This window comes from Musca autumnalis, unplaced genomic scaffold (genome assembly GCF_047663935.1).
Source record: "Musca autumnalis isolate F117 unplaced genomic scaffold, ASM4766393v1 scaffold_5, whole genome shotgun sequence".
Classification (NCBI taxonomy): domain Eukaryota; kingdom Metazoa; phylum Arthropoda; class Insecta; order Diptera; family Muscidae; genus Musca; species Musca autumnalis.
The window spans coordinates 139,070,727-140,155,726 of NW_027412088.1; the positions used below are offsets into that span (position 1 = coordinate 139,070,727).

At 35.3% G+C, this 1,085,000-nt stretch overlaps 13 protein-coding genes, 5 long non-coding RNA genes, 31 other non-coding genes and 1 pseudogene across 78 annotated transcripts; 13 read left to right on the forward strand and 37 right to left on the reverse strand.

Moving 5' to 3' along the window:
- The first annotated feature begins 62,104 nt into the window (after nucleotides 1-62,104).
- On the forward strand, nucleotides 62,105-62,176 carry TRNAT-UGU (transfer RNA threonine (anticodon UGU)). The gene has a single exon. It is a non-coding gene; the product is annotated as a tRNA-Thr (tRNA).
- Nucleotides 62,177-74,004: 11,828 nt separating this feature from the next.
- On the reverse strand, nucleotides 74,005-74,076 carry TRNAT-UGU (transfer RNA threonine (anticodon UGU)). The gene has a single exon. It is a non-coding gene; the product is annotated as a tRNA-Thr (tRNA).
- A 7,947-nt stretch (nucleotides 74,077-82,023) lies between these two features.
- On the forward strand, nucleotides 82,024-82,095 carry TRNAT-CGU (transfer RNA threonine (anticodon CGU)). Its single transcript has one exon. It is a non-coding gene; the product is annotated as a tRNA-Thr (tRNA).
- Nucleotides 82,096-82,847: 752 nt separating this feature from the next.
- Nucleotides 82,848-82,919, reverse strand: TRNAT-UGU (transfer RNA threonine (anticodon UGU)). The gene has a single exon. It is a non-coding gene; the product is annotated as a tRNA-Thr (tRNA).
- Nucleotides 82,920-98,283: 15,364 nt separating this feature from the next.
- On the forward strand, nucleotides 98,284-98,355 carry TRNAT-UGU (transfer RNA threonine (anticodon UGU)). Its single transcript has one exon. It is a non-coding gene; the product is annotated as a tRNA-Thr (tRNA).
- A 29,443-nt stretch (nucleotides 98,356-127,798) lies between these two features.
- On the forward strand, nucleotides 127,799-130,884 carry LOC141404672 (uncharacterized). 2 transcript variants are annotated; one of them, XR_012413062.1, is made up of 4 exons: nucleotides 127,799-128,297; nucleotides 128,355-128,632; nucleotides 128,688-130,525; nucleotides 130,608-130,884. It is a non-coding gene; the product is annotated as an uncharacterized lncRNA (long non-coding RNA). The 2 variants fall into 2 exon arrangements; XR_012413061.1 differs by having other exon boundaries at nucleotides 130,618-130,884.
- A 1,829-nt stretch (nucleotides 130,885-132,713) lies between these two features.
- Elp4 (Elongator complex protein 4) lies at nucleotides 132,714-136,006 on the forward strand. 3 transcript variants are annotated; one of them, XM_073956161.1, is made up of 5 exons: nucleotides 132,714-132,942; nucleotides 133,322-133,551; nucleotides 133,616-134,544; nucleotides 135,064-135,298; nucleotides 135,364-136,006. In XM_073956161.1, the coding sequence occupies exons 2-5, from the start codon at nucleotides 133,437-133,439 to the stop codon at nucleotides 135,456-135,458; spliced, it is 1,374 nt and encodes a 457-aa protein (XP_073812262.1). In that variant the 5' UTR covers nucleotides 132,714-132,942; nucleotides 133,322-133,436; the 3' UTR covers nucleotides 135,459-136,006. The 3 variants fall into 3 exon arrangements, with proteins under 3 accessions (XP_073812262.1, XP_073812261.1, XP_073812264.1); XM_073956160.1 differs by having other exon boundaries at nucleotides 132,718-132,893; XM_073956163.1 differs by lacking the exon at nucleotides 132,714-132,942 and adding an exon at nucleotides 133,018-133,214.
- Nucleotides 136,007-169,476: 33,470 nt separating this feature from the next.
- Nucleotides 169,477-184,392, forward strand: Tsp68C (Tetraspanin 68C). The gene is made up of 2 exons (XM_073957979.1): nucleotides 169,477-170,184; nucleotides 183,154-184,392. Exons 1-2 carry the CDS (start codon nucleotides 170,128-170,130, stop codon nucleotides 184,180-184,182), a joined length of 1,086 nt encoding a protein of 361 aa, XP_073814080.1. The 5' UTR covers nucleotides 169,477-170,127; the 3' UTR covers nucleotides 184,183-184,392.
- Nucleotides 184,393-203,297: 18,905 nt separating this feature from the next.
- On the reverse strand, nucleotides 203,298-209,909 carry Fancm (FA complementation group M). Of its 3 annotated transcripts, XM_073989219.1 has the most exons (5): nucleotides 207,880-209,909; nucleotides 207,709-207,820; nucleotides 204,495-207,655; nucleotides 203,784-204,001; nucleotides 203,298-203,723 (listed from the first exon to the last, which is right to left on the reverse strand). In XM_073989219.1, the coding sequence occupies exons 1-5, from the start codon at nucleotides 209,245-209,247 to the stop codon at nucleotides 203,366-203,368; spliced, it is 5,217 nt and encodes a 1,738-aa protein (XP_073845320.1). In that variant the 5' UTR covers nucleotides 209,248-209,909; the 3' UTR covers nucleotides 203,298-203,365. The 3 variants fall into 3 exon arrangements, with proteins under 3 accessions (XP_073845320.1, XP_073845322.1, XP_073845321.1); XM_073989221.1 differs by lacking the exon at nucleotides 203,298-203,723 and having other exon boundaries at nucleotides 203,968-204,433; XM_073989220.1 differs by lacking the exon at nucleotides 203,298-203,723 and having other exon boundaries at nucleotides 203,968-204,436.
- Nucleotides 209,910-276,784: 66,875 nt separating this feature from the next.
- On the forward strand, nucleotides 276,785-277,497 carry LOC141406611 (uncharacterized). The gene is made up of 3 exons (XR_012413448.1): nucleotides 276,785-276,878; nucleotides 276,961-277,216; nucleotides 277,275-277,497. It is a non-coding gene; the product is annotated as an uncharacterized lncRNA (long non-coding RNA).
- A 44,821-nt stretch (nucleotides 277,498-322,318) lies between these two features.
- mam (neurogenic protein mastermind) lies at nucleotides 322,319-908,446 on the forward strand. Of its 24 annotated transcripts, none has more exons than XM_073955405.1 (9): nucleotides 322,319-322,971; nucleotides 417,491-417,539; nucleotides 507,881-507,907; nucleotides 637,606-638,885; nucleotides 814,078-816,126; nucleotides 904,266-904,503; nucleotides 904,606-905,373; nucleotides 907,319-907,579; nucleotides 907,645-908,446. In XM_073955405.1, the coding sequence occupies exons 4-9, from the start codon at nucleotides 638,094-638,096 to the stop codon at nucleotides 908,337-908,339; spliced, it is 4,803 nt and encodes a 1,600-aa protein (XP_073811506.1). In that variant the 5' UTR covers nucleotides 322,319-322,971; nucleotides 417,491-417,539; nucleotides 507,881-507,907; nucleotides 637,606-638,093; the 3' UTR covers nucleotides 908,340-908,446. The 24 variants fall into 24 exon arrangements, with proteins under 24 accessions (XP_073811506.1, XP_073811507.1, XP_073811511.1 ...); XM_073955406.1 differs by lacking the exon at nucleotides 507,881-507,907 and adding an exon at nucleotides 558,598-558,624; XM_073955410.1 differs by lacking the exons at nucleotides 322,319-322,971; nucleotides 417,491-417,539; nucleotides 507,881-507,907 and adding an exon at nucleotides 509,423-509,473.
- On the reverse strand, nucleotides 340,203-340,274 carry TRNAD-GUC (transfer RNA aspartic acid (anticodon GUC)). The gene has a single exon. It is a non-coding gene; the product is annotated as a tRNA-Asp (tRNA).
- TRNAD-GUC (transfer RNA aspartic acid (anticodon GUC)) lies at nucleotides 340,526-340,597 on the reverse strand. Its single transcript has one exon. It is a non-coding gene; the product is annotated as a tRNA-Asp (tRNA).
- TRNAD-GUC (transfer RNA aspartic acid (anticodon GUC)) lies at nucleotides 340,854-340,925 on the reverse strand. Its single transcript has one exon. It is a non-coding gene; the product is annotated as a tRNA-Asp (tRNA).
- Nucleotides 341,152-341,223, reverse strand: TRNAD-GUC (transfer RNA aspartic acid (anticodon GUC)). Its single transcript has one exon. It is a non-coding gene; the product is annotated as a tRNA-Asp (tRNA).
- On the reverse strand, nucleotides 341,670-341,741 carry TRNAD-GUC (transfer RNA aspartic acid (anticodon GUC)). Its single transcript has one exon. It is a non-coding gene; the product is annotated as a tRNA-Asp (tRNA).
- On the reverse strand, nucleotides 342,171-342,242 carry TRNAD-GUC (transfer RNA aspartic acid (anticodon GUC)). The gene has a single exon. It is a non-coding gene; the product is annotated as a tRNA-Asp (tRNA).
- Nucleotides 348,005-348,076, reverse strand: TRNAD-GUC (transfer RNA aspartic acid (anticodon GUC)). Its single transcript has one exon. It is a non-coding gene; the product is annotated as a tRNA-Asp (tRNA).
- TRNAD-GUC (transfer RNA aspartic acid (anticodon GUC)) lies at nucleotides 348,383-348,454 on the reverse strand. The gene has a single exon. It is a non-coding gene; the product is annotated as a tRNA-Asp (tRNA).
- On the reverse strand, nucleotides 349,951-350,022 carry TRNAD-GUC (transfer RNA aspartic acid (anticodon GUC)). The gene has a single exon. It is a non-coding gene; the product is annotated as a tRNA-Asp (tRNA).
- On the reverse strand, nucleotides 350,427-350,498 carry TRNAD-GUC (transfer RNA aspartic acid (anticodon GUC)). The gene has a single exon. It is a non-coding gene; the product is annotated as a tRNA-Asp (tRNA).
- Nucleotides 358,442-358,513, forward strand: TRNAD-GUC (transfer RNA aspartic acid (anticodon GUC)). Its single transcript has one exon. It is a non-coding gene; the product is annotated as a tRNA-Asp (tRNA).
- Nucleotides 370,668-370,739, reverse strand: TRNAD-GUC (transfer RNA aspartic acid (anticodon GUC)). The gene has a single exon. It is a non-coding gene; the product is annotated as a tRNA-Asp (tRNA).
- Nucleotides 371,777-371,848, forward strand: TRNAD-GUC (transfer RNA aspartic acid (anticodon GUC)). Its single transcript has one exon. It is a non-coding gene; the product is annotated as a tRNA-Asp (tRNA).
- On the forward strand, nucleotides 380,383-380,454 carry TRNAD-GUC (transfer RNA aspartic acid (anticodon GUC)). Its single transcript has one exon. It is a non-coding gene; the product is annotated as a tRNA-Asp (tRNA).
- On the reverse strand, nucleotides 427,696-427,767 carry TRNAT-UGU (transfer RNA threonine (anticodon UGU)). Its single transcript has one exon. It is a non-coding gene; the product is annotated as a tRNA-Thr (tRNA).
- TRNAT-UGU (transfer RNA threonine (anticodon UGU)) lies at nucleotides 430,656-430,727 on the reverse strand. The gene has a single exon. It is a non-coding gene; the product is annotated as a tRNA-Thr (tRNA).
- On the reverse strand, nucleotides 430,953-431,024 carry TRNAT-CGU (transfer RNA threonine (anticodon CGU)). Its single transcript has one exon. It is a non-coding gene; the product is annotated as a tRNA-Thr (tRNA).
- TRNAT-UGU (transfer RNA threonine (anticodon UGU)) lies at nucleotides 431,314-431,385 on the reverse strand. The gene has a single exon. It is a non-coding gene; the product is annotated as a tRNA-Thr (tRNA).
- Nucleotides 431,816-431,887, reverse strand: TRNAT-UGU (transfer RNA threonine (anticodon UGU)). Its single transcript has one exon. It is a non-coding gene; the product is annotated as a tRNA-Thr (tRNA).
- TRNAT-CGU (transfer RNA threonine (anticodon CGU)) lies at nucleotides 434,113-434,184 on the reverse strand. The gene has a single exon. It is a non-coding gene; the product is annotated as a tRNA-Thr (tRNA).
- TRNAT-UGU (transfer RNA threonine (anticodon UGU)) lies at nucleotides 434,535-434,606 on the forward strand. Its single transcript has one exon. It is a non-coding gene; the product is annotated as a tRNA-Thr (tRNA).
- Nucleotides 434,897-434,968, reverse strand: TRNAT-UGU (transfer RNA threonine (anticodon UGU)). Its single transcript has one exon. It is a non-coding gene; the product is annotated as a tRNA-Thr (tRNA).
- TRNAT-UGU (transfer RNA threonine (anticodon UGU)) lies at nucleotides 438,899-438,970 on the reverse strand. The gene has a single exon. It is a non-coding gene; the product is annotated as a tRNA-Thr (tRNA).
- On the reverse strand, nucleotides 439,662-439,733 carry TRNAT-UGU (transfer RNA threonine (anticodon UGU)). The gene has a single exon. It is a non-coding gene; the product is annotated as a tRNA-Thr (tRNA).
- LOC141404922 (uncharacterized) lies at nucleotides 502,884-505,680 on the reverse strand. Its single transcript, XM_073988761.1, has 4 exons — nucleotides 505,144-505,680; nucleotides 504,451-504,999; nucleotides 503,692-504,204; nucleotides 502,884-503,438 (listed from the first exon to the last, which is right to left on the reverse strand). Exons 1-4 carry the CDS (start codon nucleotides 505,522-505,524, stop codon nucleotides 502,932-502,934), a joined length of 1,950 nt encoding a protein of 649 aa, XP_073844862.1. The 5' UTR covers nucleotides 505,525-505,680; the 3' UTR covers nucleotides 502,884-502,931.
- On the reverse strand, nucleotides 507,943-509,109 carry LOC141386582 (uncharacterized). 2 transcript variants are annotated; one of them, XM_073955431.1, is made up of 3 exons: nucleotides 508,883-509,007; nucleotides 508,643-508,820; nucleotides 507,943-508,467 (listed from the first exon to the last, which is right to left on the reverse strand). In XM_073955431.1, exons 1-3 carry the CDS (start codon nucleotides 508,903-508,905, stop codon nucleotides 508,060-508,062), a joined length of 609 nt encoding a protein of 202 aa, XP_073811532.1. In that variant the 5' UTR covers nucleotides 508,906-509,007; the 3' UTR covers nucleotides 507,943-508,059. The 2 variants fall into 2 exon arrangements, with proteins under 2 accessions (XP_073811532.1, XP_073811531.1); XM_073955430.1 differs by having other exon boundaries at nucleotides 508,643-509,109.
- On the reverse strand, nucleotides 513,939-516,240 carry LOC141405676 (uncharacterized). Its single transcript, XM_073990285.1, has 3 exons — nucleotides 515,767-516,240; nucleotides 514,959-515,426; nucleotides 513,939-514,490 (listed from the first exon to the last, which is right to left on the reverse strand). Exons 1-3 carry the CDS (start codon nucleotides 516,157-516,159, stop codon nucleotides 514,005-514,007), a joined length of 1,347 nt encoding a protein of 448 aa, XP_073846386.1. The 5' UTR covers nucleotides 516,160-516,240; the 3' UTR covers nucleotides 513,939-514,004.
- LOC141406201 (uncharacterized) lies at nucleotides 517,639-518,353 on the reverse strand. The gene is made up of 3 exons (XR_012413339.1): nucleotides 518,011-518,353; nucleotides 517,792-517,951; nucleotides 517,639-517,722 (listed from the first exon to the last, which is right to left on the reverse strand). It is a non-coding gene; the product is annotated as an uncharacterized lncRNA (long non-coding RNA).
- Nucleotides 524,855-547,877, reverse strand: LOC141386767 (uncharacterized). The gene is made up of 2 exons (XM_073955684.1): nucleotides 547,564-547,877; nucleotides 524,855-525,352 (listed from the first exon to the last, which is right to left on the reverse strand). The coding sequence occupies exons 1-2, from the start codon at nucleotides 547,819-547,821 to the stop codon at nucleotides 524,855-524,857; spliced, it is 756 nt and encodes a 251-aa protein (XP_073811785.1). The 5' UTR covers nucleotides 547,822-547,877.
- On the reverse strand, nucleotides 555,680-556,599 carry LOC141386768 (uncharacterized; annotated as a pseudogene).
- On the reverse strand, nucleotides 560,807-564,099 carry LOC141386769 (uncharacterized). The gene is made up of 2 exons (XM_073955685.1): nucleotides 563,584-564,099; nucleotides 560,807-561,301 (listed from the first exon to the last, which is right to left on the reverse strand). Exons 1-2 carry the CDS (start codon nucleotides 564,079-564,081, stop codon nucleotides 560,807-560,809), a joined length of 993 nt encoding a protein of 330 aa, XP_073811786.1. The 5' UTR covers nucleotides 564,082-564,099.
- On the reverse strand, nucleotides 567,300-569,078 carry LOC141386583 (uncharacterized). The gene is made up of 2 exons (XM_073955432.1): nucleotides 568,398-569,078; nucleotides 567,300-567,868 (listed from the first exon to the last, which is right to left on the reverse strand). The coding sequence occupies exons 1-2, from the start codon at nucleotides 568,893-568,895 to the stop codon at nucleotides 567,353-567,355; spliced, it is 1,014 nt and encodes a 337-aa protein (XP_073811533.1). The 5' UTR covers nucleotides 568,896-569,078; the 3' UTR covers nucleotides 567,300-567,352.
- TRNAT-UGU (transfer RNA threonine (anticodon UGU)) lies at nucleotides 597,022-597,093 on the reverse strand. The gene has a single exon. It is a non-coding gene; the product is annotated as a tRNA-Thr (tRNA).
- On the reverse strand, nucleotides 710,855-710,933 carry LOC141387831 (U4 spliceosomal RNA). The gene has a single exon (XR_012408660.1). It is a non-coding gene; the product is annotated as a U4 spliceosomal RNA (small nuclear RNA).
- On the reverse strand, nucleotides 723,576-723,908 carry LOC141386584 (cytochrome c oxidase copper chaperone-like). Its single transcript, XM_073955434.1, has one exon. The coding sequence runs from the start codon at nucleotides 723,838-723,840 to the stop codon at nucleotides 723,628-723,630; it is 213 nt and encodes a 70-aa protein (XP_073811535.1). The 5' UTR covers nucleotides 723,841-723,908; the 3' UTR covers nucleotides 723,576-723,627.
- Nucleotides 787,382-787,840, reverse strand: LOC141386585 (uncharacterized). The gene is made up of 3 exons (XR_012408408.1): nucleotides 787,699-787,840; nucleotides 787,540-787,636; nucleotides 787,382-787,477 (listed from the first exon to the last, which is right to left on the reverse strand). It is a non-coding gene; the product is annotated as an uncharacterized lncRNA (long non-coding RNA).
- A 27,202-nt stretch (nucleotides 908,447-935,648) lies between the features above and the next one.
- LOC141406597 (uncharacterized) lies at nucleotides 935,649-936,309 on the reverse strand. Its single transcript, XR_012413443.1, has 3 exons — nucleotides 936,025-936,309; nucleotides 935,904-935,954; nucleotides 935,649-935,845 (listed from the first exon to the last, which is right to left on the reverse strand). It is a non-coding gene; the product is annotated as an uncharacterized lncRNA (long non-coding RNA).
- A 4,750-nt stretch (nucleotides 936,310-941,059) lies between these two features.
- LOC141387511 (tRNA (guanine(9)-N(1))-methyltransferase Trmt10A) lies at nucleotides 941,060-943,294 on the forward strand. The gene is made up of 3 exons (XM_073957369.1): nucleotides 941,060-941,412; nucleotides 942,306-942,882; nucleotides 942,947-943,294. The coding sequence occupies exons 1-3, from the start codon at nucleotides 941,239-941,241 to the stop codon at nucleotides 943,270-943,272; spliced, it is 1,077 nt and encodes a 358-aa protein (XP_073813470.1). The 5' UTR covers nucleotides 941,060-941,238; the 3' UTR covers nucleotides 943,273-943,294.
- Nucleotides 943,295-943,555: 261 nt separating this feature from the next.
- On the reverse strand, nucleotides 943,556-944,878 carry LOC141387512 (ribosomal RNA-processing protein 8). Its single transcript, XM_073957370.1, has 2 exons — nucleotides 943,713-944,878; nucleotides 943,556-943,648 (listed from the first exon to the last, which is right to left on the reverse strand). The coding sequence occupies exons 1-2, from the start codon at nucleotides 944,744-944,746 to the stop codon at nucleotides 943,645-943,647; spliced, it is 1,038 nt and encodes a 345-aa protein (XP_073813471.1). The 5' UTR covers nucleotides 944,747-944,878; the 3' UTR covers nucleotides 943,556-943,644.
- Nucleotides 944,879-1,085,000: the final 140,122 nt, after the last annotated feature.

A 1,085,000-nucleotide genomic window follows, 5' to 3' on the forward strand; every position in this document is an offset into this window, starting at 1 on the left:
AGCAATTGCTGGTTGGCATCGTTCGTGGTTAGACTAAGGGTGGTAACTGAACGCCCTCAAACCTGAAAACTTTCTTTCCCGATTAAAGAAATCATCTTTGGAAGTCCTTTTGTTTAAGTTAGTCTTACAACGTCGTCTTATACTAAAACTCACAATCTGCTTATAATAATCATTATCTTTTGATCTAAAAACCTATTAAAGAAGAGCAAAAAAGGTCTTTTTTCATTATACCATGTCCAAAAAAGTCAGTTTTTGCAGCCTGCTTTAAGCACACTAATTTATTCAAAAAAATCGTCCGGGTCCACAGCAATACCCGATGAAAAAAACTGCAGGAGAAACATAAATAAATACAAGTATCTGCAGGGGTGCCTTGCACTCAGAGGGTCTGCGGTTCAATCTATGATCAGAACATCAAAATTTTCGGGGGTTTAATAATGGCTTACATTTCCTGAGTATTTCAGCCATGACAAACTTCTTTGCAAGTAGTGTCGTAAGACACGACGTTCAGACTCGGCGATAAAAAGTATATCATTGATCCTCACGAAATAACAAGAAAGAAGTTTTCATGGGCCCTTTTTTATTTATTCTTTTTATTTGCAATCTATTTACAAGAAACATTCAGCAAATTTAATAATTACTACAATATAACAGAATTGTTAAACCCCAGTGAATTTAACAATAAATACATATTACAATTTTAATTTCAGATTACATATTTTATGAAACTCATTAAATAAATGGGAGGTCTTAAACATGTCTTCGTTTTAGTCTTCTAATTTCATCTGTCATCTAATAGATTAATTGCTAAGACATTCGAATGGTTACTTAATCTGTTAAGATACGTAGTACTAATTTTTTTAATTTCATCTGTAATTTTATTTATGTTTAAATCTCTATGAATCGCGTTATTATTAAGAAACCAAGGAGCACCCGTAATCAATCTAAGCGTCTTTGATTGATATCGTTGAAGTATCTCAATATTAGAATTGCTGGCTGTTCCCCATAGTTGTACTCCATATGTCCAAATAGGCTTTAGAATGGTCTTATAAAGTAGTAATTTGTTATTCAGGTTTTGTTTTGATTTTGGACCAAGAAGCCAGCTCTTATATGTTATATGATTTTTCCAGTTAAGTTTTCTATCAAGGTGCAGACCGAGATATTTAACACAATCCGCAGAAGGAATTGTAAATCCATTCAATTTTGGAGAAGGACAGTTTCCTTTCCTTAAGGAAAATGTAACATGCACAGATTTTTCAGTATTGACTCCAATATTCCAGTTATTAAACCATTCCTCGATATCATTAAGATGTGTTTGGAGTAAGTCAATAGCTGAAGAAGAATCATCGTTAATAGCAAGAACGGCAGTATCATCTGCATAAGTAGCAATCATAGTCTCATTTCTTACGGGCATATCTGCTGTATAAAGCGTATATAAAAGAGGCCCTAAAACACTACCTTGTGGCACACCAGCTTTAATGACGCCAAAATTAGATTCTTTTTCATTAATGTGTACATAAAATGTTCTTCCATTGAGATATGAATTTAATAATAAATAAAAAGGAGCAGGTAATAACATTTTTAGTTTATATAACAAGCCTTGATCCCAAACCCTATCAAACACCTGTTTGACATCCAGAAAAGCAGCAGAACAGAACTGCTTACATTCCAAATAATCTCTTATAACCTTCACCAGTCTATGACACTGCTCAGGTGTACCGTGATTTTCTCTGAATCCAAACTGATGATCTGGCATAACATTTATATTATTTAATTTTTCGAAAATATGGACAATAAACTTATAGGCCTATACGATGATAACAGGTTTTCAGGTTTTCCAGGTTTTGGTATCATAATTATTGTAGCACATTTCCATTGCACTGGAAAATGGGACAGCCTCATAATAGAATTATAAATTGTTGTTAGGAACACCAAACCCTTCTTTGGAAGCAATCTTATGACTTTGTGATCAACTAAGTCTGACCCTGGTGCTTTTTTCCTTAGATTTTTAATTTCCTTACAAACTTCACTAAACGTAAAATGTTTAATAGGGCGACTCATTTGGAATCGGAAATTATTTATTTTTATTTTGTTCGGGACTACATAAATCAAAAGGTGTAAAGGAATTATCCAAGTGGTCTTTAAACGCCTCAGCTTTTTCCTTGTTTGATCTACACCAATTTCCATTTGAATGTTTTATAGGCACATTTCTCTTTTGAGGTCTCTTAAGATTGTTGCTCTCCATAAACTGTGCTCGTTACTTTCATCTGGGCTTAAATTACTTAAGAAGCTTCCAATTGATTGGTTTTTGTAGTCACTTAGAAGGGTTTTCAGCCGATTTGAAGCTCTGTTTGAATTTGTTTTGTCCATTGGGTGTCTCGAATTTTGCCAAATTCTGCGCAATCTTCTCTTTTCTCATATAATTGATCGTATTTCAGCCGTAACTTAAAAGTTTGTGGAATTTAAATCAATTTTATCGGGAGTGTATAGATTTGTAGCATTGTGTATGACTTGTGTTAAATGTTCTACAGCATTTTCCAATTCTTTTCCGGATTTAATCGGGATATTTAAATGTAGGTGTTGTTCAATGTGATGTTATACCATAGGTATGTTGGTTTTTGATGTAATTAATGTTTTATGTTTATGAACATTTCTTGTACTAAAGTTAAGAATAATTGGACTGTGATCTGAATCTAAGTCATAACATGCGTTTATACTTAGCATTGACTGGCATATTCCTGAGTAGATGAAAAAATCTATTAGATCGGGAATATTATTTGGGTCTGCAGGCCAATATGTAGGATTACCAGTTGACAAAACTTCGTAATGATTTAAAGCGATGCATTTATACAGTTCTCTTCCTTTGGGGTTTGATAGCCGAGATCCCCACCAAGTATGTTTGGCATTGAAATCGCCACCGACGATGAATTTGTTTCCAAGATTTTTGAAGAAATTTTCATATTGTATACATTTTAAATTAAATCGAGGAGGAAGATAAACGGAGTAAATAGATACTTTTGAATTGTCGCATATTATATTAACACCAGCTGCCGCATAAAAGATTCTAAGATTGGCTCCGCTTCTTCGTATATAATTTTAGATTTAATAACTATAGCTGCACCTCCATGGGCTCCGTTATATGGATGATTCGCTGTTATAATAGGTGTGTCTTTTTACGTGATAATTCGTAATAATTATTACGAAATGTTACTAAATGCTGTCTTTTTACACAAAAGTTCAGTAAAAGAGAGCGAAGTGAGAGAACAAGTTTGACAGTTGTTTGCTGAGAAATTGCTAAAAGTTGCTGAAAGAATTTTTCCCAGCAACCTTTAGCAAGTTCGATCAGCTGTTTTTTAATCATCTGCAAATAGTCAGCTGCTCAATGTTTATCTTATTTTTTGTGGAAAAATACTATAAATATTACGACTCAGGTTTATTTATTGATGATTTTATTAATATATTAATTATTTTCTATTTATTTTGCCTAAAATTGAAGAATTTTTTCATTGCTTTGGAGTTATTTTTTCGTTCATGCATTGGCGCCAATGTTTTTGTTTTGGTTATCAACTGTTATCTTGCTAAAGTTTACTAAATGCTGTCTTTTTACTTTTTTCTCTATTTTCGCATCAAAGAGTAAAATCTCTCTTACTCTCTGAAAACAAGTTACTGAATAATTATTACTGAAAAAGTAAAAAGACACAACTAATGTCATAATCTTTTATTCTGAAGTATGATTTGCTTGTAAAATGAGTTTCAGAAATAAGTAGAATATCTATGAAATTTTTATGAAGAAAAAAATTCTATTTCATTTCTATGATTTGAAATGCCATTGGCATTCCACTCAGCAATGATCAAATCTACTTGCATAATTTTGACATTAGCAATGTCATCATATTCATAAAAGAATTTGTCATTTCTATTTGTTTTGTTAGTCAAGATTCTATCTTGCTTAACAAATTTATTTCTCCCGTGCTTTGAGCTTTTACGGCTTGGACATATGACCCAAAGTTATCTGAAGTCTGGTTGGGCATGGTGGTTTCTTCATAAGCAGTTTCGTTATGTTTAGAATACACGGGAGCAGACTTCTTTTGAACCAGTTTTTGGTAAATCGGGCATCCTTTGTAACTAGCTGTATGGGTGTTCAAGCAGTGCAAACATTTATGCGCGGTATTTTCTGGTTTATTACATTCTAATGTGGGATGAGCTAAACCACATTTAACGCACCTAAAAGGTTTACGGCAGTAAGATTTTGTGTGTCCAAATTCTTGACATCTAAAACATTGCACTAAGTCGTCAAATTTTCTTGGGGGGGTTCAATAGTAACAATGTTATTGAATATACCAGTAATATTATAAATCTCTTTATTATTACTTTTGGGGTCCAAATCAACGAAGAACATGGGTAAAGGATCCTTGGTTTTTCTGCTAATTATGTTACGTACGCTCCTTACATCGTGACCCTTGCTAATTAAAAAGGCTTTTATATCCGATACATCGGTGGTGTAGTGTAAATTTTTAATTACAACCCTGTAAGCTCTTTCCGTTTTCAGTTGATAAGTATGATAGCATATTTTGTTACTATCAAAGTGCTTAATTACTTTTCGGTACGAATCAACATTTTTTATCATTAGACGAACTTCACCTTTTAGAAGAGATTTAAAATTAAAATCTTCAACTGGAATAATTTTATTTATGCTATCCAACATTTTAGTAAGATTCTTGACGTTCGGAATAAAAATTGGTGGCGGTTTTGGTTGATTCGGTTCAGCTTGATCTGCTTCATCGATGTTGTTTTCGTTTTCCATAGTTGATAATACACTAAATCTGTTGGATGTGGACGGCTGGTTGTCATCAACCACTTGCTTCCTTTTTGGCGAATTACCTAAAGGTGGGGATGCAGGTATTTTTCTTTTAGTTGACACTTCCTGCCACTTTTCTTCTTGATCATCAATGCAATCAGTTGCATTACTTTTTGTTGTAACACTCATTGCGGCTATTTTTTTTATTATTGTTATTTTTTGTGTTGTGGTTAATTCAGGTTTTGCAAGCAATGCAATTAATGCACGCATGCAAAACATTGGAACACTGCAAGACAGTGCACTGTCTTTTTGTTTGTTAAAATAATAGAACGAAAAATAAATAAACCGTTGTAATTTTTTATGAAATTGTTGTTAACGAAATATTGCCGTTTTAAGCAGTAACACGTCCGGCTAGTAGCAAAGTTAAACAACGACTGACGTCATGGGCCCTTTATATAGCTAAAATTAAAATCTGACCAGATTTTCAAAAATTTTTGTAGGAACTTGTTTAGCCACTACAAAGAACTGGTAAACTGTTTTCATCGATTGGACAATAAATGTGGTCTGCAGAGTGATTTTGTGAAAAGTTGCTTTAGGTCCCATACAAATTCGCCTTTGGCCCTATACAAATTTTAAAGAAATCGCTCTACAGACCATATTTATTGTCCAATCGATGAAAACAGTTTACCAGTTCTTTGTAGTGGATAAACAAGTAATCCTACAAAAAATTTTGAAAATCGTGTCAGATTTTAATATTAGCTATATACATATAAATGGCCCATGGAAACTTTGAGGCCCCAGTGGCACGTGCTAACATATTCCTATTGAGCTCAAACTTTGGCAATCTTAATTTTTAACAAAACCAAACATTTTAGGATTGTACCGTATAAAAAATCTGACATCGACTTTCTAAAACCACTCTAATGTACATTAATTTTTTTGGGCTGGAGTCCCCACGACTGTTGGCACAAGACTTGTAATTTAATATAAATTTTAAATCGCTGCAATTGATTTAGTAAGAACGTAGATGGAATCTGTTAATTTTTGTAATTTAAACAAATTTAGCGGTAGCGGAAATCAAATGCTTTTACATATTCCTTATCTTTCAAACAATAACTAATCTTCCAAATGGCATGGAATTTCATTTCCTTTAAAATCATTTCCCCAAAATGTGTTTTCCAAAAACAGCATTTCCCTATTCAAACGCACACAAGATTTATGAATGATTTAAATTCTAAGCTCCGCACATATATTAAGCTTTTTGTTGTTTCCTTTCCCCTCCTCCCATACCAACTCTCAACAAATAAACAGAAAAAACTATCCTTTTTTAACCAAAAAATCCATACCATAAATAACAAAAATATTCACCCAAAATAATAACGAACGGAAAGGATAGAAATCCCCACTCACCACCACACACAGGCAAAACAAATTTTAACTCGTGCCTATATCATGTGAAGGAGCAACAACAACAAAACCAACAATATGTAGAATAAACCCAACTGTAACCTTTTTTTACTGCAAGTCAAAATACCAACGGCTAAACAAACAACAAACCCCAACAATCAACTGAATTTCTAATATTGCCATTAGCATTTTACTCCCACTTCTCCCCAACCGCTTGATGTTTTCCATATCCCTTTTCCCAAAAGTGAATGATGAATGAAAATGTCAAGAAAAAAACAAACCAAACTCCAATGCTAAAAAATATAGCAAACGGCACAACCCAAAAATCCCCATCAAATATAGAAAAAAATGGTAAAAAACAACTTAGAAATGAAAGTGTACGGACGAATGAAAGGAATTCGCATACATTCGCATCAGAATAGGAAATCAAATTAATACACATGGGTAAAAGTCACAACATATGCATATGTATGTCTGTATTTATGCATGAGTTAAATAAAAGAGTATTCCGACCCAGTAGGAAATTGTCTGTAAGACGTCCTGGAAGACATCCGCAATTCATTGAAGACGTTATGCAGATAGCCGTTGGAGGTCTTTGGCGACATTTCCAAACAAATGTCGCGACGATCGTGCACGACACGTTGAGCGACAGCGTTGGTGACTACATAAACGTCTTGTCTTAAACTTAGTCGTTGAAGACAGTATTATTCTAATTGCCACACACCCACGTTTTCTTCAGTGTCACTGACTGAAATAACTATTTATACTGACTTTTTATTCAATCTCGTGTTTATTTTTGTACTGTACTTCAAAATTTAAACGATCTTCAGCAGAGAAGAATTTCGAACTTATCTGCATACCTTTATTCCATGGTATGCTCTGATTGAGTATATTTATTATATTTAGATTCGAGCGCTATTTATGGCTAAGATTGGAAGTCCACAATAACTCAAGTCTACCGAAAACGTGAACAATGCTGTGGGCAACCTTGCCAGATTCCTATGTAAATCATTTCAGATTACATCCCCCGAAGGAACTTCCAACCAGAAGTGCTGGAATAAGAAGATATTGTCGTCTAGAATCAATATCACAGACAGTTTCGAAATTTTATCATTGATGAAATCGCCATCGCCGACTTAATTTCCTACCGAGTATTAACGCAACTGGATATGAATATATGAGGTAGGTATAATAAAGACAGCTAAATTAAGAAAAATAGCGGTTGACTCTTTTCGTCTGATGGAATCTATGAAACTCTCAAAAATTGAAGGATTTTGAAGATATTGGGACCCAACTCGTAACTTATCCTGTATAGTAGTAAATTTGTATACCGTAAAAAAATGTCGTCCTACATAAACTGCTACCAGACAACAAGTCCGTAACACATACTACCCTAATGCACACCAATATTTAAATAGATTTTGTTCCATTCATTGCAACATGAAGCTAACAACATACAAGAAATTAATTCTTATCCACTCTGTCACTCGTCATATAAGTACTTCAGCCCTTGATAAGGAAGGTAAGCGCTAGCCACACGGGCTTTGAATTAGAACTGGCAAACTATCGATAGTCTGACATTCGTTTTGATTGCTGTCGTAAAACGAAGGTTACATCTGTCACCAAAACATGTTGCTTGGGTTATCAGTCACGAATTATTTAAAAAAAATTGCTTTGGAGTTCGATAAGAAGGAAACTTTACGACAGCAATCAAAACGATAGTCAGACTATCGATAGTTTGCCAGCTCTACTTTGGATATTTGTGGCTGAATAAGAAGAGTATCCTTGGTCCGCCAACTGACACAGAAGTGTAGGGATCCTTTTAACCTTCGGGTTTTTCCTACTGCTCCATCTGGTGTTGTTCCACTCCACATTCGTGTGTTGTCCCAGTCCACCGTCGGGTTTTTTCCACTAGTTAATACCTCTTTTATGTTTTAGAGGCTAATTCGTAGCATTAGCACTGGGTTCCCGAACAGCCTTAATACTTTGTGGCAGAACAACTGCTACATGGGGCAAGACTGGGGTACCGAACAACTGCAACATAAAGACCGAGCCATGATTTAAAAACCCAAACATCGAATCATAGAATTTTCTTTCCGATCATCTGTAAAACCCACAATGAACGAGTTCCTGATCAGAAACAAATCGTCTGGATTACGAGTCCCTGTAATTCTATCCGCCGCCCGGATTCAAAAATTCTGCAACCTGGAGTTCAGATCAGGAGTCAGGTGAACGGGGTTAGTTGGACAGTTAAACAAATGCAGCGTGTCGCGGGGTTCCAATCCACATTCGGGCCCAATATGAATGGAGGCGGCTGCCTGAATCTTAACTGGGCGAAAACCACTCGCGTTTGCCTTGGCACTTGTACCTTTGGACGTCTCTCTAAAGATCATGAAGATCTCACCTGAAGTTGGTCTGGTTGGAGGAACTAGATTATGGAAGGAATTCTCACGCGGTAACACCCAAGTAGGTACCGCATCGACAACATCTTATTGTGCAGGTGCACCGTTAAAGTCTTCGCCTCGTCATGAAGTTAGCCCCTCGGTGTGCAGAGGAGGAACCGTGTTGGAGTCCCCAGGAGGGCATTTTGTCAGATTTGAATATTCTTCCACTACGTAGCGCTAACATTTGCATACCACACTGGCGACGTATAGCATACCGTAGACCTGAATATTGCTTTGTAAGAGGTCAACAAAGTTTTTTATCTGCGTCTCATGTGCTTCCGGCTAGCGACTTGAGGTTCTTGTTCCTACTTCTGATTTTGTCGCAAAAAGCTGTGGCTTGTGCAAACGAAGACTTCTCTATATCCTCAAAGAGTTTGGCATGATTAACGATATCGAAGGTCAATATAGGTAAAGAGTCACCATGACTGTTCGGTCGCACGGCCTGTTCTGGTTCAGGCCTCTACTGATATGTGTAGATATGATGTGTAATGCTGTTGTGGTACTGTGCATTTTCCGGAATCCATGTTGATATTGGGCATCCGGGAGCATGCTTCTCATCTGGGGAGGAGTAGTACCTCTAAAATCTTCGCTACTTGCTACAGAATTGAGATGTACTACACCAATTTTTCCGGCTTTTGGTACAATATGCCAAATACATACTCAACTCCGGGTTTCTTCCAGTTGTTTAACCATTACCATTGAGATTCCATGTGGGTCCAAAGCTTTGTATGATTTCGCGTTACGGATGACATCTGGTAACACCTCAGCTGGGAGGGCTCTATTATACGGTGTAGTATGCTTCTTTCTCTTCGCCCTATCACTCTCGCAGTAAAATAAAACGCATGCAGCTCTTGGGATCTGTCACTATCACGCCGTTGAAAGTAACAGCCATTGCCCTCAATTTGGTACAGGTGAAACCAATGTTGCATTGTTACAGGCGATCTAGCCATTTTTCAGCTTAGTCTCGCCTATTAGCCTTTTGACTTCAACAATAAATTCCTCTTTGCCTCTTTGCTCCATCGCCTTTGTAGGGTATTCGATCAGCAGCTATGTAGCAAGCGGCTGAAGCTGTAATTATGTCCTGGATAAGTCTCTCATCTACCCGAGGATCTGAGGGAATGATTGTAAATTCTCTTGCCCTTACCAATAAGCTTTTCATGGTTCAAAAAAGTACGGCGTCCGAGGTTATGAAGTCGGGTGGTCTGCTAAACGAGACGATGATAGAAAAATGGCCAATGGAAATAACGGTTTGCTAGGACCGTCATTTATCAGACCGGGTGCCACAATAATGATTGTCCTTCAGAAGCTGAGTTCGCAGTTCCACACTTTACTGCCACCCCCCGTACATTCTATGTATGGATCACTAGAGTCAAACTCAAGCGAGGTTAAGCTGTACTAGACAGCCTAGTGTATGAAGAAGGCAAGTACTCCTACTCCAGAGAAAGACATCCCTACATTGCACTATAGGTAATTTGCCCTGTTTTTGAGACAAAAAGTCGATTTTGCAACTTTTAATAATAATAATTTTTTAGTTGGCATTGAAAAAAGAACATGTCAAAATTTATTAATATGAATGACATTTTTCAAAATAGCGTCATTATCGCGGTTTAAATTGCAGTCAAAGTGAGAATTTCGAAGAAGAACTAAAAAAATATATATTATAAGGCATATTTCAATGTATTTAAAACCGCGGAAAAATAAACCAAATATAAATATATGTAAAATGGAATAGATTGGCAATTGCGAGAGGAATTTATTTAATATATAATATAGCTTGAACATTTTGGGTAGCGACCAAAAAACACAAAAAGTCAGAAATAAATATTTTATTTTTCTTAAACTCACTTCATATAGGCTTATACTAAATTGGCCGTGACTTTGCCACCTAGAACACATTACTGAAAGTCTTCTGCATTGGTATTACTAGGTTTCAAAACCCGATTTTGCCCGTTTTTTGATATTTATGAGATTTTATTAGGTTACTTCTCAATAAAAAGTCTTAAAATTGTGGAAGTTTGGTTTGAGGAAATAAATAATAAATGTAAAAAATATTGTTGTTTACAATTTCATTGCAAGTAAAATAAGTAATGGCGACAAATTGTTCGGTATATCCGTGGTTTTCTATAAACGGTGCGGCAGTAGTAAGCTTTATTTTATCTCTCTAATACATATTAATCATTGATACGGTTTAACGGAGTACTAAACTCGTCTGTATTAACGTATATTCAAAAAATTTACACAACTGTAGTAACAATTCGTTGGAAAATCTACTCGCAGGAACAAAATTTGTGTTACTTACTACCGTGATCGTTTTCATCAGTTTGTTGTGTGTAAAAAAACTAATGAAAATGGCATTGGAAAAAATAGCTTTGTTCGTTATATACGTAGTTGCTTATAACCGTTGTTCCTTATATCCGAATTTATCTATAAAAATCTTTGTTTTATCTCACATTTACACATAAATAATTTAAAAAGTTAAAAAATCCTTTAATTCCGCTGTTATTAATTTTTGTCTCAAAAACAGGGCAAATTACCTATAGTGCATTGGAACAGAGCAATGCGATCCTCCTCCTGGCCTGACAAAAGTCACGCCCTTGTTCATCTGTTAAACCTTATCCTACCTAAAACAGCTAAGTGGAAGATTTCCCTTTCAGCTTTCTAAGCAAAAAAATATAGTTCGATCATTGTACGAATCTTCAGTAGCGCTAATATAACTCATATTTATGAAGCATTTCTCAACCCACAGTGACCACCCTCATAAAGCAGCACTCACATATTAGCTTATGCGGAAGGGATATGTGACGTTTTGAGATATCACAAAATGGAAAACTCAACGTTCCCTTTTTCATGTAAGATGCCATGATGGCGCAAAAGATTTTGAAAAGCTCATGGAATGACAAATAAAAGGGCAAAGAGTAAAAAAGGAAGAAATATTCAACTGGAGGCTGTTTTTTATTTATGCACGAGCGAACGGGAAGCCATAATGAAAAAACCCCTCAAAAACCCGAACAACGCAAAAAAGGGGGAATCTTTTTAACATATGAATGAGTTGGTAAAATGGCAGCAGACACGCGTGCAGAAGACTCCCCCACACACGCAATCAACCATATATGGTTGATACATACGTGTATATATGTATGTATTTTTATATGTATGAACAAGAGCTCATGTAGAAATATGCAAGAAATTCAAAGACCACCCCTTTTATGTAGCCTCTACGAGCAAGTTGGTATGTTTGCTGAAGTGTGAGGTGGTTTTTTGGTGGGGGAATGTGCTTTACACTTACAGTGGGCTCAAATTCTCAAAACTTTTAAAGGCAATAAAAATGGTAAATAAATAAATCTGGTTATTTTTTTGGCATTAAAAAATCAACACTGAAATTCAAGCAAAACACAAACATTATTTTCCTCCCACCCCCGCCCACTGTGCCATGATTCTTGACAAAACTGAAATGATGACGATGATTATAACTCTAATAATGATGCTGTTTGACATGGGTTGTGCTACGAGTTTGTTTTCTTCATATCAAAGATTTTAATGGGGTTGTGTTTCACAATACCATACATGCATACATACATATGTATATGTATGTATGTCGGTATGTTCGTGAACACTCACTGACTGATACGCATATGAACAACAAAGGCAAGTTCAAAGCTTTAACATTCAGCCATATTAGCATATGTAATAAAATTGCGAGAGGGTATTATGGCCATATTGAAGAATTATATGCGCATCGTCATTTTTCTGCAACTCCATTTTTATGGCATCATCTTTAGTTTAGATTTCCAATATGGTATTTTACGACTCGAATGATTTTGATGGTCATTCAATTTAATAAATGAAATCAACTGAGGTATTTTTTAAATAAATAAGGGTTACGCTCGTAAAAGATTTTTCTACTTTAAAAATAAAAATTGGTGTAAAACGTCTGAAAATTTAATCTAAAATGGAAGTCTCTTGTCTGTTTCTCTAAGACGATTCGAATTCAAATTCACTCGAATTGCTACCAAACAACACAAAGAAACACAACTCAAGTAAAATCACGATCATTCAGCCTCTGTTGAGAAGTCGATGATGATAGGTTCGCTGATCTAGGGATTCTCTCTTATATAGTTCTCTCTGGATCATGAAGCTCCCTCCTGCCATGCCTAGATGAGGAGTCCATTCTACCATACAGTTGTTGTTGTAACAGTTTTTATTATTATGTTTGTATGTTCGTTCTTCATTTCAATCTGGCTCTGGGTCTATCACCAGTTCGAGGAATGTGGCTGCTTCAATGGGATGTAACAATAGATCCACTGGAGTTTGAAGAGTATGATGAGTGCGGTCACATGGCGCATACTGGGCAGATGTTTTGCACGGTGCTATCGATCTTTGCCCTATAAGAATTTAGGCGACTGCAATATCCCGAGCGTAGCTGAGCCAAATCAACTCTGGTTTGTTGTTGCAGTTGACGCTCCTCAGCTGTGATAGATGGGGGATGTACTTCGGGGACTTTGTTCACACTATAGTTGCTTATGGCCTTAGCTATTCAAGTCTGCTTGATATGCTTGTTGATCTAGGGGTTCTCTCCTGTATCGTTGGACCTCCCTATCTAGAACGTGAAGATCCTTCTTGATGTGCCTGCGTGTGTCGGGCCTGTCCACCAGATGATGATTGGTATGGCTCTCATGGTAACACCCAAGCAATTACTGCAACGAAAGCATCTCATTGTGTTGCTGTAATTTTGCCTCCTCATGTGGATTGCCCACTGAAGACTTGAGGAGGCAACCTGTTACAGTTCTCAGGGCGGCATTCTGATAAGATTGAAATTTTCCCTATTGCGCATCATTTAAACTCGCGGACCAAACTTGGGGACCTTGTTCCTACTTTTAAGTTTGTCGCAGATAGCTGCGGAATGCGCGGGCGACGTGAACTTGGTGTCTAATGTGACCCTAGAATTTTGGGGCAGTTTGTGGTTTGGATTCTGCCTGCTACCATCGACCACGACATTCAACTCTCTTCTCACCTGCGCCGCCCATGTGTTGAACAGAGTGGATATCTGCATATTCCTAGCGTGATGACATCTGTGAAAGACTGAACTCATATTTAACCGTTTATAAATCGTTCAACTTTATTACGAAAATTCGCGTGGGTAGTGTGTTCGAGCCTAATTTTGTTCAGTGATGAGGCACATTTCTGGATTTATAGGTATGTAAAGAAGCAAAATTGCCACATTTGGGAAGAATAGGAACATAAAGAGATTCAAGAGCTGCCACTTCATCGAGAAAAAATAACGGTTTGTGGGTCGGTGGAATCGTCGGACCCTATTTCTTCAAAATGATGCCGGTTACGACTTCATCGCCAATGGCGCCCGCTATTGTGCCGTGATAACCGACTATTTGATGTCTGAAAATGAAGCTCGTAATCTCGGCAATATTTGGTTTCAACAAAACGGCGCCACTTCCCACACATCGCAACAATCAATGGATTTATTGAAAGAACACTTCGGTGAGCACGTTTTGGATAAGTCGATTGGCCACCAAGATTGTCTCATATCACTCCGTTAGACTTTTTCCTGTGAGAATATGTAAGGTCAAAATTGTATGCGGATAAAGCGCCTTAGATTCCGGTCTTGGGGGAAAACATTAGGCGTGTCATTCGCGAGTTTCCAGTCGAAAAGCTTGAACGAGTCATTGAAAATTGGAATCAACGGATGGACCGTTTGAGAAGTAGCATCGGACAATATTTGTTAGACATACAATATAAGTCCACGTGTAGGGACTTGTAGGGAAAATGCTACAACTCAGAATGGAGTTGAAGAGGTGTGTGATATATGGAAGGATGTAATGAAGAATAATACGCATAAATATTGGGTCGATGTCATCAATACCCACAGCATTGGATTTCACTAAAGTGAAACTATCAAAAACTTTTTGATTATTCACGCATCTAAATTCATCTGTTATAATGTTTGCTATAGATCCGATACCATAAAAAGATGTGTCAATTCCTGAGGTTGGTATATTGACAAAGGCTTTATTTAGTTCATCAATATCCCCATAGTAGCTCGAAGTGGGCTTAGATTTCCAAAACACCAATGTCGTTAATGACTTTCCACCTGCTTCTCGAGTCTATGGCAGCGTTGAATTTTAATGAATAATACTCCAGTTTTGCTGATTTTATAGCACTATTGACTCTTCTCCTTGCAGTACGAAATTCTTCCTGAAGTTCTGGAGTACGAAATCGCTTCCATCGAGGATATGTAAAGTTTCTTTCTTTTTATGTATCTTTTGATTATGGGATTAAACCATGGTTTAGTATTTGGAACACATTTTTCTTTTTAATAGGCACCGTTGCGTTATATATAAATGAAATATTGTCTTGCATAAAACCGGTTTCATGTACAAATATGCCAGCCAGGCAGCGAGGCTTCTTATGTACCGAGGTCGCTACTCTAGTATTAAATAATAACAATTTTTCTGACATAAACATGTACTTAGTAATTTATATCCGAATCCACCATATGTTCATTCGGGCTCTATTTCCGATTGATGGCAGTAGTAGCCGATAACCCTTAACGAGTAGATTTGCCATATGGAACTGTTCGTCTACCAAATCTAAAATTTGTCTGTTTACCCTTTTTTGGCAGATCAATAACAGTTTCGCCCCCATAATAACACACCCATCAATTTCATGATATCCACATTTAATATCTGTCTTCTGCATCTACGAAAGACAATCCTCCTATCCTTCAATCGAGGAACCCTTTTCTCCAAAAAACTAATTGGGTTGATGCCACCATTTATCAATAAAATTACTCAGCCATTATCAATATTATTTCACGTCATCACATGCTGGTGGCGTTGAAGAATTCACAGAATTGAAAAAAAGGATAACGGAAATTCAACGTGTAAACAAAACTATTTTCAGCTCATTTTGATCACCTTGAATGGGGGCATCACAGATCAAATGGAAAATTTCTTACTAATTATTATTTTCCGGTGGGGGTAAATAATCAAAAATATGTCAGTCTGAGTATAAGTGAGAATGAAAGGTTTTCGGCAACATATGGCGAAAGGGTCAAATAGGTAGGCCAGGCGTTTAGACGCTCAGTGATAACATGAAATCATAATCAAATATTGTTGGCTTTTTGTTGTTGGTGGGCAATTAAAAAACAATAAAAAGAATTCCATTTTAGGAATAAAATTAAACATTGTTTGGCGCTATGTTTTGCTAATGGTGGTAGATTGAACGGGAATGGTCATTTTATAACCCTTGCTTGTACGCACTTTTGTTTGCTAGGTGAGCAATCATCAAAAGAGCTCACTTAACCCCTTGGCAAACATTCGTGTTTACCATGTTCTTACCCCCATCGCCAATGTTTACTCAAAGTCAGAAGAACATTTGTTTCAAGTGTTGGTCCGTTGCATTGTCTGAATGAAAGGCGAGTGGTTAGGTTTTTATTCTCATTTAAATTGATTATAAACAAATTATGGTATCCCTAGAAAGGTCCTTCAGAGCAACACAAAACTCAACGATTGTTTACACAACCCTTAAAATGTTTAGTTTTTTTTTCTGCTCCGTGTGGCGCCATATGAAATATGAACTTTTTTTCTATAGACTTCACAGGCCATAAAAAGGGTTGTTTCCACCCGTTGGTCGCGGAGGAACGAACGTCTGTTGTGTGACACGCAAACACTTCATAAACACGTTTTTATCGATGGCCAATTAAAGGGTTAGTAATGGTTGATTTGTGTGCTCACAGCAAATAATAGAAATGTCATTAATTTGTCATGAAAATCCATTGTGAAAAATTGCTTTCGTGGAACAGCAGGAGCATGACGAGAACGCGAATAAACAAATACACAAATAAATGTTGAGTTTCTATAAATCAAACAACGAAAAATATGTTATGAAGGAAAAGTGAAATTTGTGTGCATTTCTTTCGCAAACTATCGAAAAACCCCTTTGGATTCTTGTAAGACAAATTTCCTCAAAGCGTTTTTACAGTGTTTTATTTAACTTGCTTTGGTGTCCGTTTAGTTCAAATCTAGTAACTCATTTTCCACACAGTTGTAGTTGACCAGTCGAACTAAAACTTTAAACACTTTTCAGATTTGGATGACAATACATGAATTTGAAACCAAAACCAATATGGGTCTATTTTTTCTTATAGCTTTCATATAGCGATACCACCCGATTTAAAGTATTTTATGGATTCTATCATAATTTTTAGGCCAAATTGGCTGTAATTTGGTATATGGGTTTACCAATGCACTGTTGGTAATTTGGAATGTTTTTGATGCAAAAATTAATAGCGGTGGACTTATGGGCTTTTATACATTGTAATGCTTTATATGTAAAAGTAAAATAAAAAAGAATTACACAGTTAAATTCGGATATAGCGAACATCGGTTATAAGAAACTACGTTTATAGCGAACAAAGTTTTGTGTTTCCAAAGAATTGTTCTTAATATTTGTACACACATTCAACTTCTTAAAACGACCACGATTATAACGAACAAAAATTGAGTAGAATTTTTTACAATTTGTTAGGATTTACAGGCCCGCTTTAAAGCACAAGCAGATAGCGACGAATTTAAGCACTGTTTGAAATATTTTAACATATGATATTTAAAAGTAAGCTTTAATAAGAATTTTGCAGATGAACACGTTTATAACGAACGACGGATATAACGAAAACGTTTGCTTCTTCCTACCCCTATTCTCCTTTAGGGTGTCCAAAACCGAAACCGGTTACCGGGTTTTGACTTACAAAACCGAAACCGGTTTTCGCCAAAAACGTAATTTTCGTATAACCGAAAAAACCGGTTAATTGTGTAGGTTAACCGGTTTTTAAAAAATAGTAATATTTTTAATCTTAAATTAAAATTGTATTCTTGAAAGTAAACTAAACTTAACTACCACAAGGTACGGGCAAAGTTGTAAATATCAGATACCTTTAAATTTGGAAAATATTTTGTGTAAAATGTATAGTTGTGCCAATCTAGTTCAATTGAACGATGTATGAAAAAACTGAGTATACGTAATATCACAAGGTAGTTTGAATGACGTTACTCATACGTTTTTGAATTAGTACAGTAAACTAAGTACTTGTCGAATTTAAGCTTGTCAAAGGGTAACGATTTTAAAATACATGTTTGATTCCGGCACGATAATTTGAGGTTCTCAACACATGAAGGAGAATCCAGACTTAAAAAAATGCAAACTTAATTCTTTTGGTACACAATTTTATATATGTAAGGGTGTTTACAATTTTTAGAGCACAATTTCAGTATTAATTTTACTATCCCCATTTCGAGGTTGAATGTCAAATAACAGGGATATTATGAGATAATTATATAATACCGAAGTCGTTTTACTTAATTTACCCCTTTCCGCATATTTTTAATCAAATATTTATCAATTATGAGCAATTTTGTACCTATTTTACAAAACCGGTTAACCGGTTTTGAAAATTTTTGAAAACCGGTTTTAGAAAAAATTGAAAGTTTCGGTTAACCGAAAACCGTTTTGTTTGGAAACCCCGTTTTTTCTCATTTTACCTATTTTATTCGTTCCAACCCAATGAAACAAAAGAAAACTTTTATAATGAACTAAAATACTGATCCGACAAGAGATTTTTAAAAACATTAATATGATTAAAATATTGGTTAACGAGAGATCTTTATAAATATAATTTTTTTAAGAGGACCAAATAAATCACGCAATCATGGTCCCTAGTTAGAACGTATTATGGCTATAATTAGCAATAATGTTGATCACAGCACATCTATACATTTTTAAAACACATGGTGAATACTTCTTTAAAGAAAATGCATTTTTAGTTCTAATCGGTTGTTTTTTGTGTTTAATATTTCCTTCAACAAACAAAAAATAAAAAAAAAAAAATATTTTTTCTGCAAGGAAGGCAACATATAAAATATTTAAAATAATTCGAAAATTAAAAGAAAAATATTTTTTTTGTGGATAGTTTAATATACGAATTCCAAAATGAGATGATTTTTAATGTCCCAACTCTCTACTCGATTGAGAAAGAAAGAAAGAAGCTTGTTTTCCAATATACAGTTCAGTTTATACCCCATAAATAAATTGCCAATTGGGGATAAAAAATCTTTAAGAAAGCTATACAGAAATTGTTTACAAGAGCAATGTTTAGAATATCAAAACAATACCAACGACGGCATGAAATTAATAGAAGAGTGTAATTTTATAGATGCAACAAGTTCTGTGCGTATCCAGACCTTATATAGCGAAAGTGCCACACTTATTGCTTCTTGTCTAATACGCGAATAATAAAACCTATCGCATCAGTGTCTCAGTGAGGGTGTGGGGCTTATCTTTCAGATATAAATCTTTGTTTTATGGTTTTTTGAAGTCATTGCGAATCGAACTGTGCAATTTTACAGTTTAATGGAGTTGTTACTTCCTGGCGAATGATGTATTGGTCAAGGTAAGCATTGTCCTTTCAGCCACAACTCTGTCTTCAAGCATAAAAGTTTAATATTTGCGGTCACAGCTGTTTATTAATGGTTTCAATAACATTGGTTCGCTAGAACGTAGTCCAATCATAAACAATAAATCATCAACAAGCGGCGATATATTTTATACTATAGTTGTACAGAACCGGCTAAAATTATTCTAAATCGATTGCAGAATTCAACTGAAACCAAGCAATGTGAACAAGGTTTAATTATATTAACAAATACTTTGTCTTTATAATTGCTGTACGACTTTCGGTTGGTGCTCAAATTCTTAGTATTTTAGCTAATTGAATTTTTTAACAATGTAAACGGGGTTGATTATTTTCTTATTTCGTGTTTTAAAATTATCGACCAAATGGACTCAAAAGCTGAGTAAATACTTTCTTCATATCCCTTTCTGTGTCGGAGATACAAGTCAATTAAACAAATATCATCAGGTGTACGACTTTCGCTTGGATCCACTGTATGTCCCAAACATATTTTGCAGCAAACATATATTTGTTTGCAATCAGTCCCAAACATAACACACTGAAAGATAGTCCAGAAAAAAAATGAAACTACCTGGCTGCATACACACCGCCATAGTAAATAAGGTATATTATAATACAGGCGATAAACCTGTTGTTACACTCTTTAACAAAAATCCTATCTCCACACATAAAAAATATGTTCTAACATAAACAAGTAAGAACGGCGTTAAGTTCGGCCTGGCCGAACTTGTTATACCCTCCACCACGAGTTGTATACAAAATACCAATTTCAGTCATTTCTGTGGGATATTGACGTCACAACCTTCAGAATTACGAAAATCAGGAGGTATTGTTCTAGGAGGCTATATCGAAACGTGCACCTATACCGACGAATTTCAGTCGGAAATGGGGCTATATAAAGGCTTGGACCTATACCAACAAATTTCAGGTGGAACGTTTTATATCCTCAACGAAGACTAATTAACAAATTTCAGCCATTTTGGAGGGATAATGAAGCTATAACCTTCAAAATACCGAATATCGTGAGGTACCGTTCTATGGAGACTATATTAAGGCGTGGACCTATGCCAACAAATTTAAGGTGGAACGTTTTATATCCTCAGCGAAGACTAATTACCAAATTTTAAACATTTTGATGGGATAATGAAGCTAAAACCTTCAAAATACCGAATATCGGGAGGTATCGTTCTATGGGGGCTATATGAAGGCGTGAACCTATACCAACAAATTTCAGATGGAAAGTTCTATACACCCAACGATAACAAAATACCAAATTTCAGCCATTTTGGTGGGATAATGAAGCTAAAACCTTAAAAATACCGAAAATCGGGAGGTACCGTTCTATGGGGGCTATATGAATGCGTGGACTTATACCAACAAATTTCAGATGGAAAGTTTTATACACCCAACGATAACTAAATACCAAATTTCAGCCATTTTGGTGGGATAATGAAGCTAAAAAAATACCGAAAATCGGGAGGTACCGTTCTATGGGGGCTATATCAAAACTTGGACCATTTTCAATACCAACCATCCTGCAAGTAATAAAAACTTCTGTACCAAATATTGGCCCTCTATCTTTAAAATTGCGAGCTGTATCTTGATTTCGACGGACAGACGGACATTGTTAAATCGACATAGAATTTTATACTGATCAATAATATATATACTTTACAGGGTCTCCGGCGAATATTTCGATGTGTTACAAACGGAATGAAAAATTTAATTATACCCTCCATATGGTGGAGGGTATAAATATATATTGGTACCCAAACAAAGATATGTATGTTACAAAATGTTGCAAACATGTATTTGTTTGGACCCAAACAAATCATGTTTGCATCCAAACATATATTTGTTTGCAACCAGTCCCAAACAAATATTCAAAACATATTTTTAACATATATTTTTCTGCATGTACAGAAACTTCGCCACCAACAATTATGGACATAGTCCAGGTTTTTGTATAGCCCTTATATAACGGTACACACGATTTCAGGCATTTTAAAGTTTTTATCTTCATTTTCGTCCTAAATTGACTATAATTTTGTTATGAGATTCTCAGTGGTTAAAAAGAAATTAATTACTGAAAAGTTAAAAAAAAAATAATTAAAAAAAATAAGTTACAGTGTTTTACTTTTAAATGCACTTAAAACAAGAAAATAATTTTCATGATGGATTCTCTCAAATAAAAAATATAATAAAGTAAAAAATATTAAATTGCAAGCGTTTTATTTGAGAGATTCCATCATGAAAAATAACGTTCTTTTTTGGGGTGCATTTAGTAATAAAACACTGTAAGTTAATTGTTTTAATTATTTTTTATTATATCCTAGGGCTAAGTAGGATATATGCACTTTGATGCGAAAAATACTCTTATTGAAATTATGCTATTAGACTCCACAAAATTTAAGATCAAATATGTTTCAAAAAATTTGTAGTCGGTGTATCCGTTCATTTGTCTTGTTAGCTGGTTCGCACGATAACTCTCGAAGGGATACGCATTTTATTAAAAAGTTACTTCTTCAAAATAAGAAAACATGCTGAGAACCCGCAATTCCTACCGAAATGACATTAGAGAAATATTGTAGCAGTGAAAATTCTCTACAAGATTGACATTTATGACATTTTCGTAGGTTCCGAATCCTACTCACAGTACTGTTTGAGACTACGAAACTCATATTTGAGCTTTGCAACAACATGGTCGAAAAAATCTCTCTGTAAAAAGCTCGGCAAAATTTTAGCTAAGTCCTGCCAAAATAGCTTAAGTCGAAAAACTCAATAAAATACCGCAATGGTTGTTGTTCAGGCTTATTTCTATTTTAATTGTACGAGTAGAACTCGATGACATTAAAAACCTTTGTACGGACTACGCCCAATGATCAATCACTTTTGTCGGTACATCGGAGGCAAACTTATAGAAATTCAAAATTTTTATTAGTTTTCTCGTTGGAGTTGAAACGGATATTGCGTGTTTGGATTAACGGAAGTTATGAGTTTGGATTATAACGCTAGCACGTCGTGATAACATTTATCTTGTGTTTTTTGACGACGTGGGTTCAAGTCCAAGCCAGGCTCAGCGGGTTTTTTATTTTGAAATTTTGCCTGTTAGGGCAAAGATAATATTAATTTTTATTAATTTTTTTCTAGTTATAGTTAAGCTTGATTATCGAAGATTGTTGCATGTGATATGTGACCTGGTTTCGCTGTTGATTTAGGCAGCTCATCAGACATTTCGGCTGTGGAGTGGCTTCTCACGGTGCTCTTGAATAAAATTTAAATGGAAGGTGCTTACACCTGGAAAGTTTTTGCGGATTTTGAAACTACAATGCCCATAGATGAGAAAAATCAAAAATCTAAAAAAATCGCCGGAGCGCTTTTTAAATAAATCGCGATTCAAGTTGACATTTTAAAGGGTTTTTTTAGGTTTTCACGATTTTGCTTGTAAACCGCAAGTCCTATTGAAATAGAGCTAAAGAAGATGTTGTAGCTATGAAAATTCTCTACAAGATTGCCATTTATGATATCATCTTAGTTTTTACCGTTACTGAGATATAGAAGTGCACCTTAACTAACTTTAAATGCAAACCGCCAAACAGCTATGTTTATAGATGACAAAAATCCAAAAACAAGAAAAAATCGCTGGATGGATTTTTTAATAAATAGCGATCAAATTTCACATTTTTAGTTTTTTTTAGGTTTTCACGATTTTGCTTGGAGACCGCAAGCCCTATTGAAATGGGACTAAAGAAAATGTTTTAGAGGCGAAAATTCTGTACAAGACTGGCTGATTGATATTTTTCTAGGTTTTACCATTTATGAGATATAGAGGTTCAGATCAAATTTTTTTCATAGGTCTTCAGGGCTTAGACTGAATGGGAGTAAAGAATATGTTGTTGCTGTAAAAATTTTCTACAAGATTGACTTTCGTATTTTTTTCCTAGGTTGTACCGCTTTTGAGATATATAAGTTTAAGTTGGGAAATTGCAGTCATGACATTGTTTTATAAGGAGGCGATACAGTCAATCCATTGTACTAATTTGAGCTTCTATATCTCAATAACGGTAATAGCTACGAAAATATCATAAAAATCAATCTTATAGAGAATTTCCATAGCTACAACATCTCCTTTAGTCACACTTAATAGGTCTTGCGGTTTTCAAGCAAAATCGTGAAGACCTAAAAAACCCTTAAAATTTTCAACTTGATTTTTTTAGTTTTTTGATTTTTCTCATCTATGAACGGTGCTCTGTCAAATTTCAAAATAAAAATAATAACTTTTGTTTTCTGAAAAACAAGTAAAAATGTATCACTTGAGTTTGCCGACAATGACATACACATAATCAAATCTTTTTCCTAAAAATTGTTTAGTCTGGGAGTTTCAGAATTTCGTGGCCTTTTTGGACCGACAAAAATATCGAAATATTTGGGGTATATAACTGAACGATTGTGGGCCTTACGAATAAATGCTTATGATGTGCTCAAAAATTTGACATCGAAAATTTTGCAAAAGAGAAAAGATACCTGAAAGAAAGACCTGCATAGTCCATTTGGAAAGATAAACTAATGTTGGAAGTCATCCTTTTTGATAGTTATCATGTCAAGCCGTCATTTTAGTTAGTCACCGTAAGATTTAAAGCTATTTGGTCAGAAATCATGGACTTGTCCACGAAAAATAGAATATCGCTGTAAACAAGACTGAAAACTGTATCATTGGTAAAAATGTTCAATGGATCTTCGAACAGCCCTTAAACTGCACTTATGTTGAACTTCTGTGAGGGAAGATGTTGCCCAATATAGACCCTCTTAATATATGTACGTCTGGTAGTAATTTTAAGATGTTTCGGTGAAATCGGATATTTAAAAATTTTTTGTGGGAGGTACCTATAGGAGTGAACCGATTTTTGTGCACACCATTTTAGCGAAACATTTTGAAGTCTTGTGGGGGGAGTGCCCGAAGGGGTGGATCGATGCGACTTAAAGTTTGGACAAAATATTGCGAGATCCAGACAGATGGACGAACTGGACTAAATCGACTCCAAATTGTTTGAGAAGTCTAATTCCATTATTTCGATTAGGTACATTTTTATCGTTAGTTTAAAAGCTGAGGGCACAATATCCAAAAAAATTACAGCAGATTTTAATACCATATAATCAATGTTTGAACATTAATTTAGTTCAAGGTTGCTTTCAGTGTTGTTAGTGATAGGATGTACTAGCACTTTACGACGTACAACATTAAATTTTTCTCCTACTATTTATATAAATTTTTGATTAAGACAGTAAAACGATTTTCTAATTGGTTTTCGAGATATACTCCACGAAAAACTCTTGATATATCGTAGATTTTATCCAATAGACATGTAATTTCATGCAATTCTAATGATATTAATGATACAGATGAACTAGCTCGAGGTAGCTCAAAATCAATCGATATACCAACTTGTGAATCTTTTAATCCACCAATGTGCTACTACAACGGCAAACTTCGTGAGTTCTACTCGGAGACAGCTAATGGAACCCGGATGCAGGACAAAAAGGTGTCCATTGTTATACACAAGAAGACGCTGACTGTTGGGTAGATACGAGATAGATACTCTCACTACGATACTGAACTAGTAATTTTTATACCCTCAACATTTATGCTAACGAGGGTATAAACACTTTCATACGGGCAAAATGTGCTTCATCGCAATAATGGTTTTAGACCACACGTATGTATGTTTAAACGAAATCCATTTCAGACAATTTGGAGTTGATTTAGCAATTTCCGTCTGTCTGTCTGGCTGGCTGGCTGGAGCGCACGATAACTCTCTAATGGATCGTAATATTTTGCCCAAACTTAGTTTAAGTTCGAAGATGGGCTATATCGGTCCACTCCTTCAGGTACCTCCCCCACAAAAGTTCGAAAATGTTCGGAAAATTTGTGCGCACGATAAATCTTGAATCTTTGTTGCAACAACTTGTATTCACTGCCCCCCAAACGACGGTACAAATTTCATCAGGGACAAGTCCATACGTCCTGAAAAAATAGCCTGAAAGATGCAAAAAGCCCCTATGACACCGTGTGTAGTGGATGGAGGGCAAGATAACTCTCGAAAGGATCTGCCGATTCGATCCAAAATTTGGCCTTCGTAATATTTTGCCCAAACATAGTTTAAATTCGAAGATAAGCCATATCGGTCCACTCTTTTAGGTACCTCCCCCACAAAAATTCAAAAATATTCTACTATTCTACTCCTTCTGGTACCTCTCACACAAAATTTCGGATATGTTCACTTTAAGACCTGCTCTCGAATCACTTTGATTTTTGTTGAAACGATTGCATTCGCTACCTATATAAAAAAACGGTAAACGTTTTTTCAGGGGCAAGTCCATATTTCTTGGGAAAACAGCCCGAAAGGTGTAAAAAAAACCTATGTCACCATATGTGGCGGTCAGAGGACACGATAACTCTCGAACTGAATAATCGGTTATTTGGTCCAATTTCTAAAATGGCCCATATCGGTCCTCCCTAAGGGTACCTACCCCACAAAAGTTCAACATTTGTGTCGTAGTGCAGTTAATTCCTAATCAACATTTTTGTCGGCAAGTTCAAATGTCCAAAAAGCGCCACAAAATTCTGAAGAGACCTTAAGTACATTCGATCTGTCCGTAGGTGAAAGTTTCACTTCACATTGGCTGAGGGTATATATCTGTCGGCAAGGCCGACTGACACATTTTACTTGTTTGTATTGAGAATGAGCTTAAAACATCAAGACCTTTATAAACATTTATTACACAATTCTGCGATCTTTTATTACTGGAAGTTTCTCTCAAAAAATGTTTTAAATATTTCTTAGACAACTTGTTAATAAAGAAAAATTTGAGTAGAGAACGTTCAGAAAAATATAAGTTTTCATTTGAAATTTCCAAAACTAAAAATTATTTTAGAAAAAAAAAGTAATAATTTGTTAAAGAAGCTCAAGAAATTTTATCTGATCAAATCACTACGGGGGGTCGCCCGTTCATCTCTGAACACAAATAATCCATATATTCTTGATCAGTATAAAATTCTAAGTCGATATAACCATGTCCACCTGTCTGTCCGTCTGTTAAAATCAGGATACATTTCGCAATATTTAAAATAGCGCTTTATAATTTGTACAGAAGTTTATATTACCCTTAGGATGTTTGGCAATATCAATCCACGTTTTGATATAGGGATATATGTAGGTTGTCGGTATAGATCCATGTCTTCATATAGCCCCAATAGAACAGTCCTTCCCGATTTTCGGTATTTTGAAGGTTTTAGCCCGATTATCACATCGAAATAGCAGAAAATTGGTATTTATTCTCCGTTTGGGTTATAAACATTACCGAAGAAAATAATCAGTATATGTCCAATTTTGTATTTAGTCTTCTTTGGGGTTATAAACCTATTTCCACGTATTCAGGCAACCCCCATAAAATGTACTCCCGATTTTCAGTATTTTGACAGTTTTAGCCACATTATATAATTGTTCCACAAACACCCCATACGGGACGGGAGACTTCTCTCATATCAATGAGTGCACCCCGATTCATATTAGCTCAATGATATGGGACATACTGTTTATTGCCGAGTTCGAACGGCGTGTCTTAAGGGCTGGGAATCGAACCCACGACGGGGGTCCAAAATGACGGACGGACGGCATTAAGTCTTCGGTGGACTTACAAAACTTCCCTCCAGAAATTTCTCGGTACAGGTTGACGTTTCGATACAACCCCCATGGAAAGGTACTCTCGATTTTCGGTATTTTGAAGGTTTCATCACAATTATTTTTGGACAAATTTGATTACATTTTTTTCTTATTTTTTGTTTTCATCTGCTTATCGGGGTTGCCATCAAGTAACACATTTTACGCGCAGATGCCTATGCAAAATTCACAAAATAAGCATTATGGAAACACTGAAATATAAAACTTTTATGAAATAGACGAAAGCTTTTAGATAAAAACGAATGGTTCGTAAAATTTTACAAGAACCAAATTTTGAACGTATACGTTTTAGTACTAACGGTGCGTGTGACAGGCAAGCATTTTTACAAAAACACGCTGTTAGTAGCAAAAAAACTATCCATATATATAGAGAGTCTGGCCCCAATGAACAGTTATTGTCCAATTTTATATATTTCGAGGGAATTTTTTGTAAAATTTTAAAAACCGAGATTGCTGGAATTTTCATTGTGTGTTGTTAGAGGATACAAAATCTCAATTCGAAAAATTTTAAATATTAGTCCGCGTTTTGTAAACAACAACGTTGACGCCCCATGTGATCTCTTTTAAAGGGATTTACTACATTTTCATTCTGAATTGGACGAATGTTAGTAGGTATGTGTAGATAACCTATACGCAGATAATTATCAGTATAAAGTAACTAGTATAAAGTAACGGAAGAACTTATTACTTTCACAAACGAAAGGAAACTAATTGTTCGTATTAAATTCAATACAGTTCGTGTCGGAGGGTATTCAAAATTCCGCCCGATCGAACTTAACACCGCTCTTACTTTTTACATTTGCAATTTGAAATTGAAAGTTCTTATTCGTTTGCTCGAGAAGACATTACTTTTATTCTTCTAACAGCATATATATCTGCACATTAGGAAGACGATGAGGAATTAGCGTTATTTTACGTAAGAACTATATATAGGTATCCTGCATTTTGACATCTACCTATACCCACGGGTGTTAAATGTGATCTCACAGAAACTTGCAAAAATTCGAAAACAAAACGTCGAATGAAATGGAGGCCCTACAAAAGAATTATCCGATTAACTGTCTTCAAAGTGACCGACACCACAAAACCATCAAAATAGAGTTGGGAATGCGGTTTCAGATCAAACGACGAATTAAAGCGAAAATCGATTTTCCCTAAAAAAGTGAAATCAAATTCTTTTCCGTTCAAATTTCCTTGTGGGACAAAATGAATTGAACCGAAAACAATGAAGCCAACCGTAGGAAGCTTAAACCACCGGATCTACCTGACCACTCATTCCGTTTACACAACACCATTCATGTGTTGTAATTACAAACCACACACATGTGATTGAACTCATTTCACTTGTTTGGAAGTTACAACAACAAATTTCCAATAATTTCTTACAAAAACATGAACTGAATTGACGAAATCCTTTAGAACCTGTAATCTAAGACCAAAGAACCTTATACTTACCTAAATAACGCAGTGTCGCAACATCTTCAAAGGATGTGAAAGAATGTGAATGGCAGTTTAGATTGAAGAAGAAATAAAAAGAAGTTGAACTATAAAAGGACGTAATACTTTTTTAATCCTTCCACCTACCAAAAAACAAAGGAATTAAGGTGGTGGTAACGCGTATTAACGTAAAGCGGGGAGTGAAATTGTAGCAAGGGATTTTCTCTAAACGTTCATCGAACAATGAAGTTTGTGATTAAAGCAAGGAAATACAAACAAGGACCTGCTGCTGTGCTGCTGCACTTTCTCTTTGTAGTGTAAAATAACTAACCACCCACTAACAGATACTATATACCTCCAGCTAATACGACAGCACACCATTAAAGTGAGAAATCACCCATAACTGTTGCCTGCTCTTACGTGGGATTTTGTAAATTTTTGTGGGTAGTTGTTGTTTAATCCCGATTTACTTATGTTTAGTTGCTTTTTATATCTTTACTCTAAGTAAAACTAGAAAATATGCTCTTCATTAGTTGTTTGGTAGCTGCAATTTAGTTTCCAAATATTGCTCCAAATTTGTGTGGATGTCTGTGTCTGGATGCTAAGTGCTGCCATTTAATGGCGTTTAAATCTTTTTTATCTTCCACTAAATAGAAATTAAACAAATTTTATATGCTAATAAAAACATGGTCGCACCAGCGTTGTTTGGTGTTCCAGTGGCCATTGGGTTGTCTTAAGTGTCCAATTTAATACTCAGGTAAATCCTAATAATGGTGTTGTAAAATCTAACCTAAAGACGCATTTTAAATGAATTTATTTTACTTAATATGAAAGTATAAGGACTAGTGCCTAGTAGCTAATATTAGGTTTCTATGTATGACTTTGTCGTATTGAAGTCAAGTCAATTCGTATTCGTTGAGGGAGAACGTTTTATCAGACGTCTGTTAAGAAGGTAGACGTATATTGCCTTCTATGCGCTTTGGCTTTTTGCGTTACTCCAACTGTAGCCGAGTTTTGAGTTTTCATTTTCAACCGAAGCTTTTAGCCTTCCTTTCTTTGTAGTCACTTCGTATTTAAACACCTCATACATATAATAGATTAAACCATTCTCCCAATATGACCTACCTATTGTAACTATAAGTTTCTGTCGGCTTTGCCGTTTTCGCAGCATAGTTCATATAGTTAGCGGTTCATATGATTTCGATGTTCTTCGGCCACGCATAGTGGTTTATTGATTTATCACAAATTGTTTTCCCTAAAAAAAGTATCTCAAGGGTAGGATAAGTTGTCGGATTTGCAGCTGCCATTGTCTAGACAGCTTGATTGATGGGTGCTTCTTCTTCTTGTAGCAACGAAAATACATATGTTCGTTCGTAAATTTTATTCAACTATCTGGTTCGTCTGTATCTAGATACAAAAATTCTATAAACTGGACTGGCTGCGACCTTAAAAAATCAGGAGACATGTTAGTGGGTTTAGCTGGGCAGCTAAACAATTGCAGAGTGTCCTGTGGTCCCAATACACATGCAGGGGGCATGTGTTGGCTTTCGTGGCATCAATTCGGGCCCATTATGAACTGAGGCGGTTGCATCGTCCTGTTCTTATAATTGTTCCACAAACATCCCAGATGGGACAAGGGAGACTTCTCTCATATCAATGAGTGCACCGTTGAAAATTTGATATTGCCTGGCCTGGGAATTGAACCCACGACCCTTAGCGTGCAAGGCGGGTGTGCATACTATTGCACCACGGTGGCACCCAGATCCGGGTCCGTATCTTAACTGGGCTAAAGCCACTCGTGTTTGCCATGGCAGCATTTGCCACGATGGATGGGGGATGATCTCCGAGTACGGTATTCACAGTGTACCGTTGTACTGCCTGCGCAACTGCATCAGAATGAATGCTATTTAAGCCTGCCTGATAAGCTCGTTGATTTACAGGTTCTCCTTAAATCTTTGGACCTTTCTCTCTGAAGATCATGAAGATCTCGCCGTGTCTGTATTGGGAAAGCCCGTCCACTAGATCGTGACAGGGATGCTCAAGGCGGTAATACCAAAGCAGGAACTGCATCGACAACATCCTATTGTGCTGATGCACCGGTAAAACCTTCGACTCTTCATCGTTTTGCAGTCTTCCGGGCGGTATTCTGGCAAATTTGAATATTCTTACATTTGCATATCACATCCATTATCTTGGGGTAGTTAGTGGCGGCGGAAAATCTACAAGTAGTAATGTAAGATACGCCTTTCGGACTAGGCGATAAACAGTAGGTCCCAATATGAACCAGCTTGCTCTAATTTATATGAGAGCAATCTCTCTTGTCCCTTCGGAGGTGTTGTGGAACATATGTATGTAGTTAGTGGTCGGAATCAGGGCACCATCGACCAATTTGTTCAGGGGGAGTCTCATTTCACAGACCAATCGTACCGACTTTGCAACGAAATCGGCACGAAATACGGATGCTCATCCGAAATCGTAACGATTTCTTAACGAAGGTTGTATGAAGTGGTTGACATGATTTCGGAAAGAGATGTCAGAGTGAAATCGGATGGATTTCGTTAGGATTTCGCAAGAAATCCTTGAAAAATTCGGTAGGAAAATTTATTTCCAAAATTAGCTCCGAAATCGGTACAACATCTGGACGATTTCCACCCCTGAAATCGGAACGAAATCTGAACAAATTTCCTACGAAATAATTCAGACGTGACGGACATCCGACTTTGGTTTGCTGGGTAGGCATTTAACCGATCACAACACCAATCGACGATAGGACCAGCCGCCAAGATAGTATAATCATCCGCATAGATCACGATCTCTATCCGGTCTGGAGGAGATATCACCCACCCTGGGAAACTCCCAGTTTCACTCTACGGGCTTGGACTTCTTATTTCTGAATTCCACAACCGACTGGCGTCCACACATACATATAGTTGATTATCCAACGTTTGAAACACGGCAAGAGGGAAGTCTTATCTCTATCCTCGAATTTTTTGGTATGCATTTTCCGAAATCAATGTTTACGTTGGGCAGCTGGGAAACCGCTTCTCATGATTGGGGACGAGTAGTGCCTCTAAGATCTTTGCTGCTGACGACAAGAGGGAGATGGGCTGGTACGATTTACCTCCGCTGGCATCTTTGCCTGACTTCAGTAGCTGGACCACCCTGCCAACTTCCAGGCTTCTGGTACAATATGGGTGGTTAATGATAGATTGAGGACACATGTCAAATACTCAACCCCGGGTTCACACAGTTGCTTAAAAATTACCTTTAAACTTCCGTGTGGACCCAACACTTTGGATGGTTTCGGATGACGTCTGCAACGTGCCCAACGTAGTTTGTGGTTCTATCTCCTCGTCTGTCAGGGCTCTTCTCTTATGGCGTAGCACATTCCTCTTCGCCCTCTAAACTGCCTAGTGGTACCCTATAAACTGCCGGTTAAAATAACACGGGCATCCCTTCGGATCAGTTACTGTCACGCCATTGAAAGTAACAGCCATTCTATCACCCTTTTTTTCCGGATTCGAGATTGATTTAACCATTGGCCACAATTTTAATTTTCCTGTTAATTTTAAAGGAAAGTTCTCTAACCCTTGGCTCATCAGGGTTCGTGTGACAAAGCTCATTGCGCTCATTTGCTACTTCCGTCACCTCTGCTGCGAAATTTGGTCTGATTTCAGATATTCGACCAGTACGAATGTAGCAAGCGGCTGCAGCAGTGATAAGTTCCCGAAAAATTCCTTCAGCTAGCCGAGGATCTGTGGGAATGGACAGCTCTCTGAAGTGGTGATTAGTAAATTGTCAGAACCCTTTTCAATTAGCTTTTTCATTGTTCATAAAAGTACGGCGGGTAGAGTTTATGAAGTCGGGTGGTCTATTTACGGAGAGGAAAACAGGAAGGTGATCTGAGCCAAGAGAAGTGACGGGTTGCCTGGACATGTCATTTATCAGACCGGGTGCCACAATGGTGATGTCTGGCGAGCTGTGGCAATCTCATCCTATCCTCATAGGAGCTTTTTCATTCACCGTGCAAAATGTGGAGCTATCCATTTGCTCGGACAGTGCTGTACCCCTCTGGGCATTGCCTAAGTTAGAATGTCAAAACTCATGGTGAGCATTAAAGTCCCTAGCACCAGACGGTTATTACTCTCCAATAGCGAACTAATGTTGGGCATATACGCAAAGCAGAGATATTCATCGGCGATATGTACACTAGGGATATAACTTTTTGCACTTTTTTGCAAATATAAAAAATACCACCACATAGCCGTGTAGAGCATGAAAAGCTATTATGAAATAAGGTGTAATTTTTTCTCTATCGCGAAGAAAGTTTCCGCACCAAATGCACTGAAGTTCAGTAATGCATTTTTTAATTTTAGCTGTTATGACAACATATTTGCTTTTAAATAAATTTTTTATTTTTTTGTAATCTAATTTAAAATCATTACCAAAGCGTTCTGGACCAATTTGTTCTCAAATCGCGCCATTTCGGAGCATTTTAGGAATTTTTGACACTATTTCAATTTTTGTTTTTTCTTTATAAATTCGTGAATTTTATGTTTATATTTATTTTACCTATTGGACAAGAGAATATGGTGTCATTTGCAACAAATTCGCGATATTCTTTTGTCCGGTAGGTACAAAAAATATAAACATAAAATTCACGAGTTTATAAAGAAAAAGCAAAAATTGCAATAGTATCAAAATTTCCTAATATGCTCCAAATGGCGCGATTTGAGAACAAATTGGCCCAGAACGCTTTAATAATGATTTTAAATTAGACTACAAAAAAATAAAATTTTAAATTAAAAGCAAATATGTTGTCATAACAGCTAAAATTACAAAATGCATTAATGAACTTCAATGCATTTGGTGCGGAAACTTTTTTCGCGATAGAGAAAAATTGACGCCGTATTTCATAATAGTTTTCCATGCTCTACACGGCTATGTGGTGGTATTTTTTTGGTTATAGCCCTAATGTACACATTCAATAGCTCTACCTCGACAGTCCACTGCTATCCCCATACATTCCATATATGGACCCTTAGAAACAAGCTCAAGCGAGATAGGTTTGTATTGCACAGACTGGTGTATCAAAAAGGCAAGTATATTCCCTGTAGGAAATGTCAATAGTGAATCTATACTGACTTACTATTGACATTGTCAACAGTACTACTGACAAACTGTAGACAACTAATGTAATTTCCTATAGACATTTTGTATGAACGTGTCATTCGAAAGTCAGTACTGACAATGGAACTAGTATGTCAATAGTAAGTCAGTAGTTCCTGAGGAACCATGTGTTGACATTGGAGGTAGTGAGTCAGTATAGACATTGGAGATAGTAAGTCAGTATAGACATTGGAGGTAGTGAGTCAGTATAGACAATGGAGGTAGTGAGTCAATAGTACCAGATTTTCAATACTAAAAATGTTTAGCTTATTTGCAACTTTTCATAGATAAAACAGCTATATAGTACGTTTAATAAGAAGATGAAGCTACACATTTTTTTAAATACTATATTTCATTAAAGAATAAAACAAATAATATTGAAAATGCTAAAAATGTACAAATTGCGTATTACAGTATTTTTATCTTTTTAAATGGCTAAGCCAAAGATTCCACATAAGTAAAAATTCGTAAATAAAGACTATGTTTTCAAGGCTGCTTAAACATTTCAACATATAAATAATAAAAAACGTTTTCGTTTTATTTTCTTGGCCAAGTCGCACCAATGACTTGTCTGCTTAAAGTAGTTCTTCTTCTGTTGCACTTAACGTTTTATCAGGCGATTCGCTGAATGTTGATATAACATCTAGGAATTGAAAAGAATAAACATGTATAAATAAACATAAATGAAAAATATGTCCTTAAATTTGCTTGCCTATTACAGCTGTATAACATTGGAAAAATCTCACAATCGATTTTTGCCAAATAATTCTTCAACATTGTAATACAGCATTTCCAGCGAGTCGGGACAATATATACATCAGGCTCCACAATCTTCTCTAAAGGTTCCACATAATGTCTAATTGTCGAAATTTCACCACAAATGTTGTTAGTCGCCTCAGAATTCGTACTTTGCTATAGAATTGTTTATTTTTCACATGTCTTTTATATTTTCTTTTGCTCACACTTGTTATTGAAATTATATGCCTTATGTTTTCAAGATATTTTATTGATTTTTACAAAAACACTTTTTTCAACAACCGCCAAACGATTAAGAAAATTAAAAAAAGTATGCTTCGTTGGGCTATCATCTGTCAATATACACAATGCTTCTTCTTATTAAGGTAAAGGTATCAATAGTTGACAACCTGGTGACAAAGTGTTGACTTTGTCACCATATTAGTAGACAAAGTGGCGACATGTCAACACATGACCCCACACTTCCTACAGGGTTACCACTCCCACGATAAAAGAAGTATATACTTAATGTGTACATACAATACATATATGTATGTATATACCGTTCGTATCCGAACACATGCACATAATTGTTGAGGTGACGTCCCCTGGTCGAAGATTCCTCCGAGTCAATTCGATGCATAGAACCGGCCGCCGTGGGATTGCTAGTGTTGGTCAGTGCAGTTGAGATTTTGTTTATAAAACGAAGTCGTATTAATACAAAATTATTCAAATAATTACTTTTATTCGATTCATGATCATTTGAACAATGATATTAAAATTAATAGTAGTAGAAAAACAATTAATTTCTTATCTACAAACCTTTCAAAAGAAATTTGAGTTTCATGGGCTTTATAGGGATTAAAATTCCCTCCATGCATCAAAATCTTAGCAATTCATCAATCGCCTTAAGAAGATTTTATTTGCCACAAAAGGAACAATGAATTTCACACCCTTTTTCTTATGTTTTTTATTCAACACTTTTTTATCTTGTGGTTTTTTATGACATTATAATGTAATCCTTGGCAATCTTGATCTTATGATACGCACAACATATTACAATAAGCCACAATATTACGTAGGCTCTCCCGAAAAGCCGACAAACAACAAGAACAACAACACACAAAAAAAGGGGAAACCCTTCATTCATTCTTTAAGGATAACAGTTTAACCCTTAAGTAGGGGTTAACAATCAAAATCTAACCAAGCGAAAGACATGGCTAAGGATCTATAAAAAATGAATTACACGTAACACAAGGCGGCAAACAACACAGCATTCCTTTGTGCCAGGGTGTTTATAACAGAAAGAAAACGGAGAGAGTGTAAAGAATGAAAAACTATTTTTTTTATCAATGAAGTGGGGGATAGAATGGAAAAAGGAGTATCGCTATTGTCATTTATGGTTAAAATACCAGCAGCAGCAACAACAACGACAACAAAAGAAGAAAAGGTTAAGACGGCTAATGCAACCCTAACTTTTAACACCGCCACCATAAGAATTCTTCTTGTATAAGTATCCTTGTGACAGGATGTTAAATTGTTCATAACAAACAATTGATTTAGAAAGTAAAAAATGCTACATGTCGAAGCATGAAAGGATTCTCAAAACATTTGCTATGCTCAATTTTTTCTTTAAAGTACCATCACCACTCAATGGAATGCATTGTCCTTGTGCCTGTTCAAAGTGTATGTTGAGGTGTTTTGATTTATTAACGTGTATTGTCCCCCATTGTATTTAGCAAATATGACTGCGATGATATGGAGCAAAGGATATTGTTTCGGTTTTTTGTTTTTACTCTTCGTTGACAGAAACATATGAGCCATGAAAAATCTATAAAGTGTTTGTGTTTAAAACTAATGAGCCATTACTTGGTTTTCTTTCATCGATGTCGGCAAAGTTAAAAAGAAAAGATTGCTTTTGGTCCAATACATAGGCCTGTTTCGTCCTTGAAATGTCCTACATAAACATTAGATTTTCTAGCGTTACTATGCGGGTTTAAACCTTTTTGAAGCTTTATGGGTTTTATAACTTCTACCATACAATGGATGGTATGTTATTCCGTTTGTAGCCTCTCAAAATAATCATTTTGGATTCCACAAAGTATACACGGTGCGCCTTACCTAACTTTAATAAAAAGTTCTTACACCTGGAAAGTTATTGCGGATTCTGAAACTACTATGTTCATAGATGAGAAAAAAAATAATCGCCGAAGGGATTTTTGAATGAATCGAGGTCAAAGGTCACATTTTAAGTTTTTTTTAGGTTTTCAGGAAAATGGCAAGTCCTATCGAAATGGGACTAGAGGAAATTTTGAAACTGTGAAAATTCTCTACAACATTGAGTTTTATGATTTTTTCTTAGGTTTTACCATTTTTGAGATAGAGAAGTTAAAATCGGGACAATGCACACTGGCCAATTTTACGAAAAATCTGCCCAAAACTCTAAAAATGAATGGATTTGGACCTAACTTTGTGTTCTTATGTTTTTCGGTCGCTGGTTTCATTTTTTATATTTTTAACCCTCAGACGGTTATTAAAGGGGTCTTTTGGTCCCTTCTCCTATAAAATGTGATCGTATCAGATCAAAATATTCTCCAAATTTGTTCGCCATCAATTTGTTCTATAGGCCTTGAATACACCAAAACTCTACATCTTACTAAACTCCAGAAATATGCAAAATTAAAAACAAATCTTAGGTTAAGGAACGCCAGAAAGTGACCCTATACAATATTCTGACATTCTGGATCGAAGAAAATCTATACAAATCTGTGCAAAACAAAATATCACATAAAAACGAAAAGGGCAAATATGTGCAGGATGTTTAGATGGAAATTGGTAAAAAAAACCCTTCTCTTTTTATGAAATTATAAGATACACAGCCCAACTCGATCTTACCCACAAATATTTTCATTATTGGCGATACTGAACATTTTAAATTCGTTTCACATACCTTTCATTACAATTGCACCAAAAAATATTTAAAAACTGTCGTTTATTTTGGATATTATAATATTTAAGTTGTTTATATATTGAGAAACAAATTTTTTTCTAAATAGGGTAATTTTCACCTGCTTTTATACCCACTTATTAAACAAGAGACGTATATATTTTTTCATAGCTACACGCAGTGGGATCCTATAAACAATATTTGACACTATTTAGCGTAAATTGATAATTTTTTTTCGATTTTTGGCCAGGTTTTTTTCGTGCAAGCGTTTAATTGGATGCATCATCGCTGCTGCTGAGGTAGACGTAGTTTTTAAATAATTCAAAATTTTAGATACCAACACCAAAACTCTACATCTTACTAAACTCCAGAAATATGCAAAATTAAAAACAAATCTTAGGTTAAGGAACGCCAGAAAGTGACCCTATACAATATTCTGACATTCTGGATCGAAGAAAATCTATACAAATCTGTGCAAAACAAAATATCACATAAAAACGAAAAGGGCAAATATGTGCAGGATGTTTAGATGGAAATTGGTAAAAAAACCCTTCTCTTTTTATGAAATTATAAGATACACAGCCCAACTCGATCTTACCCACAACTATTTTCATTATTGGCGATAATGAACATTTTAAATTCGTTTCACATACCTTTCATTACAATTGCACCAAAAAATATTTAAAAACTGTCGTTTATTTTGGATATTATAATATTTAAGTTGTTTATATATTGAGAAACAAATTTTTTTCTAAATAGGGTAATTTTCACCTGCTTTTATACCCACTTATTAAACAAGAGACGTATATATTTTTTCATAGCTACACGCAGTGGGATCCTATAAACAATATTTGACACTATTTAGCGTAAATTGATAAATTTTTTTTCGATTTTTGGCCAGGTTTTTTTCGTGCAAGCGTTTAATTGGATGCATCATCGCTGCTGCTGAGGTAGACGTAGTTTTTAACTACTTCAAAATTTTAGATACCAAAAATATACGTTTTGAATGCTTGTCGCAATTGAAAAGATTTTACAAACATAATCACGCTTAAATATTTTTGAACGTAAATCACAGTATTAAACTCTAATCGTCATAGCTTAAGCGACTAATAGTTGTAATCGCTCAAAAGATTACAAGTATTTACAAAACTAATGAGTAAAATATTTAAACCATTCAATGCTAATGATCTACGCCTACCAAAACGCCTTGGCCAGCCTTAAGGCTAAGAGAAAGAAGGTAGGAATGTAGAGCGTGCGTGATTGCTCATTCGTGTGCTGGTGTTACGCGATGTAAATCCATGATTTAGTTAATCACAGCATTTTGGGCCAAATAGTGCCTTAGTTTAAATGTAAAGCTGATGGTTATTAGTAATGTAAACATTTTTTGAAACTGTTTAAAAATATTTCAAAATCCATGATCAACATGCTTGCTTAAGGCCAGTGTGTGGTGAAAACATTTGCAAACAAATGTACGGCCAGGGATTTAGCCAAGGAAGGGATTGTTCAACAATGGACACCAGTGCAGCAGTTTGCCAACTAAAGAACTTATGCAAAATCTTTTGGCTCAATTTTCAAAGGGCTACTTAAGGCCTTTTATTTACCGACAATTGATTGGGTTCTGTGTGTATGTATGGGTGTTTGTTTGTGTGAGTGCAGCCGTTCTTTACTCATTATCCTTTTTTTGCGGCACTTTGAATTATGAAGACCCAGTTTTAACAAATACTTTTTAATCTGGAGCACACGCGCTGTGTCTTTCGTCATCCTTAAGACAATCTTTGAAAGATTTGCATCTGGATTTTAATTCTTATCCATTGTGAAATGGAATTCTTGGAACCATTGCAGATTTGCTTGTTTACATGGTCTTGTGGTGTGTTTCAATTTTCGCATTATTAGGTCTCTCTGTGCTGTAATCAATGAAAGCAAGAGTTTTGTTACCAATTCTATTCTACTGAATTTGCCTAAAGTCTCTTGTTAACATAATCTCAGGCATGTTGCCTAAGCTGTTGTTATAAGGGTTGCCAAGGGATTTGGCAAGACCACCTGCCCTTCTCTATTTAAATATTTCATTATGTGTCCAGTATATATTTTTTATTCGTTTAAATAAGAGATCGACTCAAAATTGAAATGAATAACTACTTGCTGTATTCTACCACAAGATCGAAGTGATCTAAAATCGTTTTGCAGTGTCGAACTTTTTACTATAACCTTTTATCAGAAAGCCTAGAAAATATTAAAATAGATTGGTGTCACGACACCCAAGTAGTAAGGGGCCGGACCGAGGGATAGATTACCAAGCGCCTCGGTCTTCTGAACTACTCCAAATTATCTCATATTTCGCGTTGACCTCCTTCACTTGAACATTCTTTTGAAGTCTTAGCCCTCACTCCACTCCGACATTTTAGCGATGAAGATTCCTGACTTCTCATATGTATTCCAACATCACGGATCTGCTTAACAACAAAGAGGCCTTTTATCTCATGATTCTCGTATGAACCTTCTCCCTTCTCTTCTTCTTCCATGCTATCCAAAAATATTGTTGAAAACGGAAATTTAATTATAAATAATAAATAATTCCAAAATTCATAAATTACAACAACATATTTTGACAAATGAATAAACAAATCAACTCATCTTTCAGTCCAACGAAACTAAATGCTGTGAATATCAATGGAAATGAGAATCTTTAAAAGAGAAGGTGATTAGTGCTGTCACTGGGGACTCATTAAAGTGCTAAAGGATATCTTCTTCACTCGCACTACTACTCTGTGAGAATGGAATGAAAGATATTCAAATTCTTGCAGAACGGACATTGACACTTAACGTAGCAAAGGTCGATCGAACCAAAGGCACTTTAAGTGATTTGTTGGTATTCTACTTGTCACGTCAACTTCAAATGTGAGTGTGTGTGTGGTTTACGGGAAGGATTTTCCAGAAATTAATATTTATTATTTTTCCTTTGACAGGAAATGCTCCAAACCAAAATTAATGATACACTTTTGCTGAGTACAATACGTGAGAAACTATATCGATGATCATGAGAGGATCACTTACATACATATAGGCAAATGTTTGTTTCGAAAGAAAAATCGAAAGGATACTTGAAGGAATGTCAAAAAGTCAGCTATGGACTGCATTGCTCCATTAGTGTCACAATTTTTGTAGGTGTGAATAAAGTCTTGTTTTGGGAGCAACAAGTAGCAGTCATTTGGGTAATTTGAGATCCATGAGAAAATTAGATTAATGACTAGATTTTTTTCTGTACAGTATTTGTGATGAAATTAAAGAGAGATCTCAATTACTGCAGACCATAGAAAAACTGCAAAAAAAGAATAAAAGGCAAAATCTTAAAAATTGACATTGACAGATGTTTTGACAGTTTTATATTTGGAGTTAAAATGATATGCAAAATATGTTCAGGAAGAAGGATCATTAATTAAAAAACAGAAGTCATATGCCAAATACCATTCATTAAAGAACTAAGAAACCGAACTAAGTGACATGAGTCTCCCCATAGTGTCAAATGCGGAACTGCCTTTAATACCTGTAGGGAACGAACGATATATATAATAAAAAACATCCTGCTGTAAAAAACGACCCCTTTTAAAGTAAACCCTCAAAAGTTTTAAGGGCCTTGATCTGCGAATCTGCACATGGAACTTTCGGACTCTTTATAGAATAGGTGCAGTTTACCCACAAACAGGTGTAGTTACAAAGAACAGGCCAATATTACTGGCATACAGGAAATATGATGAATTGAGAAAGACTTCACAGCAACACCAAAAGGTGACGCACTGTATTATAGTTGTCATGATATCGACGCCTCCAAACAATAGTATGCTAAGTCGACTTAGCATGTTTTCAAGTTCTTTACATTTTTATATTTAAATTCCTTTAACTTAAATTCTGTCAAATTTTGGTAATGATCGGACAATCCGAACAGAAGTTATAAACAAATATTTACTTAGCATAGTACTGAAGGTCAATGAAATTACCAAACTTTTAGAGATTGTCCTGCAAAACTCGCTTTTCAGAATTAGCAAACTATTATTTGGAGGTGTCGAACGTCCTTTAACTTAAATTCTGTATAATTTTGGTAATGATCGGTCAATCCGAACAGAAGTTATAAACAAATATTGACTTAGCATAGTACTGAAGTTCAAAAAAAAATTCCAAACTTTGAGAGCTTCTCCTGCAAAACTCACTTTTTAGACTTAGCATACTATTATTTGGAGGTGTCGATATAAAGCCCAAGTTTGGATATGTATTTGTAATTAGTCGGACGTTAAAACATCTTATCTCCAGTTTCACCCCTGTGGATTAAAGACTTGCTACAATTCGGATAAAAGCTAACTTCTGCAACATCAGTTTGTCAGCGCACATGACCCCACTGAAGGCAAGAACGAGCAGAACAAGCGCGTAGAAAACAAGTAAAAAAGTATCAGTCGGCTTGGCCGACAGAGAAATACCCACAGCCTCAGAACTAAAGAAAAGAAGTAACACACAATACTTCTGACGTATATATAATACGATGTACAATGTTTGGATCAAATCGGTTTCTCCCTTCTAGGGTTATCGTACGTACTATCCAGGTCAGTTGGTGCCGCCAGGTTTTTTGGAGCTTTTGGAACATTACCTCAAGAAGTAAGGACTTGCCCCCGAAAACACATGTACCGTCGTAATGGGGAAAGAGAAAACTAGTTGTTACAAGAAAATCAAAGGGATTCGATACAGGACGCCATAGGGTTTCTTTTTACAGCTTTCGGACCATTTTTTCAGAAAGAATCAACTTGCCCCTGAAAAAATGTGTACTGTCGTAATAGGTGCATCGAATACAAGTTGTTACAAAAAGAAGCAAAACGAAACGAGGTCTCAAAGCGCACTTTTCCCAAATTTTGTGTGTGAGGTACTCGAAGGAGTGATATATAGTCCGTATTCAAACCTGATCTATGTCCCGTAGAGTGTGGATGGATCAAGTCGGTTACTGCCTTTCAGAGTTGTCATGCGCAACATTTAACCGGAATGTTTTGAACTTTTGGGTGGGATGTATGTGAAGGAGTGGACCGATATGGCCTATCTTCGAACTTATACTAAGATTGGACAAAATTTTATGAACGCCAAATTTTTGATCGAAGCGGCCTATCCCTTCGAGAGTTATTGAGCGCTCCAACCATTACACATGGTACCGTAGGGGTTTTTTACAGTTTTCGGACTCTTTTCTCAGGAAGTATAGGCTTGTCCCTGATGAAACTTGTTTTGTTGCTACAACAAAAATCAAAACCATCCGAGAGCAGGCCATAAACTGAACTTTTCCGAAATTTTGTGTGGGAGGTACCCGAAGGAGTGGACCGTTTTTTTTTTAATTTTTATACAAATTGTAAACTTATTCATCAACAATTGTGTGCCTAGGCCCACGTTTTAGGATTTCAGGTATTTTCATTGTTTTAGCTCACCGAATTAGATGAAATTAGGTACACTGGGCATTGGTAATTTCGTAACAGAAAGAAAACCAATTACACATTCCATATAATTTCAGAATATTTTATGGAGGAGGGTGCAAAAAGTTCGAGTCGACCGAACTTAACGCTTTTTTATTATGTTGGGCTAATTTTGTCTTATTTAGGAGTCAAACTGCATATACCATAATTGAATGAAGCAACATAAATTTAGGGAAATCTTAAACTTCACGTTTGGGATGACTTTGTCTGGGGTATTATTCGCTGAGCCTAAATTTAGCGAAATTTTGAACTTCACGTTTGGGATGACTTTGCACCAAACTGCCTAAAAAACGATTAATTGCCTTCAATCTTCTTTAAAAGAATTTTAATACTTCTTAGAAAAAACCTACCACCCTCAACTGGTTAAAACGACAGTAATAGTTTGAGGCATAACCAACAACAACACCTCCTACAACTCGATCAAAGATTCAGCTGCTTAGTTCAAATCACCAACTGTGATGTAATAAATCCAGATCCAGTAATAAAATATCTATAAAAACCTTTTACCTTGACTGAGTATCACATGTTCCCCCGGACAATAGCGAAAACCCCAAAGTGATGTAATAAAAGGATCACATTTAACCCATTCAACACCACGGGATATTGTCATTTTTCACATCCATGACCATAATAAAAACACATACACACATCTTTCTCTCATCACACTGCAACAACAACAAGTTTGCCGTAATGCCAACGTTTATTGGTTTTGGAAGAGAGTTAAACATGACTTAACAATGTTCTCCAACTGTGACCATTATAAATTTACCAAATAAAACTGGTTGTATGTCGCACATCGACAATACCCCCTACCCCCTTTTCTGGGACATTTCACAATAATGTCAAAGCAATGAAAGAGATAGAGAGATGATACACATTTAAAGGGGTCTGTAAGTTTTTTGCACATGCCCAGGACTGACTTTGCTACGACACAGTTGGACACCATGCGGCCATTGTTTCACAATTCATTTGTCCGTCCATTCGTCCACCCATTACCCTTTTTGTGTGCCACACAAAAGTCCTTTTGTTTTATGCAACCCTTTTGTTTTCAAATTTTTTGCTTCGTGGGAAGGGTTTGTTATCCAAATGGAAACAATAGGATATGGTGGCATCCTGTTGCTTGCAAATGAACTGCATAATAATATAAAAGTCAATGTTGTAAATGTCCTTACTGTATTTTGTGAATTGTATCCAAAGGGTTAAATTAATAAAGCATTTTATTAAATTTGTAATTTGGGAATTACTAACCAATAAGAACTATTCTTGAGCGGCAGTTCCAGTTTATAGATTACTGAATTTAAAGTGGACATTAGCCGTCGATCTGTTGTTTGCCTTTTTCGATCCAGAAACCAATCCAGGAGCGAAAAAGGCAAAAAAAATGGGAGTTTGTCATGTAAAAAAAGAATTTTTAGTATAGTCGAAGGTCTGCCAATATATTGAATACAGAAACCAAAACAGCATATGTTATAATATAATTGTTCCACACACATCCCAGGCGGGACAAGGGAGACTTCTCTCATACCAATGAGTGCACCCCCATTCATATTAGCTCAATGATATGGAACCTACAGTTTATCGCCGAGCCCGAACGGCGTGTCCTAAGACACCACTTGCAGAGCTGAAATACTCTGGAAATGTCGTATTTTGCCACCGTTGAAAATTTGATGTTGCCTGGCCTGTGAATCGAACCCACGAACTTCTGAGTGCAAGGCGGGTGTGCATATCATTGCACCTCGGTGGCACCCCCAAAACAACATACTTATTGAATTATTTAATAATACTTCTTTGCCTCCCAAAGAAAATTATTTGAAAATTATTTACACAGATAAATTTGTTTAAAATTAACAACATTCCCATTGCATTAACTTTTTCCCAAGCACGTGTGCTCCAAGTCACGACGCAATCTATTTTAGAATTACATTCTAAGAAAATATTGAAAAACAAAATGTCAAAATTAATTAAAAAATCCTTCAAATAAGATACCTTGCCCCTCATATTATCATTTCTTACAGCCAATAGCTATGAAAAATCCAAGCCTAAGACTCCTTTGCCAAGTCTGGTTTTAATTTAAGAGAAATTCCAAAGGTAATTGAAAACACCTCCTTTTCAAATTTCAATACCACAAATAAAACGGAATGTCACAGGAAATCTATGTATGTATGTGACAAACATATGGAAATTTCCTGGAATCTATATGAGAATAATAAAGGATAGAGACTGTTTTATTTTCTTGTCTTCCTTTTTTTAGTAATGACAAAACTTCTTGTAGTTCATGTCGGTGAATGATGGAAGATGAGCGAAAGTAGGCGGGACAAATGTAGCAGCTCATAAAAATAAACAAGTGATATCTGCTCTGTAACAAAATTGGGTTCAAGAAAGGATGTACCCCTCTGTGTATTGTTGAGGAATTTGGGTGATATGTTTTTTTACGAATTATTATTTAAAACCAAAGAAGTTGACATAAACACATGCCCACAAAGGACCTAATTAATATCGAGGTGGTTTTTAAAATAGAATATCATTAATGGATATTTTTAAACTAACCGACTAACATTTACCGCAAAGCAGAAAGTTGATTATGGTAAGATATGGTATACAGCAGATATCAGACAAGAAACTCCCTGTACAGCTATATAGTTGATAACCAGTACTTACTTACTTCGTTGACCCTCTACAGGACATTTATCCTACAGGTCAAACTAAGAAAAGATTTCCATTCCTCTCTATTCGTTGCTTTATTTTTCCAGCTTATAATATCGCGCTTTTCGATCTCGTCTTCCACTTGTTTACTCCTTCGAATCCTTGGCCTTCCAGTTTTGCGTGTACCGCCATGCGGCCCGTATTTATACGTCGTTTTAGCGGGTTCGTAAAGGGTTATCCATTTCGTGGTCTCAAAAGTATGAGACTGGAATTCGACATTTGTCAAACTAAGTTGTTAAGCCAATTTTTTTTTTCTTTTCAGGTCTGGCATTGACGAAAATGGATCGCTTAACTAGCACACAACGCATAAAAATGATCAAAACCTACTACAAAAATGGTGATTTTTATTGATTTTTCGAGATTTTTGAACAAATGTTCTTCAGCGGTGAAGCACATTTCCCATTCGGTGGGTATGTAAATAAACAAAATTGTCGTATTTGAGGTTCTGAGAATCCTCAAGTAATTGAAGAGAGGCCACAAAAGTCACTGTTTGGTGCGCTCTTTGGTCCAAAGGTGTGATTGGACCTTACTTCTTCGAAAACGACGATGGAACGACTGTCACCATCACTTCGGAGCGTTATGATCATATGATAACCGACTTTTTGTCTACTATTGAAGAATACGACTTGGAGAATATGTGGTTTCAACAAGACGGTGCCACGTGCCCCACAACTCGAGCGAATATGGCTTTAGTGCAAGAGACATTTCCTGGCCGCGTAATTACTCGTTGTGACGATATCAACTGGCCCCCAGATCATGGGATTTGACACCATTAGACTTTTTATGGGGCAACGCAAAATACCTTGTTTATGCATATAAACCTTCAACTCTTGAGCACTTAAAAACCAATATTTGTCATGTTATGACTGAGATACCGCCCAATATGTGTCAAAAAGTGGTCGAAAATTGCCTCAAACGAATCAATGCTTGCAACAGTTCGAGTGGACGTCATTTAAATGATGTAGTGTTTCACACATAATGTCAACTTTCAAACTTTATAATACCAAATAAATATCATGAAAAAAATATGTTATATGTGTTTATTTACGTTTACTTTTGAAACCACAAAATGGATAACCCTTTACAACGCAATCGTTTAAAGGGTGACCCCCACTTATAAAATTCAGAAAATCGGAAAAAAATTATTGGCTAATTTTAAAGTAGAAGTAGCCTTTAATATGCGGTAAAAATTTAGTACTTAATCGATTGATTTTATTTAAAAAAAATGGTAATTTTATGACCAGCAAACTTAAGTTTTTTAAGCCAAAATTTGAAATTTTGAATTTTTTGATCCACCATTTCAGTAAAATTTAATATTTCTTTAAAATATCGATCGATAAGGGACTAACTCTTAATGTTTTAAATAAGCCCACAAAAATATATGGCGATCGGTTAATTAGTTTTCGCTTTTATAAAAAAGGGTTTCGTGGACGGCCATTTGTCACAAAACCGAATAATATTTTTCAACAAAAAAATTCAGACACTAGATTAAAATGTGCTCTTTCAGATGAAAAACAATCTACCAACAATGTTTGGTACTTTTCTTGGAAAAAATTCATGAAAAATTGTGTTTTTTTTTGGGCTTTTCAAGTGTCTTTTTGGGCTTTGCCCCTTAACTATATTGATGTCGTGGTATATGAACCTCGTGGTTCATACGACGTCGATATTCACTGTCAACACAGATTGGCCCGCAGATCTATCGAAGATTTTTTTCTCTCTTCGGAATCATACTTTAGTACGGTATCAGTGGTTTGTAAAGTATAATTTTTGTTTGACGAGAGATGGCTTTTTTCTTGAACTGCTTACTTGGTCCAAAGTAGCATCTGTTGACCAACACAATTCTACTTCTTATTTCACAACTGATGTTGTTTGTTGTGTTTATAGCGGTGCCGAGGTAGACGAAGCCTTAAACTTTGTACCTCAAAATTATATTATGAACCACAGTTGGTCCAAGTTCTGTCGACGTATTACACGTCCATACATTAGCTTTGTCTTTTCGCCATTTTCTGGCAGACCCACTTTAGCAGATTCTCCTTGGACCTTCTTAAAGCTATCAGTTACTGCCTTTACAGATCGACCCATGTTGTCAATATCGCCAGCGTATGCAAGTAACACATGGCTAGTGGTGTGAATTGCACAATTTTTTACACATGGCTTTAAATACCTTTGCACGTAAGGGACTGTCGAAGACTGCTTTATAATTAACAAAAAGTGGTAAGTGTCGATCTGCATCTCTTGGGTCTTGGGTCTTTTCTAGGAGTTGCCACAGGGCAAACGTCTGGTCAATGGTGGATTTGCCAGGTCTAAAACTGTATTGATATGGCCCAATAATTTCGTTGACCATAGGCTTTATTCGTTCGTACAATAATAATTTGAGCACACAGTATTATTTCTCTTCTTGTGGACGGGACATGGGATGACCAGGTTAAAACAACGGCTATGCGTTTTTTTGTGCCAGATGGTGCTTACTAGCTGATGCATACTAGGGTTATGACTTTTTGACATTTTCCCTCAAAAATGATTTCCTGTAGCAGGGATGAATGAACTTTTGCCTATTAATCACTATGCTATCGTTTATTCCATTGAAATATAAAAAAAGTTCACGCACAAATCGATTTTAAAAAAATAATTTTTTGAAAAAAATATATGAAATAAATTTTTTTTTTTCAAAAAATAATTTTTTGTTGCACGAATGAATAAATATAAGCCTACTAATAACTATAATAACGTTTATTCCATTCAAATATTAAAAAAGTCGCGAAAAAAGTCAATTTGAAAAAATTTTAAATTTTTTGTTTTTTGTTAAAAAATTATATTTTTGAATAAAAGCGTTTACGACATTTTTACGATTCTCAGAATTGAAGAAAAATAGTGAGAAATAAATTTTTGTCATTTTAATTATCTCATGTGGCTCTAAAATTAATTTTCAATTATATATCTGTTTTCAGTGACTTCAAAAAATTGTCCATAATTTTAATAAATTCAAATTTTAAAATCATTTTATGCGTGAGGTTTTTCACCGAATCACCTTATAATTAAGATTTTATGTAATCTTATGGCAAAACTCATTACGCTATGATACAGGGATATGAGGTTGTAAAAAAGTCATAACCCTAGTGTGCATATCATTGCACCTCGGTGGCGCCCCCAAAACAACATACTTATTGAATTAATTAACAATACTTCTTTGGCTTCCAAAAAAAAATATTTGAAAATTATTTTATTGAGTTAACGGTTACTCAGATAAATTTGTTTAAAATGAACAACATTCCCATTGCATTAACTTTTTCCCAAGCACGTGTGCTCCAAGTCACGACCCAATCTATTTTAGAACTATATTCTAAATTAAAAGAAAATATTGAAACACAAAATGTCAAAATTAATTACAAAATCCTTTAAATAAGATACCTTGCCCCTCATATTATCATTTCCTACAGCCAATAGCTATGAAAAATCCAAACCTAAGACTCCTATGCGATGTCTGGTTTTAATTTAAAAGAAATTCCAAAGGTAATTGAAAACACCTCCTTTTCAAATTTCAATACCACATTTAAAGCGGAATGTCACAGGAAATCTATGTATGTATGTGACAAACATATGGAAATTTCCTGGAATCTATATGAGAATAATAAAGGATAGAGACTGTTTTATTTTCTTGTCTTCCTTTTTTTAGTAATGACAAAACTTCTTGTAGTTCATGTCGGTGAATGATGGAAGATGAGCGAAAGTAGGCAGGACAAATGTAGCAGCTCATAAAAATAAACAAGTGATGTCTGCTCTGTAACAAAATAGGGTTCAAGAAAGGATGTTCCCCTCTGTGTATTTTTGAGGAATTTGGGTGATATGTTTTTTTTACGAATTATTATTTAAAACCAAAGAAGTTGACATAAACACATGTCCAGAAAGGACCTAATTAATATCGAGGCGGTTTTTAAAATAGAATATCATTAATGAATATTTTTAAACTAGACGACTAACCTTTACCGCAAATCAGAAAGTTGATTATTTTAAGATATGGGTATACATAAGAAATCAGACAAGAAACTCCCTGTATAGCTATATAGTTGATAACTAGTACTTACTTCGTTGGCCCTCTACAGGACATTTATCCTATAGGTCAAACTAAGAAAAGATTTCCATTCCTCTCTATTTGTTGCTTTATTTCTCCAGCTTGGAATACCGCACTTTTCGATCTCGCCTTCCACTTGTTTACTCCATCGAAGCCTTGGCCTTCCAGTTTTGCGTGTACCGCCATGCGGCCCGTATTTATACGTCGTTTTAAAGGTTCATAAAGGATTATCCATTTCGTGGTTTCAAAAGTACGAGACTGGAATTCGACATTTGTCAAACTAAGTTGTTGAGCCAATTTTTTTTCTTTTCAGGTCTGACATTGACGAAAATGGATCGTTTAACTATCACACAACGCATAAAACTGATCAAAACCTACTACGAAAATGGTGATTTTTATTGATTTTTCGAGATTTTTGAACAAATGTTCTTCAGTGATGAAGCACATTTCCCATTCGGTGGGTATGTTAATAAACAAAATTGTCGTATTTGAGGTTTTAAGAATCCTCAAGTATTTGAAGAAAGGCTATTACATCCACAAAAGTCACTGTTTGGTGCGCTCTTTGGTCCGAAGGTGTGATTGGACCTTATTTCCTCGAAAACGACGATGGAACGACTGTCACCGTCAATTCGGAGCGTTATAATCATATGATAACCGACTTTTTTTGCTGCTATTGAAGAATACGACTTGGAGAATATGAGGTTTCAACAAGACGGTGCCACATGCCCCACAACTCGAGTGAATATGGCTTTAGTGCAAGAGACATTTCCTGGCCGCGTAATTACTCGTTGTGACGATATCAACTGGCCACCAAGATCATTCAATTTGATACCATTAGACTTTTTTATGGGGCAACGCAAAAGACATTGTTTATGTATATAAACCTTCAACTCTTGAGCACTTAAAAACCAATATTTGTCATGTTATGACTGAGATACCGCCCAATATGTGTCAAAAAGTGGTCGAAAATTGCCTCAAAAGATTCAATGCTTGCAACAGTTCGCGTGGACGTCATTTAAGTGATGTAGTGTTTCACACATAATGTCAACTTTCAACTTTATAATACGAAATAAATATCATGAAAAAAATATTTTATATGTGTTTTATTTACTTTTACTTTTGAAACCACAAAATGGATAACCCTTTACAGCGCAATCGTTTAAGGGGTGACCCCCACTTATAATATTCAGAAAATCGAAAAAAGTAGAAGTAGCCTTTAATATGCGGTAAAAATTTCAAGTCGATCGGAAGGGAATACGTTATTGTGTTTTGTATGTAACATAGAAACATTTTGAAATCGGTGCCAACACTATTTCGAAAACTAATAAACCGACTGTCATACAATTTTGTGGGGTTATCAAGGAGATCAAAATCTAGTACTTCATCGATTGATTTTATTTAAAAAAAAATTGGTCATTTTATGACCAGCAAACTTCAGTTTTTTAAACCAAAATTTTGAATTTTTTGATCCACCATTTCAGTAAAATCTAATATTTCTTTAAAATATCGATCGATAAGGGACTAACTCTTAATGCCCACAAAAATATATGGCGATCGGTTAATTAGTTTTCGAGCTGGAGTTGGCACCGCAAAACGCTTTTACAAAAAAGGGTTTCGTGGACGGCTATTTGTCACAAAACCGAATAATATTTTTCAACAAAAAAATTCAGACACTAGCCGATTTATTGCTGTCTTTACCTCATCTTGGCTGGGGGGTATACATTCAATACCATCTTCTGGGATTGGATCTGCGGCATTTTCGTTGTCTTCGCTACTATTGGGTACCAACCGTTTGATATCAGTATCAGTTACCAAATTACCTACAGGAGGATATGCCTGCTCCAAAGCCATCCGTTTAATGTTTCACTCTTTCGTAAAATTTTCGGACTTCATTCTGGCTCCTGTACATTTCGATTTTTTCACAATCTCGACACCTCTCTCGAAGTATCAACATCAGCCGTTGCTGTTCCAATCTCTTAAATCCTTTTTTGGTTACAACGTACTGAGGAAGGATCATACCACAGTTCAGGTGGGATGGAGGATTAGCTTTCCTATTGCACCAGTCCATTCAACAAAGACCTATCTCGCTTGAACCATGCTCTAATTACGCACGCATAGAATGTATGGGGGTAGCAGTCAGGAGTTTAATGCTTAACATGAGTTGCGGCATTCGGTCCTCGACAATGACCATAGGGGTATAGTCCTGGCTGAGCAGATTGATAGCTCCGCGTTTTGCACGGTCAACGTCGTCCTTCCAGAATTAGTGGAGAGTGTCACAGTTCGTCAGATATAACCATCGTGTCACAAATGACGTCACCCGTCAACCTGTTGTTTCTCTTGGGTTAGACCATCTCCCCATAATTGTCTCCATAAGCAGATGACGCACTTTCATCAATCATAGGATAGCTAATTGGCCTAGTTTCAGAGAGTTCAATAACACTGCTCAACAAAATTGAAAAAGTTGAATGTTTCAGACGAAGTTGCAGTTGTTTCTAGATGAAATCGGCGAGTTATTTTCAAATCCGGTCCCGGGTTTTCTCCATCAGCTCTTGTTTTTGAGATATAGCTCGAAATCGGTTTTTACGGGTTTTACCCAGACTTTCGTTATTTTCGGATACAAACAAATATTTTTGTGGGTTTTTCGACATTAATATATTAAGGAGATGTTGTACGCTCGATACAAATCGTTTTTGAAATAGTTATGGTGAGTATATATCAAAAAATATAGAAAATATACGACGGACCTTGTAAAAATTGCATATTTTGAGTACTTTAAGCTGTAATTACGTCATCAGGGGAAGTCATAGGATCTGCATATGGTACTCCGGATATGCTTAGGGTGTCTACTATATAATCCAGTATTCAAATGTATAATATAAAGTTCATAGCGCCCATGATTCCGCCATAACCTAAAAACCATCATGAAGACTGTCATTGAAAAGTAAATGGCTTATGTGGTAATGATATCACTGGTAAATGATTTCCCTTTAGCAGTCTTCATGGCGATTTTTAGGTTATGGCCGAATCATGGGCGCTATGAACTTTATATTATATATTTGAATACTGGACTATATAGTAGACACCCTAAGCATATCCGGAGTACCATACGAAGATCCTATGACTTCCCCTGATGACGTAATTACAGCTTAAAGTACTCAAAATATGCAATTTTTACAAGGTCCGTCGTATATTTTCTATATTTTTTGATATATACTCACCATAACTATTTCAAAAACGATTTGTATCGAGCGTACAACATCTCCTTAATATATTAATGTCGAAAACCCCACAAAAAATATTTGTTTGTATCCGAAAATAACGAAAGTCTGGGTTAAACTCGTAAAAACCGATTTTGAGCTATATCTCAAAAACAAGAGCTGATGGAGAAAAACCGGGACCGGATTTGAAAATAACTCGCCGATTTCATCTAGAAACAACCGCAACTTCGGTTGAAACAAAAGTCGTGTTGACCAGTGTAATCATCGCTTCAGAGATGTACCCAACCCTTTTTATGTTCCGCTAGGAGAGGGGACATTCCAGGACATTATCACTGCTGCAACCGCTCACTATAATCCTGCTGGTCGAATAACCGAAGTAAGACCAATTTCTAGCTAACCAGTTGTCGATCATCAACATTTGTCCCTAAACTGCACGGAGCGACTACAGTGCTGCACGGCATCTGTCATGGACATTAAGCAGAATACCTTCCATTTTGGGCGTATGCAACTGTTATCTGCGACCTGCTGATATGTAGGGACTTGAGGCCCTAGCCGGCAGCACTTGAGGTGCAGACAAAGAAACCTTGTTGACCACATATAACAAAAGGGCGGCTCCTCGTGTTTTCAATGGACCACGTACAACGAAGACAACACAATGGCATGCTGTCGTTACAGTACTTGGTGGGGTGTTACTGTGAGAGCCATCCTAATCACCATATGGTGGATAGGGCCCACCACCCAGGCACGCTATTAGGTATCTTTAAAGAAGACTTTTCATGATCTTGAAGGAGAACTCCAACCTTGCAAGAGAGAGAGGCCCTAGATCAACAAGCCTATCAAGCAGATTTAAATAGCATTCACACGATGCAGTCGCAGATGCCATAAATAACTATCGTGTGAATGCGGTCCTGAGAGAACAGCCATGACCAACCAGTGTAGCTTTGGTTCAACTACGCTCGGGATGGCGCAGCCGTCTAAATTCCTTTAGGTCAAGGTTGATGACACCAAGCAAAACATCTGTCCAGCATGCGGCACAGGTCAGCACGACACACTTCACCTATTTAACTGCCAACCAAACCTACTCACTAATTCCAGTAGCTTTGTGGTTACAACCCATCCAATCAGCTGCATTCCTAGAACTGGATAGAGCCAGAGTCTGATTAAGAAGAAAAACGAACTTACAAACATACCATATGCTGTCACAACAACAACTGGCCTTTAACAACGTCCTAAAGAACAAGCAGGAGCACAATTAACAAATGGCGACTTAACACGTCGCCCAATGCACATCAGATCCAAAATTAATAGTGGGTCTGAACGGTCATTATGCCAATAGTCAAAGCTTAGCCTTGAAGTAACTTCACTTTATTGGCTTAAAATAGTTTGAATTTAAAATATCCAGAATAACCTCATTATTCCGAACTCCAAAAACATATATACTTCAATCTTATATCAACACAAGTTTCTCCACTGTGAAAAATTTCCCTTAATCTCCAAGGAATTTCAACAATTTTCTTTGCTCGGTTTAACAAAACATCCTCTTAAAACTGTTAATAGTAACACCATTAATATCCTTTTTTATTTCTTGAACAAATTTTTATTACATCCTTTACTGATTCCATTCAGTCTTTGTGTCGATCGATCGATCTTTCTGTTATCAAAACTTGAACTCTTGACATTTTTTACAAAAAACAGAACAAGAACTAAAAAAGAAGCAAACAAAACCAGAACAGATGCATGCAGATGTATGTTTTATTACAAGCATTCCAATATGTTAAAAAAAAAAAAAACTAAGAACCCCCAACAAAAAATCCTTTTTTATGTAATTTATGGTGTTCTAAATTTGACACATTAGCTGAACAACAAGGATTACAGCATCCTTTTATGTTGGCACAGCAACATGTTAGAGATCCCCAACTAGCATGAATGGGTGATCCCCACACAAAAAAGTGGTGAGTTTTTTTCTTTTTTGGTTGAACACCCGTTCGTTGTAATGTTACAATTTTACTTTTTGTTTTTGTTCTTCAAAAAATTCATTAAAATTTCCTTATGACATAAAAATTAAAAAATTACAAAAATGTGTGTTCCATGTTTGTTATTAAGTACCATTATGTTAAGATTTCAGTTTAATTTGTCGTTTAACTTCCTGTCATCTGCTGCTACCGCAGTGATTTTTCTTTTCCCCTGTTTTTTGTGATATGGAAATGTAAACGAAGTAAAACCCACAGAGACCTTTAGGATGGAGCACGTGTAAGCGAGGAGAGGGGCGAAACATTTCAATGCATGTTTTGTATATCGTTTATATAAGTAAGTAAAATACTCGAAGGATATCAGTCGGTTTACAACATCTTCCAATATGGAGAGAGATTAAAGTGATTATAACCTCAACCTAGAAGACCACTATTACGGGTACCTCCCGCAGAAAACTTTAAAATTTTGCGATAAAATGGTGCACTTGATCACTTTCGAATTTCTTATTATCTCTCTACATCTCCCCTGTCTCTTCACTATCCCATCTCCTTTCTCCTATCCAAAACTAATCTTCCATCTCCTTAGCGGCAACAAGACGAAACAGTCAACATCATCACCACATCCACCACACTCGCCATAGACATCTCATCTATAACCGTCCTTTCATTCCATCACCAGTATCCATCATCACCACATCCGGAGTAGGTGCAGCTCACCTATAACCATTATGCTATCAATGAACCGTCCTTTCATTCCATCACCAGTATCCATCATCACCACATCCGGAGCTGCACTTATTCACTTCACCTATAACCATCAAGCTATCAATCAATACTATTCAATACCCAGGATGATCACAATGGACCTCAAGGTCTCCGAGTGGAGTGGCTGCCATTTACAGCAGCTGCGCATCCTAAAACCTAACCTAACTTTCGAATGTAAACCGCACTATTAGGTTCGAATTCAGGTGATTCCAAAATAATCATTCAATTTTTTTTTCGCAAAAGTAAAGTTAAAGGACATGTTTTGAATTTTTTACAGCCGGGTGGTCCCTATTACGGTGATAATTTCTGCCGTTTTTATACATTTTCGTAGTGCTTTTTGGTCTTAGTCAGTGGAGATTTGTGGTGGTTTTTAACACAACTTTTCTATAGCGATTTTTGCCTCGGAACAGTTTGCATCCCTGCTCATATGTATATTATCGATGATAGGTCCCCAGCCCAGATCGTACAATCATCCGCATACATTACGATCTTTATACCGTCTGGGATATGTGGCATTTCAGAAAGGTAGAGGTTACACATGTCCTGAGTGTTTCAGCCATGTAAAACTTCTCTACAAAAGTGGTGTCTTAGACACGCCGTTCGGACTCGGCGATAAACTGTAGGTTCCATATCATTGAGCTAATATGAATCGGGGTGCACTCATTGATATGAGAGAAGTCTCCATTGTCCCTTATGGGATGTTTGTGGAACAATTATTATATATTATTATAGAGGTTACACATTTACGAAAATATCACCCCGACCTGGCGAACTCCCTGTTTTACTCTACGGATCTTGGACTTCTTATTTCTGAATTTCACAAAGGGCTGTCGTCCACACATACTATAGTTGATTAGCTAACGTTTTAAACATGGCGTCGAAAACTTTCGATAGGTTAAGAGTCAGCATGATTGCTCGGTTTCCCGTTATTCCCTATTCTGCTTCAGTCATTGACTGATATGTGTGGATTTGACGTGTAATTATGTTGTGGTACTGTGCATTTTCCAGAATCCATGCTGATGTTGGGTAACTGGGAAACTGCATCTCACCATTGGAAGTAATAGAATCTTCGCTTCTGGCCACAGGAGGGAAATCAGTTTATACGATTCGCCTCTGCTGGCATCCTTGCCGGGCTTGAGTAGCGGGATCACCCTGCCAATTTTTCGAACTTTTGGTACAATATGGGTGGCTAACGACAAGTTGAGGTCAAATACTGAACTCCGTGTTCATCAGGATGCTTAGCATAACCACTGAAATTCCGTGTGGGTCCAACTCTTTAGATGATGTCGCTCACAGTAAATTGGCGGTACCTCCTCCGCTGAGTAGGCTATTAAACGGTATAGCACACTCCTCTTTACCCTATCACTCTCGGGGTGCACTATAAATTGTCACGCCGTTGAAGGTAACAGTCGTTCTATCCTCAGTCTTTGTTTAAATCGAGAAGCTCATCAACCTCATTTGCTAATACCGTTGACTCTGGAAAGTAAGTCTAATTTCAGGTATTCTACCAGAAGGTACGTAGCGTCTGGCAGCAGCTGGATCTCAGGGAATAGACAGCTCTCTGAAACGATGACTGGTACATTCTCTGAGCCCTTAAGCTGGCGTTATTTTCCATGGTTCGGAAAAGTACGGCGCACAGTGGTGCAGGAATCGATTTTCTTGGTCGTCACCGATAGTTAATTTCTATATGGGATTCTATAGTAAACATATTGAAACTAAGGAAACCAAAAAATTATGTCAAAATATTGGATGATGTGGGCGTGGAGTGCTCCTAAGGGCGACGATCTCTTTTTGTAAAATACGTAATTTCTGCAAATTTCTGGGGAAAGAATTGTGTTCGTTGTTTTTTCAATAAATTGCCGTAGCCTTTATACGAAGTGATCTATTTTATTTTTTCTCGGGTTCTAAATTTTAGTGAATTTCCAACTTTAGTGGACTAGAACTTTTAGGGAACTGTTATACTCGCAACGTTCCGTCCGTTTAACACTTTTTTTTAATTTTTTGAAATTTCGTTAAATTTGTTGAAAAAAAAAATTGAAAAAATGTTTAAAAAAAAAATTAAGAAACAATTTTTATGTGCTGTATTTTTATGGTTTGTTTATTCGTGTTTGACCCTTTTTAAATAGTTAAACCACGTGAAAAACTCAAAAACACTCAAATGTTGATGCAAAATATGAAAAAAATCAAATTTTTAACTTTGAAGTTGAATTTCTCTTCAACTACTAGATCGAACTCGAATGTGTTTAATGCATCGAAAAGATGATTATGTTATCTGTCGAACAAAAAAACTGTGCGGCGGTCAGATGTTATGAAGTCGAATGATCTTTTTGGAAAAATGCGCATTCCATAAATGGAGCATACTTTCTGTATTTGTAAGCAGATATCCTCGCTCGTCCCTACAGGAGGATGTGCCTGTGCCATCAATTTGGTGTTTGACTCATTGTTACAATTTTCGGACTTAATTCGGGCTGCTGTACATCTCTATTGTACACTCACCATTTTTATTTGTCTCTTTTTATTGCGTAAAAGATGTTTCTCCTCTCTCATTACCGACGATAACTCTCTCATGCGCTACGGGTTACTACTGATTGTAGAGTAGCCTTATATGCCGAATTCGTCTCTTTGGTAATAGCATGGGCTACTAACCCGACGCCAACCCCAAGTTTTTATCGTTCTTAGTGTTAAACGTGCGCCATATACCCATTGAATGTGGTGAGCTAACACCACTTTCAATGGGTATTAAGGACAGTTCCCCAGGTGACACCATGGAGAGGTCAGTGTCCACATTCCGATGAAAGAGAGACCATGACGAAACTCCTAATCTACTACAAGTATTTTAGTAATATTTGCAAGATTTTCTAGTACCCAGCGCATTGAACGCACAACTATTTGCAAACATTTTTAAATTTGACACATTGGTTTGGTATTGCTATTTTTATGAGGAAGACTGTAAAAATGAGCTTTCTATAGTATTCAATTATTTCAAGATAGACTTGATAACATGCATTCCCAAACATTGTCTCAAAATTTTACAATAAAATAAGGGTCTGATGAGCTACAACAAGTACTGATATCTTGACAAGGAATAATTACACTGTGCAACGCGAAAATTATTAACCATATTCTGACACCGCAGCGTGATAGAATACCAAAAAATAGAAGACACGTGTCTATCTCATCAACTTTCGCGGTTATAGGCCTCCAAAAGTTTGAGGCTTTGATGTAAAAAGGGGTCATTTTTCAAGAATATATCTTGCAACCCGTGAGGAATTTTGAATTTTTCTCAGAGGCAAAGTTGTAGATCGTGTCTTAAGGAATAAAAATTTTGAACACATATAATCCATCAAACTTCATCTTCAAGGTAAAACCGCCAAGGTCAAATTTCTTTTAAAAATTTGTCTCAGGTTTTGGTCTGCAGCTATCAAACCGATCAAATTTGAAGCAAGCAACCAACTACAAAAATGTACCTCAGATCCCAATAAACATCTTTATGGAACATACGATCTCTGTATAGACGGTTCTTAAAGGTCAAAATAACAAATCACATGGGATTTTTATCCTGTTTTCTCTGGTTCTGGTCCATGGACCAGATACTAAACCGTTCAATATTCAAGAAAACAACCAACTGCAATAATGTAGCAAACATGCGAAATGTCTATGAACGGTTCTTAAAGGGGAAAATAGCAAAAAACTTTTGAAAATATTAAATTTTTACACTTTTTTCTCCGACTCTGGTCCAAAGATAACCAACCGCCCAAAAATTAAGGATACCAAGCAACGGTCTTGACCGGCTTTAACATGGCAAAGCCCAGGATTTATCTTGGTCCCTCTTTCATCTCAAGTGGACACTGACCTCCCCGTGGTGTCACCTGGGGAACTGCCTTTAACACCCGTTAAAGGTAGTGAGCTAACATGTGCCGCGCGTTCACCCATAAGAACGTTAAAAACTTGGGTTTGGGCGTCGGGTTAGTAACCCTCCCCTAGAAAAAACATCCTACTATGAAAAAACGAAAGAAAGGAAAAACAAACCCCTCTAAAGTTGACGAACCCCGCAAACGTTTTAAGGACCATGATCTGCGAATCTGCACCTGGAATGTTCGCACTCTTTATAGAGAAGGTGCAGTCTTCGCATTGGCAGACGTACTTGAAAAGTACAAGGCCGATATTACTGCCATACAGGAAATACGATGGATTGGGAAAGGCGTCACAACAACACCTAAAGGTGACGCACTGTATTATAGCTGCCATGACGTAAAGCATGAGTTTGGTTGCGGATTCGTAGTTAGTCGGAGACTAAAACATCTGGTATCCAGCTTCACCCCAGTGAATGAAAGACAATTCGAATAAAAGCTAAATTCTTCAACATCAGCTTTATTTGCGCTCATGCTCCCACTGAAGAAAAGGACGAACAGACCAAAGATATATTTTACGAGCGCTTCGAAGAAACATATGACCGTTGCCCTGCCCATGACATTAAAATCATTCTAGGCGATTGCTTAATCAATGCACACCTCATCCCGATAACATTTCAGCGCAATGGCAAAGCATTGCCCACTCCATGCAAACAGACGCAAAATCCATACTTGGATTCCAGAGACCTCCACAAAGGAATTCATGGTATGACCAGGAGTGTCGTGCTGCTACCGAAGAGAAAAATGCGGCATATAGAGCTACTTTACAATCAGTAGCAACGCGTAGCGCACGAGAGAGATATCGGGAGAAAAGGAGAGAGGAGAAACGTCTTTTCCGCAAGAAAAAGAGAGAAATGGAAAAGCGGGAGTGTGAAAAAATCGAGATGTACAGGAGCCAGAATTAAGTCCGAAAATTCTACCAAAGAGTGAAACATCAAACTGATGGCTTTGGTACAGGCACATCCTCCTGTAGAGACCAGCAAGGTAATCTGGTAACAGATACAGATAGCGTGCTCAGGATATGGAAGGAACATTTCTCCAATCTGCTGGTATCCAATAGTAGCGAAGACGATGATACCACAGACCCAATCCCAGAAGATGGTATAGAATGTATACCGCGCGGCCAAGATGAGGTAAAAACAGCAATCAACCGGCTGAAGAATAATAAAGCAGCAGGAGCCGATGGCTTACCAGCCGAGCTGTTTAAAACCGGAGGCGACGCGCTGATAAGGGTATGCATCAGCTAGTTAGCACCATCTGGCAGGAAGAACGCGTACCCGACGATTGGAACCTGAGCATCCTATTTCCCGTCCACAAGAAAGGAGATAAGACTGTATGCTCCAACTATAGGGGCATAAGTCTTCTCCCTATTGCCTATAAGATAGTGTTAGGGATATTGTGCGAACGACTAAAGCCAATGGTCAACGAAATAATTGGACCATACCAATGTGGCTTTAGACCTGGCAAGTCCACCATTGACCAGATATTTACCCTGCGACAAATCCTAGAGAAGACCCAAGAGACGCAGATCGACACATTTCACCTTTTTGTCGATTATAAAGCAGCATTCGACAGTCCCCTCCGATCAAAGGTATTCCACGCAATGCCTAAATTTGGTATCCCCGCAAAGCTCATCCGGCTTTGTAAGATGACTTTAACTGATACTAGGTCCTCAGTTAAAATTGGAAAGAACCTCTCCGAAGAATTTTGTACCAAAAGAGGTTTCAGACAAGGAGACAGCCTTTCGTGTGACCTATTCAACATTTTGCTGGAAAAGGTAATACGAGATGCAAATGTCAAAAGAAATGGCACAATTTACACCAATAGCCACATGTTACTTGCCTATGCTGATGACATAGACATCATGGGACGATCAGTAAAGGAAGTAACTGATACCTTTAGGAAGGTCGAAGCAGAATCTGCGAAAGTGGGTCTGGCGGTAAACGGCGAAAAGACCAAATTGATGGTGTCGACGCGCAAAGCGTCCATAGAGCTCGGACCAACTGTGGAAGTTGGTACCTACAATTTTGAGGTAGTTAAAGACTTCGTCTACCTCGGCACTGCCATAAACACAACACACAACATCAGTTGTAAAATAAGAAGAAGAATTGTATTGGCCAACAGATGCTACTATGGTCTAAGTAAGCAATTTAAAAACAAAGCCACATCTCGTCAAACAAAAATAACACTATACAAAACGCTGATACTACCCGTGCTAATGTATGGCTCCGAAGCATGGGTACTTGCGCAAGCAGATAAGGCAGTGCTTGGTGTGTTTGAGAGGAAAATTCTTCGAAAGATCTACGGGCCGATTTGCGTCGACGGTGAATATCGACGTCGGATGAACCACGAGCTATATAAGCTATACAAAGACATGCATATATTTAAACGTATCGAGATGCAACGATTGCGTTGGCTAGGCCATATCATGAGAATGAGCGATGATGAACCCCGCTAAAAAGGCGTATGAATACATGCCACATGGCGGTGCACGCAGAATCGGCAGGCCTAAGCTTCGATGGAGCAAACAAGTGGATGAAGAAATGAAAAGGTGCGGTATTCCAAAAAGTCAAGCGAAAAACAGAGAGGAATGGAGATCTTTTCTTAGTTCGGTCTATGGAACAAATGTTCTGTAATGGGCCAACTAAGTAAGTAAGTAAGTTAACTACAAAAATGTACCTAAGATTTCAATAAACAACTTTCTAGAACATATAAAGATAAAACATGACTCAAAAAATCACACACAATGTTATCATGATAAGATTGTAATCAAACCTTTTCAAAATCAATACATAATGATTTTTGATTTGATTGGCTATAAGAGCCTCTTTAGCTCAGTGGCAGAGCACTGGTCTTGTAAACCAGGGGTCGTGAGTTCAATCCTCACAGGAGGCAAATGTGGAACTGTTTTTGTTATAAGTTGTCCTTTGGACAAATAAAAATATTTTCTAACACTTAATTTGGACGACACTGTGGGTCATATACACAGTATACAATTCGGTTATATATATATATATATATATATATATATATATATATATATATATTATTGGCGTCTGTAATATAAAAAGGAAATGAAACATAAATAATGAAATTATTTTACGAGAGAAGTATCATTTTGGCACGTCAGGAATATCCAAGGTTGAGAATGGAACTTAGCCTTTCGAACCCTTAGAATCAGATGGCTCTGTTCTACTTTTATTTTTGTGGAACTTAACTCTTCCTTGCAATTTCCGAGAATTCTTTTCATCTCCAACATCCTTGCCATAGTCACATTGGCAACTTTTTGTCCTGTTATATAACCAGCAGGATATTACTATACCGCCCATGTTCTCGCATTTGTTGTTATATAATTTATGTCCTTTAAACATTGTCTTTTTCCTTGTTTTCCTTTTTTCTTGAACAATCATAGCTGGTAGGATTTAACCAATGTTTGCCTTTCCCACAACATCAGTTATCAGTTGGCACAACGTTGGTGTCATCATCAGTTTCAATTTTTTTTGTGTATTACCCTTTTGTTTTTGGCTTTGACTTTTCGTCTTCTTTCTAACCGAGACAATCAATGATTGGGCAATGATCGATGTTGATCATAAAATGATTATTGTTTATCTCATTTTTCGTTGTCTATTCTTCAGCATATTTGGGCCAGACATTGTCTATTTCAAACTACACGAACAATGCCCTACGCACAGTAGGCCGAGAACACACACACACAAAGTATGACAGTGAACACATAACTCATCAAAAAGATTTCATATGAATTTTGTCTCCAGACAATGTACTGTTAGTTTTTATCATTGTTATCCTTTCGTTTTTTTCTTGGTTTTTGTCCTTCAGGGTTCCCAATAAATTACGCAAAGTGATAAATGTTTCTGGTCCAATAACTATTGACAGACAATTGTCATCTCTCTTCTTGTGTCATATTCCATGGAATTTTTAAGAATTCCATCCAATGAAAAGAAGGGGAAAGAGTTTATCACCAAACAAATTTGTTAAATTGTGGAAAAGTAATTGTCGTAATTTCTAGAGAATTTCAAAAATGAACAATGTGCTTTAAGATTGTCCAGAGAAAGGAAATGCTTCCTCAGTTTTTCCATTTTTCATTTATAAAGCATAAAATCGTTGCACAAAGTCGATAATCATAATGTTTTTTCTTATCTTAGTCTTTGTAAAAATTAGCCTTCTTTAATTCCTCTTTTTCGAGAATAAAAGAGGTTCTGAGGCTAATTTATATTATCCCCTACTAAAATGTCAACCTTCACCTACTTCTATTAAACCATGCTGTTTATATAGATTGCAGTCATAGTATAATAATAATTGTTCCACAAACATCCCAGACGGGACAAGTGAGACTTCTCTCAGTCATACTCAGCAAAAATATACATTACAAAATAACGAGTTATATAGTACTTTTTGGTAGACGTAATTACCTACAAACCAACCAACTACCCCATTATTTTAACAAGAGCATGTTGCACCCTATAAGTACTTATTCCAAAAAAATCGATTCGATATAAAATTGAGGAGGAGTGTTTTGTTTCAACACAAACCAACTAATAGAGCTGATGAAGATATGTGTCGATATTCGAAACAATGGTCTACTCTGTATTTTCCGAAAGGAACTAACCTCTTCCCACTTGGTGTTTTAATAATACTATGCAACATTTTTTGGGTGCCGTCCTCAGTGATGTTGGCGACATTTTCTGAGTATTTCAGCCTTGCAAAACTTCTCTACAAGTGGTGTCTTAGGACAGGCCCCGTTCGGACTCGGCAATAAACAGTAGGTCCCATATCATTGAGCTAATATGAATCGGGGTGCACTCATTGATATGAGAGAAGTCTCCTTTGTCCCATCTGGGATGTTTGTGGAACAATTATATGAAACATTTTTAAGATAAACTTGTACAAACAATTTAAGCTGTTGATTTTTTGAAAGTACAGAACCAAACGACAAAAGCCCTTGTTGGGTTTTGTTGTGTCAGATCCAGCTTGGATTTTATGGCCCCATCTAAACATGTTTAAATATTGACTTTTTAAAGCAATTCTGGGCTATATATCTGAAACCTATGTGAATCTTCATCTTCAACTTTGTATAATGAACTCCAAAAACTACATTTATTGCCTCAAATTTTATAGAATATCGAAAAATTCCATAGTTTGTATACATTTCGCAAAATATGTCCAAAACCCCTAATTTTTTCTTATCGTTTTCTTTTGGAAAAATATTCCCTGGAATGTAATACACAACTCTTCAGAACATGACATTGATGTATAAAATGCCTCCATCATGCTGTTTTCAGTATATTTTTCAAAAACGAATTAATAAATATGTCAATAATGTGGTGAAATCCGAAATACGAGAATAAACCGTTGGTATGAACTGTGTTTGAAATAGGTGTTGTAAAAGATACGATGCAAAATACCGCTGAAACAACGTGAAGTAAGCATTTTAGAGTTTCAGAATGTTCTGCAGAATTGCTGAGAACTTTATTTGGAAGATTTTAGCAAAAGGTTACTTGGTTACTTAATTTTCTATATTTTATCGATTTTGATGCCCTAGACATGGGCGTAGCCAGGAATAGCTAGGGAGGGGCAGTTGCCCCCGCCCCTAGCTCGTCGAGACAATCATTTTGGTATATATATATAAGTATGGGTCTACGACCATTATTCCGATGCGTTACAAACTTTTTGGGCACGATTTCTAGTCGCATATTCATGTATCATGTTCAAAATCCAATCAGGATGAGCACAATGAAGTGTGGAGATCGCTGTTTTTGACGGCAGCGTATCTTTAACCTAACCTAACATACCCAAGAACGAATTTTGCGGGTATTTTCGGAACAAAGAATACCTATATTTTGCAATTGTGTAAGTAGTGTGGAGTATACTGAGGCTATCTTCTGTGATTCCAGTTGTCGTACACTCTCAAAGAGAAAGTAAGTTAATAATGGGTAAAATAAAAAGATTTGCTTTGTATTTTTTTAGAAATAACTTATTATTTTTTATCTACTGGAAATGCAGATGGAGCATAGCATTTCTTTCTAAATGATTTACTGCTGCTCAGGTTTTTTACCAATATGTTATTCCCAGACTCGGGGAATGACTTTGTTAAAAAATATATTTATATAATATATTTATATAAATATATACAGTGAGCGTCAAAATAAACTTTACACTTCTCAACATTTTTTTGATTGCATTATTACACCGACATAGAGATATTATACGTGTAACATATAAATGTAACTTTTTTAAGTATTTAGTGGTGAATTAAAATCCAGAAAATATTAGGCCCTTCCGAAAGCTCCGAAAGTTTTAGGCCACTCTTTGGGTATGCTTTAGTTTTTTATACCCTCCACCATAGTATAGAGGGTATATAACACTGTGCAACACCAAAATTATTAACCATATTCTGACACCACAATTTGATAGAACGCCAAAAATGAGTAGACACGTGTCTCGTGGTTTTTCCCTATCTCATCAACTTTCGCGGTTATAGGCCTTCAAAGGTTTGAGGCTTTGATGTAAAAAGGGTCATTTAGTCAGGACTATATCTTCCAAACCGTTAGGAAATTTGAATTTATCTCAGAGGCAAAGTTGTAGCTCTTGTCTTAAAGAACACAAAGTGTCAACACATATAACCCATTAAACTTCATCTGCAAGGTCAAAATTGACCATGTCAAATGTCTTTTAATATTTTTCTCAAATTTTGTTATACAGCTTTCAAACCGATCAAATTTGAAGCAAACAACCAAATACAAAAATGTACCTCAGATTACAATAATCTTTCTAGAATATACGAACTCGGTAGAAATGAATCTTAATGCTCAAAATAGCAAAACAACAACTACATTTTTGTAGTTGGTTGTTTGCTTCAAATTTGATCGGTTTGAAAGCTGTATAACAAAATTTGAGAAAAATTTTAAAAGAAATTTGACCATGGTCAATTTTGACTTTTAAAGAGCTACAACTTTGCCTCCTTCAAATTTCCTAACGGTTTGGAAGATATAGTCCTGACTAAATTACCTTTTTTACATCAAAGCATCAAACCTTTGGAGGCCTATAACCGCGAAAGTTGATGAGATAGGGAAAAACGACGAGACACGTGTCTTCTCATTTTTGTGTTCTATCAAACTGTGGTGTCAGAATATGGTTAATAAAACATGACTCAAAAAATTACACACAGTGTAATGTTTGTCTTCCGTTTGTAACGCATTGAAATAGACATGTATGTTATTGATTAGGTTAAAATTTGGAGTCGATATATGCATTTCCGTTCGACAGTCTATCACTCGAACTTCCAAATAAATTCAGATAGGACGCTAAAATTTTGCACAGATGCGTTTTTTGTTTGCCGACAGGTCAAATTCGGAAATGGGCTACCTCGGTCCAGGTTTTGGAATGGCCCCGACATAACTGTACATTTCAGGTATTTTGGAGTTGTTAGCTAAATTTTCACACGGTAACGGTAAGTATTTCGAGTTTTAAATTTGGAGTCGGTTTAGCAATGTCCGTCCGTCTGTTTGTTTGGCTAGCTGGTGCGCACGATAACTCTCGAACGGATGAACCGATTTGGTCCAAGATTTGGCCTTCGTAATATTTTGTCCTAACTTAGTTTAAGTTCGAAGATGGGCCATATCGGTCCACTCCTTCAGGTACCTCCCCCACAAAAGTTCGAAAATGTTCGGAAAAATTGTGCGAACGATAACTCTTAAAAGTAGTAACCGATCTGATCCATACCTTACACATCGTGAAATTTCTATCAGACATAAATGAGGTTCCAATATGTACTCAATCGGTCCACTCCTTCGGGTACCTCCCAAACAAAATTTCGGAAAAGTTTAGTTTATGACCTGCTCTCGAATAGTACTGATTTTTTTTTGCAACATGTTGCATTCTAGGTCCCTATTACGATGGTATAAGTTTTATAAGTGGCAAGTCGACACTTCTTGAGAAAATAACCCGTAAAATACTCCTACGGCCAGAAAGTGTACTGGCTGGTCCAAACTTTGGATGTCGAAATATTGTGTCCAAACTTAGTTTATGTTAAAAAGTGGGACCTAACAGTCCACTACTTGGGGTACCACCACACAAATGTTCAGCATTTTTAATTAACTCTCTTTCGAGTCGAGCTGTTTAGACCTAAGAGATACATTGAAAAATTAGAAGTATACCGAAGTCCCACGCATGCAACCATTATGCTACGTTTCACGGGTGGTTAGGCCGATCTTCAGGCATATTAGGATGTTGTTTTTGTGGCAGACGAAGGCAAATCTTGGTAACTAGTATATATATACGCAATTCATTAGGTAAATACTATGGTAAGTTTGTTATTCATACGTCATTAGTACTTGTTCTTCTATATCAGAAGATTTTCATCATCAATTATTGTCATCGGAGTCTCTGACAAGTTGATGGTGGGACAGAACGCTAAGTCGCCGGCAACCTCGACACTCATTTGTCGGGACCCAGGTTCGAATCCTAGCCCGGCTCATGCTAAAATTATTTTTTGTTTTTCCTTATTAAGGCGAAGGTCATTTATAGTGATATTTAATTAATTCGTTTTGGAGTGATATTTGAATTAATTATCTTTCGAGTTGAGCTGTTATGGCCAAAAACTATTATATTTCAATGAAGAATATTTCATGGTGGAGGGTATTAAAAGTTAGGCCCTTCGGAACATAAAGCTTTTTAACTTTTATTTTTAATTTAGTCATTGCAATAATTAAGAGACCAAAATGGTACGGGAGTTTGCTTGCTAAGTATACCTTTATTTCAATTGGATTATAAACTCCAATTAACTTTGATATTTAATCACAATGAACAAAATAATCCTTCAAATGGCACTTCATATGTCCCGTTAATTTGATGATGTTAACAAGTTAAACAATGTTAACATGTTTTTTAATCAACAAAACATTTCGTGTTTTTCATCAAACAATTTCCAAAAAACACACACACACATACACATTATTATACGAGTATATAACCCACATATGAGCATGATATAAAACGTTAGGGGGAAAACATTTAGCTCATCATTGTCCGTCCAAGTTAACAACAAGGATGGATACTTTGTGAAATGTGTAAATTTAAGATAATTGACAAATAAAAAAATTTCAACAATTTTTATGATGTCCTTACAAATGAAAAGCTTTGAGAGCAAAAAACCAACAACATGGCAACAAAACATTCCCCTTCTTAAAGTGGAAACAGAAAGACATATTATTTTCCGGGATGTTGTAACTATAGGACAACAACAACTAGTTGTTGTATGTACTACTTCCAACGTTAACATTTCCTTTAAACCCCATCCAGACAAACCACCTTTTGGCTCTTCTCTCCTACACGCCCCAACACATTCTAATCAAAAAATACCTTTTTTTCCTTTTTGGTGAATGAACAACAAAAAAATCAGATGGAAAGAAAAGAATTCCGACTCCACTAACAACCAATCAAATTGATGTGTTACCATTGTCCGTCCATATCATATGAAGAGCTGCTACTCCCACTGCCACGAATTGCAAAGTAAATTGAAAAGAAAGCCAAATGAAATGAAACTTATCAAAATTTTGCACTTGTTTTGATCATCCTGTTTAAAGTGGACAACAGCAACAACCTAATGATGACACACTCAAAAGAGTCCCACACACACAAACACCCAAAAATACATTGTAAGACAAGACGTAAGATAATGCTGAAATATCCACTTCACGATTTCATTTCAATTATCCTTAAGCATCCTTTTCAAGGATATTTTCTTAAAAAAAGAAAGCGTTGACAGAAAATAGGACACATGTTTGCTTGTACTAATGTTGCTAGGATACCCTTTTTGTTAACTTTGATAGGCTTGATGTTTGATACTTTGTTAGGTTTTAAAATCATTATAGAAACGTGAGCTTGGCTGTTGTGAAGTAATACAAAAATAAGGCCAATGATGGTGAAGAAGAGTATGAAAGCAGATGATGGACATTTTCTTAAAGGTTTTTGTATTTTTATTAAAGAGCTGAAAAGAAACTTCGAGTCAATACGAAATTTCGCCATTATGACTGATTTTTGGAGCTCCACCATCTCTCTTCTGGGCAATGAAAGAAGATAACTCTAGTGCCAAATTTGGCTCCTGGTAATATTCAGCTATATAGATATGCTTAAATAGATTACTGAACCAATATAAAAGTCTACTAAATAATCTTTTTTGGACTCAAAATAGTATTAGAAATTCAAACAAGAATCCGCGATAGAAAGTTACAAGAAGTGAACCTGACATTTGCCAACATTGCAACTTACTTACTTACTTAGCTGGCCTTTTACAGAACATTTGTTCCATAAGCCGAACTAAGAAAAAATCTGCAATCATCTCTGTTTGCTGCTGTATTTTCCCAATCTGGGATATGTAGCTTTGTGATATTTCGTTTCACTTGTTCGCTCCAACGAAGCTTTGGCCTTCCAGATCTGCGAGAACCTCCATGCGGCCCGTATTTATACGCCTTTTTAGCGGGTTCATCATCACTCATTCTTATAACATGGCCTAGCCATCGCAATCGTTGTATCTCGATTCGTTCAACTATATTGATGTCATTGTATAGTTGATACAGCTCGATGTTCATACGACGCCGATATTCGCCGTCAACACAGATTGGCCCGTAGATCTTTCGAAGAATTTTTCTCTCAAACACACAAAGCACTGCCTTATCTGCTTGAGCAAGTACCCATGCTTCGGAACCATACATTAGCACGGGTAGTATCAGTGTTTTGTACAGTGTTATTTTTGTTTGACGAGAGGTGGCTTTATTCCTAAACTGCTTACTCAGCCCAAAGTAGCATCTGTTAGCTAACACTATTCTTCTTCGTATTTCACAACTGATGTTATTTGTTGTGTTTATGGCGGTGCCGAGGTAGACGAAGTCCTTTACTACCTCAAAATTATAGGTACCAGCATTCACAGATGGTGCTGTGTTTATGGACATATTACGCGTCGATACCATCAACTTGGTTTTTACGCCGTTTACTGCCAGACCAACTTTAGCAGATTCTCTTTCGACTTTTGCAAAGGTGTCAGTTACTTCCTTTACCGATCGACCCATGATGTCAATGTCGTCGGCATAAGCCAGTAACATGTGGCTGTTCGTGTATATCGTTCCATTTCTTTTGACCTTCGCGTCTCGTATGACCTTTTCCAGCAGGATGTTGAATAGATCACACGACAGGCCGTCTCCTTGTCTGAAACCTCTTTTGGTAGTAAACTCTTCGGAGAGGTTCTTTCCAATTTTAACTGAGGATCTCGTCTCAGTTAATGTCATTCTACAAAGTCGAATGAGCTTTGCAGGAATACCAAAATCAGACATGGCTTGGAACACCTTTGAACGTATAGGGCTGTCGAATGCTGCTTTATAATCGACGAAAAGATGGAAGGTGTCGATCTGCATTTCTTGGGTCTTTTCCAGGATTTGTCTCAAGGTAAATATCTGGTCAATGGTGGATTTGCCAGGTCTAAAGCCGCACTGATAGGGTCCAATAATTTCATTGACCATAGGCTTTAGTCTCTCACACAATATGCCAGATACTCTCTTATAGGCAATAGGGAGCAGACTTATGCCCCTATAATTGGAGTACACAGTCTTATCACCCTTCTTGTGGACTGGACATAGGATGCTCACGTTCCAATCGTCGGGTACGCGTTCTTCCTGCCAGATGGTGCTAACTAGCTGATGCATACACCTTATCAGCGTGTCGCCTCCGGTTTTGAACAGCTCGGCTGGTAGGCCATCTGCTCCTGCCGCCTTATTATTCTTCAGCCGGTTTATTGCTGTCCTTACCTCATCTTGGCTGGGCGGTATACATTCAATACCATCATCTGGGATTGGATCTGTGGTATCTTCGCCGTCTTCACTGCTATCGGATACCAACAGTTTGGAAAAATGTTCTTTCCATATCCTGAGCACATTATCTGTATCAGTTACCAAATTACCTTGTTGATCTCTACAGGAGGATATTCCTGTACCAAAGCCATCAGAATTTTCGGACTTCGTTCTGTCTCCTGTACATCTCCATTTGTTCGCACTCCCTCTTTTCCATTTCTCTCTTTTCCTGCGGAAAAGACGTTTCTCCTCTCTCCTTTTCTCCCGATACCTCTCTCGTGCGCTACGCGTTGCTACTGATTGTAAAGTAGCCCTATATGCCGCATTTTTTCTTCGGTAGCAGCACGGCACTCCTGGTCATACCACGGATTCTTTGGTGGAGGTCTCTGGTAACCAAGTACTGATTTTGCGGCTGTTTGCATGGAGTGGGCAATATTTTGCCATTGTGCTGATATGTTATCGGGACGAGAAGCGCTATCATTAAGCAATTGGGTCAGTTGAGTGGAATATGCTGTGGCTATCTGTTGTGTTTGCAGCTTGGCGATGTCCAACTTTCGTGTTGTGTCTGTCCGTGCTTTATTTGCAACGTTTAGACGGGTACGTACCTTTGCTGCAACGAGGTAATGGTCCGAATCTATGTTTGCTCCTCGGAACGATCGTACATCCAACACGCTCGATGAATGTCTTCCATCTATCACAACGTGATCAATTTGATTTATTGTTCTTTGGTCTGGAGACAGCCAAGTGCCCTTATGAATATCGAGATGCTTAAATCTGGTACTGCTAACTACCATGTTTTTTGCCGCTGCGAAGTCTATCAGCCTCATTCCATTGTCTGATGTTTCACTATGTAGACTGAATTTCCCAACTGTTTGTCCAAAGATATTCTCCTTTCCAATTTTGGCATTAAAATCGCCTAGAACAATTTTAATGTCATGGGCAGGACAACGGTCATATGTTTCTTCTAAGCTCTCGTAGAATATATCTTTGGTCTGTTCGTCCTTGTCTTCGGTTGGGGCATGAACGCAGATAAAGCTGATGTTGAAGAATTTTGCTTTAAATCGAATTGTAGCAAGTCTTTCATTCACTGGGGTGAAGCTGGAGACCAGATGTTTTAACCTTCGACCAACTACAAAACCGCAACCAAACTCATGCTTTGTGTCATGCCCTTTGCCCCTTGCCCTTTTTTAAATTGAATTTTTTGGGCTAAACTATTTAAATATTATATAATAAATTTTGTTCGATATTTTGCTAGTGGCCAATCCACAGCATAAATTTATATGATATCAGAAGGTAGCGCAAAGCCACATGTTTATTTATATAAGATAAGACTAGCAATAAGTCATTTTGTATAGGTTTAAGATTTTCTCAATAAATAATGGCTCTAGCCAAAAATGGTAAAAATGGTAAAATGCTTTGTGTCATGGCAGCTATAATACAGTGCGTCACCTTTAGGTGTTGTTGTGACATCTTTCCCAGTCCATCGTATTTCCTGTATGGCAGTAATATCGGCTTTGTACTTTCCAAGTACGTCTGCCAATGCGAAGACTGCACCTTCTCTATAAAGAGTGCGAACATTCCAGGTGCAGATTCGCAGATCATGGTCCTTAAAACGTTTGCGGGGTTCGTCAACTTTAGAGGGGTTTGTTTTTCTTTTCTTTCGTTTTTTCATAGTAGGCTGTTTTTTTCTAGGGGAGGGTTACTAACCCGACGCCCAAACCCAAGTTTTTTAACGTTCTTATGGGTGAACGCGCGGCACATGTTAGCTCACTACCTTTAACGGGTGTTAAAGGCAGTTCCCCAGGTGACACCACGGGGAGGTCAGTGTCCACTTGAGATGAAAGTGGGACCAAGATAAATCCTGGGCCTTGCCATGTTAAAACCGGTCAGGACCGTTCCTTGGTATCTTCCATCCCCTACGTCACCCAACATTGCAACTACCATTTTAAATATTTTTAATATCCTTTCATTTTCTAACTGCACGTTCCAGGAAATTCCTAATCATTATAACCACAAAAAGGATATCAAACACTTGCTGCCGCTTAAAATTGCCGCTGCATTGCAACTGCAAAAAAAGGAATAGGACGATTAGTTAAAGACACGTAACTCCCATCGAATTATTTGCGGTTCTGTGTGTTTTTTTTTTTCTTGTGTCCAGCTCATTTATCTCCGTAGCATCTTTAGCAGCTCAAACATCTTTGCCGCATTAATTACACGTTATCAAATGTGTGGCATGCGTGATAATCCTTCTGGCTGCACAGGAATGGCATTACAACCTGCTGCCGTTTTTTGGTTCTCTTCTTGTCTTAAAAAGCAAGGAAAACGTGTGTTTTCTTTTCCAATAAAAAGGATAATGATGCACTTGAAAAATGTGCTGAATATGAATGTGTGTCAGTAGGTGAATAAATGTTTACCTCACTTGTTGGTTTGTTATTTGTTCGATAGGAGGAAAATGTTAGAAAAAAACAAAAACAAAATTTGCAGTTAATGCGTTTCTAATTTAATTATAGGTTATGCTTAAAGCAGATTAAAAACATGAAACATCTTTTGTCTTCAAGGTATGAGGATAAAAAGGATTCGATTATTATTATTTTTTTCCTATTTTCAAATGACGTTGCAATGGAGGCGTTTTACAGGCTTAAGCAATATCTCTTGAAAAGGTGAATTTTCGGTTTAGAGTAATAATGTCCTTTTAGTAGAATATAATTTTCAAAATGATTCTGTAGTTGTTGATAGTCGTCAGAGCTGTAAAAATTCTAGAAACCCCTCACAAGAGAATATTAAAAGGTTTCTTTCCCATTATTTTAATTATTTCTTTGGATCCAAAGGATAATTGTACACATCAAATGTACATCCAAAGAGGCTTGCCTCCTGTGAGGATTGAACTCACGACCCCTGGTTTACAAGACCAGTGCTCTACCACTGAGCTAAAGAGGCTCCCAAATGTAAGTTAAAAATCGATATTCGCAAAATAATTGTAACCAATTGTGATCATTACATCTTTTGAAGATGTTATCAGTGTCTTTCAGATCTCTTATCGACTTCAAAATGTTTAGATAATTTTCGAAAATAATTTGTTATCAATTTGATCTATTAACTGCTACAATTTTATACCATCCACGAAAATTCATTAGTACGGTTACTATTGATGCCAAAAGTTTTTGTAGCGAGGAATTCGCAAAAAGGAATAAAATAAAAATATTATTGGCACAATTCAAATAAACAAATTGTAGAAGTATAAACTTGGTTTAAATGAAATATTTTTTAACTATTTTTAAAAAATATATATATTTTGACAGCAAGAAAAGACATCAGCTGGGATTTCACCTGCCCTCCACCATACTATGGAGGGTATATTAAGTTTGTAACCCCTCGAAATAATCATTTTAGATCACACAAAGTATATTTAGGGGTTTTCTGGGTAAAATCGGACACTTTTACAAAAAGTGGTTTTTGATTTCATTTATTTTTTTTGTGGTGATGCTGCTCATCCGCAAAACATTTCAGTATATTGTCAGATTTTTTTCTTTTATTGACTAAAGGTTCCAGAGATATAGCGCCTTAAAAAAGTCGAATTCTGTAAAAGCTATTTGCAAAGAAATACTCATAAATTCTTAAAATTGCACTATAGGTCAAAAGGGCAATTTTATTGGCCAAAAGTCTTAAAGTTAAAACAAGTATTTGGTTTAAGTTAATATAGCGTTTTTAGATTCAGGGAGAAAAATGGAACAACGTGGGCCAAAAAATTAACCCTTTATGGACCAAATACACAACTGGTACCTTAACCCTTTGGTGAAAAAAACTGGAAGGTCTCTTATTTGTCTACAGAATTGAAGGCATCGACGTCCCATAAGTTCAGAAGCTTTTTTGTTGTGTTTCGTTTTAGTTTTAATGTGAATATGCCTTAAAATTATTACCTTGAAAATCCCACATTATGATGTGACATATTTTGACTATAACTGTATATATTTATAAAAGATTTGTAAATAATTTGACTTTAGAACACAGCAGAATGCTGTAGACTCCAATTTGGCTAGCAATATTTGGTAAGAGGTTTAACCCTGACTTCAAAAAAATCAATATTATGGAAATGTGGTAACCTAAAAAAAGTTGTATAATTCTTGTCGAGCAAATTTACGCAAAATCACATAAAATTTTCTGCATTCGGCACGAGGTAATGAACCAATTTCAATTTTCACTTTCATTGCCGAACGTTGCCGAGACTTTAAAAGCGTACATAACCTCAAAATGTTCTACTTTCTTCGAAAACTCGAAGTTAACACCCATTTAATAACTATTTATACACATAAATGATGATAGGAGGGCATTTTTGATAAATAGATATCGAATACTTTCTAATCAAATCGTTACTTATGCTAATATTGTGATTTTGTTTCACCCTGATCGTATACAAGTAAACATATTTCGTTAACAAGTTTTTTAAGATATTTGGATAATATATATTTGGCAGCCTGCCATGTAACGGTATAATTTCTCATACAAAAACAAAATTTATTTTTATTATATTTGGAGTGTTTCTTAAAAGAAAGTAACACAAAATAAGTGAAAATACAAAGTGCGAAATCTGACTTTTGGCCAGTAAAATGGGCTGTTTGACCTATTGTGAATTGGTCCAAATACAAAAAAGCCTTTTTTGTATTTTTTTATTTTTATCAACAATCTAATAAAAGATAGAAACAAATTTACACAGTGGGAAGCAATTTTCCAGATTTAATATCATATATGCAATAGTAGGGAAGACGATGATACCACAGATCCAATCCCAGAAGATGGTATAGAATGTATACCACACGGCCAAGATGAGATAAAAACATCAATCAACCGGCTGAAGTATAATAAAGCAGCAGGAGCCGAGCTGGTTTAAAATCAGAGGCGACGCGCTTATAAGGTGTATGCATCAGCTAGTTAGCACCATCTGGCAGGAAGTACGCGTACCCGACGATTGCAAACTGAGTATCCTGTTTCCCGTCCACAAGAAAGGAGATGAGACTGTATGCTCGAACTATAGGGGCATAAGTCTTCTCCCTATTGCCTATAAGATAGTGTCGGGGATATTGTGCGAACGACTAAAGGCAATGGTCAACGAAATAATAGGACCATACCAATGTGGCTTTAGACCTGGCAAGTCCACCATTGACCAGATATTTACCCTGCTGCAAATCCTTGAGAAGACCCAAGAGATGCAGATCGACACATATCACATTTTTGTCGATAATAAAGCAGTCTTCGACAGCCCGCTACGTTCAAAGGTATTCCAAGCCATGTTTGAATTTGGTATCCCCGCAAAGCTCATTCGGCTTTGTAAAATGACTCTAACTGCCACTAGGTAGGTCATCAGTAGACTGCGGAATTTTATGCAACCCCTATTTTTGGCTTCTGATTACATTGCAATCGAAACATATGACATATGCAAAATGCATAAATTTTTGCATATGCAAAATTTATGCATTTTACATATTTTCTTATGCAATAAATATTTCAATAACACTGTGCAGCAGCATTTTTGGGGGGTGGAAAATTTCTTTTGGAGATGAAAGCCCTCGATGAGTATACTAAGAACCCAAAAGGAAATTTTCGCCATAGGTCAAGTTTCTGAGATATCGCGCGATGAAGTTTTTGATTTTTTCCCTATAATACTTGGGAAAATAGCTCCATATCTCTGTTTGGCGTTATTGTAGCTTCGTTTTGAGGTGACATGTCTTCAGTCAAATCGATTGGCGAATCTTTTTGTAGAACAAATCATTCTTCTAACTCAGTGCCTTTCATGTCCTTTTCGTCCTTTATTTCTTGAACCGTAGTGAAAGTACCACAAGATGAGATTTTTCAGCATCCAAATATTCTACAAAAATGTTGCTCAGAAGATTTTAGGCACGGTTCTCTTTGACAACTAATTGATTTTGTCCCGTTTTCATTGTCATTTTTGACATTTATTCGGACTTGGTTCAGAATTAAACTATGATTTGTTTTTCTGTATATTCGTTATTGGTTATGTATAGGTATGTAGACATTACAATTGGTTATTCGTTACGTAGACATCTGGGGTGCTTCTGAAATATTTACAACAAATAGACCTTGCAATGATGAACACGTTAATAACAAATTTTCTTGGAGGACAGATCCGGTTATCTCAGTTTTTGAACCGGATTAAAACCGATTTTTGAACTGGTTTTAAGTAACCGATTAAAGTTATATGTATACCATTAAAAAGCTTATAGAGTTGTCAATCATATTAAATTAATTCGCTTATGAAAACTTTGCTAGTTGCAGTTCTAGAACAAAAAAACCGTATTCTAAACCCGTTTTTAAGGAATAATATCAGTACGCGCAAATATGAATATCAAAGTCTGGGGGGTGAACAATTCTTTTTGGCGATGAATGTTGATGAAGATAATATGATGAACCCGGAAGGACAGTTTTGCCATAGGTCAAACTTCTGAGTTATGGCGAAATGAATTCTTTCTTGACCAAAAACTTAACGAAAATTGATCATACCATAACTCAGAAGTTTGACCTATGGCAAAACTGTCCTTCCGGGTTCATCATATTATCTTCATCAACATTCATCGTCAAAAAGAATTGTTCACCCCCCAGCCTTTGATATCCATATTTGCGCGTACTGATATTATTCCTTAAAAACGGGTTTAGAATACGGTTTTTTTGTTCTAGAACTGCAACTAGCAAAGTTTTCATAAGCGAGTTAATTTAATATGATTGACAACTCTATAAGCTTTTTAATGGTATACATATAACTTTAATCGGTTACTTAAAACCAGTTCAAAAATCGGTTTTAATCCGGTTCAAAAACTGAGATAACCGGATCTGTCCTCCAAGAAAATTTGTTATTAACGTGTTCATCATTGCAAGGTCTATTTGTTGTAAATATTTCAGAAGCACCCCAGATGTCTACATAACGAATAACCAATTGTAATGTCTACATACCTATACATAACCAATAACGAATATACAGAAAAACAAATCATAGTTTAATTCTGAACCAAGTCCGAATAAATGTCAAAAATGACAATGAAAACGGGACAAAATCAATTAGTTGTCAAAGAGAACCGTGCCTAAAATCTTCTGAGCAACATTTTTGTAGAATATTTGGATGCTGAAAAATCTCATCTTGTGGTACTTTCACTACGGTTCAAGAAATAAAGGACGAAAAGGACATGAAAGGCAGTGAGTTAGAAGAATGATTTGTTCTACAAAAAGATTCGCCAATCGATTTGACTGAAGACATGTCACCTCAAAACGAAGCTACAATAACGCCAAACAGAGATATGGAGCTATTTTCCCAAGTATTATAGGGAAAAAATCAAAAACTTCATCGCGCGATATCTCAGAAACTTGACCTATGGCGAAAATTTCCTTTTGGGTTCTTAATATACTTATCAAGGGCTTTCATCTCCAAAAGAAATTTTTTACCCCCCAGACTTTGAGTTCCATTTTGTGTCACAGTGTAATAGGTACAAAAATATTTTTGTGTGTACAATTTTTCTGTTTAAAATTCTCTTCAGACAAGTCAATAAAATAGAGAAATGTATAACCACAGACACAACCTTCAAAATACCGAAAATCGGGAGGTGTCGCTTTATGGGGGCTATATGAAGGCCTGAACCTAAACCGACAACTTTTAGGTGGAACGTTTTTTACAACCCAGGCATACTTAATACCAAATTTCAGGCATTTTGAGGTCACAACCTTCAAAATACCGAAAATCGGGAGGTACCGTTCTATGTGGTCTATATGGTCTATAAGACGTGGACCTATACCGACAAATTTCAGGTGGAAAGTTTTATACCCACATCGAAGACAAAATGCCACATTTCAATCATATCGGTGGGATATTGAGGCCCCAATCTTCAAAATACCGAAAATCGGGAGGTACCATTCTATGGGGGCTATATGAAGACGTGGACCTATTTCGATAAATGTCAGGTGGACAGTTTTATACCCCCAACGAAGACTTAATACAAAATTTCAGCCATTTCGGAGGGATTTTGAGGTCACAACCTTCAAAATACCGAAAATCGGGAAGTACCGTTCTATGGGGGCTATATGAAGACGTGGACCTATACCGATAAATTTCAGGTGGGAAGTTTTATACCCCCAACGAAGACTTAATACCAAATTTCAGCCATTTCGGAGGGATGTTGAGGTCACAACCTTCAAAATACCGAAAATCGGGAAGTACCGTTCTATGGGGTCTATATGATGACGTGGACCAATACCGACAAATTTTAGGTGGTAAGTTTTATACCCACATCGAACCAACGAAGACTTAATACCAAATTTCAGCCATTTCGGAGGGATTTTGAGGTCACAACCTTCAAAATACCGAAAATCGGGAAGTACCGTTCTATGGGGTCTATATGATGACGTGGACCAATATCGACAAATTTTAGGTGGAAAGTTTTATACCCACATCGAAGACAAAACTCCACATTTCAGTCACTTCGGCGGGATATTGAGGCCATAATCTTCAAAATACCGAAAATCTGGAGGTATCATTCCATGGGGGATATATGAAGACGTGGACCTATACCGATAAATTTCAGGTGGAATGATTTATACCCCCAAGGAAGACTTAATACCAAATTTCAGCCATTTCGGAGGAATATTGAGGCCACAACCTTCAAAATACAAGATATCCGGAGGGACCGTTCTATGGGGGCTATATGAAGACGTGAACCTATACCGAGAAATTTCAGGTGGGATGTTTTATACCCCCAACGAAAACTAAATACCAAATTTCAGTCATTTCGGTGGGATATTGAGGCCACAACCTTAAAAATACCGAATATCGGGAGGTCCTATTCTATGGGGGCTATATGAAGTCGTGGACCTATTCGGACAGACTTCAGTTGTAAAGTTGCATACCCCTAACGAAGACTTAATACCAAATTTCAGCCATTTCGGTGGGATATTTAGACCAAAAATCCTTGAATATATTTTTGCATATGCTCATTTTATGCAGATATGTACAAATATATCAAAAAATGCACGATATGCAGAATATGCAAAAATTTCTGGGCCTAATTCGTTTTATTTTGTAATAAAACGAGTTTCTGTCTAATCAGATTTTCTCTACGACTATCCTAACCATATATGCATTTGCATAGGATTCCGCTGTCTAGTCATCAGTTAAACTTGGAAAGAACCTCTCCGAACAGTTCAGTACCAAAAGAGGTTTCGGACAAGGAGACAGGCTTTCGTGTGACCTATTCGACATTTTGCTGGAAAAGGTAATACGAGATGCAAATGTCAAAAGAAATGACACAATTTACACCAATAGTCACATGTTACTTGCTTATGATGATGACATAGACATCATAGGACGATCAGTAAAGGAAGTAACTGATACCTTTAAGGAGGTCGAAGGAGAATCTGCGAAAGTGGGTCTGGCGGTAAACGGCGAAAAGACCAAATTGATGGTGTCGACGCGCAAAGCGTCCATAGAGCTCAGACCAACTGTGGAAGTTGGTACCTATAATTTTGAGGTAGTTAAAGACTTCGTCTACCTCGGCACTGCCATGAACACAACAAACAACATCAGTTGTGAAATAAGAAGAAGAATTGTATTGGCCAACAAATGCTACTATGGTCTAAGTAAGCAATTTAAAAACAAAGCCACATCTCGTCAAACAAAAATAACACTATACAAAACGCTGATACTGCGGGCTGATTTGCGTTGACGTTGAATATCGACGTCGTGTGAACCACGAGCTATACCAGCTATACAAAGACATGAATATAGTTAAACGTATCGAGATGCAACGATTGCGTTGGCTAGGCCACATCATAAGAATGAACGATGGTGAACCCGCTAAAAAGGCGTATGAATACATGCCACATGACGGTGCACGCAGAATCGGGAGGCCTAAGCTTCGATGGAGCATACAAGTGGGTGAAGAAATGAAAAGGCGCGGTATTCCAAAAAGCGAAGCGAAAAACTGATAGAATTGGAGATCTTTTCTTAGTTCGGTCTATGGAACAAATGTTCTGTAATGGGCAGGTATGTAAAGCTGGGTACACATTGTCAGTTTTGAATGTCGATATTTCGCAATTATCGATAACTGTCAAACCGTCCAGCAACCACAAAACATTTTGTGGTTGCATGATGAATGAGAAAAATGAACGGCCACACTAGCAAGCAACAACAAAGCTGTCATTTAAAACTGACAATGTGTACCCAGCTTAAGAAAGTAAGTACGATTTCACTCAGAAATCCCGATATATTCTTGATCAGCATGCAATTTTACATCGATATAGCCATGTCCGGCCGTCTGTGGTAATCACTCTAGCGTCCGAACGGATTGAAGTAGATGTATTAAATTCGTTGTAGATCTGTAGAACTTTTAGTATTGAAAATGGGCTATATAGGTCCACACTTTGGTATAGCCCCCATATGAAGTGACTCGTGCGTAACTCGTCTACATTTTAAGGAATTTTGAAGGTGTTAATCTCATTTTAGTCGTAATTTAAGATTTTGTGATTCCCGAGGTAAGAAAACATTTTCACAAAAACTGTCTATATGTACGTCCTCGTTTGGGGTATAACACCGATATAACGGTACCAACCGATTTCATATATATTGGTGTTTTTTTACATTTTCGACCTTTTTGGCTGCAATTGGGCAGTTAGGGTTGCTAATAGTCAAAAAATTTCTCTACCGAACATTGTAGACATAGAACCACGCGGTTGGGACTACAAAACTTTGTTTACGAAATCTGGTTCCAATAAAATTTATGGTGGAAGGTTCGGCCCGGGAGAACTTAACTCCGTTTTAACTTTTTTGTGGCTACAATGGACCACATTCAACATACAGTCGGTTGGATTGTTGCCAAAAAAATAATGTCACGAGCCTCTTTAGCTCAGTGGTAGAGCACTGGTCTCGTAAACCAGGGGTCGTGAGTTCAATCCTCACAGGAGGCAATTAAAAACCATATTTTTAAAGAAATATAGATGAGAATAAATTAATATATACAATAAATAATGTAAATGTAATGTAATATAGGGAAGTAATCCTAACCCTACTTAAATTACATAAAAATCTCGTTGAGATTTTGAAACACACCCGTAATACCAATTTATACAGGGGTATTTAAAAATATGTATCCATAATTTTTTATCTTGATTTTAACCGACATATGGATTTCAAAATTAAATTACATTACGTTTTTACTGAACTGTACCTATTACGTTTAATGTGAACTTTATTTTTCAGAATCCTCTAAATTATTTCCATATGATTTTGTTCTGATTACAAATATAATATAGTGGTTAATACTTAATGGCCTCTTACGAATGTTTCGAGATGTTCACATGTCCGATATGTAGTTTGTTACGAATTACTAAAATTTTATTTTTTTATGCAAAATAGCTGTTATTATTTTGCATAAAACGTGTTTAAGTAAAATTCATAATTTAAATTTCAAATAAATTGCATATCTCCCAAAAAACTGGTGTTTTAGCTACTCCAGCACCTACTTATGTGAAATGGTATCTATCCCAAAATTTGAACAACACATAACCTACAAATTTATGTGAGTCTGAGACAGTGAGTTTCTCTGAATTGTGTGTAAAAAACTTCGTCAAACCATTGCCGTTGTTACTGGTTTTTCTACAAATAACATGCTAAACTGCAGTATTTGACATCCCAGTTGTAGAAAAATGCTTTTACATATTGCCTCCTGTGAGGATTGAACTCACGACCCCTGGTTTACAAGACCAGTGCTCTGCCACTGAGCTAAAGAGGCTCCACTGAAACTAAAATATTATTATCAATATTTGTTAGATCGTTATAGCACGGTTACATCCTTCATGAGGATTTATTTGACGTTTGCGCTATGGAATTGACATTTGAAATCCAAAGCCACTGGGTTAATCCGGTTAAGTGTAACCGCGGAATTAATTTAGTTCAGTTTTCATTAATTAAAAATTTCGTTAAATTTTTTTTTTAAATAAAAGCCAACTTCAATGTTTACGTTGATAACTTGGTAACGAGTTGAGATTTTTTAACAATTCAAAAAACAATTTTGTAGACTGAAAAGTTGTTTTTAAGATGACATACAAAAATTATCCATTTACAGCAAATGTGTTCTTCTTTGACACGGCGGTGCCGATGATTTTCGGCAATTTACACACACACGACCCGAATGCACAGAAAGTACGCTCTTTCTGTGCATTCGGGTCGTGTGTGTGTAAAAGAGAACAAATGTTTTGATTTGTTATTGTTTTATAGCTGGCGTGAATACAAACTTACTAACACACTGTTATAAGTTGCTAGAGGAGCTTAGAACCGATTTCGGTGTGCTTAAATCCGATTTAGAACATGTCACAGTTCGCGTTTCCAACCTTGAACGAGTCTCTGATGACGTTACTGAAATGAAATCAGAGCTTAAAGATTTGAGAATGCAGCTTCTAAGACAAGAAAACTCACACGTTGCTTGCGAAATTCGGATCAACGGTATCCCTTATAACACTGAAGAAAATCTGCTTGAAGTTTTCGGAAATATTTGCAATTCCATTAATACAGCGGCACCTTGTGTACGATCCGTACATCGTCTAAAAACTCGGAGCAACACCAAGAAAGTTAATTAATGTTATAATTGTTAAATTTTTGTCGCCGTATGACAAGAATTTTTTCTCAAAACGTTAACAAGCTACAAAAAATGCATGACAGGAAACTTTTCCTAACTTCCATTGGGTTCAAGTCAAACAGTCAATATTACGTCAACGAAAACATATCCAACACCAACTACCAGCTTCTACAAGATGCCATCCACTTGAAAAAAAAGGTCTTGATACAAGCTGCATACACTTTTCGTGGGCTGGTGTACATTAAATCCAACAGCAGCACTGAACCTATTTGTGTATACCACCCCAAAATTTTTGATGCATTTCGACATGCGAGAGAGTACTCACCCACGGAACCACAATTTTAGATATGAGCTTTTTATGCCCAAGAGGATTATCTTTGATATTACATGTTTTTTAACATTCTACAAAACAAATTTTATTAACACTACCCAGCAAAAATTTGGTAGGCACATGTCATTACTTTCTGCATTACCAGGTAATGAGTACTCATTACCCTCCGCATTATCACACAGTATATATATAACAGATTACAAATAACTAATTACTTCCTTACTTACTATTTACTTACTAAGTAATGAGTATGGTGGCACAGAGCTAGTGTGTCCGACTACAAATTCTAGAGTTGTGTGTTCAAAGCTCAGCGTCGGCATGGGTGTTTTTTGTTTACAAAATTACAAAAACATGTTGATGTACATAGATGAGTTAAACCACCCTTGTTGTTCGTGCGAGTGGCCTAGTGTGTAGTGTGTTTGGCTACAAATCAGAAGTTCGTGTGTTCAAAACTGTTAGGTATCGATTGAAAAGGAAAAAACAAAAACAAAAAAAAATTGAATATAATTTCACCTCAATTTTTTTCTATATATAAAAATGGTGTAAAAAATGTATAGTAATTCATAAAATGAGAACGGCTAGGCCGATTTCTGTAATTTTTTTTGTCAGTTATTCGTATTTTCGAGGAGAAGGTCTTTACGGAAGAAAATTTTGGAAAATCTCTCTGGAAAAATCGGAAAATTGGAAAAATCGAAAATTGAGTTTTTGTATGAAATTTTATTCCTTAATAGCGAGACGAAGTTCGCCGGGTCCGCTAGTTTTTTTCTAAAAATAGATCTATGCTTTTTAGCTTTTTTCGATTGCCGGTATGTGGTTAAGTATGTACTTAAAAAAAATATTTAAGGAAGTACTTCCTCCCTATGACATCCCCATGTAAAAATAATGACTTTTACGGTCAATTAGTAAGTAGTTGCAACTGCCAAATTTTACTGAATAAAGTCATTACTTGGTAATGACTTTTTTTGCTGGGTATTATAACACTATTATTTATTTTTTTAATTTCAAACAATATATGTATTTTTATAAATCCTATGATCAATACCATTCCCATAAATATTGCCATGGCCTCATATTTTATATACACAAACATTGTTGATGCTGCAACACTTTTCAATATATCAATCTATGACACAAATTGATGGTACAAATATAGGTTCCAATTGCGTCACAAAAAATTTAGTCAAAATTTTAGCCAGTCAACGAAAAGGAATCAATATTTGTCATATCAACTCACAAAGCTTAATGAATAAAATTGTCGAGTTTAAATTCATTTTTGAAAACTCTGACATTGATGTCGTTTGCATCTCAGAAACCTGGCTCAATACGTCTATTCTCGACAATCTAATATGTCTAAAAGGATACTCGGTTTTCAGATCAGATAGGGAACGTCGTGGAGGGGGTGTAGCAATTTACAGTCTGTCGCAAAAGTTAGTATACACCGTTGAAACCAAAATGTATTAGGGATAAATATCACTATAACTTATTGAAAACAACAAACAATTAGTTTTATTTGATAGATAGGAAGGTTGTCTTCCGTAATAACAATTAAAAGTGAGCAATATTTGTATACATTAGCAAATGTACGGTTCGAATCCCAAAAAGACCAAAATTTATGTCGCAAAAGTTAGTATACAACGGAGAATCCTCCTGGAACTGTGTAAAAAATTCTTGATATTTTTGAACAAAATGAAACTAAATCTGTACCTACTATCATAAAGAGTATATTAATTGGTTTTAATGGCAGTTATAGTACTTATAGTGACAAGTCCAACGTACACTGGATCGTAAAATCCACAAAAATTGGTCATCTACAAATATAAAAACTGTAGCGACAAAATTCCGGGTATTATTTCTTGTTTATGAATTTTAAAGCCATGAAATGCTCTAAAGTTTCAATATGGGGTGATCTTGATCAAGTTTCGACTTGTCCCTTTTGAAGAAACGGGAATTTATTGAAGGAAACACATACTTTTGAGGCCGTTGTCCTTTTGAAACATGTAATAATCCTTAATCCTTACTCAAAAGGCCTTTCCTTTTCAGTTAATTTTCTCACAAATTATGTCCCTTTTCACATTCCCACCAAAAATAAATAGTAGGAGAACCTCAAGTTCTGGTCTGAGCCCTACAGTGATACTCCACCACCACAGAAGGATATCATAGCTAATTTAAAATTTTAATACAGAGCTTTCTCTGCTGTTATAACGCATGGATTGTGCAAAAACGTTCTGAAAAGCTGTGTTCGCTTCACTTAGGACCAAAATACAACTAAATGAATCAGTTAGAAGTAGTTCATTAGACATTGGTAGTAACTTATACACTAGGGACACGAGAAGCATGTCCGATACTGCTGAAAGGCCGGTAGGACAGTATAACTGTATGGCTTACAACTGACCTTGAGGTTCTCCTACTATTTACTTTTGGTGGGAATATGAAAAGGGGCAACATTTCTGATAAAATTAACTCAAAAGGAAAGTCCTTATGTGTATGGATTAAGGATTATTGCATGTCTCAAAAGGACAATGGCCTCAAACGTATGGGTTTCCTTCAAGAAATTCCCGTTTTTTTCTAACAGGATAAGCCGAAACGCGATCAAGATCACCCCATATTGAAACTTTAGAGCTTTTCTGAGCATTTCATGGCTTTAGAATTCATAAACAGGACATGACACCCGGAATTTTGTCACATAACAGTTGTTGTATTTGTAGATGACCATTTTTTGTGGATTTTACGATCCAGTGTACTTTGGACTTGTCACTATAAGTACTATAACTGCCATTAAAACCAATTAATATACTCTTTATGATCTTAAGTACATATTTAGTTTCATTTTGTTCTAAAATATCAAGAATTTTTTACACAGTTTCACGAGGATTCTCCGTTGTATACTAACTTTTGCGACATAAATTTTGGGCTTTTTGGGATTCGAACCGTACATTTGCTAATGTTTGCAAATATTGCGTAGATTTAATTGTTATTACGGAAGACAACCTTCTTGTCTATCAAATAAAACTAATTGTTTGTTGTTTTCAATAAGTTATAGTGATATTTATCCCTAATACATTTTGGTTTAAACGGTGTATACTAATTTTTGCGACAGACTGTATGTAAAAGCTAATATTAATTCCACTTTATTATTAAAATCATCCGTAGGAGATAAAATAGAATACTTATTCATTGAACTAAAAACATCTAATACAAAAATGTTAATTGGTAGTGTTTACAGACCTAACAATACAATTCATTTTGAGGCTTTCCAAAACTTACTAGAAACGGTGACTCTGGGTTATAGTGAAGTAATCATTGCCGGAGATTTTAACTCTAATATACTTGTTGATCAACAGTTAATAAATAATATGCTATCTCTCTGTTTACATGTAACAAATAATAAAAACCCCACTCATTTTTCTTCTACTATAAACACATTACTTGATCTATTTTTTGTCAACAATCTAACTAATGTGCTGCTCTATGATCAAGTATCAGCTCCCTGTTTTTCAAAACATGATTTAATCTTTATGACTTATAAACTTAATTTACCAATGGAAAACCAAAAAATTTCGTTTCGAGACCAACAAGTAGAATTTTTCTCAGGTAATATTCTTGCACTATACAATGAAACTGTTCCCGTCATAACAAAAAATATATCTTCTAAGAATAAACCGTGGTTCAACTCCTCTATCAAATCAAGCATTAAAGAAAGGGATATAGCTTACTCTAGGTAGAAGAGATTTAAAACGCCAGAGCTCTACGAAGATTTTCATTCCGCTAGGAAAAGAGTTAATAGTCGCATAAACGCAGCAAAATCAGAGTATTATCACACCAAATTCAGGTCTGCTATAGATTCCAAAAGTAAATGGAAAACTATTAGTGACATTGGTTTAGGGAAAAGCAAGGTTTCTAGCACTTATAATGGTGATGTGGATGAACTTAATAAACGGTTTATCAATGTACCCTCTCTTAATATTGACCCTTCCTACTATGGATATAATTCAGGAACGTCATTCGATATTCGATGGGAATTTTGAATTTCACTGCGTTACGAATGAGGAAGTTTTAAACTGCTTCAAAGCTGTTTCATCTAACGCCATTGGTCTCGACGAAATTGACCCTAAGTTTGTGAGAATATTACTTCCTCGCGCATTACCATACATAACCTATATTTTTAACTCTGTACTTAGTTCCAGCACATTTCCAAAACTTTGGAAGCATGCGAAAATCATACCGATACCAAAATCAAATATAGAATTTCGCCCAATAGCAATATTGTGCTTCCTTTCAAAAATATTTGAAAAAAATACACAAACAAATGAGCGAGTAATTGCAAAGGGACTCCCTGCTATGTGATGTGCAATCAGGTTTTCGTACTGAACACAGCTGTACCACCGCCTTAACTGAAGTTTCAGAGTCAATAAGGTGTGAGATTGACGAAAATAAGCTATGTTTTCTTGTATTACTCGACCATTCAAAGGCTTTTGATACTGTCGACCATCAAAACCTGTGTTTCAAACTACGCCGTTTCTTTAATTTTTCTAATACCTCAACCAAACTTATTATGTCATATCTATCCAACAGATCCCAGTCAGTATATTCAGGAACGTTGATATCTAAACCCATGGTGAGTGAAAAGGGAGTCCCACAAGGATCCATCGTAGGTCCACTCCTGTTTTCCTTATATGCGAATGACCTTCCTGATCAACTACGCCATAGCAAAGTGCACATGTATGCCGATGATGTGCAGATGTTTTTGAGTAGTCCTCTAAACAAGATTAGTCAGTTTGTAGGAAAACTTAATGATGATCTCTCCCTAGTGTGCGAATGGGCTAAAGCGAATGGATTAGTTTTAAACCCAACTAAATCAAAATGTTTGATCATTCATAAAAACAAAAAAGTTTCACTGCCAATCTTCGATATCCTCGTCAACAATGAAAAAATTGAGCGTAAAAAATCTTGGCGTGATTTTCAACAACACCTTAAACTGGAACAACCATATAAACGCTGTCGTTGGACAAACCTACTCCAAACTTCGGGCGTTGTGGTTAACGCATTCATACACTCCTCCCGAAATTCGTTGCCTTTTGGCAAAAACATTCTTGATGCCAGGTTTATTGTATGGGTGTGAAATATTTGCTAATTGCGATTCACTAAGTCGTCATAAACTGAACGTGGCATTTAATAACATAACATATGGCTTAAGAAAAAGACAAAATGTCACACAATTATCCAAATCACTTTATGGGGTAAACTTTGACACTCTTCTTAAAATTAAATCATTACAATTTCTTCATAAGGCTATTTTCAAAGAAAACCCGAAGTATCTCCTTAAAAGACTATTATTTACAAGATCGCGTAGAGGAAAGAAGATTATACCTTTTAGACGGAGGACCCTTGTGTCTGAAAGGCAATTTTTTATTGGCACTATACGTCATTGGAATGCTCTACCATCTGTTTTACAACGCATCAACAATGTTACTACTTTCAAAAAAAGGCTTCAAAACTATTTTTCAATCATAACATGAAACGTTTGGTATGATCATAATGTCCTTTCTGCTATTTTCATTACGGATATGTAACTTAAACATTAAAATTTTTATTGTAACTCAATTTTTAATGCTTATTCATAATCATTTCATATATTTTTTTTATCATAACTTTATTACAATTTATATATCCCCAATTTTTACCCTTATTATAATAGAAAAATTATGTAATTTTTAATGATTTTAACACACGGATATGTGATTATATTTACAATCCTGTACTGTAACTTATGCTTAGTTTACATTTGTCGTCGTTTCGTGATTTCGAAGGCGTTTCGTGATTTCGCGCGGAATCAAGCTAAATTTATCATGATTTCGCAAACAAAAATGAAATCATCTCATTTCGTGATTTCAGCGAAATCAACATCGAAATCACAGTACACATGATATACAACCCTGTTTTTGCCTAAAAAAGTACCAAAAGTTGCAACACTTTTCACGTATTACAATAAACAAGGTAGATGGTCAATTGTTGCAACAAAAAATTTGAGTATCAAAATTTGTAAACAATGTGAAAAATATTAAATTACTTTGTTACAATGCTATTTTTATTTGTGTTCCTGTACTTTTTTAATGGTAATGTTAGAAAAAAGAGCGAATTGTCAAAAATTGCTTCTCCATACAAATTTCTAAAAAATACGGGAACGGAAAAATGACGGAAATTGCAAAAACTCCAGCATAAATGTCAAAATCAACGTGTCAGCTATCATATTAGATGCCAATGAACATGCTTGTAGTATTGTGCAGGTTCTGAGCACAACTTTTATCTATCAAAATTTATTATTATGATGTCTCAACGATATAATATTTTTTTTATTTTTTTATTTGTTAGCACTATACACAATTAATACGATATATAGATAATTTTACAATAATTTTTCAAAAAAAGTTGTAAAGTTCTATATTGTCGTATATTTTTAATGATTAATTTTACAACAACTTGTTTTGAAAATTCATGTTATATCAGCTGCGCATATACATCTACCTTGATCATTGTGATATGCTTGAAATCAACAAAAAAATGAGTGTAAACACCGGGGTGTATTTCAGGATTTCGTGAAATCCACTGGATTTTGGAGCGCAAGTGTAAACTTGACATTATAAGACTTTTGTCTTGTTGTGCAGGAGAAACACAAAATAAATAAATAAATATTTTGAATTTTCTCCGTTCTCTTTTTGTTCATGTCTGATTTACAGTACCGTTATGCTAAAATTTTACGGGACAAAAAAATGGCCATTTTTAAAATGAGCATTAAAAATGATGCGGAATAATTGGTTCCTTATAGTTATCAGCAGTTTTGACAAGACTGTATATCCCAACCGCGATACTCATTTACAGCTCTATCTGTTCTCCCGAAAACAAATATACTAAACTTTCCTAATACATAAGTACGAATTTCCTCCTTATATAAGCTAAAGAGGTCGCTCTATTTAATTCCCTTCCGAGATTGTATGCAGACAACAAATGTGAACAGTAAAAAATCATTACAAGGATTCATTCTGTATTCGAAATAAAAAAATTATATACAGTGACTGTCACTGAAAATTAAGCAATCTGAAATAAAAATGTAAACTTTGATTACTTGGAAACGAGATTTTTTAACAATTCAAAAAGCAATTTTGTAGTATGAAAAGTTGTCTTTAAGATGGCATACACAAATATTTGGTTTACAGAACCGTTATACTAAAATTTTAGCGGAAAACAAAAAATGGGAATTTTTTAATTGTGCATTAAAAATGATGTACCACAATACCGTTATACTAAAATTTTAGCGGAAAACAAAAAATGGGAATTTTTTAATTGTGCATTAAAAATGATGTACCACAATAATCAATTAATAATTTCTAAATTTTTCACTTTTTATGCCATTTTAATAAGAGTATTTTCTCAATCAAATCCAGGGGATTGTCATGTAAGAATACACCTACATTACCTTTCAATGTTAAAAAAGGACTCGATTGATGGAAAATTATTCGTTTTAGAAAAAAAAATATTTTTTAAAAAATGCTCAAAAAAGTCTCAAAAATATAATTTTCACAAAAATTTTTAAGTTTTCTCGCAAAAAAATTCTCGGCGCTGAGTGGGTTAATATATGTAAATAGTATCATCGGTGGTTGTTTGAAAATAAAGTGCGTGTCAAAAATATTTGTTTTTTTTTTTCTTTTGTCAATAATAACACCTCAGTATTTGACAGTTGTTTAATGGAGAAGTTGCTGTAAAAATTGTTTCAGCATCATGTAGTAAAAACTATGGAGCACAAGGATATAACACCTTTTATAACACATTAGTCTTGTTGTATAGGATATAAATAAATATATTAAGAAAAATATTCGCCGCAATATCATTCATTAAAGTTGCCAAAGGCACTATACACCTAAAAGGCTAAGATTTCAAGGAATCTTAATTTTCAAAAAAATGAGATTTCACATCTGTCTCGTGTTTTGCTAACATCCTGATGTAAACTTTAAAAACGTCATATTTCTAGCTCTACTTTCACAATCTGATTGGCTTTTTCTCATGATCCAAATAGAAGGTCATCCAATAAGACAAGCTGATACCTCCATTTCCTGTCAAAATATATTGTCGTAGTTTGAAATTGAACAAAAAAACATAGCAACCCATAGCAAAATTATCAAAGCAAATTTTGGTTATTTCCACCAAATGTTAAAATTCTTTTGAAATATTGCGAATAAAACATTTGTCTACAATTATCTTTGTGTTTTGTGGCGTTTATTGTTGTGTGATATAAAAGAAACCAAAAATAAATAAACATTTTTAATAAAATCAAAACGAAATAATTTTATTCGCAGCAACAACAACTTTTGACAACAAATGAAGGTGCAGAGTTGTATTTTTGTTAAATTTTCCGATTGGATGACCTTCTTTATTGGGACATGGCTTTTTCTGTAATTTGGGAAAATTGGGTCTTGATGCATAGTGAATTGGTAAAAAGTAAGGAAAGGAACAAATACGGGCAATGCCAATAAAAACGTCCGGATTGTCGAGTAGAAAAATCTCACTATTTTTTACACGTAGAACACTATTTACTTCTACATATATTTCATTTAAGTGTTCGGCATTAGCAATTACAATTTAAAAAAGTATTTTTTAATTAATTTCTCGTTAGAGACGAGCTTACTGACCAAGATGCTTTTTGAAAAAGGAAAGCCGACGATACGAACCCACACAATCACCACTGTGTGACATGCACGTTTCGCCTTTGGTTTAGGAAGGCTCCTCAGACACATCGACTGTGGGGCGGCTTCGCTATCCTCAAACTTATTTCCTCTTTCAAATGCAAGTTGTTTTTTGAAAGAGGAAAGAGGAAATAAGTTTGAGGATAGCGAAGCCGCCCCACAGTCGATGTGTCTGAGGAGCCTTCCTAAACCAAAGGCGAAACGTGCATGTCACACAGTGGTGATTGTGTGGGTTCGTATCGTCGGCTTTCCTTTTTCAAAAAGCATCTTGGTCAGTAAGCTCGTCTCTAACGAGAAATTAATTAAAAAATTAATAAAAAAAATGACCTTCGCCTAATAGGCAAAATTTTCAAATAAAAATAAAAAAGTATTATTATCTACTACCACGAATGATTTAATCATAGAAAATAATTTATTTTCTTTACTATTCGTTAATCCGGTCAATTTGAAAATTCGGAGACCGCCGAAACCTGTGGTGTACGGATTATCGAGATTAAACTGTATATATGGGAGCAATATCCAAATTTGAATCAATTCTTACCAAAATAAATAGGGATCGCAATAGGGCAAAAAATCTCCAATTTTTATGCGAATTGGTCAATAAATGTGACCTGTACTTTGTTTTCAAAACGACATGGCCAGACGGATAAGTGCGAATCTATGCAGATCATCAAAAGGAACTGTGGGTCTATTTCGTTTCCTTTTGCATGTTGCAAATTCATTCACTAAGATATAATACCCTTAGGGTATTAAAATATAGTTATCAGTACAATCATGAATAAAAATTCCGTGCGGAATTTGATTCCTTTCCCCAATTTCACAATTTTTTATTTCCATATTTGTGTCCAAAAAGGCAATATTTTTGTCGATTCGACTAGAAGCGAATCTAGTAGTTTCCAACTTTTAACAAAAATATGTATATACTTTCCGTAGTTATTTGTTGGCTGGTTTTTCATTCATACAACTTTGCTTTAAAAATAAGTGTCAGATAAATTCCGCGTCCAAAATTTTATATAAACAAATATTGGGGTCCTGGAGATGGACCCACATACAAAGACGATAAAACCATTAACCCATTTACAATTAGAGTTGAACCTGAGGTTAGTAAGAAGATTTTATGTTGCGACCACTAAGAACTTCAAATGTCAAATTACTGCTAGTTCGGTTTAATATTGTAGCTAAAATCATCAAATTACTGAAAATCGGGAGGAACCGTTATATGGGGGATTTCTTGACAATTTTTGGTGGAGAGGTGTGGTGACCACTAAGAATTTCAAATGTTCAAATTACAGATAATTCGGTTAAAACTTGTTGGTAAAATTCTCAAAATACCTGAAATCTGGCGGTAACGTTATATGGGGGCTATTCCAAAACGTGGACTTATGTCCACTAGTTATATAAGTTTATTGACATTTAAGAACCCTAAATGTCAAATTATAGCTAAATCGGTCTGAAAATGTAGCTAAAAACGTCAAAATACCGTAAATCGGGGGATACCGTTATATGGGGGCTATACCAAACGTGGACCTATGTCCACAAGTTTTGTTATATAACTTTATTGACACTTAAGAACCCTAAATGTCAAATTATAGCTAAATCGGTCTGAAAATATAGCTAAAAATGTCAAAATACCGTAAATCTGGGGGTACCGTTATATGGGGACTATACCACAACGTGGACCTATGTTCACAAGTTTCTTTATATAAGTTTATTGACACTTAAGAACCCTAAATGTCAAATTATAGCTAAATCGGTCTGAAAATGTATCTAAAAACGTCAAAATACCGTAAATCGGGGGATACCGTTATATGGGGGCTATACCAAAACGTGGACCTATGTCCACAAGTTTTGTTATATAAGTTTATTGACACTTAAGAACCCTAAATGTGAAATTATAGCTAAATCGGTCTGAAAATGTAGCTTAAAACGTCAAAATACCGTAAATCGGGGGGTACCGTTATATGAGGGCTATACCAAAACGTGGACCTATGTTGACAAGTTTCTTTATATAAGTTTATTGACACTTAAGAACCCTAAATGTCAAATTATAGCTAAAGCGGTCTGAAAATGTAGCTAAAACGTCAAAATACCGTAAATCGGGGGGGTACTGTTATATGGGGGCTATACCAAAACGTAGACCTATGTTCACAAGTTTCTTTATATAAGTTTATTGACACTTAAGAACCCTAAATGTCAAATTATAGCTAAATCGGTCTGAAAATGTAGCTAAAAACGTCAAAATACCGTAAATCGGAGGGTACCGTTATATGGGGGCTATACCAAAACGTGGGCCTATGTTCACAAGTTTCTTTATATAAGTTTATTGACACTTAAGAACCCTAAATGTCAAATTATAGCTAAATCGGTCTGAAAATGTAGCTAAAAACGTCAAAATACCATAAATCGGGGGGTACCGTTATATGGGGGCTATACCAAAACGTGGACCGATATAGCCCATCATCGAACTTGACCTGCCTGCAAACAAAAGAATCCTTTCCCCAAAATTTCAGCGTCCTATCTCTATTTTTGTGGATGCTAGAGTGATTACCACAGACGGACGGACGTGCTCAGATCGACTCAGAATTTTATCCTGATCAAGAATATATATACTTTATAGGGTCGCAAATGAGTATTTCAATGCGTTACAAACGGAAAACAAACTTAATATACCCTCCATACTATGGTGGAGGGTATAAAAAAACGTTGCAAGGTAATTAATTTTAAATTGCTAAATGAATTTACCGTTATACGTATTATGGAATACAGTTTTGTTGTATTTAATTTTGTTTATTAGGGATATGAAAAAGAACTATGCACTTGGATTGGATTAGATTGGATAAAAATGCTTCCTCACCCTTAAAACTCGAGATGTATGTGGACTTTTTGGTTGACTGTATTTGCATATGAGACCTCGAATATTGTTGCAGAAGGACTACTATTAGCTATTTTCGTTATTTTTACGTTTTTCTACAGCACAAGCATTCCAATAGACAAAATGAGCAACAATTAGTACTTTGCTTAAAAAATCCTTAAATACGACAAACAAATAGTGCTTCTGGGTGTAAGAATACGAACTTTGCCACTCACATAGACGCCATCTATACCTAAATGAGGGAATAAATTAAAAACTAGTTTTGAAATTTTTAAATCTTTCGTCTTCATAGTAATTCCCATCAATTGTTTCACATTTGCACATTAAATATGTATGTAATTAACAACGATTTTAATCAGTTTTTATGGGTGTACGAATATGAACTTTGCCCACTGTATGTAAACTTAAAAAAACTTAAAAATTAAGAATAATAGGCGTCTTAATATTATTCAGGGCGAAGCTAAGTACGATAATTACGTTAACACGACTTCATTTAAAATTGCTCTAGAATTGGTTGTTTCATCAAAGAAGTTTTTTCGTCAACATTGGTTTTTTTGGAGGTGTTGGTAGGCAAATGGTAACTATTTTTTTTAATTGCCTTCTGTGAGGACTGAACTCACGACTCCTGGTTTACGAGACCGCTCTTCCACTGAGCTAAAGAGGCTCTTGACATTATTTTTTTTGGCAACAATCCAAGTAACTGTATGTCGAATGTGGTCCATTGTAGACAACCCTCCACCACAAACGGACAAATTTCTGTAAAAAAGTTTTGTAGCCCCAACCAAGATCAAATTGGAAATTTCAAAAATGTCGCTAAAACCCTCAAATACACTTATATGGGGGCTAAACGAAACATGGACCTATATTGAAAAATTTTTGGCAGAGTAGTTTTCTGACAACTGGGAGCCTCGAAAGTCAAATTGGAAGTGCTTCTGTCAAAAAGGTAGCTAAAATCCTCAAAATACCGAGAATCTGGAGGTACCGTTAGATGGGGGCTATACCAAAACATGGAGATATGTTGATAATTTTTGGTGGAGATATTTTGTGACCTCTGGGAAAGAACCTCATACGTCAAATTATAGGTAGTTCGGTCAACTAATTCTGCAAAAACCCTCAAAAACTAAAAATCGGGAGGTTATAACAGGGCTATGCCGAAACATGTTGACATTTTTTGTTGAGATATTTTGTGGCCTTTGGGAATCTCAAGCGTCAAATTATACGTAGTTCGGTCAAATAATTTTGCAAAAACTAAGAATAGGAAGGTACCGTTATATGGGGCTATGCCGAAACATCGACCTATGTTGACAATTTTTTGTGGAGATATTTTGTGGCCTTTGGGAATCTCAAGTGTCAAATTCCAGGTAGTTCGGTCAAAAAATTTGCTAAACCCCTCAAAATACCGAAAATCGGACGGTACCGTTATTTGGGGGATATACCAAAGCGTGGACCTATATAGCCCAGTTCCAATACCACAAGTTCTACGGACCTACAATGAACTGGATCAAAATGTTATCCATGGACATGGCTATATCGACGTAGAATTGCACCCTAATCCAGAATATATATAAAATATTTCAGTTAAACCAAATTTATACTTCTACAATTTCTTTATTTGAATTGTGCCAGTAATAATTCGCAGTTTTGTTATTTTTTATGCATTCCTCGCTAGAAAAAAAACTTTTGGCATCAAGAGAAGAAGACTAAGGCCTGAATTTGCTTTCTGTAGTGCGATTCTCTAACTCATTTTTTGAGTTACCGACAAAAATCGATAAAATTAAAACGTAAAATTATGAATGAAAAATTCAATTAAAAGTTGACAACAATCCTACTATCGGTAGAACTTTACAACTACTATTTAGTCGTCGTTAACTTACCGACAAACATCATTAATTACCGAAATTATAAGCATTTTAATTTTACCGACATTTGTCGGTAACTCAAAAAATGAGTTAGAGAATCCCACTACTGGTAACTTTACTAAATGAACCTTGGTGGATGGTATACAATTGTAGCTATTAATAGATCAAATTGATAACAAAATATTTTCGAAAATTATCTAAGCATTTTGAAGACGATAATAGATCTGAAAGACACTGATAACATCTTCAAAAGATGTAATGATCACGGTTGGTTACAATTATCTCATGGTTCACACATACGCAAAAGTTGCTGCAATTTTGCAATTCCGTTTTGACCGTTTTTCTTATGTTTAACAGAATTGTAACAAACGTACTTTGTGAACAAAAATTTACTATTCATTTTCCAAACCAATTTGAATTGTCTGTAATAAAAAATAAAATTGTGTGTTTTTATGAAATAAAGAGGCTGAAAACTATGTGTGTGGGATTTTAAAAATAGATGAATTCGGATGAAAGTCAATCATACAGGTAAAAATTTCTCCAAAAATGCGTGATAAATTACCATAATTTCATTGTACGTTTTCTACCCATGTTTGCTATTTTTTTCTACCCCTGCAGAATGTGAAAATGAAGGTCAAAACGGAATTGTAAAATTGCAGCAACTGTTGCGTATGTGTGAACCATGAGTATTTTGCGAATATCGATTTTTAATTAACATTTAAGAGCCTCTTTAGCTCAGTGGTAGAGCACTGGTCTTGTAAACCAGGGGTCGTGAGTTCAATCCTCACAGGAGGCAAGTTTAAGATATTTTTTTTTTTTTTTAATTCGAAATAATTGTAATTCTTAACAAATCATATATATACAAATGAATAAAAAATAAATAAATATTTATTACTTATTTAGAACATTGGCTAAATCCCGCTGTTGTTGTTTATTAAAAAATTTTTTTGTTGAAGAAGTTGTGGAAAAATAATTTCGGTGGGATATCCGCAAACAAAAACAAGGAAATTATGAGATTCGATACTGGCGAGAATCGATACTATAGATTTCCCTGTTTGGCCCTTTGGCAAACAATTCCAAATATTCTCCACTAATAAATTAGTTGTTTTAAAATATTGAAACAACAACAATACGATTAAGCCAGACATAAAAACAGTATTATTTATTTAAATAAATTTGTAGAGGGATTTAGTCTTAGAAATTTCCATTTTTCTAAAGGCAATTATCAATGACCGAGTTGAATATATCAGAATTTTTCTAAGCATTACATGATACCAAATACTTAAACAATACCTGCCTCAAACTAACTGCAACTTTGATAAAATTTAGTGGCCCTTATGTCTGAAATCGCTTATCCGAATTTAATAATAGTTTTTTACTAACATTTTCCGCCCTGACCTAGGAAAATCTGATAAGCAGTTCCAGACTTATGCCCCGCTGACGTGCGAACTCACAGTGTCAGTCAGTTGCTTTGTATTCGTGCATGAAACTAGGGGTTCTTAAATCGAGTTCCATACTAGAGTAGTTTTATGAAATAGCAGTAGTGGGGAAATTGTTTTCTTTTGTTTTCTTCGTTCCAAATATTCCCAAGACTGAAATGTTTAAAAGTTTTGTCAATGAATTGAAATAAAAATAAATAAATTGCAGCGTTAAATTATAGGAATGAGAAGAGCGAAAGGAACTGTATGAACTAATGGAACTATACAAACGCAAGAGCTGGGTATAGTTCCAACAGTTCCTTATCTGGAATAGTTCCTTGGAACTAGTTCGTTCCGGAACTATACAACTCTAAATAATACGATATGCATAGTTTCGACCAAATCGATTGCTCCCTTCGAGAGTTATCCTTCACGCCATTTTACAGAGTTATCGTGCGCACCAATCAGACAGATGGACGGACATGGCTAAATCGACTCCAAATTATCTGAAACGAATTTCGTCTAAACATAATTGGGTTTTAAACCCGTTATTTCTATGAGACACATTTTTGGTCGTATCAAAGTGTATATCACCAATATTTTTGAAAATTTAACATAGCTGAAGCCAAGGTTTACCCTTTTAAAATACGCGACTTGTGATTCTATATTATACAAATTAAATATTTTTGGATAAAATGAAATGTTTTTGGACGTGGCAAAAAATATTGGCCTTAAAAGATAATTTGGGTGGAAGCTGTGGCTATGTTTATGTTAAAAAATGGGTAAAAATGGGTTGAAGCCACCATGTCTTTTTTAGTTTTCTCTCGATTTGTGAGTAAACCACACTTCTCTCGATTTTCCTGTCAAAGTAAAAGTAGAAGCAAACTAAATAAGGATCATGTCACTAATGTATTACTTTTCAAAATTTGAACAGCTTCTACCATTAAATGATGCTGAGATTTTGAAGCCAGATTTACAGTGTTTTTTGAAATGAAATGAAACGATTTCCTCGTATTTGATTGCACATTTTAGTTTTTTACGTTCCGGATCTAATAAATCCACCTACTAAAACCCGAGTTACAAGAAAGTCCAAAGTAGAAAAATCACCTAAAATTGTTTTTGGAAATATCGCGTATTTTATCGCGTTTTCAGCGGTTCGTTTCCACTGCAATAAAATAACTAATACAGCATCTTCGTTTTAGCGGAAACAGAGATTTGAAAACTTCACTGATAAGGGAGCTACATTCATTTTATCCCAAAAAATAGTGTGTGATGCTACATCCACGGTTCTTAATAGATCGCCTTGAAATAGATATATATCGATGTAGATTTTCATGGTGGACATTGAAATCGGATGCGGACAAAAATTGTATGCACTTTGCGCAAATTAGCGATATTTTATAGGTGATTTAATGTAAGATGCAGCCGATGCTACATCTTAGAGTCCAAATTAAATTTCGAAAAATATATACAAAATAATAGATATGGTCGGGCTGTACATGAAAATCACATGCGGACAAACTGATTTTGATAATTACGCGATTTACACGATTTAAAATGCATATAAATAATAATGGGTTATTTGACCTCTATTTCCACTTCAGAAGCTTTGACATACATATATCCCCATCAACCCAATTAGCTTCCCTAATGGGAAAGCTTTAATATGAATGTCAATAAAACAAAATCCGTCTATTTTGTTGGGAGATTTAAGCAAAATTAAGGAAGTATTCCTATAAATTTTTACAATATTTTCTACTACACAAAAAATTATTTTTTTGACCAAAACATGTGCTTATTTTGGCTGTAACATCCAAACTATAACACCAATCTGTATGATTGTAGTCTCATTTGATTTGCCGTGAAGTTTGGATCCACAACAATTTTTTATGTAATTTTATGACCACTAAATGGGCCTTAATTTTAAAAAAGTAGATTTATATTCAATAATTTGTCAATTTTATGTACATTCCGCGAATTCTGTGTAACATTTTGCAGGTATTATGCAATCTACTCGCTGAAGTCACTTCGAGAGAACTTTTTTGTAACAATTGTGCTCATTAAAATAATTAGCGTTTTTATAATATTTTCTTTCTTAAAAAGCGAAATAAAAGCGCCATAACTTTTGTCCGCAACAACCAAAAATTGGCTCGCGACCAGATTCGTACTGGGAATTTTTTTCTTAACCTACATATCAAAAATCGTTGATGTAGCGCGAAAAAAATGTATCCTTTTTTTCTAAAATGGAATATGAAATAATTGACAATATTCGTGATATAACCTTTCTAGCCTAAAGGCATAATATTTTGAATACAATTTTCTAAAATGTGCAATTTTGTTGCTAATGTATTGGCCACCACTGTATGTATGGCCTGTACAAATAACGCCTTATATACCAAGGAACGGTCCTGACCGGTTTTAACTTGGCAAAGCCCAGGATTTATCTTGGTCCCTCTTTCATCTCAAGTGGACACTGACCTCCCCGTGATGTCACCTGGGGAACTGCCTTTAACACCCGTTAAAGTTAGTGAGCTAACATGTGCCGCGCGTTCACCCATAAGAACGTTAAAAACTTGTGTTTGGGTGTCGGGTTAGTAGCCCTCCCCTAGAAAAAACAGCCTACTATGAAAAAACCAAAGAAAAGGAAAACAAACCCATCTAAGATTGACGAACCCCGCAAACGTTTTAAGGACCATGATCTGCGAATCTGCACCTGGAATGTTCGCACTCTTTATAGAGGAGGTGCAGTCTTCGCATTGACAGACGTACTTGAAAAGTACAAGGCCGATATTACTGCCATACGGAAAATACGATGGATTGGGAAAGACGTCACAACAACACCTAAAGGTGACGCACTGTATTATAGCTGCCATGACGTAAAGCATGAGTTTGGTTGCGGATTCGTAGTTAGTCGGAGGCTAAAACATCTAGTATCAAGCTTCACCCCAATGAATGAAAGACTTGCTGCAATTCGAATAAAAGCTAAATTCTTCAACATCAGCTTTATTTGCGCTCATGCTCCCACTGAAGAAAAGGACGAACAGACCAAAGATATATTTTACGAACGCTTAGAAGAAACATATGACCGCTGCCCTGCCCATGACATTAAAATCATTCTAGGCGATTTTAATGCCAAAATTGGAAAGGAGAATATCTTTGGCCCAACAGTCGGGAAATTCAGTCTCCACAGTGAAACATCTGACAATAGTATGAGGCTGATAGACTTTGCAGCTGCAAAAAACATGGTAGTTAGCAGTACCAGATTTAATCATCTCGATATTCATAAGGGCACCTGGCTGTCTCCAGATCAAATAAAAAGTAATCAAATTGATCATGTTGTGATAGATGGAAGACATTCATCGAGCGTGTTGGATGTACGATCGTTCCGAGGCGCAAACATTGATTCGGACCACTACCTTGTTGCAGCAAAGGTACGCACCCGGTTAAACGTAGCAAACAAAGTACGAACAGACACAACACGAAAGTTAGACATCGGTAAGCTGCAAACACAACAGATAGCCACAGCATATTCCACTCAACTAACCCAATTGCTTAATCAAAACACTCTTCATCCCGATAACATATCAGGGCAATGGCAAAGTATTGCCCACTCCATGCAAACAGCCGCAAAATCCATACTTGGATACCAGAGACCCCTACCAAGGAATCCATGGTATGATCAGGAGTGTCGTGCTGCCACCGAAGAGAAAAATGCGGCATATAGGGCTACTTTACAATCCGTAGCAACGCGTAGCGCACGAGAGAGATACCGGGAGAAAAGGAGAGAGGAGAAACGTCTTTTCCGCAGGAAAAAGAGAGAGATGGAAAAACGGGAGTGTGAAAAAATCTAGATGTACAGGAGCCAGAAAAAATTCTACCAAAGAGTCAAGCATCAAACTGATGTCTTTGGTACAGCCACATTCTCCTGTAGAGACCAGCAAGGTAATTTGGTAACATACAGATAGTGTACTCAGGATATGGAAAGAACATTTTTCAAAACTGTTGGTATCCAATAGCAGCGAAGACGACGAAGATACCACAGTCCCAATCCCAGAAGATGGTATTGAATGTATACCGCCCAGCCAAGATGAGGTAAAGACAGCAATAAATCGGCTGAAGAATAATAAGGCAGCAGGAGCCGATGGCTTACCAACCGAGCTGTTCAAAACCGGAGGCGACACCATGATAAGGAGAATTCATCAGCAAGTTAGCACCATCTGTCAGGAAGGACGAGTACCGGCGATTGGAACCTGAGTATCCTGTGCCCCGTCCACAAGAAGGGAGATAAGACTGTATGCTCTAACTATAGGGGCATAAGTCTACTCCCTATTGCCTACAAGATCGTGTCAGGGATATTGTGCGAACGACTAAAGCCTATGGTCAACGAGATAATTGGACCATACCAATGCTGCTTTAGACCTGGCAAGTCCACCATTGACCAGATATTTCCCCTGCGGCAAATCCTGGAGAAAACCCAAGGGATGCAGATCGACACCTACCAACTTTTTGTCGATTATAAAGCAGCCTTCGACAGCCCGCTGCGTTCAAAGGTATTCCAAGCCATGTCTTAATTTGGTATCCCCGCAAAGCTCACTCGGCTTTGTAAAATGACTTTAACTGACACGAGGTCCTCAGATAAAATAGGAAAGAACCTCTCCGAAGAGTTAGGTACCAAAAGAGGTTTCAGACAAGGAGACAGCCTTTCGTGTGATCTCTTCAACATCCTGCTAGAAAAGGTTATACGAGAGGCAAACGTCAAAAGAAGTGGCACAATCTACACCAATAGTCACATGTTACTTGCTTATGCTGATGATATAGATATCATGGGCCGATCAGTAAAAGAAGTAACTGATACATTTATGAAGGTCGAAGGAGAATCTGCTAAAGTGGGTCTGGCGGTAAACGGTGAGAAGACCAAGTTGATGGTGTCGACGCGCAATGCGTCCATTGAGCTCGGACCGACTGTGGAAGTTGGTTCCTATAGTATTGAGGTAGTAAAAGACTTCGTCTACCTCGGCACCTCCGTAAACACAATAAACGACATCAGTTGTGAAATAAAAAGACGAATTGTATTGGCCAACAGATGCTACTTTGGTTTAACTAAGCAGTTTAAAAACAAAGCCACATCTCGTCAAACAAAAATAACGCTCTACAAAACACTGATGGCGCAAACAAGTGGATGAAGAGAGTGCGAAGCAACAAATAGAGAGAAATGGAAATCTTTTCTTAGTTCGGCCTATGGAACAAATGTTCTGTAATGGGCCAGCTAAGTAAGTAAGTAATAAGTAATTAGTTTTATTTAAGATATTTATATTTTTCATTAGATTTTACTCCTATCTGACACTTTAGGTATTATCATTTGGTATTTAAGTCTGCGTATATCTGTCACTCTCAGTGTATCTGTCACTCTCAGAACCCCCACAAATTAGGGCATGGAGTTATATTGGCTATTTTATCATTTCGGGAGATTAAATACAAAAGCATTCACGACCCATATTGTCAAAATGTGGGGTACATTAGGGATATAACTTTTTTGCAATTTTTGCACATATCAAAAATATCACCGCATAGCTGTGTAGAGCATGAGCAACTACTATGAAATACGGAATCATTTTTTCTTTAAATAATGCATTATTTAATTTTATTAGTTATAATGATATACGCTTTCCGTAAAACCTTATTAATAGTTTTAATCTAATTTGAAATCAATATTAAACCATTCTGGTCCAATTTGTTATCAAATCGCGATATTTCAGAGCATTTAATTTACCTTTGACAATATTGGAATTTTTTGTTTTTTTCTTTATAAACTCGCGAATTTTATGTTTATATTTATTGTACCCATCGGACAAGAGAATTTGTGGTCAGTTGCAACGAATTCGTGAAAGTTACAGACTGTTTTTTATGACATTGGCTGTGAGAGTCGTACTTGTTTTCTGTAAATATTCAAACAAAGCAAATTTAAAATTTCTTTGAAAATTAGCAATATTCTTAAAAATTACAAATGTGGCGTTGTAGACTATTTTTTTACATGGATTCAACAAACTCAGTTTTGGTATTTTCCTAGTTGGCACATTGATCAATGTTTTGAATTTCAATCATGGCCCTCATTAGAGTAGGTGGCATTTCACCAACAGCAGCTGTTAGAGCCCTGCTGTGCTTAACCAAACGCGTGGTCAATTTCGTATTTGAAATAAATCCTTTTTAACCGGCATCATGGCATTTTTATTGAAAAATTTATAAAGCATTCGAAATGCATTATTGCATCATGCAGGCAGAACGACCAATTTTTACTCCTCTTCTCGCCGGGCAGCCAACGAACGACTCCTTCAATTGCTTTATCATGTATTTGCAAGGGAAAAAGGATTCTTGCTTGCATTTCAAATGTTTGGGCGTAAAATCTTACACTTTATTTTAGATCTTTGATGGCTGGCTGCCTAGCCACACAGAAGAGGAATTTGTTATTTCAAAAGAATCATTGTGAGTTCTTTTCGTCTTCCCGTTCTTCATTGTAAGGGAAAACCCGAGCCAACCTCCAGACGTCATCGCTTATGAGCGTAACAAATGCTACCAGCAGCATCATTTCAAGCCTTTGAATAGCAGCAAACTACACAAACAATTAATGATTTAACCATATGTCCTGACCACTCTCAGTGTGCATTACAAGAATTTAACTCAAATCTTAACCATTCAACACGATCGAAATGTTCAACGTTTGGTCGGTCTTTGGAATTCTATTCGCTTGTCTGTTTTAGTAGTTCAAAGTGAATTTATCCACTTGTTAGTTTAGTATTGACTAAAGCAATACAATTGTTTCCATATGACAGCTATAAATTTCAACTTCAAGTAGGGTTTTATCCTTTTTTCTCGTAAAATAGTTCTCAAGGGTTTTTTTCTGGAGGAATGTTGCAATGTGTTATAATTACTGTTATTAAACCCATGTGCGGTGAATTGTCCTATTTTGCGTATGGTTACGATGTGTGTATAGTGAGATATATGTGATAATACAAATGTTTTTATGGTTTCAATGAATCCTAATAGAGCGAAAAATGTATCTAGAAAATTCAGTTTAGTTTTGACCACTTGCTGATATTGATTTCAAAATCTGTTCCTTGGATTTTTTCCTTCAAAAACTTGGTACTAGGGGCCCTATTGGACCCTATTACAACTACTACCAATACAACCCTGCTGAATTTATAAAATTAATATTTGCCAGACGATGTTCCCAAATTACATACATATGATTATTGACATAATAAAAACTGCTCTTTGTTTTGATACAAACAAAGAGACATTAATGAAAACAACAAAAAAGAGCAGAACACCCACAATCCTTTAGCCAACCACCCTGATTACTACTCAATATTGGCGATGTCGCATCCCTGCCAATGGTCAAGTAACACATGAAGTGAAATTTGTACAACCCCTAATTCATGGAACAGTAAACAAAAGTCCTAAAATTTTACAACAATTTTATGAAATTTCTTCCAAAAAAAGCAATTCAAGCGAAACCCTTGTAAAATTCAGAAAAAATCCTTTTGCACCCTTTTGCAGACACCACTTTCATCCACATGGGATGATGTAAATTAATGATGACCATTGTCCAGTATTTTATTGTAACTGGAATTTATTAAAGAAGTTTGAGATAGAAAACTCTGGTGTGGGATGCCAAACCACCCTTGAAAAGACGCACACTTCACATTTACGCAATTAGTAAAAATCCACAAAAAAGGATATCTTTACACAAATACATAGACACAATTGCATTACTTTTACAATATGATGTAAAAAAGAACAATATGGACAACAGCCACATCATTTTGAAAATTGCCATACTGACCGGAGTGTTAGATGGATGGCCATGTCCAGCATTCAACCCACACAGCTGGATATTCATTTTTTACATTCGCTTGTCCTGTGCCCGCAGGCAACAAGACACATTTCTTTTTTTAATTTGTTACATACATCGTCATCATGATCGGAGTTGCTTAACTCTATGCCAACTGACCAGCTCGACCATCGATCACTATTACTCAACATTGTGCAATGTTGTTTTGCTATTTTTTTAGCATATGTTTAGATCATTAAATTTGAATTTGTTACAATTAAATTGATCTGAATTTTGGAAAAAATATTGACGTTGAATAATTAATTACGAACTCGCCAATGAAATAAAAAATTCATTTCTTTAACAAGGTGTGCTGTTTAATTTTAATGATATGGAATAAAAATAGTTTACTAATGAACACCCACATGCTTTAGGATGTTTATGCTTCAATGGGGCTTAGGGAACAATCAATGATGCTAATATTTTCCATTATTCTTCTATTAGATTGAGGTATTTTATAACACTGGTCAACGCGACTTTTGCTTTATCCGATTTTTTTTGGTGTTTCTAACTCAGGCTTAAGTCTTGTTTGGGGCCACCTCTTGGATCTGGTTGAAATTCTTACCATAGGTAGTCATTGGGACCCTGATCAAAACGATATATAGTTTTTACCATAGTTCTGGGGACCCTAATAACAACAATGTACAGTTTTCCAGGGGGAATTCCATACTTCCCGAAATATCGCTCATTTACTCAAAGAGTTGCATAACTCAAAAAATGCGTTTTCTGAGTTAGTAATTTCTATTTTTTCTACGACATCTACTTTTCATATTGATATCTCTAAAACTCGACGAGTTACAGCTCATTTACTATGAGTTTCGCATAATTCAACACAAAAGTTTTTTGAGTTTATGAAGGACTAAAGCACTTCAAATCAAGCTTGATCTTGCATAGAAATTTAGCACTGATATCTGGCTAGCTGTTTGCAAAATATGGGCCAAGTAGTTATTTTAGTTTTTGTGTAACAAGTTTTTTAAGTGGGGAAGTGAAACTTCAACCGCCAACTTAAAACGCGTTTTTCTCGAAACTGAATTTTTTGAAATGTGTCACTCTTTGAGTAAATGAGCGATATGGGTATTGACATTTTACTATCACTTGGGCAATATGATTATCATTTTAAATCTTATGGAGCCGGCATTTGCACCTGTCCATATGCGAATTTCTTTAAGAGTTGACCCCCATTTGTAAACCCGATAAAGGCCATTTTCATGATTTTTCCAAGAAAACTACGTAACTTTTTAGTATTTTTTTCTGAAAGAGCATATCTGAATCTACTTTCTGGTTATACCCTACACCACACTGTGGTAAGGGGTCTTTGTGGCTTTGTATGTAACATGAATAGTTTGGGGATATAATCACTTTCGGATTAGATTTATGCATGTCCTTCCTTCCGGACCTATACTGATAATTCTCTTCTGGAATATTTGATAACCCCATGAAAGACTGACGTTACAACTTTCAGAATTATGAAAATCGGGAGTTACGGTTCTATGGGGGCTTCAAAATATCGGAAATAGGGAAGTACCGTTCTATGGGGGCTATACTAAGGCGTGGACCTGTACCGATAAGTTTCTTGGGGAAAGTTTTATACCCCCAACGATTAAATACCAAATTTCAGCCATTTCTGAGGATTATTGAGGCCACAACCTTTAAAACACCCAAAATCAGAAGGTACGTTCTATGGTTGCTGTATGAAGGCGTGGACCTATACTTACATCAAGGCAAATTTATATAAGGTAAATGAATGAATTGCAACAACTAACAAATTTACAAAAACAACATTGTTGATATAGAAAATTTAATGTCAAAGAAAGTATTGAATACTGGGCTCGTTCTAAAAAATCTCAGGAAGATTTTTAAAAATCCTCTAAAATAGAACAAATTTGAATCAAAATGTAAATAAAAAGCATTGTCGTAGGTCATTATTATTACACGTTTACGATGAAAAGAAGTATTTATGGTAGCAAATTTTGAATTTTCAAATTTAATGAGTAAACCCTATTACATTTTGAAAACCAAATTTAGAAAAAAAGTAAAAATACAGCTGATTGTCACTTCTACCTTAAATAAATTTGCCTTGGCTTGCATTATGTAATTTATGGTCTGTTCCCTTACTTTTGAAAATGGTAAAACCGGCAAAAGTAAAAGTTGTAAACTGATCCTTTATGAATTGTATGGTGTCTGAAGTAAAGTAACGCTTTTCGATGAAAAAGTGGAAAATATTGAATATTCTTGCACGTTAAGGAACAGAGCATTACCTAGAATCAAATCAATCTGCTGATCAACTAGTTTACTTAATATTAGGGTAGTTCCCATTCAAGCATTTATTTATAATTGCCTAATAGAACTACAACATTAGTATTTTCTTGCCTATCAAATTCGGTTTTTAATCAAATTCGGTTTTATATCGGTTTATTTCTGGACAAATTTCTTTCAGCCACAACTAACAAGTAAACAGACTCAACTATTTTGACAACATTTAAAATGTTCGGTTTTTATTTTAAAAATGTATTTCCATTTTTTGAATAGTGTTCGTAAGAATTTTATAAAATTTCAAATAAGAATTCCTCCAATGAGTTTTTAATTATTTGTATTCACCAGCTATTCCAATTGTAGATGTCTCTGAATGGAAGGTGAATGAATACAACATAACATTCAGCAATAAGTAACCACTTTTACCCTACACAGCGCCACCTATTATACAACTTTGATCACCACATATTCTATGTTTTGCTATTTTTTCATGTCAAATACAGATGGTGCTGTTTACAACCAATTCTCTAAAATCGATGTTTGTAGCTCTATGGCAGCGACATCTTTTGTTGCGGGCGGTACTATAAACATTTGTATTAAATGTTTATAGTACCGCCCGCAACAAAAGACACATCCGCCAAGACTCTCCAAAAAACAAGAAGTATCGTAGTAAGGACATGAACAATTTATATTTTTTTATAGAATACACCTTTGACTCAACAGATGCCGCAAAGAACGTTTTTTGTCAGATATACAAAAAATTAACTTTTACAACGATAACATTATGTGTGTTCGTTTACTCAACAATTTGTACAAATTTGTACAAGTTCAGTAACTTCTTGTAATCGGCTAAGGTCTTTTGCATTGTAAGTAAACGAACACACATAAGGTCTGAACGATAACTTCGCAAGTAAAAAGTACTTGCAAAAGTACTCAGCAAGTTCTCAGTAACTTCTCTCCACTAATTTTACTCTCTCGAAGCTAAAAATATGCAGAATGTTATCGAAAAACAATTTGCAAGAAGTCAGCTGATTTGACAAACAATAAGTTTGGCGAATAAGATTTAATTTAACAATCGAAGGTTGTTTACGAAAATTATTTGGTTATCCATTGCTACAAAAATAATTCACTTTTCATATCATATGTAAATTAATGGCTGGCCGTCCACATAGTGTTTCTCCTACTACATGGATGCGCCGCTTTTTGCTGGGATTTGATACCTTAGAAATAAAACAATCATCACAAACTACAAAATAAGTAGTTTTCCATAATTTATTTATTTTTTTTATCTTGTAATTATTTTAATAACCAAATGTTTATGTTTTTGCCCAGAATTGCAAAGTCCGCCACAAAACATTCGAATTTAAATCAGCTGATCAAACTTGCAAATTCTTAAAAGGAAAATTTTGCTTGCAAATATGTGTTAGTTCTCAGTAACAAAAATCTCCAAAATTCTCCCACAATTCTCTCCAAATTCGCTCTCTTTTACTTTACAAGTTTGTTATCGAACAGCATTTTGTAAAAGTTTTTACAAATTTGTACAAACTTTTGGGTTATCGTACAGACCTATAATTTCATGAAATTAGGTGTTCATAGATCGAGTTCTCCACTGCAGCAAATTCATAAAATTGCTTTAGTATGGAACTATAGATCGCATAATTTCATGATTTTTTTTTCAATGAAATCACTCTATTGTGGACCGGGGCTAATATCACGTTTCAGCCATTTTTTCGTTCTTGAACATTTTGGAAAAATGTGTATATGGAACTCATTTTCGACTGTTTGATCTTTTAATATTTTTACCATTAAAAAAGTACGGGAACAAAGGTATAGTATTTTATTCAAACGTTCCCACGCCTCACATTCCCACCCCTGCCGACCGAGGGGGCGACCTCCCTTTTGTAGGGATGGTTATCCCTATTTGTGCTGGCCAACAAAACTAAATTTTAATAATTTTTTTCTGAAAAAAACTACCAATATTTTTAGGTAAATCTTTTATTCCTATGAAATAGCACATCTTAAACTACCTTTGGAAGTTTTGTTGTTGAAAAATATTGCACAGTTTAGTGGTAAATGGCTACCTGCGAAACCCATTTTTTGTAAAAGCGTTTTGTGGTGCCAACGCTTGCTCGAAAACGAATGGGCCCATCTTCATACGTATATTTTGGTGCGCGTTTTGAGAACCTAATAATCTTGCCTTTAAGCAAGAAAGAATTTTTAAAAATCTATTTTAACAAAAATAGTGACCTGTAAAAGTCAAAATTGCGATTTTACCGAAAAAAATGGACCTATTTTTTTCCCAAAAATCGGCCAAAAAATTAAAAAACAAGTAAAAAAGTATCAGTCGGCTTTGCCGACAGAGATATGCCCTCAGCATGTGTATATTGAAACAATTTTTTACCAAAAAACGTATGTATGTAAAGATCAAAAGTTTTGCGGAGGAGATACTAAAAAGAATGGATCTCCAACCACTACATATGGTACCATAGGGGGTTTTACGCCCTTCGGGCTGTTTGCTCAAAAAGTATGGACTTGCCCCTGAAAAAACAATTACCATCGTAATTGAGGCAGCCAGTGCAAGTTGCTTCAACAAAAATCCAAGTGATTCGATATCAGGTCTTAAAGTGAACATAACCGAAATTTTGTGTGGGAGGTACCGGATGGAGTCGACAAATATAGTCCACATTTGAAATTTATCTATACCTGGTAGATATATTAGGATGAGTAAAGTATGGACCAATTCGGCTACTCCCTTCAAGAGTTACCGTACGAACAATCTTTCCGAACATTTTTGAACTTTTGTGGGAGAGTTACCTGAAGGATATGGCGAATCGGCAAATCCGTTCGAGAGTTACCTTGCGCTCCAACCACCTCACACTTTGTCACAGGGGTTTTTTTTGCTACTTTCAGGCTATTTTCTCAGGAAGTATGGACTTGCCCCTGATGAAACTTGTACCATCGTATGGGGGGCAGTGAATACAAGTTGCTAAAATAACAATCAAACCGATTCGAGAGATGGCCCTAAACTGAACTTTTCCGAAATTTTGTGTGGGAGGTACCCGAAGCAGTGGACCGATTGAGTCCATATTTAAATTTCATCTAAGTCTGGTAGAACTTTCACGATGTACAAAGTGTGGGCCAAATCGGTTACTCCCTTAAAGAGTTATCGTGCGCACAAATTTTCCGAACATTTTCGAACTTTTGTGGAGGAGGTACCGAAAGGAGTGGACCGATATAGCCCATCTTCGAACTTAAACTAAGTTTGGGCAAAATATCACGAAAGCCAAACTTTGAACCGAATCGGTTCATCCGTTCGAGAGTTATCGTCCGCTCCAACCACTACACACGGTGTCATAGGGTTTTTTTTGCACATTTCAGACTACTTTCTCAGGAAGTATGGACTTGCCGCTTATGAAACTTGTACCGTCGTATGGGGGACAGCGAATACGAGTTGTTACAACAAAAATCAAAGCGATTCGAGAGCAGGTCCTAAACTGAACTTTTCCGAAATTTTGTGTCGGAGGTACCCGAAGTAGTGGACCGATTGAGTCCATATTTAAATTTCATCTAAGTCTGGTAGAACTTTCACGATGTACAAAGTGTGGGCCAAATCGGTTACTCCCTTAAAGAGTTATCGTGCGCACAAATTTTCCGAACATTTTCGAACTTTTGTGGGGGAGGTATCGGAAGGAGTGGACCGATATAACCCATCTTCAAACTTAAACTAAGTTTGGGCAAAATATTACGAAAGCCAAAATTTGAACCGAATCGGTTCATCCGTTCGAGAGTTATCGTGCGCACCAGCCAGACAGACGGACAGACAGACAGACGGACGGACATTGCTCAATCGACTTAAAATTGTCTGAAACACATTTCGTCCAAACATACTTGGGGTCTAAAACCATTATTTCGATGAGGCACATTTTGCCCGTATGAAAGTGTATATACCCTCGTTAGCATAAATGCTGAGGGTATAAAAATCTGTCTCGCTATAAGCCAAGGTTTTTTATGTATTTAATAAGCTCACCAAAATATACGACTTCACACTTTACAACCACTTTGAAGCCTAGACCCCTAATATTTGTAGATTCAAATCTTATATTTCCATTGCAAGTTTTGCACTTCACTAAACTTGAAATAAGATTAACAAGTGAGCAAAGACTATAGTCGGGACAGGGCCGAACATGTGTTACCCTACACCACTACCACTGTGCATAAGCTTTTCACTGGTAAACATTTCTTTTAGGGAATATAATCCGAATACCATCAATCATAATATGCCTCTTTCTCTCGGGACCCCCATAAGCAACCAAAATTTCGTGACCATCCGATCAAAATTGCAACCTGTAGCGTTATTGCAAAAAACTGAAGAATTGGATGCATTGTGGTATCTCCCTTGTTTGGCCACCTTCGTCAACCTACTTTACACCAATTTAAAGGTAATATTTTCTTCTTCTATTGACAGGCCGTTGGAATACCCCTACTAGAAGCCGATATATTCACAAAGAATAACACTTTGAATTTGTCTCCACATGAGTTTTCCCCATTCCGACTCCTGAATATTATCCGACCAGCACCAAACTTAAAAGGCTTCTTCCTCTGTGGGACTCGCATCAACTCCCAAAAAATTCATGACCATCCGATCAAAATTGCGAACGTGATTACAAAAAAATCGGTAAATGGGATGCATTACTGACTATTGCGATATCTCTGTTGTTTGACCACCTACGACAGCCTACTGTACATTTGTATAGGTGATATTTTCTACTTTCCTTGCCAGGTTTTGCTCTTGATATACCTCATTGTAAAGGTGGGACATTCTTCTTTCATAGTCAGGCTTTGCTTTTGGAAAATCCCCAACCAAAGCTGTGATATTCGTCATTATAACTCAAATCGCAAAAATAAAAAAATGGGTTGTATTAGCGACTATTGCGATTTCTTCTTTGTTTGACCACCTGTACATCGTTGTAAAGGTGATACTTTCATTAGCAGGTATTGCTTTTGATATAACCATTATAGATGAAATTCGCTTTGAAATAAAACGTTGACTTTTTCCCCAAATAAGTTTTTTGCCCATTCCGATCCGGATCACGATTAACCGTCACATCAACATTAGTTAGCAGTTTCTTGGCAGAGGTACTGAAGTTTTCAGGTTGCCATTTACCATCTCTCATGCAGAATATAGACTTCCGTTTGTTTGGTAGATATTTCCGTATTTTATTGCTTTGTTCCAGAACCTGCAAGAAGCTACTATTTTTTACTACGATAGCATTTTTTCCTTTATGTTATCGGAGAAAATAGTAAAAATTAGTAGATTCTTGCAGTTCTGGAACAGACCATATATGTTCGTCTAATAGTTTGTTTATATTATAGCTTTTTGCAGGGTTAACCTTCTTTATGAGCATGGTACAATAATACAGGTAGCATTATCAAGCCAGCTGATGGTAACATAATGTGTCAATTGCATTGAACTGATGTCAAATTTTGACATCTTATGTTACCAATTACCGATGCGGCTACCTGTGTATTTGTACCATGTTTATGAGGATTTACTTGACATGTACATCAAGGCCTGCGTACATAAGCTGCTCTGCCTGATTGCCTTGCTTTCCTGCTTCATTTTTGACATAATAAAAATAAAAGAATAAAGAAGGCCGAGGAAATTTCGAACTGGGTTACCCTTTTCTTTTTTATTCTTTTATCAGAAGTAAGCAAGGTAAGCAGGCAAGGCAGCTTATGTACGCAGGCCTTAATAGCCCGTTTAGACTAGTCATTTTAAATCGACTCGATTTCTAAATCCAACCTTCAAATCCTAGTTGTTTAGACTAGTCTAAAATGACATAAGATGCCAGTCAGCTGATCTTTGTTTACGTATACATACGCGAATTTACAAAAAGAATTGCTTGAAAATTAAAAATTTAATGGAATACTGCAAAAAATAATCTGACAAATTGCTATTAAATATGTTGTTTACAAATTATAGCTGTGTTCCAGAACTAAAAAGTTTTTACAATTTTTACGACTTTTACACATTTTACTCCAAAAACCGTTCCCGTACACAAAAAAGTTGTAAAATGTTCACTTCTCTTTAAACAAAAATGGCGCTGAATGACGCTCTCTTTAAAAACTTTTTACACGACAAATTTGGGCGAGTAAAAAAATAGAAACATGGTTGCCGGCGTCTGATTGGCTGATACGCCGACTTTGACATTTGTTCCAGTTTTTTGACGTATTTTCCATTTTTCCGTTCCCGAACTATTTCAAAACACTTGTGTGTGACAACAAATTGTTTGCAGTTCTCTCTTTTACGAGATTTACTATTAAAAAGTACGGGAACGAAGCTTATATTATATTAAAGCTACATCCATTTTATTTTTATTTAATATTTTTTCTATTTTTCCCAGTGGGTTTGTTAAATCCGGTTATATATAAACGTACTATAATGCCAAGTTTACACTTGCGCTCTAAAATCCACTGGATTTCACGGAATCCTGAAATACACCCCGGTGTTTACACTTATTTTTTTGTTGATTTCAAACATATCACAATAATCAAGGTAGATGCATATGCGCAGCTGATCGAACATGAATTTTCAAAACAAGTTGTTGTAAATTGAATTAGTCATCAAAAATATGAAAATATAGAACTTTACAACTTTATTTCAAAAATTATCGTAAAATTATCTATATATCGTATTAATTGTGTATGGTTCTAACAAATGAAAAAAAAAATATTTTATCGTTGAGACATCATAATAATAAATTTTAATCGATAAAAGTTGTGTTCAGAACTTGCAAAATATTACTAAATGCAGCAGTTTTCCCGTTTATTGCTAAAAATCTGTTCCCGTACTCTGAAATCTAGCAAGACTTGCACTTCTCTTTAAACAAAAATAGCGCCGAATATCACCCTCTTCTGCTGTTTACTGCCATACAATTTTGGCCTAGTAGAAACTAGCAGCATGTTCATTGGCATCTAAATACGATAGCTGATACGTTAATTTTGACACTTCTGCTGGAGTTCTTGCAATTTCCGTAATTTTCCGTTCCTTATTTTTTATGAAATTTGTATGGGGAAGCAATTTTTGACAATTCGCTCTTTTTTCTAACATTACCATTAAAAAGTACGGGAACACAATTGGTCTGTTCCTTTACTTTTGAAAATGGTAAAACCGGCAAAAGTAGTAAAAGTTTAAAACTGCTCCCATATGAATTGTATTGTGTCTGAAGTAAAGGAACGCTTTTTGAGTAAAAAGTTGTAAAACTTGAAGATTCTTGAACGTAAAGGAACAGAGCTAATAAAAAATAGAATTGTAACAAAGTAATTTAATATTTTTTTCACATGTTTACAAATTTTGGGACTAAAATTTGTTGTTGCAGCAATTGAACATCTACCTTGTTTATTCTGATACGTGAAAAGTGTTGCAACTTTTGCTACTTTTTTAGGCAAAAACAGGGCTGTATATCATGTGTACTGTGATTTCAATGCTGATTTCGCCGATATCATGATGAAATTATAAGGTGGCGTAAAACGACCAGCTGATTGGTTTCAATCTGCCAATTTTTTTGTTATTGTGAATCATTTGTATGAAAACGTAAACAAACATTTTGACATATTGAAGAATTTTCCACCAAAATAGAGTTGTTGTTGTGCTACTTACGTAAATAGATCTTGGTTGATATCACGAAATGAGACGATTTCGTTTTTGTATGCAAAATCATGATAAATTTTGCTTGATTCCGCGCGAAATCACGAAACGCCTCCGAAATCACGAAAAGACGACGAATGTAAACCAAACAGGCAGGGTTAACCTTCTTTATGAGGATTTGTTTGACGTATATGTAATGGAATTGACATTTAAAACCCAATGGGTTTGTTAAATCCGCTTATATATAAACGTACTATAAGAGCTCGTGAAACTTTTTATACCCTACACCCTATGTGCGGAGTTGGTTGGTTTTGGCCAAAAAGTTTGTGACGCATCGAAATAATGGTCGTAGACCCATACATATATACGAGTATACCAAAATGAAAGAGCTGAGTCGATCTGGCTATGTGTGTCCGTCCGTCTGTCCATATAATACCTATATTACATTACGTGTATTTCATGTGTATGTTTTGAATTTTTTTGTCCTCGTGTAATTCATTGTGTGTGCGAAAAATGACATTTTACATATGATTTATAATTTTTGCTATTACACCAGTACATGTTTTTTGTGTGACATAACCTATAAATGTAAACAAATCCTTTATCAAATCGATTTATTTAAGTTTCTTTAAGAAATTATTTCTTTCAGCAAATTTTGCAAATTTCTGCTTTCACCAAAACAAACAAATCAGCTTTATTCTACTTATTGTACATACAAAAATAGGAAGGGCTCTAAAACGAAAAATTTACACATGGGCTCACACATCATTTTGATAGATGAAATTTTTTATATGGATCACACTATGTGTACAACATGTAGATGTAAAAAAATGCAAAAAATTATCGTAAAATTATCTATATATCGTATTAATTGTGTATGGTTCTAACAAATGAAAAAAAAATATTTTATCGTTGAGACATCATAATAATAAATTTTAATCGATAAAAGTTGTGTTCAGAACTTGCAAAATATTACTAAATGCAGCAGTTTTCCCGTTTATTGCTAAAAATCTGTTCCCGTACTCTGAAATCTAGCAAGACTTGCACTTCTCTTTAAACAAAAATAGCGCCGAATATCACCCTCTTCTCCTGTTTTCTGACATACAATTTTGGCCTAGTAGAAACTAGCAGCATGTTCATTGGCATCTAAATACGATAGCTGATACGTTAATTTTGACACTTCTGCTGGAGTTCTTGCAATTTCCGTAATTTTCCGTTCCTTATTTTTTAAGAAATTTGTATGGGGAAGCAATTTTTGACAATTCGCTCTTTTTTCTAACATTACCATTAAAAAGTACGGGAACACAATTGGTCTGTTCCTTTACTTTTGAAAATGGTAAAACCGGCAAAAGTAGTAAAAGTTTAAAACTGCTCCCATATGAATTGTATTGTGTCTGAAGTAAAGGAACGCTTTTTGAGTAAAAAGTTGTAAAACTTGAAGATTCTTGAACGTAAAGGAACAGAGCTAATAAAAAATAGAATTGTAACAAAGTAATTTAATATTTTTTTCACATGTTTACAAATTTTGGGACTAAAATTTGTTGTTGCAGCAATTGAACATCTACCTTGTTTATTCTGATACGTGAAAAGTGTTGCAACTTTTGCTACTTTTTTAGGCAAAAACAGGGCTGTATATCATGTGTACTGTGATTTCAATGCTGATTTCGCCGATATCATGATGAAATTATAAGGTGGCGTAAAACGACCAGCTGATTGGTTTCAATCTGCCAATTTTTTTGTTATTGTGAATCATTTGTATGAAAACGTAAACAAACATTTTGACATATTGAAGAATTTTCCACCAAAATAGAGTTGTTGTTGTGCTACTTACGTAAATAGATCTTGGCTGATATCACGAAATGAGACGATTTCGTTTTTGTATGCAAAATCATGATAAATTTTGCTTGATTCCGCTCGAAATCACGAAACGCCTTCGAAATCACGAAAAGACGACGAATGTAAACCAAACAGGCAGGGTTAACCTTCTTTATGAGGATTTGTTTGACGTATATGTAATGGAATTGACATTTAAAACCCAATGGGTTTGTTAAATCCGCTTATATATAAACGTACTATAAGAGCTCGTGAAACTTTTTATACCCTACACCCTATGTGCGGAGTTGGTTGGTTTTGGCCAAAAAGTTTGTGACGCATCGAAATAATGGTCGTAGACCCATACATATATACGAGTATACCAAAATGAAAGAGCTGAGTCGATCTGGCTATGTGTGTCCGTCCGTCTGTCCATCTAATAGCTATATTACATTACGTGTATTTCATGTGTATGTTTTGAATTTTTTTGTCCTCGTGTAATTCTTTGTGTGTGCGAAAAATGACATTTTACATATGATTTATAATTTTTGCTATTACACCAGTACATGTTTTTTGTGTGACATAACCTATAAATGTAAACAAATCCTTTATCAAATCGATTTATTTAAGTTTCTTTAAGAAATTATTTCTTTCAGCAAATTTTGCAAATTTCTGCTTTCACCAAAACAAACAAATCAGCTTTTTTCTACTTATTGTACATACAAAAATAGGAAGGGCTCTAAAACGAAAAAGTTACACATGGGCTCACACATCATTTTGATAGATGAAATTTTTTATATGGATCACACTATATGTACAACATGTAGATGTAAAAAAATGCAAAACAAAAAATGCAAAAAATTATCGTAAAATTATCTATATATCGTATTAATTGTGTATGGTTCTAACAAATGAAAAAAAAATATTTTATCGTTGAGACATCATAATAATAAATTTTAATCGATAAAAGTTGTGTTCAGAACTTGCAAAATATTACTAAATGCAGCAGTTTTCCCGTTTATTGCTAAAAATCTGTTCCCGTACTCTGAAATCTAGCAAGACTTGCACTTCTCTTTAAACAAAAATAGCGCCGAATATCACCCTCTTCTCCTGTTTTCTGACATACAATTTTGGCCTAGTAGAAACTAGCAGCATGTTCATTGGCATCTTAATACGATAGCTGATACGTTAATTTTGACACTTCTGCTGGAGTTCTTGCAATTTCCGTAATTTTCCGTTCCTTATTTTTTAAGAAATTTGTATGGGGAAGCAATTTTTGACAATTCGCTCTTTTTTCTAACATTACCATTAAAAAGAACGGGAACACAATTGGTCTGTTCCTTTACTTTTGAAAATGGTAAAACCGGCAAAAGTAGTAAAAGTTTAAAACTGCTCCCATATGAATTGTATTGTGTCTGAAGTAAAGGAACGCTTTTTGAGTAAAAAGTTGTAAAACTTGAAGATTCTTGAACGTAAAGGAACAGAGCTAATAAAAAATAGAATTGTAACAAAGTAATTTAATATTTTTTTCACATGTTTACAAATTTTGGGACTAAAATTTGTTGTTGCAGCAATTGAACATCTACCTTGTTTATTCTGATACGTGAAAAGTGTTGCAACTTTTGCTACTTTTTTAGGCAAAAACAGGGCTGTATATCATGTGTACTGTGATTTCAACGCTGATTTCGCCGATATCATGATGAAATTATAAGGTGGCGTAAAACGACCAGCTGATTGGTTTCAATCTGCCAATTTTTTTGTTATTGTGAATCATTTGTATGAAAACGTAAACAAACATTTTGACATATTGAAGAATTTTCCACCAAAATAGAGTTGTTGTTGTGCTACTTACGTAAATAGATCTTGGCTGATATCACGAAATGAGACGATTTCGTTTTTGTATGCAAAATCATGATAAATTTTGCTTGATTCCGCTCGAAATCACGAAACGCCTTCGAAATCACGAAAAGACGACGAATGTAAACCAAACAGGCAGGGTTAACCTTCTTTATGAGGATTTGTTTGACGTATATGTAATGGAATTGACATTTAAAACCCAATGGGTTTGTTAAATCCGCTTATATATAAACGTACTATAAGAGCTCGTGAAACTTTTTATACCCTACACCCTATGTGCGGAGTTGGTTGGTTTTGGCCAAAAAGTTTGTGACGCATCGAAATAATGGTCGTAGACCCATACATATATACGAGTATACCAAAATGAAAGAGCTGAGTCGATCTGGCTATGTGTGTCCGTCCGTCTGTCCATCTAATAGCTATATTACATTACGTGTATTTCATGTGTATGTTTTGAATTTTTTTGTCCTCGTGTAATTCTTTGTGTGTGCGAAAAATGACATTTTACATATGATTTATAATTTTTGCTATTACACCAGTACATGTTTTTTGTGTGACATAACCTATAAATGTAAACAAATCCTTTATCAAATCGATTTATTTAAGTTTCTTTAAGAAATTATTTCTTTCAGCAAATTTTGCAAATTTCTGCTTTCACCAAAACAAACAAATCAGCTTTTTTCTACTTATTGTACATACAAAAATAGGAAGGGCTCTAAAACGAAAAAGTTACACATGGGCTCACACATCATTTTGATAGATGAAATTTTTTATATGGATCACACTATGTGTACAACATGTAGATGTAAAAAAATGCAAAACATACACATGAAATACACGTAATATAATATAGCTATAAACCTTGTAATCACGCTACATGCCGCAATTTTAATCCGACCGTCACCAAATTTTGGGTGTTGATGAAGGTCTGATGGTCTGATAATATTCAGGGGTCGGAATGGACAAAAAACTTATTTGGAGAAAAAGTCAACGTTTTATTTCACAGCGAATATCTCCGCTTCTATAAGGGGTATATCTGTAGCAGATGGTAATGAAAGTAGAAAATATCACCTTTACAACGATGTGAAGTAGGTTGTCATATGTGCTCAAACAACAGAGATATCGCAATAGTCGGTAATGCATTCCTTTACCATTTTTGTGCAATCACACTGCAGAGGCTGGATTCTTGTTCTATGAAAATTTGAAATGAAAAATATTTTGTTTATAATTTTATTCATTTGACATTTATTTCCTTTATAAGGGCCAAACCTATAGCTATGCGTGTTGCGTTGCGTTCAAAAATACAAAAACAAATATAGGTTTGGCCCTAAATGTTTTTATTTCACATTTTCATAGAAACAGTATAGAGCCCCAAGTCGGAATTTCGATCTGATCCTCACGAAATTTTGGGGGTTTGATTTTTTATTTGAGCTGTACTGACGATGCACTTAAATGCGTTTCAACAAAATTTACCTGTATTAAAGTATAGTACACATTGACAAGCAAACTGACAGTCATCGAGGTCTATTTCGTGAATATCAAAGCCTAATTGAAAAATTTCTTTTATAATCTCTAAATAATACCGTAAATATTGTATTTCAAACGTTTTTAGCTAAATAAAAGTTGTTATTTGCCGGAAAATTGTCCTTAAAGTACGTAGACTGTCAGTTTTGACTGTTAGTGTGTACTCCCCTTAATGAGGACATTCAGAGCAAACGCTCTAAGCTATCCCAATTTTAATATTTTGTATTTTACCAGTCAAAAGCTTATGCACAGTGGTAGTGGTGTAGGGTATCACATAGTCGGCCCCGACCCGACTATAGCCTTGGCTCACTTGTGTCCTATCCGTTGTGAAAAGTATAATAAAAAACACTGTTTTTGTTATGTAAAACAATCTCTTTCGTTGACACTTACTAATTGACAAAAATAATGAATGAGCGGCTTTATAATATGAAAACATCCATTCGCAGGTACAATACTTCTATACATGGACCTGGAAATTTGAAACGTCATATCTCAGCCAATTTTGCTCCGATCGACTTGAAATTGTTTGCGACACACTTCAAATTACTTCAAAATAAGCCAATAATTTTTTTTTCGATTTTTTGAAATTGACAAGTAGGGATAACCTCTAAGAATACATGTGCCAACTCAATGTAGCCGCCTTGAGAAGTTGCTTTGTTAGGTTTCTTACATGATGAAATTATAAGGTAGCGTAAAACGGCCAGCTGATTGGTTTCAATATGTCAAATATTTTGTTATTGTGAATAAATTGTATGAAAACGTAAACAAACATTTTGACATATTGAAGAGTTTTCGGCCAAAATAGAGTTGTTGTTGTGCTACTTACGTGACCTGTTAAATAGATCTTGGTTTCTTATAGGCCATATGAGAAAATCCGTTCGTTATTTGCATTAAAATAATATAATTCAAGCTGCTTTATTGCAATGGAAATACAAAAAAGATTCTTTAGAGAACAGCAACAAATCTTCACACATACGGCTGATTCTGCACACATTCCACATGTATTCCACACAGAGAGATAATTTTGTGTTAAAATAATATTCCAATACTGCCCAGCTAGCATTTGGATGATTTTTTTTTCAAAAATCACATTGCGGAGTCTTTTTAGAGTCCTTTTGGTGATCAAAAACTGATTAAGTCGCTTGTATGTTCAGAAAGGGACTCAAAAGTGACTCCCTGTAATGTTTAAATAGAGTTCATTTTAAAATACAACAAATGTGCAGCAATCATAAATAAATCATTGAGGCCTTTAAAATGTGACTATTTTTGATCATCGGAAGATTGAAAAATGCTTAATCAAAAAAGAGTCATGAAAAGTGATTATAATTATGTACATTCTGATCATATTTTGAACAGATAGGTGATTAAAAACTGATTGTTTTGTTTTATTTGTCTAAGCATTATGGTTTGGTTGCAAATAATTCGTATCAAAAAAGACTCGAATTTGATTAAAAATTTCAAACATTGCTGGCTGGGTGTTCATTATACCCTCAGCATTTATGCTAACGAGGGTATATACACTTTCATACGGGCAAAATGTGCCTCATCGAAATAATAGTTTTAGACCCCAAGTATGGAGTCGATTGAGCAATGTCCGTCAGTCTGTCTGGCTGGCTGGAGCGCACGATAACTTTGGAACGGATCAAGCGATTCGATCCAAAATTTGGCTTTCGTAATATTTTGCCCAAACTTAGTTTAAGTTCGAAGATCGGTCCACTCCTTCCGGTACCTCCACCACAAAAGTTCGAAAATGTTCGGAAAATTTGTACGTACGATAACTCTTGAAGGGAGTAACCGATTTGGTCCATACTTTGCAAATCGTGAAATGTACACCAGACTTATATGAGGTTCCAATATGGACTCAATCGGTCCACTCCTTCGGGTACCTCCCACACAAAAGTTCGGAAAAGTTCAGTTTAGGGCCATCTCTCGAATCGCATTGATTTTTATTTTAGCAACTTGTATTTACTGCCCCCCATTCGACGGTACAAGTTTCATCAAGGGCAGGTTAGGTTAGGTTATCATAATTTTCCTTTCTTCTTCGAAGAAACCCTGTTTTGCCCACTTCCACATCAGTTCGACGAAGCCATCCTCTCCACCTTCCATTATAAATTCGTTATATATGTATATCGTGGAGTCGTTCCATCTGGTAACCTAGCCGTTTGTATTTTACTCGTAAAAAGAAGACTCCTTCGATTTCTTCGGCTTCCTTCATCAGCTCGTCGAAACGTGTTAGATTGACCTTAAAGAATTTCCGCAGCCACCCCAACCGCTTCTCAACATGGGATTTTCCTTCTTCAGTCATTGTTCCTCTTTTCCGTTTTCTGTGTACTTTTGAATCTTCGTTTGTCTTCTCCTCTCTCGTCGTTCGATTTTCTTCTCGTTGCAGTCTATTTCTTCGCCATTCCGACTTTAATTCTTCTTCTCTCGTCCTGCTGGTTATTCTCCTCTGCTCGTTTTTCTTCTTCGTTTTACTTCTTCGTTATTCGTATCGTTCTCCTTCGCCTCGTTTCTCGCATTTCTACTTTCGCTTCTTCTGTTTTCGTATTCGTTCGTCTCAACTTCTTTCTGCACGTAGATCGCTCGTCGTTTATATAGATTTCTTCATCTTTTCTCCACCGGTTTCCCTTTTCATCACCACAGGAAAGGCTCGAAGGACCAAATGTAAATAATTATGGGATGCACGGTGCATCCAACAGACTGCCGAAGCTAGTCTGTATGTTGCTATTTAAAATAAGCAGACGAGCTGCTTTGGTTGAGTGGTTTTTTCACACTAACACTTTATTTTCAATATTTTCACTTAGCAGCTAATCTACAAATTATTTCTTAACCTAGACTATCACTAATTCTTATCTCTAAACCCTTCATTGACCAAACCAAACAATCCGTTGATCAATGAAGAATTTTCCAGCATCATGTGTGTCATAAAATCTTAGTGCGACCGCTCGTAATGCACACACAACACTAGTGATAGCAGCTCCCGCTGCATGTGGTGTCTTAAACGCTATCTTCTAAGTGCCCTGAACATTATTTACCATTTATAACTAAATGCTCATAAGAATATTTATTGATTTAGGCGGCTGGAAACTCAAGCGGGAAATTTATTTTTAATTATCAGAATTCCCAGCGCCTCGACACAAAAAGTAAAAAGTATGTACAAAAGTATTTTGTACAACATGTATGTATATCAAATTGAAATCGATTGGATTTCGTAAATGTAAACGTAGTATAACAGGTTATTATCGATCTTTTTCCGCAATACTAATATACAGTTTAATAAATACGAAAAGAATCTTCGTTCCTGTGTGAAAAAATAATAAATTTTTACCAAATTTTTACAATTAGGCGTCAAGGAAAACGCTATCCTAGTAAAGGGAAAACCTGTTATATTTCATTATAAATACTGCAGAAATAAACAGAAATTTTGCTTACTTTTTAATATTTTGTCGAATATAACGGTACCTTGGTTTCAACATTTTTTTAAAAAAAACGGAAAATTGCATTAAAGTGTAAACTTCATTGATTTTTCCGTCAATCTTTAGAACCCTGCTCTGTTTTTTCATTTTTTCGTTGCGTTATTGAGTGTTACCAACGAAATGCAAAGCAAATCTAATAAATTTTATTGGGTATTTGCGTTAATGATTGGTTTTGGCGAACTTCACGCAACGCGAAATAACGCAAACCAATATGCATGTTTCCGCACGTTTGTGTGAAGAATTTTTAAATTGGTTCCAAACATTTTTTTGAATTTTTTTCTACATTTTGAACTAAAAATCATTATTAACTTAACCAAAATATTATAAATTCATTCCGATAATATTATTTTTTTAAACTATCGTCACATTACTTCACATTACTTCTCCGAAAAAAACTATTTTATTTTTTCCACAATTTTTTTTCTTTGTAAATAAATTTCTTTATCAACAGCATCTTCCATAGCCTTCTAGATCGCTGTCTACAAATATATCAATTGCGTTGGATATAATTGTGTACTGTTTATTTTCGAACTCTGTTTGCAACAAAATTGCACGTTTTAGAAAATTCCATTTTAAAATTATTTTTTGCAATTGAATTTAGGTATTTCTCTATAACTTAATTGCTTCAAAAATAAGAAAACGAAAAGTTTCAACACGATATACAACAAAAATTACGAAAAAAAAAAATAAAATACATAACACGCCTTCAAATATAATGGTCAAAACATACACAACAGAATAAAATCGCATTTAAAATTGTCAATTTTTTGTGATATATAACCTTTTTTAAGGTTTTTCATTCGTCAGAAAAATAAGTTCATTTCGAAACCTCTAAGTGAATCGTCATTATTAGGGTTATGACTTTTTTACAACCCCATATTCCAGTTTCGAGAAAAACGCGTTTTAAGTTGGCGGTTGAAATTTCACTTCCCCACTTAAAAAGCTTGTTACACAAAAACTAAAATAACTACTTGGACCATATTTTGCAAACAGCTAGCCAGATATCAGTGCTAAATTTCTATGCAAGATCAAGCTTGATTTGAAGTGTTTTAGTCCTTCATAAACTCAAAAAACTTTTGTGTTGAATTATGCGAAACTCATAGTAAATGAGCTGTAACTCGTTGAGTTTTAGAGATATCAATATGAAAATTTGACACAAGATAAAGTAGATGTCGTAGAAAAAATAGAAATTACTAACTCAGAAAACTCATTTTTTGAGTTATGCAACTCTTTGAGTAAATGAGCGATATTTCGGGAAGTATGGAATTCCCCCTGGAAAACTGTACATTGTTGTTATTATGGTCCCCAGAACTATGGTAAAAACTATATATCGTTTTGATCAGGGTCCCAATGACTACCTATGGTAAAAATTTCAACCAGATCCAAGAGGTGGCCCCAAACAAGACTTACGCCTGAGTTAGAAACACCAAAGAAAGTCGGATAAAGCAATGAGTTTTTAATTATTTTTATTCACCAGCTATTCCAATTGTAGATGTCTCTGAGTGGAAGGTGAATGAATACAAAATTCAGCAGTCAGTCAGTCACTCACCTCACTACTCTTTTATGTATATAGATTAACCCCTTGCCGCCCGTTACAAAACCGGTTAACCGGTTTTGAAATTTTTTGAAAACCGAAAACCCGTTTTTTTTTGACAACCAAATACGATAATGTTTTTATGGGCAAATTTGAAAGAAAATATTACAACAAATAAGAAAGTATGAGTCGGTTATGTAAATGTCATATCGCGCCTGTTCAACAAAAGGGTAGTAATTCAAAATTTTGAAATTTTCAACTCCATCCACTGTCCTTTTGTTGATCAGTTGCGATATCGTCACCAAATATGCCCGAAGACGAAACCCACACCTAAATCGAAATTCGTTTTTTGATGGGATCTGATACATAAAGTTAAAATACATGCTCTGGCAAAATTTCAAGCTTACATGTTCAAAAACAACGATCCTATTCAAGAAATGACATTTTGCTTTCTTAGTAATTTTACTAAATTTCTGTAGTGGGGAGAATGAATTTCAATAAAAATTTCATGAAATTAGACGTTCTTAGGTATAATTTCATGAAATTTTTTAATGAAATTCATTCTAGTGTGTACCGGGACTATGTTTAAACTACATGTTAACCATGGTACAATAATTCATAGGTAGGCCAGGTATGAGAATCGCCAAAAAAATACAACCCTGTCGCTATGGCTTTTTTTTTTTTTTTTTTTAAAGTAAAGTAAAATTTTATTGAGTCTTCTTCTTATCGATAACACAGTTTTTTTTTATGCATAGGGAATGATTAGCTTACTTTAGAACTATTTACGTCTTATTCTAACACATTGAAAGTGATATGCTACATTGCAACCAGTATTGTATGAGGTATATATGTGAAAACATACATGTACAAGTGAAAAGGCTTGCTCCCGGCCTAACTTTAGCTAACAGAGCATTGACGTCTGTCAATGATAAATAGACTTAAAACAAAATAACAAAAACAATAATTGTCTGTTTAGAAAATGGTAAACAGAGCGCTTACAAAAGTAAACAATAGAATGCTTTAAAGCATGTTGTAAATAAATAAGTTGAATAGTAAAATCTACGTGTAAATATCACAGTAATAAATGAGAAATTTAAAATCGTGTTAATTAATCGATCGCTTATATAAGCTACATTAAAAATAATTTTTTTACCAAAAAGAGTGTATGGGTAGGAATATTTTTGTATACATATAAATATGAAACATTAATATATTAGCTGATACTCTTAACCACGATGAGTTCCTGGCGTGGATTTGGAGTAAAATCGAGGCAAAGTTTCGTCTGGAGGAATGTCAAGGTTTTCGGTGAGAATACCAACTGGCGACAGGTAGGATACATCAGTCCATGTGATATGCTTTTCTCGTTCATATATGTCTTTCATTAGGGAATTCTCATGTATAGAAAGCTTATCGATGAAAAGTTTTTGTAGCTGAAGTGCATAACAACAAAAAGGCTGCATTGATGAGACGTCGTAGATGTAATTGTTGGAATACATTTTGGTGGGGTTTTCGTATTTTTTTCCAACACATTTCCGTAGTATTTTTCGCTCAAAAATTTCTATTTCCTTTGCCACCGTTGGTGAAATAGAAAACCATATTGGAAAACCATACACGAGGACAGAGCGTATTGCAACTTTGTAGAGTAGCAGTTTGGTTTTTTGAGGTAAGTGTGTACTGTTGAACAAATGAGAAAATAATCCAGCATACTGTTTTGTCAGATTGAATTTATGGAGCTTGTAAAAGTGATGCCGAGGTACTTTATACTGGATTTAAATGGAATTTCAATACCATCCAAAAGAAGCCGAAGCTGTTTACTCTGAGGGACAACCATTCTCTGACATTTTCCAGAGGCATTTCTAATACAAATGGCCTCAGATTTGGCCGCATTGATCTTTATTCCCCACCTCTTATAGAATTCATTGATTCGATTCAGATGAATGAAAGCATACCTTAGAGCTTGTTCTGGGTAGACATCATGCGCATAAATCAAGCAATCATCCGCATAAAGGATAGCTTTCGAGTGGCTTGTTGTATGAGGAAAATCATTGAGAAAAATGTTGAAAAGAAATGGAGCCAAAACACTTCCCTGGGGGACTCCACTGCTGACCAATCCTTGTCTAGATATGTTGTTGTTGATTTGGACGAAGAATTTACGATCGGAAAGATAATTACTTATAATGTTGATAAGAAATGGATCAACACCTAAGTCGATCAACTTGTAAATAATTCCTTTGTGACAGACGGAATCAAACGCCTTCTCAATATCCAAGGATATTGCTACAGTGCAAGTTTGATTTCTCAAATTTGCCGTGATGTCACTATGAAATTTGAGAAGTGCGTGCTGTGTTGAATGCTGTCGTTGAAATCCAAATTGAAAATCTGATATAGGATTGAAAATGAATTCGTTTTCTATTTTCTCTTTTAGTATATGTTCAAATATTTTCCCCACATTCGATAGAAGTGAAATTGGACGAAAATCAGTGACGAGTTCGCTGTTTGGCTTCTTTTTTATTGGTATTATTTTTGCTTCCTTCCAAGCTTGAGGGAAATAACCATTGTTGATGGAATTATTGAAAATTGTTGTCAAAATTTGAATCGCAGTATCCGGGAATTTACGCAACATGAAATTGGAGATGCCGTCGTTACCAGATGACTTTTTAGAGTTTATTTTCTGAATAATGGACTTTATTTTTTCAGAGTTGGTGAAATGATATTCATCTGGGTTGCTGATAGAATCAAATTGGTTGTTGAACGAGTAAATACGAGGAGGTATTGAAGAGACAAAAGAAGCAGTTCGTGAGTGAAAATCATCAACTGGCGAATCGAGAGTTGTTTCACTAAAAACGGATGAGTAGTGTTGATGAAAATAATTAGCTATTTCAGACGGGTTGGAGACAACATTCTCGCCGACCTTTATTTGCTGACAAAATGGAGATTTTTTCTTGCCACTAAACTGGTAGATCTGTTTGAAAGCAGACGGGCCAGGTTTGATATTTTGTAAGCGGGAGTTAAACAACTGGGCTTGTTCTAATCGTATTGATTCTTTAATTATAATTTTCAATAGACTTATTTGTTTGGAGATAATTTTATACTCACTGCTTATCCTGTTTCCAGTTCTATGAAATATTCTTTTTAACTCTTTCTGCCATTGGTGTTTAATCTTGTAAAGTCTTTTAGATCTTTCAGAAAGGGGGAATTTTTCGTTGCTTACCACTATCCTTTGTGAATGGGCATCGTGAGCTGCATTAAAACTGGTATTAAAATTCTGAATTATAGTATCAATATCTTCGTTTTCCAGGTTTGTGTCAGCTGATGGTATAATATGCTCCAATGAGGATTCAAAATCTGTCCGGAAATTGTTCCAATTTGTATCTTTATAAGAAACAAATGTTTTTGGAGTATTCAAAATTATTTCTGAACATTCAATTTTGATTTTTAGTTTCAGAGGGAAGTGATCCGAAAATGTTGACAATGAAGAAATGTTGTAGTTGGGAGTAAAGCTGTCGATTATGCTGGGGCTGATCAGGAAATGATCTAAATATGATGGACCGTTTGGGTAAGTCGGAGATATGTCACAAATACGTTTGACATCCAGTACATTTGTTTGCAACCAACCGTTTAACACTTTCCCATTTGAGTTTTCTACAGGATCACCCCACGAAGGACTCCTTGAGTTCAAGTCTCCACCCAGAATAAAGCCGTCGAAATTTAAACACAACCGCAGAAGTTTTTCCAGATCCGTCTCCAGCTGTCGCGAAGGATAGTTACATGGAATATATATGGAACCGAGAGCGTATTTTTTCTGCGAACCATTATGTGTAGTGTTTATTTGTATAATAGAAGTATTGATTCCCACATCATGTAATAAAATTCTGGTATATTGAATAGATTTTTTAATAAATATTGCAACTCCAACTGTTGATTCGTCAAAAATAGCATTATACCCCTCGATAATTGTACTCCTCTTACTCTTCAGATGACATTCTTGGATGAAACCAATATCAATGTTGTTGTAAAATAAAATCTTATGCAGGTCAATTTGCCTGCTTTTATCATTAAGTGATCTGACATTGAACGTTAATAAATTTAGAACTCTATGGTCCATATTGTTGGCGAACTTTATTTAGAATTCTTAAAAATTCTGCTTTTGCCTTGGATTTTTCCATGTTCTTGAAGTTATTTAAAAACATGGAGATTTCTTGTTCAAGAGTCATTTCCTCTGGTTCCAAAAAGTGAGTGGCAAGGTTTAAAAATTCATCAATTATTGATGGTTTCTGTTGTAAATTGTTATTAAAACAATTCGCGAATGATTTTTGTGGTGTTATGAATGACATGTTAACAGCTTTGCTGACATTCTTTGAGGCAATGTTTTTGACTTCCCTATCTTTGGCGATATTTCTTTGCTTAGCAGCGCTATATTTTTTGTATGCAGGACATCCCTTAAAATTTGCTGGATGACCAAAAGCATTACAGTTTTTGCAAAATGGGTCTGTGCTATCAGTACGCGATCTTTGGCATTCACCTGGTCCATGGGTTTTGTCGCATTTAACGCAACTGAATGAAGAGTTGCAGTTCTTTGAGATATGACCCCAACGTTGGCACCGATGACATTGTACGTCACCGTCCTTCTTCTTAGGTTTTTCCCAATAGATGTCTTGGGAAAACAATTCCTTGATGTGGGAGATATCACCCAATTTTTTTCCGGGGAGTAATGATACCAAAAATAATCCCGTATCTTCTCCATTCTTGATGGATCTAGGCGTAGTGAATTTTGTTACTGTGGCCACCGTATTAGGCACAGCAATGTCCAGTTCAGTCTTGATTTTAAGAGGATCGCTATATGAGTACAAACCTCTTAATACTAACCCAACTTGCTTCATTTCCTTTGGCGTAAAAGAATATGAATGTATTCCTTTAGCTCTCAAAATAGCCATCATTGAGGAGTGCACATTTGCATCAGCAAAATAAAGCTTGCTTTTGTTTTTGTTTATGTTTTTCACTCTGAACTCCGAATCCTTAACAGTGGATCTGAGAGATTCAACAAGTGCTTCGCTATGGCTTAAAACGTCAAAATTGTTTTGATGAATGATAACGGATGAGTATACAAAGAAGAAGAAGAAGGAAATGTTGAAATGAAAACAAAACAGAGTTGATCAATAATAGCTCTGTTCCTTTACGTGCCTGAGGTTACCATTACTTACCATTTTTAACCTGCAAAGTGTTCCTTTACTTTAAAAAGCATACAATTTATATGAGGCAAGTTCACCACTTTTACCATTTTTTGCCACTGTTACCATCTTTAAAAGTAAAGGAACAGACCAAATAAATATCAACTCTGCATGTCAACACGGTTTTGAAAGATTAAGCCATGATACAATAATTCATAGGTAGGCCAGGTATGAGAATCGCCAAAAAAATACAACCCTGTCGCTATGGCTTAAAACGTCAAAATTGTTTTGATGAATGATAACGGATGAGTAAACAAAGAAGAAGAAGAACGAAATGTTGAAATGAAAACGAAACAGAGTTGAATTTTTTGATCAATAATAAATATCAACTCTGCATGTCAACACGGTTTTGACAGATTAAGCCATAACAAAAAAAAATGTAATCAGCTGTTAGCTGTGGCCTACCTAAGAATTATTGTACCATGGATTAAGCCATAACAAAAAAAATTGTAATCAGCTGTTTGCTGTGGCCTACCTAAGAATTATTGTACCATGATGTTAACTAAGCTGAAATTTAGCCGCGAGTCGGTAAATAAGCCGGCGCGCCGCCGCCGATTGTCTTGCACAGACGTAAGCGAGCGAGCCGAAAAAATCGGTCGGCTTCGTTGTCTGGTTGAGAGCGTGTAAATTGGAATTCTGTTAGAAGTGTTAAAATACAAAGGCCGAGAATCTTTTTGTTGTGTTTTGGTTTTGTTGGTAAGGACGGCCAAGTCGAATTAAAACAATTAAAAATTACAATGAAAAGGTTTGCAAAAAATTGTCAATCACACCATCCATCCATTTTCGCGAAATTCAGTGAGAAAATATGATTAGTGGAGTTAGTAGAGACTTGTTATTATGGACAACACACGTTACGTCGTTACGAGATGCAAATAGTGATGTGGGTGATGAAGTTTGTTTGGAATTAGATTGTCGTCCCACAGACATTTTGCCATTTGCACCGGGGTTGGAATTGTTATATAGATTTGGAGCATCAATTCCACCGAATTTTGAGAGGAAGGGCTGATAAATTAAAATGTAGTCTCCTTCCCATCTCACAACTTCTTTAATTGTTTACTTGCGAACTCATCCTATTATAAGCCATCGATAAGTTGTATTTTTAATTGATTTCTTTAAAATTACAGTATTGAAATGGATCCGGTACTGGACTTTTAAATTGCCAAGAAATTTATTATTAACTAAAGACCACATACCAAATAGATACTAAGGCCGCCACAGTTCCAACTCATATTTGAAAGGATGTCAAGTTTTCGTAAGAGAAATGTACAGAAACAGATACCATTCACAAGGACCAGTCCGCAAACAGGGCAGGTGATAACATCAAGTGGTAATCCTTCTTTGGATGTAATTCTGGGTAAGTCATAAATACTAAACATCCATTTAACATATTTGACATCTTTTTTCTTCCATTTTCACAGGTGGTGGTTTGCCCATTGGTTCAATATGTTTGATCGAAGAAGACAAGTATGTTACCTACTCCAAAGTGCTGGCCAAATACTTTATGGCCGAGGGTATTTTATCCAAACAAACCGTATTCCTTGGCAGTCTGGATGACAATCCCAAGGATGTAATTGTTAAGTTACCCAAACCTTTGGATGAAGGTGAGATTGAAAAGGATAAAATCGAAAGCCAAATGGAGGCTGAAGAAAATCCAGATACAGCCAAGAATGGCTTGCGCATTGCATGGCGTTACAATGATCTGCCAATGGTCAATTCCGAAAAGACACAAACGCAAATTGGACATCATTTCAATTTAATGGAACACATGGATATGAATATTTTGAAATATGCAGATACGGTTACATGGTCAGATGATCCTTTGGATAATGAAATTGTTGTCAATCAAGATGATGACGATGATGATGAAGAAGAGGTGACCAATCTGTATGACAATGATAGTGATGCCACCTATGTTATGGATTCAAGCAAAGAAATGGAACAAGAAAATACAAACAATGCTTCCATTTCTCTTAATCCCTCGGTAACAAATACGGCAGCTGAAGATAAAAATGCAACAGGTTCAACAGAGACATCTTCGTCGTTGCCCACACCTCCACCACCAATTTGTAAAGCACCTACAAAAACTCAGCTATTTGAAAATTCCAAATATTTACGTCTACTCAAAGAGATTCAACAGTTATTGCGAGATGACAAATTCCATTCGGGTGGTTTTCTTATAAAGAAAAGTCTATGCCGTGTCTGTATAACATCATTGGGTTCACCTATGTGGTATGATGATAAATATGGAGATGATTTGTTGAAATTTTTAACAATTTTGAGAGCTGCGGTGCGTTCGTCGGTATCGGTTTGTTTTATAACAATGCCAATGCATTTGGTTGCGAAATATGTAAGTAGTAGTGGCTTGTATCTTTGATCCACTATAAGAAAAATTTTAACCTCTATAAAAAAAAAAAAAAAAAAGAAAAAACATTTTAGACTTCTACGAAAATTATTTGATCTTCCACAAGAAGACGTTTTAGTCTTTCCTAGGAATGGATTTTGGCCTTATAAAAAAATATGTGTATTTCCTCTGACATAGATGACTTTATACCTCTCTCTAGAATTTGAGAATCATTTTTCTTTCTCGCATAAGATCCTTTAGCTATCTGTAGTAATTTTCAGTTCTTTAAGAACCTCTTGGAACTTGAATAAAAACACCTTCAACATATCTCTTTGGTCCTAAATAAGAAGACTGTTTTTCCAAAATTTTAAAATTTTAATTGATTTGACAAGATCTTTTACCAAAAAGACTTTTTGGCTTTTCCAATGAAAATACGTTTTGGTCTTTAAAAATAACTTCTTTTGGCTTTCTATAAGAACATACCTTCCCGTAATATATAAATAACTCTCGTTTTACTTCTTTCAGGATGAATCCTTGGTTTCTAAAATACGTAATTTGGTTGATTTTGCTATTGAACTGGAATCCTTTGCCGGCTCAGACAAGGAAACAAACCCCGCCTTTAAGGAATACCATGGACTGATTCATTTACGTAAAATAACAGCCATTAACACATTAAGTGCCTATATGCCTGAGACAACCGATTTGGCGTTTAAATTGAGACGCAAAAAGTTCGTCATTGAAAAATTGCATTTGCCTCCTGGTAAGTAGCATCTCTTTTGAACACTCCTTTCCATTCAAACTCTCATCTTCTTTCTCTTTACATAGAATTACAAGAGGATAACAAAGATATGGATACAAAACCCACATTAAGCTGTGGCAGTAACATCAGTCCAAATACTAACAATTCTTTGGATTTTTGAAGAGTGCATTAACGAAAATAAAAAAAATAACAACAAGAACAAAAGTACAAGCAACACGTTAACCAATAAAACGGCCTAAAAACAAAAAAATATTTTTGTATAAAGAAACAAAAAATAGCAACCAAATAAACGGTTTTCAACTACAATTTTAAACTCAACGTAATCCCATAGATTGGCATAGATTTTCTACACAAGACAAATTAGAGAAACAATTTTTTAATTCGTGTGAAAATCATCCTTCCACCTGCCCAATTTTTTTAATTCTTAACACACTTCGATATGTGTAAGAAAATGTTCCATTAAATTTACATATTTTAATTTGTTTTATTTTCAAAATTCAATTATTTTCATAGAAATCAAATTAGGATTGAGGTCGTACACTAGATTGGCTTGATTAAGTGCGTCGCTTTAGTTGATCAAAAAAAGGAAATCTTCCGATTCTAAATAAAGAAAGATTCAAATTGTATGTATATTATAAAGTGTGTTCATATCATTACCGATTTGATTAAAATTCATACAAATAAAAAACCCATATTTGTACAAATTAATCAATACTGCGTTTCATTACAATTATGCTAAATATAATCACGTTTACGTGTAGGTTAACAATTAAGTTCTGCTGGGATCATTTATCATTATTAATTTGATGTAAATTCTTGGAAGTGACAGAATGGGAAGGTTTTCGAATGGTATAACATAACCATGAACGACCGAAGGATCTCGGGGTCATGTACTGTTAACTTAGTTACAGTTGTACCAACTGCAACTTTTCCAACAAATGAACAAATAATGTCCACAACTTTTCTCTTCAATACTGGTAGTATACCCACATACCAAAGTATAAGTAGAAGCCAACTAAAAAATCATCTCACCAATGTATAACTTTTCAAAATTTGATCTGCGTCTAGCATTAAATGATGCTGACATATTGAAGCCAGATTTTAAGTGTTTTTTTGAAATTTTCTTCTAATTTCGTTCCGCAAACAGGTTTTTCAAAAATCAGAGGATTGTAAAGGATTGTCAATTTTTTGAAAATTCCGTGAATGCTGATTAACAGTTTATAAATATTATTCAATCTACTCACTAACGTCACTTTGTGATAACTTTTTAATGAAAATTGTGCTCAATAAAATAATTAGCGTTTTTATAATAATTTGTTCTTAAATGCAGAAGTAAAACCGCGATAACTTTTGTCCGCAAAAACTACAAATTTGCTCTTGAGCGGATTTGTACTGGGGAATTTTTTTTAATCTATGTACCAAAAATCGTTGATGTAGCGAGAAAAGAAAAATTGATTTTTTTTGGAAATGGAATATGAAAGAATAGTACAGGAAGAAAATGTTTTATGTCCGATAAGTTTGGTTTATTTATTTTTTTTTTATTTTAATGGGAAAGCAAAAGTTTCCCACAGGTGAGAGACGGTTGAGTTGGCCCAGTCCCTCTGAGATATCGCCACAACACGTATAAGGGGGATAACTCCTCAAATAATCTGATGAAAAAATTTATATCCTTCAGGATTAATTTAAAGCTTATTTTGCGCCTAATCTAGAGATGAAATTTAACATCCTTAAGAAATTTCACAATGGCAGGGAGATTGTCAAATCCATATCTGTTGATGAATTCATTTGTGGATCTCGAGCTCTGGATGAGGGGGTGTAGGCTTCTTTTTTGACATTGGAATATAATGTGGTCAACGCTTTCTTCACAGTTGCATGCTTCACAGAGTGCTGATGGTACAACTTTCATTCTTTCTAATGTGCTTTTACAGAATGCATGATTTGATAGTACTCTATTTATTTGCTTTATCTCGGCAGGTTTAGCTTTGGTATTTCGGAACCAAGGTCGCTTAGTAATGTCAGGGCAGATGGTGAAGAAGTGTGAAGAACTCGCCCGGCCAAGGTCCTTGTATTCACTCGACCATTCTGACCAAAGGTAATTTGTTATTTGGATAACGGCGTCAGGAATAGTTAGAGGCATTTCAACCTCTGTGCCAATTTCTCTAGCTCGTTTTGCTGCTTGATCCACGGTTTCGTTCATACGGATATTGGCATGACCAGGTATGTAATGCAGTTGGACGTCACCCCTAATTTCTTTAGCTAACCAGTTTATTCGATCTATTAAAAAAATGCCTTTTCTCCCACTCTCGATAGGTTGAATACCACTCAAGCTATCTAATAGGATTGGCACCTTATTAATTTTGTTATTCAAAACATATTCAAGAGATTTCATTATGGCAATTATCTCAGCCGACATGGACGAAACTGTTTCACTACTATAATAAGCAAACACAACCCCTGGGCCCTCATGGAAAAAGCCGAACCAGAAAAATTTTGAGACACCGAACCATCTGTGAAGATTATTTCAAAATCATTGTTTTTCAAGTCTTCTATTTTTGCTGATACAATTGGTCAATAACTGTTTGTCCTACGTTTGACTTTTTGGATGCTATGCCCTTAAAGAAACTAGTGTCCACAAATATATTACCTACCTATTACTCATATAGGTCTTCTATAGGCGAAAGACTTTATCAACTCTTTTGCTGCTGTTAGACGAAATCTATATTTTGGTGGTAATTCCCCTGCTAAATTATACAAGCATGCGACGGGTGTGGATCTAATCGTTCCTAGGGACTTTCTCAAGCAACCATTGATATATGTTTTGACCATGTTCAAGGATCCTTTGTCCGCGTTTGCCAATGCTGCTGATACTTATTCTATTTTTGATCTTATACATGTTCTATATAACATTAAGGATTTGTTTGGGTCTACACCTTGTCTACATCCTCCTACAATATTAATGAATTTATTTCTTTTTTCTACCTCCGATAACGTTTTTTGAATATACTCTTTTGCCGAGTTCTTTGAGGCAATGTGAAATCTCAAATATTTTATGCTCTTTACCTGTTGGATGTTACTTCCATCATGTGTTACGTTGAGTTGACGGACCCTTCAATTGAAGTGTACCGTAGTGATCTTATTAGTATTGAAACGTAAATTCAAGTTTTTTCATAGGTTAGAAAATTCCGTAATTTTTGACTTCAAAGTCTGGGTGAAATACCTGGATGAAAAAATCATACGCAAACTGATATAAAATACAGTTGGGTGACACTATATCATGGAGGGGTACCGTATACGCGTTAAAAAGTATGGGGCTAAGCGCACTTCCTTGCGCTAGGCCACCATTTGCAGTAATTTTATGTGTCCCTAGAATGAGGTTCCTCCTTTGGAGGAAGTCTCTTGTCCAGGAGAAAATAGCTTTGTTTAAATTAATGAAAAATTTATTTAATTCCTCAGGTGAGAGTTTTTTAAGATAGTCGTATGATACTAGATCAGGGCCTGGTGCTGACACTGAACTTCTTGTTTGGAGGAAGCATTTAAAATTCTCAAATGACAGCTTAGGGATGTCCTTATCATTATGTGAGGCTCCTAGGCTCTCGTTGGATTCTGAATCCATGAAATTTCTTATTTGAATCGGTGGTGGGTGTAAGTCCTCCACAGATCCTGCTTCATGTCTGGATGTTCCTGAACACGCATCCCCAGTTCGAAGAACTGGAAGCTAATGTCCATGAACATCCCAAGTGTTAATTGTCGTTGTATTATTATTAAGGTGTGATGTGACATTTCTGGGGTCATTATTGGTGTCCCTCTGGGAAGAAATATTTGTAATCGATTGTGTTGGATATGATCCTAACCCTTGCTGCACCGACTCTGAGGCTACATGTTCCAGGAATTTGCCCTTCTGTTCATCGTCCCATGAGTTATTCACACTTTTACTTTGCTTGTATTTTCTCACATTCTTAATTGTTTTCCAAAAACGTTTGGATGATGTACTGGATGAGAGTTCGTCCAAAACGGCGAGGAAATTCTCCCTCTTCCGTTCCTTCGATTTCTCCCTCCAAACATCCTCCGCTAGTTGGTATGCCCTAAGGTCTTCTAACGCTCTAGTTTTAAAGTATTTTGCCTTTGACGCCTGTCTCAATATATACAGTTTTTGAATTTCTTCATTCCACCACATCTGTTTCTTGTTGTAGCTTTTGGGGCACCTGAAACTGATGGAAAATCTATTATTATTATTATTATTATTATTATTATTATTATTGGCAAATGATTGCTGTTTGTCAGTTTGTTTTTACAAACATTCCATTCCGGCATCATGTCTAAATTTTTCGCAAAGGTAATATTGAGCACAGACGCATGTCTGTCCTGCAGACGATACGTTAGCTGTCCGTTATTTAAGTAGAAAAATTAATACTTTGCCGCCGTGTCACCCAAAAAAATACCTCGGGAGTCTGAAATCGAATCACCCCAAAGCATTGATCTTGCATTGAAATTCCCGGCTATTATAGTCGGATGGTTAGAGTTTTCAAACAAACTAAAAAGATCATCTACCATCTTCTCAAATACTTCTCTTGAAGTGTTTGGTGGGATATATACAGTAACACAGAAAAGTATACATACACCCTACAAAAATGCAGTTTTGGCTAAATCGTTGGGTTTTTTACATCAACAACTGCACTGTGACAAAATAACCATAATTACACAAATTTATTTTAATCTAATGCGTATATTTAATACAATTGAAGAAATTCAATTTTCACAACACAGAAAAGTATACATACACCCCAAGGAAATACGAGTATTACCGTAAAATTTATAGAATTATGCCAAGTTTATACTTGCGCTCCAAAATCCACTGGATTTCACGAAATCCTGAAATACACACCGGTGTTTACACTTATTTTTTTGTTGATTTCAAACATATCACAATGATCAAGGTGGATGCATATGCGCAGCTGATCGAACATGAATTTTCAAAACAAGTTGTTGTAAATTGAATTAAGCATCAAAAATATACGACAATATAGAACTTTAAAACTTTATTTGGAAAATTATCGTAAAATGATCTATATATCGTATTAATTGTGTATAGTACTAACAAATGAAAATATCAAAAAATGATTTTATCGTTGAGACTTCGTTATAATAAATTTTAGCTCTGTTCCAGAACTAACAAGTTTTTACAATGTTTACCACTTTTACACATTTTCGTTCCCTTACACAAAATTTATATGAAAATCGTTTACGACTTTTACAACTTTTACCACTTTATAAAGTACGGGTACAGGCCATTTGATAGATAAAAATTGTGCTCAGAACCTGCACAAAATTAGTACTTGCAGTAGTTTTCCCGTTTAGTGCTAAAAATGCGTTCCCCAACTCCGAAATCTAGCAAGACTTGCACTTCTCTTTAAACAAAAATAGCGCCGAATAACACCCTCTTCTTCTGTTTTCTGCCATACAATTTTGGCCTAGTAGAAACTAGCAGCAAGCATGTTCATTGGCATCTAATATAATAGCCGATACGTTGAATTTGATATTTATGCTGGAGTTTTTGCAAGTTCCGTAATTTTTCCGTTCCCTTATTTTTTAAGAAATTTGTATGGGGAAGCAAGTTTTGACAATTCGCTCTTTTTTCTAACATTACCATTAAAAAGTACGGGAACACAATAAAAAATATCATTGTAACAAAGTAATTTAATATTTTTTTCAATTTGTTTACAAATTTTGATACTAAAATTTTTTGTTGCAGCAATTGACCATCTACCTTGTTTATTGTGATACGTGAAAAGTGTTGCAACTTTTGGTACTTTTTTAGGCAAAAGCAGGGTTGTATATCATGTGTACTGTGATTTCGATGTTGATTTCGCTGAAATCACGAAATGAGAGGATTTCATTTTTGTATGCGAAATCATGATAAATTTTGCTTGATTCCGCGCGAAATCACGAAACGCCTTCGAAATCACGAAACGACGCCAAATGTAAACTAAGCATTAGTAGCAAAATTTATACATTTTTTAGTTTTGGCGAATATCTCTGGGTGTCTGAGATATATTTTAGAGAAAAGAAAATAATTTTTGGGGTCCAACAGGTTTTTATTATTATCATTACTCAAACTTTGTATATTTAATTGTAATAATTTCTTGATTAATTAAGATATTGCTTTTTTATTAATGTCTTTGTTTTGCTCTTCTATTCCCTTTTTTTAGCAAGTCTACATCAATTTCTATGCAGCTGCTATTAATTTCATTTCTCAACTTGTTCAAAAAATTTACTTGTTCCATATTCACATTTTTGTTTGTGGCCAAAAAGCCAGTCATAGTTTGTTTTATCATGTTTAAAACTTGTTCAAAATCTGTTACCTTGTTAGCTTCCAAGGATTCAAGAGCTGTTCCATTTGGCGATTCATAGATCTCCCCTTCTTTGAGAGCCTCTTGGTGTTATTGTTGCGTTATTCTACTCTTTTCCTCTTCCCTAATGTTTGGTTTACATTCGGCGTCTTTTCGTGATTTCGAAGACGTTTCGTGATTTCGCGCGGAATCACGCAAAAATTATCATGATTTCGCATACAAAAATGAAATCATCTCATTTCGTGATTTCAGCGAAATCAACATCGAAATCACAGTACACATGATATACAACCCTGTTTGTGACTGAAAAAGTACCAAAAGTTGCAACACTTTTCACGTATCACAATAAACAAGGTAGATGGTCAATTGATGCAACAAAAAATTTTAGAATCAAAATTTTTAAACAATGTGAAAAAAATATTGGATTACTTTGTTACAATGCTATTTTTCATTGCGTTCTCGTACTTTTTTAATGGTAATGTTAGAAAAAAGAGCGAAATGTCTAAAATTGCTTCCCCATACAAATTTCTTAAAAAATACGGGAACGAAAAAATGGCGGAAATTGCAAAAACTCCAGTAAAAATGTCAAAGTCAACGTATCAGCTATCGTATTTAGATGATAATGAACATGTTGCTAGTTTCTACTATGCCAAAATTGTATGGTAGAAAACAGGAGAATAGGGTGTTATTCGGCGCTTTTTTTTGGTTTAAAGAGTAGTGCAAGTCTTGCTAGATTTCTTAGTACGGTAACGCATTTTTAGCACTAAACGGGAAAACTGCTGCAAGTTCTGAACACAACTTTTATCTATCAAAATTTATTATTATGATGTCTCAACGATAAAATCATTTTTTATATTTTCATTTGTTAGTGCTATACACAATTAATACGATATATAGATAATTTTATGATAATTTTCGAAATAAAGTTGTAAAGTTGTATATTGTCGTATATTTTTGATGACTAATTCAATTTACAACAACTTGTTTTGAAAATTCATGTTCGATCAGCTGCGCCTATGCATCTACCTCGATTAGTGTGATATGTTTGAAATCAACTAAAAAATATGTGTAAACACCGGGGTGTATTTCAGGATTTCGTGAAATCCAGTGGATTTTAGAGCGCAAGTGTAAACTTGGCATAATTTTATTTTTGTAACCTTTGCTTATGGTTGAATATTATGGCGGAAATCATTTGCTTTTTGTACGTTCTTATTCAAATTCTTATTTCTATTATTATTTCTAAGAATACTTCTAGGTGTGGGAAGTTCTGGGAACTCACCTTCTAGTTGTTCATCAAGCAGGTTTGTTTGCAATGTTTTTCAAAATGTTTATACCGATATATATATATATATATATATATATATATATATATATATATATATACCGGTAGCACTGCGCAAAAGGTATGTAATGACGAACGGGCAACTTTGCAATTCCACAAATTTGAATTTCTGTTTTTATTTCCAAACCTTTAAAAAGAAATTTTACACGTTTTGTGTTACAAAGCTCATCACCTTCCTTTCTTTTAACCCTCCCAATTTTTAGAATTGGTGTATCACATTTGAAATGTTCATACATTTCATCCTCAGTCACATTAGTATCTATTGGGAAGACAATTCCCCATTTTGATACAAAATGGTGAAAATATTTTTGGTTCGAAGCCAGCTTCTTGCATCCTTTTGTCCACGACAAACTCATTGGCTGCGCCTGCATTTTTGAACACTACTTTACCTCTACCATATCCTACTTTAGTAACACTTAACACATCTTTGGTATTTAAAAAGGTCACATGTCGGCGTAAAGCTACAAGGCTCAATGGTTGTCTAATTCCATTTTTTGGTTTGACATCCACATACACCACATACGGTCCACCGTGTGTTTCATCGTAGAAAATTTCGTTTTTAAATTCTTTAGGACCATCTACTACATTATTTGATTTTGAACATTTCAGCAATTGAGATATTTTCATTTTGTTTTTTATTTCTGTTTACTTTTTAATATTTCGTACTAATGTATTTTCAACAGTGACAGCGTCTTCTGCCTAATCAAATTCCATATCAGTTTCTTCCTCTGCCTCGTTACTACCCTTCGTACCGTTATTCAATTTCATCTCTTTAGTCCGGGCTGCAGCCACACCACTTCTGCGACCTCTCTTACCTGTCATTTTTTCAATTCCCTTGCTCTTCAAACCATTCTCCAACGTTCCATTTTCTGCCGCAATACTCTCCGCTGCTTTGATTTGAGGGTCTCTTGGATCCCCCGGCATCCTTCAGACAACCACTATAGAATTCACACGAGTTTAAGATCTTTGAATTGCCAGAATCAAAGTTTTAGTTGCACTTCAAGCCAAAGCTTCCTGTTAATTTAAATTTTTTCTTTCGACTATTCCTAAAACGTCAAAACAATATACACAATCTTTGTATGTGTGTGTGCTGTTTGAATAATATGCCAAACAATTTTAAAAACAATCGAATTTAATGGTTTTTAAATTTGTGTTTAGACTATTAGTATGGAAGAAATTTGTCAGCTTATCATTGAAACAAACATTTTATCATATCCGAAACTCGATTATGTGGAGAAACCTTGGCCCTTCATTCATTTTTCGTGTTTTTTATAAAATGCTCAAAATTGGTATTGTAAACAAACCCACTTGTTGCTTTTGTGTTTACCAATTTTGATGTTTTAGGAATTCAGGAAAAACAAGGGTTTTATAGATTTTTTCATTTAAATCTACCTCTTTACTTATACCATGGAAGGGACACTACTAGAAATTTCTTTGCGCTCAAAATTTGTTTTACGCTTTTCGCTTGTTGTCCTCTCGGCGGTTGCAACTCGAATGTAAGTTTGGTTTAGAATAGGGGTGAGCACGCCGGTTTTTTTTTTGTAAACCATAAACAATTAAAAGTTTATGCAATTTTTTATTTATATTTTTTAATAATTTGCATTGTGGACGATTTTAGACAACAGTATTGTTTTAAAAATGTTGAAATAAGTAATGAAACATCAAGAAAAATTAAATATTAATTCTCTCTTAAATTTGCCTTTCTCTCGATTTTGCTCAGCTCTGGTTTAAACCATGGTGTAATCATGGCATGTATATATAAGGTAGAAGTGACAATCAGCTGTATTTTCACTTTTTTTTTGTAAGTTTGGTTTTCAAAATGTAATAGGGTCTACTCATGAAATTTGAAACTTCGAAATTTGCTACCATATAATATTTCTTTTTATCGTAAACGTGTAATAACAATGACCTACGAAAGTTCTAAATGTTTTATATTTAAATTTTAATTCAAATTTGTTCTATTTTAGAGGATTTTTTATGAATATGCCTTGGGTGTAATAATATAAGGTGTAAGTGACAATCATACGGTTTTGAACTTTTTTGTAAACTGAATTGTCAGAATACATTAGGATCTACCCCGAATATTCCAAAATTTAATAAATAGATTTCCAATCTGTTTTATTCAGTGCCGCATAATAAATATATGAAGTGTAGAATGCCATTGGCATTTAATTCCCATAAAATCATGTTGCTATTGTAAAATTGTTAGTTGTTGTAATTTATGCAAACACCTTACTTCTTACACCATGGTTTAAACTATACACTAAAGGCTTCGACACATAAAAAGCATGGCATTCTTGCTTAAGTCATATCTGGTAAATGACTAAAGACCAAGTTCGACATAATAAAAAATTTTCAGAATAATATTTGAATTGGGTCGAACTTGTTTCTTAAGGGGTGAGTACATAAGCTGCTTTGCCTGCTTACCTTGCTTGCTTCTGATAAAAGAATAAAAAAGAAAAGGGCAACCCAGTTCGAAATTTGCTCGGCCTTCTTTTATTCTTTTATATTTATTATGTCAGAAATAAAAGCTGTGTTCCTTTACTTACCTGTGGTTACCATTTTAACCATTTGTTACCATTTTTAACCTGCAAAGCGTTCCTTAACCCCGAAAAGTGGAAAAACTGGAAGCAATTTTTAAGAGAGTGAGAGGGGAGAGAGAGCGAAAATGGCTTTCTCTTCTACCACAGGCTACCAGCAAAATTTCTGCAGGTAGAAAATCGCAGAACTGATTTTTCGACTCTTGTTTGACGATTATTTCACAAAATGGACGAAAAACCGAAGAAAAAGTCGAACACTGACAACACTAAATTAAAAACTGTGAAATAAAAGACGATAATTGATTTTTTATGTTTTTTCTGACATTGCTGCCGGATCTACCATTTTTCCGTTCCTTTACTTTTCTGGTAAAAATGTTCATGAGAGAGCAATTTTGAACAATTTTGACACTTTTCTCTTTTACCACTCTTACCATTAAAAAAGTAAAGGAACAAAGCTAAAGCAGGAAAGCAAGGCAATCAGGCAAGGCAGCTTATGTACGCAGGCCTTTAGTCATTTACCAGATATGACTTAAGCAAGAATGCCATGCTTCTTATGTGTCGAGGCCTTTATACGATGATTAAGTGCATTATCTAGATTTATTTGACATATGAAAATGAAAACTTAAATCCACTGGATTTGCTAAATCAAGCATATGCTAAACGTAATTCAATGAGTGAATAACACATTTCATAATTTTCAAATTTGAATTTAATACTTTCTTTGTGATTCATAGTCGTTCACACCCATTATGATGATGCTGCTGATGCCACATATTTATGATGACCTCTGCAAATTCATCAAATGTCTCTCGCACAAAGATATGTCGGAACAAAAAACAATGTTGTCGTGGTTACTGTCCCAGTTTTTTTATAATGCGATTGTCGTTGACACCATCTAATTGGTGTGTGGGTGCATAATTTTATTATAAAGTACCGTAAAGTCAAAATGTATCATGTCTTTTTGACCACAGTATACCGATCAAATCAAGCAGTTCTTTATTATTACGAAATGATACATTATTTACAGACAAGTATTATTCGAAACGTTTTAGTTGTTTTTCGCAAAATAGTCAATATAGTCGAAGTTGATATAAAAAGTAGTTATAAAGACGTTCTTTATAGAAAAGTTCGACTGTAATTTATTTGTAACGCCTGAATTATATTTCTAAATTTCAAATGCATTGACTTTGAGACAAATAAAAAAGCTTGAATAGCAAATTAAACAATTAAATTCCTATTCAATATTAAATTTAACCGATGTACATTGTGGGATCTCAGAAAAATATTGCCGATGCTGAAATATGTACAATGTGGTATGACAGAATTGAACACAAGTAAAAAATGCATTATGTTCGAGGCCGAACTTTTTATACGCAGGCCGAACTTTTTATACCCTCCACCACGAACTGTAAAAGCTGTTCTACACGGTATGTTTTTTACATATTTGTGCATACCAACTGTCACTTTTTACAATTCTGAATTTTGTACACATGGTGTGAACCATATAGAAATTTCAATGCATGAAAGTGTTATGTGCATACATATGTATATTTTTCGAATAGAACGCGCTCTATTCTGGTCTGTACAACCAAAGGTAAACAGCTGATTTGTTTGTACGCTGAATAAATAAAGAAAACAACAGAAAACGAATGAAAAATAAAATTTTGCCGTGCAGAAGGAATCACATATGGGCGAAAAAAGTGGCAGTTGCTATGCATGAATATGTAAAAAACATACCGTGTAGAAACCCCATAAATGGGAACAATTACAGCCTGTTTCACTATGTCGAACAAAAATGAAAACGAAACAAAAACAACTAAACTCGTGTATGATTTTTAAACTTTGTATTTCTTTTAAAGCAAACACAAAGTCAATATTGCCATGAAAACCAAAGTTTACGTATTTTTCGTTCGCAATCATTTTCTTTCGACATAGTGAAACAGGCTGTAAGTTTCTTTTCGTTTATGAGTGTACTAAGCTCTCAAGGCCTGGGTACATAAGCTGCCTCGCCTGGTTGCCTTGCTTCCCTGCTTCATTTCTGACAACATTAAATAAAAGAATAAAGAAGGCCGAGACAATTTCGAACTAGGTTGCCCTTTTCTCCTTCTTTCTTTTATTTTTGTTATGTCAAAAATGAAGCAGGAAAGCAAGGCAACCAGGCGAGGCAGATTATGTACCCAGGCCTTCACTTTTATGCTTTGCAGGAGCAGAATGTCTTTACTGATGATAATCGCTTTCTACACATTGAGATTCCAAACTTCCAAGTTACATCCACTTCAGGAGGAAAATGTAGCAAAAGCTTTTAAAAGAGCTCATAAGGGGCGTCATCGTTGTTCTTTCCGTTACATGGACCAATAATTTAAATTTTCCGAAATTAGCTTTTGTATCATCTGGCAACACACAATATTAAATTCGTTGGAAAATTTGAAAAAACACTCAAAATAAAGTTTACACCCCTCAACGTTTTTTTGATTGCATTAGGTCAGTACGATAACTTCGCAAGTAAAAAGTACTAGCAAGTTCTCAGTAATCTCTCTCCACTAATTTTACTCTCTCGAAGCTAAAAATTTACAGAATGTTATCGAATAACAATTTGCAAAAACTTGCAAGAAGTCAGCTGATTTGACAAACAAGAAGTTTGGCGGATAAGATTTAATTTAACAATCGAAGGTTGTTTACGAAAATTATTTGATTATCCATTGCTACAAAATTAATTCTCTTTCCATATCATAAATTAACGGATGGCCGTCCACATAGTGTTCCTCCAACTCCATGGACGTATCGCTTGTTGCTGGGATTAGATACCTTAGAAATAAAACAATCATCACAAACTACAAAATAAGTTATTTTACAAAATAAGTCGTTTTCCATAAATTATTTAGTTATCTCTTCTCTTATCCAAATTTGGTTTATGTTTTTGCCAAGAATTGCAAAGTCCGCCACAAAATATTCGAATTTAAATCAGCTGATCAAACTTGCAAATTCTTACAAGGAAAAATTTGATTGCAAAAACTTGTAAGTTCTCAGTAACAAAAATCTCCAAAATTCTCTCACAATTCTCTCCAAATCCGCTCTCTTTAACTTTACAAGTTTGTTATCGAACAGCAATGAATTTTACTCTCTCAAGCAAGAAAAATTGCCGAAAGTTATCGAACAGCATTTTGCAAAAACTTGCAAGAAAGTCAGCTGTTTCCGAAAATGTATGAAATTTGTTTTTGTTTCTTTTGATATTTTAAACCAAACGGAACAAAAACATAAATTTTAAAATTGCAGTTTACTTATTTAATGCTTTAATCCTATTCACAACGCTTTAGAATCTAAAAAAATTTGCAACTCTGAAATTTTCTTGGTCCAAAATTGCTCTGTTTCAGAACCTGCAAGAAGCTACTATTCAAAGTATATTTATTATAAGGTATATGGATGAATTACAACAACTAAGAAATTTCCAAAAACAACATTGTTGTTATTGAAAATTAATTGTCAAAGAAAATATTGAATAATAGGGTCGATCCAAAATTTTTTCAGGAAAAACATAAATGCATTTTGAAAATCCTCTAGAATAGAACAAATTTGAAGCAAAATGTAAATATAAGGTATTCATAACTCTCGTAGGTCATTTTTATTACACGTTTAGGATGAAAAGCAGTATTTTATGGTAGCAGATTTCGAAGTTTCAAATTTCATGAGTAGACCCTATTACATTTTGAAAACTAAATTTACAAAAAAGTAAGAATACAGCTGATTGTCACTTCTACCTTATATGAATATGCCTTGCTACTATTTTTTACAGCGATAACATTAACTGTGTTCCAGAACTAAAAAGTTTTTACAATTTTTACGACTTTTACACATTTTACTCGAAAAAGCGTCCCCGTACACAAAAAAGTTGTAAAATGTTCATTTCTCTTTAAACAAAAATGGCGCTGAATGACGCTCTCTTTAAAAACTTTTTACACGACAAATTTGGGCGAGTAAAAAAATAGTAACATGGTTGCCGTTGGTCTGATTGGCTGATACGCTGACTTTGACATTTGTTCCAGTTTTTTTTTGAAGTATTTTCCATTTTTCCGTTCCCGAACTATTTCAAAAAACTTGTGTGTGAAAACAAATTTTTTGCAGTTTCTCTTTTACGAGTTTTACTGTTAAAAAGTACGCGAACGAAGCTATTTTTTCCTTTATGTTATCGGAAAAAATAGTAAAAATTAGTAGATTCTTGCAGTTCTGGAACAGACCAAATGTTAACATTTCGAGTTGTTTACATTGAACAGGTGATTAAAAGTCAGCTGATCAGACTTGCAAATTTTTGCGGGACAAATTTTCCCAGCGAAAATTTGCAAGTTCTCAGTCACAAAACTCTCCAAAAATCTCTCCAAATTCGCTCTCTTTTGCTGGATAATTTTGTTATCGAACAGCATTCAGTAAAAATTTGCACGAATTTGTACAAATTTTTGGGTTATCGTACAGATCTATTTTGTAAAAGTTTGTGCAAATTTGTACAAACTTTTGGGTTATCGTACAGACCTATTATTACACCGACATAGAGATTTTTGGTCTGTTCCAGTACTGCAAGAATGTACTAATTTTTACTATTTTTTCCGATAACATAAAAGAAAAAATGTTATCGTAGTAAAAAATAGTAGCTTCTTGCAGGTTCTGCTATGCCTAAATACGACCGTATTCCCAGGGCGTGTGTGGTGAAAAAAGTAGAACACATGTACATATTCTTATAAGAACTACCGAAATACATACGTCGAGCGTATACTTTTTGTAAGTTGAAAATTTTCAACTTTGACAGAACGTACGATATGTTATTGTACGTATGTATGTGTGAGTTTTGTATTTTGAAAACAAAAGCCCAACAAAACATGAAATACAATTTATTGCAATGGAAAATGTTTGTTTTACGAATGAAAACATTTAATAAAGTTTCTGTCGCGGCTTTTTGTGTTCTAAATGGGATTTCGGATTTATCGTATTTGGGTAATACGGGCGCTCAGAGAGCGTTGTTGTGGTAGGTAGGTAAATATTTTTTGTACGTCACGACTTAAGTTAGGTATACCTGTAAGATACAAATTTAAATTTTTTAAGTATTTAGTGCTGAAGTCCAGAAAATATTGGGCCCTTCCGACGTTTCGTTAGGGAATAAATGAAGATTACCAAAATAACCCAAAATTTGATGCGTCAAAATAATAGCTCTGTTCTTTACATTATCAAAAAAAAAAAAATTGTAAAAAATAGTAGATTCTTGCAGTACTGTAACAGACCGAATGTTTACACTTTTGCCAAACGCAAGAATTTTTTATTTGTTTTGCTCTGTTCCAGAACCTGAAAGAAGCTACTATTTTTTACTACGATAACATTTTTTCTTTATGTTATCGGAAAAAATAGTAACAAATTGTAGATTCTTGCAGTACTGGAACAGACCATTTAACAAAATGAAGTCATATTTTGACTTTTGAATTTCTTTTTATTATATTCGAGCCGCCAAACAATAAATCAACGAGTGTATTGGTGTAATTTGGTGATATTTCCCCCGATTGGACCCGTGGTAACGCTTTCGTGTAATTTTTGTATAAAATAAGCCTCTATTTAACTTTCTGCAAGTGCACAATGGATTTTAAGACTAGAGACTTCAATAAGTGATCCGATGTACATATATTGCTATGTTCCAGAACCTGCAAGAAGCTACTACTTTTTACTACGATAACAATTTTTCCTTTATGTTATCGGAAAAAATAGTAAAAATTAGTAGATTCTTGCAGTACTGGAACAGATCATATAATAGTCAAATATAACAACATGTTATTTTGTCTGTTCCAGAACTGCAAGAATCCATTAATTTTTACTGTTTGTTCCGATAACATAACGGAAAAAATTATATCGTAGTACAAAATAGTAGCTTCTTGCAGGTTCTGGAACAGAGCAATTTATAATTATGGGCGACTGCTTCAAATGCCTGTCCACATGTTATGTAAACCTTTGTTATTAGCCCTATTCCTCTAGACTAGGGTCTTGTCGATTAAAGTGAAAGATATTTGCTTTGTTCCAGAACCTGCAAGAAGCTACTATTTTTTACTACGATAGCATTTTTCCCTTTATGTTATCGGAAAAAATAGTAAAAATTAGTAGATTCTTGCAGTTCTGGAACAGACCAATTGTTTTCATATCCCTGAACCCATAAAAAAGTCGAGGAATGCCTACGACGCTTTCAATAATGGGAATGTGGTAAATATTTTTTTGATAACATAATACGGCGTTTATATTATAGTTTTTTGCAGGGTTAACCTTCTTTATGAGGATTTGTTTGAAGTATATACAATGGAAATGACATTTGAAACCCAGACCCACTGGGTTAACCTTGTTATATATAAACGGCCTATAAAGGAAAAATTGTTATCGTAGTAAAAAATAGTAGCTTCTTGCAGGTTCTGGAACAGAGCATATCTTAAACATTATGAAGTCTTCTACATGTTTAGTAACGGGGTCCGGCTAAATGGTTTTTATGGGTTTAGGGATGTGAGAACAATATCTTCCACTCATATTGACACGATAGTCTATAGGAATGGGGCTAATATCAAAGTTTAAGGGATCTGAAGCGTTCTAGCATATTTATGAATAACATGTTGCTATATTTGACTCGTATGTATATCGGATCACTCATTGAAGTCTCTAGACTTCCAATCCATTGAGTACTTGCCGAAAAAAATCGACAGAAAGTTAAATAGAGACCTATCTTATGCCAAAATTAAGCGAAAGCGGTTCCACGGGTCCAATGGGGTGTAATATCACCGGATTACACACAAGCACTCGTTGATTTATTGTTTGTAATAAAAAGAAACTCAAAAGCCAAAATATGCCTTCATTTTGTTAAAGAAATAATGCCTTGTTCATACTAAGGCTAATTCGCTCTCTATTCGTTGTTCGAACCCAAATTACGATATAATTACTTCATCTATATATATAAAAGAGCTCAGTGAGTGAGTGAGTGACTGGCATATCATCGCCCAGACGAAACCGCTGAAGCTAGAATGCTGAAAATTTTACTGTGGGTTGCTGTCGGTGTGTAGGGGTGAGATAAGGCTGGGTTTTTGGAAATTCGAGCTAGAAGGGTACGAAAAGTACTAAAAGGTACTAAATATGGTACCCTTTGTATTAGGCAAACGGGAAGAGCTAGAATTCTGAATTTTGGAATGAGGGTAACTGATGGAGAGTTAGAAAGATGTACCAAAGGGCTTTTGGAAATTCGACCTATAAGTGTACGAAAAGTTACTAAATTTGGTACCAATTGTATATTTTGAGCGGATATAGCTACAATCTTCATATTTGGTATGGGAATCAAGGTTGGGAAGTGGTGTTGATATAAGGAAATGATTTTGGAAGTTCGTACTTATGTGTACGAGTAGTACTAAATGGTACTAAATTTGGTACAATTTGGATTTGGGAACGGATAGAGCTAAAAACCTGAAATTTGGAATTTAGATTACCGTTGAAGTGTACGATTGAGATATGGGGGTAGTTTTGGAAGTTCATACTTATGTGCACGAAAAGTACTAAATGGTACCAAATTTGGTACAATTTGGATTTAGATAGACATGGAAACCTGAAATTCGGAATTAATATTACTGATGGAGTGAAGGATTTAGGTAGTTTTGGAAATTCTTACTTATGGGTACGAAAAGTAGTAAACGGTACTAAATTTGGTACAATTTATATTTGGGTGAACGGATAGAGCTGGAATCCTGAAATTTGGAATTTAATTACTTTTCGAGTGTTGGATTGAGTTAGTCTTGGAAATTCGTACTTATGGGTACGGAAAGTACTAAATGGTTCTAAATTTGGTACAATTTAAATTTAGTTGAACGGATAGAGTTGGAATCCTGAAATTTCGAATTAAGATTACTGATGGAGTGTATGATTGAGGTAGTTTTGGAAATTCATACTTATGGGTACGGAAAGTACTAAATGTACTAAATTTGGTACAATTTATATTTGGGTGAACGGATAGAGTTTGAATCCTGAAATGTGGAATTAAGATTACTGATGGCGTGTATGATTGAGGTAGTTTTGGAAATTCATACTTATGGGTACGGAAGGTACTATATTTGGTACAATTTATATTTGGGTGAACAGATAGAGTTGGAATCCTGAAATTTCGAATTAAGGTTACTGTTGAAGTGTAGGATTGAGGAAGTTTTGGAAATTCGTACTTATGGGTACGGAAAGTACTAAATTTGGTATAATTTAAATTTAGTTGGACGGATAGAGTTGGAATTCTGAAATTTGGAATTAAGATTACTGATGGAGTGTAGGATTGATGTAGTTTTGGAAATTCATACTTATGGGTACGGAAAGTACTAAATGTACTAAATTTGGTACAATTTATATTTGGGTGTACGGATAGAGTTGGAATCTGCAAATTTCGAATTAAGGTAACTGTTGGAGTGTAGGATTGAGGAAGTTTTTTGAAATTCGTACTTTTGGGTACGAATAGAGCTGGGATCCTGAAATGTGGAATTATGATTACTGTTGGATTGGCTTAGTCTTGGAAATTGGGAAAGTAATAAATGGGTAGTTTTGGAAATTCATACTTATGGGTACGGAAAGTACAAAATGTAATAAATGTGGTACAATTAAATTTAGGTGGACGGATAGAGCTGGAATCCTGAAATTTGGAATTATGATTGCTTATGGAGTGTAGGATTGAGGTAGTTTCGGAAATTCGTACTTATGGGTACGGAAAGTACTAAATGGTACTAAGTTTGGTACATTTTGGATTTGGGTGTACAGATAGAGCTGGAATCGTGAAATTTATAATTAAGATTACTTATGGAGTGTTGCATTGAGGTAGCTTTGGAAATTCGTACTTATGGGTACGAAATTAATAAATGGTACTCAATTTGGTAAAATTTTGATTTGGGTGGACGGATAGATGTGGAATCCTGAAATTCGCAAATACTGTTGGAGATAGTTATTGAAATTCGTACTTTCATAAAAAAGTACTAATAGTATTATGAATAGAAGTGGAATTCGGAAATGTTGTATTATAGCCGCTGTTGGTGTGTAGGGTTGAGATATGGATGTGGTTGTGGATATACATACAATAAGTGTACGAAAATTACTAAATGGCACAGAATTTAGTCCAAACATTTGAGTTAAGGTCCTGGATTTTAAAAATTGTACTGAATAATGTACTATTAATTCTAGGTTAACACGAATTCGGTTTCTAAATAATGTACTGAAATCAAAAAATCAAACGTTCCTTTTCAACAAAATTGTTTTTATCTTTGTTGTCTATTCTAAACGTTATTGTAAGTTCATTTGAAAAGGTAGATCTATGCCGCTAATGTTTTACAAGAAGGTTTTTACATCCTGAGAAAAAAGGCCTAAACTAAAATGTCTCAAAAATTAACTGTTATATAGGGTAAAATCTTCTGAATAAAGGTTTTCTACATTTTGATATCACAAATTCTAAAATTCGGTTGGAAAATGTGGATAAAATTCACAAAATACCCACACCGTTCTAATAAGACATGGACTGGAATTTAAAATGTAGGCCGCGGTTGAAATGTAGAGCAGTACTTGAAAGAAATTAAATATCAATTCAAATAAGTATTAGTACATCAAGTGGCGGGCATTTTGCTAGTTTCCCATATTTGTTCAATTTAAATTACTCGCCGAACGACGATAAAATATGTCCCATCCCTAATAAATGAGAGAATTTATCGAAAGAAATTAATTATGACAAGAAAAATACAAAATTTAAAATTTTATTAAAAACCAAAACATTTTAAAGCTGGGTACACATTGTCAGTTTTGAATGACAGCTTTGTTGGTGCTTGCTAGTGTGGCCGTTCATTTTTGTCATTCATCATGCAACCACAAAATGTTTTGTGGAATTTGGCAAATTTATTTCTAGACCAAATTCCTTTACACATCCAAAATCCATCTATAGATATTTGCATAAAAATCTAAATTTTTTGAGGTACCTCCAATTCTGATGCTATATCTCTGGATCAATGCGAAATTTCAGAAATATTTATAGCCTATGTTACTTTCAGGCCATGTAGTGATATACTCTAAACATTTCAGGAAGATCGGTTCAGCGGTTTTTGAGTCCACATTTTTCTACTTTATATATCTAGAAGATAGATACGTATAATATCTCTATGTCGGTGTAATAATTCAATAAAATAATGTTGAGAGGTGTAAACTTTATTCTGACGCTCAATGTACAAGGATAGTTTTTTTTTTTTTTGTAATTTTTCTGTCTTCTGGGAACACAAAATACCAAGTAATAACTAATTCGGTAGAAAATGTGACTAAAATCTTCAAAAAAAAAAAAACTTAAATGAGGGCTACTTTTATATAGGGCCTGTATGATTTTTGCAAGGAATGTTCTGTACCTTTATCGAAAACTAAATACTAAATTTCAGTTATACCGGCTGAATAATATGGCTAAAACTTAAAAAAAAACAAGTAAGATCTGCGTTAAGTTCAGCCAGGCCGAACTTGTTATATCCTCCACCACGAGTTATATTGAAGTAAAATGGAACAATTAGTTTCCTTTCGTTTATGAAGAAGACTTAATACCAAATTTCAGCAATTTCGGTAAAACAATGTCGCTAACCTTCAATATACCGAAATTCGGGAGGTACCGTTCCTTGGGGCAATATCAAAACGTCGATCTATATCCACAAATTTCTGGCGAAAAGTTTTTAGACTCAAAGAAGACTACATACCAAACTTCCGATATTCCGGTAAAACCTATATTGATACCTATATTGATATTCTCTTCTGGAATATTTGATCCCATGGAAGGAAGACTAAGTAACAAATGTCAGTCTTTCGGTGGGGTATTGACGTCAAACCTTCAGAATTACGAAAATCAGGAGGAATCATTTTATGGGGGCTACATCGAAACGTGGGCCTATACCGACGAATTACAGTCAGAAAGGCTTTTACCTCCAACGAAGACTAAATACCAAATTTTAGCAATTTCGGTGGGTTGCTGCGTCCACAAACTTCAAAATACCGAAAATCGAGAGGTACAGTTCTATGGGGGCTATAAGAAGGCGTGGACGTATACCGACAAATATCTGGGAGAACGTTTTATACCCAAGGAAGACTAAGTACCATATTTCAGCCATTTCGGTGTGGTAATGAGGCTAAAACCTTTAAAATAAAATCGGGTGATACCGTTCTATGGGGGCTATATGAAGGCGTGAACCTATACCGTGAGGCCACCACCTTAAAAATACCGGAAATAGGGAGGTACCATTCTATTGGGGCTATACTAAGGCGTAGACCTACACCGACAAATTTCATATGGAACGTTTATACCCCAAATGAAAACCCAATTCCAAATTTCATCCATTTCGGTGTAATATTGAGGCCACATCCTACAAAATACTAGAAATAGGGAGGTACAGTTCTATGGGGGCTATAAGAACGGACGTATACCGACAAATTTCTGGGAGAACGTTTTATACCCAAGGAAGACTAAATACCATATTTCAGCCATTTCGGTGTGGTAATGAGGCTAAACCATTTAAAATAAAATCGGGTGATACCGTTCTATGGGGGCTATATGAAGGCGTGAACATATACCGTGAGGCCACCTTAAAAATACCGGAAATAGGGAGGTAACATTCTATTGGGGCTATACTAAGGCGTAGACCTACACCGACAAATTTCATATGGAACGTTTATACCCCAAATGAAGACCCAATTCCAAATTTCATCCATTTCGGTGTAATATTGAGGCCACATCCCTACATCCAGGGAGGTACAGTTCTATGTGGGCTATACTAAGGCGTGGGCCTGTACCAAAAAATTTCTGGGAGATCGTTTTTTTACCCCCAACGAAGACTAAGTACCAAATTCAGCCATTTCGGTGTGATAATGATGCTAAAACCTTCAAAATACCGAAAATCTGGTGGTACCGATCTATGGGGGCTACACTAAGGCGTGAAGGCGTAGATCTATACCGACAAATTTCAGGTGGAAAGTTTCATACCCACAACTAAGACTAAATACCAAATGTTATCCATTTCGGTGTGATAATGAGGCTAAAACCTCCAAAATAACGAAAATCCGGAGGTGCCGTTCTAAGGGAGCTATAACAAAACGTGGACTGATATGACCCATTTTCAATACCAAACATCCTAGGAGTACATAGTAGAAACCTCTATACCAAATTTTAAAGCTCTATCAACAGATGGGTGGACATTATATCGACTTAGAATTTTTTGCTGATCAAGAATATATTTACAGTGAGTCACAGTCAAAAGCTGATGTTGAAGAATTTAGCTTTTATCCGAATTGTAGCAAGTTGTTCATTCACTGGGGTGAAGCTGGAGACCCGATGATTTACCATGCGACCAACTCCAAATCCGCAACCAAAGTCATGATTTGTGCCACGGCAGCTATAATACAGTGCGGTGTTGTTGTGTTGTTGTGAAGCCTTCCCCAATCCATCGTATTTCCTGTATGGCAGTAATATCGGCCTTGTGCTTTGCATGTCCATCTTCCAGTGCATAAACTGTACCTTTTTTATAAATAGTTCGGACATTCCATGTGCAGATTTGCAAATCATGGCCCCTAAAACGTTTGCGATTGTCGGCAGCTTTAAAGGGGTTTGTTCTTCTTTTTCATTGTTTTTCATGGTACGATATTTTTGTAGAGGTAAGTTACTAGGTCATCGCACAACCCAAACCTTCCAACCAAATAGTTTTTTTTCTGACACACTGTGCGTAACGTTAAACCTCTAAATTTTACCCAACGCCACGCTTCAACATTCTGAACATTAAAATGCAAAATCAAGTCATGCCTCCATTGTTCTACTTCCGAATTCTTTGGACAGAGGGAGTATGTACATAGTTGTAATTTGGAGTACCAAAAGAGTTGGCACATTTGTGCATAAACATACTCCCACACACACAAGTGAGAACATATGAATAAGTTACGATAGAAAGTTGGGTGATCATATGAATGAATTCTGATATCATTTGGCGGTATTCGAGTATCCACATTGGAAATGTTCATAGCAGAGCATGTGCGTTTGAATTAATTTAATTGTAACAAAGAGCGCTAATGTTTTGACCCCAATGATTACTCTGTACCCTCTATACATACAATTTACGTTTGTTACGCTTTGTTGGGGATCAACGTATGGTCGCTTAAAAAACCTCCTCTTCTTGGTAAAAGTGGCAACCGCCACAAAGCACGAGTCAAACAAACAATATCCATGAATCATGAAATTTGGAGCAAAACGGAGCCATTTGTTTTACATTAACATTATTCATCAATGAACAGGAAAAAATGCAGGGTTTTCTCGCCTATACCTGAAAGTGTGTGTAAAAGTCTGAATGTATAGACAATTGTTATGATATGTATTGGGTAGATCATGCTGTGAGAACTCTTTGGTCATACATAGTCACGTTTTGGGCAATATAAATTTCAATGTCAAACATTGCAATTAGAGTTTTTCCCTATAAGAAATTTGTTTCAATATTCCCAAATAATCAACAACAAACATAAGTTGCAATATTGTAACACTCGCTACTTTTAAATATTATCAGAAGCGTAGTCTTAAAACTGTAAGTTCTTTTAACACGGATTGTTTTTATACAAAGAAAATTATGCTATTGGCCTTTTATAGTAGGCCTTGTTAACATTGTCTTTATTTCTTAGAAGACGTTCAATAGGTCTTCTACAATACAAATAAAACAACAATACAAACAGTTATGTTTAAACATACAACACATTTCGTAGATACGATGATCTATGTATGTATATTACATGGGAGATGTTCTTAATGTCCGTTTTAAATAGAAGGTCTATTCCGCAAGAATTGCTTCAATAGATGACTATACGAGTATTTATATAAAGGACGCTAACTGCCGCTAAGACATCTACTCTGACAGCTATATTCGACTCGATTTTTTAAGGGTTGAAAAGTATTTATGAAATCCTGGCATAACTTACTAACCAAATGACCCAATCCGCACTGAGTTTTTGTTTATTGATTTCATCGTCCTGTCATTGAATCGAATAGGTAGCTGGGCGAGGTTTTTCATGGCAATCGAGGAGAAAGAACTTTTAATGAAGTTTTTACAGGCTTCAACAGAAAGTAGTTGCTTGGTTCAAAGTGTGACATGGGAAATTATCATATTACAGTCCGAAAAGCACATTCCTCCCATCGATATTCAGTAGTTAGTAATATCAGTAATATTAGTGAAGTAAAGTGAAGACAATGACTTCTTCTTTAACCTTATTATCTCAGCTTGGTAGTGATACCAAGTAATGGGGTTATTTAAAACTTGTTTGTAGCCAAAACTACTTACAAATCAACCTACTTTCTTTTTATTTTAACAATGGCATGCCACCCGAAATAAGTACATAGTTATTCTAAAAGTCGACAAGAAAGATTAAAAAATGACCCGTCGGGGTCAGCTTTGTCAATGATTGTTACACGAAATTTGTCATCGGGCAGCATTGGCGCTGTTTTGGCATAAAGTTTCTTGTGTCCTTGCCCATACGCTTTGAAGGTCACTTTGTTAATGATTTTCTGTGCCTTCACACTACTGGGTATCACTGGGTATCTTCTCCTTGGCTTTCTGGCCAAGGACGCCTGAGTAGGAGGTCGACTGTCTGAGAAACCGTCGTATCTTTGAACAAAGACTGTGGGTCTTTGAAGGAGCCAACATGCTTCACAGTTTTTTTTGAGGCGGAGCTTGGTCCCTCTTCTCACAAGATGATTGCTTTACAGTCAGCCCAACCACCCTGGCTTTCTGTAGATGTACCTACTGCCGAACGTCTTTCCGTTTAACCTTTGCTTTTGGCTTTGAGTTGGGCTTAAAAACAGACCTCTTCGTCAATTGATCTCGCACCTCGTTGGGGTTTTTCAGTTTTTTTCCGTGGAGCTTGGTTCGTCTTCTCAGGCTTTGATTGCTTCTCAGTCATCCAACCACCCTGGCTTCCTTACAGCCTGTGGTCGTTCGTACGACATTTATGTTCTTCCGTTTTACCCTCGCCTTTCGGGTTTGAGTTGGGCTTAGAAGCAGGCCACTTCGCAAATTGATCAAGGATTTCGTTCAGTTTATGGGTAGGTTCTTTGGTTTTCAGAATTCCTTTAGAGTTTGGTTGCGGCTTCGTCTTCTCACCTTTTTTGTTCGTTGTCGCAGGAAAATTTAATCAACCTGAAGCTTGCGTCGAGGAACGTGCGTTTACTTCTGATGAAGAATACCTCCTTTCCAGAATGCAAATTTATATCACTCTCCACGAATTTGCGGGGATACATATCATGCTTCGAACCTAAAACTTATTTTGCAGTTATAGCCAATGTGCTTCACCGTTTTTGCTATGGAGCTTGGTCTGTCTTCTCAGAAGATTATTGCTTCTCACAACATGCGATGCAAATGCCAATGACATCGAGGAATTCTATAACAACATTGCGCAACTATTAAGAATGACAAAAAATCATGAAATAAATATTATACTAGGTGATTTTAATGCGAAGGTTGGTAACGATGAAGTTAAAGACATCACTGGGAAATATGGTCTTGGAGACCGAAACGAAAGAGGTGACCGACTTATCCAATTCTGCCAAGAAAATAATATGAAGATCATGAACACATTTTATCGTCTACACCCCAGGAGATTATACACATGGAAATCACCGCAAGACAACCATGGACATATAGTAAGAAATCAAATAGACTATATATTGATAAACAAAAGATATAACTCCTGTGTTTCCAAGTGTACAACATATCCAGGTGCAGATGTTCCAACAGACCACAATCTATTGGTCTCAAAACTGCGCCTCAAACTCGCGCTTATACGGAAAAAGAAAACCCAGCCAAAAATCGATATCGGAAAACTTAGCGATCCTACCATAAAAAACGAACTGCAACATCAAATCAATGGAGAATTAGAAAACATCAAGGAAGACAATCCGGATCTACTGTGGAACAACCTAAAAACTACTATAAACACAGTAACTAAAAGCATCCTGGGAAACCGATCAATGGCAAGAACTGAAGACTGGATAACAGACGAAATTCGAGAACTTCGGGAAGAAAGAAGTAGACATAAAAATAAAAATTATGAAAGGTACTGGGAAATAAACAAAGAAATAAGATCGGCAATCCGCGCAGCAAAAAATGACCAACTAAATAGAAAATGTCAAGAAATTGAATTTCTACAGTCCATACATGACGACTTTAACCTACATAAAAAGATAAAGGAATCTGCGGGGACATATGGAAGAAAGACAAGTGCAATTATATTTAATGATAATAATGAAGCAGTGTTTGATATGGAGGGAAGAAAGACTATATGGAAAGATTATATAGAAAAACTTTTCACGGATGAGCAGCGAGCACCTCTTGAGAATAATATAAGCAATTATCTAGTTGGATCATCAATAACAAGATTAGAAGTAGAACGCGCCGTACAAACTCTAAATAATAAAAAAGCCACAGGACCAGATGGAATACCCTCTGAAGTCTTAAAGCTAATAGATTCCAGCAATAAAGAACTCCTCATCACCCTTTTCAACCATGTATATGACACTGGACAATATCCAGAAGATTGGCTCAAATCTACTTTCATAGCCATTCCCAAGAAAAACAATGCAAAACGATGTTGTGAATTCAGATTAATAAGTTTAATGAGTCACGTACTGAAAGTATTCCTAAAAATAATACATCAACGAATATATAGCAAGTGCGAACATGCTATGGGAAAAACGCAGTTTGGGTTTAAGGAAGGGATGGGTACCCGAGAAGCTCTATTCTGTTTACAAGTCATAGTCCAGAAATGCAGAGAAGCCCAAAAAGATGTTTTCATCTGCTTCATCGATTATGAGAAAGCCTTCGATACGGTTAACCATGATAAATTAATGAACATTTTGACATCTATCGGAGTACAAGGAAAAGAATTACGATGTATTAAAAATTTGTATTGGAACCAAAAAGCACGAATCGACGTCAATGGTGAACAAAGTGATGAAATTATTATCTCAAAAGGAGTTAGACAGGGATGCATACTGTCCCCATTACTATTCAACGTGTACTCGGAAAAAATATTTCAAGAAACGCTAGATGGAGGAAATATTGGAATAAAAATAAATGGACATATTGTGAATAATATAAGATATGCAGACGACACCACACTACTGGCTGAGAGCATATCAGGTCTACAGAAACTTATAGAAAAATTGGCACTCACAAGTGAAAAGTATGGGTTAAAAATTAATATGAAAAAAACTAAATACATGATAGTAAGCAGAAAAAACGACCATCGCAACGTGAAGCTTACTATAAAGGAAACGGAAATCGAGAGGGTACACACATTTAAATATCTGGGAGTACTAATAAATGACCGTTGGGACTACTCAAATGAAATTAACAGCCGAATAGAAATAGCGAGAGATGCCTTTTTTAAACACAAAAAAGTATTAACAAGTCACGACATAAATGTGACAACAAAAATAAGATTTATCAAGTGCTATGTTTGGTCAGTCCTCTTATATGCTTCCGAAGTCTGGACACTTAAAATGTCCGATGAAAGAAAATTGGCAGCTTTTGAAATGTGGACATTCCGACGAGTACTGAAAATACCCTGGACTTCAAAAATATCAAATGACGAAGTACTTAGAAGGATGAATGTGAACCGACAGCTAATCTCAACAATAAAAAAGCGTAAAGTCTCATACCTTGGACACATACTTAGAAATAACAAATACAAGATTCTACAGACAATCCTTAAGGCAAAAATCGACGGAAAGCGCGGAAGAGGTAGAAAAGAAACAACCTGGCTCAAAAATATCCAGACATGGACCGGCTATAATGATGAATACACACTTTTACAAGCCGCTAAGAACAGGGAGCTGAACATCATTGTGTAACAACAAATAATTATAAATATATACTTAATATCATATATGTATCATTGAAATATTATTGTACGATCACCAATATCCGAATAACGGATGAGTAAATAAAGAAGAAGAAGAAGATTGCTTCTCAGTCAGCCCAAACACCGTGGCTTCCTTACAGCCTGTGGACGTACCTACAAAAGAATTTCCATCTTTTTTATACTTGCCTTTCGGGTTTAATTTGAGCGTAGAAGCAGACCCCTTCACCAATTGATCGCCTTTACGTATCTTGTTCTGTTTAAGGGTACGTTCTCTGGCCTTTTTCACTCCTTTCGGGTTTGGCTGCGGATTCAGAACATATTTTGACTCCAAATACGTTGCTTAGGGCAGAAGCCCCTTCTTCTTTGCTCGTCATCGTAGTTTCCTTAGAGGTTTTGGTTTAAGCGGCCACAGGGTCTGGAAGGGAAATCTAATCGACCTGAAGCTCGCGTCGAAGCACGTAAGGGATATTTCTTTCGAATTTTGTCTTGAATCTGAGTTTACTTCTGATTAAGAAAACCTCCTTTTCACAATTGATTGAGTAACATTTCTATGTCCTGGTTCTGATGTTCTGTATGAAGCCATTCAGTTGGTCTAGTAGTATCATGCTTTGTTTCTCTATCCTCTATAGTCTATCCTCAATCGTCATTAGAGTCTCGTAAAGATCGTCCCCGCCCATAAATTGGGTCTTCTCATCCGTAAACTGGTTTGCACCATTCTTTGCTTAATCATTGTCCAAAGAGATCGACGGGTTGTCAACAATTCTCTCACTAATTTGTAATGAACTTGTAGCATGTACAGCTGTAGACTCCAAAGCATTCCCGCCTAATTCAGCAGGATCACAACCACTTGATCTCGTCGACATATGACTTGTGGTCAAAGCAACGTTTGCTGCAGACACTGGGTTATTTAGGCCCTGGACCGTAATTTTTCCCTTTTAGTTTTCTTACCCATATTTTTTATTTATCTTAGAGGAACTGCCCCGAAAGTATAACAGACACCCCTTAGAAATTGCTTGCCAATAGATCCGCAAGGTTAAAGAGACTTCTACAGTTATTTTAAGGTCTCCTTGTCTACCGTCACATTTAACGCCCATCTAGGTCCCCAACAGTCAGCAGGATCACAACCACTTGATCTCGTCGACATATGACTTGTGGTCAAAGCAACGTTTGCTGCAGACACTGGGTTATTTAGGCCCTGGATCGTAATTTTTCCCTTTTAGTTTTCTTACCCATATTTTTTATTTATCTTAGAGGAACTGCCCCGAAAGTATAACAGACACCCCTTAGAAATTGCTTGCCAATAGATCCGCAAGGTTAAAGAGACTTCTACAGTTATTTTAAGGTCTCCTTGTCTACCGTCACATTTAACGCCCATCTAGGTCCCCAACAGTGGAATCCATATTGTAACTCCCATTCTGCACGGGATATCAACAATGGAGACTTCAACAATATTCCCTCCCCTAATTATACCCTCCATCATAATATGGAGTGTATAATTACATTTGTCATTCCGTGTTTATCACATCGTAATATTCGTCGGAGACCATATAAAGTATATGTATTCTTGATCAGCATAAAATTCTAAGTCCGTCTGTTGCATTCAATTTTGCAATTTTGAAGATAGAGCTTTATAATTTGGTATAGATGTTTCTATTATTCCTAGGATGTTTGCTATTGAAAATAGGCCATCATTTTGATATAGTCCGCATAGAACGATACCTCCCGATTTTCGCTATTTTGAAGGTTTTAGCCTCATTATCCTACCGAAATGGCTGAAATTTGGTACTTAGGCTTTGTTGGGGTATACAACTGTGCACACGAAATTTGTCGATATAGGTCCACATTACCCCCATAGAACGGCACCTCCCGATTATCGGCATTTTGAAGGTTTTAGCCTCATTATCCGACCGAAATGGTTGAAATTAGGAATTTAGTCTTCGTTGGACATTCACGGATTTAATGTATGTATTTCGAGGGATTTTTGTCAAATTTTCGAAACGACATTTTTTAATTTGGTATTGTGTTTTTGTTCAGAGTATAGGATGAACAACGATGAGCTCGTTTAGAGAGTTTTGCTACATTTTCCTTGTGAAGTGGATGTAACTTGGTATTTTGGAATCTCAGTGGGTAGAAACCTCCACAGAGAATATTATCTGTATAATGTGATTATCAGCAGTTAAGATGTTATTCTCTAAGGAATTATACTTAACGTATGTACTCCAGTCATGGTGGAAAGTTCGGGCCGGTCGAACTTAATACATACATACATATGTTTCCACAACATCCCTGAAGGGACAAGGGAGACTTCTCTCATATCAATGAGTGCACGCCGATTCATATTGGCTCAATGATATGGGACCTACTTTTTATTGCCGAGTCCGAACGGCGTGTCTTACGACACCACTTGTAGAAAAGTTTTTCATGGCTTAAATACTCAGGAAATGTCGCCAGCATTACTGAGGGGGAATTTTGCCACCGTTGAAAATTTGATGTTGCTTGGCCTGGGATTCGAACCGCAGACCTTCTGAGTGCAAGGCGGACGTGCTAACCATTGCACCACGGTGGCCCCCCCAACTTAATACCGTTCTTAATTTTTTATTAGCCTGAATACCACACAAACTTTTGTCGCTCCTCTGACTGATCCCTTCTCTATTCGAAAAAGTGGATGAGAAGGTGAACTTTATCCCCTTTTCTCCTTTTCTATCTCGTAAGCTTTTTAAGGGGGAAATCTGCCTCTTATTCAACCTAATTCCGTATGGGTTAGAAATGTTTTTGTTTCCTCGCCTATATGATTAATAACTTTAACACCTTTGTTGATGCGTATTCCCCGGAAGTCGAGTACTATAGGAAGGGTCTCTATCCTTAGTATCCAGTGTATCATAATCTCCTCTTCAAAGTGAGTCAACTTCCGATCTATGTTTGACGTTCTTTTGAGGTCAGTGGCCCGTTAGTCCTTCTTTCTTTGTTCTTGCTTTCTCTTCTATTCATTTTATTTAAGAAGGTATACCTCATTAGCCTGAGCATCACTCTGATCTCGCTGTGAAACCTTATCGAAGAACCGACCGCAAAAGCAGGTCGCCCCATATAGGTCCTTTTTTCGTCGCTCTGACTCTGTCTTGCAGCAGTGGCTACTCTCTTTGAGGCGGAGCTCCTTTCAAATCAGATTCTTGATTGCAAACCTATGAAACTTATACCTCATTCATTCCCCCATTTCATAGAACGCATCTGCTAATAACCCCCCAATGGTGTCAATGATTTTGTAAAGTTTTTTTGTTAGGTTTTTACATCCGTGAATATGAGTTGTTGTAATTGTATTTCGGCGTATTTGTATTTCAGATACTTGTTTACAGGTTAATTTCTTCTTTCACAACAAACACTCCATAGCTCTAAAGTGGTTGTTGTTGTTTATTTTACTATTTACTATTGTTTGTTTACAACAAAAGAAATGTTCCATATGGTTGAGCACCTACTACGTATGAGGGCGAACTGAGAGTACTGATCGCATACTCTCACTATATGTTACAATGTTTACGCATGTAATTCAGGGATGGAAATTCAAATGCATAAATATCCAAACACAAATTTAAGATTCGTCTAGGTCAGTGTCGTTAGTGGGTTGTTCTTGTAACAGCACATAATCATTCATTTCTGCTTAACCTAGCTCTGGGTCAACCTCCCGTTTTAGGAATGTGGATGTTTCGATGGGTTGTAACCACCATGCTAATGGATTCAGTTAAAGAGATTTGGCAGGGCCGTTGAAAAGGTGTAGTGTGTCGTGCAGGCCTGTGCCGCATGCTTGGCAGATGTTTTGCACGGCGTCATCAAGCCTTGCCATATAGGAATTTAGACAGCTGCCCCATCCTGAGGGTAATTGAGCTACAACTACTCTGGATTGCCGTTTCAGCCGATGTTCTTCAACTTCGATAGATTAAATTTGTCGGTAAGTGGCAAGTACTGCAACGAGAGCATGTCATTGTGTTGCTGTACTAGAACATAGGCATGTCGTTGACAATGTCATTGTGGCAGCATGTCGCAGACCACAGGCACACCCATCGCGTTATATATAAGTTTTCAACGCGGTTTCTTTGTCTGCACCCCCATTGCTGTCTGCTAAAGACTTGAGGAACTTGTTATTACAGCTAGCTGTGCCCTAAAAACCTGGGATAGTTAGTGGTCGGAATTCTACTACCTCAATTGCCCACAATTCACTTATTCCGATTCCAATGTTGCAACTCTTTAGATGATTTGGCACTTGTTCCGCTTAAACTCACCGACCAACCAGTTAATTTCCAGTGTCAGCTCCCTGACTCTGGGATCACTGTGGTTGGCTCGATGGACCTCATTTTGCTAATTTGCTGATCCCGTCGCTTCGGTCTCACTTTGGGTATTTCACCAGCAGTATATAACGAGCGGCTGCAGCAATGATGATGTCTTGGAAAGTCCTCTCTGCTACCTGATGATCAGAAGGGTTGGGGGATCTCTGTAGCGGTGATTAGTGAACTCTCTGAAACTAGGCCAATTAGCGTACCTATGATTGATGAAAGTGCGGCGTTCAGAGGTGATGAAATCGGGAGGTCTGCTGATAGAGACAGTTATAGTTCGGCAGTTCCAAACCTGACAGCTACCCCCAAACATTCCCTGTACGGGTCCCTAGAGCCATGCTCAAGCGAGTTATGTTTGTATTGAACAAACTGGTGAACCTCCACCACCTCCGGCCATCTGCCTGTTGAAATAAAGATACAGCTCGCAATATTTAAGATAGAATTTGGTATAGAAGTTTGAGTGGTATTAAAAATGGGCTACATCGGTCCACGTTTTGATATAGCCGCCATAGCACGGTATTTTCCGATTATCAGTATTTTAAAGGTTGTGATCTCAATATCCCATCGAAATTGCTGGAATTTGGTATTTAGTTCTCGTTGGGGGTATTAACCTGACAGCTACCCCCAAACATTCCCTGTACGGGTCCCTAGAGCCATGCTCAAGCGAGTTATGTTTGTATTGAACAAACTGGTTAACCTCCACCACCTCCGGCCATCTGCCTGTTGAAATAAAGATACAGCTCGCAATATTTAAGATAGAATTTGGTATAGTAGTTTGATTGGTATTAAAAATGGGCTACATCGGTCCACGTTTTGATATAGCCGCCATAGCACGGTATTTTCCGATTATCAGTATTTTTAAGGTTGTGATCTCAATATCCCATCGAAATTGCTGGAATTTGGTATTTAGTCCTCGTTGGGGGTATTAAGCTTTCCACCATAAATTTGTTGGTATAGGTCCACGTCTTCATACAGCCCCCATAGAACGATTCCTCCCGATTTTCGGAATTTTTATGGTTTCATCATCATTATCAAACCAAAATGGATGAAATTTGGTAGTTAGTCTTCGGTAGGAGTGTACGTCCATGTTTTCATACAGCCTCGTTAGAAGGTTAGCTCCCGATTTTCGGTATATTGAAGGTTGTGCCCTCAACATCCAACCGAAATGGATGAACTTTGCCATTTAGTCTTCGTTGGGGTTTAGTGCTCCCAGCAAATAGAAAATATATATCACGGTTTTCGTTTAGCCCCCATGAACCAGTATTGTCCAATTTTATGTATTTCGATATTTTATGTAACTGATCAATTCGGAAAATTGTGAATATTGGTACATGTTTTTGAAAGAACGACAATAAAGTCCCATGTGAGCTCTTTTAAAGGATTTTGCTACTCTTTCCATCTGAAGTGCATGTAATGTGTAGAAAAGCTGCACACAGAAAATTAGTGTTTTCAATTTAACAGTTCTTACTTCCCATCCCTGATGTAATTGTTTGTAAACTAAACAGAGAATCTATTAAATATTATATCTCGAGCTAGAGAAAAAGAGCGAATATTCAAAATAAATGTAAACATAATAGAGTGCCAGAGTTTTTGGGTATCATCTAATAGCTCCACTTTAGAGAAAAGGTGAGAGCTCTCTGGTGTAGTATGTGGAAGCACGGTCACAATGATCAGCGATAACGACGACGACAACCAACGTTGACTTCAACCACAACCAACTATTGAACTTCAACGGCGTGTTGCACGAACTGTTGCTGCTGCTGCTGCTCTTTTAGTTGTAATAAAGCTAAGCTACGGTTCGGATCGGATCGTAATGTAACGGATCGCTTCATTCGAAAAGAAATCCAAAAAAACATGAAATACACCATTCAACGCATAAACATGCAGTAAAGAAGAAAAACTAGTGATAAAAGAAATAGCCAACCACTTTGTGTTCTCCGATAAATTAAGGCATTGTTTGGGCATTGATTACAAAAGAAATACTTGTGGCACACATTATGAAATGCATGTGAAATGCCTATGAATAAAATAATAGAATTATTATCAGGAAAATGAGCGTGTGAACATCAATAGTACTTCAAATTATTACAAGTCGCTGTTCTTAACGTAACTACCGGCATAATTGTGAAAGAAAATGTGATTTTGTAGTGAAAGAAAGAAAACAATATTCCTAAAAAATTTGAATTTCATTTTCAATTTGTCCATTGTTTGGCGCCGCCACACAATCCATTTATCCATCCATCCATTTGATTTGATATTTCCTTGGCGAAAATAACGACACGATCTGCGTCCATTGTAGTCCAATTCAGGCCAGTTTGGATTATATTTATGCTCCACATCGCTCACCACCACAATGGGTCGCTTTTGCAATCATAAACTTTTGCTCAATTGTTGTAATTTGTTATTTTTAGTAAGTATAAATACATCTTTGTGCGTCTTTACATTTGTATGTAACTTATTTAGTGGCAATTTAAATTATAATTCTAGTTTTTCTTTTCACAATACTAATTACGAAAAATATACATATGTATGTATGTATGTATGTATTTGTTGATGTGGGTGAAATCTACCCAAGGTTGTCTTTTCCCATTCCTGTCTCCCGCCGGATCTATAAACCACAACTTTTTCTATAGAATTTATAAATACCGTTGTTTTTTGTGTCTTACTCATTTCTTGCCTGTGGTTTTAGCCAGATAGCTATACATATTTATGTATCGTATATATATTTCCAGCCCACAACCAAGGGCTTCACTTTGCAACTATGTGCGTACATTAATACTGGCTTAAGTGATAATAATTTTAGAATTAATTAATATTGAGTCATTGCATGTCGCCTCTTTTTTTGTAATTGAATTGTCATTTATGGTAACGCACATCAAATGTACAGTAGAACCATACGCGATTGTCTTCCTTATATGGGTTATTAATACGCAATTAAACAACAAACAACATTGACATTGTGTCCAAAAATGTTTGTTGTAAATGCCATGTTGGAGCTTTTGAAAGTGTCTTTGTCCCCCACTCACCAAAATGGCGTTAAATTCGGCCAAGTGGAAAGTTAATAGTTCTTGTACAAATATCCTCTGCTAACAGGGTGAATCGAAATAATGTTGTCATTATTATATTGGCCAAATTTGTGGATAATTAGAAATAAACATATTATAAAAAATCAACGGTGGGTTCTTAGACAACGGATTGACTTGGAGCCATCCATCCGTTAGCCGTGCTGCAACTGCCAACATAGTGTACATTAGGGTTACTACTTTTTGACATTTTTTTCTCAAAAATTACATGATGTATGAAATAAAGTTGTACATACATATATGATATATATGTAACGATAAGATGATAAAATTAGTGAGAAACAAAAGGTTATGCCATTTTCGTTATGCCGTGTGGCTCTACCCAGCAAAACTTAGGATCCGTTAGTCATTATGATACCCATTACAAAGTAATGTAACAATGCAAGACTACTTATTTCACTCCTTAATAAGTAATTAGTACGGTGCCCACGGAGATATACCCTCATCCTCGGACCTAAGCAAATAAGTCTGACGTCTTTAAAGGTTTTTTGAATTTTTGGGACAATTTCTCATGAAGTATGGATTTGCCCCAGAAAAAAATTGTACCGTCTTAACTAGGGCACCACACAAAACATGTTGCCAAAAATTTAAAAACCATCCGAGACGAGTCCTTAAACTGCACTCTTTCAAAACATTGTGTGGGAGGTACCTGGAAGAGTGGTCCGATGTAGTCGATATTTGAACATAATTCGAGACTGTAAGAAATAATTCGATATTTCTGAATTCGAGGGCTATCTTACGTACTACCCAGCTTAGTTGGTACCGGCAGGCTTTTTTGGAGATTTTGGGCCATTATCTCAGAAAGTATGGACTTGCAACCGAAAAAACATTTCGGCGTCGTAACAGGACTTTTGGAAAAAACCACAACTTACAATGGATGATGTCTTAAATGTCATCGGGAACGATAAATCATCCAAAGCGTTGGGCCCTGATGGAATCTCCATGGTAATGCTGAAACAGTTGGATGTGCAGGGAGTCGAGTATCTCACTAAAGTTCTCAACTTGTCGCTAGCCACCCACATCGTTCCCGAAGTTTGGAAAATGGGCAGGTTGGTCCCCCTACTCACACCCCTTTGTCCCACACGGTGCTCTTGAAACAATTTTAAATGGAAGGTACTTACACCTTGGAAGTTTTTACGGATTCTGAAACTACAATGTTCATAGATGAGAAAAATCAAAAAACAAAAAAAACCGGGGCGCTTTTTACATAAATCGCGATTTAAGTTGACATTTTTAGGGGTTGTTTAGGTTTTCATGATTTTGCTTAGAAACCGCAAGTCCTATCAAAATGGGACCAAAGAAAATGTTGTAGCTGTCGGGTTCTAAGCAAAGTTGTGAAAACCTAAACAAACCCTAAAAATGTCAACTTAAATCGCGATTTATCTAAAAGGCGCTCCGGCGATTTTTTTTTTTGATTTTTAATTTTCTTCTTCTAATAGTTTGGCTTAAGGTCATAAAGAATTAAAAACAGAACATTTTCGGTTTTTAGTTTTTATTTTTAATATCCGATATTTCGACTATCATCGATAGTCATCATCAGGGATTTTATTCACTTTAAAGAGTAACAAATAACATTTTCTTACATAATTATATAAAACAATCATATAATAATAATTACATTGTATTGCAACTAATTGTTGTTAAACTGCTACCGTTTTTTCATCCTCGTCTGTTGAGAATAACTTGCCAACTAAAGTTTTTGGTGTTTTTCTATTGTGTTTCTATAAATCTGCGCACAGTGTTCCGTGTCAGACTTGTAATTCATTCTATTTTCTGCAGGTACATTGACGATGTGCATCATTTCTAATATGAATCTGCGTTTGTAGTTGTTCTCCTGAGCTAAAATATCTACATCTTTGAAATTAGGTGTGTGTCCTTTTTTGGCACAATGGGCTGCGAGAGCGGTTTTTTGCTCTAGAGGTTTGTTTTTAGCTTTTTGATCGGATTTGTGGGAACTGAGCCTGGTTTTGAGCTTCGTTTTTGTTGTTCCAATATATGTCTGCTTACATATGTTGGATCCGTCACCGTTGCATTTTATTTTATAGACAACATTCGATTTATCTTCACGTGGAATTTTTGATTATGTTTTACTTAAAAAGTTGTTGTTGGTGTTGCTGCTTTTGAACGCTAATAGATACTCTTCATTATTATATAAATTAGAGTGTGAAAATCTCTCGGAAAAACCTGGGATATATGTAGATCTTTTGTATATTTTTTCGACTTTTTGTACGTTTTTGTCAGATCTGTTGTTGTTCTCTACATGTTTAATCAAACCGTTGATAGTTTTTGAAGGAAAATCATTCATTTTTAGAATGGTTTTAATTTTCATTTTGGTTTTGCTGTGAAACTTCTTGTCACTTATGTTCAGCACCCTGTTAATAAAATTTGTCGCCGTATTAATTTTCATTCTGCGAGATTTTTTTTTCACCTTCCATTTAAAATTGTTTCAAGAGCACAGTGCCCCCTTTGTCACCCGTAGCAAAAACCTTTAAGGCTTTAGTCCTCCCCAGCGTCAGAAACAGCTATCCGGATGCCGATCACCAACATGGATTCAGTAAGCAGCACAGCACGACAACATCGCGCACGCCATCTTCAAACATATTAGACGAGGACTCAACCAGAGCAAGCCGTGTGATAGGACAGTGATGGTGGCACTAGAATTATTAAAACCCCTGATATTGTCAAGCACTCCACGCTGTTCGAGGACATCGAGCAGAAAAACCTTTGGCCAAGTCTGAAACGTTGGATAATCAATTATATGTGTGGACGCCAGTCCTACGTGGAATTCAGGAACAAGAAGTCCAAGCCCCGTAGAGTGAAACAGGGAGTTTCCCAAGATGTGGTGATATCTCCGGAACTGTTTAACATCTACCTCTCCTGTATTCCGTCCCGTCCAGACGCCATTGAGATCTCAAGATGGTTTGAATAGCATTCACATGAATGCAGTCGCAGATGCCATAAACAACTGTCGTATAAATGCGGTCCTCGAAGAAAATGCCCCGACAAACCAGAGTGGTTTTGGCTCAACTAGGATCTCAAGATGGTTTGAATAGCATTCACACGAATGCAGTCGCAGATGCCATAAGCAACTATCGTGTAAATGCGGTCCTCGAAGAACATGCCCCGACAAACCAGAGTGGTTTTGGCTCAACTAAGATCGGGATGGTGCAGCCGTCTGAATTCCTATAGGGCAAGGACATCGTGCAAAACATATGCCCAGCAGGCGGCACAGTCCTGCCAAACCAAACGAAATTTTTATATAGCAAGAAATTAGGAATGTGTTACGAAAATCTGTCTGGAAATAAGTTTTACAAATTATATTAAAATCGGTCTCCCACACATCGAAATATATTTTACATATTCACAGTAATGTTGGGTATTTTACAGTCGGCCCGCCCGACTTTGATCCTTTCCTTTCTGGTTTTTTGTTACCTCAGTGTCAAAATGACATAACTTAGCCCTGATCAAAAATCGATTTAATTTGTATCCCATGGTGAAGACTACAAAAATAAATGGTTAAATATTATTGTTTTTGGAAATATCATTAATTTTCCACATAATTTGTTTAAACAAAAAAACATACTGATGCAATACACATTTAATTTAGTTATGCTTCGTTGATCGTTTTCATTTTTTTTTTGTTTACGTTTTTCTTTCTTCAATTTAGTTAAATTCCAAATTCAACCAACAAACAACCATCATCCTCATCATCATCCTCCCCTCATGATAAAGCCACAAATAGCAGACGATCGCCTGTAATTTAGAAGTTTTGTTACTTTTTTGGTTTGACTGATGGATAGCATGATTTTTGTTGTTGTTGTAGTTTTTATATTTTATAATTTGTTATTGTTTATAGTTATAACATTCGTAACTATAGGGGGAGATGTTTAAAAGTATGTATGTACATACATATGTAAGATAGTATGCATATAAGTATGTCTATCTGAAATGAATAATCGTTTCACTTTCTATAGAAATACAAACAAACTTACAAAACCTCAGCTATCTGCATGCCCGCCCGTAAGTATAGCTTTCGTGAATCATTAATTCGTCATTAGTTTTTTTTACTTTTTTTAAATATAGTTTTGAAAAAGATTTAACGCTTTAATCATATGCAAAATAATACATGCATAGATACATACACACATAGTAAGATTGAGCGGGCAATTTTCGAAGAAAATTTTGGGTGGTGTTGTTATGTTTCGACAAGTTAATTTAATTTCTTAATAATTAATACCGGCATGAACTTGGGTGTTGCAAAGTTTCCAAATTTGTTGAATACATTACATATACACTTCGCGAAGTTTTAAATTTTGTTATTTAAAAGAAATATGCACAAAGATACTTCGAGTAACTTTCATACTTTTTATTATGCGGCGCCGGAAATACTCATTTTAGGTTTATAATGTCTCACAAAAGCGTAAAATGCTTCCTTGAAATCTTTCAAGAGCAAATATTTGTTCGGTTCTTAAGTAAATTCCAGATGAATTTTGTACCCAGGAACTGTTTCTAAAGTCGATTTGTTAAATATGTTTCCACGCCTATTGTAGATGCTTCCACGTTAACCATACCTAACATTTTAGGATATTTTGATCCTCATTGGCTTTATTAAATATCGGGTCACTCCTAGTGAAGAGGTTAAGATGTTTTGGTTACAGATCTCTTAAAGAACCTTGGGCGCCACATTTGTCAATTCTTAGCCTCTTCTCACCTGTCACTTTTTTGCACGTCCGTACAAAAAAAGCAATAACATGAGTCATAGTCCTCCTAAAAAAAGATATTTTCGTAGGTGGTAAACAAGTTTTCGAAGTTTCCAGCTGAAATTGTAAGGCGTTTGTAGCATATGGCCTTATTATTCCACTGACAGTCTACATGAATTGAAATCCAAAATCCTTCACACATTACAAGAACACTAATGGAGCAGGCATTTTGGAATTTCGGGCCACTAAAAACATGATCCTATTTGCGCTATTGAGTGGGAGGAGCATGAAAGAGTGGTCCTACACATTGGGACATTTTAGGGCGCATATCGCGGGAAACATTGACTTCTCCTAGAACAAATTATACAGCTATGCAAATCTCAACTCGATCCGTCAAGTGACCTTATTTAAGAGCAATCATGTTAAAATTTTGTCTAAGAGGTACCTAAAGCAATTATTATTGCTTCATGAATTGAGGATGAAGAAGGGGATGACGTAGCGATGGTGAGTATTGTGGATTTTGCCTGTTGGCTTAAATATGAAGAAGAAGAGATTTCCAGAATATTGCCGTGTTGTTGATCGATTGTTTTGCTGGAAATGTATTGAAAAAGAAATTTAGTTGTCATGTACCTTTGCCAAGCCATGATTTTTTTCCTGTTACTCCTCTTGGGAGTATACGGCTTGCACAAAGCATAACCATCTTACACGGTTACTTGCTGTTGTTTTTTCATCTTCCCATGTAAGGTTGTTTTGTCTTAGTTCTTGGGTTATCGTTCGTCGTCAGGTGTTTCTTGATCCTTGGGGATCAATTTCGATTCGTAATCCTTGGGGATTTCATTCAAGCGCCATCTTGGTTATGCTATGAACATTTTTTCTTAAGGTGTGACCAATCCATCTCCATTTCTTACGTCTAATCTGCTTTTGTATGGGTTCCTGTAGTGGGATTCTGTAACTCATTTTTGCTGTTATCGATAATTGTCGGTAAAATTAAAATGCTTATAATTTCGATAATTAACGAAAGTTTTCGGTAAGTTAACGATGAATAAAAAGTTGTCGCTAGCCTCTACCGACACAAACAGTTATGCCAACTTTTCTTTACGTTTTTAGTCATAATTTTGCAATTTAATTTTACCGATTTTTGTCGGTAACAGCAAAAAATACAGAATCCCACTACTGGTTTGTTAAGTTCCACAGTCCTGTGTTACTTATGGTGTTGGGCCAGAATACCCTGCATATGATCCTGAGGCATTTGTTTATGAATACCTGTAGCTATTGTGTGATGTTTTTGGATATAGGCCAGGTTTCACTGCCGTATATTAGAATCGATTTTAAACAGGCTTCGAATATTTTAAGCTTGTTTTCCTGGATATATGTATGTGTGCTTCTCCATACAACTTGCAGTCGTCCAAATGCTGCTCACGCTTTAATTAGGCAATTGATTACGTCTGTTTCTGCACCACCATTCGTTGTAAAGCGGGGTACACACGATCAGTTTTGACTGTAGATTTTTCGGAATTATCGATAACTGTCCAACCGTCCAGCAACCACAAAATATTTTGTGGTTGCCTGATGACTGACAAAAGTGAACGGTCACACTGGCAAGCAACCGATTATTTGAGCAAAACTGACAGTCAAAACTGATCGTGTGTACCCCACTTTACAGCGCTTCCTAGATAACAGAAGCTATCGACATATTCCATTGCTTCGCCTTGTAGCATAATGTTTTCTGTACTGGTGTTGTTTATTCTCATGACCTTTGTTTTCGTTATGTTAATCTCAAGTCGAACAGTGTGAGCAAGTCTCTCCAGGTCTTCTAGTTTTGACTGCATGTTGGATGTGAGAGAGGAGACGGATATCATCAGCATAGTCTAAGTCTTCGAGATGTCGTGATAGGCTCCATATTATGCCTCTTCTCTCAGAGCAGACTTCATTCTTTATTTCATCCAGTACAATTGTGACAGAGGGCATCCTTGCTTTACTCCCGCATTTGTGAGGAACGCTTGACTTATTTTCCCGTTGAGAAGTACTGAGAGTTCTGCATCCTCGTACATCGCTTTTATTACCCGGATTATTTTCTGGTGTACTCCCTTTTTGCTCATTGCTTTCCATGTGGCAGTTCGTCTGATGGTGTTAAGGCTTTCTTGAAATCGATGAACAGTAGATACAGGGGAGTGCCCCATTTTATTCTTCTATTATGACACGTAGGGTCTTGACCTGGTCTACACAGCTTCTATTTGGTCTGAAGGCAGCTTGTTCATCTCTCAGAATGTTTTCAACTTGCCTTTTAATTCTTTTTTGTATAATTACTGCTACAGTATTTTTCGCTTACCTGCACAATCAAAAATTGCACGACTTCTTGTGCAGCAATCCCCAAAATGCAGGAAGCTTAAATTAGCTTACCTGCCCAACAAGGCCGATATCTTCAATATTACTTATGTGCACATGATGTGCAGCTATAAGCAATGTTGAAATAATAAAGTGAGAGACATTTCAAGTTCGAGAGAGAAAACGTTACAATTTTTTTACAATTAATTATCTTTTCTTGTGTTGTATTTGTTTTGCACACTTCTTATCAGTACAAAATCAGAGTGGTTGAATTTCATCCTTGTTTTGAGTTCGCAAAAAATTCAAAATATTTCCTTGTGCAGATATATGTAAATTTTACAACCAAATTGAAGTAAAATCACCAGAATTTTGATGCAGCTATGCGGAAAATGCAGCTATTGAATGTGCACTAAAACATAATATATTGAACGGAATCTAGAGAATAGTTGCCTATATACAGATTTTTGGTCAGGTAACGCCAAAATGCAGCTATGAATAATGCAGGTAACCAGAAATTACTGTAGTAGCTTGTATATGGTGTTGAGCAGGGTTATTCCTCCCCAGTTATTACAGTCTTTCAAGTCGCCATTCTTGGATAACTTTACAATGATCCCTTTATTCCATGTTTGAGGCAGTGCTTAGGGGTAGTTTACACTATATATAAATGTCATATGACACGAAATAAAAACATTCCATATCTACCAACGCAGGCAATGTGGAGACGTAATTTTATTCCATTTTTGCTGGTGTGGACGCACAAAGTAAATGGCGTAATGAAAATCCCCAATATTCCACATATTAGCGACTATATAATGATGGACATTTTCATGTCATATGACATTTACATATAGTGTAAACTACCCCTTAGCAAAGTTAAAAAGAATAAGGGGATATATATTAAATAATGGAATATATCTTGTTGGTACCAAGAGACACCAACAAAGTAGATGTTCGACAGTCTCTGTCGCTTCTGCATCTTCACATAGCCTACAGTAGTCAATGCCACTGTCATTTATAATTTAGAAATCTAACTCTGCAGTGACCCCGTTTTAAGTCCCAAAGTGATTTTCATCCCTATCTTGTCGGGTGATAGGAGGGAGATCGTTCTACGACGAGAGACCACAGGCCAGATTGCTATGTATGTCCTGTAGCTTTGGTTGCTTTGTAGGTTCCAAGATGGGTTTTCTCGATGTAGATCTCAGGAAAATTGTCGATATAGAAGCAAATTGGTGACCGGACAGTTCTATCAACTGGTATGTCGATAGACTTAGAGTCACTTCGAGCTAGTTCATCTGCTAATTCCTTTTCCTTTATATTACTATGAAACGAAACCTCCATTGGAGGCGGAGAACACAGTGTATGTCTTGCCGCTTAGTTCGCTCATGTTATTTTGGCAAAAAGGTCCTGGACTAGGGCGATGACAATGTTCAGGAGTTCAGCAGCAGCTGCTTTGCAATGATGTTGATTTACCTGCACAAAGCTAAGTTTTTGCTGCTTCTTTCCTATTGTTGCTTTGGTGGGATTCGGAAGCATACATAACTTTCCTAGTTTGAAGTTAAGCACCACTCCCCCACGACTTCTTAAGCAGTCCTCTCCAGACTTGTCGGTGGTATATTTGATGACAAGTACGCCGTTCTTATGAAAGGAGTTAAGAATCCTTTACTATCTCGTCTGAACGCCGACGTTCCGTTTCTCGACTAATTTGAATATTCGTCCCAGTTCCATTGATGGAGGAAGTGCCCATACTGGAGTCACCATTCCACATGATCGATCTCGATGACAGGTACAGCTACCAGTTTGTTCCCAAAACGAGCCAATGCCCTTAACTGCCTGAATAAGATTATCTGCTTAATTCTTATTTTTCCAGCTAATTATTTGACTCCGTTGTAAAGACCAGTCACCTTAGAATTTTTAGAGCTTTTGGGACATTATGTCAAGAAGTATGGACCTGCCCACGAAAATATTATATCGTTGTAATCAGGACCACAATGACTACCTTCCGTGAAAATTTAAATACAATCCTGGAACATTTCAACCAAAATAGTGAACTTTTGTTAGGCAGTTACTCGAAGGAATTGTCAGATGTAGACTTTCTTAGAAACAAAGACATAAAATATAACAAGATGGTACATTTACATTGATACTATACATCGACAGATGGCGCTGGAGGTCTAACATAATGTTATGTTCCAATATGGTCACATAAAATTATGTTATACTTGTTTTTGTTGCCGTCGTGTTCGGTTAGTTGTCTGTTATACAGAAACACCCTCTATGGTTTAATAGTAAAATTGAACTGCATTATGCACTATGTCCAATCTTTACAGTTCTATGGCTTTGTTAGAAATTAATGTGCGTTTGGAAATACTATACACAATTCGTAATTCGGGCAACTATTTCAGGAAGTATGGACTTGCCACGAACAAAATTATATCGCTGTAATCAGGACCACGATACACAAATTCCAAAACGACAGTCCATTTTAAACTGCTCTTAATTAATGATTTTTAACTTTTGAGGTGGAAATAGTGGACCGATGTTGAATTAGTTTAAGACTTTTTCTACCTCAGCACCGACATGGGTACTTTGGGGAAGCAAATTAGACAGTATGAGAGAAAAGTTTTTGAAAGATCTAATGGTATGTCATGCGGGCCTGCTGGGCAGATGTTCTGCACGGTGTCGTCGATCCTTGCCTTATATGAATTTAGACTGCTACAGCATCCCGAGCGTAGTTGGTCCAAAACTAATCTGGTTTGTCGTGGCTGTTGTCGCTCCTTAGCTGCGATAGAAGGGAGATGTTCTCCGAGGACAGCATTCACACGATAGTTGTTAATGGCATCTGCGACTGCATCTGCGTGAATGAACCCACGATATGGTGATTAGGATGGCTTTCACGTTAACACCCAAGCAAATACTGCAACGAGAACATGCCACTGTGTTGCTGTACTGGAAAAATCTTTATCTCCTCATGTAGATGGTCCACTGAATACATGAGGAGGCACCCTGTTGAAGTTCTCACAGCGGCATTCTGAAAGTTTTGAATATTTTTTACATTGCGTTGCACTTATATTAGACCGACCTATCGCGTTATATATGGTCAACGAGGTTTCTTTATCTGCACCCCAAGTGCTGCCGGCTAGCACTTGAGGACCTCGTTCCTACAGATAGCTGCGCCACGCGCGTAAATATGCTGTCGAATGTGACCCCTAGGATCAAGGGGTATTTGTTGGCCTGCTACCAGTGACCATAGCATTAAACTCATTGATTATCCAAAGTTTCAAACTTGGCCGCAGGGTAGTCTGCTCCAATGGGATCCAATAGCGGGGAGTGTTTGAATGTATCAAAGGTTTTTGATAAGTCTAGCGCCACTAACGCTGTTCTATCGCACGGCTTGATCTGGTCGAGTCCCCGTTTTATATATGCGGAGATGGCGTGCATCGATGTTGTCTTACTGTGCAGGAACCAATAGTGATGATCGGCAACTGGATAGCTATTTTTGAAGCGTGGGAGGATTAAAGCCTCAAGAGTAGCGGAATAACCCTGCCCATTTCCCAAAATTTGGGAACGATGTGGTTGGCTAGCGACAGGTTGGGAACTTTGAGAGATACCCGACTCCCGGCTCATCCAGCCGTTTCAGCATTACCATGGAGATTTCATCAGGACCCAAAGCTTTGGATAATTTAGCGTTCCTAATGGCACTCGCAACACCATCCATTGTAAATTGTGGTGGTTCCTGCTCGGAAAGAAGAGATCTTGTCACTTCTGGGCTGCTCGACAAACTTTCGATTAAAATAAATTGCGCACCTCTTCGGATCAAGGTAACGTTGCCAAAAGTGACTTAGGTCCTACTTCCTTCTTTCGAGAGTGACTTCACCACAATTTACTTATTCCGGCTCCATGTTGCAACTCTTCAGATGATTTAGTCGCTTGTTCCGCTTATGCTCACCGACCAAGCTGTTAATTTCCAGTATCAGCCTGTTAACTTCCAGTATCGGCTCGACAGAGCTCATAGGCTCATTTGCTATTCCCGTCGCCTCTGCTGGTAGGTTTGGTCTCACTTCGGGTATTCGACCAGCAGGTATATGGCGTGCGGCTGCAGTAGTGCTGATGTCTCGGAACGTCTTTTCTACTACCCGAACATCAGAAGGGTTGTGCAGATTTCTGAAGCGGTGATTGATGAAAGTACGTCATTCAGAAGATATGGAATCGAGTGGCCTGCTGCTAGAGACAATAAGGGGGAGATGGTCTGACCCAAGAGAAACGACGGGTTACCAGATGACGCCATTTGTCAGATCAGCTGACACGATGGTTATATCAGACGAACTGTGACACTCTCCGCTAATTCTGATAGAGGCAGGCGGTTATGATCTTTCAAAAGCGGCCAATGTTGGGCCTATAACCTGGAGTACAGCTATTTATCGGCGGGATTTATACGTTAAGCAACTCTACCTCGACAGTTCCACACCTGATTGCTACCCCCATACATTCCATGTACGGGTCATAAGAGCAAGGCTCAAGCGAGATAGGTCTGTATTGAACAGACTGGTACAATAGGAAAGTTAATCTTCCACTTCCCCTTCTGGTGTGATCCTTCCTCAGTACATTGTAACAATCCTAACGCTGTAAAATCCATAAAATTGACTATTTCTTCTATCTTACCTCGGAGTCCATTGTAATTAAATTGCAAATAGGATGCATTTACTGGAATTGGAACAGCTACGGCTGGTGTTATGTACTGCGTGTGCGACTGCTGTTGACTGCGGGGAGTCTCGTATTCTGATAACGACGATGACGATTCACTGGGGGCTGTGTTCACGCAGCATTCGGCAACATAGTTCGCCGTAATTCCTCAGAGCAACCCCTGAAATGCACCCACTCCCCGCATCTGTTGCATCTTACCAAAGTTTGTGTGTGATGGATGGAGAGCACATCCATATTAGTTCTGGGTTTTACCGGGTTTCCCGTCACTTATCAAAAGAATCCGGAGCAGGCACTCCCAACACAGACAAACGATACAAATACAAATATGTATGTACACAGAGTTGGCATCCGCTGGGCGAAACACGGGTGTTGTGTGGTTCCGGGTTAACCCAGTATTGAAGATGGCGATACTAATCGCCGAACTGCAAACATTAAGCATTTCTTTGTATATATCTTCCTTTAGTCTGCTTCTACATGTAACCGATAGTAGAATAATACACATACATATATGTATGTATATATGCATTTTACAGAAGATAATTATTAAAAATTATTTCCATTTCCTTTCAGATATGTGGCACCATCCTTATCGTCTCCGGTTTCTATTTATTTACGGATACGAAGAGGATATTGCTTTCTCGACTACTGGCGGCCACAAGTGAACGGCTGAATGATTTACCGGAACCTTTATTCTACTATATATCAGTGGGCCTGGCAATGGCAGGTCTTATTGCAGTGCTAGCAGCAATGATGGGCTTCTGGGCATCCTGTTTAAATACCTATTGCTGCTTGAGTTTTTATTTCCTCACAGTGGTCGTGTTACTTTTAGCCGAATCCGTTGTGTGTTTAGCCATTACTCTGTGGCCGCACTGTTTAGGCATTAATTTGGATGAAACTAAAATGACGAAAGCCTTGCAAGCAAATTATGGTGTACCCGGGCGGGAACAATTCACCATTGCTATGGATTTGGCCCAAGCTATGTTCGGTTGTTGTGGCATGAACAGTGACAGCGATTATGATATTTCTCTGTGGCGACTAACACCCTACGGCCAGCGGGAGTGGGTGGTACCTCTAACATGTTGCATTTTGGATAACCCCTCAGATAAAAAGAGCCACCTGGACCCCAAACCAGCCAATGAAACTCTATGCCAATCGATTGAGAAGAAAGAATACACACAATATCGTTTTACATCGCCCTGCCTTAGTTATTTGGATAACTGGTATCGTCAGCAATATGTGATATTTTTAGCCGCAAGTCTCATTATAGCCGTGGTAGAATTTTGTGTTCTCCTTAGCATTACCTTGGCCTGTACCAGAGTCTCAACGAAAAAAGTCAAAGTTGAAAGTTTTATGGAGCTACGACCCAGAATAAAAAGACGTCAATCTTTGATGGAGAATGTCTATGAACCTGAAGTAGAACTGAGAATCGCCGAAGAACCACGTGGTGCTATTATCCACGGTGTACCCAGTGATATATCTGAAGATTTTAAAGAGGTCTACATACAACCACGAGATCTATATAAGAATCGTTATAATACAACATTTAAACCGATTTCCAGTGATTATAGTGTTCCAACAACACGAAGCTATTTAGTTTAATTGTTGCCTCGTCATCTATGTTGTAGCACTAGTAGTAGTAGTAGTTGTAATTAAATATAATAGTCCTAAGCTTATATTGAACTGATTGCTCATTATTTCAAAAATTTAAATTATTTAATATGAATTTTTATAAATGTACATACACACACAGATGTAGTTTATGTTGGCGATTTTTTGTAAGAAAAATAAATAAAACGAAACCAAAGAAAATAATACAATGTGTATTTCAAGTTGGATTTTAGCTCCAATTTATAGAGACACGTTAAGAAGCTCATGAAACAAATACAATTTTATATTAGGTTAGTTAAGTTTAGAAGATGCGTAACTGACAGGTACTTTACTCCGACACCTTGTGGCCCATTGTGTTTATCCTAATAGAGTGCAGAAATAAAAAAGTTATCGTCCGTCTGTGGTAATCACTGAAGTATCTACAAAAATTTAGATGGGACACTAAATTTTTTTGAATGATGCATCTTTAGTTTGCAGTATGGTTAATTTCGAAGGTCCATGTTTTGTCTGACGTTTTCAGAAAGAATTAGCTATAATTTGTAATGTAGGTTTCCTAATAGTCAAAAAACGTATCTAACTAAAATTACGGACATATATAGGTACATGTTTGGGAATAGCCCCATATAACGTTACCACCCGATTTCTGTCTTTTTTATGTCTCTAGCTACATTTTCAAACCGAATTAGTTTTGATGTAGCATTAAGGGTTGTCAACAAACTTTTCCATTAAAAATTGTGGACATGGGTCCCCATGACACAGCCTCCATATACAAGTATCGCCCGGTTTCAGGTTTTTAAAATTTAATATAGATTTTTGGTTTTGGTTTCGTAGTGATCAACAAACGTCACCGCCAAAAGTTGTGGACATAGGTCCACGCTTTGGAATAGGTCCCATAAAAGGGTACCGGCTGATTTAAGATATTTGGGTGTCATTTGGGTCCAAAGTGGTTAAAAAACTTCTTCAACATAAATCACGAACACATGTTCCTGTTTCTGTATGGTCCCATATAACGGTGCCACTGATTTCTTTCTTAAGTTTTTATCTACATTTTCGGGCAAACTTGGATGTAATTTGGTACTTAAATGTAATTCCCAGCAGGTAAAAATTTCTCCATCAAAAAATTATTAACGATTTTAGGACGTTTCAAGTTTTTAGCTGACTAAATTATTAAGTATTTGGGGTTCCCAGTGGTCAAAATACTTCTCCAACTAAAATAGTGGTATTGGTACTTTCGTAACAAAAAGAAAAACTAATTGTTCCATTATTCACATTTTTATTTCCTGCCATATTTTATTTTTTTAATCTCTATTTTTTAATCAGAACCAAAAATTATCAGGTTTTGTTTATAAGAAAGTACTAAAATATTTGGGATTTTGTGGATAGTATAATACTAAATTAAAATTGAAAAATGCTAAATGCTAACAAAGATGTAAATACATTAAGATTGGAAAACTCAATTGTTAACATTTGTCAATAGATGGAGCTCTGTTGTTACGATTTAATAACAATTAATAGTTAACCATTTCATGCGATTTTAAACGCTAAGTTCATACTCAAACTGGAAACTGCTATGGAATATAATCCTGAGTCCAAATCTTTGCTTTCCTACAATTTGTATAAGCCGAATTGCGCTTTAATGGGGTTTTTAACATTAGCTATGCCTTTTTACGTGATAATTAGTAATAATTATTACTAATGTTGCAGATTTTGACAGCTGTATAAAGGAAAAGTTGCTGAAAAAATGTTTCAGCAACATTTAGTAAGTAAAAAGACACCCCTATTAACATACCCCTGTTGTTGATAAAATGTTTATATACATTGTTTCACAAACATTTTTGCATTACGCATATTTACTAGTCATTATTGGTATGTTCCAGTACTGCAAGAATCTACTAATTTTTACTATTTGTTTCCGATAACATAAAGGAAAAATGTTAACGTAGTAAAAAATAGTAACTTCTTGCAGGTTCTGGAACAGAGCATATGTTCTATGTCTTTGATGCTAAATAGAAATTTTTCGGCTAAATACAAAAAAATAATGCAAAAATGCTAAAATGGTCACACTGATTACAGAATTTGAAGGAAGAGATTGAAGAATGTACAGTATGCAAATCACATATTCGAACACCCTTCAAAAATTAGCAGAAACAAGTGCATTAATTTATTGGATAGAGAATATTTAAGAATAATTTACATGAAACGAAAATATATTTTTACTAGTTCCATCATTTAAGGGTAGATAGCGTTTAGAGTCGAAGCAAAATTCGTATTTAAACACTTTAATGCACAAAATTTTTGCTTTTTTGGAGGACTTTTCGAGGTAAAGTGTGACTTTTTTGAAGTTGAACATCCAAACATAATATCTGGTCGGAACACGGGTTTTGTGTGGTTCCGGTTCAATCCGGTATCGAAGAACCCTTCGCCGTGGGATTGTAAGATAATTAGTAGATAGTGGTGAGCAGGCCAACCATGGCAAGGACTTGACAGCTAAATTTTTACTGCTGTGATGCGCCCAGAGTTGATTCCCCAACTTTAAACATTGGAAAACCGGCTGACACTCTGGTATTACAGAATTGGTCGGTCACAACTTCCCCCACTCAACATTTCCAGGATGTTGATTGAAGGAAATTGTGGCTTTAAAGGCCAAAACTCATTCAGCTCTTTGTGCAATTTTAAAGCTATGTTTATGTTATTTCTGGTAAAAGTAAAACAAAGACATAACATAACATAACAAAGACAAGACATAATGCAAATATGTTTATGAAACAATGTATATAAACATTTTATCAACAACAGGGGTATGTTAATGTTTAATGCCTGAAATTGTTAACTACTTAACAGAATGTTGTTATGATATCGTAACAACAGAGCTTAACTCCATCTATTAACAAATGTTAACAATTGAGTTTTCCAATCTTAATGTATTTACATCTTTGAGTAAAACAAAGACGTATAGCAATAAAGACTAGAAGAAATGCATTTTCCAAAAACATATGCTAATAGTTCCACATTTTGGTAACAGATGGCTACACAACTCACTGGAATTGATAACAGCAATGCCAATCGTTTTTGATTCCCATTTCTCGCGGCAGAAAACATTAACGTCGTGTTTTGTGGCTGAAATTTATTTATTTTCTTTTTTTATTGTTCATTCAATGAAAAAGTCAAAAGCGAATGCCGTCAAACTTGAGTTTTAATGTTTTTCTTGTCAATATTCCAATGAGTAACAGTTTTCGCTTAACAGAATGTTGTTATGATATCGTAACAACAGAGGTTAACTCCACCTACAGTTAATTTTTCACAATTGACTTTTCCTATCTTATAATAGGTATGTTCGTTTACTCAACAATTTATACAAATTTGTACAAGTTCAGTAACTTCTTGTAATCGGCTAAGGTCTTTTGCATTGGACTGTAGAGTACACGAACAACATCCAGTAACAATTTGTACTAATTTTGAGTAAACGAACACACCAATTATTGACATCTTTGGAGTAAAAAATTCAAAGGGAAACCTAGTTCGAATTTGTGTCGACCAAGAAAACAAGGCAAGCATGGTATAAGTAAAGAGGTAGATTTAAATGATAAACTGATTGTTTCCATGCAAATCTCAACAATTTCTTCCATACAAATGGTCTAAAAACAATTTTAAAAATCATTGAATTCGATTGTTTTTAAAATTGTTTGGCATATTATTCAAACACCACACACACATACACAGTTTGTTTATATTGTTTTGAAGTTTTAGGCATACTCGAATGAAAAAAATTAAATAGACATAAAGCTTTGGCTAACCTTTCTTATTAAACCATGAAGGCAAGCGAGAAAAATCCATTGAGTTTTGGCCTTAAGCCCTCGCATCGCACGAATATTGTTATCCCTGACGGTGAAAAGTTTCATAAGAAATGTTTGTGTTTTTTTTTTTTGGTAGAGAACGCAGAGGAAAGAATACCTTTATCTCTGCTCTCTCTTTCAGAAACTCAAAAATTACATATGAAAATTTGCACCCATGACTACTGAAAACAATTTCTTTATTTTACCAATCATTCCATCCATGGCATGCAGATTGGCTCAAAAACGTGACCCTCTACTTGCGCACAATCCTCTCCACTTTTCTTCACATCCTGGGGCCTAATTATGTGATTCGATATCGAGTTGTTTCGAAGCGAGTACTCAAATTTGGGATGATAATATCCGTTATCGAGTAAAATTATCGAGTTATTGAGCATAAATTTGCGAGAAATTACTCGTAGCTAAATTGCCTATCGTAAACTAAAAAAATGAAAGATTTTTTGTTGTCTTTTTGTTTAAAACAAAGATGTAAATATACTATGATAGGAAAAGTTAATTGTGAAAAATTAACTGTAGGTGGAGTTAACCTCTGTTGTTACGATATCATAACAACATTCTGTTAAGCGAAAACTGTTACTCATTGGAATATTGACAAGAAAAACAATTAAACTCAAAATTTCCGGCATTCGCTTTTGATTTTTTTTATTAAATAAACAATAAAAAAGTAAAGAAACAAATTTTAGCCACAAAACACAACCTTTATGTTTTCTGTCGCGAGAAATTGGAATAAAACACGTTTGGCATTGCTGTTATCAATTCCAGTAAGTTGTTTTGCCATCTGTAACCAAAATGTGGAACTATTATCATATGTTTTTGGAAAATTCATTTGTTCAAGTCTTTACACCTATACGTTTTTGTTTAAAATGTAAAAATTGTTGTCTGTTGTCGGTTTATAAAAGAAACATAAAATTGGAAAATAAATTTCAGCATTTTTTTCAAGGATTTAAATACATAAAGATTTGAAAACTCAATTGTTAACATTTGTCAATAGATGGAGTTAAGCTCTATTGTTACGATATCATAAAAACATTCTGTTAAGTAGTTAACCATTTCTGGCGTTTTTAAACGCCAAGTTCATATTCAATGTACTGGAAACTGCTATGGAATACAATCCTGAGTCCAACTTTTTGCTTTCCTACAATTTTTATAAGCCGAATTGCGCTTTAATGGGGTTTTATCATTAACATACACTGCCCTGTTGTTGGTAAAATGTTTATATACTTTGTTTCATAAACATTTGTGCATTATGCATCTTTGTTTTTTTATACAAAATAAGAAGAAACATTGGGAAAAGTGCTTTGCACTCGTTTAAGAAATAGTAATAAAATTAGAATTAAAATAAATATACAAATTTATGCATTCATTAGCCAAAATTTACTGATTGCAGTCTTTCAAAATAATTTGAAAAAAGTAAGCATTTTCGCGAAAAAAAAAATAATAGCCTCTTTTATAAGTGAACAACATTTAATAGAATATAGGTATGTACGATAACCCAAAAATTTGTACAAATTCGTACAAATTTTTACTGAATGCTGTTCGATAACAAAGTTATCCAGCAAAAGAGAGCGAGTTTGGAGAGATTTTTGGAGAGTTCTATGACTGAGAACTTGCACATTTTTGCTGGGAAAATTTGTCCCGTAAAAATTTGTAAGTTCGGCAAGCTGACTTTTAATCAGCTGCTGTTCAATGTAAACAACTTGAAATGTTAACATTTGTGACTAATGCTAGGTTTACATTTACGAAATCCACTCGATTTCAACTGTCAATTCCATTGCTTAAACGTCAAATGAAATCGAATGGATTTCAGATGAGTTTTCATTTGACGTATACGCAAAGGAATTGACAGTTGAAATCGAGTGGATTTCGTAAATGTAAACCAAGCATAAGAAAATTTCACAATTTCACATTTTTTTAGATTTTGAAGCATTGTGGATAGACTTATTGCTTCAAATAAGTGAAATGCAATTTTAAAATTTATGTTTTTGTTCCATTTGGTTTAAAATATCAAAAGAAACATAATCAATTTTTCATACATTTTCGGAAACAGATGACTTTCTTGCGATTTTTTGCGAAATGTTGTTTGATAACTTTCTGCAATTTTTCTTGCTGAGAGAGTAAAATTCACTCAGAGAGGTTGCTGGAACTGAGTGAGTAAATATTGCTGGGAAAGTTATCGTACACACCTTATATCCGCCGTTGTTTACCAAAAGCAATCTGTTACAACAATGTCAAAAAGGTTTTGTAAACATAAATAATTTTCTTAGCACTACTTCATTCCGAAATTATCATTCAATGTATTGTTCAACAAATTCCACAAATATTTACATTTTCTCCTTCATAGTTTTGTTTTTTTTTTTAGTTTTTGTTTTAAAATAAAAACATTTTTGGCGTCCACCTTCTTCATAATGTTGCTTGAAGGCAGTCATGAACAAGAAGAGAGCATTTGTATGGTGAATCGTACGAAAACGTAAAGGCGAGTGCTCATCTTGTTCATCTATGCTTGAAGGACACAGCGGTTGCGGTTCCCATAGTTCGATTACCGGTTACTATCGAAAAAATCGATAACATTGCTTGAACGTTTTCGATCGAGACTTGTCATTCCGTTTTTTATCGTGTCGAAAACTTATTCAGGAGCAAATTCTCGATCGAATCGAATCACATAATTAGGCTCTGCATATATAAACGAGGCAGTGATAGCTAACTTAAAGCTCTAGGTGTCACCTCCTGAGCCCTTACGATAAGTATAATTTTTGTTAATTGAACGTCCAAAAAAACCAATTGAGGTCGCATATAATGTGGTTACACTTATCCAAAAATACGGAGCAGTCGTTCCGGGACTAGTTTCCACTAACAAAAGCCATAAATAACAAGTAAGAACGGCGTTAAGTTGGGCCCGGCCGAACTTCCCAGCAAAAAGTTTGCATCCGTGGATGCAGTTTAATCAGTTCACGTGTACAGTACAATTGCCGTTAAGCTGGGTACACATTGTCAGTTTTGAATGACAGCTTTGTTGTTGCTTGCTAGTGTGGCCGTTCATTTTTGTCCTTCATCATGCAACCACAAAATGTTTTGTGGTTGCTGGACGGTTTGACAGTTATCGATAATTGCGAAATATCGACATTCAAAACTGACAATGTGTACCCAGCTTTAGAGTACATCTTTTCCTACCCAGCAAAAAGTTTGCATCCGCGGATGCAGTTGAATCACTACAAGTGTACAGTACATTTGCCGTTGGAGTACATCTTTTCCTATGAATTCTTACTTACTTACTTAGTTGGCCCATTACAGAACATTTGTTCCATAGACCGAACTAAGAAAAGATCTCCATTCCTCTCTGTTTTTCGCTTGACTTTTTAGAATACCGCGCCTTTTCATTTCTTCATCCACTTGTATGCTCCATCGAAGCTTAGGCCTGCCGATTCTGCGTGCACCGCCATGTGGCATGTATTCATACGCCTTTTTAGCGGGTTCATCATCGCTCATTCTCATGATATGGCCTAGCCAACGCAATCGTTGCATCTCGATACGTTTAACTATATTCATGTCTTTGTATAGCTTATATAGCTCGCTCGTGGTTCATACGACGTCGATATTCACCGTCAACGCAAATCGGCCCGTAGATCTTTCGAAGAATTTTCCTCTCAAACACACCAAGCACTGCCTTATCTGCTTGCGCAAGTACCCATGCTTCGGAGCCATACATTAGCACGGGTAGTATCAGCGTTTTGTATAGTGTTATTTTTGTTTGACGAGATGTGGCTTTGTTTTTAAATTGCTTACTTAGACCATAGTAGCATCTGTTGGCCAATACAATTCTTCTTATTTCACAACTGATGTTGTTTGTTGTGTTTATGGCAGTGCCGAGGTAGACGAAGTCTTTAAATACCTCAAAATTGTAGGTACCAACTTCCACAGTTGGTCCGAGCTCTATGGACGCTTTGCGCGTCGACACCATCAATTTGGTATTTTCGCTCGTAAAATATATCTTTGGTCTGTTCGTCGTTTTCTTCAGTGGGAGCATGAGCGCAAATAAAGCTGATGTTGAAGAATTTAGCTTTTATTCGAATTGCAGCAAGTCTTTTATTCACTGGGGTGAAGCGGGATACCAGATGTTTTAGTCTCCGACTAACTACGAATCCGCAACCAAACTCATGCTTTACGTCATGGCAGCTATAATACAGTGTGTCACCTTTAGGTGTTGTTGTGACGCCTTTCCCAATCCATCGTATTTCCTGTATGGCAGTAATATCGGCCTTGTACTTTTCAAGTACGTCTGCCAATGCGAAGACTGCACCTTCTCTATAAAGAGTGCGAACATTCCAGGTGCAGATTCGCAGATCATGGTCCTTAAAACGTTTGCGGGGTTCGTCAACTTTAGAGGGGTTTTCTTTTCTTTTGTTTTTTCATAGTAGGATGTTTTTTCTAGGGGAGGGTTACTAACCCGACGCCCAAACCCAAGTTTTTAACGTTCTTATGGGTGAACGCGCGGCACATGTTAGCTCACTACCTTTAACGGGTGTTAAAGGCAGTTCCCCAGGTGACACCACGGGGAGGTCAGTGTCCACTTGAGATGAAAGAGGGACCAAGATAAATCCTGGGCTTTGCCATGTTAAAGCCGGTCAAGACCGTTGCTTAGTATCATTCATCCCCTACGTCACCCTTTCCTATGAATTCACTTATGAATTTTACAAGAGAGCGCGCAGCTAGGATGCACTCAATTTTGCTTCCACAGCACTCAGCTAGGATGCACTCCGTTTTCGATCCAAATCACAACTTTTTATGTAGTCTTTTGGATTGAATTTAAAGGCACTCTTCGGATTGTGTTTTTAATCAATCAAAAGATGCAGTAAAAATGCAAGCCATTTCGAAATATCCCAGAATAAATAAAATGCATTTATTACTTGTGTAAAACAAGAATACAAAGAATATACTATATATAAGCATAAATTAAAAAAATCATTAAATTCAATCACAATTGAGTGTACTTCCTGCTTATAAAATGATCGAACGGAGTGCATTTTTCATAACTCTGTTGGACTACATCGAAAGATGTTGTGAAATCATAACTCCAATAGAACAACTTCCAAATTTTATTTGCTGGGTATGAATTCACTTATGAATTTTACAAGAGAGTGCGCAGCTAGAATGCACTCCATTTTGATTCCACAGCACACAGCTAGGATGCACTCCATTTTCGATCCAAATCACAGCTTAAGATGCAGTGCTTTGGATTGAATTTATATTCATTCTTCGGACTGCATTTTTAATCAGTCTAATGTCCAATTTACATTAGCAAGTTTTTCGTCATTTGTAGCTGTTTCGTCATTTATTTGCTAAAACAGGCAACATTTTGCGTCATTTACCATACAAAATTAAATGACGATAGCTGCGTCATTTATTCTAAACAACGCACGAAAACACCATACTATTATAAGCAGTCCTGTTTTTTTGTCATAAACTACCAAAAAATGCAACTGTTTTGTGATGTCTTTGTTTGTTTTTTTTTTTTTTTTTTGTCATAAACTACCAAAAAATGCAACTGTTTTATGATGTCTTTGTTTGTTTGTGTGTGTTGTAGAAAAACAAAAATACTCAGACGATGACAAAAGTGAAAATAAATGTTTAAAAAACCTGCAAAAAATTATGTTTTGTTTTTGTTTTTAGAATTAATTTAAGTTATTCGATACACATTTTTGTTGTGAAATTCCTATTTCTCTGAATAAATATATTGTGTGCGTGTGTTTGTGTTATTGTATAAGTGTGTATGTGCGATTGTATGCGTAAGCAAATGACGCAAAAAACCAGATGTAAATACACTTCATTTGATTCTAGATTTCGTAAAACGAAATCATTTAATGTTTAAACTTTAAAGCAGGTATCGGCACCAATACAAATGCATTGTTTGCGGCCTCACGCATACGACTCTCTCTCGCTCTCTCCACAAACAGCGTGTGCGTTAATGCATTGCTAAAATTAAAAATCATTGAAACAACCGACAACAGAACCTTCTTCTTTGACTTCTGAACGAAGACTGAGAGGTGGTTGTTCTGTTGTTATTCTCATCAAAGCATAGCCGTCCAAGAAGAGGGCACACAAAATTCTCAATATTTGCAACTTTTGACAGTGTGTTAGTAACGTTGTATGCACGCATGCTGCAAAACAAAAACAAATCAAAACATTTGTTTGCTCTTTCGTTGCGTTCGGGTCGTGTGTGTGTGAATTGTCGAAAAACTTCGTAACTTTAACTATACCCAACATACCAAAAAAGCTTGAGAATTATATTATAATAAGCTTACCAACATAAGCCTTAAGCTTAAAAAAGACTTGAGAAAATTGTTGTTAAAAGCTTATGTCATAATTGTAGAAAAATCGAAACGGAACCCTTGTTTATAAGCTTATCCTTGTAATTGTAGAACAAGCTTATGCAATTAATATTATCTTAAGCTTACCCTTGTAATAGTAAAACAAGCTTACATATATATTTTTTTTAATTTTTATTAAAATTTTATAAATTCAGTTCAAATTTTGAGATTTATAAATTAACAAAATGTGTAGTGTATTTTATCATTGCTATTTTTTTAATTTTAATTAAGTTGATTGGTGATTTAAGTTTTCACTCTATGGTATAATTAAAATAATTATATTTACAGATACTTTTTTATGGTTTTATTATTGTTTCGCATCTTTACACATTTTTCGCGAACCGTCTTGAAGGAATGTGTCGCTGGAGTTCAGGCATCTATGAAAAGTAGAAATTTAATGATTATTTTTGTCAGTTAATTTTGTAAATTGAACTTACTTTATATAGCATTTCTTGTGCAATAGTTGTGCGTCTTACACTCTATATGCACGGTTTCGATTCTCAGGTCGGGCAAAAACATCATACTTTTCAACGGTGGCAAAATGTCCCTCAGCGTAATGTAGACATTTCCGGATCAACCATGAAACACGCAGTTCGGAATCGGCGATAACAAGCATGTCATTAAGCCAATATGAAGCGGCATGTACTCATTAATATGAAAGAAATCTTCCGTGTCCCTTAGAAAATGCGGTTGGGAACATATGTATGAAATATATAATTATTCGTAGTTTCGTCACATTCCCTATGTTCGCATTCACTTCTATTTTTATCACAACAGCTATTTACATCACCAATCCTGAAAACTTCTTCAGATTCATATTTTTTTATGATTCAAAAGTTCAATGACTTTTTTGCTTCTTAACACTGTTTTATATTTTGTAGGCATCGGCAATTATATTTTAGCACAACACGGATATAATTATTTAGTTTACACAACGCGGATATACATTTAATCACATAAAAACTAAAGGTAAGGTCACATTAGGCAAATATTTGCTCTAAATTTGTTTCCTCATATTTGCCCAAACAAATGTGAATTTCATGCAAATTTTTGTTTGCGTTCACATTAGAGGCAAATATTTGGCCTATTTTGTTTGCTCAAACAGTGACAAATAACGCAACGGGCAAACATGTTTGCCATGTGTTCACATTTGAAAAAATATTTTCACCCAAAAACTGTTTGAACAAACTGTCGACAAACATAAATTTATTTGGACTAGAAAAATAGAAAGAGAGAAATAAAAAATATGGCGTTTCGTTTGTTTGTTGTGGAGAATGGGAATAAAATACCATCTGTTTGGTAATGAGTGCCTTGTCGGAATGAGTTTATTTGCGTATTGTTGCGAATGTATGTACATACATATGTATATGATGGCACATTGACATTGTGCTTTGGAAAATTATTTTTATTGACAGCTTTTAATTTTTAGTTTGCAATTTAATGTTTTCAAAACCAAAAAATGATTTTTTGTGTGTTAATTTATTAACATTGGCAGATAACACGGTGCGCCTGAATCAATTTGGAATGGAAAGTGCTTACACCTGGGAAGTTTTTTCGGATTTTGAAACTACGATATTTAAATATTTCGCGGTCAAAGTTCACATTTTTCGGGTCCTTATAGGCGTTCAAGATTTGGCTTGGAAACCGCAAGTGAAAATGTTGTTGCATTGAAAATTCTATACACGATTGACCATTGACTTTTTCCTATTGTTTACAATGTTTGAGATATAGAAGTTCAAATTGGGACAATGCACTGACTCCATCGACTGCTTATAACTGCAAGTGACTGCAATGTCTCAAGATATATAACAATCTAGGAAAAAGTTACAAAAGTTGTAGAGAATATTCACAGCTATAAGATTATCTCTAGTCCAATTTCTATAAGGATTCAAGCAAAATCCTTAAAGAGAATTTCCATTCAACGCCTTCTTTAGTTCCATTTCGATAGGACATGCTGTTTCCAAGCAAAATGAAAAACCTAAAAAACACTAACAAATATGAATTTTAAACGGCAACGCGTTTCAGAATTCACGAAACTTCCCAGGTGTAAGCACCTACCATTTAAATTTGGTTGAGGCGCACCGTGATAAAGATGTAGTTTTAGACAATAGACACTAAAAAATAAATCCACGAAGTAGTACAATAATAACCAAAATAATTATTTAATTGTAATGCAAGCATTGAAATCAATGTTCATGGCATTTTTGCAGTCCCACTGACTAAATTTAGAAATATTTTCTCTAATTATGAGGTTTTCCAAAATAGGTTTGGATAGCGGTATTCTACTTCCAATACATCCATCAACGATAGATTCCACAATTAATCTCTAAAATTTCGCGCTTTGTCTCTTCTATTTTCCGTTATAAAAAACAGCTCGCCTATTCCTATACCTAGCAAATCTACACCTAAAATGTTATCAAATTTGGTCCAGAGAATTCGGAAAAATTGATTTTGGGCATCATTCAGTATCAGAGAATACACACACACCTACATACACTAGCGGTCATCTGAATAGTAGTGTTGGGCAATCTCGTTCATTGAGCGGATCGATCTTTTTCATTCCGTTCACCAAAAAGATCCGGGTCATTTACTTCGTTCGTTGGCTCTTTTTCGTTCAACAATACATTTGACTGTATTATTTTCTTTTGAAGTCGTTCGTTCTCTGCTGCATATGACTCCGTCGTTCTTTTCACCGAATCGTTCTTTTGAAAATGTTCGTTCACGAATGACACAGCTGTTGTGTTACTTGCTTGTTTGTGTGCTAATGGGGGTGGTTTTGTTTCTGAACGTAGTGGTGGTGGTTTTGATATGAAAGAACCAGATGAACGAATGATGCAAAAGAAAGATATGACCGAGATGTGCTACTGAATGAGGTGAGTTACTGAGCGAGAGTAGCTCTCTGAATCATTGTTTGTTTTGTGTGGAAATTTGTGCTGCTTACGCTAACGCAGCGTTTGTTTAGAGCAAAAACAATGCTGCTAATTTTGTAAGCAGCAATGACTCGTCCATCGGGGATCTAAATGAACGATATAAAACAATGAGCTGGATACGGATCCGTTCGTTCTTTTCACGGAATCGTTCCTTTGAGCCGGTTCGTTCATGAACGACCCAACTCTACTGAATAGGTTTGATTTTTTTCTTTTTATATGTTAAGGTATCTTCTGATGTGTTCGTATTACAGATCCATACTATTTAGTTTTTGAGAGTCCTATACTATGCCAACATTCCCAAGAAAAAACTTGACGGTGTTGCCATATTTTCGGAAAATATCCCAATTATAATAAAAAATGTACCAAAAAGTGTGCAATTTTTGCGATCATCAGAATAGGTTTGAATCAAATAAAATTGAAAAATTGTATTACCCAAGCAAATATTGCGCAGTTTTTTGGTTTAGTTTAGTAAAATGGAACATTCTGATATATCCTACAACAAATTTGACCCGCTTTATTTGGAACGTGGGTTCAATTCTTAACGTGGAAAAGTTACCAAGAACTTTCAGATAAAATCAAGAAATATTCAAACAAAAACGTTTTATAAACTTGCTTTAAATGACTTTTTGATTTCATTAGATCTCTTCTGAGCTTCGAAAATTAAATGAAATCAAATACCAAGTGTAGCCATATTATTAGGATCGATAAATTAGAAAGGTCATTAAAAATAGTTGGTATTTTAGTTCAAGTTTCATTTTTTAACTATCCTTGCAGTACGAATTTAAGTATTATCATTCTCACAAATCCACCATAGTTGACCACATGTATCATAAATGTTCGAAAATTGGTCTGGAGGAATGTTTCATCGACGACAATAAAGTAGAAAATTGTAATTCAAATTTAAATCAAAGGGGCATGATATCACCGACTTTTATAGTGCTGTAATACCTATATAGTCAGGTCAAAAAGTTTTTTTCTGTTCACAAGTCATAAAACACACACGAATAAGTACAAAAGAATGGACTACTGAGGTTATACAGCACTATAAAAGTCGGTGATATCATGCCCCTTTGACTTAAATTTGAATTACAATGTTCTACTTTATTGTCGTCGATGAAACATTCTTCCAGACCAATTTTCGGACATTTATAATACATGTGGTCAACTATGGTGGATTTGTGAGAATGATAATACTTAAATTTGTACTGCAAGGATAGTTAAAAAATTAAACTTGAACTAAAATACCAACTATTTTCAATGACATTTCTAATTTATCGATCCTAATAATATGGCTACACTTGGTATTTGCTTTCAGTCAATTTTCGAAGCTCAGAAGAGATCTAACGAAATCAAAAAGTCATTTAAAGCAAGTTTATAAAACGTTTTTGTTTGAATATTTCTTGATTTTATCTGAAAGTTCTTGGTAACTTTTCCACGTTGAGAATTGAACCCACGTTCCAAATAAAGCGGGTCAAATTTGTTGTAGGATATATCAAAATGTTCCATTTTACTAAACTAAACCAAAAAACTGCGCAATATTTGCTTGGGTAATACAATTTTTCAATTTTATTTGATTCAAACCTATTCTGATGATCGCAAAAATTTGACACTTTTTGGTACATTTTTTATTATAATTGGGATATTTTCCGAAAATATGGCAACACCGTCAAATTTTTTCTTGGAAATGTTGGCATAGTATAGGACTCTCAAAAACTAAATAGTATGGATCTGTAAAACGAACACATCAGAAGATACCTTAACATATAAAAAGAAAAAAAATCAAACCTATTCAGATGACCGCTAGTGTACATATATAAATCCCTCACCTTTCAATTGTTTATTTGTTTATTCATCAAATATTCGCTTTGTATTAAATATTTACAAGTAATGTTAATTTTTTTATATTCATAATATCCTTTTTTAATAGGTGACAACAATGTGTTTCAGCAGATATTTGCCCTTGTTTGCTCTTACAAAACTTTTGTAAGACCAAATAAATATTTGCACAAAAGAGTGAAAAATATTTGCTCAAGAGTGTTCACATTATGGGGAAACTGGAAAAATTTTTGTTTGCTTGCAAATGGTTTTGTTTCCCCAAAATCAGCTGTTTTCTTGTTTGCCCTTGAAAAATATTTGCTGGTCAGATTGAAGCAAACAAATATTTGTCATTTTTCGGCAAATATTTGCCTAATGTGACCCTACCTTAAGAAATCGATGTAAAATACAAAAAAAAAAAATTCTACGAAAACTAATTTATCAACAAAAGTCAAGCAGACTTGAGAAAAGTTTGTGCCAGTAATAGTTTTACAAGCATTGTTACAAATTGATTGTGAATTTTCTATTTTTATAATATTATTCTCAAGTCCTATTACTTTTTATTTTTATTTGGTATGTTGGGTATCGAAGCACGACATTGGTTTAAAGATGCAATAACAAGTAAGAAAGTATCAGTCAGCTGAGCCGACAGAGATATACCCTCAGTCTGTGCAAATTGAAACACTTTTTTCACAAAAAAACGTATGTATTTAGGGGGTTTCAGAATTTTGGTAGTATGAACCGACAAAAATTTTGATTAGGATTAAAGTTCAAAAATTTTGAGGAAAAGGTACTTAAAGGAATCGACCGACATAGACCATGGGCGTGCCATAGGGAGTTTTTACACCCTACGGGCTGTTTTCTCAAGAAGTATGGACTTGCCCCTGAAACAACTTTTACCATCGTGATTTAGGCAGCGAATGTAAGTTGCTTCAACAAAAATCAAAGTGATTCAATAGCAGGACTTAAAGTGAACTTATCCAAAATCTTGTGTGGGAGGTACGGGATGGAGTGGACAAATATAGTCCATATTCGAACCTGATCTATATCTAGTAGACATTATGAGAATGTGTAAAGTATGGACCAAATCGGTCACTCCCATCAAGAGTTATCGTGCGCACAATTTTTCCGAATATTTTTGAACTTTTGTGGCGTAGGTACCTGAAGGAGTGGACCGATATGACTTATCTACGAACTTAAACTAATTTTGGAAACAATATTACGAAGGCCAAATTTTGGCCGGAAATGGCATTCCCGTTCGAGAATTATCTTGCGCTTCCACCCATAAACATGGTGTCATAGGGTTTGTTTTCCAACTTTCAGGCTATTTTTTCAGGATGTATGGACTTGCTCCTGAGGAAACTTGTACCTTCGTATAGGGGACAGTGAATACAAGATGTTACAATAAAAATCATGGCGATTCGAGAGCAGGTCCTAAACTGAACTTTTCTGAAATTTTGTGTGGGAGGTACTCGAAGGAGTTTACCGATTGAGTCCATATTGGAACCTCATCTAAGTCTGGTAGAAATTTCATAATGTGCAAAGTATGGACCAAACCGGTTACTCCCTTCAAGAGTTATCGTACGCACAAATTTTCCGAACATTTTCGAACTTTTGTGGGGGAGGTACCGGAAGGAGTGGACCGATATAATCCATCTTTGAACTTGAAATAAGTTTGGACAAAATATTACGAAAGCCAAATTTTGGACCGAATCGGCAGATCAGTTCGAGAGTTATCTTGCGCTCCAACCACTACACACGGTGTCATAGGGTTTTTTGTAACTTTCAGGCTATTTTCCCAGGAAGTATGGACTGGCCCTTAATGAAACTTATAGCGTCGTATAGAGGACAGCGAATACAACTTGCGTAAACAAAAATCAAAGCGATTCGAGACCAGGTCCTAAACTGAACTTTTCCGAAATTTTGTGTGGGAGGTACCCGAAGGAGTGGACCGATTGAGTCCATATCGGAACCTCATCTAAGTTTGGTAGAAATTACACGATGTGCAAAGTATGGACCAAATCGGTTATTCCCTGCAAGAGTTATCGTGCGCACAAGTTTTGCGACAATTTTTGAACATTTGTGGGGGAGGTACCTGAAGGAGTGGACCTATATGGCCCATCTTCGAACTTAAATCGAATATGGACAAAATATTTCGATACCCAAAATTTGAACCGAATCGATTGATCCGTTCGAGAGTTATCGTGCGCACCAGCCAGACAGACGGACAGACAGACAGACGGACGGACATTGCTAGATCTACTCAAAATTGTCTGAAACGGATATCGTACAAACATACTTGGGGTCTAAAACCATTATTTCGATGAGGCACATTTTTGGTCGTATCAAAGTGTAAATACCCTCTTTAGCCTAAAGGCTGAGGGTATAAAAATGCAAGCCATTGCGATTTATCCCAAAATAAATAGAATGCATTTATTATTTGTGTGAAACAAGAACTCAAAGAACTTTATTATATTTATTATATAAACACAAATTTATTATATAAACATAAATTTAATATATAAACACAAATTTAAAAAAAGTTTCCATTAAATTCAATCACATTTGAGCTTACTTCCTCCGTTCCATGGTACAATTACAAAGGTAGATGCCTCAGCCCAGCTGATCGAATCTAAAACGTCAAAAAACTAGGAATTCGCCATGAAAAATCGAAACAAAAAACCATATGGTTTGGTAAATAAGAGATAGCATGTCTACACTTTATAGACAAACACAAGCGATAAAAAGAGACAACAAGAGACCATTTGGCGAAAATTTTGACAGTTTACATTAGAAAAAAGTTGCTTTGTTGTAGCAATTCGCCGTTGCATCTACCTCTGTAATTGTACCATGCTCCGTTCTCAATTTAATCCAAACGCATCTGATTATGCTTCATCATCCAAAAGGTTTTTTATTTTTCCCATCACTAGTTCAGCTTTCGACATGGACTCCAACTCCGCTCCATTAAAAACTTCAGTCTCGTGACCTATTTCCTATATTTCGGTAAGATAATGTGGGCTAAAACTTAAAAATACCGAAAATCAAGAAGTACGCTTCTATGGGGATATAGGAAGACGTGAACCTATACTGATAATACTCTTCTGGAATATTTTATAACTCTTGGAAGACTAAATAACGAATTTCAGTCATTTCGGTGGGATATTGACGTCACAATCTTCAGTATTAAAAAAATCGGGAGGTACCGTTCTACGGCGGCTATATCGAAACGTGGACCTATACCAACGGATTTTAGTCGGAAATAGGGCAATATGAAAGCGTGGACCTGTACAGACAAATTTCTGGCGAACACTTTTTTATCACATTGAAGACTAAATACCAAATTTCAGCCATTTTGGTGGAATATTGAAGCCACAACCTTCAAAATACGGAAAATCGGGTGGTACTTTTCCATGGGGGCTATATGAAGGCGTGGACCTATACCGACAAATTTAAAAGGGAAGTTAGAGTACCCCCAACGAAGTATACCAAATTCCAGCCATTTCGGTGGAATATTGAGGCCACAACGTTCAAAATACCGAAAATCGGGAGGTACCGTTCTAAGGGGGCTATATGAAGGCATGGACCAATACCGACAAAGTTCTGGGGGAAACATTTATACCACCAACGTAGACTAAGTACCAAATTTCAGCCATTTTGGTAGGATAATGAAGCAAAAACCTTAAAAATACCGAAAATCGGGAGGCACCGTTCTATGGGGGCTATATCAAAACGTGGACCGTTATATCCCATTTTCAATACCAACCATCCTGCAAGTAATAAAAACCTCTGTACCAAATATTGACTCTCTATCTTTAAAATCTTGATTTCAACAGACGGACGGACATGGTAAACCGACATAGAATTTTATGCTGATCAATAATATATCTACTTTATAGGGTCTCCGACGAATATTTCGATGTGTTACAAACGGAATGACAAATTTGGTTGTACCCTCCATATGGTGGAGGGTATAAAAACACATAAAACTCTTCTAATTCACTAAAATATTTTTATTTAACAATTCATAATACCAAAAATGAGTTATTTTCACAATAATATATGTACATAAAAATGAATTTTCTTAAACTTAATTCTAAATACTAAACGATACACAATTTCTCATCTACATATATTCAATAAATACATACTGTGAGTATTCTTATGGCAGTTTCTATAATCAGTCTATTAAAAACAAATCAATACTTAAATTTTGATTTTAAACAAAATCATCATCAGAACTATCATCGATCATGTGAATTTTCTTTTTCTTAGATTTTGTTTTGGCCGTAGTTGTCGATTTACTGCCGCTATTGGCAGCAGCTAGTTTAGCATTTTTCTTAGCTTTTCGACGTTCTTTTAAGATTTTTTCAGCTCTCTCCAAAGGACACATTGAAACTTCGGTAATATTGGCATTGTTATTGATAAAGCTATCCTCTTCGTCAACAATAAATGAATCGGGCACATATTGGGAGCATACTTCTTCGGGTAAAAGAGCTTGAGAATATATATGCGATTGGTCATTGTAAACACGAGGTGCAGGAATTTTAAAACCACCTCTACGATTTGCCGGACTCCTGTGGAGTAAATGATGTTCAGTTTTTTAATTGCATAGGTTCAGCAAAAAATTAACTTACTTTAACGATTGCAAATACATGGCCTGCATGTGTGATGTGGATGCCTGATCTGGATCATCTTCATCGCTAGCAACAACCACTGAATCCAACATATAGCAGCCAACTGAGTGTTCAGCTTCATCTTCGCTTTGATCCGAGCCACTTAACACTGCCTCTTCTTCAATAAAGGAATTGTATTTTCGTCTTTTTCTGCGGTGGTGAATACTACTTTCGTCAGCCTGTAAATGAAGAAGAAAATTAATGTTTGTTTTTGAATGAATTACTCTACTACTCTACCGAATCAATTATAGCTACCAAGGTTTTCTCCAATTTATATATTGTGCATATTTTCTCGCAATACAAATAAATCATAAGAAATTTTGAAGGGAAGTATTTACAGATGTCCCTTTATATACTTACCATAAATAAGTTTTATAAATTTTTATATTTTTGTTGTAAAATTGTAAAAGGTACTTACATATTTTATTAATATGTTATTTCTTTTAATATAAAAAAGTTATAAATATAAAAAAGTTAAAGAAAAATACATACAATATAATTTGTAATATTTAATATGCAAAATAACTGCATACTGGAGTTCTACATGGGCTTAAAATATTCCTGAAACAGCAACAACGTACATAGTTACAATGGTATCACTACATCCAATGCTGCTATAGAGGAAAATCTATTAAAACACACTACTAGCATAAAACATGATGTCGAACTTACCGCTTCAACTGCAATTTGTTCAAAATCACTATCATCATCTTGGTCATCGACAGCAATTACGGTAACATCATTTTCACTGCTCTCATCTCCCGAATCGCTATCGAATATTTTACGTTTGGGCGCAGTTGGACGTTTTCTTACCACCAAAATGCTTTCATCTTGTGTGGCGGGCAGTGGGGGCCGGCTGGTACTACTACTATTGTTGATTGAGGTATTATTTTCACATCTTGTTATACCCAAAGATGATGAGGTATTTCTTAAGGAACTGGGTAGTTTCACACGACCCTTTCCAGCCTTTAGATACATATCAAAAAGGCTAGGCGATTTATCAGTTTCTAACGTATTTGTTGACTTACGACTAGAGGGTGATGTTAAATTGCTAATGGCACTGGATGGTGGTATTATATTTTTATGTGGAGACCTGATGTTGGCTGAAGAAGTTGAAGGATTTATTGCCGAATGACTACGTGGTAAATTTAATTTTGCCGATAATTTCGAGGCCAAAGAAATTTTTTGTATTGGTTTCACATGCAGCAGATTTGGAGATTTCATGTGCTCCTCAGCGAATAAATCTGGTGATTGGCGGGCTATGGTTTCTTTGTTCAAATTCTCTTTGTGGCTTTCACGTCTCGCCGTTATTGTTGGCACTTTACTGTGTGATGATTTTAAAAGTTCTTCTTCCTCGGGGAATGGTTCCAAAAATGCCTCCATATCAAAATCTAATTCTTTTTCTAAGGAAATTTCAGGTGGTGTGGGTAAATTGGAAGTTATTTTGGGCTGTTCGCTGGTGGTGGTGGTTTTGAATTCAATAATATCCGGAGTCGAATTAAGTGAGGGCGGTGTTAATTTTACACTGGAATTATGCTCGTCGAGACATGTTTCTGGCACCGCTTCTACTGTTAAATTCAAATCCGGGGTTCTATTGGGATCATTGGGCGAATTTGTAGTCGTCAAATTCAAATCATCTGCGGTTTTATTGAGATTTTCAGGAGAATTAATATTGGTTTTAGATTTTTCATTTTCTTTGCTTTGAGTGAACCGCATTTCAGCTTCCAAAGCAGCAAGAAACATTTCATCCTCTTCCCCATCATCCTCATCCATGGCAAAGCTTGTTTCATTGGCCGGTTTCACTGTTGACGACAAGATCTCTTTCACATCTGGAAGCACAACTTTGCTGTCCAACGGCATTTCCGTCTCTGGTATTACCAATGATCCTGTGGTCATATCAGTATCTCTGGAACTGGAACCTTCGTCTTGCCCCCCAATAAAGATTTCATTTTTCTCTTCTTCTTCTTTTTTGCGCTCCAACAAAAGTGTATTTAGCTCCTTCTCACACATCAAGAGAGAGTCTAAAAATTTACTATTTAGCATAGATTTGTTTGGTGAATTCTCATCCACATTTTTGGACTCCTTTTGCTCTGGGATTTCCTCTCCTTTAGACTCCTCAAGTTTATTTAATAAATTCATTACCCTGGTGGTGGTGCTAGGTTGTTGTATGTATGAAGTCTTCTTGGCAGCACCTTGTAAAGGCGTGGATTTAAATGCCATATCCGGCTTGTTAAACTCCAGCCATTGGCTACAATATTTGGAGTCGGTAAAGGATACATCATTAGTTTCCTCTTCCTGGCCAGGCTCATCAGATTCATTGTCCACAAATGTATTGTAAACCATGGACTCTTGAACATTAGAAGCCGCTGACTGGGCTCTCGCTTGTTGTTCTTCTTTATAACGCCTGGTTTGTTTATATTTCTCCTGTACCCAATCAAACGTCTCACTACTTTTCAAGGGTTCTCCAAATTCTGCAAACAAATCATCCATTCTGTTTTTAAATTGCCCCTCACTTTCAGATTCTTCCTCTGAGGAAATTTCATCGATTGTCGCCTGGCGTTTAAATTTTTCCATTTCGGATTCTTCCAAAAACTGATCTGCCTTTTCTAAGCCACCAAAAAGTCGAATAATTATGCCATTGATTTCACGTATGTTCTTTTCTTCGGCTGTCTCATTGTCAAAATCTTGTAGAGCATTCAAAATTTTCATTTGCTCCAGATTTTGTCGCAGATAATCTTGATGGACCGTCAACAATAGATATTTCATATCATCTGACATTTCTTCCGATTTCAAATGATAGGATAAATCATTGATTTTGGCTCGTTTTATGACATCCGCAGTTGTGTGGTTCGTCTGGAAGAATTCATTTAGTTTCAATCTGATTTCTTGATCCGAAATCTCTTTGGCAGACATGAAATTATCCTGATCACATAAACTGCTAATCTGAGATTGATCTTTGAAATAACATGCTATGGAGCTTTGAGTGTTACTCATTAATTTTTGCCTTTTTTTTGGTGTAACTTCTTCAATTTTCTCCTCAGACGAATCAACGTCACATAGATCAACAAGCGATTCAATTTCGATTTTAGGAACATCAGATGTGTGCTTTTGTGTTTTTAACTGTGTGGGTTGTGGCGACTGCATATCTTTAAAAAGATTTTTCATGCGATCAAAACTCCTTTCCATTCTTTGCTGGGTGTGCACACCGGGTTTGGCCTGTGTCATCTTTGTATCAATTTCAAAATACTCCAAATCTTCAGCATCCATTTCTTTGATGGGTTTCTTGTTGAAAAATTTACGCAAATCCTGTACCCCCTTTTCATTTCCCAGACCCTTTTTGGTTTGCTTTGAACCAGTTGCCTTTTTATTTTTCCCAGTCATCTCTTCATTTTCCGCTCCAGCATCATCATCATCGTCCCTGTAAGGTGTTACAAAAGTCTGCACGCATTGAGGTTTGATATCGGTGGGCACCAGCCGCGGTGCCTGTTTATACAAGGCATGTTGCACCGCAGAGGATCTTAAAATTTTCTTATTTGTCTGATCTTTGTTGTTGAGAACTTCTTTTAAAATTTGTTGTTCTCTACCCTCGGTAACTAACATTACAACATTTCCATTTTTCTTTCTTCCAGTTCGACCAATTCGTTGCACAAATCTTGTAGGGTTGGAAGTGCTTATATCAAAGCAAACAATTAAATCTACCTCTCCCACATCAATACCCTCCTCACCAATGGACGTTGCAATGAGGATATTAATTTGGCCCGAACGGAAATCATTCATTATTTGTATTTGTTGTTTTTGAGTTAGCGGCCTTAAATTTCCTGTACCACCCTGACCTTGGTTGGAATACATGTTAGATAAGTTCCAAAAAACGAAATCTCCTACTTACCCACAAAACACTTTGGTTTTAGCAAAGGAACATGTTGCAGTAGCATGCGATAAATTAACAACACCGATTCACGATATTCGCAAAAGACTATGGCACGAGATTCTTTATGATTCTGAAACGAGAAAAACTTTAATATTCAAATTTGGAATACAAAATGCACCTGTAACCCACCTGAAAATGTTTGAGCAAACATTCTCTCGCCTTTTCAAACTTTGGGTGGCCAAAATCCAAATCTTTGGGCATTTCAGCAATTTTACCATTTGTCATGGGACCAGCCGAGACATTAAACGGATTTGGACCCACCTCTTCGTTTAGGCGATCCACCATATTCCTCAAGCGACGATCCAGTTGAATAACAAACTTCGATTTCCCCTCTTCATCCTCTTCGAAATTGTTAAGGAAAACTCTCAGACCATGTCGTTCCAGCAACTCCAGGGAATGATAAAGGCTTACACAAATGGAAAAGTTACTTGTTATAGCAGAATGTTGAGGATGTCGTCCATTGTGTTGACAACGGTCGTGATAACGTTTCTGTTCATAGAGTAGAAAATTCCGATTTATATTTGCCAAGGACCCGGAAAGCATTTGACAATCGATCAGTTGCCGCAAATAGGGATCAATAATTTCCAAAAGTTCTTCACGTATTTCCTTTATGCGCTCCCCCAAAGAGACCACCACTGTTTCCATGGAACGTTTATGTACATATGGCACCACATCCACTGAGTTATCACAACGTACCTCTATGTGAGATATTAGCAGATTACGACACACTTCAGCCACATCATCCATGGTGCGACCAGGAGTTGCCGATAAGGCCACAACACGAAAGTATCTATTTCTCGAAGCAATAGCTTGTACCACCTCAACGTAGGAATATTTTCCTTTTGCTTTGTGAGCTTCATCTACCACAATCAGTTTAATGGCATCAAAGGGGAATTCAAACTTACACGAACTTGTGGAATCCTCGAAAGTAGTTTCCCTTTCCTCCTCATCCCCAACATGGTTACTACCTATAATATCAGACTGTACAACCTGGGGCGTGGCAAAAAATACACGCTTTGTTTTCCATAGCTCTGCTCTTTTGGCTTTCGGTAATCTTCCAGTCAATTCCACGGTGTCTTTTCGAGGAAATGGCATAATGTTTTGACATGCTTCTATTTGTTGATTTACCAATGGTCTTGTTGGAGCCATAAATATCACTTTGCCCTTTGGATACCAGCGATACAGATTGTACATAACAACAGCAGCAATAAAAGTCTTACCCAAGCCAGTGGGCAGTACCACCAAAGTATTGCGATACAACGCAGCCTGAACAATACTCATTTGATACGAACGACATGGCAAATTACTTGGATAGATCCACGTCTCTCCAACATTTCGATCAAAACCTCTATGCTGTTCTGCGTCGCAAAGCCTTGAATTGTCAATACCTTTCAGTGGGTTATCAAGCTGATCCATCAACGTACTCAACTCTTCTTCATTAAAACTTCCATCTGCCCATGGATCGTCTTCATCGGTGGTCTTGTTTTTCGTAGTCATTTTAAACTTTTCATAACTTTTAATTTCATTTCCAATTTATTTGCGCCTAACAATGTAAACAAATAAATATAAATATCAAGAACAAAAAAAAAAGACAAAACGAAAAAACAAGTTATTTCCGAATAGAGAAAACAAAAACGGATGGACAATAAAACATGAGCACACAACAAAAAACAAACACTTTCTCGATCGATTATAGGGATCTATAAATGTGGTAATTTAATTTGGAGTACACAATCGAACTAGTTTGTCTGTTCTGCTAATAGGTCTGTACGATAACCCAAAAGTTTGTGCAAATTTGTAAAAACTTTTACAAAATGCTGTGCGATAACAAACTTGTAAAGTAAAAAAGAGTGAATTTGGAGAATATTGTGAGAGAGTTTTGGAGAATTTTGTTACTGAGAACTTACAAGTTTTTGCAAGCAAAATTTTCCTTGTAAGAATTTGCAAGTTTGATCAGCTGATTTAAATTCGAATGTTTTGTGGCGGACTTTGCAATTCTTGGCAAAAACCATGGCAGAACTACCAGGTAGTGGTATCACACCAGCTGATCGAATATGAAAAGTCAAATCCCTTTATAAAAAAAATTATTTTTGTTGTAATTTCCCCAACAACATAAAGAAAGTTTTGACATATCATATTCAAAATTTTACGATGCCACTACCTGGGTAATTGTGCCGAGGCAAAAACATAAACAAATATTTGGTTATTAAAATAATTACAAGATAAAAAGAGAAGAGATAACTAAATCAATTATTGAAAACGACTTATTTTGTAAAATAACTTATTTTGTAGTTTGTGATGATTGTTTTATTTCTAAGGTATCAAATCCCAGCAAAAAGCGGCGGATCAAAGGAGTAGGAGGAACACTATGTGGAGTCAGCCGTTAATTTATGATATGGAAAGAGAATTATTTTTGTAGCAACGGATAATCAAACAATTTTCGTAAATAATCTTCGATTGTTAAATTAAATCTTATCCGCCAAACTTCATGTTAGTCAAATCAGCTGACTTCTTGCTAGTTTTTGCAAATTGTTGTTCGATAACATTCTGCAAATTTTTAACTTCGAGAGATTAAAATAAGTGGAGAGATGTTACTGAGAACTTGCTGAGTACTTGCAAGTACTTTTTACTTGCGAAGTTGTCGTACAGACCTAATATTACACAAAGACATAAGCTTTGTTCCAGAACTAAAAAGTTTTTACAATTTTTACGACTTTTACACATTTTATCCGAAAAACCGTTCCCGTACACAAAAAGTGGCGCTGAATTACGCTCTCTTTAAAAACTTTTTACTCGACAAATTTGAGCGTGTAAAAAATAGCAACATGGTTGCCGGCGTCTGATTGGCTGGTACGCAGACTTTGACATTTGTTGCAGTTTTTTTTGACGTATTTTCCATTTTTCCGTTCCCAAACTATTTCAAAAAACTTTTGTGTGAGAACAATTTTTTACAGTTCTCTCTTTTACGAGTTTTACTATTAAAAAGTACGACAACGAAGCTATAAATACATGTATGTAATAGCCCATTTAGATATGACTTCATTAGCCGGATTTAGCACATTATCAGGTTTTATTTGCTAAATCCAGCCAAAATCTACCAGATTTCCCATACAAAAATAAATCCTCGTATTGAGTGGATTTGTTTTAAAACTGGCATAAATCCTCGTATACAACTCTGTTTTTTGCAACATGTTGCTAGAAAATACAAAAAGATGCAAGCTGGCACAAGAAACAAGGTAGATGCTTCGGTGAATTGCTACACTAAAAATAATTTAAAATGTAAAAATTTGTAAACAAAGTGGAAAAATTAAATTTGTTTTGATTTACCCCTTGGTAAACATCGCCAATTGTTTTCCCACTAATAAATTAAAGTTGTTTTAATAAAATATTGAAACAACGACTATGGGATTAAGCCTGACTATTTTGAAAAACATAAACAACTAATATTTACACCAATAGCCACATGTTACTTGCCTATGCTGATGACATAGACATCATGGGACGATCAGTAAAGGAAGTAACTGATACCTTTATGAAGGTCGAAGCAAAATCTGCGAAAGTGGGTCTGGCGGTAAACGGCGAAAAGACAAAATTGATGGTGTCGACGCGCAAAGCGTCCATAGAGCTCGGACCAACCGTGGAAGTTGGTACCTACAATTTTGAGGTAGTTAAAGACTTCGTCTACCTCGGCACTGCCATAAACAGAACAAACAACATCAGTTGTGAAATAAGAAGAAGAATTGTATTGGCCAACAGATGCTACTATGGTCTAAGTAAGCAATTTAAAAGCAAAGCCACATCTCGTCAAACAAAAATAACACTATACAAAACGCTGATACTGCCCGTGCTAATGTATGGCTCCGAAGCATGGGTACTTGCGCAAGCAGATAAGGCAGTGCTTGGTGTGTTTGAGAGGAAAATTCTTCGAAAGATCTACGGGCCGATTTGCGTTGACGGTGAATATCGACGTCGTATGAACCACGAGCTATATAAGCTATACAAAGAAATGAATATAGTTAAACGTATCGAGATGCAACGATTGCGTTGGCTAGGCCATATCATGAGAATGAGCGATGATGAACCCGCTAAAAAGGCGTATGAATACATGCCACATGGCGGTGCACGCAGAATCGGCAGGCCTAAGCTTCGATGGAGCATACAAGTGGATGAAGAAATGAAAAGGCGCGGTATTCCAAAAAGTCAAGCGAAAAACAGAGAGGAATGGAGCTCTTTTCTTAGTTCGGTCTATGGAACAAATGTTCTGTAATGGGCCAACTAAGTAAGTAAGTAACTAATATTTACGATGTCCAAACGATAAAATAATTCGTTTATTTATTTTAGATGGGCAAACTGCGATAAAATAATTCTTTATTTGCTCTTTAGTTAGCATTAGTAGCATAATTTGCTAAGTCGATGGTCAGACTAGCAAGGTTTCTTGAAACCAATTTCGTTAAAATTTCTTTTCAAGTTTCGTTAGTGTCCACACACGTTAACGTGAAATTTAAGATTTTTTCGTGTCCTCTTTATTTTACCATTCGCGTTTGTTGTGTTTCTCATACCAATAAAAACAAAACAAACATAAATAAACTAAAAACAGCACAAAATAATTAACATTTATAATTAAATTAATATTAATACATAGTTAAATTTTCACTATTTCATTAATTTAATGTTTTTATTAAATCTTTTTATGCTTGCTTTGTTGTTAACGTTTGCTTGAGAAAATAAAAATGAAAGAAAATGGAAGAAAAAATCTTGCAACGAACAACAAGAAGAGACAACACAAGAAACACAGAAAACCATGTACATGGGTTTCACTACTTCATACCCCTCGCCTATAAACTTGACGTCGCCATGTTGAAATCGTGCTAGTCTGACCATCGACTAACATTTTCAGTATTAAACAATAAATTTGTAATTTGACGTATATTTTTGAGACGAATTCAATTTACAAAAAATTCTTTTGCCGTTTCAAATTCGATCAGATGGCCTGATGCATCTACCTTGGTAATTGTGCTATGAACAAAAATCAGCTGACTGCCATTTAAATCCTCCAAAATGTATATCTAAATGCAATGAGATTTGTACTGGGTTTATTAAATCCAGTCGAGGATTTATGGCTAGTCTAAATGAGATATTACAGAGTCTACAATGTAAAGAAATCTAGTGTCCGGATTAACGAGTGTCTTGTATCGAACCTATACTGTACTTGCAAAAGAACGATTCGTGAAATATTGATATTAATTGAAATTTGTTCCAAAAGTACGGGAATGTAACAAATTAAAATTTCTGTAAAAATTCTAGCTGAAATGTATCTGCAAGTCGGATGCCAGCAATTACGATCTTAAGGGCTGTTTACACCATCCATCAATGTCATATGAGCTGTCATTTCTTTCACCCATTCGACATTCTCTATGTTTGCCAAAATTGACGTCATCCATACAACTTTCAATTTGTGCGTTCATACCTACAAGTGTTATTTTCGTATGACATAACCTATAAATATAAAAACAGCTGTTTTTGTCATTGTTTACATTTATTGTTGAGTTGCAAATTTGCGCAAATTTTAATTTTGGTTGAAGGAAAATGAATATCCATCATGTTTGTTGTAATAGAATAGGTTTTTGGGGTTATAGAGGCATTCTGTTTTTGCCACAAAGCAATCATTTACAAGACTGCTTCTTTCGACCAATCGATCTGAAAATAATATTATAAACACCATTTATTTACTTTCCTAAATATTTAAATATACATAACTTTCCATGTTCTTTTTCCATTTTCTTTTTTAAAAGATTTTGTTTTTCATTTTTTTTTTTTTTTTGAGAATGCCAGAAAACAGCTGATACATTTATATTTACATACCATGGTACAATAATACAGGTAGCATTATCATGCCAGCTGATGGTAACATAATGTGTCAACTGCATTGAATTGATGTTAAATTTTGACACCTTATGTTACCAACAATTGCCGATGCGGCTACCTGTGTATTTGTACCATGTTACATACGAGCATGGTACAATAATACAGGTAGCATTATCATGCCAGCTGATGGTAACATAATGTGTCAATTGCATTAAATTAATGTCAAATTTTGACATCTTATGTTGCCAACAATTGCCGATGCGGCTACCTGTGTACTTGTACCATGCATACGAGAATGCCGTATCAAATAGAGCGCTCCCTAAATGAAAAATTTACATATGAGTTGCCAAATCATTTTGATAGATGAACATTTTCATAGTGGTCACACTATGTGTACAACATTCGCAGGTAGAAAATTTGGCATCTCATACGACATTGATAGATGGTGTAAACAGCCCTTTAGATCAGCCAAACTTGTCAAGTAGAAAATAATAGAATGACATTTTTCACTGTCATAAGTTTGGATGTAACTCTTGTGCCACACTATGAAAATTTTCATATACGTGAAAATGAGTTTATAGGCAAGAGGTGTGAAGGGGGTGAAACTCTGTACACAAGGTTCTGTAATCTGAAATTATTCTTTGTGTTTTTTCATTCGTAACTCACAAACCAATAAAATATCAAAATTTTCATATGATTTCATAAATGTGTGTAGAAGTCAATGAAAATTTGGAAGAAAATGGCAAAACGTTTTCAATGAATTTTTTCATAGTGTAAAGGCGCCGAAATTGCGTTTCGATAAAGGGGGAGAAAAATAGAAATAAAACACGATCGTTTTAGTCTTAATATTAAATATGAAGCAGAAGCTTCCTTTATTAGAATCACAACAAAGGTAACGAAATTTTACCTGTACACACGAACGTGTAATGATTACAATGTTAGAGCACGAACACTCCACCCAGAATGAAGTAAACAAGGCGGCCCGTAAACTAACTTTCGCGCCAATTCGTTAAAATCTGTACTTTGACATAAACAGATTTCAACGAATCTACATACGATCAGTGGTGCAACAAACTGCACCACTGTTCCATTTCAAATAAATGGAGCCAATTCTTACTTAAACATTATCCGGCCACCTTACAGCATCCTGGGATGGTGTAACAATATAAAATCGACAATTGTCTTTCAAGTAGGCGTTACAGTGCAGTATTTGAGCAGTTTCGGAAAAATGTACAATTACACAAAGTCACCAAGAACCCACAGTTATGGATTCGGACTTGGTTATAAAATACGATTAAGGTCTTAACGACACCCACAGTGATGGGCTGGACCTGAGCATAGTGTTATATCACCGATAAACTAGTGCGACAATGAAATCCGCAGTGACGGATTTGAGTGCTACGATATCCGCAGTTACGGATGTTAACTTCGCGTAATCCGCAGATACGGATTTTCACCACTGTCATAACGAGTATTTTGAGTGGCCACTTTACACTGCGACATACTAATTTTTGTACGATAAATCATTTACATTTTTCACACGGAAATGGTTTACGATTATGAATTTTTCCAGTTACAATCCAACCAAACGTGGTATTTTGAGCAAGCAGAGAACCTGACATAAATCGAAAGCTTTGATCTAAAACAATTTTAGGGTACAAGTCTGCTCCTATCAAAATATCAACTGGACGAGTCTCAAACAAATTAGAATCTGCTAATACGACATTAGATATATGCTTCTCTATATTTGAAGGGAAAGTTCCAGAAGGTAATTTTTCTGAAATCGAATCAAGCACGATCGCTGATGATTTCAGGGACAACGATTTGTCTATCCTACTACCAATCTCAATATTACAAACTTTGCTCGATATAGCAGCAAATGAACAATTAATACCTGAAATCGTGGATTTAGTTGAACTCACTGGAAGTTTCAACTGTTTAAAATGAGGGCATTCGAAAAGAGAATGTCTTCTTGATGGACAGAAGAAGCAACTGAAACAACAAGACTGTCGAGGAGATAGTAAACAAGACCGATCGACCGACTTATGCGATGGTTCAACTTTCCTCATGTCGTGAAGACAGGTGAGAGTACGAATTCTCTCAGTCAGAAAACTATCCAAGTCTTTCCACAAAGAAATCGCGGTTTTACTTTTAACGTTTTGCTCCCATAATGTCAACGTGAGTTTTGGCAAATGTTGGAGACAAACGAAAACGATAATCGGATCCCAATGATCCGTGGGAATATCAAATAAAGACATTGCAGAAAGACATCCATTAATACTGCGTTGAATTTCTTTCAAACCGGAACTAGTTTCGCGGTGAAGGCAAGGGAGCGCGAAAAGAGTTTTTAAATGATTATGAACAAGTAAACGAGGGTTATCATATTCATTCTTCAAGGCATTCCACGCTAGGCCAAAACTGCGGTGGGTCAAGGGAAATTTCGAGACGATTTCTCGAGCTTCTCCGCTGGTTTTTCGCACTAAATAACAAAGGCGCTCAATATCGCTCAACTGCGAACTATTTACATATACCGCGGTAAATAAATCTCTAAAAGTGGGCCAAGTTTGAAAATTACCATCGAAAACGTCGACGTCAAGGGGTGGTAAAACTAAGGAGTGAACAGTATCTAAATGAGGCGGATCAATAAAACTCGTAACAACACTAGAATTCCCAATACTAAATATTGGGGAGCTAGCAGCTTGGGTACCCATTTCAAGAGAAGTTTGGGTAGAAGAGCTCGTTTTTGTTAAATTAACATCGCTCGACTGTGTTTTCCGAGGAATATCACAGGGATGTTTCGATAACGAAGCCACCGAACTGCAACGGGAAGAAGCGTTCAAGGAGGGTTTCTTCGACCGACTAACCTCAGACATTTTAGTTTTCAAATTGCTTAAACAATCGATATACTGTTCTCTAACTTCCTCATATCTATCATAGGCGGAATTAATATCCGTATTTGTTATCACATCAGACGTTTCGAAAAAATGCTGACACGATTTGAAACTATTTTCAATTTCCTTCCAACTTTCTTGTATATTAGCGCTACGAGCCTCTAAACTGAAGACATCGAAATCTTCTAGTTTTGCTTTTCGAATTAGCTCCATGACTTTAACTAGACGGTTCGATTTTGCAGCGAAGGTCTTAAGGATTTGCGACATGATTATTACTAAAAATTGAAGAAAATGTGATTTCCCAACGATTCGATAAATACTCTTAGCTACGCCAGGCGAATTCCTAAGCAAATTGCAATATTTTCAATTGTTTCCACCAAATTGTATGCAGAAACCGATAATTTTTTTTCCAAAAATTATACGAAAATTAAAGAAAATCTTCGAAATACCACAATATCAGTGTATATTTTTCCCACAAATTAACCAAAAATTTAAAAAAATCGAAAAAGTTCATAAATTATCTCAAAATTTTAATTAAAACGATATTTAATTAATCCACACAAATGTCGCATATACCGACTGTAGGGTGCACACGATCCACATATTCTACCAAAAAATGCTTTAACTATTTATACACACACTAATATTCAATTTCTTAAAAAAATCCAACTTTGTATCAAACGTGTTAAAAAACCACAATCGACCGAACCGATTGTTGTAGCGTACACGTAACAAAGAAGAAACGAAAAAACCGACGTACGTATGTTTCTAATAGGCAAGCGAAGGTAGCCTGTAACCAGAGTATGTAAATATACAGTGTGTGTGTATGGTTACCCACTAAGCAATGAAAATCAGTAGGGACGTAAATATGTCGCTAGCTAATGCTGTGTTCCAGAACCTGCAAGAAGCTACTATTTTTTACTACGATAACATTTTTTCCTTTATGTTATCGGAAAAAAATAGTACAAATTAGTAGATTTTTGCAGTACTGGAACATACCAATAAATATGTGCATATAATTATGTATTATTGAACCAACAAGCAACGAAAACGAACAGGGATGTAAATATGTCACTAGCATAAATATGTATGTGAATATAATTATGTATTATTGAACACTGAAAAATGCAATTTGTATTGAGAGAATTTGTGCGTATATTTGTTGGTAGATTTTATTTTATTTTTCTCAAACGAACATGAGATCACAACACAAGTATGAGAGTAATAATTAGGATATTATTTACTATTACTTTAAATTATTTTTAATAGATTATAAAAGGATGTTTTATTGAGTTTTTTAGATTATAATTTTGCAAATTTATCACAATTTAACAATAAAGAAAGGCACCAAATTCACCCAATGTTTTAGATTTGTTTCAAATTTATTCTTTATTGACACTTGCACTGTTCAATGTGGTGCAACAAACTGCACCACTGTTCCATTTCAAATAAATGGAGCCAATTCTTACTTAAACACATAGTCTGGCATAAGACTTACTTTTGCTATTTTTGTAAGTCCCGGGCCACACTACAGTAATTTCACTGAAATTTTGATATGAAATTATGCGTCTCTAGATCGACGTCCATAGTAGAGTAAAATCATAAAATTGCTGTAGTGGGGAATTCGATTTAAGAACACCTAATTTCATGAAATTTTTAATGAAATTCGCGCTAGTGGGGACCGGGACTAACTAACAACAATGTTCTGGAGCCTAGCTAATGCCTTGTTAAGACTGCCGGTGTTTCGCTCTCTATTCGTTGTTCGACCCCAAATTACGATGTAATTACTTCATTTCCCATACAAAATATTGAGAACGAACAACGATTTGTGTACATTGTTCAATTTAAATTACTCTCAGAACGACGATAAAATATGTCCCCTCTCCAAGAAATGAGAGAATTTATCGAAATAAATTAATTATGACAGGAAAAATTCAACATTTAAAAATTTATTAAAAACCCAAACATATTTAGAAAAACTGCAAAATATGAATGAAAAGTAAGCGGCGACTATTATACATTCAAATCATAGCAAATTTTGTCTTCTATCATTGCATTTACATTTCTTGTCCATCGTTTCAAATTCGCTTACAAATTTAAAAACAAAAATCAAATGCCTGCCGGAAAGTCTGTATACCAAAAAGTTATTTTGGCAGGTCTCTCTCTCGTTAATTTTTAAAATAGAAAAATTTGAAAATATACTGAAAGCACCAAAATTGTGAGAAAAAATAGAAAACATGAATGAAACTAATAAAATTAAAATTAAATAGATGCCTGAAAGAAGGACAAATATTTTTTCAGTTCATATCAATTAACTTTACTCGTCTTTTGGCTGAAACTTTCTTTAAAATCTGTAAACAAAAACTATGAAAATATGAATCATGTTGCTATAAATGATGTACCATGTCATATGAACGGGTTAATTCGTGTACGTAATTATGAGAACGAACGACGTTATTCAAATGCTGGTATGAACATGGCATAAAGTAATATTTTTTTTTTTTTACTCTATTTGGTACTTTTAACATATAAACAGTGAAGTTCTAAATTCCACATTTTTTGTAAAACGGACTAGATATGCAGATACATCTACCTTTATTATTGTACCATGCCATATGACGTTTTAAGCCATGGCTGGAGGGTTGTATTTTTCAGCGATTTTCATACCTGGCCTACCTCTACTTTATTGTACCATGGTGGTGGTGAATATGAACGAAAGAAGCAAAAAGAACCAAAGAAGCTAAGTCCGTGCTTAGACACACAAATTTCTCGGGAAAGAAAATTCAGTTTTTTGGCAATAGAGGGTAGGAAAGAGTATTGAGGAGCTCTTTCCTCTCCGCTCTCTCCCAAAAAACTCAATTTACTTTCCCGAGAAATTTGTGTGTCTATACACAGACTAAAATAACGAGATGAACGATATGGTGGCCTATTGAAAGATATCAGCTAATCGGTAGTTTACACTATATGTAAATGTCATATGACATGATATATTCCGCCATTTACTCTGTGCGTCCATACCAGCAAAAACAATGTGGAATGGAATGTTTTTATTTCGTGTCACTACCTCTAAGTGAATCATTGATTGTTTTGTGTGTGCAAATTTGTGATGCTTGCGCTAACGCAGCATGTGTAAGTAGATTTTGTGTGTAAAACTAAAATGATTCTGCTGCTAATTTTGTAAGCAACAATGTCTTTGCCATCAGTGACCTAAATGAACGATATAAACGAATGAGCTGGATACGGGTCCGTTCGTTCTTTTCACGGAATCGTTCCTTTGAGCCGGTTCGTTCATGAACGACACAACTCTACTTTCCATATACATATCTGGTCTGTTCCTTTACTTTTGAAAATGTTAAAACCGGCAAAAGTAGTAAAAGTTGTAAAATGTTCGCATATAAATTGTATTGTGTCTAAAGTAAAGGAACGCATTTCGAGTAAAACGTGGTAAAACTTTAAGATTTTTGCACGTAAAGGAACAGAGCTATAATTAGAATGTTTGTAGTGTTGGGCAATCTCGTTCATTGAGCGGATAGATCTTTTTCATTCCATTCACCAAAAAGATCCGGGTCTTTCACTTCGTTCGTTGGCTCTTTTTCATTCAATAAAACATTTTATTCCATCATTTTCTTTTGAATATCGTTCATGGTTCCTCTTCTCTACCTTGATTGTTTTGTGTGTGTCAGTTTGTGAAGCTTGCGTTAGTCCCGGTCTACACTAGAGTGATTTCATTGAAAAAATTTCATGAAATTATGCGTCTCTAGATCGACTTCAATAGTAGAGTAAAATCATAAAATTGCTGTGGTGGAGAATTCGATTTAAGAACGCCTAAGTTTTTAATGAAATTCACGCTAGTGTGGACCGGGACTTAACGCAGCTTGTGGAAGTTTGTTTGTGTGCAAAAAAATGTGGTGGTTTTCTGAACGTGGTGGTGGTGATTTTGAATATGAACGAAAGAAGCAAAAAGAACCATTTGAACCTATTGAACGATATCAGCTACCTATTGAACGATATCAGCTAAGTGTTGTTTTGTGTGTGCAAATTTGTGATGCTTGCTCTAACGCAGCATGTGTAAGTAGATTTTGTGTGTAAAACTAAAATGATTCTGCTGCTAATTTTGTAAGCATCAATGTCCTGGCCTGAACGACATAAACGAATGTGCTGGATACTGATCCGTTCTTTTCACGGAATCGTTCCTTGGAGCCGGTTCGTTCACGAACGACACAACTCAAATTTTTTGTACATGCTGTGGACATAATCATTTATGATTTTTCATAGTAAGTTTTTGGAAAATAACGTCAAAAACTAGAAATTTCTAGTCAAATTGCCTACAAAGGGACGCTAATTACGATCATGCTACAATTACGTCGGGAAGATCATTCTTTCTGTCGGAATCAATGACAAAACTACTGAAAACGATATGGAACCAATTATTCCACAATTCTGATTACTAAAATGCACAAAAAGCGAAAAATTTGGAAATTGTTAAACGATTATTGTGGTGCATAATTTTCAATGCTCAATTTAAAAATGCGCTTTTTATGTTGCCTGGTAACATTTTAGTATAACGCATGGTATAAGTAAAGACATGGTATAAGTAAAGAGGTAGATTTAAATGAAAAAAATCTATAGAACCCTTGTTTTTCTTGAATTCCTAAAACTTCAAAATAAAAGCAACAATTGGGTTTGTTTACAATGCATTTTTTGAGCATTTTATTAAAAACGTGAAAAATGAATGAAGAGTTAAGTTTTCTCCACATAATCGAGTTGTGAATATGATAAACTGATTGTTTCAATGCAAATCTCACCAATTTCTTCCATACAAATGGTCTAAAAACAATTTTAAAAATCATTGAATTTGATTGATTTTAAAATTGTTTGGCATATTATTCAAACACCACACACACATATACAGTTTGTTTATATTGTTTTGAAGTTTTAGGCATACTCGAATGAAAAAAATTTAAATTGACATAAAGCTTTGGCTAACCTTTCTTATGGGTACTTTACACGATATGTTTTTTACACATGAGTTGTCACTTTGAATATACATTTTGTATGGGAGAAGTGACAGCTCATATGCAAAAAACATATCGTGTAAAGTACCCATTATTAAACCATGAGTAAAGAGGTAGATTTAAATAAAAAAATCTATAGAACCCTTGTTTTTCCTGAATTCATAAAACTTCAAAATTAGTAAACAAAAAGGCAACAAGTGGGTTTGTTTACAAAATACCAATTTTGAGCATTTTATAAAAAACGCGAAAAATGAATGAAGGGCCAAGGTTTCTCCACATAATCGAGTTGTGGATATGATAAAATCTTTGTTTCAATAATAAGCTGAAGGATTTCTTCCATACAAATGTTCTAAAAACAAATTTGAAAATCATTGACGACTTCGATTGTTTTTAAAATTGTTGGCATATTATTCAAACATCACACACACATACAAAGATTGTGTATATTGTTTTGACGTTTTAGGAACAGTCGAAAGAAAAAAATTTAAATTGACAGGAAGCTTTAGCTAACCTTTAATATTAAACCATGAGTATAACGGTACTCTAAACGGAATATTTTTGTATGCCATTTTAAGTCCGTGTTTAGACCAAACCCGTGGGTATTGATTTGGTTACGAAGTTTTTCGGCAAATCACACACACGCGACCCGAACGCAAAGTAAGAGAGCAAATGTTTTGATTTTTTTACTTCAGTCTTGTATAGGGATACGCAGTGAATTGCAATAATCGGTTTTTCGATTATTCGGTTTTCGTTAAAAACTTAAAATTCGATTTTCGGTTAGTCGATTGTTTAAGAGTGTTCCAAAAGTCGACTTTCGATTAATCGTTAACCGCCGAAAACCGATTGTAATCGAATATAATCGACTATTTTCGTTGATGCGATCCGTGATGGTTATATGTATAAAAAAAGTATCGTCAATTTTGCGGTTTTAGCACACCCAATAGTCAACTACGACTAATAGTCGACCACGATTAATAGCCGACTACGAATAATAATAGACTACGACTAATGGTTGACTACGAACAATAGTTACTCCGTCTTCCGAAAGTCGACTAAGAATAATCGATTTTTCGGTTTTCGCACAGTCAACAGTCGACTACGACTTTTGGAAATTTTATGGTTAATAATCGATTAACCGAAATCGATTTTACGTATCCCTAGTCTTGTACTGAATTTCATGCAAGCAGGTTGATGCCGCTTTATTTGTTTTTTTTTTTGGGTACACTCATGGCACAATCATACAGGTAACAGCGTCAGCCCAGCTGATGTACTGTGAGCTGTCAAAAAAGTTGTTGTAATTGAAAACACAAAATTAAAAAACCAAATTTTAAAAGAAAAACTGCGCATTTTTGTAGGATTTTTGTTATAATGTGTTTATTAATAACCGCTTAACAAAATTTTGTTGAAAAAAATGTGTGAATCGCTTTATTTTTGGAAAACATTTTTGACATTTCACAGTACTGAACTCGTTTTTGTTGTAGTTGTTTGCTGATGCATCTACCTGGTAATTGTGCCATGGGTACACTGAAAAGATTTTGCAGTTGTACAGCAAATGTGTGGAGGGAAGGATTTGAAAATGATTTTTTGTTTTGTATTAATATTTTTAATGACGCAGAATGACTCGTCTGCAATGCAACAATAAAAAATGTATATCCATCTTACCTTATGCGTCATCGATATTTTGTATGCGTATTATATACAAAATATCGATGTTGTTTAACAGTTTTTATTTTTTTATCTAAATTTATCCGAATTTCGTTAATTTTATTTCATTATATTTAAGTTAAGACCCTAATGTAAAAATATAAAAAAGAGCGAAATCGCTATAATTAATTAACTCTTAGCAATCGCAGTTTTAATAACAGAAACTGAAGTGGATACTTTTGACTGTGATTCACTGTATATTATTTTTAATTTTAGTCATACAAAGCGAACGCGCCAGCAATATATTTTTTCTATTTGAAAATTTTGCCTTTTTAGGCGAAGATCATTTTTAGTATTAATTTTTTTTAATTTATTAATCGAGCTTTTTTATGATCTATAATGCAAATGAAAAAGGAAAGCCGATGATTCGAACCCACACCCCCACCACTATGTTTGGCTCTGAACGCTAACACGCCGTGACAAATTTTTTCCTGTATTTTTCATTTCATACTCAATATGAAAATCATCACCCTGTTCTGTCAGTGTAATTTTACCCACACATAAACAATTTAAGCGCTCGCTCTTCTTGGTCGGCTATGGTTTAGACACACAAATTTCTCGGGAAAGTAAATTCGGTTTTTAGGCAATAGGGGGTAGGAAAACTCAAAAACTCAATTTACTTTCCCGAGGTTGCATCATTTGCAGTGACAGTCACTGTATTTCTTGCTATTTTCTTTTTATAGTTCATTATTTTATGTATTTCTCTATTCTCTTATCCTTCCCACTAAATCAGGCCAGGTTTCTATAGATTTTTTTCGAACTTGTTCGTTCGCTCACTGAATAGAGAGGAAGAGAGAATAATGAACACTCAAAATAAAGAAAATTACATTACATTGCCGCCACAATAATAGGTGTGTTCGTTTACTCAACAATTTGTACAAATTTGTAAAAGTCCAGTAACTTCTTGCAATTGACTAAGGTCTTTTGCATTGTACTGTAGAGCAAACAAACAACATCCAGTAACAATAAGTCTGTCTGGTTACCCCAGAATTTGTACCATTTTTTACCAATTGTTGCTGCAAGTCGTCTGTTAACACAAAAAGCCAGCAAAAGAGAGCGATTCGAGAGAGTTTGCCAATTCTTGCTGGACAAATTTCTTCTAGCAAACACTAGCAACTCTTCATCTTCTTAAAAATAATCAAACATCTGTTTTTATTTTTTCGTTGATTTATGTTTGTGAAAATTAAAAACAATTTTATTGTGGAAATAGCAAGCCATATTGTATTGCTTTTTTGGATAACAAAGTTGCAAAGTGGGAAAAATAATTTTTTGGGTCACTTTATTTTTTTATTTTTTATAAAATACAACATTTTTGCTTCCTTTGGTTCTTTCATTGACGGACAAATTGTTCTGTTTTGGTAAGTCAGCTGACTGCTTGCTGGTTTTTTCTGGGAAGGTGTCTGTTTACTTTTTAAAATTTTCTAGCAAAAAGAAAAAAAACTCCTTACTCTCTGAGAAAGTTCTTGCTGGACAATTTTTACTGGAAAAGTAACCAGACAGACTTAATTTGAACTAATTTTGAGTAAACGAACACTCATTATGATTCAAATGAATTCAATCAAGTGTTTTAATTAGGTCTTTTGAAAGTAATCGTTTTCGAACCAAGAGAACTAAACTAAAGTAAAATTCTTGCATAAATGTTTGGGGTCGCTAAAAATTCATTGAAAAAGAAGAAGCTGTTCCTAAAATGAAAAAAGCACATTTTTATTAGGGCTTTTTTTCAGATTTGACAAAATACCACACATATGAACAAATGTGGGACTGCCTCTAAAAGCGGTGTTTTAGTGTGCGGCGGCACGTCATTCGGACATGCAGGAGGTTAGATATCAATGATATGAAGAAGTCTACATGGGAAGTAGTTTTTTTCTGAATGATATATGTACATACAGTATGCAAAGTTCATATTCGTACACCCCTAAAAAATGAATAAAATCGTTATTAATTCCATATTATATGTGTAAATATGAAATAATTGATAGGAACTATCATAACAAAGAAAGATTTAAGAATAACAAAACAAATTTTTAATTTATTCCGTCATTTAGGTATATATGGCGCCTGTGTGGGGGGCAAAGTTCGTATTCGTACACCTATAAGCATGATATATTTGGAGTTTTTAAGAATTTTCAAAGCAAAATACCGCACATTTTTATTCTTTTCTTCTTTTGGAATGCCTCTACTATAAAAATATGTAAAAACAGCGGTAATTTTATTAAACATTTTGCATGAATAAATAGTCGGACGAATATTTGAAATACTTAAGAAAATTTGCTAGATATGATTAACTATTGCAAATTATTCCTGAATTTTGGACGAAAATAGCTAACAGCAGTCCTTCTGTAACAATATTCGAGGTCCAATATGAAAATAAATGTCGTCAGCGTTTGGAATTGCAAGGAAACGTAATTCGGGCTTTTGAAAAGTAAACACATTTTTGGTTTTTACTTGGTGAAAATCGCAAGTTTCGTTTTATATTTGACATTAAATGTATTGAAGTTTTAGAACAGGTATCGGCACTAATACAAACGCATTGTTTGCGGCCTCATGCATACGACCCTCTCTCGCTCTCTCCACAAACAGCGTGTGCGTTAATGCATTGCTAAAATTAAAAATCATTGAAGCAAGCGACAGCAGAACCTTCTTCATTGACTTCTTAACCAGAGATCATCAATGAGTTACTTGCCCCCGTAAGCCAATTGAGCACGCACAAGTTTTTTGGGCCTTTTGCTATTTTAACGCATGTGTTTTCTCGCACTCGGTATTTTTTCCACCACCACCAAAAATACTTGCGACGCATCAAGACCGTTGCTTGTGCGTAATAAGTAAAACAAGTATTCATCATATTTTGCACTGTTACAAAACTCGCAATCGTAGATAGTTTGCCAAGTGACTTATCAAGTGGAAGCACACACACAACACTACAAAAAATAAACAATTGTAATTTTATTTGTTGTTGTTTCGTTTGTGTATGCTTTTCTTTATTTGCTTGGAATGTTATGTGTGTTTTTGCATGTTCTTTTAACGTTTGAAAATCAGTGATCTTTGCTCTCATTCTCTCGGAGAGCACGAGACAATCGGTTGAATTACTAGGGTTGAAAACAATACTTGATGTGCAATGAGCAAAAAAGTAAGACAGAAATTGTTATTGCGTATTTAAAACTACTTGGCAAAGCATACGCAAGTGTCAAAAAATATCCATTTTTAAACAACTTATTTTTTGAGTGGCTAGCCACACTCGTACATATTTTGAGAATGGCAAGCAACACTTGCATTTATTTTTTAGAGTAGCAAGCCGCACATACGCTTGTTTTTCAGCATGTGGCTTATGAGTGTCAAAATCAGCTACTTGCGCACTTCTCTGTTCTTAACGAAGACTGAGTGGTGGTTTTTCTGTTGTTATTCTCATCAAGGGCACGTGTGCCCCTTTTTGCCTGATGCTGTTTTAGAATATGGTTTTGAAAATCATTTTATGTCAAGACATACCGGCAATTACGAGGAATAATAAATTTTTAAGGAAGAAAATTTCCCCGAAAGTAAAGCTTATCTTCAAAAGGTTACCCCACGTTCTTTCCTGGACAATTTACTTCATTCTTTTGACATTTTTGTACTCATTTTGCATCCTTCGGTAAAGAAATATAATTTTCAAGAAGTAAAAACCATTATTTTTGCAATTTGGCAGCCATAACCCTCGTTCATAGTTAGCGTAGAATTTCAGTCGTACGCAGAGACAGTATGAAAACTTGTACAGTTTCATTTTTCTTCATAATTTCTCACAGTTTCCGACATAAAATTATTTTCGAAACCGTATTCTAAAACTTCAATACACTTTATGTCAAATATAAAACGAAACATACGATTTTTACCTAGTAAAAATCAAAAATGTGTTTACTTCACCTAAACCCGGTTTACGTTCCTTTACATTTCGAAACGCTGACAACATTTATTTTCATATTAGACTTCAAATATTGTTACAGAAGGACTGCTATTAGCTATTTTCGTCCAAAATTCGGGAATAAATTGCCAGTATTTAATCATATCTAGCACATTTTTCTTAAGTATTTTAAATATTCGTTTGTCTTTTTATTCATGCAAAATTTTTATAAAATGACCGTTATTTTTACATACATAATTCTATAGCAGAGGCATTCCAAAAGAAGAAAAGAACAGAAATTTGCGGTATTTTGCTTTGAAAATCCTTAAAAACACCAAATATATAGTGCTTATAGGTGTACGAATACGAACTTTGTTACCCTCACAGGCGCCATCTATACCTAAATGACGGAATAAATTAAAAATTTGTTTTGTTATTTTTAAATCTTTCTTCGCTATAGTAACCCCCATCAATTGTATCATATTTGCATATAAAATATGGAATTAATAACGATTTTACTCATTTTTGAAGTTTGTACGAATATGAACTTTGCATACTGTATTTTTCCTGAATCACAGTCAAAAGTATCCACTTCAGTTTCTTTCATTAAAACTGCGATTGCTAAGAATTGGTTAATGATAGCGATTTCATTCCTTTTTATATTTTTACATTAGTGTCTTAAATCAATGGTGTGCACGGCCATCCACTGGTGGTTTCTGTAAAATACTCTTAATTTAATTAATTCAACAACACTTGGGCGTTTAAGTATTTTTTGTAATAATTCGTTGATAATTCATTTGTAGCACGATTTTGTGTAACGTTAGTGCATAAAAATGTCTAAATATGTAATAAAACAACAAGAAAAATTAAATATTAATTCTCCTTTAAATTTTCTCTTTTCCTATTTTGCTCACCATTGTTAAATATGTATAATAAAATAAAATTAACGAAATTCAGGTAAATTTAGATAAAAAATAAAAATGGTTAAACAACATCGATTTCTACCTCACAGTGAAAAGTATGCACTCTAAAAGTTTCATGAAACCAAAAGGATTTCTTAGTCCCGGTCCACACTAGAGTGATTTCATTGAAAAAATTGCATGAAATTATGTGTATCTAGACCAGGGTCGCCCATCTCTATACTGAGGGCGCCCACTGAGTTGTTTTACAAATGCTATTCTCTCTCATTCATAGTGTACGTGTGCAAAAACGATCATTTGGTTGTTGTTTATTCACCAATACATAAACACTTGCTTTAGTTTGATGGAATTCTCTTGGGCGACGCTGATCTAGACCAAACCCGTTCGTGGGTATTGATTTGGTTACGAAGTTTTTCGGCAAATCACACACACGCGACCCGAACGCAAAGTAAGAGAGCAAATGTTTTGATTTTTTTACTTCAGTCTTGTACTGAATTTCATGCAAGCAGGTTGATGCCGCTTTATTTGTTTATTTTTGGGTACACAGAAAAGATTTTGCAGTTGTACAGCAAATATGTGGAGGGAAGAATTTGAAAATGATTTTTGTTTTGTATTAATATTTTTAATAACGTTATTATGCCTCGTCTGCAATGCAACAATAAAAATGTATGTATGCTTAGAAAGTCTTAAAAAGTCATTTTTATATACAATTTGTTTTTTCTCTCAAAAAAATTAACATATGAAGAAAAATACTTTTCAAATTATGAAGTTATTTATATTATTTTTAATTTAAGTCATACATAGCGAACACGCCAACAATATATTTTTAATTTCACACTCAATATGAAAATCATCACCCTGTTCTGTCAGTGTAATTTTACCCACACATAAACAATTTAACGCTCGCTCTTCTTGGTCGGCTATGATCTAGACCATAGATGGGCTTTCTCGCACGCTAGCGTTGCTGTGGTTTGTTTCTCTTTTTCGTTGTTACAACATAAATAAACATTTACGGGTTGTTTTGTTATTTTATTTTTAATAAAATCGTTTTTTGTAACTGTTTAGACCATAGCCGACCAAGAAGAGCGAGCGGTTAAATTGTTTATGTGTGGGTAAAATTACACTGACAGAACAGAACAGGGTGATGATTTTCATATTGAGTATGAAATGAAAAACACAGGAAAAAAGTTGTCACGGTGTGTTAGCGTTCAGAGCCAAACATAGTGGTGGGTGTGTGGGTTCGAATCGTCGGCTTTCCTTTTTCATTTGCATTATAGATCATAAAAAAGCTCGATTAATAAATTAAAAAAAAAAATAATACTAAAAATGATCTTCGCCTAAAAAGGCTAAATTTTCAAATAAAAAAAAATATATTGTTGGCGCGTTCGCTTTGTATGACTAAAATTAAAAATAATATACAGTGAATCACAGTCAAAAGTATCCACTTCAGTTTCTTTTATTAAAACTGCGATTGCTAAGAGTTAATTAATGATAGCGATTTCAACTTTAAAATTTCTTCAAATGCATTGAACAAATTGTCTACGGTTCTAATATAAATTAGCATTTGACTTGTGTCCCTTATATCTGTGCTTTCATCAAAGCAAACAGATACATATACCGCATTTCGAATCCTCTCCTTTGTTTATATACATTTTTTATTGTTGCATTGCAGACGATAATACAAAACAAAAAATCATTTTCAAATTCTTCCCTCCACATATTTGCTGTACAACTGCAAAATCTTTTCAGTGTACCAAAAAAAAAAAAAAAAACAAATAAAGCGGCATCAACCTGCTTGCATGACATTCAGTACAAGACTGAAGTAAAAAAATCAAAACATTTGCTCTCTTACTTTGCGTTCGGGTCGCGTGTGTGTGATTTGCCGAAAAACTTCGTAACCATATCAATACCTACGAACGGGTTTGGTTTAGACCTCGTCTGTGTGTTAAAAATATTAAAAAAGTAAAACAATTCTAACAAAAACGCTGTTTTATTTTTCCCTTAAAAAACATTTAAGAGTAATTTTGACCATCTATGATCTAGACTGACTTCCATAGTAGAGTAAAATCATAAAATTGCTGTAGTGGGGAATTCGATTTAAGAACTCCTAATTTCATGAAATTTTTTAATGAAATTCACGCTAGTGTGGACCGGGACTTAGGAGTTTAGCACTTGGTATGACATACATATGTACTTTGTTATCCTTTACAGCTTTTAGCCTTTTTGGCAAATAACATTGCAGAACAGTTCAGTCAGCTGGATGTTACCTTCTATTTTTCTACCACGGTATTAATTTATGAAAAAATGAGAGAAAATTGCGATAAAAAATTTCGGTTTTTGCAAATATTAGTTGTTGGTCGATTTATTTATGGCAATATACAAAGTATAAAGCGGCCCATACACTATCAAATTGGATTGTCCAGCCGATGAACCCCTTCTGTACGCACGTTTTGGAAAAATATCTGCCTTCACTTTTGGTTTCTGCTCTGGAATAAAAAAACTTTCTTTCCTGGCTACGTGCATCTTCGGATCGCCATCTTTTTCTATCCCAAATTTCGGGGTTATATACAGACACACAGATACAACTAAACGCCATGGAGTTACTTGGATATGCCGAAAAAAAGAAATTTGTGATAGAAGCGTTAAACTCCCGAGATGGCTATACAAAAAAGCAGAAGTATTTAAGTTCCAACTTCCCACCCCTTGAAACAGTGGAGGAAACTCTTTTCCAACATCAACCAATGGGTCTGCAGGAGTCCACAATAAGAAAATTTGTGGAATGGTTTGCGGAAAAACCGGACGAATATAAATATTGTGTCCTTAGCTTCGACGGTATTAAAGTCGAGGATGAAGAGATTCAAGTGCTATATACAGTGACACAGAAAAGTATACATACACCCTACAAAAACGCAGTTTTGGCTAAATCGTCGGGTTTTTTACAGCAACAACTGCACTGTGGGGCTCCTTGGTGACAAATTAACCATAATTACACAAATTTATTTTAATCTAATAAGTTTACAGTTAGGCAAGAAATGTATTGCAAAAACCAAAATTGTAGAAAATTTCATATTAATTGTTCGTTTATGGCACCAAATTATGTAAAAACTAATACGGTTTTTGTGCAAAACTCTTGCTATAGGTCCTTACAACAATATTCCGTCAAAATATGCAAAGGTTATTTGCGATTTATAACAAATGCGGTCAAAAATAAGAATTAACTACTATTTGAGGGTGACAATAAAAGTATTGCAAAAATTACCAAATCGATGGTTTCTTCGAGAATTACCAAAGGTGTGTTTCTTAATGAGTTGTCTATCCACTTTGGCCATTCATTGGAGCATTAATGAGCTTAGTTAAACCAAAAATTAAGGCTCGGTATGTTCCACTTTAAGGATACTGGTTCCCCAATTTTTAGTAAATCTTGATCCTTCGTTGGAGGATGTTTTTGGAGTTTTTTGTTAAATTGGACCCAACAATTTTATGAGGGTTGATATCAGGATGTTGGCCCGATGTATTTAAGAGTTTTGTGTTGTTATATTACATCGGCAATTTACACAAATAAGATTAACATGTCATTATCTGGTAAATTTCTTAATGATGTCAGTGGGGATGTCTTCCCAATCATTATTATATCCGTGAACCCAATTTCGCATACTATTTTCCATGGTAAAGAATATAGTACCCAAATATTTGCTATTCCAGCTTCTCCAGTAGCGGTTTAATTTCCATATTTGATGGGTTTTATTGGATTTGGCGCAATTTTTTGAATTTATTATGATAGCAGAGGGTAATATCTATCCACTTAGTAAAAATTAAATCATATCAATACCATTTAGAGACGAAATAGTGCTCTGTCGTAGGTGGTTTCAAAATACTACACTGGTGTAAATTTTTTCCATATACTTTCCAAAGGTATTTCGATGTTCTCAAAGCCAAAATCGGACTGTTTTGCATTGTTCCATTATCCTACAATACACATTGAGTCAAATATTAATTCTTGGCATACTTGCCTGTGGCCGATTCGTCATTGTTTATTGTTAATTTGGTCCTATGCGTTTTTTACCTGTCTGAAGACCCTCCATGACCGCATTTTTTATCACTGAACTTTATTATATTCAATACTGTTAGTCTATTATTAGCCGCAAAAGTCATAAAAATGCATAATGACCGCAAAAATTTTATAGTTTTATAGTACTGATTTTCCCGTTGCAATACTTTTCTTGTCACCTCCAAGTAGTAGTTAATTCTTATTTTTGACCGTATTTGTCATAAATTGCAAATAACCTTTGCATACTATGATGGAATAGTTTTTACATAATTTGTTGCCATAAACGAACAATTAATATGGAATTTTCTACAATTTTGGTTTTTGCAATACATTTCTTGCCTAACTGTATTTTGTTACAAACCTGTTCCCAAAGCTTCTAAAGCAACAAAATATAAGCACTACCAAAAAAGCATGAAATTTGTACTGTGAACATCGTCGTTTTCGTATTATGATCATTACCGTTACTATAGGCGCGAAACGTTTTGTATAATTGTACATTTCTGAGTCAATTGATGCCCAAGGAATGTATCCGACAATATTACAAGGCAATTCGAGGCCATCTATATGTAATTTGCAGCAAGAATTCCGCGGAATCTATTCACTTCCAGAAAAATCTGAGGGAAAACGTGCATTTATCGACGTTCAGGAAGGTATATTATGCACAAAAACAACTTCAAAGCTTCCTATGGTCTTAAGATTTGCCATCCTGATGCAGCCGAGCGAATCGGTCTTCGAATAGTCAATGTTGTCTGCGATGCTGCCACACCACATTTGCCGTTGCTGTCTGCCGTAGAGGATGGTGAGATATACATATATAGACGAAGAAAGATATATAAGTTGGTGCGTGGAACTGGCCCACGTGTTGTGTTCTGCTTCTCGCGCATTAACGACCAACAAGACCACTTTTGATGACGTTTTGGTGAAATTCGATCACGTAACCGCTATTATCAAGGAAACTTCATTTTTAGAAAGTAATTATTTCTACGAAACCTTCGATGCCAAATTGTACATGAAAGTGTATAATGATAAGGTTGTACAACGTCTGCTACGGAAGGAAAGAGAATTGACAAACTTGGGAGAGGCGCCTAAGGCATTGAGGGCTACGCGAAAATTCATAGAATATATGATGGAGCTTTGCAAACTCATCATTGAAGAAGAGCACAGATCTTTCCGTGTGAAGCTGACCCGACTAACTCATCTGAAGGAATTTTTCAATAGTACAAATATCCCCCTACACGAGATCTATGCACGGAGTATGTCATCCCTTAGAATGGTATTGGTGAGACATGGAAATATTAGTTTAATGAGACTAACAACGCATGCTACAATAGAGAAGTACTTCGCCAATATTCGCTCCCACTGCCTCGCTAAACCGACCCTACACACAATGCATTACGCAAAAGCAAGGTACGATGTCCTAATAGAGTATGCTAACATGGACACAGAGCTGTATTGGGTAGAAAGAAATTTCCCAAAATAAAAAGTATGTATAAAATTGTAAACTTTTCATGAATAAAAACCATACATTTGGTCATTTTTGCTAAAATCCACTAAAACCCTTTAAAATAGCTTTACATAACGATACACAACATTTTTAATTTTCATAAATTTTGATCAAATCCTGCGTACGTCCCTGCGTGTTATATAATAACTAGCTGACCCGGTTCCGCGTTGCTGGCCCGTCGTTTTGGATTTCCGTGTGAGGCTTAGTAATCTATCTACAATGTACCTATCTAATATTGATACCTCTAGATATTCGAACAGAATTGACGATAAATCGACGTTTGGGTATAACCCTCATGCGATGGTTTCTCCAGATGTAAAATAGAATATTACTTTAATTAAAGCCTCCACCATAATGTGAAGGGTATAATTTACTTTATGATTCTGTTTGTAACACATCGGAATATTCGTCGGAGAACCTATAAAGTATCTTTGCGTGATCAACATAAACAAATGGGAAAACAAGTTCGGTCGGGCCGAACTTTTTATACCCTCTACTACAAATTTCAGCCATTTCGGTGGATTTTTGTGGCCACAACCTTCAAAATACCGAAACTCGGAAGGTACCGTTCTATGGGGGCTATATGATGGCGTGGACCTATACCTACAAATTTCTGGGGGAAAGTTTTATACCCCCAACGAAGACTAAATAACAAATTTCAGCCATCTCGGCGTGATAATGAGGCCAAAACCTTCAAAATACAGAAAATCGGGAGATATCGTCCTATGGAGGCTATATCAAAACGTGGACCTATATAAACATTTTATGGTAGAAATGTTTCTTAGCCTCTGGAAACACAAAATACTATGTTACAACCGATTCTGTTGTCAAATGGGACTAATACATTCAAAATATATTAAAATGACGCGTACTTTATATGGGGCGTTATATGGGGGCTATACCAAAACTTGGACCTATATAAACCAACTATGGTAGGAATGTTTTTTGGCCTCTGGAGACACAAAATAACAAATTACAAGCAATTCGGTGGTAAAATGGGACAAATAACTTAAAAATGCCTTAAAACGACGACGCGTCACGCGTCATTTTGTATGGGGACTATACGAAAGCGTGGACCTACATAGCCCGCTTTCAATACCATATAATGGATTTTCCCAAAATTTCATCCACCTACGTCAATCCGTTCGGACGCTAGAGTGATTTCCACGGACGGACGGACATGGCTATATCGATGTATAATTGCACGCTGATCAAGAATATACAGTCAACCAAAAAAGTCTACATACACCCTATAAATCTCGAGTTTTAAGGGTAAGGAAGCATTTTTATGAAAATCCAAGTACATAGTTCTATTTCATATCCCTAATAAACAATATTACGTACATCAAAATTATATTCCATAATACGAATAACGGTAAATTCAATAAAAATTAAAAAATAAATAGGGAAAAAGTGTACATACACCCAATGAAATATTATGATTACCGTAAAATTAATGGAATAAGCAATACAAATTTTTACATTTTATTTCTTTATCGAATGTCTCTGGTTGTCTATGATATATTTTAGACAAAATGGGAACATACATATTTGTGCTTTAATTGACGTTATTTAAGGTCAGACTTCGCGTATAGCTCGTAAAGGCGGACCCTTGCAGATTTTTTTGAGTCTTTCAGTCTGGTAGTTTATGAAACCCCAGGAAATACAGTGGGACTAATTATATTGAGATCCTAGAGCGCTTTGAAGTAGTTCCTATGGATAATATATGCTCCTGAGCTTCGCTAAATATGCGAATTCCTGAGTTTTACATAAATTTTATAGTATTTTATAGAACCTTGGAATTACTTTGTAATAAATTTTTGGACCTTAACTCAATCAGTAATGTACAACATTATTCTACAAACCCGCTCCTAAAGTTTCCAAAGCATCAAAATAAAAGCACTACCAAAGAATGTATGAAATTTACACTGTTAACTAGTATGCTCTCGTATTATGATCGTTAGGGTCACTTGAAGCGCTATAAATGTAGGAAACTTTTACATTGCTGATTCAATGGATGCTCGAGGATTGTACCAGACATTATTACAAGGTAATTCTAAGGCTTTTGCATGTAATTTGCCCCTTGGAATGTTGTGAAAACTATAAAATTTATGAGAAAACACAGGAATTCGTATATTTAGCGAAGCTCAGGAGCATATATTATCCATAAGAACTACTTCATAGCGCTGTTGGATCCCAAAATTATCAGTCCGAATGTATTTTCTGAAGTTTTATAAACTACTAGACTGAAAAACTCAAAGAAATCTGCAAGGGTCCGCCTTAACGAGCTATACGCGAAGTCTGACATTAAATAACGACAATTAATCCACAAATATGTTCCTATTTTGTCTAAAATATGTCATAGATAACTAAAGACATTCGATAAAGCAATAAAATGTAAAATTTGTTTTGCTTATTCCATAAATTTTACGGTAATCTCTATATTTCATTGGGTGTATGTACACTTTTTCCCTATTTATTTTTTTAATTTTTATTGAATTTACCGTTATTCGTATTATGGAATATATTTTGGATGTATGTAATATTGTTTATTAGGCATATGAGATAGAACTATGTACTTGGATTTTCATAAAAATGCTTCCTTACCCTTAAAACCCGAGATTTATAGGGTGTATTTAGACTTTTTTGGTTGACGTAGTGACAAACTTAATATACCCCTATCCTATGGTGGAGTGTATAAAAATACAGTCAACCAAAAAAGTCTACATACACCCTATAAATCTCGAGTTTTAAGGGTAAGGAAGCATTTTTATGAAAATCCAGGTACATAGTTCTATTTCATATCCCTAATAAACAATATTACATACAACAAAAATATATTCCATCATACAAATAACGGTAAATTCTATAAAAATTAAAAAATTAATAGGGAAAAAGTGTACATACACCCAATGAAATATTAAGATTACCGTAAAATTTATGGAATAAACAATAGAAATTTTACATTTTATTGCTTTAACGAATGTCTCTGATTGTCTATGATATATTTTAGAAAAAATAGGAACATATTTGTGCTTTAATTGACGTTATTTAAGGTCAGACTTCGCGTATAGCTCGTTAAGGCGGACCCTTGCAGATATCTTTGAGTTTTTCAGTCTGGTAGTTTATGAAACCCCAGGAAATACAGTGGGATTAATTATTTTGAGATCCTAGAACGCTTTGAAGTTGTTCTTATGGATAATATATGCTCCTGAGCTTCGCTAAATATGCGAATTCCTGAGTTTTTCATAAATTTTATAGTTTTCACAGCATTCCAAGGGTCAAATTACAAGCAAGAACCTTGGAATTACTTTGTAATACATTTTTGGACCTTATATCAAAATAAAAGCACCACCAAAGAATGCATGCAATTTGTATGAAATTTACACTGTTAACTAGTATGCTCTCGTATTATGATCGTTAGGTCACTTGAAGCGCTATAAATGTCGGATACTTTTACATTGCTTATTCAATGGATGCTCGAGGATTGTACCAGACCTTATTACAAGGTAATTCGAAGGCTTCTGCATGTAATTTGCCCCTTGGAATGTTGTGAAAACTATAAAATTTATGAGAAACCTCAGGAATTAGTATATTTTCGAAGCTCAGGAGCATATATTACCCACAAGAAAAACTTCATAGCGCTCTTGGATACCAAAATTGTACCAAACTGTATTTACTGGGGTTTCATAAACTACTAGCCTGAAAAACTCAAAGAAATCTGCAAGGGCCCGCCTTAACGAGCTATACGCGAAGTTTGACATTGAATAACGGCAATTAATCCACAAATATGTTCCTATTTTGTCTAAAATATCTCATAGACAACCAGAAACATGCGATAAAGCAATAAAATGTAAAATTTGTATTGCTTATTCCATACATTTTACGGTAATCTTAATATTTCATTGGGTGTATGTACACTTTTTCCCTATTATTTTTTTAATTTTTATAGAATTTACCGTTATTCGTATTATGGAATATATTTCTGTTGTATGTAATATTGTTTATTAGGGATATGAGATAGAACTATGTACTTGGATTTTCATAAAAATGCTTCCTTACCCTTAAAACCCGAGATTTATAGGGTGTATGTAGACTTTTTTGGTTGACTGTAAGTGAATATAACGATGTCCGTCTAGCTGCTGAATCAAGATACAGCTCGCGATATTTAACATAGAGCTTTTCAATTTGGTACAGAAGTTTTATTTTTTTGTTCTCGTAGCATGTTTGGTATTGAAAATTGGTTATATCAGTTCACATTTTGATATAGAACCGACTGACCGGCCGATTTGCGGAATGTTCAAGGTTTTAGCGGCATTATCCTACCGAAATGACAATACTTTGGAATTTAGTCTCCCTTAGAGGCATAAAGCATTTTTGTAAAGGATGATCAGCATAGGTCCACGTTTTGATAGAACTACCCTAGAACAATACCGCCAGAGTGTCTATATTTTGGAGGTTTCAGTCTCATTATCCCACCAAAATGGCTGCAATTTGATATTTAGTATTCAGTGTGGGTAAAAAACATAGAATATTCGGTACAGGTCCAGGTTTCTAAATAGTCTTCATTGAACGGTACCTCTCAATCTTAGGTATTTTCTAGTTTATATCCACATTATTCATACGAAATGGCTATAATTGGTTCTTAGTCTTCCTTGGAGGTATCAAATGTTTTAGCAAAGAATTGTCGGTATAAAACCATGTTTTCATTTATAAAACGATACCTACCGATTTTTTTGGGGATTTTGAATATGTTGGCCACATTATTCAACTGGAATGGCTTAAACCTGATTTCAATATAATTTATGGTGGTGTGCATAGAACTTGGGGCCTTTCGAACTTAACGTCGTTTTTACTTCTTGTTAACAGAGAGAGATGTTTCATTGAACACGTTATTATTTTGCACTCCTAAACATAAAAACATCTGTGATTCATAAAAATGACTTCAAGATGCTATTGGGTTTATCTAGACTTTGCTGTATTAAAAAAATGTGGTCTTGATCGAGTTATTCCAAGCACTGAAGTCAATGTTCATGCCAAGTTTGCTGTCCTACTTACTAAATTTGTAAATCTAATCAGTAAGAATAAAGCTTTCAAAAATTGGACGCAATCGCGGTATTCTGCTTCCAAAAAACCCATTAATGGCAGAGGCTACAATTGCAATTGTATTAAGTACCAATACGTCTAATAATCTCTGATATTTAGCGATTTGTTAAAATCCGTTGTTGGGGTTGTCCCCCACACCCTCCATTTTCGCTATTCTACCACCTTATGAACCTACACACAATTTCATCCAATTCGGTCCAGCCGATTCGGAAGTTTAATTTAGAAAATCATGTCAGTCTTAAAGAACCCTATATGCATTTAGATAGGTTATAGATGCACCGAATTTCTGGTCCATCGCTTTAGTGACCAATGTACATTTGTAGACGTTCTAGTTATTTAACCATATTTGAAATTATGTTTTGCCTGATTTCTCTATCGATTTTTTGGAATTTCGGTCAAGGGACATTTAACGTTATTTTGGTTGTACTGTATTCCAAAATATGGGGTTGATCGCGCTTTCCCAATTATTGAATCCAGTGTTTATAGCGTTTTTGTAGTCACGCTTACTAAAATTAAGGACATTACCTATAATTATACATTTAAAAAAAAATGGACTGACCGCGATATTCCACTTCCGAGATGACCACTCACGATCAAGACAGTTATTACCATAGTATTGCAATAAATTTTTAAACAATACGTTCAAAATTATCTTTGATTTCATGTTTTCTTAAAAAAAAATTGTGGGGGAAGTACCCTGGTCACTCCACTGAACAGTATAAAAAATAGCTAAAAACCTATTCTCAGACTTAAAAACCCCACATACAAAATTTCATAGAAGTTGGTCCAGCCGTTTCGGAGGAGTTTAATTTCGAACATCTTGGCAGTCTCGAGGAATTTTATATACAGTGAATCACAGTCAAAAGTAGCCACTTCACTTTCTTTCATTAAAACTGCGATTTCTAAGAGTTAATTAATGATAGCGATTTCATTCTTTTTTTATTGTTACATTAGTGTCTTAACGTAAATATTATAAAATAAGATTAACAAAATTCAGGTAAGTATAGATAAAAAAAATAAAAATTGTTAAACAACATCGATTTCTACCTCACAGTGAAAAGTATGCACTCTAAAAGTTTCATGGAACAAAAAGGATTTTTTAGGGTTTCAGACCTTGGTATGGCATCCTTTGTTATCCTTTACAGCTTTTAGCCTTTTTGGCAAAGATTTAACTAAGTTTTCGTGGCAAGATATCGGAATTTTCCCCATTCTTCTTGCAAGGCATATTTCAGGGTTCCTATACTTTAGATGATACGATTTTTTATATTTGTCTCCAAACTACTGCATAAATTACCTATAGGATTCAAATCCGGGGATCGGGGAGGTGTTTGAATCACTTTTGGACAGTTACATAGCATCCATTTTGGAAAAATATGTGATTTGTGCTCGGGCTCATACAGTCAACCAAAAAAGTCTACATACACCCTATAAATCTTGAGTTTTAAGGGTAAAACGCCGTACACATAAGAGCCTTTTTCCCGGGTTAACCTTCTTTTTGAGGATTTATTTGACAAGTAACCAATTGAATTGACATTTAAAACCCAGTGGGTTTGTTAAATCCGGTTATATATATACATGCTATAAGGAAGCATTTTTATGAAAATCCAAGTACATAGATCTATTTCATATCCCATTTTCAGCGCCTTAATTTCAAATTATCCTTTCAGAATGTTTAAATAATACATCTCATCTTTAATTCCTTCGATAAAGACACGATTTCCTACACCGGAAGCACTCATACAATGCCATACCACAACAGAGTCTCCTCTGTGCTTTACTTTTTAAAATTGTGTGTTTGGGGTCCAAGTCGGTATTTGCCCTATGACATACCTTAATTGGTCCATATGACCAAAAAAAGTTGTCTTCATTGCTTTCATTGGCAGCCTGTTCTGGTCATATGGACCAATTAAGGTATGACATTTATAAATTATATTGAAGTTAAGACACTAATGTAAAAATATGAAAAGGAATGAAATCGCTATCAGTAACCAATTCTTAGCAATCGCAGTTTTAATGAAAGAAACTGAAGTGGATACTTTTGACTGTGATTCACTGTATGTATGTATGTATAGATGGTGGTTACATGTTCGACATAAACGCCGTAATGTTATACGCCATTAGCCCTTTTTTTAGACAACTTGTAAACGAGAACCCATTTGACAATGTGTCTTCAATATTGCTGGAAAACGTCCATTTGAAATTTTGACACCCTTGTATAATTTTTTTACACTATGGGCAATGCAACCTTAACCTTAATGATATCAGATTCTATAATGAGTTGATAACTGTTTTAGACAACTTACAAATATCTTGCACTGTAACCCTTAACGCCAACAACAACAGCAGTGGCAGTGCTGTTGCGCATGGCATCATCATCAACAACAACAACAGCAGTGGCAGTGCTGTTGCGCATGGCATCATCAACAATAGGTCTGTTCGTTTACTCAATAATTTGTACAAGTCCATTAACTTCTTGTAATCGACTAAGGTCTTTTGCATGGTACTGCAGAGTAAACGAACAACATCCAGTAACAATTTGTACAAATTGTAAGTAAACGAACACACCAAATAACAGCAGTGGCAGTGCTGTTGCGCATGGCATCATCAACAGCAGTGGCAGTGCTGTTGGTGGCGATTTTGACGCCAGTACTGATAGTGATGATCATGATGCTGCCAACAAAAGCAGTCCATCATGCACAAACCGATATGCTCACAAATTTTTCCCAAAAAGGAAAGGAAGTGGTAGTGACCATCATTTTGCAGCAAAGCTGATACCACCATCCAACATCCAAAGGTGGTACATGGCAAGAAAAATTTATTCAAAATGGTTAACCTCTATGATGTCCCAGTAAAGGATTTGCAAATGAGGGTCAACCAAATGATGGATTATAAGGATGGTAAGACGTTTGCATTATTTTGACACTCCAACAGTAACCTTTATATATGTACATACATATACAGTCAACCAAAAAATCTACATACACCCTATAAATCTCGGGTTTTAAGGGTAAGGAAGCATTTTTATTAAAATCCATGTACATACATAGTTCTATCTCATATCCCTAATAAACAATATTACATACAACAAAATATATTCCATAATACGAATAACGGTAAATTCTATAAAAATTAAAAAATTAATAGGGAAAAAGTGTACATACACCTAATGAAATACTAAGATTACCGTAAAATTTATGAAATATGCAATACAAATTTTACATTTTATTGCTTTATCGAATGTCTCTGGTTGTCTATGATATACAGTGGCACAGGAAAGTATACATACACCCTGCAAAAATGCAGTTTAGGCTAAATCGTTGGGTTTTTTACAGCAACAACTGCACTGTGTGGCTCCTTGGTGACAAAATAACCATAATTACACAAATTTATTTTAATCTAATACGTACATATACAGTCAACCAAAAAAGTCTACATACACCCTATAAATCTCGGGTGTTAAGGGTAAGGAAGCATTTTTATGAAAATCCAAGTACATAGTTCTATCTCATATCCCTAAAAAACAATATTACATACAACAGAAATATATTCCATAATACGAATAACGGTAAATTCTATAAAAATTAAAAAAATAATAGGGAAAAAGTGTACATACACCCAATGAAATATTAAGATTACCGTAAAATTTATGGAATAAGCAATACAAATTTTACATTTTATTGCTTTATCGAATATCTCTGGTTGTCTATGATATATTTTAGACAAAATGGGAACATATTTGTGGATTAATTGCCGTTATTTAATGTCAGACTTCGCGAATAGCTCGTTAAGGCGGACCCTTGCAGATTTCTTTGAGTTTTTCAGTCTAGTAGTTTATGAAACCCCAGAAAATACAGTGAGACTAACAATTTTGGGATCCAAGAGCGCTATGAAGTTTTTCTTGTGGATAATATATGCTCCTGAGCTTCGCTAAATATACGAATTCCTGAGGTTTCTCATAAATTTTATAGTTTTCACAACATTTCAAGGGGCAAATTACATGCAGAAGCCTTCGAATTACCTTGTAATAAGGTCTGGTACAATCCTCGAGCATCCATTGAATAAGCAATGTAAAAGTATTCGACATTTATAGCGCTTCAAGTGACCCTAACGATCAAAATACGAGAGCTTACTAGTTAACAGTGTAAATTTCATACAAATTGCATGCATTCTTTGGTGTGCTTTTATTTTGATACTTTGGAAACTTTAGGAGCGGGTTTGTATAATAATGTTGTACATTTCTGATTGAGTTAAGGTCCAAAAATTTATTACAAGGTAATTCCAAGGTTCTTGCTTGTAATTTGACCCTTGGAATGCTGTGAAAACTATAAAATTTATGAAAAACTCAGGAATTCGCATATTTAGCGAAGCTCAGGAGCATATATTATCCATAAGAACAACTTCAAAGCGCTCTAGGATCTCAAAATAATTAGTCCCACTGTATTTCCTGGGGTTTCATAAACCACCAGACTGAAAAACTTAATGATATTTGCAAGGGTCCGCCTTAAAGAGCTATACGCGAAGTCTGACCTTAAATAACCTCAATTGAAGCACAAATATGTTCCTATTTTGTCTAAAATATATCATAGACAACCAGAGACATTCGATAAAGCAATAAAATGTAAAATTTGTATTGCTTATTCCACAAATTTTACGGTAATCTTAATACTTCATTGGGTGTATGTACACTTTTTCCCTCTTAATTTTTTAATTTTTATAGAATTTACCGTTATTCGTATTATGGAAAATATTTTTGTTGTATGTAATATTGTTTATTAGGGATATGAAATAGAACTATGTACTTGGATTTTCATAAAAATGCTTCCTTACCCTTAAAACACGAGATTTATAGGGTGTATGTAGACTTTTTTGGTTGACTGTAATACAATTAAAGAAATTAAATTTTCACAACACAGAAAAGTATACATACACCCCAAGGAAATACGAGTATTATCGTAAAATTTATGGAATTAGTAGCAAAATTTATACATTTTTTAGTTTTGGCGCATGTCTCTGGGTGTGTGAGATATATTTTAGAGAAAAGACAATAATTTTTGGGGGTCAAATGCCGTTACTTAGGGTCAAATTTCATATATGCCTCGTTAAAGCTGACCCTTGCTTAATTTTTTGCGTTTTTAGGTATTGTACTTTATAATAAAAAGCACAATATTCGTATCAGATGGCAAATCTTGAGACCCTAAAAAGCTTTGAAGTTGTTTTTGTGCGTAATATACCTTCCTGAACGTCGATAAATGCACGTTTTCCCTCAGATTTCTCAGGAAGTAAATAGATTCCGCGAAATTCTTGGTGCAAATTACATATAGATGGCCTTGAATTGCCTTGTAATATTGTCGGATACAATGCTTGGGCATCAATTGACTCAGAAATGTACAATTATACGAAACGTTTCGCGCCTATAGTAACGGTAATGATCATAATACGAAAACGACGTTGTTCACAGTACAAATTTCATGGTTTTTTGGTAGTGATTATATTTTGTTGCTTTAGAAGCTTTGGGAACAGGTTTGTAACAAAATACAGTCAACCAAAAAAGTCTACATACACCCTATAAATCTCGAGTTTTAAGGGTAAGGAAACATTTTTATGAAAATCCAAGTACATAGATCTATTTCATATCCCTAATGAACAATATTACATACAACAAAAATATATTCCATAATACAAATAACGGTAAATTCTATAAACATTAAAAAATTGATAGAGAAAAAGTGTACATACACCCAATGAAATATTAAGATTACCGTAAAATTTATGGAATAAGCAATACAAATTTTACATTTTATTGCTTTATCGAATGTCTCTGGTTGTCTATGATATATTTTTGACAAAATAGGAACATATTTGTGCTTTAATTGACGTTATTTAAGGTCAGACTTCGCGTATAGCTCGTTAAGGCGGACCCTTGCAGATTTCTTTGAGTTTTTCAGTCTGATAGTTTATGAAACCCCAGGAAATACAGTGGGACTAATTATTTTGAGATCCTAGAGCACTTTGAAGTTGTTCTTTTGGATAATTTATGCTCCTGAGCTTCGCTAAATATGCGAATCCCTGAGTTTTTTTTTATACATTTTATAGTTTTCACAGCATTCCAAGGGTCAAATTACAAGCAAGAACCTTGGAATTACTTTGTAATACATTTTTGGACCTTAACTCAATCAGAAATGTACAACATTATTCTCCAAACCCGCTCCTAAAGTTTCCAAAGCATCAAAATAAAAGCACCACCAAAGAATGCATGCAATTTGTATGAAATTTACACTGTTAACTAGTATGCCCTCGTATTATGACCGTTAGGGTCACTTGAAGCGCAACAAATGTCGGATACTTTTACATTGCTGATTCAAGGCATGCTCGAGGATTGTACCAGACATTATTACAAGGTAATTCGAAGGCTTCTGCATGTAATTTGCTCCTTGGAATGTTGTGAAATCTTTAAAATTTATAAAAAACTCAGGAATTCACATATTTATCGAAGCTCAGGAGCATATATTATCCATAAGATCAACTTCAAAGCGCTTTAGGGTCTCAAAATAATTAGTCCCACTGTATTTCCTAGGGTTTCATAAACTACCAGTCTGAAAAACTCAAAGAAATCTGCAAGGGTCCGCCTTAACGAGCTATACGCGAAGTCTGGCATTAAATAACGGCAATTAATCCACAAATATGTTCCTATTTTGTCTAAAATATATCATAGACAACCTGAGACATTCGATAAAACAATAAAATGTAAAATTTGTATTGCTTATTCCATAAATTTTACGGTAATTTTAATATTTCATTGGGTGTATGTACACTTTTTCCCTATTAATTTTTTTGTTTTTATAGAATTTACCGTTATTCGTATTATGGAATATATTTTTGTTGTATGTAATATTGTTTATTAGGGATATGAGATAAAACAATGTACTTGGATTTTCATAAAAATGATCCCTTACCCATAAAACCCGAGATTTATAGGGTGTATGTAGACTTTTTTGGTTGACTGTATGTCACATTTCTGATTCAATTAATGCCCAGGCATTGTATCCGACAATATTACAAGGCAATTCAAGGCCATCTATATGTAATTTGCACCAAGAATTTCGCGGAATCTATTCACTTCCTGAGAAATCTGAGGGAAAACGTGCATTTATCGACGTTCTGAAAGGTATATTACGCACAAAAACAACTTCAAAGCTTTTTAGGGTCTCAAGATTTGCCATCTGATACGAATTTTGTGCTTTTTATAAAGTACAATACCTAAAAACGCAAAAAATTAAGCAAGGGTCAGCTTTAACGAGGCATATATGAAATTTGACCCTAAGTAACGGCATTTGACCCCCAAAAATTATTGTCTTTTCTCTAAAATATATCTCACACACCCAGAGACATTCGCCAAAACTAAAAAATGTATAAATTTTGCTACTAATTCCATAAATTTTACGATAATACTCGTATTTCCTTGGGGTGTATGTATACTTTTCTGTGTTATGAAAATTGAATTTCTTTAATTGTATTAAATATACGTATTAGATTAAAATAAATTTGTGTAATTATGGTTATTTTGTCACCAAGGAGCCACACAGTGCAGTTGTTGCTGTAAAAAATCCAACGATTTAGCCTAAACTGCAGTTTTGTAGGGTGTATGTATACTTTCCTGTGCCACTGTATATTAGACAAAATAGGAACATATTTGTGCTTTAATTGACGTTGTTTAAGGTCAGACTTCGCGTATAGCTCGTTAAGGCGGACCCTTGCAGATTGCTTTGAGTTTTTCAGTCTGGTAGTTTATGAAACCCCAGGAAATACAGTGGGACTAATTATCTTGAGATCCTAGTACGCTTTGAAGCTGTTCTTATGGATAATATATGCTCCGGAGCTTCGCTAAATATGTGATATCGGAATTTTTCCCCATTCTTCTTGCAAGGCATATTTCAGGGTTCCTATACTTTAGATGTTACGATTTTTTATACATATTTGTTTCCAAACTACTCCATAAATTATCTATAGGATTCAAATCCGGGGATCGGGGAGGTGTTTGAATCACTTTTGGACAGTTACATAGCATCCATTTTGGGAAAATATGTGATTTGAGCTCGGGCTCATATATTGATAAAATTGGAATGTTGTCCCAAATCCAATTTTTTCAGCGCCTAAATTTCAAATTATCCTTTCAGAATGTTTAAATAATACATCTCATCTTTAATTCCTTCGATAAAGACACGATTTCCTACACCGGAAGCACTCATACAATGCCATACCACAACAGAGTCTCCTCTGTGCTTTACTTTTGAAATTGTGTGTTTGGGGTCCAAGGCGGTATTTGCCCTATGACATACCTTAATTGGTCTATATGACCAAAACAGGTTAAAGTTGTCTTCATTGCTTTCATTGGCAGCCTGTTCTGGTCATATGGACCAATTAAGGTATGACATTTCTAAATTATATTGAAGTTCAGACACTAATGTAAAAATATAAAAAGGAATGAAATCGCTATCATTAACCAATTCTTAGCAATCGCAGTTTTAATGAAAGTAACTGAAGTGGATACTTTTGACTGTGATTCACTTTACGTATGTATATATAGATGAATACACTGACTCAAACAATTGTCCGTACCCCATACAACTGAAAATATATTTGATTATAATTCGAAAAATAATTATTCGATTCGAGTGAAACAAATTTTGTTTTAAAAGTACAACAATTCTTTATAATAATTGACAACTAATAATTAAATAAATATGTTTCACTATAATTTAATACAAAAAAACAAAAATACGTCAAAAAATTAACTCAAACAATTGTCCGTACGGCTCAATCTTGTGTAACGGTTCTTTCATTTTTGTTGTTTTTATTCAATCGGATCATTGTCCAGAGAGAAATATTAATTTTTTCTAACATAACGGATCTTTAATTTTTTGAAGTTGAGGTAAAATTAGACAATTTCCCAGTCTTATAAAGTACTTTGTCTGAGTAGTGTGTTGTAACAACTTTGTAATATGAGTTCGAATAATCAAAATAGTTCTAAGATTTCTATTGCCATCAAAGAATTGATTATTAAACTGCATAATGAAGGAAAAAGTTATCTTGAAATCTCTAAAAATGTTTCTTGACTAAAATCATCTGTCCAATATGTGATACAAAATTACAAACAAACGGGGTCACTCTCAATTGCCCCAGGTAGAGGTCGGAAAAAAATGATAGACGCTCGATTGGGAAGAAATATCGACCGGATGGTTAAGCTGGAACCAAAAACAAGTGCCGTGGAAATAGCTAAAAATATTAAAAAGAAGAAAATGTCACTTTAAGCGCACAAACGGTACAAAACGTTCTTCATGGCAACCAGTATAAGGCATGTGTTCCACGTAAAAACCCTTTATATCGACAAAGAACGTAAAACAGCGATTAGAATACGCCAAAAAATATGTAGACAAGCCTGACGACTTCTGGAAATCAGTTATTTTTACTGACGAAAGTATATTTAATATTTTTGGGTCGGACGGAAGACGTTTTGTGTGGCGTAGAGAAAACACCGCATTGCAGCTAAAAAATATAAAAGCAACTGTGAAACACGGTGGTGGGTCAGTGATGGTGTGGGGTGCAATGGCAGCTGGAGGAGTGGGAAATTTGGTGTTCGTGAAAACCACGATGGATAAATTTAAATATTTAAACATTTTAAAGGAAAATTTAAAAGCTAGCGCCACTAATTTCGGCATACAGGACGATTACCGTCTCTTGCACGACAACGACCCAAAGCACATTTCCATGGTTGTGAGAGAATGGCTGCTCTACAACGTTAGGGAAGTGTTGCCTCATCCTCCCCAGAGCCCAGATTTAAATCCCATAGAACATTTATGGGGTATTTTAGAAATAAAAATTCGACAGCATAAAATGACTAACAAGCAAATGCTGAAAGATGTCATTATTCAAGAATGACGGAATATTGGTGCGGATACCACCGAAAAATTGGCTTTATCGATGAAAAATCGCTTAAGAGATGTAATCGAAGCTAAAGGATATCATACCAAGTATTAAGGACTTCATACATCATGAAAATATACCATTTTTAAATACATATGTATGGGGTACGGACAATTTTTTGAGTATATATTTTGAACTATTTTTAAGTTTTTCGTTAAAACTTAAAAGTGTTCCTTTTTATTTTATTATTAATTGGCAAATTTTATTACTTCTTGTTGTACTTTAAAAAATCAAATCACTTCATTCGATTTGGGTAAGTATTTTTTGAATTATAATCCCATATAATTTAAGTTGTATGGGGTACGGACAATTGTTTGAGTCAGTGTATATATTTTTTTTTTAATTTCAGTAAAATTAAATTAACAAATGTGAAGTATTGCAACACTTTTTATCAATTCATTGCAACAAAAACAAATCTCGCCAGAAAATGTAAAATTATTGCTGGTGGTTACATGTTCGACATAAACGCCGTAATGTTATGCGCCATTAGCCCTTTTTGTAGACAACTTGTAAACGAAAACCCATTTGACAATGTGTCTTCAATATTGCTGGAAAACGTCCATTTGAAATTTTGGCACCCTTGTATAATTTTTTACACTATGGGCAATGCAATCTTAACCTTAATGATATCAGATTTTATAATGAGTTGATAACTGTTTTAGACAACTTACAAATATCTTGCACTGTAACCCTTAACGCCAACAACAACAGCAGTGGCAGTGCTGTTGCGCATGCCATCATCATCAACAACAACAGCAGTGGCAGTGCTGTTGCGCATGGCATCATCAACAATAGGTCTGTTCGTTTACTCAATAATGTGTACAAATTTTTACAAGTCCATTAACTTCTTGTAATCGACTAAGGTCTTTTGCATGGTACTGCAGAGTAAACGAACAACATCCAGTAACAAATTGTAAGTAAACGAACACACCAAATAACAGCAGTGGCAGTGCTGTTGCGCATGGCATCAACAACAGCAGTGGCAGTGCTGTTGCGCATGACATCAACAACAACATCAGTGGCAGTGATGTTGCGCATGGCATCATCAACAACAACATCGGCAGTGGCAGTGCTGTTGCGCATGACATCAACAACAACATCGGCAGTGGCAGTGCTGTTGCGCATGACATCAACAACAGTAGTGGCAGTGCTGTTGGTGGCGATTTTGACGCCAGTACTGATAGTGATGATCACGATGCTGCCAACAAAAGCAGTCCATCATGCACAAACCGATATGCTCACAAATTTTTCCCAAAAAGGAAAGGAAGTGGTAGTGACCATCATTTTGCAGCAAAGCTGATACCACCATCCAACATCCAAAGGTGGTACATGGCAAGAAAAATTTATTCAAAATGGTTAACCTCTATGATGTCCCAGTAAAGGATTTGCAAATGAGGGTCAACCAAATGATGGATTATAAGGATGGTAAGACGTTTGCATTATTTTGACACTCCAACAGTAACCTTTATATACATACACATAGCCCAGAAAGTCTGCGTTCACCTTACTACTTTTCAAAAATGATGCTAAAACTTTAATAAATAGGTAAATGAGATCAGTTGTTCTTTCATAAATATGTTATTGGCACTCTTTAGTACCAGAATAAAAAGAAAAATTCCAGAAAATATATTATTTTTGCGAAGATAACGGTAAAAAAGTGTTACAACTGCTAAATAAGAGCCCCAAAAAGTCTGCGTTCATTTTGAATGTTGCAAAAATACTGTTAGTTTTTTTGAATTTTTTGAAGTTTTCTCCCATTTTTAATCAATATTGTCACAGCTGGTCATTCTGTGAGGTCGTTTGCACACTTAACTTAAAAAAGTAAAGTATTTTAAGAACGGAAAACAAGGGCAATGGAATTGGCATCGATAAAAGGAAAATTCTAAGTAAATTATGGAAAAAGCTATCGAAATATTGGCGAAACTGTAGGTAGAACATATTAGTCTATACATAGAGTGATAATTAACTACAGTGAGTGTCAAAAATATTCGGTTTTCAATTTCACCAATAATAACACCTCAGTATTTTCGTACCCCATAACCAATATTCAAAGAACCAAATACTTAAAAAAATGTTGGTCTTGTGGCAATTAAAAAATGTATGTAACATGGATCCATGGCAACCCTATAAGCGAGAATAACAAAGAAGAAGTTGTTAACCCTGTTTTCTATGCGTCAAAAATATTCGGTTTTTGTAAATTTTGTTAAATATTTTGGCAAAAAACCGGTCAATATCGAACTTTTTCTGCAATATTAGTATAAATTTCAATAATTGCGAACAGAATCTTTGTTCCTGTGTGCAAACATATCATATTTCATAGCAAATTATTAAAATTTAGGGCTAAGGAAAAACGCTTTCCTAGAAAAGAGAAAACTGTTCATATTTCTTTACAAAAACGGCAGGAATAAAGGGAATTTCTGCTTATTTTGGAATATTTAGTCGAATACATTTGAAATAATATGCAAAAGTCACGAAAATATAGAAATAATTGATTTCGTGAAACACATAACCCAGCCAAACCAAGGACTGGGAGGGAAGGTAGAGGAATCTCCTGAAAAATTACGGCTAAACCGCCCTTAATTTTCCCGAAATTGGTCACCGAGTCCTAAATGACTTTCAAAAGATAGAAAATATGCACTTACATTCCAAAAAATCGAAAGGATAAAGCCTTTCATGGCCTTGTAACACATTACACACCATCGGCTTATTTACATAACCAAAAATCTAGTTCAAATTTCGCCTTGATGTACCTTCAAAACTTGATGTACATCAGAAACCTGGTGAAATGGAGTTAGTTTTGAATGTCTAAGCAGGAAAATCAGTATACCACCAAGTTTCCGGCCTTTCTGTGTACTCCAACACAAAAAGTACGAAGGAGCTTATAGGAGACATGTATTTATCAATGACTTATGATGTGTTACAAGGCCATGAAAGGCTTTATCCTTACGATTTTTTTGGAAAGTAAGTGCATATTTTTTATCTTCTGAAAGTCATTTAGGGCTCGGTGACCAATTTCAAGAAAATTAAGGGCGGTTTAGCCGTAATTTTTCAGGATATTCCTCTACCTTCCCTCCCAGGCCTTGGTTTGGTTGGCTTATGTGTTTCACGAAATCGATTATTTCTATATTTTCGTGACTTTTGCACATTATTTCAAATGTATTCGACTAAATATTCAAAAATAAGCAAAAATTCCCTTTATTTCTGCCGTTTTTATAATGAAATATAAACATTTTTACTCTTTTCTAGGATAGCGATTTTCCTTAGCCCTAAATTGTAATAATTTGTTATAAAATATAATATTTTTGCACACAGGAACAAAGATTCTGTTCGCAAATATTGAAATTTATACTAATATTGCAGAAAAAGTTCGATATTGACTGGTTTTTTGCCAAAATATTTAACAAAAGTTACAAAAACCGAATGTTTTTGACGCATAGAAAACAGGGTTAACAACGTGTTCTTTGTTATTCTCGCTTATAGGGTTGCCATGGATCCATGCTACATACATTTTTTAATAGCCACAGGACCAACATTTTTTTAAGTATTTGGTTTTTTGAATATTGGTTATGGGGTTCTAAAATACTGAGGTGTTATTATTGGTGAAATTGAAAACCGAATATTTTTGACACTCACTGTATAAACAGACCGGAATTTTTACGTCAAAACCTTGATCTGGGCATTATATAGAAGCCAAAACCTTACAATCTCAGCAGTATGCTTTGAAACGTTACGTTGTTTCAACCAAAATTTCGTAGATAAGCCAAGTTCTTCTGCATTTTTGGTTCAAATTGCGCTTCATGATGTTTAGGTAACCATTGTCGATTCAATAAATACAAGGTTAGTCCACTCCAGAAGCTGCTACACACCCCCAAACCAAAACAGCACCCTCGGCATTTTTTACAGTGTAAAGCAAGATTTTGTTTTTCAAGCGCTTTTCGAGCTTTCTCCAAACAGTTTGAAGTCCTTTCATTGCAAACATATAGAACATGCTTTCGTCCGAAAATATGACTTGATTCCGGAATACTGGAGGCTTGTTTATGTATTCATTAGCAAATTCAATATGCTTCTGCCTCTTCACTAGTGATATGTACGGCTTTCGCCGTGCGACTATACCGTGATATCCAGCTTTATGCAGTATTTTTCTGGCGTTTGTGCACAAATACTTTTTTGGATGCCATTTTCACATTTTCAACAATTTTCGAAGTAATTATCTGCAATTTTCGAAGTAATTATCTGACTGTTTGTTTTAACTATATTAGTTATGTTACGCTCCTCCCGTTCTGATAATATTTTTGACCGTCCAAAACTGAGCTTTGGCCGTCCAGATGTGGGCTTTGACTTCAAAATTCCGATTTGTTTATAGTTAATTATCACTCTATATATAGACTAATATGTTCTACTTACAGTTTCGCCAATATTTCGATAGCTTTTTCCATTATTTACCTAGAATTTTCCTTTTATCGACGCCAATTTCTTTGCCCTTGTTTTCCATTCTTGAAATACTTTACTTCTTCAAGTTAAGTGTGCAAACGACCTCAAAGAATGACCAGTTGTGACAATATTGATTAAAAATGGGAGAAAACGTCAAAAAAATTCAAAAAAACTAACGGTATTATTGCAACATACAAAGTGAACGCAGACTTTTTGGGGCTCTAATTTAGCAGTTGTAACACTTTTTTACTGTTATTTCGTAATTATAATATATTTTCTGGAATTTTTCTTTTTGTTCTGGTAGAAAAGAGTACCAATAACATATTTATGAAAGAAAAACTGATCTCATTTACCTATTTATTAAAGTTTTAGCATCGTTTTTGAAAAGTAATAAGGTGAACGCAGACTTTCTGGGCTATGTGTACATATACAGTCGACCAAAAAAATCTACATACACCCTATAAATCTCGGGTTTTAAGGGTAAGGAAGCATTTTTATTAAAATCCATGTACATACATAGTTCTATCTCATATCCCTAATAAACAATATTACATACAACAAAATATATTCCATAATACGAATAACGGTAAATTCTATAAAAATTAAAAAATTAATAGGGAAAAAGTGTACATACACCTAACGAAATATTAAGATTACCGTAAAATTTATGAAATATGTAATACAAATTTTACATTTTATTGCTTTATCGAATGTCTCTGGTTGTCTATGATATATTTTAGACAAACTAGGAACATATTTGTGCTTTAATTGGCGTTATTTAAGGTCAGACTTCGCGTATAGCTCGTTAAGGCGGACCCTTGCAGATTGCTTTGAGTTTTTCAGTCTGGTAGTTTATGAAACCCCAGGAAATACAGTGGGACTAATTATCTTGAGATCCTAGTACGCTTTGAAGTTGTTCTTATGGATAATATATGCTCCTGAGCTTCGCTAAATATGTATGTGATATCGGAATTTTTCCCCATTCTTCTTGCAAGGCATATTTCAGGGTTCCTATACTTTAGATGTTACGATTTTTTATATTTGTCTCCACACTACTCCATAAATTATCTAAATAAATCACTTTTGGACAGTTACATAGCATCCATTTTGGGAAAATATGTGATTTGAGCTCGGGCTCATATATTGATAAAATTGGAATGTTGTCCCAAATCCCATTTTTTCAGCGCCTAAATTTCAAATTATCCTTTCAGAATGTTTAAATAATACATCTTATCTCTAATTCCTTCGATAAAGACACGATTTCCTACACCGGAAGCACTCATACAACGCCATACCACAACAGAGTCTCCTCTGTGCTTTACTTTTGAAATTGTGTGTTTGGGGTCCAAGGCGGTATTTGCCCTATAACATACCTTAATTGGTCTATATGACCAAAACAGGTTAAAGTTGTCTTCATTGCTTTCATTGGCAGCCTGTTCTGGTCATATGGACCAATTAAGGTATGACATTTCTAAATTATATTGAAGTTAAGACACTAATGTAAAAATATAAAAAGGAATGAAATCGCTATCATTAACCAATTCTTAGCAATCGCAGTTTTAATGAAAGAAACTGTACAATACCTAAAAACGCAAAAAATTAAGCAAGGGTCAGCTTTAACGAGGCATATATGAAATTTGACCCTAAGTAACGGCATTTGACCCCCAAAAATTATTGTCTTTTCTCTAAAATATATCTCACACACCCAGAGACATTCGCCAAAACTAAAAAATGTATAAATTTTGCTACTAATTCCATAAATTTTACGATAATACTCGTATTTCCTTGGGGTGTATGTATACTTTTCTGTGTTATGAAAATTGAATTTCTTTAATTGTATTAAATATACGTATTAGATTAAAATAAATTTGTGTAATTATGGTTATTTTGTCACCAAGGAGCCACACAGTGCAGTTGTTGCTGTAAAAAATCCAACGATTTAGCCTAAACTGCAGTTTTGTAGGGTGTATGTATACTTTCCTGTGCCACTGTATATTAGACAAAATAGGAACATATTTGTGCTTTAATTGACGTTGTTTAAGGTCAGACTTCGCGTATAGCTCGTTAAGGCGGACCCTTGCAGATTGCTTTGAGTTTTTCAGTCTGGTAGTTTATGAAACCCCAGGAAATACAGTGGGACTAATTATCTTGAGATCCTAGTACGCTTTGAAGCTGTTCTTATGGATAATATATGCTCCGGAGCTTCGCTAAATATGTGATATCGGAATTTTTCCCCATTCTTCTTGCAAGGCATATTTCAGGGTTCCTATACTTTAGATGTTACGATTTTTTATACATATTTGTTTCCAAACTACTCCATAAATTATCTATAGGATTCAAATCCGGGGATCGGGGAGGTGTTTGAATCACTTTTGGACAGTTACATAGCATCCATTTTGGGAAAATATGTGATTTGAGCTCGGGCTCATATATTGATAAAATTGGAATGTTGTCCCAAATCCAATTTTTTCAGCGCCTAAATTTCAAATTATCCTTTCAGAATGTTTAAATAATACATCTTATCTCTAATTCCTTCGATAAAGAGACGATTTCCTACACCGGAAGCACTCATACAACGCCATACCACAACAGAGTCTCCTCTGTGCTTTACTTTTGAAATTGTGTGTTTGGGGTCCAAGGCGGTATTTGCCCTATGACATACCTTAATTGGTCTATATGACCAAAACAGGTTAAAGTTGTCTTCATTGCTTTCATTGGCAGCCTGTTCTGGTCATATGGACCAATTAAGGTATGACATTTCTAAATTATATTGAAGTTCAGACACTAATGTAAAAATATAAAAAGGAATGAAATCGCTATCATTAACCAATTCTTAGCAATCGCAGTTTTAATGAAAGTAACTGAAGTGGATACTTTTGACTGTGATTCACTTTACGTATGTATATATAGATGAATATATATTTTTTTTTAATTTCAGTAAAATTAAATTAACAAATGTGAAGTATTGCAACACTTTTTATCAATTCATTGCAACAAAAACAAATCTCGCCAGAAAATGTAAAATTATTGCTGGTGGTTACATGTTCGACATAAACGCCGTAATGTTATGCGCCATTAGCCCTTTTTGTAGACAACTTGTAAACGAAAACCCATTTGACAATGTGTCTTCAATATTGCTGGAAAACGTCCATTTGAAATTTTGGCACCCTTGTATAATTTTTTACACTATGGGCAATGCAATCTTAACCTTAATGATATCAGATTTTATAATGAGTTGATAACTGTTTTAGACAACTTACAAATATCTTGCACTGTAACCCTTAACGCCAACAACAACAGCAGTGGCAGTGCTGTTGCGCATGCCATCATCATCAACAACAACAGCAGTGGCAGTGCTGTTGCGCATGGCATCATCAACAATAGGTCTGTTCGTTTACTCAATAATGTGTACAAATTTTTACAAGTCCATTAACTTCTTGTAATCGACTAAGGTCTTTTGCATGGTACTGCAGAGTAAACGAACAACATCCAGTAACAAATTGTAAGTAAACGAACACACCAAATAACAGCAGTGGCAGTGCTGTTGCGCATGGCATCAACAACAGCAGTGGCAGTGCTGTTGCGCATGACATCAACAACAACATCAGTGGCAGTGATGTTGCGCATGGCATCATCAACAACAACATCGGCAGTGGCAGTGCTGTTGCGCATGACATCAACAACAACATCGGCAGTGGCAGTGCTGTTGCGCATGACATCAACAACAGTAGTGGCAGTGCTGTTGGTGGCGATTTTGACGCCAGTACTGATAGTGATGATCATGATGCTGCCAACAAAAGCAGTCCATCATGCACAAACCGATATGCTCACAAATTTTTCCCAAAAAGGAAAGGAAGTGGTAGTGACCATCATTTTGCAGCAAAGCTGATACCACCATCCAACATCCAAAGGTGGTACATGGCAAGAAAAATTTATTCAAAATGGTTAACCTCTATGATGTCCCAGTAAAGGATTTGCAAATGAGGGTCAACCAAATGATGGATTATAAGGATGGTAAGACGTTTGCATTATTTTGACACTCCAACAGTAACCTTTATATACATACACATAGCCCAGAAAGTCTGCGTTCACCTTACTACTTTTCAAAAATGATGCTAAAACTTTAATAAATAGGTAAATGAGATCAGTTGTTCTTTCATAAATATGTTATTGGCACTCTTTAGTACCAGAATAAAAAGAAAAATTCCAGAAAATATATTATTTTTGCGAAGATAACGGTAAAAAAGTGTTACAACTGCTAAATAAGAGCCCCAAAAAGTCTGCGTTCATTTTGAATGTTGCAAAAATACTGTTAGTTTTTTTGAATTTTTTGAAGTTTTCTCCCATTTTTAATCAATATTGTCACAGCTGGTCATTCTGTGAGGTCGTTTGCACACTTAACTTAAAAAAGTAAAGTATTTTAAGAACGGAAAACAAGGGCAATGGAATTGGCATCGATAAAAGGAAAATTCTAAGTAAATTATGGAAAAAGCTATCGAAATATTGGCGAAACTGTAGGTAGAACATATTAGTCTATACATAGAGTGATAATTAACTACAGTGAGTGTCAAAAATATTCGGTTTTCAATTTCACCAATAATAACACCTCAGTATTTTCGTACCCCATAACCAATATTCAAAGAACCAAATACTTAAAAAAATGTTGGTCTTGTGGCAATTAAAAAATGTATGTAACATGGATCCATGGCAACCCTATAAGCGAGAATAACAAAGAAGAAGTTGTTAACCCTGTTTTCTATGCGTCAAAAATATTCGGTTTTTGTAAATTTTGTTAAATATTTTGGCAAAAAACCGGTCAATATCGAACTTTTTCTGCAATATTAGTATAAATTTCAATAATTGCGAACAGAATCTTTGTTCCTGTGTGCAAACATATCATATTTCATAGCAAATTATTAAAATTTAGGGCTAAGGAAAAACGCTTTCCTAGAAAAGAGAAAACTGTTCATATTTCTTTACAAAAACGGCAGGAATAAAGGGAATTTCTGCTTATTTTGGAATATTTAGTCGAATACATTTGAAATAATATGCAAAAGTCACGAAAATATAGAAATAATTGATTTCGTGAAACACATAACCCAGCCAAACCAAGGACTGGGAGGGAAGGTAGAGGAATCTCCTGAAAAATTACGGCTAAACCGCCCTTAATTTTCCCGAAATTGGTCACCGAGTCCTAAATGACTTTCAAAAGATAGAAAATATGCACTTACATTCCAAAAAATCGAAAGGATAAAGCCTTTCATGGCCTTGTAACACATTACACACCATCGGCTTATTTACATAACCAAAAATCTAGTTCAAATTTCGCCTTGATGTACCTTCAAAACTTGATGTACATCAGAAACCTGGTGAAATGGAGTTAGTTTTGAATGTCTAAGCAGGAAAATCAGTATACCACCAAGTTTCCGGCCTTTCTGTGTACTCCAACACAAAAAGTACGAAGGAGCTTATAGGAGACATGTATTTATCAATGACTTATGATGTGTTACAAGGCCATGAAAGGCTTTATCCTTACGATTTTTTTGGAAAGTAAGTGCATATTTTTTATCTTCTGAAAGTCATTTAGGGCTCGGTGACCAATTTCAAGAAAATTAAGGGCGGTTTAGCCGTAATTTTTCAGGATATTCCTCTACCTTCCCTCCCAGGCCTTGGTTTGGTTGGCTTATGTGTTTCACGAAATCGATTATTTCTATATTTTCGTGACTTTTGCACATTATTTCAAATGTATTCGACTAAATATTCAAAAATAAGCAAAAATTCCCTTTATTTCTGCCGTTTTTATAATGAAATATAAACATTTTTACTCTTTTCTAGGATAGCGATTTTCCTTAGCCCTAAATTGTAATAATTTGTTATAAAATATAATATTTTTGCACACAGGAACAAAGATTCTGTTCGCAAATATTGAAATTTATACTAATATTGCAGAAAAAGTTCGATATTGACTGGTTTTTTGCCAAAATATTTAACAAAAGTTACAAAAACCGAATGTTTTTGACGCATAGAAAACAGGGTTAACAACGTGTTCTTTGTTATTCTCGCTTATAGGGTTGCCATGGATCCATGCTACATACATTTTTTAATAGCCACAGGACCAACATTTTTTTAAGTATTTGGTTTTTTGAATATTGGTTATGGGGTTCTAAAATACTGAGGTGTTATTATTGGTGAAATTGAAAACCGAATATTTTTGACACTCACTGTATAAACAGACCGGAATTTTTACGTCAAAACCTTGATCTGGGCATTATATAGAAGCCAAAACCTTACAATCTCAGCAGTATGCTTTGAAACGTTACGTTGTTTCAACCAAAATTTCGTAGATAAGCCAAGTTCTTCTGCATTTTTGGTTCAAATTGCGCTTCATGATGTTTAGGTAACCATTGTCGATTCAATAAATACAAGGTTAGTCCACTCCAGAAGCTGCTACACACCCCCAAACCAAAACAGCACCCTCGGCATTTTTTACAGTGTAAAGCAAGATTTTGTTTTTCAAGCGCTTTTCGAGCTTTCTCCAAACAGTTTGAAGTCCTTTCATTGCAAACATATAGAACATGCTTTCGTCCGAAAATATGACTTGATTCCGGAATACTGGAGGCTTGTTTATGTATTCATTAGCAAATTCAATATGCTTCTGCCTCTTCACTAGTGATATGTACGGCTTTCGCCGTGCGACTATACCGTGATATCCAGCTTTATGCAGTATTTTTCTGGCGTTTGTGCACAAATACTTTTTTGGATGCCATTTTCACATTTTCAACAATTTTCGAAGTAATTATCTGCAATTTTCGAAGTAATTATCTGACTGTTTGTTTTAACTATATTAGTTATGTTACGCTCCTCCCGTTCTGATAATATTTTTGACCGTCCAAAACTGAGCTTTGGCCGTCCAGATGTGGGCTTTGACTTCAAAATTCCGATTTGTTTATAGTTAATTATCACTCTATATATAGACTAATATGTTCTACTTACAGTTTCGCCAATATTTCGATAGCTTTTTCCATTATTTACCTAGAATTTTCCTTTTATCGACGCCAATTTCTTTGCCCTTGTTTTCCATTCTTGAAATACTTTACTTCTTCAAGTTAAGTGTGCAAACGACCTCAAAGAATGACCAGTTGTGACAATATTGATTAAAAATGGGAGAAAACGTCAAAAAAATTCAAAAAAACTAACGGTATTATTGCAACATACAAAGTGAACGCAGACTTTTTGGGGCTCTAATTTAGCAGTTGTAACACTTTTTTACTGTTATTTCGTAATTATAATATATTTTCTGGAATTTTTCTTTTTGTTCTGGTAGAAAAGAGTACCAATAACATATTTATGAAAGAAAAACTGATCTCATTTACCTATTTATTAAAGTTTTAGCATCGTTTTTGAAAAGTAATAAGGTGAACGCAGACTTTCTGGGCTATGTGTACATATACAGTCGACCAAAAAAATCTACATACACCCTATAAATCTCGGGTTTTAAGGGTAAGGAAGCATTTTTATTAAAATCCATGTACATACATAGTTCTATCTCATATCCCTAATAAACAATATTACATACAACAAAATATATTCCATAATACGAATAACGGTAAATTCTATAAAAATTAAAAAATTAATAGGGAAAAAGTGTACATACACCTAACGAAATATTAAGATTACCGTAAAATTTATGAAATATGCAATACAAATTTTACATTTTATTGCTTTATCGAATGTCTCTGGTTGTCTATGATATATTTTAGACAAACTAGGAACATATTTGTGCTTTAATTGGCGTTATTTAAGGTCAGACTTCGCGTATAGCTCGTTAAGGCGGACCCTTGCAGATTGCTTTGAGTTTTTCAGTCTGGTAGTTTATGAAACCCCAGGAAATACAGTGGGACTAATTATCTTGAGATCCTAGTACGCTTTGAAGTTGTTCTTATGGATAATATATGCTCCTGAGCTTCGCTAAATATGTATGTGATATCGGAATTTTTCCCCATTCTTCTTGCAAGGCATATTTCAGGGTTCCTATACTTTAGATGTTACGATTTTTTATATTTGTCTCCACACTACTCCATAAATTATCTAAATAAATCACTTTTGGACAGTTACATAGCATCCATTTTGGGAAAATATGTGATTTGAGCTCGGGCTCATATATTGATAAAATTGGAATGTTGTCCCAAATCCCATTTTTTCAGCGCCTAAATTTCAAATTATCCTTTCAGAATGTTTAAATAATACATCTTATCTCTAATTCCTTCGATAAAGACACGATTTCCTACACCGGAAGCACTCATACAACGCCATACCACAACAGAGTCTCCTCTGTGCTTTACTTTTGAAATTGTGTGTTTGGGGTCCAAGGCGGTATTTGCCCTATAACATACCTTAATTGGTCTATATGACCAAAACAGGTTAAAGTTGTCTTCATTGCTTTCATTGGCAGCCTGTTCTGGTCATATGGACCAATTAAGGTATGACATTTCTAAATTATATTGAAGTTAAGACACTAATGTAAAAATATAAAAAGGAATGAAATCGCTATCATTAACCAATTCTTAGCAATCGCAGTTTTAATGAAAGAAACTGAAGTGGATACTTTTGACTGTGATTCACTGTACGTATGTATATATAGATGAATATATATTTTTTTTTAATTTCAGTAAAAGTAAAATAAACAATTGAATTACAACAAAATATGGACTAAAGCTGAAATAAACACAAAGATGTAAAATAAAATTAACAAATGTGAAGTATTGCAACACTTTTTATCAATTCATTGCAACAAAAACAAATCTCGCCAGAAAATGTAAAATTATTGCTGGTGGTTACATGTTCGCATTAAACGCCGTAATGTTATACGCCATTAGAACTTTTTGTAGACAACTTGTAAACGAAAACCCATTTGACAATGTGTCTTCAATATTGCTGGAAAACGTCCATTTGAAATTTTGGCACCCTTATATAATTTTTTACACTATGGGCAATGCAATCTTAACCTTAATGATATCAGATTTTATAATGAGTTGATAACTGTTTTAGACAGCTTACAAATATCTTGCACTGTAACCCTTAACGCCAACAATACACACCAAATAACAGCAGTGGAAGTGCTGTTGCGCATGGCATCAACAACAGCAGTGGCAGTGCTGTTGCGCATGACATCAACAACAACATCAGTGGCAGTGATGTTGCGCATGGCATCATCAACAACAACATCGGCAGTGGCAGTGCTGTTGCGCATGACATCAACAACAACATCGGCAGTGGCAGTGCTGTTGCGCATGACATCAACAACAGTAGTGGCAGTGCTGTTGGTGGCGATTTTGACGCCAGTACTGATAGTGATGATCATGATGCTGCCAACAAAAGCAGTCCATCATGCACAAACCGATATGCTCACAAATTTTTCCCAAAAAGGAAAGGAAGTGGTAGTGACCACCATTTTGCAGCAAAGCTGATACCACCATCCAACATCCAAAGGTGGTACATGGCAAGAAAACTTTATTCCAAATGGTTAACCTCTATGATGTCCCAGTAAAGGATTTGCAAATGAGGGTCAACCAAATGATGGATTATAAGGATGGTAAGACGTTGGCATTATTTTGACACTCCAACAGTAACCTTTATATACATACAGTTAGGCAAGAAAAGTATTGCAAAAACCAAAATTGTAGAAAATTTCACATTAATTGTTCGTTTATGGCAACAAATTATGTAAAAACTATACGGTTTTTTGTGCAAATCTCTTGGTATAGGTCCTTACAACAATATTCCATCAAAATATGCAAAGGTTATTTGCGATTTATAACAAATACGGTCAAAAATAAGAATTAACTACTACTTGGGGGTGACAATAAAAGTATTGCAACGGGAAAATCAGTACTATAAAACTACAAAATTTTTGCAAATTTTTGCGGTCATTATACATTTTTATGACTTTTGCGGCTAATAATAGACTAACAGTATTAAATGTGATAAAGTTCTGTGATAATAAAAGCCGTAATGGAGGGTCTTCAGACAGGTAAAAAACGCATGGGACCATATTAACAATAAACAATGACGAATCGGCCACAGGCAAGTATGCAAAGAATGAATATTTGACTCAATATGTATTGTAGGATAATGGAACAATGCAAAACAGTCCGATTTTGGCTTTGAGAACATCGAAATACCTTTGGAAAATATATGAAAAAAATTGACACCAGTGTAGTATTTTGAAACGACCTACGACAGAGCACTATTTCGTCTCTAAATGATATTTATATGATTTAATTTTTACTAAGTGGATAGATATTATCCTCTGCTATCATAATAAATCCAAAAAATTGCGCCAAATTCAATAAAACCCATCAAATATGGAAATTAAACCGCTACTGGAGAAGCTTGAATACCGAATATTTGGGAACTATATTCTTTACCATGGAAAATAGTATGCGAAATTGGGTTCACGGATATAATAATGATTGGGAAGACATCCCCACTGACATCATTAAGAAATTTGTATAAGCATTAGTCTGAAAGTCAGAAAAATCGATCCCGAAAACTCAAACAAAGTCAACTACTACCATTCCAAAGACCAGATAATGACATGTTAATCTTATTTGTGTAAATTGCCGATGTAATATAACAACACAAAACTCTTAAATTCATCGGGCCAACATCCTGATATCAACCCTCATAAAATTGTTGGGTCCAATTTAACAAAAAACTCCAGAAACATCCTCCAACGAAGGATCAAGATTTACTAAAAATTGGGAACCAGTATCCTTAGAGTGGAACATACCGAGCCTTAATTTTTTGTTTAACTAAGCTCATTAATGCTCTAATGAATGTCCAAAGTGGATAGACAACTCATTAAGGAACACACCATTGGCAATTCTCGAAGAAACCATCGATTTGATCATTTTTGCAATACTTTTATTGTCACCCCCAAGTAGCAGTTAATTCTTATTTTTGACCGTATCTATATATATAAAATAGAAAAATGTTTGTATGTTTGTTTGTTTGTTTGTTTGTTTGAAATTTATAGACTCAAAAACCGCTGAACCGATCTTGCTGAAATTTTCAGGGTATATTACTACATCGCCTGAAAGTAACATAGGCTATAAAAAGTTTCGAAATTCCGCTCTGATCCGGAGATATAGCATCAGAATCGGAGGTACCTCCAAAAAATTTAAACTTTGTATGCAAATATGTATAGAACGGTTACAGATACAGACTCCAAATTTGAAATGTGTGATGGATTTTAGCCTAAAAATAAATGTGCCAAAATATATCGAAATCGGTCCAGATTTGGATATAGCTTCCATATATATTTTCGTCCGATTTCAAGTATTTGATGTACCAAACACACTATATATGTCCGATTTCCATGAAATTTGGAATGCGTGACGGAACGTGGTTTATAACAAAATGTGCCAAACTATATCGAAATCGGTTCAGATTTGGATATAGATCCCATATATATTTTCGTCCGATATCAAGTATTTGATATACCACACACGCTACATATGTCCGATTGCAATGAAATTTGGAATGTGTGACTAAATTTGTTGCAGAAATGAGTATGCCAAATTATGTTGAAATCGGTTCAGATTTGGATATAGCTCATATATATATTTTCGGCCGATTTCATGTATTTGATGCACCCAACCCACTATGTATGTCCAATTTCAATGAAATTTGGAATGTGTGACTAAATTTGTTGTAGAAATGAGTATGCCGAATTATATTGAAATCGGTTCAGATTTGGATGTAGCTCCTATATATATTTTAGGCCGATTTCATGTATTTGATGCACCCAACCCACTATGTATGCCCAATTTCAATGAAATTAGGAATGTGTGACTGAATTTGTTGTAGAAATGAGTATGCCGAATTATATTGAAATCGGTTCAGATTTGGATATAGCTCCTATATATATTTTCGGCCGATTTCATGTATTTGATGCACCCAACCCACTATGTATGTTCAATTTCAATGAACATTGGAATGTGTGACTAAATTTTTTGCTGAAATGAGCATCCCAAATTATGTTGAAATCGGTTCAGATTTGGATATAGCTCCTATACATATTTTCGGCCGATTTCATGTATTTGATGCACCCAACCCACTATGTATGTCCAATTTCAATGAAATTTGGAATGTGTGACTAAATTTGTTGTAGAAATGAGTATGCCGAATTTTATTGAAATCGGTTCAGATTTGGTTATAGCTCCTATACATATTTTCGGCCGATTTCATGTATTTGATGCACCCAACCCACTATGTATGTCCAATTTCAATGAAATTTGTCCCGTATGGGATGTTGTGGGACAATATTTTGTTTTGTAACTAAATTTGTTTTAGAAATGAGTATGCAAAATTATATTGAAATCGCTTCAGATTTGGATATAGCTCCTATATATATTTTCGGCCGATTTCATGTATTTGATGCCCCAAACACGCTATGTATGTCCAATGTGTAACTAAATTTGGTGTAGAAATAAGTATTGAAATCGGTGTTGATTTCGCTAAGATCCCATATTTATTTCAAAGAAATTTGTGCGGTATCTACGAGTATATCTATAACGGAGGAAAATGTTTGTACGTTTCTTTGTTTTAAGGTTTATGGACTCAAAAACCGCTGAACCGATCTTCCTGAAACTTTCAGAGTATATTACCACATGGCCTGAAAGTGTCACAGGCTATATAAATCTTAAAAATTCCGCCCCGATCTGGAGATATAGCCTCAGGATCGGAAGTACCTCCAAAAACTGTAGACTTTGTATGCTGATATCTAACGAACGATTATCGATACAGTCTTCAAATTTGGTATGTGTGACGGAATTTGGTCTAAAAATAAATTTGCCAAAGTAATTTGAAATCGGCTCAGATTTGGATATATATTTTCGGCCGATTCAATGCATTTGATGCATAAAACACGTTTTGTATGCACAATTCCAATGAAATTTGGAATGTGTGACGGAATTTATTGCAGAAATAAATGTTCCAAACTATTTTGCAATCGGTTCAGATTGGGATATAGCTCCCATATATATTTTCGGCCGATTTCATGTATTTTCTACACCAAACACGCCATGTATGTTCAATTTTGACGAAATTTGGAATCTTTGACGGAATTGATCATAGAAATTAGTTTGCCAAATTATATTGAAATCGGATCAGATTTGGATATACCTCCAATATATATTTTTGGCCTATTTCATGTATTTTATGCAATAAATACCTTATGTTTACCCAATTTCAATGAAATTTGAAATATGTGGCGGAAATTGATATACAAAAAAATTTGTCATATTATATTGAAATCGGTTCAGATTTACATATAGCTCCCATATATATTTTCGGCCGATTTCATGTATTTGATGCAACAAACACGCTACGTAAGTCCAATTTCAATGAAATTTGGAATATTTGGCGGGAATTGGTCTACAAAACAAATTGGTAAATTATATTGAAAGAATTTCAGTCAATAGAATTTCAGGAAATGTACGAACGTACAAATCCATTGATACTGTGGCAACTGAAGACGACGCGGTTAACTATCCAGTTGAATTCCTAAGTTCGTTGGATCTTCAGGCTTTCCACCACATAATTTAGTGCTAAAAGTTGGTGTTCCTATTATTTCATTAAGAAGCATGGACCCACCTCGCCTTTGCAATGGTACAAGGTTAACAGTAAAAAAAAACTACATAGCTATTTAATTGAGGCAACGATTACTGGGAGGTATATAGGTTCAGATGTACTTCTACCTCGAATCCCTCTAATAGCAACAGAAACGCCCTTCAGATTTAAAAGATTGCAGTTTCATGTACGTTAGCATTTGCAATGACTATAAATAAATCCCAAGGACAGACTCTTCGTGTATGCGGCCTAAATTTAGCATTGTTCACGTGTTGGTAGACCGGCCGATTTGTTTGTTTACGCTCCTGAAGGAAAAACAAAAAAACATTGTATATCCTAAAGCATTACAATAAATACTTTACTTTAAATTTTTGAATTTGATTTCTTTCTGATTTCAAAAATCCGTACAATTTCAAATGCATATCAATCTAAAGGGGTAGCGAAGCGCACCGGGTTTAGCTAGTTTGTTATAAATCGCAAATAACCTTTGCTTATTTTGACGGAATATTGTTGTAAGGACCTATAGCAAGATATTTGCACAAAAACCCGTATAGTTTTTACATAATTTGTCGCCATAAACGAACAATTAATATGAAATTTTCTGCAATTTTGGTTTTTGCAATACATTTCTTGCCTAACTGTACATATACAGTCAACCAAAAAAATCTACATACACCCTATAAATCTCGGGTTTTAAGGGTAAGGAAGCATTTTTATTAAAATCCATGTACATAGTTCTATCTCATATCCCTAATAAACAATATTACATACAACAAAATATATTCCATAATACGAATAACGGTAAATTCTATAAAAATTAAAAAATTAATAGGGAAAAAGTGTACATACACCTAATGAAATATTAAGATTACCGTAAAATTTATGAAATATGCAATACAAATTTTACATTTTATTGCTTTATCGAATGTCTCTGGTTGTCTATGATATATTTTAGACAAAATAGGAACATATTTGTGCTTTAATTGGTGTTTTTTAAGGTCAGACTTCGCGTATAGCTCGTTAAGGCGGACCCTTGCAGATTGCTTTGAATTTTTCAGTCTGGTAGTTTATGAAACCCCAGGAAATACAGTGGGACTAATTATCTTGAGATCCTAGTACGCTTTGAAGTTGTTCTTATGCTCCTGAGCTTCGCTAAATATGTATGTGATATCGGAATTTTTCCCCATTCTTCTTGCAAGGCATATTTCAGGGTTCCTATACTTTTGATGTTACGATTTTTTATATTTGTCTCCAAACTACTCCATAAATTATCTATAGGATTCTAATCCGGGGATCGGGGAGGTGTTTGAATCACCTTTGGACAGTTACATAGCATCCATTTTGGGAAAATATGTGATTTGAGCTCGGGCTCATATATTGATAAAATTGGTATGTTGTCCCAAATCCCATTTTTTCAGCGCCTAAATTTCAAATTATCCTTTCAGAATGTTTAAATAATACATCTTATCTCTAACTCCTTCGATAAAGACACGATTTCCTACACTGGAAGCACTCAAACAACGCCATACCACAACAGAGTCTCCTCTGTGCTTTACTTTTGAAATTGTGTGTTTGGGGTCCAAGGCGGTATTTGCCCTATGACATACCTATGATATATTTTAGACAAAATAGGAACATATTTGTGCTTTAATTGACGTTATTTAAGGTCAGACTTCGCGTATAGCTCGTTAAGGCGGACCCTTGCAGATTGCTTTGAGTTTTTCAGTCTGGTAGTTTATGAAACCCCAGGAAATACAGTGGGACTAATTATCTTGAGATCCTAGTACGCTTTGAAGTTGTTCTTATGGATAATAATGCTCCTGAGCTTCGCTAAATATGTGATATCGGAATTTTTCCCCATTCTTCTTGCAAGGCATATTTCAGGGTTCCTATACTTTAGATGTTACGATTTTTTATATTTGTCTCCAAACTACTCCATAAATTATCTATAGGATTCAAATCCGGGGATCGGGGAAGTGTTTGAATCACTTTTGGACAGTTACATAGCATCAATTTTGGGGAAATATGTGATTTGAGCTCGGGCTCATATATTGATAAAATTGGAATGTTGTCCCAAATCCCATTTTTTCAGCGCCTAAATTTCAAATTATCCTTTCAGAATGTTTAAATAATACATCTTATCTCTAATTCCTTCGATAAAGACACGATTTCCTACACCGGAAGCACTCATACAACGCCATACCACAACAGAGTCTCCTCTGTGCTTTACTTTTGAAATTGTGTGTTTGGGGTCCAAGGCGGTATTTGCCCTATGACATACCTTAATTGGTCTATATGACCAAAGGTTAAAGTTGTCTTCATTGCTTTCATTGGCAGCCTGTTCTGGTCATATGGACCAATTAAGGTATGACATTTCTAAATTATATTGAAGTTAAGACACTAATGTAAAAATATAAATAGGAATGAAATCGCTATCATTAACCAATTCTTAGCAATCGCAGTTTTAATGAAAGAAACTGAAGTGGATACTTTTGACTGTGATTCACTGTATGTACAGTCAACCAAAAAAGTCTACATACACCCTATAAGGGTAAGGAGTCATTTTTATGAATATCCAAGTACATAGTTCTATTTCATATCCCTAATAAACAATATTACATACAACAAAAATATATTCCATAATATGAATAACGGTAAATTCTATAAAAATTAAAAAATTAATAGGGAAAAAATGGAAATATTAAGATTACAGTAAAATTGATGGAGTAAGCAATACAAATTTTACATTTTATTTCTTTATCGAATGTCTCTGGTTGTCTTTGATATATTTTAGACAACATAGGAACATATTTGTGCTTTAATTGGCGTTATTTAAGGTCAGACTTCGCGTATAGCTCGTTAAGGCGGACCCTTGCAGATTTCTTTGAGTTTTTCAGTCTGGTATTATACAAATTAAATATTTTTGGATAAAATGAAATGTTTTTGAACGTGGCAAAAAATATTGGCCTTAAAAGATAATTTGCGTGGAAGCTGTGGCTATATTTATGTTAAAAAATGGGTAAAAATGGGTTGGAGCCACCATGTCTTTTTTTGTTTTCTCTCGATTTGTGAGTAAACCACACTTCTCTCGATTTTCCTGTCAAAGTAAAAGTAGTAGCAAACTAAATAAGGATCATCTTACTAATATATTACTTTTCAAAATTTGAACTGCTTCTACCATTAAATGATGCTGACATTTTGAAGCCAGATTTACAGTGTTTTTTGACATTTTCTTCTAATTTCATTCCGCAAACAGGTTTTCCAAAAAATCGTATATAGGATTATAGAACTCGCGATTCTGAGTTATTTGATATATGTGTCGTGAATGTAGTCTACACAGCTTCATAGAAATCTGGATCCAAATACGGAAATTTTGTGCGAACATTTTTCTAAAAATCATATTTTTCGGGCCTAATTTTTACAATCGTCATTCGAATTCCTCGTACTTGATTGCACATTTTAGTTTTTTACGTTCCGGATCCAATAAATCATTCCCCGTGAAAATCCATCCACTAAAACGCGAGTTACGAGAAATTCCAAACTAGAAAAATCACCTAAAAATGTTTTTGAAAATACCGCGTATTTTATCGCGTTTTCTGCGGTTCGTTTCCACTGCAAAGAAACAACTAGTACAGCATCTTCGTTTTAGCGGAAACAGAGATTTGAAAACTTCAATGATAAAGGAGCTACCTTCATTTTATCCTAAAAAATAGTGTGGGATGCTACATCCACGGTTCTTGATTGATCGCCTTGAAATAGATATATATCGATGTAGATTTTCATTGTGGATGTTGAAATCGGATGCGGACAAAAATTGTATTCAATTTGCGCAAGTTAGCGATATTTTATAGGTTTTTTAGTGCTAAGATGCAGCCGATGCTACATTAGCCTCCAAATTAAATTTCGAAAAATATATGTATACAAATTAAAAGATATGGTCTTGCTGTACATGAGAATCACATGCGGACAAAATGATTTTGATAAATACGTGATTTACACGTATTTTCAAATGCATACAAATTAAAATTGGTTATTTGTCCTCTATTTCCATATATATATCCTCATCAACCCAATTACCTTCCCTAATGGGAAAGCTTTAATATGAATGTCAATAAAGCAAAATACGTCTATTTTATTGGGAGATTTAAGCGAAATGAAGGAAGTATTCCTATAAATTTTTACAATATTTTCTACTACATAATGCATGTGAAAAAATATTTTTTCAAACAAAAAATAATTTTTTTGACCAAAATAAGGGCTTATTTTGGCTGTAACATCGAAACTATAACTCCAATCTGTATGATTGTAGTCTAATTTGATTCGCCGTGAAGTTTTGATCCACAACAAATTTTTATGTAATTTTATGACCACTAAATGGGCCCTAATTTTGAAAAAAGTTGACTTATATTCAATAAATGATCAATTTTATGTACTTTCCGCGAATTCTGTGTAACATTTTGCAGGTATTATGCAATCTACTCGCTGAAGTCACTTCGAGAGAACTTTTTGGTAACAATTGTGCTCATTTAAATAATTAGCGTTTTTATAATATTTTCTTTCTTAAAAAGCGAAATAAAAGCGCCATAACTTTTGTCCGCAACAACCAAAAATTGGCTCGCGACCAGATTCGTACTGGGAATTTTTTTCTTAACCTACACAGTCTTACATAAGTATACGTACGCCCCATAAATCTCGGGTTTTAGAAAAAGTAATGATATCTATGAAATTCCAAGTGCACAGGTTTATTTCGTCTCACTAATAAACAATATTTAATACATCAAAAGTATATTCCATAATATAAATAACGGTAAATTTTACAAAAACCAAAAAATTATACTTACAAAAGTATACATACGCCCCAAGGAAATATGAGTATTATCGTACAATTTATGGAATTAGCAGAAAAATTTATACATTTTATTGCTTTGGCGAATGTGTCTGGATGTCCGAGATATATTTTAGAGAAAAAAAAATAATTTTTGGGTGTTAAGTGCCGTTATTTAATGTCAAACTTCTTGTATAGCTCGTTAAAGCGGACCCTTGCTGATTTCTTTCCGTTTTAGGTATTTGAGTATACAAAAGCTACAATATTAGTGTCAGATTATAGATTTTGAGATCCTAGAAAGCTTTTTATTTGACCTTGTGCATAACACACCTTCCTGGGTGTCGATAAATTCTCATTTTTCCTGGGATATCTCAGGAAGTTAATAGATTCCTCAGAATTCTTGGCTCAAATTACATACAAAAGACCATGAATTGTGTTTTAATATGGCGTTATATAATACTTGGACACCAATTGAATCAGAAATGTACAATTATCCGATACTTTCCGACCCTATATTGACGGTAATGGTTATAATACGAAAATTACGTTGTTCACAGTGTAAATTTCATGCTTTTTGGTAGTGATTATATTTTGATGCTTTGGGAGCAGGTTTTTAACAGAATATTTCACATTTCTGATTCAATTGGTGTCCAAGGATTATATAACACCATACTAAAACACAATTCAAGGTCTTCTGTATGTAATTTGAGCCAAGAATTCCGAGGAATCTATTAACTTCCTGAGATATCCTAGGAAAAATGTGAATTTATCGACACCCAGGAAGGTGTGTTATGCACAAGTTCAACTAAAAAGCTTTCTAGGATCTCAAAATCTATTATCTGACACTAATATTGTGGCTTTTGTATACTCAAATACAGAAAACGGAAAGAAATCAGCAAGGGTCCGCTTTAACGAGCTATACAAGAAGTTTGGCATTAAATGACGGTACTTAACACCCAAAAATTATTTTTTTTTTCTAAAATATATCTCGGACACCCAGACACATTCGCCAAAACAATAAAATGTATAAATTTTGCTGCAAATTCCATAAATTGTACGATAATACTCATATTTCCTTGGGGCGTATGTATACTTTTGTAAGTATCATTTTTTGGTTTTTGTAAAATTTACCGTTATTTATATTATGGAATATACTTTTGATGTATTAAATATTGTTTATTAGTGAGACGAAATAAACCTGTGCACTTGGAATTTCATAGATATCATTACTTTTTCTAAAACCCGAGATTTATGGGGCGTACGTATACTTATGTAAGACTGTGTACATATCAAAAATCGTTGATATAGCGCGAAAAAAATTTATCCTTTTTTTCTGAAATGGAATATTAAATATTTGACAATATTCGTGATATAGATTAATATATATATATATATATATTGATAAAAAGTGTTGCAATACTTCACATTTGTTAATTTTATTTTACTGAAATTAAAAAAAAAAAAATATATATATATATATATATATATATATATATATATATATATATATATATATACAGTGAGTGCCAAAAATATTCGGTTTTCAATTTCACAAATAACAACACCTCGGTATTTTAGAAGCCCATGCCCAACATCCAAAAAACCAAATACTTAAAAATATGTTGGTCCTGTGGCAATTAAAAAGTGTAGGTAACATGGATCCATGGCAACCCTATAAGCGAGTATAACAAAGAAAACGTTGTTAACCCTGTTTTCTATGCGTCAAAAATATTCGGTTTTTGTAACTTTTGTTAAATATTTTGCCAAAAAACAGGTCATTATTGAACTTTTTCTGCAATATTAGTATACATTTTAATAATTGCGAACAGAATCTTTGTTCCTGTGTGCAAAAGTGTTATATTTTATAGCGAATTATTAAAATTTAGAGCTAAGGAAAACGCTATCCCAGAAAAGAGAAAACTGGTCATATTTCATTATGAAAACAGCAGAAATAAAAGAAAATTTTGCTTATTTTTGAGTATTTATTCGAATAAACTTGAAATAATGTGCAAAAGTCACGAAAATGTAGAAATAATCGATTTCGTGAAACCCATAAGCCAGTCAAAACCAAGAACTGGGAGGGAAGGTAGAGGAATCTCCTGAAAAATTACGGCTAAACCGCCCTTAATTTTCTTGAAATTGGTCACTGAGTCCTAAATGACTTTCAGAAGATAGAAAATATGCACTTACATTACAAAAAAATCGTAAGGATAAAGCCTTTCATGGCCTTGTAACCATGGTATAATAAGAAAGGTATAGCAGAGCTCACAGCTGATTAAAATTTTTTTTCATTTGGTGACCGACTTGTGTCAAACCCATTCTGATATGTTTTGATTTTAATGTTCAAATTATGACAATTTTCAAATACATAATTTTCATTTTCATAAAACGAACAGAATTTTTATCGTAATGAAAAAAACAAAAGCCGTTATAATTAAAAAAATGTGAAGTTGTCGCATGACACCCCAAAGACGGCTGATGCTGTAATGTATGCGGGTGATTGTACGATCTTAGCGTCGGGTCCTATCGCCGATGACATACATACATAATATGTATGTATGTGATAGGTTAAATGTCTTTAAATATCTACATAAATGAGCGCAGTACTTTCATCTGAAAATATCCTCCACTAAATCCACCGCCACTCTGCTCAGCACACAGACGGCTAAAATGGGCCTCTCCAGAACATATTGGTCCATGATTCCGACCACTAACTCCCCCAAGATATTGGGTTTAAATTTCCATAGCATGTTTAAGTCGTCCGTTCATGCCACAGATTAGAAGCAGGAACAAGGTCCTCAAGTCGCTGGTCGGCAGAAGAAAGAAGCCTTGTAACCTCTTACAAAGCAATAGGCCGATCTGTGGTAAGCTATGCAGCGTGGTATGTAAATGTTAGCGCTACGCAGTAGAAGAATATTCGAGCGTGCCAAAATGCCGTCTTTAGAACTGCAACAGGGTGACTCCTCATGACACCGTTGTACCATCTTTATGAGGAGACGAAAATTTTACCCTTGCATCAGCACAACACAATGTGGATGCAGTACCTCATTGGGTGTTATCGCCTTGAGCATCATTACCACGATCTAGTGTACAGGCTTCCCTAGCACAGGCACGTCAGGAGAAATCTTCATGATTTCGAGAGAGAGGTATAATCGAGAACCTCTTTATCAACGAGCCTATCAGGCAGACTTGAATAGCTTTCATACTGATGAAGTTGCGCCAGCTGTACAATGGTACAATGTGTATTCCGTATTCGGAGGCCACCACCACCCATCCATTGCAGCAATAGAACGCCAACTATCAAGATAAAACGAGTGGTTTTAGCGGACGATGCAGCCATCTCAATTCGTATTATGTCAAATTGATGTCACGATGTTCAACACATGCCCGACATGTGAATTGGGACCTGCATTTGTTTAGCCCACTCACCACTGTCTCCTGATTCTTTATGGACGCAACCAGTATATGTTGCAGAATTTTTGAGTCTGAATACAGAGGAACCAGCACCACCAGATAACTGAAATATGTACATATTTACATATTTGCGTTGCTACAACACAACAACATCTGTAATAACAAAGTTTTCAGCAGATCCGCATAAAAATATTTGATTTTTCTTTACAATGTTCCATTTATTTTTTTAAACATTTTATTAATTTTGAAAACAAAAAACAAAACATAAACAAAACTTGAAGTTTGTCACCACTGGCAATTTTGAAAGAAAGCGGGCACAGGTTTAGGGTTGATTTTCTATGGTTTTTTCGAACCTGTTCTACCTTCCTTATTCTACCATGCTTGTAACACATCATAAGTCATTGATATGTACATGTCTCCTAGAAGCTCCTTTGTACTTTTTGTGTTGGAGTACACAGAAAGGTCGGAAACTTGGTGGTATACTGATTTTCCTGCTTAGGCATTCAAAACTAACTCCATTTAACCAGGTTTCTGATGTACATCAAGTTTTGAAGGTACATCAAGGCGAAACTTGAACTAGATTTTTGGTTACGTAAATAAGCCGATGGTTTGTGATGTGTTACAAAGCCATAAAAGGCTTTATCCTTCCGATTTTTTTATAATGTAAGTGCATATTTTCTATCTTCTGAAAGTCTTTGAGGACTCAGTGACTAATTTCAAGAAAATGATGGGCGGTTTAGCCGTAATTTTTCAGGAGATTCCTCTACCTTCCCTCCCAGTTCTTGGTTTTGGCTGGCTCATGAATTTCACGAAATCGATTATTTCTATATTTTCGTGACTTATGCATATTATTTCAACTATATTCGAATAAATATTCAAAAATAAGCAAAAATTCCTTTTATTTCTGCTGTTTTTATACTGAAATATGACCAGTTTTCTCTTTTCTGGGATAGCGTTTTTCCTTAGCCCTAAATTTTAATAATTTGCTTTAAAATGTGATATTTTTGCACACAGGAATAAAGATTCTGTTCGCAATTATTAAAATGTATACTAATATTGCAGATGAAGTTCCATAATGACCTGTTTTTGGCAAAATATTTAACAAAAGTTACAAAAACCGAATATTTTTGACGCATAGAAAACAGGGTTAACAACGTTTTCTTTGTTATTCTCGCTTATAGGGTTGCCATGGATCCATGTTACCTACACTTTTTAATTGCCACAGGACCAACATATTTTTAAGTATTTGGTTTTTTGGATATTGGACAAGGGCTTCTAAAATACTGAGGTGTTATTATTGGTGAAATTGAAAACCAAATATTTTTGACACCACTGTATATATATATATATATATTTTTTTTAATTTCAGTAAAATAAAATTAACAAATGTGAAGTATTGCAACACTTTTTATCAATGCATTGCAACAAAAACAAATCTCGCCAGAAAATGTAAAATTATTGCTGGTTCGACATAAACGCCGTAATGTTATACGCCATTAGCCCTTTTTTTAGACAACTTGTAAACGAGAACCCATTTGACAACGTGTCTTCAATATTGCTGGAAAACGTCCATTTGAAATTTTGGCAACCTTGTATAATTTTTTACACTATGGGCAATGCAACCTCATGGCAGAATAAGAAGGTAATCTCATTAGAAAAACCCGTCCTTGAGCTGCCAAATACAACACTGCTTCGAAACAATATGAACGTTTTTGTTGTTATTGTATGTCAATTACAACAAAAACAACACACTGTTTGTTTACGTTTGTGTGTTTGTGTATATAAATTGTTGGAACAGAATAAAAATATATATATCTTTCAATATTTTCGTGTTTTTAAGAAAAATTTTACAAAAAATGTTGAGCAGTGTGCACAAATGAAACGGACTCGCGGTCAATGTGAAAACTCGCTAAAATAAGTGTGTATTTATGTAGAAGCAGATCGAAATGATGTTTTTCTGTTTCTCAGAAGTAGACTGGAATATCTTTGTATTATTGCAGATTTTGAACAAAGCTAGACCACTGGTCTCCGTATAGAAGATAAGAATAAACAAATCAAGTGTTTGCTTGCCAGCAGCAGTTCTTGTTCATCCTGATGAATCCTCCGCCTTCGCGCCGATTTGAATTGGCTAAGATCTTTACTAAACGTATCTGGTGACATAACACCTGTTACAATATGAGGAACCAGAATACGGGTATGGAAAAGTGAAGAAACTAAAGATTTCTCCGACGATGAAGGAACAAAGGAAATAAAAAGGTATGTTATCGCTTCATAGTTCTTATAGTTTGACAAAAAGCAATTATTTCTTTTACAGACGCGAGGCAGACCAATCACCAAATATGTTGTCAACGCCTGGAACATGTAGAAGAAGAAATTAGTGGAGACAGTCAATCCGGACACATATAACACCAAACAAATCAATCTCAATATAGTACAAAAACCTCAGAGAGTCAAGTCACTATTAGAAAATGAGATTTCTCGTAAGAGCTAATGTCCGTCCCCAAAGGAAATGTTTAGTTAGGAATCCTCTTTAGATAGTGAAGCCAATGAACAATTGTGTTACGATGGAATATATGGGTACTTATTAATGCTTAAAACGTTCTTTTTATTCATTTTTGTACTTTTCAAATGTATAGAAAATTAAACTGCAATTATAAGATATATATGTATAACTTGTTTGTGTTTTTCCTGCGGAGAGTAAGAGGTTTCTCCTTGTAATGTGGAGCGTTGTGATTGGGGTTGACTTCGCTTGGAATGCTCTACCGTCGACTTCAAGGTTGTGCTATTTATTTGAGATGTTTAGTCTTAAAACTGCATTGTTTCAGTTACTGCTCGTGCATTTTAGAAGAATTTTAAAGTGCACACCGTTGCAAAATCTTCTCTGCGTTTCAAATGCACAACAGCGACATTATGGAATAGGATGCCTAAGAGATTTACAAAGCAACTGATGTTTTGGAAGTTAGCCATAGTATTCCGCATTTTTATACCCTCAGTCTTTACGGGCAAAATGTGCCCATAGAAATAATGGTTTTAGACCCCAGGTATGTTTGGACGAAATTCGTTTCAGACAATTTGGAGTCTATAGTTAGTATAAGTTCGAAGATGGACAATATTGGTCCACACTTTCCGGTAACTCACCCAAAAGTTAAAAAATGTCACTAAAATGGTACACGATATATCTCTTAAACGAAAAAAGCAAACAATTTGATCCGAACTATGGATAATATATTGTACAAATTGCCTCGAACTTCTAAAATGGTCCATATCGGGCTTCTCATTATTTTGCCTCCACCACAAAAGTTCAAATTTTTTGTTGAAGTACAGTACGGAAGGATATTTATACCGACGCTATTCCTTGTGGAGCGATATTAAGTTTTTCGTCCATGTCCATTCTTTCTGACGTAGTGGTCCAAAAACTAATTTATACGTTTACCAACTGAAAGTACGGGGCGCGATATCTTTCGAAAAGAAAGTGGGAAGTGTTGTTTTCCCCGGAAGCAAGAGCATGCAAATGTTTGAAAGAAATATTACGATGTGCAATATCAAATAAACTGCATTTAAGGAAAAATTTTGTGTCGTGGTACTCGAAGGATTGAAACGATATATTCCATACACGATCTAGGTCCGAAAGAAATGCTATTTTTGGACTAAGTCAGTTGATCCGTTCGAGAGTTATCGTGCGCATCACGTAGACGGACGGCCATGGATAAATCAACTCCAAATCGTCTGAACCATTATTTCGATGAGGCACAATTTTGACCTAAGCTTATAGGCTGAGGGTATACACATTTATCTTTTATGTGTAGCTGAAGACCAGGTGCTTCAACACCTGTAAAATTATACATCTGCAACCAAATTCATGCTTTATGTCACGGAGCTAATGCGAAATTGTTCAATGCTTGGAAAAATATTTCGAGGATCAACATTTGGACCCTATCGGCGTATCCGTTCGGCAGTTATTCTCCAGCCAAATAGACGTACAGGCCTAAATTGACTTCCATCTGCCTGAAAAATATAAATTAAAAATTTTAATTAAATTGGTTTGAAATTAAGAATGTAAATAAACCTGACATATTTTAACATATACATACAAAGTTTGTCAAAAACATTTTGTCAATGGAGGGACGGCAAAGTGAATACAACTCTGTGAGCGTGAGGTTACCTTGTATCATTGTATCATGTGCAACCTTAACCTTAATGATATCAGATTTTATAATGAGTTGATAACTGTTTAAGACAACTTACAAATATCATGCACTGTAACCCTTAACGCCAACAACAACAGTGGCAGTGCTGTTGCGCAGTGGCAGTGCTGTTGCGCATGGCACCAACAACAACAACGGCAGTGCTGTTGCGCATGGCATCATCAACAACAGCAGTGGCAGTGCTGTTGCGCATGGCATCATCAACAACAGAGTGGCAGTGCTGTTGCGCATTGCATCATCAACAACAGCAGTGGCAGTGATGTTGCGCATGGCATCATTAACAACAACATCGGCAGTGGCAGTGCTGTTGGTGGCGATTTTGACGCCAGTACTAGTACTGATAGTGATGATCATGATGCAGCCAACCATGTCCACCATGCACAAACCGCTATGCTCACAAATTTTTCCAAAAAAGGAAGTGGTAGTGACCATCATTTTGCAGCAAAGCTGATACCACCATCCAACATCCAAAGGTGGTACATGGCAAGAAAAATTTATTCCAAATGGTTAACCTCTATGATGTCCCAGTAAAGGATTTGCAAATGAGGGTCAACCAAATGATGGATTATAAGGATGGTAAGACGTTTGCATTATTTTGACACTCCAACAGTAACCTTTATATACATACATATACAGTCAACCAAAAAATTCTACATACACCCTATAAATCTCGAGTTTTAAGGGTAAGGAAGCATTTTTATGAAAATCCAAGTACACAGTTCTATCTCATATCCCTAATAAACAATATTACATACAACAAAAATATATTCCATAATACGAATAACGGTAAATTCTATAAAAATTAAAAAATTAATAGGGAAAAAGTGTACTTACTTACACCCAATGAAATATTAAGATTACCGTAAAATTTATGAAATACTAGCTGAACCCGGTGCGCTTTGCTGCCCCGACTACGATAAAATATAATATAGGAGATATGAAGGCGTTATATATCTATTCAGGGTTGTTATGGAGCTACTATGGTATTTTTGTATGTTTCAGGAGGTAACACTCCTCCGATAGCCTTTCCGCCTATAAGTATTCCTAATGATTTAGATATGCATATCATAATAAAACATAAACCTTAAGAAGTCTCTCAAATATATGATACTTAATAGCTGTAGCCTTGTGTAAATAATCATGACTTCTACTGACTGCTAAGTCTTCAAAATTTCATTGAAATTGAACATACGTAACAAAAACATGAAATCGACCGAAAATGTATGGGAGCTATATTCCTATATGAGCCGATCTCGATATAATTTGTCAAATTTATTTTTAGATCAAATCCCGTCTCACATTCCGAATTTCATTTCTGCATAAAATACAGAAAATCAGGCGAAAATATATATGGGAGCTATATTCAAATCTGAACCGATTTCGATATAATTTGTCCCATTTATTTCTAGAACGAATTCCGTCAAACTTTCCAAATTTCAGTGAAATTGGACATATGTATGTATATAGTGTGTCCAAATCTGAACCGGTCTCGATATAATTGTCACATTTATTTTTGGAACAAATTCCGTCACACATCCCAAATTTCAGTGACATTGGGTACAAATAGCGTGTTTGATACATCAAATACAGAAAATCGGCCGAAAATATATATAGGAGCAATATCCAAATCTGAACCGATTTCGATATAATTTGGCACATTTATGTCTAGACCAAATCCCGTTACGCATTCCAAATTTTAGCGAAATTAGACATATATAGCAAGTTTGGTGCATAAAATACAGGAAATCAGCCGAAAATACATACAGGAGCTATATCCAAATCTGAACCGATTTCGATATAATTTGGCACATTTATTTCTAGAACAAATTCCGTCAGAACCTCCAAATTTCAGCGAAATTGGAAATATATAGCGTGTTTGGTGCATCAAATGTGGAAAATAGGCCGAAAATATATATGGGAGCTATATCCAAATCTGAACCGATTTCGATATAATTCGGCACATTTATGTCTAGACCAAATTCCGTTACACATTCCAAATTTCAGCGAAATTTGACATATCTAGCGTGTTTGGTGCATCAAATGCGGAAAATCGGCCGAAAATATATATGGGAGCTATATCCAAATCTGAACTGATTTCGATATAATTTGGCACGTTTATTTCTAGACCAAGTTCTGTAACACATTCCACACTTCAGCGAATTTGGACATATATAGCGTGTTTGGTGCATCAAATGCGGAAAATCGGCCGAAAATATATATGGGAGCTACATCCAAATCTGAACCGATTTGGATATAATTTGGCACATGTATTTCTAGACCCAGTTCAGTCACACGTTCCAAATTTGATTGAAATTGGATATATGTAAATAGCGTGTTTGGTGCCTCAAATACATGAAATCGGCAGAAAGTATATATAGGAGCTATATCCAAATCTGAAACGATTTTGATATAAATTGGCACATATATTTCTAGGCCAATATCCATCACACATTCAAAATTTCACTGAAATTGGACATAAATAGCATGTATGGTACATAAAATAAGGAAATCGGCCGAAAATATATGTATGTAGGAGCTATATCCAAATCTGAAGCGAAGTCTGACCTTAAATAACGTCAATTAAAGCACAAATATGTTCCTATTTTGTCTAAAATATATCATAGACAACCAGAGACATTCGATAAAACAATAAAATGTAAAATTTGTATTGCTTATTCCATCAATTTTACGGCAATCTTAATAGTTCATTGGGTGTATGTAATTTTAGCTTTGTTCCTTTACTTTTTTAATGGTAAGGGTGGTAAAAGAGAAAAGTATCAAAATTGCTCTCTCATGAACATTTTTACCAGAAAAGTAAAGGAACGGAAAAATTTTAGATCTGGCAGCAATGTCAAAAAGAAACATAAAAACAGCAATTTGTAAAAACTTGCAAGAAGTCAGCTGATTTGACAAACAAAAAGAAGTTGGCGGAAAAGATTAAATTTAACAATTGAAGGTGTCTACCATTTTTTTTTTATTTTCCATTTTTTATACCCTCAGCCTTTAGGCTAAAGAGGGTATTTACACTTTGATACGACCAAAAATACTTCCTCAGAAATCAGCACAAAAACTGCAAACAACGCATATAATACCATGTGTCGTAGTTGGAGCGCACGATAACTCTCGAACGGATCAACATATTTGGTTCAAATTTTGAGTCTTTCAATATTTTGTCCAAACATAGTTTAAGTTCGAAGATAGACCATATCGGTCCACTCCTTCCGGTACCTCCCCCACAAAGGTTCAAAATGTTTCGCCAAGATTGTGCGCATGATAACTCTAGGAGGGAGTAACCGAATAGAGTCAAACTTTACTATTGGTAATATTACTTTCAGGCATAGATCGGGTTCTAATATGGACTATATCGGTCCACTCATTTGGGTACCTCCTACACAAAATTTTAAAAAAGTATAGTTTAACAATTCTCTGATCTTATTAATTTGTGATGCAGCAGGTTGCACTTGCGGCCCATGTTACGACGTTGTATTTTTTTCGTGGGCAAGTCCATACTTCCTGAGATAATGACCCAAAAAGGTCCAGAAAATCCTACCGGCACCACCTAAACTGGCTAATGTGTAAAATAACCCTTTAAGAAAGAAATCGATTTAGCTCAAACTTTGTAAATTGAAAAGTAAAATTGTAATATACATATGTATTTAAATTCAGAAAATTAAGTACAACATTTTTAATTACATAGTCTGTAAGGAAAATATACATAGACTAATAAAGAAAAAAATTATTTCCTACAGATTTGTATTAGGTCCGAATATATACTACATCGGATCACTCCTACGGGTTCACCCTACCCAAAGTTTGGAAAAAATGCACTCGTCTTGGATCATTCTGAATTTTGTTGCAACATGTAGTTTTTTTGCGGCTCTTTCCATTCTGGAAAATTTTCCAACAGCTAAAAAACCTACAGAAGTATTGTGTTAACTTTTTTTCTTCGGGTACGTGGCTGAGGGTATATCTCTGTCGGCTCAGCTGACTTATACTTTCTTACTTGTTTATTTTCCATTTCCTTCAGGTACCTTCCCCAACTTCAGGTTCGAATATGAACCATATTTGTCCACTCCTTCGGGTACCTCCCACACAAAATTTCGGATAAGTTCACTTTAAGACCTGCTCTCGAATCACTTTGTTATTTTTTGAAGCAACTTGCATTCGCTGCCTCAATTACGATGGTAAAATTTTTTTCAGGGGCAAGTCCATTCTTCTTGAGAAAACAGCCCGATAGTTGTAAAAACCTCTATGGCACCATACGTAGTGGCTGGAGAGCACGACAACTCTCGAACTGATCAACCGATTTGGTTTAAAATTTGGCCTTCGTCATATTTTGTCCAAATTTAGTTTTTAGTTCGAAGATGGGCAATACCGATCCACCAATATTTAAAAAATGTCACTAAAATGGTACGCACAATATCTCTTGAACGGGGCAACCAATTTGGTCCACACTTTTGATCTCCTAATATTTTGTCCAAATTTTGTTTAACTTCTAAAAGGGCCCATATCGGTCCATTAGGGTACCTCCGCCACAAAAGCTCAACATTCGGGATCCTTGGGAAATGTACACTGATGCTGTTCGTTGTGGTCCTGGCCTAGGTACATAAGGCTGAAATCATTTGTGCCTCTTATGTGACGATGCCCTTATAATTCCCTTTCCAATGAACAAATATAAAACATACTGGAACGCAGTGCGATGTTTGGCATAAATATTTATTGATATCGTTGGGAATACCTGGTCGTCTACATTGTGTTTCTCCTACTCCATGGATGCACCGCTTTTTGCTGGGATTTGATACCTTTAAAATAAAAAAATAGTCACCATAAACTACAAAATAAGTTATTTTACTTACATTATCGTTTTCCATAATTTATTTAATAATTTGTCCCCTTTTTTGTATCTATTAAATTTAATAGCCAAACGTTTGTTTATGTTTTTGCCAAGAAGTCCGCCACAAAACATTTGAATTTAAATCAGCTGATCAAACTTGCAAATTCTTACAAGAAAAATTTTCCTTGCAAAAACTTGTAAACAAAAGTCTCCAAAACTCTCCAATATTCTCTCACAATTGTCTCCAAATTCTCTCTCTTGTACTTTGCAAGTTTGTTATCGAACAGCATTTTGTAAAAGTTTGTGCAAATTTGCACAAACTTTTGGGTTATCGACAGACCTAATTTTTAATTTAGTTTTGTCAGCGTTCGACTTTTTCTTCTGTTTTTCGTCCAGTTTCGTCGTTAATCGTCAAACAAAAGTCGAAAAATCAGGTCTGCCATTTTTTACCTGCAGAAATTTTGCTGGTAGCCTGTGGTAGAAGAGAAAGCCATTTTCGCTCTCTCTCCACTCTCACTCTCTTAAAAATTGCTTTCAGTCTTGCCACTTTTCGGGGTTAAGGAACGCTTTGCAGGTTAAAAATGGTAACAAATGGTAACCTCAGGTAAGTAAAGGAACACAGCTTTTTATAGAAATTACCGTTATTCGTATTATGGAATATATTTTTGTTGTATGTTATATTGTTTATTAGGGATATGAAATAGATCTACATATGTATGTACACAGTCTTACATAAGTATACGTACGCCCCATAAATCTCGGGTTTTAGAAAAAGTAATGATATTTATGAAATTCCAAGTACACAGGTTTATTTCGTCTCACTAATAAACAATATTTAATACAACAAAAGTATATTCCATAATATAAATAACGGTAAATTTTACAAAAACCAAAAAATGACACTTACAAAAGTATACATACGCCCCAAGGAAATATGAGTATTATCGTACAATTTATGGAATTAGCAGCAAAATTTATACATTTTATTGTTTTGGCGAATGTGTCTGGGTGTCCGAGATATATTTTAGAGAAAAAAAAAACATAATTTTTGGGTGTTAAGTGCCGTTATTTAATGCCAAACTTCTTGTATAGCTCGTTAAAGCGGACCCTTGCTGATTTCTTTCCGTTTTAGGTATTTGAGTATACAAAAGCCACAATATTAGTGTCAGATTATAAATTTTGAGATCCTAGAAAGCTTTTTAGTTGACCTTGTGCATAACACACCTTCCTGGGTGTCGATAAATTCACATTTTTCCTGGGATATCTCTGGAAGTTAATAGATTCCTCGGAATTCTTGGCTCAAATTACATACAGAAGACCTTGAATTGTGTTTTAATATGGCGTTATATAATCCTTGGACACCAATTGATTCAGAAATGTACAATTATCCGATACTTTCCGACCCTATATTGACGGTATTGGTTATAATACGAAAACTACGTTGTTCACAGTGTAAATTTCATGCTTTTTGGTAGTGATTATATTTTGATGCTTTGGGAGCAGGTTTTTAACAGAATATTTCACATTTCTGTTTCAATTGGTGTCCAAGGATTATATAACACCATATTAAAACACAATTCAAGGTCTTCTGTATGTAATTTGAGCCAAGAATTGCGAGGAAACTATTAACTTCCTGAGACATCCTAGGAAAAATGTGAATTTATCGACACCCAGGAAGGTGTGTTATGCACAAGGTCAACTAAAAAGCTTTCTAGGATCTCAAAATTTATAATCTGACACTAATATTGTGGCTTTTGTATACTCAAATACCTAAAACGGAAAGAAATCAGCAAGGGTCCGCTTTAACGAGCTATACAAGAAGTTTGGCATTAAATAACGGCACTTAACACCCAAAAATTATTTTTTTTTCTCTAAAATATATCTCGGACACCCAGACACATTCGCCAAAACAATAAAATGTATAAATTTTCCTGCTAATTCCATAAATTGTACGATAATACTCATATTTCCTTGGGGCGTATGTATGTATACTTTTGTAAGTATCATTTTTTGGTTTTTGTGAAATTTACCGTTATTTTTATTATGGAATATACTTTTGTTGTATTAAATATGGTTTATTAGTGAGACGAAATAAACCTGTGTACTTGGAATTTCATAAATATCATTACTTTTTCTAAAACCCGAGATTTATGGGGCGTGCGTATACTTATGTAAGACTGTGTATGTATGTATGTACTTGGATTTTCATAAAAAAGCTTCCTTACCCTTAAAACTCGAGATTTATAGGGTGTATGTAGACTTTTTTGGTTGACTGTATGAGCCCGAGCTCAAATCATATATTTTTCCAAAATGGGTGCTATGTAACTGTCCAAAAGTGATTCAAACACCTCCCCGATCCCCGGATTTGAATCCTATAGATAATTTATGGAGTAATTTGGAGACAAATATAAAAAATCGTATCATCTAAAGTATAGGAACCCTGAAATATGCCTTGCAAGAAGAATGGGGAAAAATTCCGATATCTTGCCCCGAAAACTTAGTTAAATCTTTGCCAAAAAGGCTAAAAGCTGTAAAGGATAACAAAGGATGCCATACCAAGGTCTGAAACCCTAAAAAATCCTTTTTGTTTCATGAAACTTTTAGAGTGCATACTTTTCACTGTGAGGTAGAAATCGATGTTGTTTAACAATTTTTATTTTTTTATCTATACTTACCTGAATTTTGTTAATCTTATTTTATAATATTTACGTTAAGACACTAATGTAACAATAAAAAAAGAATGAAATCGCTATCATTAATTAACTCTTAAAAATCGCAGTTTTAATGAAAGAAATTGAAGTGGCTACTTTTGACTGTGATTCACTGTATATAAAATTCTTCGAGACTGCCAAGATGTTCGAAATTAAACTCCTCCGAAACGGCTGGACCGAATTCTATGAAATTTTGTATGTGGAGTTTTTAAGTCTGAGAATAGGTTTTTAGCTATTTTTTATACTGGTCAGTGGAGTGACCAGGGTACCTCCCCCACAAAATTGTTTTAAGAAAACATGAAATCAAAGATAATTTTGAACGTATTGTTTAAAAATTGATTGCAATACTATGGTAATAACTGTCTTGATCGTGAGTGGTCATCTCGGAAGTGGAATATCGCGGTCAGTCCAATTTTTTTTTAAAAAATGTATAATTATAGGTAATGTCCTTAATTTTAGTAAGCGTGACTACAAAAACGCTATAAACACTGGCTTCAATAATTGGGAAAGCGCGATCAACCCCATATTTTGGAATACAGTACAACCCAAATAACGTTAAATGTCCCTTGACCGAAATTCCAAAAAATCGATTGAGAAATCAGGCAAAACATAATTTCAAATATTGTTAAATAACTAGAACGTCTAAAAATGTACATTGGTCACTAAAGCGATGGACCAGAAATTCGGTGCATCTATAACCTATCTAAATGCATATAGGGTTCTTTAAGACTGACATGATTTTCTAAATTAAACTTCCGAATCGGCTGGACCGAATTGGATTAAATTGTGTGTAGGTTCATAAGGTGGTAGAATAGCGAAAATGGAGGGTGTGGGGGACAACCCCAACAACGGATTTTAACAAATCGCTAAATATCAGAGATTATTAGACGTATTGGTACTTAATACAATTGCAATTGTAGCCTCTGCCATTAATGGGTTTTTTGGAAGCAGAATACCGCGATTGAGTCCAATTTTTGTAAGCTTTATTCTTACTGATTAGATTTACAAATTTAGTAAGTAGGACAGCAAACTTGGCATGAACATTGACTTCAGTGCTTGGAATAACTCGATCAAGACCACATTTTTTTTTTAATACAGCAAAGTCTAGATAAACCCAATAGCATCTTGAAGTCATTTTTATGAATCACAGATGTTTTTATGTTTAGGAGTGCAAAATAATAACGTGTTCAATGAAACATCTCTCTGTTAACAAGAAGTAAAAACGACGTTAAGTTCGAAAGGCCCCAACTTTTATGCACACCACCATAAATTATATTGAAATCAGGTTTAAGCCATTCCAGTTGAATAATATGGCTAAAATATTTAAAATCCCCAAAAAAAAAAAACAAGTAAAAAAGCATTAAGTTCGGCCGGGCCGAACTTTTTATACCCTCCACCATAAAATATTCATTCCTGTCCCCAACTTTAAGTGAGTACGTTAAAATGTCAGATAATGTACATAAAATGCTTCATTTGGGAGGCCCATTTTTATTGTGCCTATATCTAACTGTTGACAATTTTTGGTGGGCTAGAAATTGGGAGGTACTGTTATATAGGGGTTATAATAAAACATGGGCCTATGTCGACAGTTTTTGATGGGAGCCTTTAATATCAAATAACTCCCAATTCGGTTAAAAATTGTAGATAGAATCTTCAAAATACCGAAAATCGGTACAAATGTCATTAACAGCTAGTTCGGAGGTATGTGGGCTATACGAAAATATGAACTTAAATGAACAATTTTTGTTGACTTTTAAATTTCAAATTACAGAAAGTTCGTCCAAAAAATAAAGCTAATACCCTAGACAGACGGCAGAGTTAATTTGCATTAAAAATATCCTAATTTGAATTAATTTTTCACCCTGACAGACGATAGTTTCTGCATTTATGAAACAGCTGTCTGTGTTGTTTGTTTGTACCCAGCAGACCATTTCATAAAGCTTTACAAAAGTCCGCCAAAATATGCGAAACAAATACACTTTCTACCATTGACCTTTTCACCACGATGAAGCAAAAATAAATTTAATTTATTCGCGATATTTTTGAGTCTTTTTAATATTATAAAACTACTGCAAAACTTTAAAAAATATTTGAAGAAGATATAATTTTCGATAGAATTGGTATGGTGGGTAATGACATTTTTTGTGAAAATAAAAATTTTAAAAAGAGATTTGTTAGAAGGCGTGAGAAACTATTAGCTATTATTCTACTCGCGAAAGACCACTACTTATTTTGAAGAAACGCGTAAATTGCTGATTTGCTCTTCTTTTTTATTTTCTTAAACATGGAAATTTGACAAAAGACAATTGATTTTCAACAGCATTGCCATATTGAAATTGCTAAATTCAGTTTAAATTTCCTTTGATTTTGTGCATTAAGAATGTGGATAATGCACCAATTAATTTGAATTAAGGCAGTTAATGCAAATTAACGCTGCCGTCTGTCTAGGGTATAAGGTACGGAAAATCGGGAGGTTTGTTTTGGGGCTATACAACAACATGGACATACGTTCGGTTAAACATTTTAAGTAAAATCCTCAAAGTACCGAAAATAGGGAAGTATCGTTATATTGGGGCTATGTTGAAAATTGTTGATGCAGATGTGTGGTGACCACTACAACCTTCAAATGTCAAATTACAGTTAGTTCTGTTAAAAATTGTAGCTAAAATTGCCAAATTACTGAAAATTGGGAGGTACCGTTACATGGGAGCTATATACGAACATGGACCTATGTTGAAAATTTTTGATAGAGAGGTGTTGTGACCACTAAGAACTTCAAATGTCAAATTACTGCTTGTTCCGATTAATATTGTAGCTAAAATCATCAAATTACTGAAAATCGGGAGGTACCGTTATATTGGGGCTTTCTTGACAATTTTTGGTGGAGAGGTGTGGAGACCACTAAGAATTTCAAATGTCAAATGTTCAAATTACAGATAATTCGGTTAAAACTTGTTGGTAAAATTCTCAAAATACCTGAAATCGGGCGGTAACGTTATATGGGGGCTATTCCAAAACATGGACTAGTTATATAAGTTTATTGACATTTAAGAACCCTAAATGTCAATTGATAGCTAAATCGGTCTGAAAATGTAGATAAAAACGTCAAAATGCCGTAAATCGGGGGTACCGTTATATGGGGGCTATACCAAAACTTGGACCTAGGTCCACAACTTTTGTTATATAAGTTAAGTTACACTTAAGAACCCTAAATGTCAAATTATAGCTACATCGGTCTGAAAATGTAGCTAAAAACGTCAAAATACCGTAAATCGGGGGGTACCGTTATATGGGGGCTATACCAAAACGTGGACCTATGTCCACAAGTTTTGTCACATAAGTTTATTGACTTTTAAGAACCCTAAATGTCAAATTATAGCTAAATCGGTCTGAAAATGTAGCTAAACCCGTCAAAATACCGTAAATCGGGGGGTACCGTTATATGGGGGCTATACCAATACGTGGACCTATGTCCACCACTTTTGTTATATAAGTTTATTGACTTTTAAGAACCCCAAATGTCAAATTATAGCTACATCGGTCTGAAAATGTAGCTAAAAACGTCAAAATACCGCAAATCGGGGGGTACCGTTATATGGGGGCTATACCGAAACGTGGACCTATGTCCACAACTTCTAATTTATAAGTTTATTAACACTTAAGAACCCTAAATGTCAAATTATAGCTACATCGGTCTGATAATGTAGCTAAAAACGTCAAAATACCGTATATCGGGGGGTACCGTTATATGGGGGCTATACCAAAACGTGGACCTATGTCCACAACTTTTGTTATATAAGTTTATTGGCACTTAAGAACCCTAAGTGTCAAATTATAGCTAAACCGGTCTAAAAATGTAGCTAAAAACGTCAAAATACCGCAAATCGGGGGGGTACCGTTATATGGGGGCTATACCAAAACGTGGACCTATGTCCACAAGTTTTGTTATATATGTTTGTTGACAGTTAAGAACCCTAAATATCAAATTATAGCCAAATCGGTCTGAAAATGTAGCTAAAAACGTCAAAATACCGTAAATCGGGGGTACCGTTATATGGGGGCTATACCAAAACGTGGACCGATATAGCCCATCATCGAACTTGACCTGCCTGCAAACAAAAGACGCATTTTCCCAAAATTTCAGCGTCCTATCTCTATTTTTGTGGATGCTAGAGTGATTACCACAGACGGACGGACGGACGGACGTGCTCAGATCGACTTAGAATTTTACCCTGATCAAGAATATATATACTTTATAGGGTCGCAAATGAGTATTTCAATGCGTTACAAACGGAAAAACAAACTTAATATACCCTCCATACTATGGTGGAGGGTATAAAAAATCGGTAGGTATCGTTTTATAAATGAAAACATGGCTTTATACCGACAATTCTTTGCTAAAACATTTGATACCTCCAAGGAAGACTAAGTACCAAATATAGGCATTTCGTATGAATAATGTGGCTATAAAGTTTATAGTATAAACTAGAAAATACCGAAGATTGAGAGGTACCGTTCAATGAAGACTATTTAGAAACCTGGACCTGTACCGAATATTCTATGTTTTTTACCCACACTAAATACTAAATATCAAATTGCAGCCATTTCATTGGGATAATGAGACTGAAATATGTTCTAGGGTAGTTCTATCAAAACGTGGACCTATGCTGATCATCCTTTGCAAAAATGTTTTATGCTTCTAAGGGAGACTAAATTCCAAAGTATTATCATTTCTATGGGTGCGGCTAAAACCGTGAACATTCCGCAAATCGGCCGGTCAGTCGGTGCTATATCAAAATGTGAACTGATATAACCAATTTTCAATACCAAACATGCTACGAGAACAAAAAAATAAAAACTTATGTACCAAATTGAAAAGCTCTATGTTAAATATCGCGAGCTGTATCTTGATTCAACAGGTAGACGGACATCGTTATATTCACTTATTTTTATACCCTCCACCATAGGATAGGGGTATATTAAGTTTGTCACTACGTTTGTAACTACTTGAAATTATCATTGTAGACCCCACAAACTATATATATTCTTGATCAGCGTGCAATTATACATCGATATAGCCATGTCCGTCAGTCTGTGGAAATCACTCTAGCGTCCGAACGGATTGACGTAGGTGGATGAAATTTTGGGAAAATCCATTATATGTATGTACGTAGGACTTTTGGTATTGAAAGCGGGCTATGTAGGTCCACGCTTTCGTATAGCCCCCATACAAAATGACGCGTGACGCGTCGTCGTTTTAAGGCATTTTTAAGATATTTGTCCCATTTTACCACCGAATTGCTTGTAATTTGGTATTTTGTGTCTCCAGAGGCCTACCAAAGTTGGTTTATATAGGTCCAAGTTTTGGTATAGCCCCCATATAACGCCCCATTAAAGTACGCGCCATTTTAATATATTTTGAATGTATTAGTCCCATTTGACAACAGAATCGGTTGCAACTTTGTATTTTGTGTTTCCAGAGGCTAAGAAACATTTCTACCATAAAATGTTTATATAGGTCCACGTTTTGATAAAGCCCCCATAGGACGATATCTCCCGATTTTCGGTATTTTGAAGATTTTGGCCTCATTATCACACCGAGGTGGCTGAAATTTGGTATTTAGTCTTCGTTGGGGGTTTTCAATTTCAGTTTTCTGTAGAACAAAGTTGCCGATTTTCCGTTTTCCATATAGCTGTACCATGGCACAATCATACAGGTACCCGCATAAGCCCAGCTGATGTACTGCAAGCTGTCAGAAAAGTTGTTATAAATTAAAAAACAAAAATTTAAAAAAATTGAATTAAACATTTTTCACATTTCACAGTACTGGGGCTCAATTCTGTTTCTATGAAAATATGAAATGAAAACTTTTATAAAGGAGAAAACTGTCAAATGAAAAAAAAATATAAAGGAAATATTTTTCATTTATAATTTTCATAGAACAAGAATCCAGACCCTGAACTGGTTTTTGTTGTAGTTGTTGGCTGATGCATCTACCTGGTTTTTGTGCAATGCCTAAGGCCCATACCTACATATATACGGACGTATACCCAGTAGGGTTACGACTTTTTTACAACCTCATATCCCTGTATCATAGCGTGATGAGTTTTGCCATAAGATTACATAAAATCTTAATTATAAGGTGATTCGGTGAAAAAACCTCACGCACAAAATGATTTTAAAATTTGAATTTTTCAAAATTATGGACAATTTTTTGAAGTCACTGAAAACAGATATATAATTGAAAATAAACTTTAGAGCCACATGAGATAATTAAAATGACATAAAATTTATTTCTCACTATTTTTCTTCAATTCTGAGAATCGTAAAAATGTCGTAAACGCTTTTATTCAAAAATATAATTATTTAACAAAAAACAAAAAATTTAAATTTTTTTCAAATTGAATTTTTTCGCGACTTTTTTTAATATTTGAATGAAATTAACGTTATTTAAGTTATTAGTAGGCCTTTATTTATTCATTCGTGCAACAAAAAATAATTTTTTGAAAAAAAAAAATTTTCATTTCATATATTTTTTCAAAAAATTATTTTTTATTTAAATCGATTTGTGCGTGAACTTTTTTTATATTTCAATGGAATAAACGATAGCATAGTGATTAATAGGCAAAAGTTCATTCATCCCTGCTACAGGAAATCATTTTTGAGGAAAAATGTCAAAAAGTGATAACCCTAATACCCAGGGCGTGTGTGGTGAAAAAAGTAGAACACATGTATTCTTATGACAACTACCGAAATACGTCGAGCGTATACTTTTTGTAAGTTGAACATTTTCAACTTTGACAGAACGTACGATACGATATGTTATTGTATGTATGTATGTGTGTGTTTTGTATTTTGAAAACAAAAGCCCAACAGAACATGAAATACAATTTATTGCAAAGGAAAAATGTTTGTTTTACGAATGAAAGCATTTAATAAAGCTTCAGTCGCGGTTTTTGTGTTTTAAATGGGATTTTGGATTCAACGTATTTGGGTAATACGGACGCTCAGAGAGCGTTCTTGTGGTAGGTAGGTGAATATTTTTTGTACGTCACGACTTAAATTAGGTATAGTGTTATATATTATATTGTTATACATATATTGTACCATGTTACTTACACGTATTTATAGCTTCGTTCCCGTACTTTTTAATGGTAAAACTCGTAAAAGAGAGAACTGTAAAAAAATTGTTCTCACACAAAAGTTTTTTTTGAAATAGTTCGGGAACGGAAAAATGGAAAATACGTCAAAAAAACTGGAACAAATGTCAAAGTCTGCGTACCAGCCAATCAGACGCCGGCAACCATGTTGCTATTTTTTACACGCTCAAATTTGTCGAGTAAAAAGTTTTTAAAGAGAGCGTAATTCAGCGCCACTTTTTGTGTACGGGAACGGTTTTTCGGATAAAATGTGTAAAAGTCGTAAAAATTGTAAAAACTTTTTAGTTCTGGAACAAAGCTTATGTCTTTGTGTAATATTAGGTCTGTACGATAACTTCGCAAGAAAAAAGTACTTGCAAGTACTCAGCAAGTTCTCAGTAACTTCTCGCCACTTATTTTACTCTCTCGAAGTTAAAAATTTGCCGAATGTTATCGAACAACAATTTGCAAAAACTTGCAAGAAGTCAGCTGATTTGACAAACAAGACGTTTGGCGAATAAGATTTAATTGTTTGATTATCCGTTGCTACAAAAATAATTCTCTTTCCATATCATAAATTAACGTCTGACTGTCCACATAGTGTTCCTCCTACTCCATTGATGCGCCGCTTTTTGCTGGGATTTGATACCTTACTAGGCGTTTAAGGCCTGCGTACATAAGCTGCTCTGCCTGATTGCCTTGCTTTCCTGCTTCATTTTTGACATAATAAAAATAAAAGAATAAAGAAGGCCGAGGAAATTTCGAACTGGGTTGCCCTTTTCTTTTTTATTCTTTTATCAGAAGTAAGCAAGGTAAGCAGGCAAGGCAGCTTATGTACGCAGGCCTTTACACACAGACAGTATTGGCAAGACAATAGCAAACCCTGTAGGAAGTGTGGGGTCATGTGTTGACATGTCGCCACTTTGTCTACTAATATGGTGACAAAGTCAACACTTTGTCACCAGGTTGTCAACTATTGATACCTTTACCTTAATAAGAAGAAGCATTGTGTATATTGACAGATGATAGGCCAAGGAAGCATCTTTTTTTTAATTTTCTTGATTGTTTGGCGTAAAATAATTTTTGCGGTTGGTGAAAAACGTGTTTTTGTAAAAATCAATAAAATATCGTGAAAACTTAAAGCATATAATTTCAATAACAAGTATGAGCAAAAGAAAATATAAAAGACATGTGAAAAATAAACAATTCTATAGCAAAGTACGAATTCTGAGGCGACTAACAACATTTGTGGTGAAATTTCGACAATTAGACATTATGTGGAACCTTTAGAGAAGATTGGGGAGCCTGATGTATATATTGTCCCGTCTCGCTGGAAATGCTGAATGCAACTAAACATAATAATGAATTACAATGTTGAAGAATTATTTGGCAAAAATCGATTGTGAGATTTTGCGAATGTTATACAGCTGTAATAGGCAAGCAAATTTAAGGACATATTTTTTATTTATGTTTATTTATACATGTTTATTCTTTCCAATTCCTAGATGTTATATCAACATTCAGCGAATCGCCTGATAAAACGTTAAGTGCAACAGAAGAACAACTATTTTAAGCAGACAAGTCATTGGTGCGACTTCGCCAAGAAAATAAAACGAAAACGTTTTTTATTATTTATATGTTAAATGTTTAAGCAGCCTTGAAAACATTGTCTTTATTTACTAATTTTTACTTATGTGGAATCTTTGGCTTAGCCATTTAAAAAGATAAAAATACTGTAATACGCAATTTGTACATTTTTAGCATTTTCTATATTATTTGTTTTATTCTTTAATGAAATATAGTATTTAAACAAATGTGTAGCTTCATATCCTTATTAAACGTACTATATAGCTGTTTTATCTATGAAAAGTTCCAAATAAGCTAAAAAATTTAGTATTGAAAATCTGGTACTATTGACTCACTACCTCCAATGTCTATACCGACTTACTACTTCCAATGTCTATACTGACTTACTACCTCCAATGTCTATACTGACTCACTACCTCCAATGTCAACACATGGTTCCTCAGGAACTACTGACTTACTATTGACATACTAGTTCCATTGTCAGTACTGACTTTCGAATGACACGTTCATACAAAATGTCTATAGGAAATTACATTAGTTGTCTACAGTTTGTCAGTAGTACTGTTGACAATGTCAGTAGTAAGTCAGTATAGATTCACTATTGACATTTCCTACAGGGACCATTTTCACCAATACATTCATACTTTTCTCTATACATATTTAAAAATCTATAAATGTATTTGTGAAAAAGGGTTGTATTTTTGCTATTGTCTTCCCAATACTGGCATTTGTAAACGCAGGGTTAGAAATAAAACAATCATCACAAACTACAAAATAAGTTATTTTACAAAACAAGTCGTTTTCCATAATTTATTTAGTTATCTCTTCCCTTTTTTTTATCTTGTAATTATTTTAATAACCAAATGTTTGTTTATGTTTTTGCCAAGAATTGCAAAGTCCGCCACAAAACATTCGAATTTAAATCAGCTGATCAAACTTGCAAATTCTTACAAGGAAAATTTTGCTTGCAAAAACTTGTAAGTTCTCAGTAACAAAATTCTCCAAAACTCTCTCACAATATTCTCCAAATTCACTCTTTTTTACTTTACAAGTTTGTTATCGCAAAGTTTTTACAAATTTGCACAAACTTTTGAGTTATCGACAGACCTATTAGCAGAACAGACAAACTAGTTCGGTTGTGTACTCCAAATTAAATTACCACATTTATAGATCCCTATAATCGATCGAGAAAGTGTTTGAACGTTTTCAGACGATAAGGTTTGACTGCTCAAAAACGTGGTTTCCGTTTTGACTCTCATTCGTAATTTTCACATCTAGTGTTGCGTTTTTGAAGTCATTTTATACAAGCGTACTTTTTGAACAAAAAGAAGTACGGTTTTACATAAATGTACCAAAAAGGTTTATGTGAGTATTGTCACTTCTTACAGCATTTAACACAAAAATGAGTATTTGTTTACATTTTTTTTCTTACACATTTCGCACACACACATTCTTAATTTTATAAAAATATGTGAGGAAACAGTAATTACTATACCATGATCAGATTTACATTAGGCAATTTTTCTTGATGGATTTTTTCGTCCCCTTTTGTACAAACAATTCTGTTCGAACATTTTTCTTTCAAAACATTTAAAATAATCTCAATTACGAAAACTATAAAAGAAATTAATTAAAAATCATAAAATCTTCTTGAAGTAATGTTTGTATAATACAAATTAAATAAAAAGTATTTCTTGAACGAATTTATCAAAAAAGTACTTTATGTACGTTTTCGTTCACTTACTTCCACATTTTGTTTCAACACTGACACAATTTACGAATGAGAACCAAAACGGACAACGCATTTTTGAGCAGGCAAACCTTATCGTGTGAAAACGTTCTTTGTTTTTTGTTGTGTGCTCATGTTTTATTGTCCATCCGTTTTTGTTTTCTCTATTCGTAATTTTCGGAAATAACTTGTTTTTTCGTTTTGTCTTTTTTTGTTCTTGATATTTATATTTATTTGTTTACATTAGCTGTGTCTTTTTACGTGATAATTTGTAATAATTATTACTAATGTTGCAGATTTTGACAGTTGTATAAAGGAAAAGTTGCTGAAAAAAATGTTTCAGCAACATTTAGTAAGTAAAAAGACACCCCTATTGTTAGGCGCAAATAAATTGGAAATTAAAAGTTATGAAATGACTACGAAAAACAAGACCACCGATGCAGATGATCCTTGGGGGGCAGATGGTAGTTTTAATGAAGAAGAGTTGAGTACGTTGATGGATCAGCTTGATAACCCACTGAAAGGTATTGACAATTCAAGGCTTTGCGACGCAGAACAGCATAGAGGTTTTGATCGAAATGTTGGAGAGACGTGGATCTATCCAAGTAATTTGCCATGTCGTTCGTATCAAATGAGTATTGTTCAGGCTGCGTTGTATCGCAATACTTTGGTGGTACTGCCCACTGGCTTGGGTAAGACTTTTATTGCTGCTGTTGTTATGTACAATCTGTATCGTTGGTATCCGAAGGGCAAAGTGATATTTATGGCTCCAACAAGACCATTGGTAAATCAACAAATAGAAGCATGTCAAAACATTATGCCATTTCCTCGAAAAGACACCGTGGAATTGACTGGAAGATTACCGAAAGCCAAAAGGGCAGAGCTATGGAAAACAAAGCGTGTATTTTTTGCCACGCCCCAGGTTGTACAGTCTGATATTATAGGTAGTAACCATGTTGTGGATGAGGAAGAAACGGAAACTACTTTCGAGGATTCCACAAGTTCGTGTAAGTTTGAATTCCCCTTTGATGCCATTAAACTGTGGTAGATAAGCTCACAAAGCAAAGGGCAATATCAAGCAAAAAAGTCTGTATACATAAAATTTACTCAAATCTGATTGGTTGATTTGAATTTTCTGAAAATTTTTTCTTGCTTTTGGTGCAGCATACTCTCGGGCGCAGTTTAAATTTTAAAAGGAACACAAAGTTCCTTTTAATTTATCTGACACTTATCATTAAAGGAAACATGTAAGAACAAAAAACTACAGAGAGGATGTAATAATGGGCCTTAGACTACTTACGAACTCAATTCTATCACCGTCTAACTGCAGATCTAATTGTTTGCTTTCCAGCACTGCAGTATATTTGCACTTGAAGCATTTCGTATGCAAATTGTTTTAAGCGGGGTACACACGATCAGTTTTGACTAGATTTTTCGGAAATATCGATAAATGCCAAACTGTCCAGCTATCACAAAATATTTTGTGGTTGCCTGATGACTGACAAAAATTAGCGACCACACTGTCAAGCAACCGATTATTTGAGCAAAACTGATCGTGTGTACCCCACTTTACTCTTTGAGTCATTAATTTTAATACCCCATTCCGAATAGAAATATTTGACTCGATTAAGATGCGATGAGACACGTTGAAGGGCAGTTGACGGGGACTCATCATGGGCGTAGAGAAGAGAGTCGTCGGCGTAGAGTATACCCTTGGATTCATCCAATAGATTTGGAAAGACATATATAGAAATATTATATGAATGAGGAGCCAATATGGATCCTTGCGGCACTCCGCAAGTAACATTGCACAAAGATGACTGAGTGTTTTCAAATTGAACACAGAATTTTCTTTCATCGAAAAAGCTTTTAAACAGTTTTACTATCGATGGATGGAAACCAATCTCGATCATTTTGAACAAAATTCTGTTGTGATAGGCCTTGTCAAAAGCTTTTTCAACGTCCAGTAATACAGCTACTGTACAGCGATGTTCCCTAAGATTCTGGAAAATATCATTATGAAATTTTAAAAGTGCATGAACCGCTGAACTTTCCTTCCAAATTGATATTGAGGAATATAAGAATCAACAAGCCCTACATCCATTTTTTCCTTAATAATTTTTTCGAAAAATTTTCCAAGGTTGGACAGAAGTGAAATCGGCCTTATGTTATTAATATCACTGTCGCCGGTCTTTTTTTTTTTGTCTTAAATGAGATGAAGGTTTCGTTGGGTTGCAAAATAAAATCAAATTGGGAAAATGACAGCTTATGTTTCAGAGGTAAGTGATCTGAAAATGTGGGTAATGTACTTGTTGTGAAATGTTGGTTACCAACCAAATTACAACTAACAATAAAATGGTCTAAATGTGATGAACATCTTGGATAAGTGGAATAGGAATCACAAATCCTATTTACATTTAAGTTTTCTTTAACAAACCAATTTGAGAGAACCTCACCATTATAATTATTAATTGCGTCACCCCAGGTAACATGTTTATCATTTAGATCTCCTCCCATTATAAGCCCATCAAAATTTTGAGAAAAATTTAGAATTGCTAATAAATGATTACATGTTATTGGGCAGGGGTTTCTAAAATACCGAAGTGTTATTTTTGGTATAATTGAAAACCGAATATTTTTGACACTCACGGTACGTTTTTAGACCGAATTAGTTATAATTTGGTATCTAGGGTTCCTAGTGGTCAAAAAAACGTATCTACCAAAAATTGCGGACATAGGTTCATACAACGGACCCAACCGATTTAGGATGTTTTTAATTTTTTAAGCTACACATTCCGCCCGAATTATCTGCAATTTGGCAATTAGGGTTGTCAACAAACTTGTCCATTACAAATTGTGGACATATGTCCACGTTTTGGACAGCCTTACAGACATTTTAAGTTTTTATATACATATGTACATTCTCTGTTTAAATTGGCGGTAATTAGCATTTGGATTTCGTAGTGATCAGCAAACGTCGCCGCCAACATAGGTCAACGTTTTGAAATTGATCCCATAAAACGGTACCAGCTGATTTAAGTAATTTTGGTGCCATTTGGGTTCACGGACACATGCCCACATTTCGGTATGGCACCACATAATGGCACCATCGGATTTCAACTTTTCTAAGTTTTTATCTACATTTTCGAGCAAAATTGGATGTCATTTGGTATTTAAAGTTCGCAGTAGGTAAAAATTATGTACCGGTACCGCCCGATTTCAGGTAGTTTCAAGTTTTTGGATGACTGAATTATTAAGTATTTGGGGTTCCCAGTGGTCAAAAAACATCTCCACCTTAAATAGCGGCATTGCTACTTTCGTAACTAAAAGAAAAACTAATTATTCTATATCAGTTTGGAATATTTGATTCGGCTCGGACAAAATTAAGGTTTTGTTTTACTTTTTTATTTTATTTGCTTATTCAAATTTGCATGCTTTTAAATCAGAGCAAAGACAAAAAACTTCGTTGTTTTGAGCGGATTGAATACAACAAAATTTATCAGATTATTTTTATAAAAAAAATACTAAAATGTTGGAGATTTCGTGGATAGAATAATGCTAAATTAATAATTGAATAATGCTAAGAAAAATGCTAAATTGAAATTTTGCGGCTAAATAAAAAAAATGCTAAATTTAGCTGCAAAAATGCTAAAATGGTCACACTGGATATGGAGGAATGAATCCATGGAACGGAGGAATGAATCCGTTGGCAAGTATTATGAGCAGGTTGAATTCGAATCGGTCTTTGCTAATCTTTCCTTTAGCTACCGTTCTCAGAAAAAATAGAAAATCTTACCACAGGTAGTGTTTTTTATACCCTCAGCATTTAAGCTAACGAGGGTATATACACTTTCATACGGGCAAAATGTGCCTCATCGAAATAATGGTTTTAGACTCCAAGTATGTTTGGACGAAATCCGTTTCAGATAATTTGGAGTTGATTGAGTAATGTCCGTCCGTCTGTCTGGCTGGTGCGCACGATAACTTCGAACGGATAAACCGGTTTGGTTAAAAATTTGGCTTTCCAAACTTAGTTTAACTTCGAAGATGGGCTATATCGGTCCACTCCTTCAGGTACATCCCCCACAATAGTTAGAAAATGTTCGGAAAATTTGTGCGCACGATAACTCGTGAAGGGAATAACTGATTTGGTCCATACATTCCACATCGTAAGTTTTCTACCAGACTTAGATAAGGTTCCAATATGGACTCAATCGGTCCACTCCTTCGGGTACCTCCCACACAAAATTTCGGAAATGTTCAGTTTAGGACCTGTTCTCGCTTTGGTTGAAACAACATGTATTCACTGCCCTCCATATGACGGTACAAGTTGCATCAAGGGCAAGTCCATACTTCCTGAGAAATTAGCCTGCAAATTGCAAAAAAAACCCCTATGGAACCGTGTGTAGTGGCTGGAACGTAAGATAACTATCGAAAAGATCTGCCGATTCGGTCCGAAATTTGGCCTTCGTAATATTTTGTACAAACTAAGTTTAAGTTCGAAGATAAGCCATACCGGTCCACTCCTTCAGGTACCTCCCCACAGAAGTTCAAACATGTTCGAAAAAATTGTACGCACGATAACTCTTGAAAGGAGTGGCCGATATATTTCGACTATATTTCTCCACTCGTTCGGTTACCAACCACACAAAATTTCGGATAAGTTCACTTTAAGACCAGCCCTCAAATTACTTTGAATTTTGTTGAAGCAACTTGCATTCGCTGTCTGAACTACAAGGGTAAAAGTTTTTTCAGGGGAAAGTCCATACTTCTTGAGAAAACAGCCCGAAAGGTGAAAAACACTCTTATGGCACCATATGTAGTCGCTGGAGAGCACAATAACTCTCGAGCTGATCAACCGATTTGGTCCAAAATTTGGCCTTCGTAATGTTTTGTACAAACTAAGTTTAAGTTCGAAGATAAGCCATATCGGTCCACTCCTTCAGCTACCTCCCTCACGAAAGTTCAAACATGTTCGGGAAAATTGTTCACACGATAACTCTTGGAGGGAGTGACTGATTTTGTCCATACTTTACACATCCTAATATATCTGCCAGATATAGATCAGCTTCGAATATGGACTATATTTGTCCACTCCTTCGAGTACCTCCTACACAAGATTTGGCGAAAGTGCATTTTAATGCCAGGGGCTCAATTCTGTTTCTATGAAAATGTGAAATGAAAACTTTTATAAAGGAAAAAACTGACAAATAAAAAAAATTACAAAGAAAATATTTTTCATTTCAAATTTTCATAGAACAAGAATCCAGCCCCAGATCTCTTATCGTTTTTCTTCTTCCCAGCAAAAAGTTTGCCTCCAAAGAGGCAGTTAAATGATATGTACAAGTGATCTGGAAGTGCATCAAATTATGCATTTTCACTCATGATTTTTACAAGAGCGTGACTACTGAAAGAGGCACTCCATTGCACTGCATTTTAACTGACCCTTTGGCACTGCATTTTAACTGACCCTCTGGCACTGCATTTTAACTGACCCTTTGGCATTGCATTTTAACTAGCCCCTTGGGGTAGAATAGGAGGCAGTCCAAAGCACGTGTTTTGATACAGGCATTCTGCGAAAATTGTGCATGCCATTACAAAATGTGCCAGAACAAATAAAATGCATTATTTGTGTAAAACAAAAATACTAAGAACTTTATTACATTAACACAAATTATGAAAATTCTCCATTGAATTCAATCGCAAACATGCGTGTTTCCTCCCCTCTCCATTTGTTCCAAGCTAAACTGTTTTTGCTTCATTTGCTAAATGGGTTGTCTTCCCATCACCAGTTAAGATTTCGACATGTACTCCAACAGCACTCCATTCGGAAATTTTCTTCTCTTGAGTTACCGGAAAAGTGTTCACAAATGAAATATTATTTAGGTTGTATTAACAAATGTTTGAAAATGTTAACACGCTTATCTCTTATTGGAAAATGTATGCCGCTGCCTGTAGAGATGTACAAACTGATTTATGTACATGTACGGATCTCTAGCAACTGCTAATAATATGTAGCGAACGGAGTGCCTTTTTCACGACTCCGTTTGGACTGCATCCGGATGCTGTTAAATTGTGAGGAATTGGAGTGCCTTTTTCACGACTCCGCTGAACTGCATCCGGATGTTGTTAAAATGTGACAAGTGGGTGTGATTCTTTGGATTGCATCTAAATGCGGTTAAAATGTGAGGACTGGAGTGCCTTTTTCACGACTCTGTTTTAATTGCATCAAAACATGCCGTAACAGAACTAGTCCATATTGCACTACTTCCAATTTATTTTGCTGGGTTTTTGTAGCAACTTTGCTGCCCCAATTATGACAGTATACGTTTTTCCAGGGGCAAGTCCATACTTCCTGAAAAAATGGTCCGAAAGCTGTAAAAAAACCTTTGCTACCATGTGTAGCGGCTAAAGCGCACGATATCTCTTGAACGGATCAGCCTAATGGGTCCAAACGAATCCTTTTGACTTTTGTTGTAACAAATTGTATTCGCTTTCCCCATTACGTCGGTACATGTTTTTCGGGGACAAGTCCTTACTTCTTGCAATAATGGTCCAAAAGGTCCAAAAAGACTGGCGTCACCAACTAAACTGAATAGTACGTAAGATAACCATCGAAGGGAGAAACCGATTTTATCCAAATTTTGTATATCGTATTATGTAGACGGTAGAAGTATTGTGAGGTTCTTATTTTCTTTATGTCTGAGGCTGAGGGTATATCTCTGTCGGCCAAGCCGACTGATACTTTTTTACTTGTTTTGTACTGATTTCAACAATATATTATTTTCTTCCGGAAAATTTATAGTTCCCGAGATATAGTCATATGAAGTTCCGAAAATTCCATTGTTAAAGGCCGGTTGCTTAGAGAAAATTTTTCAATTTAAAAGAAATGTTGGTCCCGTTCCCGAGATTTGCACCTGTCTGTAGGAGAACGTCTTAAATCTCCGCCCGAAAAACATTTACAATTACACAAATTTTTTCCGACAGCGGTAGCTAAAGGAAGGCTTAGGTTTGAGAATGCGCAGCTGCTGTAATGGCAGCCACTCCATTCGGAGACCCTGAGGTCCATTGTGATCATCCTGGTTGTTGAAAGGGGGGTTAGTTGTAGAGATGGTTATAGATGTATTAAAGTTGTGATGGTGGTGTTAAATTGTTGAGGTGAGGAGTGAGTTAAAGATGAGATGATGGTTGATGATTTTGGGCTAAGGCTTCACACGTGTTTTGGGACTGATGAGTCGAGGAAAGACGTGGTGTATATTGGTCGTGATAATGGTGTTGTGTTGGTTTGTGATGATGGTGATTCACAAAGATTAAAAGATGGTTTGATTTCTTGATGGTTTTGACTATTGTTTCGTTGGAATTTTGTGATACAGAGTTGAGTTGATGGTGATGGTGTTGATGTGTGTGTTGCACTGAGAAGAGTGTGAGAGATATAAATGATTGTGATGTCGTGTGCTGAACAAACGATCCATTGCGTTCATCCTGAAAATAGATATAAGAGATGGGATAGGAAGGGGGGAAGGAAGATGGAGAGATAGAAAGTGGTGGAAGTATATGGAAACTAGAGAGATGGGGTAGAGGTAATTAGTTGATATGTGATATGATCTATGCTGACTCGCTCCATAGCCACTTAAGGCTCCTACAGTAGGTCAACAGGGTTGTGGGTCAACAGAGGAAAAATAGGAGAGAGATTGTACCTCAGCACACCACTCAGCACGTCTAGGACATCGACAGAGAAGGTGCTCGATCGTTTCCGTCTCCTCTACATCCTCGCATAACCTACCGTACTCAATGTTGTTATCCTCCCACATACTTGTAATAGATCTGATGCCGCAGTGACCAGTGATGACCCCTACAGCGATTCTGATTTACGTAGTGAGAGAAGGGACGCAGTTCTACGCCCTGAGATTGCCGGCCAGATTGACTTCGATATCCTGCATCCAGATACGCCTTGCAAAACTCTTACGGTTTTCCCTGCGTATATCTTAATGAGTTTGTCGAGGAAAAAACAGAGCGGCGGCTTGACACAGTCCTCCACCCTGGTCTTGCTAATTCATCAACTATCTCATTTCCCTCAACATTACAGTGCCACCGGACAAAACTTAACGACTATATTACATGTTTCCAAGTTAGACCTACAACTTTGAACAGTCCTAGATTTAATAGTGTATGACCCTAACGCTTTAAGAGCAGCCTGGCTATCAACGTAAACCGTGACTATCCTATCTACAAGGTCCGTCATTCCCACTAGTAGCTCTAAGGCTTTCCAAACCGCAAAGACTTCTGCCTGAAAAACACTCCAATTGTCATTAAGCTTATATGAGTTCCTGATATTTAGTTCTTCACAAAATACACCAGATCCCGTGCCTCCTTCCTGCTTCGACCCATCGGCAAAGATTGATAGGCTATCGGGAAGTGATCTGCCTTGTTCCCATTCACTTCTATCAGGGATTAGTCAGTCTCACCTCCCCCGTCTCTTAACCCAATCTGACTAACTATCCGTTGTAGAACGCTTGCATGTCCAAGGCGTGAACAACGCCACAGATTTAGCTCTTTAAGCCTCTGGGCAGATCGTGATGCTTGATACTGCATATCCATGGGCTGGACGTTCAGTATGGCATTCAATGCTGCCTGAGGCGTGCTTCTTGCTGCTCCAGTAATTAGAATTGACGCAGCTCGTTGCACAGTAGCTAACTTCGACAGATTGGAATTATTGCTTAGGGCATGCTACCAGACGAGACAACCATAGGTCAAAATGGGACAGACCACTGTCCTATACAACCAGTGTATTGCATGTGGTCTGAGAACCCAACTCTTGCCTAAGGAGTTCTTACAGGAATAGAGCGCAATCAGACCCCCCTTGGTATGCTCCTCCGTGTTCCTTTTCCATCTTAGCCGATGGTCCAGGAGCACTCCCTGGTATTTGAATATCCCGTTCACCACTAGAAGACACAGTAGTGGAGATAAAACTCCACCCTCACAGAAAAAAAAGACACCCCGAAAATTTTGATTAAAAGCTTCATCACCATATTTTTGTTGAATGTCGATAAAATATAAAAATGTTACTAAAAAGCGACCGATAAACGATTGTCAATATGAACATTACTTTTATCGGCAAAAAATCAATTAAAAATTAATCAAATTTTTGAAGGCCCACAGCACCATTCAGAATACAATCTGCAGTCTCGCAACATCATACAGCATCGCCCATAGCAAAAAACACATCACACCATCAGCACTCACACACCACCGTATACCGTATGCACAAATCACCATATACCCATCAGTCACACATCACCACAATCTGTAGTCACGCAACATAATACAGCCCCGCACATAGAAAGAAACACATCACACTTTCCGCTACACATCTACAGTGAATCTTCTTTTCAACACCATCCATCATCTATCCATAAAATCCACAACCGCACACTTCATCATCATCAATAGCCTTGTATCATCATATGCAGACAAAAGGCACCATTCAGAATATACATCATAGCTCATGAATCCTGTACACCATCATCATCACACGTAACATCATACAACCTCATCCATTACACACAACATATCACACTTCCACTTCACATCATCACCATCTACATTCACACTTCACCATATAGCCGCATCTATAATCACTTCATCAATAGCCGACTTAAACCCCCATCATATCACAACAACATCATCACATACAACACATATACTTCAATAGTCAGGATGATCACAATGGACCTCAAGGTCTCCGAGTGGAGTGGCTGCCAGCACGGCAGCTGCGCATCCTAAACCTTACCTAACCTTTGAATTTTTTCATCAAATGGTTACAATTTTTTCCTCTGCTGTGGGGTGCCCCTAGTCCTTACAGAACTCTCTCCAAGGCTGGAATTTATCAGTTTGCTCTCCAGCATTCTATCAATCCAGTTAATTAGGATAGAGGGGCACTCAATAGCTCTAGACAAGAATGAATGGATTCAAGTTTCACATTATTGAACGCTCCTTCTATGTCTAGAAAAGCGGCCAATGTGTGAGCAATGTTATCCATGTTCTTCTCTATATAACCCACTACCTCGTGTAGCGCTGTTTCTATAGATTTCCCTTTCATATAAGCATGCTGTGAGCTGCTTATAAGGTCACGATTTATACAAGAGCTAATCTCCAAGTCGAGCCGCCTTTCTAAAGTTTTCAATAGAAAAGAGGATAGACTAATCGGTCTGAAGTCCTTCGGCAACGCGTGGCTTGACTTCCAAGCCTTGGGAATATAAGTCACAGTTACCTATTACCAAAGTCCCGGTATGTGTGACAGCAGTAGACAGGCCCTAAAAATAACCTTCAGTATAGAGCTCAAGATCGGCGGTGCGTTCTGAAGCATCGCCGGAATTACACCATCTGGGCCAAGAGATTTATAGGGCTGAAAAGTGCTGATCGACCAAGAAATCCTTGAATCACATATCAACCTATCAACGAAGATCCCCTCGTCAGGTGTATAGGTTCTGTTCCTATCCGGACTCGGATAGGAATCAGCGTCTTTGCATCTCGGAAAGTGGGTATCTGTCAGTAGGTCAAGAGTCTCTGGAGCGGGGTTCGTCCACGAACCATCACTTCGCTTGATGCTCCCAATAGGTTTGGGGTCTTTTGAGATCACCCTACGAAATCTTGCCTCTTCGTTTACTCCCTCATCACCGATAGCCTCATCCACCAAGGCGTCCTGCCTGGGAAGAACCGGCCGACATATCATCCCTTGAGGGAGTTACTCCCTGCTCATCCGGGTTAGCTCTCCCCGTAGCAACCGAGGGGGACATTTCTCTGTCCATCTAAGATGGGATGAACGTAGTGTCGAGGAGATCTCAAATTGTTTTGATAGGGGATCAATAACCAAATATATATGTAACTCATCGCAAAGATACACTGTGAGATTTCAGTGCATTATGTTGGTTTGCGACAAGAGGAATGGATAACCTTTGGTCAGTCACAACCCCCCAATTCAACACTCAGAGAAATTGAATGAGCAGATGGAGGCGTCAAGCCCCGCATCGCGCCAATATTTTTATCCCCGGCGGGGGTAGCTAAAGGAAAGAAGTTCCCGGTCTTTTACGACAGATAGGTCTTGCTGTTTTGATCACGCCAGTTATATTATCCCGAGATATAGGCTCCGAAAGTTCAAAAATCCCTTGGTTTTTACATAAGTTTAGTTTAACCCCCTGTTTTTGTAACAAATTTTATTGTTCTCACACGAATTGTCAAATTTTGTAGATCGATTTACTCGCCTTAGTGCAAATGTGGAACGCTGATTTTTGAATGAGGAATTCTTAACTATATATAGAACGTGTCTCCGAAGAATTAGGTCTGTATGTCATCTAGGGGCTGCGCTATGGATGCCCAAATTATTACGAATATAGACGAACGAACAAAAAATAGTTACAAAAACAGGGGGTAAATCGAAATTTTGTCATAAACATAATAGATATATGAATATATACGATATTTAGTCATATAACTCGGCTAACTCCACGTTTACACATGCAAGTGTCAGTTCGAAAAATTTTAAGATTCGACTATAAGATGTATACGAAACTCTGTTTACGTTACTTGCATCATCGGTTAACGCGAACAACATTTTGCTTTAAATCGAAAATTTTTTATGATCGATCCGAATCCAGTCCAAACATTCAACTTATGCCAGTTTATTAACTTAACTTAGTCCCAATTTACATTAGGCGAGTTTACTTGCGGCAATTGTCAGTTTGTAGGTGAGAGAGGGTGCTGAGAGGCAAAGGGTTACCATATGCCTCACCTCTCTCTCCTATAAAATGACAATTGCCGCAAGTAAACTCGCCCAATATAAATTGGGACTTACAGCCTGTTTCAGTATGTCGAAAGAAGAATGTGTGCGATAGAAACACGTCCTGTTCCGACTCCAGCACCAGCGACTATATCACCATCGATTCCAGCATCACCGGCTACTGAGGAGAAACCAAACCCCCAAAAATAATGAGTACAACTATAGGGTGTTTTTTTAAGCTAGATAGAACTTTAAATTGTAAAAAGTAACACAAAAAATTAAATTTTGATGAAACTTTTTTTTATTTTATTATCCAAATTTACTTTGAAAATCAGTCGTCGATTCGCGCAACTTATAGACGACTTCGTCATTTGTATGGCGTACATAATCGTCCATCTGAACAAGCCATTCGTCGTTTGTTAATAAGCAAAATTGCCGCATATGGAGTGAGACCAGGGACCCTACAGTCTCCATTACATCCAGAAAAATGCACCGTATGGTGCGGTTTTCACGCTGGTGGCATCATCGGACCTTATTTCTTCAAAAATGAGGCCGGAGCTCGCGTTACGGTCAATGAAGATCGTTACCGCACCATGATCAATGATTTTTTGTTTGAAAATATGGATGACATTGATCCGGAGGAGATGTGGTTTCAACAGGATGGCGCTACGTGCCATACGGCGAACGCAACCATCGACTTATTGAAATCAAAATTTGGCGATAAGTTGATTTCGAGAAGTGGACCTGTCAATTGGCCTCCAAGGTCGTGCGATTTGACACCTCTCGATTATTTCCTGTGGGGCTACGCGAAGTCACTGGTTTATGCTGACCAGCAACAATTGATGCCTTGGAGGCCAGCATTGTTCGTGTTATTCGTGACATACGGCCAGCAGTGCTCGAAAAAGTGGCCAAAAATTGGACGTCCAGAATGCACTTCGTCAAGAACAGCCGCGGTGCCCATATGCCCGAAATCATTTTCAAATGTTGATGTCACGTATTGATCTTTCGAATAAAAAAAAAATTTGATTACAATTTAATTTTTTGTGTTAGTCGATATTTACATTGGGCAATTTTCCTTGCGGCAATTGTCAGTTTGTGGGTGAGAGAAGGTGTTGAGAGGCAAAGGGTTACCATATACCGCACTTCTCTCTCCATCAAACTGAAAATTGCCGCAAGGAAAATTGGCTAATGTAAATATGGACTTATTTTTTACAATTTCAAGTTCTATCGGGCTTAAAAAAACACCATGTATAAAAATAATAAAAAGAAGAAGTGGAACAAGTGGGGTCAAATCGACCGATTTGATCGACGTAATGATGGTCGTTATCGTGCTGACCATGATTATTGTAATGGTCATTACGACCATTACTACAATGGTCGTTACGACCATCATGGTCATGACAACTATTATAGCCAATAGGACCATTATAGACGTAATGAGGATTATGATAGTTGTTTTCATGGTCGTTATTACGATCATCACTACAACAATATATCACCCAGATTACCCTCTCCAGCCAGACACACCAGACCACAACGATAACAAGGGGTACCCCACTGTTTTTTATACCCTCCACCATTGATCAGCGTGCACTTCTACATCGATATAGCCATGTCCGTCCGTCTGTGGAAATCACTCTAGCATCCGAACGGATTGGCGTAGGTTGATGAAATTTTGGGAAAATATGTTATATTTACGTAGGACTTTTTAAGATATTTGGCCCATTTTACCACCGAATTGGTTGAAATTTGGTACTTTGTGTCTCCAGAGGCCAAAAAATATTCCTACCAAAGTTGGGTTATATAGGTCCACGTTTTGGTATAGCCCCCACATAAGGCCCCTTATAAAGTACGCGTAATTTAAATATATTTTGAATGTATTAGACCCATTTGACCAAAGAATCGGTTGTAACTTTGTATTTTGTGTTTCCAGAGGCTAAGAAACATTTCTACCATAAAAGGTTTATATAGGTCCACGTGTTGATATAGCCCCCATAATACAATATCTCCCGATTTTCGATATTTTGAACGTTTTAGCCTCATTATCACACCGAGGTGGCTGAAATTTGGTATTTAGTACTTCTTTAGGCGTATAAAACTTTCCCCCAGAAATTTGTAGGTATAGGTCCACGCCATCATATAGCCCCCATAGAACGGTACCTTCCGAATTTCGGTATTTTGAAGGTTGTGGTCACATTAATCCACCGAAATGGCTGAAATTTGTGGTGGAGGGTATAAAAAATTCGGCCCGACCGAACTTAACGCTTTTCTTACTTGTTTTTAATTAACCCTCCGTTGGACACCTGAGTCTAGCCAGGCCTTTTTCATTTTATTTTGCATTTTAAACTGGGTTAAAATAAAGCTATGGACCTGAGATTTCAGGTAGCTTCATGAAATTTTCTTACCTTTCCAACTAAAGAAACATGAAGTCAAAAGGATCACCAGAAAAGGAGCTACAAGGATTTTTTGACATACATATCACATTCGTAACACATGAGTCTGGCCAGACCCCACCTATTTTTTATTGAAAAATTTCCAAAATTTTTCTTAAAATTGGTTTTTTCTACATTATTTGACAGAATGAATACCATTTTATGAAATTTGTCGCATTTCACCCTACCATGTCTTCAAAATTGCACGTAAAAAGGTCGCAAAGTAGGAGATGGGTTTGAAATCAGTGTACGTACCACAACCTAAAAAAATTCCTTGGAAATAGGGTTACACATTTATTTTAGACAATTTTACACATAACTGGACAAATAAAACCCATTACAAAGCCTTTATGCTCTTTTTGTGGAGTGGAATGGTTCAAATATAGGTTTCTCCAAATGAATTAGAAGAAAGTCCTTAGGACATATGCCCTCATTTACCTATTGATATTATCGTTATTGCACTGCAATAAGCTGTAAAGTTATAAAATAGACCCTATTACTATTCATTCAGAGTAATACCCCAAAATAAAATATAGTGCATTGGAGTTATATATAAATAGGATTTTCGAGCATAGAGACAAGAAAAGTACGAATTTTTACTCCATAGGCATATGTCCGTTTTTACTACCTTGATAAAATTAAGTAAATTCAGTGTTTTTAGGTATGTTTTTTGACAAATAACGATTATATATGTAAGATTAGGATCCTTAAAACATATTCTACGACTTTTTATACGAAAATATTAATTAAGTTTACTAAAAAATTTATATTTATTACATGGGTCTGGCCAGACTCATGTGTTACGAATGTGACAAAAAATATCGGTGTCCAACGAAGGGTTAATCAAAATTTAGAATTACATTTTAATAAGGCATACTAGTATGTACGTTTGTGTAAATCTGTGCATGTGTGTGTTGTTTTTACCCAGTCAGCATTTTTTGAAAATTTTAATTAAATTCGAGTCTTTTTTGATCCGACTGCACGATTAAAAAGCTAGAATATGAGCTCATTTTCTGATCATAAATGACTCCTTTGTCGGTAGGAAAACATAACCTCAGGCGACTCTTCTAAACAAATCGCAAATGAGTCTTTTTCGAGTCGTATTTCAATCATTTATTGGTGTTTTGTTGATTAATTTCGGACCCTTTTTCGAGTCTTTTTAGAGCCATGTTTATAATCATTTATGCGTCTTTAGGGAGTCTTTTTGTTAGACGAAATAAATTAAAAAAATTTTCTTTTTATTCTTCTTTGTTTCTTTCCTTTGTTTTATAGTCTTTTCTGCTTTGTTATGTCTTTTAATTATCCTTTATGTTGCTTGGTGGTTAGTATACTGCTTCTTCATTTCACTTGGCAAAACCTGTTGTGTTGTGTTTGTCTGTACCTTTAATATTATACGTTACATTTATATCAAAATTTTGTAGAAAGTGTATATGAGAATTTTATTTTTTTATTTACAACCAAATAAAAATAAAACAAAACAATCAGTTCTTAATCACCTAACTGTTCAAAATATGATCAGAGTATACATAATTATAATCACTTTTCAAACACCTGTATGACCCTTTTTTGATTAAGCATTTTTCAATCTTCCAGATGATCAAAATGTGACAATAAATAACAAAAAATTGTCACATTTTAAACACCTCAATGATTTATTTGTGATTGCTACACATTTGTTGTTGTATTTTAAATTGAACTCTTTTTAATCATTACAGGGAGTCACTTTCGAGTCCCTTTCTGATCACACAAGCGACTTAATCAATTTTAGATCACCAAAAGGACTCTAAAAAGACTCATCAATGTGATTTTTGAAAAAACAGTCTTCTAAATGCTGTCTGGGTAATAATAACATTTTGTGTAAATGTTTAAATTGTACTCTTATTTAGAACAACGATTTTAGGCCAATTTCTTTTTGAAAAATTTCCTCTATTCATCGGCACCTTCTTCATTTGTATCCACAAGTGTATGGGTGTGCAAAAAAGAAAGGATTAGTTAAAGGAAAGGAAATAAGGATTAGTGTTAATGTAAATTGATAAATTTGTTACTGTTTACATGTTTTGGATACAATATTGGAAGTAAAGCTGAAAACAGATACAACGTTTGATTAAAGTTTTGTGTTGGGCGTCGAGAAAAAAACAACAACAACAACAGGGCGACGACGATACCAAAGTCCAGCGTTTATCTGTTTGCCGGCATATATTTCAAATGAATTTGAATTTTTCGGCATCATGCCCAACAGTGTAAAAACGGCCAAAACGACACAAAACTTCACCCAAACGTTGTATCTGTTTACAGCTTAAAGCAAATAGAGCAGCCTCTTTAGCTCAGTGACAGAGCTGGTCTTGTAAAACAGGGGTCGTGATTTCAATCCTCACAGGAGGCATGTTTTTAAAGATCATTTTGTATTGGGCGAATTTTAAAGCGTTTTGGGATCTACGGTAGAACCACACGTACAAAGTTCCTTTCAAACCATGGCACAATTACCCAGGTAGTGGCATCGTAAAATATGAATATGTTGGGGAAATTACAACAAAAATTTTTTTTTTTTAAAGGGATTTGACATTTCATATTCGAACAGCTGGTGTGATACCACTACCTGGTAGTTCTGCCATGTTTCAAACAAAATTTACTCCTCTATTAATTTGTTGTCACTGTGGTTCTGATGACTTGTATGTCCGTCATGCCACTCAGAAAAGGTCGCGGTTTAGCCCATCAACGGAATCTTGGCTAACATTACCTACCGTTAACTCTGTTCCTTTACGTACAACAATCTTCAAGTTTTACCACTTTTTAATCGAAAAGCGTTCCTTTACTAGGCGTTTACACAAGACAGACTGTCTGCAAATACAACTCTGATTTACTAACACATTCATACATTTGTAGGCTGTCTCCCAGCTGTCCATCACTTTTTCACAGCAGTCGGTTAACAAATTTTTGAAATTTTTGTAAAAATTAGTGAGATAATAATAGAAATGTGTTGAAAACAAAAGAGCATGAACAAAAACAAAATATGTGAACGGAAAACAAAAAGAAATCGACGATTTTCATTTATAATTTTACAACTGTTTTTGCAGTTGTCTGGACACCTACGTCACACAGGCATGTTTTGGGTTTTTGACAATCAATACATGTACTCAACTGTCCTATCATGTGTAAACGCAGGTTTTGCCGGTTTTACCATTTTCAAAAGTAAAGGAACAGACCAATTTAGACCACAAATTCGAAAAAAAAACTTTAAAATTAATTACTTAGAGGTTCCAGTTTTTATTTTATCTGGCACCAAAGTTGTATGCCTGCTTTAGTGCCAAACAGAGTAAACAATACTTTACTAATTTATATTAACACGTTCACGAACGCAGAAAAAATCAGAGAGATGCAAAAAAATAAAACTAATTAGTTTTTGTTTGGAATTGGCTTTGGAACCAAAAAATGCATTACTTTAACTTTATAAACAACTGTGTAGTACATCGCTCAGAACTTGCAAGTTTTTAGAGGAGATTTTTTTTTTTTGTAACTTCTTGTAAGTAAACAAACACACATATTTGGTATGTTCCAGTACTGCAAGAATCTACTAATTTTTACTATTTTTGTCGATAACATAAAGGAAAAATTGTTATCGTAGTAAAAAATAGTAGCTTCTTGCAGGTTCTGGAACAGAGCAATTATTAAAATTTAAGTTAGGGAGTTTCAAATCACAATAATGTGCTTATGTAATTATTACTGCCCGACCTTATATAGACATTAGTTCCTAATAATTTGTCAGAATTTTTATTATACCCTACACCATTATGTGGGAATGTTATTATAAGTCCCGATCCACACTAACGTGAATTTCATTAAAAAGTTTCATGAAATTAGGTGTTCTTAAATCGAATTCCCCACTACAGCAATTTTATGATTTTACTTTACTATGGAGGTCGATCTAGAGGCACATAATTTCATGCAATTGTTTCAATGAAATCACTCTAGTGTGGACCGGGACTAAGTTTGTTTTGGGAAAAATTCATGTAACACCGCGGAATATTCGTCGTATACCTCCATGTGGTATACCAATCTTCAAATCTCGACGAGATAAAGCGATTTTGAGATGTGTGTCCATCCGTCTGTCCATTATAAATTGTAATCAAACTCCAGGTCGCAATTATGGACCAATCGTCACGAAATTTTGTGGTGAGGTCGGGATACGGACCTAATTTTTCGTGGACGCGTTCCATATATAGATAAGAAATCCTCTTTTAAAAATAAGAGCTGTACATTTGCGCTGAGTCGAGAAGAATAAAAACTTTTACAAAAACAGGGGGTTAGTAAATATTACTCGTAACTTCTTTTTAGAGAGTAAAGCATTTTATATTCTTTCAAAGGAAAAAAATTAAAAAAGTAAAAAGACAACATTCAGTAAAAATTTTCAATTTGATTAATATTTACGTTTATGATATTTGAATATTTTAAACTTTTGACAACTGCCTAAAGCTACAAAATGTTACTGAACAAAATTCCTTCAGTAAAAATTATATGTTCTCAGTAATAAAAATTTCAAAACAAGTTTCTCAAGTCATTCTATTTTACTGAACATTTGTGTAAAAAGACAACATTCAGTAATAATTTGTAATAATTATTACAAATTATCGAGAACGCAGACACACTTATATAAAGGAAATATTTTTCATTTCAAATTTTCATAGAACAAGAATCCAGCCCCAGAATAGACACCTATTGTTATTGGTGATGATCGTGAAATATTGAACAATATATCTGAACACTTCATCGGCGTCATCATCATCTTACCACACCATCACCTCTAAACTATCCAGGATCACCTATACTATTAGATGGCTGCGCATCCTTAAACCCAAGGCCTACATAAGGTCGGCCAATAAGCCCAGCTGATTATTATGTTTGATGTCAAAAACGTTATTGTGATTTAAAATACAATGAAACTGAAATCACAATAACGTAAAATCGATCATGTTTGTTGTCAAATGTTAAGCTGTAAACAGATACAACGTTTGGGTAAAGTTTTGTGTCGTTTTGGCCGTTTTTACACTGTTGGGTATGATGCCGAAAAATTCAAATTCATTTGAAATATACAACAACAGGGCGACGACAATACCAAAGTCCAGCGTTTATCTGTTTGCCGGCATATATTTCAAATGAATTTGAATTTTTCGGCATCATGCCCAACAGTGTAAAAACGGCCAAAACGACACAAAACTTTAATCAGACGTTGTATCTGTTTTCAGCTTAAGACTAGACAAAATGCATGCAACAAAAAAATGTTTACGAAACTTTGTATAGAAACATTACCCTTAACAGGTTGCAGTTAATTCAAAATCGCAACCAAGGACGAACATTTCATGTAATGGTATCAGAAACGAAATTTATGAATTCAAGGATCTATTCAAGAATAATTCTATGTCAATTGGATCGGTAAATTCGGTTAAATACGTAAAAATGTATAAAAGAAAATAATGTTTTATCACCATATCGTGATATAACATTATGTTAAATTCAAAAGCCATTCACTGAAGAATGATAGCAAACAAAATGTCTTGTTGTATTTATGTCTTTGAAGCTAGAAACACATACAACGTTTGGGTAAAGTTTTGTGTCGTTTTGGCCGTTTTTACACTGTTGGGCATGATGCCGAAAAATTCAAATTCATTTGAAATATATGCCGACAAACAGATAAACGCTGGACTTTGGTGTCGTCGTCGCCCTGTTGTTGTTGTTGTTGTTGTTTTTTTCTCGACGCCCGACGCAAAACTTTAATCAAACGTTGTATCTGTTTTCAGCTTAAGCTGGAAACACATACAACGTTTGAGTAAAGTTTGGTGTCGTTTTGGCCGTTTTTACACTGTTGGGCATGATGCCGAAAAATTCATATTCATTTGAAATATATGCCGACAAACAGATAAACGCTTGACTTTGGTGTCGTCGTCGCCCTGTTGTTGCTGTTTTTTTCTCGACGCCCAACGCAAAACTTTAATCAAACGTTGTATCTGTTTACAGCTTTACAGTACTCTGAATGGCCGACCTTCTGTAGGCCTTGCTTAAACCTAATCTAACCAACCCTAAAACTCGATATTTATATGCTATATGCAAACTTTAGTCCCTCAACTTGAAGCTACATTAGAATCTTTTCTTTTTTTGGTGGGCCACCCACCTAGGCGACCACTCGCCAAACTACGCTTTATGGCGAATCTTTCTCACCCATACACACGTAAAACCCCCCGACAATGTAGCATTCGTTTGCTATGGAAATGAAATGTCAGTTCGTTGAAAAATGTTGTCTAAGCACAACCAGTCATACGGACGTCGGAGGTTGGTTTCGTTTTGCGATTGTTCCAAGAGTAAAGGATGCCAGCAAAGGTGAATCTTACAAACCGATTTCGCTTTTGTCGGCCGTAGCAAGGACCCTTGTGGCTATAGTTCTTCCAGCATCAGAAATAACTTTCCAGTTGCCGATCAATAGCATAGGATCCGTAAGCAGCACAACAACTGCGCTGAAGGCCATCTCCATCTCCATTTTAGCAGAGGACTCACTCAGAGCAAGCCGTGCTCATAATCTAGAAAGAGAAGTCTAACGTTACTAGAGAGAACCTCTAGATCAACAAGCCTTTCAACCAGGTTTAAGTAGCATTCACACGAATGCAGTTGCAGATGCAGTAAACAGTTATCGTTACCAAGGACCGCATCCTTGGAGAACATCCACCATCTATCGCAGCTGAGAAGCGCCAGCTGTCAGGACAAACCAGATTAGTTTTGGGTCAATACGCTCGGGATGGTGCAGACGTGAAAATTCCTATAGGGCAAGTACTGATGACACCGTGGAAAACATCTGCCCAGCATACAGCACAGGCCCCCACGACACACTGCTCCTTTTCAATTGCCCTACCACTCCTGCTAAGAAACTTAAGTTTGCAGCTTTGTGGTTACAAACCATTAGATTAAGCAGAAAAATGAGAATACAAACGTATTAACTACTGTTACAACAACGAGAAGAAACTGCAATTATAGATGTAGACTTTATGATGATAAATAAATTATTGTTATTTCATTAATTCCTTTGAATTAATAAAATAAAAAGATGAAAATCATTTTTCAATACAGTATTTTCCATTTTCCGAACAAGACGTGAAAATTACATGCCAAAGGGTTGGTGAAAATGACATGCCAAAGATTAGTGAAAATGCTATCCTTGGGAATTGGTTAAGATGGCATGTCAAAGGATTGGTATAGATGCCATGCCAAAGAATTGTTGAAGTTGCCATTCCATCGAGTTAATAAAGATGACATGCTTAGGATCTGAAAATGAATTGCATCTTTTGGGGGTCACGCTCTTGTAAAAAGAATGAGTGAAGATGCTGAAAAAATGACATTTCATTTCACTTGCACCCATTCTTGAATAGCATCTTGGGCATCGAACATTTTGCTGGGTTTTAATGCCAGGGGCTCAATTTTGTTTCTATGAAAATGTGAAATGAAAACTTTTATAAAGGAAAAAACTGACAAATAAAAAAAAATTACAAAAAAAATATTTTTCATTTCAAATTTTCATAGAACAAGAATCCAGCCCCAGCTCTCTTATCGTTTTTCTTCTTCCCACCAAAAAGTTTGCCTCCAAAGAGGCAGTTAAATGATATGTACAAGTGATCTGGAAGTGCATCAAATTATGCATTTTCACTCATGATTTAAACAAGAGCGTGACTACTGAAAGAGGCACTCCATTGCACTGCATTTTAACTGACCCTTTGGCACTGCATTTTAACTGACCCTCTGGCACTGCATTTTAACTGACCCTTTGGCATTGCATTTTAACTAGCCCCTTGGGGTAGAATAGGAGGCAGTCCAAAGCACGTGTTTTGATACAGGCATTCTGCGAAAATTGTGCATGCCATTACAAAATGTGCCAGAACAAATAAAATGCATTATTTGTGTAAAACAAAAATACTAAGAACTTTATTACATTAACACAAATTATGAAAATTCTCCATTGAATTCAATCGCAAACATGCGTGTTTCCTCCCCTCTCCATTTGTTCCAAGCTAAACTGTTTTTGCTTCATTTGCTAAATGGGTTGTCTACCCATCACCAGTTAAGATTTCGACATGTACTCCAACAGCACTCCATTCGGAAATTTTCTTCTCTTGAGTTACCGGAAAAGTGTTCACAAATGAAATATTATTTAGGTTGTATTAACAAATGTTTGAAAATGTTAACACGCTTATCTCTTATTGGAAAATGTATGCCGCTGCCTGTAGAGATGTACAAACTGATTTATGTACATGTACGGATCTCTAGCAACTGCTAATAATATGTAACGAACGGAGTGCCTTTTTCACGACTCCGTTTGGACTGCATCCGGATGCTGTTAAATTGTGAGGAATTGGAGTGCCTTTTTCACGACTCCGCTGAACTGCATCCGGATGTTGTTAAAATGTGACAAGTGGATGTGATTCTTTGGATTGCATCTAAATGCGGTTAAAATGTGAGGACTGGAGTGCCTTTTTCACGACTCTGTTTTAATTGCATCAAAACATGCCGTAACAGAACTAGTCCATATTGCACTACTTCCAATTTATTTTGCTGGGTTTTTGTAGCAACTTTGCTGCCCCAATTATGACAGTATACGTTTTTCCAGGGGCAAGTCCATACTTCCTGAAAAAATGGTCCGAAAGCTGTAAAAAAACCTTTGCTACCATGTGTAGCGGCTAAAGCGCACGATATCTCTTGAACGGATCAGCCTAATCGGTCCAAACGAATCCTTTTGACTTTTGTTGTAACAAATTGTATTCGCTTTTCCCATTACGTCGGTACATGTTTTTCGGGGACAAGTCCTTACTTCTTGCAATAATGGTCCAAAAGGTCCAAAAAGACTGGCGTCACCAACTAAATGCTTTGTGTTGTCGTTGCTTTGTGCGATCCAACCAATGCATTTTGCTTTTCATGCTATCACAGCTATTTAAAGATTTTCTGGCAACCAAACGAAAGTGGATTAATGTGGATTTTTTAAAATTTTTATTTTTATATTTTGGCAAAACCTATAACTTTGCGTGTGCGTATAAAAAAAAAACAAAATACATGTATTTAAAGTTGAAGTTATAGGTTTCGACCTTATATAAAACATTAATAAGAAAAACAAACAAATAAACAAAACAAATAAATTCATATATACGTGAAAATCAATCTCCAGAGATCAGATCAGATATCAATATTTCCCGAGTCTGAATTGCATTTTAGTTTGTTGCGACTTGCCTTTGGCTTGGGCTGGGTATTTGGTTTTACGAGACGTTTCTTTTTCTTCCTGCAAAGAAATAGAAAGTAGGTAAAGTAAGTATGTCAATATTTGCAAGTGGGATATATATCTTACATAAAGGTGGTAAGCGACGAACTTTCACCTGGATTGTTGTCTAATGAGGCCTCCGCTGCTCGCCTCTCTTCAAGAAGCTTGCTTGAATTGTTCTCGCCGACACCCCATATAATGCTTCAGCTTTTGGAGGGGTCAATTTGCCTTCACGGCATAAGGATAATGATAATTCCAAATGTTCTGGAGTATATTGTTTCCTTTTTCGTATTTGCTTGTTTCCTTTTGCGTTGCGTTTTTCCTTGGATTTACCCATTGCTTCCTTCGATGTCGATGGCATTTCCATATTATTTGGCATTACATCTGCATTTGGTGCATTTGGTGGTGGTGTCGAGGTCATTTCCAAATTATCCCATATTATATCTGGCATATGTTGTATATCTGTTATTTTCGTTATTTTCTATCAAATGTGAAAAAATTTTAAGCGCCCCATACATTATCAAATTGGCTTGTCAATACTTGTAACTGTATGTGTAAAATTTTCAAAATCTGAGAATGTGTGTGTGAGTTTGAAATGCTTGATGAAAATCAAAATCGATTTGATTTTCAAGATGAACCCCAGTCAATCCGATGAATATGGTTTATTTTCAAAATTGTCAAAAAACAATTTTGAAAAATAGAAAATTGTGTTTGTGAAGAAATAACAAAAATATTAAATTCGTTGATTTTTTGAGGAAAAAATTGGAGATTTCGGTTGTAGATTGAAAGCTGATTGAATGTGTAGCTACACACTTATCCAGTACACACGCACAGAAAGAGTTCATCGGCTGGACAAGCCAATTTGATAGTGTATAGGGCGCTTTAGTTTTTTTTTTCAATTAAAATAATTTATAGACATTTCCTTATTTTGTTTACATATATTTTTACACTAACATTACAAACAAAAACAAATTTCTATGTGGTTGTTGTTGAGTTGTATTTGTTGTAGTATTTACTTTAGCTCTGTTCCTTTACGTTCAAGAATCTTCAAGTTTTACCACTTTTTACTCGAAAAGCGTTCCTTTACTTCAGACACAATACAATTCATATGGGAGCAGTTTACAACTTTTACTACTTTTGCCGGTTTTGCCATTTTCAAAAGTAAAGGAGCAGACAATGTTTTTAACAGTACTCTGAATGGCCGACCTTCTGTAGGCCTTGCTTAAACCTAATCTAACCTATCCTTACCCCCTGTTTTTGTAAAAAAATTTTATGTTCTCACACGAATTGTCAAATTTGTAGATCGATTTACTAGCCTTAGCGCAAATGTGGAAGGCTTATTTTTGAATGAGGAATTAGATCTGTATGTCAGCTAGGGGCTGAGCTATGGATGCCCAAATTATTACGAATATAGACGAACGAACAAAAAATAGTTACAAAAACAGGGGGTTAAACTCGAGATTTATAGGGTGTATGCAAACTTTAGTCCCTCAACATTAACCTACATTAAAATCTTTTTTTTTATTGGTAGGCCACCCACCTAGGCGATCACTCGCCAAACTACGCTTTATGGCGAATCTTTCTCACCCATACACACGTAGGCTAAAACCCCCCATCAACACCGATAACGTAGCATTCGTCTGCTATGGAAATGAAATGTCAGTTCGTTGAAAAATGTTGTCTAAGCACAACCAGTCATACGGACGTCGGAGGTTGGTTTCGTTTTGCGATTGTTCCATCCACTGTATGCTTGTTCTTCTCCGACTTCGTGTTATGATGGATGCGACAATTTATGTTTGTAATTCGTGTTTTTGTGTTTCAAACAAAAAATAAGAATAGAATATGAAATGGAATGGATGTTTGATGAAAAAAGAAATGTTTATAGAAAACAAAATTTTGCTAATTTTATGGTCTAATATGGAAATTGAAACAAACAACAAGTGAATTTGTGTGTTGAATTAATATTTTATTTGAAATTGCAATTTCTTTCAATGTTTCCCCAGTATTTTAGTGCGTTTATTATTAGCAACAAATTTTGTAAACAAAAACAACATTGCATCTCGGACGGGCATACAAAAGAAATTAAAAACGCATGCATGTAAATAAGAGTAAATTTGCCGCCTCTTTTTAAATAAGAAAAATAAATACAAATTGCACAGAAATAGTTTGATAACATTTAAAAAGAAAAATAATAAAGCAACGTCACAACAACCCTTGCCCATGAGGCTACTTTAAAAAGAAAGTAGTAAAAAGGGAATTGGAAACTCACGTGGAAACTGCTTGACCTCTTCCAGCTAAGACAGCAATTACAGATGTAAGTTTCATTTTTGTTTTGCATCCTAATACCTGTTCGGATTAATTATTAATAAAAAATATTTTTTATAAAATTACATTATAAACAAAGCATTATGTATTTCAGCGAGGTCATGCAAAAGAGGAAATTGAAATTGCAAGCAACAATATTTATTTAGCATCTCAACATTATTCCAATTTATCCTTTCACAGTTCACATTCTCTCTGCAACAAAACAGACTTGATCACTATTTACAACAGTGGCTCCAAGCCATTGATGGGCAGAAATGCTCTCCCTCACACACAAAAGTGTAAAAAATACATGAGTCTCTCACAATTTGCCCATCAGTGCTCCAAGCATAAACAATGTACGTACATTCAGCCTCAAAAGAAAGTTTACACCTAACATTTTATTGACATCATTGCATTATTTTTTTATTATGTATAAGGATATGATAATACATATAACATATGAAGCCAATTTTTTTAGGTATTTAGTGGTGAATTTAAATCCAGAAAATATTAGGACTTTCAAAAGTCGCATTAGAGAATAACTGAAAACTTAACAAAATAACCCACGAGTCCAAAAGAAAGTTTACACTGCACAATGGTTCAGAATGGGTTTTTGGTCAAAATTCTGTAACTTTTGAAAGTATAGAGATATGTATTTTCATTTTTTGTTCGACAGATAACAAACTTTCCGATGCAACCAAATTCGGTGTAGTAGTTGCAGAGGAATTCAAGGCCTATGTTAAAATTTTGATATTTTTATTTTGCATCATAATATGAGTGTTTTTGCTCTTTTCGTGTGTTCCAATCTATGAAGAAGGTCAAACAAACCATAAAAACATAAAAATACAAAAAAAATTCTACAATTGTTTTTTTTTTTCAGAAAATTTAAAATTTGTTCACAAATTAACAAGTAAGAAAAGCGTTAAGTTCGGTCGTGCCGAACTTTTTATACCCTCCACCACAAATTTCAGCCATTTCGGTGGATTAATGTGGCCACAACCTTCAAAATACCGAAATGCGGAAGGTACCGTTCTATGGGGGCTATATGATGGCGTGGACCTATACCTAAAAATTTCTGGGGGAAAGTTTTATACGCCTAAAGAAGACTAAATATCAAATTTCAGCTCGGTGCGATAATGAGGCTAAAACGTTCAAAATATCGAAAATCGGGAGATATTGTATTATGGGGGCTATATCAACACGTGGACCTATATAAACATTTTATGGTAGAAATGTTTCTTAGCCTCTGGAAACACAAAATACAAAGTTACAACCGATTCGGTCAAATGGGTCTAATACATTCAAAATATATTCAAATGACGCGTACTTTATAAGGGGCATTATGTGGGGGCTATACCAAAACGTGGACCTATATAACCCAACTTTGGTAGGAATGTTTTCTGGCCTCTGAAGACAAAAAATACCAAATTACAACCAATTCTGTGGTCAAATGGGTCTAATACATTAAAAATATATTAAAATGACGCGTACTTTATATGGGGCCTTATATGTGGGCTATACCAAAACGTGGACCTATATAACCCAACTTTGGTAGGAATATTTTTTGGCCTCTGGAGACACATTGCAACCAATTCGGTGGTAAAATGGGCCAAATATCTTAAAAATTCCTTAAAACGACGACGCGTCACCCGTCATTTTGTATGGGGGCTATACGAAAGCGTGGACCTACATAGCCCGCTTTCAATACCAAAAGTCCTACGTAAAAATAACATATTTTCCCAAAATTTCATCAACCTATGTCAATCCGTTCGGACGCTAGAGTGATTTCCACAGACGGACAGACGGACGGACATGGCTATATCGATGTAGAATTGCACGCTGATCAAGAATATATATACTTTGTGGGGTCTACAATGATTATTTCGAGTAGTTACAAACGTAGTGACAAACTTAATATACCCCCATCCTATGGTGGAGGGTATAAAAAATGCTCCTTGGGTTTACATAGGGCTCATATAAATCATATAAAAGCTCATATATTTAATATGGGAAACGGCATGGAAAATACACATATTTTTACCCATGTAATTTCAATATATGTATGTATTTAAACAAGTTTGCAATGGCTATAGTCGGAACGGGGACGATTATGTGATACTCTACACAATTTATTTTATAAAGCTTTTCACTGGTAAACATTCCTTTTACGGACATACCATACATAGTTACTTAAGGCTAACTGAACCAAATTAATTAATAATTTTATATTTGACTACCGTGGACAATCTTCTTTACACTAATTGAAAGCTTTGCAGAAGAGACGAATAAGAGAAGCAGAAGTATTTGTCATTAAAATAAATACTTCAAAATATTATAATTGGGATATCCCAGCGCATTTTGCAATAACACTGATAGGTATTTTACCATCAACGCCAACACATTTGGTATTAATTTGGAAGCTTAGATGGTCCAGTTTCACTATCAAGCCCTCCCCTTGGAATATGTCCAACAGAAACATAGATATCCGCATTGGAAGTAAAATTCCACAAATTGGAAATTGGGATATTTTAGCATCTTTTTCTATATAAACATAGCCCAGAAAGTCTGCGTTCATCTAATTTCTTTTCCAAAATTATACTTAAATATTACACATATGGGTAAATAAGAACACATTTTTTCATAATTTTTTTTTTTGCACTCTTTAGTACAAGAATAAAAAGAAAAATTCCAGAAAATACACAACTATTACGAAGATAACGGAATAAGAGTGTTGCTAAAGTATAGCACACACTGACAAGCAAAACTGACAGTCATCGAGATCTATTTCGTGAATATCAAAGTCTAACTGACAAATTTCTTTTGTAATCTCTAAATAATACCGTATATATTGTATTTCAAACGTTTTTAGCTAAATAAAAGTTGTTATTTGCCGGAAAATTGTGCTAAAAGTACGTTGACTGTCAGTTTTGAATGATAGTGTGTACTCCACTTAAAATAGAGCCCCAAAAAGTCTGCGTTCACTTTGTATGTTGTAATAGTACCGTTGGTTTTTTTTTAACATTTTTGCAGTTTTCTCCAATTTTTAATCAATATTGTCGCAACGGATCATTCTGTGAGGTCGTTTGCGCACTTAAAAGTAAAAAGTATTTTATTTCAAGAAAGGAAAACAAGGTCAAAAAGATTAGCATTGATAAAAGGAAAATTCTAGGTGAATATGGAAAGGGCTATCGAAATATTGGTGAAACCGTATGTAGAACATATTAGTCCATACAGAGAGTTTCTGCACAAATACTTTTTTTGATGCCACTTTCACATTTTCAACAATTTTCCAGGTGGTTATCGGACGTTTGGTTTTAACTATACTAATTATGTTACGCTCCACTCGTTTTGATATTTTTGACCGTCCAAATCTAGGCTTTGACCGTCCAGATCTAGGCATTAACTTAAAAATTTCGGTTTGTTTATAGTTAATTATCACTCTCTGTATGACCTAATATGTTTTACCTACAGTTTAGCTTTTTCCATAATTTACCTAGAATTTTCCTTTTATCAATGCTAATTTCTTTGTTCTTGTTTTTCGTTCTTGAAATTAATTATTTTCTTAAGTGTGCAAACGAGCTAACAGAATGATCATTTGTAACAATATTAATTAAAAATTGGAGAAAACTGCAAAAATTTTCGAAAAAACTAACGGTACTATTACAACATACAAAGTGAACGCAGACTGTTTGGGGCTCTAATTTAGCTGTTCTAACACTATTTTTCCGTTATCTTCTTAATAGTAATGTATTTTCTAAAAATGTTCAACAAAATATAGGAATAATAGATTTCGTGAAATTCAAAAGCCAGCCAAAACCAAGGAATGGGAGGGAAGGTAGAGGAATCTCCTGAAAAATTACGGCTAAACCTCCCTTAATTTTTCAAATTACTTTCAGAAGATAGAAAATATGCACTAACATTCCAAAAAATCATAAGGTTAAAGCTTTTCATAGCCTTTTAACACATCACAAACCATCGGCTTATTTACGTTACCAATAATCTAGTTCAAGTTTCGCCTTGATGTACCTTCAAAACTTGATGCACATCAGAAACTTGGTACCAAGTTGCTGTCCTTTCTGTATACTCCAACACAAAAAGTACAAAGGAGCTTCTAGGAGACATGTATTTACCAATGACTTATGATGTGTTTGTTACAAGGCAATGAGAAGCTTTAACCTTATGATTTTTTGGGATGTAAGTGCATATTTTCAATCTTCTGAAAGTCATTTAGGGCTCTGTGATCAATTTTAAGAAAATTAAGGGAAATATAAAAAATGTTCTCTTTTATAGGACAGTGTTTTTCCATAGCGCTATATTTTAATAATTTGCTATAAATATAAAATATAATATTTTCACACACAGGAACAAAGATTCTGTTCGAAATTATTTAAAATGTTAACCTATGTATGTATATTGCAGAAAAAGGTCGATAATTACCTGTTGTTTAGGCAAAATATTTAACAAAAGTTACAAAAACCGAATACTTTTGAAGCAGAGAAAACAGGGTTAACACACTTTTCTTTTTTTGTTATTCTTGCTTATAGGGTTGCCATTCACCCATGTTATATACATTTTTTAATCGCCATAGGACCAACATTTTTTTAAGTATTTGGTTTTTTGTTTATTGGGCATGGGCTTCTAAAATACTAAGGTGTTATTATTGGTAAAATTGAAAACCGAATATTTTTGACACTCACTGTACCTCATAAGTTTGCCAGTTAAGAGATCAAAATTTAAAAAAAAAATTAAGAGCATGGGACGCCATGCAACGATTGGGAAAATCTCAAAGGAATCTCAAGAAATACTCAATATTGCTATATCTGCTGTTTAAAAAATATATTGAGGCATAAAACAGAGAACAGGATCACCAACAAGTCGAAAAACTGTGAAAAAAAATTCATTGAAAGAGGCGAAAAGTGGTTGCTTCGACAGGTGGCTGATAACCCGAAGCTTTGTGCACCTAAACTTGCTGAGACGCAGAGAAATATCTTAACAAAAAATGTAACCCTGAAACCATTAGGAGAATCTTGCGTAAACATGGCCTTCATGTCGGAGAAAAAAAGCCATAAATCCTAAATACCGCCAAATTCGATTAGAGTTCGGGTAGAGAAAAAAGGATTTTTTTGGAAGACTGTAATTTTTGGCGATGAAAGTAAATTTAACCTGTTTGGGTCGGATGGACCAAGTAAGGTTGGGGGTAGGGAAAATACGGACCCTAAACACATAATTTCAACCGTAAAGCACGGAGGAGGGTCTGGTATGGGATTGTATGAGTGCTTCCGGTGTAGGGAATCTGGTCTTTATCGTAGGAATTATGGAAAAATATGTTATTTTAACTATCTTAATTATAATTTGAAATGTAGCGCTGAAAAATGTAATTGGGAACAACATATCAATTTTATCAAGATTATTAGCACAAGCACAAATCACACATTATTCGAAGTCCAAACAACTCTCCAATCCTCCTATAGAAAATTTTTGGAGTATTTTGGAGACAAATATAAAAAGTCATAACATCTCAAGTATAGGAACCCTGAAAAATGCCTTGCAAGATGAATGTGGAAAATTCATATTTCTTGCACCGGAAATTTAGTTAAATCTATGTTAAAAAGGCTCAAATCCTTTTCGTTTAATAAAGCTTTAGTGTGGATACTTTTCACTGTGATGTAGAAATCGATGTTGTTTAACTATTTTTATTTTTTTTATCTGAATATTGCTCATTTTATTGGATTAATTTTAAGTTAAGACACTAATGTAAAAATATAAAAAGATTAATTTTCATTGATTAACTCTTAGAAATCGCAGTTTTAATCAAAGAAACTCAAGTGGACACTTTTGACTGTGACCCACTGTATGTACTTTCCTTATTTACTATGACTTCCTCCAATATTGGAAATGTCTTAATACAAAATTGCCTCTTTGCGATATGGAGCCACTGTATTCACATTTGTTTTGATTACACTAATTCACTTTGTCACATTCATTTTGTTTATGTGACTTCGCCTCTTTCTCCGCCGAAACACCGACCAATGTTTTTTCCCATTCGTTCCCTCCTCTGCACATGCAAAAAAAAAATAAATTTGTTCCATTCCATTGAATCTCTTTTGTTTCACTGATCGTTTGTTTATGCAAGATCAGTACGGTTGTTTTGTTCTCCCTTTCTCATTCCCTGCTTTTGGGGTTCATTGGTGTTTCTACTGTTGTTGTTGTTAAAATTTTGCATTTTATTGTGGTTGCAATTTGAAGCCTAGTAATAAATCAGCACATACAAACACAACATGTACGTATGCTTGGGTGTTCATTTGTGGGACCAATTGCCAATTGGAATGAAATGAAATTGAATGATTATTTGCATACATAATTATAGACTGAAATAGTAACACTTTTTTCATTGAGTACTCATTCATGAATATATGTATGTAATTTAAGTTGCATTAAAAATTAATTTGATGTTAGAATTAAAAGTTTAAAGCAATAGTTGTGTCTTTTTACTTTTTCAGTAATAATTATTCAGTAACTTGTTTTCGGAGAGTAAGAGAGATTTTACTCTTTGATACGAAAATAGAGAAAAAAGTAAAAAGACAGCATTTAGTAAACTTTCGCAAGATAACAGTTGATTACAGTGTTGCCGTTCGAAAATTTTTTTCGGCCCAAAATTTTTCTAAAAGCCGCCCAAAACGGCCCAACATTAAAAATTAAAACAAAAAATATATTTCTCATAGATACCTTTTATTACTTTTAGAAAAATCGAAAAAATATTGTCTATTTTTACGTAAAGGTAGTATGTCGCAAAAAATTGTCTGAGATATAATGATTGGAAGGCAACAATTTATTGTGATTTGAATGTAGCATGTAAACTTTAAGTGAGTGTTTCTCGAAACGGCGTTTTCGAAGTCACATTCTACAAGTCTGGGAAAATGTAATACCTGTTATAATAGGCAAAACTTCGTTTGAGGTTACCTTATCTGGAGTTATTGTATTTAGTAGTTTAAGGGCCATTATTACATCCTTTCTTTTACTATTGGATGGATTTGAAAACGCAAACAAAAACAATTTGGATGCATTAAAAGTGTAATATTCACACCAAACGTTAATACAAAGAAGGTCCTCCTTCAATTTTAATCATTACATTCAACTTTAAGTTAGCAGAAACGCTATAAATCTGTACGCAAAATCCAATCTATAACAAAAGAAGAGTTGTAATAAAGGGGGGTATTTGGGTCACTTTGTAGTCTCTTATTATTTTGATCTAGTAATTTAATATAAAACTCCAAAACAGCAAATTTTATTTCAAACTTTTCATTTTCTGTTAAGTACGAGTGCATAAATGTAATTGTCTGCTTTTGTGCCTACAAATATTTATGAAGTTCCGAGCTGGTACGATTTATTTTTGTAGTCAATGTCAATATATTGATGCTCTTTTTTAATTTTGTTTTATTTATTTTTTATAAAAAAGACAATTTGAGTTGACACTCGGATATAAATAGGATAAACCTGAACTATCTGATTGAAATTCATTCTTAAGGTTGTTAATTATAGGTAAAATATATGCCAAAAATCATGGTAGAACAAGAAAAGGTAGCAGCAATACCCAGCTGACTGAACTGGGCTGTAGTGTTAGTGTCAAATTCCATACGACATTTTATATATTTATTTCTATGTTCGATGTATATTAGGGATATATATTTTTTGAAGAAAAAAATTATTCATCTGAAATAAAAACAATTTCCCATAAAGACTCCTTCATATCAATGACATGTAACCTCCTCCAGGTCCGAACGACATGTCGCACACTAAAACACCACTTATAGAGGCGGTACAATATTTGTTAATATGTGTGGTATTTTATTAAACTTGAAAATAATAAAGCCCTAATAAACATGTGCTTTTTGTTTTCAAAAACAAAAGATTAAAACAGCTTCTCTTTTTTCAATGAATTACGAGCGAACCCAAACATTTTGGCAAGAATTCTACTTCCTGCGTGATATTGTGTATTTAGTGGAATGATACGGAAACATTCAAACTGAAAATCTAACCAGTTTTCATTCATGTTTTTCAAAATATTCAATCAAATGTGAAAAATTATTAGTTTTTTAAATTCCAATAATTTATAGACATTTCCTTATTTTGTTTACATTTATATTTGACACTAACGTTCCAAACAAAAACAAATTCCTTTGTGGTTGTTGTTCGAGTTGTATTTGTTGTAGTATTAACTTTACCTTATATTTGTTCTACCATGGCCAAAAATAGAAAAAAACCTCTAGCTTGGCATGATTTCGTTGCCACCAAATTATTATGAACTTTTTTATTTATGAACACAATGTATGAATCTTTACCTAATATTTAAGTATCATGAAAAATATGTTTCAAAACCCGGGTAACTAAAAGTTAAAAGTGACCATTAAACTACTAGGAGGACCTTCTTGGCATTAAGTTTTAATGTGAAAATTATATTTTTAATGCCACCAAATTGCTTTATTTTACGTTTTCAAATCCACCCAATAGTAAAAGTAAGCATGTAATAATAGCCCAAAGACTAATATTTGATATTTTATAAAATATTTGGTCTGTTCCAGTACTGCAAGAATCTACTAATTTTTACTATCTTTTCCGATAACATAAAGGGAAAAATGCTATCGTAGTAAAATATAGTAGCTTCTTGCAGGTTCTGGAACAAAGCAATTGTTTAAAATTATTAGCATGAAAACGGCCCAAAATGGATTTGGGCCGCCCATCGGCCCAAAATTAAAAATTATTTTTTATTCGGCCCAAATTTGGGCCGAAATGCCCAAAACGGCAACCAACACTGGTTGATTACCAAAACCAAAACATTGGCGCCAATGTATGTAAAAAAACTAACTCCAAAGCAATGCAAAGGTTCTTCAATTTTAAACAAAATAAATAAAAAATAATTAGTTTATTAATAAAATAATCAATAAGTATGGCTGAATCGTAATATTTATAGTAATTTTTCACAAAAATCAGATAAACATTAAGCAGCTGACCTTTAGCAGATGATTAAAAAACAGCTGATCGAACTTGCTAAATGTTGCTGGGAAAAATTCTTTCAGCAACTTTTAGCAATTTCTCAGCAAACAATTGTCAAAATTTTTCTCTCACTTCGCTCTCTTTTACTGAACTTTTGTGTAAAAAGACAGCATTTAGTAACATTTCGTAATAATTACAGTCGAAATCGCTTATAACGTCGTCGTTTATAACGTCATATCGCTTATAGCGACGAAATCCAAAAGTCCCGAATTTCTGCCCTTTACATTCCACACAAATAAATATCGCTTATAACGTCATCGCTTATAGCGTCATATCGGTTGTAACGTCGGTTTTTTTGTGAAATATTTGAATTTTGCTATCGGTTATAACGTCGAATCATACGAAGAAGGAAATTGTCTCTTAATAATTTGTTGTATGTATATTTTTTCAAACTGAAACAACAACAAAATACCAAACTTATGCACAACATGTTCGAAGATGGCGGTCTCATGTCAATTAAGCTTGAATGTTTGTCACCCAATGTCACATCTGTTTTACAACCCATGGACCAAGGTGGAATATAATCATTAAAATAGCATTGCCGGATAAGCAAATATCCACTATCCTAGTACGAAATTAAATGTGTTGGATGCCGTGTTAGTGTTATGGACCTTTAAAAGTTTCTGAAGACATTTATCTTCGTTCTAATTTCTCCCAACACGTAGAAGATATTCATGAATTATTTGCCATCGATGACAAAGTTTTCACATCTGCCTTATGTAATGACGACGACATAATTGGAAGTTTTAGATGGAGGCAATTCTAATGAACAGAGTTTCAAATGCTGTAAGTGTCAGAGGCGTGTCTAGCTGTAGAAACTCTTCAAAAATTTATTTACTCAGAAGATGTTACAAACAAAAATGTGTTTTGGAAACCCTTTCAAAACTCAGATCTGAGTTAAATTTAAAACTTATAGTACGTTTATATATAACCGGATTTAACAAATCCACTGGGTTTTAAATGTCACTTCCATTACATATACGTCAAACAAATCCTCATAAAGAAGGTTAACCCTGCAAAAGGCTATAATATAAACATGGCCTTATGTCGGAATTCAAAAGCACAAACTAAAATAACAGACTCTTAAAAATAGAACCATATCCTATTTAAAGGTGATATTTTGAAGGCGATCTGCAAAAGAATTAATTTAATATCGTTATTTTTTTATTATTTTGTCATTTATAGAATGAAAAAGTAAAAAATTGAATTGATTTTATTTATTTACTTAATAAAACAACGTATTTATACCCAAATGTCACTATACATAATATTATATTACCTCTTTTATAAATATCGTTTATAACGACTATCGCTTATAGCGTCCGATTTTGGCCGGTCCCTTGACCGACGTTATAAGCGATTTCGACTGTATTACAAATTATCACGTAAAAAGACACACCTTATGTTTGCTGCTTTCTTGTGAAACTAGTCACAAAGTCCATATTTACATTCGGCAATTTTCCTTGCGGCAATTGTCAGTTTTGTCAGCAAAGGGTACCCATATACAGTGAGTGTCAAAAATATTCTCCTTTCAATTTCACCAATAATAACACCTTAGTATTTTAGAAGCCCATGCCCAATATCCAAGAAACCAAATACTTAAAAAAATGTTGGTCCTGCGGCAATTAAAAAGTGTATGTAACATGGATCCATGGCAACCCTATAAGCGAGAATAACAAAGAAAACGTTGTTAACCCTGTTTTCTATGCGTCAAAAATATTCGGTTTTTGTAACTTTTGTTAAATATTTTGCCAAAAAACAGTTCATTATCGAACCGTTTTCTGGAATATTAGTATATATTTTAATAACTGCGAATAGAATCTTTGTTCCTGTGTGCAAATATTATATTTAATAACAATTTATTAAAATTTAGCGCTAAGGAAAAACGCTATCCTAGAAAAGAGAAAACTGGTCATAGGTATTTCATTATAAAACAAGTAAGAAAGTATCAGTCAGCTGAGCCGAAAGAGATATACCCTCAGCCACGTACCCGAAGAAAAAAAGTTAACACAATACTTCTGTAGGTTTTTTAGCTGTTGGGAAAATTTTCCAGGATGGAAAGGGCCGCAAAAAACTACATGTTGCAACAAAATTCAGAATGATCCATGACGAGTTCATTTTTTCCAAACTTTGGGTAAGGTGTACCCGTAGGAGTGATCCGATGTAGTAGATATTCGGACCTAATACAAATCTGTAGGAAATAATTTTTTTCTTTATTAGTCTATGAATATTTTCCTTACAGACTATATAATTAAAAATGTTGTACTTAATTTTCTGCATTTAAATATATTACAATTGTACTTTTCAATTTACAAAGTTTGAGCTAAATCGATTTCTCTCTTAAAGGGTTATTTTACACATTAGTCAGTTAGATGGTGCCGGTAGGATTTTCTGGACCTTTTGGGTCATTATCTCAGGAAGTATGGACTTGCCCACGAAAAAAATTACAACGTCGTAACAGGGCCGCAAGTGCAACCTGCTGCATCACAAATTAATAAGATCAGAGAGGAGTTGTTAAACAATACTTTTTCCAAATTTTGTGTGGGAGGTACTCAAATGAGTGGACCGATATATTATTTTTATTAAGTAAAAAATGAAGCAGGAAAGCAAGGCAATCAGGCAGAGCAGCTTATGTACACAGGCCTTAAGTTTAAGTAAAAATGGTATGTATAGCATTGTACAATAATATGAAAAGCTGCTTTCACTCTCGGATAATGAAGTTTATAACGAAAAATAGAGGAAATGGAAAAAGTCCAACATTTTTTTTCTATCACAGATAATGGAGGTTCCCGGATAATCGAGGTCCAACTGTAATATTTTTGCACACAGGAACAAAGATTCTATTCGCAATTATTAAAATGTATACTAATATTGCAGAAAAAGTTCGAAAATGACCTGTTTTGGCAATATATTTAACAAAAGTTGCAAAAAACTAATATTTTTGATGCATAGAAAAAAGGTTTAAAAATGTTTTTTTTTGTTATTCTCCTTTATGGGGTTGCCATGGATCCATGTTACATACATTTTATAATTGACACAGGACCAACATTTTTTTAAGTACATATTTGGGTTTTTGTATATTGGCAAGGCGAATTTAACAGGGTGATCCAAAAGGCAAATTGAGGCGAATTCAGACCGAAATCTTCATTTGCTGTCATTTTATTTTGCGCGAAATATCCACAAAGAGAGGAAGAAAACGGTAAAATATTCTTCGCGAAGCTTAAATAAAGATGTTGTATACAGATATTCTTTATGGCAACGTAATATTTGTTATTTATTTTTAATTAAAATTTTGTTTTGACAGCAAATGAAGATATCAGTTGGAATTATTGTATCACCTTCTTTCTTGCACCATGGATATTGGGAATGGGCTTCTAAAATACTGAGGTGTTATTATTGGTGAAATTGAAAACCGAATATTTTTGACACTCACTGTATGTACCTCACCTCTCTCTCTCTCTCAAACTGACAATTGCCGCAAGGGAAATTGCCTACTATAAATATGGACAAAGTGCCGTAAAGGTACCATCAAACCATATGTTTTTCGTATGTTCTGTATTTGTTTTTCAGGTCTGTAACTCTAAAGCCACACGTTGAAACTTTCATACGAAACTGTCACAGCTTTTGGGAGAGAGAGGGAATGAAGGAACTCCTTCACCTCCGCTCTCTCCCAAAAGATGTGAAAGTTTCGTATGAAACTTTCAACGTGTGGCTTTAGAGTAGGATCTAGTCGTCGTGTGATACATCACAAATTTTTGATGTCCCGACGGATTTAGGGTTAAAAATATAGAAAAAATCTAAATTCCTGCACAAGTGAATATATCAGTTCCAACATTTTCAACATTGGGTGAGTATGGATATGTATAATGTAGTTTCAGTTACAAGTTGATACTGATACTTTTTCAAACAGGTATGATATAAGTTGGTATAGACAGACAAAAGGGAACATATTTGTTTATATCTGGTTTGCACAAACTGATATAAATGGATATTAGTTCCGATACAATAAGTACTTATTGTATGTAGCCCAAAAATAGGAATTGAAATAGAAAAATTCTCACAGAGCTGAATTTTGGTGGAGATGTAGGATTTGTCATTACAAATAAGGTCCAAAAATTCTCTGTCGGTCCTATGCGTGCAAAGAAACTCAAAAACGGTGAGCCTTATGAAAAAGTGATTAAAGCAAAAGACAAAGACCGTAAATTTCTCTATAAGATATCGCCTTCCTAAAAGTTACATAATAATTATATGCACATATAAAGCACCTATAACATATTTGACCCGAAAGTCAGGATACAAAATCTGATTAGACCTGGTTCTACTGGATCGATTACTACAAATCAAATAAAAATGTGAATTTCAAATTTCTTCAGAATCATTTTATGGACCAATAACAAATCGTCTGCTCCGTCGGAAAAGGTCGTAAGTCCACTTTTTTTGGAAATCGCGTTTTTTTTACGGGATGATAGTACAAGTCAAAACACGTCGTATGATACAAAGAAAATTGTAGTATGTCGCGTTTTTCTATACGTTTTGCCCTTGTCGGAAAAGGTCGTAAGTCCACAAAACGTACAAATTTGAGAACGAAAAGGTCGTAAGTCCACAGGAAAATATATACTTTAAAAGAATACTACAGCTAATGTAGTTCAGGTATAATGTTTAACGCCATCCATGGTTGGGGTACAATGTAAAGAACTAGCCTACACCATTGGATGATAATCGGATGATATTTGGCGGAGCCTGTGGACCAAACTTTTGAACAAAAATGTGATAATTTCTATATTGCAACGAAAATTTACATTCGAAATCTATTTTCTTCTATAAGCGAACTGATTATAAAAGATGGACGTCTGGCCTTTTTATTGATACAAATTGGGATGCTGTATGTGTTCAAATACCTCATGTATTGAAAAATTTGTTAAAAAAAATCTAAATTTTTACTGTTTTTTCTGTCGTATATCTTACTTAACTTTATCAACTGGTAATTTGTGGTTTCTCTAGGGACATTTATTCACATAACGAGATTAGTTTGTATTCTGAATTCAATAAAGTAATACCTTCTAACGGACGGGTAAGTGTAATGTTTATATTATTAAATGATTCTAAAATAACAATTGATTGAAATGTTATTAAACTAAGAAGACATCAGGTTTTTGCTAACAAAGAGCAGTATGAATTTGGAATGGAATTAGACGATGGTGTCATGGGTCTAGTTCCCTATGATTCTGAAAGCTCTGATGATAAACTTCCTAAGCGCAGACAAAAACAAAAGATGCAGTGAGTTGGGGCAGAAATACATGGGAAGACAAAAATGACACTATTTGGGATTACAATGTAGCTAAGAGAAGGTCGTAAGGCAAAAATACAAGGTCGTAAGTACAACGTGTAATATTTTATATTAAATATTAGCGGAACCGGTCCACGTTGCTGGCTCTTGAAACAGTTTATGTTACCTTTTCTTATGTCAATTAAATTTTTTTGCATCGCAAATTAGTTGGGATATGCATGTGAATATCAGTAACAAGTAAGAACGTCCTTAAATTCGGCCAGGCCGAACTTGTTATACCCTCCACCATGAGTTGTATTGAATTTTACTTCAATTAATTTCCTTTCGTTTATGAAGTAGACTAAATACCAAATTTCAGCAATTTCGGTAAAAAAATGTGGCTAACCTTCAAAATACCGAAATTCGGGAGGCACCGTTCTATGGGGCTATATGAAGGCGTGGACCTATATAGACAAATTTATGGGAGAAAGTTTTATACCCGAAACGAAGAATAGATACCAAATTTCAGCCATTTCGGAGGAATATTAAGGCCACACCTTCAAAATACCGGAAATCGGGAGGTACCATTCTATGGGGGCTATAGAAGGCGTCAATACCAAACGTCTATACCAAATCACGAAAATCTATCTTATAAATTGCGAGCTGTATCTTAATTTCAATTTAATTTAATAACAAAAACATATAATTTTGTACGTTTAAATCATTAAAATTGGACTTTTACCAGATAATAACCTGACATTAGGTAAACAAATTCAAATTAAGCAAATATTATGGACTGCGACCATTTTAAGGTCGGAAGCAGTTTCCCTGACTACCAAATTTACCTCTTAAATACATACATTTGTTGTTTTCCTTGTCCGTGGGACATGAGCCTCTTATGGCTCGCGATAGAACTTCAGAATTCAAATACACTCATCTCATTATGGGGAATATTGAGCGATCTCTATGTACATCACCAAATGACTTCATCTCCTCGATGAAATAAAAAAAAAAACATTGTTTAATATAAATGTTATAGCTTAAGAATAAGACAGAATATAATTTAAATCTATTGGTAGGAAAGTTATTTGACAGATTCAGACAGTTAGTTCCATATTTACTGTGTAAATGAGTTGACAGTGGATATCTAATAAGTCGAGATTTGGACTGAAAACTTTGAAAAACTTAAATTTTCTTATATATACCAATTGCTAACAATAGCAAACGAAAACATCAATGAAATATATAAGATAGGAAAAAAATATTGTTGTCTGAATTACCGAGATAAGAAAAATATGTGATGTCCGGATTATCGAGACTAACACCAAACAGCATAGTCACATTGTCCTAAACAATTATGAGGGTAATCTTTAACTGATCAGACCAGATTTGAAATTCCACTTTAAGTTGTGGAAAAAAATTGTATGATGAAACACCTATAGGTTTTATTTGAGCATTTTCTCAACAGCTTCCCAATGTTAGCCAGACAGATTCCCTATTATATATAGTATATAATAATTTTACATATTCTGAAAGAAGACAATTGCTTTTATTTGGGCCGTGTCTTCGTACTGCATCCATTTTAGTTTTTTTTTTTTTGGCCAGCCGGGTTTTTTTGTAATGAAATTTCAATTCCTTTTTATTGAATCTTAATACACCCAATTAAAAATAATGGATTATTTCTTATCAATTTTACAAGGCAAAACTGCTTACTTTACTCATTACTAAGTAATAAATATGGTGGCACAGATCTTGTGTCTCCGACTACAAAATCGAGTGTTGTGTGTTCAACGCTCACCGTCAGCACGCATGGTTGAACAAATATAAGGTAAAGTAAATAATACAACAAATACAACTCAACAACAACCACATAGAAATTTGTTGTTGTTTATAACGTTAGTGTTATATGTAAACAAAATAAGGAAATGTCTATAAATTATTTGAATTTAAAAAAAAAACTAATAATTTTTTTACATTTGATTGAATATTTTGGAAAACATGAATGAAAATTCGTTACATTTTCAATTTGAATGTTTCCACATCATTCCACTAAATGCATAATTTTTCGCAGAAAGTAGCATTTTTGCAAGAATGTTTTGAGTCGCTGGAAATTCATTGAAAAAGGAGAAGCTGGTTCAATCTTTTGTTGAAATCACAGAAGCACATGTTTATTAGGGCTTTATTTTTTTCAAATTTAACAAAATTCCTCACATATTAACAAACGTTGTACCGCCTCTATAAGCGGTGTTTTATTGTGCGGCTCGTTGTTCGGACTTGTTAGGAAGTCTTTCTGGGAAATAGTTTTTTTTCGGAATAATATATTTTTTCCTCAAAAAATGTATATCCCTAAGCTACATCGAAATATAAATAACGACACTAACGTTACAACCCAGTTCAGTCAGCTGTATATTGCTGTTACCTTTTATTGTTGATGAGCATCACTTTGCCTTAAAAACTATGTAGACATATTGTAATATGAAGTAGTGAAGTACTATATGGGGGCTATACTAAAACTTGGACCTACATATGTACATATGTACACAATTTTTGGTGGGAAAGTTTCTGTACCGTTGGAAACTCCAAATGCCAAGGTACGTCCAATTCGGGCGAAAAATGATGATAAAATGCTCAAAGTACTTGAAATCGGATGGTACCGCTATATGGGATTTATAGGTAAAATAGACTCATATTTTTTTAGTTTCATATTTATGTATTGTCATCCAAATCTGAAAAGTGTGCAATGGTTTATTTCGACTGGTCAACTGCGTGGAAAATGAATTACTAGATTTGAACTAAACGGACACCAAAGCAAGTTAAATACAACACTGTAAAAAACTGTCGGCGCTAAGTGGGTTAAGAATTTATTTCTTCAAATGATATTAAGAGGAAGAAATATAGTACATGCATTGCAAAAAATTATTAATCTCCCCGACGGGGAATTGAACCCCGGTCTCCCGCGTGACAGGCGGGGATACTAACCACTATACTATCGAGGACCTTGAAATTGTTGTTACATATCCTTGACTGTTGACAAAAGATTAATAAATTGAAACAAAATAATAATTACCGAATTCTACTGCAGATGTCCCCAAAAAGAACTGAAACTCAGATTTTCTTCAGAGATTCTTACTTAATGTATCTTGGAATTGTTTTCACTTATTCTGTACAACATGATGATCTAGTATATCCTCATCTAATTTCAGTACAATACATTCAGATACTATATATAAAAAAAATCATTTTAATTCTCCCCGACGGGGAATTGAACCCCGGTCTCCCGCGTGACAGGCGGGGATACTAACCACTATACTATCGAGGACTTTACAAACCCTGACATATCCTTGACTGTTGACAAAAGTAATAAATTCAAACAAAATAACAATTACCGATTTCCTCTGCAGATGTCCCCGGAAAGAACAAACCGAAACGCAGATTTTCTTCAGAGATTCTTACTTTATGTATCTTTGAATTATTTTCACTTATTCTTTCTCTTGTACAACATGATGATCTAGCTTATCTTCCTCTAATTTCGGTCCAAAACATTCAGATACTATATATAAAAAGTTATTTTTATTCTCCCCGACGGGGAATTGAACCCCGGTCTCCCGCGTGACAGGCGGGGATACTAACCACTATACTATCGAGGATACTGTACATTTTGGTAGAAAAAAATCGATAATTCAATAGCAGCAAATTAATAGATTATATTAAAAAAGCGAGTGAGAATTAAAAAATATTATGAATTTTCTGTAGTCATGGTTTATTATTTATTTATGGATAGTTTATTTGATAATCATATTGCTTTAACGATTTTGTCGATCTGTATGTAAATTAAAAATAAAAATAATTAAATGAAAAAAAATTATATTTGATCTCCCCGACGGGGAATTGAACCCCGGTCTCCCGCGTGACAGGCGGGGATACTAACCACTATACTATCGAGGATCTTAAAACTTTGTGTTTTTATGCCCACACGCAAACAACGAACTTATCAGAATTTTATGTGTGAATAATGTGCAATAAATCGCAAAACATATACATGGGATCTCGGCGTTAGCTTATAAATACATTTGATACAAAGTTCATTAACATTAGAATGATTAAATTTGCACATCTTTACAAATATTTTTGTTGGCACGCATTCCTAAAAGTATGCAATAATATTTTAACTGTTCTAATATCATTTATTAATGTTGACGTCATTTAAATGATTAGAGACTATTTTGTACATACATACTACATATCTACTGATAGTGAAAGTAATTGGATAGATTTCTCTGTGTTAACAAATACTTATTGGAAAAAACTGCTGGTTTTAGAAGGTGACAAAAAGGAATTATGCACAATCTGAGCGTAGATGTAAGAAACAACAAGTGCAAAAAAATGTTGATCTCCCCGACGGGGAATTGAACCCCGGTCTCCCGCGTGACAGGCGGGGATACTAACCACTATACTATCGAGGATCGTGAGATTGATGTTATATATCTCTGCCTATTGACAGAATTCTATAAAATGCAAATTGGGGGTTTTTGAGAGAAAGTTGCAGAAGGCGCGCTTAGACTTTACCTTTATATGATAATAAAGTGCACTCCTTTTTTATGTATATAAATTGTATAAAAATATATGTCAAACAAACAGAGGCATAGTCATTTCCGCAATAAAAGCCGCTACGCTAAACTTAATCTAAGTCCACTTATGTCAATTTTAAGTAATTGGTATATAGTACGTAGTGGCAGTTTCGGGGACATAAGCGAATTTACTATGGTGTATCTTGGAATTATTCCGACATTTCCTTCACTTCTGGTATAACATGATAATACAGCAGACTTCAGAATATCTAGTTTTAGTCCATGATATGCAAGAGAGTATGATGTAAACAAAAATATGATTATCTCCCCGACGGGGAATTGAACCCCGGTCTCCCGCGTGACAGGCGGGGATACTAACCACTATACTATCGAGGATCTTGTTGTTGATGTAACATATCATTGACTCTTGACAAAAGTCTAACAAATACCAACAATATTACAATTACCGAATTCCAGTGTTCGAAAATAAACACTATGGTATCGTACCGTACCGTTCTGTACCGTACCAAGGTGGATAGGTACACTACGATAGTGTACCGCTCCGGAACACAAACACTAAAAAATATTTTAGTGATACTGTACCGGAACACAACGATAATCATAGTGTACCGCATGCCGGAGCACTAAAAATCGTAGTGCTCCGACTGCGGAGGACTAAAAATCGTAGTGTTCCGACTGCGGAGCACTAAAAATGTTAGTGTTCCGACTTCTGGAGCACTAAAAATCGTAGTGCTCCGACTGCGGTTCACTAAAAATTTTAGTGATCCGACTGCGGAGGACTAAAAATTTTAGTGTTCCGACTGCCGGAGCACTAAAAATCATAATGCACCGCCTGTTGGAACACTAAAAAATAATAAAGGTATTATGTCTTCTTAGGAAAATTAAATATTTGGTTAAATTTGATCAAATAAAAATTAAGATAAACTGTTACATCCATGTATGTTTAAATTAGTTAAACACATTGCGAAATTTGGTCAAAATTATGAAAAAACAATGTTTAGTTTTTGTGGAATGCAGCACAAAGATCGTCGTGCCGGAGCACTAAAAATCGTTTTGTACCACGTTTTGAAACTATAAGGTAATGAACCATACATTAATTTATTATGATTTCTGAGGAAATTAAATATTATATATATATATATATATATTTTTTTTTTTTTTAATAAATAAAAATTAAAAGAAAATGTGAAAAACATCTGATTTGGTTTTTGGACAATGGAGCACTAAAAATCGTAGTGTTCCGACTGTCGGAGCACGAAAAATCGAAGTGTTCCGACTGTCGGAGCACTAAAAATCGTAGTGTTCCGACTGTCGGATCACTAAAAATCGTAGTGCACCACGTGTTGGAACACTAAAAAATAACAAAGGAATTATGTTTTCTTAGGAAAATGAAATATTTGGTTAAATTTGAGTAATAAAAATTAAGATAAAATGTTACATTCATGTATGTTTGATTTGGTTGTTGGACAATGGAGCACTAAAAATCGTAGTATTCGACTGCAGAACATTAAACATCGTAGTGTTCCGACTGTCGGAACACTAAAAATAGTAGCGTACCACTAGCCGAAATGCTAATAATAATGTTAAGATAATCGTCTGTTTATTATGTGTTTCATAAATATTTTATGTTTTTAGAATAAATAAATATGTATTTATTTATTATTTAATAAATTATTTATTGAATTATTTTTTAATAAAAAAAAATTTGAAGAAGATGTGTGTGTAAAACATCTGATTTGATTTTTAGACAATGGAGCACCAAAAATCGTAGTCTTCGACTGCGGAGCACTAAAAATTTTAGTGTTCCGACTGCCGGATAACTAAAAATCGTAGTGTACCACGTGCAATACAATAAGGTAATGTACCACACATGAGTTTATTATGATTCTTGAGGAAAATTTAATATTTTATGTTTTTTTTAATAAATACAAATTAAGAAATAAAAATTAGTAGGAAATGTGAAAAACATCTGACTGGTTTTTGGACAATGGAGCAGTAAAAATTTTACTGTTCGACGTTTAGGTAATCATCTGTTTATTATGATTTATGAGGAAAATTAAATATTTGATGGCTTTTGGGTCAAGTAAAAATTAATAAATACAAATTAAGATGAGCATGTTATATCCATGTACTTAAAATTAGTTACAAAATTTGAGAACGTTAGTAGAAAATATGACAGGATGTATGCGGTAAAAATTTTTATAAAACTCTATTTATTACATATTTTGTTACATATAATCTAAAATATTACACGTTACTGTGGTAGCACATTTATACGCTCAGTATATACGTATCAGAATAACAATAGTTATTCGGCGAACAAAGTTTCCGAACCGACTGGGATTACTAAACCCTTTTGATATTTTTTCTACTTAAAATTTTAAATTTGCTTCGTTTGAAAAAATATTTATAGAAAACAAATATGATTCTCACAGGCAAAGCAAACAAAAACAGCCTGTAGCTTTCGCGAATTCGTTGCAAATGACCCCATATTCTCTTGTCCGATAGGTACAAAAAATATAAACATAAAATTCACGAGTTTATACAGAAAAAGCAAAAATTGCAATAGTGTCAAAAGTTCCTAATATGCTCCGAAATGGCGCGATTTGAGAACAAATAGGTCCAGAACGGTTTGATAATGATTTTAAATTAGATTACAAAAAAATAAAAATTTTAATGAAAAGCAAATATGTTGTTATCACAGATAAAATTAAAAAATGCATTACTGAACTTTAATGCATTTGGTGCGGAAACTTTTTTCGCGATAGAGAAAAATTTACGCCGTATTTCATAATTGTTTTCCATGCTCTACACGGCTATGTGGTGGTATTTTTTCGGTTATAGACCTAATGTACATATTCGTATAAAAATTGTCTTCTTGATCTTCATGAATTACTTAATTTTTTTAATGTGAACAGAAGAAATAATGAACGGAAAATATTGATAACAACACAATGTTTGCGGAAATTGTACCAGTAACTTTTTGTATTAAAAACAAAATTCCTCAGTGAATGCATTTGAAAAAAGTATGCGGATTTTCCCAAGTAGACTTGTACGTTTGAAGACACTTATTATTTTGGGGAAATTGTACCTGTTGATATTTGTACAACAAACAATATCACTCAATGAGAATGTGCTGATTTTCCGCAAGAAGGATTGTACATTTAAAGTCAACTTTATGATTTCGGGATAAATACAACTACACACTTATTATTTTGGGGAAATTGTACCTGTTGCCATTTGTACAAGAAACAATATTAATCAATTAATGATGATGATTTTTTTTTCTAATTTTCTACTAAAGCTCTGAACGTTTGTAACTAATTTAAACACATGCATTTTATTTATTAATTTTTATTTTTAATTTTTACTCGTCCCACAACCCATAAAATATTTAATTTTCCTCAGAAATTATAATTAACAGCGTTTCGATTTTTAGAGATCTGGCAGTCGTAACACTACGATTTTTAGTGCTCTGGCAGTCGGAACACTACGATTTTTATTGTTCCATTGTTTCGATTTTTAGAGATCCGGCAGTCGGAACACTAAAATTTTTAGTGATCCGGCAGTCGATTTTTAGAGATCCGGCAGTCGGAACACTAAAAATTTTAGTGATCCGGCAGTCGGAACACTACGATTTTTAGTGATCCGCTGCCGAACACTACGATTTTTAGTGCTCCGCTGCCGAACACTACGATTTTTATTGATCCATTGTCCAAAAATCAAATCAGGCGTTTTTCACGTGTTCTATTAAATTTTATTTTTTAATTTGTATTTATTAAAAAAAATATAAAATATTTAATTTTCCTCACAAATCATAATAAACTCATATATCCACAGTCAGAACACTACAATTTGTAGTGCGCCATTGTACAACAACCGAATCAATGTTTTTCATATTTTCTACTTAAGTTCCAAATGTTATTAATTAATATGTATACATACATGGATTAAAGACGTGTATCTGAGTTTTTATGTCTTAATTTGTACTTATCTCAAAAATTATAAATATTTAATTTTCCTCGCAAATCCTAATAAACTCATGTGTGGTACATTACGCACGTGGTACACTACGATTTTTAGTGCTCCACAGCCGAACATTACGATTTTTTATGCTCCATTGTCCAAAAATCAAATCAGATGTTTTACACATTTTCTTCTAATTTTTAATATGTATTTATTTATCCTAAAAACATAAAATATTCAATTTTCCTCACAAATCATAATAAACTCATATGTGGTACATTACGTTATTGTTTTGCACGTGGTACACTACGATTTTTAGTTGTTCGGCAGTCGGAACACTACGATTTTTAGTGCTCCAGCAGTCGGAACACTACAATTTTTAGTGCTCCGTGTTTGAACACAACGATTTTTAATGCTCTACAGTCCCACAGTACAATTTTTAGTGCTCCATTGTGCAAAAACCAGTCATATGTTTTTCATATTTTCTACTAATTTTCATTTCTTAATTTGTATTTAGTCAAAAAAAAAAAAAAAATAAGATATTAAATTTTCCTCACAAATCGTAATAAACTCGTGTGTCGTACATTATCATTACGTTATTTTTTAGTGCTCCGACTGCGGAACACTACGATTTTTAGTGCTCCGACTGCGGAGCACTACGATTTTTAGTGTTCCGACTGCGGAGCACTACGATTTTTAGTGTTCCGACTGCGGAACACTACGATTTTTAGTGTTCCGACTGCGGTACCCAACGTTTTTAGTGTACCAAAATGTGGTACACTACGTTTATCGTTGTGCTCCGGAACAGTATCACTAACATATTTTTTAGTGTTTGTGTTCCGGAACACTAACGCTAAAAATATTTTAGTGATACTGTACTCGGGGCGGTACACTATGTTAGCGTACTGTTTATTTTCGAACTCTGCCGAATTCTAGTACAGATGTCCCCGAAAGGGACTAACCGAAACTCCGGCTTTCTGTGATAGTCGGACATACACTCGGTTTCATTTCAATAGCGCATTTCAAATTATAGTTGTCTCAGGAAATCCAAACTATTTTCTTTCTGTGTATAGGAAGGATGTGTTTTTTTCTTTACAGTATCTTGGCTCAGACCAAGAGCAATAACAAACACCTAATTTTTTAATACTTAACTTATCTTAATCCCAACATTGGACCTTATTATGGATAGGAGTCGTAGGAATTTTAAGTTTCACGAAGAAATGTACCCAAATTTCAGTTGAAGTTGAAGTTTATTTAGCGCCATCTGTCTACTATCATTCGTTCTTCATTAGTTCTTTTGAAATCTAACAAGAAACTGTCAACTTATGCCAAATTTCCAACGTATTCTAGACAATGGAAGGCCACAGCCTTCAAAAGGTCTTATTTCCATAGTATTAGTTTTACCAATTTTAGGATTATAAACTTGAAATGGCTTTAACTCATTCCAATTTTAAAGATTCGTAACAGTCATATTCAAAATGTTCAGTTGTACTAAGTTATTAAAGAATGTGCTATTCTAGTGAAACATGTAAACCATACAAATTTGGGTTTTATTGAAAGAAAATTAAAAAAAGTGTATAATGGGACTTTATCGAAGCAACACTTTTTGATGAAAGATACTCCATAAGAGTACAAAACAAGATACATTAGAACCCCGATTATCCGGGAAAGGAAAACACAAAATTTTTTGTTCATTTTGCACCGATTAACAGTAAAAATGTTTATAATCAGGGATTATAATTTTTTCGATCAAATTTCAATGGACAAAAACAATGTACAAATCAATTATTTTAGAGCACTTTCAATATTTTAACCTTCACATTAAATTCATAATTGCTCTTATTTATAAATTTTTGCAAGAACGCATATTTTTTGATTAAAAATATATGACAAAAAGTATAACTTCATTATCCGGGAAAATCGATTATCCGTATATAAACATATCCCAGGATATTGGACGAACAACTGAAATTGTGTAACAAATAAAGATTTAAATAAAAAATTTAAATTTATTGAAATGACGGAGTGTGGATAATTCCCAATATTATTAACTATCTTGAAATTATATTCACTTATTCTTTTCTTTTATAGAACATGATTATCTAAGCATATCTTCATTTAATTTCAGTCTAATACATTTAGAACTATATATCGTGAGAAAATATTTAATTCTCCCCGACGGGGAATTGAACCCCGGTCTCCCGCGTGACAGGCGGGGATACTAACCACTATACTATCGAGGACCTTGAAATTATTGTTACATATCCTTGACTGTTGACAAAAGTTTAATAAATTGAAACAAAATAACAATTGCCGAATTCTGCTGCAAATGTCCCCCAAAAGAACTAACCGAAACTCGGACTTTCTGAAGAGATCCGGGGATATAAATCACAATATCTTGGAATTATTATGTATTATTATCATAATGTATTTTGGAATTATTTTCACTTATCCGTTCTCAAGTACAACATTCTGATTAGCATATCTGCATCTAATGTCAGTCTAATACATTTAGAACTATATATACTAGAAAAAAAATTAGTTGTATTCTCCCCGACGGGGAATTGAACCCCGGTCTCCCGCGTGACAGGCGGGGATACTAACCACTATACTATCGAGGACCTTGAAATTACTCTCAAATATCTAGGACTGTTTTCAGAAGCCTGAAAAATCCAATTCAAAATTTTGCGGTTTATTTTTACTAAATTTTATCGGTGAGGAAATTATTAGCTACAGAAGTCCTCTACAGATACCGAAATGCAACTGATAGCCCTTTTAGACTAGTCATTTTAAACCGTTTAGACTACTCGATTTCTAAATCCAACTTTCTAATCCTAGTTGTTTAGACTAGTCTAAAATGATATAAGATGCCAGTCAGCTGATCTTTGTTTACGTATACATACGCGAATTTGCAAAAAGAATTGATACATCCATTTTATTTTTATTTAATATTTGTTCTATTTTTCCGTGTCTGGTTGTTTTTGTGTGTTTGTGTTTACAGTTATTTGAAAAATGTAAATAATAGGGTTATGACTTTTTACAACCTCATATCCTTGTGTCATATTTTGATGAGCTTTTGCATAAGATTAGATACAATTTTAATTACAAGGTGATTATATAGAAAAAAGCTCATGCACAAAAAGCTTTTAAAGTTTTTATATATGAGCTTTTTTAAAAAAAATTTTGAAGTCACTTTAAGCACATAAATAACTCAAAACAATCGTTAAAGCCACACGACATATCCAGAATGACATAAGCTTTTTTCTCACCAATTTTATCGTCATATTACGTGTGTCGTTTTACTTACTAAATTTTGCTGAAACATTTTTTTCAGCAAATTTTCCTTTATATAACTGTCAAAATCTGCAACATTAGTAATAATTATTACTAATTATCACGTAAAAAGACACAGCTATTATTACATACATATAATTTTATATCATATATAGCTTTATTCCATATATCACATAAATTGAATGTGGCTTGCGCGGGACTTTTTCAATATTTAAATGGAATAAAAATTATTTTAGTCATTAATAGGCAAAATGTCATTTATTCGTGCAATAGGAAAAAAATTTGGTGCAACATTTTTTTTTTCATTTCATAGGATTTTCCAAAAAAAAAAATCAAAGTGGTTTGTGCGTGACCTTTTTTAATAATTAAATGGAATGAACGTTGTTATTTTTGGCATTAATAGGCAAAAGTTCATTCACTCTCGCTACAGGAAATCATTTTTGAGAAAAAGATCAAAAAGTCATAACCCTAGTAAATAAACGACACATGAACATAGTTGCAAATATTGGTACAGACTGCAATAGTTGCATTTTTAGGAGCAAAAATCAGTGTTGTATATCAAAATATTTCGATTTAACATTTGATTTAAAACAAATCCAGGTTTTGAGTTGATTTAATTTTGTATGGTAAATCAGTGTGGATTTGAGTGGATTAAGCACTTAAATCGAGATAATGCCCTTAATCATCGTATAAGGGTATAGTCTAAACGGGCTATGAAACCCGGTCTTTCTTGGTTGTCTTCGATGTGTATCTTTGAATTTTTCTCACTTATCCTTTATTCCTGGTAGAATTTAGAACATAAAGTAAAAACATTATTTAAAACCTCCCCGACGGGGAATTGAACCCCGGTCTCCCGCGTGACAGGCGGGGATACTAACCACTATACTATCGAGGATATTGGATTGCAATATTTACAAACTATTTTTCTCATATACTTGACATAATTGAAAGAGGATACTTGGATCGATTAAGGTATACATATGTAGGTATTTAATTTCATGTAAGAAAATCTTAGGTCCAGTGAAAATCATGGGTTGTGAACTTTAAATAAAAGTATATTCTTGCGACCATGTGTTTAACATTATTCCTTATCGATATCTGCAAAACGAACGTATGCTAATCAAGACCCTACATTGACCTTTGTAATTAATAATCGAAAGAATCACTGTGTTGTACACCATTCAAATTTTGTCTACATCATGAAGTCCGTCTTGTCTTGCTCAAGTCGATCTTCTGCTCCGCCGATTGATGAATGCAAATGCAAAGTGCAAATACAAACGCAAAATACGATATTTAAATCTCCCCGACGGGGAATTGAACCCCGGTCTCCCGCGTGACAGGCGGGGATACTAACCACTATACTATCGAGGATGTTGGAAATCGGACTAAAGAACGTGTAAAAAATATTCAAAAATTTTAATATTTTAATTTTAACTCAGATTGATTGCCTTGATTTCAGTGCAAAATACAATCCAAAGTCTTGCCCCCATTATTATACATAAGTCTTCTTTTGTTATAGTTTGGATTTACCGAACGGATTTATAGCGTTCCGGTTAAGTTAAAGATAAAAGTGATGATTGAATTTCAAGGAGGAGCTTCTTGCCATTAACTTTCAATGTGAAAATTATATTTTTAATGCCTCCAAATTAGTTTATTTTGCATTTTGAAACCCATCAGATAGTAAAAGAACACATGTAATAATGGCCCTAAGCCTATCTAACTCCAACTTGTCTCTCTATCATTCACTGTTTGAAAAGATGGCCTAGTCGCCAGATATTTCTATTCTATCGTTTCTTTTATATCGTTAACTTTAAACTTATTGTAATAAGTTGTCGTGGAAAATCGAATTGTACATTTAATGGCTTCCCCGTACCAATATGTAAGAAATTTAAAAAATCTAACGTGATAGGCACATACATACAGGGACGTACGCAGGGGGGGGGGGCACGGGGGGCCCGGGCCCCCCCCGAAATGGTTTGATCTGACTAGATTTTTTGAGCTACTTTAACATATTTTTACGTTTTTTCTCTAAAATAATTTTTTGTTTTTGAAATTTCAAATGAAAACTTATATTGTTCTGAAGGTTATGTGCTGAAAATGTACTTTATTAAGAAGTTGTCTAAGAAATATTTAAACATTTTTTCTTTAAATACTCTTTTTGAGAGAAACTTCCAGTAAAACTGAATTCCTTCTTTTGCCCCAAGTCAGTGTTGTGGAATTCTGTAATGAATATAAAGGCCTTGAGGCTTTAAACTCATTGCGTATTCAAAACGTTTACAAATTCAGTATTGTACGGATTAGAAGTACATGAAAGGAAATGTCTATTGGACAATATGTACGACATATCAAGGTTTCTCTGTCTAGTATATCTCGAAAAACAATTAGAAACTTGTTTTACTGTCTTAATCAAAATTTTGTATTCCTATTTTATATCAACTTATTTCTAAATATTGTGAGAAAGTAATGGAGAAAAATTTATTAATTATTAATTTATTGTTGTGTATCATAAAGTGATAATATCTGCTATAAATAGCATGCACATCTGATTTTTTTCCAATTTGCAATTTGTATTGTATGTCATGGCGCTCTTGAACCAACTTTACGTGAAAGAAGGTTACACCTGTTTTTATTGGTGGTTCATAGATGAGAAAAATAAAAAACAACAAAATCGCCGAAGCGCTTTTTAAATAAATCGCGGTCAAAGTTCACATTTTTTGGGGTTTTTTAGTTTTTTTTTATGATTTTGCTGTGAAATGGAACTAAAGAAAATTGCAGTGAAAATTCTCTATAATATTGTCCTTTATGATATTTTCGTAGATTTCATTTCACTGACTGTATCGTCTTAAACTTATATATCTCAAAAATGGTACTACCTAGAAAAAAATTACGAATGCCAATCTTGTAGAGAATTTTAGCAGCTATAAGATTTTTTTCTAGTCCCATTTCGATAAGACTTGCCGTTTTCAAACAAATCGCGAAAACTTAAAAACTTTGGCCGTGATTTATTTAAAAATCCCTGCAGCGATTATTTCTTAGTTTTGGATTTTTCTCATCTATGAACATTGCTGTTTCAGAACCCACAGAAATTCCCAGTTGTAAGCTCCTTTCATTTAACGTTGGTTCACGAGCACCGTGATAGTGTACCCTCAGCCGTTAGGCTAATGATAAAAATTTACCTCAGCGAAATAATGATTTGACGAAACCCGCGTCAAACAATTTGGAGTTGATTTATTCCAGTTCATCCGAACAGATCAATAGATTTGGTCCAAATTTTGGATCTCCCAATATTTTATCCAAACTTTAAGTCATATCGGTCCACTCCTTGGACATTTTCCCCGCAAGACTTCAAAAAGTTTCCCTATAATCTTGAGCACAATAACTCTCGAAAGTCCAAATCGATTTTTGTGAGACATAGATTAGGTTTGAATATGGATTATATCGATCAACTCTTTCAGGTTCCTCCAACACAAATTTTCAATTATCCGATTTGACCGAAACTTTGAACGTCCTAAAATTACTTCCTTACGTACATATATCAGGACCAAGAGAGTCAATTCGGGACAACATCTTCGGATACATCCCTCACAAAATTCAACATAAGTGTAGTTTAAGGGCTATTCGAAGAGTCATTGCACATTTTGACCAATGGTACTCCTTGCTGTCTTGTTTACAGTGATATCGTATTTTTCGTGAGTAAGTCCATGGTTATGTCAGGAGTGGTCCAAAAGCTCTAAATCTTACGGCGACTAACTAAATTGACGGCTTGACACCATAACTATCAAAAGGAATGACTTCCAAAATGGACTATATCAGTCGATTCTTTAAGGTATCTTCTGTACAAAAGTGCAAAACATTTGGGCTTTCTTTAAGCCAAATTTTTGAGCACAACATAAGCATTTATCCGCAACGCCAACAATCGTGAAATTGTATACCCCAAATATTATCCATATTATCTGAAACTTCCTGGATATACAATTAATAGAAAAAATTTTTGGCTATGTAGCCCGTATTCGATTCGATATTAAAGTTTCAACTCACACAGGCTGTCACTTTTTAATTGTTTTCCGGAAAACAAAAGTTATGAATTTTCATAAGTTTGCCTCTGCTGTGCCGACAGAAGTGATTGGTCTTTGGAAAGTTTTTAATGTCATCGAGTCCATAAACTTCTAGTCGTACAATTCAGATACTAATAAGTGGCAACAACAACGATTGAGGTATCAGATGGAGTTTTTCGACTTAACCATTTTTTCAGGACTATCAAACAGTACTGCATGTTGGATTCGGAGTCTATGAGTCGTTGATTGTATCGCCCGGCTCTTGATAAAAATGTTTTCTTTTTTAATGTAATTTTCTGAGTTTTTAGTTGGATTTTACGGACTCTATCGCTTTTGGTAAAATAGTAAAGTTTTGGTGTCATTAAAGAAAATTATTTTCTTGCAATAATAAAAAAACTAATTTTAATGGGACTGAAATTAGTGTGTGATATCTGGATATGCACTTTAAAGAAGAAAAGGCTTTCGGGCCGAACTGTTTATATCCTCCAACCACTGTATATCTCTATTTGACATATTCGCGATTGCAATCCCTGTATTCGAAGGTGGATCTATTTTCACCACTTTTTGCTTGGAGGTTCTCCCACAAAAGGATTTCCAAAATCCATTTTACTTACGATATTTTTAAAAATTATGCTAATTGCCTTGAATTATAGAAAATCTTTCGAAAGCTATTTTCTGTGGGATTTAGAACCCAAAATGCCAAATAAGAGGTAATGTAATTGCTTCAATTCCGTTGGAGAATTTGGTTAAACTTCACTTTCAATTCTATACATCCAAGGACTAACATTCCAAATTTCAATCTTGCTTCTAAAATATTGTGATCTCTCTATTGAATGTATATAATTTGTGGCAATATTGCATATACATACATAAAATCAACTAAAAAACCTTTAAAATAGCTCTATGTAACCATACACAACATTTTTAATTTTCATGATTTTTGGTCAAGTTGGGCCCCCCCCCGAAATGAAATCCTGCGTACGTCCCTGCATACATATACTGTTCCTGATGTAAAAACACTCTAGACAAATATTTTCTGCATATACCTACTATCGGATATCTGCTCAAATTTGTATACATTCCAGTTTAATTCATTTACGTGCCAATCAATTAATACGCCACTTGTGTCCCAATCGATTTACGATTTTACCTCTCCAACCATAATGACGTGAGATTTTTCATTGTGTGTAATATGAGTGAACAGTAAAACATTTCAGAAATAAACATGTCCGAGCCAATGCCAAAATAAGAAGGCAATCACTCTTCATAAAGAAAACAATGAATTTTTTTCGTAATAATATTATCCATAAAAAATAAATAAAAATTGTGCGTCCAATAATACGAGGTTCCCCTGTATATCCACTGCTGCATTCACGTTCGGTTTATTTCTCAAGCATTCTAATGGTTTTTAGTTTGTTGTAGCTTTCAGACTAATTTGTAGTCTATAATTTGGTTATTTTTAGAAAGGACAACAGTATTTAAACCAAATGCGTTTTATTGATTTTGAATTTTCCCACAAATAGGCGAAGTTGGAGCTGTTGGCGGGGAGTTCAATGTTCTTTGACAAAAATAATCAGTTTTTAATGCAAAAAGTTTAAATTACAAAATTTCTCAGACTTTGATTTGTGCAATAGAGGCCATATCTAGGTGTCCCAGAACTTCAAGAATCTACAAATTATTACTATTTTTTTCGATAACATTAAGGAAAAATTGTTATCGTAGTAAAAATTTGTAGATTCTTGCAGGTTCTGGAACAGAGCAATAGTTAAATAGATAGTGGCGTAAGATTCGAAAGATGCAGAAAGTCTGACCTTTCCCAGAACAAATACGTGGTAAATGGAAATATATAACTCTGTTCCAGAACTAAAAAGTTTTTAAATTTTTTACCATTTTTGCACATTTACCTTACACACAATTTAAAAAAATTTGATCCGGTGATATTAACTTCATGTACAAGGGTTAAAATGCTAACGCCATATTGGCAAAAGCATCAAAAATTTTCAGCTTTGCCTGCTAAAATTTCTTCAAAATATACTAAATATACAAAAATATTGCTAGCGAAGCTAATGCTATTTGATATTGTTGCTATAATAAAACAGCACCGAACATACATACTCATTTTCTTCAGCACACATGATCAACATATAAAGAAAAGAGAAAAAGGTAAGATCAGATTAGGCAAATATTTGTTCCAGCGACCGGCAGTGTTCGCTTACTGAGAGCAAATGAGCATAAATTTCAATGCATTCATTCAATGCATTATTTACGCACACTTGTTCTCAGTAAGTGCACACTGCTGGTCGCTGGAGCAAACATTCGCCTATAAAGTGACATTACCTTAAACAACATACATAGTTTCAGCGGCTTAGCCAGGTGTTCAGCAAACAATTGTTTTTGAGATCAGTGCTACCAGTGGAATGCATTAAAATCACGATATTATTAATTCCGACGACCCAAGACCCGTCAGTAGACTTTATTAAGCTACAGCTTTTTATGAGCTGTAGGGGACATATCAGAAACAGTGGATGTATTTATTCCACAGAGTTAATTTCCTTCTCCCGGTATTCGGTATTGAAAAAATAATTTTGGTGAGTTTTGTTTGTATGACAGGATGATATTATCTTTACCGATTTTTGTCGGTAACTCAAACAATGAGTTAGAGAAAACCTGTTACTGTAATTTTTGATTTGGTTGTGTATAATTCTTATGTATATACACTTTCCACATATCTGACAATACTTTTCGCAATTACAATTCTGAACAAAACAAAAGAAATTGTCACAAAAATTGATGCTATAACAAAACGGAAACAACACACACATTGCTAGATTGGCTGCAACTTGTCTGAAACGGAGACCATTTTTGGCCTCGCTTTTTCCAATTTGACCGAACATAAAAAAGCATTTGACTCAACTTTTTCTTATTGGGTGTAGTGTAAGTCGAATATTGAGTTTGGTATGCCCGATTAGGGCCTTGTTCATTGTTTTCTACGAGTTGTTGCTGTTGTATATAATTCTCATAAACGTTTTTCAAATACATGTAGTCGAGAATGTTTTCTTGTCTCACCTTTGCCGCATGAAAAATTGCATGATGTAAATCTGGAGCTACTTTTATTTAGTCGAAAATACATATGTATGTACATATATAAATCCACTACATGTAAGTCCCAATTTACATTAGGCGAGTTTACTTGCGGCAATTGTCAGTTTGATGGAGAGAGAGGTGAGGCATATGATAACCCTTTGCCTCTCAGCCCCCTCTCTCACCAACAAACTGACAATTGCCGCAAGTAAACTCGCCTAATGTAAATTGGGACTAAGAACATATTCCAAGCTCCTACCCAGCCAACAATTTTTGCCGAGATCGTACCGAATTCGGATGTATTTTCTGCACAAGTTTCCATTTCTGATGCCGTAATCGCATGCAAAACAGGTCCGAATTTGTGTGAAGCGGTTCGCAGAATTCGGAACGTTTTGTCGAGGGAAATTCGGAAAGGACATTCTAGTTTCTATACGAATTCGTTTAGAATTCTAAAGATTTTCTGATAACACTCTGAAGAAATATTCGAAAATCTGAAAAAAAAGAATTCTTTTCGGAGATTTGTTTCGAGATTCTGAAAATTTTCGGAACAAATTTTAAAAAAATTCTAGATATTTTATCCGTAAATCGGAAACTATTCTGATGTTTTATTAGATATTCTGAATATTTTCTCCCAAAATTCTCAATGTTTATTAGGACACGATTCGAATTTCTCATTAATTAAATTGGAACTTTATTTAAAATATTATTATTTTTTTATTATTATTATTGTTGTTGGCGTTTTTTATTGTTGGACTGCAGAATTTTACATCTTTGTGTTTATTTCAGCTCTAGTCCATATTTTGTTGTATTCAAGTATTCGAATAACAACAAAATGTTTTACAGTGGATATGAAATTGATTAGTTGCGGGCGGAGGGTGAGGAATAGGGATAGGTAAGTCGACTTTCGCTTAATCGACTTTTTGCAGTCAAAAATCTAAAAATCGTAGTCGACTTTCGTCTGGAAGGAAAATCGCATAATCGATTATCTTGTGATCGATTTTCGAGTTTGCCCATGTGTTGTTGACTTGGTGATTTTACACCTTTGGCGGTTTTACAGTTTCAAAAGAAAACTCGGAAATCGACGAATAGTCGATTATAATCGATTTTCTGCGGTTATGAAAAAGTTGAAAGTCGAGTTTTAAGACAACTGAAATAATCGCGAGACCGAAAAATCGCATTTTTAGTTTTAGACCAAAATCGAAAAGTCGAAAAATCGATTATTGCTTTCCATTACCTATCCCTAGTGAGGAATACTATAGTTTCAGTTGTCACCAAACAACTTCATCAGTTCCCTTTTCCGCCGACTCTGTATCGATAAAACAGGTCAATAAGCCCATCCAGCAAATTAAACAAAATGAGAAAATTGCTGTATGGCCCTAAAGCTGATTACCCTACAATTTGAGTCGAACTAAAGAATTTCATATCCACCACTGTTTTTATGTCGTCTTTGCTTTGCAAAGAATGCGAACATATGAGTGTTGCTTCAATAAGCGGGGGTAAAACAACGAGAAAGTTGTTGTTTTTGCATTACGCATTGATCAACAAGGCCGTGCTGATGCCTATTATTGTTGTTGGCGTTTTTTTATTGTTGGACTGCAGAATTTTACATCTTTGTGTTTATTTCAGCTCTAGTCCAACAACTTTCTCGTTGTTTTACCCCCGCTTATTGAAGCAACACTCATATGTTCGCATTCTTTGCAAAGCAAAGACGACATAAAAACAGTGGTGGATATGAAATTCTTTAGTTCGACTCAAATTGTAGGGTAATCAGCTTTAGGGCCATACAGCAATTTTCTCATTTTGTTTAATTTGCTGGATGGGCTTATTGACCTGTTTTATCGATACAGAGTCGGCGGAAAAGGGAACTGATGAAGTTGTTTGGTGACAACTGAAACTATAGTATTCCTCACCCTCCGCCCGCAACTAATCAATTTCATATCCACTGTAAAACATTTTGTTGTTATTCAAATACTTGAATACAACAAAATATGGACTAGAGCTGAAATAAACACAAAGATGTATTATTATTATTAAATATTATTATTAAAATATTTATAAATACTCAATATCCATTTTAATATGAAGTTGTCCTAAAATTTGCATATTTTAATTTGGGTTTATTAAATGCTTGGAAATGGCTGACACTGAATATAAATTAGATTAGCCACCGCTTCAAGATCCTCGATAGTATAGTGGTTAGTATCCCCGCCTGTCACGCGGGAGACCGGGGTTCAATTCCCCGTCGGGGAGATCAGCTGAGATTTTTATTTTATGACAATATATTTGTATTTGGTTTTTTTACTTCACAACAATATCAAGGATTTTATGAGTTACTTACATTGCAGGATTGAAACTATTAAGAAATATAAAAATATAATTTTAATTAGAATCGCATAATTAAGTTATAAATGTTATATAATATGTTTTAACATTTTATTTATGCAAGAATGAATTAGCAAAGATAAGATAAAAAGTTTTTCTTTCAACGAGATGCAGGTTTGGAACATTGGATTGAATTACACTATGCAACACTGAAAATGCAAACAACTTCTCGTATGCATTTTTTTAAAGTACATATTTAGACTACAAAAACCCTAGTACGGTTTCGTCCTGTCAGATCCAGTTTGGATTTTATGGCCTCATCTAAACCGGACTGAATCTACACTTTTTTGCATTTATCAGGCCTTTATCTCAGAAACGAATAGGAATTTGGCCTTGCTGTCTTTAGCAATATTGTAGCCCTAAACTAGTAGAACTTATCTTATCCATCTAGGGCATAAAATATTGGGAGTTGAACCAAGTAACCTTTCGCAAAAATTTTCCAAATAAAGTTCTCAACAATTCTTTAGAACATTCTGAAACTCTAAAATGCTTACTTCATGTTGTTTCAGCGTTATTTTGCATCATATCTTTTACAACACGTATTTCAAACACAGTTCACACCAACAGTTTATTCTCGTTGAAAAATGTTCTGAAAACAACGGGATAGAGGCATTTGATAACAATGACATGTTCTTAAGAGTTGTGTATTACATTCCAGGGAATATTTTTCCAAAAGAAAATATTCAGAAAAAATTAACGGTTTTGGAGATACGGTGCGAAATGTATAAAAATTGTGGCATTTTTGCATATATTTTGAAATAAATAAATGTAGTTTTTCGAGTTCATTATTTCTCCATATATTTTATTCTTGTCTTATCCTACAAATTTGCTTCCGAGGTCAGAAGAAGATTTCCATTGGTTTCAGAGATTCTTTAAAAACTCAATATTTAACCATGTTTAGATGGGGCCATAAAATCCGAGCTGGATCTGACACAACAAAACTAAACTAGGATTTCTTGTCGTTTGGGTCTGTACTTTCAAAAAATCCTCAGATCGAATTGTTTGCACCAGATCACCTTAAAAATGTTGCACAGTGTTATTAACTAACTACACTATGAGGTATTTCTATTCAAAATACGAAATTTCTTTGCACTACTTAAAAGGCACTTATAAGTCAATGAAATATAGAATTCACGAGAATTTATGAAGGAAAAAAATATCATACAATCGAACTTTTCTGTGACATAGATGCTGCGAACGAAGATTCGCCACGTTATAGAGAAAATTCGTTATAAATTTTGTATGGGAACTCATATTTGTACTTTCGAAACCAATTCGTAACAAAGAATTATTCGTTATAGAGACGTCCATTATATGTTAGGTTGAATAGAAGGGGGCGACAATCGGCACATGTCCTGGCGGCAGTGTTGCCGAATTTGACGATTTATAATCATTTTGACGCTTTTTGGGACCAAAATTGGAAAATGACGATTTGACGATTTTATGCACTGGAATGACGATTTTCACGTTAGCCAAAATAGCATGAAATAAAACTGGATAACTATATTTTAACCAAAATTTATCGAAAGAACTTAAAGAAAACTATATTGCAAACTCGATTTTATGAGCTTTTTTAATGTTCTTAGCAATTTCCAGCCAGATTGGCTATATTTAAGTACATATCTGGAATACAGTTAGTTTTAGCTTTTTTGCCTAATATTCAAATTACATATATTAGCTGAATATTTTCGTTTAGATTGTTAACGGATGTAAATCGTCTACATCGTTGTGGAAAATGTAGGATTCTAGCTTTCTGCGTTCTTTAAGAGTTCAGTTAGTCAGTCATGGCCGAAAGACATGGACGGTCACACCGTCAATCAGGCGATATTTGAACAAAGCTGTCATTCGAAACTGGGAGTGTATTTATTGTGCTGCATTGTTGCAAACACGATAGCCATAGGGGAAACTCTCATTTGGTGAAAGCTTTTTATGGAGGTATTTCAGTGACATTAAACTAGCTTTACTGTTGTGGGTTGTATATCTTATGTAGTCAGTCTCATTGTCATAACTATTAGCGAAAAATTCACATTAAGCGGTAACCAAACCTAGTTTTGGAATATGTTGACGATTTTTAAAGATTTTCCAAATATTATTGACGATTTCCGATCAAAAACTGTTGTTGTTGTTGTAGCAGCATAGAAACCTACGTGAAGCACAGGTTTGATGCTGGGTTGGCTGCCGCTGGCCGAAACACTATGGTTTCGGGTCATTCCGGTACGAAAGAACCCGCTGCGGTGGGATTGATCAAAACTGTCGGCAACGCCTGGCGGACATACAGCAATAGGCATGTTTTGTGATCTGCTATGGTGTCGGTCCTGAAAAACTGTAATCTAATATTTGCATTACGAAATTGCTTGCCCTGCATACGCTGTTATCAGCATACAGTGCCCGGCATAATTATTTTGACAAGTTTGAAAATTATGTGTTTGGTTTTTTACCGGATTAGTCTTCTACAAAACAAGTAAAAAAGTATCAGTCGGCTTTGCCGACAGAGATATACCCTCAGCCTGTATATGTATATTGAAAGAATTTTTTCCCAAAAAACGTATGTATTTAGGGGTTTTTAAAAATTTTCGGAATTTGAACCGAAAAAAAATTTCATTAGAGATCAAAAGTTTTGCGGAGGAGATACTAAAAGGAATGGATCTACATTGACCATTATGAAAGTGGATCTCCAGCCACTACATATGGTGCCATAGGGGCTTTTTACACCCTTCGGGATGTTTGCCCCTGAAAAAACGTTTACCATCGTAATTGAGGCAGCGAATGCAAGTTACTTCAACAAAAATCAAAGTGATTCGACAGCAGGTCTTAAAGTGAACTTATCCGAAATTTTGTGTGGAAGGTACCGGATGAAGTGGACAAATATAGTCCATATCTGAACCTGATCTATATCTAGTAGATATATTAGGATGTGTAAAGTATGAACCAATTCGGTCACTTCCTTCAAGAGTTACCGTATGAACAAATTTTCCAAACATTTTTGAACTTTTGTGGGGGAGGTACCTGAAGGAGTGGACCGATATGGCTTATCTTCAAACTTAAACTATGTTTGGACAAAATATTACTAAGGCCAAATTTTGGACAGAATCGGAAGATCCGTTCTAGAGTTATCTTGCGCTCCAACCACCTCACACGGTGTCATAGGTTTTTTTTTTTGCAACTTTCAGGCTATTTTCTCAGGAAGTATGGACTTGCCCCTAATGAAACTTGTACCGTCGTATGGAGGGCAGTGAATACAAGTTGCTAAAACAAAAATCAGAGCGATTCGCGAGATGGCTCTAAACTGAACTTTTTCGAAATTTTGTGTGGGAGGTACCCGAAGGAGTGGGCCGATTAAGTCTATATTGAAACGATATCTATGTTTGATACACATTTTACGATGGGCAAAGTATGGACCACATCGGTTACTCCCTGCAAGAGTTATCGTGCGCACAAATTTTCCGAACATTTTCGAACTTTTGTGGGAGAGGTACCGGAAGGAGTGGACCGATATAGCCCATCTTCGAACTTAAACTAAGTTTGGGCAAAATATTACGAAAGCCAAAATTTGAACCGAATCGGTTCATCCGGTCGAGAGTTATCGTGCGCTCCAGCCAGACAGACGGGCGGACATTGCTCAATCGACTCCAAATTGTCTGAAACACATTTCGTCCAAACATACTTGGGGTCTAAAACCATTATTTCGATGAGGCACATTTTGCCCGTATGAAAGTGTATATACCCTCGTTAGCATAAATGCTGAGGGTATAAATATGAAAAAATATTCTGGCTAATCCTTTACTAGAGTACTTATAATTAGTAATAAATTTTATCAATTTAAATTTACGCTTCCACTTTTGTAATGTTAATAAAATTTCACTGCGTGGCATAAGTATTTTGACAAAATTGTTTTATTGATTTTTAGACCTCAACAATTAAAAATGTTTTATTTATACTTATGATTATTATTAGTTACGGTAAAAATAATATGCTTCACACACATCTGTACCGCTATGGACCCATTTATGGATCGATGTTTCAAGGTTTTAGGGATTTATCACTGAACAACATTTTCGATGATTTTCTCCCATTATTTTCCACATTTCCACTTTTTAATGACAGTAAGAACCTTTTTCTCTTACAAATGTGATATTTGAAGGAGACTAAGTTTGAACCCGAAATACGCTCCAAACCTGCTCCACAAAATTTAGGCTTACCATAGTAGCAGTGTTCTGCAAATTAATACATAACATTTCGATCGGTTTAATACCATGTTGTTATGAAATATTGTTTAAAATGCCAAATATTCATTATAGCCCACAGCATTATCGATAAAAATTAAATATCACAGTATTTTAAATGGTGGATCAACATATTCTGATGCCTGGAAATATTTGGGCATGGCAATAGCATCAGAAGGACATTTATTTCACAAAGATATCAAACTTTTTGGCGGTTTTTGACTCAATCATACTAAAAAGGTTATTTTAAGATGAATTATGTCCAAATTTATTTTTATCAGTCCACAATATGCTCTACCACAATGTTTGGTGGGGTGCAAGTGATTTTTATTGAAAATCTAATTGAAAATTTTTGTGGCTATGATTTATCAATCGAGTGGATTAGCAAAAAATAACTTCAAATTGATTTTTATACCCTACACCACTATGTGGGGAGGGTATTATAAGTTGGTTTTGGCCAAAAAGTTTGTAACGCATCGAAATAATGGTCGTAGACCCATACTTATATATACCAAAATGAATGTCTCGACGAGCTGAGTCGATCTGGCTATGTGTGTCCGTCCGTCCGTCCGTCTGTCCGTCTGTCCATCTAAACCTTGTAATCACGCTACAGGTCGCAATTTTGATCGGATCGTCACCAAATTTTGGGTGTTGACGAGGGTCTCGGAGGGGAAGAAGCCTATTGATTTTGGTGATGGTCGGATAATATTCAGGGGTCGGAATGCGCAAAAAACTTATTTGGGGAAAAAGTCACCGTTTTATTTCAAAGCGAATGTCTCCGTATCTGTAACGGGTATATCAAAAGCAAAACCTGCTAATGAAAGTAGAAAATATCCCCTTTACAACGATGTATAGTAGGTTGTCGTAGGTGGTCAAACAAAGAAGAAATCGCAATAGTCGCTAATACAACCCATCTTTTTATTTTTGCGATTTGAGTTACAATGTCGAATATCACAGGTTTGGGTGGGGATCTTCCAAAAGCAAAGCCTGACTATGAAAGAAGAATATCCCACCTTTACACCTTTACAGGTTGGCGTAGGTGGCCAAATAACGGTAATATAGCAATAGTCGGTAATACATTCAATTTTTCATTTTTTTCAAAATCGCGCTACAGGTCGCAATTTCGATCGGATCGTCACGAAATGTTGGGAGTTAATGGGGGTCCCACAGAGGAAGAAGCCTATTGGTTTTGGTGATAGTCGGATAATATTCAGGGGTCGAAATGGGCAATAACTTATTTGGAGAAAAGATCAACGTTTTATTTCAAAGCCAATAGCTCCGTTTCTTTAAGAGGTACATCAAGCAAGGAAAGTACAAAATATTACCTTTACAACGATGTACAGTAGGCTGTCGTAGGTGGTCAAACAACAGAGATATCGCAATAGTCGGTAATGCATCCCATTTTCCGATTTTTTTGTAATCACGCTACAGGTCGCAATTTTGATCGGATGGTCACGAATTTTTTGGGAGTTGATGCGAGTCCCACAGAGGAAGAAGCCTATTAAGTTTGGTGATGGTTGGATAATATTCAACAGTCGGAAAAAGCAAAAAGCTTATGTGGAGAAAAGTCAACGTTTTTTTCTTATGCGAATATCTCCGCTTCTGGTTGAAGCATTCCAAAAAGAAAGCCAGCAAATGGTAGAAGAAAAGATCTCGTTTATATTGATGCAAAGTATGTTGGTGTATGTGAGCAAACACGGAGATATCGCAAAAGTCAGTTATATATCCATTTTTTTTTCATTATTTGTAATCACGCCACCGGTTGGAATTTTGATCGGATAGTCACTAGATTTTGGCGGTAGATGCGGGCCCACAGAGGAAGAAGCCTATTGATTGTAGTGATAGTAGGATAATATTTAGGGGTCGGAATGGGGAAAAACTCATGTGGAGACTAATTCAAAGTTTTATTCTTTGTGAATATATCGGCTTCTAGTAGGGGTATTCCAACGGCAAAGCCTGTCAATAGAATAAGAAAATATTGCCTTTAAATTGATGTAAAGTAGGTTGGTGAAGGTGGCCAAACAAGGGAGATACCACAATGCATCCAATTCGTCCATTTTTTGCAATCACGCTACAGGTCGCAATTTTGATCGGATGGTACCGAAATTTTGGTTGCTTATGGGGGTCCCGAGAGAAGGAGGCATATTATGTTTGATTATTATATTCCCTAATTATATTCCTTAAAAGAAATGTTTACCAGTGAAAAGCTTATGCACAGGGGTAGTGGTGTAGGGTAACACATGGTCGGCCCCGTCCCGACTATAGCCTTTGCTCACTTGTTTTCTAATGTTTTGACATATAAATTATTCAGAGGAAGAGGATTTGTGTGCTTAAGTACGATTAGATTTGCAATTCTGATCTATTTACCGGAGAGCAACTTCTGTAATTTCACATTTTCTGCCTAGATCGATCATATTTACAGCGTGTTCAGTATTTTGAGATTTATTCGTTTCAAAATAAATAGATAACAGCAGCAATGTCTAAACAATAGCTACATTTATCACCGAAACGGTAATTTTAAATTTCACTACAATTTTTGACACCAACATTCCCTATTTGAATTAAAAATCTATGACTGTCAAGAACATTTTTTCTTAAATGTTAATAATTTAGCTAAATCAATTAATTTTGTTACCAAAAAGTTCGATTAAGTACCAAAAGTAACATAATTATAGTATGTCAAAATACTTATGCCGTTTTGCGTTTGCCTCCCTTTTTAAACATTCGCCTACCTAATCACAAATAAAGGTGGAATATTTTTGAACCACTAATTTTTATTTAGCTGAGAGGACAAAGAAAACCCCTAAGCTGTTAATAATAATTATATGCCTTTTAAGACAAATGTAAATTTTGTCAAAATATTTACGCCGGGCACTGTATCTAATTTAGGGCAGATGGACATGGAAACTCAGGTGACCTTAAGGGATGCCTTTTAGCCAACTCATCTCCGTATTACCTAGTAATAATAGGTATCTTGTTTTATCTTCGTTTGGTTCAGTCCCTAGGTATTATTCCTAGGAACAGAGGATTGTCTGGGCATGTGTTGCCATGTTTTACCCTGTTGCCAAAGTACTTCATTACCTATAATCCCTGGATGGCCTGGTATCCATATGATATGATCTGACCATTTTGAGAATATATGTTGATCGAATTTATAACATTTTTATTTTGCCGCTTTGAATGTTATTGCTTTGATTGGAATTTTACTATCCGTAAGGACTCCCACCCAAATCCCCGCTTGAAGGACCGTGTTATGATCCAGCAAACGAAGAGAGATTTCGGTCGCTACTTCTTCAATGAAAAATCCTGTCTTGTCCTACACCTAGCAACGAGCCATCTGTATAATAACAGTTTCCAGTAGGCATTTATCCCGTCGATATACATGTCTCTGTTAGAAATTACCCAGTTGTTCGGGTAACTAGGGAATAACTAGCAATTTTGCTGGCTACTGGTAAACACCCCTAGTTACCACCCAATCTACTCGCAATGTTATAGACTGGTGAATTTAACATGGGGATGTCATAGGAAGGGGTCTATTGTCCCCTCACTGCATTACCAGTAACCACCCAATTCGACAGTCATGTGAAAGGCAATTGTCCCCTTACTGCATTACCAGTAACCAGTCAGTTCGGTAGTCAGAAATGATAGCCAAAAATACTAGTAACTTGAAGTCAGATAAATGGGTTAATGCATTTATGCATTAGCCACACTTTATTTTAATACAGGGAGTGCAAATATTTTACAAAGGACAATATAATCTTGTATACATATAGATCTTGATCCTTGATTCTGGAAGCAGTGTATGACTACTTGATACAGCGACTTATGTTTATTTGGTCCTTGGAAAGTTTTTCTCGTGGGTCCTTCAGAACATTCAAAAGTTCCTGAAATAAAATGTATAGAAGTTTAATGAAATGACGCGATAATGAATTGTGACAAGATATGTATCAATACTTACCACATATATATTATACATATTCTTCTTAAATTATTCATCCTTCTTATGATTTAGCTGGTACCACGTTCTTTTTTGCATCTTAAATTTTTTCACAACAAACGCATCAATAAGTTTTTTTTAATTATGAATAAACAAACAAAATGACAGAATATTTTTTCTATTTTGTTAAAAAAAAAGAAATAATGTTGAAAAGAGATTACAAGAGAGAAACATTGTCTATTACACTTTCCATCCGTAGTCTATAAAATAGTCAATATATTACACGCCGCATTACCTGTAACTAGTGAATTGACACGATAGGCAAGGAAGCCCATTTCCAGTGACAAAAGTGGGTTATAGGCTATTTTGTGTGCCATTTTTGGGAGTAAAGTAACTAGGATCAATGAGTAACTAGTTACATGCCTATGTCGAAGTAGACAATTGCTATTTATTGAACAACTGGGTAATGTTTCACATAAGACAACCACAATTGTTTCAGGCATACCGTTCGATACAATGTTATCCATTGACTCCACTCTAGTCTACTCTACTCTCAAAAATGGAAAAACCTAGAAAAAAGTCAATAAGGCCAATCTTGTAGAGAATTTCCACAGCTATAACATTTTCTCTAATTCCATTTCGATAGGAGTTGCGGTTTCCAAGCAAAATCCTGAAAACCTAAAAGAACCCTAAAAATGTGAACTTTAACCTCGATTTTAAATTCCCTCAGGCTATTTTTTGTTTTTAATTTTTCTCATCTATGTAGTTTCAGACTCCGCAAAAACTTCCCAGTAGTGGAATTCTGTAACTCATTTTTTGTGTTACCAACAAATATCGGTAAAATTAAAATGCTTATAATTTCGGTAATTAACGAAAATTTTCGGCAAGTTAACAGCCAAAATAAAGCTTTGCTAAATCCTAACTATATCAACTGTAAACTTTTATATGAACTTTTCATTCATAATTTTGCATGTTATTTTACCGGTTTTTGTCGGGAAGTCGAAGAATGACTTATATAATCGCACTATTGATACTCCTTCCCGCTCCCGAAGAAGTAGTGGGAGTGTTAAAATACCTGCGATAAAGCCTTGTTGTTTCTTGAGCTTGCCCTGTTGAGCCCCAGACAGCTGGTTCCTGTGTGTTGTGAGTTTTGCAATAAGTTACTTTGGCCTTGAGTTTTCTGTCCGGGGAGAATATTATAGATTCCATGAGGCATGTGATAACCTTACTCTGTCATAAGTCATATCACAAGTGTTTTCCCGAACGAAATATTGTGATCATCAGTCTCCCCCTACCTGCCGGTGGGGAGGTACCCGGTAGGTAAACTGACATACACCCTCGGGAAGATCGTCTATGTATATTTGTTTTATTTATAAAGAAATTTATTGTTGGTTCTATTCTGTTGAATCAGAAAATAGACCATTTTTTGTTGCATTTTTACAAAAGTGAACAATAAAGCAGAATTTACCATAAAAATAGGAATTAGTATTGTATTCCGAAGTTGGTTCCAGCCTGGTATAGTAGAGTGTATGTACATTAGGGATATAACTTTTTGCACTTTTTTGCAAATATCAAAAATACCACCACATAGCCGTGTAGAGCATGAACAACTATTATGAAAAAAGGTGTAATTTTTTCTCTATCGCGAAAAAAGTTTCCGCACCAAATGCATTGAAGTTCTGTAATGCATTTTTTAATTTTATCTGTCATAACAACATATTTGCTTTTCATTAAAATTTTTATTTTTTTGTAATCTAATTTAAAATCATTATCAAAGCGTTCTGGACCAATTTGTTCTAAAATCGCGACATTTCGGACCATATTAAGATTTTTTGACACTATTGCAATTTTTGGTTTTTCTTCATAAACTCGTGAATTTTATGTTTATATTTTTTTAACGTATCGGACAAGAGAATATGGAGTCATTTGCAACTAATTCGCGAAAGTTACAGGCTGTTTTTGTTGACTTTGCCTGTGAGAATTGTATTTTTTTCTATAAATATTTATTCAAACAAAGCAAATTTAAAATTTTAAGTAGAAAAAATATCAAAAGGGTTTTAGTAATCACAGCCGGTGCGGGAACATTTTTCACAGAATCGGTCTTAGAAACGCGTTTTCATTATTAGGACAAAATTCCCCACATGGTACTGGTGTTGTATTTTTGTAGAAAAAAAATACAATTCTCACAGGTAAGGTCAACAAAAACAGCCTGTAACTTTCGCGAATTCATTACAAATGACCCAAAATTCTCTTGTCCGATAGGTACAAAAAATATAAACATAAAATTCACGAGTTTATAAAGAAAAACCAAAAATTACAATAGTGTCAAAAGTTCCTAATATGCTCCGAAATGGCGCGATTTGAGAACAAATTGGTACAGAACGCTTTGATAATGATTTTAAGTTAGATTACAAAAAAATAAAAAATTTATTGAAAAGCAAATATGTTGTTATAACAGATAAAATTAAAAAATGCATTTCTGAACTTCCATGCATTTGGTGCGGAAACTTTTTTCGCGATAGAGAAAAATTGACACCGTATTTCATAATAGTTTTCCATGCACTACACGGCAATGTGGTGGTATTTTTTTGGTTATAGTCCTAATGCACACATGCTTTAGTATGGATGGAAATATTACGTGCGACGCTGCTAAAAATTGGCAGGTTTTCAGCGAACAATTGTTTTTGAGATCAGTGTTACCAGTGTAATGCATTAAAATCACGATATTATTAGTTCCACTTTTTCGTTCAAAGGACATGTGAATTTTTGGTGAAGCCGTTTAATATTTATTTTTTGTTATTTTTTATACCCTCAGTCAGCATTTATGCTAACGAGGGTATATAAACTTTCATACGGGCAAAATGTGCCTCATCGAAATAATGGTTTTAGACCCCAAGTATGTTTGGACGAAATGTGTTTCAGACAATTTGGAGTCGATTTAGCAATGTCCGTCCGTCTGTCTGGCTGGTGCGAACGATAACTCTCGATCGGGTACCTCCCATACATAATTTCGGATAACTTCAGTTTAGGACCTGCTTTCGAATCGCTTTGATTTTTGTTGTAACAAGTTGTATTCACGGTACAAGTTTCATCAGGGGCAAGTCCATATTTGCTGAGAAAATTGCCTGAAAGTTGCATAAAACCCCTATGACACCGAGTGTAGTGGTTCAAGCGCAAGATAACTCTCAAACTGATCTGCCGATTCGGTCCAAAATTTGGCCTTCGTAAAAGTTTGTCCCAACTTAGTTCAAGTTCAAAGATAAGCCATATCGGTCCACTCCTGCAGGTATCTCCCCCACAAAAGTTCAAAAATGATCGGAAAAATTGTGCACACGATAACTCTTAAAGGGAGTGACCGAATTGATCTATACTTTACACATCCTAATTTATCTACCAGATATAGAATAAGTTCGAATATGGACTATATTTGTTCACTCTTTCAGGTACCCCCCACACAAAATTTCGGATAAGTTCACTTTATGGCCTGCTCTCGAATCACTTTAATTTTTGTTGAAGCAACTTGCATTCGCTACTGCAATTGCGATGGTAAAAGTTTTTTTTTCAGTGGGAAGTCCATACTTCTTGAGAAAACAGCACAAAAAGTGTAAAAACGCCTAATTCACCATATGTAGTGGCTGGAGAACACGATAACTCTCGAACTGAAATGAAAGTTTAAATTCACTTAGGCAAAGCCGACTGATACTTTTTTACTTGTTAAGAATAATAATTAGTATTTTTTATGTTCCACTGTATGATGGTGGTATTTTGACATTAAATGCTGGCTTTCGAATCCTGATCATGTGTATCTTGGAATTATTTTCACATATCCTTTACTCTGGTTGAACAAAAAATAGTTTGAAATCTCCCCGACGGGGAATTGAACCCCGGTCTCCCGCGTGACAGGCGGGGATACTAACCACTATACTATCGAGGACCTTGATGACGTGGCACATGCACTTGACTGTTGGTGGAAGACAAAATCTCTCAGCTCTTCAAATCTAATCTAGCTTCAGTCTAGAATAGAAGTTTGGATTACCACAAGAACTACAATCGGTGCAAAAATAAAAACGACCCAAGACCCGTCAATAGATTTTATTAAGCTACAACTTTTTATGAGCTGTAGGGGACATATCAGAAACAGTGGATGTAATTATTCCACAGAGTTAATTTCCTTCTCCCGGTATTCGGTATTGAAAAAATAATTTTGGTGAGTTTTGTTTGTATGACAGGATGATATTATCTTTATCTTTTGTATATATACCGATTTTTGTCGGTAACTCAAACAATGAGTTAGAGAAAACCTGTTACTGTAATTTTTGATTTGGTTGTGTATAATTCTTATGTATATACACTTTCCACATATCTGACAATACTTTTCGCAATTACAATTCTGAACAAAACAAAAGAAATTGTCACAAAAATTGATGCTATAACAAAACGGAAACAACACACACATTGCTAGATTGGCTGCAACTTGTCTGAAACGGAGACGAATTTTTTCTCGCATCACTTTTTCCAGTTTGACTGATCATAAAAAAGCATTTGACTTAACTTTTTCTTATTGGGTGTAGTGTAGTGTAGGTCGAATATTGAGTTTGGTATGCAGAATGACCATAACCTCCGATTAAGGCCTTGTTCATTGTTTTCTACCAGTTGTTGCTGTTTTTAATTTCGTTGTATATAATTCTCATAAACGTTTTCCAAATACATGTAGTCGAGAATGTTTTCTTGTCTCATCTTTGCCGTATGAAAAATTGCATGATGTAAATCTGGAGCTACTTTTATTTAGTCGAAAATACATATGTACATATATAAATCCACTACATGTAAGAACATATTCCAAGTTCCTAAATACTCAATTTCCATTTTAATATGAAGTTGTCCTAAAATTTGCATATTTTTATTTGGGTTTATTAAATGCTTGGAAATGGCTGACACTGAATATAAATTAGATTAGCCATCCCTTCAAGATCCTCGATAGTATAGTGGTTAGTATCCCCGCCTGTCACGCGGGAGACCGGGGTTCAATTCCCCGCCGGGGAGATCAGTTAAGATTTTTATTTTATGACAATATATTTGTATTTTGTTTTTTTACTTTACAACAAGGATTTTATGAGTTACTTACATTGCAGGATTGAAACTATTAAGAAATATAAAAATATAATTTTAATTAGAATCGCATAATTAAGTTAGCAAAGATAAGATAAAAAGTTTTTCTTTCAACGAGATGCATGTTTGGTACATTGGATTGAATTATTAACTAACTACACTATGAGGTATTTCTATTAAAAATACGAAATTTCACTGCACTACATAAAAGGCACTTATGAGTCAATGAAAGATAAAATTTACGAAGTAGTTGTGAATTTATAAAGCAAAAAATATCATACAATCGAACTTCTCTGTGACATAGCTGCTGCGGACGAAGATTCGCCACGTTATAGTTAAAATTCCTTATAAATACATTATTTTATCGAAAGGACTTAAAGAAAACTATATTGCAAACTCGATTTTATGTTCTTAGCAATTTTCAGCCAGATTGGCTATATTTAAGTACATATGTATCTGGAATACAGCTAGTTTCAGCTTTTTTGCCTAATATTCGAATTACATATATTAGCTGAAAATGTTCGTTAAGGATTGTTAACGTATGTAAATCGTGTACCTCGTTGTGGAAAATGTAGGAGTCTAGCTTTCTGCGTTCTTTAAGAGTTCAGTTAGTCAGTCATGGCCGAAAGACATGGACGGTCACACCGTCAATCAGGCGATATTTGAACAAAGCTGTCATTCGAAACTGGAAGTGTATTTACCTTGCTGCATTGTTGCAAACTCGATAACCATAGGGGAAACTCTCATCTGGTGAAAGCTTTTTTATGGAGGTATTTAAGTGAGATTAAATTAGCTTTACTGTTGTGGGTTGTATATCTTATGTAGTCAGTCTCATTGTCATAACTATTAGCGGAAAATTCACATTAAACGGTAACCAAACCTAGTTTTGGACCATGTTGACGATTTTCCAAATTTTATTGACGATTTCCGATAAAAAAAAACTGTTGTTGTTGTTGTAGCAGCATAGAAACCTAAGTGAGGCACAGGTTTGATGCTGGGTTGGCAGCCGCTGGCCGAAACACTATGGTTTCGGGTTATTCCGGTACGAAAGAACCCGCTGCCGTGGGATTGATCAAAACTGTCGGCAACGCCTGGCGGACATACAGCAGTAGGCATGTTTTGAGATCTTGCCCTGCATACGTTATTATCAGCATATCTAATTTTGGGCAGATGAATTTGGAAACTCAAGTGACCTGTAAATATGCCTTTTAGCCAACTCATCTCTGTATTATCTAGTAATAATAGGTATCTTGTTTTATCTTCGTTTGGCTCAGTCCCTAGTCATTTTTCCTAGGAACAGGGAGGAACTGTTCCAGAGGATTGTCTGGGCATGTCTTGCCATGTTTTACCCTGTAATTTTTTGCCAAAGTACTTCATTACTAGACATCGGATTTTGCATATTTGCATATTTTTTAATATTAAAGATACGAAGATTCTGATTGGACAAAAATTCGTTTCAAAGAAATCTAAATTCAATGGCAGGGTCATATTTCGTATTTATTTTGCATATTTTGCATGCACAACATATGCAAAAAATATGCAAAATATGCAAAAAATATGCAAAATATGCAAAAAATATGCAAAATATGCAAAATATGCAAAAAATATGCAAAATATGCAAAAAATATGCAAAATATGCAAACAGATTTTGGCCCAAAATCTTCATAAAAGTCGTAAAATTGTCATTTAAAGTTGGAAAAACCATCAAAAAATACATAAAAGTGTTCTAAACTAAGACTGTTGACCGTATAACGTCGATTTTTTCAGCAGATTATTATGTTATTGATACCATTTACGACAGTGTGGTGTAGGGTATAAAAATATGGTATCGTAATACCATTTTTTTTATTATTAAACAATGTAAAAATATAAAATTTGATAAAATATCAAATGTTTTTTTGTAAAATTCAATATTTTCTTTTTGTAGCATCTTAATTTAATTTGTAGGATTGGGCTGGTTTTAACTCGAAGGACCAAATCGATCTCGGATTTTTTAGCCGGGGAGCCGCCTAAACCTTTTAGTATTGTTAGATTTTAAGATTGTCAAAGTTTGAGCACAATTCGAATATGTTAAAACATGGTACTGGGGCCTCGAAGTTATGAAAATCCATTTTTTTTGCTGCATTTAATTAAAAGCTATTCTGTCCTTAACATTTCTTGCTGAACAACAAAGTACGCAAGTTTTACTGAATTCGAGATAATAAACCCAATGTCCCGAAAAAGGCCTTAGGGCAAAAATGGAGTCTATTAAAAAAAAAACTTTTTTCTTCCTATATTATCAAATTTTTGCGAATGAAAACGAATATATTTTACTTTATTTGAAAATGTTGCCTATTAGGGCGAAGATCTATTTTAATATTAATTTTAATTCATTTCTCGTTGGAGTCGAGCTTAATGACCGATGATGTTTGCAAGTGAAAAAGGAAAGCCGAAGATTCGAACCCCACAACCACCATTATGTGACATGTTTCGCCTTTTGTAGAGACTCATCAGACATATCGGCGTGGATTGGCATCGCCCTAATTTCAACGTCTGGGTAAACGTAGCTACCTATTAGTTATCTTTACCTACGCGTTTGGTAATTTATACATGCCATTTACCGAGGCGTGTAAATTTTGACATCATGTGGTAATATTGGCGATTTTCATTCATAATTTCGCAAAATCATTGCCACATAGAAGTGTTTTACAACTTTTAACTCATTGGCAACGATTAACCAGGTAAAATCCTTGGTGTAAGTAACACGGCCGTTTTTGACTCGGTAACGTTACCTATGCGTTGAAATTATAAAATGTTGCTTACACGGGAGATATCTGTGAACACATATATAGCTACGTGTTGAAATTACGGGCATTAAGGGACTGACATAATGTGGTTTTGGAGCCATCTGGGTACAGATGACAACTTGGTGGTGAACTCGACTCCTTGCTATGGCGTTCACAATTTTCAATTTATTTACCATCCTTTACCCCTCCTGGTAATTGATGTTCTGTGGTCAAGATGCATTATCTTTTTCAAGAAATTCGGAGTTAAAGTTTAATCTCTTGAACAACAATTAAGTCTCACTTGTAATTATGCCTGGTAAATCTTTTTCTATGAATTTCGGCAGTTGATTTTTGTAAGTTTGGATCGATTATTTCTGGAGAAATTTCTATCTTTGCTTTGATAACATTTTTGTCGTCTTTTGGATCTTTACGGTGTTTTGCACTATCAGATCAAACAATGCCAGACCAATAAGTTCAGGACTATGGTACCACATATGATTTATCATTTTGTTATTTCCTTTATGTGATATTTGTTTGTGAATGCCTTTCGTATTAAGTAAATCTTCAATGCGGTTTAGGTCTTGTTTTGGACCTAAAATATTTCTGAATATCGTTTTCACCATTTTTTGTATTAAACTCAATCTATTGTCTCTATTTCTTTTTAACCTATTGATAATGTTTACCCAATATATCCTATATTATATCTACATAAGCATTATCTTGTTCATTATACGTTTTGTAAAATCAATAACCCAAACTCTCACTTATAACACTCAGTTGTTGCCGTATGGGATACCAAATAAATAAATAAAATAGAAAAAACACTCTGGGGGCGTCCAGTCTCAAACGATTTAAACGCAAGGTGTTTCTACGGCCTCTTGTTCTTGGGAAGTGGGTTGGGCAGTAGTTTTAAAACACTCTCGCCTACTTCGAACTTTGATTTGTCAATCGCAGACTATTCTTATAGAAATCGCTTGAATATGTTTGGTTGATGTCCGGATGTGCTTCCAAACTTGCAGTCAAAAATCCAACAATTTTCTAACAAGTTTGTACGGTTCGACCTAATATCTGCTCGAGCTGGTGAGACCCCATTTTTCTAGGCATTTGTACACTGCTAGTTCTTGTTTCTCCCATGAGCTACTGTCAGTTTCAGGAACACCTAGGAGTTGTTCTTTACCTCAATGTGATACCAGAACAGCAACCCGTTTTTTCTTCCCTGTTTTGAGAATATCTGGTAATAGTTTTCCATGCCAGTGCACACAAATAGCCTCGTTCCTTGAAGCTGTTGCGCTTATTTTTCACGGTTTATTCTCCGCTGTTCACGGATAAAGCTTTTAGAGATATTATATTTGTAGGGATCCTATCCGATAGCTTCTACTGTAGCCATAATGATACTAGTAACGTTCCTATACACCTTACAGGGGTCCAGCACCAATTACAATTGCATAGTTACGATTTTCTTGAAGCCACACTTGATTGTTTTCGGGACAGATGGTTCTTCAGATTCTACGATACGTTTAGCATCAAAACAAGACCTAGACCTCCTTGAAAATGTATTGAAATATGAAAACATTGACACACAAATTTTCGAAAAAGGAAGTAACAACACAATTAATAATCTGTGGTATCTTAGTCCTGAACTTGCTGACCTGGCATTGTTTGATCCAACGGTGCAAAACGCCGTAAAGAGCCAAAAGGCGACAAAAATCTTAACAAAGCAAAGATTGACATTTCTTCAGAAATATTCGATCCAAACTTCCAAAAGAGCAACTGCTGAAAATCCTAGAAAAAGGTTTGGGATAATTCTTGTTGTTCAAGAGATCAAACATTAACTCTGAATTTCCAGGAGACACAAAGGATGGTAAACAACTTAAAAGTTGCGAACTACATAGCAGAGCGTTCTTCAAGTAGTCAGCTGTACCCAGATAGTTCCAAAACCACATGATGTCTGACTCTCGAATAAATTTAATTTAGAACAAAATTTAAAAGACATTTGTTTTCATTCCAAAAATTTATAAAAATGAAGAAAATGTTTTTTTAATAGTCTCCATTTTCGCACAAAGGCGTACCTAGTCACGTTTTTCGGGACATTGGCTTTATTATCTCGAATTCTGTAATACCTATTTAGTATTAGATTTATTATATATACTTATATTTTGTTGTTCAGCAAGAAATGTTAAGAACAGAATGGCCTTTAATTTAATGCTTAATATGGACAAAAAGCTTTAACCATTCCAGAGAAATGGGTCGCAGAAATCGCTAAATAGCCAAAAAATCGAGATTTGCATAATGTCGAGGCCCCAGTGGCACATGTTAACATATTCCAATTGTGCTCAAACTTTGAAGTCTTAAAATCTGACCAAACTAAAAACTTTATGCGGTTGCCGCCTTAAAAAATCCGACGTCGATTTGTTCCCTTTGAACAATAACCAGCCCAACGCTACAAATTATAACAAAGAAAATATTGAATTTTACATAGAACGTTTGATATTTTATCAAATTTTATATTTTGGCATAGTTTAATAATAAAAAATTGTATTACAATACCATTCTTTTATTATGTAAGAGGTCTCGATAACACAATAATCTGCTAAAAAAAAATCGACGTTAAACGGCCAACTATCTTAATTTAGAACACTTTGAAGATTTTTGACGATTTTTCTAACATTAATTGACAATTTTACGACTTTTATGACGATTTTCGGCCAAAAACTGTTTGCATATTTTGCATATTTTTTGCATATTTTGCATATTTTTTGCATATTTTGCATATTTTTTGGCATATTTTTTGCATATTTTTTGCATATATTTTGCATATTTTTTGCATGTTTTTGATATGACCCCAAATATCGAAAAGTTGACCCTTGAAACGCCTAGATCCAAAATTTGAGTCCAATCGGATGAGAAATAAAAAACATGCAAAAATCCGATGTCTATTCATTACCTATAATCCCTGGATGGCCTGGTATCCATATGATATGATCTGAGCATGTTGAGAATATATGTTGATCGAATTCATAAAATTTTTATTTTCCCGCTTTGAATGTTATTGCTTTGATTGCAATTTTACTGTCCGTAAGGACCCCCACCCAAATCCCCGCTTTTAGGACCGGGTTATGATACAGCAAACGAAGAGAGATTTCCGTCGCTACGTATTCAATGAAAAGTCCCGTCTGGTTCTACACCTAGGAACGAGCCATCTGTTTAATAGCAGTTTTCAGTAGGCATTTGTCCCGTCGATATTTGTACATGTCTTTGTTAGGAATTAATGTTTCACATAAGATAACTACAATTGTTTCAGGCATACCGTTCGATACAATGTTATCCATTGACTCTACTCTACTCTCAAAAATGGTACAACCTAGAAAAAAGCCATTAAGGCCAATCTTGTAGAGAATTTTCACAGCTATAACATTTTCTCTAATCTCCTTGCGATAGGAATTGCGGGTTCCAAGCAAAATCCAGAAAACCTGTTTTTTTTTTTTAATTTTTCTCGTCTATGTAGTTTCAGAATCCGCAAAACCTTCCCAGGTGTTAGCAATTTTCATTTATAGTTAGTTAAGGCGTATCGGGGTTACCGTCATAAATCGGCAAAATTAAAATGCTTATAAATTTGGTAATTAATGATATATAGAGTGCTGTCAACTTTTATTTGAACTTTTCATTCATAATTTTGCATTTACTTTTACCGGTTTTTGCCGGGAACTCGAAGAATGACTTTAGATAATCTCACTATTGATACTCCTTCCCGCTTCCGAAGAAGTAGTGGGAGTGTTTATAATACCTGCGATATAGCCTTGTCGTTTCTTGAGCTAGCCCTGTTGAGCCACAGAGATTCCCACGACGATTGTATTTGTCTTGATTTTACTACCGGATTCTGAAGCTGAGTCGCCACCTGCATTTGAAGGCTAGGTCGAGCTTGAGCTTTCCTGATTTTTCCAGTCTCCTCCTCTCTGTAGGCTGTGTGATTGTATGTATCTTCAACAACACATTTGTGGCAAAGATTTGCTCACGATCGCTTGATGACTATGGGGTGTGACTCGTAGGTAGATCAACAACACCCTTCGAGCAGTGTCACGACCGTGGCCAAAAATGGTCAAAACCAAGTACTTCGGAATACAAATTTATTGATGAGAATTGATAGTAAACATTTCAATTTGAAGGAATTTGAATTATGTTATTGATTTGTCAAGTAGTTTTGTCCGTGTGAAGGTTCAAACCCGATAATTGTTGGAAATATGAATTTTTGTCCTTATTTTACTAAAATGAATAATTTTTCTGATGCTCCAATGTTTTCATATTTAAAGTAATACATCGTTCGAATGTAAATTTTTACAGTTGTTTGGATGTAATAAACGTGGGTTTACTTTTGTTTAGAGGTAAATAGTGATCATATGGTGTTTACAGGTACCAAAGTTTGTAGTACTTGTACATCGATTTTGTGAACCAAATTTGAAAATTAGTGGAGTCGGAAAAAAATTGTATAAAAGTGTATATCGATATTATTTGCTGTTTTAGTTGTGAAAATATATTACTTCAAATGTATAAAGGTGCCAGCTGCAGAGGTTTACAGACGAAGATGTTACTTATCTTTTTCAGTGACCACCTCATTAGGGAATTACCCCCTTTTTATATAAATGTTTTGCGGTGTCCACTAAAACTCGAAAACGAATGGACCGATCATCATATATTTTCGTGGGGTTACTAAGTATCTAATAATCTTGCTTTTGGACGAAAGACAGTCAAAGTCAACATTAGATTTTTTTACAAAAAAATGACCGTTTTTGACCACTAATCGGTCAAAAAACATTTTTAAAAAAAATTCTCCTTTTGAAGACAAGAGTTCGATGTATTCAATAAGCCCACATAATATATGAAGACTGAACACCAAATTTCAGACATTTCGGTGGATATTGAGGGCACAACCTTCAAAATACCGGTTCCATGGGGGCTATGTGAAGGCGAGGACCTACACTGACAGATTTCAGGTGGAGAGTTATATACCCCCAACGAAGACTAAATACTAATTTTCAGCCATTTCGGTGTGATAATGAGGCTAAAACCTTCAAAATATCGAAATTCGGGAGGTACCGTCCTTTGGGGACTATATGAAGGCGTGGACGTATACCGACAAATTTCAAGGGAAAATACCAAATACCAATAAATACCAAATTTCATCAATTTCGTTGTGATAATGAGGCTAAAATCTTCAAAATACCGAAAATCAGGAGGTACGGTTATATGGGGGCTATATCAAAACGTGGGCTTACACCCACAATTCTCTGTTGGATAACTCCTTCTATTTTTGGCTACAGTTAATATGAACTCGCGACATAGTGCGTCGGTACTGGGTTATTCAGGCCTTGCGCCGTAGTGAGTTTTTTGTCCACGGGAAATATTATAGATTCCCTCATATCACAAGCGATTTCCGGAACGAAATATTGTGATCATCAGAATCAGAAAATAGACGATTTTTTTTACTATTTTACAAAAGTGAACAATAAAGCAGAATTTACGATAAAAATAGGAATTAGTGTTGTATTCCGAAGTTGGTTCCAGCCTGGTGAAGTAGGGTGTATGTATGTTTCAATATTGGTTTATACGCCCCTAAGCTTTTTTTATAGACCGAAATTTGATATGCTAATTTGAGCTGGATTCTACTATTCTACAATCAGTCAAGAATATGTGACAGCAATTCTAACATCCTCGATAGTATAGTGGTTAGTATCCCCGCCTGTCACGCGGGAGACCGGGGTTCAATTCCCCGTCGGGGAGATTAACATTTTTATATCTCTATTATAAAATGCGATATATTTTAATTATTATATATACATATTATTATATACTTAAATAAGAGCACAACTTTCATTTTTATCTCTGTCTTTTTAGCATTAAAAGAAGGTTTCTTCTGTATATCGCCACAGGAGGATACTGTCACTGCTTTTCGAATATTATTATTAATGTTGTGTTTTGCATTGTAATTGATATGAGAATTATGCAGTTTTAGAACTTAGCCTAAATCGACACATCTGACTTGAAGCTGTCAGAATTAACATGTCTTTCTGCATTCATGCGGTTATATAAATTTGTAGTCGATAAGACGTACATATTTATGTCTCTTATTTTAAACGTTGATTTGTTAAATCCCCAACATGTCAACTAACCTTGAATTCATGAATGGAGGAATGCAAATTCCTTTACCTTTCACATTGTAACATATCCGTCCATGTGTATTCCTATCTACCTGCATGTGGGTGTCAATAAACCCTTTTGCATTTTGAGAAATACCACAACTTGCAAACCAATTTGCACTAAAAAAGCAACCTCCAACAACATTGTAACCAAAAATAATTGTCCATGATTTTGTCATTGTAAAAATTGTTGCTGTTGCTGGTGGTGGTGTTACGTTTCAGGTCATCATACTTCGAATGCTTGAATGTCTCCGCCGTTGTGGTAAATGTGCGGATGGATAGATAGTTGGTTGGATCGATGGATGGATCATATTTTTGTACAAAACTAAATTCCAGTTTGGCTGTTGTTGTTATTTTGTTTTACTTTTATTTGGTTTTAGTCGCATTTTTGTTTTGATTTTTGGTTTATTGTTCGTTGGGGGCTTATTTTTTGTTGGGTTCATTTGTCGTCATTTTTCGGTGCTCTGGTAGTCATCGTTGTCGTTGCTGATTGTTGTGTTTTGATCCAAAATGTACGGCAGCAACAACAGCAGCTTCAAATACTGCAAAATATCAGAATATGCTGAAATAATTGAGAACCGGTTTAGATTTCTGTACGTTTATATGCTTTCAATATATAGAGACATTCATAACATATATGTTTGTACGATTGTCGACTACAGCACGTACAGTTCAAAGTTATAGACAGTTTAGTTCATACATACGATACGACGATGCATCAATGTGGATAACTCAATTTGTTATGAGAATTAAAATAACTTACAACATTAATGTTAATTTTGTTGGCATGACATCCATGTAAAAATTGGAGCTATGTATAGGCAGACGAGATGTTATTAGTGCCACTGCGTTCTTAAAAATGCAGCGGAATGTGCGGTGCATACCTCTATAGCTAAGCAGAACCCATGTAATTGAGTTTTAGGCAGCGTTGCCGACAGTTTTTGATCGGAAATCGTCAAAAAAATCGTCAAATCGTCAACAATATTTGGAAAATCGTCAAAAAATCGTCAACAGGGTCCAAAACTCGGTTGGTTACAGTTTAATGCGATTTCTTGCTGATATTTTTGTGTATGCGACTGACAACATAAGATATACAACCCTGAGCTATAAATCTAACCCGATATCACCTAAATACTGCTATAAAAACAGCTCTCAGAAGATGATAGTTTTGCTATGGTTATCGAGTTTGCAGTAATGCAGCATGGAAAGCTAAATACGCATCATTTTGAATGACAGCTTAGCTCAAATATCGCTTGCTTGACAGTGTGACCGTCCAAGTTTGTCGGTAGACGTACATTTTGGTTGTTGGGCAGTCGTAAATCGATAAAAATGTTCATTCAAAACTGGCTGACAGCTTAAAGAGGGCATTAGTAGGAAGTTATTAAAGCTAATAATTATTTAATAAAATATTTAATTAATTAATATTTTATATAGAAAACTTTTTAAGGAAGATTTACTTCCATTAACAAAACTATACGAAACTTTTCAGCTGATGTAATTTGAATATGGGGCAACAAAAACTATGAAAATACCTTATTCCAGATATGTGCCGAAATATAGCCAATCCGTCTACAAATTGCTATAAAACATTAAAATGGCTCAAAAATCGAGTTTGAAATATTGTTTTTCTTAAAATCCTTCATGAAATTTTGGTCAAAATGTAGTTGTGGTCTTTTATTTCATGCATTTCTGAAAAATCGTCATTTTGGACCATAAAATCGTCAAATCGTCATTTTTAAATTTTGGGCCAAAAAATCGTCAAAATGACGATAAATCGTCAAATTCGGCAACATTGGTTTTAGGTCTCTCGGGACAAACTCTGAAATTCCGATTTTTACGCTAAATAAATCAATTTGTCACCGCTCATAGTCAGACCTTAGTAGTACACGAGCAGTTCCTTTAAAGTAAAGTGGTTTAATGGTATTTTGTCGGAATTCTGTTGACTTTGTTTAGAGGCCACTAAAAACTCGTGTACAGTTTAAATTTCTTCACAGGTTCGCCTGTTCCACAATCAGCCTCTGCGACTGTATACAGAGAAAAAATAATGTGTCTATTTTATTAGAGAAACAATATATATTTACGTCATTTTCCCAGAGTGCATGGATACACCAGAACCAATCAAATGCAACCAGGCCACTGGGAATGTGAGAATCATCTAGGAGATCAAAAGTCGCCCAAAGATAGCTTGGGCAATAAACACCTTCAAGCCCTTTAAATCAGCCGGTCCAAACGGTATCTTTTCTGCAATACTAAAAAATACACTGGAGGTATTGATCCCACATCTGGATCACATTTTCAGAGCTTGTCTGTGCCTTTCGCTAACTCCGCCTGTATCATACATACATCCACAAGAGGGGAAGTCAATCCGCAATCAACCTATCTTCCTTACTACTAAAAATCTTAGAAAGGTTTTGGAATCAGGGCCAGGCTTTCCGGTACTGCTAAAAGTCCTAGCCAACATGCCTGTATCAAAGGCAACCGCAATGAATGATGTCGTGGGTCTTGTCGAGAGGAATATGAAAGGCATAGAAGGTGCCTTTGAAACAATACATAACGCACTCTCTAACTAAGGTGTTTCCTCTACATAGATCAATTGGATTGACGGAATGCTCAGCAGCAGGATAATTAAGGTGTTACCTCTACATAGATCAATTGGATTGACGGAATGCTCAGCAGTAGGATAATAAATTCAAATACCGATGAGAATTCCATTTGGAAGTCTGTCACCACCCTACAAACATTTCTCAAAATTGTGGAAGATTTTTTGCTCAGATTAATCTTCTGTGATTTCCAACGGCGATCATTTTCTTAGATTTGTCAAATGATCGTCCTAGAGAATAAAAGAATACTCTTCTGGAAGAGCAACAGATGATTGTTACTGACATTTTTGATTTGGTTCACATGAAAGAGGTCCTAAATCTTCAATATACAGTTAGGGCCAAAAGTTTACATACACCCCATAAATCTCGGGTTTTAGGATAAGTAGTAATTCCGTACAATTTATGGAATTAGCAGCAAAATTTATACATTTTATTGTTTCGGCGAAGGCCTCAGGGTGTCTGAGATATATTTTAGAAAAAAAAATATATTTTTTGGGGGTTAATTGCAGTTATTTAAGGTCAGACTTCTTGTATAGCTCGTTAAAGCTGACCCTTGCTTAATTCTATGCGTTAAAATGCGATAAAAGCACGTTTTTCCTTAGATTTCTCAGGAAGTTAACAGGTTCCGCGGAATTCTTGACGCAAATTACCTACGGAAGGCTTTGAATTACCCTGTAATAGGGTCTGATACAATCCATGGACATTGATTGAATCAAAAAGGTACAATTATCCGAAACTTTTCGCCCCTACAGTGACGGTAATGAACATAATACGAAAACGACGTTGTTCACAGTACAAATGTCATGCTTTTTTGGTAGTGTTTATATTTATTGTATTTTAAATATCTCTCTCAAATCTATGTTGTCAGTTCGTGTGTTTTCCCAGCAAACCAATCGTACCGACATCGTAACAAAATTTGGTCGCTACGTCCCATGTCGGATCGTAACGAAATCGTAACGATATCTTAACGAAAGTTATATGCAGTGGTTGACATAATTTCGGAACGAAATGCCGGAGCGAAAATGGATAGATTTCGGTCAGAATTCGGGAAATTCTGAAGGCGAATTTTTTCTTCCGAATTTTTGTACAGATTTCTAAACGATTTAATGCAAAAAATACAACTTAACAAATATTTTGTTCTGAAAATAGACTACGTGCGGTCAGTTTTGGATGGGAACTGTATCCTCAGATAAAAATATCCATAATAATGTCGTATGAAAATCGGAGGTACCTTCCGAATCTTCGTAAAGATTTCTGACCGATTTAATGCAAAAAAATACAAATATTTTGTTCTGATAACAGACTACGTGTGGTTAGTTTTGGATGGGAACTGTATACTCAGATAAAAATATCGAGGAAAATATTGTCAATTTTCCCAAAATTGTTTTCGAAATATTTTCGGTTTACGGGTTTGAGTGATTTGACTGCGCAAAAATTGAGTAATCCTTCCTTTCTTAAATAATTCGCATACCTATTTTCCAAATAACTTTGATATAAATGCTACATGTAATATTAGTAAAGCATGAGTGTGTTCATCAAGTAATATACGACCGTGTTCCGAAATACTTCAGCTCGAGTTGGTTTTATCCAGATAGGTGACCTACATACTAGTAAGTACTACTCTAAGAAGTTTCTTTATTTCTGTGGAGGGGTGCGTAAATGATTCGAGCAGAGTGAATTTATAAACTCTTTAAAAAATGATTTTACAAACATAAATAAATATCTGCTATGCAAAAAAAAATCGCTAAATGGACAACATTGCATTTATTGGTTCAATGATGAGGATTTGTCCATGCCAGAAGTGTCGTTGTTTACTACTGAACATTCGTAGCAAATTTTTATACAGCATTTCATTTGGTATTTTCTGGTCGTCATCATCAGTATCAGTGCTGCTGTTGTTGTAATCCAAGAACCCAGTGGTAAAAATGTCATTATCAAAATGATTTTATTTGTGTAGAAGTTTGATTCCGTTTTTATACCCTTATATACGTTGATACAATGAAAAAAATCTATCTCATCGAAATAATGTTTTTAGACCCCAAGTATGTTTGAACGACAATCTGGAGTCTATATGGCCATGTCCGTCCGTCTATCCTTCTCTATGTCTGTCTGGCTGGCTGGTGAGCACGATAACTCTCGAACGGATCAACCTGTTCGAACCAAATTTTACACTTCGTAATATTTTGCTCAAACTTAATTCGAAGATGGGCCATATCGGTCACTCCTTCGGGTACCTCCAACATTTTTCTGTAAAATGGTGTGAACGATAACTCTCGAAGGGATCAATCGATTTGGTCCAAACTTTGTCATTGTATTATTCTTTCCAGATATAGATCGGATTTGAATATGGACTATATCGGTCCACGTCTTCGGGTATCTCCCGAAAATTCGGAAAAAGTAAAGTTTAAGAGCTCCTCCCGGATCGTTTTGAATTTTTTCAGCAGATTGTTCTTGCGACTTCCTTTACGATGGTCAAATTTTTTCGTGCGCAAGTCCATACTTCCTGCTTTAGTGGCCTAAAAGCTTCAAGAAACTCTGACGGTACCAACTAAAATGGCAAAACCGCAGGGAGTTTCTGATTGGTTCAAACTTTGTACATCATTTTATTTCATCTAGTCGTGTATCAGATTGAAATATGGACTATATCGGTACACTTCTTCGGGTACCTCCCACACAAAATTCAGAAAAAGTGAAGTTTAGGAGCTCCGCTAGGATTGTTTTTAAATCATTTTTAGTAGGTTGTCCTATTGTCCCCTTTACAACGGCACATTTTTTTCCGTAGTAAGTCCGTAATTCATGAGATAATGACCCAAATAGTTCAAAAACCCCTATCGGTATATACTAAAATGGCTAGTGTCGAATATAAATCCCAAACTTTTTCAAAAATTTCTTCCAAATATATATTAAAATAACACTGTGAACACAAATTTTGGGGTAGCGATAATTCCTTTTGGGGATGGAAGCTCTTGGTGAGTATATTAAGAATCCCGAAGGACAGATCCGCCGTGAGTCGAACTTCCGAGTTATGGCGTGATAAAGTTTCTGCTGAAGACCCTGTAAGGCATCTGAAATTAGAGTTATATCTTTGTTAACTGTTGTACGGCTCTCATTGACAACTAATCGATTTTTTCTCGTTTTCGTATATGAAACAGAAGCTTTTTTGGTATATGTCAATGATTTTGTATATCCCCTCATTACTTTACCTACAGATTCCACGTATTTTGAAAATTCGTGATACAAAATCAATATATTTTATATAGGAATAATTGTTGTTTCCTTTATCTCCGTCAGCACAGCTGACTGATACTTTTTTTACCTGTTTAAAAAAAATTGGGCCCGAAAAAAACTATTCGGAATCACTGTGGTGTAGCAAAACCTTATTGTCTCCTTGGGACTTGTTGTTTTTTTTTTTCTTCGACTCCATTAAGGAGCAGAACTCTTAATAAATACATTAATTACAGTGTAAAGTTTAAGTCTCGCTTATAGAAATTATTATGATTTACACAACAAATTTTACCACTGGGCAATTCGTACACATAAATACAAGCGAGAATGGAGAGGAATGGATACGGCTATGTACATTCAACATGAACTGAAATATTAACTGGGAATTTTGGTTGAACTTTTCGTGCATTGTGAATGCGCCATTTACATTCATATCGTGTGAAGGATTGAAATGAAATTAACACATTTTTGAAAATATTTGCAATAATTGCAAACTGCAACGAAGATTTGATATGATGGTTGAACGACAGTCTGAATACGAACTAATTTAGATATAATGTCAATCATGATTTATACTTTATATAACACCATAAAATTGTGCATTTTTAAAATGTTAATAATCAGAGTTTTGTCTTCACTTAAGCGAGTACCGCATTAGCACTCCACAATAATAATTATAATTGTTCCACAAATATCCCAGACGGGACAAGGGAGAGTGCACTCCGATTCATATTTGCTCAATGATAGGTCTGTTTATCGCCGAGTCCGAACGGCGTGTCTTAAGACACCACTTGTAGAGACGTTTTACATAGCTGAAATACTCGGGAAATGTCTCCAACATTACTGTGGGGTATTTTGCTACCGTTGAAAATTTTGCAGCGATTCAATCAAGATTCACTTAATATACATACATGCTACTAATATGCAATTGATAACATTTCATTATTGGTCTGTTCCAGAATTGCAAGAATCTACTATTTTTACTATTTTTGTCGATAACATAAAGGAAAAATTGTTATCGTGGTAAAAAGTTGCAGATTCTTGCAGGTTCTGCAACGGGCATTATACATATGTAGCTCTTTGTACAAGGTGGCGCTGACGTAGTTAATATCCCTAAATCTCCTTGCCCATACAACGTCCCTTTAGAAGAACCGTTAAAATTTTATTACATACTTTTGTAAGAAAAACTATGTATCTGCTGAAAATAGTCAATTTCATCTATATTAAGGGTTTTTCGAAGAATATGAGTATCGTATCCTTAAATTTTTTAAAAAAAAAAAAAACTTTTGTTACCCATTGTTCCAAAATTAAACATTTATGTTTTTCCACATCCACACAACTTTGATTGTGGTGGACACATTGTTCTTATCACTTCTTATGGTTTTTTTGCAAGTGATTGCGATTTGTGTATCTGGCAGAGAACAACTACATAATTCAACAGAATATTTCTTAGGAATTTCAAATATTTTTGACATGAGTCATTATTAGATTTCGTCGTCGCTGTCGTCGACATTATTTTAAATTGATAAGAGATTACGGGGTGATAAATCTCGAATGATTTTACCAAATTAACACAAAATTCCACAATGTTTGTTGATAGAAGGATGACGGTAAGTAGGAAAAGACAAATATGTACATACATATTTGTACAAAAGTTTTCAACAGTCTGTGCAAATTTAAAGCTATGAAAAAAGGTGTTTTAAAGGCGACATGTATATGGTGAGTCATGGTAGAACAAATACAAGGTAAAGTTAATACTACAACAAATACAACTCGAACAACAACCACAAAGGAATTTGTTTTTGTTTGTAACGTTACTGCCAGTTGTATTTGTAAACAAAACAAGGAAATGTCTATAAATTATTGAAATTTAAAAAACTAATAATTTTTCACATTTGGTTGAATATTTTGGAAAACATGAATGAAAATTCGTTACATTTTCAATTTTTATGGTTCCACATCATTCCACTAAATTCATAAATTCTCGCAGAAAGTAGAAAACTTGCAGAAAAGTTTGGGGTCGCTGGAAATTCATAGAAAAAGGAGAAGCTGTTTCAATGTTTTGTTTTAGAAATCAAAGAACCACATGTTTATTAGGGCTTTATTTTTTTAAATTTTAACAAAATACCTCACATATTAACAAACGTTGTATCGCCTCTACAAGCGGTGATTTACTGCGCGGCTTATCTTTCGAACTTGGAGGAGGTTACATATCATTGATATGAAGAAGTCTTTCTGGGAAATGGTTTTTTCCGAATGATATATTTTTTTCTCAAAAAATATATGTCCCTAATGTACATCGAAATAGAAATGAATGTATAAAATGTCATATGAAATTTGACACTAACACTACAACCCAGTTCAGTCAGCTGGGTATTGCTGCTACCTTTTCTTGTTCTACCATGATGGTGAGTATTATTTTGAAGTCAATGGTATTTTAAGTGTTAGAAACAAATTGTCTTGTACATATGTTTCAAATAGAACGCGTAGGGGAATGTGAACGTCCACGTGCTACGATTCCTGGATCGACCACGAGAATAATAAATAAGTAAAAGGGATTAAGTTCAGCCTCCACCATGAACAACTATTCGTAACCAATATGGAATAATTAGTTTTTCTCTCTGTTACGAAAGTTCTAAAGGCCTAGGTACATAAGCAGACTCATCATCTGGCTTTCTTGCCTTGCTTCATTTCTGACATAATAAAATTAGAAGAATGAAGAAGAAGGAAAGGGCAACCTAGTTCGAACTTGGCTAGGCCTTCTCTACTCTTTTATTTTTATTATGTCAGAAATGAAGCAAGGCAAGAAAGCCAAACGACGAGGCTGCTTGCGTAGCCAGGCCTTAATGCCCACAATTTCTGGTGGAGAAGTTTTTTGGACAACTGGAAACCCCAAATATCTAATTTTAGCTATTTCGGTCAGCTAAACATTTGAAAATACCTCAAATCGGGCGGTGGTCCTTTCTGAACATTTTTGGCTGCGAAGTTTGTTGTTCACTCGGAATTCTTAATGAGAAATTACAGCCAATTTAGGCCGAAAATGTAGATAATAACTTCAAAATGCTTTAACCCAACCCTGCCAAGACATTTTTTTCGATTTTTTTCTTGAAAATTCTCTCATTTACTAATTTTGACCTTCTGAATCCGAAAATCACAATGAAAATGTTGTATTTTTACCCGTTTAACCGTTATTGCCCGGTACCATTTGGAACCACGACAGGAACTCATTATAAAACTATTCAAATAAAATGTATCTTTATTTTGTTTGGGTAACTCATGTAGTTGTATTAATAAATAAAAATATATATTTTATTTACGTATTTTTGAGATCAACGATATTTCAAATTAAAAAAAAAATCAATTTTGTTGACTGAAAATGTGATATTTTTGAAGCATGGATAAATACATAAGGCCACATCGCATTTTTCGCACTTTGTACGTGAACGACGTATCCAATTTAAATTTTGGCATCGCCTTTTGGTGCTTTCGCAGGGAAAGTGATCTACTCCATTGAAGCGATCACATATTGGAATATGTTGACGGGGGACAGTTTTATTTGCCACATGAATCGACACAGAGTTGCAATAATGCATAGCAATTTTTCGGAGGAACTCCAGTTGCGATACATTACTACCAGCTTTTCTCTGAAGTATCCAAGCATTTTGCACGGACACATCCGGCAACCACGTGAATATGGACCACCACCATTTATTTTTCCGTACGCCTAAGCTTCAGCTTTTCTCTGAAGTATCCAAGCATTTTGCACGGACACATCCAGCAACCACGTGAATATGGACCACCACCATTTATTTTTCCGTACGCCTAAGTTTTGACAGTTTTATAATTCGTCCCTGCTGTGGTTCCTATGGTACCACTTTTTTTGAACACATTTTTTAAAAACAATAAAAACTAATTTAAAAAAATTAAATTTCAGTGTTTTATTTAGAAATGCACTTAAAACTAAAAAATAATTTGTCGCTTAGCCTCAATATATATATTCTTTCTCATGATAGAATCTCTCAAATAAAACGCTTGCATTTAAATTATGAATGGTGGCAAAATTAAACGGCAAGCGTTTTATTTGAGAGATTCTATCATGAGAAAGAATATATATATTGAGGCTAAGCGACAAATTATTTTTTAGTTTTAAGTGCATTTCTAAATAAAACACTGAAATTTAATTTTTTTAAATTAGTTTTTATTTTTAACTTTTTAGTAAATACAATTTTTGACCACTGAGATCCCCAAATGCCGAATTACAGTCCATTTGAGCAGAAAATGTAGATTAAAATGCTTGAAATTGGGTGGTACATGGATGCTATATTAAACCTTGACCTACGTCCACAATTTTTAGTGGGGAAGTTCCTGGACTATTGAGAACTCCAAATGCCAAGTTACAGCAAATTCGGACTAAAAATGAAGACAAAGTCCTCAAAATACCAGAAGTCGGGTGGTACCGTTATATGGAGGCTATAGGCAAAAATGGACCCATATTGGTTTTGGTTTCATATTCATGTATTGTCATCTAAATCTGAAAAATGTGCAAAGTGTTAGTTCGATTGGTCAACTGCAACCGTGCTAAAAATCAGTTACCAGATTTTAAAAGGGGGTCAAGTTAGACACCGTAATAACACTGTAAGAATGGACCAATATTAGTTTTGATTTCATATTCATGTATTGTCATCCAGATCTGAAAAGTGTGCAAAGTTTAAGTACGATTGGTCTCCTGCAACTGCGTGAAAAACGAGTTACCAGATTTGAAAAGCAAAATACCGGAAATCGGGTGGTACCGTTATATGGGGGCTATAGGAAACAATGGATCCATATTTGTTTTGGTTTCATATTCATGTATTGTCATCTAAATCTGCAAAGTGTGCAAAGTTTTAGTTCGATTGGTCAACTGCAACCGTGTTAAAGATCAGTTACCAGATTTGAAAAGGGGGTCAAGTTAGACACCGTAAAAACACTGTAAGAATGAACCAATATTAGTTTTGATTTCATATTCATGTATTGTCATCCAAATCTAAAAAGTGTGCAAATTTTAAGTTCGATTGGTAAACTGCAACTATGTGAAAAATGAGTTACCAGATTTGAAAAGCAAATTAGATAAAACACTGTAAAACATTGTAAAAATGGACCAATATTGGTTTTGATTTCATAATCGTGTATTGTCATCCAAATCTGAGAAGTGTGCAAAGTTTTAGTTCGATTGGTCAACTGCAACCGTGTTAAAAATGAGTTACCAGATTTGAACTAAACACACACCAAGGCAAGTTAAATAAAACACTGTAATAATAAAAACAACTTTTTTTAAACAGGAATGTTACACACTTTGTAGATTTTTTTGTCTACTTTCATTATGTATTCATGGTTTGTGTAATTTGTTTATTTTTCACTTACAATTTGCGATAACTCATTTTTTTCACTTTTTTCTTAATTTTTTTTTTCGCTTTTTAACTTGCTTCTAAAACTGCACGTGTAACTCAAATGACCGAAACGTAAGCGCAAAACACTAAAAGTGGTTCCATATGGAACCACAGCAGTGATTAGGTTAAATGGGGTATACAGGTATATTCCACCACATGGGCCTATGTCAACAATTTGGTTGATACGTTTTTGGACCCCTAGGAACTCTAAATTCCAATTATAGCTAATTCGTTCTGAAAATGTCGCTATAAACGTCAAAATAGCTGAAATCGGACGGTACCTTTATATTAGGGCTATACCAAAACATGGACATATGTCCATAACTTTTGGTGGATAACCTTTTTGATCTCTAGAAACCCAAAATGCCAAATTATATATAGCTAATTCGAACTGAAAATATGGCTTAACAGTTAAAAATTTTTTCAAATCGGGCGGTACCGTTACATGTGAGCTATACCCAAATATGAACCTATGTATGTCCACAATTTTTGTTAGATAAGTTTTTTGACCTCTAGAAACCCTAAATGCTAAATTATAACTAATTACGAATTAAAACGTCAAAATATGTACCTCAAATCGGGCGGTACCGTGGAAAAAACGTGGAAAACGTGGAACGATATACCCCATCTTCGAACTTGACCTTCCTGCAAACAAAAGACGCATTTTTCCAAAACTTCCGCGTCTTATATACGTATATATTTTTGTGGATGCTTGACTGAGTGATTACGACAGACGGACATGCATAGATCCAGTCATAATTGTACTCTGTTCAAGAATATATAATTTTATAGGGTCGAAAATTATTATTTCAATGCATTACAAACAGGAAAACAAACTTAATATGCCCTCCATAATATAAATTTTTATATATAAAATTTCTTGGATTGAAGCGTCGGTCAGTAATGCGCCCTCGAAAACTCGCTACAATAAGAAACAGGGAAGGAAGGCAATCCTACGGCGGCGGGTCATACAATACCGAATTGACAACACGCGTGGTCCGGCCACCCCAGTATACCCATGTTTGTATTTGTATCGTTTTTCTGTGTTGGGAGCAGCATATTAGTCCCTGCCTGGACGGAGGAAAACCCAGGACCAATTTATTTGTGCTCAGTTTGTCACATCCGCATCCACCACACTCAAACTTCGGTGAGACTCAATAGGTGTCGATAGTGGTTGCATCGCATGGAGTGTTTGTAATCGTCCATGCGAGGGAATATAACTGGTAGTCGTCATCAGAATATGAGACTCCCTTGCAGTCCCCCTTACAGTAGCCGTTGCTGTTGAAATCCCATAAAATGTATCCTTTTTGCAATTTAATTGCAAAAAGTGGATTTAATCAGTTGGAAGAATAGCATGGTCTCGGCGGTGCAGGAAACTAAGCTCAACAACTAGTGCAGCTTAGAGCGTTGTGATGGTTACAACGTACTGAGGAAGGATCGCACCAGAGGTGGATGCGGGCGATTGGCTTTCCTGTTGCACCAGTCTGTTTAATACAAACCTATCTCGCTTGAGCCCGGATCTACATGGAATGTAGCTGTCATGTGTGGAGGTAGAGTTGCTGAACGTATACATCCCGCCGATAAATAGCTGCACTCCAGGTCATATACTCATCTTTGGAAGGTTATTACCGTCTGGTCTTGGGGACTTAAATGTTCATCATGAGTTATGGTGATCAGCTTCGTCGTGCCAACCCCAGTGAACGCAGAGGCAGGGAGCTGACACTAGAAGTTAGTATGGTGAACATAAGCGAAACAAGTGGTAAAATTATCTGAAGAGTTGCAACATCCGAGCCAGTATAAGTGAATTGTGGGCAACTATCGAACCCTGGAAAGAAGAAAGAGCTACTACGTCACATTACATCTCTTCTTGCCGAGGATGAGACAACACAATTTTCAATGAATAATGTTGTGAATATCATCAGGAACGCTAAACTTCACGCGGTTTGAGGACATTGAGCATACAACACTTCGGCCAAGTTAAAAACGTTGGTTAATCTGTTAGGTAACTCTTCACATGAGTAACTTTCCTATCGTTCCTGCACCTTGTCAATACAGGAGCTTACAGTGGTATTTATAGATGAGCTTAAGCTCGTCTTTAGAAACCTCGTTTTATTTGGTACAAATCGTATCGGAAAATCTAATTACGTAACAATTGGTGTCAGAAGTGGGATCGGAAGGACCGCTTTAATGGAAATTTCATTTTATATCTACCATGGGCCTTATCTATTCCGTCTGTGTAAACCTGTTACTAACATTAACAATGCCAATATTCCATCTCCTCACGGAGAGGAGTTACTTTAATATTTTAATCATTCCTCAGTGGATAATAACTGTTTTGGATAAGCAAACAAGACAACAAACATCAGCAGCAACAACAACATCAGCATCAAAGAAACTTCCATTTACATTACTGGCAAAAACTCAGCACCTAAACCGTCAAGAGAGCGAGAGAAAAAGCAACCTGACATTTTGGCGAGTGGAAAATATATATGCAGCTGTTTGTTTTTTCACCAAACACATGCACATATGTTGCATGCAACATGCTGCTTCTTACAGCACAAATGCCAACTATCCCGAAAACGAATAAAGTGTAAAAAATCCCTCTACTGGTCAACTCGCTACTCTAGATGACACTATCCAGGCATTACGGTATCCCGGTTATTACTTTACTCCTTCTTAACCCCCTATCATCTTCCTTAAATGCTGACAGTGGCAGCATGTTGCACAGACCACTGATTCCTGTCCCATTCCAGGTGTTTTATGCCTCATCGTTACTAGGCGTTCAGCATTTGCAGAGTCACTCACGTCTCAATGTTGCAACAAAAATTAAATTTTTGCCAATTGCATTTGCACACAGAGAAGAGCAGCAATGTTTGGCAGCATGTATGCTGGAGGAGCATTTGCTGCTGCTGTTTCAACACCAGTAGGGGTATACACTTCATAACACAATGGTGGTGGTTGTGGATATGATGATGGTCTTGCAGCAAATTTTCAACCAGACAAACCGTAGGTTCATTGATTTCCAGTAGTTTTTGTTGTTGGTATTTGTGGTGCTTTTGGAGTTTCGAGTAGACTCTGTTGGTGTCGATGTAGTTTGCTTCATGAATTACTCCTATGTTTGTTGGCTCCTTTATTTTGCGCCACTTTCTGTTTGTCATGTACTCCGTTTTGTGGTCTTTATTTCTTCGGATGCAGTCTGCTGCTGTTGTACATGGCTGCTGCATGTCGTACAGACAGACAGCTTTTTGTCCATCTGTGTGTATTTATGGCTGGTGGCTGAGTATGTTGATTCTCTCCCATCTCATATGATTCAGAGTTTGTATGAATTTTCTTTGGTTTGCATTTTCGTCTGGAACTGTCCATGCCGTATGTTGTCGCTGGTTTGCAGAACAATCAGAACGTTTTATTGTTTTCTTAAGATTTTCTAGGATCTCTTATTAGTTATAAGTCTATTTTGTCATATTAGAAAAGTTTGTACATATACGAGTACATAATGGAAAGTGCTAATTTTTTATTAGGGAGATGTTGTTGTTGCAGGAAACCAAAGGTTTTTATTAGCAACCTAAGTACTGGCGATCAGCGACTTCAGAATTTTATTCCAACTTCTGATCTTGGCAGTTGAAACATGCTACTATCGACCGCTACACCCAACATCATGAGGTAGTAGTTAGTGATCGGAATTGGGGCAAGTTCGTACTACCTGAGATAATGGCTTAACAGCTCCAAGAAACCCTACCGGCACCAACAAAAATGTCAAATCCGCAAGAAAACTCTCGCAGGGAGTTTTTGATTGGTTCAAACTTTACACATCATTTTATTTCATTTAGTCATATCAAGATGGAATATTAAATATATCGGTCCAGACCTTCGGGTACCTCCCCCACCAAATTTGGGAAAAGTGCAGATTAACAGCGCGTCTCGGATCGTTTTGATTTGATTTTTCAAAAACTTCTTCTTGTCTAGTTACGACGGTGCAATTTTTTGGGGGCAAGTTTATACAAAATCTCCAAAAAGTGGCCGCACCAACTAAACTGGGTGGTCCCCTTGATTATTTCTTACAGTCTTGTATTACATATGTATGTCCGAATATTGATTACATCAGACCACCCTCTCTGTAACCTACCACATAAAGTTTGAAAAGAATGCAGTATAGGGACTCTTCTGGGATTGTTGTTAAATTTTTGGCAACATGTTGTCTATGCGGCCCTAGTTAAGACGGTACTATTTTTTAGGGGAAAATCCATACTTCCTGACAAATGGGCCCAAAAACTGAAAAAAACTAGAGACGTCAGAAGTATTGTGTTTGCTTCATTTCTTTAGATTCGAGGCTGAGGGTATATCTCTGTCGGCACAGCTGACTGATACTTTTTTACTTGTTCTGATTAAACTGACTCTGGGTCTATCTCCAGCTCTAGGAATGTGGCTGCTTCGATGGGTTGTAACGACAAAGCTACTGGTGTTAGTTGAGTAGATTTACCGGGGCAGTTGAAAAGTTGATGTGCCGCATGTTGGGTGTTTTGGATGTTTTGCATGGTGTCATCAGTTCTTGTCCTGTTGGAATTTAGACGGCTGCACCATCCCGAGCGTAGTTGAGCCAAAACTACTCTGATTTGTCGTGGCAGCTGACGCTCCTCAGTTGCGGATGTGTGAATGCTATTCAAACCTACCTGATAGTCTTGCTGATTTAGGGGTTCTCTCTTGTAACCTTAGACCTCTCTTTCAAGATCATGAAGATCCCTCCGCAATATTGTGATTAGGATGACTCTCACGGTAACGCCCGAGCAAGTACTGCAACGAAAGCATGCCATTGTGTTACTGTACTGGAAGAATCTTTGTCTTGTCATGTAGGCGGTCCACTGAAGACATAAGGAGGCACCCTTTGGCAGTTCTCAGGACGGCATTCTGACAGTTTTGAATATTTTTTCTTTGCGTTGCACTTATATTCGCGGACCCCGCTGGCGCCGCATGACTTATCACAGACCGACCTATTATGTGGTCAACAAGGTGCTGCCGGCAAGGGACTTGAGGATATTTTTTCTTCATCTCAGCCTGACGCAAATATCTGTGGCATGTGCGTACGAGGTGAACATGCTTTTGAATCTGACCCCTAGAATCTTGGGGTAATTGGTAGTCGGAATTCTGTTACCATTGAGCATGACATTCAACTCATTGCTCACCTTTGCCGTCCATGTCGTGAACAGAGTGGCCGTAGATTTAGTGGTGGATATTTCTATATTCCTAACGCTGAAAAAGGTGGTAAAATTAGTTAAATAAGAGCTTAGCCTTTCAAAAATTAATTCACAGAAGGCACCTAAGATCGTACAAGCATCCGCATACGTTGCCATCTCACTGCCGTCGGGAGGGGGTTAAAACAGGAGAGTTAGAGGTTAAACAGTTAAGGAGATATCAACCCACATTGGAAACTCCTAGTTTCACTCTACGGGCTAGGACTTTTTGTACCTGAATTCCACGTACGTCTGGCGTCTACACATATGTATAACTGATTATCCAACGTTTCAAACTTGGTCGGAGGGCTCAATGTCCTCAAACAGCGTGGAGTGCTTGACAGTATCAGAGGCTTTTGATAAGTCAAGCCAGTGTTGGCGCTTGCTCTGGTTAACTCCTCAACTAAAATTTGTGGAGATATTGTGCAGCGCTATTGTCGCCCTGTGCCGGAAACAATGTTTATGATCGGCAACTGGGTAGCTCTTTCTGATGCTGGGGAGGAATAAAGTCTTCGCCACTGGCGACAAAAGCGAATTCGGTCTGTACGATTCATCTTTGCTGGCATCCTTGCCTGGCTTCAGTAGCTGGACCACCACGCCCATTTTTCAGGCTTCGTGCACGATGTGGATGGCTGACGACAAGTTGAGAATTGTCCTAAAATGCTCATCTTCTGGGGCGTAATACTTTGGATGATTTAACGTTCCTAATGGCATTTTCAACATCCATCTATTGTAATTGATGGTGGTTCCTCCGCGGCAGGTGTTTGACAGATTATCGGTTAAAATAACATACGCATTTCTTCGGATCAGTCAACGTAGCGTCGCCAAACGTTAGGACTTTAGTGTAGTTTGACGACCTTACGCTGAACAATCCGATCCGATATTCCTCCTTTCTAGGGTTCGAGTGTGACTTCACCGTTGCCCACAATTCATTTATTCCGGCTCCATTGTAACAACTCTTAAGATAATTAAGCTGGTAACTTTCAGTGTCAGCTCCCTGAACATCAGAATGGTTGGCCAGATCTGTAAAACGGTGATTAGCCAACTCGCTGAAGCTACGCCAATTGCAATGATTGGTGAAAGTGTGGTGTTCAGAGGTGCGGCTCCTGTTGGGGGAACTGCACAGAGCCTCATATTTTGATGATAACGACTCACTGGGGGCTGTTTTCACGCAGCATGCAGCAACATACACGCAGAGAAAAAAATATGTTTGATCCAACAATATTCCAAGAGCAAAATATGTATTGTTAACATATTGTTGGATTCCTCATGTAGTATTGTAAATCCAAAAATAGTTTGTGTCAACTGAACAATATTTCTCTCTTTTCTTCGAAAATTTGTTTCTCTTCTCTCGCTATTCGATGCCGTGTTGAAAAAACAATTTTGGTGAGTTGTGGTGTGTTTGTATGACATGCTGCCTTTACATTTGTTTTTGTGTGTATGTACTTGTGAGACTCTTGTTTTTATTTGTTTCTGTTTTGTTTCATTCTTCTTTCCTTTTCATGTTTGTTATGGTGTTTAATTATTCCTTAATGTTGTGGTGGGTTCTTGTGGCTTTTTGTTTGTCTTTGTTGTCAGCCAATGCAGCAAATCATGTATTGTGTTCATCAATGATTGCAATATTATACGCGACATTTATATCCAAGTTATGCGAAAAGTGTATATGAGAAGTATATGCACTCAAATCAAAAATTTCTGGGCTGGTTTTCTGTATTGACAATACTTTTTGTAAACAAAATTAGATTATGATAGTTCCTACAATCGGTATTGTTAACGATTTTAACAATATTGCGGAAATTCGAAAGTTGTTTTTGTTTTCTATGTTTGGAACAAAAGATGGTATTTTTGGATTTGGATTACAATGTTTGAACAAAACAAATACATTTTTGGAACCAAAACATATATTTTTGTTCCAACAAAAGCGAAAAATATTTTTTCTCTGCGTGTACAAAGCCCTTGTCGTAGTGCCTCACATGGACGAGTACAGAGCAACCCCTGAGATATGTACACCCATTTCCGGCATCTATTGTATCTGATGTTACAAACCTTCATCCCGATACGGACGAAAAGTATTCGGAGCAGACATTCCGTGATATGCTGCTCCCAACACAGAAAAACGATAATACAAATATACACTGAGATGGCAGGCGTTAACCGGAACACGGTTGTTGTGGATTTTCGGGTCAATTCGATGTCCAAGAACCCGCTGCTGAGTCCAAGTGGTGATCAGTGATACAGTAGATTTAACTGTGGATATTTGAATATTCCTCAGATAATAGAACTGAACTACAAACCAATGTGCATAACCCGTAAATATCGACGTCGTATCAGTTGCTGAAAAGAGTGATAAGCTGTATTGATTCTAATATTTTGATTTTATACACCGATCACCTTATCATATAAAAATATGTTAATATATTTGTCGTTATTTATTATACAACTCATGTCTTAAGTTTTGTCAGATAATTTAATGGCAATTTGTGGCGAGAATTAGGAATGCCAATGCGGAATCTTTGAATTTTTGTCCAAATGAAAAAAATCGTAATTTTTTGTTTAGTAAATAAGCTTCAAATTTTAATAGGTTTCTATTACCAGTTCTCATCTTTTATTTCCCTACAAGAAAGAACGACAACCCTAATTAAATTATGCTAAATCTTATTTATTCATTCGTGTGTCTGTTATATGGATGTATTTTTATTCGCTCATCAATTTGAATTGTTAATATTATCCGCCTAACAACAATGGAGGCAACACCTTTAATCATCGGTAGCTGAAATATTGCTATTCAACAAATTCATGGCAAAAAAGTCGGTCAAATGCAGAACGACTTATAACAACAATACAAACACACAACCGTACATTAGTAATCGACAACTTGACAAGCATTTCTATTATGTGCTAACTAATAAACCAGCAACAATAACAACAGCAACACAGACTAGCTCGTGGGAAAAATATAACTTTTTAATAATTTGAAATCTACCAACAGCAACAACAACAAACTTTTTGTCAACTTGTCTTAGAAAACGCCTTTGTTTCTGATGACGACTATGGTTGTTTTAATTCGAGTGGGTTATAAGTATTTTTTACATTTTTATGTGAATTTTAAATCAGGTTTCGTAGAAGCATAACGAATTATTTTGGTCTAAGATATGTTATTGCACCTCATTCAATGAGATTTTTTTCTCTTTCGATATGAGTAATGAGATACCGAGAACATATTTAAAAGCTCTGCTCAGACCGTCTTAATACAGGACGTTTGTTCTACAGGACGTTTGTTCTAGTCACGAGACAGGACAGACAGTTTACACGGTCAGATAGCAATGTTGCAACAACTACCTATCAATTTACAAGGAATAAGAACTTATTACCGTCAACCCATTTTAAAGCTGAAGATCTCACTCTGCAGTGATTCGTAATGATACCAATTCCGCTGCTTTTCTGATGACAAGAATATCTGCCTGAAAGACGCTGCAGCTATCATTAAGCTTAAATAAGTGTTTGATTAATGGATTCTCGCAGTTAAAGGCTACGTTAGTACCTTCCTACATCTTGGCCGTTCGGAGGAGAGTTACCTTTGGTCAAAATGTCCATATTTGCAAAAATTACGAATGATTAGTCAAATATGATAGAGGTACTATTTCTATGTTAAATTCAAACTGACTATTAGTTAAGTTTAAGACCTCCACATGTCCGAACTGTGAAGTCAGTCACGATTCTGACTCTCGGAGCTTAAAAGCCATCCTCACAGCCTGATACTGGATCAGTAAATCCAGAGGTTGGTGATCCAATATTACGTTTAAGACGGTCTGAGTAGAGCTTTTAACTGAGCCGGTAATCTGTATTGAAGCCTTTGTGCTCTTCGTAGTTTATGGATACTTTACACGATATGATTTTTACATATGGGTTGCCACTTTTTATATACAAAATGTATATGCAAAGTCGTGTAAAGTACCCATTAGACAGTAGCGCTTTATTCCAAGTGCTTGCCACCAAACAAGTCCTCCGTAGGTTAAGATGGGCAGGACAACGGTTACATACAGCCGGAGTATGACTTGTGGTCTCAGTCCCCAGCTTTTCCCAATTGAGTTCTTGCAGGAGTATGTCAAACAATGGTCCAGGATTGTACCGAGGTATTTTGCTTTCGAAGTAAGTGCCAACGGCAATTTTTCGTTTCCTTGTGAATAATACAAGTTAAGTTTTCTCAGAGTTGACCCGAAAGCCATTGTCCAGCTTGCCAATTGTACCTAGGCATCTTGCATAAGTACAGACATGGTTAGTAAATATTTGTCATTTATCAGCACTACCTTATCATCAATATTGCCACCTCTTTGGTTCTCAGCTTGTTGAAATACACAAGAATTTCTTTGACCACTAGAAACTAGAACAGAGGTGAGATAACTACCCCCCGCGGTGTGTCCTACTTTTCAGCATCTTATCGAGCTATTTCACTAGGATAGAGGAAATTCTTGTGTTGCTGAGAGCGTTATGGGTGGATTTAAGCTTCACATTATTGAAGACTCCTTCTATATCGAGAAAAGTCTCCAGGGTGATATTTGACATGCCCAACCACCTCATGCAGGGCAGTTTCTACTGATTAGCCTTTGGTGTAGGCGTGATGTTTCTGATCTAATTGTGTCTTTATTTCCACATTCTGCAAGTAACCTTTCCATCGTCCTTAATAGGAAGGGAGAAAGACTAATTGGTCTGTAATCTTTGGGTATTGAGTGACTCACATTCTCCGCTTTGGGGGTGTGACCTACACCTTAACCTCTTTCTATGGGACGGGTATGTGCAAAAAACGCAGGTAGGCCTTAAAAATGTCGTTAGTACCAACCGGTATTATAACTTCCGGTCTCGGTGCTTTATAAGGCTGAAAGCTGTTAATCGCCCATTGACGTCTTGATTGATTAGTAAATCTGTCTATCAGTTGTTGTTTTATTGTGACCTGCTGTAGGCAGGACACCATTAACGTCCGCGTAACGGAGAAATTGATCCCCTGATAGAGAGTCTCTAGTCCAGAGATCTGACATCCTTAGATAGTTTCTTCAGAAACCCAGCTGCTTCATTAACTCCCCATATAAACTCACTAAAACTGAACCAAAACCTCCGCATATCTTTCTTGATTTCACTCTTGTACTTATTATTGAAATTAACCTTGTAGGAATCCCAATCAATGCTGAGTTTTGTCTTACTGTCTTTAGTGTAGGATCTTTTAGCTACCTTACGAAGATTGGCAAACTGTTTATTCCACCAAACCGGTTGGTTTGGGTAGGTGATCCTCATAGCAGTAATTGTTAGGAAATTCACAACTCCCTTGTCTTCCCCATTTGGGTAAAAACTATTGTGTTCGCACAATTTTGAAGTCATAATGACTCTGAATTTACCCCTACCGGCGTATTACCCCAATTCTTCATATCAGAGTAAGGTTTATATCTATTACCCCTTAATTTATTTTGAAAAGTTGGTGTGTTACCCCTATTACAGATTCATGAAATATTTTGTAAAATAAAGTTGAATACCAAGTCTCCTCAGACAATAGTGTCACCGATTGATTACCCGCTCTATGCTCCCCACCTCCTCCACCAGCTACCGCTACCGGCCGCTGTGATGTCACCTCTACTGTAATTAGGCAGAAGAATGTGTTATTTTTAGAAAATGAAAATGCTCTCAACTTGTCCAAATCAGATGCGAAGAACACAGCATTGGTCTTGCCGTCTTCTCCGCTCACCTAATTTTTATACGAATAAGCTTTCTGGACGAGGGCGATATCGATATCTAAATTAGAGAGGGGTTTCAGGAGTTCACTAGCAGCAGCTTTGAAATAATACAGGTTTATCCGCACAAAGCTAAGCTCTTGCCGCTTGCGTCGTTCTTCTGAAAGGAGTTGAGAATTCTTCACTTTTCCATCTGTTTTTCGACTATCTTCAATATTCTTCCCAACTTCAATGACTGTGGAGGAACCCCATTATCATCATCCCACATGGAATCTAATTGAGGTCAGCCTGGTCTATGATTGCTTGCCGTAGACAATTTGAGATAATTGTCAAAACGCTTCGGTTAGACGAACATGGTTCATGCAAAGGGTTTAGCTTCGCGCTACCTTGGAGACGTACAACCTTCTTCGTCACCGAGACATAGAAATGAAACGGCTATGACAATGTCAACTTCTTCACGGCAGGAGTCTGCGAAGACGACCTCATTCACTTCACAACCTCTAGTTCGGATTATGGATTTGTGGGCTGAGGACCGACGACCTTAGGAGTAGTTGATGCTGTCACAGACTCATCAAGTTACGTCTGGTCGTTTTTGCACCTATGTCGATTGCTTTTCCTTTGCTCATCAGCTGGTTCATCTCCATTATCTTTTTGCAGGGTTTTATAGTTGAGCCAGATCGGTTGTTACCTCTTTAGAGATCTCGACAGGGGTTCTTCCTGTTCTTAAAATGTGAATTTCTTTGATACATGGGATAGTTCCTTTCGTATTACCTCATAAATTTGGTACTAGATTATACCAGCTGAAATTCTTAAAGGAACGTTTTCCTAACATTGAGATTTGCCGTGCTCTGTCTTTTATGTAGTTCGGCTCTGGGATGTCGTCCCCACCCTTAGCTACAGTCCGCTTCCTTGTGACACCAGAGCGTGAACTGCTGGGGATAGTAGTGAGTTGTTTGCTGTTGTTATTGAATTTTGATCTGTTCGGTATCTATGGGCCAAAATCGGAGAAAAAGGTCTAAAATTCTAATATTTTCTAAAGCTTTTTTGATATTTTGAGCATTAAAATTGTTCATAGACAGTTCCGGAAAGTTGTTCATTGAAATCTTACCTACATAATTATAGTTAACTGTTTTCTTGTATTTTGAGCGGTTTAATATCTATGGACCAGAACAAGATAAAAATGGATAACAATCGTATTTGATTTGATATTTTAACCTTTATGAGCCGTTTCTTCAGAGTTCCTATGTTTTAAATAGTTGTTCATTGAGTAAAATAAAGACTGAGAATACCAAGGCATACACACCAACATTACCCGAAGATTCATTTTTTGGGGTTTTTTGAGGGACAGAATAAAAATGTTGGGATGTTCATCTTAAAAGTTCTACAAATTGAAGAAATTATTTTGTGTCATTTTCGGATCTTAAGATGACATTCATTGTCGGATCCTAAGCATGTCATTTTGACCAATGCTTTGACATGTAATTTTCACCAACCCTTTGGCATGACATTTTCATGTCTTGTTTGGAAAATGGAAAATTCTGTATTGAAATATGATTTTAATGACAAACCAAACTCTTTATTAATTCAAACTAATTCATGAAATAACTAGAACTAATTTATCAGCATAAAGTTTACACCCAAAATGCTGATGAAAAGATCGGATCTTTCACGACTTCCTTTGCATGGGTTTAAATGCTAATGAAAAAATCGAATCTTTCACGACTTGCTTTGAACCAATGCAAAATATGCCATGAAATCACGTCATCGCATAGAACCCCTTCCTTCAAATTTTGCTGGGATTCTAAGTAGTTTTGTATACCAACAAGTTCAATATGAAGCCATTATTTAGTAAAGTAATATTTTTTGCTTAACTATTTATGCTCTTTTTTAAATCTATTATGTTTTTAATCTTTAAATATAACCTACCGTTTGGTTCAATAACCATTCGCTCGTCCTATGACAGTTTTCAGTTGAGTCAACAAACAGACTTTGCGATGTTTGTGTCCACGAGGTTTAATCAATCATTCATTTTAGTCACTTGGTCAACAAATATGGATGGAAGGTGGAACTCTATTTGTCTATATCCATATACATACCTACCTACATACATGTGCGCATACGCCTTCTTGTCGCATATCTCTGTATGTATTAGGACTTACAATGCTAAACTAAATTGTTTTGGATTTACTGCTGATGCACCTTAAAACGCATTAATCATTCTGATTTCCTTTTGTGTTTCTCACAGGCTGTGGTTGGTTGGGTGGTGGTGATGGTCATTGATGGTTTCTGTGTTCCCTCACTGTTTCTGTGGTGAAATGCTTCAATGGGATTTCAATATCCGTTTTCCCAAGTTTCTTTAAATTTCTCTGTAGGTTTTCAATGTCACCAAGACGACTGACTTTGGCACAATGTGTAATGATTTTGATAATGATTCAATGGTTTATCAAAGTATTGTCTTTTTTTTGTGGTAGCACAATCATCCCTTGTTTTGTTGTGAAATTCATCCGTTGTGTAAATAAATTTGTTCTGTATCAATTATCCATGTCCATTCTCAAAAAGCAACCACCAAAAGATGTGTACATTGTGCAATATTTAAAGGATATCTTGTATTTATTTCAAAATATTTTGGACTTGAGATTGGGGTTTACATACATATGGGTATAAAGATGTTGAGAGGGTTCTTCCGTGCATCAACATTTCGTGCTCGAGTTTTCATTTCTATGATCTACGAATTAGCACTAGGAATTTTAGGTCTTTTTCAGAGAAGTGGTAAACAACAAAAGATATTGATTTACCAAAGCAATGATGGACAACATGAATCAGCAAACATTTGGGAGCCACATGATCCGAATAGCCCACTATAAAATTATGTAAACAAGTTACCTTCTGCATTACCAGTAAGTTGACAAATAATGGAGTTTTTCTTAAAAATTTTACATGGCAAAACTACTTACTTTACTCCTTACAAAGTAGTGAGTACGGGGACACAGAGCTTGTGTTTCCGACTAAAAATCCGAGGTTTGTGTGTGTTTAACCCTTTGTTAACAAAATAACGTACAGTTGTTGGTGGTGCACATGTAAGCGTTTAAACAACATTTAATATTCGTAAGTGTGGCACAGTGTGTTTGGCTACAAATCAGAAGTCCGCATGATCAAACAAAACAAAATTATGTATCCACAACCACGTCCGGTAACACTTAGATTCTCCAAGGGAATACTTTGTCCCTCCATCATTGTATATTTCGTAGTTGTGTGTGTTCTTAAAAATATCTCATAATTCATCTTCGAATTCCAAAAGAAACAAAGTTGCAACACATCAGTAAATGAAATATTGCTCTGCTCTCTGCCAATAATGCAATTCATTCGTTTCACAGCGGAAGTATATCGGTCAAATGTCTACGCAGTTGTCGCATATTTCACATTCTCTGTAATTGAATTGGAATCAATTAAAAATCATTTTCAAAATCGAATTATATTCACTTGCACCATTATGATGGACAATTTTCTCTCAGCCATTAAGATTTATGTCATATTTGTTGGGCGTCGGTGTGCGAGCAGTTTATGATGGTTGAGTGAAAAAGATTCGCATATGTTGAATCTGATGACGTGTCCTCCTAACTTTCTTAGGGAATTTAAAAAAGAACAAGTAAAAAACATAAAGTTCGGCCCGGAAGAACTCTCCACTATAAAATATTCTGTACTAAAATGGAATAATTAGTTTCCTGTTAGGTGTAAAAATTATGCAACAACGGATACTCTAAATGCCTAATTTAGGTAAAACTCGTAAGAACAGCGTTAAGTTCGGCCAGGCCGAACTTGTTATACCCTCCACCACAAGTTGTAATGAAGTAAAATGGAACAATTAGTTTCCTTTCGTTTATGAAGAAGACTAAATACCAAATTTAAGCGAGTTGTTTAACCTTGAAAAAACCGAAATTCGGGAGGTACCGTTCCATGGGGGCTATATCAAAACTGTTTACGCCGGATTTCCCCAATTGGCAACCCTATTTATATTTTTCTTGGTTCCGAAATATTCGCATTCGGCATCCCTAGTTCTGCTCAGAATTGTACCTGTATGCTCTCATTTGCTCTTTCTTGCTCTTGCTAAACTTACATTGTAATTTCTTTTCAATAAATCACTTGTTAACTGAGCATCAACCAATACTGTTGTCCTTGGTAAGCGGTCGTTCCTGTTCAACGAATTCAATAAAGAAGAACCATTATTGTTCTTATTTCAAAATTCTAAACACTGCATTTTCTTTCCTTTTTCTCTTTCCATTATTCCTTGGTGGATGAATCTTGAGGAAAATATTTCCACTACTGAAATATTTTCGAGGCTCACGGCAAGAATCCAACCGCCCTTGTTTCTAGTGAGAACACCCACAATTGGCGTTTTCAAAAACCTTGAGCTATACTTACAAATTTCTGGCGGAAAGTTTTAAGACTCATAGGGCTATTATTATATGTGTTCTTTTACTATATGATGGATTTCAAAACGCAAAATAAACCAATTTGGATGCATTAAGAAGCTCCTCTTTGAAATTCAATCATCACTTTTAACTTTATGTTAACCGGAACGCTATAAATCTGTTTGGTAAATCCAAACTATAACAAAAGAAGACTTATAATAATGGGGGATAGAAGACTAAATACCAAATTTCCTCTATTGCGGTAAAACCGCCAAAATACCGAAAATCAAGAGGTACGCTTCTATATATGTAATTATCTTCTGGAATATTTTATAACCCCATGAAAGATTAAATAACAAATTTCAATCTTTCGGTGGTATATTGACGTCACAACATTCAGAATTACGAAAAACGGGAGATACCGTTCTATGGGGGCTATATCGAATCGTGGACCTATACCGACGAATTACAGTCAGAAATGCTTTTACCCCCAACAAAGACAGGCATTTCGGTAGGTTGCTGTGCTTACAACCTTCAAAATACCGAAAATCGGGAGGTACCGTTCTGTGGAAGCTATATGAAGGCGTGGACCTATACGGACAAATTTCTGGGAGAACGAAGACTAAGTATATTTCAAATTTCAGACATTTCGATGTGATATAAGGCTAACACCTTCAAAATACCGAAAATAGGGTGGTACAGTTCTATGGGGGCTATATGAAGGCGTAGAACCAAATTTCATGTGGAACCTTTAAAATTTCATGTGGAACCTTTAACACCCCAAATGAAGACCAAATACCAAATTATAGCCATTTCGGCGGAATATTGAGGTCACAACCTTCAAAATACCGCAATTATGGAGGTAGCGTTCTATGGGGGCTATACTAAGGCGAGGACCTGTACTGACATGTTTCTGGGGGAAAGTTTATACTCCAACAAAGACTTAATACTACAACCTTCAAAACACTGAAAATCGGGAGGTACATCCCCCAAGAAAGACTATGTAACAAATGTCAGCCATTTCGGTGTGATAAAAGGCTGAAACCTTCAAAATACCGAAAATCGGGTTGTACCGTTCTATGGAGGCTATATCAAAACGTGGGCCGATATAGAACATTTACAATACCAAACATCCTTGGAGTAATAGAACTTTTATACCAAATTACAAAGCTCTATCTTAAATCTGACATGGTTATAACGACTTAAATTTTACCCAGATCAAGAATATATATGGGGATTTCTGAGTGAAAGCGGACACTTTTTCAAGATGTGGTTTTTGATTTCCTTTATTTTTTGCTGTGGCAAAATATTTTAGTATATTTTTGGATTTTTTTTTTTTTGACTAACGGTTCCAGAGATATCAAATTCTGTAAAAACTATGTGCAATGAAATACTAATAACTTCTTTAATATTGGTCCAAATAGAACAAATATTTGTTGGTATTTTTTGTTGTTTTATAAGAAAAAGAAATTGCACAGTGGGCTTGGATGCCATTTTCGCGATTTAAAATTTAAAATCAATTTTTATTAATGATTGTACTCTTCGATTTTCTTAATATTTTTTCTATTAAACTGCGATTATATACTAAAATTTTAAGTCCTATTTGGTAGTGGGATTCGAATGATTACTATTTTTTTAATTTTTTAAAATTTTTCAATACAATATTTCCTTTATAACAGTGTGAAACGTTTGTTACTTTAGAAACCGGAAAATTTTGCACAGTGGGCTTGGATGCAATTTTCGCGATTTAAAATTTAAAATCTATTTTTATCAACGATTGTACTCTACGATTTTCTTGAAATTTTGTTCTATTAAACTACGATTATATACAAAAAATTTAAGTCCTATTTGGTAGTGTCAATACACATTTTCCTTTAAAAGTAAATAATTCACTCAGAAATACCCATATATACTGCGATGAATATTTTGATGTGTTACAAACGTAATGATAAATTTAATTATACCCTCCATATTATGGTGGATGATATAAAAATGTAAAAGGTAGCTTGTTTACATTATTTTGTAATGAATTATTCGACTCAAGAGGCTAACAAATTTTTGCTGGGAGCATTGTAAGCTCACTGCAGTCCTCAGTTTTAAAAACTTTGAAAACATATTATGTACTTATGAAAATTAAAACGATTAGCCTAATTATTTCCTACTACCGATGACTTTTGTATCTTTCCATTTTAAGATGCCATTAAACTGAAATAATTTCCAGACTAAACAAAACTAATTAAGTCTAGCGAAGAATTAAAATAATAGACAATTAATTTTTGCAAAACAAAAACAAGTAAATAAATGACCTATTCTTCTTCTTTTTCGATTAAAGTACTTACAAGCGCGTATACATACATATTTATTTGCTGGATTCTTCACCCCACTCACACGCCCAATGGACGATGTGGCTTCTTCTTCTTTTGGGGGACACTTGACTTCTACACGTTGGTTTAGTTTATTTCTGCAGTTGTTCTCATTGTTGTTGCTGTTGTAGATGGTGGTTTTCATCAAATGCACATTAACAAGATGAAAAATGGCAACTTGTGGCCTCACATCCACCAAAAACGCTTTGTCAACGCTGTTTAAATCAACTTAGCCCCAACAACCGAATGTGAATCCATTCGACAATAATCGCAATCATTATTAACATCATCAGGCTCATCATCGTAGAAGTCATCACCAACCAGCCAGTCAGCCAGCCAAAAATCTAACACCAATGAAAGATGCTGCTTGTTGTCGTCGTTCAGTCAGTCAATCGGTCGTTCGGTTGCATGCAACTTTCTGTTCATATGAAGACACCATTGTGGGGCAATATGACTGCGAAACCTCTTCGCTATTGGTACAACTGAGAGATCCACAACTCTATGTTGCATTTGTAATTGCACAAAAAAAAACAAACGAAGCTAAAATGCAAGAAATATGCTTACGAAAAAGAGAAGGCAAAAAATCGATTGAGAAAACAGAAGCAAATTTTATAATAAAGATGCATATGTAGAAGTGGAAATTCTAACGGAAAACCTATAACTGGGAAATATTGATGGGTATACGAATGTTTTAAACTAGTTTAAATATGTTTTCTGTATTTATAGGAAATATGGATGGTCGATTTATTCCCATGATCATAAGGTCATGTGGGTTTAAGCAGAATCCAATATATGTCAAATTAATGTAATACAAATGAGCTTAAAAGCTTAATCTGAAAGTCAAAGGTCCCAGCAAAAATTTGCCCCATGAGACAAATAACTCATTACAAAATAATGCCTTTCTTTAAAAATTTTACAAGGCGCCATACTCTGTATTCGACTATAAAACCGAAAATTGTGATTTCAACGTCGGCAAATGAGTTATTTAATAACAAAAATACGAAAAGTTGTTGAGGTACAGTATAGTCTCGATAATCCAGACACTCGTTAATCGGGATATCGCGGCAATACGGACACTAAATAGTCCGGATTATCGAGATTTTTCCACATAAAAAATATTTTATTTTTCTTACGATTCGATAATCCGGATAATTCGATAATTCAAACACCGCCGAAGCAGATGGTGTCCGGATTATTGAGATTATAGTGTACATGCTTGTCATTAATAACACTGTGCAACAAAATTAATTTTTTTTCAAAATGATGGGAAAAATCGATTAGATTATGAAAGTAGAGCTAAAAATATGAGACACGTGTATCGGCGTTTTAAAAGTTTACGTCAGAAAGAAACCAAAATAGGCGGGGCAAGTTCCGCCCATTTTTAATTTTTTCGAAATATTCGAGTTAAGATATATTTGAATCCTTGCATTTTAGGTATATAGTGTCTTTTTTACAGAGGAGTATGTGGGCAATATTTTTGTTAAAAATTTTAACCCTCACGCGGTTCATCAAAGGGGTCTTTTTTGTCCTTTTTTCAAAAATCTTTCAAAAACTCCTTAAAAATGTGATTGTATCAAATCCAAATAATCTACAAAATTGTTCGCCCTAAAATTTTACTATAGGTCTCAGAATACACCAAATCTGTAACTCTTGTCTAATCGCCAGAAATCTCTAAAAATGAAAAACACGTTTTAGGGTTAAAGTCGGACTTCATCTGAATTTATTCAAAATTGTCCCACAAAACATAATTTTAGAGAGATGGTGTCAGAGACAAAAATATTCTTCGTCAAATTTCACTATGGGTCACCAAAGAAATGAAATGTCTTTTTATATTTTATATCATGAAAATATCAGTATCAATTTTGCTGAAAAAACATGAAAATATTTCCCAATTTTTTGATGAAAAATTTTTCCTTCTTTTTTCGAGTTGGTACATGGAAGTAATATGAAACTTGGTTATAGGTGGAAAGTGTCAAAGGATGAAAAATTCTACACAAAATTTCACTATGAGTTTCAAAATAAACAATATATCTGTGTATACTATAGCCCTAAAAAATTAGATTACAAATTTATATATATTAGGATGAAATTATATGTTTTAATTTTGGACTGTTAATTTTACATAATTCCATACTGGATCAAAATCTAGCAAAATCCTTTACTTTTTGGGAATATTGTTAAAGAATGAAATGTTTCAAATGAAATTTCATTATGGGTCTCTGAATAAAAGAAATCTGTAACCATAGCATATATCATACTTAGCAGCACTTGTTTTTGATATATATGTTTTAGGGCCATATTTCCCCATTTTCATACAGATTGTCGTTGTGATTGGATACTGTAAATATCATATTGATGGTTTTTCGTTGTGAATTCATACAGAAGATGTTGTACGTTCCATTCATAATGCTTTTAAAATATTTGTGGTGCATATATATTTGGAATATAAAAAACCCACATTGGAGCTGCCCAAATTGCGTATTTTTAGTACTTTCAACTTAAATTCCGTAGTTTGGATAAGCCATTGGTTGCTTATATTTCCGACGTAAACTTTTAAAACGTCGATACACGTGTCTCATATTTTTAGCTCTACTTTCACATTCTACTCGATTTTCCTTGTCATTTTTTTGTTGTCGCACAGTGTAATTGTTCCACAAACATCCCATACGGGACAGGGGAGACTTCTCTCATGATTAAACAACGATTAATATTCGTCCTTGCCTACAAATCAGATGTTCGAATGTTAAATTCCGGCAGAGGACAAAGTGTGATACCCGGTCCGACCAATTACGTGTTCCAGAAACCCGTAATTTCTCATAGGTAAGACCGCATTCCTATCATTGCTCTCCGTTAACAAACCACCCGACTTAATATCCTCTGGGTGCAGCAAAGACGTAAGGGTTTAGAGAATTTACTAATATATGCTTCAGAGAGCTGCTCATTCCCTCAGATCTGAGGATAGCTGAGAGAGTTTTCTGGGACATCAACACAGCTGCAGCCGCAAGCTACATATGTATCTGATTGTCGAAACCACGAAACAAATGAGCGTGACGTGTTTCGTCGAACGAACCCTTAATAACCAAAAATTATGGAGCTTTCTCTTGAAGTCAACAGGCTAGTAGGCGTGGTATCAGAGTAAGGAAATTTTGGGAATGGTTAAATTACACTAGATTCCGGTGAAAAATTATGATAGACAGTGGGAGATTATTTTAAGTGGCAATTTATGGTGCAACCAGACCCCCATTATTATAAGTCTTTTTTTGTTATGAAATGTTCTACAAAAAGATTCGCCAATCGATTTGACTGAAGACATGTCACCTCAAAATGAAGCTACAACAACGCCAAATAGAGATATGGAGCTATTTTACCAAGTATTACAGGGAAAAAATCAAAAACTTCATTGCGCGATATCTCAGAAACTTGACCTATGGCGAAAGTTTCCTTTTGGGTTCTTAGTATACTCATCAAGTGCTTTCATATTCAAAAGAAATTTTCCACCCCCCAAAAATGCTGCTGCACAGTGTTATTAGCGTTCCCATTAACATAAAGTTAAAAGTCATGATTCAATTTCAGGGAGGACCTTCTTGTCATTAACTTTTAATGTGAAAATTGCATTTTTAATGCCTCCAATTTAGTTTATTTTGCGTTTTCTAATCCATCCAGTAGTAAACGATGACATATAATAATGGACCAGAGAGTGATAGTATACGTCGTATAAGAGCCCTCTCAGCCGCAGAGGTATCATCACAACTTACGATGAGCGATGTTGCAGACATCATACGAAACGCTAACTGATCCAAGGTGTTGCGCCACACGAAATATATAAAAATAACTGGGTCAACCTGCCACACATATAGTACCATAAGCCTGGAAAGTTGGCAGGATGGCACCGCTACTGAAGCCAGGTTAGAATGCCAGCAGAGACTAATCATACAGTTCGATTTTCCCTCTGTAGCCAGTTTCGAAGATTCTGAAGGCTCTACTCCTCGCCATGACGAGAAACAGTTTCCCAGTTACCTAACATCAGCATGAATTGCGAAAAATTCGCAGGACCACAACAGCAATACACGTCATATCCACAACACACATCAGTTGAGGACTGAACGGTGCGACCGAACAGTCATGGTGGCTCTTGACTTATCGAAGACCATTGATACCGTCAACCATGCCAAGCTGTTCGAGGATATATATTAGTCTTTTCCACGTTGGATAAACAATTAAATGTGTGGGCGATAGTCGTTATGGAATTCAGAATTAAGACGTATAAAACCCGTAGCCGGAATGTTATATCCGCAGCAACTGTTTAACCTCTACCATTCTGAAATCCCACCCCTCCGGACGGCATAGAGATCGTAATGTACGCGGATGGTTGTACGAACTTGACATCGGGTACTATCGTCGATGTGTAAAGTTGAATATCTCATACCTGATATAGAGCAGTTTTTCCATCCGAAGAAAATATCTGAGGCTAACTCCACCACCACACTGTTCAGTTGAGGCTCCCTTGAACATATTGGTCGATGGTGTCATGATTCCGACCACAAATTACCCCAAAATCATTCGATTGCATGCTTAAGTTGCGAAAGCCACAGCTATTTGCGACAAAATCGGAAGGTCCTTAAGTCTCTGGCCGGCAGCAACAACAACAAGCAACTAAAATGACTGATGAGTACTACAACGTACGAATTGAATAACCGAAGTGGCCGGAAAAATTTCATATCGTACGAGGGCCAATCGTAGAGTTTCGATCCTAATAATGGAAACGCGATTATTTACCATCAAAATAGTTTTATTGTTTTCTTAAGTCGAAGCCTATCTTACATTATCCGTTCATGCGCGGCATACATTCTTTTGCACAACGGCCGTTTTTCTACAACCTCCACGATATTCGTTGTTTTCCAGGTGTCGGCCACGATTGAATAAATTAAACCAGTTTCACAGTGATGTAGGATGATGCTTCATCGTCATACAAAGATTTAATTTGATCCATGCACTCTTGCCGTGATTATTCACGTCGAAAATTGTGAAAAATAATCAGACGAAAATGTTCACAAGTAAATTCCATTTTTTGCAAATTGATTTTTCGAGGTCACTGTAAACATCTCAGCATATAGTCGTACATCAAACTGTACTGAGTACGTTTATGCTAAAACATAGCAAACTTTCCAATGAAAATATCAAGTGTCGAAACATTTCGATTAGCGCTAGTAAATTTTCATTATCCAAAGTTCTATATTCGACTATACCTTCGAATAACTCCCTCACAGAAGTTGAAAATGTTCTCTGAAGTGAAATTTAAGCGTTTTTCAGGTTAGTTTTTATAATATTAACAAAGTGATATAAGAAAGATTATTTTTATTATTATTACACTGTACAACAAAATTGAACTTTCTTTTTAAAATTACAAGAAACCCCGCACAGATTATGAAAGAGGACCGAAAAAACGTGACACATGTATCGGCGTTTTGAAAGTTTACGTCAAGAAGTAACCTAAATAGGCGTGACAATTGCCGCCCATTTCTAAAGGTTTTGAAATATTCGACATCAGATTTCTTGGAATCCTTGCATTTTAGGTATAAAGTGTCTTTGGCAATATTACTGACAACAATGCAGGGTATCTTTTCATGAAAAAATTAACCCTCATGCGAGTCACTATAGGGGTCTTTTTGGTCAATTTTTTCAAAAACTTTTAAAATCTCTTTTAAAATGAGATCGTATCAGATCAAAAGGTTCTACAAAATTATTTGTCATAAAATTTTACTATAGGTCCCCGAATACATCAAAAATCTAAATCGTACCTAAACGCCAGGAATCTGCCAAAAGTAAAATCACGTTTTAGGGTTAATGTTGTACTTTATCTGAGTTTCTTAAGTTTTGTCCCACAAAACTTCATTCTAGATAGAAGACGTCAAAGACAAAAATATTCTCCATCAAAAATATATCAGCATGTTTGCCACCAAAACACCCAAATATTTTTTAATAAATTAGTTTTGTTCTTTTTTCGGGTTGATGCATGAAAGTAACATGAAATTTAGTTTTAGACGTAAGTTGTTAAAAGAAGAATTATTCTACACAAAATTTGACTATAAGTCCCAAAACAAACTATATATTTAAGTAAAATACTTTGTTAAGAAAATGACGTTACAAAATTAGATATTATAGGTAGAAATTATTTGTTAAACTTTTAGACTCCTAATTAAAGTTTATTCCGTACTGAGTCAAAATCTCCTAAAATACTTCACTTTTTGGGGATTGTGTCAAAAGAAGAAATATTCCAAATCAAAATTCATTATGAGTCTCTGAACAAATGAAATTTGTAGCTATAATATTTAACATCTCCCGAAGCTTTTGCTTTTTATATATGGTTTAGGACCATATTCTACTGTTTTTATTCACATTTTCGTTATCTGCGGTCACAAAATATATTTTATTGATGTTTTTTTCATAATAAATTCCTTCAGAAGATTATGTGTGCTCGATCCAAACTGTTTTTGAAATATCTATGGTGAATATATAGGGAAAATATTGACAACCCAGATCGGACTTTGTAAAATTACGTATTTTAGTACTATAAACGAAAATAAAATCTTCAGGATAAGTCATAGGTTCCTAATATTGTATGTGAAAATGCGGGGATAGTCTACGGCTATTGTCCAGTGAATATATATCTGACATACGAGTTCTAATATGCATGATTTTGGCATGGTTCTAAATACTATAATGATGACAGCTACTCCTGCTCTGATAAAATTGACTGAATTAGAGAATATTTTTGTCTTTGACGTCTTCTATCTAGAATGAAGTTTTGTGGGACAAAACTTAAGAAACTCAAATAAATTACAATATTAACCCTAAAACGTGATTTTACTTTTGGCAGATTCCTGGCGTTTAGGTACGATTTAGAGTTTTGATGTATTCGGGGACCTATAGTAAAATTTTATGACAAATAATTTTGTAGAACGTTTTGATCTGATACGATCTCATTTTAAAGGAGATTTTAAAAGTTTTTGAATAAATTGACCAAAAGACCCCTATAGTGACTCGCATGATACCCCGCATTGTTGTCAGTAATAATGCCAAAGACACTTTATACCTAAAATGCAAGGATTCCAAGAAATCTGATGTCGAATATTTCAAAACCTTTAGAAATTGGCGGAACTTGTCACGCCTATTTAGGTTACTTCTCGAAGTAAACTTTCAAAACGCCGATACACTTGTCTTCTTTTTTCGGTCCTCTTTCATAATCTGGCCGAATTATCTTGTAATTATTTTTTGTGTTGTACAGTGTTATTATTATTAGTATGTGATTTTTAGTTCTGTCAGTCGAATAATTAGGCCCACCATTTATGATACCTATGTGGTTTCTCAAGTGATTTAATATAGCTTCAATAATATGGTGATCAAAGAATTACCTACTTATGGTGTCTAAAGCGATTAAAATTAGATTGGTGGAGCAAAAAACGTATTGGCGACTGTTATATCCTAATTCGAAATTGGCATCTAATAAGATAATCTGGCATATGTATGTATATGCGTAATTTAACAAAAATTCACTTTTATTTTCATATTTACTCGTATGTATTAACTTTATTATGGTTGTCTCTTTACCTTTATCTAACTAATGTTTTTCTTTTCTTGTTATACATTTATTTCAGACTTTCTATAAAAAGTACTACAACAAAAAAACACTGCTTGTCATCAAATGTAAGTAACCACAAAAAACGAAAGCATTTTTTTCTCTTTCACATTTCGCATTGTTTAAAAATAAAAAAATTGTATGTATAACAACAATAACAAGAGATAAGAAAACAGAAATCATGAATTATGGCGCCCATGGTAAATAAATAACAGGCAATTGTACTACAGGCGATAATTAAAACAGATTCAGATGTTTTTATTCCAAATATTCCAATAAGGTTCGGTGAATATCAATGAGAAAAAGGTTTGACGTTTGACTAGTTTATTCTTTCTCTTGGAATGAGGAAATTTAATTGTGCTAAATAGAGTTTAAAATAATTTCGGCAAATAAAAAACGAAAATAGTGTATAAAGTTTGAAATTTTTTGACATTCAAATCTATTTATAAATAAGCTAGATGTTGATTTTTGACCACTTATCACGCTGCCGCTAATAAAATTTAATATTTTTTGTGAAAATAATGATAATATTTTTGCAGATAAAATCATTACATTTGTTGTTGAACAAATAATTGTGGCGTATTATTAACATGTGTATTTATGACAAATGATTTGTGAAATTATGCAAAAAAGATATTTATATGTTATGCATACGATATCTTCATATACATATCATCTAAAATTGGTTCTTAATCGTGCTTTAGTTGAAGCCTGGCCAGCCAATCAGCAACACTAGTAATCAACTTTAAAGTTAATTGAAGCACACTTTCATACCAAAATTGTTAATCGTATATTCAGCCGATTTCATGCTTTACCGCATCCAAAGTCCTTAAAGGATCCGAACTATTACTATAATCCGTAATAATTTCTTATTTTCCATAATTGCCAATACCTCGTTCTAGTATACAATATCGAGTAAAATATTTAAATGAATTTAGTGGCCCTAATTAGCTGTTCGCCGCTGTATGTATTTAAGAAAAGGCTCTTTAAAGAAGTTTGTCAATGGTATTTTTAACGGAACATTTTTCTAAATACTAATCGAAATTTAAGCGGAAACCCCGAATATGTTTCATTCAAATACAAGAAAAGTGTCTGCTACTTTGTAACATAAAAGGTAATGAAAAAATACCAATAACCAATGTTTAATATAGAAATAGTGAACCCTGAAAATTGTATAGTACTAATACACATATCTACAAAAATTTATGAAAATTGGGCAGATTTTGATATTGCTTCAATATGCATATACGGCCAATAATCGGTCATCTGGGCCCTATAATATACCTAATATTAAAATTCGAGCCGATTTTGACAAATTTTTGTCGGATACGTTATTTAGTCACAACAATAAACTGGCAGAATTTATTCATCGATTGTTGACCTTTTTTTGGTTTGCTGTGTTCCAAAATACTTGCGATCAATTTAATATATTAATTAGAAATCGGTGATAAAAAAAAATTGGGTTTTGGTCAGAAAAGTCGTATTCTGAATCACTGTGCGTCACATTTTAGGTATTTTTACGATTTCGGACACTTGGAATAAGGGAAATAAATTATCGGGTGGCAGATGGAGATATGAGGAATCTCTCTTATTATTGTGCCCAAATTGGGTCTGGATTAATATTAAATTTTTCTCGTTCGACGTTTTTAAGTTTTGTCTATGGAGGAACATAACATACAAAAATATGCATTTGATCCAAAAAACTTATATATAAAATTTTATGGCGAGTGTCGTGGTACAGGTTATCACATTCGAATTAAGTTTATAGTTTTTCGTCAAAGTGTTATTATGAATGAAATAGTTCATAAAAACTGATGTCCCTGAAAAAATGGAAAAACTTTTAAATTCAAACACTATTAAATTTTTCAATTAGAGAAAATATTAAAAAATTTGTGCGTGTGTAAATTGTATCGTCACCTACATATGTACATACATATAAGCGAAATCACAGAATTTGACAAATACCTACTTTCCCAAAACAACTTAACCCGGAAAACTTAGAAATGAAAGTGTGAATAGACGATGTCAGATTTTAATTAGGTCTATTTTGTGATAAACTAAAAACTAACCATAACAACACTTTTCAAAAGCAGACATACATACATACATTTCTTAAAGTGGTCACAAACTGCAGAAATATTCCATAAATAATTTCAACAAAGTGAGAAAATTTTGTTTAAATTAAGAGTGCTGGCGAAAGAGCAAAAAATAAAGAGAAAGTCCTTAAACTCATATCCTTACTCATTTGAGTTTCTTATTCTCTTTATCATCTGCCATCTTCTCATTTTTTTCTTCATTTCTTTTGCGAAAAACCGGTTTCCAGAATATCTTTAACTTTTACTTTTGTCTTTACTCCCTGTACGGCACGCAGGATAAAAACAAAGGCTCTGCAATTCAGTTGTTTTGTACTTCAAATAGCAGCAGGTGTGCGCACTCTGTGGCTGTGAATTTTGTCGTCACTTCCTTTTGCCTGTTGTCTGTCGTTGTTGCCGCTTTGTTTCCTTTTTGGAGAATCTCCTTTATTGGCCCTAATGCTCTTGTATTTTAAATTGTGTTCGTTGTTGTTGTTATCCTTACAACAAAACAACTGTACTTGAATGTTAACGGATGTGTTGAAAAGGGGTTTTTTCTTGTATGCAAATACTAATACAACAAATGTTAACGCTTCAATGATATTCAAATCTTGCCTGACTGCCAGCCGGGTGGCCGGTAGTGAGTAGAGAAATTGGCATTTTTAATGTATTCGTTTTAAGGTTAAAATTCTGACTTTAGTTGAGGTATTTGTATGTTATATTAAATGTGTTATTGGTTTGGAGAGGTGATAAGTTGGTTTTATTGCATCACGGGTAGCAATCTCAGAAGCTCGTTGTTGCTATTCGTCGTTTGTAATACATAGTTTTGCCAAGGATGGAGATGTCTGGGGAGTATAGATTACAACAGATATAATAGTTGCATATGCTTTCACGACCTAAGGAGGTTGTCGAAGACTACATGCAGCCACTGATTCCAATCTCTAGAAATTCTTATAGTATTAGAACGCTTGTAGAAATCTAAAATATAAATTTAGTCAGTCTAGTTATTAGCCTTATTGACTTAAACTCCTATTAAATTGTGTTAGGTCTACTCATGAAACCGTTAAATATCAAATATACACCCGTATATATAATTCCTCTATTAGCGTACGCATCCTTCAATATTTGCATATACAATGTATATTATACATATTTAAATATGAGGCGCTCAGAGCCAAATCGGCCTAACCCTCATTTTCAAAAAAAAATCAAACTGACTATGCTACTGGAACCAGAACACATTAAAATATATACTAAAAAATCCCTATTGCATAATTTGACCCTAGGTGATACTACATGCTGAAAACTGTTTTTCGTCTACGGAAAGTTCGAAAAATGTGGATGCCAAAAGCGGCCTAAGCCGCTTAGGCCAAATCAAATACATGAAATAAAAAAATATGTGTGAGTTAGGCCAAAAATGCATGTTATCTTTAAATCAAGAGTATATTTGAAAAATAAATCAAAATAACTATGGGTGTTCAATTTTTTAATTTTCCTTAAGCGAAAAATTAAATCATCTCGAACTGGGATGCATTTGGACTTAACAAGGAAGTATATGCAGTTAAAGCATTAGATTTTATAAAATCTCTGCCGACACCAGTCAAACGACAAAAGGCAGCAATGTACCTATTGTCTTAGTATTCATGACCTTATCACTAACAAGTCGTACATGTATACCTAGCATGAGGGAAAAACTTCACGTGGTCCACAGGAAATATGGTCTAGTATTCATAAAGCATTACGTGAAAGCCAATGTCACATACACAGTCAATAATTCGACCTTCCCAGTGGAACAGATAGGCCAAAAATGTTTGGTATCTGTACTGGAATTCTGTAACTCATTTTTTTGTTACCGACAAAAGTCGGTAAAATAAAAACGCAAAATGATTAATGAAAAGTACTAATAAAAGTTGAAAATACTCTTACTATAGGTAGAACTTTTCGACAATTTTCTTTGCTACCTTGCAAACAAATTTCGTTAAATACAGATTACAAATTTCGTTAATTTATAAGCATTTTAGTTTTACCGACTTTTGTTGGTAAGCAAAAAATGTGTTAGAAAATCCAACTACTTGCGACTCATTCCTACCTTGCGATCAAGACAACTCTTCAAAAGTTTAATGGCTTAGGATGCGTGAGAACTCGGATTGTCATGATGCAGAATGATTCGTCTGCCTTGACCGTTTTTCGAATTTCTCAGGAGACTTCAGGCAAAAAATTGTAGTGTACCACTCAGAATTAACCGTCCTACATTTCTGAAGCCGTAAAGTCGCCACACGGTCAGTTTTTCTGAAGAAACAGGCAACCTTTTGCTCCGAAGTGCTTCTTACATGAACAACTTTCTTTTGATTTGGGTCGCTTTCGAAGACCAAAACGGCCGATTCCTGATTTGTTTCAGGCTCCTAAGCATAGATCCTAGATTCGTCATCTGTGACGATCTTATAAACGTCGATTGAAGCACCGCGATCGATTTTATACTCAATTTCTTTGAACCAATTTTGATGGATCTAACGAGAAAAATCCATTTTTGCTGCCAGGTGTTTATGCAATATCAAATGTTACTAGGTGGAAAAAATGCCCAAATATGCCTCTATCTAACGGTATTTAACATGGCGATCTCGCATTATCCGTTCATGCACGGGTGATTTTTTCTGGCACAACGACGATTTTGGGCCAACCTCACGACCTTCGTTTTTGGCGAGTGCAGACCACGGTTGAATTCATTAAACCAGTTTTTTATAGGATATAGGATGACCCTTTGTCGACATACAAAGATTTAATTTGATCGACGCACTCTTGCCTTGATTATCCATGTCGAAAGTTGTGATATATTATAGAACGAAAATGTTCACAAGTAAATTCCATTTTTTGCAAAGTGATTTTTTCAAGTCACTGTAAACAACATTTAACATGGTCGTACGACAAACTGTCCTGAGTAAATATAGTTTTCGTGCAGCCCTCGTACCAAGCATTTTTAGTAACCAAACTTCTTCATAAATGACTCGAAATATTAAATTACGTTAAATTTAATTTGGAAGAAATTTTTAAAAAAAAAGTTTTAAAGCCTGTTTATTTATGTCGTTAAGAAAATTAAAACGCAAAAAAACTACCAAATTTGAGTGTGCTTTTCAATTTTTTTTGTTTTGAAGCAAAAGCAAAGGAAATAATATTTCCAAAACTAAGGTTTGGGTGTGTTTCATGCGCACACATTTTCGTTTCGAAATACATGAACTGAGGGTTAGAGTTATATTGCGCAATAGCCATTTTTGTATGTGCCGACAGGGTCTTGGAGCTTTTGGATGAAATAATACGATGAGCAAAGTCTACACCAATCAGAAACTCCCTGCGAGAATTATCTTGAGGATTTGTCTTTTTTGGTGCCGTCAGGGTTTCATGGAGCTTTTAGGCCAATATGTCAGGAAGTATGGACTTGCGCAAGAAAATTGTGCCGTCGTAAAAGGAGCCGCAACCAACTGAAAAAAATTTCGAAACGATCCGAGAGGAGCTCATAAACTTCACTTTATCCCAATTTTGTGTGGGAGGAGTGGACCGATATAGTCCATATACGAGCCCGATCTATATCTGGAAGGAATAATACGATGTGCAAAGTTTGGACCAAATCGTTGACATCATTTTACAGAAAAATTTTGAACTTTGGTGTGGGAGGTACCCGAAGGAGTGGACCGATAAGGTCTATCTTCGAACTTAAACTAAGTTTGGACAATATATTACGATACCCAAAATTTTTATTCGAATCGGTTGATCAGACAGACGGACGGACATGGCTAAATCGACTCTAAATTATCTGAAACGAATTTCGTCCAAACATACTTGGGGTCTAAAACCGTTATTTCGATGACCGAACCGTTATTTCGATGGCACATTTTTGGTCGTATGTATATACCATTTCTAGCCTAAAGGCGTAGGGTATAAAAATGTGAACTTTGATCGCGGTTTATTTAAAAATCCCTCCAGCGAATTTTTCTTGTTTTTGGATTTTTCTCATCTATGAACATTGATGTTTCAGAATCAGCAAAAACTTCCCTGGTGTAAGCGGTTTTATTTAAAGTTATTTTAGGCGCACCGTACTTGACTTTGTTTTATAAGGAGGCGATACAGTCAGTGCATTGTCCCAATTTGAACTTCTATATCTCAATAGCGTTAAAACCTACGAAAATATCATAAAGGTCAATCTTGTAGAGAATTTTCAATAATATTTCCTAGAAAAATCGTGAAAAGCTAAAAAAAAACCCAAAAAAAATTGAATTTTGATCGCAATTTATTTCAAAAACGCTCCGACGATTTTTAATTTTTCTCATCTATGGACATTGTAGTTTCAGAATCCGCAAAAACCTCCCAGGTGTAAGCTCTTTCCATTTAAAGTTGGTTCAAGAGCACCATGATATTCAAATAACATAGATATTCATATTATATTGATATTAAGGGCAATCTTCATGATTGCTCTGTAGTGCAATTCTACAACTCACTTCTTGAGTTAACGACAAATGTCGGTAAAATTAAATTGTTTGCCCTGATTGATATTCATATCTCCTTTAAAAAAATTCATTTTATAATAATTTAAGAACAAATTCGAAAGCCGAAGAAGAAAATATTCAAGAAGAACAATTATTTTTTTATTATTTATTCGTATTATTTAAAACTCTAAAAATTATTTTTATTATATACATATCTGAAGAAATTTTGTATGTTTTAAAAAATGGAGCCAAAATGGCCTAACCCTCATTTCCTGTCGATATAGTTTTTTAAATGGACATGGTCCAAGCCACTTAAATTTTTTTATTAGCCGTTTAATGCAGTCTTTATCTAAATTAATTAAGAACTTATGATTAATATAAAACAAATATTACAACTAATATTTATTTACTATTAAAATAATAATAATAATATTAAAAAAACGTTCGTTTTTCTCAGAAGCAATTTTTTGGGCTTAGGCCATTTTGGCACTGAGCGACTCATATGTACATAAAATATGTATGTATGACTTTAAAAAAAATATTCAGACAAAATAACATTTGTTATTCATTTTTCTTAGAAATGGTGTTCACAAACATTTTAAATATGGGCTGGCTGCTTTAAATGAGTTTTCAATGTCTGAGTGAAATCACCAAGGACTAAAATAAGCCAATGCTTCTTGTCCTGTAACCAACATTCTGCGTACGATGTTACATTTGTTGGTGGACTATAAATATGGGTTTATCTTTGAGATAAGCAGGCGAAAGTTGCTCAGGATTGCATAATGAATAACAGTATTGTTCGTGGTGTCTGCTCCTTTGCCAAAAAGGGGTTGCAACAAAATAAGATTTCTTTCGCTGTTTCAGTTTTATTTGTATTGCTGGAATGGAATTCATAGCAATTCAGGACAGAGTGAGTGGTTCATTTAGAAGGTCCGACGTTTATTTTGCACTAATTAAGTACAAAACGAAAACAAACGTTTCGTTTAATTAAATTTCATTGTTTCTTTTATTACAAAATGACACTTGAAATGGAGTCAAAGGAAAAATGTGGTTGCACACACATGCTTATGCACATATGTGTTATTTTCGGTTGGAAAACTTGTTTTTTCATGATTTTCCTAATGACAGAATTTGAAGAATTGCTTGGCAACAAATTTAGTTTAATTATATTATGGGGTGTCTCAGGGGTCGATTTCGGGGAGTTGTTTTTCCCATAAAACGGGGGAAAACTACAGTCGATCTTCTCTATAACGAACTTCCCTGTAACGAATACTTCTTAGTCGTTTTTAAGGCACAGTTTATCCATAAAATACTAAAGAAAGCTAAAATTCTGTTCTTTCATGAGAAATTCGGAAACACCACGTGTTTAAATATCACCAGGCTTGGTCTTTCTGACCTCCTTCTGCAACAACTCCTCATTCATTATAACAACATGACAAATGAAATCGTTAAACAATCCACATTTCCTGATTTCTATTTCGTCCATATTATTTTTGAACTCAGCCTTCAGGCTAACGAGGGTATATTACGAGTAAATGTACCTTAACGAAGTAATGACATTAGACTCTAAGTATGTTTTAGACGCACATCATGTCTTGTTTGGAAAATGAAAAATGCTGTATTTAAATATGATTTTCATGACTAACAAATTTCTTTATTAGTTCAAACGAAGGTTAACGTCTCGGTAGATACATGAAATAATTAGAACTAATATATCAGCAAAAAATTATATACAAAAATTGCAATTTATCGCTGTACCGCAACAGAGTTTACTTCCTCCGCTCTCCGCATTTCGATTTTGACAAAATGTTTTTTCTATTATCTTCCCAACACCAGTTCAGATTTCGACATGGACTCCAACTGCACACCTTAACGAATTTCTTGTTCGTGAATTACATTATATTGTATAAAAAAAATGAAAATTTATACTTGCTTTTTAGGGATCTCTAGAGAATCAAATGTAACGAAAGGAGAGGATGACTTTTTCAGGAAAATATCATTTATGCGTTATTCATTTATTTTGAAGTTATGACATTTTCTTTCCAAAAGTCGTTACTTCTTTCTTTTCAGATGCTTGTTCCTTTTCCGACTTTTTGTTCAAATTTCGAGAAGCGAGATTTGATTGAGTTCATTCTATGTCAGATTTCGAACAGACAAGGAATTTTTATAACACCAAAGAGTGCAGTCCGATTCTATTTTTAGCTCGATGATTGGGACTTTCTTTTTATTGCAGTGTCTGAACGACGTTTCGAGCTGGGTACAACAAAATATATGACAACTTTACGACGAGAGTTTTAACAACTTTGGTCGTGATTTCGAGTCTCCGACAACATCAAGCCTATTATAAATAATAAACCTTATATATGTAGCTTTACACATATTTAGATAATTAAAACAAAATATAAAGGAGTATAAAAGAAAAAGAAAAGATCGGATATATCACGACTTCCTTTGCATGGGTTCAAATGCTAATGAAAAGATCGGATCTTTCACGACATCGTTTGAACTAATGCAAAAGATAACATGCAATCACGTCACCACATAGAACCCCTTCCTTAAATTTTACTGGGTATACTAGGGGAAGAGAAGATTTCCACGTTCTTAGTATTCTCCACTACACCATAATTTTTAAAACTCTATTCTTCTCCATCTCTAATATTGTAAATATTGTATTCCTTTTTTATCCCGAAAATCAGTCCTTGTAAACGCAATTGATAGTTGAAAATTTTTTCGACTAATGTCAAAACAGATAATTATATGTATTTTCATTAATGATACCAGACCTCTGACCACATTCTTAACACCGAGTTCTGAGGAATTCTGCGACAGCTGAAAAAGTGATCTTGTACTGTCAACGTTTTTTAACCCGCCTACTCTTTTTACAAGTTGGGTAAACTAACGATTGCCCTCTATTGACTGAGGGTTTTCAGTAGAACATAATGACATCCGAATTTAAAAAAACCGACCATCATGGAAACTACTTAAAACTACTTTTGTAGAAAATTTGAGGAATGTATTTCTTTAATAAAAAATACACCGAGCGTCCGCCAAGCTCGATCTATTTTTATAGAATGCTCTTCTATTTTCCTCAAAAATATTTTTTTTTTAATTTCGAAATTTATATAAAATAAATTTAATTTTAAATTTATCACGTTTGCGGACGTGAATTCTATAGCATTCATTTTCATGGTGACGTAGGATGACGTGAATGCTATATCATTCATGCAAAGTCAATCTTTAGTCATTTACTTGTATACAATCACATGTTTTTGTGATTAATGTACATAATACTACTAATTTCATATATATCCATAATATAATAAATAAAAAATTATAATAATATTATTAATTAATTAATAAATAAATTCACAAAAACTTATTTCGAAAAAAATTGGGTGTATTTGTTTGCACCTTTCTGGGTTGTTTTGCGTCCGCTAACGTGTTATATAAATGTTTTTCCCAATTTCCACAGTTTGAGGAACGTCCTCAATACTGGCAACAATGGCTGAGATATCTACGACTGCTTACTTGATCTATAACTATTACACGACCCGTGATAAATCCAGTAGCACTCCCGAATGAGTCATAAATCACCGCTTAAAACTTACCCATTGTTTCCATTCCTTTTTAATTTATCAATTTATTTAGTTATTGAGATAAAAAAGTTAATTTAGGACTGCCTCCTGTGAGGATTGAACTCACGACCCCTGGTTTACAAGACCAGTGCTCTGCCACTGAGCTAAAGAGGCTTGAGATTCGACGGCGCCAGACTAAAACTCCGGTTTTCAGACAGTATTTATGGCTTGATGCAAAAATTATTCTTAATAATAAATTGGATTCTTTTCTTACTTACATAAGCTCTGTTCCTTTACGTGCAAGAAACTTCAAGTTTTACCATTTTTTACTCGAAAAGGGTTCCTTTACTTCAGACATCATACAATTCATATGGGAGCAGTTTACAACTTTTACACTTTTGCCGGTTTTACCATTTTCAAAAGTAAAGGAACAGACCAATAAATATGTACGTATACATTTTGAAATTCATAAAACCACATTTCTCTACATTTTGATTATTTTTTTTTCAATTCTAATTCTTTCAATTTAATCCCGTGAATCAACAATTTATCGAAAAATATAAATAAACAAGTAAAAAAGTATCAGTCGACTTTGCCGACAGAGATATACTCTCAGCCTATGTGAATTGAAACTTTGATCTACGTACAGATCGAATATATTTAGGGTCTTTTCAGAATTTTTGGACATTTGAACTGCCGACAAAAATGTAGATTAGGATTAAAGTTCAAAAAATTTTGCGGTGGAGGTACTTAAAGAAATGGATCGACATAGTCCATTATGGAAGAGAATATTTTTTTTGGGAGTCATATCTTTTCGATAGATATCGCGCCCTCTAGCCATTTCAGTGGGTCATCGTATAAGTTTTGGACCCATATGCCAGGAAGCATGGACTTGTCCACGGATAACACAATATCGCTGTAAACAGGACCACAACGAATGGCATAGAAATACATTTCCAAAGGATCTTCAAACAGACCCAAAACTTACACACAAATATTGATCTTTTGTGGGAGAGGTACCCTAAGGTGAGGTGCCATTTTAGAAGTTAAAATAAATTTGTACAAAATATTAGGAGATCCAAAGTTTGGACCAAATTGGTTGCCCAATTTTGTCCCCAGTACGTTGTAACAATCACAATTAGTCCGGTCAAAATAGACATTGAAATAACAAAATTTCCCACAGAGCTGAATTTTGGTGGAGAGCTAGGGTTAGGCATTAGAAGCAACGTCCTAAAAGTCCCCATCGATCCCATGTGTGCAAAACAAGTTATTCGGGGTCAAAGGTCATTTTTGGAGGCATTATTCAGTTTTTTTAATTTTTCTCAAAAACGGTAAGACTTAGCAAAAGTCGGCTAAAGTAAAAGTTGTAGATTTTCTACAAAAAGGTCCGATTATTCTTTAAGAAGACTTACCATTTTCGAGATATAGCGATCTAAAGTTCAAATAAAAAATTAGCCCCGTAATTACATTATGAGGCGAACCGGTTAAAGTAACGACACTATGTGTTATATACTTCTGTAAGCTTTCAAACGATATCCACTTTGCAGTAATCGGTTCAGTAGAACCGGGTCTAACCCGGTTTTTAAATTTGGCCTTTCGGGTCGAATAACCGGCGAACCGGATCCGCAACCGTTGAAAATTATACATTTCCCTAATCAGCGCAACAAACCCTACCTTCGGACAAAACTTGAAAAAAATCGGAAAGTTTTCGTTGGGGTCGTTCCCGTTGGGCTTTCGTTTATACATGTGGGTTAAATGGGCTATTTTTGCAAAAATGACTCTAACAATGAATAACTCTACTAAACACGCTCCGATTTTGTTGGATTTTTTTTAGAAAATAGCTATAATTTCGCTCTTCAAGAAAATATATATTTTTTTGGGGGACAGACCCGATTACTTCGCTTATTTTAGCCGATTTGACCTTTGGCCCCGAATAATTTTTTTTGCACACATGGGATCGATGGGGACTTTTGGGACGTTGCTTATAATGGCAAACCTTAGCTCTCCACCAAAATTCTATTTTGACCGGACTATCTTGGAAGATATGAATCATTCGTACCAAAAATTATTAACATAGGTCAATGTTTTGGTTTAGACCCCACACAACGGCACCACCCTGTTCAACAAATTTAGACAGTTTTTCGTCATTTTGGTCGATAAAACGTAAGAATTGCTGTTTGTACACATTTATTATAAATAATAATTAATTCCATACAAAATGGACGTTGAAATAGTTTTGGCCAGAAAATTTGGATTTGGGACCATTGTGCGTTGTAATTGAGGCAAAAAATCAAAGTGATTCAACAAAAATCAAAGTGATTCGAGAGCAGGTCTTAAAGTGAACTTATCTGAAACTTTGTGTGGGAGGTACCCGAAAGAGTGGACAAATATAGTCCATATTCGAACCTGATCTATATCTGGTAGATAATATTAGGATGTTTTAAGTATGGACCAAATCGGTAACTCTCTTCAAGAGTAAACTTTTGTGGGGAGGTATCTAAAGTAGTTGACCGATATGGCTTTCACAATACAAGTTGCTGCAACAAAAATTAAAGCGATTCGAGGTCCTAAACCGAACTTTTCCGAAATTTTGTGTGGGAGGTACACGAAGGAGTAGACCGATTGAGCCCATATTGGAACCTCATCTAAGTCTGCTAGAAACTTTACGATGTGCAAAGTATGGACCAGATGGGTTAGTTCCTTTAAGAGCTATCGTGCGAACAAATTTTCCGAACATTTTCTAACTTTTGTGGGAGAGGTGCCGGAAGGAGTGGACCGATGTAACCTATCTTCGAACTTAAATTAAGTTTGGACAAAATATTACGAAAGCCAAATGTTGGATTGAACGGTTGATTCGTTCGAGAGTTATCGCGCTCTCCAGCCAGCCAAACAGACAGACGGACGGACATGGCTAAATCAACTTCAAATTGTCTGAAAGGGATTTAGTCCAAACATACTTGGGGTATAAAATCATTATTTCGATGAGGTAAATTTTGCCCGTATGCATAAGTACTGAGGGTATAAAATTTTTAACAAAAACTTTATTATATATATCGGTGATTTGCCTCCTGTGAGGATTGAACTCACGACCCCTGGTTTACAAGACCAGTGCTCTGCCACTGAGCTAAAGAGGCTTACGAAATTCGCGTTTTCATAATTCTAAAATTAATTTTTTTAAAAATAAAAATAATATAGAAATTCGGCTTAAAAATAGAATTTTATCTCGCAACCTCGACTTTGCAATCTTCCGTTACATTATTTACATAAAGAAAGCATAAACTTTTTAACCACATTTTTATTGACACTGAAAGTCTGGAAATTTCCAACTTTTATGCGAAATGAAAAATAAATTTTAGGCTTGCCCCCTGTGAGGTTTGAACTCACGACCCCTGGTTTACGAGACCAGTGCTCTACCACTGAGCTAAAGGGGCTCTGGAGCTGGCGGGAGTTAATACTTAATTTAAACGTGCTTAATTTTGAACCTCTCTGATAATATCTAATGTTATGATAAATAATTTAATTGCCATAATTAATTTCTCGTCGGTATTCATTAAAAAATACTAAACCGTGGTATTTATATGGAGATGTAGAACGGGGCTTCTTCTGCAACGTTCTTACACTTTCTTTAAGTACCTTAATTCATCATAATTACATAGGTATTTTAGTGGTTCTTAATTAATAATTTCAAATAGTATTGGCTTAAAAATATTTTTTTCGATTTGCCTCCTGTGAGGATTGAACTCACGACCCCTGGTTTACAAGACCAGTGCTCTGCCACTGAGCTAAAGAGGCGTTGTTACACCTGCCCCTGAAGGCAAGCTTAAACATGGTTCCATTATACTGTATTCAGTGTTTTAATCTTACCATGTTCCAATAAAAACGGACTTTGGTTCCGAGAATAACTTTTGTTACGAAAAAATGTTAAATTGGAACTTCCGTCTGATTTTTAATATATGTACCTAGGTGTTTTATCAAAAAAATGTTTGACAATACAAACATTAACTTAACATAAGATCTGTTCGATAACCCAAAAGTTTGTACAAACTTTTACAAAATGCTGTTAGATAACAAACTTGTTCAATAAAAGAGAAATGAGAAGTTGTTGCAAGAACTTGCAAATACTTTTTACTTGCGAAGTTATCGAACACGCCTATAATTAGACATATGTAGGCATTTTGGTAGTTCAGTTTGGTATTATTGACTAAAAATATTTTATTCAATTTGCCTCCTGTGAGGATTGAACTCACGACCCCTGGTTTACAAGACCAGTGCTCTGCCACTGAGCTAAAGAGGCGTTGTTACACCTGAACTTGAATGCAAGCTTAAAAATGATTCCATAATATTCAAAGTTTTAATCTTTGTATGTCTCAATTAAAACGGGCTTTGGTTCCGAGAATAACTTTTGTTACGAGAATATTTTAAAATAGAACTTCCGATTGCTGACATATTTTATCAAAAAGATGTTAGTGTTTTGACAATACAATATTGAAATATAGAAATAATTTACTACGCTATTTGGATAGCTTGTGCGATGATACTATAAAAAAAAAAACTACAGTGATCGACATTCATTTAAGCGCAAGACAAATTTTTGTGTATATTTGAATATATGTACTAGGGTTATGACTTTTTTACAACCTCATATCCCTGTATCATAGCGTGATGAGTTTTGCCATAAGATTACATAAAATCATAATTATAAGGTGATTCGGTGAAAAAATCTCACGCACAAAATGATTTTAAAATTTGAATTTATCAAAATTATGGACAATTTTTAGAAGTCACTGTTAGCAGATATACAATTTAAAATAGACTTTAGAGTCACATGAGATAATTAAACTGACAACATTTATTTCTCACTAATTTTCTTCAATTCTGAGAATCGTAAAAATGTCGTAAACGCTTTTATTTAAAGATATAATTTTTTAACAAAAAACAAAAAAATAAATTTTTTTCAAATTGGTTTGTGCATTACTTTTTCCAATAAACATTATTATAGTTATTAGTAGGCTTATATTTATTCATTCGTGCAACAAAAAATATTTTTTTTTTATTTCGTACATTTTTTCAAAAAATTATATTTTTAAAATCAATTTGTGCGTGAACTTTTTTTATATTTCAATGGAATAAACGATAGCGTAGTGATTATTAGGCGAAAGTTCATTCATCCCTGCTACAGGAAATCATTTTTGAGAAAAAATTTCAAAAAGTCATAACCCTAATAGGTTTGTACTCTGGAATTAAATAAATTGTATTAAATTTTTCATTACAAAACAATTAGTTTTATTATAATTTAACAAACTAAGAGAAAATTCATTCAATAGAAACACAATGCGACATACCAGAGGCCAAAAAACATTCCTACCAAAGTTGGTTTATATACATATATGTATTTTTGGAATATTTTAAAGTTATTTTATTATCCTTTCTTACATTTATGTTCATTGAAAACTCGTGAAAGAAGAAGAACATTTTTTGGTGGTATTCACTTTAACAAATAATTTTTCTTTTTTGGGACACCCTATTGTTGGACCACACCAAAACCGAGGAGGTTTTCCCCGCACTGAGAACCAAAAATACCGATATGACATTTCCTTATAAGGCGGTGATCTGAACTCCGATTTCATTATTATAACATATTCGTTTAGAATATTTGGCTGACAGCTGAAGAAATAAATGCATATACCTATTAATCATATAGTGAGTATACCAAAACATGTACCAATACTGACAATTTTTTGCGGGAAGCAGCAAATTCGTTTAAGCAATGTGTTGGTAACAGTAAAATACTTCGTTTCAGAATGATGCGTTTTATGGGAACCACGCGAAAACTTGGACCTAGGACTGCAATATTTTTGTTAGAAGGTTTTTAGGCCACGAGGACTGATTGATAAAAATTTCAGTTCGATATATCGACACCTCCAAATAATAGTATGCTAAGTCTAAAAAGTGAGTTTTGAAGGAGAAGCTCTCAAAGTGTGGAAATTTTTTGAACTTCAGTACTCTGCTAAGTCAATATTTGTTTATAACTTCTGTTCGGATTGACCGATCATTACCAAAATTAGACAGAATTTAAGTTAAAGGACGTTCGACACCTCCAAATAATAGTTTGCTAATTCTGAAAAGCGAGTTTTGCAGGACAATCTCGAAAAGTTTGGAAATTTCTTTGACCTTCAGTACTATGTAAGTAAATATTTGTTTATATTTACAACGGTACAATTTGTTTTGAGAGAGGCGTATTTCACGATGTAATGGGATCGAAAACTTAAAAAACCTCCTACTGCTACTATCCTAAACTTTAGATTTATTTATTATTTTTTTGCAACACAAAACGATCACACTTTCCACGGTGGAACCCGCATTATTCAATTGACACAATTCAATTGTGAGGAGAAAGCGCACACGTAAACATGCCACATTTATTTAGTGAACATTTTCTCGTAGGCAAGAGCAGCCTTCATTAAATAAATTCATTATCCTTTTCTCCTTTTTATAACTTCTCCACTAAATATAAAATCTTGCCTCCTGTGAGGTTTGAACTCACGACCCCTGGTTTACGAGACCAGTGCTCTACCACTGAGCTAAAGAGGCCTTGTTTAAGATCGGCTTTAATTCAAAGTCCCATATGCGACTTAAAATTAGAAAAACAAGGACGAAGTGTATTGAAATCAAACGTAAAAACTCAATTAATACCTACTTATTTAAAATACGTTTGAAATAAACTAACAACAATTACGGCGAAAGAAATTACTAACAATTTTATTTCAAATATTTATCTTTAATTGTTAACAGCATAGTATTCGAACAAGTGATGTTTTATGATAAAAAAGGGAACAAGCCCCAATTAACAAATTAATAATATTCCAAAACAAAAACTAAAATGAATACTGTTGCTATTGTTGTACAACAACAGTACATGAATCTATACACCTGGCCTCAAGGCCTCTTTAGCTCAGTGGCAGAGCACTGGTCTTGTAAACCAGGGGTCGTGAGTTCAATCCTCACAGGAGGCATATCACCATTTTCGACAAGTACGTTTTGTTAGATTTTCATATAATTTTTTACGAAATTAATTTTGTTACAGACATGTTGGAGCAACAACTTCACCAGCAAAAATGTAATAAAATTACGTCTCCACATTTCCTGCGTTGGTAGATATGGAATGCTTTTATTTCGTGCCATATGTATGACATTGATAGTGTACATACATATAAACTACCTCTAAGTTCACCGTAGTTTTTCTTTCACTTTTCAAAGAATTTTTAAAATCTTTAATTGAATTTATAAAAATTCTTTTTCTAGTTGCCTCCTGTGAGGATTGAACTCACGACCCCTGGTTTACAAGACCAGTGCTCTGCCACTGAGCTAAAGAGGCTACATTAGGCCCCGGCTCAGTTTTAGTTTTGAATTTTGGGTCCATCTTGTGGAGTTGTCTAGTTGTCTAAAAATCTAATTAAAATTGTTCAAATAAAAAAACACTTGTTCAAACACAAATTATGTTATTTGATTGTATATACTAACGTAATGTACGTAGTTTCGGTGGAAAGTAAGACGCAAAATTATGAATCAGCGACACTCATAAACGATAAATCCAAAATAATGACGTCATTAAGTTTTGCCGATAGTAAATTAGAGTTCTATTGGTATAATTTCCGGTGCTCTTTTATTTTCTTCGAGAACGGCACATGAAAATTAATTGAAAACGATTCATTCATTCAGTGACTTAGTTTGTGGAAGCAAATCCTTAATTTTCGAAGTATAATTAATAATATTAACCAATAAATTGAATTGTTTTTCGATACTGAAAAATATCGCTAACTATGGGGACTGTCGCGATATATGGGGAATGTACTAATTTAAGTCGGTGGCTTTCATAATTGGTTGGAATCTACTGGACGTAGGTTGATACCATCAACTTGGTCTTATCGCCGTTCTTGTGTTCCATTTGTATTAGAGTTCAAAATTCGAGTTCAATTGAAAGACCGGTTAATATAGTTCAGCTCTTTTGACAGAACTAGCGCAGTAAACTAGTTCATACTTCACTACCCAGTTCAATTGTTCAGATAATAATCGTTCACCGGGTCTGAGTTGTTCACCTCGCCACGAATTTAGTAGTGCAAAAAGTTATAAAATGTTTGCTGACTTCTGATTAGCTGGTATGCTGATTTTTTTAATTTCTTCAACTTTTATTACTTTTCTGCTACTTTTTGCACAAATTTGGATGTTGTAGAAATTTTTGACAGTTCGTTCTTTTGCAACTTTTACCTTAAAATAGTACGGGAATAGAGCTTACATTACTGAAGGCATCAGTGAAGACAAATGTCAATGCTCCCTGTTAGTAAACTATAATGAGCTATATCGACTGGTCTACTTCATACGCACTTTTCAATGAATCATTTAATTGAACTAGTTCGTTTTTGAACAGCTTTAAATCTCTTTAAACCGCTAAGAATTTTATTCCTGCTCACGGAAGTAAAGTTGTAGCTCTTGTCTTAAAGAACAAAAATTATGAACACATAAAATACATCAACTTCATCTTCAATGTCGAAAACGTCTAGTTCAAATTTATTTTATAATTTTTTCTCCAGGACACGTGTCCTCCTGTTTTTAGTCTTCTATCACGCTGTGGTGTCAGTATATGGTTATTTTCCATGACTCAAAAAAATTACAAACAGTGTAGGTATTTAAAGGTTCGGAGAGGTTCTTTTCTATTTTAAATGACATACATACATCTTTTTTTTTAATTCGAAACATTTCACTTGTAATTTGAGAATTCCAATTGAAATTCGAATTATTTCATTTAAATTTGATTTTTTTATTTGCAATTCGAATTATAATTTGTAATTCGAATGTTTTCATTTGTAATTCGAAGTATCCCCCCATACCAAGTGCGGATATTATTCGAATGTCCGGCACAACTTTCGAAAACGATATCACATTCGAAGAATTGGCAAATGTTTTTCGGCTGTACACAAGCACGTTGTTCTTTTGTTCGTCAAAAGTTTAAAAACGATATCGTTTTCGAACATTTGGCGAATGTTTTTTCTTCACAAGAAAAAATGTTACGAGAAACATTTTTTACTTCGGAATTTTTTTAGTTTTAAAAAATAATTTTATGTAGTTCGTATAAAATTCCCATTTGCTTTTTTCAAATATTTTTTGCTAGGTATAATATAAACAAGAAGTGATGATAAACACAACATATGGCTAGCCCCTCATACCAATTGCGGATATTATTCGAATGTTCGGCACAACTTTCGAAAACGATATCACATTCGAAGAATTGGCAAATGTTTTTTTCTTCACAAGAAAAATTGTTTCGAGAAACATTTTTTACTTTAAAAATTTTTTTGTTCCAAAAAAAAAAAAAAAATTATATTGTTTGTAAAAAATTCCCATTTGCTTTTTTCAAATAATTTCGATATAAATGCTACGTATAATATAGACAAGAAATGTTGATAAAGACAACATATGGGTAGGTTGCCAAACACAAGACAACAATGTTTATAAACAGTTACATATCGAGTCGCAAACATAAAGTAATAAAAACGGAAAAGGTACATAACAGAAACATCAAGAAACTCCACAAAAAATGTTTTTTGCCACTATCGTAAAAACTATCAACTTTCATTCGCTAATAATATGTGTGCTCATTTACTCAAAATTTGTACAAATTGTTACTGGATGTTGTTCGTTTACTCAACAGTACAATGTAGAATACCTTAGCCGATTACAAGAAATTACTGAACTTGTACAAATTGTATTATTAATAATTGTATTATTATTAACGACATTCGAATTCGAAGGTTTTCCTGCCACAAACTGAGCGACGAATGAATCGTTTTTAATTCGTTATCGAGTGTCGTTTTCGAACAAAATATCCGCAAAACTATCGAAAAACATTCGAAAACGAATCGTTTGCGATAGCAATGGTATGGGGGGATTCCATTATTAATTTTATTTTTTTCATTTGGAATTCGAATTTTTGTATTTGTAGTTCAAATTATTCCATTTGATGCTCGAAATAAAAAAATCATCAATTTGGGTGGAAATGGTACGAATTACAAAAGGAATAATTCGAATTTCAAATGAAAAAATTCAAATCACAATCAGATCGAATTAAAAATGAAATAATTTGAATTACAAATAAAAATTGTAAATTATAAATGAAATAATTCGAATTTCAAATGCAATTCTCCAATTACAAATGAAATAATTCGAAATTCAATGGGAATTTTCAAATTACGGGTGAAATGTTTCGAATTTTGAATGAAATTATCAATTTACAACTGAAATTATTCGAATTACAAGCTAAAAAAGGTGTAGATAACGGCAAACCCAAGAAGACTTGTTAATTTTCAAATTATGAAACCTGGCACTGCTCACTACCACAATTGCAGCAAGTCTACACTATTATTTGGCGTTTCCTCAGCAAGATTAAACATTTCGATCCTGCAAATTTTGTGTTAAAATTTTACCGCCAATGTTTTCTTTAGGCGCTATATATTTTGTATTTTGTTTTCCGTTGTCTTCTGTCTTAACATGGCCATAAATGAGACTGATTTCAAATACAACTTATAGCAAATTCTTTAATTAACCGGTGGTGCGACTTTGGAGACAACAACTGTTTACTACCGAGCATGGCACAATTACTAGGTATATGCATCAGCCAACAACCACAACAAAAACCATTTCAGTACTGTGAAATGTCAAAAATGGTTTCCAAAAATAAAGCTATTCACAAAAATTTTTCAACAAAATTTTGTTAGGCAGGTATTAATAAACGGAATATTACAAAAATCCATCAAAAAATCACAATTTTTCTTTTAATTTTTTCAGGGCAATCATGAATATTTCCCTCGGAATTTTCCGCACGGAAAATAATTTTATAAAGTGAAATTCTTCTGAAATCTATCTTTTAAAACGTTTAAAACTACTAAAATCACTTATTCCCTTTTCGGACATAAATATGGAAATAATTAATTGCGAAATTGGGGAAAGGGGAGAAATTCCGCACGGAATTTTATTCATGATTGCCCTGTTTGTTTTTTAATTTTGTGTTTTCAATTACAACAACTTTTTTGACAGCTCGCAGTACATCAGCTGGGCTGATGCGGGTACCTGTATGATTGTGCCATGCTACCGAGGTATCTTGTTATTAGTCTTCTAACCCAAACGACTTAATCTAAATTTTTGTTACACGATGCCATATTCAAAATCATATGTACATATAACATATTTCGAGACATTTCCAAAATTTCGGTGCGTTCATTTTTTTACAATACCTAAAAAACACAATAAAATTTGCCTCCTGTGAGGATTGAACTCACGACCCCTGGTTTACAAGACCAGTGCTCTGCCACTGAGCTAAAGAGGCTTGGGACTCGATGGCGCCAGATCAAAACTCCGATTTTCAAGCAGTATTTAAGTGTTGTAACAAGAGCTCAGTAACAGTACGCTCGATCAGAAATCTCGCCGTTCGTACCGCTCTTATACGACCCTCCTCATCCATTAATTGGCAAATAGCGGAATTTGTAACAAATGATTTCAAATACTGGGCAAGGTCTTCGATGCATTTTTTAGAAGATTTATACGATTTTAAATCATCCGGCTTTAGGTTACGAACGCTAGGCGGTATACATATGTTGATCTCCTGCTGCACAATCATTTTCACAGGTACGGTTCTCATTGACAATTTATCGATATTGTCGCGTTAACAAAGATAAAACGCTAATATCAGATGCCTTACAGGGTCTTCACGCAATAACTCGGAAGTTCGACTCACGGCATCAAGGGCTTTCATCACCAAAAGAAATTATCTCTGGCCTAGATTTTCACCTCCATGTTGTGTCATAGTGTAATAAATTGGATTCTTTTCTTACATAAATATGTATAAATTTTTATATTAATAAAACCAATTTCCCCGAAACATTTGCGTTTATTAAATATTATTTTCAATTCTAATACTTTCCATTCAAATTCTTTAAATTTAATCGCGTGAATCAATTATTTCAAGAAAAAATAAATAAAAAAATTAACAAAAATTCTGTTTCCATATTTTGGTGATTTGCCTCCTGTGAGGATTGAACTCACGACCCCTGGTTTACAAGACCAGTGCTCTGCCACTGAGCTAAAGAGGCGTACGTTATATGCTGTTATCGAATTGTGTATATGAACGCCAGGGTGTGTTAAGAACATTCATTAAGTCTATACTGTTTTGTTTTCTGCAAACACACAATACAGAATGTTAGTTTAACAGAATGTTAAACGTTTTAGCTCTCTCGCTCTGCCTTTTGTTTTCTTCATAACATTTTATTTCTCTTCCAAAAGATGTTCTGTAAGAGAATTTCAATTCGCTCCGCTATGAAATTGTTGATTGCTTTCGCCCTGCTGCTATTTATGGAAATAAATAAATGAAATGAATGAATGAAATAAATTGGTTGGTATTCGTTTACCGCTAGTTGTTCAAAGTACAGTGGTGAAGATTTTTGCATGGGATTTGATTGAGTTGCATATGTTTTGACCATCAAACTTTTAGGCGTGTTATGTATGTATGTATTTTCATATTTTTTTTCAAAATTTTTGTTGTATAACTTGTCAAAACCTTTTATTTTTTTATATTTGAAGCAATGAACTACATATGTATAAATAATTGCAAAAAATACCTAATTATACTTTCAAAAAAAAAAAAAAAATTTAAATGAAATTTTCTAAAACGTGCAATTTTGTTGCAAATTCATTGGCCACCACTGTACATGTTTGTATACGTGTTCTTATGTACATTTGTTTGTAATACATACATATGTATAATATTGAGATTTCTGAGTGAAATCGGACACTTTTCAAAATGAGGTTTTAGATCAGTGTTCACCAGCAACAACAAATTCAACCGCTGCGTTTGTGTTGGGCACACACACGAGATTATCTATCTCTCTCTAAATAAACATCGTGTGCGTTAATTCATTGCTAAAACAAAGAAGATGATCGGTGGTGAGAGCAACGTTCAAACTCACCACAATTGAGATTGTGTGTGTTCACACAGACACGGCTCGCGAGCCCAGTGGTGATTAACACTGTTTTAGATCAGTGTTAATCACCACTGCAGCGGTTGAATTTGTTGTTGCTGGTGAACACTGTTTTAGATCAATGGTGAGCAAAACAAAATTTAAGAGAATTTAACATTTGTCGTTTTTCATGGTTTTTCTAAATTGTTTTTTAATTGTGAAAACACAATTTTAATCTAAAATCGTGGATGAAATTATTTATTAAATAATAATTACAAAAAATACTTAAACGTCTGAGTTTTGTTGAATTAATAAAAGTAAGAGTATTTTACATCAGCCACCAGTGGATGCCCGTGCACACCTATGTTTTAGATTTCCTTTATTTTTTGCCGTGGTGAAAAAGTCAAATTTTGTATAAACTTTATGCAAAGGGAAAATTGTGAGTTTATCGAAGATCTAACATCCCACCTAATACTATGTTTACATTTACGAAGTCCACTCGATTTCAGCTGTCAATTCCTTTGCGTATACGTCAAATGAAAACTCATCTGAAATCTATTGAATTTCATTTGACGTTTGAGCAATGGAATTGACAGTTGAATTCGAGTGGATTTCGTAAATGTAAACATAGTATAAGTTGGCATTGGCACTCGGTTTTGTGTTTTCAGGGTATTGCAAATTATTACAAATTTATGTATGTAGACGAATTTAGTGATATTGGTAGTGTGATTCGAATGATATTTTTTTAATTTGTCAATACATTTTCCCTTATACCAGTGTGAAACACAAAAATGTTGTTATACCCTCCATACATTAGATTAGCACGCCCATTTATGTTTTTTTTTTTCTTTTAATTTTAGCTTTGCTACATTTAAGAACCTTTTATTATAGTTTGTATAATAATTAAATTCATTCGTTTAAAAATTCTTAAGACTTATTTCATAAAATTCTTTGATATGTAATTTTCTCTAATTCTTTGGATAAATGACAATTTCTATATTAAATTGAAAAGTTAACAAGTAAAAAAGTGTCAGTCGGCTTTGCCGACAGAGATATACCCTCAGCCTGTGTATATTGAAACAATTTTTTTCCAAAAAACGCATGTATTTTTTGTAGAATTTTGGGCGTTTGAACTGACAAAAATGTTGATTAGGATTTAATATCAAAAGTTTTGCGGAGGAGATACTAAAAAGAATGGATCTCCAGCCACTATATATGGTACCATAGGGGTTTTTTAGAACTTCAGGGATGTTTGCTCAAGAAGTATGAACTTGCCCCTGAAACAACTTTTACCATCGCAATTGAGGCAGCGAATGCAAGTTGCTTCAACAAAAATCAAAGTGATTCGAAAGCAGGTCTTAAAGTGAACATGTATCCGAAATTTTGAGTGGGAGGTACCGGATGGAGTGGACAAATATAGTCCATATTTGAACCTGATCTATATCTGGTAGATATATTAGGATGTGTAAAGTATGGACCAATTCGGCCACTCTCTTCAAGAGTTATCGTACGCACAATTTTTCCGAACATTTTTGAACTTTTGTGGGGGAGGTACCTGAAGGAGTGGACCGATATGGTTTATCTTCGAACTTAAACTATGTTTGGACAAAATATTACTAAGGCTAAACTTTGGACAGAATCGGCAGACCTGTTCGAGAGTTATTTTGCCCTCCAACCTCCTCACACGGTGTCATAGGGGTTTTTTGCAACTTTCAGGCTATTTTCTCAGGAAGTATGGACTTGCCCCTGATGAAACTTATACCGTCGTATGGAGGGCAGTGAATACAAGTTGCTAAAGCAAAAATCAAAGCGATTCGAGAGATGTTCCTAAACTGAACTTTTCCAAAATTTTGTGTGGGAGGTACCCGACGGAGTGGACCGATTGAGTCCATATTAAAACCTGATCTAAGTCTGGTACACGCTCCACAATGGACAAAGTATGGACCAAATCGGTTACACCCTTCAAGAGTTATCGTGCGTACAAATTTTCCGAACATTTTCGAACTTTTGTGGGGGAGGTACCGGAAGGAGTGGACCGATATAGCTCATCTTCGAACTTAAACTAAGTTTGGACAAAATATTACGAAAGCCAAAATTTGAACCGAATCGGTTCATCCCTTCGAGAGTTATCGTGCGCTCCAGCCAGCCAGACAGACAGACAGACAGACGGACGGACATTGCTCAATCGACTCCAAATTGTCTGAAACACATTTCGTCCAAACATACTTGGGGTCTAAAACCATTATTTCGATGAGGCACATTTTGCCCGTATGAAAGTGTATATACCCTTCATAGCCTAAAGGCTGAGGGTATAAAAACAAATAACAAAACAATTTTGTAACAATTTTGTAACCGATCCGATTTGATCAAAACTTTCCTTTCTTCCGAACTTAACTATAAAAAATCGCAACTTTTTGATTGAGCGATTTTTATCAAAAGTAGTCCTTGTGGCCCAGATTACAATGAAGTCCGTACTTGCTGAGATTATGGTCCAAATGACTAAATACCACCATAACTTACGAATTGAGTATCAAATTTTGGCGAAATTTTGAAAATTAGAGTTGTGCCAATTGAACTATGTATATTGAACGACCTAGTTCACTATCTAGTTCAATGGACTCCGGTCGTTTGTTAGAACAAACTGTATATACATAATATCACACGTTAGTTTGTTTGCCGTAACTCATACGTTTTTGCACTAGGACTGTGAACTAGGTCGTTTAATTGCCCAACTCTATTTAAAATCATACACGCAGAAAAATTTATGTTAGAAATATGTTTGGATCCAAACAAATATATGTTTGGGACCGGTTGCAAACAAATATATGTTTGGATCCAAACATAATATGTTTGGGTCCAAACAAATATATGTTTGCAACATTTTGTAACATATCTCAATTTGATATGTTTGGGTAAAACATATTTTTTATGTTAGAACAGTTTTTTCATGGGTGGAGAGAGGATGTTTGTCAACGAGAGTAATAACAGTGCTCTCGCGGCTGTGGAATGCTGTTTTATAATAAAGAGTTGTGTGTACTGTATAATAGAAGACGTAGAAGCGAAGAAGGGGGCTTTGGTGGCATGTATGCGTCAAACTCGTGTGTTTCTTGTTTTGTTGTTGTTAACCAACTTAGCCGGCGAAGAAGAAAAGAAGAAATGATATGAATTATATTTTTTTCTTTCTTCAGTGTTTTAGTTGCCTTTGTAGAGTCAAGACGGTAAAGTGAGTGAATAAATCAGTGTTTTGTGTTTTCTTAAAGAAATGGTGCTTTTTAGTAAATTAAATGTCCAATACATTTTATAATTGAATCGGAAAGTTGAATGGAATTATTTTATTGGACAAGGAAGAATTCGCATTTAATATTGGTAATTACATACATACTTATGTACATATATTTGAAATATGGCATATCCATATTTATTTAATACATTATATAATCATTTAATTCTAGATGCCGATTCCCCGCTGATGATTTCAACTATGAGGACAATTTGTTTTATTTCACAAGTAAGGAGAAGCGTTCAACTACGTTTCTATATATTTTTCCTTTTTAAAAGTGTGACTATTTACAAATTATGTCAATCAGTTTTTCTTTTATTAAAGTGTGTTATGTATTTCTTTGGAATTTTGTATGTACCTATGTATGTGTTTGTTGTTCTTTTGCTTTTCAATAAAAAACCACAACATTTGTGTGTATACTATAGAGCAATGTCGTTCTTTGATATTGTTAAAGTTACGAAGTTTTTCGGCTATTCACACACACATGACCCGAACGCAACGAAAGAGCACAGAAAAGAGAGCAAATGTTTTGATTTGTTTTGCAGCATGTGGGCATACAACCTTACTAACACACTGTCAAAAATTGGCAATATTCAGAATTTTGTGTGCTCTCTTCTTGGTCGGCTATGCTATAGAGCAGACGTGTGCACGGCCATCCACTGGTGGATGCTCTAAAATACTCTTAATTTAATTAATTCTACAACTCTTGGGTGTTTAAGTATTTTTTGTAATTATTCTTTGATAATTCATTTGTACAACGATTTTAGACAACATTAATGCTTAAAAATGTTGAAATATGTAATGAAACAACAAGAAAAAGTAAATAATAATTCTCCCTTAAATTTTCTCTTTTCCTATTTTGCTCACCATTGCTATAGAGCAATGGAAGGCATTGTGACTCACAAGAGAGCCCATGTGCTCTAAGTGAGCGTAAATTGGTTATCGCTCACAGCCTGTGTAGATCAATGGTGCACAAGAAGAGAATATTATTTTGGTTTTTTGTATGGGAAAGAGAGTTGTAGTTAACTTTTTCGTAAAGACGCGTGCATGGCTGGTGTAGATGCTAACACGTTGTGAGCAACAACAAATTTACGCTCATTGAGAGCACAAGGGAGATCCAAAAAATATCTCTGCCTCACTCTGCTATAGAGCAATGGTGAGCAAAATCGAGAGAGAGGCAAATTTAAGAGAGAATTAATATTTAATTTTTCTTGATGTTTCATTACTTATTTCAAAATTTTTTAAACGTTAATGTTGTCTAAAATCGTCCACAATGCAAATTATTAAAAAATATAAATAAAAAATTGCATAAACTTTTAATTGTTTATGATTCACAAACAACTAAGAGTACGTTTTCTCAATTTGCCTATGTGCTAGCACACAGGCATGCTCACCCCTACTATAGAGCATCATCCGGCAAAAAGGGGCACACGTGACCTTGATGAGAATAACAGCAGAACAACCACCATTCAGTCTTCATCCAGAAGTCAAAGAAGCAAGTTCTGCTGTCGCTTGTTTCAATGATTTTTAATTTTAGCAATGCATTAACGGACACGCTGTTTGTGGAGAGAGAGTCGTATGAGTGAAACCACAAAGAATGCGTTTGTGTTAGTGCCGATACCTGCTATAGAGCAGAGTGAGGCAGAGAAATTTTTTGGATCTCCCTTGTGCTCTCAATGAGCGTAAATTTGTTGTTGCTCGCAACGTGTTAGCATCTACACAGGCTGTGAGCGATAACCAATTTACGCTCGCTTAGAGCACATGGACTCTCTTGTGAGTCACAATGCCTTCCCCTGCTATAGAGATAGCCAGTGAGTTCTTACTGAGAGCAAGTGAGCACACATTTTAAAGTGTTTTACATTGAATTTTACGCTTCCTTGCTCTCAGTAAACGCCCACTGGTGCATGTGTTTGTTTTTTCTTTGTGCCTTTTGGGTTTGTATTTTTTTGCACCCAAACATATATATGTTTGCACCCAAACATATAACTGTTTCCACCCAAACATATATTTGTTTGCAGACCCAAACATATATTATGTTTGGGACTGTTGCAAACATATATATGTTTGCTGCAAAATATGTTTGGGACATATGTTAGAGAGGCCGTTTTTTTGCGTGTAATAGTTCTTCTAAAGTATGTACATCAAGGTTCATATCGGACGATATGATATCACAAAAGTTCAAAGTATTCACTTAAAGAAAATTTTGAAATTTTCACCGAAGGAGAAAAATTATCGTGATCCAGATTATACAATCATATAATTATTAAACAAGCCCATGCTTCCTGGTTTTCCGGTTGTAGATCTGGCAAATTCATAATATAACGACATTCTCCTACTAGGCAGGTCTTCGATAAACCAGTATGTTAAGGTTAGATAAATTGCATCTAACAGAAAGTAATCTTTAAAAAATGTTTGGGTCTCTTTCTTCTCTAAACAGAGTATCCTTTGGGGGCATCAAAAAATGGATCGGGTTAGTTTTCCCTAAAATAAAAAACTATGATGGGGAAGAAAAATAAAATGAATAAAATGAAAGTGCAGGACCTAAATAACTCCCCAGCAAAATTTTATGGATGTGGTTCCATGAGATGCCATGATTTCACTGGATCTTTTGCATTGGTTCAAATGAAGTCGTGAAAGATCCGATCTTTTCATCAGCATTTGAACCCATTCGAAGGAAGTCGTGAAAGATCCGATCGTTTCATCAGCATTTGAACCAATTCAAAGGAAGTCGTGATAGATCCGATCTTTTCCTTAGCATTTGAACGCATTCCATCGATCCAATAGAGATGAATTTTGTGTTTTTATTTTTACACATGTATATATTCTTTTATTTATCTAAATATGTACGTTTAAAGCAATGTAAGATTTATTATGCTAGGAAGTCCCAATCATTGAGCTAAAAGTAGAGTCGAACTGCACTCTTTGGTATTAGTCGTGTTCCTTTACGTGCCTCAGGTTACCAGTTTTTACATACAATTTATATGAGAGCAGTTCACCACTTTTACCATTTTTGCAACAATTACTATTTTTAAAAGTAAAGGAACATACCAATTATAAAAGTTTCCTTGCCTGCTCTAGAGAACCCTGCTCAACAAGTCAATTTGTAGATCCCTACAAAACAATAAACATTTCCAAAACGTTGTAAAGTAAAATTCACGAAATAGTAATCTGCAGTTGGAGTCAATGTCGAAATCTGCACTGCACTGACGGGAAGTAAAATCTTTTTGTAAGATGAATCAAAACCTGTTGCGGAGGAAGTAAACTCAGTTGCGTGCAGCGGCGGTGTTTAGACTGCAACAGCTGGGACGGCCGGCATCGAACATTTTGCTGGGTCAGTGTCGTCGACATCAATTGATTGTGATTCGACTGTTTTAGATGTGGATGATTTGGCACCTAAAACTGAACTTGCTACAAGTGCACTAAACATTAATGATAGGAAAGGTGATGAAATGGCAATCTCTGAGAACATTGATAAAGCCGAAATTGGTGCAAACCGGTCTACGGCTAACAGGACCGAAATTGTGGGCGGGGACGACCTAAACGGGACTCTTAAGACTATTGAAGATATCTTAGAGCAGCAAAATAGAAAACTCCTCGACCAACTGGAATGACTTGTTTTGACCCAGACCGACGACGAACTGGACAACACGGTGATACCAACCAAGTCTACTAGGGAATATGAGATTAACATGGAGGAAGGGGTATGAAGTCTGATGCTCAACTGGTAGCATGCCAACTTCGTGGGATCTGAATTTGCACTCTGAGAGGGAATTCTTCTTCATCAGAACTAAATTCGAGAGAATTTGCCCCATGTACCCCGAAGCGAATTTTAGGTGGACAAGTACTTCCTTCCAGGCTCTGCAGCTGCTCAATGTAGAAAAGATAAAACCTATTGCTTTAAGCAACAAGTTGGTTTCAATCTCCGTTCCGAAGCCGAACCACCCCAGAAGGGAAAGAAGAGGGCTGAAGAACTTACCTCTAAACCAAATGATATCCGTAAAGGAGATTAGTTGACGAATGGATTTGCCTTTAAGCCGGAAGGCAAGGGTAAAGCGGAGGGACACACGGGTTAGGAACTGCAAAGAAGTCAACGTGGTTAGGCCGACTCAAAAACGATCGTCTTCTGAGAAGACGAATAAAGCTTCACAAAAAAAAAACGGGTTCGCTCTTCAGAAGGCCACTAGGCTTCGCCTAATATGACGATGGTTTCTCAGGAAATCATCGACCTCCTACTCAGTCGCCTTTATCCAGAAAGCCAAGGAGAATAAGCCCACCTCCTTGGGAAAAGCGACCTTCAAGACACGCAATAAACCTTATGCCAGACCGACCCCAGTGATGCCCGCTAAAAACTTTCGGCAGAGCTAACCCCGACGGCATGCTATACTAGGTGTCTATTTTCCACCACTTCCAAATTTTTTGTTCAAATATGGAAGCCGTTACTATCAATAATATCATCAAGATCTTGAAATGGCTGGGATCGCGGAACCTGGATACGTAAACAGGTACTCTACTCCAATCCTTACACAGACATAGATAATCACGTTCCAATTAACAGCTACGCGTTCTTCCTCGCCTCTAGTCTCGACTAGCTCGGCTAGTAAGACATCGACGCCAGCTGTCGTATTATTCTTCAGCCGGTTTATTGCTGTCTGTACCTCGTCCATATTTTGGGTTTGGATCAGTTGTATCCTCGTTGCTGTTGTAGCAATGCAAATATGTTCTTTCTTGTATTATTTCAGTTATCAGGTTTTGGATGCATCCATAAAAAATCAGGAGACAGGTGAGTGGGGTTAGATGGACAGCTAAACAAATGCATCGTGTCGTCTGGTCCCAATCCACATGCAGGGCATGTGTTGGTTATCGTGATCATGAAGATATCTTCTGACGCGCCTAGGTGGGGGAAGACTGTCCATTAAATCGTGACAGTTATGCTCACGCCGCTAAAACCAAATCAGGTACTGTATCGACAGCATTTTGTTGTGCTTATGCACCTTCATCTAGTTATGGTCCTATGGTGTCATGAGGATGCATCCTGGGGGAGTACTCAGAGCGGCATTCTGGCAGGTGTGAATACTCTTCCACTGCCTAGCTCTAACATTTGCATACCATTTTGGCGCCGCATAGCTGACCACAGACCGGCATATGGCTTTGTAAGAGGTCAATAAGGTTTCATTCTCACACCCTAGGACCAGGGACTTGAGGGCTTTGTTCTTACTTCTAATCTTCTCGCAAATCGAACGTTATACCCAATATTTTGGGGTAATTAGTGGTCGGAATCAGTACACCATCCACCAATATGTTCAGTGGGAGCCTCATTTCAGCCGTCCAAGGAGTGGATATTTTCATATTCTTCAGATGGAAGAACATATCACATATGTCATCGACGATAGGACCTGATGACAAGATCGTACAATCATCCGCATACATTACGATCTCTATGCCGTTTGGAGGGTGTGAAATTTCAGAAAGGTAGAGGTTAAACAGTTCCGGGAAACTCCCTGTTTCACTCTACGGGGTTTGGACTTCGTGTTTCTAAATTTCAGAAACGACTGGCATCCGCGCATGTAGTTGATTATTCAACGTTTCAAATACGGCTGGATGGTAGTCTTCTCTATATCTTCGAACAGCTTGGCATGACTGATGGCATCGAAGGTGTGTTATGGTGAAGTGCAACCATGACTGTTCGGTTGGACGACCTGTTCAGGTTCAGTCCTCTACTGATATGTGTGGATAGGGCGTGTAATGGTGTTGTACTACTATGCATTTTGCGGAATTTATCTGTTGATGTTGGGCAAGTGGAAAACAGATTCTCGTCGTGGTGCCTTATACTCTTTTATACCGGCGACAGGAGGGAAATCGGCCTGTACGATTCCCCTCTGCTGGCATCCTTGCCAGGCTTCAGTAGCGGGACCACCCAGCCAATTCCATTGCGGCCGATTCTATGCACCGGATTGACTCGGAGGAATCCAGGGGCCGTCACCTCAACAATTATGTGTTTCTGTTCGTATGTGTTGTATCTTCGGCGTCTTCGTTACTATTAGATACCAACCTTAGCACGCTATTGGTACCTGTTAGAAATTACTATTGGTATCTGTTAGAAGTCTTGTGTACGTCCAAGTGTTTAAATCTGATATAACTCACTACCATGTTCATTGCAGAAGCGAAGTCTACAGCCTTACATCAACGTCAAATTTTACCTAATGGGTAACTCAACCTTTTTCATACAGTGGATTTTCCACATCTACATTACATGGCTAGAAGTAAAGAGAAGAACTATCGTTTCTCCCTTTCCCGCCTAACCTAAAATCGAACGTAACTTTAACATTTAAAATGTATTTCAACTCAAAAGAATTCACAAAACCAAACTGTGAACGTAAAATTTTTTGACGGAGATGTCGTCGAAACGTGACAAAACCCATTAATTTTATTAAATGACGACAGCCTTGTTTCTGCACCTGTTTACACACACTTAGCGATCGATCTGTGTGTAATGCTGGTGCCTTCCCAGTTTGGTTTTTGTTGTTGGTTGTTTGTTTCGCTGGTTGGCTGCTGCTTGATTGTTATTGCAAATTAATGACATTATCAATTTATTAAAATTCCTAAATAAAATTGAATAAAAATACTTTTCCGTCTTCAAAGTCAAACCCAATAAAAAATTGTGTTGCACACTCTCTCACTCTCAGTTACGGCAATTACCATTTACTGCTACTCCTACTGTTGCTGTTGCATTTCTACATTGTTGCACAGTTGGCAGCGTTGAAAGAATCATTATGTGGCATTGGAATTGCAGGCCTCCCAACTCAATAAACGTTGCAAAAAGGAGAAGAAAAAAAAAAACAAACAAGTTGCAGACATTTGTTCGGAGGTATGGAAGGATGGATGGATGAATGCATTCGAAGCAGGCCAGGCAGTCATACATTTTAAAACTGGCAGCCGATGAAAACTCAAGCACCAGCTGCATGTTGAAAATGAAATATTCTTGCCGTGGCATGAGTTATACAAAAGCTGTTTCTTTGCTTCGTGTGGTGTATGGATGTGTTTGTCGAAGGTCCATATGTAAGTGAATTTTATATTGTACCAGACCAGACAGATAGTTTAAGTTATGTATAAATGATGCACAATGCGAGGTACGTTATTTAAATGATGGTTAATATTGAGAAGGTTGCCTAAATGGTGCACCTGTCCTGACGTATGTAGAATTGTAATTATGTAGTTTAACAATTTCTACATTGCGGATCACAAGTGAAATTCTCGGTAGAGTTGCGTATTTAAGGTCGGAAATTTGGTTTATACCTTTCACATTGTAATGTTTCTCAAAAAATGAGTTAGAGAATCGCTCGCAGTACACGTCTAAAGGGGGCCTATTTTGCGGCAATATATCCCGGAATGCCTGCGCCGAGGTCTTTCAGTCCGTGCCATGCAATAACCGTCTAGACAATGGCCAGAGAATAAGAGGAGATTGTCATAGGTTGCAGACGTCACCATTATGTTGGCAATCACCACTTCAAAGAGCTTGCTATACCCTCAGATCTCAGGTAGCTGAAGAAATTTTCCGGGACGTCATCACACATGCAGCCGCTCACTACTTACCTTCCCGTTAAATATACGAAATCTGACCAAATTTCCCAGCAGAGGCGACAGGACTAGCAAATGTTCTTCATCGTAAAGAAACTAGTAGGCGAGCAGAAGCGGAAAATGTGGCTAGACCACCTGAAGCAATACAACCTTTGTACAGGATTGAGTAAATTGCTGACATCACTCTCGAATTCGGGAAATAGGGATAATGGAACAACTGTTGCTTTCAGTGGTGTTACAATGACACACCCGAAGAGGTGAGTTTGTTATTTTAACCGACAGTTCATAGAGCACACCGAGAGTGATAGGGCGAAGATGAGTGTGCTACGCCATATTAGAGCCCTTCCAGCCGAGGAGGTACCACCACAATTTACGATGAGCGTTTTTTTTCATGACGTCTGAAAAAAAAACGCTAATGGGCTCACACGGAATCTCAATGGTAATGCTTAAGCAACAGGATGAACCTGGAGTTGAGTTTTAGACAAGTATCCACAATCTGTCGTTAGCCACCTATTTTGTACCAGTAGCCTGGAAAGTCGGCAGGGTGGTCCCGATACTCTTGCCTCTTGTCTTCAGTAGCGAAGATTCTGGAAACATGGGCTTCGGTAACATCAAGCTGGCTTCGGTACCATCAAGCATGCCAAGGTGTAGAGCAGATTTCCCATCTGCCGTGCTTGAAACGTTGGATTACCAGCGCAAGTCGCTCGTGGAATTTAGAAATAAGAAGTCGAAGACCCTCATAGGGATATCATAGGCGGGCGATATCTCCGGAACGGTTTACTTTTCAGAAATTCCACACCCTTCAACACAGAGATCGTAATATATGTTGATGATTGCACGATCTTGGCGTTAGTGCAGTTCTTCTATCTGAGGAATATGAAAATATGTGCCGCTAAATCTTCCGACCACAAACTACCCCAATATATTGGGTCTAAAGCAATAGCTATTTGCGACAAGATCAGAAGTAGGAACAAGGTTCTCAAGGGGCGCAGACAAATAAAACTTTCTGGCCTCTTACAAAGCAATATGCCGATCTGGGGTACACTATGTTGTGACAGTGTGGTATGCAACTGTTAGCGCTACGCAGTGGAAGAATACACAAACCAGCCAGAATGCCACCTTGAGGACTGAAACAGGGTGCCATCTCATGACACCAGTGGACCGACCATCTTCAGGAGAAAGTGAACATTTCACCCGAGCATCAGCATAATGCAGCACCTGTTTGGGTGTTACCGCCGTGAGCATCCTTGTCACAATCTAGTGGAGAGGCTTCTCCCACCCAGGCACGTCAGCAGAGATCTTCATAATCTGAAGAGAGTGGTCCAAACCTTAAAGCGAGAACCTCTAGACCAACGAACCAATCAGGCAGGCTTGAATAGCATTCATATTGGTGCAATTGCGCAGACAGTACAAATGTAGAGTGTGTATGCTCATATTCCATCTTTCGCATCAGAAGAACGCCAGCTGCCAAGGCAGTTAAGCCCAGTTAGTCCAGTTAAGTTCCGAACGATGCAGCCGCCTCAATTCATATGGGGCCCAAATCTATGGTACGATACCCAACACATGCCCTGCATGTGCATTGGGACCGCAAAACACGCTGAATTTGTTTAGCTATCTCCCTGATAATAGCCAGTCCTCACCACCTAACTCCTCCAAGGCCAGCCGAATGCTTCTCTCATTCTCTCATTAGTCCCCTTTTAGCAATTTAGAATCACCGATAAAAAAGTGATTATCGGGATCCGCTGAACTTATGCATGCTTACCATTAATGTTAGTTAATGTTATTGTATAATTTCCCGAATTTTTCACACCAATCGTTGAGCTACTTGAACCATAATAACTGCCAACAGATGTGCTCAAGTAGAAATGCACATATGCAGGCCAGAACAGCACACTAGTCAGGACTAACGAAATTAGCTTGCACACTTGTAGTTATACACATGCAAGCACACACACACATATGCTACATATTTTTGTAAAGATACAGACGCACAAAAAGAAGAATCGCTGCCACCAATAATATCTGGTTCCATCGTCTGTAAAACCTTAGTTCGGTGGTTCGTTCCCTTCCAAACTAAAAAACAAATATATTTTATTTTACAGTAGCTCTCGACAAGCATGCAACATTTTGTTGTATGTTGCAGCATATGTGTGTGCTCTGAGGGCTCCTTTAACACAGCTCTCATATGCTGCTGCCGTTGTTGTTGTCAACAGCAGCAAAAAAGTAAAAGCAACATTTACTATTTTCCTATGCTAGACGACCAGCAATTTTAGCAACATCTTCTAATCACTTGCAACATTTTTTCTAACATTTTCCACGACGCGACGGAAGCATCTAATGGCGCTTTTCCAACCACTTATCCAGTTCATCCAGTTCTAAGCATCCTTTTTGTGCTGGCATGCAGGCAGATGTTTTCGCGCTACCTAAGACGGTCTAGCGCTGAAGGACGCAATATTGGGACATTGCTTGCATCTTGGCGTGGTGGTGGCAATGAGCTATGCCATAGAGAATGTGTTGCAAAGGGCGAAACTGTTGTTGTTTAGTGCCACCAAATACCAGGCTCTCAAAATCAAAACAGTCGTAGATTTTAAGGCACAAACTAGAGGTGGCTGGGCCACAAAAATGTTCATAGTCGTCATCAGTGGAATGCCGTTGCCTTGTCTGGCAATGAGTGTATCCTTAGTTGCGTGTTAACTTGCCATCATCGTCCTTGTTGTTGTTCTTGTTGTATACAAGAAGTCCATAATACGCATACACCGGGAATGTAACACCACAGCAGCGATGACACACGGTTATTGTTGATACCAACCAGTCAGTCATGAAGGCTGCCTACATGAATCCCCTTCCTTTGTGTGTGTCACTACATTTGCTGTTTGCCTTTTCTTTGTGTCTGTTAAAAGGAGTCAGCAGCAAGAAGAGAAAGAAACCTACCTACCACTGGCTCTTTCGCGTTTAGGGCACACAGATGTCGGCATTTCATCCAGCCATTCAGCCACTTTCCACCTCTGTTATAGCTAGCTGTAAGGCTGAAGGGATTTTTTATTTGCAGTAACTAAACACAACAGAAATCCAGTAAAACCGGTCCCTGCCACTACTCAACACTGTTACTGTGACCAAGAAGAAGAAGGAAAAACGTCAAAATACCACCACCAAATACACACTTAATGTGGACTACCAACCAACTATTCGCATAGTGTTGCTATGCCATAGGTTATGGAACTGTCTGTTTGTTGTAGCAGCCAGCCAGAGCACTATCATCAGCAGAAGTTCACTTGGAAAAAAAGTAGAGCAAAAGTAAGGCAGACACTATTCGGAATTGCCAACCACAGTAGTTATTGTGGGCCAAAATATATCTTTAGCCCTAAAGCTCCCAAAAAAAAGCTCAGACGACACCAAATAAAATGACTTATGAGCACGATAACTTACGAACTGAGCATCTGATTTAGCCGAAACTTTGCTAATCGTAATATTTCTTTCAAATATACATCAAGTTCCAAGAAGGTCTATAACCTACAAATCCTTCCGATACTTCCCTCAAAAAAGTTAAAAATTTTTCGCTTGAGTGCAGTAAATGAGCTGTTATTAAAAAACTTTTCGTCGTTGTTAGTCCATGTGTTCCTGATTACAACGATATACATTTTTTTTTGGACAGGTTCAGATTTTCTCACATTAAAGCCGAAAATCTCTAAAAATCCTACTGTGACCAACATTTCTTTTATACCGGATTGACCCGAAACCACACCACATCTATATACATAAATAAAAAATCAAATGTCGTTCGTTGGTAATGTCGTCAGTTGAGAACGGCTGGACCGCTTTCGATAACTCTTTCTGTAAAATGTGCGCCATAACCCGGCTTGGGTTTTTATGCAAAGAAAATGGTTTCATCGTACCAGAAGTGGACGTGGGGTACTTGCTTTACCGTTGCACCAGTCTGCTCAATACAGACCTAATTCCCTTAAGCCTAATGACGCTACCTGGGATGCATTGGGGTAGCAGTCAGATGTGAAAATGCCAAGGTAGAGTTGCTTAACATATAAATCCCGCCAATTAATAGCTGTACTCCAGGTTATACGCCCAACAATAGCCCACTTTTGGAAGGTCTAAAGGACTTTAATGATCTGAGCAGATTGATAGCTCTACGTTTTGTACAGGCATTGAGAACCAGAATTAGCATAGAGTGACTTAGCTCGCCAGAAATAAGCATTGTGTCACCTGTCAGACAAAGGACGGTACATGTCAATTCGACATTTTTCTTGGGTCAGAACACTTCACTGTAATCGTCTCTATCAGCAGACGGCTCGACTTCATCAGCTCTGCACGCCGTACTTTCATCGATCATAGAAAAGTTAATTGACCTAGTTGAAGAGAGTTCACTAATCATGGCTTCAGAGATCTGCCTAACCCTCCTGATGTTCGGGTAGGTAAAGGGATGTTCCGGGAATCACCACAGTGGCAGCCGCTCGCTATATATCTGCTGGTCTCAGATAACTGCCCAAACCGTCTGATGTTCGGGTAGCAGAAAGGATATTCTGAGACACCATCACAGCGGCATACGATAGCTATATCCTGTTGGTCGAATACCCGAAGTGAGACCAAATTTCCCAGCAGAGGTGGCGTGACTATCAAATTAGCGTGTTGAGCATCGTTGAGCCAACCCTAGTGACACCAGAGTTGGTGAGCTGATACTGGAAGATAATAGGTGAGCCGGTGAGCACAAGCGGAGCAAGTGGCTAGATCATCTGAAGAGTTGCAGTATTGAAGCCGGAATTAGTGAATTGTGGGCAACAGTTAAGTCTCCCTCAAACCCTGGAAAGAAGGAACAACAGTTATTTTAACCCCGATAGCGATAGGACGAAGAGAAGAATACTATGTAGCATTAGATTTCTTCCTGCCGAGGGGATACAATGGATAATTTTGCTAATGCCATTAGGAACGCTAAATCATTCAAAGCGCTCGGCCCTAACGATATCTCCACACAATAGGACAATGTTGGTGGCGCTCGACTTATCAAAAGCCTTTGATACTGTCAAGAACTTCACGCTGTTCGAAGTCATCGAGCAGACTACCCTCTTTTCACATTCGATGGATTGTTACGTGTCCGCGTATGTCACATCTACGAGAAGCTAAGATGTAGGAACAAGGTCTTCACTACGGGTGCGGACAAAGAAACCTTGTTAACCACATATACCGCGATAGGTCGGTCTGTGGTAAGCTATGCGGCGCCAATGTGGCCCGCAAATGCAACGCGATGTAGCAGCATTCAAACCTGTCAGAGAGACAGGTCCAAAAATATAAGATCTAAATCGGCATGTCTATCAAGCAGGTTTTGATAGCATTCACCCAGATGCAGTCCACATGCAGCAGCCATAAGCAACTGTCGTGTGAATGCGGTCCACGGAATACATCCCCAGCTGAAGAACGTCAGTTGCCATGACAAACCAGAATGGTTTGGCTCAACTACGTGTAGGATAGTGTAGCCGTATAAAACCCTATAATGGCCCCATACGGTTGGTGGACACTATGACTTACGAAAGAAGTGACCTAGATTAAGTTCCAATATGAACTATGTCGGTCGTCCTCCTCAAAAGTTCATCACTTGGATCGTGTAGACATTTTAATCGCGGAGGGAGAAATGTGCTATTAGAGCCCCTCCGCCCGAAGATGTATCATCACAATAAAAGAAACATGTAATCCGCAAATATAAGTCGAGGACTGAACCAGAAGCAGGGTGCCCCAATGTGGTGTGATATCTCCGAAACTCTTTAACCTCTACCTTGTTGCCAGTAATCGAAGGTAAAAAGCGTATGTAATGGCATCCGGTCCTATCGTTGATGACACACATATTTGTTGAGTTAAATGTCTACATATTTTTTTGAAAGCAATCTATACAAGTAGAAGATTGGTTGGTATCTAAAACAGGTGTTAAATGGAAAAAATACGTCATTTATTTGACAGATATTCAATGAAATTGACAACAGAAATAACGTGTTTGATGTAAAGCTGTTTGATGTAAATCAACTCTAAAACAATATTGAGGCACTCCGCATTATAGCACGCATTGCCACCTCTGGTATCCACTGCGAAGCAATAAGCATTTTAGGCCATTTAAGGCAATAGCAAAACTGGAAAAAATTATCTGTAGTTTTACATGGAATTTACTTTTGACAACGATTCAACGATTTGGAAAATTATGCGATCCCAGTAGAAAATGTTGCTCAATTCTGTTGCTTTTCTTTTCCAATGGCTGCTAGCTAGCAAGCTGGGTTGGAGTAGCAGCAGCAAATAGACAGGCAGACCTACTACTTTGGTTACAACCAAAAAGCTTTGGATGAATAAACTAAACAGGCCTCATCACATCCAACTGTTTAAAGACAGCAGAAGTGGAATCCAACCGGGCAAAGCAAAGAAGCTCAAATCGCAACAATTACTGCTGACGGGCCGCAACTGAGCTACTGATGTTGGCAACTTTTGTAGTTGAAGTTGTGTATCTGCCAGTCAGTCAGCAGTAGTCGTCTGTCTCTACAGCAACCGCGACAGCAAACAATTACTGGCAACGCAGAACTTATAGGCAGGGGTGTTACAGCAAAAACCACAGATTTAAATGAAAATAAATAAAATTGCTTGGCAACCGAACATGCAACAACATCATCATTGCCGACTCCAAATAACTTGGGAATAAAAAAGAAGCAAACAACACTTGTCCTAAATCTCCATGATGAATCAGACACTACTTGCTAAACGGATGGATGGAATTTCCATATCCATTGGATTGAAAGATGCAATCCGTAATCATCTTCTGGATGCCTGTGACTATCTTTCCTCATACTCTCTCGCTAGTTTGGAATTCATGCTCTTTTGTTTCTCCTGTGGAGAGGTGTAAAATAAATATCCTAGGAGCCAGCTGGAAGGGGTGGCAGCAGTGAGGATGCTATCGCCATGATGAAATAAATGGTTTTCGTTGGTTATGTTAATTTAAAGAAACTAAATTTGTTTTGTGAAATGCAAGAAGAGGAGGATACATTTAGAAGCTGTGTAACATCACATGTCCTTGAATTTTTAATGTCTTCCTTGGGCATTTTAGAAAGCTCATGTTTTTGCTCGTTATTTTTTATGATGATGATGATTTGTATTTATTTAAAAATTCATCAAAATACACAAACACACATACACAAAGATAATGTCTAACTGTTATTCTAATTTAAGGATATTTTTAAAGTGTTTGCCAGCTGTTGGTTGGTAGGTACATCGTTTGTAGATATTTTTTGTTTGGCGTTGATTAAATGAGACTGAAAACAGGTTTGTGATACATATTTTTCAGCTAAGAAGTATCGAAAGATTAATTTTTGCCAATAAATCCCTAAAGGACAATTATTTCGTATTTCTCCGCTAAATGAAATGACAGAATTTGTTGAATGAAATGAAATATTCAAAAATTATGCTCATACATGTTTGTTGGCAACTAACAACAATTTCATACCACGAGGGCACTACTATATACGAGTGCGAGTATATTTCTGGCCTAATAATGAAAATTCTAATATTTATCATCAAAATTATTATTTTGCTTTTCAAATTATTCTCCAGCATGGTTTTTACACTTTTGCATGTGCTCAAACCAATTGTCGAATCTTGTTTTTCACTTTTCAATGGTGCACAATAATTTATTTTCTCTTGTTCGTTTTTCGAATTTCTCCGAAGACTTCGGGCAAGCAAATTGTGGTATATCAGTTTTGCCGAAGGAGCAGGTTTGCTTCGAATTGCTTCTTCCATGATCGGTCGATTGCAGCTTTGTTTCGGGCTCGTATGCATAGATCCATGATTCGTCACTCGTGACGATTTTATAAAAATGTTCCGAAGCCCCGCAATAGATTTTTTTCAAAATTTCTTTGAACCAATCGACACGAATTTTTTTTTGGGCTATTGCTAAAATCTCCGGCATCCAACTAGAATAAACCTTTATATGGCCAGGTGTTCATGCAATATCGAATATATGCTGGTGGAAGAAATCAATCTTTAGAGGGTATATGCACTAGAGTTATGACTTTTTTACAACTTCATATCCCTGTATCATAGCGTGATGAGTTTCTACACAAGATTACATAAACTTTTAATTATAAGGTGATTCGGCGAAAACACCTCACGCACAAATTGATTTTAAAATTTACTTTTTTTTAAAAATTATGGGCAATTTTTAAAGATATCACAGTGCGCCTTAACTAACTTTGAATGAAAGGTGCTTACACTGGAAAGTTTCTGCGGATTTCGAAACTATAATGTTCATAGATGAGAAAAATCAAAAAAAAAAAAACAAAAAAAAAAATCGCCGGAGGGATTTTCAAATAAATCGCGGTCAAGTTAACATTTTTAGTGGTTTTTTATGGTTTTCACGTTTTTTCTTGGAAACGGAAAGTCCAATCGAAATGGGATTAGAGAAAATATTGTAGCTGTGAAAATTCTCTACCGATTGACCTTAATGGTATTTTCGTAGGTTTTACCATTTTTTCAAATTCAAATTTGGACAATGCACTGACTGTCGCTTCCTTATAAAACAATGTCAAGTGCGGTACGCATTAACTAACTTTGAATGAAAACCGCTTACAGCTGAGAAGTTTTTGCGGATTCTGAAACTAAAATGTTCACAGATGAGAAAAATCCAAAAACAAGAGAAAATCGCTGGAGGGATTTATCTTATGTTTTCAGGATTTTGCTTGGAAGCGGCATGTCCTATCAAAATGGGACTGAAAAAAATATTGTAGCAGTGGCAATCCTCTATAAGATTTTCTTTAGTCTCATCTCGATAGGACTTGACGGTTCCAAGTAAAATCAAGAAAACATAAGATAAACCTAAAATTGTGAACTTTGACCGCGATTTATTTGAAAATCCCTCCAGCGATTATTTTTTGTTTTTTTGATTTTTCTCATCTATCAACATTTTAGTTTCAAAATCTGCAAAAATTTCCCATGTGTAAGCACCTTTCATTTAAAATTAGTTAAGTCGCACCGTAATATATAATTAAAAATAATCTTAAGAACCACATGAGATAACCAAACTGACATAACATTTGTTTCTTACAAATTTTCTTTAATTCTGAGAATCATTACAATTACGACATTGCAGTACAGTTTTTTTTTAAAGATATAATTTAAAAATCCAAATTCTTCAATGTGGTGTGTGCTAGACCTTTTTCGATACTTGAATGGAATAAACGTTATTTTAGTTATTATTATTTTAGGTATTAATAGGGTTAAGTTTTTTCATTCGTGCAGCAGGAAATAATTTGTGAGATTTTTTTTTTTCATTTTATAAATTTTTTTAAAAAAATATTTTATTAAATCGATTGGGTCTGAACTTTTTTATATTTCAATGGAATAAAGATTATTTTAATAGGAAAAGTTCATACACCCGTGCTACAGGAAATATTACTATGCTTCTTCCTACGACCAACATGTGCCTCATCGAAATAATGGTATGTTTGGACAAAATTCGTTTCAGACAATTTGGCGCCGATTTAGACAAGCCTGTCTATCGGCCTGCCTGGCAGGCTGGAGCGCAGGACAACTCTCGAACGATCAACCGGTTCGGTCCAATATTTTGTCCAAATTTAGTTTATGTTCGATAATGAGCCATATCGGTCCAGATCTTTGAGTACCTCCCACCAAAAGTTCAAAACCGATTGGGTCTATACTTTGCACATCGCAATATTTCTACCAGACATAGATCACGTTCAAATAGGGGCTATATAATTATTTATATTGAAGCGGATCAACTTTTAAATCAATGAATTATTTTATTTTACTTTACTATTTTGTTTACTTATGTACCTATTTTGTTTAAGCTTACGTTTACGTTTTCACTAATCGATACTATTATTACGCAACAACATTTAAATATTTGAATTTAACAGCTAAAAATGTAACCATGTACATATTTTGTAAATAGTACTACTAATTACATCTTTGATCTTAATACCATTTTGTACAACTAATACTATTCGCGTCTCATCCTAAGTACTTAAGTAAATCAAAATTGCAATAAAATCGCTCTCATTCTTTAGCTAGAGTTGAAGGCTTAACATCAATACCACGCTTGCCCAAGTTGATGGACCTAGATGTTTTGCTGGAAATAATAGCTAAATGGAGAGTCAAATATCATTTTAAATTAATTTCGTTGTTTTGTCCTTCTTTATTGGCGCCCAACGTGGGGCCATGTAACACGACCACTCTATCATCAACAGCCGAGGACAACAACAACATTGAATGCGAAGCGTACGTATCTGGTGAAGATCAGTTGGCAACGTTTACAAAACTTATCCAGGCAATGCGTTATGATGGCAATCCCATGCGTTTTGTACTAGGCGATCCCAGAAACATAGAGATGTCTCTGTTGTGTATCAGTTTTGAACAACATCCATCGACAATCATCCGGATTACGCAGCAAATTTGTGGATTGGCGTAAACAGGAACGTCAACTCCTTCGATCAAGCAAAGGCATTGATCAAAAACACATTTACGTACAAGTATGAATGCAAGCAGCAAAGACGACGCAGGCACATTCATCTGTATGAAAATGAGGGTTGAAAAACAACATTGTGATGATGTACTACAACAACCACACACAAAACAGCAAGAAGAAAACGCACAAGCAAGAACAACAAAACGTTCGCACCCGTCAGCTCAAAATGTGCGTAATCTGCTTATAAAATCAACACGTGCTTAGCAGCCAGAAGATTCGCAGTTGTTATTCAAGATTCTGTTGACTGCCAACCGATGACCTTAACCTATCATAGCTTTTTCCGACGAGTTTTACCAGGTTGTTTGGAGAACCAACAATTCGTGGAGCAAAATAACTCTAGAAGGAGATTATGAGGAGTTTTACCAGCTTGTTTGGAGAACCAACAAGACTTGCGCAGCTTTACTCCAGGGGGAGATTTCGATGACAGTCCGTTACATAGTTTGGAAATGCAACAACAACTTCCTCTACACATCATTATTGCAGTGCTATTGAGGACATACCCGATTCAACAACCCATAAAAATCATGCAGTTTACCGCAGCAGATTCAACAACTCATTGTTTCTGATGCTTAATCGGGACGATTGGAGCATCAGAAGGGGGAGACTGAAGCGGATCAACTTTTAAATCAATGAATTATTTTATTTTACTTTACTATTTTGTTTACTTATGTACCTATTTTGTTTAAGCTTACGTTTACGTTTTCACTAATCGATACTATTATTACGCAACAACATTTAAATATTTGAATTTAACAGCTAAAAATGTAACCATGTACATATTTTGTAAATAGTACTACTAATTACATCTTTGATCTTAATACCATTTTGTACAACTAATACTATTCGCGTCTCATCCTAAGTACTTAAGTAAATCAAAATTGCAATAAAATCGCTCTCATTCTTTAGCTAGAGTTGAAGGCTTAACATCAATACCACGCTTGCCCAAGTTGATGGACTCAGATGTTTTGCTGAAAATAATAGCTAAATGGAGAGTCAATTACAATTTTAAATTAATTTTTGTTGTTTTGTTCTTCTTTAATATTATTTTTTATTTTATTTTAATTTATTTTATTTTCTATTTTGTTTTATTTTTATATTATTTTATTTTTATTTTATTTTATTGTATTTTATTTTTATTTTATTTTCATTTTAATTTTTTTATTTTATTTTAATTCAGTACCCAAGTGTATCGATCACTTGGGTAACTCCCACACAAAATTTCGGAAAAATAAAATAAAACAAAATAAAATAGAATAAAATAAAATAAAACAAAATAGAAAATAGAAAATAAAATAAAAAAATAATATAAAATAAAAATACAATACAAATAAAACAAAAATAAAATAAAAAAATAAATAAAAATAAAATAAAATACTCTGAAAGAGGGTTTAGTCTTAGTGTAAAACCTAGAAACATCGATTTGTGGGGTCGTTCAGAGGGCGTTGTTCGGAGGCTGGAAGTTCGGAATGGGGTGCTTCGAAGGTTGGAAGTTCGAAATGGGGTGGTTCGTAGGGTCGAAGTTCGGAGGGTAGTAGTTCGGAAACGGAAAAATTTGAGAATTGTCAAAAATATTGCTAAGTGCAAAATGAAAAGTTGATAAGTTGTTTTGTGGAATAAGGCCCTACACTCGAGTCAGGTTGATTTTTTTTTTTGCAACAACTTGTATTTGCTATCTCCATTGTGACGGTACATGTTTTTTAAGGGGCGAGTCCATACTTCCAGAGAAAATGTACCGAAAACTTAAAAAAAAACCCTACGACCACCATATGTCGCGGTTGCTGTGCACGTCAACCTTCGAACTGGGTTGTTCCAAACTTTGCATATCGAAATATTTCCGCAATTCTTAGACAATGTTCGAATATGGTAGTTTCGGTACCTTCCCCACTAAAGTTCAAAAAAATTCGCTAACATGGTACGTGCGATATTTCATAACTGGAACAACTGATTTGGTCCAAACTTTGAATTCGTAATATTTTGTCCATATTTAATTTAATTTAGACAAGTAAGAAAGTATCAGTCGGCTTTGCCGACAGAGATATACCTCAGCCTATTTGAATTGAAACTTTTATCTACGGATAGATCGAATACTGGCTACAAAACCAAAATCCTTTTACTCAAAAATTATGTATTTAGGTGGGTTTCAGAATTGCGTGGACCTTTTGGCACATTTGAACTTGCGATCTTAGACCACTATTTCAGGAAGCATGGATTTGCCCACGAAAAAACATAATATAGCTGTAAATAGGACCATAAGGAGAAGCTTCGGTATAATTTTCCAAAGGATCTGCACTTAAACAAAAATGTTAAATTTTGTGGGGGAGGTACCATAAGGAGAAGACATGAACCATTTTGGAAATTAAATGACATTTGGGCTAAATATTAGGAGATCCAAATTTGGAATAAATCGGTTGCTCCTTTCAACAGATATAGCGTGACTAAATCGGTTGATCAGTTCGAGTGCTATAGTGCGCTCCAGCCACTACACATGGTGCCCCTGAAAAAAACTTTTACTATCGTAAGGGGGCAGTGAATACAAGTTGTCACAACAAAAACCAAAGCGATTCGAGAGGAGGTCTTAAACTGAACTTATCCGAAATTTTGTGTGGGAGGGACCCGAAGGAGTGGGTCGATAGAGTCCATAATGAAACTTCGTCTACATCCGGAAGAAATTTTACGATGTTCAAAGTTTGTACCAAATCGGTTACTCTCTTCAAGTGCGCACAATATTTCCGAACATTTTTGAACTTTTGTGGGGGAGTGGGCCGATATGACCCATCTTCGAACTTAAACTAAGTTTGGACAAAATATTACGAAGGCAAAGTTTTCTATCGAATCTACCAGCCAGACGGACGGACGGACATGGCTAAATCGACTCCAAATTGTCTGAAACGGATTTCGTCCAAACATACTTGGGGTCTAAAACCATTATTTCGATGAGGCACATTTTGCCCGTATGAAAGTGTATATACCCTCGTGTTAGCAATAACCCAGAGGGTATAAAAATGGGTCCACTCCTTAGGATACCCTTCTCAAAAATGTTAAATGTTTTTTTAAAGTCTTTAAAATTTTTTCCGAAGGTACCCCTTGTGGTTCTGCGGGCCGGTGTCGAATACTAGGCAGTTGTTTTGCACAGCGTCGTCGATCCTTGGCTTATAGGTAGTTAGACGGATTAACCCGAACGTAGTTGGGACAAAACTACTTTGGTTTGGCATTAGATGGGTGATGTACTCCGAGAACCGCATTCGCACGAAAGCTATTTATGGCATCTGTGTAAATGCTATTTTAACCTGCTTGATAGGCTTTTTGATCTAGGGGTTCTCTCTTGTTACGTTGGATCTCTCTTTCTAGATCTTGAAGATTCCTCCTCCTTACGTTTCTATCCACCATATGGTGATTAGGATGGCTCTCACGGTAACACCCGAGCAAGTACTGCGACGAAAGCATGCCATTGTGTTGCTATGCTGGAAAATCTATGTCTCCTCGTGTAGATGGTCCACTGAAGTTAGAGGAGACATCCCGTTGCAGTTCTCAGTGCGTCATTCTGACAGGGTGAATATTTTTCCAACGGGATGAACATATTTTCGCAGATCACACTATCGTCGCATGACTTACCACAGGTGGATCTATCGCGTTATATGTGTTTAACAAGGTCTCTTTATCTGCTCTTAAAGTTCTTCTGGCTAGAGACTTGAGGACCTTGTTTCTACATCTCAGGTTGTTGCAGATAGTTGTGGCATGCTCGGACGTCGTGGACACGCTGTTGAATGTGACTCATAGAATCTTGGGGTAGTCCTCATCTCTGCAGTGGTGAACAGTGTGTCCGTAGATTTAGTGGCGGATATTTGCATATTCCCCGCGTAGAAAACGTTAGAAGACCACTCAAATAGTTGTTCAGCATTTTACAAATGACATCAGCGAAAGTCACTGACGCCAATGTCGTACAATCATCCGCATACGTTACGATCCCATTGCGGTCTGAAAAGTAGAGCTAAATACTTCTGGAGATATTACCCCACCTTGGAGAACTCCCTGTTTTACTCTATGGGTCATGGACTTGAGTCCAGACATATAATTGATTATTCAAGGTTTCAAACTAGGCCAAAGGTAGTCTGCTCGATGCCCTCAAACTACGTGGAGTGATTGACAGTATCAAAGGCTTTTGATAAGTTGAGCGCCACCAACCCTGTCCTATTGCATGGCTTGTTCTGGTTGAGTCCTTGGCTAATATTTGTGGTTAATATCTGTTGCCGTGCTGTGCTGCTTACGGAGTTTTTGCTACTGGCGACAAAAGCGAATTCGGTCTGTATGATTCACCTTTGTTGGCATCCTTGCCTGGCTTAACTAGCGAGATCACTCTGCCCATTTTCCAGACTTCGGGAGCAACAGGTTGAGAACATTAGTGAGATACCCGACTCCCGGCACATCCAGCTGTTTCAGTATTACCATGGAGATTCTATCAGGGCTTAACGCTTAGGATGATTTAGTAAATTGTGGTGGTTCATCCGCGGCAGGAAGAGATATAATGCGACGTAGTACTCTTTTCTTTGCCTTTCACTCCGGGGTGCTCGACAAATTTTCGATTATAACTTGCGCACCTCTTCGGATCAGTCAATGTAACGTCGCCAAACGTGACTTAGGTCCTATCTTCCTTATTTCCAGGGTTATAGAGTGACTTCAGCGTTGCCCACAATTCACTTATTTCGGCTCCAATATTGAAGCTCTTCAGATGATTTAACCACTTGTTCCGCTTATGCTCACCAACCAACCTGTTAACTTGCAGTGCCATCTCCCTGACTTTGGGGTCACTGGGGTTGGCTCGACGAAGCTCATCACGCTCATTTGCTAATTCCGCAATTTGGTCGCACTTCCAGCATTTGACCTGCAGGTATACTGAGAGCGACTGCAGCAGTGATTATGTCTCGGAACGTCCATTTAGCTACCCAAACATCAGAAGGGCAGATATCTGAGACGGTAATTAGTGAACTCTCTAAAACTAGGCCAGCTTAGCTTTCCCATGATTGATGAGTACGGCGTTCAGAGGTGATGAAATCGGGCGGTCTGCTGATGGAGACAATTATGGGGAGATGGTCTGATACAAGGGAAACGACGGGTTGCTAGGTGACGTAATTTGTCAGACCAGGTGACTCGATGTTTATGTGTGGCGAACTGTGACACTCTCCGCTAATTTTGGTAGGGGTGTCTTCATTGACCATGCAAAACGTAGAGCCATCAATCTGCTCAGCCGGAACCATACCCCTCTGGTCGTTTCCGAGAACCGAATGCCATAACTCCAAGACCAGACGTTCCAAAAGCTGGCTATTTTTGTGCCTATATCCTGGTGTACAGCGGGATGGCGAGATGTATACATTAAGCTACTTAAGCAACAGTTCCAAACCTGACATTGATTGCATGTACGGGACATTAGAGGCAGGCTTAAACGAGAGAGGTCTGTATTGAACACACTGTGCAATAGGAAAGCTAATCCCTCATCTTCATTTCTGGATCCGTCCTCAGTACGATGTAAACATCACAACGCTGTTTGCTGCAGTTGTTGCTCAGTTTGGTTTCCTGCACCGAGGCGCCCGGAAGAATACCCGACTCATAAAATCCACTATTTCCTCGATCTTACCTCCGAGTCCATTGCAATTAAATTGCAAAAATTATGCATTTTCTGGAATTGGAGCAGCGAGGCTGGTGTTAACCGATGATGTAGGACGTCTAACGCAGCAGCATTGTCCCTGTCGAAGTCCCTCACATGGACGAGTCCAGGGCAATACCTGAGATGTTGTGTTATGGATGTGACAAAGTAAGCACATCCATATTGGTCCTGGGGTTTCCTCCATCCTGGCACGGACCAAAAGAATCCGGAACAGGCATTCCGAGATATGCTACTCCCAACACAGAAAAATTATAGAAATACAAATATGTGTACACTGAGGTGACTGTCGTTGGCCGGAACACTGGTGTTGTGTGATTCCGGGTCAATCCAGTATCGAAAAACCCGTCGCCGTTGAATTGAAAACACACTTGTCGTTCGATATGGCCTTCAGACTAGACGATATTAAACCTAAATCATCGAGATGAAAATAAGTGTAGCCTTGTTGGAATTTCCAGGGAATAGTTTTTTATGCTCAATAGCTTTTTTAGTGTTTTCATTAAAAATACATAACTTGTTTATCTAATTGTGCAACGTGTGTCCAGATATCGTTGTTTTAAAATGTTTATGTCAGCAAAACACTCATCGCATTTTTTAATACACTTATGCTCAGATTCATACGTACGTGTTACGTACATATGTACATACATACATACGTGTATACTCGTATTCATATGTAGGTACATACATAAATATTGTTTTAAATAATTTAAAACATTTTCCATATCACATTCATACACACAACTCTTCCTATGATCTCGGATTTCAACACCAATTTCAATTTTGCAATTAAAATAAACTTAAAAAATAATTTCAAGAAATTCCTTTAGATTTGTTGTTATTGGAATAATTGAAGCAATCTATCAAATCGCATTCAGCAATAACTTTATAGTGGCAGTCTTTTGATTGCTATGCTGCTGCTGCTGCTATTGTGTCGTGGGTAATTGGTAAATGGTGATGCCGCCGCCGCCATTCGACCATTATTCATCACGCTGGTATTTGTATTTTGCTTTCGAAAAAAAAACACTTTTATTCGTTTTTTAGTGTTTTACATTTTTTTATTTAATTTTGTTTTCTTTTTTTGCGAAAAAAGTTTTCGCGCAAATTCTTCGATGCTAAAAACCATTAAAAATCACATTCTGAGTCCCTAATAACTCACCAAGCAAAACAAAATGGCATTTTGCAAATAATAGACGACGACAACAGCCACGACGTCTGACTATGACTGTTAGCGAGTCGAAAGAGAAGCAGAAGAAGAAGAAAAACGCCACTAGAAAAAGAAATTCAATTCGTAGCTCATAGTTTGTGCTTGCTAGCTGTTGCTGTGATGATGCTGTTGGCAATAGAGGTTACGTACCACAGAGTGTGTTATAGATACGTACATGCGAGTGGGTCTTACAGGTTGGCGACTAAAATCCAGCAATCCTATAAAATTTAAATTTCGAAAAGGCGTCAGTGCTCATCGCACTCACACTGATGGTCAAATTGAGGTCAAACCTATGACGATCAACGTAAATCGCGCTCGTAATTCTGTTCTTAGGGTTTCCCAGTGGTACACAGCTGTCTCAGATCCATATAAAAGCAAGGGAATAAGTGGAACCCCAAATGAAATTGCAATCCAACGATCGTTTGCACAGCTTCTCAATAAGCAACAACATGTTTTGAGAAACAATTTCCTCTTGCTCCTCCCATTGGATTTTTGTCGTACCTATACCTCGAGCCGTATTGGCTTCTTCTATACTGCTGTAGTTATGATCATAAGGACTACACGCCATTCAAATTTCAACACAATTTAAAAATTTGCCTCAAATCCTACTTTGAGCCCAAAAGTGTGAAATTTTGCTAACTGAATAAATTGACCATCTTGGAAGTTGATCTAAGTTGGTTAGGCACTCACTCCTTTCGATAGTTATCGTGCCCACCAATTATTGTTGAACACCACACTATGGTAAGGGGTATTATGCCTTTGTGTATTTGTATGTAACATAAAAAGGAAACGGTATAGACAAATAGCTCCTTCTAGGCATATACATTAGGGTTATGACTTTTTGACATTTTTTCTCAAAAATGATTTCCTTTAGTGATAATGAATGAACGTGTGCCTATTAATGCTTAAAATAACATTCATTCCATTTTATTATAAAGAAAGCTTCCGCAAACAACTTTAATTTTTTTTAAACTCTATGAAACGAAAAAAAAAATTTCAAAAAATTATTTTCTGTTGCACGAATGAATGGCCTTTTGCCTATTACTGTCTAAAATAACTTTTAATCCATTTAATTATTAAAAAAGGTCCCGCACAAACCACTTTTAATTTTTATGATATATGAAATAAATTTAGATATAATATAAAATGATATATATGTATGTTATAATACGATGATAAAATTAATGAGAAACAAAAGGCTATGTCATTTTGGTTATGTTGTGTGCCCCCATAGCTTATTTTGATATCTGCTTATAGTGATTTCAAAATATTGTCAAAAGTTCTGAAAAATAAAAACTTTAAAATTAAAAGCTTTTTGTGTGGAAGATTTTTTTATCGAATCACTTTATAATTAAGATTTTATGTAATCTTAGGTAAAAACTCATCAAAATATCATACAGGGAAACGAGGTTGTAAAAAAGTCATAACCCTAATATACATAGAATCACTTTCTGAGTCGGTTTATGCATGTCCGTCCGCCCGTTCGCAATGTACACGTCGCATTTATTGTCCGATTCAGCTGAAAATTGAGGAATATCATTTTTTAGGCATAGAAAAAACGCTATTGCTTTTTTCGGCAGATTTCACGTATTTGCTGCACCAAATATGCTATATACATACGTCTGATTTCGATGAAATTTGGAATGTGTGACTGAATTCAGTCTAGAAATAAATGTGCCAAATTTTATTAAAATCGGTTCAGATTTGGATATAGCTACCATATATATTTTCGGCCGATTTCACGTATTTGCTGTACCAAACACGCTATATATGTCCGATTTCGCTGAAATATGAAATTCAGTCTAGAAATAAATGTGTCAAATTTTATTGAAATCGGTTTAGATTTGGATATAGCTCCCATATATATTTTCGGCCGATTTCTCGTATTTGCTGTGCCAAACACCCTATATCTATCCAATTTTGCCGCCCTACTTTGATCCTTTTCTTGTCCAGACATGTGTTGTTCTTCCGCTACCACAGATGGTGGCTGATCTCCGAGAACGGTATTCGTACGATACAAGAGTAGCCTTCCGTCTGCATCGTTATGAATACCACATAAACCTGTCTGATATATCCTTTGATCTAGAGGTTCTCTTTGGAATTTGAACATCCCTTTCTAGATCATGAAGATCTTTCCTGACATGCCTGGTCGGGGTTACCACCATCTAGTGGTGATATTATCTGCATCGACAATATCCTGTTGTGCCGACGCACCTCCCCATCTAAGTGGTTCACTAAAGACATAAGGATACATGCATTCTGTTGCAGTTCTCAAGGCTGCATTCTGGCAAATTTGTAAGTTCTTCCATTGCGTATCACTTACGTTGGCAAACCACACTGGCGCATCGTAACTTACCGCAGACTAACCTATCCCGATATATGAGGTTAAAAAGGTTTCTTTATCTGCTCCCCAAGTGCTGGCTAGGGACTTGAGGATTTTGTTCCTACTTCTCATATTAAACCAGACACCTGTGGCATGCGCGGACGACTTGTGTAAGCTATCGAATGTGGGGCTTTGGAGTAGTTAATGGTCGGAATTATCGGCCCAATGCGATCGACATTTAGTCTGTATCCGTTGTTGGCAGAGCGTGGAATTGCAGAAAAATCAAGTAGGCGCACTACGAAGGAAGGTCAGGCCTGCGGTGGATGAGACGGCGAGAAACGGAGCAAACCCATGACACGGACTAGAAAAATCTTTAGCAGGCAATTGGGACATACCGCCCCTGGCCGAGATGATGTTTTCTCAAGTCAATCCGGTACATAGACTCGGCCGTCGTGACGTTCTCCGACCAGAGCTTTTAATTGACACTAAAGCCAACATTTTTAACTTTTGTGAAGGAGGTACCGGAAGAAGTTGTCCGATATTGTACATCATCGAACTTGATTAAAGTTTGAGAGAAATATTATTATTTCCATTTATTTTGATTTCTTCAGATGAAGGATCAAGACTTCTGATCTTATTCATCAAAATTAATTTACAACAATTCTCAATATGGGCACAAAGTTGTGACATTCGACGTTATAGATTGACAAGAATTATTCCGAATTTCTTTGGGTAATTGGTTCGTTCTGAAATTACCATTTATTTTTCAATGTGAATTACAAGTATTGTATTTATACTTGTAATTCACATTGATTGTTGCTATGAACAACTAGTGATGCTACAAAATACCCACCTTAATGTCGGCTTGCATAAAATTTTTCTATACAGAAAAAAATTGCGTGTATTTCATTTTCGCATTTCAACTACAAAATCTCAAAAACGAGTAAATTGAGTGGGAGAGAGAAAATTCGCAATTGTTTTCATTTGCAAAGAGTTGAGGTTCAGAATTCATTCAGAATTCCTTACTCGTTGTGGTGAAGGTAAACATGTTAGTCACTTCCAGCATTGGACTGTTGGAGCTGTTGTTATCTACTCACGTTGCCCATATGGTTCCATTTTTTTTTTTTTTTTTTTTTTGTTAAAAAAAGTCAAGCAAATAGTGCGAAACTGAAGCTTATAACGTATAGATAAGAAAACGATGAAAACTTTTTAAATTTTTGTATTAGAACAGAATTTAATATGACAGGAGGGAACTGTGATACTATTATGTCGAAAATTACAAAATTTCAGGGGAGGCAAATAAGATTTTTTTTGTAATTTGTTCGCGTTATCTGATAAAGTATGTAGTTCTGATTTTACATTAAGTTAGATGGTGTGGCCGTGATTGTATTGGTTAGTAGATCAAAACCTAAACCAAAGGCAATGGGTCCCCTATATTTAGCGCCATACTTCGCAAGTTTAAAAACAAAGCTTTGGGATTTGATAGAGACCTTTGGATTATATATAGAGTCATTGGAACAAAAACAAGTGAGCAAAGGCTATAGTCGGGACGGGGCCGACCATGTGATACCCTACACCACTACCCCTGTGCATAAGCTTTTCACTGGTAAATATTTCTTTTAGGGAATATAATCCGACTACCACCAAACATCATATGCCTCTTTCTCTCTGGGACCCCCATAAGCAACCAAAATTTCGTGACCATCCGATCAAAGTTACAACCTTTAACGTGATTGCAAAAAAAAGGAAGAATTGGATGCATTACTGACTGTTGTGGTATCTCCCTTGTTTGACCACCTTCACCAACTTACTTTACACCAATATAAAGGTAATATTTTCTTCTTCCATCGACAGGCTTTGCCGTTGGAATACCCATACTAGAAGCCGATATATTCACAAAGAATTAAAGTTTGCCTCCACATGAGTTTTTCCCCATTCCGACTCCTAAATATTATCTGACTTCATCTGTGGGGCCCCATCTAGCCCCAAAATTTCGTGACTATCCGATCAAAATTCCAACATGTAGCGTGATTACAAAAAATGGAAAGATTGGATATATTATTGCCTTTTGCGATATCTCGGTTGTTTGCCCACTTACGCCAACATACTTTGCATCAATATAAAGGAGGTCTTTTCTTCTTTCATTGGCGGGCTTTCCTTTTGGAATATGTACTCCTACCAGAAGCAGAGATATTCGCATACGAAAAAAAAACGTTGACGTTTCTCCACATAATTTGATTACAAAAAAATCGGAAAATGGGATGCATTACCGACTATTGCGATATCTCTGTTGTTTGACCACCTACGACAACCTAATTTACATCGCTGCAAAGGTGACATTTTCTACTTTCATCAGCAGGTTTTGCTTTTGATATACCCCGATATTCGCTTTGAAATAAAATGTTAATTTTTGCTCCAAATAAGTTTTTTGCCTATTCCGACCCTTGAATATTATCCGACCATCACCAAAATCAATAGGCTTTTTCCCCCCGGAACCTTCATCAACACCCAAAATTTGGTGACGATCGGACTAAAAATGCGACCTGTAGCGTGCGACCTGTACAAAAAAATTGAAAAATGGGATGTATTACCGACTATTGCGATATCTCCGTTATTTGGCCACCTACGCCAGCCTACTTTGCATTGTAAAGGTGAGATTTTCTACTTTCATTGTCAGACTTTGCTTTTGGAAGGTCGCCAACTATGCTGTGATATTCGTCATTATATCTTAAATCGCAAAAATGTAAAGTTGTGTTCTATTAGCGGCTATTGCGATATCTTCGTTGTTTGACAACCTACGTTACATCGTTGCAAAGGCGATATTTTCTTCTTTCATTAGCAGGTTTTGCTTTTGATATACCCCTTATAGAAGCTGAGATTTTTTCTTTGGAAAAAAACTTTAACTTTTTCTCCAAATAAGTTTTTTGCCCATTCCGACCCCTAAATATTATCCGACAATCACCAAAATCAATAGGCTTCTTGCCCTCCGGGACCCTCATCAACACCCAAAATTTGGTGACGATCCGATCAAAATTGCGGCCTGTAACGTGATTACAAGGTTTAGATGGACAGACGGACGGACGGACTGACGGACGGACACACATAGCCCAATCGACTCAGCTCGTCGAGACAATCATTTTGGTATATATAAGTATGGGTCTACGACCATTATTTCGATGCGTTACAAACTTTTTGGGCAAAACCAACTTATAATACCCTCCCCACATAGTGGTGTAGGGTATAACAAGTAAGAATGGCGTTAGGTTCGGCCAGGCCGAACTTGTTTTACCCTCCCCCACGTGTTGTATCGAAGTAGAATGGTACAATTAGTTTCCTTTCGTTTATGAAGAAGACTAAATACCAAATTTCAGCAAATTCGGTAAAACAATGTGGCTAACCTTGAAAATACCGAAGTTCGGGAGGTACCGAAAAACGTCGTCGATCTAAACCTGCAAATATCTGGAGGAAAATTTTTAGACTCAAATAAAATCAAGTGGTACGCTTCTATGGGGGATATAGGAACCCGCGGACCTATACTGATAATTCTCTTCTGGAATATTTTATAACCCCATGGAAGACGAAATAACAAATTTCAGTCTTTCGGTGGGATATTGAGACCACAATCTTCAAAATACCGGAAATAGGGAGGTACCGTTCTATGTCGGCTATACTAAGGCGTGGACCTGTACCGACAAGTTTCTGGGAGAAATTTGTATACCCCCAACGAAGACTAAGTACCAAATTTCAGCCATTTTGGCGGAATATTGAGAACACAACCTTCAGAATTAAGAAAATTGGGAGGTACCGTTCTATGGGAGCTATATTGAAACGTGGACATATACCGACGAATTTCAGTGAGAAAGGCTTTTACCTCCAACAAAAACTAAATATCAAATTTCAGCCATTTCGGTGGGTTGCTGTGGCCACAACCTTCAAAATACCGAAAATTGGGAGGTACCGTTCTATGGGGCTATACTAAGGCGTGGACCTATACCGACAAATTTCATATGGAACGTTTAATACCCCAAATGAAGACCAAATACCAAATTTTAGCCACTTCGGTGTAATATTGATGTCACAACCTTCAAAATACCGAAAATAGGGAGGTACAGTTCTATGGGGGCTATACTAAGGCGTGGACCTAAACCGACAAGTTTCTGGGGAAAGTTTTATACCCCCAACGAAGACTAAATACCAAATTTTAGCCATTTCGGTGTAATATTGAGGCTGCAACCTTAAAAATACCGGAAATAGGGAGGTACTGTTCTATGACGGCTATACTAAGGCGTGGACCTATACCGACAAGTTTCTGGCGGCAAGTTTTATACCCCCAACGAAGACTAAGTACCAATATTCAGCCATTTCAGTGTGATAATAAGGCTAAAGCCTTAAAAATACCGGAAATCGGGTGGTACCCTTCTATGGGGGCTATATCAAAACGTGGACTGATATAGCCCATTTGCAATACCAAATTTCCTAGAAGTAATAGAAACTTCTATACTAAATTACAAAACTCTATCTTAAAAATTGCGAGCTGTATCTTGATTTCAACAGACGGACGGACAGGGGGACAAGATCAAGAATATATATACTTTATAGGGTCTCCAATGAAAATGTCGATGTGTTACAAACGGAAAGACAAATTTAATTATTCCCTCCATATTATAACCAGATATTTCGCGCGACATGCCCTTGTTAAAATAATGGGTGGGAAAGGAGGTTTGTAATGAGGATTTTTGCTGGGTGGTATTTAAAAAACTGAAGAAAAAAGAACAAGATAATTCATACCATTTTTTCTTTTCCTCTTCGCTTGCTACGTTGGTTAACAACAACAAATCAAGAAACACACGTGTTTGACGCAAAGCACCAAAGCCCCCTTCTCCGCTCCTACGTCTTCTATTATACCATACACACAGCTCTTTATTATAAAACAGCATTCTGCAGCCGCGAGAGCACTGTTGTTACTCTCTTTGACAAACATCCTCTCTCCACCCATGAAAAATATGTTCTAACATAAAAAAACATATAAAATTGAGATATGTGATTGTTTTTAAGTATTACCCCAATGGCTTAAACTTCATTATTACTTCTTGTTACAGAGATATGTTACAAACTGTTGCAAACATATATTTGTTTGGACCCAAACAAATTATGTTTGGATCCAAATATATTTCTAACGTATTTTTTTTCAGCGTGAGGGGGCGTTGAATAATATTCACTCTGCCGCTATAGTTGCAGCGTCGACTCATCTTAGCATTGCCGTAGGAATCATAGCTTTAATTAAGAGTTTGTTAACAAATATACGCATATTAGCAAGTCTCAGAGCCACAACTCTAACGAGATTTGTAAACAGAGGAATTTCACACGGTGGTGTAATGGATCTGGAGAGTAGTGGATGCAAAGTCGTTGCATTTATGAGAAATTAGGAAAAAACGCCTTTGGAAGTTTTTTTCGATGTTTCGTCCAGTTTTTAACTTTATTGTCCTTAAATTAAATTAATTCTCTTTATTGATCAAGCAAAATTAAAAAAAAAATATATTCACTTATTTGTGTTACAACAAATACCGAATGGCGAAAAATTTCACCGTTCTGTGCAAGGCTGCTTTAAGGCCAATGGTGTTTAAATTGAATTTAAGAGAGTTTTGCAAATGCCATATTTCTTAATTTTTCTACTACTTTCAAAACATGTATCTGATCCAAAAACGTCCTTTAAATAAATAAGTACAAATAAACGTAAAAAGTAGATAAACGTCCAAATGTTTTCAAATTTGGTAGCAACACCAGTGAATGCTCATGCACACGGACCTTTTCCGGAAGTGCAAAATATCTGGGAATTATCCTAGATCGAAAATTGTCTTTCAGAAAGGGTATAATGAAGCAACCTTTCTTTCAAAAAGGGTGTAAAGAGGAACCCTTTCTTTTAGAAATTGTGTAAAGAGGGACCCTTTCTTTCAGAAAGGGTGTAAAGAGGGACCCTTTCTTTTATAAAGGGTCTAAAGAAGTATCCTTTCTTTTATAAAGAGTCTAAAGAAGTATCCTTTCTTTTATAAAGAGTCTAAAGAAGTATCCTTTCTTTCATAGATGGTCTAAAGAAGTACCCTTTCTTTCATAGAGGATCTAAAGAAGCACACTTTCTTTCAGAAAGGGTCTAAGGAAGCAACCTTTCTTTCAGAAAGGGTCTAAAGAAGCACCCTTTTTTCAGTTTCTTTCAGAAAGGGTCTAAAGAAGCAGAAAGGGTGTAAAGAGGCACCCTTTCTTTTTTAAAGGGTCTAAAGAAGCAGAAAGGGTGTAAAGGGCACCCTTTCTTTTTTAAAGGGTCTAAAGAAGCAGAAAGGGTGTAAAGAGGCACCCTTTCTTTTTTTAAGGGTCTAAAGAAGCACCCTTTCTTTTTTTAAGGGTCTAAAGAAGCACCCTTTCTTTTTTTAAGGGTCTAAAGAAGCACCCTTTCTTTTAGAAAGGGTCTAAAGAAGCACCCTTTCTTTTAGAAAGGGTCTAAAGAAGCACCCTTTCTTTTAGAAAGGGTCTAAAGAAGCACCCTTTCTTTTAGAAAGGGTCTAAATAAGCACCCTTTCTTTCATAGAGGGTATAAAGAAGCACATTTTCTTTTAAGGGGGTCTAAAGAAGCACCCTTTCTTTCAGAAAGGGTCTAAAGAAGCACCCTTTCTTTCAGAACGGGACTAAAGAAGCTCCCTTTCCACCACCCTGAAAGATCAAGTGACAAGCGTGTGACATGTGTGACAAGTGTGGCATGTGTGACAAGTATGAGAAGTGTGACATGTGTGACAAGTGTGACATGTGTGACAAGTTTGACATGTGTGACATGTGTGACAAGTGTGACATTTGTGGCATGTGTGACAAATGAGACATATAAGACATGTATTTTTGTAAGAAAGCTATAGGTGCTCGCTAGGAACTCTCTCCTTAAACCGTGGCCACTCACTACACAATTTATGAAGGTTCAGAGAACTGCATACAGTTCCTTCTCAATATACTGTCATTAGAAGTTAGGAAGTTAACCAGTCGAGTAGACTCTAAATTCTCAAACAGCTCTCGTCTGCCGCATATCTCTTAAAGAGGTGACACAGCAGTTTAACATACACATCGTATGGGTGCCTGAGTAGAGGGCGTGGGCGTAGCCAGGAATAGCAAGGGAGGGGTAGCTGCCCCCCCTAGATCCTACAAAACAATTCACTTGTATGCAAAAATTATAAATATTACGAAAAAAAGCATTCCAGGCTACGCCCATGGTAGATGGATATACCAGGGAACGAAATTCTTAATGAAGTTACAAATCTTGGTGTTCCGCTGTTAACATGCAAACTTAGGCTTGATCAAGAGGCAGTTGAGCAATCTAACAAAATTTAGTTGGAACTAGACATGTGTAAAATTTCTAGACAAATATGGCCGCATTATTACCAGAATCGGTTAAATTACCTTCTGTAACTTAATAGGAAGCGTTCATCAAACTTAGTGTCGTGTCGACTGGTAGCTGCCTGATTAGTAGACACCGAAATTTTATGCAACCCCTATTTTTGGTCCGATTCATGTCAAATTTTGGGACGGGGCATATTTTTGGCTTCTGATTAAATTGCAATCGAAACATATTGCATATGCAAAATTTATGCATTTTACATATTTTCTTATGCAACAAATATTTCAATAATAGGTACAAAAATGTTTATGTGTACAATTTTTCTGTTTAAAATTCTCTTCAGATAAGTCAATAAAATGGAGAAATGTACATATAACCACAACCTTAAAAATACCGGAAATCGGAAGGTACCATTCTATGGGGGATATGTGAAGACGCCTATACCGACAAATTTCAGTTGGATTGTTTTATACACCAAAGGAAGACTTAATACCAAATTTCAGCCATTTCGGAGGGATATTGAGGCCCCAACCATCAAATTACCGGAAATCGTGAGGTACCGTTGTATGGGGGCTATATGAAGACGTTTAACCATACCCACAAATTTCAGATGGATTGTTTTATATCCTCAAGGAATACTTAATACCAAATTTGAGCCATTTCGGAGTGATATTGAGGCCACAACCTTCAAAATACCGAAATTCGGGGGTACCGTTCTATGGGTTCTATATGAAGACGTGGACCTATACCGACAAATTTCAGATGGATTGTTTTGTACTCCAAGGAATACTTTAATACCAAATTTCAAGTAGAAAGTTTTATATCCCCAACGAAGACTTAATACCAAATTTCAGCCATTTCGGAGTGATATTGAGGCCACAACCTTCAAAATACCGACATTCGGGGGTACCGTTCTATGGGGGCTATATGAAGACTGAGATCTATACCGACAAATTCCAGGTCGAAAATTGTATACCCTCAAGGAAGACTAAATACCAAATTTCGTTCATTTCGGTGGGATATTAAGGCCACAAATCCTTGAATATGGTTTTGCATATGATCATGTTATGCAAATATGTCAAAATATGCAAGATATTCAAAATATGCAAATTCTGGGCCTAGTTGGTTTTATTTTGTATTAAAACGAGTTTCTGTCTAATCAGATTTTCTCTACGACCATCCTTACCATATGTATATGCATTTGGATAGGATTCAGTAGACAGATTAGTGATCACGACAAAAGGCTGGGCATGACATTTAAAGATTTCTGCAGAAGCTGCGGAAATGAGAGGGGATCATCATTCTTCGGAAGGCTGACAGACTTAGCCAATACCGACATTCGTCGACAATGGTGGCAGCAGTGATACCGGCTGCCACTCTAACCTATCATCAAAAAAACACAGAATTGCTAATGTTTTTGCTACTACATCTACCTATAACTGTAAAAATAGGCGATTAAGGCAATTGTGTCATATTTAATCCATTAATTATAAATGTCTAATTATAATTCATCAAAGTTAAATGTGACATTTAATGCTAAATGTATTCTAATTTTGCTCGATTGACAAAATTTAAATTGCACAAAATCAACACCACACCCATTTCTCACCGTTCTATTCTATTCAAAATTAATAATAATAATTTCTGTAACTTATTGGCTTATCATTAATCTCTTATTGTGTTATAACACAACAACTAATCATTGTTTAATTGAATTTTAAATTTATATGTTGTCGAATGAAGTGCAGCAGCACTTCAGGGAGTCTTATCTGTCAACAGGCGACACATGATTTATTTATTTATTGGTTTATAACAAAAACATGGACTCACTTTCAATGACAGGTGGTGTATAGTAATTATTCAATTAATAACAAATTCGTTGTTGTCATAAGTCAATTTGACAATTTTTTATTTATACTTATTTGTGTAGGAGTGATACACATTGTACATACAAACATATGTATGTATAATGTACTAAATGTAAAATGCACATGCATACGCTGCAATTATTTTCCATCGCGGATATATGTATCAGAAGCTTTATAACAAAGACGACAAAAAGCTTTAATACTAGAGGTGTATGAAGAAGTGTCCCTAAATATTGGAACATTCTTAGGAAGTGTTTGTTACCACTATATGAATTCTCACACAAAATAGTCTGCAACGTAGTAATAATACTTCGTTCCATACAGCTACGTTATGGAGAAGTTCGACTGTACATATGTATGTATATAATTTATGTAAGTAATTACATTGCAAAAACAAACACCAATTCAACATACATACTACTCTGTCTCTAATATGCTGTAATAAAGAACTAGCACAACTTGTTTTTTATTCAACATTCAATGTAACAGGAACTAAGAAAATTTTAGGACGATGACATACGAACATTTGTAGCCACTTTTGTTGTTACAGGTTCCAAGTTTTATAGTCAAACACTCGTTAGGAAACAAACGAGTAAACCAAACTAAAATTGTATTGTTTAACATGATGCATTCATTAAATACTTTTATGAACGTTTATATTGTTTTTCAAATAGTGGAAATAGCGACCCAAATGACATTGGGAATAAAGAACAACTACTTTGATTTCATTCCAGAAAGACTTGACCGATATAGTCCAAGTTCACACTGAGAAAAAAATAGAGTATAATCTCCAATTCCACGGCAGAGGGTTCATCCGGATTGACCCGGAACCACACAACATCCATGTTCCAGCCAGCGGCTGCCACCTCAGTGTACACATGTTTTCATTTGTATCGGAATGCCTGTTCCTGATTCTTTTGGTCCGTGCCTGATTCTTTTGGTCCGTATCCGTATCCACCACGCTCAACCTTTCTCGAGATGCAATAAATGTCGGGAGTGGGTGCATTTCAGGGGTTGTACTGGACTCGTCCATGATGCGTGAACACAGCCACCTATCTCGCTTGCTATGTTTGGAGGTAACAGTTAGGTGTGTAACTGTCGAGGTAGAGTTGCTAAACATCCTGCCGATAAGTAGCTGGACGCCAGGTTATCGGTCTAACATTATCCAGCTTCTGGAATGTCATAACCGACTGGTCTTATAGGACTTTAATGCTCATCAGTCGGCATTCGGTCCTAGGCAATGAACAAAGGGGTATAGTGCAGGCTGAGATTTTGATAGCTCTATGTTTTTCAAGGTCAATGAGGACGCCCCTACCGGAATTAACGGAGACTGTCACAGTGCGTCAGACATAACCATTGTGTCACCTGTAGTGGAATTCTGTAAATCGGTAAAATTAAAATTCTTATAATTGCGGTAATTAACAACATTTTTCGGTACGTTAACAACCAAAGTAAAGTCGTCGCTAAGTCCTACCGATAGCAACCGATAATGCTGTTAACTTTTATTGATTCTTTTCATTCATAATTTTGCGTCTTAATTTTACCGATTTTTGTCGGTAATTCAAAAAATGGGTTACAGAATTTCGCTACTGGTCTGAAAAATTACGTCGGCTGGCTCCCGTATTTTCTCCTCGATCAGTCGATCTCCCCATAATTGTCTCAATCAGCATACCGGAAGATTTCATCACCTCTGAACGCCGCACATTCATCAACAAAGTGAAAGTTGTCACAGTAAAGGGTATAGTTGTCAATATTGCTATGGGTTTAAATTTTTAATTTATTTGATTTTTATTGGCTGGGGAGCCAAAACATTCATAGGTTTTTGATTTTTCTTTATACTTTGAATTTGCTATATAGATTTTTGTTAAATTATTTGAATTATGCGGAATAGTGAATGATTTTAATTATCTGGTCATGTGTATAAGCTTAATTAATGCATTAATGGTGATACTACCTTGGGTCTATTTGACTTATTGGCATTACAATGTATGAATAATAAATAAAAAATAAAAATAAAAGCTAATTGGCCGAGTTTCAGAGAGTTCACTAATCACCGCTTCAGAGATCTGCACAACCCTTCTGATGTTCGGGTAGGAGAAAAAACGTTCCGAGACATCATCACTGTTGCAACCACCCACCATATACCTGCTGCTTGAATACCCGAAGTGAGACCAAACTTCCTTGCAGAGGCGACGGGATTGGACAATGTGCATGATGAGCTTCGTCGTGCCAACCCAAGTGACCGCAGGATCAGGGTTAAAAAGAAAGAGTAGTGTTGCACAGAGCGGACGTGTTTTTATTAAGCTCCGAATTAAACTTATATTGTGAAGGCATTATAAGCCGTAAAGCTCTTCAGAAGTGGAAATTATATTATTTAAATAATACTTTTGTGAATTCTAACATTGGAAGTTTATTGCGGCGTTTATAAAGATTATATTTTTAATAAAAAAGTTTGATATTGTGATCGATGACTTGTTTATACATTTGCAAATAAAAAGAAAACAAAAATAAAAACGAAAAAATTGAGAGAGTGAGAGTTCATTTGAGAATTAAACATCAAAATATAGAGAACATTGTTCTAAAAAGTGAAAAAGAAAAAAAAAAACATTTAAATAATGTTAAAAAAATGTTAAACTAAAGCTTTTATATACATTTTATCCCTTAAAATACACTAGGTGGAAAACTGTGTAATAATTTGCCTGTGATTAATAATATCATCCTTAAAGTATGCACTAAAATTTACCCAAAAGCTGCAAGCGAAGTTCTCTCCTGTAACATACACATACATACATTAAACCGGAAATTCGTATTATTATTGTAAACTTGTTTCGATAACATCACAATGCCGTCTACTAAGGGTCGAAGAAGTGTAAAATCAAAAAAGATTTTATGTGGACAGTGTAAAACGGAAGTAAATGAAAAGGAGGATGATTTTATAGAGTGCGATAAATGTAGAAAAATTTATCATTTCAAATGTGCTGAAATTGATAGAAAACAATATGAGCATTTATTAAAAAATCGAGATGAAGAGTTTTTGTGCCATTTTTGCAATACTAACACTGAAACAAATATACAAAACCAATTACATCGAATGGAAGCTAAGCTCGATAATATAGATCGGCTGGCGGAATCTGTGGAATTTATGTCGTCTAAATTTGATGATTTAATGAACGCTATAAATGCAAATACCAACAAAATAGAGCATGTGGAAAGAGAAAATAATAAACTAAAATCTGAGATAAAGTCTTTGAAGGAATCTATAAAAATGTTAAATGACCAGCGTGTCAAGAAGGACTGTTTAATAAATGGAATAATAGTAAAAGATAACAAAAGTGCAATGGAGACAGTGATTGATCTCTCAGAGACAGTTGGGGTAAAAATAAGTGAAAATAACATTGAAGAAGCCTATTTTTTGAGAAATAATAATATAAACAATAAAAAGCAATCCTTAATTGTGAAATTTAATACAAAATTAATAAAAGAAAAACTTATGGATGCTAAAAACAAACTCAAAGATAATGAGTCCACTAAAGAGGTGTACATTAATGATTTATTAACCAAAGAAACAATGGAACTTTTTCATTATGCGAAATCATTGAAAACTGTTGGATACAATTACATTTATACGAGAGGAAACCGAATCTTGATTAAGAAGAATGCCATTAATAAGCCAAAAATAATATACAGAAAAGAGGATGTTGATGAAATTTTGCTTCAAGCAACAACAACTAATTTACATGGAAGAAGGTCCAAGAGAACTGTGTATCCTTCAGATGATGATATGGATGACAACGAAAATGAAGAACAATCCGCATTTGTATCCCCAAATGGTAAAATAATATAAAGATTTTTAAAGTTTGAAATTTCTTATAATCATAAAAATAAATAATGGTAAATGAAAACTATTTTAAAAATATTGATTCATTCTCAGAAAAATTCAATATTAATTGCTTATACAACTTTAATATATTATCTGTAAACATCAGAAGTATTTCATCTATTAATAAATTCAATAAATTTAAAATGGTGATAACAGAGTTCCCTGTTTTACCTAATGTAATAGCTGTTCAGGAAACGTGGTTTCAAAGCAACCTAATACAATTATATAATATACCAGAGTATAATGCAATACACTGCTGTCGAAAGGATGGTTACGGTGGAGTGTCTTTATATGTACGAAGGAATTTAACATACACGGTAGAACACTGTGAGAGTGAAAACTATTTGGAAGCAATACGTGTATCGATAGATGGATTTTCTACAAATGGGACACCCCTGAAAATCACCACTTTTTATCGCTCTCCAAAATGTAATATAACGACTTTCTTAATGTATCTAGAGAATGAGCTATGTGGTCGTTGCAGTACAATGTCTATTGTAGTTGGAGATGCTAATATCGATACGATCAATTTAAGCGGTTCTTCAGATATTCTCTCGGTTTTGTCCTCTGTAGGCTATGAGATATGTCATACATTAGTGACGCGACCAAGTAGCAAGAAATCATTAGATCACGTCTATAGTAATGAAGCTAATAGATTACATATAAATGCCATTGAATGTGAGTTGTCAGACCATAATATAATATGGTGTCAAATGATTAGTAAACTCCAAAGCAATCAAACAACCAGAAGATCCTTCAAACGATATAATTATAACAACATAACTACAGATATTAATACATATGCACAAAATTTCTCTTGTTGTGGTAACCCTTCATCAGATATAAAGAATATAACATCCAAAATAAGTGACATTGTTAATGTAAACACAACGGTTCATGTGAGAGATGTACTTTCCAAAACATTTATAACACCTTGGGAAAATGAAAATCTGCAAGCATTAAGGAAATTCAAAAATAATTTACTGGCAAAAAGGAGGAAAAATGGCAGAAACCCAACAAATGAATATACCTTAAAGCAAATCAGTCGCATAATAAAGATTGCTAGTAATGCAAGCATGAATTCATACGTAAGCGAAAATATGGAAAGATATGGTGAAAATCCTCGTAAATGCTGGCAATTTATAAATGAATGTTTGGGAAGAAAAAAGGTAAAACAAATACTGTTGAGAAACGAGAGGAACGAGATTATCGATGATGATGTTATAAAGTGCAATACATTCAATGAATACTTTTTAAATATTCCACAAACCTTAAAAAGTACTCTACAATACAATGTTGGTGATGATTTTGATTATTTTAATAGCCTTAAACAAACATCGTCAAGATTTTCCTTGGTTGCTGTTAACAGAGCTGATGTGGAGGAAGTAATAGACAATTTTGATATTAGCAAAAGTCCTGGTTATGACGGAATAACAGGCAAAGTTTTAAAATTAACGAAGAATTGTATTAGCCCACATTTTGCATTTATATTCAACAAGATTATAGAAACCTCAACATACCCGGAAGTACTAAAAACTGCTAAAATTGTTCCAATACCCAAGTCCGAAAATGCATGTACGGTTAGCAATTTTAGGCCAGTAGCAGTGTTGCCATTAATTGACAAATTGTACGAAAAATTAATATGCAAACAATTGGAAACATTTTTGGAAGAAACTAGTCAAATGTATCCGTTGCAATTCGGATTCAAAAAGCGTAGCGGGACGCAAGAGGCCATTGTGTACGTTGTTAATACAATTTGTGAAGCTCTCGATTCAAACTACGGTGGAGTGGGAGCAGCGTTTTATGACCTCTCAAGGGCATTTGATCTGGTTGATCATGATATACTGTTATCAAAACTACCATATTATGGAATACGAGGAAAAGAACTACAATTGTTACAAAATTATATAATAAACAGAAAGCAATTTGTAGAAATTAATGGCAGCAAAGGAGATGTAGGATTTGTGAAGCACGGGGTACCACAGGGAAGTGTTTTGGGGCCCTTATTGTTCACAATTTACCTGAATGACTTATCCAACTTAAATCTTTATGGCAAACTTATTATGTACGCCGATGACATAGCCTTACTCTACCCATATAGTCATGAACTCGTATTGAAATGTCAAATGGAGCATGATGCTAAAGTTATTATGGAGTTCACCCGATTAAATAGACTAGTAATTAACTCTAATAAGACGAAAATTATACGATTCCGTCCTCGCTGCCATCAACAAAATTCAAGGTTTTATATTGAAATTGGTGATAAACAAATATTTGAAAGTCAGTCACTGCAATACTTGGGCATTCATTTACAAAGCAATTTGGCATGGGATACACATATAGATGACTTGAAAAGGAAAATTGCCCCTGCTATAGGAATACTACACAAGTTTAAAAACAAATTTACTGTCGAGACTAAACTGCTACTGTATAACTCTCTAATCCAGAGTCATTTCAATTACTTGGCACTAATATATGCTTATAAGAAAACGACTCACCTGAAATCACTTCAAAGATGCCAAAACAAGGCTCTGAAAATTGTATACAATTTGCCACGTCTATACTCTACAATTGATCTATATAGCAATATTGCCAGAAACATTTTACCCCTCTACGGAATTTACAAATTACAAACTATTACATATATTTACAAAGCCATAAATAATATTGGCACCCGATCAATCCAGTTTGATATTAATCAAACTGCAGTTAATACCAGGAACGCTTCTAATTTACGAGTCAAAAGATGCCGATTAGAACTATCAAAACAGCGTATCGAATATAATGGTTGCTTGGAATTTAACCATGTTCCCAATAATATAAAGGTTATTTCAAGAATTTCAAATTTTAAAAGAGAATTGAAATCATTTTTGCTTTGTAATATTGATATATTTCTGATGTAATTTATAACCATTTTTCATTTTATAATAATAAATATTTATGTACATTTATAAATGATACGTTCGTACACGAAATTGTAAACCAATTAGCCCCTACAAAGTCTACAAGACGCTGGGGCAATATTTTTGAATTGTAAACTAATATTTATGAATAAAAGTGAATTAATAAAAAAAAAAAAAAAAAAAAAAAAAAAAAAAAAAGTTAAGAGGTTGGTCGGGTAGCATAAGCGCAAAAAATGGTTAAATCATCTGAAGAGTTGAAACATTGCAGCTGAAATAAATGAATTGTGGGCAACGGTTAAGCCACTTTCGAAACCTGGAAAGAAGGAAGATAGGACGCCAGTCACGTTTTGCGACGTTACGCTGATTGATCCGAAGAGGTGTGCACGTTATTTCAATCGACAGTTTGTCGACCTCCCTGAGATTGGCAGGGCAAAGAGAAGAGTACTCCGTCACATTAGATCTCTTCCTGTCGAGGATGAGGATTAATGTCATCAAATCATCCAGAAGCGTTGGACCCTGATGCCGGGAGTTGAGCATCTCACCAAAGTTCTCAACCTGTCGCTAGCCACCCACATCGTTCCCAAAGAAGGAAAAATGGGCAGGATAATCCCGCTACTGAAGCCAGACAAGGATGCCAACAAAGGTGAATCATACAGACCGATTTCACTTTTGTCGCCCGTAGTAAAGATCCTTGAGGGTTTAGCAGCCCCCAGCGTCAGAAATAGCTATTTAGTTGCTGGGTTACGTAAGCAGCACAGCACGACAACAGCGCTGCACGCCATCTCAACACATATTAGTCGAGGACTCAAGCAGAGCAAGCCGTGTTATAGAACAGTGATGGTGGCGCTTGACTTATCAAAGGCCTTTGATACTGTCAAGCACTTCACGCTGTTTGGGGTCATCGAGCAGACAACAACCCGACCCTCAATTATATGTGTTGACACCAGTCGTACGTGGAATTCAGGAACATGAAGTCCAAGACACGTAGAGTTAAACAGGAAGTTCCGCAAGGTGGGGTTATATAGGGGTGCGATAGGTCGGTCTGTGGTAAGCTATGCGGCGGCAGTTTGGTCCGCGAATATAAGTCCAACGCGATGGAAGAGTATTCAAAACGGCCAGAACGCCGCCCTGAGAACTGCAGGGTGCCTCCTCATGTCTACAGTGGACTATCTACATGAGAAGTCACAGATTCTTTCATATTATTTTGTTGTTTACTTAAATATTAAAAAATCTGCCTTGGTATCATTTAAATATTCGATATTCATTATGTTCCCGTAATTAAATTTGTCATTCCGTTTTTAACACATCGAAATTTACTTGATCAGCATAAAATTTGAAGTCGATATGACCATGCCCGTATGTCCGTCCGTGTGTCTGTTGAAGTCAAGATATAGCTCGCAATTTTTAAGAACATTATAAATTGGTACAGAAGTTTCCATTACTTCTAGGATGTTTCATATTGAAAATGGACTATACCGGTCTATGGGGGATATATCAAAACGTGGACGATGTTTTGATATATCACCCATAGACCGGTACCTCCCGATTTTCGGTATTATAAATATTTCAGCCACATTATCTTATCGAAATGGCTGAAATTTGGTATTTAGTCTTCCTCGAGGCTACAAAACGTTCTCCCAGAAATTTTTTAGTATAGGTCCACGGTTTGATATAGCCCTCATGTACTAAGGTCACATTAGTCACATTATCTTACCGAAATGGCTGTAATTTGATATTTGGTATTCATTGCTGATCAACCATATCTTTGAATGTCAGTACAGTGTTTTGTATTTCGTCACCTTTAATATTCTAAGGATACGCATTTCCTTCGTGATGCTCATACAGTTCCCAGATCTTTTTTCTGTTTCATCTGGGCAGGTAAATTTCTAAGTGTTGTTTCTACTGAAACTGTTACGCTTATCATACAAACTCAGTTAAATGTTTTAAGAAATTTGGAAAAATTTCAATCAAATAATTTTATTAATGTTTTTAAAATTAATTAACTCTTCCGGTCCGAAAAAGAAGACGACTTACATTAGTAATTTCGATAAGTTTAATGTGCATGTTTCCATTACAACACAGCAGTGATAAAATTTTGTAAATTTATCGTTTTCAATTAAGTATTCATTTAGAAATTGTGTTTCCATGCTCTGGTGTCCTTTGCTAACACCCTCACCTCAAATACTCACACTCTCTCTGAGTCAGTCAAATTGTTTACATATCAGTCACATACTAACAATGTACACACATTTTGTTGAGTGTTGTCTAAGGACCTTTTTTTAAAGGAAACATGTGTTGAAAACAATGTGTGCTACTCTCTCTCACTATCATGCTCTTTCAGGGATTCCCCTTCATGCGTGTTTGTACGCCTTTATTTTGGAAAATCCCTTAAATTAGCTTAATTGTGTGTGTATTTTATTTAAAATTTATAGCGAAATTTGTATGCACATATAAACGAATACAATATCTTACCCTTGTGTGTGTCCTTTGTATGTTCGTTGCTAAAACATTATGACATTTTCCCCATGTGGTCACTGTGTGTGTGTTTGTTGTTTGTCCTTTTTACTACTGTTGCTGCTAACTGCTAATGTGATGTTAAATTCCTAGAAAGTGAGAGGCAGACATCTGACCTGTTAAATATGTATTTTCTCATCGACATGCGCATTGCATGCGTTGTGAAATACTTTTACAGGACTCAAGTTTCTACCACAGCAACTCAAATTTGGAGTGAGGACTGTGTTGTGTAAAAATCAATTTCACAATTTCACTGGGAAGTTTTGATAATCCAAGCATTCCAACTTCATTATGGGTCATGACATGCAAACATCGTGGATAGGATGTTTTTACTCGCATTATACATATGTACATACATAGATATGTACATACGAATCTACTAAGTATTGAAATTACGAAATTTTATTTTACTAAATTCTACTAGAAATCGTAAGCGAAGGTAAAATGGCTTTCAAGTTTAGTAAGTTTACGACCCCAGTTAAGAATCAATTTCTCGAATATTTTTTTTTAATTTGATTCATGTTTTAGCTTTCGTATTCTGCTGGCAATTAGTGAACGCTTTTGAATCATCCTGGAGTTGTAATTCAGTTGTCCAACCCTAAAAGTGAATTTTAAGATAAGGTTTCCGATCGTTTTGAAATATTTACAGCATGTAGTCGCCGGGCCCTCTATTTCGATGGTATTTTTTTTGAGGTCAAGCCCATACTACTAAGATAACACTGTGCAACATTTTAAAGGTGATCTTGTGCATACAATTCGAACTGGGGATTTTTTGAAAGTACAGACACAAACGAGAAGAAACCCTAGTTGGGTTTTGTTGTGTCAGATCCAACTCGGATTTTATGGCCCCATCTAAATATGGTTAAATATTGAGTTTTTAAAGAAATTCGGGGCTATATCTCTGAAACCATTGCGAATCTTCTTCTGACCTCTGAAGCAAATTTATAGATAAGGACAAGAATAAAATATTTGGAGAAATAATGAACTCGAAAAACTACATTTACTAGGGTTTTTGTAGTCTAAATATGTACTTTCAAAAATTGTATACTAGAAGTTGTTTGCATTTTCAGCGTTGCATAGTGTAATTAACCTAAATCTGTAAAAAACTAAAATGGCCAGTACATACATACATACATACTTAGTAGGTCCTCTACAGAGCGTTTGTCTTATAAGCCGAACTAAGAAAAGATTTTCATTCAACTCTGTTTATTACTTTACTTTAACAATTTGGAAAATCGTGTTGTTCGCTCTCGTCTTCCATTTGTTTACTCCGTCGAAGTCTTGCCCTAGTTCGCGTGCACCACCGTGCGGTTCTCATCATCGCTCATTCCGATGACATGGTCTAGCAAACACAGTAATTCTACGAGTTGTCGTTACGTTTAACTATATAGATGTCGTTGCATAGTCGATACAGCTAGTGGTTCATATGACGTCGATATTCAACCTCAACGCAGATTGGCCCGTAGATCTTTCGAAGAATTTTCCTCTCAAACGCACCTAGCACTGCCTTATTTGTTTGCGCAAGTACCCATGCTTCGGAACCATACGTTAGCGCGGGTAGTTCAGTGTTTTGTAAAGTGTTACTTTTTTGTCGAGATGTGGCTTTGTTCTTAAACTGCTAACTTAAGCCAAAGTAGCTATCTGTTGCCCAACTCAATTCTTCTTTGTATTTCCCAACTGATGTTGTTTGTTGCGCCGAGGTAGACAAAGTCTTTTACTACCTAAAAATTATAGAAGCAAACTTCCACAGTTGGTCCGAGCTCTAGGACGCATTGCGCGTCAACACCATCAACTTGGTCTTCTTGCCGTTTACCGCCAGACCCACTTTAGCAGATTCTTAAAGTTATCAGCTACTTCTTTTACTGATCGGCTTATGATATCTATATCGTCAGCATAAGCAAGTAACATGTAAATATTGGTGTAAATTGTGCCATTTCCTTTGACGTTTCCATCTCGTATAACCTTTTCCAGCAGGATGTTAAAGAGATCACACGAAAGGATGTCTCCTTGTCTGAAACTTCTTTTGGTACTAAACTGTTCGGAGAGGTCCTTTCCTATTTTAAGTGAGAACCGAGTATCAGTTAATGTCATCTTACAAAGCTGGATGAGCTTTGCAGGTATACCAAATTCAGACATGGCTTGGAATACCTTTGAACGTATGCTGCTTTATAATCGACAAAGAGGTGGTAGTTGTCCATCTGCATCTCTTGGGTCTTCCCCAGGATTTGCCGCAGAGTAAATATCGCCGCATTGGTATGGCCCAATTATTTCGTTGACCATAGACTTTAGTCGTTTGCACAATATTCCTGACACTATCATGTAGGCAATAGGGAGAAGACTTATGTAGTTAGAGCATAATGTCTTATCTCCTTTCTTGTGGAAGGGACATAGAATGCTCAGGTTCCAATCGCCGCTTACGCATTCTTCCTGCCAGATGGTGCTAACTAGCTGATGCACACACCTTATCAGCGTGTCGCCTCCGGTTTTGAACTGCTCGGCTGGTAGGTCATCGCCTCCTGCTGCCTTATTATTCTTCAGCCGGTTAATTTCTGCATTTACCTCATCTTGGCTGTGCGGTATACATTCAATACTATATTCTGGGATTGGATCTGTGGTATCTTCGTCGTCTTCGCTAGTAGTGGATACCAACAGTTTGGAAAAATGCTCTTTCCATATCCCGAGCACACTATCTAAACCTGTACATCTCGATTTTTTCACACTCCCGCCTTTCCACTTCTCTCTTTTTCGTACGGAAAAGAATTTTCTCCCGATATCTCCCTCGTGCTCTACGCGTTGCTACTGATCGTAAAGTAATCCTATATGCCACATTTTTCTCTTCGGTAGCAGCACGCCACTCCTGCTCATACCATGGGTTCCAGGGTGGCGGTCTCTGGTATCCAAGTATGGATTTTGCGGCTGTTTGCATGGAGTGGACAATATTTTGCCATTGTGCTGATATGTTATCGGGACGAGGAGTGCTCTGATTGAGCAATTGGGACAGTTAAGTGGAATACGTTACGAGTGGAATACGTTGTCTGCCGTGATTGCAGCTTACCAACTTCCGTGTTGTGTCTGTCCGCAATTTATTTGCTATGTTTAATCGGCTACGTACCTTTGCTGCAACAAGGTAGTGATCTGAGACTATGTTTTTTCCTCGGAACGATAGTACATCCAACACGCTCGATGAATATCTTCCATCTATCACAACTGATCAATTTGATTTCTTGTTCTTTGATCTGGAGACATCCAGGTGCCCTTTGAATATCAAAATGCTTAAATCCGATACTGCTAACTACCATGTTTTCTTCCGCTGCGAAGTCTATCAGCCTCATTTCATTGTCAGACGTTTCACCAATGAGTCTGAATTTCCCGACTGTTGCGCCAAAGATATTCACCTTTCCAAATTTGGCATTAAAATAGCCTAGAATAATTTAATGTCATGGGCAGAACAACGGTCATATGTCTCTTCTAAGCGCTTGTAGAATATGGTAACATGGGGCGCCTTCGCCACTGGGGCGGCTACGCCACCGCCGATTTTCTCGCAAAATAAAAGTGCTAGAAAAAATCCGTTAAAAGCAAAATTGTGAGTTTAATGAAGATCTATCATCTCCCAAAAGTTGGCAGTTGTGTCATAGGAATGATAGCGGAAGCACGCGGTTTTGTGTTTTCAGGGTATTGGGAAAAATAATTATGGTAGGTATTTTTTGTGATATCTTCTTTACCTTTTGTGATATCAAAAACACATTTTATATTGTTAGAAGACAACTACTGAAGAATATAAATCCCAATAATTCGCATGAAAAATGCAATTGCAAATGTCAATGTATTAATATTATGAAATATGTAAGGGGTGGGGCGCCTACGCCATGAAAGGGGCGTGGGGGGTTAATGTTAGAAATTTGTCATGTTTAACTTAAATTCTTTATACCATAGATATACCACACTCTAATATGAAGTTAAATACAAATATTATCCTAAACGTATCTTGTTTTAGTTATATTATGATTTTTGTACCTAAATTCAAGACACCTACTTCAATTAACCGCTAGAATCGGTTACTTTTTGTGAATTTTAAAATAATTTTTGATTATTCAATAGAAAACATGTTCCTTTTTGCATAATATTGATATTTAAGGACGATGTATGGTAAATTGCAGTTTTAGAGTCCGTTGGAGAATGTTCAATATCGATGGCGAAGCTGCCCCATGGATGGGGAGGCTTCGCCACTTATTATACATTTTGTAAACTCTCAAAAATAATATTTTAAAAACAAAATTATAACCATTTATATATCAAAACTTATAGTCAAGATATCCTAATATTTGTACCAAAAATAATATTTGAAAAAACTTTAACGGTGTCGGTATGAGAACATTTTGAACAAAAACGTGGCGAAGGCGCCGCATGTTACCATATATCTTTGGTCTGTTCTTCCTTGTCTTCGGATGTAGCATGAGCGCAAATAAAGCTAATGTTGAAGAATTTTGATTTTATCCGTACTGTAGCAAGTCTTTCATTCATTGGGGAGCAGACGTTTTAGCCTCCGACCGACCAGATGAGGCTCCTTTTGATATGGGAAAGTTATCTGTCGTTTCTCCAAGTCAATATATCGGCCCCGGAAATATAGAACAGCTTGCTTATGCAGGAATAATATCTATTGTTTATAATAATGTAATCTATTTGGTTTCTTACGATATTTCCTCCGTTATTCTGTGGAGATCTCTACGTAGTATACACACAGAAAGTTGTGTTTTAGATTTTCATTTTGTATTCTTGACAGAATTTGTCAAGTCATTTCTTTTTTATTTATATAAAAAATTAAAAAAAAAATTTAAGACCCAGTGGTTTTGCATTAGATTTTAATATCAGGCTACTGCCAACAATTACCACGACACCTTTCCTGTGGATTTCTTCTCGATTTCCAGAATGATAGACATTTGCATTGTTGGATTTGAATTCTCCACACTCGGTCCATCATGTTTCACTGATACCATGTCACAATAATACAAGTACATACTACACCAAAAACAGCTGATTACCTTTCTAGTTGTCAAAATGAATAATTGTGAATAAAACCACATACAAAACGTAAGCAAGCAATTCTATGTGTTATTGTAAACAAGTTTTGACGTTTAGAACGATTTTGGGCAACCGATGTGTAACTAACACCTTCTTATTCCGCCTTGGCTGATATCAAATATGTCTTCTTATAACTTGTTTATCTCTTTAAGTGTGTAATATTCTCATCTAAATGAGAACCAAACACTTTTCGGCTTTCCCCAAAAAAAAAAAAAAAAAAACATCAGAACAAAAATATTTGCAAACAACTACCAGCACATATCAACTAAGCATCAACACAATTGCCTGTGATTATTTCATTTAATGTTTTATACGAACAGTAGTTTAAAACAGTAAAAGAAATAATTCAAAAGATCATAATGAATATAGGGAGTCAAGAAACTCTCTCCATCTTGGTCGGTCATTTCCTAGGACCTTTATTTGGTTCCATGCCATGTTACGAGATTGACATTCGTTTTTAACCATACGAATCCATGCGTTTCTAAGCCTGCCAGGCTTTCGGGGACACTGCGGATTCCATTCTAGGGTTTGTCTAGCTATATCGATGGATGGTCTTCACAGTATATGATACAGATATCATTTTCGATGGGCTTGCGGTTTGCTAGTGTAAGTAGCTGGGTATTTTTTATCCAACTTGGCCTGAATATGCGCAGGATTTGCTTTAAGCATTTATTGTGAAATGTTTGCAGTCTCTTTCTGGAATTTTGGGTGGAGCTCCGGATGGTGCAGCCCTACAATAGCACCGATTTTACGCTTTAGTCGAAGATGTTGAGTTTCGTATTGGTCAAGATGTTGTTTGACTGCCAAATTCTGTGCAAGGAGTGAAAGGCATTGCGGGCTTTATTAATACGGTCGGTTTTATCATCATGGAATCCACCGTCTTTGCAAATAGGAGAAGACTGCGACATCCTCGATAGTCTGCTCTCCATAGGTTAATGGTGTGGTGTTGTTAGTAACAATTCGCATTAGCTTGGTTTTCTTTGCGTTAATTTTAAGTCCCATTTTGTTGGCGTTGAGAGGGCGTGTAATTTTTTCCCTATATGCTCAAAACGATGCGCAAACAAGCACATATCGTCTGCGTAACCGATATCATGAAGCAGCTCATTTATGTTCCAGCGGATACTTTATGGCACATCTACATTTGTTTGTAGCATCACTCAATCCAAGAGGAGTAAAAACAATGTGTGCCATTAAACATAGTCCTGTTTAACCCCAGAACAGGTCTCAAAGGCCTCACTATCTTGTGCTTTATAGCGAACTCTGCATTTTGCACCATTGTATAGGTCACGGATGAAGCAGGTCGGGACACAGTTTCAAATACAGTCCACACATGATCTCCCCAGTCTAAATCCTACTTGTTCTTTACGAAGTCTGGTTTCGACTACTGGGGATATTCGTTGTAGAATGATGGTTGCAAAAAGTTTATTTACCACGTTTTGTAGAGTTATGCATCGCCAATCATTGTATATCCTAAGATCACCCTTTTTCGGTATGGTAACTTGCTCTTACTCATATTGTTCTCTTATAGTCCAGCATTACCCAAACGTTGGATGTGTTTTCAGCTTAAGGGCTTCACCACCGTATTTTTAAAGCTCAGCCGGGATATTGACCGGACCAGGAGTTTTTGAACTTTTTAGTTTCGACAGTGCACTCATCACCTCCGAATATGTAGGAGCTGCGGTAGAAATATCTTTTCTTGGTACGACCTTCAGTCCAGGAATAAGTTTGGAATGTTTCCGGTATTTGGGTGGTGGTGTTGAACAATGCTCTCCAGCAAGATAATTGCTTCTTTCTGGATGAAAAATCATTTCCCTTTTTGTCTATGATCACATGAGTGGTGCATGCGTTCTTGCCTCCAAGCTGTTTAATGGCGATATACACACCTTGCATATTTCCTACCGAGGCTGACTTTTCCGCTTCTACTGATACATACATATATTCATGGGCGTAGCCAGGAATAGCTAGGGAGGGGCAGCTGCCGATTGAAGCCGACTGCCGATATTTTGCTTTTGGTCTCTGTTGTTTTACCGTGGTTTTATTTATTTTTTAATCTCTTCATCTTTCCTATTTTCGGAGAGTTTCGTCGGAAATCCACGGCTTGTGGATTCTTTTCTTAATGCCATGAATATGTGTTGCCCTATGGTGGCAGCTGTTTTGAATGCTGGACCAAGAAGTATGTGAGGCATGTGTGTTCAACAATGTTCCATTATTAAATGATATTAAATGTATGATTTTCAGAAGATGTTACTTCAATGGTTTCCGTCTTCCTTCTAAAGGGTTTAGAGTTTACCGTCTCCTCATTTAACGGCTTCTGTGGAGCTCCGACGCTGTGTGCAGCCGCACAATATCCGGCAGATTCTGCGAATTCTCACGGTGCGGTTGTACTTAGCTTCTGTGCTCACTACCTATCCCACCGGCTACCACCGGCGTCGTTCTCAGGATCTTTTCTATTTTTTAAATTTTGAAATTTTTTCCTTTATACATACAACACACACAAAGTTTTTTCACTGAAGGTATCGTTTCATCTTGGGTATAAAAATTGTTTTAATCTCTTTGAGAGTCAAAAAGCATTGCACGAAATAACGATAGATTTTCGAGTCATCCTACTCCACAGTTCACCCCCCAACAACAAATAATTTTTTTTGTAGTGCAGTAAGATGTCAAACAAGAAAAAAAAACTGATAACGGATAATGAACAAACATTACGTACAAAAATTGAAATTTATGCATGAACTAATTATGCTGCTGCTTCGAATTAAATATTTATTTTTGAAATAAATCTAGGCAATACACAACATGAACCGATGAAATACGAAAATAAAACAAAACACTTTGCTCAATCGGCGAACCACAACCATATCTTGCTCCACACAATACAATATTAAGATTTGGTACGTTCGTTCATTCGGCAAAAGTATCCAACCTCTGTACTAGTAATTTATTGTTCGTTCAATTCCATGGGGGCTAAGAGGCACAGGCAGATTGAGAGACGGCGATGACGATGATACATACTTAAATCGAGTCAGAAACCTCAAATGAACTGAGGAACTAAAAACAACAACACCATGGTTTCCAAAAGAACTCACTGCCATCGCATCGTTTGCGATTTTAATAAACTCTCCGAATGTCCCCCCACAACAGCCATGCACGCTTCTTTACGAAAAAGTTAAATACAACTATCTTTCCCATACAAAAACCCAAAATAGCATTCTCTTCTTGTGCACCATTGCCCCACAAAAAAGTAAATACTCACTCACAAAGTAAATAAACAACAACATCTATTGAAAACAGATGTACTGAGAGTAGCAACTCATGGAGGCAGAGAGTACAAATTTACCACTCTCCCAATTGAATTCACATTTTTTCTGTTGTTTATTTCCTCTTCACATTAAAGAAGATGAAGAAGCTCTCTTCAAACTAGTTTGTCATTGCTGTTGGCACCCTATGAATTTTCCTGCTAACCTGGTAGTTTTTGCGATAGACGCGCAACGCTTTTGACATACGTCATCTGTCTTAAAATGTCGCCGTGCTCTAGTGGTTTCGTAAACGTATTCATTCTCCTTCATCTCGACTGAAGACGCAAGCAAATAAGCGTTCACAGTTTGTCGCAATAAACCACAGCAGCGTGTATAGCAGACAATTGTAGTCGTCGTCGCAAGGCTTTCCAAAGATGCACTACTACCCGCTACATTAGCTACTTGAATTAGCAATTGAATTGTTTACTCTAGTGAAGCGTTTGCGTTAAACGTATGACTGACTGTCAACCAACTAAGCAATAACAATGGGCGAGCAGGCAGCCAGCAATTCGGGCAATATTTTGGCGCTCTTTTTGAAATTTACTCAGCCGCGTTAAGCAGATGCGTTGCGCTCGTTGTGTGTAGTAAACCAATGGAAGTGATTTGGAGGCTTGCCGGTTGTGAACGGACGGACGCAAGCATAAACGTCGTAGTTCATGTTTAGATCGGTCGGTACAGCAGTTGCACAATCTGAGCCGCCATAGGAATGCGGCGCCCATAACATTTGTCCGCTACTTTTAATTTCCAAAACACCAAACGAAACTTGTATTTCTCTCTCCAAAGTATAGAGAGGAATTCGGTATTTTCTGCGACGATTGTGACGTTTCAATGAAATTCGTTTATTTATTGCTTTATTTGTTGAATTGGAGATTTCTGTAAAGAACGTAGAGAAAGAAAGAAGAACAATTATGGAATCTGAAAAAATCCGATATGAAGAAGACGGTATGGTATGTATGATTTGGCCTTCGACATGATGACAATTTCTATTTCTATAGAGTACTATTTATTCTTATTGACCAATATCCGATAATAGTGTGTACTTCATTTTCACAAACTATCAATAACGCGAAATGTCAAACTCAACATTAAATATCCAGTAATCAAAGGTCAATTAAGCAGAAACGGAAGAAGATATAAGACGAAGATAATACCAATCAACGGTCTTGATGGGCTGTAACTTGACAAAGTCCAGGGCTTCGTTCCTCTCCCACCTCAAGTGGCCTGACGTACATGTATGTAAGTGGCCTGACGTACATGTATAGGTCACAAATGACGCTGGCCGCCATAAATGGAACGTGAGCTGAATGTTGGATTTATCGGAACCTTAAAGAACTGGTCTCCAGATTCATTCCGGTTGATGAGCGTATTGATACAATTCGCATATAACTAACAAAGTTCTTTAGCGATTTTCGTCGCCAGTAAATGCTGTAGAAGCGTTCAAGTACCATGTTTTGGAGGTGTCTTAATCAAGTCACTATAAACAACCCAACACATGGTCGTATGTCAAACTGTCCTGAGTACGCTTAGGCTAAAAACTGCCAAACTTTCCAAAAAAAGTCAAAATATACAGTATCGGCCAAAACTAAAGCACCCCCTCAGTAAATTTTTTTGAAATGATAATTTTTTTATGAAAACTAAATTATAAATTTATTTTTTATTTTTCTTTTTATTTATTTATATCTTTATAATTGAAAAATACAAAAATAAGGAGATCAGAATTTAATAAACAAAAGTTAAAATTCAAAAAACATTTTAGGTCGCAAATATAAGCGGACAAAACTAAAGCACCCCCCCATTTGAGGTACAGCAAAAACTATTGAAATCAATATTTCGTTGCTTATCCTCTATTCTGGATGACACAATCACATCTTTTAGGCATAAAAGATACTAAATTATTAATTATTGCAGGCGAAATAATCGGTTTTCGGAAAATTTACCTTAAATCCTCAAAATACTGAAAATCGGAAGTTACCGTTATATGGGGGCTACACCCAAACGTGAACCCAGGTCCACGATTTTTGGTGAATATGTTTTGTGACTACTAAGAACCCTAAGTACCAAACTACAGCTAATTTAGTAGGAAAATGTGGCTTAAATATCCGAAATACCGAAGATCGGAAGGTACCGCTATAAGGGGGCGATACCAAAACATTAGCCGATATTGTTCATATTCATCCAAAAATGATGCTACAGCATCAACTAGTCAAATACAATACGCTAACGTTTAAAAATTAGCAAAAGAACGAATTGCAGAAGTACGATAGACGCCGGCTTATTCAGTCGACGACCAGCAAAAAAAACCTTTCATATCGACTAAAAATGAAGGATCCAGACTGGCATTCGCCAAGACCCATTTGAACTGTTTTCCGATGAATCTATGTTTAATTTAAAGTATTCAGATGGTAAAAGGCTTGGACCAAATGGGCAACCGTTAAATCCTAAATATTGCAAAGACGCTGTAAAACATGGAGGCGGAAGGTTTTTTGCTGGTCGTCGACTGAATAAGCCGGCGTCTACCGTTCTTTTGCAATTCGTTCTTTTGCTAATTTTTAAACCTAAGGGATTTAGTATTTGACCAGAGAATGCTGTAGCATCATTTTTGGATGAATATGAACAATATCGGCTAATGTTTTGGTATCGAGGTACCTTCCGATCTTCGGTATTTCGGATATTTAAGCCACATTTTCCTACTAAATTAGCTGTAATTTGGTACTTAGGGTTCCTAGTGGTCACTAAACATACCCACCAAAAATCGTGAACCTGGGTCCACGTTTCGGTATAGCTCCCATATAACGGTAGCTTCCCATTTTCAGTATTTTGGGGATTTAAGCTAAATTTTCCGAAAATCAATTATTTCGCCTGCAATAATTAATAATTTAGTATCCTCTATGCCTAAAAGATGTGATTGTGTCATCCAGAATAGAGGATAAGCAACGAAATATTGATTTCAATAGTTTTTGCTGTACCTCAAATGGGGGGGTGCTTTAGTTTTGTCCGCTTATATTTGCGACCTAAAATATTTTTTGAATTTTAACTTTTGTTTATTAAATTCTGAATTCTTTATTTATGTATTTTCCAATTATAAAGATATAAATAAATAAAAAGAAAAATAAAATATAAATTTATAATTTAGTTTTCATAAAAAAATTATCATTTCAAAAAAATTTACTAAGGGGGTGCTTTAGTTTTGGCCGATACTGTACATAGGCCAGAAGTTTTTTTTGCGTTGTAGCGAACAATAATCGAACCCGTGAAAATGTTTGTACCGAACTCAGAAAAATCGCAGAAGATCCTGTAGGATACAGAAGCAATACAGATTATAAGGTAAGGATCACAAATGAAAATTGAGAGCTTATAGAAAAGATAAATCAACTCAAACAACAGTTTATAAATGATCCACAACAAAGACTAATGTACAAAAATACAGCAAACCAAACGAGTATACCAGCGGAGCTATTACAAGTACACCTTATAACCTCTGAGAACAAGGCACGAGATCTCAACATCTCGATATACCCAATGCCACGTGGGTGTGCCCAGATGAATAAAAAAATCAGTAACAAGATAGATCATATTGCAATAGATGAGAAACTCTTACACTGTGACACTCTTCCAACCATTTTCTTGTGACAGCCATGGTACGAAATTTTCTTAATGTTGCAGCAAAAGTGCGATCTAGTAACTACTTTACACGATTTGTTATTTTACATATGTGTTGTCACTTTGCATATACATTTTGTATATATGTACATAAATAGTGACAACTCATATGTAAAAAACATATCGTGTAAAGTACCCATAACACGGAATCTGGATGTCGAAAAGTTGCAAATCGGAACAGATGACACAAGTCTACTCCGATTCCCTAACCCACATGCTGGAAGACGGTACTTCCCGACAAAGTGGGAGTGCGAAAAAATCACCTAAAAATCCATGATACGCTCAAGATTGTCATAAGGCTAAGAAAAGAACGTGCAGCAAGTAGCAACACGAAGTGCCAAGTAAAAATATTGAAATACGAGGAAAACGATTCTGATCCGTGTAATTGAACTTGATAGTGAACTATGAACTAGTTCAGTTAAAAGAGATGAACTATGTGAACTAGATCATTCAAATGAACTAGATTGTACAGTTTGAAACATACGCCTTCGACCATATAGAGCTATCGAAATCATAGAAAAAACAGAATATAAACGACGGAATGTTCTTACCGAGCAAAGACATAAATATATTATATATAGTTGTAAGTCTTTTCACCGAGTATGTTCGAATAAAGTTTGATGACCATGCTATTCAGTATAAAATGCCAATATTTAACAAATATTTTGTTTTGGCAAAAGACTACATGGGGTTAGTTTTTGATAAGAACTATATTCTCAGATAAAAGATCGAAGAAATTGTCATTTTTCCCAAAACTTTTTTGAGTTTTCGGGGTTGAGTGATTTGCCCGCGCAAAAATTGAGTAATCCTTCGTCTATATCTTCATTAGTCTATATCAAAAGCAGCTCAGCTGTCTACATAGTGATTATAAGTCCCGATCTTCACTTTGTGTCTTCCCCGGAATTTAGAGTAAGATGAATATATGGTCAATGTCCGCATTATTATGGACCGTTATGTTCACAGTGCCCTGGAGACTGATACTATCTTCTTGTTCTACTTCAGTGTGATTTCCGACTTCTCAAACCATTCTTTTTGTTTTGCGCGGCACATCTTTCGCTACTCTTTCATTAGATTAACAAAATCCAGAAACTTCTACGAAAAGGGCAGATTATATAAATAAATCACTGCTTCAGTCAAATGTAAATAAAAGTCATCTTAACAATGATAAAAAACAATTTTATTAATTTTTTAAACATTAAATGTTTTCAAGTATCAGAGAAGTTATCTTCGTCATTATTGTATGGCTGGACTTTTACTTCTTGTTGGCACCTACAACAGTAGGAACTAGAAGAAATGGGAATTGTATTCAGGTTAAGATTGGACGATATTGACAGCTGTCCAAGTTGGGCATGCATTAGGGTGTCATCGATTATACGTTTAGCATAAATTTGTTGTTCTAGAGTCAATCTACGATACATTATGCCCCATCCTTCGGAAAAGACATCAGAATCATCTCGATGGCCGTAATTATTTACAACGGCTTTTTCCACATGTTGCAGGGGATCTTGTCTGCTGCTGGTCAATGGTTCTGATCTAACATAGGTTTCTTCTCGTCTGTTTGGCACATATAATCTGCGGCTATGAGTTTCTGGGCCGGATTGTAGTTCTGTGTCTGAGACAGATGGTGTTCTATATCTAGGTTTTTTAGCAGCATTTATGACAATGGGCTCGGAATCTTCGGAGCTTGATTGTGATTGTAAATAGGAGGAATGCTGTAAGAAAAAAGGTGAAAATGTGATTGTTTTTTGGAGTTTTTAAGGGATACGAGAAATTATATTATTAAATCATTTACAATTTGGTTGTTGGTCGTTTATTCATTTTTTATTATTACAATACGTTCAAATAAGCGGCAGCGGTCATATTTTGAGATAATTATTACCTTCTCAAAATAGTCAGGCTTAATTCCATAGTCTTTGTTTAAATATTTCATTAAAACAACTTTTATTTAAAATTGATAATTATTACCTTTGATTGGTTCCTTTTATTATTTGCATTGATTTCGCGTATAGAACTCAACCTACGTGAATCAGAAATGTCCTCCTCATCCTCGTCATTGGCTGTTTCGAATCTTTCATTCCTATTGGTATAGCTTTCATTTGAATTCAGCGAAAATCTGAATCGTTGGCAACATGTATGACGATATAAATTGGATGTTTGATTACGATCTAGTCTAAGTATTTTATTACATTTTGTGCAGCATACATATCTCTCCACGACAGTTCCATCTGCCTTCAATATTCTCGAAAGTACTCTCCAAATTATACTTCTGCCGTTTGACCGTTTTGCTAAAACGTAATCGCCTTCTTCAATTTTTTGTGCAATAATAGTTGGAGTATCTTCTGACATTTTTTCGGACTGCTTTAGTTCTTTAGTTGGACAATCTTCTGAAATTTTTTCGGACTTCTTTAGTTCTTTAGTATTTGTTACAATGGGTTCGGAATCTTCGGAGCTTGATGGTGATTTTAAAACGGAGGAAGGCTGTAAGAAATGAGAGAGAAAATGTGTTTATAGTTTTTAGGGTTTTTAAGGGATATGAGAAATTAAATTAAATAATATTATTAAATCATTTATTAATTGATAGTTAGTCATCTATTAATTTTGTTTGTCATGGGAGTCACTGTTCGTTGAATGATGTCCGATGGTTTTTTTTTTTTTATTAAAATATTTAGTTTTATTCAAATAAGCGGCAGTATATCGAGGGTCATATTTTCATATAATTATTACCTGTGATTGGTTTCTTTTAGGATTATTCTTTGTTTCAAGTAGAGAATTCGACCTGCGTGTATCTGCAATTTCCTCCACATCCTCTTCATTGTCTGTTTCGAATTTTTCATTCCTATTGCTTTCGTTTGAATTTAGCGACAATCTTAGACGTTGGCAACATGTATGACGAACTAAATTCGATGTTTGTTTACGAGCGTGTCTAAGTATCTTTTTACATTTTTTGCAGCATACATATCCCTCCACGGCAGTTCCATCTGCCTTTAATATTTTCAAAAGTATTCTCCAAATTATACTTTTGCCGGGTCGACTTGTTAAAATGTAATCGCCTTTTTCAATTTTTTCAGCAATAAAGGCTGGACTATCTTCCGACATTTTTTCGGACTCCTTTAGTTCGTTAGTTGGACTATCTTCTGACATTTTTTCGGAGTTCATTAGTTCTTTAGTTGGACTATCTTCGGGAATTTTTTCGGACTTTATTGGTTCTTTGGCATATATTGCAATGGGTTCGGAATTTTCGGACCTTGATGGTGATTTTAACAAGAAGGTATGCTGTAAAGAAAAAGAAGAGAAAATATGAGAAATTAAATTTACTAAAATTATTAAATCATTTATTAATTTGGTTAGTCATGGGAGTCACTGTACGTTGAACGATGTCCGATGGTAATTGTTTTGTTTATTACAATATGGTTGTACCTTTGATTGCTTTCTTTTATGACACATTTTTGATTCACGTAGAGAACTCGACCTACGCGATTCTCTAAATTCCACCTCATCCTCTTCATTGTCTGTTTCGAATTTTTCATTCCTATTGGATTTGCTTTTATTTGAATTCAGTGACAATCTTAGACGATGGCAACATTTATGACGAATTAAATTGGATGTTTGATTACGATCGAGTCTAAGTATCTTATTACATTTTTTGCACCATACATATCCCTCCACGGTAGTTCCATCTGGTTTCAATATTCTTGAAAGTATTCTCCAAATTATACTTTTGCCTTTCGGTTGATCTACTAAAGTGTAATCGCCTTCTTCAATTTTTTGAGCAATATTAGTTGGATTGTCGTCTGACATTTTTTCGCACTTCTTATGTTTTACAATAAAATCTTATTTACATTAACGCGATCTCCTTCTCGCACAAGACCTAAAAAGCGACTGTTGTTCAACTGTACACAAAAAGTAAACGCTCTCCCAGTCTTGTTGCGATACCGTAATAAGAACTGTTTGAGTGAATGCGGTGGTGGGTAAGTAACAAAACAACGAGTGGAAAGTGAGTGCATGAATCGAGTTGTGTATGAGAGACATGAATATGACGCCACAATCTTGACAGAAAAATTGTTTACGGCAGACAGAGAGTACCAACAAGCCACTTAAGCACACACAAGTAGTTTTGGGTCTTATGCTCTTTACTACAACAATTTTATTATTATTTTTTCTTTTTTTTTTTGCACTCAAGTATTTTTCCCACCACTACAACAAAAAATACTTAAGTGAGGACGCTTCATGACGGTTGCGTTAGGGTAAATGAAATATTTCGTTAGTCTATGGTTGTGTGTGAAAGTCATCAATGTGACGCCATAGACCTGCAAACATTTTGAAAAAAGTTTTATCTTCTCTCAGAAATGAATTACTTCTTAGGTGACTACTTATAAGTAAACAGGCGACAGTTGTATAATATACAATAACAATTATATTGGTATCGCTTTTACATCGTATACATTTTACATTCAGTCACTATTTGGTAACTCAAAATTTGATAAAAATACGACTCCGATTGTTTTACGAAAAATGTACACTGTAATGCAGAGAAATAGAGGCAAATAACAATTCTATGTTATTTTTATGACTATCTTCTTTAGAACAGTAAATAATATTCCACTCAACTGGCCCAATTTATTAATGAAAGCACTCCTCTAGGGATAGGTATATATATATATGTCCTTTTTTATTTGATAAAGAAATGTGATACAAAATGATAATGGAATAGGTAACGGAAAGCAATAATTTTGCGATTATTTCATTTGCCTTAAAACTCGACTTACGACTTTTTCATAATTGCAGAAAATCGATTATAGTCGACTATTCGTCGATTTTCGAGTTTTCTTTTGAAACTGTAAAGCTGAAAACACAACCAACGTTTGAGTTAATTTTTGTGCCATTTCTGGTAGAAGAATAAAGAAAAATTTTAACTTGACAGCATTTTATCTTTTATTCATCTACCAAAATTGACACAAGAACTAAGGCTTAAAACCGCCAAAACTATAAACCCGCCGAGTCAAGAATCTATGGGCAAACTCGAAAATCGACCACAAGATAATCGATTATGCGATTTTCCCTCCAGACAAAAGTCGACTACGATTTTTAGATTTTTGACGACAAAAATTAGATTAATCGAAAGTCAACTTACCTATCCATACACTCCTCTTCCCGATAACATATCAGCACAATGGCAAAGTGTTGCCCATCGCAATACAAAAAGCTGCATAATCCATACTTCTTTTCCAGAAACCTCCACCAAGGAATCCAATGGTATGACTAGGAGTGTCGTGTTGTTACCGAAGAGAAAAATGCGGCATATAGGGCTACTATACAATCAGTATCGGAAGAAAAGGGGAGAGGAGAAGCGTCTTTTCCGCAAGAAAAATAGAGTGTGAAAAAATCGAAGTGTACAGGAAGCAGAATAAAGTCCGAAAATTCTACCAAAGAGTGAAACATCAAACTGATGGCTTTGGTACAGGCACATCCTCCTGTGGAGACTGGCATGGTAATTTGGTAACTGATACATGTAGTGTGCTTAGAATATGGAATGAACATTTTTCCAAACTGTTGGTGTCCAATAGTAGCGAAGACGACGAAGATATCACAGATGCAATAAACCGGCTGAAGAATAATAAGGCAGCAGAAACCGATGGCTTACCAGACGAGTTGTTCAAAACCGGAGGCGACACGCTGATAAGGTGTATTCATAGCTTGAAACAAATGCATCTGACCGTAGATAGCTATCGAAAGTAGCTCAGTTGTCAACAAAATTATTGCAAGTGCAGATCGGCACTGTTGAGTCTTCTAAGAAATTTGGCGGAAGATGAAGATGTGGTCTATGTCCGCTTTATTATTGGCAATGGGCTTTGGAAGTTCACAATACCCTGGAGACTGATACTTTTTTCTAGTTTTTTTTCAAAGTGTGATTTGCTAATCCGACGTCTCAAACCAAGAGCTTTCATTTTTATGGGTGAATGTTTTGAATGTTTCGATGCTCTTTTCATTCTTTTAACATAATCCAGAAACTAATAGGAAAAAGTCAAACATTTAAAAAAACGATTTGCCTTGTATTTTATAATATCTTTTTTAAATTAATACCTAATAAAAAATAAGTTCTTTCGAATCTCTACGCTAAATATATTCAATAAAAAATCTTCTTTTATACTTTCAGGTATGTCCTGGTTCCGTCAATTCCCAGGTGACTAAAAATATAAATAAGACCCAAGTTAAGCCTTGTAAACAATGTGAAAAAAAAAAACAATTTTATTAATTTTAAACATTAAATGTTTTCAAGTTTCAGAAAAGTTATCTTCGTCATTATTGTATGCCTGGACATTCACTTGATGTCTCCTAACGATTTGAAGAAAAAGAAATTGGATCCAGGTTAAGACTGGACGATATTGTCAACTGCCCCAATTGGGCATGCATTAGGGTATCATCGATTAGACGTTTGGCATAAATTCGCTGTTCTATAGTCAGTTTACGATACATTATGGCCCATCCTTCGGCAAAGACGTCACATTCATCTCTCTTGCCGGAATTATTTACAACCGCTTTCTCCACATTTTGCAGGGGATCTTGTCTGCTGATCAATGGTTCCGGTCTAATATAGATTTCTTGTCTGCTAGACGGGTCTGGTCTGGATTGCGGTTCTGTGTCTGAAACAGGTGGTGTACTATATTTTGGTTTTTTGGCAGCATTTATTACAATGGGTTCGGAATCTGCGCAGCTTGTTGATGTTCTTAAAAAGGAGGAATGCTGTAGGAAAAGAGAGATAAAACATGCTTTTAGTTTTTGACAGTTTTTTAAGGGATATGAGAAATCAAATCAATTAATAATTGGTTGTTTGCCATTTATTTCTGTATTGCATTAGGGGGTTCTTTTCAGGTAAGCGGCCGGTATATCATAGGTCATATTTTGAGATAATTATTACCTTAGCTTGATTTATTTTATGATTATTTTTTATTTCATGTGCAGAACTCGACCTTCGTGATTCTGTAATTTCCTCCACATCCTCTTCAGTGTCTGTTTCAGACATTCCATTTGTTATATTGTTATCGCTTTTATTTGAATTTAACGACAATCTTATATCTTGGCAACATTTGTGACGGCTTAAATTGGAGCTTTGATTACGATCGAGTTTAAGTATCTTATTACATTTTTTGCAACATACATATCCCTGCACGACAGTTCCATCTGCCTTCAATATATTCGAAAGTATTCTCCAAATTATGCTTCTGCCTTTCGGTCGATTTGCTAAAATATAATCGCCTTCTTCAATTTTTTGAGCAATAATAGCTGGATTTTCTTCTGACATTTTTTCGGACTTCTATTCAATGTTTACAAATGTTATTTGCATTAACGCGATCTCCTTCCGTCACAAGACCTAAAGAGCGACTGTTGTTCAGCTGTACACGACAAGTAAACTGTTTGAGTGAATGCGGTGGTTTTTGTATGTATATGCGGTATCACAATATTCCTCATACATTTACACATACTACACCACCATGCTCTTGATATGAAACAAGCTGCGGTGTGGGGTAACAAAGCAATGAGTGGAAAATGAGCGCATGAATCGAGTGGTGCGGTGAGAGACATGAATATGACGCGACAATCTTGACAGAATGTTTACGGCATTACCAATGCATACTGGGGTTGAATGTATGCTGATGTATGATACTTAAAATACTCGAAAATTAAATGTGTGTGCTTTGTTTGCACAAAACAACTAAAAGACAACAACGTGATTTCTTTTCTGAATCAGGTAAAACTTTTACAAACATCTCTTATTAATTTTAATTTTCTTTTTATAAAGCAAACTGTTAGCAGAAACGTGTATAAAATATAGTCGAACTTCGATTATCCGGGATAATCTATGATCAGGGATTATAAATCAATCGACCAAATTTCAATGGACAAAAATTCAAAAAAATAATAATTTTGGAATAGTTTCATTTTTTTTTCTAAGTTTCCATTAAATTCATAATTATAAATATTTGCGAGAATGCAAATGTTAACTCAATTATCCGTAATACATCCGGTGCAGACCAGCCCATTACGCGAAAAGTTACCAATAAACCAAAGTCTCATTAATATATCACCAAGTTGTAGAAGAAACATTGGGCAAAGTCCATACACAGAGAAAAAAATGGATATCAGACGACACTTAGAACATAATTTCTCAAAGAGGGGAACTTGAGATGCAGTTAGTTGAACAATATCACGAGAGAGCAGTGTCAACAACTAGAAAAACACGTGAAAAAGCTGCAAGAAAAGACAAAAGAAAGTTCCTAGAAAATCTGGGAAAAACAGTGAGAACAACATGAGAAAGTTGCACCGGACAATTGATAGTCTCACAAATAGAAGGTGCACCAGGAGCCAATCACTGAAAGATCGTAATGGTAGGCTACTAACGAACAATGATCAACAAATTCAAAGATGTAGAGAAATTTGTAACGTCAGAAATGCCATTGAAAATAACGAAATGAACCATAGTAGTCCAATGGAAAATACACTACAATACATGGAATATAACATGTAACCCTCCCAGCTTGAACGAAATAAGAGAGGCAACAGAACAATCAAAAAGTATCAACTTGGAAGGAAGAAATACTGCCTCCATCGTGTAAAAAAGGCATCGTTGTGAAGTTAGCCAAAATGGCGACTTGAAAGATTGCAACAACTAGAAAGAAATAACCCTGTTCAAAGCCAAAATTCTTGCTGTCATAATACAAAGAAGATTTCAAAGGCAAGTAAAAAACAGCCTGAAAGATGAAGCCATCTGGCTTCAGACCAAATAGAAACTATGTAGACCAGGCCAACACCCTACGAGTCATAATAGAACATTCTATAGAATTGCGCAGACCCCTGTATCTACTATTCATCGACTTCAAGAAAGCCTTCGACACCATCACACGAACTGCTATATGGTAAGCATTGAGCAAAATGCGACTACCCCAGAAAATAACCCAATAACCTTTAATGATCGCACGCGTGGCATAGTGAGTAGTGTGTTCGCCTATAAAGCAGAAGTTCATGTGTACAAATCCAGCAAAGATCGAAATAAAATATGAAGTGGGAACACAGCCCCCAGTGAGTCAACATCAGAATAAAATAGTTGTCCCAACATTACCAAGGTTTTGGAGGATCAGAAAGGTCTGGTCGTGGGATACTTTAATATTCATCATGAGTTGTGACATTCGGTGCCTGAAAATGAGCAGAGAGAGGGAGAATTAGCGGATAGTGTCACAGTTCGGTCTGACAAATGACGTTACCTGGCAACCCGACATTTCTCTTGAGTCAGACCATCTCACCATAATTGTCAGTAGACCGCCCGATTTCAACCACTCTGAACGACGCACTTTCATCATTCTTGGGAAGCTAATTGTCTTTATTTTAGAGAGTTCATTAATCAGAGATTTGCCAAAGGACTATCCGAGACGTTATCACTGCTGCATCCTCTCGCCATATACCTGCTGGTCGAATACCCGAAGTGAGACCAAATTTCTCAGCAGATGCGACGAGGTCAGCAAATAAGACAGAGACCCTAGAGTCAGGGAGTTGACACCCTAAGTTAACACGTTAGTCGGTGAGCATAAGCGGAACAATTGGCAAAATCATCTGCAGAGTTGTAACATTGAATCCGGAATAATTTGATTGTGGGCAACGGTTAAGTCGCTCTCGGACCCTGGAAGACCTCAGTCATGTTTGGTGACGTTACGCTGACAGATCCGCAAGTTATTTTAATCTAAAGTTTGTAGAGCACCTCGGGAACGACAGGGACAATGGATGATGTTTCGAATGTCATCAGTAACTCTAAATCATCCAAAGCGTTGGGCCCTGATGGAACCTCCATTAGGGTTAAGACTTTTTGACATTTTTTCTCACAATTTATTTCCTGCAGTAAGAATGAATGAACATTTGCCTACCAATGCCGGACAAACCACTTTGAAAAAAAATGAAAAAATACTATGAAATGAAAAAATTTTTTCTCAAAAAATTATTTCCTTGTGCACGAATGAATGTTGACCTTTTGCCGATTAATGACTAAAATAACTTTTATTTCACATAAATATTGAAAAAGGTCCAGCACAAACCACTTTTAATTCTTATGATATATGAAATAATGTTATATATAATATAAAATGATATATACATACATATGTAATAATACGACGATAAAATCGTGAGAGAGTATCTCACCAATAGATCACTAGCCACCCAAATCGTTCCCGAACTCTGGAAAATGGACAGGATAATCCCGCTACTGAAGCCAGGCGAGGATGTCGAGGATGTTTCTTCTCTAGAATTTAACATCAATTGTAGAGTTGGTTATGGTAGATTCGCCAGGACTTTTGGACTATTGCTTTGTACTGTAGAGTTTTGACCTGTTCACACAATACGATCGAAAGAACTTTATATGTGGTGGATAGGGGGATTTATGCCTCTGTTGTTGACACAAAACCGTCAGGCAATAACCATACATATCGATGCCTTACTTCCTCAACCTCGTATCTCAAAAAAATACAACTTTTTAGGAGAAACAAACAACGATTTATCTTTTGATACATGGGTTTTTGGGTAACAGTTTAAATGCAATTATTAACTATATTCTAACACTGCAGCATTATAGAAGACCAAAAAAGAGGAGATACGTGTCTCGTCGTTTGTCGCTAGCACTTTTGCGTTTAAATTGGCCTAAAGACTTGAGGCCTCGATGCCCAACGTTATCATTTTCTCAGGCTGATATATTCCAAACCGTTAAGAATTTTGATTTACTCCCAAGGGCAAAGATTTAACTCATGCCATAAAGAACAACACTGCAAAAATATAAAATTCATCATCATCATCTTGAAGGTCAAAATCGATTATGAACCCCACAGCTTTGAGACCTTGATATCAAGATGAACAATTTTTTCAGGCGTATATCTTCCAACCCACATACACACCTACACCTTAATAGGAACCCTCACTCAAAATTTCAAGACTCAAGATCCAGCCGTTTCGCCACTGTGTTGATTACCATTAAGTCACTCAAATCGTACAATTTTAAGTACATTTTAGTACTATTGGGACCGTTCTAGTACAAATTTCCAAAAACCCTGCTTTATCATTAATTAAGATACGAATTTGTAGCATTTAAGAAAATAGGAGTGAATGAGATACGAGAATAATTTTTACTCACTTTTACAGAATAGCGACGACATTTTAAGATAATAAGTTGTTGCAGTAATAAAACGCAAAAATAGCAATCGATTGATATGAAAAAGTCAAAACCGAATATTTCTAAGATACGAGGTTGAGAAAGTAAAGCATCGATATGACGAAGCCTTTTACGATGTTTTGCTAAGGTCATGTTTCTGTCAACAAACTCGTCTGATACCTTTTTTTCAGAAAGCTCGTTTGGTTTTTAACGGTTCGGAGAGGCTTTTTTCTATTTTCTCCGGATACCAAACTCCTCGAGCATGGTTTGAAACGCCGTTGACCATAGAGAGCTATCGAAAACAGCGTAATTGTTGTCTACAACATGACATTCGTTTTAGCAAAATCCAGAAACCTGTAGGAAAAGGACAAAGGCGCATCATTCCGATTGCCTTGAATTTAATAATATCTGTGCATGCGATTGCCTTGAATTTAATAATATCTGTGCATGCGATCGATCTCCCAATTCATATTAAATCTAAAATATTAATACCTAATCAACAAAATTTTGATTTTTTCCAATCTCTGCGCTAAATAAATTAAATAAATATCTTCTTCTCTACTTCCAGTAGTGGAATTCTGTAACTCATTTTTGAGTTACCGACAAAAATCGGTAAAATTAAAATGTTTATAATTTCGGTAATTAACGATGTTTGTCGGTAAGTTAGCGACAAATAAAAAGTAGTCGTAAAAGTAGCAGTGTTCTCAACTTTTATTTGAATTTTTCATTCATAATTTTTCGTTTTACTTTGACCGATTTTTGTCGGTAAATCAAAAAATGAGTTAGAGAATCCCACTACAGGTATGCTCTGCCTAAAGGCCTGGGTACATAAACTACCTTGTCTGATTGCCTTGATTGCTTCTAATAAAAGAATAAAGAAGGCCGAGGCAATTTTCGAACTAGGTTGCCCTTTTCTTTTTTATTCTTTTATCAGAAGCAAGCAAGGTAAGCAGGCGAGGCTTCTTATGTACCTAGGACTTTAGTCAACTTCCAGGTAATTAACAATGTAAATAAAAGTCAAGTGTTGTAAATGACTATAAAAACAAAAACAATTTTATTAATGTTAGACATTAAATATTTTTAAAGTGTTTTTTTAAGTATCAGAAAAGTTATCTTCATCATTAGTGTATGCCTGGGCATTCACTTGTTGTTGGCCCCTAAAACGATTTGCTGAAATGGAAATTGGATCCAGGTTAAGACTGGACGATATTGTCAGCAGTCCCAGTTGAGCATGTAATAGGGTATCTTCAATAAGGCGTTTAGCATAAATTCGTTGTTCTATCGTCAGTTTACGATACATTATGGCCCATCCTTCAGCAAAGACATCACATTCATCGCGCTTCCCTAAAATATTAGCAACGACTTTCTCCACATATTGCAGGAGATCTGGTCTGCTCATCAATGGTTCTGGTCTAAAGTAGGTTTCTTCTCCGCTAAGCGGATATAATCTGGCAGTATGAGTTTCTGGTCTGACGTGGCGTTCTGGTGATGGAATATCTGTACTATACTTTGGTTTTTTTGCAAGTACAATGTGTTCGGAATCTTCGGAGCCTGATGGAGATTTTAAAAAGAAGGAATGCTGTAAGAAACGGAGAAGAAAATACAAATGATGTTGGTATTTCTTTATTATTTACAGGGTATATGAGACAGTAAATAATTTATTAATTGGTTGTTGGTCATTTATTACAGTCGAACCTCGATTATCCGCAGTGGTCGGGACCGGAGGCATTACGGATAACCGATTTTCCCGGATAATGGAGTAACAACGTTGCTCATAATTTTTAATAAAAATATGCAATCTTGCAAATAAATGCAATTAAGAACTTAAAACTATTCTAAAATAGTTCACTTGTGCATTGTTTTGGTCCACTGATTTGCGCTGAACAAAAAATCTGTTTTTTCCTTTCCCGGATAATCGTGGTTCGACTCTAATTAGTCAGTCATGGGAGTCACTGTTTCTTAAAAGTTGTCCGACTTATTGTAAATTTTTTAGTTTATTGCAATTGGGGGCAGTATATTATTGGTCATATTTCGAAATAATTATTACCTTTGATTGGTTTCTTTCATGATTATCTATTATTTCGCGTGCAAAACTCGATCTACGTGAATCTGTAATTTCCTCCACATCCTCGTCATTGGTTGTTGTTTCGAATGTTTCAAACCTTTTGGTTTTGCCTTCTTTTGGATTTTGCGACAATTTTATTTTTCGGCAACATGTATGGCGACTTAAGTTGGATGTTTGATTACCGTCTTGTTTAAGTATCTTATTACATTTGTTGCAGCATACATATCCCTCCACGGCAGTTCCATCAGGTTTCAATATTTTCGAAAGTACCCTCCAAACTATACTTCTGCCGTTTGCTTTATTTGATAACATGTAATCGCCTTCTTCAATTTTCTGAGCAATAATAGTTGGAATGTCTTCTGAATTTTCGGCCTTTTTGACTTCTTTAGTATTTTTTGCAATGGGCTCGGAATCGTTAGATCTAGATGGTGATTGTAAAAAGAAGGAATGCTGCGAGATAAGATAGAAAAAATATGATTTCAGTTGTTGATGGTTTTTAAGGGATATGAGAAATTAAATTATAAAATTATTTATTAATAGATTGTTTGTCATTTATTAATTTTGTTAGTCATGGGAGTCACTGTACGTTAAACGATGTCCGATATTATGGGTACTTTACACGATATGTTATTTTACGTATGTAGCATATGCATTTCGTATATAAAAAAAGACAGCTCATATGTAAAAAACATATCGTGTAAAGTACAAAATTGTTGTTTTTTTTTTTCATTACAATAGGTGGTTCTTTTGAAATACTTGGCAGTATATTGTATTTTGAGATAATTATTACCTTTGATTGCTTTATTTTATGATTATTTTCCGTTTCACGTTCAGAACTCGAACTACTTGAATCTGTAAATTCCTCCAATTCCCCTTCATCGACTGTTTCAGATATTCCATTCTTATTGTTTTTACTGTCATTTGAATTTAGCGACAATCTTATCTCTCGGCAACATTTATGACGATTTAAATTGGATGTTTCACTACCATGAAGTGTAAGTACCCTATTACATTTTTTGCAGCAAACATATCCGTCCACGACAGTTCCATCTGCCTTCAATATATTCGAAATTACTCGCCAAATTATACTTCTGCCGTTCGGTCGATTTGCTAAAATGTATTCGCCTTCTTCAATTTTTTTAGCAACAATATCTGAATTATTTTCTGACATTTGTTCCGACATTTTTTTAGTTTTGCAATGAATTGTATTTAACGCATTAATGCGATCTCCTTCCTTCACAAAATCTAAAAACCAACTGCTGTTCAACTGTACACGAAAAAAGTAAACGCTCAAGCTTGTTGTAATACCAGAATAACAACTGTTTGAATTGATGCGGTGGTTTATGTGTGTATTTGTGGTATGACAATTTTACTTCATTCATTTTACACATACTAACTACCCCACCATGTTGGATATAAACAAGCAGTGGTGGTAGGTAACAAAACAAAGAGTGGAAAATGAGTGCATGAATTGAGATGTGTGTGAGAGACATGAATATGACGCGACATCTTAACAGAATGTTTACGGCTTTACCAATGCATACTAAACACGTTCTAAGTCCAGGTCAGGCAATGTGCGCTTGCTGAGAGCAAGTGAGCGAAAACTTCAATGTAAAATGCATTGAAATGTATGCTCACTTGCTCTCAGCAAGCGCACATTGCCTGACCTGGTTCTAAGTTACAGCTGAACCCACCAGGTTCGCCGCAGTTTCCAACAATCAGTGAGTGTAGACGAGTAGAATTCAATACCAGCTGTTTTTACTTTTTCAAACAGATACATATGGTGTATGTGAGTAAAGAGAGGCAGAGAGTAACATACATATCTGTTTGCCTATGATTCCTACAAACTGGTATAAACAAATAATTGTGTTGAAAGAAGGGATGGTTGATTGTTTAAAGCAGATACGAATAGGCCGGGGCGATTTGTGTGGAAGGGAAAGAACCTTAAATGGGCCCTTCGCGTTTCTGATTCCTGGGATTGAACTGAGCAAAAAAAGTCCACTGGACCATATATCTACGATGAAAATCGAGCCTCCCGATTTCGAAAAAAAACTATAACTGAATTTCTCACAATTTTCAAAATAAATATGGAACAAAACAAAAAAACATAATATTTTTGAAAACCCCCCATACCATTGCTATCGCAAACGATATCGTTTTCGAATGTTTTTCGATAGTTTTGCGGATATTTTGTTCGAGAACGACACACGAAAACGAATCAAAAACGATTCACTGGTCGCTCAGTTTGTGGCAGTAAAACTTTCGTTTTCGAAGTATCGATAATAATATTATTTTCGAATCAAAAACGATACGGAAACAAATACTTTAGCGATACTTTAACGATTCGTTTTAGATATCGCTAGAAGCTCTTTAATGATATTATTATCGATATTTTTGGTGTTTCATTTTCCACCCGTTCCCCAATAATAAAACTGGTATTTTAGGTTAATTTTAAGACATGTACATATTTTTATTGAACAAAAAAACAAAAAAATAATTTAATTCAATGTAAGAAATGCAAAACAGACAGAAAACATAAGAATTAATTAAAAGTATTAAATAGCAGGAGAAACTAAAACTATGTAGATTTAAATTTCTTCATTTTCTCTTTGAGATTCATCGATCTTTTGCTTTTTCATTTGGTATTTCGAGACTTTTACAACTCTGTCATGAGCATATTGAAAATGCTTTTGTGATATCCTATCAAAATCGGAATCATCCAAGGGAAATCGTTGCTTAAATGCAGCTTTAAAAAGAAAAAAAGATATATGTTTAAAATTATTATTTAAAATAGACTTAACATAAATATACTTACTCCGAATTGCGGTCGTTATAACTGACCCTCTTATGCAAACTTTAGTTGCTGTTCCACGCCAAGAAAACTTTTCGGCCAGGTCATCGGAGAATATTTTTCTCCACGAATTTCTTACAAATTTTTCAAAAGATTTCTCTGGTGCAGAGCAAAGTTCATTTATCTAAAATTAAGTTGCATTCTAAATATCCAATAAATTATTAGAAGTATCGTAATACTTACAAATGTTTTTAAAGTTTCTTCATTTTCCAAATTTTGTTCAAATATTTTATATTCTTCCAATGTTTTTAGTGCAATTTTTGGCATAATGATCGTTTCTGTAGTAGTATTTCTCAAAATCGTTGATTTTACTTTTGCTATCTCATTTCTTACTGAAATTAATTCAGTCGTAATTCGATCCATTTTCTTTTCCATATTTTGTTGGTTATCCACTACTTTTTGAAGGATGTCTAGTACTTCTGAAATTAAACATAACTTTTTTATAATAGATATATGTATGTTCTGTACCAGATCTGCAAGAATTTACTAATTGTTATCGTCCTAAAAATGTTCAAATAGTTAACCTGAAATTCTTACCTCGATTTTGATTTTTACTGACAGTTTTTTTAGGAGGCACGGGATTTTTTGTAGCGGGTCCATTGAGAAATGGTGCATTATAATCGGTCATTATGCTAAAAATGAATTAGTGGGATAAATATATTCATATCATCATTAACAAAAGAGAGAGTTGAATTGCATTGCTTGGTTGCTTAGGTGCGTTAAGCAATGGAAATTGAACGTCACCATAGAAAATGTATAGAGAGATGGAACATCGGATACAAAGTCATTCAGCAAAGCAGATGCTAATTCATTCTTTTCGTGGCAGTATTTCTTATGAAGTAGAAGACGTATTGCAACGCTTAACAGTAAAAAGTGTTTATATCTTGCAGGGTCTAAAATGTCTTTCAAAACAATAGGACCAGAGTACAACAAAAATGTTCGAAACTCAGAAGCTTTGAATCTTTCCAAATCTTTAAGAGATCTTGGCTTTCGTTTAATTTCTTTTGGTATGAACTTTCTTAATGACAATAATTTTGAACTAATAAGACCAATTTTGTTACGATCTAGAGAAAACGGATGTCCTCTTACTCTAGTAAGTGCCACTAGTAACGTTTTCATAACACCAAGACAAACTACATGCATGTAGTCAAAAGGGAATTGGTTGACCATATCAATCGGTAAATTTTCAAGAATTAACCTGTCTTTTATATTGTGGTGTTCTGTATATACCCGATTTCTAAAATCGTGATCTGTTCGAGGAACGTTTTCAGACCGCAAAAAAATAATCCTTCTTTGAAACGATTGGCCTTTCTGAGTGCATTTATTGCAACTGTAAAAACCGGAATGATATTTTGTTCCTAAAATAAAGGCACGGGCTGGTGCATCGCAAACAAAGGCTCTAATATTTATATTGAAATATTTATTATGATATATCATACCCTCGCTGACTAAAAGCTGTAGTTCTTCTACAAACTCTTTCAGGTATAAGCTGGCATCTCGAGGTTTGGAGGAACCCGCGTAAATGCCAGCCACCAATACGGGTTTTGTTCCATGTACATTTATTAATATGGGCCACACCTGTTTAAGTGAACTTTTAAACAGTGGGAGCCCGTCGATATTTACATTAAGCGAGATATCTAAACAACCATACTGACATTTACTCAAAAAATCGGTTAGCGCGTCTTTAATACCGTAGTGAACGTACTCGCCAGGGTCAACAATGCGTTTAACAATACTGCGCGGTGTAGATTTTAATGCACGTACGTCTTTTGGCAGATTGGGAATCTTTTCTGCCAACAATTGTAGCAAGTTATTAGCAGCCTGATTACTAATATTGCTAACAGAAACCCAACGCGCTAAACGTACTTGAAAGTCAGAAGGCTCGACATTGATAGAATCTTCTGAAACTATGTGTCCACTTCTTCCAGGGACGCAAACCATCGCCAAACGTTCTTCAACGTCAGGAGACTCACCTTCAACGGATTCTTCTGGCAATATATTCCCACTTCTTTCAGGGACATACATCTCGTCATCTGAATCAAAAGCCGCTTCATCTTGTATATTTTGCACAGCACCCAGACTTTCTATTACATGCTTCGCTTCACACAAATATTTTCTACTTTTTCTTTTATAAGGCATATCACACTCACTCACAACAAAATTTCGCGATTATTCTTTATAAAACTTATGAACACACAAAACTCTTGAAATTGAATTAATCAAACGAACTCACAAGAAACTTTTTCAGAATGATTTTAATTTCACAAAATTAAATTTGACAACAATTCCAAAAAAAATTATTTCTTTTGCTCTGTTCCAGAACCTGCAAGAAGCTACTATTTTTTACTACGATAACATTTTTTCCTTTATGTTATCGAAAAAAATAGTGAAAATTAGTAGATTCTTGCAGTACTGGAACAGAGCATTTGTCTAGACTATCGAAAAAACCATTGCCTACTATTCAAAAATAATATCAATTTCGAAGTTTTGTGGCGAACATTCCCCCCATACCATTGCTATCGAAAACGATATCGTTTTCGAATGTTTCTCGAGAGTTTTGCGGATATTTTGTTCGAGAACGACACACGAGAATGAATTAAAAACGATTCACTCGTCGCTCAGTTTGTGGCAGGAAATCCTTCGATTTCGAATATCGTTAATAATATTATTAGCGAATGATTGACGATAGTTTTACGATAGTGGCGAAAAACATTTTTTGTGGAGTTTCTGTTATGTACCTTTTCCGTTTTTATTTCTTTATGTTTGCGACGCGATATTTAACTGTTGATAAACATTGTTGTCTTGTGTTTGGCAACCTACCCATATGTTGTCTTTATCAACACTTATTGTCTATATTATACGTAGCATTTATATCGAAATTATTTGAAAAAAGCAAATGGGAATTTTTTACAAACAACGTAAATTTTTTTTTTGAAACAAAAAAATTTTCAAAGTAAAAAATGTTTCTCGAAACAATTTTTCTTGTGAAGAAAAAACATTCGCCAAATGTTCGAAAACGATATCGTTTTTAAACTTTTGACGAACAAAAGAACAACGTGCTTGTGTACACCCGAAAAACAATTGCCAATTCTTCGAATGTGATATCGTTTTCGAAAGTTGTGTCGAACATTCGAATAATATCCGCAATTGGTATGAGGGGTTCGAATAATATCCGCATATGGTATGAGGGGAATTATGAGAAATTCAGTTTTATTTGTTTTTGTGGGGGTTTTCAGACTTAAGCCACTATAACTTAGCCATTTGTTAACCGATTTAAAATAATAATAACTTGTTCGAAAGATATTATTCGCCCCTTTAAAAGAAAGAAGGACCAATAGATATCCGTTTTGAAAAAAAGAAGATATATCCGTATAAATTTGAAAATGTAAGAAATCCAGATTTTCACTACTTTTACCGTTATAAAAAACAAAACGAAGCGACCCAAACGAACTAAAGGCACTTACGTTGTCCATGGATCCCAACACGAAAAAATTTTGCATCAGAACGCTTGAATATTTTTCTGGTCAACTTTTGTAGCACAATGTCATTTATCTACATTTTCCGAATAGTTTGCGATGTACTAGAGAGTTCTTGAGAATTGTGTTGGCTATATTTTTATACCCTCAGCCTTTAGGCTAAAGAGGGTATTTACACTTTGATACGACCAAAAATGTGCCTCATCGAAATAATGGTTTTAGACCCCAAGTATGTTTGTACGATATCCGTTTCAGACAATTTTGAGTAGATCTAGCAATGTCCGTCCGTCTGTCTGTCTGTCGGTCTGTCTGGCTGGCTGGTGCGCACGATAACTCTCGAACGGATCAATCGATCCGGTTCAAATTTTTGGTATCGAAATATTTTGTCCATATTCGATTTAAGTTCGAAGATGGGCCATATACATAGGTCCACTCCTTCAGGTACCTCCCCCACAAATGTTTAAAAATTGTCGCAAAACTTGTGCGCACGTCAACTCTCGAAGGGAATAACCGATTTGGTCCATACTTTGCACATCGTGTAATTTCTACCAAACTTAGATGAGGTTTCAATATGGACTCAATCGGTCCACTCCTTCGGGTACCTCCCACACAAAATTTCGGAAAAGTTCAGTTTAGGACCTGGTCTCGAATCGCTTTGATTTTTGTTTACGCAAGTTGTATTCGCTGTCCTCTATACGACGCTGTAAGTTTCATTAGCGGCAAGTCCATACTTCCTGAGAAAATAGCCTGAAAGTTACAAAAAACCCTATGACACCGTGTGTAGTGTTTGGAGCGCAAGATAACTCTCGAACGGATCTGCCGCTTCGGTCCAAAATTTGGTTTTCGTAATATTTTGTCCAAACTTAGTTCAAGTTCAAAGATGGATTATATCGGTCTACTCCTTCCGGTACCTCCCCCACAAAAGTTCGAAAATGTTCGGAAAATTTGTGCGTACGATAACTCTTAAAGGGACTAACCGATTTGGTCCATACTTTGCACATTATGAAATTTCTACCAGACTTAGATGAGGTTCCAATATGGACTCAATCGGTAAACTCCTTCGAGTACCTCCCACACAAAATTTCGGAAAAGTTCAGTTTAGGACCTGCTCTCGAATCGGCATGGTTTTTGTTGTAACATCTTGTATTCACTGTCCCCTATACGAAGGTACAAGTTTCCTCAGGGGCAAGTCTATACTTCCTGAAAAATAGCCTGAAAGTTGAAAAACAAACCCTATGACACCATGTGTATGGGTGGAAGCGCAAGATAATTCTCGAACGGGAATGCCATTTCCGGCCTTCGTAATATTGTTTCCAAACTTAGTTTAAGTTCGTAGATAAGCCATATCGGTCCACACCTTCAGGTACCTACCCCACAAAAGTTCAAAAATATTCGTAAAAATTGTGCGCACGATAACTCTTGATGGGAGTGACCGATTTGGTCCATACTTTACACATACTCATAATGTCTACCAGATATAGATCAGGTTCGAATATGGACTATATTGGTCCACTCCATCCCGTACCTCCCACACAAGATTTTTGATAAGTTCACTTTAAGTCCTGCTATTGAATCACTTTGATTTTTGTTGAAGCAACTTACATTCGCTGCCTCAATCACGATGGTAAAAGTTGTTTCAGGGGCAAGTCCATACTTCTTGAGAAAACAGCCCGTAGGGTGTAAAAACTACCTATGGCACCCCCATGGTCTATGTCGGTCCATTCCTTTAAGTACCTTTTCCTCAAAATTTTTCAACTTTTATGCTAATCAACATTTTTGAAAGTTGCACAGGCTGAGGGTATATCTCTGTCGGCTCAGCTGACTGATACTTTCTTACTTGTTGGTTTTTGTGTTGGATCGCACATCTCAATGGTTTGACTGTTATATGCCAAAATATCCAAAAATCGTCAATAAAAAACTTCATGTCAAAATCGGGAGGCTCGATTTTCATCGTAGATATATGGTCCAGTGGACTTTTTTGCTCAGTTCAATCCCAGGAATCAAAACGCGAAGGGCCCATTAAGGTTTTCAAATCGCCCCGGCCTAACGAACAAGAAGAACACACGATGCCATAAATGATGATTTATCGTAATTTGGACGAATTTTACTCAAAAAGACAGAAGATTTGACGATTTTACCCCTTAAATGATGATTTTAATTATGACATTTTCATTACATAAAATTTGCGTTTTGAGTTAATATTTGGCTGGCAGTACTGATCTCTTTGGAGCGATTTAATTACATACATGTGAAAACAAATTTTACAGTCTGTTTCTGTATGTCGAAAAGAAAATGTGTGCGAAAGTAAAGCAACAAAGCTATTCTTATAGACTAATTGTGGTTGTAAATTTGATTCAAATGAACTTAATGAAAATTTACGTTACAATTCAAATTCTTAAATTTACAGAAGTTCATCTAAATTTACTTAAGTCTAGCAGTTACGTTCGTAACAATATAAACAAAAATTTCAACACCCTTTGTTGCCAAAAAGGTCCATTTTTTGTTTTCCGGTAAAATTTTAGTATAACGCTACTACTATGCCATCTTTAATGCAACTTTTCAGCCTACAAAATTTTATTTTGAATTGTTAAAAAAACTCTACTCCTTTCGAAGTTATCAATGATTACATTTTTTAGGTTGTAGTCTCAATATCACCCGAAATCGCTGAACTTTAATATTTATTCTTCTTTAGGGCTACAACAGAAATTTTTCAGTATAGGTCCACGTTTTGCTGTAGCCCCCATAGAAAGGTTCCTTCCTTTTCACCCTCTGAGAATTCGCAAACAATTGACATATTCTATATACATACATGATAGAGGGATCTCATAAAATCGACCATTAAAAAATGTATGTGGAACCTGTATTGGCATCAATGTAGCAAAATGGATTAAAGCCAACAAGTTTTATATGTTCCCAACCGATTTCTGGCTTAACCTTGCATTTCGTAGACCTATGAATGTATGTTCAAAGAAAAAATCATCGTATGATTTTTCGATATCCATTGCACCCACCTAAAATTAATGCTAACATTTTGAAACCTGAATTTCGGGGTGTTTTGAATTTTTTAATAATCCGGACGCGCAACAAGATAATATTCAAAACTCATTATAGCATTATGTATATATAACTCGTGATTTTTCGTCGCACAAAGAGGCAAACGGGTCTTAATGGAAAAAAAATCAAAACATACTTTTTGGATAATCTACACTGTATCAAGCCTGAATTTCGGTTACGTCTAGCTGGCTGTCTAGTTGCAAGCGGTTGGCTGGTCACAAGTGAGTGGCGGGCTCAAGGCTGGCTGCGATTGCCTTTTATTTGATAATTCTTATTGATATTCCATTCATATTAAAACTATTGAACTAATCACTATGTAATTAGAAAAATTTCTTTTTCAGATCCCCATACCAAAAAAATTAAACAAATATCTTCTTTCCTACTCTCAGGCATGTTCTGCTTCAGGAATTTTTCAGGTAATTAGCAAATAAAAATCGAGTAAACTGTTTTAAACAATGATAAAAAACAATTTTATTATTTTTAAACATCAAATGTTTTCAAGTATCAGAAAAATTATCTTTGTCATTACTGTATGCCTGGACTTTCACTTGTCGTTTGCCCCCAAAACGATTTGAAGAAATTGGATCCAAGTTAATACTGGACGATATTGCCAACTGCCCCAATTGGGCATGCATTAGGGTATCATCGATTAGACGTTTAGCATAAATTCTCTGTTCTACAGTTAGTTTACGATACATTATGGCCCATCCTTCGGCAAAGACATCACATTCGTCTCGATTGCCGGAATTATTTACAACGGTTTTCTCCACATGGTGCAGGGGATCTTGCCTGCTGGTCCGTGGTTCTGCGCTAATATAGGTTTCTTGTCTGCTAGGTGTATCTAATCTGGGGGTATGCGTTTCTGGCCTGGATTGTGGTTTTGGTGATGGAATGTCTGAGGCAGATGGTGTACTATATTTTGGTTTTTTGGCAGCATTTATTACAATGGGTTCGGAATCTTCGGACCTTGTTGGTGATTTTAATAAGGAGGAATGCTGTAAGAAAAGGAGGATAAAACATGATTTTAGGTTTTGACAGTCTTTTTTAAGGAATATGAAAACGTAAAACATTAAATCATTTATTAATTGATTGTTTGTCATATGCTACTTTTGTTAGTCATTGGAGTCACTGTCTTTGAACGACGTCTGACGGTTTTTATTTTATTTATTGCAATAGGTGATTCTATTCAAATAAGGGAGTATGCCGTAGGTCATATTTAGAGATAATTATTACCCTTGTTTGGTTTCTTTTACTATATACATATTTATTTATATTTATACATACATATGTATGTATATGGACAAAAATTTGTAAAAATTGATTTTTAGAAAAAATCAACGATTTTTGGTACATAGATACCAAAAAAAAGTCATTCCAAATATATGTACATTAGGGATATAACTTTTCGCACTTTTTTGCAGATATCGAAAATACCACCACATAGCCGTGTAGAGCATGAAAAACTATTATAAAATAAGGTGTAATTTTTTCTCTATCGCGAAAAAAGTTTCCGCACCAAATGCATTGAAGTTCAGTAATGCATTTTTTAATTTTATCTGTTATAACAACATGTTTGCTTTTCATTAAAATTTTTATTTTTTTGTAATCTAATTAAAAATCATTATCAAAGCGTTCTGGACCAATTTGTTCTCAAATCCGCCATTTCGGAGCATATTAGGAACTTTTGACACTATTGCAATTTTTGGTTTTTCTTTAAAAACTCGTGAATTTTATGTTTATATTTTTTGTACCTATCGGACAAGAGAATATGGTGTCATTTGCAACAAATTCGCGAAAGTTACAGACCGTTTTTAATGACTTTGCCTGTGAGAAATGTATTTTTGTCTATAAATATTTATTCAAACAAAGCAAATTTGAAATTTTAAGTAGAAAAAATACCAAAAGGGTTTTAGTAATTGCGGTCGGTGCTGAAACTATTTTCATCGAATCGATCTTAGAAACGCGTTTTCATTATTAGGACAAAATTCCCCACTTGGTACTGGTGTTGTATTTTTGTAGAAAACAAATAAAATTCTCACAGGCAAGGTCAACAAAAACAGCCTGTAACTTTCGCGAATTCGTTGCAAATGACCCCAAATTCTCTTGTCCGATAGGTACAAAAAATATTAACATAAAATTCAGGAGTTTATAAAGAAAAACCAAAATTTGCAATAGTGTCAAAAGTTCCTAATATGCTCCGAAATGGCGCGATTTGAGATCAAATTGGTCCAGAACGCTTTGATAATGATTTTAAATTAGATTACAAAAAAATAAAAATTTTAATGAAAAGCAAACATGTTGTTATAACATATAAAATTAAAAAATGCATTTCTGAACTTGCATGCATTTGGTGCGGAAACTTTTTTCGCGATAGAGTAAAATTGACACCATATTTCATAATAGTTTTCCATGCTCTACACGGCTATGTGGTGGTATTTTTTTGGTTATAGCCCTAATGTACATATTTTTGTTAATATCCTTGACCGTTGCGCACAAAATATATGACCGTTTTAATTTTAATATTTAGAAAAAATCCTAAAATAATCGTAGCTTGATATAATAAACTGTTATATCTTATTAATGTTAACTGAATTTGTACACTATACGATGATGTCATAATACTCCTAAAATGTTTCAGTAGATTTGCGAAAAATCAAATTTATTACAAAATTGTACTTATTTGCAAATATTTTTGACTTTGAGCGGAGATTGCTGCGATCCTATTCCAAAACCACCTGTTTTTTTTTTTTTGCTTCAAAATGTCAGCATCCTTTTGACGCGGCTAAAGTGAAAATTCCAAAAAATGATACGTAGGAGGCTTAATGTCTGAAGCGTATTCTTTAACTTTCTCTTTGAGCCTTAAGCTGCGCATTGTGTTCTAAAGCTAATAATTGGACAATAATAACAAGCAAAAACGTGTTTGCTTCAGCACATTTTCCCCTATTTTTTACATTAATGAGGTCACAGCTTCCGCACAAATTAAAAAATCCCTCGGTGAGTCGTGCTAAAACAGTTCAGAGTTTGTGTTGATGTACAACAGTTCGCGTGTTACAATACACTAAACATGCGCTTCAACATATGTTAAATATATATTTTTTGTTTCACATACAGAACTCGAACAGAGTTCACATTCAGAAAAGAATTGTTCGTGGACCAGTTTTGCCCAATTTCTGGGGGGAAGTATCTCAAACACAGACTAAATACCAAATTTGGGATACACTTCACTGCCTTTCCCGTTTAATTGCCTCACAATCTAAATCCCCAAAATTTTTTAATATGAGTTCAAACTGTCCCGGTTAATTACTTTTCTATAAGTACCCAATTCGGATATTTACCAGTCAAATATTTTCCCAAAAAGAACATTTATTAATACTTTTCTAAGTTTATTACCCGTAATGGTATATTTCTGAGACAATCGATTTCGATGACTACGTGAATTGTGATGAAAATGTCCAGTGTTATATTATGGTGTTATGATCACAGATGAATAAATTTCTTATTGATTATATAATATAACTTACATTATACTCTTAGACTTGGTTTTATTTTTTGACTTATTGTTTTCTAATTGTTGTCATTTTTTGTAAGGTTGAGATGAGATTTTTGTAACTACCCACATGAGGTAGATATGCGAGATTTTCGTAACTGCCTTTCCCGCATAACTACCCCAATTTTTTGGAATTTTATGAAAGGTAGTTAACCGGGGTGCAGTGTATTTCGGTATGACAATGAGGCTAAAGTCTTCAAAATACCCAAAAATCGGGAGCAGCCGTTCTATGGGGCTACATCCAAACGTGCACCGATATAGCTTATTTCAATATCAAACATTCTAGGTTCTAGGTAAAGTTCTGCACTAATTTATAAAGCTCTATCTTTAATTTCAACGGACAGACATAAATCGACTTAGAATTTTATATTGATCACAAGGCATATCGACCAGGTAGTGGCATCGACATATTTGTAATATGTTATTTCAAAACATTATTTATGTTGTTGGGGAAATTACAACAAAAATATTTTTTTATAGAGAGATCTGACATTTCATATTCAAACAGCTGGATACCACTACCTTGGTAATTGTGCCATGACTGATCAAGAATTTAAGTACAGGGACTGTCACTGAAAATGATGCAACCTGAAATAAAAAATTTAAACGTTGATAACTTGGAAAAGACTTGGGAGTTTTCATCAATTCAAAAAACAATTTTGTAGGCTGAAAAGTTGTCTTTAAGATGGCACTATATACATATGTGTATATTCCGTTTACATTACCGTTAGACAAAAAAATGGACATTGTTAAATTGAGCATTGAAAATGATGCAGCAAAAAAATCGATTAATGTCCAAAATTTTCGATTTTTTAGTAATCGAAACGGTGGAATAATTGGTTCCTTTTTATTTTCAGTAGGGCTGTTATTTGTTCCGATAGAAAAAATGATGTTCCTGACGTAATTGGTTATGTCTAGAGTCTAGACTCTAGAGTACGTACTAGAGTGGTTTTAAAAAATCGATGTCGGATTTTTTTATGCGGCACCCTCCTAAAATTTTTAGTTTTGTTAAAAATTAAGATTGCCAAAGTTTGAGCTCAATCGGAATATGTTAACACGTGCCACTGGGACCTCAAAGTTTCCATTGGCCCTTTATATAGCTAATATTAAAATCTGGCCCGATTTTCAATATTTTTTTGTTTAGTCACTACAAAGAACTGGTAAACTGTTTTCATCGTTTGGACAATAAATGAGTAGAGCGATTTCTTTAAAATTTGTATGGGGCCAAAGGCGAATTTGTATGCGACCAAAGGCGAATTTTCACAAAATCACTCTACTTACCACATTTATTGTCCAATCGATGAAAACAGTTTACCAGTTATTTGTAGTGGCTAAACAAGTAATCCTACAAAAAAATTTGAAAATCGGGTCAGATTTTAATATTAGCTATATAAAGGGCCCATGGAAACTTCGAGGCCCGAGTGGCACGTGTAACATATTCCGATTGAGCTCAAACTTTGGCAATCTTAATTTTTAACAAAACTAAACATTTTAGGAGGTTGCCGCATAAAAAAATCCGACATCGATTTTTTTCCCTTTGAGTTAAAACCAGTCTAGTACGTAAAAACAATTTAATGATATTTGGAAAGTCCTGTCAATTAAAATTGCCCATTTTTTCCGGTAAAATTTTAGTATAACGGAGAAGAAAATTGTTTGCACTTTTCTTTAAAAATAGTTTTTAGAAACATTGTTGATAATGTCTCCATCATGTCTGCTTTTATAAAAACAAAAGTTTCAACACACTTTGTTGCTTTTTAAGCCCAAACAACAATACTCCACGGAGGAGTCCCAAACATAACATATGTTTGGGTCCTGCAAACAACTATGTATACGTTTGGTGCAATCAAATTATATGTTTGGGTGCAAACAAATAAAAACCCAAAAGCCACAAAAAAAAAACAAACACATGCACCAGTGGACGCTTACTGAGAGCAAGGGAGCATAAATTTCAATGTAAAACACATTAAAATGTTTGGGCTTGAAAAGCAACAAAGGGTGTTGAAACATCGGTCACACGTCGAACCAACAACTTTTCGTCTCTTTCTGTGAATATTTTGTTCTCGCGGTTTTCTTTTTTTTTTAAACAGCAGGTCGAGTAATATTGAGTATTTCTGCTATTTACCGTTGAGATTTTCCCAGTTCAGCTCTAACTACCTAACTAATTTTCTTTCGGTAATTTTTGTATGCTGTCCCATAGTCTTAATTCCGAGGGTATATCTCTATTGCACTTGTTTTAATCTGCTTTCTGAGATTATCGATTCTTAATCCTTCCCTAATGCGGGACTTGGATCTTACTTAGCTGGCCCATTACAGAACGTTTGTTCTATAGGCCGAACTAAGAAAAGATCTCCATTTCTCTCTATTTGTTGCTTCGCACTCTGGAATACCGCGCCTTTTCATCTCATCATCCACTTGTTTGCGCCATCTATTCCTTGGCCTGCCAATTCTGCGTGCACCGCCAAGCGGTCCGTAATTATACGTCTTTTTAGCGGGTTCATCATCGCTCATTCTTATGATATGGCCTAGCCAACGCAATCGCTGCATCTCGATACGTTTAACAATATTGATGTCGTTGTATAGCAGATACAGCTCGTGGTTCATGCGACGTCGATATTCACCGTCAACGCAGATTGGTCCGTAGATCTTTCGAAAAATTTTTCTCTCAAACACACCAAGCACTGCCATGTCTGCTTGCGCAAGTACCCAGGCTTCGGAGCCATACATCAGCACGGGTAGTATCAGTGTTTTTAGAGCGTTATTTTTGTTTGACGAGATGTGGCTTTGTTTTTAAACTGCTTACTTAAACCAAAGTAGCATCTGTTGGCCAATACAATTCTTCTTTTTATTTCACAACTGATGTCGTTTGTTGTGTTTACGGAGGTGCCGAGGTAGACGAAGTCTTTTACTACCTCAATATTATAGGAACCAACTTCCACAGTCGGTCCGAGCTCAATGGACGCATTGCGCGTCGACACCATCAACTTGGTCTTCTCACCGTTTACCGCCAGACCCACTTTAGCAGATTCTTTTACTGATCGACCCATGATGTCTATATCATCTGCATAAGCAAGTAACATGTGACTATTGGTGTATTGTGCCACTTCTTTTGACGTTTGCCTCTCGTAAACCCTTTTCTAGCAGGATGTTGAAGAGGTCACACGAAAGGCTGTCTCCTTGTCTGAAACTTCTTTTGGTACCAAACTCTTCGGAGAGGTTCTTTCCTATTTTAAGTGAGGACCTCGTGTCAGTTAAAGTCACTTTTCCAAAGCCGGATGAGCTTTGCGGGGATACCAAATTCAGACATGGCTTGGAATACCTTTGAACGCAGCGGGCTGTCGAAGGCTGCTTTATAATCTACAAATTGGTGGTAGGTGTCGATCTGCATCCCTTGGGTCTTCTCCAGGATTTGCCGCATGTTAAATATCTGGTCAATGGTGGACTTGCCAGGTCTAAAGCCACATTGGTATGGTCCAATTATTTCGTTGACCATTGGCTTTAGTCGTTCGCACAATATCCCTGACACGATCTTGTAGGCAATAGGGAGTAGACTTATGCCCCTATAGTTAGAGCATACAGTCTTATCTCCCTTCTTGTGGACGGGGCACAGGATACTCAGGTTCCAATCGTCGGGTATTCGTTCTTCCTGCCAGATGGTGCTAACGAGCTGATGAATACACCTTATCAGCGTGTCGCCTCCGGTTTTGAACAGCTCGGCTGGTAAGCCATCGGCCTCTGCTGCCTTATTATTCTTCAGCCGATTTATTTCTGTCTTTACCTCATCTTGGCTGGGCGGTATACATTCAATACCATCTTCTGGGATTGGGACTGTGGTATCTTCGTCGTCTTCGCTGCTGTTCGATGGGTTTGTTTTTCTTTTCTTTCGTTTTTTCATAGTAGGCTGTTTTTTCTAGGGGAGGGTTACTAACCCGACGCCCAAACCCAAGGTTTTAACGTTCTTATGGGTGAACGCGCGGCACATGTTAGCTCACTACCTTTAATGGGTGTTAAAGGCAGTTCCCCAGGTGACACCACGGGGAGGTCAGTGTCCACTTGAGATGAAAGAGGGACGAAGATAAATCCTGGGCTTTGCCATGTTAAAACCGGTCAGGACCGTTGCTTGGTATCTTCCATCCCCTACGTCACCCGCGGGACTGTTAAATTAGAACGTCTAATTTCAATAAGTGTGTACAACAGAATGAATACATTTATTTTCAATATTGATTGACATTATACAAAATAGCAAATTTTACTTTGATTATAAAATTACATTAAAAGATTTAAGACTAAAGTAGTAATTGTTGTGAGTATATGTAATGCTTATGCATTACATATACTCTTACACATATTAACATATACAACATCTCCCTTTTACACACAAACAAACAAGTACATTATATTTAATATTAATGATAAAAATAATTATTCTTCAGCAAACCTTTTTGGCTTCCTAGCCTCTCTACCTCTTTTCGTTACATAAGTTTCCTTATTTTCTTTGCTGTGGTTATTTTCCAATGGAACTTCATCCCTATTAATATCACTATGAATAAGATTATCTACCTCGTTAATTTCTGATGTATCATTACATACATTTATTTGCTCTTTCGGTTCTTCAGAAGCTCTCTTTGTTATGTGCTCTTGGCTTCTCCTATACATTGAACCATTCTCATCTAAAACTACAAAAGACCTTGGCTCTTTGCATGTTTCTATAATTTCCCCAGGTTGCCAATAGCTGGATGGTGTTTTCTTAAACATGACCTTATCGCCGTCACCAACTGGCTTCAAGACCTTGGACTTTTTATTGTAGTACTCTGATGTTTTCTTTAAGTTCGTCTCTAGCTTTGCCCTATACTAATTTTTGTCAACTACTTTTGGTTCGTGATGGACTAACATTGATGGAACTTTAGTGCGTAAGGATCTAGACATAAGCAATTCAGAAGGACTAGGCATATTACCTTTTGGCGTTGTTCTATAGTGCAATAAAGCCACATAGGGATCAGAATTACTCTCGGACGATTTCAATAACATTTTCTTTACTGTCTGCACAGACCGTTCTGCTAACCCATTTGACCTTGGTAAAAATGGACTTGACGTAATATGTTCAATTTCCCAGTCGCGACAAAAAATTTTAAATTCCTTTGAACTAAAAGGCGGACCATTGTCAGACATAAATATGTTAGGTATCCCATGCCGTGCAAATATTGATTTTAACTTACTAATCACGTTCCTACTGTTATAACCATTATTTAGGTATTCAACTTCAATATACTTTGAATAATAATCGACAACAAGTATATACATTTTATTCTTGTATTCAAAAAGATCGCATCCCACTTTGTACCATGGGACATCTACAATTTCGTGTGGCAAAATCTCTGGTCTAGTATTCGATTTTTTGTATTTCAAACACACCTCACAATTTGATACAAGATTTTCTATTTCACTATTCATATTGGGCCAATATACAGTCTGGCGCGCAAGATTTTGACACCTTGATACTCCCATATGTCCTTCATGAATCCCCTGCAATACTTTTTTTCGCATATTCTTTGGGATCACAACCTGATTGCCTTTTAATAAAATGTCATTCCGAATTGTTAGTTCATCCCTTATCTTAAAGTAAGGCATAACATCTTGGTCCAAATTTGTTCTACTCTTAGGCCATCCTTCCTTAACATATTTAAATAATTTTAAAAATGTTTCGTCCTTTTTACTTTCTTCCTTCACTACATCCATGTCTGCGAATGAACTCTCTAGAGAAGAATATATAAAATTGCAGTGAAGTGATATTTCCTCATCAAGTTCTGCCATGGCCACATCTCTTAGGGGAGCTCTTGATAGTGTATCCGCTATTTTCAATTCCCTTCCTGGTTTATATCTAACTACGAGATTATAGCATTGTAAACGCAGCATAAAACGTTGAAGTCTTGCTGGAATTTTAAATAGTGGTTTATCAAATAATGTGACTAAGGGCTTATGATCTGTTTCCACTATTACCTTATTCCCATAAATGTATTGATGAAACTTTGTACATCCAAATAAAATAGCGAACAACTCTTTTTCAATTTGTGCATAATTTTGCTGGCAATCAGTTAAAGATGCCGATGCATATGCAATTGGTCTTCTTTCCTGCAAAATTGTAGCACCTAATGCTGCAGGGACGTACGCAGGATTTCATTTCGGGGGGGGCCCAACTTGACAAAAAATCATGAAAATTAAAAATGTTGTGTATCGTTACGTAAACCTATTTTAAAGGGGTTTTAATTGATTTTATGTATATTCAATATTGCCACAAAGAATATACATTCAAAAGAGAGAGAGAGAGATCACAATATTTTAGATACAAGATTGAAATTTGGAACTGATTATAGTATATTAGTCCTTGGATGAACCATATCAGACCACGTTCGGCATAGTCTCCTTACAAATTCTCCAACAGAAATGAAGCAATAACTAAAAAATCTTTCAAATTAATATTGCCCATATAGATGTACGTTTTGGTGTATCCCAGAATTTTCAACCACATTAGCTCTTATTTTGCCATTTTGGGTTCTAAATCCCGCAGCGAATAGCTTTCGAAACATTTTTTCTATTTTCGAGGCTATTAGCATAGTTTTTAAAAATATCGTCAGTAATATGGATTTTGGAAATCATTTTGTTGGGAGAACTTCCATGCAAAAAGTGGTGAAAATAGATCCACGTTCCATTTTTAGGATTTTTTTGTTAGGTTTTCACGATTTGTTTCAAAACAGTAAGTCTTGTCGAAATGGGACTACAGAAAATCGTGTAGCTGTGAAAAATCTTTACAAGATTGGGATTCGTATTTTTTTTACTCGGTTGTACAATTTTTGAGATATATAAGTTTAAGTTGGGAAATTGTAGTCCTGACATTGTTTTATAAGGCGACGATACAGTCAGTGAGTTGTCCAAATTTGAACTTCTATATCTCAGAACTGGTAAAAACTACGAAAATATCATATAAGAACAATATTGTAGATAATTTTCACTGGTACAACATTTTCTTTAGTTCCATTTTGATGGGGCTTGTGGTTTCCCAGCAAAACCGTCAAAAACTAAAAAACCCTAAAAATGCAATTTTTTGTTTTTCGATTTTCTCATCTAAGCTTCTTTCATTTAAAGCTGGCTCAAGAGCACCGTAATATACAATACAAATAACAGTAGATTTTAATACAATACCATATAACGAAAGTTTGAGCATTAATTTCGTTTACGGTTGTTTTCAGCTACAAATTTGTTACTGACAGGAAAAAATTTAGATGGGCACGCTATTTATAGCAGATATTATCATTTTGTAGCGCGACGTTATATTATTTTATTCAAATTATCATTATTACTTAATTATCATTTCGTTAATGATCATAAGCTTTACTATTTTCATTATTGTTTCATTTTAAACTATCGTTAAACTTTGTTACAATGATTTGTTTCACTGTGCAACATTGTTTATTAGTTTTCTATCCACATCAGTTGTACGATCTTTTAATGCTTGTAACGAAAATTCAAAACACATTGAGTGATCGAACAGCCGAAGTATTACAATGTAACAGTTATTGAGTGGGGTTCGATCACTGATTGAGTGTTATGTTTGTGCTTTTGTTTGTTGTCTCTTTTATCCTTTAATATCTTAACGTAAAGAGCTTTTGTTTTGATTGCTGAATTATTGAGTCATAATGTATTTTATTGAGTGATTATTAGTTAAAAGCTTTGTTTGGATCTCTATAAAAGAGCAATGCTGATTTACAAAGAGCCTTGATTCTCTTATAGACAATCCATACGGTAAGAACTAAGTCTTCTTGGAAACACGATAGTGTGGCCGGTTGACTTTTTCTTCCAAAGCTAATAACATAGAATACTTGGCGAAAGCGATAGCAGTCACTTGTATTCATGTTTGAGGCATGTGGAAATAATTGTCACACATGTAAGATGTTTTATCAATAAATAACTTTTATAACGTTTATGTAGAAAACTTTGGTGTTTTATTTGAAACTGGAAGTTGGAAACTATTTTAAATAATCTCACCAAAAACCTGCTACAATTTTATAATGCACAACAATACATTTTTCTACATTATTTTATCCCACTGTTTAGCAACAAGTTAATATAAACTAGGAATACAAAATTTTGATTAAGGCAGTAAAAAAATTTTCTAACTGCTTTTCGAGATATACTCCACGGAAAACCCTTGATATGTCGTACATATTGTCCAATAGACATTTCATTTTATGTACTTCTAATCCGCACAATACTGAATTTGTAAATGTTTTGAATACAAAATGAGTTTAAAGCCTCAAGACCTTTATATTCATTATAGAATTCCAAAACACTGGCATGGCATAAAGAAGGAATTCAGTTTTACTGGAAGTATCTCTAAAAAGAGTATTCAAACAAAAAAAATTTAAATATTTCTTAGACAACTTGATGACAAAGTACATTTTCAGTACAGAACCTTCAGAACAATATAAGTTTTCATTTGAAATTTTAAAAACAAAAATTATTTTAGAGAAAAAATCGTAATAATTTGTTAAAGTAGCTCAAAAATTGTAGTCGACCAAAACATTTCGGGGGGGGGGGGGGGCACGGGCCCCCAGTGCACTCCCCCCCCCCCCCTGCGTACGTCCCTGTAATGCTGATTTCGAAGCATCCACCGATAACACCAAATCTTTCTTGGGATTAAAATAAGTAAGGACTGGAGCTTTCGTAATCTCGTTTTTTAAATCGTTAAACTCTTTTTCATGATGAGCTGACCAATGCCATAAGACGTCATTTCGTAAAAGTTCCCTAAGATGCTTGTTCTTCAACGAAAGATTTTCTATGACGGAACCCATGTAATTAATCATACCCAAAAATCTCTGCAAATCTTTAACATTTTCTGGCCTTGGCATACTAACTATTGCTCTAATCTTTTCGTCATCGGCTCGGACACCTGTATTATCAAAAATATGACCCAAAAACTTTATTTTAAAAATTTGCATTTTGATTCATTAAATCTAAGTCCCACTTTCCTAGCTCTTTCTAACACCATCTCTAAAGTTCTTAAATGTTCTTCTACATTTGATGAATAAATTAAAAAATCGTCAATATATATTACCAACCCGGGAATGTCACCAAATAGTCTTACCATTTCGGCATGAAATATTTCGGGGGCCGCATTAATACCGAAAGGTAATCTTAGGAAACAATAACGTCCAAAAGGTGTATTAAATGCAAATCTAATGGCACCATCCAGAAACCACTTTTGGCATCTAGCGCTGAAAAAATGTTTGCTCCACTAAGTTTTGCTTTACATTCCTCTATATTGGGAAATGGATGCTGTGGTCTCATTATTGCTTTATTTAAATGTCTTGGGTCCAAACAAAGTCTTATAGTGCCATTTTTCTTCCAGCCAAACATTGAATTTGTGGAATTATTTCCAATTTTTTTTTCTTTCTAAGCAGATTTTTCCTGGAGACAAAATTCTCACTAACAACAACAAATTATTGCGAATTTGCATTCTCTCAAAACAAACAAAATCCTCAACTAATAATGTTTTATGTTGATACTCCACAAGCCCCCAAACAACTAAAAAAACAAAACACATTTCGGAGGAAAATAATAAAACTCTCTCACTCATGTTTTTCTCGATATCTCTCTCGAAATTTCTTCTTCTACCATCCTCGGAACAGCAAAAATTCTCCAACTGTTGTTGTTTGTTGTTGGTGACGACACAATTGGATGGATGATGCGACCGGCCAGCTGCTGTTGTTGCTGCGCTGCCTATGTTTGGTGTATCAGGTGTAGTGTTGTGTGAGGACGCTGAACAGCAGAGCCGGACAAACAAAACAAACATGTGTTTTGTACATGTGGTTTGTTGGTGGTATTTAGGGGGTACTTGTGAGCACAATTTATACAATTTAACACGTAAAAGCGCATAATCCACCAGAAATATTTTCTGCCATTAAGTAGCCATAGTCAGAAAAGACTCTGTCTGTTGTCGTCATCTGGCGGTAGCCAACAACAACTAGCACTGATGACATTGATGGCACGGTGTTGTGCTGGGTGCGCGCTTGACGAGCGCATATCGTCAGCCACATTAATCCCGTGTAAGAAGCACAGCTAACCAACCAGCCAGCCCCACCAGTGAGTGAGTGAGCGACACCGTTTAGCAACGGGTATCTTACGTGCGACCATCACGTAAAATTCGCGTCTGAACACGAGCAAGCATTTCATTAGGCTCTCAGAAATTTCAGTATAGTTTTCGACCAACTATTATGAAGCACTGTAGCAGCACTGGCATAGGATGCCCACCAGAAATACATACACAGAAATAATAAAATGGAGCATTGGCATTCAAAACAAAGAGACGAGAGAGAACTTGAGAGTGAAATTTTGATAAAAAACTAACCAAGAGAGAGAACGAGAAGTGTGCAAAAAAAGTTTGTTGTTGTGTATTAAAATGGTTTGAGTATGGGGCAGCGATGCTCGCCCTCTTACACAAAAGTGGAAACAAACCACACGTATTCTCTTTTTATTTTTGATTTGTCATTGTTTAGCAATGGAAAGAGTGTCTTACCACTACTAATACACCAACTTTTCTGAGCATCAATGGTATGGGGGAATGCTTTTGTTTTGATTTTTTTTTCAAACAACGCCATATGATGTAGTGGTTATTCACCTCCCTTGCCAAACCGCTTTCTACGACCCCCTTCATCATTTAAAACATAAATGAATTTTGTGAACACTTTTTGATAGAAATGCCCATGTGTTGTGTGTTCCAACCCACAATTGGTGTCGTTTTGTGGGTGCTTTATTTGGGGTCGATTCACAAAAGGAATATTGTTGGGAGAATGAGTGGTTTTTTCGTTTCAATTGTAAACCCTACTGAACCCCAAACAAATCTGTATGTTGGGGTCCTTGTTTATATTTTATTATTACATTGTAATTATGCTGCAAATGGTTTAGATTGATTTGGTTATTGTCGATAAGTGGGGATGGAAGTGGTCTACAGTTATTTGTACATACAGTTAGTCAACTTAATAATTGCAAAACCAAAATTATTACAAAATTATAAATAAAACACCATTTTATTAGTATAAATAAATATCATTATTAATATTTTTGTTAACAGAACAATTCTTACACATGTTTTTTAATAAAATAAAACAAAAAAGTACCAAAATTTCACTAAAAATTTTCTTAAAATTGACAAAAATGAGAATAACTCATTATTTGTACTGTCAACTAAAGAATTGCAAAATTCACAATTTTTCAAACTTTCGCGGTATTTTTGGAAAAGTTGGTTCTAATATTTCGTATACCCACCTTGGACATCAATAACAGCTCGTAAACGACTCTGAATTTAATAAAAAAGTTTCGGAATGTCATATTCCAATGGCATTTGTTGTCAATCGTATTTAATGCATTTTATTTAGTCCCTTAGATTAGTGGGCGACCTATTCCCGACTTTTTTTCTTCCGGTGTACCCATGAATTTTCGACGGGGTTAATATTTAGACTTCGGAACGGAGTGTCAATGACATTGGTACAGTTGTATAACAACCAAGTCCTACATAAATTAGATTTAGGCTTAGGGTCGTTGTCTTGGTATTGCTTATATTGCGATTTGTTTGAATTTTCAGAGCCAACAGGCCTAAATTTCTTGACGCTGTTGGTCAAATCATTTTTTAATAAACCTTCTCTGTCATTATTTTCTCCTAAATCTGGATGTTACCAACGTCACTGCTTGGTATACAACCCATACCATAACTGAAAGATTCCCGAACTTTACGGTATGTATTATTTTTTTTGTTTTCCATGGCTTTAGGCGGTTTTCGCAATACTTTTTGAGTTCCATCGTGATAGTACAACATAATTTTAGTCTCATCAGAAAATATAACGTCATCCCAATACCAAAGATGGGGTGAAAAGTTGTCAGTAACAAGTCTGAATAGTTTTTATATACTGTGCTGGGAGGGCGATGGTTTTTACCTAGTCACTCGTGATAAAACCTTGTTATTATGTAGCACTTTTCTGACTTTTCCATGTGACACACTTACTCCAAAATCGTTTTTAAATAAAAAAACAATTTTCTGGTGCTGCTTTGGGGTCCTACGTCAATTTCATCAATCATTCTCCTGTCAATTCGTGGGATTACTATTTTGGGCCTGCCATGTAACGTCTTCAGGTTGAGCCTGGATTCTTTCTCGGTGCGGTATATTATGTTGTATACACTTCTCAGCTTATGAAAGGTGACTTTAAGGATTTCTCTTTTGGATTTACCATTATTATAATTGTAATAGACCAAATGTAGCATATTTTCCGAAACCGTTTACCTGGCTTTCTCTTTTTCTGATTATACCGTCTATGTTACACACACAAAAATTAATTTATGATCAAAAATTATGCAACTACTTGTCCACATACCATAAAAATAAAAAAAAAAATCCTTAAATGGAAAAAATCGCGGGGAAAATCCCACGATTTTATTGCACATTCATTCATTTTGCAATTATTTAGTTGACACCACAAAAACCAGGTACCTACACTTTTTGCCCGCTGTTTTTGTTATTTCCGACCAATTTCTGAATTTGTTGGCTTGATGTTGTCATTAACAAGTAAATCAACAGATATTTACAAAAAGTCCAACAATATTGAAAGAATTTCTTGTAGTAATTCCTTATTAAACATCTAAATTTTAAAAATTTATCGTTTGCAATAATATAGTTGACTAACTGTATGTCGACAAGTTAGCAATGACGACAACAACTTCGCCGCCCCATTGCACCCACCCAGAAGAAGTGTGCGAACGAGTGCAAATTAAAGGTTTATTCCTGCAGTTTGATTTCTCGATACTTCAACACCGAACAAAACAATAAATTGTTGGGTGCCAAAAGTACAGATTGTCACAGGATTAGAATTTCAAAGGCTTATTTTGATGTCAATGAATTGTAGTTGAATTTTCATTTACAGTGAGTCCCAGTCAAAAGTATCCACTTGCGTTTTTCATTAATTGGAAATGCGATTGCTAAGAATTAGTTAATGAAACTGATTTCATACTTTTTTATATTTTTACATTAGTGTCTTAACTTAATATTAATAAAATAAAATTAGCAAAACTCAGGTAAATTTAGATAAACAATAAAAATTGTTAAGCAACATCGATTTCTACCTCACAGCGAAAAGTATCCACACTAAACGTTTTAATAAAAAAAAAAGGATATCTCATGTGTTTAGTACTTGGTATGATATCCTTTACAGCTTTATGGCTTTTTGGCATAGATTTAACTAAATTTTCGGTACACGAAATCTACAATTTTCCCCATTATTTTTGCAAGAAATTTGTTGGGTTCCTATGCTTTGATGTTATGACTTCTTATATGTGTCTCCAAAAGACTCCATAAATTTTCAAATTCAAATCCGGGGATTGGGATGGTGTTTGAATGACTTTTGGACAGTTGAATAGCAATCATACTCGGACAATGTGCGATTTGTGCTCAGTCAGGGTCATTATCATAATAAAAATTAAAATGTTCCCAATCACTTTTTTTCAGCGCTACATTTTAAATTGTCCCTCAGAATGTTTAAATAGCACATGTTATCCACAACTCATTCGATTAAGACAAGATTCCCTACACCGGAAGCACTCACACAACTCCATACCATAACAGACCCTCCTCATGTTTTAAGTTGGAATTGAGGTGTTTAGAGTCCAAGGCCGTATTTGCCCTAAGCCATACCTTACTTGGTCCATCCGACCCAAACAGGTTAAATTTGCTTTCATCTGCAAAAATTACAGTCTTCCAAAACTGAAAATCTTTTTTTTGTGTTTCTGAACGATTTCCAATCGAATTGGGATTTATGAGTGGCTTTTTCGGTGCAAAAATGCCATAAAGACCATATTTACACAAACTTTTACTAATGGTTTCTGGGTTACACTTTTTGTTACGATATATTTTCGCGATCTCAGCAAGTTAAGTGCACTAAGTTTTGTGTTATCGGCCACCTATTGACGCAACAACTTTTCGCCTCTTTCAGTGAAAAATGTTTTCTCGCTGTTTTTCGACTTGTAGCATATCCTATTTTCGGTTTTATGCGTTAATATGATTTCCTGAACAGCAGATCGAGTAATATTGAGTATTTCTGATTTTTTCCGTTGAGATTTCAGCATGATTAATAACTTATTTTATTTCGGCAATCGTTCTACGGCGTCCCATGCACTATAGGTAATTTGCCCTGTTTTTGAGACAAAAATTAATAACAGCGGAATTAAAGGATTTTTTAACTTTCTAAATTATTTATATGTAAAAGTGAGATAAAACAAAGATTTTTACAGATAAATTCGGATATAAGGAACAACGGTTATAAGCAACTACGTATATAACGAACAAAGCTATTTTTTCCAATGCAATTTTCATTAGTTTTCTTATACACAACAAACTGATGAAAACGATCACGGTGGTAAGTAACACATATTTTGTCCCCGCGAGTAGATTTTCCAACGAATTGTTACTACAGACGAGTTTAGTACTCCTTTAAACCGTATCAATAATTAATATGTAATAGAGAGATAAAATAAAGCTTACTACTGCCGCACCGTTTATAGAAAACCACGGATATACCGAACAATTTGTCGCCATTACTTATTTTACATGCAATGAAATTGTAAACAACAATATTTTTTACATTTATTATTTATTTCCTCAAACCAAACATCCACAATTTTAAGACTTTTTTATTGAGAAGTAACCTCATAAAATCTCATGAATATCAAAAAACGGGCAAAATCGGGTTTTGAAACCTAGTAATACCAATGCAGAAGACTTTCAGTAATGTGTTCTAGATGGCAAAATCACGGCCAAACACGGCCAATTCAGTATAAGTCTATATGGATTTTAAGAAAAATAAAATATTTATTTCTGACTTTTTGTGTTTTTTGGTCGCTACCCAAAATATTTAAGCTATATTATATATGAAATAAATTCCTCTCGCAATTGCCAATCTATTCCATTTTACATATACATATTTATATTTGGCTTATTTTTTCGCGGTTTTAAGTACATTAAAATATATCTTACAATATATATTTTTTTAGTTCTTCTTCGAAATTCTCACTTTAACTGCAATTTAAACCGCGATAATGACGCTATTTTGAAAAATGTCATTCATATTAATAAATTCTGGCATGTTCTTTTTTCAATGCCAACTAAAAAATTATTATTATTAAAAGTTGCAAAATCGACTTTTTGCCTCAAAAACAGGGCAAATTACCTATAGTGCCATGGTGTTAATCCCAAAAAATCTATGTATCTCTCAACTGGCAAACTTATGCGGAATGTGTAGAAACAACTGTTGCAATATGTATTGTGCTTGTATTTTCACCCAAAGAATAACTCTTAACCGCTTTAAAATTTTAAGTACATAATACCAGGTGGATACTGTGAGGTAGAAATCGATGTTCTTTAACAATTTTTATTTATTATCTAAATTTACCTGAATTTTGGTAAGGTGAGGTCATAGACTAATGAAGACATAGACGTCGGATCACTCAATTTTTCCGCGGTCAAGCCACTCAAACCCGAAAACTCAAAAAAGTTCGAAGACAATTTTTTTTGGAAAAATGACAATATTTTCTTGGATATTTTTATCTGAGGATATAGTTCCCATCAAAGACTAACCCCAAATTGTCTTTTGCCAGAACAAAATATTAACTTGTATTTTTTGGCATTTTATTTTGAGTTTCTTTTTCAACACACTCAATTCGAACATACTCGGTGAGAGCATTCCTTCGTCTATCTTTTCATTAGTCTATGGTGAGGTGCATATTTTCAAATTCAAAAGTGTGCAGACGCAATGGCTTTCACACAGTCGAGGAAGCTGTGGATTTCCTAAGCAATACCCTCCTGATTTTCTATGATAATTGGACACGCGAAGAAAGAAATCCCAACCGGTTTGGTGGAGTAAACAGTAAGTAAACAAATCTTTGTAAAGTAGTTAGGCGTAAAAAAATGAAATCAAGAAAGTTTAAGGGAGCTCTTGGGTTAGTTTTAGTGAGTCTATAGAGGGAGTTAAAAAAGCGGTTAGGTTTCGCATTGTTTTATGCCAAAAACCAATGGGTCTATCTTGTATTGCCACTAAACTTGAGTTGCGTTGTCAGTTGTCTGCACGACTGAGACGAAATGTTGTACCATTAATGTCAACTCAACTGGGTGGTCGATAAACATGTTATCGATCAGTGTTTTTTCAAACTTGTGACCTCTATTCGTCAAAAAAACATTTTAAAAATAATTGCGCTTTGGATAACTCTTTTGTGTGTTCTGGACAATATTTTAATATTTTGGCTGAGTTTTCGAGCAAATTTGGAAAACAACCAAGATTGGAATATAACCTGCCCATTGAATCTTCGGATCATTAAGTTTTATTTGCTGTCCCAAAAAATTATAAGTTCGGTGGAATTATTTTTTTAATGAAGAAAATGTACATGACATTGCATCTATTAGAAGAAATTTGAGGGACAAGTCGAATCCATTGGAATTGCCATCTGCACTGTAATGGTTACTTTACACGATATGTATTTTGCATATGAGTTGTCACTTCTCCCATATAAAATGTATATGCAAAGTGACAACTCATATGTAAACAAGTGAGCAAAGGCTATAGTCGGGACGGGGCCGACCATGTGATACCCTACACCACTACCCCTGTGCATAAGGTTTTCACTGGTAAACATTTCTTTTAGGGAATATAATCCGACTACCACCATAAATAATATGCCTCTTTCTCTCTGGGACCCCCATAAGCAATCAAACTTTCGTGACCATCCGATCAAAATTACGACCTGTAGCTTGGTTGCAAAAAATGGAAGAATTGGATGCATTACCGACTATTGTGGTATCTCCCTTGTTTGACCACCTTCGCCAACCTGCTTTACGCCAATGTAATGGTAATATTTTCTTCTTCCATTGACAGGTTTTGCCGTTGGAATACCCCTACTAAAAGCCAATATATTCACAAAGAATAAAACTTTGAATTTGTCTCCAAATGAGTTTTTGCTCATTCCGACTCCTATATATTATCCGACCATCATTAAAATCAGTAGGCTTCTTCCTCTGTTAGACCCCCATTAACCCCTAAAATTTCGTGACGATCCGATCAAAATTGCAACCTGTGGCGTGATTACAAAATAATCGGAAAATGGGATGCATTATCGACCATTGTCATATCTCTGCTATTTGACCACCTACGACAACCTTATTTACATAGCTGGAAAGGTGATATTTTCTACTTTCCTTGCCAGGTTTTGCTTTTTATATACCTCTTAAAGAAACAGATATATTGGCTTTGAAATAAAACGTTGACCTTTCTCTAAATAAGTGTTTGCCCATTCCGACCCCTGAATATTATCCGACCATCATCAAAATCAATAGGCTTCTTTCCCTTTGGGACCCCCATTAACCCCCAAAATTTCGTGACGATCCGATCAAAGTTGCGACCTGTAGCGTGATTACAAAAAAATCGGAAAATGGGGTGCATTATCGACTACTGCCATATCTCTGCTATTTGACCACCTACGACAACCTACTTTACATCGTTGTAAAGGCGATTTTTTCTACTTTCCTGGCCAGGTTTTGCTTTTGATATACCTCTTAAAGAAACAGAGATATTGGCTTTGAAATAAAATGTTGACTTTTCTCCAAATAAGTGTTTGCCCATTCCGACCTCTAAATATTATCGGACCATCACCAAAATCAATAAGCTTCTTCATCTGTGAGATCCCCATTAACCCTCCAATTTTCGTGACGATCCGATCAAAATTGCGACCTGTATCGTGATTTTCAAAAAAATAGAAAAATGGGATGTATTACCGACTATTGCGATATCTCCGTTATTTGGTTACCTACGCCGACCTAGTTTGCATCATTGTAAAGACGGGATCTTCTACTTTCATAGTCAGGCTTTGCTTTTGGAAAATTTGCAACCAAAGCTGTGATATTCGTCAATATAATTAAAATCGCAAAAATTAAAATTGGGGTTTTATTTGCTACTATTGTGATATCTTCGTTGTTTGATCATCTACGAGCACCAACTTTACGTCATTAGAAAGGTGATATTTTCTACTTTCATTGTCAGGTTTTGCTTTTGGTATACCCCATATAGAAGGTGAGATATTCGCTTTGAAAAAAAACCTTGTCTTTTTATCCACCTAAGTTTTTTGCCCTTTCCGACCCCTAAATATTATCCGACCATCACCAAAATCAATAGGCTTCTTCCCCTCCGGGACCCCCATCAACATCCAAAATTTCGTGACGATCCGATCAAAATTGCGACCTGTAGCGTGATTACAAGGTTTAGATGGACAGACGGACAGACGGACAGACGGACGGACGGACGGACTGACGGACGGACACACATAGCCAGATCGACTCAGCTCGTCGAGACATTCATTTTGGTATATATAAGTATGGGTCTACGACCATTATTTCGATGCGTTACAAACTTTTTGGCCAAAACCAACTTATAATACCCTCCCCACATAGTGGTGTAGGGTATAAAAACATATCGTGTAAAGTACCCATAAGCTGATGATCATGTGGAAAGATCTGTATAATCAGTAAATTATTTCAGGTTTAAGGCGTATTTTCGATTGCCAAAGGATGCCGTAGTTTACGTTGTGGAAACGTTAAAGGATGACTTCAAAGTAAGTTACAGATCAACAGCTATACCCCCACTTTTAAAAGTATGCGCAGTGTTGCGATTCTTGGAGGACGGAAGTTTCCAAAAGTCCCATGACAATGATTTCAACAATTGCATGGCTCAATCTACATTGTCGAGAGTATTGAAGGAAGTTGTCCACTTGATAGAGGACAAATTGTGCCAAAATTGGATCGTTTCGAAGTTGACAGAGGAGGAAAAAAGGCAAAATAAAAACCATTTTTATTCAAAAACGAAATTCCCTGGTGTAGTTGGCTATATAGATTGAGGATGTTCGTCATTTGTACTTAAACTGAACCTACTGTATTTGTCACCAAATTCATTTGCAAAAAATTTGCAAACCTCCAAAGGCGATAAATTCACTTTTTGTCGTTGAAGTTTATTTTATTTTGAGGCATTTTCTTTTTCAACTTTGCTTTAAAGTGAATCCAGACTCTGCCACTCTTCAGGTGTTCGTGTTGGAGGTTCATGGCTGTTTAAACTGTCCGAAATGGACCTCCACGCTTCATCCGCTGTGGCTTTGGTTTCACCAAAACTCCCGAACTCCTCGGGCTATGTTTGGATTTTCACTCAATTTATCAATTAATATTTCGAACTGCTGCTTTGTCGTTATTTTCACCATATTGATACACAAAATTAATTAATGATGCAAAGAATCAATAATTGTTAACAAAATGTTTATTTTTCCTTCTATTTTACTTCTTGTTTCTTCGAAAATTTTCACTGCAACTGAAAATTGGTGGTTGCTGAAAAACAGCCGCTTCGTCAACTGAGATTCGCAACTTCAGTTGAGAGTTACCAAACGTGGATCAATTTTGACAACCGGCAACGCCACTCAACGATAATTGTTATCGATGATCGACCCCCAAATTAAATAACTTATTGTCTTTTTAATAGTGCAATGTCACTCCGTTACTGTCCACCAATAGATGGCGGACAGTGTTCTGTCGTTACTTACATCCTTTGCTTCGTCGCTAATTTGAAACTTAAGCATTCTGCAGCAGATATGTCGTTTTAAATTTGATATTTGTCCAATGTCGTATCTCACGACTGTATTACAACTGCGACAGCATAGAAAGCCAGGTAAGACTGTTCCATCTGATTTTAAAATATCACCTAATATTTTCCACACAAAACTTCGACCTTTCCGTTGATTTGAAACAGTGTATTTTCCACTTGCAACACCTTCGGTTACACTCTCTTTATTTTCCTCCATTTACACAAAGAGTTATTCACAGAAATTTAAAATGCGCTTAATTGAACGAACACACTTGATCAGTCAATGATTCGGAACAAACTGGCATGGAAGTGAAAACGTTCATATATGCATATGTTCATCATCAACGATTCATATGTTCAACCATCCCTTGTCATTGAACAAATAACACCATAACAAAACGTTCATTTCTGAGTACGCATGAATGTTCTATTCGAACCGATTCGCAACATCAAACAAAACGATGCCATGAACAAAAGTCGAGACAGTCAACATGTATGATTGATTACATTTGGTGTGTTCGTTTACTCAAAATTTGTACAAATTGTTACTGGATGTTGTTCGTTTACTATACAGTACAATGCAAAAGACCTTAGTCGTTTATAAGAAGTTACTGGACTTGTATAAATTATTGAGTAAACGAACACACCTATTATCTAAATTGGTATCAGAGGTTTTGTTTTGGTGTGTTGCAAAATCATTGTATGAGTTACATAATTACTTACATCTCAAAGAATGCAATCACTGGAATTCGGAAAGTACACTTAGGTAATACATTAAATTACATCAGCGTTATTTATATTTATAGAGAAATGTTGGCAATTTTTTAGCTGTTTCAATGATTTCCATTAGAATAATTTTGTTTAACAATTTACATCTTTAGGTATGTTCGATAACCCAAAAAATTTTACAAATTTTTACAGAATGCTGTACGATAACAAAATTGTTCAGTAAAAAATAACTCAAAGAACTTGCAAGTTGCGAAGTTATCAAACAGAACTTGTTTGTGCACGTACATTTGCACAGTGAGTTACAGTCAACAGTATCCACTTCAGTTTCTTTCATTAAAACTGCGATTGCTAAGAGTAAATTAATGAAAATTATTTTGTTGTTATTTATATTTTTAGATTAGTGTCTTAATTTAAAATTAATAAAATAAAATTAGCAAAATACTGGTAAATTTAGATAAAAAAATATTTGTTAAACAACTTCGATTTCTACCTCATAGTGAAAAGTGCCACACTGAAAGTTTTATTAAACAAAAAGAATTTCTGTTTAGTACTTAGTATGATATTTTTTCGCAAAAATTTATCTAAATTTTCGTTGCATGCAATCTGAATTTTCCCCATTCTTCTCGCAAGGTATTTCAGGGTTTCTACACTTGAAATGTTATGACTTCTTATATTTGCCTTCAAAATACTCCATAAATGTTCTATAGGATTCAAATCTGTGGTGTTTGAATCACTTTTGGACAGTTGTATAGCATCCATTCTATCAATGTGTGATTTGCGCATAGATAGGGTCATTACATTGATAAAATTGGAATGTTGTTCCCAATACCTTTTTTCAGAGCCACATTTCAAATTATCCCTCAGAATGTTTAAATAACACTTTTTATCCATAATTCCTTCGATTAAGACAAGATTCCCTATACCGGAAGCACTCACACAAACCCATACCCTAACAGACCTCCATGTTTTACGGTTGGAATTGTGTGTTTAGGGTCCAACGCCGTATTTGCCCTACGCCATACCGAACATGGTCCACCCCACCCAAACAGGTTAAATTTGCAAAAATAGATGTCTTCCAAAACTGAAAATTCTTTTTTGTGGTTCTGAACGAGTTCCAATCGAATTTTGCAGTTTTTAGTGTATACGAATGGCTTTTTCAATGCAACTCTGCCATGAACACTATGCTTACACAAGATTCTCCTAATGGTTTCTGGGTTACACTTTTTGTTAAGATATTTCTCCGCGATCTCAGCTATCGGCCACTTGTCGAAGCAACTACGTTTCGTCTCTTTTCAGTTCAAACGATTTTCTTTCGGTGATGGTAGCATGGTCTACAGTGGTCTTTATTTAAAAAAATTGATCTCTCAACTGGTAAACTTATGCGGAATGTGTAAAAAACAACTGATGCAATAATGTGCTTGGAATTTCAACACAAGAATAACTCTGAACCGCTATATAATTGTAAGTATTACCAGGGGATACATAAGTATTACCAGGGGATACATAACAATTATTTTTATACCCTCGGGATTTATGCTAAGGAGGGTATATACACTTTCATAAGGGCAAATTGTGCCTCGAAACAATGGTTTTAGACTCCAGGTATGTTTGGACGAAATCAGTTTCAGACAATTTGGAGTCGATTTAGCAATGTCCGTCCGTCTGTCTTGCTGGTGCGCACGATAACTCTCGAACGGATCAACCGATTCGAATCAAATTTTGGGTATCGTAATATTTTGACTAAACTTAGTTTAAGTTCGAAGATAAGCCATGTCGGTCCACTCCTTCGGGTACATCAACCACAAAAGTTCGAAAATATTCGGAAAATTTGTGCGCACGATAACTCTTGCAGGGAGTAACCGATTTAGTCCATACTTTGCTCATCGTGAATTTTTTACAAGACTTAGATGAGGTTCCAATATGGACTCAATCGTTCCACTCCTTCGTGTACCTCTCACACAAAATTTCGGAAAAGTCCAGGTTAGGACCAGCTCTCGAATCACTTTGATTTTCGTTGTAACAACTTGTATTCACTACACTACGGTACAAGTTTCATCAGGGGCAAGCCCATACTTCCTGACAAAAGGGCAAAAAACCACAATGACACCGTGTGTAGTTGTTGGATAACTCTAGAACGGATCTGCCAATTCGGTCCAACATTTGGTCTTCGTAATATTTTGTCCAAACTTAGTATAAGTTAGAAGATAAGCCATATCGGTAAACTCCTTCTCCGGAAAAACTGTTTGCACGATAACTCTTGAAAGGAGTGACCGATTTGGTCCATACTATACACATCCTATATATCTACCAGGTAATAGATCAGGTTCGAATATGTACTATATTTGTCCACTCCTTCGGGTACCTCCCACACAAAATTTCGGATATGTTCACTTTAAGAAATGCTCTCCAGTCACTTTGATTTTTATTGAAGCAACTTGCATTCACTGACAACTTTTACGATGGCAACATTTTTTTCAGGGGCAAGTAAATACTTCCTGAGAAAATAGCCCGAAAGTTGCAAAAATCCCTATGAAACCATGTGTAGTGGCTGGAGCGAACTATAGCACTCGATTTGGTTAACGGATTTGGTCCGAATTTTGCCTTCGTCATGTTTTGTCCAAACTTACTTTCAGTTCGAAGATGGGCAATACCGGTCCACAACTTCCAGTACTTCCCCCAAATTTAATAATGTAACTAAAATAGTATGCACGTTACACTTTCTTGGGCGGGGTAACCAATTTGGTCCAAACTTTGGATCTTCTAATATTTTGTCCAAATTTAGTTTAACTTCTAAAATGGTCCATATTGGTCCACCCCTTAAGGTACCTCTCCCGCAAAAGTTCAACATTTTTGTTTAAGAGGGTTTAGGGTCTGTTCGAAGATCCTTTGGAAATGTATACCGATGCTATTCGTTGTGGTCCTGTTTACAGCGACATTATGTATTCCGTGGACAATTTCATGCTTCCTGGCATAGTGGTCCAAATGTTATACAATGACCCACAAAAATTACTAGTGGGTGAGATATCTATCGAAAAGATATGACTGCGAAAATAAGATCTACTTTCATAATGGACTATGTCGGGCCACTCCTTCAAGGACCTCCTCCGCAACACTTTTGAATTTTAATCCTAATCCACATTTTCAAATGTCCAAAAGGGTCACAACATTCTGAAAAGACCCTAAATACATTCGATCTGTCTGTAGATAAAAGCATGGTAGAATAAGAAAAGGTAGCAGCAATAAACAGCTGACTGAACTGGGTTGTAACGTTAGTGTCAAATTTCATATGACATTTTATACATTTATTTCTATTTCGATGTACATTAGGGACATATATTTTTTGAGAAAAAAATATATCATTCGGAAAAAACATTTCCCAGAAAGATTCAATGATATGTAACCTCCTCCAAGCTCGAACGATAAGCCGCGCAGTAAATCCCCGCTTGTAGAGGCGATACAACTAGGGTGTCCAAAAAACCGGTTTTTCCAAACAAAACGGTTTTCGGTTAACCGAAATTTTCAGTTTTTCAAAAACCGGTTTTAGGTTTTCAAAAATTTTCAAAACCGGTTAACCGGTTTAAACCGGTTTTGTAAAATAGGTACAAAATTGCCCATAATTGATAAATATTTGATTAAAAATGTGCGGCAAGGGATAAATTAAGTATAACTAATTCGTTATTATGTAATTATCTGATAATGTCCTTGTTATTTAACATTCAACCTTAAAGTGGAGACAGGAAACATAAGTCAGAAATAGTGCTCTAAGAATAGTAAAAGCCCTTACAAATATACGATTGTGTACCAAAGGAATTAAATTTACATTTTATTAAGTCTGGGTTCTCCTTCTTGCGTTGAGAACCTCAAATTATCGTGCCGGAATCAAAATGTACTTTGTTATCGCCACCCTTTAAGCTGGGTACACATTGTCAGTTTTGAATGACAGCTTTGTTGTTGCTTGCTAGTGTGGCCGTTCATTTTTGTCATTCATCATGCAACCATAAAATATTTTGTGGTTGCTGGACGGTTGGACAGTTATCGATAATTGCAAAAAATCGTCATTTAAAAGTGACAATGTGTACAGTACTTTACAACCTTAAATTCGACAAGTTCTTAGTTTACTGTAATAATTAAAAACGTATGAATAACGTCATTCAATCAACCGTGTGATATTGTGTATACGCAGTTTTTTTCATAGATCGTTCAATTGAACTATATTGGAGTTGTGCCATTTTACACAAAATATTTTCAAGTTTAAAGGTATCTGACATTTATAATTTAGCCGTACCTTTTGTTAGTTAAGTTTACTTTACTTTCAAGAATACAATTGTAATGAAATTTTAAAAATATTACTATTTTTTTAAAACCGGTTAACCGACACAAATAACCGGTTTTTTCGGTTAACCGAAAATGACGTTTTTGGTGAAAACCGGTTTCGGTTTTGTAACTCAAAACCGGTTAACCGGTTTCGGTTTTGGACACCCTAGATACAACGTTTGTTAATATGTGAGGTATTTTGTTAAAATTTAAAAAAATAAAGCCCTAATAAACATGTGCTTCTTTGATTTCTAAAACAAAACATTGAAACAGCTTCTCCTTTTTCTATGAATTTCCAGCGACCCCAAACTTTTCTGCAAGAATTCTACTTTCTGCGAGAATTTATGCATTTAGTGGAATGATATGGAAACATTCAAATTGAAAATGTAACGAATTTTCATTCATGTTTTCCAAAATATTGAACCAAATGTGAAAAATTAATAGTTTTTTAAATTCCAATAATTTATAGACATTTCCTTGTTTTGTTTACAAATACAACTGGCAGTAACGTTACAAACAAAAACAAATTCCTTTGTGGTTGTTGTTCGAGTTGTATTTGTTGTAGTATTAACTTTAACTTATATTTGTTCTACCATGAGATAAAAGTTTCAATTCACATAGGCTGAGGGTATATCTCTGTCGGCAAAGCCTGAATGTTACTTTTTTACTTGTTTTATCTGAAATTACCAGAATATTGCTAATTTTCTTTTATTAATTTTCAGTCAAGACGATAAAGTAAATATAAAAAATAACACCACTTTCATTAATTCACTCTTAGCAATCGCAGTTTTGAGTAAAGAAACTCAAGTGGATACTTTTGACTATGACTCACTGTATGCATGTATGTATATGTATGTACATATATTTATTTAAAAACCTCTTCCTTACATTAATTGGAACACATCCTTTGGCTAGTACTCTACGCTTACTTACTTTACGGTCTATCTCCTCCTTGACTTGTTGTTCTTCGTCGTCTGCACACCGTTTTACTTTTTCTGATATAATAGTGGGATCAGGCAACAAGTCATCAACGTCAACGTTTTCACCATACGTTGCTCCAATTTTGATGAAAAATTTCACTAGTTGCACAAAGCCATCCCCATCAACTGCAGAAACCGGAAGGCAATCTTGCGTCAACCAATTTGTGCATTTTTCGACCACCTCCGCTTTGTCCTCAGATGAAACTGTTTTTATGGTTAACGATTCCCTCAGCTGTTTGCAGCAGCCATGACGTAATAAATTTGTTGTACCAAGTGCCATATTCTTCACGGCTCTATTACAAGTGCGACAGAATACAAATCCAGTTAGAACTGTTCCATCTGGCTTTTGAATATAATTTAATATGTTCCAGACAAAACTTCGACCTTTCCGTGGACCAGCAATTGTGTATTTTCCATTTGTAATACCTTCGGTTACACTGTCACTAGTTTCCCCCATCTCCACACGACACGCAAACGAACAGTTAGATATTCACAGAAATTTAAAATGCGCCGAGTTGGGTGAACTCGTGATCAAACAATGATTCAAAGCAAACTGGATTGAAGGCGAACATTGTTAGGACGTTCCTAAGAGAATCACATGTTCGAACACTCCTTGTTACTCACCAAAACACACAATCACAAGACGCCTGTTTTTGAGTACGGATGAGTGTTCTTCGAGTCGATTCGATACAGCAAACATTAAACAAAAAACTTCACCATGAATGAAAATCGAGTAGGTAAACATGTACATATGAGTAAATTATTTCGCCATACCCTGTTGTCAGAAACCGGATTTGAATCAACGTTGAAACTCCGTTAGCATAATTACACACGATTACAATTGTTTCGCCCAACAATCGGTTTGATTTATACTATGTTTACATTTACGAAATCCACTCGGTTTCAACTGTCAATTCCATTGCTCAAACGTCAAATGAAATCCAATCGATTTCAGATGAGTTTTCATTTGACGTATACACAAAGGAATCGACAGATGAAATCGAGTGGATTTCGTAAATGTAAACATAGTGTTAGTTATAAGTGAGTATACTTTATGAAATACGAAGGATTGAAGGTTGAATGTTAACCACTATGACATCAGCAGGTCTGTATATTAATATATACATATATACTAATTAGTATACCCAAAGTGACAACATACATGTGAAAAAGCATATGGTGTGATGTAGCCATAAATGAATAGAGATACGTATCTATAGGTCTGTTCGATAACCCAAAAGTTTGTACAAATTTGTACAAACTTTTACATAATGCTGTTCGATAACCAACTTGTTCAGTTAAAAAGAAATGAGAAGTACTTGCAAGTAGTTGCAAGAACTTACAAGTACTTTTTACTTGCGAAGTTATCGAACAGGCATTATGTACATATATAATATGAGAGAAAAGAAAATACAAATAATACAGCAATAAGAGCACAGTTGCTTAAAATATAGAGAACGGATGAGTTAGGGGAAGAAGGACTAAGTGTGGTTTGTTGTTAGGACACAAAAATAAAACTTTACAGGAGAAGCAAAAAACGTTATAAAATGAAAACGGTGTTATAAAATATCGAAAATTTTAAGTATCGTGTTTTAAGATAGAGAAAAAAATATATATATAAATTATTATATAAATTATATTTTTTTTTTTCAGAATTTCAGAAGCTGTGTGGGTTACGTCTATTGGTATTGTATTTTTCTGAAATGCCAAAAGACGTAACCCACGATTTATTGAGTATAAATTTGAAGAAAGTAGTAGAAATGAAGAATTATAAACAAATTAGAACTGTTTTATTGGCCTACGAGGTTTAGCGAACTTTAAACTGGCAATCTGACGGTGATGGGTTCAATTCTCAGTCTTGACGGTGATAATTCAATGGACCACAATTAGGTGAACTGTCTATTCCAACCATCACTATAATTACTTATAATTTCAATTGTATTAGAAGATATTTAAATCTGGAATATTTAGTTTATTGTTGTATTTAAGTCAATTTATGGACAAAATATAGTTAATATAAATTAGTGATCTGTAACAATTTAAATGTAACTTTTAATTCTCATAAGGAATGTTGTCATAAAAGTAATGTCAATCACTTGGAATTAAGCGTTTTAAGTCTTGCAGGTGTTGGAATTTCTTTTTTGAAACATTTAACCTTTGCGTGTAAATCAAAATTTCCGGAAATTCTCTGTGGTAAAATCTGGTACTCGTCCTTGATATCAGTTTTAAAAAAGATTATACCGCTAGAATCATAAGCCAATGCTCGCAGTTTATTGAATGTGGGATCTCCTGCCTTTTTACCTAAGTAGACCAATTCGAAATCATTAAAAAATTAACAAAAGAATTAATAAAAATGTTTATTTCATCTGGACTAATAGAAGAATACCGCTTGGGAATAGAATCATAATGTAGGAAGAATTTATGATCCAGATGATGAACTTTGAGTGGTGCTGGAATAATTCGTGCTGTTTTTATTAATTCGACTAGCTGTGATGGTAAAATGATCTGTTTTTATTGATTTTTCTTTGAATCAGTGAGTGAGTTGAGTCACATTCCATTTGCGTGTGACGAACTACTAAGTACTTGTGTTCTATTGTAATATTTTTCTCGACGCATAAGAAAAGTAAAGCGTTAGATAGGACTTCATTTCGATTTTGATGAAAGCAGCCATCAGAATAAATAATATGGTGTGTATTCGGCGATTTATCAAGTGTACTCCTTAAATATTTAATAATGCAAATTGCAAAAGTTGATGCAACAATATTTCCTTCCGTCTCATCCCAGACAAAGTTGTCAGAGTCGTGACTTGTAATATTGTATATGGTAAAATTGTGTACTTGTAATTTAATTTTGTAGTACGAAGCATTAGAATTTGATTGGAGAATCAGCTTTACGACTTGCATATCCATACACAGTAACAAACAAAGACCTGCTTTTGCGTTTTCTGTATCATTCAACTTCTCTTCTCTCATGTTTTTTATGTCTTTTCTGTGGAGTTCATACTGATCTTGTTGTACGTTTTTAGCTTCATACGAAGTGCAAATATCACACATATCATTCCTCAGCTTAAAAATTTATATTTTCTTCTGCTCCAAAATTTCCCTAAATTTTGGAAGAGATACAGGCAGGATCCCGTTTTCTTTACGCAATTCACATTCAAGACAATAAACTTCATAAATTTGCTTATAACTTTTAAAGTCAGACTGTAGATACAGTCTGGTGGTGTACTGACATCGATAGTGAGATTCCAATTTTGGTACCTTATCTAGCCATGTATTTAAAAATTGTAAGCGTTGTTCATACTGTCTGCCATTCTTTGTTATACTCAATTTTCGAAGCGTTAAAATTGCGCTTTTCTTTGGACCCATTTGAGTACCATTTAAATTAGCAGAATTTGTCCACTCTAGCCATTCTCTCTGTTATTCCAAGTGTTGACAAGAAAATTTTTTGGCAAACTTGCAGTCTATTGTTATTTATCTTTAAAAATACATCCTTGTATTACACCGACGTGAATTTTGAGAATATACACGTTTTCGGCTCACCGTCTCAATAAGACTTGTAAGGTACATCCTTTTTTGCTCCCAAGACATTTGCCAAAAACTTTGGAATATTTCCGTTCGTTCTTTCTCTTGGAAGAAGGAACAATGTCGGGACGAGATGCGTTCACAAAATGATGATGTGCATCCCAGCTTCATTTGTCTTGCACTGCCTTCCGTATAAACATTTCCTTTTTGTCCGTTTATCATATTGTTCTCCATACATACGTTTTATTTTGTTCTCATCTCATTTGATGCTCTTGGGTTTATTATATCAGGGCTTATGTCTTCAAGATTCATCTTCAATTAGATACTTCCTTCAATTAATTTTTTTATTAAAACTTTAGAAATTTTACCAAACGTGGATATGTTGACCGAATGAAAACGCAATGAGAAGTAATAAATATCGATAAAAATGAAACGAGAGAGTTATAATTGCTACAAAAATCGAAGACTACTTTGGCAACTTGCCAAATTCACTCATACATTTGAGCAAATCGGAAATAGGGCTATTGACTGGTGTCATTATCGAACACTGTAATATTAGAACTTTTACCGGCAAATGGACCGATGACGGCATTGATTACTGCAGGCTCTGCGGAGATAAAGAAGATATGGATACGATAGAACATTTCTTTTGTCGTTGTAAGCGGCATTGTAACCTAGATATCCACTTTCCTCCAATTCAAACCTTTTATTCATCAAGAGCTTGTAATGGCTGGGATGGCGCAACCTGGTAAACTGGTTCTCCGGCGGATTTCCAACCATCTTTTCTCTGTCTTCATCTACTATGGCCTTCACTGTCTTAGCTGGCAGTCGGTATTCATAGCTTATTTTTACTCGTGCGCTAGGTCATTTCGTTTAATGTTTTTTTTTTTCTTTCTTTAAGATATTTCCTTTTTTGCTATTTCTGGCCAGGATTTTTCGCTGTCATGTGCTGAATTTATATTTCCCTCAGCAAATCCAGCTGATGTGTTGAACTATTCAATATGGTTTCTTTATTCAAACTAAAAATTATATTTTTTATTTTGAACAACAATGAAAAATGTAAGTTGATTAAAAATGAATTACAAGTAGTTTAGAGTGCCACAGATGCTTTCTCAATTGTCAGAAATCTTCTTTGGTACTAAACTGTTCGAAGAGACATTTCTCTTATTTTCAAGGATACCAAACTTGAAATTCCTTTGACGGTACAGAGCTTTCGACAGCAGGCTAGGTTACTTGGCTACAAGATGATGATAAGTGCCGATCTGCCTATGTTCAATCTTCTCCGATATTTGGCGTTAGGTGAAGATCTGCTTTGCTTCCTCCTATGTGGTCCATTGATCGTCCTTTCATATTAGAATCATGGAAATAAAAACTGACCACGGAAATTATCCTTTTTAAAGGACTACGCTAAATAAATAAAACAATTTTCTTCTTCTCTACTTTCAGGTATGTTCCGCTTCCGTCAATTTCCAGGTAATTAAAAATATAAATAAAAGTCAAATCAAGTGTTTTAAACAAAGATAAACTAAACAAGTAAAAAGCGTTAAGTTCGGCCGGGCCGAACTTTTCATACCCTCCACCATAAAATATTCTGAACTAAAATGGAATAATTAGTTTTCATTCCTGTCCCCAACTTTAAGTGGGTACGTTAAAATGTCAGATAATGTTCATAAAATGCTTCATTCGGGAGGCCCTTTTTTATGGTGCCTCTATCATATCTAACTATGTATGTTGACAATTTTTGGTGGGCTAGAAATTGGGAGGTGCCGTTATATAGAGGTTAGTATAAAACATGGACCTATGGAGCCTTTAATGTCAAATAACTCCTAATTCGGTTAAAAATTGTAGCTAGAATCCTCAAAATACCGAAAATCGGTACATAACGTGGGAACTTCAAATGTCATTAACAGCTAGTTCGGGGGTATGTGGGCTATACGAAAATATGAACTTAAATGAACAATTTTTGTTGCAGAATTTTTGTTGGATTTTAAATTTCAAATTACTAAAATTTCGTCCAAAAAATAAAGCTAAGGTACGGAAAATCGGGAGGTTTGTTTTGGGGCTATACCAAAACATGGACCTACGTTCGGTTAAACATTTTAAATAAAATCCTCAAAGTACCGAAAATCGGGACGTATCGTTATATTGGGGCTATGTTGAAAATTGTTGATGCAGATGTGTGGTGACCACTACAACCTTCAAATTGCAAATTACAGTTAGTTCGGTTAAAAATTGTAGCTAAAATTGCCAAATTATTGAAAATTGGGAGGTACCGTTATATGGGAGCTATATCCGAACATGGAGTTATGTTGACAATTTTTGATGGGGAGGTGTTGTGACCACTAAGAACTTCAAATGTCAAATTACTGCTAGTTCGCTTTAGTATTGTAGCTAAAATCATCAAATTACTGAAAATCGGAGGTACCGTTATATGGGGGCTTATCAATACATCGACCTTTCTTGACAATTTTTGGTGGAGAGGTGTGGTGACCACTAAGAATTTCAACTGTCAAATTACAGATATTTCGGTAAAACTTGTAGGTAAAATTCTCAAAATACCGAAAATCGGGAGGTACCGTTGAATGGGGCTATACCAAAACATGCACCTACGTTCATAATTATTTCGAATATAAGTTTTTTGGTCACTAAGAACCCTAAATATGAAATTATAGCTAATTCGGTCTAGAAATGTGAATTTAAACGTCAAAATACCTAAAATCGTGCGGTAACGTTATATGGGGGCTATTCCAAAACATGGACCTATGTCTACTAGTTATTTAAGTTTATTGACATTTAAGAACCCTAAATTTATAGCTAAATCGGTCTGAAAATGTAACTTAAAACGTCAAAATGCCATAAATCGGGGGTACCGTTATATGGGGGCTATACCCGAACGTGGACCTATGTCCACAACTTTTGTTATATAAGTTTATTGACACTTAAGAACCCTAAATGTCAAATTATAGCTAAATCGGTCTGAAAATGTAGCTAAAAACAGCAAAATACCGTAAATCGGGGGGTACCGTTATATGGGGGCTATACCAAAACGTGGACCGATGTCCACAACATTTGTTATATAAATTTATTGACACTTCAGAACCCTAAATGTCAAATTATAGCTAAATCGGTCTGAAAATGTAGCTAAAAACGGCAAAATACCGTAAATCGGGGGGTACCGTTATATGGGGGCTATACCAAAACGTGGACCTATGTCCACAACTTTTGTTATATAAGTTTATTGACACTTAAGAACCCTAAATGTCAAATTATAGCTAAATCGGTCTGAAAATGTAGCTAAAAACGGCAAAATACCGTAAATCGGGGGGGGGGGGGGGTACCGTTATATGGGGGCTATACCAAAACGTGGACCGATATAGCCCATCATCGAACTTGACCTGCCTGCAAACAAAAGACGTATTTTCCCAAAATTTCAGCGTTCTATCTCCATTTTTGTGGATGCTAGAGTGATTACCACAGACGGACGGACGTGCACCAATCGACTCAGAATTTTACCCTGATCAAGAATATATATACTTTATAGGGTCGCAAATGAGTATTTCAATGCGTTACAAACGAAAAAACAAACTTAATATACCCTCCATACTATGGTGGAGGGTATAAAAACAATTTTATTATTTTTAAACATTAAATGTTTTCAAGCATCAGAAAATTTATCTTCGTCATTATTATATGCCTGGACTTTTATCTGTTGTTGGCCTCTACTAAAACGTTTTGAAGAAATGGAAATTGGATCCAGGTTAAGACTGGACGATATTGTCAGCTGTCCCAGTTGGGCATGTATTAGGGTATCGTCGATTAGACGTTTAGCATAAATTCGTTGTTCTATAGTCAGTTTACGATACATTATGGACCATCCCTCGGCAAACACATCACATTCATCTCGATTGCCGGAATTATTTACAACGGCTTTCTCCACATGTTGCAGGGGATCTTGTCTGCTGGTCAATGGTTCTGGTCTAATATAGTTTTCTTGTCTGCTGGGCGGATCTAATTTGGGGGTATGAGTTTCTGGCCTGGATTGTTGTTCTGGTGATGGAATATCTGTGCTATACTTGGGTTTTTTGGCAGCATTTACTACAATGGGTTCGGAATCTTCGGATCTTGATGGAGATTTTAAAAAGGAGGAATCCTGTAAGTGCGGAAAGAGAAAATATGATGTTAGTTGTTCTTTATTTTTTACAGGGAATAAAAGAATGTAAATCATCAAATCATTTATTAATTGGTGATTTACTTAAATTTTGAATCAGAACGGGAGATAAAATAATAAAAAAACAAGTGAGCCAAGGCTATAGTTGGCTCGGTGCCGACTATGTGTTACCCTACACCACTACCACTTTTGCATAAGCTTTTGACTGGTAAAATTGAAAATGTTAAAATTGGGATAGCTTAGCGCCTTTGCTCTGAATGTCTTCATTAATACAGGTCAATTTTGTTGAAACGCATTTAAGTGCATCGTCAGTACACCTCAAATAAAAAAATTGAAAAGTGGGATGTACGCCAACCATCAATATGCTTCTCTACCTGTGAGACCCCCATCAACCCATAAAATTTCGCGACGTGTAGTGCGATTACAAAAAATTAAAAAATGGGATGCGTTACCGACTGTTGCGATATCTCCGTTATTTGGCCATCTACGCCAACCTGCTTTACATCATTGTAAAGATGGGATTTTCTACTTTAATAGTCCGAATTTGCTTTTTGGAAGGTCCCCAACAAAAGCTGTGATATTCGTCATTATTATTAAATCGGATAGATTTCGATCAGAATTCGGAACGAAATCGGAAGAAAATCCTTGGGAATCCTTGGGCAATTTTCGTACAGATTTCTGAACGATTTCGTTATAATGTCGTATGAAAATCGGAGGTACCTTCCGAATCTTCGCAAAGATTTCTGAAGGATTTTGGATTAATGCAGTATGTATAAGGAAAAAAATTTCCTCTGAAGCTTCTTTCAATTAATTGATCTTTGTTATGTTTTTATTGGAAGATTGTAGTTTCAAACGTATCTAATGATTTTCACTGTTGTTATTATTTTGTAGTTATAGTAGAACAATGTAAATTTTGTGAACAAATATGTTGAGTCTATCAGCACTAGCTTGAATCATTATATGTTGCATTTATATTTAAAATATTTAAAAATTGTATATGCGAATTTTATAACCAACCATTTTGTTTTTCGACAACAAACTGAAATGAAACCAACCACCTTGTGTAAATATAACAGCAAGGTGTTAGATATATGTTGTGCGAAGGAAAATTTGTTTCCGACATATCGATCGGAATTCGTACCGAAATCGGAAGAAAAACACTGGCATATTCGAAGGGAAATTTATTTCCGACATTCTCTCCGAAATCGGAACGAAATCTGAACGATTTTGCTTCCGATATTGTTCAGATGTGTCGAACATCCGACATTTGGTTTGCTAGGTGGATATAAACAAGCGGGTGTGAGGTGCAATGAGTGCATGAATCGAGTGGTGCGGTGAGAGACATGAATATGACGCGACAGTTTGACGGAATGTATAGTTGAGTAATCTAGTTCATTGCACTAGTTCCAAAACGTATGAGTAACATCATGAAATATAACGTGTGATATTAAGTATACGCAGCTTGTTAAAAGAAAAAATGTGGGCCATTGGAACTGCGAAGTGAACTAGATAGTTCCTTTGGCACAACTCTAACGGTATTACCAATACATATCGGGGTTGCTGGGTGCTGAACGAAAACACTTGATTGATAATAAATGGTGAATTTTTGTTGTGTGCTTTGATTTGTTTAGACCAGGCCCCAATTGATAATCGAGTCTTCGATGACATTTTTGACGAAAGTTCTGAAATTGTAATGTAGGACAACTTGCATAACCATATCTTGCATTGTGTCTTGGCAACAAACGAAAAATGCTCAAAAGTGTGGTTTGGAACAACCCAGTTGGAAGTTGTCTGGTATGTGTCTTCAAAGTAGTCCCCAATCCATTGAAGACGGCTCGATGACAACCCTTTGCGATCATCGATAGAATGAACATTAACTTGTACCAAGGCATATTACAAGACATTTTCGTTCAGAACGTCACTCATCGCACATGGAGAGTGACAAATTCGGTTACACCGCCTTGCTTAAGGACAATTTTGAAATTTTTCGTTAATGAAATGGTCATAGCAGATTCAATTTCCAACTGGGAAGTGTACAGTGTACACATATGTACATATTTATTCAAATATAAAATTTTTGATTTGTAATAAATGTAAAGTCATAAAATTCGGAAACCGCGTTATTGATTAAACAATTTACACTTATGCAATATTATAATAACCGAATCTGGAAATTAATTGATTTCGTGCCCAATAACGAAACAAATAGCTTATTGCTTTTTTGATAGTAGAATATTATTACATACAGTTTCACCATTACTTACTACAATATCTATCTCCTCCTTAATTTGTTGTTCCTCTTCGTTTGCACACCTTTTTAGTTTTTCAGATATAATAGCGGGATCAGGCAACAAGTCATCCACATCAACGTTTTCACCATACTTTGCTCCAATTTTGATGAAAAATTTCACTAGTTGCACAAAGCCATCCCCATCAACTGCGGAAACTGGTAGGCAATCCTGCGTCAACCAATTTGCGAATTTTTCTACCATCACTACTTTGTCATTAGCTGAAACTGTTTTTATGGTTAGCGGACCCTTCAGCAGTTTGCAGCAGATGTGGCGTTTTATATTTTGTCGATTAGTGTGCCTCACGACACTGTCGCAATTGCGACAGAATAGAAAGCCAGGTAAAATTGTTCCATCTGATTTCAGAATATTATTTAATATGTCCCACACAAAACTTCGACCTTTCCGTGGAGCAGCAACTGTGTAACTTCCACTTTCAATACTTTCGGTTACACTGTCCTTATTTTCCTCCATTTGCACAAAGAAAAGTACACACACGAACGAACAGTTATTAACAGCAATTTTAAATGCGCTAAGTTGAGCGAACACTTGATCACTCAGTGATTCAAAGCATACTGGATTTGGATTGGAAGCGGCGGTAATCACATGAACGTTTATCAACGCATCATATGTTCGACCATCCCTTGTTACCGAAAAAAACAACACAATCACAAAAATACGGATGGGTGTTATATTCTAGCCGATTCGAAACAACAAAACGATGCCATGAACAAAAATCGAGTCCGTGAATATGTGTGACCACAATGACCACATTATTTCGCCATATCAGAATCCAGACAAAAAAATCTCGTTGGTATAATTACACAGGGTTACAGTTGTTTTCTCTAGAGAGAGGTACGGAGAACAGAAAACAACAACACAACAATAGTTGTCTGAAAAATATAGAAATTTGTTTTGGGAGAGACGTGCAACCGCAAAATGTTGCATGATGAATGACAAAAATGAACGGCCACACCAGCAAGCAACAGATTATTTGAGCAAAGCTGTCATTCAAAACCGACAATGTGTACCCAGCTATAGGTAAAGAAAGACTACTTGTGGCATAGACGACGGATTAGTCAATTTTTGCGCGCTCAAATCATTCAAACTGGAAAACTCAAAAAGAAGGAAACGATTTAGCGGGAAAATGACAACATTTCTTAGTTATTGTTATCTAAAAAAATATAGTTCCCATCAAAAACTGACCACATGTAGTCTTTTGCCAGAACAATATATTTGTTACAGCATGCTTATGTATATTATAGCTTTTTAAAGGGGTAACATCATCTTTGTGTATGGACGTATTCTAAGGGAATTAGAAGCAGACTTTAATGTGGACCCTCGTGGAGTCTTGACATTTGAAGATTTTGGGGTCGTTATCCAAAGTAGAGATGACTGGAACCGAATAGGGGCCTAATTCTCGCATACGTGATCGAGTTATTTCGATCGATATTTTCAATATTTGGATTACGGCATCCGTTATCAAATAGACTTTCGAGTGGAATCTTGCGAGTTTTTGCCAGCCACACATTTGCTGTCGAATTGATTATTTTTGTGGCATAAGACGAACTTTAATGGAAGATTTTGCAATAAAACTAAACAAAATCACATACTAATGACTTTTTCCAATAAAATGAGTATGAAAACTACACAAAAAGTATCTGTTTCTTAAAAATTAAAATTATATTTTCCAATGCCAGAATGCGATTTTTATATTTTTACATCGTGGAATTTATTTTGGGTCACTATTATTTCTAATTTTTCACAATTTTGCATTAGTTTATACAATTTTCATGTTTTCATTTCTCTTTTTACGAGAAACTTGCCGCTCAACAACTTGTTTTTTTTTTCTTTTCCAGAACTACAAAAATCTACTAATTTTTTCTATTTTTTCCGATAACATAAAGGAAAAAATGTTATCGTAGTAAAAATAGTAGTTTCTTGCAGGTTCTGGAACACAGCACATATGTTTCACCGTTCGATAACGTATGTATCGATAACTTTTTTATATAAATTCGATCGTATAAGAGCATGATACAATAATTTGGAAGGTAGGTCAGGTTCGAGCAAATTGTGAAAAACAAGGCCTGGGTGTATTTGCTTATTCTGTCAGAGTTACCATAACTGAATATGCAACAGGATGTACTGTTTATTTGATATTTTGGATCATCAAAAAAATGAATGTTAGGCTAAGTTTTCTTTAGAGAGTGAGCTTCTGTATACATATGTTCAAAAGTTTGTTTCATCTCAATGTTGTAATAAATATAAATAATAAATGTTGCAATAACAATTTTCATTTCGACTGAATTTTAATATGTATGTATAAAATATTTTGTTATATTTTTCAAAACCATACATACATACACAATTTGTGTATACTGATTTGAAAGAATAAGCAAACCAACAGAAAAAATTGTAATCAGCTGTTCGCTATGCCCTACCTTGTAATGATTCTACCATGGTATAGGGGAATCCAAAAGTTCCGAACGTTCGTAATTTGTCTTCGAACAAAAATGCTGTGCTCTTTGAACGGGTGACTATAAACAAATCCTTTAGTATCAAATATACAGAACCGCTTTGGAAAATCCAGGAAACTGCTACATTATGGAGAAAGCAGATGATCAAACAAGACATTGATCAAACCAACATCGACTCCATCAAATCAAGCGGCGTTGATTATTGCAGGCTCGTCGATTACTAAGAAGAGATGGAGATGATAGAACATTTCTTATGTGGCAACAAGCGGCACTGTATCCTAGGAATCCACTTTCGTCCTAGTCAATCCTTTTACTCAAAAACGGAGCCCGTTACCATCAATAATAGGTCTGTCTGGTTACTTTCCCAGCAAGAATTGTGCAGAAAGTACTTTCTCGGAGAGTAAAGAAAAATTTAAAAAGGAAACATACACCTTCCCTGCAAAAAATCAGATGATTTGCCAAAACAGAATAATTAGTCCGCCATTAAAGAAACCAAACAAGCAACAATTTTGTATTTTATTAAAAATAACTTTTTTATTTTGCTTATTTCCACAATAAAATTGCTTTCAATTCGTACAAACATAAATCACCGAATAATTAAAAACAGCAAGAATTTGTAAACTCTCAGTAAAAGAATTGTCAAAATGTCTCTCTCGAATCGGTCTATTTTGCTGGACTTTTGTGTTAACAGACGACTTCCAGCAACAATTGGCACAGATTGCTAACAATTTTAGGTTAACCAGACAAACCTAATATCATCAAGAGCTCGTAATGGCTGGGACAGCGCAACCTGGAAACACATTGCTTAGCCCTCGGATTTCCCAACATCTTTTCTCTTTGTTCATCTTCTACGGTCTTCACTGTCTTAGCTGACAGTCGGTATTTTTGGCTTAGTGTTAGTCGTGAGCTAGAGCATTTGATTGATATATGTATGTATGTAACTTTTCCTTTTTTTGTTATTTCTGGTCAGCACTTTTCGCTGTCATGTGCTAAATTTATATTTATCTACTCAGACATAGAATGCTTTGCTCCCTCCTATGTGTCCATTGATCTTCCATTCATATTAGAATCATGGAAATAAAACCTGACCACAAAAATTATCCTTTTTAAATCACTTCGCTAAATAAATAAAACAATTTTCGTCTCTACGTTCAGGTATGTTCCGCTTCCGTCAATTCCCAGGTAATTAAATATATAAATAAAAGTCAAATTAAATGTTTTAAACAAAGATAAAAAACAATTTTATTAATTTTAAACATTAAATGTTTTCAAGCATCAGAAAAGTTATCTTCGTCATTATTATATGCCTGGACTTTCATTTGTTGTTGGCCCCTACTAAAACGATTTGAGGAAATGGAAATTGGATCCAGGTTAAGACTGGACGATATTGTCAACTGCCCCAGTTGGGCATGCATTAGGGTATCATCGATTAGTCGTTTGGCATAAATTCGCTGTTCTATCGTCAGTTTACGATACATTATGGACCATCCCTCGGCAAAGACATCACATTCATCTCGATTGCCGGAACTATTTACCACTGCTTTCTCCACATGTTGCAGGGGATCTTGTCTGCTGGTCAATGGTTCCGGTCTAATATAGGTTTCTTGTCTGCTAGGCGGATCTAATTTGGGTGTATGAGTTTCTGACCTGGGGGTATGAGTTTCTGGCCTGGATTGTGCTTCTGGTGATGGAATATCTGTACTATACTTGGGTTTTTTCGCAGCATTTACTACAATTGGTTCGGAATCTTCGGATCTTAATGGAGATTTTAAAAAGGAGGAATCCTGTAAGAAAGGAAAAAGAAAATATTATGTTAGTTTTTTTTTATATTTTACAAGGGATATGAGAAAGTAAATCATTTAATTGAGGATAAAAAATTGAGGCCAATAATAGAGCCGCAAATTGCACAATGTGTTCTGGTCAATTTTTTTGATGCATGCGTCAAGTATCAGCTAGTTCGGATCATTATAGAGCAATTGATGCTTTATCCATATGTTTCATATCGGATTCCAAGAAAATTAGAGCTATATCCAAATCTGTTCCGATTTTTACAATTTTCTAATGTATTAGTCCTTGGAGCAAAAATGTGATCTGTGCAAAATTTTAAGTACATCGACGTACATGGTGCTGTAAAGGATTAACAAGCCTTTTTTGGACACCACATTCACCAAAAATATCTTTAAGCTTTTTTCATAACTTTTTATCTTGTAGGCCACTATAAAACTATTGATTTCATGTGTAATACCTAAACAAATAACTTATTGTCTTTTTGATAGTGGAACATTACTCCAAAATGGTTTCACCAGTACTTACTACAATATCTATCTCTTCCTTAATTTGTTGTTCTTCTTCGTTTGCACACCTTTTCACTTTTTCTGATATAATAGCGGGATCAGGCAACATGTCATCCACATCAATGTATTCACCATACTTTGCTCCAATTTTGATGAAAAACTTCACTAATTGCACAAAGCCATCGCCAACAACTGCGGAAATCGGTAGGCAATCTTGCGTCAACCAATTTGTGCATTTTTCGATAATTTCTGCTTTATCGTCGGCTGAAACTGGTTTTATGGTTAGCGAATCCTTTAGCAATTTGCAGCAGATATGGCGTTTTATATTTTGTCGATGAGTGTTCCTCACGACACTATTACAATTGCGACAAAATAAAAAGCCAGGTAAAATTGTTCCATCTGATTTCAGAATATTACTTAATATGTCCCACACAAAACTTCGTCCTTTCCGTGGAGCAGCAACTGTGTATTTTCCACTTTCAATACTTTCGGTTACACTGTCCTTATTTTCCTCCATTTCCACAAAGAAAAGTACACACACGAACGAACAGTTATTAACAGCAATTTTAAATGCGCTAAGTTGAGCGAACACTTGATCACTCAGTGATTCAAAGCATACTGGATTTGGATTGGAAGCGGTAATCACATGAACGTTTATCAACGCATCATATGTTCGACCATCCCTTGTAACCGAACAAAACAACACAATCACAAAAATACGGATGGGTGTTATATTCTAGCCGATTCGAAGCAACAAAACGATGCAGTGAACATGTATGATTACATTATATCATCATATCAACTAAAAAAATTCCGTTAGCATAATTACACACGATTACAATTGTTTTCTTCGACAATCGCTTAGGTTCGGTTATAAATGAGTATACATACTTCACGAACTAACTAATGAGTGAAGGCCGAATTATTCAACTTGAATATAAAATACCACCGAATAAATGAGAGAGAGCGATTGTATAGAGCGTGAGAGAACTGAAAACAACAACAATACAAAAATGAGAGTATAGTTGTTTCAAAAATATAGGGTTTTTTGGGAGAAAATTGTTAAGCAACGACTGAGTTAGGTAAAGATTCTTTAGTAAAGAATCTTTACTAAAAAAAGAATACTTTTGGTTTGTTGTTACAACAACTTACATGGGCTGACATACATACATAAATGTGATTACATTTGATGTACATATTCAATTTTTTCTGTGTTTCATATATTGCAAACGAAACCGACAAGAACAATGTAATCACTTTACGAAGCAGAGTTAACAATGTTGTGTTTGACTACAAAGAGAATACGATTACATTTAAACGCAAAAAAATGGGTTTGCGCTTTGTACAGTGTTGCCAGTATTGGAGATTAAAAACATAGTTGGTCGAATTATTCATGACCAGATTGAATGCACTAATACTACTAATATATAAACTACAGTTAATACAAAATGCCCAACAAATGTTTTCGAAATGAAATGTGAGTTCCCGTGTTTTTTGGTAATTATTATTTCAAAATTACACTAAATGTTTGCATAAAATAAAATTGTAAAAATTTTCATTTTAATTGTCCATTTATGACAACTAATTACTGTCAACCAAAAACCCTAAAATTCGGATCCGTTAATCATTACAAAGTAATGTAAACAAAAATAACTTCTTATATTACTCCTTACTAAGTTATGCCTACGGTGGCACAGAGCGTGTGTGTCCGACTATAAATCCGAGGGTTGTGTGTTCAACGCTCACCGCTAATTTTTGTTAAAAAAACACAAAGAACAGTTGGTGGAGCACATGTAAGCACTAAGGTTATTACTTTTTACAACCTCATATCCCTGTATCATAGCGTGATGAGTTTCTACATACAGTTTCAACAATCTTAATTATAAGCTGATTCGGCGAAAAAAACTCACGCTAAAATGTTTTTAACAATTTATAAATTTTAGAGTCACATGAGATAACAAAACTGACATAACATATGTTTTTCACTAATTTTCTTTAAGGAACTTTTTCACTATGTCGAAAGAAAATGATTGTGAACGAAAAACACCTAAACTTTGGTTTTCATGGCAAAATTGACTTTGTGTATGCTTTAATACAACTACAAAATTTAAAAATCATACACGAGTTTAGTTGTTTTCCTTTCGTGTTCATTTTCGTTCGACATAGTGAAACAGGTTGTAACTCTGAGAATCATAAAAATGTCATAAACGCTTTTTTCAAAGATTTAATTTTTTAACAAAAAACAAAAAATCAAAATTGCATGACCTTTTTTAATATTCGTGCAACAGGAAATAATTTTTGAGATTTTCTTTTCAATAGAATAAACGTTATTTTAGTGATTAATCGGCAAAAGTTCATTCATACGTGCTACAGGAAATCATTTTTGAGAAAAAATGTCGGAAAGCGTTTAAACACCCTCGATATTGACCACGGCAACGAAAAAGGACAATGAAGCACCTTGTGCTAGAACGACCCAATCCTTGGGCGGGGACGACAGTATGGTGACATTGGACAAAGTCAGCCACGCCATACAAGAGCAGAGCTGGGAATTGCTCGACCTCCTGGGGATAGTGAGACCCTTCGACTGAGCTAGGAGAGCCCACCTCTGGGAGGACGACGAGATGGATATTACAATTTTCCCATCTCATTCGTCCAAAGAAGTTCCCTCAGGTGCCCTGGAGAGCTCCAACCTCACAGTCGAGGATCCTGCTCTCTCAGGGGCTGAAGCGTCGGTCGGATCCGGCAAGCCTTCCTTGTGCAGGCAAGATGCCTTGGTGGAAGAGGCCGTGTAGGAGGAAACGACGACCACCCCCATGTCCCCTTCAGCCAAGACAAAAAGGGCCCGGCAAAGGAAGGATAAGTACAATTACCGTAGGGCCGTCTACTACTGGCAGGAACCCCACTGAGGTCACTCAGGCGGAATTTAGGGAAATTGGATTGAAGATTCAATTTGTAAGGCGTTTCGAACGGAAACAGCTGCTGCCGGACCTGTTGGGGAAAAGAAGAGCGGTGATCGATCAGGGGCGACGATTGTGCAGAGGACTGGTCAACAGATCACTGCAAAATCGTCTGCACCTGATGGATCTCACTCTTCTGAAGGTAAAAAGGATGGAGTGAGGAACAGTGCTGGCACTGCGAATGCCATGTGACTGGTTCGAGTGATGGCCCATCGACTTCAAAGAAGGGCGCATATTCGAGGACATATGCGCAGGATTGCATTAAGAGGGTTAGGTCTTCTGAAGATCCGCATCCCGTTGCTAAGAGGGTGGTGGAACATCGGTCGAACAACCACATGGATTCGTACGCAAAGGTGGCCGCTCAAAAAAAGGCAGAGAGAGCTCAACCGGGGAAGGCCAGCCAAGCCGACCTAGGTTTGAAACCTCCACAGCCTTCTGTTGGACGGAAACCGATGTCAGCGGGTTCCGAAGAGATGATCGCTCCGGATGATCTCCGAGTGGCGATCATCGACAGAGCTGATCTGGATGGGAGGATTAGCGACGCACACTGGCTCACGGTGGAACGTCTTCTTAGGAAGACCATCGCTTCTGACGTGGTAGACGCCAGGAAGACCTCATTAAAGGTTCAAAGATACTTTTACCCCCATTAATATAAGTATTCTTTGGTTATAGTTTGGATTTACCGAACAGATTTATTGCGTTCCGGTTAACTTAAAGTTAAAAGTGATGATTGAATTTCAAGTAGGCGCTTCTTGGAATTAACTTTCGATGTAAAAAATATATTTTTAATGCCTCCAAATTGGTTTATTTTGCATTTTCAAATCCATCAGATAGTAAAAGAACACATGTAATAATGACCCTTAGCCTTTTGCTGAATAATGATCTGACTCATAGGAACATTTCTGTGGTGGTTATTCTCCATCCACAAATCTAGTAATCTTTCCATCTGCTCCATAATGCTACTTCTTTCACGGGTCCGTTTAGAAAAGTAAGAGGTTTTAATTGACTGAGCAACAATTCATAGCAAAACGGCAAATTAACGATTTCTTCTGGCCGTATAACGAGGCACAAAGCGCCGTAAAGCGAAGGTGTTCCATAATTTAAACAGGCCGTTATAGAGAAATGCCGTAATAAGAGGGGCCGTATAAAGAGGTATGAGTGTATTGTCAAAGGCGCATTAAATGTTCTGAAATATCGCGATTTGATAACAAAAGGGTTGATATTGATTTTAAATTAGATTAAAACTGTTAGTAAGTTATTACGAAAAACCGTATATGTCATTATAACAAATAAAATTCAATGATGCATTACTGAACTTCAATTTTCATGCTCTACACGGCTATGCGGTGGTATTTTTGATGTACATATATAAATACTATTCAAAGTATTTTGAACATCAGGAAACTGTACATTCAGCGATGAACAGGAAGATATGTATATTATGCATCGGGCAACTTCGAAGTTCTCCAGGATCTCAAAATCTGAAGTTTTTTTTATAAAGTCCAAGATAGAAAAACGTAAAGAAATCTTCAAGCGTTTGATTAGACAAGCTATGAGCGAAGTCTGGCCTTAAACAACGGCAATTAACCCACAAATATGGTTACTTATTGATAGATCACAGTCGACAAGAGACATCCGGTGAAACTATATTTTGATGATGTTTACAGATTTTCCTGCGAATGTATCTTTTCACAGTAATAAAAGAATACATTAGGTAAAAAAATTATTGTAAAATATTTGTAATTTTAATATGTTGACCCACATGATGCAATTATCTGGTGACTTATTAAGTTTAGCTTATGTCTCCTCTTTTAGTTTAGTTTAACAAGAAACCCAATTTCAGTTTAATAATTGGCCTTGCCAGAACTACAAGAATCTAAAATTTTTTACTATTTTCTCGATATTATAAAGGAAAAATTGTTGTTATAGTGCTGTTTCTGGAACAGGCATAAAATATACATATACCTGCACAATTTCTTAATTTGAATTTTGTCAATAATATTTGCTCTGTTCCAGAATCTGCAAGAAGCTAATAACTACGATAACATTTTTTCCTTTATGTTATCAAAAAAAAAAAAAAAAAAAAAAACAGTAAAAATTACTAAATTCTTGCAGTTCTGGAACAGAGCAATAGTGTTTTTTTTTAGAGAAACCTAAATCCAGTGTATCATTACTAAATGAACCTCGGGCACACAGTGGAACAAGAAATACATAGGAGTTTATAAAATGGAAAATGTGCGTTTCCTCGATTACTATTACCTTCCTAAAATTGAGAAAAATGTTAAATAAGTACACCAAAGCTGGGTACACATTGCAGGTTTTGAATGACAGTTTGTACGGATGGAGAGTATGGCTGGTGCTATACCGTTACTTACTATACTCTCTATTTCCTCCTTAATTTGTTGTTCTTCTACGTTTGCACACCTTTTTACTTTATCAGATATAACAGCGGGATCAGGCAACAAGTCATCCACATCAATGTGTTCACCATACGTTGCACCAATTTTGATGAAAAACTTCACCAGTTGCACAAAGCCATCCCCGCCAACTGCGGAAATCGGTAGGCAATCTTGCGTCAACCAATTTGTACATTTTTCGAACGCTTCTGCTTTGTCGTTATCCGAAACGGTTTTTATGGTTAAAGATTCCCTCAGTTTTTTGCAGCAAATATGTCGTGATAAATTTGATGTTTGTCCATGGGTGAACCTCACGGCTCTATTACAAGTGCGACAGAATACAAAGCCAGGTAAAATTGTTCCATCTGATTGTAAAATATCAGTTAAGATGTTCCACACAAAACTTCGACCTTTTCGTTGTCCAGCAACTGTGTATTTTCCATTTGCAACACCTTCGGTAACAATGTCACTATTTTCCTCCATTTCCACAAAGAATGACACACAAACGAACAGTAAGTTATTAACAGAAATTAAAAATGCGCTGAGTTTAGCGAACACGTGATCACTCAATGATTCAGAGCAAACTGGATTGGGAGCGAAAATGACATGAACGTTCGGCAGAATATCATATGTTCGAACACCCCTTGTTACTGAACAATGCATACAATCACAAAACGCTCATGTTTGAGTATGGATGAGTGTTCGATTCGAAAGAACAAACGACACCACGAAACAAAATCTAGTCAGTGAACTTATTTTGCCATATCAGAGATTGGCTTTGAACAAATTCATCTGTGTGGCATATGAGATACTTTTCTAAACAAATTATTCATTCTACAAAAAATAAATAAAAACAATCCCGTTAGCTTAATTGAATCATGTTAAATCAGCACAAGTCAATTAGATTCGTTCATAAATGAGTATTCTTTACGAACTACTAATGATTGAAGGTTGAAGCCAATGATGAACACGAAGAGAGAATTTGTATGGGCAGTACTCATCTTGTTCATCTATGGTTGAAGCACAAAATTAATGGAGAGTAGTAGGCTAATTTGTATAGAGTGTGAGAGAACAGAAAATCAAAACAACACAACAATAAGAGCATAGTTGTCTAAAATGTATATGTAGATAATTTCTGGGAGCGATTTGCATCTTGTTAAGCAGCAGCTAAGATAGGTAGAGAGAGAATACGTTTGGTTTGTTGTTACTACAACGTGGAGGAACTGACATACATACAAATGTACATAAATATGATTATATTGATGTGTTTACTTTTTCTGGTCTTTCTGTTCTCGCTGGTCATATATTCATACATATCCATACACAGTCGACACCAACAATTCAATCATTATACGAAGCAGAGTCAGCAATGTTGTGTATGGCTACCAAAATTGATTTGCGTTGTGTATTAGTATTATTTTTTTGCAATGCAACACAAATCAAGAAACAGCTACCGCAAGCCGGTCGCTGTCCGGTAGGTTCATATGTAGATTATGTAGTGCAAGCCAAAATGGGACAGCCCACTAAGTAATTTTATAAGACAAGAAGATATATCCAACAAGAAGATACGCCGAAAGAGATATATCCTCAGCATCTGTGATTTGAAAGTTTCATCTATCGACAATATCGAATGCCGGCTACCCAACCAAAATCCTTTTCCCCAATATTTATGTATTTAGGAGGTTTTCGGATTGGTGCCCCTTTTTGGACGTATAAACTTTCATACAACAAATATATTTGAATTGAAGCTCAAAAGTGTTGCAGAGGATCTACTTAAAGAAATGTACCGGCATAGTCAATTTGTGAAGTGGATCTTATATTGGGAGTCATTAATTTCGATAAATATCGCGCTCAACAGTCATTTCAGTTGGTCACCATATAAGTAAGCGCTGTCGACCACTATGTCAGGATGCATGAACTTGCCCACGAAAAACATAATATAGTTGTAAACAGGTCCACGAAAAACATAATACAGTTGTAAACAGGACCACAAGGAGTACCATCAGTATAATTTTCCATAGTATCTTTGAACAGATCATAAGAAGAAACCCGATATGGGCCATTTCCGAATTTAAAATACATTTGGACAAAATATTAGGAGATCCAAAGTTTGGTCCAAGTCGGCTGCTCCGTTCAACAGATATAGGGCGTACCATTTTAGTGGCATTTTTAACTTTACCGGAAGGTATGGACCGGTAGCGCCAAACTATGAACTTAAACTAAGTTTGGGCAAAATACTACGAAGCCCAAATGGACCGAATCGGCTGATCCGTGCGAGAACTATCGTGCGCTCCAGCCACTACTCATGGTGCCATACAGGTTTTTACAGCTTTCGGAACGTTTTCTCAGGAAGTATGGTTGGGATATTGCCCATGAAAAAAGCGTATCCCTTAATGGGGCAGCAAACACATGTTCTTGCAAAGAGAATCACCAAAGCGCTTTTCCGAAATTTTGTGTGGGAGGTACCCGAAGGATTTTACATACATATATAGTTTATATTCGAACATGATATATGTCCAATGGCAAAATATGAACAAATCGGCTACTGCCATCGTGAATTACCGTGATCACAATTTTAGTGAAAAGTTTTGAGCATTCGTGGGGGAGGTCCTAAAAGAGTGGACCGATAGTGCCCATCTTCAAAAGTCCAAAGTTTGGACCAAATCGGTTCATCCGTTCGAGATTTATCGTGAGCTCCAGCCAGGCAGACGGACGGACATTATTGCTAAATCGACTCCAAACTTTCTGAAACGGATTTCGTCCAAACATACTTGGGGTCTTTAGCCACAATTTCGATTAGGCACATTTGGCCCGTATGAAAGTGTATAGACTAAAGGCTGAGGGTATAAAATGGTCAAACCCCAATAAATAATAAAAATACAAAATACATCACGGTGCGCCTGAACCAACTTTAACTGGAAGGTGCTTACACCTGGGAAGTATTTGTGGTTTTCTGAAACTACAATGTTCATAGATGCGAAAAATCAAAAAAATCGCCGGAGGGATTTTTAAACAAAAAATTCTCTACGACATTTTCTTTAGTCCCATTTCGGTAGGGTTTGCGGTTTCCAAGCACCAAATGCATTGAAGTTGCAATTTTTTGTCGTGCTTTACAAACTCGAGGATTTTATGTTTATTAGACTGGTTTTAACTCAAAGGGAAAAAATCGATGTCGGATTTTTTGTATGCGGCAGCCTCCTAAAATGTTTAGTTTTGTTAAAAATTTAGATTGCCAAAGTTTGAGCTCCATTGGAATATGTTAACACGTGCCACTGGGGCCGCAAAGTTTCCATGGGCCCTTTATATAGCTAATATTAAAATCTGACCCGATTTTCAAAATTTTTTGTAGGATTACTTGTTTAGCCACTACAAAGAACTGATAAACTGTTTTAATCGATTGGAAAATAAATGTCTATAGACCGATTTCTTTAAAATTTGTATGGGGTCAAAGGCGACAGTATTTTTTCTTGTGAAGCTTTTCTTGGGCATAAAAACCACCTAATCACTCACTACAATTAGGTAACACAAAACTAATCCCAAAAAGATAGGTTTAATTGTATTTTCAATTGTATTCAATTCATAAAACGAATGCAGCGTAAAGTATGTACCCAGTTGGAAGTTGTCTGCTGCGTGTCTTCAAAATTGTCTCCAATCCATTGAAGACGGCTCGACGACAGCCCTTTGTGATCATCGACGCAAAACTCGTGTACGATAAGTTGAGCGACAAGGTAAGTGAAGTTGTCTTCATGGACGATAGAATGAACATTAACTTGTACCAAGGCACATTGCAAGACATTTTCGTTCAGAATGTCACACATCGCACATGGAAGAGTGACAAATTTGGTGACACTGTCTTGTTTAAAGACAATTTTGAAATTTTTCTTTGATGAAATGGTCATTGCAGATTCAATTTCCTACTGGGTAGGTATAACGTCGTCTTCGTCGCGTTTAATACATTTGTATTTCTAGTCTAAACAATCAATGAACGGCGAACTCTATCCACACAAGCAACCAACAAACAAACCAAAACAACACACACTTGAGTCCAAGGTGGTGGTATATTTTGAAAATAGCCAAAGCATGTCGATACGACGTGTCGTCCATCGACTAGCTAAAATATCTCGTCTCCCAGTCGAAATTAAACAAAATCAAATTCAAAACAACAACATACCCTGTGATGATTTCTAATCATCGTCGTCGTCGTTGGCTGGCAAGCACCACACCAACCAACAAACAACAACAGTCATGCATACAACAGCAGAAAACGACTTGGCTTCGTTGTGCATTTTTCATTGTTTGTTGTGTGAACGATGACACCAACACAACTAACTCACTCTTCTTGATCGAACGAAGGAAGGAACACGAAGTATATTTTCAATTCAATTCAATTTTTGCCAAAGGCCATATTTATTTGGATACATTTAACAATACAACAGGAATGGCGATCTGAAATACTTATACTATATCTTATAGCTACTTCACTATCTACTACCATGAGGACAAAACTTAGCTGCGAGTTAACCACTAGCTGACATTTACAGAAATAAATTAAAAGAAAATGCCCCAAAAAATTCCAAGAAAAAATGGGCGAATTAACGAAGTATATTTTTATAATTTCTAAACAACAGGGGTTACGATAGAAAACGAAGAAGAATGCACTCATCCACCAACAACAACAAATAACTTGCACACAACAACAACTTTATCGGAAGAAGAGAATACGAGATACGCTCACATTGCCGCCAAAAGCAACAAATAACAACAACACTAGAATAACTGTACAGAAGTTGTTGTTGCGTACATCTATTGGTCTGTTCCAGTACTGCAAGAATCTACTAATTTTTACTATTTTTTCCGATAACATAAAGGAAAAAATGTTATCGTAGTAAAAAATAGTAGCTTCTTGCAGGTTCTGGAACAGAGCATATTTGTTTGATTTTTGTGTACACTCAAAAGGCAGAGAGTGAGAGAGACAAATACTCAATTCAGTGCACGTCGTAACCAACATCCAATTCATAGCATGTCATGTCAACGTCAGGATGTCTAAAACAATGGCAACATCAACTGCCACTGGAAATTTTAGTTGTACCTGTGCCTTATTGCCTTATTTTAAAATTAAACAAAACGAAAATTACTTTCACACTTACCTCATTAATTTCTTCTTCGTCGAATTCAATTTTCGTGTCTGTATCATCAAAAGGGTTGTCTGATGATACATTCTGATGATTCTTTTTATATTCTTTATAGCAGCGATGTCTTAATAAATTCGATGTGCACTGTGTGCTACGCTTGTAGACATTTTTACATTTCGTGCAAATAACTGCATCTTTTATAACTTCGCCCTTATCATTTTTAATATCCATAAAAATATTATAGACTCCACTTCTTGAAAGTCTTTTTGCAACACGATATTTTCCATGTTTTAGTTTCTCTTTTATATCGAAGAAATACTCCATATTAATGCACAATAAAACACTCTTTTTATTAGTCTATGACGACAACGGCAACAACCTTTTCAGTACACAGCAAACATTCGAGTGGCAGTGGCGGGCAATTCATGTTGGGTGACATGGTGTGTCGTTGGCACATGTCGGTCGGTTCGTGAACAAACATCATGCAGTCGTATTATACAAGTCTGTATTTGAATCATACGCAACACACCATTCACTGCAACAGTGAGTGGTGTGTCAAGCAAATCCACGTTAACGACCGACATGTCATGATATAAGAGCAGCAATTTATACGACACATGAGTAGATGCTTGGTGTGCTACACTCGAGGAAAATTGTCGTATCATTCACTACAATCATGGTACAATTACCCAGGTAGTGGCATCGTAAAATGTTTAATATGTTATGTTGTTGGGGAAATTACAACAAAAATAATTTTTTTTGTAAAGGAATTTGACTTTTCATATTCGATCAGCTGGTGTGATACCACTACCTGAGTAATTGTGCCATGACTACAATGTAGTAGTGAAAATAAGGGGGACAAATGACACGTCTTTGGAAATAAAAAGCTTCAATTTAAAATTCACAAATGCAAATTTGCAATGCTGTACGAATAAATAGGGGCTCCAAATGGTGAAGATTGTCATGTATGATGTTAACCTAACCAGTTAACGAAACGATCGTTGATGATGATGTAGGACTTCGATTAAGTAAATTAATTAGAAAACTTCTTTGTTTATTTAATTTAATAAAATTATACAACCTGAACCAAAAAAATTTAAACGTTGATAACTTCGAAACGAGTGGAGATCTTTTAACAATTCAAAATATAATTTTGTAGGGTGAAAGGTCGTCATTAAGATGGTGTAGATATAAGAATGTAAACTTTACCGGAAATCCAAAAATGGACATTTTAAAATTGAGCATTTAAAATGATGCAACACAATAAAGGATCAATAATAATAAAAATTGTTGACTTTTTATACAATTTTAGTAATCATAACGATGGAGCCCTTATATACAGTATCGGCCAAAACTTAAGCACACCTCAGTACCATGGTAAGATAAAGAAGGTAAAGTAAATACTACAACAAATACAACTCAACAACAACCACATAGAAAACTGTTTTTGTTTGTAATGATAATGTCACCGGCAAATGTAAACAAAAGAAGGAAATGTCTATAAATTATTGGAATTAAAAAGCTAATATTTTTTCACATTTCATTAAATATTTTGAGCCAAATGGGGGAATACTCCAACTCAAGCAATCAAATGAGATTGAATCTTCAACAATAAACAAAACAAACAAAAAACAGCGGAGGCACGCGCAAAGGGAAATTTGTTAAAAACAAAATTCCAACAACAAAAAGAGTGTATTTTAGGTATGTTCACATAACCAAATAGGGAGCGCTCCAATAAAAAAAAAACATATGAGTTCCCACATCATTTTGATATACGATATTTCTTGTAGGGGTCACACTACGTGTGCAACATGTAGGTGAAAAAAATGTAAAACATACACGAGGAAAACACATGGTGTAAACCTTAAGGGTTTACACTGATTTCGAGTTTTTTTGCGTTATATCCCTATTTTCTCACTAATTTCGCCAAATTTTTATACATTTATAGTGTAGCTCTCATATATTGATACCATCTGATTTAAGCTATTTCGAGGGTCTTGGGCACATTTTCCAAGTGTTTAGGCTTTAATTTGACACATTATTGACAATTTTCACAATTTCGGAGTAGCGACAATATAAAGGTACCTCCTGATTTTACCTATTTCGAGGGTTTTGGCCGATTTTCCAATCGATTTGGCTGAAAATTCATATTTTGCTTTCTTTGGGTGTAGAAAACATTGTATGTATTTTGGTATAGCTTCCATATAACGGTACCTCACAAATCCACGTTCCCAATCGTTATTGTCTGGGTGTGAAAAATTCTAAATGGAGTCCTCATATTGTCTGGGGGGTAAAAAATTCCAAATGGAGGCAATGGTATTAGCTGAGAAGAGTAAAACCCCAAAAAGGTATCGAATTCTCATATAACGACACCTCCCAAGTCCAGGTTCCGAACCGATTCAGTATGGGATGTGGTAAATTCCAAATCGATGTGATGCTATTAGGCCAGAAGAGCAAACCCCAAAGGGGTTTCACACAGTGTTTGAATTTGCTGCGAGCACAGCATAAAAACACAAAAAATATGCTGTTGTTATGCTGCGGTAGTTTTTTATTTCAAAAGCAAATGATATTTATGTGCTATGCTGCAAACATTGAAACAGCATAGAACATGATGTATGCTGTGCTTGTGAAATTTTCGCAGCAAATCAGGTAATCATAGTCATCTAAAACAAAAGCAACAAGTTAAAAAGTATCAGTCGGCTTTGCCGACAGAGATATACCCTCAGCCTGTGCAAATTGAAACACTATTTTCACAAAAAACTTATGTATTTATGGGGGTTTCAAAATTTTGGTTGTATGAACCGACAAAAATGTTGTTGCAGAAAAGGTACTTAAAGGAATGGACCGTCATAGACCATGGGGGTGCCATAGGGGGTTTTTACACCCTTCGGGCTGTTTTCTCAAGAAGTATGGACTTGCCCCTGAAACAACGTAATTGAAGCAGCGAATGTAAGTTGCTTCAACAAAAATCAAAGTGATTCAATAGCAGGTCTTAAAGTGAACTTATCCAAAATTTTGTGTGGGAGGTACGGGATGGAGTGGAGTGGACAAATATAGTCCATATTCGAACCTTATCTATATCTGGTAGATATTATGAGAATGTGTAAAGTATGGACCAAATTGGTCACTCCCATCAAGAGTTATCGTGCGCACAGTTTTTCCGAATATTTTTGAACTTTTGTGGGGTAGGTACCTGAAGGAGTGGACCGATATGGCTTATCTACGAACTTGAACAAAGTTTGGAAACAATATTACGAAGGCCTAATATTGGCCGGAATCGGAATTTCCGTTCGAGAATAATCTTGCCCTTCCACCCATGAACATGGAGTCATAGGGTTTGTTTTTCAACTTTCAGGCTATTTTTTCAGGAAGTATGGACTTGCCCCTGAGGAAACTTGTACCTTCGTATAGGGGACAGTGAATACAAGATGTTACAACAAAAACCAAGGCGATTCGAGAGCAGGTCCTAAACTGAACTTTTCCGAAATTTTGTGTGGGAGGTAATCGAAGTTTACCGATTAAGTCCATATTGGAACCTCATCTAAGTCTGGCAGAAATTTCATAATGTGCAAAGTATGGACCAAATCGGTTACTTCCTTCAAGAGTTATCGTTCGCACAAATTTTCCGAACATTTTCGAACTTTTGTGGGGGAGGTACCGGAAGGAGTGGACCGATATAACCCATCTTTGAACTTGAACTAAGTTTGGACAAAATATTACGAAAGCCAAATTTTGGACCGAATCGGCAGATCCGTTCGAAAGTTTTCTTGCGCTCCAACCACTACACACGGTGTCATAGGGTTTTTTGTAACTTTCAGGCTATTTTCTCAGGAAGTATGGACTTGCCCTCAATGAAACTTACAGCGTCGTATAGAGGACAGCGAGTACAACTTGCGTAAACAAAAATCAAAGAGATTCGAGACCAGGTCCTAAACCGAACTTTTCTGAAATTTTGTGTGGGAGGTACCCGAAGGAGTGGACCGATTGAGTCCATATTGGAACCTCATCTAAGTTTGGTAGAAATTACACGATGTGCAAAGTATGCACCAAATCGGTTATTCCCTACAAGAATTATCGTGCGCACAAGTTTTGCGACAATTTTGGAACATTTGTGGGGGAGGTACCTGAAGGAGTGGACCTATCGAATCTGGACAAAATATTTCGATACCCAAAATTTGAACCGAATCGATTGATCCGTTCGACAGTTATCGTGCACACCAGCCAGCCAGACAGACGGACGGACATTGCTAGATCTACTCAAAATTGTCTGAAACGGATATCGTACAAACATACTTGGGGTCTAAAACCATTATTTCGATGAGGCACATTTTTGGTCGTATCAAAGTGTAAATACCCTCTTTAGCCTAAAGGCTGAGGGTATAAAAACTGTTGCTATGCTGTGAGGACATTTCAACAGCATAGTAAACAGCGATAGTCAAGAAAACAAAAAAACGAAAACTTTTGTGAACTGTGCTGCGAACAAAATCAACAGCATAGCATTAAACATAACCCAGAAAAATGTTTGATGACATGAGGGCAAGTGATCTCAAACAACATTTTTGCATAGTACTTTCGAGTGAATAAAAAATGACTTGATATTTAGCGATTGCTTGAACATTTCGACAACTATTATTTTGACCGCAACTGTATAGGTATACATACATATGTCTACCCTTAGAATTTTTTTGTTAAAACATTGACCTTATATGGTCCAAAAACCCCTAGATTAAAGACTAGCTTTTTTAATTAATCCAACAAAGTATTTTGTTCAAGACAATCCACCTTCCCCTAAACCCACCGTTTAGGCGGCATTTTGCACTATATGTACGAAGTTAGTACTCTTTCAGATGAAAAAATCTTTTAACAAAAATGACTCTGAAAAACTCTCCCTCCTCCTATACTAATTTGGGGAGTAGAAACCAGCAGCATGTTTGCCTGCATCTGATTGGCTGATACATTGGTTTTGACATTTCTGTTAGTGTTTTTTTCAGGTTCTGTCATTTTTTCTTTCTTTTCCTTTTGAACAAATTTGTATCGGAAAGCAATTTTTGACAATTTGCTCTTATGCTATCTACACCTTTAAAAAATACGAGAACACAATGAAAAATTAATATTGTATACAAAAGCCAATTTAATTTTATCACCTTGTTTACAAATTTTGATATTATTTTTTTGTCTCAGCAAATTATCCAACCAACTTGTTTATTGTGCTACGTGAAAAGTGTTGCAACTTTTGGTACTTTTTCAGGCAAAAACAGGGTTGTATATCATAATATAGGCGTATCCTTATATGCCAATCCCTTGGTTTTTGATTGAGAAAATACTCTTACTATATTCCTAACAAATGCCTGACTTTATACACGATTCTAACATTAATGATTAAACTTTTATCGCAAATTTAAATGTTTCATCAAAAGTCGAAAATTACAAAAAATTGCGCGGAAATGCATCAGTCAAATGAAGCTTTATAAGCGTGAAATGACAGATAGCAGACCATACTTTAATAAAATGCAAAAAAAACACAAAAATATTCGAATAAAACAGAGTTTTACGACAATTTTTGCAACCATTTTTTGTGGCGTTTAAACGACCAGTGGCTTTATCTGGGTTAAAACAAACAATTGTGGTTTGAATTAAATTTCCCATATTTTTTGTCGAGTGTAATTATATTGTTTGTATGTATATTTTAGGGGTTTTCTCCTTCTTTGCATACGAATGTTCATAACTTTTGTTGTTGGCAAAACGCATATCGATATGATATCGTTTGTGGGTACGTACATCTTTAGTACTCATTCTCTCTCTTCCCTCCCCTCTATGACATATGCATGAATAAGCAAAAGCAAACCCATTTTAGCAAACTCGTAAACATTGGACGAAAAAAAAAATGAATAATGTTGGTTGTAGCCATGCTAGCCATAGACTACTGCTCTATGGTAAATCATGATCCTTTTGTGCTGGGCGCCTGTTATGATACGTTGTTTAGGTTTGTTCGTACGTGCGAAGAGTTCGTTTAACCAGATGTCGCCGCTGTAACAAACTAATAACGTCGCGCCATCGGTTACAACAAACATCAGCATCGTGTTTACGTTCGTACATGGGGGAATATTTTAGGGTGGATGATAGACATGACTGACTGATTGATTCGAAATTTAATAATGGGAGGATGAATGGGTTTCAGCGAAAATAGAAATTCAAACATTGAATGCCGCATTTAGCCAATATGTTATTTGTATATCTAAATTTTGATGAATAATTATAAAATTGCAATACATATGAGTCATATGTATTAGCTTTGTTCCTTTACGTTAAAGTTTCTTCACAGTTTTACCATTTTTAACTCGGAAAGCGTTCCTTAACCCCAAAACGTAGTAAAACTTGAAGCAATTTAAGAGAGGGTACGCCAAAATGGCTTTCTCTTTTACTACTTTCTGCTCCACAAATTTCGTGGTGTAAAAAGTGGAAAATCTGTCAAACTGCAGATTTGACATTTATTTGACACTTAAGGCAAAACAAAAAAGGAAAACAACGCGCACTGTCAAAGCAAAATAAAAAAATATAAATAATAAAAAATTTTAACCAATGAAATCATGGTAGAATAAGAAAAGGTAGCAGCAATACACAGCTGACTGAACTGGGTTGTAACGTTAGTGTCAAATTTCATATGATATTTTATACATTTATTTCTATTTCGATGTACATTATTTATTTATTATTTATTATGACATGTTTATAAACGTGTAACATATTATAAACTTAGTCTATATACAAAGATTTTCCATTCATTTCTATCATTTGCTATGTATTTTAATTGATCGATTGATAAGTTTCTGTTGTTAGTGTTCTTCTCCATGTTGTTTTCGGCCTGCCTCTATTGCGTCGTCCTTGGGGATTCCAATGGAGAGCTGAGTGGATATAGTTTGTGGCCACCATATTTTTAATATGTTGCGAAGACATCTGTTTATAAATACTTGAAGTTTATTGGTTATTGTGGTATTGTTAAGCCATGTCTCGGATCCATACAGTAGCGTAGATTTCACGCAAGAATTGAAGATATCGATTTTTGTTTTTATATTTAATGTCTCAGATGACCAAATGTTTTTCAGCGACGCAAACGTTCCTTGGGCTTTCCTAATACGGTTATCAACGTCCTCCGTGGTACCTCCTTTTGTTGATAAAATGCTACCAAGATATTCAAAACGGTCCACATTCTGTATTGCTTCTCCATATATCATAAACGGGTTGTTATTATTGGCATTTATCCTCATAGTTCTTGTTTTGCCGCAGTTTATTTTCAGACCAACTTTTAATGATTCCTCTGACAGGTTGAGTAATTTGTTTTGCATATCTGAGTATGTTGTTGTAAGTAAAACGGCATCGTCTGCATACTCCAGATCCCCAAGTTTGTCGAACAAATTCCAATTTAGACCAGATGGTGTTGAGTCTAGATTTTCAAACACTGCGTCAAGAACTGTGACGAATAATAGCGGTGATAATGTGCAGCCTTGTCGCACTCCGCTGGTTGTAAAAAACGCTTCGCTGAGGACTTCTTCGTGCAACACTCTGGAAGTCGTACCACTATAGCTATTTTCTATAAGTGTCACTAGTTTCTTGGGTATTCCTTTTGATAGAAGTGAGCTCCATATGTATTTTCTGTTTAGGGCATCGAACGCTTTTTCATAGTCCACAAATGCTAGATATAAACTTGCGTTATACTCTACGGATTGTTCAATGATGATTCTTGTTGTGCATATGTGGTCGATGCATGAATTCCTTGCTCGGAAACCAGCTTGGTTTTTTCGCAACAATTTTTCTAATGGTTCGGCTATTCTATTTAAAATTATTTTGTTGAAAATTTGTAGTGCTGATGGCAGTAAGGATATGCCTCTCCAGTTGCCACATTTTGTTCTGTTACCCTTTTTAGGAAGTTTCTTTTGAGTTCCCCTTGTTAGCAGCTGTCTGAGCCTCATTCCCCATTTTACCATAGTAAGACTTTTTGTCCTTTTTTACATGCTTTTTAATATCTTTGGATAACTGTTTGTGCTTCTCTCTGAATAGTTCCAACTTGTCTTCAGCATTTTCAGAAAGCATTTTGCCCTTGACGATTTTCCTTTCTTCAATTAGTTCCCATGTTTCACTCGTTATCCAATCGGCATCTTGTTGTTTTCGCTTCAATCCTAAAATTGTCGTGCATATTTCCGTTACGTTGTCCTTAAATCGTTTCCATTTCTCTTCTAGTGTATCAAGGGAGTTTATGTTGATACTACGATGTACATTAGGGACATATATTTTTTGAGAAAAAAAATATATCATTCGGAAAAAACGATTTCCCAGAAAGACTTCTTCATATCAAAGATATGTAACCTCCTCCAAGTTCGAACGATAAGCCGCGCAGTAAATCACCGCTTGTAGAGGCGATACAACGTTTGTTAATATGTGAGGTATTTTGTTAAAATTTAAAAAAATAAAGCCCTAATAAACATGTGCTTCTTTGATTTCTAAAACAAAACATTGAAACAGCTTCTCCTTTTTCTATGAATTTCCAGCGACCCCAAACTTTTCTGCAAGAATTCTACTTTCTGCGAGAATTTATGCATTTAGTGGAATGATGTGGAAACATAAAAATTGAAAATGTAACGAATTTTCATTCATGTTTTCCAAAATATTCTACCAAATGTGAAAAATTACTAGTTTTTTAAATTCCAATAATTTATAGACATTTCCTTGTTTTGTTTACAAATACAACTGGCAGTAACGTTACAAACAAAGGCGGCGCTAAGCGTTTGTCATGAAAGCACAACTAAATGGGAAAATCCTCATTGTTGTTGTAAAATACAAAACAAAAATGCATTTGAAAGAAGAAAAGTTCGAGGACATCAAAGCCGCTCCACATCCGATATGTCTGAAGAATCTTTACCGAAGACGAAACATGCATGTCACATAGTGGTGGGTGTGTGGGTTCGAATCGTCGGCTTTCCTTTTTCACTTGCATAATAGATCATAAAGCTCGATTATAAAAAAAATTAAAAAATTAATCTTAAAAAATGATGGTCGCCGAAAAAGGCAAAAATTTTCAAATAAATAAAATCAGCTGAGCCAGGCTGGGGTTTGAACCCACGTCCTTGAAAAACACAGGAAAAAAAGTGTTGTCACGGCGTGTTAGCGTTGAGAGCCAAACTCATAACTTTCAAAGGCAGCGCTAAGCGTTTGTCATGAAAGCACAACTAAATGGGAAAATCCTCATTGTTGTTGTAAAATACAAAACAAAAATGCATTTGAAAGAAGAAAAGTTCGAGGACATCGAAGCCTCTCCAAATCCGATATGTCTGAAGAGTCTTTACCGAAGACGAAACATGCATGTCACATAGTGGTGGGTGTGTGGGTTCGAATCGTCGGCTTTCCTTTTTCACTTGCATAATAGATCATAAAGCTCGATTAAAAAAATTAAAAAAAAAATCAAAAACAAATTCCTTTGTGGTTGTTGTTCGAGTTGTATTTGTTGTAGTATTAACTTTACCTTGTATTTGTTCTACCATGCAATGAAATAAAAAATAAAAAACAATTGAAATTTGTTTTTGACATTGCTGCCAGATCTACTATTTTTCCGTTCCTTTACTTTTGTGCAAAACTTGTTACATGAGAGCAATTTTGACAGTTCTCTCTTTTGCTACTTTTACTATTAAAAAAGTAAAGGAACAAAGCTATTGCTATTCGTCGCCATAAATTCCCGAAGACGTAACCCACAAAATTAAAACTTTACAGGAGAAGCAAAAAACGTTATAAAATTAAAACAGTGTTATAAAATATCGAAAATTTTTAGTATCGTTTTTTATGACAGAGAAGAAATATATATATTTTTTTTTGAAAAAAATATTTTTTTTAGAATTTCAGAAGCTGTTTGGGTTAGGTATTTTGGTATTGTATTTTTCTGAAATGCCAAAAGACGTAACACACAGTTTACTGAGCATACATTTAAAGAAACTAGTATAAATGAAAAATTATAATCAAATTAGAACTGGCTTACTGACCTACGCTGTTAAGCGACCTTTAAACCAGCAATCTGAAGTTGTTGGGTTCAATTCCCTGTCTTAACGGTGATATTTCAATGGACCACAATTAGCTGAAGTGTCTATTCCAACCATCACTATAATTACTTATAATTTCAATTGTATTAGACGATATTTAAATCTGGAATATTATATTTATTGTTGTATTTAAGTCAATTTATGGACAAAATATAGTTAATATAAATTAAGTGATCTGTAAAAATTTAAATGTAACTTTTAATTCTCATAAGGAATATTGTCATAAAAGTAATGACAATCACTTGGAATTAAGCGTTTTAAGTCTTGCAGGTGTTGGAATTTCTTTTTTTGAAACTTTTAGCCTTTGTGTGTAAATCTGAGGAGGATCCACCGCCTCAAAATGTCCTGAACTTCTCTATGGTAGAATCTGGTAGTCGTCTTTGATATCAGTTTTAAAAAAGATGATACCGCTAGGATCAAAAGCCAATCCTCCCAGTTTATTGACTGTCTTTTTGTCTAAGTAAACCAATACAGAACATTTGCGTTTTGATCTGGACCTATTTGATTACTACAATCAGTTTAATTTATCCAATTATCTCTATTATACCATCTATGACCATATTTTGCAAACTTACAGCCTAATCGTGAATTTTGAGCATACTCGTATACACGTTTTCGTATCAACGCCTCAATATTCTCGTTACGTGCATTTTTGTTTTGCTGTCAAAAATTTTGAATATTTCCGTTCGTTCTTTCTCTTGGAAAAATGAGCAATATCGAGACGATCTGCTTTACCCAGCAAAATGTTCGATGCCAAAGATGCTATTCAAGAATGGGTGCAAGTGAAATGGAATGTCATTTTTTCAGCATCTTCACTCATTCTTCTTACAAGAGCGTGACCCCCAAAAGATGCAATTCATTTTCAGATCCTAAGCATGTCATCTGTACTAACTCGATGGAATGACATCTTCAACAATTCTTTGGCATGGCATCTATACCAATCCTTTGGCATTCCATCTTAACCAATTCCCAAGAATAGCATTTTCACTAATCTTTGGAATGTCATTTTCACCAACCCTTTGGCATGTAATTTTCACGTCTTGTTCGGAAAATGGAAAATGCTGTATTGAAAAATGATTTTCATTTTTTATAGTTTATTAATTTAAAGGAATTAATGAAATAACTATAATTTATTTATCATCATAAAGTTTACATCTACGAGTATAATTGAAGTTTGTTCTCGTCGTTGTAACAGTAGTTAATATGTTGGTATTCTCATTTTTCTGCTTAATCTGACTCTGGGTCTATCAGTCGTAAGAATGTGGCTATTTCGCTATTTATATGGTTTGTAACCACAAAGCTGCAAACTTAAGTTTCTTAGCAGGATTTTAGGGTAATTGAAAAGGAGCAGTGTGTCGTGGGCCCTGTGCTGTATGCTGGGCAGATGCTTTGCACGGTGTCATCAGACAAAAAGGAGTTCAGTCTTTCACAAATGTCGTCAGGGAAGGCACCTGACGCCAAGATAGTACAATCATCCGCATACGTTACGATCTCAATGCCGTCTGCAGCGTTTGGAATTCAGAAGAGGTTTTCTTCACTCTACGGGTCTTGGACTTCTTGATACTAAATTCTACGTACTACTGTCGTCCACTCTTAAAATGTATTATCCAACGTTTCAAACTTGGACGGTGCGTAGTCTGCTCGATGACATCAAACAACGAGGGTGCTTGACAATATCAAAGGGCTTTGCTAAATCAAGTGTCACTATCACTGTTCTATCGCACGGCTTGCTCTGAGTGAGTCCTCGGCTAATATAAAGATGGAGATGGCCTTCAGCGCAGTTGTTGTGCTGCTTACGGATCCTATGCTATTGATCGGCAACTGGAGAGTTATTTCTGATGCTGGAAGAACTAAAGCCACAAGGGTCCTTTCTACGGTTTGTAAGATTCACCTTTGCTGGCATCCTTTTCGGTCTTCAGTAGCTGGACTATTTTCCAGACTTCGGGAACGATGTGTTTGGCAAACGACAGTTTGTAAATTTAAGTGAGAAACTTGACTTTCGGCGGTCCCAGCATTTTCAGTCTAAACACCGCCACGGCACGCAACAGAGTTTACTTCCTCCGCAACAGGTTTTGATTCATCTTACAAAATGATTTTACTTCCCATCAGTGCAGTGCAGATTTCGACATGACTCCAACTGCAGATTACTATTTCGAGAATTTTATTTTACAACGTTTTGGAAATGTTTGTTGTTTTGTAGGGATCTACAAATCGACTTGTTGAGCAGGGTTCTCTAGAGCAGGCAAGGAAACTTTTATAATTGGTCTGTTCCTTTACTTTTAAAAATAGTAATTGTTGCAAAAATGGTAAAAGTAATGAACTGCTCTCATATAAATTGTATGCTTTTAAAAGTAAGAAAACACTTTGCGGGTAAAAACTGGTAACCTCAGGCACGTAAAGGAACACGACTAATACCAAAGAGTGCAGTCCGACTCTACTTTTAGCTCAATGATTGGGACTTCCTAGCATAATAAATCTTACATTGCTTTAAACGTACATATTTAGATAAATAAAAGAATGTATACATTACATGTATACATGTGGAAAAATAAAAACACAAAATTCATCTCTATTGGATCGATGGAATGGGTTCAAATGCTAAGGAAAAGATCGGATCTATCACGACTTCCTTTGAGTGGGTTCAAATGCTGATGAAACGATCGGATCTTTCACGACTTCCTTCGAATGGGTTCAAATGCTGATGAAAAGATCGGATCTCTCACGACTTCATTTGAACCAATGCTAAAGATCCAGTGAAATCATGGCACCTCATGGAACCACTTCCATAACCTCATGGAACCACTTCCATGCTAGAAGTTCTTTTTTTCGCAAAAATGATTTCCTGTAGCTAGAATGAATGAACTTTTGCCTATTGATGACAAAAATATCGTTTATTGTATTTACGTATTAAAAAAGGTCACGCACAAAACACTTATTTTTTTTTTTTTTTTTTTTTGAAATACTATGAAATGAAGAAAAATCAAAAAATTATTTCCAGTTGGACGAATGAATGACATTTTACCTATTATTGACTGTAATAACTGTAATAACTTTTACTCCATTTAAATATTGAAAAAGGTCCCGCATAAACCACTTTTTATTGATATGATATATGAAATAAAATTATTTATGATATAAAATGATATACAGTTAGTCAACTAATTATTGCAAACGATTAATTTTTAAAAATTTAGATGTTTAATTGGGAATTACTACAAGAAATTCTTTCAGTAGTGTTGGGCATAAATTCAGAAATCGGTCGGAAATAACAAAAAACAACGGGCAAGAAGGATAGGTACCTGGTTTTTGTGGTGTAAACTAAATGCAAAATGAATGAATGTGTAGTAAAATCGTGGGATTTCCCAGCGATTTTTTTCAATTAAGGATTTTTATAGCTTTTATGGTATGTGGACATGTAGATTCATAATTTTTGATCATAAATTAATTATTGTGTGTATAACATAGACGGTATATTGAGTGTGAATTTTTAGTGAAAGTTAGCAACATTTTATTTTATTAATAAACATGTGTAAGAATTGCACTGTTAACAGAAATATTGATAATGATATTTATTTATACCAATAAAATGATGATTTATTTAAAATTTTGTAATAATTTTGGTTTTGCAATAATTAAATCGACTAACTAGATATGTATGTAATTACATACATATATTATTATAAAATTAGTGAGAAACAAAAGGCTATGCAATTTTGGTTATGGCATGTGGCTCCAAAGCTTATTTACAGTTATATATCTGCTTATAGTGACTTTAAAATCATGTCAAAAAAGCTCATTAAAGAAAAACTTTCAAATGACTTTGTGCGTGAGCTTTTTTTTTATCGAATCGGCTTATAATTAAGATTTTATCTAAACTTAGGTAAAAGCTCATTTAAATATGATACAGAGAAGGTTGTAAAAAAGTCATAACCCTAATGGGCACACATACATATCTATGTATGTTCACATGTTTTGGTGGAGAAGTTTTGTGACCACTGCAAACCTCGAATTTCAAATTACAGATAGTTTGGTCAACAAATGTAGCTTAAATCCTCGAAACAAAATAGGGAGGTAACGTTATATTTGGGGCTATACAAAAACAAGGACCTAGGTATATGTTGAAAATTGTTGGTGTAGAAGTTTTGCGACCACTGGGAACCTCAACTCTCAAATTACCGTTATTTCGGTACATTTTGTGACCACTTCGAATTTAAAAAAGAAACCCATGATATACTGTAAATAGAAAGGTACGGCTATCTTTTACTATTCGAAAATGGATCAATGAAACTGGATCAAAGAAACCGATGAAAAATTGAAGCAGTGAAGAAAATGATTTTGGATACTCGTCGAATGATGAATGGCATGATGAAATTGGTTCATGCCAAGCAATTTTTTTTTTTTGATTTTTAGGCATAGATACTTCTCTTTAGTCGAATCAAACCTCCGACACGGTATTACTGCTTGGGGTAATGCAAGTTGTTGTAGGCTCCTATAAACTTGTCAAAATAGGATTGTCAAATCGTTAATAAAGAAAATACATACAAACACGCAACTATCCCCTACCACATTATCTACAAAGCAAACGTATAAAGAATAAGGAATACTTAACGAAAAAGATCTACATACATATGTATATACAATATCAATAATAAAAGAATTTACTGACGAAGAAAACCTGGCCCAGAAAATAAATCATGATAAATCTCAAGGTAAATACAAAGTACAGGCATACAAAAACTATTATGGAAAGAACTCGTTATCAATCAGTCTACCCAAAACCCTTAATGAACTGCCAACCATTTTCGTGCCTCTTCTTGATCGAGTAAATCTCAGTCTATCGTAAAGATAATTCGATTTTTGCGTCACAACGATTTTATGTAAAAATAGTAAAGATCTAAAATTGAGTAGAGTATCGAAACTGCAACCATAAAGGGAACGGGAAAATTGAGAAATATGCCCAGTTCTTTTTACCCCATACACATACCGTATAATATTGTTAGTTTCTACGTTCAATTTTCGTTTGGTTAAAGTGTCCAATTTGCAAAAAGTTCACATCCATACATTAAACCAGGAATCAAGAATATTTTGCCAACAAAATGCGTACACAGCTAACAATTTTTTCCGAGGTCTCTGATTTCCGATTTTTTCCGAAATTTTCTGAATATTTTTTAGATATTTGTCGATTTCTCTAATATTTTTCTAGAAATTTTACGGATTTTCTAAAACTTTTTTTTAAGAATCTCTGAAGAACCTTAAGAATCTCGTTCCGAATTCGTTTCGATTTCTAATCGATTTTCTAAGGGATTTTTTGTTCGATTGTTGCCGAAAAACAAAGTGATTTTTATAAAATTCGCATATACAGTTTTTGAATTGTTTTAATATAAATGCAACATATAATAATTCAGGCTAGTGTTGATAGCTTCAATATCTTTGTGCACATTCTTGTACTATTAATCACAAAATGGTAACAACAGGGAAAATCATTAGGACGTTTGAAATTAGAATCATCCATTAATAGCGCATTAAAAGAATGTCTCTGAATGGGGGTATATTTGTTCTGTGTTGTGTGTCAGTATCAAAGACGTCAGCGCCCAAGAATTTCTTTCGATTTTTTTCAGAAAATGTAAACTGTTCTTCGAATTTTTCCAGAATTTCTTCCCGAATTCGGGCCGATTTTCTTCAAAAAATCTAAATTTTCCACCGAATTTTCCATATTTTTTTCCGAATTCGGACCGATTTCGTTGCGAAACTCTAATATTTTGTTAGAATTTTCTTAGAAAATTCTTTCCGAATTCGGTGGACACGGCCATACCACTTTTGTACCGAATTCGGAAAGAATTCGGCATTAGAATCGGCAACTTGTGCAGAGATTCTGACCGAATTCGCAAAGAATTCGGAAAAAATGTTAGCTGGGTATTTTGATGGGTGTGAAAGAGTGCGTTATCCATAACGCACGCAGTTTTGCAAATGTTTTTCCGGTTACGGCATTAAAATAATTAGACCATGTTAATGATTTGTTAAAAATCACGCCCAAATAGAGCCCCGTGGAACTCCTTTCGGAATTACCAGTGACTCTGATACTGAATTTCCAACATGCACAGACTGCATACGATTACTGAGATATTATCTGATAAGATGTATAGCTGAGTTGGAGAAATTAAAAAATCTTCTTAGCTTCATGCATAAGTGTGTATGGTCGACTGAGTCGAAAGCCTTGGAGTGGTCTAGTAGAACAAGTAAACTGACATTATTATCATCGATTTTGCTTCTTATTGATTCCGCAACTTCTACTAACGCACTCACACAACTATAATTCGCAAGGAAACCAGACTGCCTATCAGAAATCAGAGATTCCCTCTGCAGATATTCTGACATTTGAGTATGAACAATTTTCGCAAAAACCTTGGAAAGATAACACAATATGGAAATTGGACGATATTCCCTATTAGATTTCGGGATAGGAATTATGTTTGCATGTTCCAAATTTCCGGATATACACTAGAAATCAAAATTGCATTGAAAAGATGGGTAAAAATGGGGAGGACATAAGGAAGTATAATTTTAACAAATTTTGGATCAACATTATCAGGGCCAATAGCATTAGATTTAACTGACAAAACACATTGTAGAGTTTCATTATGTGATGCACATCTGAACTCGAAATTGCCTTCAATAAATTCATTGACATCAGGAGTATAGTTGTTTTGGTAAAATGTATTGTCAGTCTCTATTGTAGGTATGTTAACGAAAGACTGATTTAATTCATTGATGTCTCCAGGATACTGAGCAGACAATTTTGATCGGATTGTCACCAAATGTTGGGTGGTAATGGGGACCTACAGAGGAAGAAGTCTATTGATTTTGGTGATGGTCGGATAATATGCAGGGGTCGGAATGGGCAAAAAAACTTATTTGGAGTAAAAGTCAACGTTTTATTTCAAAGCGAATATCTCTCTTCTGTATAAGATATATCGAAAGCAAAACCTGGCAAGAAAAGTAGAAAGTATCACCTTTACAACGATGTGAAGTAGGTGGTCATAGGTTGTCAAACAACAGAGCTATCGCAATAGTCGGTAATGCATACCTTTTTCCATTTTTGGTGCAATCACACTACAGGTCGGTATTTTGATCGGATCCTCTCGAAATTTTGGGGGTTGATGGGGGTCTCACAGAAAAAGAAGCCTATTGATGGTTGACGTACATCCCCTTTTCCATTATTGATTTGAGTTGAATTTTACCAGCCAAAAGCTTATACACAGGGGTAGTGGTGTAGAGTATCACATAGTCATCACTACATAACTCAAAAACGTTACCTATGACGAACTTATCCTTCTGGGTCGTTTGCATAGCCATCAAGGGCTTTCATCCCAAAAGGAATTTTCCACCACCAAAACCTTGTTACACAGCAGGATATACATACATCTATTCTTTTAAATCATCTAAAATTATAAAATAATTAAAAAAAGAAATAATTGCTAGAATTGAAATGCTACTGAACAAATTTCCTCAGTAATGTTTAGCAACTTTTCAATTATCAAAATTTGAATTTCAGTAACATTTTGTAATAAATAGGGGTGTCTTTTTACTTATTAAATTTTGCTGAAATTTTTTTTCAGCAACCTTTGTTAAAATTTGCAACATTAGTAATAATTATTACTAATTATCATGTAAAAAGACACAGCTATTATTAAAAAATATCGAGTACGAGGACCCACTTAATACATACTACTACGATAACATGGTTTTGCATTTCACATTATAGTGTGGTATAACGAAAGTGCCTCAGTATTGACCGATAGCACAATAATAATGAATAATTTTGGTTGTGCATACATACTACGGCTGTAACTGTGTTAATATTTTAGACGATGAAACGACCAAAAACTTGCATGTTGTCTTGCCAGAGTATTGAGCCCACCCACTCATCTCTTTCTCAAGGTACCCGCAAGGTCTGCTAAGTCTGACTATAGCATTATCCAACATTTTTAAAAAATACTAACAAAAGTATAAGATTTGACTGTTGCATTAATTACCAAGTTCAAAAGTTTAAAAGAAAATAAATTGCAATTTTATGTCTGCCTCCTGTGAGGATTGAACTCACGACCCCTGGTTTACAAGACCAGTGCTCTGCCACTGAGCTAAAGAGGCTGTTATCAATTTCACTTCCCTATATCAAGACAGTATTAATGTTCATAAAACTAAAGATATGGAATTTTGATATCTTTTGATGCTAATTGAAAATACAGCAAAACAAATTTTTTTAATTTGTATGCCCCCATAATGGTGTACATGGTAGAAAATAAATATTCACTCTGTAACACGTATTTTTAGAACCTAAAACAAAATTATTGTGTGCAAATATTAAATAATTGATGGGAATTGTTGATATATGTAGATTTACAGTCATTCCCATCAATTATTTACGAATTACAAAAAAAAACAAGTAAGAACAGACTATAGTCGGACGGGGCCGACCATGTGATACCCTATACCACTAAACGCGTCTTCTTGGGATAAAGTTATAAGATGTGCATTAGAAATTTTACCAATTTTCACACAAAAGTTTTGATCAATTTAACCCGCTAAATATTATCCGATCATACCGTTGACTTGCACGCTACTTCTTCATCTCAAACCAAAACTACGTTTAAAATTTCGCGCCGATCGGACTATTATTGCGACCTACAGAGCGGCTACAAAATCGAGCAAAAATTTTGTTTTTGGTCCATTTCATCCCTTTAACATTTCACGATCATCGCCAAAAACTAATCAGTTCTATTCTGGTCCAAACCCGACCTCCATACTAAATTTCGTGACAATCGGTCCATAATTGCGGCCTCTAGCTTGATTACAATTTTTAATGGACGGACAGACGGACGGACGGACGGACGGACGGACACACATCGCTAAATCGCTTTATCTCGTCGAGATATGAAGTTTGGTATACCACATGAGGGGTCTACGACGAATATTTCGCGGCGTTACATGAATTTTTGGGAAAACAAACTTATTATACCCTTTTCCACATTGTGGTATAGGGTATAAAAACGCACACATATTTTTAAGTTATTCTGTTATTTACGTGTACGTAGAATCCCTATATACTATTTCTTATCTTCTTAAAACACCAAAACTATTGATGCAGGGACAATAGGAAAAATTACAATAACTTAAAATTATTGTAACAAAATACGAAAATAATCTTAAAAAAGCTTCAACCATAGTGTCAGTTAACTTTCCGTAAAATTTCATTGAGTTAAGACCACTTAATATATCGTAATTCAACTTTTTGTTGGTGAGCTTATTTCACCACAACCGAAAATTTATGTCTTCTATGAAAAATTTAGTGGAGAATCTTCAACAGAATATTTTAGAAAAAGAAATTATAAAAAACAAGTGGGCCAAGGATATAGTCGCGTCGGGGCAGACTATGTGAACCCTACACCACTACCCCTGTGCATAAGCTTTTGACTGGTAAAATTCAAAATATTAAAATTGGGATAGCTTAGCGCCTTTGCTCATTCAGAGCATTAATAGAGGTCAATTTTGTTGAAACGCATTTAAGGGCATCGTCACTACAACTCAAATAAACAATTGAAAAGTGGGATGCACGCCAACCATCGATATACCTCTTACAAAAGAGAGATATTCGCTTTGAAATAAAACGTTGGCCTTTTCTCCAAATAAGTTTTTTCACATTCCGACCCCTGAATAATATCTGACCATTACCAAAATCAATAACTTTTTTCCTCTGTGGGACCCCCATTAACACCCAAAATTTCATGACGATCCAATCAAAATTGCGACGTGTAGCGTGATTATAAAAAAAATAAAAAATGGGATGTATTACCGACTATTGCGATGTCTCCGCTTTGCTTTTGGAAGGTCCCCAATCGAAGCTGTGATATTCGTCATTATTATTAAAATCTCAAAAATGAAAAGTTGTGTTTATAAGCGGCTATCGTTTGACAACCTACGTTACATCGTTGCAAAGGTGATATTTTCTACTTTCATTGGCAGGTTTTGCTTTGATATACCCCATATAGAAGCGGAGATATTCGCTTTGAAATAAAATGTTGACTTTTTCTCAAAATAAGTTTTTTGCCCCTGAATATTATCCGACAATCACCTAAATCAATAGGCTTCTTCCCCTCCTGGAACTTCATCAACACCCAAAATTTGGTGACGATACCATGGAACTAATTTATTGAAACAACATATTGTTACGAATGTAACTGATAGGTTTAAGTTAATTTAGTTTAATTTCCGTTAATTTAAAAATTTGAATTGTAACGTAAAGTTTTATTACGCAGTTACTTTATTTAAGCAACAACAATTATCATGTAGAATTATCTTCATTATTCTAGATGTTCTTTCCCAGCAAGCATTTTCTATCGCCCATTACCCGAAGCAGTCACTCCCGGGCGATAGAAACACACATCCGCGATATCGCATTCTAATTGATGTAGGCACACCGTACGGGAAGAAATGAACCACGCATTCGTTTCCTCATAAAAATATCGCCATCGTGACTCTCGACTCTGGACTAAAGCGATTCTTTCAAAGACAACGCATGAGACACATTTATGAGGAAACGAGTGCGTGGTTCATTTCTTCCCGTACGGTGTGCCTACATCAATTAGAATGCGATATCGCGGATGTGTGTTTCTATCGCCCGGGAGTGACTGCTTCGGGTAATGGGCGATAGAAAATGCTTGTTGGATATAGTACCTTTAGGCGACAAATAAGTACATTGTTTGAAAGATATTGTATATTTTACCATAAAATAGTGGCAGTGACCAATAAATAAATAAATAAATAAATAAATAAATAAATAAATAAATAAATAAATAAATAAATAAATAAATAAATAAATAAATAAGTAAATAAGTAAATAAATAAATAAATAAATAAGTAAATAAGTAAATAAATAAATGAATGAATAAATAAATAAAAAAAAAATAAATAAATAAATAAATAAATAAATAAATAAATAAATAAATAAGTAAATAAATAAATAAATAAATAAATAAATAAATAAATAAATAAATAAATAAATAAATAAATAAATAAGTAAATAAATAAATAAATAAATAAATAAATAAATAAATAAATAAATAAGTAAATAAGTAAATAAATAAATAAATAAATAAATAAATAAATAAATGAATGAATAAATAAATAAAAAAAAAAATAAATAAATAAATATATAAATAAATAAATAAATAAATAAATAAATGAATGAATAAATAAATAAAAAAAAAATAAATAAATAAATAAATAAGTAAATAAATAAATAAATAAATAAATAAATAAATAAATAAATAAATGAATGAATAAATAAATAAATAAATAAATAAATAAATAAATAAGTAAATAAATAAATAAATAAATAAAACAAAAATTAAAATCGAAAATGTTTACATTTTAAAAGTCAAATTATATTATCATTATTTCTGCAAACTTATTTGTTTTAATTTTCTTTGTCGAATGAGTGTAATAAGTACTGTTGGCACTTTTGAATTTTTGGAATTTTTTCGATTTTTTGTTTTTTTTTCTAATATTCAAATTCACTCTAAATATCACTCACATTATACACAATACATATTATTATTTTTTCTGCTTTTTATCATTCACAATTATTTAGTCACTGCACTTTTTTACATTTCAATTTATAAATGTTTAAATATTAAATTATTAATTTAATTTTTTCAATTTCACTTTTCCACGAACCTTTCGCACTTACAATATCAAACTGACTGATATTTTTCTTATTGTTGATATTTGCAAATACTTGGAGTAGCTGTAAAACTCTCACCTTATCTCTCTCACGAGAAGAAATAGTAAAACAATGTAAATTGTTTGTGTAAACAATCAAATGCAGAATTTTCATCTTCTTCTGTGACACTAGGTAGTTCTTGCAGATCGATCTAATTTGAACAGTAATACATTTGTTATTGTAAAATGATAAAGTATCGCTCCTTTATAGAAAAGAAGTTCAGAAAGCGATTACTTTTGGTAGAGGAAGTGAGTAAGTCACTTCCAAATGCTAGCTGGGTTACCTTTCATTAATGTGCTTTTGTTTTGTTTTGCCACAATCATGTAATTATTGTTTAGTTTGTTACTTCTTTATTGCACTTGTTTTTTGTTGTAGTTACGTCATTCCCCCATGTATGTATGTGAGTATGGATGTTCGCTTAGTGCGAATGTGAGTCTGTGTGTTCGCTGCACAGATTCGAGTTGTTGCCATATTTCTAGATATTTCTAGACCAAGGAGATTTTGGGTATAAATAGAGTTACGAATGGCAACATTGAGGTGAGTTGTGTTTTAAGCGTTGAACTGAACAGATCGGTTAAAGAATTGCTGCGTGCTAACTAGAGACTAGCTGTGTGCTAAGTAATTAAAGTCGGTTCTGAATAAGTGTAATAAAGTAAATAAAGCATTGTAGAAACGTAATCTAAAACGAACCCTGTTTTATTTGGTACAAATCGTATCGGGGAATAAAACAACGTCTACACGGGCATTAGTTAAATCTAATTCCGTAACAATATTTTAATTTTCTTCCATTTTTAATGCAAAATTAACCTTACTGCGAACAAAAAAATGCAAAAACTATTGAACTTTCAAATAATTAGAACGAATTTCCAAAAACCCAGCCTTATCTCACGCCTACACACAACAGCCACCCACAGTCAAAATTCTAAATTTCTAGCTTCAGCGGTTTCGTCTAGGCGATGATATGTCAGCCACTCACTCACTTATCACCAAGCTCTTTTATATAATAAGACAATTGAGAAAGTGCTATAGTCGACTATGTGTTACCGACTACCAGTGTTACCGAATTTAACGATTTATAGCCATTTTTGTCCCAAAATTGGAAAATGACGATTATATGCCCTGAAATTACGTTTTTTCACGTTAGCCAAAATTGCATGAAATAAAACAGGATAACTATATTTTAACCAAAATTAAACGAGAGGATTTATAGAAAATAATGTTGCACATTTATATAAGGTACAAGTGTATATTAATTTTTTTTGTAAGCTTGGTTTTCAAAATGTAATAGGATCTAATCATGAAATTTGGAACTTCGAAATTTGTTAACATAAAATAATTATTTTCATTCTAAACCTGTAATAAAAATAACCTACGACAATTCTGAATGTTTATATTTACATTTTGATTCAAATTTGTTGTAGTTTAGAGGATTTTCAAAATGTATGTATTTAGGTTTTTCCTGAGAAAATTTGTAGAGCGACCCTATTATTCGATATTTTCTTTAACATTTTATTTTCAAAAACAACAACTTTGTTTTTGTAAATTTGTTAGTTGTTGTAATTCATGCATCTATCAATTTCATCAATGTCCAGCCAAATTGGATATATTTAGGTATAAGTATATCTAAAATGCAGGTTGTTTGAGCTTTTTTGCCTCGCATTCGAATTATATCAGTTGAAAATTTTCTTTAGGGTTGTTAATGGAAAAAATCTTCTATATCGTCGTGAAAAATTTAGGAGTTCAGCTTCCTGCGCTCTTTATGTCAGTTAGTCAGTCATGACCGAAATACATGGACGGTCACACAGTCAACCAGGCGATATTAGTGCAAAGATGTCATTAAAATATGGCATGCTCCATTGTGGCAAACTTGATAGCCATAGAGGGAAACTCCCATCTGGCGAAAGCTTTATTTGGCGGCATTCAAGTAAGATTAATTTAACTTTACTGCTGTGGGTTGCATATCTTATATAGTCAGTCTCATTGTCATCACTATAAGCGAAAAATTCACATTAAGCTGTAACCAAACCTAGTTTTGGCCTATGTTGACGATTTTCCAAATTTTATTGACGAGTTGACGATTTCCGATCAAAAACTGTCGGCAACACTGTACTCTACACCACTATCCCTGTGCATAAGTTTTTAATTCGTAAACATTTCTTTCAGGGAGATACTAATATGTATGTACGTAAAAATAATACCTACCCCCCACCCCCCCAATAAAAGTTCAAAAATTTTCGGAAAAATTGTGCGCACGATAACTCTTAATAATATATCTACCAGATAAAGATCAGATTTGAATATGGACTGTATTTGCCCACTTCTTCTGGTACAAGTTTCGGATAACTTCCCTTTAAGACCTGCTCCCGAATCACTTTGATTTTTTTGAAGCAACTTGCATTCGCTGCCTCAATTACGACGGTAAAATTGTTCTTGTGAAAACAGCCCGGAAGGAGAAAAAACCCCTATGGCACCATATGTAGTGACTGGAGAGCACGATAACTCTCGAACTAATTAACCGATTTGCTTCAAAATTTAGCCTTCGTCATATTTTGTGCAAAACTTAGTTTCAGTTCGAAGATGGACAATGCCGGTCCACAACTTCCGCTACTACCCCCCCAATATATAAAAAATGTCACTAAAATGCTATACACTATATCACTTGAACGGGGCAACCAATTTGGTCCAAACATTGGATCTCCCACTATTTTGTCCAAATTTAGTTTAACCTCTAAAATGGTCCATACCCGTTTTCCGTGAATAAGTCCATGCTTCCTGGCATACTGGTCCAAACTGAAATTACTAGTGGGCGCGATATCTATCGAAAAGATATGACTCCCAAAATAAGATCCACTTCCATAATCGACTATGTCGGTCCCTTTATTTACGTACCTCCTTCGCAACATTTTGAACTTTAATCCTAACCCACATTTTTGTCGGTTCATACGCCCATAATCTGGAAAACCCCCTAATTACATACGTTTTTTTTGGGAAGTGTTTCAGTTTACACAGGCTGAGGGTATATCTCTGTCGGCAAAGCCGACTGATACTTTTTTGCTTGTTTTCTCAAAATTCCTATTATAGATTTTTAAGGACAATGTATATCCTGGATGCCCACTCGATGACCTTTCCAACGCCACCTTCTAAAGTGATTTTTAAAAATGACCTCTGAAGAAAATTATGTTTTTTCTCAAAATTCCTTTATATATTTTTAAGCACAATGCATAATCTGGAAGGCCTCCCGATGGCCTATCCAATGCCACCTTCCATATGCTCTAACTATTTTTGGTTCTCAAATTATATGCCGTTTTCTAAAGTGATATTTAAATATGACCTCTGAAGAAAATATTTTTTTCTCAAATTTCATATTATAGATTTTTAAGGGCAATGTATATCCTGGAAGCCCACTCGATGGCCTCTCCAAAGCCACCTTCTAAAGTGATTTTTAAACATTACCTCTGAAGAAAATAATTGTTTTCTCAAAATTCCTTTTATAGATTTTTAACGACAATGTATATCCTGGAACGCCACTCGGTGGCCTATCCAACGCCACCCTCCATATTCTCTAACTATTTTTAGTTCTCAAGTTATATGCCGTTTCTAAACGGCAGGATATTAATGTTATCTCCGTCTATTAACTTCAATATTTCCGATATATCAAAAATAGGTTCATTTGCATTATTGTATAGAATTTTAGGTATTGATTTGCGGTAGACACCTGTCATTTCTTTGATTTTTTGTGATGATTGAAGTCGTCATTTAATTGTTGCAATCTTTCAATCTCCTGGCATTGCCTTTTTTATGAGATTATTTTTCGCAATTCTGATTGTAGATTGTATTTCTCTATTTAATTCGTAATATAATTCGTTGTTTCGATTTTTATGTTTTCGACGTTGCTCCATCAGATCCAGTACCTCCTTTGCCATCCATTCATTCTTTTGTGATTCCTAGATTATTGTCCGCTATGGATTTGCCACCGTTGAAAATTTGATGTTGACTGGCCGGGGAATCGAACCCACGACCATCTGCGTGCAAGGCGAGTGTGCATAACATTGAACCACGGTGGCCAGATTGATTATTGATCAAAATATAATCTATCTGGTTCCGTATTATATTTTTTGGTTTGTCCTAGGGGATTTCCAGGTATACAATCTTCTTTTTGGCAGGCAGAACATTGTATATGTAATTTTCAACCCTTATTCTTGACAGAATTGAATAAGTCTGTCACCTCTATCATTTTTCTCGCCTAGTTCAAATTTGCCTGTTATGCCTGGTAAATATCTTGTCCAACTTTGTCATTAAAGTCTCCTGGATGATAGTTATATCATGGGGTTTTGTCATATTTATTAAGTATTTTACATCTTCGTAAAATCGTCCATTTTTTCTTTGCTCTTGTCTGCAGTGGGCGCATATACTTGTATAATATTTAGTGGTAAGGGGTTTGTTTCTAACTTTAAAGGCATTGCTCTGTCAGAATTTGGTATAAATACTGTTACGCATTGTGATATATGGTTTTTTAAAATGACACCTACTCCCTTTCTATGAGTTCTATTCATGTTTCCTGAGTAAAATATTTTGACATTTTGAGATGCAAATTCACCATTATCAGGCCATCATGTTTCACAAACTCCAAGTATATAATCATCAATTTTCCAGATTCATTTAGACTTCATACGTTCCAGGTATCAATATTCAGCTTATTTTATGTTTTACCTCTGGGGATTCTTACCACCCTCGTTTGACCGGAGACTGAGGGCCGTTCATTATTTTTGTTCATAATTTGCACGATTTTTATGGGATAGTACTCCAGAGGTTTTCCATTGCCATCTGAAGGGTTTTTAGGTTTCCTTCCCCATATTAAGTCGCTGCTCCTGGAGTTCAGACTCAGTTTGCTGTCGCCAAATCTCCGTCAGATGCTTTTTATATATATATTTCTTTTTTGGTTCGCCCGCATATTTTATTTTTGAGGTGCCAGCCATATCTGAAGAGCGTTTCCCTATGCACCACCTTGGCAGGCGTCCGATGGGAGAAAAAAAATAAGTCCGCACGGACAAAAAACCCAACATTATTGAAAGAATTTCTTATAGTAATTCCTAATTGAAAATCTAAATCGTTTGCAATAATTTAGTTGACTAACTGTAAGTAAATGATAGAGAGAAGTTGATCAAAGCTGTCTTTTAAGTTTGATGGTCCACAACTCAGCTTTACTTTACCTTTTTGATTACCAAATCGTTACTGCTGACACTGGACCGTTCGCGGCATGCGGGCACTTAAGTTATAGGATAGCCGACCAATATGTATTTCTGATCAAAACTGCCATTTAAGTTTCATGGTCTTTACTTTTTTCCTCTCTAACCATCAAATCGATACTGCTGTCACTGGACCGTTTGCTGCTGAAAAACGCATATTCATGTTCGCCACATTAGTGACACCAATAACATTTTCATTCATAACAAAGCTGTTTATATAAATTTTGATAAAATATTTGTGTTTTTAATTAAATAATTAAGTTATAATTTAATTTAAATGAATTCCTTAATCGTTTTTCAAAACAATTTAATCCATTTTAGGTAATTATTGTTAATTTATGGCCTTTCTTTGTTCACTCACCACTTATTGATGATGTTGTTGTTGTTTTTGTCGCTGCTGTCTTCGTTCAAGCAGAAAGATCATTGTCTGAATTTCTCCACCTCGCTCTCGATCATTCTCCTCAGTGGATGAACGAAATCCTTTGTGTCTCCTTTTTGAGTTGATCTCCTCTTTCCATTGTTTATCTTTTCAAGCCGTTACTTTGGCTCTCAATTATCAACAACAACAAATAACAGAAATGTACACATTCTCTCTTACTGTAACATTTGGAAACAAAATTAAAACAAATTGTTGAAGGCAGCAGCCATCCACTGAGGATGGTAATGATCTCTCTGTTATATTTACTCTTGTTTGTCTATCTGTCCGTCTGTTTGTCTGCGACGTTATTTGTAACCCGTTCTTGGATTGGTTTGAAACTGAATTTTCTTTGGGACTGCTACCTTGCATTGCAACAGGGAATTCAAAACAAATGAAACAACAACACCACAACTGCGCTACGGTACGACGGACAAACAAATGGCAATAAAACACATGAACTCTGGGTTGGTAAAGAGAAGAGAACTAATGAACACAACAAAAAAGAAGCACACATCATACCCAGTGGTGAAAATTTATTAGACGTTATTTGGTTTCTTAAGTTAAAATTGTATATGAGAATAACATTTCTGAAACTTCTTAAGCGTTTTTTAACAAATATCGTTTTTCTCTAAAAAGTTCCTCTGGTTTTCCTGGTAATATACTAGGTGTATACTTACAGTTAGTCAACTAAAATATTTGTACAAAATGTTAAATAAAACTTTTTATTAACATTAATATACTACATATGTGTTAAAACTTTTATTAATAAAATAAAAACTAGCTAAATTTTACTAAAAATGTTCTTAAACAATTTACAACAAGGAGAACAATTTATTGTTTGTACTGTCAACTAAAGAATTGCAAAATTCACAACTTTTCAGTATTAACGGGTTTCCTGGAAAAGTTGGTTCTAATCTTTCGTATGCCCACCTCCGACATCAATAACAGTTTGTAAACGTCTCGGAATTGAATAAATCTGTGATTTTCATACATAGCGACATACACTTAGTCAACTAAATTATTGCAAAGCCAAATTTAATAAAAAATTTTAAATGAAACAACGTTTTATTGGTATAAATGAATGACATTATTAGTATACATATGTTCGAGTATTTACTAACAGTTTCTGGGGTGTCGATGACTTTGGTGCAGTTGTATAAGAACCAAGTCCTAAATAAAATTTATGTTAGGGTCGTTGAATTTTTATGGTCAACAAACCCAAATTTCTTGACACTGTTGGTTAAATTACTTTTTAAAACATCCAAATGTTTGTTTACTCCAACTGCTCTGCTTGATATGCAACACCATATCATAACGGACAGTTTTCCGAACTCTACGGTATGTATTAAATTTGTATACCCTCAGCATTTATGCTGACGAGGGTATATACACTTTCATATGGGCAAAATGTGCCTCATCGAAATAATGGTTTTAGACCCAAAGTATGTTTGGACGAAATGTGTTTCAGACAATTTGGAGTCGATCTAGCAATGTCCGTCCGTCTGTCTGTCTGGATGGAGCGCACGATAACTGTCGAACGGATGAACCGATTTGGTCCAAACTTGGTTTTCGTAATATTTTGTTCAAACTTAGTTTAAGTTTGAAGATAGGTTATATCGGTTCCCCCACAAAAGTTCGCAAATGTTCGGTCATTTTGTGCGCACGATAACTCTTAAAGGAAGTAACCGATTGGGTCCATACTTTGCACATCGTGAAATGTGTACCAGACTTAGATGAGGTTCCAAGATAGACTCAATCGGTCCACTGGTTGGAGCGCGAAATAACTTTCGAACGGATCAGCCGACTCGATCCACAATTTGGTCTTTGTAATATTTTGTGCAAACTTAGTTTAAGTTCGAAGATAAGCCATATCGGTCCACTCATTCAGGTACCTCTCTCACAAAATTTCAAAAATGTTCGGAAAAATTATGCGCACTATAACTCTGGAAGGGAGTGACCGATGTAATCCATACTCTGCACATCCTAGTATATCTACCAGATATAGATCAGGTTCGAATATGGACTATATTTGTCTACTCCGTCGGGTACCTCCTACACACATTTTGGATAAATTCACTTTAAGACCTGCTCTCGAATCACTTTGTTTTTTGTTGAAGCAACTTGCATTCGCTGCCTCAATTACGACAGTAAAAGTTTTTTTATGGGCAAGTCCATACTTCTTGAGAAAACGGCCCTAAAGTTGTAAAAACCCCCTTCTGCACCATATGTAGTGGCTGGAGAGCTCGAACCGAATACTGAGTTCTCCACACTTTGGATATTATATTATTTCTTCGAATTTCTTCGAATATAATATGAGAATACAAGTCCTAAAACAGGAAAACTCGTATGTGGCTTGTGAAATTAGGGTTAATGGTATACCATATCACCCTGATGAGAACCTTGGCAGTCTGTTTGGAAATATTTGTAGTTCAATTGGAGTTACTACCCCCGCTATCAAATCCATTCACAGATTGCAAAATCGCAACAACCCTAAGAAGCGAAATTCCCCAGACGGTGTTATTCTTGTCAAATTCTGGTCACCCTATGATAAGAACTTTTTCTTGAAGTCACTGGTAGGTTTTAAAAAACACAATAACAACAAGCTGTTACTGTCTTCAATTGGATTTTCGTCAGGTAGTCAATACTACATTAACGAAAATCTTTCCAATACAAACTATAATTATCTACAAGAAGCCATACACCTAAAGAGAAAAGGACTACTACAGGCGGCATATACCTTTCGAGGACTTGTCTATGTCAAGCGCATCAACGGCAGTGAACCTATCTGTATTTACCATGATAAAGTCCTTGATGAATTTCGTAATTTGCGTGATGAATCTTGCCCTCCACAGGAATAGTCACTCTTTTGTCCTGCTTACAATTTGGATTCATTTTTCTCCCTTATCTGCTGATTTTTCTATTAAATTTTTTTATTTAAATTTTAACTCTTTTTATAACTTCAAACTCTGTTTATTTTTAATATTTTTTAACATTTTGATTACAATCTGGATATTATGTATACATACATGCGTTGTTGATGCAATCATCTATATTAATGATATCTATGAATAACACAGGTCGAGATTCCAAAGACGACACCCAGAACCTACTGAAAATTCTCGCTAAACAAAAACATGGTATTAAAATCTGCCACCTTAATGCGCAAAGCTTGGTGAACAAAGCCGATGAGTTCAGATATATTTTTGATAACTCTCTTATAGACATTATATGTATTTCAGAAACATGGTTGAATTCCCGTATACCTGATAGTCTCATTAACCCTCAGGGGTACTCAGTGTTTAGGTCGGATAGACAACGTCGAGGAGGAGGAGTTGCAATATTTGTAAAAAATATTCTAAATGCCAAGATTCGCCTTACATCAGATGGTGGAGGGGGAATTGAATACATTTTCATTGACATTAAAGCCAATAGCATGAACCTGTTAATAGGATGTATTTATAGACCTAACAACAATATTGACCTTGACAACATACTTGAAATTTTGGAACCTGTTACGTTGGGCTATAATGACGTAGTAATTGCTGGAGACTTTAACTCTAACGTTATTATAGACCCTTCTTTAATAAATCTAATGCTTTCACTTGGTTTATATTCTACGAATAGTACACATCCTACTCATTTCTCACCGACAGTCAATACATTACTTGATTTGTTTTTTGTCAATAATCCTACCAAGGTCCTTCTCTACGACCAAATTTCTGCTCCATGCTTCTCTAAGCATGACCTCATCTTTCTGGCATATAACTTCAATTTACATACACCAGATGAAACTTACTTGTTTAGGGACTTTGGAAGATTGAACCAAAATTATCTTCAACAGCAATTCTCGCTTATCAACTGGAATGAAATATATGCTATGAACTCTGTTGATCAACAACTTGGCTTCCTTGAAAAAAATATTCTTTACTTGTACAATGAAACAGTTCCCACAAAAAGTAAACGGATAACCTCCAATACTAAACCGTGGTTTAACTCTTATATTAAGTCCTGCATAAACAACAGAGACTTAGCATATCTTCGCTGGAAACGGTTTAAAACAGCAGAGTTGCATGAGGAATTTCGAAGCGCCAGGAAAAGAGTGAACTTAGCTGTCAATGCTGCAAAGACCCAATTTTATATTAACCGTTTCAGCTCAGCATTAGATTCCAAAAGAAAATGGAAAGTTATCAGCGAAATTGGAAAGACCAAATCTTCTAAACAATGTTGTGGAGATGCTGATGAGATAAACAGGACATTTGTTAATATCCCTAGAATACAGGCTGATACGTCCTTTTATAGCCCACGTGATCAACAGCTAGTCCATGATAATTTCGAATTCCAGTGCGTCTCACATCAAGTAGTTCTTGACTGTTGTGCAGCTGTTAAGTCCAATGCTATTGGACCTGACGGGGTCGACCCCAAATTTGTTCGCATTTTGCTTCCTTGGATTTATCCATATATTACACATTTTTTTAATCATATCCTGACTACCAGCACTTACCCATCGCGTTGGAAGCACGCTAAAATAATCCCCATTCCCAAGACAAATAATGAGTTTCGCCCGATCGCAATTCTTTGCTATCTTTCCAAGATATTTGAGAAGATCATCCATAACCAAATTAGTGAATATTTAAATCGTAAATCGTTGCTAACCGACTTGCAATCAGGATTTCGTGCTGGCCACAGCTGCATTACAGCCTTAGCTGAGGTTGCGGAGTCAATTAGAAGCGACATTGACGACAACATGGTCTGTTTCCTCATTCTTCTGGACCATTCGAAGGCGTTCGACACTGTTGACCATAATAATCTGTGTTACAAGCTTCAACATTTTTTCCATTTTTCGATTACTTCGACTAATCTTATAAGGTCATATCTTGCGAACCGCTCGCAATCGGTGTACACACGTACAAAAATATCTGAACCACTAGCGGTGCCCACAGGTGTCCCACAGGGGTCAATAATTGGTCCTCTTCTATTCTCCATGTACGCCAATGACCTTCCCCAGCAATTAAAAAACTGTCATATACATATGTACGCCGATGACGTTCAACTCTTTTTGAGTAGTCACATTAATAATATCAACCACTGTGTCGAAAAAATCAATGACGACCTATGTCATGTGCACGACTGGGCCAAATCTAATGGACTTTTCCTTAATCCAAATAAATCCAAATGCCTAATCATCCACAGAAACAAAAGATTATCTTTCCAGAACATTAATATTCGTATAAATAATGAACGAATTGAGCAAGTTTCTTCTGCTAAAAACTTGGGAGTAGTGTTTAACTCTTCATTAAGCTGGTCAAATCACGTCGATACTGTTGTTGGGCAGACATTTGCAAAAATTCGCACTTTATGGCTAACCCATTCCTTTACGCCTCTAAGCATACGTCGTCTACTGGCCAAAACCTATTTGGTACCAGGACTGCTGTACGGTTCTGAAATATTTGCTCATTGTGACTCTCAGAGTCGTCTTAAACTAAACAGGGCTTTCAATAGTATTATTCGTTATGTCTATGGGCTGAGTAGAACGCAGGATATATCTCATCTCACCAATTCTCTTTACGGAATCAGTTTCACCACTGTCCTTAACATAAAAGCTTTGCAATTTTTGCACAAGATCATAACTACTCACAACCCAAACTATCTATATCAAAAAATTACTCTTTCAATATCCAGAAGAGGAAGGAAGATCAAACCCTTTCTCCGTAGAAGCCTCGTATCAGATTGGCAATTTTTCATTGGTACAATTCGTCTTTGGAATACTCTCCCACACCCCTTACAATTAATCAACAACGCATCCCACTTTAAACGTACACTTGAGCTTTATTTCCGTAATCCTTCTCTTTTCCGTAATCCTACTTAATCTGAAAATATTGTGGTCATTATAATTGTAATCATCTTTGCTTGCTTTCATTCATATATGTTTATTTATTTTTTATTATTATTTTTATCACATTATAAATGCTAATTAACTTTAAAAATGTTTATTGACACTTAATTTTGTTACACTTTTCATTTATCTCTACAAAAATTTTATAATTCTCAAAAATGGAAATAGTTTTGTTTTATAAACCTGTACTGTAATTTATAAGACTTTGTCTTGTTGTGCAGGTATACACAAATATATAAATAAATAAATAAATAAATAAATAAATAAATAAATAAATAAATAAATAAATAAATAAATAAATAAATAAATAAATAAATAAATAAATAAATAAATAAATAAATAAATAAATAAATAAATAAATAAATAAATAAATAAATATTAGATGGAATTCGAAGGTGTTGCTTATGGGTCCACTCCTTCCCGTACCTCCCCCACAAAAGTTCGAAAATATTCGCTAAAATGGTATGCGCGATTTCTCGTAGACGTGGCAACCGATTTGGTCCAAACTTTGGATCTCTAAATATTGTCGAAACTTAGTTTATGTTAAAATTTGGGCCCTATCTGTCCATTCCTTGTGGTACCACCCACACAAATGTTCAACATTTTGTGTGGTTAAGAGTCTGTTCGAGGGTCCTTTGGACATTTTTACCGAAGGTTTTCCTAGTGGCCCAGTTTACAGCGATAAATAGGGCTTTTTTAACACACTAGCCTAGTGTGATAAAAAAAGCCCTATTTATCGTTATCCTCGCAACTTTTTGAGCTTTAAAGTTTAAACCTATCCATAGTTTTGTCGGTTCATACGCCCAAAATTTTGAAAACCCCCCAAATACATAAGTTTTTTTTGGAAAAAAGTATGTATTTCAATCTATACAGGCTGATACTTCTTTACTTGTTTTTATCTGAATTTGCCATAATATTGCCAATTTTATTTTATTAATATTAAGTTAAGACACAAGGTCTGTTCCTTTACTTTAGAGAATGGTAAAACCGTCAAAAATTGTAAAAGTTGTAAACTGCTCCTATATGAATTGTATGGTGTCCGTAGTAAAGGAACGCTTTTCGAGTAAAAAGTGGTAAAACTTGAAGATTCTTGCACGTAAAGGAACAGAGCTACTAATGTAAAAATATAAGAAATGATAAAATCACTTTCATTAACTCGATGCAATCGCAGTTTTAATTAAAGAACGCCAAGTGGATACTTTCGACTGTAACTCACTGTGTCTCCAACAAGCTGATCAACTAATTTTTCAAAAAAAAAAAAATAAATAAATAAAAAAAATACCACAATTATTTGTAATTTTTCATAAAATAATGATTGCATTTTAAAACATCGCTTCATTGTTTAAAAAAGTAATACAGTTGAACCTCGATTATACGTAATGTGCGGGACCGGAGGCAGTACGGATAATCGATTTTCCATGATAATGGAGTAACACAGTTTCTCGTATCTTTTTAATAAAAAAATGAGTTATTGCAAATATTTATGAATAAGAGTAATTATTAACTTAATGTGGAGTTTAAAAGATTAAAACTGTTCTAAAACAATTAATTTTTGCATTGTTTTTGTCCATAGAAATTCTGTGAAATAAATTATAATCCCTGATCATAAAAGTTTTCGCGGTTAATCGGTGTAAAATGAACAAAAAATTCTGTGTTTTCCTTTCCCGGATAATGGAGGTTTATGGATAATCGATTCCCGGTTAATCGACTGTAATATGTAATAATTTACTTACTTCCTTGCACCCTGACCATCAATTATTTTTCCACTGGGTATCTCAAGGCTTGCAAACACTCGATAACAAACAAGCAGCAGCCAACGAACCAACCAGGCAAACCATCACTCTCGCACTCTCTTGCGCGCTCATAACTCACACCAAACCCAAGCCAACCAAAACTGAACGAACCCCGTTTGACTGTCTGGCCCATTGGCGATGAGACACAAACAGCAACAGCCATTCATCCACACGTCCAGTCAGACAGTCATATATCGTCATTAAAGCGAACTAATCCACTTTTTTGTCGTTTGTCCGACACCGATACCAACAACGTACCCGAGTACGAGTTTATTGTCGAGAATTTCGAATGCGAGTGTCGTGTCGTGAGTTTTGTTGAGATACGCTACAACAACAACAATACGGAATACAAAAACACATAGCAAAGCATTCAATGTTTGGATGGATGGGATGTATGTAGGTTTGTTGTGCCTTTAATGAATTGTTGTTATTGTTCTTGTTGTATTGTGTTATTTGTTGTTGGTGTAGTACGTACACCTTTTCCTCTTCTTCTTTATCATCATCATCGTTATTCTGTTTTGGTTTGTATGTTTTGTCGTTGCCTTCGTCTGGCCCGTGTACGTGTGCGTGCCGTGAACACGTATCGGTGTTTGATATGTTTGAGAGTGTGCGCGCCCCATATGTATGAGTGTGTGTGTGCTTATGTTTGTCCATGAATGTTTTACTTACGGTTTCCCCGTTTACAATTCAATTTCGTAGAATTATTTTGATTGTTGTTGTAGTTTTGAGATACATTTTGAAAAATTTAAAGCAAAAATCAAATAAAAAAGTGAAGCGAAGCAATGAAAAGAAAACTCGGCAAAACAAATGGAAATTGAATCAACTAATGAATTAGTTGTGTGAATTGTGTGTAAAAAAAATATAAAATTAAAGAAATTACAGAAGAAGAAATACTAGAATATTGTTGTTTGTGTTTTATTGTTGTGCATCGGTTTGTTTTATTCTTAACCGGTGTTGTTTTTCTTTTTGTTGTTTTTGAAACAACAACTGGTGGTGGTGGCATCTTTGAGATAAATTCATCTACCACCAAATATCAATCGAAGCAAGAAAACAAATGTTTTAAAAAGAAGAATAACATAATTAAATGAAATTAAATAAATATTCAATAATTTTAATTAAATAACATTTCATAGGTTAACAATTATTATTTGTGCATTTATTTGTGTTTACCAACCCCAATTGTGTGCCTGTGAATAAATAACATTGTTGCGTTTGCGTGTTCCAAAGCAACGAATGTTGCAATTTTGTTTTTGCCCATCAACCGTTGTTAAGTCACTCGTGCCAGATGTCACGTAAAACCCATAGTCACTTTGAATAATGTTTACATTATGTTTGCAAATTTCGCAAAATTGTTTTTAAGAAAACGTTTTATCCTTGGCAATAAATAAAAAGTGCACCATATAATAAACGGTGAATTATTTACATACATACAGTTAGTCAACTTAATTATTGCAAAACCAAAATTATTACAAAATTTTAAATAAAACATCACTTTATTAGTATAAATAAATATCATTATTAATATTTTTGTTAACAATGCAATTCTTACACATGTTTATTAATATAATAAAATAAAAAGTAGCTAAATTTCACTAAACATTTTCTTAAAATTAACAAAAACGAGTACAACTCATTATTTGCACTGTCAACTAAAGAATTGCAAAATTCAAAACTTTTCAGTCTTTCACGGTATTTTTCGAAAAGTTGGTTCTAATATTTCATATGCCCACATTTGGCATCAAAAACAGCTTGTAAACGTATCTGAATTTAATAAATAAGTTTCGGAATGTCATATTCCAATGGTATTTTTAGTCATTCTTCTTTATTGCATTTTATTTAGTCCCCCAGGTTAGTGGGCGTCCTATTCCCGACTTTTTCCTTCAGGTGTGCCTATGAATTTTCGATGGTGTTAATATCTAGGCACTGGAACGGGGTGTAAATGACTTTGGTACAGTTATATAACAACCAAGTCTGACATAAATTAGATTTATGCTGTGGGTCGTTGTCTGGGTAGTACTTATATTGCAATTTGTTTGCATTTTCAGGGTCAACAGGCCCAAATTTCTTGACGCTTTTGGTAAAATCTTTTCTTAAAACATCTAAATAAACCTCCTCTGTCATTGCTTCTTCCAAAATCAGGATTTTACCAACGTCACTGCTTGGTATACAACCCCATACCATAAGTGACAGTTTTCCGAACTTTACGGTATGTATTACATTTTTGTTTTCCATGGCTTTCAAGGGTTTTCCCAATAATTTTTGAGGTCCATTGTGATAGTACAACATAATTTAAGTCTCATCAGAAAATATAACGCCATCCCAATACTAAAGATGACGTGAAAAGTTGTATATAACAAGTCGGAATAGTTACTATATGTTGTGATGGGAGAGCAATGGTTTTTACCTAGTCACTCGTGATGAGTGCTTGTTATTATGTATCACTTTTCTGAATTTTCCATGTGACACACTTACTCCAAAATCATTTTTAATTAGAAAAGGCTATTTTCTGGTGATGCTTTGGGATATTTCGTTAATTCCTTTAATCATTCTACATTCAATTCGTGAGGTTACTATTTTGGACCTGCCATGGAACGCCCTCAGTTTGAGCCTGGCTTCTTCCTCGGTGCGGTATATGATGTTGTATACACTTCTCAGCTTACGAGAGGTGATTTTATGGATTTTTCTTTCGGACTTACCATTATTATAATTGGAATAGACCAAATGTAGCATATTTTCCGATACCGTTTACCTGACTTTCTCTTTTTCTGAATATACCGTCTATGTTACACACACAAAACTTAATTTATGATCAAAAATTATGGATCTACATGCCCACATACCATAAAAGTCTTAGAAACCCTTAAATGCAAAAATTTGCGGGGAAACCCGACGATTTTATTGCACAATAATTCATTTTGCAATTATTTAGTTGACACCACAAAAAACAGATACCTATCCTTTTTGTCCGTTATTTTTGTTATTTCCAACCGATTTCTGGATTTATTGGCTTGATGTCGTCATTAACAGGTAAATCAACAGATATTTACAAAAAGCGCAACATTATTGAAAGAATTTCTTGTAGTAATTCCTAATTAAACATCTAAATTTTTCAAAATTCTTGGTTTGCAATAATATAGTTGACTAACTGTATGTACATACAGTACATAGTGAAAGTGTTTGTTTTTACCTAGTAGCATTTGTTAAAAAATAAAAAGAAAACAATGCAATATGTATGCCTGATCGATGTTAAGTGCAATACAAAAATGATAAAAGTGATGCATTTCTTACAGTGGATCATGTTTGTATTAAACCTGTGCTAATCTTTTTTTTAATTTTTATAATAAAAAAGTTATGATATCGGAGTCCGAAAAAAATCTATAGGGCTTTCGTAAACATATCAAAAATACCAAAAAAGCCTATTAAAACAAATTAGATAGAGTACAAGACAAACAGAAAGTTCCGCCAAAATTACGGAGGCTTATTTTATTCATCCAAAAAATCTGCATGCCTGTGTGTCAAAACTCCAGAACTTAAGGAAGAATTTCGCTAACCAAAAAGAAAATCAAACAGTCTAATTAATGCCGCTAAAACATACTATTTTTCGAGAAAATTCAGTTCTGCACTTGACTCAAGGAGCAAGTGGAAAACAATTCGTGATATTGGTGTTGGAAAACCAAAGTCCACCTCCACATTACAAGGAGATTTAAATGAACTCAATAGTACTTTTGTCGATATACCCAGATTGCAAATAGACACACTTATGGTAATCATCACACATTCATATATATACACCGATCGATATTCGAATTCTGCTAGCAAAGATATTCTTGGTTCCAAATTTGATATATGGATGCGAACTTTTTGCTAATTGTGTTATGGAGTCGCATAAAAGCTTGTACCAAAGCAAGCCCAATTCTAATTGTCAAGACCTTCCGGAAACAAAAGAAAGTCTTGGTTTGAAAGATTTAACTGGCATTATTGTTTCAGCATTGTATACAGCAATCACAACAAAACATGAAACATTTCATTGCGCTAGAAAAAAGTCTTTAAACTACCTAAATTTCGGAAGAATAGTAACGAAGTGCAGATACAGGTATAATTCCATAATAATAATTAGGAATCAAAAATAATTCATGTCATGTTTTAATCAGCCGAAATGTTTAATGAATACTTTCTACACTTGGTAAACCCAGAACAGTCTTCAATGAATATATTATATGTATGCGCCAATGCTCAAAACAGAAACATGTTAGATACGGAAATATCATTGGATAAAATCAAAAACATGAATGATAAAATTTTAGAAGGCATCGGGTAAAGATGGAATTCATTATCATCAGCACCACTGATGACTTCCTTGCCAAATTAGCTCGAACATTCAACAGAGTCTCGAAATTAGAGACGAAGAAGATTCCTTTTCGAATGGCTTTATTGATTTCAGAAGAATTATTCAACAGTTGTTAATGTGGGAAACCTGGCCTCAAAAAATAATTCGTGGATTTCAAGTCCGCATTTGACAATATCGGCCGGAGCTTATTAATTTACAACCTACATGAAATAGCAATCTCCATCAATTTTGTTGACATGATGAAAAGCATGTATAAAAGAACAAAACCTTTAGTATTTATTGGAGAAAAAAAATCCGTTTATTTTATTATTGTATCTGGTGCAAAACAGGGCTTTTTATAACCTATGCTCTTCGCACTATGTATACATAAATGGAATCTAATAGTGAATATGAACAAGTCAAAAATAATGGTTTTCCGAAAAGGAGGCAGATTATCAACACAGGAAAAATTGACATACCATGGTAAAGAAATTGAAATCGTTTCACAATACATTTGCCTTGGTCTCATTGTTCCTTCACAAATATAAAACACGTACAAAATAGCAAGAGCCAAGCAAAGAGTGCATTAAAAATGACGGATTTTATAAACAAAAATGAGATTGGATTTCCTCAGAAATGGAACGTATATCAAGCAGTAATTGTATGCGGTGCAAGTATAGGATCACCTACACTTTGATGTGGTAGATAATCTTCAAGGTTCCTTTTTCAAACGGGTCTCTAAATTACCGGATTCGACGCCAAACTATGCCCTTTCGGTCGACACAGACCTCGGGGCTGGGCACATCCACATGCTCAAATCGCATCTAAAATATATTTGTAAGACTTTGTTTCGTTATAGCCAAGACAAATTACCATGAAGCTGAGATATTATGTATAATATTGTTGCGGAAACAAATCTTTAAAGAGTAGAATAGTATGTTTCACAAAATGCTTGGAATATTTTGGAATTAGCTTTAATATATCAATTAATATCGAATAATAAATCTATAGATTTGTACAGGGCACTTCAAAATAATTTCCGTATTTATAAGAACTTAGACCCAGCACGAGGAGTATACTATTTTTATGAGAAATACAGTCTCTATGAGATTTCCTGCATATTTCTTAATGGACGTCGTAATATGTCAGAATCAGGCGCAAATAACTGCACGATTTCGCGAAAAAGAAACTCTGCAAGACTTCATTGTGTTTGTCCAATATTTAGAGAATATGTACCGATTACAATTTGGACATCCTTCACTGAACTCTAGGAGCAAGAGACTTGGTATAATTGTAAAAATTGCTCAGTAAGAAAACTTGAAGGAATGTGGTAATTGGCGGGGCATTTATGTGCTAACGGCTATAGCGATCAGCGATAAGATCACCTGGAGGACTCCATAAACTCGGCTCAAACTAATTTCCCAAGTGGGTGCTCATGTGCTGAATATATATTTTGAAAAGGCTTTCAATAGCATTAATGATGGCTGTAGTTGAAATACGGCGCCGAAGCTAATATCCCTCTTAAATGAGAATTACAATGGCGCGAAATGTTATCTTTTGCATGATGGAAAATTATCTCAGCCTTTCCATGGTGTGGGTGGAGTAAGACAAGGCTGCATTCTTTCGCTTATTTTATTCTTGCTCATTATAAATTCAGAAAATACCACATACCTAAGTATTAATACTAACACCAAGCAACAGTTACACACAGGTGGTCAAAGCTATCCCTCAGTGGACCAAATCTGTTATCTTGGAAGTCTATGGCTCAGAAGTAGATGTAGAGACCAAAATTAGTAAAGCACCAGCACAATTTTGTATGGTGGCACCAATTTGGCAAAACAACAACGAACAAAGCTGAGGACATTCGAATCAAATGTGAAAATTGTCCTGCTATATGGGTGTACAACCCGGAAAGTTGTCAACGGCTTTATCTAACGATTACAAATTTTTATTAATCGGAGAGTCCAAATTTATGAATTTTTTGGCCACGTGTTTTTACATGCAGAGCTCCTATGTCGAGCTTTGATGTTGGGAAGCGTAAATGGCATTGGATTGGTCATGTTCTTCAACGAGATGACAATAATATCGCAAAACTAGCACTGCTGCGTTGGAATCCGTTCCGCCAAGATGGAACGTTGCACATCGTAATATTTCCTTCAGGTATAGATCAGACTCAAATAGCTACTATATCGGTCCACTCCTTCGCGCACATCCCACACAAAATTTTAAATAATCGCACACGTGCTGTTTAAGGAATGTAGAATGTTGTACTCGCAGTCCCTATTACGACCAAAAGCTCTAAAAAGCCCTGTCAGCACCAACCTAAATGAGCACGAAACAAAGCTCAATATCTTCAGGCACCGGCCTCACAAATGCTCAAAATTTTACCCCATAAGCTTTTGGATTAGGATTCACCTAGTGATTTTCCATAATAATTATTGCAGTGACGTAAATTTCGGAGTCCTTCTCAAATATTCAAAACCTATTTAGGCCACTTCCCAGCTAGCATTTGGAAGATTGTTTTTTTCAAAAATCACATTGCGGAGTCTTTTTAGAGTCCCTTTGGTGATCAAAAATTGATGAAGTCGCTTGTATGATCAGAAAGGGACTCGAAAGTGACTCCCTGTAATGATTAAAAAGATTGCAATTTAAAATACAACAACAAATGTGTAGCAATCACAAATGAATCATTGAGGCGTTTAAAATGTGACTATTTTTTCGTTATTTATTGTCACATTTTGATCTTCATGAAGATTGAAAAATGCTTAATCAAAAAAGGGTCATGCAGGTGTTTGAAAAGTGATTATAATTATGTATCTTCTGATCATATTTTGAACAGATAGGTGATTAAAAACTAAGTGTTTTGTTTTATTTTTGTTTGGTTGTACATAATTCTCATATACACTTTCTATAAAACTTTGATATAAATGTAACGTATAATATTAAGTGTATAGACAAACACAACACATGTTCAGGTTTTGCCAAGTGAAATGAAGAAGCAGTATTCTAACCACCGCGCAACATAAAGGATAATTAAAAGACATAACAAAGCAGAAAAGACATTAAAACAAAGGAAAAAAAAAGATTTAAAAGAAAATTCTTTTAATTTATTTCCTCTAATCAAAAGACTCATAAATGACTCCCTAAAGACTCATAAACGATTATAAACATGACTCAAAAAAGACTCGAAAAAGAGTCCCAAATTAATCTACAAATCACCAATAAATGATTGAAATACGACTCGAAATAGACTTTATATACCATCAGAAAATGGGCAAAAATGTTTAGAAGAGTCGCCTGAGGTTACGTTTTCCTAACGACAAAGGAGTCATTTATGATCAGAAAATGAGCTCATATTCCAGCTTTTTAATCGTGCAGCCGGATCAAAAAAGACTCGAATTTGATAAAAAATTTCAAAATATGCTGGCTGGGTTAGTGAAAGATACGTGTTCATTTTCACACGTATAAATGAGAAATGTCCTGCCATAAGCCTAGACAGGCTTAAATTCTAAGGAGCTAGCACCATTTATTTTTAATAAGGACAGCGTATTTTGTCATAGAACGACTATGATTAGCTATTTTAAGCAATATCCATCCAAAATTTGCCATTAATATTCATTTCTTGAACAATATTGCATAGTTTTGTAGAAAATTTAGTATATTTATAAACAATTTAATTTTTTAAAAAAAATCGAACGTTAACTTTTCTAAATTTTAAGTTTCTGTACATCAGAGGCCTCTACAAGGATATTTAAGTACAAAAAAGTCGAACTTTACCCAGAAAAATACTCAAAAATAGCAAAACCGTAGTGCCTTAAGGTGTTCGAATATGAATTTTGCCTCGACTCTGAACGCCATCTACCGTAAATGATGGAACTAATTAAAATAAGTCTTTGTTTCAGGTAAATTATTGTTAAATATTATCTATCCAATTAATTAAAGCATTTGTTTCTATTATATCTGCCATAAATACCGATTTTACTCATTTTTGAAGGGTGTTCGAATATGAGTTTTGCATACTGTATGTACATTGACCTCCCGTGCACAGGCGGTAAGATCGATGCTCCAAATCAATACCAGCACCTCGAATCTGACTGATGCCTTTATTTGACTTCATTACCAATTTTCACTAATTTTTCCAAAATTTCGAAAATGTTTGTACAACCTCATTATCGGGGATATGAAAGACCAACCTTAGCGCCTGCTTTACTGTATTCACTCCCTCTAAGATAAGACATTCGGCCTCTGTGTTATTTAGAAGTTATGTTTTTGGGTCAATATTGAAAAAGTATTGCGACACCAGCAGGGTCAATCACTTGAATTCCAATGAGTACAACATATCATTATTTGAGTAAAAATTCCACCGGAAATTCCTTTGTCATTTTATTGTTTTTTTTTTTTTTTTTTTTTTTAAGTTTGTTTACATTTGTATACCAAATCCACTTTGTGATCTTTCTTTCAGCTCTCCTTTTCGTTTTCTTTCAATACAACCGATCATCACCTTCTTTATCAGCCACAGCAGCAGTATCTTTTGTATGCAAAGTAATGTCGTTTTGTTTTCTCGCTTTTGTTTTGCTCTCCGTTTCGTTGTGTACTTTTGTTGTAGTATGTTTTCATTTCAATGTTCGCATGTAAGCAGCAGCGAACGTTGTTAATTTTCAATGCCTTTGGAATTCTATTGACATCGAACCAAACCAACCAACCAGTCAGCAACCAACCAACCAAGCGAGAACATTCAACGATCATGCCATGTGTCATACATGTCGTAAACACTCTACGACCATACATACATAAACATGTACGTACGCACGACCGACCGCCAACCAATCTGATTTTTCTTATCAATTTGTTAAAAATCTTGAAATTTTTATAGCTTTTATAACAAATGCGGAAATATCAGAAAAAATATCGGCCATATATGTCGTAACATTCATTATAACCGCCACCAGAGGCGAGCGAGAAGTGTTCACGATTGTAGAATGGGAAAGTTATTGCTTTTGATTAAATTAAACATGACAAAAATCAATGAATGTTAGGTGAAAATTATCTTGGAATTAAAATTAGAAATAATAAAATATTATCAGGCATGTCACAGATTCCGATCGGAATGGTTTCAATTCCGCAATTTCATTTCGATCGTTTTTGTTTTAGCTTCTTTAGATTTCGATCGATTTGGTGAATTTCGAAAATCGTAGTATTTAGTATAAATATTTCAACATTAGAATCATACATATAATTAGAAAACAGTGGGAAAATGGGAATTGTGAATATATTCTGTTTAAAGAAAGTTTATTTGTGCGAAAAGAAAGTTAATTTTTATTTGAATTTCAAAATAAAATTCCACTTGGAAAACCAAAAGTGGTTTCAATCGGAAAAAAATTAGTTTTTCGTTTTCTGAAGAAGCTAAATACGGAATTAATTCAACTTTTGATCAGAATTCGTTTCTGTGACATGCCTGTATAAAAAGCCTTAGTAATGATATAGGTATAAGAAAATCCGTATACCAACGTTGAAAAGGCTCATAGGTCGCTAAGAAAAAGTAGGAGGCGTTGATTATTGGGGTCCTGAATGAATGAAATACATACATATGTATACAGTTTATATTAGTATTAATGAATAATATTATTAATATATTTTTAACAGTTTAATTCTAACACATGCTTATTAATAAAATAAAAAAGTAGCTACTAGAAATGTTCTTCAAATTAACAAAAAGGAGAACAACTCATTGTCTGTACTGCCAACTCATGGTAGAACAATATAAGGTAACAACAATACTCAACTGACTGAACTGGGCTGTAACGTTAGTGTTAAATTCCATGCGACATTTAAAATATTTATTTCTATTTTCCATGTACATTAGGGATAAATATTTTTTGAGGAAAAACATACATAGATCATTCCGAAAAACACTATTTCCCATAAACCTCCTCCACGTCCGAACGATGTGCCGCACACTAAAACACCCTTTGTTAATAAGTGTGATATTTGGTAAAATTTGAAAAAATAATGCCCTAATAAACATGTGCTTCTTTGATTTCAAAAACAAAAGATTGAAACAGCTCCTCCTTTTTCAATGAATTTCCAGCGATCCCAAACATTTTTGCAAGAATTCTACAATCGGTGAGAAATTATGAATTTAGTGAAATGATTTGGAAACATTCAAATTGAAAATGTAACGAATTTTCATTCATGTTTTCCAAAATATTCAATCAAATGTGAAAAATTATTAATTTTTTAAATTCCAATAATTTATAGACATTTCCTTATTTTGTTTACATATTCCTTTGACACTACCATTACAAACAAAAACAAATTTCTATGTGGTTGTTGTTGAGTTGTATTTGTTGTAGTATTTACTTTACCTTATTTCTTCTACCATGACTGTCAACTATAGAATTGCAATATTCACTACTTTTCAGCCTTACACGGTATTTCTGGAAAAGTTAGTCTTAATATTTCGTATGTCCGCCTTGGGCTTCGGAATTTCAAATTCCAATGTTATTTTTTGCCATTCTTTTTTAATGTTTTTCTTTAAGTCGCTCCTATTGTAAGGCGACCTATTCCCGACTTTTTTCTTCATAAATTTTCAATGGGCTTAATATCTGTATAATATGTATAATAACCAAGTCCTATCCTTGTTTAAAACATCCAAAAACCACCTTTGTCATTGTTTCTTCCAAAATCCAGATATTACCAACGCCTCTGCTTGATATTCAAGCCTAACTGATAATTTCCGAACTTTACAGTATGTCAGTCAAAATCCCTGAGGATGATCATAGGATATGATCGAAATATTGGAAAAATAAATATCAAAAACAAAATCTTGTTTTTCACCTGACCTCGAGCCAAACTAAATTATAAGAAGGTAATAAAAGTCCAAAGGTCAACAATAATTATTACAATAATAAAAAAACAGATACTTATCCTTTTAGCCTTTTAGTTGTATTATTTTCGACCGATTTCTCAGTTTGTTGGAAAGAGAGTTAAGGAAATTTTTAAAAAAGGCATATAACATATTTGTTCTGTTCCAGAACCTGCAAGAAGCTACTATTTTTTACTACGATAACATTTTGTCTTTTAGTTATCGGAAAAATAGTAAAAATTTGTAGATTCTTGCAGTACTGGAACAGACCAATAATGTCCCTGATGATAATGCGCGTGAGTTCGGTAGACTCCAATTTTTTCAATGTACCTCTTAGGTTTAAAAGTTTACGTTCTAACATAGGTCAAAATGGGGCTCAATTCTTTTGCTATGAAAATGTGAAATGAAAACTTTTACTATAGTACGTTTATATATAACCGGATTTAAAATACCCAGTGGATTTCAAATGTCAATTCCATTGCTTATATTTCAAATAAATCCTCATTAAGAAGGTTAACCCTGCAAATGGCTATAATATAAACATGGCCTAAAGGAGAAAACTGTCAAATGAAAAAAATATAAAGGCAATATTTTTCATTTCAAATTTTCATAGAACAAGAATCCAGCCCATGGTCTGCATGTCTAAAAAGAAAACACATATAAGTATTAGGGTTATGATATTTTAACATTTTTCTCAAAAATGATTTCCTGTAGTGAGAATGATAAACTTTTACCTACTAATGCCTAAAATAACATTCCATTTTATTATAAAAAAGGTTCCGCACAAACCACTTTGAAAAACAATTTTTTTTGAAAAAATACTATGAAATGAAAAAAAAAAAATTCTCAAAAAATTATTTCCTGTTGCACGAATGAATGGCCTTTTGCCTATTAATGACTAAAATAACTTTTATTTTACATAAATATTGAAAAAGGTCCCGCACAAACCACTTTTAAGTTTTATGATATATGAAATAATGTTATATAATATAAAATGATAGATATGTAATAATACGATGATAAAATCGTGAGAAACCAACAGTTACGAGTAAGTCATATCCCTAATAAGTATACCTGGTCGATATAAAACCCAACCATATGGTCGATATAAAACCCAACCATGTATAGATAGATCAGTAAGCTAGCTTTTTTGTCACTGATTTAAAGATAGAAAATGATGCCTATATTTACTTCATTTGAAATATTTAAGGCTGAAGTAAAATACAACACAATCACAGTACGAGGGCAGTTCGGAAACTTCTTAGCCTAGCACAAAAAGCACGGTATAAACAGAAAAAAGTGAAGTGTTTTGGAAACTTCCATCTCTGTTATGAACACATGTTAAATTTTGTTTCGATCTGGCAACTCCTTCATATAGAAACAGGTGTTAAAAAAAGACGCATCCGCAATTTTTTTACAATGGAATAATTAGAAATGCGTGCTGTCATTAAATATTTACATAAAAAAGGTTTATCGGGACAAGAAATTCATAATGATATGGTGAATGTGTTAGGTGAAAGTGCTCCTTCATATGCAACAGTAAAAAATTGGGTTGCTGAATTTAAACGTGGTCGTACAAGCATTGAATATGAACCACGTAGTGGACGTCCAAAAACAGCAACAACAATAAAATTGTAACCAAAGTGCATGATATGGTATTAAATGATCGACGAATAAAAGTGCGTGAAGTTGCTAATATCATGGGCATCTCAAATGATCGAGTCCATTTAATTTTGCATGAAGAACTACAGATGCAAAAGCTTTCTGCAAGATGGGTGCCGCATTTGTTAACAGTCGATCAAAAACGCATAAGAATGAACATTTCTCAAGCTTGTTTGGATCGTTTTAAGCGAAATAAAATGGATTTTAAGCGTCGTTTCATAACTGTTGATGAGACATGGATCCACCACTATACTACAGAGGCAAAAGAACAATCCAAACAATGGACTGAAGCTGGAGGAAGTGCCCCAAAGAAGGCAAAAACAATTCAATCGGCTGGTAAGGTTATGGCAACGGTTTTTTGGGACTTCAAAGATATTTTATTGATTGACTATCTGCAAAAGGGTAAAATAATAAATTCAGAGTACTACTGCAACCTTTTGGATCAATTAAATGTACAAATTCGAGAAAAACGTCCTGGCTTACAACACAAAAAATAATAAATATAATTTTTCATCAAGACAACGTACCAGCGCACAAGAGTGTTTTAACAATGGCTAAAATCAACAAATTAAAGTACGAGTTGCGTGACCACCCACCTTATTCTCCTGATTTAGCTCCCAGTGACTTTTACTTGTTCCCAAATCTAAAAAAAATCCTTGCTGGCAAGCATTTTACCTAAAATGAAGATGCAATTACAGTTGTAAACCACTATTTTGAAGACCATGAGGAAAACTATTTTAATCAAGGGATAGAATTGCTAGAAAAGCGTTGGACTAAGTGTAATGAAGTTCCAGCAGATTATATTGAAAAATAAAAATATTTTTGAAAAACTAACTATTCTCTTTCATTGATAGGCTAGGAAGTTTCCGAACTGCCCTCGTACACGAGCTACAAAAAAGACATAGTTAGGCAGGACCCAAGGGTTAAGATACCCTTTAAATAAAGACGATCTAACGATGTAGATCTTAGACCGCAAACATAAGAATCACCCATGAAAATTGTATTGTCGCATAAGAAGAAAGTTTGCTGCTAAATGCTTAGAAAATTGAGATTGAGCTAAATTTTGCTATATCAAAAGGCTATTTTTTCCAAGGATGTTAAAGCGAAAATATTTGTCAAAATTGCCCTCAATCGCATCAAAGATCACATCGTTGTCTCCGAAAAGAAAGCTCATGAGCTGATCATATAAATACCACCGCTTAGTTATTGAGCTGAACTTAATTCTGAGCTACATTTACTCTATTGATTTTGAAAAGGCTTTCGACAACATTAAATGTGACTGCATTTGGAATTCGTTGCACAAAAAAGGTATTCTGCCGAAGTTTATAAGCCTCATAAAGGAGAGTAACAATGGTGCAAAATGTCATGTCCTTTTCAAGTTGTGAGTAAAGTAATACACGGTTGCTCACTCTCGCATATCGTATTCTTGCTCCTTATCGAGGACTTACTATCTACAACCCATTTGCAATGAAAAGATATACGGCCTATGCAGCTGACATTTATCTATTGTCAACCAAAGCCAATGTCTTAATAGAATCTCTGTCACAAACCACCAAGATTAGGGTTATAATTTTTTTGCATTTTTTGCAAATATCAAAAATACCACCACATAGCCGTATGGAGCATGGAAACATATTAAGAACTGCATTATCACTTTTCTCCTAATATTAGAAAAGTTTCCGCACCGATTGCATACAATTTTTCTTTGCAGGTTTTTCTTATATGTTTTTCATTATAACAGCATATCGTTATTAAATTAGGTATTTATTATTAAAATAGATTATAATCTTCAATATCGGAATATTCTGCATTTGCCCAATACATATATACAGTTCGTGAAATCGCCATATTTTAAACGTTGCTTTTTACATAAATATAGCATACATTCTAAATTATTTGTTGTATTAAAATCTCTGCGATTTTTTGTTGATTATTTAGGAGGTGCGTAATAATTAACAAACTGTAGTGCAATTTTTGGAAATGAGCAATTTCATACACAAATTATTGCAAAGGCAGTAGTTTCAACAGAATATGCTTGAAATTAAACACAAACTGCTTAATTTAAAGCACAAAGTGTAGCAAAAACTGCAATTGCATTTGAATATGCTTGAAATTAAACACAAATAGTAGCAAATTCATTTTCCCACAACAATAAATGCGTATTATTGAAGCAGAAGAACAAGAAGAACAACAAAACTAAAAACACACGTGTTAGTTGCTCGCGGTTCTTTGTTCGATGCGGACAAAAAATTGTCAAGATAATTTTTTATATACTCGTATGTAAATCACCATTAAAATAAGAAGTAAACAAAAAATGTGAAAATGTTCTTAGAAACCGAAAAAGATGTGCATTAAAGCGTAAAATAATTTTTAATGAAATAAATAATTTTAATTGTCATAAAAGTTTAGAAGTCTGCAACCTGATTCTATATGTAATTAAATACAAATAAATTTACTTTTATTACTATTTTTTTATTACATAAATGAAATAAGTTACGTTTTTATATAAATAAAACACATTTTTCTCCGTATTCAAAATTTAGTTTTGTTAAACAGATTCAGAAATCATGTATACATTTGGGAACTTTGGTATACATTTATATACCAAAGTGCGTACAATTACAATAAATAAATTTCGTTCCCGTACTTTTTAATAGTAAAACTCGTAAAAGAGAGAACTGTAAAAAATGTTTTCTCACACAAAAGTTATTTGAAATAGTTCGGGAACGGAAATATGGAAATTACGTCAAAAAAACTGGAACAAATGTCAAAGTCGGCGTATCAGCCAATCAGACGCCGGCAACCATGTTGTCGAGTAAAAAGTTTTTAAAGAGAGCGTAATTCAGCGCCATTTTTGTTTGAAGAGAAGTGAACATTTTACAACTTTTTTGTGTACTGGAACGGTTTTTCGGGTAAAAGTTGTAAAAACTTTTTAGTTCTGGAACAAAGCTATAGTGTCAAAATGGAAATTCAAAATGTGTAAAGTTTTAAGCACATTTGTGTAAAATCTTACAACAACAAAGTTGTTGAAAATTACGCACTTTTGTGTCGCATCTTGTTGCCTATCATTATCATTGTGAAATTCAACAGGAAAATTTTAGAGTGTAGTCTACAGGTCTACAACTTCAGTAGAAATCAAGGGCTAATATCGAACAACAGCTACACATAAAGTGGTGAAAGCCAATGTTGTCGATTTTGATGATTTTTTGGACCAAAATTGAAAAATGACGATTTTCCGATTTTATGGTCTAAAATGAAAAAATTTTCATTTAAAAGAAAATTCCCTGAAATAAGACATGAGAACTATACGAACGACTTTAGGACAAAAAGTGTTGCACGTCCGTTTTTTGAACTTTTTTAATTTTCCAAGCAATTTCCAACCAGATTAGTTATATATATTGTTATGATTAATATTAAATTAAACAAAATCTAGGATTAAGTACCGTTATGTTCAGTATTTATGGACGATGATTAGGAAAATAAAGTCAAAAGTGATACGGAGTCCATACTGGCAAAAAGTCTTTTATTTGTGTTGCCCTGGAAGTGTAGTGACAATCATATGAACCTTCAAGTAACCAACGAAACGTTGAGCACAATATGAAATAAAATTCGTTTTATTGTCATAACTAAACATTGACCAAAAAAGTCCGTCAAACATCTACTTATAAAGCATTGAAATTGGTCAACAATCAAATATCAAATAAAAACCTTTTTTCTGCCAAATGGCGTGCCAAACCTAATATAATGTGACTAAAACCTTCAAAATAGTACAGCAGCCTACTATTAGAGGCTTTACTGAAATGAACGCCGATATAGCGTATTTTCAAATCAAACGTCTAAGGAGCAAAATTAAGATCCGATGATCAGACGGTCGTCTTAAAATCGACCTAGAATTTTATTCTTATATTTCTCAATGATACAAATGGAAGACAAATTTAATATACACTCCATACTATGGAGGGAGGGTATAACAAGTACACTTATGAAGGGGGGGTATAACTACGGTGACCAACCGTACTCTATTAAAGAATACAGTACTCTATTTTAGGTCTCCGTACTCTATTTTTTAACGTACTCTATTTGTCCTCTATTTTCATTGAACGCACTCTATGGCCTCTATTTTTGATTTGTTTTATAAATCAAATCAATGTGAATACATGGTAATCCATTGAAATCAGAGGACCCTAAATATAAATTAAACAAAATGAATTAAATTAAATTTAAATGAAATCACTGATTTTTCTGTTGCAAGATTTTAATAATAGAAACATTAACAAGTTACAAAGTGTCAGTCGGCTTTGCCGACAGAGATATACCCTTCAACCAATGTGAAGTGAAACTTTCATCTACGGACAGATCGAATGTATGTAGGGTGTTTTCAGAATTTTGTGGCCCTTTTTGAATATTTGAACTTGTCCATAAAATGTGGATTAGAATTAAAGTTCAAAAGTGTTGCGGAGGAGTTACTTGAAGTAATGGACCGACATAGTCCATTATGGAAGTGGATCTTATTTTGGAAGTCATATCTTTTCTATAGATATCGCGCCCTCCAGTCATTTCAGAGGGTCAGGAAGCATGAACTTGTCCACGGAAAACATAATATCCCTGTAAACAGGACCGTAACGAACAGCTTCGATATACAAAGGATCTTCGAATCTTCGTGGGGGAGGTACCCTAAGGAGAGTTCCAATAGGGACCATTTTAGAAGTTAAACTAAATTTGGAAAAATATCAAGAGATCCAAAGTTTGGGCCAAATTGGTTGTCCCGTTCAAGAGATATCGTGCATGCTATTTTAGTGACAGTTTTTAAATATTGGGGGAAGTACCGGAGTTGTGGACCGGTATTGCACATCTTCGAAATGAAACTAAGTTTGGACAAAATATGACGTAGGCCAAATTTTGGACCAAATCGGCTGATCAGTTCGAGAGTTATCGTGCTCTCCAGCCACTACATATGGTGCCAAAGGGGTTTTTTTACATCTTTCGGACTGTTTTCTTAAGAAGTATGAACTTGCCCCTTGAAAAACTTTTATCGTCGTAATTGAGGCAGCGAATACAAGTTGCTTCAACAGAAATCAAAGTGATTCGAGAGCAGGCTTGAAAGTGAACTTATCCGAAATAGTCCATAGTGGTAGCAGATATAAATACCTTGAAAGTAGGAAAATCTGCAAAAATATATCTTGACTATTCCGCACATTGAACCGCTATTCTCTTTGATTATTTTTACATAAATGTAATCCTTTATACTCGATTAAGATATTTGCCTAAAAGGTATGTCATAAATTACAGAGATTCTGGAGTAATATCCGTATTTATCCCTAAATAGAATGTGGCGGTACATCCGTAGTTCTTGACGAATCTGTCTAAAATATATTACATTGACGTATTTTTAATAGGCGGTCACTGAAAACGGATGCACCTTATAATCATATGCACATCGCAGAATTTTTGCCTATTTAAGTATTTTGAATAGTAAGATGCAACTGATGGCACACTTTGGCCGCTCAATGAAACATGGGAAAATCTGTACATATTGATAGAGATGTACTCGCTGTATCCGAAAAGCGCATGCACCTTAACTGATTTTTTTATTTTTATTTATTATTCAAACATTGTAATGCCAATAAGTCAAATAGACCAAAGGTAGCATTTACATTAAACACAATAATTTAAGCTTATACAAATGACCAGATAATAAAACCATTCACTATTCCGTCTAATTAAAATAATTTAAAAAAGATCTATATAGCAAATTCAATGTATAAAGAAAAATGAAAAACCTATGTTTTGGCTCCCCAGCCACTAAAAATCGAATAAATTAAAATGTTAAAACCATAGTAATAGTGACAACTATACCCTCTACTGTGATAATCAAAATGTTCCTATTCAAATATATGTAGATGACGAAGATGCAATAGATAACGTTGCTTGAAAGTATGAGGCGAATTAACAAAATGACGCAGGTTATTCGGAAGATTATTCCACAACCTAGCTACTCGAATAACAAATGAACGAACATAAATCAGAGACCCAAAAAGTGTGATTTAGGGGTTACGCGTTGATCGAAAAAAAGAGAATTTTGCACGAAGCATTTTCGGAATTCCATTTTTTTTATAATTTTGTAAAAACATGTAATAACTCGAGCATTTTCAAATGATTGGAAGGGGGCACCCAAAAACTCCTCCACATTGCTCGAAACGTGATCACGATAATTCATTCGATAAACCAAACGAACTACCATGTTAACAATTAATAAATGGGTCGATTCCGTATTGCGACGCGAGTCGTCGCCATCACCGATAACTTGTTATCGACGATTATTTTCTATCGCTTTACGTAGTACAATTTTAAAATTTTGTCGCAGAGACGATTGACGACGAGACATGACTCGCGTCGCAATACGGAATCGACCCAAAAATCTTTTCTAAACACTGTTGACTAGTGCCAGATATAACATCGATGCCATATGCAATAGTAGACATCAACAACGTATGCGCGAGCTGCCTCCTCACAAAAATTTTAACGAATTCGCGAATTATACGCTTTTTAATTTGTATGTTTTTTATCACAATAAGCATAAATACTCTTAGAATTATCATAGAGCAATCTATAGAACTAAGAACATCATTATATCTAACGTTTATAGACTTCCAAAAAGCATTCGACACTATATCCCACAATGCCATATGGTCATCCATAGAATGCAAGTGTGTTCCAACAAAAATAATAGACCTTATTAAAGCTCTCTATGATGACTCACACTGCAGATGGTTTAACGAGTCAGAGAATTAAAATATGTGCAGTAGTAAGACAAGGATGCGTATTATCTCCGCTTCTTTTTAACATTGTTTTGGATACGGTGATGGCTGCTGCGACGCAGGATCTTGGCGGCATCATCTGGCGTTTAAACGGCAGGCTGACTGATTTAGACTACACTGATGATATATGCCTTTTGTCGCATCAGAATTCGAATATGCAGCACGGAATAAAGCAAGTGCAAGAGTATGCTCAGAGAGCTGGCCTTCAGATAAACATATCTAAGACTAAACACATGCGCATTAATGCTGGGAACGCAACACCATTAACCTTTCAGAACGCCGCTTTGGGAGAAGTAGAGGAATTTAATTATCTCGGCAGTATATTAACGTCAACTGGAGGCTTTGAAAAAGATATAAATAGTCGCATGCGAAAGGCAAAATAGGCATTCGGAGCACTCAACAATATATGGAGATCATCACAAATCAGATGTAGTACAAAATACGACTATTTAACTCAAATGTAAAATCAGTCTTATTGTACGGATGCGAAACAAGGAACACGTCTTCAAGAACCGCTAATAAACTCCAGGCATTCGTCAATAGATGCTTAAGAAGAATTTTAAGAATACATTGGCCCAATGTGATTACGAACCAATCCCTTTATGAAAAATGCAACCAAAAACCAATGATCGAGGAAGTTAAACTAAGGAAATGGGGATGTATTGGTCATACACTAAGGAAACAAGACGGAAATATTGCGAAAAAAGCCCTTGAGTGGAACGTGGAGACGGCAAGTTTTAGAAGAACTGAGGAAGGCGAATAAATCATGGAATGAAATAAAAATATTAGCTTAAAATCGAAACAATTGGAAAAATTTTGTTGTGGCCCTATGTTCCACCTAGGAACTTGGATAATAATAATAAATAAGCAAATATACTTTCACGGTGATGAACTATTTTCCTTGAATATGTTTTAGCAAAGTACTTCAGCTTTAGTATCAAAATTTAGCGAAATAGTAGAATAACTCCCAAAAAATTTTCTTCGATTTTTTTTATTAAACCAAAACATATCACGGTGCTCTTGAATCAAATTTAAATGGAAGGTGCTTACACCTGGGAAGTTTTTGCGGATTCTGAAACTACAATGTTCATAGATGAGAAAAATCAAAAAACAAAAAAATCGCCGGAGCGCTTTTTAAATAAATCGCGATTCAAGTGACATTTTTAGGGGTTGTTTAGGTTTTTGCGATTTTACTTGGAAACCGCAAGTCCTATCAAAATGGGAATAAAGAAAATGTTGTTGCTATCAAAATTCTCTATAATTTTGGTGTCACATTTTTCTACGCGTTATCTAGATTGTGTACGTATTTTTAATTTATTTTTTAGAGGTTTATATTGACTCTGAGTTAGAATAAATAAAATTTACTCCACGATTTTTCATGATTTTTTGATTTTTCGCGAAAATAAGAACAAATTTAGGAAATATTTAGGAATCCGTGGATAGATATCAAATTCTTTTAACGATTTTTACTTATGTATATTTTCTTATTACAATCCAAAGGGAATTTTTAAATATTTTTTCATTATAAGAGAATAGAACCTCCCATAGTTTTTGGGTGCAGCATCCAATTTTGTGAACGCGAACAAATTTGAAACCATGATTTTTTTCTTAACCCATGTACAAAAAATCGGAGATGTGCTCGCAAAAACAATTTTTTTGTTGTTTGTTATTGTTGACCTGTTGAGTTCTAATTTTTGTTGATGATCGTTTGGCTTAAGATCATTAAAAAGCTGTTGATTTTTTGTTGTTAAATTATTTTATTTTTATCCAATATTTCAATTGTCTTCGACAATCATCCTCATTGATATGCATTTTTGGAAGAGTATCCGTTCCTTTCTAGTGGTAACGTCAATTTTTTTATTTTTTCCAATGGAATTGTAAAAGAAATTTGAAATTTACCATATACCCTCGTTAGCATAAATGCTGAGGGTATAACATTTTTTGACTTTTTTTGTAACTTTTCATCAATGTGTATGAGGGCTACTATATAAGTTATAAGCACTTTTCCATTCCCATTGAAACACCTCCTAAACGTGGTTTTTGAACCTTTAAACAACATGTTCTGATGATTGCTGTTTAAATCCATGATTCTTTACCTGCGACGATCTTTTAAACGTCTTTTGAAGTACCGCGATCGTATTTTCTCGAAATTTCTTGCATCGATCGACACGGAATCCAACGAGAATTAACATTTTTTGCGGCCAGGTGTTCACTAGGTAAAAAATGTCGGATTTTTATGCGGCACCCGCTAATGTGTTAAGTTTTGTTATATTTTAAGATTGCCAAAGTTTGACCACAATCGGAATATGTTAACACGTGCCACTGACTCTTCAAAGTTTCCATATCAATTTGTATTGGGCCAAAGTTGAATTTTCACGAAACTGCTAGAAAAGTCACATTTATTGTCCAATCGAAGAGAATATTTTACCGGTTCATTTCTGTGGCTAAACAAGTAATCGATAATAAAATCATACCCGATTTACATAAATTTTTGTAGGATTTTTTTCTAGCCAGAGCCATCAACTAGTAAAATGTTCTCATCGATTGGCCAATAAATGTTGACTTTGGGGCAATTTCGTGAAAATTCACCTTCGATTGTGCTCAAATTTTGGAAATCTTAAAATCTAACTTTAGGCGGTGCCGCATAAAAATCAGACATCGTTTTTTAAAACCACCCTAGTGTTCATGCAATATCGAATTAAAGCGCTATTATAGCTATCTTGCATTATCATTTCGCACAGGGCTTCAATGTTTTCTAGCACAAATTCAGTTTTTGGACGATCTTCACTACCTTCGTCGTTGAGCGAGCGTTGACCACGAGTGAATTCATTAAAACAGGTCTTCACAGTGCTATAGAATGGAGCTTCATCGCCATACAAAGATTTAAGTTCATCGTGCACTCCCGCCGTGATAATCAACATCGAAACCTGTGACAAATGATCGGACGAAAATGTTCAGAAGTAAATTCAATTTTGGGGCTATAAACAACGCAACACATGGTGGTACGTCAAACCGTACTGAGTACGTTTATGCTAAAAAATGTCAAACTTTCCAATGGAAATGTGAAATGGCCTTTGGCAACACGTATTGTTATTACTACTACTTATGTAGTAGCCCTCGTATGTGTACTCTGTTCTCATACAAAAATATTGGCCATCGTAGGTATAACAAATATGGGTAAGGCGGATTGTGACAGAATATCGTTAAATAAGACCTGCAATAGACAACAGTGGGAATTGTAGAAGACCTGACATCAAAGGTTTCATTCTATTTGAAGTCTTCATGAATTCTGTGTTACCAAGATTGTCTAATGAATAAAGTCTGCAGCATCATCAAGAAGGGAGTCTTTATAGACGATATGCAACAAATCTTTATGAACAACGAGAAGAGAGTCAGTAGAATAGAACGATAGATAAAATTACGGGTTATCGTCTAAATGGGTGTCTGCAATGCACTATGGTCTCAAATCCAAATTTTCCGGCCAAAACTATTTCAACGTCCATTTTGTATTGCAATTGATTATTATTTATAATATATGTGTAAAACTAGTAATTAAAGCGGCAAAAATTAATTGAACATGGTGTTACTTGTAAGCCATACAAATCTTCAGTACAATTCTTTCTCCATCATGACCGTTAAAGTATATAACGTGTATATAAGTGTATATGTATGTTGTTCGTTCCTATGGTGTACTGCGGATAGGTCACTCAACTTCCTTGGGTCGCTACAAGCCTTCATTTTTTTCTCAACCAGGCTTGGGCCCAGCTACTGTCGTTGCCACATATTCTTTTACATTTTTTATTCTGTCTGATTTGATTTCGAACCCCCTGTTTAATAATATCTATTCTTTCAATTTCAGATATTAAAAATGGCACCCAATTGTACAGCATTAATATTATCGTCGTTATATCTAAAAATACAGATGTAAATAATTAAAATGATATCTAAATATCAGACGCCCTCTTAACCAGAGAACAGACTGGAAAAATGGACTAAAAACTTAAGAAGAAAGGCAATAAAAAAGACAAAGTCTAAGCAATAAATGACGGCCTAAAATTAAAAGAAGAAAGACAGCAAAAAAACACAACCACAAAACAACTTGCCCAAAGACAACCTAGAGTATTATTTCAAAAAACCTAAACCTAAAAAATCCTTCAAAAGTTGTAAAAATAACTTAATAATTTAATTTTATCAAAATACTTAAACTACATTTAAAAGCCCTAACTTCGTTTCAACGCCACGGCGGAGTTTTGGCAAAATAATAAATTGAACCCACAAAAATAGTTGGCGCCCAATTTGAACAGCAGCAAGCAAAGGCAACAAACGTTGAGTAAAAATTTGTTCTTTATGGATGCAGGAGGTCTTCCGGTGTACCAGAGCGCCAATCAGGCAGCCGCCCAACAACAACAGCAGCAGCAACAACAGCAACGCCACCAACAACACCAGCAACATCAATTGAATATTCAATTGCAGCAACAACAGCATTTGCAACATCATCAACAACAATTGCAACAGCATCAAAGCATTAGCTTACATCTGCAACAGCAACAACAGTTACAGGCATCACAGCAACAACACGTTCACAATGTGCAACAACAACAACAGATACAGGTGCAACAGCAACAACAGACGCAACGTTCGCCCTATCATCAATCAAATGCTGCAACAAATTCCAGTCCAGGATGCGCAATTGGCGGCGGCCTTGGACCTGGCGGCAACGGAACTGGCAGCTCTGGCCAAACAAACACAAACCCAAATTCGGGTATGCCCTCACAACAACAACAACAGCAGCAGCAGTCTCAGGGGGGCAACAACAACGGCAACAACGGTCTCAATGCAGTGCCCTCACCACAAGGCAGCGGTGGACTCATGGGTGACATTGTGCCACCGAAACGTCAACAAATGTTTGAACGTTTGCGACGTCGCATGGAAAACTATCGACGCCGTCAAACCGATTGTGTGCCACGCTATGAACAGACATTCAGCACAGTATGCGAGGCGCAAAATCATGAGACGAGCGCACTGCAGAAACGTTTCCTCGAGAGCAAGAACAAACGAACGGCCAAAAAGACGGAAAAGAAACCCACAGAAACCGCTACAACAATGTTGTCCAGTAATCTGCAAAGCAGTGTACATGTGGTAAGTGTGGAAATTTAATTTTTATTAACTTCAAAATGAATAATAAAATCAATAACTTATTAGTTAAATAATTAAAAAAAAGGATTTTTAAAATAAAAAGAGATATGAAATGAATACCAATAACGGATTTTGGTGGTGAGTGCCACCATATAGTTAATTTGTTTTCGGGTTATTGTAGAGCTGAGAATTGAGAGATTATCATGCTTCAGGTTAATTTTTCCGACAAAATTTATCTTTAGTTCCTCATTTTGCGGGGATGTTCTGTATACAAGATATTTAAGTCCGTTTAATGACTTACGCTTCCGAAGAAGTGTATGGTTTGTTCATCCTGCGGTCATAGCGTATAATATCGGTTCCCTACCAGTCTCGGCCGCCTTCTTCTTCTGTAGGGTTCCGACTTTTTTCTTAGAATCCCCATGCTCTACTCTGTGGTGGGCACCTACTTCGAATTGGAGCTCACTTTGTCAAAGTTTTTCAGAAAAGTTTCCTTTGAGTGGCTCTTGACGCAGTTTGCCCAAAGCATTTGAAGGTGGGGAGTTCTTTTTCTTCTTGTCGTCCGGGATTCTGTTCATAAGTCCCCGGATCTTTAGTTGATTGCTCGGCTTGGCCCATCATTCGCATGTTCAAACTCACTTTGTCACCATATGCCAAAGATTTTCCGAGCGGTCTCCATTGCGTGGCTCTTGATGTGGTTAACCCGAAGCATTTAAAGGTGGGAGGTCATTTTCTTCTTTGTCGGCTTTGCAAGGTCTTGCTCGTCAAGAGATTTGTTATTATTTCCCGTTCCGAAGAAGTGAAAGAAGTGTTCATAATCTCTTTGGGAACACCGTGCGATGTAGCTTGTATTTGGGGGCGGCAATGTTCACATGCCGGGCCCTTTTGAACCTGCCGCTAATAATTTAAATCGTGTTGTTTGCCGTTTTCTTGATTGATTTAAGATGGTCTTTGGATAGCTTAGCTCCTCATCCACAGTAGATGATAAAAGATTTAGTGGATTCCTAATTTTTCAATGTACTTCTTAGGTCAAAATAGCTCAACTCTAAAGAGAATTAATTCAAAAGATCTCGTTGTTGGCCGTTTCCTCGGAGGCTTTAAGATGCATGCATGTTAGGGGAACTTCCATTAGTATCAATCACAGTATAGCAAAATTCATCCATGTAGCATTTCTTGACAAGCTTGGAATAAGATGACAGCTACCTGCCAGTCTACGCAACTCTCTTCCTCTTCTGGGTCTGGGATTTCTTCTCAGAATTCCCATGTTATGCAGTCGATTCCGCGGCCAGGCTCGCCTTTTTATCTTCGAGGTCACTTTGTCGTTCTCTGCCAAATAATTCTCGGAGCAGTTTCCTTTGTGTGCTTTTTCAGGCGGTCTGAACGAACATTTGAAGGTGGGGAGCTATTTTGCTTGTTTGTCCGCTTTGAAGTGTTCTGCTCCTCAGGAGATCAAATCCTTTTCGATACTTCCGAAGAAGTGAATGGAGTATTCACAATCTATTTTTTGAGTATTCTGCGATGTAGGCATGTTACGTGCCTGTCGCTTCTTGAACTAGTGCCGCTGCTACTCAAACCTCTGACAAATACAGAAACCTTAGTCAGTTTCTGTTGCTTACCCAGAAAGGTATTACCCAATGATGGCTGACAATATCAGAATCCCCAGGACCTGTAGTTCCGTGATCAGATCCACCTACATATTTCAAAGGATTTTTCTTCTTTTTCGCCTTTGCAGTATTCTCATCTTCCTGAGCTCTGATCCTTTCCGAAGAATTGTTCACAATTTCTTTGTGAGCATCTCATTTTCTTCTTTGTCGTCTGTGTTCTGCTTCCCAGTAGATCTGATCATATTTCCCGTTTCATACTCTCTTTGAGAGCATCCCGCGCTGTCGCTTCTTGAACTTTTGCCGTTGAACGTCAGAGAGCTTTTTCCTGCGTTTTGTGAGATTTTTAATGCTCTTGCTCACTTCATCTACCATCTTGCGGACCTCCTCCTTAATTAGATTTCCACGACGGTTGTATTTGTGTTGTTATTGCTATCGGATTCCGCGTCAGAGTCGCTGCCTGTCTCAAAATGCTGCGACGAGCTTGTGCTTCCCCTGAGTTTCTCAGTTCTTAGTTCCGATAAAACTGTGATTTAAGGAAAATTTAATTTATCTACATAAAAAAGTAAAAAAGTATCAGTCGGCTTTGCCGACAGAAGTATAGCCTCAGCCTGTGTGCATTGAAACACCTTTTCGCAAAAACGGATATATTTTGGGGGGTCTTCAGATCGGGCGTATGGATTAGGATAAAGTCTCAAAAGTTTTACGGGGTAGATATTTAAGGAATGAACCGACATAGTCCATTTTGGAAGTGTGTCTTATGTTGGGAGTCATTCCTCTCGAAAGGACTATTATATCAGGAAACATGGACTTGCCAACGAAAAACATCATATCGCTGTAAACAGGGCTACTATGAGTGCCCTCTGTACAAATTTTCATACGATTCCCGGACTTAAACAAAAATGTTGATCATTTGTGTGGGTGGAACCCTAAGGAATGGGCCGATAGGGCCCACTTTTGAACATAAAATAAGTTTGGACCAAATATTTCGCGATCCAAAGTTTGGACCAAATCGGTTGCTCCGTTTATCAGATATTGCCCCTACCATTTTAGGGAATATTTTCGAACTTTTGTGGGGGTGGTACCTGCAGCAATGGAGCTATAAGCATCATCTTCAAATTTCATCTAATATTCTAAGAAATATAACGATATGCAAAGTGTGGACCAACGCAGTATTCGTTTCGGTAGTTGTCGTGCGCACCAGCCACTACACATGCTTGCCGTAGGGATTTTTTTCAGTTTTCGGGTCATTTTCTCAACAAGTATGAACTTGCAACTGAAAGAACTTGTACCATTGTAATAGGTGCCTTGAGTGCGCACATCCTGCACTTTTCCGAAATTTGGTGCGGAGGTACCGAAGGAGTTGACATATATTTTGAACCCGAAGGAGTCGACCGATAAGGCCCATCTTAGAACTTGTTTTAAGTTTGCGACTGTCAAATTTTGCGGGTTTTTACAGCTTTCAGGCCATTTTCTGAGGAAGTATGGACTTGCCCCTGAAAAAAATTGCACCATCGTAATGGGGGCAGCGAATACAAGTTGTTACAACAAAAATAAAAAAACAAGTTTGCCAAGGCTATAGGCGGGTTGGGGCCGACTATGTGATACCCTACACCACTACCCCTGTGCATAAGCTTTTGACTGGTAAAATTCAAAATATTAAAATTGGGACAGCTTAGCGCCTTTGCTCTAAATGTCTTCATTACTACAGGCCAATTTTGTTGAAACGCATTTAAAACGCATTTAATTTCAAATAAAAAATGGAAAAGTGGGATGTACGCCAACCATAAATAGGCTTTTTTCTCTGTGAGACCCCCATCATGCATTACTGACTATTGCTCTTCTCTTGTTTGACCACCTATGACAACCCAGACGTTGTAAAGGTGATATTTTCCACTTTCCTTGCCAGGTTTTGCTTTCGATATACCTCTTACAGAAGAGAGATATTCGCTTTGAAATAAAACGTTGGCCTTTTCCCCAAATAAGTTTTTTCCCATTCCGACCCCTGAATAATATCCGACCATTACCAGAATCAATAGCTTTTTCTCTCTGTGGAACACCCATTAACACCCAAAATTTCATGGCGATCCAATCAAAATTGCGACGTGTAGCGTGAATACAAAAAAATTAAAAAAATGGGATGTATTACCGACTATTGCGATATCTCTGTTATTTGGCCACCTACGCCAACCTAGTTGGCATCATTGTAGTTCCCCAACCAAAGCTGTGATATTCCTCATTATAATTAAAATATCAAAAATGAAAAGTTGGGTTCTATTAGCGGCTATTGCGATATCTTCGTTGTTTGACCACCTACGACAACCTACATCGTTGCAAAGGTGATATTTTATACTTTTATTGGCAGGTTTTGCTTTTGATATACCGCTTATAGTAGCGGAGATATTCGCTTTGAAAAAACGTTGACTTTTTCTCCAAATAAGTTTTTTTGCCCATTCCGACCCCTGAATATTATCCGACCATCACAAAAATCAATAGGCTTCTTCTCCTCCGGGACCTTCATCAACACCCAAAATTTGGTGACGATCGGATTAAAATTGCGACCTGTAGCGTGATTACAAGTTCTTCGAGAAATCCATTTTGGTATAAATGTATATATAACGTATAATGCCCTCCCCACATAGTGTATAAAAATCGAGAGGAGGTCTTATACTGCACTTTACCGAAATTTTGGAGGTACCCGAAGGAGTGAACCGATATATTCCATATTAGAACTTTTTTATGTCTAGTAGAAATATTGCGATGTCCAATGTTATGGCTGATTCGGTTACTCCCTTCGAGCGTTACCGTGTGCACAATTTTAACGAAAAGTTTTGAACTTTTGTAGGGATGGTACCCGAAAGAGTGGACCAATATGGCGCTTCTTTAAACTTCAACTAAGTTTGGACAAAATATTATGCATGCCATTTTGGACCCGATCGGTTGCTTCGTTTGAGAGTTGTCGTGTGCACCAGCTAGCCAGACAGACCGACTTACGGGCATGGCTAAATCGACTCTAAACTGTCTGAAACACATTTCGTCCAAACATACTTGGGGTCTAAAACCATTATTTCGATAATGAACATTTTGCCCGTATGAAAGTGTATATAACCTCGTTAGCATAAATGCTGAGGGTATAAAAATAAATAATTTTGCTTTCATAGGCTGAGGATATACTTCTGTCACTAAAGCTTAAGGGTGAACGAGTGTCGCGGAACATGCTAGCACTAGAGTTGGGTAATCTAGTTCCAAGTTCCTTGTACTAGTTCCAAAACGTATGAGTAACATCATGAAATATAACGTCTGATATTAAGTATACGCAGTTTGTTCAAAGAAAAAATGTGGGCCATTGGAACTGCGAAGTGAACTATAAAGTTCCATATAGTTCCCTTGGCAAAACTCTAGCTAGCACACTACCTTTAAATGGGTCTCACTATGTCAGTAGGAACATTACATGGTATCATACCATCCCCTATGAAACCCCGAACTGTTCTAAGACAACGAAAATAAAGAACTACCTATAAACTATTCACAATCATAATCACTTTTTAAACCAGTTTTGGTTCATTTTTCGCTTATTGAGTAATTACAAAAATTTAGGTCTACTTATTTTTTTTTTCTATTTCCTAACATGGGTCAAACTGTAAAGTCAAACATTGGCCCAAATAACAATAAAAACTAAATCACAAAAAAAAAGAAAACAGAACATAGAGAAGAGAATAAACACTGAACAAACCGAACAACGACGATTCACACTAAAGTGTATAAAATTTGAATTTGATTATAAAGCGGAAATAAAATCTAAAATAAATCACGTTTTACGGTGTGTGTACCGCAGCTCTACAAACCGCACTTTAAAAATTCATTTATAAAAGTAAAATTTAAACCTGGGGAGAGGAGAGAACGTAACTGCAAAACCACTCTCAGCAACATCAAACAAGCAACCAACAAAGCCTAGTCTTGGGTGGCTAGCTATATCGCTAAGCTTCCAGCAGCAATACATGAGAGAAGCCACGAATGAACCAAACAAACGAGAAACGTGCAACATCAGAATTTTAAAAAAGTACCCACTTAAAACAAAACAAAGGCGACGAACATTCATTGAACGGATGCAACCAAGAGCCATATACTTGGGATGCACACATTCACATCGTAGCAAAAAAACCCAAACCAACCTTTAAACAGCATCGACACGCCGAGTTTTTGAGATACATTTCTGCTTATTTCGTTCAAACATCTACAGCAGCGCTGTTGTGAATACACGTGCAGAATGGTGGTGGAATAACAGCAACAAACTGAGATTCAGATGCATTACTACCTAAGTTTCTTGGGCGATAACTGAAAGATACATTGATGTCAAGTCGACACACAGTCAGATAGACAGAGTGACAAATGAATGAATAGACAGACGAACGAACGAACGAATGGACCAACAGATAGACTGTGCAAATCAGACTCTGAATTATGATACTTTGGATAGAGAGCAAATTAATGCAACAAACCAAATCAACTCTATAGTATAGAGTCTATACGATATTCTGCTTACGAAGGAATTATAAACAAAGAGGTTGTTAATTATCTCACAGAGGCTGAGCTGTGAGTGGTGCCCTATCATTTGTAGTGTATGCGAAAGCAATAATAACAAATGTGTGTATGGATAACTTAGAATTTAGAATACTAACAACCTAAAACCCTTTAACATGGACATACGAAGTTTTACCGACAAAAATCGGTAAAAAATAAAAAGTTGAATTAAATGTTGACAACACTTGCGGTATCGGTAGTAGGGACAACTTTATTTTGGTCGGTAATTTATAAGCAAATACAAATTTCCAGTTATCGATAATTGCCGGTAATTCTGTCGTTAACTAGTTACGGGTCAAAAACGTGTTCTAATATTATATAGAGCCTTTTTTTGCAATAAAATATAGCTCAAGAGGTTATGATACATGACTTGAGAGTCTTAAGGGACGCCTGACTATTGACATATATAGCTAACGGTTCTTTAAAACTGGTTTCAAGTTCTTTAATTAATTCTGCTGCTTTCCTGATAGCAAGAATCTCTGCTTGAAAGACGCTATAGGTATCATTGAGCTTAAATGAGTATTTGATTAATGTATATTCGCAATATACAGCGCCATCCTCCTTTGGATATATCTGTGTATATTGTCAGATCATCAAGAGGACATTTACCTTCTGCCCAAATACTTGGAAAAACTACGGAGAGTTAGTCAAAGCTGAAGGAGGTAGGCATACAATCGCTTTTCTTTTCTTGTTGTCAGATTCAAGCTGACTATCAAGTTTAAGACCTTCTCACGCCCGAAATGTGAAACCGGGCGCGTTCCTGACTCTCGGAGCCTAAAATCCGTCCCCGCAGCCTGAAACTGCACTGGGATAAACAGAGGTTGAAGATTCGGGATCACGTTCAAATCACCTGGTTTTAGGAGTGCTTTTGATTGATTCGGTAATCAAAATTGATGCAGCCCCTTGAACACTTGATTGTTTGGACAGTAGTGACTTATTTCCAAATACTTGCCGCCAGACAAGTCACCATACGTTAATGTGGACAGAACCACTGCACAGTGGATCCACTTGTATGGAGAACAATTTTTAATATAGATCTTATAGCGTTCTTCCTGGAAGACACGTACTGCCAACGTAAGACTAATTTGGAAGAAGATTTCTTCATCTTGTTACTGATGCCAATTATGTTAATGTACGTGGTCTGATAACAGAGTTATACGCTAATATATCCATAGAAAACTTATTCCAGAGCAGCTTTAGTCAGGGACCCACCATTTATAGTCTGGCACTAGATGGCAGCAGATTTTAATACTGAATAATCTTAAACCCATGAAAATATGCAGCTAACTAGAATTCCACAACACGCTATATCACTATTTTTTAATAAAAATTAAGCTATTACCACCTGCTTCAAAATTCACTATAATATTTTGCTATACGTATTAGTTTCGCGATATTTTGAATATATTTACTTGCACTTAAAATATAGGTTGTACGAGTACACACAATAAAGATATTAGTCAAATGTTCCGACTTTTGAAGCTATTCTTAAGAAGATCGCGTTCGACTGAAACAAAAACTAATATATTTTTAAAAAGGTCTATGTCATAGCTGTCAGAGTTGCCAGATGTTGTACCAAAATTTTGACATTAATTTTTTTATTTTTGGCCAATGGGTGGATCCACTGTGTACTGTTACATACAATGAGTGTGTGACTTGTGGTCTGAGTGCCTTGCAGGAGTAGAGTGCAATAAGACCTTTCTTCGTATGCTCCTCGTTACTGTTTCTCCATGTCAAATGATGGTCCACGATTGTACCAAGTTCCAATGTAAAAACTGGTGGTTGGAATTCGGGAATTTTGCGTTTTTTGGTGAATAGTACTAGATTCGTCTTCTCGGGGATCAATCCAAGGCCATTGTCATGAGCCCAGCCAGACAAGGATTGTTAAAAATTTAACACTTTTCAGCACTACTACATCATCAGAGTAAGAAGCCAGCATCTTAGTTTTTAGATGGTCCAAACAGACAACTATTTCGTTTATTACCATAAGCTAGAGTAGGGGCGAGAGAACTCCTCCTATGCGGTGTATCTCTGATAACAGTTTTCCTGGCCGAACTCTACTATGCGTCTCAGCATCTCATAAATCTATCCAACTAGGATGAAGGAAATTCCTGTGTTGCTGAGAGCGTTATGAATAGATTGACTTGATTTCCCCACGGATATTTGATAGGACAGGGGTCCTCTACTGCTATCTCGACTTCATCCACTGTGTGCAGACAACTGTTTTCGCCAGCAGTACAGTCCAACCTCGATTATCCAGGAATAGATTGTCGCCCTACTTGCGCTTCGTAGGACACTGAAGCATATATTTCCTAAACTGACTTCTAGATCTAACTGATCACAACCTCTATCAAAAAGAGGAAACTACAGCGTAACAAAATGCTTTTTTGTGTCATAAATACAATTTCATTTATCCATATGTAACAAACATTGTTATTATTAAATTATTTCTAATTAATTTGCTATGTCTCAGTTGTGATAAATTTTCTTCAGCCAACAAATTAGATATAATTGTCCGTCTGTGCAATGCCAACAATAATTTTAATTGCTTTATTTAATATCTAATTTGTTTTGTTTTTGGTTAAATATGTTTGCGAGTGAGAGGGAGATGTTAGTAATACCTTGCGGACACACAAATGCCATAAACGCTAGTAGAGACCAGAGGTCCGCAAAATGCCACTCGCTTTTAATGCATATTCGCGATTTCGTGCTTTTTTCATTGCTTGCTATTGCCATCTCTGTTTAATGCTATTGCTTGCTTTGCCTTTACTTTCATGAGTGTGTGCCAATTGCACACACACAACACACTACAAGAGCTCGTTGCCTTTTTTTTGCACGCTGCCTTCGAAAAAGCACGTTTCATTACAAAAAGCAGTAGATATTTCTGGTCAAATTTACATGTTAATAAACATAAAAAATTAATGTTGAGACAATAAAAACAATTACTAGTTTAGTTTATCCTATTATTAAAGAAACTCAAAGAAAAAGCGAAATTTGGCAAATGTATTTATTTATTCAAACAGAAGATGGTACGATACTGTGTGGTGGTATGCAGTATTGTGCATACTGCATTTGCGAATCGTGTGAATACAAATGTAAAAGCAAGCAAGCATGCACTAAAGCAGTGAATTATTTTTTGGGATGAATCTGCTTTTTGCACATTCATATTTTTTATATGCAAGGCACTGCACTATTCGCTTTTGGGAAAAGGCAATAGAGTGTGCCTTTTATATGCATTTTGCGGACCTCTGGTAGAGACTTGTTATAACAAGAGGTGCGTACGCGTACAGTTTGGAGTACAGATGTTTGCTCTGAATCAAAATCACTTCTACGATGAAAAAACATTATTAGCACCATTTTACGAGGGGCAAAGGTTGGACCAAATCGGCTGATCCGTTCGAGAGGTTTCGTGCGCATTGGACACGACGTATTCTCAAACGACGCTTTTCTCAAACATACTTGAGGTCCATTAACAAACGAGGGTAACGCGGATAGCTCCAAAACTGTTTTTACATAATTTGTTGACTTTGAAAATAGGAAAGCCTATTTCCTTGTATGGCTCCCCTCTAATTAACAGTTATTGCCTGGTTTTTAATTTCCTGTTCAGAATAAATCAAACATACTTTGTTCAAACTTCAATCATTAGAAGACAAACATTGTTAGTTAATTGAATTTGTATTGTGTTGAAACATCGAAACATCTTTCTATTCATTCTCTCCTTGGCATAAATACGGTTGTTTGGTTTATTTGCCGTTGTTGTTGTTTCTTTTGGAAAAACGGGTACAGCACAAATTTAATTTCGTCGCACAGATACTCGGATTTTAGTGTTTGTTGTTATTGTTTTTTTTTCTATTTTTATTTAGGAACAGTGAACTTTACTTGTTTGTACGTCGTAATATGTACATGTGGTGCACTTATTGTGCTCCCTCTCTCTACATCTGGCTCAATAGTACATCTGTGGTTCTCAAAGAAAACCGAATAAGTAAAATAATAAAATATTTTGTAATATTTGCTAGAGTTAACAAATTTTACACTTATGGCCTGTTTCACTAAGACGATTCGAATACAAATTCGTTCGACTTACTACCAAACTTCTGTTTTTTGAAAAATATTTGATTCATTGTATTTTCTATCAAATAATTGTTTTTTCTACAACAATAGGAGTTTGGTAGCAATTCGAACGAATTTGAATTCGAATCGTCTTAGAGAAACAGGCCATTATTTTTTAATTTAATTTCTTGGATGTATGTAATAGTACGTTTACATATAACCGGATTAAATGTCAATTCCATTGTGTATATGTCAAACATAAAGAAGGTTAACCCGGAAAAATAAACAGAATAAACAGGCTATTAGGCCATGTTTATACCCTACACCACCCTGTGGTAAGGGTATTATGTGTTAGTGCATTTGTATGTAACATGCCTAAGGAAAAGAGATAGACCCATAGTTCCTTCTAGGGATATGCATAGAATCACATTCTGAGTCGATTTATGCATGTCCGCCCGTCCGTTCGCAACGTACAGGACGCATTTATTGTTCGATTTCGCTGAAAATTGGGGAAGGTCATTTTTTTAGCCTAATGAACGCTATTGCTTTTGGTGAAAATCCGTTCAGATTTGGATATACCTCCCATATATATTTTCGGACGATTTGTGGTATTTGATGCACCAAACACGCTGTATCTGTCCAATTTTGATGAAATTTGGAATGTGTGATGGAATTAGGTCTATAGATAAATGTGCCAGATTATATCGAAATCGGTTCAGATTTGGATATCGCTCCCATATAAATTTTCGGCCGATTTTTGGTATTTGGTGCACGAAAGACGTTATATATGTCCGACCTCAATGAAATTTGGAATGTGTGACGGAATTTGGTCTAGAAATAAGTGTGCCAAATTATATCAAAATCGGTTCAGATTTGGATATAGCTCCCATTTATATTTTTGGCCGATTTTTGGTATTTGGTGCACGAAACACGTTATATTTATCCGATCTCAATGAAATATGGAATGTGTGACGGAATTTGGTCTAGAAATAAGTGTGCCAATTTTTATCGAAATCGGTTCGGTTTTGGATATAGCTCCCATATATATTTTCGCCCGATTTAAGGTATTTGATGCACCAAAGACGCTATGTATGTCTAATTTTGATGAAATTTGGAATGTGTGACGGTGTTTGGTCTAGAAATATATATGCCAAATTATATCGTAATCTGTTCACATTTGGATTTAGCTCCGATATATATTTTACCTATTCACAGTGGTGTAGGGTATCATATAGTCGGACCCGCTCGACGTTGATCCCTTCCTGACTGGTTATATCATAGCTCTTTGAAGGATTAACCTTCTTCATGAGGATTTATTTGAAATATAAGCAATGGAATTGACATTTGAAACCTAGTGGGTTTGTTAAATCCGGTTATATATATACGTACTATTAGTCTCTTTGTAAACATATTTTCCCTGAGTAGGTACTGACTTTTTTAATTTTTGGTTTCGTCTACACAACTACAGATTATTTAATTATAGTCCCCCTAATGAAATGAATTGTCTTTGACAAAAAAATAGTTGTGAACCGCACGACGAATTACGAAAATTTGCTATGGAAAGCTCGCATAATATGCATCTTATGAAAATTGTCATAAATCGACTTAATCGATTTTCTATGAAAACCATAGACTTCTTCTCTCACATATATGTAGTTATTTCACTCTTTTATGCTCTCGTAATAATTATTGGCATTGTTGAATGAATGTAGGTGAGGTGGAGGAAGCTCCATTTTGTCCGCGTTTTCTTTGGAGCATTGCTGTTGTCGTTGTCGAGACCTTAGTTCGGGTATGAAAAGAGTGTGGTTTTGTTTAAAAAAATTTCTGTTGAATATGTGATTTTGTTTGGTTTTACTTAGACATCCATTAAATGGATTTGCTTTAATGTTTTTTTTTTGGGTATTCAATTCAGATTATTTTTTAGTATTGAACATTAAGTGGAAGGGTGGATGTGGTTTGTTTGTACCTACATACATTAATATAAAGTGTAGAATATGGATAGGCTGATCTTTATAAAAACATATTTTTAATTCAAAATAAGTAACAGAATAAGTTTGTCTGTCAATTCTTTTAATTATAGGTATTTATTTTAATTATATTTATTTATTTAAATAAATTGAAGGTTAATAAAATTTGTGAATAGCGGATTCAGAATTTAGCATCTCTTTCAAAAATTTAGGCCCAATCAAAGTACATTAGGCAAGTTTATTTGCTGCAAATCTCTGTTTGTTTGAGTGGGGAATGGAAGTGGATAAAAAAGGATAGTACTGGCAATTCCTTTCATATTTTTCGAAATTAATATTTTATATACAATGTTTCGAAATGAAGAGTTGTCGCAACAGATATAGACGCAGTAGGCAATTTTAAAAGGGAACGAGGAAAGTTACCGCAAGCAAAATTGCCGAATGTAACAGTGATTTATTTTTTTAATATCGCCAGTTTCAACTCAACTCAATTCATTTTCAAGCACGAAGGTACATATGCTTCTGTATTGCACTATTTTCCCTGATGATTCTCAACAATAGAAGAAACATAATTTCAATCTCAAGTTTTTTACAGCCTTTGGTAAAAGAAGAAATGCACAAAACATAATGAGAAAAAATTGTAGGCAAAATAAAACACAAACAATCTCCTCATATACTCGAGAAAAAATGAAAGGAGTAACAAAATAGAAAAAAAATGACCAAAGAATAGTCAATACTGTGTTTATGCCATTGGTAGTACTACCACGCCACCAACCTACCTACCGGCCACGGTTTGCTGATGGTGTGTAAAAAGAAGACGAAGAAAATTAAACTTCAACTGGATGGCATTGGTGACGACGGACCCACACCACTTGCTTATATCAATCCAATACGTCCATCTATCTATCCACTTTCAAACTGACTGTTGGTCTGGCAGCAGCCAGTCTGCCTTTCATCGCTGTGTGCTGCATTTTTGTTGGTGTGGTACGCTTTGAATTGACTACAAAACTGGTGGATGGATGCATCATGCACTTAAGATGGTTCACTAATGATGAGTACACCACTCACTGGCTATAGTAAAAAGTAGCAACAACACGAAAAAATGCCACACAAAATATGCCTCCAACTAACTACAACCAACTCATGTGAATAACAACAGCCTCAACACCAACAACGAAGAATTTCAAAAATATGTTTAATTTGAAATCAAAAAGGGTGTTATATTGAAAGTAGCTTTAGCTGCGAGTGAAATTTCTTTCATTCTAAAAGGTAAATGCAATTGCCGAATAACTGTTTTCAACCTTAGCGATTTGAATAAATGTAGTTTAACTTTAACGTACCGACCGACTAAAACTCTCGGATATAAGTTTTTCTTCATTTTCGGGATTTGTTTATAAATTTACTATTATTACAGACCTGGATGAATATATATGAAATAGCTATACTCCTGGCATTTTGGTTTGGTTGGCTGGTGCCCACGAAAACTCTCGAAATGATCAACCAATTTGTCCTAAACCAAACCAAGCCAAATCAATCCACTCCTTCTGGTATCTTCACCACAAATTGTCAAAACTGCAAAGCAAAGGTGCAGTTTAAAGACAAGTCTCGTACAATATTGCAATTTCTTGCAACAAATTGTCTTCGTGGCCCCTATAAAAACGGTACCATTTTTGCGGAGGCAAGTCCTTACCCTGGCGGCTCCAACTAATGGGCTCTATAACAATAAATAAAATAAATGATTCTCGGAAGGAACCGTATTGTCAGTGGGCGTATTACTTCAAACGTTCACGTTGGGAATAGCAAATGTCGGATGATTGCAACACAGAAAAAATGGCCTCTCTAACATATGTCCCAAACATATTTTGCAGAAAACATATATTTGTTTGCAAGCAGTCCCAAACATAACAAAGCCTTTCATAAATCAAAAAAAAAAAAAAAAAAAAAAAAATACTTGTTTCTCTGAGAGATTAAGAAACAACAATTTTGGCGAGTTTTTGTTTTTATTGACTAACAACCACCACACACCACCAAACAAAGCAGAGACAAATTTTGCTGCTTTTTATTTATTAATTCTTTTATTTTGTAATATTGTAACTTACCGTTGCTTCTAAAGATTTTCACTGTGGTTGTTATCGTCTTGTAAGCATAGCAGAACAATGTGAATCATATGTACATACATGTTGAGTCTATCAGCGCTAGGTTGAGATATTAGATGTTGCCTTTATATTAAAGAAATTACAAATTTGTAGTTGCGAAGTATTTGACTATACGAACATTGTTTTTACGACACCAAACGCACTGTAGTAGTTTGGTTTGTAGGTTTGTCAGTTAACTAACAACAATTGTTGCGACAGCGGTAGTTGTTGTGTGTTTGTGGTTTGTTGATAAAGTCTCAATGTATCGTGAGACGATGGTGGTTGTATTGTGGTTTGTTGATAGATACATTGTCAATGTGGTGGTGAGACGATGAGAATGTAGGGAATAACAGCCCAGTAGTGGGATTCTGTAACTCATTTTTGCTGTTACCGACAAAAATCGGTAAAATTAAATCGCAAAATTATGACTAAAAACATAAAGAAAAGTTGGCATCACTGTTTGTGTCGGTAGAGGCTAGCGACTACTTTTTATTCATCGTTAACTTACCGAAAAATTTCGTTAATTATCGAAATTATAAGCATTTTAATTTTACCGACAATTATCGATAACAGCAAAAATGAGTTACAGAATCCCACTACTTCAAACCAATCGTACCGACATCGTAACGAAATCGGAACAATGCACATGCACACAGCTCTTTATTATAAACCAGCATTCTGCAGCTGCGAGAGCCCTGTTGTTACTCTTTTTGACCAAAATCCTCTCCACCCATAAAAAAATATGTTGGTACCCAAACATATTAAATTAAGATGTTGCAAAAATGTTGCAAACATATATTTGTTTGGACACAAACATATTTCTAACATATATTTTTCTGCGTGTACCGTTATTAATTGATGCTATGTTTGATGACGGAGCAAATTGGTGCTTTTCAGAAGTGATATTAGGCTTGTACGATAACCCAAGAATTTGTACATATATTTACTGAATGCTGTTCGATAACAAAATTGTCTACACCATTTTCACATGTAATTCGAATAATTTCAGTTGTAATTCGAAACATTTCACTTGTAAATTGAGAACTCCAATTGAATTTCGAATTATTTCATTTGTAATTTGAGAATTTCATTTCAAATTCGAATTATTTCATTTGTAATTTGAGAATTCCATTTGAAATATGAATAATTTCATTTGTAATTCGAATTTTTTGATTTGTAATTCGAATTATTTCATTTGTAATTCGAATAATTTCATTTGTAATTTACTTTTTTTTTCATTTGAAATTCCAAATGAAAAACTTCGATTTACAAGTAGAAAAATTCAATTTACAAATGGAAAAACTCGAATTGCAAATGAAATAATTCGAATTACAAATGAAAAAATTCAAATTACAAATGAAATAATTCGAATTTCAAATGGAATTCCCAAATTACGAATGAAATAATTCGAAATTCAATTGGAATTCTCAAATTACAATTGAAATGTTTCGAATCTCAAATGAAATAATCAAATTACAACTGAAAACCTTCGAATTACATGTGAAAATGGTGTAGTTAAAGAGTGCTGGTTGAGAGAGAATTTTTGACAATTCTGTGACTGAGAACTTGCAAATTTTTGCTGAGAAAATTTGTAAGTTTGGGCAGATGATTAAATAAAAATAATGATAAAAATAAAAATAATTAAAAAAGTAAGTTACAGTGTTTATATAAATTTACTTGAAACTAGAAAATAATTTTTCGCTTAGCCTCAATAAGTATATTCTTCTTTATGATGAATGGAATCTCCAATAAAACGCTTGCATTTAAATTAAAATGGTGACAAAATTAAAGGACAAGCGTTTTATTTGAGAGATTCCATTCATCATGAAGAAGAATATACTTATTGAGGCTAAGCGAAAAATTATTTTCTAGTTTTAAGTGAATTTATAAATAAAACACTGTAACTTACTTTTTTAATTATTTTTTATTTTATATTCTAAAGCGTTGTGGATAGGATTATTGCTTTAAATAAGTAAAACGTAATTTTAAAATTTATTTTTTTGTTCCATTTGGTTAAAAATTTCAAAAGTAACAAGAACAATTTTCATACATTTTCGGAAACACCTGATTTTCTTGCAAGTTGCAATTTTTCTTGCTTGAGAGAGAAAAATCACTGAGAGAAGTTGCTGGAACATGCTAAGAAATTGTTGCTGTGAAAGTTATAGTACAGATCTAATGTCAACGGATTTAGCGGTAGAAGCTAATTAAATTTTAAAAAGTGTTGTCACCCACAACTCCAGCCGTCCTTTTCTTCCTCTTCGGAGAACAATCAGAAAAATCGAAATTATTAAACATTTTTTCTATTGTATATAAATTATTAAATATTAACCCACTTAGGGCCGACAATTGTTTTTTGTGAGAAAACGTAAAATTTTATATGAAAATTATATTTTTTAGACTTTCTAAGCATTTATTAAAAAATAACTCTTTTCTCTAAAACGAATAGCTTTCATGCAATCAGGCCTTCTTTTAAAAATGCCGAAAACTTTGAAGGGTAATATAGGTGTATTATTACATGACAATGACGTGGTTTTGGATTGAGGAAATAATGTTACTCTTACCAAAACCCCGAATCTATATTTATGTAACATTTATGATTCAATTTATATGGCATAATTAAATTTTTCATCAAAATAGAAAATTGCAAAAGAGTCGATTATTGCGTTTTAGGCCAAATGCGTGGAAATGCATAGGCCAATTCGAATTTTAAAAACGTGGAATGGTAGATAACAGACAATACTATAACAAAATGCAAAAACCTGCTCAAAAATATGAGAAAATATCCGAGATTTACGTCAATTTTTGCAACCATTTTTTGTGGCATTTAAACGACCAGTGGCTTTATGTGGGTTAATTTAATTTTATAAATTCTGACTAAGTGTATTTGAAAAGTGGATAAAAATTAGTATCAAGGTCCCTACAATATACGCTTAAGTGCAATTTTCAATTTAAGTAAGTTCATGTTTCCCGACAATATGATCAAAAACTCTAGAAAATCCTACGAAAATAAACTAAAATGACTGGTCAGCCCAAGAACTGTCGAATAGTGTGGTGACTCCCAAAATTGAATCCAGTTCCATTCCTCCATTTACCTTATCCGCAAAAGTTTACATTTTTACGCTTTAATTCAGTTTAAGACCAGCTCGAATCCTATTGAAGTAATAATAGCGGATATTCATTGTGATCATGATTACATGATTGTTCGGAGAAGCCAATACTTCCTGTCCCAATATTTAGGAAGACTCCTTCCCTACAAACGCCTTAAAAATGCTATTTATTTTTAATGTGGCGATATGTTCGTAGTACAATAGGATCACCACGCCTGTTTTTCGATTATTATCAAACGCTGAGGTTATTTAGCTATGTTGTCCTAGCAAGATGGCGGTTACTATCGGTCGACTCCTTTAAAAAATATCCTTATTTTGGTTTGAAGTGCAAGAATCATTTACCTAATTGATAGCTTATTGATTCTATACAACACGCTCTTTTACATTACATTGGTATTAAAATTATATACATATTTTAAATCAATCACCTAATATATACGTAACATTTTCAATGAAATTTCACACACGCATACATTTACATATTGATTTCCCAAAATACATTCTGTTATAATTTCCCCTTATCTCAGGTTTCAATGACAAGGATTAAAATGTTATCAATACTGAAGTGGGTTCACACTTTAAAGTTATTTATTTATCTATTGATTTGTATTCATCCACACTTGAATCGTTTGTAGCATTTAATTTTTAGAAATCTGCATAGACACATAGGTGATGATGATGATGCTACAAATAACTTTTTGTATATTTCCGTAAATGACAACTGTCAAATACATTAAATAAACTATGACATTTTACTAGAGAGAGAAAATAAAAACTCAAAGAAAACTACTTGACAACAAAAGCTGTAGTAGGTGATGGGAAGAGGGAGAAAAAGTATAAAACTATAAATAAAGCAATGTGAAGGGTTGCATAGATTATACTGTGGTTTTCGCAGATGAAATTGCGGATATTAAATTTTTTTTAAGCAGCCATGTTTGCTTAAAAAATAACAACAAACAAAATAAATTTCACTATTTTTTATTTCACTGCTTTAAACTTTTATTTACTAATATTTTTATTACTAATATTTATTTTATTTTATTTCTTTTTATTTTGCTTTGTTGTTTTCATTTTTCTTTTGTCTTAATTGTCAAATAGATGTCAAATCAGCAGTTTGGCAGATTTTCAACTTTTACACCACGAAATTTGTCAAGTAGAAAGTAGTAGAAGAGAAAGTCATTTTGACATGCTCTCTCTTAAATTTTGTTTCAAGTTTTACTACTTTTTGTGGTAGTGAAATAAAAAATAGTGAAATTTATTTTGTTTCTTGTTATTTCTTTTAAGCAGCCATGTTTGTTTTTGACACTGCTGCCAGATCTACTATTTTTCCGTTCCTTCACTTGAGAGCAAGTTTGACAGTTCTCTCTTTTGCTACTTTTACTAGTAAAAAAGTAAAGGAACAAAGCTCTAATGAACCAGATCATTAGAACTATTCACTGAAAAGAGCAAAATGAACTAGTTCAATCAATGTTATTCTTCTCACTCCATTCAAAGTCTGAACCATTAATATACTAGTTCAACTAAAACGAGCGACGTTCAAAATGAACTAAAATAGGCAAGACTCTCTGTCTTTTTCAAGTACGCATCGTTTGATAAATTCAAAGTATTTTATGAACTAAATATTTAAATGGTATTACATAATCGTTTATCAGATCTGACATTAGAGGGCCTTTGCCATTAAAATGTAATTTTTCCATAATATTGCTAAACCTTCGACTTGATCTTTGAAAGGATGGCCAATACTCTCTTTGCCCAAGTGTAGATAAACCAATTTATTTCATTATTTACACCCACTGTCCAAACTATTTTTATTTATTGTTTATGCCCTTTACACAGATACAAATGTACGTTCATATATAAATATACAGTAGAAATAAATATCATTGACAACATAGGACCAATTCGAATATATTTGTATGGAATTTTTTTCTATTATAACCCGACAGTCAACCAGGCACTACACTCTATTCAAATCGCTATTGTTATTGGTTGATGAGTACAATAAGAAGAAGAGAAACAAGCTTAAATAATTGACATTTAAAAATGACAAAGAAATCAAATCGAAAAGGAATCAAACAACATGAAACCCTAGTAGCATCAACAAATATCCACACACAGTCGACATTTATGCCACATAATCTGTCATGTGTGTGATGTGGAGTTATGTTCGAAAATAAATTGAGAAACAAATTTGTTATTGGTACCCATCAAACCAAATGTCTAATACATGATATGGCGGAATAAATTTTGGAATTTTCTCCACCAACAAAAATTCTTCTACTAAAAGTTCGAAAATGTTCGGAAAATGAGAAAATAGCCTGAGAGGTGCAAAAAACCCCTATGACACCGTTTGTATTGGTTAGAGCATAAGATAACTCTTGAACTGATCTGCCGTTTGGGTACAAAATGTGGCCTTCGTAATATTTTGTGCAAACTTAGTTTAAGTTCGAAGATAAGCCATATCGGTCCACTCCCATCTACCAGTAGTGGGATTCTCTAACTCAATTTTTGAGTTACCGACAAATGTCGGTAAAACTAAAATGCTTATAACTTCGGTAATTAACGATGTTTGTCGGTAAGTTAGCGACGAATAAATAGTAGTCGCAAAGTTCTACCGATAGCAAGAATGTTGTCAACTTTAATTTGAATTTTTCATTCATAATTTTGCGTTTTAATTTTATCGATTTTTGTCGTTAACTCAAAAAATGAGTTAGAGAATCCCACTACAGGTATAGGTTAGGTTCGAATATGGACTATATTTGTCCACTCCTTCGGCTACCTCCCACATATTTTTGCATGAATTCACTTTAAGACCTGCTCTCGGATCACTTTGATTTTTGTTGAAGCAACTTGCATTCGCCGCACAATGGTTCAGAATCGTTTTTTCCTGGTCAAAATTCTGTAACTTTTGAACGGATAGAGATATATTCATAATTCTTTTTTTGTTAGGCAGATAACACAATCAGCTTTCAGACGAATTATGAGGTAGTTGCAGAGAAATTCAAGGTCAAAGTTAAACTTTTGAGTTTTTTAACTATTTTTCATCAAAATATGAGTGTTTTTGTGGTTTTTATATCTTCCTATGTATTAAAGATGGTCAAACACCAACAAATAAACAAAATAATTACCAAAAAAAAAAAAAAAACTAAAAAATGTCAAAAATTTTTTTTTCAAAAATTTGTACAAAACAATTTTACAAAAAAAATTTTAATTTTTTCAAAAATTAAAAAAATTCTCTTTGGGTTTTAATAAAACTTATATAACTCGTATAAAAACTCATATACTCAAAAAAGTTGTAATTTGTGTCAAAAAACTGTAATTCATATGGAAACAGTATAGAAAAACACAAATTTTTACCCATGTAATTTCAATCAATTGAAAAAAGTGTTAAACGGACGGAACGGGACGGGTACAAAAGTATATATTGGCTGAAAGAGGAGACTTTCGGGCATCTTTCTGTGAAAACAGAACTTTGTTCCATGTTGTTCCACAAAAGTTTTAGTTCACTAAATTTGGAATTTCATAAAATTTAGTATCCGAGGAAAATATAAATTAGATCATGTTGTGTAAACGCTACGGTAATTTACTAAAACTATTTTTAAAGGCCACAATCCTATCTACCCTACAAAAAACAATGAACACAATAACTGTTATAGTTTCAGAGAAATAGCTTCGTCTTTCTCCAGAATTTTGCAAAAATGACGTATTTCCCAAAAAATGGGGAAAATGCTCGTCTTTAGGGGCACACCTTCCAATATTTGGGCCTAATTTTTTGGTTTCCTTAGTTTCAATATGTTTACTATCGAATCCTATATAGAAATTTAATATCTTTGGCAAAACAAAATTTTGATTTTTGGCCAGGAAAATCGATTCCTGAACCATTGTGCGCCGCCTTAATTACGACAGTAGAAGTTTTTTCAAGGGCAAGTCCATACTTCTTGAGAAAAAAAGCCCGATAGTTGTAAAAACCCCCTATGGCACCATATGTAGTGACTGGAGAGCTTGAACCGAATACTGCGTTCGTCAACACTTTGGATATCGTAATATTTCTTCGAAATTAGATGAAATTCGATTGTGGAAGGAGTGGACCTTCCGATACCTCCCCCACAAAAGTTCGAAAATATGCGCTAAAATGGTACTCTAAATATTGTCAAAACTCAGTTTAAAAAAGCCCTATCTATCCATATTGTTTTGGAAAAAGAAGTATTTCAATCCACACAGGCTGAGGGTATATCTCTGTCGGCAATGTCGACTGATACTTTTTTATTTGTACTCACTATTTTTCTATGTTTAATTTGCTATTGTTTTTGTTGTAATTTAATTTAATTATTTTTCAACATTGTACTCTCTCGTATATATAACCTCTGCCCCAGTTGTTGTTTAAATTCATCCGTCCGTTTGTATATGTGCGTATGTGTATCTGCGACTGGATGTGGTCGAATAGTGTAGAACATCCTAGATTGAGGATTCAACGATCTAGTATAAATACGTGAGAGTGGCAGGTGGGTGAATAAGCTGTTAATCAGATCGCCATTTGAAAACTGCTAGTAAAGTGTGAACTAAGAAGTAAAATAAAGCTTTGTGCTTAGTAGAGACAAGCTGTGTGATAAGTAATGTAAAGTCGTATAGGGATAAGTGTATACAAACACATAAGAAAACATATGTTTTTATTAATATAATACAACAAAATGTTGGTACATTTGGCCAAACAACAAAAACCATATATTTACTGGCTTAACCATGAGTTCTTGTCGGGGTTCCGATTCAATTTAAGAGGTTTGGCCACTTATTGAGCACCAAAACTCCATTTTCCGTTTTTTTCAAGAAATCTACCAAACATTTTTTTAACTGAAAGGTTACACACACCTTGAGTTACTTTCCCATTTTTTTTTTGAAAAATATTGCACAGTGTTCTGACAAATGCCTGCCCACGAAACACTGTTTTTACGAAAGCAGTTTGAGGTGCCCACTGTAGCTCAAAAGAATAAACCGATCAATATGGTTTTGTGGGATCATTAAGAACCCAACAATCTTGTCCTTAAGAGAAACGGAATTAAAAAGATTCCTTTAAAAAACAACATTGTTGTTATTGAAAATAAATGTCAAAAAATATATTGAATAATAGGGTTGTTCTAAACATTTTCTCAGGAAAAACATAAATACATTTTGGAACTCCTCTAAAATAGAACAATTTTGGATCAAAATGTAAAAATAAAACATTAAGAACTGTCGTATGTCGTTTTTATTACATGTTTAGGATGAAAAGTAGTATTTTATGGTAGCAAATTTCGAAGTTTAAAATTTCCTGAGTATACCCTATTACATTTTGAAAACCGAATTTACAAAAAAGTAAAAATATAGCTGATTATCACTTCCAACTTCTATAAATGTGCCTTGGTATGAATTCAACAACAATACATATTACTTGCCTACGCAGATGACATCGTCAAAATTGATTTATTTATTCCCCAAAATATGGTTCCAAAAATCCCTACTGTAGGGTATTTTTCTTGACAAAACGAGGAATAAGTAAAGTACAAACCATTTGCCAATGGTTTCGTAGATGAACGGATGAATGCGTGTGCCATAATTTATACAAATACCTACTTGAACTCATTACCATGGTTTATTGCATTTAAGTATTTTGTGTTGAATAAAATAAACTTGGCCTTTTCTCTTTTCCCCCACAATGTGGTTCATTGTAGTGACGATGATGATGATGATGCCGATGATGATGTTGGTGGCACGCGCAAAGTTATGCCGGTGTAATTTTTGTTTCTCCTCTTTTTGTTTTTGCTTTTTTTTTTTCTTTTGCCAATTTTCACTTCATTATGGTGTCACAATTTTCGTTGTTGGTTTTCCTTTTTTCTGTCTTTCATTGGTGAGATATCACCGCAATAAAGTTGCAGCGTTGTTTTATAATGCGAATTTTTTGTGCCTTTTTCATAAAATCAGAGGTTAATTAAACAAGGGATTTTCAGTGGTATGGGATCGGTTGTGGAATTCATCGTATCAAAAATTAATTCAAAATAACCGATTTTTCTTGCATTCCGATTGATATTTCGGAGTAGGGCGGGATACCCATAGCATTGGTCTATCTCGGTTGAATTTCTTAAAAATACTAGATAACTTTTCAATGTGATATCCACATGAAACCCTTGCACATACATACATAAATAATTGTCTACTCTGATTCCGACATTCATCTAGTTTGACGGTATTCAAACGAAACGGCAAGTGACTGCAGCCAGCGGAACTATAAACACTCTTGACATACGCCCGTGTGTCATTCATTCAATGTCCACTTTTCTTCATTCACATCATTCAAATATTTAACTTCTCGACTTCTTCTTCCTCTTCGGTGGATAGGCGAGTTAACGCAATTTTATTGTCTTGCTTTTTTACGATCGCGGTAACATTACCATTCCACCTTGAATGGCTGAGTGCCTAGCTGGCTGGCTGGTTGGCTTTTTGATCGTAATTTTTGATGGAAAAAATAACAAAAACACAGAGCTACGCACATAACACGAGCAGTCGTTGAAATTATCATTTGTTGACAACAATGTTGTTGTTGCTGCTGCTGGTGCTGTTGATTTATTTTTGAATGACATATGACAACAAATGTTTTGTCAAATTTCAATTCAAAATCTTCGTATTTGATTTACTTTACCCTCTGAAGTGATGTTTTTTGATATGACTTTGGTACAAAGCTATTTGAGATTTTTTTCATAATTTGCTTTGCTGAATTGAAACTTCATGGCTAACCACGATCGAAATAATTTTGCCAACAGGCTTAGCAAAAAATCATGTTTCATTTGCCCTAAAGACAGCTTAAGCCGATTCGTGTTACAGTACCTAAATTGCTGATTAAGAAAAAACAAACAGAACACCACAACAAAATTCAGCTGCAATCTGTGAACTCTTCTGAGCCTTTAGCTAAGAAATGTTAGCTATCCAAGATGTCACCAAAACGATCAGTAGTACCGTATGGTGCTAGGGGAAGTCAATGCTTATCACGTCTTTTGACAATCCGCCCTAGGCAATGACCAGAGGGGTACAGTGCTGGCCGAGGAAATTGATAGCTCCACATTTCGAACAAAGACGTTTCTACGAGAATAAGAGGAAATTGCACCCAGTTCGCCAGATATCACCACTGTGGCACCCGGTCTGATAAATGACGTATCCTGGCATCCCGTCATTTTGCATGACTCTGTCCACCTTCATATCATCGTCTCCGACTTTATAATCACTGACCGTCGTAGTTTTTTGAACCATGGAGAAGCTGATTGATGAGGGTTCAGAGAATTTACCAATCACAATACCATTTTCTCAGATCCTACCCAGGAAAAAAAGTCCTCCCAAAATCGTGGGTTTCGTAAGGGATTTTTGGCAGCCGTAGCTACTCTCAAACCCCCTTTCTTCCCCATTATTTTTTACAAGGGAATGACGCACTCAGTTTGTAGTTATTTTATGACCACTAGAATAACTAGTTATTCTGTGGCCACTAGAAGTTGAAAAGTAAGGTGAAAAAATTCTATTTTTAGAACAGTTGATGTAGAGAATTTGTTTTAAATTTCATCACACTTCTTACTTTTATTTTACTTTATTTTATTTCCCTGTCTGCCCGAATTGAACCCACGAACCCTCTGATTTCTAGGCAAAGACACTACACACTATGCCACGCACACGAATATTAAGGGTTGATTAAGAACTTAAATGTGCAGTGCACATGTGCACCACGAACTGTTATTTTTTAATTAAAAAAAACTCGCGTGCCGACGGTGAGCGTTGAACACACAACCGTAGGATTTATAGTCGGACACACACTCACTGTGCCACCATCGTCATTACTTAGTGAGGAGTAAAGTAAGTAGGTTTGCCTTGTAAATTTTTTAAGAAGTAACCCATTACTTTTCAGATTACTTGTAATGCGAAAAGAAGCTTGTTTACATTACTTTGTGCAGGGTTACGTAATGACTACCGGATCCAAATTTCTGCTGAGTAGGGTAACTCTGAGAATTTTCCAATAATTTCATCAAATCTGCATTCTGGTAGAATTCCTGATATTATATTAAATTTCCATCAGAGGCGACGAGACTAGCGAATGAGTGTGATGAGGTTTTCGAAGAACCCTGAAGACCCAACTGTTTGGGAACATAATTTTGAAGTCTACAGACTAGTAGGCGATCATATGCGGAATATTTGGATATAACACTTGAAATAATGCAACATTGGTACAAAAAAACTTCTCCATAAGTGGCGTCTTAAGACACGCCGTTCGGACTCGGCGATAAACAGTAGGTCCCATATCATTGAGCTAAATATGAATCGGGGTGCACTCACTGATATGAGAGAAGTCTCCCTTGTCCCGTATGGGATGTTGTGGAACAATGTTTTTTTTTTTGTTTTGGTACAAAATTAAGTAAATTGTTGGCAACGGTTAAATCAATTTTCAGATGACATAGAGATCGTAATGTATGCGGATGATTGTACGATTTTGGCATCGAATCCTATCGTCGATGACATACATATGTGATAGGTTGAACGTCTACATAGCTGACCTAGTACATTTCTTCCATTTGAGGTATATGAAAATACACGTCGCTAAATCCACTGCTCACCAGCTGGACGACTGAAATGAGGCTCCCGCTAAACATAGTGGTCGATGGTGTACTGATTCCGACCACTATCACAAAATATTTGGTTTAACGTTCGATAGCATGTTTAAGTCGTCCGCGAAAACCACAGCTATTTGCGATAAGATCAGAAGTGGAAACAAGGTCCTCAAGTCGCTGGGCGGCAGCACTTGGGATGCTGATAAAGAAACCTTGTTGATCTCTTACAGAGCAATAGACCGGTCTGTAGTAAGCTATACGGCGCCATTGTTGTATGCAAATGTTAGCGCTAACCAGTGGAAGAATATTCAAGCCTGCAAGAATGCCGCATTGAGGACTGCAAATGGGTGCCTCCTCATGACACCAGTGGACCATCTTCATTAGAATGCGAAGGTTTTACCGATCGACACAACGGGATTTAATGGATAGGCTTCCGCCGCCCGTCAGGTCAGCATCTATGATCTAGATCAGGAGAGATCTTCATGATCTAGAGCAGGTATCGGCACCAATACAAATGAAATATGTGCGTTCACACGCATACGACATCGAGAGCGTAAATTTCGCTCTCTCCACCAACATCGTGTGGGTTAATGCATTGCTAAAATTAAAAATCATTGAAAAACGTAACCGCACAACCTTCTTCATTGACTTCTGAGTGAAGACTAAATGGTGGTTGTTTTGTTGTTACTCTCATCAGGGGCACGTGTGCCCCTTTTTGCCTAATGCTTATCTAGAGAGAGAGAAATTCAACGGTATTAACGGGAACCTCTAGACCAGGGGTGCGCAGAATACTTCGTGTATTAGTAGTGGTAAGACACTCTCCCTATTACTAAGCAATGGCAAATGAGAAATGAAGAGAGGATACGTGTGGTTTGTTTTACGCTACCGTAAGGAAGTGATCACCAATGCTCTAGACTAGCAACCGGCACACAACAACAACAATTTGAGCAAACACTGTTGTCAGTGCATGGATTTTCAATTAGTTAAATTGCGTGAGTGGAGAGAGAGGCTCTTTTTGCTTGCCCTCAAGAAAAGGTGTGCCGAATGCTTCTCTAGGCCAACGAGCCTATTAAGCAGGTTTGGATAGCATATACACTGCTGCAGTCGCACAGGCAGTACAGAGATGCAGTGTGAAGGCCGTACTTGTCCTTTAACCCAGTTAAGCTACGGACGATGCAGCCGCCTCAATTTGTATTGGGCCCAAATTGATACCACGATACCCAACACATGCCCGACTGTGGATTAGAACCACGCTGCATTTTATTAGCTGCCCTGCTATCAACTTCGGTTTTATGAGGTGTTAAGGAAGTTATTGGGTCTTACGTAGAAGGATTGCAGAGCATGATCGGGTAAGTTTTAAACGCCACACATTCTTGACTTTTTTTAGCAGCAAAAGCCTTCCCTGCAAGTATAAAGTGTGTTACTCGCTCGCCCAAGGCGTCACTTCCGCGACATTTTTATGAATAAAGAATAGTTTGTTTACTGATACCGACAAAACTATTGTTGTCTAATTAAATTGCTTCAGAGTTAGGAAAATAGTTACACTCTAAATTATTTGTTGAAAATTGCCATTAAAATCACTGTGATTTTTTGATGATTTTTTAGGAGGTGTGTAATAATTTACAAATTATAGTGCAATTTTTTTAAATGCGCAATTTCAAACACAAATTGTTGCGAAAGCAGTAGTTTCAACAGAATATGCTTGAAATTAAACACAAACTGCTTAATTTAAAGCACAACGTGGTGCAAAAACTGTAATTGCAACTGAATGTGTTTGAAATTAAACACAAACACAACAACAAATGTGTATTATTGAAACAGAAGAACAACAAAACTAAAAAAACACGTGTTAGTTGCTCGCGGTTTTTTGTTGGAAGCGGACAAAAAATTTTCAAGATATTTTTTTTATATAAATCACTAAAAAAAGAGAAAGTAAATAAAAATGTGAAAAAGTTCTTAGAAGCCGAAAAAGATGAGCATTAAAGCGTAAAATAATTTTTAATGAAATAAATAATTTTAATTGTCATAAAAGTTTAGAAGTCTGCAACCAGATTCTATATTTAATTAAATACATATGTATAAATTTACTTTTATTAGTATTTTTAATTACATAAATGAAATAAGTTAAGTTTTTATATAAAAAAAACACATTTTTCTCCGTATTCAAAATATTGTTTTGTTAAACAGATTCAGAAATTATGTTTACATTTGGGTATTTTGTATTGTGTCAAAAATCGAAATTCAAAATGAATAAAGTTTTAAGCACATTTCGCGTAAAATCTTACAACAACAAAGCTGTTGAAAATTACGCACTTTTGTGTCGCATCTTGTTGCCTATCATTATCATTGTGAAATTCAACAGGAAAAGTTTAGAAAAGTCGAGATAAGGTCGTGTTTTGATCATTATGAATATCGAAAACTCGATTTATTATATTTGAATTTCGTTGTCCTGTGGAAATTTGATATATTTTGGAATGACACCTTTTATTTTTAAATCGATCATGAAGTTCCTTTAGCCGACTTTAAAAGTGAGGCCAAATGCAAAATCGAGCTAAAAAAAATGGAAAAGTCAAAGACAGGGACACACTGTGGGTTTTGAATTCCACTTTGCATGTTTGATAGTGTTTTTTGGTTGTTGTATACACTAATACCTCGATTTGCGTTAATTGTTGGTTTCGACACAATGCTAAACAACTCAACTTCCACATATTTTGAATAACCTTTTCACAAAATGCAAAGCCACAAATATTAGTTTTTAATAACGCAAATCGATTCAGTAGAGCAAATCGAAAAATATTATTTTTTGTTAAGGCAAATCGAGGTATTAGTGTAATCAAAAATACGAACTGTTAATCAAAACTGATCGTGTGTACCCTGCTTAAATGTCGAATATTAGTTTCAATTCCGCATTCTTATTATAATCCAATAATTTGCTTTGTGCTTATGAAACCTTTGAGAATATATGGAATGCCGAGAGTAAATAGGACTGAGAATACTTCGATATTCGGCATCCCTTGGAATATATGACCGAGATACTATATCCTTCCTAAGTCAGTAATGTTGTTGAGCTTTGAAAGTTCAAACAAATTGCAAATTATCGCAGTAATAAATTCACACCTCACTGCAGACAACATTAAAGCCCCTCGGGTGAACAATGTTTGAACGTCTGAATAACACATAAAAATGTGCAAGTCATGTATACTTACCCATAAGCATGTACATATATACCTCACACGAATTGTAATAGCTGAAACATAATTTCACAATAAAAATTTCATTTAAATTCAATTCAGCTGGAATTGAACTACTGCAGCAGACCAAGTAGTCGATAGTTCAAATCAAACTTAAAACTAATAAATTCATCGTTTTTTCCTTCACATGATTGTGGAATTTAATGATAAATCCAGTGAAGAAGACAACAATAATTTTAACAACAAAAACTAAACAGTAAAGAGCAGCTCATCATTAAAATGAATTCAAATGAAAAAGCAAAAAAAAAAAGTGGAGAAATTTTCTTAAATCGAAAAATTTTAAAAATCCACAATCACACACACGTACACAATTTAATTGTGTGGAGCCCAGTAATGTAAACGTGTGTACATATACATATGTGTGTGTGTGCGCGCCGAAGAAAACGCCAAAGAAAATGCAATCATCAACCAACATTGGAAAAGCTGGGAAAACTCTGACATTAAAGTGAAAAACGCAAAAACAAAACAAAGATGAAATGTGAAAATGAAATGCAATTTTATGAAGAAAGTCGCGTGTTCAACATCTAACGAAACGACCAAGCGAACAAAAGACCGACATGTAACAATCTCTGCCGTTGCTGCCACTGCTGTGGCCTGGTAGTAAAACAGAATTTCTCTCCTCTTGGTTTAATAAATGTTAAATTACTTAAATGCTGGATTGTGATATGTACGTATGTATGTATGTATTTCAATGTGGTTATCTTTTTAGTGGATTATCCCTCCACAAATTGGAATAAAAAAGAAGAAGTTATTAAAAACCGAGACAAGTTGAACAGGATGAGAAGTTCATTTCATATGCCCAGGGCTATTGGTAATAAGACCCTGGGATATAAAGAAATATGCCAGTTATAGTAAAATTTAGGTATTTCGTACCCTGATTAAATAGAAACCTCAATCGCGTAGTGGTTCAGAATCGTTTTTTTTTGTGGTCCAAAATTCTGCAACTTTTGAACGGATAGAGATATTTTCATAATTAACATAAAAAGGTAAAAATCGGTTTAGAATGTGCAGAGGTATTCAATATCAAAATTTAGGTTTTGAGTTTTTTTTACTATTTTTCATCAAAATATGAGTGTTTTGTGTTTTTTATACCTTCTTATATATAAAGATTGTCAAATAAGCTATATAAAAAACTGTATATTAAAGGCACTAATCCTACCTATCTACCAAAAAACAATGAACACAATATCTGTTATAGTTCCCGAGAAATAGATATTTCTTTCTCCAGAAATAAGCAAAAATTCGAATTTTCCAAAATTGGGATAAATTGTCGCCTTTAGGAGCACACCACACCCACACTTACCAATTATTTGACCTAATTTTTTGGTTTCCTTAGTTTCAATATATTTACTATCGAATCCCATATAGAAATTAACAAACGGTGAGGACAAAAGAAAGAAGTTTGGCCAGGAAAATCGATTGCTGAACCACTCACTGTACGTCGTTCGAAATCGACGATAAAAATTATGTCATTGTCATTGAGCTAAATATAGAATAGGGCTGAACTCATTAAAAGATGGTCGTAGGAAATTGTCTTTAGGCAAAAAATCAAAATCAGCGAGTATTCTTCTAACTGATTCGAAGAACTCCCAATTGATGCAGGCACAAACGAAGCCCATTCTCACAATTGAAAACTGGTCATATCATTAGCCGACCACCCGCTTCATATCTCCATACTCAAATTGTATATAAAATGTTTCAAAATTTAACTAAAAATCCTAATATTTTTCAATTCACACATCCTTTCATTCACTTACCTACCATGAGTATGTGCCTCTATGCTTGACCATGTGTGCGTTGTCTCCTCATAAAATATTCTTCAAAAATTTATTTTAAGCTTTAAGGTTATGCTTTGGCTTTGTACATACCTACACACATATACATATCTACATACAAACAAGAATGTGTTTGATGTATTTAGTAGCTCTTTTCAATGACACTGCCATCAAATTGACTTTGATCTCCAACTAAGTCGGCAAAAACTCTTTAACATTGGTTCTTGATTTAGTCTCCTTCGTCGATGTCGATGAGTTGGCAAGAGTGTGAATGTTTGTGTGCGAGTGGGGGCAGGGGGGTTTCTGTCTATTTGCCATTACATACTGTACAAATGACACAAGGGTAATAATTTTACAGAAACCTTGTCTCTCGTTTTGTTCAACAACGGTAGGGTTATGAGGCGGCGGCGGTACGATGGTGAAATTGATGGTGCTTCCAACCATTCCTATGTGTGTTGCATGCAACTCCATTTGACATTGTCGTCTTCAATAATGGGTTATGGGAATTGGTGTAGGGTTTGGGTAGTTTCAAGACATGGCAACACCAAACCAACCATACAAACATACTATAAACCTTAAAAAATCAATATAAACTCATTTTGATGTTTTACAACTTACGAAGTGTGTTTTGAAATGTGAATAAAATATAAGATATGCTAGAAGGCAACATTCTCTCAAAATCTGGATCGCAATTTTTCATTACACGAATTTTAAACCAAGTGGGAGTATTGTAAGTGACCTAGGAGTTGGGAGATATCAAGCAACGGTGATGATCGGCCATAACATGGTAAAGTCCAGGAATTATGCTAACGAGGGTATATACACTTTCATACGCGCACAATGTACCTCATCGAAATAATGGTTTTTGGACGAAATCCGTTTCAGACAATTTGGAGTTGATATAGCCATGTCCATCTGTCCGCCTTTTTGGATGGCTGGTGCGGACGATAACTCTCGAGCGGATTTCCCGATTTGATCAAAAAATTAGCTTTCGTAATATGTTGCCCAAATATATCTTAAGTTCAAATATGGGTTATATCTATCCACTCCTTCCGGTACCTCCCCCACAAAAGTTCGAAATTTTTCGGAAAATTTGTGAGTACAATAAATCTTGAAACGAGTAGCCGATTTGGTCCATACTTTGCACAACGTGAAATTTCTATCAGTCTTAGATGGGGTTACAATATGAACTCAATCAGTCCACTCCTTCAGGTATCTCCCACACAAAATTTCGGAAAAGTTCTGTTTAGGACCTGCTCTCGAATTGCTTTGATTTTTGTTGTAACAAATTGTATTCACAGGGGCAAGTCCATACTTCCTGAGAAAATAGTCTGAAAGGTGAAAAAAAAACACCTATGACACCGTGTGTAGTGGTTGAAGCGCAAGATACTCTCGAACGGATCCGCCGATTCGGTCCAAAATTTGGCCTTCGTAATATTTTGTCCGAATTTAGTTTAAGTTCAAAGATAAGCCGCATCGGTCCACTCTTTCAGGTACCTCCCCCACAAAAGTTCAAAAATGTCCGGAAAAATTGTGCGCACGATAACTCTTGATGGGAGTGACCGATTTCGTCCATACTTTATGCATCCTAATATATCTAGCAAATATAGATCAGGTTCGAATATAGACTATATTTGTCCACTCCTTCGGGTACCTTCCACACAAAATTCCGGTTAAGTTCTCTTTAAGACCTTTTCTCGAATCACTTTGATTTTTGTTGAAGCAACTTGTATTCGCTGCCTCAATTACGACGGTAAACGTTTTTCAAGGGCAAGTTCATAGTTCTTAAGAAAACAGTCCGAAAAGTGAAAAAAAACCGCTATGTCACCATATGTAGTGACAGGAGAGCACGACAACTCTCGAACTGATCAGCCGATTGGGTCCAACATTTGGCCTTCGTCATATTTTGTCCAAACTTAGTTTCATTTCGAAGATGTGCAATACCGTTCCACAACTTCCGGTACTTCCCCCAATATTTAAAAAAATGTCACTAAAATAGCATGCACGATATCTCTTGAACGGGGCAACCAATTTGGTCCAAACTTTGGAACTCCTAACATTTTGTGCAAATTTAATTTAACATCTAAAATGACCCATATCGGGCCTCTCCCTAGGGTACCTCCCCCACAAAAGTTTAACATTTGTGTTTAAGTGCAGTTTAGGGTCTGTTCGAAGATCCTTCGGAAATGTATACCGATGCTGTTCGTTGTGGTCCTGTTTTAAGCGATAGTGTGTTTTCCGTGGACTAGTCCGCGCTTTCTGGCATACTGGTTAAAAAGTTATACCAAAATAAGATACACCATAAGGGACCAAGTCGGTCCATTCCTTTTAGTACCTCCTCCGCATCACTTTTGAACTTTAATCCTAATCCATATTTTTGTCGGCAAGCTCAAATGTCCAAAAAGGACCACAAAACTCTGAAAAGACCCTAAATACATTCGATCTGTCCGTAGATGATAGGCTGAGGGTATATCTCTGTCGGCAAAGCCGATGGATACTTTTTTACTTGTTTTTATCTCTTTTCCCTCTCATGTGAGCACTGGTGTCCCAGGTGACAGCCGTTAAATTGGGAGAGCAAAACTATAACGCGAAACACGTTTCTCCCATAAGAAGGATACAACCTTGGGCTTGTGCGTTCGGAGTAACTCACATCTGGGAAAAGTTTTAACTACAAAAAAAAAAAAAAAAAAACAATTTAAGCAACCTCCTGGCTGATATTTCCATGTTCCTCGCACGGAAAAAGGTGTTAAGATCGAGGAAAATAGAAGTTTTCAATGCCGTCTATAGGGGGTGGAATGCAGGAAAGGTATAGGTTAAACAGTTCGGAAATATCACTCCACCTTGGGGAACTCACTGTTGCACTCTATGTGGCTTCGCCTTCTTGTTCCTAAATTCCACGTACGGCTGGTGTCCATAAATGTAATTGATTATCCAAATTTTAAAATTTTGGTGCCCTTAGTGTGGGGTGCTTGTCAGTATTAAAGGCTTTTGACAAATCGAGCGCCACCAACACTGTCCTATCTTACGGTTTGTTCTGGTTGAGTCCTCGTTGTTTTTGTGCTGTGCTGCTTACGGAACCTATGCTGGTAATCGGATAGCTGGATATCTATTTCTGACGATGCCTGGTTTCAGTAGCGGTTGGCTAGCAGCATATCCGGCAGTTTCAGCATTACCACGGATATTCATTCCATCAGTGCCCAACGCTTTGGATGATTCAAGGTTCCTAATGACATTCGCAACACCATTCATTGTAAATTGTGGTGATTCATCCTCGAAAGGGAAAGATCAAATGCGTCGAAGTAATCTTTTCTTAGCCCTTGGGTGCTTGAGATACTGTCGAGTAACATAACTTGCGCACGTCGGCAAATATAACTGAGGTTCTATCTTCATTCTTTCCAGGCCGACCAACCTATTAACTTCCAGTGTCAGCTCACTGACTCTGGGGTCACTGGGGTTATCTGGGGGAAGCTCATCACGCTGATTTGCTAATACCGTCTCCTCTGCTGGGAAATTTGGGCTATATCGAGTATACGAGCAGTAGGTATATGGCGAGAGGATGCAGCAGTGATGTCTCGGAACGTTCGTTCTGCTACCCGAAGGGTTGGACAGATCTCTGAAGCGGTGATTAGTGAACTCTCTGAAACTAGGCCAATTAGCTTTCTCATACTTGATGGAAGCGCGGCGTTCAGAGGAGTTGAAATCGGTGGAGATAATTATAAGGAAATGGTCTGACCCTAGAGAAACGACAGGTTGGCATGCAACGTCATTTGTCAGACCTGGTGACACGTTAGTTACAACTGGTGAAAGGTGACACTCTCCGCTAATTCAGGTAATGGCGTCCTGATTGACCGTGTAGAGCTATCTACACCCCTGTGGTCATTTCCGAGGTCCGAATGCAACAAAACACGGGTAATGTTTGGTTCTATCCTGGAGTACAGCAATAAATCAGCGAAATGTATAACTTAAGCAACTCGACCTCGGCAGATCCAGACCTAACCCCTAACACCATACATTCCATGTACGGGTCATTAGAGCCAGGCTCAAGCGAGATAGGTCTGTATTCAACAGACTGGTACAATGTGAAAGTTAATCCCCCCACCTCCCCTTTGAGCGATTCTTCCTCAGTACATTGTAACCGGGGGAGTATCGTATTCTGACGACGACGAAGACTCACTGGGAGCTGTGTTCGTTTAGCTTGCAGAAAGATAGTTCCTCACATGGCCGAGTCCAGAGCTCCCCCGCGATGTACCCACTCCCGACATCTATTGCAGCTCACCGAAGTTTGAGTGTAGTGGATGCGGATGTGACAAACAGAGCGCATCCAAATTAGTCCTTTTGTTTTGGTCCGTTCCGGCACGGGTCAAAAGAATCGCGAGCAGGCATTACGGAATATGCTGCCCCAAAAAAAAAAAAAAAAAAAAACAATACAAATACAAACATATAACGAAAGTAGCGCGACCCTTCAGTACGTACGTATTGATTTGATTGAAGTACGGATTTTGAGGGGATATTAATTTGCATTTTTGCTGATATCATATCGGGACTAGGAGTTCGTTTATCAAGCGATTGGAGCGTCCGTGTATGTATGTTGTATTTGCAGTAGAGTTGTGTCAAATGAACTATATGGAAATATCTAGTTCACTACGCAGTTTCAGTGGCCCACATCGTTTGTATGAACAAACTGCGTATACTTAATATCACACATTAGATTTTATGACGTTACTCATACGTTTTGGAAGTAGTACAGTGAACTAAGAACTGGATTACCCGACTTTAGTTTGCAGTTTTCCTATGTCCTGCTTTCGTAATGTGTCAGCTCATACTGTAGTCTCTAAATATCTTCTACTGCAAAACCTTGCAAGAAGGAATCGATCGTACTTTAAATCAATTGATAGGTGGCTTTCATCAATCAAAAAATTTATATCGCGGTGTTTCAAATGTATATCACCAACACGAATTCTATCAGCCTCATGGTATATAGTTTTTGTCTGGTGGTCCTTGCTTCTCTCGAAGCCATTGTCGTAACTACGAGAGATGTCGGTGACTTTAGTTGTTAGCAAAATTGTCGCTAGTCCTTCGTCCTCAAATCTATAATATATGCGTAATCTTCAGGTGTATAAGCGGAGAAGTCGGCTTTGTTAAATTTCCAACTATATCTGCCTGTGCCTAAATTGCACCTTCCCTCTAAAGTGTCCCGGACACTTTCCATATGCAGAGAAATTTGTGTTATGTTGGTCTTCTTAAGCCGTCATGTTGATTACCTTTCGAAAGTTTTCACCACTTCAAGATAAACAGGTATAGAAAAACACTTCAGTGGCACCACTCTTACTAACACATCCCTTAATCCCCGATTAAAACTTTCAAATATAATTTTCTCTGAATTCATGTTATTAGGTTGTAAATTTCGATTAAACATTTCTCATAATGAAGTTTTACAACGAAGTTCCAAAGGTACTTCATAGCACAGAAGTTATATTTAACTTCGTTTAACTCACACCTTTCCCAACCACCAAAATTTCATTTAGGGATGTTTCCAACAACATCATCATTAAATGTCGTTCTTTGTTTATTTTGGATGTAAGGAAAACAAAACAAAAAGAAGAGAAAAACCAATTGGGAAACCACAAAACTAAAGGCTGGCCAAATGAAAATGAGAAAAAAGGTCAACATAAAAACAATTAATAATATTTTTACAATTTAATCGAACTCCGGGCTAAATTATATGCCACACAATTTAATTCAATATTATTTTTGCTTTTTTCTTTTGAGGGCAAACCATAATAAATGGATTTGTCCCATTTTTTCACTTTTCCAATATTTATCACCATTGTTATTTTACAAAATATATTTTTATTAACATTCCTGGTTTAACTTTTAAAAAGCCATAATGGATTTATTTTTTTTTTCCTGTTTACGCCAAAGAAAATATTGAATTTTCAGTTTGCTGACTAACTGCCGTTGCTGCAGCTTAAATTTGATTTTTGCACGTTTTTCATTTATTTTTCTTAATAATTTATTAATTTAATTTCGTTTATTTAGTCAAGCAAAACCGTTCGTCGTAGTCATCATCGTTTTTGTTGCTGCTGCTGTTGTACATAAGCAATAATGGCCCTAAGCCATTTGTTGCGAATATTGTAGAAATTGCTACATCTGTTGGCTGCTTCGTTGTCGGTGTTCATTCAGGGTTAGGGCTGTTAGTGTGTCGTCGTTGAAGGAGGACGGGGAGTAGGAGTTTTAGTTCAAACAAATCATGTCAAATTTTCAATCAGACACAAATTTTCTCATGTTTACAGATGAAAGTGTAGATGTTTAAAGTTGATGGAGTTTAATGTGGAGATATTATTTTTGGGTATTGTTGCTGTTGTTTAAATTTCAATATGCTCATAAAATATGCAATTTTATTATTTATTTATTGAATTAAATTTAACATGTCACTTAAATGTGAAATTAAGTTATTTTAAAGAAAGTCTAGGCATTGAAAACAAATAAGCTATAGGTCATATAGTCCTTTCTTTCCCTTCCACATTACTTTCCCTTGTACATTTTGTGGCTCCATAGATCTTCAAAAGATTTTTCTTTCAAACGCACAAATGTTGCCATTTCAAATAGTACCTTTTTATCAGAAGTATATATCAACACGGGTAGTCATATAGTCATTGTTAGACTAGTCATCTTTCAATACAATAGTTTCGTTCAAGACATAATCTGATCTGAATTGAACCTTTTCCCTATAGTATGTTAACCAACAAAATCCCCTGTGTCTGCACTGAAAACCTAATACTTGTAATCATTACTGCTTACCATTAGCTAATATGGTGACTTCTTATAGTTTTCAATACGGACATTTTCTGCTGATAAACCCAACTTCCGTTTCTGAGATGTAAAAGTTTTGGGAGTTTCCTTAATAAAGCTTTAGGCGTTTTTACGCGAATGTAATTACCGACCTGTCTACCTTGGAAATTGATATAAGTTGGATTGTCACTTCTAACTCTAAAAACAATTCCCAAGTGGAAGTGGTGAGAAGTCGCTTCACATCCAAGGATTACCAGGACTTTGCTCCCCAGTTCGTCTAACAGCGGCTGCGTGACCTTGCCTGGTGGTTTTGGTACGGTATATAGACAGAGAATAATATCAAAGGTCTGTTACGTTCTCCTTCCATACGTATTAGATAAAAAATAAATTAAGGTTATTCATAGCAACTATGCACATTCTCGCCTTGTTCCTATTTGAGGCAGAGAATACAGTAGTGGTCCTGCCGCTTAGTCCACTTACAGTATTTTATACAAATAGTATTTCTGACCTAATCGATATCGTTAAGTTTGCAGGATTTGTAATGGAATTTATCTACACATAGCTAGACTCTACCTGTTTTCGTCCTACTGATGCTTCAGTGGGATTCGGAAGCATTACCTTCATAATACGAAGTTTAGCACCCCCTCGACTTCTATACATAGTCTTCTAAGTATCATCGGTGACAAACTTTATGACAAATCCACCATTCGGGAGGAAATTTAGAATCCTAAATCTTCATATACAAAAAATCTAAATTCTGCTTTTTGACTTAATTCAGTATACCGACCTGCTCCATAGAAGGAGGGGGTAAGTATACTGAGGTTATCATTCCACATTGGGTACTACTTTAATATATCTATAAGAAAATCTTCTGATTCCTTATTCTCACAGCCAATGACATTGACTTCTTTGTACAACGCAGCCTGGGATATCAGCCTTGTCAATGATCGCCAGCCTGAGATCATTCGGGACAACCGCATGCTTCGGATTAGACTTGGAGCTTGGTATAGCAAAAACTAGGTTTTACACTATTCTAGTAGTGATCTTCTCACCTGCCATCTTCATCGAATTGACCGGCTGACTTTATCCTCTTCACAACATCAGAGGACTGGTGACCTTTGAAGTGGTTGACTGTCACAGACCCATCATTGCTCCGTCTGATTGCAAATTGTTTCACCTCGATCACCCTGGTATCGGGTCACTGGGATTTTGAAAATGGGCCGATGGGGAGCCCTGCGAAAGAGTCACGGAGAGTTTGGGTGCAATCTTCGCCGTTGATTCTGCCCCCTTGGTCGAGGACTAACCTTAACCTGAACAAGAGGTTCCAAGAGTGGGAACTTGGACTTGCCTTTTGCCAATGGTGTTCGAATTCTTATTAACGTATTATCCATAGCTTTATTATCTTTGGTATTTTTGGAGGTCAGAAATATCGACAAATCATCCTCCTGACATGTCTGGGTGGGGAGTCTATCAACCATATGGTGAATAGGATTGCTCTCACTGTAACACCCTAGCAAGTACTGCAACGAGAGCTTATCATTGTGTTGCTGTACTGGAAGAATCGTTGTCTCCTTATGTAGATGGTCCACTGAAGATATAAGGAGGCACCCGGTTGCAGTTCTCAGGACGGCATTCTGACAGGACTGAATATTTTCCATCGGGTTGCATTTATATTCGCGAACCACACTGGCGCCGCATAGCTTACCACAGACCGACCTATTGAGTTTGTACCGCTAGTGCTGCTGGATAGGGACATGTTCAATTTATCTCAATTTATCGCAGTTAGATATGACACGCGCGGACGACGTAAACATGCTGTCGAATGTGACCCCTAGAACCTTGATATTCAACTCAGTGCTCACCTCCGCAGTCTATGTGGTGGACAGAGTGACTGACTGGCACACGGGAGTTCACAAATGACACCGTGGAAAGTACTGAAGCCATCATCGTACAATCTGTGCATACGTGGAATACAGGATAGGTAGAAGCTAAACAGTTACGGAGATATAACCTCAACTTGAGCAATTCTCTGTTTCACTCTACAGGGCTTGGACTTCTTGCTTCTGAATTCCACGTTTCAAATCTGACCGGAGGACAGTCTGCTCAGTCTCAAACAGCATAGAGTGCTTGACAGTATCAGAGCCTCTTGATAAGTCAAGCGCCACCATCACTGTTCTATCACACGGTATGCACTGTTTGAGCCATCGACTTATATGTATGGAGATGACTTTCAGCGCTGTTGTCGTGCTGTGCTGCGTCGAAACTCATGCTGATAATCGAATTCCTGCAGATAGCCATTTCTGACGTTGGGTAAGTGTAAAACCTCAAAAGCCTTTGCTAATGGCTATAAAAACGAAATCGATCTATACGATTCATCTTTGCTGGCATCCGTGCCTAGCTCAGTAGCTGGACCACTCTGCCCAAACTCCGGGAACGATGTGTGTGGCTAGCGACAGGTTGAGAACTTTGCTCTTCCAGCTGTTTCAGCATTGCCGTGGAGATTCCGTTAGGGTCCAACTCTTTGGATATTTTAGCGTTTATGATGGCATTCGCAACATCATCCATTGGAAACTGTTGTGGTTCCTCCTCGGCATGAACAGATCTAATACGACGTAATGCTCTTCTCTTCGCCCTGTCACTCCTGCCGTTCCTGACAAACTGTCGATTAAAATAACTTGCGCGTCTCTTCGGATCAGTCAGCGCATCGTTGCCAAACGTGATTGAGGTCCTATCTTCCTTCATTCCAGGGTGACGTAACCGTTGTCCACAATTCACTTATTCCGGCTCCAATGATGCAACGCTTCAGATGATCTAGCCACTTCTAACTTCCTGTGTCAGCTGATGTCAGTGATTTTGGGGTTGGCTCGACGAAGTTCATCACGTTCATTTGCTAATCCTGTCGCCTCTCGAAATTTTGCTCTCACTTCGGGTATTCGACCAGCAGGTATATGGCGAACGGCTGCAGTTGTGATGATGTCTCGGAACGTCCTCTCTGCTACACGAAAATAGGAAAAGTTGGCAGATTTCTGAAGCGGTGATTAGTGAACTCTTTGAAACTGGATCAATTAGCTTTACAGAGGTGATAAATCGGGCGGTGTGCTGGTGGAGCCAATTATGGGGAGATGGTTCTGAAACATTGGGGGACAATTTAACTCCCCTATGCCTCCATTATGAATCGGGAAATACTACATTTTGTTTTTCAGTCGTTTCTTTGTATATATTTCCCGCAAATATTCTAATATTAACTATTGCCTAAAAGTATGCATCATACACACTCTTAATATTCATCATATTCATATGATGTTGCTTGAAATGTATTTCAAAATCAATAAATGTAAAATCAATACATATTTCTCTGTGTTTCTGTGTATGCGCAATAAAAACATTGTTGAACTTAATGTAAAAATGTTGTTATCAAGTCTTAAACGACGGAGCGTATGCGGTAACAAACGGTATTACCAATACCATTAACTACATTTAGCAGTAAGAGTAGTAAGAACGACAGCAACAATATTAAAGTAAGTAATTACAGCAACATGTTGTGTGTGTGTGGGTGAGTGAGTGAGTGACATCATTACAGAAACATGGCGTGTGTGATACCATTATCACACAAAACATTTACACTTGCAGTGATGATAGAGGCGAATATCGCTCACACCCACCCACCGTGTTATATAAAGTCATATAGTGTTGTAATATCGTCGGCGTCATGCTTAAGTGTTCCATACGCCATTTGCCTGATTCGAGAAAAACTCAAGTTAATGTTTAAGGCCATACAGGATAAAAATGGTGCAATAATCCAATACTTTAAGAGCTCAGTTATACTTAACTAAACTCATAGAATATATCAGTAGTTTATTTTAGTCAGATATCTGTGATAGTCTAGAAGTTATGGCCAATCTTTAAAATTGCAAAGAGTTGCTGAATTGTTCCATGGAGTATTTTTTCGTGTTTTTGGCAGTTTGTGTCACATGGAACACGTTTTGTCACATTTCAACCAAAACACTTTTTATCAATCGTGTTCCACCTCCCTTATATGAAGTGCTACAGGACATTAAATGAAACATTTATTTTTCTTATATAAATACAATAAGGACCATAATATTAGGTTTCCTTAACACTTATTTAAGGGATTGCTTCCACTTATCACTACTTTTTTGTGGCAAAAATTTCAATCGGACAAAACGGATAGATATTTTGCGTTTCTAAGGTACAATAAAACATTTAAACACGTTTTTCTTATAATACCATTTTTGTAGTCTGGACACCGACTATCTTCAAGTTGAATGGACGTTTTTGCGTACATTTTTGTGGACTTGCATCAAAATTTTGTCTTTAAACTAGGGATCTTTTGTTTAAACGTTTGTTTGTTCATATAACAATACAGTATTCAAAAATATTTGGATTTAGAAACTATTATTCTTCAGTTTTTAAACCAAGTCCTTTGAAACAATTTGTTCCATACGCCACATTATTCGTAACTTGGCAAAAATGGGCAAGTTTTTGTTCCAAACGCCATCATTTTTGATGCGGAACAACTCGTTTTTTCCCCTTTTTGTTCCATACGCCAAACGACATGGATATGGAACTAAAAAGTTCAAAGTTGTTTTGTTCCATACGTCAGGCTTTATGGATATGGAACAAAACGACAAGAGTTTTTGGGTCACAAAGCGGATATGGAACATAATGGCATCTGAATATCTCAGAAACTATAAGAGAAAGAGAAAATCCGACCAAAAAATCTGAAAGAGCATGGTTCAAAACCTTCTGCGGTACCTTTATCTCGAAATGACAAAAATGGCGTATGGAACAATTAAGCATGACACCGACGATATGTAAAACGAATTTTTATTTTATATGAAAACTTGTTGTTATTTTAGACATGGGTGCGAAAAAATTTGAAATAAAAGAATTTCAATATTTTCTCAAGTTGTTCGCCTAAAAGTATGCACTGAGCAACCATTGTACCAGTTTTAATATTTGTAAATTCATTTTAGCGAAATCTTTCCTCAAAGTGTACTTCACACATTAAGATCTTTATTCTTAGAATATCAAATGTCTTTCCTAAGTATACATGGGGTTTTTTCTCTTACGCAGAATTTTAATAAACTATTCAAACGAATGCTTCATTTAAACAAATTCCCTGCTTCTTAACTCGCATAAGGAATCCCGTCAATATATCATATTTTTCTTGTATATCTCTTGTTTTCCGCCCCTATTATTATTTTTATTATCCTTGCCAATGTTACTCATACGTACCCTATTACATAAATATGCACATAGTGCGAAAACGAGTAAATATTTCCATAGTTCTTTCAACAACTCCTATTTCGCAGTTAACCCTTCAGTCAGTCTCCATCCACGATAGTTCATTGAATCAGGATGAGGGAAAAAACTTCGTTTAATATTTAATACAAATCGTGTAAAATTTGAAAAATTCTTGCACGATTTCCTCTTCTTATTTTGCATTACAAAAATATACAGGAAAAAAGGCAACAACAACATCAACTGCTGAACAGGAAAAAATTCAATAAAAACTTTACATGGCAACAGTGAGTTGCCAGCTTGTTGTTGTTGCTGGTGGTGGTGTTGGTGGAATATCATTTGACTGTTTTTTTGCATTCTAAAAAAGCAACAACAATAACAACTTTAACAGGTCGTTGTACTTCCGGTTGACTTCGGAATCCGGTTTTTGTTTTCGTCTTTTGCAGTGTTGGTGTCAGTGTTGTTTGTTTTTGTTGTTATTGTTGTCACCACAGCCATATGGAATTGATTGGTTGTATTGGATGTATGGAATACGACGAGTTCGAATACTATAAGTTCGAATATTACAACGATGAGCAGCAGCAATACTTGTTATTTGTAAAAGTAATGTGCATTTTTTGTAACAAAAATATGCAATTACAATAACAACAATAATGATGATGAAAATTATAATGTTACTTTTATTGATGTTATTATTGATGATGATGATACATTTGTTGGTTATGTGTGGCTGTGTACGTGCGAATTTGTTTACACTATTCAAATAAACCTAAAAATCAAACAAACAACATTGACATTTGCAATTTTACAATATTAATTGATGCAACAATCAATAACTAGTTGTTTAAAAAAAGTTGTTTCTTTTCTATTTATTGGACTTATTTGAAATGTTGAAATTTAAATTCTGTGTCTATCTTAAGGTGGTATGACCACTTATTGAGAATAAACAAGTAAGAACGGCGTTAACTTCGGCCTGGCTGAACTTGTCATACCCTCCACCACGAGTAAAATGGAACAATTAGTTTCCTTTCGTTTATGAAGAAGACAAAATACCAATTTCAGTCATTTCTGTGGGATATTGACGTCACAACCTTCAGAATTACGAAAATCAGGAGGTATTGTTCTAGGAGGCTATATCGAAACGTGCACCTACACCGACGAATTTCAGTCGGAAGTGGGGCTATATAAGGGCGTTGACCTATACCAACAAATTTCGGATGGAACGTTTTATATCCTCAAAGAAGACTAATTAAAAATTTCAACCATTTTGGTAGAATAATGAAGCTAAAACCTTCAAAATACCGAATATCGGGAGGTACCGTTCTATTGGGGCTATATGAAGGCGTGAACCTATACCAAAAAATTTCAGGTGGAAAGTTTTATACACCCAACGAAACTAAATACCAGATTTCAGCCAATTTGGTAGAATAATGAAGCTAAAACCTCCAAAATACCGAATATCGGGAGGTACCATTCTATGGAGGCTATATCGAAACATGGACCGATATATCCCATTTCAATACCAACCATCCTGCAAGTAATAAAAACTTCTGTACCAAATATTGACTCTCTATATTTAAAATTGCGAGCTGTACAGACGGACGGACGGACATGGTTAAATCGACATAGAATTTTATGCTGATCAACAATATATATACTTTATAGGGTCTCCGACGAATATTTCGATGTGTTACAAACGGAATGGCAAATTTAATTATACCCTCCATATGGTGGAGGGTATAAAAACCACACTTTTTTAGAAATTACTTTCTTGTTTCTTTTGCTATTGTTGAAGATTCATTCAATCATAAGATTACTTTATGTCTGGCTTAACTTTATCATTATTCTCTATTACGAGGGCTGAACAATAACTATCTGGCCTAACAATGAAAACGCGAATATTTACCATCAAAAACGGTTTTATTGTTTTCTTAAGTAGTCTCCAGCATGATTTATACACTTTTTCGTGCGCTCAAACCTCTTGGCGATGTACTTTTTCCACTCCAAATGAGACACCTCCAAAACATGGTTTTTGAACGATTTTACATCATCATCAGGCAACAAAAATCATTGACCACGCCTTTTTTTGATGCGCTGGAATCGAATGAAGTCATCGGATCCCCAGTCAAAGCTGTACGGCGGATGAGCCATTGATTCCACGTTTTTTTTCGGTCAAACAGACGCTGGTTTGAATCGATGTGTAATAGCCCACATTGTCATGATGCAGAATGATTTGTCGATTCCTGCTGTTGGTTAAGGCTCCTACGCATAGATCCTAGATACGTCGTCTGTGAACCAATTCACAGAAGCCTTTTTTTTAGCGATTGTCCAATTTTGCTGGATCTAACGAGAAAAATCCATTTTTGCGGCCAGTTGTTTATGCAATATCAAATGTTAGTTGGTGGAACAAATGTCCAAGGATGTCTATCTCACGGGATTTGAAATGACGATCTCGCATTATTCGTTCATGCACGGCATATTTTTTTCTGGCACAACGACCGATTTTGGGCAAACCTTACAACCGCGAGTGCTGACCACGGTTGAATTCATTGAACCAGTTTTTCATAGTTCTATAGGATGGTCCTTTATCGACATACAAAAATTTACTTTCATCGATACACTCTTGCGGTGATTATCCACTTCGAAACTTGTGAAAAATTCTTGGAAGAAAATGTTCACAAGTAAATTCCTTTTTTTTGCCAAGTGATTTTTTCCAGTCACTGCAAACAACACATAAAATGGTCGTAGGACAAACTGTCCTGAGTAAGTCTAGGCTAAAAACTGTCAAACTTTCCAACAAAAAATTCAAATGGCGCATGGTTATACGCGGTGTTTCCTAGGCTAGGTAGTTTTCGTGCAGCCCTCGCAAATATTTTGTTCTGTTTTTTTTTTTTTTTTTTTTTGGAAACCCGAAATGTGAGCATCATTCTTATTCGGTTTCCCTGGAAAAATCATCATTTCAAAACTGAAAAGCCAATTGATAATTCCCTTCGCCGGGATGAAATCATGATATTGGTAGCGATCAGTAAATTTTGGAAGGCTGTCAGTGCGTTGTGTAAACATTTCTCTCTATTATAGAGAGTAATGATGAAGTACAGCCAATGGGGGAATAGTCCAGCCTTAAAACAATTTTTTTCTTTCATCTGAAAGGTCACCACTTGAGCTACTTTGTTGAATTTTGATTTTGTAATATTTGCAAGGTGCAGTAGGGTCTCTGGCCCAAACATCGCATTTTTCGGTAGTGGAAGTCTTTTAAATCATCGGAATCTTCTTCCAAAATATTCTTCAGCCGACTTACTGCTGTCTGAACTCATTCTAGCCAGGTGGTATAGATTCAGTACCATCTTTCAGGATTTGTTAGGTAGCATCTTCATAATGGCTGCGACTGGATACCATCAGGTTGGAAAATTGTCATTATCCTTAGGCCTCTATCTGTATCTGCTACCCCATTAACTTACTCGTCCCTACAGGTTGTTGTAACAGCATATAATATATTTGTTTGTTAATTTTCCTGCTTTATCTGGTTTTGACGCTATCTAGCGTTCTAGGAATATGCCTCCATCAACGGTTTGTAATTACAAACCTACTGGAGTTAGTTCGACACCTTTTTTGCACGGTTTTATTAATCCATCCACCAGCTCAAATGTAGTTCAGGCAAAACTACTTTGGTTTGTCGTGGAAACTGCCGTTTTTCAACTGTGATGAATGTGCGAAATACTCCGATGTATGGCATCTGCGACTGCATCTGTGCGTATTCCATTAAAACCTTCTTGATAGGCTTGCTGATCTCTTGTAACATAGGAATTCTCTCTCGAGATCAAAACGAAAAAAAAGATGGATGATGTGCACGATAATTGTTTGTGGTATCTGTAACTATGTACATCTGTGTGAATTAAATTTAAACTCACCTGATAGGTTTGCTGATCTAGGGGGTTTCTCTTGTAAAGTTGAACCTCCCATTATCCCTTGATTATGGGAATCCCACTTGACATGCACTTACAATATTCGCGGACTACACTGACGCTGGATAGCTTGCCATAGACCTATCGCGTTATATGTGATCAACAAGGTTTCTTCGTCTGCAGTCCAAGTGCTGGCGGCAAGCAACTTAAGCACATTGCTCCTAAATCTCAGATTGTCGATGATAGCTGTGACATTCGGTGCACATCAACCGGGGCATTCAGGCACTTGCATTCGTCACGTGGAAAAATGTTGACATGTTGACAAATTGTTGATTAAAAACATTTGCGCAACTCCTCGTATCAGTTTGTGTAGCATCGCTAAACGTGACTGTGATTCAATCTTCTTTCTTCCCAAACTTCGAGAATGTCGTAAAGTTGCCCACAATTTACTTATTCCTGCTCCAATATTGCAACTCTTCAGATGATCTAGACACTTATGTTTATAGAAAAATCGAAAAGTGGCAATATTTTGTAAGTTCCTGAGAAGCTTAGCATCTATTGCTTAAACAATTTATCCATTTGGCTTGCAAGCTACTTTATTTGTATAAAGTGCCTTTAAACAATCTGATACTCATTTTTTCCCAATGAATCTGTCTTTTGTAGCTACAGCTAAACAGCTGTACCTTTAACCTTTTCAATGTCCTTTAATTGTTGTTATAGTTTTCATCTATTTTCTCTTTGTCCTTTGGCGAGGTGAGTGCAAAATTCAGTACTCACATGTGTTGGCATTGACTGACTAGCCAATACAACAGATGGTACAGACTATGTCATATGGCCGTGGAAAACGTACTTTTATTATTTCATATTGGGCACGAAAAACGGACATTTTGCAACTGCTTTAATTTTTTAACAGTCAGATAATTAATGTGTTTTTTGGATAACTTCAATTAGTTACGACACATTTTGAAGAATTTTCGTAACTAATTTAGGTGATCATTCCCAATGGATTAAGAATGTCCTTATATAAGGTTGTAAACATTACTAATGTTGTTTATTACTTTCCTAATTTATCAGCAATTCTGGAGGAATTTCATAACATTTTAAACAAACATTTTCTTAAACTGCCCTTTAGAAATATAAAAAGTTTAAAGCAATTTCCATCCATGTTTAAATACTTTTCACCTTCAAACGTTTTTTTCCTTGCATTCCGTGTGAATAAGCATTTTAAAGCATATTCTACAAAAACATGGTTGGTTCTCTACAAATTTTACATTAACAGTGACGAGGACGACAAACATCCTCTTCCTCCTTCACACTTTAGAATACAGAATAAATTGTCTTGTCGATGACGTAGTTGAGCAAAATTGAATAAGAAGTGACGAAAATCTTAGCAAAGGAAAAGTCAAGAAAATTTATAGAAAATATACACACATACATAAGGATGTATGTATGTATCTAAATGGCAGACACGTGTATGTCATCATAGACTAGCGAATAAAATATTGTTGTTTATTTAATAAATTCAGATTTTGAAATAATTTTGAAGTAAAATTCTATAATTCTTTTTTCTTTTCTTTTGCAGGTAAGCCTTCCTTTCCAATTTATATATTTGAACCGGTAGTAAGTATTTGAAATTCACCAACCCAATTCAGTATATGCTAAAAATAAGTAAAAAAATACTTTAGCCAAAAAATCATCAATATGGGTCCAGTTTTTCCTATAGCCCCCATGTAGCGGTACCACCCGATTTCAGGTATTTTGAAGCCTTTATCTACAGTTTCGGCCCTAATTGGCTGTTCTTTGGTATTTGGGGTTCCCAATGGTCAGAAACCTTCTGTGCCAAAAATTGTGGTCTTAGGTCCAGGTTTCGGTATATCTCTCATATTACGATAACTCCCGATTTTAGGTATTTTGAAGATTTTATCAACATTTTCGGCCCGAATTGGTTGTAATTTGCCATTTGGAGTTCTCAATGATCAAAAACCTTCTGCGCCAAAAATTGTGGTCTTAGGTCCTGGTTTCGGTATAGCCCTCATATTACGGTACCTCCCCATTTCAATTATTTTGAGGTTTTTATTTACATTTTCGGTTCGAATTTATTGTAATTTTTACATTTTTAATTGTGTTTCATATTATATGTAGCATCAAAAATATACAAATGTAAAAAATACACTCAAAAGTAGATCCGAAAACAAAAATGTCTAAATCTTTAAAGAAAAACACCAAAACAAACAATTAAAACACGAAACAAAGAAGAAACTGAGAATACAGTAATACGGCATATTCACTGAAACGACCAGAGGCATCGTCAGTATTTTTAATGTCACACACGGAAATGCAAATATATGCAGCTGGAACCAAATTTTTTGTAAACTTGAAGCTATTTCGAACATTCTTCAAAAAATTTGGAGAATGGCAAAGTTAGTAAAACTCTACTTCAATTTTTAGGACTTGGATAACAATTCACAAAAAAGTATTATAAAAAATGTGATTTCCTGTGCATTTTATGCGAATAATGTGTACACATTTTTATGTAAAAGTAATTAGAAACCATTGTACTCGAACAAACATAATATTATCCTTTCAATTTTGAGTTACTTGCCTTGTAAGAAGTCACAACCTTACTGATGTTTTTAAAGTTTTTAGGAGATCATACGTAAATGTCAACTTCTTCTGTTTTGTTTTGTTAAATCTTTATATATAAAACTCAATTGTCGTTTGTTGGTAATTGAATCAGTTGAAAACGGCTGGAGCGATTTGGGTAATCTTTTGTGGAAATGTTAGTCATAGTCCAGTTTAGGTTTTTATGCAAAGAAAAATTGGCCACGCCCACTTTTCCGCCCATTTTTATAAATATGTTATATCTACGAAACTACTCAACAGATTTTCCTGAAATTTTCAGGGAACGTAGAGTGATGGCCCCCGGTTGAAATAGGCTAAATATTTGGTTGAATTTCGGATCGGGCGGGGTACCTCCACTATGCCCTATTTTTGTAAAAATGCAATATTTGCAATAATTACAAATGTATCGCTTTGATAATTAATTTCCGAGTCAATGGCGATTGTGTCTCCGACCTTACGTGCTTATTTGGGACATTAAGACTGGACAACGCCCACTTTTTTAAATATGTTATATCTACGAAACTACAGAATCGATTTTCCTGAAACTTTCAGCGAATGTACAGGGTTGGTCCCCGATAAAAATAGGCTACACATTTTTGGACTTTCGGATTGGGCGGGTACCTCCCCTATGCCCTATTTTTGTAAAAATGCAATATTTGCAACAAATACGAATGTATCGGTTTGGGAATTTATTTGTGAGTCAATGGCGATTGTGTCTCCAACCTTACGTACTTAGTTCAGTTGAATTTGGAAGGGGCGGGGTACTTCCCCTATACCCTACTTTTCTAAAAATGTTATATTTACAATAATTACGAATGTATCTATTTCGGAAGACCTTACCCACTTTTTTAGAATCTAATGACTTGACCACACCCACTTTTTAAAATATGTTAGATCTACAAAACTACTGAATCGATTATCCTGAAAATGTCAGGGAATGTACGGGCATATTTCCTTGAATTTTGAAGGGGGCATATTTAAAAAAACGCCTTACCTTTATGAATAAAAATCAAATGCAGTCATAACCCAACTTAGATTTTTTGGAAAGAAAAGTTTACCACGCCTACCGAAAACAGGTTACATATTTTATTGAATTCCAGAGGGAGCGGGTACCTCCCCTATGCGATATTTTTAAAAAACGTTATATTTGCAAAAATTATGCATGTATCGGATTAAACATTTACGGATTAATCTACAATCTAGGTACTTCTTTAGGGCCTATAGGCCCGACCACGCCTGTTTTTTAATATGTCATAACTGAAGGGATTTCCACAAAATTTGCTACAAAAGCTCAATGTTTGCCGTTGTTATGTATATTTTATGAATTTCGGAAGAGGTGGGGTACCTTTCCCATGCTTTTCTGTTAAACGCTATACATATGAGCCAAACGTATGATTATATCGGTTTCAGCATACATTTTGGTAGGCAATGAAGTTGTGTGCACCCTAGGTACATATTTGGAGCCAAAATACCGGACCAGGCCTACTTTTTTTAATATGTTATATCTTGAAAATTGATGATCACGCCCACTCTTTTCAAAACATTATTTTTCCAAAACTACTGAACCTAATATTCAGAAAATGTTCAGGAATGTCCCGTGGTCCAAAATGCTATATATTTGTAGACGAATTTCGGGGCCTATTATTTTATAATCACTATATTTGCTAAACTTATGAGTGCATCGGGTTGCAAATTAGTTTTCGAGACAACGGTGGTTGCGCCCCCGATCAAGAAAAACTATATATTTACAAATTTACTTGAATGGTGAGGATCAACGGTCCATCAGCCATGAAAAGCTAAAACATATAAGTCGCAATAAGCGGGAGAATTCAATTTAACCATTTTTTTAACTTTTATAATTAGATCGCTTTAGGATAAAGACAGGGACATGGACGATAACAAATCCTAAAAAGCATAAATTGGCGAAAAAAATCCGACAAAGTCCGTAAGAGAAAAGAAAGGCTACTGACAAAAAATCCTTCTCGGTTTGACAATGTCGAAGAAGTGAGGTAGAAAATACCTATTTTTGAATTGTCAAGCATAAAGTCGATAAAAAGTTGTCATTAAAACTCATTACGACGGGCCAGCAACGCGGACCGAGGTCTGCTAGTACCGTTATAAATTACAAAAACAGTGCTGGAATATTAAAATATAATATGTTTAGAGAAAATTTGCTGAATTGTCGCAGAGATTTTCTGATATCGATTTTTCGATTTTTGTCGTAGGTTGGGACCAGTGTGCAATGTGTCGACTAGGGTTATGACATTTTTACAACCTCATATACCTGTATCATAGGGTGATGAGTTTCTACATAAGATTACATAAAATCTTAATTATAAAGTTATTCGATAAAGAAAGCTTCGGCACAAAAAGCTTTTCAAGTTTTTATTTTTCAGATCTTTTGTCCATTTTTTGAAGACGTTATAAGCAGATATTTAACTGAAAACAAGGTATAGGGGCACACGACATAACCGAAATGATATAACCGTTGGTTTCTCACTATTTTATCGTCGTACTTTTACATATGTATATGGCGAATAACAAAATTCCTTTACAATTCCATTTGAAAAAAATTAAAATTTTTTTTTACGAGCACATCTTCGATTTTTGGTACAGAGGTAAAGGAAAAAAATCCGGTTTCAAATCTGCTCGCGTTCACGAAATTGGCCAATGCGCGCAAAAGTTATAGCGGTTTTTATTCTCATATAAAGAAAAAATATTTAAAAATATCTTTTTTGTTGTTATGAGAAAATGTATGCATAAATCGTTAACAGCATTTCATATCTATTCGTAGATGTTTAAATAGTTATTAAATTTATTATTATTTTCGCGGAAAGTCAACAAATAATAAAAAAATTTTGAAGTAAATCCAAATTATCCTGTCCCAGAATCCGTACAAACCCTCAAAAAATAAATTAAAGAATATATGCGGAATCTAGACAATGCGTAGAAAAATATGATACCAAATTTATAGAGATTGGGTACATAAATTGCATATTATAGCAACAACAAAAGAGAAAAACCTATTGTTGGAAAATATTGTTGCAAATATTTTTTTGGTTTGATTCTAAAAATTAGAAAAAAAATATTTGGGAGTTCTCCAACTATTTTGCTAAAATCCCATAGAATAATGAATGTATACAGTTAAAACTTCATCAAAACATATGGTTTACCATCGCGAGAGTTTAACTGATTACTGTGAAAACTTATAAGGGTAGGAAATTAAGAGTAATATTGAAATTACAATCATTCAATTAATATTATAATTAAAAAGCCTGTTATTCGCGAATTAGTTAAAGTCGGTTGATGCGCATCCGTTTTTGGATACAGCGAATCAATCTCTGTCAAAATTTATGCATATTTCGATGTTTCACTCAGGGGCCATTGTGTGCCACCAGTTGCATCATACACTGCAAAAAACCTTAAAGTTGGTAAAAGTCGCGCAATGTGCATACGATTTTGATGCGCATCCGGTTTCGTCAGCGCCTATCAAAAATACGTCCAAATATACCAATTTTAATTAGATTCTTCAAGAACCGCGGATGTGCCTCCACATTCTATTTTTGGTGAAAACCCCATATTACACTCGAATCTCTGTAATTTATGACACGCGTTTTCGCAAATATTATAATCGCTTATAAAGGATTCCATTTAAGTAAAAAAATTTCAAGAAAATCGCGGTTTAGTAAGGGGATTTGTCGAAATAATTTTTTGCTGCTTTTCCTATTTTCAGGGTATCTATATCCGCGGTTTTAGTGGATAGATTCGATCGCGGAAGGTCTCATTAGATCCGTTGCGTAAAAAAACTAAATTCACGCGGGGTACAATGGAAATTGAATGGCACTTGTAAATTTTAAACGCAAAAAATAGGTTTTTTAAAAAAAATCACGCATCAAATATTGGCCTTTAGACTCCAATTACTAGAATGCTGTAAGGAGCACACTCATGAGATATGCATTAAACGACGTAGAATCACGAGTTTTATAATCCTAATGTGAGTTTTGAATATTATCTTGTTGCGCGTCCGAATTATTAAAACAATTCAAAAAACCCCGAAATTCCGGCTTCAAAATGTCAGCATCAATTTTAGGTGGATGCAGTGGATATATCGAAAAATTATACACTAGTATCATATTGCCCATGAAGTATTCTTTGAGTCTTTCTTTGGGCATATGTCTATAAAATGTAAGGTTAAGCCTAAAATCGGAAGGGAGCATAAAAAAACTTGTTGGCTTCAACCCATTTTTACCTATTTTTCTACATTGATGCCAACACAGCTTCCACGTAAATTAATTTTAATGGTCGACCTTATGGGATTCCTCCTAAAACACTTCAGTTTAAAGAATGTATATCATATTATATAGAATATGTTAACAGTTCGCGAATTCTGAAAGGGTGAAACTCGGATTCATCGATTGTAAAAAATTTTTGTTTTTCGCCATATGTATATCATTTTATATTATATATAACATTATTTCATATATCATAAAAATTAAAAGAGGTTTGTGCGGGACCTTTTTCAATATTTATGTAAAATAAAAGTTATTTTAGTCATTAATAGGCAAAAGTTTTTTTCAAATTTTTTTCAAAGTGCTTTGGGCGGAACCCTTTTTTTATAATAAAATGGAATGAATGTTATTTTAGGCATTAGTAGGCAAAATTTCATTTATTCTCACTACAGGAAATCATTTTGAAGAAAAAATGTCAAACCTCTGGTCCCATACAAATTACTCTGGAAACAAAGAGCACTCTGGTGGGTTAACGATCGCCATAAAATGCCATAGATAAGGTTTTTTGGATCGAATGGAAAACATTTTGGGGGGGCAGAATCTCCATCGAAATTTTTTTGCGGTCGCCCTAATGTATTGCTTTGCAACAGAGCCACTACAATATTTTGTTGACAGCCATGGTCCATGTAATATAGTTCACATCCATGCATAAGTTTCTATGTACGTACACATATGACTCACTTATGTAAATGCAAACATTCAATTATTCTCAATGCCTTACAAATTAAACAAATCATTAAAAATCATAATGTTTATATTTGAAATACTGAATTTACAATTCCGATGATGATGTAGGTTACAAAAAGCGATGGGAGGAAAGTACTGGCATCACCAATATGTGGTGTTTGTAGTGTTTTACTACGTGAACGAGATATATGTATGTATATTACGATGTATGTAAATTTTATTGTTTGCAGAAAACACGGTTGTGTGTGTCCAATTACATACAGGTAGTATACACTTAGCGAAAAAATAGAACAATGATAAATATGATTAAAACATATCCATATTTTTTTTTTTGCTGGGAGCTTTACACTGCATCCATCAGTGATCTAATAATTTTATGACTTTCAATTTTTTATCTTCTTTCATACCTACTACATTGGTATATCTTTGAAAGCTGGTTCTCTTTATATATAGATCACAAATTTGCAATTTATTTTCCGTGTATTCTCATTTAACTACAACAATTTATTGACTATTTCATACGGTTCGTGTAATATTTGTGTTCTATTTTTTTTTTTTGCTATTTGTAATGAGTCTAAAATTATGCATCATGATTTTCATGTGGCTGTTGATGCTCAGTGCCGTTTTCCTATCCGAATGCAGTACGTGGGCTCCGATGGACGACTCACTTTGCATATGAAATTAGCCATTAAGATGTGTATTTATTACAATTATCACCAACACTACATTTCTATGGCGATGCAGTTTGTTTTTATAGTTGATTTTGGTCAATGGTTTTTAATTTCGATTATTTTATATATGTAGAACATTTGGGTTGGCTATTTTCTTTAAGAATGTTTTTTTTAAGAGTAAACAAATTAAAAAGTGCATCGCATAAACGTTTTCAACACAATAACAAAATAAAAAACTGAAATATAATTCATAAACATATTAAATTGTTGTTCCTTTTTTAGTCTATTCAGTAGTGCGATTCTGTAACTCCTTAACGACAGAATTAACGACGAATGTCGGTAGTTAACGATAATTTTCGGTAAGTGCTATTCTGTATACAAATTTTAACGATTTTTGTCGGTAATTTTGTCGTTAATTACCGAAAATTATTGTTAAGTTAACAACCAAAAAAAAAAGTAGTTGTTAAGTCTTAACGACAGCACATTATTGCAATATTTTGCTGATTTCCTTTAAAAACGGCGTTTTTATATGAACATATGTTAAGTTAATAAGGAGGGTACACAAGGTAAATTCCGCCTTATTGAGAAAAATGTTCTAAAGGCATTTACATAAGTGTTAACTATGTGGGATAACATGGAGCAGCTTCGCCATTGCATAAAGAACGCTAAAGAAAAAGTTTTAGAACTTCGATTAACTCATAACTTTCCTTTGGATGATAATTATGTAGCATCAGTTAAATCGGCGCTTGGGAAGGCGCAACAGTGGCGAAGTTGCCCCATGCTAGCCCACATATGAACGCTGCACTAACCTTTGTTTTAATTATTAAAGAGGGAAAACGTTAGCTAATAGTACGTTTATATATAACCGGATTTAACAAACCCACTGGGTTTCAAATGCCAATTCTTTGGCGTATACGTCAAATAAATCCTCGTTAAGAAGGTTAACCCCGCAAAAGGCTATAATATAAATATGGCCTAATGCTTCAAGAACTCAAGTGTGGTACTGCTATGTAAGACCTACATATATCAATGTCCTTAACACTATCTTTCTAGGATGCTTTCGTTGGGATAATGCCGTACTGAGGCCAAAACGTGTATAGTATTTCTGTAACCTACTTTGTTCTGTGGCAATCTTATACATTTAGACTCAGCATCACTAACAAGCAGAATGCTAAAATTGCGTATAAACTTGGATTTCAGAACTTTTCATACTCTCCGAGAAATTCCATTTAACGTGAGCGTGAATTGAATATGTGAATATATAAACTCAAATGACGGTAACGTGGATCCACAAACATCATTGAAGGGGCTTAAGTCATGTATAATTCCAAAGCTCAATAATCATATAGCGAAGCTAGCTCTTTTTGCACTGCTTTGAATTTCCTTACAAAGCGCCACAAACCACAAACCAAAATATGACCCCAACATTCAATTAGAAAAAAATACAACTGCGCTTCAAATAAAGGTAGAAGTGTTTTATCACTTTTATTGCTTTTAAATCACACACACAAAGTGACCTTCAGGCCGATGATCCGGAATGGTTACATATTATTTACTTATTATCCTAGAAAATTCGGTTGTGTTGCTCAAAAGCATCTTAAGAAATGCTTCTTCACTGGCATCCGTAGTCATGCAAAAGAAGTGGCCTTGCTAAATTGACAGCATCCTAGCTGCACCACAATACCCTTGTAAAGATAATAACTTATTTTACTTAACAAGATGTAAGCTCGATTCACTTCAACTCCTTTTTTGGCTACCAATATTATTCTGGCTATTTTGCTTCCAGAGATATTACGTGATGGCTAATGACATGTTTATTCATACCCTGAAATAAAACCACCAACATCTATGGCATTAATGTATTGGTCATTTAACTTCTAGCAATACATACATACTTGACACTTTAGAAATTGAAGGTATTCTTGGGTTATGCATGCTGGAATGCTTGAAGACACCACTTATTTGAGCCACACTTCTTCAAAAAGCAGAAATTGTTTTCTCCTTAAATTATTTGTGTTTTGTAATCGCGACGAAATAATGTTTTCAGCTTCAAAATATATTTATTTAATATTAAAATATAATAATTGACATTTGTCTTCACATCGATATTCGTCGGTATGAGTTAACGATTTCTACAATCAATCAGTAACATAAAGTTACAGAATAACACAATCGTTAATTCAACCGAATATTTTCGTTAACTACCGATGTCGGTTCGTTATTTAAAAAAGTTACGGAATCGCACTACAGATCTAGCTTTTCATACAAAATAAATAAATACATTATTTTACCAAAAAATATACATTACTAATCGTATTCCTCGTTTCAATTATATGCACTAATAACCACTGCTTCAATATTACATTACATTTACAAACTAATTCAATTACCGCACAATATTCAACACCCACAACTTTTAATGAATTAGTGTCACCTTTTTGCTGAAGCTATCATTAATAATATAAATTACTTTAGGCGATTTTACTTTTATTCGAAAAATAATGCTTAAATAAATAAATATTGCATAAAAACTGCTCTGTTTTCGGAGAAACCTATCACAATTATTAATAGCGACAAAAAGTAATTTTACGATTAATAAAATTTGAAATTTTTACAGAATTTCATCAACAAGGGCGTGTAACTACTCAGCAAACCAAAATCGGAGAAAACATCCGAGTTCGCACCGAATTCGGTCCGAAAGTCGGAAGAAACATCCGAGTTCGGTCCGAACTCTGACCGAAAGTCATATGGAGTGGTTGACGTGTTCTCTGACCGAAGTTCGGATGAAAATCGGAAGTTTTTGCAGACTTTCGGACCGAGTTCGGTTCGAATTCTGATGAACTATCGTATCGGGTGCCACCGTGGTGCAATGGTATGCACACCCGCCTTGCACACATAAGGTCGTGGGTTCGATTCCCCGGCCAGGCAACATCAAAACACTTTTTAACGGTGGCAAAATACCCCTCAGTAATGTTGGCGACATTTCCTGAGTACTTCAGCCATGTAAAACTTCTCTACAAAAGTGGTGTCTTAGACACGCCGTTCGGACTCGGCGATAAACTGTAGGTCCCATATCATTGAGCTAATATGAATCTGGGTGCACTCATTGATATTAGAGAAGTCTCCCTTGTTCCTTATGGGATGTTTGTGGCAGGGTTTCGGAGTCGAGGTATTTTTGGCTCGACTCCGACTCCGACTCCAGACGAGTTTTTTTAACGACTCCGGCTCCGACTCCGACTCCGAGTCGACTCCGAGAGTGATTTCCTATACCACTAAAAATTAATAAAATGTGCACAAATTTTTAACTTTTTCCTATATTTTGGACTATATAGGCTAATGTATTAGATTTTCCTTACATATTCGTTAGATAGGATATTCTTTGGAATACATTCGAACATATCAATATTGTTTCTGCCGAATCTTACATTGAAAAATAGCAAAGTTAGAAAGTTTTTGTCGGATTTCCCTTTTTTTGCACGAGTATATTCTGGACGGAATTCTTTCGCACGAGAAAATCTTTAAGCTTTCAAAATATGTGAAAATGAAGGGGCAATACAAATCATAAGGATTACATGCAATAAAAATTATAAGCAAATCATGACCAAGTTTCAAACTGGATGTAGGCCAACATTTTAGTGTGCTTTTTCTTCATCTGAAAGAAAAAAATACTACGAAGTTTTGAGCCCGTCTACGAATTCCTGTTTTTATTAAAGCATTTTGCGGTGCCAACTCTAGCTCGAAAACTAATAAACCAATTGTCATATATTTTTGTGGCCGATTTCGAGAAAAAAAAAACAGTTTATATGCTGCGTACACAATAAAATAAATTATTCCCATCCATCGCTCATACTAAGGCAATATTGTTCAGATACGTTACTTTTCTATTTTTTCTGAAATTTATAAGTGGGGATCACCCCTTAAACTAAAATTCAGCGCTCACATTTTGAACTTTGGTGTGGTATGGATAATTTTATTGAAATATTTATTTGAAATATTTGAGATATATCCGAATTTTATATATGTATATGTAGTTAATAGATTATGCGAAATTTACCGAAATACATAAACATACGGTTTGTTTGAGAAAGTAATGGTGAAATTAATAAAGAACAATGATAACGTGACAATATATAATTTTTGGTGGAACATTTTGTTTTACTTTTTGTGTTCAAGAACAAAAAGGACATGGAAGGAACTGAGCTAGAAGGACAGAATATTCGACAGAAAGGTCCTCATTCCATTTAACTGAAATGAAGAAACAATATCTCTTTCCACCCCCAGTTCTTGACTTCCATTTTGTGTCACAGGGTATTCAGTAAGGTTTCCCATAGAGACCACAATATCTTGTAGAAGACAAGGATGACTTAAAAAATAATAAAAAACAAGATGAGAATACCAATAGACCTTTGTGGAAAGATCAGTAAGACTCCTGAGGAAAGAGGTTATGGATAAATAGACTAAACTCCAGAGGATAGTAAATATCCTGTGAATTGTCCTTTAACTTAGTATATTGCAGACGGTAGCATACATGTTTTCTTATACCTTTCTTTTAAAATAAATAATGATTTTTTAAAAAATGTTCTTGTTCCAAATTTAATGTTATATTTCTATAGCATGGAAAAAATTTTGCCCGGAGTCGGAGTCGAGTTATTTTTTTCGACTCAGACTCCGACTCCGACTCCAGCAAAATTGCTCGACTCCGACTCGTAGACTCCGACTCCGACTCCGAAACCCTGGTTTGTGGAACAATTATATTATTATTATATATAAATTATATAATTATATCGTATTAATTTCTGATTTATTAACCGACGTTTGGACAGATATCGGTCCGAGGCTTTGGACGTCTTTCGGACCGACTTCGGTCCGAAGTATTCGAACAGAATTTGTTTTTATTATTTGAAAATGTTAAAACTACGCAGCTAATTCATGAAAAGTTAAAATCTTTGCATTTAAATGTTTTTAACCACAAAACATAAGTTTTAAAGGTTTTAATATCATCTTAGGCTGTTAAATAAATGTTTGTGCGCCACTTTGTAGAAAAAACCAACTGTGGAAATTCATCAACAGGATCTGTGAAATATGTAAAAAAATTGTTATTAATATATGAAAAAATACATGTCTTCACATACATAAAAGTATTAAGAAACTTAACTTTGGCAATATATAAAACATATGAATTTCCACGGAATAGTGTTGACGAAGAAAATCTATATTTTCATTAATTTCATAAAAATAAACAAATATGTATACAACGGTTCACTATGAATGGTCTTTAAATACTATCATGCATCAACACGCATAACTAAAATAAACCAAATTTGTTCTCCGATTGTTCTTATTTTTTTGTTCATACTTCATCAACGTCGGCACATCAATAATTACACATTTACAATTTGTCCACAATGCGCGAGCGCAACATGTACAATTGTTTTCTCTCTGTTTATTTACAATGAATATTGCCAAAAAGCACAAAAAAATAGAAAAAATCATTTCAGAGAGAGGGAGAGAGGGAGAGAAAAGGTTCGTCAGACTAAACGGCAAGAGTTCGGACCGATGTCGGTCAGACGCGTTAGAAAAAACTTCCGACTTTGAGCAGACGCGTCGGACGTCCGACATTGTGTTTGCTGGGTAGAATATAGAATGCAAGTGTGGTAAAACAAGTAACAAATTATCAGTCGGTTTTGCGACAGAGATATACCCTCGGCCTATATGAATTGAAACTTTCAGCTACGGACAGATCTAATAACGGCTACACAACCAAAATCCTTTTCTCCAAAAATTATCTATTTAGGGAGCTTTCAGAATTTTGTTGCCCTTTTTGAATATTTAAAATAGCCGACAAAAATGTGGATTAACAATTAATTAATTAAATTAAAGCTCAAAAGTGTTGCGGAGGAGATTGTACTAGAAGAAATGGATCGGCACAGTTCATTTGGAAGTGGATCTTATTTTGGAAGTCATTTCTTTTCGATAGATATCGCGTCCGCCAGTCATTTCAGTTGGTCACCATATAACTTAGAGCTTTTAGCCGACTATGTCAGGAAGCATGGACTTGTCCACGAAAAACATAATATCGCTGTAAACAGGACCCCAAGGAGTGGCATCGGTAATATTAGGATATCCAAAGTTTAGACCAAATTGGTTGCTCAGATCAACAGATATCACGCGTATCATTTTAAACTTTCGGGGGTACCCAGCAAAAAAAAGTTCTTACTAAATAATGAGTTTTTATAGTACTTATTAGTAATCGTAACTACTAACAAAACCCCCCTACTATCCCATTATTTAAACAAGGGCATGTCGCACTGAATGTCTAGTTATTCTATTATGGCCACTGGAAGTAGAAAAATAAGCTAAACATATTTGTGTATTTTTTATTTTTGGAACTGTTGAGGTGGCAATTTGTTTTAATTTCTACACACTTCATATTTTTATTTTATTTTAATTTGCTCTCTACGGCATTTGAACATGCTAAACTAAGTCACTCGAACGAATATTAAGGGTTGTTTCAACGTTTACATGTGCACCACCAACTGTTCTTTGTTTTTAACAAAAAGTACCCTTTCGATGGTGAGCGTTGAACACACAACCCTCGGATTTGAAGTCGGACACATGCGCTTTGTGCCACCATACTCATAGCTTAGTAAGGAGTAATATAAGTAGTTATTTTTTGTTTACATTACTTTGTAATTGCTAAATCAACTTGTCTGAAATGGATTTCGTCCAAACATACTTGAGGTATAAAACCATTATTACAATGTGCACAATGTGCACATATTATTACTGGCACATTTTGCCAGTATAAAAGTCTATACACCCTCCTTAGTCTAAAGACTGAGGGTGTAAAAAAAGAAAGATAAATAGCGAGTTGTTAGGAAAGGAAGATATAACTTCAAAGAGAAAGCTGTCAGTGCATTGCAGTTAGTTTAAGGATTGAATACTTTCAACGTATTTTTCCCATAGCCATTTAAGACTTCTTTAAAAAAATGACAATGACTGCTGGGTCCATGTATGATAGGTATGAGACAGGCGATAAATCATAGTCACCGAAGAGTTTGTGTCTAGTGTTGTTTAACATTGGACACTGACAAAGAGGTGTTCGATGGCTTCTATGTGCACCTAGAAAGCACTTCTTCAGATGTGAAGTTCGATCCCTCCAGATTCATCTCGATGTAACCCGCGGAATAAACTCCCTCAAATGACTCACTAAAGCTCATCAAGGATTTTCGTTTGAATTTCTTAACCTCACTCGTGTACCTATTACAATGTGCTTTGAACACATCCCAATCGGCACTAAGCTTGATTTTATTGGCCTTTTTGTATGTCCTTCTACTATCCGCCATAATTATCCATGTCTTTATTCTACCATACGAATTGAGATTTCTTCCTCGGATGAACGGGCAACAACAATTTAGAAGAGCCTTGGTAAAATAGATCACAGAGCTTTTTATGTCTACAGTAGACTAAGAGTTTGTTGACTCCTAGTCTAGCCATTGACAAATCTTTAAGTTCTTCCACATTAGTTATTTTCGGATTCCAATGAGGTTTCTGATTTCGATACAGGCCAGCTACTAATAGCGAAGTCTTCCATACTACTTACGTTGATGTCACTAACTTCTTCCCCATTCATATTATGAGAGGCAGCCTTGCTCCTCCTGTCACAAATCCTAATGCGGGGCATACACTATACTGCCAAACTGCACTGCCAAATGAACCCTTGTGTACGTGTGTGATTGAATAGTGTGTGGCATTCCTTCAATCCATATTGCAAAAAATGATGAATTTTCCTCCAGAAATCGATTTTGTGTTGAAGTTTTCCAAATTTTTAATTTCCTCACAAATAATATTTGTTGTTTTCAAAAATTATTTGTTGGTTACTTGGAAAATAAACAAAATTCATCGGATTGAAAGGGGTTCATTTACAAAATCAAAACTATTTTGATTTCAATCCTGCCAAAACTACTCCCAAATACATTGACAAAAACTTCAAAATTTACTAATACTATTACAAACTAGCGGACCCGGCGAACTTCGTCTCGCTATTAAGGAATAAAATTTCATACAAAAACTCAATTTTCGATTTTTCCAATTTTCCGACTTTTCCAGAGAGATTTTCCAAAATTTTCTTCCGTAAAGACCTTCTCCTCGAAAATACGAATAACTGACAAAAAATTTTACAGAAATCGGCCTAGCCGTTCTCATTTTATGAATTACTATACATTTTTTACACCATTTTTATATATATAGATAGATGCTGTCGTGCATGCCCATAGTGTATGCCCGGCATAAAGCTCACCTATCAGTCATGCCGTCGGGCCGATGAACCCCTTTTTGTATGTGTGTGCATGACAAGAGTGTAGCCGAGCCTTGAGTCAATTCTCGAAATCTTGAAATTTTCCTCCAAAAATTAATTTTAAATTTTTCTTTGTTCCTTCACAAACATTATTATTTGCTTTTGAAAATTGTGTATTGACAATTTGAAAATAAACACAATTCACCCAGACTGATGGGGGTTCATTTTGAAATCAAAACTATTTTGATTTTCATCAGTCTTCAAAAACTCACACGTACATTCTCAAATTTTCGAAAATTTACACATTCTATCACAAATGCTGTCGGGCAGACTGATAGGTGAGTGCCCAGCTTAACATTATTATTTAAAATTAAATTGAATAATGTTTCACCTCTAAAGGCCCCCACTCATTTATCAGTCTGTGCCGTCAGTCCGATGAACCCTTTCTGTATGTGTGACTGACAAGTGTGTAGAACGAACCATCAGTCAAGTCTAAAAAACTTGAATTTCTCCTCCAAAAATGAATGAATTCTACGTTTTTTGTGTTCCAACACCAACATTATTTTCTGTTTTTCAAAATTAATTATTGACATTTTGAAAATAAACACAATTCACCCAGACTGATGGGGGTTCATTTTGAAATCAAAACTATTTTGATTTTCATCAGTGTTGGAAAACTCACACATACATTCTCAAAATTTCAAAAATTTACACATACTACCATAAATGCTGGCAGTCAGACTGACTAATGAGTGGGGGGCCTTAACGTTGGTGTTACTGCTTTTCTAGTGGAATGCCCACCACATTCGTGCCCCATCACGTAATAGTGCGCAGCTGTCCGAAAATTTCTCCAGGAGGTTCCGCACGCCTTGACTTGTTGATTCAAGGTCCTCGTATGACTGCACTCCTTATCCCGATAATAAGAACGCACATTGTTAAAGAATAATGTACTTTATTGAAACTGCCGCAAAGTGTACACATGGGTACCAGAAGCTAACACCTACATCACTATAATACGATCATGAGTGTTAGACACAGCGCAAACCTCAATCCGTAGCAACACGAAGTGCCACGTAAAATATTGAAATATTGAAACGTATTTTTAGAAGAAAAAAAAAAAAATAAATAAAGATCAGGAAAAACGTGAACATGAGGAATTCGAGATGTATAGGAGCAATAATGAAGTCCGAAAATGTTACCAGAGGTAAAACCTCAAACTGAAGATGCAGGCACAAGGGAGCCTTCTCTCCAGGCACCACATACAGGAAAGACAAAAATTTTACTAACGCAGATGACATGAACATAATAGGTCAATCAAAGCGAGCCGTAACAGTCTTGTGCGCACGACAACTCTCGAACAAAACAACCGATTGAGTCCAAAATTTGTTAATATTTTGACCAAACTTAGTTTAGTTCGAAGATAGACAATATCCACTCCTTTCGGTACCTCCCCCACAAAAGTTCAAAATATTCCGTACGCACGATAACTCTCGAAGGGAGTAACCGAATTGGTCGAATTGGTAATATTGCTTTCAGGCATACATCGGGTTCGAATTTGGACTATATCGGTTCACTCCTTCGTGTACCTTCTACACAACATTCGGAAAAAGTGAAGTTTAAGAGCTCTTCTCTCATCCTGAGATGATGGAGCCATGACGGCATCAACTAAAATGGCAAAACCGCAAGATAACACTCTCAGGTTGGAATATGGACTATATCGTCCCGTCCTTCGGGAAGCTCACACACGAAATTTGAGAAAAGTGCAGTTTAACAGCTCATCTCGGATGTCCATACTTCTAATGGCCCAAATAGCCCTGTCGGTACCAACTAAATTTGGTATTACGTAAGATAACCAACGAATGGAAAAACCTATTTGGTCCTAACATTGCACGTCGTATTATTTCTTACAGCCTCAAATTATGCCCGAATATCGACTACAGGTACCAGGTACCTCCCATACTAAGATTAGAGAGGACACGTTTTTAAAGTTATCGTTTTCAAAGTTATGGCAATTTTTTCGGTGGCAAATCCATACATCCTGAGAAATTGGACTAAAAGCTCAAAAACCCCGTATAGACGTAAAAAGTATTGTATTTGCTTCTTTTCTTTAGGTCCGAGGCTCTGTCGGCACAGGGATTTTTTGTTTAGTTGGTGTCGAAAAACAAAGTGATTGGCAGAAAACTTCGCATATAGAGTTTTTAAAGTTTTTAAATATAAATGCAAAATATAATAATTTAAGCTAGTGTTGATGCAACATACTTCGTACACATCATTTAAATTGTTCTACTATTAACAACTCTGCGTGGGTTTGTTCTGTAGTGGTGTGTTAATAAAAAGTCCTAGGCGAACATTTTTTCATTCTCATAAGACAAGAAAGAAAAAATTTCCCTTCTGAATTAACTACCCATGGCTTTTCTCCTGATTCGGGATTCGGAATGAAATGCCGGAAGAAACATTCGATTTTGCTTCGAAGATTCGATTCGAAAACATGTCAACCACTCCATATAACTTTCGGACCGAATTCTGACCAGAATCAGCATCAGAGTTTCTGACCGATTTCTGTCGATTTTCGGACAGTTTGTTTTGCTGGGTTGCGACTGAAGTAAGTTATACTTTAGTTTCATTTGATTTGTTGATTATTGGAAAAATACCGCCATAAGTTGCCGAATTAAAAATATATAAAATAACATAAAAGCAATAACAACCTTAAAAAGCAATAACTGAAAGTATAGAAATATGTGACACTTATTTTGTTTGATTTTAATGTCAAGTGAAAAATTTAGTGTGAATTTCAAAGCCTACCTACCACTAAGCCTCCAATAATCCAATCAGGCAGACCCACCAGTCAGTCAGTTAGTCATGTGTAAATTTATTCGTTAATTAATTTGTCCAACAAAATTATTCTCGATAACCGTGATTCGATGACAAGTGATAAATGCACGCAATAAATTATTTAATTGTTTTTCACTCTCTGTGTTTTTTTGGTTTTGGAAAATTCGAAGAGGTGGTCTAGTGTACTAGTTGTATTAGAAAATTTAGTTTAAATGAATATTTGCTACTAAAAAGCTTAAACATAATTGTTTTATAATCGAATGAGAAACTTATTAAAAAGAAAAAGTACGAATTGGACAAACTTTAATTTGTAATTGATGCCAATGAAATAAATATAATAGTTTGATGATATTTCTCTCCAAACAAAAATACATTGGCAGAACTTATACTGAACAGGTCATGTGGAATTATAAATAGGCTAGATCCGTTCACATTTTGGCGTGGACTTATTGTTAAAAATTATTCAATGATATGGCTCTACTCTAAAGGAAGAAAGAATAAAGATTTTAAACCTGGTACCGTTTAAAGATCAAAGTAATACGATATGAAATCAATTTCGATACCACACTATAACCCTCCTAATGTCATTATTAAGGTCCCTTTCTTCAGTATTCAAGTTTTAATTGCGAGTTCAAGGTGAAAATCATTGTCATTTCAACACAATAGGTTTTCGTGGAGGAGAAAAAGAAAATAAAAATCGAAAATGTGCCATCTTTTATCACAACTTTTGTATCAACATAGAGGGAGAGGAGAAACCAATATTATTATCATTACGATGATGTTTATCGATTGGCATTTGTATTAGCACCATAGTCAGCAAGTTTATTTCAGCCTGCCCAAAAAAACATCACACCGTTCAGGGCAAGTTAAAGGCAACAGCAACAAATAGTAACAGCTGTTTTGGTTGGTGTCATTCTTATCATTGTCACCATCATTGCTGTTGTCATCGTCATCAAGGCAAATGACAACAATAGAACGTCATCATCATCCTCATCGATTTGATCATTGCCAATAACAACAACAGCACCAGCAGGAGTGAAAAAAACAACAGGCCCCCGCTCAAGATTATAATTATTGTTATTCCATCTTCATCCCCAACATAATCATCATCATCACCATCATCAATGGTTAATTTAATTGGTTTCTGTCGTTGTTGTTCTTTTTCTTATTGCAATCTTCTTTATTTGCTATTTTTCTGTTTGTTGTATTTATGTTCTTTTTATTTATTGATTTTAATTTTTTGTATTTTTTATTGAGCTTCTGCGTTCGAAATGATGCGCCTGGCTGGCCTGCCACATTGCTGCAGAAGGTCAGAAATCAATCAAATTATAATTAAGGTTGTAAATAATAAAATTATTTAATCGACTCGAATGGGGAATCTTTGAAGTGTTGGCAAAAATTGCATTAATAATTGAAAAACAACAACTACACATGAAATTTATGGTAGTTTGTGCAACAATCAAAAAAATTGTAACCACTTGAAATTCACACATTCGCGGTACTTAATAGTCCACCCCGGGCAGTGTTTGTTGGATGAAGTTTATTTTTGGCTATTAGTGTAGTGACAGTTTCAGCTACGTCTAGTTTATCAGCGTTATGTTCAATGGATGTCTCAGTAGAGAACATATGTATTTGTAATATCCATACGATCAGTTAATAAAAACTAAAAGTTTCGCCATAGAGATATTAGAGCCAGATTAGAAATTTCTTGCCAAATATAGCCCTGCCTTTTTGGCAGCTAAACAGCCATTTTAGAGCTTTTGGGTCTTTATGTCAACTTGTCCAAAAAAAAATTTCAAAACGATTCTCGAACAAACTACACTTAAACGAAAATTTTGAACTTTTGCGAAGGAGGATCCGAAGTTGTTGTCTGATATATGTATACCTTCTTGGAACTCGATATACGTTTAGAAGAAATTTCTTTGCAAGGCGATCATGCTCATCGGTTGTTGTTGTTGTAGCATGGCAAATACATATGTTCTTTCGTATATTTTATTCAGTTATCCTCTGTATCCAGATTAAAAAATCTGCTACGTGGACTGGCTGCGTTCATAAAGAATCAGGAGACAGGTGAGTTGGGTTAGTTGAGCAACTAAACAAATGCAGCATGTCGTGCGGCCCAAACGCACATGTAAGGCATGTGTTGGGTATCGTGGCATCAATTCGGGACCAATACGAATTGAGGTGGCTGCATCGTCCGGATGCTAACTGGGCTGAAACCACTCCTGCATCTTGTTGTGCAATATCTTCAAATCCTCATGAAGATGATCCACTGGTGTCATGAGGCGGCAGCATCGCTCATCGTAAATTGTGGCAGTAGATGCTGCGTTTGTTGTTGTTGGACAGACTGCAGGGGTGTCTCGTATTGCGTCGACGAAGTTGGAGACATGCTGGGAGACGCTCTGGCGCAGCAAGCAGCAACATAACTCTTATCGCGTTAACCCTGGAGGCGACTAAAACCTGAGCAGCCTCGGAAGTGCAACCATTCCCTATATCCATTACATCTCAACGGTACAGATCCATGGCCCGGGGCTCTTCTCTATCCAGACAAGGGCCAAAAGTGCTCGGAGCAGGTATTGCAGCATACATTGCCGCTGGTCGAAGATTCCTCCGACTCAATCCGGTGCAAAGAACCGTCCGACGTGAGCCTATTCCATTAACATCCTACATAAGATAACCCACCGATTCCTTACTCTCGCAATTAATGACCTTGACTTTTTGCACAGGTCTGATTGGCCGAACCGTACGTTGATCTGATCCACTGCGTCTGAGATAAAGATTTGCCTGACATGTCCCTCCATCCATTTTAGAGATATACCCATTTGGATCAGTCTCGGGACCAACCTTCGCATAGAATTGTCAACATGCTTCGGGTCGGACAAGTGGAGTTTCCGCTAAAAACTCGCCTTCGCGGAAGTACAAAGTTTCTACAAGGATGCACTGACTGAAGGGATTTTGCTCTTTTCTCCAGAGATCTTTTCATTAAATTTCATCGTCACCGAGACAAATGAATCGGACGAATGGACCTGCTGTGACAGTGTCAACTTCCTCGCATCAAGCTGCTAGTAGTGATGAAGAGACGAAGAGAGGCGAATGGACCGGCTGCGACAGTATTAACTTCAAAGCCGCAGGCTGTTGTTCTTTGGTTGAACACATTCTCTCGCGATGACCTTTTTGCTCGGAGTTCAACCTTTGTCGAATGGTTCATCTACGCCAACCAACAGTCTCATCTCTATCACCCTGGTATGATGTTAGGGAAGCGTGGTAGATGAGGAGCCCAGTGAGGCCGTCTCGGATAATTTAGCTGTCGTCTTCGCCTTTTTGGGTTCTTCAAAGACTTCATGGAAGATTGTGACTTAGTCGAGGACTTACGTTTTGCAAAAATTGGAAGATTCAGAGGTCACAAAACCTTTGCGACCATTACTGGCTGATACTACTAAGGTGACAACCTTAGTATTCCCCTTTGAGCTTAGGATAGCCGGAAAAATTTACACCCCCTCAGCCGATCCTGGTTGCGGATATGCCAATATAAAGAGATTTCCACAGTCATCACCTACAAAGGGGATAGTTCCCTATTAGCTAGGTGAGAATAGTTCTTTTCGAACTTCCTCAAAAACATAAGGTTCGTTCTTTTTAGTCAAAGTTCGTTTCTTTTTGCCGATGATTTCCTAATTCTTGTTGATATATCGGTCCAGTCAGCATCCTTTCAAACGGATTGGCGTACATTATCTTGACTGGAGGTGGAGTCATGGATCACTGTTGGGTCCATAGTTACCTCCTCTTCCATCAACGATAAATTATCCCAAATGTTATCCGTGATGCTGTCTTCCCCGAAACTTTGGGGGACTTTATCATCAATGATAAAGTTTTGAATTGTCATTTATGTCGTCGAGTTCTAGGATGTCATCCCCGTTCATAACAACAGTCCGCTTCTTTGTCAAACAGGAGCTTGAACTGCAGTGGTGAGAACCTCGCTGCCATTGTCCATATTTGTAATAGTCAGGGAGAGTGAGGTTGATGCACTTGCGGAAGTGAAGACTGAGAATGCCAAGGCATCCACACCTATAGCAGTCTACACGGTGCTCTTGAAACAATTTTAAATGGAAGGTGCTTACACCTCGCAAGTTTTTGCGGTTTCTGAAACTACAATGTTTATAGATGAGAAAAATCAAAAAACAAAAAAAATCGCCAGAGCGCTTTTTAAATAAATCGCGATTTAAGTTGACATTTTTAGGGGTTGTTTAGGTTTTCACGATTTTGCTTAGAAACCGCAAGTCCTATCAAAAAGGGACTAAAGAAAATATTGTAGCTATGAAAATTCTCTACAAGATTGACCTTTATGGTATTCTCGGCAGTTTCACCGTTTTTGAGATATAGAAGTTCAAATTGGGACAATTCAAATTCAATTCAATTCTGTATCGCCCTCTTATAAAACAATGTCATGACTGCAAATTCCCAAGTTAAACTTATATATCTAAAAAAGTGTTACAACTAAGGATAAGTTACTTAAGCCAGTCTTGTAGAGAATTTTCACAGCTTTAAGATTTTCTCAGGTCCCATATCGATAAGACTAACCGTATTCAAGCAAAATCGCGAAACCCTAACAAAAAAACCTAAAAATGTAAACTGAGCTTCATTATCTCAAAAATGGTACATGCTGGAAACAAATAATAAACGTCAATCCTATAGAGAATTTTCACAGCTACAACATTTTCTTTATCTCCATTTCTATTGGACTTGCGGTTTCCAAGCAAAATCGTGAAAACCAAAAAAACACCTAAAAATGTGGATTTTGACCGCGATTTATTTAAAAATCCCTACAGCGATTTTTTCTTGTTTTTGGATTTTTCTCATCTATGAACACTGCTGTTTCACAATTCACAAAAACTTTCCCTGTGTAAGCGGTTTTCATCAAAAGTTAGTTAAGGCGCACCCTTCATGACATTGTTTTGTAAGGAGGCGATACAGTCAGTGCATTGTCCCAATTTGAACTTCTATAACTCAAAAATGGTAAAAACTACGAAAATACCATAAAAGTCGATCTTGTAGAGAATTTTCATAGCTACAACATTTTCTTTAGTCCCATTTTGATAGGACTTGCGGTTTCTAAACAAAATCGTGAAAACCTAAACAACCCTTAAAAATTTCAACTTAAATCGCGATTTTTTTAAAAAGCGCTCCGGCGATTTTTTTTGTTTTTTGATTTTTCTTATCTATGAACATTGTAGTTTCAGAATCCGCAAAAACTTCCAAGGTGTAAGCACCTTCCATTTAAAATTGTTTCAAGGGCACCGTGTCTATGGTTTATTTTGGAGTTTTTTGTTTTTGGTTTTTATTAAAAGTTGTTATATCCATGAGATATTGATTTTTCGAAGGCACTTAGGTCAACCATGGCGTAGCCTTCTAACCATGGCAGAGACTTGACAACCAAGCCTAATACTCGTTGAGGCGCTCTGGTATCAACGAGAATCCGTTCGAATACAGTTGGTACCTGTTAGACTTCGTTCGAATACAGTTGAACGCTGTTAGGCAAATGGTCACCTCGGTTAAAATTTTCAACTAGCAATAATCACACCTCTGTAGAACTTCATTCGTAAAATATTGCCTCTTTACAAAGCTAATTAAGATCTTTCTGGTATCGATCTTAATTCCTTAAAGGAAGGGAAAAGTAATTGCAGTCACCTCTCCTGTAGGCTGGGTTTTGAATATATCTACAAACTACATACGTTTCCGAATAAAATTGTGTGGGTATTTGCTTAAGCTGATGGCCAAGCCATTGCTGCAGCATAACACAAAACCACCACCATTAGTTTTATACACCAGCTGCGTAAGCGCAAAAGACACAAATGCCTGTGCACGCGTGCATAGGATTTAATGTCGCTTTTTCTCTGCTGGCCAAAAATGGTATATACCATCGCACGGGAGCAGCGACACTTTCCATCAGCAAGATTACTTTAGAGTAATCTGTGGGGCTTTTAGAGAGTGGCTGGCGTCCAGAGAGCTCAATTTGAACATCTCTGTATGGGTTTTACTGTTGTCATGGTAAGAGGTTGAGATCTATCTTTCACCAAAAAAGTCTCCGGTCAGATTTGGCCTTCATCAACAGTAGAAAGCGTTAGATTTTAGGATTCGTCTTTTCCCTTTTTCATAGTAAAATGTTTTTATTATATGGGAGGGTTACTAACTCTTTGTTCAACCCAAGTTTTCTATAGTTCTAGGTATAGGTTAACTTGCGGTGCATTTTGCTCACTACGTTTAATGGGCGTAAAAGACAGTACCTCAGGTGACAGGTTAGGGGAGGTTAGTGTCCATTTCAGATAAAGGGCGCCAACATAACTCCTGGACTTTGCCATGCTAAAGCTACTCAGGACCGTTTCTTGGCATCTATGGATGGTAGGTAAAGATGATCCTCTACGTTATCCACATGTCACACATCGGGCAATTGCTTATGCTAATTTCTGAATTATATCCATCAGTTCCTTATTCACAGGGTAAATGCTTAACCACTTGTTTTTGTTAAAGTACTTTCATCGCCTTTAAATCGCATATTATCTGCTATGAATGTTTTTGTAGTTCTTACTCTTCGTCTACTTTTTTTTACAAGAAACCCAATTACCCTTATTTGTTGACGATTCTTTGGCATTTAACATTTGTCAATGAATGTTATTGCTTTCTATCAACAGCTTTGACAATTTTCCTCATATTTTTGCTCATTTTAGCAAAATAATGATGACAACAACAATATTCTTCGACAACCCGACTTAGTTTGGCTGGCTGATTGCTGACTACAGATGTTAAATGATTTTCATGACTTTACTAGAGCGGAAATGGCAAATTAACTACGAATGAGGAAAAAATATAAGAAGAAGAAGAAAAGTTCATTCATTCATTCAATCAGTCAGTCAGGCAGCGAACAAGCAAGCAGTCAGTCATTAAATTCATTCATTTATTCATTCTGTTATATCCAACCACGATTTATTTCATTCAATCTTTTATTGAGTACTCACAGTTGCAGCTATCGTAAGAAAATTTCAATAAAGCAGATCTTTAGGCTTGGGTAAAATAATTAATGGAAATCAAGATGGGAAGGTAGCAGGAATTTCGATGTAGACTTATGTTGATAAATGGCAGCCAAAAGGATCTGTTCAGTTCCACTGTAAAGACTCTCTTCCACTCGTCAATAAAACCGCCATATGGCTCGCTTATGCAGACTTCATTAGGACGCCCATGAAGACGACCTTTCAAACAGCCTTCTAGGTTCACTACCGTAGCCAGAAATACATGTTGGCATTCAGATCGTCCATAAAGACTCCCTTCAGCTCGTCTATTAAGACTCTTTTCAGCTTGTCTATAAAATCTCCCTTCAACTCGTCCCTTCAGCTCATCTATATAGACTCCCTTCAGCTCCTTATATCTTATTTCTTTGGATAATATGATATTGTCTTTAATAATATGATATTATCTTTAATATGATATTATTTTTGGATAATATGAAAAAATATTCAAAATTATGTTTTGTGTATATCCGAAAATCTTAAGGGTCAAGTGTATAATTATTTATTAATAGTTTATTTTTCTTCCTCAAATTTCATCAACGATCTCAGCACTTACACGCTTGTAGAAGCAGGAAATTTATATACCCCGACGAACATGCTCCTCTTGTGTATTGTTGTCGTCTTTGTCGAATGGTCAATTTAATGGGGGGATGTCTATCAAATGCAGCAGCAACATCAGTTTATTCAGTGCATTTCAATGCACCAACGCCAACACTCAGTTTATAGATATAAGGGGCGGGGAGCATACATACGACTGTGATACGAATGTCAAACAAACTGTAGACAACAAAGAGCCCCAAAAATGATGAATGAAATGTCGCAACAAATGTACTCGAAAGACCGCCGCTGCATCCACCGCATCACCACCTCGACCAACAATTGTGTGATTCTGTTTAAAATGAAAATGCAAATTTTTGTTGGAGACACAAAGGCGGTTGTCGGATATTCTTGTCTTCGTATATTTTCCGTAGATTTGTTTGTGTGCGCGTGTTTTAAGAAACAAAAATCGGCAATAAATATTTAACTAGGAAAATATGGTAGCTATGAATAAAAATGAAACAAGTAACAAGGGAAGACGTAAACGTAGACCGAAGTGGTTGGAATCGACCTGTGAGAGATCGCATTATCAGGGTGCACAACGATTCGTTTTCTCTTGTTCGTTTTTCGAATTTCTCAGGAGACTTCCGACAAACAAAGTGTAGTGTACAACTCAGAATTAACCGTCCCACGTTCCTCAAGCCGTATAGTAGCCAAATGGTCAGTTTAGGCGAAGTGTTTCGTACATGAACAACTTTCGTTAGATTTGGCTCGCCTTTGAAGACCCGCACGGTCGATTGCTGTTTAGTTTTGGGCCCCTAAGCATAGATCCAAGATTCATCGTATGTGATGATTTTATAAACGTCGTTTGAAGCATTGCGATCGTATTTATTCTCAAACTGTGCTGGATCTTAGGAGAAAAACCCATTTTTGCGGTCAGGTGTCCATGCAATATCCAATGTTAGTTGGTGGAAGAAATGTCCAAGAATGTCTCTATCTCACGATATATAACATGGTGATCTTGCATTACTTGCGCAAGCAGATAAGGCAGTGCTTGGCGTGTTTGAGAAAAAAATTCTTCGAGAGATCTACGGACCAATCTGCGCTAAACAGCCGTATAAATTCGGGCCGCATGGCGGTGCACACAGAATTGGCAGGCCAAAGAATAGATGGCGCAAACAAGTGGATGAAGAGATGACAAGGCGCGGTATTCCAGAAAGCGAAGCACTAAACAGAGAGAATTCGAGATCTTTTCTTAGTTCGGTCTATGGAACAAATGTTCTGTAATGGGTCAGCTAAGTAGTAAGATCTTGCATTATCCGTTCGCGCACACCTTAACTTTTTTCTGGCACAACCGTCGTTTTTGGACGATCCTCACGACCTTCGTTTTTTAAACGTGTGTCGGCCACGATTGAAATCATTAGGATGGTCCTTTATCGACACAAAAAGATTTAGTTTAATCTATGTACCTTTGCCGTGATTATCAACATCGAAATTTGTGAAAAATGATCGGTCGAAAATGTTCACAAGTAAATTCCATTTTTAGCCATGTCCGTCCGTCTGTCTGGCTAGCTGGTGAGCACGATAACTCTAAAGTTTTGGATATCGTAATATTTTGTCCAAACTTAGATAAGTTCCGAAGATGGGCCGTATCGGTCAACTCCTTTTGGTACCTCCCCCACAAAAGTTCAAAATTTGTCTGTAAAATGGTGTGAACGATAACTCTTGAAGGGAGCAATTGATTTGGTCCAAACTTTGCACATCGTATTATTCCTTCCAGATATATACCGGGCTCGAATATGGACTTCGGGTACCTCACACACAAAATTCGGATAAAGTGAATTTTAAGAGCTCCTCTCGGATCGTTCTGAAACCTTTTTCAGTATATTGTCCTTGCGGTTTCCTTTAAGACGGTACAATTTTCTCTTGCGCATGTCCATACTTCCTGAGATACAAAATTCGGAAAAAGTGAAGTTTAAGAGCTCCTCTCGCATCTTTTTGATTCGGTACACATTTTCCGGAGTGAGTCAATACTACCTCAGATAATGGCCCAAAGGCTCCAAAACCCTGCTGGCACATACTAAAATGGCTATTGGCAATATAACTTTAAACCTTTTTCAAAAATTTATTTCAAACTTAGTTTAATGTAAGTAAATATTTCGAGTCCTTTATGAAAAAGTTTGGCTACTAAAAATGTTTGGTATATGTCAATGATTTGGTATAGCTCTACATTACGGTACATAAAGATTTTAAAGCAAACTCATGATACAAAATCAATATATTTTATATAAGGCATAATTATTGTATTTGGTTTGGTTTTGTTGTTTTGTTGTCACTGCTGACTGAAACTTTCTTGTTTATCCAAAATTACCTCTCGTCGTCGATGTCTTTAGATTCTAGAGAAAAGACCAGATTCGGACGGGCCCATCTATGTGATACACTGCATCGAATTAACATTAAATCGGATGAAAAAATATATATGGAAGCTATATGTAAATCTGAACTGATTATAACAAAAAAAATTACAGACTCTATCTACTCTTGGCTGAATTCCGCCCGAAGTACCGAATTTCATCCGGATCGGTCTTATTTTACGAATTTGGTGAACAATAAACATGAAATTGGATGAAAACAAGTAAAAAAGCATTAAGTTCGGCCGGGCCGAACTTTTTATACCCTCCACCATAAAATATTCTGAACTAAAATGGAATAATTACTTTTCATTCCTGTCCCCAACTTTAAGTGGGTACTTTAAAATGTCAGATAATGTTTATTTACATTTATGCTTCATTCGGGAGGCCCTTTTTTATGGTACCTATATCTAACTATGTATGTTGAAAATTTTTGGTGGGCTAGAAATTGGGAGGTACTGTTATATAGGGGTTATAATAAAACATGGGCCTATGTTGACAGTTTTTGATGGGAGCATTTAATGTCAAATAACTCCTAATTCGGTTAAAAAATTTAGCTAGAATCTTCAAAATATCGAAAATCGGTACATAACGTGGGAACTTCAAATGTCATTAACGAAAATATGAACTTAAATAAGTTTATTGACATTTAAGAACTTTAAATGTCAAATTATAGCTACATCGGTCTGAAAATGTAGCTACAAACGTCAAAACACCGCAAATCGGAGGGTACCGTTATATGGGGGCTATACCGAAACGTGGACCTATGTCCACAACTTTTGTTATATAAGTTTATTGACACTTAAGAACCCTAAATGTCAAATTATAGCTACATCGGTCAGAAAATGTAGCTAAAAACGTCAAAATACCGCAAATCGGAGGGTACCGTTATATGGGGGCAATACCAAAACGGGGACCTATGTCCACAACTTTTGTTATATAAGTTTATTGACACTTAAGAACCCTAAATGTTAAATTATAGCTACATCGGTCTGAAAATGTAGCTAAAAACGTCAAAATACCGCAAATCGGAGGGTACCGTTATATGGGGGCTATACCAAAACGTGGACCTATGTTCACAACTTTTGTTATATAAGTTTATTGACACTTAAGAACCCTAAATGTCAAATTATAGCTATATCGGTCTGAAAATGTAGCTAAAAACATCAAAACATCGTAAATCGGGGGGTACCGTTATATGGGGGCTATACCAAAACGGGGACCTATGTCCACAACTTTTGTTATATAAGTTTATTGACACTTAAGAACCCTAAATGTCAAATTATAGCTATATCGGTCTGAAAATGTAGCTAAAAACGTCAAAATACCGCAAATCGGGGGGTACCGTTATAAGGGGGCTATACCAAAACGTGGACCTATGTCCACAAGTTTTGTTATATATGTTTATTGACACTTAAGATCCCTAAATGTCAAATTATAGCCAAATTGGTCTGAAAATGTAGCTGAAAACGTCAAAATACCGTAAATCGGGGGGTACCGTTATATGGGGGCTATACCAAAACGTGCATGCACCGATATATCCCATCTTCGAACTTGATCTTCCAACGGCTAAAAAAATGGTATTCCCCAATTTTCAGCGAAATCGGTCAACAAATGCGACCTGTATGTTGCGAACGGACGGACGGACGGACGGACATGCATAAATCGACTCAGAAAGTGATTCTATGTATATCCCTAGAAGGAACTATGGGTCTATCTCGCTTCCTTTTGTATGTTACATACAAATGCACTAACACATAATACCCCTTACCACATAGTGGTGTAGGGTATAAATATGAATTGGAAATATATCCAAATCTAGTTCGAATTCCGTGAGATTTTCCAAATTTCTTCGATATGATTTGCCAAAATATTTTCTAGACCTAATTCCGTCACACATTTTATATTTCAGCAAAATTGGACATAAATAGCCTGTTTGGTGCACCAAATACCTAAAATCAGACGATATATGTGGGAGCTATATCCAAATCTAAACCATTTTCAATATAACTTTGCAAACTTATTTTTTTGAGTTTTTGGATCAATTTTTCAGGAAGTATGGACTAGCCCCGAAACAAATTATAGAATTCCTTAAAGTACACTCTTTTCATTCTTTGTGTGGGAGGTACCCGAAAGAGTGGTCCAATGTAGTCAATATTGGAACTTAGTCCGAGTCCTTAAGAAATAATACCATGTACTATATTTGGACTAAATCGGTTTATCCCTACGAGGGTTGTCTTACGTGCTATACAGTTCAGTTTGTGCCAGCAGGCTTTTTTTAAGCTTTTGGATCATTATATGGAGAAGTATGGACTTGCCAAAAAAGAAAATGCGCCGTCGTAACTGGGCCCGCGATTATAACTTGTTGCAAAAATTTCAAAGCAATCCGAGACGAGCTGTGGAACTGTATTTTTTCAAATTATGTGTCGGAGGTACACTACTTCGTGTACCTGTTTTGTCTATACTCAAAGCTGATCTATGTCTGGAAATAATATTACAAAATTATGACATATTCGGTTACTCCGTTTGAGAGTTATCGTGCGCACGATTTAAGCGAAATTTGTTGAACTTTTTAGGGGGAGGTACCGGAAGGTGTGGACTGATGTGGCCTATCTTCGAACTTGAACTAAGTTTGGACAAAATATTACGATACCCAAATCCGTTGAACCGTTAGAAAGTTATCGTGGGAATGAGAACCAAGTTTGGGAAATAGGGTTGGAAATTTATACTAATGTTGCAATTTGAACTTCCGTACTTATGTGTGCTAAATCGTACTACATTCAATATATCTAGGCATTGGGTTAATGTATAGAGCTGAAATTTTGAATTTTGCTATTAGGTTCACAGTTAATGTGTAAGGTTGAGATATAGAGCAGTGTTAAAAAGTACGCAATTTCGAAATCGAAATGATCCTAAAATTGTTACTATTTGGTATCATAGTGTGTCATTTTTTGATTCATAGTTTTTAACCATATTTTTACACCACAGCCGTTTTTCTCTATCTCATCAACTTTCGCGGTTATAGGCCTCTTAAGATTTGAGGCTTTGATGCCAAATGGGATCATTTTGGCAGGCTCATAACTTCTAAACCGCCTAGTATATTGATTTGATATCGCAGACGAAGTTGTAGCTTCTGTCATAAAGAACAACAAATAAAACTCATCAAACTTCATCTTCAAGCTCAAGCTTTTACATTTTTTCCTCGGGTTTTGGTCTACAGATGTCAAACCTATGTAATAACATGTAAACTATGTATAAAGGTCAAACTAACAAAACAAATGCGGTTTTATCATTTTTTCTGAGTCCATAGATATTAACCGTTCAAATTTCAAGAAAACAATCAACTGCAATAATGTAGGAAATATATTCGTAATTATCTTTCTGGAATATGCACACTGTATGTGAAAGGTTCATTTTAGCAAAACACTTTGGAAAATATTAGATTTTTATCCTTTTTCCACCGATTCGGGTCCATGTATACCAACCAGCCCGTTCAAAATACTTCAAATCTTCTAAAAACGTCATTGTTTATACCCTCAGCCTTTAGGCTAATGAGGGTATTTACACTTTGATACGACCAAAAATGTGCCTTATCGAAATAATGGTTTTAGACCCCAAGTATGTTTGTATGGGCGTACAGAAATAAGGCCCCAGGAAATAACACCCCAAATTGAAAATGAAAATAGGCCCCAAACAGGTATATGAAAAACAACAACAAAACTTTTGGGGTCTAATTTCGTCTTTTTGGGACCTGTTTTCATTTAACTGTTGGGGCCAAATTGTCTTCACCACAAGTAAATCGAAAATTTGAAAATCAAATTGGGGTCTAAATAATATTGGGGCCTAATTGAATTTTTCATTAGGGCCTTTTTGCACATGTTTGGGGCCTAAATATATTTTAGTGTTTAACAAAAACAAGAAATTGGGGTGCATTTTCTAAAGTTTTTATTAAGATATGATCGAAAAATGGGGTGCAATTTCGAAAACTTTATTAAGAAAAAAGCGAAAAAAATTAAAGGACTCAAAATAACAATAATTTTTAGTAATAATAAGCAAAAGTAAACACTTATTTCATAGAATTCAACAAATCATATGATAAGTAATAATAATTGTTAATAATTATTACTAATGTTGCAGATTTTGACAGTTGTGTAAAGGAAAAGCTGCCGACAAAATGTTTCAGCAACATTAAGAAAGTAAAAAAGATACACCTATTAACAATGTTTAATTTATATACCTCATCTTCCAGTGGGAGCATATTTGTGCATATAGCGTTTTCTTCACACACCATCCTATTTAAAAATGCTAAGGCATTTATTTTTCCTTTTTTACAGAGGAAGGAAGGGAAATATATTTAAAAAAATCGCGCGATTTTTTAAATATATTTTTCTTCAGCTACTCTCCTAATTCTGTTTGACTTGACTTGGAGAGAAAAAATATACTAAAAAAAATCGCGCGATTTTTTTTAAATATATTTTTTCTCTGCATTTCTTTCTAATTCTGTTTGACTTGATTTGGAGAGAAAAAAGTATATTTAAAAAATCGCGCGATTTTTTAGATATATTTTTTCTCTCCAAATCAAGTCAAAAAGAATTAGAAAGAAATGGAGAGTAGCTGAAGAAAAATATATTTAAAAAATCAAACAGATTTAGAAAAAAGGGAGAGTAGCTAAGAAAAATATATTTAAAAAATCGCGCGATTTTTTTTTAGTATACAGAATTAGGAGAGTAGCTGAAGAAAAATATATTTAAAAAATCGCGCGATTTTTTAAATATATTTTTTTTCTCCAAATCAATTCAAACAAAATTAAAAAAAAATGGAGAGTAGCTGAAGAAAAATATATTTAAAAAATCGCGCGATTTTTTTAAATATATTTTTCTTCAGCTACTCTCCACTTTTTCTAATTCTGTTTGATTTTTTAAATTATTTTTTTTTCTTCAGCTACTTTCCATTTCTTTCTAATTCTGTTTGACTTGATTTGGAGATATGGAGTAGTTAAAGTCTGTCTCGGGTTTGTTTGGTTTTTGGTCAGACCGAAATTTGTCCACACCTTTTCGAGCATGAATGCTTCAACTATTTGATGGGGAGTTTTTGGAGCCGGCACAAATTTTTTGCTAACGTTGTGATACAAACTTCTTTGTATTTCGTTAAAATATATACTTTGTGATTCTTGCTGATACTATAAAAATATATACATACATATATGTATATAGAAATTGGTACAGAAATACTCACTTATCACAATGTTTCTGAAAAACATTACGAACGGTACTTGATACCGACGATCCACTTCCCAAAGATTTTGCGATTCCTACGCAATCGTCTTTAATTTTATTTAAAATTTTTATTTTTATCACATTCATAGACGCCTGCTAGTACACTTGAAAATAAGAGCTTGTTTCTAAGTGGCTTTAACATGCTTTAACATGCATAAAAAAGTACAGTCATAATTAGTTACATATTACAAACTATTGAATGAATATCTTTAAAAATATTTTTTGAAATTACACCCCAAATTTAGGGCTTCATTTACACCCCAAATTTAAGTGAATAAATATTTTGGGGCGTGAATGCATACTTTGGGGCCTAATTGCATTTTCGTTGTTTGGGGTGATAATGCATTTTGCAAATGCACCCCAATTACAAAACTGCATTTTGGCCCCAATGAAATTTTGGGGCATAATTGCAATATTTTTTTGGGGCCAAATTTCCTAGTTTGGGGCCTTTTTGTATTGGGGCAATTTTTCAAATTGTAAAAACACCCCAAAAATTGGGGTCCATTTTCATTCCCGTTTGGGGCGTTATTTCTTGGGGCTTTATTTCTGTACGCCGTTTGTATGATATCCGTTTCAGGCAATTTTGAGTAGATCCCCTGTCGGACTTTTATTAACCAGTTGATAAAATGATTGATAATAGATCGATAATTTTTAAACTGACTAAAAACTGGCTGAAAAGTTATCTAGAGATGAACCACTTTGAACAGAAAAAAATTTCGGCAATTGTCCATGTATAGATAACTTTTCGACCAATATAAAGTTAGTCGAAAAGTTATCTAGAGATTAACCACTCTGAAAACAGAAACATGTACCATCTGCAAAGTATTTGTGTTTGTCGAAGAAATAAGGCACAAATGTATAAATAATTCGCACTTGCTTTTTCTTAATATTCTTCGTATAAATGCAGCATCCAGTTATAGAATACAGTGTTGATGGACTGAACATATTCGTACATAATACTCATATTATTCTGGAATTAAAAAGGAACACAAAGGAAATATACAAATTTGCCCCTCCTTCTCTCTAACAAAAAAGAGAGAGAGAGAGAGAAAGAGAGGGGGAGAGAGAGTATGAAAAGTCAAAAATAAAAAACACACAGAAACAAAAATTGTTTTTTTTCACATTATGTTTTAAACTAACTAAAAATAGGCAAAAAAAAGTTAGTTTATTATCAGTCGAAAAGTTATCTGGCGTTGGACAATACTGACTACTCAGGCGCTCATCGCCTTGTAAAATTAGTCAGTTGGCATAAGGCAAAATTATCGATAAAATGCCACTTATGTTTAAAAAAAAGCTAGCTTTATGTGAGCTTTAAATCGGCCACAGTCCCTACAGGGAAGCTAGCTTTATGTTCGAAGATGGGCCACATAGGTCCACTCCTTCAGGTACCTCCCCCACAAATGTTCAAAAATTGTCGCAAAACTTGTGCGCACGATAACTCTTGTAAGGAATAACCGATTTGGTCCATACTTTACACATCGTGTAATTTCTACCAAACTTAGATGAGGTTCCAATATAGACTCAATCGGTCCACTCCTTCGGGTACCTCCCACACAAAATTTCGGAAAAGTTCAGTTTTGGACCTGGTCTCGAATCGCTTTGATTTTTGTTTACGCAAGTTGTATTCGCTGTCCTCTATACGACGCTGTAAGTTTCATTACGGGCAAGTCCATACTTCCTGAGAAAATAGCCTGAAAGTTACAAAAAACCCTAGGACACCGTGTGTAGTGGTTGGAGCGCAAGATAACTCTCGAACGGATCTGCCGATTCGGTCCAAAATTTGTCTTTCGTAATATTTTGTCCAAACTTAGTTCAAGTTCAAAGATGGATTATATCGGTCCACTCCATCCGGTACCTCCCCCACAAAAGTTCGAAAATGTTCGGAAAATTTGTGCGTACGATAACTCTTGAAGGGAGTAACTGATTTGTTACATACTTTGCACATTATGAAATTTCTGCCAGACATATATGAGGTTCCAATATGGACACAATTGGTAAACTCCTTCGAGTACCTCCCACACAAAATTTCGGAAATGTTCAGTTTAGGACCTGCTCTCGAATCGCCTTGGTTTTTGTTGTAACATCTTGTATTCACTGTCCCCTATACGAAGGTACAAGTTTCCTGAGGGGCAAGTCCATACTTCCTGAAAAAATAGCCTGAAAGTTGAAAAACAAACCCTATGACACCATGTTTATGGGTGGAACCGCAAGATAATTCTCGAACGGAAATGCCGATTCCGGCCAAAATTTGGCCTTCGTAATATTGTTTCCAAACTTACTTTAAGTTCGTAGTTAAGCCATATCGGTCCACTCCTTCAGGTACCTACCCCACAAAAGTCAAATAATATTCGAAAAAATTGTGCGCACGATAACTCTTGATGGGAGTGACCGATTGGGTCCATACTTTACACATAATATCTACCAGATATATACCAGTTCGAATATGGACTATATTTGTCCACTCCATCCCGTACCTCCGACACAATATTTTGGATAAGTTCACTTTAAGACCTGCTATTGAATCACTTTCATTTTTGTTGAAGCAACTTACATTCGCTGCCTCAATTACGATGGTAAAAGTTGTTTCAGGGGCAAGTCCATACTTCTCGAGAAAACAACCCGAAGGGTGTAAAAACCCCCAATGGCACACCCATGGTCTATGTCGGTCCATTCCTTTAAGTACCTTTTCCGCAAAATTTTTGAACTTTAATCTTTATCAACATTTTTGTCGGTTCAAACGCACAACATTTTTAAAACCCCCTAAATACATACGTATTTTGGGAAAAAAATTTTGCATACATTTTGCATATATACACAGGCTGAGGGTATATCTCTGTCGGCAAAGCCGACTGATACTTTTTTTCTTGTTTTGTTTTATTTTAAATTTTAAAATAAATTAAGCGTTTTTTATGGGGTAGAAAAAAAAACTTCTCTGAAATTTGTCATTAAAGGAACTCGAGATTTGGATAGAATAGGCACAGACATTTTAACAACGAATTAAGTAACCAATAAATTATATGGCTATATGATTTCTTTAAATGTTGAATCCTTGTTCCCGCATACACTTTTTGTGAGCTTCAATCAAGTCTCCGCATTTAGCTTCCCCGCTTTTCATAATACATTGATCCCGAACCTTCTTGGTTTCAGGGCAGGCACAGCAAGCTTTATATTTTGGTTTGGCAGCTGGAGTTTCCACAGTACCCACAGTACTGCTGTTGGCAACTTCTTTTACTGGTGCATTTCCCATTGCGTTCTGAGAGGTGGTTTAAGGTGTTGTATAATGTAATTTACAAGATTATTCTCTTGCACGAGTCGAGTTGTCTTAAATTTAAATTTTTAATAAAAATTCAAATTCCCCTGTCTAATTATATGTTAACAGTAAATATCAGAATAGGCCCTAATGGGCCAAATCACGGTTAGTGTGTCATTCTGATGTTTATTGTTCTTGTTGTTAATTATTATCCTATATATATTTTACTGACTCTCTTATTTTTTATTTCAGGTAAGTTCGTGGATATTGATAAAATTTACAAACTGTTCGTAAGTCTTTTAAAAATTTACCCAAATATTTGTCTATACAATTTTCATTTTAATATTGAAATCAAATAAATATTTATCAAAACAAATCGGTATGATAATCACAAACGTTTCGCAAGAATTCTCCTGAAAAAATTAAGATTTTTGGGAGACCAAAAATATTATTTTTATATTTTTAATTTTGTTTTTTCAAAATAGTCTGGCTTAATCCCATTGTTGTTGTTTAAATATTTTAAAACAACTAGTTTATTAGTGGAAAAGATTTGGCATTGTTCGCCAACGGGTAAGGCAGTGAATACTATATTTTCGATTCTCGCCACAGAATCTCATCAGTTCCCTTGTTTTTTGTTTGTGGATATTCTCCACCGAAGTTATTTTTCAATAACTTCTTCAACAAAAAACTTGTTATACCCATACATCAATCGTCAGCTCGAAGTATAAGGGTAAGCAAAGAAAAAATTTCAATGAGAAGTTTTTCCTTGGCAACCTCAGACAACTCCGACGAAAGTGTCTGCGAAAACAATTCAAACCTTTTCCACTAGTATGTGTCGTCGAATTTCGACGAATGTACACACCAACATTTGGTCGGTCTGCTTTACAGCAAAAACAACACACGTCGTGCCAGTGTCTTCAATTAGAAACATTGTGGCGTTTTTTTTTTAATTTTTGGGTCCCTAAGTTTTGCAGCCTTTTTTCACAACGAGGATGTCAACAAACAAAACACAAAAAGAACAAATATCCTACGAAAAAAAGTGAATTTTATTTGTTGATTATTTATTTTTTTATTTTAATTTAATTATTATTTTTTTAAATACGTTCGATTAATGTTCTTCTGAGAAAACGCTTATTTCAACATAAGTTGTTTTTATGTAAAATTAATTAGAAAATATTGGGTTTTATTTTACGTCCACATATGCAATTTTATCTATAGTCCTTGAAAAATATTTTTGTTTGTTAATCGTGGGGATAAGCCATTAAACATGGAAGTATCTCGGGAATGGTAACTTTTTTCTGAAACAACTTTTGGCAAACAAGTAAACCTGTCTTTTTTATCAGCTTATCGTCACCTGAAATGCCCAAAGACGTAACCCTCGAAGGGTTACGTTCAATGTTACGTCTTTGGGCATTTCAGGTGACGTTATGTATATTGGCTACGTAAATTAACTTAAAAAAACATATCTAAAATTCACCATTAAAATTCCAAATGCAAAAAAACCGCAAAGAAAATGTACATGTACATGCATACATATACAGTGGTGTGAAAAATAATAAGGACACTTCAATCCATAACCAAGATTACATAGAAAACTGACTAAAAAAGTGAAAATTACATCAGTTTATAAAATTTATTGTTTTCTTAAAATGTTAAGAAAAGTATTATAAAAATATTTTGATTGCTTGTAACCATATTTTATTTATCTTTTATATTTTATGCGAATTGTCGTAGTTTGGTGTGTGAAAAATAATAAGGACACTTCATGACATCTTTTAATAAGGACCAAACTTGAAACAAATTAATGCAGGTTTTTACTAAATAATGGTAGATAAAGTGTTTCAGTGTCATTAATACTTTGTAGACGATCCTTTGTTTTCTAAAACGGAAGTGCATCGTCTGGGCATCGAGTCGACAAAATTTTGGCACTTCTCTACTGGTATCGCGTCCTACGCAACCTGTATAAGTTGCCAAAGGTCGCCATAATTTGATGGACACTTTCCCCTGCTTGATTTTTTAACTTCATTCTACAACATTTTTCAATCGGGTTCAAATCAAGGGATTGTATGGGCCATTCTAACCACTTAACTTAATTATCCTGGAACACCTTTTTTCATTTTGCCGTCAGTTTTGGGTCATTAACCTTGCTGAAGACTCATTTGAGAGGCACACCCCCTTCAGCATACGGACGAATTATATTTTTCAAAATTTCAATGTAATCTGGAGATTTCAAAAACACTTTGAATACTGTATAGAGACCCCACAGCATAGTAAGAAAATGAGCCCCACACCATGCTGTTACCTCTGCCATATTTAGCCGCCTACAGAGTATATTTTGGGTTATATTATTGAATTTTAGGTCTTCAACCCTGATAAACTCCTCTATCGGAACAAAAAAATATATTTGGTTTCATCAGACCAAAGAATGGTACGCAATTTTTCTTAGACCAAGCGATGTGATATCTAGCAACCACTACGTGGGAAGTGTATAATTTTTCGATTAAAATGATACTTTTCTGACACTGTGAGCTCTAATGTGGCCACCACAGAGTGTTTTAGGAGTTGTTGATGCGTCAAAATTAATATTTAAGTCGTTTTTTCTTTGTAAAGATGTGGTAAAAGTATCTTTTTTAATCATCGAATAACGCATTTATTATTACAGGTGCAATTTTTGGATTTCTGCTACGACTTTTATCTTTGAAGTTCACTTAGATGCATCCTCCACCATTGTTTTTTAAAGATTCTAAGCTTTTTCTGTAATTTTTCTGTATGAATTTCCTTCTTTATGTAAACATTTAGTGATTTCTCGAGTGGCGTGATAACAATGCGTATTTTTACCCATATTTGCAAAGAAAAACTAAAAAATACCGGTAGATTTAACATTTAATGAATAGACATTAATTCATTTTAAACTTTTACTTACAGGAAAGGATCAAAAAAAATAATATCAATTTATTTTTACTAAAACGAAAAACTGTCCTTATTATTTTTCACAGCAGAAATCACGGATTTTACAATAAATATTTGTTTTGTATAAAAACTAAACAGAAAGAAAACAAAATCGTAGCGGGATTTCTTATTGCAATACATGTACATTTTCAAAAACAAATTTCCATCGCAAATTCTTCCATTTTACACATTTTAGGAGCGACCAAAAGTTGTGAATGTCACTGTCCTTATTATTTTTCACACCACTGTATGTACATATGTTTATAGAAATTTTTATCAATCAATTTGGTTTCATTGACCTTCATGGATTAACAAAAACAAAGCTACGTTTTTTCCTAGCGGAAATATTTCGCTATCCCTTTTAGCGATGGAAAATTTTCATATGGATTTTTATGATTACACTTGACGCCAGTCAGCCAACGAACCAAGCAGTCAGCCAACACCGAAGCGTTACTGCGAAGTGTGAAACCGAAAATTCATTTCCCCCATTAAGAGTATATGATGTTGTTGTTGGTATGTAGTTGCTACAATACTATACACATCTCTCTCATGCACTTTCTCTCCCACTATCACAACAAATAATGAAACGGTGACCGAGTGAAGGGTATCATCATCACACACAATACAATGAGCTGAGGTGGTTTGGAAGTCTACTAACATTTGTTGGAAAAATTTTATAAATTTGTGGTGTGAAATAGAGAGAGTTTTTTATACAATTCCTATTATAGGAAGATGAAAATAACTCAAAATAAAGAGAGTGTCAAAGATTTTAACTCAAAAGTTTCTCTATCTCTCTGTATAAATTAACAGAGCATTAAGTATACGCCACATGGCATTAACAGACCAATGTTAATAATAACATAGCGCCCGTGTTATTACATATTTTATTTTGCATCAATATTATATTCTATTTTGTATGGGGTTCACTATTCTTGTTTTATTTTTTGCCCATTTTGTTTTTGCTATTTTGTTTCTTTGTTTTCTTTCCATTTTATGTGTTTGCTGTTATATTTTTTGCATTTTCTGTTTGTTGTTGGAAACGACGTCGACGTCGACGTCGACGTCAACGTTTATTTTTATTTTTTTGTTTTTTGCATTCATCGGATTTCTGTGAAGAGTATTTAAGTTGAGTGTTTTAACTTTAAAGCTTCATTGATTTGTTGCCATTAGGCCGAAGAGAGTTGGTTTTCAGTTGATTTCGATATTTTACCTTGCATTGTTTCCTTTGTCGTTGTTGCTCTGTATGTTTTAATGTTTGTTTTGACTGCTTGACGTGTATGGGGTTTCAACAAATTGTCAATATTTGTATGACTTCATAAATTTAACAATTAACAGGAACAACAGCGTCGTTTTTTTTATTTACATAAATTTGTACGTGAATTAAAGCTTAAAGTTCAGAAATGCAAATTATTGCAGTGATTTTTCTCAAAAAAAGAGAAGAAAAATCAATCGTTTCGTGCCCTAGAAAGAAATTGAGCAAATGTACATCTATACACCCTTTCTGAAAGAAAGGGTGCTTCAATGAAACTTTCTGAAGGAAAGGTGCCTCTATAGACCAGTGTTAATCACCACAGGGCTCGCGAGCCGTGTCTGTGTGAACACACACAATCTCAATTGTGGTGAGTTTGAACGTTGCTCTCACCACCGATCATCTTCTTTGTTTTAGCAATGAACTAACGCACACGATGTTTATCTAGAGAGGGATAGATAATCTCGTGTGCGTGCCCAACACAAACGCAGTGGTTGAATTTGTTGTTGCTGGTGAACACAGCTATAGACCCTTTCTCAAAAAGGGTGCTTCTATAGACTCTTTCTCAAAGAAAGTGCGTTTCTATAGGCCCTTTCTCAAGGAAAGGGTGCTTCTATAGAAAGTAAGGGTGTTTCTATTGACCCTTTCTCAAAGATGGGGTGCTTCCATAAACTTTGTCTCAAAGAAAGGGTGCTTCTAATATACCCTTTCTTAAAGAAAGGGTGCTTATATAGACCCTTTCTCAAAGAAAGGGAGCTTATATAGACCCTTTCTCAAAGAAAGGGTGCTTCTATAGACCCCTTTCTGAAGGAAAGGATGCTTCTTTAGATCCTTTCTGAAAAAAGGGTGCTTCTACAGATCTTTTCTGAAAGAAAGGGTACTTCTACAGATCCTTACTGAAAGAAATAGTAATTTTCTGTAGATCCTTTCTGAAAGAAATGGTACTTCTATAGATCCTTTCTGAAAGAAAGGGTACTTCTATAGATTCTATCTGAAAGAAATTGTACTTCTATAGATCCTTTCTGAAAGAAAGGGTACTTCTATAGATCCTTTCTGAATAAAGAAAGGGTACATCTATAGATTCATTCTGAAAGAAAGGATACCTTTTAGATCCATTTGGAAAGAAAGGGTACTTCCATAGATCCTTTCTGAAAGAAAGGGTACTTCTATAGATCCTTTCTGAATAAAGAAGGGGTACTTCTATAGATCCATTCTGAAAGAAAAGTTACTTCTATAGATCCTTTTCACTCTCTATGGACCCTTTCTACTCTTACCTGTTGCCTATAAAAGGACCACATCTCCAATGGAAGACAGCATACAACGAAGTTGAGAGAGAGAGAGACGGAGAGAGAATGAATAATGGAATAGAGCAATATGTCGTAATCGGACAGCAACAGCTCTGAACTTGAAAAGGAATACAAAGCTTAATTTCATTCCATGTAACTGTAAATCATTCTTGCTATTTCAGTTCTAATCTTAAGTCGATTTTAAATTTAAATTTCATCATTACAACATTGTTTTCAACACCAGAATTTTCCATTAAAACAAATCTTCTAGCTCTCATGATTGTTCTCGCCATTAAAGCCTCCTTTCCTCCCTATATTTTGTGGCTTATCATTGTGACAGTGACCAGCCAGATAACCAACCAGCCACTCATCGCAGGCATTGTTTGTGTTCATGCACTTGTACCACCCGTACGACGTGCTCCTATCCATTCGTCTATCTGTCCAGCTGTCATATGAAGTTTTCTCATTTTCCTGTAGTTCTTTTTCGACTTCGTTTTGTTTATGTCATCTTTGGCGCCGTTTTATTTTAATTCAATTACAATTCATTTGTTTTGTTTTTCTTTTCTTTTCTGTGTCTTCATATGGTACGCTTTTTTGCTGTTTTGTTTTGGATATTTGTTGTGTTCCCTTTGTGAATCACCCACCGTCCTTCGTTCCTCCCTGAATTTGCAGTCAATTGCACTATTTTTGGTGAACTTTTTAATTTTGTTGTTTTCTTTGCGCTGTGATTTTATTGTTGTTGTTCATGATTATTTTGATGATTGTTTGCATTTTTGACTTCTGTTTGTTGTTGTTGTTGCTTTTTGTTTGTTTTTTTCCTTTCGAGTTATTGAACTCCTTCTCAGTCGGAATTTGCCGGCGTCTGTTGGCTGAGTTTTGGTGGCTAATGGTGTTGCTCCGCCTGCCACCACTACCACTAGTTGCAGATTTTTTTGATACGAAACACATTTGCACTGCTTTGATTTCTCGGAAAATAAAAATTATTATATCCACAGAAAATTGTGCCTCTTCCAGCAACAGGGGTATATTACGACGATTCAGAAGTTAGAGGGGCAGTTTTTGAAAAAAATGCTGGCAAATAATTCGTTCACTTGTCTCTGTGGATTTCTAAGAATTTACTTGATTTTTGATGCCTAATTGCAAAAAATGTTAATGTATTTTATGCTTGCGGCATTCACGTGTATCAAAAGGCAAATGTTTGGAATGTAAGAACAGGAACATGCGACCAGACGGTGGTCAAGATGTGGGTTTATAATGAAAAATAAACTTTCTTTTCACAAACATACCCGAAGGGGAAAAAGAAAGGCTTCTTTAAGATGAAGAAGGTCAGATCGATCCTTTTTGTAGCTCAATGATATGAGACCACTGTGGTACAATGGTAAGCACAAGGCGGCTTACACACTGAACGCCCTGGTTCGATTCCCAAGCTAACACATGTTCAACGGTGGTAGTAAATATAGCCAACATTACACAGAGGATATTTATACTCTGCCTCATACTCTCAAGAATATATTAGCTGTTGTTATCGAAGAATAGCCTCGAAATTCGTATGATAGTTTCCAATAATTTTTGAGGACTTAGAATTCTGATCGTAATACATACCCAAGCATTCAGCAGTCCCCATAAGAAGAGCTTTGTAAGTCTTCTTCCTATAGAAAACCTTTATGAGATCTTTTGTAGAGAGAAAAATTCTTCGAAAGATTTATGGACCAATATGCGTTAACGGTGAATACCGACGTCGTATGAACCACGAGCTATACCAGCCGACCGACATCGATATAGTAAAACGTATCAAACTACAACGATTGCGTTGGCTTGGCCATGTCAGCAGGATGGACAAAGATGCCCCAGCCAAAAAGGCTTTTGAATACGAGCCACTCGACGGTATACGCCCCAAGGGAAGGCCAAAACTCCGATGGAAGGACCAAGTTGAAGAAGATATCATAACATGGCATCCAAAATTGGAGAAGTAAAGTAAAAGATCTGTGCGTTTGGAAATCTATTCTTAGTTCGGCTAATGGAACAATACGTTCTGTTTAATACAAAACCCATCTAAGGAAAGGAAGGAAGGTCTTTTGTAAGGTCTTCTTTATAAAGAAAACTTTTAGACGATCTTCTTCCTATAGAAGAACTTCTTCTTTAGCAGAAGAAGTATTTATACACATAGAATACCATTAAGCCTTTATAAGGTTTTTTTTTTCTATGGAAAACCTCTTCTTCCTATAGAAGACCTTTTTTAAGGTCTTCTTCCTATAGAATATCTTTATAATGTCTTCTTCCAATAGAATACCTTCGTAAAGTCTTCTTCCAATAGAAGGCTTTTAAAAGGCGTTCTTCCAACCGAAGTCCTTTATAAGGGCTTCTTCATATAGAATACCTTTATAAGGACTTCTTCCTACACAAGACCTTTATAAAGCCTTCTTCCAATAGAAGGCTTCTTCTTTTGGAAGACCTTTATAAAGTCTTTATGAAGTATATAAGGTCTTCTTCCTAAAGAAGACTTTTATAAGATCTTTTTCGTACAGAAGACCTTTAAAAAGTGTTCTTCCAATAGATGACCTTTATAAGGTCTTCTTCCATAGAAGGCTTTTATAAGGTCTTCTTCTTCTCATAAAAGACCTTCATAAGGCCGTCTTCATATGAGACACCTTCATAAAGTATTCTTCGTAAAGAATACCTTTACAAGGTCTTCAAACTTTAGTAGACCTTTGGAAGAATTTCTGCCTATAGAAGACCTTAATAGGGACTTGTTGCTATAGAAGGCCTTTATAAGGTCTACTTCATATAGGAGAATTTTATAAGATGTTCTTTCTATAGAAGGTCTTTTTCCTATAAGTTCTTTTTTCTATAGAAAACCTTTAAGAGATCTTCTTTCTAATGATGTTTTTGTAATATCTTCTTCCTATAGAAGACTTTTATAAGGTCTTCTCCCTATAGAAGACCTTTATGAGGACTTCTTCATATAGAAAACATTTATAAGGTCTTCTCCCAATAGAAAACCTTTATAAGGTGTTGTTCCCATAAAATATATTCCTATAAAATACCTTTATAAGGATTTCATAATATAGAATGCCCTTAAAGGACCTTCTTCTAATAGAAAAACTTCCTACAGAAGACCTTTATAAAGTCTCTTCATATTGAATACCTTGATAAGGTATTTTGCCTTTATAAGGTCTTCTTTACAACTTCTTCTTTTAGAAAACGCTTTTATAAGGACTTTTTCATATGTAAGACCTTTAAAAGGTCTTCTTCCAATAGAAGTCCTTTATAAAGACTTCTTTCTATAGAAGACCTTTAGAAGGGTTTCCTCTCATAAAAGACCTTTATAAGGTCTTCATCTTATTGATCACCTTTGTAATGATTTCTTCCTATAGAAGACTTTTAAGAGATTTTCTTTCTATAGAAGACCTTCAAAGGACCTTCTTCATATAGAAAACTTTTATAAGGTTGTCTTCCCATAGATGATATTTACAATAGAAGACCTATAAAAGCATTTCCTCCATGGAAAATCTTTGTAAGGTCTTCTTTCCATATGGAAGACTTCTACGAGGCCTTCTAAAAGTCTTCCTCCCGTGGAAGGTCTTAGCAGTGTCTTCATCCCTAGCAGATACTTAAATGGTTTCCTTTACTGTTACAAAATTTCCTTTCTATAGAAGACCTTTTTATACCCTCAGCCTTTAGGCTAATGAGGGTATATACACTTTGATACGATCAAAAAGGTACCTTATCGAAATAATAGCTTCAGATCCCAAGTATGTTTGGACGAAATTTGTTTCATACAATTTGGAATCTGTTCATCTGTCTGCCTGTCTGGCTCACTGGTGCGCACTATAACTTTCAAACGTATCAACCGATTTAGTTTGAAATTTGGGTCTCGTAATATTTTGTCCAAACTTAGATCAAGAATACGGGCCATATCGGTCGAAGACGGGCCATTTCGGTCCACCCTTTCGGGTACCTTCCCCACAAAAGTTCAAAATTTGTCGCAAAAATTATGCGTGGGAACTAACGGATTTGGTCTATTGGTCAAGTTCGACACAAAATTTCGGAAAAGTGCAGTTTAAGATCTGCTCTCGAATAGTTTTTATTTTCTTGCAACTGGTTGTTCTCGGGATCATACTTCCCGAGAAAATGGTACGAAAGCTGTAAAAACCTACGGCCGTCACGTTTAGTAGCTGGTGCGCAGAACAACATTCGAACAGGATAAGGCGCCTCGCCCAAAAAAAAATTTTGCTAAAATATTTTAGTTATAGTTCGAAAATGGCCTATATCGGCCCACTTTATGGGGTAGCTCCCTTATAAAAGTGCACCATTCTTCTGAAGGGCAGTTCAAAGGCTGTGCGAACATTCTTTGGAAAATTTTCTCTAAGATACTCTTTGTGATCCTGTCGACAGCGATATTATGTTTTTCGTGAGCAATTCCATGCTTCCTGACATAATGATAGAAAAGCTAAATTATACGGTGACCAACTGAAATGACCGGAGGGCGCGATATCTATCGAAAGGAATGTCTCCCAAAATAGGATCCACTTCCAAAATAGACTACGTCAGAACATTCCTCCAGGTACCTCCTCTGCACACGTTTGAGCTTTAATCCGAATACATATTTTTGTCGGCAACTTCGTACTAACCTATTAAAAATAAAATATCCTGAAATTCTACCGAACATCTTTGAAGGGTTCTCTTTCCTACAGATATATTCTTCCATAGAAAACTTAAAAAAAAGATCTTTTAAATAAGTCTTCCGAAGACTTTCAAGAGTTAATTTTCTCATAGAATAATTTCAAGAGACATAGTTCCTTATCATTAACGTCCTTCGGATCTGAACTATTCGAAGACGTACTCATTTGACTGTGAATCGTGTACCAGCTAATGTCAGTTTGTGAACCCGCATTGGCCAAAACTCAGTCCGAAATTTGATAAACATACATATGTAGGTTTCTTGGTAGAGACCGACATTTCTTGCTGTTGGTTTAGCGTCCTTTTCAAGTTTTTTCATACTCCTACTTTTGCTTCGAAACGAATTTCTCTACTTATTCTGATACTTAAATACCTTTAACTATTGATATAATCTTCAAGTAACCAATTATTAATTTTATTAATAACAAAAATTGTTTCCTTATTTGAACAAAAAAAGGTAGACCCGCTAATAGAATGTATTCGAATTTTAATCATTGCCCTGAGATGTAGGTTAACATGAGAATTTAATTTGTTTTGTAATCTACCAAAAGAAGTGAGCTAGCGATAAGATAAAAAATAACTAATGAAAGAAGTTCACTACGACGTTCGACTACCACCCAAATTTATGTAGCATTGAAAATATTTGATTAAAAAATCATTAAAAAATTAGTTTTCAGATTTCATGGGCCAATGAAGAACACTGAGAGAAATTCTTTGCGCATAAAAAGTTCATGTGGCATGCCATTTAAAAGGAATTTTTCCTTTTCGATTTCCAAGAAATAAATAGAAATCTGTATCTTTAACTTTTTAAGCCTTCCATTTTCCCTTACAAACTAATTTTACCTTCATGTTAATTAGTTTTTTAATTTATTTAAAATATATTTTTGTATATTTTGATATTTAAACATTTAAATTATTCCCTGGTGCCTTCTGCAGATGACCCAACCAACCAGCAACCATAAGCATACATACATAAATTGTACTTTGGAGAACAACAGCAACGAACATCGACTAACATTTTCATTCGATTTTCCTGTTTGTCGAGCATAAAAATTTATGCAAACTCATTTAATTTTGCCAAAATCAGCATCAGCAGCAGCAACAAACAACAGAGCAGCCAGCAGCAGGAGGGTGTCATCATCCTGGGGGTGCTATTAAATCGACACTTAAGAATGTTGATGGCTGTACTCTCCTCTATTACTTCTATGAGTTTGTGTGTGTGTTCAATGTTTATGTCTCACATACGTCTTACCAAATAATTATAAAATTCAAAACATTTGTAATCAGATGTTGTTTTTTTTCTTCCTCTTCCGAACCCAACAGAAGAAGAAGCAGCCAACCAAACACATCTGATGTATTGAATTAAACATTCACTGTAGGGGTGATTTGATTATATAACCTTCGTTCTAATCAATAAGATTTGAGACCAAATAAAATTTACATAATTCTGTTGGTGACACCAAACGTAGCAGAACGAACGACAAATGCTGAGTTTGTCAAATTAATTTGAAAGAAAGGAACCCAATACATAATGCAGATGAAGAAAAAACAATAACCAAAATTGAAGACTAGATGAGGTAGTGAACAAATTACACTGTGAACCGAAATTTGGGTGGAAAATTCCTTTTGGGGGTGAAAGCCCTCGATGAGTATATACAGAACCCCAAAGGGCAGATCCGCCGTGAGTCGAACTTTTAAGTTATGGCGTGATGAATTTTTCACTGGAGACCCCATAAGCCACCAGAAATTAGCGTTATATATTTGTTCGCTGTTGTTTTGGCTTATTTTTGATATGATATATCTTCAAGCAAATCTAATGGAGATCTTTTTCGTAGAATATTTCGACCTTCTAACGTTCCTTCCATGTCCTTTTCATCCTTTTTTCAAGAACCGCAATAAAAGTACCACAAGATGACATTTTTCAGCTTCGAAATGTTTTGAAAAAATGCCGCTCATAAAATTTTAGGTACGGCTCTCATTGACATCTAATCGATATTGTCGCGTTTTCATGGTCATTTTTGACATTTACCCTGTTTTGGCTAAGAAAAAACTATGTTTTGTGTTTTTGTATATTCTGTATATTCGAACAACCAATAAATAACGAATATACAAAAAACAAAATATAGTATTTTTCTGAATAAGAACCTGGTAAATGCAGAAAGGACTATGAAACCACGACAATATCGATTATTTTTCAATGGGAGCCGTACCTAAAATTTTCTGAATGACATTTTTGCAGCACATTTCGAAGCTGAAAATTGTCATCTTGTTGTACTTTTATTGCGGTTCTTGAAATAAAGGACGAAAAGGGCATGGAAGGAAGTGAGTTAGAAGGTCGAAATTCGACGAAAAAGATCTTCATTAGATTTGACTGAAGACATGACATATCAAAAATAAGCCAAAACAACAGCGAACAAAGATATGACGCTAATTTCTAATGGCTTGTAGGGTCTCCAGTGAAAAATTCATCACGCCATAACTCAAAAGTTCGACTCACGGCGGATCTGCCATTTGGGATTCTGTATATACTCATCAAGGGCTTTCACCCCCAAAAGGAATTTTCCACCCCCCAGACCTCGAGCTCCATTTTGTTGCACAGTGTTATTTAAGAAATAAAATTATTTAAAAATTTGAAAATGTAGGTAACGAGTTTTATATTTAAAAGCAATTGTATTATAATTTGTCCATTTCTAGACCATAAGAACTGTTTGATATGATTAAGGAATTTAAGTATGTGGTCCTTCGATCTTGATTGGAGAACTGGAGCTCAATTCTGTTTTTATGAAAACTTTTATAAAGGGAAAACGTGTCAGATTTAAAAAAAAAATATAAAGAAACTAATTTTCATTTCAAATTTTCAGAAACCAAGAATTCAATATTGGCCTCATTCCCAAGCATGCTGCCAAGGTTCGTCTGATCGTAATACTTTCCATTTGGCCAATGATATGTCTGTCCAGGCGACGAAGGAGCAGGTGATGATGGGTCGGATTACTTGCTTATAGATCAGCAGTTTTACATTCTGCGATCATCCTCCTCGCATACGGAAAAGCCTTTGATGGGCAAAGTTCATCTATTCGGCCTTTAACAGCATATAGTCCATGTGCCGACGGTCGTCGAACCTGCCGACCTTTTTGAAGTTTAATAAAATCAAGATTATTAAACTTGGAAGAACATATTATTTAATTACCAACTTTGATGGTTAGTATCACAGCAAACCAAATGTTGGATGTCCGACACATCTGAACAATTTCGGAAGCAAAATCGTTCAGATTTCGTTATGATTTTTCGTAAGGGAATTTGTTCCGATTTCAGAGATAATTTCGGAAATAAATTTCCCTTCGAATATACCAATGTTTTTCTTCCGATTTCGGTACGAATTCGGATCGATATGTCGGAAACAAATTTCCCTTCGCACAACAGCCACCTTTTGTATATATCTAAGTCCTTGCTGTTAGGTATATACAAAAAAAGGTGGTAGGTTTCATTTTAGTTTGTTGTCGAAAAACAAAATGGTTGGTTATAAAATTCGCATATACAATTTTTAAATATTTTAAATATAAATGCAACGTATAATAATTCAAGCTAGTGCTGATAAACTCAGCTTATTCGTACGCAAAGTTAACATTGTTCTACTATAACTACAAAATGATAACAACAGTGAAAATCATTAGAAAAACGTTTGAAATTACAATCTTCCAATTAAAACATAACAAATATTAATTAATAAAAAAGAGGTGTCAGAGAAAATTTTTTTCCTTCGATACTCATACGACATTATGCCAAATGTCCGAATGTCCCAAAGATTTTCTTCCGATTTAGTTCCGAATTCTGACCGAAATCTAGCCGATTTCGATACGACATTTCGTTCCGAAATTATGTCAACCACTTCATACAACTTTCGTTAAGATACCCTTACGATTTTGGATCCAAAATCGGACGTAGCGTCTGAATTTTGTTGCGAATTCGTTACGATGTCGGTACGATTGGTTTGCTGGGATGTGTCTCCGGAAGCTCGTTGCTGAAGACTTGGGTTTGTTCTTAAAAACCACAGATTCGAATTTTCTAACACTGATGTTTCGTCCCCATTTGTTGAAGTAATTATAAAGTGCATCCAATATTCTTTCCATTATGCATAGGTAAGCCGCATTCCTCCTTTAGGTGGTCCTGGTATATCGCAGATGAACAAGATACACAGGACAGGTCCCCGTAGATATCCTTGAGACAACCCTTCGTTTACGGGTAATTGCTCGGACAGACTTACCGCAATGGTATTTCTCATCTTCAAACTTTCGGTTACGTATGTGGAGACTGCTGCCAGAGCAAGGGTTGGTTGTTGAATGTTTAGCTCGAAATCCTAATTGGCAGTCTCTCAGAATTCCAACAATTTTCCAAAGGGCGATAATTGGGAAATTGGCATGTAGCTTCAGCTGTAACATCAGTTCCATGTTTCGGGATTGGTATCACTAGTGCTTCTCTACAGGCTGTGGAGAAATAGTCAATGTTGAGACAGTGGTGAAATAGTATAACATGTCCGCAGCCTTTCCGCTCTGGGATGAATCTTATTATGTTGCGAGGAAGATCTCCATGGAAGCTTCTTTTTTATTTGTCTTGGTACGGTGTCTTCAATGGCTCGTCTAAATACGGAGCTTAGACCATCAACGCATGCATCCACTACAGACATTCCTGTTGGTGGTAAGGATATGTGACTCCAGTCCACCTTGCAGCTGTTTCCTGAATGGCATTCCTGTTGGTGGGAAGGATGTGTGGCTCCAGTTTATCTTGCAGCTGTCTCCTAAATCGTCGAATACTATTTCTTCCTCGAATCGAATGTTGTCGATGAGCAGGCACATTTCGACTGCTTGATGATGGGACTCGAAGTTGTGTGTCCATTAGTCTTTGGAAGTCCTGTACTAGTCCAGGTATTCGATGAAAGTACTTTATTAAGTACCCTCCGTGGGTGTTGGGCCTGGTCGGTTCAAACGTCGAGCATAGGTCTAAATTTGAGCAACTGCTGAGAAATTAATGCATAGCCCGTCCTCTCGTGCCTGTTGTAAGGCCTCATGATGTTTGGCATTTAGGTCGCATTCAATGATCGCTTCAGCGGTGGTAGGTGACTGTATCGCTGAGATCGGCAGGGTTCAATTCCGCTTGGGGACGCAGGAACATTGTCATGATGACAACAATGCCTGTACAATCACTAGTTCCCATCCTAGTTCCACAGGATTCAATGTGGCCAGTGTTCACAAAAATCTGTTCCAATTTCAGGGATCTCCTGATTAGCACTACGGTACCACCACCAGTGCTACCTTGTGTACACTGTATGTAAAGTGTATATTCGTCGATGTTTAGACTTCGACTTTATATTCGGCCAACAGCAGAATATCCGTTTGGTGCCTGTTAATAAATAACTGCCGCATCTCAATTGAAACGTCAGAAATTAGGAAATATATACTTTAATATCCTGTAATATGCATGAGTAGGGACATTAATGCATTTTCATTCCCTTCTGCCCCTCGGAAGTTTGCGAGGTCCTTTACTATATCACGAAAGTTTTTGCCGAGTTTTTTCCTACTTCAACGATATCATTGTTAATACTGATTTCTGCAGCTGTGGTTCTGGTGCAGGTGTCGGTTTTGGGGCGTGTTGAATGGGCTCCTGTAGCTGCTGCAAACGATACGTCGCACAGTGTTGCCGATTCCACACAAAAATGGACAAAAATAGAAGGTGTTGACCTAGGTTGATGAATTTTTGTACAAGTACTTACGAGGGCACAGGAATGAAAAATATCAACTTTGGTCCACATCGGTTCAGATTTGGATATAGCCCCCACATATATCTTTCCCCGATTTTGCTATAACTCGGCCAATTTTAATCGAATAGCTTTCAAATTTTATATGTGATATTTTCGGCCCAAATTTGTACCGATTTTTTCGAAATCAAATCAAAATCGCCAAAACTGAACAAGGGCCTGAGGAAACATCCCATGTTAAATTTGAAGACTATTCATAAAAAAATGAGCGAATTATAGCGAAATCGGGAAAGGATATATATGGGGGCAGAAATCAAGAGCCAAGGTGGCAATACGTGGCGATAAAAAGATATACCCTACGAAATATTAAGAATTTACATTTTTTTATCAAATTTAAACGTTATCAAGAATTATAACGGTTCTTTGCCCATGTCCAGTTGATGTCAACTTTTTGTACTAAAATGTTGTATTTATAGCCCACCCGTCAAATTCACATCCAAAACTTTTAATATTATCAAAACAATTTTCGGAAATAATTATTTTAGTGGTCGTCTAATTTTCATATGATTACCGCTTTAGATTACCTGGGAAATATTTTTCATATTTAAAGAGCTATAACTTCGTCATGGATGCACATATCGACAAAATTCTTTCAGATTGGTCGTATCTGATGTGTTTACTGTAATAAAGGGACGTAAACATATATTAAAGTTAACAGCAAAATTCAGGACCATTCCGTGAATTTCGTGAAGACCTCTAAAAGACTAGTGACCTATTATTTGAACAAATTAATAGATATTCCTTCAATTAAAACAAGAGCAAATATTTATTCAAAACTAATAATACGATTAAAACTATAACCCATTAAAACGCTACAGATTTCCAATCAATTACACTTTGAACAAACATATCAAAACTAAAAAAAAACAGCGCCACACGCTTAAAAAATGAAAATGAAATATATCTGTGTTTGTGTTTGCCATGCATGGGGGTACCCCAAAAACAAAGTCAGAAACAATATAACAACAAAGAAATGCCAATAACAAAACAAAGTAAAGCAGAGTAACCAAAACAAAACACCCTTGGAGCCCCCACCTCCGCTTTAGGAAACCCCAACTACCCATACCAGTGCACCATGACAACTCTGAGCGTGTGAGCGTAAAAGTGTTGAGAGCCAAAATAACTACTCAATTCTCATGCCAGCCAAGAATAAAGGCATTCATGCCCAATGTGACGATATGTTCATATCTCACTCACTCTACGAGATGTAATTACGACTAAGGCCATACTCTCCATTATCTTTCAATAAAGAAAAAAGCAAAACTGTTGTTAGTGTATTTTCAAGTCATGATATACCGCCTCATTCCGATAACACACGAGCCGGGCAGTCAGTGTCATAGGTAGGTATGTTTGTATGTAGCCATGTTTGAGGGGTTCCGGTGTGAATATACAAATGTATATTTCTGCGCCTCGTTCGTTAATGTTGACATATTTACAAGCGAATCGTAGTCGTAGTCTTCGTCGTCGTCATCACCATCATCATCATCGAATGTTGCTGTAAGCTGACGTATATTTTCTAATTTAATCACTTTATTGCATCAATAAATGTAATTATGGCAAAAAAAAAGCAAACAGCAGTTTAGAATTAAAACTAGAGAACTTTTTTTAATATACAGTTGGTATTGAAAGATATTCCAATATTTAATATTAAATTCTTAGAGACTCGATACTACTCATTTTCTTCATTTTATGTGGAGAGTTACAAGAGCAGTCTAAATTCGGCAGGGATACAATTATGTGAACTTTGACTTTACTTTTGCGTGATGATAGTTTAGTATCTAACATGTGAACTTCTTTTATTGCATCAATGTATTTCCTGTTAATTTATCAATAGCTTTTGTTTCTGATCACCAAATATTGCTAGTATTTTGAGAGCCGCTGTATTTACATTCAATATTTGAGATACGTTTGTTTTGTTTGTACTGTTACATCAATATCACACTGGCGAAGATTCTTAATTAAACTACGCATCAATAAGAGCAGGAAAATAATACGTAAAAACATATAATTATGATGAGGAAGAAAAAAGGAAAACAACAACTATTGTGAACAAAAAAAAAAAGCAAAACTCTGCGTTGAGCTATTGCTATTACAATAATTCTATTGTGAAAATATCGCACATATTTAGTTCAATAAATTCATTCAAACTTGGCTCTAAATACGAACTGTTTAAATTTTTTTAATGTGATTATTAGCTAATTTTACATCGCCATCCATATTCCACACTGCGTATGACGAATGCCATTACTTATACGACAGTGGATAACTGATAAATTTGAGAGGACGTTGTGTTGAGTTGTACTGTGTAAATCACACGAATAATAACTGTTCCACAAACATCCCATACGGGACAAGGGAGACTTCTCTCATATCAATGAGTGCACCCCAATTCATATTAGCTCAATGATATGGGACCTACTGTTTATCGCCGAGTCCGAACGGCGTGTCTTAAGACACCACTTGTAGAGAAGTTTTACATGGCTGAAATACTCAGGAAATGTCGCCAATATTACTGAGGGGTATTTTGCCACCGTTGAAAATTGTTTGATGTTGCTTGGCCGGGGAATCGAACCCACGACCTTCAGTATGCAAGGCGGGTGTGCATACCATTGCACCACGGTGGCACCCACGAAACAAGTAAAAAAGTATCAGTCGGCTTTGTCGACAGAGATATACCCTCAGCTTATGTGACCTTAAACTTTCATCTACCTGCAGATTGAATGTATTTAGGGTCTTTTCGCAATTTTGTGGCCGTTTTTGTACATTTGAACTGGCCTACAGAAATGTGGATTAGAAATAAAGTGCAAAAGTGTTGCGGAGGAGGTACTTAAAGAAATGGATCGATAAAGTCCATTATGGAAGAGAACCTTTTTTTGGGAGTCATATCTTTTCGATAGATATCGCGCCCTTTAGTCATTTCTGTGGGTCATTGTATAACATTTGGACCACTATGCCAGGAAGCATGAAATTGTCCACGGAATACATAATATCGCTGTAAACAGGACCACAACGAATAGCATCGGTATACATTTCCCAAGGATCTTCGAACAGATCCTAAACTGCACTTAGACACAAATGTTGAACTCTTGTGGGGAGTAGGTACCGTAACAAGAGGGCCGATATGGGCCATTTTAGAAGTTAAACTAAATTTGGACAAAGTTTGTACCAAATTGGTTGCCCAGTGCAAGATATACCGTGCATACCATTTTAAATATTGGGGGGAAGTACCGGAAGTTGTGGACCGGTGATTGTAAGAAGTATGGACCTGCCCATGAAAAAACTTTTTCCGTCGTAATTGAGGCAGCTAATGCAAGTTGCTTCAACAAAAATCAAAGCGATTCGGGAGGTACTCGAAGGGGTGGACAAATATAGTCCATATTCGCCATCGAGAGTTATCTTGCGGTCCACACCTTCGGGTACCTCCCACACAAAATTTCGAAAAAGTGTAGTTTAAGACCTCCCCTCGAATCGTTTTGATTTTTGTTGTAACATGCTTATACTTCCTGAGAAAATGGCCCGAAAGCTGTAAAAACAGGTTATGAGACCAAATGTAGTGGATGGAGCGCAGGATAACTCTCGAACGGATATAGAGATTCGGTTCAAAATTTTGCAGTCGTAATAGTTTCGGTCCACGCCTTTGGGTACCTACCCACATAAGTTCATAACTTTTCTCTAAAATGGTGCGCACGATAACTCTTGAAGGCAGTAACCGATTTGGTCCATACTTTGCACATCGTAATATTTCTACGAGACAGAGATCAGGTTAAAATATAGACAATATATGTCCTTCGGGTACCTCCCACACAAAGTTTCGGAAAATTGCAGTTTAGGACCTCCTTTAGAATCGTTTTGATTTTTCTTGCAACATGCCCCTATTACGATGGTACAAGTTTTTTGAGTAGCATGTCTACACTTTGTGAGAAAATGACCCGAAAGCTGTAAAAAGCCACTACGACCAACATGTATAATGGCTGGTGCGCACGACAATTATCGAATCGAACACTGCCTTGTCCACACTTTGCATATCGTACCTCCACCACAAAAGTTAGAAAATATTCTTTAAAATGGTTACTCATAAACGGAGTAACCAATTTGGTCCAAACTTTGGATCCCGCAATATTTTGTCCAAACTTAGTTTATGTTTAAAAGTGATCCCCATCGGTTCACTCTTTGGTGTACCACCCGCACAAAGGTTGAACATTTTTGTTTAAGTACGGTAAAGGGTCTGTTTTTCGTGGGCAAGTCCATGTTTCTTGACGTAGTAGCCCAAAAGCTCTAACTTATACGGTGACCAACTGAAATGACTGGTGGGCGCGATATTTATCGAGAGGAAAGACTCCCAAAATAAGACCCACTTCCAAAATTGACTATGTCGGTCCACTCCTTTAGGTACCTTCCGTGCAAAACTTTTTTTTTTGAGCTGTAATCCAAATCCATTTTTTGTCGGTCCAAGTTTCTGAAACCCCCCTAAATACATAAGTTTTTTGGGAAAAAAGTGTTTCAATTCACACCGACTGAGGATATATTTCTGTCGGCAAAGCCGACTGATACTTTTTTATGGGCTGAAAGAGGACACTCTTACGCATCCTATGTTCCATATTGTTCCCTAAAAGTTTTAATCCACTAATGTTGACATATCACTTTAATTTAGTACCTAAAAAGCGGACTCACTTCGTATAAACGCTACGGTAATTTATCGAAACGGTTCTTAAAGTCCTACCTACTTAACAAAAAATCAATGAACAAAATATCTTTTAAATTTTCCGAGGTATAGCCATTTCTATCTCCAGAAATTTGCAAACATTACGTGTTTTCTGAATGGCGGAAAATTGTCGTCTTTAGGAGCACGCCACGCCCACACATTCCAATATTTTGACCTAATTTTTTGGATTCCTTAGTTCCAATATGATTAATATCGAATACCATAAAAAATTAACAACCGGTGACGACAAAAATTGGGGTTTTGGCTAAGAAAATCGTTTTCTTAACTATTGTGCGGCTGTGGGTGGTGGAGCGTTCAGGCAAACGGTTGTCAACTCAGATAATACAGACCTGTCTCGCCTTAGTCTGGCTCCAAAGACTCCCACGTGGAATGTATGGAGGCAGCAGCCAGGTGTAGAACTGCCGAGTTTCCGAACTTATCCATACCGCCGATAAATAACTGTCTGGTCTTGAGGGGCTTTAATGCTCATCATGAGTTGTGGCATTCGGTCTTCGAAAATCACCGGAGGGTCGGCTCCACGTTTTGCACAGTCAATGAGGATGCCCCTACCAGAATTAGCGGATAGTGGCACAGTTCGCCAGACATAGTCATTGTGTCACTTGGTCTGATAAATATGTCCCTTGGCGACGAGTTCGTTTCTCATATGCATGCCCGTTGCCATAAAATCGTCTCCATCAGTAGACCGCCCGACTTCATCACCTCTGAACGCAACACTTCAATCATGGGAGAGCTAATTTTCTAAGTTTCAGAGAATTTAGAAATCACCACTTCAGAGAACTCTCCTACTCTTCTAACAGCTGCAGCCGCTCGCTTTATATCTGCTGGTAGAATACCCGAATTGAGATCAAATTTACCAGCAGAGACGGCGGTACTATTAAATGAGCGTGATGAGCTTTGTCGGGCCATCCTAGCCATCTCAGAGTTAGGAAGCTGAAAATGGAAGTTAATGGGTAGGTCGGTGATCACAAGCGGAACAAGTGGCTGGATCATCTGAAGTGTTGGTACACTGAGCTGTAGTGATTTGAGGGCAACAGATAAGTTAATTTCGATCGTTACTTTGACTGATACGAAGAGGCGCAAAAGTTATTTTAATTGGAAATTTGTCGAGCACAGCCGGATTGACAGGGCGAAGAGAAGAGTACTGTGTCGCAATAGACCTCTTCAAGCCGAAGAAGAACCACCACCAGTTACAGTGGATGATAGTAACGCTGAAACAAGTGGATGAACCGTTAGTTGAGTATCTTACGAAAATTCTCAACCTGTCGCTAGCCACACACGGCGTGCATGCAGTCTGGAAAATGGTCAGGGTGGTCTCTCTACTGAAGCCAGGTAAGGATGCCAGAAAAGGTGAATCGTAAAGACCGATTTATCCCGTAGCAAAGAGTCTCAAGTAGCTAATCAGTTGCCAATCGTCAGTACAGCACTACAACAGTGCTGTACTCCATACAATGTAGGTGGCGTTCAACTTATCATAGGTCTTTGATACTGTCAAGCATTCCACTAGGTTTGAAGACATCGAGCAGACTACCCTCCGGCCGAGTTTTAAACGTTGTGTAACACGTGTGTACTGCAGTTTTACCTGGAATTCAGAAACAAGAAGTTGAAGACCCATATAGATTGAAAGAGAGAGTTCCCCAAGGTAGGATGATATCTCCTCAATCTTTCCACATTATACGATCTTGGCATCGAATTCCTTCCCTAATTTCATTTGTTATAACGCCAATATCCGCCACTAAGTTTACGGTCACTTTGTTCACCACATGGACAGCGATGTTGAGTACAGCAGAATTCTGACCACTAACTACCCCAAGATCCTAGGGGTAACATTCGACACCATGACCACGTCGTCCGCGCATTCCACAGGTATCTGCGACGAGCTGTGATGTAGTTCCTAGCCGGAAGGTCCAGACAAGGAAACATTGTTATAACTAGACATCGGATTTTAGCATGTTTTTTATTTCTTATCCGATTGGACTCAAATTTTGGATCTAGGCGTTTTGAGGGTCAATTTTTCGATATTTGGGGTCATATCAAAAATATGCAAAAAATATACAAAAAATATGCAAAATATATGCAAAAAATATGCAAAATATATGCAAAAAATATGCAAAATATGCAAAAAATATGTTAAATATGCAAGTGTTTTTTTGACAAAAATCGTCAATTAAATTTAGAAAATCATCAAAAAAGCATTCTAAATTAAGTTTTTTGACGTTTAACATAGTTTTTTGCAGATTATTATGTTATTGAGAATCTCCAGATATTCCGACACAGCAATAAATCTAGAATAACAAGACTTAAATCAGTTTTCACAAGGTGAGAAAATGTCAAATAACGCAGCATTCCTATTACAACATAATTTGCTTCCTATACAAATGTAGATAGATAATGGAAAAATTTCAAAAACTCAATCAGAAATGTCAAAATCAACATGTCCAAATATGGGGATTGTTTCTAATCGGCCAAAATTGTCTAGCAAAAAAACAAAGGAGCTAGAGTTAGTCATCGCTATTTTTCTTTAGATAAAAGCGCAATTTTTTCTAGGTTTTGGAAAAAGGGTTCGTTTTATAGCGCAAAATGGGAAAAAGTACTAAAGTACCATTTACGATTCCAGGTTCTGGACTATAACTATAATTAGAAGTATACGTTTTGAATATCCACATATTAGATTTGAATAAATTTTATAGTTTTTAGTACTATATTTGTGGTCAAAAAGCTTCTTTGGAAAAATGCTCTAACTGCCGCTTTAATATTGATGACATGATTTTAGTTTAATGCACTAAAAATACATAATTTTATATGTATATTGTAAGCATACAACCGCTTAATGCAGAATTGGGAAATGTTCACTCCTCGCCGAAAAGTAATGCATTATTTTTAGATTCACTTTTAGCAGTTTTGTTGAGATGTGTATTATTTTATTGTTGTTAAATAATTTGAGCTTAATCTCGGGTTTTGTTGTTTTCAAATTTTTAAAAACAACAAGTTTTATGATTAGTGCAAAATGATATCACTCAGAAAAACCACACAATAGCGTGGTAGTGGTAAAATAAGTCAAACCCTTGGAATTATCTTTAACATGGCAAAGCCACTCACATATTTCTGCTAGAAAAGCATTTGGAATGCTAAAAAATATAGTTCTTTCATTCCTGCTACAGGAAAACAATTTTGATAACACAGTCGAAAAGAAAATATACAATTAATTAACTTATACCTGACCGTGTACTCGATAATTTGAACTAATTATTACAAATGCTTCGAATTTGGACAGTTGTTTAATGGAGGAGTTGCTGTAAAAATTGTTCCAGCAACATTTAGAAAAAAATATCGAGTACAAGGATATAACATCTTTTATAACCCATTAGTCTTGTTGTCTAGGATATAAATAAATATATTAAGAAAAATATTCACCGCAATATTGTCATTAAAGTTGCCGAAGGCGCTATACACCTAAAAGGCAAAGATTTCAAGGAATCTTAATTTTCAAAAAAAAATTAAATTTCACACTTGCCCCGTGTTTTGCTTACATCCTGATGTATACTTTAAAAACGTCATATTTTTAGCTCTACTTTCACAACCTGATTGGCGTTTTCTGTAATTTGGGAAAATTGAGTCTTGTTGCATGGTAAATTGGTAAAAAGTAAGGAAAGGAACAAATACGGGCAATGCCAATAAAAATGTCCGGATTGTCGTATAGAAAAATCTCACTATTTTTAACACTTAGAGCACGTAGAGTATTATATAACAACCACGAGTTATTTAATCATAGAAAATAATTTATTTTCTTTACTATTCGTTAATCCGGACAATTTGATAATTCGGACACCGCCGAAACCTGTGGTGTAGGGATTATCGAGATTATACTGTATATATGGGTGCATTATCCAAATCTGAATCGATTTTTACCAAAATAAACAGGGATCGCCCTAGCGCCAAAAAATCTCCAATTTTTATGCGAATTGGTCTATAAATGTGACCTGTACTTTGTTTTCAAAAAGACCTGGCCAGATGGATAAGTGCGAATCTATGCAGATCATAAAAAGGAACTGTGGGTCTATTTCGTTTCCTTTTGCATGTTGCAAACTCATTCACTAAGACATAATACCCTTAGGGTATTAAAATATAGTTATCAGTGCAATCATGAATAAAAATTCCGTGTATAATTTGTTTCCTTTCCCAAATTTCACAATTTTTTTTCCATATTTATGCCCAAAAAAGAGAATATTTTTGTCGATTCGACTAGAATATGCCATCATGAAGCGAATCTAGTAGCTTTCAACATTTAACAAATATTGATTTTAAAAGAGTTTCACTTTCTAAAATTATTTTCCGTGCGGAAAATTCGGAGGGAAATATTCATGATTGCCCTGTATATGTTTTTATATGTTATATGTTTTTAGTAAAATATGAAAGATTTTATGTAATATTCAATATTGTCTTAGTCTTAATTTCTAGCTCATTTGTTATTCTGTCAGACAATTTGGCCGAGCAGAAACTATCAACATATTTGGATACGTTCATTTTGATATTTCCGATTGAGTTTTTGAACAAATTTGTATTAGAAAGCAATTTATGTTGTAATAAGAAGGCTGGGTTATAGGAAATTTTCGAAGTCTTTTAGTCCAGATTTATTACTGTGGCGGAATAATAATTAATAACATAATAATCTGCTAAGAAATCGACGTTTAACGACAATAAACTTAATTTAGACCACTTTTTGATGACTTTCCAAATTTAATTTGACGATTTTCGTCAAAAAAATTAGTTGCATATTTTGCATATTTTGCATATTTTTTACATATTTTGCATATTTTTTGCATATTTTGCATATTTTTAGCATATTTTGTGCATATGCAAAATATGCAAATATGCAAAAAAAATAAAAAATATGAGCCTGTCATTGCATTCAGTTTTCTTCAAAACGAATTTTGGTCCAATCAGAATTTTCGTATCTTTATTAATAAAAAATATGCAAATATGCAAAATCCGATGTCTAGTTATAACGCAATAAGTGAGCCTGTAGTAATCTATATAGCGTCAGTGTGGTCTGCGAACATAAGTGTCACACGATGGAAAAATATTCAAAACTGTCAGAATGCCGCCCTGAGAACTGCAACAGGATGCCTCCTCATGTCTTCAGTGGAGACAAATTTCTTCCGGTACAGCAACACAATGGCATGCTTTCGTTGCAGTACTTGCTCGGGTGTTACCGCAGCTGAGAAGTGTCAGCTGAAAGACAAACCAGAGTAGTTTTGGCTCAACTACACTCGGAATGGTGCAGCCGTCTGAATTCCTATAGGGCAAGGATCGATGGCACTGTGCAAAAACGACGCACTGCACCTTTTCAACTGCCCTGTCAAACCTACTCAACTTACTTCAGTAGATCTGTGGTTACATCCCATCGCAGCAGCCACATTCCTAGAAATGGAAATAGACCCAGGGTCAGATTTAGCAGAAAATGAACCTACAAACATAAAATAAAAACATTGTTACAACAACAACAAAACAGAGTAGTTTTGGCCCAACCACCTTCAGGATGGTACAGTCATGTAAATTCCTATAGGGCAAGGATTGATTACAGCGTCTGCCCAGCATGTTTTGAACTGTGCGAATCGACTTAGCATTTGAATGGACTTGGCACTAATTGCTTGTATGCGAACAGATATGTATTTGCAATTCAGATGGCCTATACCAGCGACACATTGTTGTTCTTCCCATGTAGCAGTGTTATGGAATTCGTCAAATAATTTTTCAAATTTGGTTTTTATATATCATCCAAGTTGGTTATATAGCATTCAAAAATTGTCATTAGTCAGAAAAGAATTTGTTTTTAATTATTATTTTCTTCTTCACAAAACTCAAAGCAATCAATCACGACGTGATCATCATGTTTACTAAAACACACATTCCTTCCTTTACTTACCTCCCTCCTCCTTTTCATTTCGAACATGAAAATAATAATTTTTCTTCCTTTACATTATAATTGAAAAGTCAGTTTATATTCATGGTAACCTATTTTCTAGTTTCGTTGAACAAAAACAACAACAACAACAAGAACAACGGTAAACCCCAATTCAATTCTTAACAGGAAAACAACGCTCGTCGTTGTCCTTCTGCTGTTGTCTTTCAAAAGCTGCTGCCGCTGCTGCAACAACAACTGCTACTACTGTGGCTGACAAACGACAATTTCCATCATTACCTCCTTTCATCCTTTTAATGTTTCCTTCAACAAATTGCTTTGTTAGTTGTTGTTCTTGTTTTTTCGTATTGTTTTGTGCTGTACAAGTCTAGTCTTCCGTTCTTTGTCCTTAGTGGTTTAGAAGGCGCGCGTTTTCTCTCTCTTTTCTATGAATTAGAAACTGTTGCTGTTAATATTTTTCATTGTTTTTTCGTTTTTCTCTCACTATGTCAAGGATGCTCAAAAAGGTATAATCAGCATTAGATAATTTTTTGCTTCTTTTGATAAACCGAGTTACTTTTGGAAAAATGGTGGTTTGTTTTACGCAAATAAACTGTGTTGGCCATAGCTGCCCTAAGACGATTAACAGCTGACTGTTAATTTCTAACATGTCATTATGTTAAAGCTGCTTTTCATATTGTATTCGTCTTTTGTCCGTTTGAAGAAGAGAGCAATGCTCAATGCTCCACGGCAATACAAATGTGAGTCTGTTCTGATGCTACATTTTAAAAATTGGCTGCTCTGCGCATTCGAAATAATGATGTTGGGGTTGATGATGATGACGATGATGGCGATTTTGAGTATGACGATGAGGTTTTTATTGTTATGCTTTTCGTGTCAATGAATTGCATTGAATGTGCAAAGCATGAAATAAACACAGCAAAAACAACACGACCAAATATTTGCCTTTGTTGGACCACTTGTACTCTTTTTGATAATGTTGTGAATTTAGCGATTTTTTTGGCTGCATACATATTTCAAATAAATGTGTTTAGACTTTGCGTGTGGTCCCAAGTGGTACATTAAGAGTTTTGAACGGAATAGATTCAAATTTTTATTGTCGTGAAGCATTGATCATTCTTCTTCAAACGGCCGTAAGCTCACTGCTGATAATTTTAATTGGACCGCGCCCCTGAATGTTTCGATACAAAATCTTATCGTTGATCATTTTTTCAATGTCTGCCTGATGATCCTTGTGTAGTCTTCCAGACCCTTTACTGGTGTCGATCACCGCATAGAACAGCTCGTCCTTGACGTAAGTAGATGGTGGCTCTGCGGTCATCTACTCCTTATGGACGGTCCTAGACTTCTTTTCTGAGTCCCTGTTCATACCAGAATATTATGCGGTCCGGATACCCTCTTCTTGTCCGAGCTCACCTTGTCACCCTCTGTCAAAGGATACTCTTGACAATCTACTCAGCGTTGGACTTGACGGATTTCGCTCGGAAACTGTTCTTACAAGTTTAGCGGTGTTCTGTTCCTCAGGAGATCTTATCCTCTTTGCCCCTTCCGAGGAAGTGGAGGGAGTATTGTTGACATCCTTTGCAGCCTACCGCTGTTCTTTATTTAGTCGTGCCTGGTTCATTTCAAACTTTCGTTTTTTAGCCCCTTGAGTGTGCAGTGGCCCGTTTCGTTGTAAGTATTGCGATACTGTAGTTTACTTCATCTACCATCTCAAGGACATCTCCTTTATTGAAGGATTCGCTGGGTCAGGGTCGCTCCCAGTCTCTGATGGTTGTGTCAAGTTAAATCTCTCCCTACGATACCCTGTCTCCTTTTTCCTTTAGGTTGTGTGCATTTTATATGTTTGTATGTTCTTTTCTGCATAGTCTGGCTCTGGGTCTATCTCCAGTTCTAGGAATGTGTCTGTTTCGATGGGATGTAACCACAGATCTACTGGACTTAATTAATTTGGCAGGGTTGTTGAAAAGGTACAGTGTGTCATGCGGGCCTGTGCCGCATGCTGGGCATATGGTTTGCACGGTGTTATCCATTCATGCCCTATAGGAATTCAGACGGCTGCACCGTCCCGACGTAGTTGGATCAAAATAACTCTGGTTTGTCGTGGCAACTTACGTTCTTCATCTGCGATAGATGGAGGGTGTTCTGCGACTGCATCCGGGTGAATACTATATTAACTATGGGTTTTCTCTTGTAACGTTGGACCTATCTTTCCGGATTATGAATATCCCTCCTGACATGCCTATCCACCTTATGGTGATTAGGATGGCTCTCACGGTAACACCCGAGCAAGAACTGCAACGAAAACATGCCATTGTGTTGCTGTACTTGAAGAAGATTTGTCTCCTGATTTTTTCAATGCGTTGCACTTATATTCGCGGACCAAACAGGGCCACAAAGCTTACCACATACCGACCTATTACGTTATATGTGGTCAACAATACACAAACAACAATTCCTCGGGTAGAAAATATGAGTTCAGCATTTCACAAATTACATCAGGGAAGGTGCTTGATGCCAAGAGCGGACAATCATCCGCATACGTTACGATCTCATTGCCGTCTGGAGGGGCGGAATACAGGAGGAACTCCCTGTTTCACTATACATAGCATAGACTTCTTTTTACTGAATTCTACGTACGACTGGCATCCACACATATAAATATGGCCGGAGGATAGTCTGCTCAATGTCCTCAAACAGCGTGGAGTGCTTGACAGTATCAAAGGCTTTTGATAAGTCAAGTATCACAATCACTGTTCTATCACACGCCTTGCTCTGGTTGAGTCCACGGCTAATATGTGTGGAGGTGGGGTGCAACGCTGTTGTAGTGTTTTGCTGCTTTCGGAACCCATGATGATGATCGGCAACTGGATAGCTATTTCTGACGCTGGGGAGGACTACGGCCTCAAGAGTCTTTGTCACGGGCGACAACAGCTAAATTGGTCTGTACAATTCACCATTGCTGACATCCTGAGTTCAGTAGAGGGACCACCATGGCCACTTTCCAGACTTCGGGAACCATGTGTGTGGCTAGCGAAAAGTTGAGAACTTTGGTGAGATAGTCGTCTCCCGGCTCATCCAGCATTACCAAGGAGATTAAATCAGGGCCCAAGGCTTTGGATGATTTAGTGTTCCTGATGGTATTCGCAACATCATCCATTGTAAATTGTAGTGGCTCCTCTTCTCTTCGCTTTGCCACCCCCGGGGTGCTCGACATACTGTCTATTAAAATAGCGTGAGCACCTCTGCGGATCTGTCAAAAGAGACTTAAGTCTTTCTTCCTTCGAGGGTTCGAGAGTGGCTTAACCGTTGCCCACAATTCACTTATTCCGGCTCCAGTGTTGTAAATCTTCAGACAATTTAGCCACTTGTTCCACTTATGCTTACCGACCAACCTGCAAACTTCCAGTGTCAGATCCCTGACTCTGTGGTCACTGGGGTTGGCACGACGAAGCACATCACGCTCATTTGCTAAACCCCTCGCCTCTGCTTGGCAATTTTAACTCCGAAAAATTGTCCAGCAGGTATATGGCGAACGTTTGCAGCAGTGATAATGTTTCGGAACGTCCTTTCTCCTTCCCGAATATGAGAAGGGTTGGGCAAATCTCTGAAGCGGTGATTAGTGAACTATCTGAAACTAGGTTACATGAGTGATGACAGTGCGGCCTTCAGAGGTGATGAAATCAGGCGGTCTGTTGATGGAGACAATAATGGGGAGATGGTATGACCTAACAGAAACGACGGGTTGTCTCGTGACGTTAATTTTCACACCAGGTGACACGATGGTTATATCTGGCGAACAGTGACACTCTCCTTTAATTCTGGTGGGGCGTCCTCATTAACCGTCATTGTCGAAAACCGAAAGCCACAACTGATGCTGAGCCTTAAAGTCACCCAAGACCAGACGTTTATATTCTGCAAAGAGCGGGCCAAAACCCTGGGGTATATCTATTTATCTGCAGGATATATATATTAAGCAACTCTAACTGCGCAGTTATTTCCTTTTTCCGTAACCTTTATTTCCATTTTCTCCTTCTTCCACGTTTGCTTTTTTGTTTTAGGGGAGCACCCCAGTTTTTTGTCAGCGGAAAACTCAAGGTTCCCAGAGGTAAGTGATCTACTCCCAGACTGATCATGTAACAAGTAATTTCCCGTGTGTATGCCAGAGTTGTATGACCTTCCTAATGGGATGGTGGAGGGCGCGCCCTTACACAGAACTGGCAAATACTCTCGGGTACAGCATTTATTCAAAACCCTAAATATTTTATTTGAAATTGTACCAATTGAGACAGTAAGCAGCAATTGCTTCTGTTTAAATTTCGTCTTATTTGGACAACATAATTCCTTTATATTTTTTGAGATTTTTATCCCATACAGTTGACAACACTAATGATTAGTTTGTTGAATATGTACATCTGCTCTATGTTTCTCATAGATATGTATAATTAAAGAGAGAGATTTACCGGCAGCATTATACTATCCACGACCCTACGAAAACAGATAACATTACATTGACTTCCCATACAACGTTTTCGTCGCCTGTTTCGCCTGTGTTACAGTGTAAACAGGCTTCTCTGCGCTAAATGTGAGCATTTGAAATTTGGGATTGTGTTTGAGTTTATATGAAAACGGCATATTTAAGCTAGCCAAGCAGATATTTGACAGTTGGGTGGAGAATCACGGACAAAAGCCAGGCAAGCAAAGTATAAAAGCAACTCAAGAAGAAACAGAAAAAGGAAGAGCAGCAACAAAATAATACAAAACGACAGCACCAATGGCAATAAAAACACAAGAAAAAAGTCATTTATCATTAGCTGATGGTGATTTTTGCGAGACACATTGCTTGCTGGGCTGGCTGAGCTGGTGAGGTGGTGGTAATGTGGAATGATTTTCATCATTACAATGGATGTGTTTGGAACCACAACAAAAACAACAAAATCAGTAGAACATAGTTGTACTAGTAGTCAAAGCATTACAGAACTCTTTTTGTTGTAATGCGAAACTTCTCGCAACACACACGCACACACACTCTGTTTACACACATGGTTACGCAGATTTATATGAAGATTTATTGCATATGGGTTATAAATACTACTTTTTCTCGTTTTTTTTTCTTCAAAAATATAAAAAACAATATTGCCAAGAAATTGTTCTAGTTACTTGTTGTCGTCACATCACAAGGGTCCATTTGAAATGAATTTTGTTTTTTCTGTCCTACCGTGTTTACAGCCTGTCACAATAGTTGCAATCTCAGTTAATCTTCGTGGGATGACGACAAGTCATTGGTCTGTGCTTCTGCGCCGTGCCGTTCTTTAAAGTTGTCATAATTTAACCAAGCATCTGTTACATACGGGGCAGACGTGACACAAAGATATTTTGTTGTTGTTGTTGTCTGCTAATTTACATACAATTATGTTAAGACTGCCACAACCAAATGGTGTTGTTAGGCCCTGTTAACAACTTGTCATATCGCAGAGAGTGATCTCTGGCAAAAAATCAAATGACAATGGTATGAATGCGTTTTCACAGAACTATATATGTATCTATACCTAGAAACGAAAAAGTTAGTTTGAGGTATTAAAAATTAACTTTTGTGGTGTAGATTAACGAAAAATAGGATATTTCCTGCTCAGTACGTAGATTTTACAAATCCTTAAATTTCAGTGCTTGCAAGCCGAAAGAAAAACGTATTTCGTTACTCACGTATAAATATTTAAGTGAGTTACTGCAGTAAAATATTTGGTAATTTCGAATGTACAGCTGTATGGGAGCTTTACAATCAAGTTGACCCATTCGGATATACAATCAATCACAGAAAAATCGGATTCAAAATTTACGTTGAAACTTTCTACACATAAAATTGGTATTTACTTATATAAAGATTGATAAAAAATCAAAACTGCAGTTATGGACAATGTGGACCCACAAGGAGGACTTTGTGCCAGGAAGTTTGTTACCCACAGTGATTTCTATATGCCAATTACTATTAATTTGATTAAAATCAAATTATTTCCATGTAGAGTTCGCATTATTATTTTTGATATTTTGAAGGCTATTGCTTTTTTATACGAGGGCTGCACGAAAACTATCTGGCCTAGATAGCATGCAGTGTTGCCAGGCTTCATTTGAATTTTTACCCTAAACATACTCAGGACAGTTTGTCATGTGACCATGTGTTGCGTTGTTTACAGTGACATGAACACATGGCCGCAAATCGCCCAAAAAGGCTATTGTGGATTGGTGTAAAGAAATTGTGAATAAAAACGATCGCGGTGCTTCAAACGACGTTTATAAGATCGTCACAGACGAATCTTGGATCTATGCTTGGGAGCCTGAAACAAAACAGAAATCGACGGTTTAGGTCTTCGAAAGCGGGACAAATCCAACGAAAGTGGTTCACGTAAGAAACACTTTGAAGCAAATGGCAAAACTTTGGCAAAACTGACCGTGCGGCGACTGTACGGCTTGATAAATGTAGGACGGTTAATTCTCAGTGGTACACTGTAATTTGTTTGCCTGAAGTCTCCTAAGAAATTCGAAAAACGAACAAGAGAATACGAATCATTCTGCATTATGACAATGCGAGCTCTCACACATCGATTCAAACCAGCGCCTGTTTGACGGGACAAAGCGTGGAATTTATGGGTCATTCGCCGTACAGCCTTTACTGGGGATCTAATGAATTCATTTTATTCCAGCATATTAAGAAAAAATGCGTGTTCAACGATTTTGTCGCCAAAACATGCTGTTGAAATGTTTAAAAACCATGTTTTGGAGGTGTCTCAATCGGAGTGGAAAAAGTGATTGAACAATTGGTTTGAGCGCATGAAAAAAAGTGTAAATCATGCTGGAGACTAGTTAAGGAAACAATAAAACTATTTTTGATGGTATATATTCGCGTTTTCATTGTTAGACCGGATACACTAATATCTCAATTTGCGTTAAGAAGAAAATAATAGATTTTTTTTCGATTTGCGCTACTGATTCGATTTGCGTTACTAACAACTAATATTTCTGACTTTAAATTTTGTGAAGAAGTTATTCAAAACATGTGGAAACTTGTGTTTTGACTTGCGCAAATCGAGGTATGAGTGTAGTTATCGTGCAGCCCTCGTACTCTTAGCCCTTCGGCTACAGATGCAGAATGATTTTTTAAATTTTTACACTTCCCGCATAACAGTGCACTTAAGTCTATGTTTTTACTGCAGATAGTTTTGGTGGTGGTCTTATAGTAATCTCCATACTTCCCTCGATAATGACCCACGTGGTGTTCTTGCAATTTATGAAGGATTGTGGATGTTATTCGTGTAGACATTGTTGATGGTTATAAAGGCGAATGCCAATCAAACTGCATTCCATCTCAATAACCTCCTAATCCAAACTGTCTCTGTCTGTATTAAATTAACAACGTAATATCTCGCGTGGGAAATGCGAGAATAGCTTATTATAACCTAAAATATATATATAAATGCCCAGGGCTACAGCACAAAAACCAGCCGTATTACATGTTTTTCTTCGCAATCGATTCAATTTCTCTCCGAAACTTCATTCCGAAATCATATCAACCACTCCATAAAACTTTCTTTACAATTTCGGAACGATAGGTTTATAGGATAGGCCCACAAACGCCAAAAACTATACGCTGGAATAATCAAATGAACATGCCATTTATTTCTAAAATTACGGATCTGTTCATTGGATAATTAGGTCCATCACTCCTTTTTTAACAGTCATAAGCTGAGGGTCTTTCAATATCTTTATGTGTTAAACTCTCTTAGCAGATTCGTGTCATCTTGAAAAGTAGTATGAGCTTTGTCCGCGCAATTCATAGGTTTTTTAAAGGTACCCTTGAGCGTATTTGTCTGCATATAAATGCCTTAAATGTGACAAAATTTATAATTATTGATAGGCTTTGGTTGATAATTCTCCAGAATCTGACGTGACGTCGTTTGTATATGGCCCAATTATTTCTTGACCTTGGGCTTAGTCGCTCACTTAGGCTGCAATGTAGGTGTTTCAGGCTCTGAATTTGAAACAGACAATTCTTATGCCCTTTTCGTGGCCGGATATGCGGTCCTATTGTCGGATGGTGCAAATAAGTACCTGATGTATGCACATTAGGGCGGTCCAAAAATTGATAAAATTGTTCTTTTTGAAAATCTGGCCAGATTTTAACATTAGGTTAATATTAAAACCTCGAATGGGTTACCACTTTGATCTCCGCAGCAACTTTTCACCTTATGATGGCTGGACGTGGTAACCACACCCGCCTTGGACACTAAATACCCTGATTCAATTTCCAGGCCAGACAACATCACATTCACAACGATGGCAAAATGCCCCTCAGTGTGATGTTTGAGAAATTTCCTGATTATTTCAGCCATGGAAGCTTTTTTCAGACACACCGTTCGGGCTCGGCTGTAAAAAGTAGGTCCCATGTCACAATTGGTTCATAATTTGTCCAATGGTCCCCACCTCCGAAATGTTGTCAAGATGATTTAAGCAAGAATCCCATGCTGCTTATGTGTCTCCGCCTTAAATAAGGCTAGATGACCGTGACTTTATGGACGAATATGCATTGATTACAATACATAAAATGGCGCCCAACATAGGGTCCTTATTAGCCAAGAATTGAGAAGTTCTTAGGAAGTTCATTGAATTCTAATTAAGAATTTCTCCAGCAGGAGGGTCACTCGAAAACCTTCTGGCCTCGGCAACATGCAGTGTCGCCAGGAGTGATTTGACATTTTTTTTTTGGAAAGTTTGACAGTTTTTAGGCAAAGTGTACTCAGGACAATTTGGCATACGACCATGTGCTGGTTTGTTTACATTGGCTTGATCGTGACACCTCCAAAATGTGGTTTTTGAACGCTATTGCAGCATCTTCTGGCGATTGCTGCTATTTTTCGGGTTCGTACACATAGTTCCATGATTCGTCACCTGTATCCATCTTATAAACCTCTTTCGAATCACCGCGATCGTATTTTTTTCGAAATTTCTTGCACGGATCAACACGGGATCCAACCCCATTTTTGCCGCAAAGCGTTCATGCAATATCGAATGTTAGTTGGTGGAATGAATGTCTCTATCTCACGGTATTTAACATGGCGATCTTGGAATATACGTTCACGCACGGCTTAATTTTTTCTGGCACAACGGCCGTTTTTGGACGACCCTCACGACCTTCGTTTTTTAGCGAGTGTCCGCCACGATTGAATTCATTGAACCAGTTTTTCATAGTCCTATAGGATGGTCCCTTATCGACATACAAAGATTTAGTTTGATCGATGCACCGTGATTATCCACGTCGTAAGTTATGAAAAATTATCGGAAGAAAATGTTCACAAGTAAAGTCCATTTTTTGCAAAGCGATTTTTTCAAGTCACTGTAAACAACCCAACACATGGTCATATGTCAAACAGTCCTGAGTACGCTTAGGCTAAAAACTGTCAAACTTTCCAAAAAAATGTCAAAGGACACCTGGCGACACTGCAAATTGCCTAGGCCAGAAGGGTTTCGAGTGACCCTCGTAATTAACATCGAATCGCAAAATTCTAACAGGAATGATTCATCTTGGTGCATCGCCACATTAGCTCTCAATATCACAACGAATTTCAGGGTATTTTTTGGAAAAGTCGATTTGATCTTAACGATAATAACTACATTCTTGCATTCACGAGATTTAGTGCCGGAAGTCTTCTTCTCCAGCATACGCTCTCAGGATAAGATCTACCCATTCCGCCGTAGGAGGAGAATTCCTTGAACATTTTTTCTTTAAAATAATAAATTAGCTCCGTAAGGTTTCGACACCGAGATTGCCAACTGTAACTACCTCAAGTTGATGTACATTACTTGCATTTCAATCTTCTTCATACCTATCAACACTGTGGAATTTAAAACTGCATATGTATGTATATATTTCAGGCTAAAGTAAAAAACACATAATTATAGGAATCTTCAGTTAATCACTGATAATGTTAAACTATCTTTATCCCCACTTAAAGTGTTTGAACTCTCTCTGTCTTCGTATTTTTCGTCTCTTTTTTGCTTTGCATTAGAAAGAAATCTTTCTTGTGCAGAAAGATGAGCGCTTCAGTAAAAAAAGAAAAATAACAACTGGAAGAAGCATATCTAAATTGAAGTTCGTTGGTGGTATTTATGGAAGTCAAGACTTTTTCCTGTGTGTCAGAGTTACGGTCAAAATGAAACAATCAGACTCAAAGCAGAGCTATGAAGGTAGCATAGCAAGCTACTGCTACTGGAGTCTGAGAGCGAGAGAGGGGTTACTTAAACAAACCTTATAATTAAACATTGCAAGAACGTTAAAAAAGAAAGAAACACTGAAATACCGACCGTTCGACCGACAAAAAAATAATAATAACAAAAACAATAACAACAATTCAACTAACATGTAGAGTAATATTTAAGTACAACAACGTCATATTCAATACTTCTCCTTCAATTTGTACGGTACATACGTACGTTTGAGACGACATTGTTGGTAGTGCTTGGTTGTTTGCTATCTAGGTATGTTCGTAGGTCTGTACAAACAAATATGAAAATCCAACGACCAGCCAGCCAGCAAATAGATGTACACACATTGAAATATACAAAATTTTGTAATTTCCTACAAATACTGACGTGACTTTTTAAGTCTTCTTCTTGTTCGTTTCTGTTTTTTCTGTTGTGTTTTCTGTTCTGTTTTGTTCATGGGTCTCCCCGTAACTGAGCCATACCATACCATCCATGATGGTATTCGCATAGTAGAATTGTAACATGGCATTTTCGTTGGTACTTCGGCAGCAATGTTGTCAATTCTTTTGATGTTGAGGAAAAAGTCCCCAAAAACAAGAGGAAGTTTATTTAAAATTGTAAATGAGCTGTTCGATATAAAATTAATAAAGAAAATACGAATAATGGCGCCCAGCGTGGGATTCGTTTTTGAAATGCCTGTAGTAAATTATTGAAACGCTGTATCCTTATCGTTTTTTTTTTTTTCTTTCTAACAAGCTAAGTCATAAGACACTTATATTTGTGACCACTAGGATACGTTATTTTAAAGTCATTTCAAAAGTTCGTCAATTCAGCCTTTTGCCATTTTAAATGTTTATTTCCCATGAGCATCGCAAGGGTTAAATGTTGATCACATTAATTATATTGACCTTCACTATGATTCCCAGCACTAAAAAGGACAGAATAATAAAAGTTGTACCACAGAAATTTTTGGCGTGTGAAATTTCACGTTTGCTTCGACTAGTCCAGACTATTATGACTTCAGGAAAACCTATGCCCTGGTTACTAGTTTATAATTAAATGGCGCCCAACGTGGGATCCGCATTCAATGTATCATTAAAATACGAGGCCCTAAAAAGATCTTAACCCTGACATTGACATTTTTCTAGGCGAGTTAATACAAAAATGAGAATGGAGAACTGTCCAACTCTAGGAAGGTTTAGTCTCTAGGCAAAGCAATGAGGCTAATAGACTTCGCGGTAGCAAAAGATAACAAAGGAGTTTTTTGAGTTTTGGGGGGTGGTACCCGAAGGACCGGAACCAATATAGTCTATATTCCAACCTGGACGATGTGCAAAGTTTGGATCAATCAGAAATTCCCTGCGAGAGTTATCTTGCGGTTTTACCATTTAAGTAGGTGCCATCAAGGTTTCTTGGAGCTCTCAGGTTATTATCTCAGGAAGTATGGACTTGCCCACGAATAAAATTGTTCCGTCGTAAAAGGGGCCGCAAAAATAATCAGCTGAAAAAAATTTCAAAGCGATCCGAGAGGAGCTCTTAAACTTCACTTTTTCCGAATTTTTTGTTGGAGGTACCCGATCTATGCATGAAATAAAAATTACCATATGCAAGCTTATGATGAACCACCGCACCAGCCAGACAGACGGGCGGACAGATGGACGGGCATTACTCAATCGACTCCAAATTGTCTGAAACAGATTTCGTCCAACCATACTTGGGGTCTAAACCCATTATTTCGATGAAGTAAATTTTTGGTCGTATCAAAGTGTATATACCCTCTTTAGCCTAAAGGCAGAGAGTATAAACACGTACTAGTTTCACCAGATCAACTTCACAGAATACATCGCTCAACTTATCCAATTGCTTCAGAAAAGCACTTCTTGCCGAGGTATTGTGCTCTTCATGAACACAGTTTGCAAAGCCCGTACTTAGTTAGCAGAGGCCTCCGGCAGTTAATCCATGGTACGATCGCCATGCTACCTACTCTAATCAATAACAACATGTAAAATTATCGGGACGAAACGAAGAGAGAACATACTCTTTTCCAAACTACGAAAATGTCTCCTAACAGTGAGATATGATTCGGAAGCCTTTAGTGCAGACACATCCTTCTGTAAAGACGAACAAGGTATCTGTAGTCAGATGCAGACCAGCAATCCGCTCATTATACGCCAGGCTTCGCCAAAAAATAATCTTTTGATATTTGTGGAAGCTTGCAAGACATAACGTCGAGGTTGTATACCATTGGACGGGAGCAGCGACAACATGCGTCTGTCAGAGCCCCTTTAGAATTACCTGTAGCGCTCTGCCCTCCACAGAGTCCCCAGTTTTATGCCGCAGGCATCAGTTCGAAGCTTCACTTCCCCTTGGTAAGGGGTTGAAATCTAGCTTTATCCAGAAAGAGAAAACCTTAAGCCAGACTTAGTAGTTGACACTTCTACCAGGCGTGTACACTTTGGAACAATCAGGTAATAGAGAAGTGTAACACAAGGGCTATCCAGGGGGAACTGTCTAATCACCATGTTGACATGGACGTTGTGCTCTCCCTGTAAGGTGCAAGCCTATTCACCTCTTCCGCTCTAAGACTAGCAAAGGACAACCTATTTATGTGTGAAAATGTCTGAGACAAGATCATTAAAATCCTTGAGATCACCCAATTCCCTTTACACATGTGGTTTACCATGAGTATCTGTGGGGTCGTTAAGTCCGTTAATCTCTCTTGAGAATGCGCCTGTGACTTTTCTAGTGAAAAAATAAAGAATTGTCGAGCCAAATTTGAACAAGAAACTGCAGAAACCAGAAATGTACGTATACTCCTCACTCCACATTACCTTCGGACCCAACGTTGGGCGCCAATATACATTTGGATTCTAAGTATGTACTGCTGAACAGATTTTTCCGCTTAATGTGTCGTGTAAATGCCAAGAAACTAGGCCCACGAATATCATAAATTATATTCAATGGTGCCTAATGTGGGATCGGATATTGGGAATGGCACCAAAACAGCGAAATTAACCCTGACATCCTAAAGACATTTAACTTTGATCGAATTACTACTACTATCGAATTTACAAGTGAATACTTTTTATGATACCCCCCCGACCGAGCCGACTTACCTGCAGTGATATCGTGAAGAAATTTAACTATTTATACCCTACACCACTATGTGGGGAGGGTATTATAAGTTGGTTTTGGCCAAAAAGTTTGTAACGCATCGAAATAATGGTCGTAGACCCATACTTATATATATCAAAATGAATGTCTCGACGAGCTGAATCGATCTGGCTATGTGTGTCCGTCCGTCCGTCCGTCCGTCCGTCCGTCTGTCCGTCTGTCCGTCTGTCCATCTAAACCTTGTAATCACGCTACAGGCCGCAATTTTGATCGGATCGTCACGAAATTTTGGATTTTGATGGGGGTCCCGGAGGGGAAGAAGCCTATTGATTTTGGTGATGGTCGGATAATATTTAGGGGTCGGAAAGGGCAAAAAACTTAAGTGGATAAAAAGACAACGCTTTTTTCCAAAGCCAATATCTCAGCTTCTGTATGGGGTATACCAAAAGCAAAACCTGACAGTGAAAGCAGAAAATATCACCTTTCTAATGATGTAAAGTAGGTGCTCGTAGGTGATCAAACAACGAAGATATCGCAATAGTAGCAAATAAAACCCCAATTTTCATTTTTGGGATTTTAATTATATTGACAAATATCACAGCTTTGGTTGAAAATTTTCCAAAAGCAAAGCCTGACTATGAAAGTAGAAGATCCCGTCTTTACAATGATGCAAACTGGGTCGGCGTAGGTAACCAAATAACGGAGATATCGCAATAGTCGGTAATACGTCCCATTTTTCTATTTTTTTGGAAATCACGCTACAGGTCGCAATATTGATCGGATCGTCACGAAAATTTCAGGGTTAATAGGGGTCTCACAGATGAAGAAGCATATTTATTTTGGTGATGGTCGGATAATATTTAGGGGTCGGAATGGGCAAACACTCATTTGGAGAAAAGTCAACATTTTATTTCAAAGCCAATATCTCTGTTTCTTTTAGAGGTATATCAAAAGCAAAACCTGGAAAGGAAAGTAGAAAATATCACCTTTACAGCGGTGTAAAGCAGGTTGTCGTAGGTGGTCAAATAGCAAAGATATGGCAATAGCCGATAATGCATCCCATTTTCCGATTTTTTTGTAATCACGCTACAGGTCGCTATTTTGATCGGATGGTCACGCAATTTTGGGGGTTAATGTGGGTCCCAAAAAGAAAGAAGCCTATTTATTTTGATGATGGTCGGATAATATTCAGGGGTCGGAATGGGCAAACACTTATTTGGAGAAAGGTCAACGTTTTATTTCAAAGCCAACATCTCTGTTTCTTTAAGAGGTATATCAAAAGCAAAATCTGGCAAGGAAAGTAGAAAATATCACCTTTACAACGATGTAAAGTAGGTTATCGTAGCTGCTCAAACAATAGAGATATCGCAATAGTCGGTAATGCATCCCATTTTCCGATTTTTTGAAATCACGCTACAGGTCGCAATTTTGATCGGATCGTCACGAATTTTTTTGGGAGTTGATGCGGGACCCACAGAGGAAGAAGCCTATTGATTTTGGTGATAGTCGATAATATTTAAGGGTCGGAATGGGGAAAAACTCATTTTGAGACAAATTCAAAGTTTTATTCTTTGTGAATATATTGGCTTCTAGTAGGGGTATTCCAGCGGAGACCTGTCAATGGAAGAAGAAAATATTACATTTACATTGGTGTAAAGCAGGTTGGCGAAGGTGGTCAAACAAGGGAGATACCACAATAGTCGGTAATGCATCCAATTCTTCCATTTTTTGCAATCAAGCTACAGGTAGTAATTTTGATCTGATGGTCACGAAAGTTTGGTTGCTTATGGGGGTCCCAGAGAGAAAGAGGCATATTATTTTTGGTGGTAGTCGGATTATATTCCCTAAAAGAAATGTTTGCCAGTGAAAAGCTTATGCACAGGGGTAGTGGTGTAGGGTATCACATGGTCGGCCCCGTCCCGACTATAGCCTTTGCTCACTTGTTTTGAATTGAATATTTTTTAGGAAAGGGATCGAATAGCAAGTTCAATGGAATTGTAGAATTTTTTTCATTAAGAACATCACATTCACTATATATGTACTTTTTAGAGATTTCCACTTAATATCATCGGATTCACTATAATGTACTTTTTTAGAGATTTCCACTTAATATCATAAATTATACTCAAGGACGCCTAACCTGGAATCGGAGTTTGGGAATGCTGCCAATTACAAGCAAATAACGCTGTAATTGTGAAGAAATTTAACTTTGATCGAATTCCCTATTTTTTAAGTGAGTATTTTTAGGGCAGATACCGTAAGTTTAGTTGAATTGTAGAACTTTCTACAATCAGAAGATAGTATTTCGTATATCTGTAAACTTATATAATTATTAAGTTATTGGTAGCATTTAAATGCACTTTTTAAGAGGTTTCCCAAGCAAAAATTTGACCCTTCCTGAAATAATTTTAGGTAGAATGGCTTATATTTTCGTTTCTAAAAATGACTTAAGGAAGAAAACCATACTGCTTAGGCGTCTCCACTTAAGTAAGGCTTAATGACAGTGATTTTATGAACGATATTTATTTCTTACCAATACATACAATTTAATAAAAGAAATGGCGCCCAACTTGGGTTCTTTATGCAATATCCGTTTTATTAGAAACCCTTGGTATACCTCTAAAAATCGTCTAATTAACCATTAAACGCCAAAAGTATATACATGACTTGCCTCCACTTTAATTGAGCATACACTTTACATTACTCTGAGTGTCACTCACATTTGTGTATAGTACCGTCAACAGCAATGTTCTCATCGTTGGCGACGACATGCTATCGACCATCATCATCAGCTCTGCAGTCAGTCAGCAAGCAACAATAATAAAGCGTCATTGTGGATGAGTCAAAAAATAAAAAAGTGCACAACTAAAAATATTTTCAATTTCATTATATTTCGTGTGGATTTTTTCGCTACTTCTTAGGAATGAAATGTTTTATGGACGCCGCATCAGTCAGTTACTGGCTGAAAGACTAAATGGATGGATGGCTGCTGAACTGAGCGAATGAGTGATTGAGTAAATGTAAATGCATGCGAGAGCTTTCTGGCGGCAAGTGTACGTGAGTGGTAACACATTTTGGCGACTGTTTTTTTTTTTTTGGGGTGGGCACAAGTGCCGCTGTGGGGAGAGGGTGGTTCTACTATGGTCGTGGATATATGTTATTCTCTTCGGGCTACTCTCTGATTTTCTTCTCTGTTTAATGGCATAAAATACTTGTGTTATTTTGTGATGACTTTGTTTTGGTTTGCAGTGTGCAGCACTGAGTGCCTCGAATGCGCCGAATCAGTCATTCTGGAAGGTACGCCGACCGAACGAACAACCAAACAAATCGTTTTTTACACTCAATACTGCCAATGCCAACCACTTTTATGAGATGTATTTTTTCGTTTTCTTCACTCCTGTCCTGTGGTGAGCGGCGTCGACATCGTCGTTGTTCATTGTACGATGTCCATTTCATCTTCTAGAGGTTTTTGCAGTTTTGACTGGTGTAGAAAGTGAGTAATAAATCAGTTGCTTTACAGACAGTTAGTGGAAAAGGTACCACATAATGTAATAAAGCAGTCATCTCAGCTAGTCCGGCAGCCAGCCATATTGGAAGTCGAAATGACGATATGTTTCGTACTTACAATATGTGTAATGTTTGTTCTTTTTCGTATTATATGCATGTGTTGTTGTGTTTGTTGCTGCAGTTGAGTAGGTGGGGGGTGTTGGCAATTTGATTAAGTTTTTTTTCCTGATGATTTGAGTTGTCTCCTGTCTGTTATGATTTTATTAGGAAATAGTATATTCGTTTTATGATTATGTTGTTAGTGGTGGTGGGGGTGAAGGTAATCGATGTACATATAGCCGGCTAGGATATAACGTATTCATATACCAAATATGAATCCTTGCGAGTCGATTGTGTTAAGATGAATACCATTTTGGATATATGTATATATGTATATATGAACAATTTCTGATATCATGGTTTTATTTCATAAAGCTACTGTTTCTTTAAAACTACACCCTTCACCCTTCGAATAATATTTCGGAATCTCTTGAAAGATAATTTGAGAAATCAGCGGTATTTCCCGATAACTGTAGTTCTACCCAATGTCAGGCGGGACCATGGTCATTAAACAATACTGGGGGTAATAAACATTAAATGGGACCCAATGTGGGTCCTTGCCATTGAACTTGGGACTACAAGTCATAAGGAGAGACAAATACTTATTAGGTCAAGTGGCGCCCAACATGGGCCATTTACCCATTTTGTTTCGAAAAATTTGAACCACATACTTTTATTAAAGAATCTAAGTAGTCAAAGTAGTAAGTTAAAGCAATGAAAGCAAATAGACAATTAAATGCCGCCCAACAAGGGTCATACTAACAAGTTTTGAAATTTATTTGTCCATATCCGCATATTGTTGATTCTTATACATATTTAAACAAACTTATAAACAGTGCAACATTGAACCAAAACATGTGTTGAGTACTACTTAGGGATCTCTACGAAGATGTATCGATAGTCTTCGTTAGTACGACAGTTTTTTATTATTGAAATTTGAAAACTTGAATAATGAAAATTTTCTACCATCTAAATATTTTAAATTAGGTATCAGGAAATTCAGAGTAATGTTGTTATTTGTGAGAAATGCATAGTAGATGGCGCCCAATGTGGAGAAATAGCAGCAGCTACAAAGTAATCAAAACAATGGCGATATCAAGCTTTTCAAGTGACCCAACATTCAAATGACCGACAGAGTTTTATATCCCATCGTCATAAAAGGAGACTCAAGTCGGATACAAATTTTAGTACATAGACCGTTTGGTCCTCTACTTTTTCGATAGTACTTTTTTATATAAATTTTAAATATACTCCTCCTTAAGCCGAATTAGCTTTCTAAAATACGTTTAACTCCTAAGTATCTACCACTGAAGAATTTTTCTGCTTCCTCAGATATTGTGTTTTCATAATGTGTCGTGCAATTGCCAACGAACAGGCTTATAAATCATAAAATATATTTAATGGCGCCCAACTTGGGATCGGAGTTTGGAAATATTAGCGAAAAATAAACACTTTCATCGTGAAGAAATGTAACATTTATAAAATTTTCACTTTTATAGCAGGATTCTGAGATCTTTTGAACAATGTAACTTTTTTCACGCACTTTGGAACTTTTTTGGATCTTTCCATAGCAACATTTTGACCATTCCTGTAACAATTTCAGGCAAAATAAGTAAAGAAGAAACAGTCGGCTTTTGTGTGGGGTGTATGAAAGAATGGACTTTAATATTAGGACATTTCAGGGCCCATATCTCAGGAAATATTGCCTTCTCTAGCAAAAAATAATGTTGTAGCCATGATCACAATGACTCAGACCGTAAAGTGACCTTAGACTGGATCAAGGCGCAAAAGTGTTGAACTTCGCGGAGGAGGTAACTGAAAAAAAAATGAATCGACACAGTCCATATTTCGCCGGTGCCATGAAAAGCACTCCACAGGTGGCACAGGAGTGCAGGAACTGACACCCAAGAGTGCACTTGTACTCTAGGAGCTGAATTCAGATTAAAATGCTTATAATTTCCGTAATTAAAAAAGTGTTCGCTAACTTGACAACCAACCTTAAATCACTCAGGTCCTACTCTATCAAGTCTGCGTCAGTTTTAGACTGGAAAAAGCCTTGGAGACCCTACAAACAATTATAATTTTGTGTTGGGTCCCGGGTCATAAGCAATATGAAACTGAACACAGTTGGACCATCTACGGATGTAGATAGGAAGGCAAGCGACCTTCTAGCACTCAGGTCTTACTCTTATCAAGTATGTGGTAGTTTTGGACTGCAAGAAAGCCTTGTAAACCCTAAAATTAATTGTAACCTTTTGTTGGGTGCCGGGTTATAAGCAATATAAAACAAGACATAGTTGGTCCCGGTGACTATCTACGTCGATAACCAATCGGCCCATAAAACCCCCAGGTCCCACTCTATGAAGTCTGCGGTAGTTTTGGACTGCAAGAACGTTTTGGAGACCTTAAAATCAATTATAACCTTATGTTGGGTCCCGGGTCACAAGCAATATGAAAGGGGACGTAGCTGCGGCAGTTTTGGACTGAAACATAGCCTTGGAGACCCTAAAATAATGTATAACCTTGTATTGGGCCCCGGGTCCTTGCAACATCGAAGAGACTGTTGCAGATCGGAGTCACCCGATATTGCAATCGACAACTCAATCAAGCCAACCTCTGTGCCATTAGAAGAAAGATATTGGGATAAGGTCAATCCTCGGAGAAGTTTTTTTGTGTCACTGCAGACTAAGATTAATGCCTTGAAAATAGCAACGAAATAAAATTGCTGAAAATGCTGCAGGCTATGTGAAGATGAAGAAAAAGACTATAAAAAGTGGTTAACATACGATCCAATCTCTGGCAGCCTTCTGTTAAACCGTGCCAAGAAGTCCGCTTCTCCTTGCCGAGGGTCTGAGATGGCAGCAACAAGAAAGAGTTACAGCACCACGAAACGTGGCAAATATTCCCTCTTCCTAATACATATCTTTTTTAATACCTTCTTTAAAATTCTGCAAATTCAATCAAAATCAGAGCTCCGAAATGCTCACTCGAAATAAAATACCTACGAATTCGAGCAGATTCTACTCTTGCGAGTACTCTTTTAGTTGTTGTTATTTTATTTGTAGGTATGTATTTTCCCCATCCACAGCTGCTAACGAAACAAAAAACAAATTTCGTTCGCAGCTGCTAACGAAACAAAAAAAAAACAAAAATTAAAGAAGGATACTAGGAAGACCAGAGACACTAAGTTGACTTTATAGTAAAAAGGCTTCAAAAATACTTCACAACTGCAAATTTGCAATATGTTTAGTATATATACAAGTTTACAAACCAAGCCTTTGTCTAACACCAAATCTAAATATGCCTGATGAGCTGGCTTAAACCACCAGCGAAACGATCGTAGCAATTTATTCCCTACCTGTTTAGGTCGAACCTCGAAATCCTTAATCCCTAATCTGTTGTAATGCAAATAAACACTTAGTATTGGTCAATATTTAAAGCAATGACCCCTTTGTAATGGTTCTAATATAATAATTTGCTAGAAGATACCAACGGTGCTACCAGCATAAATTCCACAAAGCAAAAACAAAAATAAACCATATGTTTTCAAAACAGAAATATTTTTTTTTTCAAATCCACTACCGGCCAATAGTAATGCAAACCAAACATGAACAAATCAACTCCCCTGTAAAAGTGCTGGACAATATATCGCATCATCACCGTCATCAGCCACCAATGTCCAGAAAAATCAACAATAGTTGTCCAGACAAACAAGCAAACGTATGAATGACCATCCACCACCACCCACCAACCCAACAATGCCACACTACTACTCTTCAGTTCATGTCCATACATCGTACCTTATGAATTGCCATCCTTTGCCTCGTATATTCTTCAGCCGCATCAAAGAAGCAACAAATTTTCACAACATTTGTGCCTCTTTTAAACATCACATTTGAAAACGCTCCAAAAAACCAAGTATGGTGGAAAATAGAAATATCGAATGGATACAACAAATCGCTACGAAATACTCGAATATCTCGCTCGTACGTTCAACAATAATGTCCGGACCATGATGATGGTAATGATGACTAGTATGTCGAATACGGCGACGACATGGACGACGAAAGCAAATGACAATTAAATTGTAGACTCGTGTCTCGTATGAGGCAACAGCCAAGCAAGCGATCGTCCGAACGTTGTACAACAATTCGCTTTTGCGATTATGGGCCACATAAATATGATTTTGTAAATTACAACAGCATTCATTCTCTGCTGGAGTTTGTGGTTGGTCCTCCTCTCTTGAAATTAAAACAAAATTTCTATTGCAAATTGATCGCCTGTGGGCCCCTTCTTTCTGCTGACCCCTTTTTGACAAACAACTACAACCTATTAACATCAATGTTTTTATTATTGTTACATCCAACACCAACAACAATAACAGAGAGTGGTTAGTAATAAATGAGAGTGAATAAATAATGTATCCCAACGAATGAATATCTCACTCAGTTACGAGAATATTATACTACTGAGTTTGTAATATGAGTGACATTGTTGTTTTTGTTTTATTTATATAGTATGGCATATGAGAGTGATATGTTGCATATTTGGAATCTCTTACAGAAGTGGTGTTATTTGTTCTCTCTATCTCTCTCTCTCGTTTTACATCTGTTTTCCAATCAGAAAACTGCAATGAACTGGTTTTGTTTGCTAACATAAAAAGTCACTTGTTCGTGTTTGTGTGGAAGTGTACGATGGTGCTTTTTCATGTGTGCGTGTATGTGTGTGCATGTTTGTCAACAAAGAAGGGTATAGTGGAAACGGAAGTTTTTTTTCGGTGACTGCTGGATTTTTAATCGCATTCAAAATAAACTACGAGGTTGGTATGGTCAGTAACGGTAGAAAGAGGAATAGAGTATTGTTAGGGGTCAAACATAACATAAGAGCTAGGGCCAATAATTAAAAAAATAATATCATACACCAGGGACGTACGCAAGGTGTTTTCAGTGGGGCCCGAACCCGCTCAAAATATTTCGTGCATTGGTAGTGGTAAACGAACATTCTCATTGTTAAACCACGTTTATTTTTACCATTGTTTATTTTTATCCAAAATTGGGTTTTCGCAATATTTTGTCCAAACGTAGTTTAAGTTCGAAGATGGGTTATATCGGTCCACTTCTTCCGGTACCTCCCTCACAAAAGTTCGGAAAATTTGTGCGCATGATAACTCTTAAAGGGAGTAACCGATTTGGTCCATTCATTGCACATCGTGAAATTTCTACCAGACTTAGATTAGGTTCCAATATGGACTCAATCAGTCCACTCCTTCGGGAACCTCCCACACAAAATTTCGGAAAAGTTCAGTTTAGGACCTGCTACCGAATTGCTTTGATTTTTTCTGAAGCAATTTTTATTCACTGCCCCCTGTACGACGGTACAAGTTTCATCAGGGGCAAGTCCATACTTCCTGGGAAAATAGCCAGAAAGGTGCAAAAAACCCTATAACACCGTGTGCAATGGTTGGAGTGCAGTATAACTCTCGAGCGGATCTGCCGATTCGGTCCGAAATTTGGTCTTTGTAATATTCTGTCCAAACTTAGTTTAAGTTCGGAGATAAGCCATATCGGTCCACTCCTTCAGGTACCTCCCCCACAAAAGTTCACAAATGTCGGAAACATTGTGCGCACGATAACTCTTGAAGGGATTGACCGATTTGATCCATAATTTACACGTCCTAATATGTCTACCAGATATAGATCAGGTTCGAATAGGGACTATATTTGTACACTCCTTCGGGCACCTACCACACAAAACTTCGGATAAGTTCACTTTAAGACCTGCTCTCGAATCACTTCGATTTTTATTGCAGCAACTTGTATTCGCCACACCCATTACGACAGTAAATTTTTTTCAGGGGCAAATCCATACTTCTTTAGAAAACAGCCCGAAAGGTGTAAAAACCCTATGGCGCCATATGTAGTGGCTGGAGAGCACGAACTGATCAACTGATTTGGTCCAAATTTTGGCCTGCGCCATATTTTGTCCAAACTTAGTTTCAGTTTGGAGATAGGCAATATCGGTTCACAACTTCCGGTACTTCCCCTCAATATACAGTTGTAGTGACCCGGGATCCGCTGCGATAAAGTTGCGATTGATTGTGAACCCCCCAAGCCGTTTTAAATCCAAAACTACAGCAGATTTAATAGAGTAGGATCTGACTGATTTAATGACAGTTTGACTATCCATGTAGATCAAAGTGAGTGAGGCAAAAACAACAAACATTGTTGTTATTGTGTGAGTGCATGTGTTTTTGTCAGTTTCGAGGAAACACCTGAGCCTGTCGGTGAATAGTGTATGGATTCAAATCTGATGTTAATAAATACACCTTCTATGACAAAAAAGGCTGCTAATGTATAGTTTGAGCCTTGTATATGTATCTCCATATACATACCAGACAACCTCCTTCAGTGCTGTTTTAACTGACTTATCTTTGATATGGTTGGGTAGATCATATAGCATTATTGCAAAGTTGTCCATATGTTCATGGTTCAACAAAGCTTTCTAGAGTAGTCAACAGAAAGGAATATAGGCTAGTCGGTTTATAGTCTTTTTAAAGTGTATGACTTCTAAGTCACCCTGACATCCTTTCATAGAATCGGAATGAACAGACGAGCTCTGGAAAGTATTTTCCAGATGTGTAATCAAGGCCTCTGATGCGTTCTGTAGCATTGCATCTAAAGTGAGTATTAACTAGTACAGTTGTGCCAATCTAGTGCGATTGAAAGATATAGTTCATCATGTAGTTCCAATCGATCGCATCGTGATGCGTGATTCCATACGTTCGTTTGTCTGAAATCACTCAAACATTTAGGAACCAGGATAGTGGACTAGGAACTAGATTGCCCAACTCTATTAGTTAGAGGATCTAAAGTCTCTAGACAAGAGTTTATCCATCCTCACGTTCGATAATTCTGCTGGATTTAAAATCCTTCGAAAAAATTTCACGAAATCTAGCTGCGTTCTCGACTCCCTCGATAGCAAATTCAATATTTACGCTATAGATATCGTGCCAACCAGCCACTTCAGTCGGTCTCCGAATGACTTTTTGAGCTTGTGGGTCATTATGTCAGGAAGCATTGACTAGCCCCGACAAAAAAGTATGTATGCGAAAATTTTGAACTTTTGTTACGGAGGTTCCAGAATGAGTTGTCTGATATTGTTTATCTTCGAACTTGATTTAAGTTTTAATATTACGATGAGCAAATGTTGGATTAATGTCAGGCACTCCTTTCGATAGCTATCGTGCCCATTAAGCACTTTAATTGGTCACAGTGGATTTTATAGAACTTTTTTTTGCCATTATATTATACTTGCAGCAAGGACAACGTGTTGCAAAAATTTCAAAACAACATCCTTAACCTGCACTTTTGCGAACACCCAAAAGGGTTGCGTGGCCCTTTAGTATATAATTTTGTATATATAATTTTTTTCTTACTTTTAGTATATAATTTTATAAGGACATCTGTTAATATCAGCTTTTCACAAATCCATAATAATTTTTCGAGAAACATCCCATGTGGGACAAGGGAGACTTCTCTCATATCAATGAGTGCACCTGATTCATATTAGCTCAATGATATGGGACCTACAGTTTATCGCCGAGTCCGAACGGCGTGTTTTAAGACACCACTTGTAGAGAAGTTTTTCATGGCTTAAATACTCAGGAAATGTCGCCAGCAGAAATCCATACTCCGTTATAATGTTTTACACTGTTCGCTTTTTAAGAACATAAATCCCGGTCGATAACACTTACTGAATGGGAAAAACCATTCATTCAATAAGTGTAATGGGGAAAACCAATGAATTAACGTCTTTCATTCATAGAAAACTGAATTTTTATGTACTTCTATACCCGTATCTGACCTTTAAAAAGGGTGACAAGAGGACCATTCACCTAGAGGCAGTATCGCTGGTATTTTGAATCATTTTATATATTGTTAGTAAGCTCTATCGTGTGTTTTGCAATCAATTCTTCGGCGTTTCAATTAGTCATTTGGATATGAAATCTCTGATGATAGGTCTGTCTGGTTACCCTAAAATTTTTAAAAATTTGCACCAATTGTTGCTGGAAGTCATCTGTTAACATAAAAATTCAGCCAAAGAGAGCGATTCGAGAGAGACATTTTGACAGTTCTTTTACTGAAAGTTTTCAAATTCTTGCTGGACAAATTTCTTCTTGCAACCACTTGCAACTCTTCTTCTTCCTGAAAACAATAAATCACCTGTTTTTAATTATTGTGAAAATTAAAAGCAATTTATTGTGCAAATACCAAGCCTAATTGTTTTTGGAGAACAAAGTTGCCAAGTGCAAAAATTCCTTTTTTGGGTCATTTTACTTGTTTATTCTTAATAAAATAAAACATTTTTGCTTGCTTTGATTCTTTTAATGGCGGACAAATTGTTCTGTTTTGGCAATTCAGCTGATTGCTTGCGAGTTTTTGCTGGGAAGGTGTCTGTTTACTTTTTACAGTTTTCTCGCAAAAGAGAATAAAAACTCCTTACTCTCCGAAAAAGTTCTTGCTGGACAATTCTTGCTGGGAAAGTAACCAGACCCAGGTCAGGCAATTGGGCGCCCGTGAAAAAGCATGCACTCACACAATGACGCCCCGTAAAGTATGCAGTAGAAAAGTATGGTGCCTGACGCTGACCCAGACATAATAATTGCCTAAAATGTAGCATACTTTTGTGAGTGTAACAGATGTTCGATGGGCAATAAAAGTGAAAGCCAGTTATGATGACAATTTTAGTGATAAAATATGACTTTGTTTGAAACAAAATTTTCATTTAAAAATTCTTTCCTAATTGTACAACTGTTTCCTTTCTGTTTCTGTTATTGTTTGGTATCAGCATTTCGTCGAATAATGACGATTGGAAAAAAATATGATTTAATATCGACTGTCAAAATAACTTATCAATACTACCATCGATTATTTGTCAGCTCTACTGCATCGTGTTAAGATTATTTCCTTGGCGAGGGATAATATAGTTCTAAGATTTCTTTTGCCAATGCCAACCTGCAATTTCAGCCTTCTTAAAAATTCGACATTCACAAATATAATCATCATACTCCCCCTCTTAGTTCTTCATTCATTGAAACAACACACAAATGCATAAAAAGCAACACCATTTTAATGATGATGAGCATTACAATGTGTGTATTTGGTGGAGTTTTTTGTTTGGTACGTCGTTCTTCATTCACTACTAGAAGTTAACAGATTCTGCTAAAGCATATTAACTAAGAAGGGTAAACCGTTTGGTGAAATACCTACTCTCAAAAAACCAAAAAAACGGGGGGGTGAGAGAGAAAGAGCACATACACATGTGTGTTATTTCTATCACTTAATGGAGGAATTCCCTTCTTCTGTGAGGTATGAGACCATGGCAGAAATGGCCAAAGGAATCAGTCCACCAAACAAACCAAAAAAAAAGACCTACAAAATGTTGTGAAAAATCCATAATTGAAATGGAGAAGCGACAGCAGCAGCAGAAGCAACAACAGGGCTTCTTTTTCTAAAACAAAACAAACAACTTTCTTTCGTCGGACCCCATCCATGGATGGACGATGTTGGCTCTGGTTGTTTTGGGTTGTGATATGTGCCGCCGCCGCCGTTGCTGGCTGTTCATGTGAGACTCTGTTAAATGTACAGAGAGAAATTTGCTCATTTTGTTGTTGTTATTATTATTTTTATTATTGCAGAGAGCAAGAGATGAAATAAGTACCAAGCAACGTTTTATACATTCGGATGGATGAATGTGTACACGGCGTGTGCAGATACATTACTCTGTTGTCCATCTATCTTTTGGTATGCCGTCGAGACGTACAAGTTAGGTTTTTCTGAGCATTCATGTTAGTTCATTTGTTTTGGTTGATAGTCGTCTCTGTTTGTTGGTGGTGTTGTTGTTGTCGTTGCTGTTATTTTGTACATATCTCAATCTCAATTGTATACATATCTGTATATTTGTTGGATTGTAAACTTTCATTCGTTTGCTGGTTGTGTTTGGTTGTGGTGCTGCTGCCGCTGCCTACCGATAGCTGGCTGACTGACTGGCTGCTTGGTTGGTTCGTTCGTTGGCTAGCAGCTCACTGGCTTGCCTGCCTTGCTTTTGTTGGCTGGCTTTTTGGTATGCATGCGATAAATGTATGACGGCTCGTGCCACCAGTACTCAATTGACAGCCATACACGGCGCACACGATACAATTGCCAAAGCGCGCATAACGGCATTAGCAAAAACTCAAATATTAAGCCACAACAGAAATTATTTTCAAAAATATTTTTGCCCTCTAATAATACACTCAGAGAAAAACGAAAAGAAGTTGAAACAAAAATATTATCGTACACCTCAACTTGTTTGATGATAGTACTACACTGAGACATTACAGAGAGATATACTGTGTTTTTTGCAGTGTAAGGGAAATTTTGAAGACAAAAAAGTTCGTGTTCTATGTGTGTGTCGGTTCAAACCCAAATGGATTGAAAGTGAAAGAAATAATGTATGAAAGTCATTATTTGGCCTCAAATCGTTGAATGAATGAAATTTGTATACAATTAAAATTACAAAAACAACAAGAGCAAAAAAGTAAACACAGTTTTTGTCAAGTGTCAAAATGCAACATTTTTGAAAACAAAAAATACAGTAATGTTTAAAATTTTTCAAAACATAAATAAACTAAGCGGTAATATATAACAAAATTTAAAATGTTGTTTTGAATTTTCTTCGAGCGTATGAAAAAGTGAAATACTACAACTGTTGTTATTATTGTTATTATTCCAATTCAAACAAACAAAAAAAAAAAGAAACGAACCAAACATTAAATCAAAATTGCAAGAAGTAAATAAAAACAACAAAAACATGACAACGAGTTGAAGATGAGGACAGCGTTGGCGGTGGTGGCTGTCACCACAGCGGCTCAATAACAACAAAAAAATACACAACCATGACAACAACATCAAAACAACAATAATTGGCTATTTGTTTTGATGAAAATTCCAAAAACAAAAACTCACAACAAATATGTGTTTTTTTTTTTTGTTTGTTGTGCTTTGATTAATTTCCAATCAGTCTCTTCGACTCTTCAATCAATCATTTGGAAAATCTGTGATAATCTTGAATGTCAACAATTATTTTAGAAATTGTTTAAAAAAATGTAGCATACTTTCGTGAGCGTAACAGATGTTCGATGGGCAATAAGTGTAGTGAAAGCCAGGGATGGACACTTTAGTGATACAATGTGACTTTATTTGAAATTTTGATCGAGATTTTATGATTTCTTTTTTTAAATAAAGGGATAATAGATAAAAACAAATTGTCGGGGTGTTATAAAAAAATGTTCGGAATGCAATTTTGGCATCTACGATGAAAAAATCATATGGAATTAAATAGATTAATCACTAGTTTAATGTTGATGCCTAGGAAACTTAAGTGATATTTCAAAAGTGTCTCAATTTATTTATTTTTTAAAAGAGTTGATAGTGATACCAGAGATGGGAAAATCTTAAGAAGTGAGCAAGTTTCGGGTGTTTAAGTTTAATAGGAACAGAGAAATCAGGGAGTGATTTAACAAAGTTATTCATCCCAGCAGTAGGATTGTCTAACTCATTTTTTGGTTAACGACAAAACTTTTTTGTATTAATTGATGAAAAATGGGAGATAATTGATAAAAATGGGAGGATCCATATTAAGCATACAATTCATAAAATATAATGATTTTCAAGTATTTCCCAAAAACATGGGATAATTTGAAACGTCCTCTACATTTCGAAAACATTTATTTGGCAACATGCATTACATGTAGTTATTGGATTGTGTTATTATTGTTGTACTAAGTGCACTAATTTTTTGTTTATACATTAAAGATTGCCTTAAATAAGTCGACCAACTAATTTTTGCAAACAAAAAAAACCGACATTTTTATTACAATTATCAATCAGTTTTCATAAATTAGTACAGAACAATTTTCGTTTTGTTGGTTCGAAAACAATTACTTGACAAACTGTATATAATAACGAAATTTGTAAGTTAGCAACTAAAATATAATTGTCGACCTACTGATATCAACAGTGTTGTCAACTTTTATTGTCAGTTTTCATTCATAATTTTGCGTTTTAATTTTATGGATTTTTGTCGGTAGCCCAAAAATGAGTTGCAGAATTCCACTACAGAATAGTACAAAAAATACTTATTGATGTACTACTGTTCGAAATTTAATATGGCAACATTTGAAGAGAACCAATAATAATTGTGTACCTGTTTATCAAAAACAAAATGCTTCAGTAGTGCAATTCTGTGACTCATTTTTCCCTTACCGACAAAAAATCGATAAAATTAAAATCTCGATAACTTCGCGAATTAACGAAAATTTTCGCTAAATTAGTGATCAATATAAAGTGCAGTCGCTATGCTCCACCGATAGCAATAATGATGTCAAATGCCATTCATAATTTCGCGTTTTGATTTTTAACGTTTTTGTCGAAAACCCCAGAATCGTATAAAGTTTAAAATAAAAATGTTGAATGTATTATATCTTATCTATTAGACGTAGTTTAGACGCCATGTCGAGTTTTCTTGCGGTGCAACCAGAAAGATAAACGACCATTGGTAGATTTTTTCTATATCAGCTTTTTTGACAAATTTTTGAAGATAACCTGTCGTGTGGCTCCGACTTTACGAAAATGGCATAACCTTTTGTTTCTCACTAAATGTATCATGATGTCATTACATAAATATAATTTCATAAAATATATAATTTTATTTTATATATATCATATCAATTGAAAGTGGTTTGTGTGGGACCTTATTCAATATTTAAATGGTTTAACACATCGTTTTAACACATCGAAATATTCGTCGGATCTCCTATAAAGTACAATCTTGACTGCACTACTGAAGCAGCTCGCAACTTTTTTTTTAATTTGGTATGGAAGTTTATACTACTCCTAGGAAGTTTGGTGTTGAAAGTGGGCTATATCTCCAATAAAACGGTACCTCCAGACTTTGGGTATCTTGAAGGTTGTGACCACTATATCACACCGAAATGGCTGAAATTTGGTATTTAGTCTTCGTTGGGGATATAAAACTTTCACGTCTTCATATAGCCCCCCTGGAACTGTTACTCACGATTTTCGGTATTTTGAAGGTTTCAACATCATTATCATACCGAAATGGATACATTTGGTAATTAGTCTTCGATAGGGGTACAAAACATTCCAGAAGAAAATTATCAGTATAGGTCCACATTTTCATAGAGCTCTCATAAAAGCGTACCTCCCGATTTTCGTTATTTTGAAGGTTGTGGCCTCAATATCCAACCGAAATGTCTGACATTTGGCATTTAGTCTTCATTGAGACTTCCAAGCTGTCCCCCAGAAATTTGTCAGTATAGTTCCACGTTTTGATATAGCCCCCATATAACGCTACCTCCCCGTTTTGAGGCTGCACAACTTCCCCCCCAAAAATTTGTCAGTACGTGTCTACGTTTCGTACCTCCCGATTTTCGTATTTTGAAGGTTTAATCCACTTTGTCTTACCGAAATGGCGGAAATGTGGTATTTTGTCTTCTTTGGTGGCTACACAACTCTCCCCCAGAAATTTGTCGTTTTGATATAGCCCCATAGAATGCTACCGTCGAAAAATAGGTAAAATTCGGTATATAGTCTTCGTTCGGAATATATAACATTCCTGCGGAGAATTCTCAGTTTAGGTCTACGGTATCTGCCGAAGGTACAACGATACCGATCGAAGTTACTGTATCGACTGTTACTTGGTGTTTCGGATTCTCAATTGGTAGAAAACCTCCTCTTTTGTTATATTCCCACTATGATAGTACCTAGATATTTTACGTAGTTTGAAGGTTGTACACTAGGGCGGCCCAAAAAAGGACAATTTTGTTTTCTTGAAATGCCTGCCCCTAACTTTTTTCTATTTGATCCAAAAACCTTATATATAAAATTTTATGGCGATCGGTAAAGTTTTTTCGTTTTTCGATTGGACCATAAATGCGACCTATAGAGCATTTTCGCGAAAATTGACCTTTGGTCCCATACAAATTACTATGGGAACAAAGATCTGTTTCTGGTGGCACCCAACCGATCGCCATAAAATTTCATATATAAGGTTTTTGGATCAAATGAAAAAAAAAATAGGATGTGGGCGTTTCAAAAAAAAAAAATCCATTTTTGGGTCGGTCTATTGTACTCGCATCGTCCAAATGGAATGACTTTAACATGGTATTTCGGATTCTGAAAGGGTAGGAAACTTCGGTCTGGCCGACGTTAAGGCCTTTCTTACTTATTTTGTGTATTTTATAGAGTTTGGCAATCTCGTTCAATTGAAAGATCCGGATCACTATCTGGTTCAATGGACACCCGTAATTTCGTATACTTAATTTCACACGTTGGTTTTATGATGTTACTCATTCGTATTTGAACGAGCACACTGATCCGGATCGTTCAATTGAACGAGAATGCCCAACTCTAGTATTTTATAACATTGGTGCCCCGGCGCGTATGATTCTTATTAAAAATTTTTCATACGCAACTGAAAAGAAACAAGTAAAAAAGCTGTAAGTTCGGCAGGGCCGAACTTTTTATACCCTCCACCATGAAATACTCTGATCAATCGGTCGGTACCGTTACATGGGGGCTACAATAAAACGTGGACCTATGTCCACGGTCTGCAAATGTGACCAAAAACGTCAAAATACTTGAAATCGGGCGGTACTGTTATGTGGGGGCTATACCAAAACGTGCACCTATATTGGCAATTTTTAGTGGAGAAGTTTTTGGTCATTGGGAACCTCAAATGTCAAATTTCAGCTAATTCGGTCAGAAAATGTAGTTAGCCTCAAAATACTTTAAATCGGGAGTTACCGTCATATGGGGGCTATACCAAAACTTGGACCTATCTTTTTGGTCATTGGGAACTTGGTCGGAGTTATTCGGTCAAAACCGGAACTAGAAGCCTCAAAATACGTTAAATCGAGTGGTACCGTTATATGGAGGCTATACCAAAATGTGGACCTATATAGCCCATCATCGAACTTGACCTGCCTATGGAAAGAAGACTCTCGGGTGCAAAATTTTAGCGTTCTATCTCAATTATTGCGGACACTAGAGTGATTACAGCAGACGGACAGACGGACAGACGGACATGGTTAGATCGTATTAGAATTTTATCCTGATCAAGAATATGATTAGTTCCATGTTTCACAAACAAAAAACAAACATAATATATCCTCCATACTGTGGTGGAGACCATGAAATATGAAAAATCAAACCCCTTTGTAGTAAAATGAATTTCCCCAACAACAAAAGTAAATATTTGACATAATGATTTCAAATATGTCGATGGCACTATCATATTAATTTGCCTTGTATCTTACATTCTTAAGTATTATACCATTTAGAAACTTGTTCAATTGAATGATTCACTGAAAGGAGCCAATGAATTAGGCCACTTGAAGTCTTTATTTGAGTTGTTTTTATTAGAAATAACGACAAAAGTTTATTAAAAATTCGAACTACTTAAAACGAATGGAAAAGTATTATTGCATTATAGACTGAGCCCTATAAAATATTCACGCCAAGTTGACTATGTGCTTTACTAAACTTAGCGACAATATCTTTTTTGCCAATAATAGCCAGTTTTTACTCGAAAAGCGTTCCTTTACTTCATATGGAAGCAGTTTACAAATTTTACTACTGCTGGTTTTACTATTTTCAAAAGTAAAGGAACAGACCTAATGTGTATTTCAATGTGACAATATCAGACGTTTTTGTCGTTGACCTCTTACAGTATATTTTGGTTAAATTATCAATAATGACAAATTTTTGAGTATGTTATTGAATATTCCAACCCTGTGTAAAGTCTCTCTCCGGCTTATGGTGTATCTTCTTATATTTGTTATCTTCAACTAAATCTATGTTTTGATTGTTCGTTCCATGATTTGCAAAGACCGAAATAATTACAGTTACATTTCATTGATGGACTTCGCTCTCTTTCTGCTCTCTCTCAGTCTCACTCTCTGCATGTTAATGTATTATCACTAACGGCGACGACGATGATGCATTCGTACGAATGCATTCGCATGCGGCAGCAACAATGACCGTTTGTGATTTGCTAATTGCATGATTAGCATTGTTTTTGTTTGTTGTTGGCCAGCTAGCTGGCTGGCTAACTGACTGGATGAATGGCTGGTTGGCAGCGTTCATTAGTTTTTGTTACTTACGATACCCCTCCACATACACACACACATTCACACTATACATGGAGTTCATAAGCAAGTGAGCTATGATGCCAATAACAAAAACAACAACAACTTTAAGATCTGCTTTTGTTGTCAATCGTTTTATGTTGTGTGTTGTGAAAAATCGTTGTTGTTTTAAAAAGCATTTTGAAGTGGGAGGTGGGTGGTTGGTTGTTTGTTTCGTCGGTCGGTCGGTTGGTTAAAGTATGCAACTGTGTAGTCGATAACATCATCATCATGCATGTATGCTTGAATCTGTGTATTGTTGCTACGAGAGCGATTTTGAGAGAGAGCGAGAGTGGTGGCTACGTCCCTCGTCATTAAATTCTTAACGTGTGTACGTCGAATATGTGCGTACTATGAACTCAAAAACACAAACAAAAAGAAAACAAAATCAAAGCAAAATCAAAAAAAAAAAATTGCTTCGCCGACGCTGTCTTCTTTGTATAAAAATGCAAATAAAAAAATTAAAATAAAAATAAAAAAAAGAAAATAACAAAACGACACATTTTGAGTAATCGCAACAACGTTGAAGAACAAAAGACAAAACAGAAATAAATAAAAACAAAATAAAATAAAACAAACTTAAAAGGCAATTCGCAACAAGACAATACAAAATTAAATAACAAACTTATAATTTTACTTGCTGTTTTTTTTTTGTTTTGTTTAGAATATGCAGATAATAACACAATAATGAAAGAAGAACTAAATTCCTAAAATATTTAAGCAAAACAAAAACTAAAAAATTGTGGTTAGAGAAAACATAAAAACGACAAGCAGTGATCAATTTAATTTTAAATTATTTATTTTTATAACATTGTTATTAAAAGTGAAGGCTTCAATATTGTTAAGGAGGCACTCATTGTTACCACATGCAGTTCTTCTCATCCTGATCACAACTCTGTATGGGGAAGTCCATACTTCCATGACATTTTTGAAAATGTGTTTGCTTTAACATCATTATGTTGCTTAGGTGGCACCCCTCAGATCGGGTTGTACTGTTTATCGTAATCTAAATGTGATATATTTTCTGCGAATGGGGGGAGGGATGAGTCCATGCTTCCCAAGATATGGAATATGTTTTTTAGGAAAACCCGTCGTTAGTTCTTCTTATCCTGATCACAACAATACAGTTTTCCGGGAGGACGTCCATACTTCCAGATATATGGGTCTTGACCTTTCAATTTGCTACGTATTCGATATGGATATCATTTTTAAGCTTATGAAGAGTTCTTTTGTGCGTTTAGGCAATATTTGCACATGCACGTTTCATAAAACGCCACTACCCATTTTGAAGTTTAAGATCTGACCATGTGACCCACAGTGATATTCACCCCTAAATTATCGAGTGAGAGAAGGGAAATGGTTCTACGTCTGAAGATCGCAGGTCACATTGTCTTGAATATTCTGGCAACGTCAGGATTTGTTAGCAGCAGTGGTTCAGAAATCGATGGCCAAAAAACCAATTTTTGTCATCACCGATTGTTAATTTCTATATGGTATTTGAAAGAAAAAAATATTGAAACTAAGAAAACCAAAAAAAAAAAAAAATTAGGAAAAAATAATCCTCATTTTGGAAAATATGAATTTTTTTCAAATTTCTGGAGAAAGATGGTCTGTTCCGGAACTGCAAGCATCTACTAATTTCTACTATTTTTTCCGATAACATAAGGGGAAAAATGTTATCGTAGTAAAAAATAGTAGCTTCTTGCAGGTTCTGGAACAGAGCAAATAATAGCTATTTCTCGGAAACTATAACAGATATTGGGTTTAATGTTTTTGTTAACTTGCACAATGGGCCCAACGACAGGTTTTTGAGGCAACAAGTCACTGGAAGCTGCTGGACCTGATGTTTATAAAAATATATCTGCAAAATTTGGAAGGAATCGGTTCAGATATAGATATAGATTTCGTATATATGTTTCAACCGATTTTATCTGACTTTATATTTAAGCCGTACTAAGGTCACAATTTGTATCCGATGACCTCGAACTGGCAGATCGGCCGAAAATATTGATGCTGTGCGACAGAGCGTCGAAATGCCATAAAAAGAACACATTTTTGCGTTAGAGAAAACGGTTCTCATTTAATTGATATTATTTTTCCATAATTAATGTAAAAAATAACATAAAATAAACTTTCTTTTTATCATAATTTTTTTTTGTTTTTTCCATTCCATTCAATAGTTATTTAAAAAACAAATCATATAGTTACTTTAGCCGCACCCTGTAGTTTCGCGAATACGTCGCAATACCGGTTCTCATTTAATTGATATTATTTTTCCATAATTAATGTAAAAAATAACATAAAATAAACTTTCTTTTTATCATAATTTTTTTTTGTTTTTTCCATTCCATTCAATAGTTATTTAAAAAACAAATCATATAGTTACTTTAGCCGCACCCTGTAGTTTCGCGAATACGTCGCAATACCGAGAGTTCTGTTCCAAAAACCATATAAACTACAATATAAACACACAAAATATACACGACAAGTCTACATCAAATATTACTTACCAAATCTAACTTTTTTTAATTATTAATCAGAATATTAATTTACATACCTTTACACGTGTTCTCTATTAAAAAACTGTTTATTACGTTAGCGGTTTTTAATAGTCGATCGAAACAAATTTGTTCATCGTTTGATAGATTTTTATAAAAATTTGTCCTCTTTCAGCCCATATTTAGTTTTGTGCAAGTCACATTCCGTCCGTTTAAAACCTTATTAAATTTATTGAAATTACATGGGTAAAAATTTGTATTTTTCAAACCGTTTACAATTTTAATTACAGTTTTTTACATAAAAGCTCATTTTTTTAAGTATATGAGTATTTATAAGTATTTTATGAAAACCCTAGGAACTTTTTTTAATTTTTGAACAAAATTTAAATTTTTTGAAAAAAAATTAAATAAGTATTTAATTAAAAAAATAATTAAGTAACAGTGTTTTATTTATAAATGCACTTAAAAGTAGGAAATAATTTTTCATGATGGAATCTCTCAAATAAAACGCTTGCATTTGAATTAAAAATTGTGACAATATTAAACGGCAAGCGTTTTATTTGAGAGATTCCATCATGAAAAATTATTTCCTACTTTTAAGTGCATTTATAAATAAAACACTGTTACTTAATTTTTTTTAATTACATATAGTATACTTATTTTCTAGATTTTAGTGCATTTAAAAATAGAACACTGAAACTTGTTAATTTTATAATTATTTTTAATTTTTTTTTTTGTAAATACATTTTTAAGATTTTCAATTTTATTTGTATATACCTGAGATTATAAATGATATTTAATGATGGACTTGCATTTAAAAATAAATGTATAATTTTAGTAAAAATTTATTCAGGTTGGTAGTTTTTCATCCTGTTGATTTCAGTTTATGCTTCTTCATTGCATGGCTTCTTTCCTGTTAGTTTCGAGCAATCCAGTTCTTCTATTCTTAATCCATCCAGCGACCCATGATTTTGGTTTCATATTCATGTATTGTCATCCAAATCTGAAAAGTGTACAAAGTTTTAGTTCTATTGGTCAACTACAACTATGTCACAAATGAGTTACCAGATTTAAAAAGCAAATTAGATAAAAAACTGTAAAACAGTGTAAAAATGGACCAATATTGGTTTGATATCATATTCATGTATTGTCATCCATTTAGTTCGCTTGGTCAATTACAACTGTGTTAAAAATGAGTTACCAGATTTGAAAAGCATGTAAAGTTGAACACTGTACAACTCTGTAAAAATGGACCAATATTGGTTTTGATTTCATATTCATGTATTGTCATCCAAATCTGAAAAGTTTGCATAGTTTTAGTTCGATTGGTCAACTGCAACCCTTTTAAAAATCATTTACCAGATTGGAAAAGGGGCTTAAGTTAGACACCGTAAAAACACTGTAAGAATGGACCAATATTGGTTTTGATTTCATATTCATTTATTGTCATCCAAATCTGAAATTTGTGCAAATTTTAAGTTCGATTGTTCAACTGCAACTGTGTGAAAAATTAGTTACCAGATTTGAAAAGCAAATTAGATAAAACACTGTACAACAGTGTAAAAATTGACCAATATTGGTTTTGATTTCATATTCGTGTATTGTCATCCAAATTTAAAAAGTGTGCAAAGTTTTAGTTCGATTGGACAACTGCAACCGTGTTAAAAATGAGTTACCAGATTTGAACTAAACACACGCCAACGCAAGTTAAATAAAACACTGTAATAAAAACAACTTTAATTAAGTTAATTTTTTAAGTTGTTTTTATTTATATAGTTTATTTATTAGGGTTTGTACATTTGTAATATATGAACAAAATATAAAAACCACAAAACCCTCACATTTTCATGAAATTAGTACAAAACGGAACAATTTCGCTTTGGTCCCGAATTCCCCTGCAGCGAATTTGACGTCTTTTGATTCACCGGAAAGCTGATTGTGAAATCTGAACAAAACAAAATAAATATGAATATATCTCTATCCACGTAAAAGTTATAGAATTTCTACCAGAAAAAAAGTTTTTGAATCACTGTGCGCCGTTTTCGCGATTTTGAGTTGTTATACCATCCAGTCCCGGCGACTTGCAGGGCTAAAATCTGTTATTCGTCCATTGAAGTTTTGGGATGCTAGTTAATCTGTCTATCAGCTGTGAATGCCCTACAATGGGACTAGAATCGCGAATATTTGAAAAAATAGGAATAATAATAAGGAATAATTGCAGGCAAATTATCAAAACATAAACTCACATAATTGATTTTTGTGGAACCAATGCCGATCGATAGCTCGTCTAGAAACATTTTTGTTACATCTTCTCGTATATATAATATGTGAATTTTTAAATCTTTTTATGTAAAATCGGAAAAAAGTAGAAGATTGCGGTTGGTAATATATTGTCAATTTAACTCATGGAACAAACGTTATTTGTAGGCCAAAGTAGAATTTCGATAAATCGTTAGATTATCGGGATGCAATAACTGTCTTTCAACGGTTCGTACATAGTACCTTGTAAAAATAAACTTTACACTGTTACGCCTAAAAGTATGCACCAACACTGTCACGTCCAAAGAACCAACCAATGTACATTAGGGTTATGACTTTTTTACAACCTTATATCCCTGTATCATATTTTGATGAACTTTTGCCTAAGATTAGATAAAATATTAATTATAAGTTGATTCGACAAAAACAGCTCACGCACAAAAACTTTCAAAGTTTTCATATATGAGCGTTTTTGACAAAAATTTGGAGTCACTTTAAGCACATATATGGCTCAAAAAAAGCTTTAAACCACACGACATAACCAAAATGACATAAGCTTTTGTTTCTCACCAATTTTATCGCCATATCATAACATATGTACATATATATCATTTTATAACATACATAACTTTATTCCATATATCATATAAATTGAAAGTAGTTTGTGCGTGACGTTGTGTAATTTTTAAATGGAATAAAAGTTATTTTAGTTATTAGTAGGTCAAAGGTCATTCGTTCATGCAACAGGAAATATATATATAATTTTATTTTTGGCATTAATAGGCAAAAGTCCATTCATTCTCGCTACAGGAAATCATTTTTGAGAAAAAGGTCAAAAAGTCATAACCCTAATGTACATGTGTGTATCTCTCCTTTATATCTTCCTTTTATTCCGGATACGTTTACTATACGCTTTGAATAAGTATTTCATGGAATATTGTTGCATTAACTATGGAAAATACCTTACAGTTGGATTTAAAAATGTAGTAATTAAAATTCTAGTATGAATTGGGTTATAGTTTTGTAATGTTAAGCTTTTAAAATCTTTTTTATTTAACTTCTCTTTTTAATTTTGTGTAGCTCTGTGGTATAATTTAAATTTCCATTAAATATTTACAATTTTATTTTTTAACAAAAATCAACTTCCCACATTTCCGTTTTTTTTTGCCACATACATAAAAACCATTACCAACCGACCGACCATCCAACCAACCATCGAAACAGTGTTGCAAATACCAGGCATAGCATAGCTTCTTTCATTTCATGCTCCCTATTGGCTCATAATGTCCGTGTATTGGAAAATGTAGCGGAAATTAATACACAGTCATAAATTTCCACAGCATTTTTTGTAAATTAAGAAATACAATTTCGCCCCCCAAACACCTCCACAAACATCGCCCTCGCTTTTGTCAAAATTATATCGTTGTAGTAGTGGTCAACACTGGCATGATGGCTTTAATGTGGGGCAAAAAGGATATGGAAAAATGTAAAGTGGCTGGGGTAGATTAGTGTGAAAAATAGAGATAATACAAATAGGGGAACGTTTTAGTTTACCATTATGGGGAAGCTTTCGATTAGGTATGACTTACAAATTTATTAAAAGTTTTGTAATAACGAAGGCGTATTAAGAATCAGTGAAGTGGAGCAATTTTAATTTGAACTATTGATATTTAAGTATTATTCCTTAGCCCAGGGGTTAAAATGGGTTCTCCAAATGGAGAACAAATTTAAAATTATTTTTCACTGAAGATTATGCCAAGGGGCAAAGTACAAATGCATATACGAAATACGTAAGTATGCACCTTTTTCCATGCCGATATAACGATTTTCTAGCTAACTGCTTGCTTCGCTTGATCAATTGCATGAGTGTGACGCGTTATACGTTGTCATATTGATTAACGCCAAATGATTGACAGTTAGCCTTTATTGTATACGGAAGTATAAACAGCTTATAGAGTTAGCATTGGTAGAAAGGCACCTTAGAACAACTGACAAACATGGAAGATAATAATGGATTTTCTTGAAAGCAAAAACAAAAACTGAAATGTTTTGTTTATTTATCTAAACAGCAGCGACAGCAACAATAACAACAACAGTACAGCATCAAGATCAAAATCATTAAGGAAAACAATTGTTGAAAACAAATTCCAATTCAATTTGTTTAAAGTTTCTTCTTCTTCTTTCTAAGTAGGTTAGATGACACTTTGCTATAAAGTAGTTAATCAAAATAGATTTGTATATAATTACATATTTTAAATAAATTACATGTTTTTGTTTAGAATATGTTCCATATTCATTGGCATAGTTTCCGTGAAGGGTCTCCTGGTTTGTAACATGTTTACATTACTGAAGATTAATCCACTGGATTTTATATTGGGTTAATCTACCACCATTTATATACAGTCGAACCTCGATTATCCGTAATGACCGGAGGCATTACCGATAATCGATTTTCCCGGATAATGGAGTAACACTTTTTCTCGTATATATTTAATCAAAACATATGCATTCATGCAAATTTGTATAAATAAGAGCAATTATAAATTTAATGTGGAGTTTAAAAGATTGAAAATGTTCTAAAATAATTAGTTTTTGCATTGTTTTTGTCCATTAAAAATCGGTGTTTTCCTTTCCCGGATAATCGAGGTTCGACTGTATACATAGTTTTGAGAGAACTTTTCCATAGAATATATTTTTTTGATATCCATTTTAATATTTTTTTTTGAAATTTATTTTTGCCATGTTAATTCAAAATCTAAAATGTAATCGACAACTCCTAATGATTGTTAAACCTTTTAGTACTTTTTATACCCTCAGTCTTTAGGCTAAAGAGGCTATATATGTAGACATTGCTATGACCGAAAATGTGCCTCATCGAAATAATGGTTTTAGACCCCAAGTATGTTTTAGACGAAATCTGTTTCAGACAATTTGGAGTCGATTGAGCAATGTCTGTCCGTCTGTCTGTCTGCTTGACTAGTGCTCACGATAAGTCTTGAACGAAGCAACCGATCTGGTCAACATTTGGCATATTTTGTTCAAACATAATTTAAGTTCAAAGATTGTCCACTCCTTCCGGTACACCCCCACAAAATTTGAAAATTTTTCGCTAAAATGGTAAAATGGCCGATAACTCTCGAAAAGAGTAACCAAATTAGTCATAATATTACTTTCAGGCATAGATCGCGTTCGAATATGGACAATATCGGTCCTCATACACAAAATTAGAATAATTTGAAGTTTAAGATCTCCTCTCGGATAGTTTTGAAACTTTTTCAGCATATTGTGCTTGCGGTTGTACACTTTTTTAGGATAATGGCCTAAAAGCTCCAAGAAACCTTGACAGCACCAACTAAAATGGCTAATCCGCAAGATAACTCTCGCAGGTAGTTACTGATTGGTCTAAACTTTGCACATCATATCATCTAGTCATGTATCAGGTTGGAATATGGACTATATCGGACCCGTCCTTCAGGTACATCCCACACAAAATTTGGGAGATAAACGAGATTGCTCAATTCTAGTACACATAATTCGTTTAAGTTTAAGATCTCTTCTCGGGTAGTTTTGAAACTTTTTCAGCGTATTGTCCTTACAGCCCCCTTTACAAGATAATGAGCTAAAAGCTCCAAGAAACCTTGACGGCACCAACTAAAATGCCAAATCCGCAAGATAACGCTTGCAGGGATTTACAAATCTGTCCAAACGAATATAATGATTACAGTGCGTATGATTGTTATTATAATATTTTTAATTAATACCAATCATACGCACCGGGGTTCCAAAGTTATGAAATACAAAATATAAAAAACAGCAACAAAAAACAAAAAGTTACAACACAAATACTTGTGTAAGTCATTTTTTAACCGATTTCATTGTTTTCCCCATTTTATAAAGCGTACATAATTTTCTTTTTATACCCTACACCACTATGTGGAGAGGGTATTATAAGTTGGTTTTGGGCAAAAAGTTTGTAACGCATCGAATAATGGTCGTAGACCCATACTTATATATACCAAAATGAATGTCTCGACGAGCTGAGTCTGGCTTTGTGTGTCCGTCCGTCTGTCCATCTAAACCTTGCAATCACGCTACAGGTCGCAATTTTGATCGGATCGTCACGAAATTTTGGATGTTGATGGGGGTCCCGGAGGGGAAGAAGCCTATTGATTTTGGTGATGGTCATATAATATTTAGGGGTCGGAAAGGGCAAAAAACTTAGGTGGATAAAAAGACAACGTTTTTTTCCAAAGCGAATATCTCAGCTTCGGTATGGGGTATACCAAAAGCAAAACCTGACAATGAAAGTAGAAAATATCACCTTTCCAATGATGTAAAGTAGGTGCTCGTAGGTGATCAAACAACGAAGATATCACAATAGTAGCAAATAAAACCCCAATTTTCATTTTTCCGATTTTAATTATTTTGTCGAATATCACAGCTTTGGTTGAAAACTTTCCAAAAGCAAAGCCTGACTATGAAAGTAGAAAATCCCGTCTTTACAATAATGCAAACTAGGTCGGCGTAGGTAACCAAATAACGGAGATATCGCAATAGTCGGTAATACATCCCATTTTTCTATTTTTTGGAAATCACGCTACAGGTCGCAATTTTGATCGGAACGTCACGAAATTTTGAGGGTTAATGGGAGTCTCACAGATTAAGAAGCCTATTGATTTTGGTGATGGTCGGATAATATTTAGGGGTCGGAATGGGCAAACACTTATTTGGAGAAACGTCAACATTTTATTTCAAAGCCAATCTGTTTCTTTAAGAGGTATATCAAAAGCAAAACCTGGCAAGGAAAGTAGAAAATATCACCTTTGCAACGATGTAAAGTAGGTTGTCGTAGGTGGTCAAATAGCAGATATATGGCAATAGTCGATAATGCATCCCATTTTCCGATTTTTTTGTAATCACGCTACAGGTCGCAATTTTGATCGGATCGTCACGAAATTTTGGGGGTTAATGGGGGTCCCAAAGAGAAAGAAGCCTATTGATTTTGATGATGATCAATTAATATTCAGGGGTCGGAATGGGCAAACACTTATTTGGAGAACGGTCAACGTTTTATTTCAAAGCCAATATCGCTGTTTCTTTAAGAGGTATATCTAAAGCAAAACCTAGCTAGGAAAGTAGAAAATATCACCTTTACAACGATGTAAAGTAGGTTGTTGTAGCTGCTCAAACAACAGAGATATCGCAATAGTCGGTAATGCATCCCATTTTCCGATTTGTTTTGTAATCACGCTACAGGTCGCAATTTTGATCGGATCGTCACGAATTTTTTGGGAGTTGATGCGGGTCCCACAGAGGAAGAAGCCTATTTAGTTTGGTGATGGTCGGATAATATTCAGGAGTCGGAATAAGCGAAAAGCTTATGTGGAGAAAAGTCAACGTTTTTTCTTATGCGAATATCTCCGCTTCTGGTTGGAGTATTCCAAAAGGAATACCCGTCAATGGAAGAAGAAAAGATCTCGTTTGTATTGATGCAAAGTATGTTGGCGTAAATGAGCAAACCGAGATATTGCAAAATTCAGTAATATACCCAATTTTTCCATTTTTTTGTAATCACGCTACAAGTTGGAATTTTGACCGGATAGTGACGAAATTTTGGGGGTAGATGGGGGCCCCACAGAGATTCCGCAAAAAATTTCCCAGGTGTAAGCTCATTTCATTTAAAGTTTGTTCAAGAGCACAGAGTTTTTAAAAGAAAAAATAATAGAAATTCATTGTGAAAAAAAGAAGTTATGCCGCATTTGAAGATGAAAATCTTAGAAACCCCGTCCTTCTTTACATTTTTCGTTATAAAATCACTTTATGAAGTGACATGAAATACTAAGTTTACAATATTATCGCGATAATCCGGACAGCACATGTTTCTGCGGTGTCCGAATTATCGAAGTGTTCGGATTACCGAATATTATCAAAAATAAAATATTTTCTATGACTAAATCACATGTGGTAGGCGCATATTAATTTCTTTTTATTGTAATTGCTAAAGCCGAACACTTAAATAAAATATAGAAGTAAAAAATGCTCCAAGTGTTAAAAAATAGAGATGTCCAGATTATCGAATAGAAAAAATCTCGTTAATCCGGACAATTTTAGTGTCCGAATTACGGCGTTGTTCGTATTAGCGAGTGTCCGGATTATTGAGACTATACTGTACTTTGGTCTTCCATGTACTCGAATAAAACCGATGTGGTACAACACATTTTGTCCCGAATATCCCTCCGAAATAAATTGTTGCTTACTTTAGCGCTGGCAGATAATTTTAATAGGAAAATAATACAGATGTCTCATAACACCACCGCTCTTCAGAGTCTTACTACTACCTTAAACTGTGTACATGACAGAGCTTCTAAAGTACATGTGTCCACAAATCAGCTTTACGAAAAGACTGGGCCAATTCCACTCACAGTGGTTTCTAGTCACTCTATCCCTTTCTTCGATTACTCCACAGACTCTACAGTTTTGGCGATAAATAAAGTTTCAATTCAACCTCCTTCAGCCCCACCCCTTGCCTAGAATTATTTCATTTCACCTAAAATCCCACGTGAGATTTACGGATGAACTTTACTCAAACTCCTCCTTTCTAATGTGGCAACTAATTTATTTAAATGCGATTAAATTTATGCCATAGAACTACAATGACTTATCAGTTATTATCCGACAGGTAATCTGTTCACACAATGTTCTCCCGCGCTCTATAGTTGGATTCTCATTGAATACGTGATGTAGGGTTTCCGTTTGAAGAAAACAAATTAAAAAAAAAAACAACAACAACGTCTACTAAACTGGAGCAGTAAAGTGCGAAGCATAAATAGACTTCAAATAATAATGAAGACAACTAAAACTAACGAACGACAAGCGAATGAATGAATGAACGAACGACCAAGCCGTTGTGAGCGAATGAACGTAAAAAAATTAACATAAAATTCGCACACGAAAGACATAAAAAAAGAGGAAAGCGTCGCACAAAAATTAATTCGCATAAAATGAAAACAAAGGCAAGTTACTGGCAGACGGAACGACGAACGGAGGGACGGACGAAAGGGTATAAAGTGAACAGACGCTGGTATGTCATACGCCACCATAACACAAGCAGCAGCACCAGTGTATGACTGATGACGGTAAATTGTGTTTAAGCGTTTATTTTGCCACACAGTGGACACCAAATAGAGTTTACCAAGAGACAGAGAAGAGGCATCAGCAGTAGTAATAAGCTTGGAATTTGCCAGCTAGTAGAAGAGAATATGTGGTTTATTCACACACGTCGTGGTCGTCATCGTCGTCAGTGTATAACACACAAAAATCGAAATGATTTCTTTATGTTTCTTCTGCCATTATTTGGTTTCTCGATGTATGTTTGAGTGTATCCGCCCTCCCTCCTGCCCGTCCGTCCGACCGTCTGTCAGCAAAGTGCTGCTTTGTGTTTTGTGTTCTCTGTGTCTCAGACTCTCGCGCTTTTTATTGTGTCAAGGTTCGCGGCATAATTCTACCGTGCAACATTGTTTTGGTAAAATGCGATATGCGATGTTGGTGTGTTGTTGCTGCTGCTGCTGATTCCATTACAAAGAGTTTTTCGTTCAGTTGTTCTGTCGGTTGCTCGGTTGGTCTGCTTGGCATTTTGTTAACTCTGCCGGTTGGTCGGTCGGTTAGTTGGTTGTTTGGTCGATTGGTTGTTGCCTATTTGTTTGTTCATGTTGTATTTGTTTGCTAAATTTTGTTGTTTCATTCATTGTTTGATCTGGTTTTCCTCTTCCTCTGTCTGTTTGTTTTTTCTGCCTTCTTGTGACCAATATGTCCAAGCATTTGCACATTTTAGATAATTTTTCCTAAAGTTTTGTTTTTGTTTCTGGGTCATCATTGTTCGTTCGTGTGGGGTACCCTAACCAGATTTTGCAAATGTGAGGCTATTAATAATATTTGCTTGAAAGATTTATTAAACTTATTGCTTTTGTTGTTGTATAATAATGTGATAAAAATTAAGACATTTCTTCTTGTTCTTCTTTGTTGCGTTATTCCACCGATAAGATGATGGCGATACTGTGTGGGATATACAATTTTATTTCCATAATTGGTTTTGATTTGTGGTTTTAAGTTGGGGTTCGCCTGAAGTAAAAGGGGTGGCAATTCGAAAGTGTCTGGTATTCTTTGAGAAGAGCGAATGGTTTCTATGGTCTTCTACCAAAATTCCAACTGGCCCTCTGTGAGATGTCCAATTGGTTTTCCATGACAAATTCAATTGGTTTTCTATGAGAAGTCCTATTGGTCCTCTATGAAAAGTCGAACTTCTCTTCTACGAGAAGTCCAATAAGTCTTCTATGGAAGGTCTTCTCAAGGTTAGTATTCTTATAGGTCATAGAATACCAATTGGTCTTCTCATAGAAGGCTACGTGGTTTTATAATGGTGGACAACTTAGTCTTCTTATAGAAGGCCAGGTGGTCTTCTCATAGAATACCAGGTGGTCTCCAAAAAGAAGACTAGGTGGTCTTCTCACAGATAGCAGTTAGTCTTCTTATAGAAGCAGGTGGTCTTCTCATTGAAGACCAGGTGGTCTTCTCATTGAAGACCAGGTGGTATTCTCATTGAAGACTAGGAGGTCTTCCAATAGAAGACCTGGTGGTCTTCTCATAGAAGACCAGGTGGTCTTCTCATAGAAGACCAGGTGGTATTCTCATAAAAGACCAGTAGGCCTATTCCGTAACTTTTATCGATTGAAAAGTTGTTAAAATTTCTTTTGTTTTTGTAACAACTACAAAACAAACAAATGAAATTGTTGTAAAATAAACAATGAGTAAAGTTGTTAAAAAGTTACTGAATAGGGGGCAGGTGGTCTTCTCATAGAAGACCAGGCGGTCTTCTCACAGAGGACCAGGTGGTCTTCTCACAGAGGACCAGTTAGTCTTCTTATAGAAGACCAGTTCGCCTCCTCATGGAGGACAACTTTTTTAATAGAAGTCCGCAAGTCTTCTCATAGAAGAGCAGTTGGTCTTCTCGTAGAAGGCCAGGTGGTCTTCTCATAGAAAAGCATAGGAGACCAGTTTGTCTTCTCATAGAAGACCTGTTGGTCTTCTCATAGAAGACCTGTTGGTCTTCTCATAGGATACCTGTTGGTCTTCTCATAGAAGACCTGTTGGTCTTCTCATAGAAGACCTGTTGGTCTGATCATAGAAGACCTGTTGGTCTGATCATAGAAGCTCAGTTGGACTTCTCTCTTATTGGTGGTCTTCTCATAGAAGACCAATTGGACTTCTTACTAACGTAGTGTTTCATTGAATAAATGAAAAGTTTCATTAAATAACATAATTAGTTTCTTTATTATGCAATGATACTTCTTAATTAATTCAATAAAGTAGATAGAAGTTATAATTATATTATTGCTATGTAAATTTCAAATTAATACTATGAAACAATAATGAAAGTTATTTTATGAAACTCAATGAAACTTCTTCATTAATACAATGAAGTCTTACGTTGTTTCAAAATCTATGACAAATTTCATTGCTACAACGTAATTTTCTTTCAGTGTAGAAGTTGTTTGCATTTTCGGTGTTGCATAGTGTTATTATCTCTTTTTCGAATTCTGTTAATTAAAACTTCAGACTTAACAAGAAACAATTTTGATGCATATTTTCTGAAACATCCTCTATCTATTTTCTCTTTTATGTCATTTGCTAAATAATAGATTAAACGCCATTCTCTCTTCCAAGAAGCCAAAATCAAGCTATGTTGTATCTCCTACCCCGACCCTCAGATAGATAAAATTCTTTCTTTAACGTGTTACTATTTCCGCCCGAAATTGATGATGATAATGTTGGGCGATGGTGATGGCGATGATGGCATTTCATTGCATTTCCTTATCATTCAATATGTCACGTAGCAGTTAAAAATAAAATACGTACAACAAAAACAAAACAGAACAACAAAAAATACTTTTATTATTATTAAATAATAAAAACACAATATTGGCGACAAAGCCATAAATCTCGATATCGTAGAAAAATACAGCAAAATAAAACTAATGAAAAAACTATATGTATTACAAAAATAACAGCAGCAACAACAACAACGACATCATCAACTGTTTGTTGCTGTTCAATGGCAACTATTAGAAAAACTGCAATAATAACAACAGCAACAAATATAGCATCATGGCATTATTTATTCGTATAAAACCAAAGTGTGGCTGGCCATTTGACTGTCGGGCTGTTTGGTCGGCTGGCTGGCCGTCAGCTCATCGCAAAAACCTTAATTTATTATTGTTGATATTTTTATAATTTTGTTTTATTTTGCATTTTGTAAAGTTGTCAAGGGGTGAGAGGGGAATGACGAGGAGGGTGTCGGTACTGTTACTACGCTAAAGGGGTACTATGTGAGGAGGCTTACATTTATGAACTTGCCACCCTCCGCCTTTGTGAGTGAAGCGAAAGGGTGTTGAGTTATGTAAAAAAGTAAATATAGAAAACAATCTTGCATTTGATTTAAGCCTCCCAGAGTTTGAGCTGGCACGCCGCCGTGCCCGCTCACAGCACCAATAATGTGTAAATGTGCGATGGTTGTCGGCGTCCAGCAACAATGTTTTGAGATTTATGAATGTTTTGTTCAACGCATAAATAGCAATTGCAACAGCAGTTCTGAATGCTGCTTAACAACAATAAAAACAACAAAAATAAAATAAAATGCAAAACCAGAAAAACAACAACAGCAAAACTATATGCATCATCATCATATTTTATGGAAAGCTAAATTATTAACTTTTAAAATAATTTTTATCTTTGTCGCGGCCTGCCTGTGTGTGCTGCAATTATTTAATTTATAGACCTATTAACGCCAAACGCCATCCAGCCACCATCCAGTCAGCAGCGAAGGCCTCTAACTAAGCTGGTGTGAAGGGGATTAAACTTAATATTGAATGTTAAAGATTGAGTTACTGCAGCCGATATTTTATTTTATTTTATTTTATTTTTTTTTTTTTTTGCATTAAACATAATTTTTACACCTTAATAATTTATCACAGTACTTAATTTTCATTAAAGAATTTTTATGGGAAATTTTTTAAGAATTAATTAATTGTTAAGTTGTAAAAATTGAAATATTTACCAGACCGAATTTCAGCGAAAATTCTTTGTAGGACGCATAGCGTAAAGATTTTTTTAAAAAATTGTCCAAAATTTTACAGTAAATGATAGAAAACAAGCTACGTATAGAGGAAAATAAAAATTTCGTTGGTTTGCACCGTTATATTTGAAGTAATGGTACCTATAAAATGACCATTTTTCGATAGAAAGAATTTAAAAAAAAAATCAAGGAAATTCGCAGATTTGCCAAGAAATACCATAACTTTTTTAATGTTGGTCAAAATAGAAAAAATCTTTTTTGTATTTTAATATTTAAAATCAATTTTTTATCAATGATTGTACTCTTCGATTTTCTTGAAAATTTATTGTGTAATAATAATAATAATAATAATAATTTATTTTTTTTTAATTTATTTATTTATTTATTTATTTATTTATTTATTTATCAATTAGTGTACCAGCATTAGCGGGTATTACTGATAGGTTTAACCATTGCACGTTCCAAATTCAAATTCTCTTTCGCATTTAAATAACACTATGCAACACTGAAAATGCAAACAACTTCTAGTATGGATTTTTTGAAAGTACATATTTAGACTACAAAAACCCTAGTTGGGTTTTGTCCTGTCAGTCCAGTTCGTATTTTATGGCCTCATCTAAACCGGGCTAAATCTACACTTTTTTATCAGGCCTTTATCTCAGAAACGAATAGGAATTTGGTCTTGCTGTCTTTAGCAATATTGTAGCCCTAAACTAGTAGAACTTATCTTTTGAAGAAATCACATAAGAAAAACTCCATCTAGGGCATCAAAATCTATAAAATATAGAAAATTTTACATAATTGCTGAAATTCTGGTCAGTATCGGCTAAACTATTGGGAGTTAAACCAAGTAACCTTTTGCAAAAATCTTCCAAATAAAGTTCTCAACAATTCTTTAAAACATTCTGAAACTCTAAAATGCTTACTTCATGTTGTTTCAGCGGTATTTTGCATCATATCTTTTACAACACGTATTTCAGACACAGTTCACACCAACAGTTTATTCTCGCCTTTCGGATTTCGCTACATTATTGACATTTTTATTAAATCGTCGTAGAAAAATGTACTGAAAACAACGGGATAGAGGCATTTTACAACAATGACATGTTCTGAAGAGTTGTGTATTACATTCCAGGGAATATTTTTCCAAAAGAAAATATTCAGAAAAAATTAACAGTTTTGGAGATACGGTGCGAAATTTATAAAAATTGTGGTATTTTTGCATGTATTTTGAAATTTGAGGCAATAAATTTAGTTTTTCGAGTTCATTATTTCTCCAAATATTGTATTCTTGTCCTTATCTACAAATTTGCTTCAGAGGTCAGAAGAAGTTTCGCATTGGTTTCAGAGATATAGCCTGGAATTTCTTTAAAAACTCAATATTTAACCATGTTTAGATGGGGCCATAAAATCCGAGCTGGATCTGACACAACAAACCCCAACTAGTGTTTCTTGTCGTTTGGGTCTGTACTTTCAAAAAATACTGAGTTCGAATTGTTTGCGCAAGATCACCTTAAAAATGTTGCACAGTGTAGTAATCATCTTCTGAAGAAAATATCACTTTAATATTTGGTAAATTATTTGGCCCGGATGCCCAGTCATATAATTCCCGATCTGTAGTTTTTCGATAATCAGTTTAGTTAGTTTATTGTCCGGCTGGTACAATAATTGCTAATCCATTTTCAAAATAAAAAATAAACGTTTTTACGATGTTTAAAATAAATTCCTAAATAAAACAACAAATGCCAAAAAAAGTATTTTTTTAATTTTTTCTCAAATAACAAATATTTCACATTGGTATAAAGGAAAAATTGTATTGACAAATTTTGATTTTTCAAAATAGTCTGGCTTAATCCCTTTTGTTGTTTTAATATTAAAAACAACAAGTTTATTAGTGGAGAAGGTTTGGCATTGTTCGCCAAGGGGTAAGGCAAGGAAGACTAGTTTCGATCCACGCCACTGGATCTCATCAGTTCCCTTTGTTTCTTGTTTGTGGATATTCTCCACCGAAGTTATTTTTCAATAACTTCTTCAACAAGGAACTTTTTATACCCAAACATCAATCGTCAGCTCGAAGTATAAACGTAAACAAAGAAAACCCTTCAATGAGAAGTTTTTCTTTGGTAACCTAACACAACTCTGACGAAAGTGTTTACGAAACAAAGCAAACCTTCTTCCACTCGTATGTGTCGTTGATTTTTCAACAAATGCACATACCCAAATGCTGTTTGGTAGCTTATATACCAACAACACACAAAACCGTGCCAGTGTTTCTCAAATAGAACATTGGTGGCGTTTATTTAATTGGGATAGCTGTTACAATTTTGATTTTTCAAAATAGTCTGGCTTAATCCCTTTTGTTGTTTTAATATTAAAAACAACAAGTTTATTAGTGGAGAAGGTTTGGCATTGTTCGCCAAGGGGTAATGCAAGGAAGACTACTTTCGATCCACGCCACTGGATCTCATCAGTTCCCTTTGTTTCTTGTTTGTGGATATTCTCCACCGAAGTTATTTTTCAATAACTTCTTCAACAAGGAACTTTTTATACCCTTCTCCCTTTATAAATTTGGCGCTTGGAGTTTCAAGAGGTCAAAAAACTTCTTCACCAAAAGTGGTGGAGATAGGTCCACGTTTTGGCATAGCCCCCATATATCGTTAACTCCGACTAAAAGTATTTTGAAATATACACGGTGTGACTTAACCAAATTCAAATGGAAGGTGCTTACACCTGGGAAATTTTTGCAGATTCTGAAACTACAATGCTCATAGATGAGAAATATCAAGAAACAAAACAAAATCGCAGGAGGGATTTTCAAATAAATCGCGATTTAAGTTCACATTTTTAGGAGTTTTGTACGTTTTCACGATTTTGCTTGGAAACCGCGAGTCCTATGTAAATGGGCCTAAAGAAGCTGTTGTAGCTGTGAAAATTCTCCACAAGATTGACCTTTATGGTATTTTCGTAGGTTTTACCGTTTTTGAGATATAGAAGTTCAAATTGAGACAATGCACTGACTGTATCGCCTCCTTATAAAACAATATCATGCTCAGTGCGCCTTAACTAACTTTTGATGAAACCGCTTACACATGGGAAGATTTCGCGGATTATGAAACAGCAATGTTCATAGATAATAAAAACCCAAAAACAAGAAAACATCGCCGGAGGGATTTTTAAATGAATCGCTATCAAAATTCACATTTTTAGGGTTTTTTAGGTTTTCACGATTTTTCTTGGAAACCGCAAGTCATATCAAGATGAGTCTAAAGAAAATGTGGTAGTTGTGAAAATTCTCTACAAGACTGACCTTTAGGTTTTTTCGTAGATTTTACCATTTTTGAGATATAGAGTTTCTGTTAAAGTTTTTAGGTTTTTATCTTAAGTCTTTAAGATTTTGCTTGGAAACCGCAAGTCATATCAAAATGTGACTAAAGAAAATGTTGAAGCTGTGAAAATTCTCCACAAGATCGGATGATTTATTTTTTTCCTAGGTTGTACCATTTTCAAGATATATACGTTTAATTTGGGAAATTGCAGTAATGACATTGTTTTATAAGGAGGCGATACAGTCAGTGCATTGTCTCAATTTGAACTTCTATATCTCAAAAACGGTAAAACCTACGAAAATATCATAAAGTTCAATCTTGTGGAGAATTTCCACAGCTACAACAGCTTCTTTAGGCCCATTTACATAGGACTCGCGGTTTCCAAGCAAAATCGTGAGAACCTAAAGAACCCTTAGAAATGTGAACTTAAATCGCGATTTATTTGAAAATCCCTCCGGCGATTTTTTTGTTTCTTGATATTTCTCATCCCTTCCATTTAAAATTAGTTAAGGCGCACCGTGTATATTTTTGAAATTTGACATGTGAGGTTCTCAATAACAAAAAAAAAAAAAATTCTCCACTAAAAATCGCAAAGATAGGCCCATGTTTTGGTAATGCCCCCATATAACAGTTCCTCCCATTTTAAAGTATTTTGAGGCTTTTAGCTACATTTTCTGATCGAATTAGTTGAAATTTGACATTTGAGGTTCCCAATGACCAAAAAACTTCTCTACTAAAAATTGTCTAGATAGGTCCACGTTTTGGTATACCATACCATATAACCGTACCTTCCGATTTAAGTTATTTTGGCGATTTTAGCTAAATTTTTCGACCGAACTAGCTGCAAGAAATCGTCGTTTTTTGGTATTGCCCCTATAGCTACCTCGCAATTTTCGGTATTTTGAGAATTTTAGCTACAATTTTTAACCGAACTGGCTGTAATTTAACATTTGAAGTTTTTGAAACTTCTCCACCAAAAATCGTCCACATAGGTCCATGTTTTGGTATATGCCACATATAAAGTATCTGCCACCTAATTTAGGCACTTAGGGTATCCGAGGTCGAACAATTTTTGCAACTAATCGACCCGGCCAAACTTAATGTTTTTACTTGTCGTGGTTTCAAATATATTAAAAATTGAAATATTTACCAGAATTGTTGAGACATTTTTTGTCATAGAAAATTGGTGTAATAATCTTAGATTTCTTTAACAAGTTTTAAGGACTGTGGATTTCTTCAAAAATACTCTTATATAAGACTCCTCCTGAGAGCACTAAGCACCCACAAATCGTCCTCATCTTTTTGGATATTTCCAATTAACATTAGCTTGTCATGTACACTTTCTAGATTCAGGTTGTGGCTACATTTTAAGGATTCCTTGGAAATGCTTTAATGTGTTCGATAAGTTTACACCTACAGGTTTTAACAATACACCTCCATTCGTTTCCTTCTCACTACAAACACCATATTTCAATGGCAACGCTTTCCATTTTTAATGATTTTTCCTTTGTGTTCAGTCAATTGCATTAATTTTATTGAGATTTAGTTATCCTTTGCATGTTGGATCTCTTTCTTTTATCCTTTTTTGTTTTGCATAAACTATTAGATTTGTTTTTACTGTCATTGGAGGTTTCCGCATCCTTGAGCTAACAACTCGAAGCAGCAGACATTCACACAAATTTTATACTCAACAAAATTGATACTTGTTATCGGTGTGTGTGTGTGTGACTACTGGGTACATGCAGTAGTTTATCATGCTCGTCACCACACCAAGCTTCATTATTATAACAACAAAACCAACAACTAAATTATATGTAAGGTTGCATTCTGTGAACAATTTCGAAACCAACTGAAAATAAAATAATAAAGAATTTTCTCCCCCCAATATAAAGACAAAATGGCCAACAAATTGGAAATGTAAGACACATATTTAAGTGTTTTGCCATGAACGTGTTCTCTTTTTTTCATTTTCTTAGTGTTGTTGTAATTTGTGTATTTCCAGTATTTAGGAACAAATATTATGTTTAAGTTAAGGGGGGTTTACCCCAGCAACAACTACAGATTGGCACGCATGTTTACATTGTGTCGAACACATAGAGAATTGTGGTATGGAGTATTACTACTACCTTATCAATCGCAAACAGAGTTAAATGTTTTTTGTTTAAATTATTGGAAAAATAAAATCCCCAACTCTATGAAATACCCTTGCAAATAAAATCTATAAGATTTCCAAAAATAAAATAGGTATTTTTGCATAATTTCATTAGAGTCCATCTACTCTTGTTGCTTCCATAAATGTTTTCCTTGTTTTAGGCCCACCCTAATTTATGTATCTATGCATATTCAGATTACACTTATGTTCTATGTGGATTTTTACTATTTTAGTTAAGCGCAGACGAAGAAGAATACCACAAAAAAATTTTAAAAGTAATTTAAGTTTTTACGACTCCATTGGTAATAAAAACAAAAATTGTGTTGTACCCCACGACCATCTATCTATCTCTCTTTTTGTTTGAGATGGCTGAGATGTTTGTAGTAATGCAATGTTGGATATGTTACCACTAAATGTTGCCTGTTTGGAGTAGACTAGCTAGAGTACATTGTCTTGAAACACGAAGGAAACATATATTTGATATTCATGAAAATAAATATCATGCAATCAGTACCAGTTATTTGCCTAATTATTCTGAAGGGCACTCCAATTTAACAATATATGGATATAGCAAAATTTGAAAATCTAACGTATTAAAAATAATTGATTTCCTGAATAAATTATTAATATCAAAAATTAGTGTAATACCCTAGACAGACGGCAGCGTTAATTTGCATTAAGGGGTGACCCCCAGTTTTAAAGTCCAGTGAAATTAATTTTTCATGAATTTTTTCCAAGAAAAATATGGAGCATTTTTAGTAGATGTTTTTTTCATCGGAAAGAGCACATCTTAATCTACTTTCTGATTTTTTCTTGTTGAAAAATATGACGTAGTTTTGTGGCAATTGACCATCTACCAACCCATGTTTTTATTGAAGCGTTTTGCGGTGCCAACTCTAGTTCGAAAATTAATAAACCGATCGTCATATATTTTTGTATGCTTATTAAGAACATAAAGATCTAGTCCTTCATCGATCGATTTTTATAAAAAAAATTGCGTTTTAGGGAAACCAAAAAGTCAAAAATTTTTTGCTTAAAAAACTAACGTTTTTTGGTAAAAAAAAACGGGCAAAAAATTGTTTAAAAATAAAATCGATCGATGAAGGACTAGTCTTTGATGTCCTTCATAAGCCCACAATATTATATGACAATCGGTTTATTAGTTTTTGAGCTAGAGTGGCACCGTTTTCAAAATGTCATTTCGAGAAAAACACGTTTTTAGTTTCCATGTTACATACAAATCACAATGATTTTTCCCTTCCAACACTCATATCTCGGTCAATTTTATTATTATTATTGAAAGTTTTACCACATATTCTATCATACTTATAATTTAAAATAGGCATGAGCATTTTTTCGGTTCTCTGAAATTTACAAGTGGGGAGGGGGTCACCCCTTAAGATCTGCATTTAATTTTGCTCTGACAGACGACAGTTTCTGCATTTACGAAACAGCCGATTGCTGTTTTGTTATTGTTTGCACTGTAATTTTTTGTTTTCCTTATGTCTGTCTCAGAGCATGAATATGCTCTCTCCCTCATATGAATATGGGCTCTCTTTTACGGTATTGCCATATTGAAATACCTAAATGCACTTTAAATTCAGTTTGATTTTGTGCATTAAGAATGTGGATAATGCACGAATTAATTTGAATTGAGGCTGTTAATGCAAGTTAACGCTGCCGTCCTAGGGTATCACATAAAAAATTAAAATTAAATAATAAAATTTTAAAATAAAAAACAAGGCAAGCATCTACAAATTTAGAAAAAATTAATAAAATAAGAAATAGAAAATGCATATTATGGTCGGTAACTTAAGTAAAGTAAATGCTCAATATTGAAACCACAACTGATAAGAGAAAACAAAAATAAAATGCGTTTTTGGCCAGAGAACCAATCTCAGTTATGTTTGAATTTATTTCTGCGCATTAAGCTCCATTAAAAGATCTGCTGAGGAAGCAAAACCGAATGCAACCTAACCGCAAATCCTCTTGCAAAAAATCATGCCTTATACATGTAAAAGGCAATGATGCCTTATCGGGGTTACCTTTCGATCCAATGGTGTAAAGTCCAGGAGATACGGGGGAAAAGGTTTTTTTGAATTTATGTTAGCGATAAATTTATTGGGATGAGGTTGGGTTGATCGATCAGTTTTTAGTCCGAGTGTTAATGGTTTCGACAGCACCTTTACCGGTGTTAAGAAGCCCCCAGATTTTATTATCTATCTTGTATGATACTACTGTTGAGGTTTCTTCATGCACGATTTTTATTCGAATCACTATTCATCTTGTTACCTGAGCTACAGAAAATCAATAGCTTTAGGCACGTTCCTTAAACTTGATCTCCTCGGGGAATACCAATGGGTATTGCATGAAGGGACAAATAAATCCATAAGTCTTCATATGCAAGACTAGCAAGTCAAAGACAATCATATATTATTTTTAAAATATTTATTATTTCTAAAATCGTATTTTTTTTTAAAACTGTTCTTACAGACAACAAAATAAAAATGAATAAATGTCTTGGCCGCCTTGCAACGACCAAGTAATCTCGACTTATAAAGGACCAATAGCATTATAGAAAAAAATTATTTTTCTTGCAGAAAACTTAAGCTTATCTTCAAAGATAAATCCGTAGAAGACTAAAATTCTTCCTTATGTAAGACTAGAAGTTATTCTAATAATTATTGTTCCACAAACATCCCATACGATACAAGGGAGACTTCTCTCATAGCTATGAATGCAGCCCGATTCATATTGGCACAACGAAGTTATTCATATAGCAGATCTAAAGGGTTCCTCTCAAAAGAGTCAAAAAGGGTTCTTCAAGAATACCGAATGCAGACCTGTAGGCTTGCTTATGGAATAATGAAAATATAAGAGATTATATAGGTCTGAAAGGTGTGCTTGTAGAAGACTGAAAGGTTTTCTTGTAGGTGCTCAATATATCTTCATATAGAAGACTGAAATGTATTTTTATATTATATAATATAGAGAAGACAGAAATGACATCTTATGGGAGACTGGAATTTTTCTTACAGAAGAAAAAATAGAAGGCCGAAAAGTCTTGTTTTTGTAAAAAGCTAAAAGATGCCGTTCTTATAGGAGATTGAAAGGTCTTATTACTTAAGACAGAAACTCCTTCTTAAAAAAAATACTAAAAAGTCTTCTTAGAGGAGAGAAAGCTATTTTTATAGAAGTTTGAAAAGTCTTCTAATACAGGAGTCTGAAAAGAATGTCAAAAGGCTTTCATATAGAAGACCAAGAAATCATCTTAAAGAAGAAGAAGAGGTATTCTTATATAAAACTGAAAGATTTTCCTTAAAAGGTCAGTAAGCCTTTTTATACATACACATATTCCAACAACATCCCCGATGGTATAAGGGAGACTTCTCTCATATTAATTAGTGCAAGCCGATTCAAACTGGCTCAATGATATGGGACCTACATTTTATCGCCGAGTCCGAATTACGTGCCTTTCGAAACCACTTATAAAGTAGTTTTTCATGGCTGAAATACACAGGAAATATAAGCCGACATTACGCTGAGGGGATTTGCCTCCGCCGTAAATTTGGATGTTTTGGTCATGGATCGAACCGCAGACCTTGCGAGTGCACTGTGGACGTGCTTACCACTGCACCACGGTTGCTCCTGTAAGAAGTTCTCTTGTTGGATACTGAATAGTCTTATAGAAGATTGAAAAGAGAGAAGTGAAGTGATCACATACAAGACTGTAACTAAAAGATCTTCTTACAAAAGACTTAAAAGACCTTCTTATCGAAGGCCATGAGACCTTCTTTTACAAGACCAAGGGTTGTTCTTATACAAGATCAGGAGGACTTCTTATAGGAGACTGAATTATTGTCTTTTAGAAGATCAATCAGTCTCCTTATAGAATACTGAAAATCCTTCTTGTAGGAGACTGTAAGCTTTTTTAGAGAAGACTGAAAAATCTTCTTATAGAAGACCAAAACATCTTCTAAAAAGGACACATAGGTGTCCAAGAAATCTCTTACAAAAGACCAAGAAGACTGAGATATTCTTACAGGAGACCACAAGGTCTCCTTATAGAATACCGATAGGTCTTCTTTTAAAAGAAGACCAAAAGGTCTCCTTATAGAAGATCAAAATATCGTCTCACAGAAGATCAAAAGATAGACGGCTAAAAGATTTTCTTATACAAGACAAAACGATCTTCTTATAGAAGACCAAAAGATCATTCCATAGAATATTTTCTTATAGAAGTCTGAAATATCTTCTTGTAGAAGACTGAAAAATCTTCTCATAGAAGACTGAAGGATCCTCTTATGTAAGACTAAAAGACCTTCTTATAGACGACTGAAAGGTCTTTTTATGGAAGATGAAAGATCTTCTTATAGAAGTGCGAAAAGTCTTCTTATAGGAGACTGAAAACCCTTTTTACAAAAGGCCAAAAGCCTTTTTGTAGAAGACCAGAATTTCTTCTAATAGAAGCCTGAAAAATCTTTTTATAGAAGCTTGAAAGGGTTTCTTAAAGAAAATTGGCCGGTTTTCTTATAGAAGACTGAAAGTTCTTGTTGAAGACTCTACTATCTTCATATAGAAGACTAAATGTAGTAGACTGAAAGATCTTCTTATTGAAGACTGAAAAAGACCCACAGAAGATCAAAATATATTCTTACAGAAGATCAAAAGATCTTCTTATAGAAGACTAAGAGGTGTTCTTACAGGAAACCAAAGGATAATTCTTTAGAAGACAAAAAATCTTTTAAATTTCCAATAGGTCATTTTATAGCAGACCAAGAAGTCTCTGATAGAAGAAGTCCTCTTTTTACAGAAGGTCAAAAGCCTTCTTTCAGAAAACCAATCGGTCTATTTATGGAAGACCGAAAGATCATGTAATAGAAGACTAAAGGCCGTCTTACAGAAGTCCAAAAGCCTTTTTATAGAATAACAAAATTTATTCTAAAAGAAGCGTAAATTGTCCTTTCGTGGAAGATTAAAACATCTTCTTATAGAAGGTTGAAAGGTTATCTTATAAAAAACTGAACGGTCTTCTTATAGAAGACTGAATGTTATTTAAAAATTATCTTATAGAAAACAAAACGGTATTCTTATAGAAGACTGAATGTTCTTCATATAGAAATATGAATGGTCTTCTATTGAATACTGAAACGTCTTATTATAGAAGACTGAAGTGTCATCATATAGAAAACCTAAATCTTCTTATAAGTCTTTTATAGAAAATATTTTTGTAGAAAACTATGAGATTTTCTTAAAAAAGATCACAAGATCTTCTCATAGATCTCATAGAATACCAATAGATCTCCTAATAGAAACAAAAGTCTCCTTATAGAAGATCATATCATATACTTGCAGAAGATCAAAAGATCTTTTTATAGAAGACTAAGATATGTTCTTATGGCCGACCAAAGGAACATTCTATAGAAGGCAAAGGGTTCGTCTTATAGATCTTCTTTTAGAAGACCAATAGATCTTCTTTTAGAGGACTAAGAGGCCTTCTTTTAGAAAATCAAGAAGTCACCTTATAGAGAAAGACCTCTTCTTACAGAAGGTCAAAGGCCCTTCTTTCAGAAGGCCAAATTTCTTCTAATAGAACATTTAAATGGATTTCTTATAGAAGACTGAAAGGACTTCTCAAAGAAGACAAAACTTTTTTTACAAATGAGCAGAAAATATTCTTATTCGGCTTCTACATGGTATGTTTTATACATAACTACTGTCACTTTTTACAAATCTGAATTTTGTACACATGGCGTGAACCATATAAAAATGTTTATACATCAAAGTGTTATGGGTATACATATGCATTTTTCATGAAAAAACAAGTAAGAACAGACTATAGTCGGACGGGGCCGACCATGTGATACCCTATACCACTAAACGCGTCTTCTTGGGATAAAGTTATAAGATGTGCATTAGAAATTTTACCAATTTTCACACAAAAGTTTTGATCAATTTAACCCGCTAAATATTATCCGATCATACCGTTGACTTGCACGCTACTTCTTCATCTCAAACCAAAACTACGTTTAAAATTTCGCGCCGATCGGACTATTATTGCGACCTACAGAGCGGCTACAAAATCGAGCAAAAATTTTGTTTTTGGTCCATTTCATCCCTTTAACATTTCACGATCATCGCCAAAAACTAATCAGTTCTATTCTGGTCCAAACCCGACCTCCATACTAAATTTCGTGACAATCGGTCCATAATTGCGGCCTCTAGCTTGATTACAATTTTTAATGGACGGACAGACGGACGGACGGACACACATCGCTAAATCGCTTTATCTCGTCGAGATATGAAGTTTGGTATACCACATGAGGGGTCTACGACGAATATTTCGCGGCGTTACATGAATTTTTGGGAAAACAAACTTATTATACCCTTTTCCACATTGTGGTATAGGGTATAACAACAGAAAACGAATGAAAAATAAAATTTTCCTGTGCAGAAGGAATAACATATGGGCGAAAAACAGCGACAGTTGCTATGCATAACATGTATAAAATATACCGTGTTGAAGCCCCTTTATTGAAGATCCGTTTAAATATTCGACAATAAGGTCAGAAGTATTCTTGTAGAATACCAAAAGTTTTTTTAAAGGACAAAAGATCTTCTTATAGAAATCTTATCAATTACTAAGTGATAGTTTTTCTTTAATATAGAAGTGAAGAAAATAAAATCGCTTTGACTGCACTGTGCATATTTGAAATAAGTTCGCCAAAAAACGTCATCACAAGAACAACAATAACAACCTGCCAGCAAGTTCATTATACATCTCAATGTCAGTTATCTTATTACGGTGGTCGTTTACTAAGAATTCCAAAGACAAGTATTACGTTTGTTTTTCCTAGCTCGCTCGAAGTGAATATAAGGCAGTTGAAATCGCTTACAAACATTCACGTCAACATACGTACATATGTAAATATATGTATATGTTTGTCTCCATGACATTAGCTACTTATTTCACACTTAAATAAATGTAAAATTAAATCATTAAAATTCCGCTTCCCAATGTGAAAATTCGATTTGTGTTATGGAATTTAAAGATTTTGAAAATGCTTCACGAAAAGAACAATAACAGGAATTTGAATTATTATATATGTCGTTATGTGTGAGTCATTCGTTATGTTCACAAATGCATATATATATGTGGTTTTCGGAGAATGTAACATAAGTCAAATTTGGACTTTTTAAATCAAAATAAACAGTATTTCAAAAAAAAATAAAATAAAATAAAAAATTGAACTAAATATAAAATTAAAATAAATAAAAATAATAATATTAATTTTATAATAAAGATACATTTTTAAAAAATTCCAAATATTAAAAAGACTTTGTTTTAAAAGAGTACACTTTTTCGTTGTCTTCAATTTGTGTGTAAAGGAAAATAGCCAAATATAGAAAATGGGAAGAAATTTTATTTTTCCTTTCCTGAAAAATTGCAATATTCGACTTATCCCGTTTTCTCTGAACAGCACAGCACACATTCTTATCTATGTATGTAAATGTCCATGTTATTTTATGTATCAATTGCAAGAGGTTTAATTAGTTTTGCGGTTTATGACGGTGGTGCCAAAGTAGTTCACAGTCTTTAAACAAATTATGCCAAGGATGGCATAGAAAGAATAGAGCAGCAACAGAGAGATGCAACAAAACTGCAAGAAAACCACAAATACAACTACCGAAATCGGAAAATTCACTAATTTAGCAAAGTCATTTTGACCTAATCAACTTTGATATAAGATTAAGGAGTTAAATCTCAAACTACTTCAAATTCATTGAAAAATACAAATTGAATTTAGTTAAGGCAATTATAAATAAAATTCAAAATTAATATTTTGGAGTGTCACTTTCTTTCTATTTGCTAAAATTTCCTTTGTTAAAAAGAGTATTATTTTCGTTAGCTTTTGGTGGCTTTAGTTATGTTATAGACCTTGGAGGATGGATGATTAATTCCTAGATTAATACATTTATGAGAATTTCCAGTCAGCTCTAGTATACATATGATTATTATGTCTTCCGTATGTCAGTTTAAGCTTGATACGAGTGATTCTTTGACATAAATCCATATAAATTGGATTCAGTTGCATATTTCAAAATACCATAAAATGACACAAAAATACAATATTTTTTTTATATCATTAAGTCTTTAAGCTTTATTTGATAATTTATAAGATGTAAGCCCATTAATTAAAATTAAATGTCAGTCTGATTGAAATAAATTAAAAGAAAATATTAAAAATACTCTGCTCATTATTTCCACCGTTTCTTTAGTAGACCTATAAATTAAGAAATTCCAAACAAAACGAAAATCCAAACCAAAAAATAAAAACCCAATAAACCAAAGAACATTTTAAGAAAACAAAAAAAATATCACAAGAATAATTTATTAAACAAAGCTACAAAAAGCAAAAGAAACCCAAAAAAAAACTACAACAACAACCACTAAAATCAACATTAACAACAACAACAACTGCAAATCATGAAAGACTTTAAAACACAACAAAGAATGTACAGAAATCAAAAAGTTTTAAAAACTCAGCTACGAAGACATCTGCGAAAATTATAAAAAATCTACCATCCTCAATTGATCCGTATATGCTTCACCTCGCTCGTACGCTCGCTTACTCGCCCATTCTATAAGATAAAAAGAAAACCAAAAAAGAAAAGCAAAACGTTAAACAAAGTGCAAAGCATTGCACAGAGTTCCAGAAGACACACAAGGCGTGATACTTAATCTCCAAACGCGAGGAAAAAACTTCGAACAGCTCTAAGCTACTTAAAAAAAGCAAGCAGACAACCTCATTCTCACGCAGCAGCTCATCCTAGACTAGACTAACGATCTATCACAGATCCCACAAATACTTGACTCTCTCCACACAACTTTAACTCTCTCTTAGTGAATCTCTTAAGCTGTTAAAACTATTTTAATGAATATTTGGGTAAATTAATTTTATTCTCATTTTTTTGCGCTTTAACCTTAAACTCTCAATTAATAACGTCTTTTGTTTTTCTCCCTTTTGCAGCAACAAAAGTTCTTAAAAAGACCCGCTGACGATGCCGACAATGGTGCCGAAAATTTCGAACCGCCACATAAATTGCCCAACAACAACAACAATTCCAACAATAGCAATAATAACAACAACAATGGCTCAGAGAATCTAAAATTCTCTGTGGAAATTGTCCAGCAATTGGAGTTCACCACCTCGGCGGCCAATTCTCAACCCCAACAGATAAGCACCAATGTCACTGTGAAAGCCTTGACCAATACCTCCGTCAAAAGTGAACCGGGTGTAAGTGCAACTGGTGGTCCCGGCGGCGGCGGCAGTGGTGGCGGTGGTCCCCAGGGCAGTGGCGGTGTCAATGATCCACAACATAATGCAAACAATAACAACAATCGAGGCGGCATGCACATGGGCAGTGGTGGTGGTAATGCAACAAATCTAATGGGTGGCCATAACATGAATGCAGCTCAGCAACAGCAGCAGCAACAGAAACCCAACAACATGGGCGGTTTAGGCAATTTGGTGGAGTGTAAACGAGAGCCTGATCATGATTTCCCCGACTTAGCGGGCTTGGAAAAGGATGGCGGTCCGAACAGTAACTTTCCCGCCTTTCCCGAATTTATGGGCGACGATGCCGCCGAGGGCAATGAAACCTTCAAGGACCTCATCAATGACCTGCAAGATTTCAATCCTGGCTTTTTGGATGCTCTCGATGAGAAACCATTGATGGATATCAAAACGGAGGATGGCATAAAGGTGGAACCACCCAATGTCCAGGCCTTGATTGACAGTTTGAATGTTAAATCGGAAAATGCCATGGCCCAGTTCAATGCGGCATTTGGTGGCGGCGGTCCAAATGGCCCAGGTGGTGGCCCCAATGTAGGGGGCGGAATGGGTGGTCCCATGGGCGGTGGACCTGGTGGTCCCCAAAACGATCCCCAAGGCATGAACAAAATGCGTTCCCAGTTCCAGAATGGTCCCAACTCTGGACCCATGTCCGAATTATCACTTGCCGCCCAAACCCTCAAACAAATGGCCGAACAGCATCAGCACAAGAATGCCATGGGTGGCATGAACTTCCCCCGGCCGCCCATGCACCAAAGCCAACAGAATCAAATGATGGGTGGTGGCGCTGGAGGACCTAATGGTCGTTACAATGACTATGTTGGTGGTTTTGGTGGACCCAACGACTTCATGCAGGGTCCCAATGGTCCTCAGCAACATGGCCAACATCAAAACATACCACCACAGTTCCAGCAGAAGGGTCAAGGTGGTGCTGGTGGTCCCATGGGTGGCAACAATGTACAGCAGTCCTTCCTGGACATCAAACAAGAGCTCTACTACTCCTCACAACAGAATGAATTCGATCTCAAACGTCTTCAGCATCAACAGCAAATGCAGCAGCAGCACATGTCACAAGCCAACATGGGTAAAATGGGTCCGAATGGTCCAATGGGTGGGGGCGGTGGTGTGGGCAATTTTCCCAAACCAAATGGCCCTGGACAGCAGCAATCTCAAACACAAAATCCATCGCAGCAACCACAATACTCGCCCTATAATTCTCCCATGGGTCCGGGAGGCGGAGGTGCTGGTGGCCCCGGTGGCGTTGGCGGTGGTCCCCAGGGTAATGCGGGACCAAACTTTATGCAAGGACCTGGACCACGTGGTGGACCAGGCCAAGGTTGTGGACCCAATCAAGGTGGTGGTGGCGGTCCATCAAATGGTCCACCCAATATGTCACCAGTCCAACAACAACAGCAACAGTCGCAACAGCAGCAGCAACAAAATCCCAATGCTCGAGGTCCAAATTCACAACAGAACGCACCGAATATGGGCAATGCGGGGCCAAATACCAATAATCAAAATGGTCCAAATTCGGGTCCAAATCTTAATGGTGGTCCTGGTAATGGACCCCAAGCTGGCCAACAACAGGGTAATCCAAACATGGCACAACAGCAACAACAGGCACAGCAGCAGCAACAACAACAGCAAACGACCACAACAACATTACAAATGAAACAGACGCAACAATTGCATATTTCACAGCAGGGTGGCGCTCATGGTATTCAGGTAAGTGAATCGATAAAGATTTTATTAGTTTTGTATTAGATTCTCTTTCTCTCTTACTCGTATTATCAGAGATAAATACACTCCACGTCAGTGGAATAGAACACCTAAATTTTTATTAATGTTATCCCGAATTAATGTTATTTATCCCGAAACGAATGAATCTACGATTTCAATCTTGTAGGGGTTTAAAGCCGCATCAAACACAGAAAAAATTATGTTTCTAGCTTTTCGCGAAATGATTTTCTGATCATTTTCCCGATAGTACTATGAAAAATAGGCATTTATTTTCGGTCATCAGGATAGAACAGTCATTTTATTTTCGCGAATTTTGGAGATATTAACGCCGAATTTTCTTTCAGCCGATAAAGCGGTGCTTTCTAATCATTTTTCACCAATAAAACCATATAAATATATCCGCGGACGCCGAAATAACAGCGTAAGCGGGTTTAAATTGACAGATAATAGAAGCATCTCGGAATATCAATAACAGTCGAGCAACTATGCCATATTTCTTCACAATAAGATAGAATATGACACAGACAACCTTTTCGGATACAATCGAGTGCTTCGGATGCTGAAAAGATGGAACATTTTCAAAATAAGTATGAAAAACGTCAACATTTCTTATAAAACCTTGATTTTTCTTCAATAAAATAATTTTTCGCGAACAAGTCTGCCGTTTAAAGGTTTGGACATGTGCTCCACATTTAGAGGAAGATGATCTGATATGAAAACATCCGCTATTTTAATACACTGACGTGGAGTGTATGTTTACTTATAATGACGCCTAAAAGTATGCATCGCACAAGACAACAAATTGTTCCGTTTAATAGTTCTACGTGTGATTTGTTTATGTTTAGCCTCACTCTCTCATTCATATTATCAGAGGTTGTTATAAAAACTTCCTTATGAAAATGCCTAAAAGTATGCATTGTACATAGAAAATTGTTATACATAAGGTCCCAGCAAAAAAAAATGGAAGTGGTGCAAGTTGGAGTGAGGATTTCATTACATGCATGGATGCGCTTCCAGTGGACTAATGAAAAAGGCAATCCTTTTCCTCACATTTGGATTACATCCAACAAGCACTTTTATGTATAAACGATAAAAAATTCAATTTTCATTCAACAAATGAAATTAAAGTAATACGGCGTTTATATTAGAGTTTTTTGCAGGGTTAACCTTCTTTATGAGGATATACAATGGAAATGACATTTGAAACCCAGACCCACTGGGTTAACCTTGTTATATATAAACGGCCTATAAGAATAAAATTAAAATGTCTTATTAATGGCCTGTTCCCGTACTTTACAAAGTGGTAAAAGTCGTAAACGATTTTCATACAAATTTTGTGTACGGGAACGCAAAACTCGTAAAAGTGGTAAAAATTGTAAAAATGGAGTGCTTCCTAGCTGCGTGCTGCGGAAGCAAAATGGAGTGCTTCCTAACTGCGTGCTGCGGAAGCAAAATGGAGTGCTTCCTTTCTGCGCGCTCCCTTGTAAAATTCACTGAGGAATTCATAGAAAAAGAAGCACTTCGTGACACTTGCACCAGTGATTTAACTGCTTCCGTGGATGCAAACTTTTTGCTGGGGTGAGTGATCATCGAAATTATATCTGGAATTTACTAATACTTCTGATTAATATTTATTTGGACATAAACATCTTGCGAACTTGTTTTCACGACTTATTCAGAGCAGTTACGATGGTTCCAGCTTCTTCTGTTCAATAGTGCTTCGTATTTTTTATGCCCTCGAGTATGGAGTAGTAGTATGTTAATTTTGGAGCGTATATTAATTTTATTTTTTCGTTTGCATCGCAATGAAATAACCATTTGCGACCCTATAAAGTATATATATTCTTGATCAGGGAATGTCCGGTATTTCATATAACGATATCTCCCGTATATGTATTTCTTGGCCGAACTTGCTGTAATTTGAAATTTGAAGTTCATATTGATTACAACAATTCTCCACCAAAAGTTGTCAATATAGGTCTATGTTTTGGTATAGGTCCAACGGTACCTCTCGATTTTTAATATTTGTAGGGTTTGACATTTGAGATTCTCTGCAGTCACACAACTTTTCCAGCAAAAATTGTCAACACACTTTGATATAGCTCCTTTGTGGTATAATTTAGGCATTGAAATATATGTCAATGTTGCGATATAACCTCCATATAACGGCCCCTCCCGATTTTCGTTATTTGGCAACATTTTTGACGGAAAAACCAGAAATTTTACATTTGAGGTTCTCTGCAGTCAAAAAAACTCCCCCAAAAATTGTCAACATAGATCCCCATGTAAAGGTAACGCCTGATTGAAAGCATTTTTCAGATTGGTTTTGATAATTAAGGCATTTGGGGTGTCCGTTGTCGAAAAATTGTTGCACCTAAAACTGTGGACAGGAAAGGACATAATTATGTTAAGAATATTTTATACAAAATTCGGCCCGGCCGAACTTAACGACTTTTTACTCGTTATATTTACCCTCGCTCTCTCACACATATTATCAGAGGATGATATATTTCCTTACGAAGACGCTTAAAAGTATGCACTGCATATAGGACACTTTTTACATGGCATAAATGTGTTTCCACGACAGAGTAGGTATGATTTTCCGTATGTTTTTTCTACATAAAAATCGTTTTAAAAATCTCTGCTAATGCTTCTGATAAGGTGATGATGCCAACGGGTCCAGTGAGCTATAGCAACCAACAGAACCTATAAAGGAGCATCCTTGTGTGGTTCTTCAATTAATCGAATTGTGTGTGTGTGGAGAGAGAAACGTTCTCCGAGAACACGTGGGCGACCTTTTCCTCTGCACTGAGTTTCCATAATATTTAAATAAAAGCTAGAACTATATCTACATTTCCTCTGGGCAAATAATGTAAGTGATGTAAGCAAAGAATTTTCCTATTTTAAAACACAGTTAATTCTTTTAAATTGGATTTGAGAATCTTCCCTTGCATAAATTCGAAAATTCCACTGAAATTATCTTGGATCCAATAATACATGTGGCATACAATTGCCACGTATTTACGGAGTAACCCTTTCATTTCTTATGCTGGACAGCTCTGTCTTTAATATTCCATAGACACGTTCTAATATTTCCTTAATTTCCATCGACATTCTCATTTCTTACCATGCATTTTCCAAAGATATCAATGACGAACAAAGTAAAAAACTTTTATTGCTCTAAAGTTGTAAAGAAAAGAAATTCAGTAAGAAAAAAATTCAAAAGTTTTTTCGCCCACGAATTGCCGCATATTTTGTTTAAAAGGTATTAAAGTCAATGGTGTTAATATCAATCTGAACATCACTTCCACATTCCTACCTACGCATCAACATCCTCAAAATAAAACGACAAAAAATTAACCATTCATACATCTACCCCCAAATGACCTTTTCTCCCAAACATAAATAAACCACCCACCCTCTTCGGAACAAAAAAACACCCACTCTCTCCCACTGATTGTCTTTGCAAATTGGAAAAAGTGCAACCCTAAAAACAAAATCTCGTTAAAAGTATCGCTCAATAACTCAAGCTCGTGCCTCAGTTACTTCGTACAATGAATTTAAATTACATTTCACAGATTCATTATTATTGTGGAGCGTAACAGCGAACGAGCGAAAAAAAAAATAGCGAGCGACGTAATTCCGGTGAAAATAAATCGTTACGACGTAACTCTGGTTGGTGGTACCCAAATGCGGTTAATGCGAGTTATCGGCACGTTATGTCGTCGTTGTACAACGAACGTATGGTGTACTGAGTGTGGTGCACTGTCACTGCGCTGCGTTGAATTGGCTGTTGCTGACTGCCTGCCATTCGAACTTTGTTGTATGAGCGGCGGACGATGAGCAACAACTTTGTCGTCGTTGATTGTTATGGAATTTCGTTTTACTATTTTCGAAAAGATTAAAAAAGCAATTGTTGAATAAACATAGGGTGGAATAAGAGAAAAAAATAAATTGCTGCATTATTTATTCCCAGAAAACTATAAAAAATTAAATAATTTTTAGCTCTCTCTTAAAGTAATTTCAGTATTTTTTTAATTGTCAAGTCTTATGTCAATTGGACCTATTATCATTCATGTTTGTAGGCTTATTAAGTACTAAATAAAAACATAGATTTTTTTAAATTAAATCTTTGAAATCCAGTGTATTAATCTTCAATATTGCTCTAAAGTTGTAAAAAAAAGACATTCAGAAAGAAAAAATCTAAAGTTTTTTAAACACGTTATAACTTAAAATTGTCAAATTTCCATTCCAGCCTAGTTTCATTGATTTTGTTTAAATTTAGTTGAGAACTCGCATTTTTTCCATTCCATCTCTCTGCTACTGTTTCTGCCGTTCACTTCCTCTCTGTAGTTTTTTAGTGTTTTTATATTTTAAAATATAATTTAAGCTCTGTTTATAACATTCTCAATTACATTAAATGACATTTTCATTAGCTTTTGTTGTTGTTGTCGTTTTATTTGTAAGTAAACCTTTAATGGAATCACTTTGTTTGTTTTTCACTGAAAATGCTCTTGTCATTTTCGTTTTTTATAATGCTCTCTTTGTCTTTTTGTTTCTCCGACATTATTTTTTACTCTCACAATTATGTTCTGTGTGGGGCTTTTGTTACAAATACATTGTTGTTGGTAATTGCCACTATGGGGAGCAAGTACAGAATTGCTGCAGCCCCTTGTGGGGTACAATGGTAATGGTCAGTGTTGTCAACTTTTTCCATGGAATTGGAAATCGCTATAATGCAAACTATGTTAACTTAGGTAATTCTTACAAACATTTATCCATAGGAACAATTGATTTACAAAAGAAAAACGTCTTTTTAATAATTCCTCTTTCGATTTGAGTGGAACGGTCGAAAATGACGTAATTTACTATCTCATATGATCTCCTAAATAAATGTGTTAGCAAAGGACAAGCCAGTATCAGGCATAAAATTTGCTGTGCAGATCATGTAAATCGCTTCAAATCCTTGGCCGACCCTAAAAAATTTGTTGAAGACATCTAAATCCTACCAATTATTTTTATTATTTTTTCTGGCTTGTGTCAGATAATTGTGACACTCTCGAATATCTTTTTAATCTTTAAGATATTTTTTGCGGTTTTTGGTAATATTTGTATGAGCCAATATTTGTTTTTGAAAATCGTTACATTTCATGGAAAAAACGCCAAATTATCATCACTTCTGACAACCACACGGGATTTATATTCCGAGTGAATAAAATATGACTTGAGTGATTTCCAATCTTGCCACAGAGTTTTTGATTCTCTTTTTGCATGAGAAAATAAAAACAATTTTTAGTGTAAACAATTTATTTTATGATTATTAGGGTTTAATTTGTCACCAAAGACTACAAGCATTCAATACATAAGAAGCCCTCATGTATACATTGTTATTTTTAATCACTGCATATAATTTTCAATAGCGAAAAACATAATAGGTTTTGATCTTTCATGAATTGTATTCAATTTTTATAATATTTTATTTGAGAGTCTAACAGAAACTATTTCCCAGAAAACATCCGAGAAGAGGCAAATGCAGCATCTTTTTTTATCAGAGAGAACAGCCCTATGGAACCTCATTCTTATCGCTGAATCCCAAGGACGTGCCGAACATACATATATTGAAAGGCAGGACTTGTGGACACATTTTACATGGTGAAACTTATTAAATTCACAACTTCAAATATATGCACATATGTACTTATATGACTGGCATCGACCAGAGTGTCACCCACACTCTTTATATTGCCATTTCTAAATTGGTTTAGCCCAGTGTGCACGTACTGGCCACCATTTTATCAATGAACAACATGTTAACAATATCCTTTACACCAAACCGAACATTTTAATAACATAAATACCCCCAATTATGTTACTGAAACAAACAAAAAGGTATGCCACGACATATTGAACTCAATATTTATGACCCCTTTAATGGATCTTGGTGTAAGAAGCCACATAGGAACAAAAAAAAAGTGATTTACAAACCAAAACATACCCCCTTTAGTTCACAAACTTTTGTCTCAACTCAATATATGTAGGTATTTTCCTGAAGCTTCCTCTCTAACTTTTTGTTACTTATTTTCGTTGTGAAAAAGCACTCAAGACAATTTTCTCCAACATACATTTTATCTGTTGTGCTCTCTTTTATGTTCCAAGTAACAATGTTGCCAACACTATGCGATTTTGAGGTTTTTAACATTAACTTGCAAGATAATACCGTAGTGGAAGAGGATGCATAGTGTAAACGTACATATGTAATCAAATCACTGGAAAACCTTAAACTTTTAAATTCTAAAAATATATTTATAATTCATTTTACTCAAGAAGATGTGGGTGCCACCGTGGTGCAATGGTATAGACTCTCGCTTTGCATACTGAACTCCCGGGTTCGATTCTCCGGCACATTTCAAGGTTGGCACAATACCCTTCAGTGTAATATTGGCGATTTTTCCTGAGTATTTCAGTCGTCTAAAACCAATCCACACGTTGTGCTTTAAGACGCGCTGTTTGTACTCGTCCGTAAAAAATATTCTTTTAGAAAAAAGGCCAAAAAGTCTTTTCTTAGAAGATCAGAAGGTCTCCTCGTAGAAGACCACAGAGTCCTCTGAGAGAGGACTCCAAGGTATTCTCATAGAAAACCACAAAGTTTTCTTATGGAGAACCGTAAGGTTTTCTCCGAGAAAATCACAAGATCGTCTTATACTAATTCTTAATGTCTTCTTATGGAAGATCACAAGGTCTTCTTATAAAAGACCACAAGGTCTCTTATAGGAGTCAAGGTCTTCTTATAGAAGCACACAAGTTATTCTTAAAGAAGACCGCGAAGTCTTCGTAAACAAGACCATGTGGCTTCTTATAGAACATAACAAGATTTTCTCATAGAAGTCTACATGGTCTTCTCATAGGACAAGGTCTTCATAAAAATGACCACGAGGTATTCCCTTACAAGACCACAAGGTCTTCTTATAGAAGATCACAAGCTGTTCTTATAGTAGACCACAAGGACTTCTTATAGAAAACTATAAGCACTTCTTATAGAAACCACAAATTCTTCTTATGGAGGGCAAAAGGGTCCTCTTATAGAAGACCACAAGTTCTTCGTAAAGAAAATCACAAGGTCGTCTTGTAGGAGACTAGAAGAGTTTTTATAGAAAACTACAAGGTATTCTTAGAGAAGGCCACATAGTCGTAAAGAGTCTTCTCCTAGAAGACAACACTGTCTTCTCATAGAGGACCACAAGGTCTTCTTATAGAAGTCCACAAGTCCAGCTTATAGAAGACAACACGATTTTCTCCGAGAAGCCCACGAGGTCTTCTTATGGAAGAACACAAGGTTCTCTTAGTCCATTTTCATTAGGCAACTTTCCTTGCGACAATTGTAAGTTTGATGGAGAGAGCGGTGAAGCATATGGTACCCTTTGCCTCTCAACATCCTCTTTTACCTACAAACTGACAATTGCCGCAAGGACTTATGGAAGACCACAATATCTTCTAATGGAAGATCACAAGCTGTTTTTACCAGGAGGACCACAAGGACTTCTTATAGAATATTACAAGGTCTTCGTAAAGAAAACTACAGGGTCGTCTTTTAGAAGACTACGAAGTTTTTATAGAAGACTACAAAGTCTTCTTAGAGAAAACCACATGGTCTTAAAGAAGACCAAAAGTGTTTCCTCATAAAAGAGTACAAGGCCCTCTTATAGAAGAGTACGAGGTCATCTTATGGAAGATCGCTAAGTCTTCAAAGTCTTGTAGAAGAACACAAAGTCTTTCTATAGAAGAAAACACGGTCTTCTTTTAGACGACCAGAAGGACTTCTTATAGAAGACAGCAAGTTCTTCTTATACAAGACCACTAGGACTTCTTGTTGAAGAAAACATTTTCTACTTTAAAAGACCACAAGGTCTTTTCGTAGAAGCCCACATAATTTTCCTTAGAAGTCCACATGGTCTTCCTATAGAAGACCTCAAAGTCTTCTTTTAGAAGACCACAAGGTCTCTTCATAGAAAACCCCAAAGTCTTCATACAAAAGGTCTTCTTATAGAAGACCAAAAGGTACTCTTATATAAGACCACTAGGACTGCCTATTAGGGTTATGACTTTTTTACAACCTCATATCCCTGTATCATAGTGTGATGAGTTTTGCCATAAGATTACATAAAATCTTAATTATAAGGTGATTCGGTGAAAAAACCTCACGCACAAAATGGTTTTAAAATTTGAATTTATCAAAATTATGGACAATTTTTTGAAGTCACTGAAAACAGATATAGATATAATTGAAAATAAACTTTTGAGCCACATGAGATAATTAAAATGACATAAAATTTATTTCTCACTATTTTTCTTCAATTCTGAGAATCGTAAAAATGTCGTAAACGCTTTTATTCAAAAATATAATTTTTTAACAAAAAACAAAAAAATTATTTTTTTTTACAAAGTGACATTTTTCGCGACTTTTTTAATATATGAATGAAATAAACGTTATTATAGTTATTAGTAGGCTTATATTTATTCATTCGTGCAACAAAAAATAATTTTTTGAAAAAAATTTTTTTTGATTTCATATATTTTTTCAAAAAGTTATTTTTTTTTAAATCGATTTGTGCGTGAACTTTTTTTATATTTCAATGGAATAAACGATAGCATATTGATTAATAGGCAAAAGTTCATTCATCCCTGCTACAGTAAATCATTTTTGAGGAAAAATGTCAAAAAGTCATAACCCTACTGCCTATAGAGGATCACTAGGACTTCTTATAGAAGATTACATAGTCTTCATAAAGAAGAATACCACATGAAGTTCCCATAGAAAACCACAAGGTTTTCTTATAGCAGACCACAGAAGCTCTTCGTAGACTACCACAAAGTCTTCTCATAAAATACCACAGTGGCTTTTTATAAAAGACCAAAGGGTGTTCTAATTAAAGTCCACAATGCTCTCTCATAGAAAACCATGTCCTCTGCTGGAGGCCAAATAACTTCTCAAGGTGGTTTTCTTATAGCATATCACTATGTCTTCGTACAAAAGACCACAAGGACATCTCATAGAAGAACGCAAGGTCTTCTCATGTAGGACCACGAAGTCTTCTTATAAAAACCACGATAACATGTTATAGAAGACGGCGAGGTAGTTTTATAGAAGACGATAAGGTGTTCTCATATAAAACAACAAGGTTTCCTTTGAGAAGACTACAGGTCTTTTTTATAACAGTCTACTACAAAGCCTTCTCAAATCTTAACAGGTCTTCTTATAGAAATCCAAAGAGTGTTCTAATTGAAGACCACAATGCTCTCTCTCATAGAAGCTTCTTATAGAAAACCATAAGGTCCTTTGCAGAAGACCATAGGTACTTTTTTTCAAAGACCACAAGGTCTTCTTATAGAAGTCCACAAGGTTTGCTTTTAACAGAAGTCCACAAGGTCTTCTTATAAGAAACCGCAAATTCTTCTTGTAGAAAACCACAAGGTCTTGGTGTAGTATTTTTATAGAAGGCCAAATTGTTTTCTTATTGAAAAGCGTAGTGTCTTCTCATAGAAATGTATAAAGTATTCTTACAGAAGACCCCACTGTCGACAAGTTATTCTTATGGGCGACCACAAGGCCTTTTCAAAGAATACCACAAGGTATTTTTATGAAGGACTTTACAGAAGCCTAAAAGGTCTCCCCATAGAACACCACAAATTTCTCTCATGGAAGTATAAGTTCTAGCGAATTTTATGTTTCGCTAGGAAGTTCAAGTACTTTATATCGTGGTGACTTTCTACAAAAAATCACCAAATGACATATTTATGTTCGTATTCATCCCCAATTTGTTGCTGATTTGTTGTAGAATTAGTTAGTCTATAAAAGGATGACGTTTCGATATGTTTATGGTTCATAATAGCTGTGACTTTTTAATAAACTGGTTGTGCTGCCATTTGACTGACTTAATTGTGGATAGAAGGAAATAGGCAGGCCGACAGCAAGATGTATATTAAGGGTAGCTATCACACACAGGGATGCCAGATTTGCCGATTTATCGGCATTTTGCCGATTTTTAGTCCAAAAAAATAGAAATGACGATTTGCCGATTTTTACCCCTAAAATGCCGATTTTTAGTTAAGGCAACTTGTTCACATAAAATTTCCATTGTGTATGAAAATTGTGGTTGCTAGAACTAATTTGGTACAATAACAAAGACAACTATATCGTCAAGAGTAGTTTGATTAATAATAATAACATTTTTTTTAACATTTTATAAAAACAGTTTGAATTTTCTTGATTACTATAACGTGTACTTCAGTATATACATACGTCAAGGAAATTGTTCAAAAAACGAAATTGTCGAAAAGTGGATTAGTGGAAATAATTAAAAACTGCACAAACTTTTACATTGAACTTTGTGGTCAGATTTTGAAGTGGTTTAATTTTGAAAATAAATGTAAGTGCCTAGCTTCAATAAATCAAAATTCTGCAGTCCAACAATAAAAAACGCCAACAATAAATCAAAATTTTATAATAAATGGCACACAAGATTCATTTTTCGACATTATAAAGGAATACGAATGTTTTATAAACATAAACGAAAAGCAAGTATAAATTTCAAAAATTAGTTTAAAGATGAAAACGTAGAGTTGCTAGAATTTGGAAAAACAATGTGTGAATTAATTGGCCTGTTGCTTTACTTTTGAAAATGGTAAAACCGGCAAAAGTATTAAAAGTTGTAAACTGCTCTCATATGAATTGTATTGTGTCAGAAGTAAAGGAACGCTTTTCGAGTAAAAAGTGGTAAAACTTGAAGATTCTTGAACGTGAAGGAACAGAGCTAATATGTGCAAATTCTAAATCATTATTTCCTATTTTGTCCAAATTTATTAAACATGTTTTAGTCTTGCCACATTCTTCAGCAAATGTGGAAAGAGTTTCTAGCCAAGTAAATTTAAATAAAAACAAGTGCCGAGATCGATTAGTTAGGGACTCGATGGAAGGAATTCTCTTTACTAAAGACTACTTAAATTTAAATAAGTCTAACTGTTATAATGTTGTCGTTAAATATGATTTGTTACAAAACTTTAATTCAAATATTTATTACAGAAATTTAATTTAAATGTAAACCAACATTTCAAAATTCCAATACAACTAGTAAGAAAGTGTCAGTCGGCTTTGCTGACAGAGGTATATCCTCAGCCTATGTGAATTGAAACTTTCTTCTACGGACAGATCGAATGTTTTTAAGGTCTTTTCAGAATTATGTGGCCATTTTTAGACATTTGAACTTGCCGAAAAATGTGGATTAAAATTTAAATTCAAAAGTGTTGTGGAGGTGGTACTTAAAGGAATGGACCGACATAGTCCATTAGGGAAGTCGATTTTATTTTGAGAGTTATATCATTTCGATAGATATCGCGCCCACTAGTCGTTTCAGTGGGTCATCGTATAACTTTTGATCAGTTCGAGAATTATCGTGCTCTACAGCCACTACATTTGGTGCCATAGGGGTTTTTACACCTCTCGGGCTATATTGTCCATAGATGTATGGACAGCCCCTGAAAAAGCTTTTACCGTCGTAATGGAGGCAGCGTATTCAAATTGTTTCAACCAAAATCGAAGTGATTCGAGAGCAGGGGCTGGATTCTTGTTCTATGAAAAATTGAAATGAGAAATAATGCCGATTTGTAAAAGTTTTCATTTTACATTTTCATAGAAACGGAATTGGGCCTCAGGTCTTAAAGAAAACTTATACGAAATTTACTGTGGGAGGTACCCGAAGGAATAGACAAATATAGTCCATATTCGTACCTAATCTATATCTTGTAGACATATTAGCATGTGTAAAGTACTAAATCGACTAAATCAGTCGCTCCTTTCAAGAGTTATCGCGCGTACAATTTTTCCGAACATTTTTGTACTTTTGTGTGGGAGGTTCCCGAAGGAGTGGACCGATTGAGTACGTATTGGAACCTCATCTAAGTCTGGTAAACATTTCACGATGTGCAAAGTATGGACCAAATAGGTTACTCCCTTCAAGAGTTATCGTACGCACAAAATTTCCGAACATTTTCGAACTTTTGTGGGAGAGGTACCTGAAGGAGTGGACCGATATTGCCCATCTTCGAACTTAAACTAAGTTTGGACAAAATATTACGAGAGCCAAACCTTGGAAAAATCGACTCAATCGTTCGAGAGTTATCGTGCGCACCAGTCAGCCAGACAGACAGACAGACGGGCGGACATTGCTAAATCGACTCCAAATTGTCTGAAACACATTTCGTGGTTGTTGGTTTATGAATTGTTAATTGTTTTGTTGCACTTACAATTTTATTTTTATACCCTATACCACAATGTGGAAAAGGGTATAATAAGTTTGTTTTCCCAAAAATTCATGTAACGCCGCGAAATATTCGTCGTAGACCCCTCATGTGGTATACCAAACTTCATATCTCGACGAGATAAAGCGATTTAGCGATGTGTGTCCGTCCGTCCGTCCGTCCGTCCGTCTGTCCGTCCATTAAAAATTGTAATCAAGCTAGAGGCCGCAATTATGGACCGATTGTCACGAAATTTAGTATGGAGGTCGGGTTTGGACCAGAATAGAACTGATTAGTTTTTGGCGATGATCGTGAAATGTTAAAGGGATGAAATGGACCAAAAACAAAATTTTTGCTCGATTTTGTAGCCGCTCTGTAGGTCGCAATAATAGTCCGATCGGCGCGAAATTTTAAACGTAGTTTTGGTTTGAGATGAAGAAGTAGCGTGCAAGTCAACGGTATGATCGGATAATATTTAGCGGGTTAAATTGATCAAAACTTTTGTGTGAAAATTGGTAAAATTTCTAATGCACATCTTATAACTTTATCCCAAGAAGACGCGTTTCGCCCAAATATGTTTCATATGTTATCTTAATAAAATTGATTATAACATAGTTTAATGTTACATTTTCACATGAGAACAAAATTCTTGCACTTATAGTATTGCATTAGTTACTGTTTTACATTTATTGCTTTAGAACAAATATATGTATGTAGATTATTATTTCAACATGTTATTGTTTTCTTTATTACTTAATAAATGTATACATTTAAATAAAAGTTATCATTTATCAAAAGCTAGCCCGGAAAGCTAGTGCACAGGGATAGTGGTATAGGGTATCACATGGTCGGCCCCGTCCGACTATAGTCTGTTCTTACTTGTTTAACTTATGCTTATTAAATTTAGCATTAATTTGAACTTAAATAAACGTTATTTAATTTGCCGATTTTTTGCCGATTTTGAAAATTTTTTGCCGATTTTGCCGATTTTGGCACCCGAAAAGTGCCGATTTTCGACCAAACTTATCTGGCATCCCTGATCACACAAAGCACGCAAACACCAGGGAAGAGCATAACCACCCACCAAAACAACAACAATATACGCTCAACTTGTTACATTGCTCTCTCTCTCTTTCTCTCTCTTATTTTTGTTGGGAAAATATACTCAACAAATAATAATAATGTGTTTTAAGTATGTTTATGATAATGATTATGATGATAATTATCATGTTATATGAGATTAATCATTGTAATGTGTGGTCGAGAAAAAAGGGTTAAGTTAGAAAATGTTATCAAACCTTATGTCAAATTCTGTGCAATTGTGTGAGAGCACAAACGTTACGTAGAGTGCATGGCACAATTACCTAGGTAGTGGTATCGTAAAATTTTGAATATGTTATGTCAAAACTTTCTTTACGTTGTTGGGGAAATTACAACAAAAATAATTTTTTATAAAGGGATTCTACACTTCATATTCGAATAGCTGGTGTGATACCTTGGTAATTGTGCCATGGTAGATTGGGTATTAGAATTACATATCAAGCTGGTATTTTTTTTTTTCTATTCCGGATTTATGTGTCGAAAATTTGTGTTTTTTTTTATTTCTCTAAATGACTTCATATCCTTTTTAATGAATATCCACACTATCCTGTTGCTACTACTACTGTTGCTCTAAAATGTGTCACCAATAACTATAACTAGCTTCAATTGTATTCTACTGTGATTGTTGTTGTTTTTGGTTTTCTGTTGGTCGGCTATTGTTGCTGTGACACGATTGCTGGTTGATGTGATGATATGGTTCATGGTGATTATGTTGCCCGTTTTGGGATTCAACTGTTAGATAATCCCCAAAACATTGTCATATAGAATTGAAGAGATTTTAAGTTTAAATGGCATAGTTTGTAATAGATATGTATGCATGCAAGCGTTTTGGTAGATTTATGGGATTTTGTGGAGAGATTTGTTAAAAAATTATTTGTAACAACTATGTTGAAATTTAACACAACGAAATATGTCACATTTTTATTCAGTTTAAAATATATGACATATCGCACCTGTTCAACAAAAGGGTAGTAACTCAAAATTTTGTATTGTTCAGTAGAGGCAAAACACTGTTGATACGCAAGGACTCTGCAGACATAACGAAATTTTTTGACGAAAGAGTAGATAAAATAATGTGAGATTTTTACAGTAGGTGGAGTTGCTCAGTATTACTTAGCGAGGAGATGCAGCTGTGATGTCCCAGAAATTTCTCTCAGCTACCCGAGAATCTGAGCAAATGGGCGGTTCTCTGAAGCGTTGATCGGTAAGTTATTTGAACTCTTGCCAATCAGTGGCTCACATAAGTATCGTTATGAGGTCGGATGATCTTTTAACGGAGACTATGATAGATGATCTGAGAAGCGGGAAATGACTGGTTGCCAGGACATATCTTTTATCAGACCTGTAGGCCTATTCTGTAACTTTTTAACAATCCGACAATCGACAACGTCTTCGACACAAAAAATTTTTTGCACTAACTATTTACTATTCTGTAAAAATGTAGACAAATTGTTGATAAATTTTGTCCCGATTTACATTAGGCGAGTTTGCTTGCGTCAATTGTCAGTTTGTCGGTGAGAGAGGGGGTGTTGAGAGGCAAAGTGTTACCATATACCTCACCTCTCTCTCGTTCAAAGGAAAATTGCCGCAAGGAAAATTGCCTAATGTAAATATGGACTAATTTAGGCATCCATATCTCTGCCCCCAGATGACATAAAGACCTAATTTTGAATACATTTTTTTAGGGTAAATAAAACATACACACAAACCAAAAGCAAATCCAGTATTGAACATTTTTGTCGATTTCTAAACTTCGACAATTTTGGTGTTGTTTTTATAACGACATTTTGTAACAAAAGTTATTAAAAAATTTTTACAGAATACCGAGGTTGTTAATAGTATTGTTAAAATGGGTTAAAAAGTTACAGAATAGACCCACTGGTCCCACAATGGTGATGTCTGGCGATCTGTGGCAATTTCCTCTTATCCTCATAGGGCCGTCTTCGTTCACCAGGCCTATTCTGTAACTTTTATCGATTAAAAAGTTATTAAAATTTCTTTTGTTTTTGTAACAACTACAAAACAAACAAATGATATTGTTGTAAAATAAACAATGAGGAAAGTTGTTAAGAAGTTACTGAATAGGGGGCAGCTCTTTACCCCTCTGTCAAGGACGCAATGCCAAATGCATATAACGCATGGCACAGTCATCAGCAGTATGTACCTCGGCAGTCCCACACTTTACTCCTACCCTCATATATTCCACGTATGGGTCAGTAGAGCCAAACTCAAGCAGCATACATATGTCCGTACTGTACAGGCTGGTGTATAAGGAAGGCAAGTTGTTCTCCTCCGCTTCTTCTATGATTCTTCCGCAAGATGTTGTAAGCGTCGCAAGGTGACTACAGGTGATTGTCAGCTTTGCTCCCTATATCGCGACAAACACGTGTTTCTTCGACTCATAAAGGCTTCAATTTCGCTGACTTTGTCGCGGAGACCGTTACAAATGAATTGCAAAAACGTTGCATTTCCGCACCGCTACACAACAAAATAAGGGTATAAGACGGTGTGATTGTTGTTGTTGGAGAGACTGCAGGGGTGTCTGGTTAGATGATGTTCTGTTGCAGCAACATAAATCCTATCAGATTAGTCCTGGAGACCGCTAAGATCAGCGCAGCCACGGAAGTGCACCTATTACCTACATCTGTTACATCTCACCGATGTTTACATGTGATGGATGCGGATGTGGCATACGGAACTAATCCATGGCACCAGGGAAGGAACTAAAACAGCTTGGAGCAGGCATTCCGGGCCATATTGCCGCTTCCATGGTAAAAACATACACGAACACAAACACATAATTGTTGAGTCATTCCGGTGCAGAAAAGCGTAATTTTTGTCGGTGTCGGTAGTGAACTAAATAAAGGCCAGTAGTAATTATATAACAAAACACTTTTGTCACTTCTTTCAATACAGCTTTTGGAAACTGTACATTTCAGGATTCCTGGTGACAAGCGTTAGCTCACTTTTCATTGACAGTTTTAGAATGGGGAATCCCAAGTGTTATTGAAAACTTCAAATCCCTTTCATGATTTTCGATAACAATTTAAATGCTGTGTTCATTACCATGCTTTCAGAATCTACTGTATTTCTAACATTTTCTATACATTCTTGTGTCTGAATACAAATCTTTATAATCCAGTCGGAACATTATGTCGTATAAGCGATTTGTTAAACATGCTAAAAAGATTGTTGCTCATACGCCAGGCTGTTCATTCACCCAACAAATGTAGACCATTTCTAGGACAAAGGGATGTCTACACGATGATGTGACAAGCACTATGACAAACAAAAAAATACAATAATGTACAGTAGAACCCCACACAAGTAACATAACATCGTGAACAAAATAATTCCACATAGAAGATGATAATGTGACAAGCAAACAAAATATAATGTACAGTAGAACCTCTAATAAGTAAAACAGAAAAAAATAATTCCACGTAAGCGACGTTTTGAGGAAAATATTTTGTTTAAAATTGTCGAGAAAGAGTGTCCACTTCTATGAAGTTCCACTTTATATCTTCCCAGGACAGGATTTCACATTTAAATTTCATGGATAAATAATGTCAAGATGTTTTGCTAGAAAAAATTTAACGCAAATTATTCCCACATATTATGAAACTTTTCTTAGGAAAATTTTCCAAATTGTTTTACAAATGAAAACATTATTTTTTATTTCCACTCTGTATTTTCAAGCATATTTTCCATCAACCTATTACTGTATGTACTTATAACATTAGACTACCATATATAAAAATTGTATTTTGTTTTCCGTTTTTTATTTAAAACATGTCATTTCTTGCTAGCCAAGATATTTCTGAAAGTTTTAATGTACCCACACATACACAAAGTCGTTTGCTAATGTCCTTTCTCATTCTGCTGAAAACTACAACCCCATCAACAACAATCCAACCAACTACTCTCTACAAACAACAAAATGAGAAAACATTGAAATAGAAACAACAACAACGACAACAAACTAAATGAAAAATGTAAATGTGTCGGTTTTTGCACTTTCAACAGAAGCGAGGAGGCAATGCCGAGGAATTATATTCCATAAACTTTAAGAAAATGAAACCATATGAAAAGAAAGAAAAGGGATACCATAGTCTAAACTACTTGTTTTCTACAACTCGCCCTCTCCTTCGTAAGCGTCAACCCCATGGCCAGCCACATGGCAGCTAAGTTAAATTGAATTTGATATGAAATACACATAATTCACATTTGTGTATTTTGTGTAGAGGAAATATCCCATGCCGAGATAAATTTGTGACAGGATATATGATAATGGACAAAAGTATGAGAATACCCTGTAATCCTTATTTTTGTAAATTAGGGAAGGGGGAGGAAGGGGATGCAAGAGGGTGACAATATATAAGTGTTAAGTGTGTTTCTTATTTGGAATATATTATCACAAACATTTCTATTTGACTCTTATAAGAGTATCAGTAGAACAATTGGTCTTCTTTATAAAGACCCATTGGTCTACTTTGAGAGGAGCTATTTAGGTGTTTTGGTTTTCTATAAGAAGGTGTATTGGTATTTTAAAAGAAGGTGTGTTGGTTCTATTTGTCACTTAAAAGAAGACCTCCTTGTCTTTTATAAAGCGGAATATTGGTCTAATACAAAAGGCATATTGTTCCTATTGGACTTTTGTAAAGCGGGCTTCAATAAAATGGTCTCTTTTGGCCTTTTACAAGACTTATTGGTATTTTATTTCGACTTTTTATAACTCTATCTCTTGGCCAATTTTGGAACCGTACCAGAAGATATTCTTCAAAAAGACCTCTTGAGATCTTGAGACATTTGAGTCTGCTATTAGACTCCTCTAGACATTTGATATAACAGCATGTTGGTCTTCTTGAGGAAGACCTCTTGGTCTTCAGTAAGAAAACCTTTGCGTCCCTGCGTTATATGCCTGATATTAGTTCGCTTTTATAGAGAAATAACCGTCTGGTGCTGGGAGATTTCACTGCTCATCATAAGCTTTGGGATTCCGTCCTAGGCAATAGCCAGAGGAGTACAGCGCTGGCCGAGCAATATGAGGATAAGAGGAATTGGCTCAGATCATCTTCCGATCATCGTCATCATCAACTGTAGCCGAGAGAATTTTCCGGGATGAATACTCGAAATAAGACAACATTTCCGGCAGAGGCTATGTGAGTAGCAAATGAGAGGAAACTTACTGTTGAAGTCAACAGGTTAGAAGGAGTGCATAAGCCGAAAAAGTGTTTGGACCACCTGAAGCAATGCAATATTAGTTCAGGATCGAATCCAGGTAAGAAAGATGATAGGACGGTTGTTGCTTTCATCGACTGACAGTGACAGATCCGAAAAGGTGCGGGTGTTATTTTAACCGGCAAAAGTTCTACTCTTTTGCGCTTTATTCCAGTTTAAGCCCGCCACTTCTCGAATCGTTGTTTTTTTGGAAGTAGTGGCTTGTTTCCTGAGATATCGGTCCCGAAATAGATGGATGAAAATCTAATTCTTTTTTATTATTTTTTTAAAAATAGTTTGACACCCCCCATTTCGTAAAAATTTTGACACAAAATTATCGTTAATGTTTTCCAATTTGGATTCGCTAATTTTTTTTATGCGCCCTTAATTCTATACACTTTCTTAATTCTTTTGACATCAAAGCAACGCCATAATGCCAACAATTTTGATTTACCTTGAGAAGTTGTTGCGTTTTTGTTGTTGTTTTCTTTGTTCTAATTTAAGTACGAACCTGACCTTGGAGGTTGTTGAACGAACGTAGTAAACAATCAACCTTACATTGAAATATGTATAACTCTAATCAAGGTAATTTCACATTAGCGTTTTATTTTTTTTTTTCTTTTTTTATTCATTTCAAAACTAAACAACAAATATTAGTAATAAAGAACAACAATAACAACAAGTCAAATTGTTGTTGTTTGCATTATCAATGTTGTTAAGTTTTATTTGTTTCTTCTACCCTCCATTGGATATGATGACACAGAACTTGAGATCAATTTAAAGGTAATTTTTCCATTCGAATCGATTTAATTTAATGTGGACATGCAAGTGACTAACACGACTGACGTTCACTCGTTCGCTGGTTCATCAAACGCAAAACTATTTCCTTAAATTGAAATTGAAGCAGCAAAAATGTTAAACAAAAACAACGCAACAACAACAAATACAGAATACATAAGTTTCGTATTACAAACTAGTTTCGAATTAGAAGTTAGACTGGAAGTTATGGATGATATGCTTGGACACGGTGCTCTTGAAACAATTTTAAATGGAAGGTGCTTACACCTCGGAAGTTTTTGCAGAATCGGAAACTACAATGTTTATTGATGAGAAAAATCAAAAACCAAAAAAAATCGCCGGAGCGCTTTTTTAAATAAATCACGATTTCAGTTGATATTTTTAGGGGTTGTTTAGGTTTTCACGTTTTTTTAGAAACCGCAAGTCCTATCAAAATGGGACTGATAAAAATGTTGTAGCTATGAAAATTCTCTACAAGATTGTCTTTAAGGGTATTCTCGTCGGTTTTACCTTTTTTGAGATATAGAAGTTCAAATTGGGTCAATTCAAATTCAATTCAATTCTGTATCGCCCCCTTATAAAAAAATGTCATGACTGCAAATTCCCAAATTAAACTTATATATCTAAAAAAATTTACTACTTACGATAACTTACTTAAGCCAGTCTTGTAGAGAATTTTCACAGCTTTAAGATTTACTCAGGGCCCATATCGATAAGACACCGTATTCAAGCAAAATCGCGAAATCATAACAAAAAAACCTAAAAATGTAAACTGAGCTTCTTTATCTCAAAAATGGTACAGGCTGGGAACAAATGATAAACGTCATTACTCTAGAGAATTTTCACAGCTACAACATTCTCTTTAGCTTCATTTAGATTAGACTTGCGGTTTCCAAGCAAAATCGTGAAAACCTAAAAAACACCTAAAAATGTGAATTTTGACCGCGATTTATTTAAAAATCCCTACAGCGATTTTTTCTTATTTTTGGATTTTTCTCATCTATGAACACTGCTGTTTCAGAATTCACAAAAACTTTCCCTGAGTAAGCGGTTTTCATCAAAAGTTAGTTAAGGCGCACCCTTCTCGACATTATTTTATAAGGGGGCGATACAGTCAGTGCATTGTCCCAATTTGAACTTCTATAACTCAAAAATGGTAACAACTACGAAAATACCATAAAGGTCGATCTTGTAGAGAATTTTCATAGCTACGACATTTTCTATAGACCCATTTAGATAGGACTCGCGGTTTCTAAGCAAAATCGTTAAAACCTAAACAACCCCTAAAAATGTCAACTTAAATCGCGATTTATTTAAAAAGCGCTCCGGCGATTTTTTTAGTTTTTTGATTTTTCTCATCTATGAACATTGTAGTTTCAGAATCCGCAAAAACTTCCAAGGTGTAAGCACCTTCCATTTAAAATTGTTTCAAGAGCACCGTGTGGACTAAGTCGCCTGAGTTAAGGAAAAAAATTAAACAAACAAAACAACCCCTTAGAAAATCGAGTCTTCGAAGACATATTCGTGCACGATTCGTTAACGAAATTTCCGAAATTGTCATGAACGACAAGTTGAATGACAATGTCTTGCAGTGTGTCTTGGCAAAGAACCCAAGAAATTTTTCAAAAAGCGAACTTTTAAATTTATTACCACTTTTATGACGAATAGGTGACAACTTGCAAGACATTGTCTTGCAATGTGTCGTGCAAAACAAAAAAACGATACCAATTCAAAACTGTATGAAAGCAGCATGCTATGCAATATTAATAGAAAATTATTATTTTTTTTTTTTTGTTTCTTTATTTTTAATGGGCTTTTTTGGTCAGATTTATTAATGAATAAAACTAATGTAAATTCATTGTTTTTCCCAACGTTTCGTCAGTTTGTTTCCGACTTCTTCAGGGGATATTTATTGGAATTTTCTGTAAAAACATAGCAGCATTTGTTGAATATACTTTTTTCTTGTGACTTTTTTGATTATACTTTTTACTTACAATTAGTTCATTTTCCTTATATTTATATTTATAAAAAACGGGACTTCACAAACACGCATTGTATAAATATTAAATAATTAAATAAATAAATAATTGTAAATAAAAAACTTAATCTATATCACAGAACGTATCACTTAAGCTATTGCAACCGAGTATTGTAGTTTAGTATTGTCCTTGTCTTCTTTGGTGTTTATTGACATTTGTATTCTCTCTTTTTTTTGTTATTTTCAATTCGGTTCTTGCCTTCAAATAAGCTATTGAATATACATATTAAACGTGTGTTTATATAAATAAAAGTGAATAAATATACAGATTATAAAAGAACGTAAGTAAAACTAAATAATATTTACAACATTTCATTATGTCATCTAAAAGATCTTTGCGGCGAGAAATTTCTCGAAAAAGTCTGGATTATTTGAAAAGACTTCAAGGAAAACAATTTAATCAAAAAGACTTCTATCAGGCAGAGGACAATAATAATGTTGAAGTTTTGCCAGTTTACAACGAAAATTCCCAGTTTGAACCATTCCTTGAAGATTTGCCTGTTTGTGACGAAAGTTCCCAATTTCAGCCAACACTGCGTGATAAATTGAGGGATGTTTTTTTGAAGCACAACGTATCTAGAAGTTTGGGAGATGATATATTGACAATGTTGAGGGAAGAAAACTTAAATGTTTCCAGCACTTCCATCCAACTTTTAAATTACGATAAACAGAAAACAAAAATTGAAAAATATTTCCAATTTTATAATTATTACTATTTGTTTTAATTTTTATTATAACTATGTTATCATTTTAATTATTATTAATTATATACTCTTTGAAAAATACAATGTTTGAATTTACTTTAATTATATATGCATTATTATATATTCAAAAAAATTGTTTCTTTTCTTTTTAAATGGGGTTATTGGAGGAACTGCGGTTATTTATCACTGAAGAGAAAAGAGATGACATTGTAAGGCATTATGTCGTCAACGACTCATTGCATGACAGTGTCTTTAAAACTGTCGTCAACGACTTATTGCGAGACAGTGTCTTCAAAACTGTCGTCAACGACTTATTGCACGACAGTGTCTGTAAAGTTGTCATCAACGACTATCTGCAAGACAGTGTCATGTACATTGTCACCGACGACAACTTCGCTTACCCTGTCGCCCAAGTTGTCGTGCATGAATAGGCGGACACTTGTGTGAAAATGTCGTCAACAATCCCAAAGGGCTGTCTGCAAAGAGTCGTGAACGAATTGGGTATGTCGTGCACGATTCATCAATGTTGTCTCGAAGACACTTTCTGTTGGGAAATGAAGAAAATACGAAATTGTCGCACACACGCATATATACACATATGTAAAACTTTGTTCTCGGTTATATTCTTTGTCGTTGGACCAGGTTTCAATACTGTGATGTTTAAAAAAAATAAAACTTGCGGCAGTTGAAAAAATTATTGCAAAAGATAAAACAAGTGGTGTTTATCTAATTTTCGGACCTATTTTGAGCTAATACCAAATCTTCCTAAAAAAGACCAATAGGGTTTCCTAAAACGCCCAACGCTTTGGATGATTTCGGATGACCTCGCTCATAGTAAATTGAGTTGGTACCCCCTCGGCTAAGCCTTTAAACGGCGTCACACACGTCGAACTATCACTCTCGGGCTGCTCTATAAATTGTCGGGTTAAAATGACATGCTCACATCTTTTGATTCGTAACAGTCACCCCGTTGAAAGTAACAGCCGTTTTATCGTCCTTTGGTCTAATTTCGGGTATTCGACCAGCAGCTGTGTAGCGAGCGACTACAGCTGTGGTGTTCCAGAAATTTCTCTAAGCTACACGAGGATCCGAGGGCATACGCGGCTCTCTACTGGCTGGTAAATTTTTTGACCCCTTGCTAATCAGTTTTTCCATGGCTCACAAAATTACGGTGATCAAAGGTTATGGGCCGGATGTCCTGTTAACGAAGTCTGGTGAGCTGTGGCACTATCCTTTTATACTCGCAGAGGCGTCTTCGAGCACCGTACAAAAGGTGGAGCTATGAATTTGGTCTGGTAGCAGGGGCGTCTTCGTGCACCGTACAAAGTCCCTAAGCACTAGCCGGGTATTACCCTCCAAAAGCTAACTAATATCAGGCACATAACGCATGTACCTCGGCAGTCCCACACTTCACTGCTACCCTCATACATTTGTTGCGGAGACCATTACAAATGAATTGCCCATCCGTTGCATTTCCGCACCACTTCACAACAAATTAAGGGTATACGACGATTGTTGTTGGTGGAGAGGCTGCCTAGTTAGATGCAGTTCTGTTGCAGCAACATAACTCCTATTTGAATAGTCCTGGATACCGTAAATATGGACTAAGTCTGCAAGAAATATTACGATGTGCAAAAATGTTGAACGTTTGTGGGAGAAGGTGCTGAAGGAGTGGACCGATATAACCCATCTCTCTGTTCATCGAATTGTTCTCTTAATAAATCCATTAATTGATGCCATGTGGGGAAGTAGCGTCGTATTGTTGAAACCAAAATGTCGCCGAGATCACGAGCTTCATTTTCAGGCATCAAATAGTTGGCTATCATTGTCGCCATTAAAGGTTACGTTCTCACCGACATAATTTTTGAAGACATTTGCCTTATAGCAGAACAAAATTTGGCACGAAACACATTCCTCAAAGAACGTGAAATTTCGTTATAAAGTTGAACGATTTGCAAACATTCTTCAGACGTAAGTCTTTCCACGATAAAATGCCAAACAATGCTAACCAAAAATAGCATGAAAAAAGTACATCCAGTTAGATCACCCTTTATAAAGAGGTACAAAGGTTAAACCAAATCAATTTATCCGTTCGAGAATAAATGCGCCCCAGTAGAGTTGGGTAATCTATTTCCTAGTTCCTTGTACTAGTTCAAAAACGTATGAGTAATATCATAAAATGTAACTTGTGATATTAAGTATACGCTATCTGTTCATACAAAAGATGTGGGCCATTGGAACTGCGAAGTGAACTAGATAGTTCCATATAGTTCATTTGGCACAACTCTACGCGCCAGCAGGGCTGGACAGGGTTAAATCGATTCCAAATTGTCTGAAACAAATTTCGTCCAAATATATTTTCGATGAGGCTCATGTTTGATCGCATCAAGTTGTGTATACCCGTGCTAGCCTAAAAGCAATAGGTCCTATTTAAAAGACTGCTGCATACTTTTAGGAAAAAATAGCAAAATTGAAACCTACATCCTTTATTTGTTTTTATAAAAAAAAATAAATTTAAAAAATGTAACACAAATGTTATCTATTTCGATAAGAAAAAAATATATATTTTGGTTCTCTTGTTTTTCCTTTTTTGGAAACTCATACTTACACTTAAATAAAATTAAACATGATAAAACACGTACAGGACATTAAGGAACAAACGCGGTATAATTTATGAGTCCATAGAGACTCGACTAGCAATTTTTTGTTTGTGTTCTGTTGTGCGGTGTCTTTCTACCATCCAATTTAAAAGCTCACAAACATTTACACCATCATAAACACCAGCCAACCACCACTATGCTGATTTGTTTTAAGGGCATATGCTGCTGCTAGAATACAAGAGAACAAACAGAAGCCGGTCGATGCGCAGAATCTACATAGAAAAAAGCTAGCAATGAGTAACATTTCAAAAATGTAAATATTTGTCTTACAGAAAATTATTTCGCTCTCTCGCGGTCCTTGTGGCCAGTGGCATTTCACTCAAATGTGTAAATCTTCTTCCCCCAACCTACCACCTACCTACTCTCAGGACTTTCTGCTGTTATGCATGTTAAAATAACGTTAACATGACGCGTCGTTAGTTATTAAACTCTTATTTGTTTTAACAAATAAATAATTTATATGATGGTCGTTAGTTTATGAAAAGAACAAGAGAGTTTGCGGATGTGTGAGGGAAGGAGGAGCAGTGAGGACTGTGTATACATAGTAACATTTATTGTTTGACACATGTTGTGTGGAGGCAAAGTGAGAGAGTGAAAAACAAAAGCAATGAGTATGAGCAAGGGCTTGAGAGTGTTGAAAAAACAAGCAACAGAGGACTTTTGTAAATGACATTTATCACTGTTGCTGTCAGGTGGTTTTAGGAAGTGAGAAAAAAAATCCCCCTCTTAGTCAGCTAGAAGCTATGCCTCGGTGTTGAATTTTCTAGTCTTAACCATTAAACAGCCACCCAACCACCTCTTATGTGAGAGTAACATTCTTATACAACTGTAAGCTTATGCTTTGGACACCTACCCCCGCAGGAATCGCATATACCCCCGTCCTTGAGTGAACATGTTTCTTGCTCCACATTTTTGTGGGAGGTGGGAGAATTTTTTACTCCAACCTCCAAAATGTTGCACAATGAAATGGGTTCGCAAGAATTTTTCCAACTTTACAATACAAACTATCATAAATTAAAATGGAAAATTCTTCTCATAGTGTGGGAGTAGGTAGTTATATCTGTGAGAATGTGTGTTTTTGGTTTTTTTCTATTTGTTGAATATATCTGCAATCGGTTTATCTCTCTTTTCGGTTTTCGGCTAAACTGTTCTGCCGTCATGACCATATAACTGCAATTCCTTAGTGCCCCGCTATCACAACGTTGATAAATATCGTCGTTGTGTAGCTGTAATCAATGTTATTGCGACACCACAATGCGTTTCAATGAACTCTCAGCATTCACATGAAACGTATGTTTGTTGGTGTTTGTTTGTTTGGTTGTATCGTTGTGTGATGACTTCAATTTTCAGATGATGAAATTATTTTAATTATTGTAGACATATAACAAAAGCTTGCGTTGATTCTTAGCAAAAATAAATAAATTATAGGTATAAACTTCTATTTTTTTTAATTCACATTTAGGTTATATCAGTATCCGACAAAATCAGATACCTTGGTGTCATATTTTGCGAAATATTTGAATTCATAAGACACGTTGATTTTATCCTTGGTAGGTGGCTTAATTTTAATATTGTATTTTTGGGCTTTATGTATGCATATATACATACATTCACACAGTTCTATTGGTAAACAAACACGATCAATTAGATATGTGCTAGCAGTGTTCCTGCAATAATTTAATCTGATGTCAAGAAGGAGGCGAAAAGTCACATATTTATTTATATAGTTCGTTAAGTAAGCTAATCTGTTTAGTTGTAAGACTGATTTTCAATAAATTTGGCCATAGCACAGTGTCCGATTTTCCGAAAAACCTGGCCAAAACTCTAAAAATGAATGGATTTTGACCTAACCTTTGGTTCTTATGTTTTTCGGGCCGCTGATTACATTTTTGATATTATTTAACCCTCAGGCGGTCCTATAAAATGTGATCTTACCGGATCAAAATATTCTACAAATTTGTTCGCCATCAATTTCTACTATAGGTCCTAGAATACACCAAAACTCTATATCTTACCTAAACACCAGAAATATGCAAAATTATAAACACATTTTAGGGTTAATGACGTAATTTATATGGATTTTTGCAAAATTGTCATACAAAGCATCATTTTAGAAGAATGGCATCAAAGACAAAAATGTTCTCCGCTAAATTTCACTATAAGTCATTAAAGAAATGAAATCTCTATTTGCATTACATACAAAGCAAATATCGGTATCAATTTTGCCAAAATACCAAGAAACTAAAATAGGGTTGCAAGCTTCTACCATTTCTACAGTTTTGGAAATGTTTGAGTTAAGATCACTTGGAATCCTTGCACATTAGGTGTATAATGTCTTTGGCAACTTTACTGACAAGAATGCGAGGAATATTTTTCTTAAAAAAATTAACCCTCGTGCGATTCATAAAAGCGGTCTTTTTGGTCCCTTTTTCTGAAAATCTTTAAAATCGCCTATAAAATGTGATGGAATCAGATCAAAATATTCTAGAAATTTGTTCGCCATAAAATTTTACTATATGTCTTAGAATACATTAAAACTCTAAATTATAACCAAACACCAAAAAGTGACCCTATCCTATATTATGACATTCTGAAAGAAAGAAAATCTATACATACCTGCAAGACAAAATATCACATAAAAACAAAAAGTGCAAATATGTGCAGGATGTTTCGATGGAAATTGGTAAAAAAACCCTTCCTTTTTTATGAAATGATAAATTACACGGCCCAACTCGATCTTACTCACAACTATTTTCATAATTTATTGTGAAAATTGATCTTGAAAAAATTAACAAGTACGGACATCAATTATTAAAGAATGCACAATTCATTGGCGGCACTGAACATTTCAAATACGTTTCACATACCTTTCACTAAAATTACAAAAAGAAAATATTTAATAACCGTTGTTTATTTTGCATATTATCATAGATTTATAAACAACTTAAATATTGAAAAAAAAAACAAGAAATGTATATATTTTTTCATAACTACACGCACTGGGATCCTATAAACAATATCTGACCCTTTTTAGTGTAAATTGATAATTTTTTTCGATTTTTGACCAGGTTTTTTGGAAAATCGGACACTGGGCATAGACAAAAGCAACAGTTTAGGTTTTAATAAATCGAAGTAATACAATAAATATATTTTTCTTAATAATAATTGGAGTATTCCTTTAGGCAATTTTTGTAAAGTCTGTTTTCCACACATTTATCTCTGGATTAGTGACAGGCTTCTAGGAAGCTCACATTGTTTTTATTGTTTGAGAGGATGGTTTATTGATGTGTTAAATTGTGTGCATAGACAGAATAACATTAGGAGAAAGCAGAAGAGGACGCCGTTTCCCTGTAAAAGTTATGTAATTAATAATTAAGTAATTTCCTGTAAAAGAATAAACAACGGCCGAGGCAAGTTCGAACTAGGTTTCCCTTTGGTTTCTAGTCTTTTATCAGAAATATCTTTAGCAAGAAAACCAGCCCCTTATGAACAAAAAAGATTTATTGAGAATTTTACAAAACAGGAAAAAATTGTTTTTATTTTTTTTTATAGGCATGAAATTGAAACAACTTCAATGAACAGAATTCCTGTAGCCTTGCAAAGCTCTGCTATAGACAGCAAATCAAGAAACTTTAAGAGTGTTATAATGACAAAAATATCTTGGTTATTACAGATACTATTACATCGGGTACTAAAAGCTGAAGGTTGACATATGGGGAAAATTTTTAAATCGAGTTTTCCATTTTAAAAATGCAAAAAAAAAAAAATGTTTTTAATGGTATATAAATAGCTGTGTTCCTTTACTTACCTGAGGTTACCATTTTTAACATTTGTTACCATTTTTAACCTGCAAAGCGTTCCTTAACCCCGAAAAGTGGCAAAACTGGAAGCAATTTTTAAGAGAGTGAGAGTGGAGAGAGTGCGAAAATGGATTTCTCTTCTACCACAGGCTACCAGCAAAATTTCTGCAGGTAAAAAATGGCAGAACTGATTTTTCGACTTTTGTTTGACGATTATTTCACAATGAAGAAGAAAAAACAGAAGAAAAAGTCGAACGCTGACAAAACTAAATTAAAAACTGTGAAATAAAAGACGAAAATTGATTTTTTATGTTTCTTTTTGACATTGCTGCCAGATCTACCATTTTTCCGTTTCTTTACTTTTCTGGTAAAAATTTTGAGCAATTTTGACACTTTTCTCTTTTACCACCCTTACCATTAAAAAAGTAAAGGAACAAAGCTAATGATTTTTGGTACATAGTTTAAGAAGAAAATCGTCATTCCAAATATGTTTTTGTAACTAGCCTTGACCCTTGCGCACAAACGATATGACCCTTTTAATTTTAATATTTAGAAAAAATTCTAAAAAGATCGCGGCTTGATATAATAAGTTGTTATAAGTCATTGCCGTTAACTGAATTTATACCCTTTGCGATGATGTCAAAATACTCCTGAAATGTCTTAATGGATTTGCGATGAACAAATTTTATTACAAAATTGTACCTATTTGCAAATATTTTTTTTTTGAAATAATCAGGTCTTAAAGTGAACTTATCCGAAATTTTGTGTGGGAGATACCGGATGGAGTAGACAAATATAGTCCATATTTCAACCTGATTTATATCTGGTAGATATATTAGGATGTGTAAAGTATGGACTCATTCGGCCACTACCTTGAAGAGTTACCGTACGAACGATTTTTCCGAACATTTTTGAACTTTTGTGGGGGAGGTACCTGAAGGAGTGGACCGATATGGTTTATCTTCGAACTTAAACTATGTATGGACAAAATATTACAAAGGCCAAATGTTGGACCGAATCGGCAGATCCGTTCTAGAGTTATCTTGCGCACACGGTGTCATATGGGGTCTTTTGCAATTTTCATGCTATTTTCTCAGGAAGTATGGACTTGCCCCTAATGAAACTTGTATACAAGTTGCTAAAACAAAAATCAAAGCGATTCGAGAGATGGCCCTAAACTCAACTTTTCCGAAATTTTGTGTGGGAGTTACCCGAAGAAGTTGACCGATTGAGTCCATATTCGAACCTCATCTAAGTGTGGTAGAAATTTCACGATGTGGAAAGTATGAATCAAATCGGTTACTTCCTTCAAGAGTTATCGTGCGCAAAAATTTTCCGAACATTTTCGAACTTTTGTGGGGGAGGTACCGGAAGGAGTGGGCCGATATAGCCCATCTTCTAACTTAAACTAAGTTTGGGCAAATATTACCAAAGCCAAATGTTTGACCGAATCGGTTGATCCATTCGAGAGTTATCGTGCGCACCAGCCAGCCAGACAGACAGACGGACGGACATTGCTAAATCGACTCCAAATTGTCTGAAACACATTTCGTCCAAACATACTTGGGGTCTAAAACCATTATTTCAATGAGGCACATTTTGCCCGTATGAAAGTGTATATACCCTTTCTAGCCTAAAGGCTGAGGGTATAATGAAGTGTATAACGTAAAGATCGGAGATATAATGTTTAGGTTATTTGCAAAAAATCACAGGAAATTTGAAAAAAGAAATGAAAATGATATTATTTTAATTTTTTGTTTTGTGGTTTTAAAGGAAAGGTTGAAGAAAAAAGTGTTAGTTTTTCTCTTTTTCGTCAAAATTTCCTAGCAACCAATTTTTGCTTTATAGTTTATTTTTTTAGATCACCACATTAAATCACTCGCAGACCCCGGTCCGCGTTGCTGTCCCGTCGAAATGAGTTTTAATGACAAATTTTTATGGACTTTATGTTTGATAATTCAAAAATAGGTATTTTCTGCCTCACTTCTTCGGTCCATTTTAAAACCGAGGAGGATTTTAAATTTTACAACAGATTTTGTCTGTAACCTTTCTTTTCTCTTACGGACTTTGTTGGATTTTTCCGTCCATTGATGCTGTTTAGGATTTATTATGGTCCATGTCCTTGTCTTTATCCTAAAGCGATCTAATTATAAAAGTTGAAACAAAATGGTTAAGTCGAATTCTCCCGCTTATTGAGATTTATATGTTTTAGTTTTCCATGGCTGATGGGCCGTTGAACCGCACCATTTAAGAAATTTTGTGAATATATCTTTTTTCTTGATCGCGAACACAACCCCATTGCCTCCCAAAAATTATGCTGAAACCGATATAATCATAAGTTTGGCTTATAAATATAGCGTTTTAAAGAAAGGCGTGGGGGTACCCCCAACTCATCCGAAATTCATAAAAAATACATAACAACGGCAAACAATGAGCTTTTGCTGCAAATTTGATTAAAATCGGTTTAGTAGTATGGGAGATATAACATATTTAAAAAAACAGGAGTGGTCAGGTCTCTATACCCCAAAGAAGTACCTAAATTGTAGATTAATCCGTAAATGTTTAAACCGATACATTCGTAATTTTTGCGAATATAGCGTTTTTTAAGATGTGGCATAGGGGAGGTACCCCGCCCCTCTGGAATTCAATAGTATATGTAGCCTATTTTCGGGGACCATCCCTGTACATTCCATGACAATTTCAGGAAAATCGGTTCAGTAGTTTTTGCAGAAAAAAATTAAATTAAATATTGAAAAAAGTGGGCGTGGTAAAATTTTCTTTCCATAAAAATCTAAGTTGGTTTATGACTGCATTTGATTTTTATAAAGATATGGCTTTTTTAAATAAGGCAAAGGGAAGTAACCCGCCCATTCCGAAATTCGACAAAATATGTAGCCTATTTGCACCGGGGTAATACCTGTACATTGAAAAAGTTCGGTTATGACGAACATTTCAAAAAAAAATCGGCCCTGCCGTTCCCAGCCGATGCCATTACCAAAGAACGACATTTGATTATCTTAAGATTGACGCACAAAAATTTTGACTTTGAGCGCAGATTGCTGCTATCCTATAAAGACTCGACTTATACATTCAAAAATGCGAAATCGCGAGTACTACCAGATAATAAGCTTTTGTACACATTTAGTTGTTCGTCCGGATTAGAGCAAAAATTCAGAAACCACCAGTTTTTTGCTTCAAAATGTCTGCATCCTTTGACGCGGTTACATTGAAAATTCCATAAAATGATATATTGGAAACTTAATGTCTGAAGTGTATTTTTTAACTTTCTGCAATAAGCTGTTCATTGCGTTCTAAAGCCAATAATTGGACAATAACAAACAAAACCGTGTTTGCTTCAACACATTTTCCCTATTTTTTTAATCTTAAAGTGGCCACAGTTTCCGCGCAAATAATGGTTTTAAAAAATCCCTCAATGAATCGTGCTAAAACAGTTCATTTTATCGAAATTGCATTTAAATTTAGTGTTGATAAACAACAGTTCCCGCGTTATAATACCCCAAACATGCAATTCACTGTATGTTATATTCTTACATAATTGTCCATATATATTTGTATTATGCCCTCCTCGTAGAAAACAGCAATATAACTCTTATCGTAGCCCTTGAAGTACACCCTTTCCCTACATCCGTTATATCTCAGCGATATTGACATATGGTAGATGCGGATCTGGCAAACGGAACAGATCCATGGCCGTGTGTTCTTCACTCCATGGATCATGAGAGCTCAGAGCAACAATTTCGGTACACAAACAGATAATTGTTGAGAAGACGGCCGTCTGTCTGACTAGCTGGTCGTAATATTTTGTCCAGAATTAGATAAGGTTGTAAGACGGGCAATATGGGTACACTCCTTCGGATAGGTAGTAACCAATGTGGTCCGAACTTTACACATGATGATTTTTCTTCGAGACATAGATTAAATTCGACATGTTGATCATTTTGAACTTGTTAGCGAAGGACCTCCTTGTGGTCCTGTTTGCAGAGATATAACGTTATTCGTAAGCAAGTTCATGCTTCCTGACATAATGCTCAAAAAGGTCGAAAACATCCTACGGTGACCAACTAAAATGACCTGTGGACACGATAACTATTGAAATGAGTGACTGACTGACAAACTTAAGACAAGTTCAAAGATAGACTATATCGGTCAACTGCTTCCCGCTTTTAAGTTTAGGGCCACTATTCGGAACGTGTTGAAATTTTAATAGCGGCTAGTCATTTGGTAAGGGAAGCGAATACTTTCTGAGATAATAGCCCCACACTAAGGTTTTTAGTAGTCCTTGCGGTTTCTGTTCCAATGCTATAATATTATTCACCGTTTGTTTTAAAAAGTGAAATTAAGTTTGTTTTTTTTTTTGCTGTAGACAGTATTAATTGTGGATTCTAAAACTACAATGTTCATAGGTGAAAAAACAAACAAAAATCGCTATAGCGATTTTTAAATAAATTGCGATCAAAGTTCACATTTTTAGCGTTTTTTACATTTTCACGATTTTGCTTGGAAACCGCAAGTCCTCCGGTGATATTTTTTTTGTTTTTTGATTTTTCTCATCTATGAACATTGTATTTTCAGAATCCGCAAAAACTTCTTCCATTTAAAGTTAGTTAAGGCGCACCGTCTCTATCAGTGGCACAATTAGGCCCATGAGTTACGATAACTATCACGAAAAATTCAAATCCTTAATTGCCTTTACAATTTACCACCACTGACAACGATAAACACAATCTTTAAGCTCAGTTTGGGGCCTTTACTGCAAATTAACTTTTATTTTGTTTAATCCCGGGGGTCACAATTTTTTCTAACGCGATCATTATCACTGTGCAATACTTTATGTTCATTAAATAAGATTTCAATTTATTTTTCTTTCAATTCGGTTCTCTCAGTGTACATTAAATTGTAATAAAAAGCAAAACAAAAAAAAATTGAAATATACAGCGAACAAAACAAAAAACCCCCAAAACGTATTTCAATTGTTGTGTGTAAAAATAGCATTTTTTATATTATTCACTAAAATTAACATGACATATAAATAGGCACATCAATGTTCATATGTATGTATGTACATTTGTTTGCATACAGGTACTACATAAACAAATGTATGCGAATATTGTGTCCGCATGCGGAGAATATGTTTTTTGTAAATGCCAACACAATTTGTCATCGGGTTTGTTTTCAGATTTTTTTGTTTTCACTACATTTAGAAATAGTTTAGCAGCAAGAAGCAGTAGTTCATCGATTCACAGATATCCATACAGATGTGTGTATGTAAATGTTATGTATGTAGATTTAATTGTATGCAGATCACCACCACCAGCGTCACGATTATCATCAAAATCTATGGGATTGAGGCGACGCCAGCCAAAGCAACCAACCGACCAGCTAAACCAAAAGTGATTTAATTGAAACTGGCAACACACAAAACTAATGATTCTCAATTAAGGATACGATACCTAAAGCTATGGAAAATGTACATATGTTTTTGGTTAGTGTGAGTGGCCGGCTGTGTGTGTCTGTGTTTGTCATGATGATGTGATTGCTTTATAAAAATGCCTCATTATGTTGTCAATATTTTAATTTTATTAAATAATTTGTAATGTTATTTAGATTTCGCCATGTAGTTGTTGTTGGCAAATGAAGTATTTTTTGTAGTTTTGATTTTTAGTTGTAAATATATAAATAAATGAATGTATTACAATTTGTACATTGTCAGCTGTGTGTGCCATACGTAGCTTAATACAGCTACAGATTGTAATTAATCTTTGGTATATTAAAAAAAAAAAAAAAAAAAAAAAAATGCTAAATGCAATGCTAATAATTAGCAAATTTAATTTCAAAGTAAATATGTAGTTGACAATTTGCTGTTGGAATTTTAATTGGTTTGTAAATATTTACAGGTCAGCTGTTACATATTTGACTCCTAAAAGTATGCACCCCTTCTTTGGAAAATTAACCTAAAGTTCGTGTATAAATACTTTTCAGCTCGTATATAAAGACTCCTTTAGGATGTCCATATAGACAGCCCTGAGTCTCCCTATGGCGCTTCTCTAAAGACTTCCTTAGCTCGTCTATAAAAGTCCCTTCTAAGACGTCAATAAAGATTCCCATTAACAGGTGTATAAAGACTCTCTTTTACAAGTCTACAAAAACTGCCTTAAGCTCGTCTATAAAGACTCCATCCAATAAAGACTGTCCGTAAAGGCTGTCTTTAGCTCGTCTAATGCTTTAGCTAGATATAGACTCCCTTTAACTCGTATATAAAGACTCTCTTTCGCTCGTCTCTAAAGCCAGCTACTGAAAAAAAAAAAAAAACAATAATAGAAGTGGTGGACCTAAATGTCCTAAGCATATCGCTAATGTATACAAAGAAAAAACCCTTGAGTACTTAATAAAAGAAGTTTTGGAAGTCTCCGACCTAAATTTTTGGGCATTCGAGGGGTGGTCATGATAAACAGTTTGCCTAATTATTCCATTGACAAACCCAGGCTATTTTGGAACGTTCGGACCATTATCGAGAAAATTATGGAGAATAAAATTATAGCGTGGCAACAAAGACTACAAAGAGTACTAGAAATAGGTGTGTTAACGGAGCGGCCTTTAATATTGGGACATTTCGGGGTCATATCTCAGGCTTTCCCTAGTCAAGACACCAACGACTACCCGCTAATAAAATTTCAACACGATTCGATCGAAGCGCGAATGGAATGAACTAACATAGTTCATCTTGGAACTGGAACTAATATTGGGAGTGGTTTATTTCGATAGTTGTCAAATGTATACAAAGAAAAAACCTTTGAGTAGTTAACAAAAGAAATTTTGGAAGTCTCCCACCTAAATTTTTGGGCATTCGAGGGGTGGACATGATAAACAGTTTGCCTAACTATTCCATTGACAAACCCAATTAAGGCACGATATTTTGGAACGTTCGGACCATTATCGAGAAAATTATGGAGAATAAAATTATAGCGTGGTAACAAAGAACTAACATAGTTCATCTTGGTTCTGGAACTAATATTGGCAGTGGTTTATTTCGATAGTTGTCAAGAAATCGTGGTCTTCCCCACGAAAATAATTGTATCTTGAAATCAGAATCACAAGGACTATCTTCGAAGAAAATTTCAAAACAAAACTGCACTTAAGTGAAATTTTTGACCTTTTGTGAGGAAGGTACCGAAGGTCCATCTTCGAACTTGAGTTAGGTTTGGGATAAATATTACAATGCGCAAAGGGTGGACGAACCAATGTCGTTGGTTATTGTGCCCTCCAGCCATTTTAGTTGGTCTCCTTTGAATTTGTTAGAGCTTTTGGCTCATTATGTCAGGAAGAATGGACTTACCAATGAAAAAAAATCATATCATTGTAAGTAGAATCACAAGGACTTCCTTCGATGAAAACTTGAAAACAATCCTTGAACATCTTTCATTTAAGTTTAAAGGAAATATTACGATATAGGCTGAACCAATGTCAATCACTCCTTTCGTTGATTATCGTTGGTGCCCTCCAACCATTTTTGTAGAGTTTTTAGAACTTTTTTACCATAATATCTATTATATCCGGAAGCAAATTTAAAGTTGTGCAAAGTTTCGACCAAATCGGATTTGCAATTCGTGCTCATTAGCCATTTTAGTTGATGCCGACAGGGATTTTTACAGCTTTTGGCTCAATATCTCTGGAATTGTGGTTCTGCCTTCGAAAAATATGCAGTATCGTAATATGATTATCTCTGGAAGTTTGGACCTGGCCTTAAAAAATGTGTAGCATCGTAATACGGTCCCTTGCAAACAATTTTAAAGCGATCCGAGACATGTCCATAAACTGCACTTTTGCCAACAGGTTTGAAATTCTGTATGGGAGGTACTCCGAAGCACTGGAACGAAAAATCATTACCAAATAATGGGTTTGTATAGTACTTTTTTGGTAGTCGTAACTGCTACCAATACTAACCCATTATTTTAACAAGGACATATCGCTCTGTATAACTAGTTATTAACTAGCCACTAAAAGTTAACAAATAAGCTAAAACATATATTCTATTTTTAGAATATTTTTATGTTATTTAGCTCTCTGCTGGATGCGAACTTCTGATTTGTAGCCGAACACACTACACACTGCGTACGAACATTAAGGGTAGTTTAAACGCTTAAATGTGTTCCACCAACTGTTCTTTGTTATGTAGTCGGACACACACTCTCTGTGGCACCGTACTCATTACTTAGTAAGAAGTGAAGTAAGTAGTTTTATTTTGTACATTGACTACCGGATCCAAATTTTTGCTGGGTTCTATTTGTCTCAAAGAAATATAACGATGGGACCAAAGTGGTGGCCAAAACGATTACTCCCTTCGAAAGTTTTTGTGCGCACTATAAAATATTAAAATAAAATATTACATTTCAGAATTTTGAATTTAATTCACTTCCAATTTTTCTCAGTGTCATGTTTTCAATTCCGACTATTTTTTATTGTCTTCTTTGTCATTTATCTTGTGATGTATTGAGATAATTATTTATAAAAATAAAATTCAAAACAAAGTGAAACGAAAAAAAACACATTTTGATTTTGCTACTTCGATTTCTGTTTTGTTCACTGGTTTCTTACTCGATGTCTCGTTGTTGCTTTACACTTCTTCTTCATCTGATTATGAAAAAAGTACACTCAATCTTCATAGCTACATACATACAGTATCGGCCAAAACTAAAGCACCCCCTCATTAAATTTTTTTGAAATGATAATTTTTTTATGAAAACTAAATTATAAATTTATTTTTTATTTTTCTTTTTGTTTATTTATATCTTTATAATTGAAAAATACGAAAATAAGGAGATCAGAATTTAATAAACAAAAGTTAAAATTCAAAAAAACATTTTAGGTCGCAAATATAAGCGGACAAAACTAAAGCACCCCCCCATTTGAGGTACAGCAAAAACTATTGAAATCAATATTTCGTTGCTTATCCTCTATTCTGGATGACACAATCACATCTTTTAGGCATAAAGGATACTAAATTATTAATTATTCCAGGCGAAATAATCGATTTTCGGAAAATTTAGCTTAAATCCTTAAAATACTGAAAATCTGAAGTTACCGTTATATGGGGGCTATACCCAAACGTGGACCCAGGTCCACGATTTTTGGTGGATATGTTTTGTGACCACTAAGAACCCTAAGTACCTAATTACAGCTAATTTAGTAGGAAAATGTGGCTTAAATATCCGAAATACCAAAGATCGGAAGGTACCGCTATAAGGGGGCTATACCAAAACATTAGCCGATATTGTTCATATTCATCCAAAAATGATGCTACAGCATCCACTAGTCAAATACAATACGCTAACGTTTAAAAATTAGCAAAAGAACGAATTGCAGAAGAACGATAGACGCCGGCTTATTCAGTCGACGAATAAAACCTTTCATATCGACTAAAAATTAAGTCGCCAAGACCCATTTGAACTGTTTTCCGATGAATCTATGTTTAATTTAAAGTATTCAGATGGTAAAAGACTTGGACCAAATGGGCAACCGTTAAATCCTAAATATTGCAAAGACGCTGTAAAACATGGAGTCGGAAGGTTTTTTGTTGGTCGTCGACTGAATAAGCCGGCGTCTACCGTTCTTTTACAATTCGTTCTTTTGCTAATTTTTAAGCCTAAGGGATTTAGTATTTGACCAGAGAATGCTGTAGCATCATTTTTGGATGAATATGAACAATACCGGCTAATGTTTTGGTATAGCCCCCTTATAGCGGTACCTTCCGATCTTCGGTATTTCGGATATTTAAGCCACATTTTCCTACTAAATTAGCTGTAATTGGGTACTTAGGGTTTTTAGTAGTCACAAAACATATCCACCAAAAATCGTGGACCTGGGTCCACGTTTGGGTATAGCCTCCATATAACGGTACCTTCCGATTTTCAGTATTTTGAGGATTTAAGCTAAATTTTCCGAAAATCGATTTTTTCGCCTGCAATAATTAATAATTTAGTATCCTTTATGCCTAAAAGATGTGATTGTGTCATCCAGAATAGAGGATAAGCAACGAAATATTGATTTCAATAGTTTTTGCTGTACCTCAAATGGGGGGTGCTTTAGTTTTGTCCGCTTATATTTGCGACCTAAAATGTTTTTTGAATTTTAACTTTTGTTTATTAAATTCTGATCTCCTTATTTTTGTATTTTTCAATTATAAAGACATAAATAAATAAAAAGAAAAATAAAAAATAAATTTATAATTTAGTTTTCATAAAAAAATTATCATTTCAAAAAAATTTACTGAGGGGGTGCTTTAGTTTTGGCCGATACTGTACATATTATAAACAAATGAATAAATATATAGTAAAATAACGTCATCACTGATTACATTGCTTTGCATTGACTGCTGCTACTGCTTGCCATGCATATGGCTGAAATAAATGCAATTTCAAGAATTTTCTGGTGTCATACCTACCGATACGTAGCAGCAAGACGGCGACGACGGCCGACCGCAAACAGTGTTTATAAAACGACGTCATTATCACAAATAAGAAATGAATACAGCAAAATAGCCTGAGCATTTTATTAATAAGACAAAACGAACAAAGAAGAGGCGAACGTTTTTGAATAACCCACTGCTGTGGGTATTTTGAAAAATAAATATTTTGTATTGCCGCGACTTGATGATGATGATTTAATATTGAGTTCATGGAGTAGATAAATTTGTCATGATTTTTCATTTAAAAATTTATGTTTTTATTCAGGTTAATAAATATATAAAAATTTACCTTTTCCAATTGATATTGTGCCAAAATGTCACAAAACAACCTAACTGGATAAAGTGTGATGCATACTTTTAGGAGTGCAAACAAACTGACTTATAAACTATTTCAAGTTTGAAGATTGTATTCGTATTAAATATTAGATTATTGCCCAGCAAAAATATCCATTGCAAAACCCCCTACTAACCCATTTAACAAGGGCATGTCGCGTGAAATAATTAGTTATATTTTGGCCACTTAAATAACTAGTTAATAAAGTAGTCGCGACATTTTGTAACTGCCTTTTAAAGTACCTATTAAGTGGTCGAAAAATAAGTACTTATTTCGTGCGACATGCATTTGTAAAAATAATGTATTAGTAGGGGGTTTTGTAATGGGTATTTTTGATGGGTGAGATTTAGACGAGAACAAGCGAACTTTTTTACAAACCCACTACTGTAGGTATGTTGAAAAATTGTATAGCCGTGTCTTGATGAAGATTTAATACTTAGTTAATGGGAATAGATATGTCATGATTTTCCGTTTTAAAATGTTTTTTTTTTTTTTTTTTTTTTTTTTTTTTTGTAAAAAAATTAGATCAATAATTATGTAAAATATTAACATTTACAATAGAAAGAGTGCCGAAATCTCCCAAAATACCTTAGCTGAAAAGTGTATTGCATACTTTTAGGGGTTCAACCCAACTGAGATATTATAAACTATCTCAAGTCTGAAGAATTAGTCTCATTCACACAAAATTTTAGACTATTTAGCTTAGGATGAATATCTAAATTTTTCCTAAATATGCTCTCCCTTCTATGGTGGAGCGTATAAAAATCAATTCCCAAGAAATCCCTTGTGACAAACTTTGGTAACTTCGTTCTTCTCAGTTTTTTAAACCTACTTTTATTTCCAGTTAAATTTATATTCTTTAAATTGTTGTGTCATTGTTTGTACCATTCCAATTCAGTGAAATGAACAAGTACAACAACAACCAGCTACAGTTATAACAAAGTTCTTTGCAATGTTTCTTCTTCTCTATACATGGCCTTATTTTAAATAAATATTTTCTCTTATTTAAAAAATGTGTCCCTGATTGTAGGCTAAGAAATATCAAGTAAATAAAGGACAAAGTAAAAAACGGAAAAATTGGAATGATATGAGAAAAAATTACGAAAAAAAAAAGAAATTGTAACAAAATCAAATGGAAAACGAACGAGCACCAGGACGACATAGAAATAAAAGTTGTGAATGCAAATAAATACAGATCACGTACATGAAAGCATATTTATAGGCTTTCATCAAAACGAGCAAGCCCAATGAAGGAGCAAGCGAAGGAATGAATGAAAACGACAAATGAACAAACCAGAGCCAGTTAGTAGTATGCATGTGGGAGTTTCTGATAGAGGTTCTTTTAAACTGTTTTTATTTGTTACTCTGACATTTAGAAAGGGGCCTAGCCTTGCTACTGGCAACTCATTTCATCAACATGGCCCATTCACATCATTCAGATGGAAATACATTACGTTATTTTAAATAGAAAATTAGATTACTTTCTCATTGCCCTCCATGGCTCACCATTACTCTCCGTTGTTTGCTCAATTACTAGTGAAATGCCATAACATTAGAGTGAAGATGTATTTAAAAGATTATTTTGTTGTTAACTTTGGAAAAAATATTAGATTTCAGTGATATGCCGGGATTGAATGGCATGCTATGATATAATAATACCATGGGGAAGGCAGACAGGAAAGGCGAATTTATATTTTTATTAAATTATATAATTTGCTAGGAGAGGAAATAAAGGAAATTTTATTTAGTAAAGTAATAATTATTACGATTTAAAAAATAACTTAATAATAATAATATTATTATTTTTACAAGCAAATGCGTCAAATTAACATACCTTTCAATACGTAGCATAGCGATGACCGCAAGCAGTGTTTATAAAAAGACGTCGTTATCACAAATAAGAAATTAATACAGAAAAATAGCCTGAGTATTTTATTAATAAGACAAAACAAACAAAGAACAAGCGAACTTTTTGGAATAACCCACTACTGTAGGTATTTTCAAAAAAACGAGTACATATTTATATGGCCGTGTCTGATGATGATTTAATATTGAGTTCATAGAGTTGAAAATCTTTCATGATTTTCCCTTTTAAAATGTTTGTGTAATAGACGCTGTTAAATAATTATGTAAATCGTTTAACTGAATAAAGTGTAATGCATACTTTTAGGAGTTCGACCCAACTGTGATACCTGATATCGGCTAAAATGGGACACGTGCTCTGAGATAGAGTTTCTTACTCTACACAAGCGTTAGGCAAGAAAGTGCACACGTGCTCGCAGTGAACGTTTCTCTCTCCACACACACAATTCAACTAATTAAAAAAGCACGCACTCACACAATGACAACCCTAAAGTATGCAATAGAAAAATATGGTGCCTATCGCTGCTCTACAAACACAAACAATGCACTCACAAATAACAACTCCCTAAAGTATGCAACAAAAACTTGTCTAATTAACTTGTCTAATATTACAACAAGTAAAAAAATTATCAGTCAGCTTTACCGAGAGTTAAATAAAATCAGCCTGTTACTGCTCAAAAATACAATAACAGGGTGGTTGACCTAAATAAATAGCATTTTCCATTACCCTAGGTGCCAACAAGTTTTGAAAGCCTCCAGTGTGTCTCTAACCAGTGGGCTTAATAAGTACACTGAAAGACCCAATCAAAACAGTCTACGCAAAAAGCCATTATTCTTCTTATATTGCAAAAATTCCATTTGAGCGGATATTATCGAAAGAAGTTGGAGAGTGAAATTATAGCATTATAACAAATACGACATTTCGGGGTCCATATCTCAGGAGGTATTGGCTAGCAAAAAAATCGACTCAATCACTTCTCGGATTGACCATGTTTTAGGGCTTTTTGACCATTATTTCCGGAAGCATGGACTTGCCCAAGAAACAAATATGTCGTTGTAGTCTAGATTTTGACTTGAAGTCAAGGCCAAAACTGTCAGAACAAGCGTTTCAATGCTTTTGCGATGTACTAGAGCGTTCTTAATTATTGTCTTGGTACAATTTCAGGAATCAGAAGCGCGAAGGGCCCATTAAAGCGTTCACATCGCCCCACCCTAATGTAGAGGTATTCTATTCGGGTATTTTTGCTCAGCACAATCCCAGGAATTAGAAATGCGAAGGGCCCATAAGGGTTTTTTCCATACAAATCGCCCCGGCCCATAGAAGACTCCTACGGTGGTCGTCTGCACTATAGAAGACCCTTACGGATATCTACTTTATAGATGATTCCTACGGTGATCTTCTAATCTACAGAAGATCCTTACGGTTGTATTCGACTTTATAGAAAACCCTTACGGTGGTCTTCTACTTTATAGAAGACCGTTACGGTGGTCTTCTGCTTTATAGAAGACCCCTACGAAGGTCTTCTATGTAATAAAAGACCCTTACGGAGGACTTCTACTCTACAGAAGGCTTCTACAGAGGTCGCATACTGCATAGAAGACCCCTACAGTGGTGGTCTTCTGCTCTATAGAAGGCACCTACATAGGTCTTCTATATAGTATAAGACCCTTATGGAAATCTTCTACTCTATAGAAGACCCCTACGGAGGTCTTCTACTATATAGAAGACCCCTACAGTGGTTTTATACTCCATAAAAGACCTCTACGAGGTCTTCCATTCTAAGGAAGACCCCTACGGAGGTCTTCTACTTTATATAAGACCCCTAGGAGATTTTCTATTCTATAGAAGACCCCTACGGACGTCTTCTGTAGGATACGAGCGTCTTCTATTCTATAGAAGATCCTTACGGAGGTCTTCTATTCTATAGAATAACCTACGGAGGTCTTTTATTATATAGAATACCCCTACGAATGTCTTCTATAGAATACGGACGTCCTCTGCTCTATAGAAGACCTCCTCGGAGGTCTTTTATTCTATAAAAGACCCCTAAGGAGGTCTTCTGTTCTATAGAAAACCCCTAAGGAGGTCTGCTATTCTATAGAAGACCCTTCGGAGGTCTTCTATTCTATAGAAGACCCCTACGGAGGTCTTCTATTCTGTAAAAGACCCCTACGGAGGTCTTCTATTCTATAGAAGACCCCTACGGAGGTCCTCTATTCTATAGAAGACCCCTACGTAGGTCTTCTATTCTATACAAGCCACCTACCGAGGTCTTCTATTCTATAGAAGACCCCTACGGAGGGCTTTCATTTTATAGAAGACCGCTACGGAGGTCTTTTATTTTATAGAAGCCCCTACGGAGGTTTTCTATTCTATAGAAGACCCCTACAGAGGTCTTTTATTCTATAGAAGATCCCTACGGAGGTCTTTTATTTTATAGAAGACCCCTACGGAGGCATTTTATTGAACCAATGCCTTCTACTCGAAAAAAGAAGACACCTACGGACGTATTCTATTCTTTAGAAAACCTCTTCTGACGTATTATATTCTTTAGAAGACAACTACGGATGTCTTCTACTCTGTAGAAGATTCATATGGTGACATATACTCTATAGAAGACCCCTACTTTGGTATTTTACTCTATAAAAGACCTCTACGGTGATGTTCTACTCTACAGAAGACTCTTACTGTGGTCTTCTGCGGCCTTCAGGCGGTAGTATCGGTCTTAAACATTGCGTACGGGCGTCTTCACTTCTGGAACTCAAATGAAAAAAAATCCGTAAACCCCAGGCAAGTGGAAAGTACACATACAAGCTCCTTCCTCTACCACACATCCTTGCAATATTTATATTGAGGTTTTCTTTTAATAACAACATTCTATTTTTTTCTTATCCAGTAAATTTGTTTGCGTTTACCCGCATCATAATCATCATTTACCGCTTTTTCCACCTACCATGCTATTTAACTTCCGTTTTTGTCTTAAGGCCATATCAGTTGGTTGCTTTAGCATCACTTTATTTTTGGCTGAGATTGTTTTATTCTTATTAGGCCAAGTAGTGGTAAAGTTCAACTATGTTTGTTTGCAATTTCCCCCCTTAACTTTGTTAGTAATAGTTGGAACTTCGTGTGCCACTCTTTCTCACACCCACACATGTATGTAACTATGTATGTGGGGTGTTTCATTACTGATTACCTGCTATTTATGAGTATTTTAGACAGTTACGGATTTTTCTCTAGTGTATTAGATTTTTTTCCTTCTTCTTCTTCCTGCTTTCTTCATCGTCTTTTATTCTTGTATAAAATTTTATGCTAGCCATAAACATTTTCGCCTGGCATCCTTTCACTGCCTTAGCTTTTCGCCCCTTCCCCTTTGCTGTGGGGTTGAATCGTGGCCCATAATACATTTGATGTTGTTGTTATGTTTCGTTTATAGTATTTTCAGCGAAGTGTTGGACATAAACTTACCTTTATAAGAAATTATAATACTTGTAATCATTTGTTTTATAGACATAAACTCTTAGGGTCGGGGAGGGGGGGATATGTTAACGATACTCCCAACAACTATCACACAACAACAAATGACCGAAATGAAGCTTCATGTACTTAATACATTACTATAGAGAGAGAAGAGAGACATGGAGATAATCTTCAGGGAATTAGAATATTTATTTTTATATTTGTTGTTGGTATTGTTGCTGTTGCCGCTACTACCGTTCGTTCGTGCTTTCTTTGCAATTCGCTTTTATTGTTTTAATCAAATTTAATGGTATTTTATTATAATTTTTCGCCACAACGAATATTATTGTACGTACATCTTTTCTATCAGCTAATGAAGAAGATGACGTAGGGGATGGAAGATACCAAGGAACGGTCCTGACCGGTTTTAACATGGCAAAGCCCAGGATTTATCTTGGTCCCTCTTTCATCCCAAGTGGACACTGACCTCCCCGTGGTGTCACCTGGGGAACTGCCTTTAACACCCGTTAAAGGTAGTGAGCTAACATGTGCCGCGCGTTCACCCATAAGAACGTTAAAAACTTGGGTTTGGGCGTCGGGTTAGTAACCCTCCCCTAGAAAAAACAGCCTACTATGAAAAAACGAAAGAAAAGAAAAACAAACCCCTCTAAAGTTGACGAACCCCGCAAACGTTTTAAGGACCATGATCTGCGAATCTGCACCTGGAATGTTCGCACTCTTTATAGAGAAGGTGCAGTCTTCGCATTGGCAGACGTACTTGAAAAGTACAAGACCGATATTACTGCCATACAGGAAATACGATGGATTGGGAAAGGCGTCACAACAACACCTAAAGGTGACGCACTGTATTATAGCTGTCATGACGTAAAGCATGAGTTTGGTTGTGGATTCGTAGTTAGTCGGAGACTAAAACATCTGGTATCCAGCTTCACCCCAGTGAATGAAAGACTTGCTGCAATTCGAATAAAAGCTAAATTCTTCAACATCAGCTTTATCTGCGCTCATGCTCCCACTGAAGAAAAGGATGAACAGACCAAAGATATATTTTACGAGCGCTTAGAAGAAACATATGACCGTTGCCCTGCCCATGACATTAAAATCATTCTAGGCGATTTTAATGCCAAAATTGGAAAGGAGAATATCTTTGGCCCAACAGTCGGGAAATTCAGTCTCCACAGTCTAACATCTGACAATGGTATGAGACTGATAGACTTTGCAGCTGCAAAAAACATGGTAGTTAGCAGTACCAGATTTAATCATCTCGATATTCATAAGGGCACCTGGCTGTCTCCAGATCAGAAAACAAGAAACCAAATTGATCATGTTGTGATAGATGGAAGACATTCATCGAGCGTGTTGGATGTACGATCGTTCCGAGGCGCAAACATTGATTCGGACCACTACCTTGTTGCAGCAAAGGTACGCACCCGCTTAAACGTAGCAAACAAAGTACGAACAGACACAACACGAAAGTTAGACATCGGTAAGCTGCAATCACAACAGATAGCCACAGCATATTCCACTCAACTAGCCCAATTGCTTAATCAAAGCCCTCCTCATCCCGATAACATATCAGCGCAATGGCAAAGCATTGCCCACTCCATGCAAACAGCCGCAAAATCCATACTTGGATACCAGAGACCTCCACCAAGGAATCCATGGTATGATGAGGAGTGTCGTGCTGCCACCGAAGAGAAAAATGCGGCATATAAGGCTACTTTACAATCCGTAGCAACGCGTAGCGCACGAGAGAGATACAGGGAGAAAAGGAGAGAGGAGAAACGTCTTTTCCGCAGGAAAAAGAGAGAGATGGAAAAGCGGGAATGTGAAAAAATCGAGATGTACAGGAGCCAGAATGAAGTCCGAAAATTCTACCAAAGAGTCAAGCATCAAACTGATGGCTTTGGTACAGGCACATCCTCCTGTAGAGACCAGCAAGGTAATTTGGTAACTGATACAGATAGTGTACTCAGGATATGGAAAGAACATTTTTCAAATCTGTTGGTATCCAATAGCAGCGAAGACGACGAAGATACCACAGTCCCAATCCCAGAAGATGGTATTGAATGTATACCGCCCAGCCAAGATGAGGTAAAGACAGCAATAAATCGGCTGAAGAATAATAAGGCAGCAGGGGCCGATGGCTTACCAGCCGAGCTGTTCAAAACCGGAGGCGACACGCTGATAAGGTGTATTCATCAGCTAGTTAGCACCATCTGGCAGGAAGAACGAGTACCCGACGATTGGAACCTGAGTATCCTGTGCCCCGTCCACAAGAAGGGAGATAAGACTGTATGCTCTAACTATAGGGGCATAAGTCTACTCCCTATTGCCTACAAGATCGTGTCAGGGATATTGTGCGAACGACTAAAGCCAATGGTCAACGAGATTATTGGACCATACCAATGCGGCTTTAGACCTGGCAAGTCCACCATTGACCAGATATTTACCCTGCGGCAAATCCTGGAGAAGACCCAAGAGATGCAGATCGACACCTACCACCTTTTTGTCGATTATAAAGCAGCCTTCGACAGTCCGCTGCGCTCAAAGGTATTCCAAGCCATGTCTGAATTTGGTATTCCCGCAAAGCTCATCCGGCTTTGTAAAATGACTTTAACTGACACGAGGTCCTCAGTTAAAATAGGAAAGAACCTCTCCGAAGAGTTTGGTACCAAAAGAGGTTTCAGACAAGGAGACAGCCTTTCGTGTGACCTCTTCAACATCCTGCTAGAAAAGGTTATACGAGAGGCAAACGTCAAAAGAAGTGGCACAATCTACACCAACAGTCACATGTTACTTGCTTATGCTGATGATATAGACATCATGGGTCGATCAGTAAAAGAAGTAACTGATACCTTTATAAAGGTCGAAGGAGAATCTGCTAAAGTGGGTCTGGCGGTAAACGGTGAGAAGACCAAGTTGATGGTGTCGACGCGCAATGCGTCCATTGAGCTCGGACCGACTGTGGAAGTTGGTTCCTATAATATTGAAGTAGTAAAAGACTTCGTCTACCTCGGCACCTCCGTCAACACAACAAACGACATCAGTTGTGAAATAAAAAGAAGAATTGTATTGGCCAACAGATGCTACTTTGGATTAAGTAAGCAGTTTAAAAACAAAGCCACATCTCGTCAAACAAAAATAACGCTCTACAAAACACTGATACTACCCGTGCTGATGTATGGCTCCGAAGCCTGGGTACTTGCGCAAGCAGACATGGCAGTGCTTGGTGTGTTTGAGAGAAAAATTCTTCGAAAGATCTATGGACCAATCTGCGTTGACGGTGAATATCGACGTCGCATGAACCACGAGCTGTATCTGCTATACAACGACATGAATATTGTTAAACGTATCGAGATGCAGCGATTGCGTTGGCTAGGCCATATCAAAAGAATGAGCGATGATGAACCCGCTAAAAAGGCGTATGAATACATGCCACATGGCGGTGCACGCAGAATTGGCAGGCCAAGGAATAGATGGCGCAAACAAGTGGATGATGAGATGACAAGGCGCGGTATTCCAGTGTGCAAAGCAACAAATAGAGAGGAATGGAGATCTCTTCTTAGTTCGGCCTATAGAACAAATGTTCTGTAATGGGCCAGCTAAGTAAGTAAGTAAGTAATGAAGAAGATGGTAAATTTTGCTATGATAATTGTCTATTCTTATTTATAGTTAATTTGATGTTGAAGATTAATATTTAATGTCGTAAAAAAACGGTGGTTAAAGAAGAGAACATTTGTTCTTGCACCCGAACTATATGGATGACTATCAAGCGCTCTTTTACTCTGCTCTGACTGGTGCCACATTCATGGAAATTTCGGTCTATTCCTTTTTTTAAGCCGACAGCAGGTCAATATTCACTACATGAACGTTCTATTTAGAATATAAACCCATCTAAGTTAGTAAGGGTAACTACCCCGAAACCTCAAGCAAAGTTGTTGTTGTAACAGTTTATTTGAAAGTTCGTTTTTCTGCTTAATCTGCCTCTGCCTATATATCCAGTTCTAGAAATGTAGCCAATTCGATGGATTGTAGTCACAAAGCTACTGGAGTTAGTTGAGTAGGTTTGGTAAGGCAATTGATCCTTGCCCTACAGGAATTTAGACTACTGAACCATCCCGAGCGTAGTTGAGCCAAAACTACTCTGTTTTGTCGTGACAGCTGACGCTCCTCAGCTACGATACATGGGGGATGTACTCCGAGAACAGCATTTACACGATAGTTGTTTCTGACATCTTCGACTGCATCTGTGTGAAGCTATTTAAACCTGCTTGATAGGCTTATTGATCTTGGGGTTCTCTCTTGTAACATTGGATCTCCTATTCTAGATCATGAAGATCTCTATTGAAATGCCTGGGTGGCGGAGTCCTCGGCTAAGGACTTGAGGACCTTGTTCCTACATTTCTGCTTGTCACTGATAGATTTGGCATGTTCAAACGACGTGAACATGCTGTCGAATATGACCGCTAGAATCTTGGGGTAGTTGGTGGTTGAATGGTAGAATGGTCCAGCCATCGACCATGACCACGATCATGATGAGATCAGTCAAATAGGAGTTCAGACTTTCACAAATGACATCAGGGAAGGTGAATGACGCCAAGATCATAGTAAACGTTACGCATACGTTACGAACTGAATGCCGTCTGGAGGGGGTGGAATACAGGAAAGGTAGAGGTTAAACTGTTCCGGAGATATAACCCCACCTTGGTGAACTCCCTGTTTGACTCAAAGTCGCTTGGACTTCTTGTTCCTGAACTCCACATACGAATGAAGTCCTCATGTATAATTGATTATTAAAAACATCGCCGGAGGGTACTCTGCTCAATGTACTCAAGTGATTTTGATAAGTCGAGCGCAACCATCACTCTTCTGTCGCACGGCTTGCTCTGGTTGAATCCTCAACTAATATGTATGGAGATGTCGTGCTATTTCTAATGCTGGGGAGAATTAAAGCCTAAAGGGTCTTTGCTACTGGCGACAAAAGCGAAAACGGTCTGTAGCGGGACCACCCTGCCCATTTTTCAGACTTCGGGAACGATGTAGGTGGCTAGAACTTTAGTGGGATACTTGACTCCCGGCTCATCCAGCTGATTCAGCATTACCATGGAGATTCCATCAGGACTCAAAGCTTTGGATGATTTAGCGTCACTGATGACATTCGTAACATCGTCCATTGTACGTGGTGGGGGTTCATCCTCGGCAGGAAGAGATGTGATGCGATGCGAAGTAGTACGCTCTGTCACTCAAACTGTCGATTAAAATAACTTACTTACCACTTCAGAGCAGTCAGCGTAACGTCTCCGAATGTGACTGATGTCCTGTCTTCTTTTTTTCCTGGTTTTGAGAGTGCCGTATACCGGCTCCAATGTTGGAACTCTTCAGATGATTTAACAACTTGCTCCGCTTATGTTCACCCCGACCAATCTGTTAATTTCCAGTGTCAGTTCCCTGACTCTGGAGTCACTGGGGTTGGCACGACGAAGTTCATCACGCTCATTTGCTAATCCTGTCGCCTCTCAAAATGTTGGTCTCACTTCGGGTATTCGACCAGCATATGGGTATTCGACCAGCAGATATATGGCGACCGGCTGCAAGAGTAATGATGTCTCGGAACGTATTTTCTGCTACCCGAACATCCGAAGGTTTGGGAAGATCTCTGAAGCGCTGATTAGTGAATTCTCTGAAACTAGGCCAAATTTCCCATGATTGATGAAAGTGCGGCATTCAGAGGTGATGGAGACACGATGGTTATGTTTGGCGAACTATGACATCTCCGCTAATTCCGGTAGGGGCGACCTCATTGACCATGCGAAACGTAGAGCTATCTATCTGCTCAGCGTGCGCTATACCCCTCTAATCGTTTCCGAGGACCGAATGCCACAATTCATGATAAGCATTAAAGTCCCCCAAGACCAGACGATTATGACCTTCCAAAAGCGAGTTAATGTTGATTTTATAACCTAGAGTAAGCTATTTATCGGAGGGATGTATATGTTCAGTAACTCTACCTCGGCAGTTCCACACCTGACTGCTACCCCCATACACACAATGGTCGGGTCATTACAGCCAGGCTCAAGCGAGATAGATCTGTATTGAACAGTCTTGTGGTGATACAATCCATACTCGGTACGTTGTAACCATCAAAACGCTGTAAGCTGCAGTTGTTGTTGAGCTCGGTTTCCTCCACCGCCGCCACCATGATGTTCTTTTGATTCATTAAATCCACTATTTCCTCGATCTTACCTCGAGTCAATTGCAATTAAATTGCAAAAAGGATGCATTTTCGGGGGAGTCGTTATTCAGATGACGACTCACTGTGGACTGTGTTCAGCTTACAGCAACATAGTCCCTGTCGTAGTCCCTTGCATGGGCGGGTCCAGAACAACCCCTAAGATGCCCCCACTCCCGGCATCTATTGCATCTCACCGGAGTTTGAGTGTGGTGGATGCTGATGTAAGAAACTGATCACATCCATATTGGTCCTGGGTTTTTCTCCATCCCGGCATTCAGGATATGCATTCAGGATATGCTGCTCCCAACACAGAAAAGCGGTACAAATACAAATATGTGTGTACTGAGGTGGCAGCCGCTGGCCGAAAAACGGGTGTTATGTCAATCCGGTATCGAAGAACCCGTCGCCGTAGAATTGAGCAAAGTTGTCATGATTCCTATTGGTGAACAAATGACAAAGGGAGCAACATTAGTTCAAGACTTTTTAAGATAAACCCCCTGAAAACCATAACCATATCTTGCTAGCTTCTAACATCGCCGGGCATAATATCTGTTCCCTAGTTTTTCGTTATCATTTCCAACCGAACTCAGAGGTCCGACTCTCTACTTTATTCTCGGTAGAAAGAAGCCTCTCTTTCAATATTTGCATAACACTTTTAATACAATGCCGTAGAATAATTGAATCCTGAAATATCATTATTAGTACCACCAAATCTGTTCCTAATAACCGCTATTCTCATTTAACAATGTCCAACTGTATTTTAATAAATATAAAAGCTATTTGTTGTATAATTTTTATACCGTTAAGCAATACAATTAATTTGTCTCTGTTTGTCTTCCCAAAGCCATTCTGACAAATTAAAAAAGAAACTCTAACTTGCCTGAAAGCGGCCATGGAAATTGAATGGACAGAGGGAGGAGGTAGGGTGCTAGGGATTGAAATTTTGTCTACAGCACACCAACACAAACATATTTACGTCTACGTGTGTGTTTGTGTGAGTTTGTCGCTCGTTAACTAGCAGTTAAACAATACAATTTATATGCAAAAATATATATTAAGAATAGAAAAATAAATAAAGCATACAATTAGGCGGTCGTTGGGAAAGCAAATGGATTAAAAATATCCTCTTTGTTTGTGTGTTGTCTTTGGCGGCGGAGTTTGCTTACACAACACTCACCTCCAACTTTATGTAATTTTTCCGGCCCGATTCAATGTGGTGGCATGTCTCGTGGTAATTAAAAAAAGGAAATAATGTAAGTGGCACTCGTTCCATCAAGTGAGGCGCAAAAAAACTAAACAAAAAAAAAACAAATGGAACCAAAGCACAAGGCACCCTTACACCTCATTCGAAGCCCCATTTATATAATGTTGGGTAGAAGACCAGTACTTCTAGCGTTGGTGTTGGTTGCTCTAGTTTGTAAAAAGGTTACAGTGTCGCAGTTGTTGTTGTTCTTCTTCTTGGTTACTTATTTTCTATTTATTTTTCCATCATTCTTTTTGTAGTTTTTCTTTGCTTTTCGTCCTATATATGGATTCCTAAAAATAGAAAATCTAGCCAAGTAATTGTCATTGCTGTTGCTCAGTGTAGCAAAAGCAACAAGAAACACAACAACTACAATAATACTAACAATAATAACATAAAATAATTAAAAGCAACAAATGTTACTAACTTGGCTAACAAACTGCCAAGGATAAACATACATAATATATACCTTGTTGCATATGTTTGTGACTTAATCGAATTAAGTACACTATATAAGCAATGTGAAGCAATTAAGTGAATTTTTAAACACCAAGATTTGCTATATACAGTTTTTATAGCACTTAATATCGAAGACATTATTTGGAGCTAAAATGATTTTTGAAATATTAACTCAGTTTGTCCTAGAACTTTGTAACACCATCAATCCAGTAAATTTACAAAAATTCCAAAAAATATTACCTTTATTGTTGTTTCACAATCCACCCTTATATAAGAAACAAAAACACTACGTATTTCCCACACACGCACACACAATTTACGCAACAAAGCCATTTCCAAACCAATATATCCAATCAGTCGATATGCTGCAATTCCTTTCCTCTCAATGACCACTACGGAGTATAATGGTATTTCTTGATTTTCACACACACAAAATAGCACACAACCCAACAACTTCCTGCGACACAACATCAGAGTGCCAAATACAGAGACACCCCCACTCTATGCCATATGACGTTGTATAAATTGCAAATAAATGTATGTATGTATGTACGTATGCATGTAGCAAACCTCCTTTTACACCCTAAACTTCTCAATATCAAATAACTCGTTGTATGCTGTGTTTTCATTTTTCAATTTTCTACTTAAACTTCCAATATTCTCACGCTTTTACTATCAACCCTCCTCCTCCCCAAAATGCCGGCTAATATTTCTCCTTTGTTGTTGTTTTTTGCCCAAAGCTTTTTTAAGCCATAAAATAAATGTATTGGTTTTCTTCTTTTTTCGTTGGGGACTATTAGAACAATATGGCTAAGTTGTCTGTACTGTGTAGAAACAAGTGTGTGCAATTTTCTTCGTGTTGCTTCGGAATGAAAATCATCGACTTTTACGCACTTGTAAGATTTTATGACTTTGTTTCCGTTCTTTTTGGCAACAAAATGCCACAAAACCTCTCTAATATAAACATTAAAATACAGATTGAAAGAAAAAAATGTATTAGCGCACAACAAAGAGATGAAAAATGAGTGATAAAACTAAGATTAAACTAGGGGTTAATGTCGCGAAATACTTGCATACTTTTAGGATAATGCCATATCGTCATCTTTTAGTCCTCTATAAGGCGCTTTGTTATAAAATACTACAATTGTCTTCTTGCAGAGGACCATGTAGAAGACCAGAAGGCCTTCTTCAGGAGCTCTTATAAAATATCAGTAGGTCTTCCTATAGAGTACCATAAGGTCATCTTATAGAAGATCACAAGGACATGTTATAGAAGACCATAATTACCTGTTATAGAAGACCATAAGAACCTTTTATAGAAGACCATAAGATCTTCTTACACGAAGACTATAAAATTTTTTTTTATATAAGACCCTAGCATCTTCTTAGAGAAGACCATAAAGTTCTCATACATATGACCCTAAGATTCTCTATAACCGTTGTTATGGAAGACTATAAGGCCTTTTTCGAAGTCCAGAAGGACTTATTATAGAGGTCCATAAGGACTTCTTATATATGTAGGCCCAAAAGGACAAGTCCATACTTCCTGAGATAAGGGCCCTAAAGGTTCCGATTGAGCCGAAACTTGGCACATCGTAAAATTTCTTCCAAACGTAAGTCGAGTTCCAAGAAGGTATATTTTGGTAAACATCTTCGGCATCTTCGGTCTGTTGGAGGATAGTTTCACTCAAACATACAAAGTTCTACCTCATCAGCTTTCGCAAGTATCCATGTTTTGGATCCATAATTAAGTATGGGTGGTGTTAGGAATAGGTAGAGATACTTTTTTTTTTTTGAAACTTTGTTTGGTATTTAAACCTTCGGAGAGGTTCCTCCCTATTTTAACTGCTGATCTTGTGTCAGTTAATATTATGCTGCATAATCTTATTAACTTTGCTGAGGCATGACTTTGGACTCTTTTGACCTTATTGGGCTGTTGAAGGCTGTCTGCTTTAAATCGGTCTTCACTAGGATTTGGCGCAGAGTGAAGATTTGACAAGTCTAAAATCGCATTGGTAAGACCCGATTTTTCCAATGACCATAGGTTTTAGCCGTTCACACAATAAGTTCGACAGTACTTTATATGTGATGGGTAGTAGTTAGCACAAACCATTTTGTCTTCTTTTTTTGTGCATGGGACATAGAAGACCGATTTCAATCGTTGGGTATACAAAATTTCAGACAAAATTTGCTAATCAACCGATACATACTCCGTATCAGTATTTCGACACCGGTCTTGAACAGTTCGGCATGCAGCTAATTAGTTCCTATTGCCTTATTGTTCTTGACTAATTGCTGTCGTGACCTTACTTTGGCTAGGTGGTAAATACTCAATGCCGTAGTTTGGGATTGGTTCTGACATATGTATGTTTATCGCCGCCCATGTTTGATACCAAAAACTCCTGACCAAATTCCCTTCATCGTCTTTGAAGGAGAATGTTGCGTGTACCATAATCTTTATTTTGGCGCTTTACATTCTGGTAAAAATTTCGGACTTCATTCTGGCTCATGAACATCTTGAGTTCTCCACACTGACGTTTTTACTGATCTTTCTTTTTCCTTCCAAAAATTCGCTTCTACTTTCTCCTCTTTTCCCTATATTTTTCCATGTCGCTTCGTCTTTCTATTTCCTCCTAAAACTACGCTACTACTCTCTCCTCTTTTCCCTATATTTTTCCATGGCGCTTCGTCTTGCTACTGACTGTAGGGTTGCCCTGTATGCCGCGACCTGCTCTTCAGAAACCTTCCCTCACTCCTGATCGTACCATGGATTTTTGTTGGTGGTTTTTGGTATCCGTATTTAGTTATGTGGTAGTTGCGGTAATGGGAGTATTCTATGCCACTGCTCTTTGACATTATGGGGACAAGGACTGCCGTCTTCAAACATACAGGAAATTTAATCTGATTAGGCTTGTGTTATTTGTTTGTTAGGAGCTTCTCGGCTTTTCCCACTTTTCCCTTCTACAAGGAAATGATCGGAATCGATGTTCATACTTCGAATAGATCGGATATCTAACACAATTGAAGAGTATCTTGGGTCTATTATAATATGATCAATCTGATTTCTGTTATGTTCATCTGGGAACTTCCATATGGCCTTAGTTCGGTACCGGAAACTTATCGATTCCCATGGTTACAGTGCAATCAACTGTAAACTTTAATATAGGGTGCTGTTCAGTACCTTATTTTTTGCCTATGAGAAATCGATCAGCCTTGTTCTGTTGTTGGCTGTTACCTCGTGTACACAGAAAAAACACAGCAGGTGATGGTGAGACGATGAGACCATTCAAAAGAAAAAGGGAAAAAAGTTGAAAAAATGTTTGGTAAACAAGAGAGGAAATATGAGAGCAAATAAAGAGAATGAAAATAAGAAAGTGATTTTGCATCTCATGAAAATTTTACATATTTTTGAAAAAAAAATAGTGGCTTTCGGATGGATATAAAAACTGCACATGTATGTTATGTGAGGTACCTGTACAGTATGAAAAAACTACATCATGAACGAAAACATGTTAAAATTCATGAAATATTTTTTCTGCGTAGGCTGAACTTGCTGACCGTGGGTCCAAAGGTATTTTCCCTCCCAATTTTAGCATTAAAAACTTCTAGAACAATATTAAACGCATAGCCAAGGAAGCGGGTCTAGAATATGCGCTCGTAGAATATGCCCATTGTCTGTTCATCTTTCTCTTCGGTCGGACCGTGGGTGCAATTCTCTCATTCTAAAGCAACCCAATTTCTCCACTAGGGCCGTCCTGCTTTGATCAAAGCAAATGGTAGCCAGAAGGTGTCAGATCTTAGCGAGTTTAGTTCCTATTTACCAAATAATTTTTTACCCGTATTCGAAAATCTTGATCATTTCGGCGACCCTTTCTGTTATCTCGCTGTTGTAACCACTGATAGTAACAAATTACAACACAATTCAAAATTAAAACGCGTAAGCAAAATTTTCGACATCCTCAGCGAAACAGCTTTTTTAGGACCACAATTCGACATTTTATAGAGATTGATACAAATGTACACATTGGGATTTTTAGAATACCAATACACTCTTTGCCCTCCAAAAATCCATATTTGTTATTATTGTTATTATTTTCACAATAGTTTTAATTTCTAGACCCAATCGCTCAATTATTACGAAATGAACATCTAAAAATTAAATCAAACCACCATATTAGAACTCAGAATTAAAAAAAAAAAAACAGCTGGACTATTAATCAGCAATAATCAAGCGATGGATTTTATGGAATAATACCTGCAAACAAAAAGTCGATTCTTCAGAAATATAATGAAATATTGTGAGTTTTTCGCGAAAAAGTATCTCTGGAGCAATGTGAATAAATTAAACAATACATTTCCTTAATTAATAATGAGTAGTGAAAACATTTTTATAACGAATGCTTTTTATTACCTTAATTTTTTCATGCATACATACTTACACCTTGTAATGACCTCTCATTGTCGTACATATTTACATATATGCATACACATAAAGTTATATATAGGTACATACACAGATGTTCATATTTGATTATATATTCCTCTGTCGGACACTGTCAGATGATATACATTGTGCTGCTGCTGGTGCTGCTACTTTTGCCGAATGGGGAATTAAAATCTATGTTGATATCTGTTCCAACATTTTTATTTATAGCCACCTTTTGTATAATTGATATGCACATATTTATTTTGCAGAATTCAAACAGATTGTACTTTGGGGAATTGTTTACAGATAATTCTATGTATTTAAGTTTTATCTGGTAGTTTCTTTTCGCTGGCGCTTTAATACTTTTTTTAAAGGAAATTAAATAAAGGGGAGGGACATAAAGGGATGAATATTTATGGGAAATTTATATAATGTAAAATATTAAATTATTTGAAAAATACTGTACGACCATAGAAAAAATAATAAAGTCAGCTGGTGATTTTGATACAAAACCATCTATATTAAATAAATTTGTAGAACAATGACTCTTTTACTGCTTGCAAAATTAAATATAGAATGTCGTTAACCTTAAATTCCTATTGTTCTATTTCTTTATTTATTTATTCTATCACAAAAATCACAATTTATTTGTACATTTTTATAACTCTGTGTGTTTACATAAGTTATTATTATATTTTATGAGAAAACTATAAATTTTGATTAAATAAAAATTTTAATTACATAAAAGAAACTCAATATTCTTAAAATTGATTGCATTACAAACGCATACAAACATACATCAATTTTCCATATAAATACACACACATGCTTTCTTAATAACATTGTCACGTTATGTGTGCCAAAAATTTATTAATATCATAATGCTTACCAATTATGGACTTGGCTCGGTCCGTTCGTTCATAATTTATGACTATTTTGCCATGTCATTTAAATGTGTTTGTATTCGATTATAAAACCAATGTTCATTTCCCTTCTTTAACATTCTCCTCTGCATTGTGTTTGCATCAATCTTTCTGTGATAATTAACTCTAACCACCAAATTGTCTCGCATACAAGACCAGACCTTCACTCCCCTCTCTTTCATTGCTAAACAATTGATAATTTACAACATGTGAGAGACAGAATTCTTATAAGGATATAATGCCCACCACCAACGCCCTTTTATGTAATTTTATATACACATTTGTATCGTGTATTGATTATGCACTTGTAAATTCATTTTAAAGATTAACACACTTTTAAATGGAAGAGAAGCAAATGTTTCGAAAAATGTCATTGTTCTTAAAAGGGGCGGTTTGAATTTAAAATGATCTTCAAATCGATTTGTATAACATTGCATATGCCAAAATTAAAACAAATTTATAGAATTTATTCAAATAACAGACCCAATCAACACAGTCTGCACCAGTGGCCATTGGCGCCTTATAAGATAGCCTTATATTAAAATCCAGCTGATTTTTCATAAATTTTCGTAGGATTACTTGTTTAGCCATTGAAATGAACTGCTGAAAATTTCTCTTAGATTGGACAATAAATGTGGCCTTTAGAGCGATTTCATGAAAATTCAACTTTTGCCCCATACAGCAGTGCACATACAGTGAGCGGCTCATATGACTAATGAGAACAGAAACATCGCAAAGCACACAAAAATTAAATGTAATCAGACCATATTGTGCAAAATTCTCTCTATACCTGACACACCCTTTGCATAACAGATTAACAAATCTTTCCCATAAATTCTCTATATTTTTTGACAACTATTTTGACACAACAGTTGTTTTTGCTTGCTGTTCTCGCACACTTTATACAATTAAGCCGTACTACGCAGCGGTTATTTACATTCTACTTTCACCTATTAGCAGTTTGTAAAGAACGAATCAACCCGATTGTTAGAACAAAACAATTGTAATCATGTGTTAATCATTGATGTATGTTGATTTACGCCGATTCGACCATTCTAACGAGGTTTATTTTCTGGTATGATATTCTCTCATACACTCTCTTGTTGAATTTATTCAAAGCCTGTCTTTGGTCTACACAAAAAAAAACCATAATTCTTCTGAAAATTTTGCCTATTATGGCGAAGATTATTTTTAATATTAATTAATTAATAATTATTTTTCATTTTTATACCATCAGCCTTTAGGCTAGAAATGGTATCTACGACCAAAAATGTGCCTCATCGAAATAACGGTTTTAGACTCCCCGGTTTTGGAGTCGATTTAGCCATGTCCGTCTGTCTGTCTGTCTGGCGGATGCGCACGATAACTCTCGAACGAATCAACCGATTAGAACAAAATTTTGTCCAAGTTTAAGTTCAAAGATGGGCCATATCGGCCCACTCCTTCGGGTACCTCCCCCCCAAAAGTTCAAAATTTTTCTGTAAAATGGTGTGAACGATAACTCTCGAAGAGAGCATTCGATTTGGTCCAAACTTTGCACATCGTATTAGTCGTTCCAGTTATAGATCGGGTTCGAGTATGGACTATATCGGTCCACTCCTTCGGGTACCTCCCACACAAAATTCGGATAAAGTGAAGTTTTGGAGCTCCTCTCGGATCGTTTCGAAATTTTTTTCAGTAGGTTGTCCTTGCAGCTTCCATACGCAAGTCCATACTTCCTAAAATATTGGTCTAAAAGCTCCAAGAAGCCCTGACAGCACCAAACAAAATGTCAAATCCGTAATATAATTCTCGCAGGGAGTTTCTTATTGGTGCAGACTTTGCTCATCGTATTAATTCATCCAGTCATGTATCAGGTTGAAATATGGACTATATCGGTCCACTCCTTCCGGTACCTCCCACACAAAATTCAGAAAAAGTCAAGTTTAAGAGCTCCTCTCGCATCGTTTTGATTCTTTTTTCAGTAGGTTGTTCTAGCGGCCTCATTTACAACGGATTTTTTTTTCTGATCATGTCAATACCTCCTGAGATAATGGCCCAAAAGCTCCAAAACCCTGCATTCACATACTAAAATGGCTATAGTGCAATATAACTCAAAAACTTTTTCAAAAATTTCTTCCAAACTTAGTTTAACGTAATTTAATATCTCGAGTCCTTTATGAAGAAGTTTGGTTACTAAAAATGTTTGATATATATCATTGATTTTGTATAGCCTCACATTATGGTACAAACAGATTCTAAAGCAAACTCGTGATACAAAATCAATATATTTTATATACGGCATACTTATTGTGTTTGGTTTGGATTTTTTTGTCCGTGGCTGAGGGTATATCTCCGTCAGCACAGCTGACTGATACTTTCTTACTTGTTAATATTAATAACACTGTGCTACAAAAGTTGACAAAAATTTTTTGCAGGGGTTCTGATGCATATATTCAGTTTTGTGGGAGCCCATGGAAGGCGAAAATACCTTTGGTTTCTTTGGGTCACTTCGTTTTTTGATTTTATAACGGTAAATGTAGTGAAAAACTTGGTTTCTTTGATTTTCAACTTAAAACGGACATAACTTCTTTGTTCCACAACGGAATTTTACAGATTATTTTTTTATTTAAAAGGTGAAAATGATGTCTTTCGAACAAGCCATATTTTTTAAAAATCGGGAACAAATGGTTAGGTTATAGTGATTTAAGTATGACAGGCGCACCGTGTGCCATTGTGTCATTCCGTTCGTTCGCAAACAAAACAACTCGGCAAAGCATAGACGAAGTATATTTCAGTAATCGTAACATTTGTTGTCTTCTTTAATTAAAAAGTCTACTTTAAACAACTGCATGGATACAACTGAATATATCAGTCATTGAGTGAGTATGGATATGTAGAATGTAGTTTCAGTTACAAGTTGATACTGATACTTTTTCAAACAGGTATGATATGAGTTGGTATAGACAGAAAAAAAGGAACATATTTGTTTATATCTGGTTTGTACAAACTGATATAAATGGATATTGGTGTGATACAATAAGTATTTATTGTATGTAGCCCAAACAAAATAGGAATTGAAATAGAAAAAATCCCACAGAGCTGAATTTTGGTGGAAATGTAGGATTTGTTATTACAAATGAGGTCCTAAAAATCTCTGTTGATCCCATGCGTGCAAAGAAACTTATTCATGGTCATAGGTCATATTTTTGTTTTTTTTTATATATCTCAAAAACTGTGAGCCTTACCAAACAGTGACTAAAGCAAAAGACAACGACCGTAAAATTCTCTATAAGATATCGCGTTCCTAAAAGTCAAATAATAATGATATGCACATATATGAAAGTCAGGATACAAAATCTGGTTAGACATGGTGCTACTGAACCGAGTACTACAAACCAAATCAAAAATGTGAATTTCGAATTTCTTTAGAATCATTCCATGGACCAATAACAAATTCTGCATTATGAAAGCCATTAGGAATAACAAAATCGATTAATTTGTTATGGAGGGTATATTATGTTTGTCATTCTGTTTGTAACTCCTCGAAATAATAATTTAAGATCATATAAAGTATATCGTCACCACAAATGCCGGAAGACGTAACCCACAAAACTAAAACTTTACAGGAGAAGCAAAAAACGTTATAAAATGAAAACGGTGTTATAAAATATCGAAAATTTTAAGTATCGTGTTTTAAGACAGAGAAGAAATATATTTTTGGAAAAAAGATAAAGTTTTTGTCAGAATTCCGGAATCTGGGTGGGTTACGTCTTTAGGCATTGTATTTTTCTGAAATCCCAAAAGACGTAACCCACAATTTATTGTAAAGAAACTAGTATAAATGAAAGATTATTATCAAATTAGAACTGACTTATTGGCCTACGCGGTTAAACGAACATTAAACTAGCAATCTGAAGGTGTTGGGTTCAATTCCCACTCTTAACGGTGATATTTCAATGGACCACATTTAGTTGAACTGTCTATTCCAACCAACACTACAATTAGTTATAACTTCAAGTGTATTAGACGATATTTAAAACATCAGATCCAGAATATTATATTTATTGTGGTATTTCAGTCAATTTATCGACCAAATATAGTTAATACAAATTAAGTGATGTATAACACTATAAATGTAACTCTTAATTCTCATAAGGAATGTTGACATAAATGTAATGACAAACACTTGGAACCAAGTGTTTTAAGTCTGGCAGGTGCAGAAATTTCTTTTTTGACCTAAAATCTCCGGAAATTGTATGTTATACAACGGGTTGATAAGAACATTTTTCGGGAAACTTACACTATAATCGTAGTTGTCTTTAAAAAACATCTTTGTATTAGACCGACGAGAATTTTGAGCATATACACGTTTTCGGGTCAACGTCTCATAAGACGTACATCAGTTTTTGTTGCCATTTGTCTTGTATTGCCTTCAAAATAACCACTTACTTTTGTCCGTTTACTTTATATTGTTTTCATGTTTTTGTTGTTCTTGGGAGGTTTATTTAAATCAGGGCATAGGTCGGTCTTCATGTTATGACATGTATGTCATAGCCAAAACCCAGGTTTGGTAAAATGTCGAATGTTTTAATAAAAATGTGATTGAAGTGTCTAATTAAAGATGATGTCTGAATGGGAAATATCAAAAATTCTCACAAATCTTAATTTTGGTGCAAAATGTTATTCGGGTTACAAAAACAGCCTAAAGTAAAAGTTGTAGGTTTAAAAATTAGCAACAAGAATTGTATTTATAATTATTAAAACGGAATCACCATTCATGAGATATCGTCATCTGAGAGTCAAATTAAACATATGGAGAAATAAGTCGCATAAAAGGCGAACCGGGTAAAATAACCCCTCCATGCGATAGGTATTTCTATAAGCTTCCAAACGACACCCACTTTGTAGTAATAGGTTCAGTATAATCGGGTCTAACCCGGTTTTTGAATCAGGACTTTCGGGTCAAATAACCGGATCCGCCCCAAGGGAAATTAAACATTTCCGTAATCAGCTCAATATACCCTCCCTCTGGCATTATAATTGCTGTAAAAATAAAACACTAAATTGTTTGTACTGCTGTTTAATTTTCAAATAATGTGGGTTACGCCTTTTGTGTTTTATGAAAATTACAGTATGCTGTTACGTCTTTTGGCATTTCTTAAATAGGATCGCTATTTTTAAACGTAGACGCTTGAAATTTTGCCAGGGCATGTATTTTAGCTTAATGTATCAGATTCCATCAAAAAACGAATTTCGATTTTCATGTCGGTTACGTCTTCCGGCATTTATGGTGACGATATATGTTCTTTATCAGCCTGCTTCTACACCGATATAGCCCCATAACTGTACTTCTGTGGAAATGACTTTAATGTCCGTAGTATGTAGGTGGATAATACTTCGGTAAATGTATTGTAGGTCCATTCAGCTTGGAACAACCCCTACCTTACAAAGTGACGCGTCGTTTTAAGGGCTTTTGAAGGTATTATTCTCTTAAGGTCAATCCCCGACCAGAACAACAACATTTTCGGCGGTGGTGGCCTGAGTATTTCAGCCATGAAAACTTATTTACAAGTTGTGTCGTAAGATACTCCGTTCGGGCTCGGACTTGATATGGAAGAAGTACCCCTTTTCCCTTCCATGAAAACTTATTTACAAGTTGTGTCGTAAGATACTCCGTTCGGACTCGGCGATAAAAGTAGGTGCCATATCATTGTGCCAATATGAATCGCTGTGCATTCATTGATATGGAAGAAGTATGCCTTCTCCCTTCCGGGATGTTGTAGGCACATATAATATGTAAGTATTTGTTAAACTAACCATAGGAAAGCAAATATGTTACTCTGTCTACCTCCCTGTCTTTTTAATCAGTACCATACCAATTTAACACGTTCGGGGACGTGAATGCTATATATTCATTTTCATGGTGACGTAGGATGACGTGAATGCTATAGCATGCACTTCCAAAGTCAATTTTTAGTCATTTACTTGTATACAATCGAATGTTTTTGTGATTAATGTACATAATACGACTAATTTCATAAATATCCATAGTACAATAAATAAAAAATTATAATAATATTAATAGTTAATTAATAAATACAAAAAAAAACTAATTCCGAAAAAAATTGGGTATCGTTTTTTGCACCTCTCTGAGTTTTTTTGCGTCCGCGAACGTGTTAAAAATGTAACAAGCTAACACTTCCCTGCGAGAAATAAATTGGTTTAAAGGTAGTTTTGAAATAACCACAAAAAACGCTTCAATATAACAAAACTATTTGCAATATATATTTGGAATATAATAAAACTATTTTTGATAAATATTCGCGTTTCCATTATTAGGTCGAAAACTTTTCTAGTAGCCCTCGTACATTCCAATCACTGAAACCAGAAAAACATTCAGTTGTAAGAGTTCATGTCTTTAATATTTTTTATCCCCTAAATAATAAAAATGTTTAAAAATTTTATTTTTTATGAATTTTTCCTTAGAACTTATTCACACATGCCTGTTACACCTATAGTATCTGTTGGTATCTGTAGTATTTGAAAAATATCTGTTGTACAACAGATATTTGAGAACGAAAAAACAAATAAAGTTCTCACTCGTTCATATACAACACAGAACTGTTTCTAACAGTTATGTCATTGTGAGTATACACAACCCAAACAATATCATAACTGTTACACTCATTCCCACATGTATATCATATTATATCTGTTATGTATATGATATATCTGTTTTTTTGATATAAACAGTTATACCATTGCACGTGTTTAGTCTACTTGTTTTCGGGCACGAAACGATTCAGAAATGAAAATTTTGTGACTGATTGTGCTAGGTACATAAATAATTTCGTTTGTTTTGGTTCACTGCTTATAGTCGTTCATATTTCCGCATGTAAAAATTGCGAAAGTACCGCCGTTACCTCCCAAATTTTTACCACATTTATTCGTTGCGGTTTCAATTGTGTCAGACAATGTTCAAAAACTTATATATGGAAGATAACGTAAAATGATGAAAGCATCCACTACTCCTGATCAAAGATAGAGACCAGGGGCTGGATTCTTGTTCTATGAAAATTTGAAATGAAAAATATTTCCTTTATAATTTTTTTCATTTGACAGTTTTCTCCTTTATAAAAGTTTTCATTTCAAATTTTCATAGAAACAGAATTGAGCCCCAGGAATCATTGCCAGTGTAAATTTCCCTCTTACCCTTTGCGTTAGCAAGGTAATATACACTTTCTTGCCTTGACTTATTGTATGGTTGTCTTATATGCCGCGGTCTTAACTTCAGTTACATTATAAATTCCAAATAGTACCATGATTTTCAAGTGGCTGATGTTTTGCACTTTAAGGTTAATTTGTTCTTTCCTTCTAAACATTTCCGAGACCGATATAATTAAATGAATCTTTCAATCTACCCTTCTTTTGTGGGTTTCACGCTTTTTAATAGTTCTGATCTTCGGAGTTGATGCATTAACAAGTCGCGTTTTTTTGGTGGATGAACTAGGTAGTTCCGGAACTACACAACTCATCATTGCCCTGATAAGCTTTTCTTCCTTGTACACATATGGCCGTGGATTCGTATCTCACATGGTGAGAGTATTTCAGTCATGTAAAACTTCAGAGAAGATAAATTGTAGGAACAATCATATTCTGACAATAAAATACAATATTTTTAAATTTTAAAAATATATATGGTTGCAGCAAAAATATATATTTTTAGACTTGTGAATGAAAAATGTGTACTCCAACAATATCTCTTCTCTGCATCTGATGTCGAAGTATGTTCGACACGCAATTCGAAAAAAAGCAAAAGATTGATATAATTTTCTGCAGAATTGAATTATAATAGCGCGTCTGCCAAGATTATTTATGCCTTGCTTTACCTGAATATTTAAGTCATGAAAAACTTCTGTTCAAAAAGTGTCTTAAGATATGCCTTTCGGGCTCGTTAGGCCCCGTATCATTGAATAAAATGAAACGGGGTGTATTCATTGATATGAGTTTTATTTATTTGTTTCCATCCTGTTGTTTCCAAAAACTATTGTTTGCTTATAAACCTAATACAAAATTTTATTTTCAATGATTTTATGATGTCTTCTTTTACTTTGTTTATTCTAAATTATTATATTCCTACGTACATACATATATGCCTATCAACATATTTCTCAATAAAACAATGTTTTAATAATTTCTCTGTCTATCAAAACAATTAAGATTTTTATTAGCATTTTTTAAATATCACACACGCACAAACAGACCAAGCAACATATTTAGTTATTAGAATATTTGCTGGTAAATTTGTTATCAATCTCACTTTCGTTTGTATTCCAGTTGGTTGATGTAATCGAAAGGATTCCTGCCTGCTGTTGATTACAAATCAATAGGAATTTGTTTTACTTTGTAACAAAAACAACAAGTTTGTGTCAATGTAGCACGTTTAAGTGTGTGTGTTAGTGCTTATATGAGATTTCTATACATGCAAATTTGTTAGTATGTATGCATTCCTAACAAATCTATTTAGTTGAAGTTTTTGCTTTGTTTTTGTTGTTGCCAAGCAACCGGCAAAACAAGAGGATTTTTGATAACGTCCTTGTTGGTGTTGCTGTTTCGGCTGCAATTGTTGCAAGGCAATTGATTTTCAGCATTTGTGCTTGATTACTAACTTCGACATCCGACATCTAACAGCCGCAATCAAATGTCCTAGTCAACACATTCATATGGTCACACTAGCCTGGCATAACAAGCACACACACACGTTTCTATAGATGTGGACATTCATTTCTATGTACATAGGTATGTCTGTCTCAATATGTATGCACGCGCGTTTATATCTATGATTGCTATGATTTTATAATCTATGTGTTTGCATGAATTGCCTGAATATGAGGAAGTCCGTTGCTGTTAGTTTTTCCGGTATTTATTTTTAAATGCATTAAATTTTCAAACATTTTGCACATTGTCTTTCTATCTATCTGTCTGTCCGACCGTCCGCCTATTTGTATGCAATACAATGTTTATTTGTTAGCATGTTTGGTTGTGTTTTTGTTTGCTTTTTGTTTTCACATTTGTTTTGCAATTTTAAAACATTTGTTGTCATCGTCGCACTGTGGGTGAAATCCAAATCTAGCGGGGAAAAATTAATAACTTTTAAACTAGTTAAGATAGACTATTGAAATTTTGATCATATGTTTTTTATGACCGTAGGCCCCATGTTCTGGAATATGGTCTATATTGGCCCACATTTTGGTGTAGATCCCATATAGCGGTACCGCCCGATTTTCGGCGTTTTGAATAACTTTGCTAAATTTTCTGGCCGAATCAACTGTATTTTGACATTTCGGATTCCCTGAAGTCAAAAAACTTTTCCACAAAAATTGGGGATATAGATCCACGTTTTGGTTTAGCCTCCATATATAGGTATTGTCCGATTTTACTTATTTTAAAGTTTTTAACAAATTTCTCTGACTGACTTAGCTGTATTTTGGCATTTAGGGTAACCAGTGGCCAAAAAAACTTCTCCCAAAAAAAGTGGAGGCATAGCTTCACGTTTTGGTATAGGTTCCATGTAATGATATCCAAACTAAACGACTTTTTTACTTCAAAATAAAATGGCGATAAAATGAAGAGTTGCAAATAGTAGCAGTCGGAATTTTCGGAGTAATTACCTCGGAGTATGTATTTTAAGAAAAACAATATTCGGAAGTGATCCCCGTTTATCCCCGGTTAGTTGTACTTTATATAAGATACTTAAAGTCGAAACGTTTTGTCTTAATAATTAAAGATTATTCTTTTGAATATTTACAACAGTAAATAATTAAGCAATCACTTTCTTTTTAAAGCAGCACATCCAAACTGTTGGAAAAATTCAATTATGCACTCTTTACTTTAATTTTTCCCACAATTTTTGACGATCAAAACAAATACCAAAAAAGTCGATTTAGCAATCACGAATAAAAACTCCCAATGTATGTACCGTTATAACAGCCAACTACAATAAAATACAAATTTGTTTATTGTTTTCGGGTGCCGCAAGATGTTTAGAACAGGACGCCATTAATTATTTCCAGATAACATAAGGTCAGTTTTCGGACTTTTGCTCCGCTAGATTTGAATTTCGCCCACAGTGCGTCGTTGTCGTTTTCAAACATTGTTGCTATGAATATCTAATATTTTCCATAGCATAATTTAGGGCATCATAAAGTCAATTTGATAAATTATTATCTCGTTACATACGCAGCAAAACAGCAGTGACAGTTAATATACAAAATATGACAACAATTTGTTTTATAAAAAATTTGATAAAAATTAAACAAAAATATACAGTAGTTTATAGATATGGATTACTCTATATTTTGGGAAATTCGAATTAGAATTGGAATCAGTAATCAAAATTAAGGTTATGTTTATGCTTTATTTAAGACAGCAATGGATTTGCATATTATTGACTAATCCTTTGGTATATAAAAAAAAAGTTATTCGTCCGTGGAGAGCTTGTGTGCAAAAGAGAGAGCTAAACCGAAAAACATTTTTATTTTTCACGATCATCTCCAAACAGCCATGAAGAGACTTCTCTTATACACAGGAACTACCTTTTATCGCTGAGTTCCTGACCGACATACCTGACATAGTGCGACACCATTTATAGAAAAGTTGTTCATAACGAAATTACTCTGAAAATTCGTTAGCATTATCCAGCAGAGGGGGTTTCAAACGGCAGAAAAAGTGATGCAGTCTTGCATGGGAATCAAAAGAAAGAATTTCGCAAGCTTAACCCAGAAACAAAACAAAAAAACATGTCTGTCCTTGTATGATCTTAGTTGTTTTAATAAAAATTCTAGTGTAGTCTACTTTAGGGCATATCATATCATCACGTTTATCGACATGAATTTCGTTTATCCCTTTATCCACTTGAACTTTTCATTTTTAATTAAAACCACATTAATGTTTTTACAACGTTTTTAAATAAATAAAATATTGACATAAATTTTCTGTTTAATTGATTTATGATAGCTATGCAGCACATGCCATAAATGTTAGAGCTAATGGAATTTTTGTACCTAAAAAAAGTTTTTATTAAAATTTAAAAGGGTGTTTCAAAAAAGTCCAGTAGTGCGATTCTATAACACATTTTTTGAGTTACCGGCAAAAAAACGGTAAAATTAAAACGCAAAATTATGAATGAAAAGTTCAAACAAAAGTTAACAACATTCTTGCTATCGGTAGAACTTTACGACTAATTTTTATTTGTCGCTAACTTACCGAAAAGCATCGGTAATTACCGAAATTATAAGCATTTTAATATTACCGACAATTGTAGGTAACTCAAAAAATGAGTTGGAGAATCGCACTACAGCTATATTAAATATGTCCAATTGAACTGGTGCAGTTTCACTAAGCCTTACCCTATTGACCCTTCGAAGGCAATAACACTATGCAACACTGAAAACGCACACAACTTCTAGTATGCATTTAGAAAGTACATAGTGAGACTACAAAACCTTAGTTGGGTTTTGTCCTGTCAGATCCAGTTCGGGTTTTATGGCCTCATCTAAACCGGGAACATATAGGTCATGAAAATCAATAAAATATGGAAAATTTTACATAATTTCAGGAATTCTGGTCGGTATCAGCTAAATTATTGGGAGTTGAACCGAGTAACCTTTGGCAAAAATCATCCAAATAATGTTCTCAGTAATTCTTCAGAATATTCTGATTCTCTAAAATGCTTATTTCTTGTTGTTTCAGCGGTATTTTGTATTACATATTTTACAACACGTATTTCAAACACTGTTCACACGCAAAATTTAAGAAAAATATAAAGGCCTTGGTACGTAAGCCGCATGCTTGCCTTGCTATCCTGCTTCATTTCTGACATAACAAAAATAAAAGAATAAAGAAGACCGAGCCGATTTCGAACTAGGTTGCCCTTTTCTTCTTTATTCCAAAGACGTATAGCAATAAAGACTCGAACAAATGCATTTTCCAAAAACATATCGTCACCATAAATGCCGGAAGACGTAACCGACATGAAAATCGAAATTCGTTTTTTGGTGGAATCTGATACATAAAGCTAAAATACATGCTCTGGCAAAATTTTAAGCTTCTACGTTCAAAAACAACGATGCTATTCATGAAATGGCATTTCGGAAAATGGGATAATATTGCCGATTTTGTTGTAATGGAGGATCTCAAAACTAAGCACTTCAGCGGTTTTGGTTTCACTACTAATTCCCCTTCGTATATGATCGATAATGTCCCATATACTCGCCTTCATAAGATTAATATTCCATAAAACAGTTTTTAATTTTATAACGTTTTTTGCTTCTCCTGTAAAGTTTTATTTTTGTGGGTTACGTCTTCCGGCATTTATGGTGACGATATGCTAATAGTTCCACATTTTGGTTACAGATGGCTACACAACTCACTGGAATTGATAACAGCAATGCCAATCGTTTTTGATTCCCATTTCTTGCGGCAGAAAACATTAACGTTTTGTTTTGTGGCTAAAATTTGTTTCTTCACTATTTTTTATTTTTTATTTAATAAAAAAACAAAAGTCAACGCCGTAAAATTTGAGTTTTAATGTTTTTCTTGTCAATATTACAATGAGTAACAGTTTTGGTTTAACAGAATGTTGCTATGTAGACTATGATATCATAGCAACAGAGGTTAACTCCCTCTACAGTTAATTTTTCACAATTGACTTTTCCTATCTTATAATATTGACATCTTTGAGACTACAATCCTTAGGGCAACCTAGTTCGAATTTGCCTCGGCTATTCTTTATTCTTTTATCGGAAATCGTATAACTTTGTAATTCGCTATATTTTCGAGAAATTGTTAATCTTCCAATTCTAGTTCCCGTAAATAATCATTTCACATTTTTAATCATGCCACATTAAATTACCCTATAAATCCGATGCACATTTTTCATGCACATTTATAGTAATTATATAAAATTACATAATTAACTACTTAAATGAGAAGAGAAGGTATGAATGTGAAATTAATAACAATAATAATAAATTATCAAACGTTTGAATAACTATTTTATCCAGTAATTATATAAATTGAATTTTGTTAAAAGTACGGAAGAAAAACCACAAGCTGAGCAATAATATGCAGCAGGCGGTGTCGGGAGGCTAACATATAATGAATACAAAGTTTAACAAATTTATAGAGAATTGTAGCAATATAATTAGAAAAATAGAGATTCCTTTCAAATATTTTATTTAAATTTCTACAATTGCGCCTCAGCATGCCTTTGAAGTTTGACAATTAGCCAAAAAGCTTTTAGGATACATCAAAGCATAACCTAAGGCGCTGTTCAAAGGACAGTTCTTTAGTTTTTTTATTTTAGCAGCAAATATTGTGGACATTTTAATATAATTATAGCATTTATTCGCAATCCCCATAGAATATGTCTTCTCTCCTCCCAATCATCCAATATAACTTTATTAATTTTCTTAAGGCAAAGATTAAGCCAAAACTGCCAATATGCGGCGTTACGGTGATGATATTATCGGATAAGCACACTGTCAATCAAATCAAATTTTTCATTGGGTGTAACTAACACCATCACAAAATGATATGCAAAAATATATACAATGTGACACAATCTCGGGACACAATCATGGTGCTACTGTCCATCACCACCACCTCACTTCGTGTGATAAGCGGGTGACACCATCATGATTATATCATGCGATTGCCATAAAACTGATATGACATAAATTTATTATAATAATTATTATAATAATAATGATTAATCACTCATACGTATATTTTTTGTTTAATAATATTTATACAACTAGTTGTCGTATGGACATATGTACGTATATTTTGTCATTCTATGTTTCCTTATATAACAGCAAATGTATATAAAATCATCCCTCCCCCCAACCCCATAATGTTTTTATTGGTTGGAGGTGTGAAAGAAATGTGGAAAATCAATTTTATAGTCTTCTGTGTGCAATAAACTGTAGGTACATACATATGTATGTATGTATGTACCTATATATGTACAAAGTGTTTGTTGTTGTTACTTTTGAATATTGCGATGATAAGCAAACATCTATAAAAATAGGCCAAAATGTCAAGTCAAACTGTGCGCTCACTCCGTATTTTGTAATTTGTTGTTGTTGGGGGCTAGAGAAGTTGAGTTGAGTAGTTGGTGGGGGTAGTTTCGCCTGCCTGCCACCCTTATTTTTCCTTGGTTCATGATTTAATATTCGTTGACTAGGTAAATGAAGAAAAGTTAAATTGCAAAGTTGTTTAAATCAAAGTGAAGAAATCTTCGGAATGTCATTGGAATTAAGTTTTAAACTTTAATTCTTTAAACGTATTTTCCTCGTGTGCTCTAAACGACAGAGTCAATTCCGACAGTAAATTCCTAGAATAACTTAATAATTTATTACAAAAAAATATCGTTTACTCGAAAGCCTAAAAGTATACCTCCATAAATTACATAAATATGTATTTTTTATTCAATTTGTTACGTATACGTTGGCTGGTACACATGATAACTCTCCAAAAATATCAATAAATTTTGTCCAAATATTGGATCTGGTAATATTTTGTCCTAACTTAGATCAAGTTCCAAGATTGGTTAAATTGATCCCCTCCTTCTGGTACCTCCCACACAAAAGTAAAATATTTTTTTCTCTAAAATTGTGAGCACTATTGAATCGGTTACTCCCGATTTGGTGCATATTCTTAGTATCGGATCTTTTTGAGGGTGTCCTCGCAGCTCCCATTGCGAAAGTACAACATTTTCGGGATCAAGTCTATACTTTCTTAAATAACGAGCCAAGGGCTAACTAAATTGACTGATGACCACAATAACTTAAGTGAATTAAGTGTCCGATTTGGCAGAAACTTTGCACATAGTGAAGTTTCTTCCGTTATCAAGTTCCAAGTTGATCTCTATCGAACAACGTCTTCGGGTACCACCCTCACAAAAGTGCAAAATATCCATTGTTTTTTGTCTATTATTCATACTGGGCTATCAGTCGTTAATGTGCAATTTAAGACCTGTTCGAGGATAGTTTTAAAAATTGTACAGAAGGTACTCCATGCGGTTCTGTTTGCAGCGGTATATTGCTTTTCATGGGCAATTCCATACTTCCTTGCATAATAGTTAGTTAAAAACCTTCAAACTATTCTGAGGTGACCAACTAAAATAGCTAATAGACACGATAACTATCGAAAGCTGTGACTGACATTAGTCCGGCCTTTGTACATAGTAATATTTCTTTCAAACTTAAACAAAGTTCGAAGATGGACTATATCGGACAAATCCTACCGGAACCTCTACCCCAAAAGTTCACTTAATTTTATCGAAGGTTAACCTTGCAGCTTGACCCTGTTATATATAAATATATATAACCTTATAGTAGTCCTGCGGTGAGCAACTAAAGTAACTGGTTGGCACAATAACTATCGACAGGAATGACCTCCAAAATTAGATCTACTTCAATGATGGATGGCGGTCATTTCCTTTAGGTAGCTAGGGGAAAGCAATAATTCCTTAGACCTCTCAGACTAAAGTTTTTAGTAGTTCTTGATCTGTCAGTGAAATAATAGGCCTACTATTTAGGATACCTACCCGAAACTTCGCCCATTTCCACTATCTTTCCCCGACAGTTTTTTGGTTCGCAGTTCGCCCAAAATTCACATTTACTGGGTACTGGTCGCGTTCGAAGGGTTCACTTTTACTGAACTAAAAAGATCGATATGACGAATGGTTCCTGTCACAGAACCGTTTAATTGAACTAGTTCCTTCGTAATCTAAGCAACACTAAAGTCGAGTAGAGCATTTAGGAGCTGTCCATTGGGATGCCATCTTATAGATATTCAGCTTCCATGCATTATTAGTGTAGGTTAGGTTTGATGATGCACAGTGACCACTTCACTAGAAGACCCTTGGTGCATTGTGTTCATTCTGAAAGAGAGAGGAAGAGTAAGGAAGAAAGCGAGTAGTTAGGTGTTTTTGCCAAGTCATCATAGGTTTTTGACAAATTTAAACATTGTAATGGGATCAGATAAGAAAGAGAGAGTATCTATCTCATATCTACCGAGTAGTCGTTGTCTCTTTGTGCAACACGAGTAGGTGCTCTCCCGTTTTTATCTTTTCTTCATCTCACATAAACTACAGTAGTCGCCGCCATTGTAATTTCAACTTGAAGTTAAAGATTTTGCCCTACAGTGACCCGTAATATAACCCACGATGATATTTATTTTTAACTTATCGAGAGAGAAAAAGGAAATGGTTTTAGGTTGGGAGATCGCAGGTCAGATTGCTTTGAATATCCTACATTCAGGTTCCATAAGCAATCTCCGGTGTGCTTTCTGAAGATAAATCTAAAAAGTTTTCGGATATAGTAGCACATCGGTGTCCTAACAGAGTCATCAATTGATAAATCGGTCGATTAGAGCCACCCTAGCTAGCTCATCTGTTAATTCGTTTCCCATTATAATAATATGTCCTGGATCCCAGCAAAGTTCAACGGCATTTCGTATATCAAATCGAGCAATCAATTTTGCAATCAAGGATTGCTCGGGAGTTTATGATCACTTCCCATAGTCGCGGGTCTTGTGAAACCTGTTTCAAGTCCTCTAGGAAACTCTGCTGCTTTCCTGATAGTAAAAAATCTCTGCTTGAAAGACGATACAGCTATCGTTAAGCTTATATGAGTGTTCGATTAGTGAATCTGCGCTATAGTGCATTGGCTCCGGCCACTCATTTGTGTATCTTGCCAGACCGTCTAGATAAGAATTATCTTCAGTCCAAATGTCTCTCCATGCATTATTAGAACATGCTCTTTTCAGCAAACTATTGATCCAACTAAGCAAATATCGTCCAACGCAAACGTTAGATGAGTACATTCTCTCTGTCACGTGCATATGTTCCCACAACATCACCGAAGGGACAAGGGAGACTTATCTCATATCATTGACTGCACGCCGATTCATATTGGCTCAAAGATATGGGACCTACTTTTTATTGCCGACACCACTTCTAGAGATGTCTTTCATGGCTGAAATACTCAGCAAATGTCGCCTACATTGTGCTGAGGGGATTTGCCACCTCCGAAAAATTTAATGTTCTGGTCAGGGATTGAACCACAGACATTCTGAGTGCAAGGCGGACATGGTTACGACTGCACCACGGTGGCTCATCTGTAATTTTCTTATTCATTATTATTTCTACTAACTATTTTGTCATCTCTCAATATGAAATATGCTAGCCCCCTTTATAGACTAAACAATGCAATATACGCATTACAACGCATTACATACTCGAATGATTTCTCCTCTACAGCTTTCTGTCAATCACTTATTCCCAAATTCTTGTGAATATCCGATTCATGGCAATTGTAATATATAACATCTCCGTTTGGTGTGATAACACCTTCTCCGCTCCATGGCACATCTTGGATGACATTATTATCGGGTCAGGTACATCAGGGTACATCAGATAGTCGTATATTGCAGAATATTCTCTTTTTAACATTTGTGGAAATTCTATTACTTATAGTACGTTTATATATAACCGGATGTAACAAACCCACTGTGTTTTAAATGCCATTTCCATTGCATATGTGTACGTCAAACACATCCTCATAAGTAAGGTTAACCCGACAAAAATCTATAATATAAACAGCCTATAAAAGGGAGTTTGCTTTATATGCCGTGTTTTACTCACACATGAAATCACATAAATAAAGCATGCATACTTTTAGGAGTTATGGAAGATCAATTGCTTGTGACTCACTTCCCTAGATATTGTCAAATTCAACTGTATCTCATTGTTTTCTACAAAGCCATATATCAAATTTTGTTTCTTTGTAAATATTATTTATGTAGGTATGTGTAGACAAAAAAACGTTAGGGGGAAATGGAATTGAATGGCAACAACAACACTACAATCTCACACTAGCAGAAAACATTTCATCCTTTCTGCCTTGACACCTTCCTTCCTACCGCTTTACAGCAACAATCTTATTGTTATAAGTCACAAAAAGGTGGTTTATTTAGTAATAACAATGATTTGCTGTATTAAGCTTTTAACCTTATTTCTTACTGTGCATCTAACAAATTTACATTATTCTACCCGCAAGGGGTAGTAGAATCTACAACAACACATGGGTAGAGCTAAACATCAGCAGTGGTAGTAGTAGAGTAGCGCATAAAGTAATACGAAAACATGGAAATAAATACAAAACCCCTATACAACCACTTAAAATAATTGGAAAATTCGTTGGTTGTTGTTGCTGAATGGCATAGACGAGAAAAACTGTGAAAAGCTGAGAAAAAAAAATTCACCACAATAAGCATGAAGCCAGAACGTATGTACGTTCATATGTCGCTCAGTGTATGAAAGTTTTGTAAAGATGTGGGAGGTCAAAAGCGTTAGTAAAGCCATGACTGAGTGTGACATGGACATGCATTGCACACTGAGAAAAAGCAATAGTCACATACGTATATATGTATCAAAAGAAAAAGAAAGACTTTGCATAAAAAGTGAAGTAATAAAAAACGGAACAACCAATAACTAAAGATTAAGTTGTAGATGGATATGAAGAAATTTTTGATTTTCTATAAAAAAGAAGCCCAGGTAAATTTAGTTACTAAATTAGTAATATTCCAATGATTATAATTTGAACAAACTCGACCTCATTTACAATTGTATTTTTCCTTCCCAATTTCTTATTTTGCAAACCAAACCCCATATCAACTCCTAAAGTCAGCTGAGTACAAAAATTTGTATACATTTTTTCCCTTACCAACATTTTCTTTCGCTGTAGTATTGTGATGACGGTGGTGATGGTAGTTGTGTTGGTGTCATGACACACCAAATGTAATGTAATACCTAAAAGACTTCGTTAGTTAATTCTGTGGGAATATTTGAATAGAATCTACAAAATATTTCACAAAACCAAAACTGCAAGAGAAAGGGAGAGAGAGAATGCAAACTAGCAACAGGGTAAAAAACGACGACGACATAAAGCCAAAATATGTAAATATTTTAATAATTGGATTACAAAGTGAATAATTCAAATCGCTTTAGTTTGTACAACGTTTACGTTACGTTTTATTTAAAAAAATCTTGGTATTTCATGGAATCTTAATGCCAACCATTTGTGGTTTTAAGCTTGAAAAGGTGCAATGAAATTTCAGAAATGTCATTAATCCAAGTGAGGAAGTTTTCTTAGAAAAACATGAGCTATTATTTCGTTTTGAAGAAGGCAAAGAGGGTTTCAATAAAGATATTTTTAAAGAGTTATACAAAATGAGAAACATTTCTTAATGAAGAACAAGAAACTTCTGTTATAAATCTCTCTTCAAAAATGCCCTCTGATGGTAGAACAAACTGTCTTCATGTGGAATATAAAAAGGAATATAAAAAATACCATAAAGGTATTTTTATAGAGCTCCAGAGCATACATATTCATTACCTTTCATGACCAGAAGTTCTTCACGTAGAAGGCCAAAAGGTCTTCTCACAGAAGAACATTCATATTTTCATTCGTATTTTCATACATACAACATCGCAATGTCTCCTCAGAAAAGGTTTCAATGGCTTTTCACAGAACACCAGTAGGTCTTCACATAAAAGACCAGTAGGTTTTCCCACAGAAGACCAGAAAGTCTTCCCACAGACAAACAGAAAATCTTATCATAAAAAAAACTAGTAAATGTTCTCATAGAAGACAAGAATATCGTCTCATGGATTAGTTCCTTACATAGAAGAAGTCCAGAGAGTTTCGAAATAAAAGACTTAAGGGTCGTTTATACATAGAAGGCCAGAAAATCTTCTCATAGAAGACCAGAGGGATTTTGGCATAGAAGACTAGTAGATGTTCTCACAAAATCCTTCAATGTCTTCTCTTATAAGACCGAAATTTCTTTTTATGGATGACCAGAAGGTCTTCTCATAGAAGGCGGGTAAATCTTCTCACAAAAAAAAAACGTCTAGGTCTTCTCATAGTATTGCTTCTATCTATGTCTTCTCATATAAGACCGAAACGTCTTCCTATGGAAGAGCAGAAGGTCTTCTCAGAGAAGTCGATCTACCATTCCCCATATTCAACAGGTTGAAAGACATAACAGATCAAATTTAAGTGTATACTTTTAGGAGCTGATTTGTTCGTACTTCTTTCCTTTTACTCTAAGGGCCTGTTTCACTATGTCGAAAGAAAATGATTGCGAACGAAAAACACCTAAACTTTGGTTTTCATGGCAATATTGACTTTGTGTTTGATTTAAAACAACTACAAAATTTAAAAATCATACACGAGTTTAGTTGTTTTTCTTTCGTTTTCATTTTCTTTCGACATAGTGAAACAGGCTGTAAAATCAATATTTAATATATTAAAACTTTTTTGAATATCTTTTGAAGGGATTTTAATTTAGATTTTGTTCAAATTTGTTTGCCAATATTAATACAAGTCGCATCGTTTTACGAATGACAATCGAAATATTCTACGTGACAAAATCAACAATGAACTCAACAACTCGAATAGTATTTGCTGCCCGACCTTTTGTTTAGCAATCTAATAAAAAATTAAAAAAGGACAATTTCAAATACTTTCAAGGATTAACACACGGCCAATGATGCGACTATAATAACAATATATTCAAGCTGGATGTCTTTGTTTCTTTTAATTGCTTATATATCGCACTTGTTCAACAAAAGGATTGTAACTCAAAATGTTATATTTTTCAGTAGAGACAAAAAACGTTGACAAATCAGTAGTTACTCTGAAGATATGAAGAATGACATAATGGTATTTTTTGACAAAAGAGTAGACAAAATAATCATAATTATCTATCTTTTTTTATAAAAAGTTAAATAGGTACGATATCTATCTATATATATAAAAGAGCAGTGAGGTGAGGTATTCACTGACTGACTGACTGACTGACTGATTCATCACCGCCCAGACGAAACTGCTGAAGTTAGAAAGTTGAAATTTTGGGTGTAGGTTGCTGTTGGTGTGTAGGGATGAGATAAGGCTGGGTTTTTGGAAATTCGACCCAGAAGTGTACGAAAAGTACTAAAAGGTACTAAATATGGTACCCTTTGTATTAGGCAAACGGTAAGAGCTTGAATTCTGAAATTTGGAATGAGGGTAACTGATGGAGATCTAGAAAGATGTACCAAAGGGTTTTTGGAAAATCGACCTCTAAGTGTACGAAAAGTACTAAAATTTAGTACCAATTGTATATTTTGAACGGATATAGCTAGAATCATGGAATTTGGTATGGAAATCAAGGTTGGGAAGTGGTGTTGACGTAATTAAATGTTTTTGGAAAATGGTACTAATGTGTACGAAAAGTACTAAATGATACTAAATTTAGTACAAATTATATTTGGGTGAACGGATAGAACTGGAATCCTGAAATTTGGAATTAAGATTACTGTTGAAGTGTATGATTGAGACATGAGGGTGATTTTGGAAATTCGTACTTATGTGTACGAAAATTACTAAATGGTACTAAATTTAGTACAACTTGGATTTGTGTGAACGGATGGAGCTGGAATCCTGAAAATTGAAATTACAATTGTGGAGAGTAACGAAGAAAACTTTTTGGAAATTCGAACTATAAGTGCACGAATAGTACTAAATGGTACTAAATTTAGTACAATTTGGGTTTGGGGCAACGGATAGAGCGGGAATACAAACATTTGGAATGAGGGTCACTGATGAAGAGTAACAATGAAAGGTTTTTGGAAATTCGAACTATAAGGATACGAAAAGTACTAAATGGTACTAAATTTAGTACAATTTTGATTTGGGTGAAGGATTGAACTGGAATGCAGACATTTGGAATGAGTGTCACTGATGAAGAGTAACAATGAAGGTTTTTGTAAACTCGAACTATAAGGGTACGAAAAGTACTAAATGGTACTAAATTTTGTACAATTTGGATTTGGAGGAACGGATAGAGCTGGAATCCTGAAATTTGAAATTAGGGTCAGTGGTGGAGAGTAACAAAGAAAGGTTTTTGTAAATTCGAACTATAAGTGCACGAAAAGTTCTAAATGGTACTAAATTTAGTACAATTTGGATTTGGGTGAACGGATTGAGCTTGAATCCTGAAATTTGTAATGAGGGTCACTGATGGAGAGTTACAAAGAAAGGTTTTTAGAAATTCGAGCTATAAGTGCACGAAAAGTACTAAATTATACTAAATTTAGTACAATTTGGATTTGGGTGAACGGATAGATCTGGAATCCTGAAATTTGGAATGAGAATCACTGTTGAAGAGTAAACATGAAAGATTTTTGGAATTCGAACTAAACTTATACGAAAAGTACTAAATAGTACTAAATATAGTACAATTTAGATGTGGGTTAACGAATAGGGCCGGAATCCTGAAATTTGGAATGGGGGTCACTGATTAAGAGTAAGAAATATGTACCAAAGGTCGAAAAGTCCTAAATGGTAGTGAGTTTAGTATGATTTGGATTTGAAGAGCTGGAATCCTGAAATTTGGAATTAAGATTACTGTTAGAATATAGAATTGAGATATGGAGGAAGCTTTGGAAAATGGTACTAATGTGAACGAAGCAGTACTAACTGGTACGGAATTCGCTGTATTTGCGTGAACAGATTACTGTTGGAGTGAGGATTGAGGTAGTTTTGGAAATTCATACTTATGGAAAAGTGCTAAATGGAACTACATTGGCTATAAATTGGGGTTAGGTGAACGGATAGAGCTGAGATATGAAAGTACATTTTGGAAAATCGTGTACGAAAAGTGCTAAATGGTACAAAATTTGGTACCTTTTGGTATTTGCTATATGGTAGAGAATTTTGTACAATTTGTGACTTTGTAAAGGGTAGAACTGAAATTTTGAAATTCGGTACTAGATTAGCAATTTGTGTTTAGAGTGGAGGTAGGGAGGAGGTTTTGAAAATTCGTACTTATTTATACAAAAAGTACTAAATAGTACTATAATGGGTTTCAGGAGAACAGATAAAGCTGGAAAAGTGAATTGGGGTTAGGATATATGTTGAATATAAGGAAGTAATCTTTTAAAATACACTAAGTCGAGAGGTACCGTTATATGGGAATATACGAAAACGTGGATTTTTATGGTCATTTTGGATTTTTATGGCCATTTTGAATGCCGAAAATTTAACGGACCTATTCGGGTTCTGGGCGAAACCGCTAAAGCTAGAACCTTGCATTGTAAATTTGCGTGATTGTTGTCGTGAAGGCATGAGATAAAGTTTAGTGTTTGGAAATTCGTACTGGAAGGGAATGCTGTCTTAGGGAAGTGTTAAATCCAGGAGTCAAATCTGAAATTTGCAATATGATACGTAGTTTTGGAAATTCGAAATAAAAAATATAGTAGTTGTGTGGGGATGCGATACTTCAGATTTTTTTTGTAAATTCTGACTACAATCGAAAAAAATATTGGTAATAAAAATAGGCCTTAGTACAACAGAATCTCCAGTATTCACCATTCCCGTATTAAATATTGTTTATATATATTTTGTTCCCTTTCCGCATACGAAGTAGCGGGCATTTGCTAGTGTAATTATATTTATGTTCCAGTACTTTCTTAATGTAAAAGGAGCGGAAACTGAAATATAACAGAAACGTAAATAAAACTGATCCGGCATAAATGTCAAAGTCAACGTAACAGCCAATCAGAAGCCAGCATACTTCACAGCAAATTTGTAGTTTAACAAGTAAAAAAGTATCAGTCGGCTTCGCCGACAGAGATATACCCTCAGCCTGTGCAAATTGAAACACTTTTTTTACAAAAAAAACTTATGTATTTAGGGGGTTCTGGGTGCCACCGTGGTGCAATGGTATGCACACCCGCCTTGCAAACATAAGGTCGTGGGTTCGATTCCCCGTCCAGGCAAGATCAAAACACTTTTCAACGGTGGCAAAATACCCCTCAGTAATGTTGGCGAAATTTCCTGAGTATTTCAGCCATGTAAAACTTCTCTACAAAAGTGGTGTCTTAGACACGCCGTTCGGACTCGGCAATAAACTGTAGGTCCCATATCATTGAGCTAAAATGAATCGGGGTGCACTCATTGATATGTGAGAAGTCTCCCTTGTCCCTTACGGGATGTTTGTGGAACAATTATATTATATATAAATATTTAGGGGGTTTCAAAATTTTGGTCGTATGAACCGACAAAAATGTTGATTAGAATTAAAGTTAAAAAATTTTGCGGAAAAGGTACTTAAAGGAATGGACCGACATAGACCTTGGGGCTGTTTTCTCAAGAAGTATGGACTTGCCCCTGAAACAACTTTTACCATCGTAATTGAGGCAGCGAATGTAAGTTGCTTCAACAAAAATCAAAGTGATTCAATAGCAGGTCTTAAAGTGAACTTATATATATGGACAAATATAGTCCATATTCGAACCTGATCTATATCTGGTGGATACTATGAGAATGCGTAAAGTATGGACCAAATCGGTCACTCCCATCAATAGTTATGGTGCGCACAATTTTTCCGAATATTTTTGAACTTTTGTGGGGTAGGTACGTGAAGAAGTGGACCGATATGGCTTATCTGCGAACTTAAAGTAAGTTTGGAAACAATATTACGAAGGCCAAATTTTGGCCTGAATCGGCATTTCCGTGTCATAGGGTTTGTTTTTCAAATTTCAGGCTATTTTTTCAGGAAGTATTGACTTGCCCCTGATGAAACTTGTACCTTCGTATAGGGGACAGTGAATACAAGATGTTACAACAAAAACCAAGGCGATTCGAGAGCAGGTCCTAAAATGAACTTTTCCGAAATTTTGTGTGGGAGGTACTCGAAGGAGTTTACCGATTGAGTCCATATTGGAACCTCATCTAAGTCTGGTAGAAATTTCATAATGTGCAAAGTATGGACCAAATCGGTTACTCCCTTCAAGAGTTATCGTACGCACAAAATTTTCCGAACATTTTCGAACTTTTGTGGGGGAGGTACCGGAAGGAGTGGACCGATATAATCCATCTTTGAACTTGAACTAAGTTTGGACAAAATATTACGAAAGCCAAATTTTGGACCTAATCGGCAGATCCGTTCGAGAGTTATCTTGCGCTCCAACCACTACACACGGTGTCATAGGGTTTTTTGTAACTTTCAGGCAGCTTTCTCAGGAAGTATGGACTTGCCCCTAATAAAACTTACAGCGTCGTATAGAGGACAGCGAATACAACTTGCGTAAACAAAAATCAAAGCGATTCGAGACCAGGTCCTAAACTGAACTTTTCCGAAATTTTTGTGTGGGAGGTACCCGAAGGAGTGGACCGATTGAGTCCATATTGAAACCTCATCTAAGTTTGGTAGAAATTACACGATGTGTAAAGTATGGACCAAATCGGTTATTCCCTACAAGAGTTATCGTGCGCACAAGTTTTGCGACAATTTTTGAACATTTGTGGGGGAGGTACCTGAAGGAGTGGACCTATATGGCCCATCTTCGAACTTAAATCGAATCTGGACAAAATATTTCGATACCCAAAATTTGAACCGAATCGATTGATCCTTTCGAGAGTTATCGTGCGCACCAGCCAGCCAGACACACAGACGGACAGACAGACAGAAGGACGGACATTGCTAGATCTACTCAAAATTGTCTGAAACGGATATCGTACAAACATACTTGGGGTCTAAAACCATTATTTCGATGAGGCACATTTTTGGTCGTATCAAAGTGTAAATACCCTCTTTAGCCTAAAGGCAGAGGGTATAAAAAGACTTAAAAGAGGTCCAGTTTTTTGCAGAGAAGTACAAGTTTTTTTCTCTAAAATTTTCAAACCTGCAAAATTTACTGATCGCTACCAATATGATGATTTCAACCCGGCGAAGGGAATTATCAATATGTTTGGGTCCTGCAAACACATACATATATGTTTGGGTGCAAACAAATTATATGTTTGGGTGCAAACAAATACAAAACCAAAAGCAAAAAACACATGCACCAGTGGCCGCTTTCTGAGAACAAGGGAGCGTAAATGTCAATGTGAAACACATTGAAATGTATGCTCACTTGCTCTCAGCTAGCGCTCACTAGCTATCTCTAACATATACACTCATTTATAATTGGTGGTGTTTTTTTAAAGGCATAGAAAAAAGCAAAAGTACAACAGATACATAGGTACATAAAAAATTCTAAAGAAAGACAAAACAGACTTTAATAAAAAAACAACTGAATGAAATAACTTATAAAAAGTGGCACTTTTTAAAAGAACAAATGAAATATGAAATAAAACACATTTTCTCCAAAGTTCCAAACATCAGCGGGAAATCGGCATCTTGAATCAACTGATTATATAATGTAATAAATAGGTACATCCATATTGTAAAAATACAGACGTATGTACATATATGAAAAACGTATTGATGTAATTACCAATATTAAATGCGATTTCTTCCTTGTTCAATAAAATATTTCCATTCACCTTTTTGATTCAATTATAAAATGTATTGGACACTTAACTTACTAAAAAGCACAATTTCTTTAAGAAAAGACAAAACAATGATTATTCACTCACTTTACCGTCTTTACTCAACGATTGTCTCTAGGACACTGATGAAAAAAGACCAACATAATACATACCATTTTTTTTATTTTCCTCTTCGCTTGCTACGTTGGTTAACAACAACAAATCACGAGACACACGTGTTTTATGCATACACATCACAAAACTTCTGCGTCTCCTGTTACACCATGCACACAGCTCTTTATTATAAACCAGCATTCCGCCGCTGCGAGAGCTCTCTTGTTACTCTCTTTGACAAAAATCCTCTCCATCCATAAAAAATATGTTGGTACCCAAACATATAAAATTGAGATATGTTACAAAATGTTGCAAACATATATTTGTTTGGACACAAATAAATTATGTTTGGATCCAAACATATATTTGTTTGCAATCAGTCCCAAACAAATACTTGTTTGGATCCAAACATATTTCTAACATATATTTTTTTGCGTTTAGAGATTCCACGTATATTGAAGCAAACTCATGATACAAAATCAAAACATTTTAAATACGGCATAATTATTGTGTTTGTGTTTATTGTCAGAGGCTAATACTTTCTTATTTTTTTTTAATATTTTGTGAATTTTTTTTTAAATCTGTTACGAAAATTCAATTTGTCTAGTCTTTTGTTTTTGCTTTAAAATTACTTTTCCTATCAAACGCGTAAATATTGTACAGCAAAAAAGACATACATATGTACATTGAAAATATAACCAAAAAATGCTTAACATTATCGAATAAACAAACAAAAAAACAAATCCTATATTAATAACTATATTTTATAAGCACAAGCGGAAACTGTTATAAATTCTTGGTGTTGATAATTTTTGTTGCATGCTCAATTTTTTTCCGAAGCGCCATAATTAGGTTTTTATGGCTGAAAGCAACACCCAAAGCATATACTTTTTATGCTAATTCATTTAATTTTCATAGAAAATAAAATGAGAACATAATGTCATTTTACAGCAGCGTTTGGCAAGAGAGCGCACATGTGCTCTCAGTAAACGTTTCTCTATCCACACACAATTCAACTAATTGAAAAAGCATGCACTCACACAATGACACCCCCGTAAAGTATGCAATAGAAAAATATGGTGCCTATCGCTGTTCTACAGGCAGAGGATAGTTGCTGCCAAGCATGGATGGTGGTAAACTTACATGCATATTTTGGTAAAAAAAATTACAAACTCCAAAAACTATGCAGTTGAAATTTGTTAATCTGTTTGATTTCGCTTTAAATCCGGGTCTGGCAAAGAGCGTGGATGGTATATAAAACTTTTTCTCTTAAATTATAAGAAATGTTTTTAAATGGAACAGTAATTCAAGCAGATATATTGGGCGTAGAGAACACTTCTATGGGGTTTAATCTGATGCCGAATTACAAAATAAAAATATATATATCGTACCGCACGAAAAGGTCGTAAGTCCATTTTTAGGAATTTTTCAGGATGAAGAAAATACATTCTACCATTTTTTGTATTAAAGAATTTATTATGGTGGTAAAAACAGTATTCTTCGTTTATTTTTCCGTTTCAATACCTGTATTTTGTTTGATCAAATTCCGTCGTGTTTGGGAGATAATTGGACTTAGGACCTTTTCCTTATATAGTTTTGAATTTTTGTTGGGACTTACAACCTTTTCCTTCAATTTACGGGTTTTTTTAAATAAAATATTTATACTTTACTCAACAGGGCGGAAAGTGTATTATAAGTTTCTTTCTTATAGTTGTACATCATTTTCAATGCTCATTTTAAAAATGCTTATTTTTTGTTTTCCAGTAAAATTTTAGTATAACTGTACCGTAAATGGAATAGTTTCGTATGTCATCTTTTCAGTCTACAAAATTGTTTTTTGAATTGTTAAAAAATCTCAACTCGTTACCAAGTTATCAACGTTTACATTTTTTATTTCAGGTTGCATCATTTTCAGTGACAGTCACTCTATATTATCTAAAAGATACCTTTATTACATTCCCTCTTCTGCAAACAAAAAAACAAACTTCAATTACAATAAATGATTTAATAAATATGTCATTTCTATTCATTTTGTCTGCTTCTCTCCCCCACTGTTATATTGAATAATTAAAATTGTTGTTGAAAAATAAATTAGCATATTTTTAGGATGTCATACAATGAATTCATTTACATTACAATTTAAGCTATTTATTTGCCAGCAAACACACACATACAAATAAATACAATACATTTTTCCGCTTTCCTCTTAATAAAAGCGGAAGTATATACAGTTTCATTTACAAATCTACATAAAGCAACTGGCTTTAATCCAAACTGTCTATATCAAATAGTTTGGGTGATAAAGAATTCAAAATTTCATTTGTTAATCTAGAATTTGACAGGCAACTTATGTCATCGTCATGCATAATTTAAACACAAGTTTTACTTACATATTTGCCAATTATTTAATAACACACATATTTACGGTCTTAAGTAGTTGTTGTTGTAGTTATTGTATTAAGCAGTATTTGAAAGCAAATTATGGTTATACTTAAAGTACTCTACTTTGTACAATTTGATAGCGTTAACAAGATTATATTGTAGCATATTTTTGTGTGTGTGTTTGTACATATGTATGTGCAAGTTGTAAAAATGCGAATACTTATGAATATGTTAAGGCTTAACATGTAAAGCCATACAATTGCCTAGCATTCATTCCAAAGAGGACAAGAAAATCTATATATTTTTTATAAAGTTATTATTTTTATTGGCTAACTATAATATTTTTATGGAAATTCATATTTTTTATTGCAAACATCTAATAAAAGTTTGATTGACTATCATAAAACAAATTAATGGGTCATTTGTTTAACATACGAAATATTTATTATGAATTACTTTTTAAAAGTTTATTTATTTAATTCAAATTTACTTAACTGAAGGCATACTAATTATTGATGACAATATTTTACATATGGAACAGGCTAAGGACAACCCCCTTACGCGTGCTTTCCCAACTTAGCTATTCAAAAACTAACACTCGCCAATAACACAATATAAGCTCCTAAAAGTATGCTTCAGTTAATTCTCACTTGTATGAAAACTGAAATTGAGCTTGTATCTTGTACCAGTGGATCATACAAATTAATTTTGAGGGGGTTTTGAAAGAGATTATAACCGTTGTATACTATTTTTATCAGCAACGGTTTTTATATTTGTTAGGTCTCATGGGAAATTGTACAGTTTGATTTCCGACTTTTCACTATTTTCCACTCTTATTCTGTTTTTGTTATTTTTTTCTAATAATCATAAACGACTACATATGTATTTATATATCAACTAGATTTTTATTGATTCTTCCATCAAAAATACATTTGACGCCTAAAGGTATACTTTTGTAATTATTTTAAATAACGCATTAGCCAACCAATTCTCTATAAAACTATCAAGAGAGTGAGTGAGAGAGAAGAACAAAACAATTTCATTTCATTTTATTAATTTATTTAATACACACCAAAACTTGTTTGCCATTATCTTAATTAAGTAATTTCTTTTTCCAACGAGAATTTAACATTTTGTTTTGTGTTGCTGTTTTCTTTTTAGGTCTCTGCTGGACAACATTTACATCTCAGCGGTGATATGAAAAGTAATGTATCGGTGGCCACGCAACAGGGAGTGTTCTTCAATCAACAGCAACAGCAGCAGCAACAACAACAAAATACTCAAAATACTCAACAGCAACAAACTCCCGGCAGCAACGCCGGTGGCCCCAATGGCCAACAGCAACCTCAACAACAGCAGCAGCAACAACAACCAAATCAAAATATTAACAATAATAACGGTAAGTGCTATCAAATTAACACTCAACTCTGAGTGTCAAATTGGATTAGAGAAGGAAGGACTAGGAATAAGGAATAATTCAATTAACTGTTTTTTGTTTCAGGTGCTTCCGATGGTGGCTTTAGCATGTCACAAACACAGTCCATGAACTTCTCCCAACAACAATCACAAAATCCCTCAGCAGCTGGTGGTGGACCCCAGCAACAGCAACAAGTACCGCCAAATATGAGGCAGCGGCAAAATCAAAACCAAAATCCAGCAACTGCAGGTCCAGGCAATAATGGTCCTGGTGGGCCTAATGTGGGGACGGCGGGACCCAATGGTGGCCCCAATGTTGGTCCTGGTCTTATGAGTAATCCTCAAGTACCCGGTGGTGGTCCAAATGTGGGTCCTGGACCCAATAGCGGACCCATGAGTGGCATGGGAGGACCAGGTGGTAATGGGCCCAACGTGCCTGGCGGTCCAAATGTTCCGGTTATGGGTGGTCCCAATGGACCCATGGGAGGCATGGGTCCAGGTGGTATGGGCGGCGGAGGTGGACCAAATCAAATGATGTCGGCGGGTGGCATGAATCCCAATGCTGGTCCCAATCCGGCCATGATGATGGGTCCTGGCGGTCCCAATGGTCCCCCAATGAATATGAATCAAGCTAAATTCCTGCAACAACAACAAATGATGCGTGCTCAAGCCATGCAACAGCATGGCATGGGTGGTGCTCGACCACCACCGCCAGAGTATAAGGCCACCCAGGCACAACTAATGCAGGCACAAATGATGCAGCAAACGGTGGGAGGCGGGGGACGTTTCCCCAATGCAGCAGCACAAGCGGCGGCAATGCGGCGAATGACTCAGCAGCCAATACCGCCATCAGGTGAGTGAAATTGTTTTTTTATAAGATATTTAGGAATTTTCTAAAGAATAACAAAGTACAGTATAACCTCAAAAATATCGAAGAGATTTGGTTTCTGATCAGATTTTCAATCTTCGCCAAATCCCTCGAACATCTCCGACAGGCCAAGGGAAGATTTCCCTCATATCAATGAGTGCAGTCTGCTCTTTTTTTATTTTTGCCTTATTAAGGCGAAGGGCATTTATAGTGATATTTAATTAATTCTCTTTCGAGTTGAGCTGTTAGGCCTTTAGAGATACATTGAAAAATTAGGAGTCTACCGAAGTCCCACGCATCCAACCATTACACTACGTTTCACGGGTGGTAAATCCGATCTTCAGGTGTATTAGGATGTTGTTTTTTGTGGCAGACGAAGGCAAAGCTTGGTAACTGGTATATATATCGAACTTCATTAGATAAATGTATATGCGAAATTATGTCAGTTAATTGAAACTCCAAACTTTTCCTATAGTCCTGCTTTGGTAATCCCATTTTTCAATGTTCACAAATACTATGGTAAGTTTTATTCCTACATCATTAGTAATTATTGCTCTTCTATATCAGAAGATTTTTATTTTTTGATCATCAATTATTGTCTACTAAAGTTTTGACAAGTTGATGGTGGCTTAGAACGCTAAGACGCCGGCAACCTTGACACTCAGTTGTCGGAGACCCAGGTTCGAATCCCAGCCTGGCTCATGCTGAAATTATTTTTTATTTTTGCCTTATTAAGGCGAAGGGCATTTATAGTGATATTTAATTAATTCTCTTTCGAGTTGAGCTGTTAGGCCTTTAGAGATACATTGAAAAATTAGGAGTCTACCGAAGTCCCACGCATCCAACCATTACACTACGTTTCACGGGTGGTAAATCCGATCTTCAGGTGTATTAGGATGTTGTTTTTTGTGGCAGACGAAGGCAAAGCTTGGTAACTGGTATATATATCGAACTTCATTAGATAAATGTATATGCGAAATTATGTCAGTTAATTGAAACTCCAAACTTTTCCTATAGTCCTGCTTTGGTAATCCCATTTTTCAATGTTCACAAATACTATGGTAAGTTTTATTCCTACATCATTAGTAATTATTGCTCTTCTATATCAGAAGATTTTTATTTTTTGATCATCAATTATTGTCTACTAAAGTTTTGACAAGTTGATGGTGGCTTAGAACGCTAAGACGCCGGCAACCTTGACACTCAGTTGTCGGAGACCCAGGTTCGAATCCCAGCCTGGCTCATGCTGAAATTATTTTTTATTTTTGCCTTATTAAGGCGAAGGGCATTTATAGTGATATTTAATTAATTCTCTTTCGAGTTGAGCTGTTAGGCCTTTAGAGATACATTGAAAAATTAGGAGTCTACCGAAGTCCCACGCATCCAACCATTACACTACGTTTCACGGGTGGTAAATCCGATCTTCAGGTGTATTAGGATGTTGTTTTTTGTGGCAGACGAAGGCAAAGCTTGGTAACTGGTATATATATCGAACTTCATTAGATAAATGTATATGCGAAATTATGTCAGTTAATTGAAACTCCAAACTTTTCCTATAGTCCTGCTTTGGTAATCCCATTTTTCAATGTTCACAAATACTATGGTAAGTTTTATTCCTACATCATTAGTAATTATTGCTCTTCTATATCAGAAGATTTTTATTTTTTGATCATCAATTATTGTCTACTAAAGTTTTGACAAGTTGATGGTGGCTTAGAACGCTAAGACGCCGGCAACCTTGACACTCTCTTGTTTTTATCTCATTGATATGGGACCTCCATTTTATACCCGTGACCCATTAATTTCATGTGAATCAGTTCTAAAATGTATAAACTGTTCGAAAAAAGGTTATACTGCACAACTGAACCCATTGATTTGAAATACGATATAGGGAAGATATCCTAATTTCTGCTTCTCTTTTTTCCCTTAGGTCCAATGATGCGTCCCCAACACTCTATGTATATGCAACATTCCGGTGGAGGACCACGTTCAGCCATGGGTCCATATGGTGGTCCAATGGGTCCAGGTGGTCCACAACGGCCGCCTAATGTGCAAGTATCCCCCGATGGCATGCCCGTGGGTTCACAACAGGAATGGCGGCATATGATGATGCAGCAACAACAAATGGGCTTTTCTGGTGGACCCGGTCCGGGTGGACCTATGCGACAGGGAGCAGGAGGTTTCAATGGTGGTGAGTTTTCGAAACGAAATACAATTTTTATGATTTCTGCAATGATTCCTTTCTTTCTGTTTTAGGTTTTATGGGCAGTGGCGGAGGTGGTCCCATGCCCAATGGTCCAAATGGTGGTGCTGGCGGTATGGGTGGTCCCAATCCCGGTATGCAGCTAACACCTGCTCAAATGCAACAACAAATGATGCGTCAACAGCAAATGCAAAATCAACAAATGATGGGCGGCGGTCCCAATGCCATGCAAATGCAACAAATGATGCAACAACAATCAATGCAGCAACAGGGAGGTCCCGGCGGTCCAGGTGGTGGTGGCGGCATGATGACACAAATGCAAATGACCAGCATGCATATGTCACAAACCCAACTAAGCATGCAACAACAACAACAATTTGTCCAACAAACTACCACCGCTTCACATCAACAGCAAATGCTACAAATGTCACAAGGAGGCGGTGCGGGTGGTCCATCCGGTGCCGGACCGGGTGGACCTAATGGGCCCGCGGGCATTGGCCCCGGTGGCAATGGTAACAATGTACTTTCCTCAACATCTGCCACAGTATCATCCGTCTCCAGCGTCGTGGCCACGGCGAACAGTGCCAATAGCATGAATCAAGGCATTAATTCGGTGGTTGGCAACTCGAATGATTTGTGTCTCGAATTTTTAGATAATTTACCCGTTGATGGTGGTAATTTCTCAACACAAGATTTAATCAATTCACTAGATAATGATAATTTTAATATACAAGACATTTTGCAATAGACACGTATTTAAGCAAAAACAAACAAACAACCTTACATAAATACTACATTTAACCACACCCACACCATACCCGCATACATCTACAAACATTTGCAAAAAATGAAAAATTTTGAAATTTAAGAAGAAAAAAATGCCACAAGGAAAAAAAGTTGAAATTAATCGAAAAAGAAAATTGTTGCTTTGTTGTTGATATTGAGTTAGACAAAAAGTTGGAAAACCTTTTATAAGAGTCGAAAAAAGATGTTAAAGTTCGGACCGTTGTCAGCTACTAGCAATTCAAAGAAACAAAGGTTTTTAATAAAACCGTGTTTGACCAAGAATTATATTCTGCCTCTGACAGCGGATAAACGTCAGGACCTCATTTTACTGCTATTATATCAAAATTGCTTATCAATTTTTATCGAAACTTTATTTTTTAGCTATGTTTTCGTTAACATGGTTTTATAAGAATTTGAAAAATAAATTTAATGTATTATCAGGTGGTTTCGCAACAGCTGCAGTAACGGTTTAAATAGTCCTGATTTACACCAGGCAATTTTATCAGTTCTCTCCAAAAACTGAGAATTGCTGCAAGTAAAATTTCCTAATGTATATCAGGACTTTGTAATAAGGGGATAAACTTGAAGCTATTTTACCATATGTCAACTATTTGGCGCATCCGGGATATGGCACTTAAAGTCTGAGGTAAGAGGGGAAGGAACAATCAAACTTATTGTTCATTATTCCTCTCATGCCTAAAAACTCAGTGCTTGCAAAGAAACCCGTCAATGTTTGGTCATCAAATATTGCCCATCAATCCCCCAGAGCGACTTTACATCAATGACTCGAAAAAAACAACTTTTGTATGTTATTTCTAACTCAATACTGTTGAGTTGTGTATTTCAGTTTTAAATATTTTTTTATTTACAAAAAATTATTATAAAAAATTAAAAACTTTAATTTTGGGGTTTATATTTTATTACAAAAACACTATTTAGTTTATTATATTTTTTTCTATAATATAGTTATGCAAAATATAAGTTAATTCTATTATATTTTCTATATACTTATAAAACAAAACAAAAACTTAATATTAGTAAATAAAAATAAACAAACAAAAAATAAAAAAAGAGTAAAATGCAAACCGAAACACGGAACAAAAAACAAACGTTTGTTGTTTTAAAAGTTAACTAAGAGTAGGAAATTTATACTTAAAAGAAAACAAAAACATACAAATCAACTCTAATTTTCATTACAACAACATTCCATTGCCAATATTTGATAAAAACATACATAAAAGCGTATATAATTAAAAAAATTTATCAACATCATGACACACATACTTATTTTTTGCTTATTGACAGTATCCAATAAATTGTATTATATACAAACGATTTTTTTACAAACAATATAACTTACAATAACCAAAATATTAAAAAAAAACAATGTATTCCCAATTTTTTTCTTTTGAAACAATACTTTTTTGTATGAAATGTTTATAAAGTTTTTCTTTAGTTAGAAAAAACCTTAAAATTTAAGAAAAATCCAATTAAAAATAGTGCCACCGAATATTAGCAAATAAAAAAACCATTCAATAAACAGGTTTCAAACAAAACAAACAAAAATAAAGTGAAAAATTCGTTTTTTAAAAATTAAATAAATTAAATATTTGCCTTGACAATTCATTTTCATCAAAAATTCCAGAAAACCAATATGTGCTTGAAGCAGAGTTAGATTTACATCTCAAATTTGGTGGGGCTACATTTTGAGTGTAAGCACGGGAACTCTACTACGTGTTGTATTACAAGACTTAAGGATAAAAAGACAAATTCATTTTTAAATGGGAGGAAAGTTTCTTTTTTTATATGAAAATTCTCTGAAGTCCTAAAAATCTACAAGTAAAAAGTTATAAAAGATATGATCGATTCTTTGTTGGTTTTAAATTTTTCACTGCAGGATTTGTATCAATTATATTGAGAAGTAATGAATTATTGAACTTGATAGGTGTATAATAATAATCGCCATTCATGGATGACGAATGAAGTTTCTCGTTGGTATTGATTGGAGGACTAGGAATATCATCATTGCGTTACAGTTCTATCTTTTCGTTCTTCGGCTTTTCAGGGGCTCTAATATGGTTTGTTGTTTTCTATCAACTGTAAGAAATGCTGATTTTGAAATAAAGATATTTTCAGTCTGTACTTTGACCAAATTAGATGTTGGAAAAATCTGGTCTATAACTTCTATAATCTATAATTTTCCGTCCCCAGCAAATATGTTATAGAGAAACTTAACGGTGCATACTTCCAGATTAAGGTACATATTTCGAAGCGTTTAACTACACCTATACATATGTAGGTATCACTCAAAACTCTGTTAAATATACATATCGTCACCATAAATGCCCAAAGACGTAACTAACGTAACTATAAGTTTAAAGAAGCAAAAAACGTTATAAAATTAAAAATGTTTTATAGAATATAAATCTTATTAGGGCATTTGGGGTATTACCAATCGATGAAACGCTTGGTTTTTTGGGATCCGTCATTACAACAAAATCTGCAATGTTTTCCCATTTTCCGAAATTCAATTTCTTGAATATCAGGCATGTCACAGAAACGAATTCCGATCGAAAGTGGAATTAATTTCATTTAGCTTCTTCAGAAAACGAAAAATGAAAATTTTTTAATTATTTTTTTTTTTTTTTGTTTTCCAAGTGGAATGTATTTTTGGAAACATATCACTTTAAAGCGCTCCAAAAACATATAAAATTAATCAAAATATTGTTTTATTAACAAAATCACATTTAATTTCATATTTTTTTTTTCATTTTATTTAAAAAAATCGCAAATTTCTATTATCTCTCAATTAACGAAACCAATTATTAACAAAGTATTGCCACATATTTTTTTTCGTGAAAACCTCTTGTAAAAACTATATAATCTGGCATTACGAATGATAAGACAAAGATAAAAGAAAGCAAAAGAAGAAAGATCTCAAGCAAGGTATTCTTCAATGTTATGTTGAGTAATTTGCGCCTCAATTACAGAAACAATAGAAAAATTTAAATTCCAGTAAAAAATAACTTTCTTTTCGCATAAAAAAACTTTCTTTAAATAGAATATATTCACAATTCCCACATCCACAGTGTCTAATCATATGTTTGCTTTTGTCTTGATTCTTTTGATTCCTTATATAATATTTTCGAAATTCACCAAATCGATCGAAATCTGAAGAAGTTAATACAAAAACGATCGAATTGAAATTACGGAATTGAAACCATTTCGATCGGAACCTGTGACATGCCTGTATGATCGTTATTTTTAAACGTAGAAGCTGGACATTTTGCAAGATCATGTATTACTGGTTTATGTATCAGATTCAATCAAAAAACGAATTTTGATTTTTTTTTTTTTTTTTGAGATCGTATTCGGGCATTTATGGCGACGATATAAGCATGCAACATTGATAGTAAATAAAAAACATATGTATCAACAGTTTTATGTTTTCCTAAATAACTTTTAAACAGTCACTCACTTATACGGCTTTAAAATTGTTACTTCCTTTGCAAATTTAAAATTGAGTAGATTAAAAGTTCGAAAAACCCTACCGGCGACACCTGAAATGATTGGTGAGTATCGAAAATTACCAATTGATTATCCGATTTGGCCGAAACTTTGCCCATCCTAAAATATATTCCAAACGCTCAAGTGCAGTTAAAGAGCTGTTCGAGGATTTTTTTGAAATTGTCATCGAATGTCCCTGTAATTCTGATTACAATGATATATAGTGGGCAAGTTCATGCGTTCTAACATAATGTCCCAAAAGCTCCAAATAATCCTACGGTGACCAACTAATCCTACGGCGGCACGATAACCTCCTCAGCAAAATTGCAACACTTTTGCGCATTAATTTAGTTTAAGGCCACTTCTCGGATCGTGTTGAAATTTTATTGTGACGAACTTCTCTATTACAATTTTTTCTCTATAACGGATAAAAATTGAAAACACAACTTTTTCCCACACATTTTCACATATATTAACTTCTCTATAGCGATCTTCCCTGTAACGAATACTTTACTATAACGAAGTTTTTTTAATGCACAAGTGGAAATTCTCTCACTAAATAATCTATAACATTTTTTTTTAACGTTAAGCCACCATCAACTTATCAAAACCATTGTAGGCAATAATTGATGATCAAAAAATCTTCTGAAATAGATGGGCAAATACAAATGACGTAGGAATAAAACCATAGTATTTGTGAACATTAAAAACGGGTTGATCTACCGAAGTGTCACATATCCAACCATTATGCTACGTTTCACTGTGGTTAAGTCCGATCATCAAGGATGTTGATGTTGCAAAGCTTGGTAACTGCGATCCCTAACCACTTTTCGTACACACAACATTTTTCAACAATGTGGTATTAAAATATGACTACACAAAAATTTTTATTATTCTTAAAGATCATTTTATTCTTTTTAGACATACATTAACAAAATTACATATAAAGAAAGGACATAAAAAAACAAACACGAAAAATTATTACATTACGGTCTCGACCTGCTTTGGTATGGCACTGACTAGCTTTTGGCAGTCTTCTGGGGTCACTGAGTCCCAAATTTTCTATTTGATTCAGGTCTGGACTACAGGATGGCCAACCCATGACTTCGATTAAATTTTTTTAAGCCACTTTTTCGTTTCATATTTTTAATTAATATAGTTAATATTATTTTAAACGTATTAAATAAATCGAGCTCGAGGCATTTGGTCCTAGATAATGTCCAGAGGGTTATAGCGCTGACTGGGCAAATTGACGGCTCTACGCTGAGCACGTCCATACCAGAGTTGGGGAGATTGGCACACTTCATCAGATATAAACATAGTATCAACCTATATAAACATAGTATCAACCCGTCTCTTGGGTCAGACCATGTTCCTATACTTGCACAAAACACGTGAATTGTTTAAAATATATTTTATCAAGGACGTGAATTTTTTAAAATATATTTTTGCGAGGACGTGATTTTTTTAAAATAAATTTTTTTGACGACGTGAATTTGTTTAAGTCTAATTTTTCAAGAACTTGAATTTTTTTCTTCTTCTTCTTTATTGCATATTCGATATACGAATGTTAAAATTTTTTAAAAAATTGTTTTTTAGAGACTTGTATTTTTAAAAAAAAACAGTTTTTCAACGACGTGAATTTTGGTAGAAAATACTTTTTTAACGACGTGGATTTAAAAAAAAATTTCAAAGACCTGAATATTTTTTCAACTACGTGGGTTTTTTAGAAACATTTTCAAAGACCTGAATATTTTCAAAAAATATTTTTTCAACTACGTGGATTTTTTTAAAAAATATTTTTTCATCTACGTGGATTGCTGTTTTATTTATTAATTATTTTATTCGATATTTCGGCTTTCGAATAAAATAATTAATAAATAAAAACAACAAAACATCCAAGGACCTCGAGCTTGATTTATTTAATACGTTTAAAATAATCAAAGTAAAGGTCGAATAAAAATCCAAAAATATCAAAATTAATTAATATAATTAAATCTTTATTTTGACGTTTGATGTTGAAGAGTTAAACCAAGGCATATTTATACAAGGTAGAAGTGACAATCAGCTGTATTCTTACCTTTTTGTAAATCTATTTATCAAAATGTAATGAGGTCTACTCATGAAATTTGAAACTTCGAAATTTGCTTTCATAAAGTACTTCTTTTCCCCGTAACGTGTAATAACAATGACCTACGACAGTTCTGTATGCTTTATATTTACATTTTGATTCAAATTTGTTCTATTTTAGAGGATTTTCAAAATGTATTTATGTTTTTTCCGAAAAAATTTTGGAACGACCCTATTATTCAATATTTATCTTTCACAATTAATTTTCAATAATAACAACGTTGTAAATTTGTTAGTTGTTGTAATTCATGCATATACCTTATATAAATTTGCCTTGAGTTAAACAATAATTAATAATAATAATTAATAATTAATTAATTAATAATTATAATTAACATCTTTGTGTTTATTTCAGCTTTAGTCCATATTTTGTTGTATTCAAGTATTTGAATAACAACAAAATGTTTTACAGTGGATATGAAATTGATTAGTTGCGGGCGGAGGGTAGGGAATACTATAGTTTCAGTTGTCACCAAACAACTTCATCAGTTCCCTTTAATTATAATTAATAATTATAATAATTAATTAATAATTAACACTAGGTCTGTGTGATAACCTCGCAAGTAAAAAGTACTTGCAAGGACTCAGTAACTTCTCTCCACTAACTTTAAGTGCAGTACACATTGTCAGTTTTGAATGTCAATTTTTTGCAATTATCGGTAACTGTCCAATCGTCCAGCAACCACAAAATATTTTGTGGTTGATTGATGAATGACAAAAATGAACGGCCACACTAGCAAGCAACCGCAAAGCTGTCATTCAAAACTGACAATGTGTACCCAGCTTTACTCATTCGAAGCTAAAAATTTGCAGAATGTTATCGAACAACAATTTGCAAAAACTTGCAAGAAGTCAGCTGATTTGACAAGAAGTATGTATTGCGGTTGAGATATTAGCTTCGTTCCAGTACTTTTTTAATGATAAAAGTGTCAAAAGAGCAAACTGTCGAAAATGAGTCCAACACACACATTTTTCCAAAATGTACGGGAACGAAAAAATGACAGAAACGTCAAAAAACTGGAACAAATGTCAAAGTCGGCCTACAAGCCAACCAGAACCCGGCGAACATGTTGCACATTTTTGCTCGCCCAAATTTGTCATGTAAAAAGTTTCTAAAGAGAAAGCTATTCAGCGCCATTTTTGTTCAAAGAGAAGTGAACATTTTGCAACTTTTTTGGTGTACGGGAACGCATTTCGGGGGAAAATGCATCCAATCGATTTCAACTGTCAATTCCATAGCTCAAAAGTCAAATGAAATCTCATCTGAAATCCATTGGATTTCATTTGACGTTTAACCTATGGATTTGACAGTTGAAATCGAGTGGATTTCGTAAATGTAAACTAAGCATAAGGGTCGTAGTATATACACTAATACAGTGATGGCCACCAACAACAACTTTCCTATGCCCGCGGGCATACGACACACACGTACACTGTAAACACATTCGTTCGGTTAACACATTGCTTACGTTTCCACTCACACTAGCGCAAGTTATAATCTGCAAATGTGTGATTTTGGACATCACTGCACTAATACCTAAATTTGCGTTGTTTCTATTTTTGTTAAGCAAAAAAAAAAATAATAGATTTTATTTTTGATTTGCGCTGCTGAATCGATTTACGTCGGAACCAATCATAAACGCAAATCGTGGTATTAGTGTACACGCAATTCATTCGCTAACTGCATATGCGGAACCAATCATTAACGCAAATCGAGGTATTACTATACACGCAATTCATTCGATAAATGCATATGCGAAATTATGTTAGGTAATTGAAAATCCAAATCCGACTTTAGGAAAAATTTGGATTTTCGTATGCATTTATCGAATGAATTTCGTATATATACTAGTTACCAAGCTTTGCCTTCGTCTGTCACAAAAACAACACCCTAATATGGCTGATGATCGGACTTAACCACACGTGAAACGTAGCATAATAGCACCCGTGAAACATAATGTGTGGGTAGACTCCTAATTTTTCGGTAGACTCCTAATTTTTCAATGTACCTCTTAGGTCATAACAGCTCAACTCGAAAGAGAATTAATAAAATAAATATCACTTTAAATGACCTTCGCCTTAAGGGGTTATGCCCACTTATTGAGCACGAAAAATTACATTTTTCATTAATTTTTTACAAGAAATCTACAATTTTTTTCAGAAGATTTGGTTTTCATCTGATAGATCACACCTTGAGCTACTTTCCGATTTTTTTGTTGAAAAATATTGCACAGTGTTCTGACAAATGGCCGCCTACGAAACACTGTTTTTACTAAAGCAGTTTGCGGTGCCCACTCTAGCTCGAAAATGATGGAACCGATCAGCATATGCTTTTGTGGGACCATTAATACCCCGGTTACACTTAACCGGATTAACCCAGTGGGTTTGGATTTAAAATGTCAGTTCCATAGCGCAAACGTCAAAAAAATCCTCTCAAAGTGGGTTAACCCGGCAAAAAACTGTAGTGTAACCGCACTATAAGAACCTAATAATCTTGTACTTAAGCGAAACGGAATTCAAAAATATCAATTTTTAGAAAAACTGCCACTGAACTGTCAAAATCGAAATTCCGATTTTAACTAAAAAATTTATAGTTTTTCCGCCATAAATCGGTCAAAAAAATTTGTTTAAAAAAAGTCTCTCGCTAAAATACAAACTTTTTATATTCATAACAAGCCCACAAAAACAGCCGAAGGTGGGATCATTCGTTTTCGAGCTACAGTGGGCACCGCATTCCAAAATGACATTTTGAGAAAACCGCTTTTCAAACTTCGATGTTGCATACAAATCACAATGAATTTTCTATTTCTAGCGCTTATATCTCAGCTAATTTTTGTCCATATATAAAAAAGGTCCACTTTTGTAAAATTTGTAAGTGGCCATAACCCCTTAATAATGCAAAAAAGCTACTCATTTTAGTTTACACAATAAATGTGAAATGAAACGACACAAGGTCGACGTTTACGCTTGGTGGAGTTATTCTTATTGTTGTAATATATTTAAGTATTATTTATCCTGGTGATGTTTTCGAAGAAAGACGAAATATCGATCAAAATTATAAATAAATAACAACAATAAACTAAGACCTCGAGCTCGGTTTTATTAAACATATCTTTAGATTAATTAAAATAAAGATCAAACTAAACAACTCTAAATCAAAAATTAATTCTAAATACCTAAAATTTCCAATGACTCTGTGCATAGTTTCATTTTATTGCCTAAAGATGACTAATTTGTCATTTTGCACCGGTTTCTCTATAAAGAATTTTCTCTATAACGTAGTAATTCGTCTTTCCCCAACTGTTACGTTATAAAGAAGTTCGACTGTAATTACATAAATTGAACACAGTTACAATGCTTAGCCGAATCATCATATAAATTTGATTCATTTCAAATTTATTCTAATTTTAATGTGACCAAAATTTAATACAAAAACAAAAATCGGTAGACAAAAATAGCGTTTCGCAGTCGCAATCGAGCAACTCTTCATCTCTTTTTTGATTAGAAAATGCACGTCGATAAAATTTTTTTGTCCAATTATACGAATTTTTCTCTCTTTCTATGTTTTCTTTTTAGGCGTAGAATTAAACCGCGAATCTAAAACGCTGGGCAAAAATTAATATCTTAATTGAGATATGAACTTAAACCATGACCCAACACAGATCATTTCGGAGCAAATTGAGATTTTATTTATTTTACTTAATCAACTGAGCTATAATCAGCTAAAGAGTTTGTATTGGAAAAGTGATAAATTGAGGTTTACCATGTCTAAATTAACCTTGGACCTTAGTCAAATTTTACAAAATGTTTTTATTAGTTCTTCCGAGGTCTATTCCAGTGGTGAAATTATGTATCCGTTTCTAGGCAAAAAATGTAAAATTAAACAAATTAGTGAACATTTTCCGGTGGCTATTAACCCCCATTATTATAAGTCTTCTTTTGTTATAGTTTGCATTTACCGAACAGATTTATAGCGTTTCGGTTAACTTACAGTTAAGAGTGATGATGAAATTTCAAAAAGGATATTCTTCACATTAACTTTTAATGTAAAAATTATATTTTTAATGCCTCCAAATTGATTTATTATGCATTTTCAAATCCATCCAATATTAAAAGAAAGCATATAATAATGGCCCTTAGGGCCATCCCTATTGGATGGATTTAAAAACGCTAGATAAACCAATTTGTACTCTTTACAAATATAATTTGCACATTAAAAGTTAATACCAAGACGGTCCTCCTTGAAATGTAATGATCACATTTAACCTTAAATTAACCATATTGCTGGAAAACTGATCGAAAAATCCAAAGAATAACTAAAGATGAATTGTAATAATGGGGGTAAGTTTGATAAATGTCTTCTACAAGGGCTATGTAATAAATGATTTCTTTACAATACATTTTGAATTTATTTTAAAAATATTTTTCATATGTGCATTAGGGTGACCCAAAAAAGGAAAATTTTTATTTTTTTTTTTTTTTTTTTTTTTGAAGGCTCACCTCACCTCCCATATTTTTTCCATTTGAACCAAAGGTTTTAAATACTTAATTTTATGGCGATCGGTCAATATAATTACCGCTTGCCCCCCGACCGATGCTTTTCCATTTCAAACAAAAATACCGACATATATGTTTTGTTCCCGTATTTTTTAGTGGTAAAGGTAGCAACAGAGCAAACTGTCAAAACGTTATTTCCCATAAAAATTTGTTTAAAAAGTACGGAAATATGACAAAAATTACAAACAATCTGGCAGAAATGTCAAAATCGTCGTATTATCCCATCAGATGCCAGCAAACACACTGCTAGTTTCTACTCAGTAAAATTTGTCTTGCAGAAAATTGGAGAAGATATCGTCATTCGGCAAGTTTTTTTGTAGTTTTGGTATACTGGGATGCGATGGTAGCACAAAATATAATTAGTTTGCAGGTTCTGGAACACAACTGTTATTTACCATTTCAAAAATAAGTCTTATATTGACCCCACATTAATGCCTTAGATATAGATTAGAGAAATTAAATGATTTCAAAATAAACATAATTCAATTTTCATTAATACAGAACAATAAAATTGTGTGTACTTAAAACAACACAAACATATACATATAACAATCATACGTCATAATACTTGCAACTTTCTAAAAAAATTATTTAATATATTTAATCGTGGGAGATATTACGTCTGTTCGATAACTTCGCAAGTGGTATAGAACAGACCTATTGCCTCCTTAAGAGTACTCAATTATGACCTGTTTCTAAACGATTTGTATTCAAATTCGTTTAAATAACTACCAAACTCCTGCTGTTGTAGAAAAGTGTTGTTTGGTTGAAAACAAACCTGTATCAAAAATTAAAAAAAGAAGAAGTTTGGTAGTAGTTCGAACGTATTTGTATTGGAATCGTCTTAGTAAAACAGGCCATTAGTTTCAGTATAAATAGCATTCGCTAAATAACTTGAAACTAATTCTAGCATTCGATATAAAATTGTTTCGATTGAAATTATATTTTTCGTGAAGCTATAACATTCACGTGAACAAATTGTTCGATATCGAATGCGATATTCATTGACATTGATAATTAGCTCTTAATTAACTTTTAAAACATCAAACAACCAAACATATTTTCTATAATTTATACAATTATTATAAAAGATTTATAAAAAAAACTGTAAGAAACTAAAACAAAAAACGGAACAAAGAAATTATTTTTTGTTTTTATGATTGTAAATTTATTTCTGTTTAATAAATAAACTAAAAACCTATCATGAATATGATTTATGAATTATATACATTAACACAAGCGTATTTTTTCTACTTTTAAAATAAAAATATAAAAAAGAAAAATATATCTACATAAAACAAAAATGGTGATATTTGTTATATTTTATTTTTCCCATGGATAATGAAGGTAGCTCATGGCCTGAAACTTTTCGGGAATAACAATAACAAAAAATAAACATTTTTCAAAGAAATTAACATTTCCAAATTTTTATGACAATTTTTGTACAACGCATTATCATAGTCGTTTATACCTCGGAATTTTTTAGGCCATAAGTTACTTACAATTTCTGCCAAGTTGGCATTAAAGGTAACATAATAAACAAAAATATTAATTAACTTATTGACAAAAACTTCAAAACCAATATTATAGGACTACATAAAAAATGAGTCATAAATAGACAGTGGATCAATAATAAATAATTCAAACTAGTAAAAAAATAAATAATTTGTTAGAAAAAACAACAACATTTAAATACAACATCTATAACCACAAATCATCATATTAAAGGAAATTCTACATCAAAAGAAAGAGAAAGAAAAACAAACAAAAAATCGTAGTTTTGTAGACAATTTTTAATTACTTTAGTAGTTTGTTAAAATGAATAATGAAATTAAATAAACCAATTATTTACAATTACATGAGCATATTCTAAATACAACATTTTCCATAAAACATAAATATATTGTAAGACTAAAGGGAAACAGAATAAAAAAATATAAAATAAAAATATATAATAAAAATAAAATATAAAAAATACAAAGGGGTTGCTTGATATATGTAATTTACTTTTACATCAGTTTTCCTTACAGCCAGGGACGTACGCAGGATTTCATTTCGGGGGGGCACAACTTGACCAAAAATCATGAAAAATTCAAATGTTGGGTAGCGTTACATAAAGCTATTTTAAGGGGTTATGGCCACTTTTATGCATGAAAAAAGCCATTTTCATGCATTTTTTATAAACAATCTATTAAACCTTAAGTTACCTTCTATTTTTTTTTTTTTGTTTGAAAAATCTTGCATTCAAATGCCCGCTTATAAAGCACTGTTTTTACTAAAGCAGTTTGCGGTACCCACTGTAGTTTGAAAAAGAATAAACCGATCAGCATATATTTTTGTGGGATCATTACGAACGTAATAATGTTGTCCATTATCGAAAAGGAATTAAAAAAATCAATTTTTAAAAATTTTGAACAGTTAAAATCAAAATTTCGATTTAAAAAAACAAAACACCGTACAAAATTGATATTTTTCTGACTCCGTCAGCAGTTTTTTTTATGACTCTCTCGGTTAAGCACATGATTTATGTGTACAATAGTCCCACAAAAACATATAAAGTGCCACTTCGAGGAAAAGACGTTTTTAGTTTCTATGCTACATACAAAACACAATAAATGTTTCCCTTCGAAAGCTCATATCTCGGTAAATTTTTGTCCGATGGACTGGAAATTTTGGCACATATTCTATTCTATATTTTATATGAAATACTGGTACAAAGTATATATATTCAATAGAAAGAATTCATAATATTTAGTCCCAATTTACATTAGGCGAGTTTACTTGCGGCAAGTCTCAGTTTGTAGGAGAGACACGTAAGGGGTATGGAAGTGGAAAAAAATTGCTCGTACCGGCAATTCCTTTTATATTTTTCGTTTTTGACATTATTTTCATTGTTTTGAAAACAAAACTTGCAGAAACAGAATTGCCTGTATAAACGCAAGAGGCAAGTTTAAAAGAGAACGTAAAAAAAATTGCCGCAAGAAAAATCGTTTAATGTAAATTGGGACTAAGGATACAATTTTAAATATTTACAGAGTAGGATATTTAGAATTGAAAATAGACAATATCGGGCCACGTTCGGTAATGTCGCCATGTAAAATTTATTGAAGTATATTGAAGTTTTTAATCATACAGGTCCACGTTATGGCCGTTGTCTTTGCTATAAAAAGATTTTCACTATTTCGATGATCTTAGTCTAATTTTTAAGAATATCGGCTGTCGTTATCGTTGATATGTTTCCAAATGAAAACATTAAGAAAAATTTAACAGTTTTGGAGATATGGTGCGAAATGTATACAAATTATGGAATTTTTAGATATATTATAAAATTTATTTTTTTTTCATTTCTTCGAATATTTTATTTTGGCCCTTATCTACAAATTTGCTGCAAAGGTCAGAAGAAGATTTGCATTGGTTTCAGAGATATAGCCCAGAGTTTTTTAAAAAGTCGATATTTAATAATGTTTAGATGGGACCATAAAATCCAAGCTGTATCTGACTCAACAAAATGGAACTAGGGCTTTTGTACTTTGGGCCTGTACTTTCAAAAAATCCTCACTTCAAATTATTTGCACAAGATTACCTTAAAAATGTTGCACAGTGTTATTTACCGAAAGAGATAGATTCTTATACCACGATTATTTTTACTTTTAATATTATGTTACAAAAGAAGCGTTATAATTTGTTTTCTTAATTGTACGGTTAGAAGTTTTTGGACTCGATGACAAACACTTTGATGGACTTAGTTCTATATAGTTTTGACAAATAACAATCGATCCTTATTGAACCCCACAAAATTATTTACTAATAATTATTTGAGAGACACTCCTCTCGATAGTTACCGCGCCCATAAGCTTTTTAGTTGGCCACCGTAGTGTTTAGAGCTTTGTCAGGAAGCATAAACTTGTTCACGAAAAGTAGGATATCGCTGTAAACAAGACTACAAAATGTCCAAAGAATCATCGAACAGTCTTTAAACTGCAGTTATAAGAGACCTGAAGATGTTGTCCAAACATATTCTCTTGGACCTTGATGTACTTTTGGAAGTAATCTTGCGAACCATATTAGGTTCGATTTTAGACCGAATCGGTTAGTCTCTTCGACTATTTTAGTGAACATTTTTGAACTTTTATGGCCGAGAGTTATCATGAGTTCCAACCTGCCAGACAAACAGAGATACAGACGCACGGACGGTGGTAAGTACTTCCATCTTGGCTGAAACGAATATCGTCCAAACATATGTGAAGTCTTTAATCATTATTTTGATGAAATCTATACAATCCTAGTGTATATAATCTCGTAATCTAAAGTCTGAGGTTACAATTATACTTCGCTAATGATAAGTAAAAATCAAGTGACGCACAAAAATTTATTTGTCTTCATTATTTTCTCATACTGTTTAGCAGCAAATTTGTCTAAAACAGAATAACAAAATTTTGGTGATGACAGTAAAACAAATTTCTAATTGGCTTTCAATATGTAGTCCACGAAGGACCGACCCTTCATACATTTTATTCAATAGATTTTTTTAAGCCTCGAGAGCTCTATACACTTCGAATAAATAATAGACATGGGGTATATTCATTAAGGAATTAGCTTTTGATAGTGGTATGATATGACATGAAGAAGTAATTCAGATTTTATTGAAAGTTTCTCTCAAAAACAGCTTACCGCATTTTCCGAAAATACATTTCTTAACTACGATATTTATTTTTTAACGTAGAAGCTTGAAATGTTGCCAGACCATTTATTTTTGCGTTGTGTAGCAAATTCCCTCAAAAAATCGAATTTTGATTTTCATGTGGGTTACAGCTTTGGGCATTTCTAGTGACGATAAATACAAAACATATTATACGTTCTGTTAAAGTTGAATTGGTTCAACTTTAAACTGTATACGCTCGACCTATTTCGGTAGTATTCATTAGTCCTGTGCCAGACTATGACAATTTTTATTAGAAAATTATTTGTCATTACGTCCACACTCAAACCATTTTCAGACGTTTGTTTGAGAATTACGAATTTAAACACAATAAATAATTTCATATTACAGAATCTTGTGAAGAGTGTTGCACCCCCTTCACACCTCTTGTCTATAAACTCATTTCACGTTAATGAAACATTTCGGTGCCTGGAACAAGACATAAGAATACATGTGTTCTACTTTTTTCACCACAAACGCTCTGGTTATACGGACGTAGTTATGCTTCTTATGGGGATTAGGATCATTGATTCAACTCCACAAATAAAATATAATTTGGTTTTATTTGCTATGTGGTAACAACGAGTGATTTTTTACAATATAACTTTATCGATCGTAAATGTAAATTTTATCGAATTTTATTTATTAATTTTTTTTTTTTGAGTAAGTGACAGTGCAGATTTTTTTTGAAAATTCAAGATTGGCTCGGCCTTTTTAATCTTTTATTTTTTATTATGTCAGAAATGAAGCAAGGCAAGTAAGTCTGGCAACGAGGTTGCGTATGTACCCAGGCTTTTAGGTAGGGTAAGGAGACTTCGTCCCGGTTCTGGATCTGTCCATGACTTCGCCCTATTCACCAGATCCACCAACTTTGCTTATCCTCACAAAATTTCCAGTCCCTAAAAATTCGATGAAATAAAAACAATTTTATGTTTGTTGTTTAGTTGTGGTCTTTCGGAATTTTCGGAGCGATTCAACACATGGACAGATCGATCATTAGCTTCAAAAAAAAAAAAAAACATGTGAAAAAGGCTGTCACTGCACAAAACCAATAACAGATATCTAGTTTGCTACAGAGATGCAACCTGCACAAAAAATAACAGAAGCGGTAAATCTAAATGCCAAGAAAATTTAAAAAGTAAATAGCATTAGCAATAAATAGGTTATATATAATATTTTGGACATTTTCGGGGTACATTTTAAGGCATTTGGTTGGACAGGTATCAAAAACAGTGAGGCTAATTTTTCTCATAGTCTAAGTCCTGATTTAGATTAGGCAATTTTCCTTGTGGCGGTTATCAGTTTGTTGGAGAGAGAACCTTCCTTTCTCATAGTCTAAGTCCTGATTTAGATTAGGCAATGTTCCTTGTGGCGGTTATCAGTTTGTTGGAGAGAGAACCTTCCTCATGTGCCTGGGTGTGTCGTGCCTACCCACCAGATTGTGATTGGGATGGCTCTTACGGTAACAACCGCGCAAGTACTGCAACGAAATCCTCTCATTGTGTTGCTATACTGGAAGAATCTTTATGTAGAATCCTCATGTACTGGAAGTATCCTCATGTAGACGGTCCACTGAAGACATGGGTGGGCACCCTGTTGTTCTGAGTTCGGCATTCTGACAGGTTTGAATCTTTTTCCAAATTGGTATCACATAAACTCGGGGACCAAATTGGATCCGCAAAGCTCACCACACCCCGAGTGCTGCCGGCTAGGGACTTGAGGAGGACCTTGTTCCTGTTTTTCACGGAGCATTTTGTGGTCGGATTTCAGCTAAAGCGACATTCAACTCTCTTCTTGACGCCAGCATCGTGCAATCATCCGCATACGTTACCATCTTGATGCCGTCTGGAGGGGCGGAATACAGGAGAGCTAGAGGTTAAACAGTTCCGGAGATATCATCCCACCTTGGGGAACTCCCTGTTTCCCTATACGAGGTTTGGACTTCTTGTTCCTGAATTCAACGTAAGACAGGCGTCCACACATACATATAATTGACCATCCAACGTTTCAAGCTTGGACGGGGGGTTGTATGCTCAATGCCCACAAACTGCATGGAGTGCCTGACAGTATCAAAGGCTTTTGATAAGTCAAGCGCCACAATCACACGACGGTCTCTGGTTGAGTCCTTGACAAATATATGTGGAGATGGTGTGCAGCGCTGTTGTCGTGCTGTGCTACCTACGGTATCCACGTTGATGGTCTGCAACTGGATAGCTATTTCTGAGGCTTGGGAGGACTAAGGCCTCTGGGGTCTTTGCTACGGGCGACAAAAGCAAACTCAGCCTGTACGATTCACTTTCGCTGGCACCCTTGCCTGGCTTCGGTAGCGGGACCAACCTGACCATTTTCCACACTTCGGGAATAAGGAGGGTGGTTAGCGACAAGTTGAGAACTTTGGTGAAATACTCCACTTCCGGCTCGTCCCGCTGTTTCAACATTACAATGGAGATTCCATCAGTGCCCAACCCTTTGTATGATTTAGCGCTCCTGATGGCATTCGCAGCATCATCCATTGTAAACTGTGGCGGTTCATTATCGGCAGGAAGAGATCTGGTGCGACGTAGTACTCTTCTTTTCGCCCTGTCACTTCCAGGGTGCTCGACAAACATAACGTCGCCAAATGTGACTAAGGGCCTATCTTCCCTCCTTCCAGGGTTCGAGAGTGACTTAATCGTTGCCCACAATTCACTTATACCAGCTCCAATGTTGCAACTCTTCAGATGATTTAACCACTTGTTCCGCGTATGCTCGCCGACCAGCCTGTTAACTTCCAGAGTCAGCTCCCTGACTCTTGTGTCATTGGGGTTGGCGCGACGAAGCTCATCACGCTCATTTGCTAATCCCGTCGCTTCTGCTGTGAAGTTTCGTCTTATTTCGGATATTCATCCACCAGATATATGACGAGCGGCCGCAGCAGTGATGATGTCTCGGAACGTCCTTTCCGCTACCCGAACATCAGAAGGATTTGACAGATCTCTGAAGCCGTGGTCATTATGTCAGGAAGTATAGAATGGAACAAAATTAAAACGTTGTAATTAGAATCATATGGACTAACTGCTCTTAAGTTCCGAACTTTTGTGTGGGAGGTACCGAAGGTGTTATCCGATATATGTAGATCTTCCTGAACCTTCATGTACGTTTGAGGTAAATATTACCATGTGTAAATGTTGGACCAATTTCGATAAATCCTTTCACTCCAGCCAGTTAAGTTAGTCAGTATAGGGTGTTTCAGAACTTTTGAACGATTATGTCTGGAGGCACGAAGCACATTTGTCCCTGGAAACGGGACCAAAAGAAATAAACTCGGTAAAAACTTCAGAATGACCCTCAAACAGCCCTTAGACTGCACTTAAGCGAAAATATTGAATCTTAGGATGTCCGATATGGACCTCCTTGGAACCTTGGATGAAATTTTACGGAGGAATGGACTATTCAATTCATCAGTCATTTTAGCTTAGTGTCAGCAGGGTTTTTAAAGTTTTTTGCCATTATCTCAAAAAATATAGACTTGCCCAAGAAAAAATTGTTCCGTTGCAATAGATTCGAATGATCCGAGATCTATCATTAAACAGTACTGTTGCGAAAAAATTTAAATTTTGTACAGTAGGTACTCGAAGGAGAGGGCCTATATAGTCCATATTCGAATTTCATCTATGTCTGGATGAAATATTACGAGAAACTAATTTTGGACCAAATCGGTTAATTCGTTCAAGATTTATCATACGCACCATTTTAGCGTAAATTGTTGATCTTTTGTCGGGTTAGTACCTACCTAATAGTGAACCGATATGGACCATTTTCGAACTTGATTTACGTTTAGACAAACTGTTTCGAGGGCCAAATTTTGGATCAAATCGGTTGAACCGTTAAAGAGTTGTTGTGCGCTCTAGCCAGAAATACAGACGGACGGGCGCTGACTTAAGTAACCTCGCATCTCTGTATCATATTTTGATAAGTTTTTACTTAAGATTAAATAAAATCTTATACATAGGGTGATTCGATAAAAAGGCCTCACGCACCATTTTGAAATTTGAATTGAAATTTATTTATGTAATCAATTTGTGCGTGAGATTTTTATAGAATCATTTCAAAGTGGCTTGGATGTGATCTTTTTCAAAATTTTAATGGAATAAACGCGATTTTAAACTTTAAGTCTATTCATCACACATATAAATTGGTGCAATCTCCAATCGTTTCACTTGAGGCTCAGAGATGAATGCCGGAACAGTCCCTAGCGATTCTTTTCTAATGCTTAGTCGTTTCATTTTACTTGGATCTATAAACCATTATATATCCTCATAAAAGATATGGACTCTTGGCAGCCGGACACTACCCATTTTAAATCGCTCGGGGCTTTTACGAGCCGCCGGCAAAAAAAATCAGAGATGGGTCGAATAACGATTTTTTGGGCTTTCTAATTTCAAAACATTGTCAACGAGTTGTAACGTATAAAAAGTCTTCATTCGTCATCCTCATTATCTATTCTTTCATTCATATTCCATCATCAAGGTGTCAATCCATCAATTAAAATAATTTAATTTAAAAAAATCAAGCAACTCATTGATTTGGAACAAGCAATGATATCTATCTCTCTACGATGCATGTACATACATATGTACATATGTATGTTTGTACATACATACATATGCATTTTGCATTTTGGTACATAAAACAAAAAAACTAATTTTTAGACCCTATAACATTCTTATCTAAAAGAAATGAAAAAAGAAAAAAAAAAACAGAAAACTTGTCTAAATAGGTACATGCAACATAATATTTACATTATGATGAAATAAATTGTTAATACGTTAATTATTATACAAACAACAAACAAACATAACACCACACACTAACTACTTCTTATATGCTTAACTTAATTATTATTACGATCATTATTATTATTATTCATTAAAATTTATACACCAACAATATTGAAATACATATTTACATTTGAAACAAAAATTGACCCACATTAAAATACATACATACATATATAAAAATATAAAAACAAATTAGTAAATAAGTTATTTTTTGTGAAGTAATATAAAATAAAACAACTGTAACCGAATTCTAAAATTAAAAATGTTAATTTTTTTGTTATATATATTTTTTATTTTTATAGTTTTTATTTTTAATTATACAAACGTTTATTTATAAGAACGATTTTTTGCTATTGTTTACAAAAAGAAACCAATGTAAATCATATGCAACTATTATGGCATAATTATTATTGACAAGAATATTATAAAGAACATAGTCATTAAAGAAAACGAAGGAAACAATATAGTAAAATATTACTTTTGTAAATAAAAAACAACAATTGTGTTTTAATTTGTATGCATTACATCACACTATAACAGAAAGTTTGTTCTTGAAGTCTCGTTTATCTTGTTCGCTTGACGTTTGACTATGCAATATTTGGCTAATTTAATTGTAAGAAAGTATGAATTTCAATGCGGAAATGAAAATTTCTATTATTAAATTTGTTGTCGGCAACGCAACTGGAGTTGAGTTGCTACCCACAATCGGCCCCTTAGTTTTGCTGCATGTGCGAAACCATCAATTGACAAATTATTTCTTTGAAAATGTTGCCTATTAGGAAAAGAATCATTTTTATACCCTCAGGATTTATGCTAACGAGGGTATATCACAAAGATTTTTGGTACATATGTAGGTTAAGAAAAAATTCCCCAGTACGAATCTGCTCTCGAGCCAATTTTTGGTTGTTGCGGACAAAAGTTATAGCGGTTTTATATTGGCTTTTAAGAAAACAAGTAAAAAAGTATCAGTCGGCTATGCCGACAGAGATATACCCTCAGCCTATGTGAATTGAAACTTTCATCTACGGTTAGATCGAATGTATTTATGGTATTTTCATTATTTTGTGGCCTTTTTTGGACATTTGAACTTGCCGACGAAAATATGGATTAGGATTAAAGTTCAAAAGTGTTGCAGAGGAGGTACGTAAAGGAATGGATCGACATAGTCCCTTATGGAAGTGGATCTTATTTTGGGAGTCATATCTTTTCGATAGATATCGCGCACACTAGTCATAACTTATATACCAGTATCACAGGAAGCATGGACTTGGCCACAGAAAACATAATACCGTTGTAAGCAGGACAACAACGGATAGAATCGTCATACATTTCCAAAAGATCTTCGAACAGACCTCAAACTACACTTATACACAAATGTCCTAATCCAAAGTTTGTTCAAGAGATATCGTGCATACCACTTAAGTGAAATTTTTTAAATATTCGGTGGAAGTACCGGAAGTTGTGGACCGGTATTGCCTATCTTCGAACTGAAAGTGTGACAAAATATCAGGATGGCCAAATGTTGACCAAATGGGTTAGTTCGAGAGTTATCGTGCTCTCCAACCACTACATATGGTGCCATAGGGGCTTTTTTACATCTTTCGGGCTGTTTTCTCAACAAGTATGGCCTTGCCCCTGGAATAACTTTTACCTTCGTAATTGAGGCAGCGAAAGCAAGTTGCTTCAAAAAATCAAATTGATTCGAGAGCAGGTCTTAAATTGAACTTATATGCCATTTAGATATGACATCATTAGCCGGATTTAGCGCATTATGAGGTTTTATTTGCTAAATCCAGCCAAAATTTACCAGATTTCCCATACAAAAATAAATCCTCCTATTGAGTGGATTTGTTTGAAATCTGGCATAAATCCTCGTATACAACTCTGTTTTTTGCAACATGTTGCTAGAAAATACAAATAGTTGCAAGCTGGCACAAGAAACAAGGTAGATGCATCGGTGAATTGCTACACTAAAAATAATTTAAAATGTAAAAATTTGTAAACAAGGCGGAACAATTAAATTTGTTTTGATGTATAAAGACTAATATTTACGATGTCTAAACCATAAAATAATTCGTTTATTTATTTTAGATGGGCAAACTGCGATAAAATAATTCTTTATTTGCTCTTCAGTTAGCATTAATAGCATAATGTGCTAACCGAGCATAACATTTTCAGTATTAAACAATACATTTGTAATTTGACGTATGTTCTTTGAGACGAATTCAATTTACAAAAAATTCTTTTAACGTTTCACATTCGTTCAGATGGGCTGATGCATCTACCTTGGTAATTGTGCTATGAATAAAAATCAGCTGACTGCCATTTAAATCCTCCAAAATGTATATCTAAATGCAATGAGATTTGTACTGGATTTAATAAATCCAGTCGAGGATTTATGGCTAGTCTAAATGAGCTATTATCCGTAATTTAGCGTGATATGTACCCGAAGGAGTGGACAAACATAGTCCATATTCGAACCTGATCTATATCTGGTAGATATATTAGGATGTGTAAAGTATGGACCAAATCCGTCACTCCCTTCAAGAGTTATCGTGCAAACAATTATTCCGAATATTTTTGAACTTTTGTGGGGGAGGTACCTGAAGGAGTGGACCGATATGGTTTATCTTCGAACTTAAACTATGTTTGGACAAAATATTACGAAAGCTAAATTTTGGACTAAATCGGTTCATCCGTTCGAGAGTTATCGTGCGCACCAGCCAGCCAGACAGACGGACGGACGGACATTGCTAAATCGACTCCAAATTTCGGTCTAAAACCATTATTTCGATGAGGCACATTTTGGCCGTATGAAAGTGTATGTCAGGAAAAATGTCTAAAATCGTCTTTTCCATTTCAAAAAAGTCAGAATAATTTTTTGATACTACATCAATGATTTTTGGTACATAGATTAAAATAAAAATCGTCATTCCAAATCTGTTTATACCCTCAGCCTTTAGTCTAAAGAAGGTATATACACTTTGATACGACCAAAAATGTGCCTCATTGAAATAAGGGTTTTAGACCCCAAATATGTTTGTACGATATCCGTTTCAGACAATTTTGAGTAGATCTAGCAATGTCCGTCCGTCTGTCTGTCTGGCTGGCTGGTGCGCACGATAACTCTCGAACGGATCAATCGATTTGGTTCACATTTTGGGTATCAAAATATTTTGTCCATATTTGATTTAAATTCGAAGATGGGCCATATAGGTCCACTCCTTCAGGTACCTCCCACACAAAATTTTAAATAAGTGCAGTTTAGTGACACCTCACGAATCGTTATGAAATTTTTTGTAACAGGATGGCCCACGTTACGTCATTGTAATTTTTTTCGAGGGCAAGTCCATAGTTCCCGAGATAATTGCGCATAACTATGTCGCGAGTTCAAATAAACGGTGGCCAAATATAAAAGGAGTTGGCGTTGGCAGATGAATTTTGGTATAAATATGTACTTATAGTTCACTGACAATATCGAGAGCAAAAAATTGGGAAGGTCCGTCCACGTTTTGGGATAGTCCCCATGCAACGGTACTTCTTAATGTTTTCGTATTTTGAATATTTTAGCTAAACTTATCAACCAAATTGGTTGAATTTTAAGATGCGGGGTTTCCACTTTACAAAAAACTTTTCCGATAAAAATTATGGACATAGGTCCACGTTTTGATATAGACCCCATATAACGGTACCTCCAGATTTTCGGAATTTTGAAGGTTTTACATATGTTTCACGGCCAAATACGCCGAAATTTTTCATTGAGGTTTCCCAATGGACCAAAAAACTTTTCTGATAAAAATTATGTACATAGGTCCACGTTTTGATATAGCTCCAATAGAACGGTATCGCCCGATTTTCGGTATTTTCAAGGGTTTAGCCACATTAAACAACCAATGTAGCTGATATTTGGAATTTAGTCTTCGCCAGGTCTTGCGAAATATTTTTTCAGAGAATTGTTGGTGTTGGTTCACGTTTTAATATAACACCCGTGGAACGGTACCTCCCAAATTTCGGGTTTTTAAGGTTTTAGTCACATTATCCACCCAAAATTACAGAAATTTGGTGTTCAGTCTTCATACATATATTTTTGTGAGTTTATTGAATACATCAAAATTTTGTCTTCAAATAAGAGAATTTTCCTTAAATTTTTCCTATGAAAGTCGGCGATATCATGCTCCTTTGAGTTAAATTTGATTACAATTTTCTACTTTATTGTCGTCGAAGAAACATTCTTCCAGACCAATTTTCGAACATTTATGATACATGTGGTCAACTATGGTGGATTTGTAAGCATGATAATACTTAAATTTGTACTGCAAGGATAGTTAAAAAATTAAACTTGAGCTAAAATACCAACTATTTTCAATGACCTTTCTAATTTATCGATCCTAATAATATGGCTACACTTAGTATTTGCTTTCAGACAATTTTCGAAGCTCAGAAGAGATCTAACGAAATCAAAAAGTCTTTTAAAGCAAGTTTATAAAACGTTTTTGTTGGAATATTTCTTGATTTTATCTGAAAGTTCTTGGTAACTTTTCCATGTTGAGAATTGAACCCACGTTCCAAATAAAGCGGGTCAAATTTGTTGTAGGATTTATCAGAATGTTCCATTTTACTAAACTAAACCAAAAAACTGCGCAATATTTGCATGGGTAGTACAATTTTTCAATTTTATTTGATCCAAACCTATTCTGATGATCGCAAAAATTGGACACTTTTTTGTACATTTTTTATTATAATTGGGATATTTTCCGAAAATATGGCAACACCGTCAAGTTTTTTCTTGGGAATGTTGGCATAGTATAGGACTCTCAAAAAGTAAATAGTATGGATCTGCAATACGAACACATCAGAAGATACCTTAACATATAAAAAGAAAAAAATTCAAACCTATTCAGATGACCGCTAGTGTATATAGTATATCCTCCGCAAAACTTTTGATCTTTAATCCTAATCAACATTTTTGTCGCTTCATACGCCCAAAATTTTTTAAAACCTCCTAAATACATACGTTTTTTGGGGAATTTTTTTTTCAGTATACACATCTGTCGGCAAAGCCGACTGATACTTTTTTACTTGTTCTGTTTGCGGAATGAAATTAGAAGAAAATGTCAATAAAACACTGTAAATCTGGCTTCAAAATGTCAGCATCATTTAATGGTAGAAGCAGATGAAATTTTGAAATGTATTATATTAGTGGGATAATCCTTATTTAGTTCGCTTCTACTTTTACTTTGACAGGAAACTCGTGGAATGTGTGGTTTAATCACAAATCGAGAGAAAACAAGACAATTAAAAAAGTATCAGTCGGCTTTGTCGACAGAGATATACCCCCAACTTGTGTGGATCGAAACACTTTTTTCCCAAAAAAACGTATGTATTTATTGGGGGAGGTACCGGAGGGAGTGGACCTATAAAAACCATCTTCGAATTTCATCTAATATTCGAAGAAATATTACGATATCCAATGCGTGGACGAACACAGTATTCGGTTCGAGCTCTCTAGCCAATATATATATGGTGGTATGGGGGTTTTACATGTTTCGGGCTGTTTTATCAAGAAATATGGACTTGCCTCTAAAAAAACTTTTAATGTCGTAATTGAGGCGGCGAATGCAAGTTGCTTCAACAACAAAAGCTACGAAATTTTCGGAAAATTTGTGCACACGATAACTCTTGAAGGAAGTAATCGATTTGGTCCATACTTTGCACACCGTGAAATTTCTATCAGACTTAGACGAGGATCCAATACGGACTCAATCTGTCCACTCCTTGGGGTACCTCCCACACAAATTTTCAGAAAACTTCAGTTTAGGACGTGCTCTCGAATCGCTTTGATTTTTGCTATAGCAACTTGTATTCACTGCCTCCATACGGCGGTATAAGTTTCATCAGGGGCAAGTCCATACTTCCTGAGAAAATAGTCCGAAAGTTACAAAAAACCCCTATGACACCGCGTGTAGTGGTTGGAGCGCAAGATAATTTTCGAATGGATCTGCCGATTCGGTCCAAAATGTGGCCTTCGTAATATTTGGTGCAAACTTAGTTTAAGTTCGAAGATAAGCCATATCGGTCCACTCCTTCAGGTACCTCCCCCACAAAAGTTCGAAAATGTTCGGAAAATTTGTGCGCACGATAACTCTTGATGGGAGTGACCGATTTGGTCCCAACTTTACACATCCTAATATATCTACAAGATATAGATCAGGTTCGAATATGGAATATATTTGTCCACTCCTTCGGGTACCTTCCACACAAAGTTTTGGATAAATCACTTTAAGACCTGCTCTCGAATCACTTTGATTTTTCTTGAAGTAATATGCATTCGCTTCTTGAGAAAACAGCCCGAAAGTTGTAAAAAACCTTAAAGGCACCATATGGAGTGGATGGAGAGCTCGAACCGAATACTGCGTTCGTCCACACATTGGATATTGTAATAATTCTTCGAATATTATAAGAAATTCGAAGGTGGTGCTTATAGTTCCACTCCTTCCGGTACCGCCTCCGCAAAAGTTCGAAAATATTCGCTAAAATGGTACGCGCGATTTCCCACAGATGTAGAAACAGATTTGGTCCAAACTTTGGATTTGGGCCCTATATGTCCAATACTAGTACCACCCACACAAGTGTTCAACATTTTTGTGTGGTTCGAGGATCCTTCAGACATTTTTACGGAAGGGTTTCCTGGGGGTGCGGTCTACAGCGATATTTTTTTTTCGTAGGCTATTGTGATAAAAAAGCCCTATCTATCGATATCCCCGCAAATTTTCGAGCTTTAATCCACGGCTGTTCAAAGTGCGCACTTGGTCTGTCGGTGTATGTCAATTTGCTCACACACACAATTTAAAAAGAGAGCTTTTGTTTTGAATATTTTCAAATTTACCAATCAGTCTCTATTGAGCATTCAATGAGGAAGGTTCTGTTTTCGATTTTGTCTATGAATTTATATGCGTACACTGAAAAAATGAATGAAGATACTGAATACGAATTTTTATTTGCCGAAAATTATTACGGCAAATTAGAGTGTTTGGTTTGTCAGCGCACTTTGGCGCAACAAATTATAACATCAACAGTCATATTTGGTCAAAATAAAATAATTCTTCTACTTTTAATTTTGAAACATAAAATAAATAAAAAACTTGTACAATATTTCTCACAGTTTACAGAGGCAAAATGAAAACATTGAAATTTGTGTATTTCAAAACCAACACAATAACAAAATGTATTTGTATGTGTGTGAGCAGGCCTACCCAATAGAAAGTGTCTTCGAGACAACCTTGATGAATCGTGCACGACATACCCAATTCGTTCACGACTCTTTGCAGACAGCCCTTTGGGATTGTTGACGACATTTTCACACAAGTGTCCGCCTATTCATGCACGACAACTTGGGCGACAGGGTAAGCGAAGTTGTCGTCGGTGACAATGTACATGACACTGTCTTGCAGATAGTCGTTGATGACAACTTTACAGACACTGTCTTGCAATAAATCGTTGACGACAGTTTTACAGACACTGTCTTGCTATTTGTCATTCACGACCCTATTAAAGACAATTTCAGTTTGTTGTCGTGTGTCAAATTTTTATTTTTATTAAATTATAAAATATGTATATTATGCCTACAAATTGTATATTAAATTAATTATACTTAATTCCCGCATGTTCTGCAAGTCAGCACTTTCTTCCAGCTTTACCGCGCCTCACTTCTTTCCTCAGACAACTGAGGGGGCGATCTCGTTCACTTTGTGGACTCTACAAAACAAAATATATGACTGTTGTAATTAATCACTAATATATTCAAAAATCTTACCATATACCATCTGCTTCATATTGCGATTTTCAAAGTCGTCATGCCTTCAACCTAAATCCACATATTTAAAGAATAACTACAATTACTTTTAATGTAATTTAATCTACTTAATCTTACTTACCGTTTTAGTTAATGCACTTTGTATGAATAATACATCGTGACGCGGTTTCCAAATTTTATGATTTTTTAACATTAAATTTATTACAAATTGAAAATTGAATATTTTCATAAATATGTATATGAACATATGTACAATTATTTCAAAGCTCGCTTTTTTGAGCATTTTTTGGGTTTGTTTCCAAGACACAATGCAAGACATGGTCATGCAAGTTGTCGTACATGACAATTTCATTGATTTCGTCAACGAATCGTCGACGAAAATGTCATCAACGATTCGATTTTCTATTGGGTACTTTAATCCCATCCATACTTTTGTTCATACGCCCAAAATATTGAAAAATACCCGAAATACATACATAAGTGTTTTTTTTTTTTTTTTTTTTTGAAAAAAAAGTTTTTTCAATCCACACAGGCTGAGGGTATATCAGCAAAAATGTCTAAAATCGTCCTTTCCATTTCAAAAAAAAAAAAAATTAAAAAAAAATTTGATACTACATCTATGATTTTTGGTACACAGACTAAGAAAAAAATCGTCATTCCAAATCTGTTTTCGTTACCAACTTTGATCGTTGCGCGCAAAAGATATGACCGTTTTAATTATGCTAATTAGAAAAAATTCAAAAAAAAAATCGCGGCTTAATAAGCTGTTATATCCAATTATCGTTAACTGAATTCGCACCCTTTGAGAATATGCAAAAAAAATTCAAAAAGTTTCAATGGATTCGCGAAAAATTAAATTTGTTAAATAATTTCACGTATTTACAAACATATTTTTGAAACAATAGCGCTTATGCTTACAAAAAAAAATATATAAAAAAATTATAGCAGCATCCAGAAATTGTGAGGAATAAAATGAAACCTAAATCGTGAAGTTTGGAGCTATAGTATTCGTGTTATTTGCAAAAATACAATGAAAATATGACGAAAACAATAAAAATTATGTTATTCTAATTTTATTTTTTTAAGGTTTTATAGGAAAGGTTGAAAAAAAAAATTATTGAGTTCTTCATCATTTTTCTCCAAATTTCACGCAATAATGAAGATATTCCGTTGCAACAACTTTTTCACTTATAGTTTTCCTATTGGTGAATATTTTTAGAACATTATATTAAATCACAAGGAATTCCAATTGTGGCATAACATTAAAATGATGTTATATTGAATATTACAACATTTGATACGCATAGAAACCGCGCAATAGTGGAAATAACAAGATGCGCATCCGATTTTCCAAAACAGCGAATCAATCCGTCTTATTTGATATACACTTTGTGAAATTCCATTTGGCGACCACGATGTAGCATCAGTTGCATGTTAGGGTGCAAAAAACAGTAAAATGCCCATAATTTCCACGAAGTACATTTGCATTTTATGCGCATCCGATTTCAATGATCACCATTAAAAAATACATCATCCTATGTCATTTCAATGCGATCCATCAAGAACCGTGGATGTAGCATCGCACTCTGTTTTTAGAAAAAATCTATTATATCTCCGGATTCGCGAACGTTTTTCAATATCTGTTTTCGCACATTTTAAATATGCGTTTCGCTCTATTTATCTAAGTAGGAATAACACATCTAAAACGCGTCTAAATACGCGATATTTTCAAAAATATTTTTTGCAGATTTTCGAAATTTGAGGGGTATCATATCCGCCGATCTAGTGGATGGATTTAGACGCGCAAAGCGCGCACAAAAATTTCGACTTTAAGCTAAGATTGTTGTGAACCTTTGAAGGCTACACGCCCGACTTATACATCAAAAAATGCGTAATCGCGAGTACTACAATCTCATAATCAATTTTTAAACGAGTACAGTTGCGCGTCCCGATTAGAGCAAAAATTCGAGATACAATACCCCATACCTCAGTTTCAACAGAAGTAAATTTTCTACAAAAAGGCCGATATCTCTTTTGGCAAAGCCGACTGATACTTTTTTTTATTATTTTTGCAAGTGAAAAAGTAAAGCCAACGTTCGAACCCACACAACCACCAATTAATGTGACTATTTTCGCGCTATTAGTAGGCAGCTCATCAGACATATGGGCTGTGTAGTAGTGTTGGGCAATCTCGTTCATTGAGCGGATCGATCTTTTTCATTCCGTTCACCAAAAAGATCCGGGTCGTTTACTTCGTTCGTTGGCTCTTTTTCGTTCAACAATACATTTGACCGTATTATTTTCTTTTGAAGTTGTTCGTTCTCTGCTGCATATGGCTCTGTCGTTCTTTTCACCCAATCGTTCTTTTGAAAATTTTCGTTCACGAATGACACATTGTGTGCTAATGGGGGTGGTTTTGTTTCTGAACGTAGTGGTGGTGGTTTTGATATGAAAGAACCAGATGAACGAATGATGCAAAAGAAAGATATGACCGAGATGTGCTACTGAATGAGGTGAGTTACTGAGCGAGAGTAGCTCTCTGAATCATTGTTTGTTTTGTGTGGAAATTTGTGCTGCTTGCGCTAACGCAGCGTTTGTTTAGAGTTTGACTGCAAAACCAATGCTGTTAATTTTGTAAGCAGCAATGACTCGTCCATCGGGGATCTAAATGAACGATATAAAAGAATGGGCTGGATACGGATCCGTTCGTTCTTTTCACGGAATCGTTCCTTTGAGCCGGTTCGTTCATGAACGACGCAACTCTACTGTGTAGTGGCTTCTCTGCCATCGAACTTTTCTTCTTTCAAATGCAATTTGTTTTTACTGTGATGGATTAGTCTTATGCCAGACTATGAAAATTTTCACGTACGTGAAAATGAGTTTATGGGCAAGAGGTGTGTAGGGGGTGAAACTCTGTACACAAGGTTCTGTAATCTGAAAATATTCTTTGTGTTTAAATACGGAGCTCTCAAACCAATGCAAAGCAAGGGATATATCAAAATTTTCATTTAATTTCATATACGTGTGTACACGTCAATGAAATTTTAGAAGAAGATGACAAAGAGTTTTCAATGAAAATTTTCATAGTCTGGCATAAGACTTATTTATCCATTCAATCCATGGTACAATTACATTAGGTAGATGCATGGTGGAATAATAAGGTGTAGCGCCAAAAACAGCTGATTTTACATTATTGTGAATTGAGTTTCTTTGTATTTTAATTCACAATAATGTTTTTGACCACAAACATAATAGCATGGTGGAATAAGAAGGTGTTACATCAAATCATGTCAAACGTCAAATTTGCTCACAATAATGCATTACTGTGAATTGCTTGTTTACATTTTGTATGTCATTTTATTCACAATAATGCATTTTGACAACTGGTATGAAGATCAGCTGTTTTTGGCGTTACACCTCAGTCGAAGGTAACACTAGAGTGGTTTCCACAATACATCATGCTCCACAATCTTCTCTAAAGGTTCCACATAATGTCTAATTGTAGAAATTTCACCACAAATGTTGTTAGTCGCCTCAGAATTCGTACTTTGCTATAGAATTGTTTATTTTTCACATGTCTTTTATATTTTCTTTTGCTCATACTTATTACTGAAATTATATGCCTTAAGTTTTCAGGATATTTTATTGATTTTTACAAAAACACTTTTTTCACCAACCGCAAAAATTATTTTACGCCAAACAAGTAAGACAATTAAAAAAAGGTTGCTTCGTTGGGCTATCATCTGTCAATATACGCAATGCTTCTTCTTATTAAGGTAAAGGTATCAATAGTTGACAACCTGGTGGCAAATGGTCTGTTCCTTTACTTTTGAAAATGGTAAAACCGGCAAAAGTAGCAAAAGTTATGAACTGCTCTCATATGAATTGTATGATGTCAGAAGTAAAGGAACGCTTTTCGAGTAAAGAGTGGTAAAACTTGAAGATTCTTGCACGTAAAGGAACAGGGCTAAAGTGTTGACTTTCAGTGTGTTCGTTTACTCAAAATTTGTACAAATTGTTATTGGATGTTGTTCGTTTACTCCTCAGTACAATGCAAAAGACCTTAGCCGATTGCAATAAGTTACTGAACTTGTACAAATTTGTACGAATTGTTGAGTAAACGAACACACCTTTTGTCACCACATTAGTAGACAAAGTGTCGACATGTCAACACATGACCCCACACTTCCTACAGGGTATGTATGCACATAACACATTGATGCATTGAAATTTATGTATGGTTCACACCATATGTACAAAATTCAGATTTGTAAAAAGCGACAGTTGGTATGCACAAAAATGTAAAAAAACATACCGTGTAGAACACACTTTAGGGATTCTTAAATCGAGTTCCCCACTACAGCCACTTCATGATTTTACTCTTTTATAGAAATCGACCTAGGAAGCTGGATTTCATAAAATTGTTTCAATGAAACCATCTAGTGTGACCAAGGACTTATTATTCCACCATGGATCCAACGTTATTCACTGTCATGGTACAAGTACACAGGTAGCCGCATCGGCAATTGTTGGCAACATAAGATGTCAAGATTTGACATCAATTCAATGCAATTGACACATTATGTTACCATCAGCTGGCATGATAATGCTACCTGTATTATTGTACCATGTTCACTGTGTTATTATCCGTTATTTTTAGATGATAGTTTGAACTGAAATTTCTTGTCACCCTGTGTCTATAGCCGCGTTTTTGTGCTCTCATTTCTAGGTGATTGGCTTACACTCCGTCATCATTTTCGTTTGATTAGCTATTCCTTTCAAAGACATAAATACAACTAAGACTAGACAAAATGCATGCAACAAAAAAATGTTTACGAAACTTTGTATAGAAACATTACCCTTAACAGGTTGCAGTCATTTCAAAATCGCAACCAAGGAGGAACATTTCATGTAATGGTATCAGAAACGAAATTTATGAATTCAAGGATCTATTCAAGAATAATTCTATGTCAATTGGATCGGTAAATTCGGTTAAATACGTACAAATGTATAGAAGAAAAAATGTTATATCACCATATCGTAATATAACATTATGTTAAATTCAAAAGCCATTCACTGAAGAATGATAGCAAAAAAATGTCTTATCTTGTTGTATTTATGTCTTTGTTCCTTTTGCGTTTCATCCGACTCGTTCCATCGGTCATTTTGCGTCGCATCACATTCGTAAACAAAGGAAAAGTTGGTTTCATTATTCTTCGCAGCTACTTTATCGACTTTGTTTTTAGTTTTTGGAACGAATTTTAATTTGTTAGTGTGTCACAGTACAAATGTAAAACGTGCAAACCTTGGGAAAATAGGTAAGGAAGACACCAATATGGACCCACCAGTAGAAGAACCTGTTGAGAAAAAGTTGAAAGAAGATCTAACTGGTGATGTGATTCCAAACGCTCCAGGCTTTACACCACCAACTCCAAATAGTAAAAACCAGTTGAAAAAGCAAAAGAAATTGGAACAACAATTAATGATTCGGAAGGAGAGGAGGCGACAAGTAAGTTGGGAGCAAGTTGAATGTTTGGCATAAATTGAATACTCTACCAGCAGGCGAAAAATCTGAAATGTTTACCACAGGTAGATCTTTAGGTCCTGATTACAAAAATATAAAGTTTGTTGGGGGAAGTTCATACTTCCCGAGATATGGGCCTTCCGAGAATTCCCTTGTTAAAGCAAGAAAAAAATTTTAATTTAAAAAAATGTTGTTTCCGTGCCCTATAGCCGGAGGCCGGCTACTTAGAAAAAACTTACAATTAAAAAAAAATATCAGATGGTAGAGTATTCAATTTGTTCCGAATGCTTTCATTAAGCTCTGATCGTGACCAATTTTTTCACAGGTAGATCTCGTCACTCTGATCACAACATTTATTGCGAAAGTCCATACTTCCCGAGATATGGGCCTTCCGAAAATTCCAATTCCTTTGTATAAAACTTCGCTATTTTTGAACGGATAATAATAATATGGGTACTATTGTAAAGCTTAAGGAATATACTATCATATTTGCATATATTATTATAAATAGGCGGTCTTCGTCCGGGGATTTAAGACTTTTTCTATGGACAGGTGCAAATCTCGGGAACGGCAACAACATTTTCCTTAAAATCATACATACCGGCGTTTGGCCGGTGTTTAAGTCTTTCATCCATGAACAAGTGCAAATCTAAGGAATGGGAACAAAATTTTCTTTAAAATCATTCGGTATCCATATCTCTGGACCATAAATGTTATATACATATGTATATTTGTGATCAGGGTGAGGAGACCTACCTGTGAAAAAATTTGGTCCAATCCGAGCTTAATGAAAACATTCAACTTAAGCCGTAAGTTGGATGGTTTTATGATGTTCTATATTCCACATTACACCCAAACTAAATCACGTTTATTTCTAGGAAAAAGAACGTCAGAAACAAAAACGTAGGGAAGCAGCCGAAAAGGGACTGCCCATAAGAAATGGCCCCTCCCGAAAAGATCTGAAGAGACGACTCCTAAAAGTAGGAGAACAAGAAAATCCTCTACGTATTGTCATCGATTTAGATTGTGACGATATGATGAATGAGCGGGATATGGCAAAGTGTGTTAAACAATGTCTACGGATATATACCATTAATCGTCGATCTGAGTGTCCGGTGCAGTTACACTTTACAGGCATTAAAACTGAGGGTAATATACACCGAGTACTGAAGAAAAATGACGGCTGGGAAAATTGGCATTTAAAATATCATTTTGACGAGACTCATTTGGAAGCGTTCGATAATAAGGAATTAATTTATCTAACCAGTGAATCGGATACCGTGCTAGAAAGTTTAGATGCCCAAAATGTCTATGTCATAGGTGGTTTAGTAGATCATAATCACCATAAAAATTATTGTCACGATCGTGCAACAAAGGCGGGCTTAAGAACAGCCCGTCTTCCTCTGGGAGAATATGTTGATATGAAAACAAGGGCTGTGCTGACAACATTTCATGGTAAGTAGAGAATACGCACTTCGTTCTTGTTGTAAATATGAAGTCAACATTAAACTCTTTTCAGTCTTTGAAATATTGGTACGTGTTGCTGAGGGAAAAAGTTGGTCCGAGGCTATATTACAAACCCTACCTCCAAGAAAGGGTGCCAAACCTAAGCAAGCAGGTGGAAATGCAAAAGAAGACAAAGCGATAAACGGTGATAGTGCTGAAAACCAAGAAGTTGCAGCCAGTGATAACGAGAGCAGTAACGAAACCAATATTAGAGCGTCAATAGAAGGAGGCGAAAAAGTGGATGTTGCAGATGAAGATTTGGGGAAAAGTAATGTATCAGTGACCAATGTGTTAAGGGAATTACCGACAACTGAAAATAATGATGAAGCAGATAGATAATAAACAATAAACAACTCCGGAATATTCTTGATTTTCATGACTGGTTCAAATATGAAATTTTGCACCAAATCGCAGCAAATCGGTTGACAGGGTTATCGGTTGTTTGCGAACTTTTCTGGATTAGTTATAGAAACAATTTAGGGAAACATCAAAGTATCAAAATCTAAGCAATAGGTTTGACGTTGGGAGAAGTTAGATACCTTTTTTCCCTAATAGGAAGTTCCCACTCAGCATGTTATAACCACCATAACCGTTTTAACGTAGAGTAATGATAACATAATTGTTTTGTTTGTTTTTGGAAGATGTCTGTTTATTTTCTAAACTAAATTTCTAAGTTTTATGTAATGTAATCCAAATACACAGCATACAAATTTATCTGGAACGAAGAGAATAAGTTTTAAAACACCACCATATTTCTTTTCTCTATCAATCCCACTTACCGTTTCCTGTACAAACATGGTTTTAATTGTAGTGTTGGTACATTGGACACCTTACCAATGTTGCGAACCTTTTTAAATTGGAAGAAATAGAAAACCTTTTGACCAACATCTTGCTTTATTAGCTGAAAGCCAAAAGAGTCCAGTTTTCGTACAAAATCTTTGACATTATCGAAACGAGATTGAATCTCAGCCACATACATCATGCCATCCATTTTCAGTACACGATTCGCCTCCAGCAAATAATCCTTCAAATTTGTACCCATCAAAGACAAACAATAGACTGCCACATCTAAAGAGTGCGTATTCAGAGGCGTGTTGGCCATGTCACAGGAAATTATGTCATCTCGACAACTAACCAAATCCATGGAGTACACCTTGTGAGGTACGGATTTTGCCAACATACCCTCGCCACATCCAAAGTCACCAATTTCCAAAGATTTGGGTAGTTTTTTGATCATTTTAATTATGCGATTCAATGGATTCAGTGGCCACTTCTCCACTTGGTGGCGATAACCATCGTGATATGCCTTAAAAGCTTCAGGATCAGACTTGAAAAGTTGTTCTGCTTTCTTACTGTTCATGGTGTATAGCTGTTCATTGAGGAAACGAAATCGCCCTCCCATTAGCTGTTCCTTTAACTTGGCCTCAAAAGCACTTAAGCCGGCAGTAGATGTGTTGGATTGTTTTTCTTCCGCATCCTCGATCAACGATTCTTTGGCCGCTTGGAGTAAAGCTGGTGTAGCTTTCATTTGCTTTTGTTGCTGTTGTTTCTGTTTCTTATTTTTCTTCTTTTCCACCTTTCCCTCCTTAACTCGTCTTACAGCCGTCATTGTTTCATCCTCATCCGATTCCATGGGCATAGATGGTGCGAGTGGTCCTCTTCCAGTGGGCGCTTCATTTTTGGTTTTTGCCTTATTTTTCTTCTTTTTGTTTTTCTTTACTTTTCCACTGGAATTGGTGTCAACCGGGGCAGTGGGTTTAAATTTAACAGCATCTGCATTCTTTCCAAAGGAGCTTGGAACAAAGAATTTCATTTTTTACACAAATCTAAAACTCGGAACTGAACTTTTCTCAGAAGTAAATAAACAAACGCACGTTTTTTCTCGACTGCAAGATAAGAAACAGGGAAAAATGAAAGACATCAAGAAATATCGAACAAAAATATCTGTTTACGAAATAAGAATAGAAAGAAAAGAAAGAGGCAGATAAAGCGGAGCGTAAAAACAGCTGACATATTAGATAACTATCATAGACACAAACCTATAACTAATTGGTGTATAAACCCATAAACCGTTATTTTATGTTATTTTGGATAAGAATATTTTTATAGTACGTTTACATTTAATTTAATTTATTAACCTTATGGTAACCAAGCCTTAAAGGTCATAACTTAACCTAGACTATTTAATTGATATAAATAAAAAAATTGGAAACGCAGACTACTCCGAACAGATAAATCAAATAAATAACATATTTACCAATAAAAATATAAGATTACTTGTAATTAGAGGGAAATGTAAGATTATTTTTAATAACAATTAGAAAAACAAAATAATTTAAAATCCGTACCAAACCCAGTTAAGCGAAAAGGACAATACAAAGAGACAAATTCAAAACTCATAAGACTGAGCGTATAAGTAATTTCTTTTTCCAAAAAGTTCCCAAAGATGGTTTAAACACCATAAGTGAATATGGTAAGGCATTAAATAATCGCGCTACTCTTACAAAAAGTGTCTTCTCCAAAACTGAAGTCATTCTGGGTAGAACTAATTGCAAATTTCTTACAGACCTACCAAATGAAAACAAATGCGCGACACACAATGGAGACAGCTGCTTAAATATTAAAAAAAAAACAGAGGGGACTTCTAACACTAACAGAAATTTCTCACTTTTTTTAAAGGGTCTATAGGCCCTTTCTAAAGGAAAGGGTGCTTCTATAGACTCTTTCTTAAAGAAAAGGTGCTTTTATAGACCCTTTCTGAAAGGAAGGGTGCTCCTATAGACCCTTTCTGAAATAAAGGGTGCTCCTATAGACCCTTTCTGAAAGGAAGGGTGCTCCTATAGACCCTTTCTGAAAGAAAGGGTGCTCCTATAGACCTTTTCAGACTTGACCAAAAATCATGAAAATTTGAAATATTGTGTAGCGTTACTTAAAGCTATTTTAAAGGGTTTGTTAGTTGATTTTATATTAAATATTGACACAGAGTATATAAATTCAGTAGTTAAGACAATTAAAAACTCTAGAAATTTAAAATCGGACCATATAGACTACGACTCATATACTCGAATCCTTCTCGCAGTACTGTATGAGGCTACAAAACTCATGTTTGGGCTATGCCAAAGCATGGTCGAACATATATGTATCTCAGAAACCAATATCACAAATCAATCGGCAAACTCTTAGCTAAATCGTGACAAAACAAAATTACATGATTGTTGTTCCGACTGTATCTACTTTCGGTATAATGTTGCAGAAGAAGCATTCATTTTTCAATTGTACGAGTGGACGTTTTTGGACTCGATGATATTTAACACTTTGCTGGACTCAGTTCTTGCAACTTATTAGAACTAGAATTTAAATATTTCGTAAATTAAATGTATTGCTTCAAATGTTACATAGTTTTGACAAATAACAATCGATCCTTTAAGAATTCCACATAATTATTCGCTAATAATAAGCAAATTAATTAAGAAGGACCACTTGTGTCCAAAAGAATTTTATATTTGTCATAACTTGTAATCGGTTGGAAACGAATTAAAAAAATCGTATTTGAAGCTTTGTCAGGAAGCGTGGACTTGCCCACGAAAAATAGGATATCGCAGTAAACAAGACTACAAGTATTGTGCTGAAGGCCCTAAAGGCTGAGGGTACAATTATACTGTGCAACACTAAAAATGCAAACAACTTCTAATAGATATTTTTCGTTTCGACTTTTCATATCTGGTTCGAATTTTATGGCTTTATCTAAACCAGTCTAAAACGACCTTTTTCGCATTATTTGTTTTCCAGTCTTTAGCAATATTTTAGCCCGCCCTCAGGCAGCAGAACTTATATGTCATAAAAAAATCGATCAAATATAGAAAATTTTACATCATTTCTGAAATTATAGTGAATAGGTGCTAAACCATTGGGAGCTGAACCATGTTACCTTTACAGGAAATCTTGCAAAAAGTGCACCTAACAATTCCTTTGAACGTTGTGAAGTTGTAAAATGCTTCCATCATGTTGCTTTAGCATTATTTTATGTCATTTACATCATGTATATCAAGCACTTCTGACACGAACAGATTATTCTCATATTTGACAATTCGTGGTGAATTATTGATATATTTATTAAATTATCATTGGGAAATATTCTAGGTACACCGTGATAGAGACATTAGACAACAACGGCATGTTCAAATGAATTGTGTATCACATTCAAGCGAATATTTTTTCAAAGATATCATTACGACTAATTTGAAGGTTTGGAAGATATGGTGCAAACTGTATCAAAACTGTGGTATTTTTAGATATTGCATACATTTTATAGCGCTTATGCAATTTTTCGAGTCGATTTTTGTAAAAATATTTTCGTTGTTCCCTTATCTTTAAGTTTGCTAAAAAGGTCAAAACAAAATTCTAATTGGTTTGTTCGAAAAATACAGTATTTAGCAATTTTTTGATGAGGACATAAAATCTTAGCTTGATCTGACAAAACAATACCCAACTAGCGTTTTTGTCGTTTGGGCCTGTGCTTTCATAAAATCCCGCGCACTATGCCCCCCTCCCCCTGCGTACGTCCCTGCATGAACAGCATAAAATTCTATGTCGATATAACGATGTCCGTTCGTCTGTCTGTTGAATCCAAGACACAGCTCGCAATACTTAAGATAGAGCTTTATAGTTTTTACTACTCCAAGGATGTTTGGTATTGAAAATAGGCCACATCGCACTGTGGTCCCAGCCCGCGACAAAAATAAAAAAATCGATGTCTACAAATTATGATTTTAACTATTCAAATCTATTGTAGACACATCAAATTTTATTATTCCGGCCTTCTTTTTACTACTTCTAACGGTACATGCTAAAGCAGAGTCACAGAAGTGAGCATTTCCATTTGAAGAACTTTAGGCCTTGAAATTTCCATTAACGTAGTGATAAGTTACAAGTGATATAACAAAAAAGTAATTTGTAAAATTACTATAGTAAGAAATGGAAGTTAAAGTTAATGGTATTGTTATTGTTTTTAATTGATAACATCATAAAGTTGTATCTTTATTTTGAAGTAAAATTGATCTCTTTTGAAATATATTTTTGTGAGTGTTTTTTATTTAATATTGTGAAAAGAAATAGACTTTTAGTACCTAGGATCCTCGCGGCTCCTCACGTTATTTTTATTTAAATGTTCGTGGAAGTGTCCAGAGTTAGAAACAAATTATCTCGTCTGCCGAAAGTTGCCGAGCGGTATTCAATTTTCATTATACTGAGTATACTCGGAGTTTTGTGAATGTTTAGTATAGGGCTTTTGGGTGCTTTCAAGCAATCGGTGTTGTTGTTTTGCATTTTGTTTCGATCTTATTTTATAAAAAATGATGTTTTTAGGATTACAGGATGAATGTGTGTTTTCACATTTGTATGTTTTTCAAATAAGGTGTTCAAAAAATGTTGTCAATACCAGCATGGGACGGACGGTATTCGAAGGAATTATAGCAAACCTTCAGGTGGATGTTGTGGGATATGATTTCTCTAAGTTGTCAGATCGTATACACTATCTGTGCAAAGCAATTTCAAAAATCTCGGTACAGAACAAGAGGACAGAACAAATTTATAAACATCATGCAAATTGGCTTCCTGTAAAATACACCATTATTTTTGAAACATACATGCCACTTCAAGAATTATCTGCCATTGAAAGTAAAAACGCGGAAGGCCTGATGTAGATTTAAGCTCCGCACAGAAAACTAAACAATGTAGAATGGTTAAATTGACAAGCAGGACCACCTGTGTGGTCTTGTTTACTGTTTATATATCCTGGTACATTTTTAGTCGATCCGGGAACACTCCTAATCGAGATATCCTGTAGCTAGTATTTATTGTAATAGATGCCAACCCATCCCCTTAGTTTCCAGATATTCCCTGTTTGAGACCTATATTGTTTACATCTAGTATAATCTGGTACCTCCTAGTAAGAATATTCTGTGCCTCATATTGTTGATACTTGTTACCAGTTAATCCTTGTCAAGATATAAATTCATAAAATGTCATTATTTTTACAAACGTTTTTGCAAAAAAAAAAAAAAAAAAAAAAAATAAGCCAAATACTTAAATATGCCAAATATCGGGAGTTAACATGATATAGGACTATACCAATATGTGGACATATATTGATGGATTTTTGTTTGATACAGATTATTAACGCAAAATGTCAAATTGCAGCACATTCAATTAGAAAATATGGTTAGAAATATGGCCAAAATTATAAAAAACGGGAGGTACGTCTATATGGAGGATATACCAAATTATGGACCTCTTTTTATCATGGGCGTAAGCAAGATGTTTAATACCACCAAAGAACACAAAATGTCAAATTACAGCGAATTACCTTTGAAAATATAGACGAAATCTTGAAATTAATAAAAAACTGGAAGTACCGTTATGGGGGGTCTATACCTAAAAGTGGAGCAATCCTGACGATTTTACGGTAAAAATTTCAGTTCGATATCTTGATTAGAAATATTTTTGTCGCTCTCTCCCATACAAGCTAAACCACAGTGCATCGGTTCACGTTTTCATATGGCCTCCATAGAACGGTACCTCCCGATTTTCAGTATTTTGAAGGTTTTAGCCACATTTTCGTACTGAAATATCTGAAATTTGGTATTTAGTCTTCTTTGAGGCTACAAAACTTTCTCCAAATGTTTGTTAGTATAGGTCCACGTGTTGACATAGGAAGGTACGAGTACCTTCCGTTTTTCGGTATTTTGAAGGTTTTATCCACATTTCTTACAGAAAGGTCTGAAATTTGGTATTTAGTCTTCATTATGGTAATGGAAATGGGTAATACTCAGTGTATAGTCTTTATTGGGAATATAAAAAATTCCTGCAAAGTAATGTCATTATAGGTCCACGCTTCGATGTAGCCGCCATAGAAAGGTACCTCCTGATTTTCGGCATTTTTATGGTTGTAGCCACATTATACTACCGAAATGATAGAAATTTTTTATGAAGTATTTAATATTGGTATGTTCCAGAACTGCAAGAATCTACAAATTTCTACTATTTTTTCGATAACATAAAGAGAATTTTTTTATCGTAGTAAAAAAGTAGATTATTGAAGGTTCTTGAACAGAGCATATGTGTGTAACCCTGCGTTTACAAATGCCAGTATTGGCAAGACAATAGCAAAAATGCAAACCTTTTTCACAAATACATTTACAAATTTTTAAATATGAATACCCAGCAAACCAAATGTCGGATGTCCGACATATCGGAACAATTCCGGAAGAAAAATCGTTCAGATTTCGTATCGATTTCTATACGATTTTTCGTAGGGGAATTCGTTCAGATTTCGTTCCGATTTCGGAGAAAATGTCGGAAGTAAATTTCCCTTCGAATTTGCTAATGTTTTTCTTCCGATTTCGTTACGAATTCGGATCGATATATCGGAAACAAATTTCCCTTCGCACAACAACCACCTTTTGTATATATCTAACAGGCAACATTTTAGTTTGTTGTCGAAAAACAAAATGGTTGGTTATAAAATTCGCATATACATTTTTTAAATATTTTAAATATAAATGCAACATATAATAATTCAAGCTAGTGCTGATAGAATCAACATATTCGTACACAAAGTTTACATTGTTCTACTATAACTACAAAATGATAATAACAGTAAAAATCATTAGATATCTTTGAAATTATAATCTTCCAATAAAAAACATAACAAAGAAAATTTATCAATAGAAAAGATGCATCAGAGAAAATTTTTTTCCTTTGATAATCATACGAAATTATTCCAAAATCGTTCAGAAATCTTTACGAAAGTTCGGAAGGTACCTCAGATTTTCATACGACATTATTCCGAAATCGTTCAGAAATCTGTACGAAAATTCGGAGGAAAAAATTCGAATTCCGAATTTCCCAAGGATTTTCTTCCGATTTCGTTGCGAATTCTGACCGAAATCGATCCGATTTCGCTCCGACATTTCGTTCCGATATTATGTCAACCACTTCATACAACTTTCGTTAAGATATCGTTACGATTTCGGATCAGATATCGGACGTTACGTCCGAAATTTGTTCCGATTTCGTTACGATATCGGTACGATTGGTTTGCTGGGTAGAGAAAAGTGTGAATGTATTGGTGAAAATGGTTTGTAACTTTGCTATTGTCTTGCCAATACTGTCTGTGTGTAAACGCCTAGTAAAACATGCCAACAAATAATTGTGTGCATATCCAGCAAACCAATCGTACCGACATCGTAACGAAATCGGAACAAAATTCGGACGATACGTTCGATATCTGATCCGAAATCGTAACGATATCTTAACGAAAGTTGTATGAAGTGGTTGACATAATTTCGGAACGAAAAGTCGGAGCGACATCGGATCGATTTCGGTCCGATTTCGTAACGAAATCTGAAGAAAATCCTTGGGAAATTCGGAAAGGAAATTTCTATCCAACATTCGTTCTGAAATCTGAACGAAATCGGTACAAAATCTGAACTATTTCCTCTCCGAAAAATCGTTTAGAAATCGGAACGAAATCTGAACGACTTTGCTTCCGAAATTGTTCAGACGTGTCGGATATCAGACATTTGGTTTGCTGGGTAGATACACATTTCCATACAGCCCCATGGAAGAGGTTTAGCGGATTCTCAGAGTGGAAGGTACTACGATACCGCTCGATGTGAAGTCTTTTATAGGATTAGCCGATTTTCATAAATTTTTGTAGCATTCGTTTTTTAGCCACAACAATGAACTGGTATTTTTTCATCGATTGGAAAATAATTGTGGCCTGCAGAGTGATTTTCTGAAAACTCGACTTTGGTCCCAATACAATACCAGTGCAAAGCACTATGGAAATAAATACCGGTCAGGGGGCACGAGCTGGTAAATTTTTTCCATCGATTGGAAAATAATTGTGGAATGTAGAGCGATTTTCTGAAAATATGCCTTTGGTCTCCATACAAAGTACTATGGAAACGGGGCACGGGTTACCGTTAATCGATCGTCATAAATTTTTGTAGAAACCGTTTTTTTTTAGCCACAACCAAGGCATATTTATATAAGGTAAATGCATGAATTACAACAATAGGGATACGAAAAATCGATTTCGGTTAATCGATTATTAACCGTAACATTCCCAAAAGTCGTAGTCGATTATTGACTGTGCGAAAACCGAAAAATCGATTATTCTTAGTCGACTTTAGGAAGACGGAGTCAACTATTTGGACATATGAACTTGCCACAAATTGAAGTTTTGCAGAGATGGTACCTGAAGGAATTGACCACATTGTCTTTATTGGAAGTGGATCTTATTTTGTGAGTCATTCCTTTAGATAGAAAGCGCTCCCATCAGTCTTTACAGATGGTCGCCTTATAATTTAGAGCTTTTGAACATCGTATTAGGAAGCATGAATTTACCCATGAAAACCATAATATTGCTGTAAACAGGACCATAAGATGTACCTTCGGTAAAAATTTACAAATGATCATCGAACAGATCTTAGACTGCACTTAAACAAACATGTTGAACTATTGTGAGGGAGGTACCCTAAAGAGTAAACTGATATGGCCCACTTTCGAAATAAAACTAAGTTTGGACAAAATATTCCTAGATCTAAAGTTGCTCCGTTTAAGATATATCGTACGTACCATTTTTGCGAATATTTTTGAACTCTTGTGGTGGAGGAATCGGAAGGTGCGGATCGATATTGCCCATCTTCAAACTTAAACTTACAGCCTATTTTTTCGATTTCGATTTCGTGAACGAAGTCACATTTTGGTTTTCATAGCTGTTGACGTCAATATTCGCGTGACAAACAAATGAAAGCTTTTTATTTTCGTATTTTTTTGGTTTTCGTAACAAAATCAGACGAACAAATACGTAAAAAATAAACGAATGGAAAAGACCCATCGTTTTGAATGAAAATTAAATACTTTTGGTCTGTTCCTTTACTTTTGAAAGTGGTAAAACCGGCAAAAGTAGCAAAAGTTGTAAACTGCTCCCATATGAATTGTATGGTGTATGAAGTAAAGGAACGCTTTTTGAGTAAAAAGTGGTAAAACTTGAAGATTCTTGCACGTAAAGGAACAGAGCTTTTGAGTAATAAATGGTACAAAGCACACGAAAACTGGAAGGGAATACAATTTTTACATATTATCACTATTATTTTTGGACAAATTTGATTACATTTGTTTCTTATTTTTTGTTTGTCATCTGTTTATCGGGGTTGCCATCAAGTAACACATATTACGTGCAGATGCCTATGCAAAATTCACAAAATAAGTATCATGGAAACCCTGAAATATAAAAGCTTTTCTGAAATAGACGAAAGCTTTTAGATAAAAACGAATGGTTCGTAAAATTTTACAAGAACCAAATTTTGAACTTATACTTTTTAGCACGAACGGTTCGTGTGACAGGCAAGCATTTTTACAAAAACAGGCTGTTAGTTTGGACAAAATATTACGAAGGCCAAACTTTGGACCGGGGTTGTTTACAGCTTTCGGGCCATTTTCTCAGGAAGTATGAACTTGCACCTAAATGGGGGCAGCGAATAGAAGTGGCTGCAGCAAAAATCAAAGCGATTCGAGAGCAGGTCTTAAACTGAACTTTTCCGAAATTTTGTGTGGGATGTACCCTGCCGATAGAGTCCATATTGGAACCTCATCTACGTCTGGTAGAAATTTCGCGATGTGCAAAGCATGGACCAATTCGGTTACTCCCTTCAAGAGTTATCGTGCGCACAATTTTTACGAACTTCTTTTAACTTTTGTGTGGTAGGCACCTGAAGGAGTGGAGCGATATGGCTTATCTCGAACTTAAACTAAAAGTTAATTTAGACTACGCTCGATTTAGCAATTATCTGGCTTTATTTGACATATGTTGTATGAAAATGACAACTTAAATCCACTGGATTTGCTAAATGCAGCATAGTCTAAATCAGGCATAAGTTTGGACAAAATATTACGAAGGCCAAATTTTGAGCCAAATCGGTTCATCCGCTCGATAGTTATCGTGCGCTCCAGCCAGCCAGCCAGACGGATGGACATTGCTTAATCGACTCCAAATTGTGTGAAACGGATTTCGTCCAAACATACTTGGGTCTAAAGCCGTTATTTTGATGAGACACATCCTTAGCATAAATGATGAGAGTATAAAAAGTACTCTACAACAAATTACAGGAGGCAGGAAGAGGGCTACATGCTGATAAAGTATAGATATAGGAAAGTTCGTGGGTGCCCGGACATAACTCCCAAGATGATTTTGTAGTGATTTCATAAAATTATTTGAAAACGAAATAAAGTCCGAAATTATGTCAGTAGCAGTTCGGAGAAGTTTTACCAGACTGCGGTATTTTATTTGATTATTTATTTATTTATATTTTTATTTATATTTTTACAAAAACCTTGTATTTTCTTTAATTTTGAAGGTATTTTTTAAGAAAAACACGCGATTTTTTCTTTAATAATGAGAAAATGTTTGTAAAAAATCGCGTGATTTTTTCAAAAATATGTTCGCCTGCGGCTCTATATATTTTTCAGAAAGTATTTGCATACCTATAAAAAAAAACTTTTTTATTTTCTTAAATGTTGAAAATATTTTTGTAAAAAGTCGCACGATTTTTTCAAAAATATTTTCGCCAGCGGTTGTTCCTCTTTTTCAGAAAGTATTTGCAAATTTAAACAAACATTTTTTATTTTCTTAAATAGTAAAAATATGTTTGTAAAATATCGCGCGATTTAGAAATGTTTACATTTCTACGGCGCATTTTTTTTAATGTATGTGAACATAAAGTTTTTTTTTTTAATCTTCTTATACAGTTGAAATAAAAATTGTATCTAAAAAATCACTTAAATTTTTATAATGGACATAAGTCCCACTAAGGGGCGTCGGACGAAGTTCCCAAAAATTTTGGAGTTATGTCCGCAACCCAAGGAGTTATATCCGTTGAGAGTCATGTCACGGCAACAAGTTCGTCATCATATTCAGAATTAGCTTACAATTTCAGCATTGATTTAATTTACATTGATTGGCATCTAAAACAAAACTTGGGACAAATACGTCATTTATTTGAGAGCTATTCAACGGAGTTTTCAATCCGAATGACACATTTTGTATATGTATGAAAATCCGACTTGATTGTTTGAACTACAGATACATACATACCATGATAGAAGTCTTCAACTGAGTTCATTTACTCTGACGCATAGTCTTAGAAGGATAACCATTATTTTGTTAACTAGGACCGACTAGTGTGATTACCTGCCTTAGGAGATTTTATATCTCCGCGCAGCAAAAACGAACTCCGGGATGTTCCTCTAAACAATTAACATTGTATTGGAAAATAAAAAAAATTGGAACACTAAAACCATTGCTTTTCTCGCGATTGTGAGCAACATTCTTCTTGCCAACAGTTATTAAAGGAAGGAAGCCTGTTTATATTATAGCTTTTTGCGGGGTTAACCTTCATTTTGAGGATTTATTTGACGTATACGCAATGTATTTGACATTTGAAACCCAGTGGGTTTTTTAATGAATCGGGCTATATGTAAACGTACTATTAATCTTAGGGGTCGATTATGGATGTTGCGGAGTTGCGTTGCCCACAGCAAATTTAGTAATACAATTTTCTATTTCCGCATTAAAATTTATACTTTTTTACAATTAAATTAATAGCTGAAGGTTCAAAACACTGATATTGATTGAATTTGACAACAATTTTCGTCTTTTTGCTCATTTTAATTGCAATATTTTCTCTTCTGGCAACGCAACTACAGTTGAGTTGCTATCCATAATCGACCCCTTAATCATTACCAAAGTCTATTGCCATGAAAATAATTGCGTTATCTCAATTAGGAAGGAGAACAGGAAATTCATAATCGGTCAGATGCTGAGTCAAAATAATGTTATAATAGGCTTTTCACATATTAGACTAGATAAGCCCAAAATTAATTCGTAATTTATTTGAACCTGTATGTCAAAGCATGTCATTAGCATTATTTGAATGTATTATTCATTTCAGAAATATTTTTTTTTTATTTCTTATCCTCTATTTACTATATTGCCCATGTTAAGAATTCTTTTATTGCATTACAGATAAAAATCATAATTTTATGCTTCCAATGACAGCCATTATGCCTTACGCCATAGTCCATTATTGCTGAGGTATTGTATTGTATTGCGAGTTCTTATCAGTTGTTTGGGTATCATATGTTTTCCGTTAAGTTTACTGAGACCTAGAAAAACGTTGGCTTAAATGAAACTGAATATTATGAGAAAATTCTAAGCTACTATAAATTTAATTAAATAATATTATACATACATATGTATGTTTATGTGTACTTAATGCAATACATTTATATATGTATTAATATGAGTACAATATAATAATGGAACGCTAAGGCAAGATTAGGCAATGTATTATAAGTCACTTATTGGTTGAAGTTTTAAATTCCTTTATCGTGTGACTAAAAATGCCAACACGGGAAACGGATGGAAGTGCGAACAAACGAACGATATCGTATTTCGTTGCCTCATATAATTTCAATATCCGAATTTTATTTTCCTCCACCATGTAAATGAATGGTATATTAAGTTAGTCATTCCATTTGTAACTTCTTGGAATGTTCATTTGAAATTTAATTTACACTTAAGGCGAAAACACATGCAACGTTTGAGTAAAGTTTTGCGTCATTTCTGGTAAAAGAATAAAATAACAAAGGCAACAGAAACCGAATTTTCATTAATCTTTTATCAAAAATTGCGCAAAACTATGGACCTCTGCTTGAAAACCCGTATTTTTATCTGGCAAACGAAGAGAGATTTCCGTGTCTCTGTTATCCTAGTAAAAATAGATACTTCCGTTTTCCGGGTTCTAGCCCAGTTGTAAACACGTTTTGCACTCGTTTCGGGATTCTGTATAGAAATCTTGGATTCATTCACCTTAGAACTATCATAAGGTCAATGGGTTAAAATCCCTCATTGTTTGAAGTCCTTAGTTGTGATAGTAACCCAGACGAGATGTGATAACGGAGACCAATTTACCTCCGTATGGTTCCGGCTTATGTTGTTATTGAAAGGCGATGTTGTTATTGAAAGGTTCCTCGATTTTAACATATACACGCAGAAAAATATATGTTTGGATCCAAACAAATATATGTTTGCTACATATCTCAATTTTATTTGTTTGGGTACCAACATATTTTTGTATGTTAGAACATATTTTTTAAAAAAGTTTGTTTATGCTTTAGTGGTGTGTATGTGGCCAAACGCTTGTGTTTCATTCTTTGTTGTTGTTGTTGCGATATATTCTTTCACAAGCCGGCATTTTTTTCGGTAACTCACAGTTAACCAATGCAATGTGGTCGGACTTGTATGGGAAGAGCTGCCAAACATACTTAATGTGCAGACAGCAATACGAAATTATTGGTAGAGGTTACTGTAGCAACACAAATAATTAAAAAAATTATAACATAGGTCCATCTTTAGGTATAGCCCTCATAGAACGGTACCCAGATTTCTGGTATTTTTAGGGGGCTTGGCCACATCATTCAATAGAATTGGCTAAAATTTGGCAGTCGATCTTCCCTAGTGATAGTAAACCCTTCTTCAACAAATTTTCGGGATAGGTCCACTTTTTAATAGGGTCCCCATATAACGATACCGCCCGCTTTTCGGAATTTTGAAAGTTTTATATACGTTATTTTTTCAAAATGACCGAAATGGCACTTGATCATTCCTGCAGGTAGGCAGCGCCTAGAAATTTGTGGATATATGTAGGTCCACAAATTTCCAAATTTTACATTGAGGACCGCAGTTTTACGTTGCCTCTGTAAAACTGCACCACGCGATTTCTCTACTTTGTATTTAAAAATCTGAAATTTAATCCCTGCACATTTGAAAAATGACACAAACACCCTGAAAGGTATCTTTAGTATTTTGGGAATAAGTTCAAAAAACGGCATCAAATATTTTGAAAATATAATCTTCTACTGAATTTTTGAAAAAAATCGTTAGGGGGAAGAATGGGGAACATAACTAAAACCTTACATGAATATCAATAACACTAAAAAGAAACTCTACAAAAGGTCATCAGAAAACAGACATATTAAATAAGGCACCAACAACTTGACATACAAAAAACTACATAAAAATTAAGTTAATAACTTGTTTTTCAATATTCATATTAAGTTTCATTAATATACACTTTATTTAATTTCATAATAATATTTTACAAACGAAATACTTTTGCACTGTGAAAATTTGCAGGGGTTCTGATGCATAAATTCGGATTTGTAGGAGTCCATGGAAGACGAAAATACCTTTGGTTTCTTTGGGTCACTTCGTTTTTTGATTTTATAACGGTAAATGTAGTGAAAAACTTAGTTTCTTGGATTTTCAACTTAAAACGGGCATAACTTCTTTTTTCCACAGCGGACTTTTACAGCTTATTTTTTATTTAAAAGGTGAAAATCATGTCTTTCGAAGAAGCCATAATTTTTTTGTGTTTTAACTTTTTGGTTTTTCCTTTATAAAAGTTGGTACTTTTTGGCGTATGATTGTAATTTGCATTTGTCTACTTAATAATCACGCACAAGGTACCAATCTTTTATAAAGGAAAAACCAAAAAGTTAAAACACAACAAGTAAAGAAGTATCAGTCGGCTTGGCCGACAATTTTTTCCCAAACAACGTATGTATTTAGTGGGTTTTAAAAATTGGGAGCATGTATTTGGGAGTATGAAACGACAAAAATGTTGATTAGGATTAAAGAGCAAAAGTTTTGCGGAGGAAATACTTAAAGGAATGGATCGACATTGACCATTATGGAAGTGGATCTCCAGCCACTACATATGATGCCATAGGGGGTTTTTACACCCTTCGGGCTGTTTGCTCAAGAAGTGTGGATTTGGCCCTGAAAAAATCTTTTACCATCGTAATTGAGGCAGCGAATGCAAGTTGCTTCAACAAAAATCAATGTGATTCGATTGCAGGACTTAAAGTAAACTTATCCGAAATTTTGTGTGGGAGGTACCGGATGGAGAGGACAAATATAGTCCATATTTAAACCTGATCTATATCTGGTAGATATATTAGGATGTGTAAAGTATGGACCAATTCGGCCACTCCCTTCAAGAGTTACGGTACGAAAAATTTTTCCGAATATTTTTGAACTTTTGTGGGGGAGGTACCTGAAGGAGTGGACTGATATGGCTTATCTTCGAACTTAAACTATGTTTGGACAAAATATTACCAAGGCCAAATTTTGGACCCAACCACCTAACACGGTGTCATAGCGGTTTTGTGCAACTTTCAGGCTATTTTCTCAGGAAGAATGGACTTGCCCCTGATGAAACTTGTAGCGTCGTATGGGGGGCAGTGAATACAAGTTGCTACAACAAAAATCAAAGCGATTCGAGAGCAGGTCCTAAACTGAACTTATCCGAAATTTTGTGTGGGAGGTACCCGAAGGAGTGGACCGATTGAGTCCATACTGGAACCTTATCTAAGTCTGGTAGACATTTCACGAGCTGCAAATTATGGACCAAATCGGTTTGCTTCCTTCAGGAGTTATCGTACGTATAAATTTTCCGAACATTTTCGAACTTTTGTGGGGGAGGTACCGGAAGGAGTGGACCGATATAACCCATCTCCGAACTTAAACTAAGTTTGGACAAAATATTACGAAAGCCAAATTTTGGACCGAATCGGTTGATCCTTTCGAGAGTTATCGTGCGCTCCAGCCAGCCAGGCAGACAGACGGACGGACATGGCTAAATCAACTCCAAATTGTTTGAAACACATTTCGTCCAAACATACTTGGGGTCTAAAACCATTATTCCGATGAGGCACATTTTGCCCGTATGAAAGTGTATATACCCTCGTTAGCATAAGTGCTGACATAACTCTTAACGATTTTTTTAATTTCAAAATTATTTCTTTGCTTAATTTTAAAATTTATAGTTATAAAATTTTTAACAGGTTTGGTGTGTTTCGCAAACACTTTCGTCGGAGTTGTGTTAGGCTGCCAAAGAAAAACTTCTCATTGAAGTTTACTTCGATCTGACGATTGATGTTTGGGTATAAAAAGTTTCTTGTTGAAGAAGTTATTGAAAAATAACTTCGGTGGAGAATATCCACAAACAAGAAACAAGGGAACTGATGAGATCCAGTGGCGTTGATCGAAACTAGTCTTCCTTGCCTTACCCCTTGGCGAACATGCCAACCTTTTTCCACTAATAAATTAGTTGTTTTAAAATAATAAAACAACAACAATGGGATTAAGCCAGACTATTTTGAAAAACAAAATTGTATTAGCTATCCCAATAAAAATGACGCCATCAATGTTCGAAAATTTTTATAAATTTTAGAGTGGAAGTTAGAATGTAAACGGAATTACAAAATATTTGTTGAGAAAATCGGGTGACTTTTTCAAAAATATTTAAGCTTGTGGCGCTTTTCGCTTTTCGGAAAGTATTTGAATATTTTTATACCCTCAGCATTTATGCTAACATACATACACTTTCATACGGGCAAAATGTACCTCATCGAAATAATGGTTTTAGACCCCAAGTATGTTTGGACGAAATCCGTTTCAGATAATTTGGAGTCGATTTAGCAATGTCCGCCCGTCTGTCTGTCTGGCTGGTGCGCACGATAACTCTCGAACGGATGAACCGATTTCGTCCAAAATTTGGCTTTCGTAATATTTTGTCCAAACTTAGTTTAAGTTCTAAGACGGGTTATATCGGTCCACTCCTTCCGGTACCTCCCCCACAAAAGTTCGAAAATGTTCGGAAAATTTGTGCGCACGATAACTCTTGAAGGAAGTAAGCGATTTGGTCCATAATTTGCACATCGTCAAATTTATACCAGACTTAGATGAGGTTCTAATATGGACTCAATCTGTCCTCTCCTTCGAGTACTTCCCACATAAAATTTCAGAAAATATCAGTTTAGGACCTGCTCTCGAATCTGCTTGATTTTTGTTGTAGCAACTTGTATTCACTGTCTCCATACGATGGTACAAGTTTAATCAGGGACAAGTCCTTACTTCCTGAGAAAATAGCCTGAAAGTTTCAAAAAACCCCTATGGCACCGTGTGTAGTGGTTGGAGCGCAAGATAACTCTCGAACAGATCATCAGATTTGATCCAAAATTTGGTCTTCGTAATATTTTGTCAAAGCATAGTTTATGTTCGAAGATAAGCCATATCGGCCCACTTCCTCAGGTACCTCCCCCACAAAAGTTCAAAAAGGTTCGGAAAAATCGTTCGCACGATAACTCTTGAATGGAGTGACCGATTTGGTCCATACTTTACATATCCTAATATATCTACCAGACATAGATCAGGTTCGAATATGGACTATTTTTGTCCACTCCTACGGGTACCTATCACACAAAATTACGAATATGTTCACTTTGAGACCTGCTCTCGAATCACTTTGGTTTTTGTTGAAGCAACTTGCATTCGCTGCCTCATTTACGACGGTAAAAGTTTTTTCCAGGGGCAAGTTCATACATCTTGAGAAAACAGTCCGAAAGGTGTAAAAACTCCTATTGCACCATATGTAGTGGTTGTCCAAAATTTGACCTTCGTCATATTTTGTCATAGTTTCAGTTCGAAGATAGGCAATGCCAGTCCACAACTTCCGGTACTTCCCCCGAAAATTTAAAAAATGTCACTTAAATGGTATGCACGATATCTTTGAACAAATTTGGTCCAATCTTTGGATCTCCTAATAGTTTGTCCAAATTTAGTTTAACTTCTGAAATGGGGGTGCCTTAAGGCACCTGCCGCACAACATTTGTGTCTAAGTGCAGTTTATGGAAATATATACCGATGCTGTTCTTTGTGGTCCTGTTTAAAGCGATATTATGTTTTCCGTGGACAAGTCCATGCTTCATGACATACTGTTCCAAAAGTTATACGAAGACCCACTGAAATGACTAGTGGGCGCGATATCTATGGAAAAGATATGGCTTCCAAAATAAGATCCACTTTATAATGGGCTATGTCGGTCCATTCTTTTAAGTGCCTCCTCCGCAACACTTTCGAACTTTAAAGGGCCACAAAATTCCGAAAAGACCCTATATACATTCGATCTGTCCGTAGATGAAAGTTTCAATTCACATAGACTGAGGGTATATCTCTGTCGGCAAAGCCGACTGATACTTTTTTACTTGTTTAGGCATATTTGACCCACATTGTATGATTCAAATCAGTTTTTGAATAAAAGATAAGGGTGTAGGGTATATAATTAGGGCATGTGGTGATATTTTCGCCCATATTTTTAATATAACTTTATAAACTTTATAAACTCAATATACCTTCCAACATGAGGAGTTGTAGGGTACAAACAGATAAAGTGTTAAATTATCATTTTTTTTTATAAAACAAAATTTATGTTCAATTATACATATAATATGCAACTACATTCATATTACAACTTGACAAAATATACATATATATACATATATACATATATATGTATGGATATACATTTTTATGTATGGATGCATCTATGTATGTATTTTCATGCAAATATAAATAAATATATGTATGTTCATAACGAAAAAAAATAAAACTTATTCTTGCATTCATTCCCATTGGGAAGAATGCAGTTTCGTTATTTTCATTTAGAAAATACAAGTGTATTTAAATTACCGCAAGATCAGCATATTTCATTGTTCTACATTTGAAAGGAATAGTAGTGGACAAGAACACGAAGGTTTTCCTCCAAGTTCCAAGCAAGCTCCAAATGACAATTTCAAATTCAGTGTTAAACAAACAGTGATAGTGTCCAGATCGTGTTTTAGATCAAAATTCATGAAACAAACAAAAAGTCTGTAAACAAAAAGTGTTGTACAAAAACTAAAACGAGTATTAATGCAGAGAAGATTTTGTTATTATAACTTACTGGTTTAGGAAAAAAGTGATGACAGTGATAGAATTGCAACAGCAACATGTAGAAATAAGAGGTAAGATGTTTTTATTTTGTGATTTTTTTTATTATAGATTTATATTTTTCGAAACTACTTCACACGTGTTTTTTACAAATGGGGAAATTCATTAATGCCTTCTCGTTTATTATGGCATCGTTACATTTGCGAAACAAGCAGAAAATTTCTGTTTATTTTGGCAATTTGTAAAACTTACAAACTCGTTTACTTAAATTTACATATTTGGCGTTTGCTTGCATGGAGATGCTGGTCGTTTGCTTAGTTTTTTCCCTGGTTAATTTTTAACAACTTTCCAGCCAGTCAGTTAGTCAGTCACTCCATGTGTAATGTATCTCGAAAACTATGGTGGATCACATTGCAACTCAATTTTCCTTGTATGCTGTCATTAAAATCTAATAGTAGTTTACATACCAGCCAGCATGCTATTAACATGACTGGGCATAACAAAAAATGCAGACGTTAGAGAGTTTTTTTATTTTTGTAATTTGTAAAAATGTTTGATGTTGTTTTTATGACATATTTTGAAAAATAATTGTCCTGGGAGGATTGTGAATGCTATTGTGTCTGGGTAACATAGGATTAGGAATTAACTAGTTTTGAGTAATCTAGATTACTGATCTCACGAGGATAATACTTGATCTCATGTATAGCATTTCCAAATAATGAAACCTTTTCCAAATCAAATGAAACCTTTTCCAAATTTAATGAAACCTTTTCCAAATCAAATGAAACCTTTTCCAAGTTGAATGAACCTTTATTTTTATTGAAAGAAAAAAAGCCAGACTATTTTGAAAAGAGAAAGAAATAACGAATTAAATTGGTTTTCAACGATTTTTTACTTAAATTCTAGTCTTAAATATTGACATACAAGTGTAACTCGTTGCATGTTTTGCTTCCTTGAACTTAAATATTTTATAATTTTTGGGCGTCAATTAAGGTTTTACTTAAATAATCCAAAAGAGAGAATTTAGGTTTAAAATAATTGCTAATAATAACCGGGGCTAATTGTATTACCTAATAAAGTGGTTCGCGATTTGCTGCTTTTGGAATTCCCAATGGACATGGCCCCTACCTAATTGGAGCAGTCCTGTTGATTGAGCTGTTGCATACTATCCACAATCACGTCAACGATATTACGTCCGATCTATTGTCAGTTCGCGTAGTACCACTGTGGCACACAATTTTATAAAAAAGGTTTTTTTCAGAATATTTTTTTTTAACTTGTACGTAAACCTAAATTCTCTCGGTATAACCTTAATTGATGCCATGACCCAATTACCAAGGTAGTGGTATCACACCAGCTGTTCGAATGTGAAATGTCAAATCCCTTTATAAAAAATTATTTTTGTTGTAATTTTCCCAACAACGTAAAGAAAATTTTGACATAACATATTCAAAATTTTACGATGCCACTACCTGGGTAATTGTGCCATGATTGATGCCCAAAAATTATAAAATGTTTAAGTTCAAGGAAGCAAAGCATGCAGCGAGTTACACTTTTATTTCATTACTTAAGATTCGTATTTAAGTAAAAAATCGTAGAAAACCAATATAATTTTTTATTTCTTTCTCTTTTCAAACTAGTCTGGATTTTTTCTTTCAATAAAAATAAAGGTTTCATTCAATTTGGAAAAGGTTTCATTTAATTTGGAAATGCTATATTAATTTTTTTTTGGCAAATTGCAGAATTTGTAACATTTTTAGAATACATGGTTGTTCTCTGTACTAGATAATCCTACAATTTTGAATACTGTAATAATTTTCTTTCGGACTCGGATTCGTAAGAATTCAGTGGGGGTCGGAGTCTGGCGGAAAATGGTTCGACTCAACAACCTTTAGGTAAGAAGAAATTTATAAGATTATGGCTGTAGTCGGTATATGTTTTGGTGTTGACTATCATCCCAATTCGACATATTTTGGGGGGGGTTTCGTCAAATTTCTCGACCGACCTCAGTTTGACTAGAAATCAAAAGTATGTAATTAAAAAAAAAGTATTTTGCATTTGCTGTGATTTTATGCCTTGCTACATAAAATATTCCTATAAAATTAAGCAACTTCATGGCTGAGTTCGGCCTTGAAGTTTATGTTAGGTTGTAGGATGAACAGCTTCCTCTTGTAGTAGACAGTACTTAACTCGGTGACCAACAGTCTATTGTGAATTGGGAGAGGGAAGTGGATACAGCAGACAAGGATAAGTGGAGATGAATGCTTTGTTCCAGAACTAAAAAGTTTTTACAATTTTTACGACTTTTACACATTTTACCGCAAAAACCATTCCCGTACCCAAAAAAGTTGTAAAATGTTCACTTCGCTTTAAATAAAAATGGCGCTGAATGACACTCTCTTTAAAGCTGGGTACACATTGTCAGTTTTGAATTACAGCTTTGTTGTTGCTTGCTAAAGTGGCCGTTCATTTTTGTCATTCATCATGCAACCACAAAATGTTTTGTGGTTGCTGGACGGTTTGACAGTTATCGATAATTGCGAAATATCGACATTCAAAACTGACAATGTGTACCCAGCTGAAAAACCTTTTACACGACAAATTTGAGTGTGTAAAAAATAGTAATATGGTTGACGTCTTCTGATTTGACTTTGACATTTGTTCCAGTTTTTTTACGTTTTTTCTATTTTTCCGTTCTCGTACAAATTTTTTTTGAACAAAGTTGTATGTGACTCTCATTTTTCACAGTTCGTTCTTTTACTACTTTTACCATTAAAAAAGTAGGAAAACACACATGAAATTTATTGAACGTTAGAAAATGTAAAATTATCCTCCCCATAGCCATTTAAGGCTCCTTCAGTATCAATTTAAGTGAAGTAAGATAGATATACAATCTCTGGGCACCAAATACAATGTGCTTTTGTTCATTAAACTAGGACAGAGAAAGTGTTCGATCGTACAGTATCTTCCTCGCCTTTACATATCTTGCAGTACTCAATATTGTTGTTCTTCCACTTGCTTCTCATAACAATTGTGATCTCTAACATGCTAAGTGAGAGTAGGGATGTAGTTCTATGTCCTGAGATCACCGGTCAGATTGTCTTCGATAACTAACATCCAGGTCCGTCATGCCAGATCCTTACGTATTACTTGGAAAGTAATACTTGTTGAAATTTTTGAGGATGAAGCAGTCATCCACCTGCATTTGAGAAGACTGGGAACTCCGTCTTGCATTTCGTTTCCCTCAACATTGCAGTGCCCTGATACCCGACAAAATTTAACACATTTTTAGAACTTATAGCAAGGGACTCTAGTACCTGGCTATACACATATACGGTGACAACCTGACATTACCACTAACAGATTCAAACTTCTGCCTGAAAAACGCTGCCGTTATGGTTATGTTTTTATTGCTGTTAGATGTTCAGTTCTTGTTCCTTTTCCATCTTCGAACATAAATGCAAAATGGCTAGACCATGCGGGATCGGTCTGTCCTGTATACGGGATGATTATGTCAGCTGTATTAAATTCCAGAGTTGACGAAATGTAATCAGTTGCATCCCCTCTGTCCCTTAGCCCAGAACGTGTGCATGCCCAAGTCGTTACCAACGTCACATATTTAGCTCTCTGAGTCTCAAAGCACCCCTGGATACTGAACCTGGATATTAAGCGGTTGAGTATTCAGTATAATATGTAAGGATTTAAGGACTTCCGACCGCCCCAGTAATGATAACTGATGGAGCTAGCTGCTGCACAGTAGCTAAGTTGGTCCGTAATGAGAACTAATACAGCTAGCTGCACAGTAGCTAGTTTGGACAGATACGAATTATTGCTTAGGGCATGTCACCAAACAAGACATTCATAGGTTAAGATAGGACACCAGTTTTTGTCTATGGAACTCTTACAATAATATTGCGCACCGTGCATTACTCAGTGTACGTTTTACATCATCTTCGATGGTCGAGCACCACCCCCAAGTACTTCGCTTCCGCAAAAAGGTTATTTGCAAATCATTCAGTATAGGTGGCACGAAGTCAGCATTATTTTTTTGATGAATAGCACCAACACTAGGGTTATGAATTTTTGACATTTTTTCTCAAAAAATTATTTCCTATTGCACTAATGGATGGTCTTCTACCTATTAATGACTAAAATTACTTTCATTCCACTTAAATTTTAAAAATAGGTCCCGCACAAACCACTTTTAATTTTTATGATATATGAAATAAAGTTATATATGATATGAAATTATACATATGGTATAATACGATGATAAAATTAGTGAGAAACAAACGGTTATGTCATTTTAGTTATGTCGTGTTCTCCTATACTTTGTTTTCAGTTAAATATCTGCTTACAGTGACTTCAAAAAATTGTCAAAAGTTCTGAAAAATAAAAACATTAAAAGCTTTTGTGCGGAATCTTTTTTATCGAATCACTTTATAATTAAGATTTTATTTGTATATAGATATTGTTGACCTTTGATCAGTAATTTTTGTTTCCATTTGTTCGGCTTAAGGTCAGAAAATTAAAAACAGAAAATTTTTCGGTTTTTAGTTTATGTTTTATTTCCGATATTTCGACTATCTTCGATAGTCATCATCAGGGATTTATTTGCTTTAAAAGAAACAATTATCATATGTTTATATATAAACATAAATAAAACAATCATATAACAATATTTACTTTATTTTAGTATTATTTGTTGTTAAACTGCAACCGCTTTGTCATCCTCTTTTGCTGACATTAACTTTCCAACTAAAGTTCTTTGGTGTTTTTCAATTGTATTCCTATAAATCTGCGCACAGTGTTCTGTGTCAGACTTATAATTCATTCTGTTTTCAGCAGGTACGTTCACAATATGCAACATTTCTAGTATGAATCTGCGTTTGTAATTGTTTTCCTGCGCTAGGATATCTACGTCTTTAAAATTGGGCGTGTGTCCTTCTTTGATGCAATGGGCTGCAAGAGCTGTTTTTTGCTCCAGTGGCTTGTTTTTAGCCTTTTGATCAGATTTATGGGAACTGAGCCTGGTCTTTAGTTTTGTTTTTGTTGTTCCAACATATGTCTGTTTACATATATTGGATCCGTCACCATTGCATTTGATTTTATACACCACATTAGACTTCTCTTCATTTGGTACTTTTGACTTTGTTTGACTAAAGAAGTTGTTGTTGGTATTGGAGCTTTTGAAAGCTAATTGGTATTTTTCATTATTAAATAAATTGGAATGTGAAAATCGTTCAGAAAAGCCTGGAATGTATGTTGACCTTTTATATATTTTTTCGACTTTTTGTATGTTTCGATCATTTTTGTTCTTTTCTACGTGTTTAATTAAGCCATTAATAGTTTTAGCGGGAAAATCATTCATTTTTAGAATGGTTCTTATTTTCATTTTGTTTTTGTTGTGAAACTTCTTGTCACTTATATTCAGTACCCTGTTGATAAAATTTGTCGCAGTATTGATTTTCATTCTACGAGGGTGTTTTGAATGATAGTTCATGAGTCTGCCGGAGGCAGTTGGCTTTTGATACCAGTCCAATACCAATATATTATTCTGCCTATGTATTATGGAATCAAGGTACGGCAATTGATTATTAGTCTCACCTTCCATGGTGAAACGTAACTGTTTGTGGAATGTATTTAGAATGTTCAATGTTTTATCTACTTCGTTCTTCTTAATGATACAAAATATGTCGTCTACATACTTAGTTAGAATTCTGGGTTTTATAGTCAGTTTTGCCAAGGAATCATCGAGAAGTTTTTCCATTATGATATCGGCGATAACTGGTGAGATTGGTGATCCCATTGGCATCCCTTTTAACTGCTCGAATACCTTGTCCTTATATAAAAAATATCTTGCATCCTTAATACAGGTAAATAAAATTTCAATGAAAAGGTTCATTGGGATGTGTGTGTGGTCTTTGATAATTGTCCAGTTTTCTTTTATCGTATTAATAGCTAAGTTAACTGGGATACTAGGGAACAGGGAGACGACATCAAACGATATTAACATTTCATCGTCTTCAATCCGTTGTTTGTTTATTCTTGATTTGAAATCTATCGCGTCTTTGATATTGTATTTTGAATTAGTGGTCAGTACTTTCAGAATTTTAGCCATATACCTCGAAAGTTCGTACGTCGGAATGAAAACTGGACAATTATCAAAGACCACACACACATCCCAATGAACCTTTTCATTGAAATTTTATCTACCTGTATTAAGGATGCAAGATATTTTTTATATAAGGACAAGGTATTCGAGCAGTTAAAAGGGATGCCAATGGGATCACCAATCTCACCAGTTATCGCCGATATCATAATGGAAAAACTTCTCGATGATTCCTTGGCAAAACTGACTATAAAACCCAGAATTCTAACTAAGTATGTAGACGACATATTTTGTATCATTAAGAAGAACGAAGTAGATAAAACATTGAACATTCTAAATACATTCCACAAACAGTTACGTTTCACCATGGAAGGTGAGACTAATAATCAATTGCCGTACCTTGATTCCATAATACATAGGCAGAATAATATATTGGTATTGGACTGGTATCAAAAGCCAACTGCCTCCGGCAGACTCATGAACTATCATTCAAAACACCCTCGTAGAATGAAAATCAATACTGCGACAAATTTTATCAACAGGGTACTGAATATAAGTGACAAGAAGTTTCACAACAAAAACAAAATGAAAATAAGAACCATTCTAAAAATGAATGATTTTCCCGCTAAAACTATTAATGGCTTAATTAAACACGTAGAAAAGAACAAAAATGATCGAAACATACAAAAAGTCGAAAAAATATATAAAAGGTCAACATACATTCCAGGCTTTTCTGAACGATTTTCACATTCCAATTTATTTAATAATGAAAAATACCAATTAGCTTTCAAAAGCTCCAATACCAACAACAACTTCTTTAGTCAAACAAAGTCAAAAGTACCAAATGAAGAGAAGTCTAATGTGGTGTATAAAATCAAATGCAATGGTGACGGATCCAATATATGTAAACAGACATATGTTGGAACAACAAAAACAAAACTAAAGACCAGGCTCAGTTCCCATAAATCTGATCAAAAGGCTAAAAACAAGCCACTGGAGCAAAAACAGCTCTTGCAGCCCATTGCATCAAAGAAGGACACACGCCCAATTTTAAAGACGTAGATATCCTAGCGCAGGAAAACAATTACAAACGCAGATTCATACTAGAAATGTTGCATATTGTGAACGTACCTGCTGAAAACAGAATGAATTATAAGTCTGACACAGAACACTGTGCGCAGATTTATAGGAATACAATTGAAAAACATCAAAGAACTTTAGTTGGCAAGTTAATGTCAGCAAAAGAGGATGACAAAGCGGTTGCAGTTTAACAACAAATAATACTAAAATAAAGTAAATATTGTTATATGATTGTTTTATTTATGTTTATATATAAACATATGATAATTGTTTCTTTTAAAGCAAATAAATCCCTGATGATGACTATCGAAGATAGTCGAAATATCGGAAATAAAACATAAACTAAAAACCGAAAAATTTTCTGTTTTTAATTTTCTGACCTTAAGCCGAACAAATGGAAACAAAAATTAAGATTTTATGTAATCTTAGGTAAAAACTCATCAAAATATCATACAGGGATATGAGGTTGTAAAAAAGTCATAATCCTAAGCCACACTGTCCCACTTCGTTTTGTTGTGCCCAACGAGAGAATTTTACCATAGACTAATGAATTTATAGACATAGAAATTTATAACGAGTGGTTTTCTCTAGGGCTGAGGTAAGCTCAGTCGCTGCCAGGGTTGACCTAAGGACCCACAAACCTTAAGTAAAAAACACGAGTGTTTTCAATTTCAATATTAATTATAAAACTCTTGGTGTTGGATGTACGAACAATATGTGTGAGGAATATGGATCAGATGTGTGTGTTGATAACCAGTTCCAATCGCGATGTTGTAATAGGCTCGATGGTAGCCAGGTTGGTATTGTCGACTCGATGGCAATCGTATATGTTTGCATCGGGTCGGCTCTCGCAAACATCGGATGCTGTCGGCTATTCGGGTGACTGTCAACTCGGCAGTCGTCGGGTGTATGGCTCGGCTCTGTAGTATTCGGGTTACTGTCGGCTCATTGGCAATCGTCGGGTATGTGGCTCAGCTCTGTGGTATTCGGGTTGCTGTTGGCTCGTTAGCAATCGTCGGGTATGCGGCTCGGCTCTGTCGTCCTCGGGTTGTTGTCGGCAGTCGTCGGATGTGTGACTCGGCTCGGGTTGCTGTGGGGGAAATGGTCGGTTAATATTTAAGAGCTGGCTATGAGCGTTGAGCTGGCTATGAGCGTTGCTAAGAGCTTACTAAGAGCTTGGAGCTTGCTAGAGCTTGGAGCTTGCTAAGAGCTTGGAGCTTGCTAAGAGTCTGGAGCTTGCTAAGAGACTTGGAGCTTGCTAAGAGCTTGGACCTTGCTAAGAGTCTGGAGCTTGCTAAGAGACTTGGAGCTTGCTAAGAGCTTGGAGCTTGCTAAGAGCTTGTAGCTTACTAAGAGCATGGAGCTTGCTAGGAGCGTGTTCGAATCGTAGCTAACGAGTAACGAGACTGCGGACGAGCCACACGTCTTGTCGTACTTTGTGGGCTGGTGATCGACGACTTCGGTGAATAAACCCAGAATACATATTCGGGTAGTTTTACGGAGTGAATGAGAATTATTGGGTAGCAGTGATTGTAGTTAATTACACCGAAATTAAATTTATCCACTATGCTAACTGTGCAGTTGTAGTTGATGGAAATGAATGAGTGTAGGAGTATATGAAACGGTCACGTTACAAATTGTAGTGGGCTTCTTTTTTTCTAGGGGTAGCCCTTACGGAAACTACGCAGTCTTTTCACTCAATTGCATAATGTTTTGGGGGTAAATTGCAATATTTTGTTGAATATTTTTATATGAGGATGTAAATCCGGCCAAATAATACCCAAATATTGGCTTTTACCAGAATAAATAATTTATACATTTATAGTTATTGCAATTTTAGCAAGTAAAAAAGTATCAATCGGCTTTGCCGACAGAGATATACCCTCAGCCTGTGTAAATTGAAACGTCCATCTATTGACAATATCGAATCTACGGATTACGGATTTTTTGGCCCTTTTTGGAATTTGCCGACAAAAATATACATTGAGTTTGAAGCTCAAAAGTGTTGCAGAGGATGTACATGAAGGAATGGACCGACATAGTCCATTTTGGAAGTGGATCTTGTTTTAGGAGTCATTCCTTTTGATAGATATTGTGCCCACCAGTCATTTAAGTTGGTCTGAAAGCATGGACTTGCCCACGAAAAACATAATATCGAGCGTTTTTAAAGCTGTGGGATATTTTCTCAGGAAGTATGGAGTTGCTCTTGAAAAAAACTTGAACCTTCGTAATGGCAGCGAATAAAAGATTAAAGCGATTCTATAGCGGGCGTTATATTGCATTTTTTCGGAAATTTTGTGTTAGGGGTACACGAAGGAGTTGACTTATATAGCCGATTTTCGAACCTGTCCTATGTCTCGAAGAAATATAACGATGTGCAAAGTATGGGCCAAATCGGTTACTACCTTCAAGAGTTATCGTGTCCACCATTTTAGTGGAAAGTTTTGAACTGGCTCATCTTCGAACATAAACTAAGTTCGGAAAAAGTATTACGATGGCCCAATTTTTGACCCGATCTGCAGATCCGGGTGGCATAGGGGTTTTTCACAACTTCGGACTTTTTTCCCAGGAAGTATGGACTTGCCCCTGATAAAACTTGTACTGTCGTGATGGGGGCAGCAAATACAAGCTGTTTCAACAAAAATCAAAGCGATTCGAGAGCAGGACTTAAAAAAATTTTCCTTAATTTTGTGTGAGAGGTTCCCGAGAGAGTTATCGTGCTCAACCAGCCAGACATACAGATGGACGGACATTGCTAAATCGACTCCAAATTGTCTGAAACGGATTTCGGGAAAACATACTTTGGGTCTAAAACCATTATTTCGATGAGGCACATTTTGCCCGTATGACAGTGTATATACCCTCGTTAGCATAGTATAAGTAAAGAAGTACACACAGAGAAGAGATATTGTAGGAGCAATCATATTCTAAGAACAAAATAGTGTATTTTAAAAAGCTGAAAATATATATTCTTGTTTCAACCATATATTTTTATCAGGAAACATAAGGTCACAAAATATATTGTTGCACCAATAATACATATTTTCAGAATTTTAAAATACACTATTTTGTTCTTGGAATATGATTGCTCCTACAATAACTCTTCTCTGCGTGTAAATCTAAATGAAAACAATTTATAGAACCCTGGTTTTTCCTGAATTCCTAAAACTTCAAAACTACTAAACACAAAAGCAACCAGCGGGTTTGTTTACAATAGTTTCTTTTTTTGGGCATTTTATAAACAACGCGAAAAAGGAATGAAGTGTCAAGGTTTCTCCACCTAATCTAGTTGTGGATATCATTAAGGGCTTGTTTCACAATGTCGAAAGAAAATGAATGCGGACGAAAAGCACCTAAACTTTGCTCTTCATGGCAATATTGACTTTGTTTTTGCTTCGAAACAACTACAAAATTTGAAAATCATATACGAGTTAAGTAGTTTTTCTTTCGTTTTCATTTTCATTCGACATAGTGAAACAGACTGTAAATGTCTGTTCCAATGCAAAACTGAGGAATTTCTTTCACACAAATGTTCTAAAAACAATTTTAAAAATCATTGAATTCAATGGCTTTTAAAATTGTTTGGCGTGTTTTTCAAACAGTACATATTATATGTACACACACAGATTGTGTATATTGTTTTGACGTTTTAGGAAAACTTGAAAGAAAAAAATTAAATTGACAGAAAGCTTTAGCTAACCTTGCTAATTAAACCATGCTCGTTAGCATAAATTCTGTGGGTATAAAAATTGAGTGCATAGAAAACTGACTCAATTCACACTCAATGAGAGAACTCCAGTGAGAGGATTTCTTCGTCTATACGTTCATTAGTCTATTGTTTTACTAAAGCACTTTGCATTTGCTCAGAAAACGTAGACGTTATTTGCGTAGGCAACTGCCCTAAGTCCTGGTTTGTCAAACTCCCTTAATATCCTAGGTACCACCAGACGTCACAGTATAGAAGCCTCCTGTGGGGTGCTCCTGGTGACTTCCTTACAAAACTCTCTCCAATATTCGAATAGATAAGTCTGCTTTCCAACATTCTATCAATTCTATTCATTAGAATAGAATCCCTTCTACTCTGTTGACCACAATGGATGAATTCTAGTTTCGCATTACATACTAGATGTTCTATCTATATCAAGAAAGCCAAGTAAGATATGCCAAACCAATTACATAAATTATAAAGTTCTCTAAAAAATAGGTCATGGTCAGCTCTGAATTTTCCTATTTTTGTGTTCATCCTATAAAATGATGTCATTTTCATTGTTTATATTAATTTTTCCAATTTTGTATCTTTATCAATTTTTGGAACATAATTTACAAGTATTGCATTTTTTATTCTCAATATTTCCTTTGTATATTCATATGTTTTATAAATAAACAAATAAAAAAATCTAATAATGAATGGGAAAAATAGTGAATTATTAATGAAATGTTAAATTTCATTAACAGAAAGGACAAAAAATGCTGAAATAGCAAACATACATAACTGTAACTTAACACACATTTTAACAAAAACAACAATTTTTTTTTTATCTTTTAACACGAGCTTACTGGGAAACGCATGCCATTTTTTCTGTTCTTATCAACGGATACATATATGCAACTTTACTTCCACGAAAATAAGTGAGCAAATGTACGTACATACATACGTATGTATGTACATGTGAAGTTTACTCAGTAAATATTGAAATAAGACCATGCAAGGGATCAAATGTACAACTGCTGACTTATATTTTTCCATAAAAAACGCGAGTAGTTATATAAAAAATTAAAATACGAACTTTTTCACATCATATTTGTGTTACTTTTATGAGCTGCATTAACATTACTTAAATTTGGTTTAAAATTCAATGAATAGTTTTGTAAAAAAGTGAGACTAATTAAATTATCTATTGCTAACATACATACTTATTGCTAATTCTTCAACCGGATGAAGGAAAATTGTACATTAAGCCGATATTTAAAAAATCCGCTTCATTGTCTGTTGTTGTTGTAACAGTGTTTATTATATGTTTGTATGTTCATTCTTCTGTTCAATCTGGCTCTGGGTCTATCTCCAGTTCCAGTAAAATCGCTGTTTCGATGGGATGTAGCCACAGATCCACTGGAGTTAGATGAGTAGGTTTGGCGGGGCAGTTGAAAAGGTGCTTTGTGTCGTGCGGGCCCATGCCGCATACTGGGCAGATGTCTTGCACGGCGCGATCGATTTCCGCGTAATAAGAATATAGGCGACTGCAATATCATGAGCGTAGTTGGGCCAAAACTACTCTGGTTTGTCGTGGCAGCTGACGCTCCTCAGCTGCGGTAGATGGGGGATGTACTCCGAGAACTTTATTCATACTATATTTGTTTATGGCCTTAGCAACTGAATCCGTGTGAATACTATTTAAACCTGCTTGATATGCCTGTTGATCTAGGGGTTCTCTCTTATATTGTTGGACCTCCCTACCTAGAGCATGAATGTCCTTCATGATTTGCCTGAATGTGTCGGGCCTAGCCAGCAGATGGTGATTGGGATGGCTCTCCCGGTAACACCCAAGCAAGTACTGCAACGAAAGCATCTCATTATGTTGCTATACTGGAAGAATCTTTGCCTCCTCATGTAGATGGTCCAATGAAGACGTGAGGAGGTTGCTGTTCTCAGGGCGGCATTCTGACAGGTTTGAACATTTTCCCAATTAGTATCACATAATCTCGGGGACCAAACTGGAGCCGCATAGCTTACCACAGACCGACCAATCGCGTTGTGGTCAACAAGGTTTCTTTATCTGCACCCCAAGTGCTGCCGGCTAGGGTTCCTGCTTTTCAGTTTGTCGCAGATAGCTGTGGCGTGTACGCATGACCTGAATGTAGTACGCATGACCTGAATTTTAGGTAACCCCTAAAATTTTGGGGCAGTTTGTGGTCGGAATTCTGCTACCGTCGACCATGACATTCAACTCTCGCCCAAACTACGCAGTCCATGTGATGAACAGAGTGGCTGTAGATTTTGTGGCGGAAATCTGCATATTCCTCGAGTGGAAAAAGATCGGTTAAATAGGTGTTCAGTCTCTCACAGATGTCATCAGGGAAGGTACCTGACGCCAGGATCGTGCAATCATCCGCATATGTTACGATCTGGCGTCTGGAGGGGGCGGAATACAGGAAAGGTAGAGGTTAAACAGTTCCGGAGATATCACCCCACCTTGGGGAACTCCCTGTTTCACTCTACGGGGTTTGGACTTCTTGTTCCTGAATTCCACGTACGACTGGTGTCCACACATAAAATTAACTATCCAACGTTTCAAGCTTGGTCGGAGAGTTGTCTGCTCAATGTCCTCAAACAGTGTGGAGTGCCTGACTGTATCAAAAGCTTTTGATAAGTCTAGCGCCACCATCAGTGATTGAGTCCTTGACAAATATATGTGGTAATGGCGAGCAGCGCTGTTGTCGTGCTGTGCTGCTTACGGATGATCGGCAACTTGATAGCTATCTCTGATACTGGGGAGGACTAATGCCTCAAGGGTCTTTGCTCGGGCGACAAAAGCGAAATCGGCCTTTACGATTCAATTTTGCTGGCATCCTTCAGGGCCCAACGCTTTGGATGATTTAGAGTTCCTGATGGCATTGGCAACATCATCCATTGAAAACTGTGGTGGTTCATCGACGGCAGGAAGAGATCTAATGCGACGTAATACTCTTCTCTTCGCCCTGTCACTCTCGGGGTGCTCGACAAACTGTCGATTGAAATAACTTGGGCACCTCTTCGGGTCAGTCAACGTAACGTCACCAAACGTGACTGAGGTCCTATCTTCCCTTCTTCCAGGGTTCGGGAGTGACTCAACTGTAGTCCACAATTCACCTATATCGGCTCCAATGTTGTAACTCTTCAGATGATTTATCCACTTGTTCCGCCTATGCTCGCCGACGAGCCTGTTAACTTCCAGTGACAGTTCTCTGACTCTGGGGTCATTGGGGTTGGCTCGACGAAGCCCATCACGCTCATTTGCTAATACCTTCTTCCAGGGTTCGAGAGTGACTTAACCGTAGCCCACAATTCGCCTATACCGGCTCCAATGTTGCAACTCTTCGGTTGATTTAACCACTTGTTCCGCTTATGCTCACCGACCAGCCTGTTAATCTCCAGTGTCAGTTCCCTGACCCTGGGGTCATTGGGGTTGGCTCGACGAAGCTCATCACGCTCATTTGCTAATCCCGTCGCCTCTGCTGGGAAGTTTGGTCTTACTTCGGGTATTCGACCAGCAAGGATATGGCGAGCGCCTGCAGCAGTGATGATGCCTCAGAACGTCCTTTCCGCTTCCCGAACATCAGAAGGCAGTTCTCTGAAGCGGTGATTGGTGAACTCTCTGAAACTCGGCCAATCAGCTTTCTTATGATTGTCGAATGTGCGGCGTTCAGAGGTTATGAAATCGGGCGGTCTGCTATTGGAGACAATTATGGGGAGATGGTCCGACCCAAGGGGAATGACGGGTTGCCAGGTAACGTCATTAGTCAGACCAGGTGACACGATGGTTATGTCTGCCGAGCTATGACACTCTCCTCTAATTCTGGTAGGGGCGTCCTCATTGACCGTGCAAACCGTAGAGCTGTCAATCTGCTCAGCCAACGCTGTACCTCTCTTGTCGTTTCCGAGGGCCGAATGTCACATCTCATGATGCACATTAAAGTCCCCCAGGACCAGACGATGATGACCTTCCAAAAGCGGGCTAATGTTAGGCACGTAATCTGAGATACAGCTATTTCTCGGCGGGATGTATAAGTTCAGCAACTTTATCTCTGCAGTTCCACACCTGACTGCTACCCCCATACACTCCATGTACGGGTCATTAGAGACAGGCTCAAGCGAAATAGGTCTGTATTGGACAGACTGGTGCAACAGGAAAGCTAATCCCCCACCTCCACTTCTGGTGCGATCCTTTCTTAGCACGTTGTAACCATCACAACGTTGTAAGCTACAGTTGTTGTTGAGCTTGGTTTCTTGCACCGCAGCGACCTTGATATTCCTCCGACTCATGAAATCTACTATTTCCTCCATCTTACCTCGGAGTCCATTGCAATGAAATTACAAAAAGGATGCATTTTCCGGGATTGGGACAACAACGGCTGGCGTTAAAGGCTGCACGTGCGGTTGTTGTAAAGGGGGAATCTCATAATCAGACGACGAGGGAGTTTCGTAATCCGATGACGACTCACTAAGGACTGTATTCACGCAGCATGCAGCAACATAGTCCCTGTCGAAGTCCCTCACATGGACAAGTCCAGAGCACCCACTCCTGACATATATTGCATCTCACCGACGGTTGTATGTGGGTGAAGATTCGGATGTGGCAAAACGAGCACAAATATATTGGTCCTGGGTTTTCATCCGTCCCGGCACGAACCAAAAGAATTCGGAGCAGGCATTCCAAACATATGTACACTGAGGTGGCAGCCGCTGGCCGGAATGTTGATGTTGTATGGTTTCCGTGGGATTGTATTGTAATCTTCATTGTCGGTAGACCTATTCAGCTTTGTTTAACCGACTGTTTGGATTAAGCGACAAGTCGCATCACATTTGATTTGCTCCGTTTACTAATTACTAATTATAACTACGATCAAATTTGTTCCTTTATGTTAACGGAAAAAATAGTGAAAATTATTAGATTCTTGCAGTTCTGGAACAGACCAAATATAATTCGATTATTTTCAATTTCAATTGGTGGAAATATATAGTCTTTGTCACAAAAAGAATGGACCCGTAACATTGAATGTCCCCTTTCGACTATAGCCCCTTGTTTCTTAAATTATATTCTAATAAAATTAATCTTATTCTAAACAAATAAAATTGTTTCTTTTTTTATATTAAAACTTAAGGAGAAAATACTCTCAACAATAAAGAATTGCATTCAACTGTATTTCGTTTTTTGAATTAAATTTCAAGGACACTCACCAAGTTTTTCTTATGAAAAAAAAAACCCAAAAGGAATAAAAATGTAAATTAGGCCAAAGTAACCCAAGAATAAACTTTCACAAAGTATGAAAAGGAATCATTTGTGTGGCATTTAGGTTATGCATAAAATGTGTCTCTCGACAATGTTGTCTGATGGGTTGCATTTTATACGAGAACATGGCGAATGCGTGTGGGTGTGATTATGCAAAGAAACACTTCTCTGGGATTATTAATTTTTCTCAAGTTTTGTTATCCAAACACTTTTTCTGTCTCTAATGATATGCGAATTTTAAAAATATTCCTTTGTACCCATCATATTGTCCTCTCTGTCGTCACATTATACAGATGGTATTCCTTATTTGTCATTTGAATATTTAGTTTTCTTTGCAGTTTGGGGTTTCACTTGAAATGGCATTATCAAGTAGAATGACATTGAAGGGAGGGATAGTATCATCATCAGCAGCTATTTCCACATGAATAGCCATCTAATGAGGAATATTGTTTGTCTATTGACAGATTTCAATGTTTGCATATTCCCCATTCTATTTTGTTTGAGTTTTCCATAAAAAATTTTTCAATTTATGGAAAAACAATTAAAAATAAAATATTGGTTATGTTCAGATAAATACCACTTAGTTTAGCAATTCTATGTGAGTACGCATATATTTATTTCCATATTTTATAATTATCTCTAACAACCTACTTACTATATTTTTAATTTTTTTTAATTACCTAATTTTCAGATTAACAAATTAAATTTATAAAAAAATGTGTAACTTTGAATTTTTTCCTTCTTTTAGCTTTTATATTTCAGCAAAAACTTGACCACTCTTTCCATGGCGCACTCTTTGTCTTATCGCCGCCAAAGGACGTTGTGAATCAGCCACTACATCGCAGTCACGTGATTTGTATGTTTGAAAGAAAAGTAACGCATGACCATCTTTCCATCGCCGAAAGTGGCAGCAAGAAGATGCTAGTCTTCTCTTCTGTTCAAATATACTTTATTTTATATATTTCATGTGATGTGACGTAGTGGAACATTCCTGACGTTTAAAAAACCATCATCATCATCCATCTATGTCTTTTATAAAAGTGAATCAATTTGAAATTAAAGTGTAATCGTAAAATTGAATGAGTGATTGCCTTATTTTTGGAAACACATATAATTTTATAATAATTGAATATACGGTATATTTTTTGAATATACGGTACTCCCTATTTATTTTTTTAGGACGCGGACTTGTAATCGTAGTGAGTGCTGATAAATAATATTTAATTTGGGAACTATTTATTATTTTTTGAAGTAACCTTATGCAGATCAATGATAATTCGTATTTATTTAAGTGGTAAGTAGAGAACAATATTCGGCTGCGATTTCGTATTTACCACCACCCAAGATCACAGAATCAATGAGTACACCCCGATTCATAGTAGGTCAATAGTAGATACTTTGTTAGCCGAGTGCGAATGGCGTGTTTTGCGACACAACTTGTAGAGAAGGAAATGCCTCCAACAGTAAGCTGATGTTGCCTGGCCAGAAAATCGAACCGTACACGGTGTATGAGGTTATTTTCAAATTTCGTGAGTTACGTATGTTCGATTTTCGATTTTTTGTGTTGTGAGCTCCATCGAAATAACGGGTTTAGACCCCAAGTAGATTTGGACGAAATCTGTTTCAGACAATGTGAATTTGAAGTTCAAAGATGTGCCATGTTGGTTTACACCTTTCGGTACCTCCCCACATGGGTTAAAAAAAGTTCACTAAAATGGTGTGCACGATAACTCGCGAAGGGAGTAACCGAACTGGTCATAACTTTGCATATGGTGATATTACTTTCAGGCATATATCGAGTTCGAATATGGATTATATAGGTCTACTCCTTCGGCTGTCTCCCACACAATTCGGAAACAGTGATATTTAAGAGCTCCTCTCAAATCGTTTTGATTTTTTTCAGCTGATTGTTCTTGCTGCCCATTTTACAACGGTGTAATTTTTTCGGGGGCAACTCCATACTTCCTAAGATAATGGCCTAAAAACTACAATAAACCTTGACGGCACCAACTAAAATGGCAAATCCGCAAGATAACACTTGCAGGGAGTTTATGATTGGTCCAAACTTAGCACATCGTATGTATGGAGGGTATATTAAGTTTGTTTTTCTGATTGTAACCCAACGAACTAATCATTTCCGACCATATAAAGTATATATAGGGATTTCTGAGTGAAATCGGACACATTTTCAAAATGAGTTTTTTGATTTCCTTAATTTTTTGCTTTTCATCAGTTAAACATTTTAGTATATTTTCGGATTTTTTTTGACTAAAGTTCCAGAGATATCGCACCTTGAAAAATTCGAATTCTGTAAAAATTATATGCAAAGAAATACGCATAACTTCTTTAATATTGGTCCAAATAGAAAAAAATCTTTTTTGTATTTTTTATTTTTTATCAGCTATCTAACAAAAAATGCACAGTGGGCTTGATTGCAATTTTCGCGATTTTATATTTAAAATCAATTTTTACCAACGATTGTACTCTTCGATTTTCTTAAAATTAAATTAATTGCTATTTGGTAGTGGAATTCGGCTAATTACAAGTTTTTCTTAATTTTTTAAAATTTGTCAATATAATTTTTCCTTCTTTATTACATAAAAAAATAAAAAATACAAAAAAAGATTTTTTCCATTTGGACCAATATTAAAATCATGAACCTCTTTTTGAAAAAGTGTCAGATTTCACTCAGAAATCCCCATATATTCTTGATCAGGATAAAATTCTAAGACGATCTTGCCATGTCCGTCTGTTGTAATCACTCTAGCGACCGCAATAACTGCAGGTCAAGTTCGAAAATGGGATAAATAGGCCACGTAATGGCCCATATCGATTTAAGATACTTGGGGATTTTAACTAAACTTTTTGACCGAACTAGCTGTAATTTGACATTTGGGGTTCTCAGTGGTCCCGAAACTTTTCCATCAAAAATCGTCAATATAGGCCAATGTTTTGGTATAGCCTCTCGCTATTTTCAGTATTTTGAGGATTTTAGCTACATTACATTACTTTTTACATCTATGGACAATATCGGTCCCGTCCGTCGAGTACCTGTAGTGCAGTTTAACAGTTCATCTCGGATTGTTTTTTAATATTTTTCCAAAAAGTAATTCTTGCTGGCCCTCTTACGACTGCGCAATATTATCGGGGGCAGGTCCATAATTCCTGAGATAATGGCCCAAAATCTCAAAAAAAAGCTTGGCGGTACACATTCAATGGGTAATACGTAAGATAACCCTAGAAGGGAGAAACCGATTTGGTCCAAACGTTGTGCATCGTATTATTTCTCTCACTCTTTCGGGTACCTCTCACACAAAGTTGGAGAGAGTTCAGTTTAAAGACAGGACTGAGATAGTTTTTAAATTTTTGGCAACATGTTTTGAATGTGGCCCTAGTTAAAACGGTAAAATTAGTTTAGAAGGCAAATCCATACTACCTGAAAAATTTAAACAAAAACTCAAAAACTTTGGCTGAGCGTATATATCTGTCGTATATATTTGATACTTTCTTAAATTTTTAAAAATGGGGTTAACCTCAATGTTTTACTGAAAAGGATTGAAACCTTGTATGTCAGCAAACTCCAGCAGCTGATTTTTATACCCTCCACCATAGTATGGGGGGTATATTATTATACCCTCCACTATAGTATGGAGGGTATATTAAGTTTGTTTTTCCGTTTGTAACGCATTGAAATAATCAATTGCGACCCTATACAGTATATATATTCTTGATCAGGGTAAATTATTAATCTATACATGCACGTTCGTCTGTGGTAATAACTCTAGCATCCACAAAAATTGAGATAGGACGCTGAAATTTTGGGAAGATGCGTCTTTTGTTTACAGGCAGGTCAAGTTCGATGATGGGCTATATAGATCCACGTTTTGGTACCTCCCGATTTTCGGTATTTTGAGGATTTTAGCAACAATTTTTAATCGAACTAGCTGTAATTTGACATTTGAGGTTGTCAGTGGTCATGAAATTTCTCCACCAGAAATCGTCAATATGGGTCCATGTTTTGGTATATTTTGAGGATTATATCAAATTTTTTAATCGAACTAGCTGTAATTTGACATTAAGGGTTCTCAGTGGCCACGAAACTTCTCTACAGAAAATCGTCAACATAGGTCCATGTTTTGGTATAGCCCCCATATAACGGTACCTCCCAATTTTCGGTATTTTAAGGGATTTAGCTACAATTTTTAAACGAACTAGCTGTAATTTGACATTTGAAATTCTCTGTGGTCACGAAACTTCTCCACAAAACTTCGAACTAGCTCTAAGATGACATTTGAATTTTCTGTGGTCACGAAACTTCTTCACTAAAAATCGTCAACATACACAGGTCCATAGCTCCCATATAACGGTACCACCCGATTTTCAGTATTTTGAGGGTCTTAAACATTGTTTGAAAGAACCATCCGTTATTTGACTTTTGAGGTTCCCTGCAGTTATAAAACTTTTCCACAAAAATTGTAAAGATAGGTCGACACTTTGATATAGCCCTTTAGTTTTTACCTTTCACCTGGCTGAACACATTTTTTAGATTAGATTATTTAGACATTTGGGGTATCCATGGTGAATGGCAACTATCTCAAATTGTGAATGGAAACTAATTATTCAATTTTAATAAAGACTATTTTATGGTGGAGGGTATAAAAAGTTCGGCCCGGACGACTTTTTACTTGTTTTTTTTTCTTTCAATTTCAATTAGGGCGCAACCTTAAAACCTCTTTCCTACTCTACCAATTTACCATTAAATTTTAAATAAGGAGAAAAGCAGGTTTGATTTGGTTGGTGTCTACTGTGAAAGGCTAGATCTTGAACGATCACACGAGTTAGATAATGACTGTAGCGTGTTTCAAGCTGAGATTTTCCCCATTAAGAAGGTAGCAAATTTGTTGAGCATATACTTAGAACCGGTGACTATCTTCGTGCATAGCCAAGCGGCTGTTAAAGCCATCAAATTCTTTAGCATCAAATCTGAACCCGTGCTTAAATACAGAACAACTTAACAAATGCTTCCCGCTTATGTTGGGTACCAGGACATTGCGAAATTATGAGAAACTACAAAGCAGATTAACTCGCTAGATAAGGATCAGAGTTATCATGCCTAGCAACCACTGCCTTTATCAAACCATTTATTTGTTACTTATTTTGAACTTTTTAAACGTTCTGTGATGAAAAAGAAAGAGAATCGTGCCACAATGATCCAACGTGTCCAAAACCATTTGTCCAATTTTGTCAATCGGCAGAACAAATTCACTTATAAACTTGAGCAAATCATCAATAACGGTAATGACAGGAGTCTTTACCGGGCACTACAATATTATAGCTTTTACTACACCTTCGAATAACAAATGGAATAACTCGAATTTCATATGGAATAATTCGAATTACAAACAGAATAATTCAAATTTCAAATGGAAAAATTCGAGTTACAATAGGAATAATTCGAATAACAAATGGACTAATCGAATTACAAGTGGAATAATTCTAATTACAAATGTAATTCTCGAATTACAAATGAAATGTTATGATCTACAAGTAAAATGTCTCGAATTACATCTGAAAAAGGTTTAGAAACGGAACGATAACGGCAAGATAAGCAAGGTACTGAGACGAAAGAAGATAACTTATGACGTTGGCTAATGCTAGCCCGCAAACGGCATGGTATCCTAGGTGTCCACTTTCCTCAAAGTCTACTCTTCTTCTTATTCAAACATGGAGCCCGTTACCATTAATACTATCATCAAGAGCTTGAAGTGGCTGGGACGGCGCAACCTAGAGTCGTATACTGCTTCACAATTCTAAAATTCTCTTTCTTTTTTTACAACAATATAAAATATTTTTTCTAGGTTCGGCTTATCCGTTTTTCTATCTTCTCTTTACAGGTACTTCTGCTGTACTTCTTCTTTACTCGCTAAGTTTTTTTCTCTTTGATGATCACTGATCGAAAGGTCTTCGAGTAGCTATCATCGCCTTACTTAACTTTGATTCTGACACAAGTATATAATTTTTTGTAATTCCATACGGAGACAACAATGGTTGGCACGATTACTATCGAAAGTTCAAAACATTTGTGTTGTAATTTTTTTTAAGGACACATCTCGAATCGTGGAGAATCTTAAATAAATTGTGTTGAAGTTTTTGCTAAGGAAAGCCAATCTTGTGATATGGTTCCCGAAATGTCTCAGTATTTAGGGCCACTTCTTTATACACCTCTGGGACTAAAGTTCTTTGAAGATTTTGTGGTATTTGTTATAACTCTATAATAAGAACTTTGGTGGCTTTTTTATTTTGATAGCTGTTGCCAATTTGTTGTTTTAAAATAGTCTGGCTTAATCCCATCTCTTTTTTTTTGTAATTTTAAAACAACGAATTTATAAGTGGAGAAAATTTGGGATTGTTTGCCAAGGGGTAAGGCAGGGAAGACTATAGTTTCGATTCGCGCCACAGAATCCCATCAGTTCTCTTGTTTCTCTAATATTCGTATACATATGCTTATTCTTTATATTCATTAAATAAGTTTAAGCTACAACAATATATTTGTATATATTGTGTTTGTACATACAAATACATATATATGTATATACTAAAGCCGAAAGAAAGAACTCCCTTCTTTGTGTACACCTTTATAAATACCGATAAATTCTTTTGTTGCAAATATAACCTTGGTTTGTTCTAAAAATATAGTCCCACATTTGGTTTTTGTGGATGGCCCCCATTTGACATCACATGCCGCATGCGTTATTGTTACATTGTTTTGTTTTTTATCCTTTCCAACCTCCCCACCACCAACATATATCAACAACAAAGGATTCCCCACGGGAACATTGTATGTAAACACAGCAGATACAGGCCATTTCTGCAGAACAACAAAAACATCAGTCAATTGAATTTGCCATCAACTTGGCTCTCACCGTCTGTTTTAAGTCGCATACTCGCATTCGTTAATGCCATTGTTTGGCTTGAAGTTGAATGTGGCATCCCAGCAAACCACATGTCGGATATCCGACACATCTGAACAATTTCGAATGCAAAATCGTTTAGATTTTGTTCCGATTTCTATACGATTTTTCGTAGGGGAATTCGTTCAGATTTCGTTTCGATTGCGGAGAGAATGTCGGAAGTAAATTTCCCTTCGAATATACCAATGTTTTTCTTCCGATTTCGGTACGAATTCGGAAACAAATTTCCCTTCGCACAACAACCACCTTTTGTATATGTATAACAGCAAGGGGTTGGTTTCATTTTAGTTTGTTGTCGAAAAACAAAGTTATAAAATTCGCATACAAAATTTTTAAATGTTTTAAATATAAATGCAACATATAATAATTCAAGCTAATGCTGATAGGCTCAACATATTCGTACACAAAGCTTACATTGTTCTACTATAATTACAAAATGATAACAACAGTGGAAATCGCTAGAAACGTTTGAAATTACAATCTTCCATAAAAAATAAAAAAGAGGCGCAGAGAAAAGAATTTTCCTTCGCTATTCATACATTATTCCAAAATTGTTTAGAAATCTTTACGAAGATTTTGAAGGTACCTCCGATTTTCATATGACATTATTCCGAAATCGTTCAGAGATCTGTACGAAAATTCGGAAGACAAAATTCGCTTTCCGAATTTCCTAAGGATTTTCTTCCGATTTCGTTCTGAATTCTGACCGAAATCTATCCGTTTACGCTCCGACATTTCGTTCCAAAATTATGTCAACCACTTCATATAACATTCTTTAAGATATCGTTACGATTTCGTATCCGACATCGTCCGAATTTTGTTCCGATTTCGTTACGACGTCGATACGATTGGTTTGCTGGGATTCTATGAAAGTATGTATGTATTTGTGAAATGTGGTGAGTTATTTTTTTGACTGCTGATAAATTATGTTGGACTAGAAGATTTTGGCATTGTCACTGTTACTATCGCAATCGATAGTTCTGTGATATTAGTGTTTAAAATATTCGCACAATTTATAGACAATGTTCAAGTGTAGGACAATGGTTTGAACATTGATTTCCTCCACAAATTCGGTTTCAGAAACGTTGGATTAAAATGGATTTAAGTTCCACGTTATTAAGGGCGCCCTCTATATTTAGGGGACAGCCGGAGTTAAGTTTGACTTTTCTCTACAGACCCAGCAAATTACTCATTACAAAACTACTTACTAACCCATTATTTTAACAAGTAAGAACGGCATTAAGTTCGAACTTTTCATACACTCCATCACGAACTGTATAGAAGTAAATGGGAATAATCATCATGTTTCTTTTAAGTTATGAATGTGCTAAGCTCTTCCTTTACATTATGGAAGCAGAATATCTTAGGTCATGTAATCACTTTACATTGATAATTTTCTGCGTGAAGGTTTTCTACTCATTTAGATTCCAAAATACTAATTTACATCCACTTCAGAAGGAAAAAGTAGCAAATCTCTTTAAAAGAGCTTAGATGGGGCATCATCGCTGATCTTTCCAAAACAACCCAGCAAAAATTCGGATCCGTTAGTCATTTTGTAACCCATTACAAAGTAATGTAAACAAAAATAACTACTTATATTAGTCCTTACTAAGTTAAGATTATGGTGGCACAAACCATGTGCTTCCGACTACAAATCCTAGGGTTGTGTGTTCAATGCTCCCCGTCGGCCGGGGGACGTAAGCGTTTAAACAACACTTAATGTTCGTACGCGTAGCATAGTGTGTTCGGCTACAAAGCAGAAGTTCGTGTGTTCAAATCCAGCAAAGAGCGAAATAAAATCAAAATATGAAATGTGATGAAATTGAAAACAAATTCCACCTCCACGGTGCTCTTGAAACAATTTTAAATGGAAGGTGCTTACACCTCGGAAGTTTTTGCGGATTCTGAAACTACAATGTTCATAGATGAGAACAATCAAAAAACAAAAAAAATCGCCGGAGCGCTTTTTAAATAAATCGCGATTTAAGTTGACATTTTTAGGGGTTGTTTAGGTTTTCGCGATTTTGCTTAGAAACCGCATTTCCTATCAAAATGGGACTAAAACAAATATTGTAGCTATGAAAATTCTCTACAAGATCGACCTTTATGGTATTTTCGTAATTTTTACCATTTTTGAGATATAGAAGTTCAACTTGGGACAATGCACTGACTGTATCGCCCCCTTATAAAACAATGTCATGTAGGGTGCGCTTTAACTAATTTTTGATGAAAACCGCTTACACAGGGAAAGTTTTTGTGAATTCTGATTCAGCAGTGTTCATAGATGAGAAAAATCCAAAAACAAAAAAAAATCGCTGTAGGGATTTTTAAATAAATCGCGGTCTAAATTAAAATTTTTAGGTGTTTTTTAGGTTTTTACGATTTTGCTTGAAAACCGCAAGTCCAATCGAAATGGAGCTAAAGAAAATGTTGTAGCTGTCAAAATTCTCTAGAGGATTGACTTTATCATTTGTTCCCAGCTTGTACCATTTTTGAGATAAGGAAGCTCAGTTTACATTTTTAGTTTTTTTTTTTTGTTAGGGTTTCGCGAATTTGCTTGAATACGGTAAGTCGTATCGACATGTGACCTGAGAAAATCTTAAAGCTGTGAAAATTCTCTACAAGACTGGCTTAAGTAACTTATCCTTAGTTGTAACATTTTTTTAGATATATAAGTTTAAGTTGGGAATTTGCAGTCATGACATTGTTTTATAAGGGGGCGATACAGAATTGAATTGAATTTGAATTGTCCCAATTTGAACTTCTATATCTCAAAAACGGTAAAACCAACGAGAATATCATAAAGGTCAATCTTGTAGAGAATTTTCATATCTACAACAGTTGTTTTAGTCCCATTTTGATAGGAAATGTGGTTTCTAAGCAAAATCGCGAAAACCTAAACAACCCCTAAAAATGTCAACTTAAATCGCGATTTATTTAAAAAGCGCTCCGGCGATTTTTTTTGTTTTTTGATTGTTCTCATCTATAAACATTGTAGTTTCAGAATCCGCAAAAATTTCCGAGGTGTAAGCACCTTCCATTTAAAATTGTTTCAAGAGCACCGTGCCTCAACTGTTCTAAAAATAGAAAATATTTTTTTTTGCTTATAGCTTATTTTTCAACTTCCAATGGCAATAGAGTACTAGTTATTCTAGTGTTCATAGAATAGAGCCTGCAAGAAGTACTTTTTGGAAAAAAATTCAAAACGATCCGAGATGAGCTGTTAAACTGCACTTTTCCCAAATTTTGTGTGGGAGGTATCCGCAGGACGGGAACGATATAGTTCATATTCCAACCTAAACATGACTAGATGAAATAATACGATGTGCAAAGTTTGGACCAATCAGAAACTACTTGCGAGAGTTATCTTGCGGATTTGTCATTTTAGTTGGTGCCGTCAAGGTTTCTTGGAGCTTTTAGGCCATTATCTCGTCGTGTACTGTTGCAAAGGGGCCGCAAGGACAATATGCTAAAACTTTCAAAATGATCCGAGAGGAGATCTTAAACTTTACTTTTTCCGAATTTTGTGTGGGGGAGGTACCCGAAGAAGTGGACCGATATAGTCCATATTTATGACAAATTCGGTTACTCCCTTCCTGAATTATCGTGCGCACCATTTTAGGGAACAATTTCGAACTTTTGTGGGGAAGGTACCTGAAGGAGTGGACCGATATGGCTCATCTTCGACCTTGAACTAAGTTTGGGCAAAATATTACGAATACCAAATTTTGGACCCGTTCGGTTATTTCGTTCGAGGGTTACCGTACACATCAGCCAGCCAGACGACTCCAAATTTTCTGAAACATATGTCGTCCAAACCTGTATCATATTTTGATGAACTTTTGCCTAAGATTAGATAAAATCTTAATTATAAGTTGATTCGAGAAAAAAAGCTCACGCACAAAAAGCTTTTAAAGTTTTCATATTTGAGCCTTTTTGAAAATATTTTGGATTCACTTTAAGCACATACATGGCTCAAAAAAGCTTTAAAACCACACGACATAACCACCAATTTTATAGCCATATCATAACATATATACCATTTTATATCATACATAACTTTATTCCATATATCATAAAAAATGAAAGTGGTTTGTGCGTGATCTTTTTATACCCTACACCACTATGTGGGGAGGGTATTATAAGTTGGTTTTGGCCAAAAAGTTTGTAACGCATCGAAATAATGGTCGTAGACCCATACTTATATATACCAAAATGAATGTCTCGACGAGCTGAGTCGATCTATGTGTGTCCGTCCGTCGTCTTTCTAATGATGTGTAGTAGGTTCTCGTAGGTGATCAAACAACGAATATATCGCAATAGCCGCTAATAGAACCCAACTTTTTATTTTTGCGATTTTAATAATAATGACGAATATCACAGCTTCGGTTGGGGATCTTCCAAAAACAAAGTCTGACTATGAAAGTAGAAAATCCCATCTTTACAGTGATGCAAAGTAGGTTGGCGTAGGTGGCCACATAACGGAGATATCGCAATAGTAGGTAATACATCCCATTTTTCCACTTTTTTGGAAATCACGCTACAGGTCGCAATTTTAATTGGATCGTCACGAAATTTTGGGTGTTATTGGGAGGTCCCACAGAGGAAAAAAACTTTTGATTTTTGATAATGGTCGGATATTATTCAGGGGTCGGAATGTGACAAAAAAAATATTTGGAAAAAAGACCAACGTTTTATTTCAAAGTTAATATCTCTCTTCTGTTGGAGGTATATCAAAAGCAAAACCTGGCAAGAAAAGTAGAAAATATCACCTTTACAACGATGTGAAGTAGGTTGTCATAGGTGGTCAAACAACAGAGATATCGCAATAGTCGGTAATGCATCCCTTTTTCCATTTTTGTGCAATCACACTTCGAAATTTTGATCGGATCCTCACGAAATTTTGGGGGTTGATGGGGGTCTAACAGAGAAAGAAGCCTATTGACGGTTGGCATATATCCCACTTTTCCATTTTTTATTTGGGTTGTACTGTCGATGCACTTAAATGCGTTTCAAAAAAGTTGAGCTGTGTTAATGAAGACATTCAGAGCAAAGGCGCTAAGCTATCCCAATTTTAATATTTTGAATTTTATTAGTCAAAAGCTTATGAACAGTGGTAGTGGTGTAGGTTATCACATAGTCGGCCCCGACCCGACTATAGCCTTGGCTCACTTGTTTAATATTTTATTTTAGTTATTAATATTTATTTTTTTATTTTAATTATTAATAGGTCAACGGTAATTCATTCATGCAACAGGAAATATATTTTTTTTTTGAGAAATAAATATTTCATTTCATAGGATTTTCCAAACAATCATTTTTTTAAAGTGGTTTGTGCGTGATCTTTTTTAATAATTAAATGGAATGAATGTTATTTTTGACATTAATAGGCAAAAGTTCATTCATTCTCGCTACAAGAAATCATTTTTTAGAGAAAAAAGGTCAAAAAGTCATAACCCTAGTATATACCCTCTTTAGCCTAAAGGCTGAAGGTATAAAAATGTGGTGGCTTATTCAGAACCAACCTCAAGTCTAATGGTGAACAATTATACAGAATTTTTATTTTAAATGAATACTAATAATACAGTTGTCCTCAACTTGTCGTAAAGGAGATTCATTAAGAGTTACGACAAAAATTACCATCGCACAACACTGTCCAACACATGCGTCTGGAGTCTAGACACATTTTTTCGTTAACTAAAATATTTTCCTTCACTCAATAAAGTGAGTTATATACATTCCACATTTTACGACTGGCCGTAAATAAGTGCAATACAGGGAGGCATTCGCCAAGGGGGCACGTACATACATATGAAAAAAAAAACAAACTACATACCATACATAACAAGGCTAATACTGATTATCTCCATTCCATTTGGATAGTGGTAAATATTGGGCCATGATAACGATAGTGGAACTGATGATAATCATGATAATGATCGGCAGCATCATCATCATCACCATATAACTGCAATTGGAATTGGCCCAAAATGTTTGGTAGCAGTACTAGGATAACATCAATACAACAACTATAATATGTTTTTATGCAATTTCGTTGAAGACCGCATCGAAAATCGAGCCCGCAACTAAACGTGCAATCATCAGCAGCAGCACCACGACAAAAATCAACAAACCACACACTCACAAGTTATCCCAATACTCACGGGAAATTATAGCACGGTTAGTTAGTATTCTCGTTTATTCCAAAAGGCTAACGACGACCTGTCTGAGGCCATTACTGGTGGTTTGCTTTTAGGGGGATTTTGACCACTGTTTAGGTTTATTTTGGTAAATTCTGCCACAATTTTAACAGCTGTTCGACTGGCTGGATGACTGGATAGCAGGCTGACTGGTTGGCTTAACCAGTAAAAGGAAAAAGGCTAAAATCCCCCCTCCGAAAAAAACGTTGCATGCCACTCTATGCAAACAACACATGTAGCAGACGACGTCAGGCTGCTCCTTCACTGGTTCAAACTAGTAGCCGGCATATAATATGTGCATGCAGTACCATGTGAAATATGACCAGAAGGTGGGTGGTATTTCTTTTCAACTGAATGATTTTTGATGTTGGCTTTATACAACTTTACTAAGTTCACTAACAAACTGTGATGCGTGTGATTGCACAAATTGATTTATGGTACACTTACGCTGCCAACCAGCAACATTACACGGTTAGATATTTATGTAAGTATGGGTTTTTTGGTTTATTTGGTGCAACATTTTAAAGTTCCATATTTGTTTGCTTTGAAAAACTCTTCCAGTTTCATAGTTTCATTATTTTATACATGTGCATGGAATGTACATGATCTATTAACCTATCAATCATCCGATTTGAGGCGATTTCGTTCCATCTTCATTGAGTTCTGAGTAAGTAAAATGTAGTAATTTTCAATAACCATTTTAATTTAATTTATTTTTCAGTAAAAATTGTATGCATTCACTTTCTCAACGTTGTTTCAAAAAATAAGGAATGGTTGGGGATATAAAGAATGATACTGACAGCAGAAAATTGAAAGAGTGGCCTGAGTTAAATACACAATGTCAATTGTCAATAAAAAACAATTTAGAAAGTGTAAGTCAGCTGTGCCTAGAGAGATATACCTTCAGCTTTTGACCTACAGAAAAGAAGCAAATACAATACTTCTGACGTCTATAGGAGTTTTTGAGGTCCAATTTCATACTTTCCACAGGAAGTATGGATTTGCCTCCGAAATTGTAAAATTGTTGCAAAAATGTAAAAACTATCCCAGACGAGTCCTTAGACTGCACTTCTTCCAAACATTATGTGGGAGGTACCCGAAAGGGTGGTCCGATGTAGTCAATATTCAAAAATAATTCAATAATAATTCAACAATATTCAAAAATAATAAGGCTGTTAGAAATAACACGATGTACAACATTTGGACCAAATCGGTTGCTCCTCTCGAGGTTTATCTTACGCACTACCCAGTTTAGTTGGTGCAGGCAGGCTTTTTGGAGATTTTGGGTCACTAAAAAACCTTCTGGCCTAGGCGACACTGTGTGTTGCGTCATATGACATTTTTTGTTCAATGTTTGACAGCTTTTAGCCTAAGAGTACTCAAGACAGTTTGACATACGACCATGTGTTGGGCTGTTTACAGTGGCTTGATTGAGACGCATCCAAAACATGGGTTTTGAACGTTTAAACAGCATCTTCTGGCGATTGCTGCTATTTTTCGAGTTCATACGTATAGTTGAATGATTCGTCATCTGGATCCATCTTATAAGCGTCTTGTGAAGCGCCGCGATCGTATTTTTTTTTTTTTTTGAAATTTCATGCACCGATCGACAGGGGATCCAACGAGAAAAACCCAATTTTTGCCGCCAAGTGTTCATGAAATATCAAATGTTAGTTGATGTAATAAATGCCCAAGAATGCCTCTATCTTCAGGTATATAGCACTGCGATCTTGCATTATCCGTTTACACACGGCTTAATTTTTTCAGGCACAACGCCAGTTTTTAGACGACCCCCACGAACTTCGTTTCTTTGGCGAGTGTCGGCCACGATTGAATTCATTAAATCAGATTTTCATAGTGCTCCTTTATGGACATACAAAGATTTAAGTTGATCGATGCACTCTTGCCGGGTTTATCCACGTCGAAAGTTGTGAAAACTTATCGGACGAAAATTGTTCTCAAGTAAGTTCCATTTTTTTGCAAAGTGATTTTTTTCAAGTAATTGTAAACAACTCAATACATAGTCCTATGTGAAACCGTCCTGAGTACGCTTAGGCTAAAAGCTGTCAAACTTCTCAAAAAATGTCAAATGACGCCTGGCGACACTGCGTGTTGCCTAGGCTAGAAGGTTTTTTAGTGACCCTCGTATCACAAGATGTATGGACACAGTGTGCCTTAACTAACTTTAAATGAAAGGTGCTTACAGCTGGGAAGTTTTTGCGGATTCTGAAACTACAATGTTCATAGACGAGAAAAAAAAAATATCGCCGGAGTGATTTTCAAATAAATCGCGCTCAATGTACCCATTTCTTGGGTTTTTAGGTTTTCACGATTTTGCCTGGAAACTGCAAGTCCTGTCGAAATGGTATTAAAGAAAATGCTGTAGCAGTGAAAATTCTGTACATGATTGACCATTATGATATTTTCGTAGGTTTTATCATTTTTGGAGATATAGCAGTTCAAATTGGGACAATGCACAGACTGTATAGTCTTCTTATAAGACAATGTCATGTACGGTGCGCCTTAACTAACTTTAAATGAAAACCGCTTACACCTGGGAAGTTTTTGCGGATTCTGAAACAGCAATAGGTCTGTTCGATAACTTCGCAAGTAAAAAGTATTTGCAAGAAATAGCAAAAATTCCCACAAAGCTGAGTTTTGGTGTGAAGTTAGAATTTGCCATTAGAAGTAACGTCCTAAAAGTACCCATCGATCCCATGTTTGCAAACGAAGTTATACAAGGTAAAAGGACATTTTTTGGATGCCTTATTCAGTTTTTTAGTTTTTCTCAAAAACGGTAAGACCTATCAGAAATCGACTAAAGTAAAAGTTGTACGCTTAAAAATTGTCTACAAGAATGACCTTTATCACTTTTCAATCATTCTTAGTCATCATTCTTAAGATATTGTGATATAAGTGTCAAATGTAAGCTGCGTAAGAACATCATGAGGCGGATCGGGTAAAATAACAACACAATGCGTTAGGTATTTCCAAAAGCTTTCAAACTATACCCACTTTGCAGTAATCATTTCTGTAGAACCAGATCTAACCCGGCTTTAAATCGGGCCTTTTGGGTCAGATATCCGGCTAACCGCCGCCCATGAAAATTATGCATTTCCGTAATTAGAGCAACAAACCCTACCTTTTGACAAAAATTAAAAAAAAAACAAGTGAGCCAAGGCTATAGTCTGGTCGGGGCCGACTATGTGATACCCTACACCACTACCCCTGTTCATAAGCTTTTGACTAATAAAATTCAAAATATTAAAATTGGGATAGCTTAGCGCCTTTGCTCTGAATGTCTTCATTAACACAGGTCAATTTTTTTGAAACGCATTTAAGTGCATCGACAGTACAACCCAAATAAAAAATGGAGAAGTGGGATGTATGCCAACCATCAAAAGGCTTCTTTCTCTGTTAGACCCCCATCAACCCAAAAATTTCGTGAGGATCCGATCAAAATTTCGAAGTGTGATTGCACAAAAATGTAAAAAGGGATGCATTACCGACTATTGCGATATCTCTTTGACCATCTATGACAACCTACTTCACATCGTTGTAAATGTGATATTTTCTACTTTCCCTGCCAGGTTTTGCTTTCGATATACCTCCTACAGAAGGTAGATATTAACTTTGAAATAAAACGTTGGTCTTTTTTCCAAATATTTTTTTTTTTCACATTCCGACCCCTGAATAACATCCGACCATTATCAAAAATCAAAAGGTTTTTTTCCTCTGTGGGACCCCCAATAACACCCAAAATTTCGTGACGATCCAATTGAAATTGCGCCCTGTAGCGTGATTTCCAAAGAAGTGGAAAAATGGGATGTATTACCGACTATTTTACTTTCATTGTCAGACTTTGCTCTTGGAAGATCCCGAACCTGTGATATTCGTCATTATTATTAAAATCGCAAAAATGAAAAGTTGTGTTCTATTAGCGGCTTTTGCGATATCTTCGTTGTTTGACCACCTACGACAACCTACGTAACATCGTTGCAAAGGTGATATTTTCTACTTTTATTAGCAGGTTTTGCTTTTAATATGCCCCTTTTAGAAGCGGAGATATTCACTTTGAAATAAAACGTTGACTTTTTCTCCAAATAAGTTTTTTGTCCATTCCGACCCCTGAATATTATCCGACCATCACCAAAATCAATCGGCTTCTTTCTCTATAGGATCCCCATTAGCCCTACATTCGTGACGATCCGATCAAAATTGCGACCTGTAGCGTGATTTCCAAAAAAGTGGAAAAATGGGATGTATTATCGACTATTGCGATATCTCCGTTATTTGGTCACCTGCGCCGACCTAGTTCACATCATTGTAAAGATGGGATCTTCTACTTTCATAGCCAGGCTTTGTTTTTGGAAAGTCCCCAACAAAAGCTTTGTAATTAAAATCGCAAAAATGAAAATTTGGGTTTTATTTGCGACTATTGTGATATCTGCGTTGTTTGATCACCTACGAGAACCTACTTTACATCATTAGAAAGGTGATATTTGGTATACCCCGTATAGAAGCTGAGATATTCGCTTTGGAAAAAACGTTGTGTTTTTATCCACATAAGTTTTTTTGCCCATTCCGACCCCTAAATATTATCCGACCATCACCAAAATCAATAGGCTTCTTCCCCTCCGGAACCCCCATCAATATCCAAAATTTCGTGACGATCCGATCAAAATTGCGACCTGTAGCGTGATTACAAGGTTTAGATGGACAGACGGATAGACGGGCAGACGGACGGACGGACGGACACACATAGCCAGATCGACTCAGCTCGTCGAGACATTCATTTTGGTATATATAAGTATGGGTCTACGACCATTATTTCGATGCGTTACAAACTTTTTGGCCAAAACCAACTTATAATACCCTCCCCACATAGTGGTGTAGGGTATAAAAATGTAAATAACAATGAAAATAAGAAATATTTTAGTCGTTTCACCAGAATATGTGCGTATATCCCTTATAAGTCCATATATGTAAATGACGTGTTTTGTAGAACCGCTATATCTCAAGAATGGTTCCTTCTAGGAAAAAATTATAAAAACCAAACTTGTAACTAGCTCTCCACCAAAATTTAGCTTCGTTGGATTTTTTTCTATTTCAATGTCTATTTTGCCTGGACTATTTACACAAATAAGAATAATATGTCATTATCTGGCCCTTAGAATGGTGCTAGTTTTAGCTTGTTGGATCGTTGCTTGTTGTTTGAGCTTTCTGGGTCCCTTTTACTGACTTTTAGAATAATGACTATGAAATATTTCCTAATGATTTCAGTGGGGATGTCTTCCCAATCATTGTTATGTCCGTGAACCCGATTTCACATACTATTTTGGTAATAAAACTATAGTACCCGAAAATTCGGTATTCCAGTATCACCAGTAGAGGTTTGGTTTCCATATTTTAATGGATTTTATTGGATTTGACACACTTTTTAGGATTTATTATGATAGTAGAGGATAATATCTATCCATTTAGTAAAAATGAAGTAATTCCAATACTACTGAGAGAGAAAATGGTGCGCTTTTGTAGGTCTTTTCAAAATACTGCACTGACTTTCCAGAGGTATTTTGACGTTTTAAAAGCGAAAATCGGGCTGTTATACATTGGTCCATTTTCCGACAATACATATTGAATTAAATATTCATTCTTTGCATACTTGCCTTTAGCCGATTCGTCATTGTTTATTGTTAATACACGCAAAAAAAAACGGCCTCTCTAATATATGTCCCAAACATATTTTGCAGCAAACATATATATGTTTGCAACAGTCCCAAACATAATATATGTTTGGGTCTGCAAACAAATATATGTTTGGGTGGAAACAAATATATGTTTGGGTGCAAACATATATATGTTTGGGTGCAAACATATATATGTTTGGGTGCAAAGATATCTATGTTTGGGTGCAAAGATATATATGTTTGGGTGCAAACAAAGACATGTTTGGGTGGAAACAATTTTATGTTTGGGTGCAAACATTTTATATGTTTGGGTGCACAAAAATACAAACCCAAAAGGCACAAAAAAAAAAACAAACACATGCACCAGTGGGCGCTTACTGAGAGCAAGGGAGCGTAAAATTCAATGTAAAACACTTTAAAATGTGTGCTCACTTGCTCTCAGTAAGAACTCACTGGCTATCTCTATAGTATACACACAAATGTTGTGGTTTTTTTATTTAAAGGCAAAAGAACAACAAACACATAGGTACATACAAAATTCCAAAGAAATACATAACACACTTTAATAAAAGAAAAACTGATTGAAATAATTTGTAAATAGTCACACTTTTAAAAAGGAAAAATATATAGAAACGTAGTTGAACGCTTCTCTTTAGATGTGAAATAAAGCAAATTGTCCTCATAGTTGAAATCATCAGCGGGGAATCGGCATCTAGAATCAAATGATTATGTAATGTAATAAATAAATATGGATATGCCATATTTCAAATATACATAAGTATGTATGTAATTACCAATATTAAATGCGATTTCTTCCTTGTCCAATAAAATAATTCCATTCATCTTTCCGATTCAATTATAAAATGTATTGGGCATTTAATTTACTAAAAAGCACAATTTCTTTAAGAAAACACTCAAGCAATCGAAAAACACAAAACACTGATTTATTCACTCACTTTACCGTCTTGACTCTACAAAGGCAACTAAAACACTGAAGAAAGAAAAAACAAAATAATTCATACCATTTCTTCTTATCCTCTTCGCCTGCTGTTAACAACAACAAAACAAGAAACACACAATTTTGACGCATACACGCCATCAAAGCACCAAAGCCTCCTTCTTCACTTCTACGTCTTCTATTATACAATACGCACAACTCTTTATTATAAAACAGCATTCCGAAGCTGCGAGAGCACTGTTATTACTCTCATTGACAAACATCCTCTCTCCACCCATGAAAAAAATGTTCTAACATAAAAAATATGTTTTACCCAAACATATCAAATTTAAATATGTTACAAAATGTTGCAAACATATATTTGTTTGGACCCAAACATATTATGTTTGGATCCAAACATATTTCTAACATAAATTTTTCTGCGTGTATGAACTCATGCGTTTTTTGACGGATTTTTATACCCTACACTACTATGTGGGGAGGGTATTATAAGTTGGTTTTGGCCAAAAAGTTTGTAACGCATCGAAATAATGGTCGTAGACCCATACTTATATATACCAAAATGAATGTCTCGACGAGCTGAGTCGATCTGGCTATGTGTGTCCGTCCGTCAAACCGTCCGTCCGTCCGTCTGTCCGTCTGTCCATCTGCAAATTTGCAAATTTATTTATTTCTGCAAATTTATTTATTTTTATTTTTATTTATTTTATTTTTTTATTTTACTTCCTGCACAACAAGATCAAGATCTTATAAATTACAGTGCAGGATTACACGTAATAAATACATATCCAACTTAAACTAGTATAATAATTTGATTGAAAGAGAAAAAATATAATTTAGTTAACATTTAAAAGAAAATTTCAATTAATAAATATTATGAATGTAAAAAATTTTGTTGATTTTCCTTTTTATGAAAAAAGATATTAAGCCTTTTCTTGAATATGCACACGTTGCTGATGCATTGTAATTCTGGTGGTAGGGTATTCCAGAGACGTATTGTCCATATAAAAAACCTTGTAATCACGCTACAGGTCGCAATTTTGATCGGATCGTCACGAAATTTTGGATATTGATGGGGGTTCCGGAGGGGAAGAAGCCTATTGATATTGGTGATGTTCGGATAATATTTAGGGGTCGGAATGGGCAAAAAACTTATGTGGATAAAAAGACAACGTTTTTTTCCAAAGCGAATATCTCAGCTTCTATACGGGCTATACCAAAAGCAAGACCTGACAATAAAAGTAGAAAATATCACCTTTCTAATGATGTAAAGTAGGTTCTCGTAGGTGATCAAACAACGCAGATATCACAATAGTCGCAAATAAAACCCAAATTTTCATTTTTGCGATTTTAATTATAATGACGAATATCACAGCTTTTGTTGGGGACTTTCCAAAAACAAAGCCTGGCTATGAAAGTAGAAGATCCCATCTTTACAATGATGTAAACTAGGTCGGCGCAGGTGACCAAATAACGGAGATATCGCAATAGTCGATAATACATCCCATTTTTCCACTTTTTTGGAAATCACGCTACAGGTCGCAATTTTGATCGGATCGTCACGAAATTTTTAAGGGTTAATGGGGGTCACACAGATGAAGAAGCCTATTGATTTTGGTGATGGTCGGATAATATTTAGGGGTCGTAATGGGCAAAAACTTATTTGGAGAAAAAGACAACGTTTTTTTCCTAAGTGAATATCTCAGCTTCAATATGTGGTATACCAAAAGCAGAACCTGGCCATGAAAGTAGAAAATATCGCCTTTCTAATGATGTAAAGGTTCTCGTAGGTGATCAAACAACGAATATATCGCAATAGCCGCTAATAGAACCCAACTTTTTATTTTTGCGATTTTAATAATAATGACGAATACCACAGCTTCGGTTGGGGATCTTCCAAAAACAAAGTCTGACTATGAAAGTAGAAAATCCCATCTTTAAAGTGATGCAAAGTAGGTTGGCGTAGGTGACCACATGACGGAGATATCACAATAGTCGGCAATACATCCCATTTTTTAATTTTTTTTGTAATCACGCTACAGGGCGCAATTTCAATTGGATCGTCACGAAATTTTGGGTGTTATTGGGGGTCCCACAGAGGAAAAAACCTTTTGATTTTTGATAATGGTCGGATGTTATTCAGGGGTCGGAATGTGAAAAAAAATATTTGGAAAAAAGACCAACGTTTTATTTCAAAGTTAATATCTCCCTTCTGTAGGAGGTATATCGAAAGCAAAACCTGGCAATTAAAGTGAAAATATCACATTTACAACGATGTGAAGTAGGTTGTCATAGGTGGTCAAACACCAGAGATATCGCAATAGTCGGTAATGCATCCCTTTTTCCATTTTTGTGCAATCACACTGCGAAATTTTGATCGGATCCTCACGAAATTTTTGGGTTGATGGGGGTCTAACAGAGAAAGAAGCCTATTGATGGTTGGCATACATCCCACTTTTCAATTTTTTGTTTGGGTTGTACTGTCGATGCACTTAAATGAGTTTCAAAAAAATTGAGCTGTGTTAATGAAGACATTCAGAGCAAAGGCGCTTAGCTATCCCAATTTTAATATTTTGAGTTTTATTAGTCAAAAGCTTATGAACAGGGGTAGTGGTGTAGGGTATCACATAGTCGGCCCCGACCCGACTATAGCCTTGGCTCACTTGTTTATCAATGAATTACCCGCAAAAGTAATAAAAATCCATAATGACTACACAATTTTCCAAAAATGATTACTTTTATAGCACTGCTGTTCCCGTTGCAATGCTTTTATTGTCAGCTCAAAGTAATAGGCAATTCTTATTTTTTAGTCTGTATGTGTTATAAATCGAAAATAAACTTTCTATAATTTGACGGAATATTGTTTTGAGAACTAATAGCAAAAGATTTACCTACCTGCCCTGCACCAATGCTGAGCAAAATAATTAAAGAGAGTATTTAAGCGAGAATTACATTTACAATTTTCTTAATACTTTATTACTTATTCCAATTTCTTCAAACATAAATTTTGTCCAAAATAGAAATTATAAAAAATATGAATAAATAAATGCTTAAAGGTTGATGTTTTCATTGTTCCAATAAATAATAAACGTCAGTCATAAGAAAGCTGATAGGCCATGGGCTGGATTCTTGTTCTATGAAAATTTGAAATGAAAAATATTTTTTCTATAATATTTTCCTTATAAAATTTTTCATTTAACATTTATTTCCTTTAAACAAATTTTCGTTTAAAATTTTCATAGAACAAGAATTAAGCTCAAGGTTTCAGAGAATTCACCAATCTACGCTTCAGAGAACTGCCCAATCTTCTGATGTTCGGATAGGGGAAAGTACGTTCCGAGACATCAGCACTGCTGCAGCCGCTCGCCATATACCTGCTGGTCGAATACCCGAAGTAAGACCAAACTTCCCAGCAGAGGTGACGGGATTAGCGAATGAGCGTGATGAGCTTTCTTTGGGCCAACCCCGGTGGCCCCAGAGTCAGGAAGCTGACACTGGAAATTAACATGCTGGTCGGCGAGCATAAGCGGAACAAGTGGTTAAATCATCTGAAGAGTTGCAACATTGGTGCCGGTTTAAGTGAATTGTGGGCAACGGTTAAGTCACTTTCGAACTCCGGAAGGAGGGAAGATAGGACCTCAGTCACGTTTGGCGAAATTACGTTGACTGACCCGAATAGGTGAGCAAGTTATTTCAATCAACAGTTTGTCGAGCACGTGAGTTGAGTATCTCACTAAAGTTCTCAACCACCCTCATTGTTCACGAAGACTGGAAAATGGGCATGGCGATTCCGCTACTGGCAAAGATGCCAGCAAAAGTGAATCGTACAGGCCGATTTCGATTTGTCGCCTGTAGCAAAGACTCTTGAAGCCTTAGTCCTCCCCAGCGTCAGAAATAGCTATCTAGTTGCCGGTCATCAGCATGGATTCTGTAAGCAGTACAGCACGACAACAGCGCTGCACGCCATCTCCACATACATTTGTCGAGCACTCAACCAGGAAAGGCCGTGTGATAGAACGGTGATGGTGTCGCTTGACGTATCAGAAGCCTTTTATACTGTCAGGCACTCCACGCTGTTTGAGAACTTTGAGCAGACAACCGTCTGGCCAAGTCTGAAACTTTGGTTAATTAATTATACGTGTGGACGCCAGTCGTACGTGGAATTTAGGAACAAGAAGTCCAATCTCCGTAGAGTGAAACAGGGAGTTTCCCCAAGATGGGGAGATATCTCCGGAACGGTTTAACCTCTACCTTTGATCTGGAGTTACCGGCATTGATCTGGAGTTAGGTACCTACACTGATAACATCTGTGAGAGACTGAACTCCTATTTAGCCGATCTTACCACCTTTTTCCAAGCTAGGAATATGCAGATATCCGCCAGTAAAAATAAACCGCCACTCTGTTCACCACATGGACGGCGCAGTATAGAAATGAGTTGAATGTAGTGTTCGATGGTAGCAGTATTCCGACCACAAACTGCCCCATTCCGTGTTGTGCCATATTGTACTTTATTCAATACGTTCGACTACGGATATATATTTTTACAAATATAGATTCCAATCACTACCTTCATCAATTTCTATAGTTTCTCCACTGATCAATTTTGTTTATTTAGAAACAGTCACACTCTTCCACATAATTTACAGGGCATCAACAACGTATCCACCTTCCTACCACCACATAGCCGTGTAGAGCATGAGAAACTATTATGAAATAAGGTGTAATTATTTCTCTATCGCTAAAAAAGTTTCCGCACCAAATGCATTGAAGTTCAGTAATGCATATCTTAATTTTATTTGTTATAATGACATATACGCTTTTTTTTAAAATTTTTATTTTTTTAAAATCAAATTTAAAATTAATATCAAACCATTTTGGACCAATTTGTTATCAAATCGCGGCATTTCGGAGCATATTAGGAACTTTTGACAATATTGCAATTTAGTTGTTTTTTTTTATAAACTCGCGAATTTTATGTTTATATTTATTGTACCTATCGGACATGAGAATTGGTGTCATTTGCAACAAATTCGCGAAAGTTACAGACCGTTTTTAATGGCTTTGCCTGTGGGAATTGTATTTATTTTCTATAAATATTTATTCAAACAAAGCAAATTTAAAATTTTAAGTAGAAAAAATATCAAAAGGGTTTTAGTAATCGCAGTCGGTGCGGAAACTTTTTTCACCGAATCGATCTTAGAAACGCGTTTTCGTTATCAGAACAAAATTTCCCACACGGTACTGGTGTGGTATTTTTTGGTTATAGCCCTAATATACAATTTCATACGTTTAAAATGTGCCTCATCGAAATAATGGTTTTAGACCCCAAGTATGTTTGGACGAAATCCGTTTCAGACAATTGATTTAACCATGTCCGTCCGTCTGTCTGTATGTCTGGCTGGCTGGAGCGTACGATAACTATCGAACGGATCAACCGATTCGGTCCAAAATTTGACTTTCGCAATATGTTGACCAAACTTAGTTTTAGCTCGAAGATGGGTTATATCGGTCCACTCCTTCCAGTTCCTCCCACTCAAAAGTTCGAAAATGTTCGGAAAATTTGTGTGCACAATAACTTTTGATGGAAGCAAACGAGTTGGTCCATGCTTTGCACATCGTGGAATTTCTACCAGACGTAGATGAGGTTCCAATATGCACTCAATTGGTTCACCCCTTCGGGTACCTCCCAAACAAAATTTCGTAAAAATTCAGTTAATGACACGCTCTCTCTCGAGTCGCTTTGATTTTTGTTGTAACAACTTGTATTTACTGTCCCCTATACGACGGTACAAGTTTCATCAGGGGCAAGTCCGTGGTTCCTGAGAAAATAGCCTGAAAGGTGCAAGAAACTCTATGACACCATGTGTAGTAGTTGGAGCGCAAGATAATTCTCGGACAGATCTGCCGATTCGGTCCAAAATTTGGCCTTCATAATATTTTACCCAAACTTAATTTAAGTTCGAAGATATGCCATATCGGTCCACGCCTTCAGGTACCTCCCCCACAAAAATTCAAAAATGTTCGAAAAATTTGTGCGCACAATAACTCTTGATGAGGGTGACCGATTTGGTCCATACGTTACACATCCTAATATATGTACCAGATATAGATCAGGTTTCCATAGGGACTATATTTGTCAACTCCTTCAGGGTACCTCCCATATAAAATTTCGGATAAGTTCACTTTAAGACCTCCTCTCGAATCACTTTGATTTTTGTTGAACCAACATGAACCAAATCCTTCTTTAGAAAACATCCCGAAAGGTGTAAAAACCGCTATGACACAATATGTAGTGGCTGGAGATAACTCTCGAACTGATCAACCGATTTGGTCCAAAATTTGGCCTTCGTCATATTTGTCCAAATTTAGTTTCAGTTCGAAGGTGGGAAATATCGGTCCACAAGTTCCGGTACTTCCCCCCAGTACGTAAAAAATGTCACTAAAATGGTATGCACGATATCTCTTGAACGGGGCAACCAATTTGGTCCAAACTTAGAATCTCCTAATATTTTGTCCAAATTTAGTTTAACTTCTAAGTTCAAAGGCATGTTCAAATAAATAATTATAAATAATTATAAACCTGAACTGTAATTGTAACTTGTAACCTTGTCTTGTTTTTCAGGCATAAATAAATAAAAATAAATTATATAAATTTGCTTTTCGACCTGAATCTGGTCTTGCTGAATATAATGTTTTTGTATCTGCGAAGCGTATCACCATCACAGCTTTGTTGGATGTTTCACTGTGGCGACTAAGATATTCAGCAATAGAGTCAAAGTCATTCTTAATTCCTAATTCGAAATTGCAAATCTGCAACAATTTTAATGTCGTGGTCATAAAACGGAAGCTGTTTTTTTTTGTGAAATTTGTTTTTTTTTTGTGTATACACACTCCCTTCACATGGGGAGTTGGCCCCTCGATCGTAATAGCTGTGATAAATTATAGATCTGAGATAGATCTGTTTAAATGTTAAACATGCCATGTATTTACTATTCATATTCCCCAAAACACTCCTCGATGATAACAATTCCATCGCAAACATAACAAGCAACTTGAAATACTTTCCATTTCAATCCCATTAGTATTCAATGCAAATTTGAAGTATTTTTTCCTGAAATCATTTCGGAATTCATTTCAATATGTCTTATAAGTAGATATGGACTCAATTTACACAAAACATTATCTTAGCTTTCAACAATTTTGACCGTGCAGTGCAGCAGACAGACCATCATGGTGGATGGCAGACTGGCTTGGTTGGTTGCTGGAGTAGATTTCTGGTAGTGGCGCAATCAATGATGCAAATATGTTGCAGCAATCCGAGCAGCAATGTATGCAAATAATGGTAACATTGCAACAACTTGGTGGTTCTTCCAATCGCTATCGTGGTCAGAGCAACACCATGCAAGTGGTAGATAACACCACTCAAATGTCTCTATTGACCAAAGATCCGAAGTGCATATCATTATGCGAAAGGGACTTTCACTTATTATTGTTATTATTTTTTGTTTTTCGTTTTTTTTTTTGTGAAATAAAAGCAATAAATTAACCAAAAATAGAAACAGGGTGTAAATAACGGGAACAAAAACAACAGTTACAGTTCAACACTTAACGGTTCTGCAACACATATGCTGACAACACCAGCTGATCAAGAGAAAAAAGTACTCGCAATTTTCAATTTATTTGCAACATTTCCTACCGGACGCATTGTGTCGAAAATAGAGACGAAAACCAAAACTGCCCAGCAAAGAAAAACACAAACTCGATGGCTGGACGGACCAGAGATGTACCATCTATAAATTGTGGAATTAACAGCAACAACAACACAAACTGTGTAAATACCTTTGAATGTTAAATGTATGAGTATTTGAATTGGTCAATGGCACAATGGGCTGTATAATATCAGCAATTTGGAGAGTTAATTCCTTTGCGTGGAAACCAATATTATCTGCAGTGTGTGAATCCACATACTTGTATAAAAGTCTTGAGTTTGCTTTAGCGGGTCAGTAGACGGAGTAAGTGAATCGGCAATATTTCGGAAAATAGTATCTAAAAAACCTAAGTCTGTAGGTAGTGTTGAGCGACGCCACTTCGACTAACCCCGAGCTAGCAGAAACTCTGGACTTCCCATCGGGAGTTTACTTCCCCAGAAGTGTGGTTTTAGACTTGCAGTGTAGTAACTTGCAACCTACAATCCAAAGTTTTCATAGGAAGGTTAACAAGTTACTGAAGACTTGTATATGGGAGCTATTTCAAATTTTCGTAGGATACGCTTTTATTCCACAAATATGAACTGATAAGAATTCATTAATAAGTCCCAATTTATATTAGGCGAGTTTACTTGCGGCAATTGTCAGTTTGATGGAGAGAGAGGTGAGGTATATGGTAACCCTTCGCCTCTCAACACCCTCTCTCACCCACAAACTGACAATTGCCGCAAGTAAACTCGCCTAATGTAAATTGGGACTAACAAATTGACTTTGTCGACAGAGATATACCTTCAGCCTGTGTGAATTGAAACTTCCGTCTATAGACAATATCGAATCTAATACTGGATACGCAGATTTTGTGGCTTGAAGCTCAAACGTGTTGCGGAGGATCTACTTGAAGGAATGGACCGAAATAGTCCATTTTGGATCTTATTTTGGAAGTCATTCCTTTCGATAGATTTTGTGTCCATGGACTTGTCCACGAAAAACATAATATCACTTAAACAGTACCACAAGGAGTAGCATAGTAGTAAACTGCACTTAAACGAAAATGTTGAACATTTGTAGAGTAAAGTATATTTGGACAAAATATTAGGAGATCCAAAGTTAGCATAAATGCTGAGGGTATAAAAAGTGTACTTCTTATGGGACACTCTTTGCATCTGCATCAATAGGTTGTGGCCACATAGCTACTGGAGTCCGTTGAGTATGATTAGCAGGGCAGTTAAAAAGGAGCAATGTGTTGTTGTTGTAACGGTCAGTCGACACCATTTTGTAGGGGGGAGGGGGGTAATGGACAAAATTTGATGGTTTCTGAGTAAAATATACAAGAAATGTCCCTCCCCCTCTTGGCTACGTCGGTGGTAACAGTGTTTTTATTTTATGTTTGTAAGTTCGTTTTTTGCTTAATCTGGCTCTGGATCTATCTCCAGTTCTAGGAATGTGGCTGCTTCGATGGGATGTGGGTTTGGCAGGGTTGAATAGGTGATGTGTGTCGTGCGGGCCTTTGCCGCATGCTTGGCAGATGTTTTGCACAGTGTCAGTGATCCTTGCCCTATCAGACGTCTGCACCTTCCCCGAGCGTGGCAGCTGCGATAGATGGCGGATGTTCTTCGAGGACCGCATTCACACGATAGTTATTTATAGCATGAGCGACTGCATCCGTGTGAATGTTATTTAAACCTCCACGGATGACATGAGAAGTAACCCCGTTACAGTTCTCAGGTAGCGTTCAGAAAAATTTGAGCATTGTTCCTTCGCGTTGCACATATTCACGGGCCACACTGGCACCGCATATCTTCCCACAGACCAAACTATCGCGTTATATGTGGTCCCGGCTAGGGTTGAGGACTTGTTCCTACTTCTCAGCTTGTAGCAGATAGCTGTGGCATGCTCGGACAGCGTGGGGACACTGTGGAATGTGATATCCAGAATCTTTGGGTTGTAAGAGATCGGAATTCTGTTATCATCGACCAGAGCATTCAGTCCTACGCTTATCTCTGATGTTCATGAACAGAGTGGTCGGTTAAATTAGAGTTCAGCCTTTCACACGGGTGCCACCGTGGTGCAATGGTATGCACGCCCGCCTTGCACGCAGAAGGTCGGGGGTTCGATTCCCCGGCCAGCCAACATCAAACATTTTTCAACGGTGGCAAAATACCCCTCAGTAATGTTGGCGACATTGCCTGAGTATTTCAGCCTTGAAAAACTTCTCCACAAGTGGTGTCTCAAGACACGCCGTTCGGACTCGGCGATAAACAGTAGGTCCCATATCATTGAGCTAAATATGAATCGGGGTGCACTCATTGATATGAGAGAAGTCTCCCATGTCCCGTATGGGATGTTGTGGAACAATGTTTTTTTTGTTTTCACAAACGACATTACGTAAGGTATCCGACGTCAAGATCCTACAATAATCAGCATAATTAACGAACCACAGGACAAATTGAGGTTAAACAGTTTCAAAGATATCACCCCACCGTTTTGGAACTCCCTGTTGCACCCCAAGGGACCTCGACTTGAAATTCACGTTCGACTGGCATACACATATATAATAGATCTTCTAACGTATCATCATATCTATCCATTGTAAATTGTGATGTTTCATCCTCGGCATGAAGATATCTATTGCGACGTAGTACTCTTCGCTCTGTCACTCTTGGGGTGCTCGACAAACTGTTGACTGAAATAATGTGCGCACCTCTTCGGATCAGTCAGCGTAACGCTACCAAACATGACTGAAGTCCTGTCCTCCTTCTTTCTAGGATTCGAAAGTAACTCAATCGTTGCCCACAATTCCCTTATTCAGGCTCCAATATTGCAACTCTTCAGATGATTTAACCACTTATCCGGCTTATGCTCACCTACCAACGTGTTAATTTCCAGTGTCAGATCCCTAACTCTGGGGTTGGCACGACGAAGAACATCACGCTCATTTGCTAATCCCGTCGCCTTTGCCGAGAAGTTTGGTCTCACTTCGGGTATTCGACCAGCAGGTATATAGCGAGCGGCAGTCTCGGAACGTCCGTTCTGCTACCGGAACATGCGAAAGGTTGGACAGATCTCTGAAGCGGTGACATATGAACTCTCTGAAATCGGTGGCGGTCTGTTTCATGGAGACAATTATGGGGAGATGGTCTGATCCAAGAGACATGGTTGCCAAGTGACGTCATTTGTCAGTCCAAATGACACGATGGTTAAGTATGGTGAACTGTGACAGTCTCCGCTAATTCTGGCAGGGGCGACCTCATTGACCATGCAAAACGTAAAGCTATCTATTTGCTCAGAGAGCGCTATAACCCTCTAGCATTAAAGTCCCCAAAGAGCAGGCGGTTATGACCTTCGAAAAGCTGGTTAATGTTGGGCTTATAACCTGAAGTACAGCTATTTATCGGAGGGATGTATACGTTCAGCACTCTACCTCGGCAGTTCCACACCTGACTGCTTCCCCCATATATTCCATGTACGCGTCATTACCCTGCAAGCAACAATGAATGCGACAGTCGGAATCTTCATCTTTTTTGATAAGATTCTGACATTCGCATTCATTGTTGCTGGCAGGGTAAAGCCAGGCTCAAGCGAGATAGGTCTGTATTGAACAGACTGGGGCAATAGGAAAGCTAATCCTGCACCTCCACTTCTGGTGCGATCCTACTTCAGAACGTTGTAACGATCATTGCGCTGTAAGCTGCAGTTGTTGTAGAGCTTGGTTCCCTGCTGCGTCGCGACCATGATATTCTTCCGACCCATGATAACTCAGATTCTTGATTAAGAGCTATACCGCTCTGGGACCAAAAGCATATTAAATTTATATATTTGGTCATCACATACCCCATTGTGCTTCATAGTCCATTTAAGCAAATCTTTTTTGGCTAAATCTGCAAATGGGCTAGTGAGTGTGTGTATGGTGGCCAAAAACAAACCGAAACAAATAAACCGCAAGCAAACTGGGCGGAAAACGTTCTGCTTTGTTAACGCCACATATCTTTCTGGTATTTTATGCTGCTGCTTGCTGCTGTTACTGTACAGCATTTTGCTCAGATGTTACTTTCTTAGGATTTGCAGCATGTATTCGCGTATAGACTTTACTATAGCATCCCACTAAAGCAGGCAAACAAATGAGTATTTTGTCAGATTCACGATTTGCCGCTAATGGTGGTTTGTAGACGGTAGATGGTGGTACACCAAGATAGCTCACATATGTATATATGTATGTAAGTAACTTCACTTATCGCAATCGGACATACATATCTGAGTATAGCCACCATGTAAAAACAGATGTAAGTGGTATTCCTTAACGTACTTCACACACAAACAGAGGTAGACACATGTGTTCATACGTATGTGTCAAAATGTCACACGTTTGTATGTTTTAATGCAAATATCCGCATAAATTGTCACATCCTATGACACAAGGTGTTCGATGTAATATTTTTGTTGCCGTTGTTGTCGGTGTTGTCATCTTGTCGACAGCGAAGGACAAAATCTAAATGCAAATGAATAAAAAGTTAGGTGTTAGGTAAATATTACAACAAATTCACAAATCGGATGAAGGTTTAAAATAAAGATGTTAATTTGGTTTTGTTGTGTTTATTGATTTTATTATAATTATTAATACAAAGTGATTGTTTGAAGATGTGAAGTTCTTCAATTTGTAGGTATAAATTATTCATGTATATTAGATCCATTCTCTAAATGGGTCATAATAAACATTTAGATGAGAGATTTCAAATAATGTGAACGGGATTATTAACTCTGATTGGTAATAAAAATTCCTCTATTTGTTGACGGATGTTAGCATATTCCTTGCAAAGGAAATGTTCCCGACGCACAGTGTTTCAGGAATCGATTTTTGTTGTTACCGATTGTTAATTTCTATATGGGATTCGATAGTCAACATACTGAAATTAAGGAAACCAAAAAATTAGGTAAAAAATTTTAAGGTGTTGGCGTGTCATGCTCCTAAAGACGACCTTTTTTTCGCAATTTTGAAAAATACGTAATTTTTTCAAATTTATGAAGAAAGAAATAGCTATTTCTCTGAAACTATGACAGATATTGCGTTCGTTGTGTTTTTGTTAGGTAGGTAGGATTGTTGTCTTCAAGAACCGTAGCGTTTACACGAAGTGAGCTCTTTTATTTTTCCTCCGGTACGACATTTTAGTGAAATTCCAACTTTAGTGGACTAGAACTTTTAGGGAACAGCTTGGAACAAAGTTCTATTTACACAGAATGATGCCCGAGAATGTCCAATATATGCTTTTGTATACGTCGCGTTCCGTCCGTTTAACACTTTTTAAATTTTTTGAAATTACATGGGTAAAATGTCTGTTTTTCCATACCGTTCGTTATATAAATTATAGCTTTTTCACAAATGGACATGTTTTACTATGCAAAAAGTTGGAAGATGTTCTATATCGGAACACTTTCTGGTATAGCCCCCGATGTTCGGTATTTTGGGGATTGTAGCTACATTTTGTGACCGAACTACTTGTAATTTCACGTTTGGCGTTCCCAGTGGTCACAAAATATTTCCAATAAAAACCGTCAACATAGGTCCATGTTTCGGTATAGCCACCATATTACGGTACCTCCCGTTTTTCGGTATTTTGAGGATTTTAGCTAAAACTTTTGACCGAACTACCTGTAATTTGACAGTTGAGGTTCCTAGAAATCACAAAACATCTTCACCTAAAGCTGTCACCGTAGGTCCACGTTTTGGTATAGCCCCCTATAGCGGTACCTCTCGATTTTCGGCAGTTTTACCCTGATTTTCGGTTTTTTTGGATTGTAGCTACAATTTTTGACACAAGTATCTGCAATTCGACATTTGAGGTTCCCAGTGGTCACAAAACTTCTCCACCAGAAACATAGGTCCACACTTTGATATAGCCCCATAAAAGGTTCCCGACCGATTGAATAATTTTTTTATGCTTTTTACCTTGTTTAGTGATCGCAAAATATCTCCGCCTAAAATTGTGAACAGGACAGAAAATAATTATTCCGTTTTAGTTCAAAATATTTTATGGTGGAGGGTATAAAAAGTTCGGTCCGGCAGAACTTAACCCTTTTTTACTTGTTGTATTTTTAAAGGTTCGACTCACGACGAATCTTCCTTCGGGGTTCTGTATATACTCACCAAGGGCTTTCATGTCCCGTCGGAGCCTAACGCTTTGGTTGATTAAACATCTGAATGTCATGGTCGATGACAACCGAATTCCGACAACTAACTTCGCCCTTCATGCCAAGCCTACCTTTTATAAGATGAGATGTAGGAACACGGTCCTCAAGTCCATAGTCGGCAACAATAGGGGTGCAGATAAAGAAGTACGAGGGGTACCCCAAAACTGACAACGAAAATCGTGCAGAGGTCAGGGGTACATCAACGGAAGTAAAGGAAGACCCAGGGGCAATTAAATAGAGAACTACAAGATGCTCCAAAGGAGATCAATAATACTGCCTCCACTTCTTCCGAAGCGGCGAAGAGGATAAGATATTCTGAAGAACAAAACAGAAATGGAGCGGCCATTTACTTACGCCTTGACCACGAGTTGTATTAAAGTAAAATGGAACAATTAGTTTCCTACAATAAGACCAAATATTTCCGATATTTCGGTAAGACAATGTGGCTAAAACCTTCAAAATACCGAACGAAGACGAAGACTAAATTCCAAATTTCAGCAATTTCGGAGGAATATTGATGCCACAACCTTCAAGATACCGAAAATCAGGAGGTACCGTTCTATGGGGGCTGTGTGAAGGCGTAGACCTATACCGATAAATTTCGTATGGAACGTTTTATACCTGTACCCACAAATTTCATATGGAAAGTTTTATACCTCAATTGAAGACTTAATACCAAATTTCTGTGGTGTATTGAGGCCACAACGTTCAAAATACCGAAAATCGAGAGGTACCGTTCTATGGGGGCTATAAGAAGACGTGGACCTATACCGACAAAATTTTGGGGAAAGACTAACGAAGACTATGTACCAAATTTTAGCCATTTCGGTAAGATAATGAATCTGAAAAGGTTTCTTTTAGATGTTTTTTGTTAAAAAGTTATTCAGCGATATTTTTATTCTTGTCCCATATATCAATTTCGTATTTGTAGATTTTAGGTCGATGGAACTGCTTGCCGTTCTGCTTAGTCTTCATGTTTCTGTTAAGTAATCCTAAATGTGTGATTAAACATGGTTAGACGGAATGCCATAAGTTGCTCAGTTCGATCCCAACAACTTTAGGATCCGAATGCCTCTCTATATATCGTACATGCATTCTGAACGCAACAATAGCACCCAACGGCGATATAACAAATTTTGTGACTATTGAAATGATAAAACCAAAATATTTTACACTCACATAATTTCCTTGCCATTTTGCCAAGCCATGTCTGACATGCCTTTTTGTTGGAGAATTTATTGTTGAGCTACCACACATTCGCTCCTATAAAATCCATACAAAACATTAAAAATTGTAAACGAAAAATCTGCAGCACCACAATTCGTGTTACGCTATAAATTACAATTACCGACGACAGACAGGGTGACTGCCCATAAAACGGATGAATATGCGCCGGAGTCGCCAACATAACGTGCAACTGCAACGATGATGGCAACAAAAACAAAACATTGTTTCCACGCAAATTGCAGCAATGTTGTGGGGGAAGGGGGATAGACCTCCCAAAGAATGCTGCTTATCGCCACTGCAAAAAGGCGGGAGTGTGAAGAGAAACAGCAACAGTGGAATTCTTTTAGGTTGGGAATATGTTGTTAGCTTGCTGAAAATGACAGAAGCAATTTTCGTGTTGCAGTTTGTTGTTGTTGTCGTTGTTGTATACTCAAATGTGGTCTCCAATGTTGCTTATATGAACTGTCTGTCAGTCAGCCAGTCACTCATATGTTATTTGTCATTTGTCAGATATGCATTGTTGTGCTCTTACGCACTGTTCTGTATGTTTGCATACGCACGCATACATATGTTAATAGTAATGCAGTGTGTGTGTTCATATTTTCTATGTACCGGAAAATAAATTTAAGTATGTACTTATTTTGTTATTGAAGACATTAACTAGATATCTAATTTTAATTATTTTATATGGACAATTTCGTTTCTTTTACTGTGGCAGGCGCTTCATGCTACATCCAACTTAATACACGGAAAATGCAGGCCATTGTAATGACATCCGCTTAGTCACCGACATCCATTGTCAGGCGCTTTGTTCTAGCAAGCATCTCAAAAGATGTCTATTTTAAATTAGTTGTTGGTTCAATGGTCAATGAATTGTGAAGGAATCCGCGGAGGGAATCTAAGTATAAGCATGTTCTTTTATAGGTATCGGAGCGGATCAGCAAATACAACAAAATAAAAGGATTCAAACACTTTACAATAGACTAAGTAAGATCTCTTTGAAATGTCTCGTCTTCTGAAACTGGTTGTAGCTCCTACATTAGGTTTTAGGATGGGGAGCTGCCGGTGACAGCCACACCACTAGCAGACCAGTGATCCATTGTGCTCATCTTGAAAAAAGATAGAAAGGGGGACAGGAAAGTATATATGAAAAGAGGTAGGGAAGAAAAAGTAGGGTTAATTGAAATTTTTGTGTCTAGGATAACCCGCCCATAGCCACTTAAGTCACTTAAGTTTAAAGATCTGTGTGGTCTATGGAGGAAAATTTGAAGAGATATACTATCGAATGCATTCCAAGCAGCCTGCCAGTCTAGGACACAGCCGGAGTAGGTGCTCGATTATGTCCCAGCAAAAAAGTCTTACCAAAATAATGGGTTTTTATAGTACTTTTTGGTAGTCGTAACTACTTACAAAACCCCCTACTAACCCATTATTTTAACAAGGGCATGTCGCACTCAATAACTAGTTATTCTATGACCAATATAACCACTAGAATAACTAGTTATTTTATGGCCACTGGAAGTTGAAAAATAAGCTAAAATTTAAAAAATTATATTTTCTATTTTTAGAACAGTTGAGGTGGAATTTGTTTTTAATTTCAACACATTTCATATTTTTCATTTTATTATTTATTTTTTTTTTATTTCGCTTTCTGCTGGATTTGAACACAAGAGTGTTTAATGTGTTAGGCTACAAAGCAGAAGTGTTGTAGCCTAACACACCTAGACACTCGGCCACGCGTGCGAACATTAAGGGTTGTTTGAACACGTATATGTGCAACTGTTCACTTTCATACGGGCCAAATGTGCCTCTTCGAAATAATGGTCTCAGACCCCAAATATGTTTTGACTAAATGTGTTTCAGACAATTTGGAGTCAATTCAGCAATGTCCGTCTGTCTGGCTGGCTGGTGCGCACGATAACTCTCGAACGGATGTACCAATTTGATTCAAAAATTGGCGTTAGTAATTTTTAAGTTCGAAGATGAGCCATATTGGCCCACTCCTTCAGATACCTCCCCCACAAAAGTTCGAAAATGTTCGGAAAAATTATGCTCGCGATAACTGTTGAAGCGAGTAACCGATTTGGTCCATACTTTGCAAATCGTGAAATTTTTACAAGACTTAGATGATGTTCCAATATGGATTCTAACGGTCCACTCCTTCGGGTACCTTACACACAAAATTTTGGAAAAGTTCAGTTTAAGACTGGCTCTCGAATCGCTTTGCTTTTTTTTGTAACAACTTGTATTCGCTGCCTCCATTACGACAGTAGACGTTTTTTTTTTTTCAGGGGAAAGTCCATACTTCCTGAGAAAATAGTCCGAAAGGTTTAATATACCCCTATGGCAACATGTGTAGTGACTGCAGCGCACGATAACTCTCGAACGGATCAGCCTTTGGTTTTTGCTCTAAGAAATTGTATTCACTTTCTCCATTACGACGGTATATGTTTTTTCAGGGGCATTTCTTGAGATAATGGCCCAAAAGCTCCAAAAAAGCCTGCCGGCCCCAACTAAACTGGGTAGTACGTAAGAAAACCTTCAAGGGGGAAACCGATTCGGTCCAAACGTTGTACATCGTATTAAATAGACGTCAGAAGTATTGTGTGTTACTTTATTTTCTTTATGTCCGAGCCTGAGGGTATATCTCTGTCGGCCAAGCCGACTGATACTTTTTTACTAGTTTTTTTTTTATGTACCCGGCCGATGGTGAGCGTTGAACACACAACCCTCGGATTTGTAGTCGGACACACAAGCTCTGTGCCACCGTACTCATTACTTAGTAAGGGGTAATATAAGTAGTTATTTTTGTATACATTATTTTGTAATGGGTTACATAATGACTAACGGATCCGATTTTTGCTGGGATCCATCTCTTACACATCCTCACATAGCTTGCAGTACTCAATGTTGTTGTTTCCCCACTTGCCATATGTCAAATGTTGCAATGATCAGTAATGACCCCTACAGAAATTCTCAGCACTGATTTGCGTAGTGAGAGAAAAGAAACAGTTCTACGCCCTGAAATTGTCGGTCAGATTGGATTCGGATACCTTGCAAGCAGGTACGTTTTGCGAAATCCTTACGGTTTTTTTCTGCATATAATTGTTGGGAAAGAGGCAAAGCGGGACACAGTTCTCCACCCGAAGGTCCGAGGACAGGGACTCATTTCCCATCAATCCTGGACCAATAAGAATTAAGGTGGCTACACCAACCAGATCTCAGTTGCGCCAACACAACTCTCGTCTGCTTTGGCAGCCATTGTTCTTTCGCTGTCACGGATGCTGGGTGACCTTCGAAGACAGCATTCACACGATAATTTTGAACAGACAATAGCGACTTTAACCAACACATTTACACATTTCTCTATATATATTTAAACATTTATTAATGTATTTAAGAGAAAGGTTTGCACTTTTTGCCAAAACTGTCGTTGTTGGGGTATTTTCCTACCGTTGAAAATTTGATGTTGCCAAGCGTGCAAGTCGGGTGTGCATACCATTGCACTACCTTGCCATCCGATAGAGGCTAAACAGTTCCGGATATATCACCCTCCTTGGGAAACTCCCTGCTTCACTGTTTGGGGTTTGGTCTCCTTGTTTCTGAATTCCACGTCTGGCACATATAGTTGGTGACCCAAACAAGGCAGGAGGCTAGTATTCTCGACATCCTCGAACAGCTTAGCATGGCTTAGGCTTGGTTGAGACCTCGGCTAATATTTGTGGAAATGGCATGCAGTGCTGTTTTGGCACTATGCTGCTTCCGGAAATCGTGTTGACGATCCGCAACTGGATAACACGATCTGATGCTGGGGAGGAGTAACACATCAAGTATCTTTGCTACTGGTCACAGAAATGAGATCGGCCTGTACGATTCACCTTTGCTAACATCCTTGTCAGCTATCAGCAATGGCACCACCCTGCTCATTTTCCAGGCTTCGGGAACTATTAGGGTGGCTAACGATAGGTTGGAAAACCTAGCTCAAATACTCGACTCCTGGTTCATACAGCTGTTTATGCATCACCATTGAAATTCCATCAGGTTCAAGCGCATTAGATAATTTTGCGCCTCGGATAACATCTGCAATATCACCCATAATAAATTGTCGTGGTTACTCCTCGGCTGGAAGAGATCGCAAGCGACGTAAACACTTCTTTTCGCCCGGTCACAATCGGGAAGCTCATTAAATTGTCGGCTAAATAGCCTGCGCATCACGTGTGGTCTACTGATGGAGATGAGGATAGGGAGATGGTCAGACCCATGGGATATGACGGGTAGCCAAGTCACGTCATTCGTCAGACCATATGTCACGATGGATACGTCGATCGAACTATGGCAGTCTTCTCTAGTCCTGGTGGGTGCGTCCGCGTTCACGGCGCAAAATGCGGAGCTATGTATTTGCCCAACCAGCGCTATGCTATGCGTATTGAAATCTCCTAGGACAAGCCGATTATCACCTTCCAACAGTGGCCTAATGTCAAGCGAATAACGAGGGACACAGATATTAATCAGCGGGATATACACATTTAACAGTTCTATCTGGGGGGTTCCTCCCTTTACTGCTACCGGGATACCCCGGGTAGGTCTGTACTGAACAGACTGGTGCAATAGGATTGCAAGTGGTGGACTTCTCGTACGATCCAAGTGATGAACGTTGTATCCATCACAACTCCGAAGACTGTGCGTGTTTACAGTTTCGATTCATGAACCTCCGCGACCGTTATACTTCTTCGACTCATAGAATTCACAATCTCATTGATTTTGCCCCGAAGACCATCGCAGTTAGACTGTAGGATTGTCACATTGTCAGGAACTGGAACAGTAATACGCGGTGTTATAAACTGCGGCTGCTACTGCTGTTGGGGAGATTGCGGGGGTGTTTCATAATCTGATAACGACGAATACGCACTGGGGATCAAGCTGGTACAGCACAAAGCAACATAATCCCTATCGCTATACTCCCTCAGAAGGCTCAGTTCTGAACAATTCCTGATATGTACCCATCCGGCATCCTCACCGACATCGACCCATGGTGACCGGGCAAAGGTATGTTACTCTGTATCTCGGCACGGACCAGAACAATCCGGAGCAGGCATTCCGTGATATACCGCTCCCAAAATAAAAATCCGGTACATAGAACAATCTGTCGCTGGATTGATTGTCTGAAACTGGTTGTAGCACTTGTTTAGACTTTGAATACTTCCTAAACACTGGAGTAACTGAGTTTTCAAAATAAAAGAGACCATTGTGCAGCATAGAATTGGCAACTTTGACACAGGATTGACTCAAAGTGTTATAATTGATCCAAAGTTTTATAATCATGTAGTAGAAGACTTTTTATAGAAACAAGTAAGAAAGGACTATTGTCGGATAGGGCAGATCATCTGATACCCTATACTACTATTCTTTGGCATTAGCTAGGACCAAAATTAAATTTGGATATTTTTCTAGGTTCAGTAGGTTCGTCGTCAATTGCAACGCTTATTTATGTAGCACAACGAATAGGTAGTGAAGTCAGTCCTATGTGCTGTTGTAAGCTCTTACAGCATAGGTTGTATTATATTATATTGACCAAGACCGATCATATATTCATTGACAGCACAGTTTCAAACATCATTGTTTAATTTTCATAATTTTAGATTTATCGATATTCGAGGAGTTGCAGCATTCTAATATTGCTGACGTCAAAATAAATAACAAAAAGAAAGTGTTGTTGATGTTCTTGTAGCTTACACCTTTTTCGCTATAGCGTTAAATCCAGTCTAATGTGAAACCAAGATAATATTTATCAGTAAATTAAGATCTCGCTGCCACATGTGTTCGCGATATGTGCAACAAAGCAAATGCAAGCAACGGACAAGCGGTATCTTGTAATTGTTACATTCCGCCGCCGCTACCAAAGTATTTTGACTGAATTCATTAAATTCTAAACAACCGGCAACAAACCAAGCTGAACAAACAGACAGACACTTGCCGGCAACTGTTGCATTTAACAACATTTGAATGAGCTAATAACACGAAGATACAACAATTCACGTTGATAAAGTCTTGGAAGAGGATGAAGATGAACAACGGAAATTACATGAGATGTAACACTAGGCAAACCACACGAACATGAAAGAAAAACTGAAAATACCATTACATTTACTGGCATCTTTACTGTTATTTGTTATCAATCAAAAGTGACCAGCAGAACCGACAGGCAGACAGACAAACAAAGTGTAAAGTGAAGTAAATGCAATGCTGAGATTGCAATGAATTTTATATTAGAGAGTGTGGAGAGATAGAAAAATCGACTTAATAGCACCAGAATTTGTATTTTTAGGTAACTATATCAAATAACTGGCTGAAGATGTCTAAATTTAATAAGCTGGATTTATTGCGTTCGAATGCGGCATTTAGCAAAATATTATCTCTCGCCTCACACATCATTATATGTATATTTAATTTTATTTTAATTAATTAATTTTCTTGGACAGAAAACATGGACATGTAATCAGAAAAACATGGACATTCCATTAAATTTTCAAAGCAATCCTGGAACAGCCCCTAAACTGCACCTAGTTGCCCGAAGATGTTATCGACCTTGATGCATCTTCTTACAATTTGCTGTATCTTTGGAAGAATTTTTTCGATGTGCAAACTTTCGGCCAAATTTCGAATTTCGGCCCAATTCATAATTAGTCGTGTTCATCAGCCATTTTTGTTGGTACCGGCAGGGTTTGTTAGATCTTTAGCCCTGTATTTCAGGAACTACACACATTTTGAAAAAATAATCCGGGACATGTTCTTAAATCGAGAGATCGTGACATCCCACCACAAGGAGAGTGCCATCCTTTCTCTCTTCCCTGTGGTAGATCACCCATCTCTTTACGTCTAAGGTGTCATTTTGATTTGCAAAGACTCCGAGCATGCGGTTTGCAGCCATATCCCTTGACGTGCACCGCTGCTATTGTCAGGAGAGAGATTTCATTCTTCCTCACCAGCCTCAATTTGCCACTTTCTCAACGATTATCTCCCCGAGAGTGACAGAGTTTGGGTGCGGGTATAAGTGGTACATAAGTAGGTCCACCTTAAGTCCACTACTTCTAGAATGTGATCCAACAGGTTGTCGTTGACCATTTTCTTAATGGTTTCCTGGTGGCCTTTATTCTGCTTGTCACACCCTCTACTGATGTCGATCACTGCATAACACAGTTCGTCCCTGAAATACTATTTTTCTTACGCTTTATGTTCCAGTATCTACGGCCATCTTGTACTGTAGGGTCCGAATCAACAGACTTTCAAGAAGATTCAGTGTTCGAACTCACATTTTTCATTTCCCAGCTCACTGTTTCGCTTGGGGGCATCCTCGTTCTCGTCGATACTTTAAACTACACGCAGAGAAAAAAATATGATTGATCCAACAATATTCGAAGACCAAAATATGTATTGTAAAGATATTGTTAGATTCCGTATGTAGTATTGTGACTCCAACAATCTTTTTTGTTAATTACAACATTTTTTTGTCATATCCAACAATAGTTTTTGTCTTCTGGAAAATATTATTCTCTTTTCTTCGACAATTTAATTCTCTTCTCTCGGTATTCGATGCCGTTGTGAAAAAAAAAACAATTTTGGTGAGTTTTTTTGTCAGAGTTCCTCTTATCTTTTTTGTGTATGTACCAGAGGTCCGCAAAATGCCACTCGCTTTTAATGCATATTCGCGATTTCGTGCCTTTTTCATTGCTTGCTATTGCCATCTCTGTTTAGTGCTATTGCTTGCTTTGCCTTTACTTTCATGAGTGTGTGCCAATTGCCCACACACAACACACTAAAAGAGCTCGTTGCCTTTTTGTTGCACGCTGCCTTCGAAAAAGCACGTTGCATTACAAAAAGCAGTAAATATTTCTGGTCAAATTTACATGTTAATAAACATAACAAATGAATGTTGGGACAATAAAAACAATTACTAGTAATGGTGTTTATCCTATTATTAAAGAAACTCAAAGAAAAAGCGAAATTTGGCAAATGTATTAATTTATTCAAACAGAAGATGGTACGATACTGTGTGGTGGTATGCAGTATTGTGCATACTGCATTTGCGAATCGTGTGAATACAAATGTAAAAGCAAGCAAGCACTAAAGCATAGAGATGTACAATCTAGTTCATTTTAAAGATCTAGTTCAATAGTTCAGCTCTTTTAATCGAACTAGTTCAGTAATCTAGTTCATAGTTCACTATCCAGTTCAATCATTCGGATCAGAATCGTTCACCGGCTCTTAATCGTTCGTTTGATGAAGACGCAAACATACACCGTATAGAAACAAACAGTTGAATAATGTAATTTAACTACTCCAGAACAAAAATATTATATTTACATAGTTTATTCCATTCATAAAGAAAGATTAACTTGGTATTAATTTAAGAAAAAACGTCCTTCATTTAGGTGGTGGCTGGCAAAAAATCGTTGTTGTGTGTGTGTAGAAATTGTCATTTCGAAAAAGCTTTGAGCGTCGTGTGCGTTTCTTCTATTTATTTTATCCAAAACAAGGTACTTCAATAGGTAATGGATTCGACATATTGGAATATGTTATGTCTATATGTTTCTGTCGAAATCTTCATTTTCGAGCAGATATTCCATTCCATGTACTTTCATCCAAAACGTAAACAAACTCATCACATTACAAAGGCATCACTTAAAACAGACGACGGCGTCACTTTGCATTTGTGAACGACATGTAGAACTAGATTGTGAATCGTTCGTTGATCGTACGGTCGCCGACTGATTATAGTTCAGTGAACTATAATGAACTATATCGACTGATCTAGTTCATACGCTCTTTTCAATGAATCGTTCAATTGAACTAGTTCGTTCATGAACTATACAACTCTACTAAAGCAGTGAATCATTTCTTGGGGTGAATCTGCTTTTTGCACATTCATATTTTTTATGTGCAAGGCACTGCACTATTCGCTTTTGGGAAAAGGCAATAGAGTGTGCCTTTTATATGCATTTTGCGGACCTCTGGTATGTACACCATGAGATACTTGTTTTTACTTGTTTCTTCTTTCTCATTCTTCTTGCGTTTTGATAGTTGTGAGTTACACCACAACCCAAGAAGTGTTTTTGGTCGTAATTTATGTTTTCTTTTCATATTTGTTATTTTTTGATGGTATTCCTTCCTTATGTTGGGTTAGGTGCTTTGAGGATTAACGCAAAGGAGTAGTTGTTATGTTTCTTCATTCAATTTGTTGTCTGTAGGGTGAGATCTGACTGGACAGGGAGAGATCGTCATACGGCAAGGATAGTGCCATCCACCTTCTCCACCGCCGTGAAAGATCGCAAGGTCTGATTTTGGTTTCCCAAGACTACGAGCATGCGTTCCGTCTCGACGTGCACCACTGCTTAGGTCAGGCGAAGGAAGCCATCTTTCCTCACCAGCTTTAGTTTGTCATGTACCGAAGAAGTTGAGAATCTCCCCGAGGGCATCAAAGCGGGTCAAAGTGGAGTAGTAAAAGAGGGAACTCCCTGACGATTTCAATTGGGCTACACCCCTGCAGAATGTGACCCAAATATATGTATTTGTTTATCATTTTCTCAATGGTTTGCTGATGGCCTTTATGTAAGCTACCAGACCCAGACCCTCAGGTTTTGGTCACCGTATAACAAGACTCGTCCCTGTATTGATTTTTCGCTAATTTGGCGTAAGTTGACAACGGCTCCATTCGGGTGTCCGCTGCTATCTTCCTCTTCTAGAATATTAGAATAACCAGTCTTTTAAGAAGACTCCTTGGCCGTTCTTTATGTTCCATCTCACATTATCGCCCTCTACCAGCTTCCTTTGCGTCGCCTTGATGAGGTTTACTCGTAGCATTTGAAGACAACTTTTTTCCGTTGGTGTGTTTGCAGTGTTCTGCTCATTAGAAGATCTTATCTTCTTCGTCGCTTCCGAAGATGTAGAGGTAATGTTTTTGATCTTTTGGGAACATACTGTTTTGATCTTTTGGGAACATACTGAGAAATGGGTAAATACCCAAATGGTAAATACCCATTAAAATGGGTAAATTGGGTAAAAATGGGTAAATACGTGGGAGTTGTGCCCCTGACAGCTTAATATTCTTTATTGTTTTCTTTGTAATGATGATCTAATTTAGGGTCAAGATTGAAATCCATGATTGGGTCAAGATTGAAATCCCCATGAACTTCTTTGTCTCCTCTCCATTTTGTTTGTCCGTTGATGCTGTTGAAGCAACGCTAATTCTTTTTCGTTCCACCTACCTATTGCTTTCTGAGAGGTAGACACGATTTCTTTTTCAGCACCCCAAGTGCCGTCAGCCAGTGACATGAGGACCTTGTTTCTACTTCTGAGCTCCTCACAAATGGATGTGGCTTGCGCGGACGACTGAAACATGCCATCGAGCCCGATCCCCAATATCTTGGGGTAGTTAGTGGTCGGAATCAGGACACAATCGACAAATATTTTCACGGTGAACAGTGTGGCAGTAGATTTATAATTGTTCCACAAACATGCAAGAAGGGACAAGAGAGACTTCTCTCATATCAATGAGTGCTCCCTGAATCATATTAACTCAATGATATGGGACCTACTGTTTATCACCCAGTCCGAACGGCGTATTTTAAGACACCACTTGTAGCGAAGTTTTACATCTTTGAAATACTCAGGAAATGTCGCCAACATTACGCTGAGAGTATTTGCCATAGTTGAAAATTTGATATTGCCTGGCCTGGGAATAGAATGCGGGCATTCAGTGTGCAAGGCGGGTGTACACCACGGTGGCACCCGTGGCAGTTGAATTAGCGGCGGATATTTTCATATTTCTCAGATGGAATGGAAGAACTGCACTAAGTCTGCAATGTAAATACGACAGAACCCGAAGCCAGGATCGCACAATCATCCGCACCCGTAGATATCACCTGGCCTTGGGGAACTTACATTTCGCTCTACGGGACTTTGTCTTCTTTTATCTGATTTCCACAAACGACTGGCGTCCACTTGCTTATCCAACGTTTCGAATACGGATGGAAGCTTCATTATATCCTCAAAAAGCTTTTCATGTTTAACGTTATCGAAGACCTTCGATAGATAAGGAGCAACCATGACTGTTCGGTTGTTTTCTTTGTTCTGATTCAACTCCTGGTTCATCTAGTTGCTTAAGCATTACCATTGAGATTACGTGAGGGTCCAACACTTTGGATGATTTTGCGTTTCGGAAGACATCTCCACCACCACTCATCGTAAATTGTGGTGGTACCACCTCGGTAGAGAGGACACCTATACGGCGTACCACGCTCTTATTCGCCCTATCACTCTTGGGGTGCTCTAAAAGCTACCGGTTAAAATAACACGCGTCGCTTTTCGAATATGTTACTGTCACGCCGTTGAATGTACCAATTTTGCATTGCGTCCGGTGGTCTATTCACCTTTTCTGCTTATGTTCGCCTATTAGTCTGTTGATTTGGAGAGTTCCGAAGTTATAAAGTCGGGTGGTCACGTAGGTCATGTGCTTGTAGCAGTACCTTCGATAGATGAGTACATTACATGTGAGTACCTTACATATTTCTGAGAGATTCGCCCAAGATTGCTAAATGACGACGAGGTGTGGCAGCTCACTCAGTAACTTTTTGTCCATTTTCTTCTCTTTTTATTCGTGTTTTTAGGGAAACATTCCAATGGTCAGTTTTTTTGTCTGAGGGAATCTCCAAGGTTTCCAGAGGCAAGAGATAATATCACACTGTTACAAAACAGGTCGTATCACCCTTCCCATCAACACCCTTCCCCATATCCTCTGGAGGGAGCGGGTTTCCCTTGGGAATATACACTGGGAAAACCTAAACCACTATATTATTTTTGAAATATTTTACCTGAAATTCTGTCTTCCGTTGCTAAAATTTCACATCACCGCTATGATTTTAAACGCACGCATCTACCACATTTCAGCAAAGTAAAGAAACTTGTTACATCTGTTTTAAGATGCTGCTGCTCTTTGCTTGATACAAATTTCTTCTAAACGCCAACATCCATATTGTACTACCAATTAATGCAATGCCGCGTCTACGTTGTTATTCTTTTCCACTCAAATTCCTCTTCTGTAGCAACATCGAAGTGAATTCATTGTGTTTTTACTTTTCGTTTCCATGTTTCACTTTTGGCAATTCATTCATGATACCGACCGAAAACACGGCATGTTTACTTTCGCTTAAAAAGTTTTACAGGAGTTTCGGTGGACTGTTGTTGTCCATGGAAGCCCCTTGGGAAACAAGCGTTTGTAAACAATTCACCGCTTTAGTTAAATTTAGTACGGCCATTTGTTTGTGACATACATTTGGACAGGACAGGCAGGCAAGCGTTCAGTGTGTTAACTGTTAAATTGGTGTTATTTGCTTAACATTTTTTCATTTTGTTATATAAAATTAGTCGGAATTTGTTATTTGTATTAACTTCTTTTTTTGTTTTCTTTTGTACATATTTGTTTCCTCGAACATTTTTAACTTTAAAGAATTCAGAAAATATGTAAAAACGTATCATTTTGGAAAATTTATTTTGTAATTGTTATTATGTTGTGATTATTATATGTTATTATATTAAAAAAAATAGTTATTTAAAATGTTTTCTTGCTCAATAAATCTTGTAGATAACAATTATAAAACAATAAAAAGAAGTGACCCAACCGAAGCAAAGTATTTTCGTTGTCCATGGACTCCAACACGATATAATTTTTGCATCAGAACGCTTGAATATTTTTCTGGCCAACTTTGGTAGCACAGTCCCTTTTATCGATATTTTCCGAAAATGTTGCACTGTCTCAATGACAAAACTGACTGAAGGAGCATTCCAATGCTTTTGCGAAGTACTAGAGAGTTCTTAATTATTGTCTTGTCTACAACTTTAGTCTTTGTGTTGGATCGAAAATCTCAATGGTTTGACTGTTATATTGCAAAATATCCAAAAACGTGGGTAAAAAAAAACTTCAAGTCAAAATCACCTTGGGCATATCGTCTAGTCGACTTTTTTGCTCAGTACAATCCCAGGAATCAGAAACGCGAAGGACCCATTAAGTTTTTTCATACAAATCGACCCGCCCTATTGTCTATAAATAACAGAGTTTTTACAGTGCTTTATTTAACTTGTTTGCTTTGGTTCTTATTTGTTTAGTTCAAATCTAGTAACTCATTTTTAACACAGTTGCAGTTGGCCAATCGAACCGAAACTTTGCACACTTTCCAGATTTGGATGACAATACATGAATATGTAACCAAAACCAATATGGGTCCATTTTTTCTATAGCCCCACATAGCGGTACCAACCGATTTCAGGTGTTTTGAGGATTTTGTCTTCATTTTTAGTCCGAATTGGCTGTAACTTGGCATTTGGAGTTCCCAATTGTACAGAAACTTTCCCACCAAAAATTGTGGACATGGGTCAGATTTTGGTGTAGCCTCCATATAACGCTACACGTCGCAATTTTCATTGGATCGTCACGAAATTTTGGGTGTTAATGGGGAAAAAACCTATTGATTTTGGTAATGATTTGGAGAAAAGGCCAACGTTTTATTTCAAAGCGAATATATCAAAAACAAAATCTGCTAATGAAAGTAAAAAATATCAACTTTGCAACGATGTGAAGTAGGTAGGGGAGTAAGTACTTATTTCTTTGGCACTTAAAAGTAAATAAATATGTACTTAAATAAGTAGTTACGACTTGAAGTAACCAGGGAGTAACTACTTATTTATCTACTTTTTAGTGGCTAAAAAATAAGTACTTACTCCCTATGACATGCCCATGTTAAAATAATGAGAAAGTAGGCCAATTTGTAATGAGTATTTTTGCTGGGAAATGTTCACCCGAACATTTATGTAGGATCGGGTAAAAGTTATAAAGCAAACGTTCAAAACGTGTGCACTGAATTTTAGTTTAAGGGGTGATCCCCACTTGTAAATTTCAGAAAAAATAAAATGTATAAACAGCATTGAATATGTGGTCAAATTTTCAAGTCGATCGGAACAATATTTCCTTAGATATGAGCGTTGGAAGGGAAACATTTTATGTATTTTGTATGCAGCATATAAACTACAAACGTGTTTTTCTCGAAATGACATTTAGAAATCGGCCACAAAAATATATGACAATCGGTTTATTAGTTTTCGAGCACCGCAAAATGCTTTAATAAAAACAGGGTTTCGTAGTTGACCATTTGCCACAAAACTTCGTAATATTTTTCTCTTTCAGATGAAGAAAAAAATCTGTCAAAAAATGTTCGTAGTTTTCTCGGAAAAAATCATGAAAAATTGCTTTTATTGGGCTTTACAACTGGGGATCTATTTTTAAGGCTAAGCATATTGGCTGACATTCAGTTTAAAACTTGGCGATAAATTGCTTATAATTTTTATCGCATGTATATACATATACATTAGGCCGGGGCGATTTGTATGGAAGGAAAAAAGTGATAGTGGGCGCCTGGAGTTTCTGATTCTTGGGATTGTACTGAGCAAAAAAGTCCACTAGACCATATGTCTACGGTGAAAATCGAGCCCCTGGATTTTGACTTGAAAATTTTTTCAAGGATATTTTGGCCAAACCATGTCTCAGAAACTTGACCTATCCTGAAAATTTCCTTTTGCGTTCTTAGTACATTCACCAAGGGCTTTCATCTCCAAAAGGAAATTTCCACCCACTGACTTTGAGTCAAATTTTGTAGCACAGTGTAATTTATCGATATTTTCCGAAAAATGTGCACATTCTCGGGGCCATAACTGCCTGAAGGAGCATTCCAATGCTTTTGCGATGTATTAGAGAGTTCTTAATTATTGTCTTGGCTACAATTTTTGTCTTTGCGTTGGATCGAAAATCTCAGTGGTTTGGCTGTTACATATATGCCAAAATATTCAAAAAACCTTGAAAAAAAAACTTCAAGTCAAAATCCGGTGGCTCGATTTTCACCATAGACATATGGTCTAGTGGACTTTTTTGCTCAGTACAATCCCAATAATCGGAAAATCCAGGCGCCCGTGGTGGTGTTCAAATCGCCCCACTCTAATATACATACTATACATATATGTATAGTGACTTTTAGGTATAAGTACGTTGTTTTATTAAGTAAATATAAAATTCAATTCAATTCAAATGTCTTAAAAACAAAATAATAGAAATAATGATAGTAATAAAATAATAACTGCAGCGGATATATTACGTTAATATAAGATATGGTTCTATCTAAAATGTTCTGTTTTTTTAGTTTGGGCTTTTGAATTCCAACATATGTTTTAAATTTAACACAAATCTGAGTTTTGAAAGGGTTTCCAAAACACATTCTTTGCTTGCAACATCTTCTGAGTAAATACATTTTTGAATAGTTTCTATAGCTTAACATGCCTCTGGCACTAACGGTTTTCGGCAATGCGATTTTAATGATTTTATTATACCTTGGTGCATGGGTTGTAAAACAGATGTGTCATTGGGTGGCAAAAATGCAAGCTTAATTGTCTTGAGACCGTCTTCATGTGAGTCGTAATTCAGTTGCCCAATCCCAACCTCGAACATGTTGTGCATATCTTTAGTGTTTTCTTATTGTTTGAGTTTGAAAAAATAACATGCAATAAAATATTTAGAGAAAATGTTTTTCCTTGTATTGTTCAACGTTATAACCGATACCAAAATTCAAATATTTCACAAAAACCCGACGTTACAAGCAGACTTAAGAAGTTATAAGCGATATTTATTTGTGTGGAATATAAAGGGCAGAAATTCAGGACTTTCGGATTTCGTCGTTATAAGCGATATGACGTTATAAAAGACGACGTTATAAACGATTTCGACTGTACCTCAAATATGGGAGCTATATTCAAATCTGAACCGATTTTATCCAAAATAAATAGCCTTCGTCCTTTGGCCAAAAAATTATCTTCCCCAATTTATTGAATCGGACAATAAATATGTGCTATTTCCAAATCAAAACCGATTTTTTCCAAAATAAGTAGCGTTAGTCCTTTGGCCAAAAAATGATCTTTCCCAATTTATTGAATCGGACAATAAATGCGACCTGTATTTTGATTACAAAAATACATGGACAGACATGCATACAGTGTCGGCCAAAACTAAATCACCCCCTCAGAACATTTTTTAAATGATATTTTTTAAGGGAACAAAGTAATAAATTAATTTTTTTATTTTTCTTTATATTTATTTATATCTTTATTATTGGAAAACACAAAAATGAGGAATTCAGAATTTAATAAACAAAAGTAAAAATTCAAAAAAACATTTTAGGTCGCAAATATAAGCGGACAGAACTAAAGCACTCCCCAATGTGAGGTACAACAAAAACTATTGAAATCAATATTTCGTTGTGTATCCTCCAGGGTTTCGGAGTCGGAGTCTACGAGTCGGAGTCGAGCAATTTTGCTGAGGTCGGAGTCTGAGTCGAAAAAAATAACTCGACTCCGACTCCGGGCAAATTTTTTTTCTTCGTTATAGATATATAACCTTAAATTTGGAACAAGAACATTTCTTTAAAATGATTATTTATTTTAAAAGAAAGGTAAAAGAAAATATATATTTAAATTATATATTATACTAAGTTAAAGGACAATTCACAGGATATTTACTATCCTCTGAAGTGTAGTCTATTCATCCCTATTTTGTTGATCCAATTGATTCTTCACATTTTTGCAAACAATAGTAAAGTTCTATCAATCGAATTAAGATTGGACCTTTAACCTCTTTCGTCAGAAGTCTTACTGGTCTTCTCACAAAGGTCTATAGGTATTCTTATCTTGTTTTTTTATGAGAAGTCATCATTGTCTTTTATTAAAGACATTGTGGTCTCTATGGGAAATCTTACTGAATACACTGTGACACAAAGCGGAAGTTAAGATCTGGGGGAGGAAAATTACTTTTGGGAATGAAAGCCCCAATTGAGAACCCCAAAGGATCCCATAGCTGAAATTTCTGAGTCATGACATAATGATTTTTTTGATTGACCCTCATCAATCATTGAGAAAATAGCTTTATATCTCTGTTTGGAGATATTGTTTCATCATTTTTAGATTACACGTTTCAGTTAAATGGAATGACGAATCTTTATGTCAAATATGCTGTCTTTCTAGCTTAGTTTCTTCCATGTCCTTTTTGTTCTTGAACTCATAAAGTAAAACAAAATGAAATTTTCTACAAAAATGTTCCACCGAAAATTATACGTAAGTTATCCAAGAAATCGATATTGTCACGTTTTAATTGTCCGTTATCAGTTTTACCTCTTACTTTCTCAAAAAAAAAAAACGTATGTTTATGTATTTCGGTAAATTTCGCATAATCTATTAACTATATATCAAATTCGGATGGTTACACACGCAAAATGCTTTAATGAAAACAAATTTTCGTAGACGACCTCAAACCATCGTAATATTTTTCTCTTTCGATGAAAAAAAAAGTCTGCCAAAAAGTTACGTAGTTTTCTCGGGGGAAAAACATGAAAAATGGCTTTTATTGAGCTTTAAAACTGGTCTCCTTTTAAGCCTAACCACACTAAATCGTAAATTGCTTATAGTTTTTATTGCATGTACTCCTTACGATTTGTATTGCCCCATCATTTTCAAATATTTTGAAGGCTTAAAAATTTCTCACCCGGAAGAAATCCGACAAAAACTTTCTAACTTTGCTATTTTTCAATGTAAGATTCAGCAGAAACAGTATTGATATGTTCGAATGTATTCAAACCAATGCCCTTTCTAATGAATAAGTAAGGAAAAACTAACACATTAGCCTATATAGGCCAATATATAGGAAAAAGTTAAAAATTTGTGCACATTTTATTCATTTTTAGTGGTATAGGAATTCACTCTCGGAGTCGACCCGGAGTCTGAGTCGGGGTCGTGAAAAAAACTCGCCTGGAGTCGGAGTCGAGCCAAAAATACCTCGACTCCGAAACCCTGGTATCCTCTATTCTGGATGACACAATCAAATCTTTTAGGCATAGAGGATACTAAATCATTAATTATTGCAGGCGAAATAATTGATTTTCGAAAAATTTAGCTTAAAAAAAATCTGTCCAAGCTCAGTATAAAAATTGGTTTCCGACAACAAGAGTGAATCCATCTTGCGTCCCGTTCAACATTCAGTTGGAGTTTGTAAACATAATGTTATTTATTTTTGTAATTATTTCAGAAATACACGCACTAAGGAATGTTTAGTGATTCACTAAAAATACCTATTTGCATGTTTGCCCGAATTATCTTCATTTGAACAAAGTCAGCAAACATTGTTTATCCATAACAGCATTCCAATTAGCTCATTTCACACAATCTACATATCGGACTAGTCTGTCACGTTTTTCATCTTCCTTCCTCGGTTTAGGTCGTCTACGTGTGCAATTTTTGAATTTTTGCAGTTAATTTGAAAAACAAAATCGTTTATAAAACTCGTTTTCCATTTCATTGGGTTAAAACTACTTCGCATGGGAAAGTGGGTTTTTATGTCTGGCTAATACATTCACCTTCAAAAAAAATTGAATACACACAGCAATCGTATAGTAGGTGACTATCAGGTCCATCCAACCAATCCTTCCCCTGTGTTTCCCTTTTCATATTGATTATGTGATTAGCACGAAAAAAGTGTGTCACGTTGTGTGTTTTTGGTTTCCAAATATTTCTTCCTATTTGCTTTGCCGGTCCAATCTGCACTGTGGATGCTGCCAACACACCTGCTTGCTGCCTGTATGCTTAGAGATGAATTTTCACTTTTCACCAATTAATACACGAACGCACGCATACATACTCATCCATTCTTTGCAATACTGGCATTGCCACTTCATTTCATTCATGAATGAGCGATGCGGTGGCTTGCCGAAGTGATGTTACTTTTGCGTGTTTCCACAATGTTTGGTGTTCGATCCTACAATGAATGCCATTGTAAAATGTTTCTCCCCAGTTATTGGGACCATAGACGACGATGTTGGTGATGTTGCTTCAAGCTGTCTAATTTCATTGCGTTGAAATATTTCATTAGACGACGGCTTGTCTTTTGTACAGAGTTACACCTTGTCAAGTGTCTTCTGGGGATTTTAATTAATTAACACCAACCAATTAAATGATGTAATTTTCGGCTAATCAAAGATAAGTTGTCAATAGATGAAAGTTAGTGTGGCTGTCGATGTTGAGGTATGTGTATCTTGAAGCTATGAATCTAAGTCTATTATATACACACATACAGACTATTATTATATTCATACATACATTTAAGAACATTTACAGATTTTATATATTTGTGGGAAATTTAATTTTTGCTATTGCAATCTTATTGACACCCTTTTCAAAATTATAATTAACAGCTATATTATAAAGTGTTCTAAAATCTATATTAATAAAAGAGTAAAATGGTTGGCTTGCACACTGACTGACTTGATTCATCAACGCCCAGACGATACGGCTGAAGCTAGAATCTTGAAATTTTATTTTGGGTGAGGGTCACTCTTGGTCCGAAGGTGGGTTTTTGGAAATTCGTACTAGAGCGGTATGGAAAGTACTAAAAGGTACTAAATATGATATCATTTGTATTGGGCGAACTAGTAGAGGAAGATTTTCGAAATTTGAAATAAGTGTCGCTGCCCTCCAAACATTTGGAAGTTAAATATATCTTCTCTCAGTAAATGCGTCTGTGTAAAGTGCCTGCATTCAGTTAAAAATGCGAATGTCGTCTATTTACAAGAACAAATATGTTGTTATCGCTTTTTTATCCGTATGTGGTCACAACTGCGCGACTTACAGTATTATAAAAAGCGACACTTTATGTTGTACAAAACAACTGCTTAAAGGAGTATTGATACTACTCCCTATTATAGAGAGCAATGTTTTCAAAACAGTAGTGGCAGCATACAAAAACAATTTATCTTGCAAACAGTTAAGCGAATTGTAATAAAACCAAATAAGTAGAAAAAAACGTGAGTTGATTGGCGTGATTTCTTCAGTTCTTGTGACGATCTGTAAGCAATCGGTACAAACTTGATACACAAATTTAAATGAAAATAAAGCTGTTTAGATTCTTTATTGTGGGTGACGTAGGGGATGGCAGATACCAAGGAACGGTCCTGACCGGTTTTAACATGGCAAAGCCCAGGATTTATCTTGGTCCCTCTTTCATCTCAAGTGGACACTGACCTCCCCGTGGTGTCACCTGGGGAACTGCCTTTAACACCCGTTAAAGGTAGTGAGCTAACATGTGCCGCGCGTTCACCCATAAGAACGTTAAAAACTTGGGTTTGGGCGTTGGGTTAGTAACCCTCCCCTAGAAAAAAACAGCCTACTATGAAAAAACGAAAGAAAAGAAAAACAAACCCCTCTAAAGTTGACGAACCCCGCAAACGTTTTAAGGACCATGATCTGCGAATCTGCACCTGGAATGTTCGCACTCTTTATAGAGAAGGTGCAGTCTTCGCATTGGCAGACGTACTTGGAAAGTACAAAGCCGATATTACTGCCATACACAATGAACGGAAACAAACAAAACGATTCGCGTACCAATCACACAAAGCCACAAACTTTTCAGCTTCTCTGTATCGTTTCATTCTCACAACCAAAACAAAAACACAAACTTTTCAATGTAAAAAGATGGAAACTGTACAACCCTATAAGTTAGCATCAGCATACCAGAGTGAACACAGTGAATTTTATCAACCACCAAACGTTTTCGATTTATTCACATGTGTTTAGTACTATTCCGTTTTCTATCTGCTCTTGTGGAGTTGAGTACTTTTCGCTTTTCGTTTTGTTCGTACTCACGAATGTAAACAAAACAAAACTAAACAGCGAGCTCGGCCAACGTGGGTTATGTTTCGTTTTGTATTGTTCGTATGGAAAATACGAAACGAAACGATTGGAAATGTTATTTAAAGTATTTTTACGTACGCTGGCCATACAGGAAATACGATGGACTGGGAAAGATGTCACAACAACAACTAAAGGTGACGCACTGTATTATAGCTGCCATGACACAAAGCATGAGTTTGGTTGCGGTTTTGTAGTTGGTCGGAGGTTAAAACGTCTGGTCTCCAGCTTCACCCCAGTGAATGAAAGACTTGCTACAATTCGATTTAAAGCAAAATTCTTCAACATCAGCTTTATCTGCGCTCATGCCCCAACCGAAGACAAGGACGAACAGACCAAAGATATATTCTACGAGAGCTTAGAAGAAACATATGACCGTTGTCCTGCCCATGACATTAAAATTGTTCTAGGCGATTTTAATGCCAAAATTGGAAAGGAGAATATCTTTGGACAAACAGTTGGGAAATTCAGTCTACATAGTGAAACATCAGACAATGGAATGAGGCTGATAGACTTCGCAGCGGCAAAAAACATGGTAGTTAGCAGTACCAGATTTAAGCATCTCGATATTCATAAGGGCACTTGGCTGTCTCCAGACCAAAGAACAATAAATCAAATTGATCACGTTGTGATAGATGGAAGACATTCCTCGAGCGTGTTGGATGTGCGATCGTTCCGAGGAGCAAACATAGATTCGATTACCTCGTTGCAGCAAAGGTACTTACCCGTCTAAACGTTGCAAATAAAGCACGGACAGACACAACACGAAAGTTGGACATCGCCAAGCTGCAAACACAACAGATAGCCACAGCATATTCCACTCAACTGACCCAATTGCTTAATGATAGCGCTTCTCGTCCCGATAACATATCAGCACAATGGCAAAATATTGCCCACTCCATGCAAACAGCCGCAAAATCAGTACTTGGATACCAGAGACCTCCACCAAAGAATCCGTGGTATGACCAGTAGCAACGCGTAGCGCACGAGAGAGGTATCGGGAGAAAAGGAGAGAGGAGAAACGTCTTTTCCGCAGGAAAAAGAGAGAAATGGAAAAGAGGGAGTGTGAACAAATGGAGATGTACAGGAGACAGAACAAAGTCCGAAAATTCTACCAAAGACTGAAGCATCAAACTGATGGCTTTGGTACAGGAATATCCTCCTGTAGAGATCAACAAGGTAATTTGGTAACTGATACAGATAGTGTGCTCAGGATATGGAAAGAACATTTTTCCAAACTGTTGGTATCCGATAGCAGTGAAGACGGCGAAGATACCACAGATCCAATCCCAGATGATGGTATTGAATGTATACCGCCCAGCCAAGATGAGGTAAGGACAGCAATAAACCGGCTGAAGAATAATAAGGCGGCAGGAGCAGATGGCCTACCAGCCGAGCTGTTCAAAACCGGAGGCGGCACGCTGATAAGGTGTATGCATCAGCTAGTTAGCACCATCTGGCAGGAAGAACGCGTACCCGACGATTGGAACGTGAGCATCCTATGTCCAGTCCACAAGAAGGGTGATAAGACTGTGTGCTCCAATTATAGGGGCATAAGTCTGCTCCCTATTGCATATAAGATAGTATCTGGCATATTGTGTGAGAGACTAAAGCCTATGGTCAATGAAATTATTGGACCCTATCAGTGCGGCTTTAGACATGGCAAATCCACCATTGACCAGATATTTACCTTGAGACAAATCCTGGAAAAGACCCAAGAAATGCAGATCGACACCTTCCATCTTTTCGTCGATTATAAAGCAGCATTCGACAGCCCTATACGTTCAAAGGTGTTCCAAGCCATGTCTGATTTTGGTATTCCTGCAAAGCTCATTCGACTTTGTAGAATGACATTAACTGAGACGAGATCCTCAGTTAAAATTGGAAAGAACCTCTCCGAAGAGTTTACTACCAAAAGAGGTTTCAGACAAGGAGACGGCCTGTCGTGCGATCTATTCAACATCCTACTGGAAAAGGTCATACGAGACGCGAAGGTCAAAAGAAATGGAACGATATACACGAACAGCCACATGTTACTGGCTTATGCAGACGACATTGACATCATGGGTCGATCGGTAAAGGAAGTAACTGACACCTTTGCAAAAGTCGAAAGAGAATCTGCTAACATTGGTCTGGCAGTAAACGGCGTAAAAACCAAGTTGATGGTATCGACGCGTAATATGTCCATAAACACCGCACCATCTGTGAATGTTGGTACCTATAATTTTGAGGTAGTAAAGGACTTCGTCTACCTCGGCACCGCCATAAACACAACAAATAACATCAGTTGTGAAATACGAAGAAGAATAGTGTTGGCTAACAGATGCTACTTTGGGCTGAGTAAGCAGTTTAGGAATAAAGCCACCTCTCGTCAAACAAAAATAACACTGTACAAAACACTGATACTACCCGTGCTAATGTATGGTTCCGAAGCATGGGTACTTGCTCAAGCAGATAAGGCAGTGCTTTGTGTGTTTAAGGGAAAAATTCTTCGAAAGATCTACGGGCCAATCTGTGTTGACGGCGAATATCGGCGTCGTATGAACATCGAGCTGTATCAACTATACAATGGCATCAATATAGTTGAACTATGATGATGAATCGCTAAAAAGGCGTATAAGTACGGGCCGCATGGAGGTTCTCGCAGATCTGGAAGGCCAAAGCTTCGTTGGAGCGAACAAGTGAAACGAGATATCACAAAGCTACATATCCCAGATTGGGAAAATACAGCAGCAAACAGATGTTCTGTAAAAGCCCAGCTAAGTAAGTAAGATTCTTTATTGTATATTAACAACTTTTATAAAAAAGTAAATCAAACGTATTATTATTCATTTGAACTCAATGTTAATGCGGTTAAAAAAGGTGCATTGTATTATATAAATTGTTTCTTTTTTGATAAATTTTATAATAAAATGCATCTTTTATAACCGCATTAACATTAAATTCAAATGAATAATAATAATATGTTTCAATAAACAATAAAAAAAACTAAATAGCCTTTTACAAATACTGTCGGTTCCGTCACTACTGAAAGTTTCGTAAACGGCACCTGCATGAGTACCTAATGCACACACAAAGTGCCCGCTTCCGACACTCCAACTGAATCGCATAAGAAACATACAACAGTGACGGAAGCGAAAATAGAGTTTGGACCGCATAAGTGGAACAGTTTCTTTAGTCATTTTTGTCTTTTCGGAAACAAATGCGACTGTCGCAGTAGACACAACAATCCGTTTTCTGTGACTTTTGCGTCAAGCAAGCGATAGAAAATGTTTGGAGGGTAATGGAATGTAGGATAGATGTAAGAAATGCTTTTTAGAAAATCTAACTAGAAGTGCACGAAAAGTACTAAAATATACTAAATTTGGTACAATTAGGTATTATGTGATCGAATAGACCTAAAAGCTTGCAGTTTGGAATGAGACACAAAGCTGAGAAGTATGGTTGATATAAGGAAGTGGTTCTGGAAATGCACGCAGAGAAAAAAATATGATTGATCCAAAAATATTTGAAGAGCAAAATACATATGTATTGTAAAGATTTTGTTAGATTCCGCATATAGTATTGTGAGTCCAACAATCGTTTTTGTTAATTACAACAAATGTTTTGGTCATATCCAACAATAGTTGTTGTCATATCCAACAATACTTTTTTTCTGCTGGATAATATTATTCTCTTTTCTTCGACAATTTTATTCTCTTCTCTCGGTATTCGATGCCGTGGTGAAAAAAAAAAACAATTTTGGTGAGTTTTGTTTATATGAGTTCCCCTTATCTTTGTTTTTTTTTTTATTTTATCTTTTTTCTGTGTGTGTACACTATGAAATTTTTGTTTCTATTTGTTTCTTCTTTCTCATTCTTCTTTGTGTTTTGATAGTTTAGTTACACCCCAATCTGAGAGGTGTTTTTGGTCGTAATTTTTGGTTTTATGGTATTCCTTATGTTGGGGTAGGTGCTTGGAGGATGAGCGCAATGGAGTAGTTTTATGTTTCTTCATTCAATTTGTTGTCTTTTTAGTTAAAACTGGCAAAACCTGGTTATGTGTGGTCTTTGGTCTTTTGGTCAATGCTCATAATGTTATACGTGACATTTATACCAAATGTATGTGGAAATTGTATACGAGAATTATTTACGATCAAATCAAAAATTTCAGTAACAGGTTTTCTGGACTGACAATAGTTTTTGTAAAAATTCTAAATTATGATATTTCCTATCATAGGTTTTGTCAATGATTTTTACAATATTGAGGAATTTCGCGAGTAGTTTTTGTTTTGTACGTTTGGAGCAAGCGATGGTATTTTAGGATTTGCAATTGCAATGCTTGAAGAAAACAAATGAATTGTTGCAACAAAAATAGATATTATTGTTCCAACAGACGCGAAAAATATTTTTTCTCTGCGTGTGTGTACTCATTTGTAATTTGAAATTTGGTATTAATTGGATTTACTGTAGGCCTGAGATATGAAGGTAGTTTTACAAAGTCGTACTAAATTTGGTACAATTTGGAATGGTGAACGGACAGCGCTGGAATCCTGTCATTTGGAATTAAGATTACTGTTGAAGTGTAGGATTGAGATATGAAGGAAAGGATAGAGCTGTAATCCTGAAAATTGCAATTAAGATTACTATTGGAGTGTAGGTTTGAGATGTAGAGATCGTTTTGGAAATTCGTACTTATGTGTCCGAAAAGTGCTAAAAGAAACAAAATGTTGAACCTGAATTTTAGTAGTAGTATTAATTCTTAATTTTAGCTGAAATTCAGAAGAAATGGGGGTGGTTTTGAAAATACGTTCTATGAAAAGTTTTAAAGTTACAGAATTTGGTACAATTTGTTATCGTGTAAAGGGATTAAGATGGAGTTTTGAAATATTAGGAGGAGGTTTCGGAAATTCGTACTTATGAATTTATATGTAAAGTACAATAATTGGTTTTGGGGGAACAGATAGAGCTGGAAATGAAGCTTATACCTAAATGTACAAAAAGTACTAAATTTGGTACCATTTTGGTGTTGCATAAACAAAAAAACCTCTTTATCTTATTTTTTAAATAGGTACGAATTCTGGAATGTGGTATGAAGGTCGCTGTGGGTTGAGCTATGGAGGTGGTATTGGAAATACCTACCATAAGGCTACACGGAGGAAAAAAGGCCTTTTTAACATATGGCCCAAACATATTTGCAGCAAACATATATTTATTTGCAATCAAACATATGTATCTTATATTTGGGTCCTACAAACAAATATATGTTTGGGTGCAAACAAATTATATGTTTGTGTGCAAACAAATACAAACCCAAAAGCCACAAAAAAACAAACACATGTACCAGTGGGCGCTTACTGAGAGCAAGGGAGCGTAGATTTCAATATAAAACACATTTAAATGTATGCTCACTTGCTCTCAGTACGCGCTCACTGGCTATCTCTAACATATACACACATTTATAAATGGTGGTGGTTTATTGAAAGGCATGAAATACCAAACAAAAGCAACAACGGACACAGATGTACATAAAAAATTCCAAAGAAATACATAACAGACTTTAATAAAAAACTGAATGAAATAATTTATAAAAAGTCACACTTTAAAAGAACAAACATATATAGAAACATCGTTGAACGCTTCTCCTTAGTTATGAAATAAAACACATTTCATCTAAGTTGAAATCATCAGCGGGAAATCGGCACCTGGGATCAAATGATAATGTAATAAATAGGTACATCCATATTTCAAATATACATATGTATGTATATGCAAAATGTATTGCTGTAATTACCAATATTAAATGCGATTTCTTCCTTGTCCAATAAAATATTTCCATTCGCCTTTTTGATTCAATTATAAAATGTCCAATCATAAAATATATTCAGCATTTAATTTACTAAATCACCGTTTCTTTAAAAAAACACAAAACACTGATTTATTCACTCACTTTAGTGTCTTTACTCAACGATTGTATTTAGAAAACTGAAGAAAAAAGAACAACATAATATCATTTTTTTTCTTTTCTTCTTCGCTTGCTACGTTGGTTAACAACAACAAAGTACGGGACACACCACCAAAGCTTCTGCGTCTCCTATTACACCATACACACAACTCTTTATTATAAAAGAACATTCCGCAGCCGCGAGAGCCCAGTTGTTACTCTCTTTGACAAAAATCCTTTCTCCACCCATAAAAAATATGGTAAATTTTGTTAGATAACTTGGTTGTACTTTTTTGTGTTTTTACTTTTATTAAAAAAATTCTGAATTTAATAAAAAAAATTAAAATTCAAATAACACTTTAGGTCGCAAATATAAGTGGACAAAGCTAAAGCACCCCCAATTTAAGGAACAAAAAGTTACTGATTTCAATATTTCGTATTGACACACACACATCTTGTAGGCATAGAGGATATTAAATTATTAATTATTTCAGGCTACTTTTTCGTGTTCAAACAAATTTTCTTAGGTTTTCAATTTTCTACCATAGGAGGGGGTATATTAAGTTTGTCACTCCGTTTGTAACTACTCGAAATAATCATTGTAGACCCCACAAACTATATATATTCTTGATCAGCGTGCAAATCTGCATCGATATAGCCATGTCCGTCCGTCTGTCCGTCTATGGAAATCACTCTAGCTTCCGAACGGATTGAAGTAGGTGGATGACATTTTGGTAAAATCTGTAATATGTATGTAGGACTTTTGGTATTGAAAGCGGGCTATGTAGGTCCACGTTTTCGTATAACCCCAATACAAAGTGACGCGTCGTCGTTTTAAGGAAATTTTAGGATATTTGTTCCATTTGACCACCGAATTGGTTGCAATTTGGCATTTTGTGTCTCCAGAGGCTAAAAAATATTTCTACCAAATTTTGTTTATATAGGTCCACGTTTTGGTATAGCCCCCATATAAGGCCCCATATACATTACGCGTCATTTTAAGATATTTTGAATGTATTAGTCCTATTTGACCACAGAATCGGTTGTAACTTTGCATTTTGCGTTTCAAGAGCCTAAGAAACATATCTACCATAAAATGTTTACATAGGTCCACGTTTTCCGCCTTTTGGAAGACTATAAAAATCAAGCTGAGGAGAATATATAAGAAGAACCAGAACAAAATACCGAAACGCTTTAATGTAACAAAATTGAAAAATAGTCAGAGGAGAGATGAGGTAAGCAACGCGTTAAGAGACTGTGTACCGTCGACAAACACAACATGGGAAGACACATATAAAGCAATCATAAATATAGTGAAGGATAAAATTGGTTACAACGAGAAAACGGAACGGAAAGTATGGATGTCAGAAAACACATGGAATTTAATCAACGAGCGTAATAAAATGAAAATTCAAAAAAATACCAACCCCACTTTTCAATCAAGTTACTCATCTTTAGCGAAAAGAGTTAAAAGAGCTGCGAGAAATGACAAAAGGAAATATTTGGAGTTAATGGCTAGCGATGCAGAAGCAGCGGCAGGTGCAAATAATATGAAAGAATTGCATCAAATTATTAATCATATTTCCAATAAAACCGGAAGCCGATCCCATGCCATAAAAGACAAAAATGGTAATCTTTTGACAGACACTGCTGAACAAACACGCAGATGGAGACAACACTTTATGGAAATAAGTAACTGTGGAAACGCGAATAATGCAGAAGCCCTTATGTCGCCAATCGAGGACGCTATAGTGGATAATCGAATATCAACAGAACATCCGAGCGTAGAAGAGATCGCTAGTGTAATCACAAAGTTAAAAACTAACAAATCGCCAGGGGAAGATGGGATACCCCCGGAACTTCTACAGGCCAACCCAATCGCTTCGGCTGAATTATTATTCCCTCATATACTCGAGGCATGGTCCAACGAAACATTTCCCAGCCAGTGGACAAACGGCGCCATTATAAAACTGCACAAAAAAAATGATCGCAAAGACTGTAACAATTGGAGAGGCATCACGCTGCTTAATACAGTCTACAAAATAGTAGCCACAATCATAAACAACAGGCTTCACTGGGTGGAAGAATCGATACGCGACGAACAAGCTGGGTTCAGACCACATCGTAATTGTGTGGACCAGACAAATACATTGCGCATCATTATTGAACAGTCGGTTGAATGGAGATCCCCTCTTTATTTGGTATTTGTCGACTTCAAAAAAGCATTTGACTCTTTACGGCGAAGTGCAATTTGGTCGGCATTAAAGAAAAAGAGGGTACCATAGAAAATAATAAACATTATACAAGCTATGTATACAAACAATAAACTACATGTACGTCACAACGGAACCACAAGTGATATATTTGAAACAAATTCAGGTGTTAAACAAGGTTGTCCGTTATCCCCACTCCTATTCGCCGTAACATTGGATCAAATCATGCTACAACTTGAAACGAAGAAAAGGGGAATCGTCTGGAATTTGCACCGCAAATTAGAGGATCTTGACTTCGCAGATGACATCTGCTTATTATCGCACAAATTCACCGATATGCAAGAAAAACTCAATGAGCTCGTCGAACTGGCCAAAAATGTGGGTCTAGAAATCAACATAGACAAGACAAAAGCAATGCGAGTAAATAACAACACAAATATGCATATTCACATTGAAAACCAACAAATTGAATACGTATCGGTTTTTTGTTACCTTGGTAGCGTAATGGCAGAGGATGGAGGAATCGATGATGATTTAAAAAACCGACTCAACAAAGCGCGCGCCGCTTTCGGTCGGCTAAAGAAAATATGGCGATCAACACAAATTTCAATGAAGACCAAATTACGAATTTTTAACGCGTGTGTAAAATCCACCCTACTTTATGGTAGCGAAACATGGAAGACTACGTCACATATAATCCAAAGACTTCAGACATTCGTGAACAGATGCCTTCGTATAATTTGTCGCATATTCTGGCCAAACCGAATCACAAACACTGATCTATGGATAATGACAAACGAGGAACCCATAATCCGCCAAATAACAAGAAGAAAATGGAAATGGATAGGCCATACACTACGGAAGCCACAGTACAGCATAGCTAGAATGGGCTTGGAATGGAACCCACAAGGTAGCAGACGTCCTGGGCGACCAAGAAACACGTGGCGAAGAACGGTCCTACATGAAATCGAAAAGCAAAATACAAACTTAGATAATTTAAAACATATTTGTAATGATAAAGTAAGATGGAATTCTTTTGTAGAAGCCCTATGTTCCCAAGTGGAATAAATAAAGGATAAAAAAAAAAAATATGTCCACGTTTTGGTATAGACCTCATATAACGCCTCATATATAGTACGCGTCATTTTAAGATATTTTGAATGTATTAGTCCCATTTGAGCACCGACTTGGATGTAATTTGGTATTTTGTGTCTCCAGAGGCTAAAAAACATTTCTACCAAAGTTTGTTTATATAGGTCAACTTTTTGGTAGAACCCCCATATAACGCCCCATATATTGTACGCGTCACTTTAAGATATTTTCAATGTATTAGTCCCATTTGCCAAAGAATCGGATTTAAGTTTGTATTTTGTGTTTCCACAGGCTTAGAAATATTTCTACCATAAAATGTTTATATAGGTCCAGGTTTTGATATAGACCCCATAGGTCGATATCTCCTGATGTTCGGTATTTTGAAGGTTTTAGCCTCATTATCGCAGCGAAATGACTGCAACTTGGTATTTAGTCTTCGTTGGGTGTATACAACTTTCCCCCGGAAATAAGTAGGTATAGGTCCACGCCTTCATATAGCCCCTTTAGGACGGTGCCTCCCGATTTTCGGTATTTTGAAGGTTGTGGCCTCAATATTCCACCGAGATGGCTGAATTTGGTGGTTACTCTTCATTTGGGGTATAAGATATTCCATATGAAATTTGTCGGTATAGGTCTACGCCTTCACATAGCACCCATAGAAAGGTACCTCCCGATTTTCGGCATTTTGAAGGTTGTGGCCTTAATATTCCACCGAAATGGCTGATATTTGGTAGTTAGTCTTCACTTGGGGTATAAAACATTCCATATGAAATTTGTCGGTATAGGTCACACGCCCTCATATAGTCCTCATAGAACGGTATATCCCAATTTTCGGTATATTGAAGGTTTTAGCTTCATTATAACAAGGAAATGGCTGCAAGATGGTACTTAGTCTTCGTTGAGGCTATAAAACTTTTCACCTGAAATTTGTCGGTATAGGTCCATGTCTGTATAAAATATTGCAGAAGAGAAGTATCAGTATAAGCCCTTTTCTTCAAATAACCCCATAGAAGCCTTCTGTCCGATTTTCGGTATTTTAAGGTTGTGTCATCAATATCCCATAATATCAGGTGGTATAAAACTTCCCACCTGAAAATTTCCGGTATTGTTCCATGGGTGCCACCGTGGTGCAATGGTATGCACACCCGCCTTGCACGCAGAAGGTCAGTGGTTCGATTCCCCGGCCAGGCAACATCAAACATTTTTCAACGGTGGCAAAATACCCCTCAGTAATGCTGGCGACATTTCCTGAGTATATCAGCCTTGAAAAACTTCTCTACAAGTGGTGTCTTAAGGCACGCCGTTCGGACTCGGCGATAAACAGTAGGTCCCATATCATTGAGCTGATATGAATCGGGGTGCACTCATTGATATGAGAGAAGTCTCCCTTGTCCCGTATGGGATGTTGTGGAACAATGTTGTTCCATGTTTTTATATAGCCCCATAGAAGGATCCCTCCCAATTTTCGGTATTATGAAAGTTTTAGCCACAATATTCAATGGGAATAACTGAAATTTGGTATTTAGTCTTCGTTGGAGTTACGAAATTTTCCTCCAGAAATTTATCAGTACAGGTTAACGTTTTATACAGCCTCCATAGAACAGCGCTCCCGATGTTGTTAACTATCCAAATCCAGCATATCCAGTTTTAGGTCTAGTCGGTTTTGCCCACTTTTTTGTATTTCGCTCAATTCGGAAAATTGTAAATATTGGCCCATATTTTATAAACAACAAAAATGTCGCCCCATATTAGCTGTTTTGAAGGGAGTATTATCAGTTCAGATATGTGTACTACTCCTGCAATAATAGGAAGAGTTTAGTACTTTCATAATCGAAATAAAACTAATTTCAGTTTCAGTTTATTGCGTATAATATACAATATGAATTACATTTAATATTCGGAAGACAAGAGTTTAGAAATATAAAATTTCTGTTCTACTACATTATTAATTATTTAGATATAATATGTTGAATAATTAGATTATGGTATTTTAAATTAAATTAATTGTTCCTATTCACTTCAATACAGTTCGTGGTGGAGGGTATAAAAAGTTCGGCCCGGCCGAACTTATCGCTTTTCTTACTTGTTTTTTTTTGTTGATTTTTGAGTTAACGATCTCCCGCAAGTCCCAATCGAGAGCTCAGATCAGGGGGTTGGGCAGGCAAATGGAGAGCTTCTCTCGAATTGTTTTGGAATCACTCCTTAACCACTTTCGATACATGTTTGGCTGGTTATCTTCCTGGAATGTCCATCTTCACACCACAAAAGCCGAGATTTTAATACGTTACGACATTCGAAGCAGTCCATAATTCCATTAATTTTATGAATTGGTCAAATCCCTTGAACCTAGAACAAATTCCAGACCATTATGTTTCGCCTCCATGTTTTACAGTGCCTTGGCAATCTTTAGGATTTAACCGTTGAACATTTGGTCCAAGCCGTATGCTTTAAATTATACTTAGATTTATAAAGAAACAGAACAATTCTCAATTTTTGGACACTCCAGTTCAGACGGGTCTTGGCGAATTCAAGTCTGGCTTTTTCATTTTTGTCGATATGAACGGTTTTTAGCTGATCGTCGACTGAAGAAGGCGGCCTCTACCGCTCTTCTATGAATTGTTCTTTTGCTAATTTTAAAATCTAAGCGATTTTGTACATCTCATGAGCGTGCTCCGTACAGATTCCTAGTAATAGCAGTCCAAAGGCGCAAATTTGCAGGTGAACCCCGCGTGATTTTGTATTTATGAACATTTTTGACATTGCCATTTTTGACAGATTTTACGCAACTTTTTCCGGGCATCAAAATAAACGCAAGATGAGCTAGAATGGCACTTTTTTCAAAGTTCGCACAAAATTTGTATCAAATCGAATGAATTTCTTATGCTTAAAGAACGTCCTTGAAGAAAGTTGCCAATACTGATCCTATTTCCTTTTAGGAGGATTAAAGTAAGAAAAATGTTTTTATGAAGATCAGACAATATTAGGACACACTTAAATTGTATTGATGTGAGTGGATGATTATAATTATTAAAGAAAATCGCCAGAGCTTTAATTTAAAGAACACACACATTTTAACTAAAATTATTTAGTAGGTGCAGTCATGTCAAAATAGACATTGAATTAGCAAGATTTCCCACAAAGCTGAATTTTTGTGGAAACCTAAGACCAAACTTGTAGAGAATTACCCCAACTACAACATTTACTCTGGTCAATTTTGATAAGACCTACAGTTTTCAAAAAAAATTCCAATACCCCTAAAAACCTTTAAAATTTGAACTTTGGTCCCGAAAAACTTCTTTTGCACACATGAGATCTATGGGGACTTTTAGGACAATACTTCTTATTGCAAACCCTAGAACTCTACCTAAATTCAGCTTTCTGGAAATTTTTTGCTATTTCCTCCTGATATGCATGTCTATTTTGACTGGATTATGTCTTAAGATGTATGTGGGTCTAATCTGTTTTCCAATCTACACCAATTTTTTTTGAAGGAGTATTTTTTACAAAATTAATTCTTTTCCACCGAGATTTAATTTCCAAAAGTAGACGGTCACGTCAGATTATAGTGGTTTCACATTTCTTTAAAATAATTTATTGGAATTTCTCTAATTTCTCGTTCATCAGTGTTTGAAATAAAAAAGAAACTAAATGTTTCCAACTTTCATAGGTAAAATATCCTAGAAATACATTCCCTAGGGACTTCCTCCCTGATCGGAGGTTGAAGAAAGTTACAGGGCACTTTCTGGTACTGGAGAAAACTTTAAAACTTCGCAGAGAGAGCAATTTCCAGAGATAGTATAATCACTACAAAAGCCTTCGGAGTGTGGCTAATGATTACCTTAGGTAGTGGTACGAAAGCAATACCAAGTAAGTTTTGATTAGATTTTTATTACTTTCCCTAGAGTTGAGATGTGTTTATGTCGGTGGCCGTGAGTAAATGACCCCGAATTTAATTTATTGGATATGACTTCATTAGCCGGATTAGCCCAGCAAAATGTTCGATGTCAAAGATGCCATTCAATCATGGGTGCAAGTGATCTGGCATGTCATCTTTTTAGCATCTTCATCGATGAATTTTATATGAGCGTGGACCCCAAAAGATGATATTCATTTTTGGTCCCAAAGCGTGTCATTTACACCAATGCTTTGACATGTCATTTTCACCAATGCTTTGGCATGTCATTTCCACCAATGCTTTGGCATGTCATTTTCACCAACCCTTTGCAATGACATTATCATTACGACGAGAGTTTTAACAAAGTTATTTGTGATTTCGAGTCTCCGACAACATTAAACCTATTGTAAATAATTAATCTTATATATTTAGAAAAATTTGTATAAACAAAAACACAAAATTCGTTTCTATTGGATCGATGGAATGGGTTCAAATGCTGATAAAAAGATCGGATCTTTCACGACTTCCTTTGCATTGGTTCAAAGGCTAATGAAAAGATCGGAACTTTCACGACTTCGTTTGAACCAATGCAAAAGATGCCATGAAATCACGTCAGCGCATGGAACCCCTTCCTTCAAATTTTGCTGGGACAGTATCAGGTCTTAAATATTTGATAAATCCGGCCATAATCTGCCAGATTTACCATACAAAATTAAATCCTCGTATTGACTGCATTTGTTTTTAATCCGACACAAATCCTCCAATACAACTCATTAGCGGCAGCACTTTTTACGAGTCATCAGTTACATTTTGTGAATTGAATTGCTATCAAACAAGTAAAAAAGTTTCAGTCGGCTTTGCCGACAGAGATGTATTTAGGGGGGATTTCAAAATTTTGGGCGTATGAACCCACAAAAGTATGGATAGGATTAAATCTCAAAAATTTGCGGGAATATCGATAGATAGGACTTTTTTATCACAGGGCCACTAGGAAAACCTTTGATAAAAATGTCCAAAGCATCCTCAAACAGACCCTTAACCACACAAAAATGTTGAACATTTGTGTGGGTGCTACCACAAGGATTGGACAGATAGGGCCCAAATTTGAACATAAACTAAGTTTCGACAATATTTAGATATCCAAAGTTTGGACCAAATCGGTTGCTACGACTATATGATATCGCGCGTACCATTTTAGCGAATATTTTCGAACTTTTGTGGGGGAGGTACCGGAAGGAGTGGACCTATAAGCACGACCTTCGAATTTCATGTAATATTCGAAGAAATATTACAATATCCAAAGTGCGGACGAAGGCAGTATTCGGTTCGAGCTCTCCAGCCGCTGCTTATGGTGCAGAAGGGGGTTTTTACAACTTTAGGGCTGTTTTCTCAAGAAGTATGGACTTGCCCCGAAAAAACTTTTACTGTCGTAATTGAGCGAATGCAAGTTGCTTAAAAAAATTCAAAGTGCTTCGAGAGCAGGTCTTAAAGTGAATTTATCCAAAATTTTGTGTGGGAGGTACCAGAAGGAGTAGACAAATATAGCCCATATTCGAACCTGATCTATATATATTAGGATGTGCAGAGTATGGATTACATCGGTCACTCCCTTCAAGAGTTATAGTGCGCATAATTTTTCCGAACATTTTTGAACTTTTGTGAGAGAGGTACCTGAATGAGTGAACCAATATGGCTTATCTTCAAAATTAAACTAAGTTTGCACAAAATATTACAAAGACCAAATTGTGGATCGAGTCGGCAGATCCGTTCGAAAGTTATTTTGCGCTCCAACCACTACACGGTGTCATAGGGGTTTTTGTAGTGTTCAGGCTATTTTCTCAGGAAGTATGGACTTGCCCCTGATGCAACTTATAGCATCGTATGGGGGGCAGTGAATACAAGTTGCTACAACAAAAATCAAAGCGATTCGAGTGCAGTTCCTAAACTGAACTTTTCCGATATTTTGTGTGGGAGGTACCCGAAGGAGTGGACCGATTGAGTTCATATTGGAACCTCATCTAAGTCTGGTAGAAATTTCACGATGTGCAAAGTATGAACCCAAAGGGTTACTTCCTTTAAGAGTTAGCGTGCGCACAAAATGTCCGAACATTTCCGAACTTTTGTAGGGGAAGTACCGGAAGTAGTGGACCGATATAACCTATCTTCGAACTTAAACTAAGTTTGGACAAAATATTACGAAAGCCAAGTTTGGACCAAATCGGCTGATCAGTTCGAGAGTTATCGTGCTCCCCAGCCACTACATATGATGCCATAAGGGTTTTTTTACAACTTGCGGGCTGTTTTCACAAAAAGTATGGACTTACCATTGAAAAAACTTGTACTTTCGTAATTTAGGCGGCGAATGCAATATATATATACCCTCGTTAGCATAAATGCTGAGGGTATAAAAATACATAATTAGTAGACATCGGATTTTAGCATGTTTTTTATTTCTAATCCGATTGGACTCAAATTTTGGACCTATATGTTTTGAGGGTCAATTTTTCGATATTAGGCGCCATATCAAAAATATTCAAAAAATATGCAACAAATATGCAAAAAATAAGCAAAATATATACAAAAAATTTTCAAAAAATATGCTAAATATGCAAGTGTTTTTTTGACCAAAATCGTCAATTAAATTTGGAAAATCATCAAAACCCGTTCTAAATTATGTTATTGAGACTCTTCAGATATTCCCTCACAGCAATAAATCTGGATTAATAAGACTCAAATCTGTTTTCATAAGGGGAGAAAATGTCAAATAACCCAGACTTTCTATTACAACATAAGTTTCTTTCCTATATAGGTAATGGAAAAATTTGAAAATTTCAATAACTCAATCAGAAATGTCAAAATGATACTTTTGGAAGGAATAATACGATGTGCAAAATTCGGACTAAGTCCGAAGTTTAATTGATCAAATTACAAATTGTTTTAATGAAGTTTAAACGGAGGTCTAAATGTGCGAACACAACGAAAAATTCGTGATTATCCAAGCCTCATTTTATATAGAAGAAAAAAGAAATGCACGATCGCATTTTAATTAGATAGTACCTTCCCTTTATTCTTTTACATTAAATTGAGCGTGAAGTAAGCGACAAATTTCATTGTGTTTGCACCTTTTAAAACTAAATTGGAGAGGAAAAAGCATGATCGACTTTTAAGGGAACAACACTGCCCAACACTAATATTTAAATACTGTTGCCTATCATAGTCAGTCATCAATGTTTGAATGGTTGGAAAAATCATTTGACGGATTAAAGGCCGTCACATACGGTCCGCTGTAAGTCGTAAACAACAACCAAATGAAAAATGTGTAAGTGATGCTAAGTTTGTTCTTGAAGTTTTCATGTTGTTGTAACGCGACACTCAACGGACTGCATGTGCCGCGGCCTTGAGATATTTAGTTAAATATCGAAATTAACAGTTTTCAACCAGGAATTAAAGATTTGAAGTAATAAAATAAAACACAATTTATTGTACATAGGACATAAAATATGAATTAATATTAATGTCCGAATTATATAGGTAAGAAAATTCTGTGGCGTCTGGATTACAGTTTGGCTGTTGTTGTAAGTATTTTGTGTGGGGCAGTTTTACATTTTTTACTCAATATAGTCTTAAAAAGGTAGACCAACTATTTTTTTAAAAAAATGTCGTTGCTTTTCTTAGTCATTTTTGAATTTCCTTTAATATTTTACTGCTTGAAAATGCATATACATAAATTGCCTATATTGCCGCCACTTCTCTAAACTTAATGATAAAAAAGTTGATCTTGTTTCGATAACAAGTGGCTATTATTTACTTGTGAAAGGACAATTTTTAAAAGCAACCCTAAAAAGGCGTGAGAAAAAAAAAAACAATATATCCCCAACACAATTTTCACATAAAATACATTAATGGGGTTTTACTTTCTTTTACATTTCGATTTTTTCTTCCCGGAAGAATTAAAACTCATGTCATTGTTACAACCAGTAAAATTCTAAAACAAAAGTTTAACCCAAATATTTCTTCTAACTGGTTTATACAATTTCAAATGCCTTCCTTCCCTCTATTAGAAATTTGCATTTGTGGGAAACCCTTAAATTAGCTGAAGAAACCAGTTTGCTTTCATTGTATTGTTTTGAACAAGAAAAGCTACTAATTAACTACAAGTAACCCTATTCCAAGTAAAACAAAATCATCTGGTATTTCCTTTTTTCTTTTCTTAAGATCTAATCTTCCCCTATAAGGAACTACTGAAAAATCCCTTTCTTCTTTGTTACGACCTTGACGAAAGCCGTTAAAAAGAAGGGATGATATGAACTGAGCGGAAACTAACCACCACTGCGCGCAGGCTGCTACCGGCATAAATGTTCGAATGACATCAAAATAAGCAGAAAAATATAGGTGAACTCTAAGCACTTCCCATTCGGCCAGTCAGTCAGCCAGCCAACCATCACCTCAGCAAATGTGTGATATTTGACGTATTTCTTTGTGACTTCTTCAGGGGTTTATGTTCTACACGCCACTCATTCATGCTTTCGTTCCCTCACTCACTTACTACCCGTATAATGCAATGTGGTAGCAAAGGAACAACTTAGTGCAAACAACGCATGCCAAACAGCGGGCAAAGCCAGGAAAAATGTAACGATGATGATCGTCATCATTATTAATTGACTAGTTGCTGCTAAATATTTAATGGCAGTTATTTCTCATCCGCAGTCATATAATACAGATGGAGAGGGGGGTTGATACATCAAACACAACGTTATGACAGCAATTCAATTCAATTTTCCCAAACCCGCATGTGAAACAGCTTGAGTTTATTTTATGAAATTATTTATTAATCGATCCTTAAGTTGAATGTTATTTTTTTAAAAAATTGTAGATCTGTAATATTTTTTAATGTGGAGATGTTTTTGAACATTTCTATTGCGAAGTAGAAGCACCAAAGATCGTTCTTTTAGAATATTATGATTTTCCCAATAAAGTGACACTATAGGAATGCAAAGGACTTCCCTGCAAAATGGTTGGTGACAAAGAAATAGTTGAAGTAATTATTTTTAGGTGAAAGAAATCATGATTTTTGCAAAGACAAGTAGTTCGGCTAGAATTTCGCATCTTGACCTTAAGACATGGGTCTAAAGGCTTATAAAATTCAGTTAACACAAGAACTAAAGTCGACCGATCATCAAAAACGTCATGTCCTTGCTGAAATGCGAAAATGATCGGAAATTTCATCGAAGAATCATGATGACTAACGAAGCCTATTTCAACACCGGTGGGTATTCCAACAAGCGAAGTTGTTGCATCTTCAGAAAACTTAAAAGTTATTGTTGCGAAGGTTCATTGGACCTTACGTTTTCAAATATGATTTTAGAAACAATTTTGGTGAATGGATTGCTCTATCGAGGGAGGAATAATGAGTTTTTTTTTCTGATCGGACTTGGATGGCTGTGATTCGGACAACGTGTAGTTTTAACAAGACGGTGTTAACTGCCGCACAAGCAACGTAAACCTTGCTCTTTTACGGGAAAAGTTTGCGGACCGTGTTAACTTACAAAGAGGTGATCCCAATTGGCCACAGAAATTTTGTGATTTAACACTTGCCACTTCTTTTTTGGGACAACATGATAGATCAACTATACACCAATAACCCAGTGTCAATTCAAGACCGCGTGAGGCTATCGCGGACTTATGACAGAAACTTTGCAGTTTGGTTATGCAACAATGCATGAAAGTGATATGGTCTTTTAAGTGTGCTCGTGTCTATTTGACTGATATTATTTCTCATTATTAATGGCATAACTTTGTCTCTATTATAAAATAAACATCCGAAAATTCATCTCAAAAAATAGCATTTTTCTTTGAATACCAAAATAACACCTCTTAACGGAAAACCCTTCATTACGACGAGCAATGTTTCTAATCAGTTACTCCCTTCGAGAGTTATCGTGCGCACCATTTTAGCGAAATAGTAGTTCCTTGCCGGACTAAACTAAGTCGCCATTATTGAAAAAAGAACCAAAACGATGCGAGAGCTCTTAAAGTTCACTTTTTCCGAATTTTGCGTGGGAGATACCCCATGGAGTGGACCGATATAGTCCATATTCCAACCTGATACATGACTGGATGAAATAACGATGCGCAAAGTCTGCGCCAATCAGACACTCCCTGCGAGAATTTTTGTTGGTGCCGTCAGTGTTTCTTGGAGGTTTTAGGTCAATATCTCAGGAAGTATGGAAGGAAGCCGGAAGGACAACCTACCGAAAAAAATCGAAACTATCTTAAATTTCACTACATCCGAATTTTGTGTGGGAGGCACCCGAAGGAGTGGACCGATATAGTCTATATTCGAACCCGATATATATCTGGAAGAAATAATACTATGTGCAAAGTTCGAACCAAATCGATTGCTCCCTTCGAGAGTTTTCGTTCAAACCATTTTACAGAAAATGTTGAATTTTTTTTTTCTATGAGTGCTTTATAAAAACATGGACATATACTGACAAATTTTTGGGGGGAAATTTTGTAGCCCCAAAACAGACCCAATACCATATATTTAAAGCCGATGTCGGGAGGATAGTGAAAAATTTCTTGGGGAAAGTTTGGAAGCCCCAATTTCGGTAAGATAATGTGGCTAAAAACTTTAAAATACCGAAAATCGAGAGGTAATTTGTCGATAAGTTAGCAATCAAAATAAAGTTGTCGATTAATCCTACCGATAGTAACAGTATTGCCAACTTATATTTATACTTTTCATTCATAATTCTGCGTTTTAATTTTACCGATTTTTGTCGGTAGCCAAAACATGCGTTAGTGAATCCCATTACTGAAAGGGTATGACATACGTTTGTGTGGAATTTTTGGTAACGTATGTATATAGATTAGTCCCGAGACTTTTTTTTTACAGTTTTTGTTAAATTTCTCCAGTTTTCGTTTCACTTGGGTGCGTTTCCACGATGGACGTTTATCTGGATGACCTCGATCATTATTCCTCGATTCTGGCCCTGCCTATTTTGAAATATACCCCCAGTCCGTCCAAGAAGAGAACGTCGAGTCCAACAATCAGGAAGACTTAAGCTGAAGGCGTCAGCTGACAGACCAAAAAACGTGACCCCACTGAATAATAAGTAAAGAATAATAAGTAAAGAAATCAACGATATACCCCAAACCAGCCTCGGAAAATTGGCTCTTCCAATTGAAAACTATTTTGGGGTAAGTGTGTCACATGAAAAGATCAGAAAAGTGCTACATAACAACAAGTATTCATCACGAGTGGCTAGGAAAAAAGCCATTGCTCTACCAGTAAAATATAGAGAAGCGATTCAGACTTGCTACGGAGAACATTTTATGCCCACTGGAGTACTGGTAATTATGTTACACTATCACGATGCACACCAAAAAGTATGACAATAAACATGTGTAAGAATCAAACTTTTAACAAATATATAAATAACTAGCAGACCCCGGTCCGCGTTGCTGACCCGTCGTAATGAGTTTTAATTCAAAAGTATGTATTTTCTACCTCACTTCTTCGGTCCATTGTCAAACCTAGAAGGATTTTAAATTTATCAACAGATTTTGTCCGTAACCTTTCTTTTCTCTTTTTTTCTCGGATTTTTCACCAATTTGTGCCTTTTGGGATTTATTGTCGTCCATGTCACTGTCTTTATCCGATCTAATAATAAAAGTTTAAAAAATGATTAAATCGAATTCTCCCGCTTATTTAGACCTATATGTTTTAGCTTTTCATGGCTGATGGACCGTTGAACCTCACCATTTAAGTACATTTGTAAATATATGGTTTTCTTGATCGGGGGACAACCACCGTTGTCTCGGAAACTAATTTGCAACCTTATGCACTCATAAGTTTAACAAATACACCGATTATAAAATAATAGGCCCGAAGTTCGTCTACAAATATATAGCATTTTGGACCACGGGACATTCCTGAATATTTTCTGAAAATTAGGTTCAGTAGTTTTGGAAAAATAATGGTTTGAAAAGAGTGGGCGTGGTCATCAGTATTCAAGATATAACATATTAAAAAAAGTGGGCCTGGTCCGGTCCTATGGTGCACACAACTTCATTGCCTACAAAAATGTATGCTGAAACCGATATAGTCATAAGTTTGGCTTATATATATAGCGTTTAACAGAAAGGCATGAGGAAGGTACCCCACATAACAACGGCAAACATTGAGCTTTTGCTTTTTATGGAAATCCCTTCAGTAGTATTGGAGTTATGACCTACTAAAAAAACAGGCTTGGTCGGGCCTATAGGCCACAAAGAAGTACCTAGATTGTAGATTAATCCGTAAATTTTTATTCCGATACATACATAATTTTTGCAAATATAACGTTTTTTTTAAGTATCGCATAGGGGAGGTACCCCGCCCCCTCTGGAATTCAATAAAATATGTAACCTGTTTTCGGGGGCGTGGTAAACTTTTCTTTCCAAAAAACCTAAGTTGGGTTATGACAGCATTTGATTTTTATTCATAAAGGTAAAGGGTTTTTTTAAATATGCCCTCTTCAAAATTCAAGAAAATATGCCTGTACATTCCCTGACATTTTCACGAATATGGGTTCAGTAGTTTTGTAGATGTAAAATATTTTAAAATGTGGGTATGGTCAAGTCTGTGGTTCCTAAATATGTAGGTAAGGTCGGAGACACAACCACAATTGTCTCGCAAATTAACTTCCAAATAGATACATTCGTAATTATTGTAAATATAACATTTTTTTTAAAAAGTAGGGTATAGGGGAAGTTCCCCGCCCTTTCCGAAATTCATTTTAATTTGTAGCCTATTTTACATTCCCTGGCGATTTCAGGAAAATCGGTTCAGTAGTTTTTGTAGAAATGATAAAAATAAACAAGTAAGAACGGCATTAAGTTCGGCCGGGCCGACCTTGTTATACCCTCCACCACAAGTTGTATTGAAGTAAAATGGAATAATTAGTTTCCTTTCGTGTATTAAGAAGACTTAATACTAAGTTTCACCAATTTCGGTAAAACAATGTGAGGCACCATTCTATGGGGGCTGTTTCAAAACGTTTTTAGGCTCAAAGAAGACTAAATACCAAGTTTCCTATATTTCGGTAAGAGAATGTGGCTAACACTTAAAAAATACCGAAAATCAGGAAGTGCGCTTCTATGGGGATATAGGAAGACGTGGACCTATACTGATAATACTCTTCTGGAATATTTTATAACTCATGGAAGACGAAATAACGAATTTCAGCCATTTCGGTTGGATATTGACGTCTCAATCTTCAGTATTACGAAAATCGTGAGGTACGGTTCTATGGGGGCTATATGAACGCTATACGAAAAATCGGGAGGTACCATTCCATGGGGGCTATACGAAGGCGTGGACCTATACCGACAAATTTAAAGAGGAAGTTTGAGTACCCCCAACGAAGTCTAAATACCAAATTTCAGCCATTTCGGTGGAATATTGAGATCACAACGTTCAAAATACCGAAAATCGGGAGGTACCGTTCTGTGGGGGCTACATGAAGGCATGGACCGATACCGACAAAGTTCTGGGGGAAAGTTTTATACCACCAACGTAGACTAAGTATCAAATTTCAGCCATGTCGGTGTGATAATGAATCTAAAACCTTCAAAATACCGAAAATCGGGAGGTACCGTTCTATGGGTGCTATATGAAGGTGTGGACCGATACCGACAAAATTCTGGGGGAAAGTTTAGTAACCCTAAAGAAGACTACGTACCAAATTTCAGCCATTTTGGTAGGATAATGAAGCTAAAAGCTTAAAAATACCGAAAATCGGGAGGTACCGTTCTATGGGGGCTATATGAAGGTGTGGACCGATATCGACAAAACTCTGGGGGAAAGTTTTATACCCCTAAAGAAGACTACGTACCAAATTTCAGCCAATTTTGGTAGGATAATGAAGCTAAAACCTTAAAAATACCGAAAATCGGGAGGTACCGTTCTATGGGGGCTATAAGAAGGTGTGGACCGATACCGACAAAATTCTGGGGGAAAGTTTTATACCCCTAAAGAAGACTACGTACCAAATTTCAGCCATTATGGTAGGATAATGAAGCTAAAACCCTAAAAATACCGAAAATCGGGAGGTACCGTTCTATGGGGGCTATACCAAAACGTGGACCGATATATCCCATTTTCAATACCAACCATCCTGCAGGTAATAAAAACTTCTGTACCAACTTTTGACTCTCTATCTTTAAAATTGCGAGCTGTATCTTGATTTCAACAGACAGACAGACGGACGGACTGACGGACGGACGGACGGACAGACGGACATGGTCAAATCGACATAGAATTTTATGCTGATCAATAATATATATACTTTATAGGGTCTCCGACGAATATTTCGATGTGTTACAAACGGAATGACAAATTTAATTATACCCTCCATATGGTGGAGGGTATAAAAATTGAAAAAAAGTGGGGGTAAAAGTGGGCATGGTCAAATTTTCTTTGCATAAAAACCCAAGTCGAAAATCGGTCCAGCCGTTTTCAACTGATGCCATTACCAACGAACGATATTTGATTTTTATTTATAAATATTTAAAAGTTTAGACAAATCGCGATTTTCTTGAAAATCCCCTGTAGATATAACCTAATTAGAAAATGAGCGTGGTCGGATCTTAAGTCACAAAATAAGTACGTAAGGTTGGAGACACAATCGCCATTGACTCGCAAATAAATTCCCAAACCGATACATTCGTATTTGTTGCAAATATTGCATTATTACAAAAATAGGGCACAGGGGAGGTACCCGCCCGATCCGAAAGTCAAAAAGTATGTAGCCTATTTTTATCGGGGACCAACCCTGTACATTCGCTGAAAGTTTCAGGAAAATCGATTCAGTAGTTTCGTAGATATAACTTATTTAAAAAAGTGGGCGTTGTCCAGTCTTAATGCCCCAAATAAGCACGTAAGGTCGGAGACACAATTGCCATTGACTCGGAAATTGATTTTCAACGCGATACATTTGTAATTGTTGCAAATATTGCATTTTTACAAAAGTAGGACATAGGGGAGGTACCCCGCACGATCCGAAATTCAACCAAATGTGTAGCCTATTTCAACAGGGGGCCATCACTCTACGTTCCCTGAAAATTTCAGAAAAATCTGTTGAGTAGTTTCGTAGATATAACATATTTATAAAAGTGGGCGTGGCCAATTTTTCTTTGCATAAAAACCTAAACTGGACTATGACTAACATTTCCACAAAAAATTATCCAAATCGCTTCAGCCGTTTTCAACTGATTCAATTACCAACAAACGACAATTGAGTTTTATATATAAAGATTAATTCAATTATACCGATAAAATTTTACTTAAAATTTTGTAAAACTTTTGTGTTTGCAATAATTTACTTGACTAACTGTATTCTTTAAACTCCAGTTTCAGGGTGCTAGTGTAAATTAGGGTTCAGAAATGCGATACTTAGTGAACTATGTGTTATCAATGGTTCTATTGACAGTACCACAGAGACGTTTTTTGAAACAAAGAGCTTATCATCTTACCAGATTCTCGTAAAACAAAAGAATAATATATTTTCCAAAATGCCCTAACGCCAATAGGATCTATCCACGATTCATGGTGAAAATGTGAAACGCAATAAAACCTGCACAAGAGAAAAGAAAAACTTATATCGCATACAATGAAGATCTTCTTACTTTTCAATACCCCCTCACTCTTCTTTATATCTAACAAAAGAATTCCATAAAGAAAATTTTCCCATTGTTTTTATTTTTTCACGAAAACTCCGAACTTATTTTCACTACAACGGAAGTGCAATACAAGGATCAACCGACAACAAAACAAAATTTCCATAAAAATAGAATCATAAAAACATTAAAATCGAGAGCGTATTTACGCATTGTTTCTGGATCTAACCCTGTGTTACGGTGTTATGATTTGCAATGAATTGGATACATTTTCCCACCAGTTGCACCGCACCCTTTGTAGCGTTTTTCAACGTGAGAGAATTGGGATTTTGCTTTTTCATGAATTTCTCAACAATACCAGCAACATTAGCAACAACAACAAACAACAGCCCCCTTCTACCGCATACAACTTTGTATGGAGGGAGAGAATATTTCGTCATTGTTTGGCAAATACCCGCTCACATGTACGCATATATCCACTTACGCTTATGACGTAGAGTGATCATGAAAAATACCATTAGTTCCCAAGCCGATTTGAAATTCCCTTGCTTAGCGAAAGTGCGTGTTTCGTTTTGTGTTCTAACAGAACATACCAGCATAATTTCATCGAAGGCGGACAATAAAAAATCACCCTTAAAAATTGTTTTAATGCATTCGATAAAGACTGTGATGAGGAGGAGGGGGTAACGCGGAATGGAGTGATGAATCTTTGAGTTGGGACTAGTTGAATGTTTTCGTAGACATACATTCGTTATTTCTTACGGAAATCGATTTTGTTCTTTTTACTAATTTTATTACTATTATTGGGAAGGGCGAGATAAAACAGATATAATAAAACTCTTAATATTGACTGTGTATATAGTTTGGTGTATGGATTTAATAAATCATAGCAAAAAATCGACCATAAAAACTATTTTATGCCAACTCGTGAGTTAGACCTATATAAACGGGTGAATTGCATTGTCATTCTGTAGGGATTTCTTTTTACTAAAACTTAAAATTCTGTATTGCGGATATGAATATGGATCTCATTAGCAATCAGAAACAAGGTAGCAATCAGAAACAAGATTAAGTGGCTGTAAACATATTCAAACCGTATGAATCACCTGATCCAGATTAGAGATTGGCGCGTGTCACTATCGTGACACTTTCATGGGCCAATAATAAAAAAACTTTAATCAATTTACCTCTCGGCTGATACAACGAAAACCCAGGGCAAAGCAAAAAATCGTAAGTTCGATGATTTTGTGCTACCAGATCGGGATGGTGTGAAACTACGCCTCTCTTCGGATACTAAGTACCTTGATACAAATCTGGACTGCCAATTGTAAAGTTTTGGGGCGAGCAAACGAATAGAGGGTAAATTGCACTGTATTGCGTATTTGTATTTGATTGGGAAAAGTTGTGGATTGAGCCCATAGATTGTAGAGTGGACTTATAACAATGTGGAAAGGCCCATACTATCCCATTGATGTCTTGTCTAGTGGCGCTCATTACGCTATAAATCAATGTTTAGCAGATAAGGCAAAATGCAAGGAGGACAAAATGCAAATCCTTTAGCATTAAATGTTAAACCGCCTTTGAGTGCAAGAACTTTAGCGCCTAATTTTTGCCTTCTGCGATGTCTGCATCCTCGAAAAGTTCAGTTATGTTACCCTTGTGCGTGTTGGCCGCCATGAGGCTCTTTATTATAGCGGAAAGCTTGTGTTAACCCAAGTTCCACAATTACCCACATGTTTCACACACTTTTTTCTGCGGTGCTGGTTGGCGAGGCTGTTGATTTCATAGGTCGGAGTGGAGATGCTTGGCTACTCTGGAGATGACTACTCGATTAGCGCAGAAGGTGATGATGATCCGTTTCTCGCTGCCTCGTAAATTAGATGGCGCCTTAAGACTGACGTAGGGGATGAAAGATACCAAGCAACGGTCCTGACGGTTTTAACATGGTAAAGCCCAGGATTTATCTTGGTCCCTCTTTCTTCTCAAGTGGACACTGACCTCCCCGGGGTGTCACCTGTGGAACTGCCTTTAACCCCGTTAAAGGTAGTGAGCTAACATGTGCTGCGCGTTCACCCATAAGAACGTTAAAAACTTGGGCGTCGGGTTAGTAACCCTCCCCTAGAAAAAACAGCCTCTATGAAAAACGAAAGAAAAGAAAAACAAACCCCTCTAAAGTTGACGAACCCTGCAAACGTTTCAAGGACCATGATCTGCGTATCTGCACCTGGAATGTTCGCACTCTTTATAGAGAAGGTGCAGTTTACGCATTGGCAGATGTACTTGAAAAGTACAAGGCCGATATTACTGCCATACAGGAAATACGATGGATTGGGAAAGGCGTCACAACATCATCTAAAGGTGACACACCGTATAATAGCTGCCATGACGTAAAGCATGAGTTTGGTTGCAGATTCGTAGTTAGTCGGAGGCTAAAACATCTGGTATCAAGCTTCACCCCAGTGAATGAAAGACTTGCTGCAATTCGAATAAAAGCTATATTCTTCAACATCAGCTTTATTTGCGCTCATGCTCGCACTGAAGAAAAGGACGAACAGACCAAAGATATATTTTACGAGCGCTTAGAAGAAACATATGACCGTTGCCCTGCCCATGACAGTAAAATCATTCTAGGCGATTTTAATGCCAAAATTGGAAAGGAGAATATCTTTGGCCCAACAGTCGGAAAATTCAGACTCCACAGTGAAACATCTGACAATGGTATGAGGCTGATAGACTTTGCAGCTGCAAAAAACATGGTAGTTAGCAGTACCAGATTTAATCATCTCCATATTCATAAGGGCACCTGGCTGTCTCCAGATCAAAGAACAATAATCAAATTGATCATGTTGTGATAGATGGAAGACATTCATCCAGCGTGTTGGATGTACGATCGTTCCGAGGCGCAAACATTGATTCGGACCACTACCTTGTTGCAGCAAAGGTACGTACCCGTCTAAACGTTGCAAATAGACAACGCGGAAGTTGGACATCGATAGGCTGCAAACACAGCAGATAGCCACATCATATTCCACTCAACTAGCCCAATTGCTTAACGCGAGCACTCCTTGTCCCGATAACATAACAACACAATGGCAAAATATTGCCCACTCCATGCAAACAGCCGCAAAATACATACTTAGATTCCAGAGACCTCCACAAAGGAATTCATGGTATGACCAGGAGTGTCGTGCTGCTACCGAAGAGAAAAATGCGGCATATAGAGCTACTTTACAATCAGTAGCAACGCGTAGCGCACGAGAGAGATATCGGGAGAAAAGGAGAGAAGAGAAACGTCTTTTCCGCAAGAAAAAGAGAGAAATGCTAGTTAGCACCATCTGGCAGGAAGAACGCGTACCGACGATTGGAACCTGAGCATCCTATGTCCCGTCCACAAGAAAGGAGATAAGACTGTATGCTCCAACTATAGGGGCATAAGTCTTCTTCCTATTGCCTATAAGATAGTGTCAGGGATATTGTGCGAACGACTAAAGCCAATGGTCAACGAAATAATTGGACCATACCAATGTGGCTTTAGACCTGGCAAGTCCACCATTGACCAGATATTTACCCTGCGGCAAATCCTAGAGAAGACCCAAAAGATGCAGATCGACAGATATCACCTTTTTGTCGATTATAAAGCAGCATTCGACAGTCCCCTCCAATCAAAGGTATTCCATGCAATGTCTGAATTTGGTATCCCCGCAAAGCTCATCCGGCTTTGTAAGATGACTTTAACTGATACTAGGTCCTCAGTTAAAACTGGAAAGAACTTCTCCGAAGAATTTTGTACCAAAAGAGGTTTCAGACAAGGAGAAAGCCTTTCGTGTGACCTATTCAACATTTTGCTGGAAAAGGTGATACGAGATGCAAATGTCAAAAGAAATGTCACAATCTACACCAATAGCCACATGTTACTTGCCTATGCTGATGACATAGACATCATGGGACGATCAGTAAAGGAAGTAACTGATACCTTTAGGAAGGTCGAAGCAGAATCTGCGAAAGTGGGTCTGGTGGTAAACGGCGAAAAGACCAAATTGATGGTGTCGACGCGCAAAACGTCCATAGAGCTCGGACCAACCGTGGAAGTTGGTACCTACAATTTTGAGGTAGTTAAAGACTTCGTCTACCTCGGCACTGCCATAAACACAACAAACAACATCAGTTGTGAAATAAGAAGAAGACAACAGATGTTACTATGGTTTAAGTAAGCAATTTAAAAACAAAGTCACATCTCGTCATACAAAAATAACGCTCTACAAAACGCTGATACTACCCGTGCTAATGTATGGCTCCGAAGCATGGGTACTTGCGCAAGCAGATAAGGCAGTGCTTGGTGTGTTTGAGAGGAAAATTCTTCTTCGACGTATGAACCACGAGCTATATAAGCTATACAAAGACATGGATATAGTTAAACGTATCGAGATGCAACGATTGCGTTGGCTAGGCCATATCATGAGAATGAGCGATGATGAACCCGCTAAAAAGGCGTATGAATACATGCCACATGGCGGTGCACGCAGAATCGGCAGGCCTAAGCTTCGATTGAGCATACAAGTGGATGAAGAAATGAAAAGGCGCGGTATTCCAAAAAGTCAAGCGAAAAACGGGGAGGAATGGAGATCTTTTCTTAGTTCGGTCTATGGAACAAATGTTCTGTAATGGGCCAACTAAGTAAGTAAGTAAGCCTTAAGACTGATGACATTGTCTATGTCATTCCTGAAGACATGCAAGTTGACTTTATTGTGATTAAGGAACGACCGCTTCTCAGGCTCCATAACGTCGCTTCTCAACCATAACGACAAAGTAGTTTTTATTGTTCCACAAATATTCTGCAGGTAGCTGAGGGCTGTGCGGACTTGCACTACATGTTGGCTAGAAGTTTGGCACACAATCGGCCATGCTTGACCCATTGGAATTGAGGCGAAGGCACCATCCGGATTGCACAAACTCTAAGATCTTTGACAGATTTCCCAAACATCAGTCCATTAGGAATTGATCTAGAAAGCATAGTTTGAAAAAATACCGATCTAGCGTGCAGAAAATCAAAAAATGGACTTGAAGGAAACTGTGAAACGCTAGTACAATATTGAACTAGAGTGTTGACTGTATTCAACGGCATATGTAATAATTAGAAATAGTTTGTCAGAACGAATAACGGTACATTTAAAATTGATATTTTTTACAATGTTAACGATGACCTTTTTTAAGTGTAAAATTGCGATAGACGTGTGAATTCTGTGAATATATTAACTTTTGTATTTTTGATATACCGTAATGGTGTTTAAATAAATTAAATAGTTTTGTAACCCATAAGTTATTTTAAGTTAGATGTTTCGGGGTAAATAAATGTAAGGCCCATTTGTTCTAAATTCTTCAATTAAAATAGGGGTTTAGTATGGAAATTAACCGAGTTTAATAGATATGTCTTAAATAATGTCTTAAATATATTTATTTAAATTTTTACCTGCGACTTTTGATTTTATATCAATGTTTAGCAAATATGCCAACTCGGGAAGCAAGCTTTTTTAAGTTTGGTTCAAATAAAACAACGATTATGGTAAAAATTTTAATAAATAAGATCAGATATCACTTGGAATTGATCACGGCATAGCAGATAAGAAATTACAAAATAAAAAAAAGTCTGTCCTACGGTTCCAACGATACGGGTTTAAGTAGGAAAATTAATGCAGTGATGCGTCTCCAAACAAACTGTTATATACAAGTTTTTATTGCCATAAATTATGTATATACAAATCAGATTTCAGCCATTTCGGTTAGATCATGTGGGTGAAGTTTTAAAAATACCGAAAATCGGGCGGTGCCGTCCTATGGGGGCTATATCAAACAGTGGACCTGTACCGACAATCCTCTGTTGGAATATTTTATACCTCCAACGAAGACTAAATGCCAAATTTCAGCCATTTCGGTTGGATAATGCTGCTAAAATCATCAAAATTACATAAATCGGGAGGTACCTTAAATGGGGCCTACATCAAAAAGTGGACCTGTACCGACAATTCTCTGTTGGAATATTTTATACCTCCAACGAAGACTAAATGCCAAATTTCAGCCATTTCAGCTGAATAACGCGGCTAAAATCATCAAAAGTACATAAATCGGGAGGTACCGCCCTATGGGAGTCAGATCAAAAAAATATATAGATAATACAAATAGCCCAATTATATCAATAAATGAAGTAAAATTGCCTATCTAAAGCTATTCTTATCATAATTATAGATAAACATACAATAAAACATCGTCTTTTATTTTCTGCACGATAGATCAGTATTTTTCCCACTTTGTATCGGGCCTTAAAATTATCCGATAATACCCAAAATAAATAGGCGCTTTCCACTCCAGGACATGCACATCTACAAAAAATTAAAAAATATAATTTGTATAAAAATGTCGACCTGTCGAGTGATTACTAGATGTAGATAACCAGACGGACTCAGCTCCTCGAGACATTCAATTCGGTATATGTAGAAGTGGATCTAGAATGATGATTCATTATACACTTTTTAGCCAAAACCAATTTAGAATGCACTTTTAAATAATTGTGTAGGTAAAATTATGAGTTTTCATTTCCATCTCTTCATTACTTCCAATTGTTATCATTCCCCAAAAACCCACCCTTTAAAAGAATGAATTGCGTCGTTTCTTATTTCAAATCAACAATTGGTATATTGTACACAAAGTGGTCGTTGGATGATGAAAGAATGGCTGAGTGAATGGCTGAATAGTGGATTGGAGACATTATTCATGCAAGAAGATCTTTTTGGTGGTGGGTTTCTGTTCGCTCGAGTTTAGAACTTCAGCTACTATAAAAGGTCAGGAAGAAATTGATGGAATGGCAGTGTTAGTTGCACAACGATTCCGACAACATCAAAAATAGTTTCAGCGACAAAATAAAAATTTTGAGTTTTTTTTTTTCAAACTCCGGCCTCCCATAACAATTATGGGAGGCTTGGAAAAATTTTAAAAAAATAGTTTGGTGTGATCGAAAACAAAGAAATAATCATTAACAAACAAAAAATAGTGTTTTGAACAAGTACAAAATCAATAGAACTGATAAACGAAATCAACATCATTCAAATTCAATTGTCAACTGCACTCAACAAAATATAAACCAACATTTTCTGCAAAAACATCTTATTTGGTTTTTATCAACAAAAAGCAAAGTTCTTGGAAAGATGTAGAAGCAAAATTGAATGGAATTGAATTGCTGTTTGGACAATTTTTAAATCTATATTTCGAATCCAAATTATTGCTTTGGAGTCAATCGACGGCGTTTCATCACAAAATTTCCAAGAGTTCTTTAATTCACGATGCCGTTATCTAAATCCGATACCATTGGCCGCCAAAAAAAAAAAAACTGTTGAAAACAAAACCCTTTATCGACTTCCAGCTCTGTGTAAGTATATAACTTTTTTAGTGTAGTTTTTAGAATAATATTTTAAGATATTTCTCGGTGGAATGTTTTCAAAATGAGCAATTTTAGTGTTGAGTTATCTATTTGAGACAAGTCTAGTAGGGCTGCCACAATGTCTATAGTAGGGATATGTATTATCAAACAAAAATCGATCTTTCGATCTTTTGATTCTTACTTAGAACTCAAGAATCGATCCTTCGATCCTTTGATTCTTACTTAGAACTCAAAAATCGATTTTACGATTCTTACGTAGGAATCAAAAATCGATCTTTCGATCCTTTGATTCTTACTTAGAACTAACTTGGATAAAAGAATCGTTCGATCGAGATGACTCCTTTGTTGAAAATGTGAACGTTTTAGTGAAAATGTGTCGCGTTTAACACTGCCGTATCGTTAGATTAACTTTGTTCATCAGTACAACAAATAATATAATATTGTCTTGCTCTTACCAATGTAATCTGTATATTTCATTTTCGTGGTACAACAAAAAGTCAAAACAGAATTGATCAATCGATTCCCACTGCAAGAATCGAAGAATCATAATAGAGAATCGATCTTTCGATTCTCTATGAAGTCAAAACTCGATTCCGATTTTTCGATTCTTCAAATCAAAGAATCGAGGAATCGATTACACGAGAATCGACTTGCGTATCCCTAGTCTATAGTACGCCTATATTTTTGGTAATTTTCGGCAAGCTAGATAGATATATTAGACATAAACATAAAATACGATTTAAACCATAGATGGGCACAGAGAGAGAGAGAGAGAGAGTATTACTATATGTTCGTTTATGGTGAGACTTAGTTTAAATTAAAGACCTGTGCATTTATGACTTAAACTTACACCTTCCCCAATGATCAGAACATGGAAGGAACTATGGACTTATTTCTTTTTTTTTAATTTCTTGTAACTTTGAAGAGAAGCATTACCAAAAAGGTGGTATTGTATTTTAGAAAAAATGCTGTATTGTAGATAGTTTTTTATCTTAGATCTCCTGGTGTCAAAACTATTTATGACAATATCTAACTTCTAGAAATTAATATCAAAAAATTCAAATTTAAAATGTGCATCTTCGAAATTAGTCATTTGCTTTACTTTGGTCAGAAATGTGTGTTCAATAGTCTGCTCTCTGTTGGGCACATAATTTATTTTAGTTCAATTTGCTCAAAAGCCCGCCGAAGTTTTCCACCACCAAAACATCAAATAAAATCCATGTGCGTTTGTAGTAGTTTCGGGAACTGCTGAAAGTCAACTCTCGACATTTCTTTACTGTTCTCAGTTTGGCACAAAATTAGTTTACATTGAAATCACCTTTTTTCATTGTTTAAAATCCCGCCAAAGTTAAGGAGCAGATGTTTCACCACCATCACAAAAACATCGCTGGCAAAATCCATCTGCTTTGGCGGGAAATTCAAAACTTATTTTTGCAAGTCCATCCATCCATCTGTCTTTTGTTATGTGAACATTTCCTTTTCAACCCCTTATCAAATTAAATAATGACAACATTTGATCACACATTTCAAAAGTTTTGTGGCAAATGGGCGGAAATATTCGTCAAAGCTTCCTCTAAAAAAATGGAAATATAAATGACGGTAAATGTGGCCGACAACAAAAGCAGCGTACGAAAAAATGTTGAGCCGTGCGTGTGGTTTCTAGTGGATCTACCAAATCCATTATCTTTGCATAACAACTGTAAATTTCAATAATAATTTGATACTGTTATAATGGTGTCAAGAGAGTTGTTATTAACGGTAATGTTTATTTTGATACATATATATAACTCTTGGGACCAAAAAATAATAATTCTCTTTATTACTTTTTTGGGTACAGTCTCTCAAAATCCCTAAACTATTTGTCTGTTAGTAGATTTCTATCAATTAAGATATAAATAATAGATTTTTAAGTATATTATGTTCTGAATATACTTAAAAATCAATTATTTATGTTTTAATTCATAGAAAATGTTAAAATGTGACTAATAATAATTTTAATATTCCTAATATCCTATTACTTACATCTAGACATCGGATTGTGTATATTTTTCAACATTTCATATAAGAAATTCTAGTACTTTTGGATGATTTTATATTATTTATTGTCATATTTGCATACAATATATTAAAATATGTAAAAATGCAGCAAAATATATTAAAAATCACGTCAGAATATCAAAATTTTTCTATTTGAATTTTGAAAAATATGCAAAATCCACGGAATTATTTATAAGCAACAGACGTGCTCATTTGTTAATGAAAAATTATATTTTTTTACATTTCAGAATATTGAAAACGTCCCGATCGAAACATGCTCTCAGGAATTTTTGGGAAACATTTTTATATTAGAAAGAGTTTGTGAAACTACTAAAACATTAAAAGGATATAATACAAAATTTCACCAAGGAAATCCAAATGTGGTAACCCATCAAAATCATCATTATGTTACAAAAATATAACCAAAACTAAACAAAAACTGTTGTATACAAAATTTGTAAAATTCTACAAATTGTTATGCAAAATTTAAAAACCAAAATCTGGCCCAACCCAAAATAAGCCTTGTTATGATATTCTACTCTACATAAACTAAATTTTTTATTTATTAAACCATGTCAAGCCTTAAATTAACACATTTTAATATTCTAAATTCCTATTTCTTTCTCTATAATATATATGTATATTAAGATTTAATACTTTTTTCAAACTTTTTTCATTCTACAATTTTAAAAACAAAGAAATTAGTATTTATTGTTGTATCTGGCTTTAAATATATTTTAATAGTAGTTTTGTTTACTATACTTTTATTAAAAATATTTTAAAATATTTCTTTCAATATCTGTCAAAATCACTAACCATTTTTATTCCTATTATCAAAAACTATAATTTTTTTTAATTTTTATAATAACTTTTTTTCATACTGATGATAACATAATTACAATGAAATAGACATATGAGACCTCCCACTAAATGCTAATTTGTTCCGATACGTAGCTATTTTGTAGTTTGAAAAATATTAACATTTTAACAAATTTTACTGTGAAAGTTAAAAAAAATATAATGAACCCCCATTCAGATCTAATCCAGCTACGTTAAATTAGCATTTTTATCAATGACTTTTTAATACCTCAAAATAATTGCAAATTCTTGTAATTATGATATCACCTCCAAATTGTTTACAAATTCTAATTTTTATATCTCTATTCTCTGTAGAATAAGTGTTATTTCGATTTATTCAAAAAACAAACTCTAATAATTCCTTTAAAGATTTACACAATTCCTATTTTCATATGTATATGTGTTAACTTTTTTAAATATTTCTAAATTGTTACATTTTTAAACAATATCCTATACAAAATTTAATTCATATAATTCTTATCACTGTCCAAAACCAAAAAAAAAAAAAACATTTCATTCTTTAAATTTTAATTTTACGTTTACCAGTTTACATTACGAATTTATTTTATTTAAATTTTTCTTTTAAATTATACCTTTAAATTCAAAAACTGAAATGGTCACATCAAAAAGGCAAAAATTACCAAATTTACCAAAATTACAAAATTACCCATCTCAGAAATTTAAACTCGTTCAAATTATCCTGTGGTATTTTCTGAACATTTTTTCCTTTACAACAAAGTCAAACAATATTCTGGAACGATAATCATATATTTTAAAATTTTTATTTTGATTTCTTAATTTAATTTTTTTTAATTTTATATTTTAAATTTTCTTTTTCATTTTCTTGAGTTTCAAATTAAATTTTTATTTGTGATTTTCAATTAAAAATTTCAATTTCATTTCAGTAAACGTTGTATTTATTTGTACTTATTTATTTTTTTTTTAATTATTATTTAATTTTTTTTTTTTAAAAATTATATTTCTAAAAATTTTGTCTTTTTGATTGTGATTACCTTACCAATACATTTTCTTTTATGATTTCCATTAAAATTATTATTTTAATTTATTTTTCTACTCATAAAATCTAAAAATTACTTAATTTTATTTATTTTAATTTCCATTTATTTTATATAATTTTTTAATTTAATTTCTTTTTTAATTTAAAATTTTAATTTCTGTATAATTTCCTTTATTTGTGTGATATTTTTAAAATTCCTTTTATTTTAAATAAAATAAACATTTTTTATTGATATTAAAATCTTTTTGTTTTTTATTTTAGTTTTTATTTGTTTTGTCGTTTATGATTTGATTTGTTTGTGCCTTAGGGGTTATTTCAAGGGAATTATATGTTTTTTCTTGTTTTGTTTTGTGTTAGGGTGTTTTCTTTATTAATGACAGTCAGTCAAATATCTATCGCACCACGTTTTGTCCTGTATATTTTTACATAAACATATACAGAAATATAAAATTTATATTACCCGATAAATCACATAATTTTATGTTATATTTTGAACAGCAAAGCCTATCTGTGTCTCAAATATGTAAGAACTTAATTTAAATATTTTATATACATTTAAAACATGTTTAATTTTTTTGCGTTCCTGTATATTTCTTAAAATTATTAAATTGTTCCTTTATGCATATATTTAATTTATACAACAATTTCAAAATTTATATTATTTTTTAATTTTGTGTGTTAAAATATGTAAGATTTTAATTTAAATAATTTTTACAATTTAAATTTGTCTTTTCTTTTATTTATTTTAAGTTCCTATATATTTATTTTATTTATTCATATTTGTGTAATTTATTAATTTTAGTCCTATATACTATATCACCATTTCGTAATATTTTGAATTATGTTTTTTTTTTCAAATTTGTTTTATTGATTTTCATTACGTTATATTTTTCTTATTTTTATTTAATATTATTTTTTATTTCAATTTTTATTATTTTGACTTATTTTCTTTCATGTCTTATTTCAATTTTTAATTAAACTTTTGATTAACAAATTATGTTATAAATATGCAAATCTATATGCATTTGCTCAGAATTCCGTTTACCGTTTCTGAAATCGAATCACTCAAAAAACGATATTTTCCTGCTAATTCAAACTTAGTGATCGATTTTATTGAAAAATCGAATTTTCGTTCACCTCTAAAACCGCAAAAGAAGTATTATTTTAATTTTTTTTTTTTTTTTGAAAATTGCAATTTTTTTTAAAAATTTGAATAGTGTCATTGAAAACACGCTAGAGGTTGCTGGAACAAATTTTCCAGTAATATTTAGCAACAGCAAAGACATGCAAATTTATAAAACAACACTTCTGAATTTTTAATGTTAAAAATAATTCCAAGTACATACCTTGTAAGTAATCAGAGTGATTATCCCGTATTAGTTTAGGCAAAAACGTATTATTATTTCGTTATTACTTTTTTCATTTTATATCTGTATTATTTCCCACGTTTTATTGTCAAATAGGAACTTACAATGACTCTTAAATTTTTAATTATACTTTTATTTAAATTTTCGTTGTTTTTTTTTTGTTCTGCATATAATTTCCTGTTTTGATGTTTTTATCAGTTTTAACTTTTATTTGTCAATTTCATCTATATTGTTTTCTGGTTCTCTATATTATTATTTATTTAATTTACTTCGTTTTTTTGTTAATTATTTAAAGGTTTTCCTTATGTTTTTAATATTCTTTTTATTCCTTTTTATATTTTTTCTTAATATTTTCTTTTGAGTTCTATTCTCTTACAATTTTATTATTAATTTATTCCTTTCATTTTATTTTTATTCTTTTTTAATTTTGTGTAAAAATTGTGACAATATGTTTTTAATAGTATTTTTTCTGCACATCTCTATTGGTTTTTTATTCTACTTTCGTTTTTTTTTTGTTTTTTCTTTATTCAATGTTTGTTTGTTAAAATTTTTTCTGCTTTCTGGTGTCAATTCTAGTATTTTTATAATCCTTAATTTTTTATTTGGTTTTTTAAAAAATTATAATAATAATTTATCTTTTTATTTTGTTTGTTATATTTCATTTTTTGTTTTGGGTAAATTATTTGTTATTCTATTTATCTTTATATTATTTTTTATTTATTATTATTCTTTTATTTTTGTTTTTATTTGCGACCAATATTTAATTTTTTCGTTTATTTATTTTATTTTGGTTATTTTGTTTATTTATTAATTTAACCTAAATTTTCTTAATCAAAATTTTTTATTAGGAGGGTTGGCGTTTTTATTTGGGATTAAAATAATCAGGCTTAATCCCATAGTCGTGGTTTTAATGTTTTATTAAAACAACTTTAATTTATTAATTCATTTTTTATTAAAGAATATTTATATTTTTTATTTGAATTTTTACTTCAACTTCATTTATTTTTTATTAATTGTCGGAATTGAGCTGAATTAACGAAGATTTTTTGCATATGAAAAGCCGAAGAGATTATTATTGCATTTTTAAATTTTATTTATTAATTTTTTTTTTGTCACCAATAATTTTTTCCTTTTTTTGTTTTGTTTTAATATTGTGATAATTTGTTCTTAATATTATCCCTATTAATTTGAATTTTCATGTTTATAATAAATTTTATCTGGCTTATTTATTATATGAATATTTAATTTTTTTTATTTGAATTTTTACTTCAACTTACTGTTTGTAGGAAAGTCAAGCTTAATCTCGTATTTGTTGTTTTCAAATTCAAAACAACAAGTTTTAAATTTGAAAACAACAAATATGAGATTAAGCTTGACTTACCTACACATAGTAAGTAAAACACACCTCTCAACAAAACTGCCAAAGTGAATCTTTTTACTTCAACTTCATTTATTTTTCATTAATTGTTGGAGTTGAGCTGAATTATCGAAAATTTTTTTGCATATGGAAAGCCGAAGAGATTACTATTGTATTTTTTAAATTTTATTTATTATGTATTTTTGCCACCAATATTTTTTTTCTTTTTTAATTTTGTTGTAATATTGTGACAGTTTGTTCTCAATATTATCCTTATTTATGTTAATATTAATTTTGTAATAAATTTTATGTGGCTTATTTATTATATTCCGGCATTTTCGGTTATTTATTTATTTATTCGATTTATGTTTTTTAATTAATTTTAAACTTTTATTGTTGTTAATCTTCTGTTAATTTTATACTTCAATATTTTTCGTTTGGATATTTTTTATTTTATTTATTATTTCATTTGCTATATTTAATTTTTTTTTTATTAATTTCTCTTAATTTTTTTTAATTAAAAATTATAATTTTTTATAATGTTTTGAAATCGTTTTATTTATTTGATTTATTATTTTTTATGTTTTTCAATTTTGTTTGTCTACAATATATTTTTATGTTCATTTTTTAATTTGAATTTTATTTTTTTTTTTTTTAATTTATTGGCCAACTCAATAATAATTTTTATTAATTTATTTATTCAATTTTTGTTTGTTCATCACTTCAACTCCTCTGATTTCAGTTTATTTTATATTTCTTTTTATAATAAATTTATTTATTAATTTAAATTATTTATTTATTTATTTATTTATTTATTTATTTATTTATTTATTTTGTTAATTTTTTCTTGAAAAAGTCGTTGTTTCATTTTACTTGGTTTTATGTATTTTATTTTTATTTGTAACTAATATTATTAATTTTTTAATAAAAAGTGTTTATATTATTAGTTTTTTTTTTTTTTTTTTATTTTATTTGTTATTTATAATTTTATTGTTGTTAATCTTCTGTTAATTTTATACTTCAATATTTTTCATTTGCATATTATTTTTGTTAATTTAATTTTATTTAATTATTTATTTATTCCTTTTACTTTATTTTTTAAATTAAAACTTATAATCTTTAATTAATTTGTGAAATCGTTTTATTTATTAAATTTATTATTTTTTATGTTTTTCAATATTGTTTTAAAATTGTGACAATATTTTTTTATATTATCATTTTTTAATTTGAATTTCATTTTTTCTTTAAATTTAATTGGCTAACTTATTATTAATTTATTTTTTATTAATTTTTATTCTATTTTTGTTTTTTCATCATCTGATTTCGGTTTATTTTATGTTTATTTTTATAAATTAATTTTTATTTTATTTGCATTTGATTTGTTTACATCTTTATTATTTATTTAAATCCATAATTTTTTACTATTTTGTGTTTGGTTTTAAAAAGCGTTTTATATAAGTTTTTTTTATTTTAATTTTCTTGTTACTATTTATTTAATATTAACCTATATTTTGTTTCTTTATAATTTTTTTTATTAAAACATATATATTAATTTTTTGTTTAAGTTTTTATTTGAACTTCGTTTAATTATATTTCTTTTCTTCATTCTATGTGGTTTCTGTTTTATTTTTTATTTCAATTTTAATTTATTTAATTTTTGTTTCTTTATTAAAGTGTTTTCCATTATTTCGGTATAATAATAATGTTCCACAAACATCCCAGAAGGAAAAAGTGATACTTCTCTCATATTAAAGAGTGCACCTCTGATATGAATTAGCTCAATGATGATTTCGGTTACTCCTCTATTTTTAATACGGATTTTAAATAATTATTTATTCATTTTTGTGTTTTATACAATATTTGATTTTAAAGCAATAATATTATTTTTTCGTTTTATATATGTTTTTTTTTTTAAATATATTGTCACATTATCATTTTTGAGTTTTAAACTCAACTTTTCTTTAAATTTTAATTGGCTTATATGTATTTATTTTTTGTTGGTTTAAAATATTTTTCTTTCTCAGATTTCTGTTATATTTCTTTTTTTTTTAATTATTTCTTATTTTATTTGATTTCTTTACATATTTATTATTTATTTAATTAAATCAACAATTATTTTTATTTTTTACTTTAAAATTGTTTGTTATTATTTATAGGTTATCACTCGAACTCTTTTGTTTTCTATAGAATTCTTTTATTATTATTCTTAAATAATACATTTATTATTTTCATTTTTTAATTTTGTTTTAAAATTGTGACAGTATGTTTTCAATAGTATTATTTTTCCTATACATTTTTATTTGTTTATTTATTCTACCTTCGGCTTTTTCTTTATTCATCATGGTGTCATTTCTGTTAATTGTATACTTTTTAATTTTTATTGGGATTTTCAGATTTAAAGATTATTATTGTTTGGTTTTTAATAGATTTAAATTTTTTATTTTATTTGTTATACCTATTTGATTTTTTATTTTAAGTAAATTAATTGTAATTTGTTATTATTTTTTACTCTTTTCATTTTTATCTTTTTTTAAACAAGTCGATGTTTTATTCTACTTTTATTTACTTTTTATTATATTATGTTTTTCGTTTATTTATTTTATTTTGGGTGTTTTTTTTTATTATTACTACATCTTCTATATCACTTATTTTTCATTAAAGTATATGTTAATTTTTTACACTTTTTTCAATGTTTCTAATAAATTTTATTTATTATATTTTTTGGCTTCGGCCATTTATTTATTCTATTTTTGTTTCTTTATTCATTTTATACTTGCATTATTGTTAATTTTGTACTTCATTATTTTTCATTCGGGAATTTTTTATTTCATTTGTTATATTTAAATTATAATTTTTATTTTGTTTGATTTGTTTACATCTTTATTATTTATTTATTTAAAATCATATTTTATTATTTTTTGGTAATTTTTTTCTTGTATTTTATTTTACTTCAAAAAATTATTATGGTTTACTTATTGCGTATTTTATTTTGATTTGTGACTTATTTTTCAATAAAAAGTGTTTCTTATAGTTTTATGTTTTTTTTGTTACTATTAATTTATTATTTTATTTATTAAATTTTTGTTTGTTTATCACTTTTCCTCCTCTGATTTCTGTTTATTTTATATTTCTTTTTTAAATTATTTTTTATATTATTTGACTTATATTTGATTTGTTTACATCTTTATCATTTATTTATTTAAATCCATATTTTTTTAATTTTATTATTGTTTACTTATTATGTATTTTATTTTGCATCTGTGACTTATATTTTTAATTTTTGAATAAAAAGTGCTTTTTTTTATTAGTTTTTAGTTTTTCTTGCTTAGTTTTTAGTTGCTATTTATTCAATATTAGTCTATATTTTTCTTCTTTATAACTTTTTTTATTAAAATATATACTAATTTTTTGTTTAAATTTGTTTTATTTGTTCTCTTTTTATTTTGTTTTAAAATTATGACAACATGATTTTAATTTTATTTTTTATTTGAATTCCAATTTTAATTTAACATTTGTTTCTTTATTAATTGTTTCTTCTGTTATTTCGTTTATAATAATAATAAAGTTCCACAAGCAACCTAGAAGGGACAAGAGAGACTTTTGTCATATCAATGACTCTTCACCATTTATATTAGCTCAATGATGATTTCAGTTACTCCTTTATTTTTAATTCGGAATTTAAATAACTTTTTTCATTTTTTATTTCATAAACCTATTTGATTTTTTATTTTAATTAAATTATTTGATATCCGCTATTATTTGTTACTCTTTTTATTTTTATATTAATTTTTATTTTTTATTATTATTATTTTATATTTTTCCGTTTATTAATTGTATTTTGTGTTTATTTAACCTTCTTTATCACTTATTTTTTATTAAAGAATTATGTAATTTTTTTGCAGTTTTTTAATTTGAATTTTTTCAGAAATTTTATAGTATATGTATCCTTTGGTTTCGACCATTTATTTATTCTATTTTTGTTTCTTTATTAATTGTATACTTTTATTTTTGTTAATCTTCTGTTAATTTTATGCATCAATATCTTTCATTTGGAAATTTTTTATTTTATTTTGTATTTTATTTGTTATATATGATTTATTTATTTAAAGTCACAATTCATTTTATTTAATTTTTTAAATTAATAATTTATAATTTTTAATAATTTTTTGAAAGCGTTTTTTTTTAATTTGTGTTATGTTTTTCAATTCTATTTTAAAATTATGACAATATATTTTTGTGTTATCTCTTTTAAATTGCATTTCATTTTTTTCTTTACATTTAATTGGCTTACTTATTCTGTTTTTGGCTTTTTTGGTTATTAATTTATTCAATTTTTGTGTGTTCACCTCTATACCTCCTCTGAATTCTGTTTATTTTATATTTCTTTTTTAAAATACTTTTTATTTTATTTGATCAGCATTTGAGTTGTTTACATAATGTTTATTTATTTATTTATTTATTTATTTATTTATTTATTTATTTATTTATTTATTTATTTATTTATTTATTTATTTATTTATTTATTTATTTATTTATTTATTTATTTATTTATTTATTTATTTATTTATTTATTTATTTATTTATTTATATGTTCTAATTTTTTTTTAATTTTTTTCTTGAAAAAGTCTGTGTTTTATTTTACTTTAAATGTTTATTATGGTTTACTTACTCATTGTGTATTTTATTTTGATCTGTGACTAATATTATTATTTTTTTAATATAAAGTGTTTTATTTTGTTTTTTTTGTTACTATTTTTAATATATAATTTATAATTTCATTATAATGTTTTTTAATATATATTAATTTTTTGTTTAAATTTTTATTTGAACTTCGTCTATTTTCCTCATTATATATGTGCTATTTATTTTGTTTTAAAATTATGGCAATATGATTTTAATTTTTTTTATTTGTATTCCAATTCCAATTTATTCAGTTTTTGTTTCTTTATAAATCAAGGGTGATTTCTATCATATCAATGAGTCCATTTACTCCTTTATTTTTAATTCGGATTTCAAAATTTTTTTTATTCATTTTCGTTTGTTATACACTATTTAATTTTTTAAAGCAAAAATATTATTTTATTTTCTGTTTATTTATGTTTTTTTTTTTTAATTTGTTTTTTCTTTAATTGGCTTATTATTCTACTTTCTGTTTTTTGTTTTTAATTTATTTATTCATATTTTGTTGGTTTATTATTTTGTTCTTCCACTGATTTCTGTTTATATTATATTTTTTAAATTCTTTTTATTTTATTTGACTTATATTTGATTTGGTTACATACTTATTTTTTATTTCATTAAGTCAACAATTCTTTTTTATTTTTTTTTTTTTTTGAAAAATTTCAATATTTTATACAACTTTAAAATTGTATTATGATTTATTATTTATTTAATTATAACCTATATATTTTTTTTCTACTTAATTAGTTAGTTTTTCTTGAACTTCTTTTACATTTAACTTCTTCTTTATAACATATACACAATGTGGATCTGTGGCGAGATCCGAAATCCCTGCCTTACCCCTTGGTAAACATCGCCAATTTTTCCCACTAATAAATTATAGTTGTTTTAATACAATATTTAAACAACGACTATGGGATTATGCCTGACTATATATTTGTTCTTTTTAAGTTTTTTTTTCACTAATAAATTATTTGTTTTAAAATAATAAAACAACAACAATGGAATTAAGCCAGACTATTTTGAAAAACAAAAAAGTTTTTTTTTTTTTTTTTTTTTTTTTTTGCAAAATTATGATTATATGTTTTTATTTGGTTTAGCATTTTGTTCAATGTCGTTTATATTTATAATTTTTATTTTGTTTTGTTTGCTTTAGTCCTCAGTTCTTATATTTTTCTTATTCTTACTTTTTATATAAAAAACAACCAACTACTTAAAATTGTATTTTTTATTGTTTAGTTTTTTTTGTTTTTTTTTTTTTCTTTTCGTTTTTAGTTTTTTTCTAATATGTCCAATTGGAAATATTTTTAGGTTCGTACTTTTAATTTTTTAAATTTTTATGGTTTAGTTTTATGATTTTGTGATTATAGGTATATTAATTTTTGTTTCTATATTTTATTAAATTTTTTCTGAGATTTGGTTGTTTAGTTTTTTTTTTCATTTTGTCATTTATTTTTTATTTGTTATTGAAGGTCATTATTTGGACGTTATTAATTCAGTATTATTATTTTGGGTATTTTGTTAATTTTAATCCTCAATTCTTTCAATTTTTATTTTTGCTCTTTACTTTTATTGAGGATACAAGTCGATGTTTTATTCTTCTTAAATATTGTGTTTTATTATTTTATTGTTCATTTATATTTGGTTTTGATTGTTTTTTCTTTCTTTCATTTTTTTCTAAATTTCTTAATATAATTAACTCGAAAGATTTTTGTGTTCATTCTTTTAATTAAACTTTATTTTATGATTTATTTTTATGCTTTTGTGATTATTTGTATAAAATAATTATTGTTCTAATAATTTATTTGATTTATTAGCCTACTTTCGGTTATTTGTTTTATAATTATTGTTTATTGATGTCTTATTAGGACGAACGTCATTATTTGTGACACGTTTTATTAAATTATTATAATTTTTTATTTTTTTTTTAATTTTTATTTGTTACACTTCGTGATCTTTTAAATTTCTTTAAATTTTTATTTAGTCTAATTTTTTTATTTAAACAAGGTAATTTTATTTCTACTTGTGACAAGTATTATTTATTTATTTTTCTTTATTTGGTTATTTCAAAATGTTCTTAATATATTTTTTAATTTTCATTTTATTTTTGTTACTTTATGGTTTATTTGTTTCTACCTTTTGTTAATATAAAATTTAATTGGTTTTTATACTACTTTCGCTTATTTTTTCGATTTTTTGTTTGATTATTGGTTCATTTTTTATATCTGTTAATTATTTTTTAATACTTATTTATTATTTTTTTGTATTCTTTTATTTTGAAATTTTTTTTATTTTATTTATGTTGTCATTTGATACGTTTGTGGTTATATAAATCCAGCAATTTTGGCATTACATTTTATTTGGTTTATTTTCGGTTATTTATTTTCAAATTTCCTGCCTTGAGTGTGTTTTTTATTTTTATTTTTGTTTTTTTTTTTTTATTTCAACCTCTTATGTTTATTTAATGCCACATTTTATTTGTTTATATATAATTTTTTTTTTAATTTTTTATTGAAAATCGAGTTGATTATTTATTTTACTTTAAAATTTATTATGGTTTGCTCAATGTTATTTATTTCGATGGGTTTCTTTTTAATTTTTAATTTCACTTTTTAAATTTTTTTAAATGTAGGTTTAATTTCATTTATTAATTTCTTTGATTCAGTTAATATTCTTATAATAATACTCCTATATATTTCGATTGGGGTTTTTGTTCAAATCTTATTTTAGCTTTTTTATTTTATGCTTTAATCGGTGATTTTTCATTAGATCAAATCATTTTCAATGGAGAGGTCACAAACTACACTTTAATTTATTTCAGTGTCGTGTGAAAACATTTCAAAAGCCTTTTCGCCAGTTAAAATTTATTTGCGGTTCCTCAATTACTAATTAATTGTTTTTATTCCTTCTTCAGTTTAATTCCTCATGTTATAAAAAAACTTTTAATATTAAATTCTTTGATTTTATTGTGCGTTTGAACTTTATAATATAACTATTCTTTAACTTCTGTTATTTTATTTGTATGATTTTTTGTTTTATTACTTTATATTGTTTATAAAGTATAAATAAATATATTGATCTTTTTATATTTTTCGTCCCCTCTGTCTTTTCGTTCTTATTTAAGGTTGAACTCGAAAATTTGTTAAATATTGTGGAGTCAAAAGGTTTAACTTTTTTTCTTAAATTTTTTATATCCATATTGATATAATTAATATTATTTACATATTATGAGTTTCTAAATGGTTTATTATTTCGTTTTTATTTTGTAATTAAATTATATAATTTTCTTTCACAAATATTTAATTTCTGAAATTGCTGCTTTAATTCCAAAATTTTACTTCTTTTAATTTCTAATTCATTTTTTATTTATATACTGTTTTTTTATTAAATTTATGTCGTTTTATTTTATAATATTCTAATATTCATTATTTATTTTTTTACTTTGTTTTGTTTTTTCTTTTCTGTTAGTTTTTCGTTTCCTGGATTTTTTTACAAGTGGTTTGTTTTTTTTAGAATTTTTTTATATTGCTTTGTTTCCTATTTCTTTTATTGAAAATAACTGTAAAATGAATAATTGTTTTTATTTTTAATTCTCTTATGTTACTTTTGTTTGTTATAATTTTCATTTTTTATTTCTCAAAAACAAAAAAAAACACAAAAAACAAAGAACAAAAACTTGTTTTTCATTTCACTTAAACATATTTATTTCTAATTACTTCTAAATTTTTATTTCTCATTGGGTTTTGTTTGAAATTTTTCATTTTACATTGTGTTTGTTCAATGACTCTTGGTCAAGTTAATTATTATCGTTATTCGACACAAAATAAAAACACAAAAATATATTCCTATACCGGATAATTAAGTATCAGTTAATTGCAACCGCTACAAAATTGTTAAAGTGCTCCCAAATTTTTTTTGTTTAAATGGAATTTTTAAAAAGTTTTAAGATTAACCGATTTTCGGATAACTTTATAACAGTAAATAATTTAAATTTTTAGTCACATATTTATTTATTTATAATTTATGCTTTATTTAAAATTCACTTTCTGTTCTTCAAACTCTTTTTTATGTTTTTATCTTGAATTGCTTTATTCTTATTTAATATTTTTTGTTTCACATTTTTACGTCACTTTTGTCCCGTATTTTATTTGTTAAATTTTTGTATTATTATTTTTTGGGTTTTTAAGTAAATTCTGTTTAATATTTATTGGGGTGTTTAAATATTTGAGATTATTTATTTGTTTCAATTTTTCGTCTTTAATTTTTATTTGCGTTTATAGTTTTTTATTTTCTGATTTTAACTTCTTGAATGTGTGAATTTTTAATTATATGTTTTTGTTTTACTTTCAATAAGAATTTTTAAATCTTTTATTCTATGTTTGTTCGTCTATTATCTTGTCCAGTTTTTATTTTTTACTTTCATGAATTTATTTTTACTTTTTTGTTTGTATTATTTAATTTTGTTTTATTTATTTCAATTTCTTTAAATAGTTTATATAATTTTCTATTTATTATTAAGTAAGTCAAGCTTAATCTCATATATGTTGTTTTCAAATTTAATCTTATATAAGAATATGTGTTATATTATTTATTTCTTTGGTTTTCTTTTTTTAGTTTATGCTTTCGTTTTTTTTTTACATTTTATTTTGAAGGTATTATTAGGTTTCAGAAGCCATGTCACCATGTCGCCAGTTAAAGATTATTTGTTGTTCTTCAATTGGTTATATTTTTTTGTCAGCCTAATTTTTATTTTTTAATTAAATTGTATAATTTTCTTTCAAAAATTGTCAGTTCATTTCATTTGTCATTTTTAGGTTGTTTATACATTATTTTGTTTTATTTTATTCAAAAAAAAAGAATCTTTTAATTTTTATAAAATATTTTTTATTTATTTCAATTTCTTTAAATATTGTATATAATTTTCTGTTCTTATATAAGAACATGTATTTCTGTATTATTATATTTCATCAAATTATTTCAGTATATTACTTTTAGGTTTTCATTTAATTTTATTTTTTTATGTATTTCTCTTTTTTATTCCTTGTATTGGTGTTTATGTATCTTATATTTATATCTTTATCTTATGTTATTCTCCTTTTTGATTTTTATATTATTTGTTTTTTTTTTTAATTTATGTTTCTATATATTTTATTTTACATATCATTTCGAATTGATGTTACATTTCTATTATTATTTATGTATTATAATTCATATTGTTTTGTATATCTCATTATTTTTTTTTTAATACAGTTTGAATTAATATTTTCTTTAATAGAGATAATTTAACGATTATTTTTATGTTACTTTTATTTTATTTTATGTTACATTTATTTCATTTTAATTATGTTTATTTATTTTTTTTTTTCTTATTTAACATTTTGCTTTAATTTAAGATTTAATTTTTCGTTCCGTTATTTTTTATTTTTGTTTATTAAATATGTATTTTTGAATTGAGTTTTAGTTAATTGAATTTATTTTCTCTTTGATTTTTCAATTTTCTCTTATTATATTTTATTTGTGTTAATTTTCGTATTCTTTATATTTTCGTTGTGTGTGAAATTAGAAGCTTTTAATTTAATTTTAATTTTTTATATTACATATTAAAGTTGTAATAATCAACTGCAAATTATGTGTTTCTTATGTTTATTTGTAACATTTTGTTTTATTATTTTTTATATTGAATAGTGTTTTGTTTTATTTAGAATTATATTTAACTTTTTACCTTCATTATTTTTTTTTAATTTTTTATGATATTTATACCATTGCCTATTTTATTATACTTTTCTCTATATATTCTTTCCATGTCAAGAGAAAGCCAATCAAATTAATTTCAAATTATTGTTGTTTCTTTGCCATTTTAGTTTTCTTTATGAATATTTACTGTTCCCGCTTTTTTTCTTATCACTAATTTTATTTTTAAGAACTATATGTTTTTATGATACTGAAATATGTGCGTGTACTCGATAATTTATTTGCTCACATTTTAACAATTATACAATTAAAAAGTTGCTAAACATTGCTGAAGAAATTTGTTCAGTTATTAGGTCTGTTCGTTTACTCAATAATTTGTACAAATTTGTAAAGGTCCAGTAACTCCTTGTAAACTACTAAAGTGTTTTGCATTGTACTGAAGAGTAAAAACGAACAACATTTATTTAGAATTATACTTAAGTTAATATAAGGATAATTACAAAAGGAGTACAAGGGTATAGTTACAAAGGCCATCAGCTCACTTTTTAATTTTTCTTTTATTTTATTCTTTATATTTTGTTTATTTTCATCATTTTGTTATTTTTCTTCTATTTATTTATTTATTTAATTTTTCCTCGTTCATTTACTTGGAATTCTCTTTATTTTTTCTTTTATTTTAGTTTTAAGTATTTTCGGTTTATTTATTTATTTTTAGTTATGTCTCAATTTGATATGTTTGATTTTAATTTGTTCCTTTTTTGGTTAGTGAACTAGACAATAATAATTTTTTTAAGTTATATTATGAAACATTATTCTAAGTTTGTTATTTTACTCTTTTCTGCTTTTAATATTTATCTTTTTATTTATTACAAATTTTTATTTTATGAAATTAAATAATGTTTCAATTTTCAATATTTTTATTTATCTTTGTGTCACAATTTTTTACTTTAATTTTTTTTAATTTTCTTTATTTCCTTCTTTAATCAAAGTTTTATTTTTCAAAGAGGTC

Coding starts and splice junctions, on each gene's coding strand:
- Elp4 (XM_073956161.1), top strand. CDS start 133,437: ATGTCAAGTTTTCGTAAGAGAAATGTACAGAAACAGATACCATTCACA. Junction 134,545..135,063: donor TGCATTTGGTTGCGAAATAT/GTAAGTAGTAGT, acceptor TACTTCTTTCAG/GATGAATCCTTGGTTTCTAA. Junction 135,299..135,363: donor AAAATTGCATTTGCCTCCTG/GTAAGTAGCATC, acceptor CTCTTTACATAG/AATTACAAGAGGATAACAAA.
- Tsp68C (XM_073957979.1), top strand. CDS start 170,128: ATGGGTCGCTTTTGCAATCATAAACTTTTGCTCAATTGTTGTAATTTG. Junction 170,185..183,153: donor GTTGTAATTTGTTATTTTTA/GTAAGTATAAAT, acceptor ATTTCCTTTCAG/ATATGTGGCACCATCCTTAT.
- Fancm (XM_073989219.1), bottom strand. CDS start 209,247: ATGACTACGAAAAACAAGACCACCGATGAAGACGATCCATGGGCAGAT. Junction 207,821..207,879: donor GTTTGCTCAAACATTTTCAG/GTGGGTTACAGG, acceptor TTCTCGTTTCAG/AATCATAAAGAATCTCGTGC. Junction 207,656..207,708: donor AAAACCAAAGTGTTTTGTGG/GTAAGTAGGAGA, acceptor ATTCCAACCAAG/GTCAGGGTGGTACAGGAAAT.
- LOC141404922 (XM_073988761.1), bottom strand. CDS start 505,524: ATGTCAGACGACAATCCAACTAATATTGCTCAAAAAATTGAAGAAGGC. Junction 505,000..505,143: donor ATAAAAGAAAGCAATCAAAG/GTACAACCATAT, acceptor TTTTCTTTACAG/CATACCTTCTTGTTAAAATC. Junction 504,205..504,450: donor CTAAAAGAAACCAATCACAG/GTAATAATTATA, acceptor CATTTCTTACAG/CCTTCCTCCGTTTTAAAATC.
- LOC141386582 (XM_073955430.1), bottom strand. CDS start 509,026: ATGTCAGAAGAAAATCCAGCTATTATTGCTCAAAAAATTGAAGAAGGC. Junction 508,468..508,642: donor ATAAAATAAATCAAGCTAAG/GTAATAATTATC, acceptor CTTTTCCTACAG/CATTCCTCCTTTTTAAGAAC.
- LOC141405676 (XM_073990285.1), bottom strand. CDS start 516,159: ATGTCGGAACAAATGTCAGAAAATAATTCAGATATTGTTGCTAAAAAA. Junction 515,427..515,766: donor ATAAAATAAAGCAATCAAAG/GTAATAATTATC, acceptor CTTATCTCGCAG/CATTCCTTCTTTTTACAATC. Junction 514,491..514,958: donor ATGAAAGAAACCAATCAAAG/GTAATAATTATT, acceptor CGTTTCTTACAG/CATTCCTTCTTTTTAAAATC.
- LOC141386767 (XM_073955684.1), bottom strand. CDS start 547,821: ATGGAGGAAAATAAAGAGAGTGTAACCGAAGGTGTTGCAAGTGGAAAA. Junction 525,353..547,563: donor TTAGCGACGAAGCAAAGGAT/GTAAGTAACGAC, acceptor CTTTTCTTACAG/CATTCCTCCTTATTAAAATC.
- LOC141386769 (XM_073955685.1), bottom strand. CDS start 564,081: ATGGAGGAAAATAAGGACAGTGTAACCGAAAGTATTGAAAGTGGAAGT. Junction 561,302..563,583: donor AGGAGGAGATAGATATTGTA/GTAAGTAATGGT, acceptor CCGCACTTACAG/GATTCCTCCTTTTTAAAATC.
- LOC141386583 (XM_073955432.1), bottom strand. CDS start 568,895: ATGGAGGAAAATAAGGACAGTGTAACCGAAAGTATTGAAAGTGGAAAA. Junction 567,869..568,397: donor AGGAAGAGATAGATATTGTA/GTAAGTACTGGT, acceptor CCTTTCTTACAG/GATTCCTCCTTTTTAAAATC.
- mam (XM_073955405.1), top strand. CDS start 638,094: ATGGATGCAGGAGGTCTTCCGGTGTACCAGAGCGCCAATCAGGCAGCC. Junction 638,886..814,077: donor TGCAAAGCAGTGTACATGTG/GTAAGTGTGGAA, acceptor TCCCTTTTGCAG/CAACAAAAGTTCTTAAAAAG. Junction 904,504..904,605: donor AAATATTAACAATAATAACG/GTAAGTGCTATC, acceptor TTTTTGTTTCAG/GTGCTTCCGATGGTGGCTTT.
- LOC141386584 (XM_073955434.1), bottom strand. CDS start 723,840: ATGGGAAATGCACCAGTAAAAGAAGTTGCCAACAGCAGTACTGTGGGT.
- LOC141387511 (XM_073957369.1), top strand. CDS start 941,239: ATGGACCCACCAGTAGAAGAACCTGTTGAGAAAAAGTTGAAAGAAGAT. Junction 941,413..942,305: donor GGAAGGAGAGGAGGCGACAA/GTAAGTTGGGAG, acceptor GTTTATTTCTAG/GAAAAAGAACGTCAGAAACA. Junction 942,883..942,946: donor TGTGCTGACAACATTTCATG/GTAAGTAGAGAA, acceptor AACTCTTTTCAG/TCTTTGAAATATTGGTACGT.
- LOC141387512 (XM_073957370.1), bottom strand. CDS start 944,746: ATGAAATTCTTTGTTCCAAGCTCCTTTGGAAAGAATGCAGATGCTGTT.